Below are 1142184 nucleotides of genomic sequence, written 5' to 3' on the forward strand. Positions count from 1 at the left end.
AACTCTCTTGCTCCGGAGCTCGCTACAAACTTTTGTAGGCAGGCCGAGGGTGTGGTTTCCAAAATGGAGGCTTTCCTTAAGGAACGCCTACCATTTTGTGGGCGGCTGCACTGACATCATCAGTGGTCGCAAGCCCCGATGGTTGCGATAGTGATCACCATCGCGACCATCACCCTGGTCGCTAGCTAAGCTGTGGGTGGTAACAGCTTAGCTTGCGACCAGGAGGCCGCACCAAAAAACAAGAAGCACCGCCCTCATTCAGAGAGAGCGATTCTGAATGAATGAGGTCCACAGACAGAACCAACCTTGACACCATGAAATAAGGGAGATAAACTCAGAGCAATTGCCAGGGGTTCAATGGCAGCGGCGGATAATAAGGGTGATAGGGGGCACCCCTGTCTAGTTCCTCTATGTATGTTGAACGGAGGTGATAAGAACCCATTGCATGAAATTCAAGACTGGGAATTTGTGTATAGAAGATTAAGACAGTGGATGAAACTGTTTCATGTTCTTAAGAATAATACTATTTCAGGGATGGTGAAACAGTTTGCGAATTTTGAAGCAAAATAATGAATACATGATGGTATAAAAAAGTCAGCTTTCAAATCTATTGACAGCAGATAAATACTCTATGTTTGATTGATTTTATAGATAATTAATTAATTATTTAGACTTGTGATATTAATTAATATTATATACCATATATATTATATTGTGTATGTTTTTATTTTATATTTATAATTTTATTTATTAATAATAATATTATTATTATGATTATAGATATATATTCTTTTTTTTCTCTCTTCCTTTTTCCCCCTTTTTAGCTACTGCTATAAAGTTTATATTATTATTTTTGGTTTATTTAAATGTTTTTATATATAATTATATTTTAAACACTATAAGCAAATTCTATATAATAATGTTTTAATATTGATGTTGCGAAATAGTAATCACAAGTAATATTAACAATATGTGTATTTATTGATATTAACGTATGTTTTCATGTTAGAATTAATCCTTGTCTAAAAACACACAAACAAGATTGACTAAATCCATTCTGTTTGGACAATAAATGGTTAAAACTGCCTGTGAAATTATCCAATAGTGAGAAACCTGCTGCTAGTTATACAGCAAAACACAAAAGGAGAGCATTCTGACTTGAAAAAGGTAACAGTGTAGCCAAAACGCGTTGCTGCTTTCCTGATAAGGATTTCCTGGATACCTTACCTGCATGGCTACTATTGCTCTCTTTCTATGAGAAATTATTTTTCTGCTATAATACATTGGCGTGAGATTCTACTTGTGAGCCTAAGGCTGAGACGGAGGCAGACTCTGACTTTGGATACAATATATGCAGTTGTCCTGACATCAGTTATCACCTGATTGTGTTTCTTGCTCTGCTAATCAGTGAGAGACAAGACCCGCCTGCCGCTACACATTCTACAGCCGCTCCATCTAATACATCCTCAGACAGATCTTAGTCCACCTACGGAACCGCCAATGCATGCAGCCTGAGTGCCTGATTGTCTCCGGCACCTGGATTACCTCATTGGGCTGGAGTAGAGACAGGAGTCTCCTCTGTGGCAAGTTCCTAAGTTACCTAGACATCCTCCAGTGCCACGCTGACCTTGCCCACAGGTATACTAACAATCTACTTATCAAAGTGCCCTATTATATGGGACTATGGAGCTTATTCAGACCTGGTCGTTAGCTCCACGAGCTTGCAACCATGTCGATGTTGCTCCAGGGCGCGTGCGCACGATGGAGCCGGCTCCATCGTGCGCATGCGCGAGACCCTGCTAATGATGGGTGATCAGTCAACAGGGGTCTCGTAGCAGATGGGGCAAGCTGTTGATGTTGAGTAACAGCTTGCTCCGTTTGCTGGGCGGGCCGGGGGGCGTGCCTGGCCAAACGGAGGTGTTCCTGTCGGAATGCTTGCCGTTTGGGGCGGCCCCACTGACATCATCAGTGATGTCAGTGGGGAGCTTCCTGCTCAAACAGAGCAGGAAGCTCCCTGGGGCTTAAGATTGACGAGACCCTACCTTAGGGTCTCGTCATAAGCCCCGATGGTCGCGACGGTCTTGACCATCGCGACCATCACCCTTAGCAGTCCTTAGAGCTGTGGGTGTTAACCCACAGCCTAACAACCGACATGGAGCCGGCCGTTCAGAACGACTGCTTGCATCCTACGACCGCCTCTGAATCAAGCCCTATATCTATACACCTGTGGGTGTCCATACTGGAACTCTTAATTAGCCATTTAGTGTGGATATGTGTTCCTAAACACAATTAACTTTATCCCATGACAGATTTTTTTATTTTACATACTAATAATATATTATACCGATAGGGTTTTTTATGTATATTGTATTTGGTATATGGAATATGTATACTAATACGTTATCCTAAGATTATATTTGCTTAATTAATTTGCTACCATTTTAGTGTGGTTTAGTGCTATTTATTGGCGGACTTGGAACTTGATCAACTCCTATCTTGCAACTAATTGCTACATTATTAGTGTGGTTTATTATATGTCTTTATACTTTTTTTTATGTGGTTAATACATGTTATGGTGGAATAAATGACCATAATTTTTTAAACTATACATGTGTGTGAATATATATATATATATATATATATATATATATAATATTTCATTGTCGTCTATGTCCCAACATGAATATCAGTTGCGCAGTGTTTAATTATGTTTTTTCTTTTTTGTTAGCGAGGTTGACAATCACCTCTTTTTACTGCTGCATTGTTATTCGATTCCTCTAGCTAATTAGCGCTAGGTTATCTGTGTGTGTTCACTTGTGTAATTATATTGACAAACCCAGCTGCTTTCTGCTAGAGAGATCAGTATGACAGAGTTTTCATGGATTAAGGAGAGAAAAAATAGGAGAGAAGATTTTCTATCTAGGTTTGACACTGTCATTAGTATGGATAATGTAGAGCCAGATTTGAACCAGGGTTTTCTTGAACTGGAAACATTACTGTTGGGCGAGAGTAGACATTGGCTAGATAGTGTGTTTCTAGTTAAATATATTGAACTTGACAGGACACCCAAGGGCCTACAGGTGATTAAACATTTATCTATTAATGACGACCTAGAGTTAACTAAAGAATGGGAGTTAACCCTTAAACATTGTTCTGTCTCCCTTATAAAAGCATTAATTAGCTATAGAGAGAGGAAAATAGATAAAATAAATAAAGAGATAGAACAGGTTCAAAAGGATCTTACAATATTTAAAGATGATCCAGAATTCTCAAAACGTGAGTTAGAACTTGGTCATAAAATCTCTGATTTTGAGAAGGATCTATTAACAAAAAAAGAAAAGAAAACTGGCAAGGGATGAAAAAGACCCTTATACTTATAGCCATAGAAAGGAGTTTCAATTCCCGTTTGAGATCCAATTATCATCAGAGAGTAATATCACCTAATACACCATTGGTTAGAGTAAGGAATAGTAGGGCTGATGCTGTTCATTTATCACCAGTTGAAGCTCCCAGACCAGTCAGAGGAGAGAGAAATCATATCCCTTCCCCTGACTATCACCTGGAAGCTAGACCCAAAAACAAAATGAACCAGCTATTAAAGAAACAGGATTTTCACATTGGAGAGAAGAATTGGAGAATATTGTCACATTACAATTGGTACCAACCCCTACAAGAAAAGACAGCAAAAAAAACAAGAGATTTAGGGGAAAGAGAGGATTGAGAGGAAGGAGACCTCAGATGTCCAAGGTTCCACTAATGAAATCAGGTATATTTAATTTATCAGACAGATCTCTGAGCAATACAGAACTATTGCTCCTCTCAAAGGGTTTAAACTTTGCCCCTAGTTCCAATCCCAATCTCTTTAATTTATTTTCAGAGCTCAATTGTTATGTACGGTCACTTTGCAGACAACAATATTCTTTTTCTAAAATAAAAAGAACAAGGTTAGAAGATAACGTTGACCCAATAATTCTGGATGTAGATGACCTGGAGTGTCTTTCTATTTTAGAACATTACAATTAGAAGGTAATACTAATGAACCAAAAAATTTAATATGTAACATTCAAGATTCATGTATATACCCAGATAGAACATATTTTTTTTAAAAAGTCAAACTTTTTTCCTTTAAATCATAAGAGTGCAAGCAATACAATAGTTCTATAAGAACACACTCAAGGATTTTCAGGCCTTATGTTATTCTAATCCCCATAAAGACTTAGGGAAAAGAAACTTAACACATGGTGAAAGGATGGCTCTTAGAAAGTTTCAGGATGACATCTCCATTGTGATCAAACTGGCTGATAAGGGCGGTGGAGTCGTCATCCTGAACAAACAGGATTATATTGCGGAAGCATTAAAACAGCTTCAAAATGTTTCTTTTTACCAAACCTTGGGTGGTGACCCAACAATGGTGTTTCAGGGTGAACTTAAAACATTGTTGGAGGACGCGAGAGATGAAGATATCATCAGCAAAGATAAATTGCACTTTTTATTTGCTTGTCACCCTATCACGCCAATTTTTTATTATTTACCAAAATTGCACAAATCTTTAGTTTCACCACCTGGGCATCCTATAATTTCTGGGATTTGTTCACTCACTTCTAATTTGTCCATTTTTGTCAATCACTTTTTTCAGAGTCACATTGTTTCACAGAGGTCACATAATCGAGATACTATTGATCTATTAGAAAAACTAAAAAATATTGTCTGGCATCCTAGTTATGGGTTTTTTACCCTGGATGTCCAGGCATTATATACAAATATTCCACATGAGGCAGGTATATTTGTGGTCAAAAAAACATTAGACGGTGATTCGAGTACCTCTGTGGAACAATGTGATTTCTTATTACATTTTATTCAGTTCATCTTGACACATAATAATTTTATTTTTGACTCCACCCACTACTTACATGGGATGGCCATGGGCACCAGATTTTGCTCTGAGCTTTGCTAATATCTATATGGGCCTATTTGAAGATCTCCACATATGGGATGGCCCAGCCGGAGTGAGTCTGGTGTTCTATGGCCATTATATAGATGATTTATTTTTTGTTTGGGATGGGGATAGTTTGTCAGCCACTTATTTCACAGAATTTTTGAACACTAACACAATTAACTTGAAATTTACTGCACATTTTAGTCATGATTCTATTAATTTTTTGGATGTCACGTTATCAGTTGCTGAGGATAGAATCATCTCCACTCTCTATACTAAAAAAGTAGATTGTGGTTCCTTTCTGCATTACACCAGTGGACATCACCACCCTTGGGTTCAAAATATCCCAAGGAGTCAAATGGGTAGGATTAGGCATAACTGCACCCGAGATGTTGACTTTGATATACATGCCAAAAAATTGAGTGAGGATTTCTGAGATAGAGGTTATCCTCTGGGGTTATTGGAAGACACCAGAACTCATGCTGAACATATGCACAAATCTAAACTTGAACAGAGTAAGGACCTGGGTGATACTACTGGTTTAATTGTATTAGATAAAGAACTAGAGACCTAGGGGGAAACTAGACAATCAAACAACCCCACAAATGACTCTGAAGAAGTAAGAACAAACAATAGAGATATGTCTCTGTTGTTTGTTTCCCAATTCAATAATGAGTCTAGATGGGTGAGGGCCATTATTAATAAAAATTATAATGTGACCCAATACTTTCTGGTACCATTGCACCAAAACTTGAAAAGTTTTTTAGCTCCGAGCACATTCAGTACTGATAATAAAATCATATCGGAGACAACTAATACCTGGTTACCACAAAACCTAAAGGCTGTTATACTTGCAACCACACAAGATGCCTTACATGTAGACATATTATGAATACAAGTAAACAGATAACATCAGTTGTATCAGGTAATAATTTTGAAATTAACATTTTTATTAATTGTGAATCTTCCCATGTCGTATATGGATTGAGTTGCGGTTGTCCCTTACAGTGTGTGGGTGGTACAATACGCACTATGAAAGAATGCTTTCGTGAACACAGGTTGAATGTCATAAAAGGATTGGAGAGACATGGGACCTCATTCAGAGTCAGTCGTTGCAGCCGCACGGTCGTACGCCACCGATGTTCGCTAAACTGCACATGCGTAAAGTTCGCAATGCGCGTGCGCAAACTAGCTGCTACGATCAGAAATTTCTCTCTCCTTGAACACAGCCAGGTCGGTAGTTTGAGTGACAGAATGAGGCGTTTGTGGGTGGTAACAGGGGAAGGTGCTTGAAAACGGGGGAGTGGAGATCCGAATGCAGGCGTGCCTAATTATGCGAACGGCATTTTATGGGAGTGCATAATTAACAAAGTAGTGTCATGGCACACGTGACATGGGTGGTTTGTACACTGACCTGATCGTAGTGCTTAAGAGAGGGTATGGTCAACCTTAAGCTCTACGACCAGTTCCGATGGTTACCGATGGTCTCGATTAATCCTTATATGGCCGGAGATGACGTGTAATGCGTACGAGAAGGGGGCGTATTTTTTGTCTTACGGCCGCAACCTCCCCTTGGTCGGCCAGCTAACGATCCGATCTTAAGGACGCAACTTGCGAGTACATCATTTGCATATCCGGCCCCTTTTCCCTTACGACCGTGCGGCCGCAACGACCGACTCTGAATGAGGTACATAGTGTCTCCAGACATTTTTCTGAGTTTCACAAAAGCAATCCAGATTGTCTCAAAGTTGTGGGGATGGAAATCATTAAGAAAACGTTACGTGGTGGTGACAGGTTTAAGAAGTTGTGTGAAGCTGAATCCAAGTGGATTTTTAGACTTCAATCATTGTCTCCAGGTGGGGTAAATGAAGCATTAGACTTTCACGATTAGACTTGTGGTTCGGGATGTGCGATGGGCTGTCATCGTTCCATGTGTACCTTTTGGTCAATGGATCGGTCATGGCCCATCGTGCACCCCATACCCTAATATTCCTGTTCATTACACGCACCCATTATACTTGACTAATGCTTCTCTACATGGATTTATCCTTCATGAATCATTTAATTATTATTTTTAGTGTAGGGGTACTCCCTCAATAATAAAAATACTCTATGTTTGATTGATTTTATAGATAATTAATTATATATTTAGACTTGTGATATTAATTAATATTATATACCATATATATTATATTGTGTATGTTTATATTTTATATATATAATTTTATTTATTAATAATAATATTAATATTATGATTATAGATATATATATATATTCTTTTTTCTTCTCTCTTCCTTTTTTCCCCTTTTTAGCTACAGCTATAAAGTGGATATTATTGTTTTTGGTTTATTTAAATGTTTTTATATATAATTTCATGTATATATCCGTCATGTTTTTTGTTGGGACATTAGATGTTATGTATATGTATGTATGTATATTTTACACACTATAAGCAAATGCTGTATAATAATGTTTTATTATTGATGCTGCAATACAGTTATCACAAGTAATATTAACAATATTTGTATTTATTGATATTAACTTATGTTTTCATGTTAGAATTAATCCTTGTCTAATTTCACACAAACAAGATTGACTAGATCCATTCTGTTTGGACAATAAATGGTTGAAACTGCCTGTCCAATTATCCAATACTGATAATTCTGCTGCTAGTTATACAGCAAAACACAAAAGAAGAGCATTCTGACTTGAAAAAGGCAACAGTGTAGCCGAAATGCGTTGCTGCTTTCCTGTTAAGGATTTCCTGGATACCTTACCTGCATGGCTACTATTGCTCTCTTTATATGAGAAATTATTGACTGCTATAATACATTGGCGTGAGATTCCACTTGTGAGGCTAAGGCTGAGATGGAGGCAGACCCTGACTTTGGATACAATATATGCAGTTGTCCTGACATCAGTTATCACCTGATTGTGTTTCTTGCTCCGCTAATCAGTGAGAGACAAGAGCCGCCTGCCACTACACATTCTACAGCCGCTCCGTCTAATACATCCTCAGATGGATTTTAGCCCACCTATGGAGCCGCCGATGCATGCAGTCTGAGTGCCTGATTGTCTCCAGCACCTGGATTACCTCATTGGGCTGGAGTAGAGACAGGAGTCTCCTCTGTGGCAAGTTCCTAAGTTACCTAGACATCCTCCGGTGCCACACTGGCCTTGCCCACAGGTATACTGACAATCTACTTATCAAAGTGCCCTATTATACAGGAGTATATCTATACACCTGCAGGTGTCCATGCTGGAACTCTTAATTAGCCATTTATTGTGGATATGTGTTCCTAAACACAATTAACTTTATCCCATGACAGATTTTTTTATTTTACATACTAGTACTATACTATACTGATAGGGTTTTTTAATGTATATTGTATTTTATATATGGAATATGTATACTAATATTTTGTACCATTATTAACATTCAATTTGCCTTATATTTGCTTAATTAATTTGCTACCATTTTAGTGTGGTTTAATGCTATTTATTGGCGGACTAGGAACTTGATCAACTCCGAATCTTGCAACTAATTGCTACATTATTAGTGTGGTTTATTATATGTCTTCATACATTTTTTATGTGGTTACTACATGTTATGGTAGAATAAATTACCATTATTTTTTTAACTATAAATGTGTGTATATATATATATATATATATATTTCATTGTCGTCTATGTCCCAACATCAATATCAGAGCGCAGTGTTTATTTATGTTTTTGCAAACATAGCAGAATCCAATTGAGATTCCGAGTAATGAGAAGAATCCATTAGCCAATCTAAAATGTATCGAAAGAAAATTGATAAGGAATAAGAGGTAAGATCCAGGATACCCATGCCTCCACTATCGCATTATGTCATTACGTTTTTGGTAGCAACCCTGGACCTTTATTTTGCCAAAGAAAACGAGACATAAGAGAGTGAAGGTGCTTAATATCTGACAAAGAGAGTGCAATCGGCACCATTTGCATGATATAAAATATTTTAGGAAATACCATACTCTTTAGAGCTTCTACACGACCCAGTAAAGACAGAGGCAGGAGCTTCCAGGAATCTAATAACATATTTATCTTATTAATCAGTGGCTGGAAATTAAATTAAGAAATTTGTGAAATATCGGAAGGGATATAAATTCCTAAGTATTTTAGTTATTAGTGGGAGGTTTAAATGTGGATAAAACAGATTCACCTATATTAGGGGAAGAAGAATTTGGAAGATAAATAACTTCTGATTTATCTAAGTTGATTCTGTATCCTGAAAAGGAGCCAAAAGATGTCATGATACTTAAAACAGCCGGGGTTGATATATCTGGTTTTGACATGAAAAGGATCATGTCGTCTGCAAAAAGAGATAGCTTTAGGGTCACAGACAGAACCAACCTTGATATTGTGAAATAAGGGAGATAATCTCAGAGCAATTGCCAGGGGTTCAATGGCAATAGCGAATAATAGAGGTGATAGGGGGCACCCCTGTCTATTTCCTCTATGTATGTTGAACGGGGGAGATAAGAACCCATTGCATGAAATTCAAGACTGGGAATTTGTGTATAGAAGATTAAGACAGTGGATTAAACTGTTTCATGTTCTTAAGAATAATACTATTTCAGGGATGGTGAAACAGTTTGTGAATGTTGAAGCAAAATAATGAATACATGATGGTATAAAAAAGTCAGATTTCAAATCTATTGACAGCAGATATGATGAAAGAAAATATTTATGATGACATTTCCTTTAAAATTCTCAAAAGAATTCTGAATGCATCAGTAAAGCACAGGCTGAGAAATGTACCATAATATCCATTGCTATCAGAGGATTTCTATCAACTATATGTGGCAGTAGACAAATGTATTTTTGACCAGTTTTGATTTAAAATAGCAAATGTATATTCATTCATACATACTTACAATGTATTTAATTTAATATGTTAAAATCAGTTATTTAAATACAGTAATTTTTTCATCGTCAAACTTAAATTCTAATTTAATTTTGCATTATTCATTTATAAGCAGAATCTACAGTATATTACCAAAGTTTTCCAAATTGTTCCACAATATATTTGCCTCATTCTGCAATTCGCTAAAAAAATGTGTATGATTTGCCAGTGTAAATTTGCCTTTACATTTCCCTTTCCTACCCCAGTCATACAACAGGATGAATTGAAGCTCTTTGTACTTCTGGCAATCCCACCACAAAGCTCAATAGGCATGCAATTTCAGAATGATTTCTCTCGTGCCTACTCAAGATGTGCAAAAGCAATAATACTCTCAGCTTAATAATATTATAACAAAATTCTAAATACTGTAAACCCACATATCAAAAAACTATCAACTACAAATAAGTATATGCAGTGCCTCTAGCTTTCTTGTTGGAGCACAAAATAAAAACATAAACATTAAAATTAATTAACTACATCAAATGTAAAAATGTGTATATATTCTCTTTGAAAATGAGTCACTACAAAGTTATAATATAATTAATAAGATTTTATTCCTCCCGGATAGAAATGGCATGAATGACTTTGATCAGCTATGTCTCTCTTTCAATCCAGTTAAGCTCTGAATCCTGTTTAAGGGGCACATGGTCAAAAACACAAGTTTCAACTGCCTAATACAGAAACTCACTTTTTACAGAGATTGCTATCAAATCTACAGCATCCATTTGTTTTTGTTTATCATTATGTGAAGACCTAGACTAGCACAGATCTCTGATTTCAGACACATGACTTCCGTTTTATGTAGGCAACATGTGGCACTCCAACTGCCGTGGAAATATATGATGCATAATGATACATGGCATGAGGCATGGTGTGGTCACTCGTATCAGAACTCTGACTTTTGCTCTTTTTTACCCAGATTAGCAACTGATCCGCACACAAAGGTATATGAATTGCCAGTGCCAGTAGTCAGTGCACCCTTGCATTGTGGATGTGGATTGAAAGATCTACAGTAAAAAGGTAGACAATGTCTAGATAGACACCAGATGTTAGACAGTCAATAGGTCAACAGGGACAAAAGGTCGACATGTAAACGGTCGACACAAAAAAATCAGCCACAAAAATGGTTGACACATGTTGGTTTGTTTTTTTACCCTAATCTTCACCCTAACCCTCCCTTCTAGTGCCTAACCCTAACCCTCCGGTAAGTGCCTTACCCTAACCCTCCCTCCTGGTGCCAAACCTTAACTGTAGGGGTAAGTGCTTAACCCTAACCCTCTGGTAAGTGCCTAACCCTAACTCTCCCTCCTGGTGCCTAACACTAACCATTGGGGTAAGTGCCTAAACCTAACTGTTGGGGGTAAGTGCCTAACCATAACCCTAAAGCTAACCCTAAAAAAAATAATCATGTTTTGACCCTGTCAACAATTAGTACCTGTCAACCTTCTTACATGTGGACCTTTAGTGTGTTGACCTTTTGTCCCTGTCAACCTATTGACTGTCTAACATCTGGTGTCTATCTAGATATTGTCTACCTTTTTACTGTAAATCTTTAGACCGGATCATTGCATTGTATTTTTATAGCATTAGTGATGCAAATAAGAGGAATACTTTGAGGAAAAAGGCTTTTAGCGTGGCTAAGTCACAAAGCCCGTAGCCCACTAAATGGGGCTTTTTGGTGTGATTTTTTATTTTGGTGTAAAATCCTCTCCTCCCCCAACCCTCCCCGCTTCCATGGTCTGTATAAACAAATGTCTCTCCATCACGCTATTAAACATTAAAGACACACAAGCCCTTCCATAAAGCCAGGTACTAGGAGAAAAAGAATAACTGCTTTACAAACATGATGGAGAGACATCTCTGCCTAGTTCAAGTAAGGACAAAATGATAATCTATGAATTGTCTGGCTCATTTGTGTCAAAACACAAGTTTTATGAAAATTGCATTTCTTTACAGGTAAAGGGCCTGATTCAGAGATGTACATTCATCTGATGATGAACGTACATCTCCGATGGTTAGGGGTCTGTATCTGCACAGGATCAGTCCTGTGCATATAAAGAATGGGTCCTGCGATAATGCTCGCAGACACTAACATGCAGCAGCATGATTAACATCAGATTCCTGGTTCTGCGGATGCAGATTCCTGGCCTCTGATGTGACCAGCACCCGGTCAGGCTGTGGGAAGCTACAGCTCCCGCAGCCTGACCAAAGGAGCAACCATCATGACCATCGGTCTTGATGGCTGTGATGGTGCTCACAAATGCAGCAAGGAGGTGTCTGACAGCTCCTTCTGCACTTGTATTACAGTAAGTTGGCCAGAATTGCAAAGCTGCTTGTGTCTCTGAATGGCTGCTATGGACATCATCCCCACTTCTATAAACCCACATATTAGTAAATATAACCTTTTTGAGTTACAATATGCTCCAAATGCAAATGATTTTTATTGTTTTGCAAGATGAGAATACTGAAATAGGATAATATAGGATGCCTTTTCAACTGCCTGTATTATTTATTCTATCTTAATTTTCACTTTGTCAAGCTGCTGTGCTGGGCCTTGCAGAGCTGGGCTGGGGATAGCACATACTAGGATATGGGGTTATCATACTAGAACAGGCTTCATCCTCTGTGTTATCAGCCCTATGCAGCCCGATCTGGTTCTTAACCTCACCATACTCCCCCAAAATTGTAGCAAGCAAGGTCAGGGTTCATCAGTGTATACCCCCTCTTCCCCCGCTGTTTGTAGAAATTACGTCCAGGCTGGCTTGGTCAGTTTATGTTCCCATCCCACCTCCCGTTTTTGTAGCAGGAAGCTGGTCCTCAAACACTGCAGACAGGTGCAGCCTGGCATTCCATGCACCAGAAGCACATACTTCAGGGCACAGGCTCACCCTCTCCACTCACCTCTGGGGGATTGGGATTGGCATGTTGGGGCTCCAGATGCCAGCTGTCTGAATCTTGACACCAGCATCCTGACAGAGTTAGGATACCAACACTTGTTAGTCTGTATTCTAGCCCTCCCCATAACCCTCTTCATCCATTGCCTAAACTTAACCTCCTCCCCTAGTGTCTAAACCTAACATCCCCATCCCCAGACCCTAAACATAACCCTCCCCCCCTTAGTGCCTAACCCTAACACTCTCCTATTGCCTAACCCCTAACCCTTCATCTAGCTCCAGTATTCACTGTTGGGATGCCATTACCATGATTCTGACAGGTGTCGGATTCCGGTGATGCCACTCTAAGCGCCAGCATCCTGACTGTCTGTAGTTTGACTGGAGCCCCCCTCTGAGCAGTGGTGGATCTAGACTTTACTTTTAGGGGACGTGGTTTAAGAATAATACTAACTCCCCCCTGAATCCCCCACAATAATAATCCACAAGCAGGCTCCCACCAGCCCCACATGTGCGCCAGACCCCCCCTTGGACCTCCCACATTAATAATATGCTCCACAAGCAGGCTCCCCCCAGCCCCACATGTGCGCCAGACCCCCTCTTTGGACCTCCCTACATTAATAATCTGCTTTTCAAGCATGCTCCATCCAGCCACACATATTCACCAGACCCCCCCACATTACAATATGCTCCACTGTCCACAAGCAGGCTCCCCCCAGCCCCACATGTGCAACTGACCCAACCACCAACCCCTAATAATATGCTCCACATTCCACAATGACTCACAGCAAGATATAATCTGTATTCACCACAAGATCAACGGTCCGTCACAGCCCAGTCTGCTCCACTGCTCAGGATGGCACCCACCTCGACGGATCTTCAGTGTGTTACTCCTTACTGTCTTCACTGTGCATGCGCAAAGGAGAACAGGGGGGCCAGCCGCAGAAGAGATTGTACTATGTCCCCTCCGCCAGTGCCAGATTAAGGTCCACATGGGACTGGAGCTGAAATTTAGGAAGGCCTATTGTGTGCTTCCGCAGGGGGTGTGACCAGCATTGGGGAGGGAGGGTGACTAGCGATGTGGGGGTGTAATGAGTGTTGTGGGGGTGTTGTCTATACAGGGGGTGTGTCCTGTGCTTTGGGATGTGTGAGTCTGTGTGTATATATATATTAGGGATGTGCAGGCTCGGATAGGTTCAAGTTTGCACGTTGAGTTCGGATTTTTCCCTCCAAAAAAACAGAACTCAGAAAGAGGCAAAACGTCATCTTGCATGGACGAACATCATCATTCCTGGACAAATGTCAATTTTTCTAGCTTCCCATAAAAAGGTTTGCGAAACTTGGAGCAAAAATTGTTCCCATCACTGTACCGCATATTTGTTTATAAAAATTATCCAAGAATTTAAAATAATTATGATTTAAAATGAACAATATAAGATCACATAAAAAGTCTTTATGAATTTGGGATAATGACTCATCTTCATCTAAAAATTGTCTGCACGCTTGAAGTCTCTTGGAGTGTACAATACAAGTATACAATGACTGGACATCTATTGTAACCCACATATAGTCATCATTCCATTTAATATCTTTCCGGGTTTGTAATACATGTGTAGTATCTTTAAAAAATGATTGAAGATTTACTACATATTTTTTCAGAAAAACATCTATGTATTTAGACACGTGAGATGTGAGAGAGTCAATTCCAGCAATAATTGGTCTTCCCGGTGGTTCAGTCAGAAATTTGTGTATTTTCGGTAAAAAGTAAAAGATGGGGGTAATAGGGCTAGTTTGCATGAGGTATTGAAATTCACTTTTATCGATGATATTTCTATGTAGTCCACTTACTAGTATAGATCACAGCTCCTCAATGTAATTATCAATAGGATCACCATCCAGCAGTATATAGGACTCTCTGTCTCCTAAAAGTCTATTTGCTTCTGCTAGATAGTAAGTGCGATCCATTATCACCAGTCCACCCCCTTTATCAGCTGGTTTTATAACTATGTGTCCATTCTCCTGTAATTTTTTCAAGGCTTCTTACTCTTCTTTTTTCAAATTGCTTCTCCTAGCACTTGGTAAGTCCGCTTCACATATATCCTTCTTTACCAAGTCATAAAAGATGTTGATGTGGCTGCCTTTTGATTCAATAGGATAATACTTTGATTTGGGTTTCAATCCTGATTTGGAATGCTCTATCTCATGGTTTGAGATAATAGCATTATCCTTTTTCAAAAAGTGCCTTTTCAAGTTCAGGTTTCTGATAAATTTATTCAGATCTATGTAGGTTTCAAACTTGTTCATCTTATTTGTAGGTGCGAAGTTCAGGCCCTTCTTTAGTAGTGAAATTTCGGGCTGACTGAATGTATGTTGAGAAAGATTAAAAATGCCTTGGGTGTTGTCACTGTTTATTGGATGTTTCTTCTTTTGTGGTTTCTTTCTTCCATTCCCTCGTATTCCTCTTTTTATGCTATTCCTCTTTTCATGGGAGAGGCTAGTTTTGTAGTTTCTTTGAAAAAGGTTCTTTTTGGATGTTGTATTCTGGGATTCAACTCCGGGGATAAAAAAATCTGTATCACTGGTGGACTCCAGCTCTGCAATGCAGAATATCTGTTGTGCAAATTCAAAGGTTGAAGTTGCGGAGGTCTGTAGTAGGTCTTGTAGCCATTTTTCACATGATGTGTTCTTGGTGTCCTTTTCCAATGGAGTTTATCTCCTTTTGGTGGTGGTATAAATTGTGATGGTTTCTTTATTCTGCTCCAGTTTTTAATTCTGTTGGTTTCATAATCTTGTGTGTCCCTTGCAAACTTTTTTTCTTTACCCCGCATAACTGTTTGTTCTATTCTTTCCAGTTTTTGAACAAGAACTAGCTCATTAATGTTATCAATTTATACCACCACCAAAGCGTGCAGACAATTTTTAGATGACGATGAGTCATTACCCCAAATTCATAAAGACTTCTTATGTGATCTTATGTTGTTCATTTTAAATCATAATTATTTTAAATTCTTGGATAATTTTTTCTAAACAAATATGCCGTACAGCGATGGGAACAATTTTTGCTCCAAGTTTCGCAAACCTTTTTATGGGAAGCTGGGAAAATTGTTTTATCTATTCTAATAACCCTTTTTTAAGCTGTCTTAAACTCTATAAAATATATATAGATGATATTTTAATTATTTGGAGTGGATCAGAAGACAATTTTAAGTATTTTTTATTAGACATTTCCAACAATGACATGAATTTGAGGTTCACATACAATACTAGTAAATCATCTATTGAGTTTTTAGATTTGAGGTTGATTGGTGAAAATGAGGAGATCATCACCCAAAACTATATTAAAGAAGTGGACTCAAATAGCTACTTGCACTACAAGAGTAGTCACTTGACAAATTGGAAAAATAACATTCCTTATTCCCAATGTCATCATATTAAAAGAAACTGTAACAAAGATGCCACATTCAATGAACAATTACAAATCTACAAAACACGTTTTCGGGATAAAGAATACCCTGAGATAGTTATAGAAACAGCACCCAATAAGGTTCAAAGTCAAAGTACTATGCTCTTTCTCTGCTTTTCCCTTACACATAGATGTGGTATATATTTTTGATATATGCATTATTGTTTGTAGTGTCATGCTGATTTTTTAAACAGGAAGTGACCACACAGGAAGTGTGGCCACGATTGCATCCACCTGCACCAAATTGTCTTAAACCATTTGGGGTATAAATAGAGCTACCTGTTATTTGTAAACCTTATCCCCTTGAAGAAGTCCGCTGGAGATGAATCGCATTGGTGGCCTATACCCTGCTTGACTTTATCTTCCTATATACCTGAATTAAGATAAGATATCCATTCATATGCACTTTTATCGAAATCTCCATTGTTCTTATTTCATCAACTATCCATTTTTATTTGTTCATTGTCATTATTACTGTATTTTTATCTATGTTTTTATGCTTGTTCATATTAAATATCTATTTTTTTTATCATATATATTTCTGGTTATATTCTACTTTGCACTTTAAACCATAGTTTTATGTTTCTTAACTGGTAAACATCAGTTATTTATTTGATGCACTTTTAGCACTTTAAGGCACTGACCTGATCACCTTGTTTCCATATTGTTGTAAAAGTCTTTGACCTAGACTTATTCACGGATTAGGTTGAGCTGACACCCCGTTGCTGTGGTGGGGGAGGCTACTTGATATTTGTGTGCTATACATATTTGATTTCAATTATTATTGCTAGGCACATCACTAATTACTGGCGCTCTAGAAACCTTATAGACATATATATATATATATATATATATATATATATATGTATTATAAGTACACACAGTATAGTAAACTATCCTGGAACAAACATTAAAAATGTGGCACTCACAGATGGACACTGAGTACATTCCATCTCCCGATGATCATCTGCAGTAGCAACCAGTAGGACACTGCACATCACTGGGCTGCCTTCATGTTGAGCAGATCCTAGCATAGCCTGCTTAGTATAATGGTTGCGGTGGTCTGCGGCCGACGGTACCTATGTTATGTCACATGGTGTGGCATCACATGATGTAGAGGAGCCTCCAGACACTGCACTGGACAGTGCACAGATAGGGCCCGGGTAGTAAGCTACGAGTGGGTGAGAGAGGGAGAAAGATGGAGATGACCCAGCACCATTGCGATGTGCAGGTGACAGAGTCGGCATCTGCCAGAGTCTCTGGTGCTGCGCTGCACGTGGCAACCTGCGTGCCTGCACTCACTGTTGATGACAGGCAGCACCTGCGCTAGCTGCCTGTGTCTCTGTAAATAAGTGGGTGGGGCTATTGGGAATCGGGGCATTGTATATGGGGGCGATCGCCCTGATCGCCCCCCACCCCTGGATCTGCCACTGCCTCTGGGCGCGTCCCAGATCTTTTCACTGTATTTGTGCGTCATGACAGGTCACTGGCACAACACACTGAAAAGGATGCAGGCATGTGCTGGAGCTGGCACCCGGCAGCTGTCTAATTACTGACAGCTTTGCTGGGACTCAGCCAGACCAGCAGTCGGACATTTTTGACCGAGCTCACGGTCCGCCAAAAATTAGAAATAGCATCCAATGGACCATGATTCAGCACTGTCCAAGGGGTCCAGCCAGGTCCTAAGCGGCCACCTTGGTTGCCTAGTGGTAAATCCACTACTGAACGGGCATTAACACGTAGGTTCGTGGCACCCGTTAACATGCTCTTTAATGCGGATTTCTTTTTGGATCAGATTAAACCTGAAAAAAAATCTCCATTAAATGCAGCCTGCAGGCTGCCTTTGGGGATAATTGAATAGCCACAAGGCATCTATTAGCGTGCAGTAAATTACCAAGGCTAACTGAATTTACCCCTTAGTGTTTATTGTTTTTAAAAATCATAGATTAAATAAAGGCCAGTACATTTTCCGCTCAACTGATAATGTAAAACAAAAGTGCATATAATGGTGTTATCTGTCTTTATGTCCATCTGTAACTTATGCCAAGTCATTTATAATGTGAAAAGATAGCAAATATATAGTGTACTGTGTACAACAAACAGTTCTTCCCCTATGTAGAGTACTGTAGATAAACTCACCTTAAACCTGTGATAGGAGAACTTGCATCCTACTCATAGAATCTCTCATGCTTATTCTGTATGGGGTAATTCCTCAGGGTGTATGTGGAGAAAAACTAGATGTGATAGAAAACTTTTACTTTAAATTGTGTGCTCTGTACCTTGGCACTAACTTTCTGAATATAATACAATGAATTGCCAACGGTCTTCCATTCCTGCCTGTTTATTATTTCTACAACATAAAATGCAGAAAAATAGTAAAACCAACATCACTGTATGAGAAGGCAATTACTGTACACTCACATTGCCAGCAGGAGTTCAAGCATTTGTATAAGTTATGAGTCCGAAACTGCCCTGCAGATCCACGGGTGGTTCAGTGTTAGAGTATAATATCCCTTTGACTGCAGAAGTGTATTTAAATTATTCACCACTTTTTAAAATAAGTAAAATCTTAACGCATTCAGGTAAGTTTATCTACAAGTCACATTGAAAGAACTGTTTGTAGTATACAATGCACTATATACAGTACTTGCTTTCTTTTTACATGGACAACGTGGGATCATGTAAAGATAAACATAAAGAAGGATCAGCAGCATATATATTAGTCTGGGAAGTAGTCGTTTCATCATTTGAAACATGTTGGTATTATAACTTTAATGCTTTACTAGCATGTTTAATATTATAATGCAGACATGGCAATTGCAAATTAATACAATACTCAAATACTAGTAGTGGGTTCTTCGGTGGCTTTAGAGATATGAATCCACATAGGAAACCACTGGTGGCAAAACTGTCCTGAGCGTGTTGTGCTTTGCAAATTATCTCCAATGTTCCCCAGAGTTTTTGTCACATAATGAGTCATTTATCAACATGCAGGTTTATGGACACCCAACAATAATGCTTTCTGCTCTTTCTATTTTCATGCCTGTTTTTTGGGACTGCATCCATTTATATGGACAAGCACATGCATTAGAATGTTAAGATCATGACAACTGTGTGGGGTTTTGTCACTTCTAATGGAAGAGGTGCGATATTAAGGTTCCACCCTATGATTGCACTGCACAGCTTAGCCGAGAGCTGATCCAATCCTTCCCATCCAATCCTAACCATCCTTTCAGCTCACTAATGGGGACAGTCCCACTTCTTGAAGCGCACCCCCCCTCACTCGCCTGCTCTCCATGCTCCTGTTACCCTCTCTTTACCACGGTGAGTATCAGAAATAGTGGTATTGTGGGTGATCATGAAAGTTCACACCTTAGTGAGGTAGAGAGATCCATGCTGCAGTCAGCATGCATTAAATTAGACAGCCCTCCTGGAACAAGTCCCAGTAATAGATCCTTTAGAAAACTAGGCAGAGAATGAACCAAGTCAACAGCACATGGCTGCGTATTCACAATCACCCATCCAGGGATTATTATAAAGTGCTTTACCCTTTCCCAAAGTTATATAATGGGGTAGAAATATCATTAAAAGTGTTCTATCTGTTCATTCTGGCACCCAAAGATTCAGTGACACTTGAGAAGTTGTTCTCTGGAGATCATGAGTGATTTCTAATTGCATAATTTACTATAAAAACCTACAGTATGTGTAGAATCTAGATGTTTGCTATTTTAAAATGGTGGATTAATGCTGAAGTAAGAAACACAAAGTATTTCATGGTGGTGATTAGAAAATAATATGCATATTTGTAAATTCACTTTCTTGTACGTTACAAAATAAAACTTTTTTAGTCTTTGCCGTGTAAAGAGAAATAAGCAAACTAATGCTGCATACACATGGTACTATCAAACAGGACAACATGAATGATAACAATATCGTTATATTGTTCATATCGTCCTGTTTCTGGCCCCCTCAAATGACCAAACGATGGTCAATGCAAGGGCACGAATGGTCGATATAGATATCGACCATTGCCCGTGCTTGCAGGCCAAGATGGTTGATATTGACCATGTTAGCCTCTTTACTATAGGGACTGATCGCAGGTCGTTATAGTAGATGGCAGATTGCTACAGGTGCTGGATGTTCAATCCAGACCATGCAGGACGATCAGACAACGATCATCTTATGGTTGTCTGATCGTTAAGTCGCTCCGTGTGTACAGAGCTTAAGTCTTTTGAAGGAAACAAGGTATTACTTCTAGATGTACTGCATAAATAATTATTAATAATTGTTAATGTTTGAATATGACAATTCCAAAAAGTGCCAAAATAGGCTGGGACTGCATACATATGTAAACATTTTGATTTTCTGTGGCAGAACAAAATATTTATATGAGCTTGTTTGAGAGTTTGTATATTTACAGGCATATTTATCACAAACCGCACCTCAGATGTGGATGGGTTATGATAAACTTGCCCAATTGCGATGTTTGAATACAATGCAAGATAGTATTATATATATTGCATGCAGTGACAGAGCTTACAAGAAAGCTCTATCCCTGCATATCTTTCCCCTGCACTTCTCAGGATATTTCTTTGCAAAAAATACCCTAAGAGTGTGACCTTACATGCACTGCCTGCTACCCTCCAACACGACCCCACCCACGATCTTCCCAGCAATCCCCCCTCTCACCCGCTAAGCTAACAATTACCTATACATTGCACACAGGGATCAGTGTCCAGCTCTGCCACCTGCTGTTTAAGCCACTTACACAGCAGGTGGCAGAGGCAACAGTTGTAAGCAGGGCACCTGGCTAGATCCACTGGGGCCAGTGCAAGCAGAGTCAGGGGAACATTTATCCAGTGTCCACTTCCGCGGCGCAGAGTCAAGAGACAGGTATAGCAGCCAGAGCAGCGCGCGTGACGTCATGACATCATGCCGCTGAATCAGGGAGGAGCCGCTGGCTGGGTCTCTGAGCCGCCAGGAAAGAGCAGTACAACAGGCAGCGCAGAAGGTAAGTGTTATCTGGGGCCGGGCTGGGCTAGAGTATCACAGTCAGGTACAGCAGTGAGGAGCTGCAGGTGAAGGAAGAGGGGGGTGTGAGGTTCTGAATTTGTTGTGGACTCGGGGTGGTGATAGGACCAGACACAGAAGCAGACTTAAATGAAAAAGTGGAGTTTTTAATAATTGACTTAGAAGACATGGGAATGGCAAAGGAAAAGTCCAGGTATAGCACTAAAGTGCACTTGATAACTGTAGTGGGGGTTAATGAGAAAATGTCCAGATAGTGACAGGCAGGAACAGTCCAGTATACAAGTATGGTGAGCTGAAAACAGAATGCAGATATGATGAGCTGTAACTAAATGCAGGCTTGGTGAGCTGTAACTGAATGCAGGTATGGTGAGCTGTAACTGATGCAGGCAGAGGTAGTGAAGTCCAGCTGGGAGTGAAATTAAGCATGGTGCAGGGAAACAGCAGGTTCAGGTACTCAGACAGGTAAGAAGGTATATGGAAAGTGCAGGGTAAGTCCAGCAGGTTGGAGCAGGCAAGGTTCGGGCTAAGAGCGTATACAAGCAGGCAGGTAAGGCACAGGTACTCTCTCAGCCGCAGCTGAGAAACACGTTGCACTGGCAAAGGAAGGAAGGCTCTGGACCTTCCTAAATACTCAGTGCTGAGCTGTGACTGGCTGGAATGAGCACTTGACCTACCAGGATTGGACAGTCGGAATCACATGGCTGCAGGCAAGATGGCGGCGCCTATGGAACGGAAACACCGCCAGACCTCTCCAGGCCTAGTGACAATGTGCCCGCACAGAACCATGTGCAGCCAATGCCCCTCGCCAAAGACCAGCACCCCTGCCAGAGACCCCGCACCATAACGACCTCACAGGTAATACCCGGTGACTACCATGCCGAGAAACCCTGGCTGTGACAGTACCCCCCCTTATAGGTGGCCTCAGGACACTCACCAGGCTTCTCCGGATGGGCAGCATGGAACCTCTTGATGAGTGCAAGAGCATGGACATCTCGGGCATCGGTCCAACAACGTTCCTCTGGGCCGTAGCCTCTCCAGTCCAGTAGGTACTGCAAATGTCCTCTGCGGAGACAGGAATCCAAGACCTGGGAGACCTCAAACTCTATGCCCCTTTCAGTCTGGACACGGGGATAAGCAAGCAGGACTCTGTGAAATTTGTTTAACACCAGGGGTTTCAACAGGTAGACATTTTCAGATAAGGGGGTAGTTGAAGGCGATAAGTCATAGGGTTAATGACTTCTATGATGGAGAAGGGCCCGATGAAGCATGGAGCAAATTTCATGGATGGCACTCGAAGTCGTAGGTTCCAGGTGGACAACCAGACCTGGTCTCCAACTTGCATATGTGGTATTATCCTACGCTTCTTATCAGCTTGAAATTTGTAACGGGAGGATGCCTTCTCCAGGTCAGTACAAACTTGAGACCAGAATGAAGCAAATCTCCGTACAGTGGGCCTGATCCAGACCCGCTCGCGAGCGCTGAGCGCTCGCAAGCAGGTCGATGTTGGCCCAGTGCGCATGAGCATGACGGAGCCAGCACTGTTGTGCGCATGCACGAGACCCAGATAGCGACGGGCAAACCTTCGCTCTGGGTCTCATACTAAAGGGGGCATGCTGTTGATGTTAAGTGACAGCATGCCCCCTTTGGTGGGTGGGCCGGGGGTGTGGCTGCCCAGACAGAGGCCTTCCCATGGGAATGCCTACCATTTGGGGCTGGCCCCACTGACATCACTTGTGATGTCAGTGGGAGTGCTTTCAGCTCTGTTTGAGCTGAAAGCACATGGGCTTGCGGCAACGAGACCCTACCACAAGGGTCTCATTGCAAGCCTGATGGCCGCGATGGTCACCCACAGCTATACAAGCGACCAGGAGGCCGTTCTAAAAATCAGGAAGGACGCCCCTGATTCAGAGCGAGCGCTCTATCAGAGCATCTGGCTCTGAATCAGGGCCAGTGTCTACTACTGCTGGAACATCAAAGACGGGCAGGCTTTGAAATTCTTAGACCCGAGGATGAAGGCCGTAGACCACTTGGAATGGTGTTTGGTTCATGGAAGAGTGGTAGGAGGCATTATGAGCAAATTCAGCCCATGGCAGCAATGCAGACCAATTGTCCTGGGAAGATGTCATAAAAATCCTCAGGATGGTCTCAAGGTTTTGATTAACCCTCTCAGTGGAACCATTGCTTTGTGGATGATAAGCTGTAGAAAAATTTAGCTTTAATTGCAATACAGAACATAAGGCTCTCCAAAATTTTGCTGTGAACTGAACACCACGGTCAGAGACTATCTCAGCTAGAAGACCATGGAGACGGAAAATATGTTGAACGAACAAGTGAGCCAGGTCAGGGGCAGAAGGCAATTTCTTTAGTGGTATGTTATGGACCATTTTAGAGAATCGGTCTACTACGACCCAGATGGTAGTGAACCGTTGACAATTCGGCAGATCCGTGATGAAGTCCATGGAGAGATGCGTCCATGGACGTGCTGGAATAGGTAGTGGCAATAACTCACCAGCCGGTGCCTGATGTGAAGTTTTATGCTGGGCACATGAAGAACACGAAGAAATAAATTCCGACACGTCTGCTTTCATGGCTGGCCACCAATAGCCTCTCTTTAAAAATTCCAAGGTCTTCCGGGTACCTGAGTGACCTGCAAAGTGAGAGGAATGAGCCCAGGTGAGGAGCTGCTTCCTTAACTCCGGGGCCACAAAGGACTTCCCTGTAAGAGGCTGTAGCTGTAAGGTGGCGAAGACTCTTGTCTCCAAAACAGGGGTATTTTGTTGATTCTCTGATTTGTCATCACAGTGGAAAGATCTGGACAGGGCATCTGCCTTTTGATTAAGGGCTCCAGACTGGAAGGTCAGGGTGAACTGGAACCGAGCAAAGAATATCGCCCATCGGGCCAAACGAGGACTCACGCACTGAAGATTCTTGAGGAAGAGCAGATTTCTATGGTCCATGAATACAGTGAAGGGAAACTTGGCCCCTTCCAGCAGGTATCTCCATTCTTTCAACACTAACTTTACTGCTAAAAGTTCTTGTTCACCAATGGCATGATTTCTCTCAGCAGGAGAAAACTTCTTGGAGAAGAACCCGTAGGGATGAACTCAATTATCATCATAACGCTGGGAAAGAACTGCACCCATGGCCTCTGAAGATGCATCCACTTCCACTAGAAACAGTCTATCCAAATCAGGTTGTCGTAAGACTGGAGCTGAAATAAACACCTGTTTTAAAAGTTGGAAGGCAGTCTCTGCCTCAGGTGGTCATAGGGCAGGGTTAGTGTCTTTTCGGGTCAAGGCGGTAATGGGAGCCAACAATGATGAAAATCCTTTAATAAAATGCCTATAGTAGTTGGCAAACCCAAGCAATCTCTGGATGGCTTTCAACATTTGAGGACGGGACCAATCCAAAATCGCCTGCACCTTCTTGGGGTCCATTTCTAGTCTGGAGCCAGAGATGACGTAACTAAGGAATGGCACACTGGGAACCCCAAAGACACATTTCTCCAGTTTGCAGTAAAGGTGGTTCTTTCTTAGACAGGACAATACTTCCTTCACATGTTCATGATGTTTTGTTACAGAAGATGAAGAAATCAATATATCGTCCAGGTAAACTACAACCGAGACGTACAACAGGTCCTGGAAAATCTCATTAACAAAGCCCTGAAACATGGCAGGGGCATTGCACAACCCAAAGGGCATCACAAGGTATTCAAAGTGTCCATCTCTAGTATTAATGGCGGTCTTCCATTCATCGCCAGCGAGAATGCGGATGAGATTATAAGCCCCTCTCAGATCCAGCTTTGAGAATATGATGGACCCTTTAACTCTGTCAAACAATTCTGTGATCAGGGGAAAAGGATACTGATTCTTAATTGTTATATCATTGAGGCCCCGGTGATCTATACAAGGCCTTAGGCCTCCATCTTTCTTGCCAACAAAAAAGAAGCTGGTTCCAGCAGAAGAGATGGAAGATCGAATAAATCCCTTTGCTAGGTTGTCCTGGATGTACTCTGACATGGCTTGAGTCTCAGGCATGGATAGAGGATAGGTTCGAGAACGGGGTGGCATCTTGTCAGGCAGAGGCTCGATAGGACAGTCCCATTCCCTGTGGGGAGGTAAGATGTTCGCTTGTTGCTCAGAAAAAACATCAGAGAACATCTGGTACTCCTTGGGTATAGCTGGAGATGGTAATGAAGCTGTCTTTCTTACAGGTCGTATTTTGGGAAGATAGGATTTCTGACAGACAGATCCCCATGAAAGAATCTGCATTGAGCACCAGTCTATCCTGGGATTATGTTAGCGTAACCAGGATAGTCCTAAAATGATTTCTTGAGAAGCCTCAGGTATCACTAAGAACTTTAAAGACTCGGAGTGGAGTGCCCCAACTCGAACTAATATTGGTTGAGTTTCCTTGGTGACCACTCCTTTAGCTAGAGGACGTCCATCTACAGAAGTCAGGGAAATTGCTTGCTTGAGAGATGAACAAGAAATCTGTAGTTTATCAACTAGGCTGGAAGTCATGAAGTTTCCGGCTGCTCCAGAGTCTAATAGAGCAGAGACAAAGACAGGGTTGGTCTTTAGATCCAAAGCTAAGGAAATCTTGAAATCTTTAGTATTTGGGGACAGGCAAATAACTCCTAACTTGATGTCCCCAAGGTCAGTTAGGAATGGGCATTTCCCAACTTGCGGGAGCAGAAGGCCACCAGGTGACCCGAATCTCCACAGTACAGACAGAGGTTTTTTAACATCCTTCTCTGACGTTCCTCTTTGGAGAGATGGGTTTGGTTCACTTGCATGGGCTCCTCATCTATAGGAGGATGGGGTGGACGGGTAGGCAAGGGACACATAAATTACCTTTGCTGGTCAGTTCTGTGCTTTTCAGCCTGACATTCTTTGAAGCATAGGTAAATTTTGTTGCAGAGTGAGATCATATCATTTAATTTGGTAGGAAGCTCACGGGTAATCAGATGATCTTTAATCGGTCGGACAGACCATGCCAAAAGGCTGAGGTGAGGGCCTCCTCATTCCACTTAAGCTCTGATGCCAAAATTTGAAACTATACGGCATAGTGGCTGACAGGGCGGGTTCCTTGTCTCAGGGTCATGATGCTGGATGATGCTGACACTGTGCATCCAGGTTCATCGAAAATCCTCCTGAATGAAGATACAAAGTCTGTATAATTATCCAGCAGCGAGTCTGAATGCTCCCAGAGTGGGGAGGCCCAATCCAGAGCCAGGCCAGTCAGCAAGAACATGATGTATGCCACTTTGGTTCTAGCGGTGGGGAAGTTATCAGACTGTAACGTAAAGTGTATATCACACTGATTTAAAAAACCACGATAGAGTTTAGGATTGCCATCAAATTTGCTTGGCATGGGTAGATGTAGATGAGGGGATACCCTGGTCCCTGTATTACCAGGCACAGGAGGAGGTGAAGTTGCTAATACCCCATGGGTAATCAACGAGGTTTGCAGAGTATCTTGGCATTTAGACATCTCCTGTAGGAACTGGGCCATTTGATGTTGCATAGCTTTCAGGTTTTCTAAATGACCAGCAATACAGCAAAATAAATCCACTCCAGACTCCTGTTCCGTGGCCGGATCCATGGGGCCAGTGCAAACTGTGAGGTTCTGAATTTGTTGTGGACCCGGGGTGGTGATAGGAGCAGACACAGAAGAAGACTTAAATTAAAAAGTGGAGTTTTTAATAAGTGACTTAGAAGACATGGGAATGGCAAATGAAAAAGTCCAGGTATAGCACTAAAGTGCACTTGATAACTGTAGTGAGGGTTAATGAGAAAATGTCCAGATAGTGACAGGCAGGAACAGTCCAGTATACAAGTATGGTGAGCTGAAAACAGAATGCATGTATGATGAGCTGTAACTAAATGCAGGCTTGATGAGCTGTAACTGAATGCAGGTTTGGTGAGCTGTAACTGATGCAGGCAGAGGTAGTGAAGTCCAGCTGGGAGTGAAATGAAGCATGGTGCAGGGAAACAGCAGGTTCAGGTACTCAGGCAGGTAAGAAGGTATATGGAGGGTGCAGGGTAAGTCCAGCAGGTTGGAGCAGGCAAGGTTTGGGCTAAGAGCGTATACAAGCAGGCAGGTAAGGCACAGGTACTCTCTCAGCCGCAGCTGAGAAACACATTGCACTGGCAAAGGTAGGAAGGCTCTGGACCTTCCTAAATACTCAGTGCCACGCTGTGACTGGCAGGAATGAGCACATGACCTACCAGGATTGGACAGCCAGAATCAAATGGCCGCAGGCAAGATGGCGGCGCCCATGCCAACGGAATGGAAACACCGCCAGACCTCACCAGGCCTAGTGACAATGTGCCCGCACAGAACCACGCACAGCCAATGCCCCTCGCCAAACACTAGCACCGCTGCCAGAGACCCCCCGCCATAACGACCTCACAGGTAATACCCGGTGACTACCATGCCGAGAGACCCTGGCCGTGACAGGGGGGATGTGACAGGGGCTCAGGAAGTGGGGTATGTGTGACAGACACGGGCTGGGGCAGAGGGGGGATGTGACAGAAACAGGGGCAGAGGAAGAGGGGGATATGTGACAGACAGGGGCAGGGGAAGATGGGGGAATGTGACAGACACAGGAACTTGGAAAGAGTGGTGTGTGTGGCAGACACAGGGGCTGGGAAAGAGTGGTGTGTGATAGACATAGGGGCTGGGAAAGAGGGGGTGTGATAGACACAGGGGCTGAGGAAGAGGGGGGGCACACAGGACTGGAGGAAATGAAGCAAGAGTCACAGGGGCTGCAGGAAATCAAGATTAGAGACATGGGCTAGAGAAGAGATGAGAGACACAGCTGCAAAAAATGAAGCTGAGAGAAACAGGACTGAGAAATATGAAGCTGGGAGATGCAGGGTCTTGGGAAAAAAAGATGAGAGACACGGGGGCATGGAAATGAATCTGAGAGATGCAGATGAAGCTCAGAGACATGGGTGGGGGGATAATGATGCTAAGAGATACAGGAAATATGAGTGGATGGCTGCAGATGGAGAGGCACAGGGGATGATGCTGGAGACAGGGATGTTATTGGAGTGACATAGGTAAGGAGGAGGCTGGAGAGATGAGAGTTGAGTCTGGTGCAACACAGGCAAGGATAAGGCCGAGAGAAACAGTTGGGGATGAGGCTGGAGAGACACAGGATGAGCCAAAAGCTGACCTGCATGTACCTACCGGGAGGAAATAGGGGGCCCCAAAAACATGAGTATACCAGGCCCCAAGATTTCTGTTGCTGGCCCTGCTGGCTGTAGCAGCATTCTGGTAATTTTTATTTTATTATTTTATTTTTTACCTTTTATTTTCTTTAGTGATCAGTCTGTTGTATATTTAGACACACATGACTAATAACAGTTGCCATCTATGGAGCTCTGTTTTGGCTGTCAGAGCAGAGCTGGAATAGGGGAAATGGGAGGGAAACCATAATAAGGCCATCTGAAGATAGCGTTATTATCACATGGCTCCCTCCGCTACTGTATTTTTTTTACAATTTGATTTGAGTAAATTTAGGCAGATCACATTTCTCATTACAACTATGGGAAATGCAATCTACTAGAAAAAATGGGAATTTAAGACCTTGGAGGAAAATTTTGTGAATTCTCCTCCAAAAGCCCTTTCATATATTTAATTGATACTAAAATAATGCGAACAAGGTGTGAAAACACCCGTTAAAGATGCCCCTTAGGGAGTTGTTTCTAGTATTCTGCAGAACATTTTATCTCTAACATGCAGGGGCATAGCTATAGTGTGTGTAGGGGGTGCCATTGCTATGAGGCCCAGAGGTTAGGGGGCCACAGACTCAGGTTATACTGTAGTTGCAAACCAATTTCCTGGATTGTCCAGCCTAAATGGGGTGACATTCAATTTTTGTGTGTAGTGGATGTTATAATAGTAAGGGACACTGGGCCTGATTCAGACCCGGACGCTATTTGCGGCCACTCGCTGGCTAAAAGGGGCCGGCTATTTAAATCATGCGCTTGCATTGCGTAAAGCCACCCACTAAATAATAGCGAGCGGCCGCACTATGTGCTCGCAAATGTATAAAGACGCCCCTTTGCCACTCACAACACACGTCATCTCCGGCAGTTGTAGGATTAATCGGGAACATCGAGAGCCATCGGAGCTGCTCGCAGTGCTTGTGGTAGCCTTTTCCCACCACAACATTGCGAGCAGTTCAGGCTAAAATACAACCCAGTCACGTGTGTAATGATGCAACTTTGCTAATTATGCACACCCATTAAACGCCATTCTGACGGTCGGGCACGCCTGCGTTCGCACATCCAGACCTCCGTTCACAAGCACCTTCCCCTGTTACCACCCACAAACGGCACTATCTGTCACTCAAAATAGCGGCCCGACTGTGGGCTACGAGCGAGCACTTTCCCATCACAATGACTGGTTCGCGCACGTACATTGCAACTCATACGCATGTGCAGATTGTGAAAAATCGCTCAATGCGAGCAAGCGCAGCATAGCGTCCGGGTCTGAATCAGGCCCACTGTAATGTGGCATATTCTTAACTTGGCACTGTAAAGGGGCATAATCTGAACTGGAGGACACTGTACTGTGGCAGAATCTGACATGATAATTGTAATGTGTTATAATATGAACTGGAGGGCATTATAATATGGCACAATATGAAGTGGAGCCTCTATAGTGTTGTATAATATGAACTGGGGGTTCTGTAATGTGGAATATATTTAATTGGACAGTACTGTAATGTGGCACAATATGAACTGGAGCCACTATAGAGTGGTATAATATAAGCAGGGGGCACTGTAATATGTCATGATATGAACTGGATAAACTGTATGTCAAAATATGAAATGAGGGTACTGTGTGGCACTGGCAGCCCTATAATGTGAAATAATGTCAACTAGAGCACTACTTTGGTTCATAACAAACTAGGGCACTGATATCAGGCATACAATTAACATATGCTGCAGAGAGGTACCACTCTAAAAGCATTGGGACAAGGGGCCCCTTCAAAATGTTGCTATGGGGCCCATAAAGATCTGGCTACACCCTTGCTATTATGGATTAGGGTCAATTGCCCAAAATTTCTGCCGATATTGCATAGTTTTTGGTCTGTATTACTCTTGTGTTACTTATTTATATGAGGTATCAGCAAGCAGTATTTTAAGAAAAAATAAAGATGTTTTAATTAAGGTGAGGGTCCATAAGTAAGGGAATAGACCTTTGTGACCATGTCATCTAGGGATATCCGACATGCCATGTACTCATGACTTCTGAAGAGCTTTTTCTTTTTAAAAACACTTCTCCAAAGCTGCAATCATTCCTAGTGAAGTGGGCAGGATGGGGAGATTTTCTGAGCAATTTGCGGGTCCATAGGTAGGGGGCACGGCTAAGTGTTGCGAATCGTTGCATTTAGCCCCGCCCCCTCCTCACGATCCCAAGAATAGCGGGTTTTCCTGTAAAGGAGTGAGGCATAATGATGGCTATAGTCAGGCTCTGCCCCCCAAAGATGAGAGCAGCATGTCCTCTCTGGCAGCTCCCAAAAAAGGTGCAGCAAAAAGTCAGTAAGTATGATGTGTACATATGTAATTGGATATCACAAAAAAAAACATGTTCAAAATTGAAGAGCTTTACATGGATTTAGCTTAGCAGCTTGGCACTGATACATATGACAGTAAAAGCTGTGCGCACTGTATTACAGAAGGAAATTATGGGGAATGCCTTGTGCCACACTTGCCAACTCTCCATAATTGTCAGGGAGACTCCTTGAAATAGCAGCAATCTCCCTGTCTCCCTGAAGAGTCTAGTAATCTCCCTGATTGCACATTACCTCCATTATGCAGCTGTTTTATTTAAAATAAAACATATTTATACATTGAAATGTGATCATTAGTATCATTCCCTGCATTGGTTATAAGTAGGGATGTGTGCCGAACTATTTTTGCCGGATTTGGATTTGGTTCTAATTCATTGTCAAGCTTTGGATTTGGATTAGCCAAACCGCGGTGACTGGCTTTGGAGTTGGATTTGGATTTTTTTACAAAAATTGACCAAAAAAAGCTAAAATCACAGAAATTGGGCTTTTTTTTCTTCCTAGAGTATTATTAACCTCAATAACCTTAATTTCCAGTCATTTACAGTAAATTTAGACCACCTCACAGTTTAAATTACAGTTTTCACCATTATTGGCCAAAGGTTTCAGTGAGCTGACTGGTTACCAAGCGACAAAGCAGCGACACAGACACCACAGTATAAAGCACATATATGACACATTGCCACACAGCAGTGGCAGAAATGAAAAGTAGTGCCAGCAGAATCACAGTACTTGTTTACAAAGTGGGCTACAGCCCTAGGAGTCACAGTGCACAATCTTATTCACATTACACTGCACATAGTGTCCCTGATTCACATTACACCATAAAGTAGTGTCTCTTATTTATGTTACGACACACAGTAGTGCCCCTTTTACACAATGCCCACAGTAGTGACCCTTTTACACAATGCCCACAGTAGTGACCCTTATACACAATGCCCACAGTAGTAGTGCCACTTACACAATGCCCCCAGTAGTGGTGCCCCCTATGCAGTCCCCTTAGTAGAAGGGCCCCCTATGCAGTGCCCCAGTAGTAGTATGCCCCCCCAGTAGCAGTGCCCCCATTAGCAGGCCCCCAAAAGTAGTGCCCCCATTAGCATGCCCCCAGTAGTATGCCCCCAGTAGCAGTGCCCCCAGTAGCATGCCCCCAGTAGTAGTATGCCCCCCAGCAGTAGTGCCCCCATTAGCAGGCCTCCAGTAATATGCCCCCAGTAGTAGTATGCCCCCCAGTAGTTTTGCCCCCATTAGCAGGGCCCCCAGTAGTAGTTCCCCCATTAGCAGGCCCCCAGTAGTAGTATGCCCCCCAGTAGCAGTGCCCCAAGTAGTATGCCCCCCAGTAGCAGTGCCCCCATTAGCATAACCACAGTAGTATGCCCCCCAGTAGCAGGCCCCCAGTAGTAGTGCCCCCATTAGCATGGCCCCAGTAGTAGTATGCCCCCCAATAGTATGCCCCCAGTTGTAGTGCCCCAAGTAGCAGGCCCCCAGTAGTAGTGCCCCAAGTAGCAGGCCCCCAGTAGTAGTATGCCCCCCAGTAGTAGTGCCCTCAGTAGCATGCCTCCAGTAGTAGAGCCCCCATTAGCAGGCCCCCAGTAGTAGTGCCCCAATTAGCAGGCCCCCAGCAGTAATGCCCCCATTAGCAGGCCCCCAGTAGTAGTATGCCCCCCAGTTGCAGTGCCCCCATTAGCATGCCCCCAGTAGCGCCCCCTTACAAACACAGCTCTGCTCTATTACGCTCATGAGTGAGCTCCAACCGGCTCCCTCCATGCAGCAGCCAATGAGAGTCTGCCTGACTCTCATTGGCTGCTATTACAAACACACAGCTGCTGCTGGCGGCTGTGTGTTTGTGTCTGTGTAGGTCAGAACGCTATCATTCTAGGCATTCTGCCCTACACTAGAGGAACCCTGACGTTGGATTTTCTCGCTAGAATCCGACATCAGGAGGCCACCATTCCACCCCAAACGGGGATCCGAGTCAGGCGGGGAACACCCGAACAGGGTTCGGGTAGACTCAGAACCCCTATGTGGAACGGTTCGTATTCCACAGAATCCGAACCGCTCATCTCTAGTTATATGGCACAATGATCCCTATGCATTTTTCTAAAAAGTACTAGTGTGTTTTCATTAACAAATAGATCTTACTAACTACTTTTGGGCTCATTTACACTTGGAAGTCAATTTTATTATGTGTCTTTCAGATGTAGCAGTACACGTCCACTTTACCAGTGCACTCATAAGTGTTGCTTTCACAATCTACCTGAAATGCTTTTTTCAAAAGTAGGCAAGTATGAATTTATATATATATATATATATATATATATATATATATATATATATATATATATATGTATATATATATATACACATATATATATATATATATATATATATATATAATGTGAATACATCAATGATGGCTTCATTAGAGAGCACTCACCAAAAAAGAACAATAACAGCGACTCTTGTTCTATTATTGTTGCTATGATTGATTTTTTGGATCGCAATTCTTGAAAAAGGACCTAGTGTGGTTCCGAAACGTCGACAAATTGGATATGTGATGTCCGTGACCATTTCTTCATCCGATTAAAAATATATGAAGCTACACTGTGTCAAGTCTGGTGAGTGCTCTCTAATGAAGCCATCATTTATGTATTCACATATTTTATGTATTTTACAATTTTTCCAATGAGGAGCACCCAGGAGCATTACTTGGACTTGAGTGCGGGACTTTATGTAAATATATATATAACATATATATATATATATATATATATATATATATATATATATATATACAGGACATTTTAAATATCAATTTACAATAATTTACAAATTGTAGAATAAGATACAAAAGCAAGTGATCAGCTTCACCAAAAGCTCAGTTTTATATATCTTCTGGTTTTTTTCGGTATACCAAGTATTCATTTTATTATTCTTTGCATTCTAGCCATATTTTGATAATAATAGTACTATACTGCTCCCTTGTGGCTAATTTTAGATTTGCAATTGTAAGTTAATATTTTATATCTAAAATGGAAATACACCTTTCAAGATCAATAATTAATACTTTAGCAAGTATAATGAGCTCTGCTCTTAACACAACAGTTGTTTTGTGAAATATTCAGACACTTTTAAAAATATAGAAGTAGTGAATGACTTTATTGAAACTTACCCAAATATGAATTTTCATATATAAAAGATAAAGCTGATTATAATGTTCAGTTTTACAATTTGTGTGTCACCTTGGGAAATAGTTTAAGTGTGAGCAAATATTTCCTTCCCTTGAATGATAAACAGCTCAAGCTATAAACTTTGATTGTCTATATATACTAGCATAATAAGAACATAGGGCCTGATTCAGACCCAGATACTAAGTCACGAACGCTTACTATGGGAGATTGTCGCCCATCTGCACATGCGTATAAGTCGCAATGCGCGTGCGCAAGCCAGTCATTGTGATCGGGAATCGTGCGCTCGTTGTACACAGACTGAGCGCTACTTTGAGTGAGAGATAGTGCCATTTGTGGGTGGTAACAGGGGAAGGTGCTTGTGAACGGGGTAGTGATGGTGCGAACGCAGGTGTGTCAGGGCATCAAAACTAAATTTAATGGGCGTCCATAATTAGCATGGAGGTGTCATTGTACACGTCACCTGGTTGTATTTCTGGCTGCTGTGATCGCAGTGTTTGGGCGGTGGGGTAGGCTCTACCTCAAGTGCTGCGTGCAACTCCGATGGATCTCAATGTTATGGATTAATTATACTCTTCCTGGAGATGACGTGTGCTAAGAAAGAAAAATAAGCATCATTACACCGGCGTGAGCTCACTCTGCCATCACTCTCTAAGACATAGAGGGCGTCCTTAAGCCAGACAGTGCGTACCCGGCCCTTGACGGCTGCGAGAGAGTCCAGCTTAGCGTCCGGGTCTGAATCACCCCCATTGTGTCTGTCTGCTTGTTCCAAATTGGAGCAAAATCTAATAAACCGATTTTCATGAAAATTTTGTAGTGGAACCTACTAGACATAAGCTTCACTTTGTTTTGTCTTGATATGTCAATGTAAAGCTGAACAATAACAAAAACAAAAGTTATTGACATCATCAATGCAAGAGATAGGTGTGGCACCATGCGCGTGGACTGTACAGGGTGGGAGAGAGGGGCTTTGGGCCCACATTCACTGAAATAGGATAGGCTACATAGCAGTGTGTTCACAGGGCACACAGTGACATTGGTGTGAGTGGTGGGTGAAGGTGCTGCTGGGTACATGGGTCACTCTGGCGACAGGGCCCTTATCCAAAGCAATACAACTAGAACACCTCAAATAAATAAAGAAGCAATTTCATTGTGGGAGAAGCTGTCGGCAATAGATAGTATAAAGTAAATGTTTTAAAAAGTATACGCACTTAAAATATAACATGTAATGCAAACAGCCAAATATTTTAGTTTAATGCCATACTACAGTGATGAGTCCTTATCATATATATTCTCAAGGTGGCATATTATATTATATAATTAACGTCATAATGTTGGGGAGGATTTTACTCTATTATTTAAAAAAAAAAAAGTTATATGATAGATGTGTGCAATTTTTTTTCACAGCTATTAACTAGTAATTAACACCAGTCTCTGTGCGCCGTTGCACCCTGAGGTGCCTTGGGACACTTGCAGGGGTGCCTCAGGTTGGTTGCCCTGCATGAAATTCAATTATTTATGGTCAATGTAATGTAAATATGTGGACAAACAGAAGTGCAAATCGGCCCACCACCACCACATAACTGATCCTATGACAGGTAAGCACGATTCACTTTACGGGAAGCAATCGGGAAGCCGGCTGCCTAAATACCGGCAGCCGGCTTCCCGACTGTCTTATCCCGGGATGGGTGAAATGCCGGGCGTCTAGATGTAGACGCCCGCATTTCCCCGATGCCGGGAGACCGGCGCCCGGCATCACGATCATAGTGATGCCGGGTGCCGCGAGCGGACAGCCGCGGGGGGGGGGGGGTGGGTTAGGTTTAGGGCTCCCGGGGGGGACTTAGGGTTAGGCACTCCCCCGGGAGGGTTAGGGTTAGGCTAGGGGGAGGGAGGGTTAGGGTTAGGCACCCCCAGGGGGGGACTTAGGGTTAGGCACCCCCAGGGGGGGACTTAGGGTTAGGCACCCCCCCGGGGGACTTAGGTTTAGGCAGCGGGGAAGAGGGTGGTTAGGGTTAGGCACTTAGAGGGGGGATTAGGGTTAGGCACTTGGGTGGGAAGTTAGGGTTAGGCACCCCTAAGGAGGGTTAGGGGGGTTAGGTTAGGTTAGTCTATACTTACCTATCCACGATCAGGATTTCCAGCGCTGTCGGGCTTACGCTGCTTCGAACTCTGCTCCTGTCGGGCTGCCGCTGACGGGAAGTGAACCGCCGGCCATGCGGCTGGCAGTATATCATACCCATTCCCACTTTACTACCTTTTTTTCTGAATTTCTCAAAAACAAACTATTGGCTTAGGGGTGCCGTGAATACAATGCTGATACTCTAGGGTGCCGTGATTCAAAAAAACCTTTGGGAAGAGGATTGTTAAGGACAGTACATTTTCTGTTCCACTTCTTCAGTCTCCTGCTCAATGCTAGCTTTATGTTAGTCTTGCTATCTGCTACCAGCCTTCTTCTATATGAAAACATGTAAAAAGCTAAAAATGTGGGCCTGGCCAAAAGCAACACATGAGGAAAGTCCTGAAAAGTATTATTTCCACTTGTGTCTAAAGACTATTGGAACTGACCAATAGATCCATCTCAATGTTCACAATATATTTGTTATAGGCGAAGAGGGTAACCTAATATCTATCAATAAAATTAGACAATTGATACCGTAATTGACTGACTGACAGGATTTGTGGGGAAGTTCCTGTACATTTGTTTTGTTACACACAGATGAAAAAAAACTTGAAAATAAAACAATTTCAATGTTGTTTGCTTCCTTCAGAGTGTGACAGCAGTGATTTCCAACAGACTTAATCCCACACAATCCTAAAACTCATGATAGAAAAAAGCAATTTGCTAGAAATGTTGCTGAACTCTATAGGATACAAAAAAAATGGTTCTATTGCTATTTATAATAAAATCTATCTTGCAAGTCCCTTGCAGCACCAAAAAAAAGCTATTACAATTGTAGGTTTAGCTAAATGTTTATGGCCGAACAAAGTAAATGAGATAAATGAGATAACATACAAATGCTGCTAAGCACATTCTGCTAAAAGAAAACATTAGCAATGTCTCTGTGAACCAATTTATTTCTTCTGTTTTGTTTTAAGCCAATAAAGCAAAGTTTAGACTTTACCAAAGCTTGAGCTATTGTTTATTGGGCTTATTGTGGCTCCATGCTCCATTAATGTTATAATTGTACAGGGTGCTTCACTCGCTATTGGCCCCAAAGTTTGAACATTTCACTCCATGTTATGAAGGTTTTAACCAACATATTGGGAGTCACAATCTCATTTTCCCACTGCATGCTTTCTCTCAGAGGTGGGGCTGCAGCAAATTCAAATAGGGGTACCAAACCAACTGGCATCCTCACTGGCATCCTCACTGGCAGTTGGTGTGGCTCCCCCATTTAAATTTTGACTGCGCTGCAGACTAGGGTATTGAACAGCTGGCCTTCACTTCACCCATGCGTGAACAGCTGGCCTGGATGCTAATAGCGAACACTTTTAAACCTTGCTATGACTTCCTCATGTTTCTTATAGACCAAGGTATGTATGTGTCAAATTTCACAAAATTATTATAATTACTTTAAAAGTTATCAGAAAAACTTTGGGGCGAGTGAAACAATCTGTATAATTGTAGGTATATGTATCTTCAGAAATGTACCTGTAAAAAGATAGTGCTTTCAATTATAGTTTGAAAAAAATATAAATTATTATTTTACATCCACATTTATATGTCCAATACTGCCAAAATAAAGGGCCTGATTCAGAGCCGGACGCTCTGACCAGAGTGCTCGCTCTGAATCAGGGCCCTCCTACCTAAACTTGAAGCGGCCTCTTGGATGCTCGCATAGCTGTAGGTTACCATCCACAGCTTATGCGAGCGTCCATGATGATGGTCGCGATGGTCAAGACCATCGCGACCATCGGGCTTGCGAAGAGACCCTGTGGTAGGGTCTCGGTGACCGCAAGCCCTGGAGTGATTTTGGCTCTAACAGATGTCAGTGGGGCCGGACCCAGACGGTAGGCGTTCCCGTTGGAACGCCTCCGTCTGGCAGCCACGCCCCCGGCATGCTCACCAAAGGGGGCGTGCTGTCACTCACCATCGACAGCACGCCCCCTTTGGTGCGAAACCCATAACGACGGCTACCGCGTCATTATTCGGGTCTCGCTCATGCGCACGACGGAGCTCCCTCCGTCGTGCGCATGCGCACTAGGGCACCATCGACCTGCTTGCGAGCGTACAGCGCTCGTGAGTGGGTCTGAATCAGGCCCAAAGTCTCTATCTCATGACAACATGAGGCAAATGTTCAGATTTTGTTCACTAGTTGGCGTCTTAAATCAAAGTCCTGTAACTATATAATAATTCTGTAAGGTCTGTCTCATCTCCAACATGCATTTGCAGTGGGAGCCAGGGCACCAATAGCTCCCACTGCTAAGGAGATGAGATAGACCTAGCCTAGGTGGAGGATGCCATTGGTTACCCGGAACGGGTAAGTATGTGAGTATGGGGGGTTGCAGTACTGATCAGGGCCAAGCTGGGAGAGGGCTACTTGCAGCGGGGATGGTGAGTGGAACAGAGTAGTAGATAGCAAGGGAGTGTTCTGGATGGAGCTGGAGTATTTCATGGGTGGTGTGGGCTGGGGGCAGACTGAAATGACCCAGCATATGCCAGGTCATACTAGTCATAACAATAATTATTTATTTCTATAGTAACTTTTTTCCCAATAGGACTCAAAACCCTTTAGATATTTTGCAGATAGTGAGGTAGCCATCTTTGGCACACACAGTTGCTATTCTAGGTCATTTACATCAGTCCCTGCTGAATTGGAGCTTACAGTTAAAATTCTCTGACACACACACACACATACTTTTTTTTGTGACCTTAACAGAACCCATGGGTGGAATCTCCCTCTCGGGGACACCTTTTTCCCATCACTCCAACAGCTTGAATGGATGCATGCTGGTGGGAATCAATATCACATTAGCCAGCATAGATGTGCCATATAAGCTTGATGACAAGGACCAGAGACCATTCAACCTCATGGGGACCTATTTAGGTATTCCTACCCTGTGGGACGCCCTTAGCTATGTCCACTACAGGGATTCACCAAAGAAAGAGGACGCCTCAGTTTGACCAACAGAAATTGTATTCAGGCTATACTCGTTCTCATCATAGCAGTTATTTGGTTTCTTATGTAGTACTTAACCGATAGCCAGTTTTAATCCTTCAGGACCTGTGCCTCAGTCCTGAGGCAGGCATCTCATTCCTTTTTGTCAGGCACCTTGCAGGAAAGGATAAATCAAATCATGTGTCTCTCAACAGCTGCTACTTCTGTTCTGCTCCACGGTTTCATTTTAGAACTCTTGCAGTCACCTATGCAGAAGAGAGAAAATCAGCCACCCACAAAGCCAATGGATACCATCACCATTACCGCCACAGCCAAAATCACCATTATCATCACCACCAGACATGGCCACCAAAATGGTTTTGACAGTCATACACACCTTTGGGTGTCACAGGCGCATGTCTCTCCACCACTGCCATGGCACTTGCATCTCCATCCTCCATGTGCACTGCGCTGGCTTGCCTCTCTGGCTCATCCTCAGAGTCATCACTGTCTAGTTGGATTGGTTCTGGAAATACAGAAATGAACAGAGTATCTCAGTCATACCAGCCCCCTCAGACTGTCAGTACATGGAACTACCAGTCAGGTGTGAACCCATGATACCTACCATTGGGATCGATGGAGATTTCTTCCAGTCTTTGACCCTTAAAGACAGCCAATCTGCTTTGCTGGAGTTCCACAAAGAGATTGCTTATTTTGGCCAATTGTAGGGTACCTTCAGGGAGGCAGTAATACTGATGGTGCACCTAGATATCATGCTCAAGGAAATCAACTGGCTGATCCATCTCTGTCGCTCATGTTCAGAACCACTGAGAGGGTGTCCACATGTTTCCGAAGCCTGGTGGAGAACAGTGCTTCCGGATGCTTGTCCCACACTCCCGAGCATAGAGACAAATGCAGTTGGATCCTCTGAGGTGTGACAAGGTGGCAGGTCTTGCAAACTTGTGGACATTGGGCCTGATTCATAAGCAATTGCAAATGCAACTACGTATGCAGATTGAGCAATTGTTTGCCATTGCGCATGCATATAAGATGACAGCCAGTTGCCGTTTTTGATGGTCAGTCCTGGATAAGCGGAGCCAGAGGTGGCAGAAGCTGAAGGAGAGCTGGCCCAGAACATGGTCAACACCCTGATCAGCCTGCCTGGGGATCCATGCTTCCACCTCTTCTGTGGTGAGTGCTACCTGAGACCCTCAGCTCTATATATACTATGTATGTATATATATACAGTATATATCCCTCCTGTATCTCCCCCTACACTACAGCCTGCCTGGGGGTCCCTACAAATGTTGGGTATTGCGCATAGTGGGTTTTATTTACATATTTTTGTTTAGAGGGGCATGTCTTTATTTGACCACCTTCACACTTTAATCTGAGGGCCTGGAAAGAGAGTGCGTGTGGGTGTAGGGGGGCAGTAGGCAAAAGTTTTGCCTAGGGTGCTGACAAACCTTGCACCGGCCCTGCACAGCACATTTGTCCTACTTCCATCACTTTCACTCACAGACTCTCAAAAAAATGTTATGTACAGTATATGTTATTTTGTGGATGTTTGTATGAAGTTCATAAGCAGCCGGTTCTTCACTACACAGCCCTTTAAATGACCTAATAATGAATTAGTTTTGTACTTATGACTTTAAAAAGAAACAATTTTATTACTAAAAGCATTATACTTTTAAATATGCATCTATTGTGTTAATTACATACAAAGGTCGAGCACTGGGTTTACTAGAATAAAGTTACTAATAATGATGTTAGCATCTAACTGAGAAGCTAAAAAGGGACCAAAAATCAAATCAAATAATTTTTTATACGATACAGGACATACAGTTTGACATACTATTTGATACAGTATCACATTATTGTATACATCTCTGATTTTATATTTCAAATTCATCAACTATTGTAATAATTGGAAAACCTGCCACCTTTAGGGGTAAATTTACTAAAGGTCAATTTTGATCAAATCGTTTTATGTGTCAATTTTGCAAATATGAGATGTACTAAAGTCAAAAGTGATTAAAAATTGACCCAAAAAATTGTCTTTCGACCAAATTCGACCATTGGTGCAATATCAATACATTTACATAGACAATTATAGAATCCCCAGATTTACTAATGCTCGGTTTTAAAATTGAACAAAAATTGACCACAAAACCGATAGACAAACCACCTAAACAATAGATCTGCCTGAAGCAGGTGAGTTTAGGAGAAGCACTGAACAGATAACAATGATCTGTGAAGAGTTTTTAGGGTTAAAAGTAAACAAAAGTGTTATAAAGTTTTAAAAAATGGTGTGGGGTTCTCTCCCTCCCAAATCCATAACCAGCCCTGGACCTTCACCCTGGGCTGGTACAGGAAAATACAGGTACAAATTGGAGTGGGGTTCCACCTATTTTCCTATATCCAGCACCAGGCTGAACCAGCCAGGGTGGTAATGCCATAGCAGGGGGACACCCAGGATGGGGTCTCCTGCCCATTACATTAACTAGCCCTAAACTGGTCAGCCCAGGGCTGGAAATCCTCAGAAAGTCAGGACCCCAAAAATATCTACCAACTCTGGCCTTAAAACCAAGGACTATGCCCCACATCCCTTGAGGTAGTGGATGCAAGGTTAATGTGTATTTAAAATTGTTCTTTATGGTGGAACTACTGTTCCCTGCAAGCCTCCAGAGATGTGGGGAATAACCTTTGGCCTTGGCCCAGGGTTGGTAGATATTTTGGGGGTTTCAACTTTCAGAGAATTTCCAGCCCTGGGCTAACCAGTTTAGGGCTAGTTAAAATGGTGACAGAGGACCTCATACTGTGCGTCCCCCTGCTATGGCATTACCTCCATGGCTGGTGCAGACGGGTGCTGTTTATAGGAAAATGGGGTGACCACATATTGATTCCCCCCCCCCTATTTTCATGTACCTGCCCAGGCTAAAAGGTCCAGGGCTGGTTATGGAATTGGGGGAATCCCATGACATTTTTTATAAAAACCTTTTTAACACTTTCATTTACTATTAACCCTAAGAAGCCTGCATAGATCATAGTGATCTGTGCAGTACTTCTTTTTTGGCTGAGTTTGCCATCATGTTTTAGGTGCTATTTGCCATCAGTTTTGAACTGAAAGATCAAAACCAACTGCATTTACACCTGCAAAATCCGACAGACATTGACATCGATTTTCAGATCAAATTAAAAACAAATAGACTGCAATCTGTAATTTAGACACTTAAACACGTCAATGTCTGTTGATTGCAGTCAATTTTAAAATCAGCTTAAAAATGTACCCCCTAAAACAAAATCTGTGGACAATACTGACCGTGACTACTAACTAAACAGTTAAATCTGAAATTATCTATTTTTGCCCATGCACACATTTGGCACCTTTTATATTACTTTATAGTTTACTACTCAAAAAAACTACACTAGTATCCACTTGACATTTTCCAATTCAACAGATCTCTTCACCCAATACATCAATTTGCACAATAATGGACAGAAGGCATCTTAATGTAGCAGGGAGTTTCACCTAGTACTTTTTGTGGTATGTAGTTAAAAGGCAGATGGCCGGGAAGCTGTCTGAGAAAATGCCAGTGTACAAATTCCGACTCCGGACTAAAGACAGGTGTCGAAATCAGTGGCATAACTAGGGTATTTGGAGCCCAGGGCAAATTTGAAAAGGAAGCCCCCCAACAAACCGATATGTGCGCGTGCCGAAGGCGAGTGTGGAAAAAAAATGGGCGTGGTCACTTAAAAATGGGGCGTGTCAACATGACACACCCCTTTATTTTCACGCTGAACATTCCTATCCATATGCACCTTAACCCCAGTAGTACCCCTTATACAGTACCCCCAGTATGCAGTTGTGGTCCCTCTTATGCAGGCCCATAGTAGTGCCCCTTATACAGTATCCCCAGTAGTGGTCCCCCTTATACAGCCCCCAATTAGTTCCCCTTACTCAGTGCCCCCAGTAGTGGTCCCCTCAAATGCAGTGCCCTATGTAGTGTTCCCCCTTATGCAGTGCCCCCAGTAACAGTCCCCACAATGCATTCCACCCAGTAGTGGTATCCCCTTATGCAGTGCCCTTTATATAGTGCCCCCAGTAGTAGTCCACCCCTATGCAGTGCCCTATATACAGTGCCCCCAGCAGTAGTCCCCCCAATGCAGTTTTCCCAGTAGTGGTCCCCCTTATGCAGGCACCCAGTAGTGATCCCCCCCTATCTAGTGCCCCCTGTAGTGGTCTCTGCAGTGCCCCTAGCAGTAAGCCCCTTATATAGTGCCCTCAGCAGTAGTCCCTCCCTCCCATGCAGTGCCCCCAGTAGTGGTCCCCCTGATGCAGGCCCCCAGTAGTGACCCCCCCTATCCAGTGGTCCCTGTAGTGGTCCTTCCTGTTATTGCCCCTAGTTGTGGTCCCCCAGTGCAGTGCCCCTAGTAGTAGGCCCATTTTATAATGCCCCCAGTAGTAGTTCCCCCCCAAGTAGTGGTCCCCAGTTGCGGTTCCCCCTCCCGATTAAGTGCCCCCTGTAATAGCCCCCCCAGTAGAGGTCCTCCCAATAATGGTGCCCCCAGTAATAGCCCCCCCAGTAGAGGTGCTCCCAATAATGGTGCCCCCAGTAGTGGCCACCCCCCTGTTGTGCCCCCACCCCAGTAGAGGTCCCCCCAGTAGTAGCCACTTCCCTCCCCCATTGTGCCCCCAGTAGTGCTGACAGGTTTTTAAAAAAATATATATATATAAAAACATACTTACCTGAATCCACGCTGCTGCTCCGGACCGCCCCACCTCTCCCGCCACCGCCTGCCAGTCCTCCCGGGCTGGCGCGCTCAGCATAATGGGAGAGACGTCATGATGTCATGACGTCTGTCCCATTACCCACTGCAGGAGCTTGACGGAAGTCAGGCTCTTACAGTGGGTGCTGCAGCAGTCAATGAGAGTCTATCTGACTCTCATTGGCTGCTATTTAACACACGCATCGCCGCCAGCGCTGGCGGCGATGCGTGTGTTATGCACAGCCTGAGCCGCCTCCTGGCGCTATTGGGCAAGCGCTCAGGGGGAGAAGAGTAGGGTTACATACTTACGTGCCCCTGTCGGGATCTTTAACGATCAGCCGCCGGGACTTCATTCCCATTCCCTTTTTATTTATTTTATTGACTTGTTTAATTGGCCACTTTGTATTATTGTACTTTTTCTTTTATTGTCCTCAGACACTCTGACATATGCAATACCTGCTTTTAGGCCCTGATCCAGCTTCAATGCCAATGTTTACAGCTTTGAGCGATTATCAGTAAATCCTACGCATGTGTCAAAGTACATTACCATAGTCGTAAGCAGTGACTTTTGCTTTGCACTGTGAGTGACAGAGAGGGAGCGTTTGGGGAAGTAATGTGGAGTGGCGACAAAGTGCACAGGCATGTTGTTTCATTTAGAGGGCATGTCACACCATGTGTCTGCAATTTCTTAAGCAAGAAATATGGCTCCGGTGTCTCAGTTTCTACAGCCATTTCTGCAGGACCTTAGGCTCACTAAGGACAGTGATAATTGAATAATCTGTGACTGATGTAGCGTCTTAGTATGCTGATGCTTGGGTTTGCAAAGTCGCCATCTGTGATATTTGCACATAGCATCTGCATACACTAGTGGAATTAATTCCGGACACTTTTAGGAATTTTTTTTACATTTTGCATTTAGTCATTATGTTTACATTATAACCACTTATAATTTATATTCCAATCGAAGTATATGTGAGTATAATCATTACTATTTATTTTTAGGTTGTCATTTGTCAAATTTCCAGTGAAAATTTCAGTAAAACCACAGTTTTACAGGAATTCTGTAATTACGGGAAAAAAAATGCAATTTCAGCAATACACAAAATTAATATTTCATTGGATATCCTCTGATTTTAAGAACCGCTTTGATTAGTTGAGGCATCAAGTGAACCAGACGTCCCAGATCTTCAGATGAAATCATGTGGTTGGCGGTGTAGCATGGCGCTCCATTCTGCTGAAAGATACTCTTCTGTGGGTCAATTTCAAACAAATCCTCGAATGTGGGCAACAGTTTAGCCTCCAGCACTGCTTCTTGATACTTTTTGGCATTGATATTGCAATCAACGACAGCCAAACATCCCACACAATGGCTGGCCATGCTGCCCCACACCATCACACTCACAGGATGCTTCATAGTTGCCGTGGTGCACTCTGGCAAAAGATCTTCCCCAGGCCGATGCCAAACAAATTTCACTCCATCACTCCAGAAGATGCTGAGTTTGGTCTCGTCGCTTCAAATAATCTTGTTCCAGTCTTTTTCTGTCCACTCATTGTGTGCCAGAGCCCAATCTATACATTTCTGCCTCTGTTTCTGGTTTAAATACGGCTTCATTCTCGGGGTCCTAGCTCACAAACCATTGTCACAAAGTTTTTTTCGTATGGTTCGATCACAAACTTGGACACCAGATGTTTTCATTATGTTATTGATGGCTTTTGCAGACCTGCGACAGTCCTGCAGGGCCAGGCGACAGATTCTGCGCTCATCCTGTTTTGTCAGCATGGGCTTTCTCCCAGTTCTTGCTGCCGATTTCGTCAATCCACTGCTCGCAGCCCTTATGCAGAGTTTCCTTACACCTGACTTTGTTGCCCCACTGCCCAACCTCTTTGCAATTTCTTCATAGGTATACCCTTCATCACAAAGCATCATGGCTTTGCCTCTCTTCCTAGGGGACCAGTCAACATGTTTCGAGGTATTCTGAGCCATTTTAGTTGTTATTCACACTTTGTCCAGAGCTGCAACTACCTTTGAGGATTGATTGCAAAGTCTGGATGAATTGAGTGCTTAACAAAGCACATGAGTGCTTTTATTTCAAAACCTTCTCTCTCTCTCTCTCTCTCTCTCTCTTTTCTTTCTCCCACTCTATCTCTCCATACCCCTTCTCTCTGTTTCCTCTCTCTCTTTGACAAATCATGTTAAAATTTTAAGTAGAAACATCATAGATTAAAATAAAAAAAATTTTTATTAAAAGTGTCCAGAATTAATTCCATTACTGTACACATTTGCAGCAGTGGCATTAGTGTACAACTCTGAATCAGGCCCTTAGTGCTGGAGTGAAGGTCTCAGGGCATCTGCAGGTGGCATAGTGATGCGATTTGTGTAATCACCCCCTTCCCTCTGTAGTAAAAAGCAGCAATTAGTGGCAGCACATGGTTGAAGCAAGGCCATGACGACACAATTTGCAGTGATATGCACCATCACGGCCCCAGCTTGCACACTTCATTGGAGAAGTGGATGGGGTACAGGAGGTAGTGTACTATCCTAGACATTCCAGAATAGTAAGAAAGTATGCTCTAACACATATGGTGGTTGGCAAAATTATAAAAGTGTTAGGAGATAATCTGTGAGGGTTGGCCTGAGAATTTTACCACAGGGTTTAATACGGCACTATATAGATATATATATATATATATATATAGAGAGAGAGAGAGAGAGAGAGAGAGAGAGACAGGGTGGCCCAAAAGTGGGTATACAACTTTGTTTCTTGGGCTAAAAGACAACACATTCAATAAGGTCTGTCTTGTTTAGTCTCGTAGGCGCTCAAAATGTTCTCCATCAACATTGCAACATTCCTGCAACTTGTCCTTTACACTATGAAACACAGTAACACACATATCTTGGTTAGCACCAATGTCAACAAAGGCTTGAGATATTAACTCATTCAATTTGTCCACTGTGAGAGGCCTCTTTCTCTGCATTTTCAGTCTTCCAATACTGCTTTAGAATCCATTTTCTTTGTTCTTCATTCCGAGGACCTCATTCAGACCCGCTCGCAAGCGGCCTGACGGTTTGCGCATGCTTCGTTCTGCGCGTACGCGAACTACTCTGTGCGATCGCAGCCCGCTCGCTCGCCCAGCAAAGACAGCCCAGTGAAATGAGTGACAGGAGAGGCCGTTTGTGGGTGGTAACAGGGGCAGGACACTAATAACGGGGGTGTGTAGGTCCGAACGCAGGCATGCCTCGGTGTTTCCACACCATTTTTAAGGCGTGCATAATTAACAGGCAGCGTCATAGTACATGACACATGCCTGTTTTTTACACTGAAGTCCTCGCAGTGCTTACGGCAGGGTGAGGCAACCACAAGCACTGCGATTGCTACCGATGGTGCTCGATGTACCAATGTTTTAATTAGGGATGAGTGGGTTCGGATTTCTGAAATCCTTCCGGATCTCACGGATTTTGGATTCTATAAAAGGTCCCCACGTTTCCGCCATTTCTCACTCCGGCTGTAGACAGTGAAGAGGGAGGGTGGGAGCTAGCGCTGGCTGGGCTGTGTTGTGCTGCTGTTGTCCATAGGGGCTGTGTCCACTCAGTCCCTAGGGGCTGACTGGGCTGTGTTGTGCTACTGTTGTCCATAGGGGATGGCTGGGCTCTGATGTGCTGCTATCATAGGGGCTGTCTGGGCTGTGTTGTGCTGCTGTTGTCCATAGGGGCTGGCTGGGCTCTGTTGTGCTGCTGTCATAGGGGCTGGTGGGCTGTGTTGTGCAGTCAGTTGTCCATAGGGGCTGTGTCCACTCCAAAGTCTAAAGGGGCTGGCTGGACTGTGTTGTGCAGTGTCCCATAAAGGCTGTGGTCCTAAAGGGGTGCTGTAGTGTTGTCCATAGGGTGATTTGTCCATCAGGGGTGTTCCCCCAAAGTGCACTCCAAAAAAAATAAAAAAAACTTTTTTATTCTGTGTTTCTGAATTGTGTGCGCAGTAGCCGCATGTGCATCAACAAAGTAGCGCCAAGCGTACGCCTGTGTCATAAATCAAGGGCCGGCTGGCTTGTCCAATAAAGGGTGCTGTAACTCCCAAAGTGCACTCCAAACAGCCAAAAGCACTCCCACTGACATCACTTGTGATGTCAGTGGGGCCGGCCCCAGTCGGTAGGCATTCCCATGGGAACGCCTCCATCTGGCCAGCCACGCCCCCAGCATGCCCATCAAAGGGGGCGTGCTGTCACTCACCATCGACAGTACGCCCCCTTTGTTACGAGACCCATAGCGACGGCTTGCCCGTCACTATCCGGGTCTCGCGCATGCGCATGATGGAGCCGGGTCCATCGTGCGCATGCACACTAGGCCAACATTGACCTGCTTGCGAGCGCTCAGCGCTTGCGAGCGGGTCTGAATTAGGCCCTGTGTGCGCAGTAGCCACACGTGCATCAACAAAGTAGTGCCAAGCGTGCGCCTGTGTCATAAATCAATGGCCGGCTGGCTTGTCCGTTAAAGGGTGCTGTAACCCCCAAAGTGCACTCCCAAAAAAATAAAATTTTCTGTGTTTGTGTATTGTGTGTGCAGTAGCCGCACGTGCATCAACAAAGTAGCGCCAAGCGTGCATCTGTGTCATAAGTAAAGGGCCGGCTGGCCTGTCTGTTAAAGGGTGGTGTAACCCCCAAAGTGCACTCCAAACAAATAAAAAAAAAAATTTCTGTGTTTGTGAATTGTGTGCGCTGTAGCCGCACGTGCATAAACAAAGTAGTGCTAAGCATGCGTCTGTGTCATAAATCAAGGGCCAGCTGGCTTGTCCATTAAAGGGTGCTGTAACCCCCAAAGTGCACTCCAAAAAAAATAAATATTTTTTTCCTGTTTTTGTGAATTGTGGGCCTGATTTAGACCTGGTCGCGAGCGCTGAGCGCTTGCAACTGGGTCGATGGTGGCCCACAGCGCATGTGCATGACGGAGCCAGCTCCATTGTGAGCATGCGCGAGACCCGGCTAGCGACAGGCACTCTGGGTCTTGCACCAAAGGGAGTGAGCTGTCGATGTTGAGTGACAGATCGCTCCGTTTGGTGGGTGGGCCGGGGGGTGGCTGCCCAAACAGAGGCATTCCCATGAGAAAGCCTGCCGTTTGGGGGCGGCCCCACTCTGTTAGAGCCGAAAGCTCTCTGGGGCTTGCGATGAATGAGACCCTACCACAAGGGTCTCTTCACAAGCCAGATGTCGCGATGGTCTTGACCATCGCGACCATCATCATGGCCGCTCGCCATGGTCACCCACAGCTATGTGAGCAACCAAGAGGCCGCACCAAAAAAAAAAATTAGCGGCTCTGAATCAGGCTCAGTGTGCACAGTAGCTGCACATGCATCAACAAAGTACTGTAGTGCCAAGCATGCGCCTGTGTCATAAGTAAAGGGCCAGCTGGCTCATCTGTTAAAGGGTGGTGTAACCCCCAAAGTGCACTCCAAACAAAAAAAAATAATTTCTGTGTTTGTGAATTGTGTGCGCTGTAGCCGCACGTGCATCAACAAAGAAGAGCCAATGTGCGCCTGTGTCATAAATCAAGGGCCGGCTGGCTTGTCCGTTAAAGGGTGCTGTAACCCCCAAAGTGCACTCCAAAAAAATATATATTTTTTTCTGTTTTTGTGAATTGTGGGCCTGATTCAGACCTGGTCGCAAGCGCTGAGCGCTCGCAACTGGGTCGATGGTGGCCCACAGCACATGCGCACGATGGAGCTGGCTCCATTGTGAGCATGCGCGAGACCCGGCTAGCAACAGGCACTCTGGGTCTCGCACCAAAGGGGGCGAGCTGTCGATGTTGAGTGACAGCTCGCTCCGTTTGGTGGGCGGGCTGGGGGGTGGCTGCCCAAATGGAGGCGTTCCCATGAGAACGCCTGCCGTTTGGTGGCAGCCCCACTCTGTTAGAGCTGAAAGCTCTCTGGGGCTTGCGATGAACGAGACCCTACCACAAGGGTCTCTTCGCAAGCCCGATGGCCGCGATGGTCTTGACCATCGTGACCATCATCATGGCTGCTCACCATGGTCATCCATCATCATCGGCCGCAACTAAAAAAAAAAAAGCGAGAGGCTCTGAATCAGACCCAGTGTGCACAGTAGCCGCACGTGCATCAACAAAGTACTGTAGTGCCAAGCGTGCGCCTGTGTCATAAGTAAAGGGCCAGCTGGCTCATTTGTTAAAGGGTGGTGTAACCCCCAAAGTGTACTCCAAGCAAAATAAAAAAATATTTTCTGTGTTTGTGAATTGTGTGCACTGTGGTTGCACGTGCATCAACAAAGGAGCAGCGCCAAGCGTGCGCCTGTGTCCCATAAGTAAAGGGCTGGCTGGCTGGCTCATCTCTTAAAGGGTGATGTAACCCCTAAAGTGCACTCCAACACAAATCAAAAATTCTTCTTTTCTGTGTTTGTAAATTGTGTGCACTGTGGTTGCACGTGCATCAACAAAGGAGCAGCGCCAAGCGTGCACCTGTGTCCCATAAGTAAAGGGCTGGCTGGCTCATCTCTTAAAGGGTGGTGTAACCCCCAAAGTGCAGTCCAAAAAAATAAAAAATTCTTCTTTTCTGTGTTGTGAATTGTGTGCGCTGTAGCCGCACGTCCATCAACAAAGGAGCAGCGCCAAGCATACGCCTGTGTCATAAGTCTGTTAAGGGGTGCTGTAACCCCCAAAGTGCACTCCAAAAAAAAAAAATTCCTCTTTTCTGTGTTTGTGTGCGCCTTAGCCACACGTATATATCAATATAACATAAAAGGAGGACCAAACTTTGTCCCCGAAAAATAAAATAGGGAAAGCTCAAGAACCACTTCCTCCTAGTGCTGAAGCTGCTGCCACTAGTCATGACATAGACGGTAACATGCCATCAACGTCGTCTGCCAAGGCCGATGCCCAATGTCATAGTAGAGGGCACATACAATCCCAAGTGACAAAGTTCAGGAAAATGACCTTAAAAAGAACATTTAAATCATCTGAGGAGAAATGTAAACTTGCCAATATGCCATTTACGACACGGAGTGGCAAGGAATGGATAAGGTCTTTCCCTATGTTCATGACTAGTGGTTCAGCTTCACATGACGATGGAAGCCCTCCTCCCGCTAAAAAAATCAAACGAGTTAAGCTGGCAAAAGCACAAATCCCCAAGGAGAGTCCAAGTGTGGTGGTAGTTTCGATCCCTGACCTTCCCAGCACTGGACGGGAAGAGATGGCTCTTTCCACCATTTGCACACCCCCTGCAAGTGCTGAAAGGAGCACCCACAGTCCACTTGCTGATATGCAAATTGAAGATGTCACTGTTGAAGTACAACAGAATGAGGAGACTGGTGTAGCTGGCGCTGAGGAGGAAGTTGGCGAGGAGGATTCTGATGGTGATGTGGTTTGTTTAATTCAGGCTCAGGGGGAGACAGTTGTTGTCCGTGGGATGAAAAAGCCCATCACGGTCATGCCTGGGCAGAAGACCAAACATTCCACCTCTTTGGTCTGGCAATATTACTATCCAAATCCGGACAACAACTGTCTTGCCATATGTACCATATGTAAAGGTGAAATAAGTAGGGGTAGGGACGTTAACCACCTAGGAACATCCTCCCTTATACGTCACCTGCAGCGCTTTCATAAAAAGTTATTGTCAAGTTCAGAAACTTTGACTAAGACCGTAAGCAGTCCAGGGACACCTAAATCCTTTGTCCTGTTGTGTCCAAGTGCCTGCAAACCACACCATCAACTCCCTCCTCGTCAATTTCCTCCTTAGTCAGGATCAGAAGTAGTCCTGCAGGCCATGTCACTGGCATGACTGACTCTCCTATCTGGGACTCCGGAGGATCCTGCATTGCTACGCCTACTGCTGGCATGACTGACTCTCCTTTCTGGGACTCTGGAGGATCCTGCATTGCTACGCCTACTGCTGTTGCTGCTGGGAGTCGTTCATCATCCCAGAGACGAAGTAGGAACACCACTACTTTTACTAAACAATTGACCCTCCAACAGTCCTTAGCGAGGAGGATGAAGTACGACAGCAGTCATCCTGAAGCAAAACGTATAACTGAGGCCTTGACTGCTATGTTGGTGTTAGACGTGCGTCCGGTATCCGCCATTAGTGCAGTGGGATTTAGACAATTGATGGAGGTAGTGTGTCCCCGGTTCCAAATCCCGTCTAGATTCCACTTCACTAGGCAGGCGATACCGAGACTGTACAGAAACGTCAGAAAAAGTGTCCTCAGTGTCCTGAAAAATGTGGTTGTACCCAATGTCCACTTAACCATGGACATGTGGACAAGTGGAACAGGGCAGACTAAGGACTATATGACTGTGACAGCCCACTGGGTAGATGTGTCACCTTACGCAGCAACAACAGCAGCGTCACCAGTAGCAGCACCTCAGAAACGCCAGCTCGTTCCAAAGCAGGCTACGCTGTGTATCACCAGTTTCAGTAAGAGGCACACCATCGACAACCTCTTAGAGAAACTGAGGGAAATCATCGCCCAGTGGCTTACCCCACTTAGACTCTCTTGGGGATTTGTGATATCTGACAATGCCACCAATATTGTGCGGGCATTACATCTGGGCAAATTCCAGCACGTCCCATGTTTTGCTCACACAATAAATTTGGTGGTGCAGAATTTTCTAAAAAACGATAGGGGCGTGCAGGAGACACTTTGGGTGGCCCGAAAAATTTCTGTCCACTTTCGCCGTTCAGCGACTGCGAAGACTGGAGCACCAGCAAACACTCTTGAACCTGCCCCGCCATCACCTGAAGCAATAGGTTGTAACGCGGTGGAACTCAACCTATTGCTTCAGAGATGGAGGAGCAACAAAAGGCCATTCAAGCCTCTACATCCACCTATGACATAGGCATAGGAGGGGGTATGCACCTGACTCAAGCGCAGTGGAGAATTATTTCCATGTTGTGCAAGGTTCTCCAGCCCTTCGAACTTGCCACACGTGAAGTCAGTTCAGACACTGCCAGCTTGAGTCAGGTCATTCCCCTCATCAGGCTTTTGCAGAAACAGCTGGAGAAAGTGAAGGAGGTACTAAGACGGAGCGATTCCGCTGGGACTTGTGGATGAAGCCCTTCATTCGCTTTGCCAGGATTCCAGGGTGGTCAATCTGTTGAAATCAGACTACTACATTTTGGCCACCGTGCTCGATCCTAGGTTTAAAGCCTATGTGGTGTCTCTCTTTCTGGTCCGGACTGAAGGACCTAGCAACAATTTCTGACATGTCTACTGTCACTGCATAAGATACTGTCACCATTGACAGAATGGTGGAGGATTACATCAGTGACAGCATCCAAGTAGGCATGTCAGACAGTCTGTACCTGTACTGGCAGGAAAAAGAGGCAATTTGGAGGCCCCTGTACAAACTGGCTCTATTTTACCTGAGTTGCCCCCCCCCCTCAAGTGTGTACTCCGAAAGAGTGTTTAGTGCAGCCGGGAACCTTATCAGCGAAAGGCGTAGGAGGTTGCTTCCTCAAAATGTGGAGAAGATGATGTTCATAAAAAATGAATTATCAACTCTTCCAGGGAGACCAGCCTCCAGAACGTACAGTGGGACCTGTGCTGGTGGATTCCAGCGGGGGCGAATTAATACTCTGTGAGGATGAAGATGTACACAACACTGAAGAGAGTGAGGAATCGGTGGATGAGGAGGATGAGGACGACATCTTGCCTCCGTAGAGCCAGTTTGTGCAGGGACAGATTAATTGCCAGCTTGTTTTGTGGGGGCCCAAATAAACCAATAATTTTAGCCACAGTCGTGTGGCAGACCCTGGCGCTGAAATGATTGGTTTGTTAAAGTGTGCATGTCCTGTTTATACAACATAACGGTGGGTGGGAGGGCCCAAGGACAATTCCATCTTGCACCTCTATTTTTTCTTTGCATTATGTACTGTTTGGGGCCTAGTTTTTCAAACTGCCATCCTGTCTGACACTGCAGTGTCACTCCTAGATGGGCCACGTGTTTGTGTCGCCCACTCGTGTCGCTTAGCATAGTCATCCAGCTACCTCGGTGCAACCTTTTGGACATAAAAACACTATTGTGAGGTGTGAGGTGTTCAGAATAGACTGGAAATGAGTGGAAATTAAGGTTATTGAGGTTAATAATAGCATAGGAGCAGAAAAACCCACAAATTCTGTGATTTTAGCTGTTTTTATGCTTTTTTTCAAAAAAATACAGATCCAGAACACAAAATCCAGAACCCAAAACACGGAAGGGTGGATTTGGCAAAACCAATCCAGATCCAAAACATGAAGAAAGATCCAGATCCAAAACCAAAACACAAAACACGAAAAGTGTCCGGTTTTAATTTTGCCCCGTTCACATATAATAATAAATTAAAAATTTTTGTAGATTTAGATAAATACATAAGATCCTTACCCTTGTAAAGGCATTTAAAAAAAAAAAAAACCTGGTTCCCAAAATAGTTATCCAGGATCCAAGAAGCTTATTTTGGGAACAATCTAAATTTTATCCTGTGGAGTCTTGGGAAGCAAAGGTGTTAAAATCTAACATTCATAGATACACATCTAATTTAACGACTGCTGAAAGAAACATACAGTACTAAAATAAATAAAAAAGGGTGGTCCTATTGTGGTAAGGGCAGTGGATAAGGGGGGAGGGGGTATAGTGTTGCAGGATAAGGACCAACAATATGTGGGAGACATATAGGATCCTTAATGACTCCATTTCTTATGAAAGATTAGATGAAGATCCTATTCCTTCAATTACAGCTACATATTAGCTGTAGAAGAGAAGATGGAGGGGGGCAGGGCTACATGGCACTCTACATGCCAGCAGTATGGGAGAGAGTAGGGGAGGATGCCTGATTATCCAGCAGCCAGTTGCCCTATAATGGTAAGAGTGACTCAGAGATGGGACAGTGGTCCTGATTTAAACCCACTTGCAAGTGCTATGCACTCACAAGCGGGTCAATGGCCGGGCAGTGCGCACGTGCCGCGTGCGCACTGCGAATGCGCGAGCCCCGGAGCGAGCGAGAAATCACTTGCTCCAGGGCTCGCAACAAAACGGGGCGACTGTCAATGTTGATCGACAGATCGCCCTGTTTTGTAGGCGGGGAGGGGGGGTGGCTGGCCAAATGGAGGCGTTCCAGGAGGAACTTGTGATGTCAGTAGTTGAGCTTCCTGCTCTATTAGAGCATGAAGCTCATGGGGCTTGAGCTCACTTGGGGTTGTGGGAACAAGACCCTACCACAAGGGTCTCGTAGCAAGCCCGATGGTCGTGACCATCGCGACCATCACCTGGCCGCTCGCAAAAGCTGTGGGTGGTCACTCACAGCTTATCGAGCGGCCCGGAGGCCTGCTCCAACAACAAAAAAAAACGCCCTCTGAATCAGGGCTAGTGTCTCTTCATATGCATGTATGTATTTATGTATGTACTGCCTGATTCAGAGATGAATGGAATTGCAGAGCCACACACAAGCGACCGTGCAATGCCATACATCTAAAATACTAATGCAGCAGGAGGTGCTTCTAGGAAACAGACACTTAATTGCTGCATCTTTGATCCCAGGGAATCCCGACAGCGGAAGCCCGGCAGGGGTGAAGATCCCGAATGTCCAAAGGTAAGTATAAACTAAGCTAATTCTACCCCCTAACCCTCCTTTATGGGCGCCTAACCCTAACCCCCCATCTAAGTGCCTAAACCTAACCCCCCTTCCCCGCAGCCTAACCCTAAGTCTCCTGGGAGGGTGCCTAAACCTTTCCCCCCATTCTGCTAGCCTAGCCCTAACCTCCCAGGGGGGTGCTTAACCCTAAGTCCCCCCAGGAGCCCCTAACCTAACCCTACCCCCCGTGGCTGTCCGCACCCGGTGTCCAGCTTACCTTCGATCGGTAAGCCAGGTGTCGGGCTCTTGGCGTAGGGCTAATGACAAGCATCTGGATTTTGATGCCTGTCATTAGGCACTTGCTGGGATTAGACAGTCGGGAAGCCGATGGTCGGGATTTTGTCCGTCGGCTTCCCAACTGTTTCCTGATCCCAGCACTGTGACCGAGGTTGCAGCCTGGGATCACCATCGAGACCGACGGTCGCGACCATTGCTCCTTTGGCTAGGCTGCAGAGGCTTAAACTTACCACAGCCTGGCCAGTTCCTGGTCTTTTGCAAGACTAGAAAATCTGCATCCACAGACACAGACCCTGACTTCGTCCCTCCAGGAAAATGGGGGTGACATTGCCCCATTTCCAGAAACAGTGAGCAGCCATGCCCCTGCTCCGTCCCTCAAATGCTGCAGCATGACATACATGCTGCGTCTGGGAGGTTCTGTGGGCAAGATCACAGGATCCCTTCCACACATGCATAGAACGGGTCCTGCACATGCACAAACCGTTCACCATCATAGATGTATGCTAACCATCGGGGTAGCATACATTTCTGAATCAGGCCCTGTATGAATAATAATGATGTATGTATGTGTGTGTGTAACTATGTATGTGTAAATGTATATATGTAAATGTATATATGACTATGAATGTGTGCATATGTGTGACTGTATGTGTTTAGGTGTGTGACAGTATGCATGTGTGTGACTATAAGTATAGATGTGTGTGACTGTATATATGTATCTGATTATATGTGTGTCTTTTTACCTTCAAATGCGGGACTAGATACCACAAGCAGCTTTTTGTCAGGACCCGGCCTGTCAGACTACGGCTGAGGTCCCGGGTGACTGTGCTCCAAGTGTCCAGATTCAGGTGTCCTCTCTGGCATGCCCACTCTCCCCGCAACCATGTGCGGAATCAGCTGCATGAAGTAATCTAAACACTACCTGAGTATCTAAATGTCCACTCCTGCTACCCAGTGGTTCTCACTCACCTGCATGGCAATGTTCCATGGTGTCCACGAGCACCTCTACGGTCCATGGGCGTGGCCATCTTGGTTTGATCATGTGGTCCTACAGTTACCAATCCTAAGTCTCTTCTAGGATCAGCTGTTCATATGTAGCCAACCAGCAGCAGGCACTGGGTATATAAGTCATCTGGACACTCAGTCAGTGTCTGTGCAACGTCTCCTAAAGGTTTCCTTTTGGCTCCGGCCGGATCTTCGTTTCTTCCTGACTCAGTACACTTACTGGCTCCAAGAACTTCTACTATTTACCGAGTATAGCTCATCACCTTGCTCTAAGAACTCTGGCTTATTACTGAACACAGTTAAGCACCTTGCTCCAAGAACTTCTGCTAATTACTAAACACAGATCAGCACCTGGCTCCAAGAACTCTTGCTAATTCCTGAGCACTGCTCAGCATCTGGCTCCAAGAACTCTTGCTAACCACTGAGCACAGTTCAGCACCTAGATCCTCCAAGTACTCTTGCTATTACTGTATTGCTGAGCATAACATTTTGCTCCTAGAACTCTGGGCCTGATTCAGAGCCGGACGCTATTTGCGCTCGCTCGTTCAGAAAAGGGTCCGGATATTTAAATTGAGCACTCGCTCATTGCAGTCTGTTGACGCCTCTATGTCTGAGCGAGCGAATGAAACATGCGCCCGCTATTTTGTAAAGACGCCCCCTGGCCGCTCGCATCCTACGTCATCTCCGCTATTTATTTGATTAATCGAGTACATTGAAAGGCGTCTGAACTACTTGCAGTGCTTGTGGTTGGATTTTCCTATCGCAATCATACGAACAGTTCAGGCTAAGAAACAACCAAGTGACGTGGTCGATGACGCTGCTTTGTTAATTATGCACACCCTTAAAACACCCGTTTTGACTGTTTGGCACACCTGCGTTCGGATCTCCACTCCCCGTTTTCAAGCACCTTCCCCTGTTACCACCCATAAACGCCTCATCCTGTCACTCAAATTAGCAGGCACTCGCTATTTTGCGAGCGCTCGATTTCCGACCGCAATGACTGGTTGGCGCATGCGCATTACGACCCATATGCATGCGCAGTTGTGCGAACATCGCTCGGAGCGAACGAGCGGCCGCTTACGAGTGGCTCTGAATCAGGCCCTCTGTCTTTTACCTGGGCTCAACCCAGTGCTTGAGTATATAGTCTTCGGTCATTCACGGATTGTTTCAAGCATCTGTCTAGTGGTATATTACTATGTATTGCCGGGACTGGTTCTGTGCTTATACCACTATTCCCTCCAACCATTCTTGTCACCATTAAATTTCTATTCTTCTGATCTACTCGTGTCTTGTGCCGTCATATGTGGAAAACATATCAAAGAACTCCTCAGTTTGTGCTGCCGGTATCACTGCCTGCAAAGCCTGTTCCATCACTGGAAGCCAATTTCCCCAGAGTCTTGACACTTCTGCTTATTAAAATGATATGCAGCACGCCTATGTTCTGTGAGAGGGTGCCGGTATATCTGCATGCGAAACGCTATGTTACAGTGTCAGTGGCTGTAACACTGTAACGTAGCATTTAGCATGCAGATACACCCGCAGTCACATACAGAGGACATAGGCATGCTGCATATCATTTTAATCAGCAGAACCTGCTTGTGCTACCTATTCACATTGCTGTGCGAATAAGACGCATTTGTAGGTAAAAAGACACACAAAAAGACGTTCAGAGCTTCCAAGTCACACTGTGCTCCCGTGTGGCACGACTTGTAGCGCACGGAGGATAGATGTATGTGGGCACATCTGTATGTGTGCGACTGTATGTGTATATGTGTATGACTGTACATATGTGTGTGACTGTATGTGCATACTGTATATGTATGTCTGTGTGTGACAGTATGTACTGTATGTATGTGCATAAGTGTGTTATTTTATGGGATAAATGTACAAAGATTCTTGTTTCGCCCATGTTTCTCTGTGTTTAAACTAGGGGTGAGCGGGTTCGGATTTCTGAAATCCGAACCCCCCCGATTCGAGGCAGATCCGAGTCAGGATCGACTTTTCCCGCCTGACTCGGATCTGAAATCGAGGCAAAACGTCATCATCCCGCCTTCCGAGTCTCGCGGGTTTTGGATCCTATATAGGGTACCCGCGTCGGCGCCATTTTCTCACTCAGATGTGGACAGTGAAGAGGGAGGGTGGGAGTTAGGGCTGGCTGGGCTGTGTAGTGTAGTGTAGTGCAGAGTAGTGTTGTGCTGTGCTGTGCTGTGCTGCGCTGTGCTGCTGTTGTCCACTACTTCAAAGTCCATAGGGGCTGGCTGTGTTGTGCTGTGCTGCTGTTGTTAATAGGGGTTGTGTCCACTACTTCAAAGTCCATAGGGGCTGGCTGGACTGTGTTGTGCAGTCAGTTCTCCATAGGGGCTGTGTCCACTCCAAAGTCCTGTGCAGTGTCCCAGTCCTAAAGGGGTGCTGTAGTGTTGCCCAGGGGGTGCTCTGTCCATCAGGGGTGCTCCCCTCAAGTGCTAAAAAAATAATATTTTTTTTGTGTTTGTGAATTGCGTGCGCAGTAGCCGCACGTGCATCAACAAAGTACTACCAAGCGTGCGCCTGTGTCATAAGTAAAGGGCCGGCTGGCTTGACCGTTAAAGGGTGCTGTAACCCCCAAAGTACACTCCAGTCCAAACCAAAAAAAAAATTATTTTCTGTGTTTGTGAATTGTGTGCGCAGTAGCCGCACGTGCATCAACAAAGTAGTGCCAAGCGTGCGCCTGTGTCATAAGTAAAGGGCCGGCTGGCTTGACCGTTAAAGGGTGCTGCAACCCCCAAAGTACACTCCAGTCCAAACAAAAAATTAAATATTTTCTGTGTTTGCGAATTGTGTGCGCAGTAGTCGCACGTGCATCAACAAAGTAGTGCCAAGCGTGCGCCTGTGTCATAAGTAAAGGGCCGGCTGGCTTGACTGTTAAAGGGTGCTCTAACCCCCAAAGTACACTCCAAACCAAAAATATATATATTTTCTGTGTAACCGCACGTGCATCAACAAATTAGTGAAAAGCGTGCGCCTGTGTCATAAGTAAAGGGCCGGCTGGCTTGACCGTTAAAGGGTGCTGTAACCCCCAAAGTACACTCCAAACCAAAAAAAAAAAATTTTCTGTGTTTGTGAATTGTGTGCGCAGTAGCCGCACGTGCATCAACAAAGTAGTGCCAAACGTGCGCCTGTGTCATAAGTAAAGGGCCGGCTGGCTTGACCGTTAAAGGGTGTTGTAACCCCCAAAGTACACTCCAAACCCCAAAAAAAATATTTTCTGTGTTTGTGAATTGTGTGCGCAGTAGCCGCACGTGCATCAACAAATAAGTGCCAAGCGTGCGCCTGTGTCATAAGTAAAGGGCCGGCTGGCTTGACCGTTAAAGGGTGCTGTAACCCCCAAAGTACACTCCAAACCCAATAACAAAATATTTTTTCTGTGTTTGAGAATTGTGTGCGCAGTAGCCGCACGTGCATCAACAAAGTAGTGCCAAGCGTGCGCCTGTGTCATAAGTAAAGGGCCGGCTGGCTTGACTGTTAAAGGGTGCTGTAAACCCCAAAGTACACTCCAGTCCAAACCAAAAAAAAAATTATTTTCTGTGTTTGTGAATTGTGTGCGCAGTAGCCGCACGTGCATCAACAAAGTAGTGCCAAGCGTGCACCTGTGTCATAAGTAAAGGGCCGGCTGGCTTGACCATTAAAGGGTGCTGTAACCCCCAAACTACACTCCAGTCCAAACCAAAAAAAAATATTTTCTGTGTTTGTGAATTGTGTGCGCAGTAGCCACACGTTCATCAACAAAGTAGTGCCAAGAGTGCGCCTGTGTCATAAGTAAAGGGCCGGCTGGCTTGACTGTTAAAGGGTGCTGTAACCCCCAAAGTACACTCCAAACCAAAAATATATATATTTTCTGTGTTTGTGAATTGTGTGCACAGTAGCCGCACGTGCATCAACAAAGTAGTACCAAGCGTGCGCCTGTGTCATAAGTAAAGGGCCGGCTGGCTTGACCGTTAAAGGGTTCTGTAACCCCCAAAGTACACTCCAGTCCAAACCAAAAAAAAAATATATTTTCTGTGTTTGTGAATTGTGTGCGCAGTAGCCGCACGTGCATCAACAAAGTAGTGCCAAGCGTGCGCCTGTGTCATAAGTAAAGGGCCGGCTGGCTTGACCGTTAAAGGGTGCTGTAACCCCCAAAGTACACTCCAAACCCCCAAAAAAATATTTTCTGTGTTTGTGAATTGTGTGCGCAGTAGCCGCACGTGCATCAACAAAGTAGTGCCAAGCGTGCGCCTGTGTCATAAGTAAAGGGCCGGCTGGCTTGACCATTAAAGGGTGCTGTAACCCCCAAAGTACACTCCAGTCCAAACCAAAAAAAAAATTATTTTCTGTGTTTGTGAATTGTGTGCGCAGTAGCCGCACGTGCATCAACAAAGTAGTGCCAAGCGTGCACCTGTGTCATAAGTAAAGGGCCGGCTGGCTTGACCGTTAAAGGGTGCTGTAACCCCCAAAGTACACTCCAGTCCAAACCAAAATAAAAATTATTTTCTGTGTTTGTGAAATGTGTGCGCAGTAGCCGCACGTGCATCAACAAAGTAGTGCCAAGCATGCACCTGTGTCATAAGTAAAGGGCCGGCTGGCTTGACCGTTAAAGGGTGCTGTAACCCCCAAAGTACACTCCAGTCCAAACCAAAAAAATATATATTTTCTGTGTTTGAAAATTGTGTGCGCAGTAGCCGCACGTGCATCAACAAAGTAGTGCCAAGCATGCGCCTGTGTCATAAGTAAAGGGCCGGCTATCTTGACTGTTAAAGGGTGCTGTAACCCCCAAAGTACACTCCAAACCAAAAATATATATATTTTGTGTTTGTGAATTGTGTGCGCAGTAGCCGCACGTGCATCAACAAAGTAGTGCCAAACGTGCACCTGTGTCATAAGTAAAGGGCCGGCTGGCTTGACCGTTAAAGGATGCTGTAACCCCCAAAGTACACTCCAGTCCAAACCAAAAAAAATAATATTTTCTGTGTTTGTGAATTGTGTGCGAAGTAGCCGCACGTGCATCAACAAAGTAGTGCCAAGCGTGCACCTGTGTCATAAGTAAAGGGCCGGCTGGCTTGACCGTTAAAGGGTGCTGTAACCCCCAAAGAACACTCCAGTCCAAACCAAAAAAATATATATTTTCTGTGTTTGTGAATTGTGTGCGCAGTAGCCGCACGTGCATCAACAAAGTAGTGCCAAGCATGCGCCTGTGTCATAAGTAAAGGGCCGGCTGGCTTGACCATTAAAGGGTGCTGTAACCCCCAAAGTACACTCCAAACCAAATAACAAAATATTTTTTCTGTGTTTGTGAATTGTGTGCACAGTAGCCGCACGTGCATCAACAAAGTAGTGCCAAGCGTGCGTCTGTGTCATAAGTAAAGTGCCAGCTGGCTTGACTGTTACAGGGTGCTGTAACCCCCAAAGTACACTCCAAACCAAAAATATATATATTTTCTGTGTTTGTGAATTGTGTGCGCAGTAGCCGCACGTGCATCAACAAAGTAGTGCCAAGCGTGCACCTGTGTCATAAGTAAAGGGCCGGCTGGCTTGACCGTTAAAGGGTGTTGTAACCCCCAAAGTACACTCCAGTCCAAACCCCAAAAAAAAATATTTTCTGTGTTTGTGAATTGTGTGCGCAGTAGCCGCACGTGCATCAACAAAGTAGTGCCAAGCGTGCGCCTGTGTCATAAGTAAAGGGCCAGCTGGCTTGACTGTAAAAGGGTGCTGTAACCCCCAAAGTACACTCCAAACCAAAAATATATATATTTTCTGTGTTTGTGAATTGTGTGCGCAGTAGCCGCACGTGCATCAACAAAGTAGTGCCAAGCGTGCGCCTGTGTCATAAGTAAAGGGCCGGCTGGCTTGACCGTTAAAGGGTGCTGTAACCCCCAAAGTACACTCCAGTCCAAACCAAAAAAAAAATTATTTTCTGTGTTTGTGAATTGTGTGCGCAGTAACCGCACGTGCATCAACAAAGTAGTGCCAAGCGTGCGCCTGTGTCATAAGTAAAGGGCCGGCTGGCTTGACCGTTAAAGGGTGCTGTAACCCCCTAAGTACACTCCAAACCAAAAAAATAATATTTTCTGTGTTTGTGAATTGTGTGCGCAGTAGCCGCACGTGCATCAACAAAGCAGTGCCAAGCGTGCGCCTGTGTCATAAGTAAAGGGCCGGCTGGCTTGACTGTTAAAGGGTGCTGTAACCCCCAAAGTACACTCCAAACCAAATAACAAAATATTTTTTCTGTGTTTGTGAATTGTGTGCGCAGTAGCCGCACGTGCATCAACAAAGTAGTGCCAAGCGTGCGCCTGTGTCATAAGTAAAGGGCCGGCTGGCTTGTCCGTTAAAGGGTGCTGTAACCCCCAAAGTACACTCCAGTCCAAACCAAAAAAAAAATTATTTTCTGTGTTTGTGAATTGTGTGCGCAGTAGCCGCACGTGCATCAACAAAGTAGTGCCAAGCGTGCGCCTGTGTCATAAGTAAAGGGCCGGCTGGCTTGACCGTTAAGGGTGCTGTAACCCCTGAAAGTACACTCCAGTCCAAACCAAAAAAAAAATTATTTTCTGTGTTTGTGAATTGTGTGCGCAGTAGCCGCACGTGCATCAACAAAGTAGTGCCAAGCGTGCGCCTGTGTCATAAGTAAAGGGCCGGCTGGCTTGACCATTAAAGGGTGCTGTAACCCCCAAAGTACACTCCAGTCCAAACCAAAAAAAAAATTATTTTCTGTGTTTGTGAATTGTGTGCGCAGTAGCCGCACGTGCATCAACAAAGTAGTGCCAAGCGTGCGCATGTGTCATAAGTAAAGGGCTGGCTGGCTTGACTGTTAAAGGGTGCTGTAACCCCCAAAGTACAATCCAGTCCAAACCAAAAAAAAAATTATTTTCTGTGTTTGTGAATTGTGTGCGCAGTAGCCGCACGTGCATCAACAAAGTAGTGCCAAGCGTGCGCCTGTGTCATAAGTAATGGGCCGGCTGGCTTGACCATTAAAGGGTGCTGTAACCCCCAAAGTACACTCCAGTCCAAACCAAAAAAAAATTATTTTCTGTGTTTGTGAATTGTGTGCGAAGTAGACGCACGTGCATCAAGAAAGTAGTGCCAAGCGTGCGCCTGTGTCATAAGTAAAGAGCCGGCTGGCTTGACCATTAAAGGGTGCTGTAACCCCCAAAGTACACTCCAGTCCAAACCAAAAAAAAAATTATTTTCTGTGTTTGTGAATTGTGTGCGCAGTAGCCGCACGTGCATCAACAAAGTAGTGCCAAGCGTGCGCCTGTGTCATAAGTAAAGGGCCGGCTGGCTTGACCGTTAAAGGATGCTGTAACCCCCAAAGTACACTCCAGTCCAAACCAAAAAAAAAAATATTTTCTGTGTTTGTGAATTGTGTGCGCAGTAGCCGCACGTGCATCAACAAAGTAGTGCCAAGCGTGCGCCTGTGTCATAAGTAAAGGGCCGGCTGGCTTGACCGTTAAAGGGTGCTGTAACCCCCAAAGTACACTCCAAACCAAAAAAATATATATTTTCTGTGTTTGTGAATTGTGTGCGCAGTAGCCGCACATGCATCAACAAAGGAGCAGCGCCAAGCGTGCGCCTGTGTCCCATAAGTAAAGAGCCGGCTGGCTCATTTCTTAAAGGCTGGTGTAACCCACAAAGTGCACTACTCTCCAGCAAAAATAAAACAATATTTTCTGTGTTTAGCCGCACGTATATATCAAATCGATATAACATAAATGGAGGACCAAACTTTCTCCGATAAAAATAAAATAGAGAAAGATCAAGAACCACTTCCTCCTAGTGCTGAAGCTGCTGCCACTAGTCATGACATAGACGATAACATGCCATCAACGTCGTCTGCCAAGGCCGATGCCCAATGTCATAATAGAGGGCACATACAATCCCAAATGACAAAGTTCAGGAAAATGACCTTGAAAAAAACATTTAAATCAGCTGAAGAGACACGTAAACTTGCCAATATGCCATTTACGACACGGAGTGGCAAGGAACGGCTAAGGTCGATCCCTAGTATGTTCATGACTAGTGGTTCAGCTTCACATGACGATGGAAGCCCTCCTCCCACTAAAAAAGTCAAAAGAGTTAAGCTGGCAAAAGCACAGCGAAGAACTGTGCTTTCTAAGAAGATATCACAAATCCCCAAGGAGAGTCCAAGTGTGGTGGTGGTTGCGATGCCTGACCTTCCCAGCACTGGACGGGAAGAGGTGGCTCTTTCCACCATTTGCACGCCCCCTGCAAGTGCTGAAAGGAGCACCCACAGTCCACTTGCTGATATGCAAATTGAAGATGTCACTGTTGAAGTACAACAGGATGAGGATACTGGTGTAGCTGGCGCTGAGGAGGAAGTTGGCGAGGAGAATTCTGATGGTGATGTGGTTTGTTTAAATCAGGCTCTGGGGGAGACAGTTGTTGTCCGTGGGATGAAAAAGCCCATCACGGTCATGCCTGGGCAGAAGACCAAACATTCCACCTCTTTGGTCTGGCAATATTTCTATCCAAATCCGGACAACAACTGTCTTGCCATATGTACCTTATGTAAAGGTGGAATAAGTAGGGGTAGGGACGTTAACCACCTAGGAACATCCTCCCTTATACGGCACCTGCAGCGCGTTCATAATAAGTTACTGTCAAGTTCAGAAACTTTGGCTAAGACCGTAAGCAGTCCAGGGACACCTAAATCCCATTGTCCTGTTGTATCCAAGCGCCTGCAAACCACACCGTCAACTCCCTCCTCGTCAATTTCCTCCTTAGTCAGGATCGGAAGTAGTCCTGCAGGCCATGTCACTGGCATGACTGACTCTCCTATCCAGGATTCCTCTGGAGGATCCTGCATTGCTACGCCTCCTGCCGCCGCTGCTGCTGTTGCTGCTGCTGGGAGTCGTTCATCATCCCAGAGAGGAAGTAGGAACACCACTACTTTTGCTAAACAATTGACCCTCCAACAGTCCTTAGTGAGGAGGATGAAGTACGACAGCAGTCATCCTGAAGCAAAACGTATAACTGAGGCCTTGACTGCTATGTTGGTGTTAGACGTGCGTCCGGTATCCGCCATTAGTGCACTGGGATTTAGACAATTGATGGAGGTAGTGTGTCCCTGGTTCCAAATCCCGTCTAGATTCCACTTCACTAGGCAGGCGATACCGAGACTGTACAGAAACGTCAGAAAAAGTGTCCTCAGTGTCCGGAAAAATGCCATTGTACCCAATGTCCACTTAACCACGGACATGTGGACAAGTGGAACAGGGCAGACTAAGGGCTATATGACTGTGACAGCCCACTGGGTAGATGTATCACCTTACGCAGCAACAGCAGCAGCGCCACCAGTCGCAGCATCTCAGAAACGCCAGCTTGTTCCAAGGCAGGCTACGCTGTGTATCACCGGTTTCAGTAAGAGGCACACCGCCGACAACCTCTTAGAGAAACTGAGGGAAATCATCGCCCAGTGGCTTACCCCACTTAGACTCTCCTGGGGATTTGTGATATCTGACAACGCCACCAATATTGTGCGGGCATTACATCTGGGCAAATTCCAGCACGTCCCATGTTTTGCTCACACAATAAACTTAGTGGTGCAGAATTTTCTGAAAAGCGACAGGGGCGTGCAGGAGACGCTTTGGGTGGCCCGAAAAATTTCTGGCCACTTTCGCCATTCAGCGACTGCGTGCCGAAGACTGGAGCGCCAGCAAACACTCTTGAACCTGCCCCGCCATCACCTGAAGCAAGAGGTTGTGACGCGGTGGAACTCAACCCTCTATATGCTTCAGAGGATGGAGGAGCAGCAAAAGGCCATTCAAGCCTATACATCCACCTATGACATAGGCAAAGGAGGGGGTATGCACCTGACTCAAGCGCAGTGGAGAATGATTTCCGTGTTGTGCAAGGTTCTCCAGCCCTTCGAACTTGCCACACGTGAAGTCAGTTCAGACACTGCCAGCTTGAGTCAGGTCATTCCCCTCATCAGGCTTTTGCAGAAGCAGCTGGAGAAAGTGAAGGAGGAGCTAAGACGGAGCGATTCCGCTCGGCATGTGGGACTTGTGGATGAAGCCCTTCATTCGCTTTGCCAGGATTCCAGGGTGGTCAATCTGTTGAAATCAGACCACTACATTTTGGCCACCGTGCTCGATCCTAGGTTTAAAGCCTATGTGGTGTCTCTCTTTCCGGCCGACACAAGCCTGCAGAGGTGCAAAGACCTGCTGGTGAACACACTGTCAGCTGAAGTGGAACGTGACACGTCAACAGCTCCTTCTTCATTTTCTCCCGCACCTGGGGCTGCCAGGAAAAAACTTAGGTATCCTAAGCAACCCGCTGGCAGTGATGCAGGGCAGGCAGGACCAAGTTTGGACATCTGGTCTGGACTGAAGGACCTGGCAACAATTTCTGACATGTCTACTGTCACTGCACATGATACTGTCACCATTGACAGAATAGTGGAGGATTACATCGGTGACAGCATCCAAGTAGGCATGTCAGACAGTCCATACCTGTACTGGCAGGAAAAAGAGGCAATTTGGAGGCCCCTGTACAAACTGGCTCTATTTTATCTGAGTTGCCCCCCCTCCAGTGTGTACTCCGAAAGAATGTTTAGTGCAGCCAGGAACCTTGTCAGCGAAAGGCGTAGGAGGTTGCTTCCACAGAACGTGGAGAAGATGATGTTCATCAAAATGATTTATCAGCTCTTCCAGGGAGACCAGCCTCCAGAATGTACAGAGGGACCTGTGGTGGTGGATTCAAGTGGGGACGAGTTAATACTTTGTGAGGATGAGGATGTACACACTGAAGAGGGTGAGGAATCGGTGGATGAGGAGGATGAGGATGACATCTTGCCTCCGTAGAGCCAGTTTGTGCAGGGACAGATTAATTGCCAGCTTGTTTTGTGGGGGCCCAAACGAACCAATCATTTCAGCCACAGTTGTGTGGCAGACCCTGGCGCTGAAATGATTGGTTTGTTAAAGTGTGCATGTCCTGTTTATACAACATAAGGGTGGGTGGGAGGGCCCAAGGACAATTCCATCTTGCACCTCTTTTTTTTCTTTGCATTATGTACAGTTTGGGGCCTAGTTTTTCAAACTGCCATCCTGTCTGCCACTGCAGTATCACGCCTAGATGGGTCACGTGTTTGTGCCGCCAACTCGTGTCGCTTAGCATAGTCATCCAGCTACCTCGGTGCAACCTTTTGGACATAAAAACACTATTGTGAGGTGTGAGGTGTTCAGAATAGACTGGAAATGAGTGGAAATTAAGGTTATTGAGGTTAATAATAGCATAGGAGCAGAAAAACCTACAAATTCTGTGATTTTAGCTGTTTTTATGCTTTTTTTCAAAAAAATACAGATCCAAAACACAAAACCCAGAACCCAAAACACGAAGGGTGGTTTTGGCAAAACCAATCCAGATCCAAAACATGAAGAAAGATCCAGATCCAAAACCAAAACACAAAACACGAAGAGTGGCCGGTGCACACCCCTAGTTTAAACAGATAGGATCAATCGAACACAGGAGTTTATTTTTATGAAATTCAGGAATTTACTAAGCTCCTATGTTTTACTGGATCATGTTTTCCAATGGTGCATGTACTCATTTTTTTTTTTCAGTGTTTAACTTCCTTTTTCACTCCCGTATATGGCTGGTTTTGAATGACGTCCATGTTTACATTTGCGTTCGCATTCCTGTAAACAATGGAGTACACGTACTCAGGCACTTCTGGTTGGTTTTGATTGGTGGTAAGTGTCATTTGTGGTAGTGGCATGCCTGAGGCATATTAATATGCCTTAAAACATCCGAACCTCAAAGGATTTGTGAGAGGAGTAGGGTGATGTTAATGGTTAAAGGGAGTTTGTTCTTGTACTGTGTTCTTTGCAATTTCTGAGTGCTGTATTGTGTGTGATAGTTGTTTTGTCTTTACTGTAGGTGTTTTTTAAAAGTCTGTTACACTTTTTTGTCTGTGTTATTTTGTTATAGTCTCTTGTCAGTTTTTGTTTGTGTGTATGTGGGGGGGAGATAGTTTAGGACTGTGTTTGTATGTCTTTTTTTTGGTGTGTTATTTGGTTTGTGCATAAAGTCAGGGTCAGATGCTAGTGAGGTGGAGGAGGTTGCAGCCCAGAATCCCCAATCCTCTAATGAAGGAAGTGCTGGGCCAACCAGGCCACGCATCAGGACCAAGATGGGCCGTTTGGTTACATTTGGTAAATGTGAAATCATTGTAATATTTTTTTTTTATTTTTTATTTTTTAGCTTGTGTGTAGCCTGCAAAGCCATATGTTTTTAAATTGTATGTGTCGTCTATTATAGTCATGTAGACTTTTTTCAGGCTATATAGTCATCATTTTGGTGTGTTTACATAGTAGTGAAGTGCAAGTTGTGGTTCCTTTTACCAACATCTATGTGTTTTCCTTTCATGTACCAGTACATTTGTCATAAAAAAAGTTTGAACACACATCCACAAATTTGATGTATTAATATACATTGTGTAGTAAACACATCAGCAAACTTATGTTCTTTTGCTGTTGTTAAACAAACATATCTCACCATACTTTGACACAGTATTTTTGGTGTTTTCTTATAATAAAATAGATAATCCTTGCTGCAACATATGGTTTCACAACAACTGTATGACCACTGCTTATGAAGGTCTGATTTAAAAGTGAGAATAAAATGTATGTTATGCATCACAGCTGGTTGGATGTGAGATTAAAAGAATATAGGGCCTGATTCAGAGCCGGACGCTATTTGCGCTCGCTCGTTTAGAAAAAGGGGCCGGATATTTAAATAGAGCGCTCGCTCTTTGCGGTCTGTTGACGCCTCTATGTTTGAACGAGCGAACGAAACATGCGCTCAGTATTTTTTAAAAAACGCCCCCTGGCCGCTCGCATCATACGTCATCTCCGCTATTTATTAGATTAATCGAGTACATCGAAAGGCATCTGAACTGCTCGCAGTGCTTGTGGTAGCATTTTCCTACCGCAATCTTGCGAACAGTTCAGGCTAAAAGACAACCAAGTGACGTGGTCGATGACGCTGCTTTGTTAATTATGCACACCCTTAAACCGCCCGTTTTGACCGTTTGGCACGCCTGCGTTCGAATCTCCACTCCCCGCTTTCAAGCACCTTCCCCTGTTACCACCCACAAACTCCTCATTCTGTCACTCAAATTAGCAGGCATTCGCTATTTTGCGAGCACACAATTTCCGACTGCAATGACTGGTTCGCACATGCGCATTACAACCCATATGCATGCACAGCTGTGCGAACATCGCTCGGAGCGAACGAGCGGCCGCTTACGAGCGGCTCTGAATCAGGCCCATAGTTTTATAATGGTTTAACCCTTCCCCATGTTATCAAAATGTGTGATGAAGGTTTTTCATGTGCCTCACATTTAAATGTGACTTCATAAACTGCATTTTTTTCTAATTATTTAAAAATTCCACACAATTTAAACAGCATACCGTTTGTGTATCAATAGTCTCATTCACAGTATCCTTCATATACAGAACACAATATTATTGTACATAATTGTATACATAAACTGGAAACACAGATAATGCTTTAAATTCTGATGTTTTTGTTAGACGTAAAAAATTTAATTGTAATAAATTATTATTACTCCATAACAATATCTTTACATTTCACAACACAGACAAAAAAATGTCAGCACAAATACTGGCCACAACACCAATTCATGTGAACAATAGCAAGGCCGCAGGTACATATATTCACAATTTGTATTTAAGTGTCAATAAAGAAAGTTAGGTGTTATTAATTTGCAAAAAACATTATTTTAGGACCATAATCAGCTCCACCAACCCCAACAACAACAAGGCTATCTATGGTCGCCAGCACACCACCAAGCACCATCCTGGAGTCAACTGTCAAAATGGAACTCCACTCTCCGCAACTGTCCAAGTCTGTAGAAAAAATGCAAACGAGCACTGCACTACACACTAGGTGCAAAAACACATAAACATTGTTTTCACAGCTTAATAGGGTTGTTTTATAGGCAAAACTAGGAAGAACACTTTGCAGGTATATTTTTGTTTTCATTTTCAGTTTTCTTATGCCTTTAAAAAATAATCAAGAATAAACTTTACAACATACTGATTAAGTTTAACAAAACAACAAAAAAAACATAACAGATGGCCTGTATGTCAGAGCCGTAACTAGACTTTTTGGTGCCCTGGGCCAGAAAGAGCATTGCCCCCTCCCCATTTTTCAAATAGGGACATAAGACGCACACCCGATAAAGGAGTGTGGTGTCATTGGTAAGAGCCATGACAAATCTGAACTTTGCCGTACGATGATGAAGGGTTACTGTTTTAGTAGTACCACTGTTATCCAGGTGTCACTGCCGAATACAGTGTGAATACAATGGCTGCAGTGACTATACTCAATAATTGTGCAGTATAAGTTACCATCTCTAGATATAGGAGAGTGCTGGTGAACTGCACCTGCAGCAGGATTTGAACATCAGAACAGCCATACAAAAGCCTGCAGCCGGCAGTGTAGATCACCAACTGGAGGTATAGAAGGAGTGTTATTTGTAGTATATATGCAGCACATATCAGCAGCAGGGAGATCCGTGTATGTACCCTGGGACATCAGCTGAACTCACTTGTAAGTGTACTCAAGGTGTGCTGGTAACACCTAGGTCAGGAATCGATGGCTGTGTTCAGGGCTGCCATCAGAAATTGTGGGGCAGATAGTGTGTGTTAAATAAAAGAGGATGTGACTAAGGGCTCTTTTTATTACAATCCACATTTGTAATGCAGATTGTAGTGTGATATTACCGTCTGAATTCCCATTGTGAATTCAGGCAATATCACAGGGATTTACTAAAAATCCCTTGCAGGGACAGAGCTTGCGAGAAAGCTCTGTCCCTGCGAATCCCCTCCGGAGCCTTACCGCAGTATTTTCGCAAAAAATTCTGTGACAAGTGCCCCACTCATGTGCCGACCGGCCGCCGCTGCTACCCCCCTGTCGCCAAGCCCCGCCCCCCGTGATCGTGGACCCCCTGCGATGCCCCACCTCCATTAATTACACTTACCTGCAGTTATCGGGCCTCCGGTGATGTCCTCTGTCGTTTCCGGTCAGCTGACATCCCATACTGCACTGGGACCCTGTCAGGTAGCGACCGGGCCCCAGTGCAGCATGGAAGACCAGCTGGCCGGAGGGAGGACATCATCGGAGCCCCGATCTCTGGTCCCTGGACTAAGGTAAGTTTGTTTTTTTTTTACTTTTTTTTTCAACTTTTTTTTACAGTGAATCATCGTGTGGTCTGTTTAGACCACACAGCTGATCACTGCGGCTGGCTCTGGGTTCTGCTCTGCACGTTAGAGCAGAGCAGGAGTCCGGTAACCGGGGAAGACCCTGGATAACGCCACCTCCAGGTGGTGTTATTATCACAGGGCTTTCCCCGGTATTTTTTCACATTTTATTTTTAGTAACTTTGGTCAGATCACATTTCCCATTACAATTGTGGGAAATGCGATCTGCTTACTAAAAATAAGTGATACTTAGGGGTTGGAGTAGAATTTTACAAATCCTTCTCCAATTGCCCTTTAGTAACTTTAGTTGATACTAAAATAATGTGAAAAGGGTGTGAAAACACCCTTTTTTACATTATTTTAGTAAAATTAATGTTAATAAATAGAGCCCTAAAGGTGCTTTGGGAGGTGGCCAGATGTAGGGGAGTCAGCCAGGGAGGATATAGGGGTGGTCAGGAGATGACAGGGATAAAAGAAGAGGAAGCTACAAGTGAGAATGAATATAAAGAAAATATTGACAGGCCCAAACAGTGCCCCCTGCCCTGTGGTGCCCTGTGCCATGGCGCATGTCAAACCGGTATGCAAATGGGATGCCGACAGTCTAAATACCGACCATCGGCATCCCGACTGTCTAATCCCGGCAAGTATCTAATGACAGGCATCGAAATCCTAACGCCTGTCATTAGACCTATGCCGGGAGTCCGACATGAAGGTAAGTCGGGCACCAGGCACGGACAGCCACGCGGGGGGGAGCGTTAGGTTAGGGGCTCCCGCGGGTGACTTAGGGTTAGGCACCCCCCCTGGAAGGTCAGGGTTAGGCTAGGGAATGGGGGGTTAGGGTTAGGCACTCCCGAGGGGGAGGTAAGGGTTAGACACCCCCCCAGGAGACTTAGGGTTAGGCTGCGGGGAAGGGGGGGTTAGGTTTAGACACTTAGAGGGGGGATAGGGTTAGACACCCCTAAGGGAGGGTTAGGGTTAAGGGCCAGTGGTAAATCATACTGATTCCGTCACACCACCCTAGTTACAGCCCTGCTTATGTACCAATACATATTATAAAGTAAGAGTCAGGAAACATGAGTAATTGTCATTATATTATTAACTGTATTTTAGCAGGTATAACGTTATGGACATAGTAAATGTGTTTGTTTTAGACTCAACATGCAACTTAAATCCACAAAAATGGGCAAACAAAAAAACATTATCAGGGGAATTCAATATGGGAGCGAAAACATCGTTTTTGCGTTAATATCGGAGGTATGACGTCATTATTACAGGTTTTACTTTTACACCGTATTCAATTTCAAAGACTTATCGCAGTTTTGAAAAGTCTTTGATAAAAAAAGGGGATAACTTTTCACCATTGAATAGGTGTCGAAAAAAAGTGCAGAATTGGGGTTCAGGGGTGCAGGCTTAAAAAAAATAGCCTGCACCCCTGGGAATGACATGTCAAAATGAAGTGTCAAAAAAAGTTTTAAAAAAAATAGGGACACCCCAAAAAATTATTTTAAAAATTGGGGTGGAAAAAAAAAATGAGAAAAAATTGTATAACAATAGGGAACTAGGTTCAGGGCTATTCTGCAAGTATGCGGCAGGTGTTTTGAAGAATAGAATTATAGCGGCAGGTGCACAAATGCAGAATTTTTTAAAATTTACTTTAGGGGCTTAAAAATATGCTAGTACCCATTTTCATGTACCCCAAATTTGATAGGACCACTTAAAAAAATGAAAAAAATAACCTAAGTGCTCTTCTGCATCACTTCTTCAATATCGGGAAAAAAACACCTGCCGCGGCTATTTAAATCCCCGACTTTCAATTAAAGGCTAAAACGGGGGTACCCATAGTGATCCCCCATGTTTTTACAACTTTAGGGGGTCTTGCAATTTTTTTAAGGAAAAATTCGTAACTTTACGCAAATCTAACTTCGGAGTTTCCCGTTTTCGTTAATTTTATATTGAATACGGGGATAAGCGGGAGCGCGCCCGATACTTTAACGCAGGTAAAAACTCTGATATGAAACGTTAACTTCGACAGTGAAGTTAACGTTTCATATTGAATACCCCTCTATATAAACTAAGGCAGGTAATCAGCCAATGTCCAGGGCAACACTGTCAGCTTACACTGTTCAGCATCATCGGAACATATGGTGTAAATTAATCAGAATAATAATTTAGCAACATATTTATAGTGTTGACAAATATATGTTTAGCCTTTAAATTGGTTTCATTTAAGTACTTGTTACATCACAGTAATTGTAAAAAATGTATAAGATTGTTATCTTTTTTACAAAGAAATAGGCAAACAAAAAAATTACACATTGCAATATCTGTCCTGACTTTTTTGCATGGACATATGAAATATAAATCAATATAAACAAAACCAAAATTTATTACCAAAAAAAATGTAATCTGCAGTATCACAGGAGGACAACATTCCAGACGTACAGCTGCCAGAAAGGGACCAGCCTGAAAATGAAGAGGAGATATATACATTACATTTAACTGCAGTCAGTGAGCCAGCCACACCACCAATGCTGCGATCAAGAACACAACAACCATCACTCCAACCAGCCCAAGCACCACCACCAGCAACACAGCCACAAAATGCTGAGCAAATGTTTTGGGAGACCTGGGGAACAATTACAATACTTGCAATAACAAATGCAACAAAATAGCCATCTGGCCACAGAGGTCACAATAGTAGGAAACGTTCTAGAATAAATGAGAAATGCCAACAACCGTTTCTTTGACACATTTGTCTGCATAGTGGAGGACAACCAATAATTTCACCAAGTATACCTGCGCATGCTGGAGGCCAATATCACATATCAACAAACAGTAATAAAAATAATGGAGTCCCAGCATAATGCACATGGGGCTCTATTTACTACAATCCACATTTGTAATGCATATTGTAGTGTGATATTAGGCAATATCACAGGGATTTACTACAAATCCCTTGCAGGGACAGAGTTTGCGATAAAGCTCTGTCCCTGAGATTCCCCTCCTGAGCCTTATCACTGTATTTTCGCAAAAAATACCGTGACAAGTGCCCCGCGCATGCGCCGCCCAGCCACCGCTGCTACTCCCCCCTGTCACCAAGCTCCGCCCCTGTCACTAAGCCCCACCCCTTGCGATCGTGGACCCCCTGCTACTCCCCTCCCTTAATTACACTTACCTGCAGTTATCGGGACTCTGGTAATGTCCTCTGTTGCTCCGGTCAGCTGACATCCCATACTGCACCGGGATCCTGTCAGGTGACGACCGGGCCCCAGTGCAGCATGGGAGACCAGCTGACTGGAGGGAGGACATCACCGGAGCCCCTAACTCCAGTCCCTGGACTCAGGTAAGTTTTGTTTTTTATACTTTGTTTTACTGTGAATCAGCGTATGGTCTGTTTAGACCACACAGCTGATCACTGGGGCCGGCTCCGGGTTCTGCTCGTTAGAGCAGAGCAGAAGTCTGGTAACAGGGGAAGACCATGGATAACGCCACCTCCAGATGGCTTTATTATCACAGGGCTTTCCCCGGTATTTTTTCACATTTTATTTTTAGTAACTTTGGTCAGATCACATTTCCCATTACAATTATGGGAAATGCGATCTACTTACTAAAAATAAGTGATACTTAGGGGTTGGAGTAGAATTTTACGAATTCTACTCCAATTGCCCTTTAGTAACTTTAGGTGATACTAAAATAATGTGAAAAGGGTGTGAAAACACCCTTTTTCACATTATTTTAGTAAAAATAATGTTAATAAATAGAGCCCATAGAGACTTAAATACTACCCTCAACAATATAGGAACACAATAAAAAAATTAGGAGATGATACTGGCAGCACTTCAAGGGGAACCACACCTCATACCACACCCATGCCTTCACCCGTACAGCATACTTTGCACACTAGAGAATTTCCGGCAACTCCACAACTAGGATTCATCTGTGGAGGTAACATTAAATGGTGAAAAATTGTTTCACAAATAAGCTTCTTGATAACATCTTTGTGTATAAATTGTGTTTATAAAAACGAATATTGCTTATGTCTATATCCAAGTGAATATTTTTTTTAACTAAACAGTTGTTGTTATTGCTGATAATTTGCAAATTATTTATGTACAACATTTTTTTAAATTATTTTTTTGTGTAATTTAAGTAATACACTTACCATGGGCAAAGTGCACTTATCAAAATATGTGCTAGACCAAAGCACAACAACAGCCACAGTCCTGGGGCCAAATGTAATAGGGTGAGAGTTTAGAAAATGTGAGAGTTTAGCAGTAAACTCTCACACTTTAAACTCGGCCAATGTAATAGAGTCCGAGAATATGCAAACTCACATGTTTTTAGACTAAAAAAACTCTCACAATTTAAACTCTCATCCAGATGTTTTCCCATTTTGAAGATAAAACTCGACCAATATGAGTGTTTACTGCTAAACTTTCACAATTTTTAAACTCTCATCCTATTACATTTGGCCCCTATGCTGTCTCATCTATGGGGTGGCTGTGGTTAGCAATTTTTTTTATAAATGATGTGATATACTTGTCATTATGTTGCTTTGAACATTTTAAAAATTGTAGAATGTTTGAAACAAAAATATATTTTTCTCATATAAAGATGAGCCATTACGCTTGAAACCTAAAAGGAAATTTGTAAAAAAAAAATGGTTCTTTTGACCTTAAAGAAAAAAATATATTTTTTGGCAAAAGAAAATTAATTGTGGTTTTGATGTTAAGTATATATAAGTTAAACACAAATATGTTAAAGAATGCTGTAGTTTCTAATGTTAATTGACACAAATATACATTATTAAACCTTAGTACATTGGGTAAATATCAAACAGACACAAAAAGAGAGTCAAAATTATATCTGAAGAGTTAACATTTACGAAAACTCCATTAAACCAATAAATAAAGCTTCTATGTGTGTAATAAATGTTTTGATTATCTTTTGCATTTTTTTTTTTACTTTACACCTTTTTTTCAAATAGCAATGTATTGACCAAAGTATAATGGATATTTTACAATAACAACATGACATATCAATAGTTTGTGAAACATAATACAATTTGGAATAATTTACAATATATAATTAGAAATATATCCTTACTAGTGAAATGTGGGAGAATGAGCTCCTGTCTTACCTGCCTCCCACTCTCTGATTTCATATTGTCGCCTGATGCAACAGAATCCTCTGCCTGCTGACTGTCTAATACATAATCATGTGTTGCACCTTGGTGCAAACACAGATTGTGTAAAAAACAGCAGCTGAGCACATTTTCTGATATTTTAGATGGATTATACAACAAAATGCCACCCGAGCTGTACAGACAGCGGAACAGAGTTTTCAGTAGCCCAAAAAATATTTCTATCATTGCTCTAGTGGCCTTATGTGGCTTATTATAATTGTGCTCAGCAGGGGATTCTGGAAGCAACAATGGAGTCAGTAGCCAGGTGAAACAGCCATACTCAGAATCCCCTGAAATACAACATATAGTAATAACATGCATTTTTCAGTAATAAACATACATGTGTGTTGTCATTAAAGGGCCAGTGAATAAATTACTCACCCAAAAGCCAACCCTTCGGCATTTCCCCAGCCTCAAATTTATCATGAGGGCTGACTGTCTGGAGATAAAGGAGTCAAGACAGGAGCCAGGATAACCCACCAAAACACTCATTGCTTTAATGTTTGCATCACTAACCACCTGCACATTAGTGGAGTGCACATGGTGCCTATTAAGATAGATATGGGCACACACCCTAGGTCGTCTCAGCCCAATGTGTGTGCAGTCAATCGCACCCAGGACATAAGGCATGCCTACAATACAATAAAAAGCTACCCTGACTGCATGCCACTGTGACTCCTGGCTAGGGAAGCAGATAGGGGTGGAAATCAACAGCCAACATTTGTGACAAGTACCGTAAAAAGGTGGACTGTGAGATCCCAATAACACTACCAGTCACAGACTAAAAAATACCAGTAGCAAGAAAGTGCAACACAGCCATGAGTTTATGCAGGTCTAGATCAAGTTTGACTAGGTCATACAGATGGAGTAAGTTGTTACGATTGAGCCAGAACATCTGTATGACCTCAACATTGACCAATGTGTTCAGGTTCAAACGCCGTCTAAAAAACAAGATCTGCTCAACGTCTGCGGAACCTACATTACCTGCTGACCTTAGTTTCTTGCTCCTGGGTCCTTTCAACCTATTGGTAGAGTCTCAGGAATCCCACAGCACCCTGCATGAAACATAGGGATTGATTTATCATGCAGTGAAAAGTGTGGAGAAGTGAACCAGTGGAGAAATTGCCCATAGCAACCAATCAGCTCCTACCTATTATTTTATAGACTGTACTTGATAAATGCTACTTCAAAGCTGATTGGTTGCTACGGGCAACTTCTTCATTGGTTCACTTCTCCACACTTTTCACTGCTTGATAAATAGACTCCTAGGCTCATAAAATCTGACATGCTGGAATCAGAGGAAGGTATACAGCAGCTTTGTTCCCTTTTATAGACATCATAATTGTGTGTGAAGAGTGCTGTAAAATGGTAACACATATGAAAATTTCTGGCCAGAAGTAGGTGCTTTTGAAACTTCCATTATTCCACCATGTTTTAAACATTTATGGGCGATTTTGTAAATATGATTGATTGAAAATTCTTGTGTCTCACTGATGTCTATGAAAAATACTGCCGTGTTTAGTCAATGGTGTCTTTTTCTATTTGTGTTTATGGGTGCATATTTACTTTGGGTGCAGCCATGTTCACCTGTGAAAATACGGAAAAATATCCTATTTTTTTGCTATAGTGAATTTCTGTGTTTGGAAAAATAGCAAAATATGCCCCTGAATGCAAATTCAGACCAACGCGATTATTAGTAAACTTACCCCTATGTGTGTGTAGCTGCACGCATGTCTGACTGTATGAATGTATGTATAATATGTGTGATCACACCCTATTTTCAAGTATGCGCCGTAGGCTTGCCACATCCATGCATACCCAAATTTTGCTCTTTAGGGCCAATAACAAGGGAGCTGAGTCTAACATACCAATGGTTTTTACCGAGGACTATGCAAGGGAGTTTCGGCTTAGGTGCAATTGGCACATAGGTCACCTCCTCCTGAGTTGGTTTCTAGGGTGCAGGCTGGACAGTAGTTGGATATCAGGATTTGGTACATGGACCTGATGCAATGGATCCAAGAGGAGAAGGCAAAGATTAGTGATTTATAAGCCATGATCATACACTCGAATACAGTATTGGAGCCAATGAATTTAGCGAGAAGCAGGTTAGAGACAGACTACATGTTTATCTGTTTGGTGTGATGCCTCTGATAACCATCTCTTGCCAGAGTCTGTGGTTTATAGGTGCAGAATACAAAGTTGCCACACACTGTAATGTCATCAATCACCTGACTACATGTTTATGATTTGAGGAGCATCATGACCACTTCTCCATAGAGGACACAGTGCTGGATTTCAATGTCAGTCATGGAGGTGGAGTCAGTGGGCCTAAGCATCAGGAAACAGAATCATCTGACCGGATACTGTTTTACTAAAGTCTCAAAATGTCTCACATTACCCCCAGTGGGTTATGAACACTGCTTGTAAGCTTTACCAGGATATTTATAAGAGACTGAGGGCCTGATTCAGACCCGGTCGCAATCGTTGAGCGCTCGCAACCAGGTCGATGGTGGCCCAGAGGGCATGCGCATGATGAAGCTGGCTTCGTCGTGCGCATGCGAGAAACTCGGACAGCGATGGGCAATCCGTCGCTCCGGGTCTCGCACCAAAGGGGGCATGCTGTCGATGTTGAGTGACAACACGCCCCTTTGGTGGGTGGGCCGAGGGGGTGGCTCCCAAGACAGAGGCGTTCCCATGAGAATGCCTACCGTATGGGGGCGGCCCCACTGACATCACAAGTGATGTCAGTGGGAGAGCTTTCGGCTCTGTTTGAGCCGAAAGCTCTCTGGGGCTTGCAGCCACGAGACCCTACCACAAGGGTCTCATCGCAAGCCCGATGGTCACGATGGTCTTGGCCATCGCGACCATCATCCTGGCCACTCGCATTAGCTGTGGGTGGCAACCCACAGCAATGCGAGTGGCCAGGAGGCTGCTCCATAAACAAAAAAGATGCCCTGATTCAGAGCGAGCGCTCTGTCAGAGCGTCCGGCTCTGAATCAGGGCCTGAGAGCATGCAGATCAATGTCAACCAAAAATTATAATGAACCTGTAGAAATTTGTGAATCCAGTATCTATTTCACTTCAAATTCCTCTTGTGACTGAACCTTCAAAGAAGCCAGAGGTTTCATACTGAAGGTAATCCTATTAACAACAAGAAACTTAAGTAATGAAACATGGAAAACATTACAGACTTTTTGGGATGGAGGAAGATCGAAGCGGTACACAATAGAATTGAAGACTTGTGATATTCGGAACAGTCCAATGTTCTGGGGAACAAACTTCATGCTTGGTACTCTCAAGCGTAAGTTGATAGTGGCTAATTATTTTGGAATAGCTCTCATCTTAAAATCTGCAATCAGTTTATCTTAAGACGTCATAAAAAGATTTTATTTTATTTCTACATAGATATGTCCTCGGCTCATGGTAAAAATTGTGCCCAGTTATCTTGGGATGCAGAAATATAAATCCTGAGATACTTTAAATCTTGGTTCACTAATTCTGTGTGGACATTTCACTGGGGGTAATAGGCTAATGAAAAGTGAAGGGTACAAAGCGGCCATGGAAAAATCTATCCACCACAAACCAAATAGTGTTGAATCCACAACACTCTGGAAGATCAGTGATAAATACCATTGACCAGTGATGATCTGGAACACTTGATAGATGCAAAAGAACCATAGGAGCCTGTCTGAGAACCTTATACTGGGCACATGAAAAACATACTGATAATTATCTTTCATATCATCCCATATCTTTAGCCATCAATATCTTCATATGATAAGTTCTAATATTTTCTTATCCTGGAAATCCCTAAGAAGTGAGAAGCTTGCCCCAATCCATGATTTGGAGTGGAACCTGTGAGAAACAAAAGTCTTACCCACCAGAATCTTCTGGTTGGTCACTGAAGTAACAGACTCAAGACAATCTGAGTTCAGGATTGGTCTAAGCTTAACTGGAGGCTCACCACCGTGTGACATCACATGGAGGGGGCATGGCCTGCACCAGGTCAGCGAATATGTTATATATATTAAAATGGCCCTCGGCAGAAAAAAGGTTCCCCACCCCTGGTGTAGACCATCTCAGGAAATCATTATTTTTGTGACTGAGACTACTTGGACATAGCTGCTATGGAAGTTGCAATAATAGAATTATTCTTATTAAATTGTCTAGAATAATTTGTGATGTGGCATCCTGTGTACAAACAGAAGATATCAAACACAACTAAAAAAATGTGGGTTCTCTGCTTTTTTAATTGTGGGAATTAAAATTGTAAACAGCGGCAATGATAAGTTACCACAGTTATAAACAGAGCTGTTCGTGCCCCATGTTGGGCGCCAATGTTGGGGGTTGCTTTCTTTTTCCCTCCTTGTGTATTTATCTTGCTTTGTTCCATTTGTACCTGCCAGCACTTGCCAGCTTAAACCCAATATATCTGAAGCAAATATTCTATTTTTCATATAACTAACATCAGGTTATAAGTAATATAAATATATGAACTCGCAACGGGTTTAACCAGAATTATTTACCCTTTAAATCATTTGGATCATTTGGATAATAACATTGCACACAAGATGTGATAAAATAAAGTGATTTTATATTCATCAAATCAATCCTCATAAAACAGTAAACTTAACAATATTAGTTAAAATACAATATGAGAGAGAGAGAAAGAGAGAGAGATAGGGGAGAGAAAATAAGAGACAAGAAATGTAAAATGGCTGCTGAGAAAGCATATTCAAAATGGCTGCTGAGAGAGCATGGTGAGAGTCTGTGGGAGTTGGCACTGTATGGCCCATGTCCTATTGTCCAAACCACATGGTCCCTAGACAAACTCCATTTTGAAAACTCACATTGAAGACTCCCATAATACCGTTTTCTGTAATACCAATATAATGCATCCAGTAACTCACATATATATTCATACACCTCCTTAATACTATCATAAATATGCATACTGGATATTATATGTAGATTGTTACACTATTTTCACACACCACAACTGTGTGATATCTTTGGACAAAACAGTACGTTATATTGTATTCCAGTGTCTAATATAGCCATCTTATTCAAAGGGAGAAAGAGTAGGGGTGCATCACATGTAATGCCATTGTCTAACCCACGTGGCAGCCATATTTAATAAAATGGTAGACTCCATCTTGGTATGTGGGGATCGTCCTTATTCCATTCAAAGCCGTTATTAATTCAACTTCCATGATATAACACTGATACCAGCATCCATGATACCATACAAACTTATTCCGATACTATAACATTGTATAATACATATGAACTGATTCCTCTGTCCTCTATTATGTTCAGCTTTTCCATTTTTATCAAATCTCTCTAGTGAACACCATATTATTACTAAAATACCAGTATACAACATATAGTACACAATTCTATCATAATACTGAAAGCATCCACCAAGCATCTCAAACCATGCTATTGTACAAACTGCAGTCTCCATTAAACACATGGTAAGAAGGAGGGAGGATGGAGCACATGTTTTTAGGCCCATATCACAAAAGAGAACTGCACATGGCAGTCACCATTTTCCTTTACTACAATTACAATCACCAGCTGACATCAGACAATTATATCAACCAGTTTCCATCTTAATCCTATTCCTGCATGTTGCCCCCTGCACAATACACAGACTATTGTACATTACAGCATATACTACATTACAGACTCACCCATATAGCTAACTACAGTAACAAATCACTACATTATTAAATGTTAACACAGACGTACATTAACTACTTAACCATCACCATGTTACTAACTACAGTAGACATTATTACCCAATATCATTATGCCATTAATCCATTAACTTATTTCTATCTAGACAAATACTCAAATACTTAGCATTTTTCTAGGAGTACTTAGGCCCATTTTGGTCGTCATGTGAGAGAGTACGACCTCTCTCTTCAATGTCTCTCTGCCAGTGTTCCTGCTCCAAGTGTTCAGCAATATATTTCTGTGAGAGACCCTTTGTCTAATCTGACCAACCGTTTTGCTATTACCTGATAGGTGTGTTCAAAAAGGAATATCCTATTGGTCAATTGAAACTATTGCTCACTTTAAACTTGTTGGCTGTTGTTTAAAGTCTTCCTGTATTTAGACTATCAGGGGTATTCAATTTGGAGCGATAAATTATCGCCGATGACGTCATTGTCGCCGATTTCAATAATCCCCATATTCAATTTCAAAGACTTTTCGCAGGTGCGAAAAGTCTTTGAACAAAAGTGGGGATAACTTTTCACCATGTTTTACATGGCGAAAAAAAGTGCAGAATTGGGGTTTAGGGGTGCAGGCTTAAAAAAATAGCCTGTACCCCTGGGAATGACATTTAAAAATAAACTGTGTCAAAAAAAGTTTTAAAAAAAATAGGGACACCTATTTAAAAATTTGTGGTGGAAAAAAAAGGAAAAAAGTGTTTAAAAATAGGGAAATAGGTTCAGGGCTATTCTGCAAATATGCGGCAGGTGTTTTCTAGAATAGATTATTAACGGCAGGTGCATTTTTGCTGAATTTAAAAAAAAAAAAACACTTTAGGGACTTAAAAATATGCTAGTACCCATTTTCATGTACCCCAAATTTGATGGGACTGCTTAAAAAAACGAAAAAAATAACCTTAACCTAAGTGCTCTTCTGTATCACTTCTTCAATGTCGGGAAAAAAACACCTGCCGCAGCTATTTAAAACCCCGACTTACTTTTGCAGGCTAAAACGGGGGTACCTATAGCGATCCCCATTATCTGGACAGCTTTAGGGGGGTCCTACAATTTATTCCAGATAAATCCCGTTTTTTTCCGCCGATCCTGTTTCGCTTGCTCCCGTTTCCGTAACTTTTTAATTGAACACGGGGATAAAGCGGGCGCGCGCCCGATACTTTATCCCCAGAAAAGCTCCAATGTGGAGCGAAAAGTCCAGCACGGACTTTTCACTCCAAATTGAATACGGCTGTATATGCAAACTGTGGCTCTATCTAGGTTAAACAAATGCTAATTAGATTGTATTGTGAGCTGGTTTTGTCTAATCATAAACTGGTTTCTGTGTTACCTCTGATAAATTTATTCCTAAGCTCTCTCTAAAATATGTGAATATATATATATATATATATATATATATTCCAAAAAATGAAAGGAGCACTCACCAGAGCGTTTCCAATTGAAAAAACAGCTTTTTATTTCTTACATATATCAGTCCGGTCCACGTTTCGGTCATTCCTGACCTTTATCAAGACCAACAGCATAATAACAATGGTACAGCAGACAGCATATGTCACCAAACAGCATCACAGATCATCTTACCTGTGTCCCCTTAAATAGCCCGCTTTTCCCGCGAATTGCCATGCCGGGCATCGCCGGACCGGAAGTGCCGTGCATTCCACCCTGTGGAACGCAAAGCCCGTCCCCGGAAATGACCAAACATCCAGTCATCAAAGCACAAACGGCTAGGCCCGTGGACGGGGTGATCAATAGCCAGTATACCACTCGCGTCACAAACTGACGCCACCAGTTAAATCAACAGGGCATCGGTTCGCCACGTACTTCTTGAAGCAAACAACAGAATCACTGAAACACCTAACCGGAAATATCATGCGTTCCACCAAGTGGAACGCAAACAGTAAATCCGGAAGTGACCGAAACATTCGGTCACATAGAGGTCAGGCTTGTTGTCATAGTAACCGCAAACTAAAGGCGTATCAGTGTCAGCAAGCGCTAACAACAAAGTTAAGAAGACAACAAACCTGTATTACATAAACAGTCAGATAATATAACCTTAAAGTATCCTATAAGCCTCAAGTTGCTCATTAAGATATATCAACACCATACAAATTAGTATAGTAAAAAATGGCAATTGGGAAAAGCAAAGCATTCTCCGGGACACATGAAGAGACAAAGTCTCCATACATAAAAATACAGATTTACATAAAACAACATGACATCATAAATAATCCATCTCTCGATAATGTGTCAACATCATATTCCATCAGAAAACCAATTTTATATCAAAAAAGACTTCAATATAAAGCTATATATATTTTTTTCAAATTTTTTAACTTTTATAAAAAAGGCAAAATGTCCAAAAAATGGACACCCTTAAGTATATAATCAAAAACCACCCAATCAATCAAGGCTTACCTAACCCAATGATCTACAAATCAAAATTAATATATACAAAAAAACAGACACAAAATCACATAAATAACCCAAAAAAAAGAAATATCAAAGGTCAACTAGACCTTTGGACTATATATATATATATATATATATATATATATTGGTTTTAATATATTCTACATTATATGGTGATATTTTAATATACACACTGTAACACTAGGAATCTCTGAGTCCTCAGGGCTGAAGCCATTTTAGGTCACTAGATACTCTCGATTCATCTTCAGACCTGTGCTCAGCACAATATACCCTAAGAAGGGTAGTTTACTTTGCTAGTAATTTTTAAAACATGCAGAATAATTAGCTTGCCTATAGATGAGACAATACTTCTGTCACAAGTTTCCTGTGTTCTTAGAGATGACAGGAGAAAAGGAATATGTTGTATAAGTAGACTTACATGAAGTGGTATAATTCATCTCTGAAAATGTAATTGACATACATCTGAAAAAGTGCAAGAGCATTGAAAATAACAAAGGGCTTGGCCAAATACCCAATTACCTGATTCTAAGTTAGACGCATCTGTGGCCAATTTTCTGTTCAGCCCTGGCATCCTACTTACTACCTGTGGAAGCCTATCCTACTGTTTTTCATCTGCAGCCATCAATATCAGTATCTGGACTTGCACTTTCCCAATGCTAGGTGCAAAACATCCTTCATAAATAGGCATGCCATTATGTATGCACACTATAATTTTGCATGGAAGTCGGCTTACACGGCCTTGACACTTCCCTCAGACGGAGAAGTTCCATTTGATTACATGTTCAGTGCCCAGTTTTGACCAAGAGATTCCCATTTCTTGAAAAGTGTTGTCCATTTTCATGCTCTCTACTATATGGCATGAGATGCATGGGACAACTTAGACCCTCTGCCACAGGTAGACATTATAGGCCTTTCATACATATATCTTAATTTAGCATTTATGTCTCACTACAGTTGAATCCAAAGTTGCTTATAGTGTACTGGGTGCTTACTATTTGTATATTTGTTGTACTTAAGTTTGTATAAAGTCACTGATTAGGCACAATGCTGAGTGGCAGTATGTATGGTGCAGCTCACTTGTATCAATCCTCTGTCTTTTACCATTTACCCAGGTTAGCCAACGAAAGTTTTCAGGGTACTCATGCACTGCACATTTGTTGAAATCATGGTGTGAGTAAGATGCACATTGGGTACAAAACTCTGTGGCGGGATGCATTGTGCACTTAGTCACATAATCTGTGGTACAACAAGCGAGGCTATTTGGCACAATTTGGGAATAGGTTAGTAAGGATACATCTATAGATGTTAAACTGAAATGTGTATATCCCATTTACAGATTATCAATTTCTTAAGGTATTTTGTGTCATTCAGTAGTCTAAGTTTAGATACAGTATTTCTACGATGCCATACAATATCATCAAAACTTTTACAACCCTTGCCAATACCCTCAGGAACCTAGAAAGACCTATTAAATCTCCTTATTCCAGAAATAGCTACCTCACAAGGGTTCACAGGAATCTTGGGCGTCATACAACGGTTCACAAAAATTACACATTTTTACTTTTTACTTACTATTTTTAAGTAGTTGCTCAGTGCTCTGAAAACTTTTAAATTACTCATGAATTATGGATGTCCACAGTGTATTGTGTCTGAAAGTGAGGCAACATTCACATTGAGATTTTGGAAAGCTTTCCAGAAAACCCAGAAAAATTAAATTAGGCCCATTGATTGGTTATTATTGCCAGAACAATGATCAAACCAAACATGTTAATCAATGTCTAGAGCAGTACCTGCAGATATGTTCTAACTATGAACAAGCCAAATGGGTAGAGATGAGTGATTAGGTTTTTCAGGAAACTAAACACACCTGAAGTTAGGTGTTCAGAGTGGAACCAAGTCCCGGCACCATTTCACACAGGAGAGTGTAGGGAGAGGGTGCGGGCTTGTTGTTCTTTAAAAAAAAAACACCATTAGGAGGCAAAGAGAGTTAGTAATAGGTAGATGGGAAGTAGGTGGGAAGAGTGACTGGATGCAGGCATCTTTCTCAATGTGTATGTGTGTTTGTCAGACACACTAGCTAGCAACAACAATGACAATCAGGTGCACTGCAGTGCAAACAGACCACTGTGTGTTTGCCAGACATACTATAGTAGCACAAGCAATCTAGTGCTACAAACAGGCAGTTGTGTATGTTTGTTAAAGTGAACTTGCACTTGTTTTTTACAAGGATATATCATTAGAGTATAATATACTGTATATATATGTATATATATATATATATATATATATATATATATACATTTTGATGGAGACAGTGTTATTTCAGTTTCAGGTTAATTGTCAAAAATGACTGTGTTGGGTCACTCTGCGAGAGCTGCACCCAAAGAAAAAAACCTATTTTCCTGTTATTAAAAAATCATACTGTAATTGAAAAAAAAAACATGCATTGCTGCTGGTGTCAAACAAGACAAACATTTCAAGGCTTTTATTATAATACCATTTAAATTGTAAATTGGGTGGTTCCTAAAGGCTGCACATATAACTGTGCTTTGTGGGTGTGTGTAAACTAGACATATTCCTGACAGCTGCACCCCAAAAATAAATAAGTGGAAACAAGGGATTTTATGGTTTTGATATCAACAAAAATATCCAATATTTTATTAAAACTGCATGGTAAAGGTAACAGTTCCTCCTGTCCCTTTGAATACTGAGAGGAAAAAAGGTAATTTGGAGTACCTTGTACAAACTAGCTTTGGTTATCTTCAGCTGCCCACTCTCCAGTGTGTACTCGGAAAGTGTGTTTAGCACTGCCGGGAACTTTGTGAGCAATCGATATTGAAGGGTACTTTAAAAAAATGTGGGAAAACTTATGTTTATCAAAATTAACTACAAATTCGATGAGGAAGACCTTTGCCGCCAATTACAACAAAATACAGAGACTTCTGAAATGGTTGATTCCAGTGGGGATGAACTAATATTTTATGGTAATGATATTAATAGTGATGAGGGTGATGATGAAGTTGATAATGACATCTCCAACTGTGACAATGGTTAACAACACTGTTTGCCGCCTTAAACCCATTCATAGTTTGGTTTGTGAGGGCTAAAGAAACCAAGCACTTCAGCCACAAAAGTGACAGTCCCTGTCGCTAAAATGCTTGGTTTGTTAAACTGTGCATGTCCTTTTAAATATACAACATAAGGGTGAGAGACAATTCCATCATGCACCACTTTTCATTATGACTTTGCCAAGATTGTGTGCTTGACAGGCAGCATATGTTACTGTTCTTTACTGGGGTATTGATATTCTTTTGTATCTTGCAAGGCCATTAATAACAAGCTTCTCATTCAGGTGTATAGGCCCCATTTCCAGCAAGCTTCGCCACATAGTACTGTATCATCAATCATATAACATCAAATCACATAATCATATACTTAATAATTATTGACTTCGACTAGGCTGTTACTCTGACTCTTGTATTGTGCTGAGACCTGTGATTTGCTGCTTGTATCAGATTTCCACTTTAAAAAATCTCATTGGGATTTTGGAAGCTTGTTTTTTAATAGTTTGTTCCAAGTCTCCAATATACTTTTCTTTATAGCTATTAGTACTATTGGTAATCAATCAATCAATCAAACAGTCAATACAATACAATCAGTCAAGTGGCTTCCACTTAATAGTCCACCTCCATTTACCTGTTCTGGGCTTGGGCTCTGATCTATTTCCTGAAAACATTCTATAGGATCGTATAGTTTATTAAACTGCCATCCTGACTGCCACTGCAGGGCCACTATGCTATAGGTGTCCTATATTCTTCTAAACTGCCATGTGTTTATGTCGCTGCTCTGTTACCAGTCAGCTTGCTGCAGCCTTTGGCCAATATTGGTGAAAACTGAAAATAATATTGTGAGCTGTGAGGTGGTCAAAATTCACTGAAAATTACTGGAAAGGAATGTTATCAAGGTTATTAATACTGTGGGAAAAACATCTCCAAATTTCATGATTTCAGCTGTTTTTATAAATTTTAAAAGATATATAAATACCAAAACAATTCAGGGTAGTTTTACCAAAACACAATAAAGATTTAGAACCAAAACCAAAACATGGGAGTCCATGCACATCTTCTACAAATGGGCAGAATATTTTATAACAATGTAATTAATTCATCCACCTAGTTTAGCCCCTAATTATGAATTCCTCCCACTACCTATTCCAACTCCAGTAGACCAGTCAGTAGTTTCTGAAATCATACTATGTATGTGTTTGTGTTTATGGGCTTGATTCAATTCAATGCAAATTGAATACGCCGGGAAGGAGCTCCCAGAGCTATTCAATTCAGTGCGCAGCGTGGGTGCAAGAAGAAATCCAAGAAAACTACAAGCGCAATGATGTTTTCTGCCTTAGCACTGCGGAAACAGCATCGCGTCGGGTAGTTTAGTCGGAGAATGCCCCTTCTCGTGACTAAACTCCATGTTTAAGGTGCAAGGGGCGTGAGACAAAACTGCACGCTGAATTGAGTAGCTCCGGGAGCTCCTTCCCAGCGCTATTCAATTTGCGTTGAATTGAATCAAGCTGTTTTTTTCTTTAAGCATTGTTTGGAATAAAAGAAGAATTTCCCACTGAAAAATTATTTTGGTGCTCATTGTCTAAGGTAAGAATATCAGAAGTATATGTTACAAACAAGTAATGGAGTGCAGTGTTTTCATAAATAAAAAATACCTTTGATTACAATGTTATAATTGAAATGATATTAAGATAAAATGTTGTACTTGATTAATTTGTTTTAAAATTACCAATGTATTAAACACATATCCTGTTTTATCTGCCTTAATCCTTAAAACATATTCCTTTAGAATGAAGGTAACACCTGGCGTTGGTGATGCTCGGCTTTGGAAGACTTACCAAGATTTACATTTTCAGCAAAAATTAAAACATGTTTTTATAAAAGGGGATCGGTGCAACAACTCATTTTGATTATGATAAGTCTGTAGTGTATAAAATATTCAAAATACAAGTATGATAAATGTCTTCTGTAACTCAATCAAAATGCTAAACAGGAGGAATATATGATAGCAGTTTGTCACAATCATAAATTAGTTATCTTTACACCCACATCTCGGCTATTGTTTATTTTATTTCTGCAGAGCAATTACTCAGTGGGACGACACTGCAGCAGAGAGTTATATATATTATGGTGATATAAGTTTCACTTTAATTGCAATTTTTGCTGACTTGCAAATCTACTCAAAATAAATTTAGAAAATGTTTGTAAAAAAGTAATGGGCTATGGCATGCGGTCATAGACTTGATACAGCACAATACATATCATATCAATGTTTTCTGTCTTCAGGGATTGTTAAAATTACGAAGAAATATAAGCTAAATAAAACCATGATTTAAATTTCATTTTATAACTGAAGATATAAAACAAACTTCTAGATAAAATACAAACTTCTTGAAATAGCTACAAGTATGAAAAAAATCACTAGAGTTGGCACACTGTTGCTATGGTATACAGGTCTATTATTGCATCGGCAGCAGATTACATAGATGTCCCTCTATAGAGATTGTCCAATAATAAGTGCAAGGTCCTTTAACTCATCACAGTCAGTCAGATTCTAATTACAATTATTCCAGTGCTGTTTAAAATATGTTTGATTTATTGGTATGTGCTACAGAAACTCTGTGGCTAATTAAAGCCAGGTAAGATGCAGACAAAAGTCAATCAGCTTCAAAACATTTGTAAATTTTGTGTGTTGGTAATTAGTGTCAGTAATTGAAGAGTGAACTGACAAGCCTGCAAAGTATTACATTAATAAAAAAAAGACCATGAGTTATTTAAAAAAAAAATATATATATATATATATATATATATATATGTGTGTGTATATAAACTGCCAGTTTGTATACATGATATAGGACGGGCACAAGGCACGTTGTTATTTACAGGGGAGTGCCAGGCATTTTGGTCTATATATATATATATATATATATATATATATATATATATATATATATATGGTGAAATTGTGTCTAGGGACAGCGCACAAATACAGTGATTCCCTCAATGTGATGTAGAAAGGGGTAATGTGAATGTGATGTAGTCAATAGACTAATAAAAGTCACTGATCCTTCATTAGAAGGCGGCAGCAGTCTTCTTAGTGTTCCGTTTTGGCCAGCGGATTAGGTGATTTCTGAAAAAGGGAGTTCAAATGTACCGGATTTTTGAACTGAATACTTTGGTACCTTCTGGCATGAATGATAGCTATGAAATAGCACCATTCCTGTAATACATACATACTGCTGACAATTGATGTTATTTCCGATATGTGACATTATCATATTTGAGCTTTTAGAGATTGCACGGTTAAAGTTTCATAATTTGAATATTTTTAGATTCTCCCTTTTATGTTCATAGCATCTTATATGGTTTTATCACTCCCTTTTTAGCATAACACATACATCTTTTTATTGTAGTCGTATTAGCTAATTTATGTGCTTACTCATTTTATTGTGATTTTGATACATTATGCTGAACCATTCTCTTCATCAATTTCTATATATTTTATATATTTTTATATATTTCATATATTTTTAAATCATTATTAATATGTATTATTTTAAGATATTGTGAATGTTTTGTCTTACAAGATGGCTGCTATTGTTTTAAGTAACTGCCCCAGTGTCTGTTTTACAGACAACCAACAAGATGTCCACCGTTACACCTATTTATTAGTTAACTACAAACCAACAAAATGGCCGCCACCATGCTGGTACAAGGTTTTTTCAAACCAACAAAATGGCCGCCGCTATATATAAACAGCGATTCTTCATCTATCGCTGCAGCTGTTATTAGATTAGTTACATACATGCGGCTGGACTAGTGGACTAGCTGCCGATGCATGTATTATAACTCCCCCCAATAATTTTAGCTTTGTAGATAGCGCTAAAAACAAACTAGCGCTGACATCATTGGTGATGTCATCCAAGGTGGTCGCCGCACACTGCGCATGCGCAGAAGCCCTGTTTTTGGCGCAATTTTGCTGAGATCATTTTTCTCTGCTTAGGGTATAAATAACAGGCATTGCCCAGCCATAGTACCACTCCTGAAGAAGTCCATACTGGATGAAACGCGTTGAGGCACCCTGACCCAGGCTCTCATATCCAAGAGGACCGGGTACCATTTTGAAAGATAAGCATTTATTTATTTATCCCTTTTTGTACTTTCCTACAAGTTGTTTCCCCATGTTAAATGTATCCAAATAAACCATTTAACCATTTAAATGTATCCAAATAAACCATAAAATGCACTGACGGGGGATCAATTCTATATCTATCCCAAAGCTTGTGCGCAGTTTCTACTCCTCCAAGGAATATTGAGGAGAAAAAGGAATACTGGGAGATACCTTGGTTGTATTTACTACGTGCTTGATTTACTATGATATATGGTACGATATACGGTAGTCCTGTCTCACTACGTCTGTGAAAAACAAACTACACTATATTACCTTCTCTTTCCCTTGCTTGAACGAGCCCTCTTCAAAGGTTTTCCAGTAGATGACATCCCATTCACCCATCCATATATGAACTATACCATTGGAAACCAGATAAGCTTTAAAGTTCTATTCTTTGGTATGCACATTAATTTTGAGCACCAATTATCACCTTACTGAATCTACTACACTATCAGGCACATGTCTCTTTAACCCCCTTTTTCATAATATATATTTATATATATATATATATATATATATATATATATATACTGTATATATATATATATATAATGTATATATAATAGAGAGAGAGAGAGATCAAATGGGGCAGGGTAGGGGGAGCAAGTGGCATATATACTTTTTTTTTACTTGAGGAATGTGGATTGAATATATAAGTATAAATCAAGTTAGAAGAATGTCACCACACTGATAACCATATGATACAATTATACCAACTTCCGCAGACAATGGTGGAAGTAATATATAAGGAGGGGGATGGGTGGTCATGAAGTATAGGGGTACCACTTAATCGAAGCATCAAGCTGCAGAAGGAAGGTTTCATTTACTTACCAAGTAGTTTATTAGGGGCATGGGGAAGTTATACAAGGGTCATTTCTGGATGATGAAGGAGGGAGGTTAGGCTACATATTTATTCAGTGAACCCAGATATTGTGGAATTTGTCATATGTAGATGATATTCTGTGTTTTTCTGATGTTATACAATACCAACACTTTTGTTTGGTATATATATATATTTTTTTTTTAAATCCTTAATCACTTGTACCTAGGTGAGTACCAGTATTAGAAAAAAAGTACTGGTGGTAAGCAATTTTTTCCATACTAGCAACAAACCATACAGTACAGTATGTAGGATTTTAGTCTAGAGCAGTGATTCCCAACCTCGGTCCTCAAGGCACACTAACAGTCCTGGTTTTAGTGATATCCATTATTGTGCACAGATGGTTAAATCAATATAACTGAGGTACTAATTAAGTCACTTGTGCTCAAGTATGGCTATCCCCAAAACCTGGACTGTTAGTGTGCCTTGAGGACATTGGTTGGGAACCCCTGGTCTAGAGACATGGCAAGGCCTCCACCTGTTTCCATGATTTAGCAAATAAGCCCCTGGCAGCAGAAAAGATATGGAATGCTAGTCTTGCTGAGTGGTTGTCAGCATCTTAGAGAGGGTAGCTGAGAAAAAAGGAACATGGATCCTTCCAGATAGGGTATGGAAGGAGCAAAGAGAGGAGAGTCATGATTTTATCCTGAAAGGATGATATATTCAACCAGGGCCACAGATGTGAATAAAGGGAGACAGGAGAGAGACTAAAAAGTGTCTAAGTTTGTAAGTATTAATACAATTGAGGTCTGGGCATCTAGCGCACCATTCAGCAAAATAAAGGATAATTTCACAATCCAAGATACCTCCAGCAAACCAACAAGTGTGTAAGAAGGTGTCTGAGGACTCTGGGAGGACGTTGTAGTTGCTCCTTAACAGTACAATAGTCAAGAAAGATGATGGTATTGAATGATGTTTATAAGTTTCCCAGATAGCCGAGAAGGACAAAGTAGGAGAAGTAGCTGAATTAGGGTGACTGTGTATGTTTTTAGACCAACATTTCTTTTTATGTCAGTTAAATTCTTTAAATACACCCAAACCACATTTCAATTTTATTCCAATAATTTACATTAAAACAAGTAAATCCACTTTGTGTCATTGCAAAATTGTATCCATGAAATATCTGTAAAGCTTATACTTAAATTAAGTAGGGCCACCATGCTCTATTTCATTCCTCTACTCACAGCTCATTGGGGCAATGATGTCACAGCCAATCAAATGGATGAAATCTCATATTTTGCATATGCATTAGATCCCATCAAGATGATGTCATCTTAGAGATATGGGAGGAGCTTCAGCTACCTATGATGGTGTGGACAGGTAATACCTTACATTTGACAAGGTGCAGTGCATTGTCATCTTAACTGAATTTTCTATTTACAATGCCTGACCAGTATAGAGCACGATCTATGACACCTCAGATTATATATACATTAACATAGAAGATGCCAGTGTATGTATAATATAAGCTTGATTGATTTTTATGGTACAAGCCTAATGAAGCAAAATGAGAATTTGTCAACAAGTTGTTTGACAATACTTTAGAGAGAAATTGCCATGCATTCTGTTCCGTTAATTAACATTTAACTATGTAATCATTATATCACAGGGAACATTAATGCTAATGAACTTTTTTCTGCATTAAAGTTGGTTTTAATGCTCCTGATGGATACATAAATTCAACGAGCCCATATTTTTCAAATCTGTTACAAAAAGATGCAGATGAGATTTATTTGTAAGCACTATTAGACATTTTGTTCTAAGTAACATTCAACTGAATGCATGCAAGCCAAAAGCATTGCAAGCCATTACATTTGATAAAAGCAATAAATATAATACTGCTTCTACAGAAAGCATTCCTGCTCAATGCAAATATGATTTTAACTGTGTTTTAATGCCTTCTAATTTGCGGAATTGGTGCACAGAGCTGTTATGTTTAAACATGAGCAAAATGTATATTCAGGCTGTGGAGGTTACAGAATTTAAATCAAGCAAAGTTATTTTAAACATCACAAATGTAAAAGGTCTGCAAAGAAATCACAACACTTGAACATAACTGAATTGTCCTTGCAACCTTTTGCAAGATGAACATTAAAAGTTGAAGCCTAGTGAAATGAAAGTTGTTCTTAAAATTCATATGAAAAAACGAGAGCATTGGGAGTCAGAAAAGTCAATTCATTAAACAATAAATAAAAGTATACAGAGGCAGGTGAATTCTAGAAATGATAAAAGCCGCCGGGAGGTCTGGCATTTGAAAACAGCAACTCTGCACAAAACAGCATTGCTGTGTATATTTTCTGAACATTCTAATTTGATATTAATATATTTTACTGCATTTTGAATGTTTGACTTTTATATACAATTGAATGAATGTATTACATACTAACAGTTAGCAATATATCAATATGACTCACACTGAAAATCTTTCCTGTGCCATATTGTTCTATATTATTCCTATATTTGTAGCCATTTTTCCAATTACTGATATATAGAATGTTTTAAGAAGAGAACAACAAATCAGTCCATCTACTGTGCTTATTAAGGGTCTAATTTACAGTTACAGATTATTTTAACTAACAAAATATGTAAAAATGACAGTTGATCGGTGCTCCGGTGAGGTCCTCTGGGACTCTGGTCAGTAAGCCTCCAGGCTCCTGCACTGTGACCCCAGTCAGCTGCTCTATGCTGGCATCTCAGTTTGCAACATAAAGCAGCTGACCAGTATATATTTATAGGCTATGAATAGGTTTGGTGTGACAACAGCCAGTTCATTTTATGGTGTAGTGTCATTGAAGTAGGACAGGGAATATAAATACTAATTTGTAAGTGCAAATGAAGTGAATATTTATTGTTTCCTCCTGCTTAATCTTCTGTGTCCTTCCTCCTGAACCCTCCCTCTCCTTCTCCTCCTTTAAGGCCCAATCGTTCTGCCTATTTCACCCTATTCACTTTCAAGCCGTGGTCATATACAGTCCTCCAGGTCCTCCTCCCACTTTATAGACAACTTAAACCCCTTTCTACCCCACTTCTCTTCCTCTGACTCTCCATCTCTCATTTTTGGTGACTCCAATATCCCACTTGATAACCATATTGATGCTACTGCTTTTAAGCTGCTCTGTCTATTTTCCTCTTTTGACCATGGACCTACTGTACTCTGCCTCCCACTCCAAAGATCACTAAAGGATAATTTTCTCAGACTGCTGTACACTTTCTGACTTCCTCTTTTCAACCACCATCTACTTTCATTTAACCTTTCCATCTCTCTAACACACCCCATCAGGGTTATACTCACCATGTGCAACATTGATTCCCTTGATCCTGTCCTTTTCTCCTGCTCTTTGGACACACTACTCTCTCCCATCTACACCCTGTGCTGACCTAAACAAGCTGCCTCTCTTTACAATTCCATCTTCACATCTGCTCTTTACTCTACCCCAGCTGTCACTCCATTAGTCTGCACCCAATATCTGACTCTCTAAACTCACTCGCTACCTTCAGAAATGCATTTGCACAGCTGAATGATGCTGGTGGAAGTCATACAATGATGCTGACTACCTCCACTTCAAATGTTTGCTTTCCTCCTACAGCTCTGCACTATCTCATCCCAAAGTCATAAATCTCTCAACTCCTCCCCATCATTCAACCCACACTGACTCTTCCAACTCCATTCTCTGAAACCTGCTCCTCCTCTTCATTCTTACCTTTTTTCCCATCAACTTTGCCACCCTATTTACTGCCAAAGAAAACCCGTCCATAACACCATCTACTCCCCACAACCTGCTCCTTTTGTACTGCTTTGCCCCTACTCTGGCCTTCGCACCCTTTCCCAATTTTTCTTCACCACCAAGGATGATGTTCACATCTTCTCTCTTTTCATTGCATTAACTCAATTCCCACTTATCTCCTCCTTCACTCTCTCTTGCTACTGAGATCATAATATATACAATGACATGAAACAGAAGGTAAATATTTTGCAGCCCAAATGAAGTACAATATATGATAAAGTTATTGATTCCTCTTGAGCATACTATATACTGTATACAAGAAAAGCAATAACAAAGCTACCACTTAAAACTGTCAAATCTGACAATAGTTTAACATTTTATATGCTTAACTTTTAAACTATCTATGTTATGCTTACTCTCTATTTCATTCAATCAACTCCAATCATGTTCCTCACCACAGTGCACCACACTATGAATAGGCACCACGCTGCAGCATTATTTTTCCACAACAAGTTTACAAATAACCAAACCACACACACTTACAAAGACTCCACTTGAACTCAGAATCACGATTTTTCGCAGATTACCAGAACAACTTGGGATCTGATGCTGAGATGAACTTATGCCATTGGGTTGAACAAAATGGTTAAAATAGTTCTGCACATGCAAAGAAAACAGTCTGCACACATAAACATATGCAGCATTTGATACTTGGACACATTTATGACTAGAGATACAGGATGGAGGGAAAGGCACTCTAACATAGGCCAAGTACAGTAAGATCAAGTTACAAATATTGGCAAATGCCTACAAGTTGGTTGGTATGTAGCAAATGTGAACAAGAAGGTTAGTCCACATATTGATTCCAAACCAGAGTAGGATTTATTAAAGATAACAGGATACAGGTGATAGAAGGAAAACAGCAGTACATATGATAAGGTAATAATCTCTGTTGGGTTAAGTACTGTGCAGCCGTACATCACTGTGAGGCTCCAATACACACAATGATAAGCTTGGGCACATGCAGACCTTTTATAGAGTCAAGTAATTGTGTCTTGCACCTGCAGTCTAATTGGGTTGACCTTTAAGTCTGCAAGTCATGCACTATACACATGTGATGTTATTGTGGCTTATGAGTCGTATATAGTCAATAACACAGATCTGTGATTTTGTTGAGTCAGATGAGTTATACACAGTTAAGAGACAGCTTGTAGTGTTTAATCATTTAACTACATGTCAACAACAACATTGTGAATAAATGCAGGCCCACTCTTAGACACATACACTATATGTTTGTCAAAACCATATGAATTGCGGGTGCCTAAGGTCAGGTGCAAATGCAAAATGATGGTTGGCAACCAACACTAGCTAAATGCTGCTTCTTTGCTGATTGTGGATTCAACTGCTAGCTGATTTGTCCATTATTTATAAATATATTACATAAATTGTGTGTGCTTAAGCTAATGTTTGGGTTTTTTCTATACACGAAAATGAGAATTTTTCTTTTTCATTTAATTCTGACCTAAAAGAGAAAACCTATTTAGCTATTAAAACAAAAGTTTTCTAACTTTGTTGTATGTACATCTGACTTGTACCTGATATAAACCTGGCGCATATGCTACTGGTACAGACCTGCATGCATCTTGCAACTCTGTTCTCTGAAATTGCAGTTTTTAGTAAACCCATTTTACATCCGTTAATTTTGACATGAGAATTGTTAAATTATAACTTTTAATAAGTCCTTAAAATAAGTTCAGCAAATTATTTAAACTCGTCAATTAAAATGTTGAATATCATTCATTGGTTATTACATTGTAAATATTTCTGTTTATTTTAATTATTATAATAAAATTGTGGGTACATGTGTACTGTACTTTACATACTCTTTGCAGAGAGAACCCAAAGAATGTTTTAAATGGTACATATGTACTTTACATACACAAGTACCGAAAGTTGTCCCCACCTAAAGAAGAAAGTTGTCCCTTTGCAGGCTCGGTGGCTCGCTACACTCGTCACAAAGTTATATTCCTCCTCTATCCCCACTTGGATGGTAGGGAATGACGCTGGACACTGGGAATGATGCTGGACACTGGCTGATGAAGTCAGGGTCCTCTCCATGAAGGGGATTTAGACATTACCATGACTGATAATAATAATGAGTGTAGGACACTTGGGTTCTCTCTACAATGAGTCCATAAAGTACACAAGTACCAAATTGTGTATTTGGGAATTGAAATTTGTGTCCCCACAACTATTATTGATTTGTTCAAACTCACAAATCTACACACCACGCTATAATACAGGATATAATACAATTTATTTCATACTGTTCTATATCTCACTTCAGGCTATCTCACTCAGTTAAATAATATTCACCAAACAGTATCTGCATCAATAAGTTTCAATACAGTGTTAGGTTTGATGTTCTAGTACCACTTTATAAGTTTGAGAATTCAGTATCATGCATATTTATTCTACAGTATGGTGTTCATTAACTGCTCATTTGCTCCAATACCAGGAGCTATTTGTACTCTGCAGTATATGACACCGTTTTGTTACAAAGTATCCACCTCATTCATTTCAGATCAACAACTCCCACAACCAATTGTGTTCACTGTTGGTATTACAACTGCTTTATTACTCCTGCCTCTGGAGCCCGTTTAAAAGATTAAAAGATTGTAGTATTTTAGTATGTTTATTTATTCGGGAGATTCAGTACGAACCTATGTAATATTGTGCAACATATCTCTCCTTCATATATTCAAAATTTCACCTGCAGCAAGAGCTGATTGTGTTATATTCTGAGAGGTTGTTACATTACAATGTATCAGGATTTGATTCATAATGTATCCTGGACATATGGTCTCATAAATGGGTCCAAGTTATCAGGTTAGAGTGGCACCATGCTACTTTTATTAACAAATGATACAGATATATTTTCACTGTGGCGATACAAAAGTTAAATAGTTTCAAAGTATCATATAATTAAAGTTATACTGAAATAATCATGTGTGTTATTATTTAACAATTGTTAGAGAACCAGTGTGCTTGATAATAATAATCACTTTATACAATGTACTGAAAGCAGATACTTTTACCAATCGGTCTATTCAATCACTTATATTTCAAATAGGATACTATATTGTAATCCTATTATACCACTGTTATCTTCAATCCTTAGTGGTTTGATTTATGGTATAAGCCTATCTGTATAAAAGTCCTCTAAATAACTTACATCAGGCTGAATAGCGCATAACAATCCCCCATGAATCACCCTTCTCTCATAACACATATATTGTTGGTGCAGGGGTGTGTCTGTCGCAGCCCATATTCAATACAGTCAAACATCTTTCCAATAGGTCTGCTTAACATAGTGGTTTGTGGGAACATAGTATATAAAATCACATAGGACACGCTAACATCACGTTTTGCTGTCAGCTTAATCATAGGAGCAACCAGACCTCCAGGCTGCATCATCTTATAACCAGGTTTTCCAGCAATCATTGATTAGGACCCTGATTGACAGTTGCTTCAGCCAATGAGGAGAGTGATTGCGACTGACAGTCTAATCACTTGAATGTGGCAAGAACTTCTAGTTGTAATGCCTTATCAAGGGATAGCATGATTGCCAAATGGGAGATAAAAATCAGGTCTTATACTGAATCAAATGTAAAAAAACAATGGCAAGGTTCAATATTAATATAGTGATTGAGAATAAGTGTAGGAAACTATAATAAGAGGTTCTACAGCAGTATGTACAATAATGATCACAACGATATGGTAAGGCAACCCCAACATCATCAAGTGGTCAAGACCACTGAAATACTCAGAGACAAAACAGATAATAATAAAACTGAACAGGTGACAGTAACATACCTAAACTCAAGGGAATACTCCAGCGTCTTTAGCTAGTCCTTGAGCAGAACAGGCTCAGACTCAAGGACCAAGCCAAAGCCAAACACCAGGAAGCAATCAAGAACTGATGAGGAACAAAGCTAAAACCTACCAAGCAGGAAGGTATAACCAGTACAGGTGAAAATGCAAGGCAACTATTTAAAAGCTAATTAATCCATTTGGTTTGATTTCAAAACTACTACGGATGCATAATCAGCAGAAACTGAGAGACAGCCCAGGAGAGAAGATAAGCAGCATTCCTTGCTGTTACTTACATCAGCCAATCAATCTCTATCTGAACACAGAGTTGTGCTCATTTGACCACTACAAAGTTCAGATGATTCTACCAGCCTAGTCTGACAGCCTAAACTATTATGTTTTTACCCTTGGATTACTACAATAAAGAAACAAAAGAAGATCCTACAGTATAACATCGAGGAGTGCATTAAAATGGTAAGGAGGACATTGGAGAGTGCTTAAATATTATTCAATGGTGTCTGTGTTTTAATTTAGTATTAGTTTTGTTAGATAGTGGAAATACAGGTACCAGCGGGCCAGGGCATGCTGGCTGCTGTAGTGTCCCACCATCATGTTCTGTCAGCTACTAGTACCAATGGGCAAGATAGCACTTGTAGTTTCACGCAGAAAACTAATGTTTTTTCTGCAGTAGCTTTAAATTATCACTTCAACTATCACAGACCACGGTGGTTGAAATGAGCTTCAGTGGTATTTAAATCATTATATTACATACCATAATCCCCCAGAGAATTTAGTCCCATGCTGTAGGTATCCATGTTACAAAAGAACAAGCCTAGCCGGTATAGCCTGGTGATAGTAGTAGTGTCTTTTGCAGTATCAAACCCCACACTTGTCCTACTCCCATTAGTGTTAACTAAGACTTTGAGCGCTGAACCTAGCTTTCATTTTTTTTATATTTATTTATTTTTTTTATGTGAAGTTAATGGAGATGGCATATATATCTACTGTAGTTATTAGTCACTTATTTACCTACCTCAGGTATAGCATGGGTAGCATTTCAGAAAATAAATTGCATTGGACATTTTTGCTTTACATTTACAGCTAAAATTCATTCAATTATATTTGAAGGCCATCACTTTAACCTTTAGTTTTGCCTTTAGCTCCAATATGTACCATGACCATGGTGTCATCTGCATTCTCTTCGTCAACAAACAATGAGCTCAACCCACAATTTGCCAGACCCAGGAGACAGCAATTGTTTTAATGGTGCTGATCACAGATTACCCTATCTGTCCTCCTAATTATTGAATTTTCTACCTCTGGCACATGTCTGGCCTTCACTAGACTCTGTTCCCATCTTTACTGGAACAGTTATTCACCTGGTTGCCACTGAAAATAGACTACTACAGCAATGTTACTCCTGAACATACATTCACAATATCAGCGAATTTGGCACATATATAGGTGTGTGCCAATTCAGATCTAACCTTCTTAACACTTTTTCCTCTATCTTTTCTTCTAGCAGTAACCCAGCTAAATATTTTGCCATCTTTTGTCTCCAATCCTTTTTCCACTGACAATGGCCGGCCTGCACAGAGAGAAGCAAACTTTTCTGGATGTGGTACAATTTGTCTATGTTCAGAATATTGACATGGATGATAGGTCAGCATTTCACATGTCAACATTCACAATGTCAACAGACAGCATGTCGAGTGTGCAGATGTTAAAAACCCTAAAACTAATCCTAATCCTCATTGCAGCCTAATCCTACATCTAACCGTAAACGCAGCCTAACATCGGCTGTCGACTTTCTCTTGTTGAGGTTTACATTATGTCATGTTGACATTCTGACATTGTGAATGTCAACATATTGACAGTCAGCATTCTGTCAATGTTGTCATTCTGAATGAAGATAGTGAAAGCTGCAAAAACAGGTAGATGTCACAAACCACCATCGCAGCTTGTTACCATCCTGCTGTATCCCGCAGGCTCTGACTGCCTCCCCAGTCACCAGGCAATATGGTCAACAAACTGGGACCACGTTGCCTGTGGTTGCTGGGAGACCAAGACGCCGGGCTGCTGCGGGTGTTGTTGGGTCTGCTGAATAGACTTGCAGTGTCCCAGCTGTTAGTTATTAATCAATCTGTGGACCCGCAACTCATTGGTTCAGGATCTTTTATTAGTCTGTCTGCAGCAGCGCCATGGCGCTGGTGATAGTTTACACCTCGTTTGTGAATACCGGTTCCTGTAAACTGTCAGTATTCATGTCTGCTGATACCCTGTCACTTTATGCCTTGTACTGCCCTGACTGTGTTCCTGACTGTCTCAGCGATTTTGTATCCAGACTCAGTCTACAGCCTTGTCTCATCTGCAGCATTCACCTATTGGTGGTGACTATTATGTCTGTATACAGTCATCTACTTCTGCCGCTCACCATACCATCATCTGCAAAGCTGCCAGAGGCATAGCTACCTTCTTTACCTAGGTGGCATGTCGGCACTCTAGCCACACCTCGGCCCTCAAGGGAACACCTCGTCCCTCAAGGCCGCACCTCAGCCCTCAAGGCCACACCTCAGCATCAGTTCCACAACTGGGGAAATGGGGAGTAGCTTAGCACTAGCTAAAATTATAGGAGTGCTCCTTGTGTGCTTGAATGACAGTTATGACAGCTCTTGTGGCATTAAAACACCCTTTGCTATAAATACTGCTTTTGCACCTGACAGTAGTACTAATAAACAGTAATACTAAGGTATCTATTCATTATGATACAAATATACCCTGCGATAATTAAGGATTGAACTTGCTGCAAATTCAATCAAAGTATCGGAGGCAAAAAGGTGCTCTTTTGGTGGAGACAGCTTTTCAGAAATAAGGTTCTTTCTCCTGCTGCTTGGACCCTTCACAGTCTGTCTTGAAGCTGTTCATGAGAAAAGAACAGAGTATTCTCTATTTGATAAAATGGTCAGGTCTTTATTAAAAATTAGTATTACATGTCCATTATTGATAAAAATTAATCTGCACATCTATTTGTGTTTGTATGGAGTTATATGCAGAATAACAAATATTCTGAATAATATGCAAATATAAGCCTCAAGCAAATAAAATGTAGCAGATTGCATAATAAAAACATAAATTCAGGTATATATCAAATGGTAATATGAACATAATATAGGTTATACTATACATTTTCTCCCTCTCTCCCTATCTCTACACGTTATAACGCAACACTGCTGAACTATACTTGATTAATGCCTCATTATTACAACATAAGAAAAAAGTGTTAACCCACAAGAAAGTGTATTAACTTTTACTAATAATAAAATAGTCTGGCTCAGTGCTAATAAATTATTCCACACTCTGCCTATACACAGCTGGTCTAGGGCCTGATTCAGACCCACTCGCGAGCGGCTGTCCGCTCGCAAGTGGGTCGATGTTATGGACTGAGCATGCGCACGACGGAGGGAGCTCCGTGGTGCGCATGCGCCAGGCGCGACGAGCGAAGGAAAGTCCTTCGCTCGTTGTGTCCGATCAAAGGGGGCGTGCTGTCAATGTTGATTGACAGCACGCCCCCTTTGGTGGGCGTGCCGGGGGCGTGCCTCCCTGACGGGGGCGTTCTTAAGGGAACGCCTCCCGTCAGAAGCCGGCCCACTGACATCACTAGTGATGTCAGTGGGAGTGATTTTGGCTCTGATAGAGCCAAAATCACTCTGGAGCTTGCGGTTGAAAACCTCAACCGCAGGCTCCGGCTCGCAAATTCGATGGTCGCGATGGTCTCGACCATCGCGACCATCACAATGCACGCTCGTATAGCCTGTGGGTGGTGACCCACAGCTATACGAGCGTCCAGGAGGACGCTCCATGAAAATGGAGCCCGGCCCTCATTCAGAGCGTGCGCTCTGCTCAGAGCGTACGGCTCTGAATGAGGGCCCTAGTTCATAAATCCAGAGCTGACAAAGAGATACGATAAAGGATATGATATCTCTGATTTATAAACACTGTTCCATCCTTTTACATTAATGGTAAAATTGTTTTCAGTTTCTTTTTAGATTAACACTATTTTACTGTGTTGCACTTGTACTTGATTTGTGCATTTACATTTGTATTTTTCACGTACAAATATTCATGGCACTGGGCCAGCACCTGAAGAGTAAAGAGACGGCTTTCCTGATGGCTACACCATGTCGCTGCAGTGATAAAGATAGAGCATCAGGCGCAGTCATTCCTGCTGTGACTGCAGCAGGAACACATCATACAGTGTGCAGACAAGTGGTTCCTGAACAGCAATGGTGGGATTCAGGTAAGCAGAACAGCAATGTGGGGTAAACAGATGGGCACTGGGTGGCATGCGAGGGAAAAGATGATAGGCAGCAGACATATTAGAAAGAGCTGGTAGACAGGAGGGCATGTTAGGTAAAAACTGGTAGCAGAGAGGCATATAAGGTAATAGCTGGTATGCAGGGGGCATGTAAGGGAAAACCTGGTGGTCACAGAGGTACATAAGGAAAATCTGGTTGGCTGAGGTTATGTGAGAAAAATTCTGGTGAGCATATGAAAAATTTCTGGTGGTCAGCGAGGGCATATGAGAGAATGCTGGGTGGAAGTAGTGGTGTCCCTCCCTGTGGTGACACCTGGTACAAGTAGGGCTGTAGTGCGCACGGTGCTTGGAGAAAAGAGGGCGTGGCCTCATGGGTAGGGGGTCCCAGAGGTGCGGACTGCACTCGGGGACCACTCTGTGTGAAGTACTGCTCCCTCACTGTGTCAGAAGCCAAGTTCTGCATGTAATGCTACAGTGCAGCACCCAACTCCTGTCACTGAGTCGGCACTTTCGTGTCACCCCTTGGCGGGTGACACCTGGGTGCGGCCTGCTCCCCTTGCACTCCTCTTTGACGCCACTGGTTGGAAAATGCATTTAAGGGTTAGTGAGCAGAGGGGCATATGACAAAAAGCTGGAGTTAAGGGGGAAAAACTGGTGTGCTGAGGGACATGTGTGGAAAACGCTGGAAGGAAGATGGACATGTGAAAGAAAAGCTGATGAAATTTCAGTTTTCATTATTATTATTATTATTATTATTATTATTATTATTTTCTCTGGTTTAGAATAGACACTTTATGTATTGTGCAGATATACAGGCTTTTCACATTGCTTTTAAAAATGTGCATAATGCATATACAAGGGAGTCAAACAAATCATCACAAAAAGTATTTTGTGGCTGATTGTATCAATTTTTATTTTTATTTTTTTAAATCTAACATATGGAAATCACATACCTCTAGAAGCAAATTCTGTTTGCCTCTGGGCAGCAATGGAGCCTGGACAGTATTCTGCGTCAGTGCATCTGGACTGCAGCCTCGTTAGCCAGCCGGGCAAAGGTAAGAATTCTTATTATGTTGCTTTGAACACATTTATAGGTTGGGGCCCCCACAAGGTAGTTTCCCTGGGGCCACCACAAACCTTAATCCGGCCCTGAACATACTTAATAAATTAGAACATCTAACTATCTGACTTCTTCCTCCTCAAAGCTATCAAAACAAATTGCAAACTAATTTTCACTTGCATTATTACACTTGCACATACTAACAATGAATGTTCTGTCCACTTCACTCCTGCTGGCTTACACCCTCTATATGATTTTCAGTATGAGAGTTTTGCTGCGGCTTTAGAAGGTGCCTTTAGGATAGATGGGTTGGAGGAGCTGCTGGCACCCTCCTAAGACCCAATGACCTAGGCTGCCATCTGACCAGCCTAATGGTTAATCAGGTGCTGCTTGGTTTTGCACTGAAGTTGTAACTTCAGAGAATTCAGCTTCCTGCAGTTGTCTCCTGAGTCCTGAGTCACCAGATCTCAGTCTACAATGAAGATGATGGGAGCCAGCATTCCTGTGCCTACATTTCAGCATGATGCTCAATCCGTGTCTATGGCTCTGTTAACTTTGATATACAAACCTGACGATGCATGTAAACCAAACTTTGCTCAAGCAATAACATCAACCCATGCTTAACTTTGGACACCAATTAAAATAAAATAGATATATGAGCATATTCTTATCTTTCCTGTTAATTTGAGTGTATATAAAAATACAAAATTAATATTGGGAGTAAAACATTTCTGGTGGGGAAAAGGGACTGTTCTTAGAACACTGAGACCCATGAAAGCCAAATACAAAAGCCCTATACAAGAGCCCTATACAAGACTAATTCTGGCTGCCATAAGGAAAATGAGGGAGCAAATAAAATGTGTTGTACTCAGTTTATCACTCAGATTCACTGTTATAAACAAGATGAAATAACAATTTTAAAAAATGAAGGAAATCACTGCTTCATGTTTTTCAGTGCAATGATAGATATAATGTGTGTGAAAAACATTGATGACAGAATTTTCTCTTATATCTTCATTCACAAATTACATATTAATATTAACTTTTTCAACTATCATGATTCCTTTTAGGTTGAAAGAGTGAGTTCTAGTCTAATTCTCATGCACTATACATTCTTTTGCCAGTAGATGTCGCTAAAGCTCTCCTGTTAAGAAAGAACATGGGAAAAAGCTGTGATACAGGACATTTCTACAATTATGTTATTATTTTATTTCTATTTGTCATAATAATGAGAACATTTTATCAGTAAGAATGTCTGGATATATATGCGTTAATGTAAATTTAGTTTTGTTTTTGAGAATGAAAACTATGACGTCTATGTATTAAAGTACATATGCTGGAAAGAGTGCATATTTTGTCTCTTTCCACCATATTACTTTTTAATGGCCACTTTCCATGGTCCAGAAGACAAGTCTGAGTGGAGCCAGGGAGCATGCATGGTAATGAGATTATTCATTAACATACAGCATATTGTGCCATTCTGTTTCCTCCTGTCTGTGCTTAAATCCTCTGTCACTTAAGTCATGCACAGTTTTGAGCAGAGCTATGTTCTGTGTAATAACCCAACACAATATGTGGTGTTGTACTGCTCCAAAAATGGAGCACTGGGGCTCTGTGCTGTTTTATAAAAGAAACACAGAATGATCATTTTAAAGCTGTCCATTAATGAAACAGTTTGCTACACAATCAGTTGATTTAAAGTGTATCACTTACATATTTGTATAAATGAAATGGGATAACATGTTGACAACTATGAAATAACAGATGGAAAATATGACGCAGACATGATTACTTTTCCCATTAATATGAGATCTGCAGTGCCAGGAAGTCGCAGATCATATAGTAATAAGGACTTTATAAGATAAAATGTCAGCTCAAAACATTAAAAGCCCATTATAAGAAATAAAATATACATTACCAGTTATTTATATAGCGCACACATATTCCACAGCACTTTACAGAGAATATTTGACCATTCACATCAGTCCCTACGGGAAGCAATCGGGAAGCCGACTGCCTAAATACCGGCAGCCGGCTTCCCGACTGTCTTATCCCGGCATGGGTGAAATGCCGGGCGTCTAGATGTAGATGCCCGCATTTCCCCGACGCCAGGGGACCGGGACAGCCGCTGGGGGGGAGGGTTAGGTTTAAGGCTCCCGGGGGGGATTTAGGGTTAGGCACCCCCCCGGGAGGGTTAGGGGTTAGGGTTAGGCACCCCCCCGGGAGGGTTAGGGTTAGGCTAGGGGGAGGGAGGGTTAGGGTTAGGCACCCCCCCGGGAGGGTTAGGGTTAGGCTAGGGGGAGGGAGGGTTAGGGTTAGGCACCCCCGGGGGGGACTTAGGGTTAGGCACCCCCCCGGGGGGGATTAGGGTTAGGCACTTGGGGGGGAAGTTAGGGTTAGGCACCCCTAAGGAGGGTTAGGGTTAGGGGGGTTAGGTTAGTCTATACTTACCTATCCACGATCGGGATTTCCAGCGCTGTCGGGCTTCCGCTGCTTCGCACTCTGCTCCTGTCGGGCTGCCGCTGACGGGAATGCAGCCGGCGGTATATCATACCCATTCCGTCCCTACCCCAGTGGTTAATTTTTTGTCAAGCGCCGACTGACCTTCCAGTATAATTTTGGATTGTGGGAGGAAACTAGAGTATCAGCAGGAAACCCACACAAGCACAGAGAGAATATCCAAACTCCACCTGGTTAAGGCTGTGGTAGGAATTGTACACACAACCTCAGAGCTAACAACAAGTTAGATGTAGTTAAAATGTGGCTGTCATTTTTAAGACAGTATTCTTAGATTAAGTAAGGTATCTAAAATGTTCACCCTAAATTCTATATAGATTCTAAAGCACAGCTGTTGTTTAACAATTATTTAACCACATTACAGAGGACATAGGAAACCTATGTGGGGGTTTTAGCAGCTACCCGTCACAACATGTTCCCACCAGACCCTATTAGATTTACAGTGAATAATGTGTGTTCCCTAGCAATAGGACACAAGGGAGAAAGAGGGAAAATATAATGGCGCTTTAGAGACAGACATTAAATTTCCCATAGGAAGTATATGTGAAAGGTGTTTATGAATCTAATACAAACATCTGTATAAATAATGTAATAATGTGAGAGCAATGGTTTGCATGTGAAAGAGACAACCTGGTTTCCATAGTATTTACTGGACTACTAAACAGCAACCCCTGTAGTTTAGAATACGGTATGTAGGTGAAAAGTCAGATATGAACACCTGAGTTATACATGTATCACTGTAAATAACACTTAATGACATGGGAGATAACTTTTTAAAATGATTGGAGGAGCTCACATTACAATACATATGTGGACTCTAAAATGCTATGCACAGACATAAGTGTGGGCAGCACAAATTCTGGGGGTCCTCAGCACCCACAAAGCTGGCTCCATCTATTACTGTATTAGAAGGAATTATAGACCCAGCGTTGCTGTTACATTCCTTGTGTGAAATCACTGTGGCAATATAGCTTTGTGTGACTACATTATTTCTAATGCTCTGTACAGATGATACAATAGTGAAATACTGGCCATGTATACAGTAGGTTAATACAGCGTTAAATAAATGGCTAACATAACATGTCTTAAAAGGACAATTGGCAAACGTGAGTACTCTCAAACATAGTTTCAAAAATTGTCTAGAACTCTATTGTTATACCACATTAATTCCCTATAACATATGAGTTGAAATTTTATTAATAGTGATGGAAATTGGTGGTGCTCGTTCTGCACCAAAACAACTTTCACCCACAATTTCCTTATCTTGATGTATTTTAGTAAAACATTCTAAATAAGCCACCACAATTTTCCCTCTCTCAAAAGAGTATCAAGCACAGTTTTACTTAAATCATGTGGGATGTTCACTTTCCCAATTATTTTAAGTGTCAAGTCTGTGTAACCACAACCTAATGCAGGAGATATCACAGTTCCCATTAATGTCACTTGGGATTGCTGTCTGATCCTATGTAGCAAGCTGCAAAAAGTGTAGCTTTATGGAACTTGGTCTCATACTGTAGGTTAACGCCATCTTCAGACATTGTTAACTGCTATATACCTATGGATTCATTCTCGCAACCACTGTCCTTTTCCAAAGTTTGTTCATTATTGCTCAAAACCGAGGACAGCTGCTCTGAAAAGCACTTTCCTCTAACACTGCTACTGAAAAAAAAAAGTAGTGTTACTTATCGGTGCTGTGCTGGTCTTCTGCACAGGCATTCTGATCCCTCTTCGAATAATAAAGGAGCATGGCGTTGGTTCCTGCAAGCAAACTCTGAATACTTTCGGTTTCGGAGTTTGCTGAATACTAGGCGAGCCGAATTGGTCCCCTAATAATGAATGGGTTTGTTATTTAAAATAGGCGTAAACTAGCATTTCCGCATGTGTAACGTGCCCATTAGTGTTCAAGAATAAGCCCCAAAACCATCTCCCTTCATCCATGAAAATAGGAAAACTGGACCTTCCCAACATTTTTATAGATAACCGTAAGATGATGGCATCAATGTTCCTTTTTCAGTACATTTTGTATACATGTGCAACGAAAATGTATCTCCATTATATTTATAGTTAGCTGTATTGTAATGTGATCTGTGGACTTGTTTTCAATCTAACCTATCAATTATTATATTAAACAACTAATAAATTGCCTTGACTGATATTTGACTGCCTCTTGCAATCATTTTAATGGATTTGTCAAATAATCATTAGCATTTTTGTAGTTTGTATTGTCTAGTGTTAGAGAACACAAGGTATCATTTCTGCTTATTTGAGCTCATTTTACCTTGCACGTTTCCCTATTAACTCATTTAAAAGTTTAGACATGTATTAATATTAGAGATAAACAGTTCAGTTCTACTCGGATGAAAAACTGCATCTTACTGGCTATCTGAGTCTCACATGTTTTGGATAGCCAATAAGACAAATCCGAACTTGGTGGAAAGAACCGAGTAGAACCGAAATGCACATCTATAATTGATATTTTACTGTTCAGTTCCATTGTTAAAAACAGATGTGAATCCATGGCAACACAAAGTCTTGATTGTAAGCTTATGCACTACAGTATGCTCATTTCCACAATTTATTGGAGATCTCAACTGATTTAGGGCCTGATTCAGAGCTGGGAATATAGTAAGAAAGATCAAATAATTGTGCACCTTATTAAAACCATGCTGCACTGCAGGTGGGGCAGATGTAACATGTGCAAAGAGACTTAGATTTGAGAGGGGTTTGTCCAAACTGACATCTAAATTGCAGTGTAAAAATAAAACTGTCCAATATTTGAGGGCTGCATGTAAAAGCAGCCAGTATGCAAAAAAAAGGATGTATTTGCAGTGCACCCCTTACAGTGCTACATGTCCAGGTATATAGGACCTCATTCAGAGTCGGTCGAAGCGGCCACACGGTCGTACGGGAAAAGGGGCCGGATATGCAAATGATTCCCTCGCAAGTTGCGTCCCTAAATTCGGATCAGTAGTTGGCCGACCAAGGGGAGGAAGCGGTCGGAAGACTAAAAAATACGCCCCCTTCTCATACGCTTTGCACATCATCTCCGGGCATATAAGGATTAATCGAGACCATCGGGAACCATTGGGACTGGTCGTAGAGCTTAAGGTTGACCATACCATCTCTTAAGCTCTATGATCATGTCAGTGTAAAAACCTGCCATGTCACATGTGCCATGATGCTACTTTGTTAATTATGCACTCCCATAATCCGTATGCACTCCCATAAAACACCGTTCGCATAATGAGGCACGTCTGCGTTCGGATCTCCACTCCCCCGTTTTCAAGCATCTTCCCCTGTTACCACCCACAAACGCCTCCATCTGTCACTCAAACTACCGACCTGGCTGTGTTCAAGGAGAGAGAAATTTCTGATCGTAGCGGCTAGTTTGCACACACGCATTGCGAACTTTACGCATGCGCAGTATAGCGAACATCGGTGGCGTACGACCGTGCGGCCGCTTTGACCGACTATGAATGAGGTCCATAGTTACTTGCTCTATCTTACTCTATTCCAAAATCTGAATCAGGCCCTTACTGTACATTTTCCCCCATCTGAATGCTCCCTGAATGCTGGAAAACTAGAAATTTGGGATATACTCCAGGGGTAAATGTAGTAATCTGCGACTTGCAGGCATCTATGAGTCTGTCAAATGTTTTAAAGTGGCATTTATTTAAAAGGCAAAACCAACCTGGTTTTGACTCACCAGAAAGTCACCTATGTCTGTATTTCGCAGGGTATTACATTTACCACCAGATGTCAACTAAACTGGAGCTTCTTATGCCTGGAGAGGGACTTGAATCTGGCTACCATTCAACGACTGTATCAGTTGAATCTTTTTAGACAAGCCGCTGAGTCCAAGGACCTGATTCAAAGATGGTTGCTAATGCAGACGCAGTAAAGCAACTTGATTGTGTAACTCGAACCACCAAGCTCTCCATACACAGGCAGAGGGGATTTCCTTTTGCAGCTCAGTTTTTACACTTTCAGATAGCAAGACCTAATAAAGGACAAACAACGAAAACAAAAGTATGCAAGGTTGATAGAAGCAAAACGCACAACTGAAATCTCAGTGAGGAAATCTTGTTAAATATAATATAAACTGAAAAGCACTATATATTTTTTTTCTACATGTTTACATTGTTTAGAAAGTTTAGCATACAACTGATTTACAAAAATATGCTTCTAAACATGTTAGAATATAATTACTTTGTATGATCTTACATTTTACGATTTGTCCCTATGTGAGTATATCTTAGTAAATGCAGCTGACCAAGTATAATAAGTACATAGATATCCTACTTAAAATACTGTATGCATAGAGGTCTATACTGTAAAGGGGCCATTCAAATGGATCATTGTACTGAACGCCTCTCATAATGTCACTTTGCTTACAATGACACATTACCAAAAAAAACATGTTGTTTCTGGAGATTTTTTTTAAACAATAATAACTATTTTTGAATATATATTTCATAAACACATCCAGCATTGCACTGTAGAAGGGGTCTCCCATTTACAGCCCATGTAGCATGATGCTTGTCAAGGAAAAGCAAAAACAGATATGTGTTTTATTTGACAAATACAATAGGATTCTATAACTTGAACATGTGGGTCTATTCAGCATCAGTGTCAATAGTGACCCGAATATTTTCGGACATCGACACAATATTTTTCTTTTTCTTAATGCTTTTCCTTGCTATTTATCAACATTCTTCTCAGGGACAGTGGTTGCCTTAACATGCTGACACTGTCCCTGTGAAATTCCCACAGGTAGGAGTATATTTAAAAAACTGCTTTTTTTAGAAGTGAATTTGTTGCCTATAGCAACCAATCCGATTATCCTTATAATTTATCTAGCACCTTCTAGAATAGCTAGAATGTTATAGCTTGCTATGGGCAACAACACCACTTCTAAAAACCCACACTTTAGTAAATATACCCTGTAGTCTTTTCTGTTGTCCAAAACAAACTGTCCTGCACTGTGCATGCCCCAACTCTGTGCAGCATATATACTGTATATATTTATATATACACCATATATACAGCCCTTCTCTGTGCTTGTCTCCCTTAAATTCATATTGCTCCCTCCCCAAAACAGTCCTCCATCTCCCAGGTTTGCATGGATGAGCTTGTGGAGGAGGGAGTAGTGATAATTTATGGCAGACAAGCATTGGGAAGGGTTATATATATAGTGAACATATAAGCAGGGACGGATTAACCATGGGGCGGATGGAGCTACAGCTTCAGGCCCTACATCAAAATAGGCCCACAGACTGCCACTGTTACAGCAATCCAGCACAAGCCCGAGGTCCCACCATCTCAAATATTGCAGGCCGTCAACCCCCCTCCCCGGCATCCCGCCATTGAAAGACTGGGCACACATGCCGGCGAAGTGGCCCTCTCTGCACTGCTGCTGCATAGTGACTCAGCGGCCAGCGCAGTGCGTCCTCCTCGCCACGTGACATATGACGTCATATAGATGCTGCCGCATCAGTCAGTGAGTCTGGACTCCAAGCCCAGAATAGTTGTCTAGCCCATGCATGCTCTGCTCCGTGAAGGCAGCAGCCAGGAGACTTCTACTGCTGCTGATTGACTTGTCAGTGAGTCCTTAGGTGCTGGCTGCTGCTGGTGGGGTGTTGTGTCTTCTGCTGGCTGCCAGCAGTGTCCTACAGGTTTCAGCCTGAGCATAAGTGTCCATGTACTGCAAAAGCAGAAATCACACACTGTACATATTTATTGAATGGATCACTGGATATTACACTTTTGTCAAAAGCCCTTTTATGCATTTGTCATATGTGTGCTTGTCTGAGACTGTACTATGGACCTCATTTAGCGATGGATGCAATGCTGATGTTTAGTTGAGCAGTTATCGGTTATCTGTGCGTGCGTCTTGAGTTGCTCTGCATAGACAAATGCAGGGGGGTTTCCGGTTGCCTGGAAACCCCCCTCCCCCCAGTCCACACCATGACCACAGTAGAAATAGTAATATAATAGAATGTTACTAGTGCTGCATGTTCTTTTCAGTATCATAAATTAAATAATTAGCACCACGTGTGGATCTTTTAACGTGTCATTCAGTAATATACACACCTGTGCATCAACTAGGAGATCTGGAAAACATGCACTGTTAGGGGTGCACAGCTACAGAACATTAATAGGGTTAATTATTAATACACTATCCACTTCATAACGAGATCAATCTGTACATATATGCAGGGCCGTAGCTAGGGTAGTGCAGCCGGTGCCATCGCACAGGGCACCACAGGTCAGGGGGCGCTGTTTGGGCCTGTCACATTTCTGCTTATTATCATTCTTGCTTGTAGCTTCCTCTTATTTCATCCCCAGCATCTCCTGGCCTCTCCTATCTCTTCCCTGGCCCTTCCCCATGAGGCCATGGCCCTATTTTGGGTGCATTATGTCCCTTTGAAAAATGAGGGGACGCCAATGCTTTTTCTGGCACAGGGCACCAAAAAGTCTAGTTACGGCTCTGCATATATGTCCAGGGCAGTGCTAGGTTCTTCTGCTGCTCCCCCAGACTCCCGGACTTGCTCCAATGCTCTGGAATGGTGCCCACATCTTAAATAAAACCATTCAGCTTAGGCAGGATGGTCCTACTGCCACATTTAATGGCTTATTGTGATCGCTGGTCCTGTACATGCTGGAATTATGACACACAATATACTTTGTATGACATATTAATTAAAGCTGGTTCATGGACTGACCACACTCTTTCTAAAATCAAGCATTTGGAAACCCCCCTTTAGAAATCCTGCATTTGCCACTGCTCTGCGCATGCATCAAGGTTCATTTTTGCTGGCAGTGAACATATATTCACAAAGTTATTGACAGGCAGGGACTGTTTGAGTGGCGGCCCAAATGCAGGTGTGTTGGGACCGTTTTTAAGGGTTTTTCTCAGCCTGTGACTGTGATCCCATATGCGGTAAAAATGGCTCTGGTAGCTCAGCCATTCTGCTCAACCATTGGGTTACTCAGAAGGTCAATTTATCGACTGATCTGCGACCAATACAGTCCTAACTGTGTGGAGTTTGTATATTCTCCCTGTGCTTACATGGGTTTCCTCTGGTTACTCCGGTTTCCTCCCAAACTCCAAAAATATTCTGGTCTATAGTGCCAAAGACGATAAGTCATGAATGTGAGACAGCGCATTGATCAAAATGTTCAGCAGCAGAAGGACAGTTTTAAGAAAGACCTAGTACAACATTGAGGACATCTTATTTGGAACTGGAACCCTATCCTCTAACCTGAGACTGATATACTGATCTTTACTAATAACAACATTCAAGAAAACTAGCAACACCAAAGGGGTCAGGACATCCATTCTTATACACAGTATTGCGACCTTTGCTCACAGTCAACTGGATTTGTGAAGCCGCTGGAGGGCGTCTCAATACAAATCCAGGAGGCTGCAACAAATGCATATTTTCGCACAGCTGCTATACATATATTCGCAGCTGTGTTGGAATTAGCCAGCGTACATCTTTGAATAAGGTCCTATATGTGTAATATGTCAAAAAAGAAGGAATCTTGGCTTTGTAATGTGGTTTAGCCCCAGCTGTAGTTTCCATGTACTATATAAATAACAATAATATGTGGATTCATTAATCAATCCAGAAAACCTGCACTTGCTCCTACTGTAGGTTCTCTCCAAAACTGACCAAATGCAGTACAGGTTGAGTCTACCATATCCAAAATGCTTGGGACCAGGGGAATTTTGGATAATGGAATATTCCGTATTTTGGAATATTTGCATATCATAATGAAATATCTTGGGAATGGGACCCCAATATACACACAAAATGCATTTATGTGTTATATACACCTTATACACACAGCCTGCAGGTAATTTTTTACAATATTTTCAATAATTTTGTGGCTCAAGCAAATTTGTGTACACAAATGAAATTTATGTATGTTTCATATACACCCTATACACACAGCCTGAAGGTAATTTTATACAATATTTTTAATAACTTGTGCCTTAGACAAAGTTTGTGTACATTGTACCATCAAAAATCAAAGGTTTCATTATCTCAGTCATGCCAAAATGATTCCGTATTTTGGAATATTTGGATATGGAACACTCAACCTGTAAAACAATGTGAAATTAAGAGTGTACAATAGATTGTACAACAGAAACAGCCATTGGGCTGATGATTTTACTGTGTACAACAAGGAAAAGGGTATGGGGATGATGTCGCACAGACAAAATAGCGGTAATAATAATTGTTTCGATTGACGTATTAAGAGCCTGATTCAGAGGTGGACGCTAATGCGTACGCAGCCGCGCATTCCCATGCGCGCATCTGTGAAAATATGCTAATGTTAGCAAAGATCACCCGAGCATAAAGATGCCCGCTGCTGCCTTCGTACTTGCATGCACGATCGCATGCACACATAAATATCGGGAACATTGAAGGACATCGGCAGCCATTTTACCCTTGGGGCAGGTCTGGCCTGCTGCAGCCTAGGGAGCTCTTCTGCCATGCAGGGCTGCATATGCACTTGCAGTAGCTAATTTATGCATGCCCATGAAACGGCGTTCAAACACCCAGACACGCCTGCATTTCCTTAACCACCCAATGGGCTTCCGTGGTCTGCGGGCTCGCACATAAAAAACATCAATCTTAACAGTGTAAGAGATAATCTCTTAGACTTGATGTTTTTTATGTTTATAGTATTATTTTGTGTGTGTAATATTGTACTGTCTGATACCATGGGGGCATTTATTTTATTTGAGGAATTAATAAAAGTTAAATTTTAATACTCTTCCCCACAACCAACTAAGGGTGCTCACCAAATAGAGTTTTTCCCTTTTTTTCTTCTTTGTTCCTGATTTTACTGCCTTGACACTTTGGGGGTCATTCAGACCCGGTCGTTAGCGCCGATGCGCTCGGACCAGGTCGATGGCCCCTCACAGAGCATGCGCGCGACGGCGCTGTCGAGCACATGCGTGAGACCTGCTACGGACGACAGCGCCAGTCGTAGCGGGTCTCGATCTAAAGGGGGCGAGCTGTCGATGTTGAATGACAGCTCGCCCCGTTTGGAAGGCGGGCCAGGGGGATGGCAGCCCAAATGGGGGCGTTTCCATGGGAACGCCTACCGTTTGGGGGCGGCCCCACTGACATCACTAGTGATGTCAGTGGAGAGCTTCCAGCTCAGTCAGAGCCAAAAGCTCTCCGGGGCTTACGACAAATGAGACCCTACCCTAGGGTCTCGTCGTAAGCCCCGATGGTCGCGATGGTCTTGACCATCGCGACCATCACCTTAGGCGGTCGTAAGGCTGTGGGTGTTAACCCACAGCCTTACCCCCGCAAAGGAGGATGTCTTGAAAATTCAAGACATCCTCCCCTCATTCAGTCCGACCGCACTCTCTGTGCGACCGGCTCTGAATGAGGTCCTTTGTTCATAATGAATATAAGTATACCATTATTTGAACTTTTTCTTTTAAATGTCATGGCTTGGAATTTATTCTGCTTGAAAATCATTTAGCAATAAGCATCTTTTTTGATATTTACTACTATTCATACACCCTCTATGAATTGAAGCTATTTGTGTGTTCGAATCTCCTCTGGTTACTATGTATAAATGTGTGTATATGTTACATGATGCTAGCCACTCTCCCTGTGCAGACAACACCCCCACAGCACTGATCGTGCACCCGACATCACTAGTCACACCCCCGCGGCGCTGGTCATACCCCCTGCGGCGGCACACAATAGGCCCTTTAGAAATGTCAGCTCCAGGCCCATGTGGACCTTAATCTAGCACTGCATATAAGTATATGTATTATATATATACATTTTGAAAATCCCTGTAATTACACATACCGGGAACACTTGATTGAGATTCAATTGTTTTCCCAGGTGGCTGGTAGTGCCGGTTGCCTAACAGAGCAATTCAACTGATGCTCAGCTAGGGGCACGAATAGCCTCCGGTGCCGGCATTTCTGCTCACTCCCTCCTGCGGAGGTGAGCACAAATGGGTGATAAGTCCTGGTTTGGGGCGCCTGAACGGGAGTTTGGTCTCCCTACAGTGACCTGGACTTTAGATGGGTTTCACTGTTTACTCAGCTAAACTCAGCCTAATTGACTGCAAAGACCGTGGTAAGTAAACAATTGAATTGCAATATTTGGTGCTCATTAATTACTGTGGCGTAAGACACAATAGAATTGCCCCATAGCAGTGTAATTACCGATTGAGGGACGGATAGTGGGCAGAACTTCAGCTGACTGCAGGGACTGATTGACAAGTTCCATCTGTCCCTGCAGTTTACAGTGCAAATAAGGATTTTCCTCATACAACCGCGTTCCCAGATGGCATTATATAAGGTAAGCCTTTAAAGATTTTTTTTTTAGGCTTTTGTGCTACCTGAATAACAGAAAACATCTAGCGCTGTAGAGAGCTATTGCTTGCTCTTCCTAGTGTGATGTTTTAGGAGTCAGGCATTAACAGAGAGAATTGCTTTATCTTCTCCGTTAACCCATTCCTGCATAGCTGGGATACATAAATCATGTGGGAATGTTCGTTTCCACATGATTTAAGTAAAATTGTGCTTACTGAGCAGACCCAATTGTCATTAAGTACAGCACAGTATTGCACCGTATGCAGAAATGTAACACACTTAAGCAGGGCTTAAAGTGGTCCTTGAAAGGTGGTGGAACTCTCCTCCCCCTCCGCCTGCTCCCCCTCCCCCCACACACACATTAGGCGGAGCTACTCTGAAAGGCTAGAACAATGTGAACACTGATCTTTACACACAAACACACTGTTGTGTATAGGAAACTTTAAAGTGATGGCCAAGGCCCCCTGAAGCTTTGGGGGCTATGACAGTCTACAATGTTAGGTCAATTAAAAAGAAAAAAAAAGTGATCTGTCCCACCGTCTCTTCAGCACCATCTTCCAGTGTTTCACCAAACAGTGGTACTCTGTCTGTAGGACTTCTATTCAGGGATGTGGCAGAGGGGGAACTAGTTCAACCTAACATTAGAGGTGACGGAACTCAATTCCACCCCGTTCCTGCCCACTTTAACCCCTACATGTAAGTATATCCTGAATGTAGGAGTGGCAAGGGAGATAACAGGGCTGAGGGGTGTGTGCTTAGTAAGTATTGTTTTAATAACTAGCTGTGATCTCCAATTACCACCAGTAGGGAGATCGTTATATCACCTTTTCTAAAAAATGCAAAACACAGTAATGACTACTCCACCTCCATCTACTGTATATAATCTTACATGGTAAAGTCACATTTATAAATGTTCTAGTTGTGCACACAAGAGCTCAGGCATCATTTTACTTTGAACTTACTTGCTAATTGTAGAATCAGGGGTGGATTGGCCATTAAATTCACCGGGATGTTTCCCGGTGGGCCGACGTGACTGTGGGGCCGATGGTACCGTGAGGCTGCCTGTATCCCCTCCCCCAGTAGCACGTTACACACTGTGGGCCTTGGCTGATTGACAGCCCCGGCCTGTCAGCAGCCCCGCCTCCTGTAGCGCGTCTCTCGCGCTGGTCCTTCCTTGCATGGTGCAAAGGCAGCCCACCCTGAATAGCCCGTCACTCACCGTAGGGGCTGTGCCTTTTGGGTGATGGACAGCCCGCCGACGCCTGTTAGCAGCCGCGCCCCCAGTAGCGCATTCATCACTCTGGGGCTGGGTCATCCATCCAGCCCATGATGCAAGAGGGACTGAGGGGAGGGCCATAAGAGGGCTAAGACACTTGTAGCACCCACGCTCCGCCTCCCCTCGACGTGACGCGATTAAGTCATGCCGCGCGTTGTGTGTGTGTGTGCAACGATATGACATGCCTGGGAGAAGAAGAGCCGAGGTGGAGAAACTGCATAATTAGCAGAGCTTGGAGTACACCAATTTGGCTCAGTGATAGCTGCTGTCTGTTCCTGACAGAGAGGAAAGGTAAGCTGCTGCAGAGAAGGGGGTGGGTGGTTCTCTCTTTTACCATAGTCACAATTGAAGTATAATTGGCCAAACCTCAAATTTATTGTATTCTCTTGCTCCAGTAAACTGCTTTGAAAAATATTTCCATTAAGTCTCATACTAAAAAGGGGATGTGTAGAATGATGTTTTGATTATAATATATATATATATATGTAAATAAATAGACACGCCGGGTCACCACAGGCGCTGTCTCTGCAGCTTCTCTTGTCCCCATCCCCTCTCTACTCCACCACCTCCTGTCCTGTAATACTTACTCCAAGCCTCCTGATCCCAGTGCTTTTCTCACCAATTACTGCGGTGTGTGCGTCACACCTAATGTGCATGGATGCTGGGGTGGGCACTGTGCACATTAGGTTTGACATGCCACAGCTGCTACCTAATTTAGTTCAGGGTTACATTTTATAATGATATATATGTGTGTGTACATGTATTAGTGTGATTCTCTGTGTGCAATACATGGGATATTTACATACATTCAAGTACGTGAACTCTTTCTACTTTCCATACCTCAACGTTTATATTTTTTCGTCGATCACTGCTTTTCGCGTGTCTGAAACTGAATAGCAGGAGAAAAGAAGTGCATTTTTTTTTATTTTGGGGTGCATAGGTGAGGGAAACCACTCAGAACCCTTGGGACAGCCCCGAAAGGATAACTGTGTAAAAAATCCCTAAAAAAGTGAGGAACACCCCAAAAACAGTACTTTCATTTTGGGGTGAAAAAGTACAAAGTGGGGGGACAAGCATAAAAAGTAGCGAAAAAGTCTGCAAGTATCAAAAACAGGTTAGGGCATTAAGGGGCCCTGGGCCCTAAGCAAGTGCTTAAAGTACAATATGGATGATCCTATAATGATTCTAACTAAATTGACTCTGATATGTGCATTTGTAAAAATGAAAAGGTAAGCTGTACTGGGACAGGGACTGCTGTGTCTTATTGTATTGCTCTACATTATTTGATGGGATAGTAAAAGAATAATATTAGTGCGAGGCTATCCAATTTGTGGCTCAGTATTGGAGTGGAGTGTTCCAGGCTTATTTGTTTTGCTTCTACATGTCCAATAATGAATCTCTATCTAACTGATTTATATTACATAGTGGGTCAGCATGAAAGTCTGACGCTGCACAATCTGTTGGGTCTGGCTTATCATTCCAGCATGGGATGGACTTCTCTCTGTATTAAGGGACTGTTTCAGAGATAGGCACTATAGCACAGCCTATAAATTATGCTAAAACCACAGGAGGTATCTTAAGCAAAGAGACACCCACTGGAGGCTTCTCTGATCCACTGCTGCATCTGAGAATGCAGCATCAAAACAGCTGCGTGACCATCTGACATCTGAGTAACATCTGAGGATGTCCAGCAAAATTTGGCACGCCCAGAAAACTAGGCTGAACCCCCACATTCTTTGGGACGCTTCCTGTCGCTGCCACCAAACGCCATGCTGCTGCTTTTGGGGCACAGTGAACAATCTTGCAGAAGAAGACCAGCACATGCACACATCTCTAACCCCGCCTACTTTGCTGTTGGCCCCACCTACAGTTGATTTGGTGCTGCCCACTTGGGCCACTTCCATAATTTTTCCAGGGCCACTTTTAATCCCCAATCCGCCCCTGTGTAGAATAGTACACCATATGGCAACAAATATTTATTGAATACACCAATTTGTCTTCACAGTCACTCTAGAAAGTACTCAAGTGAAGTGATGAAGGTTAGAACAAAAGCTGCATAAAAAAAAGTAATTATATAGATAACTACCTGTATATAAAAATAAACAAAAAAACAACACATGGGCATGACAGTGGGAGGGAAGGTTGGAGTGTTTATAACGCTTAAATACAGTAACTGCCAGCAACCCCATCTCTGCAAGCAATGTGTATACCGGAGCAGCGTGAGAGGCAGCAGTTGCTACGCAGAAGAAGCCAGGACTCAGGAGTGGAAGCACTCAGGCGCCGGACATGTTGCTGCTGCCTCCTCCTACGATACACTGACTGCATTGCCTGTGCCGGACCGGTGGTGGAAGGGCACAGCAACATGTGAAACAGTGAGCGAAGCCGATGCCCTGGCGGCGATGACGTGTACAGCCAGGCGGGGAGGTGTGTGAGCAGAGCAGCGCTGAGGGAGTGGCCATGGTTTCAGCAGCCTGGCTGGGAGACTGGAGAAGAGGAGTTATGCTGTGCAGGCGCTGTCCACTTATCCGTTGGTCCTGAACTCTGGCCCCACGACGGCTGCTTCGCCTGCCCTGCGCTGACGGGGAAGGGGAGCTCAGCGCACCGCTCTACAGCTATACATCTGTCGCTTCTACAGCACAAAACTTGGATAACAGGGAGTGCAGCGTGCTCAGGATATCGCTCTATCACTTCTCGTTGGGATTTTTTTTATTGGTTAAACAATTTCTGGACTTGCTGCACGTTATTGGGTTTTGGGGAGTTACTCAGCAAGGTATTACAGGAGACATCACCGAACGCAGGTAATCAGCAGCTTTACTTATCTTCCTGTTTGCTTGATTTCTATTTGCACCCTGGATATCATAGGGTAACAGAAGTAAGAAGTCAACAACAGTATAGCATAGCCCAGCTAAGGGGGGACTCTGGGCACCCCCTAGATCCGATTTACTTATTAAAATATAAAGAGGAACTGTTGCATTGCCAATGTCATTATAACACAGCACAGGCACTTTGAGCTGAGTCCTTTTTGAAGAGCAACGTGTAGGCTCTTCTGCTTTTGTATTATAGTCTCTGTAATGTTTGCTATGTATAGTGTAGGTACTATGTGTAGAGCATACATTTCAGATTAATATTTTGGAATTTCTCCCCTCCCCCTCTCAAATCCTGCCCCTACACAACGATTATATGAAATAATGTGTACAGTATGTTGAGAGAACCTCATCACTGTAGTAAATCAGATTCCGAGGATAGGGTACATATTGTAGTGTGAAGCGTGTTGTTGTGTTACTGCTGCTAGTTTTAGCCTTGGCAGATCAGTGATAGCAATAACAGCACCCAGTGTTTCTGTCTGAGTGCTTAAACTTTTGAAGAAGTTTAATCTGAAAGTTTCAACCACTGTAACAGCCGTAGAATATGAATGCATGTGGAACAGACGGCCATTGTTGACGTGAGGTATTTTTTAATGAGCATTCAAATGTCCGCTAATGTCATTGCATTACAATAGTGTTTCTGGAAGCAGACACTGACAAAAAGCAAACTGAACAGAATCACAAAAATAAAATTGTAATATGTTATTATGTATTGAAAAAATCTTGATGACTTAGTAATACTTGGGACTACTAATACTTGTGTTTAGAAATTATATATATATATATATATATATATATACATATATATATACTTAGTACTACTTGATAACTACTAATTATCTATCTATCTATCTATCTATCTATCTATCTATCTATCTATCTATCTATTTAAATAATATGCCTTAAATAGATGTCATATTATATTATAAATAGGTTTATGATTGCTCAGTGGCCTTATCTACATATTTGCAGTGCTGCTATAAATGTCAGCTGCTATATTGCTTTCCACATAAAACAACAAGCAAGAAGGTTATTCATAGCTCTATTAACAGCCCCACTAAGGTGGTAATAGTAGTGTAAAATAATACCCACTGTTGTCTAGTGTCATTTTACTAAAGAGATAACTTTTGTATGTCAAAAATTGTAATTGATACATATCTGATTGCTCTCAGTCTGAGTTTTATTAAGAAGTTGTTTTTAAATATATTCTTAGAAAGTTGCTGATCAGATGTAATTTGTATAATGTTTCTGTCCCTGTGGCATTAACACTGGATAAGGTGCAGTATTTCTAACATGAGGTGTTTTCTGTTATTCTTTGTGTGCAGTTTAGCTGTACATGTTATTTAATTGCTATTTGTAAGCATTTGGCTTGTGCGGAAGATTTGAACTAATCGTATTGATCTAGGAGAATACCATGTAATGTTCGTGGTAAACTTATTTGTAAAGTGAATTAAAACTGATTGCTAACAAGGATATTCATGACCATTTCCACAGATGAATTCTTGAAAACATAACTAACAAACATTATGCAATACAGAACTGCACGTATGCTATAAGATACATCTAACTGTCATGATACAAGACATGCTGACAGTAGATTGCATTGCACGTGAACATATACATGTTTGTACTTAGTGCATACTGTAGCTTCATTTATTTACAGGTGAGAGAGCATTAAGCCCATAGAGCATGGTTATGTTTGGTGGCTGCCTCTTTGCTGAGAACTGACATCTAAAACTATCAAAGCCTTTACTTGCTGAGTCAAATGAATGTCACATATGAGTGACAGCTACTCTATATTTCACAGAGAGTACTCTTTTATTTCATACCCTTATAGAATAATACAACTGCCGTCAGTTCTACATTAAATTGTCTTATTATTTTTCAAGCAGCCGCAATAACTACATTCAATACCATGTTTTCCCATCCACTTACTGACTCTGGACCTAGAAATCCTAGTAGATATTATGTCATTTTGATTATATGTCAGGTATTGCAAATGCATCTTTACTGTAAATGTGTTTCTTCCAGGCTATACATGTAACAATAATGTTACTGTAATATGTTTTGTTTGGTTTTACAGGTTTATTGTATACATTCCTGAGTTTTTGAAAAATGAATTTTGGATTAAGATTTCAAACAGTACATAGTAAATGCATGAATATAAGGATAATATATGGGAAAGTTCTGGACTTATTGGACCTATGTATTGTAATTGCTATTCAGCATCTACAAACATGATGTGGAACAAAACACTTATGTGTCTATTTATGTATGAAGCAGTGAAAATCCATTTTCAGGCTTTTTATTGTATGAAAAAGAGGTTCTGGCATTTTACCAAAAGTCATACCACTTGTATGGAGACTACGAAGTCTGTGCAACTTATCAAACAGCATCCAATGTCTTCTTCAGCTGTAGCGCGTATGTGCAATCTTAGGGCTCCATTTACTAACGCCACCTTTCTGCATTTAATAAACAGCGGTAATCTAAGATTACCGCTGTTTCCACAGCATCGCTCTCGCCATCTTTTAGATGGCGAGAGCGAAGCAGTCCACATTGCTGGCAATGGAGACCCGGCGGTGCCTTTCCGGCTTCAGCGAGGCCTTCCAGGCACTGCTGGGTCCCCGTGTCATGCACATGTGCAGATGTAGCGTCGCACATGCGCGTAACACTGGAGACCCCTTGCTGGCAGCGTTGAGGCTGACAGCAGCCCAGCGGAGGACCTTGCCGAGGACGAGGACTTCGCGGGACCTCGCCAGAGGGGTAAGTATTAATAAATACTAGTGGCATTTTCGTTGTATCACAGTGATGTTAAACAAAAATTGCCGCTGGTATTTTCGTTCGTTAATAAATGGGGCCCATAGTATTTAAGCATGTGAAATACAGAATATGGGGTCTATTTATGTACATTTGCGGAAGGTACTGTTAAGTAACTTACTAATACACTTCGCACGTTTGAAATGCGATATATTAGTATCTTAAGTAGGAATTCATGTTTACCTACCTGCTCCGCAATGCGATCCGGTATCCTGGCTCCCTGCAATCCTGATTTCTACTTTCTTTTGGTTCTTTTCCCGTTAGTTCTTGGTGCTTTCTTTTTCTTTCTCAGTCTTTATGGTCCTTTTATGTCTTGCGCATGCACTGCCTGCTGCTCTTGTAATCCCAGTTTGCGCATGCATTGGAGTCTGTGTATTCAGAGGAGGAAGACCATCATTTCAGGGGTTTCCTTGAGGGATTATGCTTCCTGGAGCTGGTTTGTAATCACGGTCTGGCTGGCTGACTTCAACAAGCTGCTGCGGTGGCTGCTGGGAGATAAAGGGGTGGAGATAATACAGAGGACTTCCTGAAAGACAGGGAAGTATGCAACTTCCCTGTCCCTAACATATGAACGAACAGATTATGCCGTCCACAGACAGTGAACCTTGAGACAGCACAAGAAACGGAAAACAAAACTTTACATTCCTTTATGAATCACACTGACCCTCTCTATGAATAGATGCAAGCAGGGCTCTTCACTGCTCTATGAATAAACCCCTTTGGTAGAAAACTCAGGGAATGTGCACCCTTATTGACTTGTACATGCCCAGTATTTAACTGAGGCAAAACATTTTTTGAGTGTGCATGAGCTCTCCAACCTGTGCGTGCACATTTAATCAGAGCCAAATAAGCCTTTGGCCAGAAGAGTGCCCTCTTTTGGTAGATCACCTGACAGATGGTCTAAAGTTGTAAATTAAAAACAGTACTTCACACTGTATTGCTGTAGTACAATGAGATACAGTATGCTAAGTACAACTGTGTACGGAATGTATGGGATATATGGTCTCAATCCCGACAGCAGAATCCCGGCAAGGGATTTAACATAGGCACAAAATACCGATGCCTATCTTAATCCCGACGCCGAAGACGCCAGCCTGAATGAAGGTAAGTCCGAAGCACCCTAAGCTTTAGCCGCGGGGGGGAAGGTTCGAATTAGGGATCAAAGCGGGGTTAGGTTTAGGTTTGGGGGGAGATTAGGTTTAGGTAACCCTAGGGGGGGAGGCTTAGGGTTAGGTACCTCCAGGGAGAGATTAGGGTTAGGCACCCCCCCGGGAGGCTTAGATTTAGGAGCGGTAAGAGGGGAGTTAGGGTTAGGTACCCCCAGGGAGAGATTAGGGTTAGGCACCCCCCCGGGAGGCTTAGATTTAGGGAGCGGTAAGAGGGGAGTTAGGGTTAGGCACCCCCAGGGGGAGGTTAGGGTTAGGCATTAGGGGGGAGGTTATTGTTAGGCACCGCTAAGGGAGGGTTAGGGTTAGAGGGGGGACAGGGGAGGGTTAGGGTACTTACCTGCCCCAGTCGGGATCTCCTCCTGTCGGGCATCCACTTTAGGGATTTAAACCGGCGATTAAACAGCAGCCGGAATTTCAATCCCATTCCCTGTGTACAAATGAAGTAAATGTACCTTTGCACAGCAGATCTAAGAGTAGTAACATAACACATAATAGATGAACATCAAGGCAGATGAGCAGAAGAGATCAGATTCTTTCAAGAAATGAGTAGAGAAGCAGGGGACACACTGTAAGGGAGTGGCATAAAATAAGCATTGAAATGGGATGTAGTTAGCATCTGGACTATCAAAATTGTGACAGATTGCAGAAGTAAGTATTAGGGTTAGGGGCAGTTTTAGGGTTAGGTTTAGGATGAGGGTTAGGAACTCGGGAGAGGGTTAGGGTTAGGCTGCAGGAGGAATGGGTTAGGGTAAGGGTTGTAATACTTAATAGTATTATAGTAATAGTGTCTCCCAGCGCTTACCATTAATATATATATAATTTTATCACACATTGGTGTAAAAGAAATATACTGTATATGTGTTTATTTTTCAGAAAGAAAAATTAAATACAGTATATTGTTTACAGATAACTTCTAGTATAAAAAAATAAATATAAACTAATACCGGTATACAGTGACAACACAAATTCAAAACAAACATATAATGGACACAATAACAAAAGTAGTTATTAGACAGTTCCTCTCCTGTTTTGGAGAACCAATGAATATATGTTAGTATGGGTGATATGCTTACGGCGAATTACTCCCCCTTACCCATACTGTATACCTGTTTGTAAAAATTGTTATATAGGAATGTGATCCACATGTAAGCTTTCCATAGGAGTTGGATATTCCAAAGTGTGGTAGTCTTTGTATTGTTAAAGTTCCAGTACTTTTAAATTCTATTTAAAAAGATGGCGAAGGTCTCGCAAGTCAAAATGTCTGCTGACGGGGTTAATTTACTTACCCCTTTGCACCACAGTAGTAATTCTATATAGCTGCTCTTTCTTGATTGTTGAAATTGTGCAGCGACCGGGTAAAATAGTCGATTATGTGAGCTCGCCTTCAAGCTTACTTACCACTCATTTGCTAAGATGGCAATTGTTGTGGCATACCGTGGGTCCTCTTGGTGTTCAGATTTTAAAAGTTGGGAGCAGGGGTGTCTGCCGGCAGACTTGTTAAAGGTGCTGGTATTAGTTCAACGTCCACTCGATGCGCTCGATGATCTCGTTTCACCTGTTCAACAGGCTTTCGTCAGGATAACGAGGCATCGATTCCCCCGCTGTCTTATATTCGTCTCTGGCTGCTTTCACCCACAATGTGAGGACATCCAAAACATCACTTGCGTCCTCACTATCGCAATAAGCAGATGTATGTATTTTACATTCGATCATTAAAGAAAAGGAGTATTTATGGTTTTTGTCGTCTCGCCATTTCTTTATGGGCTATACAAATTTAGCCCTTCAAACTCCGCTGGATTGGAAGAGTTATATGCAAATAGTACATAAAACATAAAATGTACATATAACATAAAACATACGTACATAATACATGAGACCTGCACCCTCATATATTGGTGACACTTTGCTGGATTGTATTACTGTATAAATATGACAACTAATTAGAATACTTATAGGTTGTATGAGAGTGAGTAAGTATTTAGGGGTAGATGCACTTGAGGTGAGGTCTCCAGCTGAATCTAAAGTAGCACTAGATGCTGGGTTTGGAAATTCTCTTGATAACAGTTGGGCTAGCCTTAGGCACCGGCTTACAGGTTGGACTGGCTATTGCTCAGGATACCGGTCTGGGACTGGCTATTGTTCAGGATACCGGCTGGGACTGGCTATAGCTCAGAATACCAGACTGGGATCAGCTATTGCTCGGTATGCCAGACTGGGACCGGCTATTGCTTGGGATACCAGGCTGGGACAGGTTATTGCTTGGTATGGTGGACTGGACCTGGCTATTGCTCGAAATACCGGACTGGGACCGGTTATTGCTCAGGATGCCAGGCTGGGACCGGCTATTGCTCAGGATACCGGACTGGGTCCAGCTATAGCACAGGACTTGTGCCGCTGGGATGGAATGGAATCTGCTGGAACCATAGGCAGGCAGATGGAAACAGAGGCCGTTGTAATAGGGAATAAGTTTCAGAGTCCGAGAAACTCATCACACACAGTGGAACTACAGCAGGAGTCTGAGTTCTAAGAAACAAAATGGGAGGCTCAGGATGCAGGATAGACCATACTTGCCTACATTTTATTTTCCTCCCTGGGAGAAACCCGAGGAGGAGAAACAGGTGGTCGCCGATGAGGGCTGGGACCTGACATATTGCGTCATTAAGCCCTGCCCCCATAGTAAATTGCCATGATTAGCCCATATTTAAATAGGTAGCTGGGCTAAATGATGCGATTGTAGACTTGTGTCATTAAGCCCCACCCCCTACTCGGAGACCCCCAATCGCCATGGAAATTCTCCCCATTCTGCCCACTTCACTAGGGAGTGGGCAGGAATGCGGGAGTAGTGCCTACTGTACCGGAGGTGCAGGCGGTTACCCAAAAAATCGGGAGCCCCCCGCAACTTCTGGGAGAATAGGCATGTATGGGATAGACATTAATTGCTATCTTTCAATAACAAGGAGTGCATAGAAATATAAAATATAAAACAATATTTAATATAAAAAATACATCCATATACACATAAATAAAAATAATGTTACACAATATACACTAATACACAGTTAGAATGTTTTGCCATCTTCAGTAACAGTTAGTAGGAAATCTCTCCTGCCTTATGAAGAAACCGCTACCCCTAATAGCGGAGAAACGCGTTAAGGAGTAGGGATATCCCGTCTATAAACAGACGCCTATGATGTTAGCCGAAACAACAGGTTTCCTGAATACCAGCTGGACAAGCGTGATTACTCACTATGCTCCCTCCTGTGAAGTGAACCTATCCTTCCACTGCCAGTGTGCAGTCTGGAATTGTGGCAGCAGAGCCCTCACTGCTTTCAACAGCGGCAGTGGTAAGATCGCAACAGAGGAAATTGTTACACTTCTCCTAAAACCACGTGATTTGTAACACTACTTGCTACTATGGGCTGCTATCTGGATGTCTCTAAGCACACTAAATATAAAGAAAGTAGAGTCTAGAATATAGTTGGTGTTATTTCTCTGGAGAGAAGGATGAGACTTTCTTTTAAAGGCTATTGAACTTTGTTTTGTCTAAGGACATATATTGGCTGCCCCCAAAATTGGGCTTTTATCAGGCAGAGTTCATTGTGATCAGCACATTTCCTACTAACTATTGCTGAAGATAACAATACATTTCTAACTGTGTATTAGTGTATATTGTGTAACATTATTTTTATGTATGTATATATGGATGTATTTTTTAAATTAAATATTGTTTTATATTTGATATTTCTATGCACTCCTTGTTATTGAAAGATAGCAATTAATGTATATGTGTTTGGAGTAGGGGTGTGCACCGGCCACTTTTCGTGTTTTGTGTTTTGGTTTTGGATCTGGATCTTTCTTCATGTTTTGGATCTGGATTGGTTTTGCCAAAACCACCCTTCCGTGTTTTGGGTTCTGGGTTTTGTGTTTTGGATCTGTATTTTTTTTTTAAAAAGCATAAAAACTGCTAAAATCACAGAATTTGTGGGTTTTTCTGCTCCTATGCTATTATTAACCTCAATAACCTTAATTTCCACTCATTTCCAGTCTATTCTGAACACCTCACAATAGTGTTTTTATGTCCAAAAGGTTCCACCGAGGTAGCTGGATGACTATGCTAAGCGACACGAGTGGGCGGCACAAACACGTGGCCCATCTAGGAGTGACACTGCAGTGGCAGACAGGATGGCAGTTTGAAAAACTAGGCCGCAAACAGTACATAATGCAAAGAAAAAAAAGAGGTGCAAGATGGAATTGTCCTTGGGCCCTCCCACCCACCCTTATGTTGTATAAACAGGACATGCACACTTTAACAAACCAATCATTTCAGCGCCAGGGTCTGCCACACGACTGTGGCTGAAATGATTGGTTCGTTTGGGCCCCCACAAAACAAGCTGGCAATTAATCTGTCCCTGCACAAACTGGCTCTACGGAGGCAAGATCTCGTCCTCATCCTCCTCATTCACCGATTCCTCACCCTCTTCAGTGTTGTGTACATCCTCATCCTCACAGAGTATTAATTCGTCCCCGCTGGAATCCACCACCACAGGTCCCTCTGTACGTTATGGAGGCTGGTCTCCCTGGAAGAGTTGATCATTCATTTTTATGAACATCATCTTCTCCACATTTTGTGGAAGCAACCTCCTACGCCTTTCGCTGACAAGGTTCCCGGCTGCACTAAACACTCTTTCGGAGTACACACTGGAGGGGGGGCAACTCAGGTAAAATAGAGCCAGTTTGTACAGGGGCCTCCAAATTGCCTCTTTTTCCTGCCAGTACATGTACGGACTGTCTGACATGCCTACTTGGATGCTGTCACCGATGTAATCCTTTAACAGACAGACGCACGCTTGTCGCTGCTGCTTTGAGGATGCAGGTGCGGCTACAGCCCACACAATTCACAAAGACAGAAAAAAAAAGAATAATTTTTTTATTGTTTGTGGAGCGCACTTTGAGGGTTACACCACCCTTTAACAGACAGACGCACGCTTGTCGCTGCTGCTTTGAGGATGCAGGTGGAATCTAGATGGGATTTGGAACCGGGGACACACTACCTCCATCAATTGTCTAAATCCCACTGCACTAATGGCGGATACCGGACGCACGTCTAACACCAACATAGCAGTCAAGGCCTCAGTTATACATTTTGCTTCAGGATGACTGCTGTCGTACTTCATCCTCCTCGCTAAGGACTGTTGGAGGGTCAATTATTTAGTAAAAGTAGTGGTGTTCCTACTTCCTCTCTGGGATGATGAACAACTCCCAGCAGCAGCAACAGCACTAGGAGGAAATGGTTCTTGATCTTTCCCTATTTTATTTTTATCGGAGAAAGTTTGGTCCTCCATTTATGTTATATTGATATATACGTGCGGCTAAGGAGACTAGTGCACTTTGTGGGTTACACCACCCTTTAAGAAATGAGCCAGCCGGCCCTTTACTTATGGGACACAGGCGCACGCTTGGCGCTGCTCCTTTGTTGATGCACGTGCGGCTACTGTGCACACAATTCACAAACACAAAAAATATATTTTTTTATTTTGTTTGGAGTGCCCTTTGGGGGTTACAGCACCCTTTAATGGACAAGCCAGCCGGCCCTTTACTTATGGGACACAGGCGCACGCTTGGCGCTGCTCCTTTGTTGATGCACGTGCGGCTACTGCGCACACAATTCACAAACACAGAAAAAAAAATTTTTTTTGCACTTGGGGGGAGCACCCCTTATGGACAGAGCACCCCCTGGACAACACTACAGCACCCCTTTAGGACTGGGACACTGCACAGGACTTTGGAGTGGACACAGCCCCTATGGACAACTGACTGCACAACACAGTCCAGCCAGCCCCTATGGACTTTGGAGGAGTGGACACAGCCCCTATAGACAACAGCAGCACAGCACAACACAGCCAGCCCCTATGGACTTTGGAGGAGTGGACACAGCCCCTATGGACAACAGCAGCACAGCACAACACAGCCAGCATCTATGGACTTTGGAGGAGTGGACACATCCCCTATGGACAACAGCAGCACAACACAGCCAGCCCCTATGGACTTTGGAGGAGTGGACACAGCCCCTATGGACAACAGCAGCACAACATTACATTACACTACACAGCCCAGCCAGCCCTAACTCCCACCCTCCCTCTTCACTGTCCACAGCCGAGTGAGATAATGGAGCCGACGTGGGTACCTTATATAGAATCCAAAACCCACGAGACCCGGAAGGCGGGATGATGACGTTTTGTCTCGATTTCAGATCCGAGTCAGGCGGGAAAAGTCGAGCCTGACTCGGATCGGGGGGGCTCGGAGGGGTTCGGATTTCAGAAATCCGAACCCGCTCACCCCTAGTTTGGAGTAGATCAGATTTACTCTGTAGGAGCAGCAGAAAATTCAAATTACAAAATAATTGCATAAACTTATATATATTTTTATAAATTGTAATATATATGCGCCCAAATCTTATTTGTTTGTATTTATGGGATAGACCGACATTGTTCTGACAGCTTGCTGAGTTCACTGCACGAATCTTTATACCCCTGGATCAGCCATGATTGGTGGATGCTGCTCTGGAGACAGGAGTCTTTCTCTCATTAGTGACTCAATGGTCAGCTGACTTCCGCCAACATGGCAGCACCCAGGACGTGGTGCCTAACTCTAACCTCCTCCCGGTGGTGCCTAGCCCTAACCCTCCCCCAACCCACCCTGGAGGTCCCTATTCCTAATCACCCCATCCCCGGGCTAACGCTTACCTTAGGGATGCCGGCATTTGGGATGTTAACATCGGTATCTTGATCCTTCGGGATTACGGCATCGGTATACCGACATCCAGCATCCTGTCCACCGGCATCTTAATTGCATCCCCCTTTAGCCTATCACTGTGACTGTACACTATAATGTCCAAAGCCATTACAAAAATTCTCTGGCTGTTAATAACAGGGCCAGGGACTAGTCAATTGGTTCCAGACCATATTGAGTAACCGCTTAGAGTCAATCCAGATTGAAACAAGGTAAAGTGCTTCAGGCAGCACTAGCAGATTCCTGGCACAACTGAGCTGAACCAAACATTGTAGAATAGCAACCTTTTCTTTAAGTTTTGCATCTTATTTGCATCACAGATGCAGCAAAACACCACTCCAACTGTACTAGAGACACTGGGTAGCGATTGTAACCGCACATAAATTAGTTTTAAAAAAAAAAACAAAGTCACAGGTAAAGCACAACAAAACTTGGCGTGAGAAAAAAAAACTGTTGTCGCTGCATCATAACACTTCGTATACCGATTCAGATATATTCGCACACAGATGTACAAATGTCGCACATAAAATTAATCAGTACAGTCTAACTAAGAAGTTTTGTCACTTCCAGTTGTTTTATTTGTGCAAATAAGATGCACATTTTGAGTGAAAAAGAGGCGAGTCGCCTGGGACCTGGTGTGCCGAGAGGGCCTGTTTGGCGTGACTAAATCCACAGTGGACGCATTCTATATGAGAAAGTAGAGCCACAAAAAAGTTCATAGCAAACCATGAATTCATAGGGAGGACCATAAAAAAATGTCCACATCAGATGAATCTTGATATGGATGTAAAAGGTTAGCTGCTCACGTCCACTTCTGCTCCACCCTTGTAAACAGTACACTTAGAGATGACTAACTGGCTCCGCCATATCCTTTTCAAAAATGTTTGAAAGTATCATAAAAGAATTCTAATCCTAAAAGTTACCCGTGTTTTAGAAATATTTGATATGAAGTGGACAGATTAATTTTGGATAAACTAAGATCCAGATTTATCAATGAGTGATATTCTTGTTATCAGTCATTACTAATCTTAAATGGTGCTCCACCAATCAGCTCCTAAGTGTCACATGTTTGAAAATTGACAGTAGGAGCTGATTGGTTGGAGCACCATATATGATTAGTAACAAGTGATAACAAGAATACCACTCATTGATAAATCTGGGCCTAAAGCATACTGCCTCCGCCGGGAAGAGGCAGCCAGATCGGCATAGCAGTGTGGGCGTGATGCTCATTTGGTGGCGGCATGACTACATGATTGCATCGTGGCCACGCCCCCACCACGCAATGCTGAGATTACCGCCATTGTGCCGCCAAGACTGGGGCCACAATGACACGATTCAGCACGAATCATGTCATTGGCTCCCCTGGGTCACCCACTTACAAGGGGAAAGCGGATGCTGGCAAGGTGGGTGCGGGGGGGGGCTGGCCGGGGGACTTGCCCAATCTTACGGGGTGCTGGGAGCACCACCCAATTTCAGGAGGCTCCCGGCCACCCTGGGAGAGTAGGCAAGTTTGGCCTAAAGTTATACAATTGTGAATATTGCTTGAAGCCATGGCTAAATAGAAAGGGCCTGATTCAGAGACGGATGGTAAAGCAATCACAACTGCATTCTCTCATGGATTGCAGTTGCTAAAATATGCTAATGCCTTCCAAAGCACAGCCGAGCATAGGGACACCCACTGTTACCTTTTCATATTTGCACAATGACGTGCAACAGCGTTAACATTGGTACCATCAACACACATAGGGCAACAATGCTGCATATGCAACAAGTCTGACCAGCCGCAAACATTGCAGCTCTCCTGACATGCAGAGGAGATAGCAATGACTAATTTATGCACACCCACATAACAGAATTTAAATGATCAGACACACCTGTGTTCTTCTAACCACCCCCCCACCCCGTTACCACCCCCAAATGCTGACTGTCACTCACTTTGTGAATGGTTCCTGAATATATTTGCAATTGCAAAACAATCATTTTATGTGCGCAGTGCGGCATTACCAGACAATCACTCATTCTGCGTAAATAAATATTGGCACTGCGTCCATCTCTAAATCAGTTCCAATATGTACTTGTATGTCCAAAATGTCCTTTGCAAAACTTCTTATTAGATTTCTTGGGTTAGTAGGTCCACCACATTCTGAGTGGTTAATTAGACGCTCTCTGCATAATTTAATTAGCAGCTGGTAGGGATGGACAACGATGGTTGATGGTTATGGACCATCGATGTTTTACTTGCGATGTTAGTGTTTTTACCATTATATGGCAGCTTTTATATGTTTTCTGCCATTGAATGGTACTTAAGTGATGGTATTCTGATGTTAAATCTAAAAATAAATTCTGACAGCTGGATCCGACCTGGTTGCTGCTGGTGTGTCCATGCTGGCCGCAGCGTCATTCAGCCTCAGGACACTGGCGGCAGTGTCCTCCTGCGCTGTTCCACCTCCTCCAGTAACAGACAGTTTGCTTCGCCTCTGGTCGGCCGTTTAAGATGTGATGGTTAGCTACCATCGCATCACAACATTCAATGGCGGAAGCCTATCCCAACGTTCGATGATGGGCTTCCGATGTCCATCCCTAGTAGCTGAAGGAGAAATTTACAAAAAGATAGACACCACACCTGGGCGCTACTGGAAAGGCATCAGGAAATTACCACAATACAAGTCACCTAATCTTGCTAAAACCAAAATTAAAAAATAATGAGGTAATATGTTCTTGCACCAATCCTGTTTCAGAAGCAAAGATCTGTGCAAATGAGTCCAGAATCCCTTCCAGTGTATGGAATTCTTTTTTCAAAACGTTGGTGTTCCTCAATGGGGAATATATTCGGAATGAATAGAAAAAGTATATTAGAAATAATTTATCCTTAAAAACACCACATGTGGAAATTGAAGTTGGTGAAAGTCCCACACAGCTGAGGAGGGGGAAGGTTGTGTGTGTAACCTAATATGATCGTCTCCAAATCATCATACAATCATACCTTAGCCGAAGTAACACCACCGAAACAAATTGTGTAACAGTATAACAGAATGCTCACATTAGTGCATACATGAAGCAGGTTTGTGATATTCACATCAAGATTTCTTTCGCCATAGAATGCATATACACCACTTATTTGGAATGATGGATAATGCTCACACTGTACGGTTATTGTTGTGTGGTGATTACAAAATAAAATCTTCTTAGGGTGCAAAACCCCTTAAACAAGTCTTCCCCTGTGTGTGTAGATGCCAGAATGAGGGATATTGGAAATTTTTATCACCTCCCCTCATCTTAGGGTTACCACCTTTTAATTTTTAAATTCACGAATAGGGGATGTGACCAGTCAAAACAACAATGAGGATATAACAATTTTATTTGTCAGATTTCAGGCCATTTTCAACTCACTTTAATAAAGTGACCCTCATGCCCCTTCATATGCTTCAAAACCCCCCTAATGTCCCTAAATGTGTCTCAGAGCCCCATAATGCCCTTACATGCCAGCACAGTGCTCTCTCATGCAGTTTTATAAGCCTCAAAGCTACCCTGCATCTCTCCAGCTCCATGATCACCATACAATAACTTACTAATATGGTTACAAATTTAAAACAGGAAACTCCAGAGTCTGCTGGAATTATGGATTTCAGTGTTTTTGTTCTGAATGTCCAAGGCTTAATGACATAATCATACTTCTGGTGTGACAAGTCATCAAGCCCTGCCCCTTCCCAGGTCTGGCACCATCAAGAAACAATGGAGGCACTTGTGCCTAGGATGAGTGGCATACATCTGCAGGAAAGCTGCCATGCATCCTTAACAGTAAAAGGGTTAATTTGGCTGTATTTTATATTAATTTCAAAGGATTTAAATTAGTTTAGTGTATTTATTTATAATATCAATTGTCACTTGAAAGATTTAATTTGGGAATTTGCAATCATTGTTCAGAATTACATTTTGAAATTCAATATTAATTCCTGTCATTTTGAATTAAATGAACACTTAATCTTAATTTAGAGGTTATATTTATTTGGTGACCAAATACACACACCATCCTTGGTAATTATCAAAGTGTATCTTTTTAAAAACTAAATCAGTCCAGAGACAAATTTGTAATTTTCCACTCATTTATCGAAAGATTATTTTACACATATTTGTATATATTTGCATTGTACACATAAGTAGATGAATAAATTCACTTACCGCTGGAAAAAAATAACATGTCACCATACAAAGGTTTAGATACAAATTATAAGTTTAAAGCTAGTATAGTACAATGTATGAGATATTTTGTTGTGTTGTCACAGACACATCAAAGGTATTTGCACCCATTAATATGTAGTAATACAATATGCTTAATGTCTGAACAGGTGCAGTCAGTATTAACAGAACATCTGTTCTCTGTAAAAGAATATACAGTGTTTGCGTAATAAAATGAAACTAAACAATTCAATTTATTTTTTAAGGGTAATCTCTGAATCAACTCTATATATTAAGAATGATTAATTGTGGGGGTCACATATGCACTATAAACAGAAGGAGCCTCTATATCTAGGACACTATATACAGTAATTCCTCGTATTGCGTGAATTTAATCCTGATGATATAATCCTGGTATGAGGAGCAATAGCTGAAATTCTGTGCATAACAGTAAATACAGAATGCAAGCTAAGTGTAGTCTTTCATTATAATGTTATTAGTATTTAGTATTAATATAAGTATTAATAATTTCTTGTATCTTTATAGTACCATCATATTTTTGATTAATAGTTTTCATGAGATGACACACATACATGGTACTTTTTTTGTTGCTTTGCCATATTACTATTGATGGTATATTTATGTCATTGTCCTACAGGTAGTTGTGTGAAATGAATCATGTTATTAGCATTGAAATGTGCAATTTTTCTTCTATATCAGAGGTTCCCAAGCTCCGCCATTACAGTCCACGTTTTAAGGATATTCATGCATGAGCACAGGTGACTTAAGTAGTACAATACCTCAGTTAATTTGATTTAACCATCTGGACTCAAGCATTGATACCCTTAAAGCTTGGCCAGTGATGGTGGAGTTTTGGAACCTCTCATATACACAGTCAGGTCCATAAATATTGGGACATTGACAGAATTTTCATATTTTGGCCTCTATTCACCACCACAATGGCTTTGAAATGAAACAAACAAGATGTGATTTAACTGCAGACTTTCAGATTTAATTTGAGGGTAATTACATCCAAATCAGGTGAACGGTGTCGGAATTACAATGGTTTCTATATTTGCCTCCCACTTTTTAAGGGGCCAAAAGTAATGGGACAAACTAAACAATCCTAAATCTAACTTACACTTTTTAATACTTTCTTGAAAATCCTTTGCAGGCAATTACAGCCTGAAGTCTGGAACGCATAGACATCACCAGACGCTGGGTTTCATCCCTGGTGATGCTCTGCCAGGCCTCTACTCCAAATGTCTTCAGTTCCTGCTTGTTCTTGGGGCATTTTCCCTTCAGTTTTGTCTTCATCAAGTGAAATGCATGCTCAATCGATTTCAGGTCAGGGGATTGATTTGGCCATTGCATAACATTCCACTTTTTAGCCTTAAAAAACTCTTTGGTTGCTTTTGCAGTATGCTTCGGGTCATTGTCATTCTGCACTGTGAAGCGCCGTCCAATGAGTTCTGAAGCATTTGACTGAATATGAGCATATAATATTGCCCGAAACACTTCAGAATTCATTCTGCTGCTTTTGTCAGCAGTCACATCATCAATAAATACAAGGGAACCAGTTCCATTGGCAGCCATACATGCCCACACCATGACACTAACACCACCATGCTTCACTGATGACGTGGTATGTTTTGGATCATGAGCAGTTCCTTTCCTTCTCTTCTCTTCCCATCACTCTGGTACAAGTTGATCTTTGTCTCATCTGTCCATAGGATGTTGTTCCAGAACTGTAATGGCTTTTTAGGTGTTGTTTGGCAAACTCTAATCTGGTCTTCCTGTTTTTGTGGCTCACCAATGGTTTGCATCTTATGGTGAACCCTCTATATTCACTCTTGTGAAGTCTTCTCTTGATTGTTGACTTTGACACATATACATCTACCTCCTGGAGAGTGTTCTTGATTTGGCCAACTGTTGTGAAGGGGTTTTTCTTCACCAGGGAAATAATTCTTTTGTCATCCACCACAGTTGTTTTATGTGGACTTCCGGGTCTTTTGGTGTTGCTGAGCTCTCTGGTGCGTTCTTTCTTTTTAAGAATGTACCAAACAGTTGATTTGGCCACACCTAATGTTTTTGCTATCTCTCTGATGGGTTTGTTTTGATTTTTCAGCCTAATGATGGCTTGCTTCACTGATAGTGACAGCTCTTTGGATCTCATATTGAGAGTTGACAGCAACTGATTCCAAATGTAAATGTCACACCTAGAATCAACTCCAGACCTTTTACCTGCTTAATTGATAATGAAATAATGAGGGAATAGCCCACACTTGTCCATGAAATAGCTTTTGAGTTGATAGTCCCATTACTTTTGGCCCCTTAAAAAGTGGGAGGCACATATTGAAACTGTTGTAATTCCTACACCGTTCACCCGATTTGGATGTAATTACTCTCAAATTAAATCTGAAAGTCTGCAGTTAAAGCACATCTTGTTTGTTTCATTTCAAAACCATTGTGGTGGTGAATAGAGGTCAAAATCTAGAAAATTCTGTCAATGTCCCAATATTTATGGACCTGACTGTATTTATTTGTCCTAAATGAATTCAAGTTTACTTCCACACAAATTGTCCTGTTTGTTCCAAATCTACTACTACTACTAATAAAAATTATAGTAATAATAATTAGTATAAAATAAGAAAAGAAAGTTAAACTTCGTTACAAAATGTAAATTTTGTATGGCTTCAAAATTAAAATTTGATTTATCAAATACACCTTTTTAAACATAAATACAAGTAACAATTTATTGCATGCCTATATACTGTATACATATACTGTATAATATAATATGGCTGTGTTTAAAGATTAGTGATATTTTCAAAAATACTCACCTCATACTACGAGTCTATAAAGTTTGTCACATTTCGTCAGCACAATTTGTCCTTCTTTTTCCAGTCCTACCCCAACAATGCTACATGGCAAGATGGACTGACCATCCTACTGTATGAGAGGTATGTCATCCTATGGTATGGCGACTTGAAATTTGTATAGCATGTAGATTGAGCCATACTTACCTACTTTTAGTATCTGCTCCCCGGGAGATGCCCAGGAAGCCGGATTCCTATGTCATTAGGCCCCACCCTGTCACAGCAAACTGCTGCAAATCACAGGAGCGTAAGGAGGTGACATTATTTAGTCCTGCCCCCTCCATATGGAGTCGCGATTAACGGCAATCATCTCCCCATCCTGCCCACTTCATCATTAGGAAGTGGACGAGCTGTGGGAGATGCATATATTCTTCCGGGGTTATGGGGAGGCTCCCCGAAAATTTGGAAGCCTCCCAACACTTCCAGGAGAGTAGGTAAGTATGGATTAAACACATATTTAGTTGTCAAGATTAACACGCTATTTGACTGGAGATCAATCGCAATATTTAGCCAAACAATTAATTAGAGATATGAAGGTTCGGATTCCTGGAATACGAACGCACCAGTCCTAATGGCTATGAGTGAAATTTATCCCCGTCAACTTCGGATCCCAATACAAGGCAAAATGTAATCTTCATTGTGTTAAAGAAACGCCATTAGGAGCACTGTGTTAAGGGGCACTGTATGATGAAAAAAAAATGCCATAGTAGCACTGTGTTAAAGGGACACTATGTTTTTTTTAAAAAAGCACTTTGAGGCACTTTCTTGTTTGTTCCGGGCTTCAGGCACCGTGTTAAAATAGACTGCTATTTGTGTTAACAAAAAACACTGTGCTGTGTGTTCAAGGCTTTAGGCAGGCAATTGTTAAAAAGAAAATTAGGAGCACTGTGTTGAAGGGCACTGTGTTATTAAAAAAATACATAGAGGCACTGTGGACTGTGGATTCCAGCACTATGTTCTGTGTTAAATTAAATAAATAAACCACTGTGTTAGTGTGTTGTGCGGGCACTGTGTAAAACAGATATAAACTAGACTGTTGTGTGTTTGGGCACTGTGAGGCACTTTGTTGCGTGTTCTGGCACTGTGTTAAACAACGTCATTAGATTGCCATTACTAGAAGCGCTGTGAGGCACTGTGTTGTGTGTTCAGGCACTGTGTTCCAAAATAATGTCATTAGGGTACCATTATTAGAAGGGCTGTGAGGCACTGTGTTGTGTGTTCAGGCACTGTGTTAAAAATATTAAAATAAAACTGTTGTGTGTTTAGGCACTGGGTTAAAAAAAAATAATGTCATAAGGGTGCCATTACTAAGAGTGCTGTGAGGTGCTGTGTTGTATGTTCATCCTTTGTTAAAAAAATTAAATAAATTGTGCCTTAAAAAATATAATTTCATTAGGGTACCACCATTACTAGGAGTGATGTGTGGCAGTGTGTTGTGTGTTTAGGCACTGTTATAAAAAATGTAATAAAACTTATGTGTTAAAAAATATATTGTCATTAGAGTGCCACCATTACTAGGAGCTCTGTGAGCCTACATGGATCAGTCGATAGAAGAGCAGGAGCAGTAACCCAGTACTAGTGCTGCTAGCAGCCAGGATAGTATATCAACATCTACAGTACTAAAGGTGACATCTACTAAACACCTTCTGATGTTAAGTTTACATATGTCATATTTAAGACAGGCAAATCAATTCACCACAACATAACTAAGACTGAGGAAGAAACTGGGGGCCTGATTCAGAGCTGGATGCTATTTGCGCTCGCTCGTTCAGAAAAAGGGTCTGGCTATTTAAATTGAGCGCTCGCTCTTTGTGGTCTATTGACACCTCTATGTCTGAGCGAGCGAACGAAACATGCGCTCGCTATTTTGTAAAGACGCCCACTGGCCGTTCGCATCATACGTCATCTCCGCTATTTACTAGATTAATCGAGTACATCGAAAGGCATCCGAACTGCTCGCAGTGCTTGTGGTTGGATTTTCCTACCGCAATCATGCGAACAGTTCAGGCCAAGTGACGTGGTCGATGATACTGCTTTATTAATTATGCACACCCTTAAAATGCCCGTTTTGACCGTTTGGCACGCCTGTGTTCGGATCTCCACTCCCCGTTTTCAAGCACCTTCCCCTGTTACCACCCACAAATGCCTCATTCTGTCACTCAAATTAGCAGGCACTCGCAATTTTGCGAACACACGATTTCTGACCACACTGACTGGTTGGCGCATGCGCATTATGACCCATAGGCATGCACAGATGTGCGAACATCGCTCGGAGCGATCGAGCGGCCGCTTACGAGCGGCTCTGAATCAGGCCCTGTATTCACAAACTTCACAAATCCCTGAGGACAGTCTGTGTGTGTCCACGAATGCTATGTGTGAGTCTGACATTTCTGACATTGTATTCATAGAGAATCCTCCTTCCACTATTTCCACACCTTCTGCAAATGTGGGGATGAACAACAGTAAAAGTAAACATGGTGAGTTAGAAATTGATGATGCTACTGTGGAAGTTCAACAGGATGAGGAGGATATTTGTGCATCTGGCACTAATAAGTACGTTGATGATGAGGATGCTGTTTGTGACAAAGTAAGTCAGCCACCAGTGGCAGCAGTTCTTGACCGTGATAAGAAGGCCATTGTAATGCCTGGGCAAAAGACCAAAAAAGCCACCTCTTTCATGTGGAATTATCTTTACTGAAATCCAAATATTTATCAAGCCATCTGTACAATTTGTGAAGCTTAAGTAAGTAGAGGTAGAGGGAGGTAGAGGGACATTAACTATGTAGGAACCACCTGCATGTTACCTCATTTGCAGCGAATTTATGCAAATTATTTGGGAACATCTGCAAAATCCTGTAAAATAATACCAAGCAATTCAGCATCAGCTGGCAACAGAATGGATAGATCCCAGCACTTGCAATCTCCATCGCCAACACCTTCATCATCAATCTCCTCATTAATGATCAGAGTAGTCCTCCTGCATCCAATTTGCCAAAGCTTGCTGACTCTTCCCCTATCCAGGATTCCCTAGAAGAATCCTTGTGCTCTAGGGCTGCTGCTGCTGCTTCTGGGATCCATATTCATCCTAGAAGGGGACCAAGAAGACTTATTTAATACAAAAATTGACTGTGAAACTATCTTTGACAAGAGGAAGCAAGTATGGGAGCTGAAGCTTGCCGCTGCCTGATCAGGTCTGGGAGCAGATCACAGGACCCATTTTGCACATGCACAGGAGATATATGTTTATCATTGGATTAACATACATCTCTGAATCAGGCCCCATAAGCGAACTAAGATGCAAATTGAGAAAAAAGTAGCAAAATTTGGGAAAATGTTAGCAGTTGGGTAAAACTGGTCCGATAACAGTGACATGCCCCATGCATAATTATGCATTATCTACAATTTTATACTAATACCTTTGCAATGATCAAATAAACTAATCCTAAGTACCCAGTACACTATAGCAAACTAGGATGCAAACAAATTAGGAAAAAGTAGCAAAGTTGTGGAAAATGTATGCAGGCTGTATAAAGAGGAATGGATAGATCCCAGCACATGCAATCTCCACTGCCAACACCTTCATCATCAATCTCCTCATTAATGATCAGAGTAGTCCTCCTGCATCCAATTTGCCAAAGCTTACTGACTCTTCCCCTATCCAGGATTCCCTAGAAGAATCCTTGTGCTCTAGGGCTGCTGCTGCTGCTTCTGGGGTCCATATTCATCCTAGAAGGGGACCAAGAAGACTTATTTAAAACAAAAATTGACTGTGAAACTATCTTTGACAAGAGGAAGCAAGTATGGGAGCTGAAGCTTCCCGCTGCCTGATCAGGTCTGGGAGCAGATCACAGGACCCATTTTGCTCATGCACAGGAGATATATGTCTATCATTGGATTAACATACATCTCTGAATCAGGCCCCATAAGCGAACTAAGATGCAAATTGAGAAAAAAGTAGCAAAATTTAGGAAAATGTTAGCAGTTGGGTAAAACGGTAAGACTGGTCCGATAACAGTGACATGCCCCATGCATAATTATGCATTATCTACAATTTTATACTAATACCTTTGCAATGACCAAATAAACTAATCCTAAGTACCCAGTACACTATAGCAAACTAGGATGCAAACAAATTAGGAAAAAGTAGCAAAGTTGTGGAAAATGTATGCAGGCTGTATAAAATGTATGCAGGCTGTATAAAATGTATGCAGGCTGTATAAAAAGGGAAGACCGGTCTGATAAGAGTGACCTGTCCCATGCATTGTTATACTTTATATGTGACTTTATACTAATTCCTCTGCGACAAACAAACTAAATCTAACTGTCTAGTACACTAAGGCCCGTTTTCAACTAGAGGCGAAAAGTCGGAAAGGTTTCCCCAATCCGACTTTCCGCCTCCTTCGCCTGTTTCAGAAGTGAAAACTTTTTGTGTGCGTCCCCGCTTTTCGCCCTACTCAATTCCAAAACAGGCGAAAACGGAAAGCGGCGAATGTGAAACAGGCGGAAAGTACTGTCAGAAATTGGGAAATCAGTCTGTACCCCAAAAAAAGATGCACTAACATAGCGAATCAATGTATATGTGTTCTAAAAGCCCTAATAAAAGTGTTTTGTGTACTTAAGTTGTTTAAATTACTTCTTATTAGCATCTTTGCATAAGTGGTGAAGAATGGCATAAAGCAGTATTTTTTTGTGAAAATAAGTAGTCCAGTCAAATTTGGAGTACTTCAAAATGGGTGCTAGCATAATTTTAAGTCTCTAAAGGGAACTTTTTTAAAAACGTCAAAAACGCACCTGCTGCATGCAACTGCAATACTAAAAACAGCTGACCCATCCTTGCAGACCAAGAAGTGTATTTCACTAGTTTTTATACTTGTCCCCCCACTTTTTTCTTTTTCTCCCCAAAAATGAAAGTACTTTTTGGGGTGTTCTTAGTTTTTTTTTTTTTCAGCAATATTTGGCCTGTGTGGGACTGTGCCAAGGGTTCTGGGTCATTTCCCCATGTTTGTACCCAAAATAAAGATTTTGCACTTCTTTCAACCCGCTATTCTTAGGAGAAACTTTTTAGCCTATTACATTTCATTGAGTTTCTGCTTAGGCAAATTCCGTCTGGAATTGAATTTGGAGATAAATTCTGAACAGGCGAAAAGAGGCAATAGTTGAAACTTTTTCGCTGATTACGGCTTTTCGCCTCTAATTATATACGGCCCTATGATGCAAAAAATTAGGAAAATTTTGCCAAATTAAATAAAAAGGGCATAGTGCGGGAATCTCTCCATGTGGAGCAAAAAGAATAGATGTATAACGACACATATGTAGGGGAGGACAACAAAATAATGTTGGGCATTTTTATATGTCTTTGCTTTAGCCTTTATCTCTGATCTTCGCCAACCCTGACTGTCTAGTACTGATAAGTGGGCATCTGTGTTAGTATGCAGTGACTACATGAAAGTAAGGATAGTTTGGAATGTCTTGTTTAGCAGACTTGAATAATCTTCTCTAAATGACCTTTCTGTGGCTCACTTTTGGTGACTGCAAAATAAATATTGACACATCCACATACTGTACCAAATGTGTACACTACTGAGTTCATGCCTGCACAGGGCGAGGTTCACATTTGAAGCTAGACCTCCATCCAATAGGAAGTATCAGCACTTTTGGAACTAATGCATCTGATGTCATCAGTTCCAGCAATCAAACACTGAGAACTTTCTGTTTTCAGAGATTGGCACAACAGGACTGTGCTGTGCGCAGGAAATAACAATGATATCTAATGCAATGCCACAGTGGGGAACATATCCGTTACTAAAAAGAAGGAAGAAATGATAGTACTGTTTCTGTATGTATAACAGCCTTATTCAGCTTCATTAATAGGCTCCTCATTATTCAACAGGTGATTTAAGGGACATGTCTTGTTTCAAATATAACAATTTATACAAGCATGCGGTAGCACCCAGCATAATGATGTTAATCAATGAACATATTTTTGGGGACATTATCCTTTCAGCTGTGTAGGATACAGTATATAAAAAAGTGAACTAACAATACTTTTTTTTCCAACCATGTCTTTATATTTTTTACTATTTAAATCCTATATCTACTGTATGTTTTATGTATTTGTGTGATGGGTCAAGTTGACTTTTTAAATTATGCTCATCACACAACATTTAAATTAGAGGGTTAGGTATGGGGTGCCAGCGCATAGGAACCCGATGATCAGAATCCAAATGTGTCATCCTGACAGGGGTAGGATACCGACATCTGTTGGTCGGTATCCTAACCCTCCCCCTCTCCCCACCCCATACACTCCCTCCCTGGTGCCTAAACCTAACTTTACTCTAGTGCCTAAACTTATCCTACCCCTCCTTGCACCCTAAACCTAACCCTCCCCCCTTAGTGCCTAACCCTCCCCCTAGTGCCTAACCCTCCCCCTAACCCCGTTACTTTTGGGATGTCGGGATTCCGATGCTGGCATTCTGAGCATCGGAATCACCGCTGTCGGTATTCCATTATTTAATACAATATTTTATGTTACATGACTACTTGACATAATAAAATGCTACCATTTGTACAGATAACATCTGGTATTGTACCTTAGTAGAAGTCTTTCACATGCTTAAGTGTTTTTGTGTCTTGTTTTATCATTTCTCTTCTTTAACTTATTTTCAATGCCATCTGAGTATGGCAAAAGTGGAGAAGGTGTACTATATCTTTAGGGGAGTAAGTACAGGTCTCTTATGCTGTTTCCGCCAACATCTATGGCAGTTTTATCATCTATTTTCCCATATTTATTTATTTATCACTTTTATTTAACCAGGACATACCTTGGGACAAAATAGTCTCCAACAATAGAAACGACAAAACTACAAAATAAGGCACACTGTACAATACAAACAAAACACCACAAATTGGGCAGGGACAGATGAAAATTTCTTAGGAATAGATGAGGAAGTGAACCCTGCTTCCTCCCTTTAAATATAGAAGCTAAGTCACTCACCATGCAATGCCTGTGATAGGCTATTAACCCCCGGATACTTAACAACAGGTGTTTGTATCCTAACCCTGTCGGGATGTCGGCGTTGGGATTTTGACCACCGGAATCCAGAGCGACGGCATCCCATAGCCAGCCCATTTATTTCTGTGTTCCCTGCAGACTCCCATATGCAAATGAACTGTTTTGTTTTAGCACATTCTTCACAATTAAATGTTAGGCCTATTCTTATGGTGCCTTTTGGATCTTTCAGAATTACTTTGTAATGGAAACCACAATTATACAGTAGAGACCTTTCTGCTAATGTAAAACAAATTCCAGACCTTTCAAATGTACTGCAGTGAATGAAGACCCATCTCTCCCATGATTTGTTTAACAAATAAACAATGCTGTAATTAGCAGTATTTAAATAGAAAAAAATAAAAACAGTATACAGACGGTAATCTGATTGTAAACCGGTTCTGTAGAGATGTTTTTACTAATTTTACTATATGCATTTTCAGCCAAGTCCACAATCCTGCAAGTACAATGCTATAGCTGCAGACTGATTTTCCAGGGGCAAGTCCCAAAACCAAAATGTGGGTGTGCACTTATATTTACTAAACATACATAAATAGGCACATTGCTGCAAAATTAAATGGTCATCGTGGGCACAATTTTTCTGGCTCATAAACGACTTCCAAAATCATTCCATTGCATTAAGTGATATGTGCTGGTATAGCTTGAGTGTATCCATTGAGAAATTAAAGAGGGGTCTTATATACTAGTGTAAAGTGGGGGTATGAGATTACTATTCTCAGAGCAAGACTGTAAAGCAGAACTGAGGTATGGTGACAAAAATGCAGCTACTTTGAAAAACTGGAGTAATAATGGGAAGAATATGTGGATGTAAATGGTGAAAAACTAAAAATAGGTAAAATATTGATATCCCATTATCTAATATTGACATTAGAGCTGTAAAAAGAAGATACAAAAAAGCAACAAGTGTGACAAAATGATTACATATAGACAACAGAGAAATAACAAACACTATTGTTGCAGTTTTATAATTCTTTATCAAACACGTTTTGCCAACCTGTGGATTCTTCAGTGAGTTATGAGTCCAAATGCACCACTATATGGAAAAAAAAAATAATACATCCAACCTATTTTATTACTGGAAAGTTTTTTATTCACACTTAATATATTTGTTAAGTGAATAGGAGTGTAATTGTGTACTAATTATTAAAATACTCTGAATTAACTCCAAGACAAAAAAAAATAAACAAAACAAAACTGTGTTTAGATTGTTGTCACTATTATTAGATCTGATCTGAACCAAGTATAATTTCCTCTTAATTACATAGTTGGTTAATTGCAGCTTGTATAATCAGGTATAACTGATTTAATTACTGCCACTAAGATAACATTATCTTAGCATGTTCTTTCTAAGTTCATGGTCTAATGCATAGTTCACATCTTTATTGTTGATTTGATGGAATACGTTTAACATTAAGCAAACTGTGTTTGGAACGTACACTTTGTACAACGTGGGTTGAAGTTAACAGCTTAGTTTTATTTAAATTGATTGAGACCGATGTCTAGCTGAGAAGCCAGCAAAGGTCTAGTGCACAACATAATATTAGATTTCTAAATATATTAAAGTCATTTGGCAGACATTGACTTGTTCTATTCCTTAGGTAAATATACTTTATTTACTGCTGCTATTCTTTTATGAGAAAGATCATAATGTTACTCAATATGCCACCAATCGGAAACAATGAAGTCAACCACACAGTTCTAAAAAATCTTACAGCTATTGTATCACCATAAATATATTTAATAGTTCATTTAACAGGAAAAATGTAAGAGAGCAGGTAATTCTCTTAAGTGACTAGGAGCATTGTAAAACTAGAGAGCCATGGGAGTTTTCTGTGCGCACCACTAATTGCTTATGCAGTACAGTATGGAAGAAGGTGTGTCTGACAACATGAAAATGGTTGTTGTCAAAAGATATTCTGCCTGGTATTAGACACCGTCCTATACATACAAGATTTGATGTTTCCTTAATACGTATAGTTATTGGAATGATGGTTTATTACAATTGTTATGCAGAATCTATTTTCCTACTCCTGTGAAATTCCACTTACCCTAGGCAAAGTTCAATTCTCACCTCCTCCACTAATCCCTACATTAAAGGGAGATGGGTTAGAAAGCCTTTTAAGCATTTCCAACAGCAATTGCACCAACAGATGTGTCCTCTTACATCCTTGCCGATCGTGCTACAAACGTACACACACACAGCGCAATGCGATTACCCGCAGAAGCATATGCTACGGTATGCCATGGTGTGCACTGCGATTGCACCATGCAGTACTGTGTAGTCACGGGTACCAACGCAGTGCATGTATCCGCTCAGGGGCGCACGCTTCACTCCATGCATGGCTCAATTTGTCGTGTATGCAGCACCGATGCAAGAAGACACATCTGTACTGTAATACTTTATTTACTGCTGCTATTCTTTTATGAGAAAGATCATAATGTTACTCAATATGCCACCAATCGGAAACAATGAAGTCAACCACACAGTTCTAAAAAATCTTACAGCTATTGTATCACCATAAATATATTTAATAGTTCATTTAACAGGAAAAATGTAAGAGAGCAGGTAATTCTCTTAAGTGACTAGGAGCATTGTAAAACTAGAGAGCCATGGGAGTTTTCTGTGCGCACCACTAATTGCTTATGCAGTACAGTATGGAAGAAGGTGTGTCTGACAACATGAAAATGGTTGTTGTCAAAAGATATTCTGCCTGGTATTAGACACCGTCCTATACATACAAGATTTGATGTTTCCTTAATACGTATAGTTATTGGAATGATGGTTTATTACAATTGTTATGCAGAATCTATTTTCCTACTCCTGTGAAATTCCACTTACCCTAGGCAAAGTTCAATTCTCACCTCCTCCACTAATCCCTACATTAAAGGGAGATGGGTTAGAAAGCCTTTTAAGCATTTCCAACAGCAATTGCACCAACAGATGTGTCCTCTTACATCCTTGCCGATCGTGCTACAAACGTACACACACACAGCGCAATGCGATTACCCGCAGAAGCATATGCTACGGTATGCCATGGTGTGCACTGCGATTGCACCATGCAGTACTGTGTAGTCACGGGTACCAACGCAGTGCATGTATCCGCTCAGGGGCGCACGCTTCACTCCATGCATGGCTCAATTTGTCGTGTATGCAGCACCGATGCAAGAAGACACATCTGTACTGTAATACTTTATTTACTGCTGCTATTCTTTTATGAGAAAGATCATAATGTTACTCAATATGCCACCAATCGGAAACAATGAAGTCAACCACACAGTTCTAAAAAATCTTACAGCTATTGTATCACCATAAATATATTTAATAGTTCATTTAACAGGAAAAATGTAAGAGAGCAGGTAATTCTCTTAAGTGACTAGGAGCATTGTAAAACTAGAGAGCCATGGGAGTTTTCTGTGCGCACCACTAATTGCTTATGCAGTACAGTATGGAAGAAGGTGTGTCTGACAACATGAAAATGGTTGTTGTCAAAAGATATTCTGCCTGGTATTAGACACCGTCCTATACATACAAGATTTGATGTTTCCTTAATACGTATAGTTATTGGAATGATGGTTTATTACAATTGTTATGCAGAATCTATTTTCCTACTCCTGTGAAATTCCACTTACCCTAGGCAAAGTTCAATTCTCACCTCCTCCACTAATCCCTACATTAAAGGGAGATGGGTTAGAAAGCCTTTTAAGCATTTCCAACAGCAATTGCACCAACAGATGTGTCCTCTTACATCCTTGCCGATCGTGCTACAAACGTACACACACACAGCGCAATGCGATTACCCGCAGAAGCATATGCTACGGTATGCCATGGTGTGCACTGCGATTGCACCATGCAGTACTGTGTAGTCACGGGTACCAACGCAGTGCATGTATCCGCTCAGGGGCGCACGCTTCACTCCATGCATGGCTCAATTTGTCGTGTATGCAGCACCGATGCAAGAAGACACATCTGTACTGTAATACTTTATTTACTGCTGCTATTCTTTTATGAGAAAGATCATAATGTTACTCAATATGCCACCAATCGGAAACAATGAAGTCAACCACACAGTTCTAAAAAATCTTACAGCTATTGTATCACCATAAATATATTTAATAGTTCATTTAACAGGAAAAATGTAAGAGAGCAGGTAATTCTCTTAAGTGACTAGGAGCATTGTAAAACTAGAGAGCCATGGGAGTTTTCTGTGCGCACCACTAATTGCTTATGCAGTACAGTATGGAAGAAGGTGTGTCTGACAACATGAAAATGGTTGTTGTCAAAAGATATTCTGCCTGGTATTAGACACCGTCCTATACATACAAGATTTGATGTTTCCTTAATACGTATAGTTATTGGAATGATGGTTTATTACAATTGTTATGCAGAATCTATTTTCCTACTCCTGTGAAATTCCACTTACCCTAGGCAAAGTTCAATTCTCACCTCCTCCACTAATCCCTACATTAAAGGGAGATGGGTTAGAAAGCCTTTTAAGCATTTCCAACAGCAATTGCACCAACAGATGTGTCCTCTTACATCCTTGCCGATCGTGCTACAAACGTACACACACACAGCGCAATGCGATTACCCGCAGAAGCATATGCTACGGTATGCCATGGTGTGCACTGCGATTGCACCATGCAGTACTGTGTAGTCACGGGTACCAACGCAGTGCATGTATCCGCTCAGGGGCGCACGCTTCACTCCATGCATGGCTCAATTTGTCGTGTATGCAGCACCGATGCAAGAAGACACATCTGTACTGTAATACTAATAAACAGGCCTCAGTATTATTACCATAAAGCAGAGGTCCCCAAAATTGGTCCTCAAGGCACCTCAACATTCCAGGTTTTAATGATATCCATGGTTGAGCACAGATGGTTACATCAAATTGACTGAGGTACTAAATAAGTCACCTGTGCCCAAACATGGTTATCCTTAAAACCTGGACTGTTCGGGTGCCTTGAGGACCGACCTTTTCCATAAAGAATGCTTTTTGCAAGGAATGATTAAGCTCCCCTGAAATTTAGGTCATCTCCACTTTAAACAAATGTAGATCTAAGTGTAAACAATACTAAATATGTTTTAATTAAATTTACATGTAATTATTCAGGTATACAATATAAATAAATCCATTAAAAATGTGTCATTTTTTTAGCATGAATAATTTTGTTTTTTTCTGCAAATTCTAAATCTTGTCTTCCTTAGAAAATCCTCAAGCGTGTCACTGAGTAATTGCCTGTTGTGCAAATCTTTGTTCAACCCCTAATTTGCCTTTTTATATAAAGAATAACAATGAGTTCAGAGTTATTTATTTAAATTCATAGGGGTAGGAGATATTTATTAAAGCTCCTGTACCGCAAAAAAAAGTAAAAAAAAAAATGTAACGCAACATGCATCTGGTTCTACTTTCTTTCTAATGCTGACACTATAAGTGTAGCACAGCTTGAACAGGACATTACAGTGTGAAGATTGGGTCACATGTGGCACTGATGTGACCTTTCTGCAACATTTTTGAGCCATAAAAAGGTGCGCAGTACAGAACTGCTATAAGGAAGGCACAGGAGGTCTATGAACATAAAACAATCAGTAGAGGCTGTTCAGCATTTCTATAAATGGCAAGCAGGCAAGAGAACAATTTTGCATTCAACCAGTTCTGCTGGACTTGTTTTTACTTAATGTCCTCTAAAATGTTTACATTCTGTAATGTCTTCAGTAAACTGATTTGTATCATATTATATTTCAGACTTGTGGTAAATTTTCTAAAGGTCGATTTTAATAGTTTAAAAATCTATAACATTAATGTTGTGTTTCAGGGGCTAAATCACACATTTACTAACTGATTATTTTTTTTAATCGATTTTTAAGTGTTAGTAAATGTGTGAATTAGCCCCTGAAACACAACACAATTTAAATCAATTAAAAATTACCTTTAGTAAATTTAGCCCCTAGATGTATTTTCCAAGCTAAAATAGTAAAGTGCAAACATTTAAAGAAACCAGGCAGCTTGTGGTTTGCTTAACAGATCATTATGGTTAGAAGTGAAGAAATATGTTTATGATGAAAGTGATGTTTCAAACTACATTGTATTTCCAGCTAATCGGAAGAATGGAATAGTTTAATCATAGTCCCATTTATTTGACTTAAAAAATATCCGCTAATTATGGTGAAAGAATTATGGGGAAAAAGAAATATACTTTATAAGTTTATCTGATTTACAGCAGAACCCGCACTGGTATTTGAATTATACTGAATTAGAACCAGATTTTTATCTGTCCTTGTTTAGACTTACTCTACGTACACACTATAATTATATGTCCAATATGGCTGGTTGGAATGAAAATCTGCAAATGTTTAGATGTGTCCTTATAGATCTAGGGGTCTGTTTTAGAAATACTAGCAGCAGGTAGGTGGAACAGCCGGGACCCGGGTGACAATGGAGGAGGTGCCCCCTTCAGGGCTGGTGCCCGGCGGCAACTGACTCGATTGTCTCCGGGAGCTCCGCCACTGCCTGAGTCTGTATATGAAGCACAACATAACTTGGAATGAGAAAAGCTGCGACCGCCACATTGTAGCACGTCATATACAGATTCAGAGACTCAGTTGCACACAGATATACAAGTATCGCATATCAAATAAATCAGCACAGTCTGCTGCTGCATCCTAGTCATGTCACATTGGACAGATACTCTTATCTTTTATACCTTACTTTACTACTGTGTTACAGCACAGTCTGGCCATCTCTCAGTGATAAAAAGAATAGTAGACTATTATGTTTAATAGAACAACACATACAAAAGATAAAGCAATCAGTGAACACATGTGTCATCACATTCTAAAGAAAGAAAGGTCTCAGATGGGTATTTGTTTAATTATTCTCTATTGGTCTCAATATTCTCCAAAGCTTTGCATCATTCTTGGAAAACAGGGCTTGTTTGTACCCTACCTATCCTACCATAGTGCTGTATAGCCATTTCATTATTCCTGAGTGTAAAGAAGTCTATGTATTATTATTCAGATTATTATATTCTGAAACATATATATGTGTAATTACATATGTTTAGTAGTTGATAAGTGGCTTCTTAATAACAAATGATAAGAATCACTATTGAAACTGATGTTTGCATGTCGCTGCACATCACACCATCAAGTAGTACAGTATACTTAACAGCAATCTCCTCAGCAACTATAAGATGTTCAAAGAATACTGTAAAGACAACATGTGGAAACAAGTGGAAACAAATGTCATTTTGTCACAGACCTAATGTACTTTTATTTTTGGGGTACATTTACAGCCAGCAAATAGCTGCTCATATATATTGATACAGACTTACTATATTGTTTTTTTACTGCCTGTCTGTACATGGTTTAAGTTGTTGTCATCTGTAGTCTTTATAGCAATGTAGCTTATGTTGTAATCAGGGTCAGACTGGCCCACAGGGGTACAGGGGAAATCCCCTGTGGGCCCACCCCCATCCACTAGGAATCAGGTTCTAAACCTCTTTTAGATGGTCAGTTACCAGGAACACTGATCAGCATGGGGACTTGCTTCCCTTCTATGGAAACTACGCCAATATTTACCCATTGGTTAGCCAAGCATCTGTGGTGGCTCTCCACACCCCCTCTGGTGGATGACCACACACTTTAAGCATGGGCCCCTACCACTGCTTTCCCCCGGTGGGCTCTTGATATCCCAGTCCGACGCTGGTTGTAATTAATACTGAATTATTGTACATGGTTTAAGTTGTAGTTGTCTGTAGTCTTTATAGCAATGTAGCTTATGTTGTAATTAATACTGAATTATTTTGCCCAAAACTGACATACTCTATATTCTGTATTGCAAATAAGAGATAAAGAGGCCTAATTCATTATTTTTAATTACAATGGTTAACAAAGATTTTGTTCCACGCAAAAAAATACCTGATTCTGATATACTTTATCACTCTGAATTCAAATATGGTTTTAGAATTTTTCTATCACCCATAGTTTTTTTGTTCCAGCAAAAGCTCTTTAGATAATTTGGAACCAAAATAGTAGCAAACATAGCTATTTATACTATTTATATAATATAATATTTATGCTGTAATACTCCTCTTGTTGATCTGGAAAACAATTATCTGCCTTCATTGCACATTAAGCTTGGGCTGATGAAGAATTTTGTCAAAGCTATGGATACAACCAGTCATGGATTCACCTATGTGAGGAATAAATTCCCCAAAATCAGTGAGGCAAAAATAAAGGAGGGTATTTTTGTAGGACCTCATATCGGGGAACTGCTTCGAGATGAAAAATTTGACGCAGAGCTTAACAAACATGAAAAATCTGCATGGTTGTGATTTAAGAGAATTTGCACAGAATTTTTCGGAAATCACAAATCAGAAAGCTACCATGAAGTATTAAACAACCTTCTGACCTTGATTAGAGCTCTTGCATGCAATATGAGTCTAAAAATTCACTGTTTGGACTACCAATCAGACTTTTTCCTGGAAAATCTTGGGGCAGTCAATAATGAACACAGCGAGTGATTTCAGCAGGATATCTTCGACATGGAAAAGTGGTACCAAGGAAAGTGGAGCCCGCCTATGTTTGCAGACTATTTCTGGACACTGAAAAGAGATGTTCCTACAGCTAAATATAGACGAAAATTGTATACTTCTTCATTTTAAAGGTACATATATACATATTTTACATGTAATAATAGCCATATTGGCGAAAAAAAGTTTACACTTATTGTAAAGTTTAATTAATCTGTTTCTCAAAAACTATCGCTGATAGAAAAATTCTAAAACAAGATTTGAATTCAGCATCCAAAATACTGTAAGTTTCACCTATTTTACTTTATGGGACAGAAAATGATTAACATTTTGTTAACCAGTGAATTATAAGGTGCCTGCTGGCCCCCGATAATTAACATTCTATCTTGCCGCGAGTACCAGAGCAATTCATCATTGCTCTGGTGCGGAGATAACTGATCCGAAAATCAACTTTCTCCATGAATCCTTTCACTGCTACTTCCGTAGCAGTGAAAATTAGCTAGTCTGATTGCCAAGTCTGATTCGACAGTGCTACTGCACCTCTGTGAACTAGGGTTCAGATGGCGAATGATCTCACAGTCAAGCTCCAAAAGTATTGTATTTTCGGACCTTGATGAATTTAGGTCCCCATACTAGTGTATGCGGACAGCAGGCAAGATCAGGGCTAAAAGGTAAGCAGGAGATAAAGTATCAGTGATATCTCCTGCGTTACCTTTATTATGAATGACCCCCCATACTTAATTTATACAAAAGTAGGCGAAAATCTTAATTTTGCCCCAGCTTTTATATAAATTAAGTGATAAATAGACCCCACAAAGAGTCATGTGGTACTTACTGGCAGAGGCTGTACTTATTGGCAGAACCTGTAGAGGCAGCAGTATATGTACACCCTCCACAGCCCAGAAAACAGTAGCGTGTGCTGGGCTTGGGAAACAGACTGACCAGCAGCAGTCTCCTTTCTTTCTCTATCCAATTTTCTACTAAACCAGGCCCCTCCAGGTGACCTGGGTCCATGTAAGTCATACCTGCTCACCCCCTCATGGTGCCCCTGATTATATAGTGTAACTAGCAGTAGTGACACAGTGGCATTTGCAGGGTCTCTGAAATTGCACACACTCTCCACACAGGAGAGACACTCAGGAGCATGTCCATCCACAATGAAATACAGAGCTGAAAGATATTTGAACAAGCCATGCATGTGCAGTAGCATATATCATTTGGCCGGATCGGAGGTCATGTTGTGACCCAAATCTGGCATTATAGGGTCCTTCAGCTCAGAGGAGACAGCTCAGAGCACTCTCCTCCAACAGTATTCCATATGACAGCAATAAAACAGTAGAGGAATATCTACTATAATGATATAGTGATGTTGGGAACTATTCATTATCCTTTAATTTCCACAAAAGTAGGTGAAAATGATCACATTCACCTACTTATGTAGAAATTAAGGATCAGGGTCATTCATTATAAAGGTAATGCAGGAGATATCACTGATATCTCCTGCTTACCTTTCACTCCTGATCTGGCCCGGCATCCCCATACTATTTGTATGGGGACAAAATCAATCAAGTTCCAAAAATACAAAATTTTCTGAACTTGAAAGTGGGACCCTTCACCATCTTCAGATGGCAAGGAGTCCTGGGTTGTGTCTATACGATTCCCTCCATCAGACATCATGGCTTTCTGCGTGTGCATTAAAACTAGCATGGCTGAGTCAGACTCAGTGCTAAGTTTCACTGCTATGGAAGTAGCAGTGATAGTGATTTTTACCGTAATGAATAGACCCAATAATGGGAACAGTAAATAAAAAATATCAAAAATCAAATCTTATTCCAGGGGCGTAACTAGGTATTAAAAGGCCCAATAGCAAAAGTTTGTAAGGCCCCTATGTACAATGGTGAAAAATGTTTCTAACACATGTAACTTTGACAAGGAAGATGGGCCCCCCTCAGCTCTGGGCCCCATAGCAGCTACACCCTTTGCACCATGTCTCATTCTATTATCCACAATTGAGTTTTTTAGCACAGTTCATATTTTTATATACAGTACATAATACACATTTATAGCACATATATTAGGTCTACAATTTCTACCATGCTTCCTAATGCTACTACTGATGGCCAAGTATAAAAATGAACACTCAGTGGGGTTTCAGTGCTACCATCAGCCTCTGATTCATTGGCCGATAATAGCTCATTTTCCTCTACTACATTGAACTAAAAAAGCAGAGTTCAGTGCAGGACAAGAAACTAAATGCTACTGTATGAACATTTTCAGGTAGCATTCAATATCCTATCTTGTATTTAACTTTGGTATTGCTGGAGTTTATTGAACAATAGGAAATGGAACTGCAATTGTCCAATAAACACAGGGGCTGTAAAGAGACCCAACTTGTGCTTTGGGAGAGATGTGTATACACCACCCACCATGGAATTGACTCTGTACTGTACATTGGACTAAGAAATGGACATCAGCATGGAAGATCAGCATTTTAAATTTACACTATTCATTGTATACAGTATTTTTGTACTGTAATCTTGTCCAGTGATCGAAGTTGGAATTTTGAACTGGGGGTATGGAAATTTGAATAGAATGTCTGGGGGTGGGGGACACCTAAGTTCCTCAGTAGCTTTCAGGCTTTTCATAATATGAGATTAATTCCTAGGTCCCCAGCATGTACAGGCCAGTTGCTTAAGAGTCTTCCTTAGCTATATGTGGTTTCTGTGCAATGGGGATCCTCTTAATAAATTGTTCCTCCATGGGCAGATGGTGACTTCTGTCAGTATATACTATTCATGTGGGAGATCACATGGTCTGGGAGATGCCTATTTTCATAGGAATATGTCATCATCATATAGCAGAGGTTGAAGCATATAAGGGCTCATTCAACATTGCACGCTAGTGCAGAGGCATTTTTGGGGCGGGGCTAGTGACAGCATGTGTTCCTGGAAAAGGGGGAGTGTCACCCCTGTTTTATGGGAGTGGCAAGGCCAGGATCTGCGTCCACAGTTGTTATCCCAGCCTGCGACCTCTGTCGCAGTGCTAGGATCGCAAATGCAGCAGGAGGTGTGAGACACCTCTTGCTGCATTTGCATATTTGCAAGGACGGAATTGCAAAGTTGCTTGTGTGCAGCTTTTTAATTCTGTCCTCTGCCGAATCAGCCCCATAATACATAGTAACAGATGTTTTTGGGCAGTGCAAATGTCAACTGTTCTGATCAAACAATTTTATATTTTTAAACTGTACTTGCTAATGTACCATTTGTTTCAGTAATGTATCTTTAGAATTGGTGCCTTAATGACGACTATTGTCCCCAAGCCTTTTTCTTCTATTTCTGCCAGTTCTGAGTTCTCTTTAGCCTCATCCCCAAATGTGTCTTTCCAGCCCCTCTGTGGCTTCCCAGTTTCATTTCCCTGTGTCTCTCTAGGTGCAGCTTTCCAGTGTCTCGCCAGCTCAAGACAGCCTCCTTCTGTCTCTCCAGCCCCCTTCAGTCTCTCCAATGTATCTTCAGCCCCCAGTGTCTCTCTAGACCCCCAGTCTCCCCAGCTCCAGCCCCTTTTATCTCCAAAAAAGCACTCCAGTGTCACTCCAGCTGCATCCCCCAGTGTCATTCCAGTTGCAGCTCCCAGTGTCTCTCCAGACCCACAGAGTCTCTCAAGCTGCAGCCCCCAGTGTCTTCCAACTGGATCCCCTAGTGTCACTCCAGATGCAGCCCCCTAGTATCACACCAGCTTCCTTATGTCTCTCCAGCAAAGCCCCCTAGTGTCTCTACATCTCTAGGCAGCTTCTGTCCCCCGCCATCTTCTGTCTTTTCAGCTACTTTCTGTCTCTCCAGCCCCCCAGTGTATCTCCAGACACTCATAGTTTCTCCAGTGCTGCTCCCTACATACCCCCAGAGCCTTGCCAGGTCGATACCCCTTCTGTCTGTCCAGCTGCAGCCCCCCAGTGGCTCTCCAGACCCCCAGAGTCTCCCCAGCTGCATCCCCCTCCTGTCTCTCTAGCTGTAGCCCCCAGTGTCACACCAGATGCAGCCACCAGTGACTCATGACACCCAGAGTCTGTCCAGCTCCAGTCCTTTTTGTCTTTCCAGCTGCAGCCCCCAGTGTCTCTCTAGACCCACAGGGGTATAATTACTAAAGTGAGAGTTTTTAGAAGTGAAGATGGTGCCCATAGCAACCAATAAGAATCTATAGCTATAATCTGATTGGTTGCTATGGGCAACATCTCCACTTCTAAAAACTCTCACTTTAGTAAATTTACCACCCAGAATCTTTCCAGCGGTAGACCCCTGTTGTCTTTCCAGCTGCTGCCCCCCAATTGTCAGTCCAGCTGAAGCCCCCCAGTGTCACTCCAGCTGAAGCCCCCAGTGTCATTCCAGCTGCAGCCCCCAGTGTCACACCAGCTGCAGTGCCTTGAAGTGGCAGTATGTCACACCACCATATACTGCCCCACTTCAAGTGCTGATCTGGTCATTACGAAGATGAATCTGAGTTATGTAGTAGCCACAAAGAAATGGCCTCTGTATTATATACCAGTCACAAGGCAACTTTCTCAGATTATAGACTATATACTGTATTATACAGTAGCTTCTAATTAATAGGCTTTGTATAGTAGTAACCAAGTAATGGGTTCTGTATTATATAGTATAGGAAATTATGTCAACATAATACACTAGACAACGGAAATGGGTCTGTATGATACAGTATACTGGTAAAAAGAATGGACTTTATGTGGGGTCACCTAATATAATGTGCACGGATGACTTCTAGGATAAGGGACAAGGTCATAGATGATTTAGTACTGTAGTTGGGTCTACTCTGATGTATGAATAAAATTGTAAATGGAACTTGGTAAGGGGAGTGTTGGTTTATTACGAATGTGGATTAAATGAGAACAGTCGGCGCTCATAGGGAGGAAAATGGGTGTATAACCACTAGCTGCTCTCTCAGGAAATATCCCCACTTCCTTAAACCAATATAACAAAAAAGAGATCAAGCGCATTGTGGTATTGAAATCTAATACTTTAAACAGCCCTTCTAGTGATGCCATGCCATGGTATGACTCGGTAGTGCTGTATTTGAAGGGAAAAAGTCACACGAAAGATGCTCAGCGCTAACGAGTCACATGGTGCTCACACGTTATGTGTAAAGCCACTTGTAGTGCACGATAGAGAATGGATGTATGTGGACACATCTGTAGCTCCTGTTTTTATAGCTAAGTGAATGGCATAACGCATCAAGATTGTAGCGATTTCATAAGTGTACAAAACTTATCTTCTCATGTTAGATGCTGGGTGGATCATGGTAGTCTTTGTTATTGGTAGCATTGGATGTAAAATGCACATACAATTTGAGTATTTTACAGTACACATATGTCACCCCTAAAAGTATGTAATATAATATAATAAAGAGTTCCCCTGTCTATCAATATCAATATTTATTTGATATTTAATTGAGACTCCTGTTTAGGAGACAAACAGACGTTTTAAGGTGGTTAGAAACAGAAACGTAGTCAGAGCTTTATGTGATGTTTTTACTTTTGGAATAATGGCCATTCCCATGTGGGAATTTAATCCTGTAAATGGTCCCGCAGACAGTGGGAGTGCTCCTACAGTACAGATTTAGCATGAGAGTAAAACTGATGCAGTTGCGCAAAATTCAATGTGCTGCCTATCCATATATTTTGTAATTAGTACTCATCCTTATTACTGTTATTTAACATAGAGAAAGTGTCTTTACCACTGCACCGTTTTATGCTGACCAAGCTATACCATCCTTCTGTTGCACATCAGTATGGGAACTTCAAGATGACCGGGTATTAACATAAGAATTACTGCATAATAATTTTTATTACTGTTGCTTAGTCATATTAAATTTAAATCTGTATCTTTTGAGAAATAATATATTTATAACACTTATAAAGACAACTTCTAACAAACAAGATTATGTATAAAGCTGGTTGAATGAACAGCAATATCGTGTCTGTATTGTACTTCTTAGCAAGATGTTCCATAGAACTCACTGGAGAAAAAACACATGAATAACAACCAAGAATTTGCTGATAGATTCCTTATTTTGCTGTTCTGTAATACAAACAGTGTTACTGAGGAGAACAGTTGCAATAATTCTGGTGTTTATTGACATATTACATAGTGCTGTGCAATGTTTTGTTGCACAATATTTGGCACCTTGTCAACAGTAACTACATACTGAATCTATGTAGGAAGCTGGTAGTATAGTAAAGCTTATATTGGTTAAAAAAATTATTCCTGAACTATAAGTTCAATGACCTTAGGAAGTTATTTGCCCCTCTGTTTCATAAATGCTCCATATAATATGAAATGTAATAATTATACAATGCCTCATCTTCGGATCAGCTGTCTCCGCACTGGAGCAATATTGAACTGTTCTGTTGTTTTAGTATCACTTTACTGCTACTCGCAGTAACTTAAATACTAAATTAGCATTGCTGAATGGCAGTGCTTAATGAATATGTCCCATAGAGACACTGCAGTGTAGAGATACATTGAAATACAGAGACACGGCAGAAACAACAGGGTATATTGTGATACAGAGACACTGCAGTAATGGGGTACATTGAGATACAGAGACACTGCAGGAATGGGGTACATTGAGATACAGAGACACTGCAGGAATGGGGTACATTGAGATACAGAGACACTGCAGGCAGGGATGTAGGGAGGGCGGTGCAGCTGTCTAAACTAACAGCCTGCCGGGCAGAGGCGGGCTGGGCCAGGGGACAGGGTTCCATGTGCCCCCGGGCCGCAGCGCCAGGCGGGCTGCGGGCAGTCTGTGTCTCTGTGACACAGCTGCACCGCGCATGTAGCGCTGACCGGACGGAGGGATAGCAGTATGTAAAGGTAATGATAGGTGGTCTCACCGTACTGTGATGTCCTGAGAATGCCCAGACCTACATCGGTTCTAATCTGACATTTTGTAAGTCAGTTTTTTAACACCAGCTAGGCTGCTAATGGCAAGGTGACGTGAATTATCAGTGTTCAAACTGGGCATAAGAGTGGTTGCCCAAAGAATAGGACAGTCCACTTCCGAAGTTTTCTGGACATTCATCATTCCTCGATCTACGGCGTCACGTGTGTACCGAGAATACCTCATGGAAGGCATTACTACCCACCATGGACAGTGCAGTGGCCGAACAAGAGTCCTTAATGTTTGTGACCAGTGGCGTCTGGCCAGAATTGTCCATGAAAACAGGCAAGTGACACTGGCTCAAATCACATCCACATTCAGTGCAGGAGGTACCAGACACATTTCCAGCAGGTAAGTGCAGCGTTCTTTAGCTTCCATGAGATATGGGAGCAGAAGACCCACAAGAGTGCCCCTGTTAACACTACAACACTGGCTACAGCGCTTCACCTGGGCTCGTGAGGTTTCTAATTGGACACTGAAGGACTGGCAACATGTGACGTAGTCCGATGAGTCACGGTTCTAGTTGTTTTGGACTGATGGTAAGGTTTGGGTGTGGTGCATACCCTATGAGGCCATGGACCTCAGTTGTCAACAGGGCATCGTGCAGGCTGGTGGTGGTTCCATAATGGTGTGGGGTGTGTTCACATGGCATGGATTGGGTCTTCTGGTCCACCTGAACACTTCATTGATTTGTAACCACTACATTGCATTCAGGGCTGGCTCCAGGGGTCTGAGCACCCTATGCCAAAATTGGATGTGTGGCCTCATTACCATAGGCCACGCCCCCTTAGTGACATTATTTGGAGGTGTGCTCATATGCACGCCTCCAAATAACGTCAGGCTGGGGGTAAAGCCCAACCCTCCATCACTGGTTGGGCTTCCCCCAGCCCTCTCCCGTCAGTGAATGGATGCTGCGTGCATGCGCGCAGCATCCTTCCACACTCCGGGGGTCCTGCACTGCCGCACAGCTGTGGCAGTGGGGGTCCCCAACCTCCCGATTTGACCACCCTCGGGCCACTTAGGCCCACGGGTGGAACAGCGGGACAGTACTGTCACTCTGAAATTGTGATGTTGGGGAGGTGTGCGCCCTCTATGGGTGGCGCCACTGTGCGACCGCACTGGTCGAACACCCCTAGAGCCAGCCCTGATTGCTTTGCTTGATGACCATTTACAGCCCTTCATGGACTTCATGTACCCCCACAACAATGGAATATTCCAGCCGAAAAAAGCACCATGGTGTCAGTCTGATGTTGTCTAGAAGTAGTTCGAGGAGCATTCTGGAGAGTTCAGATGAATGGTGTGGCCACCACATTTGCCCAACATAAATCCAATAGAGCATTTAGGAGACGTGGTGGAGAGGTCCATTCACACTCAAGATCCTGGACCTACAAATAACAGGGATCTGTGGAAAGCTATCCAGGTGGCATGGGTCAACATCACTCTAGAGGTCTTCTGTCCACTTGTAGAATTGAGTTGCTGCACTTTGATGGGCTAGAGGAGTCCTACACGATACTAGGAATCTATTCCATGACTTTTGGCACTTCAGTGTATGTGTGTGTATATAATTCTTTGAGAGAACTTGAGATTGTTGATGTGCATTTGGGTAAAAACATTTATTCTGTTTCTTCCTTTCAATTGTTCTCTGACAAATGAGGATAAAATATGATTGCTGAGTTGTCTTACAGAGTAATTACTGACAGGAAATCAGCTTTGTATAAGAAAAATATATAACATATGATTGTAATAAAATCTTCTGTTCCAAAAACCTCCTGCAACTATATATTTATGAATGTGTTGTTTTAGTAACTAATTTTTAGTCAAACTATATTTTAGGTTAAGTATATTGAGCAATGAGCAAAACATGATACTTTTTATAAGTTCACTATAGGAGTCACTCATGTCAGACCGGTGAAACTTCAGCTCATGTGGAAATCCAATATAAGACTATTTTATCTTTGACTGTCACCAAGAGCTGGCATCCCTGTCAATAACAGGAGCCAGTCCATTCGATTTACCTGGGCATTGTTTAACATTTTTGTACTGCAACATATATTTTTGCTTTATTTCACTAGTATTACATAAATTCTGTTTATGGAATAATCCCACCTCTCTCTGAGATTTGTATTATTAGAAAGTCTACACACATCAAGCATACCACATTCTTCCTCATTTTTATTTTTACCATCATAATTCACAACACATAGAATGGCAGAGCACGCGTTTCCTTTTACATTGTACTTCAATACTGGGAGAAGATGTCTCCAAAGAGAGAGAGAGAGAGCAGCTAACCTGATTACATCTTTCAATCCCTCCTAGTGCGCAACTACTTAGTATACTAATGCGTCCTCCAGTCTTCACCAAAAACGGGTGCAATGCAGTATGGGCTCTGCTGTCAGGAGCCCGCATTTCACAACTCTCTAAACTGCCCCCCTAAATGTGACTAGCTGGGTGGGTATTAAGTAACGTGACATGGTACAGAACATACTTACCCACTCTTTTTTTCTTCTCTCCAGGAGAAGCCTGGAAAGGAGATGCAGATAATCACTTTTGGGTTGGTGCAGGGCTCTTTATGTCATTAGCCCCCCCCTAGTCATGGCAAAATAACATTAATTATGGGTCCATGGGATAGGTATGGAGCTAAAATGGCTCGAGTCACATAATTTGAGCCCTGCTACCGCGTACAGATGCACGATTTCCAGTGTAATCTCCCCAACCTACCCACTTCACTAGGGTCTCTGTTGAACTTGCAGTGACTTGTCCAGAGGAGTATTGGCACAAGCTCCTGTTTGCTCAGCAGGCTGGAGATCATTCAAGAGATGCACTAGTCTTGGCAGGTACTCTATGAGCTGTTGGTGATTATCTTCCTACTTTTCCAGACAGGATACTAAGTGCTGGATGAGATGCTTAGGTGACGGGTTCCCTGCTGAACCCACTACTTTCTGAACAAAGTATACTGACATGCAGTAGACAGTCTGGAAGGATTCTATTATCATTTTGTGGTTGCCGCTGGCAGAATAGAAGATTATAGTCTGACTATTTTGTCTGCCTTCACAACTACTGCCAGAAGATGGCATCACATATGATGGTCGTTTAAACTGCCTCCTAAACATGCCAAGCTGGGAGGATAATAGGTCACATGGCAATAATAAAATACTTAAGAATGGTCAGTAAAAGTTGATGTAAGGGTAAATGATTAATAGCTATGAGCTGTTTTGTCACATGCCTTTATTTTTGCTCATCTTTACTTTAAAAGGTGCAGCAAATCACTAACCCATTAAATCATGCTCAAAGTATCATGTGCAAGCCAAATAGCATAGTTCTAAACCATGGAAACTTTTATAATAAAGTTACTGTACAGAATGGTGAGACATTTTGTTTTAAAATACTTCACCAACCTTTAGTGATCTAAGTACACAGCAGAGCGTTTGCGGAAAACATTTAATTAGTTCCTGTACCACATGCCGCTTCTTGCAATTAGTCTGTACCAAAATAGTTCACTCTTTATACTTTATTATATCTGAAAATAGTGTTTTACATGCAGTATTTGAATGCCTTTACAATGAAAGTTATAGGAAAGATAAACATAGTAATTGAACTGATGCATAGAAGGTGTTATATAAAGTGATACTACAATCAAGCCTGGTAGTCTGCAATCCCCATCGAATTTTAAACTGAAACAAACAGTATTCCAGTTTATTCTTACATAAAATAATGTGATTAGTGATTATGTATGCATATTATTGCTTAAAGTTTTGGACTGCAACACTCCTTTCACAGGGCAGAATAAAAGCCATGCCACTTCAAATATCTCCCAAACTGGGAACTTTAATGAAAATTAGTGTTTAACCACGCACTGGTATAAGTTACAGTCATTAAAAATCACGTGATAGTGGGCCTGATTTATAGTCATACGCAGATGACGTATCCCATGCAGCTTTCAGATTATCAGAAAACTGCATGTGCAGGACCCATTCTACGCATGTGCAGAATGGGTTCTGTGATATCGCTCTCAGATCCCCCAAGTCGAAGCATGATTAACATGCAGCAGCATTTGGGTGTGGAGTGGGGCGTGCCTATGCAGTGTTCCCAGAAATGGGTTGTGTCGCCCCCCCCCTTTTCCTGGAGTGCCGAGGCCAGGGTCTGCGTCAGTGGAAGCTGAATTCCTGGGCCTCGCAGGCTGCCAGCCTGAGTAAGCTGGAGCTTACTCACCCTGGCCGGTGCTGTCGCCTTTGCAACCATCAAGACAGCATCTGCTTCCTATAGTTGCCTCCTGCAGTATTTAAATGTTAGCTGTACGGTATTGCACAGTCGCTTCCAGGGCCGTAACTAGGGTAGTGCAACCAGTGCCATGGCACAGGGCACCGCAGGGCAGGGGGCGCTGTTTGGGCCTGTCACTTTTCCTGTTTATTATCATTCTCACTTGTAGCTTCCTTTTTTTTTATCCCCAGCATCTCCTGGCCTCCCCTATCTCTTCCCTGGCCCTTTCCCATGAGGCCATGGCCCTTTTTCAGGTGCACTATATTATGTCCCTATTTATAAAATGGGGGGTGGGACACCAATGCTCTCTCAGGCACAGGGCACCAAAAAGTCTAGTTACAGCTCTGGTCGCTTCCCTGCGGCTGTGCATTATAGTCTGACCATGAATCAGGCCCAATATTGGCATTTATTTTTGGTGTTTCCTTTATAATTGTTTAGATATGCTAAACGTCTTAGTTGAGGGTGAAAATCTTTACTAAGTGTTGAACTGATTTCATAGGGTCACTAAACCTAAAATGGAAGTTAATACAAAAGAACAAATGCCTCTTTCATAAAAATAGATGAGGGAGTTTTCATACCATGGTAGAAGTTAAGATTTTGTAACCTTATTGACCTATTGTTCATGTTTGCTGATATTTTAAACTCCAAAAAGGTATTTTTTTTGTAGATTTACAGTCAGGTCCATAAATATTGGGACATTGACAGAATTTTCATATTTTGGCCTCTATTTACCACCACAATGACTTTGAAATGAAACAAACAAGATGTGCTTTAACTGCAGACTTTCAGATTTAATTTGAGGGTAATTACATCCAAATCAGGTGAACGGTGTAGAAATTACAACGGTTTCTATATGTGCCTCCCACTTTTTAAGGGGTCAAAAGTAATGGGACAAACTAAACAATCCTAAATCTAACTTTCACTTTTTAATACTTTGTTGCAAATCCTTTGCAGGCAATTACAACCTAAAGTCTGGAACGCATAGACATCACCAGACGCTGGGTTCCATCCCTGGTGATGCTCTGCCAGGCCTCTACTGCAAATGTCTTCAGTTCCTGCTTGTTCTTGGGACATTTTCCCTTCAGTTTTGTCTTCATCAAGTGAAATGCATGCTCAATCGGATTCAGGTCAGGGGATTGACTTGGCCATTGCATAACATTCCACTTTTTAGCCTTAAAAAACTCCTTGGTTGCTTATGCAGTATGCTTCGGGTCATTGTCCATCTGCACTGTGAAGCGCCGTCCAATGAGTTCTGAAGTATTTGACTGAATATGAGCATATAATATTGCCCGAAACACTTCAGAATTCATTCTGCTGCTTTTGTCAGCAGTCACATCATCAATAAATACAAGGGAACCAGTTCCATTGGCAGCCATACATGCCCATGCCATGACACTACCACCACCATGCTTCACTGATGAGGTGTTATGTTTTGGATCATGAGCAGTTCCTTTTCTTCTCTTCTCTTCCCATCACTCTGGTACAAGTTGATCTTTGTCTCATCTGTCCATAGGATGTTGTTCCAGAACTGTAATGGCTTTTTTAGATGTTGTTTGGCAAACTCTAATCTGGTCTTCCTGTTTTTGTGGCTCACCAATGGTTTGCATCTTGTGGTGAACCCTCTATATTCACTCTTGTGAAGTCTTCTCTTGATTGTTGACTTTGACACATATACATCTACCTCCTGGAGAGTGTTCTTGATTTGGCCAACTGTTGTGAAGGGGTTTTTCTTCACCAGGGAAATAATTCTTTTGTCATCCACCACAGTTGTTTTCCGCGGTCTTCCGGGTCTTTTGGTGTTCCTGAGCTCTCCGGTGCATTCTTTCTTTTTAAGAATGTTCCAAACAGTTGATTTGGCCACACCTAATGTTTTTGCTATCTCTCTGATGGGTTTGTTTTGATTTTTCAGCCTAATGATGGCTTGCTTCACTGATAGTGACAGCTCTTTGGATCTCATATTGAGAGTTGATAGCAACTGATTCCAAATGCAAATGTCACACCTAGAATCAACTCCAGACCTATTACCTGCTTAATTGATAATGAAATAATGAGGGAATAGCCCACACTTGTCCATGAAATAGCTTTTGAGTTGATAGTCCCATTACTTTTGGCCCCTTAAAAAGTGGGAGGCACATATTGAAACTGTTGTAATTCCTACACCGTTCACCCGATTTGGATGTAATTACCCTCAAATTAAATCTGAAAGTCTGCAGTTAAAGCACATCTTGTTTGTTTCATTTCAAAACCATTGTGGTGGTGAATAGAGGCCAAAATCTGAAAATTCTGTCAATGTCCCAATATTTATGGACCTGACTGTACTTACAGCTGTAATTTTACCTTTATTTCAAATATGTTTAGATTTGATATCTCCCTGATCCATGATATCACCTGCTTTACCTTTATAATGAATGGCCGCATTACTTAACTTCTGCAGAAGTAGGAATTTTCACCTGCTTTTGTAGAAATTAAGTGATGTCGAATACACCTCATAAGGAGATAAAAACGAACCTATTGTGTCTTCTAAAAATTTAATTTTCTAGAAAAAAAGGAGCTATAATTAATAATTTATAAAATATTTACATATTGAAATGTGGCCATCACAAAAATTGCCAAAATAGGCTCTGCACAGGAGTGTGACAAGCCTCATTAGTGAAGAGGTTAAATATAAACGTGTCCAGTATTTGTGTGGTACAGGCAAAAGCATTTCTACATTCTATTTAGAATCGTAATAGTACTTCAATTTATACAACCCTATTTGGGGGATATAGTTACCATGCAGGTGCTCAGAATAATGGCACCGGAATCCCAACAGTAGTCGGAAACCCAGTGCCAGAATCCTGACTGCCGGTATTCCATCGGTAAGTATTAGGGTTGGGGGATAGTTAGGGTTAGGGATTAGGGTTAGGCACTAGGGGGAGAGTTAGGGTTAGGCTGCTGGGGGAAGAGGGTTAGGGTTAGGCTGCTGGGGGGGGAAGGTTAGGGTTAGGCTATGGGAAAAATGGTTTAGGGTTAGGAGGAAGGTTACGGGCTAGTGTTAGGGTACTTACATAAGTAGGTCGGCATTCTGACTGTCGGGATGCCACTGACGGTATTCTACCACTAGCACCCCAACTGCCGGGATCTCGTACCCAACCCCTATTTGGACCTTGTTTTGTCTGAAATAGCTGAACCTGAAGTCTGAACTAAATAGCATTTTATTTAATTGGGTCAGGATTCTGAATGTTGAGAAGCCGCTGACGGTATTCTGACTGCCGGAATCCCGACCGCTGGGATCTCATACCCAACCCCTATTTGGATCTTGTTTTGGCTGAATTGGCTGAACCTGAAGTTTGAATTAAATTTAGCATTTCTTTATTTGTATATTAGCATTGCCCTAGCCTGCAAGTTCATTAATAATTGAATAACTCTGGAGAATGAGACCAAGTATAGCACAGTACTTTGTTTCAACTTAACCCCATGAACAAGAAGTACATCTCTGTAGCCTAACAAATAGATGTTACATCTTCTCTTGAACACATTGTTTCTGACCTGGCAACATCGGAGATGTACGTTCATCATCGGATTAACGTACATTTCTGAATCAGGCCCTAAATCGGGATAGTTGCTAGTAAGCAGAGCTATATGCATCTCTACATCCAGACTGCACCATCCATGGCTTCATAGCCATGATAATTTTCAGTGCTCACTTATACCAGCCCTTGATACATCTAATTACAGACATATTTATGCATACCTCATAGCCTGAAATTCAGTTGAAACGATCTAACCACCCCTTCAATCCTTGTCCTATAAGGGTGTTGTAATTATCTTTGGTTGAACGCATCACCTCAACCCAAAATGTCTTCTCCTTAGACTGAGAGATATAATAAATTGATCATGGTTTGTTTTGCAAAGACTGCAAAGGGCTACTACATTGATTCCCAATGTTTCTGCAGCTTATTGGGGGGTTCAAGCTGACTTCCCCAATTCTGACACCACTTCGCATGTCTCCATTTTCGTGTCTTTTGGAATAGAATACGGCGAATAGCGGGGGCAAGCACAGTAAGTTTCCACGTATAAAATACGCAATGTAGGCAAAAACTCCCGACAGGCGAAACTTTATCGCGGGTGTGAAACTAATTGAATACCACTATTTACTGTATTCAATTCCAAAAGACACGGAGACACACAAAGCCAAAACACGCGAAAAGTGGTGTTAGAATCGGGAAATCAGCCTGAACCCCCCCAATAAACTGCAGAAACTTTTTGGATCAATGTAGTAGTGCCCAATTAGTCCTAATAGAACTGTTTAGGGTACTAAAGTTCGCACAATTGCTACTAATTAGCATATTTGCGCAAGTGGTGAAGATTAGCATTAAGCAGTATTTTTAGGTGAAAATAAGTAGTCCAGTCAAATTTGGGGTACATGAAAATGAGTGCAAGCATATTTTAATGTCTCTAAATTTAACTTTTAAATAAAGTGAAAATGCACCCCAAACAATGCACCTGCAATTTCCAAAACTGTTGACACCTTTTTAGTGCACCACCAGAACCTTCATTCGCTAGTTTGTGAACTTGTCCCCCCACTTTGCACTTTTTCGCCCCCAATTTCAAAGTACTTTTTGTGGTGTTAAGTTTTATTTAGGATATTTTTTACGCAGTTGTCCATTGGGGGGCAGCCCCAAGGGTTCTGAGTGGTTTCCCCACCTTTGCACCCTAAACAAAAATTTTGCACTTCTTTTCTCCACCTATTCAGAGGCGAATCTCTTTCGCCTATTACATTGCATTGTGTTTCCAAGTGTGTGAAAAGCAGATGGAATTGAATACAGCAATAATTTTCCGACAGGCAAAAAGTCGCAATCGGCGATACTTTTTTGGGGATCTTGATTTTTCGCTTCTAATTGAATATGGGCCTAAGTTTGAAATATGTAAGTTAGGAGCTGATTGGGTGGTACTTTAACTCTCTATACGTTATCTCTCGATAAGCTTTTAGAAATCTCCCCTAAGTTCGTAAATTCTATATATCTTGTTTAACTAAAGAATATCTCTCCCATGCACCCTAGTAAAGTAACTTAACTTCAGCAAAGATAATTTCACACAATAGATGATCCCTTCTTCCTCTTAGAAAATGATGGACTTATGTAATAGCCCTCAAGGTGCAAGCGTGAGCATGATTCTGGTGAGTCTGTCCAATTTATTTTAAAGTGGCAATCATTAAAAAGGGAAAAACAATCTTTTTTGGCATTTAAATGATTGCTGATTTAAAAATATAAGCAGACTCACTGGAATTGTGCCTGCACTTTGCAGGCTTTTACATAAATCCCTTTTAGTCTTCCCTTAAGCCCTTCCTCTAATCACCCACCACATTCAGCCTCATATACTCCTAAAATTCTAAAATATTCAAATTTATAAAATGTAGTCACTAATGTAGGATTTATTTCTAACTATTAGCTACAGACATGTTGGTGCACATTTGGTTAATCCCCACAAAACTTGCTTGTAAATCCCCACAAAACGTGCTTGTCACTATCCTGAGTCAAAGAATAATGTGAAAATGATGCTTCAATTCATATTTTCCCAACTTATGTATTAGGTAGCTATCAGCAACTCATCCCAGTAATATTTCACTTCCATTGCTAGGGAAAAGGAATGGTTTTTTTTTTCTACTTTTTTTGCAATTTAAATTGGTGATAGTTGTTTGTCAGTTGTATTTCTTCTCAAGATAATAATCACATTAATTTTTACTAAAATAAAGTGAAAAAGGGTGTTTTCACACCCTTTTCACATTATTTTAGTTTCACCCACAGTTACTAAAGGGCAATTGGAGTAGAATTCGTAAAATTCAACTCCAACCCCTAAGTATCACTTATTTTTAGTAAGCAGATCGCATTTCCCATAATTGTAATGGGAAATGTGATCCGACCAAAGTTACTAAAAATAGATTGTAAAAAAATACAGGAGAAAGCCCTGTGATAATAACGCCACCTGGAGGTGGCGTTATCCGGGGTCTCTCCTTGTTACCCGACTCCTGCCCTGCTCTAATGGGGAGAGCAGAGCCGGGAGCCGGCCCCAGTGATCAGCTGTGTGGTCTAAACCACACGCTGATACAATGTAAAAAAAAAAATTAACTTACCTGACTCCAGGGACCGGAGATCGGGGCTCCGGTAATGTCTCCCCTCTGGTCAGCTGGTCTCCCATGCTGCACTGCGGCCCGGTCATCAGGTGATCGGGCCCCAGTGCAGTATGGGATATCACCTGACCGGAGGACATGGAAGACATCACCGGAACCCGGATCATGCAGGTAAGTGTAATTAAGGGAGAGGGGGGGTCGCGGGGAGGGGGGGTCGTGTGGGGGTCTGCAATCTGGGGGCGGGGCTTAGTGACGGGGGGTAGCAGCGGCGGCCGGTCAGCACATGCGCGGGGCACTAGTTATGGTATTTTTTTAAGAAAATACCGTGACTAGTGTGCGGAGGGGATTCGCAGGGACAGAGCTTTCTTGCAAGCTCTGTCCCTGCAAGGGATTTGTAGTAAATCCCTGTGATATTGCCTGAATTCGCAATGCAAATTCAGTCGGTAATATCACACTGCAATCTGCATTACAAATGCAGATTGTAGTAAATAGAGCCCTAAGTATGAAACTGCTAGTATTAATTTGTAGTAAGAGGGGTTATATTTTTTTCTAAGAATACCAGACTCTGTCTGGTTCTATCAAGACTAAAAGATGAGTAACTTTACTTCTTATTGGCCTGTTCCTGAGTCACGCACAACGCCATTGCAATTCCAGCCCCTTTCAGAGTGGGACGCATCAATGAGTCTGCACCAGCCCCACTCTTCCACTACTGAGAGCAGCCATCATCACTATTATCAGCATTGGCACCAGCCATGGTGCACTACATCCAACTGTATCATATGGATCTCTGCATACACCCACATAAAATAGGACACAACAGTGTGCACACATTCATGAATTGCCCACTTCATTGCCATCCAGTATTGATAATCCAGCAGCAAGTTAGAAGTGACTGAGATGCATATGACTCAGAATCACTTGGAAATACTTTACTATACATATGCAATCTATATGAAGCATGCAGTTTGCTAAAAATTGGGCAGTTTGCTAAAAACTGGGCCCTACGTCTCTGTCTTTCAATGGGAAACTATGTCCTATCCTTTTTGTGTCTTGCTGTTCCAAAACTTTTATTATATGTAGACACATACTCTGTGTCTCAGTGTGACAGGATTTTTCTCAGGTGCGGAATTGAAGTGATTTTGAAAGTCTTTTTCATTAGTCAAAATCTCCAAATCTTCTCATTTCGTTACCACTCTTCCCTCTGCTTTTTCTTTCTGCTAATGAGATTGTACATACTACTTAAGTTGTTCCTGTGGTTTGTCTCTCACTGCCCAGTCTACACTCTCCTCTGACCAGACTTCTGCCACTCTGCCAGCTACCTTATACTCTCTTCACAAACTTTCACCTTGCTCTCTCCTCGTGTTGTCCATTTCCAGCTCTTTTTTTCTCGAGCCAAGGTGCCATGGCAACCACTTCTTGTCTTCTTGCAGTCTGTTTCTTTGTAGCAATGCAATTTGTAATAGAAGTATAGGTTGCCTTACACATTAACGGTTAATTAACCAATCACTGCTGATTCTAATGTATAGGCAGCAGTGCAAATCAGCATTGCCTGCAGTCCATACTCACCTACTCTCCTGGAGCATCCTGGAGACTCCGGAATTTTCAGGGAGTCCTCCAGAGTGGGTGTTTCTCCTGCTTCCCACTCATTTACTAGTTAAGTGGGCAGGATGGGGATAATAATGACGGGAATTGCAGTCCATTGGAGGGGACAGGGCCAATATAACGCGGCTCTATGATGATGCAAATTCTACAGTCCAATCCCCACCCCCGGCCGGCCACCTGCATCTCCTCTCCGGGCTTCTGCTGGAGAGGAGATGTTCAAAGTAGGTAAATATGCTGTAGTCACTTTCCACAAGAAATCTGTTTTCCAGTCCTTTTTGCATCAGTGCATCACTTGTCACTTGTCACTGAGTAATCTACCTATTGATTGTTCTCTGGGTTATTTTTCATTGTATACAGTATCTGCAGCATCTAAGTTCCTTTCCTCCAAGTGTTATGCCAGTTTCCGACCTCCTCTTTCCCAATTGTTGTCAGCTCTCCTGAGACATGCATATGTCTTGGTTCCTTTCAAATTGACCATTCATGTTACTTTGTTTGTACAGTACCATTAATTTGAACTAATCTCCTAATTCACTACAATGTCATTACATTACAGGAATACTAAACCAGTTGCATTTAGTGTTCCACTGGCTTCTTTTCGAAAGCAGAATGAAGTTTAAACTCATCTCACCCAAAAAGCCCTCAACCACTCTTCTCAATGCCAAGACCCAAACCTTTTCATTCATACTTACTACACTTCCTCCTAACTTCATAGCTTATGATGCTCAGTTCTACCCAGGGGTCCTGCAGCCACCCGCCGCCCCCATAACAGAATGCAGTACTTTAGGCAGGGAGAGAGAGGACTGACTGCTGCTGCAAGGCCATCACACACACTCCCCGGACACCGGCACACCCCAGTTTTTTTTATTTTTGTAAGGATGGAGTCTGGTCACACCTCCCCTAGTTGGCCTTGCCTCCTCCCAGTATCAGGCCCGGCAGAGCTATTAGCAGCTCTAGTACTGCCCCCCATTCCCTCTTTGTGTGTTTCCACATCCTCTCTAGAATATACTGTCTCCTCTATGTAATGATTATTTTTCTACATTGGGAATATTTATTACATTTTGAAAGCTACATAACATGACATATACAGTGCATCCGGAAAGTATTCACAGCGCGTCACTTTTTCCACATTTTGTTATGTTACAGCCTTATTCCAAAATGGAATAAATACATTTTTCTTCTCAAAATTCTACACACAATACCCCATAATGACAACGTGTAAAAAGTTTTTTAGAGATTTTTGCAAATTTAATTTAAAAAAAACAACTAAGAAATCACATGTACATAAGTATTCACAACCTTTGTTCAATACTTTGTTGTTGCACCTTTGGCAGAAATTACAGCCTCAAGTCTTTTTTGCCACAAGCTTGGCACACCTATCTTTGGGCACTTTCGCCCATTCCTCTTTGCAGCACCTCTCAAGCTCCTTCAGGTTGGATGGGAAGCGTCGATGCACAGTCATTTTCAGATTTCTCCAGAGATGTTCAATCGGATTCAAGTCTGGGCTCTGGCTGGGCCACTCAAGGACATTCACAGAGTTGTCCTGAAGCTACTCCTTTGATATCTTGGCTGTGTGCTTAGGGTCGTTGTCCTGCTGAAAGTTGAACCGTCGCCCCAGCCTGAGGTCAAGAGTGCTCTGGAGTAGGTTTTCATCCAGGATGTCTCTGTACATTGCTGCATTCATCTTTCCCTCTGTCCTGACTAATCTCCCAGTTCCTGCTGCTGAAAAACATCCCCACAGCATGATGCTGCCACCACCATGCTTCACTGTATGGATGGTATTGGCTTGGTGATGAGCGGTGCCTAGTTTCCTCCAAACATAACGCCTGGCATTCATGCCAAAGAGTTCAATCTTTGTCTCATCAGACCAGAGAATTTTGTCAGGTGCATTTTGGCAAACTCCAGACGGGCTGCCATGTGCTTTTTACTAAGAAGTGGCTTCCTTCTGGCCACTCTACCATATAGGCCTGATTGGTGGATTGCTGCAGATATGCTTGTCCTTCTGGAAGGTTCTCCTCTCTCCACAGAGGAATGCTGTAGCTCTGACAGAGTGACCATCAGGTTCTTGGTCACCTCCCTGACTAGGGCCCTTCTCCCCCGATCGCTCAATTTAGATGGCTGTCCAACTCTAGGAAGAGTCCTGGTGGTTCCCGAACTTCTTCCATTTATGGATGATGGAGGCCACTGTGTTCATTGGGACCTTCAAAGGAGCAGATATTTTTCTGTACCCTTTCCCAGATTTGTGCCTCGAGACAATCCTGTCTCGGCGGCCTACAGACAATTCCTTGGACTTCATGCTTGGTTTGTGCTCTGACATGCACTGCCAAGTGTGGGACCTTATAGGTGTATGCCTTTCAAAATTATGTCCAATCAACTGAATTTATCACAGGTAGACTCCAATTAAGCTATAGGAACATCTCAAGGATGATCAGTGGAAACAGGATGCACCTGAGCTCAATTTTGAGCTTCATAGCAAAGACTGTGAATACTTATGTAAATGTGATTTCTTAGTTTTTTATTTTTATTAAATTTGCAAAAATCTCAAAAAAACTTTTTACAAGTTGTCATTATGGGGTATTGTGAGTAGAATTTTGAGGACAAAATGAATTTATTCCATTTTGGAATAAGGCTGTAACATAACAAAATGTGAAATAAGTGACGTGCTGTAAATACTTTCTGGATGCACTGTATCATAAGTACTGTATGCTAAAAAGGACAAAAGCCAGATGTCAAGCAAATATAATAAATCGCTAAGAAGTGGAAAAATGATGTATTACTAGACAGCAGGAGACATAATATTACTGTATAACGGTGTATCAATAATACAAGTACATTGCAAGGCTGAGCACTCCTGGGCCACAGGGAAGCCAGAATAGTGGAGGTTCCATATTCCAAGACATGATGTGAGCTTTCCCACAGGGATAAAATTTAAAGGGCATTTTCTGCAACTATATAAAAATAATTAATGCGCAACTGTAGTGTTAATTAAGTTTATTTTGGTAAAGAAGGAGCCTGTGGAACCATCCATCACCTAGCTGTGAAAACCGTACCCAGCATAAGGAGATTAGTAACATATAACTGGAGATATTGATTGAGGGAACCTTAAACTGTAAACCAGAAATTGAAATGCCAAACTCCAAAATAAAGATCACCCCATTTTGAAAGTTGAAGACTACACTAACGAAGCATAACCCCTTTAGCGCTCATTAAAGGGGTTATGCCACCCTTTCTGGATTTAACAAACAGGTAATCTAAGATACGTTCCCCATTGCTGGCAATGGAGACCCGGCGGTGCCTTTCAGCTTCAGCAAAGCCTTCCAGGCACTGTCGGGTACCCCTGTCATGCACACGCGCAGACGGACCGTTGCGCATTCGCATTACATCGGCGCTGGCAGTGTAATGGGACTTCGCGGGACCTCGCCGGAGGGGTTAGTATTGCTAAATACTAGTGGCATTTTCGTTTGTATCACAGTGGTACTAAACGAAAATTGCCGCTGGTATTTTCATATGTTTATAAATGGACCCCTGTGTGTGCAGAACACGCATGAGCCACAAGTGTATATAGAATCAGCGGTGTCACCCAGTGCGCCATGTAGTTTTTCTTTGGTGCACAAAGGGGGCATGGCCTTGTGTCCAAAAGACCATGCCCCTGATGTGACATTCTGGGGTTGTAACTGCTTGTCACACCCCCAGTTTCGTCATGCTGGGGGCTGGACCAGTGCTCTAGCGCAGTGGATGATGCGTGCATGTGTGCGTCATCCATCACTGCTGCAGTGCTGTTCGATGACACCATCCAAGAGGGTGACACCAAAATAGCAGAACAGCTCTGCTACTTTGGCGTCACCTCTTCGAATGGTGTCACCCATTGCGACCCGCTCCCCCCTAGTGATGCCAATGTATAGAATGTATTTAGGAAGTTCAAATTCTAAATTAAGTTGCGCAAACAAATTTAGGGTGGAGTCCGTATAGGTGCCTATTGTTATAATATCGTGTGAAACCACAACTCAAGTGAGAGCAGTTTCCCAAACTTTTCATTGCCCCAGAGCAGAGAATTTGGTTCTAGTCCAGTGTCCCCAGTAAATTTTTGAGTACTCTCGTCTGCATCAGAAAAGTGGGACATCATGTAAGAAATATGTCTGCCAAGAAAAATTGCAACAAAGTAAAACTAAACTCCGTCTGTTCAACCAAGGCCCAATGAAGATCTCCATGTTCTGGTACAAAAGGCCATTCTCTAAGATGCACCAACTGGGCAGATAAATAATATAAAATAAGATTGTTTACTGCCAATCCATCCTTGCCAGGGGCGTTTCTAGAGAGGAGGGGGCTCGTGTGCAGTCTCCGACACGGGCCCCATCCTCTGTCTTTGGCAGCCGGCCGCGCACTGAGCTGTGCGTGGCCAGCGCCAGAATTATAGACTCTGGGCACTAAAGTGCGCCCAGAGTCTATAGAGTATACGCTGGTCACCGGGAAAATGGCCGCAAAGGCCATTTTTTCCATGTACTGCGCAGGCGCAAATGACAGGAAAATGTCAGCGGCGGCAATTTTCCAGTCGTATTTGCAGCGCCGAACCCCCGCGCCAACGTGGGACTCCGGAGAGGTAGGTAATACTATGAGTGCAAGGTGTGCAGTGTGGGGCCCCCCTGGACCCAGGGGCCTGTGTCCCTCACACACCCTGCAACCATTATAAATACGCCCCTGACCCTTGCCTATAGCATGACATCTGGTCCTAAAACTAATGCGGACTTGTTTATTACACCTGATCAATAAAGATATATTCAAATTCATCTTGGACAAATTGAGCAAGGATATAAATAGGAGTGCTGAGGGGCATAAAGTAGTTTCGTTTGAATGATCATTTTGACCAGGCTCACTCTACCTGTTACAGATAAGGGTATGTTTCCAGGAATAGGATGTTTCCTTTGTGTAATTACATACTACATTTATGGATATAGGGCCTGATTCAGCAAGGAGCACACGGATGCAGACGCACACAATTGCTCGATGGTTTTGCTCTCTTACATCCATATCAATAAGGGATATTGGTATATCATTATTTTCTATACCCAGTTTAGACGCCTCATTCATTTATGGTCCTGGACCACATCACTCCATTTCCATATATATTGTGTAGGGTGTAGTGCTTCGGAGCTATCATTTAGTCCAATCCCTGTGCTTGCAGAATACCAGTCTGTCCCTGATGTTTTTTCTGGAAAGAAGTTGCTTCTTTGCTGCCCTTCTTGACACCAGCCATCCCCAAAAGTCTTCATCTCACTGTGCGTGAAATGCACTCACACCTGTCTGCTGCCATTCCTGAGCAAGCTCTGCAATGGTGGTGCCCCGATCCCGCAGCTGAATCAACTTTTATAGACGGTCCTGGCACTTGCTTGACGTTCTTCAAGGCACTGAAGTCTTCTTCACAACTATTGAACCTCTCTCCTTGAAGTTCTTGATGATCCGATAAATGGTTGATTTAGGTGCAATCTTACTAGCGGCAATATCCTTGCCCGTGAAGCCCTTTTTGTGCAAAGCAATGATGACTGCACGTGTCTCCTTAAAGGTAACCATGGTTAACAGAGGAAGAACAATGATTTCAAGCTCCACACTCCTTTTAAAGGTTCAAGTTTGTTGTTCTAACGCAATCAGCATGACAGAGTGATCTCCAGCCTTGTCCTCCTCAACACTCTCACCTGTGTAAACGAGAGAATCACTGACATGATGTCAGCTGGTGCTTTTGTGGCAGGGCTGAATTGCAGTGGAAATGTTGTTTTTGGGATTAGGTTCATTGTCATCGCAAAGAGGGACTTTGCAATTAATTGCAATTCATCTGATCACTCTTTATGACATTCTGAAGTATATGCAAATTGCCATCATAAAAACTAAAGCAGCAGACTTTGTGAAAACCAGTACTGTGTCATTCTCAAAACTTTTGGCCATGGCTGTATTGGCAGCGCATTGCCGCCTGGTATAACACTAGCACCAACAGTTGCAGTTCTACATTTGAAGAAAAGTAACATATAAAATAAAATACTAATACATGATCATAGCTCACATTTTGTGAATGGGGATTGCGTGGTTTTCCTCAATGTACTGCAGTTTCCTCCCACACTGCAAAAAAATACAATACTGTAAAATTGGTTGCTTACTAAAATGTACCCTATTGTGTGAGCTTGTGTGGTAGGATTAGACTGTAAGATCCAATATTATCTCTACAGTGCTGCATACTTGATGGTGCTATATAAGTAAAGATAATAATTTTTAATAAATTAACCTTGATCCCTGAACATTGCAACATCTACTATATATATAAAATAAAATGTCCCTGGGTATTTTATAACCATTAAGCTTTATTGTGAATGTTATAACAGAATGTATGTAACATTTTGTCATTATTATTTTAATGTATTCAATAGATTACTGTAAACAATATGTATTGCTGTTAGATTAATTGGATTTTTTTTATTTCATCAGAGCAAGATGTCGTGTTGGCGCACAACTATTCTATGTTTGGGATGCTTTTTCTTGCTAGTTCAAGGGAGGCCATCAAAGGAAGAGTCTGGTGTTAAGTCCTTTCCACCATTTATAAGACTACGGCATAAGGTAACATATACTATATATTTTGCTCATATTTATACTGTAGATGTAGCATTCAGCAAGTTCCTTAATACTATTGTTTTGTATATACTGTAGAGATGGGTGAATGATTCAGCTGATTCACCACTGCCCAATTAATTAAAATAAAATCTATTACAATTTTCTCAACATTTAGCCTATAATTAACATCAACTACAGAATTGGACTAGTCAATTCCTATTAACAAATCAGCAGTAAAAACAACACTGTATCACTGGGACAATGCTGTTCTACCATTATTTCCTATGGAGGCTGATCCTTCAGTGATATTAGGAGAATTTACTGTATTCTCCCTAATATACTGTAGAAATCAGTATTGATTGTTGTTTCACAGATAATGTTTAAAGCAAAATGAAAAAATAGGCAACATGCCCCCTTCTGCAAAAAGAAAAAAATACGCATGCTCTCACTTTGACCCATATTGTACATGCTATCAGCTGTGTGACATACAGTATATTTATGTAAAACAAAATACTCAACTAACCTCAGCGTTAGAAATGCTGGGCTTTTTATTACTAGAACTGGTAGACTACAAGCATGAAGTTGAATTGCCTTAGTACAAACAAAGATTAGTCTGGTCAATGCAGGGTTAATGCTTCTATGGATTGCTGCAAAAAAAATAGTGACCCTACCTACCCAAGAGGATGCACATCCTACCCTGAAAAGCACTGGGGCTTTTCCTTCCATCCTTGGCTGTGGGATCCGAAGTTATAACTTGCCACCACAGCAGTCTCATTAAGATGAACAGTCCCTAATCCACCTAATATAATAAAAGACTAAAAACACACAAACACAATTAAAAAACAAAAACAAAAAAACATTCAATTGAATAAAACAATCCCAAAAGCCTTGGTCACCACATTATTAAATAGGGAAAAATATGTAAAAAATCCCCATTATACACCTTTCAGACAGAAATCCAAATTACCAGGTTAAACATTTCAACCCTGTAATTTGGTGATTTACACGGGACCTTTTTATGTCTGAAAGGGTCATCCCGGGTCTAAATTCCGGGACTTACCAGGGTCGGAGACACAGGAATTTAGTCCCGGTTGACCCGTTCAGACAGAAGAAATACAGGTGTACTGTAAATCAGCAAATTACCGGGTTGAATTTTTTGACTGGTAATTTGCTCTTCTGTCTGAAGGGGGGTACTGACAGAGAATGGCAAAACAACCCGGTACGCAAAAGTCAGGAAAAATAAGGGTTTTTTTACATTTTCTGTCTGAAAGTGGTATTATTGGTTTTATTTATTTATTTATTTATTTAATTAACCATTTTGCTATATTGACTTAGAGATCCATGATCATTTTAATATCACCAGTGGGGTGGTAAAGTTGTTACTCCAGGGTTCCATTCTTATTAAGTATGTGCCCCCACAGACAAGAAAAGCCCCACTGATTTTCAGCATGTGGCTGAAAGACTCTGTGTTGGTCTCACTATTTAGGGCAACTCCCCATAGAGTCAGAAATCCTGGGAATGGTTTTCACAGTAGTAGAAGACTCCATCCTAATGGACTCCCTGGCAGGGTGAAAACTAGTCCAGGCTGTCTCATGCTGGGCTAATTGGGGATTTCAGGAAAAGGCTTTTAAACAGTGCAAACCCTGTAAAATTTTAACTCAGTTTCCTTTTTTTCCCCCTCTCTCAAATAGAGAATTAACAAAATGTACTCAGGCCCGCCAAGAGCCGCGGTGGGCCCAGGTAATGGGGCATGGTCTAATCGCGGGAAACGTGGCCATACCCCCTTCCCGAAAAAAAAAGCTCTGCAGTGCAGCGAAGTGCTGAAGAGGGGGCCCTCAGCCCTGCTCAAAGCCAGGGGAGGCACGATCAGTGTGATCGCTCCCCCACACAGGCATAGGAGACTGCTGTGGCTGCTGCTCAGCAGCGACGAGCAGTCTCCCACAGCAGCTCAGCACACGCTGTGTGCTGGGCTGCTCTGAGGGAGGCGGGGGCCGCCAGGTCCATCAGGAAGCCCGGGCCCGGGTAATCTGTACCTGCTCCCCCCCTCTATCGGCGCCCCTGAATGTACTACAGTTTGCAAAATTGTGATGAATAGAATTTCACCCCAAAACATATCAAGAGGTTTATAAAACCCAATACTGTACCTCTGAGATTTTCACTATATTTGGCTGTAACAGTGCCTGTAATTCTTCAGTTGGTGTTGTTGCAAGTTCAGCAATAACATGTTATAGTAATATATTGTATTTCACAGTATACATTGTGACAAAGGTTTAGTTTCACATTGAAAATACTGTGATATCTATTTTAATATTTATTGAATTGTAATAATCTTATATAATGTGTGTAACTTTTTTTCATATACTCAGGGCTACCGAGAAGGGGAAGGGGTGGGTACTTTTTATCCGAGCTTCTTGAAGGGACCCAGTAGGGAAATAGGTCAGCCACTGCCGCCTCACTGCTTACCTGCTGTTTGCTTTACCTGCAGTGGGGTCAGGGAGGCCGCTGTTTCTGAGCAGCAGTCTCCTATGCCTGTGCGGGAGTGGGTAGGAGTGCGATCACACTGATCGTCCTTCCCCCCTGGATTTTATTTTGGGTGAGGGGGTCACAGCACCCCTCTGTTCAGCATCCATCACCGCAAATCCTTAAATAAGGACCATGATCTTCATTCAAATATCCTGCTAAATTGGACATTGAATATAATTGTACACCATTATTTCTATGCAAGTTCTTGATTACCATTTTGGTATGAACAGTGACTTTTAAAGGAAACAGGGACTGTATACACATTCTATTTGATTATTATATAATCTACATATGTTAGACATTTGAATGCGTATCATGGTACTTATTTAATAACTTATGTAAAATTGTCTTTGTAAGAAATGTGCATTCTTTTTCCTTAAAACCATCCAATATTGTATTATTATTTATTAGTATATAATACAACAAAGTGCTGTGTCTACAATTTTTTACATTGATCTGAAAATAAGCTGAGATTGAGACAGTAGCGCGTGTGCATCACTATAATTAGTGTTATCTGAGATAAGAAAAATAATTTGTAATAAGAATTATTTATGTCATAAAAAAAGTTCAAAGTCACTCAGTGGAACCACAATTGTAATACACTTGACAATAAACCACATTAAAGTCACATAACAAAGGTAGTGAAAAAAAACAAAAACTTTAATTCAAACAGATATGTAGTTATGATCGCTTCCATGTAATTGTCTTAATGAAATACCATATATAGGTAAATAAAATACCTATGTCATGTGTTTGTACACCAGTTAAGTGGTATTGGTATGAAAAACAACAGTTAAAAGAGAAAGCAACATAATAATTTGGGGGGGATTTAATTAGTCACAATAAGCTACTTTTTCGCGAAAAACACACTAAATACTTATCGAGCAATACTATTAGCCACGGTTTTTGCAGGTGGAAATTATCCATAACATTTATCGCAAATTAGTTTAAGTTATCACCACCTCCTGAGCAGGTGATAAATTGGGGAAAATCCCTATTTTAAGGTAAAAATATCAGAACCACAGGGACACCCTCCTTAATGACTAATTACGCAAAAATATATTTTTTTATTAGCTTAATTTGGCCAATAATGACATATAATTTTTGGGGTGATAAAGTGCAAAATGCAGGTAAATGGGTTAATATGGTGATGCTGTATGAATGGGACAGGTGTTTTTAAGATTGCAGGTGGAGTATTTGGTAGGTTTTCTAAAAGTGTCTTTAAATGACACAAAATATATGCTTATAGGCATTTATTTGAACCCCCAATTTATGTAGAACATTTCTTTTGCCAAAAAACCCTTGCTTTCTATTATTATTTTGCTGTTTTAGAAATATGCATATAATAACCATTTACACAATTTAAGAACCCCAAAAACTTTTATTAGGACAACTTATTATACTATATCACTTTGCCTTTTTTATTGGGGTACAAGCTAATTTCCCCAAATTCACCTATATATATCACAGTTAAAACTAGCAAGAATTATCATGCGAATGCCGCAACCAGACTTTTACAATTGGATTGCGGGAGCGCACGTTGATGCGATAATCAAAATTATCACGCAATGGGTGTGATAACTTAATGCTTGACAAGTTATTGAATTATCGTGGCTAATTGAATACCCCCTATGCATCTAAACTGGTCTTTTGTAGGTCTTAAGCTGGGTACACATTAGACGATTTTTTTAAAGATTTGGCTGATTCCGAGGGATCGGAACGACACATCATTCAAAATCAACTAATGTGTACGCTCTGTCGTCCGGTGCGCACTTCCGTTTAGTCATCAGCCGCATCGTCAGGTTGTCCCTACATGCAGGCCAACCTGACGATGTGGCTGACGACCCGATGCAGTGGGATGCAGCAGGGGCCGACATATCGGGCGGTCGGGCACCGAATCGTCTAATGTGTATCGATAAGTCGGCCCGTCGGTGGGGGGGTCGCTGGACCCATCATTGGGTACACATGTCGTCTAATGTGTACCCAATTTTAGGCATCCATTGATGACAATATTTTTCAAACTATGAACTCAACAACCACATATAATTTGCAACAGCATTATGACAAATAATATGCCTTATCTCATATAAGATACTTGTATAAGATACATTCAGAACATACTAAGCAAAATATATAATATAATATAAAATATTGTGAGTGTAAAACATAGAGCCCCATGCAATGCATATTGATGTCATCCAAAACAAGTTGCATACAAAAGTGGAATCAGTTTTGAGCTAAGCTGCATAGCATGCTGTGCCACAGAATAGTTGCTGATTACTCAGCATGATTTTTGTTTTTGTTTTTTTCCTTTTTGTGTTGTGTGAGCAGCTTTGAGAGAAACACAGATGCGTGTAATGTTCTCTCCCAGATAACAGCCTATCTATCTGTAGGCAGCATACCATATGGCATCCAATACAAAATATCACAACATATTCTGACATAATGCATCAAAGTTAGAATAAATCTTCTGCATTTCTACAGTGACAAATCCCTGTGCAATAATAAAAAGATGACAAGAAACATGAACTCCACACCATATTTATATAGCAGAGATCATGTTGTACATCATGACAATATTCAGATACTTAGAGACATTTTAAATTGATATTGGCATGTAACATTAAAATGGAGATAACCCTGTTCCAGCAATTTCGACTCAACAATAGATTCATAGGTGCAAAGTGGAATTTTGTTGTTTGATTTATTCTGACGTGACACGCATGCATAGATGCCAACATTTGAAAGCAATTTCCAGAGTCACTTTGCTGCTGGATAGTTGAATATAGTCACATTATGAACAGTGCATTGTAAGCAGGACCAAGGAACTAACTGCATTCAGCAAGATGTGATGACCATTGTATATAATTTAAATACAATTCAAACAATGAATGTAATGATTATATATTATATATACAAAATAGTCCATTATAACATTATTACATTACAACATTTTTATGATCTTTTGTATATTACCTTTTTTCACATATATACAGTATATATTCACAGCTCAATTTCAGAGCTGTATGCTATTAAAAGCCTCCCACTGTGAATGGCAATGAACCAACTCTCCTGAAAAATCAGCAGGGGGTATGGTTCTTGTGGATTTCAGAGGAGAAGGGGTCTCACACTCACTCACTGCTATTAATAACAGTCAGCATGTGCGAGACTATAACAATGACAGTGCAATGTGGCTAATGAATGAAGAGCACCTAGAACTTGCTTTATCAATTTGGTAATGGTAGGGTCATTAGATAAGTTAGATACAGCATATTTATCATAGATTAGGTGATCCAGGACACAGAATGAAATCTCACATTAAATAAAGTATGATGCGACCGGTCAGTGTAAAGCTGGGTACACAGTTAACTATGGGCCTGATTCAGAGCCGCTCGTAAGCGGCCGCTCGTTCGCTCTGAGCGATGTTCACACAACTGCGCATGCGTATGGGGCATAATGCGCATGCGCAAACCAGTCATTGCGGTCAGAATTCGTGCGCTCGCAAAACAGTGAGGGGCTGCTAATTTGATTGATAGAATGTACCGTTTGTGGGTGGTAACAGGGGAAGGTGCTTGAAAACGGGGTAGTGGAGATCCGAACGCAGGCATGTCTAATGGTCAAAAGGGTGTTTAATGGGAGTGCATAATTAGTAAAGGAGCGTCATCGACCACGTCACTTGGTTGTCTTTTAGCCTGAACTGCTCGCAGTGATAGCGGTAAGAAAAAGCTACCACAAGCACTGCGAGCAGTTCAGATGCCTTTCGATGTACCCGATTAATCTATTAAATACTGGAGATGTGTGATGCGAATGGCAAAGGGGCGTCTTTACAAAATAGCGAGCGCATTTTTCGTTCGCTCGCTCAGACATAGAGTCATCAACAAACCGCAAAGAGCGAGCGATCAATTTAAATAGCCGGCCCCTTTTTTTGAACGACCGTCCGCAAATAGCGTCCGGCTCTGAATCAGGCCCTATGTGTGTAATCAGCGATGCGATGGACGGCTGCACCACCGATGGGTCGATATATCAGGCGGCCAGTACACATTACACAATGTGGTGCTTGACCACCCGATATGTCGGCACCAGCCGCATGCCTCTGCATGGGGTCATCAGTCGCATTATCAAATTGAGATGCATGTAGGGCCAACCTAACGATGCGACTGATGACCAAACAGGAACGCGCTTGGTCGTCAGTAGAGCATCCCTGGATCGGTCGACATATTGTCTACATATCGGCTAATGTGTACCCAGCTTAAGATAATTTTAATATAAAAAATAAATGAAATACTCAGTGGCATCACAAGGGGGGTGCAGACCGCACCCGGGTGTCACCCACCGATGGGTGACACCAAAGTGCCGACTCCTCATCAATGACATTAGCTAGGTGCTGCACTGTAGCATTACATGCAGCACTTGGTTCCTTATGCAGTGAGGGAGCCGGCACTGCAAACAGACTAGTCCCCAGGGGCAGTCCGCTTCTCCAAGATCCCCGTAGTTACAAAAACGGGGTTTCGGGCCACGCCCTCTATTCACAAGGCCTCACCCCCACCAGCAATACCACACCCCATTTTTGCTGATACATGGCTTTGCCGTGCGTACTACAAGCCTCCTCCCCATTCCTACAGTACCCGCACTGGGCATCACCAGAGGTAGGGACACCACTAGAAATACTAACAGTATTATAAGGGAAACAAATATTAAAAGGTCATTTTTGTGTATATGTTACAGGCAAAGTGAGAAATCATATAATGCAGAGAATGCCTAGGCACTGTGCGCAGTGCATGAAATGTGTTGGGCAGAGTACTGTAATTATCTGCATTACCTACAATGACAGGCGTCAGGATTTCGACGTCTGTCGTTAGTACCCTGCCGGGATTTGACAGTTGGGAAGTCGGCGGTCGGCATTTCGACTGTCGGCTTCCTGACTGCATCCCTCTGTAACCTGTGCCTAATTTAACAATAAGTGTTACCTACTTTGACTAGTACTTGTTACCAAGCCCAAATGTATTATAGACAATAAAGATGTCTTGTTTCAAATGATTTGTTTTCAGTCATGACATGAATAAACGAGAAATATTTTTTGCACAATGCCTAGGGAAAGTAGGCAACAAATATTTTATTTTCAACTCTACTTTAATATGTTTCATTAAAATGCACAAAATGCACAATAACTAGACAAATTTGATAACAGTTTTTTCGCTTTCCACTTTCCCTAAAAGCGTCAGGCATTGGGTGTGTACTGACAAAATAGATTCAGTGTACTGTAGGTCATGCTTGAATTTTGATGATTTCCCTCGGACCACTGGGAGAGTAGCGCAACCTACTGAATCCCAGTGATGTTGACAGGACGAAGAACATGGTGGGTTGATTTGTGATGAATCACATCATTATAACCATGCTCCCACTGTGTGATGCTGCGAGGTGGGCCGGGACATGTTCCCACGTCTGCTGCCTGGAACTCCCTTTGGGATCTTCAAAGGTGGATCAAGCATATAGGGAATAGGCTTAGGGGATGTGTTTGAGGTACAGGAGACCCTGCAAATGTATATTTGTTATTATCGGTTTAAACAATTATTTATGTATTATTGTCTCTTGACTTGTGGATCAAACGGAAGATGCTCCCTGTAGTCAAATAGATATTTGTAAGCAAAAAGAGAAAAAGGAAAAACAGTACTCCCTGGTGGGGCACACTTCCCAGCAATATAAAATATAAAATATAACTTTTATTAGTTATTCCTTAAAATATGGCTAGTACTGGCTATAAGATAAAAGGCACAAACAAGCTAAAAATACAGATTCCTAAAAAGTGTCTTGAAAATGAGATTGAAACAATAAACCACATATTACCCATAGTACCTGTGACAGCATAATCTAAATGCATGCAACTGAAACAATTAACCACACAATACCCATGAGAGCGTAGTCTAATGTTCATATGCAGTAAAAGAGCTTTGCTGACAGAAAGAGAGAGCCATTTTATTTAATAGATATTGCAGCCTGACTACTTGTGTGGCGAAATGGCCGGCACAAGGGGCATCATAAGGGGAGTGTGACACCAAAAATGCCGACTCCTCTGCAGTGACAGGAGCGCTACAATGTGGTGTTCTCTTGCAGAACCCGGGTCCTGTCATAGAAGAGGAGCAGACAGTGCAGACTGCCCAATCTCCGGGGGCAGCCAAGCATCTCCGGTGATGGTTGGCTGCCTCAGAGTGATGTTATCGGGATCCCTCGCGAGGACATGCCCCCTTTATTTAGGGTATGCCCCCTTTTCAGCCTGGCATGCCTCCGGTGTGTGCGGGGTATCCAGAGTGCGTACCGGGTGTCCCCACTGAGTGTCACCACCACTCCCTAATCTATGCATCAGCCACTTAGATGGAGGAACAGTGATTTACCGTTTCTTACTTGTTAAGCTGGTGGCTGCTGCTTCTCTGTGTTAGCAATGGGCTGGGAATGTCCGGCCACACATCCCACACAAATCTAGAATTGAGCTGAGGTTAGGGTATGTGGCAACTGATGGGAAGTGGATAGTTACCCAATGAGAAGTGTGGTAGCGCTGCCTATGGCACTCATTGGACACACCTACCTGACCATGTGCCATACATATCCATTTGACTGAATATGTCCACTGCAATGGATTGAAGAAACTCAACTTATATGAAAAAAATTTAGCAGTCTGATTTATTGGCTACCAGTATAAAACCAAGACTTCAATGAGAAATCTGAAACATGTGACAGCTCTAAGGTAATACCTGAAAGTGAAAATTTACAATTCATTTTGCAGGTGTAACAATAGAATTCATTTCCATAAGTAAGGCTTAATGCATAAATTCCTTGGGAACACAAATCACTCAATTTTAGGGATGAATTGATAAAGAACAGTTATCCTAAGAATAAGTGAAATGATGCTTTGCAAACAACACAGAAGCGAAAGATCTATTTATGGTAATGGATCATGACTAAGCGTATAACTGTATTCCTAAAGCTCCAGTACAACGATAATCTTTAAAACTAATGTTTTTCTTTGCAGTTCTCATTATTTTGAACAGAATAAATATTTTTTTTGTTTTAAATAATGGCATGTAAGCCACCCACTAACTACAAGTGGTAGTTTAGTTAGATTTAAGGGACATGTGCAAAGAAACTAGGTAAAGTAATTAAATAAATTACATATATATATATATATATATATATATATATATATATAAATGTTGGTACATTTTCTTTGGCACATTAAAAATAAGGTACAGATAACAACTAAGCCATTTTTTACCTCGTTGTAATGGAATGTTTATGGCAAACAAATATTACAAGCTATACCCATATTCTTTGAGTCCATCACACCCCTTTTCACCTCCAGACTCTGCACTGTCTGACCAAAACTGGGACTGGTAGAAGGTATGCAGTAATCCAAAATAACAAAGAAGATGATTTCACTGTGAGCATAGGAAAGGGTTCTTTACAGTAAGTGTAAGAGTTAAATTTTAATAAATGACATGAAGCTAAAATGCCAACTGTCTCATTGGTGGTGTCAGGAACCACTAGGCGGTATGGATGAGACTGATGTGAGTGATGACTGTGTAAGTGGTGCTTAACTGTAAACAGTATTGAAGTTCTTTATTACCATGACCTGGCTAGAACAGGGAGATTACTGGACTGGAACTGGTATACTGGATGCCGGGCTGGGACTGGCTAGGCTCGGATGTCGGGCTGGGACTGACTAATGCACACTGGACCAGACTAGGACCGTTAGACAAATTGGATGCTGGGCTGGGACCGACTAATACACACTGGACTGGATTGGGACCAATGGATGCCGGGCTGGGACCGGCTAACGCAGACTGGACCGGACTAGGAGAGGTAGACACAATGTATGCCGGGCTGGAACCGGCTAACGCACACTTTAGCATGTGCCGTCTGCAGCCAGAGGTGAGAACTGGAGTCTGTGTGCAGTGTAGGGTACACTGCTGAAGCCAGGTGTAATAGCTGTAGATGGATCTTGTAAACTGCGTACAGGAATCAAAGTTTGCAGGTGGATTGCAGAGATCATGTGGAGAATTGCATGAACCAGACTGGTGTAGGAATGATCACATGACAAGGATTAAAATGACTGTGCCCATACTGTTGGGCCTACTCACACAGTCTAACTAGAACCAGAGTCAATGCAGGGAATGACATGCTCAGGGATATCCAGGAGACATGGCATGCACAGTGGACCATAGGACATGCCAGGATGTTACATGAGCAAGGTGATCTGATCCAGAGGATCAGTTGGTTATGATTTACCTTCCACTTGATCAGTGTAAAACAGTAATTAGAAACTAGGGGAGGTTAAAATCAATGTTTGAACCAATGCTGTTTTTCAATCTTAAAATGTAACTATATAACATCAACAGGTAGGTTGGATTTGTATGGTGTAAACTAGGGATGTGCAGGCTCGGATAGGTTCGAGTTTGCACGTTGAGTTCGGATTTTTCCCTCCAAAAAAATAAAATAAAATACTTGGTTGGATGCTAAGTGCTACTACACTTTTGTAGTTTTGCGTATATATTTGTTAAGCGCAAGTCAAAATTATGCAGAGGTCTTGCTAAGCTCTCCAAATACCTGAACCCGGCTTTCCAACCCACTTGACCATATTCCCAGTTACTTCTACAATGCACATTGTATACATTATATTTATAAGAGGACTTTTTATATTAGTTGCATACTTTATGGGATACACTCAATAGTTAAATTCGATGAAGCATAGCAGCAACTGCTGTCTTGCACATAAAGAGGTTTCTGGTTGGGCATTCTGTAATTCCTATTTAGCATGACGATTTTATTTGCTGTGAGAGATATACTGTAGTTCTCTTTTCTATTGAACATGCACATCTATTATTTATATTATTTAATAGGGAATAGTTGGAGGTAAAGTTATAGGTGAACCTTTGCTCAGCATAAGGTCATAGAGTTTGTTCATAGATCAATTTAGAAACATTTACATTCTTGACATGACTTGGCAGTAATCAAGTTTTCTGTGTGATTGTGAAGTGAAGTGAAGGAGAAAACTGTGTGCACACAAATCAAACACTAACAAAATAAGCTAGACTTACTATGCATTTTGTAGATATAGTTTATAAATATACAGTAAGTATGATGAATAATATTGGTAAATGAGAGTGTAATAGGTATGTGGCTGTCCATTGATCGTTTTCAAAATATGAAATTATTTGTGCATATTATTCATTGATAGATGTATAACAGTGCAGTTGTTCATTTACCTTCTCACTGATGCATGTACAGTACTCTAACATGCATCCACCATAGGGCAACTTGAACGCATTATTGGGTCCAAGGAAAAAATCAAATTGTGGGCTCTCATATTATTTAGCAATGTGTGGGCTCCCATACTATTCAGCAATGTGTGGGCTCCAATATTATTTAGCAATTTGTGGGCTTTCATATAATTTAGCAATGTGTGGGCTCCTATACTATTTAGCAATTTGTGGGCTCTCATATTATTTAGAATGTGTGGGCTCCAATACTATTTAGCAATGTGTGGGCACCAATACTATTTAGCAATTTGTGGGCTCTCATACTAATTAGCAATTTGTGGGCTCCCATACTATTTAGCAAGTTATGGGCTTCCATATTATTTAGCAATGTGTGGGCTCCCATACTATTTAGCAATGTGTGGGCTCCCATACTATTTAGCAATGTGTGGGCTCTCATACTATTTAGCAATGTGTGGGCTATTTGGCAATGTTTGGGTAACCATGCTAATTAGTAATGTGTGGCATCCTATATTATTCAGCAATTTGTGGGCTCCCATACTATTCAGCAATGTATGGGTTCCCATACTAATTAGTAATGTGTTGGCTCCCATACTATTTAGCAATGTGTGGGCTCCCATACTATGCAGCAATGTGTGGGCTCCCATACTATTTAGCAATGTGTGGGCTCCCATACTAATTAGTAATGTGTGGGCTCCCATACTATTTAGCAATGTGTGGGCTCCCATACTATGCAGAAATGTGTGGGCTCCCATACTATTTAGCAATGTGTGGGCTCCCATACTATGCAGCAATGTGTGGGCTCCCATACTATTTAGCAATGTGTGAGCTCCCATACTATTTAGCAATGTGTGGGCTCCAATACTATTTAGTAATGTGTGACATCCTATACTATTCAACAATTTGTGGGCTCCCATACTATTCGGCAATGTGTGGGTTCCCATACTAATTAGTGATGTGTGTGCTCCCATACTATTTAGCAATGTATAGCTATAGTCAGAAAGAACAGTGCATCAAGTAAGCAATACAATGAAGAAATAACATTCATTATCTCTTTCTTACTTCTCCACTGATATAATTGATTTATATATATAATTTGTTATATTTTATGAACTTGAGTATGTCTCAGAGCTCTACAAGGGTAGTTTCCTATAAATGGCAGCTTACGATAAATGCTTAGGTTATTATTTGTGTTGGCAAGGAACTAGAGGTAGGTATGTTTTAGGGCTTGTGCCATTGCTAGATATATGTAAATATTAAAGAATAACTGATAATATCAACAGTGTCATATATCTTAAGATATATGTAAATCTGCATAGCTTGATAAATGTGTCTGAATTAGTGAAGAGTATGAGACCCTATACTCCATATCATGATACTGTTGAGATGGCATCATCATCAATACATGGCCGACCTCAACTGCTTGGGTATGCTGGAACTTGCTGCTGGAGCATGCTGGAGATTGTAGTTTAGGATTCTAGGGTCTGCTGGGACTTGTAGTGTGACAGGCAAAACAAGTAATGCTAAATAAAAAAAACTGTTACAGTTATATAGACTTTTATTTAAATAAATATTCTCACATATCCTCTTTTATCAATGTATTGCACATCTTAATGCAGATGGAACCCTCTTCCAGCTTTTAATCCAACGTGAATTATAAAAACAAACAAAACATTTGGATGCTGATGACTTAAAGCCGTTACATAAATTACAGTTTGGGTGATCTGTCAGCTACTAAACAACAGAGCTAATCTCTGATCAGTAGTACATTTTATCAATGAATGAATTTGTATCAGTGGAGATATAGATGGTAGAATCGGTATGAAATAACAGACAGTTGGGATCCTGGTGGTCAGAATCCAGACGCCGGGATCCCGACAGGGTTAACATACCGACACTTGTTGGTCAGTATGCTAACCCTACCTCTTTGGTGCCTAACCCTAACCTCCCTCCCTAGTGCCTGAACCTGACTTTCTCCTCCCCTCCCCGCACCCTAACCCTAACCAACTCCTCTTAGTACCTAACCCTAAACCTTCCACTAGTGCCGAAACCTAACCCCTAACCATCCCCCAACTCCGTTACTTACCTTCGGGATCCCGGTGGTCAAGATGCCAGTGCCTGGATTCTCACCGGAATCGGTATTTCGGTACCGGTAATGTGAGAGTCGGCATCCCGACCGCCGGGATGCCGAATGCATACCTAGATGGTAGACACCGCATGTTATTATATTCTTTGCAAGGTGTCCACTGTTAAATGTAATCCACTGAAATGTATTCGTATTATTTTCCATAACTGGATGAAATTCCTTGCTTTAGAAGAAAATTTATATTAGACAATTTCCTTGTAGATGTATTTCTTAAAAGTTACTTGTAGCTGTTTAAACTCTTATTCTATGCTTAGGTTCACTAATTGACATTTTAATGTTATATTACATCTGGTGGACTTAGGAGGTTATGTATCAAGCAGTGAAAAGAGTGGAGAAGTGGACCAGTGTAGAAGTTGCCCATAGCAACCAATCAACATCTACCAATCACTTAGTACATTGCTCTGTACAGGATGGGAACAGATTAATTGGATCCAGGCGTGTATTAATGCCAGAGGGAGGCCCTGTGTAGTGGGCCCCATCCTCTGAGCAGCAGCCCCTCTGAAGCCCTGCATCTTGCCATGTGACAGCAGGTAAGTCCCCCTGCCTTCATGGACCATCTTCTTAGTGATATTCGTGACGATGGCCCATGTGCACAAGATAGCAAAGGTTCTTGCACAGTGCCAGAGCCTTTGCTTTCACTTTGCAGGGCCATATTGCCAAAGAAGACACTGGGAAGATGACGCCGCTCAAGGAGGAGGGACCCACTTACCGGCACAATATAAGTCTACTATTGGTGCAGTTAATGCCTGTAACACTCAGAACCCAGCCACCATGGACCCCATGACACAGTTCCCACTACTACTAGTTTGTTTTATAATTCCCTATACCTTGCATGTTAACAGGACCACCATGTGTGGGGTGAAGAGGCCACCACTGCAATCTCCGCTAGCAATGCGCATCCCCCACTGATGCCGTGTTCTGCCGCTTCCCCTGCTAATGCCGCGGGTCACACAGGCCCCAACCGCGCAGTGATAGGCGGCCACTGCTACCCATAAGCCTGCAGTGGCTGGTCTTTAAGTAACATCACGTCGTGATGTCTCCCGCGCAGGCCCCGCCCCACTGCAACTCTGGACTCATGCATGCGCATTCCAGATTTTAACGGAGGAGCAGTGGGAAACCGAGAGTGGAGGTGGGATTTGCGGGAGAGCGGGAGTGTGAGTTAGAAATCAGGAGCCTCCCGCTTTGGTAAGCCTGCTATGAGTTGATCTCAAAATTATTAAATTAATAGTCAGTATTTTTTCTAGATAATTATTTTGATCTTTCTGGTATGGTGTTAAGTGGTTAGCATATCTGCCTTACCACCAAGCGTTTGATTCTGACCCTGTGATGCTATGCTATCTGAAGTGTTTGGAAATTTCTTTGTGTTTATGTGGGTTTAATCTGAGAGCTTCATCCCATCACACAATCAAAACATATTCTGGCAGTTATTTGCAGTAGGAAATGTTATGTCTGATATTGTCTGATTTGAAAGACCTGTGTAGTAGTGCTATTAAACTAAATACTACTAGTACTGTTAATACTACAAAATAATATTAATAATAATAATAATAATAATAATTAAAGCATTATGCTTAAGTTTTCCATATATCACTATTTGATATCCACTTAAGTTGCATTCTTACGAAGAGAACTCAGGGAAATGCATCACAGGCACAAGCCCCTATATTGCCCCTTTGCAGTATGTGGGATGCCTGGAGATGCACGCCACTACCAAGAAAGGCACAGGGACCATGAATAAGATGCGCTCAGCTCCGATCTTCCATTTCCCCAGTAAATACTTTTGTAAGTACAGTATTGAAGGTTAGTTTGGAGTATGCATTTAACTACTCATTAAGCATATTGGTGATAAAAGAACAGTCGGAAGTATCTTTGTTTTTAGGAATATGTGAAGCGTTTTAGTGGATTTCAATAGATATATTGTTTTTTCACTTTAAAATGATTTTGCCATGAGCTGACAAAGCCAGTGGACAGTTCGACAATATACAGATTAATGGTCCTTGAATACAGGTCAATTACTTTTAGTTGTGATATATGAAGCATAACTGGCAACCAATGTAGCCACAGTGATATATCCACAAGAGCCTATTTTGGAGCTTCAGACTTAAATATTAATATTGACTGAAAAAAATACTTGCAATGTGGTTGTCTTATTATTTTATGGTTTTGCTTGTACACATGACCTGAAAACTAATGGGCAACTTAATTCTGTACATTGATGCATTAGCCTTACAGGATTTATTTGTAGAACGGGTCATTAACCATCAATAGTTCACTAAATGCAGTCTAGCTCAATATACTGCATTAGTAAAAATAATGTATATGTTTATTTTTCTTCAGAACAAATATTCAGTGCTTGGCTAGGCATATATATGAGATGTTACAAAAAGAACTAACATAAAAGGATGCAAAAGAAGAACATAGACAATAGGGTACACAGATAGTACATACATGCTAATGGTGGTTTTCAATTATTGCAAGGGGTCAAAGACACATTGAGAGTGAGATGTAGTCAGCATCCCGGCATGCGGGATGCCGACGGTCTAAATACTGACGCTGTAAGCCCAACCCTGAACGGGATGTAGTCACCATCTTGGCATGCGGGATGCCGACGATCTAAATACCGGTGCTGAAATCCTGACAGCTTCGGGATACCAGCACCAAAATCCCGACAGCACCGAAATCCTGACACCAGTCTCGACCGCTAGCATCCCGATGGTAAGTATCGCCATTAGGGAAGGGTTAAAGTCAGGGTGCGGGGTTAGGGTTAAGCCCTAGGGGGAAGGTTAGAGTTAGGCACCGGGGAGGGAGAGTTAGGATTAAGGTACGGGGAGGTTAGATTTAGGCACTAGGGGGAGGTTAGGTTTAGGCACCGGGGAGGGAGAGTTAGGATTAAGGTACGGGGAGGTTAGATTTAGGCACTAGGGGGAGGTTAGGTTTAGGCACCGGGGAGGGAGTGTTAGGTTTAGGGTGCGTGGAGTGGGAGGTTAGGCTTAGGCAATAGGGGGGAAGTTAGGTTTAGGCACTTTACAGGGAGGGATAGGGTAGGGGTTAGGGTTAGTGCTAGCATACTTAATTATGGGTGTCTGGATTCTGACTGTCAGGATGCTGCTATCGGTATTCTGACCAGCGGGATCCCGACCACCAGCAATCCATATCCAACCCATTGAGAACAATTATCACAAAGAGTTTACAATCTAAATAATCTTAATAACTGCAGTGCATCCGGAAAGTATTCACAACGCTTCACTTTTTCCACATTTTGTTATGTTACAGCCTCATTGCAAAATGGAATAAATTCATTTTTGTCCTCAAAATTCTACACACAATACCCCATAATGACAACGTGTAAAAAGTTTTTTTGCAATTTTTGCAAACTTAATAAAAAAAAAAAACTAAAAAATCACATGTACATAAGTATTCTCAACCTTTACCCAATACTTTGTTGATGCACCTTTGGCAGCAATTACAGCCTCAAGTCTATTTGAATATGATGCCACAAGCTTGGCACACCTATCTTTGTGCAGTTTCGCCCATTCCTCTTTGCAGCACCTCTCAAGCTCCATCAAGTTGGATGGGAAGCGTCAGTGCACAGCCATTTTCAGATCCCTCCAGAGATGTTCAATTGGATTGAAGTCTGGGCTCTGGCTGGGCCACTCAAGGTCATTCACATTTCATCCAGGATGTGTCTGTACATTGCTGCATTCATCTTTCCCTCTATCCTGACTAGTGTCCCAGTTCCTGCCGCTAAAAAACATCCCCACAGCATGATGCTGCCACCACCATGCTTCACTGTAGGGATGGTTTTGGCTTGGTGATGATCGGTGCCTGATTTCCTCCAAACATAACGCCTGACATTCACGCCAAAGAGTTCAATCTTTGTCTCATCATGGTCTGAGAGTCCTTCAGGTGCATTTTGGCAAACTCCAGGCGGGCTGCCATGTAGCTTCTACCTGGCCACTCTACCATACAGGCCTGGTTGGTGGATTGCTGCAGAGATGGTTGTCCTTCTGGAAGGTTCTCCTCTCTCCACAGAGGAATGCTGTAGCTCTGACAGAGTGATTGTTGGGTTCTTGGTCACCTCCCTGACTATGGCCGTTCTCCCCCGATCGCTCAGTTTGGACGGCTGGCCAACTCTAGGAAGAGTCCTGGTGGTTCCGAACTTCTTCCATTTACGGATGATGGAGGCCACTGTGCTCATTGGGACCTTAAAAGCAGCAGATATTTTTCTGTACCCTTTCCCAGATTTGTGCCCCAAGACAATCCTGTCTCGGAGGTCTACAGACAATCCTTGGACTTCATGCTTAGTTTGTGGTCTGACATGCACTGTCAAGTGTGGGACCTTATATAGACAGGTGTATGCCTTTCAAAATAATGTCCAATCAACTGAATTTACCACAGGTGGACTCCAATTAAGCTGTAGGAACATCTCAAGGATGATCAGTGGAAACAGGATGCACCTGAGTTAAATTTTGAGTTTCATGGCAAAGGCTGTGAATACTTATGTTCAAGTGATTTCTTAGTGTGTTTTTTTTATTAAATTTGCAAAAATTTTACAAAAACTTTTTACACGTTGTCATTATGGGATATTGTGTGTAGAATTTTGAGGACAAAAATGAATTTATTCCATTTTGGAATATGGCTGTAACATAACAAAATGTGGAAAAAGTGATGCATTGTGAATACTTTCCGGATGTACTGTATAGAGATGAAATCATTCTGAAATGAAAATATTATTTAATATATTATAATCTACTACAGTTTATTTTACATTATAATGGCACACAGTAATAGGGGGGTTAAGCTACAGATGATATATAATGATGTTTGAAATTGAAGGTACTGCCACTAAAAAAATTTGCAATATACGTGTGTAAGTGACTATAGCTAGCACAATAAAATCATTGAAATATTTATAGTCATCATCTTACCTTTACAATCTTTATATCTTTGAATTTAAATGTTGGGAGACATGAGTGGAATGAAAAGCAGTACATCTATGGAACCTATTACCCAGAATCCTGGGAATTATTGATTTCTGAGTAAATGGTATTCTGTAATTGTGAGCATGAAACTGAGAAAAATATTAAATTACTTTTAAATATGACCCATGTCTTTGCCTTTACTACTGCCATCATTTTATTCATTAAATTGTGTAGAAGTGCACTTCATGGCGCCTATAGGAGTTAGAACTTGGTAAACATAACTTTGTGCAAGAGTCTAACTAGAAGTTTGTGGTCCCCATATTAACATTGTGAAGGAGCCTCCAATTCTTCTAGAGACACCTCTCTCCACAGCAGTTGTTCATTTTATACCCAATAGTAGAGCCCTAATTAATTTTATGCCCCACAGTAGTGCCCTAGTTTATTGTATGGCCCACAGTAATGCCTTGTTTCTTTTTATTTCCCATAATAGTGCCCTAGATCACGTTATTCAACACAGTGCCCCCATTGCACAGCATGGGCAAAATGTATGAAGCTGATAAGAGAGATAATGCGGAGAGAGATAAAGTACCAACCAATCAGCTCCTAGCTGTTATTTTACAGGCTGTGTTTGAAAAATGACAGTTAGGAGCTGATTGGTTTGTACTGTACTTTATCTCTCTCCACTTAATCTCTCTCCACAGCTTGATACATTTCCCCCTATGACACATCGTAATGCCCCCAGTACACATTATCCCACATTTCAGTGCCCCTCTAGCTCACATTACAGTATGCCACTCAGTGCTCCAGTTCACATTATGACAAATACATTATGACAAATACAGTGCCTGATTCAGAGGTGTACACATTGTTGTTGCTACTGTGCATGTGTCTAAGTCACACTGCACTTGCATCTCAATTGTGCACATACAGAGTCACAGTTCTAATTTCAGGTGCATGCAGGGAGGAGTGTATTGAAAATGCAGCGGGTGTTCCTGGGCGAAGGTGTCTCAGTGCACACATATCCGTCTTATGGGCATGTTAAGCAGTGTCACGGGTGTGTCAGTGAAAGTGGTTGCATACACAGACGTTTGACTGCTCATATAGGAGGCCATACATGGACAGAGACACTGCACCTGTCATAGGGCTGTTGCAAGTTCCGATTGTGTGACTGATGGTGGCTTCTAAGGGTGCACCAATTGGTATTGCTGTATGTATGGATGCAGAAAGTGGGCATCTCTGTCCTTGCACATTCCGATGCATGGAAGTACTCTACTTTGTAGCAAAATTTATATAAAGTCGCAGATGGGCGACTGCCATTAGGTGCAGCTGTGGGTGCTTCTACATCCACCTCACTTGCACAGTGTCAGCAGTTCACACTATTCCACACAGTGTCCACAGTTCACATTATGTCACTGTGCCCCCATTTCACATTATGCCACACAGTGAATCCAGCTTGCATTATATCATATAGTGTTTCCAATTTAAAATATGCCACAGTGACCCTTGTTCACATTATGCTACCATGCCCCAAGTTCACGTTAGCAGGCGCCTTCTTACAGTGCTGATCAACCTTGGATGTTTTTTACTTCCACCTGCCCTATGCCAGATGGAGGACTAGTAGAATAGGTCAGTCTTCAAACTACTTGTCAAAATCTAAAAACTACTCGCCACTACCTAGTGGTTCCAATAGTATCATAATGATTTGTTGTAGACTGTCACTTTCTGTATTCAGTACAGTGTCACCTGTTCATACCGCGCTATTTAGCACTGATGCCAGTGTAAACTGGGTGCAGGTAAGCAGGGGCGCCGAGAAGGCGGGGAACAGGTACAAATTGCTATTTGCAGGTTAGTTCCATAGTAACCTCACACCTTGCAATAACTATCACTATGCCAGTGATAGTTATTATCCACTATTCAGTTCTCATCCTAACTTGCTACAACATGCTCCCTCCTCCTTGTCCTCCCCATCTGTATCATGCCCGTCTATCTGCCCCTCCCCTTGAGAATGTAAGCTCTTGCGAGCAGGGCCCTCTGCCTCTTGTGCTTCTCCTTTCTTTATTTTCATCTACTTCTTACTCACCACTAGGACACCTAACACTTGGTGCTTATGCTCTGTTGCTTAATTGGGTGTTATGGCCACCAATGTATCATGTCCTTGTCCTTCATTGTATTGTATTTTACTGTAAGTCACTTTTTTGGTTATGTACCTTATAAGGCGCTGTGGAACACTTGTGGCGCCATATAAATAAACTATAATAATAATAATAATAATAATAATAATAATAATAATAATAATAATAAATATGCCTTTACATGGCATTGTCAATGAACTGCAGCAGTTCTTTCGTTTTCTAAGCATTCAAAACTTTTTGGATACTTGTTTATGGATAAAAATCTATTTATTTAGAAAAACTAAAATAATATAAAATCATTTGTCATGTTACTGTACAAACTAATACAAGCAATAACTAAAAAGGACAATATAACTCAAATAATGCTTTAAACATTCATTATTTAAAGTGACAGAAATAATAACCTACATAACTTATGTATAAGACTATGATGCTTATAAATATTTTTCAAACTGAATCAAATGTCCATTAAGTCTTAAAATTGGCACAACAATGGAAGATTTGATATGCTAACTGGAGAAGCAATATATAATAAATGTTTGACGTCTGCTGTACATGACAAGTTTTGAGAATATTTAGCTACATCAGACTGAATTCAATTTGTCTGTAACCTTCTGCTGTGAAATATATAGAAGAGTCTCACTGTAGAGGAATGTTTGCTGCTTTGTACCCTTGTATCTTTTTTAATGCTTGAGGCGAATTATTGTTACTATAAAATATCTAACTGTGAATTACATTGCCTAAGGGAGCTTATGCCTCAAGGTTGTTAGGTGATCATAAAATTACTTTCTTTTAATTTTGCTACAAATAGGGTAATATTCTCAAATGTAATTTTCTGTAATGGCTGCATAAAACAAGTCTGTCTTTTTTTAAATCTACAAGCCTGGCCTTCTTAGCTTTGGAAATTGTTATATATCCAGGCATGTACAGTTATCTGGTCATTTGAAGCCACATTTGAATAATTCTGCAATAATTTCAATACAGAGCTCATTGTACTGTAAAATTGTTCTGAATTCAACTAAGTTAATTTTAAAACTATACACTAAGCCCTGACTTTACTATTGATGAAACACTATTCTAGAGCCACTAAAAAATGTATGAGAAACAGATGTCTTGTTACTATAAATACATACAATAAATACTCTGCATACGTGTGAGAATACACTATTTTTACATGCATTTTCTTTTAGTTAATTTACACTTGCAAGAATTTAGTTTATTTTGTTTGAAGGCAAAATATATGGTTCAGGCAAAAAAAAATATTAATGTAGTTTATTTAACAAAGATTAGGAGCCTATTTACCAATAAATGCGAGTTACCGTTGTTAGTTATCTGTCCATATCACCACGTAGAAACTATTTTTACAGTAGTACTACTTACAGTTTTGATGTGAGAAAGCTGGGACAGCTTTTATGAGAACTACTGTCCCGGCGAAGATGTATCATGCCGTGCCATGTGGAGGGCATACGTCTTCACTGCACTTGTTTAATGTGCATATGCATGGGACTTATTCTGCACATGTTCAAAGTGATATAATTGTGATGGGCATTGAGAAGAGGTCACTGGTTACTGGAAAGCAGGAGATATCTACTATAGTGCTGTTAAGTAGTGCAGTGATTCTGCCTAAATCATGAGAAAACAGCTGTTTCTAGATGATTTAAGGACAAAATTAGTTTGATAAATAGGTCACTATGGGGTCTATTAATCATCACTTAATTTCTACAAAATCGTCTAACTTATGTATTGAGGCTATTCCTTATAAAGGTAATGCAGGAGATATCACTGATATCTCCTGCTTACATTTCAGCACTGTTCTGGCCAGCTGTCCCCATACACTAGTATGTGGACCTAAATTCTTAAAGCTCTGAAAATACAATATTTTTGAAGTTTGACTGTGGGAACATTTGCCAACTTCATTCATCATCTCCATTCGGATCCCTTCACCACTGCCAGGATACTACCGCCGGACGCCTGGGCATTGTGCACCTGCGTGAACCCCAGTTCATGCAGGCACACTAGCACTGCAGAGGAAGACTTGACAGTGCTAATTTACACGCTACTAAAGTGGCAGTGAATTAATTTGCGGGGACAGTTGACCATCAGATCAGCTGTCTCCGTGCTGGGCAATGATGAACTCTCTGGTTCTCACAGCAAAATAGAAAGTTAATTATCATGGGGCCATCTGGCCCCTGATAATTAATATAATGAATAGGCCCTTTAGTCAATTCATACACAAGTAGTTTTGGAGATAATATCATTTTATTAATGGAGTTGAAATATTACATTTCTATGTTCTATAAGCTTTTCAATAATGTATTAATCCATAAAGTCTGCAAAAGGGAAGATATGTGATAAAATATAAAACAAATGTTTCCCAAGGACAGTCTATGTGTGTACTACTGGAAAGCTAAACCATACTGTATTATAAACCTATGACTCTAGATTAACTAGAATAGTGGTACGAGTTTCACATACAGATTAAGTGACTTTAGTGAACAGTGTGCCTTGGCTAACCATAAAAAGGGAAATATATGCTACCTTGTGTCAGATGTCTGATTAGTTGAATTGTAAATGTCTTGGGATAATTGAGTGATTGATTGAGTGTCTGGGTTTCTATCTTAAAATGTTTACAACCTTATAAGTATAAAACACACTCTATTTTCTGTTGTTATCTACTCTTTGTTTTGTGTTGTGTACAGGAAATTAAATGAAAAAATATTGTCTTTTGTTGTCACTTTGGATAAAGATCTTTCAGTGGGATAAAGTAATTTACCAAAGTGCAGTAATATGGCTGTACAAAGTCTTTTTTTTGAGCTAACGTCTATTTTTCTTGCATGCAGTTGTACACCCATATAAAATACACCTGAAGATGCACTTGGGGCATATCCAATTGCAGGCAAAGAACCCCGTGGACACCCCCTTAATGACTAAGTAGGCAATGGGAAGTTTTCTGTTAGCCTAATTGGTCCAATTATTACTGTACATGTCATTATTGTTGTTAAAACCAATAATGGCCTCAAATCACCATTTTTTTGTTAATTTTTGCACCCCAAATTAAATTAAAGCATTTATTTAAACAAAAAAATAACAAATAAGTTTTAATTGTCCTAAAATTACTCAAAAATTACCTTTTTTTTGCATTATTGTTTTGTAATAAAGTGAAAAAAGTTTGCTTTTTATAAGTTTATAATGCATTTACTGTATTTTTATGATTGTCAGTTGCCGGCGGATACTGTATGGCTTGCTGGGTGTCCGGCAGGTGCATCCGCTTATTGTTGCCGGATGGTGCCTGTGTGGTACGCAAGCACTCCGGTATCTGTGGCAACATGATGCAGGAAGTGAGGCAGTGATGCACGGGTCACCGCCGCTGTAAGGTGTATTGAGTTTGGTGATTACTGCAGCTGGTGGGAGGCGATGTCTGTGATCTGGGCAGGTGTATATATGTTCGTGTTTGTGTTATTTCATGCTTGTATGGTCCTGACGAAGGGGCGGTAGCTCCGAAACTGTTGTCTCTAAAACAAGAATTTTTCTACATTAATATGGTGTCCTAGTGCCGTTCATCTGTTGGAGCTATTCGTTTGCTGAATTCTGGCACAGGATCACGCTGTATGGGATGCATTGAGTGCCGGCAGAACTGTGGATGTATATATATATATATATATATATAAATATATAAATATATATATATATATATATTTTTTTTTTTTTAATTGTCCTAAAATTACTCAAAAATTACCTTTTTTTTGCATTATTGTTTTGTAATAAAGTGAAAAAAGTTTGCTTTTTATAAGTTTGTTATGCAATTTAAAAAAAACAATATATTTTTCTTTGTGACAGTAATAGTCAACATTACTGTTACACATTTTTTTTATTTTTTTAGGGTACAGGCTGTTCCCCTTTTTTTGCAAAAATTTGCAACCTTTTTTCTATTGGATACCATGAGCATTGGGAGCAAGCATACCAGCAGTAATAAAAGATTGACTGTGATCCCTGTGATAATTTTTTTAGCTTCAAAGTCTTCGCTATTGTCAGGTTCAGGGGGCAATTCAGTTAGGAGCGATGTGCGACAGACTTCACAGTTACTGAAGACTGTCATTTGACTATGGGGGTGCAAGGTAAAATGAGCAATGCTGAACTGTACCTACGATGTGCTGCCATTATTAGCATTCTCACGACGTTATGATGATCAACTGCATCTTTTAATTTAACTGCCCCCTACAAAAAACTATCCCTTTGTTAATTTAGACATTTCCCTTTTTCTTCTAAAATACTGTTGATTCAATCCTTATTTATGTACTTTATATTATGTTAGTTATTTGAGTGAAAACACCGTAGCACTGTTTTTGGCTGTGCAACTGCTGTCTGCCCTTAATTAGCTAAGTAATTAAAGTCTCTGCAGTAAAAAAGTTCTTTCACAAGTGTCACTTTTCTTTAGTGAAACTCAGTAGGAGATTAAAAGGAAAGGATGGCTTATACCAATACTTTAAATTTGCAAATATGAAGCCTAAAATAAATTAATGTGTTTAGGCATACCATGACAGCTGTTAACATACTTTATTAAATGAAATGCAGTATCACTTCCTCTATGTAAATTGTGGAAGCATATGCCACAATAATTGGTTCTGATGCAGGGCAATATATAAGATTTTCAGGCACCCTGCAAGACAAATGAAGATGCCAACGGGGCAGAAATGGTGCTAACCCCTCATCCCCTAGGTGGTAGCAGTGCACACACACCTCTAGATTTGGCTATGGTATGGTATTGAAGACAGAATAAAAATTGTTCCAGTAACAGAAGACTAGTTGCAGTGTGTGAGTGTGTGGTATCAGGAGTGGGGTTGACTGAACAATACAACAGAAAAGTATGAAAGAAAATGAAATGCTAGACAAGGTCTGTGGGGTGAGTGTGGGGCATATTTTGTTGACATTCACAATGTTGATATTCATTATGTTGATATGAGAATGACAGCATGGTTGTAATGTCGACATTGGACGTTCATAATGTCGAGATTAAACATGTCAAAAATGTGCTTTTAGTCTGATTCTTTGCCTAACCCTAATGCTAACTGTAAGCCTAACACAAACCCTAATGGAAATTATAACATTATGACAATGTTAATAATTCCGATGTGAACATTCTGTCAATCTCAACATTGTGCAGGTGTTAAATGTCAACCTTCTGTGTCGGCATTTTAAATGGTGACATTTTGACTACATACCCCCAGGAGGATGTGACATACCCCTACAGTATGTACTATGGAATGATGCCATCACAACCCTTTTCAAATTCACACACTCTTAAAATTTGTTTGGAAGCTTGTAAAACACATATCACTGGACTGCATGTCTAATAACACTGATTACATACTTACATGTCACATATGGGATGTAGTCACCATCCTGTAGAAGACAATGCCAGCTGAGAGAATCCCAGCACCAGAATCCCGACAGCAGTCAGAATCCCTGCTCCAGAATCCCAATGGCTGCAATCCCGATGGTCATTATTACGGTTATAGCTAGCTTTAGGGTTAGGCACAAGGGGCAGGGTTAGGGTTAAGCTGCAGGAGAGGATGGTTAGGGTTAAGCTGCGGGAGGGATCCTGTGGCAGGGTGCACACAGACAAAATCTCAGTGGGCCTGAGTCAGGGGTGGCCCCTAATGCAGCTGAGAATGCGTCTTTTGCCGCAGTGTTACTGTACCTTTATGCTAATGCTGCCGATTTGATTTGTACAGAGACACCCACCACATCAATAAGGTGGCGCTGTGAGACAGAAATAAAATTAAATGCATCTTTTACTAATTAAAATTACAAGTGTGTATATATTAATTTTATAAAAGTAGCAGCATGCATACAAGAAAACTGCAAAGTATAAAAATCATCTAAATAGCACTCTGTTTAAGGTACAGGAGTCTCAGTTTTAAAATTGTTGTAATAACACTTACTACTTGCCAGTATATACAGTAACAGCTCATAAAATAGTAAATGACCGGCAAAGATACACAAGGACTCGTATCGGTTCATTAGAGGAACATGATGTATGAAAAGTGCTAGACGCTCACCACCCATTTACTGTATGGTAAACCCAAAAGTTTCCACTGTGCAGTGAATTTCTCTGGAATATGCACAGTCCTTGCTTTTGCTCTGTATGTACGGTACTGTGTGCCAGCTACTAGTGATTCCTGGCAGAAGCTGGATGTCATGGATATGGCTTCCTGAGGCTGTGTATCTTAAACACTGATGCTAGGCATTCCAGTGATCATCATCATGGAAGGGAATTGTTATGGAATACCGCCGGACACATGAAGCCCGGCACCAGTGAAGATCCTGACAGCTATTTTGGTAAGTTCTAACTAACTTAATCCCCCCTAACCGTCCTTTAGGGGCACCTAACCCTAACCTTCCCCCAAGTGCCCAACCCTACCCCCCCCTGTAAGTGTCTAAACCTAACCCCCCCTTCCCCACAGCCTAAACCTAACCCTCCCTGGGGGTGCCTAACCCTAACCTCCCCTGGGGGGTGCATAACCCTAACCCCCCTTCCCCCAGCCTAAACCTAACCCTCCCATGGGGGTGCCTAACCTTAATCCCCCCTGGGAGCCCCTAACCTAACTCTCCCCCTCCGTGGCTGTCCGCATCCGGCTTACCTTTGTTTGGTATGCCGGGCGTCGGGCTCTCGGCGTAGGTTAAATGACAGGCATTGGGATTTCGATGCCTGTCATTAGACCCCTGCCAGGATTAGACAGGAAGTCGGCGGTCGGCATTTCGACCGTCGGCTTCCTGACTGCATCCCCATGGAAGGATCCCTTATATTAATAGTATTAAATTAAATAAAGGTTAGATTTTATATTGAATTACTGTCAGGACATAGAGTGCCCCTACAATTTGAGTCTGTCTATACACCCTTTTCCTGTTTGTTTAAAGTAAGGTGATATGGTTAGATCAGTGGTTCTCATACTCGGTCCACAGGACCCCACACAGTTCACATGTTGTAGGTCTCCTAGCAGGGGCACAGGTGTAGTCATTACTCACAGACACATTTTAAAAGATCCCCAGTTGGAGTTAATAATTTCACTTGATTCTGTGAGGAGACCTGGAAAACATGCACTGTTGGGGGTCCTGAGGACCGAGTTTGAGAACCTGTGGGTTAGATGAATCATTCTTCAGTATGTCCCTGTGGCACTTAAATAAAGAACTCTTCAGCTCCGAGTACCTGTTCAACCAGACTTATTTCAACCTGGCTCTATCACACTCCACAGTAACCCGGGTTGCTGCGAGTTCACATGCAATAACCCATGTTATTGCAGCAAGTGTGAAAGGGGTATTAGTAAAAGGCTGTAATAGGAGTAAAAATATCACAAAGCTTCCATTGTCAGTTTATGCGTGGCCTTCAAGTGGTTTGATGTACATGACACTGAAGTTGTCCATATATCATGGTCTTCCAAGTAACCAGATCTGTACTCAGTCATGTATTTATATAAAACTCTGGAACAGGTATTATTATTATCCTTTATTTATATGGCACCACAAGTGTTCAGCAGCACCTTACAAAGTACATAAACAAATAGGTGACCAGTGACTTACAGTACAATATAATACAGGACAAGGACATGGATAATATACATTGCTACATTAGCAACCATAACACCCACATAAGCAGCAAAGCATAAACAACCAAGTGTTAGTTGCCCTAGTGGGGAGTAAGAAGTAGATGAAAGTAAAATAGGGAGAAGCACAAGAGGGTAGAGGGCAGGGGCTTTTCTAGAGAGGAGGGGGCCCGTGTGCAGTCTCCGACACGGGCCCCCTCCTCCCTGCCCGGCAGCCGGCAGTGCACTAAGCTGTGCACGGCCAGCGCCGGAGTTATAGATTCTGGGCACTAGAGTGTGCCCAGAGTCTATAGTGTATGCACAGGTAACCAGGAAAATGGCCATGGTGGCCATTTTCCCTGTCCTGCGCATGCGCAAACGATGGGAAAATGGCAGCTGCGGCCATTTTCCAGTTGTTTTACAGCACCAGAAGCCCGCGCCGATGTGGGATTCCCCGCTAGTAAGAACTTACATTCTAAAAGGGAGAGGCAGACAAACAGGTGTGACACAGATGGGGTAGACGGGGAGGATGGAACATGTAGCAACAAGTTAGGATGAGAGCTGGAATGCTTTAATGAAGTAATGGGTCTTGAGAGCCCATTTGAATGATTGTGGAGAGGTGGAGAGTCTGATGGGGAGAGGGAGTGAGTTCCAAAGGAGGGGAGCAGAATGGGCAAAATCTTGGTGGCGGGAGTGGGAGGAAGTAATCAGACTGGAGTGGAGAGAGATGGGATTTGGGGAGGCCAGATAGGAGGAGATTACATTAGTACAATCTGGAGATGATCAGTGAGTGTATGAGGGTTTTAGTTGCATCCTGGGTGAGATAGGGTCTGATCTTGTAAATATTTTTAAGATGGAAATAACAGGATTGCGAGAGGTTCTGGATATGTGACTTGAAGGAGAGGGATGAATCCAGAATAACGCCAAGACAGCGCACTATGGGGCTAGATGAGATAGTTGTGCCATCAATTGATAAAGAGATAGTCGGAAGTGAGGTTATGTGGGAGGGTGGGAAGATGATCAGCTCAGTCTTAGACCTGTTAAGTTTAAGAAATTGCTGGGACATCCAGGAAGAGACAGCAGAGAGACAGTTGGAGATACAAGTCAGTAGAGATGGGGAGAGATCAGGTGAGGAAAGGTAGATCTGAGTATCATCAGCATAGAGATGATAATAGAGGAAGAATAGTGCTTCATAGAACTTTCACAATTCCATGTTTTTGCAGACTCAAATCATGGAGCATGCAGGCCATACTGATTGTGTGTGGTAGCCCAAGAGTATGTAGTCAAAATTTAGACAGTGAAAATTTAGACAATTATACAGTTGACGCCAAAATGTCTACTGTTATGATATTGACATGATCAATATGTTGACAACCAAAAGGCCAACATGGACATAGGTTCAACAGAGACATTAGGGTGACAGTTAAAATGTAGACAAAGTCAAAATGAAACAAAATTATTGTCGACAGTCAAATTTAGACAGTCAAAATGTCGACAGTCATAATATTGACATAGATAAAATGATAAATAATGATAACCAGTCATCAAAATACATTTTTAATTAAGTTTAACCTGAAATCAAAATATAGGCATGTTCACAATGTCAACATTCAAAATATATACATGCCTATTTTGTTGGCTATCAACACATATCCAAATGTTGACAATCAAAATGTCAACATGTAGAGTATTGATAATTGCACATAGTTTAACATGCAGTCAAAATATAGGCAGGTCTGCTTGATTTGCTTGTCATTTATTTATCCCAACTATGAAGGTGATTAGTGCTAAAATGTCGAAGTTTAGCGCATTGGTCACAGCAATTAATGTGTAATGCGGCAATTAGTCTATGCTCAGTAGTCTAGCAGTGGGTAAAATTATTTTATTAGGTGACATTTAGGAAACTATGACTGTATGTCTGACATGATAGATGAGTGTACTTCGCTCAGTGGGATACTACCTTGTACATTTGTCCATTATAGCTGGTCACCATTATCTATGTAGACATTATGACTGTTGACATTTTGACTGTAACTACATTTTAAACCTGTTGACATTTTATCCTATATAAAAGTTTCTACATTATGTCTATATTATGTCCCTTTTGACATTTCGACTATCTACATATTGATCTGGTAAATGCTGAGTGTCAAGTCTCCTTGGTGTAAGCATAAAACCATTAGGGATAGGATGACTGCTGTTCACATCTGTTATTATCTATCCTACACCTCATTATTGGGGGCATTGCTGCACCATTTTACTGTTCCAGCCTATATACAGCAGATGCAAAAATATTTGAATAATCATATACTATATACCCCCTCTTTTTTATTTGTTTCATATTTCCTTGGAAGTATTGGACAAGATTTTTTTTGGATGGGCTATTACATCTCCATATCAAACTCTATTGAGTATTCTAAGCACCATTGTGTATATAGATTTTGATTTACTGTATTTGTAAAATGAGTTGAGTGTCTCTCTCTATTCATACTAGATTACAGGTCCAGGTTGCACTTTAGGATACATCATTTCTATTTTGATTGTTTTGATTTATTTGTCCACTTCCTGAATGTTTTTTTTTTTTGTAACATGTTTGTGAAGTTTCCCTTAATGTTTGCTAGTTTGCTTTGTTACTTTTGAAATGATCGTACCAAATAAAAAAAAATATTACTATTTTCAAAACACATGTTGAAGAATAATTATAAGAGTGATTTGACTTCTTTATAGCAGTTGATTGTGTTTTATGTATTTCTCTTTTGACTAATATATCTCCATCATTTCATCCAGCAAATCTTTAATAAATAAACAACATACAGCAGCTATATTCATCTTAAAGTATTTGAAACTATGTGGTTTATTTTCTGCCTAAATCTCTCTCTTACATTAAAGCAAACTCTTTATCATCAACAAATCTCCTAAAGCTCTCTGAGGGGAGATTTACTAAAGGTTGATTTTGCTGTTGACATGTATCAGTGACGTGAAAGTGGTTTTAAATCAAAACTTGGATTTTCAAAAATGTGATCTTTCCTTAATATCACATCTTACAGCTTTGGCAAGGTTGTAGATTCTTGTTAAAAATATTGACAATCTTGCCAGAAGGTAGGGAAATGAATGTTAAGTGGCTAATTACAAATTCATTGTCACTGCATTTATCTTCAAGATCAGTAAACAGTATTTTAATGAGAAAATATGAACTCATTATATTTCATTTTCTAAATATTTATCACCTGAAGGGTGATGATATGTTTTATTTTTACAATGCAATATCAGTGCAGTACAAGTACAATATTATTGTAACCCTTAAAATATGTCAAGTACTATGTAACTAACCTTTAAATACAATATATAATACAATATATAAAACTAATGTGGTGGGGTGCTCATAATACAGCACTCCACCATGCTGCTCTTTCTTTTGGGGTGCCTGGAGAGGCACGCTGAATTTTAGGAGGCACCCAGCATCCACATTCCTTCTCCCAAGACACTTGCTGACATCCTTACGTGCTTTGGTGGGTATCAGACCAGTGTGCACAGTCACCCTGCTAAAGCACTGGCTTACTATAATACTTTTATTTTATATGGTAACCGAAGGGGAAGCATTAGATGAATTATGTTGCTGAGCATAGACAGTTGCTGTAACGCCAGTGTTATTTAGTAGTAAGGAACATATTTATTAAAATGTGTGGTGTGCCCCCGAATATTAAGAATACTTATCAATGCATATTGTGGGAATAAGGATTCCTTTTCCACTCAGATGTACCAATTGAAACCACTGGGACATGGGCTACGATGAGAGTTTGTCCCAGCAATCAATAAGTAAAGTGAAAACACTTTACTTCCACCTACGGACAGTTAGCAGCCACTGAGCAAGCGTGGCTTTCCCTCTGCAAATGCACAATGTGGAAAAGACCACAATGCACATTGAGATCTCCTGCAGCCCACTGGAAAGGGATTGCAAGATTCCTCCCAGACAGGGCTGTCCCTTTGCAGTTAATGGGCTAACACCATCTGAATATAGCGCTAACCCACACATGTAAGATCCTGTTAAATACTATAGAAAACTATTGAGATGGTTGATGCTAGAGCTGGCGATCAGAAAACAGGAAATATTGCTTCTATATTGTCACAAACCAGCAAAAATTATTCTCCCCTTAAACATATGGAAACAGAAGTGTCCACATATTTTAGGGGCAGAATTATTTAATAAATAGACTCCTAAGAGAGAAAAGGAAACGGCTTTCCACAGCATACACTGGTGATGACGGGAAAGCTAATTTCCTCAATTCGGGGACTGGGTATATGATACACTCGCTCTAACAAACACGGCATCATTCAGGGAACAACTAATTGATTTCATGAGTAATAAAGTTGTCTTGACAGATAAAAAAAAGAAAACAAACTACAGTTTTGCTCATGTTACTGTAATACATCAAAAATCCTTTCTAAGTTTTAGTTGCAATTTAAATACAGACACCTTCAACTTGAATATGTTCTACAAGTATGATCCTCTATATGTCCTGAAGTTATTCTGTCACAATCAGAAGATTGCAGCATTGCTCCTAAAATAGACTTTTGGCTGCTGAAAATCTGTTTTGTTATTATGCCTCCAACAACAACAAAAAAAGTACCGAAGGCAGTCACTGCTTATTTCAATCAAGTGGTGTTTCAGGGTTTACGTAGGCAGGGAAATATTGTTAACAGTTTTCTGATAGACTTAATAAGGATGATTATCAATCTTGTTATTAATGCTATAAATGATAGTACTATTTCTCCCTTTACATATCATCCTAATTATGTTATTATATAAATACACATGCAAGCTATTATACACATGCAGGGTATTGCAAGAAATACATTAGATGCAGTTTTTTAAACCATTTAATTAATCTGTCAACACACATCTGTGACTGGGAAATCTACCTTAGCAGTGAAAATTGTGTATTGTTTCTGGCGAAAGTGCAGGTACCTTACAACAGCACAGTATGGGTCTGAAAAGCTAATTAGACAATTATTTGTACTGACCTTGAATCTATATGGTAATTAGGTCTAATGCTGGCCATACATGAATCAATTCTGCTACTCATTCTGAGAACCTATAGATTTAATTTTTAATTTGCATTAGTTCATTCACCAGATGATCATGCACATTCTGATTGTGCTCATCTGCTGACCAAATTAGGGCCAGACACTAGACCAGGGGTAGGCAGCAAGTGGCACACCAAGCGCTCTGGGACTGCATGTGACGTGTTCATGGCTGCCATCATAAATTGTGGGGCCCGGTACTGACAAGATAGGCAGGGCCCCCACCCATCCCCCAGGGGTGGAGGGGTCAGATGTGGGCAGAGCTACACTGGAGCGGTGGGACATCAATTGGTGCCTTTAAAAATTCTCAAACCTTGTGCTGTGGTTGTTGTTCGATTGACATGCTGGATCAAATAAATATATATATTATTTTTTTATTTTTTACACTGAAAAAGCTGGATCCACAGAATAAGCCAGGGCATGGAATGCTGGCTGTACGGGGGGGCAGGGAAGGCTGGCTGGACAAGGGGGAGAGGCACAGGGCAGAGAAGGCTAACTGGACTGGGGGGGACTGGGCAGGGAAGGCTGGCTGACTACGGGGAGGGATAGGGAAGGCTGGCTGGACTAGGGGGTAGGCACAAGGAAGGCTGGCTGACTGGGGTGGACAGGGAAGGCTGGCTGGACTAGGGGGTAGGCACAAGGAAGGCTGGCTGACTGGGGTGGACAGGGAAGGCTGGCTGGACTAGGGGAGAGGCACAAGGCAGGGAAGGCTCAGTGTCAGTACAACTCAGTGTCAGTCTGAGTGGAGGGACAGGGAAGGCTGGCTGATTTAGGGGGTAGGCACAGGACAGGGAAGGCTGGCTGACTAGGGAGGGTACAGGGAAGGCTCAGCTGGCTTGACTTGGGGGTAAGCACAGTGCAGAAAAGGCTGTAACAGGGGAAGGCAGGGAAGGGAAGGCTGGCTGGAACAGAGGGGAGAGCACAGGGCAAGGTCAGGGAGTACCTGTCTTTTCAGCTGGCTGCATTGGTGCAGCCAGCCAGGTAGCATTAGCGCTGACTCCTTTTCTGATATGGGGGCCTGGGTGGCAGCGGTGCTGCACCGGCAACCAGGAATGGCAAGCCAGGAGCATTCACACAGCAGCTATGATGGCATTTCAAAAGGCAGCCGCGAGCCAATCACAGCTCGCAGACCGGCAGCCAATCAGGAGTGGCCACTCCTGATTGGCTGCTGTTCCGTGATCTCAGGCTATCTTGTGGCCGCAGGCGTGGATTGTATGAATTCTCCCTTCATCCCTGTCTGCCGGTGTGGTGTAGCACCGCTGTAGCCCGGGCCCCCCTCTCTCTCCCTTCCCTCCGGGCCCAGGACTTGAGGCTCGGTGGTCCCCCCAAGATGGCGGCCCTGAATGTGCTGGACATTACCTACCCATGCACTAGACTTATTAGGACAATTTGTGGCACTAATACTAGTAGATGTGAAGCCATTTTAAGGCATCGTTAGCAAACTCAAAGCATTATACAACATTTCTTTGTAGCTTAGACTTCTCTTTAGGCTCTATTTAATGGTAGTGTTACTCTCCACTTATTATCTAATACTTAGTATACATTAAATAGGTGAGTACTTCCTTTAAAAACCTAGATATTTATTTATTTGGTTTATAGATAATATGTAAAAAACCCACTAAAGACATGGTTATAATTTTTATCACTATTGGCGTTTGTGAGTCAGAATGTGATGAATTTAGTCAAATCATAAGGTCAATATCTGCGGTTATAAGAGCAGGAATGACAGGTTTAATAAGTATTCATTTTTTTCATTTGGAATAAAAACAGGAGCCAATTTTGAATCAGCATCATTCATTAACTCCTTTGAACATTTCCTCATTGGAATCACTGGTAGAGCTTTCCAAAGAACATTTTTTATACATGCATCTTTCTACTATTATTTCAGGGCATTTTGTATCTGAAAGGTTTTAAAAGCATTTAATTTCACACTTCATAAAAAGGTTTTAACATCAAAGATGAATAACAAATCTTACTTAGGCAACTGTGTTGCAAGGCAATTGCAATCCTTGAAAATGAAACATATTCCAGATTCCTAATTGGTACAAGATTTCCCGAAGTTATCATCGTAGGATGACAGTATTTTGTTTACATGTCGCTGTTCCACCTGCTGTGACAGCAACATGTACTATTTATATTTTATATATTGAATCTCAGTCCAGCTTGTGGGTTTTTCTTGTAGTTTCATTTTTGGCTTAATATTGTAGTGAATGCACCTTGATTTAAGAACATACTTACATATAGAACATACATATGTTTAAAGAATACAGCTTAATATAACATCATGAATAGTGGGGAACAATGAATGTGGTGAACTCCACTTTTGAAGATATTATTGTGCCATTGCTCCAGAAGGGTGCCCAGAAGGCACATAGGCTAACTCACCATGTCTCCCAGCAAACACTGACAGGAGAAGCTGCCAACAGGCATGATCTGTCAACAGTGGCACTACTGTACAGTCAGATCTTTTCTTGCCATTTTCTCAATTGTTGTAGCACAAATTGCTCAATAGTTAATATTGGCTTTGATAGAAAGATGTCAGAACATAAAGTGTGTTTGGGGCTGCGAAGCTACCGACCAGGGTACCCATTCTGACCCCTGTCCACCATCAAAAGTGCCAACAATGGGCAAATGAGTGTCAGGACTTGACCATAGAGCAAGGGAAGAAGGTGGCCTGGTCTGATGAATCACAGTTTTTGTTACTTAATGTGTGCATGTGCATCGTTAACCTGGATAAGAGATAGGCTCAGGATGCACTGTGAGAAGAAGGCAAGCCGGTGTAGGCAGAGTGATGCTCTGGGTAATGCTCTGCTGGAAAATCTTGGGTCCTGGCATTAATATGGATGTTATGGCAACATTATCTCCTGATGGTAGTGGCCTCTTTCAGCAGCATAATGCACACAGCGACATTGCAAAAATTGTTCAGGAATGGTTTGAGGAACCTGACAAATGGTTCAAGGTGTTGACTTGGCCTACAAATTCCCCAGATCCCAATCTGATTGAGCTTCTGTGGGTTTTGTTGAAAAGCAAGTCTGAACCATGGAGGACTCACGTTACAACTCACAGAAATTAAAGGATCTGCTTCTAAAGTCTTGATCCCAGATAACACATGGCACCTTCAGAGGTCTTGTGGAGTCCATACCTTGACAAGTGAGAGCTGTTTTGGTCACACACAAGGGGGACCTACACAATATTAGGGAGGTGGTTTTAATGTTATAGCTGATGGGTGTATATTATAATCTCTTTTCTATCTTCTCAAATAGAAAGTATTTAAGAAATACTTATTCTTTTTTAACACTATAAGGCTAAGCATTTAATGCCTAGGGGGGGAGATTTAACAAACATATTAAAGACAAGTGGAAGTGTCAGCCATAGCAATTAATCAAATACTTCATATCATGTATGTATACCATTATAGCTAAAATCTGATTGGTTGCTATTGACAGCACAACCACTCGTCCTACTTAGAAGGTATGATAAATATCCTCCTTAGTATGCTGCCATGGTTTCATTTCACAAGAAGGAGATTGTGACTTGAGCCCTGAATATAATGGTCAATGATAATGATATATTTACACCCAGCCTGTATTTCCTACAGCTGACAATATTATTACTGGTTTTGTAACACTGGTCTATTGATCACTATTTTTGACAAGCTCTGAAGTTGGGGTCAGCATGGTTTCTGTAGTAGTTAGGATTGCTGCCTTACAGTGTGGTTGTCAGTGTCTTCTGGATTTATCACCGGGAGTCTTGATGTGCATTACTGGCCTTCAGAACCCTCTCAAGGGAGTTTTTGCAGTAAGAGCCCATAGTCTTTTATAGGCAACACCATCTATAGATGGCTTTTTCTATTGGGTAAAAGCTCTTGAAAGTTATGCTTTGTAAACTTGCTGCATATGTGCACAATGTAGCCCTTTCGATGGGGCTTGCTGTGCTGCAAGGCTGCAGCAGATAACTCATATATACAGCTCTCTTCAGGAAAGGATTATTATCACCAGATGGAATAGATTAAAAATACCAATATTTATATTATGAACACATACATAGATTTAAAAACCAACACCATTAGAAAGTTGACATGGTTCGATATGCTCAGAATGTCAACATGTTCACAATGTCGACATTAAATGTCACCACCTGAAATGTCGACATTCTGAGGATGCTGATGGTAAAGATTTGACAACGCCGAAAGGGTTAGGGTTAGGCTGCAGGGGGGGAGGTTAGGGATAGATTGTGGGGGGCAGGGAGGGTTATAGTTAGGCACTATGTGGAGGGATTAGGGGTAGTGATTACTGTATGGAATAGGGGACCCGTAAGAAGATGCTGATGCCTCTGCTGATGCCGTGGAAAGGTAAGACACCACTAGACCACATGGTATGTGCTGATAGTTTGACAATGTCGACATGCTCATTAAATAAGGGCCATTGAATTCACCTCCCCTCAAACAAAATTCCCACATACATATAAGTATATACCAAAAATTTATATTTTAGTCTTATACAGTAAAACTATATGAGGCCTACTTACTTAATTTCTACAAAATGCCCTCTTTTGTAGAAATTAAGTATCAGGACCATTCATTATTTAGGTAATGCATTCCTTTCATTCCTGATCTGGCCACTGTCCCCATACTATTGTATGGAGACCAAAATTCATCAAGCTTCAAAAATAAAAAAAATTTGGAGCTTAACAACTGGAACGTTTGCCATAACAATGGCTCAGCTGTCTCTGCACTGGAGCAGTGTTGAATTAATTAGTATTCACCACTGCTACTCACAGTAAGAGGAACACTTAATTATCAGGACATATAAATATATATATATATATATATATATATATATGTGTGGGTTATATTATATTCCTACGAAGATCACAATCTTACAGACTATGTGCAGCTTTCAAGAGCATTTTTTTACATTTTCATGTATTATATTTGACTTTCCAAAACCATAATAAAGATAGCCATGCACAATTATTATGAGACACTCATATACAATGAATATTAATATTCACTTGAATGTTTTTCTATGAATCTCTTTTATGATATTCATATGTGTGACTTTGGGATAGACACGGTAGTTACTCATCTATATATATGACTTTCATGCTATGAGGACTGGGTATAAATAATATAAATTTAATTAAACTTAGTACACCATATCCTCCATGACATACATTAATCTACCTGACCATAAATTGCTGTTTGTGAGATGTTATAGACAAATGAGTTGTTAAATTAACTAAGGCACATAATGGAATATGCTTATGTTGTTATATGCATAATTCACAGAATGACCAGATTCTTTAAGATAAATTTATCTATTTTGGCATATAGTTATATAAATATATATATATAGAGAGAGAGAGAGAGAGAGAGAGAGAGATTAACGCAGACCCCTATGTTTTGGTTTTGGCTCTAAATCATCATCCTATTTTAGCAAAACCACCCTCAAGTGTTTTTATTTTGGATTTCTTAAAAAAAATAAAAACAGGTAAAATCATGTAATTTCGACCATTTTTGCTCCTACAGAATTTTTAACATCAATCATTTACAGTCAATTTTGTCCACCTCACATCTCACAATATTGTTTTCACCAATATTGGCCAAAGGCTGCAGTGAGCTGGCTGGCTAAAGAAGCATCAGAGCAGTGGCACAAACACATGGCAGCTTAAAAGAATATAGCACATCCACAAAACATAATGGCACTGCAGTGGCACACAGGATGGCAGTTTAATAAACTTACAACCCTATAAAATGATTTCATTAATTAAGATCTAATAGCCTAAAAGTAAAAGCCTAGTAGAAAATACTTACATACTTATCCAAACAGCAAATCACTCGCTTAAGGTGATTGCTACCAGAGTAACATCTAGTAGAAAAGTAGATCATCATCAAACTTATTCCAAATGGCTAATCACAGGCATTAGGCCAGTACAAGTGTTTGGAGGTGGAGTATTTAGTGAAATTGAAAGCATTTATTACTATAAGGAAAAGTAATTATGGAAAATGGAAAAAATTATTAAAAACCATGCTTGCAAATGTGAGTTTTTAAATGCATATTGAATCCAATCAGCAAATCACAGGCCTCAGGCCAATACATGTGTTTCAAGCTAGTGTAACAGCCTAGTAGAAAAGACAATATTAACAAACTTATCTAACCAGCAAATTACAGACATCAGGCCAGTACAGGTAAATGGAGATGGAGTAACAAGCTTGTAGTCTTTACAAAAATACAGCAAGGTGGGAATAGCCCATAATAAATAGTGGTGCATGGTGGAATTATCCTTGGGCCCTCCTACCAACCCTTATGTTGTATATTAAAAAAGGTATGCACAGTTAACAAACCAAGCACTTCAACAACAGAGACTGCTACTTTTCGGCTGAATTGATTGGTTTATTTGGGCCCTTACAAAAGAAAACATTTTGGTTTATTTGGTTAAACCAAGCTATCAAAGGGCTAAAGGCTGACAGTGTTAATCATTCACAAAGTTGAAGATGGTGGTGGTTGAGATTGCTTGTGCTGGTAATTAGCCATGCTGTTGTTAACTGATGCGGGACTGCTTGCTATTATATATGATTTTCCAGATTTTAATCACTTGAATGAACTTGCTGCAAATGACGTAACATGGAGGAGGTACCTAGATGGTTAACATCCCTACCTCTACTTAGCAATGTGGGAAACATTCCATAATGAAATGAAGGTTAACATTCCTACCTATACTTACTTTGGCACTACAAATGCCACAGATGCCTTGTCTAATATTGGCAGGATTTGGGTAAAAATATTTCCACAATGAAGAGGTGGCTATTTTGGTCTTTTGCTCAAGTATGACAATGTGCTTTTAATCACTTGCATGAAGTGATGCCACTGGTGGCTAACTTACTGAAAATTGACATCATGAATTTTATCAACTTGTTCTTGTCCAACACATTCATCATCAATAGTGTCAGATACAGAATGATCCCCCTCATCCTGTTACACAGTTACAAATTCCAAAGTAGCATCCTCACTTTATATGTCTAAACCACCACCATCATCATTATTCCTTTTACTACTACTCATCCTCACATTTGCAGAGGATGAAGAATGATAACCATTTTTACATTTTTAAACACGAAACACATTTTTCAATATACACTTCAACATTTTCCTGAAGCACTTTTAAACATGAGGATACTGCTGTTTTTTAGCCATTACCTGGCTGGAAGGCGCCCATTTTTAAAAGCAATAACGTTTTTTGAAAAACATTTTTTTCTTTTTGGGGAGTTCCTAAACATATAAAAAGCCACTCCATTGAACCAGCATGAGCCTTGATAAAGTACCCAGCAGGGTATGAAATGCGTTGGAGAGCTGAAGACAAACACCTATCATTCTTCACTAAAAGAACGAGACCTGCTCTATACACCTGCGGGTGACGTCACTCACCCGCCCTGCTGTTCCAGCTGAGGAGCTGATTTAGACCCGCTCACTAGGATGCGATCGCTCATAGCTGGTCAATATTTGCAATCTGCACATGCATATGTATCGCAATGCACGTTCACGAACCACTGTGAAAGATCAGGAAGCACTCGCTTGCCCCAACAGACACAGCCCAGTTGAATGAGTGACAGGAGAGGCTGTTTGTGGGTGGTAACAAGGGCAGGCCACTAGAAACGGAGGAGTGGAGGTACGAATGCCGGCGTGCCTGAGTGGTTCAATGCTGTTTCAGAGGTGTGCATAATTAACAGGCTGCGTCATTGTACAGATCACCTGGTTGTATTTCACACTGAAGTGTGAAATTCGCGCTAAATCGTATCATCGTGGCTCTGTCCCCTGCTTCACAATGCCTATATTTTCAGCATTATGAAGAGTGGGTGGGGCCACAATGACACGATCGTGCGGACACACCCCTGGCCCCGCCCCCATGAGTAGTCAGCGCCCGGCCACTCCCCCCACTGTGTGCAGGCATTCAGCTCCCTCCCGGAAGGAGGGAGCTGAATGTCGGCAACTATGACACAAATACAAGTACAGGTTGAGTCTCCCACATCCAAATATTCCGAAATACGGAATTTTTTTGACATGACTGAGATAATGAAATCTTTGATTTTTGATGGTTCATTGTACACAAACTTTGTCTAAGGCACAAATTATTAAAAATATTGCATAAAATTACCTTCAGGCTGTGTGTATAAGGGGTATATGAAACATAAATGAATTTCATTTCTGTACACAAACTTTGCTTGAGCCACAAAATTATTGAATATATTGTATAAAATAACCTGCAGGCTGTGTGTATAACGTGTATATAACACATACATGCATGCTGTGTGTAGATTTGGGTCCTATTCCCAAGGTATTTCATTATGGTATGAAATTATTCCAAAATACGGAATATTCTGTTATCCAAAATACCCCTGGTCCCAAGCATTTTGGATATGGGAGAGTCAACCTGTACTGTAAATTAGAGATGAGCGGGTTCGGATTTCAGAGATCCGAACCCACCCGAATTTTGAGATCCGGGTGAGAACCGAACGTGCGTTCGGTTCCTCTGCCAGCCCCAGATCTCAAGCCGAGGCAAAACCATAGAGTTGAAAATCTCGCAGCTCGCGAGCTTTCGTCTCTATGATCTATGTTGTATATAAGGGACCACGCAGCGGATGCCATTTCACTCCGGCTGTGGAAACTGAACAGGGAGGGTGGGTAGTGTAGGGCTGGGAGAGGTGCTGTGCTGTCTGCTGTGTCCTGGGCTGGTGCACTGCTGATCCATCTGGTGCTCTCACTGCTGTGGTGTCTGCTGTGTCCATCTGGGCTGGTGCTGTGCTGTCTGCTGCGTCCATCTGGGCTGGTGTTGATCCATCTGGGCTGGTGCTGTGCTGCCTGCTGCATCCATCTGGGCCCAAGTTCTGGACCCCCCCCCAAAAAAAAAAATATTCTGTTTTTATTTTTTTTCTGTGTGTGCGTGTTAGGCTTAGCCGCACAAGATACAGCAATGCAACCTAGTGCTGCACGACTCCAGTCATCATCAATCTGTGCTCTGGCCCCAAGTTGTGGACCCGAAAAAAGTAAAGCAAATAGTGTCTTTTTTTGTAAAAATATTTTCTGTGTGTGCATGACTGCATGTGTATGAATTTTGTAACCGCACCTTGGCTACACTATTGGTGCTTGTGACACTGCTTCGAGACTGCAGAAAATATGGAGGGCTGTCACATGACAGGAGAGCAAGCCCAAGAACCACATGTTGTAGCTGCTGCCAGCAGTCATCATGATAATGCAAGTCCGTCAACTTCCTTGTCCTCTTTAAAGGCCCATGCCCCAGGGCTTAAGTTATGCCATGGAAATGGTAAAGCTACTTTTGCTGTAGTAAAGAAAAAAAAATTGAAAGGCAAGTTGCCTTTAGATAAACAAAAAATTGGCAATATGCCATTCACTACATAAGACCATGGCCTTTATTTATGATGACTGCTGGTTCTGATAGTCCTTCTGCTTGTAGTAGTAGTGGTAGTGGTGTTACCATTAAAAAGTGAAAGTTGTTAAGAAGAGTAAGACAGCTCTGGAAAAACCAACTGTGTGCCCTGGGAAATCGAAATCACAAATCCCCGAGGAGAGTGTGTCCGCGGTTGCCATGTGTGAGCCAGACCTGGAGGATCCTCCAAGTTCCAACATTTGTACTGGAGGATCCTCCAAGTTCCAACATTTGTGTGCCTTCTGTAAATGTGGGGAAGGGCAGTCAACATCTTGCAGACGTAGTCAATGAGGATGCTTTTGTGGAATTGCACATGGAGGAGGAGGATATTTTGGTAGTTGAAGGCGCTAAGAATGATGAGGATGTTGATGATGAAGATGTTGGTGATGAGGATCTTGATGATGAAGATGTTGGTAATGAGGATGTTGATGCCGAGGATATTCTTTGTGTAAGTAAGGCAACAGCTGTTGCCCATGGATTGAAAAAGCCAAAGCCCATTGTTGTTATACCGGGGCAAAAGACAAAAAAATCCACTTCTCACGTGTGGAATTATTTCCACCCCAATCCGGACAACAGTTGTCAAGCCATATGTAATGGTATTAGATGTGCGTCCAGTATCTGCCATTACTGCAGTGGGGTTTCAACAGTTAATTGAGGTCCTTTGTCCTCGCTACCGTATCCCTTCTAGATTCCACTTCGCTAGAACAGCATTTCCAAGTCTGTACAAGGACATTTTAAAAACCTTATTAATGTCCTCAGAAAATGCAGTTGTACCCACTGTCCACTTGACCACTGATATGTGGACACGTAGGACAGGGCAAACTAAGGATTACATGACTGTGACAGCCCACTGGGTAGGTGTATTGCCTACAACAGCAACAGCAGCAGCAACATATACCAAAAGACAGCTGTTACAGAGGCAGGCTACTCTTTGTATAACTGGTTTCACTAAGATGCATACCGCTGAGAATCTCTTAGAAAAATTCAGGGAAATCATTGCTAAATGGCTTACCTCACTTGGACTCTCCTCGGGATTTGTGATTTCAGACAATGCCACCAATATTGTGAGATCATTACATGTGGGTGAATTCCAACATGTCCCATGTTTTACTCTCACAATAAATTTGGTGGTGCAACATTTTTTTTAAATGACAGGGGCGTGCAGGAGATGCTATCGGTGGCCTTCAAAATATCCGGACATTTTAGACATTTGGCAAACGCTTGCCAAAGATTGCATGACCAGCAGATACTGTTAAATTTGCCCTTCCATCAGCTGAAGCAAGAGGTAGCAACTCGGTGGAATTCTACCCTCTATATGCTTCAGCAGATGGAGGAACAACAAAAGGCCATCCAGGGATATAGAATGGACTATGACATAGGCCGTGGAGGGGGAATGGGTGTGATATGTATTACGCATGGCCGGCGGTTCAATTCCCGACAGCAGCTGCCCGACAAAGGAGGAACTCCCGATCGTCCTAAAGGTAAGTATTTACTAACCTAACCTAACCCCCCTAACCCTCCTTAGGGGTGCCTAACCCTAACCTCCCCCCTGTGCCTAACCCTAACCCCCCTCTAAGTGTCTAAACCTAACCCCCCCTTCCCCGCTGCCTAAATCTGTCCCCCGGGGGGGTGCCTAACCCTAACCTCCCCCTGGGGGTGCCTAACCCTAACCCTCCCTCCCCCTAGCCTAACCCTAACCTCCTGGGGGGTGCCTATCCCTAAGTCCCCCCCAGGAGCCCTAAACCTAACCCCCACCGCACGGCTGTCCGCTGCGGTGCCTGGCACCGCTCTCCAGACGTCGGGAAAATGACAGGCATCTAGGTTTAGATGCCTGTCATTCGTCCCTAGTAGGGATAAAGCAGTCTGGTAGCTGCGGTCGGCATTTAGACCGTCGGGTTCCAGACTACATACCGGGGGAATGCACCTTACTCAAGCGCATTGAAGAATAATTTCCGTGTTGTGCAAGGTTCTCAAAACCTTTGAACTTACCACACGTGAAGTTAGTCCAGACTCTGCCTGCTTGAGTCATGTCATTCCCCTCATCAGACTTTTGCAAAAACAGCTGGAGAAACTGAAGGAGGAACTGAAACGGAGTGACTGCGCAAGGTATGTTGGACTGGTGGATCAAGCCCTTGATTCACTTCACCAGGATCCAAGAGTCGTCAATCTATTGAAATCTGAAAAATATATTTTGGCGACCATTCTGTATCCTAGGTTTAAGTCCTACCTTGTGAGTTTTTTTTCCAACAGACCAAAATCTAAAACTATGCAAAGACCTGTTGGTAAAAAAATTGTCAGCTGCAGCCGCACGTGATACGCCATGAATCCTTCAGTTTCTGCAGCTGCCATGAAAAAACTAAATTTTCCTTACAGAATGCCTGCTGGTCATGGAGATCGTTCACCAAAAGATTACATCTGGTAGAGCCTGAGAGAACTGCCTACTAGTGACTTGTCTTCTACCGTGACTATGTATGATACGGTCTCTATTCACAGAATGGTGGAGGACTATTTCAGAGATAACATCCTAATAGGCATGTCAGACAGTCCCTTTCAGTACTGGCAGGAAAAAGAGGCAATATGGAGTCCCATACACAAACTGGCTTTGCATTACTTAAGTTGCCCACCCTCTAGTGTGTACTCCAAAATAGTTTTCAGTGCAGCTGGCAACCTTGTCAGTGATCGGCGTAGAAGGTTACTTCCTCAAAATGTGGAAAAGATGATGTTCATTAAAATGAATTACAAATTCCACGAGGAAGATCTCTACCAACAATTACATAAAAAAATTACAGAGGCGCCTATGGTGGATTCCAGCGGGGATGAATTAATATTGTATGAAGAAGAGGATGTAGACACTGATGGGGATGACGAGGACGAGGATGATGACAACTTGTAATGTAAAGCCAGTTTGTGTATGGGATCATTTTCATCTCCATGTCCAATGCACATTGGCAGCTTGTTTTATGGGGTCCAAACAAACCAATCATTTCAGCCACAATTGGCAGTCCTTGTCGCTGAAATTATTGGTTTGTTAAACTATGAATGTCCTGTTTCGTATACAACATAATGGTGGGTGGGCGGGAAGAACTATTCCATCTTGCACCTTTTTCCTTTCCATTATGTGCTGGTTGGGGCATTGCTGCCTGACATTTTAAATTAATGTTATGGTTAATTGTAAGATTGTAGATTGTAAGCTCCTAAGAACAGGGTCCTCCTCCCCACTGTCTCACAGTCTTCTTCTCTAGCACTTCTATGACAGCCTTCGCCTCCAGAGCTGTACTGTGTATGGAGAATTGTGTTGCTAATTATTACTTGTGTTCTGTTTATATTTTGGTTACTGTATTGTAATGTAATGTTCTGTGTACCCTTTACTGTATGTACGGCACTGCAGACCACTTGTGGTGCCCTATAAATAAAATGTAATAATAATAATAATAATGGTTGGTTTAGGAACCAATGATTTGTTTTTTAATTTATTTATTATCAATTATACAGCCAGGGGCTACACCAATGAATTGTTTTTTAATTAATTTATTATAAATTTTATAGCCAGGGGCTGCAAAAACTATCAACTATCAATTCTTCAAACCTCAAGGGTATCCCAACCATCATCTTTGCACAGTCCTCAACTCTATTAATAATTATATCAATCAGTTTTGAGCCGGTGGGCTGGATACAACCTTTTGGCCCTTTAACTAGATGAAAATTCAATATTGTGAGCTGTGAGGTGGTCAAAATGGATTGGAAACGAGTGGAAATAAATGTTATTGAGGTTATTAATGCCGTAGGAACAAAAAAAGACCCATTTTATGTGATTTTAGCTGTTTTTTTATTTTTTAAGAAAAAATCCAGATCCAAAACCAAAACACAAAAATAAAACACGGAGGTGAGGTTTTGGCAAAACCAATCCAGATCCCAAACCAGGGGAGATCCAGATCCAAAACCAAAACACGGGGGTCGGCGCACATCTCTACCGTAAATACATAATCTGAACAACTTGCAAGTACTTTCCATAGACAGGAATACAACACAGGGATTTACCATGAATCGTGTTTGCAAACACGATTGTAAATGGATCAAACTCGGGCCAAAATAGAAGTTTAAAATAGACTGCCTCATCGCCAGCATGTTAAGCAGAAGCAATGCACAGATCAGTGTGATCTGTGCAGTGCTTCTGAGTGTTATAGTAACTGAAAAAGATAAAAATTAAAAAAAAAAATGGTGTGCCCCCACAGTCATACCGAGCCCTGGACCTCTGAGCCGACAATTGGGGCAAAAACCAAAGTGGGTTTCCCCTATTTTCCTATAACCAGCACCGGGCTGAACTGGGTGCTAATGCCACAGCAGGAGGACACACAGTCTGGTCAGCCCACGGCTGGCAATCTTCAGAAAGTGAAGACCCCTGGTGGCAGTGGGTTCAAGGCTAATGTGTTAAATTTTGTAATAATATTATTTTTCAAAATAGGAAAAAAGATAACCACATGACCCCATGGGAACTTGCTGCAAGGTGACCGAGCAATGCAATTAAATTTAGATAGTCCATCTAGTTAATAGCTGGGCAGTCAGTCAGGGGCTTTGGACCTGATTCAGACCTGGACGCTAGGAAGTGTTTGCTTGTAACTGGACGATTTTTGCATTCTGCGCATGAGTATGCATCGCAATGCACGTGCACAAGCCAGTGCGAAAGCTTGGGGTGCGTTCCCTTGCTATATAGACAGCCCAGCAGAGTGAGTGACAGGAGAAGCCGTTTGTGGGTGATAACATGGACAGGCCACTAGAAATGGGGGAGTGGAGGTGCAAACGCAGGCGTTCCTGAGCGTCTCAACGCTGTTTTCAGAGGCGTGCATAATTAACAGGCAGCGTCATAATACACGTCACCTTGTTGAATTTCACACTGAAGTGCTCGCAGTGCTTGCGGTAGGGTATAGTCATCCTCCAGTGCTGTAATCGCATCCGATGGTCCTCGATGTACCGATGATTGCATACACTTCCTGGAGATGACATGTGCAAGTGGGCATGTTAAGACAGGCTGGTGGGCGTCTGCATACACAAAGTGATCGCACGCCAAGACATAGTGAGCGTGCTTATGCCTTGCTGCCTGCACTGTAAATTTTCACTTTAGTTGAGCAATTTTTAGCTACTGTGTGTGCGAAAATCCCTAAACGAGTACGGTGCATCCATTACACCAGGTGTATGCACAAAGGCGCTTTTCTGATCAAGGCCCATACTATGAGAAATGTCTTGGAAATGTAAGAGACATTTCGGGGCAGTTACTGGGAGGTGGTTTAGTGCACACACTGAGATGGTCCGTTTTATGGGCATATTATGGGAGTGTCGCAGGTGTGTTGGTTGGTCGCGTACACAGACTAATTATTTGTATAATTAATATTTTAGATATGTTCTAGAAACTATAAAATTGAAAAAATGTGCCTCCAGTTATGAATGTGCAATAAAAATAATGCCCATCAGAAAATGCATCCATATCAAATATGAAACATCTGTTGCCCCCTAATAGCATAACAAAAATTACACATAATGCAGACCACCAGCCAGTCAGAGTCTAGCTCAGTGTCAGCCAATGAGAGGCCAACTCATGTTATCAGACTTTATTTATTAATGAATATTACAAAATACAATGTTTCTAAAATACAGAATCCTTCACTACTCAGAAGCTACCACAACTCAGGAACATAACTTGGTGTATTTTTATTTTACCATGTTGCTATTAATTTAGTAGAACTTTCCAAAATGTAATAAAGTCATTCAAAACTGCACTACTAGATTATTTTACATTTTACTAACCTTCTCCTCTACCACACCAGAGCTCCGGGGTTCTTCCATGCAGCCATCTGGTTCTCCCACCCCTCCACCTCTATTTTAAAGTTGCAACAGAATGATTCATTGGTTCAGAACTGATGAAGCCACTTGAAAATGGGCTGCGCGGACAAGTTCGTGAAATATAATGTGAAGATGGTAGCACTGCTTTTTAATTTCCTACAAAACAATGCTCCATTTAATTCACAGGAACTTGTAATAAGGTGGTCATTTTCCTTTACTACCTGCTGTGATAATATCCTGAGTGTACTGTGTTGAGTCTATCAGAAAAGTTGCAAATGCTTCCTGGATCCACAAATAAAGTTATTTTCTTCTCATGTTCTTCCACACTAAAAAAGCTTTTACATTGAAAGGTTAATTATTGGTTGTATGGCAGAAGTGTCTATAAGTCTTTCTAGCGCCCACTATCACTTGTGCAAAGTGTTGTCCCATTGGTGACCTAAGAGAGAAAAATAGCATCATAACAACTTGCCTAGAACATTGTTGCTCTTATGGCAATCACTCCTGAAGTTCAAAATAAGAAATATCTTGAAAAATATGTTATATCCAGCTAAATGTATGCCTTTAATGAAAAGCAAGTTTGTGGGTTTTTTGTTTGTGTTGAACAGCATACTGAAAATTGGAATATATGTAATTGCAGACAGGGCTGCCATCAGAGATTGTGGGGCCCGGTACTGTCAAAATAGTCAGGGCCCCTCCCCTTGGGATGGGGGGGGCAGTTTGTCAGAGGTGGGCATTGCTGTGAATGTAGGTGGAGCTATAGCAGAGATGTGGCATTAATTGGTACGTAAACCATTTAAAAATATCAAAGTTTGGGCTGTGTGGGTGGGTATTATAAAATGTTAATCTATAATATACAGGTGAGGGTGTGACAGCAGGATGAGGGTGTGAGAGCAAGGTCAGGGTGGGAGAGCATGGGGAGGGTGAGAGAGCAGGGGGATGGTGAGAGAGCAGGGGGAGAGTTAGGTAAAAGTGGGAGAGCTGGGTGAGGGTGGGAGAGCAGGATAAAAGTGGGAAAGCAGGAGTCTCTGTACCTGGATGGGAAGTGGGATCCCCCGCAGTCTCTCCTGCCCGTCTGAGCACTTCTTCCTCTTCACAGCGGCTGTAGCAGGTAGCTTCTCCCCTCGCCACTGCTGCTCCCTCCCCCGCTGCTGCTGCTGTCCGTTCTTCTCCCCCGGCTGCTCTGCTCCTGGCCCAGCTTCTCCCCGCTGGCTGGCGTTTTCTGGACTGGCTGCTGCTCATGATCACACCCAGACAGAGACAGGGCCCAGGAGCCGAAAGGCAGCTGCATTTTTAATTTAGTGCCAGCTGCGAGTTAATCGGAGTGCGTGGACCGGCAACCAATCAGGAGCCGCCGCTGTGGCCACTCCTAATTGACTGCCGGTCCACGAGCTATCACTGGCTCGCAGCCGGCGCCGCTTTCAAAATGCCCTCGGCGCTTGTCTGCTCTGCAGCCGGCAGTCCCCCGCTGATGGAGGCCCTGATTGCAGATATATACAGTATTCAATTCGTAATTATCTACTCTCCATATCCATGAAACTTTCACAGCTCTCCCAGACTCCTAAGAAAGATGGCCAGCCTCACATATGCCATTGTGTGGTGTAGCCCCCCTGCTGAAAATATGTTAACATTGGGGCCCTATGTATCCATAGTGCTGTGCCATAAACCAGGACATCATCATGTAAGGGGCAGTCCCCAAATTGAGCACACCAGTTTTTTTATGTAACAACTACTGTATACTATAAAATAAATAGTACAAAGTAATACAAGGTTAAACATACAGTGCAAAATAATTTAAAATAATAATAATAAACTATGCAACTACATCCACTTTTTTCTACATGATTATATTTTAATTTTGGAGCACCTAGGAATGGTACACCTACTTTTCCATTTGTGCTCCCACTCCTATCAAAAAGATGGCTACACCCACCACTGGTACTGTCCACATCCCGATTGAAGTTTTCCCCTTCTGACATTGTAACAGCCTTCTTATTGAAATTACATTGACACTTTCCAATACTTTCAAACTGCTGTCAATCTGTTCATTGTGAAGGTGCCCACAGCATGATCACAAAATAGCTTATATGGTAACTAGGATGTTATGGTAATTAAGCAAGAGTTTGCACAATGAGGGTTTTGCAGGCAACACACATTGCTTATTTTTGCAGGGCCGGATTAAAAGCCACATGGGCATGGGGCTAAAATATTTTAAGGGCCTATACTGAGAAGAAGGAAGAAGCTGTGACTAGTGCTGTGTGAGTGTGGCCAGAGCCATGTTGATGTGTACACTATCAGTCACATTGTCTCTTCAAATACATAAAAATAGAAAAATTGCATAATTTTTCGGGAAATCTAGACAAACTATTTAAATACTTAAGATCTATGTCCAACTGTGTGGCCAGATAGGCTGCTGATAGTCATTCTGTCATGATAATGGGCTTATTTCTATGTGGAGGCATGGAGCTTTAGCTCAATCTGCCCCATTGTTGATCTGGCCCTGTTGCGTGTTTTACTTTCATAATAGCCAGAAGTGTGTCCAGTCACATATTGTGCTCAGATAAATTGAGACAGAGGGCATGGCCAAATCTGGTAGGTGTGGCCACGCCCCCTCTGGGAAAAAAAAATTAAATAATATTACTCTTGTCCCCCGCAGTAGCTGGCCCTTGCCCTCACCGGGCCCTTCTAACAGCCAAGGCCCAAATAATTAGTACTTGCCCCACCCTTCCAACTTTGCACCTATGATCATGATAGGTTCCAGCAGGAAATTAATTGAATTTGCCCCATTGCTTTCAGAGTGCCTTAATAACTTCAAATAAGGAATGCAAACTACCCAAAAGCATTCAGGGGGAAATGTACTAAGCTCTGGAAAGTGAAAAATTGATAAAGAGTGATAAACTACCAGCCAATCAGTTCCTAACTGTCATTTTATAGGCATTTGAAAAATGACAGGAGCTGATTGGCTGGTAGTTTATCACTCTCCAATTTATTCCTTTCCAGAGCTTAGTACATCTCCTGCTCAGTATGATTCTTATAATTTAAACGCGTCTGACATGCTTGCTCAGCAATGAGCATTGTATTTTGATGTGTGTGTAATGCTTCTTATTGTAACAGGTAATGCTGAAATTGATGTTAAGTAAAGTAAATCAAAGCAAGCATTTTTCAGAAAGTGTTTGTAGCTTTCAACTATTTGGGACTATCAGTGTTTTTGTACATTTAATGCTTCGAGAATGTGTGTTAAACCTTTTTAAATGATGACCATGTGTTATGAGACCTTTCCAAGCTTTAATATGAGACTCATATTAAGCCATGGTCTCAGAAACACCAGAGCACTCCTGGACTGATGAAAAATTGGATGAATTTTGCGTTCACAATGCAATATGTGCCCGAAAAAAAAGACATTGAGCAGCTTGCAGAGATGTCAAGAGAAAACAGTAATATTTGTGCCAGATTGATGCTTAATTTGAACAATTACTTATCAGCTTGGTTAATGTCAGGAGATGTGTCTTGACTATGTTTGTTGGAAATGTTAAAATACCAGTACCTAGTTTGTTCATGAAACAGAACTTTTATGAAGTATATACATAATACCGTCTGCCTGTGTCCTGTGTCCGAACAGTGTATCTTGCATTAAACCAACAGACTGGTACTCTATCTCAGGTCAACTCCCATCATTGCCCCTTCACCACCATCTGCTTGAAATATTATACAATATTTTACATTATTTCACATCCTAACCTGGAACAACTTCTATGTTCCTTTGCTGAATCCCCCAGGTACATCATTAAAATATAGCATCCAGAATGTTCCTATCTCTATAACCACTTAACTGACAATTTTAACCTGGCAAAACTAGTCAGAAACTGTAATTTTTTTTAAATATATTATCATTTAAAAAGTATTTTAAAACATATATTTAAATATTTTAATGGAAAAAAATGCCTAGGGGGTGTTTCGCACCACCCCATGTCCATAGGCCCTCATTATAAAATCTCTTCCCACCCCCATTGGCAATAGGCCCCCAGTGGTCATAAATCCTACTAACAGTACCCCTCCACACTGGATTGGGTATGGGTTGCCGGTAGTCGGGATCCCGACGGTCAGAATTCTGACTACGGGATCCAGACAGGGTTAACATGCCGACACTTGATGGTTGGTATGCTAACCCTCCCCCTCTCCCTACCATAACCCTAACCCTCCCTTCCTGGTGCCTAACCCTATCCTCCCACCCTAGTGCCTGAACCTAACCCCCCTTCTTGTACCCTGAACCTAACCCTCTCCCCTTAGTGCCTAAACCTAACCCTCTCCCCTTAGTACCTAACCCTAACCCTCCCCCTAGTGCCTAACCCTAACTATGCACCTTAACCTTAATCCTTCCCCTAACTCCTGATACTTACCTTTGGGACGCCGACAGTCGGTGTTCTGGAGCCGGGATCTCTACACACCCCCTTAGTAGTAAAATAATCCTTGTTTTATAAACTAACCATCCCCCTGTAAAAAGCTCCTGATATTTTGCAACACCCCCCACCTCCTCCTCCAGTGTTACCAGTACAATTTTTTTATTATTTTACCCCCCTCCCAGCATCATATTACTTTATTTAACCCCTCCCCCACCCCCACTGATTGTCAACCCCCCCCTTGGGTATTACTTCCCCCATCCCCCACATGCAGAGCACAGAGTGCATGTGTCAAGGGGGATTTCAGAGTTCACATGCAGAGATTAGAGATCTCTGCACATATGGAGAACAGCGAAATAGCGCATGGAGGGCATTACGTTGCCATCCTCGCACTTTGCATTTCGGCAGTGAAGATGGTGGTCACAGACCGCTGCATCACTTGCAGGGCATACTTGCCCGCTCTCCCAAAAACTGTGGGAGACTCCTGATTTTTCGGGTAGAAACAACACTAGGTAAGTAAGCTGCAGGGGTGTCCGGGGAGTCAGAGGAGATTTGCAGAACTGATCTCCTCTTCAAGAACTAGAGGACACAGCGGGGCGGTGCAGTCACACGTGACGCGACCTTGTCAGCAGAATCACTGCTGGCTGCGGTTAATATGAACACAACACGTTATAAAGAAAAAATATTTTAAAGAATTGCAATAAGTAACAAATGTGCGTGTAAGAACAGCTTACATTAAACCTGACACATTTATCTTACTGGTAACTGCAAAGTATTCTATGCATGAATATATACCGGAATAAGCAAATCTATTGTACATTGACTCATGGCAATTCTGTTTTTCCATCCTGAGATGCTTTGAGTGAAAATTGATGACCTCTTTTTGTTTGGTCATGTAAATAAACATGATATTTTGAGATTTGTTTTTATTTTGCATTCTTGAGCTGCAGATGTAGATATTATATTTAGTAAATAAAAGACATTTCAAAACAAGATCAAGGCTGGTCAAGTTAACACTGTGCTACACTTGTAAATGTAAAAAAGTAAATAGCAAATCATCCGCTCATGCACTTATGCTGATATAACGTCTCTACGGGACAAATACTTTCATTGTAAATCAGGGTCAGACAATGCAAGCACACTATTCTTAGAAAAGATTCAAGATAAGATAATCTTTCAGAGAAATCCTGTAAAAGCAATATACAAAGCTTTGATTTACCGAAACTATTTTGCTGTAATTTATAGAAAAGGCAAAATTAGATCTAGCTTGTGTCAGCTTTTCCCAACCTCAGTGCTAACACGGGCAGATGGGCACAAATCTAGCTAGGCTGCTTAAATCCCTTAGGATCTATTTGCAACCTGCTACACATGGGTCTTTTTGTAAAGGAATCATGTTCTGATGTAATAAAATAAGCTCCTTTACTAGTAAAAGCAATTGATGGGTGATAGTGTAAAAACACGTTAGTGTACAAGACAACATTATTTTCACTACTACTTGTGCAAACAATATATACAACCTTAACATATCTAGCAAAAATGTATCTTATCATACAAGTTGAGTATGCATTTAGTATACCAATGTGAAAATAAACATTGTACAAGGCTGCTTTAGTACTTATTTGTCTGTCATTACTACACCTGAAGGCACAGATTGCAGATTGCATAATCACACTTGTTCTGTACCAGTGAAAAATACAGGATTATTTATATTATTTTAGATGGAAAATTGAAAATACAGGAACAGATATACAGGTCAGATCACTTGAAGGGCAGAAATGAGACACAAGTGCTAGAACAATACAAACTGAAAGTTGAGGCTGTTTTCTTGCTGTTTGGAATAACACAACAATTGTTTACAGATCAGCCATGAATCCTCCACATTGTCACCAGGTGACTACTTAGAGCTATAGGGGCATATTCAATTAGGTGCGAAAAGTTCTGTACTTTTCGCATGCCACACTTTTTGACGACTTTGCGTGTTTTAGCCACGGAAACTTTTCATGCGCACCCCTCCTATTCACCATATTCATTTCCAAAGGACGTGAAAACGCGTCCTGGCGACAGGTGAAAAGTGCTGCCAGTTTTGGGGAAATCAGCCTGACACCCCTCAAAAGATGCACTAACATTGGGGATGTGTATAGATGTCCTCAATTAGCCCACCTGGCACTATTTGGGGTACTTAAGTGCTTTCAATTGCCTCTATACCACGTCTTTGCATAAGTGGTAAAGAATAGCATTTAGCCATTTTTTTGGGCGAAAATAACTAGTTCTAGCAAATTTGGGGTACATGAAAATGGGTGCAAGCATGGTTAAAAAACGCAAAAGTGAAGTGTTAAAAAGCATTAAACACGAACCTTCAGCAAGCTCCTGCAATCAAAAAAACACCTCCCCCATACTTGCAGATCCCCCAAAAGCTTATTTTGCTAGTTTTTACATTTGTACTCCAACTTTGTACTTTTTTGCCCCCTTTTTCAAAGTGTTTTTTTGGGATGTTCCTCTTTTTTTGTGTGCATTTATTACGCAGTTATCCTTTGGGGAGCTGCCAAAGGGTGCAGAGTGGTTTCCGTACCTTTGCACCCCAAAACCGCAATTCTGCACTTTTTTCCGCCGGGTATTCATAGGATAAACTTTTTCATCTATTACACTGCATTGACTTTCCGCGTACGCAAAAAATCTTTGCAATGGAATACGGCGGAAAGTTTCCGCCTGGCGAAATGACATCATCTGCAATACTTTTTCGCCGCTAATTGAATACGACCCTTAGAGGGAGATTTATCACACCTTCAAAAGAGGAGAAGTGGAAGTGTTGATCATAGCAACCAATCAGATTAATTGAATACAGTAGAATGTACTAGATAAATGATAGCTGTAATCTGATTGGTTGATATTGGAAACTCCTCCTCTTGTCCTCTTTAAAAGGTTTTAAAAAATCTCAGACTTAACCCTATGTGTCTTGTTACTCACAGACAGCCAATAAAAAAGTTTGTTGTTTGGTAGTAGTTGGAGGTGTAGAAGACAATATTTTATTGAGTTACAGGGTTGTGTCACCTTGAATCATTCTCAAAGTCAAGTCTGGACTGTGGGGTTTTACCATAGGTCATTGTTGCTGGGAGATACCATCTTCTGAGTTAGGATTATCATTACTCTACGTCAGACGCTTTTGAGGTTGTTTTCCAATCCTAACCAATTACTGAGTGCATTAAACAATGTAGGACACATTGCAGAAGTTCATTGCAATACACAAGAAAGTACTTGATCAAAACCAATTACACTATAATCTTTCATAACTGGAGTAGTTTGAACTTCAGTGATGAGATACATTTTGGGGTTTTGCTGGGAATAATTTACTCATTTCTTAGTTACACAAGTAATTGATTTTTCAGGACTCGCACAACTTTTTTTTGTGGAATATTGGGATATATACATTTTAGCTAAGGGCATTAGAACTCAATAAACTGCATGAGACCCACTCAATCCAAGGAAACCTCACCTGAATTAATCCCTTATACCCATTTACCTGAAATCCAGAGAAATACCCAAATATGTAATCATTTAATCATTTTCTTGATAGAAAGGATCCAAAATTTCATGTGAAATTACATTTAAAGTAGATTTGGATTTTTTTTTTTTCATGGAGGGATCCCCACAAAAGTACTATCATTGGAGGAGGTTATTTAGTAATGTTCAATTGGAAAAACCCCTAATGAATCCACCAACTATTGGTTATAAAACAGCAGCCTGACAATATATAATATGTACTTTTGTTTTGAGCAACATATTTGCTCTGTTCAGTGCTGTTTAATTTTTCATAGCAAGTTTTTATGTCAAATTATTATTTTTATCTACCCAAAATAGCTTCCTTCAAGTTATCAACAGCAAGAAAATGATCTTTTCTTGCAACATTTTTAAGCATCAATGGATAATTTAAAGTCAGACAAAGCAACATAATAGGAAGCTATTTATCTAATTAGCTTCCACAATTGATTCACTAAACAAGTAGCACCATATATGAGAAAATAAATTCCAAGCTTTCATCAATTAAGCTTTAGTGACTTCAGTAATCTAGCATCTATAATAGAAAGGATACTTCATAATAAAACATGATTATCACAATTAACAGTTATACCTAGTTAGGATTAAAAGGTTCTATTGTATTTTCACGGTTGTTTGAAATTCCAGACCAAACATCTAGATGCTTATGTAATGATATGGTGGGAATAGCACATATGTACAGAAACTAAACAGCATTGCTTAACGTACCATAAATTAGTGTAAAAGTCCTACACAGGGCCGAATTCAATTAGCCGCGAAAAGCCGAGATCGGTTTTCACCTGTTTTTGAAGTATTGCCATATTCAATTCCAGGACGTTTTCGACTAGGTGAAACTCCATAGGCAAAACAGGCGAAAAAGTTTCTCCTGCAAAAGGCAGAAGAATAGAAGTGCAAAATCCATATTTTGGGGTACAAATGTGGGGACTTGATTCAGATCCCTTTGGACCCCCCTCCCCCCCCCCCAATGACTAATTGGGCAAAAAAATATATAAAAAATTATCTTAATTCACCGCAAACACACATGTCATTTTTGGGGTGAAAATTAAAAAAATTATGGAAAAGAGGCAAAAAGTAGTGGGCCTGGTATCTTGGGGGCTAAAAGGTAGAGACAGGTGCTTCTAGGATTGAAGGAGGCTGCAGTAGGTGTATTATTTAAATTTTTTAAATCTTAATTTTAGAGACACCAAAATATACTAGTACCCATTTATATGTACCCAAATTTTAACTACAGTACTTATTTTGCACAAAAAACATTGCTTTATACCATTTTTTCACACTTATGTAAATATGCATATAATAGCTCTTTGACTCAATATAAGATCACTAAATACATTTATTAAGGCTATTTATACTCTTCTATATTGATTCCCATGGTCAGTTAGGTTTTTCATTGGGTACAGACTGATTTCCCTAAAATATGCTGTCCTTTTCGGTAGTATCACTATTACCTACATTTGTCTGTTAGCGTCTTCGCCTGTTTTGGAATTGAATAGGGCAAAAAGTGGGGACGTGCATGGAGAAAACATTGCACCAAACAGGCGATTGAGGCAAAAACATTGTGCTTTTCGCCGACATCTGCTTTTCGCGGCTAATTGAATTCGGGCCACTGTATGATTTGGTCATTCAATACAATCATTAAAGCATGAGTCCAGTTTAGTTATATAACATAATTGTCCGTCACCAGCCATCCCCATATGTCAGCAGTTTAATTATTTAGGTTATTCTGATTGAACTTTAATAGGGAAGAATAACCAATTATAGCTATACATGCTGTGATAGGAAAAAGTAGGTGAAACTAAAATGACTGACCAGATTATAGCATGAGTGGTCAGTTCAACTAATTAAATTCCTGCTTGCTTGATTTAGTTAACACATTTATTGCACCATAGTGTTAATTATGTACACAAATATAAATTGTAGAAGGTGCATAATATACTCTCGATATCAGCAGTGGACAACAAGTGTGTTGAGCCAACGTGGTGTGCTCAGACTTCATCTGTGACTGCCAGCTCTGAGCCACCAATCTGACAAAAGAGGAGACTTAGCACAGCTTGGAGAGTGATAAAGTACCAACCAATCAGCTCCTGTCACTTTTTTAAATACAGCCTATAAAGTGACAATATTTGCTGTGCTTTAAAGCAAAGAATGTGACTGAATGGGAGGAGCTTCTGTGTCACATGACCTCCTCTGCACAATGCAGTGAGTTTATGCAGCACAACCAATCATAGGAAGAAGAAAAGGAGTACATTCTGCCCCACATGCTCCCCCTGGTAATGTGTGGACTTTTTGAAGATCGGAGAGTCCTACTGTATATATTGTATGGACTTGAAGTATACAGCCATGGCCAAAAGTTTTGAGAATGACACAAGTATTGGTTTTCACAAAGTGTGCTGCTTCAGTGTGTTTAGACCTTTTTGTCAGATGTTACAATGGTATACTGAAGTAAAATTACAAGCATTTTGTAAGTGTCAAAGGCTTTTTTTGACAATTACATTAAGTTTATGCAAAGAGTCAATATTTGGGCCACTTACTGACTGATGGCCACCCATTCTTGGCTAACCAATGCTTGGAGTTTGTCAGAATTGTGGATTTTTGTTTGTCCGCCCACCTCTTGAGGATTGACCACAAGTTCTCAATGGGATTAAGGTCTGGGGAGTTTCCTGGCCATGGACCCAAAATGTTGATGTTTTGTTCCCCGAGCCACTTAGTTATCACTTTTGCCTTATGGCAAAGTGCTCCATCATGCTGGGAAAGGCATTGTTCATCACCAAACTGTTCTTGGATGGTTGGGAGATGTTGCCCTTGGAGAATATTTTGGTACTGTACCATTCATTATTCATGGCTGTGTTCTTAGGCAAAGTTGTGAGTGATCCCACTCCCTTGGCTGAGAAGCAACCCCACACAGGAATGGTCTCAGGATGCTTTACTGTTGGCATGACACAGAACGAAGACTTTTGGAGGATGGCCTGGTGTCAAGAAGGGCAGCAAAGAAGCCACTTCTCTCCAGGAAAAACATCAGGGACAGACTTATTTTCTTCAAAAGGTACAGGGATTGGACTGCTGAGGACTGGGGTAAAGTTATTTTCTCTAGTGAATCCTCTTTCAGATTGTTTGGGGCATCTGGAAAACTGCTTGTCCGGAAAAGTGGGCTCACTTAGGCAAAATTGTGAGTGAGCCCACTTTCTTGGCAGAGATGCAACCCCACACATGAATGGTCTCAAAATGCTTTACTGTTGGCATGACACAGGACTGATGGTATCGCTCACCTTTCCTTCTCTGGACAAGTATTTTTCCATATGCCCCAAACAATCTGAAAGGGAATTCATGAGAGAAAATAACTTTACCCCAGTCCTCAGCATTCAAATCCCTGTAGCTTTTGAAGAAAATCAGTCTGTCCCTGGTGTTTTTCCTGGAGAGTAGTGGCTTCTTTGCTGCCCTTCTTGACACCAGGCCATCCTCCAAAAGTCTTCATCCTGTGTCATGCCAAGAGTAAAGCATCCTGAGACCATCATGTGTGGGGTTGCTTCTCAGCCAAGGGAGTGGGATCACTCACAATTTTGCCTAAGAACACAGCCATGAATAAAGAATGGTACCAAAACATCCCCCAAAAGTAATTTCTCCCAACCATCCAAGAACAATTTGGTAACAAACAATGCCTTTTACAGCATGATGGAGCACCTTGCCATAAGGCAAAAGTGATAACTAAGTGGCTTGGGTAACAAAACATCGAAATTTTGGGCCCATGACCAGGAAACCCCCAAGACCTCAATCCCATTGAGAACTTGTGGTCAATCCTCAAGAGGCAGGTGGACAAACAAAAATCCACAAATTCTGACAAACTCCAAGCATGGATTAGGCAAGAATGGGTGGCCATAAGTCAGTGTGTGGCCCAGAAGTTGATTGACAGCATGCCAGGGCGAATTGCAGAGGTCTTGAAATAGAAGGGTCAACACTGCAAATATTGACTCTTTGCATAAACTTAATGTAATTGTCAATAAAAGCCTAGGTCTCAAAACACTAAAGTAGCAAACTTTGTGAAAACCAATACTTGTGTCATTCTCAAAACTTTTGGCCGTGGCTGTACATATATGGCTGCAGTGCAAGATGCAAATTTGATGACCCCTAAACCTTCAGTTGTAACCAAGCTAACCTATATTCAATCCCTGCACCCCATTTAGATTTGCAACCCCAGATAGATAACCCTCTGGCACTGCTCTAGTCACTTGCCTTCAGGGTTGCCCATCATTGCTCTGAATGTTTTATTCATGTAAATTAATTTTTATACATGATAACTGAAGCATTTTATTTATGAAGTGTGGTCAGCAATTGTAAAAAAAAAAAAAAACCCTGTAAAATTTAAATTAAATTCAATGCAAAAAAATCTATTGAGTAGCCAGTTTGTGCTATCTGGAAAAGAGTTGATATTTTACAAAGTCACCTTTGCCATTTATGACTTGGTGGTACTAAACAAAAAAGTAAATGATTCGGAAAAAAATAATTTAAAAGAATAACATTAAAACTAGATTTCCCTTAAACTTAGAATCATTTGAGGTAATTCAGGCATTTCAAATATATTTTGAAAGTTGTTGTTTTTATTTACCACAAGTGATTTGCTGGGACAATTCTCTCTAAAATCCCAAACACACATCCACAAATCACACAGGAACTTAATCTTCTTTGTTCATTGCTATATTTATCCAAAGCATCTACTATAATCTGTCCTTATAACCTTGACCTAACAATGCAGTTATTTGTTTACTTACTGTTACTTATCCATTCCTCGCACAAATATTGTTTTACTCTACATTTAAAAATAGATTTTTACAATTATTACAGTTACATTTTTAAATGTATATTTAACCTCAGTAGCAACAAATTTAATACTGTAGCTATTTAGAAGGATGGCTTGTCCTTGTGTTGAATATATTCAAGGCAAAGAAAAACCTGGAGGTTGAATGAGTTAGTAGAATTATCTGTACAAAATATCAATCAATAGAAAAATGGGAAATACATGTATAATTAACATTCTGTGTTTTATCAATATAGCTGTTTGCCCAATGACAGCAGCAAGTTAAGGTGAGTGATCTGCAGATATATCTGCAGATGATGGTCGTTCATACACACGGAACGACCATCATATGCATGCTGCAGCGGGTCCAAGCGGCCGGGGGGCGGGTAGGAGGCGTGGCCTAATTGTGGAAGGCATGGTCAAGCCACCTTCGGAAAAAACAAACAAAAACATTTGCAGTGCTGGGGAGGCGGGCGCTGTGTGCCCCTCAGCCCGGCGCACAGCCAATGGTGGCACAATCAGCGTGATCGCTCCCCCATTTGGCATAGGAGACTGCTCAGGCTACTGCTTTAGCAGCCTCGGACAGTCTCTTAGTGCAACCCAGCACACAGCAATGTGTGCTGGGCTGCTGTGGATGGGGAGCTGTGCTGGACCCAGGTAAGTAGTACCCGCTCGTGGCTCCCCCCCTCTCTGCACCCCTGTCTATGGGCGATCGGCTGATCGCCCGTACACACTTGCCGATGGACAGATATGTCTACAGACATCTGTCCATTGGCTGTGCAGCACAGCCAATGCTATATGTCTGTGAATGACGTTGTTCACAGACATATCGTCTGTACACACTGGCCAACGGGGGCACGATATACTGGCCGATCAATTGATCGGCCAATATATCGGCCAGTGTGTACCCAGCTTTAGACACTACCTAATTCTGCTGATACATGGGCCGATAATTTTATCTTAGACTGAAGAAGCATAGACTTGGTTTTATATATATATATATATATATATACACAGGAAGTCAAAAATCATTTTTTAGAACATCGTATAAACATCATTAATGGTATCCTGAAACATAGTGTCCCCTGCCATTTCGCACAGGGCTAACACTCTGATCCAGGATTACTCTCTGCCATCATAATTGAACATATTCCACGTACACAACAAGGGGGTGACCGATACCACAGACTATGCCAGAGAGACTTTTATTTGGCTTCCTCTTTAACACCTCCAAGCTGCCAGAATCTTACACTCACCGCGGTATGGTATAAATCTTACAGCCTCGTTACCTTCAACCTATGCTGTCATTAGCTGGCTCCAAACCTGGATATTACAAGCCCGGTATCCTGCTAATTGTTGTACAAGGAGTGGACAATTTGGGACTCTCTTAGTTTACCTGTGAGTATATCACCGTTTGCTCACAGGTTATGTAAAAATCTTTAATTCCAAGGTCCAAAGGGAAGGTTATTTTTGCCGTAGTTGGTGCAATATCTATCATCAGCACCACGGTTCTGCCAGCTATAATTATATTTTGGATTTATAGTGACATCTGTGTGACTGTTTCTGGACTTGGGTGGATATACACGATTATTCATTTGTGACAGCGTGTGCTAAGAGACTTGCATTCGCAGACTGGTTACACACACTTTGCACATTCGGAGTATATAATGTGTCTATTTTAAACACACAAGGCAACACTGGTCTGGAAAGATATTACTCTTTACCTTTAAAATTTGAGTGTATGTACTGTATTGGAGGATTTTATCTGATGATTGCCAACCAGGGCCGGATTAAGGGCAGGGAGACAGGGGCGATCGTCCAGGGGCACCCACACATAGGGGGCCCCCCACACACTGTTCCCGGTCCCTGATCCCCGGGCGCTTCTACTAACTACAACTTCTGCGGTGACGGTCCTCGGCAGCTCAGCTGTTCCCTTACACAGCGGCTGCCGAGGAGAGTGACTCACTACAGTCACAGTCTCGTGAGATTATGATGTCAAATCTCGCGAGACTTTGACTGGTCTCAGAGAAGAGCCCAGGCTGCCAGCACTGCATGACTTACGTGCGGGGCACAGCAGCTGCCTCAGCGTTTCTCTGTGCGGCTGGCCGTGGAGCAGAAGAGCAGTCAGCAGAAGAGCTGGCGGAAAGGTAGCCCGCTGTCCCACCACGCAATATTATAAATATATGAGCATTTGTAAGTTTGTAATATGTATGTACTGTGTAAGTATATATATTAGGGGTGAGCGGGTTCGGTTTTCTGAAACCCGAGCCCCCCCGATCCGAGTCCGATCCGAGTCAGGCTCGACTTTTCCCGCCTGACTCGGATCTGAAATCGAGGCAAAACTTCATCATCCCGCCTTCCGAGTCTCGCGGGTTTTGGATCCTATATAAGGTACCCGCGTCGGCGCCATTTTCTCACTCGGCTGTGGACAGTGAAGAGGGAGGGTGGGAGTTAGGGCTGTGTAGTGTAGTGTAGTGTAGTGCTGCTGTTGTCCACTACTTCAAAGTCCATAGGGGCTGGCTGTGTTGTGCTGTGCTGCTGTTGTTAATAGGGGCTGTGTCCACTACTTCAAAGTCCATAGGGGCTGGCTGGACTGTGTTGTGCAGTCAGTTCTCCATAGGGGCTGTGTCCACTCCAAAGTCCTGTGCAGTGTCCCAGTCCTAAAGGGGTGCTGTAGTGTTGTCCAGGGGGTGCTCTGTCCATCAGGGGTGCTCCCCCCAAGTGCTAAAAAAATAATATATTTTCTGTGTTTGTGAATTGTGTGCGCAGTAGCCGCACGTGCATCAACAAAGTAGTGCCAAGCGTGCGCCTGTGTCATAAGTAAAGGGCCGGCTGGCTTGACCGTTAAAGGGTGCTGTAACCCCCAAAGTACACTCCAGTCCAAACCAAAAAAAAAATTATTTTCTGTGTTTGTGAATTGTGTGCGCAGTAGCCGCACGTGCATCAACAAAGTAGTGCCAAGCGTGCGCCTGTGTCATAAGTAAAGGGCCGGCTGGCTTGACCGTTAAAGGGTGCTGTAACCCCCAAAGTACACTCCAGTCCAAACCAAAAAAAAAATTATTTTCTGTGTTTGTGAATTGTGTGCGCAGTAGCCGCACGTGCATCAACAAAGTAGTGCCAAGCGTGCGCCTGTGTCATAAGTAAAGGGCCGGCTGGCTTGACCGTTAAAGGGTGCTGTAACCCCCGAAAGTACACTCCAGTCCAAACCAAAAAAAAATAATTTTCTGTGTTTGTGAATTGTGTGCGCAGTAGCCGCACGTGCATCAACAAAGTAGTGCCAAGCGTGCGCCTGTGTCATAAGTAAAGGGCCGGCTGGCTTGACCGTTAAAGGGTGCTGTAACCCCCGAAAGTACACTCCAGTCCAAACCAAAAAAAAATTATTTTCTGTGTTTGTGAATTGTGTGCGCAGTAGCCGCACGTGCATCAACAAAGTAGTGCCAAGCGTGCGCCTGTGTCATAAGTAAAGGGCCGGCTGGCTTGACCGTTAAAGGGTGCTGTGACCCCAAAGTACACTCCAGTCCAAACCAAAAAAAAATTATTTTCTGTGTTTGTGAATTGTGTGCGCAGTAGCCGCACGTGCATCAACAAAGTAGTGCCAAGCGTGCGCCTGTGTCATAAGTAAAGGGCCGGCTGGCTTGACCGTTAAAGGGTGCAGTAACCCCCGAAAGTACACTCCAGTCCAAACCAAAAAAAAAATTATTTTCTGTGTTTGTGAATTGTGTGCGCAGTAGCCGCACGTGCATCAACAAAGTAGTGCCAAGCGTGCGCCTGTGTCATAAGTAAAGGGCCGGCTGGCTTGACCGTTAAGGGTGCTGTAACCCCCGAAAGTACACTCCAGTCCAAAACCAAAAAAAAAATTATTTTCTGTGTTTGTGAATTGTGTGCGCAGTAGCCGCACGTGCATCAACAAAGTAGTGCCAAGCGTGCGCCTGTGTCATAAGTAAAGGGCCGGCTGGCTTGACCGTTAAAGGGTGCTGTAAGCCCCAAAGTACACTCCAGTCCAAACCAAAAAAAAAATTATTTTCTGTGTTTGTGAATTGTGTGCGCAGTAGCCGCACGTGCATCAACAAAGTAGTGCCAAGCGTGCGCCTGTGTCATAAGTAAAGGGCCGGCTGGCTTGACCGTTAAAGGGTGCTGTAACCCCCGAAAGTACACTCCAGTTCAAACCAAAAAAAAAATTATTTTCTGTGTTTGTGAATTGTGTGCGCAGTAGCCGCATGTGCATCAACAAAGTAGTGCCAAGCGTGCGCCTGTGTCATAAGTAAAGGGCCGGCTGGCTTGACCGTTAAGGGTGCTGTAACCCCCGAAAGTACACTCCAGTCCAAACCAAAAAAAAAATTATTTTCTGTGTTTGTGAATTGTGTGCGCAGTAGCCGCACGTGCATCAACAAAGTAGTGCCAAGCGTGCGCCTGTGTCATAAGTAAAGGGCCGGCTGGCTTGACCATTAAGGGTGCTGTAGCCCCCGAAAGTACACTCCAGTCCAAACCAAAAAAAAAATTATTTTCTGTGTTTGTGAATTGTGTGCGCAGTAGCCGCACGTGCATCAACAAAGTAGTGCCAAGCGTGCGCCTGTGTCATAAGTAAAGGGCCGGCTGGCTTGACCGTTAAGGGTGCTGTAACCCCCGAAAGTACACTCCAGTCCAAACCAAAAAAAAAATTATTTTCTGTGTTTGTGAATTGTGTGCGCAGTAGCCGCACGTGCATCAACAAAGTAGTGCCAAGCGTGCGCCTGTGTCATAAGTAAAGGGCCGGCTGGCTTGACCGTTAAGGGTGCTGTAGCCCCCGAAAGTACACTCCAGTCCAAACCAAAAAAAAAATTATTTTCTGTGTTTGTGAATTGTGTGCGCAGTAGCCGCACATGCATCAACAAAGTAGTGCCAAGCGTGCGCCTGTGTCATAAGTAAAGGGCCGGCTGGCTTGACCGTTAAAGGGTGCTGTAACCCCCGAAAGTACACTCCAGTCCAAACCAAAAAAAAAATTATTTTCTGTGTTTGTGAATTGTGTGCGCAGTAGCCGCACGTGCATCAACAAAGTAGTGCCAAGCGTGCGCCTGTGTCATAAGTAAAGGGCCGGCTGGCTTGACCGTTAAGGGTGCTGTAGCCCCCGAAAGTACACTCTAGTCCAAACCAAAAAAAAAAATATTTTCTGTGTTTGTGAATTGTGTGCGCAGTAGCCGCACGTGCATCAACAAAGTAGTGCCAAGCGTGCGCCTGTGTCATAAGCAAAGGGCCGGCTGGCTTGACTGTTAAGGGTGCTGTAACCCCCGAAAGTACACTCCAGTCCAAACCAAAAAAAAAATTATTTTCTGTGTTTAGCCGCACGTATATATCAAATCGATATAACATAAATGGAGGACCAAACTTTCTCCGATAAAAATAAAATAGAGAAAGATCAAGAACCGCTTCCTCCAAGTGCTGAAGCTGCTGCCACTAGTCATGACATAGACGATAACATGCCATCAACGTCGTCTGCCAAGGCCGATGCCCAATGTCATAGTAGAGGGCACATACAATCCCAAATGGCAAAGTTCAGGAAAATGACCTTGAAAAAGACATTTAAATCAGCTGAAGAGAAACGTAAACTTTCCAATATGCCATTTACGACACGGAGTGGCAAGGAACGGCTAAGGTCGATCCCTAGTATGTTCATGACTAGTGGTTCAGCTTCACATGACGATGGAAGCCCTCCTCCCACTAAAAAAATCAAAAGAGTTAAGCTGGCAAAAGCACAGCGAAGAACTGTGCTTTCTAAGAAGATATCACAAATCCCCAAGGAGAGTCCAAGTGTGGTGGTGGTTGCGATGCCTGACCTTCCCAGCACTGGATGGGAAGAGGTGGCTCTTTCCACCATTTGCACGCCCCCTGCAAGTGCTGAAAGGAGCACCCACAGTCCACTTGCTGATATGCAAATTGAAGATGTCACTGTTGAAGTACAACAGGATGAGGATACTGGTGTAGCTGGCGCTGAGGAGGAAGTTGGCGAGGAGGATTCTGATGGTGATGTGGTTTGTTTAAATCAGGCTCCGGGGGAGACAGTTGTTGTCCGTGGGATGAAAAAGCCCATCACGGTCATGCCTGTGCAGAAGACCAAACATTCCACCTCTTTGGTCTAGCAATATTTCTATCCAAATCCGGACAACAACTGTTTTGCCATATGTACCATATGTAAAGGTGAAATAAGTAGGGGTAGGGACGTCAACCACCTAGGAACATCCTCCCTTATATGGCACCTGCAGCGCGTTCATAAAAAGTTACAGTCAAGTTCAGAAACTTTGGCTAAGACCGTAAGAAGTCCAGGGACACCTAAATCCCGTTGTCCTGTTGTATCCAAGCGCCTGCAAACCACACCGTCAACTCCCTCCTCGTCAATTTCCTCCTTAGTCAGGATCGGAAGTAGTCCTGCAGGCCATGTCACTGGCATGACTGACTCTCCTATCCGGGATTCCTCTGGAGGATCCTGCATTGCTACGCCTACTGCTGCCGCTGTTGCTGCTGCTGGGAGTCGTTCATCATCCCAGAGAGGAAGTAGGAACACCACTACTTTTACTAAACAATTGACCCTCCAACAGTCCTTAGCGAGGAGGATGAAGTACGACAGCAGTCATCCTGAAGCAAAACGTATAACTGAGGCCTTGACTGCTATGTTGGTGTTAGACGTGCGTCCGGTATCCGCCATTAGTGCAGTGGGATTTAGACAATTGATGGAGGTAGTGTGTCCCCGGTTCCAAATCCCGTCTAGATTCCACTTCACTAGGCAGGCGATACCGAGACTGTACAGAAACGTCAGAAAAAGTGTCCTCAGTGTCCTGAAAAATGCCGTTGTACACAATGTCCACTTAACCACGGACATGTGGACAAGTGGAACAGGGCAGACTAAGGACTATATGACTGTGACAGCCCACTGGGTAGATGTATCACCTTACGCAGCAACAGCAGCAGCGTCACCAGTAGCAGCATCTCAGAAACGCCAGCTCGTTACAAGGCAGGCTACGCTGTGTATCACCGGTTTCAGTAAAAGGCACACCGCCGACAACCTCTTAGAGAAACTGAGGGAAATCATCGCCCAGTGGCTTACCCCACTTAGACTCTCCTGGGGATTTGTGATATCTGACAACGCCACCAATATTGTGCGGGCATTACATCTGGGCAAATTCCAGCACGTCCCATGTTTTGCTCACACAATAAACTTGGTGGTGCAGAATTTTCTGAAAAGCGACAGGGGCGTGCAGGAGACACTTTGGGTGGCCCGAAAAATTTCTGGCCACTTTCGCCATTCAGCGACTGCGTGCCGAAGACTGGAGCACCAGCAAACACTCTTGAACCTGCCCTGCCATCACCTGAAGCAAGAGGTTGTGATGCGGTGGAACTCAACCCTCTATATGCTTCAGAGGATGGAGGAGCAGCAAAAGGCCATACAAGCCTATACATCCACCTTTGACATAGGCAAAGGAGGGGGTATGCACCTGACTCAAGCGCAGTGGAGAATGATTTCCGTGTTGTGCAAGGTTCTCCAGCCCTTCGAACTTGCCACACGTGAAGTCAGTTCAGACACAGCCAGCTTGAGTCAGGTCATTCCCCTCATCAGGCTTTTGCAGAAGCAGCTGGAGAAAGTGAAGGAGGAGCTAAGACGGAGCGATTCCGCTCGGCATGTGGGACTTGTGGATGATGCCCTTCATTCGCTTTGCCAGGATTCCAGGGTGGTCAATCTGTTGAAATCAGACCACTACATTTTGGCCACCGTGCTTGATCCTAGGTTTAAAGCCTATGTGGTGTCTCTCTTTCCGGCCGACACAAGCCTGCAGAGGTGCAAAGACCTGCTGGTGAACACACTGTCAGCTGAAGCTGAACGTGACACGTCAACGGCTCCTTCTTCATTTTCTCCCGCAACTGGGGCTGCCAGGAAAAAACTTAGGTATCCTAAGCAACCCGCTGGCGGTGATGCAGGGTAGGCAGGACCAAGTTTGGACATCTGGTCTGGACTGAAGGACCTGGCAACAATTTCTGACATGTCTACTGTCACTGCATATGATACTGTCACCATTGACAGAATGGTGGAGGATTACATCGGTGACAGCATCCAAGTAGGCATGTCAGACAGTCCATATCTGTACTGGCAGGAAAAAGAAGCAATTTGGAGGCCCCTGTACAAACTGGCTCTATTTTACCTGAGTTGCCCCCCCTCCAGTGTGTACTCCGAAAGAGTGTTTAGTGCAGCCGGGAACCTTGTCAGCGAAAGGCGTAGGAGGTTGCTTCCACAGAATGTGGAGAAGATGATGTTCATCAAAATGAATTATCAGCTCTTCCAGGGAGACCAGCCTCCAGAAGGTACAGAGGGACCTGTGGTGGTGGATTCAAGTGGGGACGAGTTAATACTTTGTGAGGATGAGGATGTACACACTGAAGAGGGTGAGGAATCGGTGGATGAGGAGGATGAGGAGGATGAGGATGACATCTTGCCTCCGTAGAGCCAGTTTGTGCACTGACACATTAATTGCCAGCTTGTTTTGTGGGGACCCAAATGAACCAATCATTTCAGCCACAGTTGTGTGGCAGACCCTGGCGCTGAAATGATTGATTTGTTAAAGTGTGTATGTCCTGTTTATACAACATAAGGGTGGGTGGGAGGGCCCAAGGACAATTCCATCTTGCACTTCTTTTTTTTCTTTGCATTATGTACAGTTTGGTGCATAGTTTTTCTAACTGCCATCCTGTCTGCCACTGCAGTGTCACTCCTAGATGGGTCACGTGTTTGTGCCGCCCACTCGTGTCGCTTAGCATAGTAATCCAGCTACCTCGGTGCAACCTTTTGGACATAAAAACACTATTGTGAGGTGTGAGGTGTTCAGAATAGACTGGAAATGAGTGGAAATTAAGGTTATTGAGGTTAATAATAGCATAGGAGCAGAAAAACCTACAAATTCTGTGATTTTAGCTGTTTTTATGCTTTTTTTTAAAAAAATACAGATCCAAAACACAAAACCCAGAACCCAAAACACGGAAGGGTGGTTTTGGCAAAACCAATCCAGATTCAAAACACGAAGAAAGATCCAGATCCAAAACCAAAACACAAAACACGAAAAGTGGCCGGTGCACACCCCTAATATATATATATATAGATATATATACATATATACTGTATATACACTGTATACATACATACACATACTTATACTGTCTGTATGTGTGTGTGTACATTCTGTGTGTATGTATATATATATATATATATATATATATACACACATACACACAGTATAAGTGTATGTGTGTGTGTGTATATATATATATATATATATAAATAAAATGCACACACAAAAGGGCACTCACCAACACCAAGGTTAATCACACACACACACACACACACACATATGTATATATGTAATATATATTATATATATATATATATATATAAATATATATATATATATGTGTGTGTGTGTGTGTGTACATATATCTACAGTATATATACATATATACTGTGTATCATTTTATTGATTGGGGCCCCCACAAGTTTGTTGCCCAGGGGCCCCCAAAGACCTTAATCCGGCCCTGCTGCCAACTGTATATTTTATGCCTTATAGGTTTATGTACATTTCTATTGTGAATATATTGTGAATAAACTGTTGGTTCATCACCTGCATTTGATCAAGCACTCTCATTTTTTCTTTGTATTTGGCTTTTTTAGTGGACAGCAGAATCCACTTTGAGAGCAGCAGATCAAAACAGAGTAATTTAGGGCTAATTCATAGCGCACTAATTTTGGTTTGTATTGATGGATTTTTGCAGCTTAATTGGTGCAGCCTAGTAATTAATCCCTATTACAAAGATGAACCTTACTTGCTATTTTGAATGTTTCAATAGGAGACAGGAGTATTTTGATAGAGCTGATGCATATGATGGTATTACTGAAAATGATACTTCTATGCAAGAATTATTTTTTGAATTAGAGGATTTATTAATGGATGATACTAGACACTGGCTCGATAAGTGTATGCTAGAAAAATACATTGCTGCTAAAAGGATACTGAGAGGTCTGCATATTTTAAAAAATTGTTCATTTAAAGATAATCCTGTTTCTTTAGATAAATGGAATGATGCACTTTATCAGTGTTCCTTTATGTTAATTAAACTGTTGGTATAACATGGGGAACAGAAAATCAAAAACATTGAAACAGAACTAGAGAAGGTCCGATCATCTTTAGAACAATTTAAGGATAATAATCTATATAAAGAAAAAGATGCTGAAGTAAACACTAAGGTGGAAAAGTTTGAAAAAGAAATTATAGATAGAAAGAACAGTAAATACATTCGTGACCAGGGAGACTACTCTGGGGATAAAGTAAGAACATATAATAGGAAAAAGCAGTATGAGGTAGGGGAAGAAAGATCAGGAAGGTTGAAAACAAGAATCGCTGGATCTACATATCAAGAGAGGTCAGGATCACAAAGATTAGGCACTAATATATGTTCCAACTATAATTCCTCTTCAAGTAGGTTTAGACTGATTTCCGAATCAGGGAATCATAATAAAGAGCTAGTTAAAAGATTTAAAAACCGTCCTGACAAGGCCGCCATCGGGGGGGACTGCCAGGACTGGAGTCTCGGGCCCGACCCTGGCTGAATGGAGGAGGGGCCTTCCCGCTACTACTGCCACTGCAGAGCCTGCAGCTAGAACTACCTCCTTGAAGAGAAGAATGGGGACCTGGCCGTGGCTGCTACCAGCCGCCGACCCAGTCCCCATTAGGAAATGCATGGAGCTGGAGGAGGCAGCCAGGACCCACTCGGGCTGTTCCTTAACCAACTTACATGACTCCAAAACAATAAAGCTTGTTTTGGAGTTGGCACGCATGATGTCATGACGTCTTGGCGAGCCGCTGGAGCGAGAGGTCGACGTTGGAGGAGCTGCGGATTGAGAGGCGCAGCATCTGCAGTGATGGTGGAAGAAGCAGGATCCTTCTTCACAGAAATAAGGTAAGTGGGGAGAAAAGGTTGGGCAGCAGGGCGCAGAGACTGGATTTAAGAACCGGGAGGGAAGTGATACGGTTAAAAAAAATGGCTGGGCAAAGACTGGATTTAATAACCGGAGAGGGAGAGTGAGGTGATAAAAAAAAAAGCTGGGTCTAATAAAGGGGGCGGGGAGTGAGGGAGTGGTAAAAGAAAAAGGTTGGGCAAAGACTGGATTTAATAAATGGGGGGGTAGTGAGGTGGTAAAAGAAAAAGGCTGGGGAAAGATTGGATTTAATAACTATGGAGGGGGAGTGAGGTGGTAAAAAAAAGGCTGGGCAGAGGCGGGATTTAAAAGTGGGGGGGCTGGTTGGGGGGAGCGATGTGGTAAAAAAAAAGAGGCTGGGCAGAGACTGGATCTACTAACCATGTGGGGGGGTATGAATAGGATAACAGGGGGGGGGTCTGACTATTTTGTCAGTCCCAGGCTCCACAATTTCTGATGGCAGCTCTGTATCCTGATACGGCTTTAATAGTAGATAAAATGCAACCTTCAAAATAACAGAAGAATAAAACTTATGACTTTTCGGCAGAACCAGGAAAGGGACTAAAATCACGAAACCACATTCTCCCCAATCCATCAATCCTGCCGCTCGATTCCGCAAATGGGGAGAACACCAAAACGGGGGAGAGAAAGAGATTTAGAAGGTGACGAGGAGGGAGTGTGGTTTCTACACAGAAGAAAAAGAGATCACAGGTCAAGGAACCCAAATTAATAAAAGGGATTTTCAATTTATCTTCCAAAATAGTAAAGATCAGTTTGATTTATTAGCAAAAAGTTTAAAATTTGCACCTTCTTCCAACCCTAATCTTTTTGATCTCTTTGTAGAATTGAAAAAGTATACTAGGAATATGTGTAGGAAGAGATATTTAGCTATAATGAATCTCAAAAAACAGAAAATTTAAGGTATACCTATTATTACTAACACCTCTGGGGATGAAATTTTCCTGACAGAAGAGGACGATGTGCCTCTTGGTGATCTTTGTGATCTTTTGGAAGAGAGTGATTGTAACTCGACCACACTCATCCCTGTTTTTGATATCAATACCGAATATAATAGCACGACTAAACATAGATGTAAAAATAAATCACAGTTTTACCCTCTCAAATTTAAGAGTCCCCCTATAGAGACCTTTTATCAGAAAACTTGAAAAGAATTTGAGACTTTATGTGTTAAATCTCGTACTAATTTAAAATATGTACAGAATATTATAATGAAAGCTCTGAGGGTACTCCAAGGTGATGTAACCCTTACAATTAAACCAGCAGATTAGGGAGGTGGACTGGTAGTTCAGGATACTATGGACTATATAGAGGAAGCTCAGAGACAATTGTCAGATAGAACATTTTACAGTATTTTAGAGAAAGATCCAATAAAGGATTTTCAGGATGCATTGATATTGTTACTACAGGATGCACTTTCCAAGTCTGTCATTAACAAAGATGAGTTTCTTTACTTTTTCCCACACATCCCGTCAAGGCTACCTATTATCACCTACCTCAAAATACACAAATCACTTCACAATCCACCTGGGCATCCTATAATCTCTGGTGTTGGGTCCTTCACAGCCAATTTGTCACACTATCTGGATCAATTTCTTCAGATCTACGCTGTCTCGCTAAGGTCCCATATAAAAGATACTTCTCAATTTTTGAAACTTATTTCTGGGATTAAGTGTCTCATGTGATGTGTCATCCCTGTATACGAACATACCCCATGAATTGGGTCTCCAGGCAGTCAAGAATACCTTGTGTACAGACAGTGGTCTGTCAGCGGGACTTCATTCTATCTTCTATTCACTTTATTCTCACGCACAATTATTTTTTATTTGATCATGTTTTCGATCTTCAGATCCACGGCACTGCAATGGGGTCCAGGTCTGCACCAAGCTCTGCGAATATATTCATGGGGGCCTTTGGAGATCAATATATCTGGAATGGTCCCTTTGGCACAAACCTGGTCCTCTTTGCATGGTATATAGATGATTTGTTTTTTGCTTGGAAAGGGGATAATTATGATGTTTTGCATTTTGTTGAGCACCTCAATCACAATCAATATAATCTCACTTTCATGAGCACTGTACATCACAAGGTGATTCATTTTCTTGATATTATTTTGAAGATTGTTGATGGTAACATTGCCACATATACCTATCAAAACACAGTAGATTGCAATAATTATATAGATTACACCAGCAATCACCAAAAGAGCTGGATTAATAACATTCCACAGGGAAAATTACGTTGATTGCGTCATAATTGTACTAACACAGATAAGTTTAACGAACAAGCATCAAAGTTAATAGAGTCTTTCAGAGAGAAGGCTTACTCTGATGAATTATTAGATACAGCTTTAAAGGATACCTTAACATTAGAAAGGTCTGATTTGCTGTATCCTTTTTTTATTACATCTATTTTTTTATTTATATTATAATGATATTTACTTTTTTACTTTATTATATTTATGTCTATCTAAATTGTATTATCTATTTTAGTACGTGTATTTTATAAGTTGTCAGCAAACTCTGTGATACAACCAGGTGTTGCAGAATGTAGGTGTAAACAATTAACTCTGATTAATAGGAGGCAACCGTCTATTTAAGAACCCTTCAATAGCTGGCATTCACTTTACCTTCTGAGGAAACCGAGAGATAGCGGACCCGGAAAAACGCATCAAGGTCTTGCTGGACTTTTATTTTGCTACTTTAAAACCTCCAAGCTGCCAGAATCTTACACTCACCGCAGTATGGTATAGATCTTACAGCCTTGTTACCTTCAATCTATACTGTCATTAATTGGCTCCAAACCTGGATATTACAAGCCCAGTATCTTGCTAATTTCTGTACAAGGAGTGGACATCCGTACCCTTAATCGGCAACACCAGCAGATCTCTCAGGAGATCCCAGCCAATGCAACACAGAGGTACGTGGATCCAGCCCTCTTGTTCACCAATGGGTGTTATCAGTATGACAATTCGGGACTCTCTTGGTTTACCTGTGAGTATATCACCGTTGCTCACAGGTTACTTAAAAACCTTTAATTCCAAGATCCAATTGGAAGGTTATTTTTTCCGTAGTTGGTGCAATATTTATCATCAGCACCACGGTTCTGCCAGCTATAATTATATTTTGGATTTCTTGTGACATCTATATGACTGTTTCTGGACTTGGTGGATATACCCAATTATTCATTTGTGACAGCGTGTGCTAAGAGACTTGCATCCACAGACTGGCTACACACATTTTGCACATTCAGATGATATAATGTGTCTATTTTAAACACATAAGGCAACAGTGTTGCAAAAAGTGGTTATTTAAACGTCTGGAAAGATATTACTCTACTTTTAAAATTTGAGGGTATGTATTGGAGGATTTTATCTAATGATGGCCAACCGTATGTTTTATGCCTTATAGGTTTATATACATTTCTATTGTGAATATATTGTGAATAAACTGTTGGTTCATCACCTGCATTTGATCAAGTTCTCTCATTTTTTCTTTGTATTACTCTTGCACAAAGTCAAGGATTTTGTAAGATTATAGTCAGTTGTATGATTAACCAATCATACCAAACAAGTGATAATGATCATTTTCATATGTAGGTTGCAACACAGTCATAGACTGAAACAGAAACCACTGTGTAGGAGGCTTAAAACTGGGAGAGGAACAGCCAAACTCTGCTACAAAGGTGAGGTTGTGGAAGACCGTTTCATGTCACAGGCCATACACCATGGCAAGACAGAGCACAGCAACAAGACACAAGGTAGTTATACTGCATCAGCAAGGTCTCTCCCAGGTAAAAATTTTGAAGCAGACTGGGGATTCAAGATGTGCTGTTTAATCTCTTTTGAAGAAGCACAAAGAAACGGGCAACGTTAAGGACCATAGATGCAGTGGTTGGCCAAGGAAATTTACTGCATCATAAAGGAGTCCCCCTCTCCAGGCCACCCCAGGCCTGGACTGATAGCCCAGGGCTATCCCCAGTACCCCTGGAAGGTGGATGCGGGTTGATAGTGTGGTGTGGTGTATATGAAAGTTAAAATATTGTCTTTTGCAGTATGACTACAGTTCCCAGCAAACCTCCCTTGCATGCTGGTACTTGGAGAACCACAAGTAACAGCAAGCGGGGGATTAAGGGCCCGCTGGTACCTATAGTACCCCTGTAAAAAAGATCTTAAAATAAAACAAGAAAACCGATTGTTTTAATAATTTATTTTCCTGCACCTTCACCTGGGGGGCGGCAGCCTTTAAGCTCTTTTACATAGCTGCCGCCTTCACTGGGACTTCCATGGCATCTTCACCTGGAGGGCGCCACCCATCCAGGACTTCCCCGGCATCTTCTTTCTTCAGCAGCTCTTCTCTGCTACCTCCCAGATGTCGGACTGCCGTGCCATTGTCTCGCATTGGCCTATATAAACCTGGCGAAGGGGTGGGGCGATGAAGTTGCTCGCGGTGGCCATCGTTAAATTTCAAAGATGGGCATGAAATTAACCTTACATTACTGTTGCGGTTCTCACCATTGAAGTCCATGGTGGGAACCGTTCATTGGCTGAGAGGCGGAAAGCTCGCCTCTCAGCCAATGAGCGCTCTGCTCCAGGATTTCTGTAGTGAAATCCCACTGCGAAGCTGCCATTTGGGTAGTACTGCCCTTTGAGGACAGTACTAATATCCGTGGCTCGTGAAATGCATTTTTTTGTTTTGCCAAGACCCTGGATTGCCTACTTTGGAAGAAAGAGAACGTGATCTACGCATAGGGAAAGGTGAGTATGGTTTTTTTATTACAGGTACCCTATGGATTATCTACTTGGACAAGTGGATGTGATTGGCTTCAGGGATACATAGGTGAGTGCTGTAAGTGAGAGAGTGTGTGCATGTATGTTTTAATAAAATTTTACTTTCAACAGTATGTGTGTCTTGTGTTTCTTTTAATATTTATTTTGTTGTGGAACTACAGGCACCAGTGGGCCAATAATGCCCCGCATGCTGGAACTTGTGGTTCTCCAAGTACCAGCATGTGGGGGAGGCTTGCTGGGTCCTGCAGTTCCACAGCAAAAGACAATATTTTTACTATCAACAAATGCAGCACACTACACAATCAACCCGGCACCCACCACCCGGGGGTGCTGGGGATAACCCCGGGCTATAAGCCTGAGCCTGGTGTGCCCTGGAGAGGTAGACCCCTTATTGAGGGTGTCCCCAGCTCCCCAGGGATCCCTGACCTGAGCTGACTAACGGTCAGGAGGGATGCTTCGGCTGGGGGACCCGGTGAAAGGGCTCCCCTGGCTGTGGCATTACTCCCCTACTAGAAAATGTCTGGTGCTGTTTCTGGATAATACATTACTATACAATATTTTTTTTCTCCTATATTTCCAGAACCAGGACCGGCTCAGAGGCCAGTGCTGGTTGCGCTTAATACAGGGGACCTCTACATCTTTTGTCCCCTGTATTTTGGCAACCAGGACTGGTTCTGAAATGCCCGGTACTGGTTGTGCTTTATACAGGGGACCCCTACTTCATTTGTCCCCTGTATTTAGCACAACCAGTACTGGGGCTCCAAAGCCCGGGACTGGTTGTTTTTTTTTGGGGGGGGGGGCATGCTGGGTTTTTTTTTACACATGGTTTAATTTTTTTTAAACACTGAACACAGACGGAACTCACTGATCCCATCTGTGCTTCTGTGTTTTATTTATACACAGATGCAGGCATCACAGATCTTCCTAATCTGAGCCTGCATCTGTCTGCCGATAACGCCCGCTACCTCCTCTGGGTCCTGCAGCCCACACCACCACAGCCCACACTGCTGCTAATGCCTGTTACCTCCCCCGGATCCTGCAGCCCGCACTGCCGCAACTAACGCCCACTACTTTCCCCGGGTCCCAGCCGCATCTAATGCCCACTTCCTTCCCCCAACTCCCATCGCCGCTACTGCCCGCAAAGGACAGCCATCATTGTGCACCCAAGTGAAGCCACTTTGAGTACACCCCATGCTGGAGGCACTTACTGAGTTGAAGCTTCCTTGCACAATGGCACAATTTTGAGTTAATAGTTTAAAAACTAACTTTCTCAATTACCTGAACCCCAAAAGCACCTACCCTGGAACAATAGCTACTAATAAACCTAATAAAACAAACCCCAAGTCTAAATTTGCCCTGTATCCTGACTTATGCCTTCCCAAAAATCCCCCATAGAGAACAGCAGAAAAGTGGTCCTAATTGAGAGTGTCAGAAAAAACTGATAGTTGGAACTTTAAATTACTCCCAAATCCTCATTTTTTATTATTTTTCCCTGAAATTTGGCATGCAGCACCAAGCAATAGTTCTACCTGACCAATCTCAGCTTGGTAACTCCAATATCTTTTGAAGTGTAGCCCCTTAAACACCATACCCCCCCCCTTGGGAGTTATCTTTGGGAATGGTTACTGTAACATGTGCTTTCACTGGGTGCCAGGGCTCATTGGAACTTTGCTTCCAACAGGCTGGAAGAGGATAAGGGGGTCCTGTTACATGTGTAAAAGACCCCACAATTTCGGATGGCAGCCCTAGATGCTATACAAACCAAAGTAATCTCGTAATTAATACAGTTCAGAAAAACCTTTACTCAATATAACATCCTGTTTCTTCTATTCCACTTTGATTCGGTACCTGCCCACTTAGGACATACTTACCTACTCTCCCAGAAGATGCAGGAGATTCCTGATATTTGAAGTAATCCCAGAAACCCTTGAAAGAGTGACAGGATTTACTGCATACCGCCATGGCTGGCTACAGAAATCATGGTTCCGGGTACACCCAATTTTTTAGGGGCCCCCCATTCCCAAGTCCCAGGCAATTACAAGTCCCTGAGCCTCATCCCCCTTGTTTTTATCCAGTCCTCCTGTGTCTCTCCAGCCCCAATTTCCCTTTTATGACTCCATCCCTAGAGCCCTTTTGCCCCTCCAACCCCCACACCTTATTCTATGTCATTTGGCTGTCCGCTCAATGCCGATACAATACAGCTGCTCCCCGCCGGACAGACCCTGAACCGCTGCCTGCATTACTGTTGCAGTGATCAGCAGGGGCCCTGTACATGCCTGCACGATGCTGATCACTACAGCAGCAGCACAGACAGCAGTTACACTCCAGGGCCCCCTAGGACCTCTGGGCCCAGTACACTTGTGCCCCTATGCATTTTACCATGACGGGGATGGGGCCTATTGACATGCAGTGGTGCAGGAAGGGGGGTTCCATTTGCCCAGAAAGCCCCTCTGACAACCTGGAAAGCAAAAATTAAAATATGAGAAAACAAATATGCACATTGTAGAACATGGAGCGGCTGTACAGCTTCTTCCAGGGCCGGATTAAAGTAGGGGCACTGCAGGTAAGTGCCCCCGGGCTCTCTTAGAGGGTTCCCCCGCCACCTGGCACAGATCGGATCCCTATTACCAATTCAATCTACAGCATTGTGCACCATACAGCAGTGAGAACCGTCACAACCACCAGTGCCGCAGAACAGTGCTGGGTTACTAAGCGATGACTCAGCTGTCCAAAGGCATGTGAGCTGCAGCCTTCGGCTTAGTGACTGGCTGGCGCGCATGCTGCGAGGAAGGAGGAGGCAGGAGGAAGGCAGAACACAGCTGCAGCAGTGCCAGACAGTGCAGTGCGCTCCTCCTGTTCTGTGACTGTCACAGTCTGTCTGAATAACAAAAAAGGCCATTCTGGATTAAAGCTTCCAAATACAACTATTGGACTATGAAAATATTCACATATAAAAACCTAGTAGTTTTTGTGGACAAGAAGCTGTTGACACCCTTATAAAAGCATGATACAGTTTATAACAAAATACATTTATACAGTGCCAATACAATTTTTAGGTTTACATGGTTCCACATTTGAACATGGACGCTTCACCTTTAGGTTTAAAGCATGTATTCGCAGTGGTGTAGTTACCAATTAGGATAAAAAACACAGTTACCCTATGCGTTTCATCTCCTTGGAGACTTCTTCAGGGGTTAATCTCTGTGCCATCACATAAAGAAATACCTATTGCAAGTCCAAATTGGTCTCAAATATTCTGGTATGAAGGATATTCTCAGCAAAAGGTAGCACCTTTCGCACCTCCGATATTCAGAAAAATAGTCAAAATTATGTATGTACTGTATGTTATCAGTACTGGGTAGACCTGCATCACTGACGTGGTATGCTGCATCTCCTCTCCAGGCTTCTCCTGGAGAGGAGATGTTAATAGTAGGCAGTATAGCTTAAGGAGATCAGTAGACATGAACATAACCTTAGCAAAATACCATATCAAGCATATTGAGTTTTGTGGAAAACATTGTGACAAGCTGTTACTTATCTCTGGAGATCAGCATCAGTTTAAAGACAATGTTTGTTATAGCCACAAATAAGAGGGCAGATGCATAGCTGAATGCAAGCCAGTCATAGTTGCTCCTGCATTTCATACATGTAACTAAATCATACTTGCCAACTCTCCCAAGATTGTTACGGAGACTTCCTGAAATAGTAGCAATCCCCTTGACTCCCTGAAGACTCTAGCAATCTCCCTGATTGCACCTTACCCCCATTATGAAGCTGTTAAATAAGAGAAAGGACAAAGATCTATGCATTCAAATGGGACAATTAGTATAATTTTCCTGTATTGGTCATAAGGCACATTGGGGCAGATGTATGAAGCTCTGGAAAGTGATAAATTAGTGCGTGATAAACGATCAGCCACTCAGCTCCTAACTGTCATGTTACAGGCTGTGTTTGAAAAATGACAGATGAAAGCTGATTGGTTGGTCGTTTATCACTCTGCACTTTATCACTTCTCAGAGCTTCATACATCTGCCCCAATGATCCCTATGGCTACATGTATTTTCTGAAAAGTATCAGTGTGTTTTTATCAACAAGCAGAACTGCTTTGGGGCTTATTTACATTTGGATGTAAATTAATTTTATGACACTTTTCCCAGATGTAGCAGTATACGCCCACTTTCACGCGCGCTCATATGTGTAGCTTTCATACAGTAATCTCTCTGAAATGCTTTTTAAAAGTAGGCTATTATGAACTAAATGTACATCTGCGACTTGACTTCCCCATCCACTTGCATCAGCCCTAGCCTTAGAGAAAGAGTTATACTTGGCAACTTTTGGAGACATGTGTGATCATTTTGGTGGATGGGACTGGATGATTTGCAACATTAGGCACCACCATCCAAGGAATAAGATAGGAAATCACAGTTTCACGAAAGAAGAGGGGGTGGGGGTCAGATGATACAATTTTCGGAGAATGACATCCTCACACTCCCGTCCCCCTTCATGTCACTAGGAAGTGGACAGGATGTGGAATGGTGACATACTCTCCCTAGAGTCTGTTAGGATTCCTCAAATTGATTGAAGTACAGTCTGAAATCAGGCATGATTACATATACGCATGCCTGTGCATAGCCCATAATTCCGTCAATATTCCATCTCTATAATTTTCCAACATGTGATTACCCTATTACAGCCCAGCTATAACCCTTCAGCTGCAAGTGAAGATGTGTCTGACTTATGTATGACTTTGCTGCAGAGCATGTGCAATGTAAAAACAAGATACGTTCAGCAAACTTACTTGCCTACAACTCTACATCAACTCCAGAGCACAACAGTGTCTGAAAGCCTACACACAGACACATTAAGTACATTTATTCCAACAATATGGGTCTAATTATTATTATTTAAACCAAACATATAACAAAAATGTGTACACTATCCATAAAAGAATAAGACAAAAGTAGCATTTATGTAAACTATTTAAAAAAAATGGTAAAAGAAAAATAATTGTCAAACTTTAAATATCATAAGGGGCAAATCAGTTAATGATTACTGTGGGCGGAATTCAATTGTTTTCGCGGCCCGGATCTCCTGTCTAAAGTGACAGGAGATCGCGGGCCGCTTTTCAATTGTTCCAGCTTTTCGCACTGATCGTGCCCAAAGTGGTATGGTTTAGCCGCGTAAAGCAGCTACTCCCAACCAAAATGCTGGGCGCGATCGCGAAAAGTGATGTTTGGGCGCCCAAACAGGTCACTTTTTGCACATTTCAGCTCGCACCCTTCTGGGGCTGCGAGCTGAAATGGAGCGCTAGCAACTGATCGCGCCCGACAGGAGCAACAATTGAATAGCTCCATCGGGCGCGAAGGGGGCTCAAAACAACTGAATTCCGTCCTATATGTGCACACATAGTACCCCCACATTGCACACTTTCCTACCATTTCTCTGGCACTTCAGAGATATCTACCTATCCGTCTGTCTGTCCGTCTGTCAATATATTTTTACCCTTGAAATGTCAAGACTGAATTTCTGATAAAATTTCTGTGAATTTTGAAAGTGAATTGTATAAACAGAACTGTCTAGACAATTCTGTTCCTTTATGCCACACAACTAACCAGATGTATTATTTTTAATTCTAGCAAGACAGAAATCATGAAGTAACAAGAAACAAAGGTGAGATATTTTTTCTTTTTTTAATAAAAAATGTGTTTTGCTGTCAAATACATTAATTTAGATGTAGCAAAGAAATCGATTTACGTTTCTCTCTGTGTAGTGGAAACTGTCTTGCATGATGCTTCACAGTTTTGAATGTTGGTTAACTAACTGAGCTCTAGGCATTGTGCCCAGATAACACTCAATCCAATATAATACCACAGTAGGAAACCAGTTTTATTTTTTTATTATTGCTTTTGACATAAGTACAATGAAACAAGCGTTATATGAGTTACAATCAGTGGCAGCTTCAGAGGTGGGGATGCAGGGCAGTTCAAAATTCAAATAGGGGAGCCACACCAACTGCCAGTAAATCCCAGGTGGCGATGCTTGGGGTGGCAGTTGGTGCAGCTGTCCTATTTGAATTTTGGCCTGTGCTGCAGCCCACCTTTGAAGCAGCCACTGATTACAATCAACTAATGTGTTTTAAAAATATAACTTTTTATTGTATAAATAAATACATTCTGATAAAATTTTATAGTGATAGTCTAAAAGAAATGTACTGTTTTGTCTATTGAGATAAGCAGAATTTATTCTTTTAAAAGGCATTTTGTAGTTGAAGAGATCTACCTTGGTCATGTGTGTTCATGTACGACAAAAACAATGGTACATTTTAATTAGTCACTAAGGTGCTAATGTAAACTGACTGTTGTTCATAAATTATTACTGAGAGTAACACTTTTATGCATTAAGCAATCTTTATACGAGAAGGGTTTGATCTATAAAATTGAACTGTATTGTTTAACCACTTGCCTGGCACGGTCCTATCGTAAGCAAGATGCCAGACTGTGAGTTACCTGACATGGTCGCAAACAATGTGACCAGTCACAAATGTACACTGGGCGGCTGCTGGAAGATCATCTTCCCAGGGTCAAATGCAGGATAATTAGAGGTGTTTCCAAATCCACAATTTCAGAACACAGCAAAAAAATACTATATATACTATTATACTGTATAACTGTACACTATTACAGCTTAAAGTGCCTGAGCGAGGCAGATCTTTGTTTTAAATCATTCAGACTTTTAATAATCTTTACATACCCATAAAACCTTAAAAATATATAACAAAAGTTTCCCATAGTTGTAAGCAATATGTGATGAATAGTGTCAGGTCTTGTGATGTATTGGAAGGACACTTTTTAGCAGAAGCAATTGCTGTAAAAAAGGATTTTAAAGAGTTTACTCACCAGTGTGAATGCTGCCCTGAACACAGTGTAGTTCTCCTTTGCAGCAGCCTATATAGGGGGAGGGTTCAGAAACCCGATGAATGCAGAGAGACTCTCCCTTGACTAAACTGCAATAGCAAAAAGTAACAGTGGGGACAGTTTCCAGAAGCCCGTGCGGAGGGAGTTTGTGCAGGGGGGTTCTAGGCACTCAGATCCCCCCCCCTCTTTCCTCTCTGCATCCCTGCACCCTCCCCCATTGTCTGCTCTGCTGGTGATCACTGCTGATCAGGCAGCATGGCAGGACCCCCCACCAAGCGGCTGCAGAGAGGAGCAGCCATTGTGGAAATGTAATTGAATAGTCCTCAGCCCTCCAGTCTATACTTGGACCTGGGTAAATGCAAAGTCGTGGTGTTGCAATGGTCTAATCATCGATAGTCCAATATATAAATGACCGATATGTTAATAATTGATATTAATGTTATGTGTTTAAAAAAATATATATATTTTTTTAAATAATTGTGTTGGATACGTTTTAAATAGATGTTCTTGATCTAATTCACTCATAAAAAATGCCAATTTCTAAACAGTTTTTGGGAAAAATATTAGCCAGTTAAGTGGTTAAAGAAGGAAGCAGTATCCAATCTAACACCTATAAATATTATGTGTGGGTTAAATGTGATATCCTCAAGACCTCTAAAGTAACTGTATGTTTCTTATACAGATGTTCTGGTTCTTGTGTTCAGGAGGTAAACTTTGGGATGACTATATGCAAGCTGAATTATTCATATTGTTATTAGTTTTATTTTCCTTAGCATTTCCACGTCTAACATTATGAGTAACAAGTTCTACAGATAATTCCTCATGCCCAGCATGACGTATGATAAAAAATACATAAATGAATCTGCTCCCTGTAAGATGAGTGATCTAGAAATCATAGCTTTAAAAATGAAGCTTGTTAGGAACATTTATTGTACAGAGTTGCACTGGACAAGTTTTAGGTGTCTATTTATCATTGGTGGCCTTGTAAACTACCATTGCTTATTGCCACACATTGTGGCAATAGGAAATTCTTTTAGTCCCCGTTTATCAAAACATCCTTCGCGGGACTTTTATGAAGCAAAAACTTTGGCAGGTGGTACCGATTCTGCATTGTTTTAGTTTTAATATATATAGAGCTTTAAAACTCTTTTAATTTTTAGATTAATCAGAGGGTGTAGAGAAATTATTGTATTCTCACTACTAAGCATTAAATACCCAATGGTCAGGTCATAAATATTACCCTCAGTTCTATATAAAACTTACATGATGTTTAGATGCATAATGGCTAAATACTATGTAATATTAGTGATCATTCTTTATCAAAAAGTTTATGTTTATTAATTTCCATGGCTACACTTTACATTTGTGCTATAATTACTAACTGAAATAGTTTCGTTTCTGCTGAGATACAGTTGAGCATTGTAATAAAGCCACTACAGGTGCAGTAAACCACTGGCCTGACATTACCAAAATGGCAACTGACAACCGTTCTAAAAGACATTGGAATTCCTTTGTGTTACTTTGAAAACAGATCCTTACAAAATATAAATGAGCTATTTAATAGAGCTGGTGTTTAACAAGAATTCTACAGACACATTTAGAAGTTACCATGCACAGTACTTTATAGTAGCACTAATAAGAGCCCACTAACATTTTTCTCACTAGTGACTCCCATCTGAGATTGCAGGTATGCAGTAACTACACTTGGATCCATTCAAATGAAATGACACAGACATTTTGTTAAGGTCAAAAGAAGTATGCGAGACAACGGCTTTTAATACCTGGTTACATTATTTTTCCACCATAGTTTTAAACCTGAGATTTTACATGGTAATTGACCTGTCTGACATCCATTAAAGTGAACGGGGGTAATGTAAAAGTGACAGAAAGTAATTAAAAAATCAGTGGATCTCTACTGTAATTGGCAAAATAAGCTCTTGCATAAGCAGGGCCCACACAAACCTTTGTTTTCATATCTGCAATTATTTTGTCTGCCTTGTATGTCCCTGATTTATGTAAGCCCTGTTTTTACCATTATATGGCACTGTGCAGCAGTGTGGTATCTTTCATATGAAAGAAATAATAACAGGGCTGTTTTGAACCTTCTAAACAGGCCTGGTGACAGGGGGGTGGCCTAGGGGCACAGCTGTACCGTGCCCAGATTGTAGCCTCTGCCTGTGCTGCTGCTGTAGTGATCAGCAGGGTGCAGGCTTCTATAGGGCCCCTGCTGATCACTGCAGCAGCAACACAGGCAGTGGTTCAGGGTCCATTCAGTTGGGAGCCGCTGTATTCACCAGCAGTAGGTAGTGCAATAAAGTTTTCTTTTGTTGCGGTGCAGCGCATGTGACATCGTGACATCACGTGCCCTGCACCACTGAAAGACCGAGCAGAGGAGTTGCAGCAGAGTCAGACAGCCAGAAGACATAGAATAAGGTAAGTAAGTGTGGGGGTTGGCGGGACAGAAGGGGTCTCGGGCTGGAGAGACAGAAGGGGGGCTTGAGCTGGAGAGACACAAGGGGACTCAAAAAAACAAGGGGGTTGAGGTTCAGGGTCCTGTATCTGCCAGGGACCTGGGGATGGGGGAGCCCTAAAAAATGGGTGTACCAGGCCCCATGATTTCTGTAGCCTTTTCATTATGAAGCCAAATCAGCTCCCTGTTAATTAAGTAGTGAAGTCACCTTGAGTTGTAGCGGTGAATGCAAAATATTAGACCAAATCAGCATTGCTCCATTTTTATGACAGCTCCAAAAAACAGTTCCTTATTAGCGGCAAAAGTTTACAAAGACTGCACATGTGTGGATTGAGTCCATGCATGCCATCAGTGAGGACTGGAGGAGTGATCTGAATGGATCCCTCTTGCCTCAACAGAACTCCTTCCAAATAAAAGGAGTGGAGCTCCAAGAACTAACGCTATTTGAAGATGGATTCAGGGCCTGATTCAGAGCCGGACGCTCTGACAGAGCGCTCGCTATGAATCAGGGCCGTCCTTTTGTGCTTTTAGAGCGGCCTCCTGGCCGCTCGCATAGCTGTGGGTGACCACCCACAGCTATAGCGAGCGGCCAGGAAGATGGTCGCGATAGTCAAGACCATCGCGACCATCGGGTTTGCGACGAGACCCTTGTGGTAGGGTCTCGTTGCCGCAAGCCCTAGAGTGCTTTCGGCTCTAACAGCCGAAAGCACTCCCACTGACATCACTTGTGATGTCAATGGGGCCGGCCCCAGACGGTAGGCGTTCCCATGGGAATGCCTCTGTCTGGACAGCACGTCCCCTTTGGTACGAGACCCGGAGCGACGGTTTGCTCATCGCTATCCGGGTCTCGCGCATGTGCACGACGGAGCCGGCTCCTTCGTGCGCATGCGCACTGGGCCACCATCAACCCACTTGCGAGCGCAAAGCGCTCGCGAGTGGGTCTGAATCAGGCCCTCAGTACCCGCAAACTTCGAAAATGTTCAGTTTTTAGAGGCTGATAAATGTATATCGCCCACAGTCAGGAGCATACCTATAATGGATGCAGGATGTGTGGTGCACACGGGCCCCCGGCTCTAGGGCGGCCCGTACCGCACACCCTGCACCGATATTATCTAAAACTTACATCTCTGAGGTCCAATTGTCTCAGCGCTGCATGAAAAGGTGGAAAATGGACGACGCGGCCAATGTTCCGGTGTTTTGCACAAGTCCATTAAGGAAATTGCTGGGAAAATGACGGCCACGCCATTCCCTGGTGATCTGCGCATGCGCAGTAGACTCTGGACACACTCTAGTGCCTAGAGTCTACTGATGCTGTGGTGGCCGGCCAGCTGCGTCAGTCAGCTGGGGCCCCCTCCTCTCTTAGGACGCCCCTGCCCACAGTCACTAATGATGAATGGGCCTGTTGCTTAAAATGTGGAAATTACTGTTACGCATGTGTAGCAAGTCCATAACATAAATTAAAAGGTGCCAAAGACAAATGTGTGTTAAATTATATTAGTCTAGTTTTCTTATATATATAAAATATAGCAAAGTGCAGCAGAAAAGTATTTGTCATTCTGTATTAATGAGCAACTGTGCAAAAGCGAGGATATAAACATAATAAATTACATATAAAATATTATTTGTTCTTCATTCTAGGGGGAAAAAAACTTACATGCATCTTTTATAAAATAATCACATTATTGTAATTTAGTAGCTGAACAATACATTTGATATCAAGATGACAATCCCTTTTCTACAATGTAGAAAACTTTAACAATACCGGGTTTCTAATTAATGTTTTGCAAAGACAAAATTCATCATTCATATGATGCACCAAGTAGCTATTGCTGACAGCCTATGAAAACTTTATTTTGAAAAAAGATGTTCTTGTATAGAGAACAGATGCATTCCAATCTAACAATGAGGTTATTCAGCTCGTCAGAAGAGCTTTAGTGAAACAAATCAAACTTCCTGGCAGACTCAACAATACGTCTTAACAAGGAATGAAGAAGCACATCTATTTGTTGTAATTCTTTTTTATTTTTTTTGTTTACTACCCCGACTTGTCTTCTTTTTTTTTGGTCTTCTTATTGAAAAGATTCTCACATTTAGCAATTACAAATAGCTCTTTTTCTTCATAAGAACTTATATATTTGTAACCATGTGACTCTGTTAAATTGTCAAATGTTTTCTACAGTACTTAATAGAGACATAAACGCCAGCAGGTAACATCTGAATAACTGCATCTAGACATTGTAACACTCCGTCATTCATTAAAATCACTTTGATAAGATCTAAACTACTGTGGTGCTCTGATCATTTCTCTCAATACAGAATGCTCTGATTTCTACATGGGGCCAAAGCCTCTCACCGACAAGTTTTGATTCTTGTAGAGAAGGAGGAGGAAATGCTACATATTGGCTCTAGTAGTATTAAACCTTATAAAGAGGACAGGTGGAAATGTTTACCCTAGCAACCAATCAGATTTTAGCTACAGTATCATGTACCTAGGGCCTGATTCAGAGTTGGGAATAGAGAGAGAGAGATAACATTTAACTGTGTACCTGGACAAACCATGTTGCAATGCAAGGGATAATTTTTTTTTGCATGTAGGGTAAATACTGGCTGCTTTTACATGTAGCCCACAAATACTGCACAGCTTTATTATTACACTGCACATTAGATGTCAGTTTGGACACCTCCATCCCAAATTTAAATCTTTCTGCACATTTTAAATCTTCCCCACCTGCAGTACAGCATGGTTTCCCCAAGATGATCAGTTGAGAGAGATATCTCACTCTATTCCCAACTCAGAATCAGGCCCCTAGTACATTCTATAAAATTATATTTATAAGTTGTTTAGTTGCTATAGGTAACACCAATGCTTGTCCTGTTTAGAAGATTTGATACATCTCCATTTCTGTCCACTGGGCCATGCTCCCTCCGTGACAGCAGTACAAGTAGCAGGGAAGGGAACTTGTACTGGCAATGTGGCATACTAGTTCATATGTAAGCAGATGGTGATGATGTACAGATGTCTCCTCAGGCACTATTGCTGCAGTCAAGCCAATCAGCGTCATACGGAACCTGGAGGCTCACTCACTCCAGGCAAGAAGCGCAGCATGGCTTATTGAGGATAGGTGTATGACACCTGTATTAGAGTGTAAGATGATGAATAAATATCTCGAGGCCCTTTTATTGTAAGGACTAAAAACAACTGTTATTGCTGTGATCACTGCGGCTTCATGACAATAACTAGTGCCAGAGTTGCTGTAGCCAGTTTGGATGTGTTGACAGGTTTTCAGGGGAGATTATGTGTGATTACTAATTAGAGAACAGGGTAAAGAGTTGGTTTCTTGGTGGCTTCTGGTCACTAGTGGTTGCACAAAGGGCGTCATGCACAGAATTGGTAATATGCCCCCTTCATAAAATTTAGAACCCTCCACTGTGCTAAGTAGATTTTAGGGAACCAAGATCATAGGGTGACCTAAATTACTGTAACAAAATGCTTGGTTAGTCAGCATGTGGTAGCAATTATGAGTCGGACACAAAGGGGTATAGTTACTAAAGTGCAGGTTTTTAGAAGTGGAGATGTTGCTTATAGCTATTAACTTCTGGAAGGTGCTACATAAATATTAAGTAGAATCTGATTGGTTGCTATGGGCAACATCTCCACTTCTAAAAACCAGCACTTTAGTAAATATACCCCAAGGTGTATTGGTGTGATGCCGCGAAAGCTTAATTGACTTACTACCTTTAAAACTGAGCTGTTTTAATTGTTTTAAGATTGCTCGTTATTTAAAACATTTATTATTTTTAGCTCATTCTATTTTGCATTATATTTATCACTGTGCTTCCTTAATCTACTTTAGCTTCTTGGTATTTCATTTTTTTGGCAACAGTTAGTGCATTAATCTTACAGCACATGTTTTCCTATATAGAACCACTTGCCATTTAATCATGTGTAGCGTACTGCATGCAGTGACGTCACTGTGGTCGGTGACACCCGGTGGGTCCAACAGATCCACTGCATGCACCGTAGTCATGCTCATCCAAAAAGGGTGCGTGACTTTGCTGGGAAGGGGATGCAAGATCATGGCACACCCCTGGTTTCATCACTCTGGGGTTGTGCCCAGCAGTCTCCGAAATGCAATACTGCCCCAGAGACTGAGGCCTTGCCACCTGAAGGATACAATTTTGGGGGCATGGCCATGTTTCATGCCCCCATTCCTGTCATGCTGGGAGATTGCCCAGTGCTTTGGGAACTGGTAGGCAGTTGCCAGCCTCTCCAGGCACAGGGGAGTGTGGATTATGCATGCAATCACGCGTCAACCATAACCGCTGTTGCAGCACTGCTCGGTAACATTATCTGAGGAGTTCACAGCAAAATAGCAGAGCTGGTGTGAACAGGAGCTGGCATTTTGGTGTCGCCCCCTAGAAGTGGTCTGCACCCCCCTAGTGCTTGTTAGGTACATACAAATTCAGATTTTTGTTCATATCTATGTATATCATTTATATTGAACTAAATTAAATTCCAAGTTCTGTTTATTTTTCAAAATAACCCAAGTCCAGTTCTCCCCTGAAGATCTTTAGTACTAATCTTACATAGTTCAGTTCTTTAATACTGAAGTCTGAAACTTCTCACCCCCCCTTAGATAAAGGTGATCAGATCAGGGGGCTGGTTCTGATTCACACGCTGCTGTGACCACTTTAGCGTCTTTGGCCATAGTCTGTAAATTTATGCTAATGCAAGTATCTGCCCTTCCACTAGTGCCAAGCATGCATCTGAGATGCCCACTTTATGTGTCTTTAGACTAGGGGTGAGCGGGTTCGGATTTCTGAAATCCGAACCCCCCCGAGCCCCCCCGATCCGAGGCCAATCCGAGTCAGGCTCGACTTTTCCCGCCTGACTCGGATCTGAAATCGAGGCAAAACTTCATCATCCCGCCTTCCGGATCTCGCGGGTTTTGGATCCTATATAAGGTACCCGCGTCGGAGCCATTTTCTCACTCGGCTGTGGACAGTGAAGAGGGAGGGTGGGAGTTAGGGCTGGCTGGGCTGTGTAGTGTAGTGTAGTGCAGAGTAGTGTTGTGCTGCGCTGTGCTGCTGTTGTCCATAGGGGCTGAGACCACTACTTCAAAGTCCATAGGGGTTGGCTGTGTTGTGCTGTGCTGCTGTTGTCCATAGGAGCTGTGTCCACTACTTCAAAGTCCATAGGGGCTGGCTGGACTGTGTTGTGCAGTCAGTTGTCCATAGGGGCTGTGTCCACTCCAAAGTCCTGTGCAGTGTCCCAGTCCTAAAGGGGTGCTGTAGCATTGTCCAGGGGGTGCTCTGTCCATCAGGGGTGCTCCCCCCAAGTGCTAAAAAAAAAATATTTTTTCTGTGTTTGTGAATTGTGTGCGCAGTAGCCGCACGTGCATCAACAAAGTAGTGCCAAGCGTGCGCCTGTGTCATAAGTAAAGGGCCGGCTGGCTTGACCGTTAAAGGGTGCTGTAACCCCCAAAGTACACTCCAAACCAAAACAAAAAATATTTTCTGTGTTTGTGAATTGTGTGCGCAGTAGCCGCACATGCATCAACAAAGTAGTGCCAAGCGTGCGCCTGTGTCATAAGTAAAGGGCCGGCTGGCTTGACCGTTAAAGGGTGCTGTAACCCCCAAAGTACACTCCAAACCAAATAAAAAAATATTTTCTGTCTTTGTGAATTGTTTGCGCAGTAGCCGCACGTGCATCAGCAAAGTAGTGCCAAGTGTGTGCCTGTGTCATAAGTAAAGGGCCGGCGGGCTTGACCGTTAAAGGGTGCTGTAACCCCCAAAGTACACTCCAAACCAAATAAAAAAATATTTTCTGTGTTTGTGTGCGCCTTAGCCGCACGTATATATCAATATAACATAAATGGAGGACCAAACTTTCTCCGATAAAAATAAAATAGGGAAAGATCAAGAACCACTTCCTCCTAGTGCTGTTGCTGCTGCGGGAGTTGTTCATCATCCCAGAGAGGAAGTAGGAACACCACTACTTTTAATAAACAATTGACCCTCCAACAGTCCCTAGCGATGAGGATGAAGTACGACAGCAGTCATCCTGAAGCAAAACGTATAACTGAGGCCTTGACTGCTATGTTGGTGTTAGACGTGCGTCCGGTATCCGCCATTAGTGCAGTGGGATTTAGACAATTGATGGAGGTAGTGTGTCCCCGGTTCCAAATCCCGTCTAGATTCCACCTGCATCCTCAAAGCAGCAGCAACAAGCGTGCGTCTGTCTGTTAAAGGGTGGTGTAACCCTCAAAGTGCGCTCCACAAACAATAAAAAAATTCATTTTTTTTCTGTCTTTGTGAATTGTGTGGGCTGTAGCCGCACTTGCATCCTCAAAGCAGCAGCGACAAGCGTGCGTCTGTCTGTTAAAGGGTGGTGTAACCCTCAAAGTGCGCTCCACAAACAATAAAAAAATTCTTCTTTTTTTTTCTGTCTTTGTGAAATGTGTGGGCTGTAGCCGCACCTGCATCCTTAAAGCAGCAGCGACAAGCGTGCGTCTGTCTGTTAAAGGGTCGTGTAACCCTCAAAGTGCGCTCCACAAACAATAAAAAAATTCTTTTTTTTTCTGTCTTTGTGAAATGTGTGGGCTGTAGCCACACCTGCATCCTTAAAGCAGCAGCGACAAGCGTGCGTCTGTCTGTTAAAGGGTGGTGTAACCCTCAAAGTGCGCTCCACAAACAATAAAAAAATTCTTCTTTTTTTTTCTGTCTTTGTGAAATGTGTGGGCTGTAGCCGCACCTGCATCCTTAAAGCAGCAGCGACAAGCGTGCGTCTGTCTGTTAAAGGGTGGTGTAACCCTCAAAGTGCGCTCCACAAACAATAAAAATATTCTTTTTTTTTTCTGTCTTTGTGAATTGTGTGGGCTGTAGCCGCACTTGCATCCTCAAAGCATCAGCGACAAGCGTGCGTCTGTCTGTTAAAGGGTGGTGTAACCCTCAAAGTGCTCCAAAAAATAAAAAACTATTTTTTTTATGTGTTTGTGACTTGTGTGCGATGTAGCCGCACGTGTATCAACACAGTAGCAGCGTCAAGCGTGCGCCTGTGTCATAAGTCAAGGGCCGGTTTGGACATCTGGTCCGGACTGAAGGACGTGCCAACAATTTCTGACAAGTCTACTGTCACTGCATATGATACTGTCCTCAAAGCAGCAGCGACAAGCGTGCGTCTGTCTGTTAAAGGGTGGTGTAACCCTCAAAGTGCGCTCCACAAACAATAAAAAAATTCTTATTTTTTTTCTGTCTTTGTGAAATGTGTGGGCTGTAGCCACACCTGCATCCTTAAAGCAGCAGCGACAAGCGTGCGTCTGTCTGTTAAAGGATTACATCGGTGACAACATCCAAGTAGGCATGTCAGACAGTCCGTACCTGTACTGGCAGGAAAAAGAAGCAATTTGGAGGTCCCTGTACAAAATGGCTCTATTTTACCTGAGTTTCCCCCCCTCCAGTGTGTACTCCGAAAGAGTGTTTAGTGCAGCCGGGAACCTTGTCAGCGAAAGGCGTAGGAGGTTGCTTCCACAAAATGTGGAGAAGATGATGTTCAGAAAATGAATTATCAACTCTTCCAGGGAGACCAGCCTCCTGAAAGTACAGAGGGACCTGTGGTTGTGGATTCCAGCGGGGACGAATTAATACTTTGTGAGGATGAGGATGTACACAACACTGAAGAGGGTGAGGAATCGGTGGATGAGGAGGATGAGGACGACATCTTGCCTCCGTAGAGCCAGTTTGTGCAGGGACAGATTAATTGCCAGCTTGTTTTGTGGGGGCCCAAACGAACCAATCATTTCAGCCACAGTCGTGTGTCAGACCCTGGCGCTGAAATGTTTGGTTTGTTAAAGTGTACATGTCCTGTTTATACAACATAAGGGTGGGTGGGAGGGCCCAAGGACAATTCCATCTTGCACTTCTTTTTTTTCTTTGAATTATGTACTGTTTGGGGCCTAGTTTTTCAAACTGCCATCCTGTCTGCCACTGCAGTGTCACTCCTAGATGGACCGCGTGTTTGTGCCGCCCACTAGTATCTCTTAGCATAGTCATCCAGCTACCTCGGTGCAACCTTTTGGATATAAAAACACTATTGTGAGGTGTGAGGTGTTCAGAATAGACTGGAAATGAGTGGAAATTAAGGTTATTGAGGTTAATAATAGCATAGGAGCAGAAAAACACACAAATTCTGTGATTTTAGCTTTTTTTATGCTTTTTTTACAAAAAAATACAGATCCAAAACACAAAACCCAGAACTTAAAACACGGAAGGGTGGTTTTGGCAAAACCAATCCAGATCCAAAACACGAAGAAAGATCCAGATCCAAAACCAAAACACAAAACACGAAAAGTGGCTGGTGCACACCCCTACTTTAGACGTAACAATCCAACTTGGTGCATTTTTAGACACTACCAGCAATTGCAGCATCAAAACTTGCACCAGCCCAATGCTACAGTAGGTGCAGATTCTCGGTCAGAGTATGGAAACCAATGTAAATGAGTAAGCGACTGAGATCGCAACCACATGCTCGCGACACTTCCATAACATACCCATCAGATCTCCGAGCATCCACTCCATTTGCACAAATACCATATTGGCAATGTGTGCGACTCAGAATCAGCCCCAGGTTATGTATTTGGTCTGTCTAAAAGGTCTAGTTACAGACTTACAGTCAGACCCTGAAACCTGCTTGATGTGAGAGAAGATGCTCTCCTAAACACATATACCCGTACTAAACTTATCCTATGTGCAAACGCCAAGCTGCCACACCAGTGGTTTAAGTAGATCAATTTTTTTTTAAGTTCTGTGTGTACGTGTATTTGGCGTGCACATGTAAAAATGGATGTGACTGGCCACACGAGACAAAGGGCATGTCTGCTCATCACCCCTGGTTTCTCTACACTCTGGTGGCATGCACAGCTCTCCGGGAGCTGCTGGGCTGGCCCTTCGTTCCACGTAGTATCCATGTCTTGGCAAAACAAAAACCCAATGCTACTGCTATTCCAATAGTCCTTACGTGAATGAGAGGTTAGATGTGGACACTCTCCATGGAATTTAATGGGGCTGCGCTGATTGATCAGAGAGTGGGAACCCCATAGTTTTGGTTCCTACATCCCTAGGAATTCCAGCCCTGGCCTGAGCATTCTAGGGCTGGTTGACATTATAGCAGGGGGACACCACACTGCATAGTGTCACCAGCCCTTCCTATTTCACCCTAGATTCTTTGTTGCTCAAGCATAGAGTATATTATGTTTTTGTGTGCCAGTAGCAATTTTTGTTTTGTACATGTGATGAGAAGTTTTTTTATTGAAATCTATAAGTGAATGCAAATTTCATTAGCAACAAATAATGGTTAAAAACATTGGGGTATATGATGTAAACTATACACCTATACTTCTGCCTACGCATACATATTGAAATACACTGTTTGTATGTACACATTCATTTCATCCACTATACATACAATTTAGCATCATGCCCAATGTATACATTTTGACTCTACAATGAACCCTTATATTTTATTTCACTAAGAATCCTTGCTAATTCCATTCACTTTCATAACAGCACTTTGATGTACTGTAGGGTGCAGTTGAAAAACAATATAACTATTACTTATAAACATTTAAGTGAATGAAAACCTTATAGTTTCTTAATAATGGTAGTCTCAACTCTGGCATATGCAGAATATTTCTGCATTTGTAAACATACTGTATTACGCTCCAAGCTTTCTGTCCTCCTATTGTGGCTTGGGATGGGAAGTGGCATTACATTAGTTGGTCATGATCAATAACCTTCCTGGATTGACTGAAAAGCACTGACATCCCAGCTATGATGAGTTTAATCTTTTGTTGCTCAAAAATTTCATCAAGTGGAGTTTTGAGATGAAAGGTGTTGCTTATAAATAATGCAACAAAGTAAAAGATTGAAAGGCAGCTAAATAAAATACACAAAAGGACAGAAAACTATGCATCCACATTTTCATGTAATTCAATAAAATCAATGCAATGAGTGCACTCACAAACTGGTCGGTTATAAGAGCCCTATTGACAAATGTTTGTTGCTCTTTTAAGTCCATCGGATAGACATTAAGTTAAGTCTCTGGGTATATCTTATGCTTACAGCAAATATTCAACAAAGATGAAAATAAATTAAGTCGTTTTAGAAAATGTGAAGATATCTTAGGATGTTGCTTTATGATTCCATATGTTGTACTGTATTATTAAATACATCTCTGCTTTATTTTCAGTATTCTTTCCCAAAAAGGTTGAGTAGAACATCCTGTCATCAGAACTTACATCTGCCCTATGACAGATGCAGTTTCTCCATCTGGTTCTGTCCTCCTACAATATGTGAGCGCTTCAGAGTCTTAGGGGTCTTTTTACTAAGCCTTGGATAGAGATAAAGTACCAGCCAATCAGCTCCTAACTGCCATGTCAGAGGCTGTGTTTGAAAAATGACAGTTGGAAGCTGGTTGGTTGTTACTTTATCTCTGATCACTATATCTCTAACTAAGGCTTAGTAAATAAACCCCTTTGTATGCAACTGCTTTCAGTTACACGCCTGCGACATTCCCATAAGACACAATACCTCTGTTCATCTCTTTAGCCACCCTCCTGTTACCTCCCAGTCACCATCCAGGAAGGCCCCTTACATTTCTCATACCGTGCGTTCAAATCTGTACTGCAACTCTGTATGACAAAGGGGAGTTGATTCAAGCTCCAACACTATTGCTATCATAGCTGCTACCATGTAGCAGCTGCAATAGCTCTAATATGGTAATGCAGCAAGAGGCATCATGCCTCCGGCATGCATTACTGTTCCGAGCTGCACAACATCGAAAGATCTGTGTTAGCCACTGCCGTCTGCTCAAAACAGGCCAGGAAATCTCCATCAGCCAACGGAGATCCCGGTCTTTTCCCTACCCCCCAACAACAGCGACACGCCTCCATGTTGGGAAACAAAGGCCATCGCTGCCTCCTCCCGAACCAGAAACGGCAACAGACTGTCAATCACTGACAGTCTGCTGCCGCTCTGTGTGCGGGATCGCAGACCCTTACTGCACATACCAAGTATGGGTCTTGCACCGGCACAGACTGGCTACAGTCAGAGATGTGTGACAACCATTAGATTAGCGTACAACTCTGAAATAGCCCCAATATCAGGATGTATGCATGGTGTGACTCAGGTCCATGTGCATACGAAAACTTTTCCCCACTGCGTTACACTCACAATCATGCCCCATGTGTTCTATGAAATATGTAGCTACTACAGATATGTTTTTTTTTAGGCGTAGCCTCCCTGGTCCCGCCGCAACCCAGCACACAGCAGTGTTTCCTGGGCTGAGGAGACACAGACTGACAGGTAATGGAGGAAGAGGCGAGCGGCGTACCCGGGCCCCCGCTGAGTCTCTCCATCAAGCCCGGGCCTGGGTAAATAGTACCTGCTCTCCCACCCTGACAGCGCTTCTGATATGTCCACTATAAAATGTTTCCCCCAAAAAAATTATTTCCCAACATCCGCCCTATATATTTAAAATATATATTATACATTAATTCTGTTATGATAATGCTGTTAATTATTGTACTAGGTTATATACTGTATGTTTACTGTATTTGTTTAATTTATGATATTGTTCTAAAACTTTAAAAAAGAATGCATATGCTTTTTGGATATGTTTGATGCACTGCTGGTTGCATCTTCATGTGCATTTTATATATGTAATAAAACAAAAGACTAAGCATACTGCTGTAAAAGTAAAGATGTAAAACTGCAGTTACAGTATGTATTTTCAGATGCATTTATCTTAAAATATTTGCAATTTTTAATCTAGGATATATATACCCCCATCACAAGGAATTTAATGACATAGGCCCTCATTCAGAGTCTATCACTAGATACAAGTGGTCTCTCTGAATGAGGATGGCCGCTTGTGGTGTGAAGTGCGGCCTCCTGGTTGCTAGCTAAGCTGTGGGTCACCACCCACAGCTCTAGCGAGCGACCAGGTTGGTGGTTGCGATGGTCAGGAATGTGTCCAAATGACATCATTGCTGATGTCAGTGGGGCCGCCCCCAAGCGGCAAGCGTTCCGTCGGGAACGTCTCCGTTTGGCCGGCCACCCCCCCTGCCCGCCTCCCAAATGGGGTGAGCTGTCAATCACCGTCGACAGCTCGCCCCCTCCCGTCGCTAGCCGTGAACCATCGATGGTCACTGATGGTGAATGGTTTTGCTATCGATGGTGGAGATACAATGGCTCTCATCCATCAATGGCAGAGACTCATGATGTTTTTTTTTAATTAAAGCAGGGGGTTCAGAGCCCTAGCGATGCCACACTAAGCCCCGCCCCTGTCCCCTGATTGGCCCACCACCTGCTCTGTAGGACAAGCAGGGATGTTCATCGATGGTTGAAACCTTTGATGGTTTCCCATCTATGGTTTTGTTAACCTTCCGGTGGCCATCCCTAGATCTGGGAGGGTGGCCTACACTACAGGAAGTATGTGAGAACTATGTACTCAAAATAAAATAAGAAAGAGATTGCGCTAATTGTTTCACCTGAAGATGTGACTATATACGTAATCGTACGTATTCACGTATATGATGTAGGTGCAGCTATCAAAATAATCAGAAGTCACCTGATGTGTTAAATCTAGAACGGAGTGGGAAAGCAGTGCAATAACACAGTAGGAAAATAAATATAATTAATAGTGATACAATATAAAATGTATGAATATATAAATCTAGCACAATGGTAGTTGTAGATAAAAATGGATTTATTAATATAACATATAATAAAACATAGGTCTCACATAGAAGAAACCATGGATATGTAAAAATCTGTATGTAATGAATAAAAAAGGAAGAACAGTCCTGACAATAAAAAATGAAAAATTGGTATTAGAATGTGTCCAAATGGAATATAAAATGTACATATATCCCGGAGTTTACGAAAAAGATCATTGGAATGACTGGTTTTGTGACCTAACCTGCAGGTAGGTAAATTGCTGTTCACTGTGTCCAGTAGTATCTTTCAAAGTCCTTCCACAGGTGGTATCCTTGGTGTCCAAGATCTCATGTAGCTTAGTGCAGTCCACTCAGGAGTTCCTATTTGTCCTGTGATTTCTTGAGGGGTAGAATATTAGACAGAACGGCTCACTCCAAAAGAATCCTGATGATCCAATAAATTCTTGTATAAGAAATCCGGGTTTAATGTACGGAGACCGCCTAACATGTTTCCCTGTGTCAAACAGCTCCATCAGAGGCTATGTGAAATTTAGGAAGTAGGCTTGCACAGTTAAAACATCAATTTTGGGACTTACTGTCCCTTTCATTTTTTATTTTACCCATTTAATAAACCATTTAATAAACCCCCCCATCCCTGTCGGCACGTGCATGCAGACAATACAATGTGTACCCTGAACATTGTAATCTGATCTCCTCACATAATCACACCATAGCTGTAGTACAATTTAAAAAAAAAGAAAAAAAACACTGTCACCAAGCCAAAAAAGTAAGATATTAATTTGCAGATGGATAATTGCTGTATATGTCACATAGAATATTGATCCTTTAAATTTTACGCTTACCTTAACATCTCAATGTAAAATGAATTTACAGGTCAATTTAAGATGTGTAGTTCTTGATTGCTTTGTGGACAATATCTGCAGTTTATGATTAAATTAGCCATACCTATTTTATAGATTTTTTTTTTATATGGGAAATACTAATTTAAAGGACGAATTACACAATTTTAATATGTATTACTAATATACACTAAGTATAATTATTTTATTTCTAAACAGAACTGAGAAAAGTGTTTCATTGTGCTTTAAAATTTATTCAGGATACAATTTCATAATGCCAAATCAGAGCTCAATAGATTTTTTTAAAAACATGTAGCGGGCCATTTATAAAGGGTAAGTTTAATGCATGTTTTGTAAATGTACACTTTGTATTATGTAAACTAAGTTATCTGGAAATTATAGTACTAAATTTTGTATAATTTTACTCTCAAGAAAGAATGTTGCAGTTCAGTAAAACAACATTTTTTTTTTATTTTATACAATTGCACTTAAACCACAAAATAAGTCAACCAGACAATACCATTTGCACTTTCTGTGTCTTATGATCTCTTCTATGCTTTTGCTAGGATCAGCAGTAAATTGGGATAGATAGGATATAGTTACCATATGAGATTACCCTTTATTTTATTATTTTTTCCTTTCTCTTTGTATACTGTCAAAATGTTGCAGCTATGATTCTGTACACAACACAGCTGCGAAAATATGCTAATCGTTCCAAAGATCACCCGAGCATAAGGACGCCCACTGCTGCCTTCTTACATGCGTACAATGTTGCTTACCTGCATAAATATTGGTATCATCAACGCACATCGAGCGGCTATCTTGCCCTTGAACAGCGTCAGACTTGGCAGCTTATCTGAATCACAGAGGGTTCTAATGCTGCATAGAAGATTGCAAGGGCTAATTTATTGCACGCCCATGTAACAGCATTCAAATGGTGAGACACGCCTGCGTTTTTCAAACCACCCCCCTCGTTACCACAACAAAATACTAACTACCTGTCACTCACTTTGCGAGTGGATCCTCTGTGCTTCTGTAATCGCAATGGGATAGTTGCACACACGCAGAGTGACTTATACACATAAGCACTGGTAAACTATCGCTCGATCTGCATCCATAAGCGTCATTGCGTTCATCTCCGAATCAGGCCTCAACTTAAAGGAGAGTCTTCCTATCTCACAACTCATGCATGTTCTTCATATTAACTCCACACCTGGTTTAATGGGTTAACCCAGTGGTTCCCAAACTTTTTTGAATCACGGCGCCCTAGACTATCAGCTTTGTTTTCATGGCACCCCTAAGCCGAAACTTTGTTATTGAAAATTTAAAAAAAATTTAGTAAAGTGAAGTAAATTGTGCTGACATGTCATCCTTAGGTTCAGTTATGTGGTGGTGGATAGGTTTGAGCTTCTGTTCGTCCACATTTTTACATTACATTGACCATAAATACATTTATTTGGTGCTGGACCACCAGCCTGAGACACCCCTGCAAGTGTCCCAAGGCACCCCAGGGTGCCACAGTGCACAGTTTGGGAACCACTGGTTTAACCAATTAACCACACTACGTACAGATTGACAAGATGGAATCCCATTTTCTTGCTCATGGTTTATGATTGAGAGATGCCTATAAACATGCAGAACCTGCCACTTAAAGGTTGACATAAGAAACGGGCTGGGAATGATGATCTAACAAGATGATCTTTACTGCCCAGAAATCACTGAAGAAACACTTGGCAGTTATTACATGTGACCCTGCAGTCAGAAAGAGTCATCCTTATGTGCATACTGTTGTGGGACAAAACTTGGCCCCTTAAAAAGTGGGAGGCACATATAGAAACCGTTGTAATTCCTACACCGTTCACCTGATTTGGATGTAATTACCCTCAAATTACATCTGAAAGTCTGCAGTTAAAGCACATCTTGTTTGTTTCATTTCACATCCATTGTGGTGGTGAATAGAGGCCAAAATGTGAAAATTCTGTCAATGTCCCAATATTTATGCACCTGACTGTATATATATGTGTGTATGTGTATAATATAGCTCTTGTGTTGTTTGTCAAGTGTGTCCTGACAAAGGAGCAGAGGCCCTGAAACATTGACTATCATGTACTAATACACTTTAAGTTTTTGCATCTTTGAATAAGAGCCTAGGAGTGCCGTGTCTTTTTTGGAGGTGTATTTATCTTTACACTGGCATTGAGGCCAGATGATCTATAATGACCGAGTGCCAGCAGTCTTGGAAAAGTATATATATATATATATATATATATATATATATATATATATCTAGAGGGCATTGATAGTGTAGTAAGTTAAAAAAGTTTAAATTGTTTTATACATGAACTAAATACACACACGTGTATGTATATGTCAGGATTATACATGTATGTAGGGATGAAGACAAGTTGAATATATTGATTGCAATGCCACAAAAATGGCTTGTGAGTATTCTTTGACCCCAGGGTAGACTAATAGTATTAGCATACTGTATCAAGGAACAACTAGTGTATATCATATCATACAGTAACAGTAGGTGTGTTCCAATCTCTACTTCAGAGTATGTATGTTTTTGTGGAGCAAATGAGTAGATACAACATACAACATAAACTGTAAATTATGAGTGGTAACACTGAAGTAAGAATGCTGCTCCACTCACTTCAAAATAGATATGGTGGGAACTAAAGCTTGGAGCTCATCACTGAGTACAGTGTAGCGTCACTATTTTGTTTTACAAAATCATTTTTAGAGCACAAATTAAAATAGCACAGTAAAATATAGGCAAAACACACATATAAAAAAATGCAGATATAAAAAAATCTACAAATATATTTTGAAAAATATACTTTTCATTAATAAAGAAAATCATCAGTACAGAGAATAACAGTTTCTGGAAATATGTTACATATGTTCAACCCATTGCTATAAAATTCTTAAATAGAAATGTAAACTAGTTTTGAAAAATGATGACTCCCAACATACAATATTGCGTGTAGTGTGAACAAAATATATATATACATATATATATATATATATATATATATGCTATATAAAAATAATAGTCTTAAAGAAATTAAGGATTCATTCTCTTAATATAATGCAAATTTCTTAATTTTTCTAATTAGTGATGTCTTTGTACTTTTGTGAAATGCATTAATTAGTTCTGGCAAAGAACATACATTTTTTTAATGATGAGGATGTTTTACATAAAAGTAGAATGAAAATAACTAAAAGCAAAAGATAAAAGAACTTGTTAGGTTTAGATCATTAAAAAAGTATTATATTTGTTTGCCAGCCAGTAATAAAATAAGTAATTTCATTTAACATGACTCAATACTCTTAATAGCTCTTCAGGTGTATCACTGTTTTCCTAGAAGCATGGATTTCATTAACTAGGGCAAAATGCAGAAACTACTATATTGATCCCTAGTAATATAAGGTTGATGACATTAGTGCAAAAATGCTTAAAATTCCCTGGCATTAGATAGTATTGCCCATTTACTAAAAAAATATTTGAATGCATGAACAAAATAGAATTATTGTACGTGATTATATTCTGAACACAAAAAAATGTGGATTTTTCATGTATGCTTTAGTTATTATTTTTTAGAAAATAACAAGCACAATTACAGTAAAGGAGTTAACAGTAGTGAATACCATAGAATAAGTACAATTATAATAAATAGTATACATGTGAAAAATATCAGATGCCAATATGTAGATAAAGCAAAACACATGTAAAATGGTAGAAATTAGAGTATTCGGATTTGTCATGGTCTAACGTGAACTTGACTGATTGTTTACATTGCTACTGGGTGATGTGAGTTACTGCATTGTTTACAATTTGTAAATACCTCCAAAATAGTGAATATCTACAGTATATAAACTTATCGTGAGTTTACAAACTCGGTCATATCATTAGATAATTATTTGATTAAATTATTTTCTATTTTGAAACACAGCTAAAGACCAAATATGTTAGATAGTTTCAAAAGTGCAAGTGGATACTGCATGAGAGATGGCGCCAGACATATATAAATAAAGGGATAAAGTCATATAAATAGTAGGTTTAGTAACCTTAGATGACACATATGCTTATAAATGAATTCCAAAGGAATAGTTCGTTTTGTACTCCAGACGTGTAGAAGAAATTTCTCCTCCCTTGTTTTTCTCTGGGGTGTATCTATCAGATAAGGTAACTGAAAAAACAAGAGACCAAATAAATGTTCATGGTGTAGTATTTCCTAAGACCAAAGATTCTTATAAATTCAGATATCTGGATTCCCTTATGTATCACTAAAGAAGAGCGTACCCCAACTCACAATAGTGAACAATATGTAGTACATATAATAGTATCTTTATCTTGCAATCCTCTTTCACCATCTGGGACTATTTGCCCTCCCAAATTTTGAACACAAACGTACCCTACTTACAAAGCTAAATTTCTGCCAAATCCTATAGCAGTGTTTTTATAGATCCTGACTCGTCCTTTCTTCCCTCCACACTGAAGTAGGGAAACCTCCACCATAAAGGAGAATTAAAAATCTTGGTTCCTCCTTATATTTCAGACAATTTTATTATAGACAGCATAAAAATAGTTTTAAAAAACACCATGAGTTCCATACAATAGTGGTGAGCAAAATACCTGACCAGGATAAAAAGATGTTAAACAAGTCCGGACTTCAGGTCAATAACTCTAGCCTCCATAGTCACTCCAGAAAGCAAAGATGGTCCTCCCCCACCGACGCATTTTGATGCATAGTATCTTCCTCAAGATACCTTGAGGAAGATACTATGTATCAAAACGTGTCTACAATAAAATTGTCTGAAATATAAGGAGGAACCAAGATTTTTATTTCTCCTTTATGGTCAAGGTTACCCTGAGGAGTCATTATTAAAATGAAACACTTTCTATTAGGCACCCTTTTTGTATATTACTTTCAACTATACAATAAAGACCAATACCATTAGATGAAAGTGGGAACATTTGCAATGTTGGACAAAATACAGATGTGTCCTCATACATCTAGCCTCCTTGCATGTTAAAGAGCCTCTAGTTGGCGAGCATCTTTTCATGTGACTTTTTACCTTCAAATGCGTCTTGTTTGCACAGTGATGTGAATAGGTCACACAAGCAGCTTCAGCTGATAAAAATGAAATGCGGCATGCCTATATTCTATATGCGACTGTGGATGTATTTGCATACGAAACGTTATGTTACAGTGTCACTGCCGGTGACACTGTAATGTAGCAATTCACATGCAGATGCAGTTGCATACAGAATATAGGCATGCCACATATCATTTTAATGAGCAGAAGCTGCTTGTGAATCACATTCACATCGCTGTGCGAATAAGATGCTTTTGAAAGTAAAAAGTCACACGAAAAGATGCTCGGTGCTACAGAGTCACAAGGAGCTCCTGTGTTATGTGTAGCGTGACTTGTAACATGCTGAGGATAGATGTATGTAGACACATCTATATAGTAAATCTAAAACTATTTTCTCTATACAAATTTATTCTGTGTAAAAAAAAAAGGATTCACAAGTAAACTTTACTGCGGTTGCATCAGATTACTTTTTGTAATACTCATTATTCCTAAATACCAAAGAGAAAAGTTTACGGTTCTATTGTAGCAGCATTTTACATTGCAACCGAAACATAGGCACAAAAATTGTTCTGAATGTTGAGATACGTCCAACTATGTATATCCTTATGGTGAATTATGACAAAGCTTGACAATGTTAATATTAAATGCGAAGTTGCATTATCCTGTACATACACAGTAAAATGTCATCAGGTGTATAAGATACAATAATAACTTAACAGAGTTATTAGTGAATGCAAAGAAATAAATAAATAAAAATAAACTCTAACCTCACCAATCATCATTTACCATCTTACCAGTGATACAGACAAATCCGAATCGATGGCTGCTACATTACACAGTATAAATGATGAGGCAAAAGTAAAACAGACAATCTGAAGTGGCAAGTTTGTGCTGCTATCATTATAATCATCTACAGTATCTTTACACTACATTTCCCCCACATCTCAATAGGTCACATCTTACTGTACGCAACATAAGCTTGCCTGCCCAATTTTGTCTCTCATTGCGTGCGGTGACACAGAGACTTCCATCAGGCCCGGGTGCTTAGGGGGCATGGTCAAAGGAATAGCTGTGGCTTTACCCCTTGTTCATTTCTTACTAATAGCACATTAGGGAGACATGGTCAGAGTATTGTGCTGGGTGTGGTTATGCTTCCCCTGCACTCTTGTGCCCCTACATACAACTTCAATAAACTGTTATATCTTGATACAGACATATGCACAGTATGAAAATGTATATATTTTTGCAACAAATATAGACTCTAAATGATGTTCAGTTGTGAGCTCCTGTGTCAATATCCTTATAGTAATCTATTCATTATACGAATTAATTAAGCTGCATACACACACAATGATTTTTTGAACGATTATTGTTAAACAATATCGTTTAACGATAATCGTTTGAAAAATCGTTCACTTTCTGAGTCAAACGTTGAACGATTGTCGTTCATGCCTGTTCACGTTTGTAGTTTGTAGTTCAGTCAGACTTGTCAACTCAACGATTTTCATTAAGTTAATATGTAAAAAATCGTTTGTAGTTCAAAAAAATCGTTCATTACACTTTAAAAAATCTGACAGATAATCTGACAGAAAATCGTTCACAAAATCGTTGGTAACAAAATCATTGTGTGAGTATGCAGCTTATGTACTAAGAAGAAGTCCTCACTAAGATAAACTGGAATGTCATTCCGAACTCCAGTTTTCATTTGCTGCTAACTGGCAACTTTTCTCTTTAACACAATTACATTTTTCTGTTTTGTATTTATTTATTTATTATTATTATTATTTAGATTTTGGTTAAAAACAAGTAGTATATTTGGTCAGTACTGACAAATGATGCTTCAGTCCAGAGATTTAGAAATATGCTGACTGATGAGAATTTATTTTGATCGAGGCACATTATTAAGATGAGGCAAGTTTTGGTATTAGGCAAACGCCAATTGTCTCACGATCTACTGTATGTCTGTATATTATAATAAGGGTGAATTATTTTCAATATACAGTAAGTCTGTCTCTACTCCTATGACCAACTGTAGAATCTGACTTGTATTGTTTCACATTGAAAGATGGGCTTAATGCTTGGAAATGGCATTTGTTAATTTAGTTCATTGGATTGTGTAGGTAAGAGGAAACATATTACTGCTAAATGTCTCCCATATTTATTAAACCATGGTATGATTTATGAGCCTGTTTATGTCAAAACAGCCTTCTGAGAAAAAGATTGCACACTACAAGGGTCAGATCTAATGGTATTAGCTTTTTATTATTTCTCATGACACAATACATTTTCTATATTTAATAAACTGCATTTACTTTGTTAAATTGAACTGTATTTATATTTCAGTGATAAATTTGTTATATTTGGGACAGAAGATATTCTAATACACTTTTAAAATGTAGAAATAAAAGTGAACTGTTTATTTAAGGAATAAAATGACTCCTGCTTTGCATAACATTTCAAAAGATGTCATACAATTGGATTGTGGCTTTGGAAACAGTTAAATATATATATATATATCTGAAGTCTTTGGACCTCATTCAAAGTCGGTTTTTCTTTCTGCGCCTGCGCACGGCTAGCAGTGCGCATGTGCGTACGAGCTCTACCGATCAAAAATACTGTCGGTCGTAGGGCCTCCGACACGGAAGTGGATTGCTAAACTTGATTGACAGGAAAGACCGCTTGTGGGAGTATACGGGGGTGGTGGTCTGCAAACGGAGGCGTCCTTCAGCGTTTCCAGGCGTGTGCATAAATTACCTGCTTCGTACGACCAAGAATTGCGGATGCATGAAAACGTCACTCTACGAACAGGCTGATCATCCAGGCTAAGGTAGGCAAGAAGCGTCCGTAAGCCACAACAGTACAATCGTTAATCTGATGTTACCTGCGATGTTTCGATTTGGAACCACACAAACCAAGCAGCTAAGATTGCTGCATTGTAACTATTAACACTGCTAATTACCTTGTAACTCATTTCACTTGCGTGTGCATTAGGGAATTCTTAGCACAAATGTTTATTTGTGCTTTTTAAACCTTTTTTTTGTAAAACAGTTTTTAAAACATCTAGCATTGTGTTTTGCGTAGCAGCCTTTTCAGATACCACACTTTTTAAACATTGTATACATTGATATAGTTAAAGATAGACATTTTTGGTATTAAATTTTTTTATTTTTTTGAAATTTGCCTTTCATCACAATGTAAATAATAATTGTTTTGGCAACATTTGTATATAATTAAAATCATTTTATAAAAAAAAATAAATTAAAAATTTTTGGTTCAAAAAAAAAAAGAGCTTGAGACATTGGTGACAAGAAATATGGGGACTGGACAACAGGTGAGGGAGGAGATTTCCAGGGCTACTTGCATCGTTTGGGCCGGCTCGTAGGAAGAGGTAAGCTACAGACAGCCGACTGGCATGTAACACGCCGACTGGCCTGACCAGAGGTAGATGGGATTTCCTCTGGCCTAGGCATAGGGCTCTCCATACTTGCGGGGGTGGCTGTTGGGCTGCCAGAGGTGGTGGTCCTGGGAGGAAGGGAGTCTCGCTCCATCATGGCAGGTGGGTTGGCCTGCTCCTGGGTATTGGCCAAACGATCTAGGGCCCCAGCAATGGTCTCCAGGGCCACCGCCACCCTCACCAGAGTGGTCTCCATCCTCAGAAGAACACATCTGTTCTCCTGAGTTTGGGAGACCAACCTGGTGAGATGAGGCATTGCTCAGTCTGATGGTTGCCCTGGAGTAGACTCCACAGGGTCCCCAGATGGAGTACTTGGATCCTCCCCTGCAGAGTCTCCATCTGTGCTAGACCCAGACCTGACCTCAGGAGCAGGCACTACCTCCTCTGAGTCTGGAATATAAAAAACTAATTTGTTATTTGTTTTGCGAGAAAAAAAAATGCATAGACGTTTGAGCTTTATACTTTTTGTCTAACAAAATAAAATTACCTTCTTGCACATGTGGTGCGTTGAAGTCGGCCATGTCAGTGTCCATAGTGGACACGCCGACTATCTCCTCTTCCGTCACACATGGTACTTGAAATCCGTCCAGCTGCAAATGTTATTTTGGAAATTTTAAGTGTTAGTTTTTTTAAATAAGATCAAGCTTTGGACTTCAGTACACTCACAATATCATTTTCTTACCGTTTTTTAACGACTTTCTGTGTTCTGTAGGTTGTCCCCACAGCATTAACAGCCCTGGATATCTCCTCCCAAATCCTGTCTTTGGCTCCAGCCCCCATATTTCTTGGTGCATTGACAAGGTTCTCCATTGTCATGGTCACCAATGTCTCAAGCTCGATCCGTGAAAACGGAGGGTTTCTTGGCCTTGGCCTGCTTGGGCCCGCCTCCTCCTCCTCTACTGGTGGACTTTGATTCCCAGCACCTACAACAAATTTTAAATTTGCAAAAAATTTAATCTTTTTTTAAGGGAAATATGACCAGTTCTTGTGTTGTGGAAAAAATGTGATTTGCACTTACCTGGCTCAGTTGGCCTCTGCTCACCATGCTCCTCGCTTGACATTCTGCTAACCTGTGAGAGAGCATGAAGAATACTGCTTGTGCAGACTTTTTTTTATAGATGTGAGCGCATCCTTGGATTGGTTACCCGTGCATCCTTATTTCCCTAACTACAAATGCACACCTTTCCTGCATTCCGTAATTACTGCGTGGGTTGTGCTAGATGTGAACGCATCCCTGGATTGGTTACCCGTGCATCCTGATTTCCCTAACTACAAATGCACACCTTTCCTGCATGTTTCAATAATTGGGGTTTAGTTTCTTTATTTAAGGCAAAGCCAAATGTTCCCTTACTTGTGGGTTGTAGTTGGAGTGTTTGGTGGTGCAGGAGGTGTTTGATAGTAGTTACATTGTTTGAAGTTGTTTGAAAGGTGCTTGTGTGTATTGTTTGAGAGGTGCTTGTGTGCATTGTTTGAGAGGTGCTTGTGTGTTGTTTGAGAGGTACTTGTGTGAGTTGTTTGTGTGTGTTTTTTGTTTTTTATTTTTATTTTGGTTGTGGGTTTTTTGTTTTGTTTTAGTTCATTTTGTTTTTTTCTTTTTAATTTCCTTTATTTTTCTTGTTTTTTTTGTGTTCCTTTTTTTTTGGTGTTCCTTTATTTTTGGTGGTTGTTTTTTGTGTTCCCTTATTTTTGGTGGTTGTTTTTTGTGTTCCTTTATTTTTTGTGGGGTTTTTTTGTTTAATTTCTTTTTTGTGTTTGTTTTTTGTGTTCCTTTATTTTTGGTGGGGGTTTTTTTGTTTACTTTCTTTTGGGTGGTGGTTTTTAGATTTTTTTATTTTTTTGGTGGTGGTGGTTTTAGTGTTCCTTTATTTTGGGTTGTGTTTTTTTTTTAGTGTTTTGTTTTTGGTGGTGGTTTTTGTTTGTCATATTTGATTGGTGCTGACATTTAACAAACCCCGTTAATTGTTGTACTTGAGCCGGTTACTTGTTCGGTTTGGGTGGCTGGGCTTTTGTCTCCTTAAAAAAACCAACATTATTCGAAGACTCGAGTAAGTGTGCCAGCCTACTGCATTTTTTTTCTTTTTTGGATCAACAATCCTAAAAAACTTACATTTTTTGGTACTCATTTTTTTTTTGTTTTATAATTTATTAAAGGTGTTTAACAGTCCATTTTGGACTTGAATCAGGTAAGTGTCTATTTATTCAAACCTACACTTATTTTTTTTAAAATTTTTTAAAGAATTAAAAATATTACTTTTAATATTTTTTTTTTATCTATTTTGTAAATGTAAATTTGTACATTTAACAACAATTCATATTGGCAATTTTAAAAATTATGCATAGTTTTAACAATAATAGTAGTAATATTGGTTTGTAGTCCAAAAATCTAATAAATTTTTTTATTCTCTCTAATTTAAAAAACGTACAACAAATACACATATAGTGATTTCCGAAGATGGCACTGCTTGACCCTGTAAGAATATGCACCATTATTATAAAGCTAAGTATTTTTGCACAAATAATCAAAAAACACTCTGTAGAACCAATTTAAAATATAAATGTAACTTTACAGAGCGATGTTGGACAGCTAATAGTGGCCATGTTGACCCCCACCAACCTTCCTCAGCCTCATCCTGGGTGTAGGCATAGGAGGCGTGCAAGGGCCAAGATATATAGAACACATGTCACCCTTTTTGGAATGCCTGATGATGTGGTTGTAACCACTTATCACCTGCCTCCAAATATTATCCTAGACACTCTTTCAATAATAAAGAATGATCTAGAAAGTCAGATTAACATTCCTACAGCAATCTCACCACTTACACAGTTGTTGGCGGTGTTACATTTCTTTGCATCAGGGTCCTTCCAAACCACTGTGGGGCTGGTGGGTGACCTCTCCCAGCCCTCATTTTCACGGATCCTGAGGCTTGTGCTAGATGCATTTTTCAATCATCTAGCACATTTTATTAGTATGCCTTTGGATACAGCAGCCCTTGATGTGGTAAAGCAGAAGTTTTTTGAAATTGCAGGCTTTCCACACATCATAGGAGTAGTGGATGGCACTCACATAGCACTTCGGCCCCCTGAATTCAGGGAACAAATATATAGGAACCGAAAACATTACCATTCCCTAAATGTAATGGTGCTATGTGATGCCTCCCTCCAGATCCTCTCCCTGAATGCCAAATTCCCAGGCTGCACCCATGATGCGTATGTGATCCAGCATTCAGGGATTTGGCCAAAATTAAGCACACTGCAAGCTGGTGATGCGTGGATTCTTGGTAAGTAAAAATCCAGTATGTATCTCTAGTAATAGTGTTAACAGGTTTTCATGGTAAATGTATGTATCTTTTGGTGTCCCATTTCCATCAGGTGACAGTGGATATCCTTGCACGCCCTGGCTGCTGACTCCTTATTTGACTCCCACACCAGGGCCCCAAACTCACTATAATGCCGCATTTACTGCCACCAGGCAGGTGGTGGAGCGCTGTATCGGCCTTTTAAAGGGCTGGTTCCGGTGTCTCCATCACTCTGGTGGTGCACTCATGTACTCGCATGATATGGTTTCTCGCATTGTGGTCCTGTGTGGGATTTTACACAACATTGCAATAAGGAGTCGAGTACCTATGCAGCCAGAGGAGGCCTTGCCAGAGGATGGCCCCCCGGAGGAAGGTGTTGTGATGCTGTCGGGGGGGGGGGGCAGACGCGATGATGTTGTTTCATGTTTTTTTAGGTAGGAATATTTTCATTTAAAAAAAAACACTTTTTGCAAATGTATTTTAATGTGTACCTTTTTCTTTTGTTTTCTTTTCCTACCAACCAAATCACAAGACTTTCCAAAACCTGCAAAAACAAAATGGAACCCTTTGGCAATACCCTGTATGTTTTTGGACAACTAACACATTTTGCACAGATATCCCCCAACATGTTTAATTTGCCTTTTGTTTTAGTAATTTGTATGTTTCCCATTCACAAATCTGTTTGTTTTTTACTATAGTTGTTTATGTTTGACTAAGCCAGATGTTTTATTTGCCCAAACCCTGAGGACATTTGTTATGTGTGAATCTGTTATGAAATTATTTTTACCAGTAAAAGCCTGTTGGCAACATGTTTGTCATTTAATAAATGTTTTCAATTAAATACAAATGTTGTTTTTTTTTTAAAAAAAAATGTAAGCCATTTTGAGGTGGATAATGTATGCCAACCCATAAATAAAAAATATACAACATTACTGCAAATGTTCCTAAGGTTTACTAATACATTTTTTAAGTTCTTACACTATGGAAAGGCACCCACCTTTGTTCACAAAGTTTTTTAAATGCAGAATTACACCCTTTAATGTGTGGAAAAAAAGAGGACAAATGTTTGAAATACAAAAACTTTATTTTATTTTTTTTGGGTAAGAAAAATGCAAACAAATGTAAACATAAAAACTAAACATCCTCCAAACGCCCCACTATTCTTTGGAGGCAGCAGTAGGCCTGCATTAAATATCCTGATGTGTCTCTGAGCTCCTCCTTAATTTCCCTCAGGATGTGGGTTAGATCTGTGGAAAATAAAAAACATTTTAGGATTAAATACTTCATTAAAATTACAAACATTTGAACATTACACATTATTCAATGTACCAAAAAGTGTTTAAACACAATGATGTTACAGTGTGTTTGAAAGTATCAGCCACACAACATTATTAATAGGTTGCTACTTTTATGTTGTTAAAATAATTGGAAACCATAACTATGTGGCATAAGCCAAAAACCACTATGATGATGTTAAAAATAATGGGAGGTGTATTCTTAAGTCATGATGGCCATATCCTTAAAACACAATGCACGTATTCACTTCTAGAATGTTGTTGATAAACCTAAAATACAATGTGTTTGCTTGCTATGGAAAACATCACTTTGCCTAAGTACATTAGTACATTTTAAACACAGTGTACACAACATCAACAAGAGTAGTCTAGTTCCTAGCACCTTGCAAAGTTGGGTGACATGTTTTTTTACACTGTAAAATAATGATCCCGAATGCAATCATTATTTCCTAAAAATACAAAACATTTTTAAAAAACCACTAAACCTATATTTTTGTAGTCCACAATAAAAAAAAGGCCCAGCCACAAAACCTAAGGTCGTAATTGTGAAAAACAGCATTACTGCGCAATGATTTGGAACCCCATACAGAAATTTGGGTAACCAAAAAAAAGGACATAAATTTGTACAAATACATGGATAACAACAACACCCAAAAAAAAAACCATCCACTGACAGTGGTCGGACACAACAACAGATGTGGGCGGAGATCCTTCTGGTGAAATGGAGCTGGAAAGATCCAAGGGAGGAGAGATTTGAGAAATTTGTGATGAGTGGGCAGGGGAGGGAGGAATACTTGGGGAGGATTGGAAGAGGGAGGGAGGGTTACTGGGGGAGTATGTTGGTGGGGAGGGAGGGCTAGGTTGAGGAGATGCAGAAGGTGAGGGCTGCAGGTTGCCACCAGCATGTCTTTGCATTCTGCGTGCCCTTCTCTGTCTCCGCTGTGCTTCTAAAATGTAAACATAAAATCCAAAAAAAAAATTAGTTTGGAATTTCGGATACACAATACAAGTACACTTTGTACATTCTGGACAATAGGGACAACATACAGGAGGGTTTTTTAACATTGAATAAAATAATTGGCAAAGGAACATACATTTTTAACAGTCCACTAATTATTACTTTTAAACAAATGCATACTTACATCTGCGTATTTGCGCCCGCAAATTCATGAGCGCAGGCGAGCGGCGGCGCAGGTCAGACCAGCGCCTCTCTAATTGGGCAATATTGCGCCTGTAACCCACTGATCGGAGGGTTCGCCTTACCTCCACATAGGCCGCCCGCTTTATGCGATTGGAAATGGGCGGCACAGCGTGGGTAATCCGCCTGTCCAGGATGTTTACAAGGACAAGCAACTCTCTCCTGGTAAAGGCCGCAGCTCTCATGATGGCAATGGCCGATTTTTCAGAAAACATGAAATATACATGGGGTACAAAAAATATGATTGGCTAAAATATTTACACTTTCCTTAAAAAAACCACTATTGGTCAATCCTTTAATAATGTGTTCCAAAAAATAAGGTCACATTTGATTGGCTACAACACGCAGTGTGCAATTGCAAACATAAGAGTGCAAATGATTCCTAACGCAAAATGCACATGCATTTATAAAATTAACACAATTAGCAAAAGTACATTCACAGTTAATAAACCTTACTTTGTTTTTCAAATTGTGTGAAAAAAAAAAAACGGAGAAAACACCCACGAAATGAACAATAAAGTTTATTGACACATGATAAAAAACTTGTTTTAAAGAACAGCAAGAGTTAAACACTTAATTAGATAATTGACAACAAGCTAATAACAAGCTGATCGATAGTCCATGTAAACATGACATGTGACCATCAAAACAGCACATACGGCCGCAAACATCAGAACATAATTAGCATACAGCGACTGACAGCGCCTGACTACGATTGACTTGTTCGTTCGTTCAGATCGGTCGGTAGCTAGAGGAGGTGCAGTGCTAACGAATGGGCGTCACTTTGTTTATGATCGCCCTGCCGTATGATCGGATTTTGCGGTCGTTGGCCATACGACCGTGCGGCCGCTACGACCGACTCTGAATGAGGTCCTTTGTCCCTGCATGAATTGTGCAATGGATGTGAATGGAGAAGTTGGGAGACGTATGAACTGTATATTGATGTAGTGATGCACTTGACCCTTCAAATTGCTACATTAATTTGAGGGTGTTCCATCTCAGCTCTGTGCTGGTGTATAGGCAGGCAGCATAATTAAATGCCCCCCTTGCCTAGTTAACCAACCCAACTTGATGCAGGGTGCGATAAGTTTATTGACACATGATGCCCAGGAAAGGGTTTTTTTTTGTTTTTAAATAAATGTTACTTTGCTAGTGCTACAGATTAAAACAATTTCAGGCAGACAATACAAATATTTTTTTGAAGGAAAGTGATAATCAAGGCTTTCAAGTAAGATACGGAATGTACAGAATGATACTCACTGATGAATATCAATGACAATGGTTTCAATAAAGTATTCATAGAAAAGTTGGTAACAAGTAATTTGTTGTCTAAATGTTTTTTTTTAATTATTATTTTACAATGGTTGTTTTTTAGTTTATTTATTACATTGATGTAGTGATGCTACTGTCCTTAGTTTTTATTTATTTTACTTAAAGAAATACAGCAGTGGTTGTTTGTTTACCAGCTAAATTTTGGGAGGCCTAATATGCAACTCCTGGCTCACACCAGTTCTACAATTTTGGACAACATAGACAAATCCTAGGGCCCTATACCTGCAGTGACATTGTGCAGCCTCTCATGACTACTTTCAGACTTGGATGGGAAACAGAAACTGCAGCCTTGGTTCTTTCTACTTATTAGCCTGGGTGCCACACAATAGAACACACAAGTTACTGTATGTCCGACAGACAGCCTTTTGTGCAAACTAATTTTAAGAGCATATGTAATCTGAGGTTTAGAAATAAGCAGGGCCGGCAACAGAAATCATGGGGCCCAGTACAACCATTCTTTCAGGGTCCCACCATTCCAGGGTCCCTGGCAGAAACAGGCCAGTTGCTTGAGTCTGCCCTACCTGCACGATGTAGAGATTTCGTGTGCATGCGCACGTCATCTATTCACCCGCTACTCTGCACAGCGGTAAAATTGATTTATCTCAACTCCCTCCACCGCAGGACACTGCGGCCCGCGGGTAAGACGGTGGGACAGTACCTGAATAGCGGGACAGTAATGAGGTAAGCCTAAATGTGTTTTTTCTGGGGAATCTTTGAGCCCCCACAGTTTCCCTCCATGCACCACACTTACCTTATTCTATGTATGCCTACAGCAGTGTCTCTGCTTGGATACCTTTTCCTTAACTCGCCATGCGCTGTATCCGCTCGTCTATCGGTGCTGGCTTGACTCCACCAGCTACTTAATTCTCGAAGGACTTAACCTAAGCAGCATGGGGGCTGGTATTAGCTCCTTTGCATAACCATATATATATAATTTATTTTTCTTTTTTACACATAAGCTTCCCATCCCACGCTTTGCTTCCATATCCTACTGTGCTCCCCCATCTGACACTATATTCTCTCATACCTACCTCTTCCCACAATGTGCTCTCCTATTCACCTTTGTGATCCCCATCCCACACTGTGCCCTCCCTTCAGAGCCGTAACTAGACTTTTTGGTGCCCTATGCCAGAGAGAGCATTAGCGCCCCTTCATTTTGTAAATAGGGACATAAGATAGTGCACCTGAAAAAGGATCATGTCTTCAAAAGGAAGGGCCGGGGAAGAGATAGGGGAGGCCAGGAGATGCTGGGGATAAAAGAAGAGGACGCTACAAGTGAGAATGATAATAAACAGGAAAATTGACAGGTCCAAACAGCGCCCCCTGCCCTGCAGTGCCCTGTGCCAAGGCACTGGTCGCACGACCCTAGTTACGGCCCTGCCTCCCATCTCCCATCCCATACTGTGTGCTCTCCCATCCCCCACTGTGCTATTCCATCCAATTTCCCACACTGTGCTTTCCTATCCTCCCTCTCACTCTTTGCTATCGCTTCCCCATCCCACACTGTGTGCTCTCTCATCCCCCATCCCACACTATGCTATCCCATCCCCCACTCACACTGTGCTCTCCCATCCCCTACTGTGCTTCCCAATCCTATCCCACATATTGTATACCCCCCCTCCTCCCAGGCTGCACTTACTGTACCTGCTCGAGTTTCCTGGGCAGCTTCTGCTGACTCCTGACTGCTGCTGCTGGGCAGGACTGGAGAGAGGCAAAGCACTGTGGTGGGGGTGGGACTGCTTCCAACTCTCAGCCAGTGACCCGAGGAGTCATCAGGCAGCAACTCCACCCTACAACAGGCTGAGCTTCACCCGGCCCTGCTAGTATATGCAGCATGTGGCTGCAGTTAATGTCTCCCGGCCGGGTGGCAGATGGCACCCTGCTTCCCCCGCCCCCTGGCCCTCACTGGACTTATTGCAGCAGTGATCAGCAGGGGCCTCGTACATGCATGCACCCTGCTGGTCACTGCAGTAGCAGTGCAGGCAGCAGTACCCTCCGGGGCCGTCTAGTACCTCGGGGCCAGGTACAGTTGTACCCCTGCCCCCCCCCTGTCACAGGGTCTGGGAATAAGGGCTGGTTTAATGTGGTTTGAGACCATATCTTGGCAGGGCATCTCTCTCTGATTACTACCAGGAGTTAAAGTGGGGTGGAACTGCGTTCCGTCACTTCTATTTGGAGACGGAACCAGTTTTGCCTCTTCCGACCCACCTTAGCCCGACGCTGCAGGGAGGCTCTATTTGCCAGGCTCCCGCTGAGATTTTGTTACCAGCGGGCGCCTGGCTCCCTCCCCACAGCACCTGTGGCAGCCAGAGGCTGGAGCTCACTCTTGAGCTCTGGCTCCCGGCTCCGCTCCCCCCACAGACACTATGGGAGAGACGTCATGATGTCTCTCCCATAGTAACTTCAGAGGACTCGGAGCAGCCAGGCGGACTAGGGGCACGCAGGAGCGGGGTGGTTTTTTTTGTGTAAGCAGAGGGGGAATAACTACTGGGTGCATTACTACTGGGGGCACTACTACTGGGGGCATTACACAGGGCATTACTACTGGGGGCATTACACAGGGGGCACTACTACTGGGGGCATTACATGGGGCACTACTACTAGGGGCATTACTACAGGGGGCACTACATAAGGGGCACTACCACTACTGGAGTCACTATATAAGGGGCACCACTACTGAGGCACTGCATAAGGGGCACTACCACTACTGGGGCCACTGCATAAGGGGCACTACCACTACTGGGGACACTGCATAAGGGGCGCCACTACTGTGGGCACTGAATAAGGGGCACCACTACAATGGGCATTGCATTTGCCTAAGGGCACTATTGCTGTGGGCATTGTATAAGGGGCTCTACTACTGTGGGCATTGTGTATAAGGGGCACAAATGTGGGCATTGTGTAAATGGGGCACTGCTGTGTGTCATACATGAATAAGGGACACTACTATGTTGTGTAATGTGACTCAGGTGAATGAAGATTGTGCTACTGTGTGGTATAATATGAATTGGGAATACTACTGTGTGACCACGCCCCTTTCTATTGAGACCTCACCCCCTTTTTCGGCATGCGCCTTCGGCGCACACTGTTCCTCTTTTTAGAAAAGTGCCAAGGGGGTGGGTGAGTTCCACCACTTCTCTAAGACCACTTTAAGCACTGATTACTACCCTATTTGTCCTCCCATATACCTACAAATGACTTGCATGTCTGTTAGCTTATCATTTTCCAGCTCCAGTCTGAGGCCTCTCTGTTCTGGTTTCATCTCTTTCCTCTTGCATTTAAAACATAAGCGCTCTTATGGGCCCTCACTACCCTTTATTTTCATATCTGCATACCTACTACATACTTGTTTTTCATACCCCCCTCCCCCTCCACTATCTTGTCCAGCGGAGCATTGTGGTTTCTACATTTCTATGAATACTATAGTGACAATAAGTTGATGATACACAAAAAACTATTTATACGGACATACAGTCAGGTGTGTAAATATAGGGACATTGACAGAATTTTCATATTTTGGCCTCTATTCACCACCACAATGGATGTGAAATGAAACAAACAAGGTGTGCTTTAACTGCAGACTTTCAGATTTAATTTGAGGGTAATTACATCCAAATCAGGTGAACGGTGTAGGAATTACAACGGTTTCTATATGTGCCTACCACTTTTTAAGGGGCCAATAGTAATGGGACAAACTAAACAATCCTAAATCTAACTTTCACTTTTTAATACTTTGTTGCAAATCCTTTGCAGGCAATTACAGCCTGAAGTCTGGACCGCGTAGACATCACCAGATGCTGGGTTTCATCCCTGGTGATGCTCTGCCAGGCCTCTACTGCAAATGTCTTCAGTTCCTGCTTGTTCTTGGGGCATTTTCCCTTCAGTTTTGTCTTCATCAAGTGAAATGCATGCTCAATCGATTTCAGGTCAGGGGATTGACTTGGCCATTGCATAACATTCCACTTTTTAGCCTTAAAAAACTCTTTGGTTGCTTTTGCAGTATGCTTTGGGTCATTGTCCATCTGCACTGTGAAGCGCCGTCCAATGAGTTCTGAAGCATGTGACTGAATATGAGCATATAATATTGCCCAAAACACTTCAGAATTCATTCTGCTGCTTTTGTCAGCAGTCACATCATCAATAAATACAAGGGAACCAGTTCCATTGGCAGCCATACATGCCCACGCCATGACACTACCACCACCATGCTTCACTGATGAGATGATATGTTTTGGATCATGAGCAGTTCCTTTCCTTCTCCATACTCTTCTCTTCCCATCACTCTGGTACAAGATGATCTTTATCTCATCTGTTCATAGGATGTTGTTCCAGAACTGTAATGGCTTTTTTAGATGTTGTTTGGCAAACTCTAATCTGATCTTCCTGTTTTTGAGGCTCACCAATGGTTTACATCTTGTGGTGAACCCTCTATATTCACTCTTGTGAAGTCTTCTCTTGATTGTTGACTTTGACACCTACCTCCTGGAGAGTGTTCTTGATTTAGCCAACTGTTGTGAAGGGGTTTTTCTTCATCAGGGAAATAATTCTTCTGTCATCCACCACAGTTGTTTTCCGTGGTCTTCCGGGTCTTTTGGTGTTGCTGAGCTCTCCAGTGCATTCTTTCTTTTTAAGAATGTTACAAACAGTTGATTCGGCCAAACCTAATGTTTTTGCTATCTCTCTGATGGGTTTGTTTTGATTTTTCAGCCTAATGATGGCTTGCTTCACTGATAGTGACAGCTCTTTGGATTTCATATTGAGAGTCGACAGCAACTGATTCCAAATGCAAATGTCACACCTAGAATCAACTCCAGACCTTTTAGCTGCTTAATTGCTAATGAAATAACGAGGCAATAGCCCACACCTGTCCATGAAATAGCTTTTGAGTTGATAATCCCATTACTTTTGGCCCCTTAAAAAGTGGGAGGCACATATAGAAACTGTTGTAATTCCTACACTGTTCACCTGATTTGAATGTAATTGCCCTCAAATTACATCTGAAAGTCTGCAGTTAAAGCACATCTTGTTTGTTTCATTTCAAAGCCATTGTGGTGGTGAATAGAGGCCAAAATATGAAAATTCTGTCAATGTCCCAATATTTATGCACCTGACTGTATATATATATATATGTATACGTGTTTTTTTGGTACACAAGCACAGTACAAAAAATGCTAAACTATTGCTACAGTATATGTCTAAATGTTAATGATCCCCACTGTGTCTGTGCCCCAGTGCCTTCATCCTAATGCTATGGATGAATTGTATGCTGGATGGGAGTTGATGTGATGGGAAATTTTATTGTAAAGCAGAATAAAAGGAAATTAAAAGACAGCTATCCATGAACTTAAGTAGTTTTGTATTTCCAAATGGCCTACAAGGATCCAAAAGTCGCATGTTCTAATGAGTAGAACTGGTTAAATTGTGGGCAGCCAAAACTATTATGGCTTATTACAGACATTTGCAAATATATGATTTTGTTTTATGGGATATTTAAATGAGATATAAGGGTGCAACAAGCACATTTATGGGCTCATATATTTGTACCTGCAAATGTAATTGTTTATTATACATATTCATAGGTGGATGAAATCACGCCACAGCTTCTACTTTCAACAGGTTGACGTTTTAGGCACACTTTATATAGGAAGGCACATTTCTATAAGAATACGTATTAGAAATATTCAAATGTTTTTGTATGTTCATGGGTGGAGTTTTTTTTTATATATCAATTGCAATTAATTATAATGCACTAAATATATTCTCTGTTCTGCTATGGAAATTGTAAGACAAAGGGCCTGATTCTGAGTTGGGAACAAAGCAAAAAAAAGAGCAAGTAACTGTGCACCTGGGTAAAACCATACTGCACTGCAGGTGGGACAGATATAGTTAGAGATGGCTACTAAGTGGGTGTCTCAACAAAATGACTCAAATCATTCAGATTTTCGAATTACTCGAGTCACTCAACGATTGGTGTGTCGAGACACCCACCTCTCTAGCCTCTCTGTCAGTGGGAGCGCTGGAAAGTGCAACACTGCTCAGAGTGTCCTTAAGACACTCTGAGCAGCTGTTCTTACAGGCGGCAGGGTGCATAGCATGCTCACAATGACACTGGCTCAACAGCACCCTGCTAGCAGGAAGCAAGGACAGTGGGGCAACAATGGTGCTGCACACAGAGCCCTGCACTCTGTGCGGTGGAACCAGATGCATACCACTAGTTATGGCCCTGCATATAATCTATTCCCAATGAAAGTCAAAATACCTATATATGAGGGTGTCTGCACCCAGTGGTGTCCTTCCCCGCATTGTCACCTGGTGCGGGGAGGGATGCTCTGCCCGCTGCGGAACCGCCGTGAAGTAGGCACGGCCTCGTGGGAAGGAGGCGAGGCCTCATGGGAAGGGGCATGGCCTGAACCCCAATATCCCGTGCTTTGTACTGGGGGGTCCGAGCGGGGGGTGCAGGAGTTTCGGACTACCCTGTCCTCTGTACAGTGCCGACTCCCTCACAGTGTCATGAGCTGAGTGCTGCACTTAATACTACAGTGCAGCACCCGGCTCCTGACACTGAGGGGGAGTCTGCACCTTGGTGTCACCCCTCGGCGGGATACACCCGGGTTCGACCTGCACGCCCTGCACCCACCTTGTGACACCACTGTCTGCACCTAACTAACTTTTGTAATTTACTTTCTAGTACACATCCTAGTAATTATGCTTTATCTTTTTTTGTTGGGTGGTATTTGATTTGATTTTATTTTAATTTGAAAAATATCTCCATTTTCTCATCCCAGCAGAGTTTGAGAGCTTTAAGGAGTTTAAAATTTTAAATAGTTATTAATGATTGCAGGATGAAGGCATCCCATTTCTTACAAAGTTTGCATCTCATTAGCTCAAATAATGAATCATTATACACTGTCATCTTAGCTAATGTTGTTTTACTATTACTTGCTTAATGAATTTAGTAATACCTCCGTGGCATACTGTAGGTATCTGCTAATTAAATTGTCCACACCATGTCATGTTTTATTACAATGCTTTTCATCAAATTTCTCATAGTATTGTTTTATCAGTTGTTATCTACATTACATATAGAAAACATTAATAGACGTAAATGCTGAATTTATATTAAATATTTTTTTTTACGTAATTTATGAAAATCTGCTATATGCAAGCTGAGGTAGAGGATCAGGAGTCCCTCCCCTATTGTAGAATAATTAGTGAAATTAGTTTAAAATTATATTTACATGAATAAAAATGAAATATTAAAATTAAAGTTAAAAACAATTCACTGTATTAAATGAGGGGAAACAAAAATTATTATTTTCTTTTAACTGGGGTGATATTAAATAGATATAATGCTAATTTCAGTGTTTACCTCAAGTTTTACTGTCAAAGAAGTGTTTATGGAAAAGTGTGAAACTGGTGAAACAAAAGTCAAGTTCTGCTTTTTTACAATGTGTATAATTTTGAATAGTTCCATTTTGTGGAATAAAAAGAGCTGGACAACAATGGTCAATTATTTCTGCTATATGGTGTGTTTGGGCGTAGGACTAGGAACACGTAAATTCTGTGTGGAAAAAACATACAAAATGTCAGAGAAAAAGTCAGAGACTCATTTCTAGTTTTTAATATTGCTGCACTTGTTTGTTTTTACTTCTCTTAAATTTTAATTTAATATTTTAAGCAAGTAAATACAACTTTGTGGGAAAAATATTTTGAAACCATGTATATGTTTTGTTGATTCAAAATGTAGAATTAATTGGTAAATCATGATGTTCCATTACAGCTGTAATTTACTGTATACTAGCAAGAAAATGTAAAACCCTGAATAAACTGTGCCTTGCAACAAAACAGCAATGTGTAAATGAATAATTTACATGTTACATAAAAAATGAACAGGTATATTCTTAATTCATCAAGCTACATGTCACCTCGTAATCATGCATTAGTGCTTTCTTGTAATCAGTGATCATTCCAAACCTTATTTCCATGACAACCTCTATAATACTGCTTTTGATATTTCATGTAAAAAAAAAAAAATTACAATATTAAAGAGCTCAGCTAACTTTTTTATTCCTTACATATAACAATGTTAACAAGAAATGTAGAAGCAATATAGCCAAACCCAAGCTGAGAGCAAGTTTGGTCTGTGTTTCGGGATGGCTTATTTCCTGAGATCTGTTCACTGCGTAATTCATTACCACATTTAAAAAACCTGAACGCCCTAAACTTGTGAAAATGTATAACTTAACACAGAGATACTCTCTGAAATCTTTAAGATGAATTTCAGATGAAGTAGGGTTCATCTAATTAAACGTTAGTCATTCTGTCAAGTCCATTTCAGTGCTGTATACACATTGTATGTGACTGGCCAGAACCAATATGTTGGGTGGTTTACATTCCATATGTCATCATTTGCCATTAAAACTACTGTAGCTCAGCTGCTATGTTGAGCACTTCTCACTTGGTTTGGTCAAGTTGCCACAATGTTGAAGCGCCTAATTTGGGCAAACAGCCAAGGCATAGCAGCAAGCTGTTCTTACAGTGAGAGAGGTGCCTAACAATTTCTCCCCTGATCTCTGCTTTATGAGCCTCCCAAACTGTCCACATAGAAACCTCAGGTGTTAAAATAGTGTCAAAATAGATTGGAAATTAATGATTTTAAGAAGCTTTTAATTCAGCCTCCAGAAGCGCCTTCCCAATGGAGTGGTCTGACCAGGGTTTATGATAAATCGATGAATCCAAAAGGGATTAGATCAAAGAGGCACAGTAAAGGAAACTATCTATCCTGTAATAGGAATCATACAGATGGAAATAAAATGCAAAGTCTTTCGCTGTGGAGTAAAGAGTTAACCAGGAATCAAACAAACCAGCTTTGGCCATCTGCCTCCCATGGGTCTTTGAACTGAAAGCAGAGGAAAGATGGAGAAAGTTAGAGATAATCATGTCAAAATTGCCCCCATTCCTGCCCTGGTGGAAAGTATGAAGATTTATGAAAAAAACTGGCAAATTTAACTCGAATTCGGGGCAAGGATGACAACCCATCCCTTAGCATACCCTTCTCCATAAGGTATCGGCCATCTGTATCATTAATGGAGTCAAGCTACATGATAGAGAACTGATTTATTAAACAAGATCACCACCCTATAACATTTAGACCCATGGTTAAAATTTAATTATTTCGGGAACTGCTGAGATGACAATAAAGGATGGCCTCCCCGCTTAAAGTGTGCGTCCTATAAGAAAACAATGTCAGCTTAGTGCAAATTAATACAAGAAAACAACATCGAATGTGGAGTGTTCCTTGACATTCAGTGACAAAACAGAGATCAGTATGGTGCAAGAAGTGGCCATATGATTACTACACTAATATACAAAAAAGAAAGAGGGAAGAAAAAGAAGAAAGACAGAAAAAACACGAGGGGGGGCAAAAATAGGAGAGAAATAGGTAAGAGTAGAAATAGAGACAAAAAGAAGAATACTAGGGAAGCGGCTGAAGACCCTTCTAGGTGTCACACAACTAAAGCACCTTAAAGAAGGTGGGGCTCTAGGTAGGGCAAAAGAAAGACCTTAAGAGCAGCAAAAACAGTTGTCTACCAGAGACAGTTCAAAAGCACCATAAAAAAATGAGAAGACGTGGTCGATGGAAAGAGCCTGCAAACTGAGGAACCCTTCCAGTGCCACAATAGTAAATTAGCAAAAAATTGCAAGACTGAGCATGATACAAATAGTCTAGGAATGTTGAACAGTACCACCCAGACGGAACTATAAAAAACAAATATGTGACACATACAGTAAAAAGGTATCATTGAGGCAGTATAATATGCAACACTAGAAGAAAACATGTAACAAATTAAAAAGTATAATTTAGGCAAGAAAATATGCAACACTAGAAGGAAACATATACAACATAGCATCACTATGAAAAAAACATGTAACACCTGGAAGAAAGATCGTGGTAGAAGAGCAAGGTGATGTGACCTGGGAGCTCACAAATAAAAAAAGGTAAATATCACCCTTAAATTGTAATATAAAAAGAGGACACAACACCTGCACAACCCACAGGTGACCACTCATCAAAAATACTGAGAACAAACTCAGAAAACAAAGCAGGAGGTGAAGAGTCTTCCACTTCGCCATCCTGTGACAGTTGTCCACCCAGGATTGGACAACATACAGTATATTCCATACATACATTTATTGACTTTTTTCACACATATGGTAAACTGTCTCCTACTGCCTAGAGAAGCAACAATAATAATGAACAGTCTAAATTCAACCTTCAACACTTATGGGAGGAGACAGCAAATAAATAGGTCGCCCACACAGCTACTTTCAAACTTATCACCTACAGTATTAGTGATTTAACTACTTAATGGACACATTTTTTGCACCCTTTGTCCAGAGGCCCCCATTGTAAAATCACTTACCACCACACAGTGGAAATAACCCCTCCTTCCTGTGGCAAAAAATCCCCAGCAGTACCACTCCACACCCCCTAATGGTAATAGATCCCAGTGACAGAGCTCCCATCCCCAGTGTCAGTGGATCACCACTGTATTGGTACCTCCCACTCCCGTTGTGTCACATTATATATAGTTGTTTTTATATATATATATATATATATATATATATATATTCCTCACCCCAGTGAAAAACCCTTTTTGTTGGACAAAACCCCCCAGTTCCAAAATATGCCCCCTCCCCATGTGACATAGCCCCACCTATATATGTGACATAGTCCTCCTTCCCCTGTGACATACATATGTATCCTAACCCCACCTACATATACGACATCCTGGAATGAGACAGTATGAGTAGATCTAAGATTCAAATGTTGAAGAAGATATTTGACATCTACTAGTGATCTAACCCCATGATGATGACCCTCAAATTCCACAATGATACAAAAAGGGAATCCCCAGCAATATATGTAGCCCTGACCTCAAAGGATAAGGGTGAAATTCAGGAGGTCTCTGAATTTAGCAGTGGTAATGGGGGCAAGGTTCTTAAAGATTTGAAGTATGGAGTTTTCAAATATCACACAATTGGTGTTATGGCTTACAAGTACAATTTTCTCCTTAACCCAAACAGATAAGAATCATACAGTAGGACCACATCTTTGGGGGGTTCATAATCCTTGGATTTAAAACAGAGGGCTATGTGAATATGTTCACTAGCTATATCTGAATAGGTCATGAGGGGACCAAAGACAGTAAGAAGTGGTTGAGGTACTGTAGGAAGTAAAGTCTTTAGGCTCTATTGGATGTTCCTGATGTGGAGATTATTGCATCTTTCACAATTCTCGAGATCCGCATGTTTCTCTTTTAGAAATGTGTGTTCATGGCTAGGATATTCCATGTCTGTACTAATTTTGGACTGGAACCCCAGTTGTTGGGAGGAAACTGTTTCTAGCATTGAGGTGCATCTATCAAGAGCAGAGATGTCACATTTCAATTCAGACAAATAAGCACAGCACTCAGTATAGCTTCTAGGTAGTCACTGCTCTATGGAGCCTGCAGTTTGGAGAAGGACCACATCTAAAGATATAGCCGGCAGGAGATGGGAGGGCTTAGCTGGATCCCAGTTGTCTTCCAGGTGAAGTGGCAGCAGTTCACCAGAATGAAGAGGCTTCCCTCACCGATGACCAGGCAAAGCACAATCAACAGATGTGGCAGCGTGAGATTCCTGCAACTTTCTGTCGGAGTGCCCAACTGCAGGCACACACTCAAAGCCACAGCTGCACATGGTGGGGTAGGCCATGATTTTTGGATGCTGCAACTCAGTTCCCCAGACCATAAAACAGCCACAGGACAAGTCCCAGGCCCCTCTGGAGGAAGAGGACAGCAGCATGTGTGTAAGGTAGATTCAGCTGCTGAACACTGCTTACAGCGGCTCTGGGTCACAGCAGCCACTTCTGTACTGCTCAGCAGCTAGGCCACACTCTAATATAAAGGAATATTTAATAGCCTTAATTAAAAAAAGATTAATCAAAACACATATTCAATCAAATAAAGACAGCAATAAACAGATGTATTCTAAGCTTGAATAAGCTGCATCTTCATCTATATCTACTAAAGTGTGACTCTAGCAAGTTGTGTATCTTTTTGTTAACTTGATATTCAACATTTATATTTCTTATTATTTGGTTCTACTAAATATTTTATTAAATAATAATAATAATAATAACAATAATAATAATACATAACCTCTACATAACCTTTCCAATTGCTCAAAACCAAGCCAAACAATCTAAAGAATAATAGACACCTCTTGATAAGAAAATTAATGAAACAATAGTAAGGCATCTGACTTTCTAAAGAAGGTTCAAGAAGTGTAGCAATAGGTTTTAAACAAGGTAATGGGAAAACAAAATACACATATTGCATTTTGAATTGAGTTCACAAAAGCACCTTACCACCTAATGTTGTATAAAATAGCTCAGAGACATCCTTAGTTGCCTCAACAAATCTAAAAGTAAGAAAACATAGAACAATAACTACAGACTCTTTTTTTCTAATGGCACAGAACATCATAGCACATAAATAAGTACTAATGACTCCAGATGAATGACCTCTATTCAATTTTATCTAATACCCCTTTTTCCACCTAAAATCCGGGTCTGACCCGGAGTTGGAACAGAGTTCTTATCCGGATCAGACCCGGAATTTAGCTGGCGCCGATTCTAAATATTCCCGAGTCGGCGCCGCTCACACCGGAGTTGGGTCTGCATAGACCCGGCTTTCCTGGCGTGAAAGTGGACGCTTGGAGATGACGTCATCTCCAAGCACCACTGAAGCCGGACCAATCGGCCGGCTAGCAGCACACTCCAGGTCATCGTGTCCCGGAGTACGCTGTTCTCACAGCAGAGTTTCACGGGCTGCGCCCGTGTTAAACCCTGCTATTTACCTGGGTTGGATTGCTGGGTCACTCGACTATCCAACCCTCTCCCCTTTTACACCAGGGAGCTGCCCGGGTTAACCCTTCAATAACTCGGGTTTTAGCTCCGGTGTAAAAGGGGTATTAGGGGGGAATTCAATTAGATGCGATAATGCGATACTTTTTCACCCGTTAAGTTTTTGCACCCTTCGCGTGCGAATTCTGCTTATCACATCTATGCGTACACCCATTTTTCGTGCTATTCAATTACAAAAGTCGCGATGCGGCATTTGCGCGAAAATTCTTCCTGGTTTTATCCGCAAAAAATATCAGATGAAAATAAGGAAATCTGCCTGTAAATATGCAAAAATATGCACAGTGATATAGGATAACAAAATAGAAGTGTATTATTGACCGTAATAAAAGTATTTGAGGTTCTTAAATTGTGTCAAATTGCTGTTATATGTATATTTCTAAATCAAATAATGATAGAAAGCAAATGTTTTTTTTGTCAAAATGAATATGTGCTTTTTAAATTGGGGGTTTTAAACCTGTCCCACATCAAAAAAATATTTTCCTTCACTTTGCACTTTTTCACCTCAAAAATGTTATGTCATTATTGGCCAAATTAAGCTAATTAAAAAAATTATTTGTGCCTAATTAGTCATTAAGGAGGGTGCACCACTGGTTCTAAACCGACATTTTTACTTTGAAATAGGGATTTTCCCCAACTTTAACCTGCTCATGAGGTGGTGAAAACTTTTCATGACTTTATGCTGTAGAGAATTTGCAACCACGAAAACTGCGGCTATTAGGATTGCGCGATAAGTATAAATTCGCATGCTAAGTTATTTTTCAGGAAGAGTGGCTTATTGTGGCTGATTGAATTCCCCCTAACTCTTCACCTTTAAGGGCTAAAGTTATATAAACAGCTGGTCTTTGGTTTTTGCCTCATTGCGGTAAGGAAATAAAGACATAATTATTGTTAAACACCCCAAATCTTCCCCTAACCTTCTATTGAAAAACAGAGACTGGCAATATACAGTTGTCCATCCAGTATTGGAAAACATACAGTATATTCCATACATAAATTTATTGACTTATCATATGGTAAACTGTCCCCTACTGCCAAGAGAAGCAGCAATAATAATGAACAGTGTAAATCAACTTTCAGCACTTAGGAGAGGTCAGCAAATAAATAGGTGACCCACACAGCTACTTCCAAATTTATCACCTACATTAATAGTGATTTCATTTAACGACTTAACGGACACATATTTTTTATGTACCCCCTGTCCATAGGCCCCATTGAAAAATCACTTCCCACCCACCCAATGGAAATAACCCCTCCTTTCCATGGCAAAATATTCCCAGCAGTATCACTTCACAGCCCCCTAATGGTAATAGATCCCAGTGGCAGAGCCCTCATCCCCAGTGTCAATAGGTCACCACTGTATTGGTACACCCCACTCCCCATGTGTCACATTATATATAGTTGTATACTTTTTTATATATATTCCTCACTCCAACGAAAAAATCCTTTTTGTTGGACATAACCCCCCAAGTTACATAGCCCCACTTACATTTGTGACATAGCCCCCTCTCCCTCTGTGACATAGCCCCACCTACAAAATATTCCTCCCTCCCCCTGTGACATAGCCCCACCCACACGCATGGATCATTACACATGGGACTTTATACAGCATGCTGGTCATGGCTCTGTATGCTAGACATGAGCCTGTAAATGTATGTTGAATACAGTGGGCCTGACTTAGAAAAAAAATTGGGCATACATTGATCAAAATAATTGTGCATGTGTATATTTGTCCATACCCAGAGACGTACTCTCTCGAGATGTGACCCCCATCTGTGTGTGCTCCTGGTTTGCAACTACAGTACAGTAGTCTTCATCAGTATCATCATTTGTGTGCGACTGCACCTGCATTATATCTTTTTAAGACTATGTGATACTGTAACAGCAAAGGTACGGCACCAAAAAAGAGTATTTTCCCTTATGTCCAGGTCTCCATACCCTGAGCATGCCCTCACTGAACGTTACCTACATGAGAACACCCCATTACAACCCAGTTACACTCTTTTGTCATAAGTGTACATGAAAATGCATTTGAATTACATATGACATGGAATAATCCGTATTTGTATGTGCCTATTTTTGGAGCATGTGCAGTGCAAATACATGAAAGATATGCTCTGTAAACTGGGGCACAATCAACTCTCTGTCAGTTCCTGGCATGTATTTTTAAAGGTGTATAATATTACATACTAGAGGTAAAAGAGATTAAGGCCCCTATTTACTACAATCACCATTCCAAATGCGGATTGTAGTGTGATAATTCAACCTAAATTCGCATTGTGAATTTAGAAATGATCACGAGAATGTATCAACATTCTCAAGCAGGGACAGAGCTTGAGAGAAAGTTCTGTCCCTGTGATTCCTCAACGCACCCTTCTCACTGTATTTTTCACAAAAAATACAATTAGAGTGTCACCCTACATGTGCCAACGTCAGCTAGCGCTACCCCCCGGGACTCCCTCTTAAACTCACCCCTCCTCTCCCCCAGCTAACACTTATCTAGGTGATCAGTGGGTACTCTCCTTCAGTCAGTTGGTCACTGGGGCTCCTTGTCTGTGACCCCAGTCAACTGTGCTGTAAACTGAGATGCCGGTTAACAGCACAGCTGACCAGGGTCACAGTGCAGGAGCCCCGGCAACCAGCTGACCTGAGACAGCTCACCGATCAGCAGACCCCCGGCTGCTGGTGTTTGAAGTTTTTATTTTATTTATTTTAAACTATTTTTTTTATAGTGATCAGCTTGTTGTTTATTTAGACCACAAAGCTGATGACAGGGGGTGGCTCCCGGCTCTGCTCTGCCTGTCAGAGCAGAGCAGAAGATGGGGAACTGGAGGGAACTCTGCTTAACGCCGATGTTATAGAAGGGCTCCCACCCGGTATTTTTTCACAATTCCCCCTTAGTGAATTTCAAGCAGATCGCATTTCCCATTACAAGTATGGGAAATGTAATCTGCTTGCTAAAGAAATGCGAATGAAAGGGCTTGGAGTAGTTCTTCACGAAAACCGCTCCAAAAGCCCTTAAATACATTTCAGTGAAACTAAAATAATATGAAAAGGGTGTGAAAACACCTGTTTTCACATTATTTTAGTAAAAAAAATTGATAAATAGAGCCCTTAGAAGAAGAAGCAATGAATCATGAGATCACTGTGCTTTCTAGTTAATTCTAGTGTAAGGAGCTATATTTGTTTTATTATACATTTTTTATGGCAATAGCTGCAAACTTTTTGGTTTATTTACAACAGCGCTGCCTCTGAATTATAATATTAATTAGAACTTAATGAACTGAATGGTCTTACTTCTGCAATTTTGCTGCCATTAAACAGTTGGTGGGTCATGCTGTTGTATCTCCTGTATTTAGCCCATTGCAGGTTTTATATTCATTCTACACATTTAGAATAAAACACAGTAGGTGGGAAATGTTGTACCATAAAGTGGAATAACATCAGGGAAAATTATAAAGAGAAAAGTATATGAATAATTATATTAGTCTTATATTCTGGTGGGTCATTGCATGGTAACTCGCATTACAAAGTGGCATAGCAAACCATTAGCTATTCCTGTATACAGTTTTTTTTAAAGCATGACCTGTCTTATCATTTTCTCAGTACATAAAATTAATTTCACATAAATTCCCTTTGCTGTTAATAACCATGCATATACTTGCTCTGTCACTTTTTCAACGTGTGTTACCATGAAATAACCCTTGACATATATGGGGTAGTTTCCTGTTATGCTCCTGGTGTTTGGACAAATTATGATATTGGTAAAATTATGTTAATACTGATTTTAATATATAGCAACTCTTAAAGTGAACAAGTAATCTTATAATATAATATTTTGTCTTGATAATTTCATTTTATAAACATCACAATGCATTAGCGAGACATAGAGATGTAATATGATGCAGCATTGCTATTGGTCCCGCGTTGGGTTGTCTCAGCACTGCACAAAACACCGGAAAATGGCCACCGCGGCCATTTTTAACGTGTTTTGCACATGCACAGTGAGGAAATCACTGGGAAATGTCGATCTGCGCAGTCGCAGTAGACTCTGGGCACACCCTAGTGTCCAGAGTCTACTGCTGCTGTGGTGGCCGGCCAGCCACGTCAGTCAGCTGCCGGCCGACAGGGAGAGAGGAGGGGGCGCCGGACGGGGAATGCACATGGGCGCCTTTAGACTCCCCTGAACATACAGGTAGGATAACTGGATTGTGATAAAAAAATTACTTGTGTGTCTCTATGCATGTTGTATGGAATATAGATTGTAAACTCCACTGGGACAGGGACTGATGTGATTGATTAAATAATCTCTGTAAAGTGCTGCGGAATGTGTGTGCTCTTTATAACTGTTAATCTATATAGAAGGCTAACGCTGCTCCTCACCTCTTTGGGGGGAATTCAAGTGTGTTGCGCACCAGTGGTCACTGGATGGTTTCTAAATAAAATGTGTCCAAGCACTTCAGAGTATTTAGACTCATATTAATAAGAGTTAGTATTTGTGTGTCTGTATATTCGAACGTGCAGTTGTTTCAATAGTACTTCAGCAACAGAAAGTTCCGTCCCAAAATAATCTGTAGGAAGGGTGTTCTTAGATAAATATGCTAAAACTGGGTGCAATATCTGTAGGCTGGGTGTTCGTCCTAATATGGATAGTCTCTAAGTATGTCCCAATAATGTCCAAATAATGTTCCACTTATATATATATATATATATATATATATATAAAGTCTCTTGTTTCCTGCAGTTGGATGATGCTTTACATGTCTGCTCCTCCTCTCCACCTCAAAAATTACAGGTAGCACCGAATCAGGGAACTTAGAACACTATAATGCAATGTGCAGTGTAAGTTCTGTGTACTCACCGAATCTTGCTGCTGTATTGCTGGTCCACCGGTGTCCCGTGCTGCGTCCAATACAGATAGTACACCCAGCTTCCATTTCTGCTCGAAGCCCCCGAGCTGGCGAGCATAAGTTACCAAAAACTAACCTGTTTTAACGCTCAAACTGGACTTTTCATCTCCACGAAAATGTTCAGGCTAACGCTGCTCCTCATCTCTATGGGGGGAATTCAAGTGTCTTACTCACCAGTGGTCACGAGATGGTGCCCGATGGAACAATTCAATTGTTGCTTCATTCAGGTGCGCACAGCCACTGGTGCTGACATTTTTACTCACAGTCCCCGAGCTGGAGAGCAAAAATGACCAAAAAGTGACCTATTTCAGCACTCAAATAGGACCTTTCACGGGGACGACAATGTCCCCTCATTTTGACGGGCTGCTCTCTAGTAAATTAACAAAATATTAAAATATTCACTATCCAGCAGAATTTGACAGTTTCAAATAAACTATATTCTTTATGTATGTTCGAGCTAGTTTTGGTAGTTTTTTCGTATACATAAATTGTATCCTATTATTACCCCTGTGAGAAATCAAAATGTCCTCTTAATTTTGGTGGCTCATAAAGATGAATGGTACTTCTTCTTGATAACCCAATCAGAATGTCAATACAGGTTGAGTCTCCGATATTCAAAATGCTTGGGACCAGGGGTATTTTGGATAACAGAATATTCCGTATTTTAGAATAATTGCATACCATAATGAAATAATTTGGGAATGGGACCCAAATATACACACAGAATGCATTTATGTGTTATATGCACCTTATACACACAGCCTGCAGGTAATTTTATTCAATATTTCCAATAATTGTGTGTCTCAAACAAAGTTGTGTAAAATTCAGTAATGTTTCATATACACCCTATACACACAGCCTGAAGGTAATTTTATACAATATTTTTAATAATTTGTGCATTAGACAAAGTTTGTGTACATTGAACCATCAAAAATCAAAGGTTTCTTTATCTCAGTCATGCCAAAAAAAATTCTGTATTTCGGAATATTCCGTATTTCGGAATATTTGGATATGGGAGACTCAACCTGTATACACAAAAGAATAGGAAGGTTATCTTCCTCAGAGTACACTTTTAATCATATTGTATGTACACATATTTATTGATATGCATTAAAATTGTGTTTTTGTCCTTTTCAATTAAACAGCAAAATAAAATTCTAGTTCAAGAAGTGTATAAATTAAAGAGCTATTAAATCAAAAGGAAAATATACATGGCTACTGTTGGTCTTGCTATGTCATTTATTGTATCCAATTATATTGAAGTTATTTTATAGGTTGTCATTACGTTCTTATAGTCCCACATGGTATCATAGAATCATATTGTGCTACACATAGGTTGTATAACCTATTTCTATATGTCCCCTTATTTCTAGTCCTACGGTAAATCATTTAGAATTTGTGGTTCCTGTATTCCCTTCTCATAGGATTCAATCTCTCAAATATTTATGCCCCTCACCATTATCAGAATCTGATGCAGTTATCCTCAAGAATTTCTGTATGAACTGTATCCTGTTGTTATATTCTTCTGCATGTGCAGGTAACACATGATATGTTACTCTCTAACAGTATGAAACATATTATTGGTGTTAGGGGGATAGGTGTATTCCTTAGTTCCCTTAATATGAACAAGGATGTTTCTTTACAGACAGTCTGTACTGATTCTATTACATTCCCTTCTCATTGGATTCAATCCATAAAAGTTTTGTGCTCCACAATTTGGTCTTTTTGATCAGTGTGCTGTTATCTGATACTGTTGTACTTATCCTGTGTTTCTGTAAAGTATCACTGTATTGAATCATTCATACTTTGAGACAGTATCAAACCTCTTGTTAATTCAAGACGGGACACCAGTTTTTTTATTTCATATCCCCAGTATGACTATTTTTGTTATTACCTTTAAACTTTCCACAACTTGCATTGGGCTTATTTTGGATTTTATGTGTATTTGTGAAGAAATTATAGACTATATTATTATTGGAGCACTCATTACACAAATTAGTATACTACATTTAAATACTATCTCTCTGAGGGCTATATTTACTAAAGTGCAGGTTTTTAGAAGTGGAGATGTTGCCCATAGCAACCATTCAGGTTCTACTTTTATCTAGCACCTTTTAGAAGAAGATAATTATTTTGTATTAGAAGATAATAGCTATAATCAGATTGGTTGCTATGGGCAACAACTCCACTTCTAAATAATCAGAATCAGAATTTATTGAGCAAGTATAACAATACAAGGCAGCTACTACTACCCATAGCAAAAATAAAAAACAACCATAACACACACACATATAAAACAGCTATCATGCAATTATAAAAATGAAACAGTCATCACAATCACCCAGGACTTACTATTCCTAAACTAACACTAATTAATCCTGTGGGGGAAAAAAAACATTTACTGTAAGTGCCAAGCAGTTTTAACCTCCTCTTTAATAAATACACCCTTGAGTGCTCATGTATTATTTTGAATGAAACTGGTATATGTAATGATTTTGTACAACAAATTGGGTTAAATTTACTAAAGTGAGAGTTTTTAGAAGTGGAGATGTTACCCATAGCAACCAATCACATTCTAGTTATTATCTTCTAGAACAGTGATTTTCAACCTTTTTCAACTTGAGGCACACAGCTCAAGATTTTAAATTGCCAAGGCACACCATCCGGCAATGCGGGGTGCGAGACAGATGAAAAAACACACATACATTGGCCTCCGCAGGAATAAAACACACATACATTGGCCTCCGCAGGAATAATACACACATACATTGGCCTCCGCAGGAATAATACACACAAACACTGGCTTCCACAGGAATAAAACACACATACATTGGAGTCCGCAGGAATAAAACACACATACATTGGCCTCCACAGGAATAAAACACACATACATTGGCCTCCGCAGGAATAATACACACAAACACTGGCTTCCGCAGGAATAAAACACACATACATTGGAGTCCGCAGGAATAAAACACACTACAATGGTCTCTGCAGGAATAAAACACACTACAATGGACTCCGCAGGAATAAAACACACTACAATGGCCTCCGCAGGAATAAAACACACTACAATGGCCTCCGCGGGAATAAAACACACATACATTGGCCTCTGCAGGAATAAAACACACATACATTGGCCTCTGCAGGAATAAAACACACATACATGGGCGTCCACAAGAATAAAACACACATACATTGGCCTCCGCAGGAATAAAACACACATACATTGGCCTCCGCAGGAATAAAACACACATACATTGGCCTCTGCAGGAATAAAACACACATACATTGGCCTCTGCAGGAATAAAACACACATACACTGGCTTCCGCAGGAATAAACACACATACATTGGCCTCCGCAGGAATAAAACACACATACATTGGCCTCTGCAAGAATAAAACACACATACAATGGCCTCCGCAGGAATAAACACACATACATTGGTCCCAGAATAATAACACACTACATTGGCCCCCACAGTAAAAAAAACAATACATTGGCCCCCACAGAAAAAACAATTACATTGGCTGGCCACACAGAATAATCCACAATGCTCTCCACACACAAAAAATCAACAACACTGGCTGACCCCTACAGAAAAAAACCCACATTGCTCCCATGTTAAAAATAAATAAAGATTTATTGGCACCTACCAGGCTGTGCAGAGCTGTCAGTGCAGCAGAGTGCAGCCGTCGGGTGGAGCGGGCCGGTAAGCACACTAGAGGACAGGCAGAGAGGACAGGTGGAGCAGGAGGGAGGGCTGGGGGAATCAGGCGGGATGACTGGCTGGCTGAGCGGGCAGGCGTGACCTGTGATGTCACGCCGCCGCGCCTACAGAGTCACGGCCCGGGAGCGCCTGAGCTTCCCAGAAGAGCTCAGCGGCAGCGCTGCCCGGGCCGCAATGACTGTACTGCGGTAATCTAATCGGCGGCTCTGACAGCAGACTCCAACGGCGGCGCGGCACACTAAACAACTGCCCACGGCACACCGGTGTGCCACGGCACAGCGGTTGAAAACCGCTGTTCTAGAAGGTGCTAGTTAAATGTTAAGTAGAATCTGATTGGTTGCTATGGGCAATATCTCCACTTCTAAAAACTCTCACTTTAGTAAATTTGCAGTTTCTGGACCCTGTGTCATTATCTCAGAGTCATGGGACCGAAAAGTAATAGGGTGAGAGTTTAGAAAATGTGAGAGTTTAGGTTTAAACTCTAACGTTGGTCGAGTTTTATCTTCAAAATGGGAAAACATCTGGATGAGAGTTTAAATTGTGAAAGTTTTTGAGTCTGAAAAACATGTGAGTTTGTATGTTCTCAGACTCTATTACATTGGCCGAGTTTTAAAAGTGTGAGAGTTTACTGCTAAACGCTCACATTTTCTAAACTCTCACCCTATTACATTTGGCCAATGGCCTATTTATATGACTGACTTGCAGTTTCACCAGTCAAGAAGATCCTAGCAAACTTAATAGAATTATTCACAGTTGCATCACTCAGTGATATGTAAATTGTGTGATATGAATACACACGGGAATTTAGAAGTTCATCATCTGTTCCCATTTAATATTTTAAAATTGCCTTTTTATTTATAATTCACTTGGCAAGAGGACCTCAGAATGAATAGAGAAGCATCAGATTCTGTAGTAGGGCACTCATAGATATATTTATAGTATCACACCGTGAAACTGTGTTTATAACTCAAAGTACCAGTTCAGGTTTGGGGTATTACTGTAGACTTCACTTTTATTCCAATATTATAATATAAATTTTCTCTTATTACCGTACGTCTACAACAAGCAATCAAAAATATATACAGAGTGAAATGAGTAAAAAATAGTGAAATAAAGGAAGCAAATAATAAATACAATGTTTATTAAAATCAAGTGTTTTGGTAAAAGAATGATGTTTAACTAGGGAGGTGAGTTTATTGATATAATTAGGTATTTCAGACTGGTTTAACAATGGCAGTGATTACTTCTCTGATCAGAGAAAGGAAGACTATTAAATGCATTCTGTATTTCATTTAATTGTGAATTGCAGCCAGAGTTTAAGTGGTATGTTTGGAATTAGAAATTCAAAGGACTGTAATGGCAGATGTGGGGATGGAAACCTTTGTACCATTTTAGTAGGTACCTCGTCTTTCCTTACAAAGCAGAAAATGTTTGTTATCACATTGATAAATATACCTATAAAAGAGAAAGGGTACTCCTCTCATTGCAGATGTAGCACATATGAACTTGTCATCTAATGTACAGTAGGATAATTACTTTAAGTTGCACATGTTGGTGATTTAGGAAACACATTGCAACACATCAACTTTTTTCTGAGAATAATATGGGAATTCCCTTCAATACATTTTCTGGCACTAGGACAGAGTTACACTGAACATGTTAGACAATTAAAATATTGCAACATATGCATAGAGGACTGGTTCTAGATCAAGCGGATCTCAAGGCGACAATTTCCTTTGGTGTCCCCTTCTCACCCACACACAGATACTCCCTGCCCCATAGATTCCCACACACATTCTGTGGGGTTATCGACAATCTCATTATGTCAACATTGCAGATATAGCAGCACGGTTGCTGGGACCAGTATGCTAAAAGTTACTTAAAGTTTTTAACTGTGTCACTAGTAAACCTTTAAACATGCTGCTTTTACAGCATGTTTAAAGGTAGATTAGCAACACCATTAAAATACAGTAACATTTTAAGCTTTAGGTATATTGGTGACGACAACAGAGCTCTATCATAGGCAGTGTCAACATAATGATTGTCGAACTGCCATATGTATTCCCGTATAACAACTACAGCATAATGTACATACAATAGACAAGGCCATATAATTTATGAGATGGGTATGGGATACTGTCAGTCGCGATGCAGACTGTCAAAAGACGGACAGCAGCTTTCTGATGCTGTGAATCCTGATGGGCTTAGTAAGTATACTAACCATCCCTCCTTCACCCCCTAACCCTCCCTTCCTGCATCCTAACCCTCCTCCCGGCACCATAACCCTCCCGATTCATGCCTAAACCTATCCCTCCCTCCCTAGTGCCTAAACCTAACCCTCCCCCTTATTGCCTAACCCTATCCTCCCGGTGGTGCCTAAACCTAAACAGCACCCTAGTGTTTCTCCAGTACCCCAGTGTCTCCCCAGCTCAAGCCTTCTTTTGTTTCTCCTGCTCACTTTTGTTTCCTCAGCCCTTCATGTCTTCCCAGCTCATGCCTCCTTGTGTCTCTTCTGCCACCCAGTGTTTCCCCAGGTCATGCCTCCTTGCATCTCTGCAACCCCTCAGTGACTCCCCAGCTCATGCCTCCTTTTGTGTCCTCAGGCCCACTGTGTCTACAGAGTTCATGCCTCCTTGTGTCTCCTCAGCCCCTCAGTGTCTCTAGAATGTATGCCTCCTTGTGTCTCCTCAACCCCATAGTGTCTCCCCAGCTCATGCCTCCTTGTGTCTCCTCATCCCCACAGTGTCTCACCAGCTCATGTCTCCTTGCATCTCCTCTGCCACTCAGTGTCTCCCCAGCTCATGGTCCTTGTGTCTCTACAGCCCTCAGTGACACCACAGCTCATGCCTCCTTTTGTGTCCTCAGGCCCACAGTGTCTACATAATTCATGCCTCCTTGCATCTCCTCAGCCCCTCAGTTTCTCTAGAATTCATGCCTCCTTGTGTCCCCTCAACCCCAGTGTCTCCCCAGCTCATGCCTCCTTGTGTCTTCTCAGCCCTTCAGTGTCTCCAGAGTTCATGCCTCCTTGTATCTCCTCAGCCCCTCAGTGTCTCTAGAATTCATGCCTCATTGTGTCTCCTCAACCCCAGTATTTCCCCAGCTCATGCCTCCTTGTGTCTCATCGGCCCCACAGTTTCTCCCCTGCTCATGCCTCATTGTGTCTCCTCAGCCCCACAGTGTCTCCCCAGCTCATGCCTCCTTGTGTCTCCTCAGTCCCACAGTATCTCCCCAGCTCATGCCTCCTTGTGTCTCCTCAGCCCCTGAGTGTCTCTAGAATTCATGCCTCACTGTGTCTCCTCAGCCCCACAGTATCTCCCCAGCTCATGCCTCCTTGTGTCTCCTCAGCCCCACAATGTCTCTCCAGCTCATGCCTTCTTGTCTCATCAGTCCTTCAGTGTCTCCAGAGTTTATGCCTCCTTGTGTTTTTTTACTCCCTCATTGTCTCCAGAGTTTATGCCTCCTTGTGTGTCCTCAGCCCCACAGTGTCTCCAGAGTTCATGACTCCTTATGTCTCCTCAGCCCCTCAGTGTTTCCAGAGTTTATGTCTTCTTACGTCTCCTCAATCCATCAGTATCTCCTCAGCTTATGCCTCCCTGTGTCTCCTCAGCCCCTCAGTGTCTCCGCAGCTCATGCCTCCTTGTTCTCTCCAGTCCTAATGTGTCTCTCCTGCCCCCTTTTCTCTCTACAGTACCAGCCCCCTACATCCCTCCTGCTCCAGGCCAGTCACTTACCTTATTCACCATCTTCCGGATGCTCCTCTCAGCGGCTCCTCCTTGCTTCTCCAGACTGCAGTGCAGTGCACATGACGTCATGACATCACATGTGCTGTGCCAATATTAAAAAGACAATTTTTATTGCACCGACCGGAACTACATTAGATAAGGCTCCCCGAGACCAAACAGGGAACACTGCCCGATCAGAGCTGAGCTCCAATCATGGCAGCCTGGCCTGTAACAGTGTATTCGGCTCAGTGGTAAGGTCAAGGGCCCGGCACAGCAGGAACTCTCCCAGGTTCCCGGTGGCCCAATCTGCCCTGCTGTTTTCTACTTACATAAGACCCCTTACCACCATAACTCCCTCATTAGCTCGATCATATATCTGACTTACCCTAGGATATCTCACTTATTGCCCACTCCATAGCTCTCTCACTGCTCCCTACCTCCATATCTCTTTTCCTCCACTACAACAGTTTCATTACCCCTCTCTTCATATCTCTATGTCCCCCTTTTAAAGCAGACTCATCGCTCCCTGAGCCCCCCTTCCTCCACATCACTCTTCCCTACTACATAGCAGTCTCATTGCCCCAAATCCTCCTTTCTCCATATCTCTCATTCTCCCCACTCCATAGCAGTCTCATGACCCCATGAGCCCTCCTATCTCTATATCTCATCGCCTCACCCTTCTCCAACAGCCGCATTATCCCCTGAGCCCTCCTCTCTCCAAATCTCTTTCTCCCATTACAGTCTCATTTTCCTGAGCCCCTCACTCACCATATCTCTCTGCCCCCTCCACGGCAGTTTCATTACCCTCTGAGACCTACTGTCTTCAAATATTTTTGTCCCTCACACCCACCATAGCAGTCGTATTGGTTCATGACCCCCTCTTTCTTCATATCTTTATGTGTGTGTCCCACAACAGTTACATTGCCCACTGAGCCCACATATCCAAATCTCTGTCCCCCATACCCCCATAGCAGTGAATTTGCCAAAAGACCCCATTTTTCTCCATATCTCTGTGGCCCACCACAGCAGTGATATTGCCCCCTGAGTGTCACGATCCTGTCTAGTTGTCACCTTTTTGCCTTGAGACTTACCTCTGTCAGCTGCTCCATGGATCTGTGTTTGCAATTCTCCTGGGACATCTGCTCTGGCTGAATCATGCTGGCTGTGATATCTGTGTGTGCAGACTGCTCTCCTAGCCAAACTGATTAACCACCTGGACCCTGCTCTGTCTGTGAGCATTGCTAGTCTTAATTGGAATCACAGGTGTGGTCCTGACTCTCAGAGCTGCAGAGATGAATACTCCTTTTGCATGCTGTGTCTTGCTCCACTCTGAATGCCACTGCCAGACCACCTGTCTGCATCCACCAATCGCTGCCAGACTCTTGGTATATAGATCCTCCTCTAATAGCACTCAGTGCTTGAACATCTCGTTACGTTCCGTGGTGTACAACTTGTGCTGTAGCTGTACCTGAGTTCCAGTGTGTCCCAGGCTCCTGCTGGTTCCTAGACCAGTGCTATCTGTAAAGCCTGCTATGTTCAGTTATCCACACGGCTCCCAGGCCGCTCCAAGTGACTATCCACGCTACCACTTCTCACCTACGGCTCCTAGGCCGCACCAAGTAGCTTCCACGCTACCACTTCTCGCCTACGGCTCCCAGGCCGCTCCAAGTGACTATCCACGCTACCCGCTTCTCCACACGGCTCCCAGGCTGCACCAAGTAGCTTCCACGCTACCACTTCTCTCCTACAGCTCCCAGGCTGCACCAAGTAGCTTCCACGCTACCACTTCTCGCCTACGGCTCCCAGGCCGCTCCAAGTGACTATCCACGCTGCCCGCTCCTCCACACGGCTCCCAGGCCGCACCAAGTAGCTTCCACGCTACCACCTCTCGCCCACGGCTCCCAGGCCGCTCCAAGTAGCTTCCACGCTACCACCTCTCACCTACGGCTCCCAGGCCGCTCCAAGTAGCTTCCACGCTACCAGCCGCTCCACGTAGCCACCCAGCTACCAACGTCTACCCACGGCTTCCCAAGCCACAACAAGTAGCTTCCACGCTACCATCCGTCTGCAAGCTCGTCTACTGGTACCCCGACCAGCTCAGTCTGCCTACCTGCCGGTCCCAGTCCGGTCCCTCCAAGTTCCTTCTGGTCTCATTCCAACCTCTCAAGTTTCCAGTTCCAGTCACTCATCACCCAAGGCAGTTCTCACTGCTACCCACTTCTTTTATTAAAAGAGCTATTCATGTCCCCCATGGTTCCAGTCCAGCCAGCCTCCAGTGATTCCAGTTCATCACCTGATACAGGTAACCCTCGAGCACCAATTGCGACAGTATGTTCAAGCCTAACAATGGTGGCGGATCAAGCACCTAATCCTGGATCAAGTGCTTTCCATAACCTAATCACTCGTTTGGATTCACAGGAGGCGGTACAGCATCAAGTACTACAACTTCTGCAAATTCTGACTAACCGGCTAGATGATACCCAAATCTTACCTGAACCCCTAACTACTTTCCATCAACTGCTGGAACAGCTACAGGCTCTACTCAGCAAAATCTTTCAGCTCATTCCTGAATTTCTTAGAGCTACCTCTGTCTCAACTAAAAACTCTGTCTTGGAATCTCTAAGAACCAAAGATTCTTCCATGCCAAGTGAAGTGAGACATTGAAGTTACCCGCGCTCCAAGCTCTCTGTGGCTGAACGCCAGCGGCGTAAAGATTTACATCTCTGTCATTATTGTGGAGCTTCTGACCACTTTATCAAGGACTGTTCCCTTTGCAATTCCAGCAGTGGTTCCAGGTGTCAACGTCTCAGTGCCTGTTCTGGTCCCGTCCCAGATTCTGCCTGTTCCGGTCCCGTCCTGGATTCTGCCTGTTCCGGTCCCGTCCCGGATTCTGCCTGTTCCGGTCCCGTCCCGGATTCTGCCTGTTCCGGTCCCGTCCCGGATTCTGCCTGTTCTGGTCCCGTCCCGGATTCTGCCTGTTCCGGTCCCGTCCCGGATTCTGCCTGTTCCGGTCCCGTCCCGGATTTTGCCTGTTCCGGTCCCGTCCCGGATTTTGCCTGTTCCGGTCCCGTCCCGGATTTTGCCTGTTCCGGTCCCGTCCCGGATTCTGCCTGTTCCGGTCCCGTCCCGGATTCTGCCTGTTCCGGTCCCGTCCCAGATTCTGCCTGTTCCGGTCCCGCCCCGGATTCTGCCTGTTCTGGTCCCGTCCAGGATTCTGCCTGTTCCGGTAGGGAACTCCAGTTGGCAACCCCAGGAGGGGTCTCCAGAGTCTCAACCCCAGGAGGGTCCTTAAGTCTCGTAACCCAAGAAGGGGTTTTGAGTCACTCACCCCAGGAGGAAGTCTCTGTCCGCGCATCCCAAAAGGGGGGTTCATGTTCCATACCCCAAGAGGAAAAGTTGAGTCAGCTTCCCCAAAAGGGGATTTTGGGTCCCATACTCCAACAGGGAGTGTCAAGCTCTGTACTCCAGGAGGGGACCTTAAGTCTCTCACCCCGGGAGAGGGTTACAAGAATTATGCCCCAGGAGGGGGTCCCAAGTCTCGCACCCCAGCAGGGGGTCCCAAGTCTCGCACCCCAGGAGGGGGTCCCAAGTCTCGCACCCCAGCAGGGGGTCCCAAGTCTCGCACCCCAGGAGGGGGTCCCAAGTCTCGCACCCCAGGAGGGGGTCCCAAGTCTCGCACCCCAGGAGGGGGTCCCAAGTCTCGCACCCCAGGAGTGGGTCCCAAGTCTCGCACCCCAGGAGGGGGTCCCAAGTCTCATGCCCCAAGAGGGGGTTCCAAGCCTCATACCCTAGGAGGTGGTTTCAAGTCCCGTTCCCCAGGAGCAGATTTCAAGTACCACACTCTTGGTGGAAGTTTCTACTGTCCTGTCTAAGAAAGAACATCAATCAACTTTGGCTGAATCATCCAATCATTGCGTTAAAGAATCTTTAAGTGGTTCCTTCTCAGTTCCTGAAAAGAATGCTGTAAATCAGGATGATATAGTGTCTATGACCTTCGATGATGATGTGTCCCAGTACACCATATTGCTTAAGCATTATGATGCCCTAATGAGAATCAATCCAGCTTGTGGTATTACTCCCACCAACATCGTCATGTTTCTTTTTATGCACTTTAAAGGAAAAGCCTTGGAGTGGGCCATCCCACTCATTGAGTCCAAGGATCCGATTCTACAAGACATAATAGCCTTCAGTACAGCTCTGCTTAAAGAATTTGCTCCTATGTGTCCGTCTCCAGATACCCGTTCTGATAAATATTCTGGAGTTATTTCAGCACCTTCAGATATTAAACTCGCATACACCGCTGTTCTCCCTTCTCAAAATCATATGGTACAGGATCAATCAGTCCGAAAGAAGAAGACTCAAAGAACTATTAGAGACCAACAGCATGATACCATGAGAGTTGGTTGTGTTTCCCTCTGCCCATCTCCGGAGTCCTCTAGGTTTTCAAGTCATGTTAACTCCTCTGATCTTCCTTTGGACATGGATTCTGATTCTGAATTCGATCCTGTGCATGACAATACTCCTTTCCTCGACAACCATTTGGTATCAGACCATGTTCTTCCTAGTCATACGTTCTCCCAAGAATTACCAATAAAAACTACTTTGCTGAAAAAGGAAAATTCTTCTGCTACTCTTCTTAACACTATGCTAATTTCTCTAGGAACAGAGAGATGCTTGAAGGGATTAACCTTTGTGATCGTGGGATATTTGGAGTCCATAGAAAAGGAGGAAGCCAAGTTGTTAATTGAGAGTTATGGAGGCAAAGTTTCCGAGAAGATATGCAGTAAAATCGATTATCTCGTTATGGGTCGTTTTGGTGGAAAAACCAAGCGAGAGAAAGCGAAGAGTCTTGGGGTCAAGGTTATTAAGGAAGATGGCTTGTTTAAGTTGATTGACATTATGCTCTCCAAGGAAAGATTTTTTGAGCAAATTACCTCAGGAAACAATATTCCAAACACCTTCTAGAGTTCTCAAAGCTTCAAGTTCTTGAAGATATCGGACAGGCCCAGCGAAGTTTTTAGAAGTTTTTGTTTTGGTGTCCGGAGTCCACCCATAAGAGGGGGGTACTGTCACGATCCTGTCTAGTTGTCACCTTTTTGCCTTGAGACTTACCTCTGTCAGCTGCTCCATGGATCTGTGTTTGCAATTCTCCTGGGACATCTGCTCTGGCTGAATCATGCTGGCTGTGATATCTGTGTGTGCAGACTGCTCTCCTAGCCAAACTGATTAACCACCTGGACCCTGCTCTGTCTGTGAGCATTGCTAGTCTTAATTGGAATCACAGGTGTGGTCCTGACTCTCAGAGCTGCAGAGATGAATACTCCTTTTGCATGCTGTGTCTTGCTCCACTCTGAATGCCACTGCCAGACCACCTGTCTGCATCCACCAATCGCTGCCAGACTCTTGGTATATAGATCCTCCTCTAATAGCACTCAGTGCTTGAACATCTCATTACGTTCCGTGGTGTACAACTTGTGCTGTAGCTGTACCTGAGTTCCAGTGTGTCCCAGGCTCCTGCTGGTTCCTAGACCAGTGCTATCTGTAAAGCCTGCTACGTTCAGTTATCCACACGGCTCCCAGGCCACTCCAAGTGACTATCCATGCTACCACTTCTCACCTACGGCTCCTAGGCCGCACCAAGTAGCTTCCACGCTACCACTTCTCGCCTACAGCTCCCAGGCCGCTCCAAATGACTATCCACGCTACCCGCTTCTCCACACGGCTCCCAGGCTGCACCAAGTAGCTTCCACGCTACCACTTCTCTCCTACGGCTCCCAGGCCGCACCAAGTAGCTTCCACGCTACCACTTCTCGCCTACGGCTCCCAGGCCGCTCCAAGTGACTATCCACGCTGCCCGCTCCTCCACACGGCTCCCAGGCCGCACCAAGTAGCTTCCACGCTACCACCTCTCGCCCACGGCTCCCAGGCCGCTCCAAGTAGCTTCCACGCTACCACCTCTCACCTACGGCTCCCAGGCCGCTCCAAGTAGCTTCCACGCTACCAGCCGCTCCACGTAGCCACCCAGCTACCAACGTCTACCCACGGCTTCCCAAGCCACAACAAGTAGCTTCCACGCTACCATCCGTCTGCAAGCTCATCTACTGGTACCCTGACCAGCTCAGTCTGCCTACCTGCCGGTCCCAGTCCGGTCCCTCCAAGTTCCTTCTGGTCTCATTCCAACCTCTCAAGTTTCCAGTTCCAGTCACTCATCACCCAAGGCAGTTCTCACTGCTACCCACTTCTTTTATTAAAAGAGCTATTCATGTCCCCCATGGTTCCAGTCCAGCCAGCCTCCAGTGATTCCAGTTCATCACCTGATACAGGTAACCCTCGAGCACCAATTGTGACACTGAGTCACCCATCTCCAAATTTGACTCCAACACCCCTATAGTATTCACATTTCCCCTGAGCGCCCTTTTTTCAATATCTGTGTCCCCACACAACAGTTACATTTCCCCATGATCCTTCCTCTCTCAAAATCTCTGTCCCCACACCCCCATGGCAGTCACAATAACAAATTGCTGTTACATTGCACCGAGCCCCTTTCTTTCCAAATCTTCCCCCCCTCAACCCAGTTACAGTGCACCTAAGCCCCCTGACCCCTCACAGCAGTTGGAGTAACTAAGCACCTCCCCCCAGTTGTTACAGTGCACCTAAGATCCCTACACACACATGCACACATGCACAAGCCTGTCTCATTGCATCCCCCCGTGCCTTGAGCTGCCCCTGCATACATTCTGTACTTTGTAAATACAAGTTCAAAAATGAATGAATCAGCATCATCATCATACTATTTACTTAAAGTTCATACTTACCCGGTAGACTCCCAAATCTTGGATGGCTCTCCCAGATGCCTAGACAGGTATGTAAGTCTTTTGAAGGCCCCTTCGCTGCCACCTATTTCCTGAATGAAGGTGTGGGCATTTTGGATGGCTTGATGATGCAATGCGAGCTGAATTGCATAATCGTGGCCTCACACCTCTTTACTTTCTCTTGATGCAGTTTGTCACAATCAATTGAGACTAAGACACATTTTCAGGTGAAAAAGATGATCGACACAAGCTGAGTTGCATGGGACCTGGTGCTCTGATAATTGCTGTTTGGATTGACTGCATTAATAGTGTATGAGGACACACCTGTACTAATACTCCACTGGAGAAAAAGACACTCCAGCTTCATCTATTATCATTGCAAAGAAGGAGGTGGCTATCAATGTGTACTAAAAATAGCCTCACCGAGGAGAGTGAACATAAAGTCCAGAGTTGCCGACAATCTGGCTGCCTTTTCTGGGAGGAAGCAGCCAGATCAGCACAGCAGGGGGGAGTGTCGTGAATTCGGGGGCAGGGCAGGGGAGTAGGACTTCACGCTCGCATCATCACGACCACGCCCCCGCTACAAACTGCTGAGAATACCAGCATTGTGCAGCCGGGGCCACAATGACGCGATTTAGCGCAAATCACATCATCTGCTCCCCCGGACCGACCACTTACAAGGGGGAGCAGACAGTGGCAAGGGGGGGGGGCAGCGGAAAACAGCAGAGGAGTGCAGGTGGGTGGTGCTGGCAGAGAGACTTGCTCACACATTCCACATCTTGACTGCACTGTGGACTCTCACTTCTCCCGAGCAGCTGCAGCAGTGAAGTTTTTTTTTCAAAACTTTATTGACAACTAGACAGATGTGGCAGAACCACATAGGTGCCTATGGTAGCACCGATATTCTAACCTGCTGTTATCGTTACCAGGCAGAAGACAGAAAAATCCCTTTAGTACATACAAGGATTTTCTTTGTCTTTTTAATTTGGTTCCCTATTCTAACCTTAGAACAGTACATGGACCTCTTTGTGATAGTTATCTCTGGCAGTCCAGTTCAGAAATCCTTGACCAGCTGAAGTGCAAGACAGCCTGGGCATTTTTGTACTGTAATAGGTGTAATTCTGCCCCCGAGAAAGAGAATGGGGGGGAATAACAGTGCCTACCCTCTACCCATAGTCTTCTAGCCCCATATTGAAGTGCACTGGGGATCTTCTCTGAACACCTTTGCTGTGGATATCAGCTAATTAATAAAATGAGGATACTTGTAGTGGCAAATTTGCTTCCACAGTCATTGCATTTAATAGAAACGAGAGGAGGTGCCAAGCACTCACAGTAGGATTGCTAGATGTTCTAGTAAATGAGGAGGCAGCAGGTCTTCTAGAAGGAAATCCCCTTCCTTCTAAGATATATATGGGTAGGGGTGAGATAAGCCAAGACTTAAATCAACAAATGAAGAATGCACCTGTGTGTAAATGTGTAACTAAGCTTTGATATGCAGTATACATATGTAAATATCAAGATGACACAAAAGAGATGTATTCAACTTCTTTAATAGAGTCACAGTGCTCTTAGGAGTAAAGTGGTGAGTAATATTGCAGTACAAATGGTTCTAATAGGTAAAAACAAATAATGTTGAAACGTAAAAAATGGATGGGGGGGAAGAGAGGGTGGAGCAACCAGGTATGGATGTGGGTATGAAGAGGATGATGAAGGGGGATAGGCCTGGGGGGTAGGCATCCCCTGACCCCCCAAATGTGGCAGTGTATAGAAAGTACTTTGTTAGTCCCTGTGAGGCCTCACTTACTTTGTTCTTCTTTCTTCTGTCTTCTTGTCGTGAGTTGACCTGGACCCTATTCCGATGAACACCATCCGTGTGTTCACCGGATTGGTCCCCGCAGTCACGCCGGGACACGTGTCACTTCCGGCGCCGGGGTATCGCGAGATACCGCCGGCCGTTGTGGCGGGAGTCCCGGTCACTATCTGCGCGCTCTAACCCACCCGATGGGGAGGAGACTTGGAGGTGGATGGATTAGCAGTGTGGGGAGAATTGAGGGTTCTCCCAGGGTGGATGAACGGAAGTCTGAGAGGTGTACTCCGAATTCGTCGCGAACGTCAGGCCTTCTTAGGGGAGTGATGTGGCGCCATCTCGCTCCATGCGCTCTCACTTTCAGACCACTGAGATGGGCAGATGGTCCTGGAACACAGGTTGGATGTCTTCTCTCCTATTCAGTCCTAAGGTGCTGGTGCTGTGGTCTCTGTGTGACTCGGTGGGTTTTAGCCAGTAGGTTGCTCCTTTTTCTGCCAGGGAGTGTGTGCCTCGTTACACACTCCTGTGTTGGCCTTGGTGTTAATCCCCAGTGGCTGCGAGACTTGGACGTCCCGTGCTCTTGTCCGATCGCGTGGTCCCCGGCCATCTGCCACCGCTGGTCACTCCCGTCTGCCCGTGGATGGTATGTGTGCGGTAGGGCTGCCAGTGATAGAGGGCTGACTGTGTGCCTGGTTATACATTCGGTCTGCTGTGCAGTATGCTGTTAGTGACACCAGTCACTTCCGGGTACCGTGGTACAGCAAGATCACGTCCCTGAGGAAGGCCGCAGAGGCCGCTACGACTTGGACCATTCATATCCATACTCTGCATCATATTCATTGTTCCATATACGTCACCTCAGGTGCTGTATCACATCACCTGATACCGCACCTAATCTTGCGGTACCACGCTACCCGGAAGTGACTGGTGTCACTCACAGCATACCATCCACGGGCAGACCAGAGTGACATCTCAGACTTCCGTTCATCCATCCTGGGAGAACCCTCAATTCTCCCCACACTGCTAATCCATCCACCTTCAAGTCTCCTCACCATCGGGTGAGTTAGAGCGTGCAGATAGTTACCGGGACTCCCGCCACGACGGCCCACGGTATCTCGCGATACCCTGGCGCCGGCAGTGGCACGTGTCCCGGCGTGACTGCGGGGTCCAAGCCGGTGAACACACGGACGGTGTTCATCGGAATAGAGTCCGGATCAACTCACAACAAGAAGACAGAAGAAAGAAGAAAGAAGAGCAAAGTAAGTGAGGCCTCACCGGGGACTTATAACAAAATAATGTTCTATACACTGCCACATTTGGGGGCTCAAGGGATGCCTACCCCCAGGCTATTATTCTCCATCCCCCTTCATCATCCTCTCCATACCTACATCCATACCTGGTTGCTCCTCCCTCTCCCCCCCATTCCTTTTTTACGTGTCAACATTATTTGTTTTTACCTATTAGAACCATTTGTACTGCAATATTACTCACCACTTTACTCCTAAGAGCACTGTGACTCTATTAAAGGAATTAAATACATCTCTTCTGTGTCAGCTTGATATTTACATATGTATGTATAGAAGCTTAGTTACACATTTACACACTGGTGCAGTCTTCATTTGTTGATTTAAGTCTTGGCTTATGTCACCCTTACCCATTGCATTTAATAGACATGGATCTCTAAGAACCCTTCTCATTATAGTAAGAGTAATATATATATATATAGATATAGATATATATATAAATAAATAGAAAAATACACACATACTTTGCAATAAACATTAATAGAATAAATTACTCACAAATATCATGCATTATTTCACTAAATATATAAAAAATCAGCTTAATCTATTTTCTGGATTTTAAACAATGCCATTCATGTGGACCCACACACTGTAGATTGGGTTGGGTTTGAACTACCGGTGGTTCAAATCCTGGTTCAAATCTCGACAACGGCACCCCGATGGATGAAGATCCTGATAGGGGTGGTAAGTATGCTATCCCTACCCCTCTCTCCCCCTAACCCTCTATTAGTGGTGCCTAACCCTAACCTCCCCCTATAGCCTAAGCCTAACTACCCTGGTGGTGCCTATCCCTAACCCCCCCTTCCCACACCCTAAACCTAACCCTCCGGTGGTGCTTAACCCTAATCCTCCCTCCCCGTACTCTAACCCTAACCCTCCCCAGGGGGTACCTAGCCCTAACCTCCCCCCTCGGTTCCTAAACCTAACCCTTCCCCCCCCCCCCACCCCACAGCTAAGACCTAAAAAGCTACAGTTAGCTTAGCTTAGATAAGGATGCCGGCTGTCGGGACTTTGGCATCAGGATAAAAATAGGCGTCAGGATTTCGACACCTATCTTTAGTCCCGGGTCAGCATCCGGCCGCCGGTAATATAACTACATCCCCAGTGTTGTTTCAGCAACAGACTATAGCTGGTCACTGTTATATATACTTTGTAAACAAGCTGTGTCTTGCTAATAACATCTGACTCTTTAGTACAAAAGAGTATAAATCTGCACAAATACATTTCACTTCTGATTCACCTACAGTGTAATGAGTCTTGATAATGTTCAATAATTGACATCCATCTATGCTAAAGACATTATCTCCTCATGTGAACATTGATTGTCCTTCTTTGGAGAACATTTAAATGAGTTTTTTAGCACGGAAAAAAATACATATTGTGAAATATGAATAAATAACAACAAAAGATTTAAAATAGATGTTAGAGAACTGATAGGTGTTAAAAGCATATGAGCATTATTTGAGTGGCAAAAAATATATATTCCCGAACTTCAAACATGTCTACAAAAGATTCTAACACTTTTGTACATTGAAGGCTCTGCAGGAGACATCTATCAATTATCTCCATGTATGCGGAATTATGAGAGCTGAAAGCAGGGGTATGTAAGAAAGTTCATAATTTCTAAAGCTTAGCTACATAATCAGCTTCCTGCCATCATGTTGTGTATGAGTCAGGAATTTATTTTGTTCAGAATCAGCATGATCACTCAGGCAATTGAAATTGAAGCAATGCAAGGAAAAAGAAGAAGACAATGGGTGGCATTTACCTGCATTTGAGTTATAAACAGCAAGTTCTACGCATGTCTATGAAAAACAAAACATAACAAACATATTACTAATAATAATAATAATAATAATAATAATAATAATAATAATAAATAAAAGACAGATTCAGCACAAATAATTCACTAGTTTATTTCCTCAGTATTTTTCTTTTAAATGAGTCATCACTTAATTACACCCCCACTAATGCTTAGCGCACAGGCAATTCAGCACATTGCATTGACTACGGGCTAAGCAATAGTGGGAGGGGCTTGACATTAACATTCATCTTGGGCCGTATAGCAGTCACATTTTCTGCCCCAACTATAACTCCACAACTTATCATGATTTCTCTGGAAAGACTGATTACAAGATAATGATTTAACAAATATATACGAAGCCAGGTACAGAGCTGCTGAGAAGATGGGGGAGTGGGTACAAATTACCCAGGCCTGGGCTTGATGAAGGTGCACGGCATTTAATTACGCTGATCCAGCAAATAACACTTGGCTAGCAGTCAGGGGCACAAAGAGGAGAGGGTACTGATTACCAAGGTCCTTGGTTGTTGTAAGGGACCAGCGGGGGTTGCCGGATCAGATGCTGACAGAGAAAAGTATCCCCCTTTTGCAGCACATAGTATTTTTCTTCTGGAGGGAACATAGAAATGCCTCCAAGATTTGGTCATGCCCCTCACACCAATATCTCTGTGTTTCATTCCCCACATCCTGGGTGAGCTGTGCAAATGTACAGAGGGTGGGATCCAGAACTTGTGGAACCTGGAGACTCGGTAAGCAGTAGCTCATCCCATTGTCATTCCTCCTTCACCCCTTACTCCTGTGGTCAGCACTCACACTGCAATGTCCAGATCCCTTTTCTTACACATTGCAGCAACCCCCTTCCCCATGGAAGTCACATCTCCTCTCCTGCACATGGCCTCCAGCAGTAGGGACTCCACAGTCTTACAGTGAGGAAATAGCAGAATATAACTACAATCCAACTGCTTTACAGGATATGCTAGCGGGCAGAATAGACTTCACACAACAATATATCATCTATTTTATTCTCAGAATACCCTCATTATTCAGTCATTCTGCTTCAGTCCTGCCAGTCGGCTGCAACTGCCCCCCCCCCTCACCCGCCATCTCAAAGCCCAGGCAGGATGCTGCTGCTATCCTCCCACACCAGCCTGTCCACTGCAACTATACCCTTCTCTCTACCATCCCACACCCCAGGCAGGATGCTGCTGCTATCCTCCCACACCAGCCTGTCCACTGCAACTATACCCTTCTCTCTACCATCCCACAGCCCAGGCAGGATGCTGCTGCTATCCTCCCACACCAGCCTGTCCACTGCAACTATACCCTTCTCTCTACCATCCCACAGCCCAGGCAGAATGCTGCTGCTATCCTCCCACACCAGCCTACCCACTGCAACTATACCCTTCTCTCTACCATCCCACAGCCCTGGCAGAATGCTGCTGCTATCCTCCCACACCAGCCTGTCCACTGCAACTATACCCTTTTCTCTACCATCCCACAGCCCAGGCAGAATGCTGCTGCTATCCTCCCACACCAGCCTGCCCACTGCAACTATACCCTTCTCTCTACCATACCACAGCCCAGGCAGTATGCTGCTGCTATCCTCCCACACCAGCCTACCCACTGCAACTATACCCTTCTCTCTACCATCCCACAGCCCGGGCAGAATGCTGCTGCTATCCTCCCACACCAGCCTGTCCAATGCAACTATTCCCTTCTCTCTACCATCCCACAGCCCAGGCAGAATGCTGCTGCTATCCTCCCACACCAGCCTACCCACTGCAACTATACCCTTCTCTCTGCCATCCCACAGCCCGGGCAGAATGCTGCTGCTATCCTCCCATACCAGCCTACCCACTGCAACTATACCCTTCTCTCTACCATCCCACAGCCCAGCCAAAATACTGCTGCTATCCTCCCACACCAGCCTTTCCACTGCAGTTATTCCCTCCTCTACTGAATAGTATATTTTCTTATTTGGAGGGGACATGGCCAAGCTTCCTGGATTTTATCATGTCCCCTCCCCAGTAACCAGGGCCCGCTCAGCTCTCAGCTGCCCTGCTATCAATACAATGTAAAAAAAGGACAAACAAAAACTGAAACACTCCTCATACTTCCCCTCATTCTATTCAATTTAGATACTGCTTCTACTGTCACTTTGATGCACACATTGTTTTTTAAGCACCCTTCTCAACACCTACTGGTGCAATGACTGCTACTTTGAGCCTTAAAATAATATCTCAAAATGTATGTTCATTAATAAGCATTAGAAGTGAAAAATAAATGCTTGTAAAAAGATGGTGCTTTTCCTTACAAAAGAGCAAATTCTAGTGTGAGAAATAATGCTTGCTTGCACCATTTTCCATGCTCCTGTCTTCATCGTGCTAGTAACTGTTTAATATAAATAACAAAAGAAACAGACTTCAATAGTTAAGTAAAAATATATAGTACAGTATATCATATCAATAGATGAAGGATTTTCCAGACATAAAAAAGGTAGTTCACAAAAGTATATTAAAGATAAAGATAAAATATTGTAGTATTGCTGTTGATAGTAATTGAAGATATTAAGGGGAATTTGACACAGTTGTCATTTTACTGGAACAAAAATGCTCTTAATCTTTTTAGATTTTCTATTGCAATGATTGCAGTCACTTTTCCTACCAACTTAATGACACCACTGGTTGTTAACATTCATTTTTGTGCTTAGAAAATGTAATACCGAATAATAAATTTAGAATTATTTCTAGAATGAATTGATGAAAATCCTAAATATATAAAAATAAATAAATGTCCATTTGATCCTATAGGAATTGGGAATATAGCACAACGAAAACTTTTTCTTACATATCATATCATAATCCTCTCTGTACAGGCATTTATACATATTTACCAGAATAATATAATAGGTAAAGGTCATAGTTCTCAATTTCCGAAAATCATTTAGTCTGTCCAATAACAGTACTGTTGACCTAAATCCAACTTTAATAACACTGTTTTTTATATTAAACTCAAGAAACATAAGAAAAGATATTCACCATGCTATCCTCTTATAAATAAATTATATGACTAACTGACCTTTTTCAGATGCCACATTCATTTTTTAGCCATTGTAACAATTTAAAGGTTAACAGAATAATGCATGATAATAAGCTTGAGAGCAGCCTTATTGGTTATTAACATCAATTCCAATTCTCTTCAATGTATTGAATATTCCCATCACATATTGTTAGAGCAATCTGTTGGTTTTCCAGAGTGTTTTGCTTTTTTGATTTTAAAAGTCAATTTTTGCATCTAGTTGAATAATTATTTCATTACATTTCTTCTATATATCTTCTTTTTGTTGTCTTTTGGTAGTTAATTTTTCAATGTTGGATATATTTTTTAAATATTTTATAAACTTTAATTTAGTGATCATTGTAATTTGTCATATATACATGTAAAATTTTCAGAACATGTTTTTATAATTTAATAACTGTAGTTTTCAGGCTTTATATAATGGTTAAATAGGTATTCTTTTATACATATATATTTTCTTGCATTTACTGCTTATTAATTTGACAAGGTCAAACACCTCTTTGACATTGTTTTTTACTTACCAAGACAAAAAAACATGTAAAAGCTTTCTTGCTCCTTTTTTAAAAATAAAAACGACTTGATTTTCTTCTGACATTTTCATGTTCCATTTGCATTTGACATAATCTTCTTCAATGGGATCTTTAAACTAAATTGATTGGGAGATTTATGTTAATACTCTTGGTAATATCATGTGCAGCATATTTTGACATAGAATGTGTTTACACATTTAGGAGCCAATTAATCAGTCTGAAAAGGTTTTGTTTTGCAAATGATTTGAGAACATCATTTTTAACTTAATCTCATTATCACATTGTGAAATTCAAACTTTCCAGGTTGAAAATTAAACCAAGTATGACATATTAATGAGGATTTAGCAAGGATGTTAAACCCAAATGCATAGATGTAGTGATGAATGGGGATTTAAAGTTCCCCATAATCCTTAAATCCCTAATGCTACAACTACTGCACCAGGTGTATGGGTTGGAGCAAGACATCTATTTTTGACAAAAGAAACAACACACAAAGAATGTAAGGGAACATTGATGTTCTATAGTAGTTCAATATAATTCCTCTAATCTGTATGTTATAAAAGTATGGTTTTCTTGAACATTTCATATTATTAATTCCAAATTATAAATTCAATTTATAATTATTTTAAATATTCCAGATATTAATTGTAATATTTGTGTTTTTTACAATAACAGTCAGAATAATATCTACATTATAATTAGCATAATAAAGTTGAATCAAAGAATAAATTCAGCAAGAGTGACACAGTCGATTTGATAAACACATTCAATTCTATTTTTTAGGCAATCAATTGTCTATGTCTTTCTTAAGATTTACCTTAATTTTTACACACATTAAAATTACAAATAGCAACAGTTACCCCTTATGATAAAAAATAACATGACATACTATCTTCATGTCCAATTAAAGATTCTCCGAATTGACATAATCAAAACTGAAATTCATAAGTCCGCCAGACTGTGGTATTCATAATCACATTGTCCACTCAGTTACGTGGAAGGTGACACAACTTTTTGTTTTGGAAAACACACTATGAGGATGGGGTATCACACAGTGAAATAAGTGGAGAAGTGGACCAGTAGAGAAGTTGCCCACAGCAACCAATCAGCTTTTAACTATCATTTTATAGAATGTACTTGTTAAATGCTACCTCAAAGCTGATTGGATGCTATGGGCAACTTCTCCACTGGTCCACTTCCAGTGGCGTAACTACTGCCCCCGCAGCCCCTGCGGTGGCTTGGAAGCGCTTGGTAGCTTGGGAGTGACGGGGGCAGTGGTAGTAACTACGGAGGGTGCAGGGGGTGCGGTCGCACCCCCTGCACCCTCCATCTGCCGGGCACCCGCTGAGTGTGTTACCAGCGGGCGCCCGGCTCCTATTCAAACCCCCAGCGGCAGCCAGCTCCCTCCGTCTTCCGGGTCCAGCAGAGCACTATGGGAGTGACGTAATGACATCACTCCCATAGTGCCGAGGAGTGGATGCCGGGGTATGGACGGCAGCAGCAATGGAGCGGGGATAAAGGTAAGTGTTTGTGTTTTTTTCTTTTGTGTGTGTGTGTTTGTTTGTGTGCGCGCAGAGGGGGGGAGCAACTACAGACGTCTAACTACAGGGGGCTAACTACAGGGGGCTAACTACAGGCGGCTAACTACAGGGGGCTAACTACTAGAAGGGGCACTACAGGCGGCTAACTACAGGCGGCTAACTACAGGAGGCTAACTACAGGCGACTAACTACAGGGGGCTAACTACAGGCGGCTAACTACAAGGGGCTAACTACAGGTGGCTAACTACTAGAAGGGGCACTACAGGGGGCCCTGCATAATGGGCACTACTACAGGGGCACTACTTTAATGGGCACTACTACAGGGGGCCCTGCATAATGGGCACTACTACAGGGGGCCCTGCATAATGGGCACTACTACAGGGCGCATTGCATAAGGGGCACTACTACAGGGGGCATTGCATAAGGGGCACTACTACAGGGGGCATTGCATAATGGGCACTACTACAGGGGACATTGCATAATGGGCACTACTACAGGGGACATTGCAAAAGGGGCACTACTATAGGGGGCATTGCATAATGGGCACTACTACAGGGGACATTGCAAAAGGGGCACTACTACAGGGTGCATTGCATAAGGGGCACTACTACAGGGGGCATTGCATAAGGGGCACTAGTATAGGGGGCATTGCATTTTGGGGCACAACTACAGGGGGCACTGTATAAGGGGCACTAATATGATACACAGTTTACAGGTTATAAACTAAGTTCCCAATAATCTGGTTCTACACGGACATAAAAACTGTGCAACCTGTCTTGAGCTGAGGTGACGGACTGGCAGGAGCAGAAAGGAGGGTTGGTGAAGTAGATCTGTCAGGGTGGGATGTAATGGGCATTACTGTTTGGCATAATGTGTATTTGGCATTACTGTGTACACAATGTGCTATTAGGGGCATTACTGTGTGGCATAATGTGTAAGGGGCATTACTGTGTGGCATAATGTGTTGTATGTGGCATTACAGGGTGGCATAATGTGAAATAGGGGCATTACAGCATGGCATAAATTTGTTATAAGCACTTTACTGTATGTCATTATGTGTTATATGTGGCATTATTGTGTGGGATGTGTAAGGGGCATTGCTGTGTGGCATAATGTGTTGTAAGGGGCACTCCGGTGTGGCATAATGTGTTGTAAGGGGCATTCCGGTGTGGCACACTGTGTTATAAGTGGTATTACTTAGAGTGTCATAATGTGTAAGGCACGTTGCTGTATCATGTAACCACACACCTTAAACGTAGTCTTTGGGTGTGTTTGATCTTTGGGTGGGTGGGGGGGCGCCTGAAACTTTTTTGGCATGGGGGAGCAAAATTTAAAGTTACGCCACTGTCCACTTCTCTACTGTTTACACTGCTTGATGCATGAAGCCCTATATTAATTAGGACTCCACGTCATAACCTTTTCTCTGTGGCTTCCTGTTTGCCTCCATTTCCATTCTCACATCAATGACCCCTTCCAGAAGCAGGTCTGCACTCACTTAATTTTTTAGTTCACTCACTTACCCTAGATCTACACATTTATCAATTCTCTGCTAGTAGGGGGCCTTCTGATGATGTAATTGTCTACAGGTTAGACTTTCCCCACCAACTTCACAGCTAAGGATACACAGACAAGCAGGAGATTAATTATGTATTTTCCCTTGTTCTGCTGCACCTTCAAAATTAATATTTGATATAGCTATTTTTGAGATTGAACTGCTTCATTATAGGAAAGTAATCCTCTTTCATAACAGGCTAACTTTCAAGTTTTAGAATGCATATGTTTCAGGTAAAGTAATTTATGGGGGAGATTTTTCAAAGCTTGGAGAGAGATAATGTGGAGAGAGATAAAGTACCAACCAATCAGCTGCTAAATGTCATTTTGCAAACATAGCCTGTAAAATGACAGGAGCTGATTGGTTGATACTTTATCTCATGCTTTGATAAAACTCCCCCTCAGTTTGCCAAAGAAAAGTTTATATTTATCTCAAGAGATAGAACATTCACGTAGTAGCTTATTGAAATAAATACCTTAAATTTAGCCAAAAACACCTTTCCTGAGGTAAATGTTAATATTAAAAACCTGAATGATTGTTGGCACAGACATCGATGTCATCCATGTCATAGTTGATCTAGATACTTAGCAGGTTGCACTATGACACAGATCCCATTGCAATCCCTTCACTCAACTACAGTATGTTACTTTGCTTAGTATGATGAATTGTCAAAGTTTAAAACTTTTCCAAGATTCTCCTAATTGTACTGTAACAGTATACATCAATTTTTTTTATCTAAAAGCGTAATTTGCTAGCACTCCAACATGTTTAATTTAGTTTATATTTCAAGTAGAGAAGAGCAGTTCAGTTTTGACTCATTTCACCAAATTAGCTCAACTTCGGATTTATCCTATTCATTATCCAAAACACGTGAGAGCTGGACGGCCAATAAGATGGCAGTTTTGAGATCTAAACATAACTGAGTAAAACCAAACCGCTCATCTCTAATTTGAAGTATTAGGGGCATATACAATTGGGCGCGAGGTTTAGCAAGTTACAATCCTCGCGAACCTCGTGACCAATTCCGGAATACCACGGGTATGCGCGCTCTCGCTACCCGCGGTATTCAATTAAAAAAATAGTGGTTACGGGGTTTTCAGCTCTGAAAACCCTGCACCACGTGACGTGAATAAAAAAGAAGCCTACCTGGCAGGGGGTCTCCGCGGCTCCCAGTAACTTTCCATCTCTCTGCTTACTGTAGAGGGGGCTCCTGGGAGTCCCCGGGGACTGATGGGAAGAGCAAGGGCTGCTGGGAGATGTAGTTTTTTCCCAGCGCATATTCCGGGGGGCCACACACACCGCACCGGGGGTCACACACACACACTCACTCACTCATACACACTTACATACACCACACACACTGACATACCCACCCTGCTGCAGAAGAGCCGGCTCCCGACGCTGGATGCAGTAGAAGATGCAGAAGACAGCGCTTCGGAAAGGGGAGTAATTAAGGACTAATTAAGCTAATTGGATACTTCCAATTGCTTAATTAGTCCTCGGGGGGGTGCCGCAGGGGTGTCAGAGCAAGTCTTGGAGATTTTTCCAAAACTCATCGATTTTAGGGAAAATCACTCTTGCTCAGGAGGTGCGTGAAAAAAACCTCCCGGTGTGCACCTAATAGAATAGCAAAAAACCCGCACCTGCAGGAAAAACCTCGTAGGTGCAGGTTTTTTGCTATTCTCGCACACAATTAAATGTGCACCTTAGTGTTTAGTGTACAAACACAAAAAAAAAATTTTTGGAATATTTGTTGATTAAGAGTAAAATAAATCTAATAGAGTTGCTTCATTTAGAACCAGTTTATAAGGCAAGAGAGACCTAATTAACCAATTCAGTTTTTTTGTCTGTAATCAATCATTGAAACAATAGTGTGTCACGGAATCAGTATGTAAAGCCGGCTGTCGGGATGCCTCCTGTCAGAATACCGACAGCGGCATCCCGATGGTTGGTATCCCGACAGGCTGTTGGCATTGAAAAGTCAGATAATAAATAGAAACACTTAAAAATGTGCATCAATTAAAATAAAAAAAAACCATAAAATAATAAAAACAGAATGAATCTCACTTATTTGGAATCTTGCAACATGTTTCACGGCTCAATAGCTTCCTTACCTGGTACACTATATGTTAGCTCAGATGCAAAATTGAGGAAAAAGTAGCAAAGCTGAAGAAAAAGTGCCCAGCATGGGATTGCTGGGCATCTCATGTAATATGTCACAAAAAGGATAGGTATATGTAAGTTAATTTCATTATAGGCCAAACTGATTACCCCAAACTCATGATATTTGATAAAACCCCACTACACAGTCTACCACCTCAAATACATATTTTATAATCCTCAACTTCATGCTGGAAAGTGCAAACATATTTATTTATTCATGTTTATTTCTTATTTTAACTTTTGTTATAAAGTAATGTTCTGAAGTGGGCTTAAAATTATTTTGAATTCTAGAACAAAAATAAGTAAATCCTTCTGATAATATAAATGTATGTACAGTATACATCAAATCATTCTTAGTACAGTAACTGTTTCCCTTGCAACACTTTTATATCACCTGATGGTAAGCTATATAATAGAAAAAAGTGTCAGTGGGTATATTGGGGAAAGTGCTTTCATCTGCAGAAACACACACCCTGTGAGCATGATACGTTGATAATTATGTTATACAGCACATTTGACAAGAGGTCATTAAAAATGTTCCACATGGCTGAAGCATATCTTTGAGGTTGCTTGCAGACCTGAATTGATATGCATGTTTTTTAAAAATAGTTTAAAATAAGATTAGTTGACAGCTATGATGAGATTGGCTATTACATTTGCATTTTTTTTTATCAATTAAACATAAATTAACGTATAACTCACACAAGAATCAATACATTTTTATAAGGTAAAAACATTTCTTCATTACAGAAACCACTTTTTTTATTTGCAAATGGAGCACAGTGCAAAATCTAATTTTACAACATGTTAAATCCCAACCCTCCACAATGACACCTTCCAATATATAAAATATGCATTTACCTGTCCTGAATAAGAAATATTTCATGCATTTTTTCAGACTAGGCAGATGCAATAAGACAATTAGTAGCACATTTTAGAGCAGAGTCCGTTTTAGTTTTTGCAGAGTGCAAATGTCATGATGGGGAGCCTGAATGTCACTGCAAAAAAAATGACAGCACTCAGATGGTCTCTAAAATACTTGTCAATATCTACTCAACTCTGTTTCACAGGAATGAGCCTCCGAATGTGGACAAAAGGTCAACAGTAACAATGTCGACACCACAATGATATCTAACATTGAGTCTTAGATTATATACATTCTTTGGAGCAGGGGTGAAGCTAGCCTCCCTGTTACTTGGTGCAAAGACTCAACATGGCATCCTCCCCACCACCCCTCCCCCAAATAAAGTCATTGTACAAACTGGCCTGCCAAGGGGACATGGTCTATCGGGGAATTGGGTTGCGTCACTCCGGGGAGGGGGGGGGGTGCGGCACTCTGAACTAATAATGAGTCACTGGAAACAGGAGCTGCTGTGATCAATGTTTCAGTTGTTAAACTTTCGTCAGGATCAGCCAGATTGATTCTTAACAAATGAAACTTTGATTACAACAGCTCCTGTTTCCAGTGTTTCATTACTAGTTCAGAGTGCCGCACTTTAAAAAATCTGCACAGGAGCAGGTTAAATCACCAACATTTTGGTGATGGAATTATTGCATCGTCATCAGGGCATATACAGACAATAAACAAACACACGTACCTCATACCTTCACCAACCCCATGTGAGCCAGCGGCTTCCGGCGTCCGGAGTGCAGCGCCCACAGATGACGTCAGCACCCTTCATCGGTTACAGCGGCAACCCAGTATAAAGTAAAAATTGGACAGATCACGCTTCACATTACTGAAATCTTAATACTTTGCAATTAATGCGGATATCTGCTACTATAAGGGGAACTTACATAATCCCCTTAGCAATAATGTTCAGTTATACTAACAGCATAATAATACACTTAAAAAGGTTCAGGGAAACCACAAACAGATGAACCTCAAGAGCACAATATTCAAAAGAAATCTAATCGGATGCTGAGCCTAGAATAATGCATATAAAGTCTCTTAAAAACAGTATCATGTCGAAGATGTAACAGATGCCATATCTCCATAATCATTATCACATCTATTACAATAAACCAATATAAAAATTTGACCAATCTTTGGCCACTCATATCAAAAATTCATATTATCAATAATTCTCGTAACCATGTGTCAATATAAGCCCAAATAGCGGAATCCTGGTATCCCCATTGTAAGTCACAAAAAGCAATGCAAACCCAACCCATCATTGAGCCCCTTGGGCACAAGATTCCCCAATCTATGGATCCAACGGGATCATCCGTGTGTGTAATGGGAATGCCACCCAACTGGAACTTGTGTGTGTGTATATATATATATATATATATATATACAGTCAGGTCCATAAATATTGGGACATTGACAGAATTTTCAGATTTTGACCTCTATTCACCACCACAATGGTTTTGAAATGAAACAAACAAGATGTGCTTTAACTGCAGACTTTCAGATTTAATTTGAGGGTAATTACATCCAAATCAGGTGAACGGTGTAGGAATTACAACGGTTTCAATATGTGCCTCCCACTTTTTAAGGGGCCAAAAGTAATGGGACTATCAACTCAAAAGCTATTTCATGGAGAGGTGTGGGCTATTCCCTCGTTATTTCATTATCAATTAAGCAGGTAAAAGGTCTGGAGTTGATTCTAGGTTTGATATTTGCATTTGGAATCAGTTGATGTCGACTCTCAATATGAGATCCAAAGAGCTGTCACTATCAGCAAAAACATTAGGTGTGGCCAAATCAACTGTTTGGAACATTCTTAAAAAGAAAGAACGCAACACCAAAAGACCCGGAAGACCACAGAAAACAACTGTGGTGGATGACAGAAGAATTATTTCCCTGGTGAAGAAAAATCCCTTCACAATAGTTGGCAAAATCAAGAACACTCTCCAGGAGGTAGATGTATATGTGTCAAAGTCAACAATCAAGAGAAGACTTCACAAGAGTGAATATAGAGGGTTCACCACAAGATGTAAACCATTGGTGAGCCACAAAAACAGGAAGACCAGATTAGAGTTTGCCAAACAACATCTAAAAAAGCCATTACAGTTCTGGAACAACATCCTATGGACAGATGAGACAAAGATCAACTTGTACCAGAGTGATGGGAAGAGAAGGAAAGGAACTGCTCATGATCCAAAACATACCACCTCATCAGTGAAGCATGGTGGTGGTAGTGTCATGGCGTAGGCATGTATGGCTGCCAATGGAACTGGTTCCCTTGTATTTATTGATGATGTGACTGCTGACAAAAGCAGCAGAATGAATTCTGAAGTGTTTTGGGCAATATTATATGCTCATTTCCAGTCAAATGCTTCAGAACTCATTGGACGGCGCTTCACAGTGCAGATGGACAATGACCCGAAGCATACTGCAAAAAGCAACCAAAGAGTTTTTTAAGGCTAAAAAGTGGAATGTTATGCAATGGCCAAGTCAATCCCCTGACCTGAATCCGATTGAGTATGCATTTCAGTTGATGAAGACAAAACTGAAGGGAAAATGCCCTAAGAACAAGCAGGAACTAAAGACATTTGCAGTAGAGGCCTGGCAGAGCATCACCAGGGATGAAACCCAGCATCTGGTGATGTCTATGCGTTCCAGACTTCAGGCTGTAATTGCCTGCAAAGGATTTGCAACAAAGTATTAAAAAGTGAAAGTTAGATTTAGGATTGTTTAGTTTGTCCCATTACTTTTGACCGCTTAAAAAGTGGTTGGCACATATAGAAACCGTTGTAATTCCTACACCGTTCACCTGATTTGGATGTAATTACCCTCAAATTAAATCTGAAAGTCTGCAGTTAAAGCACATCTTGTTTGTTTCATTTCAAAACCATTGTGGTGGTGACTAGAGGCCAAAATCTGAAAATTCTGTCAATGTCCCAATATTTATGGACCTGACTGTATATATATGCAGCTGCCATAGGGGTGCATTTGTCCCCATGGAAACTGTTCCAGCATGTTCACATCTGAATTTTTCACACAATCCTTGTCATATGCTTTTAATAATTTTGCAGTTTTAAAATTGTTTGATTATGTTAATGTGCTGTTGGCAGCTCCCAAATGTAAATGGATCTTACACAACCATACAGATCATAAGCCCAGTATTTCAGTTGTCTTAATTATATTTTTTTGAGCCAAGGTAAATTTACATATAATATCAATTATGTGTATGCTTTGTAAATATATCATTCATAAATAAATGAGTTCTGACATTTTTCAAATGGATTTTTAAAATGTAAGATTATATTATGCATGTTCAAACATAAAATGAAAAATTAAATATTTTTCATTAGAACAAATAGTAAGAATGTTTTGAGTTTCTTCAGTTTTTTTAATCTTGAACATGAACCTTGATTTGTTTTTCATCTGGAGAATGACAATGTAAGGTTGTCACACAATAACAGATTATGTTTGTATTATATTATACATTGTTTAAAACAAATAGTGAGTAGAGAGAACACACAGTAGTAGAGAGCATAAAAAGAGAATGAAGCAAGAAAACAGTAAAAAATATCACATTTGCAAATGTAACCCTTTCACACCCAGATGTGTGGACCCACTTTGCACCTCTGTCACTGGATCGACTGCATGAGCCCTTTAAAACCCTGAGTGTTCTGTATCTGAGGAAGGAGATGGAGTTGTTCTGGAACAAAATGGCACTACACAGCCTGTGTGATCTTAATAACCATGGTGAATTTCAGATATTGGAGCTCATTCAGATACGCTCACAAGCGCTGTGTGCTCGCAAGCGGCCCGATGTTGCTCCACTGCGCATGCGCGGCATCCGGCGTGCACGTGCATGAGCCCTGCTAAGCGACTGAAGTTCAGTCGCTATTGGGCTCGCAGCAAGACGGGGCTGCTGTCGATGGTGAGTGACAGCTCGCCCTGTTTTGTGGGCGGGTAGGGGGGATGGCTGGACAAATGCAGGCATTCCCCAAGGAACGCCGGATGTTTGTTGGGAGGGCTAATTGACATCATTACTGATGTCAGTAGTGGACTTCCTGCTCTATTAGAGCAGGGAGTCCACTCGTCGGTCGCAAAGCCGATGGTCACGATTATCACGATGGTCTCCTGGCCGCTCGCACAAGCTGTGGGTGGTCTCCCACAGCTTTGCGAGCGGCCGTAGAAAAAAAAAAAAACGCCCACAGACCCAGCGGGTCTGAATCAGGGCCTTTGTGCAAACATATTACAACCACTAAAAGATTGTACGGGCATACGGTTTTTACTAAATAAAATTAAAAATGCATTTGCTCTATTGGAGTCTCCTCAGCTTTTTAACAGTTCTTCTAACAAAACTACATATTTCCACATCGATATCACATTGTGCCTTAAACAAGATGTAATTATAATCCTGGTTATCAAGATGCTGGCGCGCAGAATGCTGGCGCCAGAATCCCGACACCAGGCAGAATCCCGGCATCCATAAGTAGTGGTATTAGGGGGAGGGTTAGGCACTAGTGAGAGGGTTAGGCACTAAAGGGAGGAGGGTTAGGTTTAGGCACTAGGTTAAGGCACTGGGGGGGTTAGGTTAAGGGTGCGGGGAGGGGGGTTAGGTTAAGGGTACGGGGAGGAGGGTTAGAGTGTCAATATCCTAAACCTGTTAGGGTGCTGGTGTTGGGATTCTGACTGCTGGTATCCCGAGTTCCGGGATCCCTTACCCAGTCCCCTTAAACCACCTTATAATTGTAGTGCAGTATTTTATCTTTTTTTTAAATTTGTCGCTTTATATCACTCAAATAATACAAAAATAACTTTTATAAACACTTTTTAATAAGCACAAACAACATCTGGAGCTTTCAGCTGAGCGTTCATATGTTCCAGTTCTAAAGAGTGTGAATAAATGGTAACGATGATACACAAGCCAAGGACACGGTGACGCATTTATAAATAGTGGGTGTGATTATGTAAGTTATAATAATGTTTACTCAGTTAAATATGGTTTGCAGTTTCATTTGAATTTTGTTTAATAAATCACCACTAAGTATTATTTGTATATAGTGCTGTCTTGTGAACCATAAAACTATCACAGATTCCATATTCTTTAGATAATATCAACACAGTCATCTTGTGACTGTCAGTTCTTTGTTATCCCAAAATGAAGTTGTTATATTGAGCCATCTTACTGTATTTTTACCTAGGAACATGCTTTCAGAAATAACTGTGCAGCCTTTCCACTATACTCCTTGTCTATATTTGTACTATGATGTGACAGATGTTGCATATTGCTGGTACAGTCCAGGCAACACAGCTCTATAATGTGACATGTGGGTCAGTGCACTCTTACAGAAGTATATCAGAGCAGATTGGTAACCAGAGTACAGCTGTGTGTTTAAGATAAAAACAATAATATTAACATCTGGCAATAAAGTGATGTAATGTAGTTCATGTTATTGCAGGCGTAAATTTGTATTCACTTACTATTTTTATTTAAATAATGGGAAATAATGGCATTTTACACTGAAAATTGATATAAGTTGAAAACATGTATATTTTTGAGTGCTTAGAAATCTAAATAGAATGAGATTATTCCAGCGGCTAAGAAATATTACATTCAAATGTTATTGATTGCAATACCCTTTTATGTAATATGGCAATGGTGCTGGCAAAGAGTGAAAGATTATGTTGATGGATTGCAAGGGAGATGATGTTGAAAAAAGAAGAAACAGAAGACCCAATGAAGGTTGAAATGGGTAATAGGGGCATATGGCAAACAAGATGAAATAAAGGGGGCATATGGAGAGGAATAATGGGCTTGTGGAGAGAAGGGATCAGTTTGAAGGAAACAAAGGGGTATTAGTCGCGATGATCTCACCGATGCAAGTCATCGCGGCAATGGCCACACCTTACGGCAGCCCAGATTCTCTGAATTTTGCTCGCAGCCCCATGAGGCTCAGAGCAAAATTCAGCAAATTCGGGCTTGGAGCGGGGCACGAAGGGTGCGAGATGCCGGTCCATTGCCAACATTTTAACGCTGTTGCAACGGCAACTCGCACCCTACGCACATAATAGGATTGGCCACTAACACAGAGTTGTTATTATTATTATTATTATTATTATTAATACTACAAGTTATTTATGTAGGTCACACATATTTCACAGCTCTTTACAGAGAATACTTGGCCATTCACATCAGTCCCTGCCCCAGTGGAGCTTACATTCTGATTCAGAGTTGAATGCTCTGACCAGAGCGCTCGCTCTGAATCAGGGCCCTCCTACCTTTTTTTGGAGCGTCCTCATGGACGCTCGCATAGCTGTGGGTTACCACCCACAGCTATAGCGAGCGTCCATGATGATGGTCGCGATGGTCTTGACCATCGCGACCATCGGGCTTGCGATGGAGACCCTGCGGTAGGGTCTCGCTGCCGCAAGCCCTGGAGTGATTTTGGCTCTATCAGAGCCCAAATGACTCCCACTGACATCACTAGTGATGTCAGTGGGACCGGCTTGGGAAGGTAGGCGTTCCCATGGGAACGCATCCGTCTGGCAGGCACGCCCCCGGCACGCCCACCAAAGGGGGCGTGCTGTCAATCAACATCGACAGCACGCCCCCTTTGGTGCGAGACCCGGAGCGATGGAGAGCCCGTCGCTTGCCGGGTCTCGCGCATGCGCACGACGGAACGCCCTCCGTCGTGCGCATGCGCAGTGGGGGAACATCGACCCGCTTGCGAGCGTACTGCCGCTCGCGAGCGGGTCTGAATGACCCCCTATATTCCCTGTCACATGCACACACATACATACTAGGGTTCATTTTTTGTTGGGAACCAATAAACCTACTAATATATTTTTGGAGTTGAAAAGAGTCCAGAGAAAGGAGAGGTCAGGTTCCATTTTTCCCAGAATACAGGAAATATGACATATTTTTCTATACATACTGAGTCATATTTAATCATGTTAGGCAAAATATTTGCATGAAAAGATAACCAGTTACATTTTGGGAAATAACTATGATTTCAGTAGTAATTCATTTTGTAAGGATAGGCATGTAGTGTTTTGCATGTTACTAGTTACAGTCATTTACATGACCTCTGGGTCAAGTATTGTAAGGGTGAATCTTTACATTCATCATTGTAACTTCAGAAGCAATCTTAGCTCTTGCTATATTGAGCTACATTGTGATGCATCGGCATATGCATTGACTGTGTACTTGACACTGATATTCCACTGTCTAAATTCTCTTCCTCTAACATTTAGATACCAATCAAGTGTTGTTACTTCTGTGGCTTACACCGCTGGGATGCTGGTAATTTGCCTGTCTGTATAATTTTGTACACTTAGACTGCAATCACATTTTTCTGCTTGGCATGTTATTGACAACACATAAATGTAATGTGAACTTTAGACCTTTTTTGTTACTTGCTTTTGAAATACTTTTCATGCACTACAGTTTTTATTTAAAATGTTCCTTCTTTTTCTAATTTTATAAGAGCAGGCAAAATGCATTGAAATGAACTTTAAGCACTAATTTTGTAATTACACTATTACAGTGTTAGCCATTGAAAAACAGAACAAACATGTCATAAGGTAAAAATAATACAAAACAATTGTGTCCTCTTACTAAGCCATAATACAATGGATCATAGAAAATTTTGTTTAGAACATTGTTTTTTGTGTCTTATACATGTATCATCATACATACTTTCTTTGTGCGCCATATGACTCATAACACCTGGTGAGACTTAGACACTCTGACATGGGTAATACAGTGCTTAGGACAGTGCTTAGTATATTTTTAATACTTAGTACACTATTTGCAATTAAGACACAAAATTCAAGAAAAAGTACAGTACATCATCTGAGTAACAAGGCACAAGACAGAGGTCCTGTACTTTTTCCAGAATTTTTCAACGTAAGTTACTATTACAGTAGTGAATTAAAGGAGTGATGTTGCACATATGGTAGCAACCAATCAGCTTTACTGTAGCATTGATTAAGTACATTCTATAAAATGATAAGTAAAAGCTGATTGGATGATATAGCCAACGTCTCCACTGGTTCACTTGTCCTCTCTTTTCACTGTTTGATACATCGCCTTCTTAGTAAGTAATATTGATATAAATATTTAGGATTAGCATTGCACATTAGGATGCCTATTTAAAAAAAATGTTGTGTGCCATGGCTAAATCGCTAATTCCATGGCATGCCAAAAGAGGTTATTTGGCACAATTTAATGATAGGTGTATGTGGACACATCTCTCGATGTACAGGTTGAGTCTCCCATATCCAAAATGCTTGGGACCAAGGGTATATTGGATAACGGAATATTCCGTATTTTGGAATATTTGCATTTAATAATGAAATATCTTGGGAATGGGACCCAAATATGCACACATAATGCATTTATGTGTTATATACACCTTATAGAGACAGCCTGCAGGTAATTTTATACAATATTTTCAATAATGTTGTGGCTCAAACAAAATTTGTGCACAGAAATGAAATTAATTTATGTTTCATATACACACAGACTGTAGGTCATTTTATACATTATTTTTAATAATTTGTGCCTTAGACAAAGTTTGTGTACATTGAATCATCAACAATCAAAGGTTTCATTACCTCAGTCATGCCAAAAAAATTCTGTATTTCGGAATATTTGGATATGGGAGACTCAACCTGTACCAGTAACAAATGTGCCATCAATCTAATAGGACTTAACACAAATTTTATAATTAACGTGTAACCCTTCCTTCATGCCTTCCCATACTAGCATATAAGAAGATATTTAGAGCTTTGTAAATCTCTGACTTCAAGGTCTTTCTTCCAAAATCTACTTTTGGTGGAGGTTTTTACAGTACATCCAGTTTATGTTTCCTAAATGTATGAAGATTGTTCCAAGCATTTGAGGTGCACCTTGTAAGAGACTTTCCTTAACAAAAAACACCCTTAATCCACCCAAGCTCTTACAAGTTATTTTACTTTTTCTTATTAACATTTACTTATATAGCACCAGTATATTCTGTTGCACTTTACAATTGGGAACAAAATAGCAATTAATCAAGACTGGGTAATAACAGACAGACAAAGAGGTAAGAGGGCCCTGCTCACAACCTTACAATCTATGGGAAATAGGCATTGATAAACAAGGATAAGTGCTACATATTGCATATTCATCCAACCAGATTGTAGAGGTTCTTTGTGGGACGTTTGATCCAGTCACACATGAATGGTGGCCTATGGTCGGCATGATGTGAAAGTGAAGAAAGACAAAAATATGTAAAGTTATGTGTGGACTGTATAAAGGGGATGTGATTGGGTAGGATAGCTTATGGAGTTTATGTGGGTAGGTCTGTTAATTTGATTAACTTGCTTGGCAGAGGTGAGTTCATGGAATGCTTGAAAGTTTGGAGACTAGAGGAAAGTCTTGTTGTGTATGGAAGGGCATTCCACAGAGCGGGTGCATCCAGAAAAAATAAATGAAATGAAAACGGTAATGAGTGGATGAGAGATGCAGATCTTTTGCTGATTGGAGAGCTCAAGATGTGAGATATTTTGAGATAAGCGACGAGATATATGGTGGTGTAGTTTGGTTAATAGCCTTATGTGTAAGTAAAAGTATTTTATTGAATTCAGTAAAATATAAGTAACCAATGGAGGAACTGACAGAGTGGAGCAGAAGACGATGAACATTTAGCACAAGGGAGATCAGACTCGCAGCTGCATTCAAAATGAATTGTAGTGGGGAAAATCTGTTCTGGGGAAGACCAGTAAGAATAGATAATAAGTGCATGAATTAGAGTTTTTGCATTGTCTTGTGTAAGTCATGGGTGTATTCTTGATGTTTATTAGATGTATGTAACAGTATTTAGAAATAGAAAAAGTGGGGAACAAAGGACTGTTCAGAGTCAAGGATGACACCTAAGCTGCAAGCTTGTGGGGTAGGGTTGATTGTGGAATTATCAACAGTGATAGAGATATCATGTTTATAAGTAGTATTTAACGGTGGAAATATCATTAATTCTGTTTGGCAAGATTAAATTTGAGGCGATGACATCCAAGATGAAATGGCAGAACGAAATTACAGTAATGCGGTCCAATACAGATGTTGACAAATCTGGAGAGGAGAGGTGGATTTGAGTATCATCCGCATACAGATGATACTGAAATCTGAAGGAGCTGATAGGTTTGCCAAGAGATGCGGTATAGATTGAGAAGAGCAGAGAACCTAGGACTAAGTGTTGCGGTATTCTAACTGATAGAGGAAGTGAAAGGGAGGTTGATTCAGAGAAACAAACCCTAAACAGTGATTTGATAAGTAGAATAACAACCAGGATAAGACTGTGCCTTGAAGACCTAACGAATCAAGTGTTTGTATGAGAAGATAGTGGTCAACACTGTCAAATGCAGAAGAGCGATCAGAAGAATAAGAAATGAGTAATGGACTTTAGACTTAGCAGTGATCAAATTCTTCACTACCTTAGTTAGGTCTGTATTTGTGGAGTATTGGGAATGAAAGCCTGAAGGGATTCAATAAGTTGTGCAAATAAAGAAAGTGTATAAGGTGGGTGTAGGCAAGTCCTCTACATAGTTTGGATGGGCATGGGAACTGAGAGATGGGATGGTAACTTAGGGTCAGAATTCTATTTTATTCAGAATAGGAGTGATCACTGCATGCTTGAATAATGAAGGAAAGATACCAGTACAGAGAGAGAATACAGATGAGATGAGCACAGGACACAAAGCTCTATCGATTTGTCAGGGTATAGGATCAAGAGGAGAGGTAGTAGAGTAGGAAGATAAGAAGAGTGTAGATACTTCGTCTTCATTTGTTGAATCAAATGAAAATATGGTGCCAGAGGGTTTGGGGAAGGAATTGAGCATGTTGCTAGGTGAAAAAGTGCATAACATTTCATTTTGGATCTTACCAATCTTGTCCTTGAAATAAGAAGCAAAATCTTGTGCACTAATAGCAGCTGGAGAGTTGGGTGTAAGAGTGGTAAGTAGTCATTTAAATGTATAAAGGGGGGTTTACAAATCCTCTTGGTTACCAAGCCAATGAAAAAACATCTAGCCACAAATAAATATGTAGATAAATAGAAACAACTTACACAGGATTTAGGACCACTACAGTAAAATATACCACTCAGCCTTATGACGGGGTACACACACACTGACTGACACTTATACACACACACCTCTATCACTAAAAAACATGAATGCAGCAGGCAAATATATACAGCCAGCATGATTTATTAAAGACCCCCCTCCCCTCAGTAGTGCCAATTATACAGTGCCTCCCAGTAGTGGTCCCCCTATGCAGTACCCCCAGTAGTGCCCCTTATACAGTGCCCCCTTATACAGTGCTCCCTGTATTGCCTCTTATACAGTGCCCTTTATGCAGTGCCTCCAGTAGTGCCCCATATACAGTGCCCCCCTATGTAGCGCCCCCAGTAGTGGTCCTCCTATGCAGTTCCCCCAGTAGTGCCTCTTATACAGTGCCCTCAGTAGTGCCCTTTATACAGTGCCCCCAGTAGTGGTCCCACTATGCAGTGCCCCCATTAGTGCCCCTTATGCAGTGCCCCCAGTAGTGCCTCTTATACAGTAGTGGTCCCCCCTACGCAGTGCCTCCAGTAGTGGTCCCCCCTATGTAGTGCCACCAGTAGTGGTCCCCCTATGCAGTGCCCTCAGTAGTGCCCATTATACAGTGCCCCCAGTAGTGGTCCCCACTATACAGTGCCCACAGTGGTGTTCCCCTCTATGCAGTGCCCCCAGTAGTGCCCTTATACAGTGCCCCCAGTAGTGTCCACCTATGCAGTACCCCCAGTGCTGCCCCTTATATAGAGCTGCCAGTACTAGTCCCCCCTATGCAGTGCCACCAGTAGTGGTCCCTTCTATGCGGTGCCCCCAGTAGTGTCCCCCCTATGCAGTTTCCCCAGTAGTGCCCCTTATATAGTGCTGCCAGTAGTAGTCCCCACTATGCAGTGCCCTCACCCCTATGCAGTGCCCCTTACATGTATAGGACAAAGACACAATAAAAAAAAGCACTTACCTGAATCCTCACACCTCTTTTCCTCCATCCTCCCGGCCCGCTCTGAACTATAAGAGAGACCACATGACATCTCTCCCATCACCCACTGCAGGAGCCGGAAAGTGGTGCTCATGAGTTAGTGTCCGGCTGGCTCCAGCAGTGGGTACAGCAGCCAAAGATAGTCTGGGTACTCAGAAAGCCCCCCTGCATGCGCGTATGTTGGGGGAGACGCTTGAGTAGAGATGAGAGACTGGAAATATGTAATTGATTACACATACTTTTAGGCACATACAGACTTCCAAGGAAGTTTAACTTTGCTCTTCTTCCAGGCCAATGCATGATAAAAGGTTGTAAGAGACAAATTCTTGATTAATACTTCCATGATCTCAAATTAATTTGACTTTAGGACACTACAAAAGTGTCTCACAATGCCAAGATCCCTGTAACTCAATAGATAATCAGTCTGCAGACCTGGATCTTGTACTGGAAACACTTAATTCTGACAGCTGAAGATGGTTTGACAGGAAAAATAATTACTTTCTAAATTAGTTTCATGTTTTTTACCTGTCTTATTTGCTGTAGTGGGTCATAGGCAGAGCTGCAGAGAATGCATAGTAAACTAAAAAGTAAATTGAATGAAAAATGACTGAAAATAGAGGTAAACTCCGTGTATACAGTCAGAGAAAAAACAAGTTCATAAAACTGATAGTTTTTTTTAACACAGTTTTGCTTAAGTAGCTTTTATTTCCTTTAATGATTCTGAAAGTCACATTTACTGAATCTGTTTTATATAGCTTGCAACATCTGCGGTATTTAATATGAGCAAAGTGCTCAACTAAGGATAAAAAATATTGCTACAAACATCCATCATCGCCCAGCTAACAGAGGTTTGGCCAATGTTTAATCCAGTAAATGTCCTAACGAGAACATTTATGGCACTTGGGATTGGCAGCAATAAGAGTGAAAAACTGTGCTAGGGTTTCTAAAGTTTAGACATCAACCGCTCTTTGGAGAGAATTTCACAACAATCTAAAAATGTTAAAATCATCTGCTTTACTACTGTTTTGACAGCAGTTGCTATAGTTCCCAATTCTAAATGAGGGCACTAAGAGGATTTAGTTTAGGCAACAGCTAATAAATTGTAAGTTTACACTCCAAAGTTATTTGAAATATTCTACTGTGTGGGAACAAAATTGTATGATAACACAAGTGAACGGTTCATATCAAACATAATGCAATGAATGAGGAGCTTATTTACAAAATGCAAAACGTCTGCTCCACAGCCTAAATACAGCATTGAACCATCATTGTGTGTACTGTGCAAATACACCAGAGTGCAGAGGTTCGAGGAAAGGAAATATGTCAGTGGGCATTGTTTGGCCACATCGCCATCCACAAATGGACTTAAATTCTGCACTAGCTAGTTGAGGATTGGTGGGGAGACAAATTTTATTTATTTTAGTGTGTACTGTACATAGGGATTGTAAATGCTTTTCTGCGGTGAATGAGACTCATAAAAAATATATCCTGTCTGTTGGAGATTGGGGTACTGAGTGAAGGTTAGAAAGACATAAACTTAGAATATAGTATGCCACATCCTTGCCAGCCCTGACAGCCTTTAACTGCTTGGTCATGTGGGGGCTTGTATATGTAACTGTAAGGGCCCACATATATCCTCGCAGCCAGGGCTTACTGGAACCTGTCGTTCTACACAGTAAACTAACAGTAATGAACAGTATATGGATAGATCTGGCGCTTGCTAAACTATAATTGGGGATAGTTAGTGTGGGTATGGCTGCAAATCCTGATGCTAGATTCCCCAGAATCTAGACAATACATTGGGTATGAAGTAGGTATCAGTATGCAGGGGGAAGGATTGATGGGTCAGAGGAGGAGAAGAAGGGGAAATATGAGGAGGGAGAGGGAATGGGTGGATGTTCAAGTGATACTGATAATCATTATTATCGTGCAATAAATGCACCTGTGGTAACCAGCAGGGGGTGGGCGTCCCTCACTCCCTGTGTAGGTGAACGCCGGAGGTCCGGTAGTGTTAATGAGTAGGATGGAGAATAAAGTCTATAACACTGGTAAAGTCAAATAAATGTCCTTGGTGAGGCCTCACCTATTCACTGTCTTCCGTTTTCTTCAGTCCTGGTCCGTCTTCTTCTTCCGTCTTCGTCCACTCCTCGCCATACCGATGGTCAGGGCCGTATTCCGGTGGTTGAAGATGGACCAGGACTGAAGAAAATGGAAGACAGCGAATAGGTGAGGCAGCAGCAGCCCGACAGAGGAGGAAATCCCGATCGTCCTGAAGGTAAGTATAAACTAACCTAATTTTGCTCCCTAACTCTAACCTCTCCCCCTGTGCCTCAACCTAACTCCACCTTCCCTGCCGCCTAAACCTGACTCCCCCGGGGGGTGCCTAACCCTAACCTCCCCCCAGGGGTGCCTAACCCTAACCCCCGGGATTAAGTAGTCTGGAAGCCGGTGGTCGGCATTGCATCCACCGGCTTCCTGAACATATACCGCAAGGGATGCAGCTGCTATGGGGCCCAGGGCTTAGAGGGGCCAATCTTTCTTGTCAAAGTTACATGTGTTATATACTTGGGAATGGGATCTCAGTGGTCAGAATACCAACACCTGATAGTAAGTATCCTAACCCTAACCCTCCCCCCCACAGCCTAACCCTAACCCTCCCCCCCACAGGCTAACCCTAACCCTCCCCCTTGTTGCGTAACCCCTAAACCTAACACTCCCCCCAACCCTATAACCGTCATCTACTATTGGGAATCCAGCGCCGGTATTCTGAGCACCAGCATCCTGACCGCCAAGATAGTAGCTCTATCCCACATTTTTCACCATTGTGTGGTACATAGGGGCCTTTATAAACTTTTGCTATGGGTCCTTCAAATACATAGTTACACCCCTGGATAGAAGCAAGTCCCCTACAACTTGCTGTATCTGTAAAACTTTTACCTGACTGTAATTCCATTGAATATTGACAGATTAAGAATGAACCTAAATTGACAAAGAAATTAATTTATTCTCATGTTCTAGTGTATTTATATTCAGTCCGCCTGGTGTAACAGTCACTGGAAATCACAATCACCTATAAACTGACACATTTCTATCTTATCTGCCAACACTCCAACTGTAACAGTCAGTGACAATATAAGGGGAAACAAAATGGCTAAACTATTGTCAGTAGGTGCGTAAGTAAGTCCCTTGTTTTATGTGTCCATGGCTAGGCTAAAGTGGGTGGTGAATATGAAGCATTTAGAAATGATAGGTGCATGCAGCTGAATGGAATGGATTCACTCATAACAAATCATTGTTCAGCCTCATGTTCAGGAAACTGGATTTGTTTTGTTTGGCGGGTACTTATGTTTTCTTTCTGAATGTGCAGCAGCTTGTTCGGATTTGCTTACCAACAGATATCCTTTTACACAGGGCCGCCATCAGGGGGGGACTGCCGGGACTCCAGTCCGGGGCCTGGAGAGAGAGCGGGCCCAGGACCAGGTAGCAGTGAAGCGGAATGCATCAGGTGGCAGCCAAGGAGAAAGAGCACCGGCGGTATTGGATTTATGGAGCGGCTACAAGCCAATCACAGCTCGTGGACCGACAGCCAATCAGGAGCTGTGATCGGCTCATGGATGGCTCCATATTTCCAATGCCGCTGATTACCTATCTTTTGGCTGCCGCCCAATGCATTCAGCACTCCTGTCACCTGGGCCTCCTCTCTCTCTGGTTCCCCCCTCTCTCTGGAAGCCACACAGGGGACATACATACCCCGCACCCCTAATGCCCTGGTCAGTGCCCCAGTGCAGTGAGGCAGCAATGCTAACTGTATGTACTTTAAAATGTGCAGTAGTCTAATAACTACAAAGCATATACGTACAATAATATACATGTGTGAGTGAAAAAAAATGTGCACATAAATGCTGCTTCATATCTGGATTTTTTTTTATTTCATAAGATAATTACTGCTGTTATAAAATGTTGTGATCTTATGGTATTCATGTGTTCATGTGCACATCAAAATATTCACTTTCTATACCTGGCCTGACCCTGCCCTATGCCCCCCCCCCTTTAGTTCAGACAGCCTTCCCTGCACTGCCCCCCCCCCTCAGTCCACCCAGCCCTCTCTGCACCCTCACCCTAGTCAAGACAGCCAGTCTGCCTGTCCCTCCCCCCACATTCCAGCAGCCTTCCCTGCCCTTTGCCCACCTAGTCCAACCAGCCTTTCCTGCCCTTTACTACCCTTAGTCCACCCTTCCCAGCCTAGTGCTCCCCCCCCCTCCACCATGTCTAGCTATCCCTGTGTCCCCAATAGGTCCAGCGACCCCTCTCCTGCACTTCCCTTTCCTTCTCACTTTTTACGTGGGTGTGGTTATTTCAATGTATTTTATGTGGATCCGGGGCTTGTTCAATGTATTTTATGTGGATCCGGGGCTTGTTCAATGTATTTTATGTAGTTCCGGCTTTTCTTTTATCTCTATAAGGAGAGAGAGAGAGAATTGACGTTGCTTTCCCTATATAATTAGTATAGATTTTGGTCTTCTGTGTGTTCCTGAATTTACAGCAGCTTTCACTCCTATATTTCTATATTTGTATAGTTTCATATATAATATGGTAGATTGACATGTTTTAATAACAACCGCCCCCATAGCTCAGAGAATTTTTAAACTGGTTTGCGCACCTATTGATGCTCCACAAACATTATCCACATCTCCACCCACCTCTGCCCCAAACCACTGGGGGTGGTCCTGCCTATTTTGTCAGTACTGGGCCACACAATTTCTGATGGCAGTTCTGCTTTACATCTTGCATAGCAAACAGTCAGATTCAGGGGCTTGAGACTATCTGCCTTCTCACTAACAAAGTACAGATACCTATTGTGACTAGGGATGTGCGCCGGACCATTTTTGCCGGATTTGGATTTGGATTTGGTTCTAATTCGTCGTCCGGCTTTGGATTTGGATTTGGATTTGCCAAACTGCGGTGACTGGCTTTGGATTTGGATTTGGATTTGGATTTTTTTACAAAAATTGACAAAAAAAGCTAAAATCACATAAATTGGTCTTTTTTTTCTTCCTAGAGTATTATTAACCTCAATAACATTAATTTCCAGTCAATTTAGACCATATCACAGCTTATAATATTGTTTTCAACATTATTGGCCAAAGGTTGCAGTGAGCTGACTGGTTACTAAGCGACAAAGCAGCGGCACAACGACACAGACACCACAGTATAAAGCACATCTATGACACATTGCCACACAGCAGTGGCAGAAATGAAAAGTAGTGCACCCACCCAGTGGGGTACGGCCAGCAGAGTCACAGTACTTGTTTACAAAGTGGGCTACGGCCCTAGGAGTCACAGTGCACAATCTTATTAGCATTACACCGCACATAGGGCCTGATTCACATTACACCATAAAGTAGTGTCTCTTATTTATGTTACGACACACAGTAGTGCCCCTTTTACACAATGCCCACAGTAGTGACCCTTTTACACAATGCCCACAGTAGCGGTGTCCCTTACACAATGTCCCCCAGCAGTGGTGCCCCCTATGCAGTCCCCTTAGTAGTACGGTCCACTATGCAGTGCCCCCAGTTGAATGCTCCCCAGTAGTATGCCCCCCATTAGCAGGCCCCCCCAGTAGTATGTCCCCCATTAGCAGGCCCCCCCAGTAGTATGCCCCCCATTAGCATGCCACCCAGTAGTATGCCCCCCCAGTAGTATGGCTCCCCCAGTAGTAGGCTGCCCCAGTAGCAGGCCCCCCCAGTAGTAGGCTGCTCCAGTAGTAGCCCCCCCTGTAGTATGGGCCCCCCCTGTAGTATGGCCCCCCCTGTAGTAGGCCCCCCCAGTAGTATGGCCCCCCCCCAGTAGCAGGCCCCTCAGTAGTATGGCCCCCCCAGTAGCAGACCCCCCCCAGTAGTATAGCCCCCCCCAGTAGCAGGCCCCTCTGTAGTATGGCCCCCCCAGTAGTATAGCCCTGCCCAGTAGCAGACCCCCCCAGTAGTGCAGACCCCCCCAGTAGTATAGCCCCCCCCAGTAGCAGGCCCCTCTGTAGTATGGCCCCCCAATAGTGCAGATCCCCCCCAGTAGTATGGCCCCCCCAGTAGCAGACCCCCCCCCAGTAGTATAGCCCCCCCTAGTAGCAGGCCCCTCTGTAGTATGGCCCCCCCAGTAGTATTGCCTCCCCCAGTAGCAGACCCCCCCCCAGTAGTGCAGACCCCCCCCCAGTAGTATAGCCCCCCCAGTAGCAGGCCCCTCTGTAGTATGGCCCCCCCAGTAGTATAGCCCCCCCCCAGTAGCAGACCCCCCCAGTAGTGCAGACCCCCCCCCAGTAGCGCCCCCGGACCTTTGATAAGTAAAAAAATAAAAAAAATAAAACTTACCTGTATCCCCGCTCCCGCGCCGTCCGCTCTGTCACACGCTGAGGAGGGAGCCGGAAGACGGAGCTCATGTGTGAGCTCCAGCCGGCTCCCTCCGTGCAGCAGCCAATGAGAGTCTGTGTGACTCTCATTGGCTGCTGTAACAAACACACAGCTGCCGCTGGCGGCTGTGTGTCTGTGTAGGGCAGAGCGCTATCACTGCGCTCTGCCCTACACGCGAGGAGACCTGATGTCGGATTCTCTAGTGAGAATCCGACATCAGGCGGCCGCCGTTCGGCCCCGAACGGGGATCCGAGTCAGGCGGTGAACACCCGAACAGGGTTCGGGTGGACTTGGATCCCCAATGTTCGGAGCGGTTCGGATTCCACAGAATCCGAACCGCTCATCTCTAATTGTGACTGCTAATTTGCCACCACAATTGTGTCTTTCTGTTTTGACTGAGGCTATATGAATGGAGAACAGGTCACCAAACAATTAACACTTGCAAAGGCTCTTTCAGGAGGCTGCATGTACAAACTTTGGCCTGACAATTCAACAGGGCTTTTTTAAGCATGAAACCCTTTTCCATTCTGTGCATGCACCAGTCTATTAGAGTGCAGAGGTATTTTACAGAGCTTCCTCTTGGCAGTGTGAGATACTTGGCATTGTGAAATACTGTCTTGGCAGAGACAGGCATACTCAGGACTTTTGGTTACTCACATCTCTGTAGCAAATATTGCATTCATTAGAGCTTGCCTTGAACATAACTTCCACTCATGAATGTTCCCTCAACCACATGTATCTTAGGGAGTACTGTAGGTAAAATGTCAAAGGTGACTGAAAAGAGGCATCTGTCTGTACCTGGGTTACATTGCTAATCTCCAGTGATTCTGCAGGATGGGAAATGACATAAGCCCCATTCAGACTAGCACTGCCAGATCATACCACAGAATGGGTTGAACTTGTGATCATCGATACATCTAGTTTTGCACACAATGCTTACCAAAACCGAAGCCTGTTCAGTGATTAATGAGACAGAATGCTCATGGCTGACACAGGTAAAAACAGTAAATACTGCAATAATTCTGCTACTTGTGGCATCAGCTGTCTGAATGGCTTCTCTGCAATCACCTCAATTTGGAGGCATTTGGCTGAAGGCCAAGGTAAGTCTATGTAGCCTATTCCTAATTCTTATTTAAAAATACACTTATAACAAAAAGGACTACTGAAATTTTTTTTTATAAGGTCTATACTACTACATAAAACAACATCCACTCCAAACCAAATAAAATATATCAAAAATATTACGCTTACTAAAACAACACGAAAAAAAAATTAAACACTTATTTAAATCCAAACAAAACTTAATCTTACAGTAACTAATATAAACATAAAACATATGAAAATAATAACTTTCAAGCACCTTCCATAACTTTTACTTAGTGTTCTGCTGCCTCCTGCTACTACAGAGATTGAAGTTGACTTATTGGAGATGGTTGAGGGAAATAAGGGAAGAAAACTGGAGAATCAAAGCTAATTGGTTATATTTAAGTCAAATTTAAAACATGAATTTTGCTGCAATTCACATATTGTAAGCCAAAATTTACGTGAATATGGGGAACAGAATTTCTGGGATTTCATACAGTTGTCATTATGATCTCATGCATCTTATTTTTTTTTTACTTTTTCTATTTAACTTCAAATGTAGTCATTAAACTTGTGAAATCTCTTCATGTGTCTAAAAAGACATATGGTGACCTCAATATTCCACGTACACCTTCATTTTGCTTCTTTTATTATTATTTGAAAGCAACACCTATTTTGAGAATCTTTCCCTAGGCTACGCAGTTGTGAGACAGCAGATATTTAACTTTTGTACCTGCGGGGCACTGAGAACAAAGGTGAGTAATGACAGTCACTCATTTCATGGCTCTTTTCAAGAAGAAATAGCTTTTTACACAGCCTTCTCCAAGTGTATCTGTATGTTGACTACAAATTCAGTCCTTGCAACATCAAAGTTCCCTAAAATGAATTAATAAGCATTCCTCGTTGGCAGTTGTATTCCTACTCATACTTCTACTTTTTATAAAGTTGGAAAATTGTTGTATTTATTAATTTTATTGTCTATTTAGTAACTAGATTGTCTTGTAAAATTTAAATAAAATTAGGTTATTTGAATGTGTTAAATTCATGCCTTGTTGTTTGTATTATTTAACTGTATATAGTCTTTATGATATACTGAGTCTCAGATTGTGCAACTCAAATTATTTTAAAGGTTTTAGCTTTTATCATCTCTCCTAGTTAATTTCCTGAATTCCAATTTAAAATGATGAAACAACTGATTTCCTTTCTTAATAGGAAGAGCTTAAACTGCTATGCTAGTTTTATGTTTTCTTTGTTTTTCTTACAAACCACATAAATGCAGTAACCCATTTCAACCAATTAGCAGTTGGCTTTGATCTCACCTAATGCAGATGAGATTAGGATTTTATCTGATTGGTCATCAGAGACTGTCTTGCAATTTGTCAGTGGTCTATAAGGTTTTGTATGTCTTTATCATGTCACATAATAATGATTCATGTGTGCTTAATCTGATAATATTGACCTATTTTAATCCACTTTACTTCACTTTCCACTAGTAGAGAGCCTATTATAGCTATCTTCTAATAGTGATTATTAATATATTTAACATTGATCTAGTTGATTAATTTGAGTAAGGGTCCCAATTAAAATAACATCCACAATGTTGGGAATATTCATTTCAAAAGTTTATTACAATACTGCAAAGAGAAGATTGCTGGATGACATTAGAAACTAGGAAAGGTAGGAGGGGGAATTAAAGGAAATAGTGCAATTAGTGCAAGAGTGGGAAAAAATTATCTAAAGGTGGATATCATTAAACATGGAGGTAAAACTATCAACTGTATAGTTTTAAATTAATTAAAATCACAATGAATCTCCAAAAATGTTTAACTTTTTTCCTTGTGTAGCCCAAGTGCTTAACCTTTAAGGCAACAATTTTTAGTGCTTTTTATTGACCTACAAATGGTCAATTCACTGGCAATGTTTAAGAATCTTCCATTCAGTTAATTATGCCCAAATGATACATATAGAAACAATACTGATATGAATGGGCACTTCAAACTTAATTGGAAAATCTCTCTCTATGGAGTTTTTTATTTGTAGCCACACTGGCTAGTTATAGAAAAGTCTGACATTTGGAAGGACCTCTAGAGTTGTCAAATGAATTGAAAATGATCCTTCTCCCACCCTCCATCCCATGTCCTGAAAGCATAATAGCAGCTGTAATTATTTTTGTTTTATTATCACATCAATAGACATTCAGAAGTCTTTAATTAAGTGGATAATTCATTTGTTAATATTTTGATTATGATGAATTTGCAACAGTTATATTAATTACATTTTAATAAGCTTTCAATATGTAGCATTGTTGAAGCATCAAGAAATGAATGAACCACTTAATTAAAGGTGATCTGGGTACATAAAAACCCTCAAAATCCACGATCATTTGGAATACATCTGACATCTTCAGCATAGTGTACTAATGGCAGTGTTTTTCCTAAAAAGACAGTTTGGCTAGTAATGAATAAACGCCATATAATTACATGGCAATGTACTCTTTCACTTTAGTTGAGTTTGTAGAGCACTCGTGGAAATAACATTAAAATGAATGGTCCAATTTCATGTGTATAATATTTTTTTTCTTCATATCATTGGTTTGCAGGTAATATCTAGGGTTTGCCCAATGGGTTTATTTATGATAAATCTCAAGATTGAGTTACTAAATCAATCTTTATTATATTTAATGGTTCTATACTTGTCACTGAAAAATAAGTAATTTTACATAGATGATTTGCCATAATGAAAATCTCCCGGATTGGTTCGTTTTATACCGGTACATTTCTAAAATGTGGAAATTGGAGATGTAAACTACTTAGAAAGCTGAGCTGCAACACATTGTGCTAGGAAGCAGCAGCAAATGGCAATGAAGTCCTGAGATGCATAAAAGGTTTAATATACGGTCTTGATGTAAACACACTAATGTTGATTTATAAATTCCTAGCTAGACCACATTCAAATATAAGGTCTAGGTATATTTTCATAATGTTGATGGCTAATTTGTGCAGCTAACTGCAAAAAGGACAGAAAATATTACATTGTAAAAATATCTTGGTTCAGTGGCGTAAATTCATCCCAGACGCCCGGAGGCAAGTTATAATTTGGTGCCACCCCCCGTCACAGCCGCTGACATTGTAATGTAGCAATTCGCATGCAGACAGGCTGTAGATAGACGAAGGCAGCAGCTGATGGTCTGACACGGAGCTCTCCACTAGTGCATGGTGGCTTCTCAGATGCCAGGAAGGAGTGCCATGTATTAGGCAGCCGTGATGGTACACTCCGGGTACATAGTTACAGCCCTAAGTGGGGTGAATATGTTGTAGACAATGGAGGAGGTGCCCCTTCAGAGCTGGAGCCCAGCGACAGGCACCTCCATTGTCTCCCATAGTTCTGCCCCTGTCTAGGTTTATTTACTTTGGGAAAAAATTAGCTTTTTGGGTAGCCTAATTAATATGAATACATACTGTAGGTTCAATGCCAATACAAAGATGTGTTTAATTATCTCTTCATACTGAGGTGCATACAGGGGGCCAAAAATAATCAATTCAAGAAGAATTAGCATAGAAAGGGATTCTTTGCTATCAGTGTTTAACTGCAGTGATGGCAAAATTGCTAAAAAAAATGTACAACATTGATTATATGACTTTTTTTTACAAGATATAGTGACTGTAGCTATAATTAGTAGAGGAGAATATGGATATAAGTGTTTCAGGTATCTCCGATTTTGGGATCCCTATGTGCGGCTTAGTTGGAAACTCTCACAGTTGGAGTTGTACTTTTCCATTTTCTGGATTGTAGTTACAATAGATAACAGTAAAGTTAGGATTGTGGGTTTTATTCAGAATCAGTGTTAAACTTAATCACAATATGTGATTTTTTTTTAAAGTCACATCTCTGCAACCTATTCAGTCAGTGGCATCTGCACCCATGACCCATAGGATTGCATGGTGCAAATGCAGAACGCGGCATGGCATACAGTGGCGCATGCAGCTGCAAATAGCATGGTGCGATGCATGCGCACATTTGTAGCATGAGCGGCAAGAGAACTCATCTGTATGTTTGTTTTTCTAGTCTAGATTAATCCCTCCCTTACATGCACCTTGATGGACTAATACATTGAATTGAGCAACTACCATTCTGGGTATCACTATTCTGTGAGGCATGGATGGGATCAGTAGTTGGAGGGTATACTGATCCTTGTAGTCCCCTATTGGAGGATCTTGGGGTGCATCTAGATGAGGTGGCTCTCAGTATAGAAATATAGAAATGTATGACCCAAAGTAGATGCTATTATCAGGTAGTGTAGAACCACCAAAGTAGAGGCGCCTTGCAGTGGCTGGTGGCTTACCATATGTATGCAAATGTATGTATGAAATATCTGCATTACTATTACCTTGTAGTCAGGGGCGTAACTATACCTACAGGGGCCCCATAGCAAACATTTTTATGGGCCCCCCTCTCAGCCCGCGGCCCCCAATCTCGTCCCACTCTTGCCCCCCCCCCACGGTCTGAGGCCCCCCCGCACCCCGGCTTACCTGATCCATGGTCGCGCTGTGCAGGGCAGACCCACCTTCCCTCCCGGTCGGCTCCATCTCACTGACTGATGTTGGGAGGAGGTGGCCACACCTTCTCCCAATATCAGCCAATGGGGAGAGCCGGAGCTGACTGGGAAGACGCGACCACGGAGCGGGGGGGGGCACGCAACCAAGGAGCAGGTAAGTGCAGTAGAGGGGAGTGAGGAGACTGATAGGGGAGTGAGGAGGGTGCGGAGGGAAGGGCAGCGGACAGCGGCCTGGCACTGTAGGTGCAGGGGGAAGGCCGGGCCTGGGTTGGTCCGGGCCCCATAGCAGCCGCACCCCCTGCACCCACGGTAGTTATGCCACTGCTTGTAGTCTATATGTCTCTTTTGCTGACTATTGCAGTGTGCTGAAGGAATTTGTTTGTTTGATTTTTCTAGTCTAGATGTACCCATTCATTACATGCACCTGTGATGGACCAATAAACTGATATGAGCAACTGCCATTCTATGTAATACTTAAATGTCAACATATTTTTTTTAATTAATTTAGGGATATCTGTAGGTTTAGGGTTAGGCTGTGGTTGGGTTAGGCTATGATCAGGACTGGTTTAGGGTTAGATTTAAGGTTAGGGTTAGGTTTAGAGTTAGGGATAATTACCTCCTCAATGAAAAACTTCATGGATGACATGCCGACTGTTGTCATTCACAATGTTGACATAATGTCAATGTCGACATTGAGAATGTTGACATTGGCATGTCAACTTCCCATCCATGTCGACATTCCAAATGTCAACATTCAGAATATGTCGACATTCTGTTTAAATTTTCAGTTCAATTCAATAAAGTCTCAAATTGAAATGAACTAAGGGAAAATGACAGGAAAAACACACAAGCGTGTCCTTTTGTTTGTTTTTTCAGACGAGATCAGAGATGTTTGTTTAAGAGCAAGCAACAATAGGTGGTATAATTTACTAAAGTGAGAGTTTTTAGAAGTGGAGATGTTGCCCATAGCAACCAATCAGCTTCTTAACATTTAATTATCACCTTCTAGAAGATAATAGCTAGAATCTGATTGGTTGCTATGGGCAACAACTCCACTTCTAAAAACACTCACTTTTGTATATATACCCCTAGGAGTGAGTTTAAAAATAACTACATGCAGTGTACACATATCAGATATATGAATGAAACAAATTAATTTAATTTAGTTTTGACTATGACTTAACTAGACTCAATGGTAAATTAGCAGTGCAATTTCTGTAATTACATATTGACTAAAGATGATGGGCTGTGCAAATTTAAGCTGGACTGGGGCTAAAATACGCATAAAAGTCACACTCACCAACTTTGATGTGCATAGCTCTTTCTGTTGTTTAATGTCTACCTCCAGTTATGGCACAATCTATTGTGACCAGAGGTGCAGAGTGCTTCATAAATGAGACTCAAGAGGATATTATTTTTCTGATTATTAATATTACTAGGACCAATATTTTGACAGATGCGGTGAAGTTAATTCTAACATACTTTTGTGAGTTGCCAGATTTTTAGTCCTGACTGAAATTTTTCAAAAAAATAAGGTACTACAGAACTTTATAGGACATGTTGTTTTAAATGGCAGTCTGTACAGAATATAATATATATATATATATATATATATATATATTATATATATATATATATATATATATATACAGTGGTAGATGACCGGCACTCCATAAAAACTAAACATTTTATACCAGTGTGTCCTCCCACGAGTCATTCAGACTCCAATAGTACAATACTTCCAATTTAGGGCGGCACTCCCTGGATTTGAAAAAAGTTCAGATTGACACCAACTGTATCATCAACTTTTCAGATATACTGTCACATCTATTGTCAGGATGATATATATATATATATTATATATAATATATATATAAATATGTATGTACAATGACTTGCAAAGGTATTCAATCCCCTAAAAAGTCACACTTACAAAGATTGTTCCAGACAGCGTTTTTATTGCAGACCTGTAGACTCTTAAAGTGCATTGTAGAACATTCACCTTTTTCATGTTCAACCACACCAGAGTTGCTTTTGCTTTGCTTGGAATCATTGTCCTGCTGAAAGGTGAACTTTCTCCAAAGCTTTTGTTTTCTAGCAGACTGAAGCAGGTTGTCTTGCAGTATCTCACTGTATTTAATTTCATCCAGCAGTCCTTTTTTAACAATGCCCACTCCCTGATGTGGAAGAGCAGGCCTACAACATGATGTTGCCATCCGAAAACTTTACTTTTGGGATGGTGTTTGCTGATGAATAATCAGTGTTAGATTTGTGCCACACATAGGGTTTTAATTGGGGTCAAAATGCTCCGTTTTGTCTCATTAAACCACAAAATTATATCCCACATTTTAGCTGGATCACTACAGATGTGCTTTGATGTGGTTTTTCTTCAGTAATGGGTTCTGCCTAGTCACCCTCCCATAAAGGCCAGTTGTATACAGAGCTCGTGATATGATTGACTGGTGCACCATCTCTACAGTCTCAGGGGTCTATTTACTAAGCTTTCTTAGGAGATAAAGTGAACAGTGATAAGGTACCAGCCAATTAGCTCCTAACTGCCATGTCACAGGCTGTGTTTGATAAATGTCAGGAACTGATTGGCTGGTACCTTATCTCCATTCACTTTATCTCCTAACACAGCTTAGTAAATAGACCCCTCAGTCACTGAACTCTGTAGCTCCTTCAAAGTTATATTTGGCCTCACTCTGGTTTCCCTTACAAGTTTCTTTCACAATTGATTCAGCAGTGCTCACTGAGATATCCAAGTACTTGGTTATTATTTTGTAGCATGTCTGTATGTGCATGTCTATAACCTAATCATTGATTTTGTCAGAATGCTTTCAGTCTTCATTTAAGCAGTATGCCCAACGTTACTTGAAATACTGTACGGTGACTTTTATACAAAAATGCTACCTTTTTAATGATTCACAGGTTTAGACAATTGAAACAATTTGTTAGGGCAATAACTTCCAGTTGTATAAACCTGGAGCTTCCACAGCACAGGGTTTTATTTCAGTTTTCTTCTTTTTTTTGTTAAATCTGAAGAATTACAAGTTTCAAATTTTCTTCAAGAGTCTAGTGGTCTGCAATAAAATAAACTGTCTGGAACATTTTTTAATACAGGCAAATCTGTTGACTTTTAGGGGTATATATACTGAAGTGCGGGTTTATAGAAGTGGAGGTGTTGCCCATAGCAACCAATCAGGTTCTTCATCCAGCACCTTCTAGAAGATAATAGCCAGAATGTGATTGTTTGCTATGGGCAACACCTCCACTTCTACAAACCTGCACTTAAAATATAAATATACCCCTACAAGGGTTAAGTAAGATTGCAAGCCACTGTATATATATATATATATATATATATGTATATATATATATATATATACATATATATATATATGATACCAATATAGGCGGCACTCTGGAGACTGTAGTTATAATGTATATAAAAGTCCTTTAATATGCCCACGTTTCGGGTGTCAACCCGTCATCAGGGACAAGATACAGACATACTACAAACAACATACATATATACATACACAAATCAATTACATGGACACATAATCACACTCACCTGGAGGACGCCGATGCCGACCGCCCTCCGGAGCGCGCTGGGAACATGCTGCGCATCCGCATGACGTCAACACGCCACGCCTGCAGTCTGAGTGGACAACTGATGGCTGTACATGGTTGCCTAGCAACCAGCCGTCTCATGTAACAACACTTTAAAATAAACACATAAAAATGACACTTATACTAATGCAGAGTGCGCATATGATGTTACTATGGTATTTATACGAAGCATGTTCAATAAATTTGGCATACATATACTTCATTATCAAAGAAGCCTATGTATGATACATCTTGAACTTATCGATATATACTAACCCTAAAGTCATAGGTATAAACCATTATTATAAAACACATTATAGCATGTGACCCACATAGTAATAATAGGTCACAAATTTCCAAAACTATACAGCTAGCAAAAAGTACTATAATATATAGTGTTAAAGTTTTTAGAAACGAAAAATGATTAGCCACTAGGGGATGATATATAGTGATATGCCTTATACTTATAAGAAACATTGTAGGCCTAGCGTTTCATTAAGACCTTTCGGGAATATTGTATTTAGCGTAAATATCCATTTACTTTCTATTTTTAACAAGATTTTAGCTCTGTTACCCCCTCGTCTTAATGGTGGAACATGATCAATCAGAATGGCTTTGATCATTGCCACCCCATGCTTGGCCGCTATCCAGTGTCTGGCCACAGGTTGATCTGCCTGACCAGTTTCAATCACCTGTCTTATAGCACTACGATGAAGGGCCATACGCTCTTTAAATTTTCTCTCCGTTTTGCCCACGTAGCACAAGCCACATGGGCAAGACAACATGTAAACAACATAGGTAGATGTACAAGTTAATGCATAATTAATTTTGTATCTTTTCCCTGTATGAGCGTGCGAGAATGTATCTCCCACTAATAATGACCTGCAGGTTACACAGCCAAGGCATCTATAACACCCCATTCGATGGCTTAAAAAGTGGGTGGGTGTAGTTGCCGACATGCCAGTAATATCTAATTTAACTACTTTATCTCTTATATTGCGACTTCTAGTGTAGCAAGGCATAAGTCGAGTTCCAACCAATGCCGGTAATTGTTGGTCAGTATTCACAATAGGCCACCACTGCTTGGCTTTCTTTGCTATACAGTTGCTATTGGTGGAGTATCTATTCACCCAAGGCAAACATTTCACTTGATTATTAGTGTTCCTCATTCTATTTGATAACAATACTTGTTCTCTCGTCATATTAAGCACTTTATTTTTAATTTTATCCAATTCATGTCTATGATATCCACGTTGGACAAATTTTTCCAGCATGTCGTTTAGCGCTGGTTCCACTTTGGTTTCATCAGAGGTAATGCATTTGACCCTAATGAATTGAGAAAAAGGTAAGCCCTTACGCAAGGGCAAAGGGTGAAAGCTATTATGTTGCAACAAAGTATTACGATCTGTATTCTTTGTGTATAGTGAAGTAACCAATTTGCTACCTAACAGTTTAATATCCACATCCAAAATCTGAATATTACCAGCTAGTGACAATGAATCCGTACCTACAACATCTACCGAAGGTGCCTACCCTTTATGCTTAAAAACACGCACAACCACATACAGTCCCACTGTCACTACACGAGGAGGTCGGGGCAAAACAAAAGGCAATTTAAACAAAAAACCGCCATGCAAATAAGTGATGCAGTCTTCACCTTGTCCTCGTATCCTTTAACTGATGTGGAACATAGAATTTTGTCGAAAGGCCTTTCTTTTGTGCCTACTAACTATCCCGATCCATTCCAGTGGAAAATTGATACTTACCGATTTGGTAGATCCCTTAGACTGAAGGAGCACTTCGGCACACCATCATCATCCATTGGAGAACAAGGAACTATTCCCCTACAACTTCGTAAAATACAGGACAGGTCTAAATTTGATCCTCATACACACTAATACTTCCATTAAAACATATACTCGGCTACTGGAGGATGAAGGGAAACATTGTAAAGTTCCACATGGGATATATAACAATCTTACCAAACAAGAATTAGCAGCACTTAAAGAGTTATCAACTCGGAAAGATATAATTATCCGCGCAGCGAACAAGGGAGGGTCAGTAGTCATTCAAGATCTTACAGCATATGACAAAGAGTGTCTCCGGCAATTGCAAGACCAAGGCACTTATACACTACTTAGAGAAGATCCAACTGTCAAATATAAAGAGGAACTTGATGCCATTATCATACAGGCATCTAATGAAGGCATAATTACTCCAGAATTGTCCAGGGCTCTTATTACAACACATCCAATCACACCCCTCTTTTATACAGTGACAAAAATACAAAATATCCGCCGGGACGTCCTATAATATCGGCCAGAGGATCGCTGTATCAGCCCATATCTATATATCTAGACTCGCTGCTTAACCCATGTGTGCAACAGATACCTTCTTATCTAAAAGACACAACTTCATTATTACAAGTTATTGAATCTTTGAATGTACAATGTACCCTATCAGACCAGATAGTCCTATGTAGCGCGGATGTTACTAGCCTCTACACCTGCATACCACATGCTTTAGGTGTGGAGGCAGTACGTAAATTGATCACTGACAATCCGCACTACAGTGGTCCTCCGATAGAATTTTTTCTGCAACTTTTAAAATTAATACTTACGAGGAATTATTTCTTATATAATGGAAAGTATTACTTACAACAGGCGGGGTGTGCAATGGGGTCGAATGTGGCCCCATCATACGCCAACGCTTTTATGTATGAAGTGGAACGTAAACTTTTTTATGACGATGGTCATTTGTATGCTCCTATTGTGACATACCTTCGTTATATGGACGACTTATTTTTGGTATGGTCGGGTACTGCAACACAATTGGAGGAATTATTAAATGGACATAAAACTGATAGTGTTGTAAAACTCACTTATAAAATAGATAAGAAAAATATTCAGTTTTTGGATGTGGATATTAAACTGTTAGGTAGCAAATTAGTTACTTCACTATACACAAAGAATACAGATCGTAATACTTTGTTGCAACATAATAGCTTTCACCCTTTGCCCTTGCGTAAGGGCTTACCTTTTTCTCAATTCATTAGGGTCAAACGCATTACCTCTGATGAAACCCAAGTGGAACCAGCGCTAAATGACATGCTGGAAAAATTTGTCCAACGTGGATATCATAGACATGAATTGGATAAAATTAAAAATAAAGCTCTTAATATGACGAGAGAACAAGTATTGTTATCAAATAGAACGAGGAACACTAATAATCAAGTGAAATGTTTGCCTTGGGTGAATAGATACTCCACCAATAGCAACTGTATAGCAAAGAAAGCCAAGCAGTGGTGGCCTATTGTGAATACTGACCAACAATTACCGGCATTGGTTGGAACTCGACTTATGCCTTGCTACACTAGAAGTCGCAATATAGGAGATAAAGTAGTTAAATTAGATATTACTGGCATGTCGGCAACTACACCCACCCACTTTTTAAGCCATCGAATGGGGTGTTATAGATGCCTTGGCTGTGTAACCTGCAGGTCATTATTAGTGGGAGATACATTCTCGCAGCCTCATACAGGGAAAAGATACAAAATTAATTATGCATTAACTTGTACATCTACCAATGTTGTTTACATGTTGTCTTGCCCATGTGGCTTGTGCTATGTGGGCAAAACGGAGAGAAAATTTAATGAGCGTATGGCCCTTCATCGTAGTGCTATAAGACAGGTGATTGAGACTGGTCAGGCAGATCAACCTGTGGCCAGACACTGGATAGCGGCCAAGCATGGGGTGGCAATAATCAAAGCCATTCTGATTGATCATGTTCCACCATTAAGACGAGGGGGTAACAGAGCTAAAATCTTGTTACAAATAGAAAGTAAGTGGATATTTACGCTAAATACAATATTCCCCAAAGGTTTTAATGAAACGCTAGGCCTACAATGTTTCTTATAAGTATAAGGCATATCACTATATATCATCCCCTAGTGGCTAATCATTTTTCGTTTCTAAAAACTTTAACACTATATATTATTGTACTTTTTGCTAGCTGTATAGTTTTGGAAATTTGTGACCTATTATTACTATGTGGGTCATATGCTATAATATGTTTTATAATAATGGTTTATACCTATGACTTTAGGGTTAGTATATATCGATAAGTTCAAGATGTATCATACTGTACATAGGCATCTTTGATAATGAAGTATATGTATGCCAAATTTATTGAACATGCTTCGTATAAATCCCATAGTAACATCATATGCGCACTCTGTATTAGTAAAAGTGTCATTTTTATGTGTTTATTTTAAAGTGTTGTTACATGAGACGGCTGGTTGCTAGGCAACCATGTACAGCCATCAGTTGTCCACTCAGACTGCAGGCGTGGCGTGTTGACGTCATGCGGTTGCGCAGCATGTTCCCAGCGCGCTCCGGAGGGCGGCCGGCACCGGCGTCCTCCAGGTGAGTGTGATTATGTGTCCATGTAATTGATTTGTGTATGTATATATGTATGTTGTTTGTAGTATGTCTGTATCTTGTCCTTGATGACGGGGTGACTCCCGAAACGTCGGCATATTAAAGGACTTTTATATACATTATAACTACAGTCTCCAGAGTGCCGCCTATATTGGTATCATGTGGATGGGTCTTCAGCCCTAGGAGGGCACCGGAGCATTTGTTTGCATCAATTGGAGTGCCGGATACAGCTGGATTTATATATATATATATATATATATATATATATATATATATATATATTTATTTTTTAATAGAAACATAAAAACAAGTTGAAATAACGTAGAATGAAAGCTTTCTTAATATTTAAAAGCATCCCATTACACTAAATTGGCTGAAAATAGAATGCTTAGCATAATACTGCAAATCTTCACGTGAACCACAGGAGACTCTCTTCTGTATTAATGACCATTTAATGTGACAATATGGGAAATGGAATGTTTTGTGTGTGGGCACTAAAGCGTGCAGAGCTGTTCTATTCAGCAGTTTTCATTTTGCAAATTATATGTGTTTAGCCATATGATTGGGTAATGCTACCTGTTACAATGTAAAGAGCGAAGTGAAAGGAAGGCAGAGGACAGAGAGAACAAAAATATCAGTCAAAATGTCCTGATGGAAAAAAGCAACAAATTGAGAAAGTATAGTGATGTGTAAGTACCTGAAACAAGGGACAAGTTAATAAAGACAAATGGGTGATACTGTATTCAAGATGACTGTGTAAAAATAATAGTAAAATAAAAAAATAAAAGGCTTGTGCCTATCTGTGTAATGTTTTGGTTTTATGTGCATTTTGCTCAAAAGTTAATGATGCAACAACTGGTCTTCCACATGCTCCTAAGTGACCATTTTTATTTAAAACTACATAAACAATAACCGGTGACATGGGTAAAGCCACATTTGCCGAATCATTGACCGGAGGACAGTCAGGATGTGAGAACTGGTAGTAATCCCAGATGGCTCTGATTACGGCTGTGACTGCATCACTACTTCCTGACTACAGTCACACTGCTCAGAGCACAGCATCTCTTAAGTAGTTCCGTATACAGTATATTGATCTTTGGTTAATTGGATCCAGACCATCCTTTGTTACTAATGTGTACACCGATGACAATGCAAGTAAAGCCGAAAGATGAGGGCATGTAATGGCATATATGGCGTATAATTGACTAATCTGAATTTTCTGGTCTTTGAGAGTAAGGAAAGTTACAGTAATCAGTGTTTCTTTCATAGCATTATGTTTAAATATATATTACACACTGTTTGATGATAGAATATTAAGTAATATGTCATATAACGAGGTATGACTTGAGGGGTACTTTAACATATTCAGGGACATGACATAAGGGGGCTCTGATCTAATGGCATATAAAGGGTATGTGGTGTTTGATGTAGCTCTGATGGTATATAAGGTTGTTTGAAAGGTTCTTAAATATATAGAGGGCCATGAATTATGACATATAAAGGGTTATGAGGAAGCTTTAATTGAATAAAAATAAGTGTAAGGGGACTTTAGCATATAAAGTGCTTGTGGGAGAGTCTTATGGCATATTGGGAAATTTGATTGAAGGGTGCATGTGTGGTATCCTGAATACATTTATAGATGTTACAGATAATGAATAATATAGGCATGATGTTAAGTGATTTTGACAGGATGTGAGGAATCTTCATCTTGCTCTTGCACCATTAATGTGTGTAGGGTGCAGTTGGTGTGTGTGGGGTGCTGCTGCTGTGCTATGTGTGGGTGCTGCTACTGTGCTATGTGTGGGGTACTGCCGGTGTCTGTGTGCTATGTTTGGGGTGCTGCCGGTGTCTGTGTGCTATGTGTGGGGTGCTGCCGGTGTCTGTGTGCTATGTGTGGGGTGCTGCCGGTGTCTGTGTCCTGGCTGTGGGGTGCTGCTGCTGTGCTATGTGTGGGGTACTGCCGGTGTCTATGTGCTGTGTGTGGGCAGCTGCTGCTGTCTGTGTGCTGTGTGTGGGCTGCTGCTGTCTGTGTGCTATGTGTGGGGTGCTGCTGGTGTCTGTGCTGTGTGTGGGGCACTGCAGCTGTGCTATGTGTGGGGTACTGTCTGTGTGCTGTGTGTGGGGTGACGGTGTCTGTGTGCTGCGTGTGTGGGCTGCTGCTGTCTGCGTCCTGTGTGTGGGGTACTGCCGGTGTCTGTGTGCTGTGTGTGGGCAGCTGCTGCTGTCTGTGTGCTGTGTGTGGGCTGCTGCTGTCTGTGTGCTATGTGTGGGGTGCTGCTGGTGTCTGTGCTGTGTGTGGGGCGCTGCAGCTGTGCTATGTGTGGGGTACTGTCTGTGTGCTGTGTGTGGGGTGACGTTGTCTGTGTGCTGTGTGTGTGGGCTGCTGCTGTCTGCGTCCTGTGTGTGGGGTACTGCCGGTGTCTGTGTGTTATGTGTGAGGTGCTGCTGGTGTCTGTGTGCTGTGTGGGGTACTGACGGTGTGTGTGTGCTATGTGTGAGGTGCTGCTGGTGTCTGTGTGCTGTGTGTGGGGTGCTGCTGCTGTGCTGTGTGCGAGGTGCTGACGGTGTCTGTGTACTGTGTGTGGGCTACTGCTGTCTGTGTGCTGTGTGTGGGGTGCTGGTGTCTGTATGCTGTGTGTGGGGTGCGGCAGGTGTCTGTGTACTGTGTGTGGGCAGTTGCTGTCTGTGTGCTGTGTGTGGGGTGCTGGTGTCTGTATGCTGTGTGTGGGGTGCGGCTGGTGTCTGTGTACTGTGTGTGGGCAGTTGCTGTCTGTGTGCTGTGTGTGGGGTGCTGGTGTCTGTATGCTGTGTGTGGGGTGCGGCTGGTGTCTGTGTACTTTGTGTGGGCAGTTGCTGTCTGTGGGGTGCTGGTGTCTGTATGCTGTGTGTGGGGTGCGGCTGGTGTCTGTGTACTGTGTGTGGGCAGTTGCTGTCTGTGTGCTGTGTGTGGGGTGCTGGTGTCTGTATGCTGTGTGTGGGGTGCGGCTGGTGTCTGTGTACTGTGTGTGGGCAGTTGCTGTCTGTGTGCTGTGTGTGGGGTGCTGGTGTCTGTATGCTGTGTGTGGGGTGCTGCTGGTGTCTGTGTGTGGCATGCTGCCGGTGTCTGTGTGCTGTGTGTGGGGTGCTGCCGGTGTCTGTGTGTGGCATGCTGCCGGTGTCTGTGTGCTGTGTGTGGCGTGCTGCCGGTGTCTGTGTGCTGTGTGTGTTGCGGTGCTGCCAGTGTCTGTGTGCTGTGTGTGGGGTGCTGTCATTGTCTGTGTGCTGTGTGTGGGGTGCTGTCATTGTCTGTGTGCTGTGTGTGGGGTGCTGTCGTTGTCTGTGTGCTGTTGGTGCGGTGCTGCAAGTGTCTGTGTGCTGTGTGTGGGGTGCTGTCGTTGTCTGTGTGCTGTGTGTGTGGTGCTGCCAGTGTCTGTGTGCTGTGTGTGCGGTGCTGCCAGTGTCTGTGTGCTGTATGTGCGGTGCTGTCAGTGTCTGTGTGCTGTGTGTGCGGTGCTGTCATTGTCTGTGTGCTGTGTGTGGGGTGCTGTCATTGTCTGTGTGCGGGATGCTGTCGTTGTCTGTGTGCTGTGTGTGGGGTGCCGCTGGTGTGTGTGAGTGCAACATGTTTTCAGGAGGTGAGGAGAGGTGATAGGTAACAGGAAGTGGGGCTTTGCTGGGCAGCAGGCTGACTGGACATTTCTTTTTTATCCTGCAGGATTTTTTTTTGCAACCATTTTTTAAAATTGAATACAGTGGGTATCATATCAGGAGCATGCATACAGGCCTGGCAACAGAAATTGTGGGGCCCGGTACACTGATGTCTCTGGGGGCCCCACCTTCTCACCACCAACCCCAATCCCACACATACCTCCCCTGCATGTGTGATATGTGAAGCATATATGTTAACTGAAAGATATGCCAGCCTTTAAATAAAGTAAAAATAAACTATGACTTACTGATAAAACTTCTCGCGTATGATAAATGGTGCTCAAGCCAATCAGCTCCCAACTGTCATTTTTCAAACAGATGACAGATGGGAGCTGATTGGTTGGAGCACATTTATCATACGCAACAAATTTTCTCACTAGTTGTGAGTGATAAAACTCGTTGATAAATAGGCCCCATAGGCTTCACACGAAAGAAAAACAAACACATAGGACCCACAAGGAAAAAAAAATACATTGACACAGAAAAATAAAACACAATGGCTTCCACAGAAAATAAATAAAACGTAAACGATAAGCTTTGCATAGGAGAAACAAACACATTGTCCCTGTAACACTGTGCTCCCCATCCCACCCACACTGTGCACCTCTTCCCTCCTCCCACCCACACTGTGCACCTCTTCCCTCCTCCCACCCACACTGTGCACTCCTTCCCTCCTCCCACCCACACTGTGCACCTCTTCCCTCCTCCCACCCACACTGTGCACCCCTTCCCTCCTCCCACCCACACTGTGCACCTATTGCCTCCTCCCACCCACATGGTGCACCCCTTCCCTTCTCCCACCCACACTGTGCTCCCCTTCCCACACTGTGCTCTCTTCTCTTATCCCACCCACACAGTGCTCCCCTTTCCTTATCCCACCCACACTGTGCTCCCCATTCTACAATGTTCTCCCATTCCCTTAGTCCACCCACACTATGCTCCCCATCCAGCATAGTCCTTTTCCCCATTCTACATAGTGCTTCCTCCCCACATCCCACATAGTGCTTTCCCCTGCCCCATCCCACAGCTTTCTCCTCCCCCACATAGTGCTTTCCCCTGCCCCTCATCCCACATAGTGCTTTCCCCTGCACCATCTCACATAGCGCTTTCCCCTCCCCTACATCCAACATAGGCCTTTCCCCTGCCCCATCCCACATAGTGCTTTCCCTGCCTTCCATCCCACATAGTGCTTTTCCATTCCACTTAGTACTTCCCCATACCCCCGCATCGTGCTTTTCCCTGACCAATCCCACATAGTGCTTTCCCATCCCACATAGTGCTTTCCCATCCCACATAGTGCTTTCCCTCATCCCACATAGTGCTTCCCCTTCCCCACATCCCACATCCCAAATAATGCTTGCCCCTGCCCCCAGCCCATATAGTTCTTCCTGCATACCACATAATGCTTTCCCCATCCCATATAGTGCTTCCCCCATACCACATAGTGCTATCCCCTGCCTCCCATTCCACATAGTGATTTACCCTGCCCCACATTCCAAATAGTGCTTGCCCTTGCCCCCAGCCCACATAGTGCTTTCACTGCTCCCATTTCACATAGTGCTTTCCCCCCATTCCACAAAGTGCTGTCCCTGCCCCCATTCTACATAGTGCTTCTCACATCCCACATAGTGGTTCCCCCACCCCACATAGTGCATTCCCCTGCCTCCATACCACATAATGCTTCCCCATCCACTACATCGTGCTTCCCCTGCACCATCCCTCATAGTGCTTTTCCCCATCCCCCACATCCCAAATAGTGCTTGCCCCTGCTCCCATCCCACATAGTGCTTCCCCATCCCACATAATGCTTTTCCCCATCCTATATAGTGCTTCCCCCATCCCACATAGTGCTTCCCCTGCCCCATCCCACATAGCGCTATGCCCTGCCTCCCATTCCACATAGTGCTTTCCCATGCCCCCATCCCACATAGTGCTTCCCCATCCAACATAATACTTGCCCCCATCCCATATAGTGCTTTCCCTGCCCCCATTCCACATAGTGCTTCTCACATCCCACATAGTGCTTTCTCCTGCCCCCATACCACATAGTACTTCCCCATCCACCACATTGTGCTTTCCCCTGCCCCATACCACATAGTGCTTTTCCCCATCCCACATAGTGTTTTTCCCCATCTTCCACATCCCAGATAGTGCTTGCCCCTGCTCCCATCCCACATAATGCTTTCCCTGTACCCATATAGTGCTTCCCCCATCCCAAATAGTACTTTCCCCTGCCCCATCCCACATAGTGCTATCCCCTGCCTCCCATTCCACATAGTGCTTTTCCCTGCCCCCCATCCCACATAGTGCTTCCCCATCCCACATAGTGCTTCCCCATCCCACATAATGCTTTCCCCCATCCCACATAGTGATTTCCCTGCCCCCATTCAACATAGTGCTTCCCACATCCTACATAATGCTTCTCACATACCACATACCACATAATGCTTTCCCCCATCCCACATAGTGCTTTCCCTGCCCCCATTCAACATAGTGCTTCCCACATCCTACATAATGCTTCTCACATGCCACATACCACATAGTGCTTCTCACATACCACATAGTGCTTCCCCCATCCCACATAGTGCTTCCCCCTGCCCTATCCCACATAGTGGTTTCCCTGCCCCCACTTGCACACAGTGTTTCTCCCCCCAATTCACATAGTGCTTCCCCCTGCCCCATCACTCATAGTGCTTTCCAAACAAAGTGCTTTCCCCTGCCCCACTCCCACATAGTGCCCCCCAGGGTCCTCCCAGGCAGGCTACACTTACCTGTAATAAAGCTGGCAGGAATGTGAAAGGCTGTCTTCTGGCTCATCTGAGTCTGCTTCTTTGTCCTGTCCAGTCTGACGATGCTGCCGGGGACTGTACAGGCTGAGCCCTAAGGTGGGGGTGTGGCTACCTATTGACTGAAGCAGTTCAACCTGGAGGAGTCATAAAGCAGCTCTGCCCCCACCCCAGTGCTCACTCCTGTTCAGTGCCCAGTCCCCGGCAGCAGACTGATGCTGATGCTGGCCGGCCCTGTGAGCAGGACAGGTGTTAGCTGCTCCCAGTCCTCAGCTCCTCAGAGTTCCCTCACTGCTCATGCTCACAGTGTGGGGGCGGGTGAGACGTGACATCAGTATGTCACGTGACTTTCGCTTTGCAGCTGTCCACCGAGCAGTCAGAGTTAACTACAGAAGGTGGAGCTGCTTCTCGGCCAGACCACATCATTGTGAAAAGGTGATTAAAAAATAAAAAACATGCAGCCGTGATTCTAATGGGTGGTCCTGTGCACCCCCGGACCACCCCGTAGGGTCACCTATAGCAGCGGCTATGGGTTCCGGCAGCCGTGGCCTCATTTTGTGCCCGTCCAGTCCTTGGGACCCCTCTGGACTAAGGGTACGGGTTTACCCTTAGTCCCTGTTGCCGGGCCTGCATGCATACCCATGGTAATTCAAAACTGGGCGCAAAGTGAACCTTCAATGGCACTATAGAGAATTGGACTACATATATAGGGCTCTATTTATTAACATTATTTTGACTAAAATAAAGTGAAAAGGCGTTTTTTCACACCATTTTCATATTATTTTAGTATCACCTATAGTTATTACAGGGCAATTGGAGTAGAATTCATAAAATTCTACTCCAACCCCTAAGTATCATTTATTTTTAGTAAGCAGATCGTATTTCCCATAACTGTAATGGGAAATGTGATCCGATCAAAGTTACTAAAAATAAATTGTAAACAAATACCGGGGAAAGCCCTGTGATAATAACGCCACCTGGAGGTGGCGTTATCCAGGTCTCCCCTGGTTACCGGATTCCTACTCTGCTCTAAAAGGCAGAGCAGAGCCGGGAGCCAGTCCCAGTGATCAGCTGTGTGGTCTAAACAGACCGCAAGCTGCTTACTGTAAAAAATAAATAAAATAAATAGTAAAAAAAAAAAATTACTTACCTGACTCCAGGGACCGGTGATCGGGCCTCCGGAGATGACTCCCCTCCGGTCAGCTGGTCTCCCATAGTGCACTGCTGCCTGGTCATCAGGTGACTGGGTCCCAGTGCAGTATGGGAGATCACCTGACCTTAGGCATGGAGAACATCACCGGAGGCCCGCATCATGCAGGTAAGTGCAATTAAGGGAGAAGGGGGTCGCGGGGGGGTCCGTGATCGTGGGGACGGGGCCTAGCATCGGGGGCGGGGCTTAGCGCTGGGGGGAAGCAGCGGCGGCCGGTCGGCGCATGTGCGGGCACTTAGTCATGGTATTTTTTTGCGAAAATACCGTGACTAGTGTGCGGAGGGGATTCGCAGGGATAGAACTTTATCGCAAGCTCTGTCCCTGCAAGGGATTTGTAGTAAATCCCTGTGATATTGCCTGAATTCGCAATGCGAATTCAGTCATTAATATCACACTACAATCTGCATTCAATATGCGGATTGTAGTAAATAGAGCCCATAGAGAGATTGAACATCATTTTGATGACAATAATACATACTTGCCTACCCTCCCGATTCGGCCGGGAGCCTCCTGAAAATTGGGTGCCGCTCCCGGCCCCCTCGGAAAGGCAGGCAAGCCTCTGAACCGTCCCGCCCATGCTCTGCCCCCAATTCTGCATTATCGCCGCATCATGCCCCCTTTCTGCTGCGACATGCCCCCCTGCCATGGTGGCCTGACAGCTACCTCTCGGTAGGAGGGAACTGAAAATCGTAAAGTAATAATACTGTAAAAATAAAGTGTCAGTGTTGTGATTGTAATGGGGTGAAGACATGCAGATTGTTGCACACATCATAAATACCAGTAATACCCAACAGCAAAACATTTCAAGAATTTGTTGATGTTCTAATGAAGCATTTTGGGTACATTTACTATAGTGAGAGTTTTTAGAAATGTAGATGTTGCCTATAGCAACCAATCAGAGAGCGCACATACCACTCTCTACTGCCATATGTTAAAGTGGCTGTGTAAAGAGTGGCTGTGCTGGTAAAGTGACTGTAGGGGGCACACTGCACGCTGATGTATGCTGCGCTACTCTGCTGATTAAAGTGGCTGTAGTAGCATACTTACCGACATTTGGCCAGCCCCCCAATCGGCAAAGCCCTAGCAAATTGTCGATATCTATCCCCAGAGACCTCAGTTTGTTGCGAGAAAACTGGTATGCCTAGAATCGATACAAAACGCCTGTAAAGAAAAGTAATTCTTGCAAACTAAAAATCACGAGTGCCCCCACTACCAATAAAGCAACCTAAGAATTGGTCTGCCCTGACGTGCACGTGCTTGCCCGCACCATTGCTAAAATGAGGTGCCACATTCGACAAAGAAAAGTAAATAGAACAACCCCCTGGAAAGGACACGGAATAATTTCCAGCGACTCAAAACTCCCGAACACAGACAAGATACGGAGAGAAAGAGGCATCAAACAAAAAGTGTACCATATTCCTCTTTTTTATTATATATATTTTTACTTAGGTGAGCTCGTTCCAAAGTCTTCGCACCCTTTCCAGTGCCTTCCCCGAAGGATTGATACACTTCGAGGAAAACTGCCTAATCTAACGCGTCATTGACGGATCACCGCTCTGGGTAGAAAAGCTGCATAATAAATCTAGACTTGCCCGTCACCCTCCTAGGTACTAACCCCAACGGCGAAGTGCAAGACAATAAAAGGCCACACATGTGCCCCAATCAAAACCTCCGCTACCAAACGACTCCTAATGAACCCTGGGTTATTGCGTATGGGTTGACGGTTCAGTTGGAAATACGACATATATATTGTGCATCAAAAGGAAACGAAAACCCAAATTCACCACCACCTAATGCTATGTAATACCCCCTCGCTATTCGTTCTGATAACCCCTGGACCCGCTCCTGTACGACCAATGCGGCTATATTACTGGCTGATGGCCATCACCACACAGCATGCAGAATTTTAATGCACCTACTCTTGACTTCCTGTTGTACTGGGCAATAATGAACGCATAGCGCCCGGCACTGGAGGTACTTCAACCAGCTGGACAGTACTGCCTCCAGGCCAACGTGAAAACTCATAGTTATGCAGGACTGCCAAAATGAAAGTGCGCATACGAACAAGCCGGCTAACCAAATCAGGGCTGACCCACGGTAACCAACCCCAAAAATGCTAACAAGGCCTTCGCCTGAAACAAATACAGAGAGAACGTACAAACTGGGTGCGGCTGCCGGGTAAGGAGCGCGGCCACCTCACCAGTGGCGTGGTGTGAGAGGATAAGGAGGCGGGGAGGGCGCCGTGGTTGGGCGCAGGGAAGAAAAGCCTGCCTGCCAAGGCCTGGTGCACAATGACATGGGGTGAAAGAGGCTGCGCATGAAGAGCGGCGGGGGGAGTAGCAGCCAGAAAAAGGGGCAACAGTGTGCGAGGGCACGGGGGGGGGGGTAGTTGCTGTAGATGAAGGGAGGGGGAGGGGAACAGCATCTGGAAAAAAGACAGGCAGATAATGCCCAGAAATTAGCACTATAATGATGATACTCAGCCAGCCTGGTTCAAAAACTGGAAAAGAGGAAGATTGCTCCTCTTCCAGACTATTTATAATGAATAGTAGGGGCCTTGCCCCTTATTACTGCCATAGGCTACAATTTTGATTGGCACATTCCTAGCTACGCCCCCTCCTCTCCTTTAACCCCTGGTGAGCTAGCAATATTCCATCACTAAACAGGGTGCTTATCTTTCCTCAAACTTATTCAAGTATTCGGATCTATAAGTGACTGTGTATAGAGGGGCACACTACATGGCACCTTGATGTATGCTGCGCTATACTCTGCTGATTAATGTGGCTGTGTCCAGACTCACAAGTGACTGCGTGTACAAGGCATGCTGATACATGCTGCCCTGTACTCATGCCTATCCGCTCCAGTGTAAAAAAAAAAAAGTAAAATAATACTTTAAAAAAAGTATAAAAAAATTAATGAAAGTTAAAAAAAAACTTTTTTTGGGCTGGATCCCATTGTATACAAGCACTGTGACTCTTTGGGCCGTAGCCCTCTGTGTATACTGTATACAAGCACTGTGACTCCTTGGGCTGTACCCCACTGTGTATACAAACACTGTGACTCATTGGGCCATAGCCCACTGTGTATACAAGTACTGTGACTCTGCTGGCCGTACCCCACTGGGTGGGTGGGAGAATTCCATCTTGCACTACCTTTCATTTCTGCCACTACTGTGTGGCAATGTTTCATATATGTACTTTACACTGTGGTGTCTGTGCCGCTGCTATCTCACTTAGTATCCAGCCAGCTCACTGCAGGCTTTGGCCAATAATAGTGAAGACGGTATTGTAAGCTGTGAGGTGGTCTAAATTGACTGTAAATGACAATATTATGTTATTGAGGTTAATAATACTCTAGGAACAAAAAAAGCCCAAATTATGTGATTTAGCTTTTTTTGTCAATTTCTGTAAAAATTCAGAATCCAAATCCAAATCCAGACGAAACAACGAAACAGAAACAAATCCAAATCCAGCAAAAATGGTTCGGCGCACAGCTCCAGTTATTAAAAAAAAAAAAGATATGGTATTTGTGAAAATTCCATTACAAAAAACTTCTGTGTTGTTGCAGGCATATATTTAAGAAAAAGTTTCACCTTAAGTCAATTTGAAATACAAGGAAATCACTCAGAAATTATATTTATATGTATTACAAAATGGTGGACCAGCATTTCTTAACTGTGATTCGCTAAGGAAAATTCAAGTCTGTTAGTCTATTAAAACATTGCAAATGCCAATGTCTACACTATCAAATAATGATGCTACTACTAACTGTTTACTGATGTACAGTATTTTAAAAAGGGATAAGACCACTAAAAGAGCAATGTACTAGAGAAAAAGTTACTCCACATAAAGCTCAATTAATTCGAACAAGGGTTGAGGCAGAACTAAGGAAACTGGAAGCTTCAGGAAATTTGTCACCTGCTAAACATCATGAATAGGCAATGACCATAGTTTCAGCAATGAAAAATATAGCAGGTATCATTTGCATATGTGAAGATTTTAAAATACCAATCGATTCAGTGCTACACACAGTACAATATTTGCTGTATCCACAGGAAATGTTTTCCTTTCAGAATGAGACCGCTTTGCAAAAATAGAGTTATCACAAGCTTATTTAGAGATGGAAATTGAAGATATGTCAAAAGAATACTTGAAAATCAACACACACAAAGGTTTATTTCAGTAAAAACGTCTTGTCTTTGGAATAGCTTCAACAAGCTGGGCATCCAGTGTTACATCAATGATATTATTACCTCAGAAAGAGATGAGAAATATAATTTGAAACGATCTAAAAGGTGTACTCATGAGATTCCGTGAATATGGGCTGAGAGCCAATCAAGACAAATGTGAGCTCTTTAAAGAAGACATTTCTTACTGTGGACATGCAATGGGCAAAAAAAGGTCTACAGAAGTCTAACGCCAATACTAACACAGTCCTGCGAGCACTAGGCCTAGTGAATTATTATCACACATTTCTACCACTTACAGAAGGGAACACCATGGAAATGGTCAACAAATTGTGTAGAGGCTGGTCAATACACAAAGAAGCTAAGATCAAAATCCTTAACAGTGAGAGCACATAAATATGCACAAACTGATCATGAAGCTTTAAGTCTTGCATGGGGAGTAAAGAAATTTCACCAGCATCTTTATGGACAGATAATTATATTTTTCACATGCAGATGTGTCCTCATATATTTATCCTCAATATGCCACACAGCGCAAGATGCCTGGCGTGAGTGAGTGAGTTGTGTTGCCTATTAAACTAATCAGCACAGTCTCCTGGTGCATCTAGTTACATTGTATTGTGACTAATATACATTTTTGGGGGAAAAAAGTTGCACAAAAGACACCAGGCACTTGCAGAGTCTGAAGGGCACCTGGCGCACAGAAAGTGGCTGTTTGATGCATCTGCAGCAAAAGATGTGTGTGGACAGCAATGTCTTGTGTCTACAGTATATTCATTCCTAAGAAAGTAGTACCTGCTATAATGGCTGTCAGATTACAAACATGGTCCATAGTCTTGGGAGCTGGCAATTCTGAAATTATATAAGGAGAGATTACACTTAATGGCAACACTGACAGCTTGTCATTATCTATAACATGCTACTGAGTCTGTACAAATGGACCAAGGGGATATATATCACTCAGTATTGGTAGAGCACCTTCCAATAGCTAATGCTGTCATCAACAGAGAGATCATAATGGGGCATATTCATCAAAACATAATTATCACATATGATAATTATGGTTTGAACTCGCTGCGAGTTCAAACACAGTTTAGGAGGCATTCATTATGCCTCCTGCCCTAAACTATCACACCCGAAAAACTGCTGTTTCTATGAAGTAGTTTTTCGTGAGAGACTTTCACTGCCTGTCTTGAAGACAGGCTGCAGACTTCAGGAACACCATCCAGTACCGAAAAAAATGCTTTTTTGGAACTTGATGAATAGCCCTGACACTTATTTTTTACAAAAGTATGTGAAAATATTAATTTTCACATGCTTTAGGGAAAAATAAGTGATGATGAATAGGCCCCAAAGTATCAATCTAAAGACTGTTATATTACAGTTAAATGTTGTCTGAAACATAGCAACTCATTTTATCCCAGATTCTCAGCAAGAAGATATATAGGGGCCTATTCATCATCACTTATTTTTCACAGAAGCATGTGAAACTTAACATTTTCACATGCTTTTGTAAAAAATAAGTGTCAGGGCCATTCATCAAGTTCCGAAAAAGCATATTCTTTGGAACTTGATGGTGTTACTGAACTCCACTCTGAGATGGCATTCAGCCCCTGATAACCTTCACAGGCAGCTGTTTACACAGCAAGTTCAAAACATAATTATCACTAATGATAATTGTGTAATGATGTATAGGCCCCTAAATATCTTCATGTCAAGGAAAGTTAAAGTTTGGTTTAAAATTAAGAGGCCTATTCATCAAACGATAAATGTCCCAGTAACCATGCCACAACGACCCTCTTGGTATTCAGCAAACTCCAAAAACTGAAAGTTTTCGGAGTTTGCTGCCAAGATCTTAAGGTGGTGGATCCCGTCTGCCGCCTCCTCACTACCTCCCTGGTGGCTTTGTGCATGCGTGACTCTAGGTGCGATACTAACCACAGAGACAACTGCTTCTTTTTTGCCCCGTTGTCGCTCTTACCCCGCTGTGAGTTGGATACTTAAGTATGCCTCGCAGCAAGTTCAAAACTTCATCATCGGAGGCCATACGGCCTTCGATGATGAATAGGCCCCTAATAGTGTCCATTCATTGTCATACATGAATATAAGAAAAATTATATAAAGACCACTTTGGCATAATAAAAATAACCAGCTGGAAGTTATGTATGGTAGCCTGGAGATGATGTTCAAACAGAGTCAACAGCTGAAAATTGAAAAGGATGTCAAAAGAATAAGGGGTCTGTTCATCATCACTTAATTTCTACAAAAGCAGATGAAAATTAACATTTCCACCTACTTTTGTAGAAATTAAGTTTTTGGGCCATTCATCAAAAAGGTAATGCAAGAGATATCACCTGCTTACATTTCTGTGCCGGAATGGCCCCCTGTCCCTATACACTAGTATCACAGATATCTCCTGCTTACATTTCTCTGCCGAAATGGCCCGCTGTCCCTATACACTAGTATCACAGATATCTCCTGCTTACATTTCTCTGCCGGAATGGCCCGCTGTCCCTATACACTAGTATCACAGATATCTCCTGCTTACATTTCTCTGCCGGAATGGGCCGCTGTCCCTATACACTAGTATCACAGATATCTCCTGCTTACATTTCTCTGCCGGAATGGGCCGCTGTCCCTATACACTAGTATCACAGATATCTCCTGCTTACATTTCTCTGCCGGAATAGCCCACTGTCCCTATACACTAGTATCACAGATATCTCCTGCTTACATTTCTCTGCCGGAATGGCCCGCTGTCCCTATACACTAGTATCACAGATATCTCCTGCTTACATTTCTCTGCCGGAATGGCCCGCTGTCCCTATACACTAGTATCACAGATATCTCCTGCTTACATTTCTTTGCCGGAATGGCCCACTGTCCCTATACACTAGTATCACAGATATCTCCTGCTTACATTTCTCTGCCGGAATAGCCCGCTGTCCCTATACACTAGTATCACAGATATCTCCTGCTTACATTTCTCTGCTGGAATGGCCCGCTGTCCCTATACACTAGTATCACAGATATCTCCTGCTTACATTTCTCTGCCGGCATGGCCTGCTGTCCCTATACACTAGTATCACAGATATCTCCTGCTTACATTTCTCTGCCGGCATGGCCCGCTGTCCCTATACACTAGCTTGGGGACAGAATTCAAAAAGCTCTAAAAATACAATATTTTCGTAGCTTTACTGTGTGAACATTCGCCATCCTCAAATGGGAAGGAGTCCCATGTTGCCAAGAGGGATCCTTTTTGATCCCTCCAACCCTGTACGGCTCCTTCTGCCGGACGCTGGCTCTTTTGTGCGGCTGGAGGTCACGCATGCGCACTAGTTTTACTGCTCTGAAGGTAAAAGTCTCGGGGAGACAGATGATTTTTGGATCAGTTGTCTCCGCGCCTGAGCAATGAAGCGCTAGCTTTGAGTTAGAATGTTAATTATCAGACCCATATAATTAATAAAAAGATCCCTAAAAATGAAACTACTTAGCTGTGTAGGTTGTTTTTTTTGGTACTCATTGCAAGTGCTGGTTTTGCTGGCATCTCTGTTGGTTTATTCTTAGATCTGTATTGCGACCAAATGTTATATATGTAATCTGTGGGCTAGTCATCGACCTGATTCTCATTGGCGCCTGTTGCCTTAAATAGCCACCTGTTTCAGACATATGTATCTTGCCTATTAAAGCATTCACTAGTGTTTCCATGCTTCTGCCATTGCCAGTGCTTATCTGTATCATGTCTGCTGGATGTTAGTGACTTTACCTTATTGCCTTCTGGGCCTTTGTTATGCCTGTGGCCCTGATTTTCCCATCTGGAATTACAATTTTTGCTGTTTGACCTTTACCTTGCTTAACTGCCGCTTAAAACATTTAACCGTTTTGTGCTATACATCAGGATGCTAACCTCTATTATACACTATCACTCAGCTGTTACTGTGCCTGCAACAGTTTCTGGCCATATACTGTAGTTTACGCTTTTATATTTGGACATTACATTACCAGTTGCACTGCTTTTAACATTACTTATTATTATTTGCCCATTTTCTCTGCTGTACCATCTTCATGAGTACTTCCCACTGGCCAAACACAGGTATTATAACCAACATCTTATAGGGCCTATTCATTATTACTAAAATATCGTTGGAGATAATTAGGTTTAGAACTTGCATGGAGTTCTACCTAATTACCAGAGGAATTCATCTTTCCTCCTCTCCATCAGTATCTATTCCGAAAAGCTGTCATTTTCGCGATGACAGCTCTTCGTAAAATAGATACTTTTCCCTGCCTAGTCCTACCGTACCGCAGCTGTAATCAGTGCTGCGATGTTCCGTTCACAGCATAAGCAGCACTGATTACAGCTGCGGGAACTGGATATTAAAAGAAATTATTTCACAGGTCCATTCATGAATCATATGTTCTTATTGTAATGGATGTCTATTCCAAGTTGCCTTAAGTCCACAAGATTGAGTTTACATGGTCTGAGGAATACTGTATATTGCTATTTTGAGAACTATGTTCTCCGAAAATCCATTAGCTGAACAAATGTGTAATTATAATGGATGTTAGTTTGTTTCAGTGGCATTCCAGAGATTCTTAAAAAATAATGGCATAAAGCACTTCACATCAGTAGCATGCCACTCAAGCCCGATTAAGAATTTCAAGTTCAACAGGATTTGTATATTCACTTGTATGTATTGTACCATATTATTCTTATTTGTGATTCTTACAGTATTTGTGTTTTGATTTTGCATATCCTGCTGGAGTCCTCCATCACAAGCAACCAGTGTATGGAAATTATTCATGAAGGAAAAAAAAAGTTGTGGATTTCGGGTGCTATAGGTTCTTGTGTATGTATGTATAGATTAATTTAGAAGAAAAAGAAAAACCCTGTTCTGGAATCCTGTCAGTCAAACCAAATTGTATTAACCACACTATAATGCACAGCTAATGAATACACATATAAAACATACAATTATGTTTTATATGTACATTCACTACCTGTGTTTTATATTGTGATTAATAAAATGTGAGTGACTTTGCACCATCACAGTTATTCTTTTTATTAATCTGCAGGGGGGTTTCGGTTTTCCTCATAAGCACTAAAGGATATGAGTGCCTATAGATGCATATTATTTATGATGCAATCATGATTGTATAGTGTACTGCTACTTTGTTTTTTGTATTTGGGGGCAACATAGCACTGGAATGTGTTTTAGGTTGGATGTTGGAGAATATCTGTCATGCTAGGCACTATTGATGAACTACATATTCAAGTGTGTCCAAGGGCATAACAAGACCTACGGGGGCCCCATAGCAAAATTTTCATGGTCCTTCACCCACCCCTCCCCTTCCACACCCCACCCCTGCACTCTCCCCCTCACCCCACCGTGGCTTACCTCTGCTACGTTGTCGCGTCCTCCTTCAGCTGTGTGCTGCACAGGGCAGACACATCTCATCTCCCGGTTGGCTCCATCTTTCCTCACTGGCTGACACTGGGAGGAGCCGTGCTGAGCCTGCTGGGACATCCCTGGATCATGGTCATGCCTCCTCCCAGTATCAGTCAGTGAGGAGAGATGGAGGCGGAGGCAACCGGGAGGGCAGATGTGTCTGCCCTGTGTAGAGCAGAACACTGCTGCTGAAGGAGTACAAAAGCACGCTGGCCTGGCACCGTAAGTGCAGGGGGAGTGCCTGGCCCTGGTGGCAGCCCAGCCCCCATAGCAGCCGCATCCCCTGCACCTACGGTAGTTATGCCAGTGAGAGTGTGCCCTCTCACTTGGCTGGTTGTCATAGCAATGGGTGGCTCTGTACTCTGTATGGTTTGATGCAGGCCAGATTTCTGTAGGGTTTTCTGCCACCTGCAGAACTAACTGGATTCATTTTTGACAGGTGAGACCCAATGCTACGCATGGCCATATTAAAATGTGACCAGATCAGCTTGACAAAGCCTGGTGCAGGTTGCATTTTATCAGGTGTGCCCCATGCTAATGTTCACTGTGCTTTAGTGGTAACCAGCCCAGGCTATAGTATTAATGCTAATTACTTATTTAAAGGGGAAGGGACAGGGGAATCATAGGTTTTGAATTATTCTCTTATTAAACTGTAAAGATATGTGATGATGCATGCATCTTTACACCAGCCTCTATTCACCTGCAATAGATCTGCTTCCTAAAGGGTATATCTGGAGATGTGGCCACAAATCCAGGGGGTGTGGTGCTATTACTTATGTGTGTGCCCCTAGAGTACTCTACATGTGCTTGTCTGCCCCCCAACCATCTCTCCAGGCATAATTTACATGGGATACATCCCTTAAAAGTTGAAATCTGCCCGCTTTTTGCTGTGCATGTGCAGGAGTGTGGATTTTTGAGGCCTGCAGTTAAAGCTTTGTTTCATTTGTACTTAGCTTCAATTGATCCCTTTAATTCATTACAATTGTGATAAATGGCGATAAGCGATTGCATCCTCCTAGCACATCACACATTTCCAATGCATTATTAACTCTCACTCTAATGTATATTTTAAAGATACTTTGACATTTACAAGGGCATGATTTTCTGTAGTGTTTAAGCAATAGAAATAGACTTATAAATTTATAATGGGAACAATTGATTGAATTTCTCAGTGTTTATTTCAATAGATAAACATGTCAGTATCAACAAACATCTCTATAGCTTTTACACAATTAAATACCATCCAACAGATAATTAGGTTAAAGGTGAAAATATATGAAAATATTATTAAAAATAACTTTTGTAGAGTTCTGGACTGGAAATAAACAGTTAAAAGTGGTTGTGACATATTTTGGCAAAATAAAAAGCAGCACCAAGGTGTAAAACATGAATTTTGTATACCCCTAAGCTACAGTATACTGTAGGTACAGTACTTGAAATGTCTCTGGATATTGGTGGTATTGGGAAAATGCTTTATTAAGATTTCACTACCTTGAATGGTGTTATTTTTCTATTTTAAACTGCTGCTCAACAGGGCTGGGTTAACTTTTGTGGCAAATCATTTGTGTGGCCTCTACTAATAAACCCCTCTGTAGCCCCTCCCCCTTACTGTGCCAGCCACTTACCCAGGCCGCTGTTCTCCTGGTGGCCATGATTGTTTGCTAGGCAGAATTCCTGTCTCATTCTTGGTTGGCACTGGAAGGGAGCTTTTTGCAGCAAAGGTACATTAAGGTCCAGGCAGCCAATCAGCAGAGATGACTCAGCTCATCTGTGGGCGAGATGGAACTTTACTGCAGTGACAGCTTCACGGTTTCATTAGTAGACATCTATGATACAACCCCAAAATCTGTGCATGGAGGGAGCTGGGCGTGGGGGCTAAATATGCTAGAGGGTTGGCGCTGAAGTCCTGGCACTTTGTGTGAGCGACCGCTAAAGTTGCCCTGTCATTAATCTGGCACTGCTGTTTGGGATTTTGACATGTCTGATTCTGTAGCCTATACTATCCTCTAGTGCTGGTATAAACATTTTTTTTGGGGGGGGGGGGATAAAAATTTGGTATTTTCCGTTTTTGTCTCCTAAACACACTCTTTATTTATTTCCAAATGACCCCTGTCTCTCCATCAATGAATGTCTGTCGGTGCACCAGATGTAATCAGCTGGCGGCCTGGCACCAGATCTTCCAACGGATGGCACAGCAAGGCTCGGTGCTTGAAGTGCTGGTATACCATACTGCTGTATACTGGCACACTTCGAGCACTGCATTTATAAATAAAATATCGCCAGAGCAGCTTAGCGATATTAAGTGCGGTTAGGCCCAGAGTGGATACGCTTCACCAGGCCATTGTCACAGTATATACACATGCATGACCTGGGTAGCCAGTTTGTGCATGCAGAGTAGAAATAAAACGATAATAATAATAATAATAATAATAATAATAATAATAATGATAACATAATTTTAAAATATATTCAAATATAGAGAATGCTTTAAAGCTCTTGAAAATTTGTTATGAACATAATAAAGCAGTGTTTCAGTAATTGTTTTCTGTTATCATCATCCTGAAATGGTGGTTAGAGAACAAAAATAGCTACAGCAGTGCCATGACTCTCACCAACAAAATCTAACAAAACTAATTGCAGTCAGGTAAAGCCTTGATAAATAGGACAAATCCCTATATCTCCTATGAAAACACCAATTTTTGACCAGTTACTGTATATGAATTTTTAATGTTTAACAGACACCTCCCCTCTCTCTCTCTCTCTCTCTTCCTCTGTCCTTTCTCTCTCTCTTTCTCTCTCTCTCTTCCTCTGTCCTCTCTCTCTCTCTCTCTCTCTCTCTCTCTCTCTCTCTCTCTCTCTTCCTCTGTCCTTTCTCTCTCTCTTTCCTTTCTCTTTCCCTCCCCCTCTCAATTTTCTCTATCTCTACATCCTTCTTAATATGTTAAACATGTAACCGCAATCAGTTTAATTAATTTCAGCCTAATTAATTCAGTCTTCAGTCTAATTTAATCTAAAATACTGTTTGTTTTTAGTATCATTAATCCAAGAACATGTCAAATTAAAAATGAATTAATTACGTAAAATCTCCATTATATATTCTTGTCCTCTGAAGGTAAGTGTTGTTCTTATATTTAGGTAATAGTTTCTGACTTTCTTGCTGCCCCCTACGGGCGATGCGGGAGGCTTTGCTGGGCAATGTGGGGGGAGTGTTGCTGCACTTGCGTCAGTGTGGTCCTGCCCCCTGCTGTGCCACAATTACTAACATTGTGACGGGGGGCAGGGCCACGACAATGTGATTCAGCACAAATTGCAAACCCGGGAGACATGCCCACTCTTCTGGGCACCTGGGAGAGCCACCTGATATTTGGGAGTATCCTGGACCTTCCAGGAAAGTAGGCAAGTAAGATTTGGGTCCAAACACTACCAAACCTGCAAAAATGTTGGCTCCCTCAATTGAGTTCATCCTAGACATGAAATCCATGCCCATAAAACCTGGTGTATATGATTCAAATGGCATATACACTGCAGAAGGCATATGTTTGCACTTATGTCATTGATCCTTCTTGTGTTGTCTGGTAAAACTCAAATGTTTTGTGTTATCTACTGCTATCTCACATGATAATGATCTCTGAATGTGAACAAATCAATGTATTCATTATTTGCAAAACTAAACAAATGCAATGCCAATTATTTAAAAAAACACATGAACGGTTTGTAGTAATTTATTGCTTTTAAGTCAATAAATATGCAATGAAAGTTCACTTGTTGACAACATTTTTCCTCCTGACTGTTTATCATATTGCTATGCTTTATGTTGCTTATGACACCAAGATGAAGCTACTGATAGCTGACTCATTTATCAGGCTGTCATCTGGGCTTGTGTTAGCATAAACATGACCATTATCCCCTTAATTGTAGTGTGCGTCCTGAGTTATTTATTACCTTAGTGATACTTTCATGCATGTTGTGCTTTTTTGTCTTATTTAATTTTTTATTTAGTTATTTATTTGAATTCTTTGTCTTTATGCACCAAATCTTTTGAAAAACAAGTATTTTTTTTGTAATGGAACACTTTTTTTTTACATACTTACCTACTCTCCCAGAATGTCCCTGAGAGAGTAGACCAGCTTTCAGAGAAGTGGGGTTTTATGACGTGATTTGCGGTGAACTGTATCATAGTGGCCTCACAGCACATTGGTGTGAATTGCAGTATTGTACAGTGGGGGGAGAGGGGCGAGGGAATCTCCCAGGTGGTCTGGGTAAAAAAATTGTCAAGAATGCATTAAACGTAGAGATGAGCAGTTCGTTTTTGGCTTGGTTAAGTTCGGATCTGAAAACAGAATCTTATTGGCTATCCAGCTATCATGTGTTTTGGATAGCCAGTAAGGTAAATCAGAACTTGCGCTAATTTGGCAAAAAGAACCGAGTAATACCAAATTGCTCATATCTAATTAAAAGACAAATAAAGTCCTGTTTTCAAGACTGTATTTACCATAATATATACTAGGCTTGTACACAAGACTAATTTAGTGCATATTCACTCAAAAAACCTAAGCCAGCACTAGTTCTGTACACATACTGTGATTGTATAGTTTTTAAGAAAAATTACATATTAACTATTTAGTTGCCATGCCTTGATATTACTAAGATGTGCCCTATGTGGCATATGGCAAATTGTCCAAGAGAAATAGAATATGCCTTTCATTGGAAAGCAATACACCTAAGAATACGAGCATCTGTGATCATTAAAATATTTTGAAGTCAAGTATTTGCCTGAAGCGGAAGGTAACACCTTTAAGTATATTCTTTGATAAATGTTCTGTTAAATATTTAAATGCTTTTCCTTACTGTTTGTGAACTACTCAATGGGTGGCTTTTCCAATGTTTTTAAACCAAATGCATCCAGTTTCATTAGCTCAGAAGGTGTTTTATAAGTGGAAACAGCTGTTTTACTGTTATTTCTGTTCCTACCTATTTGCTCCTCACTTGCATTAATTCCTGAGTGATTTTAATGGCATTTGCAGGTGCACTGCTACATATTCACAAACACTCCACAATCTGGAAATTATGCACAAACGCAATATTCTCAATACAGATTTCTTGCTGTTTTGTGTTTTTTTTATCTACTTGGAAACAGGGAAACTAAACACGGACTATTTATGCCCTGCTATTTACCATTAACACAATTAGAATCTTTTCATAGAATAAGAGAATGTACAGATGTCATCAGTATGCCACAAAATTATTAGCTTTCTGAATCAACACTACATACAGTATTATCAAAAGAATCTGGTATATTATAATGAAAATGGAAATATAAAAGCTTATGGCACTTTGCATTGTGAAAGAGGAAAATAAATTGTGACTAAAACCTGCACCATATAAGGGCACTTCAGCAGCATGGACCGGCCCAGTCTCACCGAGCTTCGCAGCAACATATGGTGGTGAGCCACTGTTTGTTGTGATGCAGAATCAGTGGTCACCGGCAGGTGCCTCCATTGTCTCCCAGAGACAATGGAGGCGACTGCCACTGGGCGCCAAGCCCTGAAGGGGCTCCTCCATTTATAGCATGCAACACTTATGTGGTTCACAGAGAAAATGAGTGTGACCACTGCAGCAGTCACCCACTGCTTCTGCAGCATTGAACGGATTTGTCCCGGGAGCCCCGCTAACACCTGCAATAGGGGATTGGAAGCCTCCCGCCTGATAACCCCAGCCTGTGCTGCAGCAAGAAATGGTTCATCTGCCACTGTTGCTGGACAGTGAGCTGGGACCCAAGACACCTCTCTGATCTCCTATCACAGTGACCACTGGTACAGAGAGCCACCTGCTGGTGACCACTGATTCTGCATCACAACAAACGGTGGCTCACCAGCATATGTTTCTGCAGAGTTGGCTGAAACTTGGCTAGTCTGTCTGACTCTGACCCTCCAGCTGTTGTCACACAGCGTTCCTAGAGCCCTGGAACAAAATTTACATATCAGGCATAATTATATATGAGTGTCTGTGCCTGATACGGCACTGCTAAGGCTAACCTTGTAAAAGCCACAGCGAAACACACGTCAGTGTCCTGCTGTGTGTCAGATGTCACATGTATAAATTGTGAATACTACATAGAAATGTTTGTACCAATGCACTAACTGTAGGAGAACTATTCCTGGGTCTCTCCTTGGCCATTATCCCATACTGGGGGCTGTCACTGCTCTCGATGGCCAACCTCTAATGCACCTACATAAGTCAGAAGGAGTCCCCTCATATACCAGATAGAGCATATGCCGATGCATCCTCATACCCTTTATAAGGTAACATGGGTATATCTTATGATGCCATTAGTAGCTGGCCTTTATCTGAACAGCATGTCATAATTCATGTTTGCACTTTTACAATATTACCTCAAGGTGCATACCTTTCTCTGCATTCCTTACTTAGTACTGTTATTTACCCAACTTTGATGCTCCATGTAACCCCTCTCAGAACAAATGGTGGCAGTGATGAATACTGGAGACTTTACCTGGCCATACCACCCCTCCTAGGACACCAGCTCAGGCTGCATGAGGAGGAGGAGGACGACATAGGAGGAGGTGGCATGGGGAGGAGGAGGTGGAATGGAGTAGGGGAGGCCAGACAGAGCAGAGAAGGGCCAGCCTGGCTGACATGAATTCTGGACCCTGCCCATCAGGCCCTCCGCACTCCAAACAGATGTCCTGGTTTGCAGACTGTCAGGAGCCTTCACGGATGACAGTCCTAATCTCTGATAAAAAAGCTAGATGATAGGACTTTACTCCACATAAGAAATAGACCCATCTCTCATAGAATGTGATTTATGGTCAAAACTTTTCATGTCGAGAAACTAAAAGTGAACAACAATGACAAACAGACAGTTACTAGACTTAAAGTAAATTCATTGAATAATCTCCAAATGGATGTAATATGGAGTCCTGTAATCAAGTACCGGTAATTCAGATATGCAAACAAAAAACACATAACAAACATTAATTAATAAAAGGCTTACAATTATATACAGTAGAATGTTGTTAAATTATAATTATTTTTAGAACGTATAAAGCGGACAGGTTAGCATGCATTATCAGCAGTAGACTACTAACAGTATAGCCATGTTGGTGTATGACAAACATTCTGTGCTACATCATTTTACAAAGATTTCAAAAGCACCACCAGAAGTTGTTAGGAATTGGAGGAATTGGAGTTTAAAGCTGAGCACACCAGTTACCACTTATAAATTACTTAGCTTTACCATTTCTTTAAAAAAAATAAAAATAGAAAAGATTAGCAGTCCCCGCATATCTTTCTGTCACTGCTTGTGGCAAGCCGGCTGTTGCCTGATGACAGCTATAATACATCACTGTAGGTAGGTTGCCTGTTTTATGATAGTTTAACTTTTTTCTTTCAATATATACAGTATCTGTGGTGATAATATGTACAAGAACTGCAGCATGTTTGTGTACATACAGTATGAGCAGATCTTGCATATATGTGAGAGAAGTCACTAGCACAGGTATAATTATGTCTCATGTTGTACTATAATTCACACTCTACTTCCAGTTCTAGAAATATTTGTGAACATACAGTAACTGCTGTGTATTTCCACGCACTGAAAATTCAGTTACACAGTATACATTTCTTATCTACTTGTTTGTCGATGGAGTCTGTTTTTAAAGGGTATGTAATATTGTAATTAAATTCTGTATAATTTACAGGATTATATTTTAATGAAGTGCAGCCAGTAATAGGCACGAAATCCTCGGATTATATAAAATACACTTGGATTATGTACAATCACAATGTAAGTGTAAATAGCAGCTGCTTGACCTCTCTCTATCTCATGGTCATTTGCTAATGTTATTTTTTGCAATTTTAGCTATTGTATTGATTTATTCATACGTAAGCTGTAGCCAGCATGAATTTTACACATTAATATATTATTATTATAATGCCATGTATTCTCGTGTTACCATCTAATAAACTTTCTTAAATATAACTATGCAACTTAAAACTTCTAAATAAAGACACAGACAACAGTGCTGGTGTATAAAAAATTTTGTCAATTTTATTGTTGACAAGTATTACATTTTGACTATAATTAACAATAATGGTAGTGGCACAAAAAGAACGCACAGGACAGTCAAACAAACACACAAGCCAAGTGTTGGTGATCAACTCTCCTTTTACTTCAATCATCCGTTATGGTCTCGTTCAGGACAATTGGCTATTGGCTTACTCCACTTCAAGGAGAGCGCACCTACTAAGCCTAAAAATATTAACATTAACTAACTCAAACTGAAAGTGCCATTCTTTTCTGCCACTCAAAACACCAAACAACCATTCAAACAAACCCCTCCCAACTACCACTCATTGGCTGTCTAGACAAACTAAACTTAAATGGGCAATTACCAGCACATTACTAAGGTGGCACCACTCAAAACTGTGGTTTAATGTCCCTCATGCTAAATTGACAGCCTTCGGGATAGCCTATAATGTAATAAAAAAAATGTAATAAGTTAACCGTATTACTGTTACAATATGAATGTAAAGTGATAGAGAAATGTGAAAACTAAGAAGTGGATATCAGAAGGCCGGGCAACAACAACAACAAAAAAACAGCTTAACATGTTAATGTTAATATAAATAATGTGAAACCCTAACAAATATACACTCGTGCTTGTAACCGATAACATACTGGATTGGCACTAATGACATGTTTAATATTTTCTGGGGACAAAATGCCCCTGTAAATAAATTGTTTTCTACCAACAGTTCTATAGAAGGCGTGTTAACAATTATTTATGTCTTAAACATTATCCCCTATATGATAGAGCCAATTATTACACGGCTGTTGCTCATATAAAACATAATTTTTATTTCCTTTTCCAAATAGCATTCCTGATATTGTATCTTGCTAAGTTAAATGAGTTCTGACATATATAGCCATGAGGCAGATAACAGCATATCTTATATATAGACAAAATCCCCACCATCCTTGTAACGTGTTTTAGCAATTTGACAAATGAACACTGCATGATTTTAGAGGTCCTTTCAACATGGGAAAATTTAATGAAAGATTGAGGACCTTATTCAGAGTCGGTCGTTGCGGCCGCACGGTCGTAAGGGAAAAGGGGCCGGATATGCAAATGATGCACTCGCAAGTTGCGTCCTTAAGATCGGATCGTTAGCTGGCCGACCAAGGGGAGGATGCGGCCGTAAGACAAAAAATACGCCCCCTTCTCGTACGTATTACACGTCATCTCCGGCCATATAAGGATTAATCGAGACCATCGGTAACCATTGGAACTGGTCGTAGAGCTTAAGGTTGACCATACCCTCTCTTAAGCACTACAATCAGGTCAGTGTACAAGCCACCCATGTCACGTGTGCCATGACACTACTCTGTTAATTATGCACTCCCATAAAACGCCGTTCGCATAATTAGGCACGCCTGCATTCGGATTTCCACTCCCCCGTTTTCAAGCACCTTCCCCTGTTACCACCCACAAACGCGTCATTCTGTCACTCAAACTACCGACCTGGCTGTGTTCAAGGAGAGAGAAATTTCTGATCATAGCAGCTAGTTTGCGCACGCGCATTGCGAACTTTACGCATGCGCAGTTTAGCGAACATCGGTGGCGTACGCCGTGCGGCCGCAAGGACCGACTCTGAATGAGGTCCTGAGTTTCATGCTGTATGATGCCACATGGAAGGACCTATGTAACAACTTGGTTACTATACAAAATAAATAAGTTAATGTATTGAAGGTATGAAAGGGGAAAGAATATAAAATTTGTGTGAAACCCAAGTATCCCAGTAAGTACTGCAATTAGCAATTGTCTGGGGGGAGGGGGAGGGGGAGGGGGAGAGGGAGAGAGAGAGAGAGAGAGAGAGAGAGAGAGAGAGAGAGAGAGAGAGAGAGAGAGAGAGAGAGAGAGAGAATGGTAGGAACACGAGTGAGTTTTTCCCGAAAAAACTCACAAATTTACTAAGAATCGTATTTGACTGAATCCGATGCTGTATAGAATCATGTTTGCAAGTGTGTAAGTTCAGTTATATTTGGACTGAAATGAATAGACCTGCCTGTAAAGCAGCGTGTTTAGCAGAAGCACTGACAGATCAGTGTGATCTCAGAAGTGATTATGTACGCTATACAGTAAAGAAAGGGTTAATGAAAATAAAAATGGTGTGGGGCTCCCCCCCCCAAAAGCATAATCAGCCGTGGACCTCTGAGCCCATTCTGGGACAGGAAAATCGGTGGAAAAACAGACATGGACTCTGTGAACTCGGTGCTGTGGAGGGGGTCTAATTTAAAATTCTATTTTGGCCCGAGTATGCTCCATGTTTGGGACTGTTTGCAAACACGATTCTTAGTAAGTTTTGGTGTTGTATTCATTTCTACGGAAAGTACATGCAAGTTTGGACGATAGTGTATTAATTTCTATTTGTATTTTCAGCCGTGTTTTGTAATATGATTCATATTTTTACTTCTGTGTTTGGCTTTACTAAATTTCCGTGTTTGAAATCAGGGGAGACTTTCACAGGAATGCAAACCCAGTAAATTTACCCTCTAGCATCTATTTGGCATGTGGTGTGAGATGCCCGGTATGACTGATCCACTCTTAGGGCTCTATTTATTAACATTATTTTTACAAAAATAAAGTGAAAAGGGGTGTTTTCATACCCTTTTCACATTATTTTAGTATCACCTACAGTTACTACAGGGCAATTGGAGTAGAATTTGTAAAATTACCCGTAGTACTCCTCCCATATATCATATATGGGTTGGGTACGGGATGCCGGCGCTCGGTTTCCCAGCGGTCAGAATCCCGACCATGTTATAATCCTGATGTGGATAGGTGAGTATCCTAACCTAACCCTTACCCCTAAACCTAAACCCCCCTCCCTGATGCCTAACCCTAACCTCCTCCCTAGTGCCTAAACCTAACCTCCCCCTCCCTGGTGCATAAACCTAACCTCCCCCCTTAGTGCCTAACCCTAACTCTCCCCCTAGTGCCTAACCCTAACCCATAACTCTAACCCTCCCCCTAAGCCAAAATCACTCCCACTGACATCACTAGTGATGTCAGTGGGGCCGGCTTCAGACGGTAGGCGTTCCCATGGGAACGCCTCCGTCTGGCAGGCACGCCCACCAAAGGGGGCGTGCTGTCAATCAACATCGACAGCACGCCCCCTTTGGTGCGAGACCCGGAGCGATGGAGAGCCCGTCGCTCGCCGGGTCTCGCGCATGCTCACGACGGAGCTCCCTCCATCGAGCGCATGCGCAGTGGGGGAACATCGACCCGCTTGCGAGCATCCTGCGCTCGCGAGCGGGTCTGAATGACCCCCTGTATTCAGTGCAGCCTGTCAGTCACAGTGGTGAGTTGTCGCTTTGAAATCCACTATGTTTTTATTAGACTTTATTTTTGAATGCTGAGTATAACATGGACATAAACAGTGACACAAGTCTAATGAATACAGCTGGTAAACATAAAATGAAAAAAAAAAAAAAACTTGTCTTGAGGAGTACAAGTCAGGCTTGCCTACCCTCCCGATTTGGCCAGGAGCCTCCTGACCCCCCGGAAAGGCAGGCAAGCCTCCCAGAGCCATCAACCCTTCCGACATCCCCCCAGAATAAACTGGAAACCCCCCGTAGCGGGGGGGGGGGCAGTGACGCGATTCGCACTGAATCGCGTCATCGTGGCCCCACCCCCTGCTTCACAATGGCGAAAATAACGGCATTGTGAAGAGGGGCGGGGCCACAATGACGCAATTGTGTGGCTCCGCCCCAATGTGACACAGAAGTCCGGACACGCCCCCGCTGTCAGCTGACAATCAGCTCCCTCCCGGAAGGAGGGAGCTGATTGTCGGCAAGTATGGTACAAGTTAAAAATGGAGGGAAAGTAAAGTAAGGATTCCATATGTCAAGAGGGAAAAGAGAAGGGGGAAGAGGGGACCATCCATTCTGTGCAAGAATCAAAGAAGCCCCAATTGGGTGAAAAATAAACCAATTTACGGTAAATAAAAGCTTATGAAGACCCAGGCAAGGAGGAGTTGTGGTATACATACCAGGGGTGCCAGACCCTGTGGAAAGAATGCATTGTATTATGAATACTGGACTGGAAAAATATCCCATTAAAGTAACATACCATATTTTGTTGATGACTGCTGTAAGGACAGACGTGTCGATTTCTTCCAAGTGCTCCGGGCAGCTGTAAACACGGCAAGTAGCATCCAAACTTGCTGCAGGGTGCCATACCAGGCACCCTGCCAGCCAGAAGCAAGGGTCGTGGGGCAGTGACGGTGCCACTCACAGTGCCCTTCATTCAGTGCAGTAGCACTGGTCACAAACCCCTAGTTATGGCCCTTGATTGTTAGTTCAGTAAAATGGAAACAACTTATGGGAGTCTATTTATTAAGCCTTGGGTGGAGATAAAGTGAACGGAGATAAGGTACCAGCCAATCAGCTCCTAACTGCCATGTCACAGGCTGTGTTGGAAAAATGACAGTTAGGAGCTGTTTGGTTAGCAGTGCACCTTATCTCCGTCGACTTTATCTCCATCCAAGGCTTAGTATTTTCTAAAAATATATGTAAGCTTAAAAACACTAATCAAATACAATTCATGAATGAAAAGCAGGAACCTCCAATGCACTTAATTTGAAACAAACTTCCACAGGGATAAAGTTCCTGCTCTAGTTAATGTTTAGCACTATTTAAGCACCATCAGTGGAAGAGGAGCTTTATCCCTGACAAAGTTTGTTTCAAATGAAATGCATTTTAATGTATTGTATTTAATAATATATTTAAATCTGTCTTTGTGCTTAGCAACATCCAGCATCATCACTTATTACATGGATGCAGGACATCTTAGAGACCATCTCACTTTACAGTGAGGAATCTCTGATTTCTCAGAGAAAACAAAGAATACACAGGAAAAAATGAGCTATCACTGCTTCATACATTTGCCCCTTACTCTCTATACAGTGATGGGAATGGTACAGAATAATGTTACCACAAGATGATAAGTGGAAGATAAATGTTCAACACAAACACTTGTAGAATAATGTCAGCTGAACTGTATAGTACAATGTCAATATCAAATGACAGTCACACAATGGAATAAAATGAGATAATGCTTGAGCAGGATTAGCAATTTCATGGACAATGTAATAGAAGAAAAATTACACTATAACAACACTGTTAATATAATACACCAATATGAAGCAAACACTAAAAAAGCGTTGTTAAGACACTGTAGTTAACCCTTTAAGCATGGTAGTGCATCACGGAAAAAGAGAGCTATCTATTTGGAGTTGTATGTTCTCTCTTTGTTTATGTGACATAAAAGGTTAAATTGGCTTTAGATGAAATTCACCATACAAAGATGAAATTGTCCATAAGGTATGGAAAATTGATTGTAAGCTCCACTGGAGCAGGATATGAGAAGAAAGAAGGAGGAGAAGAAAATATTATTACCTATGGATTTACACCCTGAAACACATACATTAAATACATGTGGCATTGATGAGATGGAGAAGCTAACACAAATAATTGCAGTAAATGGACTTTCTAGACCAGAAATGTACTCTAATCTTAAACAATGCAAGGCAACAAATATGGTTAATATGAGTAGTAATTGTTTTAAAGAGTGTATCTATAAATGTGGATAACATATACAATATATAAAACTATAATAATGATTCCCTATATTAATTTAGTATGATGAACGATCCTCTTGTGACAGTCTGTATATTTAATTGTGGTACAAATGGAGATTCATCATACATGTACTGTACTGTTCCTAAACGGATGTAGATTAGTGTAGTGAAAAGAGCAGAGCAGTCTCAGGCAATAAGTTGTAATATATCTATTAGGGGTGTGCACCGGCCACTTTTCGTGTTTTGTGTTTTGGTTTTGGATCTGGATCTTTCTTCGTGTTTTGGATCTGGATTGGTTTTGCCAAAACCACCCTTCCGTGTTTTGGGTTCTGGGTTTTGTGTTTTGGATCTGTATTTTTTTTTAAAAAAGCATAAAAACAGCTAAGATCACAGAATTTGTGGGTTTTTCTGCTCCTATGCTATTATTAACCTCAATAACCTTAATTTCCACTCATTTCCAGTCTATTCTGAACACCTCACACCTCACAATAGTGTTTTTATGTCCAAAACGTTGCACCGAGGTAGCTGGATGACTATGCTAAGCGACACGAGTGGGCGGCACAAACACGTGACCCATCTAGGCGTGAAACTGCAGTGGCAGACAGGATGGCAGTTTGAAAAACTAGGCCCCAAACTGTACATAATGCAAAGAAAAAAAAGAGGTGCAAGATGGAATTGTCCTTGGGCCCTCCCACCCACCCTTATGTTGTATAAACAGGACATGCACACTTTAACAAACCAATCATTTCAGCGCCAGGGTCTGCCACACAACTGTGGCTGAAATGATTGGTTCGTTTGGGCCCCCACAAAACAAGCTGGCAATTAATGTGTCCCTGCACAAACTGGCTCTATGGAGGCAAGATGTCATCCTCATCCTCCTCATCCACCGATTCCTCACCCTCTTCAGTGTGTACATCCTCATCCTCACAAAGTATTAACTCGTCCCCACTTGAATCCACCACCACAGGTCCCTCTGTACCTTCTGGAGGCTGGTCTCCCTGGAAGAGCTGATAATTCATTTTGATGAACATCATCTTCTCCACATTCTGTGGAAGCAACCTCCTACGCCTTTCGCTGACAAGGTTCCCGGCTGCACTAAACACTTTCGGAGTACACACTGGAGGGGGGGCAACTCAGGTAAAATAGAGCCAGTTTGTACAGGGGCCTCCAAATTGCCTCTTTTTCCTGCCAGTACAGGTATGGACTGTCTGCCATGCCTACTTGGATGCTGTCACCGATGTAATCCTCCACCATTCTGTCAATGGTGACAGTATCATATGCAGTGACAGTAGACATGTCAGAAATTGTTGCCAGGTCCTTCAGTCCGGACCAGATGTCCAAACTTGGTCCTGCCTGCCCTGCATCACCGCCAGCGGGTTGCTTAGGATACCTAAGTTTTTTCCTGGCAGCCCCAGTTGCAGGAGAAAATGAAGAAGGAGCCGTTGACGTGTCACGTTCCGCTTCAGCTGACAGTGTGTTCACCAGCAGGTCTTTGCACCTCTGCAGGCTTGTGTCGGCCGGAAAGAGAGACACCACATAGGCTTTAAACCTAGGATCGAGCACGGTGGCCAAAACGTAGTGGTCTGATTTCAACAGATTGACCACCCTGGAATCCTGGCAAAGCGAATGAAGGGCTTCATCCACAAGTCCCACATGCCGAGCGGAATCGCTCCGTCTTAGCTCCTCCTTCACTTTCTCCAGCTGCTTCTGCAAAAGCCTGATGAGGGGAATGACCTGACTCAAGCTGGCAGTGTCTGAACTGACTTCACGTGTGGCAAGTTCGAAGGGCTGGAGAACCTTGCACAACACGGAAATCATTCTCCACTGCGCTTGAGTCAGGTGCATACCCCCTCCTTTGCCTATGTCATAGGTGGATGTATAGGCTTGTATGGCCTTTTGCTGCTCCTCCATCCTCTGAAGCATATAGAGGGTTGAGTTCCACCGCGTCACAACCTCTTGCTTCAGGTGATGGCGGGGCAGGTTCAAGAGTGTTTCCTGGCGCTCCAGTCTTCGGCACGCAGTCGCTGAATGGCGAAAGTGGCCAGAAATTTTTCGGGCCACCCAAAGTGTCTCCTGCACGCCCCTGTCGCTTTTCAGAAAATTCTGCACCACCAAGTTTATTGTGTGAGCAAAACATGGGACGTGCTGGAATTTGCCCAGATGTAATGCCCGCACAATATTGGTGGCGTTTTCAGATATCACAAATCCCCAGGAGAGTCTAAGTGGGGTAAGCCACTGGGCGATGATTTCCCTCAGTTTCTCTAAGAGGTTGTCGGCGGTGTGCCTCTTACTGAAACCGGTGATACACAGCGTAGCCTGCCTTGTAACGAGCTGGCATTTCTGAGATGCTGCTACTGGTGACGCTGCTGCTGTTGCTGCGTAAGGTGATACATCTACCCAGTGGGCTGTCACAGTCATATAGTCCTTAGTCTGCCCTGTTCCACTTGTCCACATGTCCGTGGTTAAGTGGACATTGTGTACAACGGCATTTTTCAGGACACTGAGGACACTTTTTCTGACGTTTCTGTACAGTCTCGGTATCGCCTGCCTAGTGAAGTGGAATCTAGACGGGATTTGGAACCGGGGACACACTACCTCCATCAATTGTCTAAATCCCACTGCACTAATGGCGGATACCGGACGCACGTCTAACACCAACATAGCAGTCAAGGCCTCAGTTATACGTTTTGCTTCAGGATGACTGCTGTCGTACTTCATCCTCCTCGCTAAGGACTGTTGGAGGGTCAATTGTTTAGTAAAAGTAGTGGTGTTCCTACTTCCTCTCTGGGATGATGAACGACTCCCAGCAGCAGCAACAGCAGCAGCGGCAGCAGTAGGCGTAGCAATGCAGGATCCTCCGGAGGAATCCCGGATAGGAGAGTCAGTCATGCCAGTGACATGGCCTGCAGGACTACTTCCGATCCTAACTAAGAAGGAAATTGACGAGGAGGGAGTTGACGGTGTGGTTTGCAGGCGCTTGGATACAACAGGACAACGGGATTTAGGTGTCCCTGGACTGCTTACGGTCTTAGCCAAAGTTTCTGAACTTGACAGTAACTTTTTATGAACGCGCTGCAGGTGCCGTATAAGGGAGGATGTTCCTAGGTGGTTGACGTCCCTACCCCTACTTATTTCACCTTTACATATGGTACATATGGCAAGACAGTTGTTGTCCGGATTTGGATAGAAATATTGCCAGACCAAAGAGGTGGAATGTTTGGTCTTCTGCCCAGGCATGACCGTGATGGGCTTTTTCATCCCACGGACAACAACTGTCTCCCCCGGAGCCTGATTTAAACAAACCACATCACCATCAGAATCCTCCTCGCCAACTTCCTCCTCAGCGCCAGCTACACCAGTATCCTCATCCTGTTGTACTTCAACAGTGACATCTTCAATTTGCATATCAGCAAGTGGACTGTGGGTGCTCCTTTCAGCACTTGCAGGGGGCGTGCAAATGGTGGAAAGAGCCACCTCTTCCCGTCCAGTGCTGGGAAGGTCAGGCATCGCAACCACCACCACACTTGGACTCTCCTTGGGGATTTGTGATATCTTCTTAGAAAGCACAGTTCTTCGCTGTGCTTTTGCCAGCTTAACTCTTTTGATTTTTTTAGTGGGAGGAGGGCTTCCATCATCATGTGAAGCTGAACCACTAGTCATGAACATACTAGGGATCGACCTTAGCCGTTCCTTGCCACTCCGTGTCGTAAATGGCATATTGGCAAGTTTACGTTTCTCTTCAGCTGATTTAAATGTCTTTTTCAAGGTCATTTTCCTGAACTTTGCCATTTGGGATTGTATGTGCCCTCTACTATGACATTGGGCATCGGCCTTGGCAGACGACGTTGATGGCATGTTATCGTCTATGTCATGACTAGTGGCAGCAGCTTCAGCACTAGGAGGAAGTGGTTCTTGATCTTTCTCTATTTTATTTTTATCGGAGAAAGTTTGGTCCTCCATTTATGTTATATCGATTTGATATATACGTGCGGCTAAACACAGAAAATAATTTTTTTTTGGGTTTGGACTGGAGTGTACTTTGTGGGTTACAGCACCCTTTAACGGTCAAGCCAGCCGGCCCTTTACTTATGACACAGGCGCACGCTTGGCACTACTTTGTTGATGCACGTGCGGCTACTGCGCACACAATTCACAAACACAGAAAATAATTTTTTTTTGGTTTGGACTGGAGTGTACTTTCGGGGGTTACAGCACCCTTTAACGGTCAAGCCAGCCGGCCCTTTACTTATGACACAGGCGCACGCTTGGCACTACTTTGTTGATGCACGTGCGGCTACTGCGCACACAATTCACAAACACAGAAAATAATTTTTTTTTTGGTTTGGACTGGAGTGTACTTTCGGGGGTTACAGCACCCTTAACGGTCAAGCCAGCCGGCCCTTTACTTATGACACAGGCGCACGCTTGGCACTACTTTGTTGATGCACGTGCGGCTACTGCGCACACAATTCACAAACACAGAAAATAATTTTTTTTTGGTTTGGACTGGAGTGTACTTTCGGGGGTTACAGCACCCTTTAACGGTCAAGCCAGCCGGCCCTTTACTTATGACACAGGCGCACGCTTGGCACTACTTTGTTGATGCACGTGCGGCTACTGCGCACACAATTCACAAACACAGAAAATAATTTTTTTTTTGGTTTGGACTGGAGTGTACTTTGGGGGTTACAGCACCCTTTAACGGTCAAGCCAGCCGGCCCTTTACTTATGACACAGGCGCACGCTTGGCACTACTTTGTTGATGCACGTGCGGCTACTGCGCACACAATTCACAAACACAGAAAATAATTTTTTTTTTGGTTTGGACTGGAGTGTACTTTCGGGGGTTACAGCACCCTTAACGGTCAAGCCAGCCGGCCCTTTACTTATGACACAGGCGCACGCTTGGCACTACTTTGTTGATGCACGTGCGGCTACTGCGCACACAATTCACAAACACAGAAAATAATTTTTTTTTGGTTTGGACTGGAGTGTACTTTCGGGGGTTACAGCACCCTTTAACGGTCAAGCCAGCCGGCCCTTTACTTATGACACAGGCGCACGCTTGGCACTACTTTGTTGATGCACGTGCGGCTACTGCGCACACAATTCACAAACACAGAAAATAATTTTTTTTTTGGTTTGGACTGGAGTGTACTTTCGGGGGTTACAGCACCCTTAACGGTCAAGCCAGCCGGCCCTTTACTTATGACACAGGCGCACGCTTGGCACTACTTTGTTGATGCACGTGCGGCTACTGCGCACACAATTCACAAACACAGAAAATAATTTTTTTTTGGTTTGGACTGGAGTGTACTTTCGGGGGTTACAGCACCCTTTAACGGTCAAGCCAGCCGGCCCTTTACTTATGACACAGGCGCACGCTTGGCACTACTTTGTTGATGCACGTGCGGCTACTGCGCACACAATTCACAAACACAGAAAATAATTTTTTTTTTGGTTTGGACTGGAGTGTACTTTGGGGGTTACAGCACCCTTTAACGGTCAAGCCAGCCGGCCCTTTACTTATGACACAGGCGCATGCTTGGCACTACTTTGTTGATGCACGTGCGGCTACTGCGCACACAATTCACAAACACAGAAAATAATTTTTTTTTTGGTTTGGACTGGAGTGTACTTTCGGGGGTTACAGCACCCTTAACGGTCAAGCCAGCCGGCCCTTTACTTATGACACAGGTGCACGCTTGGCACTACTTTGTTGATGCACGTGCGGCTACTGCGCACACAATTCACAAACACAGAAAATAATTTTTTTTTTGGTTTGGACTGGAGTGTACTTTCGGGGGTTACAGCACCCTTAACGGTCAAGCCAGCCGGCCCTTTACTTATGACACAGGCGCACGCTTGGCACTACTTTGTTGATGCACGTGCGGCTACTGCGCACACAATTCACAAACACAGAAAATAATTTTTTTTTGGTTTGGACTGGAGTGTACTTTCGGGGGTTACAGCACCCTTAACGGTCAAGCCAGCCGGGCCCTTTACTTATGACACAGGCGCACGCTTGGCACTACTTTGTTGATGCACGTGCGGCTACTGCGCACACAATTCACAAACACAGAAAATAATTTTTTTTTTGGTTTGGACTGGAGTGTACTTTCGGGGGTTACAGCACCCTTAACGGTCAAGCCAGCCGGCCCTTTACTTATGACACAGGTGCACGCTTGGCACTACTTTGTTGATGCACGTGCGGCTACTGCGCACACAATTCACAAACACAGAAAATAATTTTTTTTTTGGTTTGGACTGGAGTGTACTTTCGGGGGTTACAGCACCCTTAACGGTCAAGCCAGTCGGCCCTTTACTTATGACACAGGCGCACGCTTGGCACTACTTTGTTGATGCACGTGCGGCTACTGCGCACACAATTCACAAACACAGAAAATAATTTTTTTTTTGGTTTGGACTGGAGTGTACTTTCGGGGGTTACAGCACCCTTAACGGTCAAGCCAGCCGGCCCTTTACTTATGACACAGGCGCACGCTTGGTACTACTTTGTTGATGCACGTGCGGCTACTGCGCACCCAATTCACAAACACAGAAAATAATTTTTTTTTGGTTTGGACTGGAGTGTACTTTCGGGGGTTACAGCACCCTTTAACGGTCAAGCCAGCCGGCCCTTTACTTATGACACAGGCGCACGCTTGGCATTACTTTGTTGATGCACGTGCGGCTACTGCGCACACAATTCACAAACACAGAAAATATATTATTTTTTTAGCACTTGGGGGGAGCACCCCTGATGGACAGAGCACCCCCTGGACAACACTACAGCACTCCTTTAGGACTGGGACACTGCACAGGACTTTGGAGTGGACACAGCCCCTATGGAGAACTGACTGCACAACACAGTCCAGCCAGCCCCTATGGACTTTGAAGTAGTGGACACAGCCCCTATTAACAACAGCAGCACAGCACAACACAGCCAGCCCCTATGGACTTTGAAGTAGTGGACAACAGCAGCACTACACTACACTACACTACACTACACAGCCCTAACTCCCACCCTCCCTCTTCACTGTCCACAGCCGAGTGAGAAAATGGCGCCGACGCGGGTACCTTATATAGGATCCAAAACCCGCGAGACTCGGAAGGCGGGATGATGACGTTTTGCCTCGATTTCAGATCCGAGTCAGGCGGGAAAAGTCGAGCCTGAATCGGATCGGACTCGGATCGGGGGGGCTCGGGGGGGTTCGGATTTCAGAAATCCGAACCCGCTCACCCCTAATATCTATAGCTATAAATTGGAACAGGGCGGAAAAGTAATAGCAGTGTAGGACAAGGCAAGGCAGTGCCTCCATCTCAAACAGATCATAACATGGGCAAATAGCTATGGGTGTGGTGCAATACAGTGTTAGGCAGATTGCTCACACATGCAGCAGGCACTACCTTTGGAAACTTGGAGTATTCACTCAGGGCCGGCTCCAAGTCAACTAGCACCCTGTGCGAGAAATTGTGGAGTGCCCCCCCCCGATCCAAATGTAAATATTGTGCCCCCCCCACACAGTCACTGTTCGGCACTCCCCTACCCTCAGTAAATGCTCAATGCAGCCAATCCCCTCCTCTCACCCTTCAGCAGAGGCCCCCTCCTCAATCAGCAGTGTGTCAGCACCTGTAGCTCAAATTAATTAAATAAATACAATAATATTCAGTTTCAAACTCACCATTAAATTCAATTTCAGCCCCACTCCAGGAGTTCATGCAGCTTTGCCAGTAACGCTGTCCCATCTGTGCCTGCGTCAGCACCGCGGTTCACTCCTGTCCCGAGTCCTCCTCCCACCAACACCGCCGCAGGTTCCAGCTGCTGCCTACCGGTCTCTGAGCCATTCACTTCAGTGCACTGTGGCTGTCAATGACAGTCCAGATTTCTCACTGCCGGCTGCCGCTGCTTTATTGTGGTCGGCAAGCAGGGCCAGACTGGGACTAAAAATAGGCCCTGGCATTTGAAGCACACAGGCCCACCTCATGTCAGGATCTGGCTCCTGGCATAGACTCATCCCCTTACTATTCTTGACTCCTCCTACTTCTTAGTGTATGCTTTTACCAAAGTAATTAATATTAGAACAACAATACAAGTATATATCATTCTCTGCATTAAAATACACACAAAAGAGCTCACCCTGTAGGGGATTCATACATGTGCCATAGTCAGACATTTGGTTGGTTTCTGTTAGGTAAAGCTGGCACTACATCACCCACAAGAATAGGGAAGGCATTTTCCTAATTGACCAAGTCTTAGCTTAGCAATTGTAGAGGATTAGATAGTGATCACTGTAGGAACTTTTTAGGACAGGGGTGCTAAACGCAGAGGATGATACCTTTGCGCCACCAAAGCAGACCCGTATTAACACAGTTTGGTGCCCTGTGTACATAAAAAGCATTGCTGCCAGCATCCAAAACTAAATAGAGAGAGCGCGCCAAAGGCACGTGCAGAAAAATCAGGTGCGTTCTCGCTGGAAGGGGCGTGACCACTCAATAGTACCCACAATTCAAATTATGTCACACTGTAGTGTCCCATTGTACAGAACAGTAGTGCCCCTTGGTCACGTTACATCACACAGTAGAGACCATTCACTTTATGCCACAAAGAGTCCGTTCACGCTATGCCACACAGTACAGTAATACTCCTTATAAACATTATGACACACAGTAATGCCCCTTATAACACATTATACCACAGACCTCTCACCCTGACAGCATATCCCTCACACAGCTCCCCCCCCAGACACAACTCACCTCCTCAAACCATCTCTCTCAAACAGCTCTCCCCCTGACACCATGCCGGCTCGGTGAAGGGCATCTACATGCTGCCCTGACACCATATCCCTTACGCAGCTCTCCCGCTCACACCATATCCCTCACACAGCTCTTCCCCTGACACTACTTATCCCTCACACCATATCCCTCGCACAGCTCTCCCCCTGACACTGCTTATCCATCACGTGGCTTCCCCCTCCTCATGCAGGTCTTTCCAACCCAACTTACCTCTGTCTTGCACTCCAGGCTCATGCCGTCCTAAGAACGCCTCCTTCACCACTTGCTCCATAACTCCTGTCACTGATATCCGCGTCCGCGTGGGTCCGGTCCTCTCCCTCTTGTCGCAATGGCTCCTCTTCGTGCGGCAGGAAAGACAGTGACAGACAGCGCAATGGGATGGGGACAACTACCTAGCGCCGGCCGCCAGCTACACTACACATCTATAGAGGAGGTGCAGCGACAGGTGGCAGCGGCTCATTGCACAGCAGGACAGACTTCAATCAGGCATCTACAGCACTGCCTGTGCAGAGTGCTGTGACCAGGTACACTAATGACGCTGCCCCCCCCCCCACCTCGGCGGTGTCGGCCGGATCAGCCCAGCTGCCCTGTCGGCAAGGCATGGGTCTTCCTCCTCCTCTGTTCCTGCCTGGGCAGGGATGACATCATATGCTAGCAAGTGGTTAAGTTATTCAGGCAGAGTCTGTCACTCAGAGTCTGTGACAGACTCACTGTCGGGAGGGAAATCAGCGGGGTGAGCAGAGGGGAATAGGCACGCCCAAAAAGGGTGGCGCCCTCGTGCGGCTGCTCAGGTGGAACATGCCTAGAGCCGGCCCTGTATTCACTGAACTGGAATCTGGCATGTGATTGTGTGCAGTGACTCTCCCTTACATAAGTTGACATTAAGGGCTCTATTTACTACAATCCGCATTTGTAATGCAGATTGTAGTATGATATTACCGACTGAATTTGCATTGCTAATTCAGGCAATATCACAGGGATTTACTACAAATCCCTTGCAGGGACAGAGCTTGCAAGAAAGCTCTGTCCCTGCGAAGCCCCTCCGCACTCTAGTCACGATATTTTCGCAAAAAAATACTGTGACTAGTGCCCCATGCATGCGCCGACCGGCCGCCGCTGCTACCCCCTGGCAATAAGCCCCGCCCCCCCGACACTAAGCCCCGACCCCCATGATCGCGGACCCCCCTGCAACCCCCCCTCCCTTAATAGCACTTACCTGCAGTCATCGGTGCTCCGGTGATGTTTTCCATGCCTCCAGTTAGCTGATATACCATACTGCACTGGGACCCGATCACCTGATGACTTGGCCGCAGTGCAGCATGGGAGTCCAGCTGACAAGAGGGGAAGTCTTCACCGGAGCCCCGACCACCGGTCCATGGAGTCAAGTAAGTGAATTTTTTTTTTACTATTTTTTTTTTGCAGTGTATCAGCATGTGGTCTGTTTAGACCACACAGCTGATCACTGGGACCGGCTCTGGGCTCTGCTCTGCCTTTTAGAGCAGAGTAGGAGCCCGGTAACCGGGGGAGACCCTGGATAATGCCACCTCCAGGTGGCGTTATTATCACAGGGCTTTCCCCTGTATTTATTTGCAATTTATTTTTAGTAACTCTGGTCGGATCACATTTCCCATTACAATTATGGGAAATGCAATCTGCTTACTAAAAATAAGTGATATTTAGGGGTTGGAGTAGAAATTTATGAATTCTACTCCAATTGCCCTATAGTAACTGTAGGTGAAACTAAAATAATGTGAAAAGGGTGTGAAAACACCCCTTTTCACTTTATTTTAGTAAAAATAATGTTAATAAATAGAGCCCAAAATCTCAAACCTACCAGCCCTCCTTCAAAATGTCCAACATCTCTTTCTCCTCAACTCTACTTCCACTTCCTCTTTATTTCCTTCCATCCACTAGAATGTAAGCTTTTGCAAGCAGGGCCCTCCTTACATGCTTTATGCTTAATTATGTAATCTGAGTACTGTAACTATCTCATTATGTACATTTCTAATGTTATATACTATTTTAGTGCCTGTGAAAGTTGTTATATGTCTTACCCCTATGTATACCGTTACAGAACCTTGTGGCAACATAAATAAATAGTTAAAATAAAAATATTAGTAAGAATAAAATCTCTCCAGGCTTCTCTGGGGATGTCTGGACTCTCACTGTTCTTCTACTACTGGCACCTTAAACTCTAATTTCCCTTGACTGGACCTGGACTCTTTCTGCTTCTCTAGTAGCTTATACAAGACCCTTGACATGTTGGTGTGTTATTTCCTGGTTATGCCAAAATTTGCTCTGGGATTGGTACTTATCTGTCAAGGCCCCCACACACGGAACGATATAGCGGCCGGTCCAACAGATTGGAATGATATAGCAGCTATATCGTTCCGTGTGTATGCTCAAAATTGTTCACTGCGCGCTCACGTGGGGTCGTCTAGCGCTCCAAATCTTTCTGCATGCACATGAGATCTGAAGAAGCGATGAACGATCCCATGAGGGGGGGGCGAGGGGCACTATATTGGGGGGTCAGGCATCAGATCACTCCGTGTTTGGAGACCGCCCGATATGTCGCCCGTCGGATCATTGGTCGCATCGCTGGGTACACATTGTACCATGTGTACCCCAACGCTGGATACACATTGTACCATGTATATGGAGCTTAACAGTCATGAAGCTCTATCTAATAAATGTTTAGCCTTTAGTGACTAGACTTGCAGCTCTGTCTGTAAGGATTGCAGCTCTGTCCATCAATAACCTGCTCTGTAAGAGAGGTGATTATGTCTAAGATAAATAATGCCCTTCTGATGATTCACAGTCTCTATTTATGATAATGTTTCTCTAGTCTAGTCTCTTTTTAAGATTCTTACATTTATAGTCATCACACTGATTGTGTCTTCCCCAGCAACTCAAGTATTTAAATGCTGTGCAGGCTTTTTGTTTCTCTGATTGGCTTCAGGACTCTTTAATGTGCTTTAGGACTCTACTACAGCAATCACATTTAGTGGCCTATGCATCAAGCTGTTTCTTACATAAAATTATGTAGAAACTGCAGTTTCTGCATAATTTTATGTATTGTAGCTATGTACTAATGGCACAATGCAGGAGATTTCACATAAATCTCAGTCAAAATGCTAATTATTACTGCAGATTACAGTCCCTATTACTATCAATGGGGACTACCCCTATGTACAGTACCAAACTGCAAAAAGTGAAGCTTTCCCGAGTTTTCCCGGGTAGTTTACACCAACTTCAGTTGGTGTAAACTGCTTTAAGCTTATGGATCTGTATCCCGCAGCCTCCAGACGGCGGCTGAGGCTGGCACTGTGTGCATTCGCAGTGTCAGCTTCCACAGGAGAAGGCTTTCACAAACATGAAAGAGTTCTACTAAATGCCGGGGATACAACTCGCAGGTGCAGCGGTTACCGGAACCGTTGTCCCTGCAAGTTCCCCTTTGTACATTGCAGGGATATTTTCATTAAAAATTTAAATATCCCCTGCAATATGGATGCGTAATGATCGCAGCAGTTCTCACATATACTCCTTAGTGTAAATTTCTCTCTGCATTGTAGGCAAAGAAGATTCTTTTCCATACGTGCGCCAACATACGTGCGCCAACAAAGAGACAATACTTTCTCTCTCTCTTTCTGTAAGAAGAGTCACACGCACTTATACCTGGGTGGCTACAGCTTCTCAGGATATACAGTATGACTGCCGCCCTAACTGTGGCCACTTGTACATCACCTCGCCACTCTTATACAGGGCCGGTGCAAGGCGCCCTAGGCAACATTTGACCAATTGTCCCTGCTCCCTCCAATTCATAACATGCCACGCATCAGTCTCCCCAGTTAAATAACATGCCACATAGCAGTGTCCCAAATTCATAATAAACTATATAGAATATTACACAAAGCAGAATGCCAAAATCATAATATACCTCATAACACTGCCGCAAATTCTTAATATGCCACACAGCTCTGTCAAATTCATTATATGCCAGTCAGACATGAATTATGCCATTCATTTTGTTTTTGTGGACACAGCGGCACACTCCAGTGGCCGGCGCCCTTAGACGGCTCCCTAAGGTTGCCTAATGGTAGCACCGGCCCTGCACTTATGTCTTTCCTTTCTGTCTCTAGTTCAAAAGCCTTAGTTTTGATGGTGTCTCTTCTTGGCACCTTTTAGTTATGGGATGCTGGTTGTTGCATATTCTAGCATTTGATTACTGTATTACAATGCCGTCTACTGCTTTTTTTATCCGTCCATCTTGTGTTTCAATGCCTGAAACCCACTTACCTCTCAGATGAGCGCTGGCTCTGTGGGATACATCTACATTCTTAAATAATAAATGATATTATTTAGTACAGGCTACTATTGTATTATAAAATTCTAGTTATAATGTATATTCAATTCTACCTAAGCTAGTTTCTTTACAGCACCCCAATATTTTAACCCTGTTTATGCTTGTGACAATAATTTTTTCTTGCACATTCTTGTGTTATTACTTTTATTATTATTATTACCGGTTTTGATTTGTGATGCAACACGGTGCTCTGAAGCACTAGGCAGTGGGGAAAACAGAGCATACATAAAACAGGGATATAAAATGTAGACAAAATAATGCAGACATAAAAACAAAAAGTAGGGAGGGCAGAAGTGGCTCTTTGTTTTTTAGTAGTGGTCAAATGATATATTGTAGTGCAGATACACAATGATTGTTAATAAAATCCTATTTTTCAGGGTGACAAGGTAATAGGAGAAACATAGTAAGTTGTTAGTACAGCATCATGTTATCTGTGTTGTCATCATGTACACTAGAATAAAATAACCCCCCAAAAATATTTTTGTCATATGGGAAAACACGAACTGACATGTGCAGGACCACTCTCGCACTCTGTGAATGTGGTGTTCGTGAAATGATTAGAAATGCATGTTTTGAATATTACTTTGACATAAGAGTCATGTTTAACTACAGTATGATCGCATTCTGTAATAGTCATGCATAATTACTGTCAGACGACTTTTGTTCTTTCCATTCCTCACATAATGGCAACAGTGCATTAGCAGCCGGTCAAATAAGGCAGCCTTCTCAAAATTTCCCTGGCTATCAAGGTTAATTATCTGCAAATACAAAATGAGCATAGTATTATATGTCATGTCTGTTTAACAGCAGGCTGTTAGAAAGCTATTAGGCACTATGCTGGGTGAATGCACAACATCAAGTCACGGTGAAATATATTTTTTAATTCAACTACGTATTGAAATATTGGGACAGTAAAATTATATTGCTTTTCAATATTGACAGTTTTTGATAAAAAAACTAAAATGATTTTACTTTTATTTTACTTTAACAGAATTAACTGTAAATTTATAAAATAAGGAAAACCATTGCTATAATGTGAATTTTTCTGAATTGAATTGTGCCTATGAACAATACATAGTGAAATGGCCACTCACTCACATGGACAACAGGGAACAGGGCTAGTCCCTGAACAATAAGAAAGGAAAGACCAACTCCAGAAATGGTATGCAGCAAGCAGCAAGAACAATCCTCTTAGAAGTTGTAAGCCACAGGCAATAAATCCATTTTTAATATATTTTATGGCAAAAAAAAACACCTTATGACTTAATAACACAGCATTTCTTATATATGACACTAATAAAATCTGGTTAATTGATTTATAACTAATACAAATTATAGACTATATTTTTATTCAAAATTAGTATTTGACTGAATATTAAAATATCTTTGTGATTTAATGTTAATAACTAAATCATATAGAAGTCATACATGTCATATTATTTATATGCTTGCAAAAAAATGCAATATGGAATTTTTTCCAATTTGTTTCAATTTCATTTTCATTTGAGATAAAGGGCTCTATTTACTACAATCCGCATATTGAATGCAGATTGTAGTGTGATATTATCGACTGAATTCGCATTGCGAATTCAGGCAATATCACAGGGATTTACTACAAATCCCTTGCCGGGACAGAGCTTTCGATAAAGCTCTGTCCCTGCGAATCCCCTCCGCACTGTAGTCACGGTATTTTCGCAAAAAATACCGTGACGAAGTGCCAGCACATGCGCCGACCGACCATCGCTGCTACCCCCCGGCGCTAAGCTCCGCCCCCTGATGCTAAGCCCCGCCCCCCATGATCGGGGCCCCCCCGCAACACCCCCTCTCCTTTAATTACACTTACCTGCATGCTCCGGGCCTCCGGTGATGTTCTCCATGCCTCCGATCAGGTGATCTCCCATACTGCACTGGGACCCGATCACCTGATGACCGGGCCGCAGTGCACTATGGGAGACTAGCTGACCGGAGGGGAGACATCACCGGAGGCCCGATCACCAGTCCCTGGAGTCAGGTAAGTAAAAAAATTTTTGGACAATCTTTTTAACTTTTTTTTACAGTAATCAGCTTGCGGTCTGTTTAGACCACACAGCTGATTACTGGGACCGACTCCCGGCTCTGCTCTCCTCGTTAGAGCAGAGTAGGAGGCCGGTAACCAGGGGAGACCCTGGATAACGCCACCTCCAGGTGGCGTTATTATCACAGGGCTTTCCCCGATATTTTTTTACAATTTATTTTTAGTAACTCTGGTCGGATCACATTTCCCATTACAATTATGGGAAATGCGATCTGCTTTACTAAAAATAAGTGATACTTAGGGGTTGGAGTAGAATTTTACGAATTTTACTCCAATTGCCCTGTAATAACTATAGGTGATACTAAAATAATGTGAAAAAGGTGTGAAAACACCCTTTTTCACTTTATTTTAATAAAAATAATGTTAAATAGAGCCCAAAAAAACAAGAACACAGAAGTTTTTTATGCTACTCAATTATCCTTTGAAACAAGAGGGGTGAGGCCAGGGTGCGCTAGTATCAATGTGAAGACAAAATATGTATTTTCATGGAAAGAAAAAGATCAAATGAATACTTTCCTTAAGTATAAGTGGTTCTATGTCTGTGTCCTTCCTGTCTTCTCATACATCCATTGTCATAAAAGACATAAAAACACAGGGAACCATAGTGTTATCCACTTAAAAATATAGTTTATTCAAACACAATCTAAAATTACACGAAAATTTCTTAAAAAATGAATCAGTATCCTATGCTCCAAAAAATGTTAAAGGTTATCAGGTGTATAATTAACAGATATCCCCTTGCATAAAGGCTTGCAATAAATCACAAGATGGAAGCCTCCGGATGCTTCACTGATGTTCCTAGATGCCGGGGGTGATCCAAGAAATATCCACGATTAAAACCTTCAATCTGCACCACAGGCCAACTCTGGTCGGATCACATTTCCCATTACAAATATGGGAAATGCGATCTGCTTTACTAAAAATAAGTGATACTTAGGGGTTGGAGTAGAATTTTACGAATTGTACTCCAATTGCCCTGTAATAACTATAGGTGATACTAAAATAATGTGAAAAGGGTGTGAAAACACCCTTTTTCACTTTATTTTAGTAAAAATAATGTTAATAAATAGAGCCCAAAAAAACAAGAACACAGAAGTTTTTTTTATGCTACTCAATTATCCTTTGCTCTACCTGATCATTCCATTCCTTTTCTTGAGGTTGCAGCAAAAGAAAACTTTCAAATCAACAAATTCTCCACAAAATGCAGTATTTATGAATTGAAGTGTTCTCTTTCAAACAAGGGTTTCCAACAAGGGAACTGGTATGCATGCTATTATAGCAGAAGTTATTAAATTTATACTTTGTCTTGTCAAAGTTTATTGTTTTATTTTAAAGCAATAAAATAACTCTGTTTGCTGTGTTTTTCTTTATTTTAAAGGTTACTTTGGTCAGCAGGATGGTCATGGATCTTGTGAAAATAAGTATTGTGGCCTCGGAAGACACTGTATAGTAAGCCGGGAAACTGGACAAGCAGAATGTGAATGCATGGAACGGTGTAAACCACATTATAAGCCTGTTTGTGGCTCAGATGGAGAATTCTATGAGAATCACTGTGAAGTTCATAGAGCAGCTTGCCAAAAAAATAAGAAAATAATCATGGTTCACAATGAAGACTGTTTCTTCAAAGGTAAGATTATAACAACTCACAATGGTACTTGCGCACTAAAGGCCTTATTTTAAAACATATCACATATAGGGCCTGATTCACTAAGGATCGCTATTCTGCTTATACACACGCAACGCAGTTGCTAATATCAGCGATGATATGTAAATGTTTGCATTCGCATTGCGATCGCAGCCTAACATAAGGACGCCCATTTCCCCTTACTCACATCCGTATACTTGGGCGAAACAATCAGTAACATCGAGTAACATCGGACCCATACACACAGATAAGGCAGGTCAGACCTCACTCAGGAATTGCTTACTTAACGCACTCTATGAGACCTCAGGCTGCGTCTGGTATCGCAGTGGCTAATTTATGCACGCCCATGCAACGCCGTCTCAACACACTGGCACACCTGTGTTCACCCGACCCCCCCCCCCGTCACCACCCACAAACGGCACTTCCTGTCAATCACTCTGCCATGGGTCTGCATATCCTCTGCGATCGCAGTCCTGATCGCAGCGTCTGGCTCACGCACGCCCACTGCGATGCATGCGCAGTGCAAATTAATCGCCCGATTGCATGCGTATAAGCAACTGTGATCCTTGCTGAATCAGGCCCATAGCCCAAATGTTCTATGCATAACCCCATTTGGGCGTGATTCAGAGATGGACACTAATGACATTTTCACGCAGATCGAGCGATTGTTTACCATTGCGCATGGGTATGCACGGCACTGCGCATGTGATGCGATCACATTGCGATCACGCATGCACAGAGGAATCCATCGCTAAGCCAGTGACAGACTGCCAGCATTTGGGGGTGGCAATGGGGAGTTGTCACAAAAACGCAGGCGTGCCTCTATGTTTAAACACTGTTACATGGGCGTGCATAAATTAGCTATTGCATACGCAACTTTGCGTCTCAGAAGAGCGCTCAAGGCTGTGGCCGGTCACACCTGCCGCAAGGGTAAGATGGCCACTGATGTGCTTCGATGTTACCGATGTTTATGTAGGTATGTGTTGTCGCACGCAGGTAAGAAAACAGCAGAGGGCATCTTTATGCTCAGGTAATCTTTGCTAACAGCATATTTTCGCAGCTGAGTTGCATGTGAAAACGCAGTTGCGATCGTTTTAGCATCTGTCTCTGAAACAGGCAATTTGTGTCTACAAATCTATAGCTAGTGTAATGTCTGTACCACAATATAAAATAAAAAAAAATATTTTAACTGAATGGGAAATATATAAACATATAAAGAGGGTTAGTTTTGTCTATCTACACACGTTCATTATATGGAAATGGAAACATTTTATTTTGCCCAGTGAACATTTGACTGTAAATTTGCATCTTTGGGGTCTATACTGTGGGGTCTATTCATCAACACTAAAATAATGTTTTTAAGGACATTTTCCTTAATTACCGTTATTTTAGTATTCATGAAGACACTTAACACAGGATATATCACTCTCCTGGTTAAGTCCGCCTGCGTTAATTTCCACACTCCCCATACATTAATATGGGGATATGGAAATTAGGCTATTCATCAAATTCCGAAAATTATATATTTTCGGAATTTGATGGTGTTACTATATGCCACTCTGAGGTGACGTATAGCAGTTTACACTTACCTGCTGTCAGCTGGTCAAGTCCTCCTCGGCTCGCTCCGTCGCTCCCTTGTCCCTCCTCTGGCTCCGGCTGCTGCTCTGACATTGTGTCCTCCTGACAGAACACAGTAAAGTTAAAAAAAAAATATATATATATTTTTTCTAAACTTACTGTGTTCTGCCGGGAGAATACAGGGTCTCATTCAGACCCGGTCGTTAGATGCAAGCGGTCGCTGTGATTGAGGGCGGGCCGCTTGCATCTTGAAGTGCGGCTTCCTGGTCGCTAGCTAAGCTGTGGGTTACCACCCACAGCTTAGCGACCGACCAGGATGACAGTCGCGATGGTCAGGATCATCATGACCATCGGGGCTTGCGACGAGACCCTAAGGTTGGGTCTCGGAACTCGCAAGCCCCAGGGAGCTTTCTGGTCTGATCGAACAGGAAGCTCCCCAATGACATCATTGCTGATGTCAGTGGGGCCACCCCCAAAAGGCAAGCGTTCCGTCGGGAACGCCTCCGTTTGGCCGGCCACCCCCCCGGCCCGCCTTCCAAATGGGGCGAGCTGTCAATCAACATCGACAGCTCGCCCCTTTTGGTGCGAGACCCGGAGCGACTGAGCTGCCGTCGCTAGCCGGGTCTCGCGCATGCGCACATTGGAGCCGGCTCCGACGTGCGCATGCCCAGTGGGCAAACATCGACCCGGTTGCGAGCGCTCAGCGCTTGCGACCGGGTCTGAATGAGGCCCACAATGCCAGAGCAGTAGCCAGAGCCGGAGGTGGCTGAAGCGGCCAGGTAAGTGGGGGACAGGGAGGTGAGCGGATGGGTGGAGGGGGGTGGGTTGGGACACACACACAATTACCACAACTGTAGGCAGTGCTGCGCATGCGCTGCTTTTACGGATGTAACAGCGCATGTGCAGCACTGATTACAGCTGTGGTAAGTTAGAGTAAATAGGGAAAAGTTATCTATTTTCTGAAAAGCTGCTATTGCAAAAATGACAGCTTTTCGGGATGGATACTTATAGAGAGGAGGAATGATGAATTCCCTCCGGTAATTAGGTAGAACTCCATGCGATTTCTAAACCTAATTAACTATATCAAAATTTTAGTAATGATGAATAGGCCCCTGTATCCTCAAAAATGGCATTTCCTTATCTGCTCCACTGGAACAGTGCCCCCAGTGGTAAAGTTGTATTTAATATGTAATCTCTCCTCTCTTTATTTTCAACAGCTTGTCTATCTACTGTATGTGATTAAGAAAAAAGCAATAATTTAATATGTGATTAAAAAAAAAAAAATTAAAAAATACTTTTTAAAAAATTTATGTTCAAAAAATCACACATCGCAGAATGTTTTGGACCAGTAAAAAAATTATGAATATCCCTATTTAAAGAAATGACTAACTAAGGGTCTGAGGGCCTGATTCAGACCCGGTCGCAAGTGCTGAGCGCTCGCAAACGGGTCAATGGTGGCCCAGAGTGCATGCGCACAATGGAGCCGGCTCCGTCGTGCGCATGCGCGAGACCCGCGCAAGCCGCCGCTCCAGGTCTCGTACCAAAGGGGGCGTGCTGTCGATGATGAGTGACAGCACGCCCCTTTGGTGGGCGGGCCGGGGGAGTGGCTGCCCAAACGGAGGAGTTCCCATGTGAACGCCACCGTTTGGGGCCGGCCCCACTGACATCACTAGTTAGCCGATTGTTGCAAACTGCGCATGCGTGAGCCGGCCATTGCAATCGCAGTGACTATGCAGACCCTTAGCAGAGTAATTGACAGGAAGTGCCATTTGTGGGAGGTGACGGGGGACAGGGAGGTGAGCGCATTACACAACTTTGTGAACAATGCGATCGTTCCAAAAGTTGTGTAATGCATAGGCCTCTTAAGGTCAGAGCTTGTGCAAGTGTGTGTGAGGCTGTGATGGTACTCGATTGTACCAATGTTTTCTCAGTCTTGCTAAACATTACGGATGTGTGTAAGGTAAAGTGGGCGTCCTTATGTTGTGTTGCGGCGGCATAGCGATCGCAATGGATTAGCATACTATCGCAGTGAGACTGCGCGCATAATCGCTATTGCATTCGCAGTTTCGTTCCTTGCTGAATCAGGCCCTAAACTAGTCATTATAGGTACATACTATACATATCTACAGTATATATGTACTGTATATTACATGTGCATACATACTTTTATTTAAAGTCTACAATCTCTGCTATCAAATAATATTCAATTAGTATCTATTTAAAAACTTCAGAGTATCAGATATTTTAGATTTTTTTCACTGATTATTGCAGTCACAAGTAAGAGCAGTAATGACAGGAGCTCTAATGGATGTTTAATAATGAAGTAAAATGAGCATGGAAAATTCATGCAACTTAGAAATATAAACACAGAGCAGGAATTTCATAAGTGGAGACACTACCATTAAATAAATTAAATAATCAAATCAATAAAGTGCTATAGTGACTCTGCTGGGCTACAATTATGCTTTTAACCTGCTAGGGACTGTGTTTAGAGACAGATCTTAATAAAACTGTTCTTTAAGGGAAATTATATTTTGAATAACATTTTGAAAATGTCCTTGTTATTCATTAGATGTATATTTTATATTTAAGTGTGTGCATCATTTAATTCAGTATATATATAATTATTCATGTTCCTAATTTTGTTAAAATGACAAAAATATTTCAAGTCAACCTAGATGTTTATGAAGCTACTAGGAAACAGAAGTTTCTCTTGCAGTCATTATATTTTAATAATTATAGGCCACAGTTTGAATGATCCAAGTTTTTGGATCATACAAGGTCACATTTATTTTTAATGCCAGCTTCCACCAAGTAATGCTTTTTAGATCAATCATCTTGAATGCTTGGGCATTGGAGTTTTATAGACAAGGTTTTATTTTTCATAATTTGGAAAACCATAAAAAATATATTACTCTAAGTATAAAAATCTGACTTTGCATACGCAATTTTTAACTTAATATTTTTCTGTCTCATAATTAACACAGTTTTTACAGCTAATCCTGAGGCATAAGCCAGTTTGTTTAGCATAAAATACATAAATCTGTACTACTTATGTCCACAAATAAGGCTATGTCTACTAATGATGAACGGTTCAGATACTGATTTTGGGGAACTGTAATAAAAAAAAGTTAGAGCTCAGGGGGTCATTCAGACCCGCTCGCGAGCACAGGACGCTCTCAAGCGGGTCGATGTTGCCCCACTGCACATGCGCACAACGGAGGGAGCTCCGTCGTGGGCATGCGCGAGACCCGGATAGCGACGGGCTCTCCGCCGCTCCGGGTCCCGCACCAAAGGGGGCGTGCTGTCGGTGTTGATTGACAGCACGCCCCCTTTGGTGGGCGTGCCATGGGAACGCCTACCGTCTGAAGCCGGCCCCACTGACATCACTAGTGATGTCAGTGGGAGTCAAAATCACTCCAGGGCTTGCGGGAGGGAGACCCTACCGCAGGGTCTCCGTCGCAAGCCCGATGGTCGCGATGGTCTTGACCATCGTGACCATCATCATGGACGCTCGCATAAGCTGTGGGTGGTCACCCACAGCTATGTGAGCGTCCAGGAGGACGCTCCATTTTCATGGAGGAGGGCCCTGATTCAGAGCGAGCGCTCTGGTCAGAGCGTTCGGCTCTGAATCAGGCCTTCAGTACCTCCCCGGAAGAGTAGGCACTTCTCCTGCACACCGCCCACCTCCAGTGAAGTGGGCGAAATGGGTAGAAACTTACCAGGAATTCACGATCCGTCGTTAGGGGGCGGGGCTTAATAACGCAAATCTATGATAATCGCAGCCCCAAGCATCTTTTTGTGTTAATCCCTGAAGGAAAAACTGCAAATATTGTTTACACAGTAATTTTGTGATCAATGTCTACAATATAAAATATATATCACAATATTATATGTCACTACTGTCTTTGTAACAAACATTCATCCGAGCGAAGCTGTGGGAAAATGCTATTTCTTAAATAACCTGTTTTAGTAGTAGAGGTTGAAAAAGTCCCAGTACTACCAGTTATAAGTACTGGGATGCACCTTTTTGGATTTGGTTTGAAATGTCAACATTCAAAACGTCAACATTCATTATGTCGTCATCAAAATGTCAACATGGTCTAAATGCCGACATTTAGAATGTTGACATGTTCATAGTGCAACATTTACAATGTCGACACTGACATGTTAATCTGTTAAATTTGTCGGCATTATCATTATCATTAAACCCTATTGTAACCCTAATTGCAGCCTTACACTAATTGAACCCTAACTCTACTAACCTTAATTTCTTGTTTCAACAAGTTTTGTTTTGTTTTGAAAATGTCAGCATTGAGTGTCCACATTGTGAATGCCGACATGTTAACATTCTGAGTATGTTGACATCCTGAATATCAACATTCAGACCATGTCAAGATTATGATATCAACATTTTGAAAGGCGTAGTGAAGCCGCTTCATGGAGACAGCTGATTTTCGGATCAGCTGTCTTTGCACCGAAGCAATTATGAATTGCTTCGGTGCTCGTGGCAAGTTAGTATGTTAATTATCTGGGTCTTCTCGGACCCCAATAATTAACATAATGAATAGACGCCTATCATTCTAATGTCCAACTCATTGATGCTACACAGGACAGGCCCTCTCATTCTTCTCCTCTGAAGGTCTTTCAGCTCAGAAATATCACTCTCTTGAATGGGTCACTACCAAGATCCTACATCTGTTTTCCAATTATGTAGAATTTTTCAGCTTGATTCTTTTCATTGGTCTAGTCCAATACCCCTACAGTTTTTATTTGAAATGTTGACAATGACATCACTGTTTACACTAATAACTTTAATGTGACTGTACCTCCTATCTCCCCCTTTGATTTGACACATTGGACCGATGCCATCATACATCAGGATGATCACCATTTCTTCTACTCTATATAAAACCTTATCCTGGATGTTTGTGCATAATTACATGAAATATAGCCATAATTTCTCATCTTCACATTTAATGGTCTATTCATCTTCACTTAATGTATAGAAATGCAGGTGAAAATTAACATTTTCACTTACTTTTGTATAAATTAAGTATCAGGGATAAAGGTAATGCAGGAGATATCACTGATATCTCCTGCTTACCTTTCAGCCCGGATCTGGCTTGATGTCCCCATACACTAGCATGGGGATCTAAATTCATCAAGCTCTGAAAATACAAAGTTTTCAGAGCTCAACAGCGGGAGCATTCGCCATCTTCAGACAGAGTTTGTTCCTGCATTCGGATCCCTCCGCCCCTTTCCGGCTCCTTCCGCCTGGCCTTTGTGCACCTGCGTGAAACCCATGCAAGGGGAAAGCTGATCTTCGGATCAACTGTCTCCACGCCAGTTGAATTGCTCCACTGCTCTCAGCGAGACAGAGTGTTTTTTTTTTCTCTCTCAGCCACTGATAATTAACATAATGAAAAGGCCCCTTAGATACAACACTGAGACATTCTTTACTTTAAATTCAGAGTTACTACAGATGGGTCCAAATACATCTAACCTCCTTAAACAGCCCTTCCAGTCGAGCAATGCCGTGGCATGACTCAGTAGTGCCGACTGTCATTTTGTGCATGTTTTTTCCTTCAAATGCATCTTATTTGCACAAGTATGTGACTAGATAGCACAAGCAGCTTCTGTTGATTAAAATGATATGCAGCATCTGTGTGTGACTGCGGGTGTATCACACAAAAAGACGCTCGGCGCTACCAAATCACACTGTGCTCCCGCGTTATGTGTGGCGCGACTTATAGTGTACGGAGGATAGATGTATGTGGGCACATCTGTAGCTCACAGTTTGCCGCATTTATGTGGATACATTGCCCCTATCCATCCTCTAGCTGAAGTAGCTGTCATCAATACCATTGCACAATTGTTCCAGCCAGGGGCACCGAGAGGGGGAGAGATCGGATACTAATTACCCGGGCTCGGGCTTGTTGGAAGGGTCTGGGCCCGACATGCTGCTGTGGGCTGGGCTGCAGTGAGAGACCAGTCTCCTCTCCTCTGCCTGTAGGGAGAGCGATCATACTGATCACGCCCCCCCTGAATTTGCACTGAGCTGAGGGGAATACAGCACCCCCCTCACCTGCAAATTATTTTTTCTGTTTCTTTTTTTTCTAAGGGGATGTGGCCATGCCGCCCACAATTAGACCATGCCCTTCTCTGGGTCGGCTCTCTACAGTCCTGGTACCAGCTATATCCTTCATTTAAAATCCATCTAAAACCACCTTGTGTGTGTGGCCATATCTGGCTACATAAGGGATAGGTATGTATGATCGGTGGTACTGATATTTTTAACAATGGTCAAAAAACATTGTTTACTGTAGTCCTAAACAGAGATAATTTCCAATGTTAACCAATGTTTCTTATTATTTGAAGTACTGTAAACTAGCTACTTCTCACCCCAAGCAAGGGATTTGAACATGAAACCTTCTCTTCCAAATTCATACACTTAACTTGTCAGCTATCAGTCATTGAGGTAAATGCATCAGGGCCGGTGCTAGGGTGTTTAGCACCCTCCTACAAATATGTCCTTTTTACAGGTCTTTTCAAAAAGTTCATATTTTTAAATGTGCAAAGGTGATAAATGAGGGATGGGTGTAGAGACAGATAGATGTCCAGACTTCCATTCAGCACAAGACTCACAGTCACCACTAGTTTGGTCAAGGATTCCCTCTGAGGAAATGATTCTTCAGCTCTCCCAAGAAAAAGAGAACCTCAGTGGAGTTGTGGAAAGAGCTGCCCATAAGGATCCTAATCAAAGATCCATATATGGGGGAATTTAAAAAAATTTCAATTACACTGGGGGTAGTTTAAACTGTACACCAGTAGGATTAGGGATACTACTTTTTTTTTCTTATGTATTTATTCTTTTATAATACTCGCTATGTGATGGTCACTATTTGTTGGTTTTGTGTGTCAGTTGTACAGGGGGAGTGCAAACATTGCATCAGTTGCTGCTATGTTGCATTGAGGGCAAAATAAGTTGCACATATGCAAATTATCTTTAATAGTCAATAGTGATTTTGATTAATTTGGTGTTTGCATTCTTTTCCTGCGTGGTTGACATATGGGAATCAGTGGGTTGAAAATTATATAATGTCCCTAATTCAAAATGTTTATAATATAATTTGACATATAAGAAGCCTAACATTCACTAATAAATTAGTGGAGGAGAGGAGGCTGGGATGGAGCAGCTAGATATAGCAGATATCCAAATTTGGTGAGGGTGGAGCAGGAAATGTCCTGAGGCTTACAGGCTGGACTTGCCGTAGAAGCGGGACCCACCCGCTATCACTCGTGTCTTGGTTATGCGAGTATGTCAGCATAGGGTCGTCCAAAATGGTCATGCAATCCTCCAGGCCGGAGTCATGAAGATCAGGCTAGGTACAGGGCCATCCAAAGTGGCTGTGCGTTTCACCGGAGTCATAATGCTTCCTTTTTTTCAAGATAGTAGCATTCCATATGTAAATGTAAACACTCCAGTTCCTATAAAAATCTACAGCAATAATGAAAAACACAGTAGCGGACATATGTATAACGTATATACTGTATGGGATGTATAAAAAAATATTGCATACCTAAACAAAAAAAATTACATAAGGGATAATAATATATAGATATATATATATAAAAATAAAATAAAATACATTATTCTTAGTAAAAAATCTTTATAAGAATAAAATCCATATAAAATAATAAAATTAATTAAAGGCAAGATACTATAATATGAATTGATAAAAAAACACTGTCAGAGTAATCCTCCCACACACGCATATACAGGTGGGTTAACTGGCTCCCAACAAAAATTACCTCTAGTGTGTAAGTATGTGTGTTTACATGTGGTATGGAACATACTTGCCAACTCTTCCTCATTGTCAGGGAGACTCCCTGAAATAGTAGCAATATCCCTGTCTCCCTGAAGAGTTTAGCAATCTCCCTGATTGTACCTTACCCTCATTATGTAGCTGTTATATAAAAATAAAAACAGAGATACAGTCAGGTGCATAAATATTGGGACATTGACAGAATTTTCATATTTTGGCCTCTATTCACCAACACAATGGCTTTGAAATGAAACAAACAAGATATGCTTTAACTGCAGACTTTCAGATTTAATTTGAGGGTAATTACATCCAAATCAGGTGAAAGGTGTAGGAATTACAACGGTTTCTATATGTGCCTCCCACTTTTTAAGGGGCCAAAAGTAATGGGACTATCAACTCAAAAGCTATTTCATGGACAGGTGTGGGCTATTCCCTCGTTATTTCATTATCAATTAAGCAGGTAAAAGTTCTGGAGTTGATTCTAGGTGTGACATTTGCATTTGGAATCAGTTGCTGTCGACTCTCAATATGAGGTCCAACGTTGCTTTCAGGTCTTTTCTTGGACTCCTGCCAGATCCCCGCTGTGCCTCTGGATTGCTGTGGACTTTGTTATATTCCAGATGAACTTCTGATGCCAGTTACCCGCTGCTCTACAGAGCCCAGCATTCTATTGTCTAAGTATTGCTTTTTTGCTCCATCATTGTCCTTTTATCATTTTGCTGCACTTTACCTGTTGTCTTTTCATTCCTGTGGAAATTGAACTCATCCTTGTTACAGTTGTCAACTGCACCGTTACAGTGTCATCTCCACATCATGGGGCTCAACCCCGCTCCGTACTCTAGCCACACCACAGAGCTCAACCCTGCTACAATCTTCTCCGCATCACGGGGCTCAACCCCGCTACAATCTTCTCTGCATCACGGGGCTCAACCCTGTTGCAATCTTCTCTTCATCCCGGGGCTCAACCCCACTACAATCTCCGCGTCACAGAGCTCAACCCTGCTACAATCTTCTCCGCATCACGGGGCTCAACCCCGCTACAATCTTCTCTGCATCACGGGGCTCAACCCTGTTGCAATCTTCTCTTCATCCCGGGGCTCAACCCCACTACAATCTCCGCGTCACAGGGCTCAACCCCGCTACAATCTTCTCCGCGTCACGGGGCTCAACCTCGCTACAATCTTCTCCGCATCACGGGGCGCAACCCCGCTACAATCCTCTCTGCATCACGGGGCTCAACCCCACTCCGAACTCTAGCCACGCTGCGGGCTCAACCATGTCCTGGAATCTCATCGTCAGGACTTCACTACTCCACAAGGCTCTCACTGCACCGCAGGGCACGGCCCTGTCCCGGAACTATACCATTCTGCAGGGTCCGCTCTGCTCCGGTTTTCCATTACTACAGAGTTCTACCCTGGCAAAGGTCCTTAATGTCATCCTGAGGTGTTAGCCTCATTCTGGACTCGGGGTTTCCTACCACGTTAGTTCTTATATGCTAAAGACTGCTTGTATATATTTGGGGATTCTCTCCTATACATATTATTGCATATGTGAACCTCTGTGCTGTTTGAGACTTTATTTGAGACCTTGTTTATAATTCTTATGTGAATAAATTCTATTTTACTTTTATCCTGTGCTACCGAGTTTCATGGAAAGGTCATTCCTAAGACCACCCCAGTTTATTGTGCCTAGTAGGCCTGCCACCCTCCAGGAGTCTCAAGTGTCGGCAGCCATGACATTGGGTGCCATAGGGAACCCCCATGTCAGAGCATCTTTTGGGGGGGGGTCAGGCTGATTTCCCCAAATCTGACAGTACTTTCTGCCTGTTCTGCACGCGCGCAATACTTTTCCGCCTACAAAACACGTGATGTAGGTGAAAAATCAGGGAGGCGGAAAAGTATCGCGGGTCCGCTCAAATTGAATACGGCTCTAGGACGGGTAAGTAGCCTAACCCTCTCACCTAACCCTAACCCTCTCTTAGTGGTGCCTTACCCTAACCTCCCCCCGATAGTGCCTAACCCTAACCCCCCCTTCCTGCACCCTAGGCCTAATCCTCCTGGGGGGTACCTAACACTAACCCTTCCCCCGGGGGTGCCTAACCCTACCCCCCCGCCCTTTAACCTAACCATAACCCTCCCTATTGGGTGCCTTACCCTAAATCCCACAGGGGTGCCTTATCCTAACCCCCCCATCCCCGGGTAAGCGTGCATACTTACCACCATCTGGCCATTCGGACCTCCGACGGTCGGGATGCCGATGTCGGTATACTGACATCCATCGAGCTATCGGTGTCAGTATTATGCCGGGTGGCTGGAATCTGGCATCAGTATTTCGACTGTCGGCATCTCCTCTAACTGCATATCAACTATATCCCATTTTAAACCATTCCTTTTGTGTGAAACACATGAATTTGCTACTATACACAGGGCTGCCATCAGAAATTCTGGGGCCCGGTGCTAACAAAATAGGCAGGGCCCCCCCGCCCCCCCTCCACCCCCCGGGTATGAGGCAGAGTGGTGGATAATGTGGGTGGAGCTATAGCAGGGGGTTTGCCTCAATTGGTGCATAAACCAGGGATGGCTAGGCATGGGGAAGGGAGTGGGGGATGGCACAGGGCAGGGAACACTGGACAAGGGGGGCGCTGGGCTGGGAAGGGTGGACTGGGGTGGCAAAGGGCAGGGAAGGCTGGTTGGTCTAGGGGGGCAAAGGGCAGTAGGGGAGGGACAGAGAAGACAGGCATGCTGGCTGGACATGGGGAGGGGGTGCAGGCATGACAGACTGGCTGGCTGGACTAGGAGGGAGGGTGCAGGGAATACCAGCTGGATTGGGGGAGGGGCAAGGCAGGGAAGGCAGGCTGGCTGGACTGGGGGGGTAGGGAAGGCTGGCTGGACTTAACAAGCTGGCTGGACTGGGGAGGGGCAAGGCAGGCTAGCTGGCTGAACTGGGGAGGGCACAGGAAAGGCTGAGTGGACATGGGGAGGGGGCGCAGGGAAGACAGGCTGGTTGGCTGGACTAGGAGGGGAGAACAAGGGAAGACTGGCTGGACTGGGGGAGGGGCAAGGCAGGCTGGCTGAACTGGGGGGGCGCAGGAAGACTGGCTGGACATGGGGAGGAGGGCACAGGGAAGACTAGCTGGACTGGAGGAGGAGCAAGGCAGCGTAGGCCACTCCTGATTGGCTGATAAGGAGCTGCTGCTCCTGATAGGCTGTCGTTCCGCGAATCAATCACAGCTCCTTGCCGGCTCCAGTACATACAACATAGTTGAAATGCCACAGCGCTGATGCTTTCTCCCTGGCCCCTGGCAGCCGCCTGGTGCATTATTCGCCAGGCCCGGTACTAGAGTCCCAGCAGTCCCCCCCTGATGGCGGCCCTGACTACACATCAAATAATCCTAATAACCTAATGCAGTCTCAACTCCTCATGTATCCGATAATGACACACAAGGCATAATATGTATTTGTGTGACAAAGAAATAACCAATCAGTGTCAGCAACAGCAAATTACAGACTGTTTGTTAGTGCTGAGCACTGTCATCTTTACCTACGTTAGGATAGCCCTGTTCAACCTATCCAGAAAAAAACAAGCATAAGTGTCAGAACCACAGAAATCTGCTGGCTCCCATATGCATGCATCTCTCTCTTGGGCATGCACAGAGGCCCACAGTTCAAATTTTTTTTTTTTATTCCGCTTTTCATAACTTACAGTATATTATATGTAATTTTAAAGTTGTCAAAACCTTTTATTTTATTTGTCACATTCATAGCTTTGGGCCTTCTGTAAAACAGAGATGCCTTTTTTTTTTTATAAATGTTTATTTTAGAATTTACTTTGTCATGAAAAAAGAATCCACTGCAGATTGCATGTAACATACTGAAGGCTTTACTATAGTGGGTAAAAAAAATTATGCCTGTAGTGCCAATACTTTGTGAATATGATTGCACATCGTCTAGAATGAAATTCAAAAAAATTATTTCAGTGACATTACCTAGAATTAAATTGTAACTGTAATTTTTGATAAAGCCCATGGGCATACTTAAGGGGGAAGGTAAAGTTTAATAATGACATTTATTCACAACTCACCAAGATAAGTGTCAAGCATTATTCAAATGATTGGCAAGAAAATATGCTTTAGATGGATTCAAACTACATTTCTACCATCAGGGGAATAAAGGGATTTCTATTTTCTGTTAGAAATTACTTATAAATTCTTCATGTATGTCAGATTTAAGCATGACTTTTAATGTTGAATGTAATGTCAACACTCTTTTCAGTGCCCACTCCAATAGATAGTTTTAATAGAATTAGAGGCTTTATATGTTAATTCAATACTGGAGAGTCTCCAGTAGATTCTATAATAATGTGTTATACTACAATGATGCGATTGTAAATGTACACATTTATCAAGTATGTTTAAGTACCCCCCTACTTTACAACTATCATCATTTAATAGTAGTTTATGTGTCTTTTTTTTCCCACTGAAATGTAGCTACAACCATAACATAGTCTCATTCCTACCCTACCACTTTTCCATAGTAAGGTTTTTATATTGTTGTTGCCATGAATAAATAATCATATATATAGTATGTTTATCTATGCCAAAAACAATTCTAGAATATCTATTTTAGATTATGACACAACTTCATACTTGTTGCTAAGTTAGCGTGATCAGTCACTTTTAATTTTAATGTTTGGATGCATAAAGATATATGAGCAATTGAGAAATGTGATCCTATATTCCCCTAAAGGCAGTTTTGGATTATCCACTAGGCACATGAGCCATGTGCCTAGGAGCGCCACTTGCTTTTGGCGGCACAGCAGGCTCCACTGCATCAGTAACCCTCCCGCTGGCTGCTCAGAAATATCAGCTATTGGGACTGAAACATCCCAGTCAGCAGGTGTGTTTACAAATATTACATGGGACAGGTGGGTAGGTTTAGAAGACAGAGGAGTGGCAAGAGCAGTACAGGGGTAAAGGCTGTGGGGAAATGATGGCCCTCTCAAGCTGCTCTCTGTATGATATCATCCTACTGAGCTGGCATCTGATCTGCATAATGAAGCTTTGTGCATCTGGTGGCTGCCTAGGCACAGCCTGTCCGACCGTCACTCACTCTTTCATCCTTCAGCAATTTCGCCATTGTGACTAATGCAGCTGCCCATGTGGCTTAATACAGTATTGGTCCTAGAGCTTCTGCAATCTCCACAGCTATAATGTAATTCTCCTGCGTCTGGATGTTTTCCAAGAATCAGGTAAAGTTCTTATACCCAATAATGAAAATAATAAAATGGGGGACCTGAAGTGTGACCTGAGGTTACACAAGTGCAAAGCCGCCGGTAAGTAAGTGAGGAGGCTGCGGAGGGATTCGCTTGGTTCCCTCTTCGCATTCCTGGAATTCTTTCCCATAGGATGGAGGAAGGCTACGAGAACAAGCGCCATCTGAAAATGGCACTTGTTTTTGCAGGCAAACTCCGAAAACGTTTTAGGTTTTTGGAGTTTGCTGAATATCAGGTGGTCCTATCGGTCACCCAATGATGAATGGCCCATTAACTTAAATATGAGTTTCTGCATGGTTAATAGGGCATTTTAGTTATAATGAATAGGCCTCTTAAAGTTTAAACTTAGGGGCTTTTTGTATCATCCTCATAATCTTCTCTAGATTGTTCACCTGCACAACCCCCTCTATGGTTGGTCAATGAGTCACCTATAGAGTTTCATGTGTATTTTTGCAATTTGCTAATTTAAAGTAGTTGGCTGACAGCAAGACATAAAATGCCAAAATGTTCACTGTGATAGGCAATTCTACAAGACAGAAGCAACTATCTATAATCCTATTAGATATAAAACTGGCTCCATGATGAATAATACTTCTATAGTCATTACATTGCAATGGATTAGGTAACTATAATGAGTCAAGCTAAGGCAACAGCCTCAGATACCTTTTTTATTGGGCGAGAGCATGGGGGCTGGATGGGGATAGAATGAATATACTGTACTGGATTAATTTGAAAAATGTTTTTTGTAAATAAGTCATTTTACTTATTAGTAGAGATAATGCTGAAATAATAATACAATTATTTATTTAACATCACATATTTCTTTACAGTAATAGTTAAGAACTGATCTTTATGACAAAATTTGGAACTTCTTGCAATACAGCAAACATTTAGAAGTAGCTAAAACATCAATTTGTGAACATATTTTTTGTATAGCGACCCAGATTTAAATCCTAGCACCAGCTCATTAGAGCTTTGCAAAAATTACAGTTTGCCAAAAACCATCCCATTGTAGCTTGGCTGATTGACAAGAACATTTCTATTTTTAAAATAATAATAATTTTTTTACAACAGTTTTTCAAAGTGAAATTAGTTCATCTCTGACATTTATTAGTTGGGATCAGTCATTTTGCTTGTTTGCCAACCGCCTTGAGCATTAAGGAGTAAAGTTCTGTATGAAATGTTAATAAGGTGTCATAAGGTCAATTCTCTTATGATATTTCCTGTTACTTTGTGTTTTCTAAAATGGGACTCATTTACTGTATAAACTATGTCCTTGTCCTGCATTGTTTTGTACTGTAAGTCGCTGTTTTCTTGTTTGCTCATTTGTTTAAGTACTTTTTAAGGCTCTGTGGAACCCTTGTGGTGCCATATAAATAAATGAAAATAATAATAATAATAATAATAATAATAATAATAATAATAATAATAATAATGTGTACAGTAAAAAAAACATATGCCCCTCTGCAGCCTCTTTTTTTTTTTTACACAACGTAAATGCAACATTTATATAAAAAAAACACCTTTATTTTTGTGCATATATATATATATATATATATATATATATATATATACACACAGTAAATATACATACCACCCAACATTTAGGTCCCTAAAATGAGATCCCAGTTTGCTCTGCTGCAGTGTACCAGCAGGATGTAGTTACATTACCGGTGGCCGGGATGCCAGCCATAGGAAGCCCGACAGTAGAAACCCGACCCGGGACTAAAGATAGAAATCAAAATCCTGACACCTATCTTTAGCCCCATGCCAAAATCCTGACAGCTGGCATCCTGAAAGAAAGTATGCGGGTGGGAAGGGTTAGGTTTAGGCAACATCGGGGGGGACTTAGGGTTAGGCACCACCCGGGGAGGGTTAGGTTTAGGCTACAGGGGGGGTTAATGTTAGGCACCACTGAGGGGTGATTAGGGTCAGACAGCCCCCCCCCCCGGAGGGTTAGGTTTAGGGTGCAGGAAGGGGGGGTTAGGGTTAGGCACTGGGGGGGAGGTTAGTGTTGAGCTGCAGGTATTTCATACCGATTCCCTACCAGCTATAAGGTGCCATGGTCATGCCGGGATGTAGTCAAAATACTGACGGCCGGGAAGCCATCTGTCTAAATCCCGGCATCAAAATCCTGGCATCGAAAACGACTAAACATAGGCGTTGAAATCCCGACACCCATCTAGATCCTAATGTCAGAATCTTGACAGATGGCGTCCTGAACGAAGGTAAGCTGGTCTTAGGTGTTAACCGGGGGGGGGTAGGTTTAGGCACCCCCGGGGATGGTTAGGGTTAGGCTGTGGATAGGGAGGGGGGGTTAGGGTTAGGCACCCTCCCAGGAGGGTTAGGTTTAGGGTGCAGGGAGGGGGGATGGGGTTAGGCACCTCCGAGGGAAGGTTAGGGTTAGGGTTAGGCACCACAAGGGGGAGGTTAGGGTTAGGCACCCCCAAGGGAGGGTTAGGGAGGGGGAAGGTTAGGTTACTTACCTCCCATGTCAGGATCTTCAGCCTTCGTGCTTGCGGCGTCGGGATTTGAACCTGCTATACAGCTGCCGGTATTTCATACCTAACCCGTCATGCCAGTAATAGGAGGTGCTTGTGTCACATGGGGGAGTGCCATAACCGCATCCATCATTAACTTTCCTACTCTACCCCATAAACTCTCCTTCAATAGCATGTACATGTGACACCGTCTCGCTGAACATATATCCCATCTGTAAAGGCAGCTAGTGCACAATTCCACACTGTTGCCCTGCAGGAACAAACCCAATTTAAAAGACAGTTTGAGGTATGCATATACAGTACCGCATTTTATCTTTATCATTTGAAAGCACTATTGAATTGGAATGGTGAATAGAATGATCATTTTGGTCTATAGATAAATTTCAGTATATTCAATTAAATATATTGTCGCCAAGTTTTGATGCTAGTTATTTTTTTTCCTACATTAACTTCTTAACTAGACAGCAGTTCTAATGGTATCCTGTCAACTTGTTGCCATCCAGAAGGTCGACAGTTAGTTTGTCGACACACTTCTGAGTATGCATAAATTTACAGAACAATTGACAACTGAAACACACCTATATATGACAGCGTGTCTGGTACAACTTGTCTTCATTCAGTATGTAAACACCAGAAAGTCGACAATTTCTGAGTGTTGATAGGTAGAATATTGACATGCATATAGGTCAACAGGGTTAAAATGTGGACACGGTCAAAATATCGACATTCATCATGTCGGGACCAAAATGTCAATATATTTTGTTTGTTTTTTAGGATTATGGTTAGGGTTAGCATTTGGGTTAGTTAGGCTAATATAAGCAAAAAAAAAGCCATATATTGACATTTTGGTGTCAACATGTTAAATGTTAACATGTGGAGTGTGTCGACATTTTAAACCTGTCGACCTATATGCATGTCAATATTCTACCTGTCAACACACAATTGTCGACTTTGTACCGGACACGCTGTAATACTGTATCTAGGTTTGTTTCAGTTGTCAATTGTTCTGTAAATTTATGCTTACTCAGAAGCAAACAATCAGCAGAGTATAAACCAAAAGCTTTACAAATAACAAAGCAATGACTTCAGTAAACAGCAATCTTCAGTCTCATTCTTTCTTAGTCTATCATAAATAGCAGTTTTTAACAGCATTTCCAAAATCATTCTGTTGTCTAACACTTATATTACCAAATATGCAACACAAGTTGTCAGATATGTTTCTCAATTACATACTTTATGGACAAAGTATAGCCTGTACAAAATATGGTTGGTCAAGAGCAGGGCAGGATTAACAATGGGGGGGGGGGGGGGTGGGGGTGCAGCTCCAGGCCCTCCCATTAAAATAGGACCACAGGATCTGCTGTAGACAGGAATTTTTTCTTCCTGTTACAGCCTGCTGCTGCTGTCCAACTGAGGCCCCCGCTCCCCCATCTCCCCCCAACCACCTGCAGTTCTAACACCGGGCATACACATGGCAGCCGCAGTGCAGTTTCACTAGCCCTCCCTGCGCTGCATAGTCTTATGTGCTGGTGCCTCCTCCAAGCCGCGTGATGTCACTTCACTCATTTGGCAGCTGCAGCAGTTTCCACATCAACCCTACTGTACAAAATACACTTGCCTGCCCGATGTGTGGGCGGTGGTAACTAGGGTCGAGGGGAACAACACATGATCACGCTGCAGCCAGAGCCTGGAGGAGGACTTCATCCTCCAACTATAAGGTACCGTCTCAAACTGAGACAGCTCTGCAGTGACAGTGACACACCAACCCACACGCAGCACCCAGACAGCAGGGTCTCTGCCACACATCTCCACAGCATCAAACAAACCAAGATTTCCCGCTACTGCCAGCGCCCTTACGCCTCACTTACCTGTCTCTGTCTGCTCACCTTCCCTCACTCCCACCTTTTGTTACTGTTACCTTTTCATTGTATTCACACATTGTTTTACACCCTGGCCAGAATCCCTCAGATGTAAACTAAATAGGGCTGTCAAACCCTATTATTATCAACTCTGATTGTTGATTACCATCCCCAGTCATACCTGCTATAGTATTCTACTTATGCTACCATACAGCTGTATTTAAATTAAGTGAGTAAAAGCCTATTTGTTTTTATCACTCTCATTAGCCACTGAACATTCTACCATTAGCCATTGGTTTAGTCATTCAACTTGTTGCCAGTTGCCATTGTAATGAAATAATAAAGGCTATTCACTTCACCTATAAGTCAGGTCATCTAAGTGTGCCCCTGCTCCTCTCCATCCCCTGTGCACTCCAATACGTACCATGTTCCTGTCGGCCGGTGAGTTCCTCCTAGCTGTTAGGATTCGCGACAGTGGATCATCTTGGTTGCAGGTCCCAGCCATAGTTGTTACTGAGACACTGCATTTTGTCCTGACCCATGTTCCGGCTGTTGCAGGCAGCCGGATTCCTGTCTTGTCTGTGTACAGCTCATAGCCTGTCATTCATGCCTGTCTGTGTGCAGATCTCAAGTGCTCACTAATTAATCATCTCTCTCTGTGCAGAGCTCAGGTGCACACTAGCAGTCATTAGGAAAGACTCTCTGCAGGAAATGCCTTTGATTGGATACTGCATCTCATAAGTTACAGCAAGCCTTTCACTCCATGCTGGTGATAGTGTCTGACATGCTATGTTTGTTGGTCTGTTCTCAGAAGCCTAAGTTCTAGCTGGTCTTCCTAGTTCTACAGTTCTGGTGTTCTGGTGTTCTGTACCTGTTTGTTTGATCTGTACCTGCCAGTGTGTTTTCCAGCCGTGTATCCATCTGTCAATGTTCTCAAAGTCTGGAATCTCCAAAGCAGTTAATCTCTCTGCTGCCCGCGGCATCTCCATACCACAGCCACTTCTGTCATGTCGGTTTGGTTCCAGCTATTCCTACCTGCAGTGTTCTCTACCTCGCTGCCTTCATTCTGTGTTCCTGCTGCGTCTGAATTCTCCTGTCTGCTGTCTGGTTCCTGCACCTCGGCCTGCTAGGCCACATCACAGCCTGTCTACATCTCGGCTGTCATTGCCGCACCTCAGCCCGCAAGACCACATAACAGCCTCTACATCAATTGGCTCTCAAGCCACATCTCAGCTGTCATAGCCACACCTCGGCTCACAAGGCCGCATCCAGCTTGTACATCTATTAGCTCTCCAGCCGCACTTCAGCTCTCAAAGCCGCACCTCGGCCCTCAAGGCCACTCTGGGTTGTTTCTGTCATACCTTGGCCCTCAAGGCTGCATCTTGTACCCAGACCTTGTTTGTCTTTTGTATGTCTGGTTTATGTCTGTTATTGGCCTGTCTTGTCCTTGTCAGTTATCTTGCCTGCTTAGTCTATGTTTCTATTTGCCAGTCCTGTCTGGTCTAGTCCTGTCTAAATCCTGCAATATCACAGTTCAGGTCACTCCTGCTGCACAGCTTGTATTGTTTGTCACCTCGCACCATAGTCCCTAGACATTCCTGAGATCTTGTCATCTGTCGCAGCTTGAGCCAGTTTTGTTTTAAAAGCCAGCCTCCTGGCCGCTCGCTAAGCTGTGGGTAACCAATTAACCTACCAGTATATTTTTGGCGTGTGGGAATTGAACCCACGACCTCAGTGCTGTGAGGCAGTAATGCTAACCATTACACCATCTGTGCTGCCCTAGAAGATGTGGGCGATAATGGGGTCCTTAAGTACAAGTTCTCCTGCCAGCTGTAATGTGCTTTTAAGGGCTGCAGCCGATGCAGTCCCTAGAAGCCAGGGGCTTGTGTACAATTGCGAGTCTTTTTTTTCTTCTTCCTCTACTTCACGGTGTTGTTCAGGCAGGAAGTCCTCCTCAAGACCACAGGTAGGATACGCCACTGATACACATCTATGAAACCTCCAAATCCCCTTGAAGAATGCTTATACTGAGCTAAAATAGCTCAGTATGTACAGGTTGCACACAGATATGATAATCGCTCTGAGGATCGGAGTATTTATCAGATCTGCAAATTGTGTGTCCAGCTTTACTGTCACAGATGTTACTTTGTGAACGTTAACAATTTCTTTACAACTTTTTACTATCTAAATTAAAATTTAAATAGTCAATAGGCTTCAGATTCTGAGCTCTAGCTCAAGTTCAGTATATCGTTATCCATCTTTAGGTAAAGAGTTATACTGTTTTGCTCATTTTAACAATACTGGATTGTATATGGTGAAATTAACCATTGTTGTATACCTGTCACAATAAGCTAATATTTTCATTGAAATTGCATTTATGTAAAGCTGACTTTATGCAGTCTTCTGGCATTAAGCATGTGCCTTTCTTGTACTAATTACTATGTAACACACAACTCACTTAAAGCATTAACCCATCTACTGCAGTCAGATATTGCTCCACTTACACTTTAGCTATCCTTACTATAGAGTGGATAATTCCCTATTTAAAGGCAGCAATACTGACCTGAACCCCATCTTCAATGCCTAGGGAGCCATGTGTCGTAATCTAAGCAAGTGACAATGGCCTGGGATTGTTAAGGGGATTTAAAATCAAGATACTGTACAAAAAGTGCTTATATGACTCGCAAAGCAAGCACTTTTCGTTAGCTATATTCTACACTAGCTGGGATACCTGGCGTTGCCCGGGATTGAAACCTGGACCCTGAAGTACACCTGCAGCCTTTTTTTGTTTACATTGTCCTTGCCTATAACCCCATTCCATTGATCCTGAAAAGGACCTCACTGTTTGCTAACCAGTGACGTAACTACCGTGAGTGCAGGGGGTGCAGCTGCTATTGTGCCCGAGCTGCCTCTGTGGCCCGCACACAAGTTGGACCAGTCCAGTCAGGACCATCGAGGAGGGCCCGAGTGTCAGCAATGTTGATTTGGTTCAGGCCTGCCAGCTGATTACAGTTGGCGCACTGGCAGACAGTCATGGAGAGACAGTGCCGCTGGTCGCGAGGCAATCAGAGCACACGATCTGGCAACCAATCACCAGTGGAGGCTCCTGATTGGCTGCTGGTCCACGAAATCTGATTGGCTCGCGAACGGTGCCAGATTCAAATTGTACCAGTGCCATCCATGTCTGTTGCTGGCTGTAATTAGCTGGCGGCCTGGCCCCAAATCCACACCTGCTGGCTGCTGATGGCACATGGGGAGGTGTTGTTGGGGGGGGCATAATGTGTAATGGGTATTACTATTCTGTGGTATAATGTGTAAGGGGCATTACTGTGTGGCATAATGTATAAGGGGCACTATGTGGCATAACCTGAATGGGCTCTGTGAGGCATAAGCTGAATGGAGTCTTTGTGGGCAAATGTATGTGTTTTTTTACCTTTGGGGGGCCCGCTTAAGATCCTGCTATGTGGCCCACAAAGTTCTAGTTACGCCCAGTGGCTCCCCGAGAGGGTACTAATTATCTGGGCCTGGGCATATTGGAGGGGCCCGGGTCCAATGCTGCCCCTCCATCTTACCTGTCAGCAGCAGTCTGCTCTACCTTTGAGGGCGGCGATCACACTGATTGTGCCCCCCTTGATTTGCACCGGGCTTAGGGGCTCACAGCTCCCCCTTGCCAGTGCACAGCGCCACTTTGCAGCAATTTTTTCTAAGGAGGCATGGCTACGCCTCCCGCGATTAGAACATGTCCCTTTTTCCAAGCCCAGGGTGGCTCTCTACGCCCCTGGTTATGCCCTTGCATGCAAACACAGAGGCTCTGTATTTAATGAGAACTTGCATGAGTCATCAAATTTGCTCAGAGGTGAAAATTATACTTTTGTTGCTGTCTCGCATGGTTTTTGGGAGACTGGCAATTTCCACTGGAGACAACCCTAGAACATGTGTAATTTAAGAGTGTCTATTTTTAGGGATTGTGTGACAGTGTGTGGCCCTGATGAAGTTCAAACCTAGGCAAAAACCTAATCCTGGTCAAACTACTCCACCATGCCAAATTTGGTGGAACTAGCGCCAAAACTTTGGCCGTGCATAAAAAACAAAAACCCAGACAGACATGCTTTCCAGTTGCTGTTTCCTCTATTTAGATGTTAGGATTTTATGTTAATTTGGTTGATTCATAGACTTAGATACATTTCAGTTGAGCAATCGAACAATGACCAACGATAGTCATATTTTTGGGGAGATTGGTCCCACAGTGACAGGATGAACATCTCCCCTCCAGTATCACGGTATTAGCGATGGTTAAAGTAAAAAAAATGTAACTAGTTTTAAAAAAATACACCAATTAACCTTTTTCTATCCTTACACAGATTGAACTGAGGGCCTGATTCAGAGCCGCTCGCAAGCGGCCGCTCGTTCACTCCGAGCGATGTTCGCATATCTGCGCATGCGTATGGGTCGTAATGCGCATGCGCCAACCAGTCAGTGCGGTCGGAAATCATGTGTTCGCAAAATAGCGAGTGCCTGCTAATTTGAGTGACAGGATGATGCGTTTGTGGGTGGTAACAGGGGAAGGTGCTTGAAAACGGGGAGTGGAGATTCGAACGCAGGCGTGCCAAACGGTCAAAGGGTGTTTTAAGGGTGTGCATAATTAACAAAGCAGCGTCATCGGCCACGTCACTTGGTTGTCTCTTAGCCTGAACTGTTCGCATGATTGCGGTAGGAAAATCCAACCACAAGCACTGCGAGCAGTTCAGATGCCTTTTGATGTACTCGATTAATCTAATAAATAGCGGAGATGACGTATTATGCGAACGGCCAGGGGGCGTCTTTACAAAATAGCGAGCGCATGTTTCGTTCGCTCGCTCAGACATAGAGGCGTCAACAGACCGCAAAGAGCGAGCGCTCAATTTAAATAGCCGGCCCCTTTTTCTGAACGACCGTTCGCAAATAGCGTCCGGCTCTGAATCAGGCCCTGATTCCCATATAGCAGAGAATATGTGGATATTGGGATTTGGGGGCAGGCTGCATGCTTTTTCATTTAAATTTTCCTTCTGCAAACAGGGAACAGAAGGACACTTTCCTATCATTTGGGGATATTTTTAATTTTTAAATTGCAGCTGAATCAGAGTGAAATACAATTGTAGATTTCATACATCTCTAGTCATTGTATGTTGTCTTAAAAACTATTTAGAACTTAATCTGGTTTGAATGTCACATGCAGCTAGTGTTTTGTGCTGTTTATACTTTCATTCTCTCTATGGGAACAAGTAGGCTAATTTTTAATATTGTTTGATAAAATTACTGTCAAGTCAAATTTCAAGTAGTCTACGTAAATGGTATTGCAATGTACTATAGCACAAATAATGCATTATTTGATATATCTTACAGTTCTGCCAATCAATTCCTCTAATCTATTAATTTATGTAAGGATAGAAATAAAATACTATAAATATTTATCTTTGTTATAGAGTTTCTATATTTAAACAACAAGTTATCACTTTATTGACAGGCAAGAATCTGAAAACAGCACCAGAAAGAGAATATTATTCATCTTTCATTTATATGCAATCTAGTTGTTTCATTGTGCATTCATTTCCTCAGTTTGGAATCAAAATTAAATTGCCAACATATAATTATCTTTTATTCCTTTGATTTATTGTAGTCCCTTGACATTGCTAGGTTCTTATTTTAATAACACCAGTTGTAAGACAGCATATGAAATACTTTAATAAGAAGAGTTTTACTATTTGTATCTCTTGTGATAGATTAATCTTTATATTTGTTTATACTATGAAAAAAATGTAATAGTTTACTCTGGATTAGGTACATTAGGGTTCAGTCTGCCTGTGGAACAGAATACAGGCAGGGGATGGGGGCACAAATAAGTGATGTGGTGCATTGTGTTGCTGCCATCTCTTTTCATATCCCTCAAGCACCTCTCGGGGTGTTAGGTCATTCCTGTACACATAATTGATTTCCAGGAAAATTATATATGCCTATGAAATGTTTAATTTTACAGCATAGCTATTCGTGTACTGTATGCACCTACAGTTATTGGGTAAGGTAATTTAACATTTATGGAAAATGAATGTGTAAACTAGAAAATAATCTGTACATGTATTGGTAATCTAGTGATATATACAGTATATATATATATATTAGGGGTGAGCGGGTTTGGATTTCAGAAATCCGAACCCCCCCGAGCCCCCCCGATCCGAGGCCGATCCGAGTCAGGCTCGACTTTTCCCGCCTGACTCGGATCTGAAATCGAGGCAAAACGTCATCATCCCGCCTTCCGGGTCTCGCGGGTTTTGGATCCTATATAAGGTACCCGCGTCGGCGCCATTTTCTCACTCGGCTGTGGACAGTGAAGAAGGAGGGTGAGAGTTAGGGCTGGCTGGGCTGTGTAGTGTAGTGTAGTGCAGAGTAGTGTTGTGCTGTGCTGTGCTGTGCTGCGCTGTGCTGCTGTTGTCCATAGGGGCTGTGTCCACTACTTCAAAGTCCATAGGGGCTGGCTGGACTGTGTTGTGCAGTCAGTTGTCCTAGGGGCTGTCCTGTGCAGTGTCCCAGTCCTAAAGGGGTGCTGTAGTGTTGTCCAGGGGGTGCTCTGTCCGTCAGGGGTGCTCCTCCCAAGTGCTAAAAAAAAAAAAAAAAATTTCTGTGTTTGTGAATTGTGTGCGCAGTAGCCGCATTAGCATCAACAAAGTAGTGCCAAGCGTGCGCCTGTGTCATAAGTAAAGGGCCGGCTGGCTTGACCGTTAAAGGGTGCTATAACCCCCAAAGTACACTCCAAACCAAATAACAAAATATTTTCTGTGTTTGTGAATTGTGTACACAGTAGCCGCACGTGCATCAACAAAGTAGTGCCAAGCGTGCGCCTGTGTTATAAGTGAAGGGCCAGCTGGCTTGACCGTTAAAGGGTGCTGTAACCCCCAAAGTACACTCCAAACCAAATAACAAAATATTTTCTGTGTTTGTCAATTGTGTGCGCAGTAGCCGCACGTGCATCAACAAAGTAGTGCCAAGCGTGCGCCTGTCTCATAAGTAAAGGGCCGGCTGGCTTGACCGTTAAAGGGTGCTGTAACCCCCAAAGTACACTCCAAACCAAATAACAAAATATTTTCTGTGTTTGTGAATTGTGTGCGCAATAGCCGCACGTGCATCAACAAAGTAGTGCCAAGCGTGCGCCTGTGTCTTAAGTAAAGGGCCGGCTGGCTTGACCGTTAAAGGGTGCTGTAACCCCCAAAGTACACTCCAAACCAAATAACAAAATATTTTTTCTGTGTTTGTGAATTGTGTGCGCAGTAGCCGCACGTGCATCAACAAAGTAGTGCCAAGCGTGCGCCTGTGTCATAAGTAAAGGGCCGGCTGGCTTGACCATTAAAGGGTGCTGTAACCCCCAAAGTACACTCCAAACCAAATAACAAAATATTTTTTCTGTGTTTGTGAATTGTGTGCGCAGTAGCCGCACGTGCATCAACAAAGTAGTGCCAAGCGTGCGCCTGTGTCATAAGTAAAGGGCCGGCTGGCTTGACCGTTAAAGGGTGCTGCAACCCCCAAAGTACACTCCAATCCAAATAACAAAATATTTTTTCTGTGTTTGTGAATTGTGTGCGCAATAGCCGCACGTGCATCAACAAAGTAGTGCCAAGCGTGCGCCTGTGTCATAAGTAAAGGGCCGGCTGGCTTGACCGTTAAAGGGTGCTGTAACCCCCAAAGTACACTCCAAACCAAATAAAAAAATATTTTCTGTGTTTGTGAATTGTGCGCCTGTGTCCCATAAGTAAAGAGCCGGCTGGCTCATTTCTTAAAGGGTGGTGTAACCCACAAAGTGCACTACTCTCCAGCAAAAATAAAAAAAAATTTTCTGTGTTTGTGTGCGCCTTAGCCGCACGCATATATCAATATAACATAAATGGAGGACCAAACTTTCTCCGATAAAAATAAAATAGGGAAAGATCAAGAACCACTTCCTCCTAGTGCTGTTGCTGCTGCTGGGAGTTGTTCATCATCCCAGAGAGGAAGTAGGAACACCACTACTTTTACTAAACAATTGACCCTACAACAGTCCCTAGCAATGAGGATGAAGTACGACAGCAGTCATCCTGAAGCAAAACGTATAACTGAGGCCTTGCCTGCTATGTTGGTGTTAGACGTGCGTCCGGTATCCGCCATTAGTGCAGTGGGATTTAGACAATTGATGGAGGTAGTGTGTCCCCGGTTCCAAATCCCGTCTAGATTCCACCTGCATCCTCAATGCAGCAGCGACAAGCGTGCGCCTGTCTGTTAAAGGGTGGTGTAACCCTCAAAGTGCGCTCCACAAACAATAAAAAAATTCTTCTTTTTTTTTCTCTTTGTGAAATGTGTGGGCTGTAGCCGCACCTGCATCCTTAAAGCAGCAGCGACAAGCGTGCGTCTGTCTGTTAAAGAGTGGTGTAACCCTCAAAGTGCTCCAAAAAATAAAAAACTATTTTTTTTATGTGTTTGTGACTTGTGTACGATGTAGCCGCACGTGCATCAACACAGTAGCAGTGCCAAGCGTGCGCCTGTGTCATAAGTCAAGGGCCGGTTTGGACATCTGGTCCGGACTGAAGGACGTGCCAACAATTTCTGACAAGTCTACTGTCACTGCATATGATACTGTCCTCAAAGCAGCAGCGACAAGCGTGCGTCTGTCTGTTAAAGGGTGGTGTAACCCTCAAAGTGCGCTCCACAAACATTAAAAATATTCTTCTTTTTTTTGCTGTCTTTGTGAAATGTGTAGGCTGTAGCTGCACCTGCATCCTTAAAGCAGCAGCGACAAGCGTGCGTCTGTCTGTTAAAGGGTGGTGACACCCTCAAAGTGTGCTCCACAAACAATAAAAATATTCTTCTTTTTTTTTCTGTCTTAGTGAAATGTGTGGGCTGTAGCCGCACCTGCATCCTTAAAGCAGCAGCGACAAGCGTACGTCTGTTTGTTAAAGGGTGGTGTAACCCTCAAAGTGCGCTCCACAAACAATAAAAATATTCTTTTTTTTTCTGTCTTTGTGAATTGTGTGGGCTGTAGCCGCACTTGCATCCTCAAAGCAGCAGCGACAAGCGTGCGTCTGTCTGTTAAAGGGTGGTGTAACCCTCAAAGTGCGCTCCACAAACAATAAAAAAATTCTTCTTTTTTTTCTGTCTTTGTGAAATGTGTGGGCTGTAGCCGCACCTGCATCCTTAAAGCAGCAGCGACAAGCGTGCGTCTGTCTGTTAAAGGATTACCACGGTGACAGCATCCAAGTAGGCATGTCAGACAGTCCGTACCTGTACTGGCAGGAAAAAGAAGCTATTTGGAGGTCCCTGTACAAACTGGCTCTATTTTACCTGAGTTGCCCCCCCTCCAGTGTGTACTCCGAAAGAGTGTTTAGTGCAGCCGGGAACCTTGTCAGCGAAAGGCGTAGGAGGTTGCTTCCACAAAATGTGGAGATGATGTTCATAAAATGAATTATCAACTCTTCCAGGGAGACCAGCCTCCAGAACGTACAGAGGGTCCTGTGGTTGTGGATTCCAGCGGGGACGAATTAATACTCTGTGAGGATGAGGATGTACACAACACTGAAGAGGGTGAGGAATCGGTGGATGAGGAGGATGAGGACGACATCTTGCCTCCGTAGAGCCAGTTTGTGCAGGGACAGATTAATTGCCAGCTTGTTTTGTGGGGGCCCAAACGAACCAATCATTTCAGCCACAGTCGTGTGGCAGACCCTGGCGCTGAAATGTTTGGTTTGTTAAAGTGTGCATGTCCTGTTTATACAACATAAGGGTGGGTGGGAGGGCCCAAGGACAATTCCATCTTGCACCTCTTTTTTTTCTTTGAATTATGTACTGTTTGGGGCCTAGTTTTTCAAACTGCCATCCTGTCTGCCACTACAGTGTCACTCCTAGATGGACCACGTGTTTGTGCCGCCCACTCGTATCTCTTAGCATAGTCATCCAGCTACCTCGGTGAAACCTTTTGGATATAAAAACTATTGTGAGGTGTGAGGTGTTCAGAATAGACTGGAAATGAGTGGAAATTAAGGTTATTGAGGTTAATAATAGCATAGGAGCAGAAAACCCCACAAATTCTGTGATTTTAGCTGTTTTTATGCTTTTTTTAAAAAAAAATACAGATCCAAAACACAAAACCCAGAAGGGTGGTTTTGGCAAAACCAATCTAGATCCAAAACACGAAGAAAGATCCAGATCCAAAACCAAAACACGAAAAGTGGCCGGTGCACACCCCTAATATATATATATATATATATATATATATATATATATATATATATAAATAATGCTGTCTCCTCCTAAAAATAGCTTAAATAACTTATTAATAGTGACTCAACAAATAGAATCATGGAGCTTCCATCCATTGATACCCACAGTCAGGGACGCTGAGACATCAGACTGGACTGATACTAGAGAAAGGTAGTGGAAAAATGGGGAGGGGGCTACTCCCCACACTGCATACAATTTCCTCTGAAGCACCAAAACGAGAGCCGTTGCTACACCTCTCGAGCAGACCTGGGCCTCCAAAATAGGTTCGGGTAATCTGTACCTGCCCCACTCCCGTTTCGATGCCCCTGCTCACAGTTTGGGAGAAACTTATGGTCTCAGCATATGCAGGAAATGCATTGTTCAAACAGTCTGCAACATTTTAAATCTAAGCAGGCAACTCCGCTTTCCTACTCAGCTCTAGCCAACATCATACAGAGAACCAGTGAAACTATATGTAGGGGACCCCTTTTCCAAAAACTTGTTATCTAGAATGTTTCAAAATCCAACAAAAAAAAATTAAACGTTGGTTGTAACAAATACACAGAAAAGTGCATCCATTATTCCAGACATAATTACATTTACAAATTACTACAGGTTGAGTCTCCCATATGTGGTCATGAGGCTGCTCTCGGTACTGTTTGGTGGTCATCTGTATGCTGTTTGTACTATATGGTGGTAATGCAAAAAGGGAAGGGAGGTTGAGGTGTTTCAAATGAGGTGGGAGCTATGCCTTCCATGGTGATGATGCTAGAGACATCCCCTGCACAGACAACACCACCACAGCACTGGTCATAACCCCAATATCTCTAGGTACACCCCAGTGGTGCTAGTCGTACCCATTTCAGTGGCATACAATCATTTATTGATGTTAGCTCCAGGTCCATGTGGACCTTAACCTGGCAATGCATAGCATGAGTTTGTTTCCACTACATAATGTAGAGTGCCAGAGCGAATATCAGCCTAGGACTTGTCAGTGTTAGGCCAGAGTCCGAAAAATATTGTTAAAAGTGCTGGGGAACTTCTAGATCTAAATAGGCTGTAGGAACAGGGCAATGATCGAGATTGGGAACTCTTAAGTGGCAACCACTGCAGCGATCATCGTATAACAAATAAGGATTTGTAAATCCCCAGTACATTATATAACAAAGATAACATAAGAGAAATACAATTTTGAAATTAACTTTATTTGAATAAAATAACTAATAATAACCCCCAAAGACACATGTTCAAAACTTTATTTTAATAGAATCTCTTAAGTCCTCTCTTATTATTTCTTTTTTCTTAAATAAACATAGTCCAAATAGAAAACAAACAAAAAATCAGAATGATAATGCCCCAAAAAGGCACCAGGCATGCACAAACTACAGTATGGCAAGGGGACCCCACTTACGGTCTCTTTATTATAATAAAATGCAGATAAGTCTGTCTAGAATGGATAAGATTTGGGTGGCCATGTTGCCAGTAATTTTTAATTGTTATATTACTTATTTTACATTACTAGCTCTGGAGGTAGGTGCAAAGGCTAATTTTACTTTTTTTGTGAATATTAATAATAATATCACATAATTTTCAGCAATACCTTAAGTTTTAGCAAAACTTCAGACAAATACTGTGATCAACAGAAATATTGGAATTTGATATACTTCTGTTGAATCCTAGGTTTGATACACATACTGTTATTACAATAACAAAAATAAATACAACAGACAAAGAACACATAATCAATATAATAAAAGAAAATGTACAAAAAATACACAGTTATTATTTTGGAATTATTATTAAATGTCAATATTTGATTTATGACAGCTTCATCTAGAACATTTCTGTCATTTAATAAATAGCTGGGGGGTAGGATTTTAAACAGGAAGGAATAAAAGGAATTAAAGAGAGTAAAATCTTACAACCCCCACCCCAAATAGAAAAATTGTAGGAGACTGGTACCTTCTGTCTGTCATCCATCACATTCTAGGTGGCACAACACTTCATGAAACTCAATATTTCAAAAACTGAACTTATTGTCCCAAAAAGGCCCTTTCTACTCCCACCTGCTTCTTCTCTTTTGATAATATCTGACTCCCCCTTGTTTCCCAAGTCTGATCTCTAGGGGTCACCCTTAACTCTGCCCATTCCATCTTCCCAACATCCAATCCTTCACAATCCTGCTATTCTCATCTCCACAATATTTTCAGAATCAGGCCCTTTGTGACCCTGTAAGCTACTAAAACTCTCATTCATGCCCTCATCAATTACCGCCTGGATTACTGTAATCTACACCTCTCTGGCCTTCCTAACTCCCTGCCTCACCACTCTCCTGACTACCCTAAACTCTGCTGCGTGCCTCATGTTCCTCTTTCATTGATCTACCTCTGCTACCCCTCTCAGCCACTGGCATCCTGCATCATTCAGAATTAAATTCAAACACTTATCTCTCACCAACTAAGCACTCAACCTTACCACTCCTAAATCTCCAGCCTCATCTCCTCACACATACCCTCCCACTCTTGTCACTCTGCTAATGATGGCCACCTCATGTCCACCCTGATCACCACTTCTCATCTCACATTCAGGATTTCTCCTGAGCCACTCCTAACCTTTGGAATACCTTTCTTCACTCCATTAGTCTTCTAACCTGCCTCCCAGCCTTCAATCGTGCCTTTAAAACTCATTTTTAAATTCTAACTTTCAACCCCTAGACCTAATTTTGCAGTCTCTGGGCCTGATTCAGGCCCGCCTGCAAGCGCACAGCACTCGCAAGCGGGTCGATGGTCCCCCACTGCGCATGTGCTGCCTCCAGCCTGCGCATGCGCGAGACCCGTCCAGCAACTGCAACTTAGTCGCTACGGGTCTCGCTACAAGACGGGGCGGCTGTCGAAGGTGAGTGACAGCTCTCCACGTTTTGTAGGCGGGGAGGGGGGGTGGCTGCACAAATGCAGGCATTCCCTTAGGAATGCCTGGCGTTTGTGGGTGGCCCTACTGACATCACTAGTGATGTCAGTAGTGGACTTCCTGCTATTTTACTGCAGGAAGTCCAGTCGGGCTTGCGGGAGTCGAGACCCTACCACAAGGTCTCGTCGCAAGTCTGATGGTCGCGATAATCGTGATGGACTCCAGGCCACTCGCTCAAGCTGTGGGTGGTCACCCACAACTTTGCGAGCGGGCTAGAGAAAAAAAAACACGCCCTGATTCAGAGCGAGCGCTCGCTAGTAGCGAGCGGCTTTGAATCAGGCTCTCTGTCCTTTTCTCCCATAGTATCATTCCATATCCACAATAGATTGTAAACACATACATACATAATTACATTGTGCAAGTAGTTATGATCACTGTAATTATGTGTATCTATGTGCATTTATAGATTTTCTGTATTATTCTGTATTTATGTATTCTGTTGTCAATTTTATTCCCTTGTATGGTGCTACAGAAGGCTTTTGAAACCTTCTAAATAAAATATAATAATAATCGTTAATGAGTTAAGGTGCGTACACACTACACGATATGCTCCCTGAGCGATATCATGTAGTGTGTCCCTGGCAGGCTGTGCTCAATGTCGTTCATGACATTGAGCACAGCCGCTGAACGATATCATTAACGATATCGTTCAGCGCCGGGCTCTCTCCCCCATTCCCCAACATGCAGCAACCTGACGAGGTCGTAAGATTGTGCTGCATGTTCAGGCGATGGACAGTGTCGGAAACGACCAGCGGGAGTGCGCATCGCTGGTCATTTCCGACATAAAAGTGCACGATTTGTGCATGATTACTGAGCGATTGCACAATTATGATGTCGTAATCGTGCAGTCGCTCAGTAATATCGCCCAGTGTGTACCCACCATTAGATTCCAAGGGATCAATCCTATTAACAGCGATGATCTCACCGGTATGAGTCACAGTGGCTGCATTTTACGGCAGACTGGATTCGCCTAATATTGCTCGCAGCTCCATAGGGCTCCAAACAAAATTATGCAAATCCAGGCTCAGGGCGGGTATCGAAGGGTGCGAGATGCGGTTCCGTTACCGGCATTTAAACGCCGTTGCAACGGCACATTGCACCCTTCGCACCTAATAGCCTTGACCCCCAAGACCACTGTACTTTGACAAATTTAAATTAAACACGATCAGTGCATGTTGAAAAAACATTGCCCATTGGAAAGACGATAACATTCCGAGCCTACGTCTGTCATCATTTTCAAAATAATCTAGTAACAAACAACTGGGTAACAGATAGAGCAGAGAGGTACCAATGTTGAGTAACTCAATAACTATGGTGTCTCAGGAAAGGGATACACACGATTTTATTAGTTATAAACAATTTTAGAAACATTCATAGGAATCTGGATTTCACCTTAATGTCAGCTTGCTCTGTACCTGCACAAGACAAGATAATTTACCAAGCATTATTATACAGTGACAATGTCCTTGTGGGATCTAAAATGCAGTTTGCCATCTTCATGTTCAGTGTGAGAGCTCAGTACAGTGCTTCAGTTTAATGTTACGTATTTAATACAGGCAAATTGTTGAATCCCAGCATTCTGTATGTCTTGGCCTATGAAATATCAAAGACATACTTTGGAGTCACAATAAACTACACTGAAATACCAGAACAATCTTGAAAATATAAAGTTATTTGCAGTTTTTTTTAATTAATCAAGTAAAAAGTACCTGATTTATTTCTCAGCTAACATTTCAAGAGGCTGCGGATGACATCACTCTTCACAAACGCATGACACCTCCTCAAAATCCTCCAGCCATCTGTCAGCAGTCAATAAATCCTCTTTAATTTCCATTAATTCTTATTAAAAAATCAAACTAAATCCGGTCATCTGGCTGAAACTAGCACCAGACAAGATGAGAGAAAAACTAAAAAGTGCTTTTTCGAATATGTAGCTTTTGTTTCCAATTATATAAATGAATATTATAATTAAGGAAGAATATAAATGTAGCTAACAACCTTTATGTTCTAAAAATACCACACTTAAAATGTGCTTATCTTCTAGAAAAATGCTGTTAGTGATGGCTAGGGATTGCATTTTCTGGTTATGCAAAAATCTATGTGTTGCAAATAAATGTTTCTGAAACATAATTTGTATTTTATTATTCTAATTAATTAATTAATCCCTGTTAAACATATTCACGATAATTACTGTAGCTTTGATGTACATTTACTTGTATATTATGTGACATCATTTTACAATACTTTGTATCATATGCATCATACCTAGCATAAATAGGTTAAATAATATACTGTATGTGAACTATAAACTAATATATTATAAATATCTATGGACATTTACTAAGTGGAGACTAACTTCACTAGTCAGTGGGTTAAATATATAGGAGAGAATTCAATTAGCCTTGATAACTCGTTTTCACGCGTTAAAGTGCTTAAAAGTGACTTTTAAAAAAATGCACTAATCAGTTAGCCCTAAAGTTAATGTGTGATAATTCTTCATTTGGTTTAATGTAAAATACTTTTCATCACCTCCTGAGCAGGTGATAAGTTGGGTAAAAATGTTGGTACTTGGTCCAGAATGACTGGGACACCTTCTTTAATGACTAATTAGGGAAAATCATTTTTAATTAGCTTAATTTGGCCAATAATGACATAATTTTTGGGGTGAAAATGTGCAAAGTGCAGGAACATGGGTTAATTGATCTGACATATGGGGGTGCTGTACGAATGGGACAGGTGTTTTTAAGATTGCAGATGGGTGTTAGAGGTGTATTGTGAAGGTTTTTTAAAAGTGGCTGAAAATGAAACAAATTTAAACTTATAGGCATTTTTATGCACCCCCAATTTAAGTAGAGCATTTGTTTTAAAAAAAACACTTGATTTCTATAATTTTTTCACTGTTTGAGAAAAATGCTTATAACAGTCATTTGACATAATTTAAGAACCCCAAATACTTTTATTATGGCCACAAAAAATAGACTTGTATACTGTTATCCTATATTACTTTGCCTTATTTTGGGGTACAGACAGATTTCCCCATTTTTACTTTCTTTTCGGGCGCTAAACAAGCAAGAATTATGACGCAAACTGCAATTTTTCTAATTGAATTGTGCAAACAACGGTAGAGCGCATACAGGCAAAAAAGGAAAATTAATGGACAATAGGATTGAAAAGTAAACGCATGAAAAGTTATAGTTTTATCATGGCTAATCGATCTCTCCCCTTAATATGATGTGACAATGGGGCAGATGTACTAAGCTCTGAAAAATGATAAATTGGAGAGTTATAAACTACCAAACAATCAGCTCCTGTCATTTTTTAAATACAGCCTATAACATGACAGCTAGAAGCTGAGTGGCTGGTAGTTTATCACTTTCCAGAGCTTAGTACATCTCCCCCAATACAGTATATGAATGATACTATCAATTTCTTGCCAAGTCCAAACAATCCACATTAGAGCATACATAAGGTATGTATGATACTCAATTACATAGGTGACAGCGCATTATTATTTAATGTCAATGTTATCTTTATGGCTTTCCCATCATGTCTCTTCAAGTACAATCCTTTTCTTCAATTTCCTCATATAATCATTTGTCATGGTCATGTTTGCTGACGATGTCACTCACTGGATACACAGCGCACATTACGTTGCTGTTATGACCACCTGACTATACTGTATCTGTTTCATACTGTACCATTGGCAATTACTAAAACTACTATATTCTGCTGTGCAGTGGGATGATATGGAGAACTCTGACCTATGAATATCCTTCATTGAAGTCCAGTAACACCTTAGGGATATTTCACACCTCAGGTGATCATCACCAATATCATCAGGGAAGTGGCCACTATTAGATTAGGTGAAAGGTGATGAGGCTTCACTGACATTTGTTGCCTACTTGAGTTATTTTGGGACTTAATGTATTATTTTAAACGCAGTAAGCCAGTCGAGAACACTGTGATAGAATTTCTGGTCATGCTTAGTTGCATATACAGATTGCAAGAGCAATCTCATACTGTTTTGCCATTGAGCATGCTCTGGACCTCTGGATGGGAATCACTTTTCCTAGTCCATTGACACTTCAGCAACTCACCTATGTTCCTGTTTACTGAACAGACTTCTGATTTGTAAGAATGTATATATGTGCTATATTTCATGCATGTAAAAAGATGTGTGTGAGAATTTTTTCTTTTTTTTTTCTTAAAATCTCATAAAACCTACGTATAAATGAGTGGAGGTATAAAACAAGTAAAAAAATGGGAATTTGATTCCTAGGAAATGTTTTCAACCATTTTACGACATACTATTATACTGTACATCGCAGCTTCTAATTCACGTTAAACACACAGCGCTTCCTCATTACCTATATTGTTCACTTCCTATTATTTATGGGAAGTAAGGAAGCAGCTCAAAACATTAAAGGTGCGCTATTATTATTTCTATTTACGTTAGACTTTTGATTTGTGACTACACACAGCTCTCTGCTCCCTCAGCTTTCAGCTGTACTGTGTTTATTGCCTCACCCCCTTGGATTTAGTTTGTTTGGACTTTATTTATTAGTAGGTCATCTGTGTATTGTGTGAGCCCTCCATCCGTGAGAGACTTTTATACTATATTGTCTATACCTCACCTGCTTTTTTATTGTGTACACTTGCTTCTGTGTTTTGCCTGTGATAATTTGCAACTACAATAACTTATTCACTAATTAGCTCACACAAAGGAAAGTTTTCTTTTGCACATTTCCTCCTTTTCGGACATGTACAGTAATCTGTTACAAAATACTCTCACCAATGATTGATGTCATAGAGATCCCAATTGACACCCTGTGCTGCTTCTGAATTGATTCTCTAAAGACACACAAGGTGGAGTGCAATGGAGTGTAATTTTGATTTTACAGTGAGTCCCAAATCAACTTATGTAATAGATATAAAATGCCAGATAAACCACCTTAAAACTTTCATATTAAAACATGTTACTTTAAGTTTCTGTCCCCATTATTTTAGGGTTGTGAAAACAAATCGCCAGCTGTAATAAGTGCTGTGTTCACAAGTTGCCACCAAACACACTGCAAAAAATCAACACACAATAGAAGTGCCTCGGGTAGGCACGATAGCAACAATCCCACCCAAAGTAAGTTAAAAATTGTCAGATTAGTTAGTAAGTAACCAGACAGCCAATCCGGGGCTTTGTTTTATCTCCGAGTTGAGCCCCAGCCAAACAGGGGCTAGGAAGAACTTGATTGGCTTTGTCTTATATTGAAGATAAGGCAAAACCTCTCACTGAATGTTCGGCTATTAATTAGCTGATCTATCTGATTTTAACTAATTTTATGACCATGGCTCTTTGGAGCAAGTTGCATTCAGGACATATTTTTCTTTTCAACTTCCATATGACTCAGTTGGGTTGACACAAGCTATGGATTTTGTTTTCTTTTTTCTTTTTTTCTTTGAGGTAGCAATTTTTTTCCTTTCTACAAAATAGGGTTATTGCTTTTAATACTATAAGAATATATTGGAAACATTTTTTTTATTTATTCTAAGGGGCAATGATTTTTTAATTTATTCTCTAAGGGGGGACTTCTATATTATTATTTTAATGGAATTTATTTATTAATAATTATATTCTAGGGGCCACAATAATTTTAAGATTATTTTAAAGGGGATCAAATCTTTAATTTTTAGCCAGTTAGCTCTAAGCACAAGCCTGTTTGAGAGGGATGGGTTGTAGGGATTTTTTTTATATAGAATGCAAATCCAGTGATACAGTATGTGGTTAAAAACTTAAAACTAAATAAAAATGATTACGTAAGTAAAGATGTTTGAATTCTTCTATAGGCGCACATCCACATGCTGATAATACTAAGCGATTGCACAATTATGACATCATAATCATGCAATCGCTCAGTAATCATGCACAAATCATGCACTTTTACTTCAGAAATGACCAGCGATGTCTTGTGAACATGCCGGACAATCTGTTGATAACGACAGATTGGGCTTGTTCACAGATGATGGAGGGTGCCTACACTGAACGAACAGACGTTCGGTGTAGGCACAGCACAGACTGTGAAACAACTGCACGATTACAATGTCGTAATCGTCCAGTTGTTTTTTGGTCGGCTAGTGGATGTGCAGCATATGAATACCTATTTCTTCCCAAAATATAACTTCATCCTCAAACAATGCCTACAGTATCTGTAAGAAAACTTTAACTCTTGATTTTTTTTTTTTCCTCGTTGACAGATACTGATACTATCCATATAAATTGGTCTTAAGTCTCAACAGGACCAAGAGGTGGATGGTCACTGGGCAACATAAATGGTGATTTAGTGTTTGGAGATGGAGCTCTGCACCCTTATCAGTGACTGATTGAGGGCAAAAGTGCTTGAAATTTGATGATGTTTCTCCAAAAAGATTAAAGTGCAGATTTTGAGATGTCTTAAGTGTGCACAATATTACATATTGCCTATATTTTGAAGAACTTCCAGAGTCACAGGTATTTCTATATGGAGCCATTCTTCATAGAATGTCATGGCAGGATGACTGTAATGACCATGATGCACTCATGGACCATGGTCACACAATGCTTAGTGAGGACCTATATGAAAGCATCATAATTGTATCCTTGGAATATATGGAGTCACAGCATTACAACTTAAGCAAAAGTCCAGAGAACTGACCTTGAGACAGCTGTGGGGTGAAAAGTTAAATAATAGAACACTACTTTTCATGTTGGAAAATTATTTATTTTCTGAAATGGCTCAATACATTTGAATTCCCATATGGATACCTAATTATGTTTCCAAAATATTACTCCACAGGACTCATGGACTCATACATATCAGTAAGGGCATGCTGCTGGGTCTTTTCACCTATGCCCACATCTTGTTGGATATGTCTCTTTTTGTACCTCAGGAGGGCCCAACTGTATGTGACAGAGTAGTCCTGTAATCTTCAACTGATCCAAAAGTGGACCCAAATACCCTGTTCAAGGAGGACCCATCTTCCCTTGCAGATCCTAATGTTGACATGAGACTGTCAACATGTCATTAAGTTGACAGTAAACATGTTGACATTTAGCATGTTGACATGATCAGATTGTCGACAATGTGGTTTTAAGGTAAGTCTATCTCTTATCCCTAACCTTAACACTAACCACTAACTCTACCTCCTAAATCTTCCCCTAACTCCTTATCCTAATCTTAACCTTAATGCAAACTCTAAACCGAATCCAAACCTTAATGCTAGTGTCGACATGTTGACAATGTCGACATGTCATGTCAACATTCTGTTCATGTCGATATTTTCCAGGCTTTGACATTTATGATGATGACCTTTTATTCATATCAACATCACAGCTATCAACATTCTGATGTCAACATTAGGAAATGTTAACAATGTCAACAATCTCACTGCATACCGATCCTAGTTCGGCATGACCCGTTCAAAAATAACTTCTATTTCAATTAACTTCCTCGAATTGCCTCTGATTGGATCTTGTTTGTCCTGTTGGAGGTCCTATCATTTGGTCTCAAGGATGACTCACTTGTCACATCTGATGCTTAGTCTTTCTTACTTATTTCAGTTCCTTGCTCCTGATATCATCAGAGGATCTTTCCTATTGTCTCTACTTATTTTCCTGTGGAAGATTTGTTTTATGATAAAATTCAGAACATGGCAAATATTTTATGGAATATTTGTTAAAATTCTAACAGCTACCTGTAAAAATATCATAATGTGCTGTACTGTACAATTTTGAGCTTTAGCCAAGAACATCTCAGACTGTGCCTGCAACTTTATTTTTTAATGATGCTTTGTTTCAACCTTTTGAGAACTCTTTCATGAGGCTAATCATAAACACTTAAACGAGGTCAGCTATGCCTTGAACAGGGCTCTATGTCTATAGGGCAGTTTACTGTCTGAATTCACACCTTGGCTTTGCTTGGAGGAAATTAAGCATTGTTATTCACTTTCTGGCAGGGCCTTTTGAACGAGATCAAGGATAAGTAGGCCATGGTGTTCTAACATCTCTTGTTGGCTCATTACTCTTTATAATTAATTTAATATCTTCTTCATAGAAAAATTGACTTAGTTTTCACTTGGCTTCAAATTTCCAAAGACCTCAGCCTGCTACCTTAGAGCAATCTATGCAAGTAACGTGGAATATGCAGCACTTCTATATAATCCCTAGGTCTGGGTGTACTGTATGCTTTCCTGACTCCTTCTTTTCCCCTTGTTAAACTTCCTGGAGCTAGCGCTGAAATAATCAATTGTCTTGGTCAGAAGTAGTAAAAAGCAAATAACTTTATACCTTGGCAAAACCACATTGCAAGCAGTTCAGGCAGATTTAAAATTTGTACAGAGATTTAGATTTGGGAGAAACATAGCTCAAATCTAAATTGCAGTGTAAAACATTAAGGTGTCTAGCATTCGTGGGTTACATGCAAAAGCAGCCGGTATTTACCCTGAATAGAAAAATAAAACTGGATTTACACTCCTTGCATTGCATCATTACATGAAGCATTCTACATAACCAAGATGGCGGCCATTTGGTCTTCTGTGTTTATATGGCACCATCTTGTCACTATGTATGAGTGCAACAGTGGGACACAGATGTGTTCCACTTAGCTCCAGAGACCCTGCTACATTATCTTGCATATTGTCCTGTATATACTGCATATCCTGTGTATACTTACTCCTGCATATACATCACCAACTGGTGCTCTGCATGTTCCACTCAAGCTCCGCTCCATCCAGATTAACAAATGTGTAATTGTGAGTATGGCTGTATCAGTAAGTATTACTACTACACTTCCATAAACCTGACACCTGGTTAAGCACATAGACTGTTTGGTTTTGAGCAATTGTGCTGGTGTTTCTATTTAACTCTGCATACCGCCGCTAAATAGCAAACACATATCAACATGTACAGTATCTGTATTTATCTTCTGCCTGGAGCTAGGCTCTAGAACAGTGCCTTTAATCACCAACTGATCACAGCCAGGAACTACAGTAGCTTTGAAACTGTAATTATCAACTAACTAGAGCCTGAAACTAGTGAAATGCCTGTATCCATGATCAATTATCCCCCATCTACAGCTAGAGTACATTTGTTTATATACTACCTTACCTATAAAAGTGTTTAAAGTTTCAATCATATTGCTGTCAATTCTATAAAATGCATTTAATGGCCTGTACACACAGGTCGATCAGACAACGATCAGATATCGTAGTCTGGTCGTCCTCCTCAACATCCCGATTTCAGCGGGACAGTACTGTGGCCCACGGGTGGTCAAATCGGGAGGTTGGGGACCCCCACCTGTGCTAATTATCTTATACAGGTTCAAGGCACTAAGGTGAATTTAGCCCAGAATATTCTGTTAACTGGGTCAGCAATAACAGGACTTTGGAAATTTGCTCCTTTAAAAACTAATATGTTGTTTACAGATCTATTTGGATACAATATCGATTACACCCAAAAAACCAAATAATCTGCTGTAATGAACCTTCACGCTAATAGCCATTAAAGGGGACCAAGTTATAGACCCCTGGAGTATAAACATAAGAGACATTATATTTTCTTTTTGTCTTAATGGATTTTTTGTGCAATTTTATTGTGACTTTTTTATAGGAATATACACTGATATAATAACAACCGGTTGCAACCTCTTTACTGTTACATTGTACAATAAATAACTTTATATAAGTATTTTAGAGTATTTGAGTGTTTCATTCACATGCCAGACCTGTTTAATGATTAGCACAAAAACTAATATATATTTATTGCCCCGAGAACCGAGTCTGGGAACCCCTGTGTTAATGCATCAGCTAGCTGAATTTGTATTGAGATGCCCACCGGAGCCCTCACAGCTGCCCGCAACTGCCCGCAACTGCGTACACTAACGCAGCATTGGACACAGATCCTGAAAACATTGACTCCTTGAGTAAGTCTATAGTCACTCAGAATGGCCGCAGTACCTGAGACGCTGGAGCTTTGTTCTCTGCGTGCTTTATCACAGACACTAGCTAATACATGCACAGGAAACATCCCCGACATGCCTGTGTTTTTCCTGGAACTCCCTGTAACCACCCACAAAACGGTCTCTTCCTGTCAATCAATTGCGAGTGAATCCTCACAGCGAGCTCAATTTCATTTGCCGTCTGTGCGCAATGCAGCTGTGACACATGCATAGGCCAATGAAAAACATGTTGTGCAAAACAGAAACAGTAAAAAAACAATGCTTCTGATCATAACAATGGCAATATGTAGCACCACCATATTGGCTCAGGACACAATATCAGCAATGTAGAGAGCAGCAGAGGTAAGTAACAGTGACAACCAATATAAAACACAAATGAAAATGTAGTTCCAGGCAGAGCGTCAGAGGCAACAAACTATGAAATGTGAGAATCCCACTGTGAAACATTACTTACCAAGCAAAGCATAGGTCTAACAATAGCTAAACAATATAATGTGTGAAAAGGGTGTATATAACATTCATAACAAGCATTTTACACAAAAAATGTCAAATAAGACCCTTAAGAAGTACAGAAGGAATGGGATAATCCTAGTGTTCTAGGGATACAGAATCTAGACAAATGTATACAGGTTCCCAATGTATAAGTAGTGGCAGAGTAATAGAATGTGGCTCTTTGTTATGTTCTGCCCAGACAGATAACATAAAATGCATGCAGTATTAGCAATCTCACCAGCCAGAGGTACCTCTTTTATTCTGTGAGTTTTCCTGGAGATTTTCTGGAGAAGTCACTGGCTGTTACAGTATATATGATGACTTGTATATATGACACTACAAAACTCTGTAGCTTGTATCCAGTGGAGAGTGATTCTGACAGATGTCTGAATAGTTTTCATCGAGTCATATTCTATTACATATGGCGAATTTGAAATTCTCCAACAAATAGGCAGTTTTTCAAAATTGGAGGCTATTACCCCCTCCCCCCCCCCAAGGGATAAATGAGCGGATTGCTTCCTTATAGTAACATCTTAAAATTATTTGTGTTACATAATCAAGCAACGGTTCATTAAACATTCTGGACATTGGCGCAAGTAACACTTTCAAATATGCAGTAAACTATGTGCCATTGGGGCAGAATATAAACAATCATCTTCATTTTTAACCCACTGCACTTTTATATACCCAGGCTGAAGATGTGCTACTGAATCTGGATTTATTGGCACATATTTGTTGTCCTTCACTACTGTATGTTGTCTATATCTCGTACCATTGTTACTTTGTCCATCCACTGTCATCTGTGACTTAGTGAGGTTTACCAGTCAGATGCAACCTATGGGTGTCTTGCAGCGAAGTTCAGACACTTATTAAATTCTGTGCCAAATGTGAGCCAGTGCCAACATTAGGATTCTGTGTAACTGTAAAATGAACTATATTAATTACATAACAAAAATAATTGTAATATTTTGTAATAATTTGTATTTAATCTTTAATCAAAAATACATTTCTCTGTAAGTTAAAATAACTTTTTCACAGTCAGCTAGTGTATGCTTATGGCAACTTTCCACAAATTGAAAAAGATTTGTAGATATAACGAGTACGATTTATGATCGTTAATAAGCCAACAGCAACAGAGAAGACAGCTTTATTTTTCATATCACTGAACATTGATTTTACATCACCATTTGTTTCAGCTTCAATAACACTTGTAGACATCAATGAAGCTGTTCTGAAATTTGGCACGAATCATGTTTCATGGTGGAATAGGCCATTTCTCAGCTGTGGAGTTCTGGGGATATAATCTGCTTTTGCTTTTGCATTCTTTTAAATAGCATTCTGCATTGGCTTTTTAAATTATCATTTCAGTTTACCATCTTTAAATAGATCTAGGACAATGCAGATCAATTCCTCATGTGGTTTTGTTAGTTCAGGAATAGGGTTAGGACTAGCAACATATTGTCAGAGTAATGCATGCTACACATTAGTGCTAATGCAACAGCATGGCACTAATGCATCCTGGGCTGGGAACAGGAATCTGAGCATTGAGGTGTCTATGTGGTTTACACGTTGCTAGTTACACCATCTCTTTCTCAGTATCAGACTTTCTGTGTGTACTGTACTGCCAGTTTAACAGCATACATAAACAGGTATAACAGCTGAAGTATATACACGATTTTGTTATCATGATTTGAGTACTGATAATTGGCACACTAGCTAGTAGTGGCTAACTCACCTGCTGTATCAATCAGTGTTTGAGAATTGCTCTATACTTTTGCATTATGTAAGTCTTTTTCACAATCCTATAAAGGGGTATCCATTGTGAACTGCACTTCAGTGTTCCTGTTCAGACTCACCATCCCAATTACATTCTGAAACTGTATACAAGGTGTTCTGCAGTGTATTAGTGCTGCCAGTTCAGAATAGCATTGGTACAGTATAGCTACAGCACAGTTAGAGTAAAAAAAAGGCTAAATTCATAGAATATGATCTTGATCGGATGTACCAGAACAAGTATTATACTGGTTATTAATTTTTTTACACACTGGTTATTGGGCATCATGTAATAATCACTTTGAGAATTATTCTATCTTTGGGCCTCATTCATCGGGCTGATTGTTTGCGTGAGAACTGCACATGCGTGGGATGTGTACTGTGCATATGGGTCCAGGGGGGGCGCACCGCACACCCTGCACCCATAATATATGATACTTATCTCTCCAAGGTCCCGCGTTGGGTGTTTCAGGCCTGCACAAAATACCGGAAAATGGCAGCCACGGCCATTCTTCCAGCGTTTTGCGCATGCAAAGTGAGGAAATCACCGGGAAAATGGCGGCCACTCCATGTCCCTGGCGACCTGCGCATGTGCAGTAGACTCTGGGCACACTCTAGTGCCCAAAGTCTACTGATGCTGCTGTCGGCGGTCAGACACGTCAGTGTGCTGCCGGCCACCGGGGAGAGAGGAGGGGTCCCCGGACGGGGAATGAACACGGGACCCTTCCTCTCTTAAAATTACCCTGAGCATGGACTATTACTATGCTATAAATTGGAAGAATAAACTCTTTTATGTTTATCTACAAGCCTGGAGAGTGCTTTACTCTTTGGACTACTGTATGTTTGTATAAATGCAAGGATGGACTTATAGCAGTCCTTCTGTGGCAGTCCTTTCTACACGAGCACCCATGGAGTTGGTTGAAGCAACTTTGAGTGTAAACTCTTCTCTCTCTGTGCATATATATATGTTGATAGATAGCGATCAGATCATATATAGAAAGAGTGAAATAAAGTGCAGAACATAACTATCAACCACAATGAATTTTTTGATAAAATGTAGCAATTTATTAAAAAAAATTCACTAAACAATTAAGTGTCCACTAAATAAAAAAAACAGGAAAAAAAAACGAAAAATATTTTCGCGGTGCCGCTCGCTGGAGAGGGGAGCGCTCTGAGCGTGCTGGCTCCCCCCCACAGGCATAGGAGACTGCTGTGGCTGATGCTCAGCAGCCACTAGCAGTCTCCCGCTGCAGCTAAGCACACACTGTGGGGGGGTGGGAGGCCAGGCCCCTCAGGAAGCCTGGGCCCGGGTAATTTGTACCCGCTCCCCCCCTCTCTGCGCCCCTGGTTGTGTATCTGACTGGCAGATGGCGCTTCTGATAGGAAGCCACTGCCAGTCACAGTGTAGCGAGTGCAGTCACAGACTGCACTGACTACACTGAGGTGGTGGATCTTACTGGGGGGGCTGCAGCCTCGCATCTCCTAGGCAAAATCCGCCACTGAAAACAAGTATGTTAATTTGAACTAGAATCTCCTACCGTAAAGTACAATCCAGGCCTTACAAACTAAGGAATACAGAAGGCAATTCCTGCTACAGTAGCTACAATTTAAACATCTATTGTATAATTGACTGACTTAAATTAGTATCTATTATAGACAGTATATATTTTTTAATATATCTTGAGATGCTTTTGTAGTTAGAGTTATCCCAAAGTGATATCTGGCATTTAATGGTGTAATTAGAGATAAAAGAATCCAGCCCGAGATGATGATAATAGATGCATCTATAATTCAGTTATTAAATACTGTAGCTCACTGTATGTCATAAAAAAAGTAATAATCCTATTCAGTATATCCATATAATGCATAGTTATTCCAGTTATCAGGCACATTGGCCTTTTTACACTTTTATATTAAGTTCTAAGCACAGCAAGTGATACCATACACTGTAGCTAAATACCTGAAGCCATACAATTTACCACAGTGGTCATTGGGCCTGATTCAGTACCGATCGCAACTGCGATTACACACGCTGTCGCCCGATTTTTGCGTTCTGTGCATGCGTATGCATCGCACTGCGCAAAACAGCCACTGTATACGGGACTGCTATCTTAGTGACTACCAGGACCCATCGCAGAGTGACTGACAGGAAGTGCCATTTGTGGGAGGTGACGGGGGGGGGGGGGGGTCAGCGAAACGCAGGCATGTCAGTGCGTTTGAATGCCGTTGCACGGGCGTGCACAAATTGTCCACTGTGATGCCATACACACCTTGTGTACTCAATGCGTGCAAGTGTGTGCCAGGCTGCGATGGTACAGATGGTTACGGATGTGTGTAAGGTAAAGTCGTTGTCCTTATGTTGTACTGCGACGGCATAATGATCGTAGTGGATTAGCATACTATTGCAGTGAGACTGCATGCGTAATCACTATTGCAATTGCGATCCATAGAAATCAGGCCCATTGTTCCTTAGCAACAATATAACTAAGCTGGAAATGGATTGTTTGCAGAATAACAGCAATTTGGCATACAAATATAAAATTAAGGTTACATATCAGATGTTGCATGCAGAAAGATAAGTAAGTTAAGATGACATTGAACGCAATTCAAAATGTAGAAACATGCACAGGAGATCATGAATTGAGTGCTTTGTTTTTGTGTTCTTATATGTAAATATATATTCTATATAGCACTATAACAAAATAAATATTCAAAAGTTCAATCCACAATAGAAATCACTAAAACATGGTATACCACTGAAAGGTGCTCCCTGGACTAGACAAGGAATATGTAGGAGAAAAGAACACAGAACAGTACTCACAGTACTCCCTGATTAGGGCACACTTTCACATAAAATATAACCTTTATTAAGCAAAGTTAATAGTAAGAAATAGCACTGCCAACTTGTGTTAAGCACACGAGGCAAAAATCTAATATAAAAAATATAAAACAGTGTCTCTAGGTTGGAACTGTATAGAGAAACATAATAAATAGGCTTTCTATAGTCAAATAAAGATATTAATTACCATACCTACATCATAAATAGAAAAACATGAAAAAAAGGAAAAATAGTCAAATGAAAACATAGGAGGGTGAGGAGATTCACTCCTCTAGAAAGTGTGATATTGTTGGTGTAAGGTGAAATTTATGTGAAATTGATGTGATGAACAGTGTCATACACACAGATTAAAATATGCCCCAAGCCTAGAACTGTCCAAAATATATAACCACAATTGTTTATAATTAGCTGAGGCATCCCTCAGTATTAATAAAGGGAAGATAGGAGTTCCACAATGAGACTCCTATATTATACCCCTTTTCCACTAGTTTGCCAGGTTGCACATGGGATGATATTCACGCGCCCATCACGGAAGTGACTCGGCTAAGACCTCTGTCAGACAGACGGCCCGGCACTAATGCCGGGTCGATGACATCACCGTCACATGATGAGCTGGCGCTTGGAGATGATTTAATCTCCAAGTTTCAGCTCTTCCTATGCAGGGAACGGGACCCAGGTCACATCAACCCAGGTTATCCGTTCACACTGCTTCATAAGCTGGGTTGAATCAACCCTGCCCTGTCCCACAGCAAAATAACTCGGGTTGCTGCGCGCTCACGTGCAAAAACCTGGATTATTGCTGCCAGTGGAAAAGGGGTTTTAGTATATATAGATAGATAGAGGGAATTAATAGAGCCTTTGCACTAATCTAGATGATGAGGATGTAGTCAGGAAGCCGACAGTCTAAATGCCCACCGCCGGCTTCCAGACTCTCTAATCCCAGCGTAGTACTAATGACAGGAATCGAAAACTCGACGCCTGTCATTATCCATGCTATTCCCTGCAAATTTGGGGTACCTGAAAATGGGTGCTAGCATATTTAAAAGTTGCAAAAGTGAAGTTTTAAAAATCATGGAAAAACCACCTGCCACAAACGCCTTCAAAGAAAAAAACACCTGGGGCATACTTGGGGACCCCTCTGGAGTCTATGTCGCTAGTTTTTATGCTTGTCCCCCAACTTTACACTTTTTCGCCCCCAAAACAAAAGTACTTTTTGGGGGTGTTATAATTTAATTTTTTTACTTTTTTGACGTAGTTTATCTTTGGGGAACTGTCTGAACACTGCCTAACTTTGCACCCCAAAACTGCACTTTTTTCCTCTTCCATTCAGAGGCAAATCTTTTCCTCCTATCTGAATGCATTCCGCTTAGGTGAAAAGTCATTGTAATTGAATTAGGCAGAAAGTTTCTGACAAGCGAAATGACGTCATTGGCGAAAGCTTTTCGCTGAGAATGGCTTTTTGCCTGCAATTGAATATGGCCCTAAGTCGCAATGCGATGTGAGACCAGGAGACTGCTGGTATCTGTGTGCGACTGTGTCTCTCTATCAGCATGCAAAGTACTACGATGTAGTGGCCACAGCTTGTTTCCAAGCTCTGTTTACAGACTCAAGGCCCCCATACATCAGCAATCTGAAAACCACAATTAAACAATTTGAAGATTTATTGCCTGATTTTAGGATTTCCCAATCAAGCAATCTGCACCCATACACCCATCTTTTTCAGTGATTTGCAGATCGATTGCAGCAAACACAGATCTGGCAATCTTGAAAGGGCCATCATTTTCATGGTAACGGTCTGCAAATCTGCTGATCATGGCCATACACTAGCAATCTACAGCCCCAATCCATCTGTGAAATCCAACATGTTGGACAATCTGATTAAACAATTCCAATCACTTTTTGGTTGCAATCTGCGATCTGTGAAGCCCATACATTACAGATTTTTATACACAATCGATTGCAAATTGCACGATTGCTGCAATCCATCTCTGATGTATGGGGGCCTTCAGTCACACACAGATATACAGGTGTCATATATCAAATTAATCAGCACAGTCTCCTGGTGTATCCTAGTTGCATAGCATTGCAACAAACCAGTGACATGCAGTGAGTTAAATGGCTGTGAAAGCACTGGCTAGTATTAGAGCCAGATTTACACATACATACTGTATATGAACCTGAGGGTTCATGTGGGGATTATACAAAGGTGCTGCAGTATATAGTGCTGAAAATTTTGTGTGTTTTGATCAGGGATGTGCAGAAAAGGTAGACAGGGGAGGCAGTGCCTCACCTGCCATACACTTTGTACTCCACAGTTTTGACCATAAAAATGGTTACAATAATCCAAAGAATATATTCATAATTGTACGGGACCTGGTGGCATGTTTGCCTACTCTCCCAGAATGTCCGGGAGCCTCCCAAAAATCATGTGGCGCTTACAGCAACTCTCCCAGATTGGCTGCTGCCCCCTGCGCCCGCACACGGTTGCACCCACTTAACAAGAAAAAGTGGGGGAGCAGATGATGTGATTTCCGCTGAATCACATCATCGTAGCCCCGCCTCCTACTTTACAATGGCAGTAATATCATTAATGAGTGGAGGGTGGGGCTTCAATGATGCAGTCGCGCTGCCACGCCCACAAACTGCCCACTTATGCCACCACCATGCCTCCTGCTGCACCGACCTGGCTGCCCCCTCTAAGCGGGGGCAGCTAGAAAGTCAGTAAGTATGCCTGGTGGCTTACTCACATCAAGCATATCACGCTGTATGGCGTATTGAGGCTAGATGAGCAAGGACGCATCTGTATTTAATGGCTCTTTTATTTTAATATGTTTGTGTAGTATGTATGTCATACTTGCCCGGGCTGCCATGAGCCTCCCTAAAATTGAGTGCGCTCCTGGTCCCTCGCAAGAGTAGGCAAGTCTCCTGGAATGGTCGCCGCCCCCCGTGCTGCCCCTCTGCACCCACCTGCGCCCCTGCACCCACACACAAAAGTGGGTTCTCCGGGGGGGGGGCAATTCACGCTTAATCGTATCATCATAGCCCCGCCCCCTGCTTTACAATGTCGGTAATATCGCAATTATAAAGCGGGGTGCGGGGTTATGATGAAGCGATCGTGCCGGCACACGCCCACACTCCACCCACATAAGCCGTCCCCACATGCCCTGCTGCACCGACTTTGCAGCCTCCTCCGGAGGGCGCTGCCACAATGTTGGTAAGTATGATGTATGTCCACATATTTAATTATATATACAGTTTGTGCATTACTTGTGTAAGAGTCAAACAAGGAACTTAGGGCCCCATTTAAGAACATACCTAATTACCAGCAGCATATTTTGTTTAGTATTGTAGTGATATTAACAAATATACCACTGGTATTCATCATTACTTATCTCTCCAGCGAGGTCTGGTGGGGTCCAGCGACAAACCTTTCCTCATTGGTATCTTCTGCTTTGTTGCTGGTAGCCTGTTGCTGCTAGCGACGGGTTTTTGTATCATGCACATGACACTTTCACCCAGCGGGGACCAGTATGTGATGTGGGACAGGTATATGGGGGTGTTGTATTGATGGTAAAGGTGTTTTTAAGCTTGCAGATGTACGTAAGTTGAAGGTGCTTGTTTTTACATTTTTTGTTCAAAGTGGCTTAAAATTAGGGGTGTGCACCGGCCACTTTTCGTGTTTTGTGTTTTGGTTTTGGATCTGGATCTTTCTTCGTGTTTTGGATCTGGATTGGTTTTGCCAAAACCACCCTTCCGTGTTTTGGGTTCTGGGTTTTGTGTTTTGGATCTGTATTTTTTTGAAAAAAAGCATAAAAACAGCTAAAATCACAGAATTTGTAGGTTTTTCTGCTCCTATGCTATTATTAACCTCAATAACCTTAATTTCCACTCATTTCCAGTCTATTCTGAATACCTCACACCTCACAATAGTGTTTTTATGTCCAAAAGGTTGCACCGAGGTAGCTGGATGACTATGCTAAGCGACACGAGTGGGCGGCACAAACACGTGACCCATCTAGGCGTGAAACTGCAGTGGCAGACAGGATGGCATTGAAAAACTAGGCCCCAAACTGTACATAATGCAAAGAAAAAAAAGAGGTGCAAGATGGAATTGTCCTTGGGCCCTCCCACCCACCCTTATGTTGTATAAACAGGACATGCACACTTTAACAAACCAATCATTTCAGCGCCAGGGTCTGCCACACAACTGTGGCTGAAATGATTGGTTCGTTTGGGCCCCCACAAAACAAGCTGGCAATTAATCTGTCCCTGCACAAACTGGCTCTACGGAGGCAAGAAGTCGTCCTCATCCTCCTCATCCACAGATTCCTCACCCTCTTCAGTGTTATGTACATCCTCATCCTCACAGAGTATTAATTCGTCCCTGCTGGAACCACAGGTCCCTCTGTACGTTCTGGAGGCTGGTCTCCCTGGAAGAGTTGATCATTCATTTTATGAACATCATCTTCTCCACATTTTGTGGAAGCAACCTCCTACGCCTTTCGCTAACAAGGTTCCCGGCTGCACTAAACACTCTTTCGGAGTACACACTGGAGGGGGGGCAACTCAGGTAAAATAGAGCCAGTTTGTACAGGGACCTCCTTCTTCTTTTTCCTGCCAGTACAGGTACGGACTGTCTGACATGCCTACTTGGATGCTGTCACCGATGTAATCCTTTAACAGACAGACGCACGCTTGTCGCTGCTGCTTTGAGGATTCAAGTGCGGCTACAGCCCACACAATTCACAAAGACAGAAAAAAAAAGAACAATATTTTTATTGTTTGTGGAGCACACTTTGAGGGTTACACCACCCTCTAACAGACAGATGCACGCTTGTCGCTGCTGCTTTGAGGATGCAAGTGCGGCTACAGCCCACACAATTCACAAAGACCGAAAAAAAAAGAACAATATTTTAATTGTTTGTGTAGCACACTTTGAGGGTGTCACCACCCTTTAACAGACAGACGCACGCTTGTCGCAGCTGCTTTAAGGATGCAGGTGCGGCTACAGCCCACACAATTCACAAAGACAGAAAAAAGAACAATATTTTAATTGTTTGTGTAGCACACTTTGAGGGTGTCACCACCCTTTAACAGACAGACGCACGCTTGTCGCTGCTGCTTTAAGGATGCAGGTGCGGCTACAGCCCACACAATTCACAAAGACAGAAAAAAGAAGAATATTTTTATTGTTTGTGTAGCACACTTTGAGGGTGTCACCACCCTTTAACAGACAGACGCACGCTTGTCGCTGCTGCTTTGAGGATGCAAGTGCGGCTACATCGCACACAAGTCACAAACACATTAAAAAAATAGTTTTTTATTTTTTGGAGCACTTCGTGAGTTACACCACCCTTTAACAGACAGACGCACGCTTGTCGCTGCTGCTTTAAGGATGCAGGTGCGGCTACAGCCCACACAATTCACAAAGACAGAAAAAAGAAGAAGAATATTTTAATTGTTTGTGTAGCACACTTTGAGGGTGTCACCACCCTTTAACAGACAGACGCACGCTTGTCGCTGCTGCTTTGAGGATGCAAGTGTGGCTACATCGCACACAAGTCACAAACACATTAAAAATAAATTTTTGATTTTTTTGGAGCACTTTGAGAGTTACAACACCCTTTAACAGACAGACGCACGCTTGTCGCTGCTGCTTTGAGGATGCAAGTGCGGCTACAGCCCACACAATTCACAAAGACAGAAAAAAAAAGAACAATATTTTAATTGTTTGTGTAGCACACTTTGAGGGTGTCACCACCCTTTAACAGACAGACGCACGCTTGTCGCTGCTGCTTTAAGGATGCAGGTGCGGCTACAGCCCACACATTTCACAAAGACAGAAAAAAAAAGAACAATATTTTAATTGTTTGTGTAGCACACTTTGAGGGTGTCACCACCCTTTAACAGACAGACGCACGCTTGTCGCTGCTGCTTTGAGGATGCAGGTGGAATCTAGACGGGATTTGGAACCGAGGACACACTACCTCCATCAATTGTCTAAATCCCACTGCACTAATGTCGGATACCGGACGCACGTCTAACACCAACATAGCAGTCAAGGCCTCAGTTATACGTTTTGCTTCAGGATGACTGCTGTCGTACTTCATCCTCATCGCTAGGGACTGTTGGAGGGTCAATTGTTTAGTAAAAGTAGTGATGTTCCTACTTCCTCTCTGGGATGATGAACAACTCCCAGCAGCAGCAACAGCACTAGTAGGAAGTGGTTCTTGATCTTTCCCTATTTTATTTTTATCAGAGAAAGTTTGGTCCTCCATTTATGTTATATTGATATATATACGTGCGGCTAAAGCGCACACAAACACAGAAAATATTTTTTTATTTTTGCTGGAGAGTAGTGCACTTTGTGGGTTACACCACCCTTTAAGAAATGAGCCAGCCGGCTCTTTACTTATGGGACACAGGCGCACGCTTGGCGCTGCTCCTTTGTTGATGCACGTGCAGCCACAGTGCACACAAGTCACAAACACAGAAAATATATTTTTTTTTGGTTTGGAGTGTACTTTGGGGGTTACAGAACCCTTTAACGGTCAAGCCAGCCGGCCCTTTACTTATGACACAGGCGCACGCTTGGCACTACTTTGTTGATGCACGTGCGGCTACTGCGCACACAATTCACAAACACAGAAAATATTTTTTTTTTTGGTTTGGACTGGAGTGTACTTTCGGGGGTTACAGCACCCTTTAACGGTCAAGCCAGCCGGCCCTTTACTTATGACACAGGCGCACACTTGGCACTACTTTCTTGATGCACGTGCGGCTACTGCGCACACAATTCACAAACACAGAAAATATTTTTTTTTCGGTTTGGACTGGAGTGTACTTTGGGGGTTACAGCACCCTTTAACGGTCAAGCCAGCTGGCCCTTTACTTATGACACAGGCGCACGCTTGGCACTACTTTGTTGATGCACGTGCGGCTACTGCGCACACAATTCACAAACACAGAAAATAAATTTTTTTTTGGTTTGGACTGGAGTGTACTTTCGGGGGTTACAGCACCCTTTAACGGTCAAGCCAGCCGGCCCTTTACTTATGACACAGGCGCATGCTTGGCACTACTTTGTTGATGCACGTGCGGCTACTGCGCACACAATTCACAAACACAGAAAATAAAATTTTTTTTGGTTTGGACTGGAGTGTACTTTGGGGGTTACAGCACCCTTTAACGGTCAAGCCAGCTGGCCCTTTACTTATGACACAGGCGCACGCTTGGCACTACTTTGTTGATGCACATGCGGCTACTGCGCACACAATTCACAAACACAGAAAATAATTTTTTTTTTGGTTTGGACTGGAGTGTACTTTGGGGGTTACAGCACCCTTTAACGGTCAAGCCAGCCGGCCCTTTACTTATGACACAGGCGCACGCTTGGCACTACTTTGTTGATGTACGTGCGGCTACTGCGCACACAATTCACAAACACAGAAAATAATTTTTTTTTTGGTTTGGACTGGAGTGTACTTTCGGGGGTTACAGCACCCTTAACGGTCAAGCCAGCCGGCCCTTTACTTATGACACAGGCGCACGCTTGGCACTACTTTGTTGATGCACGTGCGGCTACTGCGCACACAATTCACAAACACAGAAAATATTTTTTTTTTTGGTTTGGACTGGAGTGTACTTTCGGGGGTTACAGCACCCTTAACGGTCAAGCCAGCCGGCCCTTTACTTATGACACAGGCGCACGCTTGGCACTACTTTGTTGATGCACGTGCGGCTACTGCGCACACAATTCACAAACACAGAAAATAATTTTTTTTTTGGTTTGGACTGGAGTGTACTTTCGGGGTTACAGCACCCTTAACGGTCAAGCCAGCCGGCCCTTTACTTATGACACAGGCGCACGCTTGGCACTACTTTGTTGATGCACGTGCGGCTACTGCGCACACAATTCACAAACACAGAAAATAATTTTTTTTTTGGTTTGGACTGGAGTGTACTTTCGGGGGTTACAGCACCCTTAACGGTCAAGCCAGCCGGCCCTTTACTTATGACACAGGCGCAAGCTTGGCACTACTTTGTTGATGCACGTGCCGCTACTGCGCACACAATTCACAAACACAGAAAATATATTATTTTTTTAGCACTTGGGGGGAGCACCCCTGATGGACAGAGCACCCCCTGGACAACACTGCAGCACTCCTTTAGGACTGGGACACTGCACAGGACTTTGGAGTGGACACAGCCCCTATGGAGAACTGACTGCACAACACAGTCCAGCCAGCCCCTATGGACTTTGAAGTAGTGGACACAGCCCCTATTAACAACAGCAGCACAGCACAACACAGCCAGCCCCTATGGACTTTGAAGTAGTGGACAACAGCAGCACTACACTACACTACACTACACAGCCCTAACTCCCACCCTCCCTCTTCACTGTCCACAGCCGAGTGAGAAAATGGCGCCGACGTGGGTACTTTATATAGGATCCAAAACCCGCGAGACTCGGAAGGCGGGATGATGACGTTTTGCCTCGATTTCAGATCCGAGTCAGGCGGGAAAAGTCGAGCCTGATTCGGATCGGACTCAGATCGGGGGGGCTCGGGGGGGTTCGGATTTCAGAAATCCGAACCCGCTCACCCCTACTTAAAATTAAATAAAAATCACCTTACAGGCATTTTTATTGTATCCCCAATTAATCTACAGCAGTGATTCCCAACCTCGGTCCTCAGGGCACACTAACAGTCCTGGTTTTAGTGATATCCATGATGGTTAAATCAAAATAATTGAGGTACTAATCAATACTGCTTTTTTTACCTAAATTCCGGGTCTGACCCGGAGGTTGGAACAGGGTAATCTCAGATGACGTCATCTCCAAGCGCCACTGAAGCCGGCCAATCACCAGGCATGCGGCATGATCCACGTCACTGTGACTCGGATCATGCGTTTACACAGCAGGGTTTCACGGGTTATTCCTGTGTTAAACCCTGCTAGAGACCTGGGTTGGATTGCTGGGTCACTCGATTAACACTGCAATAACCCGGGTTTTAGATCTGGTGTAAAAGGGGTATTAGTCACTTGTGCTCTAGTATGGCTATCCCTAAAACCTGGACTATTAGTGTGTCTTGAGGATCGTGGTTGGGAACCCTTGCTCTACAGCCTTTAATATGCTTTTTATCATTTTTCCAATGTTAATAAAAAATGCAAAAATTAACAATTTGGAAAATTTTAAGAGCCCCAAATACGTTGTTTATGGCCACTATTAGACTGGACCCACCACTGCGTCTAGTCCATTGATGCTAGTCGGGGCAATGTGTAACTTTTGGCATGCTTAGTGCTTGTCATTTGTATGGTGACTGCAAATGTCAGAAGCCTGAGTTGTGGTTGTGAAGAGAGACCTGAGAGCTTCTAGAACAGTCACATAAGCATTAATTATGTAGGATGCATGGAAAGAGGAGAGAGCATAGACAATGGCTGTTTTAAATACAATGAGCAATTGTCGACCTAATCACCTAGGGGACCATTAGAAGCATAAGCCTGACAGCAAAATATGGTCAATTAAGAAAACCGCAGGTAAAGTAAAAAATTACAGGTAAAGTAACGTTACATTACTATATTGCACCACTGTAATGAGCTGAGGCACGAGATGGTAGGCGGTACAGTGATGGATTGCAATACACGGCAGGTCTAAATTGGTTGTAGTCTGGTTGTAAGTGATAAGCCACCTAATTAGCTTAAAAATCAAACCTAATTCAAAATCTGTTTAGCATGAACAATTGTGCTGTATTTTACCATGATTTATAGCTCCTGGTAATAGGGATAATCGTTTAATTCTATCTCCAATACAAACTGATAACAAGATAAATTCTCACTACATATATCAATATTATGGAAATGTTGATGTTATGGATAATGTGACTTTTCACAATAAACTGCTGCTTCCTTAAAAAAGGATATGGGTTAATTGGACAAATCAATGCAGCTCTCATTATTAATGTTTGTTGCTGTGATGAGTCTAGTACCGTATTAGAAACATTTGGTTATTAACACACTTCTTTTTATTTAATGTTTTTATTTAGAGCTATATTAAAGTAGACCCATGACATATACTTGGCATACACTGTTAGATAAAATGTCTGTGAGACCTACAGACATTTTATCTGACAGCCTGAAACCCAGCAGCTATTGTGACCATATGCTGTAATATATTGCACCGTGTGTGGCCCATCCTATCTGCTTTCCTGCCCTGGGCACATAGGCATAAATACGATAGGTGCAAGGGGTGCAGCTGCTATGGGACCCAGAGCTTTGAGGGGACCATCTTCCTTGTCAAATACACATGTGTTATATACATTTTCCACCATTGGGTGGTACATAGGGGCCATTACAATCTTTTGCAATGGGGCATTCAAATACCTAGTTAAGCCCCTGCCTGGGGAGGAAGCATTTCCTTGCCCCTCCCCTGTGAAGGAACAGGGAAAATGTCAGGTGGTCGGCCACGGCATGTATACACTGGCAAATGCAGCCGACCTATGATCAGATCAGTCAGACATGTTAGAAGATTTTACATGCCTGATTGTCCTATCATCGCTGACCAGTCATTGCCATACGCTATACATTTATCAACCCAATCTGCCGATAATCTGCAGAACAAGTCGATAATTGCATAATATATATCTGACTTTAAAAGTAGTGATTTGAATAAATCTTTGGCTTAGTGATGCTACTATTTCTCAGTGAATTGATAGATTGTATTCCTAGGCATATTGTATTAGATTATAACACAAATATAGGGCCTGATTCAGAGCCGCTCGTAAGCGGCCGCTCGTTCGTTCCGAGCGATGTTTGCACAACTGCGCATGCGTATGGATCGTAATACGCATGCGCGAACCAGTCAGTGCGGCCGAAAATCATTTGTTCGCTAAATAGCGAATGCCTGCTATTTTGAGTGACATGAGGAGGCGTATGTGGGTGGTAACGCGGGAAGGTGCTTGAAAACGGGGAGTGGAGATCCGAACGCAGGCGTGCTTAAAGGTCAAAATGGGCGTTTTATGGGTGTGCATAATTAATACAGCAGCGTCATTGACTACGTCACTGGGTTATTTTATAGTCAGAACTGCTCGCAAGATTGTGGTAGGAAAAACCAACCACAAGAATAGCGAGCAGTTCATACGCTGGTCGATGTACTCGATTAATCTAATAAATAGCGGACATGACGTAGGATGTGAGCAGCCAGGGGACGTAGATTTCCAAAAAACGACCGCAAGTTTTGTTCGCTCGTTCAGACCTAGAGGCGTGAACAGACCGCAAAGAGCGAACGGTTCATTTGAATAGCCACCCGTTTTTTCTGAACGAGCAAGCGCAAATAGCGTCCGGCTCTGAATCAGGGCCATAGTACACATGCCCTCAAGGAATAGTACAAGCTAAATTTGCAAAAACAAATTATCAAAGAGTCATTTATGAATCTTTAAAAATGTTGACGAGCAGAGTGTTTTGCCATGTGCCGTGTTCCACTTTTGGAAAGTGCTTCTACACAGGCATTTCAACACTTTCTGCAGATGGGAATGTTCTGAGATGGGAATGTTCATGAAGCAAAAAAGCAAAATGTTACCTTTTGGAGTCCTAGCTGTTATCATATTTGTCCACCTCATAATTAATTAGACCTTCTTCATTTTGTTTTTTACCACATGCTGCACTGATCATGCCCTTGAACACAGTGGTGGCATTGGGGTTGGTGACATCCAGTGTGGCCAGTAAACCGTGGCGGAAAAGGGGACGCGGCTCCCTGGTGGGGGCGTGGCCTTATGGCACACCTCTGGTTTTATCAGTGTGGGGGCTTTCCCGAAACTCGCAGAGATGCTGGGCTGCCCTCAGAGACTCTCCCTACACTGAAAAATACCCCTGAGTGACACGGAGCCAGGTGCCAGGAGCGCTGAGAGGAGAGGGAGCGGGTACTAATTACCAGGGTTTGATGGAGGTTCGACCCCTGCCCCTCCCCCTTACCTGTCAGCAGCAGCCTGTGTCTCCCCAGCCCAGTGGGTGGGAGGCAGCATTTTGGCTGTGCAGGGGGGGGTGATCACATTGATCCCCCTGGATTTGCCCCAGACTGAGGGGCATACAGCATAGAAAATTTTATTTTTGTTTTTGTGAGAAAACATGGCCATGTCTTCTTACATTAGGCCATGCCTCCAAAATTACTGGAGCCCTGCACAGCTCTCGACGGCCCTGCCTGGTGTTGCACTGTGATGTTAGTGTGCAGCGCCAGGCTCCCTATCACTGAGGCGGAGCCGGCATTTTGGTGTCACCCCCTCAGAGGATGACACCTGGTGCGTTCCCATCCCCCCTAGTGACACCACTGCTTCAGCATCATTTATATTATGTCAGTGAGGGGACAGTGCATTTGTACAGGTATCATACTTCTACATTTTAATGGTTTAATTATATTGGTAATTGTGGGCATTAAAAATATACTTTCCTCAGTAAAATGCACCTATTTTGTGCAAAGCTCATCCCGTTTACAGTATAGGCAAAAACATAATCTCCACAGTCACCCAGATTATGTAAAACTTTGCATGTTTAGTATTCATTTAAAAAGCTCTACAGCCGCCCCCAGGGACAAGTTTCTGAGTACTCTCCATCCTTTGAAAATAATTTAAATATTTATTCCCACAGCATGTTTTTGCATGTTGGCTCAGAGATAGGTACATATTTTGGCTTGCATGCATTCAGCTAGATAGCAGGAAGTGACTCAGTCTCTCGACTCTTTCCATTAGAGTGAGCAAGCTTGATCACTCATGTAAACAAGTGCAATTACGTAAAAGTTGTTGCCTATCATCATAAAATTTAATTTGCAGTTTCAGAAACGACAATCCCTTTCATTCTGGTAATGAGTTAATTCACATAATTAAATTAAGTCCAGTGGTTCGCCAGCACTGGGATCAGACATTATGATTAAAAGAATGCCTCCCTCCATCCATAGCTGAAAAAAATCATAATACAGCAATGGGAAGAGCTCTAAAATAGTAAGTAGACAGGTCTCTGAACCAACAGAGCTTACGACATGCAAAGGTACAGCTACAAATGGGCTACAATCCCATCACAGAGCAGTTAGGAAAAGTCTTAGGTATACAGGTGCAATTGCCTACCCTCCTGGAATGGCCGGGAGGCTGGCACTCCTGGCCACCTGGAAAGGTGGACAAGTCCACCTCTGCCAAGACCCGCCCCCGTGCAGACCTGGCTGCCACCACCCCTGAGGTGACAGCCAAAAGATCGGCAACTGCAATACTGCAAAATGAATATGTACTTTACCACTGACTGTACATCATAAATTACTCAATTAAGAACTTGAAGTCAAGCCATCTATATACAGGTTGAGTCTCCCATATCCAAAATGCTTGGGACCAGGGGTATTTTGGATAACGGAATATTCCGTATTTTGGAATAATTGCATATCATATGAAATATCTTGGGAATAGGACCCAAATATACACACAGAATGCATTTATGTGTTATATACACCTTATACACACAGCCTCCAGGTAATTTTATACAATATTTTCAATAATTTTGTGGCTCAAACAAAGTTTGTGTACATACATGAAATTCATTTATGTATCATATACACCTTATACACACAGCCTGAAGGTAATTTTATACAATATTTTTAATAATTTGTGCTTTAGACAAAGTTTGTGTACATTGAACCATCAAAAATCAAAGGAGTCATGCCAAAAATATTTCGTATTTCGGAATATTCCGTATTTCGGAATATTTGGATATGGGAGACTCAACCTGTACTACCACTGTGTTCTCAAAATCAGAGAAACACACCATGTTTATATGTATAAACATGTTCAGTATATACAAAGACAGTACTTTAGATATATATTTCTTCTGACAAACAATACAGCAACTTGTCCCAGAAGCTATTACAAATTGATAATCTATAAAAATACTAAATTAGTACAAACTCAATTATAAAATAGCATCTGTCACAAATAAGGGGTCTTTAAATGGCCTACCATACTGTATGTCACCATTTCTTTTTCTGTGATATGTTGGGGATTCTACCACAAATAGAAAGATAGTGCAATATAAAATATTTCCTTTTCACAATTGTTAAACTGTCAAATAATTTTCACTTTCAGTCAATTAGGGACTATAAGAATCCTCCTCCATGTTACTAAGCTTAATAATTGCAGTATCGGTGCATTATAATAGTTTTTTGCTGATGACAACAATCATTTTTGATAATTATTAATTTATTGAATGATATTTGTATTATATGTTTAAAGATTAAATAGAGTAAATGTTTAGAGAATATATACACATTTGTTTATTATAACTTTTCAATGAAGTACAGCGATTTGTAGTCTGTTCCTTGGTAAAAAGGAATGTTGTATACAGCACTGTCTTTCTGTTGATTTTTTATGTCTCTGCTGTTTGACTTAAACAAATTATTTGTAATTGACTCATAAAGAAAAAAATATACAAGGTTATTTCTTGCTACTGTAGATATAAAATATTTTCAAAAAAGGAAAGCTCACATTTCATATTAAGTTTCAAAAGGTTCTTTGTTAAAAGAAAAACAAACCAGACAGAGCTGTAATTACATTCTACAGTATTTGATTTTAATCAGAACAAAATGTAAGGAGATACAATTTACTCAATTGTATCTGTCTGTAATTGCTATACATGTGTTCACTTCATGTCATCCTTGTGCTAATAATAATGGTCCCCACTCAGAGTCCTGCAGTATAATGAACACTTAACAAAGGATGTCTTAAACTTCACAGCAAACTATAGAAGGTACTAGAAGCTTATTATGTATTACTTTCTCCTAGATCTATACTATCCTCCATATTTTTGTGTACATAATTCTGTATAGTGAGATGGTTACTAGACTCTCCAATAGTTTGGGAGCACTAAAGGAGATCTAGACATTAAATAAGCTGAGGGCTACATAAGCACAAAGCAATATAATTGGCCTCATTTTATGTAATTGGTTAGAGGTTAGGAAGCTCTTGCTAGGTAGATTAATTGGTTCGTTGTTATTGATTGGTCATAGGATTTGGCCTAATAGTAGGTTTTGGGGCGTATACCTTTGAAGGAGCTATTTAAGGAAAGATTTGAATATGGTACAGCCTCTTTTCAGTTTGGAAGTCCCACCCACCCGCCCAAAGCTTTTAAAGTTATCTGTTTGTTTGTCAGAAGGCAGGAAGACACTACTAGCCAGTGGCCACAGGTGGCATAAGTGGTCGTTGTGGGGCACTTACCCTTTTGAAAGAGACAGCGGGTATGTCCTACCCCTGTGGGAGGACAGCGGGCGTTTCCTTACGGAGCGTCCACACTGTGCCATAGTAAAGGGTGGTGAGTCCTGCACAGCGCAGGTTATGCCATTATAGAGGGGGGGGGGGCGTTTTAGTCATTTTTTAAGAGAGTCAATTGGTTAGAGCTGATGTTTGGTAGCGTCCTTCTTTGCCACCCTTATTGAATTAGAATTAATTATAATAAATAAATAACGTTGATCTTTAAAAAATGCAGTGGTGTCTTTGTCATTATTTATTAGTATTAAGCTAGCTTGCTGGTTTATATACAAGTGTTAATTGCAATAAATTAATGGATGACTTAAAGCATGGGGAAAGCCCTGAAGATATTTGGTCAGCATAGCTGATTGCAATTGTAAGTGATGGCACTTAACAAATACAGGGATTCAAGGAAAGTGCCCTCCACCAAATACTAACGGTGAGAATGGGTTAGTTTTTAAGAATACTTAATGGGAACCCATCTAAAGATAGATATATATACAGTCAGGTGCATAAATATTGGGACATTGACAGAATTTTCATATTTTGGCCTCTATTCACCACCACAATGGCTTTGAAATGAAACAAACAAGATGTGCTTTAACTGCAGACTTTCAGATTTAATTTGAGGGTAATTACATCCAAATCAGGTGAACGGTGTAGGAATTACAACAGTTTCTATATGTGCCTCCCACTTTATAAGGGGCCAAAGGTAATGGGACAAACTAAACAATCCTAAATCTAACTTTCACTTTTTAATACTTTGTTGCAAATCTTTTGCAGGCAATTACAGCCTGAAGTCTGGAACGCATAGACATCACCAGATGCTGGGTTTCATCCCTGGTGATGCTCTGCCAGGCCTCTACTGCAAATGTCTTCAGTTCCTGCTTGTTCTTGGGGCATTTTCCCTTCAGTTTTGTCTTCATCAAGTGAAATGCATGCTCAATTGGATTCAGGTCAGGGGATTGACTTGGCCATTGCATAACATTCTAATTTTTAGCCTTAAAAAACTCTTTGGTTGCTTTTGCAGTATGCTTCGGGTTATTGTCCATCTGCACTGTGAAGCGCCGTCCAATGAGTTCTGAAGCATTTGACTGAATATGAGCATATAATATTGCCCGAAACACTTCAGAATTCATTCTGCTGCTTTTGTCAGCAGTCACATCATCAATAAATACAAGGGAACCAGTTCCATTGGCAGCCATACATGCCCACGCCATGACACTACCACCACCATGCTTCACTGATGAGGTGGTATGTTTTGGATCATGAGCAGTTCCTTTCCTTCTCCATACTCTTCTCTTCCCATCACTCTGGTACAAGTTGCTCTTTGTCTCATCTGTCCATAGGATGTTGCTCCAGACTGTAATGGCTTTTTTAGATGTTGTTTGGCAAACTCTAATCTGGTCTTCCTGTTTTTGTGGCTCACCAATGGTTTACACTTGTGGTGAGCCCTCTATATTCACTCTTGTGAAGTCTTTTCTTGATTGTTGACTTTGACACATATACACCTACCTCCTGGAGAGTGTTCTTGATTTGCCCAACTGTTGTGAAGGGGTTTTTCTTCACCAGGGAAATAATTCTTCTGTCATCCACCACAGTTGTTTTCCGTGGTCTTCCGGGTCTTTCGGTGTTGCTGAGCTGTCCGGTGCATTCTTTCTTTTTAAGAATGTTCCAAACAGTTGATTTGGCCACACCTAATGTTTTTGCTATCTCTCTGATGGGTTTGTTTTGATTTTTCAGCCTAATGATGGCTTGCTTCACTGATAGTGACAGCTCTTTGAATCTCATATTGAGAGTCGACAGCAACTGATTCCAAATGCAAATGTCACACCTAGAATCAACTCCAGACCTTTTACCTGCTTAATTGATAATGAAATAACGAGGGAATTGCCCACACCAGTCCATGAAATAGCTTTTCAGTTGATAGTCCCATTACCTTTGGCCCCTTAAAAAGTTGGAGGCACATATGTAAGGCACCGTTGTAATTCCTACACCGTTCACCTGATTTGAATGTAATTACCCTCAAATTAAATCTGAAAGTCTGCAGTTAAAGCATATCTTGTTTGTTTCATTTCAAAGCCATTGTGATGGTGAATAGAGGCCAAAATATGAAAATTCTATCAATGTCCCAATATTTATGCACCTGACTATATATATATATATATATATATATGTATAAATATATATATATATATATATATATATATAAAATAAAGAGTGGAGAAGAGAGCACCTCCTAGTGCAGGCTCCACTGACCAACATCCCCCACCCAGTTATGATATCGGGTTTTTCATAGCATCCTGAGAATGTGGACTAATAAGGTCATTTGTGTTGTTAAAAAGTGGTGTTTCCACTTTACAAGGTACACCCCCATCCACTTAGAGGTGATTGCACCTGGTGGTGGTTAAAATTCATTATACAATACTAGGATATTGATACACCCCCATCCACAAAGAGGTGATTGCACCTGGTGGTGGTTAAAATTCATTATACAATACTAGGAATACTTATACAATAGTTCTCCACTCTTTATTTTATAAGATTATATGTTGTTGGAACAACAGTCTTTGGGAGAAGAAGCAGCCACCCTTGAGATTTGTGGAGTGCATTTGTCAAGGATTAATAAAACATTAATCTGACTAAATACATACTAAGCGCTGTTACCTTTTTTTCTTTATATATATATATATATATATATATATATAAAAAAGCACTAATCCACGGCACTCACCATTCCTAGATTTGGGGTGCAACATGGTATGTGACCACATTGTTTAAATAGAAATCACAGGGTCTCTGCACTCACCATAATAACTAACAATAATAATAAACAGTGGGGTTTTTGTTCATGAATAGATCAATGCATTTAAGCTTGCAGCCCCCGTCACGGGACCCCACTTTACTGCAAGTCCCTACTCTATTGCTCAGAATTATAATATGGACATAGCCATCACATTAGTGTCAAACTCAGGGTATGCTACCAAGGTTTAAAGCTCACAGCAACTTTGCTTTTAAATGTGAGACAGTTACCAAGCACACCTGTTGCAAAGCACCTAGGAAAACAGCTGACACAAGTTAGATAACTAGTTAAAAAGGGGTTCATGAGAAAATGTGATCACAAAAATGATTAATTATAAAAATGAATCATAATAAACAAAAAGCACTAATCCACGGCACTCACCATTCCTAGATTTGGGGTGCAACTTGGTATGTGACCACATTGTTTAAATAGAATATATATATATATATATATATATATATAATCCATATAAAGCCCGCACTCACAGCAGCATGTCCAACAGACTGGGGTGCAACCTCAGTGTAACCACAATTTGAGGTTCACAAATGCAAAATTACAGGTTGGTGGGCGCTCGCCATTGCACCAATAGAAATATAATTTATTTGTTACATACCACCAGTGTTATAGCACATGTTCCGGCGTGTGAAAAAATTTTTCTTAAATTAATTGGAGGGCAGTAACTCGGGGTTTGCAAGCAGTGCTACCACCCATGGTAGCAAGGCCTAAGGCAGTGGTTCCCAAACTGTGCACTGTGCACCCTGCGGTGCCTCGGGACACTTGCAGGGGTGCCTCAGGTTGGTGGTCCAGCACCATATCAAATTATTTATGGCAATATAATGTAAATATGTGGACAATCAGAAGCTCAAACCTGTTCACCACCACTATATAACAGACAGGTAAGAACAATTTACTTCACTTTACTACTTTACTAAATTTTTTCTGAATTTTTCAATAACAAAGTTTTGGCTTAGGGGTGCCATGAAAACAATGCCGATACTCTAGGGTGCCGTGATTCAAAAAATTTTGGGAACCACTGGCCTAAGTAATTATAGATCAAATCTTCCTTGTGACACTTCTGCTATGTAAAGCTTGTCCCTTGCTCTCTATATATAGGATGTGAGCAATATAGGACTGTTAAAGGTAGTGTCGGTACTTATGATATAAGTGGTCAAACACCCTCTTACCCAAACATGAAGCCTGGGCTGCAAATGAGGGATGACCCAACAAAATTGATATTCAATAATCAAATGATTTTATTAGCTAGATTATTGGCATCATATTACAACTCACTATTGTCATGGATAAACAAATTTTTAAAATAAAATTGTTTTAACTATTGTAATAATAAAAATAACACATATCTCTCTTTCTCCAAATAGGACTCAAAGCGGGTGACAACAATGGTTAGAGGATTAACTAAAAATACAAATAATTCAAAAACACAGTATCACAAGTTAAAAATCAGACACACAAATAAAGCATAAAAGGAACATTCAATTCTTACTTAAAACTGCAACAATTTGCATGGCACCTGGTCGCTTCCTCAGGCATTTTTGAATGGGACATACACTGTAGTAAATTAGATACTATTCTGGCTAAAGTGTTAAAGGGTTGGATGTACTAAAGTTCTAAAGTGAAAATGCGGTCAAGAGAGTTTGACCCCATTCCCCATATGTAAAACGCTTCAGAAATTGTAACTTTCTGGAGCTTGTACCCAGTTGGCAACGCCATGTATAAATGGCATTGCCTAATAGAAGCTTATGGGCTTCTTTTCACAGTGTTCCCCATAAGGGATCCAACAGGATCCCTCCCAGGGACCCCTCATGTGTCTGGCATGCGCATGTGCAGAAGGACTCCTGGGTCATAAACTCAGAAATCCTTTCATCGCAAAGGACAGATCTTTTTGTAAGAGCTGTCCTTTGTGATTTTAATAGCATTTGTAAGTGCATATCAGCGTTATTAATGCCAGTATGGATGCAGTAAGTGGCGGGATGTATCGCATCCATAATGCCATGCTTGATACATCCCGCCCACAGTGTACTGTGGGCCTGATTCATTACGTATCGCCACTGAAACATCGTACACAGATCGGTCGATGGTACGTACTGTGCATGCATATGCAATGCAATGTGAATGCGTGAGGTAACATTGCGATCACTCTGCAAACACACGCAGAAAGAAAGCCATTGTAATGTGAGTGACGGGAGGTCAGCATTTGGGGGTGGTGACAGGGGAGTGGTCAGAGAAGCGCAGGCGTGACAGTACGTTTGAACGCTGTTACATGGGCGTGCATAAATTATCCACTGTAACGGCATACGCAGCCTGAGTACTCACTGCGTGCGACGAGGTTAGCAATTTCTGAGTAAGGTCAGAGCTGCTGTAATTGTACCGATGTATACGCTGGACTGCAAGGTATTATGGATGTGAGATAGTGGTAGTGGGTGTCTCTATGCTTTGTGATTGCATTCATTAGTATTAACGATCTGTAATAAATCAGGCTCTGTGTGCAGGGGCGTATCTATAATGGGTGCAGGGTGTGCGGGTGCCCAGAGTCTACTGCTTCTGCGGTGGCCAGCCAGCCGCTTTATTTGGCTGCCGCCCGCCAGGGAGAGAGGAGGGGGCCCTGCACAGGGAATACACATGGACCCCCTCCTCTCTTAAGACACCCCTGCCTGTGTGTGTAGATTTACAAAAAAGGACAATTGCCATTTTACTGAACTATTTACCTGAATGATCAGAGAACCTGTATCTTCACAAGGGTTTACTACTAGCACTTTTAATTACTACAACACAACTACAAGTATAAAAAAATAGTTATGCTCAAAAGAAACTGTATATTTGAGCCTCCTTTATTTCAATCATAAATGTACTGTCATTATTACATGTTTCACTATCATACACTTCTATGTTTTTAATTAATTGCTATTATAGCACTTAGAAATGTGAAGTCTAAATGTCCCTGTATCAGGACAAGTGGTCATCTGTTGGAAATAAAAGGAATATGATGACACCATACGGATAGGAAGAGTTCTTTACTGTAAAGGTGACTAAACCTACAGAATTTCTTACCACATGAACTTGTGGTGGAAAACTCCCAGGCTCACAGTATTAAAAAATGGACATAAATGATATCTGTAAATGTTATTAGTAGCAGGGCCAGAATTAATGATGGGGCAGATGGGACTACAGCTCCAGGCCTCCACATAAAAATAGACCCATCATGACAATATAATGATGTCTAGCCATCATCTAGCCACATGGGCGGCCATAAATCATCATTATTAAAATTAATTTCTATTTTCCTGACTAAAAGTTTGGAATCTTTGTACTTTTATGTATTTAGTTGGGCAATGGGGCTGCTAGTGTAGTGGGTGTACCATTAACATAACACTGGCCAAACTCACAGAGCACTGATTACAGCTCCTCTACTTCTACCAACAGGCCCTTGATCATTTTCAGCGCCAGGCCCATGTGATCCTTTATTCCCCTGATTAGCAGAGAACACTGTGGTGTAGACTGAGAGAGTGAACTATTCCAAATTTAATTGTTGGGGTTCAGAGTGGATTTTTTTCCCCCTGTGAAGCTAAATTAGTGACCTGTGTACTGGGAATTTTGTTTTTGTCTTCATATAGACCTACACAATTTTTAAATATTATTCTAGAGAGACCTGCATATTTTAACAACCCTACTATGTAATCTATATAATAATCAGTTATATAATAATCAGTTGTCTGTCCTATCTCCAACATGTGCAGTTTGAGCCTATGCACTCCCCTCTCCAAATAGCTCCCACCATAACGACGGGACAGACCAGTGGGAGGACCACTCTGTGCCGGTTACAACAGGATAAATATACAATGGGGTGGGATGGAGTAGAGAAGGGGCAGCACGGGATGGGATAAAAGAAGCTGGGAGTAGGCAGAAGGGCTGGACAGGGTTGAGAGGGTGCAGCACAGAGCAGTGGGTGGACTGAAATGACCAGGGTTTTTTTTATTAGTCATATACACTTTCCCATAGCAGTGCACATAGAAGCTGCAAAAGACATCCCAATTAAACTGTAGTTCATGCCCTGATTTTTGCCATTCAAAGCATTTGTTGGTAAGCTTAGCTAGATACCAAGTGCTAAGCCATATCTGTAGCCCCATCTACATTCTTTAAACCATCATTATTAAAATGATTTCTGCTAGATGCTGTATCAATGAACTTATTGTTTTGTTGTGTACCTTATAAGTATTTTTATTTCAATTAATACTTCCAAGATGTCAGTAATTTAACAAAAAGATTTTTGTTTTGATGTTTCATTGTAAATTTAATATTATTCATATAGTTTTTTTATGCTTTTTGTGTTTTTCACAGGAGACAAGTGCAAATCGGCAGAATATACAAAGATGAAGAATGCATTACTAGATTCACAGAACCAGAAACACAGCAGAAAGGAAAGCGAAACGGAAAATGCAGACAGATTAGGCCTAAGAAAAGTCTTGGTTGATCAGATGTTCAAGTACTTTGATGGTGATAGTAATGGACTTGTGGATATTAATGAAATATCCCAGGTAATTTACTGACTTATAACATACATTACGTTAGACAAATGTAATTATTCTGATTTATGGGTAAACAATGCAAAATATAAACAGATAACATTACCTATAACTTAGAGTAGTCTCAGGGGATAAATATGATGATAACCATGAATATTCCAATACTAACATTAGAGATAAGCAACATTGGTAGGATTTTATTTATAAATCAGGTTTTTCATGGAACAGCTTTTCGGAATTGATGTAAAGATTTTTTGAAACAAACTTTCAGTTCCATATTTGTATTGCCATGCCGTGATATGCCATTCTGCTTGGTATTTGTAATTTCAAAATGTATGGAATTTAGGAGTCTATTCATTATGTTAATTATCGGGGTCTGAACAGACCCCGAAGTAATTAACAATAAATCTCGATTGCGAGTGCCGGAGCAATTCATCATTGCCCCGGTGCGGAGACAGCTGATCTGAAAATCAGCTGTCTCCCTGAAGCGCTTCACTGCTCCTTTAGGACAATGAGACACGTACGCACGTGCGACCCATAGCCCCGACTTCCGGCAAAAGGAGCCGGACAGGGGGGAAGGAACCGGGCAGGGGCGTAGGGATCCGAAAGGATCCCTCTTCGCGACCCAGGGCTTCTTCCCATAAAAATTAAGTGATGATGAATAGGCCCCTTATAGTCTAAGACTAAAGCTAAGATGATGAAGATCAATTAATTCTGCTGTGCCGTGTTATTGGGGTAAGACTAGAAAGACTGAAAGCATTTAAGACCAAATTTCATCAGAAAAATTTGCAACATTTTGTGGCCAAATTTAAAATATGGAACAGTTTTAAATGTCATTCATCTCTAAGTAAATAAAACAGGAAAAATATACAGTGCTCAAAAAAACAAAATGTTAATTTTCAAATATGAACCATATAGGTGAATTGCTAATGCTTACATTTTACCACAGTTCTTTTGAAAAGTAAAGTATTACTTGACAGCTATAATAGCAGGATTATAATGTATGCTGGGCAAGCCACTCCCCTGTACATGTGACCTGAGCCGTAACTAGACTTTTTGGTGCCCTGTGCCAGAAATAGCATTGGCGCCCCCTTCATTTTTCAAAGGGACATAATGCACCCAAAAAAAGGGCCATGGCTTCATGGGGAAGGGCCAGGGAAGAGATAGGAGAGGCCAGGAGATGCTGAGGATGAAATAAGAGGAAGCTACAAGCAAGAATGATAATTAACAGAAATTTGACAGGCCCAAACAGCGCCCCTGACCTGTGGTGCCCTGTGCGATGGCACCGACTGCACTACCCTAGCTACGGCCCTGCATGTGACATTTTGATGTTGCAAGCAGCAAGGCAGGGGCATATCTATAATGGGTGCAGGGTGTGCGGGGAACACGGGCCCCTGGGTCCAGGGGGGACCCGCACTGCAAACCCTGCACCCATAATATTACTTACCTCTCCGGAGTCCCGCATCGGCGCGGAGGTCCGGCGCTGTAAAACGACTGGAAAATGGTCGCGGTGGCCATTTTCCCATTATTTGCGCATGCGCAGTACTGGGAAAATGGCCACCGCGGCCATTTTCCCAATGCCCTGTGCATACAATATAGACTCTGGACACACTCTAGTGTCCTGAGTCTATAACTCCGGCGCTGGCCGCGCACAGCTCAGTGCGCTGCCGGCTGCAGGGCAGAGAGGAGGGCAGAGAGGAGGGGGCCCGTGTCGGAGACTGCATACAGGCCCCCTCCTCTCTAGAAATGCCCCTGCAGCAGGGGCATCTTAATGACTGTGCACACTTCAGCTGCCCAGGGCCCCATAATTCTAGGGGTTTCCAGCAGGGGCAGGCTAGGCTGCAGGGTATCTACACGGAGTGCTCGGTCGTTTGCACTGTGTCCTGTATAACAGGATAACAGAAAAAACTCCTTTGTGGGGCACTATTATCTATTAACAACTGTAGAGTAATAGAAATATGTTTAAAACTTAGCTTTTATTAAATATGCACCTAAAAAAGAGAGAATTTATCACCCATAAAACTCAAACATTGTACGTACTGTACCACAGTGTGTGTATTGTTTGAGCTTTGTGGGTGATAAATTCTTTCTTTTTTAGGTGCCTATTTAATAAAAGCTAAGTTTTAAACATATTTCTATTACTCTACAGTTGTTAATAGATAATAGTGCCCCACAAAGGAGTGTTTTCTGCTATCCTGCTATACTGGGATACAATTTGGTTCTGTGCATAGGGCAGCAGACTGAGAGGGAGGCAGGGAAAGATGCATTTTCAGGAGGCCCCCCATAGTTTAATCACACCTACAGTGCAGAGTAAGAACTGCACTGAGTGCTGTAATGGAGACATGAGGTAGGTGGAGTCCGTAATCCTTGCTTAACCTTATGGGGTTTTTTTTGTTTAGCATTGATTTTGCTAAAAGTACCAATAAATCTAAAAGTTTAATTTTATTGATCGTTTAAATCTTTATTCCTATGAATGGGTGGGTAGGGCCCACAGTTCATTGCTTTGCCCAGGGCCCTGGCAACCAAGTAGCCTGAGGTTGACTAGCTTGAGGTTGACTATACCTTGCCGCAAGCACTGCGATCACTTCAGTGTGAAATACAACCAGGTGACGTGTACAATGACGCAGCCTGTTAATTATGCATGGCTCTGAAACTATGTTGAAACACTCGTACCTCCACTCCCCTGTTTCTAGTGGCCTGCCCTTGTTACCACCCACAAATGACCTCTCCTGTCCCACATTCAACTAGGCTGTCTGTGCTGGGCGAGCGAGCGCATCCCAATCTTTCGCAGAGGTTAGCGCAGGCGCATTGCGATACATACGTATGCGCAGATTGCAAATATCGACCAGCTACAAGCGATTGCATCCTAGTGAGCGGGCCTGAATCAGCTACTCAGTAGAGCATCTATGTACTGACTCCTAGTGCCATTCTCCTGTGTCATTCCTGCATCTGGATCACCAGCGTGTGTACTCAGTACAGCATCTGTGTACTGACTTCTAGTGCCTTTCTCCTGTACCAGTCCTGTGTCTGGATCTCCAGAGATACTCCCTAGTGCAGCCCAGGCTGGGATCTCCAGTGTTGTCTTGTTTTCTTCAGTACAGACCAGCGCTAAAATCCCATGGTATTCTTTGCATTCATTATTCTGCGTACTCATCTCTGCTCCATATCTTTACACTGTGTACGCAGTCTTTTAGTTATCTTACTCCTAGTGTCATCTCCTGGTCTCCTCGTCACTCCCAGGTACCTGATCAGAAGGCTGCAACCTGCTCACTTGGTGTGGCAAAACCTAAATACCAATAGGAGGGGTCACTGGTGAAGACCACCAAGTGGATTAGGCTCCGTGCCTCTGGTTAGGTTTAGCGAACCCCTGGGTTTGACCATTAAGGAGGACATTATTACTGTCACCCCATCAGTTGCTTCCTAGCCACCCTAACTCCCTGGCTTCCAGTCCTCCAACTGAGGAATTCCTTGTGCCGGATCTTGACACTGACAGGTCCTGTTCACCCCCCTCACTGACAGGTGCTTTCCGCCCAGCTGCCGGGTCTTCCATGCCGGCACACGTCCACCCCCCTATCTGCTGCTGGGTCATATCTGCTTTATCCCCCCCCCACTTGCTGCTGCTGGGTGATCTATGCTGGCTCCCATCCATCCCCTGCTACCAGATCATACCTGTGCTGTCCACCCCCCCCATGCCACTCTGGTGCCGGCTGCTCCATGCTGCCAGGTCCTGTCTCTGAGGTGCCACTGGCTGCAAAGTCCTGCTGCCGTCTGCTGGGTCCTGTCTCCGAGGTGCCACTGGCTCCACTGTCCTGCTGCCACCTGCTGGGTCCTTTTGGCGACATGCCACTGGCCCCACTGTCCCGATGCTGCCTGCTGGGTTCTGTCTCAGAGGTGCCGCCGACTCCACTGTCCCGCTGCCTGCAGGAGCTGCGCTGGTGAGCAGCCACTGACAGGTAGCCGAAGTACCCTGCTGCTTCTCCCGGGCTCCTTCAGGGGAGCCCTGGACTGACTGGAGGAAGCGCCCCTTCCCGCTCCCCTCCCCCGTCCACTTCGGTGCACCTCCCAGCCAACCCTGCTGATGGTGTCCCCGACCCCCGCCGCCACAGACCTGCTCCTGCTAAGACAGATCAGCCCTGCAGTGCAGTCCCCCAATGCCACTGCTGTACCCTCTCCCACCCCGGCTCACTGGAGGAGAGCTCATGGAGCCAGGAGGCAGCATCAGACAGGTAAGGGGACACAGCAGGGAGGGATCATATCAGAACCGTCTGCTGTATCAGATGCTGTACACCATCACTGTCAAGTTCCGGAACTTGATGAATTTCATAATTTCCAAAGTGTGGAAATTAGCGAAGGGCAATTGTAAATCTCCTGCGTTACATGTTTGATGAATGGCAGTGATACTTAATTTCCACAAAAAAAGTTGAAAATCTTAATTTTCACGTATTTTGGTAGAAATTAAGTGATGATGAATAGACCCCTAAGTGAGATTCATGAGAGAGGCCCTGCACAATCCAATTTACATATTTATGTGGTTCTTTGTCATTTATTGCGTAAAAAATATGCTTGTGACTTTTGTTTTGCAGAAATAGAGTATAGAGGTGTGGCCAACAAGCCATAACCAAATCCATTCTGAATAGGTCATGTCCCCAGTAACTCTTCCTATCCCAGCTCCAAAAACCCTATGTTGGGAGGTAGGCTAATGGACATGTAAACAATAAAGCAGTAGGGAGGGCGTAGTAATGGGCTATGATTGTTTCAGTGGGTGATCATATGTAGACAAATTCATGGATGGATTGCCCTGGGCTTCAGCATTGCCCAATGCCCATAGCATTACAAAGTTACTGTAATTCTGTCACTGAATGAATGTCAGTTTCCTCTTCAAAGTTTTAAAAGTATGAAATCATGGCTGGTGAAATTGTTAAATGATCAGAGATTCTTTAATGACTTTGGGCTATTCAAAGATGTAAAGAGAATTAGAAATGATATAAGGGTACAATAAATAACTGAGTGTTTTAGATCCTCTAATTAAACTCCTGGGTTTCATAACTAAAATAAATAGTAACATTGTCTTTTCTAATTGGAAACAAAAAATGTACGTGACATGCAACTCCTCAACGATAAAACAATAATGATACAAGGGCTTCTTTGTCAGTATGATACATGATTTGTCACAAATGTTGTCTCTAGTGCTTTATTAAGGATAACTAATATCAGGAAACAGCATAACTGTTTAAAATGCAAGTATATCTATAATTGTATATTAATGTATGTGAAAGGTGTTGTATTACTAATAAAATACACAGTTATGGCTGTTTTTATACTTAACTTCGTGCAGCCATACAGAGAGCAGGGCTGTGTGGGCGGCACTTTCACCGCCCCGCGCCCCTTGCCTCTGGCTAGCAAGGTGCTTGAAATTACACCATGCAGCCAGCGGCATCACCCCAGTGTCCCTTAAATGCTCCTGACAGGCACCCTGCAGTGTGTGCAGCTGATCTAGAGCTTCCTCAGGATGCTCCAAGTCAGCGCTGCACATATCGGTGCTGCCGGCCCCACCCCCTCCGTGCAACATAATGATGTCATGAAGTTGGGTGCTAAAGGGGTGGAGCTAGCACAGGGCGCATTTAAGCCCTGTTATGGCTCAGCTAATAATGCCCTCTCTGCTGTCTTTTCCATTGTTCTGCAGCAGGCTGCCATGTTAGAAGAAAAGTGCTTCACTTACACAGCAGACACAGGGCCTCATTCAGACCCGCTCACAAGCGGGTTCCTGTTGAGGTCCTGCGCACGTGCAGCGGCCGCACTGCGCATGCGCAAGCCCCGGAGCAAGAGAGAAATTCTCTCGCTCCGGGGCTCACAACAAAAGGGGCGGCTGTCGATGGTGATCGACAGCTCGCACCATTTTGTAGGCGGGGTGGGGGGTTGGCTGGCCAAACAGAGGCGTTCCCGAAGGAATGCCTGCCGTTTGGGGGTGGCCCCACTGACATCACTCGTGATGTCAGTGGTGAGCCTCCGGCTCTATTAGAGCCGAAAGCTCACTGGGGCTTGCGGCAGACGAGACCCTACCACAAGGGTCTCGTCGCAAGCCCCGATGGTCACGATGATCTTGACCATCGCTACCATCAACCTGGCCGCTTGCTAAAGCGAGCTTAGCGAGCGGCCAGGAGACTGGCACTTTACAGAGAAGTGGTCGCCCTCATTCAGAGAAGTGGTCGCCCTCATTCAGAGCGGCTCTGAATGAGGTCCACAATGTGGATGGCAGCTTGGTTGTAATGCACTGGTTGGATATTAAATAAATATTGTATAAAGGCATTCTCAGTTGTTTTTTACCTGTTTCAGATACCTTAGGACAGTGTTCTAAAGATGTGTGGGGAATACTAGCTGTCTGTTTTGGAATGGATAGGCATCAATTCATCTTTAAACAAAGCTGCTATAAAATGTTATGTTACATTTTGTAAACATTGAATTTTACTTACTGCAAATTATAAAATTATCAATTTTGACATTTCATTGTCCTTTACCCCCTTCACTGCTAAGTGGGACTTGCCCTCTTCACTGCAGGAGTTCAAATAGGAGGATGTGGGTACTCACCTAAAGTTCCCTCCTTAGTAGTTACTGGGAGTTGTGAGAGGTCAGGACATGATTACATAAATTTGCATAGGAGGCATGATGATGGCATTAAGCTCCTCCCCCACCTGGTACTAAATTAAAGATTTTTTTAAAAGCCAGGTATTAGGGCAGAGCATTAAAAGTGATCTATCTCCCCTATTCTGTCACCTGCAGACTTAGTAGTGCCTTTATTAAAAAGAAGAGCGTGCCATCTGACATCAGAGATCAGGGAATTTCATGTCCAGTTCTCCCACATTTGATGTGGTGTGTTGTCTTCTTTTCAAAATGGTGTACAATGTTTGGCTACTATATTATTTTATGTTTTGTTCAAACAAGTAAGAAAAAAATACATTATTTTTAAAGAGAGATTTTGCTATGAAACTTACGGTATATGTACAATGTGCCTTATTGCCTTTTTGGAAAGGAGGATTAATGCCAAAGCAAGAACTACAAAGTATTTCTTGATGGAAAATAAAGAATACAGACATTATCTTTTAGTTCACTTTTTTGCAATGCCAATTAGATAAAACAAACAAACACATTTTTGCCCATTGTGTGTAGATTGTTTGCCATGTGATGAGAAAGAAGAAACTAATGATATTTTCTATAAATTAAGTCTTCTAGAAAAAAAAGTATAATTTGAGTGACTTCCTAAAAAGTGGCAAAACAGGCTAAGCTGTGAAGGGGTAGCACAACAAGGCAAACTGTTTTGAAAAATAAACAACCTAACGCATGAAATGAGGACACCAATTTATTTAATGAATCCAGAATATATTATATATATAGTAAATGGGCATGTTTGAAACCATTTTTCAATTAATGCTGACCCCTAGTGTGTAGCTGTAGGTTTCCAAAGGCAGAAGTGGAGGACTTTTAGCCCTCCCGTCACCCCCCCCCCCCCCCATTTGATTTGTCCTTAGTTTTTGGAGGTATGTGCGGAGGATGAGTCCTACTCATCCTTAGAACTTAAAGTGTTAAACTGAAAAGAGAACCTATGAGTCTTTAAAATTGAAATATGTAAAATAGAAAAAAATACTACAAATATTTACATATTCTTTAAATAGCAACATCTTTAAAAGTGCAAAAATCTTCAGAGATCTTTAAAGAGATCTATTTAAATCTTGATCTTTAGCAGAAAATGCTATACAAATTTATTTTAACACTTTTATCCTGAAGCAAAATGTAATAACTAGGTTGGTTTTGCTTTTAAATGACTGCAGCTTTAAAACATCGGGCAATCTCGCCAGTGTCTCAGCAATTGCTGCAAGTGCAGGCTATTACATTTTACCCTAGGTTGGAAATATGTGGTAAATTACATACGTTATTAATATCAGCCAGGAGATATGGCGTTGCAATGAGTGTTCCTGCTCCATCAGGGTATCAGGTTATTTGATGTAAGTGGCATATGACTGTGTCATATCCATTGTGATATCCTCTTTAGGGAAACATTTCCATGGCATAAGTCTTTCCTGACAATGGATATAAATATTAAATAATAGTTTATATTTTCATTAAGAGTCAAACTTGTTTATGCAAATACATATAAGCAAGGCACACCAGAAATAAAAATAAAAACTACCAAGTTGAATCTGAATGTGTACATATGTATGCATGTATTAGAGGTGAGCGGTTCGGATTCTGAGAAATATGATAGAACCGAATTTTGGGATACCAAGTTGAAGCAAGTCGTGGCTTGCTTTGGTTCTCAAAATGAAGCAAAACTTAATTTTCCCAGAAATGTCAGATGGTGTGTGGTTTGTATTGGATGTAAGTCCCTCCCTCATGATTTTAGGTGCCATTTAAGATAGGAGAGTGCATGCAGAGGGTTGTTGGCTGTAGCTGTGCTGCAATTGTGGCCATTGGAGAGAGTTGTAGGTGGTTGGAGTGGATGGAAAAGAAAGCATCTTTAATCTGTGTATTTGTGATAATCAGACACTATAGCAAGCAATCACCAATACGGGCTCCTCCTGTGTATGTTTAAAAGTGAACTACATTTACAAATGTTTTCACAAGGGTATCCCTATCTACAATATATACTGTATTCTGTATGAGAGCAGAGACAGGACTGTGAGCTTAGTTGATCAAAGATCTAGTTTTCTCAGTGTCGTGATGTCAAGAGGAGATAAAGCGACAGACACTATAGCTAGCAATCTGCATAGGCTCATCCTGCTTGTGTTTGAGTCTAAATTGCACTCCCTGTGTACCAATTTAAAGGGTATATTGTGCATTCCAGACAGTATTGTGATTGCAAGCATAACTGAGAAAAAATACTGTGCTGTGTTTGAGTGAGCTGCATCCCAAAAAATACATATTTTTTGAGTTTATTTTATTCTTTTAATTCAAGTTAGATATTTCAAGGGAAGATTGTGTGTGTTTGAGGGGCAGTGTATACTTACTGGGTGTTTTATTCCCGTCAGCTGCACCCCAAAGTATTAATAGCTGAAATAATAGATTTTTTCAGATTTTTCTGATACCTGGACACAGATAGTGGCCAGAGCATGATATGCCGCCCACAGACACAGTGGTGTCTACAGTGAGTGACACGTTTGCCCCAGTGTGCCCCTATCATTCACTTGCTGAACACCTGTCCCTCCTGCACTAGGGACACACTTCCCCCCAGGACAGCAGCATCCATCTGGCTCCAGGGTCACCCAACAGCTGTGACTCTTCACCGAGAGCACCAAGCACAGTGTGGGGGAAAGGGGCATGTGGGCACCATGGCCCTTCCCCTGGCACTGATCATATGGATAGAGACCTCTACCAGCTAGTGGTCCAGGAGAGAATAAATTTGGCTTCATGCGATCTGAGACTGAATTTCACCCCAGCATGTAGATAGGCTAGTCATCGTGGCTGCGGGAAAAAACCCACACTGCGGGGTTTTTAAAAAATTTGCACTCAATTAGATATGCCCCTAAGGCTGAAGAACAAATTGTGTGTTCACACGTTCACAAACTTCACAGATCTCTGAAGAGACTCTAAGGGGTACATTTACTAAGATTCGATTTGGTCCCGATTTGTCCAGTTCTTCAGCTCGGACAGGATTGATCAAAAATGGCCGTTTTTTTCACTTAAAAAATTGGGAATTTACCAAACTCCCAGTTTTAACAGGATTGTTTTGATTGATGGTGTATTTAGTCGAACCTGTCCTTTTTGAATTCCTCTCCCGAACAAGCAGGCTGCACATATCAGTGAAATATGTGCAGACTGTTGTTTTTTTTTTTTAGGGTTGATTTTTTTTTTTTAATTACGTGAGTTCCCCCCGCAAAGGGCTAACCAGCCCCAGACTTGCCAGCCTGTCCTGGTACCTAAAATTACGGGGAACAAAATGAGTAGGGTTCCACCGTAATTTAGGTACCAGCACCAGGCTGCAGGGCCAGTCCTGGTTTTAATTTTACGGGGAAATAAAATTGTGTTGGGGTCCCCCTATAATTAAAACCAGCACCAGACCCTTTCTAGTGGGGGTCTGATGCCACAGCCAGGGGAGCCCTTTCACCAAGCCCCCCAGCTGCAGCATCAGTCCTGAGCACTAGTCAGCCCAGGCCAGGTATCCCTGGGGAGTTGGGGACCCCCCCAATAAAAGGTATCCCTCTCTCCAGGGCACCCTTAGCCTAAGCTGATAGCCCGGGGCTATCCCAGTCACCCTAGAGTGGTGGGTGGCGGATTGATAGTGTTTGTAGTGTGTAATGAATAGAAATATCAATATTGTCTTTACAGTGGAACTACAGGTACCAGCAAGCCTCACCCGCAAGCTGGTACTTGGAGAACCACAAGTATCAGCATGCGGGACATTAAGGGCCCGTTGGTACCTGTAGTTCACCTGTAAAGAAATGTGTAAAAAAACACAACACACACACCGTGAAAGTACAGTTTTATTACAAACATACACACACACACATACTCACCTACATTACCAGGAGTGGTCCCTTTGTCCAAAGTAGGCATCCAAGGTCTTCTTAAAACAAAAAACAAAAATTGTGATCCACGCAACAGATACCAACCAGGGTGGTTGATATCTAACGAATGAAATGCTCAGACGCGGCTCCTGCCTTTATAGAGCCATATTTGAGCATTCATTGACTTCAATGGAGGAGCCGTTCATTGGCTGAGAGAGGCAGGGGCTTACCTTTCTCAGCCAATGAATGCTCAGATACGGCTCTATAAAGGCAGAAGCCGAGTCTGAGCATTTCATTCGGGAGATATCAACCATCCTGGTTGGTATCTGTTGCGTGGATAGGGATTTGAATTTTTTTGTTTTAAGAAGACCTTGGATGCCTACTTTGGACAAGGGGACCACTCCTGGTAATGTAGGTGAGAATGTCTGTATTTGTATGTATGTAATAAAACTGTACTTTCACGGTGTGTGTTGTGTTTTTTTAGACATTTCTTTACAGGTGAACTACAGGTACCAGTGGGACCTTAATGTCCCGCATGCTGGTATTGTGGTTCTCCAAGTACCGGCATGTGGGGGTGGCTTGCTGGGACCTGCAGTTCGACTGTAAAGACAATGTTGTTAATGCTATTGTTTACACACCACATACACTATCAACTGGCCACCCACCGCCAAGGGGTGGCGGGGATAGCCCCAGGCTAACAGCCTAGGCCAGGGGTGCCCTGGAGAGAAGGACCCCTTTATTGGGGGGTTCCCCAACTCTCCAGGGATCCCTGGCATGGGCTAACTAGCGGTAAGGACTGATGCTGCGGCTGGGGGGCCCGGTGAAAGGGTTCCCCTGGCTGTGGCATCAACCGCCCACTAGAAAGAGTCTGGTGCTGGTTTTAATTATAGGGGGATCCCTAAGCAAATGTTTTCTTCCTATAATTAAAACCAGGACTGGCCCTGCAGCCTGGTGCTGGTATCTAAATTACGGTGGAACCCTACTCATTTTGTTTCCTGTAATTTTAGGTACCAGGACAGGCTGGCAAGTCTGGTGCTGGTTAACGTTTTTGGGGGGGACCTCACGTCATTTTTTTTTAAAAAAGTTAACCCTAAAAATAATAATAAAAAAAAAACAGTCTGCACATATTTCACTGATATGTGCAGCCTGCTTGTTCGGGTGAGAAATTCGGGCGGTTAAATCGGGACTTCAAAAAGGAAAGGATCGACCACATACACCATCCTTCAAAACAATCCTGTCAAAACCGGGAGCTTGGTAATTTCCCGATTTTTTAAGTGAAAAAGGGGTAAATTTAATAAGATTCGTGTTGGTCCCGATTTGCATTTTCGGGTGAATATCACTTTTTTGCAAATCGGGAATTTACTATAATTAAAGTCGGGTGATTTGTATTAGTTTTGGTGTTGAAATCGAGTGGTTTAATGCTGCTAATTCGGCCATTTTTTGCAACAGAAATGATATCACCATCGGCTCTATTCGGAAGTACTTTTCACTCTTTTATTCCTAAATCGTGAATTTACCATTATTCATTTTGCTCAATTTGCAGGATTTACAATCAAATTAGGGACTACAGGTACCAACGGGCCCTTAATGTCGCACATGCTGGTACTTGTGGTTCTCCAAGTACCAGCATGCGGGGGAGGCTTGCTGGTACCTGTAGTTCCACTGTAAAGACAATATTGACATTTCTATTTATTACACACTACAAGCACTATGAACCCGCCACCCACCACTCTAGGGTGGCAGGGATAGCCCCGGGTTATCAGACTAGGCCAGGGGTGCCCTGGAGAAGGTGATATCTTTATTAGGGGGGTCCCCAACTTCCCAGGGATCCCTGGCCTGGGCTGACTAGCAGTCAGGACTGATGCTGTGGCTGGTAGGCCCAGTGAAAGGGCTCCCCTGGCTGTGGCATCAGCCCCCCACTAGAAAGGGTCAAGTGCTGGTTCTGGGAATTACAAGGGGACCCTACGCATTTTCTTCCTCTGTAATTCCAGAACCAGGACCGGTTCCCAGAGCCCAGTGCTGGTTGTACTAAGTACAGTGGAACCCTACGCATTTTTTTTCCTGTACTTAGCCAACCAGGACTGGCTATGAAAAGTCCAGGGCTGGTTCTGTTTTAGGGGGGGACCCCACATAATTTTTTTTTTAAAATTAACCCTCAAAAAATATATTTTTTAAAACAAGCAGTCTGCACATATTTCACTGATATGTGTAGCCTGCTTTTTCGGAAGAGAAATCCGGCCAGTGAAATCGGGACTTCAAAACGGACAGGATCGACCAAATACATCATCAATCAAAATGATCCTGTCAAAACCGGGAGCTTGGTAAATTCCCGATTTTTAAAGTGAAATAAAGTCAGTTTTTGATCGATCTTGTCCGAGTTGAAAAGCGGGACAAATTGGGACCAAATCGAATCTTGGTAAATTTACCCCTAAGGGTGCTATTTGTGTGTCTGACATATTTGATTGTGCCACTGTAATTTCACCATTTCTAAACCTTCTGCAATTATGAAGATGAGTCATAGTAAAAGTAATGATAATGATGGTTTTGACATAGCAAGTGGGGATGCTACATTGGAAGTTGTTACTATGCAACAGTAAAAGGGGAATCATTGTGTATCTGACACTAATGAGGAAGTTGATGATGAATGTATTGGACAAGAACAAGTTGATAAAATTCAGGAGGATGATGATGTTATTTGTGTCGAAGTAAGTCATCCACCAGTGGCAGCACATCATTCCAGGGCTAAAGACCAAAAAAGCCACCTCTTCCATGTGGAAATATTTTTTCCCAAATCCTGACAACATTTGTCATGGCATCTCTGACATTTGAAGTGCCAGAGATGCACTTCACCTATCTAGGTACCTCCTCCCCTGTTACATCATTTGCAGCAAGTTCACTCAAGTTGTTTATAAAAATTTGAAAAGGCATATATAATAACAAGCATCAGCTACCAGCAGCATGAATAGAAACCGGCACATACAGGACCTCATTCAGAGTCGGTCGTTGCGGCCGCACGGTCGTAAGGGAAAAGGGGCCGGATATGCAAATGATGCACTCGCAAGTTGCGTCATTAAGATCGGATCGTTAGCTGGCCGACCAAGGGGAGGATGTGGCCGTAAGACAAAAAATATGCCCCCTTCTCGTACGCATTACACGTCATCTCCGGCCATATAAGGATTAATCGAGACCATCGGTAACCATCGGAACTGGTCGTAGAGCTTAAGGTTGACCATACACTCTCTTAAGCACTACGATCAGGTCAGTGTACAAACCACCCATGTCACGTATGCAATGACACTACTTTGTTAATTATGCACTCCCATAAAACGCAGTTCGCATAATTAGGCATGCCTGCATTCGGATCTCCACTCCCCCGTTTTCAAGCACCTTCCCCTGTTACCACCCACAAACGCCTCATTCTGTCACTCAAACTACCGACCTGGCTGTGTTCAAGGAGAGAGAAATTTCTGATCGTAGCAGCTAGTTTGCGCACGCGCATTGTGAACTTTACGCATGCGCAGTTTAGCGAACATCGGTGGTGTACGACCGACTCTGAATGAGGTCCACAATCTCCACTGCCAACATCTTCACCTGGCTTGAAACTCTTCTGATTTGCTGTTGGGATCCAGGTTTACAGTTAAAAACTCACATTTGGAAGCTTGCGTTTTAATAATTTGTTCCATGTTTCAGATTTACTTTTCCTTATAGTAATAAATGCTTTACCACTAAATACAGGGCAAGTGGTTTGCTGTTTGGTGGTGATCTAGATTTTTACTAGATGTTACGCCAGCAGCAGTGGCGGAACTAGAGACTGGTGGGCCCAGGTGCAAGAATATGCTTTGGGCCCCCCTATGCAGTGCTCCATGTAGTGGTACCCCTATGCAGTGCCCCCAGTAGTGCCCCTTATTTAGTGCCCCCAGTAGTAGTCCCCTGCTATGCAGTGCCCCAGTAGTAGTCCCCCTATGTGTAGTGCCCCCAGTAGTAGTCCCTGCTATGTGCAGTGCCCCCTGTAGTAGTCCCCACTATGTGCAGTGCCCCCTGTAGTAGTACCCCCTAAGTGCAGTGCCCCCAGTAGCAGTCCCCACTATGTGCAGTGCCCCCAGTAGTAGTCCCCCCTATGTGCAGTGCCCCCAGTAAAAGTCCGCCTTAAGAACAAACACAAAAACCCCCACCAAAAAAACACTTAACCTGAATCCCCACTTCTGCACCCGCCGCTGTCTGCTCCTCCCTCCTCCTGGCCTGCTTTCGCTCTGCACTATGGGAGAGATGTCATGGCATCTCTCCCATCAACCACTGCGGGAGCCGGAAGGCGGAGCTCATGAGCGAGCTCCAGCCTGGCTCCCTCCGTGGACGCAGCAGCCATTGAGAGTTTGTCTGACTCTCATTGGCTGCCAAAACAAACACACCACCGCCAGGTAGTACGAGTGTACTACCCAGGCCGGCGGCGGTGTTTGTTTTGTAGTGCAGACCTCACTCACTGTGGTCCGCACTACACTGTGGGGCCCTGGCGACACTGGCGGCTGGTGCAGCGGCACTGTTGGCTGCAGGGGCTATGGGCCCCTGCACCACAGCGGGCCCCGATGCAAGCCACCGGCTGCACCTCCGCTAGTTCCGCCACTATCCAGCAGCAGTCACGGTGATTTGCTGTTTGGAGAAGTGTGTTGGTAATATATTATATTTCTACTAGGCTTTTACATTTATGCTATTTGTTCTTAATTAATGAAAACATTCTATAGGATTGTATAGTTTACTGAACTGCCATCCTGTCTGTCACTGCTGTACCACTATGTTTTATAGATGTGCTACAGTATATTCTTTTAAACTGCCATGTGTTTATACCACTGCTCTATCGCTTAGTTTAGACAGCCATCTCACTACAGCCTTTGGCCAATATTGGTGTAAACAATATTGTGAGTTGTGAGTCGATCAAAATTGACTGGAAATGAATGTCAATGTTGTTAATAATACTGTAGGAGCAAAACAGGTCCAAATGCCATGATTTTAGCTGATTTTTTAATTTATTTATTGTTAAAGAAAACCAAAACCAAAACAATTGAGGGTGGTTTTGCCAAAATCAAAATCAAAATACGACGATGATTTAGAATCAAAACCAAAACACAGAGCTCTGCACTCATCTCTAGTACGGTATGTATACATAAGATTTTAATTACAGTTCAGTCAGCTGTAGTATCCTTAAATTGGTGGTAATCACAAAATTGCTGGGATCCAGAAAACATTGTTTATTTTTTATTGAATTTACTCGATATAGTAACTTTTATGAGTACATTAAAAATAATCTTGTGCTATTTGTTTTCAAATTGTCTAATGATGATAAGGTCACACTATTTGTATAAATCATTACTTTTGTTAAATAACTATTATTTTTTAAAATGTTATAATTTTATAAGTTTACACTATTATACAATTATAGATTCAGTATATTAAGTATCAAATGATATGTTAGTACTAGTTAGCTTTGCACTACCATATTTATTATTATTATAATATGTATTATTATTATTATTATTATTATTATTATTTATTTATAGGTGATAAGACAGGAGGGTTTCGGAAGGACACTATATGAATGTTCCCTATTTGATCTAGTAAAGTATGATGATTACAATGGGGATAAGCATTTGTCCCTGGATGAATTCTACAGAGCATTCTGTAAGTACGGACCATAACTACTGTATATACTGTGATGCGTTGTTTTTAACACTACCTAACTGCTCATTAACTCATCTCTTAGCATCTGTTCTAATTATATAGGTCATTGGGCAGTATGTTGATGTTTACTGTATGTAATAGAGGAGATTGCATTTTGGGCATGTCTGCTACATTAACATATTGGAACTGAGGTGTGTTTTTCTGTGCTACCTGGGTGTTTTGTACACATCCAGTGGCACAGTGAGGGGTGTTACAAAGTCCCACGGCTCAGGTCTGTCTGGAGTCTGAGAATGCAACGGACTCGGAACTATGCCCACAAGATAGCACAGTCATGCGCACTTGTTCTGCAGAGGGCCCCTAACAGGGTTTAGCCACAGCCCCACATCTAGCCACTGCCTGGGCCTGGCTATATCTTGGTGGCTCTATATACATCCACTGCGCAGAAAAATCTCTTGTTAACAACTAATATATATATAAAAAAAATACCTTTATCTTGCGCTAAAACAATAAAATGCTGCACCTCACAGTAGATTCCCTGTTAGTAAGAATCAAAATCAAATCATACAAAAAATATACTTCGAGGGCGCAATGGTAAAAATCCTAACTGGGTCAATACTGATGGAAAACTTATCAATCACGGCGATTAAGCCAATGTTCATATCAAGTAAAAGTAGGCCAAAGTCCTTATGTAACTCCTGTAGCGAACTTTATATTTTTCTCTCTGGAGTCTTTGTTTGCTTTGATGTCAATGCTGGATGTCTCTGAACAGTTCTAAAAAAGACCCTCTCATCAAAGAAAACACCCAAAAGATATATTTCCTTTTAATTTTTTTTATTAAAAACATAAATGCTAATTAGCACATAATTTCCAAACAATAACATTTCTTACTTCAGTTTGATTCAACATTCCATTGTCACAAATCAGGGGCAAGTTAGCTGTATCCTTTTCTCTACCCTTCAGGGTATAAGAATTATTCAGCAGGTGCCTCCCTGTTGACACATGGATTCTCTACCCAAAAACAAATACCTTAGAAATACTGTATATATATCACCGATAACCCTTTTCCACTGCCACAATAACCTGGTATTTTTCCGGGTCTACTCAGGTTACGTCTCAGTGGAAAAGAGTCCCTGAAAAATAACCCGAGTTGAGTAATCCGGGAATCCATCCCGGGTGACGAGCAGGGTTGAATACGGGAACAATCCAGGTAACACTGCAGTGTAAATGGCATGACCGTGTTCATGATGGCCCGGGCCATACCTCAAACCAGCAGATTGGCTGGTTTCAGTAGCGCTTAAGATGACATCATCTCCAAACATCCACTGTAATGCTGGAAGACCCTGGTCACACAAGGCCAGGGTCCAATGTGAATGGTTGTACCCGGGAATAACTCACATCTAGCCGCCAGTTGAAAAGGGGTAAAACCCGGCTCTGACCCGTGCTCACTTCATGCTCAGTGTCCCGGGTTGGAGCCGCTTTTTAGTGGAAAATGGGTATAATAAGCTTACTGTTGTATACTGTTTATACAGGTTGAGTCTCCCATATCCAAATATTCCGAAATATGGAATATTCCGAATTATGGAATATTTTTAGTATGACTGAGAAAGTGAAACCTTTGCTTTCTGATGGTTCAATGTACACAAACTTTTTTTTAAAGCACAAAATCATTAATATACAGTATACAATAACCTTCAGGCTGTGTGTAGAAGGTGTATATGAAACACAAATGAATTTCATGTATGTACACAAACTTTTTTTGATGCTCAAAACTATTAAAAATATTGTATAAAATTACCTGCAGGCTGTGTGTATAAGGTGTATATAGAACATAAATGCATTCTGTGTGTATATGTGGGTCCCATACCCAAGATATTTCATTATAGTATGCAAATATTCCAAAATACGTAATATTACGATATCCAAAATAACCCTGGTCCCAAGCAGTTTGGATATAGGAGATTCAACCTGTACAAATCTCTGTCCTGCAGTTCTCTTATACTGTTTGATGTACAGTATACTGTATGTGTGATAATTCTGTTGCTTACTGTATGCTGAGCATATGTACTGGCAACAAGAAATGGATGTATATGTGCCATTTAATCAAAATTCATATTTAACACAATTATATTTCAAGCTTGGTTGTACATGTATTTGATTATTTTGAAAATTTTTAAAAACAGAAGCTGTAACCAGGTTTCCTTTAATTCTCTATATTATATTCGAAAAATTACAAGATTTTGTATTCCTTAAGGAAGTGAGACAAACAAACCTTGTATGGCAAATCTAATAGACATTATCCCATAAAGATTTCTCTGTGCTAGAATAAAGTTATTACATTGGAAAGCTCTTTCTAATAAATAGATCTCTATTTAATAAACTCCATGAAGCTAGAAAGTATTACACACATGTGTAGGAATGGCAGGGAAATAATCAATCTTTGCTGAGTAGTTTTATTTCCTCACACTTATGTGTTTGAGGAAATACAAGTGTCAATATAGAGTTAACACAGAGAAAATGAACAACATCATATAAACAGTATGTTGTCAGAACTTGGCATTGCAGAGCCCCATTTGTGTCCATATCCCCCTGGGAGAGTTTTAAGTGTCTGAAAATAAGGAGTTGCAAGTACTGTATATTATTACATTTTGGGGAAGATTCTGCAAATAATAACAACATTGAGGGCCATTACAGAAACAGCAATTCAGAGCTAACTTATTAAGACCTGCTAAGTATGCAAATATTACAAACACTTATGGAAATGTGCCATATTATTTTACTGGGGGAAAATTAAGAATGTAAAGTTTATATTATTTGCGTTGAATCTTTTAGCTGTGCACATTTACAATGTGGAAAGCACTTTCCAATAGACCAGCGTTCTGGCTGCTAGCTTTTACACATCTGTCACTGTCTATTCAAGCCAAATCCATGTGCGAACAAGAGTAACACAGGATAAATTTAAAAAATATTACACTTGACAATGCATAAAATAAGAAGTGGAAAATGAAAGTAAAAATCTGTCGAGCGAACCTCTCCGTGTTTTGGTTCACTTTCCAAAATCATCCTCATATTTTGGTGTTAGTTTTGGGTTTGGCAAAACAGGCCGGTATATCATACTCTAATAGACCAAGGTATCTGTTTATCATTATGTACAGTGATTGGTAATGGATGCAATTTTCCAGCACCTCTAGAGTCTTGTAGACGTTCCTCCAGTAATTATCTTTGTTGGACCGATTCAGTCCCAGTGACTGTGTGGCTCTGTAAAGTAAAATACTGTAGTTCAAATAAGGATAAAGTGAATATAATTTGAGGCTATACCTAATAGGCATCATGTAGCATGAGAGGAGTATTCCAGATGAGATTCCAGAGCCTTCTGCAGTATAAGTGCTAGTATCCATAACATGTTTCTCCATATACTGTCATGGCTTCTGCAGAGGGGTAGAATAAATGGAAATACAAAATATGTGTCTAGTTATATAACTTCCCAATACCCAAGTCGAAGTTTAGTTGAAATGGAAAATGAATTTGTCATTAGCTCCTGTATCTGCTGCACCCCTTCATACATAATGAAATAGTTTCTAATGTTTTGCTGAATTATTATTACAGTTCTCCCTTGTGGGTTCCTGCACTATAGCCATGAATGGCTTAGGTGTGTACACACTAGATGATTCGCTCCATGAGCGATCTCGTCTATTGTGTCCCAAGCAGGGGTGTGCTCAATGTCGTTAACGACATTGAGCACACACACTAAACGATATCATGAACAATATCATTCAGTGTCGGGCGCCCTCCCTCATCCCCGAACATGCAACAACCTGACAATATCGTCAGCTTGGCCTGCATGTTTGGGCGATGAATGACAATGACCAAAGACCCGCGGGAGTGCATTGTTGGGCGTTTGTCGTTATCATTCATCTTTTTAGCATACACACTGGACAATATAGTGAACGATAGCGATATCATTATCGTTCAGTTGTTTAAAATATCGGCAATTGCGTACGCACCTTAAGAGTCCGTCCCCTCTTAGCCAATCAGCGGGTGTTGTCATAGAAACCACCCATTGACTGACTAAGAGCGGTCTGACTCTTCATGGCTGTAGTGCCGAAAACCTTGTGGACGCTGTCATTCTCCAGGGAAGCACTGTAAAGTACAGTATGCCCATGAGATCGCAAACTCCATTTTTTTGTTTTAAGAAGATTTTGGACTTCTACCTGGTGAAGGGGACTGACCACCTCCAGGAAGAAGGTAAGTATGTAGTGTGAATGTGAGTGCACAATAATGTGTAATAAAGGGATAAATCATTTGGTGTGTCTTGTCTTTTATTTTATATTTTCTTCACAGTGGGGGTACAGGTGCAGCTGGGCCCTTACCGCCCAGGTATGGTGGCACTTTTGGTTCTTCAAGTGCTTCCATGCTGGCTTGCTGGGACCTGTAGTCCCACTGTACAGAACACTATTAATTACTATTTATCACCCATTAAACCTGCACCCACCATCACTAGGGGTGCAGGAAATAGCCCCAGGCTTCACCACAACCCTGGGGTATTCTCGGGAGGGGGGTCCCTACTTTTCAAGGAATCCCAGGGCTGGGGTGAGCAGTTTGGCGATGGATAATGCTTTGGGACCCCGTGATGTGTATGTCCCTCCAATGGCGTTACCTCCCAGTTGGTTGAGCACAGTGCTGGTTATTGAAAATAGCAATTTTCCCCTTGTATTTCAAGTACCACAATGGCCTCAGAGATCCGGGGCTGGTTATGCTTTTGGGGAGGACACCACGCCTATTTTTGAAATTTTTTTATACTTTACTTTACTACACTACACACAAACACTTCAGCAGAGTCTATTGAGAAGGGGCCAATATGACTGAACCCGCACGGGCTACAAGAGATCAGTATTACCACTGAATCAAAATAGACAGGCAAATATTATTCTTAGTAAATCCGTGACTTCGGTTGCAGAAAACTCATGCCAGTCCCTGCGATTCCCAGTGTGTTTAACCTCGGCCAAACTCAATTCTTAGTAAATTTACCCCCAGGACAGAGCTGCTATGACAAAGCTAAGAGCGGGACGCCAATATGTTCTATTACCAGCAGGGGAGACTTGGCGATGAAGATTGACATTCATGTAATCTAAGCACTTGTCTCTTATATAGCCATTTGCAAATGTTAGTCCCTTCCCTTAATTGGAGAACTGTGTCTATAATAACTTTTCATTGATAACTGCATGTGACTAGTAACTTGAAGAACACTTAAAATACCCTTTTAATTTCTGGTGGGGGTTTTAGAAGCAACAGACTAAATGTTATATTACTGATAAATATTTGAGGACATTCCATCTAAGCATATCAACTAATACATGTGGTCTTGATGTATTAATCAGCAAATTCAGTGCCTGATTCAGCAGTGCATATCCGATGTCCGGGAATCTGCGCAGGCACATGACCCATTCTGCGCATGTGCAGAACGGGTCTGCGAGTACGCTTGCAAACTGGCAGTAGACTGTCAGTGATTGACAGTTTGCTGATATTTGGGGGCGAGTAGGGGGCGGCGACAGCCTCCGTTACCTGAAACGGAGGCGTGTTGCTGCCGTTGGGGGGGAGGGAAGAGGCTAACATCTCCGCCAGTTGATGGAGATTTCCTGGCCTCTTCCTCTAAACTGCGGCTGTAGGACCCTATGAGTCACCGCAGCCGACCGATGGTACACAGATTAACCGATGCTGAATTGAACAACGCAGCTCGGTTAAGTAATGCACAGGGGTCATGATGCCTCCAGTGCTTTACCATATCTGCAAGGATCGCAATTGCATAGCTTACAGAATCAGGCCCTCAGTCTGTGTTTTATATTGTATTTATTTTATATAAACTGTATTAAAGTATAGATTTTATCCAACTACTACAATATCACTAACCTTGCTTTCTTTTTCCTTATTTGTTATTAGTGAAAGGTGCAGATCCTCTCTGGGACTGGCAGCAGTTGCCCTTAGATCATACTTGCCGACTTCTCGCTGCCTCCCTCCTTTTGGGAGGGAGCTATCGGGCATTCTCGGCGGGGGGACGGGTCGTGCTACAAAGGGGGCGTGGCCGGCAGATGACGCAACTATGGGGCGGAGCTTGAGGCGTGACAGCACAATTGCATCATCGTGGCCCCGCCCCTCTTCACAATGCCAATATTAATGGCATTGTGAAGCAGGGGCAGGGCCACGATGACGCGAATCAGCGTGAATCACGTCACTGGCCCCCTGCTGCCGGGGATTTACACTTTAACGGAGGGAGCTGACGGGTCACTGGGAGGCTTGCCTGCCTTTCCAGGGGGCCGGGAGTGGCACCCGATTTTCGGGAGGCTATTGAATTCCGACCACCTAGTTTTGTCTAATAGTAGCACCAGCACTTAACCGGATGGTAGCAATCACTGGAAATAAAATGTTTTAATCTATATATAACCTGTTGCAAAATGTAGCATTCAAACCTAGACAGTCATATACAAAATTATTAGCACATTTTCCAGCCTTATGCTGCATACACACGGGACGATTTTCCTAAATGATATGAAAGATATCGTACATGTCGTTCATTTGTATGCAGTAAACAATTTGCGTTCCCGCCTGAACGATAACGATATCTATGGTCGACCGTACATGCAGGCCAACTTGGACGATGTTGTCAAGATTTGCCTGTAAAGACATGACCTCACTGATATATCTATCATAGATATATATCAGTGTGTACACCCAAAATCTTTTGCCCTGCACTACAGAAAGTTGGAGGGAAATCTATCAGCGCTGTGAGGGAGATTTAATAACACTTGGAGAGAGATAAAATTGGAGATAAATAGCACCAACCAATCAGCTTCTAACTGTAATTTTTCAAACACAGCCTGTAAAGTGACAGTTAGGTGCTAATTGGTTGGTGTTATTTATCTCCAATTTTATCTCACTCCAAGCTTTATTAAATCTCCCCCTATCTTTGGTTGTGCAGGTTGTGCCGTGTGTATGCAGCATTACTTTGGGCCGAAATGAATTCAGTGCGATGATGAATAGCCGCGGGAGGGAGCTCCCGCAGCTATTCAATACACTGTGGGGAAGTGAGGAGAAATCTGACAAAAGTGCCAGGCTCGCAGCTGTTTACTGGCTCAGCGCGTTGCCAACTGCCGCACGCCCGGCACTTTAGTCAGAGAATGCCGGTTACTGCACCTTAACACCCAGGTTAAGTCGCAAGAACTGCCATTCTCTGACTTAACCAATTCCCGACAAGACAAACAGCTCGGTGTATTGAATAGCTGAGGGAGCTCCCTTCCGTGGCTATTCATCATTCCATTCAATTGAATTTGGCCCATTGTGTCAAATCTGTTCAGTGATGTCTGCGGTCTGAGTCAAGTCTCACAATGACACCAAACAGGCCTGTCAGTAACACAGAATCACTCAGACAATCATCGATGGAGAGGGCATGGCTTGTGACATTTTTTCATGAGTACACATCGGTTTAATGCTTGGAAGCTCCCATGGGCACTGCCTGCAAAATGCAGTTAAACGTTCTATCACTACCTGTGGGAGACTATCACACACAGGTTTACTTTATCCTATTCCAATGTTTTATTTCAAATAGGATATCAATAGGGATGAATATTGCACTATATATATTTATTGGGTGTTAATCATATTGTGGCTAAACTGTATAGAATGAAGAAAGGGGTCAGCCCCGAAGGAGGAATATACTAGCATGTATTAAATGAACAGAATAATTTGTTGCTGTTAAAGCTATTGAGGGTTTTGTTTATGACGTTTTTGAGTTTTACTTTTAAATGCGTTAGTATTACATTTCATGCTTACCACTGTGACCTGTGTATCGTGATCAGTGTGCATCAGTATTATGATATCAGTATTATGTATGTATAGTTATATGTGTGTGATGTTAGTGTGACCTGTGTATAATGTTCAGTGTGACCAGTTGCATGATATCAGTGTGTATAGGGATCACTTTAGTTATGATTACAATTTATCACCCATTAACAGTGTGTACCAGTTGTATGATGTCAGTGTTAATTATATAGTGATCAATGTATAGCATTTGTGTGATGTCAGTATGATTTGTGTATAGTGATCAGTACACTATAAACATGTTTCAGGTGTCTGATGTTATTGCCTTTGTATACAATAGTGATCAGTGTGTATCAGGTCATACATGCCGACATGCTGGCTGCCCCTTCCGGGAGGGGGCAGCCAATTCGGCAAAATTTGGGGTCGTGACCAGTGTTTGTGGGTGGAACAGGGGCGTGACCACGCTAGTGCATCATTTTGGCCCCACCCCCGCTATACAATGCCGAGAGTTCCGGCATTGTGCAGCAGGAGGCGGGGCTAAAATGATGTGATTCGGCGTGAGTCGTGTCACTGACCCACCCCGCTGCAGGGGATTCTTATACAATTGCAAGGGGGGGGGGCAGGAGGGGTTGGCGGGTGCTGTGGGGCTTGCCTGCCTTTTTGGGGGCTCCCAACCAAATCAGGAGGGTAGGCAAGTATGTATCAGGTGTATGATTTCAATATGACCGGTATATAGTGCTCAGTGTGTATCAAGTGTGCAACATCAGTGTGATCAAGTGTGTGATAACAGTGTAAACTGTGTGTAGGGAATAGTGTATATCGGGTGTGTGATATCAGTGTGACCTGTTTATACTGATCAGTGCATCCCAGGTGTGTGATTTCAGTAGAACCTCTGAATAGTGCTCCATGTGAATCATGTGCATGATATTGTTGTAACATGTGTATAGTGATAAGTGTGTATCAGGCGTGTGATATCAGTGTGATCTGTGTATAGTGATAAGTGTGTATCCGGTGTGTGATATCGATGTGAGCTGTGTATAGTGGGTGACCACTGTGTGATATATCAGTGTGTCCTGTGCATAGCGATCAGTCTCTGTGAGATGTGTGATATCGGTGTGACCTATGTATAGTATAGAGATCAGTATATATATATAGTGTATGTGCATATAGAGTATAGTAAGTAAAGAGATTGATATAGACGTAATAGAGTAGTGGAGCCCCAAACCATTATCTTGCTTAGGTTCCCATGGTGTATTAATTCGGCACTAATTTGGTTATGCAGGGCCGAAACTAGTGCCCCCTGGTAATGCCCCTGTAGAGTACCCTGGTAATGCCACCTGTAGTACCCCCTGATGCTCCCCCTGTAGAGCCCCCTGGTGATGTCCCTGTAGTGCCCCCTGGTAATGCCCCTGTAGAGCCCCCTGGTAATGCCCCTGTATTCCCCCTGTAGTGCCCCCATAGTGTCACATACACACAAAAAAAATACTTACCTTAAACCCCGCTCTTGTGACTGCCGCCGTCGGGTCCACCCGGCTGCTCCTCGGAACTATCCTGCTTCTGGCTCCCCCCACAGGCACTATGGGAGAGACGTAATGACGTCTCTCCCATAGTGCCTGTGGGGGGAGCCAGAAGTAGGAGTTCAGGAGAGAACTCCAGCCTCCGGCTACCGCGGCGCTGCAGAGAAGGAGCCGGGTGCCCGCTGGTAAAAACATCTCAGCGGGCATCCGGCTTGGAGTCTCCCTGCGGCGCTGGGCTGGAGGACACTGGCGCCGGGTGCATCGGCGCACCCGGTGCACGTGCACCTCCAGCCCCCCCCCTAGTTGCGGCCCTGGCAGTGGCGTAACTAGGGTATTTGGAGCCCAGGGCAAATTATAAAATAGCGCCCCCCAATATGCGCGCGCCAAAGGCGTGCACGGCAAAAAAATGGGCGTGGTCACAAGGGGCGAGGTCACTTGACAATGGGGCGTGTCAACAGGACACATGAACCCTTTCTCGTCACTCTTAACATTCCTTTCCATATGCACCTTAACCCCTGTAGTGCTCCTTATACAGTCCGCCCTATGCAGTGCCCCCAGTAGTGGTCCCTCTTATGCAGGCCCCCAGTAGTGCCCCTTGTACAGTACCCCCAGTATTGCTGCCCCTTGTGCAGCTCCCCATTAGTTCCCCTTATACAGTACCCCCAGTAGTGGTCCGCCTTGTGCAGCTCCCCATTACTACCCCTTATACAGTGCCCCCAGTAGTGGTCCCCCTTATGCAGGCCCCCAGTTGTGCCCCTTATACAGTCCCCCAGTAGTAATCCCCCTTATGCAGCCCCCCAGTAGCAGTCCCCACTATAAAGTGTCCCCTGTAGTGGTCCTCCCTATTTAGTGCCCCCTGTGCAGTGTCCCTTGTGCCTCCAGTAGTAAGCCCCTTATATAGTGCCCCCAGTAGTAGACCCCCCTTATGCAGTGCCCATTATATAGTGCCCCCAGTAGCAGTCCCCCCATGCAGTGCCCCCAGTAGTAGTCTCCCCCCATGCAGTGCCCTTTATATAGTGCCCCCAGTAGTAGTCTCCCCAGTAGTGGTCCCTGATGGAGTGCCCCAGTAGTAGTCCCCCCAATTAGTGCCCCCAGTAGTGGTCCCCCCAGTGGTGCCCCCAATTACTGCCCCCAGTAGTAGTCCCCCCAATTACTGCCCCCAGTAGTAGTCCCCCCAATTACTGCCCCCAGTAAAGGTTCCCCCCAGTGGTGCCCCCAATTAGTGCCCCCAGTAGAGGTTCCCCCCAATTACTGCCCCCAGTAGTAGCCCCCCAATTACTGCCCCCAGTAGTAGTCCCCTCAATTAGTGCCCCCAGTAGAGGTTCCCCCCAGTGGTGCCCTCAATTACTGCCCCCAGTTGAGGGTGCCCCCAATTACTGCCCCCAGTAGAGGTACCCCCCTCCCAATACATAGCAAAAAAAGAAAAAATGTATAAAAAACTTACCCGCATCCACACTCCTGCTCCGGCTCTCTCCCGGCTGGCGCGCTCTGCATTATGGGAGAGACATCATGACATCTCTCCCACTACTCACTGCAGGAGCCGGACGGAAGCCCGGCTCTTGCAGTGGGCGCTGCAGCAGCCAATGAGAGTCTATCTGACTCTCATTGGCTGCTGTTTACACACACATCTCCGCCAGCACTGGCGGAGATGTGTGTGCAGCAGCAGCAGCCAATGAGAGTCTGTCTGACTCTCATTGGCTGCTGAATAACACACACATCGCTGCCATTGAGCCTGCCTGCCACCCTCCTCCTGGCAATATTGGGCAAGCGCTCAGGGGGAGGGAAGGGGCTCAGCTGTGCAGCACAGGACCGGCGCTGGAAGCCTAGCGCCGGTCTTGTGTAAATGTGTAGCCCTGACCGCACTCACTACAGTCGGCGCTACACTGGCTAACTAGGGCGGGCCGGTACCATGGCCAGCGGCGCACCCCCCCACCACCGGTCCCACGACACCCAGGGCACACACCCTGCTCGCCCTGCCCTAGTTACGCTACTGAGAGAATGTAAGGGTTCTTGTGCATTGAGCAATTTTCATTTAAACCTTTTTTAGTGCATTTGTGTAGTTTTCAACCAGCAATTGTAGGAGATCGCTGTCACTTCATTATGTTTTACCATCACATTATTATATTTCTGGAACTTCTCTATGATAATAAAGTGTCAATGAAAATAATGTTTTTATAAAGACAAACATGTTGTTTGTAACTAGTAGCATTTATTGGGTACAATTTATTTTGTTACAAACGTAGAATGCACGTGTGTGTTCATTTATTTTATTTTTGTTTTTTCACTTTTTAAAAAAATTCTATAAAAGAAGACTTCTTTTTTTTATAAAAAAGTGTTAAATGTAAGCTTAGCTTATACAGTATATCAGTGACATCTATGCTCTTGTTACAGTACATTAACACATACTGTACTGTAACATTGCAGTACTCTAGGGCAATATCACCATAATTTATTAGGGACTCTAGAGCATAGACATCACCAGTGATGATGTAACCTGATTTCTCCCAGCATTTGGCATGCATTTGTATAATCATAACATAGAGTTTTGTAAAAGAAGGCTGTGTTTGAGAGTACAAAATCAGTTCCCATCTAATAAAGTAGAACCTGAGGCTGTAGGTGATTGCCTGGTTCCAGTGTGGGAAATGAGAGAAGAAGTACCTGACCTCTAAATGTAGAAGATGCAGCAGCAACATTCTTATAAGGAAAGATTTACTGCTACATATTGTAGCTCCTAAGGGTTACAGCCCTATAGAAGTTAATGAAAAACGGACCTGTCAGGATGCTTAATCGAACTGTCCCTGTCAAATGTGATCCCACTGACCTTAATCTTCCAGGTGAGGCTTGTAAAAGCTTTCTAGACACCAGTCACAATCAGCTACAAGTTTATATTCTATAAACTGTTCTTCTATGAGACTGTGTGATTTGCTCCAAGTTTTCACATGCCCCAAGTGGTTTTAAAAATCGGTTCCAAATAAAATTAACAATGCTTCTCATAGAAACAACTTCATAACTAAAAACAAACCTGACGGTTTGGGAGACAGTTTCATAAAGTCAATAATATTACTGCTTTGTTCTTTATTCTTTTCAAGTCTTGTGTTTTATAGATCAGTAACGTGGGACAATTTTATAAACCTTTAAAATTGTAAAATGACCTAAAATGTGATCTGATTTTCTTATGAATTTTAATAATTAGGTGCAAAACCTGATTTGACAAATCATACACAGTAATGTTTTTTATTTTTTTTATATGGATACTTTATTTCGCTATCTTTGTTGGAAAAGGATGTGATCCTGTTAAAGCAACAATTTTAGTCAGATGTTCCAATTAGCGAGAAACAATGTGACACGAGTTTGAAGGCCATTTATTATTTTAAAAGAATTCAGAAAACTGTGTCACTATCAAAGTATTATGTTGATAACACAAAAGAGTTTTCTAAGGACTTAAAAAAAAGTTCTGCACATGGTGATGGAAACAATTAAAAAATGTTCCCGGTGGTTGGAAAAAAACTACAAGGTTCTTTGAGTGCACGGTGTTAAATTAAAGAGACAGACATTATATGTACAGTATGTCAAAAAAGTATTTATTTAAATCAAAATAGAGCTAAGGCTATACGGAAGGAAAATATTCCAAGCGGCATACATAGGAGCTGACTTTGCTCTTAAATCAAATCGATAAGCATTGGAAGCAATAACATTGATATAATTAGCTACAATTTTCTTCATGTGATACTTTCAATAACCGTAGTACCCATGGGATCCCGTCTCATCGCCAATGAGCTGGGCCAGGATTTAGGTATCGGCTTACAGATCACAAGTCACTAGCATGGCTACAGTCCACCCAAGTGTGAAATCCAACGCAGCAGTGCAGCCTGTCAGATTATACAGCTCAGAGAACAATGCCCGGATACAACTTACATATAAGGGTATAAACTAAATTTAAAGCATTTCATTGGCTAAGTGAATTAAGAACATTTTACAGTTTAATTTCCTGTCTCTAAGCAGGTGCATAGGTGGGTGTATCAAAGCACAACATTTCAGTTAAACCACAGATCTTTCTATTTCTCTCTGTATCTAAATGTCAGACATCTGTGTCAGACATACAACTAATTTAAAAAATCAAGCAAAATGGAGGATAAGCGCCATTTGGTTCCATCCCAGCACACAAAACCATTGATAAAATCTATTACTTTCAACAATTCATGCTTCGGCAGACAGTGTATAAAGGGAGAAAAACAACATCATTGTTACTGTTCCAAGTGGTTGTTAAACAAAGACAACATAGAGCTCAAAGTAGTCTCGATTTGCAAGACTGTTGTAAAAATGCAGTGTCCACAATAAAACCTCCAGATTAAAAAGGTGCATTAGGTGGGATGCTACACAGGAAACCACTGCTCTTCAAGAAGATCTGTTACAACTGTCTTTGCCAGAGTGACCGATTTGATTCAGAAAGCTAATAAAAAATACCCTGTGTATTGATGAGGACCTTTTATTGTAAACACAAAACAGTGTATTCAGAGAAAATGTGACACTGCACCTACCAGATAAAAACCTTGCCCCAACCATGAAGGATTTCATGAACAATAAATAGGTTCTGGGCAGCTTGAAATTATTTCTGTAATGTGCCCCCACTGTATTGTGTCTCCCTGTTAAATACTGTATTTAGTTCATCTGAGCCCTTACAAATGTATTCTTGTCTTTAAGCTTGAGGCAGAAAAGTAATTTTCAGGAGAAATCCCAACTAGTAAGAAGGCTCATAGTAGGAAATATCTCACAAATAATGTGTGCGAAAGGAGGGATTCCACATGCTGCATACAACCCTGGATTCTGAAAATGGATGTGAAATAATTAGACGTTCAGATCCATTCAACACATGTGCAGAGATTTATTCATATAGACAGACACCCAACCATTCACTCATGGCAGATGAGATAAATATTGGATGTATAGCATCGGTATTTGCACCGGGCAATTTATGAAATCCCGGCTGGTCAGAATACCGACAGCGGCATCCCGACAGTCAGAATTCTGACACCCATAGGAAACACAGGTAAGTATTTTCCTTACCCTAACCCCTACCCTAACCCTAACCCTCCCTCCCTGATGCCTAAACCTAACCCCCCTAGTGCATAACCCTAACCTCCCCCTCCTATTCCCGCACCCTAAACCTAACCTTCCACCTAGTTTCTAAACCTAACTTCCCCCTCTCTGCATCCTAATCCTAACCCTCCCTCCCTGGTCCCTAACACTAACCGTTCCCCTAATGCCTAACCCCGCTACCTAACCCATACCTCCCCCTAACGCCCTGATACTTACCTTCGGGATGCCGGCGGTCAGGATACTGGTGCCAGGATCCGGTGTCGGGATTTTGGTACTGGTATTCAGACCGTCGGCACCCCGCATGCCGGGATGCCGACTACATCCCATTTGTACCTACTGCTATGCTATAGGACATCAAGTTTACAAATAGGAGAATAAGCTGTGTACAACGAAAGCAAATTTAAAATCGGATGAGGAGAGCTTTGAAAATGTCTTATATCTAAGAATGTGATATTCTGGAGTTGAGTGATAAGACCAGAGACATACTGTATGTATACTATAGACCAGGGATCATAATCCTGATCAACTAGTACGGCAGACTCTCGACCAATAGATCACAATGATGACTAGCAACAGCCCATAAGAACCAAGATGATTCTTATTGGCTGAGGATGACCTGCACCCGGCCTTTGTGGTTCAACAGCCATGATCCTCTCTACCACTACCGGCAGCTCCACATTGCATTCAGGATATAGTTGCCCATAGTGCACACACTGCTAGACAGCATCTCTGCATCTATATCTCATGCTGAGACACAGTGCATCTGAGCTTCACACTGCAAAGCTTTCAGGAGCATGATCTGGATAATCAAAAGACGGCATCCTGTGTGGACCAAGAGTGGGACGAGAGAGCTATCATACAATCTGTGTTGATGACACCCCGTTGCATGTATCAATTACTAACAACCAGTTTACTGCAGGTTTCTACATTATCTGCAGAATCTTTATTTCTCATACTGTAGACATAGGTTTACTGATTACAGTACTAACCTGATATGTTTTGTTAGTTTACGTTTCATGGGCCAGAGCCCTAAAAAACATACCTACCAACCATCACTATTTTGATGGGATAATCCCCAAACTCCTTGCCACAAGGCCACTCCCCTTTTGTCCCTACTTGGTAGGTTGCAAAAGAATTTTGTCCTTCAGGGTAGATCACCGGGTCCAAAAGTCTGGCCATCCCTGCTATAGACAGTAAGATGCTGCAGAGGTCCAAAGTCAGTAACAGTTGGTCAGTCTTTAACACAGGTAGAATTTAGACATGTTCATAATGTTGGCATCGGAACTGTTACATTGTGAAATGTTGACAGTCTGAGAATGCCGATGTTTAGTGTTAGGCGCTGCCAGGGGGTCATGATTAGGCTGCAGGGGGTGGTTAGGGTTAGGCTGTGGGGGGAGAGGTTAGTGTTTAGTACTAGGAGGAGAGTTAGGGATTAGGATTAGGGCTAGAGGAGTACATTTTCACTAGAGCGCAGCTGCTGACACATCGCAACTGGAACTGATCCTCATGTGACCTCTGGGACAAAGAAGAAGACACTGGAACCGCTGCAGCCTCAGGGATAAGGTAAGAAATCACTAGAAAACCAGGGACCATTTGTTGACAGTTCATTATGAAGACCTACAGTATCATCCATGTAGACATGAAGAATGTTGACATGGTCACTGTCTACATGCTGTTTTGACAGTTTGACCATGCTGCTATTGACAGTTTGACCAAGTCACTATTTCTCAATTTGACATAATTAATCTCGATATGATAACTGTCGACCAAATTCTACCCAACCCCTTCAGGAATACCAATAACTCACCTGTATATTATTGTGCTTATTATTATGTATTTCTCACCTGTATATTATTGTGCTTATTATTATGTATTTCTCACCTGTATATTATTGTGCTTATTATTATGTATTTCTAGTAAATAAATGGTCCCAGAATCTGCTGAGTCACCTTATCCGCCCCACCCTCTCAGCAGTTCTCCCTGTCCCTTCTGTCCCCGGCCCACTCACATAGCTGCTTCTTCCCCTCCTGACCCATTATACTTACCACCCCCATCCCTGTAACTTCAGACACAAGGAATCAATGGCTGTTGAATTTATAAGTGTCAGGATGCGGCCTGGGATTGGTTGCTACTTACTCCTGCATCTGCATTTCCGTGCTCCAAGGCGTGGGAATACCAGACCTAGGGTCCTGCTAGAATTCTCATATGCGCATCTTGGATACCATCAGCGTGGACATGGACGCCGCCATGTTAGTTCATATAATCTGACTAGGTATCCTCCAATGGTAGTCTTCGGTCGGTCAGCTGTTTCATTCAACCAATGACCAGCTACCTAAGGGTATTTAAACCTGACTCTTGGAACAGGAAGTTGCCTGTGCAACTTCGCTTCTCCTGCGGTCACTCACTGAGACTGCATCCTAAGGCTCCACACTTTCCTAAGTATTTACGTTACTAGTTGCATTCCTGAGTTTAACATCTCTATCCAGCGTCTGAATCCTTCCCGTAATAACATCTCTATCCAACGTCTGAATCTTTCCAGTAATAACATCTCTATTCAGCATCTGAGTGTGTTCCAGGAATAACATCTCTATTCAGCATCTGAGTGTCTTCCAGGAATAACACCTCGAATCAGCGTCTGGATATTAATCAGTAATAACATCTCTATTCAGCATCTGAGTATCTTCCAGTAATATCACCATTATTCAGCGTCTGGGATTCACTGCCGGTTAACACCGCATTCCTGTGTCTGAGGTCGTCACAGTGACTCTCAGACATCACTGAGCTCAACCATCGCTAATCAGAGACTGACTTTCATTTCCAGTGCAGCCACTTTCTGGTTAACCACTCCAGTCACACTCTGTCTCTGTTTTATTGCTATTCTCGGAAACCTACTCTAGGGGCCGCAACCTGTTCACTCGCTGCCACAAAAACCCATATAACGCTTGGAGGGGTCACTGGTGAACACCACTGAGTGGATTAGACTCCGCGCCCTGGACTAGGTCTCATAAATATCTGGGAATAGCTTGTGCGGAAGACCTATATACAGCTACCCCGTCTCTTGCCTCCAATTCTCCCTAGCCCCCTGGCTACTGAAGGAAAACCTGAAAGCCAATTACCCCTGGGCTTGACAATAAGGGTCTATGCACTAAGCCTTGGAGAGAGATAAAGTGGATAAATAGAAAGTGCCAATCAGTCAGCTCCTACCTGTGACTTTACAGGCTGCATTTGAAAAATGACAGTTAGGTGCTGATTGGTTGGTACTTTATCTCCATCCACTTTATCTCTCTGCAAGGCTTAATACATAGATCCCATAATCACTTAAAGTGACCTTAAGCCAATGCAATTTCTCAAAATATATAAACTTTAGTCTATATCTACATCTTATTTGTGTAACATTTCCCAAGTCACTACCTGCCTGCTATGTGCAATGTACAGACTACATAGACTATGAGTAGATTCAAGAAACCAAAATGTTATAGCAAAGCCCACAATCAGGAGGATCTTATATCCAACTAAGAGTTGTATCCAATTAGTTTCGCACCTGCGGAAAAGTTCCACCTGCCCAACTTTTTGCATACATCGCTTGTTTTGGATGCGAAAACTTATTGTGCGCGTCCCCGCTTTCCAGGACTTCAGCATGGGTAGTCGAAGCTTATCAAGGCATATATACTTTTAAGTGACTACAAGGCACCTAACTAGACATGGTATAACTAAAAATTTAAAAACAACATTCCCAGTAAATAAGTAATTCACATAATAAAGATAACCATTGTTTGTGCTTATATGCTCCTTGTTTACTATATTGGAAAGGAAAAGGGAATGGGAAATAAGACCCTGCACAGGTTAATAATTAGGTATAAATTGATATATTTACCAACTGTAATGGGTTATTATTCTGAATTTAATCATATAAACAACAATGTGTTGGTGGTGCTCCCTGGAATATGTAAATATATATATATATATATATATATATATATATATATATCTATTGTAGTATTTTGCAAGGGCAAAGAAGAACAATTCCTTTTTGGGGCACTCTTAAATGTACTAGTGTAAAGGTTATGATAATTAAGACTTGGCTTTTATTACCTACTTAATAAAATAAATTGGTATACATATCTTAAGGCGAAAATTAATAATTTACTATGTGTCCTAGATAACACAAGAATCTGTGTATCTAGGAATTCCCCTCCAATCACGGGTATTCAATTAATATGCTGCATTACAAATTCAACGTGTACTACTCAACTGAGATTAATCTGCAACATTGTTACCACATCATAACTAAGAGAAGCATGCGTTTGTTCATGTCGATTAGTGGGTATGTCCCATAATATAACAGCTTCTAAAAGTATAGGGTTCGTGCACATGAATACTGAAAAGATGTATCAACATGTATAACTTATGGGATTCAAATCCAGTAATTGTCATCAGAAATCTGTTAAGAAACAAATAATCAAAGGTCTATTCAGTCATATTCCATATATCCCACATAGTCATGGAAATCCAAGATTTAGTGCATACAAATATAGCTAAACATATCAATAATTGCATCTTATTGGATTTCACACTATGAAAGCAATACAAATTGTACCAAAAAGATGACATCAGTTATGGATTATTGAAATACTGAGATTGTTGTTACATTACACAAAATCCATAAGGTAGTGTTGTCTAAAAAGGCAGAATTACATATATCCACAATATTGCATAGACCCCAATTGTGGATAATAGTTTTTGAATAATATTACACAGTTCCCTGTGAGATGTTATTATTTCAAGTTATATTACACATAGCCCTGAAAGATAAAATTATATGGTAAATGCAAAAAGTGGGACATGAGTCCACAATTATTAGCTGATAGTAACAGTAAGCAGACAAAAAGATGTTTAGCAGCAATGAACAAACACCAGATGATGTCAACCTTATATAGTAACGATAATTTTAGTGTTTAAGAAAGGATCTAATAACTTAAATAGCCAACGTAATGTAAATGCATAGTGCATAAACCATAAAAGATTAGTTCTTACACAGTTCCCTAGAGATTATTTGATTAATATGATAATAACTATATTGCACATAATCTTTGAGGTAATGACTCGTCATCAACAAAATTAAATGTGCCCTCAATATTGTGTAGACCCTAAATATTAACAGTTATTATCGAAGGGATGCCGGGCGCTGCGAGCAGACAGCCGCGGGGGGGTGGGTTAGGTTTAGGGCTCCCGGGGGGGACTTAGGGTTAGGCACCCCCCCCGGGAGAGTTAGGCTAGGGGGAGGGAGGGTTAGGGTTAGGCACCTCCAGGGGGGGACTTAGGTTTAGGCACCCCCCGGGGGACTTAGGTTTAGGCAGTGGGGAAGGGGGGGTTAGGGTTAGGCACTTACAGGGGGGATTATGGTTAGGCACTTGGGGGAGAGGTTAGGATTAGGCACCCCTAAGGAGGGTTAGGGAGGTTAGGTTAGTATATACTTACCTCAGGACGATCGGGATTTCCAGCGCTGCCGGGCTGCCGCTGCCGGGAATCATACCGATTCCGATCATTAGACTGTTGTATAAACAATTAGTTAGCTTGTGCTAAATTATGGTATTAAACCCTGTTTAAATACCACTAATGAAATTTCTACAGTTTATTATCATGTATGTTCAATGCTGTTAACTGTTATATGTTGAAACTGAGGACTTAGATGCTATATTCCTGATTTATCACATTACATAATTCAGAACATAATTCAGAGGATAATGGACAATCCAATTGGATGTAATTGTGTTCCCTGGGGATCTGTGCAATATTGACGATAATAACTGTTAATATTTAGGGTCTACACAATATTGAGGGCACATGTAATTTGTTGATGACGAGTAGTTACCTCAAAGATTATGTGCAATATAGTTATTATCATATTAATCAAATAATCTATAGGGAACTGTACAACAACTAATCTTCTATGGTTTATTCACTATGCATTTACATTGCGTTGGCTATTTAAGTTATTAGATCCTTTCTTAAACACTAAAATTATCGTTACTATATAGGGTTGACATCATCTGGTGTTTGTTCATTGCTGCTAAACATCTTTTTGTCTGCTTACTGTTACTATCAGCTACTAATTAAGTATTGTGGACTCATTTCCCACTTTTTGCATTTACCATATAATTTTATCTTTCGGGGCTATGTGCAATATAACTTGAAATAATAACATCTCACAGGGAACTGTGTAATATTATTCAAAAACTATTATCAACATTTGGGGTATATGCAATATTGAGGATATATGTAATTCTACCTTTTTAGACAACACTACCTTATGGATTTTGTGTAATGTAACAACAATTGCAGTATTTCAATGATCCATAACTGATGTAATCTTTTTGGTACAATTTGTATTGCTTTCATAGTGTGACTGTATGAAATATGTGCGATAACATATAATGTACTACTGATTACTTACCTTGATAGATGTGGAATCACTGTCATTGGATTGAAATCCAATAAGATGCAATTATTGATATGTTTAGCTATATTTGTATGCACTAAATCTTGGATTTCCATGACTATGTGAGATATATGCAATATGATTGAATAGACCTTTGATTATTTGTTTCTTAACAGATTTGTGGTTTCTTAACAGATTTGTGATGACAATTACTGGATTGGAATCCCATAAGTTATACAAGTTGATACATCTTTTCAATATCCATGTGCATGAACCCTATACTTTTAGAAGCTTTTATATTATGGGATATACCCACTAATCGACATGAACAAACGCATGCTTCTCTTAATTATGATGTGGTAACAATGTTGCAGATTCATTTTAGTTGAGTAGTACACGTTGAATTTTGTACTGCAGCATATTAATTGAATATCCCTGATTGGAGGGGAATTCCTAGATACACAGATTCTTGTGTTATCTAGGACACATAGTAAATTATTCATTTTTGCCTTAAGATATTTAGAACCATTTATTTTATTAAATAGGTAATAAAAGCTAAGTCTTAATTGTTATAACTTTTACACTAGTACATTTAAGAGTGCCCCAAAAAGGAATTTTTCTTCTTTGCCCTTGCAAAATACTAAAATAGATATGCTCCTTGTTTACCAAAGCTAAAACATGATAAATACAGAATAGCAAATATTTATATCTCGGTGTAATTACAAATCCTAAAACCACCATTAGAGTTTAAAACTCCACATCTTCCTCCTTTTGAGACATGGCATAGCCCATGAAAAAATAAAATAACAATGCAAAATGTTTTTGAGCAACTAGTGTGTAGCCCCCCCCCCCACAAAAAAAAAAAAATTAAGTAATCAGGGTCTACCAGGGAAAAAGAGGGAAAAAAAGGGATTTGGGATTGATGTATGGTGAATATACAGTATATATAGAGAGAGAGAGAACAGTAACCTGGAAGTATATCTGTAAATCAATTCTTCATTAAGGACACTACAGTTTATATATATATTAGGGGTAAGCGGGTTCGGATTTCTGAAATCCGAACCCCCCGAGCCCCCCCGATCCGAGGCAGATCTGAGTCAGGCTCGACTTTTCCCGCCTGACTCGGATCTGAAATCTAGGCAAAACGTCATCATCCCGCCTTCCGAGTCTCGCGGGTTTTGGAACCTATATAAGGTACCCACTCGGCTGTGGACAGTGAAGAGGGAGGGTGGGAGTTAGGGCTGACTGGGCTGTGTAGTGTAGAGTAGTGTAGTGCAGAGTAGTGTTGTGCTGTGCTGTGCTGCGCTGTGCTGCTGTTGTCCACTACTTCAAAGTCCATAGGGGCTGGCTGTGTTGTGCTGTGCTGCTGTTGTTAATAGGGGCTGTGTCCACTACTTCAAAGTCCATAGGGGCTGGCTGGACTGTGTTGTGCAGTCAGTTCTCCATAGGGGCTGTGTCCACTCCAAAGTCCTGTGCAGTGTCCCAGTCCTAAAGGGGTGCTGTAGTGTTGTCCAGGGGGTGCTCCCCCCAAGTGCTAAAAAAATAATATTTTTTGTGTGTTTGTGAATTGTGTGCGCAGTAGCCGCACGTGCATCAACAAAGTAGTGCCAAGCGTGCGCCTGTGTCATAAGTAAAGGGCCGGCTGGATTGACCATTAAAGGGTGCTGTAACCCCCAAAGTACACTCCAGTCCAAACCAAAAAAATATATATTTTCTGTGTTTGTGAATTGTGTGCTCAGTAGCCGCATGTGCATCAACAAAGTAGTGCCAAGCGTGCGCCTGTGTCATAAGTAAAGGGCTGGCTGACTTGACCGTTAAAGGGTGCTGTAACCCCCAAAGTACACTCCAGTCCAAACCAAAAAAAAAATTATTTTCTGTGTTTGTGAATTGTGTGCGCAGTAGCCGCACGTGCATCAACAAAGTAGTGCCAAGCGTGCGCCTGTGTCATAAGTAAAGGGCCGGCTGGCTTGACCGTTAAAGGGTGCTGTAACCCCCAAAGTACACTCCAGTTCAAACCAAAAAAATATATATTTTCTGTGTTTGTGAATTGTGTGCGCAGTAGCCGCACGTGCATCAACAAAGTAGTGCCAAGCGTGCGCCTGTGTCATAAGTAAAGGGCCGGCTGGATTGACCATTAAAGGGTGCTGTAACCCCCAAAGTACACTCCAGTCCAAACCAAAAAAAAATATATTTTCTGTGTTTGTGAATTGTGTGCTCAGTAGCCGCATGTGCATCAACAAAGTAGTGCCAAGCGTGCGCCTGTGTCATAAGTAAAGGGCTGGCTGACTTGACCGTTAAAGGGTGCTGTAACCCCCAAAGTACACTCCAGTCCAAACCAAAAAAAAAATTATTTTCTGTGTTTGTGAATTGTGTGCGCAGTAGCCGCACGTGCATCAACAAAGTAGTGCCAAGCGTGCGCCTGTGTCATAAGTAAAGGGCCGGCTGGCTTGACCGTTAAAGGGTGCTGTAACCCCCAAAGTACACTCCAGTTCAAACCAAAAAAATATATATTTTCTGTGTTTGTGAATTGTGTGCGCAGTAGCCGCACGTGCATCAACAAAGTAGTGCCAAGCGTGCACCTGTGTCATAAGTAAAGGGCCGGCTGGCTTGACCGTTAAAGGGTGCTGTAACCCCCAAAGTACACTCCAGTCCAAACCAAAAAAATATATATTTTCTGTGTTTGTGAATTGTGTGCGCAGTAGCCGCACGTGCATCAACAAATTAGTGCCAAGCGTGCGCCTGTGTCATAAGTAAAGGGCCGGCTGGCTTGACCGTTAAAGGGGGCTGTAACCCCAAAAGTACACTCCAGTTCAAACCAAAAAAATATATATTTTCTGTGTTTGTGAATTGTGTGCGCAGTAGCCGCACGTGCATCAACAAAGTAGTGCCAAGCATTTGCCTGTGTCATAAGTAAAGGGCCGGCTGGCTTGACCGTTAAAGGGTGCTGTAACCCCCGAAAGTACACTCCATTCCAAACCCAAAAAAAATATATTTTCTGTGTTTGTGAATTGTGTGCGCAGTAGCCGCACGTGCATCAACAAAGTAGTGCCAAGCGTGCGCCTGTGTCATAAGTAAAGGGCCAGCTGGCTTGACCGTTAAAGGGTGCTATAACCCCCAAAGTACACTCCATTCCAAACCAAAAAAATATATATTTTCTGTGTTTGTGAATTGTGTGCGCAGTAGCCGCACGTGCATCAACAAAGTAGTGCCAAGCGTGCGCCTGTGTCATAAGTAAAGGGCCGGCTGGCTTGACCGTTAAAGGGTGCTGTAACCCCCAAAGTACACTCCAGTCCAAACCAAAAAAATATATATTTTCTGTGTTTGTGAATTGTGTGCGCAGTAGCCGCACGTGCATCAACAAAGTAGTGCCAAGCGTGCGCCTGTGTCATAAGTAAAGGGCCGGCTGGCTTGACCGTTAAAGGGGGCTGTAACCCCCAAAGTACACTCCAGTTCAAACCAAAAAAATATATATTTTCTGTGTTTGTGAATTGTGTGCGCAGTAGCCGCACGTGCATCAACAAAGTAGTGCCAAGCGTGTGCCTGTGTCATAAGTAAAGGGCCGGCTGGCTTGACCGTTAAAGGCTGCTGTAACCCCCAAAGTACACTCCAGTCCAAACCAAAAAAAAATATATTTTCTGTGTTTGTGAATTGTGTGCGCAGTAGCCGCACGTGCATCAACAAAGTAGTGCCAAGTGTGCGCCTGTGTCATAAGTAAAGGGCCGGCTGGCTTGACCGTTAAAGGGTGCTGTAACCCCCAAAGTACACTCCAGTTCAAACCAAAAAAATATATATTTTCTGTGTTTGTGAATTGTGTGCGCAGTAGCCGCACGTGCATCAACAAAGTAGTGCCAAGCGTGCACCTGTGTCATAAGTAAAGGGCCGGCTGGCTTGACCGTTAAAGGGTGCTGTAACCCCCAAAGTACACTCCAGTCCAAACCAAAAAAATATATATTTTCTGTGTTTGTGAATTGTGTGCGCAGTAGCCGCACGTGCATCAACAAATTAGTGCCAAGCGTGCGCCTGTGTCATAAGTAAAGGGCCGGCTGGCATGACCGTTAAAGGGGGCTGTAACCCCAAAAGTACACTCCAGTTCAAACCAAAAAAATATATATTTTCTGTGTTTGTGAATTGTGTGCGCAGTAGCCGCACGTGCATCAACAAAGTAGTGCCAAGCATTTGCCTGTGTCATAAGTAAAGGGCCGGCTGGCTTGACCGTTAAAGGGTGCTGTAACCCCCGAAAGTACACTCCATTCCAAACCCCAAAAAAATATATTTTCTGTGTTTGTGAATTGTGTGCGCAGTAGCCGCACGTGCATCAACAAAGTAGTGCCAAGCGTGTGCCTGTGTCATAAGTAAAGGGCCAGCTGGCTTGACCGTTAAAGGGTGCTGTAACCCCCAAAGTACACTCCATTCCAAACCAAAAAAATATATATTTTCTGTGTTTGTGAATTGTGTGCGCAGTAGCCGCACGTGCATCAACAAAGTAGTGCCAAGCGTGCGCCTGTGTCATAAGTAAAGGGCCGGCTGGCTTGACCGTTAAAGGGTGCTGTAACCCCCAAAGTACACTCCAGTCCAAACCAAAAAAATATATATTTTCTGTGTTTGTGAATTGTGTGCGCAGTAGCCGCACGTGCATCAACAAAGTAGTGCCAAGCGTGCGCCTGTGTCATAAGTAAAGGGCCGGCTGGCTTGACCGTTAAAGGGGGCTGTAACCCCCAAAGTACACTCCAGTTCAAACCAAAAAAATATATATTTTCTGTGTTTGTGAATTGTGTGCGCAGTAGCCGCACGTGCATCAACAAAGTAGTGCCAAGCGTGTGCCTGTGTCATAAGTAAAGGGCCGGCTGGCTTGACCATTAAAGGCTGCTGTAACCCCCAAAGTACACTCCAGTCCAAACCAAAAAAAAATATATTTTCTGTGTTTGTGAATTGTGTGCGCAGTAGCCGCACGTGCATCAACAAAGTAGTGCCAAGTGTGCGCCTGTGTCATAAGTAAAGGGCCGGCTGGCTTGACCGTTAAAGGGTGCTGTAACCCCCAAAGTACACTCCAGTCCAAACCAAAAAAAAAATTATTTTCTGTGTTTGTGAATTGTGTGCGCAGTAGCTGCACGTGCATCAACAAAGGAGCAGCACCAAGCGTGCGCCTGTGTCCCATAAGTAAAGAGCCGGCTGGCTCATTTCTTAAAGGCTGGTGTAACCCACAAAGTGCACTACTCTCCAGCAAAAATAAAAAAATATTTTCTGTGTTTAGCCGCACGTATATATCAAATCGATATAACATAAATGGAGGACCAAGCTTTCTCCGATAAAAATAAAATAGAGAAAGATCAAGAACCACTTCCTCCTAGTGCTGAAGCTGCTGCCACTAGTCATGACATAGACGATAACATGCCATCAACGTCGTCTGCCAAGGCCGATGCCCAATGTCATAATAGAGGGCACATACAATCCCAAATGACAAAGTTCAGGAAAATGACCTTGAAAAAAACATTTAAATCATCTGAAGAGAAACGTAAACTTGCCAATATGCCATTTACGACACGGAGTGGCAAGGAACGGCTAAGGTCGATCCCTAGTATGTTCATGACTAGTGGTTCAGCTTCACATGACGATGGAAGCCCTCCTCCCACTAAAAAAATCAAAAGAGTTAAGCTGGCAAAAGCACAGCGAAGAACTGTGCTTTCTAAGAAGATATCACAAATCCCCAAGGAGAGTCCAAGTGTGGTGGTGGTTGCGATGCCTGACCTTCCCAGCACTGGACGGGAAGAGGTGGCTCTTTCCACCATTTGCACGCCCCCTGCAAGTGCTGAAAGGAGCACCCACAGTCCACTTGCTGATATGCAAATTGAAGATGTCACTGTTGAAGTACAACAGGATGAGGATACTGGTGTAGCTGGCGCTGAGGATGAAGTTGGCGAGGAGGATTCTGATGGTGATGTGGTTTGTTTAAATCAGGCTCCGGGGGAGACAGTTGTTGTCCGTGGGATGAAAAAGCCCATCACGGTCATGCCTGGGCAGAAGACCAAACATTCCACCTCTTTGGTCTGGCAATATTTCTATCCAAATCCGGACAACAACTGTCTTGCCATATGTACCTTATGTAAAGGTGGAATAAGTAGGGGTAGGGATGTTAACCACCTAGGAACATCCTCCTTTATATGGCACCTGCAGCGCATTCATAATAAGTTACTGTCAAGTTCAGAAACTTTGGCTAAGACCGTAAGCAGTCCAGGGACACCTAAATCCCGTTGTCCTGTTGTATCCAAGCGCCTGCAAACCACACCGTCAACTCCCTCCTCGTCAATTTCCTCCTTAGTCAGGATCGGAAGTAGTCCTGCAGGCCATGTCACTGGCATGACTGACTCTCCTATCCCGGATTCCTCCGGAGGATCCTGCATTGCTACGCCTCCTGCTGCCGCTGCTGCTGTTGCTGCTGCTGGGAGTCGTTCATCATCCCAGAGAGGAAGTAGGAACACCACTACTTTTACTAAACAATTGACCCTCCAACAGTCCTTAGCGAGGAGGATGAAGTACAACAGCAGTCATCCTGAAGCAAAACGTATAACTGAGGCCTTGACTGCTATGTTGGTGTTAGACGTGCGTCTGGTATCCGCCATTAGTGCAGTGGGATTTAGACAATTGCTGGAGGTAGTGTGTCCCCGGTTCCAAATCCCGTCTAGATTCCAATTCACTAGGCAGGCGATACCGAGACTGTACAGAAACGTCAGAAAAAGTGTCCTCAGTGTCCTGAAAAATGCTGTTGTACCCAATGTCCACTTAACCACGGACATGTGGACAAGTGGAACAGGGCAGACTAAGGACTATATGACTGTGACAGCCCACTGGGTAGATGTATCACCTTACGCAGCAACAGCAGCAGCGTCACCAGTCGCAGCATCTCAGAAACGCCAGCTCGTTCCAAGGCAGGCTACGCTGTGTATCACCGGTTTCAGTAAGAGGCACACCGTCGACAACCTCTTAGAGAAACTGAGGGAAATCATCGCCCAGTGGCTTACCCCACTTAGACTCTCCTGGGGATTTGTGATATCTGACAACGCCACCAATATTGTGCGGGCATTACATCTGGGCAAATTCCAGCACGTCCCATGTTTTGCTCACACAATAAACTTGGTGGTGCAGAATTTTCTGAAAAGCGACAGGGGCGTGCAGGAGATGCTTTGGGTGGCCCGAAAAATTTCAGGCCACTTTCGCCATTCAGCGACTGCGTGCCGAAGACTGGAGCGCCAGCAAACACTCTTGAACCTGCCCCGCCATCACCTGAAGCAAGAGGTTGTGACGCGGTGGAACTCAACCCTCTATATGCTTCAGAGGATGGAGGAACAGCAAAAGGCCATTCAAGCCTATACATCCACCTATGACATAGGCAAAGGAGGGGGTATGCACCTGACTCAAGCGCAGTGGAGAATGATTTCCGTGTTGTGCAAGGTTCTCCAGCCCTTCGAACTTGCCACACGTGAAGTCAGTTCAGACACTGCCAGCTTGAGTCAGGTCATTCCCCTCATCAGGCTTTTGCAGAAGCAGCTTGAGAAAGTGAAGGAGGAGCTAAGACGGAGCGATTCCGCTCGGCATGTGGGACTTGTGGATGAAGCCCTTCATTCGCTTTGCCAGGATTCCAGGATGGTCAATCTGTTGAAATCAGACCACTACATTTTGGCCACCGTGCTCGATCCTAGGTTTAAAGCCTATGTGGTGTCTCTCTTTCCGGCCGACACAAGCCTGCAGAGGTGCAAAGACCTGCTGGTGAACACACTGTCAGCTGAAGCGGAACGTGACACGTCAACAGCTCCTTCTTCATTTTCTCCCGCAACTGGGGCTGCCAGGAAAAAACTTAGGTATCCTAAGCAACCCGCTGGCGGTGATGCAGGGCAGGCAGGACCAAGTTTGGACATCTGGTCCAGACTGAAGGACCTGGCAACAATTTCTGACATGTCTACTGTCACTGCATATGATACTGTCACCATTGACAGAATGGTGGAGGATTACATCGGTGACATCATCCAAGTAGGCATGTCAGACAGTCCATACCTGTACTGGCAGGAAAAAGAGGCAATTTGGAGGCCCCTGTACAAACTGGCTCTATTTTACCTGAGTTGCCCCCCCCTCCAGTGTGTACTTGAAAGAGTGTTAAGTGCAGCCGGGAACCTTGTCAGCGAAAGGCGTAGGAGGTTGCTTCCACAGAATGTGGAGAAGATGATGTTCATCAAAATGAATTATCAGCTCTTCCAGGGAGACCAGCCTCCAGAACGTACAGAGGGACCTGTGGTGGTGGATTCAAGTGGGGATGAGTTAATACTTTGTGAGGATGAGGATGTACACACTGAAGAGGGTGAGGAATCGGTGGATGAGGAGGATGAGGATGACATCTTGCCTCCGTAGAGCCAGTTTGTGCAGGGACACATTAATTGCCAGCTTGTTTTGTGGGGGCCCAAACGAACCAATCATTTCAGCCACAGTTGTGTGGCAGACCCTGGCGCTGAAATGATTGGTTTGTTAAAGTGTGCATGTCCTGTTTATACAACATAAGGGTGGGTGGGAGGGCCCAAGGACAATTCCATCTTGCACCTCTTTTTTTTCTTTGCATTATGTACAGTTTGGGGCCTAGTTTATCAAACTGCCATCCTGTCTGCCACTGCAGTATCACGCCTAGATGGGTCACGTGTTTGTGCCGCCCACTCGTGTCTCTTAGCATAGTCATCCAGCTACCTCGGTGCAACCTTTTGGACATATTGTGAGGTGTGAGGTGTTCAGAATAGACTGGAAATGAGTGGAAATTAAGGTTATTGAGGTTAATAATAGCATAGGAGCAGAAAAACCTACAAATTCTGTGATTTTAGCTGTTTTTATGCTTTTTTTCAAAAAAATACAGATCCAAAACACAAAACCCAGAACCCAAAACACGGAAGGGTGGTTTTGGCAAAACCAAACCAGATCCAAAACACGAGGAAAGATCTAGATCCAAAACCAAAACACAAAACACGAAAAGTGGCCGGTGCACACCCCTAATATATATAGACAATAACATATATTCTAGTCTTAATAGAATTTATCATTGTTTACAGTAGACTATGAAGCTAAACAAATTCACATATGAATAACACTAATATTGCATTTTGCATTTATTCTAAGCAATCTTTATACCAAGTTCATGTCATAATGGCAGTTCAATTGTTACTCACACCATACTGTACCTTTGTATTTAACAAAATAGAAGATATTATATCAATTTATTTCTGAGTCTAAAAATACTATCAAAGTAGGAACATTCATTAACCAACATACCCTGTGTTCTTAACATTAGCGGTAAAGTGAGCACAGAAAATGTGTATACACCAATATATTTTCCCATATCTTAAATATGGCCATGTTCTCTTGCTTTAGAGAGAAATTAAAGCAGAAACAATCAAGGAAATTTGTAAATGCTTATTATGCAAAATTAATTTTCTGATCTGTTAAAAATATATGTAGTGAGAGGAAAAGTTTGCTGACATCGTTCATAAGAAGACTAATGCCGGGTATCCACTATACGGTTACATAGAGCGATTGCACGATTATGACATTGCAATCGTGCAATCGATCAGTAATCGGGCACACGTTGGGCACACATTGAGGATGTAAATGTCGGAAACAACCAGCGATGCACGCTCCCGCTGGTCATTTTCAACATCAATCATCGCCCAAACATGCTGGTCAACCTGATGATAACATCAGGTTGAGCATGTTAGGGGATGATTGATGTGCCTACACTGAACGACTGATCGTTCATTGTAGGCACAGCACCAGTCTGTGAAACGACTGCACAATTACAAATTCGTAATTGTGCAGTCGTTTTTATGTCTGCTAGTGGATGTGTGCCTTAAGTGGGGTATTTTGTCAAATCTGGGAGAGAGATAAAATTGTAAAAAATAAATTACCAACCAATCGGCTCCTAACTATCATTTTTTAAACACAGCCTACAAAATGTAAATTGGAAGCTGATTGGTTAGTACTTTATGTCTCACAATTTTCTCTCTCTCCCAGCTTTGATAAATACCCCTCTTAATTTACATGTACTGTACATATGCACTGAGGAAACAAACACAGCATCTCACATTACCATCATTTTCAAGATGCATTTTTTTAAAATAAAATGTTATCTATACCACAGGTTCTCAAACTAGGTCCTCAGGACCCCACACAGTTCACGTTTTCCAAGTCTCCCCACAGAATCACAAGTGAAATATTTAGAAAACGTGAGAGTTTAGCAGTAATCTCTCACACTTTTCGGCCGATGTAACAGAGTCCGAGAACAAGCAAACCCGCATGTTTTTAGACTTAAAAAACTCTCACTATTTAAACTCTCATCCAGATGTTTCCAATTTTGAAGATAAAACTCGACCAATGTGAGACTTTACTGCGAAACGCTCACATTTTCTAAACTCTCACCCTATTGCATTTGGCTCGCTGTGTCTGTCTGTTTGTTCCAAGTTGGCGCAAAAACTACTGAACCGATTTTCATGAAAACTGCATCATTTTGTAGTGGAACCTCCTAGAAATAACCTGCACTATGTTTTATCTCGATCTGTCAAGATAAAGCTGAGCAATAACAAAAACAAATTTATTGACATCATCAATGCAAGAGATAGGTGTGGCACCATGCGCTTACATAGCAGTCTGTGCACAGGGCACACAGTGACATTGGAGTGAGTGGTGGGTGAAGGAACTGCTGCCACCATTCTGTATAGCGCTGCTGGTCACATGGGCAACTCTAGCGACAGTGCCCCTATGAAAAGCAATACAACTATAACACCTGAATTAAAAAAAAAACTTGTCAGAAGTGAATTCATCGTGGGCGAAGCCGTGGGTAACAGCTATTATTACATAACAATTTAAATACTGATTTTAATCTTCTAATTTAAAAGTTCTTGTATTACTTAATACTCCATGCAGCCAGTTAAATTGTTCTTATAGGTACATTTACAAATGAATTCACTATCTTATATACCATAGAAAAAAAAACATACAGTTGAGTAACACTTATATGTTTGTCTTGCTTTTGAAGCTAGGACTTATAATAAGACAAAACATAACTGTTACATAACATTATCATTCAATTAGATGTTTACCTTTCTTTCTCTCCGGAGATTCAAATGTTCATCCATAACAAAATTCCAATCCTACACTGTAGACCTTTGAGACTTTAAAGGTATAATGTCAGTCGTTAACTATACACATTGTACTAAATGCAAATTCCTTATTCATACAACATTGTAGACTATGCACATGTCACCTGGTACTTTTATTCCTACATTCATTATCTTTTGTAACATTTACAGCAGTTTACAGTTCACTAGTTTTAAAGTACTTCAGAATGCATTCAGCGTCACGACCATCACAGTCTTAGGCCTTTATTCTATGGAACTAGTATGTATTCCAATGTATGAAGCACAATAGAATAAGCTAATGCTATATGGGCCTGATTCAGAGCCGCTCGCAAAAAGCGAGCGCTCGCTCTGAATCAGGGCGTGTGCTTTTTTTTCGTTGCGGCCTCTTGGCCGCTCACATAGCTGTGGGTTACCACCCACAGCTTATGCGAGCGGCCATGATGATAGTCGCGATGGTCAAGACCATCGCGACCATCGGGCTTGCGACGAGACCCTTGCGGTAGGGTCTCGTTGCCGCAAGCCTCAGTGGACTTCCTGCACTATTAGAGCAGGAAGTCCACCTACTGACATCACTAGTGATGTCAGTAGGGCCGTCCACAAACGGCTGCCATTCGCATGGGAACGCCTTCGTTTGTGAAGCCACCCCTCCGCCACGCCTACAAAATGGGGCGAGCATAGCGCTTGCGAGCAGGTCTGAATCAGGCCCTCTGTTCAATAACCATAAAGGGAATATTAATAAATACAATTAAGTGCTACCATCATATATGTCTTGAGGGATTAATGCACTGAAATAGCAATGGAATGTCCATGGAAAATTTACACTGTAAAAGGAGGCACAAGGCATGAGGCATTACTCATTGAGTCATTATACAAAACCATTTCCTTATACACATTGAAAAACAAAATATGCTAAACCCATTTGGTAACAGCAATAGTATGAAAACATAAAATATACATACAATAAACTTTTCAGCATTTTTAAGTTTATTGATTATTTTAGCTCAAGATTTTAATCACAATATATTTGATTCTGCTCTCTGTTGTTCTAGAGAAAATTTTAAAACTTGTAAGATTTCTGGTCAGTTTTAATTTTCCAAAATTACCAGATTATCAAATAGAAAGTGTATATAAAACTTATTTTTTTCAGATCTTTTGAGATATTTGATCTGGGTAGTTATTCATAGGAATTGTAATATTATTTAGATATTATGTTACTTAGGGTGGGATGTACTAAACTGAAAAATCTGGTAAAATCCCTGAAAATGCAGTTTTCAAGGGTTTTACTCCTTTTCCCATATGTACTAAGCTTTGTCCTGGTGGGTAATGCCATCTTCAGATAGAGTTACCCAATAGAAGCATATGGGCTTCTTATCGGGATGCCCTCTGAGAGGGTTCCAATCGGATTATACTGAAGTAATTAACCTCGGTATGTACCGGATATGAAGCGAGATGTACTGCTTAGTGTCTGTCCCTAGTATTGTAACTTTACTATTTTTCCCAGACAGTCTAACATTATTAGTCCACCTTTGTATATAATTACAACAAGGGGACTATTTTCTTTTAAGGTAGCTCACATTTTATGAATATTTTTCCCATTTAATTGTTAGACTTTTTAGGGATCTTTTTATCAAGATGACATTGTTTTCTTAGATTTAATTTTACCTTATTAGAACTATTGGCTCGATTCAGACCAGCTCGCAAGATGCTTTGCACGCACCCAGCGCATGCAAATCTGGCAAAGGCAGGCGATCGCCCGGCACAGCATTAGCATTCCCACTATGTCTTTCCGTGCGATCGCTCTGTGTATGCAGATGCCCACCAGCCTGTCTTAAGATGCCCACTTTCCCACATCATATCCAGGAAGTGTATGCAACCATCGGTAACATCGAGTACCATCGGATGCGATTGCAGCACTTCTGGCTGACCATACCCTGGCGCAAGCACTGCGAGTGCTTCAGTGTGAAATACAACCAAGTGACGTGTACTATGACGCTGCATCTTAATTATGCACACCTCTGAAACGGCATTTAGACGCTCTCACCACCACTCCCCCATTTTCATGAACCATCCACTGTCACCACCCACAAAATGCTTGTGCTGTCACTCTAGCTAGCGAGCTGTCTATGCGCAATGAGTGAACGCTTCCCAATCACATGGACTAGTTTGCGCACGAGCACTGCGATGCAAAAAATTGGCTGGCTGCGTGCGAACGCAGCCTAGCGAGCGGGTCTGAATCGGGCCCTATGTCCCATTCTTAGGCATCCAGCCTGCTACTGAGGCACTGCAAAAAGAGCAGTAAAAAAGATGCCAGGTGCTACAGAGTCTCACAGGACCAAGTGCACCAAGAGGGGCTGTTTGGTGCAAATGCAGCAAAGACAAGGGATGACACATCTAGGTGCAACAGTATTTATCCTACAGAATAAATGGATTAAATCTGGATTGTTCATACAGCGTTGAGCATTTCAGTTCAATGTTATTATTTTATTATTTGTATTCTTTATCTATATGGCGCCACAAATATTCCACAGCGTCTTACAAAGTACATAAATAAATGAACAAGAAACCAGTGGCATACAGTACAGTACAATACAGGACAAGGTTTATATACATTGCTGCATTAGCGATCATAACACTCAAATAAGCAACAGGACATAAGCAACCAAGTATTAGGTGCCCACGTGGGGAGTAAGGAGTAGATGAAGGTATAAGTAAAGGGAAGCTTACATTCTAATGGGAGGAGCAGGCAAACAGGTGTGATACAGATGGGTAGGGAGGAAGGAGCAGGTAGCAGCAGGCTAGGAATGGATGAGAGATGGAAAGCTTTGATGAAGTAGTGGGTCTTGAGAGCCCGTTTGAAGAAAATGTCTTTTACCAGGACTTGATATGAACTGAAAAAACTTGTCTTTTGCACCCAGAATTAGGCTGTCATCAAAATGTACAAATCTCAGACATTTAAAAAAAAATTTTAAACTTTTAAAGAGTTATAAAGTTTTAAACAAGATTCTAGCAATCTCAGATTTTTTTTTTGCCAAGACTGCATATCACTCATATCTTTTGAATATCACTCATACCACAGCCAATAGCAGTAGCACAGGTTGGCTATGGAAGTACCACATGTATTCAATTTCAGTAGCCAGGAAATCACAACTGATCTTTCAGTGATGAACTTGCTAAAGATGTATATATATATATATATATATATATATATATATAAATATAACAGTTTAGCAGGCAGCACTCACAGAACTTAATAGGATTAGTAATCAATAAGGAGACACTACTCTATGCGTCTTGTTGATTAACGTTACTTCAGATAAAACAACTGAAATGTTAATCAACAAGATGCATGGAGTAGTGTCTCCTTATTGATTACTAATGCTATTAAGTCCTGTGAGTGCCGGCCGCTGAACTGTTGGTATTCCTGGACTATGATGGCTTGAGACTGCCCAGCAAGGAGGGCACCGAGGCAGTTGAGTGCAAATTTCCCTGGAAATATGTGTATATATATATATATATATATATATATATATATATATAAAAATATATATATATATATATATATACATATACACACATATATACAAAATTCAGCACTCGCCATTGTTACATCACTCACCATAATATATAAATAATGGGGTTTTGGTTCATAGATTGATCAATGCATTTAAGCCTGCAGCCCACATCACGTGACCCCATTAAACTAAATGCGCTTGCACAGGGGTGCATGAGAAAGCTGTGATCACAAAAAGGTTACAGATATTTGTTAGAGAAAGTTTTCACATACCTTCTAAGAGTACCAATTTTGTTTCTTTGAAATGAGGCATTTCATAACTGGGAGGTGGGTGCACCTTTACTGTAATGTGATTAGGCTGATGATGTGTAGGTCATGCATTGAGTTTAGTTTGTTCCCAATCAATTTTTTTTTAAATGGCGGTACAATGCTAATAGTTACAAAATCGAAATGTATTATTATATAGAATCACATTTAAAGCAAACTTAATGCAGACATAAAAACAAGGCTCACAATCTTTGTTTCACCATGGTACAGTATGTCACATTGAGCCATTTTGTTATAATTTAGATTGATAACCAGTAACAGAATTATAAATCCTAAATTCATAAACAACTTCCCATTTTCCTGAGGAATAAGCAATTTGTACTATATTATGTAAGCTATGCTTTCTTGAGTGGGATTTGCAATTGTGTCGTTGGCTCGAAAATGATTTACATGTTTCCCAAATCAACTTGTGTACAGTACTTAGCCTGCACTTTTAATGCTTCCTTAAAAGACAAGAATTTAAAAAAATTTGTTTATGTTGTTATAAAGTTAAGATGTGAGTGATATATACCTGAGATAACACATGTTTAAATGATTTTAAGTAGAAGACAAGATATTAAACTTCTCTGTATTTCACTCTGTAAGAGCAATTCTTAAAATCTCAGAAAATGATTGACAGCAATATTTTCAAACTCAACTCAGTACACAGTACATTTTGTTTTGTGTGGGTCTTCAGAAAAATGAGCCATTAGCCTTGAGATACAGGAAATGGGAATACTTCATCATGTGACGACACATTAATTTAAACATGCTGATATACTATAAAACTTAGTTAAGATTATGGCAGATAAAACAGAACAGAAGAGACAAAATACGAGAATAAAAAATATAACAACCAGGCAGCTAAAGTAAAAATTAATACTACGTTTATGGCCTTGTTAATAAGCACAACTTACATATCTATAATAATAGTTATCCATGAAATAATATATTGTGAAAAGAATATATAGCCAGCGATACAGCATCTCCTTTATTTATTATTATATATTTAATTAGTGCCTACATATTTTGTTTGTACACAACTGGTAACAAAATGGTAATAAAACAAGACTGCTTGCAATCAACAACAATCACAGTAACTAGTATGGACCAGGGGTACAGGGGGGTAAATGTATGGCATGATGCATACAAGCAATATATGGGTGAACATACAAACCATACCATATGGGCGAAAAGACACATTTTTTCCGTACATCATGCCAACCACTTAAACATCTGTTAAACAGGACCATAGTGCTAGTTGTCTATTGCAGTTTATCGCAACAATAGAAAGCTTCCTAACACTATCATTTATCAATAATATCTTGCTGAGGCACTGAACGATAGGTAACTTGACACTTCACTGGACATGTGACAGGGCATATACGCATGTGCAGTGGAATTGAAGCCTGGTTGGTCTTGTGCTCTTAAGGTGCTTACACACTTGGAGATGTGCTCACAATCCGACATTGTGTCCGATTTCCCCTTGAACACTCCCCAGCAGCTCCCCGGCGGTTGTGGGCATGATTTGGTGTTAAAAACTGTCCAATGTGACAAATGATCTATCGTGCCTCCTAACTATTACAGTGCATCGTGACTGAGATTGTCAGATCTGCCCTACAGCATGGCAGATCTAAAGATGCGATGTACGACCTGTGGGGACACACATTGGCATCGTGATCGTGAGTGGACACTCATGATTTGGGCCTATTTTACACGATTTGTCATCACGATGCATCGGAATCTGTCAAATCGTGTAAAATATCGCTAAGGCACCTTTAGTGTTACTTGTTGGAAAATATATTTTTCTAAAATGTAAAGTTTACTAGTAGAATGTGAATTAAAAAAATTATTCATGTAAATAATAAATCCAATTGAATGTTTTCTGCTATTGCCATCCTGAGATGGCGATGAAAACAGATTGCAATGGTACGTGTGCCAAGACAAGCCTTGTTAAATAGGCTTCAATTCAAGTAAGTAAGCTATTGCCAGAGAATCCAGGGAATCTGTTCTCCAGCCCTTGTATTGCCTTGTATTGCCTTTGGTGACCCTTTGATAGATAAAAACCCTCTCTTTTCTCAGGTTGAACAATACATCCCTTAATTTCATTGACTAGTCTGCACTAGACACATAACCAAATAGACTAGAAAACAACCTCCAATATGGGTAATTTTACAAATATTACATTTAGATGCAAATTAGTATATTTGCATTATCTAGTGAAAGGCAAATAAACAAAGTCATTGGTTGATATAGTTTAGAGTAAAAGTGCACTTTAAGGCAATGTTAGCCAATCAGCCCTAATGTCTCTAAAAACCATAGCTGCCATGTGTTCCAGGGGATGTAGTCTGGAAGCCGACGGTCTAAATGCCGACCGCCAGCTTCCAGACTACTTAATCCCGGCGAGGGTTGAATGACAGGCGTCTAAATCTAGCCGCCTGTCATTTTACCGACGTCGGGAGACCGGCGCCCGGCATCCCGATCGAAGTGATGCCAGGCACCGCAGTGGACAACCGCTGGGGGGGGAGGGTTAGGTTTAGGGCTCCCTGGGGGGGACTTAGGGTTAGGCACCCCTCTGGGAGGTTAGGGTTAGGCTAGGGGGAGGGAGAGTTAGGGTTAGGCACCCCCTGTGGGACTTAGGTTTAGGCAGCGGGGAAGGGGGGGTTAGGTTTAGGCACTTAGAAGGGGGGTTAGGGTTAGGCACAGGGGGGAGGTTAGGGTTAGGCACCGTAAAGGAGGGTTAGGGTTAGGGGGCAGAATTAGAATTAGTTTATACTTACCTTTAGGACGATCGGGATTTCCTCCTTTGTCGGGCAACCACTGTTGGGATTTGAACCATGCGGTAGGCGGTAATACATATCACACCCGTGTTCAAGTTTTCTCAGGATAATCTTGGTTTTAACAAGTAAAATGTATATTGTAATCTGCTATTTGGAATATATGCACAGGAAAGCATAATTCTTGATGAAGTTAATCACTGTTGTAAAAATACATTGTGATATTAGTCAGCTGACATAGCAGGAGGGACTGTGCTCATTTTAAATGCAGACATAGCAGTGCCTTGATTTATACCATAATCAGAGAATTCCCATATAGGATTATGTATGAAAGCTAAATGTTGGTAACGTAAATCTTCAAAGTGTGTTTTTAATTCTATTGACTCAACAAGTAATCAGTTGTTGCTCTCAGCTTCTTAAATAGTGCATTTGCTAAGCAGAAAATAAAACTTAAATTGCTTAGGAGCATTTTCTTTTAAGAAAAAATAGAGCATTAAAAGTTCTAGCTGCAATAACACCCACAAAGCTTTTTATTTTTGCTTCTTAAGCCTTTTAGTATACTGTACATATTCTATGCCAACACAACACACATTAACCTAGCCATCCCACATTATAGCAATCTGAAATAGAGCTTATCCCAACCATGGTGTTTTATTTTCCTACTTTTTACTATTTGCAGATAACGATTTCATAATGTATTTGGTCCATTCTTACTGCTCATAAGTAAACATAATGGTTATGCCCATGTATTAAATGCTTGTTTGTGAAATTAATTATTGGATATACCAAAAATGTCTCACATCACATGTTCAGAATGACATTAATATTAAATATAATTTAGCAAATGAAATCCATTAACTGTGCAATGATATTTACTTACTCTTTCTATTTTTGGTCTTCACAGTTACACTTACGTATTCAAGAGATGGTCACCTCCCACTGACACCATAACAATCCCTATAGCATGCTTGCTGACATTCTGGCAGCCCCCTCTGGGAGGGGGCAGCCAGGTTGGCCAAGCAGGGGGGCGTGGCGCTACATAGGGAGGCGTGACCGGGCATATTACCTGGTAATGGGGCAGAGCCGAGGGCGTGGTCACGGAATTGAGTCATTCTGGCCTGCTACACAATGCTGAGATTATCGGCATTGTGAAGCAGGGGGTGGGGTCATGATGACACGATTCAGTGCGAATCACATCATTGGTCTTCCCAGTTGTCGGGGTTTGTCTAGAAATCACAAGGTGTCTGGGGGGGAGGTGGCTGGCCGGGAGGCTTGCCTACTTTTCTCGGGAGCTGCACCCAAATTTCGGGAGGCTCCCGTCTGAATCAGGGGAGTAGGTAAGTGTGCCCTATAGAAAACATGATTTCTGTTCTGCACATTTGACTAGGAATACACTGTGGTCTCCAGGCTCTGTTAACCTTTACCAGCAACATATCTGAATCAAAAACAGGCTCATTGCTTGTAGTTTTTATGCTGGAAATCCCACAGAATTTGAGTTTATATTTACTCACCTGCTTCAAAGATTTGTATGGTTTGTTTAAGTTGGTGAAAATATTCTAGTGTAAATACCTGCATAGTAAATAGACAAATATTAGAACTCAGGGGCAGGAGCATTCTGCAGTCACCATGAACCCAATACTATCACATCCCACAATAAAATTCTAGTTTCTATCAGATTTCCATGTTTGTGTTCCTGCATTATAACTATGGCTTCAGTACTCCTTTACAGAACTATAATGGAAGATACTGTAACAGGTGATATATAATTACCAATGACTGACAATATTCTCCCCCAAACTCAACTCAATTATATTTTGCTAGACAACCACTGCCATAAATAAAAGCACTGGAAGTGGGTTTTCTTTGTTGGCAGAACCCATCAACATCTTGGACAAATGTGCATTGTAATTATTCAAAATTCTTGAGTCCTGGATAACTGACTGCTCTGCTCAGAGGCAGGAACATATATACTGGGAATTGCAAGGTATCCGTACATGAGAATAACATCGTAGGTGGAGGGGTTGGATTCTGTGCCTTTAAGTATGTTTTTTTCACCTCACCTACTCAGCAACTAAAATGACCAATACAGTATTTCATACCTAGCAAATGAACAACATACCATACCAAGTAATGTATGTGCTCCTATTTATTAATTATGCCAGATCTGGAAATGCCAGTTTGTCAAATTCAAGTTTGGGTAGAGAATGCTTGGTAGAGAATGCTTGGCATCAGAAAACTGTCAGTGCCAAGCATGTGGGGTAAGCATGTATTTGAATCATGAATGAGACAAGATTACTATAGAGAACAGTAAGAGATCACTGTGTTATACACAGATATTGTTCAGTAGTGCATTTACAATTCAGGTCAGTGCGAGCATTACTTGAGGGACAGAGAACTTTGAAGATAAGAAAGGAAACTGTCCTACAAGCAAGATTGAAACACAAGTTCAGGGCGCTCAGAGGTCCCTAGTCATATGTACTAATGATCTAGATTAGACAAATGGCTACAGATGAACGTTAAGGACGTCTGTCAAAGCAACATTTGAAAACTTTGAGTTCCAAACGATGGACATATCAGGTTTTCACATAGGACACTGAAGTTAAAAGAGAAGCATCCATAGAAGAGCAGTAGAGAATGTAACAGGGAATGAGAGAATGCGGATAGAAGTGTATTGTTTAAAATGTTTCAGCCTTACTCTCATGAGCACTATAAAACAAATCTGGTATGAAATATAATTTCAGTTTATTGGGCCCTACTGACTATCTAACTACTGTATTAATACATACATACATACATATATTAGAAGAGTACTATATATAAGAATTATGATAATTACCCGTTAGCATTATTATGATTTTCTGCAATATCATCCAGATTAAAAAGAAATACAAAGTGACTGTGAATAAAATTTTCCTTTTCAAAAATGTCTGTAGCTCTAACTAACAGGCAGAATGCCAACAAATTTAGTAATTATACTACTTAAGGCATGGGGAGAATGATTCCTTAAAATAAAAATTGAGCCAAAATCTGCACATAAGGGAACATTTGGTTTTTGCAAAGAGGAAATATAAAAATGTTAAATTCAGACAGCTCCAATAAGGGAACTTTCATTATGTCCATGTTGTATTATACATAGTATTAATAAATACATTTATATTCCTATTTCATATTGGCTTTTGTTTCTAGCTCCAGTCAGGGGCGTCTTAAGAGAGGAGGGGGCCCATGTGCATTCTCTGTGCAGGGCCCCCTCCTCTCTCCCCGGCGGCCGGCAGTTGACTGACGCGGCTGGCCGGCCACCGCAGAAGCAGTAGACTCTGGGCACTAGAGTGTGCCCGGAGTCTACTGCACATGTACAGAACGCCGGAAAAATGGCCACCGCGGCCATTTTCCGGTATTCTGTGCAGCGCTCACACCCAACACGGGACCACAGACAGGTGAGTTTTAAATTATATGGGTGCAGGGTGTGCGGTGTGCGGCCCCCCTGGACCTGGGGGCCCGTGTGCCCCACACTCCCTGGACCCATTAAAGATATGCCCCTGGCTCCAGTTGATAGGGGTGCTTGTTGAGCCATTGGTTTCAAAACCATCTCTACGTAATTATAGGTATGCAATTTTGAAATTGTACATGGCTAATTTTCCTTCTAAACAAGCAAAAAAATGTATTGTTATATGGTACTTGAAAAAAAGTTGATATCTAAATAGCTGAAATTAAATTTAAATCATACTTTATAAACTTTGATATGCTCTTTAGAAAGGTTGTCAAACTAAAAGTCAGTTTTTTATTATTTAACTTACATATGCATAAGAAGTCAAATCTCGATAACCTTAAAGGTTAGTGTTCTTCTATTTCCAGACCTTTAGAATCTCTTCCCTAGTCAAACTCAAAATACGGTATTTAATGTGAGTTCTCTAGCAGCAGATTATTACTTAGATATTCAGACAATGAAATTTGACAGAGTTTTTTTAAGTTCAAATAATGATGATATACTTACATCTGACATTCAACTATTGTAGCTTTAAAATGCCTGAATGATTCAAGAAATGTATATTACATTGGTTTTCGGTCATTGTGATTGTTCTTTAATAACCCTGTATTTTGTTTTACCATTCCTTAAATCCTTTCATTTGTAACCTGTCCGTTTTTGTAATTTTTTAAAATAAATATCGTAATTTATATTTACACACTGTGGGTTGATGCCGAGTTGGTGTCAAGATGAGCCTAAATTACTTGCATTTCTGCACAGCAGACCCGTAATCCAACCTAATTGGTGACTAACATTAACTATAAAAAAGAACACTAGTTCACTAACACTGTCCTTTGCTAGATGTACAGTATGTGACCAGGAGTTACCTTCTTTCTCTATCAGAGATGCAGAAAGTCAATCGGAGGTATGGGTACTTTTTCAAAACGTCTGATTGGTTAGACTCACCACCACTACAGAAGATAACTGCTGATTGCATTCTATCAGGGTTAACCAAAATAAGTTAGGAGATCACTGTTTTTTATTATAGGTTCTTTGCCGTTTGTAATTAGTTTTTTTTTTTGGACACATACTAAGTTTATTTGATTTAGTCAGTTTAAGAAAGAAGAGTTGAGAGGATAGGATGAAAGATCATAAGAAGCTTCATTGATTTCTTAACAAGATAATGTGTAGTCTTGAGTATTTTGTTCTTTTAAAATTATTTTATAAAAAGTGTGTTCATTTTTTTTACTGTTATGGTCGCTACTAGAGTAGCAGAGATGCCCTGTAGTTGGGTCTGAAGACGGCTAGTGTTTTTTAGCATGTGGCGTGTAGCCTTCACATGGAAAACAGATAACAGCCCTGTGCCAACCAACCTTTTTGCTAGCTTTCATTATCAGATAATGAATTCAGTCCAAACTGGCTAGTGATGGTGGTAACAATTGTGTGTTTGTTTAATTATTATTTAGAACTATTAATGACAGCAAAGGGTATATTTACTAAAGTGTGGGTTTTATAGAAGTGGAGATGTTGCCCATAGCAACCAATCAGGTTCCACTTAACATTTATCTATCTGATTGGTTGCTATGGGTAACATCTCCACTGCTAAAAACCCACACTTTAGTAAATATACCCCTAAGAGTGTTGGGACCACATCCGTATTAGTGTTAGGGTAAGCAAAACCTAATATGACTGATTCTGATGTGCATTTTTTTTGCTTTCAGTACAAATGACTGCAATTAACCAAAAGCTTTTTAACAATATTTATTACATTTCTAAGTATCTCTTCAACCTTTCATAAATACTGTACTAACTTTGCTTATTTTTTTTTAAACTAGTAATTACTATACTACTGTAGTTTTCTGATGAAATAAGATTGAAGAGAATTATTGTTTAAAAATGTAATTGTTTATTATTACACAAGCCCCTAGGTGTTGTCATATACTCATTTAATAGGAATCCACTAAATTTGTATATCATCATTACATTTTAGGGCTGATAAAAAGTTGACCTCAATTGTGTACCAAATCTATTTGCAGCTAGATGCCTAGGCAAGCTGGCACATGTAGTTCTACAAGTGCTAGTATGTTCTGGTAGTCTGGCACATGTAATTCTGATATGCTGGGACTTGTAGTTCTATCAGAACAAGCATCACTAAACAGTTTAGTGTTAGCAGAAATCAGTAGGGCTAGTAGTGAGATTTGGTATATTACGTCGACAGGGATCACGTTGACATTCATCATGTAGACACTTATGAAATGTCGACATGTCCACAAAGTCCACACTTCATTTATATTGTATTCATAGCCTTAAAGCCAACCCTATACCCTAAACCTACAGTAACTCTAACGGTAAATGTGAACATGTCTACATTTCATATGTGAATATTTTGTCCATGTCAACATGTCAGAAGTTGACATTTTAACCATTTCGACACTATAACTGTTGACATTATGAATGTCAACATAGTAATTGTGAACAATATGACTGCATACCCAGTAGTGCACCTGCAATAAAATGCATATAGTTAAAATTTTTCAAAGTATTATCACAACAGCCACCATACTGGGGTGTTGGAAGGAGCCCAAATGCTCTTTCTTTCTTCTCCAGGGGACTATATAAAACCAAGTGATTACAGCTGTGTTCTCATTTGCCTAGCATGTTTGTGCCATGTAGTGAGAGATGCATGATGGCACGATTTATGCGCCTTGCCACAGCTTTGCATTGTTTCTTTTTCACATCACATAGTTTACAGGGTAGTTTTCACCCTGTAGCCGGAATCAGTATGAAAGACCGCCGGCCACATGGCCGGCGTTTCGATTCCCGTCAGCGCCTGGCCGACAAAAGCAGAGTTCCCGGCAGCGGAAGCTTGACAGCACTGGAAATCCTGAACGTCGCTAAGGTAAGTATAAACTAACCTAACCCCCTAACCCTATCCCTCCTTAGGGGTGCCTAACCCTAACCTCCCCCCAAGTGCCTAACCCTAACCCTCCCTTCCACGCTGCCTAAACCTAAGCACCCCCGAGGGGGGGTGCCTTATCCCTAAGTCCCCCCCCCGGGTGCACTAAACCTAACCCTCCCCCCCTGCGGCTGTCCGGAAGCCGGCTTTCCGATTGTATACCCTGTAGCCGCATACTAAAACACTTGGGGGTAAATTTACTAAAGAGAGTTTTTAGAAGTTAGTTTTAAAAGTGATGTTGCCCATAGCAACCAATCAGATTCTACTTAACATTTAACTAGCACATTCTAGAAGATAATAGCTAGAATCTGATTGGTTGTTATGGGCAACATCACTTTTAAAAACACTTCTAAAAACTCTCACTTTAGTAAATTTACCCTTTGTAGTGTACTGGGGACTTAGTATTGTCACTTGTGACAATCATGACAGTATAAATTTGCATGATACAGCATGGCGGGAATCATGGTGCAGCTCTGCCATATCGATCCCCGGTATCCTGCCTTTTTGTGTCCTTTTTGCACTGCTATTGTTATGCAAGTTAACCACATATCTACTGGCTATGCATACCTTCACATTAATAATGCAAAAAAAGATACAAATTTGCCAAAAACTATGCATATTTGTGTACAAAAGACACATGGGGGTTATTTGGCCTGATTTGAGGATACAACACTTGCATGGATAGACCGCGCTATTGCAAAAATTATATATTTGAATGATCCATAAAGATTTCTTTGAATTTTTTTACTATATTTATTCACAAAGACAGTTGTAAAAAGATAAAATGTATCCAGTATAGTAACACTGACTAGCAAATTGCTACCTGTAAATATCTATCATATAAATAATATTTATGATACACATAAATAATCATACAATAAGGAATGAAAAAACGATTTCTCAGTCCAATGTTCAATCGCATGGATTAAATAATGTGCTTGGTGGCCACCTTAATTCCAGCTTGATTATTCTCACTAAAAATGTCCACCTTTGAGTAAGGTTTAGCCGCAGTAAATCCAACAGTATATTCTAATTTATTAGTATTGGTTCCAGGGTAATACCTGTAATGTATCTGTTGTGTCTAAAAATATATTCCCCCAGTATGTCCAGCTAACTCCGGCAGGATTGCTCTTGTAGTGCGCCAAATTAACCCTTTTACAGCACGGTCACTGTGTATCTTCTGAAAATTACAGCGATAATAGGTATCAATAGTCCATGATCTATCTGTGGGTAGATACGACAATTTAGATGGTCTGATTATAGACAAGTTAGCAGCTTAAGTTGGCTTTCAACCCAAAATTCTTTCAGTCAGGTAGATGCTGGCCGGCTGGAGCACAATTACCAGACGGGCCACCTAATTATGGGTGCAGCGGAGCCGGGTCCTGGTTCGTGATGCTGTGTGGAGACCACGGTCAGCTGCTTTTTTTCCGGCTTATAATAATCCTGGCTTTTAATAGCCTGCTGCTGCCGCTTCTTTCACCTCCTGAAGCCGCATATGTATAAGCAGCTTATAGCCTCACACTGCTGTCGGGAAGAGTCAAATGCAGGTCGTAGTGGTGGATGAAGGTATAAATTAAAAAGTCACAGGAGCAATTTGTAGTATCCCAATCGACGTGTTTCGCTCCCAACAAGGAGCGTTTTCAAGATCTGATTTGAGGATAGGAGTATGTGGACTAGAGATGTGTGCTGACCCTGTGTGTTAGTTTTGGTTTTGGATCTGGCTTCATCTTCGTGTTTTGGTTTTGGATCTGAATTTTTTTTTTGATACAATAAAAAGTTTTTAAAAACAGCTAAAGTCATGTAATTTTTGCAATCCAAAATCCGAAATTCCTATTTAATATCCAAAATCCGAACCGCTGGAAGAAGATCAGAACCAATTTAACTGGATCTCCTCAGGAGATTAGAATCATGACAGAAAATATTTTGGGGCTCCTATTGTGGATAGATAGATAGATAGATAGATAGATAGATAGATAGATAGATAGATAGATAGATAGATAGATAGATAGATAGATAGATAGATAGATAGACTTTTCCTTTATAAATATAAACAGTGAGAAGTAGAGCTGTTTCGCATATTTACTTTTTATTTCCATCTTACATTAAAAGTATGTCTAGATTTCCCTTTCACTGTTACACCTTTTTCATTATATTGTATTTATTATTTTAACTACTGGGTATTAAAATACATATACACATTTATATATTCCCTTTTTAGTAGAGTAATAATTTACAGTTGAGAACAACAACAAGGTCTCAGGCATTAATAAAACATTCACTTTCATTCCCACTTAAATAATACAGTACATAGCTACAGTATTCGGTGTAAATATATATTTATATTGCTGATGATTTAAAATAATTTGAAGATTGGACAAATGATAATTATGAAGAAATCATGTTCCTAGGAGCAAGAGTTTGTTACAAGGTAACAATATCAATAAGATATCAGTGAAAGTAGTACAAATACTCTTCAATTAAAGGAGTATTGGGTTGATGCATGAAATAGGACAGGTGTTTCTCCAACTGTGTGATTAGATAAACAGAAATCTATACAGTAAGTTAAGAATATAAATGACATTTGACACTAACATCATCCTATACTTCTATACATTTTCAATACTTCTTTAATTTACAGTGGTGCTACTTGCAACAGAGATTGTAAGCCTAAGAGCTAGTGCCCATTCTATGTGTAATAAAGACCTTGATAGGCATCTGGCTGTTTGTTCAGGCCACTGGATAGATTATAATGCAGTTTTCACTGTTCTATAAAGCATTTGTCAAGGAAGGTTTAGGTGTATGAAACATTATGTATGACAAAAAGGAGCCGAGCACTTATGATTTTAGTGAAGCAAATCCATGAAAAAATGGACGTCTGAGCTCTTTCTTGGTTTACGCTGCCTAAACCGTTAACAATATATCACAATGGACTTTGTTATACCTTGTAGAAATTAATACAGTACTATCTGGTTTCTCCAGAAAAATGTCTTTAAGCCCTGTTTACTGATACAAAATTTCAGTGTTTCAATTTTCTTACCCTTCCTATTTAATTTATGTAAAAAATCATTCTTTAATTTCAAATTAGTCCAATTCCCGATAAGAGTATGCCTTGGCATGACATTAAATAAAGCACAGGGACAGAAACTTAATGTGGCAGGAGTTGACCTAAGTGGACAAATTTACATGGACAACTTTACGTGGCCTATTTGCGTGTCACGTCAAAACATAATGACTAATATCATCTACAAGGCAATCTTATAAGACCTTGGTTAAAAAAGATTATCTCCGTAAATTCAAAATTGCTCCCATATGGAGCTGGGATGGATTGCTAGTACATAACTAGTATTTATATATATATATATATATATATATATATATATATATATATATATATCAAAGTAGTAAATAAGGTGCACTCACCAGGAACTTTTTCAAAAAGTATAGAGGCTTATTTATTCCTTACTGCATAGTAGCAATATCGCAAGTTGCCACATGTCGAAGTTTTGGTTAAGAAGTGTAACCTTCTGCAGGACAGACTCCCCAAACCACCAAGATAGGCACATGGGCCCAGGGGTGGGGTCCCGAGGCATGACCCCATCTCTCTGCATGCTGTTTGAGCAGAGAACCAGGAGGTAAAAATACTTGGCCAGGCATTCGGGCCCATTAGACCATCGACCCTTCTGACTATATATATATATATATATATATCCTAGCTGGTAAACCTGGCGTTGCCGGGTTGAAGACAGGACCCTGGAGCACAAACGCCTTTATTTGTTTACATTGTCCTCACCTATAACCATTCCATTGATCCTGATAAGGACCCCACTGTTTGCTAACATGCATGCAAACAGTGGCATAACTACCATGGGTGTGGCTGCTATGGTGCATGAGCTGCCTATGTGGCCCGCCACTCCCCCTGCACTAAGTGACACACACAAAATGGGCGGGTCCAGTCAGGGCCATAGAGGGGGGCCCGTGTGTCAACGATGTTGATTTGGTGCTGATATTCCAGCTGATTACAGCTGGTGCACTGGCAGGCAATCATGGAGAGACATTTCCATCGGTAGCGAGGGAGTCGGAGCTTGCAGTCTGGTGCCAAATTCAAAGTGTCGGCGCTGCCTGTCCATGTCTGCCACTATCTTCTGGTGTGCCAGCTGTAATCGGCTGGCAGCCCAGCCCCAAATTCACACCTGCTGGCTGCTGATGGCACACAGCGGGAGTAGAGAGGCTGCTGGAGGGTCACAGGGAGGTGAGTTACTGGGATGGCATAATGTGTAAGGAGCACTACTATTTTGTGGAATAATGAGTTATATAGGACACTACTACTATGTGGCATAATATGTAAAGGTTATTGCTGTGTGGTATAATGTGTAATGGACATTACTGTGTAGTGTAAGGGGCCTTACTGTGAGGCATAATGTATAAGGGGCATTACTACGGTGTGTCATAATGTGTATAAGCGGTACTACTGTGTGGCATAACCTGAATGGGCTATGGAATGGCATAACCTGAATGGGCTCTGTGTTGCATAACCTGTATGAGCTCTGTGTGGCATAACCTGCATGGGATCTGTGTGGCATAACATGAATGGGCTCTGTGTGGGGGCAAATGTAATGTGTTTTTTTTACCTCTGAGGGGTCCTTTTAAGATCTTGCTATGTGACCCACAAAGTTCTCGTTATGCCCTTGAATGGATGGATTTAATATGAACTTGCATGAGTCATCAAGTCTGATCAGCCTGAAGTTAAAAGGATACCTTTGTAGCTTTCTCACAGGTTTTTGGCAGACTGCTAATTTCCACTGGAACTAGCTCCGGAACCTGTGTCATTTAAGAGTGTCCCCATTTTTAGGATTTTCTGGTCAAACTACACCACCATAGTGGAGCTAGGTCAAAAAAACTCTGGCTGTGCATAAAGGACAAACAGACAGACAAACACGCTTTCTCGCTTATTATATAGCTATACATACTAAACACTGTTGTGTGCTATAAATACACGGTTACATACTACTTTCATTTGTGACGATTGAAAATAGAGTTTCAAGAATAATAATAGTGTGGTAGCACTGTCGTTAGGTTTTAAGTAATGCTTAAGTTCTACCTAAACAGGAATTAAGAGCACTTTATTTATGTCAAAGCATAACATCCTGGTATTAAAAAGATCTTAAAGCAGTGTTTCCCAAACTTGGTTTGCCAAACTCGATGTTAAGAATACCCATGCTTGATCACAGATTGTTAATTAAAAATGACTAACGCACTAATTAAGTCACTTGTGCTCAAACATGGATATCCTTAAAATCTGGACTGTTAGGGTGCCTTGAAAGCCAAGTTAGGGAAACATTGTAATAAAAACATTAGGTTATGGTCTACTTGCATTCAGTAAGAGAGTTTAGAGTATTTGGGCATGTGAGACAAACTTATACCTATTTAGTATATAGACAAGGGGATGATCATGTCTCCAGGCACCAGGACTGAACTTCCGTCACTGACTGTAAGTATAACTTTACCATGCAAAAGATGGTAAATAATGTACTTAAATACAAATTTTTCTGGTTATCTGATATAGTGGCACTAACAGGGTTGCTATGGTAATATTGAATACAGTTTAAATGAATCCATATATGGTTGAACTATCTCCTATGGGGTATAAACCTTATGATATATCATGCTGTAGCTAGGTGTGGCAATATTTACAAACTGCATATACCGTATTTGTGAATGTTATTAGAATATATATTTTAAGGCAATTTTGTTTTTTACGTTTTGTGGTCCTTCCTTTAATTCTATATCTGGACTTTGAAGTGCATCCTCATAAATACAAAAACTTTTAAATTAGATATTTTCAGAAAAAGTTGAAATTTCTATATTTTTTTATTTCCTACTAGTATCACCACAAGGATATTGTTTAATAAGTGCAACTTCCGAGATATGTTGCCTGCAGCTTTGTTCAGAAAGCTGCAACCATTTTAAAAAATCAGACCTCAGACCCGAGTCATCTATCTCTGTCTTTCCTTTTCGCTCCACGCTGGCTCGCTAATAAATACTGTCTGTTTCAGGGTTTTCTGGCTGTCATGCTAAGCTGTACATGGTTAGAATGATTAAAGTTTCAATTATTATTGCATTACACTTGTTTGTTTTATTTTCTTCTGCTTTAGTAACCTCTTGATTTGGCGATTAATAATAATATTGTTGATATTATTATTAAAGTGTTTATTTACTGGCGCAGAGGATGCAAAACAATCATTGTAGCTAAGCATGGGATATATGCTAATTTTTGATAGGAATAATTTGTTTCATTCCAACAACTATGATCTCATACTAAATTATTAAAAAGGGAGCATTGCATGCCTCAACAAACATATTAGCTCTATTATATTTTCCAAATTAGAAAAAAAACACATACAGAACTTTTTTGCATGGCTGAAATTGTTGTGGTTTGGCAAATTACTCAGTCACCGATTAGAGAAAGATTAATCCGAAACGTGATTCAGGCAACATGTCTCAAATTGGTTATAGCAGGCCTTTTTTACATATACATCGGTTAAAACTTTCTCTTATGCAAAGAAGTTTATTTGATTGAGTAATTTTATTTCAAACATGTACAGTATATAAATGATTCTTGATTTCTGTAAAACTGTTTTATAACATTGTTTTTCTATTCGGGATATGTTCGGCATCCCGGAGGTAGGGATGCTGACGCTTACATTACCGGCGCCAGAATCCCAACACCGGTCAGAATCCCGGCGGCAGTATCCCGACCGCTGGGATACTGTAGGTTGGGAGGAGGGTCAGGGTTAGGTTTAGGGGTTAGGCAGGGCTGGATTATAGGGGAGGCGATAGGGGCGGTCGTCCCGGGGCCCCCACACATGGGAAGCCCCCATACTGTCACCGCAAGCAGTACAGTCATTAATGGAGGCCAGAACAGCATTTCACTGCCTGCACTCCAGTTCACCTCCACGCCGTCCCTGCCCCCTCCTCAGCAGCAGCTGCAGCCATAGGTCACTCACACTTCCTCGGACTGTCTGTCTCTGAGTCTCTGAGGCCCAGGCTGAAGACGGAAGTCGGGACTCGGGCGCGCATGTGCCACAATGCTAGACTCCGGAGGCCATCCCCCTGCTTCCCCCATTGCCGCCGCTATCCTTTGATGGTCTGATCCATCCCGGCCCCAGCGGAGGAAGCGGACCCGCTGGACAGACCAGATGCCACTCAGCGCTCCCGTAGTGAGTATTACAGTGCTCCTTCCCGGCTGTTTGCAATCCCTGTTGTGTCTGCCAATGCAGCCTTCCCCCCAAGGGTATGCGGGTCCTTGTAGTCTTGTGTACTAATCTAATATAGGTCCAGGTAATTTCCAAGCAGTGGAGTGTATAATATATGTATGTATGTATGTATGTATGTATGTATATGTATATATATGTATTATGTTTGTACATATGTATATCTATGCATGTATATATATATATATATATATGTGTGTGTATGTGCATATATATATATACATATATATATATATATATATATATACATATATATATATATGTGTGTGTGTGTGTCTATTTCTATATACTGTGTATATATATATATATATATATATATAATGTATCCAAAACCAGCGTATGGCGTGTGTTTAGGTGTTTGTGTGTATATATATATATATATATATATATACACATATATACATACACACAGGACTCTAAGTGAGTCGGTATGCCATACCGCTACTTCAGCCAGCAACTCCTACTGCAGTCGGTGGCGGCGGCGCTGAGAGCAAAAGAGAAGCTGCAGTAGAGATGTGGACACCTCTTTGAGCAGCTCTGGAATAGTTGCCTGTGATCATCTGGTGACGCGGGTCCCAGCAAGCCAAAGCTAGTAAAGAATGATGCGGCGGCAGTGAACTAATCACAGACCGGCAGCCAAATAAAAAGAATCTTCGGCGGTGGCTTTAAATTTGGTGCCGGCCGCTAGCCAAATACAGGTTACAGACCGGCAGCCAATCAGAAGCAGCCGGCACCAAGTCCAAATCGCCACCACATCTGCTCTAGCGCTCCATCCCAGGCCAGCGCTGATCAAAGCAGTATCCCTCCATGATGCTGAGCCGCCCGCGAGAGCCCACTGCAAGCCGCGGAACAGAGAGGAGGAGAAGCCGGACTCCGGACATGGAATTAGAGGTACAGGGGGGAGAGAGAGGGAAGTAGGCAGCGTTAGGTGCAGCATGTGGGAGAGGGAAGTAGACATTGTGAGATGCAGGGGTTGCGTTAGCAGCAGAGGCTGAATCTTATCAAAATCCTTAAATCTTGTGGAGGGGAGCTGAGCTAAAATTTCCATAACACCACTTAAAAATTCCAACTTCGAGCAATGTGTGTGTGTGTGTGTATATATATATATATATATATATATATATATAAAATCTACTTTGAAAACTCTATTGATTGGGGCCCCCACATGTTTGTTGCCCAGGGGCCCCCACAGACCTTAATACGGCCCTGGGGTTAGGGTTAGGCACCAGGGGGAGGATTAGCGTTAGGCACTAAGGGGGAGGGTTAGGTTTAGGGTTTGGAGAGGGGGAGGCTAGGTTTAGGCACTAGGGGGGGGAGATTAGGGCTAGGTTAGGGAGAGGGGGAGGGTTAACATACCAACAAGTGTCGGTATGCTAACCCAGTCGTAATGCTGGCATCAGGATTCTAACTGCTGGATCCCGAGCGCCAGCATCCCATACCCAACCCTTTCTATTCTAATGCTGGGTACACATTTAGATGATGGATTGGTCAGCATACCGATCTGCCGACAGAGAGGCTGATTGGTAATCTATAGACACAAACCAATTGGCTGCTCAATATTTCTTGGCTGACATCACAGTCAGTGTCGGCGGTCCCTCCAGCAAGTGTACAGATCGCCCATACACACATGCAGATTCACCAATATATCTTTCAGATATATCTGCATTGGCTGTGCTGCAGGACTCACCTGATATTTCTGTGTACGATGTAATTTACAGACATACAGTATCTGGTGTACACACCTGCAGATGCAGCCGCGATACATCGTTCATCAATAGAACAAGTGATATATCGGTAAGTGTTTACACAGCCTAAGAGACATTTTGCCATTCATAACAGCATTTTGTGCTAAACACAATCACTAAAAATAAAATGGGGCTCAAAAAAGTTGTGACCGCATATTATAAATGAGAAAATTATCCATATCATTCACTTTGTTTAATACAGTACAGTATATTAAAAAATACTAAGAAAATGTAAATATGATATTGTTATTCTAAAACACACGTGTATTTAAAAACGAGATGGGTACTGGATTCCGGTGCTCAGGATCCCAGCAGTCAGAATCCCGATGCCGGCATTCCAACGGGGTTAGAATACAGACACTTGTCGGTCAGTATTCTTTACCCCCCTCTCCCTACCCTAAACCTAATCCTCCCTCCCCAGTGCCTGACCCTAACCTCCCCCCTAGTGCCTAAACCTAACCACCCCCTCCCCGCACCCTAAACCTAACCCTCCCCACCTAGTGCTAACCCTAATGCCTAACCCTAATGCTAACCCTCCTCCCAACCCCACTACATACCTTCAGGATTTTGGAGTCAGGATTCCAGCACTGGCATTCTGAGCGCTGGAATTCATGCGATCAGGATATTGACTGCATCCCTTTAAAAACAGGTAATGTCATCTATATATATATGTTACAAAAATAATAATTCTAAATTCTAATATGATAACGTATTTTCAACTAGAAAGAATTCAACCAGTACAGTATTTAAAATATATATGTATATTTCTAAGCTTTTTACAACTGTAAGGGATATATTTACTAAAGTGTGGGTTTTTAGAAGTAAAGTTGTTGCCCATAGCAACCAATAATATTCTACTTGTCATTTATCTTGCACCTTCTAGAAGATAAAAGCTAGAATCTGATTGGATTACATTTAGTTTAACAGATAATTTGCACAGTTGGTTAGTTGGAACATTAGTTGAAATTTGGTCTAGTGTATGGCCAGCGTAACTCAATAATTAGCAAAAAAAAAAATTCTTATTGCAGTTTCATTGCTGCTACTCCAGCTTTATCATATAGTTCCCTAAAGGGAAGTCACCTAATGCAAAAAGCCAGTTCAGGTAGTACCCCATTGCTTAGGCCTATGTAATGTAGATCCAAATTAATATTAAATATTCCTGCATTACTTCCATTTATTTGGGGAGATGTATTCCTGGCTTATAATAGTATAGTAATGTGCAGGCTAAACATTAATATCTGCTATATCTGGAGGTGGATCTGTGTGTTTGTGTGTTGTTACCATAGTAATTTTGCTCGCTAGGGCCAGGGAGAAGTTGAGGGTCCTAAGGATGATCCAGCTGTCCCTGCTGCAGTTTGCTGCCATGACCAGCGAGAAACTGATCAATATAGACTTGGTGAAACATTGTATAAACTGAGTTACAATTATAGGAAACAGTCCAAGTCGAAAACAATTCAAGGTGATTCGATGTAACTCCTGAATAGGCAGTAGTATTTATTGTGGAAAATCTTAGTACGCATTTAGATACGGATACTTGACACCCAATTAAGATTGGACTTTTTCTCTGGTTTTCCTTTTGAAGAGTCCCCAATACCCAAGATCGGTTTCCCAGTATAATTGAGCTGGGATCTTATCATTGCTTAGATTTTTTTAATTAAATATGAAGATGAAGAGCTCATGTTAAAATTCATGTATATGAGCATATGACTAATACCCTTTAATACTTTATAAATTCGATTATTGGATTTATAGAGCTAGGTCAGTAGATTTCTTCATTTTTAGTGAAAAAATACAAGGAATGGTTTCCATGAAATCTCTTTCAACTGTGTAGAAAAGTTGCAGATAGCTAAGTTACCTGATTCTCTTTAAAATGTCCCAAAATATTGATGGTAAAAAAAGATCAATCCATATACTGTAGTCACCATATGTTACTCTATAAAAGTTTATACTAAGGACATACCCAGTATTATTTTTCAAACAATGGCCCTCATTCAGAGCCGTACGCTCTGAGCAGAGCGCACGCTCTGAATGAGGGCTGGGCTCCATGAAAATGGAGCGTCCTCCTGGACGCTCGTATAGCTGTGGGTCACCACCCACAGGCTATACGAGCGTGCATTGTGATGGCCGCGATGGTCGTGACCATCGCGACCATCGAAATTGCGAGCCGGAGCCTGCGGTTGAGGTTTTCAACCGCAAGCTCCGGAGTGATTTTGGCTCTATCAGAGCCAAAATCACTCCCACTGACATCACTAGTGATGTCAGTGGGCCGGCTTTTGACGGGAGGCGTTCCCGTGGGAACGCCCCCGTCAGGGAGGCACACCCCCGGCACGCCCACCAAGGGGGGCGTGCTGTCAATCAACATTGACAGCACGCCCCCTTTGATCGAACACAACGAGCGAAGGACTTTCCTTCGCTCGTCGCGTCTGGCGCATGCGCACGACGGAGCTCCCTCCGTCGTGCGCATGCTCAGTCCATAACATCGACCCACTTGCGAGCGGACAGCCGCTCGCGAGTGGGTCTGAATCAGGCCCAATGTCTCCAGAAACAGTATAAATGATTTTCTCTGCAGATAATGTACTTGTTATATTTTTCTCTTGAAAAGAAATGTAATTTAATTTACAATATACATTTTTTAATGTAAATATGTATAAGAATAAAAAAAAGGCAAGCCCAAGTACAAAGAAATATTCCTCATTGATGAATTAGTGATTATGAGACTGAAGCAACTGTGTGCTTGCTCTGCATACAATTGTTAAATCTAAATTCTTAAAACATATTTAATTACTTTGTAACATTCTGCAGTGAGTTCCATTTATTCTATTATGTGTTTGATTGCTATTGTACTAATTGTAACATTCTAGTCTAATCTAGCAGATTGCATACTTTTTGAATTTCAAAAGTAAAATTTACAAGTGATTATTACCTTGTTCTATTAGTTTTGTAGCACTTCTATAAAACTGTGTGTGTACTTTCTGACAAGCACTCAGACTCACTGATTATTATTTAAAAAAAAAAGAAAAGTAGTTGTGATTAACATACATTAAAAAAAATAGCTTTTTGATCATTTGACAGTTCTATCCACAAACCCTATTCACTTGATAAATACTGAAATGGGATAAAAAAAAATATTAAAGCAATATGCACCTTGCTATTTGCTAATTTTTGTAATGATCTAAACTTTAAACGATAAACATTCAATGAAATATTACGAAGGATGTGAAAAAAATTGTCCAAGGTCTGGTATCTGATATATATCATGGAATTGAATAGTACAAAGATGACTACATTTTATGAAATTGAAAAATGATTCAAAAATAAAACAAGAGAAGTGGGACTCTGGGCTTTCCATGCAGACTGCGGACTAGGGGCCTGATTCAGAGTGAACGAAAAGACAATGGGTGCTGCGTCTTCTTAGGCAGCTGATCTGAGAGGTTATGCAAATGACGCAATAACCGCCTTTTGTAAAAAGATGTCCACCATCGGCTTCTTGGATCTGCCGCGTGCATCCAAAGGCACAGCATTGGAAGAACCCTATGGTTGTTTAGAATGCCCGTCGAAAGTAAGACACTTGGGCCAGTGACACTGCGTCCGAAGGCTCAGTTGTTGACTGGGACACTCCCCCGAAATGGTTGCAACATGCCTGCATTTTTGTTGCCACTCCCATTACTTCCTCAAATGGTTGCTGTCAATCACCCTGTGTTCTTTTCCACACTGCGACAGGTGTTGCAAGACCATCATGGCACATGTGCAGTGCGACTGACATAGACACAGACCACAAAACATTGGCCATTGGCAACCAAATCTAAACTGCGTTACACCTGTGAATCAGGTCCCAGGTGCACAAACATGTCTATTTACAGTATGCAGGGCCAGTGCTACCATTAGGCAACCTTAGGCAACTGCACAAAAACGACAAGAATGATAGTAACTCGCGACAAAAGACTGCAGCTGTGTTCTATCTCAGGTTACACCTAAACAACCGAATATACAACCTATACATAATGGGAGATAGTGTCAATAGCGCAGTCGCGTTTCGGACACTTGGTCCTTCCTCAGGAGGGAGGACCAAGTGTCCGAAACGCGTTGAGTGTGGAGCTCTAAGGAGGGACTGAACCACAGGTGATATCATTCTGTTTTTTGGATGTTCTTCATGTGATTTTCTCCAAAGAATTATTTTTGGCTGGAGATATACCTCTACTTTTTTAGGGTATATGGAGACATACATACGAACTGAATTACAGACTTTGCATTGCCACCTGTGAGTTTCATACTGCTCTTTATTTTTATATATTTATTTTGTCTTTTTATCCATTGCTGTTAAATTTTTTATGGTTTCTCTGGGAGCAATACATTTTTTTTATGAAGAATACTACTATTGGTCACATATTTCCGTGAAAAGTGTTTTTTAAAGAAAGCTTGATGTGTATGACCCAAGGGGGATAAATGGTGAGTGTGTCTAGTGACTCCTAGAAGTATGATGTACTCCAAAGAGTAAGAAAGTATGAAAGAAATTGCTTAGTGAACGCCAGTTAAGTTCCCATGGTGAGTTCCATCCAGTATATATGAAAAGGAAGAAAACCCCATATCCGGAAACAATACCATATTGAGATAAAGGGGACTGCCTTGCATATTTATATAGAAAGACTGCGCTATTGACACTATCTCCTATTGTGTATAAATCTTAGGCAACTGCCTAAGGGCTCCGGCCACCTTAGGGAGTCCACAAAAAAATAATAATGGCTTAATTCATGGCTGAGAGGCATATACTGAATTTGTGGCACAGCTGTGTGTAATTTTATGAATTTGCGGCAGTGTTATGAGGTACATTATGATTTTGGCGCTCCGCTGTGTGTAATATATAATATAGTATATTATGAATTTGGGATACTGCTGTGTAGCATGTTATTTAACTGGGGAGGCTGATGCATGGCATATTACGAATTGGAGGGAGCAGGGGCGGTTGGTGAAATGTTGCCTAGGGCACATGGAAACCTTGCACCAACCCTGACAGTATGTGCCCATATATTGCATGCCATTTATTTAGAGGAAATTCAAGGGACAAGGGAGCTGCATTTTGGGGGTGCTTGCAAATCTTTGGCCTGTTATTTTAATAGCACATTATTTTGTGTCTTCCAGGCACACTTTACATAGGATACTGTTTGCTTAGGCTCATTTCAACCAGTCTAAAAAGATGACAGTTCAGTAGCGCTGAGTGTATTATAAGATTTTTTTACTCTTTAAATAGTCTCCTAATATTTAGTAGGCAAATTCAAGACAAAACACCTCCCCACCTCTTATAAAACACTCAGCACTACTAGAACTGTTATTTTTTATAATATTATTTTGGAAAAGAATGGTGTATTTTCTTAGTGCAGTGGTAGCTGCAGAGTGTTTTTGGAGCACCTGTGCTGGATCTTTTTTGTATTGAGGTCATTGAAATGTTACATTAATAAAGGAAGATATACTAAAATGTTGGAATGGATTTTAGTGCAAAATCTTTTTATTAAATTTGCATAAGTAAACAGGTATAACAAAACCAAGTCCGTCATAGTATAAAGTGAACATAAAAATAAAAACAATAACATCAGGACAGTAAGAAAAGGGAAAGAAGGAAGGAGAAATGAGGAGAAAGGAGATAAGAAGAAAGTAGAGAAAGAAAAGAAAGAGTACATGAGAAGTCGTTATAAAAACAGGCATTATATACTAGTAACAACCAGAGGCCAAGCTCTCCTGCAATTAAGGTCAGTCCTAAAGAAAATAAAGGGTATTGGAGGAAAGGATGTTTTTGAAGACCGTAGAGTCTTTGAAATCCATCCAGCAGAACCATGTATCTCTAAAGGACATGAAGTCCCCATCTGTGGAAGTCAATATGTGGAATGGATTTTAAAGTGATATATTACTATTTCCAGATTGCATATTTGGAAACCCATAACAGTTTGTCCAAGGGGCAGTTCCATAATCTGGTTTAAATTCGTGTTGTGTTTATGCTGATAAAAACATAGTACACCTCCCTTTTATTACTTAGTACCGAAGTTCCCAAACTTTGCCATTACAGTAAAGATTTTAAGGCTATCCATGTCCAGATGGTTAAATCAAATTGACTGAGGTACTATTTGTCACCTGTGCTCATGCTGGAATATCCTTAAAATATGGACTGTAATGAGGGAGCTTGGGAACTTCTAACTTAGGGCCTAATACAGAGATGGACGCTAATGCGATCGCAGCTGTTATTTCACACAGAACACAGCATTGAAAATATGCTAACAGTTCCAAAACTTACAAAAGCATATGGACGCCTACTACTGACTTCTACTATGCATACGATGTCAGTTACCTGTATAAATATTGGTAACATTGACGTACATCGAGCAGCCATCTTACCATTGTGGCAGGTCTGACCAGCCGCAAAAACTGCAGCTCTCTTGACATGCATATGTAATTGCAATGGCCAATTTATATATGCCCATGTACCAGTATTTACATGGTAAGACACACCTGCATTTTTTTGTCCACCCCGTTACCTCCCCCAAATGCTGACAACCCATCAATCACTTTGCGAATGGGTTCTTTGTAGGTGCGGAATCGCAAGACAATCGCAGTGCATGCACAGTGCGGCTTATACACATGTGCAATAGCAAACAATTGCTCAATCTGTGTAAAAATCGCCATTGCGTTCCTCTCTGAATCAGGCCCCTAGTAAAGAGCCTTTACAGAATACATTCAATCAAACTATGGATTTTTACCTATGGGTGGTCATAGTAAAAAATTAAAAAAAACTATTGTGTGTCAGCATTTTTGGTTTCTTGAGAACAGAAAATAAGGTAAATAATAAATGTAACACTTAACCTAGAAAAGTGCAAGAGACAGAAACATCTATATAATAAGCAATACAAAGTGTGTGTGTGTGTGTCTATCTGTTTGTCCATTATGCACAGCCAGAGTTTTGTTCCTAGCTACACCAACTTTGGCATGTTGGTGTACTTTGACCAGATTTAGATTTTTGACTATATTTGAAGTTCATCAGGTCCATGGATATCTATTTGGTGCTCACCAAGTAGGCCGTGGAGTCTCTGGATTAAAGATTTTGTTTAACCAAGTTCGCTCAGGATGTCTTCCAGTGCCTAAAACTGCACTGATCTGAATACACAGTCTGATATGTACCAGGCAGGCAGAGTTCCAGTGGAAGAGCAGTGAGTTGGATGATCAACTGTCACACTGCACCTGTACTGACAGTTACTAATCTCCTACAAGCACATTTTTATATACCATGGTCTCCAATGTTTGTCTGCAGAGATTTCTGCTCACCAATGATTTCTGTTCTGGTCAGATTTCTGTTCTGCAGTGATTTTCAAAACCAAAGTGATTTGGGAAGCTATACTGATTTATGTCCTGTAAGTCCTCTACTCCTGATATACCACATTCCAAACAGTCAGAGTATACGTCTGCCTGAACTGTTGTTTACTTCTAAATTGCATTGTTATTGCACCAAAGAATTAAATAGTAAACAAAATCAATGAGATAATATTGCAGAAACTGCCAGGTGAATATGTCAATTATAGATCAATTGACAGTGTAACTGACTCAGACCAAGCCGTGCATTATCCAAATGCATTATCCAAATTAATTTCTAAACTAACAGGAAACAACAGGGATGCTTCTGCACAAATTATTTTTAAAGGTTGGTGCACCAAACTTGCTGTTAGAAACCTGGATGCTCTAAAGTTTTGCAATGGTACAAAACTTTCCATAAAAACTCTCAAACCCCATGTCATTGAAGCCACTAGCATAACAGGATGTGATTCCTTGCAACCCACTCATACCAACAGACATGCCATTTGAATTCAAGAGATTGCAATTTCCAATCTGACTCTTTTGCAATGACCATTAAGAAGGTTATAGACAAGGACAATGTAAACAATGAAGGCTGCACATGTACTTCAATGTTTACTCTTCAACCCGAGCAACACCGAATATCCCAGCTAGTTTAAAATAAATTAGATAAATAAAAAACAAAGGGAGGAAAATGAGTTGTATAGAATCTGAAAGGGCACACCAGGGTGAGAAAATAGGTTGTACCTGAATATTTAGTAATAAACTATAAAAAAACAAGGATGGGGGTATCTTAAGTAAGCAATATAGAGGAAGCTTCACTTGTAGGAACAGTGTATGAAATCACAAATGCTCCCTTAAACTTTGAAACGGGCCTAATTCAGAGTTGTACAGTATTTCATAGCTGCAGGGAAACGGCTATACAATTCCGTACAACTAATATGAAAATGCAGCAGGAGGCATCTGGGGTAAATAAACACCACCTGACCGCATTGCAAATCCAAGTGCTGCATCCTAAGACACAGTATCGGATCTCCTGCAAGACCATTGGCAATCTGAGTGACCCCTTGCAGCTCCGTACTGTACTCCCAGAAAACTAGGGTGATACGCCCCATTTCCTGGATTGGAGGCCAACCCCACCCCCAAACAGCTGCAGCCAGTCAATCAGGGGCAGTGCGTATGCGCAGGTCTCTCACAATTGGAGTAGTATGCAAACCACATCTTGTTTATAAAAAAAGATACTTCCAATCTCACCAATCAAGAATGAAGATGATCAACATGAATTTGTTTCAAATAACTGAAACTTGGTCAAAAAGATAATTCTAACCAAAACTTAAAAATCAGATGCAGATGGATCAGATGCAGGTGAATTAGTACAAATGTTATCCCATCCCAAAAATGTCCCATCATTTGGATTGGTTACTTTGGCTTTGTGGGCTCCTCTTTCTGTCTCCTGCATGATTCTGTGGGCAGCATGTTATTCATACTTTCCGACAATCAGCTCCAGCCTTCCGGGAGGGAGCTGACTGTGGGCTAACAGCGGGGGGGGCGGGGGCGGTCATTGGGGGCGGAGCCAGGGGCAGGCCAGCCAGTTGGTGGTACATTGGGGGTGGAGCCGGGGGTGGAGCCGCATGATCGCGTCATCGCGGCTCCGCCCCTTTTCACAATGCCGTTGCGATGACGCGATTCAGCGTGAATCGCGTCACCGGCTCCCCCACTGTGGGGGTTTCTAGTCTCTTCAGGGGGGAGGACGGGAGGGTCGGAGGCTTCCAGGAGGCTTTCCGGGGCGCCGGGAGCGACACCCGAAAATCGGGAGGCTCCTGGCCAAATCGGGAGGGTAGGCAAGCCTGATGTTATCCATGCACAAGACACTGATCATCTTTAAAAATATTCGGGCGACACAAGTGAAGAGAATTCAGTAATGTCTGCAACTCTTGTTGCTCCTGACAACCTGTTTGTTTTGAGACAGACAGCGTATTGTGCAGCAACAACATGCTGCCTGCTGGAGCATGAAGAGGCAAAGAGTGCGGCAGATGTTGGGGCATCCAACGGACCCCTTAAACTCTAAACTTCAGCTACTATTGGGATGTGGTAGAATTAATTATTATATTCCACCCATAACTGCATTGTGGATAGAATTAATACTCTGAATTATGGGCCTGATTCAGAGCTGGACACAAAGGCAAGTACGCACGCAGATCAAGCGATTGTTTGCCATAGCGCATGCGTATAAGCCGCACTGCATGTGTGCAATGACCACATTGTGGCTACAAACACACAGAGAAACCATTGCGGAGTGAGTGACAGGTTGTCAGCGTTTTTAGGTGGTGACGGGGGAGTGCTAGGAAAAATGCAGGCGTACCTATCCGTTTGGACGCCATTTCATGGGCGTTCATAAATTGGCCATTGTGATTGCATGCGCAGATCTGCATGTCAGAAGAGCTCGAAAGGCTGCGGCAGGTCAGATCTGCCGCAAAGGCAAGATGGCTGATCAATGAGCGTAGATGCGCATATGAGAAGGCATCAGTGAGCGTCCTTATTCTCGGGTAAGCTTTGCAATCATTAGTTTATTGTTGCAACTGCGATGCATACGAAATCGCAGGTGCAATTGCATTAGCGTGCATCTCTGAATCAGGCCCTATGTTGCTTATTTGCATTTCTGATATAAAGATGAAAATAAAAGTTTGATAGGTGGTCCTTTTACAGCTAAATGTATGTGTACAAATGCAGAATATAATCTTCAGCAAAATAGTAATGAAATAGGAGTACATTTTTGCTTGATCAATACATTAAACATGCAAGTCATTTCAAAACCATATTTAGATATAACATATTGGTGAATCCCTGAACACTTTGTTATTATGCAGAAAGCATTCATTGGCCTTTAAATAATGCAACTACCTGGAGGTAAAATCTGTCACGCTTAGTATCTGTGTCTCTGTAACTCTCTCAAGTGAGATGCAATTCTAATCCTCCCAGGTGAGAGTTGTCATTCACTTTAGTAGAAATGTCAGAATGACCTTTTATTTTACATGTTTTAAAAGTTTATTTTAGCATTCAATAATTTTTTTTAATTAACGCTATGGCTTTGTTAACAATTTGTTAATCACATTTAAATCCCTTTTTACAGGGATCGTTCAGCTAAGTCTTCCAGAGGATCAAGCATTAAGTTTAACAACAGTAACAGTTGGGCAAAGTGTGGTTTTGATCTGTGGAATACAAGGAAATGTGAGACCTCCTATTATTTGGAAACGCAACAACGTGATCCTGAACAGTTTGGATTTAGAAGATATCAATGTAAGTTTGTAGAGCTGTTACATATCTCCTACTTATGGAACATCAAATACTATTACTAAGAGATACAAATCTGTAAGTAATGTATTATAGGAAGCAGTAACTTCTAGTACCCTGTTATAACTTGTAAGTAGATCATAACCTTTTTATAGACAAAACTACTGATGCTGGGATTTATGGGACACTATTGCCTTTCACCAGAGCAAAGCAGAATGGTGCCCTCAAAATAAACACAATTGTAGTAAATTGTACTATATAACTGATGTTCTAGGCTCAGAAGGGATAATATGTATAGTTTGTAGCTTCTTACTTTTTAAGTTAAAGGGCATCTAATCTTTAATACACAGCACTAGATTATTTTATGCTTATTATTTAGTTTGGTAAAATATAGTTTTCCATACTTTGTCATAGACATTTCAAAATCTTCAAATATGTCTGGATTGCAAGTTATACTACAACATTTGCAACATAATCAGCATTTTGCGAGAGAGCAGAAGGGGGTTGGGGGACATAATGTAGTTTGGAGATAATTGGGAGAGGTTTGGGAAAAATGATGTCTGGGAAGACACTGGTGCTATTAGTGTGCATGCAGAGGCCTGTAAATGTGCCTTTTGTGGCCTGATTTAGAGGTAGATGCTATGTCAATGTTTGCACAGTTGGCCAAGATGGGTTACTGACAGTGGTCATAGTGAGTATTTGGACGCAGAGTGATTACAGTGAGGGTGCATTTATGGGAGGTCACGGGGGATGGCTTGTCAAATGTGGGCATGTCACTAGCGTTTTGTGGGTGTAAACCATAAAGGCCAACAATATAAGGCAAATTACACTCATGTAGGACTTGTAGCTCTCTAATAATCTGATTCCGGATTGCAAGTTTAATCTCTAGGTGAATCAGTATACGTGCCCCCGATCTTTGTATGGAGCTTCACAGGCCCCGGCGGCCTACTTCTGAAGTACATTCTGTGCAGCCATAGGGTTGCTCAGACGTTTGATAGTGCGACTCGTAGACTGTCTTTGTGCACAAGTGGTGGATTAAAGACGCAGCTGGTGAGCATCTTTTTACAAAAACTTCTTAGTACCACTACGTACAAAGATGCTGCGGGAATCACCCATGCAGTTATACATGTCATATCACTGTATACGTGTGCTTCAGTGCTTTTTTCTAGGGAAAATGATACCGGTACTCAGAATAAAGGTACTGTACAGGTACTCACATACAGTACCAAATTGATACAAGATTCAGAGTACAAATATGTCTTCATACACTGTTGCTCAAGTCACGGAATATAGCCGATCGTTGTGCTCCAGGCCCTGGGAGACTTGTCCATGCTGAGCTTCTTTCTCTCTTAGCATGTGCCTCTTATCTGCATAAATAAATCTGGGAGTGACAATACTACTTAGCTACATTACACTGATCAGTTTGATGTGCGACACTTATACATCTGTGTGCGACAGTCTGAAGCTGTGTAAGAAGTGCTCTGATGTAGCAGATGCTGCTTTTTCTCATGCCAAGTTCTGTTGTGCTTCATATCTGACTTTTTACAGTATGTGTTTAAAACAAATTCCTATGTGGTTAAAGTAGCAGCCTAGAACATTAGTTATATAGTACACTCTGAGTGGTGTTATGCTACAGCTGCGATGTGAATAAGATGCAAAATACTCTGCTCCTCTGGGAAAGTCTCAGTCGTGCCTGGCATCTTATGCTATATGGTGTATAGACGCTAGGTGTATGAGGATATATCTGTAGCTTCCATAGTCTGGATAAGTCTTCAGATGCTTATTTTATTCATTTCTAAAATCATTCCACTGAGTCCACCTGTTTGTTGAACTAGTGTAATTATAGGAATTAAAATGTATACCATGGTGTAGCTATAGTGGGTGCAGGGGGTGCCAGTGCTATGGGGCCTAGAGGCTTAGGGAGCCTGAAGAGGGGGAATAGTCAGTGGTGATCTCTGTCTCGGGATGGGTATGGGATGCCGGCGTGGGCATCCTGACAGGGTTAGAATACCGACACTTTTTGGTCAGTATTCTCACCCCCCCTCTTCCTACCCTAACTCTCCTTCCCCGTGCCTGAACTCACCTCCCCCCCTGGTACCTAAACCTAACCTCCCCCTCCACGCACCCTAAATCTAGCCCTCCCCCTTTAGTGCCTAACCCTAACCCTCCCCCTAGTGCCTAACTCTGACTCCTAACCCTAACCCTAACGCTAAATCTTCCTCCAACCCCGCTACTTACCTTCGGGATTCTGGCGGTCGGGATGCCGGCGCCGGGATTCTGACAAGTGTTGGGATTCTGGTGCTGGCTTTCTGAGCGCCAGAATCCCAGCTGTCAGGATATTGACCACATCCCCTCTGTCTCTCCCTCTCAGTAAAGCTCCACACTGATGTACTCCATCTCCCACATTCCTATTTCATGCTCACAGACACAGCGGAGCTAATCAGCACTGTTGGAGAGTTGGCTTCTCCTTGTTTAGAGCCTTTGTGAACCTGGGGAGCTCCGAGATTGGGACTGTCCCAGAAAGGGACAGTATGCCAAAATTAAAAGATTTTCACCCAACGTGGAACTTCCTGCATTAGGAAGTATTCCCCCAGGTAGGAACTGGTTGGTCCTAGCCCCCTGTGGGGCGTAATGTGAACTGGAGTCACTGAGGAGCATAATATGTACTGGCAGCACTAGAATATGGCATATTGTGAACTGGTAGCACTGTGTGGTATAATGTTAACTAGGGCACTTCTATGGGCCATACAGTGAATGCAGACACTACTATGGGGAATAAAATTAATTAAGGCACTGATACTGTATTGTGTATAAACTTAACTAGGGCAATATTATAGGGCATAAAATGAACATCTATGGAGATAGATGTCTATGTAGAAGCATTGGTGGGGCTTCAACATGTTGCTATGGGGCCCCCAAAGTTCTGGATATGCATCGGGTGCCGGTACTGTGTACCCCTGAGTACCACATGAAAAAAGCATTGAATGCAGTGGAAGCAAAAAAACTGAAACAGGATGCTTTAGAGGATGGTTACTGATGGTGGTCTGGACATTAGGGTATCACTAATAATTACACTTTTTCTATTAATTGAAATATTTTTTTAATTAAACTGAGAATGTGATCATAACAAAGATCAAATAATGAGGCTGTCTCATACACATTACATTGCGATATATGGGCCTGAATCAGAGATTTACACAATGCCGATATTTACGCAGATTGAGCAATTTGTTTAGCCATTGTGCACAGGGCCAGATTAAAGCTTGCGGGGGCCCAGGGGCAACTAAATTGTGGGGCCACAGTAAAATTTCCACAGCCATCTGCAGCCACTACTACTATTCCCTTTACCTAGGGAGAGAGCGGGAGAGAGATAAGAGGGGAAGAGTAAAATAGAGAGGGGGAGAGAGACAGAAAGTGGGGGATATGAGGGAGAGAGACAGAAGGAGAAAGATAGGTAGGGAGAAAGAGGGTGAGATGAAGAGAGAGGAAGGGAGGGGAAGAGAGGGGGAGGGAGAGAGAAGGAGGAAGACAGAGAGGGAGGGAGACAAAGAGAGGAGGAGAGACAGAGGGAGGGAGAGAGGGGGAGTGAGAGGTAAAGAAAGAGGGAGACAGAGAGGGGGACTGCAAGCACACACACAGGGGCGGATTGGCCGTTAAAGTCACTGGGAGGCCGACCAGATGTGGGGCCGAATGCCGCATGTGGCTCCGCCCCCAGTAGTGTATACTTTCTAACGGGGACTGGCAGCCCACTGGTACCAGTCAGAGGCCCGTAGCTTGGAGGAGCTCTCTTCTCGTGAGACAGAGCTCCTCCATTCACAAGTTCCCTCCTTCACCCAGTGAGACAGAACTGCTCACTTGCTCAGCGTCAGCACCACACAGTGAGAGACACATGCAGCGGAGCTCGCTGCACTCTTTACCGCCCTCCACCCAGGTTTCGTTCTTCTACTCTCTCTCAGCAAAGGTCCTTTCTCTAGGATCTAGCAGCAACTCTCTCTCTCCACTCACAGCTCTGCTCTCTGTCCTTGCAGCTCCAACCAATCCCCCATCGGCGTTACCTCCACCCCCCCACACACAAGCTTGCGTTTTCTGCTCTCTCTCTTTCTCCTCACAGCTCCAACCCCTTCCCCATACACGACACCCCCTTCCCCCCCACACACACAGGCTTGCTTCTTCTGCTCTCTCTTTCTCTCCTCACAGCTCCAACCCGCCCCCATCCGCGGTACCCCCTGACCCCGCCTCCCGCACACAGGCATGCTTCTGCTTTCTCTCTCTTAACAGCTCTAACCCCTCCCCCATCCACGGCACCCCCAACCCCGCCTCTCCCACACAAGCTTGCTTCTTCTGCTCTCTCTCCTCACAGCTCCAACCCATCCACGGCACCTCCCTCCCCCCTTCCCCACACAGGCTTGCATCTTCTGCTCTCTCTCATCACAGCTCCAACCCCTTCCCCATCCACGGCACCCCCCGACTCCCAGCCCCCATCCCCACACAGGCTTGCTTCTTCTACTCTTTCTTTGCTCACAGCTCCAACCCCTCCACCATCCGCGGTACCTCTGACCCCCCCTCCCCCACACAGGCTTGCTTCTTCTGCTCTCTCCTCACAGCTCCAACCCCACCCCCCTCCATGGCACCCCCTAATCCTCACTCTCCCACACAAGCTTGCTTCTTCTGCTCTCTCTCCTCACAGCTCCAACCCCTCCCCTCCCCCACACAGGTTCCTCTCTTTTGTTCTATCTTCCCTTACAGCTCCACCCCCCTCATCTGCATCACCCCCCAACCATCATCAAACCAGTTTCCTTCTCTCTCTCCCCTCACAGCACTAACCCCTCCCCCATCCGCAACACCCACGACCCCCCCCTACACACCAGTTTCCTCCTTCTGCTCTCTCCCCTTACAGCTCTGCTGTCTCTGCCCTCATAACTCCAATCAATCTACCATCCGCAGAACTCCCGACTCCCCCTCCCCCACACCAGTTTCCTTCTGCTCTCTCTCCCCTCACAGCTCAAACCCCTCCCCCATCCACAGCACCTTCCCGACCACCCCCACAGGTTCCCTTCCTTCTGCTCTCTCTCCCCTCACAGCTCCAATCCCTCCCCCATCTGCGGCACCCCCTATTCCTCACACAGATTCCATTTTTCTGCTCTCTCTCCCCTCACAGAGCCAACCCCTTCCCCAGCCATGCCCCCTTTCTCCTACTTAGGTTCCCCTCTTCTGCTCTATTTCCACACACAGCTGCACCATCCCCCTGTCCCCCCTTATGCCCTATCACTCACCTCACAGATCCAGCCCCCCCATCCATGACATCCCTGTTTCCCCCCACACAGGTTCTCCTCTCTCTCCCCCCTCAAACATCCAATCCCTCTCACCCACACAGGTTCCCTTCTTCTGCTCTTTCTCCCCTCACAGAGCCAACCCCCCCATCCGCAGCCCTCCACCTCAACCACTCAGGTTCCTCTCTTCTGCTCTATCTCCCCTCACAGCTCCAACCCTCTCCATTTGCAGCACTCCCTCCACTACACAGGTTCCCCTCTCCTGCTCTCTTTCCCCTCCCAACTCCCTTCCCCATCCGTGACCTCCCTTCCCCACACAGGCCCACCTCTTCTGCGCTCTCTTCCCTCACAGCTCCAAATGCTCCCCCATCCGCAGCTCTCCTGACCCCCCCCACACAAAGGTTTTCCTCTCCTGCTCTCTCTCCCCTCACAGCTCCAAACCCCCCCATCTGTGGAACCTCCGATCCCTCCATTCCCCACTTTGGTTCAACTGCAGCAGAAAATGAACCCTGAAAGAAGGTAGAGTCATGGGAGGAAGCTACAGTACCAGTGTATCCTGTTCCTCCACATTGAAGGTAAGTCACTCACTGTGCTGTACATGTTACACTTATGATTTATTAATTATGTGTAGTATAATTAATAAATCATTAAATGTACTCTTCATTTCTACATTTATTAGAAATGAAGAGTACTGGAGGTTACATAGTCATCATGTTGACATTCAGAATGTCAGCACCATAATGTCGACTTGCAGGATGTCAACATGTTCATTGTCGTGAATGTCGACAGCCAGAATGTTGACACATGAATTTCCGGTTAGGATTAGGCTGAGGTTAGGTTTAGACTGCCATTAGGGTAAGGCTGCAGTTACGTAAGGTTTAGGATTAGGCTGTGGCTAGGGTTATGCTGTAGATAGGGTAGGGTTAGGATGAGGCTGCAGTTAGGGTTAGGCTGTGGTTAGGGTGGGGGTTAGGATTTGCCTGCAGTTAGGGTTAGGCTGTAGTTAGTGCAGGGTTAGGATTAGGTTGTGGTTAGGGTTATGCTGTAGTTAGGGTGAGGTTAGGATTTTCCTGCAGTTAGAGTTATGCTGTATAGTGAGGGTGGGGTTAGGATTAGGCTGCAGTTAGGGTTATGCTGTAGTTAGGGTGGGGTTAGGATTAGGCTTCAGTTAGGGTTATGCTGTAGTTAGGGTAGGGTTAGGATTTGCCTGCAGTTATGGTTATGCTGTAATTAGGGTAGGGTTAGGATTAGGCTGCAGTTAGGGCTAGGCTGCAGTTAGGTTTAAATTAGGGTGGGGTTTAGGATTAGGCTACGGTTAGGGTTAGATTGCAGTTAGGGTTAGCCTGTTGTTAGGTTAGGATTAGGTTGCGGTTAGGGAAAGGCTTCAGTTAGGGTAGGGTTAGAATTAGGCTGCACTTAGGGTTAGGCTGTAATTAGGGTATGGTTAGGATCAGGTTAAGGTTAGGCTGCAGTTAGGGTAGGCTTAGAATAAAACTGCAGTTAGGGTTAGGCTGTAATAAGGTTAGACTGTGGTTAAGGTAAGGCTGTAATGAGGGTAAGGTTAGAATTTAGATGTAGTTAGGGTAGAGTTAGGCTGCAGTCAGGGTTAGTCTACAGTGAGGTTTGGGTTAGGCTGTAGTGAGGGTAGGGTTAGAGTTAGGTTAGGGTTAGGCTGTATTTAGGGATTGTTAGGATTAGGCTGCAGTAAGGGTTAGACTGTAGTGTGGATTGGGTTAGGGTTAGGCTGTACTTAGCGTAGGGTTAGGATTAGGCTGCGGTAAGGGTTAGACTGTAGTGAGGATTGGGTTAGGATTAGGCTGTAGTTAGGGTAGGGTTAGGGTTCGGATGAGGCTAGGCTGCTGATAGGGTTGGCTTCATTTAGGGTTACGGTGCAATTAGTGTGCGTGATATGGTGCATTTTAGCTGAAGGTTAGGTTTATTATAAAATTGTCAACATCTGAAAGCATGAACACGTGCAGCACTGCAGATAGAGGTGTATCTCTAGATGCATTGGGGTCAGACTAGCATGTGTTATAGCATGTGGAGGAATGTGGTGCGGTCAGAGTGGCATGTGGTGTGGTTAGAGTGGCATGTGGTGCGGTCAGAGTGGCGTGTTGTGGTATGTGGAAGCAGGTGGGATGGTCAGAGTTTGAGTTACATCTGGAGACACGTGAGGAGGTCCGAATAGTATGTGCTCTCACTGCTCTGCCATCCTCTTTTTAAGGTGTGTGGATAGAGACACTTTGGTGTTGGCTCCGCCTACAGTTGAATTGGTGCCCCACACGTGAGGCCACTTTGACAAATTTTTCCAGGGCCACTTTTAGTTCCCAATCCGCCCCTGCACACACACTTCCTGTTTCAGCTTCATGTTCCTGACAGGGGCAGGCATGTCACATCATTAGACCCCGTCCCCTACTTATACACCCGCGAATCACGGCATCATCAGAGCAGGGGCGGGGCTTAGAGATTGACAGTCATTGCCCGCCCTGCGGCCACTAACTGTATAGACAAAGAAAAGCTGCTGCTGTGTCCGTCTTAAATCATCAAAAGTCCATCAGTGAGTGACAGACTGCCAGAAGCCGGCCAGGGGGGATCCAGAGTGGCCCGGTTCAGCACCAGGTTTGCTGACGGGAGCACGTATCGCTGGTCATTTCCGATATTATAGTGCACAATTCGTGCACGATTACTGAGCGATTGCATGATTACGATGTCGGAATTGTGCAATCGCTCAGTAAAATCACCCAGTGTGTACGCTCCTTTAGGAAGCAAATGATTTTAGTAGTACAGAAGCCAGCAGTGCAACTCATATAATGCAGACTTCAGTAACAATCATGATCAAGATGCCTACTTATTTCATACACAATATGTTTGAATTCACATATTTTGGTTATCAATAAAGACAAGACACTACACTATGGCGTTAAGATGAAAATTTTGAAACGAGAAATATGATTGGCACGACCAAGTCACCCGGGATCTGGCGCACCAAGAGGGGCTGTTTGGCACAACAGAAGCTGCAGTGTATAAGGACACATCTTTACGTTCCTACTTGTAAATAATCATATTTTTTGTTTTAAATATAACATGTTCTGCGTGGTGTTGTTCAGTACTCACATAAAAGGAGCAGCTGCAGGCATGCCAAGCTATTCCATTTATTTTAACACTAATTTCTCCCAATTGACATAGTACAGTAGTAGTGGCTACAGCTGTACATCCTTTGATATTTGTTGAATATAAATTATGATTGCTATTACATGTATGTATACATAAGTAAGTTTAATGGCAATATTTCTCATTTAAATTCATATTTAAATTTATAGTGTTAAACTGTTTTCTTCACCTTTACAAATTATAATAAGAGTGACTCTTAACTGCGATTTTATGAAAATAAATAGCACAATGAAGTTGCAATGATTAATATTGAATACAAACAAGAGATACAGATAATGCAAGCACAGATATTCTGTATGAGATCAGCTTCTATAAGTAGTCATGAGTCTCTCTCTCTCTCTCTCTCTCTCATAATATAGACTTTGGAAGGTGTCTTCGGAGGCAGAACTATATATGAAGCTCTCAATGACTATGACATAATGTCCTTGGCTAAAATTTATAAAATAAGTTTTATTTTAATGTCCATTTTGAGAGCCTTCTTTTCTAAATACTAATATATATATATATATATATATATATATATATATATAAAATTGTTTTTTATAGCTCCACCCCCAGTAGCTCCATCCACAGTTCCTGAACCTAAATAAAATGCCCTGTATATATATATATATATATATATATATATACACACACACTGATGATATGATAATACTGTATGTATGCTGCTATAACCCCCATAAATTATTTCAGAAGCTAAATTAAGCATAATTTTATACCATGTAAGTTACTATTAAAAAAAAGCATAAGAACCATTTGGTATATACTGTACATAAATTTCCCTTATAGCTTAATGTATGTCAGTTCTTAATATGCCTCAACCACATACCACACATACAACAGCATAGCCACAGTCCACAGAGGAAGGAGGCACATCACATTGGCAGAATGCACTGCTCTCCTTCTCCATCTCTGTCTGGTTGTGCTACTGTCACATGGCATGGAAGTCATTTGCTCCCATTAACCCTTATTCTCTGCTTTGATTGGTTAGTAAGTACTAACCAATCAAAGTACAAACCAATTAAATCTGTCTCTCTCCACTTCCTCTCTCCAATGTTTGATAAATCTCCCCCTTAGTCTCATCAGGAGCAGTTGGCTGGGGCAGGCTGGGCATTCATTCTTACCTTAGTATGGATGTGACCAGTGGTACAGGTCTCACTGATTGAGAACAGCAACTTTGCACAATTATGTTTTTTTCTCTTTTCAAAATAATTTGTTTTATTTATTGACTATGTCAATATTGTAAATCTTTTAAGTCATTTTAATTAGTAACCCTTGTTCAACTCTGCATCAGTCCTCAAGTATACAATATATCCCAACAGTGGAGTCTTTTAAACTGGTGTTTATGTTCAAATAACAACATAATTATTAATAATAGCTAAAAATTCAGTACTCCTACTTACCTATACAGTTGAAAAATCTAGATTTCAAGAGACACATTTATAAACATGCAAATACACAATCACGGTTATCAAACTACTAAACATGAGATAACCAACCAAAAAAATTTGAAGCAAATAGTTTTTCAAGGTTGAAAATAAGATTGTATATCAGACATGATGACAGTAAATGACAATTCATATATTCCATATTCATTTCCTGCAAAATCAATATTTGGTTCCTAATATCGAAACACACATAACAGTAACATTTTAATTAGAATAATAATTAATTTCAAAAGTAGTGCTTTGCTACCTCTTCATGCCTTTGTAAGTTATGCCGTTGTAAGTTATTAAAACATTGTCATCAGAATAGAGCACATAACTAAGGAAATACAATAAATGCGCTAGTATAGAGTAGTGCACTGCTGTGAGGGCCAGTTACAACACTATGACCCGTATTCAATTTGGAGACTTCACACAGTCCCCCGAAGGTAAACTGCGTAAAAATTAAAAAAAAAAACACTTAAGAACACCCAAAAAATCACTTTCATTTTGGGGGCGAAAAAAAAAAAAGTTGGGGGACAAAGTTAAAAACTAGCGAACTAGACTCCAGGGGGGTCCCCAAGTATGTCCCAGGTGTTTTTTTCATTGCATGGGGCTTGCGGCAGGTGGATTTTTCATGATTTTTTAAACTTAACTTTAGCAACTTTAAAATATGCTGGCCCCATTTTCAAGTACCCCAAATTTGCTGGGATAAGTTATTTTATGCAAAAAACCCTCCTGAATACTATTCTGCGCCACTTATACAAAAACACTATTTAGCAGCTATTGAGCCCGTTTAAAACCACCAAATACCTTCAGCAAGCCAAATTGGGGGTAACAATAGCTAACCCCCATGTCAGAGCATCTTTTGGGGGTTGTCAGGCTGATTTCCCTAAATCTGACAGGACTTTCCGCTTGTTTAAGTTTCGCCGGATCCCGTTTTCGCGTACTTTCAATTGATTACGGGGATATGCGCGCAATACTTTTCCACCTACAAAACAGGCGAAGTAAGCGAAAAGTCTGGGAGGAGGAAAAGTATCGCGGGTCTCCTCAAATTTAATACGGCTCTATGAGGTCTATTCACAAAGCTTTGTTAGGAGATAAAGTGAATGGAGATAAGGTACCAGCCAATCAGCTCCTAACTGCCATGTCACAGGCTGTGTTAGAAAAATGACAGGAGCTGATTGGCTGGTACCTTATCTCCGTTCACTTTATCTCCTATCCTAACAAGGCTTCGTAAATAGACCCCTAAGGGGCAGATTCAATTAAGCCGCTGAGACCTAGTTCAGTGGCTTCCATGTGTTACCTCCAGAAGGCTGATTTGTCTTCTAGCCTATGGCCCTGCAAGCAGTCAGCCTACCGTTATGGGCAGGAAAATGTACAAGCTTCTGAATGTACAGAGGCTCGAAGTTTCGTAATCAATATTGCTGTTCATTCTGCATTGTTATGGGAATAAATGCTTTGTGTAATAACAGAATTTTTAGTGTGGCTCAAATGTGTATTGGCAGGGATAATAAAACCTACAATAGCTCTCTAACTCCATATTTGAAAGCAGTAACACTTCCAAATATATTTATTCCACAGTCAATGTACCCCATTAAGTTGACCTGCCCCACTAAACAAAATGTCATTTTGGGATGATTAAGAGAAGCTTGTACGTAAGCCGCAATCACACTTGCCTTGTGTGCATAAATCTAAATGCGGATTTGCATGTCAAGTTGCATACATCTATGTTATTGCATTGCCCCTATCCATTCACAGCCATCATCACTATCAGCACACGTGTATCAGCTCTATACCTGGTGCAAGAGATCCATCTCAAAACAGACAAATCATGTGTATGCACAAGTCAGCATAACTAGGGATGTGCGAGTGGTGCCGCCACACCAAGCGCATAGCCCTGTGGACAGCCCCATTGCTGCCCTATGGCTTCTTAATCTGGATTAGCTGGGTGCCTGGAATGGCACCCTGCAGCCAGAGTCGCTGCTGCAGTGCCGCCCGGAACATCCTTTGGATGCATCAGACATGCACACTGCAGCATGTAGAGCACCACTGAACATCATGAGGATGCTCCAGGCAGTGCTGTAATTACCATTGCTGCTGGCCCCGCCCTCTCGGCATGACCACATGAGGTCAAGCACTCATGGGGCATTGGTGGCACAGGGCACAATAAAGCCCTGTTATGGTGCTGAACATAGTCTGTTGTTCTGAATAATTACCTTCAACAAGAGCTAGATAAGTGTAGCACATACTTCCATACTCTCCTGGAAGTTGCGGGATTTTTCAAGTAGCCCCTCGCACCCCAGGAAGAATAGGCACTTCTGCATCCTGCCTGCTTCCTAGTAAAGTGGGCAGCATGGGTAGAATCTTACCGTGGTTCAGTGATCCGTCAGGAGGGGGTGGAGCTTAATGATGCAATGCTATATTAATCACATAATTTGGCTCCGTCCCATGTTCAAATGCCCACGATTCCCAGCATTTTGTCCTGAGGGGGTGGGGCCTAATGACACAATAGTCCAACCACGCCCCCATCACTGCCCACTTCTCCCGGGAACAAGACTTCAAATGTCGGTAAGTATGATGTAGCATTCATTGCAACCCTGCACATGCAAAATTGCCTTATATTATAGAACAGCAAATTTACCTCACAGATATCTAAAATATTTCCCAGTACCAACAAATATGAATTAAAATTGCACTGTGACAGGTGATGCCTTAGTATAGAACATTATTTTTGGGAGACTTTTTTCACTTTATGCTAGAAAGATGATCAACTTTAACATTTAATCTAAATTTACATTAATAATAATAATAATAATAATAATAATAATAATAATAATATTATTATCTTGTATTCATAAAGATCCAAAATAGTACATTGAGGGAATCTTGATCCAAGCAAATAATCTACATTGACATAAACAGAAAATAAAGATGACCCTGCTCAGAGAATTTACTATCTAAGAGGTTACAGTAAACACTTTATATGTAAGGTAACACAGTTATAATTTTTGGCTGGTGGTAGAGATGTATGTTCATAGAGACAGCCACAATGCAAATTCTTGGCTCCAGACAGTTGGTGTATCAAGGTACTGTGCTAGCTCCTGGCTTCTGGCAGTTGGTGTATAATAGTTACTGTAATAGTTCATGGCTCCAGGTAGTTGGTGTATAAAGGTACTGTGCTAGCTCCTGGCTCCATGTATATAGAGTATTACAGTTACTGTGCTAGTTTTTTGCTCCAGGCAGTTGTTGTATAAATATACTGTGCTAGTTCCTGGCTCCAAGCAGTTGTTGTATAAATATACTGTGCTAGTTCCTGGCTCCAAGCAGTTGTTGTATAAAGGTACTATGTCCTAGTTCCTGGCTCCAGGCAGTTGTTGTATAAAGGTACTGTGTCCTAGTTCCTGGCTCCAGGCAGTTGTTGTATAAAGGTATTGTGCTAGTTCTTGGCTCCAGGCAATTAGTAATTGGATATTTGGAAGATAGGGCAATTATGGGTACAGCATTAGTTCTTGGAGCTGTGCAGTTGGTAATTGCAGGTACAGCACTAGTTCCAGGATCTGGAAAATTGGTAACTGCAGGTAGAACACTAGCTCCTGAATCTGGACAATTGATAATGATATGCACTATGCTAGTCTATTATTAGAAGTGATCATTTTTTTAGTATATTAAAGTATAATAAGGATGTTTTTGTTTTAAGTGCTCATCATATTCTACCAATTGAAAACTATAGTTCCATTTGCAAACTGAATTTTATGTTAAGAATGGGCTAAGTGGTTTCAAGGGCAATGTAACCTAGCACAAGTTATTTAATGGGTTGTTTTATTCTTCTCAGTATGGTAAATTGTATCTCTCTATTAGTCATGAATCAGACTTGATGGAATGAACAATAGGAGATTAAGCACAGTCTTTTGAAGAAAAGTCTATGTATATTACTAACAATAACATCACTTATTCAGATATCATGTCAAGATTCAGAATGCTAATAGCAATGTTTTGAAGAGTGGTCCTTCGCTATAGTCACTAAAATACTTTATATACTATTCTAACAATAATCTGCATATATTCTTATGATCACAATAATAAACCTGTCTGCTTTCATCCGCCTTGAGCTTCAAATTGTACTGGAACTAAACGTTCAAAGTTGTTCTCCTCATGGACTACAGTATTTTCAGTTAAAGTTTTCAGAAGGTTTTGTAGGGTGACAAATGCAAATAATTTAGAAGCAGGAAATATGTCCTAATTCCAAGGCACATGGACATTGTTCATCCAATGTGCACACAGGTATACAGTATGTTCTTGCTGCAATAAAACAGTGGTCATCATTATGCACTCGCTTTTACATTACATTGTGCAGCATTTAGCTGACATTATAAAATGAAAGTATTGCATCCCCACACCATCGCAATTATTTTAAAATGTTGTGTTCAGTCAAATTAGAAATATTGTTGCAAAATTTTAGAACTACAGCAATGTTGTAATGTCAGTTTTGTATTCAGTATGTTTATGTCTCCCTTGATATATTTTGTTCACCTTTGGCTTGTTAACACTAGACTGCAGGTTCAAACAATAAACAAAACCAATTGTAACATAAAGTAAAAAAAAAGTGTTGATAAAATATATTTAGGGCCGTATTCAATTAGAAGCGAAATGCCGAGATCCGTGAAAAAGTATAGCTGATTGCAACTTTTCTCCAGTCGGAAACTTATCTCCGTATTTGATTCCAAATACTTTTTGCGTACATGGAAAGTCAATGCAATGTAATACGCGAAAAAGATTCGCCTCTGAATAGCAGGAGAAAAGTGCATTTTTTTTATTTAGGGGTGCAAAGGTGGCGAAACCACTCAGAACCCTTGGCACGCCCCCCCAAAGGATAACTGCGTACAAACATAAAAAGTTGCATAATAGACTTTTTGGGGGTCTCAAAGTAAGGGTGAGGTGTTTTTTTTATTGCTGGTGCTTGCTTCTGGTGCGTTTTTTACGTTTTTTTAAAACTTCACTTTAGCGACTTTAAACCATGCTTGCACCCATTTTAATGTGCCCCAAATTTGACAGGACTACTTATTTTCACCCCCAAAAAAACGCTTAATGCTATTCCTCATCTCTTGTGCAAAGATGGTAATTAGAAGCAATTGACACAACTTAAGTACCCCAAATAGCTTTATTAGGGCTATTCGGGCACATCTATATTGATCCCCAATGTTAGCGCATCTTTTTGGAGGTAACTGGCTGGTTTTCCCAATTCTGACAGCTCTTTTTGCCTGTTTCACATTTGCCGGGATGCGTTTTCGCGTCTTTTGGAATTGAATGCGATGAATAACGTGGACGCGCACGATAAGTTTCCGCGGCCAAAAGACACGATGTAGGCGAAAAGTCCGGCAGGCGGAACTTTATCGCGTATGCAAAACTAATTGAATACTGCCCTTAGTATACAGTTTTGCTCCAAGAATTTCACACTACGTCTTCACTGAGATCAGGGATCCCAACATCCGCTATGTTCCATCTACATAAGATAAATAAGAGGAAAGAAGACTGATGAAAAGTGCATTTAATTGGTCCATAGAAGAAGAATATTTCAGATTGGCATTGGTCACCATCAGACTTCTTTCCTCTTTTTTAAACTTTAAACTATATTTGTGCTGGGAGAACTATAAATCTGAGAGCTTTTGTAATTCATCAGTTATACTGAGATACAATTTGGCATCTACATTTAATTACATACTGTACATACAATAAATGAATGCAGTGTAGATGTAATTAAAAATAATTAATGGCTTTCAATTATGGTACAGTACTTATGTAGTTCCCAACATCGTTGCATCATCCTGGGCAGCAGTATAACTACATCTTATATATAAAATACATTGGTCTATTTGTCTGTCCGGTTATGCATTCGGACACCCCTGCAGTGATTGGGATGAAACCAACATGAGGTGGTCCAGTTGGATTCTAGGCAGGTTTCAGAGGGGTTAAGGTCCCAGTCGGACCTCATGTTGGTGTGCGCTGGGCAGAACTTTGACCCAGGGAGCCTGTTCTGAGTGTTCCACTGGTTGGATTTGGACGAAAACTTCACAGAGTGGTAATATTGGATCCCAAAAGACATACTGTGGGGTTGAGGTCCTGGTCAGACCTCCCGTTGGTGTATGCTGGGCAGAACTTTAACCCAGGGAGCCTGTTCTGGGCATTCCACTGAATGGATTTGAATGAAAACTTCACAGAGGGGTGACAATTGGTCTGGGATGCCTGGCAATTGGTCTGGGATGCCTAGAAATTGGTATGGGATACTTAACAGGCTCCCCGGCTCAAAGTTCTGCAGAGCTTACAACAACCTCCCATCGGTGTACGCTAAACAGAACTTTTACCTGAGGAGCCTGTTCTGGGCCTTCCACTGGATGGATCTGGATGAAAATGTCACAGAGGGGTGGCAATTGGTCTGGGATGCCTAATTTAATAACTTGAAGATTAGACCATGGTTACACCTCCTGTTGGTGTATCCTGGGCAGAACTTTGACCCGGGAAGCCTGTTCTGGGCCTTCCATTGGATGGATTTGGATGAAAACTTCACAGAGGAGTGGCAATTGGTCTGGCATGCCTAACTTAATAGCTTGAAGATTTAAACCCGGGCAATGCCGGGTACTTCAGCTAGTACTGTATAAAATTGATAAGCAAGAATGAACATTAAAACTGGCAGGCACATTGTACTAATACATTATACATAACAATTCTGCAACTCTCTGTGGCCTGAAATACTATCCCATACAGGGGCAAACGCAGGATTTTTATGGTGGGTTTTCCATATATCATATAATGTGTATGTATATATTTGTATACATATACGATATACACATATATACATGGATACGCACATATATACATACACACATGTCACACATACCTTACACACACACACACACACACACACACACACACACAATCAAACATATGTCACGTACATTACAAAAAACTTACCTTGCAGCAGATCTGATAGGGACAGGATCTAGCAGGCTAAAACCATGTTCTTAAGCCCTGCCCCCTTGTAGCATCGACACGATTCGTGGGTCAATCGGGAGGAGACGGAGCCAAATGACTCGAATCTAATTAAATTGTGTCATATTGGCTCCGCCTACTCCATATTGACCCGCGAATCGCTACTAAATTGCCGTGAGGGGACGGGGTTTAAGAACACGTTACCTGCACTCTAGTCTGTCAGGGGGGATTCTGGATACTCAGAAACCCCCCCTGCGTGCACTACTGACATAACAGATAACTTCAAAATTACCTGTGATAAGAGTTTCATGCCTATAGTAGACATGTTGTCAGGATGCTGCCTGGGATTCGGATGTTACTTACTGCAGCGCCGGATTCCCCTCATTAGCGTGAGCAGTGAGACGTCAGGTGCAGTGGTGGGTGACTTGCTGAGTATTCTCCCCGTGGCCCAGGTGACTGTCACGTAATCCTCCATATCGGAGTTCCTGCGATGATGATCATGGGCGCAGCCATATTGGCTGAATCACCTGAAAGATCCTTATCCAGTGGTAGCTGTGTCAGTTCTCAGCTGACTTGCTCATCCAATGGACAGCTACCTGGAGGTATAAACAGGACTCCAGGTGAACAGGAAATTGCCTGATCAACTTCGTTAATCCCAGATGGTTGCTGTTTGCTGCTTGCTTTGTTCCAGGCTTCACATGCAATCTTCCAGAGACTCTTCCAAGTGGTATTTCCTGTGTATACTCTGTACTTCTCCTGTGTACTAGGTCCTAGTGATTATTTACAAGTGCTTTATCCTTGTGCATCAGTGTGACAGAACACCTTGCCTGTGTGCTATTTACCAGTGTCATATCCTTGTGCATCAGTGCGACAGAACACCTTGCCTGTGTGCTATTTACCAGTGTCATATTTTTGAGCATCAGTGCGACAGAACACCTTGCCTGTGTGCTATTTACCAGTGTCATATCCTTGTGCATCAGTGCGACAGAACACCTTGCCTGTGTGCTATTTACCAGTGTCATATTTTTGAGCATCAGTGCGACAGAACACCTTGCCTGTGTGCGATTTACCAGTGTCATATCCTTGTGCATCAGTGCGTCAGAAGTTGCACGTTGTATATTTTGTACTCTACTTAGTGTACAGATACCACGTCATCCAAACTGGTGCAATCACCACTCTCCTTCAGTGACAACAGCATATCCTCAATTTCCCTTGTGCTAGCAGCATATTCTCACTTCCCTCCAGTGTTAGCTGCACAACCTACTCCTCAGTGGATTCTCTTTCTCTAGTCTCTCACAGTGCCTCTTCAGGAAGCTTTCCCAGTGTGCTTCTTTGTACTATTTGTACGGAGATTATTTTACTAGTGGGCCATAGCGGTGTGTCTTTCTCTATTCCCACTCGCATCGGATCCCTGACTAGGGGACCGTGACCTGCTTGCCGGGTGCAGCTGAAGCCCATATCTCGCTTTGAGGGGTCACCGGCGAACACTTCCCGGCAGGTTAGACTCTGCACCCTTGGTCAGGTCTCGCCAACATCGGATGCTTGTGGATGGGGAGAACGAACATCCAGACCCATTTGCCCCTGATTTCTTCCGTAACCCAGGACCACAACTTTCAGCCCCTCAGTAGGGAACTCCACAACGCCAAGTATGACACATGTTAGGAATAACAGGATGAAACATGCAAGATAGATATTTTTATCTGTATTAACTAGGGAAACGTAACTAAAAGCAAAACACATTAAAGTCACTAAATTCATATATTATACAATGCAATGTAGGCATACCTAAAAATGAGGTTAAACTATAAGGGACTCATTTACCAACAAATTTTATCATACACAACAAGTTTTAAAACTCCATGGTGCTCCAGCCAATCAGTTCCTAACTGTCATCTGTTTGAAAAATGACAGTTGGGTGCTGATTGGCCTGACCACCATTTATCATACGCAACGAGTTTTAAAACTCATTGCATATGATAAGACTCGTTGATAAAGGAGTTCCTGAGCTGCATAACCACACCCCCAATAAATACAAACCATCAGTCTGCCCATATGCCTGATTTCTGACCAATCACAACAACTGCCATCCATTCAAGATAGTTGGCAGATATGATGTAGGACAGGTGATGGTAAAAACTAGATTATAAGTTCTTGTCATGCAGGAGTGTAACAGTTCATCACTGGACCCCATAGCAAAACTTAGGTCTGTATCATACCAGGTCACCTTCACCTCCAAGCCACATATGCACTCATGGTAGTCCTACCACTGTTAGCATGGCTAAAGTTCATACTTATGGTCAGCTTCAATGCAACTTGTAATACTGTGTGTTGTTTCTTTTAGTATGGATCTAGTGATCACTATGAGACACACACTGTGATAAATCATGGTACCAAGATCAGTCATTGAATGAGCTCTGGACAAAGCAGGCCACATTTTTGGTTTGGATAGTTCTTGAAGTCAGTGCAAGGAATACTGAAAGTGTGGTTATTATATTGATCAATAAATTACTATGAGCAATGTTCACTGTGCAATCACAAACTGCAGAGAATACTGTAGTCTCATACCTAGACTAGAATATGACTGTACCATAGTTGATAGATTTTATGAAAACATTTTTTTATTAATAATTAATTTTTCAGAAAAGAAAAAGTAGGAATGGGAATAACAAGGAGATATTGTATTGAGGACTAAAATCATAATGCAGCAAAGGAAATAGACACAATTTTCCCAAATAGGAAATAGATCAAAGCTATTTAACAGCTCATTACCCAGTAGGGATAAAGGGGTCTACTGTATGTACTAAGCCTTGGAGAAAGATAAAGTGGACGGAGATAAAGTACCAACCACTCAGCTCCTAACTAGCACTTTACATGCTGTGTTTGAAAAATGACAGTTAGGAGCTGATTGGCTGGTACTTTATCTTTGTCCACTTAATCTCTCAAAAAAGGCTTAGTACATAGACCCTAAAGTTAGGGAAGGGAGGAATATTTAGCATACTTAGTAAAGGAGAGAATAGATGTAGTCAATAAGATAAAAACAGAAAGAAATAAAGAGTGTTATAATATGACAACAAATGTTTCCACCTTGTGGGGTGCCTGGAAAGGTTTTCCCCTGCTTTGGGAAGCTCCCAGCCTTCTCTTCTGTGACAGTGATACTACGTGTATAGCACATTTTCTCTCTCCCCAAACACGTGGGAATAATGCCTTGTCATATCTGATTTGTTACAGGTTAGATCTGCTCCTATTTTTCCGAACAGTATTGTATATAAGAGACGATTCTTATATATGGCACCATTCTTTTAGCATATGGAAAACTATATTTCAGCACACACAGCCATTACTATAGTATATTAAGTTGATCAACAGCACTTTTGCAATTATCCTAATATACAAGTCAAGAAAACATAAGCTTTTTGTCTGCATATAGCCTGCATATTGTCAATGTTAGTGAAAATGTTCAATTATAATAATACTTTTTACTACAATCAGTTTTAAACAGTATTACAATATCCAGAAACAAATTTTGCAAACAACTGCTACTTTAGGCAAAATAAATAAATTACTTGCTAAAGCTATAAAATTGGCATATATAGATGAATTGAAAATGAGATCTAGAATGTGTTTACTTTTATTTGATTATTTGCATCATACCATTTCATCAATGCCTTAGATGTAGTTTCTTTATATTATGCTGCTGGTTTGTGATGTGACAAACTGTACCGATATACAGTATATTTTCCAAACTTCCCTTTGAAAATATATCTAACATGTTGGTTTTCTATGCAGCTAAAATATAATTAATAGTGTTGAAAAGTAGAACCATAAGCCTTTTAATCCTTTTTTTGTAATCAAAGACTTGTAAATATGTATGTGTTAACTTATATGCACCTGAACTGTTTATTATCCACTAGACAGTGTCTTCACTAGCCTCTAAAGAATAAATTACCTGAGCAGAGCTAGATTGCATGCACGTTGTTATCTCATAGCTTATGTCAGATAATAAGGTTTGCTCTCTTAAAAGAACCACTAGAGACCTGATTAATGATTTAATAAAATAAAATTCTATTAGAGAAAATAGTTAAAAACTGTCTGTATATATATATATATATATATATATATATATATATGCAATGTTTGTATGTATACACACACATTATATATGTGTGTGTGTGTTGCATGTACAGTGGTTTGGAAAGATATTTGTCTGTATTCCAACTTGAGACTTGCATTTTTCTACCGGGAACAAATAGGCTTTTAAAGTAAATTTTCAAACTGATAATTTATTATTTCTCTACAAATTAAAAATTAAAAATAATAAATGCTATTTGCATTAGTACTCAACCCCTGCAGGCATATTACTTGTTATAAACACTTTTTTTTTGTAATTTTCCACAAAGGTTTGCACACTGTTTTGGAGTTACATTATTTATGCCCATTCTTCCTTACAGATTTGCTCCAGGTTTTCAGATTGGTTGAATGATGCATTTGAAATAGTGCCGCATATTACCAATTGGATTGAGATCAGAACTTTGACTTGGTCATCGTAGAAGATTCACCTTTTTGTAATTCAATTACTCCAGTGTTACTTTACCCCTGTGCTTGTGATCATTGTCCTGCTAAAAGCTGAACTTTCTCCTGAGCTTTAGTTTTCTAGCAGACTAAAGCAGGTGGTCTTGCAATATATCTGTAAATTTTTCATTGTAAGAAGATGCCCAGTCCCCGCTGAGGATAAGCATCCTCACAACATGATGTTGCAACTCTTATGCTTTATGTTGAGATGGTGTTTGCTGAGAATTTGGCAGTGTTAGGTTTGCACCACACTTGGGGGCAAAAAGTTCCATTTTGTCTAATCTGACCACAAAATGTTATCCCACATTTTAGCTGGGTCTCTCTGATGTTTTCTGGCAACCTCCAACTTTGATGTAGTTTCTCTTTAGTAATGGTTTCTTTTTGACTATCCACCCATTACACCAGTGGTATGCAGGAGATCATCTCTGAATATGTAACACATTGTATCTTGAAATGGATAGGGGATGGTCAGGGCCAGATTAAGGTTTGTGGATGCCCCGGGGCAACAAACTTGTGGGAAGCCCTATTAATATCATTTTCAATTTGTCCTAAAGCACTTGTCATCTACAGCTTGTTCAATGAATATCACAATGAGTTCAGTGTACTCCATTAGCCTCTAGAGTCACCAGGTCTGAATCCAATAGAGCACATTTGGGATTAAAGAAATAAACATTTTATAATATAAAGAACTGTCCATATAGGGTTTTTACATTGTGAAAGGACTTTTACGTTGCACTAGATGGTGTAATAGAAGCAAATACAGCAGAAGAAGTAGCAGCAAAGGTTAAGAGCACCTAACCATGGTCTTTGCTATGCTTTCCGAAGTACAGAGTGGAGGCCTCTTCTGAGCTCATGCTGGTTCAGAGTGTGCACATTGAAAGCACTGAAAGGAGGCTGAAGCAGCATCACTAGGACAATAACATTTTTTTCTGTAATGGGTCTCAGTGATGTACTGTTATATCCATGGGTGGCACAATGATAAAACTAGTTAAGGGGGAAGTAACTGGAATTGGCAATATAGAATTAGGGAATGGTTATAGATGAATTTAAAGAAAGTAGGGGATTGTATAACAGTAAACAAAGAATTTAAAGATGATATTATATCACTATCGCAAACAAAACAGCGGTCCTGTCACACCAAAAGTGGGACAGATGAGAGGTCTGCATGTATAGACTAGAGATGTGCGGTTCAGCTTTCCTGAAAACAGAACACACCTGAACTCATATAAGAACAGAGCCTGATTTTTGATCCCATGGGGCCTTAAGCAGGATACTGGGTTGAGTAATCAGAGCCCCTCTGTGTCCAATGGGCTCTAGATGGGAGCCATTGTTGTCTAATTAATGTTCCATATCTACATAGGATCTAACAGCATTCTGTTGCTGATATAAACATTTATTTTATTTAGAAATTTCTAGATTGAACAAACACTAACAACAGATATGGTAAAAATTCCAAAGTTGAGGGTACTGTCACAGGAAGTTGGGTACGTGATGTCGGTGCTCGGGATGCTGCCGGTCAGAATGTCGACCATGGTATCTTACAGGGTTAGGATAACTACACCCGTCGGTTGGAATCCAAAACCCTCCCCCTCTGTCTAACCCTAACCCTCACTACCCAGTGTATAAACCCAAACTCCCCCCGTCCCCCCCTAGTACCTAAACCTAACCTCCCCCTCCCCGCACCCTAAACCTAACCCTCCCCCCTTAGTGCCTAAACTTAACCCTCCCCCTAGTGACTAACCCTAACTCTCCTCCTAACCCCACTACTATTGGTCGGTATGCCAGTGCCAGGAATTCTGACAGGTGTCTGGATTCCGGCGCGGGAATTCTTGGCGCCGGAATCCGCGCAGTCATTATTATTACCACATCCCGTCACAGGGATGTGGTAATATCTTCTAACTTCAGAAGTGCTGCTTATGCCTATTTTTTTAAGCGTTTTGTTTGCATGTGAAAAAGCGAAGCACTTTTAGATATCACCTTTTATAAACTCTTAAAATTTTATGTGTAAGGATCTGTTTAAATATATTGTCTATCAATTAGAAGAGGATTTTTATTGTCCACTTGAAATAGTTTAAAAAAAAAAAAAGCTGCTGTCTCCATTTTAAAAACTGCTTAAGGGGTCTATTCATTATCATTTAATTTCTACAACAACAGGTAGAATTAAATTTTCATTTTCACTTGTAATTGTACAAATTAAGTTTTTGGGCCATTCATCAAAAAAGTAATGCACTAGTACAGGGACAGAATTCATCAAGCTCCAAAAATACAATATTTCTGGAGCTTGACTGCAGGAGCAATCGCCATCTTCAGATAGCTCCTGCTCCTTCCCTATAAGAAGGAGTCCCGGGTTACGAACAGAGATCCTTTTGCATCCCCCCGCCCCTGTCCAGCTCCTTCCGTTAGACATCGGTGGTTTGGTGCGCACGAATGTCACTGCTCTGAAAAGCGCTTCATGAGATATCTGTGATATCTCCTGTTTTCCCTTTTGATGAATGGCCCGATAACTTAATTTCTTCAAATGCAGGTGAAAATGTTCCTTTTCATCTGCTTTTGTAGAAATGAAGTGATGATCAATAGGCCCCTAAAGCATTGTGTAACATCCTCTCCACATTACACATAGGAATTAATTATTTATATTTTTGAGTGATTAGATGCTGCACTTTAAGTTTAAACATGGAGTTAAAACACCCATTGGGACAACACCCTAAAAGGTTGCAAAAGGTAACAAAGCATTGGAATAAACAACAACTAAAACATCCATCCATATCTGTGCACAGTACATTGTTGGAGAACTGCATGTCTAGACAGCATAATCAATGCATTTGATTTACTTGAAATCTTTTGGATACAAACCTTCCAATTGAGAAATGTGATGTGGAACTAAATCAGCTTGCAGACAGAAAGAGCTATATATTTTGCCTACTACAAGACCCTCCTAGAAGTAGAACACTTTCATCAATTCTCCATAGAATATTGTGTCAAGCTGCTGTGTCCACTCAACATTGATATAACAAACTACTTCCCAAGACAATGCAATAGTTACTTGTCTGGAAATTGATTTAGATTCCATTTCATTGACACAGAAAACACACGGCTTCATTTACAAATTTTGCCATCTTTAAAAATGAAAAGGTTTATTTCTCAGTATATATATCTACTAATGAGAAATATGGTTATATAGAGTTAAAGCAGCTAGGTTTAGACAATTGTACAGTTGTATATTTATCAGTTAGCTAATAAGGAATTACAATACAGGTGCTTACAGTAAATCACATTTAATATCCCAATGTATTTTATCTAGATTAATTTCATGTTCTGGGAAACAAATGATGATATATGAGCATCTTATACCAAAGTGAAGAATTTACTTTGTCCAATGTTATATACCAGAATGTACATATTAATTACCCATTATATTTTGAAGTGGCAAAAAATAGAGAAATCTGTAAATATTACTAGCCAGGTTTCAGTCATTATCCCTTAATTCTTCATGCAACTCTTATTTTTAGAAAGCATGCCTGGCTTTCTATTCCTAATGGTCAGAGGAGGTAACTTATTGCTGGTCCAGGTAACTGTGAAAAAGGGGCAGGGCCCACAGAGGTAGAAAAGATGGAGGGGGATCAGCGCCGAGCAGTGTCGGTGGAGGGGGGGGTCAGCAGTAACACGCTCCAGCAGAGCAGTGGTGGGTGGGAAGCAGTGGCAGGGGGAGGGCAGTGGAAATGTTTAGCCAGACAGCAGGTGGGGCCAGGGCAGAGGAGGGAGCAGCAGTAGAGGTCTTCTAAATTCTTTTTTTTTCTTTTATAGTAATCGGCTTGTGTTGTCTTGACCCACAAAGCTGATCACTGCGGCTGGCTCCCGTCTCTGCTCTGACTGTATGAAGGAAGCAGGAGTTGGGGGACTGGGGGGGGGGGGGAGCCTTGATAATGCCAACTGAAGATTGCGTTATTATCTTAGGGCTTTCCCCGATATTTTTCTTCAATTGATTTCTAGTAAATATCAGGCAGATCGCATTGTCCATTACAGGTATGGCAAATGCGATCTGCATACTAAAAATATGCGAATTGAAGGGAATGGAGTAGTTTTTCACGAAAACTACTCCAATTGCCATTTAATACATTCATGCGATACTAAAATATTGTGAGAAGGGTACTAAAACACCCTTTTTCACATTTTTTTTTAGTAAAGATAATGTTGATAAATATGCTGATATTGGGCCTGATTCAGACCCACTCGCGAGCGGCTGTCCGCTCGCAAGTGGGTCGATGTTATGGACTGAGCATGCACACGACGGAGGGAGCTCCGTCGTGCCCATGCGCCAGACGCGACGAGCGAAGGAAAGTCCTTCGCTCGTTGTGTCCGATCAAAGGGGGCGTGCTGTCAATGTTGATTGACAGCACGCCCCCTTTGGTGGGCGTGCCGGGGGCGTGCCTCCCTGACGGGGGCGTTCCCACGGGAACGCCTCCCGTCAAAAGCCGGCCCACTGACATCACTAGTGATGTCAGTGGGAGTGATTTTGGCTCTGATAGAGCCAAAATCACTCCGGAGCTTGCGGTTGAAAACCTTAACCGCAGGCTCCGGCTCGCAGTTTCGACGGTCGCGATGGTCTCGACCATCGCGGCCATCACAATGCATGCTCGTATAGCCTGTGGGTGGTGACCCACAGCTATACGAGCGTCCAGGAGGACGCTCCATGAAAATGGAGCCCGGCCCTCATTCAGAGCGTGCGTTCTGCTCAGAGCGTACGGCTCTGAATGAGGGCCATTGTCCATTTACAAAATTATGGTTTTGTAATCTATGGACTAAAGCTAAGGGTACTGCTTAGGGCTGGATTAAGGAATAACACAATAAGGCTCCAGAGACAAATTTCACAGAGTTAGTAAAAAAAATACAGTGCTGTCAGTAAAAGTGGAAAATACAGTAGATAAGTAATGCCTCTTTATGCATCTCCCTGCTGCAGTCTAGTCTGTGTACATGATATGTGACTTGTGAATAGGGTGGCGCATAAGGTGCCACAATAAACATCAAGATAATGATCTCTCTGCATTACTAGTTAGAGATCTGCTGTGTGTCTCCCCAACAGGATTGCACTTGGGCTAGATTATATTTGGTGGTATCTTTATCTATTTCCTTAAATAACCTAGCTACCTAACCTTCAGATAACATAAGTATTAATATTATATCTACCTTTTGTGTGCAGTTCAGTGACTATTGCCAAACAATTATGTTGTCCAATGACATTCTTACAGTAAGTGCATCTATGGGTACTTTGGTTGTTGATGCAGCCACTCTGTGATTAGGATGAAGAAAGTGAGTGCTCTGCATGTAGCTACATTTACATCAATATTGTTATCCATAAAAATATAAAACCTAACCAGCCCAGCGCTGCAGGCACAGTTACCTTTAAATTTGTTATATACAGCAGAGAACTGAGTACAGGGGTACTGAGTCAGATGTAGCAAGCAGGGGCGCCGGGAGGGGGAGGGGGGCGGGTACTAATTACCCGGGCCGGGCTTGCTGGAGGGGCCTGGCGGGGGCTCAGGTCTGGCACCGCTCCCCCCTCTTACATCACAGCAGCCCCTGCTGTGTGCTGGGCTGCACTGTGAGACTGCTCGCGGCTGCTAAGAAGCAGCCACAGCAGTCTCTTATGCCTGTAGGGAGAGCAATCAAGCTGATCCCACCCCCCCACTGGTTATGCTCCAGGCTGAGGGAGCTCACAAAACTTTTCTTTCTTTTTTTTTTACCTAAGGGGGCATGGTCATGCCTCCTGCGATTAGGCCACACCCTGTTTTACCCGGGCCCAGCGCATCTCTTGGCGGGCCTGGTAGCAAGTACAGGTCTCTGTAGGGGCCAGGGCTTCCAAGCAGGCCCAGCCACACTCCCCAAGTTGGTGTGAACATGCCTCCTTCAGTGCAGCATTTAAAGTGGGTATCAGTAGTCCCAATGGGTGTTGTGACAGCCCCACATGCCTGGCTATGCCCCTAGTACTGGGGCATGATATATCTCCCATCCAACTGTATGAGCTATGATTTATAATGTCTTTGCCTATTATGAGCCAATTTTGTGGTTTGTAATCACCTTTGCCTCTCCTCTGATTTATTTTTGTACTTTCCACACCTATGATTACACCATATCACTCCTGCAATAATTATTAAACTCTCCAGCCACTAGGCCAAGCTAATGTTGTGTTATGAGGTAATTAACAAGCATGAATTACATTGAAGTTATGTCTTTGGTACAATGCAATAGGCAGACTCTGCAAGCAATTTATTAATAAATTCAAAAAACAAAATACAATTATCCATTAGTTTTGTATTATGTACAGTACAGTGCTTAAGGTAAGGCTGCATTTCTATTTGTAAAAATGATCTTCAGTAGAGATGAGTGAACAGAACAAGCTGAGAGCAGAATTTAGACAATTTATTTTTAATTCTACCAGTCCCTAAAATTAATGGTCTTTAACTTCATCTCCTTGATTTTAGTCCCTGGTAGAATTGTGAATAAGGTATTCATTACCTATCTGCTCTCTCACTCCATATTCCGCCCACTCATCTCTACTACAGTCATCATACTGTAGCTCCCCTCTTCCAGTCCCATTCCCCCTCTTGTATATCCATCTGCCATGTCCTCCCTACTCTTAATCTGTCCCTATCCCTATGCCTTTCCCCCCCCACCACTTCTTCTGTACCTCCCCTCCAGTCCCCCACTCCCTTAATTTTGGTCTCTCACTACTTTTCTGCCAATGCAAATCAACCAACAAGCTCCTTATTTTCTCCCCTCCAGCTCTCAGTTCTTACCAGTATTGTGGGTAATATCCTTGATGCCGGCTACCCAACAGGACATTTATCACTTTCTAGTGCAGCTGGACACAGGATTATCTGGCATGTTTGAATCTTCACAACGAGCAATAAGTCTCAGACACTGCTCATTGTCAAATACAAAGCCCATACAGTTTGTATTAACAGGAAAAAGCAGCCAACTGCAGCTCACTACAATTAGACAAACTGCGGTATCTGGCTTAATACATACGGGAAAGGTGCTTAAGCACCTTTTACCATTAGAAAAGAGTGAAAAAATCTCTTATCACACATTGCTAAATGGGGTCCTATCTGTTTTAATTATACTATATAGTATTAAAAAGCATCTATAATCAAATCACAGTATCAGTCACCAGCCATTCTATTAAAATATCCACCCCCAATTTTAATTTCCCATTTCAAGCTCTGATTTTACATATACAGTATCTTCTAATATTTACCGTAAATGAAACAAATTGCAGACTGAAAAATAAAAGAAGCTAGTATACCTTTCATTTACAAGTTACGACATAAAAATTACAAGCACAATATGATGATGTTGTGACCCTTTAGGGCTTTGAAACTATCAGCGCTACTAATTTACATTAGCCATGGCAATAGTACTGAAGTTGCAAAACAATGCAATACTGCAGTACACCATCAGTGTTAAACCCTGTGAAATTCTGCTCTATTTATTATTTTTCAGAATTCTTGATTACTTTTTGTGTGTTATTTTATTTTGTAATGCTAGAGATTAAAAATGATTAAAAATATTATTGTACATCATCTATTATTCAGTCAGTAATCCAAAGCATAAGTTTCATAAGACTACTTAGCTTAAGTTTTCATTATTACACTTTATATTATTGCATTTTGATTAGTTTCACATGACAATTTATTAATTGCGTAAATTCATTCTTAATTCAGGCTTAAAAAAAAAACAACTGCTGAAATAATTGTATTTACTTCTGAATATTTTAAAGGGATAAAAAATGTGCATACAAGTAGGAAATGTTAATTAAAATGCATCCTATCTACTTAACGGAATGAATAGGTAAGGGAGTTGTGATGGCAAATCTAAATGCCTGAAGAATATTAAAAGATAATAGAAAGATGAATGCTAAATGAGAGGTCACATACTCAGGATGTAAAGTAATAGACTAGGGAAAAATTCACATAAATCCTCCTTCATGTAAAAGAAGCTGCACTGAACAATCTCCTAGGAGAGCAACACATTATGAGAAATCAAAGATAATAAATGTGGACTTATAAGCAAGAAAACATCGAATACTTTTTAAACAAAAAGGGTTCAGATGCACAATAAATATATAACCAAAAGATAAAATGTACATGTTATGTACAGGTTTTGTAGTTTATTTGAACAAACCCAAAAACAACATTGAAATACAGCATCTCTTTGGGCTCTATTTATTAACACTATTTTTACTAAAATTAAGTGAAAAAGGGTGTTTTCACACCCTTTTCACATTATTTAAGTTACTAAAGGGCAACTGGAGTAGAGTTCATAAAATTCTACTCTTAGCCCTAATTATCACTTATTTTTAGTAAGCAGATCGCATTTCCCATAATTGTAATGGGAAATGTGATCTGGCCAAAGTTACTAAAAATAAATTGTGGAAAAATACTGGGGAAAGCCCTGTGATAATAATGCCACCAGGAGGTGGTGTTATCCTGGGTCTACCCTGGTTACTGGACTCCTGCTCTGCTCTAACAGGCAGAGCAGAGCCCGGAGCTGGCCCCAGTGATCAGCTGTGTGGTCTAAACAGACACACGCTGATCACTGCTTAAAAAAAAGGAAAAACAGAAATAAAAAAAAAACTTACCAGAGTCCAGGTACCGGAGATCGGGGCTCCGGTGCCGGTGATGTCCTCCCTCTGGTCAGCTGGTGTCCCATCCTGCACTGGGATCCGGTCAGCTGATCAGGTCCCAGTGCAGGTTGGGAGATCAGCTGCCTGGAGTCATGGAGGACATCAACGGAGTCCTGATCACCGGAGTTAAGTGTAATTAACGAAGGGGGGTTGCGAGTGGGGGGTCGCGATTGCAGGGCCTAACGGTAGGGGCAGGGATTAGCTTCGGCCGGTTGGCGCATGCGCTTGCACTTGTCACTGTATTTTTTGCGAAAATATTATGATAATTGTGAAGAGGGGATTTGCAGGGACAGAGCTTTATCGCAAGCTCTGTCCCTGCAAGGAATTTTTAGTAAATCCCTGTGGTATTGTCTGAATTCGCAATGCGAATTCAGTCGGTAATATCACACTTCAATCTGCGTTCAATATGCGGATTGTAGTAAATAGAGCCCTTAGACTGATCCATTTAGTAGGCTAAATTAACTTCTTTACTAACATCATCCTTACTTGCTCATTGTTTATTTGTGATTTCTGGGAGATCTTGGAGGGGAAGGTCAAGGTAGGAAGTGCAGTGGTGGAGGTGCGGTGTATTGGGGACAAGGTTCCATATATGGTGGCATAATTTTTGTGCTGTTCAATGCTGCGAAAGTGGCACTGTGTAGCATGGGGAAGGTCATGATGGCAAGCTTCACCAAAAATCACATCATCAAGTTCCAAGATCGCCCACCTCATGGCAAAGTTAGAAAGATCTGGAAGGCTGCTCTATTGTCCTTGTAGCTTGGGAGATTTCCCACATATGCAGGAGTCTCAGACATTACAAATAGGCAAGTACTGTATAACATAATCTAAACTAACTTGATTCTTATATGTGTATGTATATGTTTACATTGCTGATGGGTATGCAGCACTGTATATATTATATTTACCAGTAATACTAAAAAAAAATTGCAGTGCACTTGTCTCCTATATTGGCAGGACCAGATTAATAATGGAGTGGATGGGACTAGAGCTCCAGGCCCCACATCCATCATCATGTTAGCATAATAATAACCAGCACCAGGCTGGCCACACAGTCTGGTATAAATCAGTATTAAAATTACTTTAAAATTATGCAATTTTCTATTTTTATATTTAGGGAGACATTGGGGCTGATAGTGTATGGGGGGTATATGTCCACATGGCATTGGCTACACCCACACAGCAATTGTTACAGCTCCTTCCCATCTCACAATAGGACCTTAATTATTTTAAGCCGCAAGCCCATGTAATGCTTAATCCGTCCCTGTATACTGGTTAATCATCTTGTGGGCTGAACAATTATTCATTAGAATGCTCCCTAGTTCAGTGGGTACTAGTCATGACTAATGTTTTCCTGATTCTGAGTCGCATGTATGTATGTAGTATGTGACCAGTGACAAGTGTATTTTAAGGATACACAAAAAATTGTATTATTCCTAAAAGCTTACACAATAAATTATAAGAAGAAACTGTGATGTTTACAGATATGTCAGATCTCATGGTTTGAGATGTTTTCTTTTTCAGAGACTGGCCGGCCTTTTGGCATATGTCCTCTCCTATGTCCTCCACACTTCCCATACTTTGCTCATCATGCTATGGTGGTATTTTTATTATTATTATTATTACATTTTATTTATAGGGCGCCACAAGAGGTCCGCAGCGCTGTACATACAGTAAAGGGTACACAGCACATTACAATACAGTAACCAACTTTAAACAGAGCACAAGTAACAATTAGCAACACAATTCTCCACACACAATACAGCTGGGAAGGTGAAGGCTGTCATAGAAGTGCTAGAGAAGAAGGCTGTGAGGCAGTGGAGAGGAGGACCCTGCTCCTAGGAGCTTGCAATCTAGGGGATATGGGAGACGGACAGATGACATGAGGCATGAGTGTGTAGAGGGGGACCTGAGTGCAGGAAGTAGGCAAGGTAGAGATGGCTGAGGCAGGAGGGACAGAGACTTGGTGACAGTTATGTGGTGCAAGGGTATGCTTTGATGAACAGGTGAGTTTTCAGTGCACGTTTGAAGCTCTGCAAGGTCAAGGAGAGCCTAATTGAGCGAGGGAGCTCATTCCAGTGAAGGGGGGCTGCATGAGCAAAATCTTAGATACGAACATGAGATGAAGTAACCAGGGTGAAGGAGAGGTAACAGTCATTGGCAGACTGGAGAGAGCGGGAGGGAGTATGTAAGGAAATGAGGTTGGAGATGTAGGGAGCAGTAGAGTTAGAGGGGGTCTTGTATGTGAAGGTGAGGAGTTTGAAGAGGATTCTGTAGGGAATGGGAGCCAGTGCAGGTTTTGGCAGAGGGGAGCAGCAGAAGTGGAACGGTGGGAGAGGAAGATAAGTCTAATTGCAGCATTGAGAACAGACTGGAGGGGAGAAAGATGGCAATGTAGGAGGCCAGTAAGGAGAAAGTTTCAGTAGTCATGCCGAGAAATGATTAGTGAATTAATAATCAGTTTGGTAGCATTCTGGGAGAAAAGGCCTAATACGAGTGATGTTGCGTAGCTGGAACCGACAGGATTGAGCCAGAGATTGAATGTTGGGTGTGAAGGAGAGGGTGGAGTCAAGGGTGACACCCAAGCAGCGAAGTTGGGGGACAGGGGAGATGATTGTGTTGTCAACAGTGATAGCGAGATTGGTTGGAGTGGAGACTCTATTAGGGGGAAAGATGATGAGTTCGGTTTTGTCCATGTTAAGCTTCAGAGAGCGCTCGGACATCAAGGAAGAGATGTCGGAGAGGCAACTGGTTACCTGAGAGAGGACAGAAGGGGAGAGTTCAGGAGAGGAGAGGTAAAGTTGCATGGCATCAGCATAGAGGTGGTATTGGAGGCCAAAGGAGCTGATGAGTTCTCCTAGTTTAGAAGTGTACAGGGAGAAGAGTAGTGGGCCCAAGACAGAATCCTGTGGGACACCAAGGGAAAGGGTGGAAGGGGGGAAGTGGAGCCAGAGGCAGACACAGAAAAGGAGCAGTTGGTGAGGTAAGAAGTGAATCAGGCATGGACAGTGTTAGAGATGCCAAAGGTCTGAAGGGTGCGAAGGAGGAGAGTATGATCCACAGTGTCGACGGCTGCAGAGAGGTCCAGGAGTATGAGCAGAGAGAAGTGTCCCCTGGATTTGGCTGCAAGCAGGTCATTGGTGACTTTGGCCATGGCAGTTTCAGTGGAGTGACGTTGGCGAAAGCCAGATTGGAGAGGATCAAGGATGGAGTTGTCAGAGAGATAGCGGGTGATGCGGCTGTAGACAAGCCACTCAAGTAGTTTGGAGGCAAAAGGGAGAAGAGAAATGGGGTGATAATTGGCAGGTGAGGATGGGTCGAGGTTGTTTTTTTTAAGAATTGGTGTGACAAGAGCATGTTTGAATGATGAGGGAAAGATGCCGGTGGAGAGAGATAACTTGAAAAGGTGAGCAAGGTGGGAGCAGGCAGGGGAGGAGAGGGAGCGTAGAAGGCGAGAAGGGAGGGGGTTCAGGGGGCAGGTGGAAGGGGGGAGGACAAGATGAGGGAGTGGACCTCATCACCCATGGTGGGGCTGAAGGAGCACAAGATGGGGTGGCCAGGAGGTGCGGATGGTGGGGGAGGTGGGATTGCAGCAGGGAGATTGGAGGATATACTGTGACGAGTTACCTCAATTTTGGAAGAGAAGAAGAAGGAAAAGTCAAATGCAGTGTGGGAGGATTGAAGGGGTGGAGGTGGGGGCAGAGGAGAGTGTTGAAAGTACCAAAGAGGCGGCGGGGATTGGAGGACTGAGAGGAGATGAACGACTGGAAGAAGGATTGCTTGGCGAGGGAGAGGGCCGAGCTGTAGGAAGAGAGGACAAACTTGAAGTGGAGGAAGTCCACCAGAGAGCGATATTTCCTCCAGAGGTGCCCAGCTGTGCGCAAGCATTTTTGTAGAAACCAGGTCAGTTTGGAGTGCCAGGGTTGGGTTTGGACTGATGGAGGGGGACAGAGGAGGAGGGGGCAACAGAGTCAAGTGCAGAAGTGAGGGTGATGTTGTAGAAGGAGGCCGCCTGGTTAGGGCAGGCCATGGTTGATAGAGGAGAAAGGAGAGTATCAAGTGAGGAAGACAGGACAGCAGGGTCGAGAGTCTCAAGATTGCATCTGGTGATGGTGGCTTTGGGTGGGGGGAGGAGTGGAGGACTTGAGAGAGTGAAGGAGAGTAGATGGTGGTCAGAGAGGGGGAAGGGAAAGTTGGAGAAGTCAGAGAGAGCACACAGTTGGGTGAAAAAAAGGTCAAGGCAGTGGCCGAGACAGTGGGTAGCAGCAGAGGTCCATTGAGAAAGGCCAAAGGAAGAGGAGAGGGCAAGAAGATTGGTGGATGCAGGATTTGTGATGTCAATAAGGATGTTAAAGTCACCAAGGATTATAGAGGGGAGGTCAGCAGAGAGGAAGTGGGAAAGCCATGCGGCAAGGTTGTCAGGGAATTGGGTGGGGGAGCCTGGGGGATGGTAGATGACAACAACACGGAGATGAATGGGGTAGAAGAGACTGATAGAGTGGACCTCAAAGGTGGAGAATGAAAGGGAGGGCTCCGGTGGGATAATCCGAAAGGTGCAGTTGGGGGATAAGAGGATGCCAACTCTGCCACCTTGGCGGTTGTCAGGTCTGACAGAGTGGGTGAAGGAGAGGCCCCCATAGGAGAGCGCAGCAGGGGAGGTGGTGTCAGAGGAGGAAAGCCAGGTTTCAGTGATAGAGAGAAGATTTAAAGAGTGGGAAATAAAGAGGTCGTGGATAGCGGGCAGTTTATTGCAGACGGATCTGGTATTCCAGAGGGCACAGGAAAATGGGAGGGAGGGGACGGGGGATATGTGGATGAGATTGTCTGGGTTGTGTGTGAGGGGGTGTGGGCTAGATCTAAGGGGAAGGTGTAAGCCAGTGGAGATGGTTGGTATAGGGCAGGGGCGAGGAGGCATGGTGGCTGGCACAAGGTTAAGGGAGAGCAAATGATGACAAGTGAGCAAATAGGAGGTAGGCAGGGAAGCACAGCAGAGGATGTAGACAATTAGGCAGTGATTTACGGCGGTGAGGTAGTGGAAGAGAGTAGGTAAATAGTGTAGGAGAAATAAAAGTCAAATGAAGAGTAGTAAATAATACACTGGTAAGAAGTAGACAGGGCAATCATGTGTATATAAAACAAATGACATTGTTTGGGGTGTGCATTCAGAAGTTTCTCAGAAACCGAAATTTCAATGCAAGAAGCTGCAGCTGAGGTGAAAATTTTAGCAGTGTCCAAACCAGGGAGATCGGTGTAGAGAATGTAGGTTATACAGACTGCAGGAGTTACTTTTGATAATTTTGTTGACTCACTGTATAGCTTGAGTGTAGTCCATATGTGTTTTTGCTGGCTTGTAGTTTGTTTTCCATTTGGTTTAACGCTGGTATAACGCTAATTTGGGGTTGAAATGCTCAATACACTTGAGAACTAAACACCCTTGCAGCCTACTCTGAACTGAAAATATAAGGTTACAAACATGTGTGCATCCTGATTTACCCCCACCCCCTAGCAAACAGCCCTCCACCCTCAGCAGAAGGTGCTAATTACATCTGTGCATAGTGAGGTCAATATATCACTCTAATTCCATTTAATTTATAAAACATAGTACAATTTTAAAACAACTTACAGCAACTAATATTAATTTACCTATACAATGTAATTGCTGCTATGCTATAAAAACATAGATCAGTTGCATCTATATTTTGACTATATATGACAATATTCTTAGCAAATTTAACGTTATGAAGGGAAAATGCCAAAGATCCAAAATAAACAAGAAAAAAATGAAAAAATTCGACCAGCATAACCAATCTGCCAGCAAAAGCATGGCCGCAACTAGGGGGGGCTGAGGGGTCATGTGTACCGGGCGCCATCCTGCAGCGGCATCGGCCACACACTTTTCTGTGCCGGAGGTCTGCAGAGAGAGACCTCCGGCTGGTGCGCGCTGGACAGTGAAAAAACCCCGGGAGATCCCGCCCGCCCTCCTACTGCCGGAAGGTAGGGCTAGCGCTCGCGCTCGGGGGGAGGGCGGAAAGGGAGTGAGAGGGGCGGCAGTGCTGCACTGGGCGCACTGCCATCTAGCTACGGGGCTGGCAAAAGAGACTAGTATCTTACATGATACAGTAATAGCAATGTAGAGATCTCAGGCCCTGATTCAGAGCTGGACGCTCTGACAGAGCGCTCGCTCTGAATCAGGGCGGTCCTTATCTTTTTTTAGAGTGGCCTCCTGGCCGCTCGCATCGCTGTGGGTGACCACCCACAGCTATAGCGAGCGGCCAAAAAGATGGTCGCGATGGTCAAGACCATCGCGACCATTGGGCTTGCGACAAGACCCTTGTGGTAGGGTCTCGTTGCCGCAAGCCCTGGAGTGCTTTCAGCTATATCAAAGCCGAGAGCACTCCCACTGACATCACTTGTGATGTCAGTGGGGCTGGCTCCAGATGGTAGGCGTTCTCATGGGAACACCTCCGTCTGGGCAGCCACGCCCTGGCACGCCCACCAAAGGGGGCGTGCTGTCACTCACCATCGACAGCACGCCCCCTTTGTAGAGAGACCAAGCTCCCTCGTGCGCATTCGCACTGGGCCAACATCGACCCGCTAGTGAGCGCTCAGCGCTCGCGAGCGGGTCTGAATCAGGCCCTCAGTTACATACATTCGCAAACATATGGTAAGCCGTCAGCCACAGCAAGGCATCTCTGCTCTGGTGGTCCTACGTTACAGGATAATACCAGCACTTTGGGTCATACATTTATGTGTTTCTAAATTAATGAGCATATCAAATGCTGATTAATTTGATATGTGACACTTATACCTGTATACGACTGAGCCTCTGAATCTGTAAACAATGCAGCGGTCACAGCTTTTTTCATCACGTTCCATCGTGCTTCATATACAGGGGTCTATATACTAAGCATTGTTAGGAGACAGAGTGAAAAGTTAGGAGACAGAGTGCCAGCCAATCAGCTCCCAACTGTCATTTTTCAAACACAGTCTGTGAGATGGCAGGAAGAAGCTGATTGGCTGGCACCTTTTCCATTTTCTCTCTGTCTCCTGATACTGCTTAGTAAATAGACCCCACAGTCTGAATCCCGGCTACAGAATCTCAACCGCTGACATCCTGACAGTGAGTATTAGGGTTAGGGACTAGGAGAAGGGTTAAGGTTAGGCTGCAGTAGGGGATAGTTAGGATTAGGCTGTGGGAAAGGTAGGGGAGGGTTAGAGGAATGTTTAAGGGAAGGTTTAGGGTTACTTACCAATTCTATCAGGATACTGACTGTCAGGATGCCGCTGTTGGTAATCTGACCAACTGCTTTCTGACCACCAGGATCCCGTACCCAACCTGTTTACAGATATACAAGTGTCACATATCAAATTTATAGGCACAGACTGCTGGTGCATCCTAGTTGCATCAAATTGTGATATAGACGCATTTTTAGCAGTCTCACGGGAACTGGCGTGCCGAGAGGGGTTTTTTGGTGCAACTGCAGCAAAGATGAGTGAGGACTCATCTGTAGGACTATAACATCCGTTACTCTCCCTGAATCACACCATTCTGTACATATTTCCTGGTCAATACTCAATTTGCCTCTCATTAACACTCATATACAATTTTATCCTATGTGTATTCATTAACTGTAACACCAACATCTTGTCACCAGAAAATAATATCTCACATTTCCTTAAATTTTAATTCTCACTCGCTCTACTTCAGCTTCTATTAGCTGAAGATGTATGCCCAAATCCATGTACCTAAAGGCCCCATACATCAGCAATAGATTGCAAATTGCTGCAATAGATTGTGTATAAAAATCTTTCCCTTTTTCAATCGATTGCAGATTGCAGATTTGCCACAATCGATTGAAAAAGGGAAAGATTTTTATACACAATCAATTGCAAATTGCACGATTGCTGCAATCAATTGCTGATGTATCCCCCTTTACACACACATTTTCCAAACATTTACATCAAAACAGTATAGAAATCTAGCAAACCTCAATCACATCACCTGTCTCCCATCAGCCTAAATCACTTTAATGCACTATGAAATACAAGACCTGGGCATGCTACCTACACTGTGAATTCCATACCTTAAATTAAATAGGACTATACAAATCAGACCATAAAATGTTGACACCCCTTACATTTTTAACCCTTGCTCCTAAATGTATTCTGACAAATCCTAGTAGTTTGAATTCCGACAGGCATATCAAATGCCTTCAGTCTTCCTTACACAATACCCACCATGCTGGCAGCCTGGAAGAATCCCAATATTTTTCAACATGAGGCCACTAGAGACTCTGGGACAAACATGCATTTTTTTTGTTCCTTATCCCCTAATATAAAGGCATTTGCCATATGCTGACCAGCCTCAGAGCTAACTTTAACTTGATTGGAGGGTGTTCCTGATTCATGATGCAAAACTGGCCTGCACTGGTACCTGTAATAAATGTTTTTAATGGGCAATGTGTTTCCCACTTTCAAGTAAATATCATAGTTGTTAATTGTTTTTAGTATTTTCACCACTGGGTGACTTAAACTAAGATATTTACATGGATTCCAGAGCCCTTGGTCTCATTCCAGGGGGCTAATTAAACTATTTTACTAGGAATTGGTCTCATTAATATGGAGATTTAAATAGCAATGTGCCAGTGATAAACTCTCACAGAGCCTATAAAAAAACAGTTTTTTTATTGCACTGCTGCACAAAGATCTCTTTGCTGTTATTTAGCTACGATCCCCAATATCTCAACAAGAGGACTCCATAAATTTTACTTACTGCACAGAGTTTTTGGTAAACAACACAAAATGACAAACAGCAAAATGCAATTTTTACATAGAACAGTTAAAGTCAGTTAAACAAATGATTTGGGGTTTATGTACCTTTCTGCCTAATCAAGCTTTTTGCCTGCATATAATTTAATACACCACCACAGGTGCTGTAGATATAAGACAAGTATACATTCACAGAAAGAGAAACATGGTGCCAGATTGCAAGTGAATGATTGGGCTGTAATGCTTTATGATTATCTAATCAGATGCAGCTGCTTTTTCTGACACTGTTTTTTCTTTAATATGCAACGCTACATGAATTCATTTCTAAATACCACATAGAATTATGGAGAAAGTACAGATGCTTCTAATTTTTAAAGAAACTTTATAGTAATATATATTCAACCTGCATGCTACATATTAAGTGAAATCTGTTTAGTATTTTTTTTAATGCAACTTGCTAGCAATATAGTTGAAATACCGTTCTTTAAGAATTCTATATAATTTACAACTTATAAGTTTACAACCTAGATATAATTAACTTCAGTAACAATGCTTTGTTATTGTTAGTTTATTTTATTAATTTTACTGACACATTTTTCAGCACTTTACAATCAGGCAGAGAATTGAGCATGTAATGATAGATACCAATAGAGGAATACACAATGAAAACAGAAGATCGGGCCTGGCTTGATAGAGCGTGCAATCTAAAAATAATGCCCAAACCGGTTTTGTTCTGTCAAATTTTGCCCAGTCTATGGATGAGGGTTATTTATAGATGAACAATGAGAGTGATTTATAGTTAAACATTTTGCAAACTTTGCGTATGTGCACATGCAAATGAAATGCAGTTTTAGAGTAGAACTTGCCAGTTGTGTAACTAGGGGTTTTGTTGCCCAGGGCAAGGGAATAAATGGTGCCCACCCACCCTAATTACCTCACGAGCCTAGTGCCCGTCAACCTGGTGGTCTAGGTAGGATTTAATGGTATAACATACCTTCTCTTCAGCTCCAGTCTTCTGCCACTGGCTCGTCCTGGCCAGCAGCACCACTGCTGTAGCTCTTCTGTCTTGAGCCCGGTGTCTTCTGGCCTCCAGAGCCGCTGGAGCGCTTTCTGCGACATTTGCCTCCTCCTCATCGCCCGCCAAATAGACTTCTCTGCCCAGTTGCATCTGACGGCTTTCTATTGGCTGCCGGTCTGCAAGCCATAATTGGCTCGTGGCTGGTGACAATTGAAACAGGTGCCAGTCCACAAGCTGCACCCACTCACAGCCGGCGACAAATGTCACCCACCGCTGGTAACACTACAGTGTGGCATAATCTAGGGGACGCTATAGTGAGGTATAAAGTGTGGGCACTAAAGTGTGGTATAATCTGTTAGCATTACAGTGTGGTCTAATTTATGGTCACTACAGTGTGGTATAATGTGTGTGCATTACAGTGTGGTATAATGTTTTGGCACTGGGGATGGGATGATGGGGATGGGGATGATATCGGTGGGGGGTGGGAGTGTCAGGAGTTTTGCACATTTATTCATAGCTATTATAGGAAGTTGTAACTTAATTGCCATAGTATTATGAACAAACCACTAGCCGTGGTGACCTTTCAGAACTGTGTTCACACAGAACATACACAGTGCAGTAAATATGGTTGTGTATATTAGGTGAACATTGAGCTTCCTTTGAAAACTAGAGCAATTTTGTGTATTGGAAACATATACAAATAATATATAATAAAAGGAGGGGTGGGGTAGAGAATATATATGAAGAAAGGGTGGAGGAGAGAAATATTGCACAAAAACAATAAAAAAAATATGAGTACAGTATGTGGAGCAGAGAATTTGGTACATAAAATAGTAGAGGGAATACCAGTGTATTTGCCTGCCCAGGTCATTAAAATGTCTAGTTATGACTTTGTTGGTCCTGCCGGCACAGACATCAGTCAGGTGGAAGGAGGCAGCACCAGAAGCTAAAGCTGCATCAAGGTTAGTCCTGACTGAATGTGTTAGTACATGTATAATGGTCTAATTTACCCACAACTAGCCGGCATTGCAAGAGTTACTATGTGGTTCATCACTACCTCTCTGACTCCTCCATGCTTACCACTACCTCCCTGATCCCACCATACTCACCACTACCTATCTGCACTACCTCCCTGACCCCTCCATACTCACCACTACCTGTCTGCACTACCTCCCTGACCCCTCCATACTCACCACTACCTATCTGCACTACACCCTGACCCCTCCATACTCACCACTACCTATCTGCACTACCTCCCTGATCCCACCATACTCACCACTAAGTATCTGCACTACCTCCCTGACCCCTCCATACTCACCACTACCTATCTGCACTACCTCCCTGACCCCTCCATACTCACCACTACCTATCTGCACTACCTCCCTGATCCCACCATACTCACCACTAAGTATCTGCACTACCTCCCTGACCCCTCCATACTCACCACTACCTATCTGCACTACACCCTGACCCCTCCATACTCACCACTACCTATCTGCACTACCTCCCTGATCCCACCATACTCACCACTAAGTATCTGCACTACCTCCCTGACCCCTCCATACTCACCACTACCTATCTGCACTACCTCCCTGACCCCTCCATACTCACCACTACCTATCTGCACTACCTCCCTGACCCCTCCATACTCACCACTACCTATCTGCACTACACCCTGACCTCTCCATACTCACCACTACCTATCTGCACTACACCCTGACCCCTCCATACTCACCACTACCTATCTACACTACCTCCCTGATCCCTCCATACTCACCACTACCTATCTGCACTACCTCCCTGATCCCTCCATACTTACCACTACCTATCTGCACTACCTCCCTGACCCCTCCATACTCACCACTACCTATCTGCACTACCTCCCTGACCCCTCCATACTCACCACTACCTATCTGCACTTCCTCCCTGACCCCTCCATACTCACCACTACCTATCTGCATTACACCCTGACCCCTCCATACTCACCACTACCTATCTGCACTTCCTCCCTGACCTCTCCATACTCACCACTACCTATCCCTATCTGCACTACCAACCTGATCCCACCATACTCACCACTACCTATCTGCACTACCTCCCTGATCCCACCATACTCACCACTACCTATATGCACTACCTCTCTGAGCCCTCCATACTCACCACTACCTATCTGCACTACCTCCCTGACCCCTGCATACTCACCACTACCTACAGTATCTGCACTTCCTCTCTGACCCCTCCTTACCAAACACTATCTCTACACTCCCTCCCTGACCCTGCCATACTCTTCACTACCTATCTGCACTACCCGCCTGACCCCTCCTTACCAAACACTATCTCTTTGCACTACCTTCCCAACCCCTGCATACTCACCACTACCTACCTATCTGCACTACCCCCCTGACCCCTCCTTACTGTCATGGTCCTGCAGATACGCTGACCCTCCAGATATGCCAATCTGAGAATCGCAGCCACTGACTTATACAGGTTACCTCAGCACGTGTGGTTAACAAAACCTGGTAACTGCCACCAGCAGAAGAAGAATATAATGCTGAAGCATAAGTGTGTGTTCTGCTCCTACCCGCATACACAATTATCAATACTTGCAAAAATAGGTAACAAGAGCCATATGAGGCCTTGGGTCATAAAAACAGAGATTCAGAACTTGAATTAATGTTTATTTCAAGAATGTCTTCAAAGCTTATGTACAAAAAGTTACAAAGAATATAATAATGTTAAAGAATCACACAGTTACACTTTCCAGAAAATCAGATAAAATACTAAAAAGAGAGAAACAAACCATTCGGATCATGTTGGATTAAATGGTTCTGGGACAAGGCCTTCCTATTGATGAATTAGGGATCATCTGTGTCCTTCGATAGCCTCATGCAGAATGACCAGTGGGTCAGGGTGGACTCACATTTTAAGCTTGCCTTTTCCATGCACCTCTCTCACCCCATACCTGGGGATGATTTTAACCCTTTTCAGCTCAGAGTGGATTGTTCAGCTTGCTGAAGCTCAGGGTTTCCTGGCCACATGAGCAGGGTCATTTAATTAACTATTCAGCTCTCTTTGTAGATTGGGAACAGGCTTGGGTCCATAAACGTGCCCAGTGACTAGGTGGGGAAATTCAAACCTCTGGATACCGAGTGTCAACAATTTTTTGATCACTGTTCCCAAACCAAACACAGGGCTCTTAAGGACTGTTTTTAGGAAGGGTCTGGCCAGTGGTCATATAATTTTCACAAACCTATTTCTTTTATGCTGATGATACTCAAATCTACCTTTCCTCCCCTGATCTCTCCCCCTCTCTTCTGACTCGTATCTCCAACTGTCTCTCTGCTATCTCTTCCTGGATGTCCCAGCAATTTCTAAAACTTAATATGTCTAAGACAGAGCTGATCGTCTTCCCACCCTCCCACATAACCTCACTTCCCACTATTTCTTTATCAATTGATGGAATAACTATCTCATCTAGTCCAAAGGTGTGCTGTCTTGGAGTTATCCTGGACTCATCCCTCTCCTTCAAACCACATATCCAGAACCTTTTCACAGTCCTGTCATTTCCATCTCAAAAATATTTCCAAGATCAGACCCTATCTCACCCAGGATGCTACTAAAACCCTCATACACTCACTGGTCATCTCCAGATTGGACTACTATAACCTTCTTTCTGGCCTCCCCAAATCCCATCTCTCTCCTCTCCAGTCTGTCTTTAATGCTGCTGCATGGCTTATCTTCCTCTATAAATGCTCTACATTTTCCTCCCCTCTCCTACAAGCCCTCCACTGGCTCCCCTAGAACCCAATTTAAGGTTCTCATGCTTGCTTACAAAGCCCTCACCCAATAATCTCCCATATACATCTCTGATCTCATCTCCTTTTACTCTCTTCTCCGCTCTCTTCGTTCAACTAATGCACACCGTCTTTCATGCCAACTGATTACTTCCTCCCACTCCCGCCTCCAAGATTTTGCCCACACTGCTCCCCACCTCTGGAACTCTCTCCCACTCCCCATCAGACTCTCCATCTCTTTGCAATTCTTCAAACGGGCTCTCAAGATCAACTACTTCATCAAAGCCTTCCAGCTATCATTCTAACTCCCTGCTACATGCTCCTTCCTCCCCATTTGTGTCAAACCTGTTTGTCTTCCCCTCCCTTTTAGAATGTAAGCTCTTACGAACAAGGCCCTCTACCCTCTTGTGCTTCTTCCTACTTTAGTTTCATCTACTTCTTACCACTAGGGCACCTAACACTTGGTTGCTTATGCTCTGTTGCTTATCTGGGTGTTATGGTCGTTAATGTAGCAATATATATTATTCATGTCCTGGTCCTGTATTGTATTGTTCTGTATGTCGCTTGTCAATAATTTGTTTATGTACTTTGTAAGGCGCTGCGGAACACTTGTGGCACCATATAAATAAATAATAATAATACAGTGAGACAGGTTTATGGCTGACTCAGGAAGACAGGCCTTCCTATAACCTTTCTTGCCCAACTTCAAAGGCTTGTCACCTTTCCACACACCAAACCTCATGCTGGTTAGAGTAGAGTACACAGACTCTAGTTTAAAGGATTTACACAGACTCTAGTTTAAAGGATTTTCACATACAAATATACAAGGGAAAATTACATGTTATTACTAATACAATATCATTTGCAGTTATGCCCATTCTGATACGAAATGAGCTTTTCCTCTACACTTACCAAACACTATCTCTTTGCACTAACTCCCTGACCCTCCATTCTCATAACTACCCATGTGACTGCAGGCTCAGCTCCTCTCCCAAGATATTTATGACTCCAGCTGGCCCAGGCTCTGTACTGTGTATGAGAGGAAACCCTTTCCTCCCAGTGACCAGCCAGGCTGTGATGTCACCGGTCTGTGATTGCCTACATTATGCATGGTTTGTGCTCCCCAGAAAGCCTTGCAGTCTGCATTCTGGAGGTGGAGTTACCCTCTCTCAGCACTGGATCATGATTGCTGCAGGGCACACTCAAAGTGGTATGATGTATGCTCATCAGCCCCTGTGAGTGCTGCTTCCTGCACAGAGGGATTGATCAGTCCCCTCTCTGCGCTGCCTGTCACATGCTCTGCAGTGTTCTGCATATATGGCAGGGGGAGCATGGGTGGGGAAATAGGGAAAAGTAATTATTGGGGAAAGGTATAGGTGTCATCACCTATGAATCTATGGTCTCTGGGATGGGGGAGGAGTTATACTTCTGGGGGGGAATCAAAGCCTACGTAAATATGTCATGGGGTGGGGATATAATATATTGACAGGAGGGGTAGATATTTTGGGAGGGTCAGTAGTTACAGTGGCATCAGACACAATGTGGGGAATCTTTTTTTAACTAATTATAGTAATTAATAAAAAAATTGTCAATTTCTGAGACATTTCTAAATAAAATATTTGACAGTAAATTGGTTAATTGGAATGTGGAGGGGATTAGCTTGCACCACACATGTGCACAGATTAGCACAGAAAGATGACATTGATTACAAAATCAGCACATTTTTATTCTATTTGATGGGCTGAGCCAGCCTTTTAGTGGGATCGGTATGAAATACCACCAGATGCTGGAAGACCGGCAGTGAAGATCCTGGCAGGTAATTATTTTAACTATTTACTAACCTACCCCCCCAACTCTAACCATCCCTTAGGGGTGCCTTACCCTAATCTCCCCCCCAAGTGCCTAACCCCCCTGTAAGTGCCTAAACCTAACCCCCCTTTCCCGCAGCCTAAACTTAAGACTCCCAGGGGGGTGCCTAACCCTAACCCCCCCTTTCCCTAGCCTAACCCTAATCTTCCCAGGGGGGGTGCCTAACCCTAAGTCCCCCCTGGGAACCCCTAACCTAACCCTCCCCCCCCTGCAGCTGTCCGCGCCTGGCACCCGGCTTAGCTTCTAATAGTATTCCAGGCGTCGGGCTCCCGGCGTAAAAATTTCATTAGACCCCTGCCAGGATTAGAAAGTTGGGAAGCCGGCCATCGGCATTTCGACCATCGGCTTCCTGACTGCATCCCTTTTTAGTCATATTGGGCTGTTCCTAGCAAATTTTAAGGTAATAGTAATGTGTTTGTTTCTACATTATATTGTACAAACAACAGGGGTTTTCTTATAGATTAAAAGTGGTGCAGACTAGTTAGATTTGGATTCAAAAAGGAATTAATTTAACTTTATAATCACAGGAAATGTTTTTAACACCAGCTGAGAAGTAACAATAATCAGGTCACAGTTACTACTTCCGGTGGGTTGGCATTGCAGTGCCGTCCACTCCTTTTACAATGATCTCATCCTCTTCAAGTTCTGTCCAGTCCTATTCTCTTCTTCTGTCTCTTTTTTCTTCTGGCGGCTGGTCTCATGCTGGCATCAGTTCCTCCTTTCAGCTTTTTGTCTTCTGTAAGATGAGACATATTAGTCCCAATTAGTGCTGATGTACTGTTACTGGAGAAGGGGAACCAGGGACAGCCAGGTGTGCCACTTACGTGCTATATTATCTGACAGTGCCCAATATCTAATTAAAAAGCAACTTGGCAGTAAGAGGAACTGGGGCAGAATCAGTGCTCCCCCAAGGACATCACAACCTGGATGACGGCAGCCCTCAGGGACGCCATGTACTGTGACATCACCCGCCTTGCCAGCATGTGTGAATCAATCCACATAGTGCATTTCTGTACAGCTAGTTAAGTATAAGTACATCAGTTATTTCATGTATATTATTGAGCACAATGTATACAGATTTGATACTGTATACAGAGTAATGTCAAATAATGGATTTAATACTCCTTAAATCTATATATTGTTGTGTCTTATTTCAAGTAAATTCTTGATATCTATTTATAACCAAGTAAACAATATACACGTTTCTCTGAGGACATTTTAAACTGACAGAGTACGTGTGAACTTATGAACTGTAGATTATTTGACAGTATCCCTTTTCCAGAGACCTGTGATATTCTGTAACATCTGCACATGAGAAGGTTTTTGTCATGGGAATGCAGACTGTTGTGTCTGACCTTGCCAGTAATTTAACAAAAACATGGTTTCAGCCGTCTATATTTCCAATCTGGATTTTTATTGTTCTGTGTAGATACTATTGCATTGTATTCCTCCTAGAGCGTGTGCTCCCGAGCCTTTTCTCATTCTCTTCCGCCCTTTCTTCTCCCCACCTGATTGTTTTATCCTCAAGTCTCACTAGGGTAATGTTATCTATTCTTTCTCAGCTTGTTGCCTTTTCAGCATCTAATCTTGATGTGTTCCCCATGAGATATTTCATTTTAACACAGTATAAGTAAACACTTTATTTCTATAAACCAGGATATTGCCTGAAACATTTATTTTCCCTGCAAAATCATGATGCTGAGTGCAGTGGAACAAATCAGTGATGCACTGGGCTGGGCAGAGTCTATTATGACAAGGCTAGCGCCCCTTGGCCCCTACAACCCTCCATCCCTTCTACAGACAAAGGACCTGAGTCAGAGGTGGATGGTAATGCAGCCAGGACTGCATCTTTTTATGCAGCATGACTGCATCTTTATGCGTCTTTATTGCAGCAAATGGGATTCGAACAGAGATGCCCTTCGGCTGCTACTCAAATCTGTCACTTTTGCACCATCAGCACCATCGGACGCACATCGGTCACACCATCAGACATTATAGCAGCCCTGTGGTTGTGCAGAATTTCCATAGTAACAAGATCACCGGTGCTAGTGCGTCTGCGTCTAGTTTGCCCACCGCCTGTTATCACACTGAAATAGTTTCTCTGCGTCCAAATTCATTCTGCTTCCCCCAGCGACAACCATCGGGATAAATTCACAGTGCGACTCAGATAACTGTGCAGACTAAAAACATTGTCCACTTGTGATTGAAATTGACATGACGATCACCTCTGAAACAGGCCCTATGTGAGGCTTATGGTGTAATGTACTAAAATGTACTGTAGGTGGCATCAGGCAGGACTGTGGTGTGAGGAAGGTGGGTCTCCAGATTCCTCCGGTCCAAGCAGGTGATTTGGCACTGGCCTTCAGGTACTACCATCTTCCATTTTAAACAATAGGTGGAGCACTAGGGAAAAAAACATTAATGTTTTAGGACTCCTCCCATTTATACACATTTATGAATGTATGCAAAAATTGTACAATTAAAAAATAAAATAAAATGTTGCCATATTTTCCCTGCAAAAGAAACACAAATAGCAATTGAATTTGTTTTCTTTTTTAATCTGTATAATTTTGAAACTGGAAGATCGAGTAAGCATAATTAAATAAAGTTACTTCTTACTAATAACAAAAAGTTAATTACAATAAAAATATATATTCATTGCAGTTATTGTAATGTGTTGTATAGGGACACAGGACCTGCTGGTCAAATTAGTTCAACAACATTTGGCGTATAACATTTTATAGTGTTTGCACATTGTTGAAAATGTCATGCTCCAAATTGTATATAGACTTTGAGAGTAGTCAGCTGACTGAGACGAATATGGAGCATTCGGAGTGAGAAGCAGCTAATAACTGGCAGCTAACTGTTTCCATCATGGCATCTGCCTGTACAGCATAAGGAACAGAGGAATGTGAAACACATTACAAAAGTAGTTCAGATCAGAAATGTATTAATTTTATTTTTACTGGACTGTCTTAGTAACAGGATGCAGCTGACACAGAGCTCATGAGGCAGCATTTCGCTCAAGGCAGTATTATATCAAACAGGGTGAGGAAGAACTGGTTCATTCCTGACCCAGGTGGCTGAATTTGTCCTGTGGCTGTAATTGCAAACACTATGTTAGACATGTACTGTATAAATGCAATGTCTATAAACGTGTGCTGTGAAGTTCCTATTATAATACACACATACATACAGGTGATTCTGTATTGGTGCTGTCCATGCTGTGCAATGTACAAACAAACATATTTTGCCTATGGGAGCATCCACTTTGACACCAATTACTTAACACTTGTGCTTTTACAAGGGAGAAATGTGTATTCAGAACCTGTTTAAAGGAATTTTAGACTTTTACCTTATTGCGCTTTTTCTAGCCAAGTGAAGCCCAATTTCTGCCTATGGTAGGGGATTTCAATACATGATATGGCAAATAAAAACAAAGATATGATCCTACCCTCTCTTCCTGGTGCCCCCCCACTTGTTTCTCTCCATTTCACTCTCTCATCCTCCTCTCCCCCACTTCTCTCACTATTCTCAACCCACTCTACCCTCAGTTAACACTTTTACGTCTATTGCACCATATAGTATGGTCATACAGCACTTACCAACTCTCCCTGATTGTCAGGGAGACTCCCTGAAATAGTAGCAATCTCCCTAATTGCACCTTACCCCCATTATGTAGCTGTTATATACTTGTAAAAAAAAAGAAATCGGAGATATATACATTCAAATAGTATAATCAGTGTAATTTCCCTGCATTGGTTATATGGCACAATGCTCTCTATGGCTACATGCATTTTCATATAAGGTTTCTCTTGGACACATATATGGAGCCCCTTATACAGCACAATACATGAACAACCCCTGAAAAGTATCAGTGTGTTTTCATCAACAAGTAGATCTTACTAACTCAATCACAGTCAGAAAATACAGTACTTGCAGTCAGTTGCACTCCTCTAGTATACAGAGAACTGAATTCCAATGCCTTTTCGATTTTGCTAGTAGAACCGTTATCTGAAAAAACTTCTACAGTGTTTCCAATATAGTCCACCTTCTTAGGGTTGAACCATGTTCTTCAGCAGGGTATAAACATATTCTTGTCACCTCAAAAAAAAGGAATATATAGGCCAAGAATAGTGAAGCACAATTTATTCAATAAAATACACTTAAAAATAAACAGTCCATCAGCAAAGCAGCGTACCACAAAGTGTGGGGTGCAGATCAACACACACCCAAACTAGCCAGAAAACAGTCACCTCCCGGGTAAACAGATTACTGCAATTTCCCTTGGTCACCTTCCTTCATACAGTGTCACTTTGGTCAAATGCTGCTCCTTCTATGGACCCACCACCAACGCGTTTCTGCTCCTTACGAGCCTTTATCAAGGTGTAAAAGTTACAATTCCCTTCACTCCAATATATACCCTGCACCAACTCCCAATTGGTTAATTGACCCTTCTGTCTGATCAACTTTCTAATGTCTAGAATACTAATATCCCAATGATATTACCTTATTGTCCTCTTATATTTGATGCACACTTCATACCAGTCGTCACTTAATCTTAGAGATGCACATAAAAATATCCGTATTGAGGTACCTCATGTGATTGCGTGCGTCCCATTCAGTGGAACGCACGATACTTCCGGTTCCGAGTTCCTCACAACATTATGTTTCTACTCACAGAGTTCATAGTCGGAGATCACCCTCTCTTCTCAGCGGGCGCATCAGTATCAGCTGGACGCACACCGCTAGTGACTTTAACAACCTCCGACCATAACTCTGGCTTCTATATCCCGGTGTGCGTTCCAAGTAATGGAGCGCACAATACTTCCGGTTAAACAACTCAATCTCCTCCTAGACCTCCAGGCCTATTAGTCGATGACCACCATGATCCGCACACTATATTCTCTATGGTTTCTAACATCATATAGTACCATTATCCCATCTTATACAATCCACTATAAATAATGCTAGGTGAAATCACTGGCTGAGATGATTATGCCATATAATTACAGTACTACGATATGATAAGAATAAATAAAATTAAAACGTTAAAACAATCCACAAGATTAATAAAAAATATAAATATCTTAAAAATGGTACCGATCATGCTATAAAAACCATTTTAACTCAAAGTCTAAATTTAACCCTTTGGGAACCATGGATCCCACTTTGTAGATCCATCTCATTTCCGCCTGGGCCAAACTGGCATCAATTTTTTTCTTCCTCCAATGACTTTGAATTGACTGTATACCAATAACATTCTTTAGACCTTTACAGCATTTATTATGTCTCTCTTTGAAATGGTTAGAAAGTGAATGATTCTCTACTCCATTTTTGATATTCCGCAAATGCTCGGCCCACCTATCTTTTAATGACCTAGATGTACGGCCTATATACTGTAGTTCGCATTCGATTAAGTAGACACAGTTTTTGGTATTACAAGTCATAAAATCGTTAATGCGATAAATATTCTTATTCGCAGCGGATTTAAATTCCTCAGTTTTACTACCTTGTGAACAATGATTCCGGCACATTAGGCATAATCCACACCTAAAAAAACCTTTAGTTTTAACTCTGCCAGATCTTTTAGGTGGGTTGGCACTCTTCACTATTTTATCCTTCAAATTCTTAGCTTTCCTGTACACAAAATGCGGTTTTTCTGATATAAAGGAATTTAATAGAGGGTCTCTAGTTAAAAGATGCCAATGTTTTCCAATTATGCCTTCCATCTCCTTATACTGTTTATTATAAGTTGTAATGAACGGTAGTTTAGTATCATCATATTTCCTATTATTTTTCCCTTTGGGTTTTAGCAGATTGACTCTCTCTATCTCGGCCAAGTCCACAATATAATTATTCAATACTTGTTCTTCGTAACCTTTTGATATAAACTTCTTCTTCAGATTCTCGGCTTGGTCTTTAAACACCGTAATATCTGTACAGTTCCTCCGGACTCTCTGTATTTGCCCTTTCGGCACATTTCTTATCCATCCTGGGTGATGGTTACTACTAATTGATAGATACGAGTTACTGTCTGTTGGTTTAAAGTATGACTTTGTTTTCAAAATGCCCTCCTCAATATATATAGTTAAATCGAGGAAATTAACCTCCTTATTACTAATTTGGAAAGTGAGGTTTATATTAAAATTATTGGCATTCAACTTTTTACAAAAAATCTCCAATTCTGTCTCACTCCCATCCCAAATAAAAATAATGTCGTCTATAAAACGGTACCACAGTTTAATATTCCTTAAAAATTCATTATGCATCCATACGTTTTGATCCTCCCATAGGCCCATAAATATATTGGCATAGGAGGGGGCAAATCGTGTGCCCATAGCATAGCAGATCTTACTAACTGCTTTGGGGCTCATTTACATTTGGATGAAAGTCAATTTAATGGCACGCCTCTCATATGTAACCCTAAACGCCCACTTTACCACCGCGCTCATATAGTAGGTGTTATTTTTACAATCTTCCTGAAATGCTTTTTCAAAAGTAGGCAAGTATGAGTATGGTACAAATATTTTCATCAGTGAAATTAACTTTGCTTTTATCTGTAGCCTGTTTTTCTTCCTTTCACAACTTACTTTATATTTGTTTGAACATGAAAAATGTCTAATGAAGAAAAATATACAGTTTTAATCCTCAAATAACAAAGAGCCTGGTTCTGAGTTGGACACGTCCTTGTATGCATCTCTTGTTGCATGCATGCATGTGACTTTATACAAATGCTGCTACAAAGTACTTCCCTAATGTGCAAGGACCGACATGCCCACTTTCTGCATCGGTCTAGCTCATGTGAAATGGAACAGGTGGCAAGTGAACACCCCCTGATGACAGCTCCTACAACTGGCAATAATAGAGGGGGGGCCTTGGGAGGCACTCACAATCGAGAATGTCCGCAAGTAAGCAGCGCATCTGGACTGAGAGGCTTTTTGACGTTCTTTACTACAGCTGCCCTGTTTGCTACATGATTTGTGGTTTGTTTTCCTGGCAAGTCCTGTTCTGAAAGGAGGTGGGAGTGGAAATAGGGGGACACAGGGAAAGATAGATGGTAGGGGGAACCAGGGATATAGAAAGAGAGATGGTAGGGGGAGACAAGCTTGGGGGAGACAGGAGAGGGAAATGAGAGAGGGAGAATAGAGGGGGAGGCAAGCAAGAGGGATTAGAGGGAAAATGAGAGAAAGATGAGACGTTGGGGGAGGAGAGAGAAAAAAAGAAACCTGCAGCGCTGGCCACAGTAGCCGGTGAGGTGGCAAATGATGGGTCCAAAATACTAGTTTATGGTAAACCTGTACTACCTAGAGCTGAAGTTTTGGTGGCATCTACAGTAAGTACTGGTAGCTATGCTCAGTTTTATGGAAAAAGTGGCTGCTATAGGTGATTCATTTTGTTTGTGCTTCATGAGCTCTTATAACTCCTATTCAGGTATTACCATAAAACAATTATAAATGTGTTTATTTGCAATCCAATCCTTATGCATGAGAAGTCTGAAAGCACAATAAACCCAAATAGAAAACTATGCTTCTTTTGGAACTTCAAATTCTTCAGGAGATTTTCTTTTACATACATCACTTCCTTTTTCCATGGGAAGTATCAAAGCCCTATTTCTTTCCCCAGCTGTAATTGTTTTCTGACAGTCTGTAGTACTGTGTACACTGATATCATGCAACACAAATGTAATAATTTCTTCAAAATACAGTAGCCTTTAAGTTCATTATTTGGTGCAGTGTTGTAATTTGCTTCATCAGTAAGCTTAAGATGAGGTGTCTAGAATGGGTAACTCCTCTGAACTGCAAACTTCCTTATACTGTACAGTCAGACTCTCCGATAGGAGTTGTTGCTCCCAGCCTTGCAAAAACATATGTATTTGGGTAAACAAACTTCATCATGTGTTTCCAATTTTATGAACACCAGTACCTCCTTAGTAATCAGTTTTCATTGAGTGCTTTTTCAAGCTTTGATAGGTTCATATACTCATCTGCATTAACAGGTAGTCTATTACTATGGCTGAATGCATGACGCAGCACATTTTCAATGTGATGCATCCCGCCACTCATGACAAACATTACGGCATTTACTAATGCTGTATGCTTGAAAAAAATCACAAAGGACAGCTCTCCTGGAAAGAGCTGTACTTTGCGATAGAAAGACTTCTGGGTTTAGGATCCAAGAGTCCTTCTGAGCATGCGTCGAGTAATGCACGCACCACTGGGGGGGGGCTGGGGGGGATATGATTGGAGGGGGAAGTGCATGCATGGAGGGGGAAGTGCATCTCCACATGCCACCATCAGCGCACTTCGTGTGCTCCATCTACATGTGTACCACCCCTATGGCAGGTGCAAATTTTCCATCTGAGCATGGCATCTGGAAATGGCTGTGCATCTGAAATCAGCCGCTTTAACAGCCACACCCGCAACACTCTCATAACACGCCAGCGACACTCCCATAACACGCCAACGAGATGTACTTTTTTTGCGTTCACTTCAAACCACCACCCAGTCAACGCACAAGAATTACCATCACTTTGCTACTCGGTTTGTGTTACCATATGAGCTGATCGCTGTAACGCTTGCACATGTACAGTAGCAGATAATCTCTCAACTATGTGAACATCAGTATTGTGTATGAATTGTGTGCACCACTGAATCAGGTTCAGTGTCTTCTTTCAGGATCATTACATCCATTTGTTCCACTTTGCATGACACACTCTACTCAGGGGCAGAACTATGGGAGACAATGGAGGCGCCTGCCACCGCGCTCCTGCACTAAAGGGGCACCTCCCTCCATTGTCCACAATATATTCACCCCACTTGGGGCTGTAACGATGTACCTGGAGTGTACCGTCATGGCCGCCCAATACATGGCACCTCTTCCCATCACCTGAGAAGCCACTACACACTAATGGAGAGTTCTGTATCAGACCATCAGCTGCCGCCTCTGTCTACCTATAGCCTGTCCTTACTCATTGGTGTCACTGCTCCTCAGCCGCTGAGACCCGTGCTGCAGTTACTGTGCATCTCCTCATCAAGAACCCATCCCACTGTGGTTTTCCTCCCCATCAGGAGGACTCTGAGCCTAATGCTAATTGCACCATACAGGTCACTATATTATCTGTGACTAATGCATACAGATGTGTCCACATACATCTATCCTCCATGTGATATATAACGCTTGAGCACAGAGTGACTCAGTAGCCCCAAGCATATTTTTCCCTTCAAATTAGTCTTATTCACACAGCAATGTGAATAGGATGCACAAGCAGCTTCTGCTGATTAAAATGATCTGCGGCATGCCTATATTCTGTGTGCAACTGTGGGTGTATCTGCATGCAAGATACTACATTACAGTGTCAGCGGCTGTGACGGGGGGGCACCAAATTATAACTTACCTCTGGGCGTCTGCGATGAACTTACGTAACTGACTCTACTAAGGGCATGGCTAGACACATATGTATTCCATTTTGTTTCAAGATATGTGAGAATATTTAAACTGTTCTGCTGTTTCATGGTCATCTTTCATGTGGCTTTCTACATCCATGATATCTGTAACTTTCTTTAGGCAAGAGCTATTTTTTAAAGCCAGAAATAGTGCCATGCAGCTGTTACTGGATGTCAAAACTACACAATTTTCTTGTAACCTTGGCTACCAAACTAAACATGGCCACATTAATAGCTTTGTTTCTTTATTCCATGCTAGGTTCTACCTCATCAACAGCAAAAACAAGTCATCCTTGTTCCCTCAGCTTCTAAGATCAATCCTATCATATCTCTGTTTCAAATATATATCATATATTTGAAACATGGAGATGATAGAAAGTATATATCTTCAACTTTAAGCAAAACAGAGTTAATTATAGCATTGATATTCTATATGACCTTTAAATGGGCAAAGAAAAAACACAATAAGTTTAAAATCTATTTCCAGCTCTCATTCTCTTATACTCGTGAATGAAGAATGCTGTAAAATATATATGAGCAAGGAAATGCTATATGGTAGGCTGCATATAACAAGGGCTACAAATAAAACTGAATGAATAAAGTAGATAAAAGCATAAAAATTTCTGGGAGGAATTCTGAAAATTGAAAATTGTAATTGCTTTTAAACCACCCCACAAAAAAATCTACATTTGCAAAACCAATGAAATCATCATTTTAGTAAACAACTGATAAACTAAACAACCATTTATTGAAACCACCAAAATTATTTGACTAATTTCAAACAGTGTGATGGAAAATATAAAACTTTAAACATATAAGAAACGTTTACCACTAATTTCAATAGTCCACTTATATTTATGAAAACACCAATGAAATAAATGGGCAACTGAAATTAACAGGAATGCTCTAATAAAATATAGAAATCATTTCCAAATTGGGCAGCATGACCATCTCAAATTCTTCAAAGAGGACAAGTGCTAAGAAATTATATAGATGAATGCACTCTATTTAGTAAAGTTTGGTGTGGATACAGCGATAAATTGGAATATGTGACAAACCTTCTAAAGAAGACAGGTGGAGAAGATGACAACAGCAACCATTCAAATTCTAGCTATAATATAGAATTTACTTGATAAATGATGTCTAGAAGCTGATTGGTTGCTATGAACAACTTCTCCACTTGTCCTATGTAGAAAGGTACATCTTGTCCACAAAATGGAACATTATCTTGCTTAATGCCCCTTCAAGTGGAATAGCAGTGAGCCTGGCGATTTACAGTAACACTGTTTTCTAATCAGCTAAAGCTACTATTTCACTGGGGAGCTGATTTATATATGCTAAGACAGTGGTTCTCAAATTCAGCCCTCAAGGCATACTTACAGCCCAGGATTTGAAGATATCCAGTCTTGAACACAGATGGTTAAATCAAATGACTGATTAATTAAGTCATCTGTACTTAAAACCTGGACTCTTAAAGGTATATTTACTAAAGTGTGGGTTTATAAAAGTGGAGGTGATGTACATAGCAACCAATCAGATTCTACTTATCATTTATCTAGCACCTTCTAGAATATAATATCTAGGATCTGAGTGGTTGTTGTGGGCAAAACCTCCACTTCTATAAACCCACACTTTAGTAAATTTACCCCTTACTGTGCCTTGAGGACCAAGCTTTAGAAGCACTGCTCTAAGGGATTGATTTCTGTTCCATTTAAGTTGAAGATCTGGTATAATGATTTACTTACCACAGGAAAATCCTCCTTGTTTTAGATAGCTGCTGACTTTTTTTTAAATTGATCTTTTATAGAACTATTTTGTTTTGCTTACATATCTGGGAAATTTAATCATGTGCAGTAAATAAAGAGGAGAGATAACACATTCTGGATTCATCTTTTGTACATATAATCCCTGGTCTTGGGGTTCAATCCCATTACTGCAAAGAATGAGTGGGACTTGTCCTTCAGATGTACTGTACATTAGAACTGTTAAGGATAAGTACCATTTAACCTAAGCACAGCAGTAGTTCAAATGGAGTTAAGACCTAGGGCCTCATTCAGACCCACTCGCGAGCGGCTGTCCGCTCGCAAGTGGGTCGATGGTGTGCACTGCGCATGCGCACGATGGAGGGAGCTCCGTCGTGCACATGCGCGAGACGCGACGAGCGAAGAACTTTCCTTCGCTCATTGTGTCTGATCAAAGGGGGCGTGCTGTCGATGTTGATTGACAGCATGCCCCCTTTGGTGGGCGTGCCGGGGGCGTGCCTGCCAGTCGGAGGCGTTCCCAAGGGAATGCCTACCGTCAGAAGCCGGCCCCACTGACATCACTAGTGATGTCAGTGGGAGTGATTTTGGCTCTGATAGAGCCAAAATCACTCCTGGCCTTGCGGTTGAGAAACTCAACCGCAGGCTTCTGGTCGCACTGGCGATGGTCGCGATGGTCAAGACCATCACGACCATCATCCTGCACGCTCGTATAGGCTGTGGGTGGTGACCCACAGCTATACGAGCGTCCAGGAGGACGCTCCATATTTATGGAGGTGGGCCCTGATTCAGAACAAGAGCTCTGGTCAGAGCGTCCGGCTCTGAATCAGGGCCCTAGTTGTAACTCCTTAATTCTTTCTATTGCAGCGGTGGAGGGGATGGGGATTGTTTACATCACCCTGGGGTGTGATGTCATTAATTGCCACCCCTGTCATAAAATACCCCTAAAAATACAGTACCAGAGAATGGGGGAGCACACTAAAAGTGCTCAATCCCCCCAATATTGGTAGCCACAGACTCAGGGGGGATGCAATCGGGAAGCCGGCTGACTTAAGCATGACAGCCGGCTTCCCGACTGCTTTATCCCGGCGAGGGTTAAATGACTGCCTGTCATTTTTCCGACGACGGGAGACCGGTGCCCGGCATCCCGATCGAAGAGATGCCGAGCTCGTTGACAGCCGCGGGGGGGTTAGGTTTAGGGCTCCCGGGGGGATGTAGGGTTAGGCACCCCCCTGGGAGGGTTAGGGTAAGGCTTGGAAGAGGGTGGGTTAGGGTTAGGCACCCCGGGGAGGTTAGGGTTAGGCACGGCACCCCCCTGGGGGACTTAGGTTTAGGCAGCGGAGAAGGGGGGGTTAGGGTTAGGCACTTAGAGGGGGGATTAGGGTTAAGCACAGGGGGGGAGGTTAGGGTTAGGCACCCCTAAGGAGGGTTAGGGTTAGGGGGGTTAGGTTAGTAAGTACTTACCTAGGGACGATCGGGATTTCCAGCGCTGTCGGACTGCCACTGCTGGGATCTCTCCAGCTGTCTGACTCACGCTGCCGGGATTCGAACTCACGGCCATGCGGCCCGCGGTATTTCATACCGCTTCCGACTCAGGGTATCTTCATTAGAAAGAAAGGAGTCCCCTCTACAATATATCATTTGAGAATTTACTTTTTGATTATTAGAGTGCTCTTTTGAGAATAACCCTTAAGGCCCCCATACATCAGAGATTGATTGCAGCAATCGTGCAATTTGCAATCAATTGTGTATAAAAATCTTTCCCTTTTCCTTTTTCAATAGATTGTGGCAATTCTGCAATCTGCAATCAATTGAAAAAGGGAAAGACTTTTATACACAATCGACTGCAAATTGCACGATTGCTGCAATCAATCTCTGATGTATGGGGGCCTTTAGTCTGCAGAAATTCTAAATAGGTTAAAGGTTGGGGGATGATCGTCGACATTCTGGCTTTGAAAAGCTCAGGAGTCCCCAGGAGATGGAGGAAAAATGGGGAGGTAGAGACAAGAAATAAGTCTAGATGGGAAGGGCTAAAAATGTTTGTTCTACCCATGCTGGTACATCCACACTCTTGTAGATATTAGGGGAAATTTAGCAAATCTTGCAGGGCACAGATTCTCAAACTCAGGGCCTGATTCTGTAAGGATCGTAATTGCAAAGCTGCACTCAGGCAGCGATCCTTTGCAGATATGGTAATGCACAGGAGGCATCACGCCCCCTGTGCATTACTTAACTGAGCTGCATTGTTCAATGCAGCATCGGTTAATCTGTGTACCATTGGCCGGCTGCGGTGACCCATAGGGTCCTGCAGCCGGCCGCCGCAGTTTACAGGAATAGGCCAGAAAATCTCCATCAAACAACGGAGATCCTGGCCTCTTCCCTCCCCCCAACAGCAGTGACACGCCTCTGTTTCAGATAACGGAGGCCCCAAACGGCAGCAGACTGTCAATCACTGACAGTCTGCTGCCAGTTTGCAAGCGGACTCACAGACCCGTTCTGCACATGCGCAGAACGGGTCTGGCTCTTGTGCAGATTCCCAAACATTGGGAATCTGCATTCAGCAGTGCACTAGCATGCACTGCTGAATCAGGCCCTCAGTCCTCAGGACCACAAACAGTTCATATTTTCCAGGTCTACTCACAGAATCACAAGTGAAATAAATAGCTCACCTGTGTAACTTTTAAATTGTATCAGTAAGTAATGAATACACCTGTGCACTTGCTACATGACCTTGAAAATGTGACCTGTATGGGGTCCTGAGGACCGAGTTTGAGAACAACTGCTGAAGAGAGATAAAGTGGAGAAGTTGCTCAATAGCAACCAATCAGCTTCTAACTGTAATTTATTTTGCACAGCCTGTAAAATGACAGGTAAAAGCTGATTGGTTGCTCTAGGCAACTTCTTCCCTTTTCTCTCTCCAAGATTTGATAAATCTCCCTCATTGTCTGGTAATTATCAGAAATAACACCCTGCACTTCAGAATGTGTTAAGAAGTCCAAAAATGGGGGCGGTTCTAAATCCCAGATCTCCATTATCCTAGAATCAATAAACACGGAAGTGCCTTTATTTGATTTGAATAGATTGTCTCCTCTTACTCTGAATCAGGGCCGTTCCTCTTAATTTTTAGAGTGGCCTCCTGGCCGCTCAATAGCTGTGGGTGACCACCCACAGCTACAGCAAGCGGCCAGGAAGATGGTCGCGATGGTCAAGACCATCGCGACCATCGGGTTTGCGACGAGACCCTTGTGGTAGGGTCTCATTGCCGCAAGCCCTGGAGTTCTTTTGGCTTTATCAGAACCGAGAGCACTCCCACTGACATCACTTGTGATGTCAGTGGGGCCGGCCCCAGACGGTAGGCGTTCCCATGGGAATGCCTCCGTCTGGGCAGCCACGCCCCCGGCACGCCCGCCAAAGGGGGCGTGCTGTCACTCAACATCGGCAGCACGTCCCCTTTGTAGCGAGAACCAGAGCGACGGCTTGTCCGTTACTATCGCGTCTCGTGCATGCGCACGACGGAGCAGCCTCCGTCGTGCGCATGCACACTGGGCAAACATCGACCCACTTGCGAGAGCTCAGCGCTCGTGAGCGGGTGTGAATCAGGCCCAGAGGCCCTGATTCAGAGCCGCTCACAAAAAGCGAGCGCTCGCTCTGAATCAGGGTGGGCACTTGTTTATTAAGTTGCGGCCTCCTGGCCGCTCACATAGCTGTGGGTGCCCACCCACAGCTTATGCGAGCGGCCAGGTGATGGTTGCGATGGTCAAGACCATCGCAACCATCGGGCTTGTGATGAGACCCTTACAGTAGGGTCTCGTGGCTGCAAGCCCCATTGGACTTCCTGCTCTAATAGAGCAGGAAGTCCACCTACTGACATCACGAGTGATGTCAGTAGGGCCGCCCACAAACGGCAGGTGTTCCTGCAGGAATGCCTCCATTTGTCCAGCCACCCCCCCTCCCCGCATACAAAATGGGGCGAGCTGTCGGTCAACATCGACAGCCGCCCCGTTTGTTGCGATCGCCGGAGCGAGTGCTCTTTGCGCTTGCTCTGGGGCTCGCGCACGTGCAGTTGTGCACACTGGCCAACCATCAACCTGCTTGCAAGCACTATGCACTTGCGAGCGGGTCTGAATCAGGCCCAGAGGCTGGTGCCACAAAATATAAACAGCCAGGTTGCACATCCAGAGACCAAAGCTTATCCCCTTACCTTCAGGAAAAGCTTCCTCTGGCAGTTCAGATACACCATGGTCAGTCTACATTTGAACTACCGGAGGAGCTTCTCCAGATGGACCCCATTGTGCAAGATCGACATCACACGGTTAACCACAACAGGCCATCCATGCCCACGTCTTACTGCTACACATCCACAAGTATCCAGGCACCAACCACGCATAACCATGACGACCAGACAGGTAAGCGGGACGCCGCCCCTAGCTCTGAAAAGTCCACAACACTAGGTGGAAATTAGACTCTGCTTAACCATGTATTAGACTCTCTGAATACCGGAATAGACCATCCCGGGTACTGATAATACCCACTACCACCTTCGACATTACGACAAACACTTGCTGCACTAACATTGTTACGGGCCATTGACTTTTTTTGATTTGTTTTGCATTTGTTTTGTGGCATCCTGCATGTCCAAGATTGCCCCGCTTGTGTAATTTTGCACATTACGATATTTGTTCATACCAACCACCCCACATCTATGATTACTACATTTCCCTGTACTAACACCAATATTCTTTTTACTGCTGCTGTCTATTGAAACCAGTGAACTATTATCTTGTAACATTTTGGGTCAATACTTCTTTCCACATCACCCGTTCATTTGAAATAATACCACTTGTCAATAGGTCTGAGCACTACACAACCCAATTTTCTTATAATGAGTACACGCTTGTATAATGGAACGACCGTCCTATCTGATAATTGGTAAGTGCATAGACGCTTACCAATTTTTCGGCCCAATGTGTCATGCCTGACGTCACAACTGGGTGGGCATTTCCATCTGCAGCAAGTGTTCAGGTAGTCAGCCCACCGCCCATACACACAGCATGAAGAGCCAATATATCTGCAGATATATCGGCTAACAGCTGTCCTGAACAGCCAATGCGATATTTCTGTGAACGACGTTCACATACATATCATCTGTACACAGTGACCAACGCACTCACAATTTATCGGCCGTTCAAGTGAACGGCCAATATGTTGGCCAGTGAGTACCCAGCATTTCAAAACAGATGACCATGTGCAAAATTAGTGGGTACAGGCATGTGGTCTTGTACTGTAATTGCCCTTCATTCTTTAGAACTACACTTGAATTCAAGTGTAGTTCAAATTGATTTTCTTTAACCACAGCTTCATATTGAGGATTGTTGCCTTTATTTGAACTTGGAGTAGAAATACTTTACTGTGTGAGTGGTTTATACTATCTTAATTCATTATTGGAACATTGTTTCCTAGAATCAAGCATTAGTTATTAAACAAATCATACTGCATTACATTTTGCTGAATATAACCAGTAAACATAATATATAACAAAAACTGTTAATGACTTTAATGTGTACAGCGGTAATGCTCTCCTGTTGCTGAAATGGATCTGTGTGATGACTTTATTTATCATTCATGATTGCAACGAGTGTCTTGCATTGCAATTAATGTGCCACGTTGAAGAACATAATGAATGTTACCATATTAAGATAATTACAATAACCTTGTTTTTCTAAAATTATTCCTTTAGGATTTTGGAGATGATGGATCCTTATACATTACCAAGGCTACCACAACCCACATGGGGAATTATAGCTGTCATGCTGATGGCTATGATAAGCTTTATCAAACTCATATTCTCCAAGTGAATGGTAAGCAAAGAAATTGTAATTGCAATAACGCAAAGCAGTCCATGGTTAGGACTTATAATTCAACATTACTTAACTATAATAAAATAAAACATACATAATATATATATATGTGGAAACCCTGGTAATTGATTTGCAGTAAATTCTGAAGCCGGCATTAATTTATTTATTTTATAAATACTTTATTTTGTTTGCATAAGGCGGTGCATTGATAATGGTGGGGATTTTTTGTTGTTGCAAATGGTTCCTGAGGAATAGCTTTGTACTGCAAACTTTTATCATTATCAATCTAATTACTTTCTAACAATATAAAAATGCATTGGGGGAGATTTAATTGTTTTGTCATGTCTGATATCCCATCTAAAGTTACGGGGTGATTCAGTTGTTTGTTTGAGGCAGACACAAGTTAATGGGTGTCCACTACTTAAAGAAACATAGAATTTTATGGCAGAAAAAAAACATTTGGCGCATCTAGACTGCCCATTAATGTCGTACCCAAATGCACCTAGCTAAGATGCGTAACGAGGCTAAACCCATGCAAAGTACTGGGCGCGCTGTGTTTGGGCACCCAAAAGACAGACACTTAGCAGACATCTCCTCTCCACCTCAGGAGGATGCTAGCAGAAATAATAGGTGCCCATGGAACTCGTGTCCATCAGCACAAACAATTGAATTGCTCCTGTCAGTTTAGACCAGAGCTGCAAGCAACACAAAACTATTGAATTCCCTGTTAGAATGCAAAAATATTTCCAGTTTTAAAAATGAAATATAGGCAAAATACATGTATGAATGGTAAACAAAATCTAATGGGTATAATAGTAAGGGCATCATTATCCTGCCAAAAGTCTTGCCTCTCTTAATAAAATAAGTCTAAAATGAAAGTCAATGTTTACAAAATTGTTTGTGTGTACATTAAACAGTAAATATGTTCGCCGAACTACATGTTTTGGTTCTGGTTCTAATTCGTCTTTGGGTTTTGGTTTTGCCAAAACCGCCTTTTGTGTGTTTTGGTTTTGGATCTGTGTTTTTTCAGAAATTAATAAATACAGCTAAAATCACATCATTTGGTCCAGATTTTGTTTCTACAGTGCTAATAACCTCAATAGCATTAATTTCCAGTCATTTCCACTCAATTCTGGCCACCTCACAGCTCACAATTTTGTTTTCATCCTGCTAGGCCAAAAGGTTTCACAGAACTAGCTCAACAGCAGTGGGCGGCACAAACATGTGGCAGGTCAACTTCAAATATGGTACATCAAGGAAAAAGAGTGAGACTGCAGTGGCAGACAGGATGGCAGTTTAATATAAACTATATTAATGCTATGGAATGTTTTCATTAATCAAGAACTAGATTAGAGGCCCGAGGGCAGTACTGGGAAATGGAGGTGGAGTATGTAGTGGAAGAGACAGAGATTGATTGATTAATCATTATTTTATTACTGTTATAAACAAAAAACAAAGCAGAGAAGTGGAAAATGCTATTAAAAACAAGCACCAAAAATAGATGAAAGTGGTGCATTAATTAATTGATTGATTAATTAATTAATTATACATGATTGATTAAGAAAATTTAATCTAAGCCTATAAAAGATTACAGAGCCAAGGATTCCTCACAAGGATTGAAAGAGAAAGTGAAGCCAAGAAAATGAGTAGTTGCACTGCAACTACTAACAAATATTAGGAGGCTGACCTGATGGCCAAACTACCTCCCACCACCCCTAATTGGATAACACAACCCTGTAGTACATTCATGAGGTGCACCAGAGAGTCTGAGTATGAGGGATAATACACATGGAAAAAATGATTTTGATAAAAGGAACACAAAAGAAAACTGGCCACCAACTGAAACACACTGTGCAGATATTAAGGCGGTGGCCCTTGACCTACTAACCATTATTGTTCTTAGACCTCTCTGTATCATCGCCTGATTTTTTCAAAACACACAAAATGTTTTGATTTTAATAAAAGTTCAAAAAAAATAAAGCAAAACACTGGCCACCAACTGCAACACACTCAGCCCATGTCAGTGTCAACCCAATATGTATCTATAGCATATATAGGGGGGAGATTCAATTAGCCGCAGTAATTTGCTGTGGACTAATTGATCGATGTGAGCTATTCGATTGGCCCACTTAACAAAGGTTTCTTTACGGATCTCATGAGACCTGAAAATAAATCCCTGATAACTGTGCTGTTATGTTTCTGTGGAAGCTAGTTGTTTTTCATGCATACTCTTAAAATGTAATTTTCATAAAACACTGATTAAATAGGGTCATATGTACAAGCTAAAAGCCTTTTTAGTGTCAAGTACTAAACATAGCACATGTTTTTTGATACACGAAATATAATTAACAAAATTGAATACAGAACAAAAGGGCAAAGTGTAGAAACACTGTTCAATAGCAGAGAAGTATGGAGCATGTCAATGTGAAACAACATTAGAGGGTAAATTTACTAAAGTGAGAGTTTTTAGAAGTGAGTTTTAGAAGAGATGTTGCCCATAGCAAAAAATCAGATTCTAGCTATTATCTTCTAGAAGGTGCTAGTTAAATGTTAAGTAGAAGAATCTGATTGGTTGCTATGGGCAACATCTCTTCTAAAACTCACTTCTAAAAACTCTCACTTTAGTAAATTTACCTCTATGAGCTAATTTTTCCTGCAGATCAGCAAGAATTTGAAGACAGATATTGCAAATCATATTTTTGAAATATGTTTTTATTTTATTTTTTCCATTATTTGCTCATAACATATTTCTATATATTAATTATTTAATTATGTCACCTCTGACTGGTCAACTCTCAGTCTAAGCTGCTCATTTAGTAGGTTTGTAAAACCTCATACTAATAGTAGATAAATAATGTAGTGATTTACATTTTGGCAAACACATGGTTCGCAGCTGCAAAAATATGCTAATAGTTCCAAGATCACCCGAGCATAGGGATGCCCACTGCTGCCTGCTCATCTGCGTATGATGTCACTTACCTGCGGAAATATTGGTAACATTGACACACATTGAGCAGCAAACTTGCCCTTGCGGAAGGTCTGACCAGCCGCAAACACTGCAGCTCTCCTGACACACAGAGGGCTCTCATGCTGTGTAGAAGTTTCCAGTGGCTAATTTATGTATTCCCATGTAACGGTGTTTAAATGGTCTGATGCACCTGCGTTTTATTATCCACCCCCCCGTTACCACCCCCAAACACTGACCACCTGTCACTCACTTTGCGTATGGATCCTTTGTGAATATGTAATCGCAATCCAATCGCAAAGCTTGCTAAGTGTAGCTTACACGCATGCGCAATGGCAAACAATCACCTGATCTGCGTGAAAATCGCATTAGTGTCCATCGCTGAATCAGGCCCAAAGTGCACAAATGTGCTCATTTGGTGATTTGGCTAAGGAACTGGAATGCAAGAGGTCAATGGAGTGTGTTCTAATAATGATTATATGCCAGTGACATACATATTACAGTATGATCCCATTAGATTTTTTTGAATCAACTAATCATGTATATACATCATATAAAGTAGCAATAAAACGTTGATTTAATTTACTGCCTGTGACTGACATTTTTTCAGAGTGCCGCACCAACATACTATAATATGACTGTGTGTGTGTGTATATATATATATATATATATATATATATATATATATATAGAAGGAAATGGCAGCGGCACTTGGAGACTGTCAAAAATACTTTTATGTGATCCCTCACATAGCTCCAACGTTTCAGGGCTCACACGCCCCTTTGTCAAGGTGTAAAAAGTGAAAAGAATAGAGAATGCTTACCATATACCCGTGCAGAGTCCGCCAGAGTGAGTGTGTCAGGACGCCGCCTGGGACCCCACGTGACGTAGCTGGAATCCCGCATTGAAGGCGTCATCGCGCAAAGCGCCACTGGCCACCTAGGTCACTAGGACGCCAGCATTGAGATGCGGCTTGTCATCCTGGAAACTGAAAAGAATGTGAAAATAGATAGACATCAACTGAAAAGTAAAGAACAACGTTAAAAACAGAATTAAGCCACATGAAAAAGAATGTGTACATTTAGATAGTGAATCCGCTCCATGTCTGTATAAGCATAAAGATCTAGAGTAAGGTGGAATAAAGATGCCCGTGGAACACGAACCAGAACCCCACAGGAAAAAAGAAGAAGAGGGGAGGGGAGAGGGGTGAGAGGGAAAAGGAGGAAGGGGGGGGGAGAAAGTAATGGAGGGGAAAGGGTATAATACGCTCATTTGCGTTATGGATATTTGCAGCTTATATACGTCGATCCCCCATATGGATGGATTGGAAGCTATGACAGAGTTTCTGCGCAATGAGGAAGTCACCAACATTGATCAGTCAACATATTTATTCCACCTTACTCTAGATCTTTATGCTTATACAGACATGGAGCGGATTCTAAATGTATACATTTTTTTTCATGTGGTTTAAATCTTACATTTTTAAAGTTGGTCTTTACTTTTCAGTTGATGTCTTTCTATTTTCACATTCTTTTCAGTTTCCAGGACAACAAGCCACATCTCAGCGCTGGCGTCCTGGTTACCTAGGTAACCAGTGGCGCTTTGCACGATGACACCTTCAATGCGGGACTCCAGCTGCGTCATGCAGACCCTCAGGACAGAATGGGCTAGCTGCCTATTACTGGACTTCCACACTTGTTGTCATGCATGGTTACAATTCATTCTTAATTCTGGGAGGAGGGGGTTTGGTACCAGCTGGAGGATGGGCATCCTGCCTGCTGAGCCCGGAACCCTGATCTGCTACAGGAGGCTGATGGGGTGGGCACTATGTCTTTGCAACTACCTCTAAGAGGTCTGAGGGAGGATCTGAGATATATTCTAAGGGCATTATATACCAGATATATGAGGGTGGTTCAATAATTAAGGTAACAAGACCTCTCATTGGTAAATGTATTCAAGTTGTACATACTGTATACATATTATGGTCTTAGTACAGATTATTCCACATACTGGTCCTAAGCATTTGTTCCAATGGTACACCAAGGCATCTATCCCGGCATAGAAGAAATCAGTGTTACTACTGTAGCTTTCCACCCATGTGCTTCAGTAATCCAACGTGATGGAAATCACTCAGTGCCAGGTCAGGACTGTAGGAAGAATAGTCCAGTACCTCCCAATGCTAGTGCCGTAAAGATCCCATGCATGCGATTGGATGAGGTTGGGATGGCCTTATAGCACTACAATATGATGCCTGTTCGCAGCAACTCAAGTCGTTTTCAACAAATTACCCTCCGCAACCATCTCAATGTGTCACAATAGCAGACAAGATAGAGCCACAGGTGCTGCATGTTAGTTTATTATTGGGCAGCAGTTATAGCGATGACTAGTAAGAGTATCCAGCTGAGAAATATATCCCGAGATATAACCTTACTGCAGTGAACTGGGATTAGAGACCGGACCATGCACTTACTTCAGGAGGAACTCTGGGAATACTTCCGGCTCCCACCTTTCTTGCTTCTGGTAGTCTACCAATATAGGTGTGTGCTAATCACCTCGGGATGTTGTGCAACTTCAGTCCCTCCTGTTACTGAATATAAGGAGGTGAGCATATATGTTGACACTGTGGATTTATACGATCCGGACTCCAACTGATTATTAACTTTATACATGTCCCTTTTTCTTTGTTCTGTCAGGATTAAGTATACTGGTTGTATTTTATTGTGAAGCAATTTGTCTCTTTGTTTATGTGCAATAAATAATAGGCTATTTTAATATATTTCTATTGGTTATGTGTCTGCTGGTTATAATGCGCACCCACTATGCATAATAATTTGCACTAACTCTCTATGAATTCCTTTTGAAGCAATCCAGATTTGCTTACTGGGGAGCAGCATTTGAATAATTTGTTCTATCTCATTACACTAAAGGTGTGCCCTGATATAGAGACACAGTTGTGATTCTTTTTCTTCCATTTCTGACATAGTCAGGAAAAGCTCTGCTTGGAATGGATGCATCTGATACTAGCTAGCTTTGAGCTAGCTGAAGAGTGTTATAAGGAGCCACTGGAACATTACAATTTAAATGCATTTCCTTTGAGAAAAGTATGCTTCCTAAAGAAATCATTGTATATGGTGACAGTGTATTATGGAAATTTACTGTGTACATTTTAAAATGTATCACTGTCTATTCTACAAGTCAAAAGAAAAAGATTTGTTAATCATAGTTCGGTACATAGATGATTTGTTGCTTGCAAGGCAGGAAAACCAAATAGCCAAAGTCACATTTTTGTTAGGTAACAAGTTCAAACTAAAATATCTTGGGCCAGCATACCAATTACTAGGTCTGAAAATCAAGTTTGAATGTTGGGACTGTTACTATTGACCAACAAGTTTACATTGAGACAACGCTCAATAAATTTGGCATGGCAGATTCTAAACTAGTCAGAACACCAATTGACAAAAGTACAAAAATATCAAAGCCATGTGTCCAACTTCAGAGGGAGAGATGGAGGAAATGAGAGGAGTTAATTTTTAAAGTGCCATTAGATCTTTAATGTACAGTATGCTAGCATTGGTACACATCCAGACATCACGCATGCAGTCAGTCATGCCAGTCAATTCATTATCAATCCTGGAAAAGAGCTTGGTTTGCTGTTACATGTATCCTAAGGTACTTAAATGTATCCTTGAAATTAAAGTTTGAGAGAACTGAAAATATTCATCCTTGATTTTTGTGATGCTGATTTGGGATCAGATGAGGACAATAGGCATTTATACACCAAACTATAAACAACATTTCCACAGTGTCTACCTTAGCGGGTGCAGCCAATAGCTGGGCTAGCATAAAACAGCCTACTGCCTACATGTCTAGTACCGATGTTGACTATGTAACACTCAATTAATCAGCCAAGGAGTCATTGCAGCATAAGAAGACTTTGGAGCATATTCACTAAAGGCCAGTTTTGCTTTCTTGTGCTTTTATCTATCATTTTTGCAATTCGCTCATTTACTAAATGCCAAAGCAACAAGAAACCAACCAAATGACTGACTTTAGAACACAATAGAACATCTTATCACTATCATTTTGTTTTAGTTACAAGAATAGAAACCTTGGGTTTACTATGTGTTGAATTTAGAACCTGCCGCAAAGCCGACGGCAAACATGCCCAAATAATAGACCTGCCTGGCAGGTGAGTTTATGTGAAGCTGTTATGATATCTGCATGTGCAAAAACCCAATTACAGATTAGAGAAACAGTTGCAGGTGCACAAAACATTTGTTTTAGAAAGCACATGTGAAGGTAGGTTTATGTGGAGCCCTTGAAGGCTGTAGAGTACACAAACAAATACAAAATACAAAATTCAGTTAAAATTCAGGTAATGCAAGCAGAGAAATCCAGAAATAATATACATATGTGACTCAGCAGTGGGCAGGCAGATGAACAAGAGTCTAAAACCGCAGCAGAATGTACTTGGTTAGTGCAGATAAACAAGATACTGAAAGCATGGCAGAATGTCCTTAACAATGCATATAAACAAAGTACTGGAAGAATGGCACTAACAACAGCGGACCTGGAAAAGATCAGACATGAAACAGAAAACATCACAGGAAGATCAAAGGAATTTACAGATATGTCCTCATACAGTACATCTAGCCTTAATACACAGCAGCACAACTTGCCTGGCGTGAGTGAGCTGCCAGGTCCCATGCAATTTGCGATGTGACTGGGGGCCTTTTCATCATGACATAATTATCACTAGTGATATTTATGTTTTAAACTCACTGCAAGTCTAAAAAATGTTTTGGAGGCATTATTCATGCCTCCCTAACAAAAGTAACACTTCCAAAACACTGCTCATTTTGCGGAGTCAGCATCCGGAAAAGTCTTTTTCCCCACGCAGCTGAGGTATCCATATGGATTTCCTCAGTGCTGCATGGCTCTTCCCCCCTCCCTCACTCTCTATACCCCCGCTGTGTCTCACCTATTCCCCCCGCGGCGCTTGCGGTGTCCAATCCGGCCCAACCGTTTCCTTCAGGGTCCGTTCAAGCCCTCCCTCCCACCCCCCCGCAGGTGTCCAATAATGCCCACCTTCCCCCTGCAGGTGTGCAATGCCCCCCACCCAGGGATGTCCGATCCAGTCCCCCTACCTCCCTAGCTCCCTCGCACCTGTCTCTTGTCTCTTCTGTCTTCACTCTTCAGTCTTCTTCAGCCAGTGACTGTGGCCACATGTCTGCAGATCCCTGGAACTCTCAGTTCTTGGGCTCTGCAGTGCAGACACAGCAGGTAGGGATCTGAATAGATCCCTGTGCTGTAGCTGGCATGTTAATCTTCACAGGCTGCGTGTAAACAGCAGCCTGTGAAGGTTATCGGGGGTTATCTCAGAGTGGCAGGGCCGGATTTCCCACTAGGCAGCCTAGGCATTGCCGCCGCACCCAGCTGCACATAACAAAGGGGTGACAGTAACACCCACACACAGCGCACTGGCTAATTTGCCACAGCCCTGTCCAAGCTGCTCCACCTAGCTCTGGCCGCAGCCCACGACTCTGCCAGCCCGCCGCCCACCAACAGCAGCACCCAGCAAGGCCAGGCAGGTAAGTTATTACTCTGATGGACTGCCTGTAACTGTGCTGTTAGTAGAGAGGGGTGCTCAGAGGGTAAAGGGGTTTGTGCTGTGAGCAGAGGGGTGCTGTGATGGGAGTGAGGTGTGGAGAAGGGGTTCATGAATTACGAATTAAAGTATAGTGCTATGGATTGTTTGATGGAGGGAGGCCCCAAAACCGATATCTTGCCTAGGGCCTCATGAGGTCTAAGGGCCTGATTCAGAGCCTGACGCTCTTTCAGAGTGCTCACTCTGAATCAGTACCCACCTATTGTATTTTGAGCGGCCTCCTGGCCGCTCGCATAGCTGTGGGTGACCACCCACAGCTAGTGCGAGCGGCCAGGATGATGGTCGCGATGGTCAAGACAGTCGTGACCAGCGGACTTGCGACGAGACCCTTGTGGTAGGGTCTCATTGCCACAAGTCCCAGTGGACTTCTTGCTCTTACAGAGCAAGAAGTCCACCCACTGACATCATTTGTGATGTCAGTGGGGCCGGCCCTAGACGGTAGGCGTTCCCATGGTGGGCGTGCTGTCACTCAACATCGACAGCACGCCCCCTTTGTAGGAAGACCCGGAGCGATGGCTTCCCCGGCACTATCCGGGTCTCGCGCATGCGCACGATGGAACCGCCTCCGTCATGCGCATGCGAACGGGTCTGAATCAAGCCCTAAATCCGGCTCTGCAGTGTGTCGTTCAGTAACTCCATCAAGTTCCCGAAAAAATGCTTATTCAGAACTTGATGAATGGCCCTGACACTTATTTTTTTACAAAAGTATGTGAAAATGTTAAGTTTCACATGATTTAGTGAAAAATAAGTGATGATGAATAGGCCTCTTTATATCTTCTTGCTGAGAATCTGGGATAAAATGAGTTGCTATGTTTCAGACAGCATTTAACTAATGTAGATTTAGATTGATACTTTATGATCTCTCTCTTAATGATATCATTAGCTATTGGATTGCGCTCTACCAATATTGAGTGATACATATACTCTTGGTCCATTTGTACATACTCAGCAGCTTGTTATAGATATATATTGTGTGGAGCAAGCCTTTTGGAAAAGTGATACTTTACCCCTGCAGCTGAGGTATCCACAAGGATTTATTCACTGCTATATGTCCTCCGGTTTCCGATCCAGCCCCCTCCCCCCATGGGTGTTTGATTCCCCCTCTCCTCATGGGTGTATGGGTTGACCCCCCTCCTTCTCCCCCCGCAGGTGTCCGATCTCCCCCTTCCCCTGTGGGTGTACAGTTTGCCTCCTCCCCCGTGGGTGTCCGATCCTCTCACCCCCTGCGGGTGTCTGATTCCCCCCTTTCCTCCATTCCCCCATGGGTGTTCGATCTGGGACAGCCCCCCGCGGGTGTCCTATCCCCCCCGCTGCTGCATCCCCTTATCCTGGCTCACCTGTCTTCTTTCGGTGAGTCTGGGCCACATGTCTGCAGCTCTCAGCTCCGGGGTTCTACAGTGCAGACACAGCAGGGAGGGATCTTGATATTGGGGTTCACATCCTCTTTGGTCAATGTCAGGGCCATCACTTCCATTGGGCTTGTTGGGCAGTTGCCCAAGGGCCAGAAGCTTGTAGGGGCCCACCAACCTGCTCCCCTGCAGCTGCGGCCAGTTGGTAAATTTGTAATATTTTTATAAGCCGGCCACCGGTGCACTGTATTCTGATCTAACCTCCTACAGCCTATCACCCCCCGGTGACAAGTACTCACCTCAGTCGCAGTTTCACTTCATCCACCGGCTTCAGACCAGTCAGACAGAGTCTCTCTGCATGTGTGGGAAGTCTGATGGGCATGCAGGAGGGTTTAATTGTATTGACCATTTACATTTGTTTCCCGTGAATGGGTGGGTAGGGGCCCCAGTGCATTGCTTTGCCCAGGGGCCACACTGATGTTAATACAGCCCTGGTCAATGTAGCAAAAACAACACTACTGCTCCTCCTGGAGCACTGCCATGAATGAGAAGTCACTCGAGGACAGTCTCCATAGAAATGAATGGGGATGTGCTGGTTGGTCAGGCCATGAGAACTGCCATGAATTGACCAATCAGTGCGTCAATCATTCATTCTCTAGAGAGTGTCCCTAAGTTACCTCTCATTTGCAACAGGGCTCTGGGAGGAGTAGTAGCATTGTTTTGCTAAAATTTGGAGATTCTTTAAGAACCAAAGAAATTTGTAAACAAGGGTTGTGTCGGGGTGTTTTTATTTATTAAAATAATACAATATTCTGAGTGTGTCTCCTGCTTTTGTTTAATATGTAGGTGGAGTACAGGTGCCAGTGGGTCCTTGAGGTCAGAGCATGTTTGCCCAGACATCAAGGGCCGACAAATGTCATCATGCCCGGGCAGCCTTGCTGGAACCTGTAGTCAACCTGTAAAGAACAATATTATTTAAACTTTTAAAACCACTATTACCTCTGTGTTGCTGTTCTAGGTTCTGACCAATTTTCAAGGTGATCTAGTTTCCTCCATAGTCCAAAGACATTACAGTATGTTATGTTATATGAACACTTAGTAGGGTGTGCAGTACAAAATGGGACAGTGACATTCTGTGATTAGATGCCTAATTTCTTCAGCTACAAATTAAGTACGACATCTTTTAGAAAACTTTCTGCTGATGTTTCAATACTGCCTCTTATAACTGTTGTTTTTTTTTCCACTGGTTTAATATATCATGTATATTGTGTAGACTTGTAGCCTTTGTGTCATCAGCACATTTTATTTCCTTTTCTTAATTGTTTTAATTCTGTTTGCAATTGTTTCTTTTTCTCCCTTGAGACCTCCTTTGATTCTGCATTATACCAAAAGTGGACACATATCTTTTATTGATTACAGTAATTAGGCGTCATTGGGTATCATCCGTTTTGCAGCCCGTAATACCAAGACAGTTACCTTCACTAGTTACAAACACATATCTTTCTGTGTATGAAAATGCTATTGAAGTTTTTTGTAACTTGTTTTTTGTAATTTTTTTTTATACAGTGTTTTATATTTGTATTAAAATGCTCAGAAAATTCTGCATATGTTAACGTTTAGGAGTACTGGACATAAAATTTGCTAATCCCTACCATTAAAAAATAAGGATATTAATAGTCGCAGTGATGTTCAGTGATCAAGTTTGTTGACCATATTAAAGGATCACAACAGCACAACCTAACAGGACACAAGATAATGGAATTGTATAGCGCTACTGTGACCCTGCTGAGGGTTTATATGGCTGACTCATTATACACTTACATATTTATCACAAATTAATAACAGATAATTCATTAAAACAAGAGAACACAGTCCATCATAAAATATTTACACTTTGTCAAGTCTTATGGCTAACTTTTCTGACAGATTTTAGTTTTAGATGGCTGAATTACCAGTACTTCTGCAAGCCAATATTCATACTGATAGGTATTACAATTCACAAATAGGTGGTTATAATGGAAGCTCAATTAAATCTGAATTGTGTGTGCAGTCAGTATCCAGGGAATTTTAGTTTATTAACACTACTTTTACAAGCCAGAAATTAACAATTTTCATGCTTTTCTGCATTATGATGATTCAAAGTGATTTAAATCAATCACTTACTTGCTTCTCTTACAGTTCCACCTGTCATTCGAGTATATCCAGAAAGCCAGGCCAGAGAGCCAGGTGTGACTGCCAGTTTAAGATGCCATGCTGATGGAATCCCTCAGCCCCATCTCAGCTGGCTTAAGAATGGAATAGATATTACAACAAAATTATCCAAGCAGCTAACATTACAAGGTAAGCTAATAACCAGTCAGTGAGCTGAATAATTTGAATGGGATAAACGGATGTTCTACACTGTGCTTTGATTCCTACTGTATATTCAATTTTTATTCTCCAGCTGGCAATGTAATTTGTTGCTAAAAGAGGACTATACATAAAAATGAAAACAGCAAATCAGCCCAGTTAACAAGAATTTTGCTCATCCCAATAAATCATTATTATGCTTCAATTTAGATGACAAATGCAGAAAAACAAAGCAAATAAAACAATCGTCTTCTTATTGAGGTTCTGTATAGAGGACCAACAACCAAGGTCTTTCTGGTTCTTTGGGTACAGTATTGCTACGGGCATTTCTCAATGATACACTTCTATACTAGTCTGGGGTCAACAAATCACATGGGCTAACCCACTCAGGCTTTACACATTCACATACCTACAATACTGAGTAGGCGGAGTAATTATTGGGCAATGCTGCACATTTTTCCCACATAAATATGTCTCGAATAAATTTGTTTGTCTCAAATAATTCTATATTCAAAATTATTTTATTAAAAATAAAAAATATTGAAGCCTTCAGTCCACTCCTTTAAATATTATAAAATATAGTACTGAAAAAGGTTAAACACATCTAAAACACAGAGTCCCTCAGAGAATCTTAGTCTTTAAGACTATTTTAATTTGTAATTGGTTGAAATTTATATATTTTCTAGTAGTTCTCAGTTTTATGATTTGTTTTGCTATACCAGGGGGATCATGTAAGTCTAATACTTTAGCCTCATATGTGACCAAATAGGACGGTAGATTAACCTTTCTTCAAGAAAGCAAGAGTCATCAGTGCATGAACCAGTGGCGGAACTCTCGGAGACAATGGAACCATTTGCCGCCGGGCGCCAGCCCTGAAGGGGGCATCTGGCTCCATTGTCACCCAGAGTTGCATGGAGAAGGAGCGCCGCTGATCGGCGCTCCACCTCCAGTGGCGTAACTACGGAGGGTGCAGGGGGTACGGTTGAACCCCCTGCACCCTCCATTTGCCGGGCGCCCACTGAGTGTGTTACCAGTGGGCGCCCGGCCCCTTCTCTCCCCCCGATGGTAGCCAGAGGATGGAGCTCACTCCTGAGCTCTGGCTTCTGGGTCCCGCAGTGCACTATGGGAGTGACGTCACTCCCATAGTTCTGAGGAGCGGGCGCCGGGGACGGACGGCAGCAGGCACTGGAGCGGGGTTTAAGGTAAGTTTTTTTTTTTGTATGTGTGTGTGTGCATGCGCGCCAGGGGGCACTACAGGGGGCTTACTACTGGGGGCATTACAGGGGGCTTACTACAGGGGGCATTACATTACAGGGGGCTTACTACTGGTGGTATTATAGGGGGCTTACTACAGGGGGCTTACTACTGGGGACTTATTACAGGGGGTTTACTACTGGGGGCACTACAGGGGGCTCATTACAGGGGGATTACTTCATGGGGCTTTAGAGGGGCTTACTACAGGGGGCTTATTACAGGGGGCTTACTACAGGGAGCATTACAGGGGGCTTACTACTGGGGGCACTACAGGGGGCTTACTACAGGGGGCTTACTACTGGGGGCACTACAGGGGGCATGACAGGGGGCTTACTACTGGGGGCATTACAGGGGGCTTACTACTGGAGGCACTACAGGGGGCTTTCTACAGGGGGCTTACTACTGGGGGCACTACAGGGGGCTTACTACAGGGGGCTTACTACTGGGGGCACTACAGGGGGCATTACAGGGGGCTTACTACTGGGGGCATTACAGGGGGCTTACTACTGGAGGCACTACAGGGGGCTTACTACTGGGGGCACAACAGGGGGCTTATTACAGGGGGCTTGCTACTGGGGGCACTACAGCAGCATTACTACTGGGGGCATCATATGGGGGCACTACAGGTGCCTTACTATTGGGGGCACTACAGGGGCCTTACTCTTGGGAGCACTGCATAGGGGGACCACTACTGGAGGCACTGCATAGAGGGACCATTACTGGGCACTACACAGGTGGGCACTGCATAGGGGGACCTTTACTGAGGGCACTGCATAGGGAGACCACTACTGGGGGCATTGTATAAAAGAAACTGCATAGGGGGCGGTGGCAGCTGGGGCTGGAATATGTGCTGGGGGAGTGGTATATTTTCATTTGGGGGGGTGGGGTGGGCACCAACATTTATCTTGCCTCCGGGCACCTGGGATGAAGTTACGCCACTGGCATGAACAGAGTTCACAAACCAAAGTTAGGTACTATGTTTTGTTCTACTTTGTTCTACTTTCATTCTTGGAGGTAGAACAAAACAGCAAAAAGCTGGTCTAATCCTTACCCTCATTCTATTACCGCTCATGCAACATACTGTACCAGTTGATTCCTATGCATATTGGCAACCTTTCTGAATATTATAAATAAATAAGAATTCTACTATACTGTAGGTATATCTTCTTTTTCATGTTTTTTTGTATACAGTAAAGTTCCACAAAGGCTATAACATTCTATTCCTGGAATGTTCTTACTATTCTAATAATAGGATATATGTTTGTGTTACTCCAATAAATACAGCCATGGCCAAAAGTTTTGAGAATGACACAAGTATTGGTTTTCACAAAGTCTGCTGCTTCAGTGTTTAAAATGGCAATTTGCATATATTCCAGAATGTCATGAAGAGTGATCAGATGAATTGCAATTAATTGCAAAGTCTCTCTTTGCCATGACAATGAACTTAGGGGGTCATTCAGACCCACTCGCGAGCGGCAGTATGCTCGCAAGTGGGTCGATGTTCCCCACTACGCATGCGCACGACGGAGGGAGCTCCGTCGTGCGCATGCGCGAGACCCGGCGAGTGACGGGCTTTCCATCGCTCGGGGTCTCGCACCAAAGGGGGCGTGCTGTCGATGTTGATTGACAGCACGCCCCCTTTGGTGGGCGTGCCGGGGGCGTGCCTGCCAGGTGGAGGCGTTCCCATGGGAACGCCTACCGTCTGAAGCCGGCCCCACTGACATCACTAGTGATGTCAGTGGGAGTGATTTTGGCTCTGACAGAGCCAAAATCACTCCAGGGCTTGTGGCTGGGAAACCCGACCGCAGGGTTTCCCTTGCAAGTCCGATGGTCGCGATGGTCAAGACCATCGCGACCATCTTTGTGCACGCTCGTATTTGCTGTGGGTGGTGACCCACAGCTATACGAGCATCCAGGAGGATGCTCCATTTTAATGGAGGAGGGCCCTGATTCAGAGCGAGCGCTCTGGTCAGAGCGTCCGGCTCTGAATCAGGCCCTTAATCCCATAAACAACATTTCCAGTGCATTTCAACTCTGCCACATAAGGACCAGCTGACATCATGTCAGTGATGCTCTCGTTAACATAGGAAGGCTGGAGATCACTCTGTCATGCTGATTGAGTTAGAATAACAGACTAGAAGCTTTAAAACTAGGGTGGAGGTTGAAATCATTGTTCTTCTTCTGTTAACCATGGTTACCTGCAAGGAAACACATGCAGTCATCATTGATTTGCACAAAATGGGCTTCACAGGCAAAAATATTGCTGCCAGCAAGATTGCACCCAAATCAACTATTTATCGGATCACCAAGAACTTCAAGAAGAGAGGTTCAATAGTTGTAAAGAAGGCTTCAGGGCACAAAAGAATGTACAGCAAGCGCCAGGACCATCTCCTAAAGTTGGTTCAGCAGCAGGATCGGGGCACCACCAGTGCAGAGCTTGCTCAGGAATGGCAGCAGGCAGGTGTGAGTGCATGTTCACACACAGTGGGGAGAAGACTTTTGGAGGATGGCCTGGTGTCACGAAGGGCAGCAAAGAAGCCACTTCTCTCCAGGAAAAACAACAGGGACAGGCTAATATTCTGCAAGGGTTGAACTGCTGAGGACTGGGGTAAAGTTATTTTCTCTGATGAATCCCATTTCAGATTGTTTGTGGCATCTGGAAAAATGCTTGTCCGGAGAAAGAAAGTGGAGCACGACCATCAGTCCTGTGTCATGCCAACAGTAAACCATCCTGAGACCATTCATGTGTGGGGTTGCTTCTCAGCCATGGGAGTGTGCTCACTCACAATTTTGCCTAAGAACACAGCCATGAATAAAGAATGGTACCAAAACATCCCCCAAAAGCAATTTCTCCCTACCATCCAAGAACAATTTGGTAACAAATAATGCCTTTTACAGCATGATGGAGCACCTTGCCATAAGGCAAAAGTGATAACTAAGTGGCTCGGGGAAAAAAAACATCGAAATTTTGAGTCCATGGCCAGGAAACTTCCCAGACCTTAATCCCATTGACAACTTGTGGTCAATCCTCAAGAGGAGGGTGGACAAACAACAACCCACAAATTCTGAAAAACTCCAAGTGTTGATTAGGCAAGAATGGGCGGCCATCAGTAATGTGGCCCAGAAGTTGATTGACAGCTTGCCAGGGCGAATTGCAGAGGTCTTGAAAAAGAAGGATCAGCACTGCAACACTGCAAATATTGACTCTTTGCATAAACTTAATGTAATTGTCAATAAAAGCCTTTGTCACTTATGAAATGCTTGTAATTTTACCTCAGTATACCATAGTAACATCTGACAAAAAGGTCTAAGAACACTGAAGCAGCAAACATTGTGAAAACCAATACTTGTGTCATTCTCAAAACTTTTGGCCATGGCTGTAGAAGTCCTTAGGTGGTTAATCTCTTTTTCATGCCGCCATACTTATTGTCTTTATTTATTCACATAGGAAATTAGATATTATATATTTTACTAAAACTATAAATGGATTAGAGGTGGTTAATATTGTCACCAACCAACTATTCTGTGTCCACAATAAAAAAAAATTCACTACTAACCACAAGATATATGTCCATAATTTTCGACATTTTATGACTGAAACCCAATTATCAGAAAAGTGATAATAACAAAAAGGACCACCCTGGGTCTAATCAGGGCAGCCAATAGATCAACTAATGTGTTCTCATGTGGAAATTACACAATGTGATTATTTATATGGAATGTTATACTTTTCATCTAAATAATTTATTGTCACGGCCAGGGTATTTCAGCATGGTGCTAGGCGGGTGTTACCTGTGAGGTCGTTGTGGCACGGGCTGTCTGGTGGCGGAGCTGGAGTCTGGCGGGGGGCTTTGGCTGTGCGCGTTGTTGTGCATGCCTGTTGTCACTCTGCGCTGGTGGGGCCTGACAGCATCTCCGTTCCGTTTGGCATGGGCGCCGCCATTTTGCCTTCTGGCCAGGTGATGCGGCTGGTCAATCCTGGTGAGTCACATGTTCCCTCCGGCCAGTAACAGCACAGCATGTGGTATTTAGGAAGGGTCAGTGCCTTCCTTCTTTGCCAGTGCAACATGTATCTCAGCCTAGCTGAGAGGGAGTTCTCTGTGCTTATCCTGTTCCTGTGATATTCGCTGTCTGCCAGTCTGCCTGTCAGCTCCTAGCTTCCGTTGGACTACCCCGCTTCCTCCACCACCCTTGCCCATACCTGAGTGCCTGAGCCTGCTGACATCCTGCTCATTTGCCTTAGCTCACTATCTGCATACCTGGCTTATTACTTTCCTGCATCACTACCTGCATACCTGGTTGATTATTCCAGTCTCACTACCTGCACACCTGGACAGTTCTAATTGTTTCTACTTGGACATTAACCCATTACTCCCACCACAGAACTCAAGTGCACGTTTATATATACCTGGACTTTTATTTACTGACATATTTTATGTCTACTCAAGCAACTATTAAAAAACTAGTTTTATATTCAAACCCGCTTCTGTGATCGCTCCTGCTACCACCCCGGGTCCACAAACAACCCAGAACATAACATTTATATTAGGACATTTTATTAATATTCCTTTGTGTGATTTACACCTACAGCAGCTAATTATCAACCTGTCTGTTACCTTAATCTTAGGGAAACTATATTACGACATATTTGTCTACCCATATAAAATCAGAGTGTTGTTAGAGAAGCCCACTCATCTATCTCATACAGTACATATATATTTTTCAATCATCAACAGATATATAGATAGATACCTTTGATAGGTGCACACCAACATTGTATTACGTACTTTCTAACTTTTATACACCGTCTATTTCTTGTTTTTATTTGGTGACATTTAAGCATTTACAATTAGTGCCATGAATTGAATAACTCAGTAAACAACAACACCTGCATTCCCTAACTTTTGTCTACAATCGACTTTCATCCACCCTACAGAAATATATATATATTTAAACTCCAACAGAGAGGGGTTAATACAGAATCTCTGCCAGAATCTCCTATAAATAGAGTACTGGAGCCTATAGCAGGGGTCCAAGCACTTCTCTTGGAAATTATGCAAATCTCCATCTCAATTGTTTATTTTAAAGGCTTTGGATTTGGATAGATGGACGCTAAAGTTTCATGTAAATTGATTTATATAATTAAATATTGCAGATCAGCTGCTGCATAAGCCATGATTAAATGACAAAAATACATCACTTTGTGAAGGGTTTGCATTTATGTAGAGAAAGAGGGCAAAAGTGAGGAATTCTGTATAGTTTCAAGGGAAAATGAAAAACATGAGTAGGCTTTATGTTACATCACATGAGGATAAGAAGAAAACACCTTTTCAGTTTTGTTATACTACTTTGTGCAAGACGGATTTAAACTGATCCATTAAATCCTAGGCAGCACAAGTCACTCTTAGACCTTTTGTGCATGTCATATTCAGGCAGGTCAGACTAAGCATTAGCGACATTGATTGGACTGTGCGGTCTGAAAAAAGGTTAATTTCATATATTGATTAATCTGCGTTTATACTTCACATAACAAATGTTTTAGCCTGTTTATGGATCAAACATTTTTAATTAAATGTACAGTATTGATAGCTGTCACATTCATAAGCAGATATTTGTTTAGTAGTATATACTGGTTGGGTATGAAATACTTGCAGTTGGGAGGCCAGCTGTCAAAATACAGACAGCGGCATCCCGATAGGGGGTACATAAGTATCCTAACCCTCCGACTTTTGCCTCTAACCCTAACCCTCTCGTCTTGCACCTTAACCCACCCCGCACCCTAATCCTAACCCTCCCCGTTAGCGCCTAAACCTAACCCTCCCCTTGGTGCCTAACACTAAGTCCCCCCCAGTGGAGCCTAGCCCTAACCTCCCTTTCCATAGCCTAACCCTAGCACCATCCAGAGCCTAACCTTAACCCCCACTGTGGTGCCTAAACCTAACCCCCGCGGCTAACACCTAAGCCACCCCGCTATACTTACATTCGGGATAGCGGCTGTCGGGATTCCAGCATCAGTATCTAAACTGGCATCTGGATTTAGATGCCTATGTTTAGTCCCAGGGCGGGATTCCGATGCAGGGATTTCAACAGCCGGCATCCCATCCATCGGCAAACTAACTACATCCCGTATATACAGTAACAGAATAGAAATTAGAAAAACAAATATACCGTATATACTTGAGTATAAGCAGAGTTTTTCAGCAAATTTTTTGTGCTGAAAAACCCCCCCTCAGCTTATACTCCAGTGATGCTCCAGGACCAGGGCCTGTTCTCCCATTACGTAGCGAGTAGGGTGCCACTTATTGGAGGGCGCCTCACTCAGCTGCGTACCATGCAGGCCGCGGTGCAGACTGTGTCTCTGTGACACAGCTGCACCACGTGTGTAGCGCTGACCGGACGGAGTTCAGTCAGCACTACACAGTGCCAAACACACAGCCGCCAGCAACGGCAGCTGTGTGTTTGTTGTAATTAGCAGCCAATCAGAGTCTGTCAGACTCTCATCGGCTGCTGCTGCTCCCACTGCGGGAGCCATCTTCCGGCTCCCGCAGTGGGTAATGGGAGAGACGTCATGTCATGACGTCTCTCCCATTACCCATTACTGGGGGCACTACCAGGGGGGATATTACTACTGGGGGCACTGCCAGGGGGGGTTACTACTGGGGGCACTACCGGGGCGGGATTACTACTGGGGGCATTACCAGGGGGGATATTACTACTGGAGGCACTACCAGGGGGGGATATTACTACTGGGGCACTACCAGGGGGGATTACTAATGGGGGCAGTACCAGGGGGGGATTACTACCAGTAGCTGCTGCATTTCCTACCCTAGGCTTATACTTGAGTCAATAAGTTTTCCCAGTTTTTTGTGGTAAAATTAGGTACCTCAGCTTATATTCGGGTCGACTTATACTCGAGTATATATGGTATATAGAATGCAGCTAGAAGTATGTGAGTAATTGAGGACATGTTGCGGAAAATTGTCTTTTAAATGAGCTGTGTTGAAAGTTATTTACTATTTAGCAAATGTGGTAAGTACTAAGTCCAACATACAGTACTTAACAAGTGTTAGATGGTCTCAGTACTCAATTGCAACTGGACCTACTGTACACACATCATAAGTTTCCACCAATATTGTGGGACACCAAGCCAAAGTAATATGTACAGTACAGTATATCTTAGGACAGTACACAAGTTCTCCTGCGATCTATTAAAGGGCTGACTTAGACTTCTTCTAGGTATCCTATTATATCTTACTACAACTCACTATCTTTCATTTATTAAATAATAAACCAAAGTATAGCTCCCTTCTTATAATGACAAGTAACTAACCTCACTCTCTTCTCTTATTGTCACACATGGAGGTCTCCTCTTTATACTTATTTTCCTTTATAGCTGTTTCATGTCCTAAATCCTTTCTACTCATCTCCTCCTTCTTATGGAATTTCTCAGACAGAATATTCTTCAAACATCACTTTCAATTTTTAAGATCCAGGAGAAAATATATTTCTTTGAAAAAACCTTTCTTTAAATTATTGATTCTCATGCTGAATCCTCCAAATGCACTTTATCTGTCCAGTTTTCAGTTTTAATGAATGTATTTCCCTCTGTACCTATGAGCACTCTTATATAGAAATAATGGTGGGATGTAACAATTACAGTATTCCTTTGTCATGCACAATAGTCTTTGGTCTAAAGATACAAATGAATATGCTGTTCTTTGTATAATTGTGTAACATTTTGTTTATTTCATAGCTTATTGCTGTGTCATACAGTAAAATATAATAAAATATAAAATCTAGCTTGAATTGCATATCTTCAGTTCATCATCACCTCTTCATTTTCTGTTGTATTGGTAAGCATTGTACTGTGTAGTTTACTTGAATGTCTGCATACGCAGAAGCTCAATTTGAGACAAATGCATGACTCATCTCATGATGCACAGACCATACATTCACATACATGATGTACTGAGTACATGGGCAAAACAGTGCTTTTCTCAATGAGTGCCTAATTACTTTGTTTGAAAGGGATGCGTACGGGATCCCGGCGGTCAGAATCCCGACCCCAACATCCTGACAGAGTTATGATACCGACACATGTTGGTAGGTATCCTAACCCTCCCCCTCTCTATACCCTAACCCTCCCTCACCGCTGCCTGAACTTAACCTTACCCCCAAGTGCCTAACCATAACCCTCCCCCCTTAGTGCCTAACCCCTAATCCTTCCCCTAATGCCTAACCCCTAACCCTCCCCATAACTCCATTACTTATCTTTGGGATTCCAGCAGTCGAGATGTTCGTGCCAGGATTCTGACAGGTGTCGGGATTCCGTTGCCAGCATTCTGAGCGCCAGAATCACCGCTGTCAGGATATTGACCGCATCCCACATTTGAAATGTATGTATTCCGTCTATAGTTAAGCTCTAGCTGTAACCATTTTGTAGTGTAGTGCACCTTGATATTTTCTTTTATCAACTAGATAAAAGCATTGAAGTACAGTATCAGATTATAATGGCATGTTATCTTTGAAAAACACAGCATTACGGACAATCAAAGCTCCTTTCAGCATTTTCTACAGATAACTCTGGGATCAAAGTTTACCATATTTAAATCAAATATAAAAAAAAATTGTGTGTGCTTTATTGGTAATGCATATAGCAGTCAGGGATATTTTCTTTACAAGTTTATTGTTTTTGCACAACTTACACTATGTAATAATACAGTAATATACAATATGGGAAAAGGAGAACCCCACCAAAACTTTCAAAGTTGGAGTTGGTTTTAGAACTTCACTACAACTAATGATAAAATAAGAAAAGTTACATATGTGCTCTACGACAATTCTGTGATCCAGCGGGTCCACCCAAAAACATTACTGGTCCAGTGCTGTTTCGATTTCTGCTTCAGTGGGGGGATGGGGTTTACTAAACCATAGTGAGATGTGGTCAATGGCCCTTTCCCCTGACTTTCCTCTTCATTTCCTGCATGTGAGTCATGTGGATGCAGCTGAAAACTCAGCTTACAGTTGATCATTAGCTAAATATCTACTGGGATGGCAGCCAGAAGGTAGGGTATCCATCAATGTAGATTCTACTAGGTCAAAACTCAAATGGTTAAAAATATGGTTAAAATGTAGACTATATTATTTACATATTCATTATTATGTATCAATTTTTTTTATTACTGATTTTCAAGAAAAAAAGGGGTGGAAGGGTTGGGAATTACAGTACAGAAACAAAAATCGGAAGGGGAGGGAAAAGGTTCTCATGGTGAAAAAAAAAAACCATGCAAATCACAGTTCAAAAAGTGATAACATAATAACAACATAGCAATGTCTAAGAAGACAAATGTGTGGAGGGGGGTGTGAGGTGTCTTAGGCTAAACAGCAAGGTGGTATCACTGGGTCAGGAATGGGCAGTTCCACTACTCCAGACACATATCCATGCCAGGAGAACCATTTGACCATAGAGGAAGATGCAGGTCTAGGATATGGGAGGGCAGAAGTCTTCATCTGAAATGCGTACTGTATTTTCATCACAATTTTGTGGATATATCGACTAGAGTGATTCTTCCAAAATTGGATAATAGAGGTTTTGGTTGTGATTAATTTTTGGTCCAAGATACAGTATGTATGTTATGTTTAGGGAAATCATGTGGATAAAGGTGTAATAGGACCACTGCTGGGGAGAGCTCCAAGGGAGTAGATAAATCTTCAGATATTAAAACACTGATTTAGCTTCAGAGTGGTGCAATCATAGTTGTCACAATTGTATAATGTTCATTCATATTGAAGCAACTTGTGTTTTAGTTAAAAAATTTCCTTAAACATTGATTGACAGGTTATTACAAAATTCTCAAAAGTAATGCAGTTTGTACTCATTTCATTTCTTGCTCAGCTGCTTTTCTCTTTCACACTGTTGCATACCTCAAAATGTATTAATCTGTGCTATAAATGAAACTCATGACCTGTCATATACCAGATGTTGAGGAGACAGTGAAATGGAATAAAGTAATATCTATAGTATTTCTTGTCATCGTTATTTGAAATCACGGTGTCAGTACATTTTTGGGGAGTGCTCTCATAATAAATATACCTTTCTTGATTCTGCATATGAAGGTGTACAGTTCTTGTCTAGATTTAGCTTGCATATTTATATTGTGCATTTCTAAATACATGTGATAATACAGTTTGAGTCTCCCATATCCAAAATGCTTGCGACCAGGGGTATTTTGGATATCGGAATATTCCGTATTTTGGAATATTTGCATACCATGAAATACTTTGGGAATAGGACCCAAATCTAAACACAGAATGCATTTATGTTTTATATACACCTTATACACACAGCCTGCAGGTACTTTTATACAATATATTCAAAAATGTTGTGGCTCAAACACAGTTTGTGACCAAAGAAATGCACAGTGCTAGGTATTGGGATTAACAGGTATAATCGCAGCAATCAAATAGAGGATATGTCAACCTCACAAAACATGAAAAGAGGATAAATTATTGCGCTTAAAATACCCCTGTCGGGACATAAACCATACACCAATAACAAGCAAATCTGTTTAATCAGTTAATTGATATTCTAGCAGCATAAATATAAATCAAGTCTAATAACCTAGGACAAATTCAGCAGTAATAGTATTGATACATAAATGTACAAATTAACATAGAACACAAATGTATCCTAAAATCAGAGCTGACCAGGCTCAATAAAAGGAAAAAAGAAAAAAGAAAAACATAGATAAAAATGAGAAGGCCAGCTTATGATTAAGACACTGTGGGATTGTGTAAGTGTAGCCTCCAAAATTCAGTTTTATCATCAAGTGGTACATAAAGACACAATAAATTGAACAGTTCGATTCAATCACTGGGAACTTAATGATGTGTGGTAATCCAATACTAAGTAGTCACTGATACCAGTATTCACAGATGTATTGATTGAACTGAAAATCCACTAGTGGTACATTTGTGAGCAGGTGAACACCAAGATATAGTGGCTAATTGGCATATAATATCACCTCAGTCTTGTTACCAGGAACCCCGATCTGTGGTGTCTTAGTCCAGGACTACAGCGCTAGTTCTCTGTAGGCAATAGCATACAGCTGGCGTGTGCCCTGCTATAACCTCACTACGATTCCGGAGGTGGCAGTGGTCTGTGTGCAGGTGGGTGGTAGCTTCCCGCCGCATCAGACCTCTCCCCAGCTGCTCTGCCATTAGAGTCACCTGCAGCGGCTTGCCGAAGTGTCTGTGTTAGCACGCACGCTGTGGACTTCAGCAGTGTATAGCCACCAGCAGCTCTGTGTCTCCAGCACACATAAAGCCGCACTTGCCTGTAGTCCCACAGGTGACGGCGGTTTTAGGAAGCCAGTGGGGTAGGTACAGTCCCAGTGTTCGACCCGTCTCCACAAGGTATGGGAATAGATAGTAACAGTGTGTGGTACAATGCAACAATCCTCCAATGACCCTGTAATTAAGAGCAACAGCAAAGCGTTTCAGCTATCTCCTTAGCCTGTTTCAAGCTGTAAACAAAGTTTGTGTACAGAAATGAAATTAATTTATGTGTTATATACACCTTATACACACACAGCCTGAAAGTAATTCTATACAATATTTTTAATAATTTGTGCCTTAGAAAAAGTCTGTGTACATTGAACTATCAAAAATCAAAGGTGTCACTATCTCAGTCATGCCAAAAAAATTCCATATTTCGAGAATATTCCGTATTTCGGAATATATGGATATGGGAGACTCAACCTGTAATGCCAAAAGTGGCAGTATGTAATTAAGCTATAAGAAAAAGACCTAATGTAAACTGAGACTTCATCTGTAGACTTAAATGGAACAATTATAGTTTAAAAATATGTAATATATTTTTAGCCATGGGGCAAATTCAGGTTTCTGGAGGGGTGGGGGTTCCAAATACTGAATGTCAGGATGAAGCACACTTGCCTACTCCCCCAGACCAGCCAGTTGGCTCCCAAAAATCGTGTGACAATCCCGGCTGCCCAGAAGAGTGGGCAAGTCTCCCAGAACTGACCACTAAGCAAGCAACACCATCACCATCAGTGAACATCTAAGTTATATGTATAATGTTTGGTTCTTGTAGAAAACAGTATTACACTAGGAGCATTTGTCTTACTTCTCTCGGTCCTTTTGCTGCAAGGAATTTTCTGCCCTGGTGTAAAGGACTGAAAGATTTAGGGTCTTTCTTCTTTCTCATAGCTGCATGGAAAGAAAAAATAGATATTGTGATATTAATTACAACAGTATGGATAGGCATTGGTCTGATCCATTCTATGTACTTAGAATAAGCCCTGTTTCATGCATACAAAATAAGTTCAGTTTCATAAGCCCAAAACCTTGTTAGTTACACACTATAATAAAAGACTTGTCCAGAAAATAAATCCAATGCTCATTTTTTTTCTGTTCTAGCAAATGGCAGTGAGGTCCACATTAGTAATGTGCGCTATGAAGACACTGGTGCATACACTTGCATTGCAAAGAACGCAGCTGGGGTGGATGAGGACATCTCTTCTCTCTTTGTAGAAGATTCAGCCAGAAAAACACGTATGTACAGAATGTTGTAATTAGAGAAACAATCAATAAAATATAAGACCATATTTTCAAGTTGTATCCATTTTACTCTGAGTACACATCTGTAATCCTCTGCTTCAGACAGGACTGCTTTAATTGTTATTTCATGTTTAAATAGCACATGAGAACAGGTCTGGAAATGAGCATGTATCCAATGGCCCTAAATACATTTCTCATGTTACTCACAACTTGGAGCACCGCAAAAGTTCTTGAGCTTTCAGAATACTGCCCATTCCATTCACTTGCTTTATTGCTCGTGAACACATTGGGAATGGCTAGGCAAGCTCCAAGCATCTCTAGAATATAGGTGAAACCCCATTTAACAAGTACATATCAACTGCATTTGCATTTGACATGGGGATCCCTGGCGCTTATACATTACATGGTAACCTAAAACAAATAACAGTGGGTATAAGGACTTGAAGAGCAAGGCTGTGCTTGACTAAGATTAAATAAAATTTCTGAAGTAATCAGTGTTAAGAATTGATCAGATACACTTTTATTAGTAAAATATGACAAAAGTCTGGCACCATCTAGTGACATTTTGGTGATCAGGATAGTTCTTATTATGTAGTCCTCACTGTCTGCATTAAAGGAAACTCCCAACAAAGCTCTAAAATTAACCAATCTCCAAACACTGGAGGACCGCCAATGAATGAAAATCAGACTATAGTGTGATACATCAAATAATTGGGTACAAACTAATACATCTGTGTTTTCCAAACTGTCCCAGAAAAGGTGTGTTCACAGAAAGAAAAGGGAAGTGGGTGAAATTATACAGACTTGGTGAACATAACTTACATTATTATCTATGAGATGTTGTTTACCATCTGAATTTTCAACCATGGAAATGTAATAAAATAAAAAACATGCAGAGTGTGTTGCTTTACAGCTCAGTGTTTATAAAATGAAATGTGCTCTCACCTAAACTTCTTCTTGCATAGGACTTATCAATGAAATTAACTATTTGATGCGTTTGGCAATTTTTATCTAAACAAATAAAATCAGCAAATTGTATACTATTTTGAACCTTAAAATCAGGTACAGTAAGTGGGAGTGGTGTTTGCAAGGGTCTGGGCACTCTGCAATGGCTGTAACTGGGACTCCATTTTTATTTGAAAATATGCTGTGAAATCTAGCTAAATGTGAGTGCATTATTCTCCTGTGTGGCTTTAAGGTTCAATACAGTACTGAACCATTGTTTATACAGCCATGGCCAAAAGTTTTGAGAATGACACAAGTATTGGTTTTCACAAAGTCTCCTGCTAAAGTTTTTATGATGGCAATTTTCATATACTCCAGAATGTCATGAAGAGTGATAAGATGAATTCCAATTAATTGCAAAGTCCCCCTTTGCCATGACAATGAACTTAATCCCAAAAACAACATTTCCACTGTATTTCAGCCCTGCCACCAAAGGACCAGATGACATCATGTCAATCTTTCTCTCGTTAACACAGGTGAGAGTGTTGATGAGGACAAGGCTAGAGATCACTCTGTCATGCTGATTGTGTTAGAATAACAGACTGGAAGCTTTAAAAGGCGGGTAGAGCTTAAAACCATTGTTCTTTCCCTGTTAACTATGGTTACCTGCAAAGAAACACGTGCAGGCATCATTGCTTTGCACAAAAAGGGCTTCACAGGCAAGGATATTGCTGCTACTAAGATTGTACCTAAATCAACCATTTATCGGATCATCAAGAATTTCAAGGAGAGAGGTTCAATAGTTGTGAAGAAGGCAACAGGGCACCAAAGAATGTCCAGCAAGCGCAAGGACTATCTCCTAAAGTTGATTCAGCTGCAGGATAGGGGCACTACCAGAGCAGAGCTTGCTCAGGGATGGCAGTTGGCAGGTGTGAGTACATCTTCACACACAGTGGGCGAAGACTTTTGGAGGATGGCCTGGTGTCAAGAATGGCAGCAAAGAAGCTACTTCTCTCCAGGGAAAACATCAGGGACAGACTGATATTCAGCTAAAGGTACAGGGATTGGACTGTTGAGGACTGGAGTAGAGTTATTTTCTCTGATGAATCCCCTTTCAGACTGTTTGTGGCATCTGGAAAAACGCTTGTCCAGAAAAGGAAAGGTGAGCGCTCCCATCAGTCCTGTGTCATGCCAACAGTACTTCTCAGCCAAGGGAGTGGGCTCACTCACATTTTTGCCTAAGAACACAGCCATGAATAAAGATTGGTACCAAAATAACCTCCAAGAGCAACTTCTCCCAACTATCCAAGAACAGTTTGGTGATGAACAATGCATTTTCCAGCATGATGGAGCACCTTGCCATAAGGCAAAAGTGATAACTAAGTGGCTCGGGGAACAAAACATCGAAATTTTGGGTCCATGGCCAGGAAACTCCCCAGACCTTAATCCCATTGAGAACTTGTGGTCAATCCTCAAGAGGCAGGTGGACAAACAACAACCCACAAATTCTGACAAACTTCAAGCATTGATTAGGCAAGAATGGGCGGCCATCAGTCAGTAGTGTTGATTGACAGCATGCCAGGGCGAATTGCAGAGGTCTCGAAAAAGAAGGGTCAACACTGCAAATATTGACTCTTTGCATAAACTTAATGTAATTGTCAATAAAAGCCTTTGACACTTACGAAATGCTTGTAATTTTACTTCAGTATACCATAGTAACATCTGACAAACAGGTAAGCAGCAAACTTTGTGAAAACCAATACTTGTGTCATTCTCAAAAATTTTGGCCATGGCTGTACATGTTTTCATCAAGCACCCTCCCACAGCTGAATAACCACATGGAAGAAATGATCTCACAGGGAATAGGTTAAATCCTTACCTTCAACAGGTTACCATTGCTAGAGAGCAGTTTGCAGTCTCCTCTCTCTGCTATATATGCTGGGTACTAGGACCCAGAATCAGAGAGAAGTGCGACCTCCGACCTGATGACATCACTGCTGGCTACTGCTCATGTGCAGCTGGTGCCATCTTTATTGTGTAGAGATGTACAGTACTGAGCTCCTCAGGTGAGACACCTATATATTGCTGTTAACCCTGCAATACTGCAATTCTGCTTACCGCTGATACTGATCTCTGTTACCTGTTACCCTATTCATATCAATAAACCCAGCATCCTGGTTAAGGACTCTGTGTGGCCTGTCACTTTCACATTCCGTTTGACACCTATTGTTACCACCACCCCAATAGGCTATATCTGTAAGCATAACACACCCACTCCAGTCTTTTCTTACATTATTACGTTTCTTATTATCTGTGTATACACAAAAAATACTACTTTTTGCATCTAGTTTTCTATATGTTGCGGAATGATAGAATACAATATATAAATACACATGCCTGTGGATGACATATTGTGAACACCTTTTCTGGGTGAAAACACATATTTATTAGTTTAATACTTTTATTACTAGGTGGCTGAAAAGAGGTCAAGGATAAACTACTACTAGGACAACAGACAATGATCTATAGCTATTGTTTCTCTTTAGTGGTACACAACATGTTTTGACTGTACAGATCAATTCAAATTATATGTACAGGTCTTGCTACAAACCTGGAGACTGTGGTATAATGATTGGACAGTAAGTATTACAGTATTATCCCTACATGGTGCACATCTTAAATATCAGGTTATTTATTGTTTCTATAACTTACTCATGATTTGTTCATATTCTTTGACATATTTAGTAAATTGATTGCAACATGTTGTGTTAAGTGAGTGGGAAATTGATTGATGTATATCTTGAATTACATAAAAAGGCTTGAAAATGTAGTAAATATATACAGTAAGGGGCCTATGCCTCAAAGCTTGATGAGAGATAAAACTGTGAGAGAAAAAATATTAACCAATCAGCTCCTAACTGTCATTTTTCAAACACAGCCTATAAAATGTAAGGTAGAAGCTGATTGGTTGGTGATTTATATCTCATCATTTTATCTCTCAACAAGCTTTGATACATAGGACCCTAAGTGTACTGTACATAAAATAACAGCAGAAAACACTTTAAAGGGTTAAGCTTTACTACAGTACTGTAGACAACTTTGGGCACTGTTATGCTTAGAATACTGAGAGAAACAATATCAGGCAATATATATATGTGGTAATCCTCAAGATTTTAAAGGATGAATAGAAAAAAAAGAAATGATGACAACATTTTTAATGTTTTGTGATGAGATAATAGAAGAACAAAACTGGAGTCAGCTAGTTCAGAATTCAGGTTATTTATTATTAGTATGTTAACATTGAGTTTTTGAAAAGGAAATAACCTCTCAGAATAAAGTAAAAGCAAATAAACATATTATACATTACATTATGATATAACATTATGGTACAAGAGCAGATTACAATAGAACTGTACAGAGTATTAAGGGCCTGATTCACTACCGATTGTTGCATTCTGCTTCTTGCGCGAACCGGCCACTGCGATTGGGACTATGTAGACCCATCGCAGAGTGATTGACAGGAAGTGTCGGTGTAACACAGGTGTGCCAGTGCGTTTGAACGCCGTTGCCTGGGTGTGCATAAATTATCCACTGCGATGCCATACGCAGCTTGAGTGCTCATAGCGTTTGATGAAGTTAGCAATTTCTGAGTAAGGTCAGAGCTTGTGCAAGTGTGCATGAGGCTGCGACGATACTCAATGTTACTGATGGTTTCGCAGTCGTGCTAAGGATTACGGATGTATGTAAGGTAAAGTTGGCGTCCCTTTGAAGTGCTGTGATGGCATAGCGATCGCAATGGATTAGCATACTATCACAGCAAGACTGCGTGCATAATCGCTATTGCAATCGCAGTTGCGATCCGTAATCAGACACTAAGAGCAGGTCTACAGTAAGAAAGACAAAAGTTACACTAATGAGAATAAGTATCATTACATTTTTGTGCCAGAAAAAAGTGCAATTAAGGTCGTAGAAGGTGCAAAGTTTTTTTTTATACAATTTATTATTGATCAACACTGCACTGTCTATTTATAATTAGGGAAACCAATCCCGCGATCAGGATTCATAGGATCCTGGGATATAGGGCAAAAGTGGGATTTCTGTCCCTGGATTGGTGCCTCCAATTACAGGATTTTCGGCTCTGTTGGCTCAGACGCTGCCCCCAGGCCTCCTATGGCTGTGCGGCCGCATGTGACTTCATAGAGGTCATGCTGTGCAGCCGCAAGCCAGCCTGCCCCCCTGGTAACCTGGACTAGAAGGCTCTGTGGAAGAGGTGACTGCTACTCAGCTGCAGTGTCCCATCACTTTACAGTTGTCCATACTGCAGCAGTCAATAGCATAATTCTGGAGATACAGGAGATATAGGTGACCATGATAAGATGAAGACTAGATAAAAGGGCAGCAAATATCTGCAGGAACTTATTAGCCATTTTAATGAGCTTAATGTCTGTGTGCTGTGGGTGACTGGCATAATCCTGGATATTTTGAGGGGATGTAGTCTGCATCCCAGTGTGCGGGATGCCGACGGTCGAAATACCGGCGCCAGAATCCCGACCGCCGGCATCCCAAAGGTAAGTATCGGGGGTTAGGGGAGGGTTAGGTTTAGAGTTTAGGCACTAGGGGGAGGGTTAGGCATTAAAGGGGAGGGTCAGGTTTAGGGTGCGGGGAGGGGGAGGATAGGTTTAGGGACTAGGGGGTGGTTAGGACTAGGCACCAAAAAGGGAGGGTTAGGGTAGGGTAGGGAGAGAGGGTGGGTTAGCATACCGACCAACAAGTGTCAGTATGTAAACCCTGTTTGGATCCCGGTGTTTAGATTCTGACTAATGGGATCCTGACTACCGGCAACCCACACCCAACCCATCTTGGGAATACCAGAATTTAGATTTTTTTTTAATCTCAAATCCGGGATTGAAAAAATTAGATATGATTGGCCTCCCTATTTATAATATTTTTATAGTGGGCATTTAACACTGGGTGCACGGACATAACCATTGGTATGATTATTATTGCAGATAAACTGTAGCAATACTGGAGACTACTTTGATAAATCCTGTTTGAGTTTATGCATATTATCAGACTTTTAAGTATAGATTAGCAAAATATGTCTATGCATAGTTGCAAAGAGTATGAAGTAGGTAATGCTGTAGAAGATGTTGCCATTATGGCTTATGGACAAAGCAGGCACTGCTTTTGAAAGACAATGAAATAAAGATAGAGCATGCCTTTTTTTGTCACATAGTTACATTGAGTATCCATGCCAGGCACCCATTGTTAAACAATGTACCTGAGCAGTCATATACTGTAAGTATGACCTTTGGGAGGTATGCATGATCCATAATGTGAAGTAACTAGAGATAACAAAAATAAAGTACTATATGTAAATGTATGTACAAACTAACCAGTGTACAGATATGTGCTCATACTGTGGCTTCAGTCACTCCAAAAAGACCCTATCTGTGCACCTGGACCGGGGCATCATCTTTTTTAATTTTGCAGTGGTACTGGAGGTACTTGTGGGCCCTTAATGCCACACATGCTGGTATTTGTGGTTCTCCAAGTATGGGCATGTGGAGAACTACCATATCAATTAACTATTTTAATCTCAATTTTCCATTTAGTTCATAATGAACATATATCATTATATATACCTTGAATATTTGAAACACTTTTGTAGTTAGAACTAATTTAGCTTGCAGTTTTATTGCAATAATAACCACATCAGCATTTATTCTAACTTGAAATAAAAAAATATATAATTTTTTCTGGCCGTTACTGCTGATGTTTCATTGTATTTTATGTTACTTAAAAAACAGCTATGTCATTTCAGCACTTAACAATGCCTTTTTGTTAATTTTTAAAGATATAATATACAAGGATACTTAATTTTATGTCTCTGCTTGTGCTCTGTATGTAAACAAAATGATTCTGACATTACTGCTTGCTGAGACACTAATGTATGCAAAGAAAACTACTGAAATATAGTACATCTTTTTAAAGAGCTTTTACAAAGTTAGAGTGAAAATAAGTAATAAATCACATCAGTTTTATATGCAAACACCTAAACATTTTAAATTGCCTGGTGTATTTATGTGAAATTATAATTGTTCCCTTTTATGTGCATATTTTGTTCTAGGAAAATGGTAACCAAAGCAATTTTTTTTCTATTGCTAGTGGTACTATATGCTGAAAATACTGGGCTGCAAACTTACAGCTTGAAGGCCAAATTCCTCATTTGGGGTTGAGATTTAACAAACTATCTAAAGAGGATTCTAGCAATCATTTATGTAGTAAATTCTATAAAATGTTAGCTAGAATCTGATTGCTATGAGCAATATCAGCTTTATTTGTATACTGTGAGTTTAGTTATCTTTAAATGTGTCCTCCCTGCAGAGCAATATAGTTTTACCACTGCTATTAATTCAAAATTATGCCAGTGGTGGATCTCCCAGAGGCAGTGGAGTTAGTGACCTCCAGGTGCCAGCTGTCAGGGGGGCACCAGTATGCAGGCCCGGCAACAGACAGGTACAAGGGGAACACAGATATATCCATCTATAATTGCTGCCTGCATGATGCTGATCACTGCAGCAACACAAGCAGAGTCTATAGAAGGATCTAACTGTGGGGTCTGAGGAGCCAGTTACGTATCTTCAGGCACCGTTGGCTCCCGGTGCAATAAAGTGTTTTTTGTCTATTGTGAGTCGCCATACGCAAAACTTTATTCCATCAGCTGCTGGTGGTGCCTGAAGATGTGCGACATGCATGACATCATGATGTCACGCCACTTTGCACCACAGAAAAGGAGCCATGGTGTGAAGAGGAGCAGCTGGAAGACCCAGAAGAAGGTGAGTGCATGTGACCTGGAGCTGGAGGGATGCGGGGGCAGGAGCTGTAGAGACACTGCAGGGTTGGCTGGAGACATACTGGAGTGGCTGAAGAGGCAGAACAGGGCTAGCTAGAGAGACAATGGGGGGCTATAGAGACAGAAGCAACTGGCTGGAGCTGGAAAAACACTGGGGGACTGGAGCAAGATGGAAGGAGGGAATCACCATATATTTAGCCTCTGGATGCCTGGCATGAATTTACCTCCCTGACGAGGCTCAACATTTTGCAGTATTTTGCATCAGCCGCTGGCGGTGCCTGAACATGTGTGATGCAACATGCATAACATCATGATGTCAGGCCACTTGCACCACTGAAAAGGAGCCATGGTGCGAAGAGGAGCAGCTTGAAGACCCAAAAGAAGTTAAGTGCGTGTGGTCTGGAGTCGGATTGACGTGGTGGCAGGAGCTGGAGAGACACTGCAGGGCTGGCTGGAGAGACAGAAAGGGGCTGTCTGGAGAAACACAGGGAAGGGGGGGGGGCTGGAGCAAGATGGAGCCATGGGGGCACCACCATTTATTTTACCTTCAGGTGCATAGCAAGAATTTACACCCCTGATGAGGCTCAACATTTTATAATCAAGTTTGAGAATAAGTAATCTATTTAGACATTTCGGCGTCTATTTTTGTTTTTATAAGTACCGGAGAATGATTCTATCCTCACTTACAGTTTATCAAGTAGTTAACTCCAGAGAACTCACAAAATTACTTAGATTAACTAATGTCATATCGGGATGATTTTAGCTATACCCAGCAATGGTGACTAGTGAAGCTGGAGAGGATATGCAAATCCAGGTCAAATCACTATATGTATGCTCATATAACATTAACCCTTTGCTGAAAGTTTAGGCTACTGTGGAGAGGAATAAGTCTCGCTTTGTCAGCTTTCGCTGAGTCAGCTTGAAAAAGTCCAAAGTGATGGATGAAATGTGTAGCTGCCCTATAACCATGCTCGCTGTGTCCAGTCAGCCCAGAAGTCCTGCACAAACAATTGCAACCAAGTACTGGTGTCTAATACAGCAAGTGATGTGCACAGTTTAAACATGCGGCACACAGACCGGAGATCGAAGCGGCTAAAACAGTGACAGCTGCCATCACACAGCATAAGAAGCCAACTATACAAGTAAGCGCTACTGCAGTTCCCAGTCACAGTGCTCAATTTGGCCATCACCCAATAAGGACCTTATATCCTACAGAACCTAAGTCTTTCCAAGTAATCCATTACAATTTAAAGCATTGGATACATTGTCCAGTAGATACATTTTTGCCTATCAGAAGGATAAAGGACATATTTAACCGGCCAGCTAACTTCTAGTTGTGCCTGCATGTCTTCAGTTAATAACCTATGAGTGACTGGTCACTACTTTATAAAGTAGTGACTTTATAAAGATTTTACATCCATTTTCATTCAATACTAATGCCAGCCCAAAAACTGGGTGCCAATATTCACAATGTTGACATTCTAACAATGTCAAGAGATTCAAAAGCGCCAAAATCACACCTGTGAATAAAGGCTACCTGCTGCAAATAAAATATGAGTATTGCTAAACTCACAACAATCAATAATATAAGAATTAAATGCACTGGTAGTCCTATTAATTGGCAGCCAATAAGTTACAAAACAATAAAATGTATTGAAACAACTCAATGGAGGGTTAAGCCCAAAGTGTCAGATACATAGGATAAGTAACAACGTAGTTACACTGCATAGGAAATATTCAAAGAGTACATTTAAATGACACACTCTATTATAGCAAAACAGGTGTCCAGTCAACATGTGATAGTAACAAGTGATAGGTACTATCTCGTTTATAAAGTAGTGGATATGCACCTTTACAGAACTAACCACAGATCTTCTGTGTATGTATTCTTGCTCAAATCCTTCTGTCTCTTCGTGTAAACCCAGATATGCTCAATGATGTTGAGATCAGGCCTCTGTGGGGGCCATATCATCACTTCCAGGACTCTGAAGTGATGATATGGCCTCTGAAGTACTCTAACGCTGAAGATAGTTCTTAATGACATTGGCTGTATGTTTGGATTTGTTTTCCTGCTGCAGAATACATTTGGAGCCAGTCAGATGCCTCCCTGATGGTATTGCATGATGTATAAGTACCTGCATGTATTTCTCAGCATTGAGGACACTCTTAATCCTGACCAAATACCCAACTCAATTTGATGAAATGCAGCCCCAAACTTGCAAGGAAGCTCCACCATGCTTCACTGTTGCCTGCAGACATTCATTATTGTATCGCTCTCTATCCCTTTGGCAAACAAGCTGTCTTCTGTTATAGCCAGATATTTAACATATTAAATCATCAGTCCAGAGCACCTGCTGCCATTTTTCTGCACCCCAGTTCCTATGTTTTCTTGCATAGTTGAGTCACTTGGCCTTGTATGGCTTCCTGGCTGCAATTGTTCGATGAATACCACTTCTGACCAGACATCTCCAAACAGTAGATGGGTGTACCTGGGTCCCACTGGTTTCTGCCAGTTCTGTGCTGATGGCACTACTGGACATCTTCCAATTTTGAAGGGAAGTAAGCATGATGTGTCTTTCATCTGATGCACTAAGTTTCCTTGGCTGACCACTGTATCTATGGTCCTAAATGTTGCCCAGTCTGGTTTGAAATCTTTGCCTGGGAGAGACCTTGCTGATGAGGTATAACTACCTTGTGTCTTGTTGCTGTGCTCAGTCTTGCCATGTAGTATGACCTGTGACATGAAACTGTCTTGCACAACATCACATTTGTAGCAGAGTTTGGCTGTTCCTCACCCAGTTTTAAGCCTCCTACACAGCTGTTTCTGTTTCAGTTACTGAGTGTGTTTCAACAAACATATGAAATTATGCTCATTTTCACCATCTTGGTATGATTGCTTAGCCATACACCTGACTATAATCCTACAAAATCCCTGACTTTGTGCAAGTGTACCTAGAAAAATGTATGCTGTTTTGAAGGCAAGGGTGGTCACACCAAATATTGATTTGATTTAGATTTATCTTCTGTTCATTCACTTTGCATGTTTTTTAATTGATAAAAACAAACTATTAACACTTTTATTTTTTTTAGAAGTATTTTTTTTTGTATATATACAGTAGGCTTTGTAAGTGTATACAGGCTTGGACTGGGCTGCCAGGGATTCTGTGAAATCCTCAGTGGGCCCCTCTGAATCATAGCCATGTCCCCTATAATGGGAGGGCGAGGTCTTTGGTGCCACTCCCCTATAATGGGAGGGTGTGGCCTACGGCACCACTTTGTAATTACATGGCAGGCTGCAGTGCAGCTGCTTGCCAGGCAGTCATCAAGGCTGTGCGGGACTCGGCCGGCAGCTATGAGCAGGACTGTGGAGTACAGTGCAGTCACTCAGACTCAGCACTCTAGTGCACTACTGGGTAATCCCAGTAGTCTGCAGTGGGGTCAGAGGAGCATGTGCTGATCTCTGATTGGAGGAGCCCATCACATGCTCATCTGTCCTGGAGTTTAGCAGCAGCACAACCTCATGGGTGTGACTCATTGTGAGGCTGTGACTGCTACTCTGCTGGCTGCCTGAGGATGCTGTTGGTGAACTCAATGTGTGGGCACTACCGGAGGCATAATGTGTGGGGACTACCGGAGGCATAATGTGTGGGGACTATAGGTGGCATGATGTGTGGGCACTACCGGAGGCATAATGTGTGGGGACTATAGGTGGCATGATGTGTGGGCTCTAGAGGTGGCATAATGTGTGGGCATTACAGGTGGCATAATTTGTGGGTACTATAGTGTAGCATATTGTGTGGGCACTACAGGTGTTATAATGTGTGAGCACTACAGTGTAGCATAATGTGTGGGGACTAGAGGTAGCATAATGTGTGGGGACTACAGTGTAGCATATTGTGTGGGCACTAGAGGTGGCATAATGTGTGGGCACTAGAGGTGGCATAATATGTGGACACTACAGGTGGCATAATGTGTGGTGCACTACAGTGTGGCATAATGTGGGAGGCAGTATATTGTGGTATAATGTAGATGCACTACACTGCAGCATAATATGGGGGGCAGTGCAGTGTAGCATAATGTTAGTACATGTGTAGTGGTCTCATTTTTCCACAAGTGACCAGCATTGCAAAGGTTACTGGGTGGCTCACCACTACCTCTCTGACTTCTTTGTGCTTACCACTATCTCCCTGACCCCTCACCACTACCTATCTGCACTACCTCCCTGATCCCTCCATACTCACCACTACCTATCTGCACTACCTCCCTGATCCCTCCATACTCACCACTACCTATCTGCACTACCTCCCTGATCCCACCATACTCACCACTACCTATCTGCACTACCTCCCTGATCCCTCCATACTCACCACTACCTATCTACACTACCCCCCTGACCACAATCACCACTACCTTTCTGTATTACCCCCTGACCCCTCCACTACCTCTCTGCTCTAGCCTTCTGACCCCTGCATACTCACCACTACCTATCTGCAATACCCCCTGACCACTGTATACTCACCGTTATCTATATACACTACCCGCGATCCCTCCATACTCACCACTACTTATCTGCACTACCCCCCTGACCCATCCACAATCACCACTACCTATCTGCATTACCATCTGACCCCTCCATATTCACCACTACCTCTCTGCTCTAGCCTATCTCTGATTTTTCATTCTAAGATGCCATGAGTGCCAAACCTTTGCACTGTACATTCTTTTTGAGAGGGCATAGGCAGGAGTTAAACATTGTTATTGGGAGTTCCAGACTACCTATCTGTACTACCTCCCTGATCCCTCCATACTCACCACTTCCTATCTGCACTACCTCCCTGATCCCACCATACTCACCACTACCTATCTGCACTACCTCCCTGATCCCACCATACTCACCACTACCTGTCTGCACTACCTCCCTGATCCCTCCATACTCATCACTATCTATCTGCACTACCTCCCTGATCCCACCATACTCACCACTACCTATCTGCACTACCTCCCTGATCCCACCATACTCACCACTACCTATCTGCACTACCTCCCTGATCCCACCATACTCACCACTACCTATCTGCACTACCTCCCTGATCCCTCCATACTCACCACTACCTATCTGCACTACCTCCCTGATCCCTCCATACTCACCACTACTTATCTGCACTATCTACCTGATCCCTCCATACTCACCACTACCTATCTGCACTACCTCCCTGACCCATCCACAATCACCACTACCTACAGTTAGGTGCATAAATATTGGGACATTGACAGAATTTTCATATTTTGGCCTCTATTCACCACCACAATGGCTTTCAAATGAAACAAACAAGATGTGATTTAACTGCAGACTTTCAGATTTAATTTGAGGGTAATTACATCCAAATCAGGTGAACGGTGTAGGAATTACAACGGTTTCTATATGTGCCTCCCACTTTTTAATGGGCCAAAAGTAATGGGACAAACTAAACAATCCTAAATCTAACTTTAACTTTTTAATTCTTTGTTTCAAATCCTTTGCAGGCAATTACAGCCTGAAGTCTGGAACGCATAGACATCACCAGACACTGGGTTTCATCCCTGGTGATGCTCTGCCAGGCCTCTACTGCAAATGTCTTCAGTTCCTGCTTGTTCTTGGGACATTTTCCCTTCAGTTTTGTCTTCATCATGTGAAATGCATGCTCAATCGGATTCAGGTCAGGGGATTGACTTGGCCATTGCATAACATTCCACTTTTTAGCCTTAAAATACTCTTTGGTTGCTTTTGTAGTATGCTTTGGGTGATTGTCCGTCTGCACTGTGAAGCACTGTCAAATGAGTTCTGAAGCATTTGACTGAATATGAGCATATAATATTGCCCAAAACACTTCAGAATTAATTCTGCTGCTTTTGTTAGCAGTCACATCATCAATAAATACAAGGGAACCAGTTCCATTGGCAGCCATACATGCCCATGCCATGACACTACCACCACCATGCTTCACTGATGAGGTGGTATGTTTTGGATCATGAGCAGTTCCTTTCCTTCTCCATACTCTTCTCTTCCCATCATTCTGGTACAAGTTGATCTTTGTCTCATCTGTCCATAGGATGTTGTTCCAGAACTGTAATGGCTATTTTAGATGTTGTTTGGCAAACTCTAATCTGGTCTTCCTGTTTTTGAGGCTCACCAATGGTTTACATCTTGTGGTGAACCCTCTATATTCACTCTTGTGAAGTTTTCTCTTGATTGTTGACTTTGACACATATACACCTACCTCCTGGAGAGTGTTCTTGATTTGGCCAACTGTTGTGAAGGGGTTTTTCTTCACCAGGGAAATAATTCTTCTGTCGTCCACCACAGTTGTTTTCCGTGGTCTTCCGGGTCTTTTGGTGGTGCTGAGCTCTATCCGGTGCGTTCTTTATTTTAAAGAATGTTCCAAACAGTTGATTTGGCCACACCTAATGTTTTTGCTATCTCTCTGATGGGTTTGTTTTGATTTTTCAGCCTAATGATGGCTTGCTTCACTGATAGTGACAGCTCTTTGGATCTCATATTGAGAGTCGACAGCAACTGATTCCAAATGCAAATGTCACACCTAGAATCAACTCCAGACCTTTTACCTGCTTAATTGATAATGAAATAATGATGGAATAGGCCACACCTGTCCATGAAATAGCTTTTGAGTTGATAGTCCCATTACTTTTGGCCCCTTAAAAAGTGGGAGGCACAATAGAAACCGTTGTAATTCCTACACCGTTCACCTGATTTGGATGTAATTACCCTCAAATTAAATCTGAAAGTCTGCAGTTAAAGCACATCTTGTTTGTTTCATTTCAAAGCCATTGTGGTGGTGAATAGAGGCCAAAATATGAAAATTCTGTCAATGTCCCAATATTTATGCACCTGACTGTATCTGCATTACCCCCTGACCCCTCCATACTCACCACTGCCTCTCTGCTCTAGCCTATCTCTAATTTTTCATTCTAAGATGCCATGAGTGCCAAACCTTTGTACTGTACATCTTTTTGTGAGGGCATAGGCAGGAGTTAAACATTGTTATTGGGAGTTCCAGACTCCTAAAGGATGGATTTATATATATATAGATAGATACACCCCCTCCAGTGACTGGCCACACCCCTTTGTGGGCCTCTATTATTGCATTCCCCTGTGGGCCCTTACACCACGAGTATATAACTTTATTCTACCGCACTGAGTGGATTTTATTGCTTATCACAATATGTTTTGGTGAGCTTTTAGATAAATTTACTCAGTCAGCTGACCTAACCCTGGCAGGTGATGTAGTACAAAGACATATATACAATAGGCTTGTTGGCAGTAAACACACTGTATAGCAAAGAAGGCTCCTTAGGACATTGCAGGGACATGCAGGTTTTATCTGCAACTGGAACTGGTAATTACAGTATTACCAATGCACCTTCAATTACATTGTATAAGGGGAGGAGATATTTATCAAAGCTTGAAGAGAGATAATATTGTGAGAGATAAAGTGCCAACCAATCAATTCTTAACTGTAATTTTTCAAATACAGCCTGTAAAATGGAAGTGAGAAGCTGATTGGTTAGTACTTTATCTCTCACAATTTTATCTCTCTCCAAGCTTTGATAAATACCCCTAATAATACAAAAAAAGTGTGCAGTGAGGTATGTATAATATAGATGGCAATGTGGCATCATGTAGGAAGTCCCATCATACTGTAATTTACTTTGGGGCCCTGTTTTGTATAAAATCTACCCTCAGTAAAAGTCACATATAAAGGGAGTTCGAGAAAGTCCCTCCGCAGTGACTGTGTGCTAAGTATGTGACAGTCCAAAATTCAAATAAGGGAGCCACACCAACTGCCAGTGAGTCCCGGTACGGCGATGTTTGGCAGCATTTGTAGTGGCAGTTGGTGTATTTGAGTTTTGGACTTTCCAGCAGTCCCACCTCTGGAGCCATCACTGTCTGCACACACTTAGCACACAGTCACTGCAGAGGGACTTTCCAAACTCCCTGTGAATGCTAATTGCTTATATTTTTAGCAACTCTGGATGTTCTAATAATCATTAACCTGCAAGATACAGTAATAAAATGTACCTTATTAACATAATTGGTATTACATAATAATAATAGTAACAAGCCTACAAAGTAAAAAAATACAAACTGCTTTAAATGGGCAAGATCAACTGCAGAACAGCAAAATGGATAAAAAATTCAAATACTGTAAAATAGCAAAAGTGTGAAGAAGAAATTGCCCAGTACATTACAGTACTAGCCTTATTGTACATTACTGTTGACATATCCTGGTCCTGTTTAGATCAAAGTATCTCTGAGCCGTGAATTGTACTCTAGTGACTGATCTGACATCTCCCAGGCTTCAGACAGGCCACTGAACATTTGTCAGGTCTTCACAACACACTGCAAATTTCTGTCTTCTTACATGGAGGGTGAATAACTTTTAGTTGAGCCTTATTCTGACTCTAAGGACTGACTTACTGGTTATGTATGTGGTTATGTATTACGTTTGATCTACATTGTAAACTGCCTACTTGAAAGAAAGTTTAATCATTTTAACAGTTACATAATCAATGTGTCAGTGCACAGTACATACATAAACAATGTTGAGCTAAATGTGCTGACATAATCATTGTTTGGGGCCCAGTGCTGCTATGATCAATGTTTGTGTGTAGAATGCAGCATGCTGGGGCCGCAGTGCATGAAAAAATGTCTGCTTGGCTGGGTAGTAATGTGATGATCATTGGAGGTGACCTTAAAACTAATAGGCAGCCCAAGGGCCCATTTGGTTTTAATCAATCTCTGACATTTAAAAAGTAATAAAACAATATAATTCACAATGGATTAAGTATTTCATGTTGGAAAGTGTCAATATATCCCAATCTCCAGCTAGGATAATGGAATCAATATAGCAAATTGAATGTGTGTACTGTAATATAATTCATCCTGTGCCTAGATAAATAAAAATGGTGGCTACTGTAAAATTACTATTGTATTATAATTGTACAGAGAAATCAAATACTGAAAGGCATTTCCTAAATGCACCAGACACACACTGCAACACACACAGTACAGACAAAGGTGCATGTCTACAGTATCTTACTTTCTCAGGAGATACATCTGCAAATTACAGTAGCAGTGCCGGTAGGTGTGTGCAGAGATGGAAACGTTGTGTCATAAATTAATATGCAACCTTTTACTATAACACCCTTTTCATAAAATACACTTTTACATTTGTCACTTAGAATACATCAGGACTGCTTTTATTACATGTATAGGTTGTATCTTTTAGATATGTTTTATTCCATTGTTTACACCTGCAACATGGAGGCCCAATTATAGCATGGGTTCCAAAGACTGACACTCTGAAGTAGTAAAGAACTGAAGTTCTTTAGTAGAGAAGAAATACCCATGACCCACAGTGCATTGAATGCCCATATAAATTAGCTCTCACTGCTGGTTTATCTCATTAGAGTGATCTCCTTCCACAATAATGAAGGCACTTGCTCTGCAAAATGAGGTGTCTACTGCATATATTACTAGAAATTCCTTAACTCCACCCAACACCTTCCCTCTGGCTTTGTAAACTTTTCCCTCTCCACAAACACCACCAGCCCACTTTGTAAATCCATATGTTTCTGCAGGACTCTGTTCACTGACTTACAGTGAGTCCACAGTGACTCCATAGGGGCTTCATTGGTGGATTAAGATCAACAATAGATATAAATTGGAAATTGTTACCCCTATAGCATTTCAGTTTAACTTCCTCCAAAAGATATTAGTATTACTGACTAAAGCAACTGAACTGGCCACCTGTTTAAAGAGGGGAGCGGTACAAAAAGTCGAGGGCCGAAACTAGGCTTTTTGTCACCCAGGGCAAGGCCATAATTTGGTGCCCCTCCCTAAAAATAATACAACTTAGAGAACGAAAAGGGTGTGTGGTTTTGTGACACAGTAACACATTATGCCACAGTAAGGCCCCTTTAACATTATGCCACAGTAAGGCCCCTTACACATTATGCCACAGTAAGGCCCTCTTTACATTATGCCACAGTAAGGCTCTTTACACATTATGCCACAGTAAGGCTCCTTACACATTATGCCACAGTAAGTCCTCTTTTACATTAAGCCACAGTAAGGCCCCATCTTCCTTCTCTTACCTGCCAGGGCCGTGCGGTGGGTGAGCTCGGGGTGGTGCAGGACAGGGCTGCCACACGCTGGGGAACTGTCAGTACTGCTGGTCTGCGAGCACTGATTGGCTTGCGACCGGCGCCACATTAGACTGACGGTGTCTCTGTGCCTCTCAAGTCCGGGATGTGGCTCCAAACCCACAAGAGCAGTAACCTAGCCTCCCGGACGCCTCTCCCAGTACCCCCTCAAGTCCGGCACCCGGGTCACATGCCCCCTTGGGCCCCTCCAGTTGCAGCCATGAAAGGTCGACAGTATAAAGGTCGACATTCAGAACATCAATCAGTTCTGAATGTCGACAGTAAAAAGGTTGAAGTAGTCATTAGGTTAACCACTAAAATTTCAACACTTTTTTTGTTATTTTAGTCTTACCCTAAACCTAACTCTAACCCTGAACCTAACTCTAACCCTCAACCTAACCCTTAAAATAATGAAACACAACAGGTGTCATATTTTTAGTGTCCACATGTTAAATGCCGACCTTTTGGCTGTGTCGACCATTTAACCCCGTTGACATAAATACATGTCGACAAAATTATTATCAGCCTAATAACCATGTCGACTTCTTTACCGTTGACATTCAGAATGTGTTGGCCTTCTGGTGTCGACCCTCTAAAAGTCGATAAATGAATATCCTTTAAAGAGAAGTGTTGCTTCTTTCATATGAGGGATATTGAATCTTTTATAAGACCGAATGGCTGGGTTTAGGGCCTGTTTACTGACAACAGCATTCTAGCTCTAATACTAGGCAGACTCCCTATCCTTGCAGTGACTGACCAAATATATTTTCACACTTCTTTTTTTTATATAAATTGTTTCTTTATTGAAGCACTATAATTGTAAACACAGTTACAACAGTACAAATAATGCACAGGCATATTTAGTTTATACAATAACAGTGACATAACTATGACATGTATAGTCCACAAATATTATCATCAACATATCACTGCATGATTATATACAGAACAATGTGAATATAGAAAATATCAGCATGAGTACCTTACGTGAGCCCGGGTCCTCAACATCGTGTCATAACTCTCTACAAATTGACCAAATATTTTTAAAGCAAAATCAGGGGGTCTCCTACACATATAAGTGTTTCGTACCAGAGTGTATTTTTAAAACATTTCCCTATTTGTTCTTTTAATGATTGGGACAATGTGTCAATATAATTTTCCCAAGTGGCAAAAAAGTTTCTGTAAACTTTTCTTTTTGCAGCGAGGCTTCCAGCCACTCCATTTGGAAGATATGAAAAAGTTTTCCCTGAAACATAGTTAATGTAGGTGCTGTAGCCTGTAGCCATACTTGCAAAAAAACATTTCTTTGCTACTGCTGATATAATAATTAATATTTTTTTAACTCCTCTTGGATGTGATACCAAATATTGCCCACTCAGGTGTTAATGGTAGGCAATTCACCAAATATCTGTTGACATAATTCCCTGCTATAACCCAAAATCCTCATACTATTGGACAACTCCATAGACAATGCATTTGTTCTGCATCTGGTGTTCCACAATGAAGACAATTAGAAGTTTCTAGCAATCCCATTGCATGTCTACAATTAGGGGTGAGTTAGGTTCTGTGTATCACATATAAGAAGAGTTCTGTGTAAGATGTAGCTGGCACCAATTTGATCGATTGCTCAAATGAGCGTAAAAAGTCGTCTATAGATAAAGATGGAAAATGTTCTTTCCATTGTGCCAAACCTGTTCTTTGAGTGTTATAATTTAATGATTTTCACACTTCTGTTGTAAAAATCCATGACATGCAGTATATGTAAGTATTTGGAGATAACTGAGGAATTTATGTATATGCAGCACCTAATCTACTATAGCATTAATTAGAATTTAGCTTTACAATGCGACTTAGACTAATCAACTGCAAAATAAAAAATAAATAAACAAAGACTGCTTTTAAAAGCTGAAGTAATTCTACAAGTACATGCAAGGGCACGTTGATAAAATTGATAATATTGTACAGTATTTGAAGCCATTGCATGAGCTGTAATCACAATCTCTCTCCAGACTTTTTATTTTTTATGGTCTGTGGCTCTTTTGCCAACTCATTTCACCTATACCTCTTCATTTTCTTTTTTCCTCGTTATTGACTACTTTCTAGACAAACGCCATCTTTCCTATTATATTATTTCAGCTCTGCTAATTTTTCAATCACTCACCTCTGTCATTCAAAATTTCTTCAGATTGCCATTTTTTTTTCTTTTTGTATTAAGCCAAGTCAACTGTAAAATGGGAAAAACTGAAAATGTTTCTTTTCCAAACTTTATCATTATGTTTAATCCTCTCAGATCCATCAAAGTGCTTTTATCTCTTTCACTTCTGTTTTTTGAACAGTTGTATTTACTAATAGTATTATACCACTCCCAGAGAAACAATACTATTACTCTTACTGTTGTTAGACTTTCATTTTAATTGACAATGTTGAGAAACAGCCCTGGAAATACCCTGCATCTTCCTGCTTAGTTAACCATGGAAGATGGAGCAAGTTGTACAATGTCAAAAAAGATATTGCCTGCTGTCTTTAAAATACCATTTGATGGAAAGTATTACAGACAGTTGTCATGTTTTAGTCCTTGTGCACATAGCAGTTATACTGTAGCATAATGAGCCATGTCTGTGGCGATAATGTTGTGTGGCTAGAAGGTTAAGCAAGATTAATTAAAAGGCTCAAACATGTACTTAAAAAAAACCACTAAACATAATATAGTAGTTCATAAATGTACAAATATACATATATAAATGTTTCAGGAGATTATTGGAACTCAGTAATTTAAGGTAAAGTTATGATTGGGAGGGCAATTTATTCTGTGTTCAACAGGCCAAATGTAAAGAACCCCACAGTCCTGCTCAGAGCTGTGAGATTACTGACAGAAAGTCTGTTGTGGGTGCAAAAAATAGCTCATGTCACTTTCATAACTTTACCTGGAGTAACTTTTCTCCCACCTTAAAGAAAATGGCTAAATAAGAGGATAAAATATATAGCACTCAGCTACATTTCAAATGTAATGGGTTAGGTATGGGATCTCGGTGGTGGGATGCCGTCGTCAGAAGACAGCGGCATCCCAACAGTCAGAATCCTGATGCATGCAGGTAAGTACCCTGACCCTACCCTAACTCTAACCCACCTTTCCCACAGTCTAACCTTAACCCTCCCCTCCAGCAGCCTACCCCTAACCCTGCACCTATGCCTAACCCAAAACCCTACCCTAACTCTAATACCTTCAATCAGGATGCCAGCGGTGGCGATTCTGAAGCCGGTATTCCGACAGCTGGCGGGATTCTGGCACTGGGATTCTGACCGCTGACATCCCGACCACCGGGATGCTGACTACAGCCCAATGTAATATTCAATCAAACTATGTGAAATTTTACATTTGTATTAGTGGATGTTATTAGTAGTTATTAGTAGCTCTTCTACACAAGGCAGATTGCATTTTATATTAAGTGGTCCCTTAATAGTCCAATAAAACAAGAACATTGCTGAATTGTCCACAAGACTTGCAGAGTTATTTTGTAAAGAAAGTTAGTAATTTAGTGCCTGATTCAGAGATGGGTGCATTTAGCACCAACGATGCAGCTGTGCTAAAATTTGCAAAAGCCACAGGAGGCGTGAAGTTAAAGGAGCCCACGGCCGGCTTCTGTGATCCGCTGCTTTGTCTAGCGACGCAGCATCGAATCAACTGATTGACCATCAGATATTGAAGTAACCGCCAGGGTTACCTGACCCCATTTTCTGTAATACTTTCTGTTGCCACCCTGTCACAGTCCTGACGCAGGTTCTGTGCATGCGCAGATCTAGAAGCATTGGAGATGTGCATAAACATTGAGTTTATGTACATCTCTGAATTAGGCCCAATGTTTTTAAAACTTTTATCATTCATATATAAGACTAGTATTATCCATATTTGGAGATATATTAATCAAATAGCATATTGAAACTTTTGCGATCACTTAAGTTCTGGGTATGGACCTGGACCCAGCTACTAGCATATACAAGCGAACATTACCAGCCAGGAATGCTTTGGTACCATCTCCCAAAACAATTAGCAAAATGTAGTACATAGGCTAAAATGGGGCTGCTTTTGTGAAAAAAAATGGAGAGATGACAATAGATATCTCTGATACATCCTAAAGATACTGTACTTCATTTTTTGCAGGCATTCCCCGAAAGCATCTGATTTCTGAGGCTTTTCCAACAAAATTCTTTTGATAAATATGCCCCTATGTATTCCTTCAGTAGCTATTCTTGAAGGACAGAAGGTGATGTTATGATCTAAGGGCCTGATTCAGAGCCGGACGCTATTTGCGCTCGCTCGTTCATAAAAAGGGGCCGGCTATTTAAATTGAGCGCTCGCTCTTTGCGGTCTGTTGACGCCTCTATGTCTGAGCGAGCGAACGAAACATGTGCTCGCTATTTTGTAAAGACGCCCCCTTGCCGCTCGCATCATACGTCATCTCTGCTATTTATTAGATTAATCGAGTACATTGAAGGCGTCTGAACTGCTCGCAGTGCTTGTGGTAGGTTTATCCTACCGCAATCATGCGAATAGTTCAGGCTAAGAAACAACCAAGTGACGTGGTCGATGACGCTGCTTAGTTAATTATGCACACCCTTAAAATGCCCGTTTTGACCGTTTGGCACGCCTGCGTTCGGATCACCACTCCCCGTTTTCAAGCACCTACCCCTGTTATCACACACAAACGCCTCATTCTGTCACTCAAATTAGCAGACACTCGCTGTTTTGCGAGCGCTCGATTTCCGACCACAATGACTGGTTGGCGCATGCGCATTACGACCCATACGCATGCGCAGTTGTGCGAACATCGCTCGGAGCGAACCAGCGGCCGCTTATGAGCGGCTCTGAATCAGGCCCTAAGTTATCACTGTGTTGTTCTACTTATTGTGCAAGTATGCCCTATTTTATGTTCTTGCTTAAAATCATCCATTACATTTAAATGTCGGGGCAGAACTATGGGAGACAATGGAGGCGCCTGCCACCGGGCTCCAGCTCTGAAGGGGCACCTACTCTATTGACCACAACATTTACCCCACTTAGGGCTATAACTATGTACCCGGAGTGTACCGTCACAGCCGCCCAATACATGGCACACCTTCACGGCACCTGAGAAGCCATCATACACTAGTGGAGAGCTCCATGTCAGACCATCAGCTGCTGCCTTTGTCTATCTATAGCCTGTCTGCATGCGAATTGCTACATTACAGTGTCAGCGGCTGTGACCGGGAGAGGCACCAAATTATAACTTGCCTCCGGGCGTCTGGGATAAACTTACACCACTGTTTAAATGTACTGGTCCCAGTAAAGTGTATGCTACAAATGTTCTATACACGTTTGAAGCTTGAACAGATGAGAATATTCTGCAACATTAAAATATTATATAATGTATGATAAAGTCAATTAAACTGCCATTTGTTGTATTTTTTGTTATAGAAAATGATTTAGAAAAAGTAACAACTTCTACATGCAGTTTATATAATGTACAGTATACTGAAATTATGTGGAAAGAGCATTTATGAATAACATACTTTTCTGTAACAATAGGTTTAAATTACATACATGAAAATAATTTACAGTCAGGTGCATAAATATTGGGACATTGACAGAATTTTCATATTTTGGCCTCTATTCACAACCACAATGGCTTTGAAATGAAACAAACAAGATGTGCTTTAACTGCAGACTTTCAGATTTAATTTGAGGGTAATTACATCCAAATCAGGTAAACGGTGTAGGAATTACAACGATTTCTATATGTGCCTCCCACTTTTTAAGGGGCCAAAAGTAATGGGACAAACTAAACAATCCTAAATCTAACTTTCACTTTTTAATACTTTGTTGCAAATCCTTTGCAGGCAATTACAGCCTGAAGTCTGAAACGCATAGACATCACCAGACACTGGGTTTCATCCCTGGTAATGCTCTGCCAGGCCTCTACTGCAAATCTCTTCAGTTCCTGCTTGTTCTTGGGGCATTTTCCCTTCAGTTTTGTCTTCATCAAGTGAAATGCATGCTCAATCGGATTCAGGTCAGGGGATTGACATGGCCATTGCATAACATTCCACTTTTTAGCCTTAAAAAACTCTTTGCTTGCTTTTGCAGTATGCTTCGGGTGATTGTCCATCTGCACTGTGAAGCGCCGTCCAATGAGTTCTGAAACATGTGACTGAATATGAGCATATAATATTTCCTAAAACACTTCAGAATTCATTCTGCTGCTTTTGTCAGCAGTCACATCATCAATAAATACAAAGCAACCAGTTCCATTGGTAGCCATACATGCCCACGCCATGACACTACTACCACCATGCTTCACTGATGAGGTGGTATGTTTTGAATCATGAGAAGTTCCTTTCCTGCTCCATACTCTTCTCTTCCCATTACTCTGGTACAAGTTGATCTTTGTCTCATCTGTGCATAGGATGTTGTTCCAGAACTGTAATGGCTTTTTTAGATGTTGTTTGGCAAACTCTAATCTGGTCTTCCTGTTTTTGTGGCTCACCAATGGTTTCCCATCTCTATATTCACTCTTGTGAAGTCTTCTCTTGATTGTTGACTTTGACACATATAAACCTACCTCCTGGAGAGTGTTCTTGATTTGGCCAACTGTTGTGAAGGGGTTTTTCTTCAATAGGGAAATAATTCTTCTGTCATCCACCACAGTTGTTTTCCGTGGTCTTTCGGGTCTTTTGGTGTTGCTGAGCTCTCCGGTGCGTTCTCTCTTTTTAAGAATGTTCCAAACAGTTGATTTGGCCACACCTAATGTTTTTGCTATCTCTCTGATGGGTATGTTTTGATTTTTCAGCCCAATGATGGCTTGCTTCACTGATAGTGACAGCTCTTTGGATCTCATATTGAGAGTCAACAGCAACTGATTCCAAATGAAAATGTAACACTTAGAATCAACTCCAGACCTTTTACCTGCTTAATTGATAATGAAATAACAAGGGAATAGCCCACACCTGTCCATGAAATAGATTTTGAGTTGATAGTCCCATTACTTTTGGCCCCTTAAAAAGTGGGAGGCACATATAGAAACCGTTGTAATTCCTACACCGTTCACCTGATTTGGATGTAATTACCCTCAAATTAAATCTGAAAGTCTGCCGTTAAAGCACATCTTGTTTGTTTAATTTCAAAGCCATTGTGGTGGTGAATAGAGGCCAAATTATGAAAATTCTGTCAATGTCCCAATATTTATGCACCTGACTGTATATACATATATATGTATATACATGAGGGATCCAAGAGGATCCCTCATTGCAACCCGAACCTCCTTCCCATAGGGAAGGAGCGGGTTTGCGATGCCAGAGCAGGAGCATTCGCCATCTGAAGATGGTGAATGCTCCCGCAGTCAAGCTCCGAAAACATATTATTTTCGGAGGTTGATCAATTCTGTCCCCATACTAGTGTATGGGGACAGCGGGCCATTCTGCAAGAGGAAGGTAATTAGGAGATATCCGTGATATCTCCTGCTTTACCTTCTTGGTGAATGGCCCAATAACTTAATTTTTACAATTGCAGGTGAAAATGGTAATTTTCACTTGCTGTGAAAATTAAGTGATGATGAATAGGCCCCTGTGTCTGTTATTTTTGTATTCTACATGTGGAATTAATGGCAGACAGTGAAGAAAAGCTCAAACAACTTTCCTGTCCACTGCTCGTCTATGTATGCTTGTGTATTTTATTACATAATTTGTACAGAAAAATATTTAATTACTATAAAAATATACAATAAAATATAACAAAATGTAAAATGTTAAATCTGTATTCAGATATTTAAAGCATATATGATTATTTTGACTAGAATATGGCTATTGAGTATTTTGGATTTTTTTTTTATTACACTTTTACATCATTACCACAATGGAAAAATGTGTGAATAGTTATAGAATTTCTGTCTCATTTGATGATTTCAATTTATCTGAAGTGTCGCTGCTCAAGTAGTATCTAAAAATTTGGCAGAAGACTAGACTAAAGCAATTCTATTTGCAACCTTTTGAGCAATGTAATTATAGTTTGTAAATTTAAGTAAAAGCAAAAAAGTTTATGTACAATATAACTATGATTTGTATTTTCTATTTAATTTATTATTGATTTACCTTAGCAGTAAATATACAGTAATTTTATCTATTTACTCGGTATATCTCTGCATGATAATGTTTGTTTTTAAACTGAAAGACCATTTATTTATTGCTATTTGTTGTATTCCATCCATCAAGAATGACCAAAGAAAGCAGTTGATGAAATACAGTGCAAATTATATTAGCAGCTTTTGTACAATTAAGCGATTAAGCTTTCTTCTAAGTGGAGTTTTACATCCTAAGGACAAGGACATTAAAACCATTCCTTCCTCACTGATGTTGATACTGTCATTAAAGTGGAACTAAACAGAGTTATATTAAAATTCTAAACAAGTACAATAGGTGCATAATACTTTTACAAATATATATACTTATATATATATATATATATATATATATGTGTGTGTATATATATATATATATATTTATTTGTTTATGAACAGTTTCTTATATAGCACAGCATATTCCATTGTGCTGTGCAATTTGAATCAACATTAATAGAACAAGACTAGGTTGTAAAAGACAGACATAAAGGTAAGAGGGCCCTGCTCGCAAGTTTACAATCTATAGGGAACAAGGTGTTGATACACAAGGATTGATGTATTGATTGCAAATTGGTCCAGCCCGATTGCAGAGGTTCTTGGTGAGCTGTATGATCCAGTCACACTGGAAAGTTGGCCTATGGTCAGGAGGATGTGAAATTGAAGAGAGAGAAAATGTGATATGTGTAAACTATAAGAAGGGAGTTAGATAGGGAAGGTATAAGGGTCATTTGGGTGCTTTTGGAAGCTGATAAGCTTGTCTGAAAGGTGTGTGTATTTCTGTTATCTTTAGCAATCTTGCTTTCTCACTCTAGTGGCACCTTGAGCTGCATCAAAACAAAAAATCTACATTCAACAATGCAAATTTACTAATCAGCTAATTTGACTGATTATTTTCATTCTATGGTGATACTCAGCGTTTTCTGTTGTGTGTGAGTTTAGTTGATTTGCCTGTTTACAATAGATTCTGCTGACAAATAAAGCTTGAATCTCCTGACAGTCAACAGTGGAGTCAAAGCACTGCACAGATCAGTATGATCTGTAGATAATAAGAATTAGGTGCGCAATGGATTCTGTGTGAAAATCAGTTGTACTACTGAGCTGCTACACGTAATGGGATCTGCAACCCACTAGATGAAGTCTGAATAAGAAAAAACCCCCTCAGAAGCAAAACTATCCCCCAGCCTCTGAGCTCGGTCCGGTACTAGAAAGTTTGGCAAAAAACAGGTATTGGGTCCCCCCTTTTTTTAAAGTAACCAGCACTGGGCTGAACCACCGGGGGGCTTACACTATAGCAGGGAAACACACAGTGTGTTCCCTGCCATTATGTAAAACCAGCCCCAAGCTGATCATCACAGGGCTGGAAATCCTAAAATTAAAATGTATTCCCTCTCCCAAAGATCTTCCCAACACCCCTGGCTTTTTTCCAGGCTTGCTGGGACCTGTAGTTCCATTGCAAAATCTATAAAATCTATCTTTCACACCATTACTCCTGTATCCATCGCCTCCAGTGGTGCGGGGAAGAGCCTTGGCCTTTCAGCCAAGGGATGGCTGATCCATGGGAGGGAGGAATACATTTAGTTTGGGGATCCCCCTTTCCGCAGATTTCCAGCCCTAGACTGACCAGTTTGGGGCTAGTTATACATTATGGCAGGAGGACCCCATGCAGTGTGTCTCCCTGCTATAGTGTAAGCCCCCTGGCTGGTTTAGCCCAGTGCTGGTTACTGGAAAATAGGGATCCCATACCTATTTTTCTTCCAATTTTCCAATCCCAGACCTGGCTCAGAGGTCTGGGGCTGGTTATACTTTTGAGTGTAATCCCCATGCACTTTTTCTTGTTTATCATTAACTTTATTTAATCCTTTAAACAACAACGCTTGCACAGAACATGCTGCTCACAGGCAGGTCTATTGCATTGTGCTGCGATTTTGGTGGAATTTTGATCAATTTGACAAACACATTTCTTAGTAATTTTGTGATTTCTATTTGAGTCCATGTACCTGATACAATGTTTAGTGCCGAATTGGTGTGTTAAATCGTGTTTCACCTGCGAGTTACAGTTGATTTGGCCTTTAGTAAATCTTAGATTTGTAAAATCACACTAACATCACAAAAATCACAAAATCACCCAAAATGGAATCTTAGTAAATGTACCCCTTACAGACAGCTTCAGATGTATCACAAGCAACCACTTTAGCATAACTTTGGCTGCAGCTGAAGACAACACAAACAACACATTCATACTTTACTGAAACCAAGCTACATTACTTAACATTCCAAGTCAATAGTTTGGAAATGTTCTTTTACAAACAAGCTATGAACATTTTACCATGTACAGTATACTAATACTGTATATCAAAAAGTGTATTTTAGGAATAGTTTCACTTTAACAAAGATTTAGATTAAATAAATCAACATTACATAATATCTAATAATGATCAAATTTACAGTGAAATCTGTTTATATTTGTACCATACCTAACTATATCTGTAAATATGTTTATCTGTAAAGAATTGCTCTGCTTGTCATTTCATATAATGTATATTCCTTATAATGGAGTAAGATCGTTGTATATAATTTTAATTTACATAATCATCTTTCATCTGTTTCTTGTGCTTTTTTTTTTTTTTTTCTTGTTTTGTTTTCTTTCCAACATGCTGCAGTTTCCAATATATTGTGGCGCAAAGAAGGTACTCATACATTAGTTGTTATATTTTAGCATATTTATAATAAATAATAGTTACCATTGATCATTATGTAGATGTGCCACTGATTTAGCAATCTTAATTTAAAAGGTTTTGTTTCATGCAAATGGGTAACCATAAGATTTTTAAATGTTTGTCACATAGCAGTATGGTCATTAGAACGGGGGCAGGGGCAAGGGGGCTCTCGCACCCCCAAACATTTGAAAGGAGCTGGAGCCGTTGATGGCCCCTGCACCGCATGGAGGAGGAGGTGTAATGTGCAGTCTGTAAGTTAAAACGCTGCACATTACATCTCCTCCCTGACCGTCAGCTCCTCAGGTAAGAGAGAGAGAGGGAGGGAGAAGGAGAGGAAAAGGGAAGGAGGCAGGTTACGGAACGATTTTATGTTGTCCCCCAACACAAAATCATTGCGACACCCCTGCATCGCAGCATGATGTAACCTAGAGAGTGTCTTACTCTATGTGGTAAATTTACTAAGAATAGTGTTGGTCCCGATTTTCAACTCGGATAGGATTGATCAAAAATGAAAGTTTTTTGCACTTTAAAAATCAGGAATTTACCAAGGTCCCATATTTGACAGGATTGTTTTGACTGATGGTGTATTTGGTCGATCCTGTCTGTTTTGAAGTCCCAATTTCACCGCCTGAATTACTCTCCCGAACAAGCAGGATGCACATATCAGTGAAATATGTGCAGACTGCTTGTTTTTATAAATTATTTTCAGGGTTAATATTAAGATAAAAATTTATGTGGGGTCGCCCCCAAAAGCATAACCAGCCCTGGACTTCTCAGCCAGGCTTGGTTCCAAAAATAACGGGGAACAAAACGAATAGGGTTCCACCATAATTTAGGAACCAGCACCAGGCTGCAGGGCCAGTCCTAGTTTTAAATATAGGGGGAAAAAATGCGTATGGTTCCCCCTATATTTTAAACCAGCACCGGACCCAAAATGACTGGGGTGTAATGCCACAGTCCAGAGACACTATTACCGGGTCTCCAGGGCCAAAGCATTCTCATCCCAAGTCGGTCAGGCCAAGCTGGGGTTCTCAGGGGAGGTGGGGACCCCATAAAAAAAGGGGTCTCCCCTATCCCGAACTCCAGGCTTGATCTGAAGCCCGGGACTTTTCCCTCCACCTCTGGAGCGCTGGGTACGGGGGTAATAAAGTGAAGAATAGACTAAAACTATTGTATTTTACAGTGGGACTACCGGTGCCAGCATACCTGCCCTTTGTCACTTGTGGAACTTCAAGTGCCAGCATGCGTCCGGCACTCATACACCCACTGTAAAATAAATAGTTAAATAAAGACAGAACACACACACCATGACTAGTAAAGATTTACATACATCAATCACACATACTTACCTGTACCAGCCAGTCTGTCCTCTTCTCCAAGTAGAATCTATGAGTGAGAGCTGTCAGGAGCTGCCAGCCAATCAGCGGCCGCAAACTGTAGAGCGGCCGCAAACTGTAGAGCGGCCGCTGATTGGCTCCGGCTCCTGACAGTTCCCACGTGGGCTGACTTGCCCACGTAAGGAGCCAGAGCCAATTTGCGGCCGCTCTACAGTTAGCAGCCGCTGATTGGCTGGTGGCTCCTGACTGTTCTCACTGTTCAGTCGGGAGCCGGTTAACGATGTATGTGGTCACACACATACACCGCTAATGATAAGTATATGGATCGGGTACATGGTTTGTTTTTTTGCAAAGACCCCCCTGGATGCTATGGAGACCAGCACCAGGATGGAGGTGAGTATATGATCTATGTTGCAGGTCATTCCACATGGATTCTACATTGGAGAAGAGGACAGAAACATCTGGTAGAAGGTAAGTATGTGTGATTGATGGGTGTGTGTATTAAATCTTTACCAACTACGGTGTGTGTCATGTCTTTATTTAACTATTTATTTTACAGTGGCGGTATGGGTGCCGGACGCCTGCTGACACTTGTAGTTCCAGAAGGACCAAAGGGCAGGCATGCTGGCATCTGTAGTCCCACTGTAAAATACAATAGTTTTAGTCTATTCTTCACTTTATTACCTCTGCACCCACCGCACCAGGGGTGCGGGGAACAGCCCCGGGCTTCAGACCAAGCCTGGGGTTCAGGAGAGATGGAAACCCTTTTTTATGGGGTCCCCACCTCCCCTGAGTTCCCCAACTTGGCCTGACCGACTTGGAGCCGTAATCAAATTGAGCAGACCCGCGATACATTTCCGCCTCCCAGACTTTTCGCCTACATCACGTGTTTTGTAGGCGTAAAAGTATAACGCGCCTGGCGAAACTTAAACAAGTGGAAAGTACTGTCAGATTTGGGGAAATCAGCTTGACACCCCTCAAGAGATGCTCTGACATGGGGGTTAGGTATGGTACCCCCTGATTTGGCTTGCTGAAGGTATTTGGTGTTTTTAAATGTGCTCAATAAGCTGCTAAATAGCGATTTTGTATAAGTGGTGCAAAATAGTATTCAGGAGGTTTTTTTGCAGAAAGTGTCTTATCCCAGCAAATTTGGGGTACTTGAAAATGGGGGCCAGCATATTTTAAAGTTAAGTTTTAAAAATTCATGAAAAATCCACCTGCCGCAAGCCCCTGCAATGGAAAAACACCTGGGGCAAATTTGGGGACCCCCCAGAGTCAAGTTCGCTAGTTTTTAACTTTGTCCCCCAATATATTTTTTTCTCCCCCAAATTCAAAGTCATGTTTTGGGGTGTTCTTAAGTCTTTTTTTAAAAATTTACACAGTTTACCTTTGGGGGACTGTCTGAAGGCTGCACGGGGGTTCCCACAACGGTTGCACCCAAAAACCCCAATTCTGCACTTTTTTCCGCCTGCTATTCATATGCGAAACTTTTCCGCCTATTACATTGCATTGACTTTCTGCCTAGGCAAAAAGTCTTCCAAATTGAATATGGAGGAAAGTCAAAACAGCAAAAATGACATCATCAGCAAAAAGTTTCCGTCGAAAACACTCGAAAATGGCTTTTCGCCTCAAATTGAATACGGGCCTTAGGGTGAGAATCCTTTGGCCCTGGAGACCCAGTAATAGGGTCTCCTGGCTGTGGCAATACACAACGGTCATTTTGGGTCTGGTGCTGGTTTAAAATATAGGGGGACCCCTACACATTTCCCCCCTATATTTAAAACCAGGACTGGCCCTGCAGCCTGGTGCTGGTTCTTAAATTACGGTGGAACTCTACTCATTTTGTTCCCCGTAATTTTAGGAACCAGGACTGGCTGACAAGTCCAGGGCTGGTTAGGTTTTTTCGGGGGACCGTACGTCATTTTAAAAAAAATAATTAACCCTTACAACACACTTTCCATTCATAAACATACACAAATCACACTGATTTATATATGTTGGATGGCAACTTGCAGCTCAGGAGGTGCTTTTAAAACTTCAATTGAGTCCCCGATTTGAGTGTAAAATGGCCGACTTTAGCAAAACGAATAATGGTAAATTCCCGATTTAGGCTGAAATAAGTGAAAAGTACTTCCGAATTGAGCCGATGATGATATAATTTCTATTGTTCAAAAAGGCAAAATTTGTGGCATTAAACCACCCGATTTCAACCACAAAAGATGAATAAATCACCCGACTTTAATTATAGTAAATTCCAAATTTGCAAAAAAGTTATATTTTCACCCGAGAATGCAAATCACGACCAACATGATTCTTAGTCCCACACAACTAAGAATGTCCAGTACAGAAGCTTCATACAGTATACCACTTTTTATGTTGCTTCCTTACTAGTTAACAAACATACAGACCCTTTCCCTGAATTAACTTTTGAAGTTAGTCATAATGAAATAGTCTGCTCTACTTTGCTTTATCCCTATATATCTCCAATTCCTTTTTGATGTGTCAGTGTGGAAGTGATGTTCAGTACAGGTTAACTTTTTTTGCCGACACCACAAGGTGATTTAAGCAGCTATAAATGTGCAATGTACATACAATCATCTGATAAACTAGATATGGATCTTAAAAGTCTTTAGTAGACAATTCAATTAGATTTAGATTTTCACACTATTTGATGATTATCCACGCTCAGCCTTATCACACACATCCAGGATAATGGAAACAGTACAGTATAAGGCTGTGGAAACTGTGGGCCTGATTCTAAGATTTACACTAATGCGATCACAACTGCGAACTCTTATGGGTCGCAATTGCTAAAATATGCTAATACATTCCAAAGCCTAGCCAAGCATAGGGATGCCCACTGCTGCCGCTCATGGCCGTCCGACGAAGTACCACAACGTAAACATTGGTAACATCGATGCAGATTGGGCAGCCATGCAGCTTTTAAGTCAAGTCTGACCTGCCTCAAACACTGCAGCTCTACTGACATGCAGAGAGCTCTCATTCTGTGAAGGAGATTGCAATGGATAATTTATGGACACCCATGAAACAGAGTTTAAATGGTTCCAGCATGCCTGCTACTTCCCCCAAACGGTGACTCTCTGTCACTCATTTTGCGAGTGAATCCTCTGTGCGAGCATGATCGCAATACAATAATTGTGCTTGCGCAATGTGGAATTCGTGTATCGCTCGATCTGCTTAAATAACGGCATTGTGTAAATCTTGGAATTAGGCCCTGTGTTTAAATATGTTTAACTAAAGATAATATAAATAGAATAATAGTCCTCCAACTGCTGACTACCTGTCACTCATTTTGCGTGTGAATCCTCTATGCGAGCGTGATTGCAATACAAACCCGTCACGTGTGCAGTGCGGCATTCGCACATGTGCAATGGCTAACAATCGCTCGATCTCGACATTGCGAAAATCATGCAATCAGGCCCCATATTTAAATGTGTTTAAATTAAGATAATATAAATAAATAGATTAAATCGAATAATATTCACTGGTCTTCCAGTGCCCTCCTGTGTCACTTATAGAAGCACCTTGTGTGTGGCCAGATCAGGCTGTATGACAACTCTGCCTCTCACTTAAAGCTGGCCAAGGGACTAAAAGTCTGCAGCATTAACATATAGTATAATACATATCTGTACTAGCTGAAGTTCCGGCGTTGTCCAGGTTTAAATTCTGGGACAAAGTTTTTCCCAGTGCACTCCACAATGAGGTCTAACCGGGATCACAACAACTCCTTTAGGCATTCCAGATCAATTTCCACCCCTCTGTGAAGTTTTCATTTAAATCCATCCAGTGGAATGCCCAGAACAGACTCCTCAGGTCAAAGTTCTGTCCAGCGTACACCAACAGGAGGTCTGGTCATGATCTCAACCCTCTAGTATGTCTTCTGGGATCAAAAGTTACCACTCTGTGAAATTTTCATCCAAATTATGTGATGCCGTCCAAATCCATCCAGTGGAAGGACCAGAATAGACTCCCTAGGTCAAAGTTCTGTCTGGTGCACATGAGGTCCAACCTTGACCCAAACCACTCCATTAGGCATCCCAGACCAATGGACAACCCTTTGTGAAGTTTTCATCCAAATCATCCAGTGGAAGGCCCAGAATAGGCTCCAAAAGGCAATGTTCTGGGCAGCATGCACCAACAGGAGGTCCGACCGAGACCGAGACCTCCTAGTATGTTTTCTGGGATCCAGACTGTTAACTTGCTGCCTAATATATGCCATCCATGACAGGTGCCATTGTAACAGGATAATCAGTTATTCATTTCATCTGTCAGTGGTTTTAATGTTATAGCTGATGGGCGTATATATAAAATATATATACACCCATATAATATGTTACTTTGACATGTAGCACCTTTCTAAAAATTGTTGCAGACCAATGCTATTCCCTTCAAAAATTGTTCAGCAATGGTTTGAGATACATGACAAAAGGTGCAAAGCGTTGACTTGGCCTCCAAATTCCCCAGATCTCTATCCAATGAGTGTCTGTGGGATGTGCTGGAAAAACATGTCTGAGGAATGGAGGCCCCACCTTACAATTTACACAGGACTTAATGATCTGCTGCTAATATCTTGATGCCAGATACCACAGCACACCTTCAGAGGCTGGTCTTGTGGTCTTGTGGAATCCATGCCTTGAAGGGTCAGATCTGTTTTGGTGGCACAAGGAGGACCTACAGAATATTAGGCAGGTGGCTTTAGTGTTATGGCTGATCTATATATATATATATATATATATATATATATATATACTGTATATATGTCTGTGTGTGTTCACAATTATAAAGCACAAAGGAATATGAATAAAGTTTTATTAATAAATATTACCCAGTGCTTCAGTTGCAGTCTCTCAATGGATGTGGGTAACTTTTTTAGATATTTTAAATTTATTGTTGGAGATTGTTTGCCTCTGCACCTTGGCAGCTCTCCAAGGATAATCATTATGAAGTGCTGACATTTAATATTATTTTTAATAATTGAAATGTTTCATTTCTCAACTTCAAATATAATAACACATTTAGAAACGCCTCTTTTTTCATACTTTGCCTACATCATCTGCAGTTAAGCATCATTACTTTCTTTTACTAGACATAGTGATTTGCTCAGCCTTCACTTCACTTCCCCATACCCTTCACCATGCTTTTCTTTTGCATCATTATGTTAATTGTTATCCTATGTTATCCTTGGTATTGATGTATAACTGTGTGTTTAACCCCAGTACAGCCCTGCTGAGACTTTGTGGTAATATGTAAATAAAAAAATAATAATAAAAAACAAAGCTGCCACATGTCATGAAATTAAAAATCACTCCTTTGGCAGATATCAACGGGTGAACCTTTGTACATAAATACAGGCAGACAGTAGTGGCATGCAAGAGGTGTGAGGTGTATTTATAGCATCATTCTGTGAGACAGGATACTCGAAGACAGACGGGAACATTTTGCAGTGTCTTAGTACTAAACTTTAGGAATTAAGGGACATATTCAATTGGGCATGAGGTTTAGCGAGGAAATACCTCGCGCCCCTAGTGCCCAATTTTTAATTACCATGGGTATGTGCACTCCCAATACGCACAGTATCCAATTTTTAAAAAGTGGTTGCAAGGTTTTCAGCTTGGAAAACCCTATGCTGCGTAAAACCCCCCAAAAACTGCAGTTACCTGCCCGGGGGTCTCTGGTGGTCTCCATGGCTCCCAGTGGCCTCCCTTCTATCTTCTTACTAGAGAGGGGGCTGCTGGGAATCCTGGCAGCTGCTGGGAGGCTACATGGGCTGGTGGGAGGGGAAAGGGCTGCTGGGAGATGGAGTTCTCCCAACGCCCATTCCGGGGGGGGGGCACACAGACACTGGGGGTGCCACACACAACACTCATACACACACTCACACTTACTCTTACACACTTACAAACACTCACACACACTGACATACTCCCCCTGCTTCAGAAGACAGCACTGCAGAAGGTAAGTAATTAAGGACTAGTTAAGCAAATTGGCAACTTCCAATTGCTTAATTAGTCCCCAGGGGGGTGGCGCCAGGGACCCAGAGCAAGTCCCACTGATGTTTCCTAAAATTAACAATTTTAGAAAAAAATCACACTTACTCTGGAAGTGCGAAAATAAAAACCTCCCGGGGCTCAAAATAGAAAAAAACATGCACCTAATTGAATAGCAAAAATCTCGCACCTGCAGGAAATACCTCGCAGGTGCGGGTTTTTTGCTATTCTCGCACCAAATTGAATATGCCCCTAAATCTAGCTCCAGCCAGTAGGATCTAAGATAAAATAATAGTATAAAAACTCCCCAGTGACTGATTTCTGCAGTTACCCCCTAAGACTTGTATTAATTCTAAACTTTTTATCAAAAAATAAAGACACGGAGTAGAGATTAATTTTGGCGAAATTTGTTTTGGAATCAATAAATTAAAATTCTTGCAATTTCTGAATATTAATTAAAGTTAGTATGGTGGCAGACATAGGTGTACCTATAGTGGGTGCAGGGGGTGCCATTGATATGGGGACCAGAGGCTTAGGGGGCAATGGTCACAGGTCATGTAGTTGTCTACCAAGTTCCCATAATTGCCTGCTAAGCAATTGGGACTGACCCGTTGCCAGTCCTAAATGAGGTGACATTCCATTTTAATTGAATGATATGTGTAGTAGATCTTATAATGGTAAGGAGGGCAGGAAAGGTGGCATAATCTGAACTTGGTACTGTAATGTAGTATAACATGCACTGTGGGGCACTGTAATGCTACATACAGTAGTGTGAACTGGGGCACCATAATGTAGCACAATATGAACTGGGGGCACTGTGATGTGGCATTGTATAAATTGGGGTAATTGATATGTCGCCCTGGATGAACTGGGGACACTACAATGTGGAATAACGTGAAATGGAGGCACTACAATGTGTAATAAAATGAACTGAAGGCACTACTATGTGGCATTATGAATGTAGGACTCTTAAATGTGACATAATATGTACTGGGGAAACTGTATTGCATAATGGGAACTGGGGCACTGTGTGGTACAATGTATAGTGGCAGCACTACATTTTGGCATATTGTGAACTAGGGCACCACTATGTGGCATACAATGAAGTTGGGCACTATTATGGGACATTAAATAATTAAGGGCATTACTATGGGGCATAAAATGAATGACTGTTGCAGAGAAAAGTGTCTCTCTAGAAGCATAGGGGTGGGTGTCCTTTCCGAATGTTGCTATTGGGCCTACAAAGTTCTGAGTATGCCCCTAATTGTGGACAACAAAGAATGGACAAACATTCATGCAAATCATTTGTTGGTATTTAGTTCTCCAGAGAAGCATGCCCGGATGTGCTGTGTCATTTCCCGGCAAGGTCTGATTGGCCTATAAAATAAAGAAGAACTCACCCATCTAAAACACCTAACCAAATGATTTAAAACTTACATCCTTTCTGCCAAAGTGAGGCAACTTAGCGGCAGCACCGCCACCATAGTGATCTCAGACCAACTCTAAAATGCCCAAAAACAAAGCTTCCAGAAACAAACAAATACCATCAAATGTTAAATGGACACCTAAACAAATGCACATACGTGATTTGGGTTATCATCCTGTGAACCACCACCTCATCACCAATTCACAGTATAAAATAAGCCACCGCAGAATTGACCTTTCGTAGCCTCAACCACAACAACAAGAACTCCACTGTGGACAAGGTATTATTGCCAACCAACCCAACCTATAAAAAGGCCAGTCTTGATGCAAAAAGTCAAATTCATAAACAGTTGTCCACCTTAGATCTAACAATGTGTGTTGGCATAGATCATTGCCAACTATGTGTAACACCAAAAAATTTAGGCCAATCAAAACATCACACAGAAGCCTTCAGATGCCCCTTCAACTCTGTCCGCAACATGCCCAAAAACTCAACCAACAAACACGACCAGACCAAATGAATGAGAATCATGAGCTGCAGAAGGTTGTGCAGCCCAATAAATATATACCAAATGGGCCTACTATCAAACAGTCTTGTAGTAAAAATCATTAAGAAAAACATTAGTCACAAAAAGTTCCTAGACAAAGATAAACATCCACAATAACCAACACTCACCAGCGAACACTAAACAACTTACAAAGACAATGTTAGTGATAAAAAACAAGCATGGTAACCAGACCAGAGGTAAATACAAAAAAACTACTAGGCTCTTTTGTATGTAATATAATTAATAAATAAAACTACTTAATGTCTCCATAGGAAAAAAAAAATCCCTCACAGACCCCTGCAATAGCAGAGAGTAGTCTAATACCTCTGGTTAGCATGTTGAATGAACTCAGGTAATTGCTTTACCTGGGTGCACTTTTCAGTGGATAGCTGTAGATTTTCACTGACCCAGAGCTTATATTTCTGATGATGAAAAACCTGAAGCAGCAGCAGAAATGACAGTCCCAATTCAAAATTAATGGGTCCCAAAATTAGACAAAGGCAAACCCATATCACAAACACAAAGCTTCAAAACCTGTCCAAATTGGAATTTGGTTAATGGGGACCCGTCTGCATGCATTAGCCAAGCACCCCCAAAGTCGAAGATCACTTGCAAATAGAGTTGTGCGCAGGCCCAGGTGTTTTGGTTTTGAATCCGGATTCATCTTTGTGTTTTGGTTTTGCAAAGCCACCCTCATCGTGTTTTGGTTTTGATTTTGGATCAGTATTTTTTTTAAAAAGAGCTAAAATTATGTCATTTTGACCTGATAGCATGCAATCAAAAACCTGAGTTCAGTTTTAAAATCCGAGTTCTGAACCACTGTAGGAACCAAACCGGGACTCGATTCAACATGGTACCCCAAAGTGATTCCAAACTTGGACTTGGTTTGTCTCGGAACCCATAAATTCGGTTGTTGTCAGTTCTTTGAGAACCAGACACGCACATCTCTATGCAAATAAACATGCTCCAAAGAAACTGGGCAGTTCCATATATCTTAATAACACTGTTGTGAGATTCATCGACAATGCCCAATTTGTTCAATCTTTGAGCATCTAATATTTCACAAAAGCACACCATCCCCACTTAAAACATCTCAGTAAATGAAAGCCAATTCCACTGTCATCGCTGGTGCAATTAATTTGTTGATGCAAAAAGCTCCATGAAAAGCCATGGCAAAGGCATCTTTAAATAATGAAACCTCAAACAAAGAAATACACAACTTCACCCGCAGTCAATGAGTTTTGTAACAATTTTTAATACAAAAGTCTGGACGCACTCAAGGTGCTACTAGTACCCAACATTAGGAACATTTCCCTTCAATAAGCTTCCCTTCAATAGAACCAATGTAAAGTTCCCCTCCTCACTAAAGAGACAATCACATGCAGTCATAGACAGAATTTTGTTAATCCAAGTTTGAAGTGAATACAAAAACCTCCATTTGAAGTCACAAGGACTCAGGGCTGCTACTTGAAACACGTTGGTGGTTTTTGTGCTTACTTGAAACTTTTATTAACATTTTTTAAGAATTCTGTCTGTGACTGCACCTGTGATTGACTATTTAGTGAGGAAGGGAGGGTCTGGAGCCTCCTTACTATACTTACTTTCTTGCTCTTTTTCAGGACCAGCCATGGTACAGTTCCAATTATTACCATCAACTTGTTACCCTGTATATATTTGTTAATTTTCCTTTTTTGTTGTAACAAACCATTGTTACTCTGAATTCTCTGCAATATACAGTATATTTTTATATCTTTTCTGGGTACGTTTGCAGAGATTACTTCCAGTTTATCAACATAACTGAAGAGACTCTTGAGCTCTAAGATTTTGGATATTCCTTTCCCTGATGTAATTATTAAAGATCCCTCTATCAAACTGGAACTTTACATTGGATCTCCTGAAGAGAATTTTGTTGTGACTGTTCCTAATCTTGGGTACTAGTACCACCTTGAGTGCTTTCAGACTTTTGTATTTGTGTTTGATTTTTGGTTTTGGTTGCCATTTGCAATCATTTAGGCTGCATATCTAGGTGTGCCAGTACTTGTTCCATTTCTTGTATTTTATTTTGTCTTAACAAATTTGCAACAGTAGGATGTCACCGATCTTCCAAAACAGGCTATTTCTAGCCCAATCCTTAAGCACACTTGAAACAAAAAAGTATTTGTTAAGTCAGGCTGACCAGGCAAATTCAAAAAGAATGCCATGCGCGCCAGCCACTATCACACAGCCAATAGCGAGTTACACACAACAAAGCAGTTCCAGATACTGATGTGTCCTCATATACTATTGTTGCAGTCACGGCAAACAGCCCTTCTCGATGCAACACTTGTGTGCAACTGAGTCTGAATCTGTATATGAAGTGTGAAACCCTTGCAGGGAATCAGCCAGCACAGCCCCAGAAGGAGAAGGAGCCATCGCCCCTAACTGAAACCCCTGTGGTTTGACTTTATTTTTACATGTTTTTTATTAACTGGCCCAGCAGCCCCACCTCTTGCTGGGATTGGCGATGTGACGGGGTAGGTAACATTTTGCCAGTATGTGCAGCGGTGTGGTTCACAATCACCAACCTCACAACCACCATATTTGAGGTGGCAGCAGGGTCTGCGCTCAATGCTATTGAGGTGTGAGCGCTGCCTGTCATAATGATAAGTCATTGAGGGAGTCAGGTAGGGGCCTTCCCCAGCTAGAGAAGGCAGCCCAAAACCTGTAGCAGCAGTAGAGGTCGGCAAAGTAATCGCTGACCCTGCCTCTTCCATTTTGGAGGAGGCAGAGAGGGCATGCAGGCTTATTTCAACCTGGCCCTTTCACACTGCATAGTTACCTGGGTTGCCACGCGTTTACGTGCAATAACCCGGGTTATTGCAGAAAGTGTGAAAGGAGTATAATAGTCATTTCTACTATCCATTTTAATTTGCATAATTAATTAAAACTATTCCTATTTTAAACTTAAATAAGTACCCATGGGAGTCTAATTTACTGTATGTCCTAATTAAGTCAGGGACATTGGAGCTGTTTTTATTTCTTGTGTTTCAATGTTCCAATTGCATTGGTTTATGTGCACATATAAATGTAATACATTTAAAAGACATGCAACTATTGTTCTGCAGGGCTGGAAATGCTCTGTGAGCACCCCTTCAACAGGAAAACATACCATAAGTCTGTTTCCACTGAAGTACATTAGTGTATCTTTGTATAGTTTGTGGTTGTTCTTGTATTACACATTACTACCAATAGTCCTTATTTAGTATAGTTCATGTGTGTCTAGATAGCTCCACCCATCACTTGGAGTAAAAATTACCTTAATGCTGTGCCTTTTTCATGCTCAGAAATTATTCTTATAATACTGTTAACAAATATACAAAGAAACATAAAAAAAAGATGCAGCTCATATTTTAGAGCCTGTTCACCAATGATTTTTTTTCAGTGTTCAAGAAGTCTTGAAAACACCTGGAACCTCATACACATTACTCACTACAAAGTAGTTCTTACCAAGACACTCTAAAGAATAGATGAAAAAGGGGATTTTCCTCCAATATTGGCAGTAAAGAGCAATTATGATATACTGTGAAAACACCTTAAAATGCCGCAAAATGCTTTGAAAATAAGCTACAAATTGTTTTGAAGTTTGGTTGAAAGTTGTAATGGCATAGAGATGGCTCAAGTCCAGCTAGAAATGTCTGTCATACAACATTTTATGCACTTTTTTTACTATTTGTATTAAATGTTCCCAATGTACCTTGCCAATATTCTCTCATTCTTCTTATACTGTAGAGTCACTTCTGTTTACACATGCTGTAGCTGGTTATTTAAAAAAAAATCTTTGTGTAACATTACACAACAGTAAGATGTAAGATGACATTTAGAAGTTGTTACATAAAATGGCATCTGCCAGGCAAATATGAAACAAAGGACATGAATACCTGTTAATGCTATAGCTGGTAAATCTTTGAATTAACTCCCATTTCCAATACAGTGTTGGAAGATCCAACATAATCCCTGACACTGAATACAAAATGCTAATACAACTTGTACCTACTTAACCATTGCATTTACCTGTGCTGAATTCATTAAGTGATGTGATTAAATGGCAAAAAAAAATATCAAACAAGACTGGTTCTGGTAACATAGTGCTCAACATTTTAATACATTGTTAAATACAATAAAAAGAGACATTAACACAATTTTGCATTTGTCAACCCCCCATTTTCCCTTCAAAATATTGTGAGCTATGTAACTTTGTGTTATAACTATACATGGGCCTGGCAGGTGGTCTATTTATACTTTATATTAGTATTTACTGTGCTCAGTTAGAATATTTAAAATCTGCATATACAGTATTAGTATATCTGGACTCCTATAAATATTTGTTGCATTGTTATTATTATTATTATTATTATTACTATTATAATAATACAATAATGTTTCAACAAAAATTATTAAATTACATTATTTTTGTTAAACAAAATACGTACTGTAATATTTTTTATATGTTGATACAGTTAGAAGTACATTCAAAGTATAAACAAAACTATCTTTTGTGATATAAATTGTGATATAATTCTGTGGATATTACGAATTACAATGCCATATTTATCATCTTTAAAATTGCAAAAATGTCTGAAATATAGAGTGTACAATGTATATTCAAAGGTATTTTAAAAATGCAAAAAGGGCAGTTGGTAGGAAATTACTGTATTACGTATGTAATAGGAACTTGAATTGCACCTAAACATACATAGTCTCTAATGTATAGCAATACAATTAATATAAATTATATTTACATTTTCATATTTCTTTTTAAGGTCTTGGAACTGGAAATGTGTTCTGTGTATTCAATGGAGATGGTATCAAAGTAATCCAACCTGTAGAATGTGAATATCAGAGACATATTAAAACTACCGAAAAAATTTTTGGAACCCAGGTAATTTTAATTTCCAAAATATGTGTTGTTTTTAGAGATATGATGTTGAATAAAAAGATAATAAAACTGAAAAAATATGCAGAAATTGCTACTTATTCTGAAAATATGTTTTATTCTCTATAAGTAGTCATTTTGTAGGTCTTAATTAATTAATTTGTGAAATGAAAAGCAATTTACTCTTGTTAGATTAAAACAAATTAAATATTGTCGTTTGACACTTTTACATTATTATTTTTTTATATTCTTTGTGAAGAAGAAAAACAGACATTTGAACATTTAGGAAAGTCAGAAGCATAAAAAGGTTTATACATATTTCTTATACTTCTTGCTAGTAAATTATTGTTAGTTTTTTTAATACATATTGAAAGTCAGGTTTAGATTTTTTCACATACTATTATAAATTAAGCAACACACTTTGCAGTACTCTTTCTATTATTTGAGAAATTCAGAATTTTTATATCCTGGTTCAAATAGAACAGTACTTGTTTTTTTAACAAACTTTTTGTTTTACACATTTTACATTCCAGGATATATATATATATATATATATATATATATTTATAATGTAATAGAATTGGGGTAGGAGGTCCCTCTCCTGGGGTAGTGTACATATGGCACACCAGTCCAGAGTTTTCGTGCAAGCTAGCCGCAACTAATTTTTATTGTGCCGTATAAAATGGAAGGCATGAAAATAAATCCTAGCCCATCTGGGCACTAACTAAACAATATATTTACATTTCCTCTCTCAAAGTGGTAGGGCCTACTGCCTTCACCAAAAACATATGCACACCCCCAGGATCCATTATCCAGCTTTTACCAAAAGCCCAAACTCTAGTCTTTTTAGCAATATAGACTTTTCCTGGGGGTTTAAAACACATAGGCCAGAAATCTTGGACAAACATATCTGCCATCTACCACTTTACCATTGCTTCTATCACGATATATATATATATATATATATATATATATATATATATATATATATGTAGATATAAAACACTAATCCACTGCACTCACTAGATTTGGGGTGCAACATGGTGCATGACCATATTGTTTAAATAGAAATCACAGGGGCTCTGCACTCATCATAATAATTAACAATAATAATAATAAACAGTGGTGTTTGGTTCATGAATTGATCAATGCATTTAGCTTGCAGCCCTCATGAAGGGACCCCACTTTACTGCAAGTCCCTACTCATCTATTGCTTAGAATTATAACATGGAAATTGCTATCACATTAGTGTTACACTCAAGGTATGCTACTGTATCTGGTTTAAAGCTCACAGCAACTTTGCTTTTAAAGGTGAGACAGTCACCTAGTACACCTGTTGCAAAGCACCTAGGAAAACAACTAACACAAGCTATATGAAACAGGTTAAAAGGGGTGCATGAGAAAATGTGATAACAAAAAGATTAATTGAAAAATGTATCAAATAAACAAAAGCACTAATCCTCGGAATTCATCATTCCTAGATTTGGGGTGCAAGGTAGTATGTGACCACATTGTTTAAATAGAAATCACAGTGGCTCTGCACTCACCATACTAACTAACAATGTTAATAATAAACAGTGGGTTTTGGTTCATGAATTGATCAATGCATTTAAGCTTCCCGTCCCCCGTCATATATATATATATATATATATATATATAACAAATCCTTCATACAGTTGTGCAAAATAAAACATTTATAGTACAGTACCACATAAGCCATCAGTTATAAAACTGCAACCTTTTTTTAAGTGTAGTAGTTCCTACTGAAATGGCTAATGCATTATTTAAATTAGCTGTTGATGTGGGATGAAGCAACTCTTTTGCTATTTCCATGTGACCATTCAAATTAAGTAAGACACATTGGGAGCTGGCATTATCTTCCACTGTTGCATTATGTCACAGAAAGTTTGCCAGCAGCTCAGTGAGAATGTTCTTGCCAGTGCAGGATAAATTAATAATCTCATTTATATTTATGGATATTTATAGCTGGCCAGAATAATGCCTAATGTAATGTGCATACAAAAACAAGATGCATTTAGAATAAACTATATACACATGTGTAGATTGATGGAACAGTAATTGTAATATAGTTTCTGTTGTGTCAGGGTGACAGATGCTAGTAGCCTATAGGCCGGATACAGGTCTTTTTGTGTTCCCTATTTTCATTGAAAGCTCCATATACTTTGCTGAATGATAATTTTTTTTGGCCTGCAAACATGTTATATAATTTTATTTAATCAATATCCCAGTACTAAGAAACAAAATCCTATGTCCAAAACATAGCGTACCAAGGTCTATCCTAATAGCTCAATGGTCAGAGTAGAATTTCCATAGCCACATTTTCATGTATCCATGCAGTCTCATGGTACTAATGAACCCTATATATAGTAAGTGCAAACCTGTTACTTCTCTGTTTCATATCAATACTTGCATGTAATTTTATTCAAATATGAGGGAACTCTCTATCTGATGAGCTTCTTCATCTCATGACATAGGATACAATTCCAAACAGTGTGTCACACAGGAAGAGTGTGCAAATTACTCTAGTAGCAGACATGTCCTCACATCTCAGACCTCTTTACATGTACTCTGACATATCCTTTGATGGATGTAGTTACGAGACCGGCGCCTGTGATGCCGCTGGTTTGAATCCTGACAGGGGAAGCCAAATAAGGGACATAAGATAGGTGTCAAAATACCGATGACAATCTTGATCCTGATGGGGAGGGTTAGGTTTAGGCATGAAGGTGGGAAAATTAGGTTTAGGCACTAATGGGTAGGGTTATGGTGCAGGTTGGGGAGGGTTAGGGTGAGGCTAGAAAAAGGGAGGGTTAGCGTTAGGGGGAGAATAGGGGGGGCAAGTATACTTACCTGATCCCTGTTGTGATACCAACCATCGGGATGTGCTGCTGTTGGTATTTTTACAGGAGGCATCCCGACAGCTGGAATTACATACCGACTTCATCCTTTACTTCTTACAATACTGCTTTTTTTCTCCATCTTTTTAAGTCTTACCCTTTTATCTAACATTACTACTGAAATTCAGTAACTCATTAACTGCATCAAATACATCATTTTTTAACACCTTGATTAGACTGTAACTCTATGCTCTAGATAAATTTTCCACCTGGTACCCTATTTGCATTATTTGTACCCCCAACATTTGCAAAGCAATATATTTGTAATGACTATAATTGATAATAGATTAAATGTTTAGGAGCCACTATATATAAAAGCAATACATGTGCTATAAATAAGATTTTAAAAATGATACAATAATACAGTGGTTCCCAAACTGCTACCTAGGGTGCCACAGCGCGGCACTGGCCAGTGACTTGAAGGGGACAAATGGAGAGATACGGAGGGCACAATGGGTGAGAGATGGAGGGGGCAATAGGAGAGAGATGTAGGGGACAGTGGGCAAGAAAAGCACAGTTTTTCTCAATTTTTTTTTATATACTTATTATGTTATTTTAACCGTAATTAATGGGACTGCTCAGTAATGATTTTGGCTTAGGGCTGCCTTGAAAAAATGCAGAGCCTAAAGGTGCCTCGAACTGAGAATGTTTGGGAACCACTGCAGTAATACAATGAAAAATGTAAAATTAACAATAAAACTATAGTCCTCACATGCATTCTCTCATGGGGATACATGTATAGTCTTTTTCATTTTTTTAAGCACTATCCTCCTGTGATTCTTGGGGCTACAGATCCCTATGACACTGCTTTCCCTATATTTCTAATTATCACCTGGATGTCTTACACTGTCATTTCAGAAAATGAAGTACCCCAGAACACCACAGAGAGAACCCATGTAGAGATTTATTGATTTAGTTTAAGATCCTTTGCAGCTGGTAATTCCCTAAGTAGTTTACTTAGACCTGTGATTATCAATTAATTCCAGTTTTTCTATGGGGCAGTTACTTCACTTTTGTAGTATTTTAACTATGGGAGCAGAGAGGGGGAGAAGAGACAAAGTACCTGGGCTCCAGCCTGTGGGGAGGTGTGGTCATGTCCCTAATATGGTGTGGCTACACCTATTATAGAAGCATATTAAGAGAGTTTTGGTATTCATAGTGGGATGTGGTAATGGCCACACTTCTTAGTACCTTGCTCCAACAGATCTCTGGGCAGCCTTGTTTTTAGTGTATCTATTATTAAGTCCAATATGTTTTGGAAAGTAATGTGTACTGTAGTTCTTGCTAGGATTAATACATGTTAAGGTTTATAGTTTATAACATAAAATCTATATAAAATTGAATGATAGAGATAGATCTGGAGTAAGTAAAAATATTTTTAAAAGTGATGCCTGCAGAATAATACCACGGTCGTAGTTACAAGACCAAAATAGAGGTCTACAGATTGGAAGAATGAGCTACATCCAACATGTGTCAACTTCTCCATTCTCTGAGCAAATTAAAGTTTTATTGCCCATTTTCTCGCTATTGCACTACATCGTTTTTATTCATTTGGGAGTACTTATGAAGCCAATGATTCCTAGTGGACTTCATTGACTTACTGTCAAATTACGTTTGTAGAATTACAACCAAAATCTGAAGAAAACATTGCTTTTGTTGTTCCTATGAGAACTATTTTTGACTGTAGTTTCAAAAATGAAACTTTTAAAGCACAATGTAGCTCTGAATCAAATGTGTTGTAAATAAAAAGCTCTATACTATATATACTTTTTTATTTTCTGAAACAATTTTCTGAAACAAACTGTATATCTGCATTTAAAATGCTCATTTGCAGTTGAGAGAATGATTTTGATGCTTTTGCATTGACATAAAAATACTTTGAAAATAAAATAAAAAAGTTTATACTGGCACTGGCGCTCACCTTGTGATTTAAGTATAACCTGTGAATTGGTTTAATTGGCTGCAGCTGCCAGCCTAAGAAAGCTGTGTATTATTTCCAAAAGTATAAACTAAAGAAAACTTATGTCCAGGCGTCCAACTCATCTCCCATGAAAGCTGGGCAATATACTTGTGGCGGGAGGGACGACCACAGCCAATCCAGGTACCTTACAGGCTTACTGCATACGGTCCGTTATTACGCTGGGCATTGGAACCTGAAATCTATTATTTTTTTCTAATACAAAGGAACACTCTAAACATCCACTGAAAGGAGCAGAAACAATAATCATTACTTGAAGTATATAACTGTCTTATCAGGAATATTCCAATGTAGAACGTTCACATAATATAAATATAACTTATATGTGAATACTATTATCCATTATCTATTTTTGCACAGAGAGATACCAGCTACCAATTTCGGGACATTGTTACATTATTTTTTGATACAGTTGCTTTGGAAAATAACACACTTTAAACTGTATCAATCTTCTGTGTATTTTATATTGTTTTGTATGAACATTTGCATATTTTATATGTATGGGAGTGTGGCAATAAATTTGTTTATATATTGAATACCTATATTAGATTGTAAAGGGATTGCGCAGCCAGTTTACTTTAGTTTATACTTTGAAAGCAACCATATGGTAATATTAAATATTGATTTAAAATATTATTATTATCAGTTACTTATATAGCGCACACATTCTGCAGCACTTTACAGAGAATATTTGACCATTCACATCAGTCCCTGCCCCAGTGGAGCTTACACTCTATATTTCCCTTCCACATGTACACGCACTTACACACTAGGGTTAATTTGTGTTGGGAGCCAATTAACCTACAAGTATATTTTTGGAGTGTGGGAGGAAACCGGAGTACCCAGAGGAAACCCATGCAAGCACAGGGAGAATATACAAACTCCACACAGTTAGGGCCGAGGTGGGAATCGAACCCACGACCTCAGTGCTGTGAGGCAGTAATGCTAACCATTACACCGTCTGTGCTGCATCTCAAGAGAAGAATACTCATTTATACACATTTAATTATTGGAAATCATAGTTAACATTCTGTTTACAGTTACAGACTCTATGTGTGTTCTACTACACTCCTGAATGCATGGTTTGTTTGCATTTGTGACACAAGTTATATATGCATCTGATACTATTTCATTGAGGGATATTGATTCACATTGCTCAAAGGTGAAATCAGCACTATAGCTATAATAACCAGATTGCTTTAAATTCCTAACTTGCAGTTGACAGATTGAAGTTAATTGTTGATTGGCTGCAATCACTTTAGTGCAGATTTTCACCTTTAAGCAATGTTCTCAAAACCACAATAAAGGTCATTTTCAAAATGTAAAACATGCAAACACTCAGAGCTTTTACACTAATTGCATAAATGATCTTATTTGTCCTAGCTTTTTCACATTTGTGCTCCCAGGGATTCCTGCTCTTGTGGATTACTGAGCCAGCCTGGAAATACAAGATCTTTAATGAGAACACCGCTACACAGGGAAAATCCTCCTCCCAAAGATTCCTCTTGGCCCCTTTGATCTCAATGGTCTCATCCCATGAAACAAAGTACTATTTTAAATGTGGATGGATTCATGTGCCTAGATGAAGTCAAGAAAGAACACAATAGATTTAAAACATGTGCCTCAATACCTTTAAAAATTGTATAACAAGTGGGGTGACTTCAATTTGAAGTGAGGTGAATAACGCCAGGAAGTTGGCCCTGGAAATATTCAATTCACCATGCAGTTTAGTCTGACTAAAACCACTTACTGTACGTCGGAGAATGTCAGTTTTTGTGACTTTACCTTCATGTTTAGTCAGCTGCAAAGCTATTAGTGCCACGCCAAGCCTGTGGAACTTCTTATCGCACCCTCAAGAGGGTGCAAGAAGAAGTCCATTAGTTGCCCTAAAAGTGCACTGAATTGAATAATTCTGGTACTCAGTTGAATCAACCCTAAAGATTGAGAAGAAGGAGGGTGCACAAGATTCACATACTCAATGTAGATTCTTACTATCCTTTATTAAGAATTAATGGTCATTAATCTATATAATTAGTGATAAAGCAAGAGTTTTGGACCTAGCTCCACCTAATTTGACATGGTGGTGTAGTTTGACCAGGATTAGGTTTTTGCCTAGGTTTGAACTTTGTCAGGGCCACACTGTCACATAATTGCTAAAAATGGGGGCACTCTTAAATGACACAGGTTCCAGGGCTGGCTTCAGTGGAAATTGAAAGATAATGCAACAAAAGTATGCTTTTCACCTCAGTCTGAGCAAACTTGATGACTTCTGCAAGTTCATATTAAATCCAGAGCCTCTGTGTTTGCATGCAAGGGCCTAACCAGGTGTTTGAGACCTGCCCCAGGCTGGGTGGGAGTGTGGCCTAATTGCACTGTTGTGGCCATGTCCTCTTAGAAAAAACCTTTTTGCAGTGCTTCGCGCACTGTGGAGGGGGATGCTGTCAGCCCCTCAGCCTAGTGCAAATCCAGAAAGGTAGCACTTTCCCCCCACAGGCAGAGGAGACTGCTGCTGCTGCTCTGCAGCTGCAAACAGTCTCCCATTGCAGCACAGCACACAGCAGCATGTGCTGGGATGCTGACAGGCAAGTGGGAGGGGGGTATCGTCAGACCCGGGGCCCCACCAGGCCCCTCCAACAAGCACAGGCCTGGGTAATTAGTGCCTACTCCCTGCCTCTCTGCACTCCTGATCATAACTAGAACTTTGTGGGCCACATAGAAATATCTTAAAAGGAACCCCCAGAGATAAAAAAAGCAGATTTGCCCACACACAGAGGACCTCATTCAGAGTCGGTCGTTGCGGCCGCATGGTCGTACGCCACCGATGTTCGCTATACTGCGCATGTGTAAAGTTCGCAATGCGCGTGCGCAAACTAGCCGCTACGATCAGAAATTTCTCTCTCCTTGAACACAGCCAGGTCGGTAGTTTGAGTGACAGAATGAGGCGTTTGTGGGTTGTAAGAGGGGAAGGTGCTTGAAAACGGGGGAGTGGAGATCCAAACGCAGGCGTGTCTAATTATGCAAACGGCATTTTATGGGAGTGCATACGGTTTATGGGAGTGCATAATTAACAAAGTAGCGTCATGGCACATGTGACATGGGAGGTTTTTACACTGACATGATCGTAGAGCTTAAGAGAGGGTATGGTCAACCTTATGCTCTATGACCAGTTTCGATGGTTCCCGATGGTCTCGATTAATCCTTATATGCCCAGAGATGACATGCAATGCGTACGAGAAGGGGGCGTATTTTTTTGAATTCCGACCGCTTCCTCCCCTTGGTCGGCCAGCTACCGATCCGAACTTAGGGACGCAACTTGCGAGGGAATCATTTGAATATCCGGCCCCTTTTCCCATACGACTGTGCGGCCGCTTCGACCGACTCTGAATGAGGTCCAGAGTCCATTCATGTTATGCCACACAGAACCCAATCAGATTCTGCCACACACAGTAGTAATCCTTATACACATGGCATGCAGTAGTAGTACCACTTATACATTGTGCTACACAGTAATGCCCCTTACACTATACAGTAATGCCCCTTACATATTATACCACTCAGGAATGCCCTTTACAGATTATGCTACATAGTAGTAGTGCCTCATAGAACACATTATTCCAAACAACAGTAGTGCTCCTTACACATTATGCCTTCCCCAGAAACTCACCTCCCCGTGTCCCTCCAGCAGCCTTTAACCTCCTCCTGTGTGCCATCAGCAACTAACAGGTGTGGATTTGGGGCTGGGCCATCAGCTAAAAATAGCTGGTGCTCCGGCAGGCAGTGGCAGACATGGACAGAAAGCACTGGCACTATTTAAATCTGGCGCTGGTTGTGAGCCAATCGGAGCTCATGGACGGGCAGCCAATCAGGAGCTGTCACTGCTGGTTGGCTGGAAGTCTGTGAGCTCTGACACCCGGACCCCCCCTCAATGGCCCTGACTGGACTGGCCCACCTTGTGTTCATGACTGGGTGCAGGGTGAGCAGCAGGCCACAGAGGCAGCTTGGGCACCATAGGAGCAGCATCCCTTGCACCCATGTTAGTTACGCCACTGTTTGCAAACAGTAGGGTCCTTTTCAGGATCAATGGAATGGGGCTATGTGTGAGGACAATGTAACAAATAAAGGCTGCAGATGTTGTTCAGGGTCCAGTCTTCAACCTGGGCAATGCCGGGTATCCCGTCTAGTATCTAATAAATAGGGGATGTGCTCCCAAGAATAAAGGTATATTCTTATCAAGGTACTGTACACTACAGAAAAAAATTATAATATGGTGCATTCATAAGAAGCAACAAATGTTTTCTAACTATAACTATTATGAATTAATTTACTAAAAGTGAACTATGAAATATTGTTATTTTTCATATTATTATCCTCTAACTCACATGATCAGCAATTGCTCAATAACAACCTTGAAGATTATTTAGATGCTAAACATGTCTGGTCTCATCTTTTATCCATGCCAGGAGTGTGTTGATGATATATTTTTAGGAACTCAGCCATCCCTGATGTTTTTATTCTGGAACTTTGTATGTTCTAACAAAAGATCCCACATCTTTGACTTTATGTGATACATTTCTATAAACAAATTATGTTTCAGCTTGAATGAATATCACTTTTTCTTTATATATACTATTATACTGGTCCGCCACTCTTCATCCAATATATATTTTTCTAGGGGGGCTCCATCTGTAACTTGGCTTCAGTTATGACTTTTATGTAAGAGATGCACTTCTTGTCTGGACCAAAAAGTCACCTGGTACAACAAAATACAGTTAAATATATTCCTATATGGAATGCCAACATACTATGTGTATTAATATATTTGGACTCAATCTAGATTCCTTAAAGGAACATAATAAAGTTTGCTTCTCTGCATAATTCCATATTTTACTATGACTTGAGTTGACAGTGAGTGTTTACAATGAGAAATAGCTGCTACTCCTTAAACCGCCCACCACCCACCATGGGTTCTCTTACCTCTACTTATTAATTAGCAAACTGAAAGTATCTAGATATTTACTTTAGTTTTTTATATTTTAAGATGTGCTTGTCTAGAAGTTTTATTATAATTCTTCATCTCTCGTATGCCCGTTCTTTGAATGTTCCCCATTTTGAAGAGATCATGGACTGAATAACCAAAAGATAGTCAGTTGTTGGATTTCACTCAGCAGCACAGACTATATCAGCATATAAGTGTATTAACTTTGTAGAAGATCAGTGTCCGGTCCATTCATATAAGTACAGTATGTTAGTGAACACAGGACTGCATGGGTCATGTGATGATGTTAGGAAGGTGTGGACAGGAAGGAAATGACAACTGAGAGATATATTCTTGAAGGAACAGGGTTGCGAAACAGCTAACAGTAGTTATGGATGTTCTTGACAAACTGACGTAGGAATATTGTACTTAATTTTGAGTGACTAGTTGATATATTAAAGTAATGTAAATGCTATTTCTTTTGCTTTGCTCAAGGATGAAGTATGTCCAAAGATAGAAGGAGAAGAAACTCAAAGCTGTGTTTGGGCATCTGCTGTAAATGTCAAGGACAAATTCATATATGTGGCTCAACCTAAACTAAACAGGGTTCTCCTCGTTGATGTTCAGGCACAAAAAGTTGTTCAGGTACTGTGCAATACCTTGTTTTTCCTTCATATCAATATTGTGACTAACATTAAATGTATAATTACATTATGAAAGTTAAGTGTTGAAGAATAATTTCACTTATATTTTGTTGTTGAAAATTACTAATTGTTGGTAACCATGAATATCTTGTAGAGGTTATACTTACTTAAATATTATATTTATACCCTTAGTCAATATAAAATAACATCAAAGTAAATCAACCTACTCTGACCAACAGATGGTGCTGTCTTTATTTCAACATTTAACACTTTTGGTTTATCCCCCACATATATTAGTCACTTTTATTGTGTAAGTGAATGGGGTTAAATGTGAAATGAACGGGATTTAAATGTGATTTACTACAACATCAGCACCATAATGAATCTCAAAATATGCATTAAAGTCTACTTGATAATAGTGGAAAAAAGAAGAACTGGCAGGCCATTAAGATATATTTATTAGAACACTAGCTTTCAGGTGTAGGGATAACGTTTAATGCATGTAATATACTTACATGTAATGTAATGTACTTACACCAACCACTGCACAGAAATATATAGACAATGCTTGAAATAGACAAATCAATTTAAAAAAGTAATTTATGGGTGATGTTTTCATGGCTAATATTAAGCATTACAAGCTTTCATTGTACTTTAGTTCCCACACATGGCCTTTTAACCCAGGGAATGGTAAAGATTAAGCTTATACAGTAAGCTTCAATAGCACTCCAACTTATTTTAATAAGAAAGATAATATATTTTATTAAATTTGATATATGTTTAACATTTCAAGATTAGTTTCAAATTAGTACAAGTCAAGTTATAGGGTGCTGTGAGTTACTGCATACTAATATTTAGTTTTCCACCATTTTATCTTTTCTTTTTCCTAACCACTAAACAGTATTGTGCTCTATCACAAGTTACTATTAAAATGAAATTAAAGCTGGGGAGTGAGAGAAGTGTGACCACATTGTGCTCCCAAACATTTGTTGATCCAGTCTGCACTTACCAAATACACTATTCATGCTTTTAGCTCTACTTCCCACTGTACGCTGGATTAAAAACAGGGCAAGTTACTTACAGGTGTGGTATGGCATGCCGATGGATCACATGCCAGCAGACCAAATAGTGAAAGTGAAAGACAGAAGAGTTAAAATGCTGAACGGGGCTTGTAAGTACCCTAACCCTCTCCTCTTCCCATCCCAACCCTAACTCTCCCTTAGTGGTGCCTAACCCTAAGACCCCTGGGGTGGTGTCAAACCCGAAGACTCCCGGGGTGGTGCATAACCCAAAGACTCCCGAGGTGGTGCCTATCCCTAAGACTCTGGGGTGGTGCCTAACCCTAAAACTACCTTTGTGATGCCAAACCCTAAGACCCCCTGTGGTGCTTAAACCTAACCCCCCCTTCCGCAGCTAATTGCTAGCATTGCCCGCTAAACTATGATTGGGATAATGGCTAGTCGGGTTTTCGTCATCTGGATTCTGTTAGGCGTCGGTATTTAGACATTGGCATCTAGACGCCTTTCGGTCTTTAGCTGTCTGTATTATGTCTGGTGGTATATCATCCTACAGTATGGTGACTACATCCCTTACTTACACCTATTGCAAAATGTGTCAGCACTGAAGATATTTGAAATAAAGCTGTAATCATGTGGAGGTATTTTCCTTTACACTGCATACCTACTTTTAGTACATCCATTAATTGTTAGCCTTCAAAAGCCAAACATAGCAATAGCTTACATTCAATTACATAGCACATTTATGAGGTCTTTTATATTAGGTATCATGCAGTTTAGGTTTATTGGTGTTTTAATAATACACAGGAGTACTGTATGTGGCATCCAGAGGTAGTCATGTTCCAATGTTTGTCTTCCACTTGAACTGGGTGATTGTATAGAGCTAAAAAAGGTATTTCTACCCTGCTACGATTAAGTAAAGATAGGTTTTCTGCAAGTACATAATAGTCCCTGGGCTATTAATGCACATTTGTACTTCATTGTGGCTGTTTTTTTAGTGTTTTTAAAATTAGATAGTGTTCCAAGGTACATTCTTTGAATCCTTAATCTGATGTCATTTGACCTGAAAGGTTAGCTTTGTTTTGCTTACAGAGTAACACAGTTCAGCCAGTGCAGATATTTCATTTTGAATGTCAAAATCTTTTCCCATCAGAGAGACTTCAGACTATATTTCAGCATTACTCCAGCTCATTCTAAACCGATTTTAAGTCTGAAGTTATAAGCCTGTAGAAATAAATGAACTTATATTAGGTGCATCTGTGCTGTTCAGTGTTTGGGAAATTGCATAGTCTTGTTAATGCCTGTGTTTTATTACAAGTTGTAACACGTTCTGAGTGTGCCTATCCATCACATTTTTGTGGCAGGAATCAATATTGAACACTGTAAATTAATGCAATACATGTGATATTTTATTCAGGCTTTATTGATTAGAACTGAAATCAACTATCTGGTTCCCAAATTTAGCACATGCTAGTTGCTTTGTAATTAATCTTGCCATGATTTTCTGAAAATTAGAACATTCTCTGTGTTTTGGAAGAGTTGTTTTTTAATGTTATTTTTCTTTTGTGTGTAAGACATTATGCAATTTAACTGCACTTGACAGTATGTTTGCTAAAAGTTTTGGAACATTGTAATTCTGGAAAATTTACAGCACTATAAAAATACATTTGCTGTTGACTAAAGTTTAGAAATGCTTGTAAATGTTCGGAGATTTATTATGCCTATTGCTTATCACCATAGTCATAGAATAAAGAGAAAACTGTATGCATTACGAGCACAAACCCATATGAGATATTGAAAATATTTTTCCGCTAGTGTAATTGTGCCAGATTAACATCTGGGCTAATGAAACAGCAGCTTTATTAACAGTCATTTATAAAAAAAGGCATGGTTTTTATGTGAAATATACATATTTCTTTGTTGTGTTTGTGTATAAACAATAGGGATGTAGTTATTATACCTACCATAGGGATGCCGGCTGCCGAATTCCCTGTGCCGGAATCCCGAATTGCGGACAGAAGACCTGCACCGGAATTCCGACATGAGTGGACATGTTGACGCCGGAATCTTGACAGCCGGCATCCCAATCATAAGTATAGTGGGCGCCGTTAGCTGTTAGCCATGGGGGGAGGGTTAGGTTTAGACACCCTGAAGGGTTTAGAGTTAGGTGGCAGGAGGGGGTCGTTAGGGTTAGGCTGCGGACAGGGGGGGGTAGGTTTAGGCACAGCCAGTGGCGTTAGGGTTAGGCACTAAGGGGGAAGGGTTAGGTTTAGATACTAAGGAGGGAGGGTTAGGTTTAGCCACTTACCAGTAGGGTTATGGTTAGGGTTCGGGGTAGAGAGGGTTCGGGTTAGGATGCAGAAAAGGAGGATTAGGGTGTTAAGGAGAGAGTGTTAGGATACTTACCTAACCCCTGTCGGGATACCAAGCATCAAGGTGCCACTGTCGGTCTTTTGACAGACAGCGTCCCAACATCCGGGATCCCATACCTAACCCTAAAAAATATATATGTATAAATTCATATACAGACATGTCTGGAAACACTTGTGACTCGTTGACACTTACAGAGGCAGAATAGTGGAGGAGTGGGTGAAGCAAAGAATGGAAACGCAGAGCACTATCAATTACAATATCAATTAATATATTGCAAATATATGATAGCAGTTCCTAAACACAGGGTCAATCCAAAAGAGTTGTCAGAGATATGAAACAATAAATAATAGGAAAATATCATACAAATTAATTGTAAAAATTATTACTAACTACAATAATTTGTCCCACATGGAGTGATAATAACATGACTGATAACATGATTACTAGATATCAATTTAAAAATAAAAAAATATATAAAAAATATACATACAGTCAGGTGCATAAATATTGGGACATTGACAGAATTTTCATATTTTGGCCTCTATTCACCACCACAATGGCTTTGAAATGAAACAAACAAGATGTGCTTTAACTGCAGACTTTCAGATTTAATTTGAGGGTATTACATCTAAATCAGGTGAACGGTGTAGGAATTACAATGGTTTCTATATGTGCCTCCCACTTTTTAAGGGGCCAAAAGTAATGGGACTATCAACTCAAAAGCTATTTCGTGGACAGGTGTGGGCTATTCCCTCGTTATTTCATTATCAATTAAGCAGGTAAAAGGTCTAGAGTTGATTCTAAGTGTGACATTTGCATTTGGAATCAGTTGCTGTCGACTCTCAATATGAGATCCAAAGAGCTGTCACTATCAGTGAAGCAAGCCATCATTAGGCTGGAAAATCAAAACAAACCCATCAGAGAGATAGCAAAAACATTAGGTGTGGCCAAATCAACTGTTTGGAACATTCTTAAAAAGAAAGAATGCACCGGAGAGCTCAGCAATACCAAAAGACCTGGAAGACCACGGAAAACAACTGTGGTGGATGACAGAAGAATTATTTCCCTGGTGAAGAAAAACACCTTCACAACAGTTGGCCAAATCAAGAACACTCTCCAGGAGGTAGGTGTATATTTGTCAAAGTCAACAATCAAGAGAAGACTTCACAAGAGTGAATATAGAGGGTTCACCACAAGATGTAAACCATTGGTGAGCCTCAAAAACAGGAAGACCAGATTAGAGTTTGCCAAACAACATCTAAAAAAGCCATTACAGTTCTGGAACAACATCCTATGGACAGATGAGACAAAGATCAACTTGTACCAGAATGATGGGAAGAGAAGAGTATGGAGAAGGAAAGGAACTGCTCATGATCCAAAACATACCACCTCATCAGTGAAGCATGGTGGTGGTAGTGTCATGGCATGGGCATGTATGGCTGCCAATGGAACTGGTTCCCTTGTATTTATTGATGATGTGACTGCTAACAAAAGCAGCAGAATTAATTCTGAAGTGTTTCGGGCAATATTATATGCTCATATTCAGTCAAATGCTTCAGAACTCATTGGACGGCGCTTCACAGTGCAGATGGACAATGACCCAAAGCATACTGCAAAAGCAACCAAAGAGTTTTTTAAGGCTTAAAAGTGGAATGTTATGCAATGGCCAAGTCAATCCCCTGACCTGAATCCGATTGAGCATGCATTTCACTTGATGAAGACAAAACTGAAGGGAAAATCCCCAAGCACAAGCAGGAACTGAAGACATTTGCAGTAGAGGCCTGGCAGAGCATCACCAGGGATGAAACCCAGCGTCTGGTGATGTCTATGCATTCCAGACTTCAGGCTGTAATTGCCTGCAAAGGATTTGCAACAAAGTATTAAAAAGTGAAAGTTAGATTTAGGATTGTTTAGTTTGTCCCTTTACTTTTGGCCCCTTAAAAAGTGGGAGGCACATATAGAAACCATTGTAATTCCTACACCGTTCACCTGATTTGGATGTAATTACCCTCAAATTAAATCTGAAAGTCTGCAGATAAAGCACATCTTGTTTGTTTCACTTCAAAGCCATTGTGGTGGGGAATAGAGGCCAAAATATGAAAATTCTGTCAATGTCCCAATATTTATGCACCTGACTGTATATAGATGACACACTAAAAGTACAATAAATGTATAAACTAGGAGTTATTTGTAAGATAACATTTTCTCATTATTTATTAAAGTATAGAAAGGGTGCGACTGAGTTAGACCTGGACACAGCAGCACATATACCTCTTGCCAGTCGTATCTCTTGCGAATGCCATACATAACTTTAAAGTGTTAAAAATAACTGATGAAATTTGATAAAAGTTTAGATGCTCCCAAGAGTGAACTAAGCACCAGTGATGTCAGCCTGGGCTGGTTACTGCTATTGCTCCCACAATTGCAACAATTAATCCACGCTATGAACACTGGTGCAAATGTCACTTTTGGGTGAGGTTGCAACATTTATTATTTAATTAACTTTTTATTTTTAAAAATTTTACATTAAAATGCCAATCATCATCATTATCAAGTTGATAGTGATAACTACATCTTGTTATGCTTTAGTCATTCAGACACATTTAACGAGCTGTGCTGAGTTGCACATATATTAAGATACGTGCAACTTAGAATATGTGCATAAGTGCAACAGATTTCAAGCCTGTTTTTTGGTCGCAAATGTGTTCAAACACATAGGGCCAAATGTAATAGGGTGAGAGTTTAGAAAATGTGAGAGTTTAGCAGTAAACTCTCACATTGGTTGAGTTTTATCTTCAAAATGGGAAAACATCTGAATGAGATTTTAAATCGTGAGAGTTTTTTAAGTCTAAAAAAACATGCAAGTTCGCTCTGTTAATTTGTTTATGGACTCTATTACATTGGCAAAGTTTAAAAAGTGTCAGAAACTCACACTTTTCTAAACTCTCACCCTATTACATTTGGCCCATAATCTGGACTTAATGTAGTTTAATGTAGTCTTTGAGAGAATGTATATATAAACAACTCACTTAACCACCATGCTTATACAGATAGAGCACAAATTGTTTAGACAAAGAGCATGATTGATGCCTCCAAGGTGAGAATGACCTGTCTTATTTCCATACTAATATCAATACTCAGTTGTAAAACTATTGATGTGCTGAGGTTTAGAGGTGAATGACAAACTAATGCATTGTTTATTACAACAAATTGTACATAATCTTTTTGTACAATAAATCAATGTACCCCAGTTCTAGGTGAATATATGCAGTTATTAACTTTTAATGGAAAAATTATTACACTTGTTGGCTATGTAAATAATATTTTTTTATTTTATTGAAGCAATATGTATTACAGCAAGATCCAACAATATGAAATATTACCATACATAAACAACAGTTAGCCATAAAATAAAACAAGTAAAAATAGTCATGTGTCAAAGAATATACCTAACAGTATAGGTCAGTAATCACAATAGAATGTACAAATACAGAAGATTTAAATTATTTATTGATTTTCAATAGTATTTTGAAGTATGAAACCCCAGAAATAATTTTCATTTCATTTGCAGAATTTGGATGCAAGCATGTGAATTATATAGAATTTTGCATATCTTTTTTTCCTGCTAATCAGGAATTCACAATTATGAATTGAAGAATCTTGATTAGCCTTAACCAGTCTTAAAAAGTGTTTGTGTGAAATCAAAATGGCACTACACACTGCCTCAATACATGGATGACCCTTTAAATGTGCGCTCTCCATCCTTTTGTCTAATTTTTATGATCTCATTCAAGAAATCAGAATTGCTTTTTGCAGTTACACAGAACTAGGAGCAGTTCACACTTAATAGGAGTTTCCTCCTTTCCCCCAGCTCTTCCCAACTTTGTCCATAATACAATACACTTTGAAGGAAATCTAGGGTCCCCAGTGCAAATTGAGAGATGGGATATCACTAAAAAATTGTTTCCAATTCATCTTAGTAGTTTTACAAGTCATAAATTACCTTGTGTGTGTTCATACTGTATCAACATACAATATATCTCAAGAGAATTCTTTTAAAACAATTAAACAGATGCTACAAAAATTTAAATTTGCAGTTTCATATCTTATGGAATATAGTATTTATTTGTCAAAACATATTTGTTCCAAATCACTGTAATGTTACACCTACCATGGTAAAGTACATAGCATGAATATTGTTCTTGTGAATATCATGTTATGAGGGGAAAGATTTATCTGTTATTAAAATATTGCACTGAAAACATGGCCAGAATAAATTTTGATGGCACATTTAGAAAAATGTGTACTGGCAAGATTGTTCTGTAAATATTAGTGGATCATAAACAGGTGTATGTATTATAAGGCAATATAGGTGATTTACTCAGAAATCACAGGCACCCTTAGCAAAATTTGGGGAGAAGTATATATGGGGAGAAGTAACTTGGCAATGATCCAGAAGGGTTCGAAACGTCGGTTTGATGTTGTTCTGATACTATGGAATAAACTACTTTTTTACTGCAACTTGAAGTCTGGTGAGTGCACCCCTAATTTGAGGAATTATATATATTGGATGTGAATTAGTTTACACCATATTGTGGTTAGCACCCCGGCACATTGGCTATTTACAGTATATGTGCTGTGCCGACAGCTCCAGAGGCACTCACTCTGCTCTTCTCAGTATGTCGGAGACAAGCTCATGGGAATCGGAGCCTCATTAAACATTTTTTTTCCAGAGGAGGCTGTTTTGGTGAATAATTTATAAACACATATGCAATTTTGTATTGTTATGTTCCATGTAATACATTTGCCTTATTCTCCAGTGGGCATTATTATTTCACGTGTTTTTGGAGAATCAGGGCTGATTTCCAAATGCTTTTACTAAGACCTGGGGCCAAATGTAATAGGGTGTGAGTTTTGAAAATATGAGAGTTTATCAGTAAACTCTCACACTTTTTAAACTTGGCCAATGTAATAGCCCAAGAACATGCAAACTCACATGTTTTTTACATTAAAAAAACTCTCACGATTTTAAAGTTTACTGCTAAACTCTCACATTTTGTAAACTCTCACCCTATTACATTTGGCCCCAAATCTCTAAAAGTGATCCACATTTCTAAATTATCCAAATCAGTTCCCTTATCTCTTCCTGAGGCCTGCAAGAGCCTAATTGTTGCTAATCAATATTAAAGAAGAAGAATTTGAGCATCCACAAACCTTAATACCAATTATAATCTACAAAAGTCACTGTTCCTAACTAAATGTCTTTATAATTAATTAGGTCTGAATGTTTCACTGTTTATAAAGATATTTATCCAATTAATTAAAAAAAAAATGCATGGATAAATACATACATACATAGTAATATTATACATTTGAAAAAAAGTTAGCGAGAAGACATTACAAAACTCCTGCTGTGACCATTTCCAATTTATCAAAAATGGCAAATAGATGAAACAAATATCACTATAATGTCTGGTACCAATTATTGTTACAGATACCTTTTCTTCTAAGTAAGACATCTAATATATTCCCTAATATTGGTATAAGTACCAGTTCTAGTAAGAAATGCATCTCATTTATTTATGTTTGATAATTTTACATCAGAGACACTTATTTCCTTAAATTGACTTTTCCTTAAATTGACTAAACATTTTGAGGAGGATCACACCAGAGTGCCTCTAATACAACCACATAAGCATATGTTTATAAGAAAACTTATCTTATTAGTAGGGGTGAGCGGGTTCGGATTTCTGAAATCCGAACCCCCCCGAGCCCCCCCGATCCGAGGCAGATCCGAGTCAGGCTCGACTTTTCCCGCCTGACTCGGATTCTGAAATCGAGGCAAAACGTCATCATCCCGCCTTCCGAGTCTCGCGGGTTTTGGATCCTATATAAGGTACCCGCGTCGGCGCCATTTTCTCACTCGGCTGTGGACAGTGAAGAGGGAGGGCGGGAGTTAGGGCTGGCTGGGCTGTGTAGTGTAGTGTAGTGTAGTGCAGAGTAGTGTTATGCTGTGCTGTGCTGCGCTGTGCTGCTGTTGTCCATAGGGGCTGTGTCCACTACTTCAAAGTCCATAGGGGCTGGCTGTGTTGTGCTGTGCTGCTGTTAATAGGGGCTGTGTCCACTACTTCAAAGTCCATAGGGGCTGGCTGGACTGTGTTGTGCAGTCAGTTGTCCTAGGGGCTGTGTCCACTCCAAAGTCCTGTGCAGTGTCCCAGTCCTAAAGGGGTGCTGTAGTGTTGTCCAGGGGGTGCTCTATCCGTCAGGGGTGCTCCCCCCAAGTGCTAAAAAAAAAAAATTATTTTCTGTGTTTGTGAATTGTGTGCGCAGTAGCCGCATGTGCATCAACAAAGTAGTGCCAAGCGTGTGCCTGTGTCATAAGTAAAGGGCCGGCTGGCTTGACTGTTAAAGGGTGCTGTAACCCCCAAAGTACACTCCAAACCAAATAACAAAATATTTTCTGTGTTTGTGAATTGTGTGCGCAGTAGCCGCACGTGCATCAACAAAGTAGTGCCAAGCGTGCGCCTGTGTCATAAGTAAAGGGCCGGCTGGCTTGACCGTTAAAGGGTGCTGTAACCCCCAAAGTACACTCCAGTCCAAACCAAATAAAAAAATATTTTCTGTGTTTGTGAATTGTGTGCGCAGTAGCCGCACGTGCATCAACAAAGTAGTGCCAAGCGTGCGCCTGTGTCATAAGTAAAGGGCCGGCTGGCTTGACCGTTAAAGGGTGCTGTAACCCCCAAAGTACACTCCAGTCCAAACCAAATAAAAAAATATTTTCTGTGTTTGTGAATTGTGTGCGCAGTAGCCGCACGTGCATCAACAAAGTAGTGCCAAGCGTGCGCCTGTGTCATAAGTAAAGAGCCGGCTGGCTTGACCGTTAAAGGGTGCTGTAACCCCCAAAGTACACTCCAAACCAAATAACAAAATATTTTCTGTGTTTGTGAATTGTGTGCGCAGTAGCCGCACGTGAATCAACAAAGTAGTGCCAAGCGTGCGCCTGTGTCATAAGTAAAGGGCCGGCTGGCTTGACCATTAAAGGGTGCTGTAACCCCCAAAGTACACTCCAGTCCAAACCAAATAAAAAAATATTTTCTGTGTTTGAGAATTGTGTGCGCAGTAGCCGCACATGCATCAACAAAGTAGTGCCAAGCGTGCACCTGTGTCATAAGTCAAGGGCCGGTTTGGACATCTGGTCCGGACTGAAGGACGTGCCAACAATTTCTGACAAGTCTACTGTCACTGCATATGATACTGTCCTCAAAGCAGCAGCGACAAGCGTGCGTCTGTCTGCTAAAGGGTGGTGTAACCCTCAAAGTGCGCTCCACAAACAATAAAAAAATTCTTCTTTTTTTTTCTGTCTTTGTGAAATGTGTGGGCTGTAGCCGCACCTGCATCCTTAAAGCAGCAGCGACAAGCGTGCGTCTGTCTGTTAAAGGATTACATCGGTGACAGCATCCAAGTAGGCATGTCAGACAGTCCGTACCTGTACTGGCAGGAAAAAGAAGCAATTTGGAGGTCCCTGTACAAACTGGCTCTATTTTATCTGAGTTGTCCCCCCTCCAGTGTGTACTCCGAAAGAGTGCTTAGTGCAGCCGGGAACCTTGTCAGTGAAAGGCGTAGGAGGTTGCTTCCACAAAATGTGGAGAAGATGATGTTCATAAAATGAATTATCAACTCTTCCAGGGAGACCAGCCTCCAGAACGTACAGAGGGACCTGTGGTTGTGGATTCCAGCAGGAACGTGTTAATACTCTGTGAGGATGTGGATGTACACAACACTGAAGAGGGTGAGGAATCGGTAGATGAGGAGGATGAGGACGACATCTTGTCTCCGTAGAGCCAGTTTGTGCAGGGACAGATTAATTGCCAGCTTGTTTTGTGGGGGCCCAAACGAACCAATCATTTCAGCCACAGTCATGTGGCAGACCCTGGCGCTGAAATGATTGGTTTGTTAAAGTGTGCATGTCCTGTTTATACAACATAAGGGTGGGTGGGAGGGCCCAAGGACAATTCCATCTTGCACCTCTTTTTTTTCTTTGCATTATGTACTGTTTGGGGCCTAGTTTTTCAAACTGCCATCCTGTCTGCCACTGCAGTGTCACTCCTAGATGGACCACGTGTTTGTGCCGCCCACTCGTATCTCTTAGCATAGTCATCCAGCTACCTCGGTGCAACCTTTGGATATAAAAACACTATTGTGAGGTGTGAGGTGTTCAGAATAGACTGGAAATGAGTGGAAATTAAGGTTATTGAGGTTAATAATAGCATAGGAGCAGAAAAACACACAAATTCTGTGATTTTAGCTGTTTTTATGCTTTTTTAAAAAAAAAATACAGATCCAAAACACAAAACTCAGAACCCAAAACACGGAATGGTGGTTTTGGCAAAACCAATCCAGATCCAAAACACAAAGAAAGATCCAGATCCAAAACCAAAACACAAAACACGAAAAGTGGCCGGTGCACACCCCTACTTATTAGGGAAGGATCTTATTTCTCCCCTACTAGTGGTAATGATAGTATGCTGAAACTCACAACACATAAAAGACAAAAGACAAAGATAGTCTAGTGCAGATTGTTCTGATTATTTGTCTTCTATTTGTCATCTATCAAAACCTTACATCTACATATTTTTTCCTTAGGATAAAAATTTATGAAAGGTGGCAACAAATAAGTAGAATGCTCCAATTTCTTCTGTTATAGCATGTATCATCTATTCATATAAAATACATTTACATTTATCAGCACAATATTGGAAAAAGTTTGCCCGTGCTTACAAAAGATTGGGTATTTAAAAACAGAGCAAATACATGTAAATACACCTGCTTGGGTGAAGGTGGACTCATACCAGAATCAGGTAGACAACAAGCCTGTTGTAAGCTGAAGAGATGTTCTGTTCCCGGGGGACCCAGATGGTCCTGAAAAAGACCTTTTGGGTTGAAACACATTGGTGAAGAGGGGGGACAGCGGGACCTTACCTTGCAATCGGCTTGGAATATTGCCTGACAGTCGGCTGGAATTCACCCTAACTACAGCATTTCAGCATCCTACTTCAGTTCATGATTTAATTTTCTGCTGATTTTGTAGCTTCAATAAGTTCTTTTGCTTCTGACCTTTGGCTATTCCTGACCATTCTATCAGATTCATCTATGTTTCATTCATCACTGGTCTATGTTATTATAATCCTATTACACTAGATACTGGGTAGAGGGCCAAGACCTGCTTACTGGGTGCGATGCAAACTAAACCTCCTTGTGGAGGTGCCTGGCAAAAAACACTACTGCGTTAGCCACCAGTTAATAGTACAGAATTCAACAATCATTCAAGCAGCCATGACACTAATGTGGTAAGGAATTTAACAGTTTAGCCCTCCTTACTGTAAAGAATCCTTTCCTTTGCTCCTGGTGAATCTTTTATTATTCCTTGCACAATAGATGATCCATTTGCATGGTTCTTGGTACCAAAAGTTTGTTAGACAAATCTTACATATTGATCTTCTATATATTTTTATGTCACTTGCATTAAGTGATCTGCAAGGCACCTTTTTCCCAAAGCAAACAATACTAGCTTTTTTTTTAACTAACCTCTATAATTTAACTCTTACCATTACCATTTGCTTTATCAATGATTTTGCCCCGTGTCTGAACCCACTCTAGCTCTCCTGTCTCCTTACAGTGTGATAGAGCTGTATCTCATATTCAAGATGTGGTCTAATTAATTACCTTTATATTACCAATTTTATGCATTCCCGGATTTTATTTGCCTTTGGCACTTTGTGTAAATATATTTTAGTGGGAAATTTCATCCAGAAATCTATTATCCAGAATGTTGGAAAACCAGAAAAATCAGGAAAGGAAAAAGTGAAAATAACTAAGAAAAACTGCTGAATATTTGATCAACATGAGTAATGGAAAGTAGAGTGCTTGAAACTATGGGTTGTTTTTTAAATATCCTTAAGTATTTTTGGCATTATGATCCAAATTATCTATCTATCTACAGTATCTTATCTATCTATCTATCTATCTATCTATCTATCTATCTATCTATCTAATTGGGGTTTTATGCATGTTGGATGCAGAATTCTTGGTGCCTTCTAGGTAAGAAATTATTCTGAATATTATACCAAATTTAATTTTTAAAAACATTTAAAAATGAGTCTGTCTTTCCTCACTCTACCCACAAAATTACCATCATAAATATTTTGCTCCCTAGCACTTCTCACAGTGACTATAGGAGGGAGTACTCGTTCATCATACTGTATATATGAAATTATCACAAAGCACTAGGAGAATTATTAAAAAATCTAGATCTAAGATAAACCCCATACCCACACTTGCATAATAATATAACTATGAGTAATGGTCTGTCCTTCTAATTAACTAATTCACTGGTTGCAGGTGTCCGAGCTTTCTATAAAGCAATGCTAGGATAAACAACTGCTCTATTTTTGCGGTGAAGAGGAACGCTGGTTCAGCTGGGATGTAAGAAAGGCTTGTTGAAACAGCCCAAGAGTGCTCTTATGTGTCATCAGCAATCTCAACTAGTCATTAGTGCATTATCCTGAGGATCTATATCATTAGTTTAAATTAGCTGTACTTAATTAGCCAGCTGGTACCTTCCTTGACAAACAAGAAATAAAATACAATAAAGGAATATAGAAAATGTGGCACTAGTTTATTATCATCCTTATTTAGTTTTACCTATCCATTCCATTCATTTATATTTTGTATGTAGATTGTAATCTTTACAAAGTACTTTATTACAAACAAATATTATTTATTGCAAGTTATAGATGAAGAATCATGTCAGTATCTTAATATTTATTATTAAAATATGATGAAAAGATTGCTTTAAACATCACTCATTCAAAATGATTTCTTTAATTTGTTGTAAGAAAGTAAATTTGGTAAAACTTTGTACTATATTGTATTTGTGAAATGCACCTTGCTTATATACCAAAGATATATTCTTTTTGTTGCTGTTCAGAAATACATTTACTGAAATAACCTCTTTAAACACAGCACATTATTATGTGGAAATTAATTGTTAAACAGAGTCAATTGCATAGCTATCATACATAATTTCCAAACAACATATTGAAAGTCTAAGCAACATAAAAAGTGTCACAAATCTGGGTCTTAGCATTGCTGACAGGTGCAGAATTTCATTCATGGCTGTTTCAAAACAGCCATTAGGGGTCTCCAGTGTCCAAACCCCAGGAGAGGTCTCCAACTTGTTGCCCCTGGGGGACTTCAAGTGTCCTGCCTCAGGAGGGGGCTTCTAATATCTTTATACTTTCAGGTGGGGGCTTCAAGTGTTCTGCCCCAGGAAAGAGCTCCAAGTATCCTAAAGTGAACTCCTGTTCATCAGATTCCGATCATACTATCAATTCAGTTTTCCATTTGAGTGATGCTTTTTCAGCCTTTACCATCCCTGGTTCCAATCCAGATCAAGTATCTGCTTCCAGCTGCTTCAAACCTGCTTCCAGTTCTAAGAAGTGCATCAGCAGCTCCAACCCCAGAAGGGCCACATGGGATTATTCACTCAGTCAAGTCTTATACCCAGTCTGGTTCAGTTAATACCCCATTTCCAATAATTTTGATGGGAATCTGTATCAATTCCATGATTTAATAAGCTAAAGTCTACCTCTGTTTCAGAAGATATCAGTCAGTACTTCCTGCCAATTCAACTCGTGAGGTGAAGTTCCTTATCCTAATCTTCTGGGGTAAGGCGTTGGAGTTGGCTAATTCACTCTTGGAAAATGAAGAACTAGTACTTCATGACCTTTCATCCTTTTGTGAAGCAGTGCAGCGAAAGTTGCTTTGGAACCTTACCAATCGCAACTATCCAAATCTCTCAATTTGCCTCCTAAGTGTTCATCAGATGTCAAATCCTAGATAAATATATCAGTAACTTTCGAGCTATCCAAGAGAAAGTTGTTCTAAAATCAAAGTCAGGTGTGCAAGGAACAAAAAATAGGTTACACTTTCTTGTGCTTCTCCAATAGTCTGACTATGATTCAAAGGCAGACACTAGACCATCCTTTAAAGGTGTTATGTTTTCACTCTTGATTTCCACCATTCTCCATTATATGAAGATGTTTTCTCTATAGAAGAAAGTTGAATAATCCAGTTCATCTTCATCAGAACTGTAAGATGATGTCCTGTCATGGATGGGTTATAGCTTCTGATGTTCACACTTCAGACTTTAAAAAAAAAAATCTTTGGCACTATGTTAAGCCTGGTCCTGAGTGTGCGGTGGCCACTCGTGAAGGGGGGGGCTACTGTCACAAATGTGGGTCTTAGCATTGCTGACAGGTGCAGACTTTCATTCATGAATTTTTGAAACATCACAGGGACATCTCCCTGTGATTAATTGCTGCACCTGTTCACTCACCTGATCTGCTAGTCCAATGGCTAGAGACCACTCCCTACTTAAACCAGTTCCTGTGTGCAACCCATTACCTGAACAATGAGTTCATACCCAGATAGTTCAAGGCTCCAGGAGTTCTCTGTATTCTGTATCATGTCCTCCATGACTTCTTCATTGCCTTATCAATTACAACAAGTTACCTTCCTTCGCTGAATATCGCTCACCTGTCAGCTTTACCTGTGTTCAAGCTGCTACAGACCGGCATCACAGCATTCACACTGATCTGCTGAGTCCATCTACCACTGTATTCCTATCCTGTCAGTGCTGCAGTTTCCATACTGTGCACAGATTCATTACTCACCTGCCGTTGTGTCTGCAGTTCCACCGCAGTGCTCCGTTACCTGCCAGGTCTGCAGTTCCCATACTGCATACAAGTCATCCTTTCCATTGCACTCCAGTCTCCAAGTATACTCTACTATTTACCTGTGAACTCATTACATACTCAATTTATGCCATCATACCTCTGGGACATTGCTTGTTGTTCTGTTCTATTCTGTGCTCAGTAGTTATCCAGGTATATAGTATACTACCCTGCTAGTGGTATTGGTTTCCCTACACTGCATGCTGTTGTCTTGGGCTGGTTTAGAGAAGGGTGCTGGTTCCATGGCTGTGGTTCAGTGTGAGGTATACAGTCTGTGCACTTAGGTGTTCAGAGACTGTATTACTTTTCCTAACATTCAGTTTCTGAGTTCTGCACTGGTTCCAGTTCCAGGTCTTGCATCAGAGTTGTTCCAGGGTTACAGCTTTCTCAAGTTGTATCTTGTGTACATAAGACTCTGATTCTTGTTCTGAGCTCCTATCTACCAGTACTATGCTATTCTGAGTTCCGGGGTCACCCTTGTGGTTGGAGCATGTTTCTGGTGTAGTAGGCCTGCGTCACTAGGTGAGGTAGTGCCCAGTTACCTGGGTAATCACCCTGGTTCCAGTTTAACATCCTTACACATCACAAGTCTGTGGTTCCTACACTTGCAATAGTGTCTAGCGTCCTGTTTGCTCATGAGCCAGAGCTGTATCAAACCATCTCGTTTCAGAAGCATGTCGGCCAGACCCAGGGGTCCCGAGCCAAATCTACAAAATAATCAGACTGTGTCATAAAGTAGATTATAAGTAACTTGGAGAAATAAAGTGGAGGAGTTGTTTATAGCAACGAATCAGTCTCTGTAATTTTTCTAGCACAGCCAGTAAAATGACAGTTAGAAGCTGATTGGTTGATATGGGCAACGTCTACACTTTATCTCTCTCCAAGATTTGATAAATCTCCCACATAGAATTTGATGGTCGATAAGGACCATGTGATCTCTCTAGCCTACCCATTTTTATTCCTTAAAATTTAAGGAACTAAATGTTCTTATTTGGATCCCAAGCATGCTTAAATGCCCCTGCCATATCAGCCTATCTCACCTTTTAGTAAAGATATTCCACCTACAGTACTTTAGCCTACTGTAACTACAATGTTTCCAGTGAAATTATTCTCCCTTACATTTCCCCTAAAACTGTTACCATCTAATCTTGTTTCATTTCCACTGCAGAATGCTTTCCTCATGAAAATTATTTTATTATTTTACCATTTGTTATGCTAATGTGTTAAATTCTAATGAAAACTTACTGCTGTTTAGTATTTTAAAGCTACATTTATTTTATATTATTTAAAATAAATAAATGAGAACATTATAACTAATAATCATATCTCTAACTTTTACTGATAGTGTTCTACATAAAACAAACCAGCTGTTGCTCGCGGCTTTGCCCACAATGTAATCGCTTCTGACTTTTTTTTAATTTGAGGTATTCTAGTTATATTGCTTTGCATAGGGGCCCTGATGCAGGAGTGGCCCACATACAGACTGGTGGCAGCAGCACCTTTCCCTACCAATGTCACTGTGTGTGTGCACAGACTATAATGCAGCCTATCCTATTCAAGTGAACACGGGCCCAAAGCACCTCTCCTTCCACCCCTAACTGGCCGCGAACATGGTGCCACACCAATGCCTTGCATCAATGATGCCAATAAATATTGCTTTTTGTTATTGCTCAGCTTTACCTTGATGGATGGATATGAAACAAAGTGCAAATTATTTCTAGGAGTTTCCACTAAAAATGTATGTAGTTTTCATGAAAATCGGTTAAGTTGTTTTTTCCACCACCTTGGAACAAACAGACAGACACAACATTTTTATTATATTAGTGTAGATAAAGAAGTTTGAAAGAGAGACATTTTGCAAGTAACCTTACCAAAGAAAGTATTATAGAAACACATAAAATAAAATGAATAAATAAACTGTCAGGAATTATTCTAAAATGTTTTTAAGAGACCAAACTGAAAATCTTATCAGGAAGGGGGTGAAAGCAAAAGTTGTGCGAGAGACAAGCCTAGTAGAAAATAAGTGTCTCAAAGTCACTGTTCATTTAAAAGTTACATTGAAGTCCAAGTAACAGCGCACACGAGGAGTCAATTCTGCTATAATACAAGTTAAGTCTCCCATATCCAAAATGCTTGGGACCAGGGGTATTTTGGATATCGGAATATTCCGTATTTTGGAATATTTGCACAAAATAATGAGATATCTCAGGAATGAGACCCCAATCTAATCACAGAATGCATTTATGTTTTATATACACCTTATACACACAGCCTGCAGGTAATTTTACACAATATATTCAATAATTTGGTGGCTCAGACAAATGTGTATATACAGTACATTAAATCCATTTATGTTTCATATACACCTTATACACTTTGCCTGAAGGTGATTTTATACAATATTTTCAATAATTTTTATTTATGTCAAAATTTACAAGAAAATAGCCACTTACCAACATTAAATACAAACCAATAAGACCAGAGTTTGCTAGAGCCCATACTTCTAAACCAGTGACATTTTGGCATTCTGTTTTATTTAATATCTTTTTGCACACTGTATATTCACTTGTTGATACAAGAAATAAAAAAATATTAATCATATTAGGCAGCATTTCAAACCTACTGCTGGTGTATTATATAAGCATCAGCTATTATTTAAGACATTAATGAATTACTGCCTGTGTACAATTCTAGTTTTCCTCGTGTAATTATTCTGTAATTGTATTTTATTGTTTGAAACCTAAATTTGTATTTTGTTTTTTTAGGCAGTAAACACAGATCCTATGCCCGTGAAACTACATTATGATAAATCACATGATCAAGTTTGGGTACTTAGTTGGGGTAACATGGAAAAAACATCTTCAACTCTACAGGTATGTATATAATATTTCCTTGTGGGGTAAACAATATGCCATTGATGAGTATTCACAGAAAGTTATGCATCCTATTTGTGACAAATGACAACCATATTAGGATATAATATGCTTAAATATAGTTTATTCTTAACACATTATTTCAGAAAAATATTCAAAAACAGACATGATTGGAAACAAAAGTTCCAGCATAACTTTAATTATTTAACAGCATAGATCAGGGGATTAGAAGACATATAAAACATGAGAAATGGTGCAAGGGATTGTAAAAGGTAGCCAGCAAATACAAGGCAGCACACAGTATCAGACAAGTTATAAACTAAAGTTTAGCGAGAGGGTCCATGTAGTAATAACTAGAAAGTGCTGTTGGTTATTTTCAGTTGCATAGACAGCTTTTTAGACCAAATTCACTTCATGTTAGTTGAAGTATGATTTGCTTGCCAGTAAGATTACCTGACCTATGTTTATTCTCTGATCCAGGTAGTCGCAATATTAGTTCTTGGAAACATACAGTATATGTTGTAGATAACAAAGAAAGACAACTGGCATACTGTAATACAGTTCGAATGAACAAAGGAATATGACCACCAATGGTAAATAAATACTAAATAAGCCTAAAACAATTATGCAAGGGTCATTAGAATCAAGAGTATAGTTTTCCTGGGGCAAGATATACATGATTGATGAGAACAAACTGAATTCTTGCATCATGGTCATATCCTAAGCTGTAGTCATTTGCAAATCATATTGCCATAAACTGTATTGGAGAAAAAATAAACAAATGTATTTTAAAAAAGAAAATATATATATATATTTGTGAAAATACATCATGAAAGATGCACATTATCAAAGTACACTTAAGGAAGTAGGTATTTGTGGTATCAAAAAATCTTTTGATAGTATGGGAATTTGTCATTCTGCAACTTTTACATATATATTTGTCAGTGTTATTTACAGATATATATATATTAGGGGTGTGCACCGGCCACTTTTCGTGTTTTGTGTTTTGGTTTTGGATCTGGATCTTTCTTTGTGTTTTGGATCTGGATTGGTTTTGCCAAAACCACCCTTCCATGTTTTGGGTTCTGGGTTTTGTGTTTTGGATCTGTATTTTTTAAAAAGCATAAAAACAGCTAAAATCACAAAATGTGTGGGTTTTTCTGGTCCTATGCTATTATTAACCTCACTAACCTTAATTTCCACTCATTTCCAGTCTATTCTGAACACCTCACACCTCACAATAGTGTTTTTATGTCCAAAAGGTTGCACCGAGGTAGCTGGATGACTATGCTAAGAGATACGAGTGGGCGGCACAAACACGTGGCCCATCTAGGAGTGACACTGCAGTGGCAGACAGGATGACAGTTTGAAAAACTAGGCCCCAAACAGTACATAATGCAAAGAAAAAAAAGAGGTGCAAGATGGAATTGTCCTTGGGCCCTCCCACCCACCCTTATGTTGTATAAACAGGACATGCACACTTTAACAAACCAATCATTTCAGCACCAGGGTCTTCCACACGACTGTGGTTGAAATGGTTGGTTCGTTTGGGTCCCCACAAAACAAACTGGCAATTAATCTGTCCCTGCACAAACTGGCTCTACGGAGGCAAGATGTCATCCTCATCCTCCTCATCCACCGATTCCTCACCCTCTTCAGTTGTGTACATCCTCATCCTCACAGAGTATTAACTTGTCCCCGCTGGAATCCACCACCACCGGTTGATAATTAATTTTTATGAACATCATCTTCTCCACATTTTATGGAAGCAACCTCCTACACCTTTCGCTGACAAGGTTCCCGGCTGCACTAAACACTCTTTCGGAGTACACACTGGAGGGGGGACAACTCAGGTAAAATAGAGCCAGTTTGTACAGGGGCCTCCAAATTGCCTCTTTTTCCTGCCAGTACAGGTAGGGACTGTCTGACATGCCTACTTGGATGCTGTCACCGATGTAATCCTCCACCATTCTGTCAATGGTGACAGTATCATATGCAGTGACAGTAGACATGTCAGAAATTGTTCTCCATAGGGGCTGTGTCCACTCCTCCAAAGTCCATAGGGGCTGGCTGTGTTGTGGTGTGCTGCTGTTGTCCATAGGGGCTGTGTCCACTCCTCCAAAGTCCATAGGGGCTGGCTGTGTTGTGCTGTGCTGCTGTTAAGGGCTGTGTCCACTCCTCCAAAGTCCATAGGGGCTGGCTGGACTGTGTTGTGCAGTCAGTTGTCCATAGGGCCTGTGTCTACTCCAAAGTCCTGTGCAGTGTACCAGTCCTAAAGGGGTGCTGTAGTGTTGTCCAGGGGGTGCTCTGTCCATCAGGGGTGCTCCTCCCTAGTGCAAAAAAAATAAATATTTTTTCTGTGTTCGTGAATTGTGTGCGAAGTAGCCGCACATGCATCAACAAAGTAGTGCCAAGCGTGCGCCTGTGTCATAAGTAAAGGGCCGGCTGGCTTGACCATTTAAGGGTGCTGTAACCCCCAAAGGGCACTCCAAACAAAATAAAAATATATATTTTTTTGTGTTTGTGAACTGTGTGCGCAGTAGCCGCACGTGCAACAACAAAGTAGTGCCAAATGTGCGCCTGTGTCATAGGTAAAGGGCCGGCAGGCTTGACCATTAAAGGGTGCTGTAACCCCCAAAGTGCACTCCAAAAAAAATAAAAAAAAATATATTTTTGTGTTTGTGAATTGTGTGCGCAGTAGCCGCACCTGCATCAACAAAGTAGTGCCAAGCGTGCGCCTGTGTCATAAGTAAAGGGCCGGCTGGCTTGTCTGTTAAAGGGTGCTGTAACCCCCAAAGGGCACTCCAAACAAAATAAAAAAATATTTTCTGTGTTTGTGAATTGTGTGCACTGTGGCTGCACGTGCATCAACAAAGGAGCAGCGCCAAGCGTGCGCCTGTGTCCCATAGGTAAAGGGCCGGCTGGCTTGACCACTAAAGGGTGCTGTGACCCCCAAAGTGCACTCCAAACAAAATAAAAATATATATTTTTTTGTGTTTGTGAATTGTGTGCGCAGTAGCCGCACGTGCATCAACAACGTGCGCCTGTGTCATAAGTAAAGGGCCGGCTTGCTTGTCTGTTAAAGGGTGCTGTAACCCCTAAAGGGCACTCCAAGCAAAATAAAAAAATATCTTCTGTGTTTGTGAATTGTGTGCACTGTGGCTGCATGTGCATCAACAAAGGAGCAGCGCCAAGCGTGCGCCTGTGTCTCATAAGTAAAGGGCCAGCTGGATTGTCTGTTAAAGGGTGCTGTAACCCCCAAAGGGCACTCCAAACAAAATAAAAAATATTTTCTGTGTTTGTGAATTGTGTGCACTGTGGCTGTACGTGCATCAACAAAGGAGCAGCGCCAAGCGTGCGCCTGTGTCCCATAGGTAAAGGGCCGGCTGGTTTGACCATTAAAGGGTGCTGTAACCCCCAAAGGGCACTCCAAAAAAAAAAAATATATATATTTTTGTGTGTTTGTGAATTGTGTGAGCAGTAGCCGCACGTGCATCAACAAAGTAGTGCCAAGCATGCGCCTGTGTCATAGGTAAAGGGCCGGCTGGCTTGACCATTAAAGGGTGCTGTAACCCCCAAAGTGCACTCCAAAGAAAATAAAAAAATATTTTCTGTTTGTGAATTGTGGGCACTGTGGCTGCACGTGCATCAACAAAGGAGCAGCGCCAAGCGTGCGCCTGTGTCCCATAAGTAAAGAGCCAGCTGGCTCATTTCTTAAAGGGTGCTGTAACCCACAAAGTGCACTAATCTCCAACAAAAAGAAAAAAATATTTTCTGTGTTTGTGTGCGCCTTAGCCGCACGTATATATCAATATAACATAAATGGAGGACCAAACTTTCTCCGATAAAAATAAAATAGGGAAAGATCAAGAACCACTTCCTCCTAGTGCTGAAGCTGCTGCCACTAGTCATGACATAGATGATAACATGCCATCAACGTCGTCTGCCAAGGCCGATGCCCAATGTCATAGTAGAGGGCACATACCATCCCAAATGACAAAGTTCAGGAAAATGACCTTAAAAAAAACATTTAAATCATCTGAAGAGAAACTTAAACTTGCCAATATGCCATTTACGACACGGAGTGGCAAGGAACGGGTAAGGTCTTTCCATAAGTTCATGACTAGTGGTTCAGCTTCACATGACCCTCCTCCCGCTAAAAAAATCAAACGAGTTAAGCTGGCAAAAGCACAGGAAAGAACTGTGCGTTCTAAGAAGATATCACAAATCCCCAAGGAGAGTCCAAGTGTGATGGCGGTTGCGATGCCTGACTTTCCCAGCACTGGACGCGAAGAGGTGGCTCTTTCCACCATTTGCACGCCCCCTGCAAGTGCTGAAAGGAGCACCCACAGTCCACTTGCTGATATGCAAATTGAAGATGTCACTGTTGAAGTACAACAGGATGAGGATACTGGTGTAGCTGGCGCTGAGGAGAAAGTTGGCGAGGAGGATTCTGATGGTGATGTGGTTTGTTTAAATCAGGCTCCGGGGGAGACAGTTGTTGTCCGTGGGATGAAAAAGCCCATCACGGTCATGCCTGGGCAGAAGACCAAACATTCCACCTCTTTGGTCTGGCAATATTTCTATCCAAATCCGGACAACAACTGTCTTGCCATATGTACCATATGTAAAGGTGAAATAAGTAGGGGTAGGGATGTTAACCACCTAGGAACATCCTCCCTTATATGGCACCTGCAGCGCGTTCATAAAAAGTTACTGTCAAGTTCAGAAAGTTTGGCTAAGACCGTAAGCAGTCCAGGGACACCTAAATCCCATTGTCCTGTTGTATCCAAGCGCCTGCAAACCACACCGTCAACTCCTTCCTCATCAATTTCCTCCTTAGTCAGGATCGGAAGTAGTCCTGCAGGCCATGTCACTGGCATGACTGACTCTTCTATCCGGGATTCCTCCGGAGGATCCTGCATTGCTACGCCTACTGCTGCCGCTGCTGCTGTTGCTGCTGCTGGGAGTCGTTAATCATCCCAGAGAGGAAGTAGGAACACCACTACTTTTACTAAACAATTGACCCTCCAACAGTCCTTAGCGAGGAGGATGAAGTATTACAGCAGTCATCCTGAAGCAAAACGTATAACTGAGGCCTTGACTGATATGTTGGTGTTAGACGAGCGTCCGGTATCTGCCATTAGTGCAGTGGGATTTAGACAATTGATGGAGGTAGTGTATCCCCGGTTCCAAATCCCATCTAGATTTCACTTCACTAGGCAGGCGATACCGAGACTGTACAGAAATGTCAGAAAAAGTGTCCTCAGTGTCCTGACAAAATGCGGTTGTAACCGATGTCCACTTAACCATGGACATGTGGACAAGTGGAACAGGGCAGACTAAGGACTATATGATTGTGACAGCCCACTGGGTAGATGTATCACCTTATGCAGCAACAACAGCAGCGTCACCAGTAGCAGCATCTCAGAAACGCCAGCTCGTTCCAAGGCAGGCCACGCTGTGTATCACCGGTTTCAGTAAGAGGCACACCACCGACAACCTCTTAGAGAAACTGAGGGAAATCATCGCCCAGTGGCTTACCCCACTTAGACTCTCCTGGGGATTTGTGATATCTGACAATGACACCAATATTGTGTGGGCATTACATCTGGGCAAATTCCAGCACATCCCATGTTTTGCTCACACAATAAACTTGGTGGTGCAGAATTTTCTGAAAAGCGACGGGTGTGCAGGAGACGCTTTGGGTGGCCTGAAAAATTTCTGGCCACTTTCGCCATTCAGCGACTGCGTGCCGAAGACTGGAGCGCCAGCAAACACTCTTGAACCTGCCCCGCCATCACCTGAAGCAAGAGGTTGTGACGCGGTGGAACTCAACCCTCTATATGCTTCAGAGGATGGAGGAGCAGCAAAAGGTCATTCAAGCCTATACATCCACCTATGACATAGGCAAAGGAGAGGGTATGCACCTGACTCAAGCGCAGTGGAGAATGATTTCCGTGTTGTGCAAGGTTCTCCAGCCCTTCGAACTTGCCACACGTGAAGTCAGTTCAGACACTGCCAGCTTGAGTCAGGTCATTCCCCTCATCAGGCTTTTGCAGAAGCAGCTTGAGAAAGTGAAGGAGGAGCTAAGACGGAGCGATTCCGCTTGGCATGTGGGACTTGTGGATGAAGCCCTTCATTCGCTTTGCCAGGATTCCAGGGTGGTCAATCTGTTGAAATCAGGACCACTACATTTTGGCCACCGTGCTCGAATGCTAGGTTTAAAGCCTATGTGGTGTCCTCTCTTTCCCGGCCTGACACAAGGCTGCAGAGGTGCAAAGACCTGCTGGTGAAAACACTGTCAGCTGAAGCGGAACGTGACACGTCAACAGCTCCTTCTTCATTTTCTCCCGCAACTGGGGGCTGCCAGGAAAAAACTTAGGTATCCTAAGCAACCCGCTGGCGGTGATGCAGGCAGGACAAAAAGTTTGGACATCTGGTCCGGACTGAAGGACCTGGCAACAATTTCTGACATGTCTACTGTCACTGCATATGATACTGTCACCATTGACAGAATGGTGGAGGATTACATCGGTGACAGCATCCAAGTAGGCATGTCAGACAGTCCGTACCTGTACTGGCAGGGAAAAAGAGGCAATTTGGAGGCCCCTGTACAAACTGGCTCTATTTTACCTGAGTTGCCTCCCCTCCATGTGTGGTACTCTGAAAGATTGTTTAGTGCAGCCGGGGAACCTTGTCAGCGAAAGGCGTAGGAGGTAGCTTCCACAAAATGTGGAGAAGATGATGTTCATAAAAATGAATTATCAACTCTTCCAGGGAGATCAGCCTCCAGAACGTACAGTGGGACCTGTGGTGGTGGATTCCAGTGGGGACGAGTTAATACTCTTTGAGGATGAGGATGTACACAACACTGAAAGGGTGAGGAATCGGTGGATGAGGAGGATGAGGACGACATCTTGCCTCCGTAGAGCCAGTTTGTGCAGGGATACATTAATTGCCAGCTTGTTTTGTGGGGGCCCAAACGAACCAATCATTTCAGCCGCAGTCGTGTGGGAAGACCCTTGCTCTGAAATGATTGGTTTGTTAAAGTGTGCATGTCCTGTTTATACAACATAAGGGTGGGGTGAGAGGGCCCAAGGACAATTCCATCTTGCGCCTATTTTTTTTCTTTGCATTATGTACTGTTTGGGGCCTAGTTTTTCAAACTGTCATCCTGTCTGCCACTGCAGTGTCACTCCTAGATGGGCCACGTGTTTGTGCTGCCCACTCGTATCTCTTATAGTCATCCAGCTACCTCGGTGCAACCTTTTGGACATAAAAACACTATTTTGAGGTGTGAGGTGTTCAGAATAGACTGGAAATGAGTGGAAATTAAGGTTATTAAGGTTAATAATAGCATAGGACCAGAAAAACCCACAAATTCTGTGATATTAGCTGTTTTTATGCTTTTTAAAAAAAAAAATATAGATCCAAAACACAAAACCCAGAACCCAAAACACGGAAGGGTGGTTTTGGCAGAACCAATCCAGATCCAAAACACGAAGAAAGATCCAGATCCAAAACCAAAACACAAAAAGTGGCCGGTGCATACCCCTAATATATATATAATATCCTGGCAGATGGGATTCCAATGATCTGAATGCCAGTGCCCAACACCTGTCAGAATTCTTGTGCTGGCATCCCGACCTCCGGAACCCTGAAGGTAAGTAGCGGGGTTAGGGGGAGGGAGAGGGTTAGGCACTAAGGGGGAGGAAAAAATGCTTTGGGAACATTTTAGTAATGCTATCTGTGACATACGGTTAAGAGACCCTCCAGACAAGGGAACTCTGACATCCTTATGTGTACAATCATAGATGGAATACATATTTAGCACACACACAGTGTACATAGGGTGTGTAAGTAACATACGGAGAGTAACCCTCTAAGAGGGCACACTCACCACCCAAGTAATTCCTATTCTACACTTGATCACCCAGAGTCAAGATGCAACACCACTAGGTGTTTGGAGGGAAACGTATTGCCGCTGGCACAATATGGACAGAGTCACCCTAAAGGAACCATCTAAACTCCCTCACAACCACACCCGGATTTAGACTGTTTTAAACCATAAGTTGTTGAAAATTGGAGCATTGTGTCTGCCAAACATTAAACAACTTTATTTCCATATATTAGAGTCACTTAGATTTCTTATATACATTCATTTATTTAACATTCAGATACAGCACATTCAAATATAGCATTATTTTTATACTCAATAGGTGAGCGCTTAGCACCCACATCTATTTCACTAAAAGGGAGGGTTAGGTTTAGGGTGCAGAGAAGGAAAGGTTTGGTTTATTCACTAGGGGGGGAGTTAGGTTTAGGCACCGGGGAGAGAGAGTTAGGGTTTGGGGTAAGGAGTGGGGGAGGGTTAGGATGCCAACCAAAAGGTGTCGGGATGCTGGCGTTGGGATTTTGAACACCAGGATACTGAACGCCGGAATTCCGCACCCATCCCATATATATATATATATATATATATATATATATATATATTTATAAATATATTTAAAAAAAATGCTAATTGTCTATCATTTTTGGGATTTGTTGTTTGTTGGTCATTTCACCGGGCGCAATTACTACATTAATAACCCCACTGAGAGAAGGTACTGTGTTGAAGACTGAGCTTCATACTGATTTTGAAGAATTTGTATAATTTTGAATTTGTAATATGTTGTAGCTGTACACTTGCCAAGAGTTAAAGTAAATAGTAGCATTTTAGAGAATATACACAGTTGCAGACATAATAGTTCAAAGCTATTATATTACCAAAACTGGCATAAGTTTAGATGCTAAACTTATTTTTGCTATATTGTTACTATTGCAGAACTGCACCATTAAAAATAAAGTTTGCTGTAATGTAGATCAGGGTTCTTATGAAGGTGGACAGTTTATTTTTCGTTACTTTTGACTTGTTGTGCTTAACATGTTATGTATATTTGAACTAGAGAACTGTGATTTTTCCTTTTGTGAGGATGGGCAAAACATAATCAGTATTTGTGAAATAATCACTCATTCTTTTTGTGATTTTTTCATATGAATTTTTCTTTAAGGAGCAGGCGTAAAATATATGAATAAGCAGTTTACATGAATACATCACTTTTCTTTAGTGATACTGTATTTTATGGACAGAATTTACTATGCTTGCTGCCTCTGGTTCCCTGTTACTACTACATTTACTACCTATGCCCTTAAAATGTTCATTGTCTGTATCTGCAAATACATTAAAATTGTGGATGGTGGCTCCTATTTGTAGTCTGCAGTGACGAGGGCCATTTAAAATAAAAAAAAATTCACCTTAATGAGTACTTGTGAGGAGCTGCTGAAAGCTGGGGAAGCAGATGCACAAGTGACATTGGGTGATTCAGAGAAGGTTGGTAATGCAGCCTCTCTCACAATAGCAGTTGTGGGAATATTAAAAAGTAAATATGTATGAGCATTGTTACGCCCACTTTCAGTTCAAGTGGTCTGTGCATTTGCGATGGAGAATGTAAACACTCCAACATTGATCCAACATCAGTTGCACCATCGCCATATGCTCTAGCCTCTAAAGCTATGGACTTGCAATTGGGAATGCAGTAGCATTCCCAGACATGCTTCTGATACTCCCATAACAAGGTGCCAGACACGCCTGTGATACTCCCATAACAGGCCCATGAAATGCCCCCTTTTTGCAATCACTTTAGGTCACCTCCCAGTCTCCACCCTCATACTCCAAGGGACCGGAAATCCTTTCTTAAGTGTTAGAGATTCCATATGCAATTGCAAATTGAATAGGACACTTGGGTTTACGCGTGCACAGTAAGGGATTACTGGACTTTTCACGCAGTAGCAAAACATTGCTCACCTGCATAAACAACAACACTGTGTCTATCTCCATTGTCACTTGCGAACATGATTACATCACTTTTATAAAAAAAAGTGTCTATATCTCCCCCAATCCTGGCACCTAGGGAGATGGGAGCACCCTATTTTGAAAGAGGAAAGTCTCTTCTTCCAAACTAGGTGTCCCCCATGTAAGTTAAAGTTTAGTGATCAGTGTGATTACCAGATATTAACCCCATCCTTGCTTCTATTGTTTCAGAGGTACCCACATTTGTAGAAGTGAGTGCCCTCTTTAAACTAATGGGCCCTCATAGAAGCTATTGTGTCGTGATCAAATGGTATGGAAAACATCCTTATACAGTATATGCTCATGTAGTATTACTCCCATAATGGCACCTGCACACATAGGAACACCACATTTCAATGATTGGAGTCCTTAGAAGTTATGGTCTAGTGATCAACTGTGATCTGTAGATACTGTTATATCACCCTGCACTATGAAAAAATGATGGGGAGGGCACATTCTACAATATCTTCTCCATACTCGTCTAAAAACATGTAGAGGCACATTTTTTTAGAGAGATGAGTGCCCTTTTCTAAACAATGTGCTCCCTTAGGGGGAGATGTACTAAGCCTTGTAGAGTGATAATGTGGAGAGAAATAATGTACCAGCCAATCTGCTCCTAACTGCCATGTTACAAGCTGTGTTTGAAAAATGACAGTTAGGAGCTGATTGGTTGGTACTGTATCTCTCTCCACGTTATCACTCTCCAAGGCTTAGTACATTTCCCCCTTAGTAGTAAGTATTTTCTGGTGATCACCAGAAAGTAAATAAAACAGTCCATACAAAAAAAATCAAGCATTGGTTTGCTTGAGCATAGAAGGTGATTGCATATGAGTTTTTAGTGAACTATGTAGAGAGGTGGAAAAAGTCTGTAAAAGCATCCTCTTAAGTTGGGTGTAGCATATTTTATTGCCATTCACAATGATGACATTCATTAGTTCAACATGTGTCTGTCAACATGTTCAGAATTCTATCCCTAAAGCTAATCCTAATATAACCCTAACCCTAAGGCTAATGTTGTCATTATGACAATGTTGACATTTTGAGAATGTTGACCTTCATGATGTAAACATTTTATCTGTTCTGCCTTCACTGTGGACCTTGTGAATGTCCACATTTTAAACAGAGACATGAGGTTTGATTACATACATATTCAATTTTTGTAAGTCTTCGCATGCACAGGATGTGTTTTGCGTATGCGCAGAATGAGTCCTGCGTGATAGCACGCAATGCTCCCAAGCAATCCACCCCCCAAGCGTTTGGGGGTGGATTCAATATTTGTTCCCAGAAACAGAAGCGTGTTACCCCCATTTCCTGGAAGTGCCAAGGCCAGGGTCTGCATTGGAGGATGCATATTTCCTGGCCTTGCAAGCTTGCTGGAGGCGGCCAATCTGAGTAAGCTTCAGCTTACTCAGATGGCTCATACCGGAAACATTGTGACCGATGGTGGAAGTTGAGAAACCCTGCTTTAGAGCCTACTTGAAATGTGTGCAATGTGCTTTGACCAAGTTTAGCTCAGATTACCTGCCAGGTTTAACAAACTTAAAACTTTTAATCAGTGACCTTCTCAAAGCTAAAGCTTCCTCAGAAAAAAAAAGTATTACAAATTAAAGAACCTTCATATTTACAGCTGCCCTAAGCAAATAATATCGAGGAAATGCACATGCACAAAAAAAACAGTTTCATTCTGAATGTACTTGGCAATACTAACGGGTGTACAATTGGCAGAATATTATTTAACTGTTTGATTAGTAATGAAAAAATCCCAACATATAGATTAACCATTCATTTCAATGTACTCATTAATTTCAACAGTCTGTAAACATTTTTATTATTAACCTTTATTTATAAATCACCAACATCTTTCCTAATGCTGCCCAGTACATCGAGGGGATTATGATACCAACAAATTCCATACATACATACATACATACATACATACATACATGGGACAGAATGGTAGACTATGTGCTTGACTTTAAACCCTCACATCCCTGAGGTCATGAATTTAATTCCATGACAAAGGCACTATCTGTTTGAATTTTGTATGATCTTCCACACTCCAAAAACATACTGGTAGATTAACTTCTGAAAAAATTCAATTCATTGTGTATGTGTGTCCATGTGATAGGGACTATAGTTTGTAAACTCCTTAGCAGGTGTACAGCACTGACAGGTTGATGTGAAGTTGCTGCCATTGATCGCGGCTTTCTGTGTCAAAGTTTATCCTCATTACCAGTGTTATATTTGACCTTTATTTTAGAAGTTCAGCCAGACGTGTTTCTTGAGCTCATTACTACAAAATAGGAGAACAGACAAAAAAGACATCACATGATGTAACAGACAGTAACTGTAACATCACAAATATCACAATACCAAACAGACCTGCTACATGCATACTGCTAAGCACCACTGGAGAAAATGTCGCTCCTATGCTGACTTCTTCCACCATAAATACATTGCTTCATCTTACAGCACTGTCCTTTCACTTGCCAAGCAAATATACTGTACTTCACCTCTCTAATATACACCATTGAGCAACTTGTGTGCACCTCCTTACTATATCTCACTTTCTCTCTTCTCACTCAATTTTTGACTATCTGAAATTAAGCTTCCATCCCCAACATTTAGCTGAGATTGCATCCATGAAAGTGATCATTGATCTACTTACAGCAAAGTCTGAAAGCAGTTTATCCATACTCATCTTCCTAGAACTCTTTGCTGCTCTAAACAGTGTTGATAACTTTTTTCTACTACCCTCCAGTTCATTGACCCTTGTAACTCAGTTCTTTCCTGTTTCATTTCCTACCTATTAAACCAATCCTTTAGTGTCTTTACATCTGGAGCAGGCTCCACTCTCTGTTGATGTCACACAAGGCTCTGTTCTTGACATTACCATGGTAGTATGTCTGCGGGCCGAGTCCTATACAGACGTGTCTCCTCTCAGGCAGTGTGACTGTGTGGGAGGTGGGGGCCCAATGTTCTGAACTTGAACCCTGCACACCTTGTTCCGGAGTGTACTTAGTGCCAAAACACACAAGATACGCTGCACAAACTGGCATGCATTCATTCAACTTCGTATAAGGCCCTTCATCTTTGTTTAAAAATAACTTACAGTTCTTTCACAGCACTGCTAAGTCACACACATTTAAATAACTAAAAAATCTCTCTAAAAACTCTTGCCCATTTTCTGAGAATTTAATCAAGCTTCTGACAAAATAATAGGCATTTTCACCTAGAATTGGAATATTTTTCCCGTGGTCTGCTACATAAGAATTATTGTTATGAAGAACCAATTGTTATACCCGTACATTTTAGTCTTTTGTAATTATACTTTATCACAGTAACCTTTAATCATTTCTACACATTACAAAATAATTACTTCTTTCATGCGCTTTCAAGAAAGACTTTTTCCAGCATTGCTTCATTATATTTTCTTAAACCACCCAAAATGTATTTTACTTAAATAAAATTTTCTGAAACTTTATACCTTACTTATATCTCAATTGTTCTTAATGATATACAGACCTTGTGTAAGCAAAGATTGTCTACTACTGTATTTTATAAAATGTTTCACATACTGTTGTAATCGTGCAAGCGCTCAGTAATGTCGCATAGTGGATACGCGGCATAAGAATAGTACTTTTAATATGCCATATGCTCTTATAGTCTAGGCTAATTGCATTTTGGTGCTATAGGTTAATACTGTACTTTTCAGATTTGTCACTGTTAATAAATAACTCCCTCTGGTTGAGTACTTAGGCCCATATTCAATTTGAGGCAAAAAGTCCAGACTTTTCACCTGCTGGACTTTTCGCCTCCTTCACCTGTTTTCCAGGCGGAAAAGTATCGTGCGCGTGCCCGCTATTCCCCGTATTCAGTTCCAAAGTAGGTGAAAATGGGAACAGGCGAAACTTGGATAAGCAAAAAAATACGGGAATTTTTGGGAATTAATTGTAGGACCCCCCTAGAGATGTCCAGACCTGGGGGATCACTATGGGTACCCCCGTTTTTGCCTGCAGAAGAAAGTCGGGTTTTTGAATAGCTGCGGCAGGTGTTTTTTTCCCGACTTTGAAGAATTGATGCAGATGAGCACTTAGGTTTTTCTTTTCATTTTTAAAAGTGGTCCCATCAAATTTGGGGTACTTGAAAATGGGTACTGGCATATTTTTAATTCCCTAAACTAATTTTTTAAAAATTGTGCAAAAATGCACCTGCCGCTACTCTGTGCAATGAAGAAAACAAACCCCTGTGGATTTAATTTGTCTATTTTAGAAGTGTTATTTAGTTTTTTTTTTCACCCCCCAAAAAATATATATGTATACATATATTTTTTTGCACATTTCATTTTAAGGGGGCATTCCCAAAGGTGCAGGCTATCTTTTCTAAGCCTCCACCCCTAAACCCCAAAACTGCACTTTTTTTCACCTGCTGAAGGCAATTGAAAAATTATCTCCGTTTTTTTTAAATTGACTGTTTGCACTATCTACGAACAAAAATGGGAATTTTCGGGAAATGTGCCTGGGACCCCCCTAAAGATGTCCAGCCCTCGGGGATCGCTATGGGTACCCCTGTTTTTGCCTGCAGAAGAAAGTTGGCTTTTTAAATAGATGCGGCAGTTGGTTATTTTTTCTGACATTGAAGAAGTGATGCAGAAAAGCACTTAGTTTTTTTTTTTTTTAAAGTGGTCCCATCAAATTTGGGGTAAGCATATTTTTAAGTCCCTAAAGGTAATTTTAAAAATTCTTCAAAAATACATCTGCTGCACAATGAAAAAGCACCTGCCACATACTTGGGGACCACACCAGAATTAATTACATTAGTTTGGCATTTTGTTTCCCTATTATTTTTAATTTCACCCCAAAATTTTGAAATTTTTTTGGGGGGTGTCCCAATTTTTTTTTACATTTTTTTTGCACATTTTGTTTTAAGGGGGCATTCCCAAGGGTGCAGGCTATTCTTTTAAGCCTGCACCCCTAAACCCCAAATCTGCACTTTTTTTCAACTGCTGTAGGTAATTGAAAAATTATCCATGTTTTTTTTAAAATGACCCTTCACCCCATTTACGAAAAAAATGGGAATTTTCAGGAAATATGCCTGGGACCCCCCTAAAGATGTTCAGACATGGGGGATCACTATGGGTACCCCATTTTTGCCTGCTGAAGGAAGTCGGGGTTTGTAATAGCCGCGTATGGTGCAATTTTGCGGCTGTGAAGAAGTGGTAAAGAATAGCACTAAGATTTTTTGGGGGGGAAAATAACTATTCCTATCAAATTTGGGGTACATGAAAATGGTGGTAAGCATTTTTTTAAGTCCCTAAAGTTATTTTAAAAAATCTGCAAAATTGCACCTGTCGCTTGTCCCTGCAATGGAGAAAACACCTGCCGCATACATGGGGACCCGGCCTGAATTAATTTAGATAGTTTGGCACTTTGTTCCCCTATTTTTTTTTTTAACCCCCAAAATTAAACATAACTTTTTTGGGGTGTCCCGAATATTTTTCAACTTTTTTTGATGCAGTTTACCTTTAGGGGACTGTCTTAAGGCTGCACGAGGGTTCCTGCAATGTTGTACCCCAAAACTACAATTCTGCTCTTTTTTCCGCCTGCTATTCATAGGCGAAACTTTTTCGCCTATTTCATTGCATTGACTTTCCGCCTAGGCGAAAAGTCTTCCAAATTGAATACGGAGGAAACTCAAAACAAGCGAAAATGACGCCATCGGCGAAAAAGTATCGTGGATCCGGACTTTTTCGCCTCAAATTGAATACGGGCCTTAGCCTGAGTTATTGGAGAACTTCCGGTTCTTACTTCTTACAGACATCTGAAGATACATAGATAGAGAGAGAGAGAGATAGATAGATAGATAGATAGATAGATAGATAGATAGATCGATCGATCAATGGAATTTCTGATTCATAAAACACATTAAAATTGTATTCCAAAAGATCCACCTATTATGTTTGTCACTGGTAACAGGAAAGTAACCAACAAAGCTGAGATGTACAATAACAACCATAATGGGATTATTTCATTTGAGGGAATTTTGGTGAATACAGTATTAGTTGTTGGATGAATATTGGTAGTAAATGTACACAATTGGAATTGGTAAAAACAAAATTAGTTGTAGTATACACTCAAAATAATTGAATATAAATTTGTTTTGACAAAATAGATGACATCACAAATGCATTTCATGAATCATGAAGTAACTGTTCCATCTCCTATCATTTAAAGAGTCTAACATATCTGAGTATACTACAGAATATCTGATGGGCAATAAGGCTTAAGATTATCTACAGACATGTCCTCCGTCATTGTTGCTGCAGTCACATTAAACAGCCCTACTAGTTGGGTCTAGTCCTGTGCGAGTTTATTCATGCCGAGTGTCTTTTGGTGCATCTTTTTCACCACAAATGCATCTGAGGGCTGTATTCAATTAGCAGCAAAAAACTAACGTTTTTCGCCAAAAAACAGTCGAAAACGCAACTGGTGGAAAAAAACTGGAGAAAAGTTTTCTCCATCCCAGACCAGATGAAAAAAATGGACACCCCACCTAATGACAAATTACACAAAATAAAAATTGTAAGTTGCGCACTTAAATAAAAACCGTTGAAAATTATAGGAAGCTATTTTTTTTTCCAGGAGATTACTCTTCCATGTAAATTGGGGGTACGTTAAAATGGGTGCAATTGTATTTTCGTGTCATACAAACATAATTTTAAAAACCGTAAAAAAAACGCCTGCTGCAACCGCGTGTGATCTTTAAAATACTTCACACATCCATACCGTCCCACGAAAAATCAGACCCAATACATTAAAACCATTTTCAAGGTTTTTTTTGTTTACCCAAAATTTGCGCGGTCGTTTTTCGCAAAAATGTGCAACTTACAAATTTTTGGGGGGTCATTTATCATTAGGGGCGGGTTTCCAAAGGGTTCTGAAAGAAATCCCCACATTTTTAGTAAAAAATAGGAATTTAGCTTTTTTTTTAATTGAATACGGCCCTTATTTGCAATGTGAATAAACTGCACATGCAGACTTTGCTGATTAAAATGATGTATGTTCTGTGCGCGACTGCAGCTGTATCTGTATAGGAAATGCTACGTCACAGTGTCAGTGCCTGTTTTCTACACCACATTCTATTGTGATGATTTTTACAGACTTGGCTGCACACAGAACATACACATGCCGCATATCATATTAATCAGCAAAGTGTGTTTGTGCGTCATATTCGCATCGCATTGCCATTAATGTCTCTGATATTTATTTTAAAAGAATCACTGGAGTACATGTACAGCTGCAATACTTTTATCGCAAATAGCACAGACAACCAGCAGAAAATATTTTTTTTATTTAAATAAAGTATTTTTCAGAAAAAAATTATGTGTTTATTGTATGTTATTTTCATTAAAGCACAGTTTATTACATCAGACAGAAAAACAGTATTGTATACAATTATTGGACTTATTGAATTATTGAGTTTGAAAGAGCAGACAAATTAACTGGATTGTCCAATGCACACAACACACACAAACAAAATAGTCTTAGTTCAAAAGAAATAAACAAAGAAGACTATACCATGACTGTGCATGTTCATCCCCCTGATAACAAGAAATGTAAAGGGAGAGAAGACAGATATTGTCCAAATACCCCAGGCATGTTACCTGGGAAATAGTCAATATCCTGGCACATGGGATGCCGATGCTGGAAACCCGACCGCTGGCATCCCGAAGGTAAGTAGCAGGGTTAGGGGGGAGGGTTCACTGGTGGATTCATGGGGGGGTGATACGGGTGATCGCCCCTGTGCACATAGCCCCAATTCCCAAAATCCCCGCCCACTTATTGATGCTAGGGTAGCTCAGTTGGTCCGCGGCACAGCACCAGTGTGATGTACCTGATGCATCATGTGACAGACCCTCTTGGCTGGCTTGGCAGCGGGCCAGCTGAGCACCACTGAATAAGTAGTGAGACTTACTGCAGTGAGTGAGGCTTGATTGTGGGCCGTGGCTGGCCCCCCTGTTACTGTCCTCCTTTGTGCATGCGCAAGCCAGAGATTTCTGACATGCGCACTGAGGACAGTCAGAACGCTGAGGATCTGTTGAGGCGGGCACCATCTTGAGGCTCAAGCAGCAGAAGAGACTGAGGCTGGGCTGTGTGGGCTGGCGGTTGCCACATAAATGCAGAGTTGGATTTGTCTTCTCCTTCTGTAAGTCATTGTGGAGAATATCATTAGGGGCCTGGGGGGAGAGGGTTAGGGTTCTGGTGCACATGTTGGGACTGGGAAGCCTGCTTTGTGGAGCAAATTATTATGGGGGGTTAGGGGGTCTGTGCACACATGGGACTGGGGAGCCTGCTTTGTGGAGCAAATTATTATGGGGGGTTAGGGGGTCTGTGCACACGTGGGACTGGGAAGCCTGCTTTGTGGAGCAAATTATTATGGGGGGTTAGGGGGTCTGTGCACATGTGGGACTGGGAAGCCTGCTTTGTGGAGCAAATTATTATGGGGGGTTAGGGGGTCTGTGCACACGTGGGACTGGGAAGCCCCAGTCATCCCATATCCAACCCATGTTAACTACCAGGGATCAGATAAAACAAATTAGTGCTGGTTGGGGGAAGTACTGGAAAAGTGTACTTAAGGCATTTATTAATTTGGCTTTTAGTCAATCAAGGTAGGGAAACATTACTCCACTTTAGTCTCCTTCTCTAATGCAGTATCTATGCAATCCATTATAAAAATGAGGTACAATTAGTTTGAAAAAGAAAAGAAAATTGCAACAAATTCACATTATTCCACACTGTAATGCCCCAGTTCACATTATGCCACACAATTTCACCAGTTTACATTATGTATCCCCACTGTACCCACCTCCTGCTAAATTTGCACTCCTCCATAGGCAACTACACTGTATGCAGACAGAGCAGCTCTTGGTTCTATTAAGCAATGAGTGAAGCTGCACTGCTTGCCTCTATATGACATACTGTATTGAGACAGTGGAGCTGGTCAGCTTGGGGAGGAGCATTAGCGATATTGTCTTGCTCCTGTTTCTTTTGGTAAATGGCGGTCCAAGACACACCTGGACCAACCTGAAATGTTGCCTATGTTGATAAGTCACTTATCTTCAGGTGTGTTTTAGATCGATGTGTTCATACAATATATAAATTGCTTAACATACAGTATGTATATTAAGAAACCTTAGCTGACAAATGTAAAATGTAAGCATTTGTAAAAGACAGAAATAATGTGCTTATGACAGCATAATGCTAGTTTACTAGTGTTACTGTAATAAAAATCTAATAAAAAGGTAACATAAAGAAGGAACATATTGTGAGTCACATAAAAGATACTGTACAGATTTACCAAGGGCTATTACACTCATGGGATACATTAACTGGGCATACTTAATGCATCAGCATGTGCAACGTGCATTTACTATGCATTAAAGATTAGCTAAACAAAATGCTAACAACATAAACTTTTTTTTAGTTTTCTTGTTTTGCATAGTGCTACTAGACAGAAGAGTTTGGAAGTTTTTTGACACATTTAATGGATAATTGTTAGATTTAAATTAAAATATATATATGGGTCTATTTACTAATGGGAGATAAACTCTTGTTACTTCAAGAACAACTTTACCCTCTCTAATAAAAGGTTACCATCAGCTAATCTACAGTGTTCCCCAGGTTTCTCAAAACCTATTTAAGAAAGATTGTGGTAATACTGTACATGTACTGCTGTAATCCTACAGTTACTCTCGCTATTTTCGGATGTCTAGAGCAGGGCAGACGACCAGAAAAATTGACAAAAATGAACCCTAGTTTTTATGTGTGTGCGTGTACATGTGGTAGGGAGTATAGATTGTCACTGGGGCAGGGACAGATGTGAATGGACAAATCTAAAGCGCTGCGGAATATGTGTGCGCTATATAAATAACTAGTAATAAATAAACAATTGTGAGCACAAAATATGGATATAAATTCTCAAATGTACAAATCATTAAAAGGAGTGACAAGTTGTCTATACTATACTATACAATGCCTACATATTTATGTTAATTACATATTCAACATAAATCCCTGATTGTTCTATATATGTAGAAAATGAAGAGAGTGAGAGAAGTAGTTTTAAACGTAAAGCAAAACTTTTAGGTACAAAGGACCTCATTCAGAGTCGGTCGAAGCGGCCGCACGGTCGTACGGGAAAAGGGGCCAGATATGCAAATGATTCCCTCGCAAGTTCGGATCGGTAGCTGGCCGACCAAGGGGAGGAAGTGGCTGGAAGACAAAAAAATACGCCCCCTTCTCGTACACATTACACGTCATCTCCGGGCATATAAGGATTAATCGAGACCATTGGGAACCATCGGAACTGGTCATAGAGCTTAAGGTTGACCATACCCTCTCTTAAGCTCTACGATCATGTCAGTGTAAAAACCTCCCATGTCACATGTGCCATGATGCTACTTTGTTAATTATGCACTCCCATAAACCGTATGCACTCCCATAAAACGCCGTTCGCATAATTAGGCACGCCTGCGTTCGGATTTCCACTCCCCCGTTTTCAAGCACCTTCCCCTGTTACCACCCACAAACGCCTCCATCTGTCACTCAAACTACCGACCTGGCTGTGTTCAAGGAGAGAGAAATTTCTGATCGTAGCAGCTAGTTTGCGCACGCGCATTGCGAACTTTACGCATGCACAGTATAGCAAACATCGGTGGTGTGCGACCGTGCGGCTGCTTCGACCGACTCTGAATGAGGTCCAAAGACTCTTCCTGAAAGTATAGGCTAACTGATGATTGCCACCATATATAAACATATATAAAAATCTGGCAGTTTATTTGGGCAAAGAAGTTCCCACTAAAGCAAAAATACCTTCTTAAAGTAGAAATAAGCAGTTTGGTTCTACTTGGTTATGTTCAGATCTGAAAACAGCATCTTATTGTTTTTCTCAAGTGTTTGTTTTGGATAGCCAATAAGACAAATCCGAACTTGCGATAATTTGGTGAAAGAACAGAGTAGAATGAACCGCTCATCTCTATCTTAAAGGCACCGCCGCCAGGACCTACATATATCATTTTGCTAAGAGACGTCTTATGCATATGAAAGTGAGATTTATCCTGGACCTATTCATCCTTCTGCAATGACACTCCTCATGTGCTTGGCTCCTACTATCATAATTAGCTACAATATGCACCCCCACAATCATTGCCATCCATGAGAATGGATGCATTATTAAAAAAACTAGGTACACGAGCCACAAAATAATTTATGCTCTGAGCAGAAACAATTTCAACTGCATAAAATACCCTTCTGTTTGCAAAATATAGCTATTGGTAATTAGTAACCTACATTGAACAATCACAGGTATTTAGGAGTTTAAAAGTGATGGTGGAAATTAAAGTGATGAACATAAATTGTTTCATACAAACTCATTTGTAGATTAAAAGCTTGAGTCTGAGTTGTACGTAATGTAGTCACAATTCCAGCAGCTTCCAGCTATCAGACATTCCATGTGGACACCGTCTCTACAGTATAATCAGATGTATCTATGCGGCTGTACCAGCCAGTCAGGCCTCTGCTTGCCAGAGCACCTGTCATCATTATTATTATGTGCATTAGCAGCACAGGAGGGACCTCTGCATATGCCCACCTTTGAATAGCCAGCAACTCTGTCTTCATGCCTACAACCTGCCTTTGGGATGGTTTTTTTTTTTTTTACATGTAAACGTCCTGTTGCCACCAAGTAATGTCAGTTTAGCCATATGTGAGAAAGGAATGAGGTGCGACCGACTCAAAATGGCTCATAATTGTATATTTATTTTTTATTATTTATTACCAGTTATTTATATAGCGCACACATATTCTGCAGCGTTTTACAAAGAATATTTTACCATATACATCTGTCCCTGCCCAAGTGGAGCTTACAATCTATATTCCCTACCACATGCTCACACACATACACACTATGGTCAATTTTTTTGGGGAACCAATTAACTTACCAGTATATTTTTGGTGTGCGGGATGAAACCAGAGTACCCGGAGGAAACCCACGCAAGCACAGGGATAATATACAAACTCCGCACAGGTAGGGCTGTAGTGGGAATCTAGGGTAATATTTTTAAAGCTTATGTTATACGAAGTGCATTTTCTGTTTGCATTATTTTTATACTCCAAGAACAAAACTGCAGGATTTTTAGGACACATGTTTATTTGATTTCATGTTTTTTAACAAGTGTATTTCATGCTCAGACAATCAGAAAGTGGAAGGTCTGTGGCACATGGCTCTTTCAGCATGCTGCATTTTATCATTATACAATAAAAAATACACAAAAATAGAGACAGGAGGAAAATAAGCAACAAATAGCACTGTTTTGATATAGGTAGAAAATTTGTAGATGCCATAAAGATATTCTCCGTTGGTCTGAATAACATGTTTATTTTAAGGCTGCCAGGGTACAGTAACAGATTAAACAAATTTTGGTGATATTGTGCACAATAAATCCCCAAAATCAGCCAGTGGAGTGCAAAAGATTAAGGAAGTTTTCACCTTTCTCCCTTAGATGCAATGTTAAAGAAAAAGATTTTTGACTCCACTCAGGCGCTTTCAGGAATCACCATGAAAACCATAAATCCATAAAAGTTTTTTGAACAAAGTGTTCCGTAATTAGAGAACACCAGGAAATATGCAAATAAACAGAAAAACAATAGCGCAGAGATCTCCAGACAAACAAAATAAATTTTAATTCTCAATGGTTACACTCACATATCAAATAAAATAACAGGCATATAAGCAGACCATCTGCTAATGTGGCATAAGTCCTCCCACTAATGCTGAGATGTAAAAACAGCCAAGGTAGAGCCCAGTTCCGGATACTTAGCTCATCCAACGAAAAGGGAGCAGATGGAATCACCACCAGGTCTGCTGTATCAAGTCCGCGGCCACCGCTCAATGCGTTTCAGAATCAAGTTCCTTGTTCGAAAGTGGATATGGCTGCACTGCGTTATGGGGCTTTATATACGCCTCCCAATCAAAAGTCATTAATAAGATTCCTTTCAGCTGAACCTCATAGTGTGACATCTATTACAGACTCTAGAGCTCGATTTGATCACTTCAGTTTCCGCTCTGCGTTCCACGCGTCGGATCCAAGATGGCCGCCGTTATTCCCGGCCATGACTACTTCCGGCTATGTCGACTTCCGGTCAATAGGAATACTTCTGTGCGTTCCATTTGCGCTTCAAATTAGTAGCAACAGAAGTCTTTATAAATTATAGCAGCAGGTTTTCAGAATAGATTATTTTAGGGTACAGTAGTTAAAGGAACACCCACAAAGGATTCACCCTCAAGAACCAATGGCCACAGTACTTTGAACCTACCATGCCAGCTAAAGTCAAAATAAAACACAAAAAGACGTAATAAATAATTGGTAAAGTATACTGAACAGACATCACTTTGCAAAAGTATTCACCATTGACTGATTCTCAAATTTTTCTGAATTCAAAATTCCACACTGAAATTTTGTTCACCGTAAGAATTTTATTTGAAAGCACTGTGAATCAAATGTTTGCTACAAAAACATTTTACGAAGAAAACAAACAGTAATAACCATGTTAACTCTTTTAGGATAAGTATCCTAGCTTTTTACAGTGTTCAGTAGTGAGTTTGGCCTATTTTCCACAAAAATTAGCTTTTGTTTGTTCTATTTAGTCAAAAGATGCTTATATGCACCACAACTTTCAAATAGTGCCGCAGATTATTAGTTGGATTAAACTAGAACTTTGACTAGGACATTGCAGGACATTCACCATTGTGTTTGTGTTTCAGTTTTTAGCAGACTAAAACAGGTTTACTTACAGTATTTTCCTGTATTTCGCATTAACTCATTCTGCCTTTTATTTTAACAAGATGACCAGTCCCAGCTGATTAAAATCAGCCCCACAGCCTAATGCTACCACCATGGTACTTTACTTTAGGTTTGATGTGTTTTAAGCTATGGACAGTGTTAGACTCGGCCACACATAACATTTTGCTCTTTGTCATCTAACTATAAAGCCCTTTCCACAATGTTTCACTTTCATGTAGGGATTCCAGACCCAAAATTATTTACAATTTATATTAATTTCAGGACTGGGATTCAGAAAAAAAAAAAGAAAAATGGTAAGGCAGCTCAAATCTCTACAATGGAATTTGGAATTTAGTTGACTAGACTTTTGATGTAATGCAAACTGCAATATTCGAAAATATTTTGGAGCATTTTTTCATTTGCTGAAAGTATGATACGAGTCTTGACCATCGCGACCATCGAAACTGCGAGCAAAAGCCTGCGGTTGAGTTTTTCAACCGCAAGGCCAGGAGTGATTTTGGCTCTATCAGAGTCAAAATCACTCCCACTGACATCACTAGTGATGTCAGTGGGGCCGGCTTCAGACGGTAGGCGTTCCCTTGGGAACGCCTCCATCTGGCAGGCACACCCCCGGCACGCCCACCAAAAGGGGCGTGTTGTCAGTCAACATCGACAGCACGCCCCCTTTGATGAGACACTCCGAGCGAAGGAAAGTCCTTTGCTCGTCTGGTCTCGCGCATGCGCACAACGGAGCTCCCTCCATCGTGCGCATGCGCAGTGCGGACCATCGACCCACTTGCGAGCAGACAGCCGCTCGCGAGTGGGTCTGAATGAGGGCCTAAGTCTTTCTGGTGCACTCTTAAATAATTAGAATAGAATAATCGAAAAATATATTTTTACATATAGTAATACTTAACCTTTAAATTAATATCATAAAATTATCCTCAAAGCGTATTACAGATACACTCCTTAGGGTCCGGGATCACCAACAGTAATCATTCATTAAAAATGTAGTTCCATAGATAATACAATATTATGAAGTTATGGCGAAAATATTATTCTCTCAAAGTTCCCTAATGTAATCATATAGACAAATATTTGTCAGAGAACCCGAGTGGATACACCACCTTTGTATAATGCAAAAATATTCATTAATTATGAGACTTAATTCAAATAAAGGTCTGAGCAGCTGTAATTTCTGACTGAATATTTGTGCTCATATATCATATAGTCATAATACCACTAATGATTAAATTAGAGCACATACAATTCATAATAGTCTAGGCTAATAATTGTCGCTGATGTCACTAATCACACACCCTTGGAAAATTAAGGTGAGTTCAGTATAATTGTATGCCTTGCCCTGTTACCTCAGGGACATTGTTTTGTTTTAGGTTATACAGCAATGTGATAGTTTCAAATCAGGAGAAAGTGTATATACCTGTCCATACCGCCATAACTTCATAATATTGAATTATCTATGGAACTACATTTTTAATGATTGATTACTGTTGGTGATCCCGGACCCTAAGGAGTGTATCTGTAATACGCTTTGAGGATAATTTTATTATATTAAATTAAAGGTTAAGTATTACTATATGTAAAAATATATTTTTCGATTATTCTATTCTAATTATTTAAGAGTGCACCAGAAAGACTTAATTTGTTCTTCTGCTTCTTTGCAAAACAGTTAAAATTGTGACTTTCACAAATATTATCTGGTGCACCACCAACCATAAAGTCTTACTCCAATTGTGTATAGTTAGGACTATAATGTTGGTTTTTCATAATGTTGTTTTATTTCTTTATTATGTGTATTAATGGTTCGATTGACTAGTGTTGATCCTACCCAACTCTTGTCTATAGAGGCATAGAAGGGGCTGCATGCGATCACGCACGACCCGTTCTGCACATTAGCAGAACGGGTCCTGCGCACGTGCAGATTCCAGATAATTATCCAGCGCTGAATGAGCCCCCAAGCCCACAAATATAATTCCTCTATGGTACTACTGTCACACTTTACAATGCAGTCTGCAAGAAAAAAGTTTGTGTGTGTTATTTTTTTTAGACATATCGTTAATATTATTATATACAGCCTGCAGGTACATAGAAATAATATCATCTTTACCATATATATATATATATATATATATATATATATATATATATATAATTTGTAACTCAGACAGTGCACCACAAATTTAATACAATTCATTTGTAGCAAGTTGTTTCTATTTTTAATACTAGGACAAGTGAATAAAAGGCTGCCTCAGTCTCACTGGAAATGTCAGTGTGATTTTATAATTGTTGTTTTTAAACTCCAATCCTGACTCCTGGGAGAATATTTACAGAAGTGCGGGTTTTTAGAAGTGGTGATGTTGCCCATAGCAACCAATCAGATTCTACTTAACATCTATCTAAAACATTCTAAAGGATAATATCTAGAATCTGATTGGTTGCTATGAGCAACAACTCCACTTCTAAAAACCTGCACCTTAGTAAATATATTCCCTGGACTCTTATCCTGATGAGTCCTTCTGTTGAAAGTGCTGCTGCAAACCCATAACAGCAAGTGTTAGGAGACAGAGTGAAAAGTGATAAGGTGCCAGCCAATCAGCTCCTAACTGTCAGTTTTCATACACAGCATGTGAGATGGCAGTTAGGAGCGGATTGGCTGGCACCTTATCACTTTTCACTCTGTCTCCTAACATTGCTCAGTAAATAGACCCCATAAATACAACTGTACCCATGACCATTCCTCCTCCACTCTGACTCTCACCTTTCACTAGTACTACTGTCTACTCAGTCTCTCTCTCCTCTCTCTACTACTACTCTCTACTGCAGTCTCTCTGTAGCTATCCATCTTAAAAGGTGCAGCAGTAGGAAGTGGCGTACTTTACATAGTACTAAACACGTCTCTCACTCCTTTCCCACTAGCTGTCCTTCCCCTCCACCATCAATGAGTGACAGCAGCAGGACAGCATGTAAGTCACACTAAAAGCCCTTGCACCCGAAAACTGTGCTGCTCACTGATGTGGTCACTGAGACTGTAGACAGACAATCGCTATGAGCGCTGTCTCAGTGAACACAAAAATCCCATTAATACAAGGGATTTAATGCTGAAAATCCTGATTCATTTGGGCACTCAAAACAGGCCAAGATCCTGGCATCGGATTTTTCTACTCTCTAATGTAATATTTTGGCAATCTCCAGATGTGCTTTTACATAGCTCATTTAGAATAATGGTGTATATTGTGCAACCCTCTCATATAGTGTTATTTATTTATTACCAGTTATTTATATAGCGCACACATATTCTGCAGCGCTTTACAGAGAATATTTGGCCATTCACATCAGTCCCTGCCCCAGTGGAGCTTACACTCTTTATTCCCTACCACATGTGCACACACATACACACTATGGGTAATTTTGTTAGGAGCCAATTAACCTACCAGTATATTTTTGGAGTGTGGGAGGAAACCGGAGTACCCGGGGGAAACCCACGCAAGCACAGGGAGAATATACAAACTCCAGCACAGTTAGGGCCGTAGTGGGTATCGAACCAACGACCTCAGTGCTGTGAGGCAGTAATGCTACCATTACACCATCTGTGCTGCAAAGAAAATAACTTGATATGGTAAACGTGTTCACCTTGACTATTGAACTCTACAGCTCCTTCAAAGTTATCATTTGCATCTCTGTGGTGTGTCTAGCAAGTTTCCCTGTTCACGCAGACTAGAGTATTTTGAGGATCCACCTTTTCTAAGCAGCATCTGCATGGCTCAATGTAACTTCTACTGCCTGATGATGTGGTTATTGACTTTACTAGTCATCTGCAACATTTTACTAATTGACATTTAACTTTATCTCTAATTTTTTTACTTGCTCTACAGTCTTCACTCTCACAGCTGTCCTTCAGGTTCACAAACTGCATAATGTTCTCTTAGGTGTGGGGCTTTTTATCCAGGAAACACTTTAGTTGTTTTAATGGGGATGTAGTTAAAAAACCTATGATCGGGATGCCGGTTGATGAAATCCCGGCCCCAGAATCCTGAACCGCGGCCAGAAGACCAGCGTGGGAATCCCAACATGAGTGGAGATGCCGACGGCGGGATCCGACAGCCGGCATCCCAATTGTAAGAACAGCAGGTGGCCACATCCGTTAGCTGTGGGGGGGGAGGGTTAGGTTTAGGTACCATGTGGGGTTTAGGCATTAAGGGGGGAGGGTTAGGTTTAGGCAATAACCGGGAGGGTTAGTGTAGAGAAAAGGAGGGTTAGGGGGTGAAGGGGGGAGGGATAGCAGCAGGGTTGGACTGGCCCACAGGGGTACAGGGGAAATCCCCGGTGGACCCCACTGCCTGTGGGCCCACCCTCCTCCTCTAGGTGTCAAGTTCAAAACCTCAAAATATAGATTGTTACTCTACTAGATGGTCAGTCACGAGGTGGAGCAGGACCACTGATCAACATTAGGGCTTGGTTCCCTTCAATAGAAACTACACCAAGATTTGTCTAATGGTGAGCTATTAATCTGTAGTGGCTGGCCACACCCCCACTGGTGGAAGACCACTCCCCTTAAGCATGGGCCCCTAGAACTGCATTCCCCCGGTGGGCCCTTCTTGTCCCAATCCCACACTGGATAGCATACTTACTTATACCCTGTCGGGATTCTCAGTATCGGGATGCTGCAGTTAGTGTTTTGACAACCGGCATCCCGAGTGCTGGGATTCCAAACCCAAACCGTTGGCCGGGATTCCATACCCAACCCGTTTTAATGATTTGCTGGTAGAGACACATTGTAAAGCAGTTGTGTTCTTGTTTGGCATTTGTTTTTCACCAGTGTACACTAAAAAAATTGCAAAATAAAAGTATCACATAGATTGTACCTATTCCATTTGATCCCAGCATCTAAGTAAAGTAGGAACATAGCCTTTCATGTTTGTTTGTTTTTACTTGAATTACACAGATGTGATCAATAATCAATATACAGTATCACCCCAAGGCTTTAAAAACTTCCCATTGAAATTGAGATATAACATCACATAAAACAAGACATTCGTCAGTATAGAATTCTGTATGCCAGTGCCAGTCTACATATGTTAAATAATGCAATGCCAAACTAAATTCTTTGAGGATTGTGATGCCATGTATCTATTTTTTACTGTATTATGCTGCTTCAGTATCGGTATATGATTACATACTGCAATCAGTATCTTTTTCACAATGTGTTGGGTGGACATAGGCAGACTGTACCTCTATTTGTGTATAAATCAAAGACACACAAAACACAGATGCAAGTGCAGTATCTTTGCTATTTTTTTTAGTCTAAAATAGGTTTCAATATTATAGTGCTGCAACATAGATTGCTTCATCTGTAATTTAATAAACTGCAAGTGGTGTGGGGAGTATATAAATGTGTCTCTTTGCTATGTATAATGGATACATTACCTCAAATAGATATCAATCAAGACATGATAGCTTATAATGACATGCCTTTTAATCAGAACTGCATGGTTGAAAGCAAATTGAACATAATTGCTACTGATTTCTTGCACATAACTAAGGGTCTAATTAAAACAGGGCTGGCTTAACCATTAAGCAAAATAAGCACATGTTTAGGGCATCAAGGGAAGGGGGGCACCACAGAAATTTTCCATTGCTGGATTTACCATGGACCTTATGGTGCAAAACTGCAAATGGTGGAGCTGAACTGGTTTTCCAGAAAGGGGCTATATACAATAAAACAATAATAATAAACTAGTAATAGTAGAGGTTAATGATATATAATTAATCTTGGGAATACAACAAAATTAGAATCTGGTAACTGGTAAATTGCCACATGGTCATCCGAGACTCACGTGATCTTTTTGGTCATGTCATCTCTCCTCAGCTCTCTTCTCTGGGGGCCTCACCTTCTCTCACACCCCTTGGCCCAGGGGTCACCATGGTGGTGGTGTTGGGGTCCTTCTATCCCCTGGTTACACCTACCAACTTATACCCCCCTGAACCATCCCTTACATTCTCTACATTTGAGGTTCATGCTAAACGCCTCTTTCAACCAGTACACTTGCGAGCAGCTATCATTTACCGTCCCCCTGGCCCTCCCTCCAAAATCCTTGACAACTTTGCTTCCTGGCTACCTCACTTTCTCTCCTCAGACCTTCCCTCCATTATCCTAGGTGACTTCAATATTCCAATTGATATCCCCACTGAATCCTCTGCTTCCAAACTCCTACCCTCACATCCTCATTTAGTCTCTCCCAATGGACCTCATCACCCTCCCATGTGAGTGGGCATTCGCTTGATCTGGTCTTCACTCACCGTTGTGATATTTCTGATTATTCCAATTCTCCATTCCCCCTCTCTGACCATCACCTTCTTTCTTTTAACTTAACCATCTCTCCTTCCCCTCCTCTACCTCCTAAGGCCACTATCACTAGGCGTAACATTGAGGCTATCGACACAGTTTCCTTTTCTTCCCTACTTCACTCGCTTCTCTCCCCTTTGCTCTCTCTCTCCTGCCCTGAACAAGCTGCTTCCCTATACAATGCCTCCCCTACTTCTGCTCTTGACTCTGTTGCTCTGTCGATCACTACTCACCCTCACAGATCCACACCTCAACCTTGGCATTCCAAATGCACCAGATATCTGCAAAAGTGTTCACGAACCGCTGAGCGGCAGTGGAGAAGGTCACACTCTAAGGCAGATTTTCCCCATTTCGAATTTATGCTCTCATCATGCACCACTCCACTAAAGCTGCCCTCGCTAAAGTCAGCAATGACCTCCTTGCTGACAAATCCAAAGGCCACTACTCTCTGCTCATTTTCCTTGACCTTTCTGCTGATTTTGACACTGTGGGCCAGCCTCTCCTGCTACAAATCCTTCAGTCCCTTGGTCTATGTGACACCACTCTCTCCAGGCTATCCTCCTACCTCTCTGACTGATCCTTCTCTATCTCCTCTCATGGCTTATCTTCCCCCCAACATCCTCTCACAGTAGGTGTTCCCCAAGGTTATGTTCTTGGACCACTCCTTTTCTCCCTCTATACGTCCTCTCTAGGTGAACTCATCAGCTCTTTTGACCTCCATTATCATCTCTATGCTGATTATACTCAGATCTACCTTTCTTCCCATGAAATCTCTCCCTCTCTCCTTACTTGTATCTCCAACTGTCTCTCTGCTATCTCCTTATGGATGTCCCAGTGATTTCTTAAACTTAATATGTTTAAGACTGAGATAATAATCTTCCCACCGTCCCACATAACCTCACTTCCCACTATTTCTTTATCAATTGATGGCACAACTATCTCCTCTAGCCCCAAAGTGCGCTGTCTTGGAGTTATTCTGGACTCATCCCTCTCCTTCAAACCATATAACCAGAACCTCTCTCAGTCCTGTCATTTCCATCTCAAATATATTTCCAGGATCAGACCCTTTCTCACCCAGGATGCTACTAAGACCCTAATACACTCACTGGTCATCTCCAGACTTGATTACTCTAACCTACTCCTATTTGGCCTCCCCAAATCCCATCTCTCTCCTCTCCAGTCTGTCCTCAATGCCGCCGCTCAACTCATCTTTCTCTCCAAATGCTCTACATGTGCCTCCCCTCTCTCTTACAAGCCCTCCACTGGCTCCCCTTCCCCTTCAGAACCCAATTCAAGGTTCTCACACTCGTTTACAAAGCCCTCACACACTCCTCTTACATTTACATCTCTGATCTCATCTCCTTCACTCACCTATCCACCCTCTTCATTCAACAAATGCACGCTGCCTCTCCTGCCAACTGATTACTTCCTCCTACTCCAAGATTTTGCCCGTGCTGCTCCCCACCTTTGTAACTCTCTTCCTCTCCCCATCAGACTCTCCACCTCTCTGCAATCCTTCAAACGGGCTCTCAAGACTCACTACTTCATCAATGCTTTTCAGCTCCCATCCTAACTTGCTGCTACATGCTCCTTCCTCCCTGTCTTCCCCATCTGTATCATGCCTGTATGTCTGCCCCTCCCCTTGAGAATGTAAGTGAGTGCAACGGAGCTCAGTACAGTGTTGCCGGATGGGGTAGTCTTCTCCAAATTTGGAGGTTTTTAAAGGCCTCGGGAAGATTTTTGGAGATAGCTTTTCTTTAGGGTTTTTTTGGGGAGTAAAATATATATATGGGGGGACCAAAATCTTTTAAGTGCTTACTGCCTGTAAAGGTCTTATTCCGGGCCTGGATGCAGAGATGGACACAAATCCGATATTTTCACTAATGGCCGATGATTTCATTACTGCGCCTCCTTTGAAGTCGTATGTTGCATTTGTCTCAGTGTATTATGATTGTCAAAGTGAGGATTTACTCACAAAGTGATGACAGGCAGGGACCATTTGTGGGTGGCAACAGGGAAGGGGTGGCGGCTGAAATGCAGACGCGTTATGACCGTTTTCGGGGCATGTTTCAGCCTGCAGATGCAAGTTCATATGCAGTTGCAAAGGCTCTGTATCTCAGTTCCGATGGCCATTCTGAGTAACCATAGGGTTACTGAAAAGTATGATAATCTTCTGATTTGCTTCTGATGATATGTATTTGTATGCAGTTGCTTGGAGTTGGGAAAGATACCTCTGAAAATATGCTTAATTACTCTTCTGCATAGCGCACAACTCCATCAACATGCCCTCACTAAACATTGCCTATATGAGCAATCCCTGGGGGGAACAGATCACAGAAATCAACCTGTAGCTACAGTAATTCAAACTGCCCCTTAGTCACGTGTAGGTAAAAAAACTAAAAGCAAAATTGTGTCACTAGAATTATAGGTAACGTCATCTTGCATGGACAAACATCATCATTCCTGGACAAAGTCTAGGAATGATGATGTTTGTCCATGCAAGATGACGTTTTGCCTCTTTCTGAGTTCCGTTTTTTTGGAGGGAAAAATCCGAACTCGGCAAGCAAACTCGAACCTATCCGAGCCTGCACATCCCTATCCCAAATATAGTGTGTACCACAGCTGTTATCATGACCAACCCTACTTTTATCTACATTCAATTTAATTTTCCATTTCACAGGCAATCTTCCATTTTCCCTTAATCATTCTGTGATAATAAGCCTGCAAAGATTAGTGTCATCAGCAAGTATAGACATCCTAGGCCATCTGCAAGGTTAGTAAAAAGATTGAAAATGACATGCAGAGTATTGATGCATGTAATACACTACTAATAACTCATGGCCTGATTCAGAGGTGGACTCACTAGCGCTGTTTTTGCAGTTGGCCAATGTTTTTTTTACTGCATTAAGTTGGCAGCTGTAGTGTGGATTTGGACGCAGAATGATTGACAGGTAGTGAGTGTTTTTGGGAGGTAAAAGGGGTTGGTGAGTAAAACACAGGCATGTTGTGACCATTTTGGGGAGTGTCAAAGCCAGCAACTGCGTCCTTGTATGCAGTTGTACTGGCCACGGTTTCCTAGTTCCAACTGACATTTTGAGCAACCTTAGGGTTGCTGCTAATTTGTGCGCAAGAGGTGGATTTGAGGCGCTGGCAGTCAACGTCTCTGTACAAAAGACAGAGGCTGTAGCATTAGCATATATTCTCAATTCCAGTTCGTACAATGACTCAGTGGTGATGGGATTTGAATCTACAGTATCTCTGATTTAGGCCCTCAATCAATATGTTGACTTATTAACTATCATTTCTTTTCTGTTCATCCATATTTTTACTGATGCCGACATTTCCTGAGCGAACATCCCCAATAGTAGCTAATTTGGGCTCTTTTTTCGGTGGTGTTTTTATTTTGGAAATACATCAGCTGTAGACAAAACTGTCAGCAAACATCCCCTGAGATAGATCGCCAAAGTGAAGAAAATAAATAATCTACAATGACATGAAACAGAAGGTAAAGATGGCCCACCTAAACAAGCATACAGTCTGAGACCAGTGGTGTACACTGATGTGAACGAATATCAACTGTAGCTGTTGGAGGGGATAGTGTGTGTGGCTACCATAATGAAAAAACAATTGTAGCTGACATGATAGATGAACTTGTCACTGTAGCAAGATCTGCTGCATGCAACCATGACTGTATTTCACCATTTTGAGTAACCCAACTTCTTTCCTGCTTGGAACAAAAAATACTTTTGCTTTCATGTTGCATGGGGTATTCAACTTAAATCCAAGAGCTTTTTCTGTGGTCAGATTGCCAGTTAACTTTAGCCTCAGTTGGCAAGTGATTGTGTTGCCTCACCACTAGTGTGCCTGTGATATAGCCACAGTCAGCAAGATATCGGGTGGGCCTAGTATTAGAGAGGGTGTAACCAAGCATGGGGGCCTCTAGACATATTTTTCCTGAATAATTAAAGAAACATAAAATTAATTAAAACTTTATTATATACATGAAATATTCTTCACTTAATTAAGAATGGCAAAAACAATGCAATTGATTAAAAGTGTTTCTTTGTTTACAGATTTTTATCAATATGCAGCTCTTGTTCATCTATGTGTAACTTAATGGGTGGATATATAACAACTGGCAGTGCCGGAGCAGGGCTCTCTTCTGCCCTATGCCATCCCTGCCCTAAACATGTGACATCATGGAAAGTGGCGGGGCTGCTGGCAGGAAAAGTAGAGAGCTGCCCAGACACTCCGGGCAACTCTACAATTGCAGAGTGCATGCCCAGAGTGTCCTTTTGATGCTCCAACCAGCACTACAGCAGTGCTACTAGCCCTAGGGTGACATTTAAGACACACTGGCATCCAGATGCAGGGGCTGTGGGACAGCAATGGCCTCAGGGCCCTGCATCCTGAGTGACAGTAGTGCTCGCATACCCTTCCCTATGGTCCTGACACTTGTTTTAGATTTCAGTCGTTTTATAACTCTTGGCTGATTAGTTAATGAAGCACATATTTTGTGGTAAAAATAAATAAATTCTACTTATAAATAAATAAAACATATTTTAATTTTAATCATATTGTTAAACATTAAGCATTTTAACCCTTTTGAATACATCACCTACAAAATTCTCTTTGTATAATGTTAAGAGGTTTTGAATTGATAAAATGAAAAAATTTTGTTTTGCTTTGATAATGATTGTATTCTTTTCCTCTTTGCAGGTCATAACCCAAGCCAGTGGAAGTGTTTCACATCATACCATCCATACTCAGCCAGTCGGAAAGCATTTTGACAGGGTTGATGACTTTTTCATTCCCGGTACAACATTGATTATCAATCATATCAGGTATAAACATAGTTTTAAAAAATTATGTGAAAAATAAATATTATATGTTCAGCTTCAAAGAAATTGTAGGTTAACATAATTAAATAGCAGGATACTACTAAAAGGCTAACTGGGATGCTAGATTGACAAATAGGAAGGATAGAGATAAGAAACACAAATAACATAGTGATGGTGATAATCTCACTTAACTGTAACTTTTAAATGTCAGGAGATCTGAAACAATAAGGATTAATATGACAATCATGGGTAATGTGTTCATCATAAGAGGCAAGTACTGTACAATGCCCATGTCTGCCACCTCTCTTTTTTGCTCCCATGCCACACCCCTCTTGGTTGGATCACCCTCACTTCCACCATGACTTTTGGTGGGGAGAACATGCAACCCAGCTCTGGAAACTAGATGGTTGGTCCTGCCAGTAGCATATGCTTGTCTCAAAGATTGAGCCATGCACATGTAAGAACACACAGGGGGTCATTCAGACCCGCTTGCGAGCGCAGGATGCTCGCAAGCGGGTCGATGTTACCCCAATGCGCATGAGCACGATGGAGGGAGCTCCGTCGTGCACATGCGCGAGACCCGGACAGCGACAGCCAAGCTGTCGCTCCGGGTCTCGCACCAAAGGGGGCGTGCTGTTGATGGTGACTGACAGCACGCCCCCTTTGGTGGGCGTGCCAGGAGCGTGGCTGCCAGAAGGAGGCGTTCCCATGGGAACGCCTACCGTCTGGGTCCGGCCCCACTGACATCACTAGTGATGTCAGTGGGAGTGATTTTGGCAATCAGAGCCAAAATCACTCCAGGGCTTGCGGTCACCGAGACCGTACCGCAGGGTCTCGTCGCAAGCCCGATGGTCGCGATGGCCTTGACCACCGCGACCATCTTTTTGGCCGCTCGCATATGCTGTGGGTGGTCACCCACAGCTATGCGAGCGGCCAGGAGGCCCCTCCATTTTCAGGTAGGAGGGCACTGATTCAGAGCGAGCGCTCTGGTCAGAGCGTCCGGCTCTGAATCAGGCTCACAGTCAGTACAGTGAAACTGTGAAAGGTTTATTAAATCATTTATGGTTCCTTGCAGAAGGGCAAAAGCTTGCCTGATCTTAAGGGGTAAATTTACTAAGATTCGAGACTTTCAAAGTGATTTATCTCGCTGGTACTTGCCAAAACTCAGGTGATTTAATCCCTTTTTTTATTCCAAATTTACCATCAGGTGATTTGAGGCTAAACAAGTTTGCCGATGGTGAAGGAGATCGAGATATCTCTCCCAAGTAACTCGTTTTGCAGGAGATTACTCACCCGAAATTGCAGTGTTTTCTCTCTGCAAATCTCTCCCGAGCTAGCAGCCAGCACATATCAGTGAGATATGTGCATGCTGCTTGTGTGTTAATACTTGTAAAAAATAGATAAATGCTTTTTAAAAAAAAATGAGTTCCCGCCCCCCAAAACACTAACCAGCCCTTGACATGCCAGCTAGTCCTGGTTCTTAACATTACAGGGAAAAAAATGTGTATGGTTCCACTGTAATTTAAGAATCAGCACCAGGCAGCTGGGACAGAGCTGGTTTTAAATATATGTTGAAAAAAATAGACATGAGGTCCCCCATATATATTTAAAACCAGCCCTGGACCCTTTCTAACAGGGGACTGATGCCACAGCCAGGGGTGCACTTTCACCGGGCCCCCCAGCAGCAGCATCAGCCCTGACCGTTAGTCAGCCCAGGCCAGGTATCCCTGGGGAGTTGGGGACCCTCCAAATAAAGGGGCCACCCTCTCCAGGGCACCCCTGGCCTAAGCTGATAGCCTGGGGCTATCCCCGCCACCCCTGGGCAGTGGGTGCCGGGTTGATAGTGTTAGGTGTAGTGTAAGAATTAGAATTTTCATCATTGTCCTTACAGTGGAACTACAGATCCCAGCAAGCCTCCCCCACATGCTGGTACTTGGAGAACCACAAGTACCAGCATGCGGGGCATTTAGGGGCCACTGGTACCTGTAGTTCACCTGTAAAGAAATGTGTAAAAAAACACAACACACACCGTGAGAATAAAGTTTTATTACATACATACATACACACACATACTTACCTGCTGCCAGTTGTTCACATCCACTTCTCAACGTAAAGTATCCATTGGAATTACTTGAAAAAAAGTCAATACTCACCCTTTTGTCCCTTGATGTTCCTTGCAGTAATCCAGTGGGGCCCGGCTACTGTGTATCCAGTGGCATCCTCACCTTTAGTTGCACCCGGTGCGGGTGTACAAGCATGGGGAAAGGGGGCGAGGCCTCGGGTCAAGTGGGCGGGGCCTCACATGTGGGGGCGGGGCCACACACCCGAACCCCGCTTTTAGTGTCTCCAGGGGATCCAGGAGGTGCGGGCTGACCCCGAGGACCAGTGTGAATGTAGTGCTGGCCCCCTCACTGTGACAGGAGCTGAGTGCTGCACATAATTCTACAGTGCAGCACCCGGCTCCTGTCACCAGAGGGGGAGTCTACACTTTGGTGTCACCCCTCGGCGGGTGACACCCAGGTGTGGCCCGCACCCCCCTTGTGACGCCACTGTCTGTATCAACACGCATCAGCATGTTGATACAGTAACAATAATAAGAACTCATGGTTTGAGCTCTCATTATTGCCGGGACGTCAGCCAATCAGCGGCGGCTTACATTAGTGGCCGCACATTGGTTTGGACCCATGTGGAGGAGCTGCTCATTGGCTAAGCCCACGTGAGTCCCAGCCAATGAGCGGCCGCTAATGTAAGCCGACGCTTATTGGCTGACGTCCTGGCAATAATGAGAGCTCAAACCCTGAGTTCTCATTATTGTTACTGTTTCAACATGCTGATGCGTGTTGATACAGTGTAGCCGGGCCCCTCTGGATTTCTGCGGAGAACATCGGGAGAAATAAATCTGAGTATTGGATCTTTTTTTTGCAGTTCTACTGTAAAGACAATGTGAAATATTCTTATTTTTACACTACACTAACACAATCAACCCGCCACCCACGGGTGGTGGGGATAGCCCCGGGCTATCATCCTAGGCCAGGGGTGCCCTGGAGAGGGGTACCCCTTTATTGGAGGGGTACTCAACTCCCCAGAGATCCCTGGCCTGGGCTGACTAGCGGTCAGGACTGATGCTGCAGCTGGGGGGCCCGGTGAAAGGGCACCCCTGGTTGTGGCATCAGCCCCCCGCTAGAAAGGGTCCAGGGCTGGTTTTAAATATATGTGGAACCTCATGTCATTTTTTTTCGATGTATATTTAAAACCAGCTCTGTCCCTGCTGCCTAGTGCTGGTTTGTAATTTACAGTGGAACCCTACACATTTTTTTCCCTGTAAATTAAGAACCAGGACAGGCTGACAAGACCAGGGCTGGTTAGTCTTTTGGGGGGGGACCTCACGTTTTTTTTTATAATTAACCCTATGTTAACCATTTACACAAAGAAACATACACAAATCACAATGATTTGTGTATGTTTCTGACCATCTCGCAGCTCAGGGGGTTGAGAGTTTGATAAGTGATATTGACAGAGAGTTTGCTCCTATCTCACCCGAGCTTGTCATCCCGATTCTTGGTAAATTTGAGAGATGTATGTTTTAGGTGAAAAGTACTTCCTATTTGGGCCGATGGTGATTTGATTCGAGATTGTTATCTCACCCGAGTTTTACGAGTGAGATGAGAGAAATCTCTCTCTAACTCACCCGAATTACTTTTAGTAAATTTTGCAAGCAGGGAAAAAATTAATGAATCACCCGAGATGGTCATCTCGACCTATCTCGATTCTTAGTAAATTTACACCTAAGTGTTAGTATGAATATGGACTGTGAAAGCAGGGCTTCATGATCTTTCTGACTTTTTAAGAAGGAGATCTCAGAGCCACTAAGTAAGAATAGATGACCTTTGAAAAATTGCAATCTATGCAAAACCTACTATAAATCTGATGATGGCGAATGGAATTCGTTATGTGCATGCTGTGAATTTTAGGAAATACATTGTCTATTACTTAAATGCAATTTAAATAATAAGAATTTAGGTACAGATGAATTGTTTGGAGTAGTGATGTAAAAGTGACAGGACAGCCAAATGCAAGAATAAGCTGTAAAATGGTATCACTGGTAGAATGGGGCAGGGGTTAAAATATCATGGCTGTGTATCTAAAAACACTATAATGTAAATTTAGCCAAACTGAGAAACAGTCACTTTCTGCTTTTAATTTAACTACAGTTCACTTCATTTCCTTTTTCTATGAACACTTAATTTCTTTTACCTAGATTTGATCAGAATATATACTGCCCATACATGTTCTTTCTGCTAACTTCTTATATTATTGTGCCTATGGGGCCTATTCATTAAGTGATAAATGGCCTTGTAACCATGCAGAAATGCTAGTTTCCGCATATTTCGGTTACCAGGCTATTCATCATCAGGGTTCCCAAAATGGACCCCCTGATATTCAGCAAACTCTGAAAACTGAAAGCGCCATCTTCATCTGAGCGGATCCCTCAGCTGCCTCCTCACTACCTCCCTGGCGGCTTTGCGCATGCATGACCCGAGGACACGCATGCATAGCTGGGATGATGGGGAGGAGCTTAGCAACGCAGCTACTTCCGTAGCTGCGATACTAACCAAGGGGACAGCTGATTTTTGGAGCAGTTGCCCCCGCACTGGAGCAATGATGAAATGCTCTGGTGTCTTGTTTCCCCCGCTGCGAGTTGGATACTTAAGTGTCCCTCGTAGCGAGTTCAATACTACATCATCGGAGGCCATACGATGATGAATAGGCCCATATATCTTCTCACCTTCTCTTAATGAAGCCTTTGGGTGAGGTTTACTAAGCCACAGTTTCCTAGGAGTTTTGAAACTTATGGGATCTGACGCGGACTGACATTGGTTTAACCTTCTTATTAGAACCATCTATTGATTCCCATCTGTTTCAAAATCCCTATCCCACCAAACAACTATTAGATCTGTGCAGGCTTGTATTATACAAAAAAGTGTTCAAAAATTAATAATATACAAAAAATGGCCTGTAAGTCTCAGCTGGTAGTGACAAATAGGGAGTAAAATAAAGTGGTATCCCTTCTTTTTTTCTGTAACCAGCATTAGGCTGAACCACCCAGACTTGGTGACACTAGAACAGATAATGGTCCCCCTGCCCTAGCCTGTCAAACCAGGACTGGAATCCCTAGAGAATTGGGGACTTCCCCAAAAATGGACTTCTCTCAGTATCACTGGTGCTTTGGATACAGAGGTAATTAATAGTTTATATAATATTGTTTATTACAGGTGGACTACCAGTCCATCAAGGCTACTAGAGCATGATGATATTTGGAGAACCATAAGTACCAGCATACCCAGACACTAAGAGCCTGCTGGCCCTTGATGTAGTCAATCTTCAAAAATAATATTGAAATAAAAACAGTTCACATACTGTATACAGTAGTATAAAGTCCTTTTAAATAAACACTCTCACACATCCCTCATTTTCTAATTTATTACACTCTCAGTTCAATAGGAAAGGTCCCTTTTGATCCATGTAGTCATCCTGGGTACTTGGCAAAAAACCCATAATAGACAATGCAACTTGTCCCTTTTGAAACCGGCTAGTAATGAGAATGGCATATGCCACACTCTGACCAATCTGCACTGCCCTACCTATTCTATGGAGGCATTGGTAGCCTGTTAACCAGGTAAGTATCTGTTCTGTGTGCAGGAAATGTGGAAAGTGACCAATGACTCAAGGGTCCATTTGGACCACACACCCTGCACTCATTATATCTTGTAAACACAGGGGTGAAGCTAGACTCTGTCACTTAGGTCAGAACATAAGATTAGTGCTTCCCCTTGTAGATAGTAGTCACCCTCTGCTTGCTAGGACACAGCTTTCAAAATTGTAAAGGCTGAAATGTATGTAGGGTGGGGGCAAAACCTATTTTTAGTCCTATTATATAAAGGTGCCAGAGCCTGCTACATTTATTCTGTAGTGTCTCAAATTTTGAATGGAGAATACATGCCCCACTGTCTCAAGATTCAATGGCTAGATACAGTATTGCTGCCTGTACACTATCTCACCCACCACAGAGCATTGCAGTGACCGCCATACTTTGCAGAGAATATTGCAGCAACCACCATATAATGCAGTTAAATTATGATGACTGCCATATTATGGTGATCACCAGATGATGCAGAGAGTATCAATGATTGCCATAAAATATAGAAAGCATCAGTGACTATAATAAAACATTGCAGTGACTGCCATATAATGCAGAGAACATTACATTGATTGCCAGATAATGCTAAGAACAACTCAGTGACTGCCATATAGAGCATCAGTGACCACCTTATAATGTGGATAGCATCAGAGATTGCCATATAATACAGAGAGTAGATGTGACTGCCATATAATACAGAGATCATCAGTGACCACCATATAACAATGATAAAATTAATACACCCCCCCACACACACAGCATTAATACACCACCCTCAATCTACAGACAGTAGTAATAAACCCCTCACACACAACATTAATGTTTTACCTCCATCCACACTCAATAGTAATACACACACCTCCACATCTAATCCCGAAGCTGGAAGACCGGCAGTTCTAATCTCGACATGTAAGTATTTTCCTATTCACTAACCTAACCCCCTCTAACCCTAACCTTCCCTTAGGGGTGCCTAACCCTAACCTCCCCCCAAAGTGCCTAACCTTAAACCCCCCTGTAAGTGCCTAAACCTAACGTCCCCTTCCCCGCAGCCTAAACCTAACTCTCCCGAGGGGTTGCCTAACCCTAACCACCCTTCCCCTAGCCTGACCCTAGCCCTCCCAGGTAGTGCCTAACTCTAAGTCCCCTTGGGAGCCCCTGACCTAAACCTTCCGCGCCCGCAGCTGTCTGTGCCCAGCTTCCCTTCGATCGGGATCCTGGGCGTCGGGCTCCCGACATAGGTAAAATGACAGGTGTCGGGATTTCGACTGTCATTAGGCCCTTGCCGGGATTAGACAGTCGGGATGCCGATGGTCAGCATTTAGACCGTCGGCATCCCGACTGCATACCCTTTGTAATACACTAAACCCAGGAAATATTAATACACCTCTCACTCACATGCATAACATTAATATGCTACCCCATCCACAGACAATATTGCTACTCACACACACAACATTAATATATGCTCACACACATAAAAAATTGATACACCGCCCCATCCACACACATGGTATAATACAACATGTGCCATAAAAAAATTAACAAATATTATTGCAGACTACTATATCTGTAGATTTTTTTACTGATTTCTTGCATCCTTTTTTATTGAAATGTGTGAATTACACAAAAAAAGAAGGAAAAGGAAAAACATATGGCATTGCACATATATAGAAAATAATATTTCCCTGGTAGTATTAAGGATCAGTACAATCTGCAGAATAGCAGGTCCTAAGTAGTTCAATTGGTCTTGAAAACAACATTTCCTATTATAACCATGCTGTAAAATCATCAGTGATCTTGGAAAGAATTGAGCTGTATCTCAGTTATTAAATAGAATGCCTACATGAACCAATGGTGATTTTTGTATGTCAAATTCTGCTTTTCTCATTTTGTAAAAATGTTATGATAACAGGTCAATAAATTGTTTGGTATCAATAAGATTATTCTTCAAGCCGTGTCTTTGCTTTCAGGTTTGGATTCATAATTCATAAAGATGAGCCAGCTCTTCTAAAAATCGATTTGGAAACCATGTCCTACATCAAGACAGTTAGCTTAAAAGACTATAACTGTATCCCTCAATTTTTGGCCTACACTCACCTTGGAGGATATTACTTTATCCGCTGCAAGCCTGATACGACAGGAGCTATTCTTCCTCAAGTAATAGTAGATAGTGTAACTGATACTGTCATTGGATATAACAGGGATGTGACTGGAACTCCTTACATCTCTCCAGATGGACACTACCTTGTCAGCATCGATGATAATAAAGGAGTCATGAGAGTACAGTTAATAACAATTCAAGGAGAAATTCAGGACTTATTTGACATCCACACGAATCTACATATATCTGATGTGGCCTTTCAATCATCATTTATAGAAGCCCATCAATACAATGTCTATGCAAGCTCCAGCACACAAACTGATGTGCTCTTTGTAGAGCTCTCATCCGGAAAAGTGAAAATGATTAAGAGCCTAAAAGAACCAGTGCAATTAGAAGAATGGCAGTGGAGCTCTAAAAATCGAATTATCATTGAGAGTGGCCTATTTGGACAATACTTAATGACACCCTCCAAGGAATCATTGTTTATTTTAGATGGACGACTCAACAAATTAAACTGTGAGATCACCGAAGTTGAAAAAGGCAATACAATCGTGTGGGTTGGAGAAGCATAAGAATTGCAGCTTAGGCTCTCAGTGTTTTCTCTACTTTTTCTTTACAATGAAGATAATGTTCTTCTTTTCAACTGTTAAGCTTTTGCAACTTTATATATTTTAAAATAACTTTGCAAAGCCAAGAATAATTCCACCTCCCCATACAGTTTAGTGAGTTGTACTAAAGTGATTACTGATTAGCTAAACAAATTGTAAAACTTTTATAATTTTCATAAAATGATGCCTAAAGAAATAAAAATAGTAAACTAATTGACAGGGGAAAACAACAATTTAACTTTATCTATTAACAAGTTGTTTCTGTTTGAGTAGTCTTAAAGAAAAAAAATGTGTCCTAATTAAAAAGTTCTGTCCCATGTTCATTCGTGCCTTGAATGGAATATTTTATAAGAAACAAAAAAAGGAAAAGCATAACATATGATTCTTTGGGAGCTTATTGTGACAGGAAAGATGTTGTTAATTGTCAGTTAGAGCTCAAACATTTAGTATATTATATGACATATTGCATTATTAGTTATTGAACATAGTTAGAAGTACTGCTGTTATTCAATTAAAAGGTTTGGGAAAAAATATGTTTTCATTTTTCAAGTATCAAGGTCTGATTTCAGGTTTAACAATGTTGTATTTAATGAATGTTCATTTCTCATGTGAGGGCACAAACAATCTGTTTTTATTTCTATTTAATTTTTTGCAGTTATACTATATCAACCAATAGCTTTATGCAATCACAATTTCTGATAGAGTATCTCTGTAACATTTTTAGTTAAGTTTATTTTGACTTATAGCATTCTAATTAATCTTAAAGATACAAACACACATTTATACTCTATTAGTAAAACCTCAAATTTATGTAGAAACTTCACTTCTCAAAATCTGATATTCTTGCAAATCATTTTTACAAAATTCTTAATCTGCAAAATTGTATTATACAAATCTAAGCCTGCCATTTGTTGGAGAGTCCAAACAATACCAAATCCTAAATAATACAATTATAATGAGATTTATGTAATATAGTAAATATGACAAAACCATTGATTTAAATTTTTATCAAATTCAATTGTAGAAAATCACAAAAAGATAAATCATATTGCTAACATTACATCATTATCAAACATTGAAAAATGTTTTTATAATTTTTTCAGTTATTCAAGTGAAAATAATTGCATACATAATTTCAAATCAATTGAATTGATACATTAAAACAGCATTTCTCTTTCAATACTATACTATTTTCTTATTTTCCCTTATAACATTTTTTATTGTGTTTTCCATTTTATTTTGCCTCATCCTACCCCAAATGTTTGCGAAAAATGACACAAGAGATCCATGGTTAAATGACAAAATACTAAAGAATTCCATTAGATTATTTACCATAGTAATGCTATACCATTTTTCAGAGGGGACATCAAATGTTAATTATTTTAGCAACATACCATTGATCCCTACATGGATTCCTTTTTTTGGCAGGTGTTTAGTGTGTAAAACAATCTGGGAGCTTTTCTGTGCATGCCAATGCAACTGAGATTTATTCTTCAGTACTTGTCAATTAACGTTTTCAGACTTCAGACTCACATTCCCCCATGGAAAGCAGAAAGCATCAAACAGGAAAAACCTCCTGTTGTATGGTTCTTAGAAAACACTGCAGGGTTAAATACCACTGTGGCATAGTGGTACCACAGGGTCAGGATTTTACCAGGTTGGTAAAAACATACCTGAGTTTTACAGGGAAATGGGTGGGAAATTGCTGAAACAAAATGTAGATAGTTTATCCAGTGAGGAGATTGATGAACTGTTATATATTCTACTGTCTTTGGTAATGACACAAAAAACACAGGCAGAAATTATTGGATAAACTATCAGGAAGAGTCAAGGATCATATATATGTTTGTACAGTTCCTGTAAGGATGTAATGCACTATCAAGTATTTGTGACATAATAAAATAGTTCCATGTGTTTTAGGGTTGTGGTATATTTTGTCAACATTCATCATGTCAACATTCATTGTGTTGATATGACAATGTCGACATGGTTGTAATGTAGACATGCTTGGCATGTGGTCATGAACAATGTCAACAATCATCATGTGAACACTGATAAAATGTCAACACCATTAGAATGTCAATGAAATGTTCCTGTGGTCTAGTGGTGACTTTCCTGATTCAGTGGGTCCTGTGGCTCCAGTAGTCTGCTGATGAGGGCTTCCACCTGATCCTTCATTGGTTCTGATGGTGGTAAACTTAACCCTCCTCATAGTGCCTAACACTAACCCTCCCCTCCCATAGCCTAACTCTACCCCTCCCCTTAGTGCCTAACCCTAACCTGCCCCTCCTATTGCTTATCACTAACCCTCCTCCAGAGCCTAACATTAACTCTCCCCTACCGTAGCCCTAACCCATTAACCTTGTAAACATTGTGAACATGTCGACAATCTGAAAATGCCAACGTGATAAATGTTGATATTTCAACAATGTTAACATAACTGTCGACATTGTGATGTCAACATTATGAATGTTGATTTTGTAAATGTTGATATTTTTTACTGCATCTTGTTTTGGGCAATGCCTCCCTTCATCGATAGATATATTACACTCTATATTCAAATTTAAATATCTTGAAAATAGGGGGGGGGGTTCAAACTTTACTGAGCTTTATTTTACAATAACAAATATGTTTCAATAAATTACATATTTTCATGAAACTATAACTACTGTAAATCAAGTTATGTTTTTATAACAAATCAAACCACTTAAACTGCTACTGCTCTCCTCCTGGTTGTGCATCCAAGTGTATTGTGTCAATATTTGGCATTCTCCCTTATTTCTGTCAAACTCATTTTAACTTAACTCTAACCTAGAGGACACAGTCCAAGGGTGTTTCTACCTGTTCAAGTGAATTCATTGTGGTCAGTGTTCAGAAACAGATGTTTTCTCCATCTATGTGAACTACCTGTTGTACTATTCTGGTGCAATAACATAAATGTGAGTGTTTACATTTTCTTCTGGAGAACATTGTGCTCATAACTTTAATGAATTGTCACCATATCTATGTATTGTCACCATATATGTGCCCATTTTGTTTTCTTTATTTTAGCACAATCCAGCAATACTTTGATTTGGTGCAAATGTTATAAATGTGGTATATAGATAATACAGGAAGGCCAGTATTTTTTTCCAGAAACATGGCAATGGTAGCACACGATGGTTCTCTCTCCAGTGCATGAGATGGTGATTCTTTCCAGCGCAGGCAAAAAAACATTTTTTTTTTAAATAATTAAATAACCATTTAAGATTCTGACAGTTGCATACAAAGCCATCAAAAATATATATTTTACCATTTGGAATAACCATGCAAAAATAGATGTCTCATAACTATTGCACAGCTCATGTCTCTTAACTTGGAGAATGTTATCAATCGCTAGTAGACATTTTCATATATGTTATATATTTAAAAAGATGTTTTTAAAACATAATTCTTTTTGTTTTTTTAATGTGGGCCTAATTTGCAAATCACGATGTTGCAAGATTGCTCTCTGCTCTTAATTGTATCTTATCTGTTAAAAAGTTACATCAACCAGTTATCTACTGTAACACAAGGTAATTAAAAATCATTGTTGTTATTTAGTACAACAGCAGTGTGGCTTGATGTGACTATAATCACTATACATTACAACCAAAATTAGTGAAACAGTTCTTGTAATTCCATTGGTCATGTTAGATTTATTCCAAACTTATGTAGAACTAATGGTTTTTATGTATAAGTACAGTATATGGAATTGATATTAACAATTGATATACTTAAATACGGTAATGCGTGGTGAGAAAAAAAAAACATTTTAACCAAATTAAATGTTTTTTCCTTCTTTCTACTACACAAGTAGCACTATCATACTTAGAAAGTAACTGTTTTAAGAACAGTCAATTGGTTAGATTGTGTTAAACACCTTCCAAAGAAAGACAGTATAATTTCTGTTACTGCTTTATGCTATAATGATATAATGCATTTCTGGGATATACTGAACAGTATAAAAATTGCAGGTGGAGGTACAGTATAACATGATTTTAAGGAGCATACAGTAGGACAGGTGGAGGTATACAACATTTAATGGGGAAATATAATGTGTGAATTAGCAGAAACACAAGTTCAGTAAGTTTTTGGGGCATACAGTATGTTAAATAGCACAGGAAGAGTTGTAACCATATTTTTGGGACATACTGTTCAAGTTAAAATTAATTGGAGGTCCTATACAATTTCTGGGCAGGGCCGTAACTAGGGTAGTGCGACCAGTGCCATGGCACAGGGCACCACAGGGCAGGGGGCACTGTTTGGGCCCGTCAGTTCTCCTGTTTATTATCATTCTCACTTGTAGCCTCCTCTTCTTTTATCCCCAGCATCTCCTGGCCTCCCCTATCTCTTCCCTGGCCTTTCCCCATGAGGTCTTGGCAATTTTTCAGGTGCAGAATCTTATGTCCCTATTTAAAAATTGGGGGGGGGCACCAATGGTCTCTCTGGCACAGGGCACCAAAAAGTCTAGTTACGGCGCTGTCTCTGGGACATACTGTATATTGAAGAATGGGAGAACTAACAATGTATGTGGGGCTGTCGGGCAATGCCGGTACAGTAATGCTTATGCAGCATACTTTAAGTAGAATAGTTAAGGTGCAGTAATAATATTTATGGATAAAAACTTAGTATGTGAAATAGGACAGTTCAGATCAGAGCTACTTTAGGATCAGCGAGCACTTTAGTAATGACCAAATGTGTGGGTTTAAGGACTTTTTTTTATACTTAAAGCAAACATGTCAGTAGGTCCTATTGTGCTTTTTGCTTTACTACTACTGTATTATCTCAGACTTTTTCTTCCCATTGTTCTGTGACACAATTACTACAGTATGCCATCCTTATCCTCCTCCCTTCTCATGGTTTATGTGCTTTGTAGAGTCCTTGACTACAGAAAAATCAGAACTGGTGCTGTCTCCCACTCACTTGACACTGCAGCTGTAACATATTGTGAATAGGCAACCACTCAGAGTTTTCTAAACTAGATACACCCCTGTCAATGGTCCACTATCTAACCTCATTATCAGAGGATCAATGACAAACATACAGTATGAAACTGAGGGCTCAAGGGACAATCCAACTTATACTCAAAGCTTTTCCCACCCAAGAAATTCCCAAAGCAAGTTTTCTCCCAAATAATTGCCCCAGGATTTCATATCTACTAATGACAGTCTAGAGATACCTATGATGTACCACATCAAAAGCTTTGCATTGATTCAAGGCATCAAATTGATTGGCCACCCTATATGCCCTGCCAGGCAGCCTTCCTATGGCCTATGCAGCAGGAAAGCTGTGACATATGAATGAAGTAAGGCTTCAGCTGGCTGAAGAGCAAGGCTAGATTGGCTGTCAGCATAAAGAGATTTAAGAGTTTGCTCTCTGTAACCCTCCGCTATACCTCACAAGTTTCCTGCTGTGCGGACTGGATGAAACCTGTCTGGGAAGAACATATTCCATGATCAGTCATTGTATTAAATGATGTTTCCCTGATGAGCAGCACCATGTAGTAAAGCAAAAAATATAACATCATAAGGCTGATGACATGTGGGCTTAATATTAATCTTTAACAAATGGTCCAATTTTGATTTAAAATCAATAATAAAGTATGAATATTAGAAAGTAGGCTGTAAAATTGTTCTCAGACTGAAAATGCTTTAGAGTACCATACATGGAGTAGGTATAAGAATTGTGTGCTAAATCTCTCTAGGACCATAGAGTTTTTATTGGACTAAATTCTATGTTAGCATATTAAATTCCTTTTTTCACTTTTCTAGTTTCGAAGTATATTTCCTTTTCAGAGATTACCATTGTGAATTCAAACTTTGTAAATCTCGTAAAATTTGTGTTAGTCAGTCTCTTTTACATCTTTGTTATGTTATTAACACTATGTTGATGTTCTGTATGTAACAAATGCTTGAAAGAGAATAAACCCTAATGTTTGAAGCAATTGTCCAGCTTTGTGAATACCTATAATGTATGCTGCAGTTCAGTTCAAAGAAACATTTACTTCCTATAATAATTCATGGAGTGTGTTTAAAATTTGCATTAAATTGCATGGGCTCATTCATTCTAGTGTTCTACTCTGTGTTAGCAGCATTTGAGCCTGCTGTGCTCACGGTGAATCACAGCCCGAGCTTTACTAGAGGTACCGTACTAATGGGGATCATCTGTCTCTTATAATGACCTAATGGGGTGTTTGAGTTTATGCATGATAAACCAGTAATTCTACACTCTATTTTTTTGTGTACCATTTGCTCTTATAGTCAGAAGTGGGAATAAATCATGTATAATATTTTTCAATTAAAGATCAACATATTGAATGGAAGTAATACAATTAGGCCCTACCAGACTGTGGGCCTGAGTCAGCAACAGACACAAATGCAATCGCAGCTGCAATCACTTACGGATCACATTTGGTAAAATATGCTAATGCCTGCCAAAGCACAGCCAACATAAAGACGCCCACTGCTGCCTTCTCATGTACGTCCAATGTCTTACTCCTGTGTAAACATCAGTACCATCAACGCACATCAAGCAGTCAAGCAGCATGTAAGGTAGGTCTGACCAGCGGCGTTGAAACAGACATGCCCCCCCCGTTACCACCTCCAAACGCTGATCACATGACACTCATTTGTGAATAGATCCTCTGTGTAAGTAATCACAATGCAATCATGATGCGTGCGCAGTACGACTTACACAAATGCGTAATGGTAAATAATCACTCGACGTGTGTAAACATTGGCATTGCATCTGCTGCTGAATCAGGCCAGTGTGCTTGAAACAGTGAAAGTTAAATTATACAATTCTAGTGTAATAAATACATGGAGAAATTAATAAACAGTAACAGATTTAAAAAAAAAATTATGGTGGACACCATTAAATTTTAGATTGGCTTAAATTAATTAAAAAGGAAAAAAATCAGTTTGTTCCAGATCATATGAATAGTTTTGGTTTACACAAAAAAATATCACAGAATTGAAAGTAGGAAAATAGTCATAAAATACGAAATAGGTGCTTCATAAAGACAGAATAGTATTAGAATTGCACAAATAATTTGAAAGAAAGTTTTAATAATTTTGGCAATTCATCCACATTGATATGAACCCTCAGTCACAATGTGTTGACTGTAATCAATACAATTCTTCTTACAATGCAATCTTGCTGACTTCGACCTCATGTGGCACATCTCCACTGAATTCAATACATTATAGTTTTGTATAGGGGCTTTATATTATACAGGCATTTTATTAATTACCCTTTATTTGTAAAGGGCCAACATATTGTGTAACATGGGAATCAGAATTCAATAAATAAAATAACACATACAGTAACAACAGAAAACAGAAAAAAGGCAGTCTTGCCTAATTCCAATTAAAATTTAGTGCCACATTTGGGGCCAAATGTAATAGGGTGAGAGTTTAGAAAATGTGAGCGTTTAGCAGTAAACTCTCACACTTTTTAAATTCGCCCAATGTAATAGAGCCTGAGAACATACAAACTCGCATGTTTTTAAACAAAAAAAACTCTCACGATTTAAACTCTTATACAGATATTTTATTTTTTTATTACCAGTTATTTATATAATGCATACATATTCTGCAGCACTTTACAGAGCATATTTGGCAATTCACATCAGTACCTGCCCCAGTGGAGCTTGCAATCTATATTCCCTATCACACACACATACACACTAGGGGTTGATTTTGTTGGGAACCAATTAACCCACCAGTATATTTTTGGAATCTGGGAGGAGACTGGTCTACCCGGAGGAAAGCCACGCAAGCACAGGGAGAATATACAAACTCCACACAGTTAGTGCCATAGTTGGAATTGAACCCATCACCTCAGTGCTGTGAGGCAGTAATGCTAACCATTATACTGTCTGTGCTGCCAATATTTTCCCATTTTAAGATAAAACTCAACCAATGTGAGAGTTTACTGCTAAATTCTCACCCTATTACTTTTGGCCCATGGTATGAATGTGTGTAGTGTGATGTGACATAGGAGTGCAAACACAATTTCACACAGTTCATATAAGTCACTGTATATATTGATAGAATAAATGATCATCATTATCAGTTAGAAATATATATATATATATATATGTATAGTAGTAGAAGATGGGTGGCACTCGCAGCTATACAATGAATCAATCAGTCAAGTTCAACGTTTCAAATTCAATCTAAAGTTTTTATCAGGTTCCTGATTGATTCCTTGTATAGCTGCGAGTGCCAACCATTTTCTACTACTATCAGCATTTATCCACAAGGGAGGGCACCCAGCATATCTCTCTCTCTCTCTCTCTCTCTCTCTCTCTCTATATATGCATATATATATATATATATATATATATATAAACAATACTTTACAGAGAATATTTGACTATTCACACCAGTCCCTGCCCCAGTGTAGCTTACAATCTATATTCCCTACCACATGTACACAAACATTAGGGTTAATTTTTGTCGGGAGCCAATTAACCTACCAATATATTAAATATATAAGACTAAAAGTTACAATAATCCTTTGAATGTCAAGTCACTTCTTGTCATACAGGTAACTGCTTAACATATAATTAATGCAAAATACATATGTACATTTTAATGAATAATTTGAAGCATTGTTATATTGTCACTTAATTTTTAGCACTCTATGCATCTAGCTTGAAAAAACTTTATTTTAATAAAAGTGTAAATACAGTTGTCCAAGTCCTGTATTTTTGTTATCAAAACAAAGGAGAGAGAGAGAGTACCAATGAATACAGTAATAAGGACCTCATTTATCAACGAGTGATATTCTTGTTATGGTATCACTTGTTACTAATCTTAAATGGTGCTCCAACCAATCAGCTGCTAACTGTCATGGGTTTGAAAAATGACAGTTAGGAGCTGATTGGTTGGAGCACCATTTAAGATTAGTAATGAGTGATCACATGAATATCACTCATTGATAAATGAGGCCCTCTGTTGGAAGGGATGGTCAATAGATAAGGTGTTAATATCTTACAGTATGCTTATGTATGTCTGTTGCCATTGTGCAATAGCTAAGGAGCCAAAAATTATACAAAAATACAATGGATTAAAAAAAAAAATCTGACCATGTTTTTTAAGGCTCGTGAAGGAGTGTGTTCTGTCCAATGTGAAATTGTATTCATTACACACATCTATAACAGGTGAGTCACTACACTTCAACTGTAACTGGTGATAGGGAAAGTACATTATGTGAGCTATTGTAATGCATAGGCAATATATTAAAGCCACCATTGGTGACTGGCAGTTCTGTGCACACATCATAAGGTGAGTGTGACACGTTATCTTTCCCCACTGCTACAGCAGCTGTATATTGTGACATAATGGGCTTACTCTGTAACTTTTGTGATAAAATTGTATTTGTAGTTTTGTTGAAGTTCCATTTACTGTCAGTAACCTCCCATTGCCAACCAGTCCACTCCTACTGGTGGTGTTTAGCTGCCAGATATTCACCTATTGTGAGTACCAATTGTGCTCTAATTGTAAGAGAGCAGTAGCTGGCTCCTTAATTAGCAAGTAGAACTTGTTTACTTTTGGGGGGCTGGTTTAGATACTGCAGTGCCTCTTTGCTGGTTTTCTGGCTGATTCCTCCTGACAGCTACCAGAGCGTAGACCACAGTTACTGAGCCCAGAACAGGAATGGATAAGAGTTTACAGTTGCCTACTGGTATACAGAAGAAAATAGACATCAGGCAGAATCTTGTAAGCAGAATAACACCTGCTGCTTGGAAAGAATCCTTACAAAGACTGTTGCATATCAATTTGGTAAGGCTGATAAGTCCAGATGTTAAGTCTTTATATAACTACAGTCTCATTTTACAGTGTAGTTTTCTTCACACTATGTGAGCAGGGGGCTATCCTGCTCCTGTCTCTCTTAGCAATCCAGAATGATTCATTCCCTCTTGTAAATCAACATGGAGGATTTCACAGGTCAACCTTGTATTTAGTGACAGTGGATGTGATTATCTATCTGGACTAAGACCCCTACTACACTGTAGCTTCTCTAAGTGTGGGCTGCAGGATTTTATCTTTATATTTCATATTGAAAAGACTTCCAGGGGACCTGCTCCAGGGTATGGCTCACTCCTTAAGCAGATATTGTCTCCAGAGAATACAGTATAACCAGATCCCATAGAAACAGTTCCTGCTGTTGCTTCTACAGCCCACTGGGTTCCAGTGGGGTGACTTGCCAATGGTACTCCTAAGAGGAACCATAACTCCTTGGTTAATTTGTATACTGCAGGACTTCCACTATATTGCAGCTGCCAATGGGGTTACTTTGCAGCAGCTAAATGCTATTTCTGGATACATTTTCTCCTGCAACCCCTTACAAACAACCAGAAGGGATGTGGGACCAAAGTAGTGATATTACCATTATAGGGGTGCTCTTATCTCCACTGGATCTCCTCATATGTAAGCATTATATTTATTAAAATAAAATTGCATGTTAATAATATACATTTATCTGAACTGTACACTACCTCACATCACAAGGACTTAACTCTTCCTGCCCAGGAACATTCACCGTTCTCATGCTTCTGGGTTCAGTGATATCTGCTAAGAGTGGAAATATACTTTGCTCAGGTCAACTCACTTAAAAAACCATCACTATGGAAGTGATAGGAGTCAGACACAGCACATCATTCAACCAATGATAATCTATGCAAAATTGCATAATCATTTCCTAGTCTCTCATAGAATTGAGTTTTAAAGAATCGCAGTACTGGCTCCAAGTAGTTTCCTCTTATGTGTACCCAGTTGCCCAGTTTCTTTCTCTATGCCACATTCACCTTTGGCACCTGTGAATAGGCCAGACATATCGAATCACTTCACGGTTTATCACCAGAAAATAGCTATTCATGACTGAGTATACAAATGAGCATATGACTTCAACATACTTGAGTCCAAATGAGCATATGACTTCAACGTACTCGTATATGCATGAAATATACACTGCCACATACTATGGCTATAAAATTACACCCAGTAATAGATATCTCTTAACATTTTAAGACCATGTATATTCCAGACCAGGCAGCCTGTAGCTTTTTCTGATGTGAGCATCAAAATATGTAACTAATGCCCAAAATTAGATACTCTGGTGTGTGCACCTTGATCATACTAAGGGGCAAATTCAGAGTTGTAAGCAAGTTGGCAGCAGTGCAGTCAGTGGAACTCCCAATTCACATTATGTCACATTGTAGGGCCCCCAGTCCATATAATGTCACACTGTATTGCCCCCTTAGTTCATACAATCCAACATTACAGTGCTCTGAATTCATATTATACCATCCTATACTGCAAGGGTAGGCAATGTCTGGTACTCCAGCTGCTGTGGAACTACACTTTCAAGCATGCCCTAACTTCAAAACTATGTCAGGGCATGCTGAGATATGTAGTTGGAGTACCACATGTTTCCTACCCCTGCTATAGAGCCTCCAGTTTATATAGTTATACAATACAGTGCCCTTCAGTTCTGTCACCTATATGAGGACTGACGACTCCCCCTTTTCAGGCAGTGCAATGGGCCAGACCCAATTGCTTAGTGGACAATTCAAGTAACTTCATAGACAACTATATGTTCTGGATCTGGGGCCCTCTAAGCCTCTGTTCTCCATAGCAATGGCACCCTCTACACCCACTATAGCTACACCCATGACCTCTAAGCATAAATATTATATGTCTTTGTTATTTATAAGGAACAGATCATAATTCATAAGAAGATGCTATATCAGGAAACAGTGCTTTCAAAATTAGAGATGAAAATATCCCAAAAGATTTATTTCAAAGAATGTGGGCAACTTTTTATAACATCCAAAAACAGAAGATTGGGGTGATGTTCTCTCCTATAATTCTGCATCTAGAATAAGTTGTTAAAAACAGATCTTGATAGCAATTGTTAGATAGAGGTGTAGCTGCTGGCTCTCATTCAGCTCTTGCTGTTGCATCCAGGTCATTGTGGGCAGCTGATTACTAAGGTGCTCACAACTGATGTGTCAGCTTTGAATAGAATGACATACAAGTACCCCAGTCTTGCTTCTGATGGTAGAGGGGTCTCACTGACAATAATATCCTCTAAAATGGGGATCAACAGGTCACAAAGGTTAAAGCCAATTGTCTATAGCCTGTAAATAAGCTTTAACATATTTTATCTTATCGATGCCAAGGAAGGGGAATGTTTGAGCACAGGAATGTTTGAGCACAGGATCATGAGCACAGGATCATGAAAATATATACAGTTAATATATTTACAATTGTAGCATATCCACAGTAATGGTAATATGAACCTTAATCAAGGTGTCAATCACATAGGTGGAGGTGCTCCCCCGAGAGTATATAAACATAATAGAACATCTTAGGAGAAAAAGACACTCTCATTGTTTGGGGGCACTCGTTTGAAAAATAATTTTATGAAAACATTTATTGGGTATATATTAAAAGGTATGTGGTAATGATAGCAGTAATTAATCTGCCAAAAATACACAACTCAGAGGCAAATGATACTAAAAACGAGATAAAAAGAATCATTTCACATGAGAAAAAGCTAGTGAGATATAATAGGGTGATCATATAATGATGGTACAATAACCAATTATCAGTCAAAAGTATACCACAGTCACGGTATTATAACCTATTATAGCTCAAGGTATTTAGCAATTAGAGGTACAGTGACCAGGCAAAAAGATTGGCAGTAACTGTGATAATTGTCACATATTTAATACTTCTAAACACATAAGTATATTTTGCTTAAATGGCACATATTTATTTCTTATAAACACATAAGAAATATATTTTGCTTAAATGGCACATATTTATTTCTTATAAAGACATAAGAAGTATATTTTGCTTAAATGACACATCAAAGTGTAAGTTTGTGACATCTCCGGATAACCAGAATCTTTGCAGGAGAGGGACATCAAATAGCCGTATATATTTTCTGCATCAGGTACCCTGAATAGATAGTATTCAGAAAGAAAAGTTGGATTTAATCAAAGAAAAGACTACTCCCTTTGTACAGTGGCAGGGCAGCAGCTGCTGCATATCATTATAGCTAGTAGTGAATGATATGTGAGTGTACTACCCACTCACAAAGGAGTAAGAATGAGTGTATTGAGCATCTACTTTTATATCCATTCAGAGGAAGGGACCTGATAATGATTTTGCAGGAGCCTACCCTGATTGAAATCTAATGAGAGTGCTCATAAATAAGATCAGATAGGTATAGTGATACAAATAAGTTGGTAACACAGTATAAGCTCAGAACTTGCGCTGCTGCCACTGACATACCATAGGGTATGTGAGTGGTGAGAAGCCAAGCCCCATATACAGTGATAAAAAGAAAGAAAGAATGTAAGTTACATAAGTAACCTCAATGGTGGATAAAGGCTCTGTTACTAATAGGTATTGCAGAGACACTTAATCTCTCACAGAAGTCAGTCAAAATGTGCACTACAGAAAGGAAGACTTGGAAATAGGAAGGGGTACCTGAATGCTCTATAAATGAGCAGGCAGTGACTGGAGATGTCCATTGACTAGTTAATGTATCACTGCATTGCCAACAGGAGTCCCGCACAGCGGGAGTCACAGGTCCAAGAAGCACATTTCACTGATGCTTCCTCAGTTGGATTATAGTGGAGTGAAAAACACAGGGAGCCCATATTCTGTGTGTGAACCAATTGGGGTGCAACTAAGCGTTACGACCCAATTATCAAGGAACGTGATAGGTTTAAGTAATGCCAACACCTATTGGTTAGATCTTAAAAAGGGGAGGAATACAAGGGAATAATAACAAAGTAGGTCCACGGAGTTGGGCTCTTAGGTAGAGAAAATGGATAGAACTAATTACATGTGATGAATAAAAGACAGATAAATAGTTAGTGTCTACTATCTTCTGAACAGACAATAATATAATGTAAATTGAATATAGGGATTACAGAGAATAATATGAGTAGTGATATTATGATAAAATCATATTGGATAAGAGTGATCAAATTATGTGCTGATATTGCATTTATAAGTATCAGTAAAGAAGTGGTGTATCAATCCAGTGTTGTGGTGAGTTTTCTGTATAAGATAAAGAAAAAATTGTTAAGTGAAGGGGAAGGAATAGTATACTGATTATAAGTGACTAGTGTAGTTTTGGGGGAAATCTACAATCCACCTATGAAAAAACAAAATACTTATATACAGCCCTTTTAGGATGGTGATGATAGAGTGTGTGGAAATCTGGAGTAGTGGATACAAACAAATATAGTAGTGAAACATAGTGTAAGGTTGTTAGATTTAACAATATATGAAAAAAAGAATATATATATATGTGTGTGTGTGTGTGTGTTTAATGGTGAATGGGCAAAAAATTCCTTGTGTGTTTGAAAAGGATAAAAATAATCATAATAATAATAATAATAATAATAATAATAAATAAAATAATGTTAGGGACCAAATTAGGTTAAAACGTTCATCACAGTTAATGGGAAAATAATAGAATAGAAATTATCATAAAAAGGCAGTGTAATTGATCATCTCATTAAGTCCATTAGGACTAACAGTGTTAAGTCTGAAAGTCCATTCGCTCTCTTGCTGGAGTAACTCCCTTGTCAGATTACCACCTCTGATACCTAGTCTAACATGTTCTAGGCCAAAGGCTTTCAGGTCCTGGGTTGTACCATTATGGAATTTAAAAAATGTCTGGTAACAGAAGTCTGTTTTTTCATTTTGGCATTTGTCACTTTTAGCATTCTTGATGTTGCCCGCATGCTCAGAATTATTTGACTACATATCTAAGACTGCAGTTGCACTCCAGGCAGTATATGACTCCCACTGCATCACAATTAATAAATTGTTTTAGGTCAATCTTTTTGCCATACCTTTCAGTCACTTGATCTTTCTTGTAAATTGATCCACATGCCTTGCATTTACCGCAAGGGAAAGTTCCTCTTAGTTTGGTTTGTCTCCTTGGGTTCTTCAAATAATGACTTTTGACAAGTTTATCCTTTAAATTCTTTGAGCTATCTAGCTGAATGCTGGTTTATTGTCCAAGGATTTTTTTAAATCATTGTCCATCAGCAATATATGCCAATGTCGAGCGACAATACTCTGGAGATCTTTCCATTCATTACAAAAGTTAAAAATCATTATAAATCGTACTTTGCTGGTTTATGCCTTGATTTTGTTATTGGAGAAAATTAAAGTTTCTCTTGATAGCAGTTGTTAGATAGAGGTGTAGCTGCTGGCTGTCATTCAGCTGATTACTAAGGTGTGCACAACTGATGTGTCGGCTTTGAATAGAATGAGGTAGAGGGATCCCACTGACAATAATATGCTCTAGAATGGGGATCAGCTGGTCACAATGGTTAAAGCCTATTGTCTATTGCCTGTAACTAAGCTTTAATATATTTTATCTTAACTGGCTATTCTAAAGTGTTCATTATTCACAATCACTGTTTTTTTTTTCTCTTGGTTTTTGTATGGACTTCTCTCAATGGTTACACAGCAGCTGGAGATAATTACAGCAGATTAGTTGTTTTATTCCTTTTATCCACACTGGTAATTTGTATTTGTAGTGCTCAAATAGTTGTTTTCTATTGACTCTGCACTTTATGCAGACATTGGTTTAGTTTACTCATGAATTGTTTTCCTTCATCAGTGAGGCCCTACCATGTTTATTCATATAAAGAAGCTTTTCTCTGCTAAAATATTCGTAAAAGAGCATCCACTATTTTTTTCACATGAAAAAAAATTAATCCACCACAGTCAAGTGTACATCTTCCCTGATTTTCTGAATACTGCACAGGTGGCTGACCTAGAGTACTGTACAATGGTCACAGACATGTCTTAAAAAGGTTCCCCAATTTGTGCTCTACCAAGCTGAGACACTCTACAATGGGATCTACATTAGAACAACTATGGTACAGTAAGTCAAAATGGGGTCAGTAATAGGGATCTCATGGTGGTCATCACTTCTCACCATCAGAGACAGGAGCATCACTGGGCAACCCCACATTGTCAGACTGGTTCGAAACACCATCATCTGCATTGCAAGGGAACTTTGTCTCTCCAGAGCCAAAGATCTGGTTGTGTCCTGAATATTAAGCAGTTTGAATCTGTCTTTCTGTGTGGGTGATGTAGGTGCATCTCTTTCATAGTCTTTCATATTGACCCTGAGGGATGGGGATAACAAACACATTCACATGTCCACCATATATATACTCCTTATAAAAGAATTGGAAAATCTATCTACTATTTTGTATATGTAGACACATGTTGATACGAATCATCGCAACACCAGTCGATACATTATTGTGGCTGCAACCCAGATATGTTAAGCAACTGTTTGTTTAGGTGATACTTGATTACCACTTCTCAGCCAGATTGATTTAGTGCTGGGTCCAAAGCAGGTGATAAATATTTTTCTCATACTGTAAGACAATATGCTATTGCCTATTGGATCTTGTTATATGCATCATCATTTTTAATTTATTCACTTATATCTTATTTTTATACTATTGATTGTTTTAATAAATGGCTATTGGCACATTTGCATTATTTATTTATTTATATTTACACTCAATATGATGCGATATGTAGTGATAATTACGGGTAATACCTTCATATTGTACATGAATAGACCCTTTTGTAAGAATTCTTTCCAAGCGGTAAGCATTATTCTGCTTACAATGTTCTGCCTGATGTCGATTTTCCTCTGTATTCCGGTAGGCAACTGTAAACTTTTTAATACAAACAAATAGTATTTTCCATGCCCAAATGGTGCACATAAAATCTTACGTGGCAATCACGAACCACTAAAATTTAATATACATACAAAATAAAAGAAAAAAGCTCAGCCAAACCAGGGAAGATCTGATTATTCCACCAATTAAATTTTTACTGTTTTACACTATGCAAGACATTTATTTTTGATTTTCCCCTGGGTCTGGATGGAAGTGTATTTTTCTAACCATGAAAATTCTCTTTAATTTGAGGTTACGGTACAATTGAAGAATTGGTTGACTCAATTAATTCATTGACACTTCTGGTTGGACAGTTATTGGTAGAACTATTAGATATACCCTGATTTGGCTGAACTATAAACTATTACCTGCTCCATGGCTGTCGTGTTCTGGGCTCAGTGACTGGGGTCTACACTATGCCTAATTGTCAGGAAGAACCAGCCAGTCCCCAGCAAAGAGACACTGCAGCAGCTAAACCTTTATTAGCAAGTAAACAGGTTCTACTTGCTAATAAAGGAGCCAGCTACTACTATCTTACAATCAGTGCACAGTTGGTACTCACTGTAGGTGAATGTCTGGCAACTAAGTACCACTACAAACAAAAAGTATGGTGGTTGCTCATATCAACTTAATGACATAGCACAGGTGCTTGTAAAGGGCGGGGTTTACACTGAACACAGAAAAAAGGGTTTTGCCCCCGAGCACACTGTAGCAAAATCAACAAAAAATAATTAAATCCTACATAATAATAGAGATTCAGAGGTATTAGTTACATACATTTGCAAATATATGAATAAGCGCCAGGCCAATCATCAAGGCTCCTCTATACTGGCGTCTCTAACATTAAGGGGTTCACATCCGAGAAGCAAGGTACCCCAAAAAATTCCAGCCAAGGACCATCCCCAGGGCATCACACGAAAAGGGGAAAAATGGTGATAGTGAATTAGAAAGGATAGATGTGTAAGGATAAATCAATAAGTGTTAATGAAATGTGAAAGAATTAAAATTACATAAATAATAAACAAACAATTAGAGAGGTGATAAAAATATTCTATGTGAATTAAGTGGTGATGCCCTAAAAAGGTCCAGCCAGAACAACTGTGGGGGCCCCACTCCCAAACGCTCACCCCAAAATAATTATTGCTACATAATAGTAGCACCCACTCTGGGTCACATAATTACAAATCGGTGTACTGCATGATCACAGCACATGTATAAGCTGAGAGCTAACTCACCTTAGAGGTACCCCAAAAAACCTCCACATGGCACTATAAGGACCAACACCTCCTCCTAATGCTGGCTCCCTTCATGCCTCTCAGAACTGCAAACAAAAAGTATGGTGGTTGCTCATATCAACTTAATGACATAGCACAGGTGCTTGTAAAGGGCGGGGTTTACACTGAACACAGAAAAAAGGGTTTTGCCCCCAGCACACTGTAGCAAAATGAACAAAAAATACTTAAATCCTACATAATAATAGAGATTCAGAGGTATTAGTTACATACATTTGCAAATATATGAATAAGTACCAGGCCAATCATCAAGGCTTCTCTATACTGGCATCCCTAACATTAAGGGGTTCACATCCGAGAAGCAAGGTACCCCAAAAAATTACAGCCAAGGACCATCCCCAGGGCATCACACGAAAAGGGGAAAAAAGGTGATAGTGAAGTATAAAGTATAGATGTGTAATGATAAATCAATAAGTGTTAATGAATGTGAAAGAATTAAAATGACATAAATAAGTACCACTAGTAAGAGTGGTTGGCAATGGCTGGTTACTAACAATAAATGGAACCTCAATAAAACTACAAATACACTATCATCACAAAAGGCAAAGTTATAGAGTAAGCCCATTCTGTTTACAACTGCTGTTGAAGTGGGGAAAGATAGAGTTGCATTTAAAGCCCATCCTGTCACACTCACCTAGAGATGTGCGCACAGAAATGTCAGTCACCAATGGTGGCTTTAATCACAGTGGTTGATATTGCTTATGCATTACAATAGCACATATAGTTTTCCTACCACCAGTCACAGTTGTTGATTGTGTATGTCCTCTTGCAATAGGGCCAGCCCCCTGACTGCTCTTACTGGAGAATAGGGGGAGCCCCACACTGTTTTTCCCTCCTACTATTCAAGGCTCAGAGGTCTAGGGCTGGTTTCTGATTTGGGAAAGGGTGATCCCACATTTGAAAAAAAAAATTGTAACCCTTTTATAAATTTTAAGCTAACAAAGCCTGCACATATCATAGTGATCTGTGTAGTGCTTTACCTCTGCAACAGATTGACGACGGGTTTTCCGTTGGATCTGCTGTGGTATAGGGGCTTAAAATGCAATGGGTAACGATGTCAGATTTAAGATGGCAGTCAAAAACAATGCATAGTACATTTTATGATTGCAATCTGACGTCGAAACCGGTCGTTGACCATTTGTTTTCAAATAGACTGATTGTTAGTAAGTTTACCCCCTGATCTTATTTTATATCAGTTATACTATTGTGTTTTTTATATAATTGAATAGAAAGGAAAACAGTTTGCTACATGCTTCGCATCACTTAAACTGAGTGACAGCTGGTAAATCACATGATTCTTCTCCTTAATGTGCTACAGGAAGCTGTGAGTTTGTAGTCAAAATTTGGAAAGCTGAATATTGTATGCAGAATTACACAGCATGGTCTGCTTTAGTTATTGGGTTGCTTTGTTGTTTCCTGGAAGACATGAGAGGAAATAGAAAGGTATAGTTGACTAACAAAACATATTGCAGCAGAACTCAGGTGTTCTTTTTCTTAATGATACTTTATGTTGTGTGAATTTGGACTAAAAGACACTGGCATATACTTTATTTGTATGGAAAATCTACTCATGCACAAATACTAGCTTTGGAAATGTTTCAACTAACAAAACAGTAAACTGCTTTTAAATTTACTGATAAAACTTTACACCAACTTAGAAGAGAAAAAGTCTATAAAAGTGAAGTGGTAACTTTTGGAGCATACACTTTTATATTCTAGTCAAAATTATGTAACACAATTTAAAAGATCCCTCATTGGTTGACTATAAATAAATATTTGTGGGTTTTAAGCTATTTTTCTTGCACTGTATATGACTAATATAATCCAGTGGCTCCCAAATTTTTTAGAATCACCGCGCCGTAGAGTAACAGCAATTTTTCCATGGCACTCCTTGGCCAAAAGATTTCTATTGAGAAAGTCAGCAAAAATTAAATGAAGTAAATTGTACTTACATGTCACCTTAGGTTCACTTATGTGGTGATTGACAGGGCTGCGCTTCTTTTTGTCCACATCTTTTTTAAATGGCGGCCATTAGTGTTTGTTTTGCTTATCACACTGACTAAAAATCAGTTTATTTGGTACTGGACCACCAACCTGTGGCACCTCTGCAAATACCCGAGGCACCCCAGGGTGCCACTGAACCCAGTTTGGGAACCAATGGTACAATACTTTGTTATAGTGTGCCATGTATTTTAATACATATTAAATAACATTCTTATAATTCTTAAATTGCAGATTGATCAAAACAAACTACTGATTTGATGCTATGATGTATTTGCACCTGATTAGGAAACCATTAAATAGTCTTGCAAATTCTTGTATATTATTATTATTATTATTATTATTATTAATCTTTTATTTATAGGGTGCCACCAAGTATCCCTAGCGCCATAACAGGGACAATTACAATTGTAAAAGAAACAATAGAATAAAATAAAACGGTTCAGACAGATGTTACAAGGACACAAAACAGTGAGAAAATAACAAATGAGAGACAGTTATTGACAGTGGCAGTCAGTGGCCCTGTGTCCTGGGAATGGCAGATAGAAAGGATCAAAGTTGCTGACTGTAAGGGGGAGCGCACTACAGACAGGGATAGTGCAGAGGGTAGAGGGTTCTGCTCAGAAACCCGGCCGCTGGAGTCCTGTAGGTAAGTAGTAAGGTTAGGGGTTAGGTTAGGCACTAGGGGGAGGGTTAGAGTTTGGTACTAAGGGGGGAGGGTTAGGTTTAGGATGTGGGTAGGGGAGGTTAGATTTAGGCACTAGGGGTGCCTAACAGGTATCAGTATTCTAACCCTTTCGGGATGCCAGTGTCTTGATTCTGACTGCCAGGATCCCGAGTGCAGAATCCCGTGTGCCAGCATCCTGTACCCATCCCAGCACTTGATGTTGGTGCATTGTTTTTGTTAACCTTTTCCAAGGGAACAAATGATTGTTGATATTTGAGTAATAATACATATGATGAAAATAATATGTGTGTATATATATATATATATATATATACATTGAGATATATATATATATATTATATATACATATGTTATCAAATAAGTTCTACAAAAAAATCTTGATATATTTATACCACTTTATATTATATTATCAAAGTATGAATAGAACTTGCAAATTGATCTGACTTCTTATTCCACAAAAGGTGATCATTCTTCTTATTTCAATTTAATGTAGTGGAGTATGTGTTTGGATTATCTATGTGCCACTGGCCTTTTAAAGGGAAATAGTAAACGCATCTCACTGTTTAGTAAATGACATTGGACTATGTTAAGTCAAAGTTCAGACATATTTTTGTATCATTCCTTCCACTGTGGATTTGATCTATTCCCAGGTCACCTATATTTGCTGTGTAGCTTGATCTATCACTTTGCACTAATGGACCAGGGAGGATAACCTGGCATTTATATGCTGGAAGCAGTAGAAAGCAATATTCTGCTACAAGGAATTGATACGCATTGCTTCATCATAGAGTTCAGATAATCCCCAGAAAGGATTAGTACATCAAAAACATGATTTATAGATGTTTGAGAAAACTCCATAGAACTCCTTTTTCAACTTTTGCTAGCAAACTAGCAAATTATTCTACTATATGGACAATATACTTAAAATGCTTTATGCATAAAAATACAAATAGCTTCTAAATATACTATCTCATATAATGCATAGAAGTGTTTTGTGATATGTAAAATATAATGATAAATGTTTCATTTAATGACCTGGAAAAAAGCATAAAGATAAGTATAATAGCACCATTGTGGTACGATTGTGGTTTTTGAAGGGCATATACTGTATGTATAGTGTATACAGCATTATACACAAAGATTGTACTGTACTGTAATTTGTAGCGCCATGCATTAAATATTTTAAATTAGATTAAAAACTCTATATACAGTATCCCTATACAGCTTGTCATAATAATTAAATTGCTTAGGAGAGCACCTTAAAGTGACTGTAAGAAGAGGACCATTGTCTTTCTGTTCTTTGGAGATTTTGGTATAAAGAGTTTCCAGATAAAATATTCCATACCTCATATTTTAAATAAAATATTGTGGTTTTTGAAGGGCATATACTGTATGTATAGTGTATACAGCATTATACACAAAGATTGTACTGTACTGTAATTTGTAGCGCCATGCATTAAATATTTTAAATTAGATTAAAAACTCTATATACAGTATCCCTATACAGCTTGTCATAATAATTAAATTGCTTAGGAGAGCACCTTAAAGTGACTGTAAGAAGAGGACCATTGTCTTTCTGTTCTTTGGAGATTTTGGTATAAAGAGTTTCCAGATAAAATATTCCATACCTCATATTTTAAATAAAATACTGAATACAATCCCAAACAGTAGTATAGAACCATGACAAATATATATTTATTGCACTGCAATATTGAGCAGCACTCTTAACTGCTCTCCAACCTTTGCACAATTATTTATCTAACTATATTGTTTCCATAAAATGTACATATAAGCACCTGAGAATGGCAAAATTTTAACTATGATGGCTCAATGAAGAGTTAAAAACATATGGCAGCATATTGGGGTTAGTATATTGATATACAGTAGCAGGCACCTGTCTTGTAACTACTGTAACATATTTGTAGGGATTTCACTTTCCCATTCTATTCAGCCTTGTTACTGCACAAAAGCCACTTGAAAAAATCTATATTTTTAAGTTTCCTATAAAACAGAAAAAACAATATATGTGCAACATGAAGTCATATGCAAGTTTACAGTAATCTAATCCTGATCAACTACTGCTACAAAAAAGCATCCAGGAGAAGATGAAATAAGTAAACCGATCTGACCAATTTCAATGTTCATGGTTTTACTGATTCAGGATCCCTTTGCCAGCTTGGAAGACATTTGTGTTGAATTCAAATTTCCATATGAAAGTTGTAATTTTAAGGTAGTGCAGACAAGAGTCTAGGGGAACATTACTGAAGGGAAAACTTTGCTAAAGGTGCCCATACACAGTAAGATTTTTTACATGATATGGACAGTTTCAACAGGTTGTACAGACCAATCTTATGAAAATAGGTGCTTTTTGTGTGTTCTGCAACCCCGATGCGCATTCCCGCTGTCCTCTAGTTGGATCGCAGATCAGATGGTTTTGCAGAGAAATCCACGATCTTTTGAGTACAATGTGATACACTTCTATGCATCTTATCCTATGATTGTAATGATCAATCGTACATCATTTCACCACATCTTATGAAGAATTTCAAGGGAAGAATTTCAAGGGCAATCGTAGAACTTTGAATCGCACCGTGTATGGGGGCCTTCAGTGTTCCTTTCAGTAATCAAGTCTTGCTAAAGGGTTCAAAATGATGCCTGGTCATTGATGCAATGAAATGGGTACAAATGGATACTTTTTTATGCAGGGAAGTTATCCCTGCACACAAATATCTGTATTGTATTGCCTTTGAAAAACATCCTGCTGCAAAACTGCAGAAAATCATTGGTTGAAAACATGATTAAAATATAAACCCCTAAATATGTCCATACAATAAGCACCCTTTACTGCAGTGCATCATGGATTTAAGGTACGTAAACACGCAAAGATTGTGTGAACGATTTAACTACAACGACGTCGTTATTGTTCAATCGTTCAAAAAATCGTTCAGTTTCTGAGTTATAATGATGAATTATAAATCGTTCAAGCGCACTCCCGTTTGTAGTTTGTAGTTCATTTCAGACTGTCCAACATAACGATTTTCATTAAGGGAAGGAATATTTTTCATTCATCGTTGTTAAAATCGTTTATTACACTTCAAAAAATCGTTCACTTTTTCAAGGGAAAATCTGACAGATAATCATTCTAAAGGTGCGTACACACATAACGATTTCTTGAATGATTTAAATATAATGACGTCGTTATCGTTCAATCATTCAAAAAATCTTTCAGTTCCTGAGTTACAATAATGAACGAAAATCGTTCAAGCGCGCTCCCACTTGTAGTTTGTAGTTTGTAGTTCATTTCAGACTGACCAACATAACAATTTTCATTAAGGGAAGGAACATTTTTCGTTCATCATTGTAAAAATCGTTCAGTACACTTCAAAAAATCATTCACTTTTCAAGGGAAAAATCTGACAGAAAATCTGACAGATAATCGTTTGCTACTAAAATCGTTACGTGCACCTTAACTCGAAATGAGGAGCGTTCTGTTATTCATAGCACACCAACAGTTGGTGGTGCTGTTAATTCTTGCCCATATACTGGATTCAATTAAAAGACAGAAAGGGAACATAAATCACACCAAGTTTGAATAATTAAATCATGTGTTTAATTTAGTGGTTTTAGAGCCTACATAATAAGTCAGTACCCACATCAAAAAGATTAACTACAGTATGTTCTTTAAAGTCAGGCAGTTTTCCATTCCTATCATTAAGTTTAGCAAGGTTGAGTAACACCATGCTTGCCGACATTCTGGAGAGGCAGCCAGTCGGCACAGTGGGGGAGGGGGATGGCAGGGCATATGGGGGCATGGCTGGCACATGATGCAGCATTAGGCATGGGAAGGGGACATGACCATGCAATCATGTCATCATGGCCCCGCCCCTGCTGCACAACTCCGAGATTACAGGCACTGCGAAGCAGCGAGTGGGGTTATAACGATGCAATTCAGTGAGAATTGCATCATTGCCCCCCCACACGGGGGTATGTGGGCAGGTGGCGGCCGGCCGGGACACTTGGCCACTTTTGCAGGTAGCCAGGAGCACCACCCGATTTTCAGGATCCCCCTGGACGGAGAGTAGACAAGTATGAGTAACATTCGGTAAGAATTGGATATGACATACATGCCACATAAATTTGACCACTGACCATCATGACTAATTTGGATAAGAAAATGGCCGTAATGTCACTCCATATTTTCAACTGCAAATGTTCCTGCCTCCATTTTCTTTTACATCCAATGTGGACATTACTTCACCTGAATAACAAAGAAATTGTTAGGATTATCAACATAATATGCAGCACTGCAGAATCACATAATAATTAGTTATTAACATACGTTTCTGCCCCAGTGAATTTACCTACTATAGTTATAAACCATTAACAAGGTTTTATTAAGTCTTGGAAATTTTCATTGTTGAATACTGAAAATGCAAAGATGTACTTAACTATCACTAAAGTGCTATCAGCTATTATTTGCACGACCAAAAATCGAGGAACTAGTCGAGTCATCCTAGACCTTTTTAGATTATTGCAAAGTGGATTGTTTGTTAGGGGAGAGTGATATGAGACAGAAAAGGTTTATGTACTTCATAATTTACTTGCAAGTGCTATTATATGCAGTACTACTTTATATTATTATTATTTTTCAATAAAAGTGTAGCAACTGGTCAGAGCAGCCTTCCCAAACATGAACGTGGAACTTTCCATCTGGTCTCAGCTTGTCCTTTCCAAAAAATGTATTGGACTTTTTTTTTTACTTAATATTCAAAAACTTAAAAAAGTTTCTTTGCTCCTAACCTCAGATCATTATTTGCTGAATATCTAGTTACTTGTATATTTCATAAAATATTAATTTTATTATGCTGTGCAAAGCCCAATAGGGCTTCTGTATAGTAAAATAGAAGAATAATACATGTATTCTTTGCTGGAATCAGTACATTTGATGTTCTTATTTATTTCGTAGTTTATTAACTTCACCAATAATTTTCATTTCCATTAGAGAAGCGTGTCTTTTTACCAGTGCTAGAACTGATACATTTCCTAACCCTTGCTATCAAAGGTGTTTTATGTTCCCCAGAGCTTATAGAGTGAGAAAAAGCTAGTACTACACATGATGAGAGAGTATATTGGTGAGGGGTGTGGGGGCATATTAAGTAGGACTCTTAGGGGTATATTTATTAAAGTGCTGTATTTAGAAGTGGAGATGTTGCCCATAGCAAACAATCAGATTCTAGCTATTACCTTCAATAAGGTGCTAGATAAATGTTAAGTAGAATCTGATTGGTTGCTATGGGCAACATCTCTAAAACCCCCACACTTTAATAAATATACCCCCAATATCTAATTTAAAAACTGATACTATATACTGTAGTATACTATACTTTATAGTATTCTTCATGTCATATTTTATATAAGGGGAAAATGTAATATAAACCACTTAGGGGTTCATTTATCAATGAGTTTTAAAACTCATTGCATATGATAAATGGCGCTTAAGCCAATACGCTCCCAACTGTCATTTTAAAATCAGATGACAGTATATATGGTTAGTACACACGGATACGTGTCACTCCAATGTAACAACCTCAGCATGCTCTGGTGCACTTTCCAAACAAAATTATGTAGGAGCAAAAACAGTGGGCGGCACTCAGAGGCTAATAGAAACAAATACAAGCTGATGCCACATGTGTTGTCAATGTTTCAGAGTAGCAAACTCTTTAATGAAAGTGCCCTCCATTGGAGGGGGGGGGGGGGGAGAGAGACTGATGTAGCATGCTCATAGTTGTAGAACTGACATAGAATTTAGGTTATAATATTTTATTTATTGTCAACTTCCTGTGTCTGACATTGCATTGCATATTTTATCTTTAAATGGCCCTGTTCTGTGTGTGTATGTATATATATATATATATATATATATATATATATAAATCTAATTTTGCATGAGTACTGCCACTTGTCAAATATATATATATATATATATATATTTATATATTACTACTGAACCTCTTTTATACCGCAAGCATCATTTACTATCAGGAACACCTGGTGGACTCTAGATATAATTGCTTGATTCCTGGAACAGTTAGTATCAGAAATTGAAAATGCTTGAATGGAAGAATTATTTATGTAGTGTAGAGTAGCAATTTATCATCCAAATGCAGCATGCAACATAGATTAGAGAAACAGTAATTTATCATTAATTGACTGCAAATATCTGACATCTCTCCATAGTTATGGAAATTATGCCTTTTATTTTCAGGCTTACTTTTTAATAAATGATCAACTTATTGTGAAGTAAATGAGTTTTAAATATGGTTAATATAGTCATTATTACACATTACACAGAAACAAATTATGATGTACATTTGCAACATTTTGACTTCTAAGCCCTATTCATCTCCATTTTTGTTTTCATTATTTCATTATATCATTTGTAATTTAAAAGTAACACATTTTAACTGAACTCACATACTTTCTCACTACTGTCAATTAAATGGATATGAAAAGTCACCTCATGAAAACATGATGCTGCAGGTACATGCTATTATACAGGTCACAGGAATCAAATGATATCCAATATCGGTAGTAATTTATAGTTGTAGGTGCATTATTCCTTGCAATACAAAACCTATCCTAATTTTTTATACAACAATGATGACATCAGCACTCACCCATTATAATAGTGACATCATAAGTCACTGTATTTTTTAATGATATTTACAGGAACTTATACATATATTAATAGCACTTGAAAATTGAGATACTATAATGTGTATTTTAATTTGTATGCTATTGTTACTTCTTACAATAATGGTGATAAAGCAGATGTGCTTATCCTTAAATGCTGCATTTTTACATATATCCAATGCATTTGGAATAATTATACTATGCCACGTGTTAATAATGTATAGTTTTAAGAATCAGTAGATTTCAAGCAATAATAATATCTAATATACAACTTCTATTTTAAGGCTAAATATATTAATAAGTGATAATGAATTATATGTAAACTGGAATAAAGTGTTTAAGGTTTTAAAAGCTTAATTATAGAAAATGCATTACAGGTTGAATCTCCCATATCCAAGTATTCCGGAATATTTATACGGAATATTCCGAAATACAGATTTTTTTTAGCATGATTGAGATAGTGAAACCTTTGCTTTTTCATGGTTCAATGTACGCAAACTTTGATTAAGGCACAAAATAATTAAAAATATGGCATAAAATTACCTTCAGGCTGTGTGTATAAGGTGTAAATGAAACATAAATGAATTTCATGTATGTACACAAACTTTGTTTGAGCCACAAAATGATTGAAAATATTGTATAAAAGTACCTGCAGGCTGTGTGTATAAGGTGTATATAAAACATAAATGTATTCTGTGTTTAGATTTGGGTGCCATCCCCAAAATATTTCATTATGGTATGCAAATATTCCAAAATACAGAATATTCCAATATCCAACATACAGTACCCCTGGTACCAAGCATTTTCCATATGGGAGACTCAACCTGTATTAAGGAATAAGATCTTTGAAGATGGCTGCTGCTAACTTATTTACTAAGGTAATACATAAAGATAAAGACGAAAAGCAGAAGTAAGAAGAATTTTTTAGTATTAATAGAAATGCAAGTCTTGCACAGCTAATTAAGTTATAGATGAATAGAACGTATATATGGAGATTTTATATAATTTAATACAGCATAATGTATGTTGATTATAAGAGTATAAAGAAAAATAAATATTTATTGGCATTTATGTGGCGTAAATTAACATATATTTCTAAGTTGTAAAATGACCACTGATTGACAAATGTGAACTGATGTTCTCCCTTCACTAGGAAGTGTTTTGTCATAAGCTGTGTAAAAGCAGAAGCACATAATACTTACAAGTATGCTGAGTTTTTATCTGCAGGTGCAGACCTGATCACATGGGATGAGAGACCACAAACTGTAAAACACCTTGGAAAAGGCCCAAAGAAACTTAGCATTCTATGGACTGAAGTCCATCAGGGACGTAGTCAAGATTTATCTTGAGTAATCAATTATTGACAATGGGTTTTCCTGGACTATTGATGGACATTCACTTCCGAGCAATTATATTAAGGGCCTTCAGCTTTAAAACATCTTAAAAATACTATTTTTAGACTTTATATATGTTCTTTTGCTGTCTCCGAGTGCATTTATATTGCCTCTTTGTATGATACCATACTACCGTATGTGCTCCTGAGCAAGATGTCTTTTCTATTGGAGTGCCGGCAGACTGTGGATTGTTTATTTATATATATATATATATATATATATATAACACCGATAGCCCGGCACTCACATTCAGGGTAAATATTACTTGCTAAGGTGCCCTTCCAGAGTCTGCAAACTCCAAATAACGATCCCTCAGGAAGGCACTCAATAGACTTCCATCAGTAAAAAGGTCCTTTATTATTAATGATAAAGGACCTTTTTACTGATGGAAGTCTATTGAGTGCCTTCCTGAGGGATCGTTATATGTGCATGCTGTTTTGAAAAGACCACCGGAGCATTTAGTTTTTATTAAAACAGTATTGCCAACAGTAAATGTGAAGTATATATATATGCATATATATATACTTCACATTTACTGTTGGCAATACTGTTTTAATAAAAACTAAATGCTCCGGTGGTCTTTTCAAAACAGCATGCACATAATGGCACTCAGAGACATCGCCCACCATTTCAAGAATGTGGGCCACAGTCTATAGACACTACACAGGTGCCAGAAGTGCGTCAGCAAGGAACTGCCAGTGAGTGGATCTGCGGGGATGGTGGCACAGATGTGGCATAGTGCTCAGACATTATTTAGGTGGATAAGTGTATTATATATTGGTGATACTATGTCGATGTTGGTTTGAGAAAGGGGGTTACACCCCAAAATGTTGCTACAAGGCACCAAGTTATTACTTTCATTTGAATGTCTCGGAGTGCCACTCTAGTTGAAATTATATATATTATATATGTATGTATATTATTTTTTTTGCTTTGTCAATTCTGGAATATTGTATTTCCCTACCACGCACTGCATGCAATACACCCTCTTTTTTTTCTTTTAAGCAAGATACCGCTGAGGAAGTCCTTATAAGGATGAAACGTGTTGGGTCACATTGTAGGTTAAATGCTCAAAGTTTACCATATTGTTCCTTCACCCTAAGGTGTAGTGGTGGAGGTGTCAACCAACTGAATTAAGTTTTGAGCATACTATCAGATTGTTATCTTTTGATGTAAGCTGGCTTAACAGCTTTCTGGTTATTAAATTATTGTTATGCAAATACATTTTTTTTTTAAATTCTAATAGTCTTTTGGCCAATTATGTCAGGGTGATTTCTTGGTGTCAGCGTGCATTCTAGTACGAGGAAGGTTTGACAGTTCATAAAGTAAAGTATTCATCTATCCACTGGAAGGTCTAGTGGATCCAAGTACATGAAGTGATCACGTCCATCCATCTTCATCCATTTGAGACTGAACCTTTAATGTGATATTATTGATTATAAGATATTTGAATTGATTGTAGATGTAAATGCATTAGTCAACAACGAACTAAACACTCTTAATTTTTTGGATTGAACATTTTACAGTAACCTCCTTTTTCTTTGTTTTATATTATTTTGGACACCCAGCTAACAGGGTGTTAATTTTGAAGAGCAGCTTCCATAAAAGGTCATATTTAACTTTGGTCACATTGTGAATATTACTAGCGCAAATTAAGGGCAATTTTTGTATATATATATATATATATATATATATATATATATACACACATACAGTATATATATATATATATATATATATATACAGTACTGTGCAAATGTTTTAGGCAGATGTGGAAAAAATGCTGCAGAGTAAGAATGCCTTCAAAATTAGAAGTGTTAACAGTTTATTTTTAGCAATTGACAAAATGCAAGGTGATTGAACAGGAGATAAATCTAATTCAAATCAATATTTGGTGTGACAACCTTCATAACAGCATCAATTCTTCAGTTCTTCTAGGTACACTTGCACACAGTTTTTGAAGGAACTTGGTAGGGAGGTTATAAATAGATTGTGACTTTTGACAATGCTTCTCCTGCTACATAATTTATGAGATAGATAATAAAGGAACATTGCAAGGGATAGAGAGTAAGAGTATCTGGATTGAAACTTCACTAGCTAGAATTATATGTATTAACATGTATTATTTGTATTGATTGTACTGGTTTATTGAGGTAATCCCCTTTTAAGAATAAGTAAAAAAATATATGATAAATTATGATAACTTCATTTCTATGAAACAATTGACTTACTGTAGGTAAATAGTTTTATTACACAACTTATGTTTACACTTTAATAATTATGATATTAAAGGGGGATGTCCTAGCAGCTGTGATGCAAAAGATTATGGACTTAACATATATGTTCCTGTGAGATATTGTTATTATTAATTTTATTGTATATGTAATAAATGTGGTTTATGACATTTTATAAATCTGTTTCTCTCTATATAGTTTATTTTTTATTTAATTGTTTTCTATAAGCGCTGGTTTTTAGACTTATTTAATTGGATAATAGATTAGTTTCAATATTTTGCATCCAATTATGATATTGAAGGGAATCTACTTGCCCCTCAAAGGAAATTGATAAAAAGAGAATTTCTTTAATGCAAGTGTTCTGAGAAAAATGTAAAACTAATTTTCTAGTTCATTTAAAAAATTGCTAAAGTATTTAGATGAGTATATCAAGTATAAATGTTGGAACTTTTCTAAAAGTTCTGATCAGGTAAACCAGGATATTGGAATAATATATTTTGATATACAGTAAAAGTTTTGGATTTTTAGGCATTATTTCACTATGCAGGAAGTGAGCAAAGGTTACTGACCAGCCTAGCATGCGCACTAAGGGCCTGATTCAACGATATATGGTAATGTGATGGATAGCATACATCTCCGATGTTTAGGGATTTGGACAGGCGCGGGACCCTTTCTGTGCCTGTGCAGAATGGCTCTTGTGATCCTGCTCACAGTCGCCCATAGCTACAACATGATTGACATGCTCCAGTCTTTGGGAGTCAGCGCAGGGGCATGGTTGGCCACCCCTCCCGAAACAGGGGAGGGCATTGCCTCATTTTCCAGGAGGCACAAGACCAGGGTCTATGTCAGTAGATGCAGATTTCCTGGCCTCGCAAGTAACCAGGCCCTGGCCAGGCTGAGGTAAGCTTCAGTTTATGCAGCCTGGTCAGTAGAGCAACCATCACAACCATCAGCCTTGATGGTTGTCATAGTGATCCGAGGCAGCCTCTATGGATGCCTCATTCAGATTGCAAATGCAGCAAGGAGGTGTCTATTTCATACAGACACCTCCTGCTGCATTTACACTTTGTTGGATGGTATTGCACAGCCACTTCTATGTGGCTATGCAACACCATCCATCTCTGAATCAGGCCCTCAGTGTGCATTGATCTGGGCTTAGCGCTATACAAAAGGCAATATGCATATTTTTGATCATCTGTATGGATGACTGAACCTTTATTATTGTTACATTTCTGATGAAGCAGCTAGTATTTCTGTGAAACGCGCATCAAGTATTTTTATAATTGAGCTTCTGTGTTAAAACCTGAAAATCACTTCAGGAATTTACTGTACAGTAGTTTTTCTGCAGATATTTTTTTCTAATCTTGAACACAGTGAGTTCTATCACTATTTTATGTAAATAATTGATGTTTCATCTGTACCACATATGTTTCAAGTGTAAGTTCCAACATTTACACTTGAACTTCTTACCTAAAATGTGAGCAAGTTTTAAATTAATATTTTTTCTTCTAAGTACACCTTTGCCAAAGAGATTTCTTAAGTTTATAATAAATCATAGAGGATAGCAAAGAAAGTTGATATTTTTTGGCTAAATACTTTTTTTTGCTGAACTTTATTGCTTTTTGTCTTTTTTAACCTTGCTCTTCTTCCATATTTAAAGATTATTGAAAAACAAAATGTACAATAGCAATAAAAAATAGCTTAGCAAGCTTTTGCAAACAACTGGGTTTCATAGACTTTCCAGCAAGATAAATACTGTAACATTATAAATGATTAGGATTAAAAGAAAGTTTACTTGCACTTTGCAACCCTTCACACATGGAAAGAACACAAGTTGGACAACTCCTCTTTTAGCTGATTAAAGACAAGTCATTTGCAAATGCTAAAAATCATCGCATGCACAGATGCCATGATTTATGTGATGCATTATTTGTTGCTTTCAAAAAGACTGAACAGTACATCAAGTTCTTTTTTTGTGGTGGCACTGGTGGCAACAGGAAGTTTTATTTATTTATTACTAGTTATTTATAAAGTGCACATATATTCCGCAGCACTTACAGAGAATATTTGTCCATTCACATCAGTCCCTGTCACAGTGGAGCTTACAATCTATGGGCCTGATTCATTACAGATTGCTATTGCAATTACGCATGCAGTTCTGCTGCGAAAATATGCTAATGTTTGCAACTGCTCAGCCAGCATAGAGACGCCCACCACCACTTTCTCACATTCATAAGACTTCGCAATCCTGCATCGATTAACATTGGACCTTCATGCAGAATTATAGCAGGTCTGACCTGTCTCAGAAATTGCAACTCTCATTTGTACTCAGTGAGTGCTCAAGCTGCGAATGCCATTGCAGTGGCTGATTTATGCTTGCCCAGAAAACAGAGTTCAAAAGGACTGGCATGCCTGTGATTCTCTAACCACTTCCCCGTCACCACCCCCAAACGTTGATGTCCTGTCACTCATTCTGTGATGGCTTTGTATCTGCATACTTGATCGCAGTGCAATCGCAATACTGGCCTTCAGTGCTGTGAGGCAGTAATGCTAACCATTACAACGTCTGTGCTGCCCACTTTTATATCTAATATATTTTAAGTCTCCAACCTAGAAATAGTCTATTCCACTTAGTAGACCAAAGAGACACTAACCTGAGCACATTTAGGAGGGAATCTAATTAGGACATGGACAAAAGGATCTGGAAAAAATAAAACAAAACTTGTGCAAAAAGTCATTGAAAGGGGGAATATTGTGCTGTACAATGTGAAAAAAGCGTAAAAATGGATAGATAAATGAATAACAAGACTAAACTGTAATGAACAATTACCTTTATTGGGTTACACTAATTATAACACAATAATAAATCATTTAAAGTGTAATTTAAATAGTAACAACTGTAACTTTGTAACAAAACTCAGTTACAAGTTGTACGTTTTCTGGTTGGTATACTGATACGCATACTTACCATTAAATAATTCAAGGGCATCTCCTTTTTGTTGTTCTTGGCTTATGGTCTCCTGGGTCTCTTGTTTATTTCTTTTGAGCCTGACTCAGATTGTCATATTTTTCTGTTTTTCTCTCTCATTACTTTATAGTTATACTATTTTAATATTTGTATATAGTTATTATTGTGTTTCCAAACTTTCGTATTGTGACTCATGTATTATGAATTATACACTTGTCTATATTCAGTTGCATCTAGTAAATGTAACTATTTGGAGTATCTACTAAAATAACATATATGTATACATACAGTCATAGGCGTATTTATAATGGGTGCAGAGTGTGTGTTTAACAAGAGTTCCTGGGTCCAGGAAACCCCACACCGCACACCCTGAGCTCATAATTATACTTACATCTTTGGAGTCCCGTATAGATCGGCACTGCAGTACACTAGAAATCACTAGGAAAATGATGCGGCAGCCATTTTCCTGGTGTTTTGCACATGTACAAAAGAGAAGACTCCAGGAATATGGCATGGGTGCCATGTTCCTGTACACCTGCGCATGGTTTGCAGACTCTGGTACAAAGTCAGAGTCTATTGTGCTGCCAGAGATGAGGGGGGCTCACATGGAGCCAGCTCATACACCCTCTCCTCTCTTTAACCTCCTCTGGTACCTAGCTTTACTCACTGTCCAAGGTGATGTTCAATATGAGTGTCACAGAAGCTCTTTCTTATAACCCTTATCAAATACAAACAATTAACACAAAATGATAATTCACATTACATTCTGTAAAGGCACACATCCACTTTCAGACATGAAAATGACTGCACGATTACGACATTGTAATCGTGCAGTCGTTTGTCAATCTGTGATGTGCCTACACTGAACGAGCAGTCGTTCAGTGTAGGCATATCAATCATCTGCCAACATGCTGAACCTGACGTTATCGTCAGATTGTACAACATATTTGCCCGATGATAGATGTCTAAATGACCAGTGGGAGCACGCATCGCTGGTCGTTTTAGACATTTTTTTAAACAATGTGCAAATGATTTGCAAACGATTATTCAACGATTGAAGGAGAACGATATTGTTCTCGTTCAATCGCTCAATTTAATCATCTAGTGGATGTGTGCCTTTAGTCTAGGGATCTACACCTGATTACTAGAGGTTAATGCAAATGTTATACTTCTTCACAGTGCATTTTTTCTCACCTAAAGTTGGCACTCACCAAGTTACAAGTTGATGCAGATACTTATTTTATTTTTTTTATTAATTAGTTTACTTGATTTCTTCCAGCTTCTGGAATTATTTATGAGATTTGAAAATTAGACAAGAAAAAGGTATCGGTACTGCGAACCCCTGAGTAATAATAATAATAATAATAATAATAATAATGTTATTTATATACAGTAGCACTTTTCTCCTAATAGCACTCTAAATTATTTACATTTGCCTTTACAACACAAAATACAAAACAAGCTTAACAAGGGACATTAGTGAAATGCTTGGGTGAACAGGAGAGTTTTGAGTCTATTTTTGAAGGACTCTAGAGTGGAGGCTTCTCGAACTGTGCGGGGAAGCGAGTTGCATAGAGTCGGAGACATAAATCTGAAAGCTCCACCCACAAAAAGCACTGCTTCTACATAATATATTTCATCCACATGTGTTAGGTGTCATCTTTTTTTGCTTTAATATGTTGGCCATTTTGTTATAAAGAGTGATTATTGATGCACTAACTGGACACGAAAAGAATTCTCTTCAAAACTTTCCTTGTGCAATAATAACATCTGTGTACTTTCAAAACTAAAGTACCAGGTCCATCCATTATCCATTTGTATCCAACTGCCTCTTTCTTGCATAAATAATTCACATACAAACCATTAACCCTTCCCACATTGCTCATTTTCAATCTGAACGTGACATGATAATTCATCAAAATGTATAAATCTAGTATCTGATTTACAGTTCTGAATTAAGAACTATTGTGCTGTTCTATTATTACTTAGAGAGAATACTCTACATATAAAAGTATATAATAACTTGAAGAACATTGTTGTCACCCTTTTCTCATACATACAGTAAGTTTATTTGTAATACATATCTAATAAAGACAAAGAAACCCATCTCTGCAGTGCAAACAATGAAATGATTAATAATCATGGCAGACATTGGTAGAATTACAACAAGATGTAGTTAATATGCCGCCGTATGGGATGCCGGCCGTTGAAATCCCGAAACCTGAATACCGAACAAAGGACAGAAGACTGGCGTCGGAATCCTGACATGGTTTGAGATCCCTGAATCCATACAGCTGGCATCCCAAATGTTTGTATAGCGGGTAAGGACACTTTTACGCTGCGGGGGAGAGGGTTAGGATTAGGTTCCGGGGGTGACAAAGTTAGGTTTAGGCTGCAGACAGGGGGGGTAGGTTTAGGCACTAAGGGGGGAGGGTTAGGGTTAGGGGGTGAAGATTGGAGGGTTAGTGTACTGTCAGCATTCTGATGATTGGGATACCGTTGTTGGTCTTTTGACGGGTGGCACACCTCATTACAACATAGTATAAACAATCCATTTACTGAACAGTTTCAGTTGTAAAGTAGATATTTTAAAGGTAGAGTTTAAAAGGAATTGATGTACTACCAAACTATAATGTATTGTTCCATCTTGCTGTCTTCCTTTATTGTGTATTATTGCTGCGATACTATATATTCCTTTTCTCGATTGTTTCTGTAGCATTTGTTGTTTAATTGATTTGAGGAGGAATCTTCTATTCAGTGTATTTGTAACTCTGCATTATTATATTAATAAATAACAGCTTTATTGTGCTTCACAGGATAATAATCATTTCATGCATTTAGACATCATACATTAAGTTTGCAGTCAATGCTGCTATATTTGTAATTAAGCTAGCTATCATATTTTGGATTAGCTCTTTTTCTACCCACATGTGTTATTATGTTTTTGGTACATAATTATACAATTGTCATTTTGAAATGCTAAAAGTGCAATTTGTTGAAGAACAGTTATTGCATCTTTAATGTAGTGCTAACATATACATATACATGCTTTATCTCTGAATACAAATGTTAGCTGTTTATTCTAAGTATATCAATGTTTCTGAGTTTCCGTTGTTCTTTAAATGCAGCAGAAATCTGTGAGGTTAACTTGGTATTCATGTAACTAACAGCTGCGACATCCGTAACTTAATCAGCTATCTCATACAGACATACGGTATACATTTGGATATAAATATAACACATATTTGCTGTTAATCTTATATATAAAATACATTGGTCTCTTTGTTTGTTTTTCCAATTATGAATTTGGACACCCCTATACCGAATGGGATGAAACCAACGTAAGATGGTCCTGTTGGATCCTGGCCAGGTTTTAGGGGGGTTTGGGTCCCAGTTGGACCTCCTGTTGGTATGCGCTGAGCAGATTTTTGACCCAGGGAGCCTGTACTGAGCTTTCCACTGGATGGATTTGGACAAAAACTTCACAGAGTGGTACATTGGATCCTAAAAGACATACTAAGGGGGTTGAGGTCCCGGTTGGACCTCCCATTGGTGTACGCTGGGCAGAACTTTGATTCAAGGATGCTGGGCAAAACTTTAACCCGAGAGTCTGTTCTGGGTCTTCCACTAGATAATTTGGATGATGACTTCACAGAAAGGTGGCAATTGGTCTGGGATGCCTAATGGAGTGGTTGGGGGTCCCAGTTGTACCTCACGGTGGAGTGCACCAGGCAGAACTTTGACCCAGGGAGCCTGTTTTGGGCTTCTACTGGATGGATTTGGATGACATCACATAATGAAAATAACTTGAAGATTTCAACCCGGGCAATGTCGGGACTTCAGCTAGTGTTAGATATATTTTAACTTTATTGTTGCTGTACAGCTTAGTGAATCATTTTGTGTTCTTTCGAATTACATCAGCCGCACTTGTAATCTAAGCACTGAATTCATATAGAGACACACTACAGTAGGTATCAGACATGCTATGTGCTATAAAAATCATTTATCATCATTAGAAGTAGCAATTCATTAGGTAATTATGTCAGTCTGCTGAATGGCTGATGTAAATTTAAACACCAGACACAAGAACTCCTTCATATACTGCTTGCACTGATGATCAATGCATTAGGATGTGGGAATTACAAGAAGATATTTTTTTAAAAAGAGAGGACACTAGATCAAGCAAGTGTCAGCCTGCTAGGAAAGCCATTGGGGAGATGTACCATGATCTGGGAGGGAAGTAACAGGCAGAGGCCCTGATTCAGGCCCGGTCGCAAGCGCTGAGCGCTCGCAACCGGGTCGATGGTGGGCCAGTGTGCATGCGCACGACGGAGCCGGCTCCATCGTGCGCATGCGCGAGACCTGGATAGCGACGGGCACTCCATTGCTCCATGTCTCGCAACAAAGGGGTCGAGCTGTCAATGTTGAGTGACAGCTCGCCCCCTTTGGTGGGCGGGCCAGGAGGGTGGCTGCCCAAATGGAGGCGTTCCCATGAGAACGTCTGTCATTTGGGGGCGGCCCCACTGACATCACAAGTGATGTCAGTGGAGAGCTTCCGGCTCTGTTAGAGCCGAAAGCTCTCTCGGGCTTGTGGCCACGAGACCCTACCACAAGGGTCTCGTCGCAAGCCCGATGGTCGCGATGGTCTTGGCCATCGTGACCATCATCATGGCCACTCGCTGTAGCTGTGGGTGGTCACCCACAGCTATGCGAGTGGCCAGGAGGCCGTTCTAAAAAAAAAAAAAAACACCCTGATTCAGAGCGAGCACTCTTTTAGAGCATCCGGCTTTGAATCAGGGCCTGAGTCCATGGCCAAGGTGTTAGGATTTGCGGTTAGCAAATCATCTTGGTGGCAATTCCCAGTCTTAGTTGTTGCTGGGATACTGCATCATGTCCTATCCTTGTTCTGGCTTTTTGCAGGAAGCTGGAAATCCTGTCTTGTCTGTGTCAATTCATTGCATGTCATTCAGGTCTGTCTGTGTTTGTGTTGTTTCATATGTTCACTAATTAACTAGCTCTCTCCTTGCAGAGCAGGTAAACACATGCCTTTTAATTAGAAATCACTCCCCAAGAATGGTCTCTGATTGGATCCTGCATCTCATAAGTATACACCCAGCCCTGATCTCACTGCCGATTATGCTGTCATTACCAGTGTATGTTTGCTGTGTTCAGTTCCTAAGTGCTTGCCGGTCTACTGAGTACTTTGGTTATTGTATCTGGATCCTGTCTCCATTCAGCCCTGCAGTATTATACCACAGTCCTGGCTGTCTGCATTCATCTAGTTACCTGCAGTGTTTCCATCTCACTGCCTCCATTATGTGTTACTGCAGCATCTGAATCTACCTGTCTGCTGTTTAGGACCCTGCCTAGACCATCTCAGCTGCTTGTGTCAACCGGGTGACACAGGCTGCATTACAGAGTGTCTGTGAGTTCCCTCGGCCTGGCTGCAGAGTCAGGTTGTTCCTGTTCTCCTGTTTCACTGAACTCCCACACGGCTTCCTAGCCACATCTAGCAGCCCATGTGCTGCTGTCTGCTCAGCTTTCTCCTAATGGCTTCCTAGCTGCTCCAAGTAGCTTCCGTGCTACCACCAATCTCCAAACTGCTTCCTAGCCGCATCCAGCAGCTCCCGTGCTGCCAACATTCACCATACAGCTTCCTAGCCACTCCAAGTAGTGCCCGTGCTACCACCAATCTCCAAATGGCTCCTTAGCTGCATCAAGCAGCTTCCGTGCTGCCAACGGTCACCATACGGCTTCCTAGCTGCACCAAGTAGCTCCCGTGCTACCACCATTCCTCATTTGGCTTCTTAGCTGCTCTAAGTAGCTCCCTTGCCACAACATCGGCACCGTCGCTGCAACATCGGCACACTTGCCACACCATCGGCTCTCAAAGCCATTATCAAACCATAGACTGTCTATCTATGGCAATTGCCCCAGCAGCGGCACCAGCCCACAGGCTGCTTCCTGTCTAGAGTCCCAGCTGTTTAAACCGCACCATGGCCTCTAGGTCATATCTAGTATCCTGTGATTATTTTGTTGTGTCCCATCCTTGTCTGTTTTTCTATCAGTCTTGTCATAGTCTGTTCTTGCCTTGTCCAGTCCAGTCCAGGCTTATTTGTCATCCTGCTACATATCAGTCCAGGTCACTCCTGCCCTGCAGCAATTAGTATTGTCATGCCACTCATTGCCTGACTACTCAGTTGCTCCTCAGTCCCTGACATACCTACGACCAAATTGTTCTGTGTAGTGCTATCCTCCAACAGCAACACTCCAGCTAGCCCTAGTTGTGAAAGGACTGCCACTCCTCCATCATACCTAGCACTGGTCAGCCGTCCTGCAATCTCTCCTGTGTGAGAGAATCGTAACACAAGGTCATTGGCGGGATGGAGTCCAGACAAAGAGGAAGATATCCAGGAGGCAGCATTTGGACACAGGACTACACCAGGAGGCTTGGAGAAAGCAGGAGCAATCCAGGTGAGCAGCAGCAATCCAAGGCAGCAGCAGCAGTAATCTGAGGCAGTAGCAGTGGTGACCTAATATAGCAATAATATACTGCAAATTTATGTGTGTGCAGCAAATAAAACAAAGGGGATTTTGTCATGATTTGATCAAAGCATTTAAGCCTGCAGCCCAGCATCAAGGGACCCCATTTTTCTGCAGATCCCTAACACTATCATATAAGCCTTGCATTTATGGCATTAATATTGCCATGCTGCTGGTACCATGTATAATATGGGTAAAACTGAGCACGGGCATATTTATTTTCTGTTTTGTTTCAAAATTTTGCCTTGTGCTATCATGGCAGCTTTCAATTAAGGCTATAAAAAGCCTAGTTGGGTGTGGTTAACAGCCAACCCCTGTATAGATGTGTCCCTCTGTATCTAGGAGGTGAGTACATGTAACTGCAATGTAATGATGTGCTGGGCATATATGCTAGTGTTATGGACCTGCAGAAAAATGGGGTCCCTTGATGCTGGGCTGCAGGTTATCATGACAAAATCCCCTTTGTTTTATTTGCTGCACACACATAAATTTGCAGTATATTATTATTAGCGCTGATAGCAAAAGTTTTTCTGTGACCTAAGATAGCAGCAGTGGTAATCCGAGGTGAAAGCAGTAATGATTCGAGGCAGCTGTAGCAGTGAACTGAGGTAGCAGCAGCAGCAGTAATCTAAGGCAAAAGTGCCAGCAATCTGTGGGTATCTGGATCGGACCTGCTTTCCAAAGGATGAATGAGAACACAAAAGTGAGAATCCCAAGGGTCCAGTCTGGTCTGAGGGTCCAGTCAGGTAGGGAAGTAGCAAAGTGGTAACTGGAGGTGAACAAATCCTTGGGGGGAGTGAGGTGAAAGGTGGAGCAGTACTATGGCATCTCCAGTTGAAGATTGAGGAGTCTAGATATAGGTAGGCTGGACCCTACTGAGAACTAGAAAGCACTTCTGCTCAGATCGGCCCATAGATTGTTAGCTTTAGAGCAGGGCCCTCTTACATTTCTGTCTGTTATTAACCAGTCATGTTTTATTACTGTTCTATTATATGATATGAGAGTGCATGTGCTGATTACAAAAGTACTAAGATAGGAACTTCAGTTCCACTCTGCACACTATTCCGCTGATCTCTGTAAGTGTGGAGATCAGCTGCAGCAGGGAAACTAATGATCATTCTCCCATGACACACACTTATTATGGGGAATGTAGTCAAAATGTCAACATTTACATGCCGATATCACAATGCCAACAGTTATGATGTCAACATTTTTCAAATGTCAATATTGATCATGTTGACATGTGCAGAATGACAATATATTCACAACATGTGAAACGTTGACATTCTGCATGGACCAGCAGTGGTGGGTTAGGGTTAAGCTATGAGTGGGGAGGTTATGTTGCAAGGTAGGGGTTATGCCACTGAGGAAGGGTAACGCCACCAGGTGGAAACTATTGCCACTGTGGGTTTGTGGGATGGGGGGTGTTTTGTATTTTGTAGCAAATATGCTCTCTTTCATGTGCAGAACCATTTTATTCCTCTCCAGTTGTTACAGTAAAAAATAAAGATAACAGTAATATGGTGCTTCCTAACACCAATACAATTATTTATTTTTTACCATATTTTAAATAAAATGTGACGTATTTTCTTTCTACCATTACCATTACTGCATAATATGTCTCTGTCAATGCAAACTATAGAAGTCATAAAGTCTACATAATTAGGCCTAATTAATTGAATACAGGAAAATATACAGTACTTGTGTGTGAAAGTTGATTTAAAGGCAAGAACTGCTATATCTTTACTGTCAAATTGTCTGTTTCTATGTTGCAACTTGTATTTTATTTATTGTATCCCTGGAACGTTTGCACCATGAATTAATCAAAGGATTGATCCCTGGAATTTCTAGGATTTACTCTTCTATGGCTGACAATATGTGAAGTCATTTAATTGAAGTGAATTTTTAGATATCTACAGGTATATTATAGCAAAAAGCATTTGGCTAAGTGAAAAACAGAACTCAATGACTGGGAAATGTGTTCCAATTCTCAAAACATATCCCAAATTGTTTAAGATATTGATCTCAATATACCTGTATTGATATTCAATTGCTTAGTATATACAGTAGACCTAGAAAAGCTTGTGTGCTCTGATTAATTCCTTTCACAAGCTTATCTGCTTTACACTGCAGCAGCTGAATCTTTCAGATAAGATTAATGGGGAACCTTACAAAGAAAGCACTTATATCCAAGTTCTGAAATGTTGAATAGAATCATGACCATGTGCCAATTGCAGGTAGAAATAAATATAAAGAAACTTGCAACTATGAAAAGTTCTTCCTACTACATATTAGGTACAGTATATGATTCTGTAAAAAGGCAATATATACTTCTCATATACTGGTAGAAATGTTCATGGTGCTCTGTATATGAGATTACTATAACATTTAATGTAGGATGAATTTATGAAAACAGCATAGAAGAATGGGATGTGGTCAAAAGGTTGGACAGCACAGACGGTGTAATGGTTAGCATTACTGCCTCACAGCACTGAGGTTGTGGGCTCAATTCCCACCACAGCCCTAACTGTGTGGAGTTTGTATATTCTCCCTGTGCTTGCGTGGGTTTCCTCCGGGTGTTCCGGTTTCCTCCCACACTCCAAAAATATACTGGTAGGTTAACTGGCTCCCAACAAAATTAACCCTTGTGTGTATGTGTTTGAGCATGTGATAGGGAACATAGATTGTACGCTCCACTGGGGCAGGGACTGATGTGAATGGCCAAATATTCTCTGTAAAGCTCTGCAAAATATGTGTGTGCTATATAAATAACTGGTAATAAATAAATAAATAAAAGGTTGACAATGACAATGTTGACACGACAATTTTATGGTGCTGACATTTATAGAATGTCACCAGGTGAAATGTCGACATTGTCAGAATGTTGATGATAGGATTAGGCTGCATGCAGGATGTTAGGGTTAAGCTGCATGCAGGATGTTAGGGTTTGGCTGCATGCAAGATGTTAGGGATGAGCTGCATGCAGGATGTTAGGGTTAGGCTGCATGCATGATGTTAGGGTTTAGCTGCATGCAGGATGTTGGGGTTAGGCTGCATGCATGATGTTAGGGTTTGGCTGCATGCAGGATGTTGAGGGTTTGGCTGCATGCATGATGTCAGGGTTAGGATGCATGCATGATGTTAGGGTTTGGCTGCATGCAGGATGTTGGGGTTAGGCTGCATGCATGATGTTAGGGTTTGGCTGCATGCAGGATGTTAGGGTTAGGATGCATGCATGATGTTAGGGTTTGGCTGCATGCAGGATGTTGAGGGTTTGGCTGCATGCATGATGTCAGGGTTAGGATGCATGTATGGTGTTAGGGTTTGGCTGCATGCAGGATGTTGAGGGTTTGGCTGCATGCAGGATGTTAGGGTTAGGATGCATGCAGGATGTTAGGGTTAGGATGCTTGCATGATGTTAGGGTTAGGCTGCATGCAGAATGTTAGGGTCAGGCTGCATGCAGGATGTTAGGGTTAGGATGCATGCATGATATTAGGGTTAGGCTGCATGCAGGATGTTAGGGTTAGGATGCATGCATGATATTAGGGTTTGGCTGCATGCAGGATGTTAGGATGCATGCATGATGTTAGGGTTTGGCTGCATGCAGGATGTTAGGGTTAGGATGCATGCATGATGTTAGGGTTTGGCTGCATGCAGGGTGTTAGGGTTTGGCTGCATGCAGGATGTTAGGGTTAGGAAGCATGCATGATGTTAGGATTAGGCTGCATGCAGAATGTTAGGGTTAGGCTGCATGCAGGACATTAGGGTTAGATTGTGCAGCAGAGGAGGTTAGGGTTTGGCACTACTGGTTTAGGGGATCGGTTATACATACTCATCTGAATGCTGGAGATTCTGAGTCGGACTCTGCCACATCTATGTGTGCATCTTTTGCTGGTATTGCATCTGCCACTTAATGCAAATACCGCTACAAGATAAAATGTTGACAGGCAACGTTTCAATGTTCTCAGAATGTTGACAGGTGAAATGTCTGTGGGCGGGAAGTTAGGGTTAGGCTATGCAGGGTGGGGTGGTTAGGCACTAGAGGGAGATTTAGAGTTAAGGTTAGGGATTAGAGTAAGGGATAGGGGAGACATATTCATCTGAGCGCTGGCTGATTGGAGGTCTGATCCAGAAGTCACAGTCACATGACTGCTGGGACCTGGAAGATGCTGCTGGAGCTGCTGCAGCTGTCAAGAGCAGGTAAGTCACCACTGGGCCACCAGGGATAATATGTTCAGATTCTAACATTATCAAAATGTAATCAGCATTGACATTATGACCATGTAGACATTCTCATATCGACATGATGACTGTCGACATATCATACCCAACCACCTTACCCATAAACAATCACTCGATTGCGTCCAACATAGACATTGCATCCAACTCAGAATCAGGCCCCTAGTGTGCTTTCTAAATCAGGAGCATTGTCTACATAGCTGTTGGATTTGGATACTCAAATAGAAAGTTATAAAATTATGACATGTGTATCTTAAATAAAAACATTAGGCCTTCTGCTGAAAATAAATAAATAAATGAAAAAAATAAAACAATAAATATTTTGTACTAATTTCTTTCTTTTTAATAATTCAGAGCTTAAACAGGCTCTTCTATAATTCAGTACCTAAAATCCACTGGGTACAAATGCCACAGGGTTACAAGAAGATGTCCAATTCACATACTGTATGTGCAATGAGTTTAAATCAATATCTGACATTTTAAATGAAATACAAATTATTACAAATGTGAAAAGTTATATATTTTAACCTGATCACTTGAACTCCAACTAATGTGCATGGACCGAATATATACATAAAGTAGTTTACATTTTCCTGAAATACTTGCGACTTAATAGTTTTTAGTTTAAGGGGTTTTCCCAGATCTTTCAGCTGGCACTTTTTGGGAGGTATAAATAGGAGCACAACACTAGTCTCAAATAACATTCTGTTATCAGCAGGGCCGTAACTAGGGTGGTGCGACCAATGCCATGGCACAGGGCACCGCATGGCAGGGGGTGCTGTTTGGGCCTTTCAATATTCCTGTTTATTGTCATTTTGACTTGTAGCTTCCTCTTCTTTTATCCCCAGCATCTCCTGGCCTCCCCTATCTCTTCCCTGGCCCTTCACCATGAGGCTATGGCCCTTTTTCAGGTGCACAATCTTATGTCCCTATTTGAAAAATGGAGGGGGGGGCACCAATGCTCTCTCTGGCACAGTGCACCAAAAAGTCTAGTTACGGCTCTGGTGATCAGCATAGTGGTTTCGGAGTATTTAATGTCATCTATGCATCTTTCTAATTTTTATTTATAAAATAATTGTTTTATTTTACAGAGCATTTATATATTTTTCAGTAGAACATATTTTTCTAGGTTACAGTAATATAATCTTTCCAGTCACTTTAAACAGCTTGTTTAAAACCAAATCATCAAATTGACTACTGTGGCTGAAGCAAATCAACATTTATGTAGCATTGATTTATTTTCAATAGTCTGTGAAAGTAACACTTTTCTTCAATTTTATATTATTTTTAAAAACAAATTTAATTATTGCTACTTCTCGAGTTCTACTACAGCGTGACATTGCTCCTATATGCACACTTTTAAAAAAAAATTATCTTTATTTTGTTAATGTAAATCTTGTGCGTTACTGTATAAATTGAATTGCTGGCTCATCATTCAGTAAATAAGCCTGAAGAGTAATGTTACAAAAGTGAATTACTACCAGCTAGCAGCACAAATTACAGTTTGTGACATCATGCACAGTTTTTGTGCAACTATTTACATTTTATTGAAAGCAAATGAAGAGTGTTTGTCAAAATTAGATATGTGTGGTTTTCCTGAAAAATTAACACACTGAACTTAGCGGTTCTGAGTCAAATTGAGTCCTGGCTCGGTTCAATTTTAGGGTTCTGAGTAGAACTGAGTACCGGCTCCGGTCTGCTGTAAGTTTGGGACTCTGCTTTAAAAACTAAATCTTGGTTTTGGATTGCATGTAAACAGGCCAAGATTATGTGATTGTAGCTGTTTTTATCAATTTTAAAGCAATCCAAAACCAAAACTGAATCTTAACCAAAACAATTGAGGTTAGTTTTGCCAAAACCAAAACTATAACATTTGATGGTGGTTTTGCCAAAACCAAAACACGGGGATCCCTAGACATCTCTAGTCAAAATGATGGCATCTACAGGGACCCAACATTGTGCATATTCTGAGAGGAGGACCTGTATGGATTTGAGGCATTGATGCAGTAACTGCATGTTTCAACATGCAAAAAATATATATGTTTTGTGGCACTCGGTTTTAAACTGAGATTCAAGAGATGGGCACATCTCTACATGGTGTTCAGTGGGTTCATGGCTACAAAGCATTGTTCACTCAAAGCTATTTTTTCTTTTACATCCTTAGCAGGGTAGATAACATGTCTTTCTATCAATGTAGAAAACATCCAAATGCATGTTCATAATCAATGTACTATAAATACGAGCCCTTTCACTGTCATGGTTTATTAAAGAAAGTAATGATGCTAAACTGAACAGGATATCTAGGAGAAAAGGTGGAAGGTTGGTTCTGATTGTACACAAGGCTTTGTAATTATGTTTTTACTGGTTCAACTATGTACATTTCCAATCAGACTTATAATTTAGCAACAGTTGGCACGGTCAGATTTGTAGTAGTAGTTTCAAACACCAGTGTCTTATCATTCACCTTATGAGTGAGGTGTAAAATTATGCACATCTATACAGAATTCATAGAACCAAATGCAATACTGTTCAGTTAATACATTATCTACAGTGTCTATCTTCTGGCCCCCATAATCCCTACCCACATCTCTCATGTCAGTCTTATTGGGTGATAATAATCTTCTCACGCACACAATTGTGTTCTAGAGTCAAGAAATATTTGCGATGACATTGGGTGCAAAATATGAAATCTTTGATAGCTGGCTAGTGCAGAAGGACTGAAAATAAATAATACATATTAAATAAAGAGGTAGCACATGCAAACACCCTAAGTTTTTTCATAGCCTTTGAAAAGATATATCAGGAAGTTATGTTTAGTAAATACATTTCCTTGAGATAGGCATAGCCAGGGCCATAGCTAGAGTAGTGCAGCTGGTGCCATCGCACAGGGCACCACAGGTCAGGGGGCGCTGATTGGGACTGTCAAATTTCTGTTTATCATCATTCATGCTTGTAGCTTCCTATTATTTCATCCCCAGCATCTCCTGGATTCTCCTATCTCTTCCCAGACCCTTCCCCAAGAAGCCATGGCCCTTTTTTGGGTGCATTATGTCCCTTTGGAAAATGAGGGGGGCGCCAATGCTCTTTCTGGCACAGGGCACCAAAAAGTCTAGTTACGGCTCTGGGCATAGCACAGTACTTAAAGAAAGAAATAAGTGCTAAATGATTGGTGTGTACTCGTGGGGCTAGTTCTACTGAAGAATAAACTGGAAAACCCAGAACAAAACGCATGGCTCTTATATTTTAAGATACACTAAAATCTCTCTTTTTTTCTGCTGACAGAATTTATAATACATTAAATTCAGTCAATTATCTTAAATATGTTATGCGATTTGTTCCAGCACTGTTATGTGTAAATGTGTAAATGTAATGTTTAGAAGTAGCATATGCAGAAACAGTTTTTATATTAAGCTTAGCAAGTTTAGAGCTAAAATATGGGGCAAATTTGACTGCAGAAAAAAAGTGATATACTGTGAAATCCTAGATATATCGTTATTATATATGGATATATTAATCTGCATGCAGCACACTTTTGCATGGATATGTGCAGCACTGTATATGTAAATATATTGAAAACAAATAGTGAAATCTGTTATAGACCCAAACACATCTTCTATCAGTTCTTCCCATAAAATACAACAGTATTGTAATTCTCTATGTCTCTTGTGAATTGAATTTCATGTAAATATCTTTCCCAGTTTTGTGTTATATGCAGGTGGCATCTGATATTTAAAATAAGCAGTTCAAAGCAATGTTTGAGTGACCAAATGGCAATCCATTTTAGGATTGCTTGTGATAAATGGAGAGCATAATGACAACTTCACGGATACTAGGTGAATTTATAGCTGTGAAACAACAAAATTGAATCTATAACTGCACTAGTTCAGGTTGGCAAACAGCTATAAATCAACTGAGCACAAGTTTAAATTGAAAAATGCAAATCTATAGAATCAAAAGTAAACACATATCTGAACGAAACCACTTTATTAAAAATGGCATAATGCTGTCTCACTGCTTTGCATACATTTTGAATTTCAATGATAGCATGAGCTTAACACTGGTTAAGTCTATTTGCAGCTTCAGTTCTATTGGCAAGGGCAGTAAAATGTATGTAAGGATGTAAGGAGGCAAAGAGGGTGATTGAGGAAAATGAATGGAGTCTATGGTTCAAGTGAAATGACACAGACAAAAAGCACTTGCATCTTGTTCAGTTGTTTCTTTCCTACTGCAATACGCCTCTTCCAACCAGTACACCTGAGAGTAGCTATCATTTACCATCCCCCTGGCCCTCCTTCCAAATTCCTTGACAACTTTGCTCCCTGGCTCTCTCACTTTCTCTCCTCTGACCTTCCCTCCATTATCTTAGGTGACTTCAATATTCCAAATGATATTCCCACAGAATCCTCTGCCTCCAAACTCCTCACATCTTCATATTGTCTCTCCCAATGGACCTCCTCCCCCTGTCATGTGAGTGGGCATCCGCTTGACCTGGTCTTCACTCACCATTGTAATATTTCTGTTTACTCCGATTCCCTGTTCCCCCTCTCTGACCATTGCCTTCTCTCTATTAACCTATCCCTCTCACCTTCCCCTCCTCTACCTCCCAACGCTACCATAACTAAGCATAACATTGAGGCTATTGACACAGTTTCTTCCCTTCTTGACTCACTTCTCTCCCCTATCCTCTCTCTCCTACCCTGAACAAGCTGCTTCCCTGTACAATGCCTCCCTTACTTCTGCTCTGGACTCTGTTGCTCCGGCAATCATGACTCACCCTTGCAGATCTACACCTCAACCCTGGCATTCCAAATGCACCAGATACCTGCAAAAGTGTTCATGAACTATCGAGTGACAGTGGAGAAGATCACACTCTAAGGCAGATTTTCTCTATTTCAAATTTATGCTCTCATCCTACAGTGCTGCGCTTTCCTTCTCTAAACTGTAATAGTTCAAGAACCTCATCTTTTCCCAGTCCTCAAATCCCCAGCGTCTCTTCTCCACCTTCAACTCCCTCCTCTGCCTCACCTCCTAGCTCTCCGCCCTTGACTTTGCGACCTACTTTACATATAAAATTGAGTCCATATGTCAGGACATCATATTCCACCAGTCCCCCAGGCCTCCACCTCCTCCTTTCCCGGATCACCCCAACCCCATCCATTTTACTGAATCTGACATCCTTCTCCCCTGTTTTTGGAGAGGAAGTTATGTCTCTCATCCGGTCCTCCCCCCCTTCCACCTCCCCCCTTCACTCTTTCCCTTCACGTTTCCTCCACTACCTCTCTTCTTCTGCCTGCTCCCATCTTGCCCACCTCCTTAATCTCTCACTCTCATCAGGTACTGTCCTTTCTGCATTCAAACATGCCCTTGTCTCCCCCATTCTTAAAAAACCTTCCCTTGATTCTAACACTCTCTCCAACTACTGTCCCATCTCTCTCTTCCCTTTTGCCTCCAAATTCCTTGAGCTTGTTGTTTACAACCACCTTACCACCTTTCTTTCCTCCCACTCCCTCCTTGACCCATTTCAATCTGGCTTCCGTTCTCTCCAGTCCACTGAAACTGCCCTCACAAAAATCAGCAATGACCTCCTTACTGCTAAATCCAAGGGCCACTACTCTCTGCTCATTCTCCTTGACCTCTCTGCTGCTTTTGACACTGGGGACCACCCCCTCCTGCTGCAAATCCTTCACTCCCTTGGTCTATGTGACACTGGCCTTTCTGTCTATTCTTCTACCTCTCTGATGATCCTTCTTTGTCTCTTCTCATGACTCCTCTTCCGCAGCCTCTTGCAGTAGGTGTCCCCAAGGTTCTGCTCTTGGACCTCTCCTATTCTCACTCTATACATCCTCACTAGGTGAACTCATCAGCTATTTTGACCTCCACTATCATCTCCCACCCTCCAATGTAACCGCACCTCCCACCATTTATTTATCAACTGATGGCACAACTATCTCCTCCAGCCCCAAAGTGCACTGTTTTAGAGTTATCCTTGACTCCTCCCTCTCCTTCAAACACATATCCAGAATCTCTCGCAGTTCAGTCATTTCAATCTTAAAAATATTTCAAAGATTAGACACTTTCTCACCCAGGATCCCAATAAAACCCTCATACTCACTGGTCATCTCCAGATTGGATTACTGTAACCTGCTCCTATCTGGCCTCCCCAACTCCCTTCTCTCTCCTCTCCAGTCTGTCCTCAATGCTGCTGCTTGGCTCATCTTCCTCTCCAAATGCTCTGCATCTGCCTCCCCTCTCCTACAAGCCCTCCACTGGCTCCCCCTCCCTTTCAAAACCCAATTCAAGGTTCTCACACTCACTTAAAAAGCCATCACCCATTTCTCTCCCATTTATATCTCTGACCTCATCTCCTTTCACTCTCCTGTCCGCCCTCTTCATGCAACAAATGCACACCACCTCTCATGGAAATTGATTACTACCTTCCACTCCCGACTCCAAGATTTTGCCTGCGCTTCTCCCCACCTTTGGAACTCACTCCCTCTTCCTATCAGACTCTCCACCTCTCTAAAAAACTTCAAACTGGCTCTCAAGACCCACTACTTCATCAAGACCTTCCAGTTCTCATCTCAACTCGCTGCTACATGCTCCTTCCTCCCTGTTTACCCCATCTGTGTCACACTTGTTTGTCTGCCCCTCCCCTTTGGAATGTAAGCTCTTATGAGCAGGCCACTCTACACTCTTGTACTTCTCCTTACTTTACTTTCATCTACTTCTTACTCCCCAATAGTGCACCTAACACTTGGTTGCTTTGCTCTGTTGCTTATCTGGGTGTTATGGTCGATAATGTAACAATGTATATTATTCTTGTCTTCAACCTGTATTGTATTGTACTGTATTGTACTGAAAGTCACTGGTCAACCTATTTGTTTTTCTGATTTTAGACAAACGGGGCTCCCTGGAGATTTCTGCTAAAACCTATTACTGAATACAACTAAATTAGAACTGAGTGTACCTTTAAGCTCTTCTAAGTATATAAACATTATCTGCTTATACATATAAAGTGATAAAAGTTATCAACCATATACAGTAGCCTGCCTGTGAATGAGCTGGCTTTGTGTTTTAGATTCTGCAGTTGAATGTAATAGACCCACATAGTGAGCTGTCACAGTCATGTCATTTGTAGTGTGACCAGTACCTCTTGTCCACATACTGTATCTGTTGTTAAGTGGATAGTTCATACAATTACATTTTCTAGGTAAAGAATAACTTTTTGTTTAACATCCTGGTACAGGTGTGGAATTGCTGTTCTGGGAAAATAAAATCAAGATGGAATGTGTTAGCATGGTCACATGACCTCAACTACAGTAATTGGTTAAACCAGATGCATTGGTTGCAGATCTAATGCTAGCATAGCCATCATGTCTTCAGTGATCCACTGTACAACAGGATGGCAACTGTCATACATGAAGCAAATGGTTGTTTCACAGACAATTGTTGTTTGAAATGACTAGTCTTCTTGGTTCCCTTCTGTGATGATGATTCACCCCAGCACCAGCAGCAGCCATAGTGTGCAATGATTCTTCTTGTGATTCATGACTTGCACTAGGGGAGTCAGTTTGCCTTTGCAAATTGTATGCAGGAGGACTGCCTCCAGTCACTAATAAGGAGGTTGATGATGAAGGTGTTAGCAGTGGAGATTGCATATCCTGGGATCTATTAATGCTGCTGGTTGCTGATGCTGGACTGCATGTTATTACATATGTTACATATGTTATTACATATGATTTTCCAGATTTTGATAAACCACTTGAATGAACTCAATGATAATTAAATAACAGGGAGGGGTGCCTAGATGGTTAACATCCCTACCTTTACTTACTTTGGTAAAACATATGCTACAGATCCCTTAACAAATTTTGTCAGTATTTAGGTACAAATATTTCCACATGGAAGAGGTGGCCTATTTGGATTTTTTGACCAGGCATGATAATGCATTTCTTATCTCTGGCATGAACTGCTGCAACTTGTGGCTAACTTACTTTGATACAAACTAAATCATCCTCCAAAATTTTGGCAAATTGCTCTTATCCAACACATTTTTTATCAATATCATTAGTGAAAGATACACAACTATCCCCTCATCCTGCTGCACATTTACAACTTCCACCGTAGCATCCTGAATTTCTAGGACTAAACCGTCATTACCTACTAATTATCCTCACATTTGCAGAAGGTTAAAAATGATGGAAGAAGGCTTCTCTAAGATAACATTGTTAGAATCAGAAATGTCATACTCACATATAGCACTTGTGGACATCCTTAGATTCTCCTCAGGAGTCTGTGAAGTTTGTGAACACACAGTTTGTTCACTAGCCTTAATGTTTTGTTTGTGCTCTGATTTGTCTGTTTAGAGGTGACACATCTAGACTCAGAGCTAGAAGATTGTGCAGGTGAGGTTACAGAAGACACCTGACTGTGTTTGGCCCTGGCTTTTGCAATAGACAATCTAGTGCATGAATTTGAAAGAGAAGTAGCAGGACTACAACTTTTAAATGATGGTCATAGTCTGAGCCTTTCCTTGCCACTGTGTGTGGTGTATGTCAAGCTGCCAATTTAAAATTTTTCAACACTAACTTTACCATGCATAGTTAAGGGAAGCAGTCAGGAAGCCGACAGACGTAATCCCGACCGCCGGCTTCCCGACTGTCTAATCCCGGCAAGTGTCTAATGACACGTGTTGAAATCCTGATGCCTGTCATTAGACCTACACCAGGAGCCCAACACCCGGCTTACCGAATACAGGTAAGCTGGGCGTGGACAGCCGCGGGAGGGGGAGGGTTAGGTTAGGGGTTCCCGGGGGGGAATTTGGGTTAGGAACCTCCCCGTGAGGTTAGGGTTAGGCTAGGGGAAGGGGGGAAGTTAGGGTTAGGCACCCCCAGGGGGAGGATAGGGTTAGGCACTCCCCCAGGGAGGCTTAGGGTTAGGCTGCGGGAAAGGGGGGGTTAGGTTTAGGCACTTAGAGGGGGGTTAGGGTAAGGCACTTGGCGGGAGGTTAGGGTTAGGCACCCCTAAGGGAGGGTTAGGGTTAGGAGGTGGCTGGCAGTATATCATACTGATTCCATAGTTAGAAGTGATGTTTTCTTAAAGATTGTGATGTTTTCTTAAAGATTTTGAGTGCCCTTTCTTACACCTTATTCCTACACCTTGCCCTTTTTCAGAAGGACATGTTGAAGAAGTACTATGACTGCCAGCACTAGTACTGAGATGCTCCTGTTCTTCTAAAGACTGATTCATGATTTATTTACACTAGTACAGAAGCAAAACTACTGTACATTAAATGGTAACTGCCACCTCACTAACTGAACATACTGTACAATGAGACAGGGAAATTGGGACTATAACCTTTACCATACAGTTTTATTAGAAGATATAGGCAATGGATGCTATGTTAGTTAATATCTATTATTAAAAGTGTATATAGTGTAGCACTCAGCTGCTGCTTTTATATTAGCAAGATCTGGAATCTTGCAACAAATGACATTAATAGATAAAAGATAAAATAAAAGCACTACTTTCTAGTTGCTGTGCATTAGTTATATAAAACATACACACACTTCACTTATTCACATATATAAATAACACATGAAGTAAAAACACACATAAATAGCTAAATAACAACACAGTATACTTTGAAGCATATATTTTCAAATCGATTATATCTGTGTCCACAGAATCAAACAAATAAAGTTAGATGTATGCATAAACAAATAAATATTACTTGCATCTGTTTTAACAAAATGTTAATTCCTTTGGAGAAGTCAGAGTGTACACAGTCTCCTTAATCATTAAATGCTTAATCTATGTGGACATATATATTATGAAGTTGAATTAAGATACTTGAATTTTTTTTTTTTAAAACAGAAAAGGATGTCTTATTTGGGGTGCAGGTCAGTCAGACACAGCACATATTTTATTGTGTAAGGCAAATTAAGTTTGCAATCACAGTACTATCTCTGCCCCTATTGCTCAATATATATGCCCTTTAAATGTGTAAACAGTAAGTGCAGCTGAGACTCTCAAATACAAGCAGGAGCTTGTGCAGATTGCTAGCTACACTATAGTGTCTGTCCCTTTTACTCCCTTTGACTAGATATATAGATTAAAAGACTGCTTTTCAGTGCACGAAGACACGAAAAACAGCAAATCTTTGGTCAGCTACGCTTGAAATCACAGACTTCATATACAATATATACAGCAGTGTAAATACTGTGGATATCCTAATGAAAAACAATTGTAAGTGCAGCTCACTTCAAACACACATACACAGGAGGAGTCTGTATCACAGATTAGTTGCTAGTGTCTAACCCTCATGGACACACAGAATAAAGATGCTTTCTTTTCTACCCACTCCAACCACCTACAACTCTCTCCAATGGCAACTATGCCAGCACAGCTATAGCCTACAACCTTCCCCATGCACTCTCCTATCTAAAATGGCACCTGAAATCACAAGAGAGGAACATACATATGTGCAATCAAAAACGCGTAAGATTTGAGATTTCCCGGAAAGTTACATTTTGAGATCCAAATTTGGTACGAGGAACTAAGCCATGCCTCAGTTAGACTAGGTACCTTGGTTCTGTCAGATGTTTCTGAATCTGAACCGCTTGTCTCTAATAGTAATGTCTATGTTTTGTTTTAATTAACTACTTTAGGTTAAGTATTTAAAAATGCATACTGTTTATAAATTTTTGCTCAAATTACAAATGATTTACTTGATATTCAAATAAACACATTGAAATGTATATTTTATGTTACCATAGGAATGATTGCAGTGTGCCCTATATGCCTACCTCATAAATCCCTGGAGCTGTCCAAGGTTTCAATAACTACCAATCTCAAACATATCAACTACAAATGGAAGAACTTTTAGGAGCAGATATATCTTTAAAATGTACTATTCAATGGTAATGCAATTACTGTACACAATTCTTATAAATGTGCCAAATATTTTGTGCAGCACATATATGCTTCCATTTCTAATTTGTACTGTGCATTGCTATTTACAGTTATATATACTTTAATAGCATAATTTACATTTTTATGTTCCCCCTGTATTATACATTTATACTACCCAACTTATCAGAACAGAACTGGAGCTGTCAGTGCATAAGCAAAGGGAGATTGGTTTAAGTCATGGTTCATAATTCATCTCTTCCAACATTTTTCTCAGCAAATTTGGTATAGTGGATTTATATTTAAAGGTATTTAGATTATGTAACTGCCAAGGGAATGTGATGTAGAGAAATTTAATTCATTTGCTGTTCATTTTCCAACATCCATTTGCATTAATGTTTTATTTCAGATTTAAATACTAATGAGTTTGACCTTTAAATTAGAAGTGAGAAGAGTTGTGTGACAGCCCATGCATACACACATGTACATAGATTTATGCAAACTTATATTGCAGAATAACGGAAGCTCACTTTAATTTTGACCAAAAGTATAAAGGGTATGTTGGACAATTTGATTTCCAACCCAAATGGCTAAAGACCTTCTGATGTGTGGTCAGTTATTCTAAATTATGACAATCCAATTGTCTTGAGTAATCATAAAGTAAAACCAAGTCAGTTGATGACCCAGTTTGGTTTGTGAACTCCACCCTGAATACAGGAAGTACTGTTTTATGATAAAGCTGTTTGGCCTAAAACCCAAATTATTGGATCTATCCAACAGACCAGCCATTTATGTGGGCAGACTGACAGGGTCATATTTATTTCTGTTGTTGCACTTCACTTTCGCCATATAATTCATGTTTTAATGCTCCATACTTTGTTTAATTAGGAATAACCCTCATCAGTTTTAACAGAATATGTAGATGCTTAAATTCAATATTGAATCTTATATATAATATTCTACATAAATAAGCAATTGCAATCGTACACAATAAATTAAAGAGCATTATCTATCTATTTAAAATGTATTTTCATTTTGCTATGTTGCTTACAGCACTAAAAATGTTGCTATTTGATCAGCTGTGTCTTCACCACCAGCATTACAAGAATGGGTGTAAATAGTAGTTGTACAGGTTGAGTCTCCCATATCCAAAATGCTTGGGACCAGGGGTATTTTGGATAACGGAATATTCCGTATTTTGGAATAATTGCATATCATAATGAAATATCTTGGGAATGGGACCCCAATATACACACAGAATGCATATATGTGTAATATGCACCTTATACACATAGCCTGCAGCTCATTTTATACAATATTTTCAAGAATTTTGTGGCTCAAGCAAAGTTTGTGTACATACATGAAATAAATTTATGTTTCATTTACACCCTATACACACAGCCTGAAGGTAATTTTATACCATATTTTTAATAATTTGTGCCTTAAACAAGGTTTGTGTACATTGAACCATCAAAAATCAAAGGTTTTATTATCTCAGTCATGCCAAAATTATTCCGTAATTCGGAATATTCCGTATTTCGGAATATTTGGATATGGGAGACTCAACCTGTACTACTCTATTTTATGATATGTATTGCTTCAATTATATAAGTTTATTGATCTCCTTATATAAGATATATGATACAAAACAAGCGTAGTAATACATAAAGTGCATGCAAAAGTAAATTACAGACATACTTGGGAAAAAAGAACAATATATACATGGTAGTTTATGAATGCAAAAAATACCAAGATGAGATTATATCAAAGGTAAGGAAGGGAAGAGTATAGAAAGGAAGTGGGCCAGTCAATATGGTTAATGCAGAGGGGTGAGTCAGTGTGCAGGGACAAAGGGTTAGGATTGGAGGAAAGCTGGTAGGCTTTGATAAAGGGATATAATTGAAAGCCATTTGAAGCTTAGGAGAGAGGTGGAGAGTCATACTGATGGTAAGTTCCAGTGGTGGGGAGCAGCACAAGCAAAGTCCTGGAGAGAATATTGCAAAGATGTGATAGATGGCTACAGAGGTGGCAGTTAAGGCCAGTTAATAGGAGTGGGTGAGGGTCCTAATGGCATCCAGTGTGAGAAAGGTTCTGATCCTTGTACTTTTGATGAAGGAGGAAATGGCTAGAAAAGGAGATGGAATGAATGTTGGATTTGAAAGACAGATAAAAAATGAGCTTAGTTCCTAGACAGCAGACTTTTGGGACAGAGGAGATGATTATGAGGAAACACAAAACAGTAGAGAGAAGGTGAAAGATAAGGACAGGAGAATTAAATCTGAGTATCACCAGCATGGATTTGGTATTGGAGGCCCAAAAAGTAATTTAACTATTAAATTGAGTAATTGTACAGGGAGAAAAGGAGGGGCACCAAACAGAACCTTGAGGAAAGTCATCAGGTTGCAAGAGATTGGGAGAAATGGAGTCATGAGTAGAGTCAGAAAAAGAGAAGTTAGGATGACAATCAAGAAAGGGCAGTGTCATGCAAAAAATAAAGGATGACCAAAAGTGTCAAAAGCATCACAGAGGTAGAGTAGAATGAGTAAAGCCCTATCCCTAGCACATCTGAATATTTTATCTGGGACCTTGACTTTTACTTGCCTCAATAAATTTAAAATACACTATTTATTTTCTAACCTAATTCACTCTGACACATGGTTATGGTCTTCCACCTCATGGGCATGGCATGCTGAGATCCCAGAATTTATAAACTTTGACTTCACCATGGCTTATACTGCTAATATTTTGTCAGCTCCTAAATCATCCTCCCTACACTTGAGAGTATGAAATAAAACCTATGTTTCTCCTGGCCACAGGAAACATTTTGTAGACTCTGAGTCAGGAAATTGTCCTAAATGTCACCAACCCTATGCTACATTGTCATATAATTTTTGGCAATACAGAAAGATTAGTAGATTCTGGGATAAACTGCTTGACCATTTGAATGCTGTTTTCAGACTTTTCCATTTGGGATTCCAATACACTATTATGCCCACATATACCTCTCTTGATAGTAATGGTTACTGTAGCCAAACACACCATTTTAAAACATTTTACAATCCACTCCAATAATAACAATAATAATAAAAATAATAATAATAATATTTTTATTTATATAGCGCTTTTTTCCCACAGGATTCAAAGTCTCTTTACAGACATCAAAAAAACATGGTACACTGTTCAAGGATTTGGTATTGCAGAAAATAGAAAACTACACAGAAAGGATTAAAAACAACCAATACCTAGAGAGCACAATAAGCATATTGCAGGGTTGGTGCAGACATTTTGGGAAATAACTTCCATGGGTTATATATTCCACCAACAAAAGTTACTAGATGAGGCAGCCATCTTGGGTGCACTATGTAGGATTACCCTGGGTGGAATAGGTTATGCCTAGAAGAGAAGACACAAAATGGGTGGTTGCAGCATCCTAACGCTAGGAGTAGGCACCCACTATAATAGTCAGGTCCATGTATTTTACATCCCATCCACGAGTGTACCAGGTGAGGCAGCCATGTTGGGTGCACTACAAAGGTTACACTGTGGGAGATAAGGCATACAAGGACCCAAGGTATATATGGAAAAACTGACACGTGTGTGGCAGTATGATATACCCAGTATGAATAGATCCATGTGAAGTACATCCTGCCCATAGAGGGTGCACTTCTTTGGAGGTATAGCACGCAGGCATATAATACAGTGGCCGCTTTTGATATAGAAAAAGGGGTGGTAATGTTTCATAAAAAATGGGGCAATTACAGTGAAAAGTTACCAGCTCAAACAAAGAAATTGATATGGAAAATATTTGAGAACATGGAGTGGTATACTGTATGTTGTGCCAAATGACTTAACAACTATGAACCCCATTTATTTATAAATATACATATATTTTCAATTTCTTTGGAGTGATTTCCCCTGAGCTGTAGTACCACTGGCCCATCTTCCACCGCCTTGAGAACCCTCTTCCTCTCCCGCTGTGACTTCCTTCTCTTGTTTGCAGACAAAACAGCTATATTCTAGTGTGGATTAAATTATTTTTTTATTTAATATACCTTTTTGGGATTCCTTTTCACACCCTTTTTCCCTTCATTTTCCTTTTATTTTACTTTCCTTATTTCTCTTACATAATTACAATTTTCCTCTATTTATACTCCATTTTATATGTGCAGTAAAACAATGATTCAAATCTACAGCAATGTCATTTTGACTTGCAAATGATTAATGTACATGTTTGATGTTTTGCTCATTTATTGTATTTTGAACTGGGTTTTGTACATTTCTTTTTTGGCTGTATAATAAAAACATTTTATATAAAAAAAAGAATGAGTAGAGAATAAAGGTCTGAATTTAGCATCAAGGAGGTCACTAGTGAGGTCAGCTTCTGTGTAGTGAAGACGATGAAAGCAAGACTGGATTTGGTCAAAAATAAAATGGTGAGAGAGAAATGTTGATGAGCTGGATAAGTTGTGGTCAGCTGATGGGAGGGGGGATAGAGAGAGAGAGAAAGTAAAGGAGATGGGAGGGGATAGGATGAAGGGAGCAAGTGGAGAGGGGGACCAGATAAGGGTTCTAATTTCATCTCCAGAGACTGTCGAGACGTAAGACAGGAAAGACGGGATGGGGTGAAGGGGGCCTGGTAGGAGGTGACATCCTGATAGACGGATTCAATTTTAAATGTGAAATGGTAAGGAAATTTACATACACAGATAGGCAAGAGGGGTATAGGAGGGGCAGTGGATGCTGTTGAAGGTAGCAATGAGATGATAGGGTTGGAGGACTGGGATAATATAAGAGTTTTGAAGTAAGACTGTCTGTGCCAGCTTTTATATTTCATATTTGCATTATATTATACTAGATTATTTTGATAATTGCACATGTATAGTTGATTCAGAAAGCTAATAAGTATGTGTCATACAGCCAGGGGTGTATCTAGGGGTCCAAGCGACCCTGGCAAACTAAGGGACTGGTGCCCCCCTCCAATGATTGCTCCCACTAGAAGTAAAATAACAGGCACTAATTCATTGCCCCCACAGCCAGAAAATAAATCAAACATTAATTCCCTCCAGCACCATACAGAAGACCGAGTAACCTCACTTGCTGGGCTGTCACAGATAGCTGCAAAGCTAATTGCAGGAGACCAGCCTCAAGTTGCCTCAGAAAGTCAAGAGTGAGTGTCTCCCACCAGAGAGTCCAGACCAGGCCAGTGGGTTGGAACTTGGTCCCACTTCCTCCCTCAGCACCTCATCACTGTCCTCAGCCCCTCATCGCTATACTCAGCCCCTCATAACTCTCCTCATCCCCTCATAACCATCCTCAGACCCTCATCACCTCCCTCAGCAACTCATCACCATCCTCAGCGCACATCACCATCCTCAGCCCACATCATATTCCTCAGCCCACATCACCATTCTTAGCACACATCACCTTCCTCAGCCCACATCACCATCCTCAGCCCACATCACCTTCCTCAGTCCACAGCCACATCACCTTCCTCAGCCCACATCACCTTCCTCAGTCCACAGCCACATCACCTTCCTCAGCCCACATCACTTTACTCAGTCACCAGCCATATCACCTTCCTCAGCCCACATCACCTTCCTCAGTCCACAGCCACATCACCTTCCTCAGCCCACATCACCTTCCTCAGTCCACAGCCACATCACCTTCCTCAGTCCACAGCCACATCACCTTCCTCAGCCCACATCACCTTCCTCAGTCCACAGCCACATCACCTTCCTCAGCCCACATCACCTTCCTCAGTCCACAGCCACATCACCTTCCTCAGTCCACAGCCACATCACCTTCGTCAGCCCACATCACCTTCCTCAGTCCACAGCCACATCACCTTCCTCAGTCCATAGCCACATCACCTTCCCCAGCTCACATCACCTTCCTCAGCCAACATTACCTTCCTCAGTCCACAGCCACATCACCCTCCTTAGTCCACAGCCACATCACCTTCCTCAGCCAGCCCCCAGCCCCTATCACCTTCCTTATCCAGCCCCTAGCCCCTATAACCATCCTCAGCCCACATCATATTCCTCAGCCCACATCACCATTCTTAGCACACATCACCTTCCTCAGCCCACATCACCATCCTCAGCCCACATCACCTTCCTCAGTCCACAGCCACATCACCTTCCTCAGCCCACATCACCTTCCTCAGTCCACAGCCACATCACCTTCCTCAGCCCACATCACTTTACTCAGTCACCAGCCATATCACCTTCCTCAGCCCACATCACCTTCCTCAGTCCACAGCCACATCACCTTCCTCAGCCCACATCACCTTCCTCAGTCCACAGCCACATCACCTTCCTCAGTCCACAGCCACATCACCTTCCTCAGCCCACATCACCTTCCTCAGTCCACAGCCACATCACCTTCCTCAGCCCACATCACCTTCCTCAGTCCACAGCCACATCACCTTCCTCAGTCCACAGCCACATCACCTTCGTCAGCCCACATCACCTTCCTCAGTCCACAGCCACATCACCTTCCTCAGTCCATAGCCACATCACCTTCCCCAGCTCACATCACCTTCCTCAGCCAACATTACCTTCCTCAGTCCACAGCCACATCACCCTCCTTAGTCCACAGCCACATCACCTTCCTCAGCCAGCCCCCAGCCCCTATCACCTTCCTTATCCAGCCCCTAGCCCCTATCACCTTCCTCAGCCAGCCCATCACCTTCCTCAGCCACCATCACCTACCTCAGTCCACAGCCACATCAAGTTCCTCAGCCAGCCCCCATCACCCCATCACAGACAGATCCCAAATTCCCCAGCCTGAGTTCTCACGCTGTTGTACACTCCTACTGCCTGCTCAGTTCTCACCTCTGTAGGTCCCGGCTGATGGTCAGCAGTGTAGACCACTCCCTGACCCCTGCTGTGAAGGGCATCTAGATGCTGCCATTAGGCGTGTGTCCTCTCTATCAAAGCACGCATGGTGTGTGATGTCACACATCACTAAGGGGTCACGTGGTCGCCCAGTGCTGCCAGATCCAGATGAGTCTGTCACTCTTGAGTGATTGTGACAGACTCAGTGTGTATGTGTATACTAAGTGCCAGGTAGCCGGGAAATCACTGGGGTGGGCAGCAGGGATAGGACTGACTGCGGGTGGCAACGGCACCCAGGGCTGCCATCAAAAAATGTGGGGCCCAGGACAAATGAAACAGACAGGACCCCCTTGCCTTACACACACACCACCAAATTAGAGGTGTAGCTTGGAGCTCTGGCACATGGAGCAAGCACATGCTCTTGTCAAGTAACAGATACAGTATGTATCTCAGATCTCCCCATGTGCCAGCAGACCTCACATGCATAAAATAGAATATATATATATATATATATATATATATATACACACACAAATACAGTCTACACACAGTATATATGCACACAGAATAACAATAGCAAAGAGACATGTGGGGAAGGGAGCAGATGCACATGTTGGGCAGAAGAGACACACACAGTATAGGCAGGAGAGGCACATGTGTGTGTGTGTGTGTGTGGGGGGGTGACGCAGATGGTTAAATGGGACAGGTGCATGATAAGGGGAAGAGCCACAGATGTTAAAAGGTAAGAGGCAGAGGCACAGATGTGGAGGGGGCAGTAAAGGGGAGGTAGAATGGGCACAGATGGTAAAAGGGAGGTGAGTAGAGCATGGGCACATATTTCAAAGAGGCCAGTGTAAGCTGTAAAGAGGAAGAGGTAACTGTGTGACATTGGGCACTGCAGCTAATGCTAATGTAATTAGGTAGAACTGAAAGTGCCGAGGGAGGTCAGCTGCATACTGTTTCAGAAGTAGTGTGGTCAGGATCACAAGTGCCACAGGACCGGGTCCCCCAGTCTGCCTGTGATAACAGCGCCAGTCACATACCACTGGCACTGGTTGGCTGTGTTACTGCTGTGTAATGAGTCACGATGACTCATTCACAATTTCATATATCTGGGCTGCGCTAGCGGCTTGCACTGACCTGTGTGGCACTGGAAATGTAATAATTTTTTGCCGGCGGCCACGCCCCCTCGGCTGGCCGGGCCCGGTACAGAAGTACCGGCTGTACCCCCCGATGGCAACCGTGACAGTGCCCCACCCTCAGCCGGCACCCCTGTTGAGGGCCATCCTGGCCAATAGGAAGATACGCCCCTGCATACAGCATTACATCTGTACATTCTCTTATTATATGAAATATTCTAATTGTCTGGACAAGAGTTCCATTTACTCCAGGGCCATGCAACAGTTTGAGGACACTTTTGAAGGTATCTGGTTCATTATGAGTGCAAGCAAAAATCAGATCAAGGGAGTGGCCGCTTGAGAGGGAAGATAAGGAGCTCCACTGATATAAAGATGATGCCAGGGAGAGATGTTTAAAGGTACAGTGGTCAGAGGTAACATTAATAGGAATATTGAAGTCATCCAAGATTAGGAAATTGGTCAGAGCAGGGCTGTCTTAACAGCAGTGTGGGCCCTGGGCAAAGCAATGCACTGGGGTCCCTACCCACCCATTCACAGGAAAGAAATGTACAGTAAATGGTCAATAAAATTAAACCTTTAGATTTAGTATTACTTTCAACAAAATCAGTTTAAATATAAAAAATAAAAAAAAATGTTAAATAATTGGCAAACCAAATAATTATTTAATATTAATCAACACAAATGTTCTTAAAACAAGTACCATAAGACACAGGACATTGCTCATATACACAGCTAGAAAACTTCAGACTACAATGCTATTCTGTAATAGTAATATTACTGTACAGTGGACCAATTTTTCACTTGTGCTTGTTTTACATATAATCACGGTGAGGGATTGGTCTATTATTTCCAAATACCAACCTTAATGAAAGATGCAATAATGCCCATTTCCCAGTCAGACCCTGTCATGGAAAACAGGACCAGGGCGCTGTTACCTAAAGCAGCCCTGGCAAGGTCACCCGGTCGGGAGGCAGTGGTGGCTCGCCTAGCAGAGGAGAGGAGTCTCCTGTCCTGACTCCTGAGGAGCTGAGGGAGACCAGGACAGACGACAGCAGACCCTTGTGTGACCAGTCCGGCAGCGTCTAATGTCTAAAGACACTGTACGGCAGGTGGCAGGTGGAAGCAGCACACTAGGAGCCAGCTGGCCTGGGTGGAGCTGCTACGGCTCACACATCAAGGCAGCCAGTCAGCAGTTGTCTCTCAGAGAGACTCTGTCAGACTGGCGCAGGCGGACAATGGCATTGGTGGTGGGTCATTGGTGAGTACTTGTCAAGCATGGGGGGGGACACAGTGGTGCTTTTAAAAAAAATGCCCATGGCTGCAGTGGGGCTGGCAGGCCCATTGATGCTTTGGGCCCTTGGGCAACTGCCCAAAAGGCCCAATGGTAGAGACGGCCCTGGACCAGAATGATAGATGGCTGCTATGCAAAGGCAAATTAGATGAATGGGTCTTGTAGAATAAACATCAAAGGAAGATGACAAGAAAGAAGGCTGTGAGTGTGTGAACCAAAAGGAGCAGTAGGTGGACAGTAGAACCTCTACACAGCCACATTACCAAAACAGATTAGATGGGATGATACAAAATTCAGTAATAGCAAAGCTGTGGAAGGTTGCAGAAATGGAGTCCAGTTTATTACATACAGTTCTGGTATTACAGAGAATGCAAGAGATCAGGGTACTATAGAGGGGGTTTAAGCTCAGAGGGAAACAAGCAAGTTGTGGGAGGAGGAGAGATATTTGGGTGGCAGAAGTGTGAGTATGGGACTTGACTGCAGGAAAAACAGGAGGGAGTAAAGAGAAAATATTGAAGGCAATTGGGGATAAAAGGTGGGGTAAATTGCCAAAGGGGAGGAGGTAAGATAGGGGCTTATGGAGGAAATGGATGCTATGTGGAGAAGGAGAAGGAGGAGGGGCAGGAGGCAGAAGGGATATAAAGGTGATAGCATGGATGGAATTGAAAGCTATCACCTTTATATCCCTGAGAACTGAGAAGTTGAATGAGCAGAGTAGAAATGAGTGGGAAATGTGTCATAGTAACAGAATAGATCTAACAATAGCAAAACACGAAGCAGTTACAAAGGGGTCACAAAGTAAAATCAATGAACAGTAATGCATTGAGATCAGTGGTAGAGAGCAATGACAAGGAACAAATGTGAAAGTTCAATACATTTTACGCAAAAATAGGACAATACTGAATTAAATACATACTCTTGGTAGAACATTACCGTAGGACACCAGGGGGAAAATTTACTAACAATCGAGATAGGTTGAAATGACCATCTCGGGTGATTTATTGATTTTTTCCCTGCTTGCAAATTTACTAAAGGCAAAGTCAGGTGAGTTAGAGAGAGATTTCTCTCATCTCACCTCATAGAACTCGGGTGAAATAGCAATCTCGAATCTTATCACCATCAGGCCAAATCAGAAGTACTTTTCTTAATGTAAATGGTGAAACAGGGATAATATGAAAAAAAAATTACGTGAGGTCCCCCCAAAAGACTAACCAGCCTCGGGCTTGCCAGCCGCTCATTGGTTGGGACCCACGTGGAGGAGCTGCTCATTGGCTAAGCCCACGTGGGTCCCAGCCAATGAGCGGCCAATAACATTAGCCACCGCTGATTGGCTGGCGGCCCGGGACTGAAGACAGCTTGTTCGCACAAGCAGACATTAATACAGTGTAACACCATGCAGAAGCATGTTGTTACACTGTATCCAGAGCCCGTATTGGATTTCTGCGGAGAACATCGAGGGACATAAAGGTGAGTATTGGATCTTTTTTTAAAGGTAATTTGATGGGATACTTTACGTTGACAAGGGGACATGAACATCTGGTAACAGGTGAGTATGTGTGTTTATGGATGCATTAAAGCTTTATTTTCACGGTGCGTTGTGTGTTTTATTAGCCATTTCTTTACAGGTGAGCTACAAGTACCAGTGAGCCCTTAATGCCCCACATGCTGGTACTTGTGGTCCTCCAAGTACCAGCATATGGGGGAGGCTTGCTGGGACCCGTAGTTCCACTGTAAAGACAATGATGAAAATTCTAATTTTTACACTGCATCTAACACTATCAACCCACTACCCACCACCCAGGGGTGGCGGGGATAGCTCTGGGCTATCAGCCTAGGCCAGGGGTGCCCTGGAGAGGGTGACCCCTTTATTGGGGGGTCCCCAGCTCCCCAGGGATCCCTGGCCTGGGCTGACTAATGGTCATGGCTAATGCTGCGGCTGGGGGGCCCGGTGAAAGGGCACCCCTAACTGTGGCATCAGTCCCCCATTAGAAAGGGTCCAGGACTGGTTTTAAATATACTGGGTACCTCACTTCATTTTTTTTCCTCCAAATATTTAAAACCAGCTCTGTCCCTGCTGCCTGTTGCTGGTTCGTAATTTACAGTGGAATCCTACACATTTTTTCCCCTGTAAATTAAGAACCAGAAGAGGCTGGCAAGCCCGGAGCTGGTTAGTCTCTTGGGGGGGTAACCTCATGTAATTTTTTTTTTAAACATTTATCTATTTTTGACAAGTTTTAACACACAAGCAACAAGCACATATCTCACTGATATGTGCTGGCTGCTAGCTTGGGAGAGATTTGCAGAGAGAAAACACTGCAATCTCGGGTGAATAACTCCTGCAAAATGAGTTACTCAGGAGAGATACTGTATCTCGTTCTGCTTCACCATCAGCAAACTCTTTTAGCCTCAAATTGCCTGTTGATAAATTTGCCAAAAAAAAGGGATTAAATCACCCGAATTTTGGTGAGTGCAAGCGAGATAAACCACTTTGAAAATCGGGACCATCTCGAATCTTAGTAAATTTACCCCCAGAATTCTGTTGACAGCAGCTGTAAAAGGAAGCATCCAGGATTCAGCATGGAATTCCTGGATGCCTGGAGTCAGTATCAATGCAATCAGATAATCAGGACTGCAGAATTAGACATCTAATTGGAAAACAATCAGAGGAGGTAGCACCAGGTGGAGGAGCAGGCATACTTGAAAGACCAGGTCAGAGCCATAGTGCTGTGCTATATAAAAAACTGTTAATAGATAAATACAATAAATAAAGAGTCTTGGTTAGTAGCAGTGGTCTGTGGAGAGATCATGAGTGGGGCCTGAGTGGAGATGAAAAGAGTGGATCTGTAGGAAAGTGAGGGACCGATTAAGACTCACTCACTAGGATGTGTTCACATGCAGCCTGCCGATGTTTGCAATCTGCGCATGCATACGCATTGTAGTGCACGTGCTTGAACTGCTCCATGCGATCGAGAAGGGCTCTCTCGCTGAGTATAGCAACCTCGCTTGAATGAGTGAGAGGAGAAGCCGTTTGTGGGTGGTGACAGGGGTTGGTCGCTGGAAATGGGGGGAGTGGTAGTGAGAACGCAGGAGTGCCTGAGCGTCTCAATGCCATTTCAGAGACATGTATAATTAAGACACAGCATCATACTACATTTCACTTAGTTGTTTTACACACTGAAGCTCTGGCAGTGCTTGCGGTAGGGTATGGTCAACCACAAGTGCTGCGTATGCATCCAATGGTACTCAATGTTACCGATAGTTGCATACACCTCCTGGAGATGCCATGCATTAGTGGGCCTCTTAAGACAGGCTGGTGGGCATCTAATTACACATGATGATCGTACGCTAAGACATAGTGGGCGTAGTAATGCCTTGCCGTACGATCGCGGGATTTGCATATGCTTGCTGCATGCGAACACATCTAACGAGTGGATCTGAATCGATCCCAAATGCATTCTAGTGAGTGGGTCTGAATCGAGCCCTGAGAACAATGGCTGCAGCATGAATTATGTCCATAGTAGAGGGAGATAAGCAACAGCACCAAGAGTGGTATCCAGAGCAGTGGAGTCTAGATCAACACTGTGGTCTACTTTAGATACAAAAAGTTGATTGGGGAAGGTCCAAGGTGATGTATATACAGTATAAAATTTTTAGTTGCAGTTTCTATGACGATATGGATAATATTACGTTATTTAGGTGATCATATAGTAATAAGCCAATAAATTGATTAAATACAATGGGGCTGGTTCATAGTCACACACAGTTCAGCTGCATTTGCAGCCCCATTGTGTGTTCAGAAATAAATATAGATCTCTGTCTTTACTTATAATTGGCTTTATCTATTTAGCTCATAGTTGCCTACCCTCCCGATTTTAGCGGGAGGCTCCCGGTTTTTATTGAAGCCTCCCGCTCCCCCGCAAAGTGTAGTTCAACTCCCGGTTTGGGGGCGGGGCCTGCGGGGGGACATCATGATGGCACGACATTTTACTTAAAGGCCAGCCACCGCGGGGTTGTGGGTAACGGTGGCCAATGCTAGTGAGAAGTGCGCACACAGAGTGTGCTTGGGCGCGACAGCGGTGGCGGGCGGAGCCTGGTAGCAGCGCAGGTGTCAGGCATCTGTGAGCACTGCAGCCGCATGGAGACTCAGACCACACACCAGTGTCTGGCTCCAGCGGCAGTGGCCGTAGCAGCGGATCCCTCCCCCTCTCCGAGTCCTACCTGCACATGGGAGCCGCCGCGACTGAGACATGGTGGAGACCTGTTGGAGCTGCAGAGAGAAGCTGTGGTCTGGCGCAGACAGTGCTGTTCGGTGGAGCGGCTGGAGAAGTGCCCGGTCCCAAGGTGAGTGCACTAACCTGTGTGTGAATGTATGTGTCAATGTGTGTGTGAATGTGTGTATGTGTGAATGTGTGTGAGTGTGTGTGTGTGAATGTGTGAATGTATATATGTGTGTGAATGTGTGTGAATGCGTGAGTGTGTGTGAATGTATGTGTGAGTGTGTGAATGTGTGAGTGTGTGTGTGTGTATGTATGTGTGTGAATGTATGTGTGTGTGTATGTATGTGTGTGAATGTATGTGTGAGTGTGTGAATGTATGTATGTATGTATGTGTGAGTGTGTGTATGTATGTGTGAATGTGTGTGTGTAGGGCATCTAGTAATATGAATGTGGTAGGGCAGGGATATATTAATGTCAGTGGGGGAGCTAGGGTGTCAGTTTAGGGTGTCCCATCGTTGGAGCTAGACACGCCCTTTGGGGCAGGCCACGCCCCCTCAATGGCGCGCGGCGCATTCTGCTGCACTCTCCCTGAAAATATTTTTTAAAAGTAGGCAAGTATGATTTAGCTGCACTACTGTACCTCTATACAGTACATCCACATGTGAAAGTAGCAATCATCAGTATCGGTAAGCATTTTCACTAGCCCTTTCTGCCAGAGATACATCTAAACTCAGACATATTTCTGCAAATGTTCATTTCTGAATAGCCAGCAATTCCATCTACATGTCCAGTTGCATACACTAAGCTGCAAGTCTAGGTACGGCTGAGATGCCTATGACTCTGAATTGCCCATAGTTGCCCAGAGTTGTGTATGCAGGCCTTGATGCTAAAAAATTAGAGATCATTCTGCAAAGCAGACTTGTGTGCAATTCTGAATCAGTCCCAAAATATTTTTGTTGATTTAGGCTTCTCATTTATTTTAGAGACTATGGGCCAAATGTAATAGGGTTAGAGTTTAGAAAATGTGAGAGTTTAGCAGTAAACTCTCACATTGGTGGAGTTTTATCTTCAAAATGGGAAAACATCTGAATGAGATTTTAAATCTTCAGAGTTTTTTAAGTCTAAAAAAACATGCAAGTACGCTCTGTTACTTTGTTTTTGGACTCTATTACAATGGCAAAGTTTAAAAAGTGTCAGAAACTCTCACTTTTCTAAACTCTCACCCTATTACATTTGGCCCCATATGCCATTGTGAGTAGGGAACCACCATTGGGCTGCTGACCAGTCCTGGTTTTAAAACTAGGCAAAAAAAAATTGTGTAGGGGACCCCCTATTTTTAAAACCAGCACCAGACTCAGGACCTGATTCAGAGCCGTTCGCTAAAGCGCAATTGCTCGCAGCTGCTTTGAGTGAGAAAATGCAACATCATATCCAGATCTCCCAGGTTTAGCAGAGCAAAGGTATAAGCAAGGTCCAGTTTTTTTTTAAACATTTTAAGGCTGAGGATTATATACAGACACCTGTGTCACCCTTGTTTCATCAATGCAGAGACACTGTGGAAACTGTAGCCTGACAATAAAATTGTGAGGCATCTTCTAAATTTAAACAGATCTGGCAAAAACCATGATGAATAACAAACACACAAACACACACACACACACACACACACACACACACACACACACACACACACACACACACACACACACACACACACACACACACACACACCTAATGTCTACAACAGTTAAGCTACTTTTAATATCACAGTAGTTTATTTTGGACTTTCAAATTGTTTGCAGCCATTTAAAAAAAAAAAAATCAAAATCGCTGCAGACTTAGTATGAAATAAACAAACAGGCCATTAAAATCAAAACATGTAACACACAGACACACACACAAAGGCAGACACAACACAAAGCATACACCACGCAATGCATTACTTACTTTGGCGGTTGCCTGTACGCAGTTGATCTAGGAGGACCGGGGTCTGCCTCCGGAGATCCGACCACCTCCTTTCTAGTTGGACCACCGTCCTGCGGAATCCCAATCTGCGCAGCCTCTTCCGCACCTCCGTGTGTGCCTGCATTTTTATGCGGTTAGGCACATGTGGGCCTACGGGCCCCAGGCGAAGGTCCATAACCTCCATCAGAATGCGCAGCTCATACCTGCAAAAGCTGGAGGATCTCATGATGGCAATGACAAATATTACAGTGTGCAAACTTTATATCAACTATGGTGCAGTCTGATTGGTTGGCTATTCAAAAATGGTGGATGGGCACAGGACAGTTGTTGATTTACTACATCTATATCAACACAACACCTATCATACAGCATGTGACTCAACTAATCCCACAGCTAGGATATGCCTGTGTGGCTTGTAGTACACTCCCAACACTCTGCAGCTCCTTGTCAAAGTGAGTTGGATTTGGAAGGCTGGTTTTATATGGTGTGTTGGTCGCTTGTGCATAGTGCACTATGTGGGAGTGGTGCACAGCAGCAGCAGCAGCGTACACATATAGCTATAAATAGCAACGCCTGGATTTAGGAAATTTGCAGTCATGGATTCTGAGGTGGCCAGTGTAGAGGACTGCATGATTGACATACACGATTTTATGGATGAATTTGGATTGGGAATAGCATCAGAAATTAAAGTTGTGGACACACATATGTGGGTGAGAAAAGTGTGCCTGTGCCGCCACCACATGATCCGCCTCCACCTCATCCAGGAGGCACTAGCCAGATTCACTTTTGGACATAACATTCCAGTTCAACATAAAAAAAAAATCTGGGTAAAAATTTCCAAGATCATCAATCGGAATCACTCCACTAATTTTGATGCTTATTTTGTGCGTAAAAAGTAAGTTATTTAAATATTTTCCGAACATTGGAAAAATTAATAGAAAATGTGGATGATTTTTCATGTCCCCCCCCCCAAAAAAAAGGCTATTTAGAATTTTCAATGTTGAAAGTTTAATGGCCAATATATCTTTTGTGTCATATCAAGATGTTTTGGTTATAATATATTTGAAGCTAAATATTTCAATAGGTGGGGTGACCTTTGCAGCCGACTCAAGACAAAGCTGAATTTGCGGCTCAAACAACTTAATGGGTCAGGGGATCCCCTACCTGACAGCTTGACTTTGACCCAAAGGCAACAACAGATGTTGGAGGCCTTAGATTGGAGGTTAGTGTTGGAGGCCAAATCAGACCATCAGGCGCCTCCACAAGATGACCAACATGCTCTATGTCTGGGTTTAGGGTGGCAGTGTTATGGCAAACAGCTGCCAATGAGGCAGTTCAAGCCAGCATGGTGGAGCAAAACTCCTTTCTAAGGTCCATAAGCCAAGATGTCAGGGAGATGAAACAACAACAACTGACCTGCCCAAGAGAAGGTGAGGTGGACCAGTGCCCTGCTGTGGCTGGACTGAGCTCCCAGCAGGGTCAACGACGGTCACCCCGGATCCGTAAATTGAGCTTTCCGGATTCGGCTGCAAAGAAAAATAAAAAAGATTGATGATCTTGGAATATTTCCACCCAGAACTTTCGGAAAGTTTATGTCCAAAAATGCAATCTCGTTAGTGCCCCTGGAAACCCCACAAGGAATATCTTGACATTGTATCGTGCCATCTGATGGTCCAGCCACATTTGGAGGTGATGTGTTTGTAGGAGGTGGAGGAGGATCATCTGGTGGCAGCACAGGCACACATCTGTAAGTGTGTCCACATCTTCATTTTCTGATGCTATTCCCATACCAAATTCGCCCGGAAAATCGCGTATATTTTATGTTATAAAATATTTTTAACATTTTGAAAAAATACTTATTTTGATTAATGAATACAAAAAAAATTATGGCAAAAATGTTTGGATTATGAAATAAAAACAACTAAAAATGTAAAAAAACAAAGTCAGTCATTTGTCTTTTTTAAAATGCTTTTTTATCCTTCTTCAAAAAATACAAACCACTAGATGGATGTGCAGTTCCACACCAGCTTGAAATACTACAAAAATCAATTTATCATGTATTTGTTTATAAAAAAAATATTGGCAATTGTTAGGGAAGTAAAAGGTTTTGGGGATTGGTATCTGTAAAAATATCACAATCACAAACAAAAAGAGTAACCAGGAAAAAAAACAAAAAAAAATATGCTAATTAAAGCATCTACTTTGCAATTATTCAGTGCAATGAGTAGCACCTGCTACTCTTTTATTTGACTGCAGACATCGGCAGAGTACAGAACTATCGCCTGCTCACGCAGTGCTTGAGGTAGACCATGGCCTCCGGCAAGCACTGCGAGTACTTCCATCGAAATAGATGCAAAATGACATGTACGTCTTTTAATTAAGGATGCCCTTAAAACTCCGTTTTGATGGTCAGGCAAGCCTGCATTCGCTCCACCACTTCCCACGTTCAGAAGCACCTTAACTTGTAACCACCCACAAAAGGCACTATCTGTCACTCAAAGTAGTGGAAAGTCTGTGTACTATGAATGCACAATTCCCCATCACTGAGACAGGCTTGCGCACGTGCAATGCAACTTATATGCATGCGCACTGAGCAACAATCACCCTGCAGTGAGCGATCGCGCCTTAGTGAAAGGCTCTGAATCAGGTGCTCAATCCGACTGGGGTGTAATGCCACAGCCAGGGGACCCTATCACAAAAGCATTGTCACCCCAAGCTGGTCAGCCCAAGCTGTGAATCTCAGGGGAGGTGGTAAACCACCCAATAAAGGGGTCCCCCCCTCTCCCAAGAACCCCAGTCTTAGGCTGAAGCTCGGGGCTCTTCACCGCACCACTGGAGCATTGGGTATGGGGGTAATAGTATTGAAAATAGATATAAACTGTTGTGTTTATGAAACTACAGGTGCCAGCTTTCCTGCCCTTTGGGCACTTGTGAAACTACAAGTGCCAGCAGGTGGCTGGCACCTGTACCCCCGCTGTAAAAAAATAGTTAAAAAAACCACAAGACACACACCGTAGAAAGTAAAGTGCTATTTCACACCTACCTATCTCACTCACACATACTTACCTGCTGCACGATGATCAGTCCACTTCTCCAAGTAGAATTCCATGGGTGTACCTATGAAAAAAAGATCCTATACTTACCTCCGTCCTAGTGCTGGTCTCCGTAGCATCCCTGGGTCTTGGCAAAAAACATATGGACTGTAGCGATGTATGTGCTGTTTACACATACACCGCTACATGGCTAATGACAGGACACCCCCACGTGGGAACTGTCAGGAGCCGGAGCCAGTCAGCCAATCAGCGGCCACTAATTGTGACAATGAACAGACCTGATTTGTGTCCACCTCTGATTCAAGCCATAAGTTACAATTAATATCCTTCTGAGATCATTCCGATCCTAACACTGTTGGAATATAAGGGTCATACAGTCTAAGACAAAAAAAGCAATTCTACTTAATTGGACAGTAGCATGGCTAAATGCCTCTGTGAGGAACCAGTGTTTCCTGAGGCTGAATAGCTTACTGAGTTCTTCTTTACTTGGATAAATACAACAACAATAGGAACAAAACCAACATATGTACAGGAGTAATAGTTACAGGTATATACAATGGACATGAGGGTAGTACATATGATTTGAGTCCTATTATGGTCACTTTAGGTTATCTGACTATAGGCTTATTCTTTGTTACCAACTCCTTCTATGCTCCTTAGCACAGGTCCCAGGATTGCTAAGTCTCAGTGACAAGGCAACAGTCCTGATTCACTGTCACCTTACTTTTGGCAAGTGCACATATTCACAAGACGTAGAGTAACTTATCCAAAGGAAAAGGAACCAGGGTCCCCACAGTCCTTCTCTCGATCTCCGTCCTCCATCAGCAGGTAGAAACCATTACTTGCAATTATTTTACAGGCAATTAAAGGCTAATGTTCCCCTGATATGAAGTTTAATGCTGTTGTTTGTCAGCTTGTCTTCTAAATGTCATGAAGGGAGAGGATTGGTACAAAGCCTCTCTAAGGGACCAAGAAGGTCTAACCACACACCTAGAATTTCACGGATCCACTTGTCCACCCCCCACCCATTAGTACCTGGGGCCCATCTGAGCTCTCAGCATCCCTGTCCATGACTCTAACCTCTACAAGGATGAAGCCAAATCTTTAGCACTTGATAACTAAGTAAAATTATCTGTTAACAACAGCACTGGAGTTGTGTCAGTCATAGCCCTTTCAGCACAATGCATTAATAGATCATATGTACTATTATTGCCTCCTTTCACATGAAACAAGTGGCTTTGGTAATAAGTAATAAGTAACACTAAGACCTTTCACATTATCAAAAGACAACATTTTAATTAATCCAAGAGTATTAGAGCACACTTGGGCACCTTAGCAGTGCGAATGGGTCTGATGGTGCATGATGGTAATGAAATTCCCCTTATGTAGCGGCGTCTCACCGTTTGCTCATAGAGGGAAGTGGGTGGACTCTAGTAGTGGATGGGCATCTGCATTTTTGTACAGCGAGTGCCTCTGCGATTGTATATTTGCATACACATGCTACGTCACACACCGAGCGATTGCTTGTTTGCGAGTGGGTCTGAATCGCTCCCTGAGCACAGCAAAAGTGGTGCAGTTTTATAGCCATGGGAGTTATTGTTCTTTCCTCCAAGACCCTTAAATCAAGTTGTTTAGCACTGTGTACTCTTTGCACATCATAATTGAGGTTCTTTATTTTCATATGCACTTATCTGTTGAGCATAACTTTCATAAAAAGTGTTCATTTTATTTTTTCAGAATACAAATTTCCTTCCTTTAAGAAAGCAATATTTTGGTTTGCAGATTTTTTTTAACAATTAATTAACATCTTCTTGCAGTTAAGCTATCTTTGTATAGAGTGGATTTTTTTACTTAGCATAAAATCTTATATTTCTCCAGATGCTTCATGATAACCATATCCATCTGCACCAATAACTTACCTACCATTTTCTTTTCTGTATGTACTTAACAACAGCAAAACATCCCTACTTAATTCATAATGCAGCTGCAACTTATACTGTACTATTTTTACTATTCTTATTATTGCCAATACTACATCTTGTTTATACTATAAACACTACATTAATTTACAGATAATGAACTTAGGAAATATTCTTAAAAGATATACAAAACTTCTCATTGAACAAACTATTTTTATGGAGGGGTCAGCAGGATGTGAAAGTGAAGAAAAAAGAAATATGTAATTTTTTGGACTGTATAGAGAGGATGTAATTTAGTAGGATAGCCTATGAAGGTTATCTGAGTGATTCTAGAATTTGATAAGCTTGTCTGAAGCAGTGATTTTTTAGGGAACACTTGATGGTTTGCAGACATAGGGAAGTCTTATTGTGCATGGGAGGTCATTCCACAGAGTTGGTACAGCCCGAAATAGTCCAGTAACTGAGTGTAGATGAGAGTTGCTGATCTTGTGCTGAGGTTGAGCTGGGAGATATTTTGAGATAAGCAAAGAGATGTACAGTAAGTTGGTGTACTTTGTACTGAATTTGGTAGAAGACAGGTAACCTATGGAGGGACTAATCGAGCAGAGCAGCAGACTATGAATGTTTAAGGAGGAAGAGCAGCCTCGCAGCTGCACTCAAATTGTATTGTACTAGTGAAAATCTGTTTTGGGGAAGACCAGTAAGTGGACTATTGCAATAATCAATATGGGAGATAATAAGTGCATGAATTAGCATTTTTGCAGTGCCTTGTGTAAGATTGGGGCATATTCTGGATATGTTTTTTAGATGTCAGTAACTGGATTTAGAAACAGATTTCATGTGGAGAACAAGGGACAGTTCAAAGTCAAAGATGACACCTAGGTAGCAAGTTTGTGGGGTGTGGTTGATTGTCGAGTTATCAACAACAACAGTGATAGAGATATCAGGTTGGTACGTACTATTAGCCAGTGGAAATATTTTTATTTCTGTTTTGGAAAGATTCAGTTTGAGGTGTCAATATGACATCCAAGATAAAATGTCAGAAAGGCATTAGGTAATGCAGACCTATACTGGTGGTGAGAAATCTGGAGGGGATAGGTAAATTTGAGTCTAAGCAGCATATAAATTATACTGAAATCCAAAGGAGCTGAGAAGTTTTCCAAGAGACGTGGTATAGATTGAGAAAAGCAGAGGACCTAGGACTGAATCTTGTGGTGCACTACCTGATAGAGGAAGTGAAGAGGAGAAAGATTCAGAGATACAAACACTGAAAGGGTATCTTGACAACTACTGTAGGATAAGAACCAGAATAGGGCTGTGTCCTGAAGGCTTAGGGATTGTAGTGTTTGTATGAGAAGAGAGTGTTCAACAGTGTGAAATGCAGCAGAGAGATCCAGAAGAATAAGTAGTGAGTAATGTCCTTTAGATTTAGCAGTGAACAAATCATCAATCACTTAGTTTGTGCTGTCTCTGTGCAGTTTTGGGAAGAAATTCTGACTAAAATGGGTCCATTAAGTTGTGTGAAGGAAGAAAGTGTGTGAGGCGTGTGTCGGCAAGACTCTTAAGTACCTTGGCAGGAACTGAGAATTGGCATGGTAATTTAATAGCGTTGGAGTTAGAATTATATTTATCAGAATAGGACTAATCACTGCATGCTTGAATAACAACGGAAGGATACTGTACCAGTGGAGAGAAATTACAGATTTTAGTTAAGGTTGAGGTGATCACAGTAGACAGAGTTCTACAGATTTGTGAGGGTGTAGGATCAAGAGGAGAGGTAGCAGAGTAGGAAGATGAGAATATTGTAGAAACTTCATCTTCATTTGTCTTTTATTGCCAGGGAAATCTGCTGTTGTTGCATGGCCAATGCAGTATAATTACTCCACATGTAGGGCTAAATGGCAGATTTACTAAAAGCAAACTCACCAATTTAAAAGGACACACCTCTGTTTTTATAAAGGGTGCAGCATTTATTATTTTATGTTGAGGGAACCATTATACAAGGGTCGCATGTATCCCAGAATAAAAGAAATCAGTACCAAGCGCCTAAAGACAGAACATGATGGCTTGCTGAACTTTACCATCGGTTGTGAATTGCCTTCCACCCAGGTGCTTCTTCAATAGTCCAAAGAGATGGAAATCACTTAGTGCCAGGTCAGGGCTGTAAGGAGGATGGTCCAGTACCTCCCAATGGTAGTACCGTAACAACTCAAGCATACAGTTTGCTGAGTGTGGCCCCAAAACACAGTTGCCATGACATTCTTTGCTGATAGGTTGTTTTGAATTTCTTTGAAGGTGGAGACAATACATGTTTCTATGTCATGGATGCTTGTTTTGTCTCCAGTGTCATATGATGCACCCTCGTTTCATCACCTGTAACAATACGGACCAGGAACTGGGTCAAGCGCATGAGAGTCAATTCCATTCTATTGGCTTTGTGAACTTCTGTAAGTTGCTTCGATACCTAGTGTGAACACTTTTTCCTGTACCCCAGGTGCTCATAAATTATGTTGTGCACAGTACCTACTGAGATGTTCAGGTCATCAGCAATTACCATGTGTCTGTCCTCCTGAATCAGACCTTCAATGCAGCATAAATTACCATCTATGGTGGACGTGCTTGGCAGACTGGATCGCAGCTCATCTTTAACATCTGTCCTGCCATTATCAAAGGCAGTGCTCCAAACTCAAACCTATTTCTGTGACTTATGTTATCACTGTGCACCTTGACAAGTTGGTGGTGAATTTCAGCTGATGGTGTGCTCTTTAGATGCAGAAATCTGATCACACTACGCACCTCAATGTTTGACCATGTTTCCACCAACCCTGTCATCTTACAACTGATTTTGGGACAGTATGACTGATACCGTATGAGCCGCACTCTAATGGCCATGAGGGGAAGCAGCAGTCTACATGCTCTGGTCTGCTGGGAAATTAGAATAATTAGAATAAAACAGAGAACATCACACACATGAGAGGTCTTGTTACTTTACTTATTGAACTACCCTCATATAACCATAACGTAAATGGTGCACTCATCACTCGTCATAAAAATCTATTTTAACGCCAATTAACATTACATTAATATTGTTCCTTTAATGTAATTAATAAATGATAGCTCTCTCTTAATAAAATAAAACATTTATAAATTAATATTGCCTCCATAAGAGATTTATTATTGCTACCTTATTCAAAACATAATTGCCCGTTTTAAAAGTGTATTGTGATACCTCATCTTCTAATTGTTCTAAGATATGCAGCATTTTTATGCCAGTTTTATAATGGTTTAGTGGACATTACTGAACATACTGGTTCCGTCTAGCGATGAGCGGGTTCGGATCTCAGAGATCCAAACCCACCCAAATTTAGCAGATCCAAAAGATCCAAACAGGCTCGGGGTTTCCCACCTGACTCGGATCTCAAAACTGAGGCTAAACCATAGAGTTGGAAATCTCGCAGTTCGCGAGCTTACATCTCTATGATCAATGTAGTATACAGGGACCACGTGGCGGATGCCATTTCACTCCGGCAGTGGGGACTGAACAGGGAGGGTGGGTAGTGTAGGGCTGGGAGATGCTTGTGCTCAGGCTCCTGCTCGTGTGCTGTGCTGTCTGTTGTGTCCTGGGCAGGTGCACTGCTGATCCATTCTGGGCTGGTGCTGTGCTGTCTGCTATGTCCTGGGGTGGTGCTGCTGATCCATTCTGGGCTGGTGCTGTGCTGTCTGCTGTGTCCATCTGGGCTGGTGCAGATACATATAGGCTGGTGCATCATCCATCTGGGCCCAAGTTCTGGACTAAAAAAAAATATATATACTGTTAAAAGAAAAAACAATAAAAGTGTCATTTTGTGTAATATTTTTCTGTGTGTGCGTGTTAGGCTTAACTGCACAAGATCCAGCCAGCAACGCAAGTTGCAACCTAGTGCTGCCTGACTCCACTCATCATCAATCAGTGCTCTGGGCCCAAGGTCTGGACCTGTAAAAAAAATACTAAAAAGTGTCTTTTTTTTGTGTAATCTTTTTCTGTGTGTGTGTGCATGTTAGGCTTAACCGCACAAGATTCAGCCATCAACGCAAGTTGCTACCTAGTGCTGACCAACTCCAGCCATCATCAAACGGTGCTCTGGGCCCAAGGTCTGGACCTTTAGAAAAAAATACTAAAAGTGTATTTTTCTGTGTAATCTTTTTCTGTGTGTGTGTGCATGTTAGGTTTAACCGCACAAGATCCAGCCAGCAATGTAAGTTGCAACCTAGTGCTGCCCGACTCCAGTCATCATTAATCGGTGCTCTGGGCCCAAGATCTGGAACTGAAAGAAAATAAAAAATCTTGTCTTTTTTTTCTAATAATTGTCTGTGTGTCTGTGCGTGTTAGGCTTAGCCGCACAAGATCTAGCAAGTTGGCAATGCAAGCTAGTGCTGCCCGACTCCAGTCATCATCAATCTGTGCTCTGGGCCCAAGGTCTGGAGCTGAAAAAAAAAACATATTGTCTTTTTTTTGTCAATTTTTTTGTGTGTGTGTCAGCCACACCAGGCTGTCACTGTCTTCGGCATAGCTGCGCAGGGGTGCTGTGCTTCTGTCTGTCAAGGGGCTGCATGAATATTGCAATGAAAACCTTTTTTTTAAGTTATTGGGTTACAAAAAGTTTTTTTTTCAATCTAAAACATAGCAGAAATGTTATACTTACAGCTTATAAAGTTATATGCTCTAAAAAACTAAAGGCTATATTTATTTTCAAACCCATATAGAGTAGACATCCTAAATTCTAAAACTGTTCTATTCAAAAACGTAAACAAAAGCAAAGACTGTAAGTATAATGTGTTATATTGTGTTATTATGATGTTAGAAATGAATGTAAAAGGCCAAAATGTAGAAGGCTGATTGATGAATGTAGAAGGTTGATTGATCAACCATGGTGACTGGATTAGTGTCATAAGGAAAAGGAGGCTGCAAACTGGGTGTCATGTTATGAGTTGGCCATATGGGGTATGTTGCTGTTAAGGGATCAGGCTGGTTATCATTATCAGTGGACACATATTATTATAGTTGTTGTTATTTTGGGTTGCCATCTCCTGAAGGGTGTTTACCAACAGACTGAGACTACCTATCAGCTCAGGCATAGACACTTCCTGAGGAACAGAGCTCCACTCTCTGGAGGGAAGCCAAATAGGTGGGAGCCCCTGTTCCAACATCTGAAGCTGTTCTCTTTCCACATCATCTATTATAGCTGAAAAAAATGTCATCGGGGACATCTAGCTCCTCTCTGTACCCTGCTCACCCTTTTTGGACAGGAAGACCAGGCTGGATGGTTTGGAGGAAGAAGGCCTAGCAACAGATGGGGATGGTCATTATCAAGACCTGGCCCCCCCAGTGGGTGTAGTCTGGGAGGTATTGGTTGACATGCAGGCAGAGGAATAACAAAGGCCTCCATGTTGTCTGTGCTTACTATTCCATATTTCAGTTTGTGATTCAGGTAGGAATAAAGTCAGCTACAGAACACAGTGACAGAATCACTGGATGTCTTAGTGCATTCAGGCCAAATACGATCCATGAATTCCCAGACAGATTCTGGACAGATGAATCCTTTGCTTGTAATCATCTTTGATAATTACTGGCAAAGGTGGGTGTTATAGCCAGACACATTGAAGGCTGTAACTTTGAACTGCTTTATAGAAAAAATGTGAATGAAACCTTCACACCGCTGAACATGATGGAGAAATCCCTTGAAGTTCAGCACCTAGAGCACCTTTTTCATGTTCTCTGAGGCCTCTACTGACTGTGAAGAAAGATTCTCCACATTGTAGTCTTCCATTGTAACTTTTTAATGGTGATTTCAATGTTGTCCACTAGCTAAGATCCATCTCATCTGAGGGTTGGGTTTTCCCCATGCAAATGAGAGAATTCACATCCAGAAGGTGACTCTTATGTTTAGCCATGGTGTCAGTCTCTCTTTTGGCAGAATTTGCACAATCTTTGTCTTGGGGGCACCATGATGAATCAGACAGATCCTACAGGTTAAACATCTGATCTGGTGTTGTATCTATTTCTATTAAACCTTTGTGTGTGAGTTTAGTCATCTGCCGCTTGTGGTGGAGCTCTTTTTCTGCTTTCTAAATGATCTCCAGGTAAAACTTTAACCTTAAACTGAAATGTTGCATTTAATGCTCTGTTCTACTTGTTCACATTTCTAAGAAGTGGACAGTGGGCACAATGTCAATTTGAAGGCCACTAACTCTGTTTTTTTAATGGCCCTGTACAGGTTGGGAAAATTATGTAAGGCAATTGTTTATCTATTTTTGGAAAACACACTTCCTGTTCCTGGTCCCCTTCTGGGAAGAAAAAAATCCACTCCCAGCTAGCAGGCATGGCACTCAAAAAAGAATTCCCAAGAAAGACACAATATAAGACATAAACCTTAAATCTGAAATGTTGCATTTAATGCTCTGTTCCGCTTTTTCACATATCTCATATGGTTAAGTGGACAGTGGGAACAACGGCAGTTTGAAGGCCACTAACTAAATCTGTTTTTTTTAATGTCCCTGTACAGGTTGGAAAATGTCTTTACAGAAGGATTATATAAGTCAATTGTTTTTTGGAAGCACTCTTCATGGTCCCTTTCTGCAATGAAAATCCACTCCTATCTGCAGAAGCAGGCTCAGGATTCTCAAGAAAGACACAACGTAAGGCCTTAAATCAGGGGTAGCCAATCTCGGTCATCGAGAGCTCACATTTTCCAGACGACCTAGCTGGTGCACAGGTGTATTCATTACTCACCAAAACATTTAGAAAGATCCACAGGTGGAGTTAATTATTACAGTTTTGATTCTGTGAGGAGACCTGGAAAACATGCACTGTTGGTAGCTCTTAAGGACCAGGGTTGGCTACCCCTGCCCTTAAATCATAGATCTTACGCTTGTCCACATATCTGTGCTGGTTAAGTGGCACTTTGAGGTCACTAACTATGTTTTTTTATGTCCCTGTACAGGTTGGGAAATGCCTTTATAGAAGGTTTGCAAAGCATTTTTTAAGTCAATTGTTTATTTTTTTTTAGAAAGCACTCTTCCTGGTCCCCTTCTGGGATGAAAATAATCAACTCCCAGCAGCAGCCATGCTCAAGGATTCTTCTGTGGCAAGGACTGATGTAAATGTACTGTATCACATTTTTTTTGTAAATGCCTCCTCCCCTTCCCTTCTCCCTCATAAATTTTCTTTGGAATCAAAAAACAAAATTAAATTTACTACCAATCAAACCTTCCTGTCCCTGCCCTACCTTCAACAACATACATATTCCAACTCCCTCAGGCCTTTCTTGAATAATAAAAGTGTTTCCTGATGTGCCATGGTTGAAGTTGAACTGCCATGTGTTTGTGCCATCCACTGCTGCAGCTTAGCTTAGTCAGCCAGTTATCTTGGTGCAAATTTTGGGCCTAAACTAGATGAACAAATCAATATTGTGAGCTGTGAGGTGGTTAAAATTGACTGGAAATGATTGGAAACAAATGTTATTGAGGTTATTAATACTGTAGGAACAAAAAAGGCCAATTTTATGTGATTTTAGCAGTTTTTTTTATTATTTAAGAAAAAATCCAGATCCAAATCCAAAACACGAAAACAAAACACGGAGCTGAGGTTTTGGCAAAACCAATCCAGATCCAAAACTAGGGGAGATCCAGATCCAAAACCAAAACACAGGGGTCGGCGCACATCTCTAGTTCCTACCTCTTCTTACTCTGGCTAACAAAGGGAACAGATGGCTTAACAATTGTTGTCTGGATTTGGGTACAAATAATTTCACTCATAAGAAGTGGATTTTTTTGTCTTGTGCCCACGTATGACATTGGGCTTTTCCTTATCATGGGCAACAACTGTTTCCTCCAATGGTGTCTGATTTACACAAACCACATCCTCATCAATAATATCCTCATCAACAACATCCTCATCATCAACATCCTTATTAGCATTAGCTACACAAATATCCTGCTCATCCTGGTGTACTTCCACAGAAGCATCCTCAATTTCTATGTCACCATGTTCACTTGTGCTTACATCATCATAAGCAGAACCACCAGTCATAAATAAGTCATAAATTAGGCTTTCCTTGCCACTTCGTGTGGTGAAAGGCATATTGCCAATTTCATGTCTTTCTGCAGCTAACTTTCCCTTTTTTGTTTTTTTCATTACCACTGTAAAAATAGCTTCTTTGATTTTAGATACCCTAACTTAAGCCCTTGACCGTCAGCTTTCGTAGATGATGTTGACTGCCTTGTATCGTCATCATGACTGCTGGCAGCAGCTGCAGCACTAGTATGTGGTTTCTGCTCTCCTCTCATTTGATCATCCTCCATACAAACAAACTTACACTGGGGTCTGGCTGGCAGTGTCACTGAACAATAATAGTGTAGCTTACACGCACAAAATTTTTTTTTTAAAATCTTTTTTTTTATTTTTTGTGGAGTTATATTTTTATTTAACTTATTTTTTTACACTGAGGAAGAGCAACCCTGGATGATGCAGCAGCCCCTTAATGAACAACACAGCACCCCTTTAAGGACAACAAAGCACCCCTGTGAAGTGCAGATGGACCACCTGCAGAGTCACAAAATGTGAATGATAAACTGCGGTCTGGCCAGGCAGTGTCACCGAACAATAATAGCATAGACTACACACACAAAAAAACCTTAAAAAAAGTTATTTTGTTTATTTTTTGTGTAATGATAATTTTACTTATCTTTTATATTTTTACACTGGGGAAGAGCACTCCTGGAGTGAAATGGCACCCCTGGACAACACAGCCCCTCTTTATGTACTGTAGCCCCAGCCCCTTGATGGTACTGCAGCCCAAGCACCTTGATGGACAGGACAGCACAGCAGTACCCCTTTATATACTGCAGCCCCAGCCCCTTTATGGTATGACAACCCCAGCCACTTAATTGACAGGATAACAGTGATACAGCAGCACCCCTTTATGTACTGCAGCACCCCTTTATGTACTGCAGCCCCAGCCTGACAACACTGTACCCTTGAACAACAGAGAGAGAAACAGAGAACACGTGCACAGACAAAGTATCACAGAGCACATCTGTTCTGTACACTCTCCACAGCCGGAGTGAAAATGGCGCCGATCACTGGGACCGGCAAGAATCCGACAGCGGGATGATGAAATTTTACCTCATTTGGGGATCCGAGTTAGGTGGGAAAAGCCGAGCCGGACTCAGATCACAGCCCTGGTCTGGAAGTTCGGGTGGGTCCAGTTCTCGGAGAACCAGACCCGCTCATCACTAGTAAAGTTTACTAAATTTTGACGGCAATGTTAATGTTAAGCACCAAATTTTACTTACAATACAAAGGCAAACTTGCTGTTATTTCATTTTTAATTATATTAGGTTGCAGTGAGAACTAGAGCTTATACTGAATGACAGATTTAAAGTAATGAATTACCAGCATCTGTGGTCTGACCGGACATAACTGTCAGTTATTTGCAAAAAAAATAGCAAAGAACTGAAATGATTGAGTTATTTCTGTTCAGATCAGAATTGTTGCACTGTGTCTAAAAATTAAATACAGCAGAATTGGGCTCCCCTGCTATAAATAAAATCAGTCTTAGGCTAGTTCCTTTGTGAGATGAATCCCACAAAAAATTATACCCCTTTCGCCTTATGGGAAAAATGCTGGGATCCTTCCCAATATCCTCACTTCAGCAGGTGTGGGTAATTAACAGGATTGGGACCCCTGGAGTATGTAACATCTGTGACATCACTATAATCCCAGTGTAATGAACAGGGGCCCTGATTCACAGAAGCTCGCTATTTGTGAGCGCTCGCTCTCAATCAGGGCGGGCCAGTTTTTCTTTAGTTTCGGCCTCCAGGCCACTCGCAAAGCTGTTGGTGATCACCCACAGCTAGTGCGAGCGGCCTGGCGATGGTCACGATTATCGTGACCATCAGAATTGTGAGGAGACCCTAAGGTAGGGTTTCAGCACTCGCAATGCCGAGTGGACTTCCGGCTCTAATAGACGCCTCTGTTTGTGCAGCCACCCCAGCTCCCCGCCTACAAAACGGGGCAAGCTGTCGATCAACATCGACAGCTGCCCCATCTTGTAGTGAGCCCTGGAGCGACGGAGCTGCCATCGCTCGCTGGGGCTCGCGCATGCATATTCCGGAGGCGGCACATGCGCAGGGGCCAAACATCGATCCGCTGGTGAGCACTATGCGCTCGTAAGCAGGTCTGAATCAGGCCCAGGGGTCACTAAGAGCAAGATTAAAAAAGAAAAATCTATTTTATTTTTAAATAAATTTGAATTGAATAAATTTAATAATAATATTTTTTTTATTAATTAATTTATTTTATTACACAGTGAACTCTGTATAAGACCGGACTCAAACTTTTGCCAGCAAGTTTTTGAAATGATTGTGCCCCATCTACAGTATATTGCAAGGATTATACTAGGAAAATACAGTCTCTCTACCACTTTTTCCTCATATTAAATGTAGATTCAGGTACAAATTAGGGGTGTGCACCGGCCACTTTTCGTGTTTTGTGTTTTGGTTTTGGATCTGGATCTTTCTTCGTGTTTTGGATCTGGATTGGTTTTGCCAAAACCACCCTTCCGTGTTTTGGGTTCAGGGTTTTGTGTTTTGGATCTGTATTTTTTTGAAAAAAAGCATAAAAACAGCTAAAATCACAGAATTTGTCGGTTTTTCTGCTCCTATGCTATTATTAACCTCAATAACATTAATTTCCACTCATTTCCAGTCTATTCTGAACACCTCACACCTCACAATATTGTTTTTATGGCCAAAAGGTTGCACCGAGGTAGCTGGATGACTATGCTAAGCGACACGAGTGGGCGGCACAAACACGTGGCCCATCTAGGAGTGGCACTGCAGTGGCAGACAGGTTGGCAGTTTGAAAAACTAGGCCCCAAACTGTACATAATGCAAAGAAAAAAAAGAGGTGCAAGATGGAATTGTCCTTGGGCCCTCCCACCCACCCTTATGTTGTATAAACAGGACATGCACACTTTAACAAACCAATCATTTCAGCGCCAGGGTCTGCCACACAACTGTGGCTGAAATGATTGGTTCATTTGGGCCCCCACAAAACAAGCTGGCAATTAATCTGTCCCTGCACAAACTGGCTCTACGGAGGCAAGATGTCATCCTCATCCTCCTCATCCACCGATTCCTCACCCTCTTCAGTGTGTACATCCTCATCCTCACAGAGTATTAATTCGTCCCTGCTGGAACCACAGGTCCCTCTGTACGTTCTGGAGGCTGGTCTCCCTGGAAGAGTTGATAATTCATTTTATGAACATCATCTTCTCCAGATTTTGTGGAAGCAACCTCCTACACCTTTCGCTGACAAGGTTCCCGGCTGCACTAAACACTCTTTCGGAGTACACACTGGAGGGGGGGCAACTCAGGTAAAATAGAGCCAGTTTGTACAGGGACCTCCAAATTGCTTCTTTTTCCTGCCAGTACAGGTACGGACTGTCTGACATGCCTACTTGGATGCTGTCACCGATGTAATCCTTTAACAGACAGACGCACGCTTGTCGCTGCTGCTTTGAGGATTCAAGTGCGGCTACAGCCCACACAATTCACAAAGACAGAAAAAAGAAGAAGAATATTTTTATTGTTTGTGTAGCACACTTTGAGGGTGTCACCACCCTTTAACAGACAGACGCACGCTTGTCGCTGCTGCTTTAAGGATGCAGGTGCGGCTACAGCCCACACATTTCACAAAGACCGAAAAAAAAAGAACAATATTTTAATTGTTTTTGTAGCACACTTTGAGGGTGTCACCACCCTTTAACAGACAGACGCACGCTTGTCGCTGCTGCTTTAAGGATGCAGGTGCGGCTACAGCCCACACAATTCACAAAGACAGAAAAAAGAAGAATATTTTTATTGTTTGTGTAGCACACTTTGAGGGTGTCACCACCCTTTAACAGACAGACGCACGCTTGTCGCTGCTGCTTTGAGGATGCAAGTGCGGCTACATCGCACACAAGTCACAAACACATTAAAAAAATAGTTTTTTATTTTTTGGAGCACTTTGAGAGTTACACCACCCTTTAACAGACAGACGCACGCTTGTCGCTGCTGCTTTAAGGATGCAGGTGCGGCTACAGCCCACACATTTCACAAAGACCGAAAAAAAAAGAACAATATTTTAATTGTTTGTGTAGAACACTTTGAGGGTGTCACCACCCTTTAACAGACAGACGCACGCTTGTCGCTGCTGCTTTAAGGATGCAGGTGCGGCTACAGCCCACACAATACACATAGACAGAAAAAAGAAGAAGAATATTTTTATTGTTTGTGTAGCACACTTTGAGGGTGTCACCACCCTTTAACAGACAGACGCACGCTTGTCGCTGCTGCTTTAAGGATGCAGGTGCGGCTACAGCCCACACAATACACATAGACAGAAAAAAAAAGAACAATATTTTAATTGTTTGTGTAGCACACTGTGAGGGTGTCACCACCCTTTAACAGACAGACACACGCTTGTCGCTGCTGCTTTAAGGATGCAGGTACGGCGACAGCCCACACAATTCACAAAGACAGAAAAAAGAAGAATATTTTTATTGTTTGTGTAGCACACTTTGAGGGTGTCACCACCCTTTAACAGACAGACGCACGCTTGTCGCTGCTGCTTTGAGGATGCAAGTGTGGCTACATCGCACACAAGTCACAAACACATTAAAAAAAATTTTTTGATTTTTTTGGAGCACTTTGAGAGTTACAACACCCTTTAACAGACAGACGCACGCTTGTCGCTGCTGCTTTGAGGATGCAAGTGCGGCTACAGCCCACACAATTCACAAAGACAGAAAAAAAAGAACAATATTTTAATTGTTTGTGTAGCACACTTTGAGGGTGTCACCACCCTTTAACAGACAGACGCACGCTTGTCGCTGCTGCTTTGAGGATGCAGGTGCGGCTACAGCCCACACATTTCACAAAGACAGAAAAAAAAAGAACAATATTTTAATTGTTTGTGTAGCACACTTTGAGGGTGTCACCACCCTTTAACAGACAGATGCACGCTTGTCGCTGCTGCTTTGAGGATGCAGGTGGAATCTAGACGGGATTTGGAACCGAGGACACACTACCTCCATCAATTGTCTAAATCCCATTGCACTAATGTCGGATACCGGACGCACGTCTAACACCAACATAGCAGTCAAGGCCTCAGTTATACGTTTTGCTTCAGGATGACTGCTGTCGTACTTCATCCTCATCGCTAGGGACTGTTGGAGGGTCAATTGTTTAGTAAAAGTAGTGATGTTCCTACTTCCTCTCTGGGATGATGAACAACTCCCAGCAGCAGCAACAGCACTAGGAGGAAGTGGTTCTTGATCTTTCCCTATTTTATTTTTATCGGAGAAAGTTTGGTCCTCCATTTATGTTATATTGATATATATACCACACAAACACAGAAAATATTTTTTTATTTTTGCTGGAGAGTAGTGCACTTTGTGGGTTACACCACCCTTTAAGAAATGAGCCAGCCGGCTCTTTACTTATGGGACACAGGCGCACGCTTGGCGCTGCTCCTTTGTTGATGCACGTGCAGCCACAGTGCACACAAGTCACAAACACAGAAAATATATATTTTTTTGGTTTGGAGTGTACTTTGGGGGTTACAGAACCCTTTAACGGTCAAGCCAGCCGGCCCTTTACTTATGACACAGGCGCACGCTTGGCACTACTTTGTTGAAGCATGTGCGGCTACTGCGCACACAATTCACAAACACAGAAAATAATTTTTTTTTTGGTTTGGACTGGAGTGTACTTTCGGGGGTTACAGCACCCTTTAACGGTCTAGCCAGCCGGCCCTTTACTTATGACACAGGCACACGCTTGGCACTACTTTGTTGATGCACGTGCGGCTACTGCGCACACAATTCACAAACACAGAAAATAATTTTTTTTTTGGTTTGGACTGGAGTGTACTTTGGGGGTTACAGCACCCTTTAACGGTCAAGCCAGCCGGCCCTTTACTTATGACACAGGCGCACGCTTGGCGCTACTTTGTTGATGCACGTGCAGCTACTGCGCAAACAATTCACAAACCCAGAAAATAATTTTTTTTTTGGTTTGGACTGGACTGTACTTTCGGGAGTTACAGCACCCTTTAACGGTCAAGCCAGCCGGCCCTTTACTTATGACACAGGCGCACGCTTGGCACTACTTTGTTGATGCACGTGCGGCTACTGCGCACACAGTTCACAAACACAGAAAATCATTTTTTTTTTGGTTTAGACTGGAGTGTACTTTCGGGGGTTACAGCACCCTTTAACGGTCAAGCCAGCCGGCCCTTTACTTATGACACAGGCGCACGCTTGGCACTACTTTGTTGATGCACATGCGGCTACTGCGCACACAATTCACAAACACAGAAAATAATTTTTTTTTTGGTTTCGACTGGAGTGTACTTTGGGGGTTACAGCACCCTTTAACGGTCAAGCCAGCCGGCCCTTTACTTATGACACAGGCGCACGCTTGGCACTACTTTGTTGATGCACATGCGGCTACTGCGCACACAATTCACAAACACAGAAAATAATTTTTTTTTTGGTTTGGACTGGAGTGTACTTTGGGGGTTACAGCACCCTTTAACGGTCAAGCCAGCCGGCCCTTTACTTATGACACAGGCGCACGCTTGGCACTACTTTGTTGATGCACGTGCGTCTACTGCGCACACAATTCACAAACACAGAAAATAATTTTTTTTTTGGTTTGGACTGGAGTGTACTTTCGGGGGTTACAGCACCCTTAACGGTCAAGCCAGCCGGCCCTTTACTTATGACACAGGCTCACGCTTGGCACTACTTTGTTGATGCACGTGCGGCTACTGCGCACACAATTCACAAACACAGAAAATTATTTTTTTTTTGGTTTGGACTGGAGTGGACTTTGGGGGTTACAGCACCCTTTAACGGTCAAGCCAGCCGGCCCTTTACTTATGACACAGGCGCACGCTTGGCACTACTTTGTTGATGCACATGCGGCTACTGCGCACACAATTCACAAACACAGAAAATAATTTTTTTTTGGTTTCGACTGGAGTGTACTTTGGGGGTTACAGCACCCTTTAACGGTAAAGCCAGCCGGCCCTTTACTTATGACACAGGCGCACGCTTGGCACTACTTTGTTGATGCACGTGCGGCTACTGCGCACACAATTCACAAACCCAGAAAATAATTTTTTTTTTGGTTTGGACTGGACTGTACTTTCGGGAGTTACAGCACCCTTTAACGGTCAAGCCAGCCGGCCCTTTACTTATGACACAGGCGCACGCTTGGCACTACTTTGTTGATGCACGTGCGGCTACTGCGCACACAGTTCACAAACACAGAAAATCATTTTTTTTTTGGTTTAGACTGGAGTGTACTTTCGGGGGTTACAGCACCCTTTAACGGTCAAGCCAGCCGGCCCTTTACTTATGACACAGGCGCACGCTTGGCATTACTTTGTTGATGCACATGCGGCTACTGCGCACACAATTCACAAACACAGAAAATAATTTTTTTTTGGTTTAGACTGGAGTGTACTTTCGGGGGTTACAGCACCCTTTAACGGTCAAGCCAGCCGGCCCTTTACTTATGACACAGGCGCACGCTTGGCACTACTTTGTTGATGCACGTGCGGCTACTGCGCACACAATTCACAAACCCAGAAAATAATTTTTTTTTTGGTTTGGACTGGACTGTACTTTCGGGAGTTACAGCACCCTTTAACGGTCAAGCCAGCCGGCCCTTTACTTATGACACAGGCGCACGCTTGGCACTACTTTGTTGATGCACGTGCGGCTACTGCGCACACAGTTCACAAACACAGAAAATAATTTTTTTTTTGGTTTAGACTGGAGTGTACTTTCGGGGGTTACAGCACCCTTTAACGGTCAAGCCAGCCGGCCCTTTACTTATGACACAGGCGCACGCTTGGCACTACTTTGTTGATGCACATGCGGCTACTGCGCACACAATTCACAAACACAGAAAATTATTTTTTTTTTGGTTTCGACTGGAGTGTACTTTGGGGGTTACAGCACCCTTTAACGGTCAAGCCAGCCGGCCCTTTACTTATGACACAGGCGCACGCTTGGCACTACTTTGTTGATGCACATGCGGCTACTGCGCACACAATTCACAAACACAGAAAATAATTTTTTTTTTGGTTTGGACTGGAGTGTACTTTGGGGGTTACAGCACCCTTTAACGGTCAAGCCAGCTGGCCCTTTACTTATGACACAGGCGCACGCTTGGCACTACTTTGTTGATGCACGTGCGCCTACTGCGCACACAATTCACAAACACAGAAAATAATTTTTTTTTTGGTTTGGACTGGAGTGTACTTTCGGGGGTTACAGCACCCTTAATGGTCAAGCCAGCCGGCCCTTTACTTATGACACAGGCTCACGCTTGGCACTACTTTGTTGATGCACGTGCGGCTACTGCGCACACAATTCACAAACACAGAAAATTATTTTTTTTTTGGTTTGGACTGGAGTGGACTTTGGGGGTTACAGCACCCTTTAACGGTCAAGCCAGCCGGCCCTTTACTTATGACACAGGCGCACGCTTGGCACTACTTTGTTGATGCACATGCGGCTACTGCGCACACAATTCACAAACACAGAAAATAATTTTTTTTTGGTTTCGACTGGAGTGTACTTTGGGGGTTACAGCACCCTTTAACGGTCAAGCCAGCCGGCCCTTTACTTATGACACAGGCGCACGCTTGGCACTACTTTGTTGATGCACGTGCGGCTACTGCGCACACAATTCACAAACCCAGAAAATAATTTTTTTTTTGGTTTCGACTGGACTGTACTTTCGGGAGTTACAGCACCCTTTAACGGTCAAGCCAGCCGGCCCTTTACTTATGACACAGGCGCACGCTTGGCACTACTTTGTTGATGCACGTGCGGCTACTGCGCACACAGTTCACAAACACAGAAAATAATTTTTTTTTTGGTTTAGACTGGAGTGTACTTTCGGGGGTTACAGCACCCTTTAACGGTCAAGCCAGCCGGCCCTTTACTTATGACACAGGCGCACGCTTGGCACTACTTTGTTGATGCACGTGCGGCTACTGCGCACACAGTTCACAAACACAGAAAATCATTTTTTTTTGGTTTAGACTGGAGTGTACTTTCGGGGGTTACAGCACCCTTTAACGGTCAAGCCAGCCGGCCCTTTACTTATGACACAGGCGCACGCTTGGCATTACTTTGTTGATGCACATGCGGCTACTGCGCACACAATTCACAAACACAGAAAATAATTTTTTTTTGGTTTAGACTGGAGTGTACTTTCGGGGGTTACAGCACCCTTTAACGGTCAAGCCAGCCGGCCCTTTACTTATGACACAGGCGCACGCTTGGCACTACTTTGTTGATGCACGTGCGGCTACTGCGCACACAATTCACAAACCCAGAAAATAATTTTTTTTTTGGTTTGGACTGGACTGTACTTTCGGGAGTTACAGCACCCTTTAACGGTCAAGCCAGCCGGCCCTTTACTTATGACACAGGCGCACGCTTGGCACTACTTTGTTGATGCACGTGCGGCTACTGCGCACACAGTTCACAAACACAGAAAATAATTTTTTTTTTGGTTTAGACTGGAGTGTACTTTCGGGGGTTACAGCACCCTTTAACGGTCAAGCCAGCCGGCCCTTTACTTATGACACAGGCGCACGCTTGGCACTACTTTGTTGATGCACATGCGGCTACTGCGCACACAATTCACAAACACAGAAAATTATTTTTTTTTTGGTTTCGACTGGAGTGTACTTTGGGGGTTACAGCACCCTTTAACGGTCAAGCCAGCCGGCCCTTTACTTATGACACAGGCGCACGCTTGGCACTACTTTGTTGATGCACATGCGGCTACTGCGCACACAATTCACAAACACAGAAAATAATTTTTTTTTTGGTTTGGACTGGAGTGTACTTTGGGGGTTACAGCACCCTTTAACGGTCAAGCCAGCCGGCCCTTTACTTATGACACAGGCGCACGCTTGGCACTACTTTGTTGATGCACATGCGGCTACTGCGCACACAATTCACAAACACAGAAAATAATTTTTTTTTGGTTTCGACTGGAGTGTACTTTGGGGGTTATAGCACCCTTTAACGGTCAAGCCAGCCGGCCCTTTACTTATGACACAGGCGCACGCTTGGCACTACTTTGTTGATGCACGTGCGGCTACTGCGCACACAATTCACAAACCCAGAAAATAATTTTTTTTTTTGGTTTCGACTGGACTGTACTTTCGGGAGTTACAGCACCCTTTAACGGTCAAGCCAGCCGGCCCTTTACTTATGACACAGGCGCACGCTTGGCACTACTTTGTTGATGCACGTGCGGCTACTGCGCACACAGTTCACAAACACAGAAAATAATTTTTTTTTTGGTTTAGACTGGAGTGTACTTTCGGGGGTTACAGCACCCTTTAACGGTCAAGCCAGCCGGCCCTTTACTTATGACACAGGCGCACGCTTGGCACTACTTTGTTGGTGCACATGCGTCTACTGCGCACACAATTCACAAACACAGAAAATAATTTTTTTTTTGGTTTCGACTGGAGTGTACTTTGGGGGTTACAGCACCCTTTAACGGTCAAGCAAGCCGGCCCTTTACTTATGACACAGGCGCACGCTTGGCACTACTTTGTTGATGCACATGCGGCTACTGCGCACACAATTCACAAACACAGAAAATAATTTTTTTTTTGGTTTGGACTGGAGTGTACTTTGGGGGTTACAGCACCCTTTAACGGTCAAGCCAGCCGGCCCTTTACTTATGACACAGGCGCATGCTTGGCACTACTTTGTTGATGCACGTGCGTCTACTGCGCACACAATTCACAAACACAGAAAATTATTTTTTTTTTGGTTTGGACTGGAGTGTACTTTCGGGGGTTACAGCACCCTTAACGGTCAAGCCAGCCGGCCCTTTACTTATGACACAGGCTCACGCTTGGCACTACTTTGTTGATGCACGTGCGGCTACTGCGCACACAATTCACAAACACAGAAAATTATTTTTTTTTTGGTTTGGACTGGAGTGGACTTTGGGGGTTACAGCACCCTTTAACGGTCAAGCCAGCTGGCCCTTTACTTATGACACAGGCGCACGCTTGGCACTACTTTGTTGATGCACATGCGGCTACTGCGCACACAATTCACTAACACAGAAAATAATTTTTTTTTGGTTTCGACTGGAGTGTACTTTGGGGGTTACAGCACCCTTTAACGGTCAAGCCAGCCGGCCCTTTACTTATGACACAGGCGCACGCTTGGCACTACTTTGTTGATGCACGTGCGGCTACTGCGCACACAATTCACAAACACAGAAAATAATTTTTTTTTTGGTTTGGACTGGAGTGTACTTTTGGGGGTTACAGCACCCTTAACGGTCAAGCCAGCCGGCCCTTTACTTATGACACAGGCGCATGCCTGGCACTACTTTGTTGATGCACGTGCGGCTACTGCGCACACAATTCACAAACACAGAAAATAATTTTTTTTTTGGTTTGAACTGGAGTGTACTTTCGGGGGTTACAGCACCCTTAACGGTCAAGCCAGCCGGCCCTTTACTTATGACACAGGCGCACGCTTGGCACTACTTTGTTGATGCACGTGCGGCTACTGCGCACACAATTCACAAACACAGAAAATAATTTTTTTTTTGGTTTGGACTGGAGTGTACTTTCGGGGGTTACAGCACCCTTAACGGTCAAGCCAGCCGGCCCTTTACTTATGACACAGGCGCACGCTTGGCACTACTTTGTTGATGCACGTGCGGCTACTGCGCACACAATTCACAAACACAGAAAATAATTTTTTTTTTGGTTTGGACTGGAGTGTACTTTCGGGGGTTACAGCACCCTTTAACGGTCAAGCAAGCCGGCCCTTTACTTATGACACAGGCGCACGCTTGGCACTACTTTGTTGATGCACATGCGGCTACTGCGCACACAATTCACAAACACAGAAAATATATTATTTTTTTAGCACTTGGGGGGAGCACCCCTGATGGACAGAGCACCCCCTGGACAACACTACAGCACCCCTTTAGGACTGGGACACTGCACAGGTCTTTGGAGTGGACACAGCCCCTATGGAGAACTGACTGCACAACACAGTCCAGCCAGCCCCTATGGACTTTGAAGTAGTGGACACAGCCCCTATTAACAACAGCAGCACAGCACAACACAGCCAGCCCCTATGGACTTTGAAGTAGTGGACAACAGCAGCACTACACTACACTACACAGCCCTAACTCCCACCCTCCCTCTTCACTGTCCACAGCCGAGTGAGAAAATGGCGCCGACGCGGGTACCTTATATAGGATCCAAAACCCGCGAGACTCGGAAGGCGGGATGATGACGTTTTGCCTCGATTTCAGATCCGAGTCAGGCGGGAAAAGTCGAGCCCGATTCGGATCGGGGGGGCTTGGGGGGATTTGGATTTCAGAAATCCGAACCCGCTCACCCCTAGTACAAATGAAGTTATATTTACTCAAATTAAAGTGCACAATAAGTGCAAAGCTGTATTTGCACTGCAAATAGACTATTTTGTAAATGGCCTGTCCTCACACAGTTTAAGCAGAGTACACCAGGTCACAGTAAGATTTGCTTGGAAGAAAACATTTTATACACAGTTAATAAATGGTAGCACCATATCTGTCTCCCAATGACTGAATTGTGAAGAGAGATGCAGCACAATCCTTCCAATAGAAAGTCACTTAAATAATTTATTTTTGATGGTGGTAGTAAACACTGTCCTAAGCATCATTTTATGATATTCCATAAATGCTCATTAGGATTCAATCTGGTGATTGGCAATTCTATGGATAACAAATTAGACAACTGGACAACCCACATGTTCTGTGTTTGGGGGTAATAAGATCCTGGAAGACACCCTGTAAGAAAATGCGCATACATAAAAAGACAACAAGTAGTGATTAGCATCGGCCTTGCCTTCTAAGGGAATTACTGCACTGAAACCATTTCTGGAAAAAATGCACTTAACATCGGCCTTGCCTTCTAAGGGAATGACTGCACTCAAACCATTTCTGGAAAAAATGCACTTAACAACCTTATATAACCAGCAGAACACTTCCTTATGAAATCAAGCACTAAGAACTGTAGAGTTCTTGGTGCCAAGTATGTACCAGTACAGTAGTTCCCAAACTTTTTAAAATCATGGCGCCCTAGAGTATCAGCATTGTTTTCACGGCACCCCTAATCCAAAAGTTTGTTATTAAGAAAATCAGAAAAAAATGTAGTAAAGTAGTAAAGTCAAGTATATGGTGCTTACCTGTCATCCTTAGGGTCAGTTATGTGGTGGTGGAAAGGTTTGAGCTTCTGTTTGTCCACATATTTACATTACATTGACCATAATGAATTTGATTTGGTGCTGGACCACCAAGCTGAGGCACCCCAGCAAGTGTCCCGAAGCACCCCAGGTTGCCACGGCGCAAAGTTTGGGAACCACTGTACTAGTATGTTTGTCGAGAACATGGTGAAGGTTAAATCATCTTACCACATAACCATTCTCCGCTGCTCAGTAGTCAATTTTCTATGCTCATTGCAGGCCTGAACATGTCAATGTTAATGAATGGTTTATTCAATGAAACCTAACTCTGATTTCTTGCAATTGCATGGCAAGGCATTAGCATGCCCACTATGTCTTGGCGTGCGATCGTTTTGTGTTTGCAGATGCCCACTTGCGCATGTCATCTCCAGGAAGTGTATGCTACCATCGGTACCATCGGACCCATACGCAGTTGTGGCTGACCATACCCTACCGCAAGCACTGCGAGCACTTCAATGTAATATTCAAGTGATGTGTACTAAGACGCTGCCTCTTAATTATGCATTCCTCTGAAACGGCGTTGAGATGCTCAGGCACGCCTGCGTTTGCACATCCACTAACCCATTTTTAATGGCCAGCCCCTGTCACCACCCACAAACGGCTTCTCTTGTCACTCATTCAGCCGGGCTGTCTTATTGCGGTGAGTGAACGCTTCCCGATTGCTCCGACTGGTTTGCGCATGCACACTGCGATGCATACTCATGCGCAGATTGCTAAAATCGGCTGTCTGCGTGCGAACACTTCCTAGTGAGCGGGTCTGAATCGGGCCTTTAGCCCACTGTTGCCCTTTGCTGCTGAAATTTTTCCCTTGAACTTTCATGCTAAGCTTTTTCTGGAATTCTTTGCTCATAAAACATTAGCATGAAGTTCTATTTTGGTCACTGAAGCTCCTGCTAAATGCACCCCCAACAATCATTCCATCTCATATTGCAGCCATCCCAACTATAAGTGTAAAAATGTGAACAGGTGGAATGGCGCTAGATACACATACTAAGCAAAAAATGTAATGTAAACTATTTAATAGGAATATATATAGAGATAAAAGTGAGGTATACAAAATGACAATAACATGAATAAAATACAAATCATAAATAGTCTGATTGAGCTAGATCAGGAAGCATTAATGCTATGTTTTCAAACTCCACATGGATGCAGTGAACCAATGATCATGGAATAGGAGTGTGATCTGTTCCAAGGAGAATGTCTCACTCCAAGAATTGATAATGTCACGAAAAAGGGGTCACATGAATTGCGGATCACTGTGACATGACAATCACTAGTGAGTGGATAGCAATATGGGTACCCAAATATCAAAATTCCAACAAGGCAAAAAGGTAAATAATGTAAGTATGTATCACCAACCATGTGGATGTAATCAAACTGACAGCTGATCCGTATGAGTGATGAAATGAAGAAGCTATTCCTATTCACTGTCTGGTATAGCAAGTAGCCTGTCTTCCGGCAATGGGGTTGCCTCTCCAGATATGTAATGCAGAATCAGCCTGAGTGTGGGGGGCTGAGTCGCAGCTGGAGGGTGCCGTGGAGTTGGTGATGATCCCAGTGCAGACACAAGTCTGTGATATAAAGCTTCAGCCGGTGGGTCCCAGTGGCGCAGCGGAGTCTCCGCTTGTACTCATCAGCTGGTGGCTATAGCTGTCTGCCTCCCGGCAGTGGGAATGGCTCACTCCAAAAGCGTGATGCGGCATCAGTTTTGATGTACAAGGCTGAGTCGCAGCTGGAGGTTGCCACGGGGTGGATCCAGTCCCGGTACAGGCTCTGGCCAAATATGAAACAGGGGGAATCCGTGAATGGGATCAGTCCAATGACTGGGTTGGCCGTGTAACAATGTAGCAAACTGGTTAAGAAAGTATCTGTAGTCATTAATGCGTTTATCCCAATTATAAGTACAGGCAATTAGGGTGATCTGGTATATTAAATATTGACCCTGATCATGTTATGATGACATTTATGTTGTTAACTTATGGGACACACTTATGTGACAGCTCCTACATATTTTTCAACCAACCAGGTGTTTTATCAGGTGTTTTATTTATTTATTTAGCCTCAAACTATATTTCTCATCCTAATAATGTAATGAAAGAGTGAAAAGCAACATTAAGCTGTTGAGGTCAATGAAAGGGAATTAATTATCAGCGGATTATTACCTTAACCAAGTGACTGAGTGCCTGATTCACTACGGATCGCAATATAGCATACGCAAGCAAGTTCAACTGTGATAGTATTCTAATCCATAGTGATTGCAATGCAAACTCAGCACTACATAAGGACGCCCACTTCACCTACATGCACATCTGTAATGATTTGCAAGACTGCGAAAATATCGATACAATCGAGTACCATCGGATCCATACACAAAGTTAAGGCAGGTCAGACCTCACTTAGGAATTGCTAACTTCAGCGCACACTATGAGGCCTCAGGCTGCGTATGGTATCGCAGTGGATAATTTATGCATGCCCCTGCAACAGGATTTAAATGCACTGGCATGCCTGCATTCGCCCAGTATCCCCTCGTCACCACCCACAAATGGTACTTCCTGTCAATCACTCTGTGATGGGTCTGCATAGCTGCTGCAATAGCAGGCTGGATCGCAGTGGTTGGTTCGCATACATGCACTGTGATGCATATGTATGCACAGTACACAACAATGGGCCACTTGCATTCCTGATCAGACCCTGAGATGTTAATTTCTCACTGCAACCATATTTAATAGATTAATTCTTTGTGTTTGAGCTATAAGTGCAAGAAACATGTAAACTATAAGTACTGATTCTAATGAAAGCTTCACCCACAAAAGTATAACAAATACTTTGTATTATTGGATGATGTTAAAGTGTTCCAATAATAAATATAGCACAATAGTGGGAAACCAGTTATATCCTAGAGATGGACTTTGAAGTGTTGCATAAATACATAACTGTAGGTCATAATCAAAAGTAAATTCATATAAGCAGTTATTATCCTTCATTCATATGGCGCCACAAGGGGTCCGCAGTGCCTTACAAAATACTAAAGCACAAACAATATGAACAGAACAGGAATGAAAGTGACATACAATACAGAACATCACAGAACATGGACATTGTTTATAAACATTGCTGCATCAGTCATAAAACTCAAATAGGCAGCAGGATGGCAGAACCCAAAGGTTGGGTGCTGTAGTAGACACTGGGGAGGATAGGATGGTAGAAGCAAATGAAGGAAAAGCATAGGGGGAAGAGGGCCCTTCTTATGAGAGTTTACAGTCTAAACAGAGGAGGCACACAGACAGAGGTGACACGGAGTGAAGAGACAGTGAATAAGGAGCATGGGGTGGTGAGTTAGGATGACAGCTGGAAGGCTTTGATGAAGAAGTGGGTGATGAGAGCCCATTTGAAAGCTTGTAGAGAGGTGAGAGTCTGATAGTTCCAGAGGTGAGGAGCAGCATGGGCAAAATTTTGGAGGCAAGAGTGGGAGGAAGTAATCATCTAGGAGAAGAGGAGGCATGCATGGATGAAGCGAAGTAGGCTGGCAGGAGTGTGGTGGAAGATTAGGTCAGCAATGTAAATAGGAAAGCATTGGGTGAGGGCTTTGTAAGTTAGTGTGAGAAGTTTTAAATGAGTTCTGAAGGGAATGGGGACCAGTGAAGGGATTTTAGGGGAGGGGAGGCAGATGTACAGTAGCATGTTTAGAGAGGAATATGTGATGGGCAGCAGCATTCAGGAGAGATTGTAGTGGAGACAGGTTGGAGTCAGGGAGGCCAGATAAGAGCAGGTTGCAGTCATCCAGTATAGAGATAATCAGTGAGTGGATGAGGGTATTGGTTGCCTCCAGGATGAGAAAGGGTCTAATCCTAGCAATATTTTTGAATTGGAAATGGCAGGACTGTGAGAGGTGCTGGATGTGTGGTTTTAAGGAGTAGGAGGAGTCAAGGATGACTCAAAGACAGTGAACTTGTGGGCTAGAGGAAATGGTGGTATCAATAGATAGAAAAATTGTGAGAGGTGGGGCTATTTGGGAGGGTGGGTAGATTATCATCTCGGTGTTAGACATGATAATTTTAAGAATGTGCTGGGAAAACCAAGAGGAAATAGCAGAGAGACAGTTGGAGATATGAGTGAGGACAGAGGGGAGAAGGTCACGGGGGGAAAGGTAGATCAGAGTTAGAGATGATCGGGTTTGGTTTTCAGAGATCCGAACCCACCCGAATTTTGTAGATCTGAGTCAGATCCAAGCCACCTCAGATGTTCCCGCCTTACTTGGATCTCTCAAATCGAGGCAAAACCATAGAGACAAAATCTTGTGGCTCACAAGCTTTCGTCTCTATATATAAGGGACGTGGCGGGCGCCATTTCACTCCAGCTGTGGAGACTGAACAGGGAGGGTGGGTAGTGTAGGGCTAGGGACAGGTGATGTGCTGTTCTGTCTGCTGTGTCCTGTTCTGTCTGCTGTGTCCTGGGCTGGTGCTGATCCATTCTGGGCTGGTGTTGTTGTGCTGTCTGCTGTGTCCATCTGGGCTGTTGCTGATCCATCAGGGCTGGTGCTATTGCTGTCTCTGTGCTGTCTGCTGTGTCCATCTGGGCTGTTGCTGATCCATCTGGGCTGGTGCTGTCTGCTGTGCTGACTGCTGCATCCATCTGGGCCCAAGTTCTGGATCCCTCAAAAAAATGTCAATAATTTTTTTTGTGCAATATATATTTATCTGTGTGCATGTTAGGCTTGACTACACAAGATCTAGCAAGTCGGCAACGCAACCTAGTACTGCCCGACTCCAGTGGTCATCAATCTGTGCTCTGGGCCCAAGTTCTGGAGCTGGAAAAAAATAAAAACATATTGCCTTTCTTTTCAAATAATTGTCTGTGTGTCAGTGCGTGTTAGGCTTAGCTGCACAAGATTTAGCAAGACGGCAACGCAACGCAACTGCTTCAAGAGCGCAGAAAATATCTCCTGTCACATGACAGGAGAGCAAGGCCAAGAACCACATGTTGTAGCTGCCGCCAGCTGTGCAAGGCCATCAACTTCCTCATCCTCTATGAAGGCCCATGCCCCAGAGCTTAAGTCATGCCATCAATATGGTAAAGCTACTACTGAAGTTAAGAAAAAAAAAATTAAAGGAAATTTGCCTTTAGATAAACAAAAAATTGGCAATATGCCATTCACTACACGAAGTGGCAAGGAATGGATATGAAGACTGCAGGTTCTGATTCTGATAGCCCTTCAGAAAGAACAACTGTGTGCCCTGAGAAATCGAAATCACAAATCCCCGAGGAGAGTGCGAGTGTGTCCGTGGTTGCCATGTATGAGCCAGAATTAAATACTTGTGTCCTGGAGGATCCTCCAAATTCCAACATTTGTGTGCCCTCTGTAAATGTGGGGAAGGGCAGTCAACATCTTGCAGACTTGGTCAGGGAGAATGCTTCTGTGGAATTGCATAAGGAGGAGGAGGATATTTTGGTAGGTGCTAAGGATGATGAGGATGTTGATGATGAAGATGTTGGTGATGAGGATGTTGATGCCGAGGATGTCCTTTGTGTTTGTAAAGCAATAGCTATTGCCCATGGATTGAAAAAGCCAAAGCCCATTGTTGCCATCCCGGGGAAAAAGACAAAAAAATCCCCTTCTCACGTGTGGAATTATTTCCACCCCAATCCAGACAACAGTTGTCAAGCCATATGTAACCATTGCAAAGCAAGAGTGAGTAGAGGGAGGGACCTAAACCACCTAGCCACCTCTTCCTTGTTACATCACTTGGAGTGCATTCATATCAAAGTGTATGTGGCCAAGCTCCAAAACTCAAACCATAACAAGTCCAGTGTTACCAACCTGCTCCCTCTCTGTGGGATCCAAGCACCTTCAATCTCCAACATCAACACCTGCATCATCATCAACATCCTCATTCGTGATCGGAAGTAATTTAAAAAAACAATTGACTATTAAACAGTCATTTGATAGAGGATGTAAGTATAACAGCTGTCACCCAGTTTCACAGCGGATCACTGACGCCATGACAGCTGTGCTAGTATTATATGGTGAAATAATAAAAAATGAGGATGATAGTGTGGAGGAAGTGCAAAAGGAGGATGAGGGGGATATTTGTGTCCTATCTGACGCTAATGTGGATGTTGATGATAAGGATGTGGTTTGCGTAAATCAGCCACCAGTGGCAGCATTTCTTGCTAATGATAAAAAGAAAACCAGAAAAGCAACATCTTGGTTGTGGAATTATTTTAATCTAAATTCTGACAACAGTTGTGAAGGCATCTGTTCTATTTGTAAAGCCAAAGTTAGCAGAGGAAGGGATGCCATCTAGGCACCGCCTCCCTGTTATATCATTTGCAGTGAGTTCATACAATTTGTTTAACAAAATTATAATTTGTAAATTAATAACAAGCAGTCCAGTATCAGTTACCAGCAGTTTGGACCAGCACATGCAATCTCCACCACCAACACCCTACACCAACACCAACACCAACAACATCATCACCAACACCATCAACCTCCTACTTAATAATTGAAGGTAGTCCTTCCAAAAAATGTTTTGTGGGGGCCCAAATAAACCAAGGAGATCAGCCACGAAAGTGTCAGTCCTAGTGACTAAAGTGCTTGGTTTGTTAAACTGTGCATGTCCTTTTTAATATCCCACATAAGAGTGGGTGGGAGGGAGGGACAATTCCATCTTGCACCTCTGTCCTTTACATTTGGCACAATTTGGGGCATTGCCAACTGACATTATTATAGTTTATTAAACTGCCATCCTGTCTGCCACTGCTGTGTTGCAATGTTTCATAGATGTCCTATATTTTTTTATACTGCCATGCATTTGTGCCGCTGCTCTGTTGCTTACTTTAGCCAGCCAGCTCTCTGTAGCCTTTGGCTTGTATTGGTGAAAAATAGTGAAATCAATATTGTGAGCTGTGAGGTGGTTAAAAATGCCTAGAAATGCCTGAAAATGATTGTTATTAAGGTTTATAATACTGTAGGAACAAAAACAGGCCAAATTATGTGGTTTTAGCTGTTTATATATTTTTTTGGAAAAAATACAGATCCAAAACCAAAACCAATACCTTAAAATAAAACACCAAGGAAAAGAATACAAAACCAGATTCAGATCCAAAACCAGGGGAAATCCAGATCCAAAACCAAAACACAGGGGTCAGCACACATCTCTAATCGGAGTGTCATCAGCATAGAGATGACATTGAAGGTCAAAAGAGCTGATGATCTCACCTAAAGATAATGTATATAGGGAGAGAAGGAGAGGCCCAAGAACAGAGCCTTGGGGGACTCCCACTGGCATAAGAAGTTGAGGGGCAGTAGAGTTATGAGAGCAGACTGAGAAAGAACAGACAGAGAGGTAGGAGGAAAGACATGAGATGGCAGTATCATACAGACCAATAGAGAATCTGCAGGAGGAGATGATCCACAGTTTCAAAAGCAGCTGAGAGGTCAAGGAGAATGATCAGGAGGTCATTGCACACTATAGTGAGGGAAGTTTTAGTGAAGAGGAGAGGACAAAATCCAGACTGAAATGGTTCGAGCATGGAGTGAGAGGAAAGAGAGGCTGTGAGGTGGTTGTAGACAATATGGTTAAAGAGTTGGAGGCAAAGGGGAGGAGTGAGATGGGGTGCTAGCTAGAGAGAGTATCATGGTCAAAGGTGAATTTTATGGGGGAGACAAGGGCATGCTTGAATGCAGAGGGGACAGATGAGCAAGATGGGACCAGGCAACAGGAGAGAGGGAGCAGAGGAGGCGAGATGGGATAGGGTCAAGTGGGAAGGTGTATGGAGAGGAGAACCATGACTTCATCTCTAGATACTGGGGAGAAATAAGTCAATGTTGGTAAAGTGTAAAATGGTGTTGGGGAGAAGCAGGGTGGACAAATATGGAATGGGGTGAAACCCCACGAGTGTATCCTAAATCTAAGGCCATTTGGTTTACACCAAGTTGCAAAATAGCATTTCCTGCTCAGTTAAAAAAGTGACCGTGGGGACTGTATGTAGACAGGAAACTTCATACACCCAACTGCCACCTAAATTGAGAAACTGCAATATTTAAAATAACAGTTGTAATTATATTTAACTAACTAAACTAAATATTCATAGAATGCATCATATAACCATAATTAGTTAACAGGTGACATACTTTAAAAAGAATAATGCCTGAAAGAAATAAATTTTCTTCAAAAACTTAAAATTTACATAAAAGAAAAGACATTTGACCTTCAGTGTTGTGTTTTTGCCTATATTTCATTCTAAAAGAGCAAAAAATAAAGTGAATGTGATAGCAGCCTGCTATGCAATGACATCCAGCATTGCATTTTTTACTTTTTATTAATTAACGTGTTATCTGTCTGTATTTTGCATAATGTTTCCAGACACAGTCAAGATACAGACAGGCGCTATCCCACCCACCGATATCCCGACACTGACAGCTCAACAGGGGATTAAAGATAGGAATCGAAATCCCGACACCTAGCATTAGTTCCATTACAAAATACCGACACCCGCAAACCAAACGAAGGTAAGCCGGGTGTCTTAGCGTCTTTTGTATTACCAATAATGTTTCTAGTTTTTGTGTTCTATTTTTGTATATTTATCTACTGTAGCATCTATCTGCTTTGGTTTATAATACAATAAACTTTTGTTTATTGTATTATAAATTGTGCAATTGTTTACTTTATTACCTACTAAATCTGCTATTAAAAATGATTGGTGGGAGAGCCATCATTGTAAATCCATTGAAAATCACAAATGTTCTAATATTTTGAAAAGTTGTGTGCTGAAATTTTGCTGCTTAATTAAACAAAACAAGTATGTTCCTGTTTTAAATTTAATTGTAACATTAGTTGGTGCTTTCAGCTGGCACTTTTGCAAAGCAATTAATAATTTTAATGAATACACATTTGGGGAAAATAAAATTATCTGTACTGACTTACCAAAGTATAAATTTTTGAAAAATAAATTAAAAGTACATCCTATTTGTAAGTAGTTTTTTTTAAAGCATGAGTTTTTAGTTCTCAGTTGAAGTATGCTTAATATGACCAATTTGTAATTTGGGGAAAATAAAATTTCCAAACTACATTTGCTTCTCCAAAATAACTTCCCACAATGATGATGATTACTATAATACATTATTATATATTACTAGTTATTATAATACAGCTCACACATATTCTGCAGTGCTTTACAGAGAATATTTGTCCAGTCCCTGCCCCAGTGGAGCTTACAATCTATGTTCCCTATCACATGCACACACACATTCACACTAGGGTTTTTTTTAGGAGCCAAATTAACCTACCAGCATATTTTTGGAGAGTGGCATGAAACTAGAATACCTGGAGGAAACCCACACAAGCACAGGAAGGGGCCATGGTGGAAATTGAACCCACAACCTCAGTGCTGTGAGACATTAATGCTAACCAATACACCATCTATGCTACTTTAGATAATCACTTGTAAAAGTGAGAAAATTGCATTCATCATTGTACATTTAGTAATATACACATACATGATCTCTGTTTATAAGATTTTAAAATCTACGAGATAAAAAGGGAGATGTACAAAATAATGACTGTATTAGGGTAAGGCTGTTTAAAGATACTGATAAGAAAATAATTCGAGTTACGTATTGAATTTTTTTACTGGAGAAAAGTCAGTTGCAGTGAGACCTGGAGTTTCATAAAAGAGGTTAATGTAAAGAAGTGTTGTAGACTTGCAGTGACTTAAAAAAGAAACTTACTTCCAAAAATGGATTTATTTTGACATTTTTGGCCACTGACTTCAGACAATAACTCTGCTTTGGATGTGAGTTCATTTGTACAGAGCCATGTAAAACACCTTATACTGCCAGTAACCATGATATAAACTACACTAGAATCTGTCTTAATGATAGTGTAAGTAAAAAGGGACTTAGGGGGTCATTCTAACCTGCTCGTGAGTGGCAGTACGCTCGCAAGCGGGTCGATGTTCCCCCACTGCGCATGCGCACGACAGAGGGAGCTCCATCGTGCGCATGCACGAGACCCGGCGAGCGACGGGCTCTCCATCGCTCCGGGTCTCGCACCAAAGGGGGCGTGCTGTCGATGTTGATTGACAGCATGCCCCCTTTGGTGGGCGTGCCGGGGGCGTGCCTGCCAGACGGAGGCGTTCCCATGGGAACTAGTGATGTCAGTGGGAGCGATTTTGGCTCTGATAGAGCCAAAATCACTCCAGGGCTTGCGGCAGCGAGACCCTACCGCAGGGTCTCCGTCGCAAGCCTGATGGTCATGATGGTCAAAACCATCGCGACCATCATCATAACCCACAGCTATGCGAGCGCCCATGAGGACGCTCCAAAAAAGATAGGAGGGCCCTGATTCAGAGCGAGCGCTCTGGTCAGAGCGTTCAGCTCTGAATCAGGCCCTTAGACATACAAAAAATATCCTTTCAAAGAAATTAATCAAATAATCAATTCCAAACTGTGTACAAATTATTTCAAGTATGGCCACGCATGCTTGTTCTAGGAACAACCAGGAAGCTTTTTGCTTAATTCAAACTTTGAGGAAGCAGTAGTGTCATAAAGCTAGTTAAGTTTCCAGTAGACCTGCTATACATGTTTACACTAACACATTCAAAGACAAGCTTTATTTGAATAATCAAGCTATCTGGTGGTGACAGGTGATTTATTACAAATGTACAGGAAGTTATTGTGTGCCATGTTTGCAGAAAAGCTAATAATTATTGCCAATTCATCATCTTCTCCATACTGATATGAATTAAAAAATGGTTTGGACTAACCCATTTTAAAGTAATATAGTACTTTAAGCAAAATACTAATGCAATGAGCATAATATGTTCTACAGCAAAAAGGAGAGGCGGGGGGGAGGAGCAGGTGCACACTATAAGCACTAAGAAAACAAATAATCAGCATGGTAGCACCTATTATCATGTTTAATATTAAAATGTGCAGCCCAGCCCCTCCCATTTCCTGTGTGTGAGCATAATATGTTGTCAGTATTTAAAATGTATAGTATGTTAGATATCTAGGGTTTTCAATAAAAATTTTTAATTGTAGACACATATAACTTGAAATACATTATATACGAGATATGGTCAACATCAGCCCAGATGTATTTCAGGCTGTCATTATGGACAGGGCTGCTCTCATAGCCAGGCTTAGTCCCATTTTCCAATACTAAGCTAATGTATCCTAAGATGACTCTGCAGAGGTTGGGTACGGGATGCCGGTGCTCAGGATCCCGGTGGTCAAAATCCCAACGCCAACATCCTGACAGGGTTAGGATACTGACACCTGTTGGTAGATATCCTAATCCTTCCCTTACCCCTAAACCTCCCTCTCCACACCCTGAACCTAACCTCACCCCATAGTGCCTAACCTAAACCCTCCCTGCCTAGTGCCTAACCATGACCCTCATCCCTAGTGCCTAACCCTAACCCTCCCCCTAGTGCCTAACCCTAACCCTTAACCATAACCCTCATTGTCCCCCCACTACTTACATTCAGAATGCTGGAAGTCGAGATACAAGCTATTAGGATGCCGGCACCGGGATTATGACAGGTGTTGATTTCCAGCACCAGTTTTCTAAGTGCAAGCATCCCATGTGCCAGGATGGTGACTACATCCCCTCTGCATGGTATATAAGCATACAAATGTGTCCCCATATACCTAGTGCCTATACGCCATATGGTGCGAAACATGCGGCATGACTCTGACTGTCAGAGAGTAGTAGCGTACCATAGTATTTACATTTTGCATTTTATTAACATCACAGATGCAGCAAAACACCACTCACAGTGTACTAGAGATTCTGGGCTGCACAGGAATTCATTTTAAAAACCTACAAAGCCGCAGATAAAACACAACCAAGCTTGGTGTGAGAAAAAGCCATGGCAGCTACATCTGTGCCCTTCTTACACAGATTCAGACTCAGTCACCTACAGATATAAAAATGTAACACATCAAATGTACCAGTATAATCTAGAAAAATAGTTTTGTTGCAGTCAGTTGTTTTATTTATGCATTATGGTTACCTAGGGTACCCTGTGTAAACCCCTAGAACCCAGTGGATTAAGTCTTCTGCCACTAACAACCACCTACTGTTCCCTTAGAACAGATTACATTCACTGGTACTTAGGCGGCCACCTGGACTTACACTCAGGTTAGTAGTGGTTTACACAGGTCACCTAGGAGGACAAGAGTAAATTGTGAAATTGTGACAGCTAAAGAGCAAGTGACTGAAGCACAGTTAGTCCATCAGAAGGTTATGATGTGGCTTTGAGAGCCAGAGATGCGGCTAAGTGCCGGTAGTGTGGCTTGAGAGCGAGTGATGAGATGCAGCTTTGAGAGCCGGAGATGTGGTTGAGAGCCGGTGGTGTGATGCAGCTTTGAGAGCTGGAGGTGTGGCTAAGTGCCGGTAGTGTGGCTTGAGAGCCAGTGGTGCTGCTTGAGAGCTTGGTGATGAGATTAGGCTTGAGAGATGGAGATGCAGCTGAGAGATGGTAGTGTGGCTGGAGAGCCATTTGTGTGATGTGGCTTTGAGAGATGTAGATGCAGCTGAAAGCTGATAATGTGGTTGGAAAGCCGATGGTGTGATGTGGCTTGAGAGCCGAAGGTGCGGCTAAGTGCCGGTTGTGTGGCTTGAGAGCCGGTGGTGTGGCTTGATAGCCGGTGATGAGATGCGGCTTTGAGAGCTGGAGAAGTGTCTGAGAGCCAGTAGTGTGGCTGGAGAGCCAGTAGTGTGGTGCAGCTTTGAGAGCTGGAGGTGTGGCTAAGTGTCGGTAGTGTGGCTTGAGAGCCGGTGGTGTGGCATGAGAGCACAGTGATGAGATGAGGCTTGAGAGCTGGAGATGCGGCTGAGAGCCTGTAGTGTGGCTGGAGAGCCAGTGGTGTGATGCGGCTTTGAGAGACAGAGATGCAGCTAAGTGCCAGTTGTGTGGCTTGAGAGACGGTGGTGTGGCTTGAGAGCCGGTGATGAGATGCGACTTTGAGAGCTGGAGATGTGGCTGAGAGTCAGAAGTGTGGTGCGGTTTGAGAGCTGGAGGTGCGGCTAAGTGCTGGCAGCATGGCTTGAGAGCCAGTGGTGTGGCTTGGGAGCTAGTGATAATATGCAACTTTAAGAGCCAGAGGTGCAGCTGAGAGCCAGTAGTGTGGCTCGAGAGCCAGTGGTGTGCAATGTGGAAGCTGGAAAGAGGGAATCCACTTGAAACAACTGGTTCTGGGACACAAAAGTTGGGAGAACGCACAGGAAATGCTGAATCTAGCAACAGGAACCAGAAGGGCACGTACGGAGATGCTATAGCTAGCAAGGCCATGAGTATGCTGCCAGAATTATCAAAGGAAAAAGAACCAATCAGATCAATGGAAGATCATCCAATGTTCCCAGTAATGCGTGACTTTGTCTGGCATCCAGGTTGCTTAGAAACCGGTGGTGCAATTCTTGCATGGCAGGCGGAAGCAGTGGAAGCGATGCCCGCAGTGTTGGAGAGTGACAAGTCATGCTGGTGACTTGTAACATTATGCCAATAAGATGCATGTTTTGAGGGTGAAAGGTGCTTAGTGCTGCTGAGTGACCTAGTACCAGGTGCACCGGAAAGAGCTATTTTTGAAACTTGAGCAACACTGTATAAAGCCACAACTCTAGCAACTTCACACCTGAGCTTCTCTTTTCTACACTGAGCCTCAAGTTTTTGAGTGTTACATGTGCTTTACAACCGTATCATCACTTATTGATTGAACTTAACCAATGTCTCAGCCCAATTTTTAATTGCTGTGGTAAACCTTAGAGATGGTCCTTGACTTAGTTATTAATACAAAAGTCACCAAGTGGCACCTTTGAACTGGCATGATACAGCTCAGTTAATGCAGTTTTCCCTTTTGTTAGACATTGTTGGGGTCTATATTCACATAGATTTTTACAAGCAATCTTCATTGGTGACTGTCATGTCTGAGGGTTGGTTTTGGATTGGAACAGGCGTGAGAGGCTGAAGAGATTTGAGAGGTGTGAAAGTGGCTTGAGCCAGGACTTCCTCATGTATAGGTGTGAGGAGGTAGAGATACGGCAGTGGATAATGGGCCCAAAGGCAAGGACATGAATAGAATGTCTTTATTGAACAGCAGGTTGGAATGGAAACGGATATATAATACTGAATGAATGAGCAGAATCGGATTGGGACCGATGATGCTGGATTGAGATCTGGATCGGTTTGAGACCGATGTTGATGAATTGAAGAACTTGATGCATTTGAATCCAATGTAGAAGAATTGATGAACTTGATTTGGTGGTACCGATGTTGATTAATTGAAGAACTTAATTGATAAGAATCCATTTCCACCTGTGTGCCATCATGCTGGGAAGAGACACTGTAAGCAACGGGCTGAAGAGACATCTCCATGCTCAGTGACAGTACACTGAGCGGACGGGGCAGGAGTAGCACAGACAGACCTCAGAACCAGCCGGGAGCGATATGCAGCATGAGCGGACCTCTGTGCTATCCTGGAGTTATGCACAGCACAAGTGGACCTCACCACTAGCCTGGACAGACACTGGAGTGGTAAGAAAGTGGTATTTATGGGTCGGGGCATGACAGTGACATCATGAGCCTCAGCTTTACAGGTTTGGTAGGATAGAGTTTAGCTAGCAGGTTGCAATACTGTAAGATGACAAAACACTGATATATGATTCGATAAATGAGAAACCCATCACAGTGATTCCCTATTCAATGTGATTATTTTGTTGCACATGGGAATTGCTCTACTGCTAGAACTTTTTGGCTCTTGTTGGATATACAGTCAGGTCCATAAATATTGGGACATTGACAGAGTTTTCAGATTGTGGCCTCTATTCACCACCACAATGGTTTTGAAATGAAACAAACAAGATGTGCTTTAACTGCAGACTTTCAGATTTAATTTGAGGGTAATTACATCCAAATTGGGTGAACGGTGTAGGAATTACAACAGTTTCAATATGTGCCTCCCACTTTTTAAGGGGCCAAAAGTAATGGGACTATCAACTCAAAAGCTATTTCATGGACAGGTGTGGGCTATTCCCTCGTTATTTCATTATCAATTAAGCAGGTAAAAGGTCTGGAGTTGATTCTAGGTGTGACATTTGCATTTGGAATCAGTTGCTGTCAACTCTCAATATGAGATCCAAAGAGCTGTCACTATCAGTGAAACAAGCCATCTTTTAGGCTAAAAAATCAAAACAAACCCATCAGAGAGATAGCAAAAACATTAGGTGTGGCCAAATCAACTGTTTGGAACATTCTTAAAAAGAAAGAATGCACCAGAGAGCTCAGCAACACCAAAAGACCCGGAAGACCATGGAAAACAACTGTGGTGGATGACAAAAGAATTATTTCCGTGGTGAAGAAAAACCCCTTCACAACAGTTGGCCAAATCAAGAACACTCTACTGGAGGTAGATGTATATGTGTCAAAGTCAACAATCAAGAGAAGACTTCACAAGAGTGAATATAGAGGGTTCACCACAAGATGCAAACCATTGCTGAGCCACAAAAACAGGAAGACCAGATTAGAGTTTGCCAAACAACATCTAAAAAAGCCATTACAGTTCTGGAACAACATCCTATGGACAGATGAGACAAGGTTCAACTTGTACCAGAGTGATGGGAAGAGAAGAGTATGGAGAAGGAAAGGAACTGCTCATGATCCAAAACATACCACCTCATCATTGAAGCATGGTGGTGGTAGTGTCATGGCGTGGTCATGTATGGCTGCCAATGGAACTGGTTCCCTTGTATTTATTGATGATGTGACTGCTGACAAAAGCAGCAGAATGAATTCTGAAGTGTTTTGGGCAATATTATATGCTTATATTCAGTCAAATGCTTCAGAACTCATTGGACGGCGCTTCACAGTGCAGATGGACAATGACCCGAAGCATACTGCAAAAGCAACCAAAGAGTTTTTTAAGGCTAAAAAGTGGAATGTTATGCAATGGCCAAGTCAATCCCCTGACCTGAATCCGATTGAGCATACATTTCACTTGATGAAGACAAAACTGAAGGGAAAATGCCCCAAGAACAAGCAGGAACTGAAGACATTTGCAGTAGAGGCCTGGCAGAGCATCACCAGGGATGAAACCCAGCGTCTGGTGATGTCTATGCATTCCAGACTTCAGGCTGTAATTGCCTGCAAAGGATTTGCAACAAAGTATTAAAAAGTGAAAGTTAGATTTAGGATTGTTTAGTTTGTCACATTACTTTTGGCCCCTTAAAAAGTGGGAGGCACATATAGAAACCGTTGTAATTCCTACACCGTTCACCTGATTTGGATGTAATTACATTTGGATGTAATTACCCTCAAATTAAATCTGAAAGTCTGCGGTTAAATCACATCTTGTCTGCTTCATTTCAAAGCCATTGTGGTGGTGAATAGAGGCCAAAATATGAAAATTCTGTCAATGTCCCAATATTTATGGACCTGACTGTATTTAGCCAGTGTCCAGATATTTCATATTAATGCTAATTTCTGTAGTGGTGACGATGATTGTGCTGCCTGTAATTTGCATCAACACCATTATTGGACCTGGACTGCAGCTGTATATAAGTATTCAGTGTTGCTTCAATTGCAGTAAGTAAAATTAGCAGCAACTGATAAAAATTACCACAGAAATAAAAAAATGTCTGATGATTTCAATTGCAAAGAAAATGTATGTTATTTAATAATAATTATTAAGGTATATAAATGCAGAAGGGAAATTATGAAACAGCCTCCAGATGATTCCTCTTAAAGGAAAAGACAATCCGTGCAGATGCACCCAATAATGAAAATAATACAGTGTGCATCTATTACTTTGCCTATGTTTCCTGTTATTGATAGGGTCTATAGGAGATAAAAGTGGGGTATAAACTAACATACTGTTCATGTGGCATAGAAACATTGCCCTGTGGCTAATTCTCTCTGACTCCTGCGGCATACATTTTGCTAATGACCAGGTATGCCACAATATTAACAATCTCTAGATTTTCTACTTTAGCTGTGATGGCTTTGTTGTACTGTAATTTGATTCAGTGGTCACCTATATTTTTTACAATGTGCATATCCGAGTCATGGCACCAAAACTGCAGGCTTGGTGCAAACAATTTGGAACCTTCATGTAATGCTAGTATCTGAAGATACCAAGCTTTTATTGCAAATAGACAAAATACTTGGGGACATAACACAATTGTTTTATAAAGAAACACAAAGTTGTCTCCTTTTATATTATATTGTATATAAGACTAAAGCCCCCATTACTAACAAGTTTTATCACCAAAACGAGTGATAATTTTCACTGTGTATGATAAATGTTGCTCCAGCCAATCAGCTCCCAACTGTCATTTTTCTAACAGATGACAGTTGGGAACTGATTGGCTGGAGCACCATTTATCATACACAGTGAAATTTATCACTCATTTTGGTGATAAAACTCATTAGTAAATGAGGCCCTCAGAGTTGAAACAATTTTCTCATAACACCTGTAAAAACAATAGTTCCATTGCATAGAGACACAAGCTTCCTGAGCATATGGAGAACAGATAACCACTTATACAGTAGCTACAAGATGTCCTTACGTAAGCTAAGTTTTTCTTCTAAATAATGTAAGAAGCACTGGTTGTTCTTGCTGCACTAATACCAGGTCTTAACAACAGTTACTGATGTCCTGCATATGGACATTGCAGCTCTACCAGCTTCTAGGAAAGTTGTCATGGAGACCCATACAGTGTTCTTTTGTTCCCTTGGTTCTCTTCTCTTTCTTCAGGTGTCATGTTCTTTGGCTAGGAATGGGAAGGACAATAGTCCTTAGATCATTGGCTCATGTTGATTAAAATAGCTACTAATTTGTTACACCTGAAATGGTGATGGTTCCTGCATTGCTAAAAGTTGAACTTCTGTTCCCATATTCTGTTTCCAATTGCTGACTCTGGGCCTGATTCAGCAAGGAATGCAGCTGCTAATATTGCCGCAATCGGCCAATTGTTGTGTACTGTGAATGCATTACAGTGCGTGTGTGCAAACCAGCCACTGCGATCGGGACTGCGATTGCAGTGACTATGCAGATCCATCGCAGGGTGATTAACAGAAATTGCCATTTGTGGGTGGTGATGGGGGGTGGCTGGCAAAACAGAAGCGTGCCAATGTGTTTGAACGCCGTTGCATGGGTGTGCATACATTAATCACTGCGATGCCCTATGCAGCCTGAGGCCTGATAGCATATGCTGAAGTTAGCAATTTCTGAATAAGGTCAGAGCCTCTGTAAGTGTTCATGAGGCTGCGATGGTACTCAATTGTACCGATGTTTTCACAGTCTTGCTAAACATTACAGATAAGGTAAAGTGGGAGTCCTTATGTTGTGCTGCGGTGGCATTGCTATCGCAATGAATTAGCATACTATTGAAGTTGAATTGCGGGCATAATCGCTATTGCATTCACTATTGTGATCCGTAATGAATCAGGCCCTCTGTTTGGTTTACATACTTACTGCAGCCAGCCATGACCCCAGACTGTATACGCAATATAGCTTGACTGCAACTGGCCCAAACTATGGATTGTATATCAATAAAATTTGTCCACAGCTAATCCTGATCTTGAATAGTCTACTTATACATTTTGTCTGCCAGCCCAAACCCCCATTGCAAATATTATACTATTTGTCTGCTGCCAGTTCAGTTGCTTATAAGCTTTTATTTGTCGGTTGTTTTCAGTTAGACTTTCACCTAGTAACAACTTGTGGTTCTGCTTAGTGTACTTTATGTTCCTAAAACTTTGCAATGTCTTGGGGAGATAATGCTGTACTGCATGAAGTTGAAGACCTAGGGGCATCTGAGTACTGATAACCGTGTTCAACTTGACTGGAAAGGCTGCTTGCTATAAAATATGTGACAACTATAGAAGACTGTTCTATATGTTTGATTGCCTCTATGCTAGTGTTTTTAACAATTATGTTAAAAAAGTCTACAATTAATATTGTTATTATGTAGTCACTTAGAGAGTGTTTATCGCATTAAAAGGAAACTTGAGCATTTTTAAAATCAAAGTCTTTGTCACCATTTTTCAAAACTCGGGGCTCACCAAGGTAATGGTGAATAAACATGTATCAGAATTGCAAGAATAAATGGCAAGTTGCTTCAAGTGGAAATTCATTCTGTACTGTATGTGTTCTTACATCAAAAGTATTTAAGCTAAAACCTCCAGCATTCTCTATACAGAAGTATCTTATTACCTCTTCTGATATTATTGTTGTATTATATAAACCCGGTACTGAGAGCCTAGCACATTGACATCATGATGGCTTTCTAACATAGATTTAAAACAGTATTTGCTTCTATTTTCTTCAAGTATTCAATAACTGGATTTACAGTGTGTTTTTCTGAGTAATAATAAAATATATTACTTTTTATTTATAGCTATATATATATATATATATATATATATATATATATATCCTATTATTTATATCATGTAGCTAAGTAAATTGAATATTTAATAATTCATATTTGTCACTGCCACTTTAGAGCTTGCAGTTTAATTCTCTTTTAGACACATACACTAGGGTAATTTGTTGTCAAATCAGAGCACCCTGGGACAACAATACAAACTCCACACATATCATTAGAAGGTCAGAATCAAACCCAAGTCCCCAGGTGCTGTGAAACAGCAATGCTAGCCACTTTGACACTCTATTACAGTTCATTAATTGAATAGTAATAAAATACTACCATTGACAAAATGTAAGCAACTTATTGATGCATTACTTGGAGCTAACACAGCATTCCTTGTCCACATTGTGGACATGGCAATGTCCAAAAATACGGGTGGGATACCCATTGGCCCTCTCAAAATGACTATGTGCAATACATTATGTAACAATCTAGTTATACAAAGAAAATTAGTCTTAATGTGCAGTTGGTATGACTGATCACCATATGTAACACCAGTATTTAATTAATTTCCTTATTGTGCTTCAGAATGATAAGTAAAGGTGGTTATGTGACAATTGGCTTTGTTTGTCTCTGTTGTTGTAGTTCTTAGATTTTGAGTCATAAAAACAAAACATTTTTTTACCTTATATTTGTATAGTGATTCCACTTAAAATATCACTACAATAATAAAAAAAATGTTTTTACTCAAAATGCTAATTATTACATGTGTTCTTAGTACATATTTATTGACCATCTAGTATCCCCTGATAACAGAGTTTGTGCAGTGACATTACATTAGTGTAAAATATCATCAATGTACCTGTCCCATGACAGAACATGACACAGGTGCTGTACATCAACATGTTTACATATGAGAGGCCACAAGTGTCCACTATTGCTGTGTTCTGCATCTGGATGTAGTAGATAAACTCATACACAATTGTATTTGTTGTTATGAGATGAACGATATTAAAATGCAATACTCAACATCCAAGGATATCAACAGGGTAATGGGTTCAAATTATATTATATCATACTGCATTTGAGTACCTAGTTACAAGTTCCACAAATGTAGGAACATAGGCAAATGAAATTGGATTGTAGATTGTGACAAGAGTACACATACTTAGTAAATATATTTATCACATGATCTAGGACAGGAATGATTGCCTTACAGTACCTGGATTTACTCTGAACAATTTTTAAACCATGATGTACTTCTTTTAAGTAATCAATCTGCCACTCTGTGATACAATTGTGGCAAATGAAAATAAAAGAAGATTACTTTGTGGTATGCTCTTAATTATATAAATTTATATGTGTAAGAAAAAAGGTATATTTTAACATATAACTTTTATTAAATAGTAAATTTGTGAGTCCATGTATCATTGTTGACAGCATATCACAGACAGGAAACTGTCCTCCATTTGTATAAGTTGGTTATTAAAAGCAACCAATACTTAAACCATATTTCCTGTGTCAGCTTATGGTAATAGTGAGTAGTCAGGGCCAAAACTAGGGTGGTGCAACAACTTGTGTCATGGCACAGGGCACCAAAGGGTAGAGGGCACTGTTTGGGCATACATTTTTTGTTTATAATCATTCTCACTATTAGCTTCCTCTTCTTTTATCTATCAAGTTACAATGGTTTTAAACTGACAATTACAAGAAGCTTCATATAGTTAGAATTCACAGGCTTACTTTGCAGGAGCAGATACAGTACATCCGGAAAGTATTCACAACGCTTCATTTTTTCCACATTTTGTTATTTTACAGCCTTATTCCAAAACTGAATAAATTCATTTTTGTCCTCAAAAATTCTACACACAATACCCTATAATGACAATGTGAAAAAAGTTTTGAGATTTTTTTCAAATTTAATAAAAACAAAAAAACTAAGAAATCATATGTACATAAGTTTTCATGGCCTTTGCCATGAAGCTCAAAATTAAGCTCAGGTGCATCCTGTTTCCACTGATCATGCTTGAGATGTTCCTACAGCTTAATTGGTGTCCAACTGTGGTAAATTCAGTTGATTGGACAAGATTTTGAAAGGCATACACCCGTCTAAATTAGGTCCCACACTTGACAGTGCATGTCAGAGTACAAACCAAGCATGAAGTCCAAGGAATTGTCTGTAGACCTCAGAGACAGGATTGTCTTGAGGCAGAAATCTGGGGAAGGGTACAGAAAAATGTCTGCTACTTTGAAGGTCCCAAATGAGCACAGGGGCCTCCATCATTTGTAAATGGAAGAAGTTTGGAACCACCAGGACTCTTCGTAGAGTTGGCTGGCCATCTAAACTGAGTGATTGGGGGAGAAGGGCCCTAGTCAGGGAGGTGGCCAAGAACCCGATGGTCACTCTGTCAGAGCTACAGCATTTCTCTGTGGAGGGAGGAGAACCTTCCAGAAGGGCAACCATCTCTGCAGCAATCCACCAATCAAGCCTGTAGGGTAGAGTGGCCAGATGGAAGCCACTCCTTAGTTATAAGCACATGTCAACTCGCCTGGAGTTTGCCAAAATGCACTTGAAGGACTCTCAGTCTTGCTCTTTGGTGTGAATGCAAGGCATTATGTTTGGAGGAAACCAGGCACCGCTCATGACCAGCCCAATACCATCCCTACAGTGAAGCATGGTGGTGGCAGCATCATGCTGTGGGATGTTTTTCAGTGGCAGGAGCTAAGAGATGAATCAGGATAGAGGGAAAGATGAATGCAGCAATGTACAGATACATCCTGGATGAAAACCTGCTCCAGAGCGCTCTTGACCTCAGACTGGGGTGACGGTTCATCTTTCAGCAGGACAACAATCCTAGGCACACAGCCAAGATATCAAAGAAGTGGCTTCAGGACAACTCTGTAAATGTCTTTGAGTGGCCCAGCCAGAGCTCAGATGTGAATCCAATTGAACTTCTCTGGAGAGATCTGAAAATGGCTGTGCACCGATGCTTCCCATCAAACCTGATGGAGCTTGAGAGGTGCTGCAAAGAGGAATGGACAAAATTGCCCAAAGATAGGAGTGCCAAGCTTTTGGCATCATATTCAAAATGACTTGAGGCTGTAATTGCTGCTGAAGGTGCATCAACAAAGTATTGAGCAAAGGTTGTGAATACTTACTTATATGTGATTTCTTAGTTTTTTTTAAAATTCAATATGCAAAAATCATAAAAAAAACTTTTTACACGTTGTCATTATGGGGCATTGTGTGTAGAATTTTGAGGACAAAAAATAATTTATTCCATTTTGGAATAAGGCTGTAACAACAAAATGTGGAAAAGGTGAAGCATTGTGAATACTTTCTGGATGCACTGTAGCTCCATGTGTAATGTGCCTGACTGCAAAGAGAGAGGTGATTGGTTTGAATCCCAGGTATGACAGTCTTGAAAAATGTGCGTGTTAAATAAAGGAGTTTGTAACAGAAGATGCACAAATTTTCCTGTTCTTCAACGAGCCTTCCTTCTTGTCAATGTGAGAGGTGTTGAGTTCAAGTCATGACTGCTAAGAAATGTTTGAATTAAAATAAAGGATAATGTAACTGAATGTCAAGGAGCTTTCAAGTTATGTGCATGAACTTGATATAAGAGGATTATCATCATTTACTTGGAGGATTTTTAAAGTATAAATATATATATATATATATATATTAGGGGTGAGCCCCCCCGAGCCCCCCTGATCCGAGGCCGATCCGAGTCAGGCTCGACTTTTCCCACCTGACTCGGATCTGAAAGCAAGGCAAAACGTCATCATCCCGCTCTCGGGTCTCGCGGGTTTTGGATCCTATATAAGGTACCCACGTCGGCGCCATTTTCTCACTCGGCTGTGGACAGTGAAGAGGGAGTTAGGGCTGGCTGGGCTGTGTAGTGTAGTGTAGTGTAGTGCAGTGTAGTGTTGTGCTGTGCTGTGCTGCACTGTGCTGCTGTTGTCCATAGGGGCTGTGTCCACTCCTCCAAAGTCCATAGGGGCTGGCTGTGTTGTGCTGTGCTGCTGTTGTCCATAGGGGCTGTGTCCACTCCTCCAAAGTCCATAGGGGCTGGCTGTGTTGTGCTGTGCTGCTGTTGTCCATAGGGGCTGTGTCCACTCCTCCAAAGTCCATAGGGGCTGGCTGTGTTGTGCTGTGCTGCTGTTGTCCATAGGGGCTATGTCCACTCCTCCAAAGTCCATAGGGGCTGGCTGGACTGTGTTGTGCAGTCAGTCCTCCATATGGGCTGTGTCCACTCCAAAGTCCTGTGCAGTGTCCCAGTCCTAAAGGGATGCTGTAGTGTAGTCCAGGGGGTGCTCTGTCCATCAGGGGTGCTCCCCCCATGTGCAAAAAAAATAAAAAAATTCTGTGTTTGTGAATTGTGTGCGCAGTAGCCCCACGTGCATCAACAAAGTAGTGCCAAGCGTGCGCCTGTGTCATAAGTAAAGGGCGGGCTGGCTTGACCATTAAAGGATGCTGTAACCCCCAAAGTACACTCCAAACAAAATAAAAAAATTTCTGCGTTTGTGAATTGTGTGCGCAGTAGCCGCACGTGCATCAACAAAGTAGTGCCAAGCGTGCGCCTGTGTCATAAGTAAAGGGCGGGCTGGCTTGACCGTTAAATGGTGCTGTAACCCCCAAAGTACACTCCAAACAAAATAAAAAAATATTTTCTGTGTTTGTGAATTGTGTGCGCAGTAGCCGCACGTGCATCAACAAAGTAGTGCCAAGCATGCGCCTGTGTCATAAATAAAGGGCCGGCTGGATTGACCACTAAAGGGTGCTGTAACCCCCAAAGGGCACTCCAAACAAAATAAAAATATATTTTTTTTTTGTGTTTGTGAATTGTGTGCGCAGTAGCCGCACGTGCATCAACAAAGTAGTGCCAAGCGTGCGCCTGTGTCCCATAAATAAAGGGCCGGCTGGATTGACCGCTAAGGGGTGCTGTAACCCCCAAAGGGCACTCCAAACAAAATAAAAAAATATTTTCTGTGTTTGTGAATTGTGTGGGCTGTAGCTGCACATGCATCAACAAAGTAGTGCCAAGCGTGCGCCTGTGTCCCATAAATAAAGGGCCTGCTGGATTGACCACTAAAGGGTGCTGTTCAGCTTCACATGACGATGGAAGCCCTCCTCCCACTAAAAAAATCAAACGAGTTAAGCTGGCAAAAGCACAGCGAAGAACTGTGCATTCTAAGAAGATATCACAAATCCCCAAGGAGAGTCCAAGTGTGGTGGCGGTTGCGATGCCTGACCTTCCCAGCACTGGACGGGAAGAGGTGGCTCTTTCCACCATTTGCACGCCCCCTGCAAGTGCTGAAAGGAGCACCCACAGTCCACTTGCTGATATGCAAATTGAAGATGTCACTGTTGAAGTACAACAGGATGAGGATACTGGTGTAACTGGCGCTGAGGAGGAAGTTGGCGAGGAGGATTCTGATGGTGATGTGGTTTGTTTAAATCAGGCTCCGGGGTAGACAGTTGTTGTCCGTGGGATGAAAAAGCCCATCACGGTCATGCCTGGGCAGAAGACCAAACATTCCACCTCTTTGGTCTGGCAATATTTCTATCCAAATCCGGACAACAACTGTCTTGCCATATGTACCATATGTAAAGGTGATATAAGTAGGGGTAGGGACGTTAACCACCTAGGAACATCCTCCCTTATACGGCACCTGCAGCGCGTTCATAAAAAGTTACTGTCAAGTTCAGAAACTTTGGCTAAGACCGTAAGCGGTCCAGGGACACCTAAATCCCTTTTTCCTGTTTTATCCAAGGAATCGGTGGATGAGGAGGATGAGGATTACATCTTGCCTCCGTAGAGCCAGTTTGTGCAGGGACACATTAATTGCCAGCTTGTTTTGTGGGGGCCCAAACAAACCAATCATTTCAGCCACAGTCATGTGGCAGACCCTGGCGCTGAAATGATTGGTTTGTTAAAGTGTGCATGTCCTAATTATACAACATAAGGGTGGGTGCGAGGGCCCAAGGACAATTCCATCTTGCACCTATTTTTTTTCTTTGCAGTATGTACTGTTTGGGGCCTAGTTTTTCAAACTGCCATCCTGTCTGCCACTGCAGTTTCACTCCTAGATGGGCCACGTGTTTGTGCCGCCCACTCGTGTCGCTTAGCATAGTCATCCAGCTACCTTGGTGCAACCTTTTGGCCATAAAAACAATATTGTGAGGTGTGAGGTGTTCAGAATAGACTGGAAATGAGTGGAAATGAAGGTTATTGAGGTTAATAATTGAATAGGAGCATAAAAACCCACAAATTCTGTGATTTTAGCTGTTTTTATGCATTTTTCAAAAAAATAAAGATCCAAAACACAAAACCCAGAACCCAGAACCCAAAACACGGAAGGGTAGTTTTGGCTAAACTAATCCAGATCCAAAACACGAAGAAAGATCCAGATCCAAAACCAAAACACAAAACACGAAAAGTGGCCGGTGCACACCCCTAATATATATATATATATATATATATATATACATATATATACAAGGATAAATGCTGGCACTCAGTGAATATGAATAAATACTGCACCAGTGCCTTCCTCAATCAATTCACACAAGTGTGGAGAGACATCATATACATACATGGAGGTGGCACTCGTGGTGACTGGCGTGAAAACAGACAAGTGTCCCTTGTGGCTGTAATCAACATTTCAGAACTTTAATAACGTTCTTTCATCAGGATATAAATAAAACAATAAACAGACATACCTTTATAGCTACACCACGTGCAGATGCCAGCTCACCGCCCGGAAGCGGATGGTGACGTCACTGTATCAAAGTGAAAAAAACCATCACCATGGTAACAGACCAAATCAAGCAAAACAAAACAAAAAATAAACATAATGCAATAACCATAAGTAATAATTCAATACATCATGGATAGATTATATAAATAAGCGAAATTAAATGCATCGACCAGCTATAATAGCAAAAGGGAACTAGCACGGCAATATGACTTCTTAATCGCCGTGAACCCAATAGGCAAAACATCACGGCAAGATAGTAATATCAATTTATAACAAAAGTACAGTAAATGACCCATTGAGATTAACCTCTTAACAGCATTCAATATTGATGAAGACATAATAATGACAAAATGACACTGAGCATCATGTAATAAATAAACAAAGATAGCCCTGAATCATAAAAATTGAAAAAGGCTATAGAAAACACTGGAGACCCAAATTCTCATTAAGTCCTAAAGGGGACAAGGTATTTAATTTAAAGATCCATTGCGACTCTATGTGAAGAAGCCGTTTGGATCTATCACCCCCCCTCCATAAAGTAGAGACATGGTCAATGATTTTGTAACGGAGGGTCGCTAAACTGTGCTTTGCCTGAGCAAAATGCCGAGCTACCGGCTGTTCGCTCGTGCCTTTTATTAAGGCTGCCCGGATGGCACTTCTATGCAGTGCCATCCTTTCCTTAAACATCCGTTCAGTTTTGCCCACGTAATTTTTGCTGCAAGGGCAGCTAATTACGTAGACAACAAACTTGGTGGTACAAGTTAAATAATGTTTAATGTCGAACAATTTACCTGTAGAGGGATGTCTGAATGTGTTGCCTGTAGATAAATATCTGCAGGTAAGACAATCTAAGCATTTAAAACAACTGGCCTTCACAATCTTATTGGTGGCACTACGTGTGGTATCTGCTGGTGAAGTAGCATCTGTCTTAACAAGCAAATCCTGTAAATTTCTGCCTCTCTTAAAGCTCTGCATAATGGAAGTTTTAGAAAATGATTTGAGTTCTGGATCCGAAGTAGCAATTCGGCAGCTAGTTACCAACCATCCTTTGTACTCAGGACCTGATTTGGATACATCTATACAGTTGTTGGAGTTTACTTTAAAGAAAAATTACTTTTTGTTTGATGGCTCCTTTTTCCTTCAGGTAGGGGGGTGTGCCATGGGTTCAGCTGTGGCACCCTCCCTAGCTAATTGTTTTATGTTTGAAGTTGAGAGAGAATTACTTTTTTCAGATTCTGATATTACTAGTCATTTACTTCTGTACAAAGGTACATTGATGACCTGATCATTTTGTGGTCAGGTCCTATTTGTTTATTACAACAACTGTTTGATATTCATAATGAATTGTCACATCCTATCAAATTTACTTACAACATGAGCAGTGAATGTATTAATTGTCTAGATGTCACTATTACCAGATTTGATGATAAATTATTTACTAATCTTTTTTCTAAGCCTACTGATAGGAACAGTTTGCTTAATTATTGGAGTTTTCATCCCCCAGGTACTAAGTGGGGACTGCCTTATTCTCAATATCTCCGAGTATGCCGCATTGTAAGTGATAAGACCTCATTAGATTTACAACTTCAGACTATCACGGATAAATTCTTGGCATGAGGTTATCCTCTTGCTTTTCTTATATCTCAGTGTGACAAAGCTAGAACTATTCCATGTGAGACCTTATTAATGCCAAAATCTCGAACCACCCCTACATTACAGAGAATTCCGTGGATCAATCGTTATAACCCTTCTAGCTCCACTATTATTCATGAAAATAAAAGGTACTGGCCGATTGTTACTTCGGATCCAGAACTCAAATCATTTTCTAAAACTTCCATTATGCAGAGCTTTAAGAGAGGCAGAAATTTACGGGATTTGCTTGTTAAGACAGATGCTACTTCACCAGCAGATACCACATGTAGTGCCACCAATAAGATTGTGAAGACCGGTTGTTCTAAATGCTTAGATTGTCTTACCTGCAGAAATTTATCTACAGGCAACACATTCAGACATCCCTCTACAGGTAAATTGTTTGACATTAAGCATTATTTAACTTGTACCACCAAGTTTGTTGTCTACGTAATTAGCTGCCCTTGCAGCAAAAATTCTGTGGGCAAAACTGAACGGATGTTTAAGGAAAGGATGGCACTGCATAGAAGTGCCATCCGGGCAGCCTTAATAAAAGGCACGAGCGAACAGCCGGTAGCTCGGCATTTTGCTCAGGCAAAGCACAGTTTAGCGACCCTCCGTTACAAAATCATTGACCGTCTATCCTTTATTTAGGGGGGGTGATAGATCCAAACGGCTTCTTCAAATAGAGTCGCAATGGATCTTTAAATTAAATACCTTGTCCCCTTTGGGACTTAATGAGAATTTGGGTCTCCAGTGTTTTCTATAGCCTTTTTCAATTTTTATGATTCAGGGCTATCTTTGTTTATTTATTACATGATGCTCAGTGTCATTTTGTCATTATTATGTCTTCATCAATATTGTATGCTGTTATGAGGTTAATCTCATTGGGTCATTTACTGTACTTTTGTTATAAATTGATATTACTATCTTGCCGTGATGCTTTGAATATTGGGTTCACAGCGATTAAGAAGTCATATTGCCGTGCTAGTTCCCTTTTGCTATTATAGCTGGTCGATGCATTTAATTTCGCTTATTTATATAATCTATCCATGATGTATTGAATTATTACTGATGGTTATTGCATTATGTTTATTTTTTATTTCGTTTTGCTTGATTTGGTCTGTTATGTGATGGTTTTTTTCACTTTGATACAGTGACGTCACCATCCGCTTCCGGGCGGTGAGCTGGCGTCTGCACGTGGTGTAGCTATAAAGGTATGTCTGTTTATTGTTTTATTTATATCCTGACGAAAGAACGTTATTAAAGTTCTGAAACGTTGATTACAGCTGCAGGGGACACTTGTCTGTTTTCACGCCAGTCACCACGAGTGCCACCTCCATGTATGTATATATATATATATGTATGTGTGTGTGTGTGTGTGTGTGACATGTGGCAAGAGACATCATACCGTAGTATGTGCTTTCTCTGGGCCCCAGGGCTCATTGGAACTTCATATACAACAGGCTGGGGTGGGAGAGGATAAGGGGTCCCTGTTTTCTGATGACAACCCTGAACGCAGCCACCAATTCTTGACCTAGGTGTTACCAGCACACTTCGAGTACCCTTGCTGGTGAGTTCAGCTGTTGACACAGGGTACATACACAGATATTCCTGATGCTGATATGTGCTGCATATACACTACAAGTTGCACTCTTTCTATATTTTCAGTCAGTCATCTACACTGCCGGCATCCAGGTATGTGCACGGCTGTTCTGGTGGAAAAATCCTGCTGCATGTGCAGCTTTTCCAGCACTCTCCTCATTTTAGAGCTGGTGAGTGATACTACAGAATAATTGTGTATCATCACTTCAGCCATTGGATGCACACTGCATTTGTCACGGACACCTGGATAACAAGGGTACACTGGGATCCCCTTCATCATCAAATGGGACAAATCAGATTTATCATGTCCCTTTCCCATGAGGCCACACCCCTTTTTCAGGAGCACATCTTATGTCCCTAGTTAGAAAATGGGGGAAGGGGGCAATAATTTTTCTGGTCCAGGGCATCAAAAAGTCTAGTTACGGCTCTATGATTAGTGATCGTGTTTTTGAAATATAAACTATTGAACTATAAACTATTGAACTATGGGTTAGTAACATTATTACTGTGGGAACTCTTGGTAAATATGATATACAATTATAGAGATTTCTTATATCCCTCCAAACAGTGGATATCCTGAAAATAACAAACCTTGCAGTGTAATATTTCTCTTTTGCATCTGTGCTATCAAATAAAGCACTTGGATCACCAGTATGAGAAATGCTCAGATAAAATCAAAATTGGGTATACAATTGCATAGTATTAAGACATTATAATAAATTATACATTTCATAACATGAGCAAAGATGTTCAGAGGAGACCCTAATGTTGATACACAATTGCCTTAGAATGATGCAATATAATAATTGAAATTCTTGCATAGTAATAACATTTAATATGATGCAACTCTTCTGTGTATTTAGGCCAATGACATGGTTCACGTACAACAGCATTAAGATACATATTTCCAAAATCACCATCTGCAACAGAGCCAATCACAACATACAGTTCACTCTGGTAAATGTATAAATCTGTGGAGCCTATGGCTCAATTATACTGTAAAGGGTAATCATTGTGTATCAAGAAATTTGAATAATGTACATTGAATATAATATAAGTAAAGTAAAAGGTTGATTGAAATGAATCAAGGGTCTTGTAGATAAGCCATCTTTTTATTTTATCCAACTGTGTGCTTAGAATAGTGAACATAGTGGTGAGATCACAGGGGGACCCAACCTCGATGGAAAGAAGGAAATGAGAGCTAATCTGCTGTTGTGGGTACCTGGATGAAAGTCCTGTTGGGTGGTACCCAGCACACAATTTACACAATCGGTCTAATGAGAGTCCATGCAGAGTGGAGGAATGGAAGAGTAAATGTATGTAAGTTTAAAATAGCAGTGAAATTACATTGAATAATTCAAAATTAAGCACCACATAAGTACATTTAAAATTATACAAGTCTCTGCTCCCTTGGTCTATGCAAAGGCCACACACTGACTCTGTGATACAAGCTAGAACAATAACAGAGTAATCAACAGTATTAGAAATTTTCTTTTTTTTTGTTTCAAAGAGCAAAAGCTCAGATTTTGTAAACCAAGTTAGTTGAATAAAAAGACCCTAAAGATGTTTTGCATTCTGTATCCCATCCTCGTAACATTCACCATTCTGAAGTATCTCTTTACTGTCACTACAAATTTGTCACCAGCTCATCACTTAAATGGTCGCACAGTGGGACAATTATACCCCTTCAGACCCAGGAATTACTCTGCCCAGACTCGGGTTTTTCTCTTCTGCAAAATCCTGGGTTTTTGTTCGAGACCCCCTTTCACAATATACCTGAGACCTGGGAAATGCCGGGGTTGATCCCTTTCAGACATAAGCAGGTTTTTTCAGTATTTTACACAGTTTTGTCATTGTCAGTAATGAGATCATGCAAAGGTGTGGGTTTGCTATAAAGGGACTGGGTGTGGTTCCTATAATGCATTGCTGTATTTATGGCTGACAAGCACATGTGTAGCATGGAGAGCTTGATTTGTCTGGTGGAATTGCTGTACTATGCAGCAAATAATGCCTGGATGAAGATGATCATGCTGTTCTTCATTGAACATTGTGAGATCCAGAAAAGAGGAGCATTGGTGGAGAGGAAGACCAAACGTTGACATTATTTACACCGCAGAAGAGACTTGGTCATGCCCAGCATCTCATCCATATTGCAGGTAACCAGAGGGTCAGCTCGCACAATGTGGGCTTGAGATTGCCAACATGTAGGGGTTTTCTGGGCTACGGCAGAGGCGTTTACGGAGAACCAAAGGATAGCATGTTTTAGGATGTTGCATTGCACCTTTAATTACATCCTGGAACTCCTCACCCCAGCACTTACGAGGCACACCACCCACTGGAGAAAGCCCATTTACCCAAGCAGGAGACCAGCAATCATCCTGTGGTGGTATGCCACCCCTGGCAAGTACCACGCAATCTCCTGTTTGTTTGGTGTCTGGATTTCCATGGTCTGTGTTTTGGTACATGAAGTGACAAAGGCAATACTAGATACTGATGTACCATCAGCTTATTGTCCTACCCCAGGGGCCGTGCCTGGATGAGACAGTGTCTGGGTTCCTGTGTCGTGGTTACCCACAGTGTGGCACCCACATCCCCATAATTGTTCCCATAGACAGCCCAGCTGACTACCACAACCAAAATGGATAACATTCCATTGTTCCATAGATATTAGTAAGCCACTTTCTATGATTTTTATTTGGATTTGTACTGTGACTTGAATGCACTGGAAAGGGACTGTATGTGTATAGTTTTAAAAAGATAATATCTTTCTTTCACAGATTCACCGATGTGTTCATTGGTTGGCCCAGTTGTGCACATGACGTATGTGTGCTGTTCAATTTTGATCTCTATAAGATCGTGGAGGAGAGGCAAAATGGTTGGCTGTATCCTTGTTAGGTAAACACATGTGACATGTGCTTTGTTAAAAAAAATTATTTTTTTTGTTGCCTAGAACAATTTGCTCAGATACCCCTTTAATGTAATTGTTCCCATACCTGGCAAATACCTCCTACACAGTAGTAACCAATGTGTAGAGCTTCAAATAGTGTAGTAAATGTTTTTTAGGGTGTAGTGTAGGCCAGGCCAATCTGTAGATCTCCAGCTTTAGTAAAACTACAAGTTTCAGCATGCTCTGCCGCAGATTTGCTAATTAGGGAATGCTAAAACTGTAGCAGGACATGCTGGAAAGTGTAGTTTCACAACAGCTGGAAAGACACAAATTGGACAGGCCTAGTGAAATGGTTTTTAAGTTAAAAGCAAGAATATGTCACACAAACAAGTAGATATACATGTACCAAGTATACTTAAAGTACCTATATGCCTGTAACGATTATAATATTTATTGAAACCATTGTATTGATTTACAGAAGTCCAAGTTTGTGGATGGTGTGGAGGTACTGGTGCACATCATTGGGGATGCTGCGTATCCCTTAAGAAGGTGGCTTATCAAAGGGTACAGCCTACAGGTTGAGCTGTTACAGGAACAGATTCACTACACCCATACCCTCACCTCTGCCCGAATGGTGGTGGAGAATGATTTTGAATGGCTTAAGGGACATTGGCACTGTTTGTTAAAGCACAATGATATAGACATTCACTTGATTACAGCTGTTATTGCGGCATGCAGTATCCTGCATAATATTTGTGAGCCACAGAGTGATCTTGTTCCCCTAGCAAGCACCTATGTTGGGTACAAATAATGATGCTACATAAAGAAGCACCACTGTTAAAATTTTTAATGCAATGATATAAGTAAATATAATAAATGCCAAGCCAGTCATTGATCCTCAACAAGTTTTATTTTAATAAGATATTCAAATTTTCAAGTTCAAAATCATGTGTGCAAACCTTATTTCCATATAGTATGAAAGAATGACAGACAAAAGACACCCTATAAAAAAGAAAAAAATAGTGCACTTATACATCAGCGCAAAATTCTCTCCATATTTCTGTATGGACTTTGATAGAAGTAGCTCATATTATGAGCAGATACATTTAACAGAATATACATAACTTTTTAAAATATGCGGCATTAGACAACCCATAAAAATACAAAAGAAAAGTGCACATCTACTTCTGTGCACAATACTCTACATATTTATGTATGGACTTTGATATAAGTAGCTCATATTATGGAGGGGCGTGGCCTGGATGGACTGGATGTAGAAGGTTATCTCCATAGCTCCTAGGCCTCAGTATCCTGTATACCTATCCTTACTACCCTGCCTGGTTCCTGGCACTAGCTACCTGCTTCATACTTACCTTTGCAGGCTCTGGGAGTCCTGCGGCTCGGCTGTGCTCTCAGTCTATTGTGCTGAAGAATTCATCTCTGCAATCTCTCGTGGATCCCGGGTGCCATTTTGGATTTTGCACAAGAGTCTCCTGTGGCTCCTGTCCCCGGCGTTTGCTTCAGCTAGCTTCCGACAGGTCTTCTGGCAAGGTGGGGAGGTGGGGACACTGCCCATGCCATATTGTTGTCTTTTGGAGACCCCTGCGGACCCGCGATTCCTGCCAGCCGCCATCTTAGATTTCAGTTACTCTGCTTGCTGCGACCCCTGACTCCAGAGTTGTGGATTTTGCCTGCAGGTCAGTCTACTGGATAGTTTGGGGGTGATTACCCTTTTTCAATAAACATACTGGGGATCGCTGGGGGTCCTGTGTGAATTTCTGTGGTCACCATGGAGAGGCTTCTCCAGGTTATACTTGACTAAGAACGGAGGATTACATTTAAAGTGACTGAGCCACATTCTGAATTGCTCTCTGTTTGTCAAGATATATGCCATGCTACTGTCAATGCAGCTGCTTTACCTGACGTAGCACAGGAGACTCCATCTGTGCAGATCCTGCAAACCCTGGAATCCTGGCTGATATCTGCCTTTGCAAATGGTTAATTTCCTATTTAGTCTGTTATTGCCTGGGCATGCCATACACCTATGCAACCCCTTTGTCAGGATCTTTTCCTGAAACTAGTTAGCGTAAAAATTCCAGACTATAAGAATCCTGATGCTATTTATAGGTTTCCTCAAATGGTACAGTTGGTATTTCGTTGTTGAAAGATAACAGCCTCTCTGGTTGTCTATGTGGTGTTCCAAAATCCTCTTTCCAATTATTCCAAGTACAAAGGCAGTTTTGGACTTTTCTATTATACAGTCAGGTCCACAAATATTGGAACATTGACAGAATTTTCAGATTTTGGCCTCTATTCACCACCACAATGGTTTTGAAATGAAACAAACAAGATGTGCTTTAACTGCAGACTTTCAGATTTAATTTGAGGGTAATTACATCCAAATCGGGTGAACGGTGTAGGAATTACAACAGTTTCAATATGTGCCTCCCACTTTTTAAGGGGCCAAAAGTAATGGGACTATCAACTCAAAAGCTATTTCATGGACAAGTGTGGGCTATTCCCTCGTTATTTCATTATCAATTAAGCAGGTAAAAGGTCTGGAGTTGATTCTAGGTGTGACATTTGCATTTGGAATCAGTTGCTGTCGACTCTCAATAAGAGATCCAAAGAGCTGTCACTATCAGTGAAGCAAGCCATCATTAGGCTGAAAAATCAAAACAAACCCATCAGAGAGATAGCAAAAACATTAGGTGTGGCCAAATCAACTGTTTGTAACATTCTTAAAAAGAAAGAACGCACTGGAGAGCTCAGCAACACCAAAAGACCCGGAAGACCATGGAAAACAACTGTGGTGGATGACAAAAGAATTAATTCTCTGGTGAAGAAAAACCCCTTCACGACAGTTGGCCAAATCAAGAACACTCTCCAGGAGGTAGATGTATATGTGTCAAAGTCAACAATGAAGAGAAGAGTTCACAAGAATGAATATAGAGGGTTCACCACAAGATGCAAACCATTGGTGAGCCACAAAAACAGGAAGACCAGATTAGAGTTTGCCAAACAACATCTAAAAAAGCCATTACAGTTCTGGAACAACATCCTATGGACAGATGAGACAAGGTTCAACTTGTACCAGAGTGATGGGAAGAGAAGAGTATGGAGAAGGAAAGGAACTGCTCATGATCCAAAACATACCACCTCATCATTGAAGCATGGTGGTGGTAGTGTCATGGCGTGGTCATGTATGGCTGCCAATGGAACTGGTTCCCTTGTATTTATTGATGATGTGACTGCTGACAAAAGCAGCAGAATGAATTCTGAAGTGTTTCGGGCAATATTATATGCTCATATTCAGTCAAATGCTTCAGAACTCATTGGACGGCGCTTCACAGTGCAGATGGACAATGACCCGAAGCATACTGCAAAAGCAAACAAAGAGTTTTTTAAGGCTAAAAAGTAGAATGTTATGCAATGGCCAAGTCAATCCCCTGACCTGAATCCGATTGAGCATGCATTTCACTTGATGAAGACAAAACTGAAGGGAAAATGCACCAAGAACAAGCAGGAACTGAAGACATTTGCAGTAGAGGCCTGGCAGAGCATCACCAGGGATGAAACCCAGCATCTGGTGATGTCTATGCATTCCAGACTTCAGGCTGTAATTGCCTGCAAAGGATTTTTCAACAAAGTATTAAAAAGTGAATGTTAGATTTAGGATTGTTTAGTTTGTCCCATTACTTTTGGCCCCTTAAAAAGTGGGAGGCACATATAGAAAGCGTTGTAATTCCTACACCGTTCACCTGATTTGGATGTAATTACCCTCAAATTAAATCTGAAAGTCTGCGGTTAAATCACATCTTGTCTGTTTCATTTCAAAGCCATTGTGGTGGTGAATAGAGGCCAAAATCTGAAAATTCTGTCAATGTCCCAATATTTATGGACCTGACTGTATATTTCTTCACAAGAAGCTGAGGCCTGGTCCGATTAATATTTCAGAATATATTGTCTCACTACTGATGCTTTTATGTGTGTTGCCCTGTTAATATTTGTCATTAATATATATTCAATGTTGTTGAATTTGTTGCTTAGGTCTATACCTGTATATCCTGATTTATCTGCTATTTATAGTCTGTGTTGGGTCTGTATCCTGTTATACAGGATCTGTTATCTGTTTAGGCCAGAGAGTTAGAGCATGCTTATGGTCATTAGTTTATTGCCTCTGTTAATAATGTGGTCTTAGTATCCTTATTTTTGTTGGGGGATTATTTTTTCTTTGGTATTGGACGGGGGGATTAGTGTTAGTTAGTTTAAGGGGATAGGGAGGGTATGTTCTCTTTTAAGGGATCCAAGTATGCCTGGGTTGGGGTTAGGCCATACAGGGTGGGGGGTTATGGGGAGGTTTTATTTATATTTATTTACTTTGGGGTATATGTATGTTTTTGATATTTGGATAGATTATGATATTCCCTGTTGCTTTGTTATGGGATAATTATATTAAGATTGGTAGTGCTGGGGTATCTATATTTTTTAAGGGGGAGAATCAATGATTATATACTGTACTTCTCTTATCTCCAGACTCACTGGCTTGAATGGCACCTTCAAGTCATTTTTAGGTTACAGAATACTCAACATATCCTGATATTTATGTATCATATTATATTCTTGTGTACATTGCTATGCGTTTTCACATCTGCCTTAACTCAAATATTCTGCATTTTCTATTTACTGTTGAGTGTTTGTTCAAAAATTCAATAAAGAATACTCAATTTAAAAAAAAGTAGCTCATATTATGAGAGGATACATTTAACAGAATATACATAACTTTTTATAAAATGAGGCATTAGACACCCCATGAAAATACAAAATAAAAGTACACATCTACTTCTATACCCAATACTCTCCATATTTATGTATGGACTTTGGGTCTCATTCAGACCCGCTCGCAAGCAACAAAGAACTCGCAAGCGGGTCGATGTAGAGGCCCTGCGCACTCGCAAGCCCCGGAGCGAGAGAGAAATTCTCTCGCTCCGGGGCTTACTACAAAAGGGGCGGCTGTCGATGGTGATCGACAGCTCGCACCGTTTTGTAAATGGGGCGGGGGGGTGGCTTGCCAAACAAAGGTGTTCCCGACAGAACGCCTGCCATTTGGGGGCGGCCCCACTGACATCTAATAGAGCCGAAAGCTCACTGGGGCTTGCGGTACACGAGACCCTACCACAAGGGTCTCATTGCAAGCCCTGATGGTCACGATGGTCTTGACCATCGCGACCATCAACCTGGCCGCTCGCTAAAGCTGTGGGTGGTCACCCACAGCCTAGCGAGCGGCCAGGAGGCAGGTCACAAAATACATGCGGCCGCCCTCATTCAGAGCGAGCGCTCACATTTTGCAAGCGCCTCTGAATGAGGTCCTTTGATATATCTAGCTCATAATATGAGCCGTTACTTTTCCAATAACACACAAAAAAACAGTGTATATTATATTTAAAACCTTTTAATAAAATTTGAAATAGAACCATGTGTAACATATGATGTATATATAATAAACATCACAAGATTTCTGTGCACTCTATACTTAAATACTTTGGTACACTGAACTCAGGACTATTGGTTGGAGTAGGTTGTTGGGGAGTAGTAGTAGACAGTGAATCTCTAAAAAGTTGACCTCTCTGTCCATTCTTAAATGTACTGTCTGCAAATGCTGATGGAGACTCTGGGATGTAGGCCCAAATGAGATGGGACACTGAGTTTTTTGTGCATACTGGGATGTAGGCCCAAATGAGGTGGCTGACTGAGCTTGTTGTGCATATTGGGATGTAGGCCCAAATGAGGAGGGAGACTGAGCTTGTAGGGCATAATGGGTATGGGGCGGCAACTGTGGTGGTGTTGAGTGGATTTTGGTAAATAATTGAGAGAGAAAATCACGTTTATCGCAACTGACCCTTTCCTGCATGCTATAGCTACAATTTGCAATAACAAATTGCTCTGCAATTCACATTCATTGTCCATGAATCGCTGCAGTCTGGCATTCTCTTGAGCATGCCATTCTGAATCCAGCTCTCGTAGTTGCTCACACAGAATATTAGTCATGGCTCTTGCAGCAACCTCTATTTAGTCTTCTTCTTATGTGCTGGGACTGTGAAAACTGACAACCAAAGCAAAAAAATTAAAATAAATTAAGCATCACAAATGTTCAAATAATGTATGCAATACATGATTGTAAATGGCACAAATTAAAGAGCAGCACTATCAACGCATCTGTGCATGCTGTGATCATCCTCTAGCACAAGTTGATTGCTGCAGCATACTGTATAACACCCTGCACCTAATCATTAAAAAGACAAAACTTGTTTAATATTGAAAAATGTACCAATAAAGTCACAGTTATATGTGAAAAGTTTGCACAATATTTAAGTGTTTAGTACCATTTTATAGACAAAACTTAGTATAAATTGCAAATCACATACGTTAACGCTGTACAACACAGTTTTTAGTAAAGTTAATAGAGGGGAACTTACTGTTACCATATAGGGTGGACTTGTCTCCCTAGGTATGTGGCTGGGACTCTGAACCCTGGCTCTGCGACAGTGCTGTTACATTTGTTTGATTCGATGCCGATGGTAGATTACTCTGTTCCATCATCAAGATCATAATCAAACAGGTCCTGTGACGATGCTGGTCTCTGCTGGCTGCACTCAAGAGTCGATGAAGGCATGCAGATAGTGTGCCAGCATCATCGGATGAAGATAGGGCAATGGAGTTGCATAGTGCTGTATGCCCAAAAACAGTACTGCACAAATCATATGAGGGCCACTCCATCCTACCCATACCACTGCAATTTCAATTGTGGTCATGGTCCTTTGTATAAGGTTTCTAAAGAGACTTTAGCTTATTAAGAACTTGCTGTTGTGTCTTCACAATACCCCTTCTGGATAGAATCTTTGCAATGTTGCCAAAGATAATGGAATCCTTAACAGTGAGTGTAATTTGGGCATTTATTTCCTCCTCTCCCCTCACATGTAATCACTCCTGGACCTCCTCCAGCTTCCAATGAGACATGATCTCAAATGAAATGCCACTCTCCCCACTGGCACTGCCATTGTTCTTCTCAAATCACTGGCATTCTTCTACTCTGCCCTCTGGCACTCTTCTCCTCTGCCCATTGACCAGTGGCACTGCCACTCTTCTCCTCTGCCCACAGTGCCCTCTGGCACTGCCACTCCTCTCCTCATCCAACTGTGATCAGTTGCACTGGCACTGTTTTTACTCACCTGCCTGTCTGAGCTGAATGTATGCAGCACATGTGGTGTCTCTCTCTCTCTCCACAGCTGAAGCTGATGATGTCATCAACATGCATCAGGCCGCTCTGGCTGGCCAAAGAGAAGCTTCTAGGTGCAGCCCAGGAGTAAAATCCCAGGTTGCATCATTCAAACTTTACCCAGGTTGACTACCCGGGTCTTACGTCCTGGGAAAACCCTGGTCAATTACAGGGGCGGTGACCTGGGAACATGTTTCCGGATTGGTGCCTTTAAGACATATGCAAGAGCTAGGAAGTTTTGCCGAGGCCTGGCAAAAACTTGTGAATCTCAGCATGTCTGAAAGGGCTATTAGAGGGGATGTATAAAAGTAGTGTGAATATTAATTGTAAATGTTAAGATGTGGAAAGCAGGAGTTGCACAATTTCTACCAATTAGTGGAACTGATTCGGATTTGTAAGGAAACTTGATGGTTTAGGCACAAACCTGGTGGTTCTGGTTCTGAGCAGACACAAAACCCATGCTGTGCATGAGCAGAATGTGTCCTGCGTGATTGCTCATAGTCCACCCTTAGCAGCAACATGATTGAAATGCTGCGGCATATGGGGACGGCGACCAGGATGATTCCAAAAACATGGAGCCCCATTTTGTAGCCATGCCGCACCCAAGGTCTGTGTATGCAAATTTCCTCCTACCCGGCAGAGGGGTTCTGATGGCCAGGCTGAGTAAAGCTATAGCTTAGGCACAGAGCCGGCCCTAGGCATTGGAAAACTAAGCAAATGCCTAGGGGCTTCCAAGCCCTTCTAGGGCCGGTGGAGGTTTGGGGCAGGCCAACGCTGAGGCACCTGCTGCTGGCTGGGCAGAGACTCTGGAAGCTGTTATTGCCACTGCGCAGTGTCCACTATCGGGGCTCAGCTGACAGCTCTGATCTGGCCCAGTAGCAGCAAACAGTGAGTGGGCAGTGGCGGTTTGTGGTGGCAGGGCACCTGGATGACGGTAGTGGTTACATTGGTTAGTGCTGGGGAGGCATGCACTGGCACACGGCCCACCAGCCTGAGCCGGGAAAAACAGGAACCTCAAGTTGGGATGTTCCTGTATTAATTTGCATGAATCAGTCCTCTACTGAATATATTCACCAGGACATTAGTTAAATATGGAACATAATACCAGCAGTAGCTTAGCTTAGATGTTTTTAATAACTATCTATCATATTGAACAGATAATACAAATTACAAGCCAAAATTTGCATTAGATATAAAAGCAGTTGTACAGAATATCAACCAGCATGCCAATTTTTTTTTATAGTGTATTCCATCTGCTGAATGATCTGTGTAACAAGCAACATCTAAAATAAGGCTAATAATGAGAAAATGGTTAAAATAATTATTTGGATAGTCATTAAACCTTTCTAATATACTGTATAGCAATATATATATTAAACTAATAGTGGTCTTCAATACAAATAGATTTTTACACCTCTCTTTTATTTTAATGAAAACAAAAAAGAGTGTATAGAGAAGTTAAATGTAACAATTCACATAAGTGACCTTAAGTCCATCTTCTATATATATGATGTGTGTAGACGGGTCCAAATGGTGACAGTGTGGATGTGAGATACACCTCGGTGAGTAGCTAATTGTGTCATTTTTTGAATTGTACATTTGATGATGCCTTGATAAAATGGGTAACACCTCTGAAACGTCGACCACCACTGCTGTGTGGACTGCATTATTTCATTTGATTACCGGAGTGCCATCCTTATATATACAGCCACATACCGCTGCTGCAGGACGTGCACCCAGGCTGCAGACAATATCATTAGGTGGAGTGCAGGGCACTTATCAATTTAAATATTTAAATAGATCAAAAAGATCTACTACGCAAAAAACAAAAACAACAAGTGATTAATACACAGAAATTTCCATGGGTGATGCAATACAATGAGTTATCCCACCAGATCAATAATATTTCCAAAAAACATTGGAAATTAATACAAACTGATAGTGATCTGGATTTATCTAAATGCGATTTGTTGCCTTGTTATTCAATGTCTAGTAATTTAAGGGATTTATTTGTAAAGGCCGATTTCTCTGGGCTTGGAAAGACAACAAAAACAATTTTGGTAAAAAAAAAATCTGGGTGTTATAAATGTGCGCGTCACCTGCAGATATTTACGTACAGGAGACAAATTCTTCAATCCCCACTCAGGCAAATAGTTGCAAATTAAACATCATTTATCCTGTGAATCCTCATTTGTGATCTGTCAGATCATCTGTCCCTGTGGTCTTACCCTTACCTATTGATAAGACCACCAGAAAATTCAAGGAAAGGACGGAGGCACACAGATCCTCCATTTGAACTACATTTTACAGCAGGGTTAGTGATCAACCTATAGCCCGTCACAATATATTCAGCCTAAGATATCGCATGATCGATTGTGTCCTATCCCTCAAACGAGGTGGGGACTGAGGCAAATTATTATTAAAATGTGAGGCATATTGGATACACTATTTGGAATTGATCCTCCCCAATGGACTCAATGAATTCTACCATTGACATATTTTCCTTATACTCTATATATTTAAATTCTTGAGATTATATTGATAACTGCTATAGTAGTGGCTCATATGAATTTTATACTTTCACACTGATACGTGGTGACGTCATCACTGGTGCACGCGCCCTACTGTTGGCTCCAGAGGGGGATGCCGCTGCACATACTGGTGAAGGGGATATAAGGTTAGCTGCCTGTTTTCATAAGTCCATAATACAAAAATGCAAAAAAGGACACTCACCAAATCTTCAAATGAATTAGCCAGCAAGGTTTATTTCACAAAGAAGCCACACTGTTGATTGTCATGTTGATGTTTCAGTCCCTTGAAACCTTTATCAAGACACTTTCTCCATCAATACATAAATCCACCATCTCATACAGTAGATCAATACTGAACTAGACCAGGAGCCAGCTTATATAGTACTCTCAATTAATTAGAGCCACCACCTTCCAAGCTGTAAAAAACCTCCACTGATAAACTGTAAGTAGCCTCAAATGGTGATATATATACATTAACAAACTCCTAAATTACTCCATGAAGACAATCCAGTGGTAGACAGCCACGGCTAACAGCAAATCAATCCACTCAGCTGTTCAGCCGGTAAGTACATAAAGCCTGAAAACTTCATCAATTCACACATTGGGTTGCCTAGATGGCTGATATTAATAAGTTTAGATTGACTTATTCAGACAAAGGGCCTGATTCAGAGCCGTTCGCTATTTGCGGTCGTTCATTCAAAAACAAGGGGTGGCTATTCAAATGATCCGTTCGCAAATTGCAGTCTGTTCACACCTCTAAGTCTGAACGAGCGAGCAAAACATACGCTCGTTTATTTGATAAAAACGCCCCCTGGCCGCTCGCACCATACGTCATGTCCGCTATTTATTAGATTAATCGAGTACATCGTACAGCGTATGAACTGCTCGCTATTCTTGTGGTTGGTTTTTTCAACCGCTATTTTGCGAGCAGTTCTGAGTTAAAAAAAACCAAGTGACGTGGTCAATGACGCTGCTGTATTAATTATGCACTCCCTTAAAACGCCCGTTTTGACCTTTAAGCACGCCTGCGTTTGAATTCCTCTCCCCCGTTTTCAAACACCTTCCCCTGTTACCACCCACATACGCCTCATTCTGTCACTCAAAATAGCAGGCACTCGCTATATAGCGTACAAACGATTTTCGGCCGCACTGACTGGTTCGCGCATGCGTACTAAAAACCGTACGCATGCGCAGATGTGCGAACATCGCTCGGAACGAGCGTACGGCCGCTAGCGAGCGGCTCTGAATGAGGGCCAAAGAGTGCTATACATATATATATATATATATATATATAGATAAAAAATTTTTTACAGTTATTACAAGGTTATACAATAAAAAACATGAATATGAATAAATTAAGAAAGAAAAATGTATACACACATATAGAGAATACAAACTCATATATTCCAATGCTGGCTCACAAATCTTTAGTATATATAAAAAAAGAAAGAAACAAATCACCTCTGCAGTAGTTGTCTCTTGTCAAAATACACGGTGTCCAGCCATTTTACGCTTTAGCTCCACACAATATTAATTGACATCCAGAACGGTAAAAAAACAATATATGGTTATTCACTTGATGATTGAGTGATTCCAGGTATTTGTGTTTGGTAGTATTTGAAAAAAAACTTATAATTGTCTGCATCAAGATATTTATTAAAAACCTCTGTTTATATAATTAGTGTCCATCTCTTCACAAAGTTCAATACTCATAAACAGCAGGTGATCAGCCTGAACAGTTTGAGCAGACCACAAGAAGATTATAACAGTTTTATGTATCAGCGTCAATAGTACTACATCACAGTCCGAATGAAGATATATAGGGGCTAATTATCTCACCCACAATGATGAAATGGTAATATCCTGCAAAGACACCTGATGACATCCAAACATGGAATGCACAGGAACCAGAAGTGACGCGTCGCCCACTGCTGCAATGCAAGACTTAGTGTTCAGGTATTACAAGAAGGGACTAGGGGAAATTATTAAATAGCTCAGTGTCTTCAATCATGTAGTACTGTATCAACCTAATCCTACTGATACAGTTTGGTTACTGTTAATATCACATACAATATAAATGGAGTCCAGTCACTGGCAGTAAAGATAAGAACTCAATCAAACATACCATCACCCAATACACCCTAAACATATTATATGACAAATGTAGAAAAAAAACAAATATACAAAATCTGAAATAAAAAAATAAAGAAAAATCACTAAATATAACATCACTACAAAAAATATAAAAGAGAGAAATGATCTCATCATTATCCCATCAATAAGTTGTCACATAAAATATACTACAGTGATTGCCAGTACCACAGTCCTTAGCATGGTGGGATGTGTGCACATGTTTGCAGCGCAATCGGCAAAGATGCAAGAGGACACATCTGTAGTAAAGTCCACAAGGTCAAATTATTATATATATAATGAAATCCATCGAATAATGGAATTTATGGTGAAAAGCAATTTTATTACCATTGTGTGGATGTGCAAAGGATGATTCAACCAGCAAAGACCTGCTTGTTATGCAGTCTGTGTATCAAAAGCAACCATTTTTTGTATCAGTATCCAACTTGCCTGTTGTGGATTTGGTCTTCTGGTCGGTCTCAATAGTAATTGCTTTAGATTCGGACCCCTGAGAAAAGCACACATGGGAGAATTATTGCTTACCCCCTTGAAGGTCAGCTCAGAGGAGATAATTGACCAGTGCGTCCTCAAGGATCTCTGCATATGATTTGATCATAGGTTGTCATGAAGATCATCATTTCAGAATCTATAGGTTTCTTAGTAGTGGCATGTGAAAACCTCTGTCTGGCTTTAAATAGGCATCTCTTAACAGTCTTGTGTGAATATCAACATTCCAAAAAACATTCACCCATCTCTGTCAGTTGTATCTTGGTGGCTTTCACAAAACTGTCAAGAACTGAGAGATAGGTAGGCTTTCTTTCAGACTACTAGCGTGGTGACTTTTTAAGTGCAATAGAGTGTTCAGAATTCGTCTCCTTCCAAAAGAGTGTAGAACTTAATTTGTCGCCAATTTGTGAAAAGGTAATGTCCAAAAATGTATGGACTCTTACTCTACCTGCGCCATAAAGTGTATGGGGCTATCTAATGCATTGAGGGAGCTAATCATTGGGTGGAATTCAATATCAGTGCCATTCTAAAAATAAAGCATCTATAAAATGTTTATAACAAATGATCTTGTCCAAACTGATTCTATATTTTTGCTCATAATGGTGCATGTAGAGGTTGGCAAATGCAGGTGCCAAACTAGACCCCATGGCAGTGCCTGTTGTTTGGATGAAAAAAAATTGAAACATATGTAAAGTAATTTTTACTTAACACCAAATCTGCCAACTCTAGCAAAAACTCTTTGGGTGGCCCTACATATCGACCCAGCATCATGGGGTATCACTGTGTATAATGAGGAGAATACATCCATAGTGGCCAGCCACACATCATCAGTCAAACCACTTAAGAACATAATTTTGTCCAGAAAATTTGCTGTATCCCAGACATACTGTAATATAATGACCAGGTGGATCCACCTTTAATTTGGTAGTAAATATATAATTGGACAAATGGGATGCTCTACCTTTAGGAATTATGCTATCCCTTCATCCAGCCAGCCATGGTGGACTAGCTGGTCAATCCTCAAATCCACACTCCACTTCACCTCATACATGGGATTAGAGGTAACTCTAGAATATGTGTTGTGGCAACACACCTCTCTATTGTTGGCAACACACCTCTCTATTGTAGGCATGCCAATCTGGCACCACCATGGCTCTGCCCTTATCGGCGGGTGCAATCACAATCTCATCTTTCTTCAACAGACTTATTGCCTGGCATTGGGTTTGCAGATAAATTGTCATATCTACCGCCCACCAGGGCTGATGACATATCCTGTTCAACTAATCTCAAAAAAGTTTATCGAAGAAGGATCAAACATGCAGTTACACTGTAGGTGACTTGAAACCTGCAGATATATTAATACGTTTTTCATCAGCAAAATTCTCTCATAGTCTGAGCTTGAGCCCAAACTTATAATGATCCAAACTTGACCCCAAAGTTCTAACGACCAACTAAAATTATTAGTAGGATTAGATTGATACTACATGATTGAAGACACTGTAGCAGTCTTCAGCTATTTTATATTTTCCCCTAGTTTCTGCTTGTAATACCTGAATGTATATGCTATATGCTATGTTTGCTCTAGCCACTATGTCTTTAGCTATATGCATCTCTTATTATACTGTGCCTTGATAAAGGCTCTAATGGGGACCAAAACGTTGGCAACTATTTCTATGCATGCTAATAAAGCTTATGTATTATTGTGAATAAACAAGTCTGGAGAGTGCCTTAATATCCACAACCCATGGAGTTACCTTTTGGTTTTATATATATATAAAGCAGGGCACTCACCAGTCACTCATGAGAGGGTGAAGCTTTATTGTAACTGCCCAGTCAGGTGTATTTCCTCTTTGCATGCAAAGTATGTGTCTGGGAGGCTTACAGGGAACACCTGTTAAGCAACACTCTGTGCCAATGATGCAGATCCCAGATAGGGGAGATTCGGTCATCAGTGAATGCAGGAGTTGTTGTCGGTGAAAAGTACAGGTTTCCCTGTGTATGTCTCCCAGCAGTCTGCATGAGCAGGCACAGATATCTAATAATGTTACCTCCAGTGGTATAAAGGTAGTGAGTCTTATATATGGATAGGATGTAGGCTCAATGCAAGCTCCTGACTAAGGTGCTATACTACACAGTAATTATTACTATTATTAATTGTTATTATCATTTTCATTATATAATAATTATTATTATCCATACTTAAGTGAAATTTATTTTATGCACCAATGTAACTGTAGCTAATCATCTAGGCTGTCCCTGTGCAATAAAAGCTTGGGTATTAATGTTGCTGGGTAAACTATTTGTCAAATTGAATCCCGGGCCTTAATAGAATCAAATGCTAATAGAGTGCTCAACCTTAATTGTGTGTATACTAATGTTAAACAGTAATGATGATGGAAAATGTGAGATAATTTTTTTTATAATGGGTGTAGGAGCCGGCAACACACTTCCCAGAGGTCAGTCAGTTATGGACCTGTCATATCACAGACTGCCCAAATACTGCAAGGGCTCTGGTATACCCATCATTGTCCATTTAGTTCTCCAATGCATATCCATTGTATCATTTTACATGAATAAACCTTACTTGTATGTCAACATTCTTTGACCTATATACAACAGAAAATTATACCTTAAAGGTTCTGAATATTAATATAATAAGCGAGAGAGCATGTCTGTCTTTTCGTCTGTTAATGCACGGCCACAGTTTTGGACCTAGCTTCCCCAAATTTGGCAGGGTGGTGTAGTTTGACCAGAATTAGGTTTTTGTCTAGATTTGAACTTCGTCAGGGCCATACACTGTCACACAATTGCAAACAATGAGGACACTCTTAAATTATACAGGTTCCAGGGCTAGCTCCAGTGGAAATTGCCAGTCTGCCAAAAACCTGTGAGAAAGCTATATAAATATAATTTTAACCTCAGTCTAAGCAAACTTGATGACTCATGCAAGTTCATATTAAAACTAAAGCCTCTATGTTTGCATGCAAGGGTTTAACTATAACTTTGTGGGTCACTTACTGTAGCAAGAGCATAAAAGGATCCCCCCAGAGGTAAAAAAAAAACATACATTTGCCCGCACATAGAGCACATTCATATTATGCCACATAGAGCCCATTCAGGTTATGCCACACAGAGTTCATTTAAGTTATGCCACACAGTAATACCTCTTATACACATTATGTTATGCAGTAGAAGTACTACTTTTGCATAATGCTACACTTTAATGCCCCTTACACATTATACCACACAGGGATGCCCTTTAAAGATTATGCCACAGAGTAGTAGTGGCCCATATAACACATTATTCCACACAATAGTAGTGCCTCTTACACATTATATCCCCCCAGAAACTCACCTCCCCATGTCAATCCAGCAGCCTCTCGCCTCTCCCTGTGTGCCGTCAGCAGCCAGTAGGTATGGATTTGGGGCCAGGCTGCCAGATAATTATAGATGGCACTTCAGCAGGCAGCGACAGACATGGACAGGCACCAGTTGCAAGACAATTGGAACTTGTGGACTGGAAGCCAATCAGGAGCCACCAATGCTGATTGGCTGCCAGTCCATGAGCTATGATATCCTCACAACCAATTGCGCTGTCTCTCCATGACTGCCTGCCAAGTTGCCAGCTGTAATCATCATTGCTGACACCTGGGCCCACCTTGACGTCCCTGACTGTACCGGCCCAACTTGTGTGCATGACTGGGTGCCAGGGAAATGGAGGGCCACAGAGGCAGCTCAGACAGCATAGCAGTCGCACCTCTTGCATGTTAGCAAACAGTGGGGTCCTTTTCAAGATAAATTGAATGGTGTTATAGGTGAGGACAATATAAATAAAGGCTGTGGGTATACTTCATGGTCCAGTCTTCAACCCAGGCAATGCCAGGTATCCCAGCTAGTTTAAAATATTGAAACAAAATGTGGCCACAGTGCAACATGAAACTCTGATGAGGGTATGAAACAGAGTAACAGCAAAAGCTATAAACTCAAATACAACATTAACCAAGCATTACATAATAATTATCTATATATTTCTAACAGCTAAGCAGTATTTAAAAATACTGCACTAACACAAAATGGTATAGTTCTGATCACATGCATCATTTCAATTTTGTCCGACAAATCTTATCTAAAAAAACCCATAATGCTTACAACTTTTGTTTGAAAAGGTAATACTGTAGGTTTACAAATTAGTAAGATGGCCAGTGGTTGTTTGATCATGCAATTAAAGATGTAACCGAAATATATACACTACTTCGTGTAAAGGTCACAGCTTTTATTGAATAATGTAAATTGGTGGCTAATAAAGCATTGCAACCAATCAGATTTAGCCAATAAAATTTATAGTGGCTGACTGAAATGTCCACTCCAATGCAATCAAAGCTGTGGAAGACTCACCTCTCCTTACTATGACAAAGTATGGATGTCCTTGTAAAAATGTGCCCAGATTCACAGGTAGGACAAACTCAGCTCCCAAATGGCCACTGAAGTATAAAGCTTTCCCACTATAACCAGGTTCCTACAGAACTACAGTCTTCCATACATGTGCTCAGAATTCAATAAATTCAAGAATGACAGGAGTTATGTAAGAAAAATACCTAAGCCTAAATTATTCTGAGCCACCTCATCAATTCTGCAAAACAGGACACACTCCAACTTCAATATAAGGTGTTGCATAACCTTACCACCTGACTGCAAAATTAATTTGGTATGTTACTCCTTTTCCTAGTCCTCTAGAAAGAGAAGCGATCTCAAAAGCCCATCCAAACTTGATGAAGGACCATATCTAACCAGACTAATGTTACATTAGCCATCAACTGTGGATGGTACATCTGAAAATAACCACTTTCATCTTTAAGATGAGGTGTGTCTTTCAATTGATCAAAATCATTCCCACCCAAGAGAATCCTTAAGGAGTCTGGCCTCCTCCATCTGCTCATTGCTTAGAAAAGAAGATAAATGCCTCCCAATACAACCCCCTTTTTAACCACTCGACCACCCAAGAAAACAACTACCCTTAAAGCCAAAGTAGAGCATTCAGTTCAAAAGATATATGAATGACTGACAAACCAAACTTCCTGAACAGTTCCCACTTCATCTATTAAACGAAAATTCCTGAGAGTGAATAACCAAACCAAATAAACACCAACAAATGCCTAGGAAATAAACGAAGTGCAGCCTAGCCAAAGATATGGAGAAATGCAACCCAAGTGAAGGCAAAACTTAATAATAAATGAGTAAATAGTCTACCTGTCTTATTTTAAAACCAGTGGAACTGATGATCTTTGTGAAATTAGTATGTCAGACTTCTCAAAAAAAAGACCATCAAACATGGATTTAGTGGCAAGATAGGCACCATCGGGCCTGCTCTAAAGGATTGAAAGGCAATTGTCAAGTTTTGTTGAGCCTGCACATACTGTAGTCCCTGACCAATTGTTTTCTATGGGAAGAAACTTTGGACAACAACCTTAAAGGCCTGTCAAAATAGGACAGGGTAATTCTTAAATGAGGCAAGGTTATTCATATGATAATCTTTCAAAGCTATTTCTTCCCTACTACAGAATTTTTATGGGTTGGATAAACAACTTAGAAACCTCCATTAATGAAAAGGGCCTCTATATAGATTAACATGACTCTCAAGCCAAAGAAGTGGATGTTCATACAAGCATATCAGTTTAATCTCAGTGGCAGAAATTTTAAGCATTAGAGTTTCAGAGAGCAGCATGCAATCTATTCTAGACATGGTTCCATGTGCAGTGGAGAGACAGGTAAACTCCTTTTAAACAGGATGGAACACTCTCCCTATGTCTAACAATTGCAAAGTTTTTGCAAATGTTACACCTAAACAGGGAGATCAACTACCACTTCTTTGAGTAACTTGCTTGTCTAATTGTGAGGAGGCAATAATGTTGAAATCGCCAAACACTAATAATGATCTATTAATAATGGGGCTTAAAGCAGCAAAAACAACAACACCAAACTTTTATTAGCTATCAATGCATCACAAATGACATATCTCATTCCTGTCTGGGTCAGCTATTAAAGAAACTGGGAAAACCTGCAAATTCTTTTAGCCAGAATTACCACCCCTCTAACCTTAGAGTGATAAGATGCTAAGGCCACTATAGGTCAATTTAACATATTTAGCTTAAGGATTTACTGGGGAACAAGATGTACGTTCTGCAGAAAAAAACACATCTAAGTTGAGCTTATTGAGATACATCAGAACTTTCCTACATTTAGCAGGGGAGTTAATGCCTTCCACATTCCACAACACCACCATAATGCCAGACATCATGGAATCTCAGGGAACCATGGGATGATAAATATACAATTTATGTCAGTAATATAATATGCAGTATACTTGCAGAATACATTTAAAGAGAAACACAAGAGGGAAGGAAGAGACAAAGACAAGTGAGGGGGACAAGCTTACGATAAAAAAATTAAGTAAAACTGTAAAGATTTGTGCAATATACAACCTTACTTTCACTAGCACCCACCAACCCTCCAAAATTCATTTTTTGAACATAACATTGGAAGTTTGTGATAATGCGATATTGACGTATACCTTCAAGAAGGAAGTTGACACCAACACATTTATAGATTATACTAGTAACCATCAGAATATTTGGCTATATAATATTCCAGAAGGATATACGGGTATAAGTAGAATTAAATGAAACTGTTCCTCTGAGATTAAATTTTTAGAACAAGCAGATCAGCTTTGTGAAGCTTATAGAGAGAAGGGATATCCAATGACCCTGATCTCTAAAGCTAAAACACAAATACAAGCCCTTAGTAGAGATACCATCTTGTCCAGGTCCATCCGTAAAAAGGACAATACAAATAGGAAGTATTTTGATCTTTCAGTAGTCTTCTCCTCTAATTTTAATAAAGTAAAATAAATCACTAAGATTATTAAAGAAAATCATTCTCTGTTATTATTGGATCCCCTTTTGAAATAAAACCTAAATGTTAGGCCCTCCATCATCTTTAAAAAAGCAAATAATCTGCAAAATTATCTTGCCCCTAGCACTTTTGTTTCCAGGGAGAAAAAACATACACGATTGTTACCACCCAAAACGTAAGGTAATTTTTGTTGTAATCACAATAAATGCATTAAACAAAAAAAGTAAAAATATGTGTTTCTACAGTTACACAAATAGAACATAAAATTAAATTTTTCATTAATTGTACAACCACATATGTGGTACAGTATATGTACTACAATGTGACTGCAACCTGCAGTATGTGCGATGCACGATTCGCCCCCTTAAACAATGGTTCCTGGAACATCATCGTAATGTGATTAATAAAATTCAATAATTTGAATTACCCATTCTGTCCTGGTATGTTTTGTGGTGCAGACCTTGCACCAGTTTAGTTGTCCTTCTTTGTACAGTCTCCAATGTATTAATATCATTCTGGAGATATGGCCTCCAGAACTGAACACAGTATTAGAGATGAGGATGTACCAATAACCTATACAGTAGTATTATCACTTCTTTCTTTCTGCTACTGATTCCTCTCCTTATGCAACCAAGATTCTGACTTCCTCATTGCTTTGTGACAATGTTTGCTTGCCTTTAAGTCACCTGGAATAGTGACTCCTAGATCCCTTTCCTCTTCAGTAGTTCCAGTATAGTGTCATTAATACTATATTTAGCCTTTGGATTTTTGAGACCCAAGAGCATGATCTTGCATTTTTTGCCATTAAACTGTAGTTGCCATGTTCTTGACCATTCCTCTAGTCTACCTAGCTCATCAATCATTTGTTTTACCCCTCCTGGTGTGTATACCCTGTTGCATACCTTTGTGTCATCTGCAAAAAGGCATAGTTTCCATTCAATACCATTTGCAATGTCACAAATAAAGATATTAAAAAGCACTGGCCAAAGTACAGATCTCTGAGGTACTCCACTGGTAACATTTCCCTCTTGAGACTGCACTCTGTTTAATACAACTCTCTGTTTCCTATCGTGTAGCCATGATCTTATCCATTCAACTATCTTTATATCCAATCCCATGCTTTCCAGTTTATTTAACAGTCTGTGATGTGGAACAATGTCAAAAGCCTTACTAAAGTATAGATAAGCTATATCCCCCCTTTATCTATTTCCTTAGTCACCCAGTCAAAAAAGTCAATAAGATTTGTTTGACATGATCACCCCCAGTAAATCCATGCTGTTTGGGATCCTGCAAATTGCTGGATTTTAGATAATCTACGACTCTTTCTTTTAAGAGTGTTTCCATCAATTTACTACTACTGATGTAAGGCTCACTGGTCGGTAGTTGCTTGCCTCTTCCTTGCTTCCACTTTTGTGCAGTGGGACAACATTTGCTCTTTTCCAGTCCTCTGGAATTACTCCAGTAGCTGGTGACTGGTTGAATAATTCTGTTAATGGTGTTACCAGCACCCCTTTTACCTCTTTTAGAATCCTTGGATGTATCCCATCTGTCCCCTTTGATTTATCCACTTTCAGTTTTGAGAGTTCTGTTAGGATCTTCTCCTCTGTAAATGTGCATGTTCCTAACTTATTTTTCTAATTACACCTACAACTTAACTGTGGCCCCTTGCCCTCTCTTTCAGTAGTGAATACTGAACAAAAATAATTATTAAGATGATCAGCTAATACATTGTCTCCCTCAACAAGACTCCATCTTTCTGTCTTTAGTCTTTTTATTCCACCTTTTGTTTTTCTCCTTTCGCTCATATACTTAAAAAAAGTTTTTCCCCCTTTACCCACTGATTATGCCATTTTCTCAACAGCTTTTGCCTTTGCACATCTGATGACTTTCTTAGCCTCCTTCTGTTTTACAAGATACACCTCTTTGTCTTCATTATTTTGCGTCTGCTTGTATTTCCTAAAGGCCATCTATTTTGCTTTCACAATTCTTGCTACCTCTTTCCCAAACCACACTGGCTTCCTTTTCCTTGTGGTTTTCCTAACCCTTTTGATACAAAGGTCTGTTGAATTTAATATTGCACTTTTTAAATTTTCCCACCTCTCCTGCACTCCTTTCAAGTTCCTCCACTCTGCCAAAGATTCGGTTACACATCTTCCTATCCCTGCAAAATCAGCCTTCCTAAATTCTAACTCCTCTGTTTTTGTATGGGGTGAGTCAGTATCTGTCTTTATAGTGCTTGATGATCACTGGTTCCCAGGTTTTCACCCACTTTTCCTCAGATATTCTGTCTCCATTTGTAAGTATTAAGTCTAATATTGCATCTTTCCATGTGGGTTCCCTCACCAATTGCTGGAGGGTGGCTCCCTGCAATGAATTCATACTTCTAGTGGAACTTGCCACAGACACCTCCCAAGTTTATATCAGGTACAGTAAATTAAATTCTCCCTTGATTATAACCTCTCCTTTTAATGCCATTTTTGTGATGTCCTGTACCAGTTCCTCTTCCTGACCTGGTTGTCTGTAGATCACCCCATTACGAAGAATCACTTTCTCTCCTGTTTCTATAGTCACCCAAAGGGACTAATTTTTTTCTTCAATACTATGTATTAATGTAGTATTTATGGTTTCCTTGACATACATTGCTACTCCTCCTCCTATTCTTCGGATTCTGTCCTTCCTAAATAAAGTATATCCCAGTACAGCTATGTCCCAGTCATGATTTTCATTGCACCATGACTCCGTAATAGCCACAATATCCAGATCATCCCTTGTCATTATTGCAATTAGTTTGGGGATTTTATTTCCTAATCTCCTAGCATTTGCACACATTTCTCTTAGAGTTTTATTTGTTTGCTTATTTCTCCTGTTCCTAGGGATGTTCATCTCTCTGTCTATGTTTATTTAGTTTTGTTTTGAATTATCACTGTGGATATGCTTCATTTTCCATTTGCCAGCAGAAATAATCTCTTTATAGGGGGAGCAGATTTTTGTTTTCTTGTTTGGTTCACCATCCCCCTCTTCTAGTTTAAATAGTTCTTGGTGAAACTTTCATACTGTTCACTCAGTATTCTAGTTCCTTTTGAAGATGGGTGCAGGCCATCATATTTGTATAAGCTTCTATCTTGCCAGATGGCGTGGCTATGGACTGTCCAAATCCCTCCTGATAACACCACTTCTGTAGCCAAACATTGAAGTTTCTGATGCAATTATTTCTATCTCCCCCTCTGTGTACTGGCAATACTTCTGAAAAACTTACAGTGGTTGCCACCTGCTTTAGAGCAGTCCCTAACTTCCTGAATTCATCTTTTACTGCCATGACTTCAGCATTGGCCAGGTCATTTGTCCATTGGTGGACAATGACATTCACCGCTCCATCTTTTCTTGCTGCCAAGAGTGGAGACCATTCCAGGTCAAATGGAGCAAGGATTGTAATAAACTTGCATATATATATATATATATATATATATATATATATATTTACAAAGGAGCCTTGACACAACAGATGATCCATATTAATTACTTGTTTGGAGGCTAATGTTCATTGTGGATTCACATTGAAATAGTGCTACATTTAACATAGGACAACAGAGATACCTTCTGCAGGGGTTATCTGTTGTGATTTTTAAAATCATACTGAACCAGTCTGTATGTAATTGTTTTGTATTGTTTGTGTTTTATATATTTTATATTTTTTGTCTTTTATGCATTATGTAATAAATTGTTTATTTAGCGCTCTTTGTCTGGATCTAGTCATAAGCTTTATAACACCATTGGGTCAATAGTTTAAATATCTATATAGTGACGTTATATCCTGATTTACATTTTTGGCTGATATAGGTGTGTTTACAGGTAACACCTTTTAGGAGCAGCTTATCTATAGACATTATATTTAGATTTATTCTTTTTATGCGCCTGAATTTTATGTGCAAACATAAAATCTTTTGTTTTTCTGTTATAGGGAAGATCTCTTATTTTGGCCAGATGGCATCAACTTTACTAGTGATTGACATTTTCCTTTTTTTAAAGACATTTTAGAGTTTTGGCTGAGCTTGTTTAGTCAGGAGGCTTGTCTTGGCTGGAATGAGCATCATATTAGAATAGTCGTATACTAATTGTCTGACTTTGGCAGTAACCAGAGGTCAACAACACCATTTTGCCAGGTGGGTCATCCATTAGGCTTGATAAGTAATAGTAGGCGAAAACCATTTGTTAGCACCTGCTGGGTGGCCAGGCTAGATTTCAGGGCATCAATGTAGGAGTCTGATCTGCTCTCTTTATCATTGCCATCACACAAGTTACAGTTATTTTGTAGTCAATAAATTGATGACCAAATTTAAAACTGGTATTGCTGCCTGTGTGGTTATTTAGTAGAGTTTAAGATTGCTATTACCCTCCCTACTAGTACATAGCTGGCATATGCCACTAAGGGGCATTGGGGCATTCTAATCATGGGTTAAAGTTTACTGCACAGAAAAATTATTGATATTATAGTAGGTAAATGATGAGCACAAATGTGACAGAATACCTGTCAGTATAGAGAGAAAAAAACATTTAGCAGCATGGGCATCAGAATGGGGGAGCAGCTTGCCCCTCTAAACATGTGAAAGGAGAGGTGGCCACGGGGACGGTCAGAAGCTGTGCTGAATAGCAATAGGCTGCATAGCCCCTGCATCTTATGGAGGGGGAGGTGTAATGTGTGGTCTTTAAGTTAAAACATCACACATTACACTTCCTCCTCCATGCGGGGCAGGGGCTGTGCAGCCTATTGCACAGCCACGACCTGAGTTTGACCATCTGCAGCTGCTGCTAAATTGTTTAGGTAAGATAGAGGGAGGGGAAGGTAGGAAGGGAAGAGGGTGGAGGAGGGGGCAGATGCCGTAACAATTTTATGTTGCCCTCCGACATAAAATTGTTCCGATGCCCCTGTTCAGCAATAAAAGGGTTAAGGCTCAACCTTTTAGACTTTCTCATTGTTTACTATAGCCAACAGAATGGTATATGGAAATTATTGTCACCTTAAATGAAAATAGTTTTTCCATGGATTCCATAAATACACAATAAACTAAAGTCACCAATGTGAAGTTTTAAATTACAACATACTGTAAGTAAAACATATTTTCTTTCTTGTAGGTGTTACAAAATATGTAAAACTTTGCAAGGTGTTATCTCTCACTAGTTTCTCACCTTAACGAGTACATGATTTGCATTTTACTCTTTTTTGTACATCTTTCACTGCAAGTTAATTATAAAACAAATTGCAATGTGATGTTTAATAAATAAGGTAAAGAAATAAGGATTAGAACAATATTAGGTCTAATTCAGAGATGGAAACAGATGTGGTTGCATCTTATGGGCGTCATCTGTCTGTTACTTTATGCAAACGCTGCTACCAAGAGAATGAATGGACTGAGATGGCATTTTCAGCATCTCTACATATAATACAGTCTGGTGCATCTGTAGGTGCCTCCAGCAATCACAACATCAAAACTTGCACCAGTCCTATGGCAGGTACATATTTACCATCAAAGTATGGCCTCCAAAGTGAACAATTGAGTGTCTGAGTGCACAGTCACTTCAGTGACATGCCCGTGATACTCCCATAACATGGCCATGGACCTGTGCATCCGTTTTGCAACATCTGTATCATTGACCACAAATGCCCAGCACGGTTCCAAGAAAGCTCAGATACTGTGTGTCTCAGTCGCAACAGGTTCTTTGTGCATACACTGAGTAATGCATGCAGTGTTTGAAGACTCTGTCTGAAAACACCACTGATGGAAATGCAGCTATGGATGTACTGCACTTACAGAAACCCAACAATGGAGTTGAAACAACACTTGAAGCAAATTATACTGGAAAGTATAGTTCTGAAGAAGGAGCAGCTATGAAAACACAATGATACTCAGGCACTGGAGAAATGCACTGAGCAGGCTTTTAAGAGGGTTGGCTGATAGGTGATTCCCTGCATGTGTCATCAGTGCTGGAGGTTAGTGCTAACACCTGAGAGGTTTTATGTCATCTCTAGCCTGAAGCTGAGCCCAGTTGGATTCTTTTGAACTTTCTGATTGGGAAGACCAGTATTCAGTGGCCTGCTGAGTGTTTGGAAGCAGGACAATCAAATCCATGACTGCTAGTACTGATAGTATCACCTCCTTATTTTGCTGGTGGTATGTTGCTGGCATGTGGGATTGGCTGTTTGGGGAATTTCCATGCCATTCATGTTATCCTGTTTTACTTTCATGACTTGCCAAGATGGCTCTAAGTGGTTATGGAGTGGGACTCTGTCTGCTGGTTTGGACTGTCCGCAACTTCAATGACAAGATCAAATGGTCATTAGTCATATTTCAGGTTAAGAAGTTTGGTTCTGATATCATTTGTCTTATGGAGACCCACTTGACTGAAGGTTAGGTGCTGGCATTGTTAAAACCTTAGATTGGATGTATCACTCTAACTTTTATCATAAAACTAGGGGAGTTGCTGATTTGATTAACCACTTGCCTTGCACAGTCGCATCATATGTGACCATACCTGACTGGGCTTTCCCTGACATGGTCACATCTGGTGCAACCAGTCAGAAATACCCTCTAAGCGGCAGCAGGAAGCTAATCCTCCTGCAGCCGCCTACATCAGAGGAACCTCCCGGTCCCTCTGCACCCATATCTGCCACTCCAGTGTGTCCCGATCACTGCTGGCCACAGTGATCAGGCACCCCATGGCACCTTCCTCCTGGTGTGTGTTCCATAAAAGCTTCCACCACAGCTGCTGTTGTGTCAAAATCACTGTGGCCAGAAGTGATCGGGTAGCTAGTGCTGCATCTTCTTCTCCCAGCATGTCTGCCTGCTGTAACATCTGTGTGGTTGTCCTCCCTGCTCCTCACAGAGCGATGGCTGATCTGGATGGATCCCCAGCTGTACCCCCTTCTCCTCATGGTGCTGCAGCAGCCTGGCCACCCCTCTTATCCAGCTGCTGATCAGGCTGGATCCCCAGCATTTCCCCCTCCTGCTCCTCATGGCGCTGAAGCGGCTTGTTCTTATCCTGGTGGCCGTTGAACTGCATCCCTGGCTGACCCCCACCCCTTGCTCCTCATGGTTGTGCAGCTGCTCGGCCAGCCCTCTCATCTGGGTGGCTTCAGAACTGCGGACCTTAGTCAGAGTCGGTCGCAAGCACCGATGCGCTCATTACCGACTCGATGGTTAGTCCTGTGCACATGCAGCGGCCACACTGCACGTGCGCAAGCCCCGGAGTGACAGAGAAACTTTGTCACTCCGGAGCTTGTTACCAAAGGGGCGGCTGTTGATGTTGATCGACAGTGTTCCCCATTTGGTAGGCGGGCCGGGGGGTGGTTTCCAAAATGGAGGCGTTCCTTAAGGAACGCTTGCCATTTTGTGGGCAGCTGCTCTGACATCATCAGTGATGTCAGTGGGGAGGTTCCTGCTCCATCAGAGCAGAAAGCTCCCTGGGGCTTACGAGTGCCCAGACCCAACCTTAGGGTCTGGTCGTAAGCCCCAATGGTCACGATGGTGATCACCATTGCGACCATCAACCTGGTCAGTCATTAAGCTGTGACCCACAGCTCAGTGATAGACAAGGAGGCGGCCGTTCAGGATGCAAGCGGCCATCCTGATTCAGTGCGACTGCTTGCATCTAATGACCACCTCTGAATGAGGTCCTGTGTCCCTGGCCGTCCCCTCACCCTCTCCTCCTAGCAGTGTGGCGGCTCTCACAAACCCTCTCATCCGGGTGTCTGCTGATCTGTGTGTCCCCAGCTGCAGTTGTGTGATAACTGTCTATTTTACAATTTTTTATTTCTTTTATTTTTAACATTGATGTCATTTTTTTTAAATTATGGCTGTCCTGTTTCGATCAAGATTGGATATCGGGATTGTATACTATATAGTATACTATGTATGGCCACCGAACATCGATGGTTTGCAAACCATCAATAGTTTATGGCAAGTGTTTTTTGCCATCGATGACGAGCACCGTTGCTGCACCAACTATGGCATCCCCCAACTGATGTTAAGGAAATATCGGTTGCTGTGGTCTCAAACCATCAATAGTTTCTACCTATGGTTGAATCCATTGGCCACTGTTGGTACACCTGTCAATGGCCATCATTACAGTATACCATAAAAATTGCTATTTTTATGATATACAGTGTTTTAAAAAATATATATATATTTGTTTTTATAAAATTGTACTGGACAAGTTTAAAAATATGTTCTTGACCTAATTCAATCATAAAGCAACCTGACAATTTCGGAGCGGTTTTTGGAAAAAATTTTTGTCAGTTAAGTGGTTAAGAAACCTCTCAAATTTTGATTAGATCACATCATCAGGTAGACCCTCTGGTCTGCTTTGTATTTTTTAGGCCTTTGTTACCTCATACTGAGCCCTGGAGTATGAGTTAGCCCTGGAGTATGAGTTAACCCCTGAAGAAAACTGGATTACAGTTGAAACAATCGTCGGGCCAATGATAGCTGATGCGGTGTGCCTTTGTCATGCCCTGTGATTAAACCTGTGGATTCAGCTAAACGTGAGTGCTGGTCTTTTTTTGTTTACTCTGTAGTGAGAGTGTTTATATATATATATGGCTATTTTTCTGGAAAAATAGGTTCAGGAACTGTGGGTGGAGCTACTGTGGGTGGAGCTATAGTAAAACAAATATATATATATATATATATATACACACATACACCAACAACGACCTTTTAAATCTAGAAAATATTCAAGAACATAGGAAGGATCCAGTACTTTGCAAAGTGGGTCAGGAAGTATTCCATCTACCTCAACATCATGCTGCCCTTGTGATTAAACTCAGACCAAACGCACAAGGAAGTGCAGGAAAAACATGCAGCAAAAACAAGAAACCACCGCACAAGAAGTAGATTTTAATTTGGTCTTTAATTTATCAAGCAGCCCATTTACACATCTGAAAACAACAATTATATTGAAAGGTCTTTGTTTTTTCCCAACTAGTAAGCCTGATGAATTCCAGTGGCAAGTGGACTCTTACAGCTTACATCAAAACCTGCGATTACAGGACTATTTTGGCAAAAAACTCCAAGATGAGATTGTGAGTATTACTTCACAGGAAGTACCTGCTCAATTGAAAAAGTTTAAGACCAGGTCTAAATTTGATCCTACGACTGCTAATCCCTTTATTAAGACCTTTTCCAGACTGTTGGATCAAAAGGTGAATAACCTGCCAGTTGATATTAAATATGCTAATAATTTCTCTCAGGATGAGTTTAAAGCTCTTAGGGGTCTGGAAACTAAATCCAACATAGTTATTAGGAAGGCGGACAAGAGGGGGGCCTAGGTTCTATGGTGAGCATTACTGAGGACGATCTGTGAGCAGTGGGGTCTCAGGTGAGCGACATTATGGGAATGATTGCCTTATTGTTTAATGTATACAATAGTGTATTGTGTTCACAATATTTGTATCCCTGATGACGGACATGAGTCCGAAACGTCGGACTAAAATTTAGCACTTTTTTCATCATAAAAGAGACACATGGAGTGCTGCCATTTCTTCTTTTCCTGCGTTAAGGTTTTCTACCTATGAATGGCACCAGCGCATATTAAACCTTATACATTACCCATAGAGTGCCGGATGACTTTGGTTTTATTAATGTTTTTGGGTACGAATAAAACAAATATAATTGCCTATAGAAATAGAGGCTAGGATTCAGCAGATAAGCTAATAGTTTGTCCAAGAGATTGGAAAAAAAAGCAGCTCTATTCCCACCTTTGAAGAACTAATGCTCAGCTACGTCAAGGGCGCTGTAGTGTATGTAGTTTTCAACTTGATCTATTTCATCATTAACATTGGTTATCAGGTGAAAGAGGTTTGAAAATATTCTATAGGCCTCATAAGTAACAATGTTTAGTTGAAGAAAAGTACATTATCAATAAATCAAATCAACATGCCATGATGGAAATTGTAGTTCCACAATGTCTGTATTGTATGTGACATGCTTAAATGAATCAGCTCAGCAAAATGTGTATGTGGAAGCAGTATTATTAAAAAGTTGGCAAGTATAGTTATATGTCATAGGATTCTACTTTATAATACATTTAATGAATGCCCAGAAGCAATACACCAAATAGAAGAATGGTGACTCTTTATACACATCAGAAAGTTTCCTTTTGCCCTTTTGTACAAACTGTGCAACTTTTCCCTTGCTTTGACCATGCTCCATTAATTGTATATAACACTACATGGGCTGGAAATACCTATGTTTTTGACAATCCATAAGAATTTAATTTAATAAATGGCTACTTTTTCAAACTGATTAGCTACTTAAGTTCAAATATTTTTAGTGGATTGGATACACTCTCTATATTAAGAGTAAAGGGCATCTCTGAATGTATTACAGTCTTCATTTGCTTCATTATTGACTAAATATATTTTTATAATTTATAAATAGACTACACAGCAATTTTCAATTAAAATAGATAAAAGTGCAAATGGATGCTTTAGTCAAACAGTGCATACTTACTGCAGCAATTAACACATATATTCTTATTAATAAACAGTGAATATTGGATATAAATGAAAATAATCTTTAACATGAATAAGCAAAGTAGTTTGTTCAAACACTTTTAAAGTGTTTCAGTTCAATAAGGGCAGGACATAGCATTACAGGGCCCATAGCAAAACATAGTTAGTAGCTGGGTGGTGCTGCTGCCACATGCATGTCCAGTGTAAGAGCTCAGTGCACATGTGCTGCTTAGAAGAGGATCCACTCTGCTCTTTTCAGAGCAAAATTTGAGCCTTCAGGGAATGTTGTGTGTACCTTTGGGGATAGGAGCAGACCCTCCTCACTTCCATGCCCCATGTCAGTTGCAACTTTACTTACTTTTGGCAACTAAAATAAGCTATGCTATTGCAAGTAACATCAGACCAAAATATTAATATTAATATTAACATAGTCATTTGCAGTATAACAATTAGCATATTAGCTATACTGCAGTTGCTTAGTTGTTTATCTTGTGCACATATTATTATTATTATTATTATTATTATTATTATTATTAATATTTGCCAAGCATTGAAAGTTCCAAGTATATATATTTTGTAACTTTTTTATTATACTTTTAACTAATTGGAAATTTTGTTCCTTCTGAGACTTACAGGATAAAAATGTAAACACTACAGCATAACTGTTATAGGAAATTCATGATGCAATTTATATATATATATATATATATATATATATATATATAGTCAAGAATGTAACCCATATTGTATGAATACTCTAAATGACCATGACATTCTCTTATTCTTGATCATTTATAAGATAAAATTAAAATGAACAAATTATTTGTGCTTTTTTGCCATGTAATTAAAATCCTTAAAATACTGGTCCTGTAGGATCTTTCTCACCATATGGATGATAATTTAATGATATCCTTCTGGTGTTGTTAATATGTCTACTAAGAATTGTGTATCTCCTTCACAATAAGGAGCATCTGTAGAGTAACATGAGAAATGTGAATCAAATATTCATACTGGTCTCTTGTTTCCCTTAAATTGAAATACAATGGGAAATGAAGCAATTCAGCAACAACACCTATTATTATTAGGAATTGAGGGGGTAGCTGTGAAGTTGTGCCCTTTACAATGTAATAGAATTCAACCAGGGTGACTTTACTGACATCCTGCTGATTAAATGCAGCCTTTACAATCTTTCCAATTGTGACCTGTTTCCCTTACAACCACTTATTTCAGTATAGTATTTTGCCCACTGACACATTGCCACTTCCAACCTGTCACTTCTTTAAAGATAAGCAGTTTTGATGATGAGTAGCATCTGTGATCCATTGGAGGAAGTGTGTCTACCGAAATGATCACTTAAAAATGAAGAATATAACAGAAGTGAACAGGAGTTATTTTGTCACTTCAGTTGCTAAATCTATATGTAGTAGATAGGCCAGGAAGGGTCCTAAGTTATGACTTTTAATATTATTTTTTGTCTATTTGTTCACAATTTGATGTCCTGCTATATTCTTAACTTATATATATTCCCAGTGTCCATTTCTATTCACTTTTTGTAAGAGCGTGAACACAGTTTGTCTATAAAAGCAATCAAAGCCTCCTTTCACCCTACAGCTCTAAACCTACACTATGAGAGAACATTTATCAAGGTAAAGGTCATCTTGTGTATATGATATACAATAAAATGTATTTGAAATGCATTTTTTGTTTCGAAGTTTAATAAAAAAAATTTACATATTGAGTCCACAAAAGTAGAAATAACATTGATCCAATATCAGAAATTTTCTTGCAAACAGGAGGGACAGAGTATATAGTTACTGTACATATATGTTGACTTTTCCCAATAACAGAGAACATTAACAATAACATGCTTCATCCTTTTGTTGAAGACTGAGCAAAACAGCTTTCTGGATTCTTTAGATATTTGTTCTCTCTCGTACTTCAGATTTCAATACAAATTCTTTTGAAGCTGGTAGCAAAGACAGTAAATCAATGTATTTCTCTTTCTAAATGTTTCTGTAATTTGAATAGATAACCATAGCCTCCACAGAGTTGATAAAAAATCTGAATCTTTCTTTTTGGTAGTATTATTATACACCATATACAGTACAGTCAAACTTTTTAAACTTTAAACTCTACAGTCAATAGCAAACAGAATAAACCCAAAACTGGATTTAAGCAGTAGAACTGTTTCAGAAATATTCATACTGTATCATCAATACTACCTAAGATAGATTGCCCATTAGAAACCTCTAATACAGTATGTTAGAGAACACAAGTAACCACAGAAACAAATACTGTACAATCAGCTGACATTTTGTGCAAAAGGACAGAGTCCGCGCTGCCATTGGGTATTGTATGGGGGAGTTTAAAACATGGAGTGATTAGGATAATGTCATCATCCAGTATTTTTTACATCCCTATGACATACCTACACAGATGGTACTTGGCATAGAATAGAAGCAACTGACAATGTCTTAGGCTGGGTACACACTAGACGATGAGTACGCAACCCGACATCTTCAGCGACAGGACCCGGCAGGAGAGCCAACATCGGCAAATGCATTCATCTGCAATGTAGTGGGTACACACTAGACGATGTGTCAGATATTTAGCTCCGATCTGCTGGGTCGGATGACATATCATCTAGTGTGTACCCAGCATTACTTTTAAAACTGTAATTGAAATGATGTGAGAATGGTGCTGGGCTATGATGTCACTACCTAATGCCCCTATCCCAGATTGAAAAGTACAGGGAATGTTACATTTCCATCTGCTAATGTAAGAAGAAGTGGGGGAGAGCCATCTCCAACTATGCCTGCTCTACAAAAGGAGTATAATATATATAATTGTTAACTATTAAGCAGTCAAACTTTATGATCAAACTATGATTCCAAGCAGACTGACCAATAGTGATAAGGATTCATCTGTGATTTTAACGTTGAGTATGCATGCCTACCAACTTTGAATTGGAATGACTGGATAAATTCATACATTTTTCCAATCTGCAGAAACATGCCACAAGCCATTCAAACCATACTTGTTTTGGGGAACACTCAATGGTTTTTGGATCTCAAAAAATACTATTGGTAAAAGTAATTAATAAACAAAAGAAATGAGCATCACTGCATTTTATTTTCATAAATGCAGTTAATTGTCCACTACACACATTTCAGAATGCACCCAACTTACACTTCTTTGAAAACACCCTGTAAAACTAAAGCTGTGCACTAGATTCGTAGACTTGTGGATAATCTGGAAGATACACATTGTCATAACAGTAAAAATGTCACTATAACAGGGCTTGACAAATCCCAGGGGCCAGGTCGTCATGGCGACTAGATTTTGCTGCCTGGCTCCCAGATTTTGCAAGGAGGGCAGAAGCAGATCCTCGTCAGCCCCAGCAGAGATTCATGTCTGTAGCATTGCGGCGGTCATGTCCTGCATGTGCTGTGTGTCGCCTGCGGTGACTACTCTGCCTGTCCGTCCCATCCTATGCTGACTCCTCCTCCTCCTCCGTCCCAGCCTGCGGTGACTCCTGCTGTCTTTCTCAGTCTGTGCTGATCCTCCTGTACATCCCTGGCTGTCTGCTGTCTCCTAAATCCAGCTGCATAGAGCTCTCCGGTAAGAGGGTCTATGCATGGCCAGGGATTACTGAGCAGCTTTGAAGAGATAGTGGTGTGACCATGCGGGGGTTGGGGGGCTTGATGGTTTCAGAGGGGTGGTTTGCTAGCGGGTACCCCATTAGTTTTGCGGCCATTAGGGTTGTTTGGCCGGGGGGGTTAGCTGCTCAGTACTGTGGCCTGTAGGGGGAGTTTGTTTGCCCATGGGGTAGTGGCACAGCAATGTGGCTGCGGAGGGGTGGTTTGCCTGGGTGGTAAGTTGTAGTAATGTCTGGTACTATTGTTTTATGTGCAAATTATGTATGTTATTACTGGAAGGGGGTGGAGCAGCCGTATCTGTGCAGTGTAGTGAGGTAGCCTCCATTTTACTATACCCATTTTGCAGACTGGTATAGTGTGTATAACAGTTGCATAACACACAGAGTTGTGCTCCTCACACACTACTGTCATTTCTTTGGGGGGACGTTGGTCTGGCTCCTACACTTTCATCCTGGCTCTTAGATTTTAGAAAATGTGTCAAACCCTGCACTATAATGTTTAACCTACTTCCATTTTAGGATTCCCCTCCTCCTTAATTAGGTTAAACTGTTCCCATTTTGTTCTAAAATGCTGCTAGGCTTAGCCTCATTTACTGTACATCATACAGTAGTTATGAGAGTGAGGGGACATTAAGACTATATTATTACATGTGTTTATTTGTGTGTCTTTAAGTTTTTAACAAAAAACTGCAACTGGAATATGCAAAGTGGATCCCATCTAGAGAGTGAGAGTTTGAGTTCCTGGTATCTTGTAGCAGACAGAGAATGTAAGTTTCTTTTTTGATCATGTGGGGAAACAGGGTAATAAAGTATGCTCCAAAGCCAAACACTGTTTACTATTGTCTAAGGAAAAACAGCTATGAATTTAAATGTTAGGGAAAGAGATACCAACAAATGCATGGATTTGTGTAAAAAAAAGCTAACATCCTATTTACCTTCAGCAGTGCCAAAAAAGGCTTAAACCATTTCCAGATATTGCTAGTAGTGGTCCTGCTACTACTGTGACATGTACTAGAAGAATGCCTACCATTGCAACAGTCAGTACTCACCATGGTCATGCATCTTTTATAGATTCTCATGCACCATCTTCTTGCTCAGAGGGGAGTGTCACATGCAACATCATGGAAAGGACATTGAGGCTGAAGAAGAACTAATTGGGCTCTCACAGAATCTGAAGGAGAGTATAAGGGTGTCCATGAATATAATTAATCAGACTGAAATTTCTGATTCTGAAACTGTAACATAACATCCTCTTTCCAAACTCTGTGGACCACCTAGAAGGCTTTTAACTCCTATTTTAGAAAAAGTAGGGAAAGTCCCTCTGATAAGGGCCTGTAGAAATAAAGGTGAAGCCCTCCGGATGACTTCTTCCAGGGATCCTTATCAAGGGGTCACTTTGGTATGCTCCCATTAACTGAGGAACCTGTAACACTTCACCAACACATTTCGGGAGTATATAAGATTGAGTCTTTTGGATCACTGTCACACTGCCTTGAGGAAGGAAGAAGATACTCACGCAATGCGTTGGTGAAGTGTGACAGAATCATTAGTTAGTGGGAGCGTACCAAAGTGACCCCCTGATACGGATCCCTGGAAGAGGTCATCCAGAGGGCTCCACCTTTAATTCTAAGGGCCCTTATAATATAATATATCAACAGTAGTGGACATCCCGACACCGGGATCCCTTTAGCCGGGATAATGATGGTAAGCATAGCGGGGCTTGTTAGGTCTTGTTAGGGCATTTGTTTTGACAGCAAAAACATTTGTTTTGATAGCAAAATACATGTTTGAAATTAAATTTGAATAAGATAAAAAAAAAATCACATGAATACAGCAGGTACCGTATACCAGTCCTTCTGGTGTATGAAAATAAAAAAATCCCACAAAATTATATACGTACACAAGCACACTGAAGTACAGTAAGCTTCAGCTTCAGTGTTAAATCCACAATCATCACCTAAGAATACAAATAACTAGGGTTGGCGACCATCATCAAGCACACACTAGTGTTACATCTTTGACAGACATACATGTGCCTCTGTGCCAGCCTGAATCTGTTTGTATTTACAGAAGCACACATTTAATTTAATCGGCTTATGTTTGTGTGAACCTTGCCTCTCCAGTTACAAATGTCAGATTCAAGCACACCTGCATATGAGTATCTTACAGTACATAAATTGACAGAAGTCCAACTCTGCATCAGCACCAAAATTGCTATTTGGTTTAATTAGCATAATTTTAGTTCAGAATTTTCTGAAATTTTCTCTGTAAATTGCTGTGTAATATGTAGATGCTATACTGTATAAGGAACTGGTAAAAAATGTCAATGCATGTATTTCAGAATAATACTTCTTTCTTGCAATGCTGACAAAATTTTTTTAAAATGTTATTAAATGTGTATATCTTTTTAGGCTCTATGTACTTCCATTCTTTTCCTGCAAGTTTTAATGATTGGTAAATTAATGACAATAATTTGTTTACCTTTTTATACATTCTCTGTACTATCGTTCTTTTTTAATCCGATGTATGCTCTCTTGAATCTTATACTGTAGTGTTTCTTCTAAGCATAAGAATTTAAAAGCTTTGAATCCATGTTCTTCTTAGAGTACATCCTAGTGTTCTTTCCAGTACATCATAAAACTTTTTGATGTTCATCCATTAAATATTTATGACAAAAGTCAAATAATAGAGCTTCGATTAGGGATTTCAGCAGGTGCTTTATCTTTAATTTTAATTGTCCTTTACTTGTCAATGGAATCTGTACAGTACAGAGGTAAAATTCCTCCTTCTGATCTTTAAATGTGTATAGAACCCCTACAAGATATCACTTCAAGAAAATTCATCACATCTGCACAAAACAGAAATATTTTATGCTGTATGGAATGATTTAGTGTTAGTATAAATAGAACATCAATTCCTCTGCCAGTATATTATTTTGTTCAAACATAAAATCTGTTCTTTGCTCAAATGAAATGCTGACTGTGCATTTAGATATACTGTTTGTCAAATAAAAGAATTTTCTCAGGGTTATTGATATGGTATACTGACAATGGGGGTCATTTTCTACATTGTGAAGCACTTTAAAATAACTTGACTATCTCATGCACCGTGTTTCCATGCACAGTGTTCAGTTACTTAAGTACATTGATAAATGTCTGACTGCTAGGATACTTCCATAAGATTGCTGCCCATTGTTTCCGGATATTATTACAAATATTGAATGACTTCACTTGATTACATCCAGGTCAGCCTCATTTACAACACATGGATGAGATCAGGGCTATTTTTCTAGAAAAATAGGTTCAGGAAATGTGGGTGGAGCCACTGGGGGTGGAGCTATTTAAAAAGAACTTTACATATATATATATATATATATATATATATATATATATATATATAGTAGCAGATCCTGCTTGATAGGAGCTACCAGTTTGGAAGCATTGTTTTCCTTGGTTGATAAGCGCACTTCACTCTATGTTTTTACATAAATTATATACAGTATTTAGAAAAGAAGGCACTCAAAAGGGACTTTGAAATAAAACATATCTCATGGAAAAGACAAGGGTGTGCTGCGAGGTCAGACCCCCGTGATTTGCGGCCCGCCCCCATGAGGCAAGGGCACACTCCTTTTGCGGGTACTTGCCTTTGGTGCACACACAGGGCGACTGCCAGGGCTACTCAGCAGCTCCAGTCCATCCATGCTCACAAGAGCAGGGTATTCAGGTGCACTCTGATCCTTGTTTTTCCTAATATATGTGATGAAACTGAAGTGGTTCCTTATAATATTTGTTTTATGCGTAACCCAAAAGATAAAGACACACTAATGGGCACTATGTAATGTATAAAATACTAAAAAGTGCTTCAGTAACATATGCACATTGGACAATAAGTCACCCAGTGGTTTTATTATTCCATACTCAACTTAACTAGAAATAAAAACACGGACAACTGTATTGATGATTAAAAAAGCCACAGTCAAATTTATTGGCTGTTATAAAGGATGGCCAGAAAAAAACAGTGTGAACCTTGTCCACAGCCATATAAAGATATTTAAATAAATGGGTGAAAGCCACCCCAGCACAAACAGGATTCGGCAGTACCACTCTCCCTTAATTGGCTTAGCACTGGTCCCTCCCCGAGATGGCGACCAGGTGCTACCCTGAAATAGAGACAACACAGCCATTCTCAAAGGGGGAGTGCCACACAACCGCTCATGCACTACAGGAGGCAACCAATGAACACTGCTTTCTGCCAAGCTGTGCCTAACCTGTTGGAAGGGAGGGTCACAAGAAAATTGCATACCAAAGAAAGTAAAAAGAAAAAGGAAAACATATATCAACGGATGTAGATCAATACTGGAAAAGAGGAAGATGAAAGCTCTTCCTGTCTATTAATAAACAGCCAAAAAACCCCTCTAATAACATCTCAGGCTAACTAACCCCGTCATTCAGCACTGGTAATCTAAAACAAACCACCCCCTTTTTTAACCACTAACCTTCTATCGATCCTTTCCATAAAAAATATATATAGCCTCAAACTTAATTAAGTATTCTGCTCCTTTAATTTATCCAGTGGATTAATTATTCCATACTCTAATTTAGAAAATTAACTAGAAATAAACACACAGACAACTGTATTGCCGATTAGAGAGGCACAGCCAAATGTATTGAATGTTATGAAAAGTGGCCAGAAAGAAACAGAAAAAACCTTGGCCACAGCCATGTAAAGATATTTAAATAAATGTGGTGGAAACCCCTCTAGAACAACAGGTATTGGCAGTACCACTTCCCATTAATTGCCATAGCACTGGCCCCTCCCTGAGATGGAGACCGGGTAGAGATAATCCAGTTGTTCTCAATAGGGAAGTGCCAATCAACCACCTTTGTGCTACAAGAGGCCACCAAAATGCACTGCTTTCTGCCAAAGCCTGGTTCATAGAACAAGGGCCCACCTCCTACCCCAAACTACCAAAATAAAAAATCCCTGCAACCACAAAAACTCGACTGTCCCCTAACCAGCCACACCCTTGGCACTTACCAAAACCCATTGTCCCATACTGTAAAAGGAATATCTGATCACACTCTCTCCCAACCTCACTTTGCATATAGATGTGATTGCATAAACATTTGTCTGATACCTGAAAGAAAACCAAATTCCCACAACAAACCAACCATAAAGCAAGCAGAATGACATCTAACCATACCCAAAATAGAGAGACTAAATAGTCAGTACTGATCTCATGACAAATAAAGGAACATCACCACAAGAGCCTGTAGCACATGCAAACAGCCAACAGGTGGGGAGTTTGACTGGGGCGGTACACCTGTCAAACCATAACCCAGGTGTCCAAAGGTGAGCTCAGGGAGGACAGAAACCTCCCATGGAGCACTGGCTCAAAAAGTGTAATGGTGCCCCACAAGCCTAAACCCAACATGACACCTTTTGCAGAATTGAAATGGACATAAAACTAGATATCACTCAATAAATGAAGATAATAAAATACAAATATACAACTAACCTAGCCAGTTGAAGGGGAAACATGTTTTTGGGTAACCCATATGAAGGTGAAAACAACAAAAGCCTCTGTGAGGGCAAAAACTGGAAAGAAATTAATTCCCCATAAAATGTTTAGTTTCCCAAAAAACTTGCAAGAAATGCATCTATCTAGCAAACAGATTGCGCTTTAACTAGACTCTAAGGGGCAATTCAATTGCTGTTTGGGTGCGCTAAACAAAACTTTAGACAGCTAAACCCAGTCTATTTGGGTGCGACATGTGTGAAAAGACATGGGTGCTCAAAAACAATCCCCCTTCATTTAGGTCTAAATAACTGCCAATCAGATCCCAAATAAAAGGTCCACAACCATTACACCAAGTACATTTTTAAATTAATATGAGGAAACTGTGCAACAAATGAAAAAAAGTGGAATTTACTCAGTGCTAAATGCCAAATTTCATGGCAAAAAATAAAAAAATGAGTAATTAAAATTTCTAAAGTTGAAAATGTCAGTGTTTTTCTTCAAGCTCCTGTTTGGTGAAAACTGACACTTTTTTGCTTTAGTCTTTTGGGAAGGCATATCTCAGGGTAAAGGACGAATTAAGACTCTGGGTTTGTTTTGCTAGATGGCTCTTGTTCCAGTACAGGGCCTTTCGGGGTTAAGGTTTTTGAGAAAGTTACAGTTTTTTAACAATTAGCCAAAAAAATGTCACATTTTAGAGAATAGAACATTTCAATTTGTTGAGCATGTAGAGCCATCTGGCTTCCCTTTACTTCACAAATATGGACAACCCCTCCTTGCTAACAGAAATGATGTTAGCTGGAGGGGAATTAGAGGTGTTTAGTTTATATATTGGGGCTATATAGTGTTTTTGGGTTAAGGGGGGCAGACTATATAATTAGTAGCCCTAGCACCACTCTAATTTGTCAGTTTTATCAGGGCCATGTGGTGCCAGGATAATGGCAGGCTCATATGCCTGAGCCACATGCTGATGCAGCAGACACGGTGATGCTGATGGGGTGGGACCAAGGCAGCGGCATCGGATTCAGGCATCAACCACCAATGCAGTGAGACCTGGCGGCAGGCCACGGTGGGGAGCATGGCAGTGTGGTGGCAGTGGGACATGGCTGGCATTGCAGCAGGACGTGGCAGGAAGGATCCAGTCCCCATCTGCCTTTAATGCAGAGTTTACAGCAGTCGTGCTATGGTGGCAGTTCCCATTTTAAAGATGGCTGCAGCGAGTCAATCTCAGCTTGCCGTGTTCTTGCCCCACCCTTTTGCGCTAATTTATATAAGACAGAGCAAGACAGGGGCAGTCAGTCCATCTGAATAAGCCTTAACGAACAGTATTTTATTACATTTGGAATTTGGGTGGAATAGTTACAACAGGTTTCTGAAATTTCCGACCATGTGTAAGAAGACTTAATGGGACATGTGAAATTGTAAGGTTTTTTAATCTATGGAATATATATATAATATACTGTATATCACATACAGACCGGCACTCTGCTCCTGAATAACAATATCAGCCTGGGTGCCTTTCTTCCTGGCAGTAGCGTGCAGCCATGGCCCGAATATACAGAGAGAGTCACGGGCAGCACTCACAGTTATTGGTAGAAATAATTATGAATAATGAGACACTACTCCATGGAGTTGATTAACGTTTCAGTTGTTAAACTTTCGACAGAATCAATCGGAACAGTACAAAATCACTTACCTTTATAGATACATACCCATCACCACACTGTGTTCACTGCCTTCTCCTGGGTCAGGGCGATGTAGAGTGATGTCACCAGCTGGCGACACATGCTCCCTAGTGCCTCCTGCTCCAGGAAGGTTACCTAGCAACTACAAACAATGATCACCTAATTGTGCAATAAACATCAATGCTGTACAGTCATGTGGAACCACGTAAAGTTACATTCATATTAAACACATTAGCAACCTACTTATATACTATATTCAATAATACAAGGTAGATGTAATACTTAAATTAGGTAGGCATATTCCAATAATCATAAAAACTGGAACCATAGACATACAGCGTCTATATCCAATGTAGCACAATAAGACTATGAAACTTGATATAAATGACCAATCAATATAAGCAGTCATAAAATATGTATGTCTTATGGATTCCAAACTCAGAGGAAACAATTAAGGCTCAGTTGCTCATTAAGGCCGTTCAGGATACAGTGTTTAAATGCTGTATCCACCTAGCCTCATTGCTCAACAAAATTTTGGCCCTATCCCCCCCTCTTATTAGCTTCAGGGCCTGATCTATAATCTTATATCTGAGTGTTGCTAAATTGTGTCCGAATTCCCTAAAGTGCCATGCTATTGGCTGTTCCTGTTCACGTTAAAGGACATTACCACAGTTATCTACAGTTTACAACATTTACTGTCATTACCAGAGAAAAGTGTACTGTGCACACTGGATATCGTGAGTCTATACACGAACATCCCCAATGAAAAGGGGCTAGAAGCAGTGAGGAGACTGGTCTCCACTAGCAGTGAATATGTAGGTCCAGATTTGGCTTTTTTTTCATCCAGCTGTTGCAGTTGACCTTGACGAGGAATTATTTATTTGATGGCAAGTGGTATGTGCAGGTACAAGGCTGTGCCATGGGCTCAGGCATGGCACCAGCCTGTCACGAACCATATAGGAAAAGCCAGGGGGTAGCATGCTAGGGAACAGGCAAGTGACAGCTAGGTCTCCCTATTGCGGCCAAACCCAGGTTTGCGTAGAACTGCACAGAGGCGCAGAGTCTAACTCACTTGGTGTTCTTCACCAGTGACCCCTCCAGTTGGGATATGGTTTTTGCTGCACCAAGTGAGCAGGTTGTGGCCCTCTGGACAGGTACCAGGAAGACCAGAACTATATTAGAATGAATACTTGAACAAAGGAGTTGAACTGAATACTTGAACACAGGAAATGAACTGAATACTTGAATATAGGAGTTGAACTGAATACTTGAACACCGGAGATGAAGAGAATACTTGAACTAAGGAGAAGTGAGTACTTGAACACAGGAGATGAACTGGATACTTGAAACACAGGAGATGAACTTAATACTTGAACACACGAGTTGAACTGAATAATTGTTATAAGTCCAGCTGAGAGCTAACTAGTAATTAACATGAAAGCTGACACCACAGTAACAGAACTATAGAGCAAAGCAGCACACTAAAAGACACACAGGAATAGTAACATGAAAAGACTAAGTTCTGAGAGAGAGTTAAAGTCACACACAGAGAATTAGCATGGAAGCTAATACAAATAACACTGGAGAACTGTGAGTAGGCTGAAGCAACACTCTGAAGGAAATAACACAGAGAAGCACTGGAAGAGTGAAGTTGAACAGCAGTTTCCTGTTCCTGGAGACAGACTTAAATTCCCTTAGGTAGCTGGTCATTGGATCAGAGGATCTGCTGAGAGACCACAGGACTGCCATTGGGAGAGCCTAGTCAGGTGATATGGACCAACATGGCTGCACCCATGCCCAGCACCCTGAGAACCAGGACACACAAATGGAAGCCCTAGCAGACTCTGGGGAAAATACCCAGTCACAACTCAGCTCCACTCCCAGTGATTGAACACCTAAGCCCATGGACACCGGCATGGAGGTGAGTAGCGGCCGATCCCAGGCTGCATCCTGACTGTACCCCCCCTCTTTCAGGGTGGACTCTGGAAACCAAGAAGTGCTCTAGAAAAACTTAAAAACTTGAAATGTGAGACACCAGAAAAACTTCTTAAATCTTGATTGAGCCTGTCAGATATTCTCCCAAGTTTCGTATGTAAAAAAATTATTTTTGTCCTCAGACAAAAACAAAGCTACATACTGTGTTATAGCTCCATCAGATAAAATGAACGTTGGAGCATCAGATGAGTTCCGGGTGGATGAATCACCATCAGGAGTAGAAATGGAACTACTTTGAGAATCCACAGACTGGTGAACAGATGACATAACTGACATTAATTGATGTTCCTTACTTGAATCAATAGATGGGACCAACATAGAACCAGAGGAACAGGAGTCAAAAAAATTCGAAGAGGCCCTTGACCGGGAAAAAAGTATCGAGACATTCTTGATAAAAATCTGCTGCCATCTACCAGTATACTGAAGATGAAATGAGGGTGGACATTTCAGTAAGACAATGATCCCAAACACACAGCCAAGGACACTCTCAATTGGTTTCAGAGATAGAAAATAAAGCTGCTAGAATGGCCCAGCCAATCACCTGACTTGAATCCAATTGAAAATCTATGGAAAGAACTATAGATCAGAGTTCATAGAAGAGGCCCACAGAACCTTCAAGATTTGAAGACTGTTTGTGAGGAAGAATGGGCCAAAATCACACCTGAGCAATGCATGCGACTAGTTTCTCCATACAGGAGGTGTCTTGAAGCTATCATTACCAATAAAGACTTGTTTACGAAGTATTAAATAAATTTCAATAAGCGTGTTCAATACTTTTTCCCTGTGTCATTTCACATGACTACACATAACTTAATTTATGGACATCTATGGTTTTATTTATTTGCATGTGTGGATTGCATGGGTTGTTACTGACATTTGGTGAAAATGTCACTACAATAGCCCTATTACAAATATATTTACTGAGAAAAATGTTGATGTGTTTACAGCTTTATTATGGGAAGTCTTCTTTTGATCTCAGTAGCCTGTCAGTATTTACAGGCACTGTCCTGTTGAATTAGACACAGTATACCTCTCCAACACAGGGACTCTGAAAACACATTTCACTCTCCTACAGCATCTGCTCCTGGGTGGCCCTTTACTTTCGGCTCCACCTCTGCATTTTTCTCCTAGTCTTATTCACCAGATGTATTGTCCTCCTGAGAGATCCTCAGTCACACACTCACACCTCCACCTAACAGAATTCTTCACTCTCCTCTGCGCATGTCATTACCAACAACACATTGCCCCCCCTTCCTCAGTGATTTCCTGTACTCCACGGCACCACCGTGCATAGACTGCAATAATACAGTGTCCCAAAGGAATCCACTACAGTATGTGGAATATTAGGCAATGTAAGCTAGAATAGCATTGGGCAATAAATGGGAGAGGAACACTCCAATGTTTACAAGGTGATTTTAATTACCATACAGATCTCCAGTGACATTGGTCTCCTCAGGGACATCTCCAGTGGCAACTTGCAGATAAGGTGGCTCCTTACCTGTACTCCATCCTAGCATTTTCCTTTGTACCACATAGGGCATTCTGCTGATCTCAGTCATTGCTAACTTGAAACTGTATTTCAATCAGTGGTTAAATATACAAAATAATATTAATATGAAAAGTATTTAATAATATCATATCTCAGTAAGTGCTTACAGACATCTGTATTAAGTAATCTCAATTATATGGTCTGTTTTTTTATCAGTTTAAATACTTTCATCTGAGAGCCAAACATGGAGTTTAAAAACGATAATTTATGTTAATCTTTAAACAGGGGCATTTCAATAATGGGTGCAGGGTGTGTGGGGCACATGGGCCCCTGGGCCCAGGCGGGCCAACACCAAACACCCTGCACCCATATTTTTCATACTTACCAATTTGCCGCCGGAGTCCCACATCGGTGCCGGTATCAGCACTGTCAAAATCGCCTGGAAAATGGCCACTGTGGTGTTTTGCGCATGCGCAGTAGGGAAAACACCAGGAAAAAGGCCAGGGCGCCACTTTCCCGGTGACCTCCACATGCGCTGTAGACGCTTGGCAAACTCTAGTGCCCAGAGTCTACCGGTGCAGCACTGCACAGTCGGCTGCCAGAGAGAGAGAGGAGGGGGCACCCGGAAAGAGACTGCACATGGGCCACCTCCTCTCTTGAAACGCCTCTGTCTTAAAAGTCCATTAGTTCAGTTTTCTTGATAACAGTCTCTGGGTGTAGCCATGGGTTTGTATTCAACCCCTTTGCATTCTGGGACATGGACTCTACCTTGAAAGGAATGTTCTTTGGACCTGATTCTGATATGTAGGCAATGCCGATATTTATGCAGTTAAGCGATTATCGGCCAGCTGCACCTTAGTTACTACAATACGCATGCGAGGCACTTGAATTGCAATCAAATCTCACTTATTTGCAAGTGGTTGACAGCCAGAGGTTTTGTGAGAAGTTACAGGGAGTGGTGGCAGGTGTGTCATGACCGTTTAAGGGACGTGCATCTGCCTACATCTGCGATACCGTATGCAGAAAATATGGCGCCAGCATCTTAGTTAATGCAGCCAATCAGGCCTTTTGTCTGTAATGACTTCCATGTGTCCTTTTAATTTGTCATCCTAGTGGTCACTTAAATAAATACATGTAGTTGAATATATATTGTATTAATTTATACTATCAAATCATCCTATCTATCTATCTATCTATCTATCTATCTATCTATCTATCTATCTATCTATCTATCTATCTATCTAATTGACTACATTCAAATTTTCTTCATCAAGGGCCTGCTTGTTACTTGTCAATCCAGAGTTGATTTGCTGTGATTGGGTGTCATTACAGATGTGGCCACATACATCTTTTCTCAAATTGAGCCAAATACTGCAGGTCTGTTTGGTGTTACACAGACTTTGTGATTTAGCCATGCATAGCTTCTTTTTCTTTAAAAATGCATCTTAGTCACATCACTTATGCGACAAAGTACATTGCACAGGAACACTGACTACTGGGGTTGGCACTACTTGTACATCTCTGTGAGTCTTAGGCCCATATACAGTTAGTGGTGAAAAGCAGTAATCTACTAAAAAGTATCGCGGATTATGTCATTTCGCCAGGCGGAAACATTTCGCCGTATTCAATTGCAAAGATTTTCATGCAATATAATAGGCAAAAAAGTTTTGGCTTTGAATACCCGGCGTAAAAAAGTGGAGAATTGCGGTTTTGGGGGTGCAAAGGTGCAAAATACCACGCTGCACCCTTTGGGCAGCCCCCCAAAGGATAACTGCATAAAAGAAGCGCAAAAAAAAGAGGAACACCCCAAAAGAGCACTTTGAAAATGGGGTGAAAAAGTACAAAGTGGGGGAACAAACGCAAAAACTTGCGAAATAATCTATTTTGGGGGTCTGCAAGTATGGGGGAGGTGTTTTTTTTATTGCAGGTGTTTGCTGAAGGTGTGTTTTTTGCGGTACTTCAAACTTGACTTTAGCGATTTTTAACTATGCTTGCACCAGTTTTCAAGTACCCCAAATTTGACAGGAATACTTATTTTCACCAAAAACACTGCTTAATGCTATTTTTCAGTACTTATGCAATGCCGCTATTTTGGAGCTATTGACAGCACTTAAGTACCCCATACAGCTTCAGTAGGGCTAATCGGGGACATCTAGATTGATCCTCAATGTTAGTGCATCTTTTGGGGGGTGTCAGGCTGATTTCCCACAATTCTGTAAACACTTTTCGCCTGTTAGAGTTTTGCCGGGATGCGTTTTTGCGTCCTTTGGAATTGTATATGGAGAATAGCGGGAGCATGTGCGATACTTTTTCGCATGCAAAATTGGCGATGTCAGCGAAAAGTCCGGCATGTGAAAAAGTATCGCAGTTGCAAAAAGAATTGAATACGGCCCACAGTCGCAAATCTGGATAAAAAAGGAAAAAAACAGAGGGCCTGATTCAGAGCCGGACGCTCTGACAGAGTGCTCACTCTGAATCAGGGCCGGCTTTCTGTTTTTTTAGAGCGGCCTCCTGGCCACTTGCATAACTGTGGGTGGTCACCCACAGCTATAACGAGTGGCCAGGAGATGGTCGAGATGGTCAAGACCATTGCGACCATCGGGCTTACGACGAGACCCTTGTGGTAGGGTCTCATTGCCGCAAGCCCTAGAGAGCTTTTGGCTCTAACAGAGTCGAAAGCACTCCCACTGACATCACTTGTGATGTCAGTGGGGCCGGCCACAGATGGTAGGCGTTACCATGGGAACGCCTCCGTCTGGGCAGCCACTCCCCTGGCCCGCCCACCAAAGGGGGCGTGCTGTCATTCAACATTGACAGCACGCCCCCTTTGGTACGAGACCCGCAGCAATGGCTTGCCTGTCGCTATCCGGGTCTTGCGCATGCGCACGACGGAGTCGGTTCCGTCGAATTCATGCACACTGGGCCACAATCGACCCGCTTGCAAGCGCGTAGCACTCGCGAGCGGGTCTGAATCAGGCCCAGAGTTCGCAAATGAGAAGCCGACACATAAAGGTATATTTACTAAAGTGTGGGTTTTTAGTAGTGGAGATGTTGCCCATAGTAACCAATCAAGTTCTACCTATTATCTTGTAAAAGGTGCAAGATAATGTAAACATTAAACAGAATCTGATTGGTTGTTGTGGGCAACATCTCCACTTCTAAAAACCCCACTTTAGTAAATTTCCCCCTTATAGTTATTCTTAATCTGCAACTTTAGTTTATACACATTATTACCTTTTTTTGCGACAAAAGTACAAATCTAGTGTCCCTAGTACACTGTGAGCAAATTTATATGTACTGTAGCTGTGATGTGAAAGACACGCCAACAGGCACGTATGCATAGTAGCACATGTTGGAGGTCAGGACTCCTGCTCAGTTGTGGCGGGTCCTAGAGACCACTGGCTCTGCTGCTTTATGGATATGAGGCAGCACAGAGTGCTCCACCTCCCCTATATCCAGGCCCGGATTATAGGGAGGGTGATGGGGGCGGTCGTCCCGGGACCCCCACACATAGGGGCCCACACAGAGTGTCCCTGGCCCCAATCCCCAAGATTAACTTTTTTTCCCTTTAATCGGAGCTGCCTGCAGCAGCCTGTGATTAAGCCCCTCCCCCGATATTTGGCTCCGCCCCTTCTGCTGCTGCTGGCCAATATGCCTCTCCCTGCCTCTGAAGCAGTAAGTAATGTGTATATATATGTATATGTGTACTGTGTCTATGTCTTTGTATGTTTGTCTATGTCTGTGTCTGTCTATAATAAATATATATATATATATATTAGGGGTGAGCGGGTTCGGATTTCTGAAATCCGAACCCCCCCGAGCCCCCCCGATCCGAGTCCGATCCGAGTCAGGCTCGACTTTTCCCACCTGACTCGGATCTGAAATCGAGGCAAAACATCATCATCCCGCCTTCCGAGTCTCGCGGGTTTTGGATCCTATATAAGGTACCCGCGTCGGCGCCATTTTCTCACTCGGCTGTGGACAGTGAAGAGGGAGGGTGGGAGTTAGGGCTGTGTAGTGTAGTGTAGTGTAGTGCTGCTGTTGTCCACTACTTCAAAGTCCATAGGGGCTGGCTGTGTTGTGCTGTGCTGCTGTTGTTAATAGGGGCTGTGTCCACTACTTCAAAGTCCATAGGGGCTGGCTGGACTGTGTTGTGCAGTCAGTTCTCCATAGGGGCTGTGTCCACTCCAAAGTCCTGTGCAGTGTCCCAGTCCTAAAGGGGTGCTGTAGTGTTGTCGAGGGGGTGCTCTGTCCATCAGGGGTGCTCCCCCCAAGTGCTTAAAAAATAATATATTTTCTGTGTTTGTGAATTGTGTGCGCAGTAGCCGCACGTGCATCAACAAAGTAGTGCCAAGCGTGCGCCTGTGTCATAAGTAAAGGGCCAGCTGGCTTGACCGTTAAAGGGTGCTGTAACCCCCGAAAGTACACTCCAATCCAAACCAAAAAAAAAATATTTTCTGTGTTTGTGAATTGTGTGCGCAGTAGCCGCACGTGCATCAACAAAGTAGTGCCAAGCGTGCGCCTGTGTCATAAGTAAAGGGCCGGCTGGCTTGACCGTTAAAGGGTGCTGTAACCCCCGAAAGTACACTCCAATCCAAACCAAAAAAAAAATATTTTCTGTGTTTGTGAATTGTGTGCGCAGTAGCCGCACGTGCATCAACAAAGTAGTGCCAAGCGTGCGCCTGTGTCATAAGTAAAGGGCCGGCTGGCTTGACCGTTAAGGGTGCTGTAACCCCCGAAAGTACACTCCAGTCCAAACCAAAAAAAAAATTATTTTCTGTGTTTGTGAATTGTGTACGCAGTAGCCGCACGTGCATCAACAAAGAAGTGCCAAGCGTGCGCCTGTGTCATAAGTAAAGGGCTGGCTGGCTTGACCATTAAGGGTGCTGTAACCCCTGAAAGTACACTCCAGTCCAAACCAAAAAAAAAATATTTTCTGTGTTTGTGAATTGTGTGCGCAGTAGCCGCACGTGCATCAACAAAGTAGTGCCAAGCGTGCGCCTGTGTCATAAGTAAAGGGCCGGCTGGCTTGACCGTTAAAGGGTGCTATAACCCCCAAAGAACACTCCAGTCCAAACCAAAAAAAAATATATTTTCTGTGTTTGTGAATTGTGTGCGCAGTAGCCGCACGTGCATCAACAAAGTAGTGCCAAGCGTGCGCCTGTGTCATAAGTAAAGGGCCGGCTGGCTTGACCGTTAAAGGGTGCTGTAACCCCCGAAAGTACACTCCAGTCCAAACCAAAAAAAAATTATTTTCTGTGTTTGTGAATTGTGTGCGCAGTAGCCGCACGTGCATCAACAAAGTAGTGCCAAGCGTGCGCCTGTGTCATAAGTAAAGGGCTGGCTGGCTTGACCGTTAAAGGGTGCTGTAACCCCTGAAAGTACACTCCAGTCCAAACCAAAAAAAAAAATATTTTCTGTGTTTGTGAATTGTGTGCGCAGTAGCCGCACGTGCATCAACAAAGTAGTGCCAAGCGTGCGCCTGTGTCATAAGTAAAGGGCCGGCTGGCTTGACCGTTAAGGGTGCTGTAACCCCCGAAAGTACACTCCAGTCCAAACCAAAACAAAAATTATTTTCTGTGTTTGTGAATTGTGTGCGCAGTAGCCGCACGTGCATCAACAAAGTAGTGCCAAGCGTGCGCCTGTGTCATAAGTAAAGGGCCGGCTGGCTTGACCGTTAAGGGTGCTGTAACCCCCGAAAGTACACTCCAGTCCAAACCAAAAAAAAAAATATTTTCTGTGTTTGTGAATTGTGTGCGCAGTAGCCGCACGTGCATCAACAAAGTAGTGCAAAGCGTGCGCCTGTGTCATAAGTAAAGGGCTGGCTGGCTTGACCGTTAAAGGGTTCTGTAACCCCCAAAGTACACTCCAGAACAAAAAAATATATATTTTCTGTGTTTGTGACTTGTGTGCACTGTGGCTGCACGTGCATCAACAAAGTAGTGCCAATCGTGCGCCTGTGTCATAAGTAAAGGGCCGGCTGGCTTGGCCGTTAAAGGGTGCTGTAACCCCCAAAGTACACTCCAGTCCAAACCAAAAAAAAAATTATTTTCTGTGTTTGTGAATTGTGTGCGCAGTAGTAGCACGTGCATCAACAAAGTAGTGCCAAGCGTGTGCCTGTGTCATAAGTAAAGGGCCGGCTGGCTTGACCGTTAAAGGGTTCTGTAACCCCCAAAGTACACTCCAGAACAAAAAAATATATATTTTCTGTGTTTGTGACTTGTGTGAACTGTGGCTGCACGTGCATCAACAAAGGAGCAGCGCCAAACGTGCGCCTGTGTCCCATAAGTAAAGAGCCGGCTGGCTCATTTCGTAAAGGGTGGTGTAACCTACAAAGTGCACTACTCTCCAGCAAAAATAAAAAAATATTTTCTGTGTTTGTGTGCGCTTTAGCCGCACGTATATATCAATATAACATAAATGGAGGACCAAACTTTCTCCGATAAAAATAAAATAGGGAAAGATCAAGAACCACTTCCTCCTAGTGCTGTTGCTGCTGCTGGGAGTTGTTCATCATCCCAGAGAGGAAGTAGGAACATCACTACTTTTACTAAACAATTGACCCTCCAACAGTCCCTAGCAATGAGGATGAAGTACGACAGCAGTCATCCTGAAGCAAAACGTATAACTGAGGCCTTGACTGCTATGTTGGTGTTAGACGTGCGTCCGGTATCCGCCATTAGTGCAGTGGGATTTAGACAATTGATGGAGGTAGTGTGTCCTCGGTTCCAAATCCCGTCTAGATTCCACCAGCATCCTCAAAGCAGCAGCGACAAGCGTGCGTCTGTCTGTTAAAGGGTGGTGACACCCTCAAAGTGTGCTACACAATCAATAAAAATATTCTTCTTCTTTTTTCTGTCTTTGTGAATTGTGTGGGCTGTAGCCGCACTTACATCCTCAAAGCAGCAGCGACAAGCGTGCGTCTGTCTGTTAAAGGGTGGTGACACGCTCAAAGTGTGCTACACAAACAATTAAAATATTGTTCTTTTTTTATCAGTCTTTGTGAAATGTATGGGCTGTAGCCGCACCTGCATCCTTAAAGCAGCAGCGACAAGCGTGCGTCTGTCTGTTAAAGGGTGGTGTAACTCTCAAAGTGCTCCAAAAAATAAAAAACTATTTTTTTAATGTGTTTGTGACTTGTGTGCGATGTAGCCGCACTTGCATCCTCAAAGCAGCAGCGACAACCGTGCGTCTGTCTGTTAAAGGGTGGTGACACGCTCAAAGTGTGCTACACAAACAATTAAAATATTGTTCTTTTTTTATCAGTCTTTGTGAAATGTATGGGCTGTAGCCGCACCTGCATCCTTATAGCAGCAGCGACAAGCGTGCGTCTGTCTGTTAAAGGGTGGTGTAACTCTCAAAGTGCTCCAAAAAATAAAAATATATTTTTTTAATGTGTTTGTGACTTGTGTGCGATGTAGCCGCACTTGCATCCTCAAAGCAGCAGCGACAACCGTGCGTCTGTCTGTTAAAGGGTGGTGACACCCTCAAAGTGTGCTACACAAACAATTAAAATATTGTTCTTTTTTTTTCGGTCTTTGTGAAATGTGTGGGCTGTAGCCGCACCTGCATCCTTAAAGCAGCAGCGACAAGCATTCGTCTGTCTGTTAAAGGGTGGTGACACCCTCAAAGTGTGCTACACAAACAATAAAAATATTCTTCTTCTTTTTTCTGTCTTTGTGAATTGTGTGGGCTGTAGCCGCACTTGCATCCTCAAAGCAGCAGCGACAAGCGTGCGTCTGTCTGTTAAAGGGTGGTGTAACCCTCAAAGTGCGCTCCACAAACAATAAAAATATTCTTTTTTTTTTCTGTCTTTGTGAATTGTGTGGGCTGTAGCCGCACTTGCATCCTCAAAGCAGCAGCGACAAGCGTGCGTCTGTCTGTTAAAGGATTACATCGGTGACAGCATCCAAGTAGGCATTTCAGACAGTCCGTACCTGTACTGGCAGGAAAAAGAAGCAATTTGGAGGTCCCTGTACAAACTGGCTCTATTTTACCTGAGTTGCCCCCCCTCCAGTGTGTACTCCGAAAGAGTGTTTAGTGCAGCCGGGAACCTTGTCAGCGAAAGGCGTAGGAGGTTGCTTCCACAAAATGTGGAGAAGATGATGTTCATAAAATGAATTATCAACTCTTCCAGGGAGACCAGCCTCCAGAACGTACAGAGGGACCTGTGGTTCCAGCTGGGACGAATTAATACTCTGTGAGGATGAGGATGTACACACTGAAGAGGGTGAGGAATCAGTGGATGAGTAGGATGAGGATGACATCTTGCCTCCGTAGAGCCAGTTTGTGCAGGGACAGATTAATTGCCAGCTTGTTTTGTGGGGGCCCAAACAAACCAATCATTTCAGCCACAGTTGTGTGGCAGACCCTGGCGCTGAAATGATTGGTTTGCTAAAGTGTGCATGTCCTGTTTATACAACATTTCCCATGGACAATTCCATCTTGCACCTCTTTTTTTTCTTTGCATTATGTACAGTTTGGGGCCTAGTTTTTCAAACTGCCATCCTGTCTGCCACTGCAGTTTCACGCCTAGATGGGTCACGTGTTTGTGCCGCCTACTCGTGTCGCTTAGCATAGTCATCCAGCTACCTCGGTGCAACCTTTTGGACATAAAAACACTATTGTGAGGTGTGAGGTGTTCAGAATAGACTGGAAATGAGTGGAAATTAAGGTTATAGAGGTTAATAATAGCATAGGAGCAGAAAAACCTACAAATTCTGTGATTTTAGCTGTTTTTGTGCTTTTTTTCAAAAAAATACAGATCCAAAACACAAAACCCAGAACCCAAAACACGGAAGGGAGGTTTTGGCAAAACCAATCCAGATCCAAAACACGAAGAAAGATCCAGATCCAAAACCAAAACACAAAACACGAGAAGTGGCCGGTGCACACCCCTATTATATATATATATATATATATGTAGGACCCCACACGTTTGTTGCCCAGGGGCCACCACAGACCTTAATCTGGCCCTGCCTATATCTACCTGTGGCGGAGCATTTAAGTTGTGCCAAGCTTGCACCATAACAAAAATACCAGGTGAATGAGGACACATATGTAACTTTCACCTTTTTTTGCAGACATGATTCCCCTAGGGCATTCAGCCTTTTGCTGAACAGGCCGAAGCTGTGCCCCACTGTGACAGGGGTAACACACAATAGGGTTTCCCTTTAGTAGTATATATATCAGGGGTGAGCGGGTTCGGATTTCTGAAATCCGAACCCCCCCGAGCCCCCCCGATCCGAGGCCGATCCGAGTCAGGCTCGACTTTTCCCACCTGACTCGGATCTGAAATCGAGGCAAAATGTCATCATCCCGCCTTCCGGGTCTTGCGGGTTTTGGATCCTATATAAGGTATCCGCGTCGGCGCCATTTTCTCACTCGGCTGTGGACAGTGAAGAGGGAGGGTGGGAGTTAGGGCTGGCTGGGCTGTGTAGTGTAGTGTAGTGCAGAGTAGTGTTGTGCTGTGCTGTGCTGCGCTGTGCAGTCAGTTGTCCACTCCAAAGTCCTGTGCAGTGTCCCAGTCCTAAAGGGGTGCTGTAGTGTTGTCCAGGGGGTGCTCTGTCCGTCAGGGGTGCTCCCCCCAAGTGCTAAAAAAAAAAAAAAATTCTGTGTTTGTGAATTGTGTGCGCAGTAGCCGCACGTGCATCAACAAAGTAGTGCCAAGCGTGCGCCTGTGTCATAAGTAAAGGGCCGACTGGCTTGACCGTTAAAGGGTGCTGTAACCCCCAAAGTACACTCCAAACCAAATAAAAAAATATTTTCTGTGTTTGTGAATTGTGTGCGCAGTAGCCGCACGTGCATCAACAAAGTAGTGCCAAGCGTGCGCCTGTGTCATAAGTAAAGGGCCGGCTGGCTTGACCGTTAAAGGGTGCTGTAACCCCCAAAGTACACTCCAAACCAAATAAAAAAATATTTTCTGTGTTTGTGAATTGTGTGCGCAGTAGCCGCACGTGCATCAACAAAGTAGTGCCAAGCGTGCGCCTGTGTCATAAGTAAAGGGCCGGCTGGCTTGACCGTTAAAGGGTGCTGTAACCCCCAAAGTACACTCCAAACCAAATAAAAAAATATTTTCTGTGTTTGTGAATTGTGTGCGCAGTAGCCGCACGTGCATCAACAAAGTAGTGCCAAGCGTGCGCCTGTGTCATAAGTAAAGGGCCGGCTGGCTTGACCGTTAAAGGGTGCTGTAACCCCCAAAGTACACCCCAGTCCAAACCAAATAAAAAAATATTTTCTGTGTTTGTGAATTGTGTGCGCAGTAGCCGCACGTGCATCAACAAAGTAGTGCCAAGCGTGCACCTGTGTCATAAGTAAAGGGCCGGCTGGCTTGACCATTAAAGGGTGCTGTAACCCCCAAAGTACACTCCAAACCAAATAAAAAAATATTTTCTGTGTTTGTGAATTGTGTGCACTGTGGCTGCACATGCATCAACAAAGGAGCAGCGCCAAGCATGCGCCTTTGTCCCATAAGTAAAGAGCCGGCTGTCTCATTTCTTAAAGGGTGGTGTAACCCACAAAGTGCACTTCTCTCCAGCAAAAATAAAAAAATATTTTCTGTGTTTGTGTGCGCTTTAGCCGCACGTATATATCAATATAACATAAATGGAGGACCAAACTTTCTCTGATAAAAATAAAATAGGAAAAGATCAAGAACCACTTCCTCCTAGTGCTGTTGCTGCTGCTGGGAGTTGTTCATCATCCCAGAGAGGAAGTAGGAACACCAATACTTTTACTAAACAATTGACCCTCCAACAGTCCCTAGCGATGAGGATGAAGTACGACAGCAGTCATCCTGAAGCAAAACGTATAACTGAGGCCTTGACTGCTATGTTGGTGTTAGACGTGGGTCCGGTATCCACCATTAGTGCAGTGGGATTTAGACAATTGATGAAGGTATTGTGTCCCCGGTTCCAAATCCCGTCTAGATTCCACCTGCATCCTCAAAGCAGCAGCGACAAGCGTGCGTCTGTCTGTTAAAGGGTGGTGTAACCCTCAAAGTGCGCTCCACAAACAATAAAAAAATTCTTATTTTTTTTTCTGTTTTTGTGAAATGTGTGGGATGTAGCCGCACCTGCATCCTTAAGCAGCAGCGACAAGCATGCATCTGTCTGTTAAAGGGTGGTGTAACCCTCAAAGTGCTCAAAAAAATAAAAAACTATTTTTTTATGTGTTTGTGACTTGTGTGCGATGTAGCCGCACGTGCATCAACACAGTAGCAGCGCTAAGCGTGCACCTGTGTCATAAGTCAAGGGCCGGTTTGGACATCTGGTCCGGACTGAAGGACGTGCCAACAATTTCTGACGTCTACTGTCACTGCATATGATACTGTCCTCAAAGCAGCAGCGACAAGCGTGCGTCTGTCTGTTAAAGGGTGGTGTAACCCTCAAAGTGCGCTCCACAAACAATAAAAATATTCTTCTTTTTTTTCTGTCTTTGTGAAATGTGTGGGCTGTAGCCGCACCTGCATCCTTAAAGCAGCAGCGACAAGCGTGCGTCTGTCTGTTAAAGGATTACATCGGTGACAACATCCAAGTAGGCATGTCAGACAGTCCGTACCTGTACTGGCAGGAAAAAGAAGCAATTTGGAGGTCCCTGTACAAACTGGCTCTATTTTACCTGAGTTGCCCCCCCTCCAGTGTGTACTCCGAAAGAGTGTTTAGTGCAGCCGGGAACCTTGTCAGCGAAAGGCGTAGGAGGTTGCTTCCACAAAATGTGGAGAAGATGATGTTCATAAAATGAATTATCAACTCTTCCAGGGAGACCAGCCTCCTGAACATACAGAGGGAACTGTGGTTGTGGATTCCAGCGGGGACAAATTAATACTCTGTGAGGATGAGGATGTACACAACACTGAAGAGGGTGAGGAATCGGTGGATGAGGAGGATGAGGATGACATCTTGCCTCCGTAGAGCCAGTTTGTGCAGGGACAGATTAATTGCCAGCTTGTTTTGTGGGGGCCCAAACGAACCAATCATTTCAGCCACAGTCAAGTGGCAGACCCTGGCGCTGAAATGATTAGTTTGTTAAAGTGTGCATGTCCTATTTATACAACATAAGGGTGGGTGGGAGGGCCCAAGGACAATTCCATCTTGCACCTCTTTTTTCTCTTTGCAGTATGTACTATTTGGGGACTAGTTTTTCAAACTGCCATCCTGTCTGCCACTGTAGTGTCACTCCTAGATTTGCCACGTGTTTGTGCCGCCCACTCGTGTCGCTTAGCATAGTCATCCTGCTACCTCGGTGCAACCTTTTGGACATAAAAACACTATTGTGAGGTGTGAGGTGTTCAGAATAGACTGGAAATGAGTGGAAATTAAGGTTATTGAGGTTAATAATAGCATAGGAGCAGAATAACCCACACATTCTGTGATTTAAAAAATAAATACAGATCCAAAACACAAAACCCAGAACTCAAAACACGGAAGGGTGGTTTTGGCAAAACCAATCCAGATCCAAAACACGAAGAAAGATCCAGATCCAAAACCAAAACACAAAACACGAAAAGTGGCCGGTGCACACCCCTAATATATATTGGTGCTGGTTGTGACTTTTGCTGGGAACTCCACAATGTTAGTCTCCCCCACATTAACAGTCACTGCTTCTGATTCATTCACTATGGGAGGAGAGAAGTATATATTTTTTTGCAGTTATTTGTTTATTTAATGCTTTTTTAACACAGCAAAGATTCATGTTTAGGGGTTGAGCACATTAAGAGACACATCTCCTTACTTACAGACGTGTCTTCAGTTGTCTCCACCTCTAATTTTGAACATACCTTCACAGTATTTGGCCTACATGTTTTTAATTATTTATTATTTATTTATTAACAGTTTCTTATATAGCGCAGCATATTCCGTTGCGCTTTACAATTAATAGAACAAAACTGGGTAATAACGGACAGATATATAGGTAGGAAGGCCCTGCTTGCAAGCTTACAATCTATAGGGTAATAGGCATTGATACACAAGGATAGGTGCTATATATTGCAATTTTGATCCAGCCAAAATGTTTCCAACCCTTCCCTCTGCTGTTCTGCCTTTTCTATAAAGTAATTGTACTGTAAGTGCAAGATGTAGTCTATTCTACCTATTGATGTATCTGAGGTACACGTGCGCACTACGGAATTATATATTTTTGCGCAACAAAGGGCATGTATTCAACTCTACATCAGGTTCTCTGTGTGGAATTTTGTTCGACACTATAACCCAATTTTCATTAATATTACAAGACAATTATGCTAGTAATGACATTATAATGACAAAACCCTAGGCTACTGATTGTTATGGTATTTTTCTTTTTCTTTTATTCAGTTCTCTATTTGCCTTAAACCAGAGTTAGTAAAATCAAAGTTCAAATTAGAATAAAGTTTCCTTTTGGAAAAACAATAAAATGCATATTTTTCCATAGTTAATATGATCACTGCAGATTTACTAAAAGCTAACCTAAAAAGACCAGTGGAAATGAACAAAATAATAAAACAAATCTGCACCTGAAATAGATAATAACAGTAAACTATAGCTTTAGATGAATCAAAGTATATTTTCTGGAGAGAAATAAAAGATATGCTTAACCTTTGTATAGTTGTCTGAAACAGTTTTCAGCAGCTTTCCTCTGTGCTTGGCCTGTCATGTTAGCAATATGCAGGAGTTACATAACAAGCAAATTACCTGTGGGACATTCTAAGGTCCTGCTTGTGGCAGTAGCAGTCTGAAGCTGCCACAAACAGAATGCTAGGAAATCCCACAGGTGACTTATAATTTATTTCATGTTGCTGTGTAGGAGCTTTTGCCTAGTAATCTCCCCACATGACAGGTTACCCAAGGAGTAAAACAGATGAAAAGCTGTAAAATACATCCACCTGGAGGATAACTGTATCTACAGGTTGAGTCTCCCATATCCAAATATTCCGAAATACGGAACATTCCGAAATACGGAATTTTTTTGGCATGACTGAGATAATGAAACCTTTGATTGTTGATGGTTCATTTTACACAAACTTTGTCTAAGGCACAAATTATTAAAAATATTGTATAAAATTACATGCATGCTGTGTGTATAAGTTGTATATAATACATAAATGCATGCTGTGTGTATATTTGAGTCCTATTCCCAAGATCTGTCATTATTAAATGCGAATATTCCAAAATACGGAATATTCCGTTATCCAAAACACCCCTGGTCTCAAGCATTTTGGATATGGGAGACTCAACCTGTACTTATAATTTTTTACTTAAATGCTCTACACACACTTATATTAAAATATTTGGAGTGGAAATAGGTGATTTATACTAAAATAAAAGTTGCATGCAAAAATATCATGTATATCACACAGGTCTTTGGATCAGCATCACGAGTAATGCATGTGTGAATGCTATTAAATCATCATCACGTTGTTGATGGGCCAGTCATCATCATTATCTTGACTGCTGAAAACTTGATGTTAAATGTTGGTTTTATTTAAAATATATATATTAACAGAAAAAATGGCGTGCTTCCAAACCTCTTCTGCTTGTCCCCAAAGTGTTGCTAGCAGCTGCACTCATAGCAAAGGTCAAACAGTATGGGCTCAATGCTCAAAATCCGCTACCAGCACTAGGCTGTGACGGGTTGGACTGGTGAAACTATAACAGGGATAGTCATTGCACTGAAGCAACCCACAAAAAAATGCAGACCACCCTTCTCTGCTGACTGCACTAAAGTCTATCCAAACATCTATGGAAAGTGAGTGTGGGATAATATATTCAGATAGTGAAATATACTGTAGAGTAAGTATTATTTGGATGGTGCACTCTACCATATGTCTGTGTCTTTAACAAAATGATTGTTAGTAAATATGCCCCAGGGTTATATTTACTAAGTGGCAGGTTTTCAAAACCATCAATTATCAGCAAATATTCCCATGGTGTTTAAAACAGCAATAATATTGAATGTAAAACCATTGGATTTAATATTAATGCCATTTTATATCCCACAGGAAAACATCTGAAAATCGGTGACTTTGAAAACCAGTTGCTTAGTAAATATAACTCTGAGTGTGTTAAATGTTCTTGCATCAAATACTTTTTTAGCCCACCTGAAATTTGCAGATCTGAGTCGGATCCAAGCAGGCTCAGAGTTTCCCACCTGAAACCGAGGCAAAACCATAGAGTCGGAAATCTCGCGGTTCGCGAGCTTATGTCTCTATGATCAATGTAGTATATAGGGACCACGCGGCGGACGCCATTTCACTCCGGCTGTGGAGACTGAACAGGGAGGGTGGGTAGTGTAGGGCTGGGAGAGTGGTGCTGTGCTGTCTGCTGTGTCCTGGGCTGGTGCACTGCTGATCCATTCTAGGCTGGTGCTGCAGTGCTGATCCATTCTGGGCTGGTGCTCTGATGTCTGCTGCGTCCATCTGGGCTTGTGCTGCGTCCATCTGGGCCCAAATTCTGGACTCCCAAAAAAATATATATATATATATATTGTAAAAATGTTTTAAATAAAAGTGTCTTTTAGTGTAATATTTTTCTGTGTGTGCATGTTATGCTTAACCAAAAAAAATCATAATATTTATATATATATATACAAAAATATAAATATATATTAGTTTTATATAAAGGATTTTTAATTGTTATTCTTTTTGCCTTGTAGGAGACGCAAAATTTGAAGGTATTTCCTGGCTGCTAATTCTATTTGCAAGTACAGCAGCAGGTAGGGTCAGTGCTAGGGTGTTCAGTGCCCCCTACAAACTATAAATTCAGGCGGATCAGAAACCTGGCTAATAAGTGATCCGGAGTCCGGGCCACCCATTAGCCAGATCGCCAATCCACCTGAATTTAAATGTCATTTATATCTACGGCCTCCCGGTCCACACACGGACCATCCCTTTTTTTCGCCCTGCCAGGCCCGCCTATCACACTGCTGCACTCGGTGCCTCAGCCTGCCTGTTACAGATGCAGCAGCACAGTTGTAAAGGCCCCCAATAAGCAAGCAGTCGGGATGGCGTCTCTTCAGCCTGGCGCCCCCCTGCAATGCTCCAGCCCTGGCAGCAAAATAAATATGCCAAGTAGCTCTTATCACAGATTGAATAGAACACACCTGTTGGATTCCATTATAATGATACAGTACATAGCTCTTAGTCTGTGTTAAGTTAAATAGTTAAACTTTTAAATGTTATGTAGTTTAGTTTTCATAAATTTGTCTTTAAACACTATTTTGATGCATTGAGTGAAATTCTTTTGAAGAATACAGCACATTTTGTATATGAATAACAAATTTTATGCACGATATGTGTGGAATGAAGCATTTAATACCCCTTTTACACCGACTGAAATATCCCGGGTTGATGCACGTGAACGCGCATAATCCCGGGAATTTCGTCAGTGTGAACGGATCAACCCAGGTCCAGTGACCTGGGGATCCGACCCTGCTCCATTGGTTATTCCCGTGTCACCCTGCAATGTAAACGGCGGGGCCCGGCTCATGATGACCCGGGTCGCACCGCATGCCGCCTGATTGGCCGGCTTTAGTGGCGCTTGGAGATGACATCATCTCCAAGCGGCCACTGCAAGCAGCGCCTGGCCGAGCGGCACGAAGCAGCGCACCCTACCCGCTCTCCCTGCCTCCGGACCACTGCAGGATAAGGGAAGTAAGTCGAGGAGGGGGGAGGGAGGGAAAAAACGCTACTCACCATCGCCGGGCAGCCGGGTCAGTTCTGACCCGGGCCAGGTGTGAACAGTGCTGACTCGGGCATAGCCCGGGTCGGCGCCGCAGTGTAAAATGGGTTTGCCCCGGGTCTGATCCGGGTTGGAAACGTGTTCCAAATCCCAGGTCAGACCCGGGGATTTTTGTGTAAAAGGGGTATTAGTAACTTCAAATTGTTTTTTTCTGTTAAAATCTGTAAAAAGTGTAGTTATTTTATAGTGAGAGTGTTAGACTGGAATTCATTAATGAGGAATGTTGTAATGGTAAAATCACTGGATAGATTAAAAAATCGATTAGATGTCTTTCTTACACTGAATAGTATCAATAGTTATAATTAGCAATTTAAACAATTCAGTTGATGCAGGGAATTAATGCTATTGTCATGTTTGGATTCAGGAAGGATTTTCTTAGACCTCTGTGAGGATATATTGTATGATTGTGTTAGAAAGCAGTGTGCTCCTGTACTGTCTCCTCACTGTGCACTAAGGCCTAGAATCTGCAAGGAGGTCTGTCCTCCAACCTCATGTGCTACTGCACATGTGACTGCAGCCATCTTAGTACTGTGTGTAGAATGACATGGTGAGAGACAGTAGTCTCCTGCTTAGCTCCATGTGAGAGACCGGATCAGTACCTGATATAAAGCCATTCCAGCACCCCTGCACCACTACCCATTTGCAGCATACACTCACCGGCTGGGCAGCTGTATAAGACCCCATTCCACTCAAGCTTTGCTCCATTTCCAGTGTACATGTAACAGTGAGAATGGCCATACCTGTTATCTTCAATACACCAACAACACTGGTTAAGTAGCTGGGCTGTTCATAGTTTGAGTCTTCCGCTTATGTATGCCTATATAGCCCTGCAGTATCAATACCTGCGTACAAATCATTTCCGACAGCATGTCTCTTTCAATCCCATCAAGTGTTTTAGCAGTTGAGTTATTATTGGCCATCTGTGCATGCACTTGAGTTACACTGGGCATGCGTCAAGGTACATTACCATAATAACATGCGTTGGGTATGGGATGCCTGCACTCGGGATCCCGACGGTCAGAATTCTGATGCCAGCATTCCGACAGGGTTAGGATGCCAACACTTGTTGGTCAGTATCCTAACCCTCCCCAGCTCCTTACCCCTAACCCTCCCTCTCTGCTGCCTAAATCTAACCTCCCTCCCTAATGCCTAAACTTAATCTCCCCCTCCCCGCACCCTAAACCTAACCTTCCCCCCCTTAGTGCCTAACCCTCCCGCTAGTGCCTAACCCCTAACCCTCCCCCTAACTCCAATACTTACCTTTGGGATTCAGGTGCTGACATTCTAAGTGCCGGCATCCCAACTGTCGGTATTTTGACCAGATCCCAGTCGCACACAGTGATTATTTATTGACAGTCTGGGAGAGTTTGGGGGTGGTAAAAGGGAGCGGCAGCTAAAAACACAAGCAAGTTGCGACTGTTTCAGGGGTGTCACATCCTGTGTCTATAATCCCGTATATAGTAAACATGGCTCTGGAATCTCATGTCCCATTCCGCTATTCTGTGCGACCATATATTTACTCAGGACTGCTAACACTGAATGATCTGCAACTGATGCTATCTTTGTACACAGATGCTTGGATTTTCAAAGACTCCTATGGGCATCACTATACATATCCCAGCAACTGCGACATTGTTGTATTTTTTCAGAGCAGCTGCGTACGGGATCACTGCTGCTGTGACAATAGTGTACATCTCTGAATCAGGCCCTACTGTACCAACTAATTTTTTATCTGAATGAAATATAAATTCTGCATATAGAGTATGATAAAAATGTAAGGTGTATATGAATAAACATTAAAGTCAAATAGTAAGTAAGGCTAGCAACATTTTTATACCTTTTCTGAAGGTGGCACCAGCTAGTGACCACTGTTACTGTGGCATGTAATAAAACCCAGCTGGGCTTAATCTTTAGTGTGTAGCAGGATCATATGCACAGCTACCCTGCTGGGAAAGAGCATCCATATATAACAAGCAAATAGACTGCACTCACTGTGATTTTAGGTACTACTGGGAAAGTTCTTTCAAACAAAATAATAATTAATATATTTTAACATAAAACATATCTGTGGATTTTAACTGGAGACCAATTATATTATAAGGATTTACTTGATATGTCTCTTTGATCACTTAAAGGTCCATATGTGTTGTTTATACATATAAATATGTTTATTTGCATGTCTATATTTATAGAAGCATATTTTTTATCCCTCCATTAACGTTTTTTATTTTATTTACATATTCTTCAAATGTTTGTTATAATGTACATGTCACTGTCCTTTTAACACAATATATAACTTTCTAAAAGCGCATATCCACTAGACGAGAAAAATGAGCAGTTGAACGATTACGACATCGTTATCATTCAATCGCTCATTAATCGTGCAGTAATCGTGCAGAAAAATGTCAGCAACGACCAGCGATGTGCGTTCCTGCTGGTCGTTGTCGCCAATTGTCATTGTCTGAACACGCAGGCCAACCTGTCGATATCGACAGGTAGCACATGTTCGGGGATGAGGGAGCGTGCCTTCACTGAATGACATATTGTTCACTGTGGGCACATTATCCACTGCACAGGAAGATGAACGATTAAAATGTTGTAATCGTACAGTCGTTCCACTCTCGTGAAGTGGATACGCACCTTAAGGGATATCTGAATGACCTACTGAGAAAGCCCTACCTGTTACATGAAATTAGTGCAACAGGTATCAAATGACCTGCCGTCCTTTCTCTGCTCTGTTTTTGTTCTGTCACCTATACATATTATCTTGTTTTGGCATAAGATTCCCATCAGTGTCTGAACTCTGAAATAAACCTGAGACCAACCAATTGATTTGTTACATTTTTCAGACATCTTGGCTGCATTGGGAGGAATTAACAGTCAAATCAGGGATTTATTTACCTCCTAGACAGCTGTGAGATCATTTGTTTTTATAAAAGCTATTATAAAGCTTTTATATTATAAAAAAAAAGAAACCCCCACAAAATACACAAAACTTTCATAAAGCTTAAAATAGTATGTGGAACCCAGTACTGTGGAAGTATAAAAAAACCCATCATTTAAACATTAACCTACATGCAGGCTTTCAATTATGTTTAATAGGGGAATATTTACCAAAATATACTGAATACTAGAATGTCTTTATAGCAACATTAATGTTTGAGTTAATTGTTACTCTAAACATAAATTATTGTAATTTTCTGCATAAAGTCACTGTGTTTAAAACAATATGATCTACTATACATATCAAAGAGAGAAAACCCTACTTCATACTTGCCTACCCTCCCGATTTGGTCAGGAGCCTCCCGAAAATCGGGTGCAGCTCCCAACATCCCGGGAAGGCAGGCAATCCTCCTGACTGCCGCCCACCCCTCCTATCCCCCCTGCAATTCCCTCTGAATCCCCTGCAGCATGGGGGCCGATGACAAAATTCACGCTTAATCGCGTAATTTTGGTCCCGCTCCCTGCTTCACAATGCCTGTAATATTGGCATTGTGTAGCAGGGGCGGGGCCAAAATTACGCAATTGCATGGCTCCACCCCTGCCCCACCCACAAATACTCACAGCGTGGCCCCACCTCCCTGAGCTGGCCACGCCCCCTGTCATGCCGATCTGGCTGCTCCCTCCCGGAAGCTGCAGCCAGAAAGTCGGCAAGCCTGCCCTACTTTTGTTGAACATTTTAGTGTTTGCCGGTGATAGTGTTTATTTTCACTGTCCACAATTTATCACTGGGCATATTGAGGCATCAACCCATATAGTGGTAAGTTTCCCCAACAAGGGGGTTACACCTTCTCACCTGGTTTGTTGAAGTATTGATTAGGAATCACACTAATCGGATCAGTTTCATCTTACAAGCAGGGACAGTGCAAAGTTTCTTGGCACCCTAGGCATAGCTTCAGCCTAGTGCCCCCATACCCCCCCCTCATTCATACGCGCATTTCCACCTCTTTGGCTGTAAGGGTCCAAAGTGCAGATGACTGCACACAGCCATCTGCACTGTATATGCTCAGAACATGAGCATGTGCAAGAGAGCCACAAATGTTTCTAAATACCTCAGGTCACCTGTGTGCTTTCAAAGAGGGGAAGAGGACGGACACTGCTACCAGCCTGCAATGCAGATCCAGCCAAACATGTCACACATGAATAGAAAAGCAGGGTAAAAGTACGGGTGCAGCAGCTGTCTATATAATCCACTTCTGCTGTCAGTAGTAAGTAGCAAAAGGATGTCTCCTTCAGAAACGTCTGTGCATCTGTGCGTCTGAATGTCGTTTCAGGGGTGTACATAATTAAGACGCAGTGTCATACACGTCACATGGCTGAATTACACACAGCAGCACTCGCAGTGTTTGCGGTAGGGTATGGTCAACCACAAGTGCTGCATATGGGTCCGATGTTACTCAATGTTACCAATAGTTTAATACACTTCCTGGAGATGACATTTGTTACTAAGGGAAAGTGGGCTTCTCGTGTCAGGCTGGAGGGCGTCTAAATTCATACCGCGATCGCATGGCAAAACATAGTGGGCATGCTAATGTTTTGCTAGCGATCATGGGATTTGTGTACTCAGGCTGCTGATGGCTGCGTGCAAATGCATCATAGCGAGCGGGTCTGAATCAGGTCCTGCGATTCCTCCTGCACCCAATAAATAAAATCTACAAGTACAATGAATGGAAAAAGGATGAACCTGTCGGTTTTATTTAAACTGGAAATTCTATAATGGGCATTAACCAATAATAAGGATCCCAGTGAAAATTAGATAAACGTTATATAACAGGGTCTTACAGTAAGTTATGCTAAATACAATAATACACAATAAAGTACAAATACACGTACATGTTAATGACTTCAAGCCTTGTTATGAAGCAAAACTCCTTACCCCATACCAACTCTTTTGACCTTTTCTTAACTTATATATAAAACCCTGCCAAAGTGGTTATAGCAATGGCAATAGATAACACAACTTAATTTAATGCCTTAAACAAATTCTTCACAGGTGGGAACATAACTAACCTTTTACATATAGTGCAATCACCTCCCTTACTAAAAAAGTAACACCGTACAAATACTATAATGCCACGTACATACTGTAAGAATCTTATAAATAGACAATTGTTTTTATACTGAAATGACTATATTTATGTTAACAAAACAAAGCAAATTTCACACAATAAGCCTTTCTTTATGATCCTCAAACGATAATACCTTAGACAAGGTTCCCATCACATACACACTCCTTATATTTTTCTTAAACCAATAATAATATGAATGGCAGTCTGTTTACTATAATGTATAACTACTGGCCAGAAACACATTGGTGCACTTATGATCTCAGCTGGACACTCGGGTTTGATTTTCTTTCTCTCAGCATGAGTTGTCTCCTACAGTAGGTTTGTAATTTCAGTTTTTTCATATAAACAAATACAAGATTTTGGTCAGGCTCATCGTACAGTTTTCTCCCAGTCTTATAAAATGGTCCTTCTTGCTTTTTTATACAGACTTGATGAGTAATATGGGTGCTCTGAAGTAAAAGCAGGGGCAAATGAGGGTAATGATGGTGGAAGGTGGAAAGCGATGATAGATGTTGACCTTGCGGTAGTTAATAATCTTGCTATGTGGAGGCTTATAGTTTATTAGTGACAACTGATTCCTTGTGCTGTACAGACCATTTACTCCCCCCTTAGTATTTGGTATTTTAATATTTCCAAAGTCACAAAGTATGGTCATACCAGTATTGTGTGGATACTCTTTGCATAAAGCAGGCTTATCAGATTAATGTGATACCCCTCTAAGGTTCATACTCCCATCTATTGAAATGCAAAGAATTTGTTTTTGTTTTTTTTTATAATGTGTAACTATATATACAGTTCCCATGCAGCATGTCAAAGTTTCCTCTATTCTGTTATCATTCAGCACCTCAGCAGTGCTCTCTGTCCCTTCACTGACTGCTTGCCTTTCTCTGCCAGCCAGCTACCTTCGACAAAGTGGCAGGTAGCTTATTACCCTCCACTCTCCCCCTCACCAGATGTGGGGGACAACACCTCACAGTAAGGTTCTTCTGTCTTCACATTACACTGCCTCCTCACTCTTTCAGTACCCTCCCCGGATGTAAGGGACTCTGATTGGGGACACCCTCCTGGCCAGGCACCTCAACCCTTACTACCCCTCTTTCAACTGTTACCTCAGCCCACTGTTACTGTCCATCCTGGCTCCAGAAACTTCTCTGGTATGCGCTCTTCCAAGTCTCTGTACTGTGTCCTGTCTCCATGGCAACCTCACACTCTGCTGTCTTTAGTCTGCAACACAATTTAAACCCTTCACTGCCAATCCTCAGCAGGACAAAGAGAGGGTTACACTCGCTTTTGCATACTTATCAAATATGGCGGCAATACTTGTAGATAATAGAGAGATAAACTAGTAAAAAAAATTATTGCACTATACATGTTTTTAGCCTAAAAAGTTTTTAAAATTATTGTAGCAATTGCACATCCCTCAGACAAAAAAAATATAATTTTCTGAGGAGAAAAAAAATTACTGTTCCCTTATTCCCCTTTCAGACATAAGCCAAAAACCTGGGTTTTTGCACATAAATGGGCATCGACCTGGGTCTTGAGTATGGCTGAAAGGTCCAACCCGGGTTGACAGTCCCAGGTCCATGACCCTTGTCACTATCAGGGTTTTTCCCGGGACTTGCAACCCGGGTCTATGACTCGGCTCAAGTCTTAATGACCCAGGTTACACCCAAAAGAAATTGATTGGCTGGGTACAGTAGCACTAGTAAATTGCATCATCTCCAAGTGACCAATGAATGCCAGAAGAGGATCACTGGAAGACCCGGGTCTGGTGTAAAGTGTGACGACCCAGGAATAACCCAGGTCATCACCCATGTGTGAAAGGGGTATCCCTGGCTTCATCCTGTGCTCAGTACCGGGTCTGAGATGGGTTGAAGCTGGGATTTTAAGTCTGAAAGTGGTATTAGTCTCTTTTTGGATATAACATTAACATATAAACTTATAAGACTTTTACAATTATATTTAAGGTAGTGGATCAATTTGGTTGCTTTGCTGGCTATAAAATTAACCTTAAAAATTACATTAAATGTTGTGGTTATCTGGAAAGAGAGATACAATATATTATTTTCTATAGCAGTTAAACAGTACTAATTATGAGATAGGATAGAGAAAAGGAAAATTGGTTTGTATTTACTCCTTTGCTGTTTTTAATTGGCAAATAATATTCCTTTTGATTATTAGGCCTACTACAACCCCTTTTCATTGCATTTCCTCACATGTATTTATTTCATACATGCACACTCTTGCTAATGGCTATTCATCTAGAAAGCTAGAAAGATTGAATGATATAGTAATTCAATAATGCATTAATCTGCCCAAGAGAGAAGCTTAAATAGAAAGCCAAATAACAAAAACATTACCTATAGTATTGGAATGTCACTGTGTACATGATTATAATTAAGCAAATACTGCTGAATAATGTATACTATATAATACAGTATGTAGAATATAATAATCATGGTTCACCTCCCTTAATTCTGAATGGGTGCTACTGTATATTGTCTTACATAAATGTACATATGGCAAGAAGATATTAACTCAGTATAGTTCAGCAAACTATAGAGTATTTTACAACAACAGTGCCCAAGCTTGATATCTAAACTCAGTCTTCCCCTACTTATATTATGGCAGGTATTTGCTCATTGGTTGGTACTTTATCTATGTCCTCTTTATCTCTCCAATACTTAGTATATAGATTCCTAACCCTTGGAAAAAGATAAAGTGAATGGAAATAAAATACCAACCAAGCAACTCCTGTCACTTTACAGGCCATGTTTAAAAATTAGTTAGGAGCTGATTGGCTGGTACTCTATCTCCATCCACTTTTCCCCTTCTTCAAGGCTTAGTACATAGACCCCTGAAATAAATCTGCTGTAGCTGATGAGTAGACCTGCTGCCCTGGCGTAGACTGGAGATTTGTTGCTCAGCTAGATGCCTGCAAGTGGAGTGGCTTCGATGAGAAGTAAGTTGAGTCTGAAGCTTATTTAGATTCTTAAAACAAAAAAAAAATGTTTTTACAATTGACTTGCAATGGAAATTACTTTAAGTATTTAAGAGGAAATTATTATCCTGTTCAGGCAGATGATATAGATTCCAGTGCTGAAAGCAACAAACCAAAAATATTCATGAACAATATATGTTCTAAATTTGCATGAACTGGATGACATTATATTGTAATGCTACAGGTATACGAGGACATTACACTATAACTTTTTTATATTATTTGATAACTAAATGTTGATGCTATATGGAAATCAATTATATTTGTATTTAATGATTTATGTAAATATAATTGATTTCAGGTGACCTTGAGAAAGGAAGAGGCCACTCCCGAAACGCATACGTGAAGTGTGACAGGATTACTCATTACCAGGAATTGACAAAGAAATGCCCCCTGATAAGGAACCTGGAAGAGGTCATCCGGAGATTTCCACCTTATAACATCTATGGGCCCTTATGAGAGGGACTATTGGTGATGGATCACTATCATCTATGAAAGATCTACCTATTTAGGAGACCATTCTCTGATACATTAAGGGAAGTATTCCTTTTTATTCACTTTGCTGTGTGACTCTAGCGCATCTTAGATATCAGTATTTTGTATTTGTGTAGATGCAGTGTAGTGGTTTTGGAGCTGGCTGGACTGCTATGCTGAGGAGGTCTGAGTGGCCGAGCCACGGGCTGATGGTGCAGCTCTTTGGTACAATGAGCAGCAAGGCCACAGGCTGATATCACTGCACTGAGGTTTTATGTGTGGCAAGGCAGTGGGCTGAAGTTCTAATGCTGTGGTAATATGAGCGGAAGGGCCGTAGGCTGAAGTTGCCATTTCCGAGAGTATTGTGCAGCTGGTAGCAACAATAAAGTTGTCAAAGACTGGTACACAGGAACAACCTCAGCAGGATCAAGGCAGAAGTTCTGGCTGGCAGAGTTTTTTCAGTATAACGAACAAGGACCAGGGTCTTACATGCAAGGAATAAGCTATAACCAGCAAGGGAGGAGTGACCCTGACTGCCTTATAACAGAGAGACCCACCAATGAATTCTGAAGAGACTACAAATTGCTAAGTAAAAGCAGCTGCAGCACTGCATGTAACCCGAGATCATTTAATGATAGCAGCCATAGCAGCCACCCGGCATCCTGGTCTCCAAGCAACAGTAGACACCATCCCAGCCCGGCGTCCCCGTTGTTCCAAACCATTGGACCCTGCGGCTGGAAGATGCGGTGTCCTGATGGACCCACAAAGAACATAAGCCGTGGCTGTGGCTTGTTACTATAAGGTTGCAACAGGATAAATAAACAAGCATATTATATCATGGGACATTATACTGAAATATTGCAGATTTCTTTTTACAGAATAAAATACCTGTAAATGTTAAGATTTATCATATGAGAAAGCTAATGAGGCACTACACCATTTTCTTACTAATTTGCCATTGTCCTTAAAAGAGCATGAAAAATAGCATTTTCTTATCACTTGCAAGCTTCTCCCTGCTAATTAGCACTACATTCTGCATATTGCAAAAGTGTTACAATCATCATTACACAAAACTGTTGGCAGATGCCTACAAGTTAGAAGGTGCATATCAGATGTGAGCAAGAAGGTTAGTCCACAAGTTGATTCCACACCAGAGTGGGATATATTGAATATAACAGGAAACACGTGATAGAAGACAAACAGCAGTCAACATGAAAAGGTAGCAATACTTCTTGGGCTAAGTACTGTATAGCCGTACAGCATTATTATGCTTTAATAATACAGTGACTGACTTGTGCACATGCAGATCCTTTTATAGAGACATGTAAACATACTGTATAAACAAGTATATAAAAGGTAATGTGATAAACCAGCGCTTGAAAAATCCAGCTAAATATTACTGGATTGATCAGGATAATGTAGATCTACATCATCCTGATCGATCCAGTAATATTTAGCTGGATTTTTCAAGCGCTGGTGTATCATATTTCCTTTTACCTACCAGTCTGTCTATGTGATGACTCCTGGGTGTGTCCACAGTTTTTAGATTAACCAGCTGCTGGGTCAATTAGCGCGGGTCCTTCACCCTGTTTTTGTTTATACTGTATAAACAAGTCTTGCACCTTGAAATTTGGTGAATAATATTGTATAAACAAGTCTTGCACCTTGAAATTTGGTGAATAATATTTACTCAGACGTGATGTTATTCACACTGATAAGTCATGCACCATAACACACTGCAAAGAGAAAGCACGTAGTGGCTAACCATTTAAATACATATCAACAAAAACTGCTACTTTTAATTTTATTTAGGTGTGTGTGTATATGTATGTATATATATATATATATATATATATATATATATATTACAGTATGGTACTGAAATAGCGCTCAATCCCGTTTGTTTCCATGTAGGTATGATAGTTATATAGATGTCAACGTCTTGTTCAACTATAATCCTGTCCTGCCGGTGGCAGCTGTATGCTCTCCAAATGAACCAGTTGTTGAATGTTCCCAAAGTTTTATGAAAAATAAGAGAGTGAGAGCAAGCAGCTATACAGGCTTGGACTGGCCTGCCGGGGAGCCAGGTAATTCCCTGGTGGGCCCCAATGCTTCAAGACCTCGTCCCTTTTTACAGGGCTTACGTGGCCACGATCACACGATGGAGAACATTACAACCCATTTCCAGTCTGCCGTCCAGCCCATCCCTCCCGATCCAGTCAGATTAACAGCAGCCATGGCAGTGTAAAGAGGAGCCAGCCAGGACGCTGAAGAGCAGCAACCAGTCAGTGACAGACAGCGCACCAGCCAGACGTCGGCACTGACACTGCCTGTCAGGACACCTGGAGGAGAGGCAAGTGTGCTTTTGCTGGTTGTTAAGGGGGTGGGCTGGGCAGGGGTGTATGTGAGGCCACGTGCGGCATTACAAAATCTTGGCAGTGACAGTCAGACTAGCAGGGGCATATCTGTAAAAATGGTGCTACTGCCAGAGCAAGATTAAGGGGGAAGCACAGGGGGTCAATGCAAACCTCTATGGGGGCCCTCCTCTCTTTCAGAAGCCCCCCCACACACCCCTTTAGTGATAGAACACTGCCATGTGAAAAAAAATGAGGAGAGGGGTGGAGGCGGAGCACGGGTGGGGGGCAGAGCTACACTGCACTGTGTGTTGTCAGGGTCAGCAGCATGGGATGTATGGGAGAGAGGAGCTGCAGTTACAGCCAGGGTACCAACATGTAAGGTAAGTGGGAGGGAGGACATCATATTGTTTGTATGTATATATGTGACCAAGTGTGTGATTGTATGTATAAGTGTGTCTATGGGTACAACACTTGCTACGTATGTGTATATATGTATGACAGTATGTATGTGTATGACTATATATGTACAGTATGTGTATATGTGTGTGACAGTATGCATGTGTGTATGTATGTGTAACAGTATGTATGTGTAGGACTATCTATGTATGTGTATATGTGTGTGACAGTATGTATGTGTATATATGTATGTGTATACATGTATGTATGTATGTATGTGTATATATGTGTGACAGTATGTATGTGTATACTGTATGTGTGTGACTGTATGTGTATATTTTGGTGACAGTATGTATGTGTATATATGTGTGACAGTATGTATGTGCATGACTATATGTATGTGTATATATGTGTGACAGTATGTATGTGTATATATGTGTGATAGTATGTATGTGTATGACTATATATGTATGTGTATATGTGTGTGACAGTATGTATGTGTATATATGTGTGACAGTATGTATGTGTATGACTATATATGTATGTGTATATGTGTGTGACAGTATGTATGTGTATATATGTGTGACAGTATGTATGTGTATGACTATATATGTATGTGTATATGTGTGTGACAGTATGTATGTGTATATATGTGTGACAGTATGTATGTGTATGACTATATATATATATATATATATATATATATATATTTGTATATGTGTGTGACAGTATGTATGCGTATATATGTGTGACAGTATGTATGTGTATGACTATATGTATGTGTATATGTGTGTGACAGTATGACAGTATGTATGTGTATGACTATATATATATATATATATATATATATATATGTATATGTGTGTCTGAGTATGTGTATATGTGTGTGACTATGTATGTGTGACAGCAGCAAACTACAACACAAGTAAAAGAACTGGTCACACGGCGAGTAGTAACTCCGACTACACAGAGACACTAGCTGGGAGAAGGCGCAGACTTAGGAGAAGCCGGCAGCAGAGGTGGAACCAGGTACACGAACAGCAGCAACCCGCCCAGTGTGGACAGGGTAAGTACCGTGAGGTCCACACAGCTGGGTACCTTTACCACCGCTACATTACTGCCTGCATACCAACACGGGATCACTGAACACCCAGAGGGACACAAGGATTCCCTCCTTTTTGGCCATCACACCCTATCACGGGACCATCACAGACAGGACCAAATACCAACACTGGACTGTATTAATTCAACTCTAGCAACATTTTACAACCAAGCATACTGACTTTCATTTATTAAAAGAAGATTACAGACCCGGAACTGAACCCTCTTACCTACCCCTACCCTTCACCATACACTTCTTGTCCACATCTTCTACACTTAACCCACATACACCCCCCCCCCTGTATAGTCCAGTGTTATCTACTTTGTCTTGTTTCTATGTCCATTGTCACCTTTATTTTTACATTATAGAGCTTTTTAGAAACATTTATATGTGCATTCTATTTATGATCTTTATCTGATGCATATGGCATGTGTATACACACACATATATATATATATATATGTATGTATATATATATATATATATATATATATATATATACACCATTAAACAGATTGAGAGAACACGGAGGAGTGGCATTGGTCATTCTAGTCTGCCAACCATAGGTTTTAAGTTACTTTACAATTTAAATTATTTTTAATTTCTACAACACACTGCATTGTCTTTTGATTGCAAATATACATTAAGGTTGAGCGCCGTGTACTTTCTATTTTTGAGACACAACTCTTTACCTCTTTAACCCAGAGCAGCCCCAAGAACAGGAATACTGGTCTTGAGTGCGTTGGCACATACAAAAACTGTTTTAAGTGTATATGTGAGGCTATATATATATAGTATATATCTAGATAGATAAATAGATAGATCCAGTCAGAGTCAGAGTCAGAGTCTGGCACTCCAGTTAATGGGATTTACTATGCCTGGTGCTCTCACACAGAAGCAATACTATCTAGCATACACTGTAGGTGCAGCACTCAGGTCAAATAAAATCAGTCAGGAGCAGTATGTTTAGTTAATGCTATCCCAAAGACAGTGTCGAATAAAGTAGCACTGAAATGTTGACTACATATACTTCTGCTTCTGACTGATGTTATCTTCCTTTGATCTTCCATTTTGTTTCCTCTGTGTGCCCCCAAGATTCCTATTTACTATTTGTCCCTTGCTTGCCAATAATGGATTACAGGTGCAGCCAAACCAAGGAAACAGGCTTGAAATGGTGTGGTCTTAGCTAAACTAAATTCATGAACCACACAGGACAGTCCTGCTGCTAAAGAAGCCATTTACTGTAAGAAAAGAATAAATCTAAATTTAAGAGAACTTCATTCACAGGCAGTGTGACTTCATTCATACTAGCCTATAAAGGAGGAGGAGACCCCCAAGGCACTGCTGTGCAGAAGTGTGCAACAGTGATGTTACAGAACTGACCAGATTCTTCAAAGAGTTCACATTTGAAGCCAGATGCAAATTACTCAGAAACGATAGAGGAATTTATTTGGTGAAGCCAAGATAAAGACCCATAACACACTGCTTTTAGTGTTGGGTTAATATGGTACGCATATATTTATTGAGATCATGCCATATTGTCTAAACTACTACACTATATAGGCGCTTGCTCTCACTCTCTTTATATATATCTATATATATATATATATCTACTGTATATAACTAATTAGTTACCCTTTTGTTTTATACCGATTTCATTTAACTTCTTACTGTTGCAAATCACTTTAATAACATATTCAATGACAATAATGTCCTTCTGCTGAGTTTAATTTCAGCAGTTTTCATGGAAATAATACTAACAAAGGAGGTTGCTTCTAGTAAATGAACTGCGAAAGCAAGTTGTGTGTGACAATACCCAATGGATAAATTAAATCTGATTATCTCTAGGGTATCATTAACATAATGATACATTAGGATGAGGGCAGATGCTAAATGGGTGATTTGTAAATGCTGAACATTTGCTTATAAAAGTTCTGAGCCAATCTCAGTATCTGTTTGGAATCACTTTGTTTCTGTGTTACTACATAATGTTTTTCTTAAAAATAATTATCTTAATTTTTATAGTAATTAGTCTTAAATGACAATAAAGCAACACAAAAAAAGAACAAAACAAAATATAAGGGGTGAAAATGACATATGAGTTGTTATAGAGATGATGGGCCATATGGAATAGATTGCGATTTGCTGGTCCAGGCGTGGTCATGGTGAACTACAGTAGTTATTGCAAAAACAGCATGATTTTGCTGTAAAACTGAATGTTGCTTTAAATTTCTTGGTTATCTTGCTGAAATCAAACCATGACCAGCAAATTGCACCTTTCCATATGCGCCAAGTTTGTTTAAACTGTTTTTATCAAGAGGAAATTTTACATTGTTCAAATTTGGAAAAAAAAATCCATTGTGCTGTATAACACTGATCATAAAACAAGAGATCAAACACGATGTATAAAGGGAAAACTATGTATCCGAAGATAACAGCAAAGAGAAGAAAAAAGGGGACAGGGTAGGAAAGAAGAAAATGGTGGGGGAAAAGCCATAAGTGGCTAGGAAGTGAGAGGGATGGGGGAGGTATATGTCTCACTAAAGAGGAAGACTACAAAAAAGTGGTGGTTAATGGAAGCAGCCACCAATTAATTTCAGAAACGGAAAGACATGTAAATTCTAGACTCACTTAGCAGGTTTCACTGAATTCAGAGAGTTTATCATTTTTGGAAAGAAGGATATCTTCAATGGACATATAGTAATCAATTCTTTGGAACCAGTCTTTATGGGAGGGTGGATGGGGATATTTCCAGAACACCAGTTTAAAGGCACATGCTGCATTGCTGAAATGATATATGAATAATTTTTTACACATACCAAACAATGGTTAGTGAGTGAGATAATAGCCAGAAACCTGTATCTTCTGGAACGTCATCAACCAGAATGTGCAAAGAAGTGGATGCAACTCCCATAAGGGAGAAATATGGGGACAATCACACCAAATGTCAAGTAATGAGCCAACATGAGTGTGGCCTCACCAACAGATGGAAGGGGAAATGGGAAGCATATTATGAAGGAGTGGGAGGTGTGTATGCCATCGAGATAAGATATTATACTGTCTCCGTGATTGTAATACTTGTGGATGTGGAGAAAGTTTCTTGTAAAATCTTACACCAATCATTTTCCAATAAAGAAAGATTCAGGTCCCTTTCCCAGGTAAGGGGGATGTCTGGGAGTCTGTATTAGATATTGTATGGGATGTTGCTTGGAGGGTGACACAATAGGGTTTATTTACTAAAAGTTGATTTTTTGATCGATTTTTAAGTCTATTTTAATCGATTAAAATTGTCTCAAAATTGACTGTACAAATCACTGGCCAAATCTCTAATTTACTAACATTCGATTTTGAAATTGATTTTAATATCAAATGAGATTCGGTAAATTTTCCAAAGTGTAAAAATGGTCAATTTGGAAAGTGTACTTCAAAGTCACCTACACAATCATCTACAAATTCGACAAACACATCCTTTAGATTTTACTGTACATTAGCCAAAACATACCACATGCACTGTAAGCCACAGAAACTCATTATAAAAGGCTGTCACACTCCCAAAATTGAAAGGGAGTTTTGTGGAGAGAGAGGAGAGAGAAGTGTTTAGCAGGAGAGTGGTGATTTCACATACTGTAGGTGCTTACAAATTGATTTCTGAGAGTTTTGTCCTTTAAGTTTATGTATTGTTATTGTCATTTTGAAGTTTGTCTTATTTTTTTGTCTTGTATAATTGTTTAATTTAGACTTTGTCAGTGTTTCTGTGTGTGTACCTGGGGAGTATGTGTGTTTAAGTTTTGTGTTTGTTTTTAAGTGTAGTTTGTGTATTTATTTCTCTATTTGTTGTGGAGGCTGCAAGGAGTAGGGCAAGAGAGATTAGGGAGGTGGAGGAGAGGGATCCAGTTAGTGAGGATATTGTGATGGAAGAGGCAGAGGGCCAGGACTCCAATTCGGGGAAGGAGCCTCAAGCTGACAAAACTAAATCTGGCTGTAATGTCTGGTTTCACTTTGAAGATTATTGTGCATTAGTACACTCATTGTTGTCTTACTTTGAGGAGTTATTTGTTAGCTGGATCCAACGCACATCTGCAAGATGAAAGTGGGCCATGTGGCAGACAGCAGTTGGTGTAATGAATTCTACCATTGTGCAAAACATTTTTCAGACATCCCACACCGTGTAAAATCTAAGATGGCTCTGGAAAGGCACTCCACATGCAGCACTAGTGGAGGGTAACCTGTGGAGGTGGATTATAAAGACTATGAGTAATAGTTCAAGGGAATCATGCTGCAGGAACTGGTGTCAAGAGTTAACGTGCATGCCACAGTGAACAACATTTATGTGTCTCCTTCTTAAAGGCATTATAATTAAGTCCCTACCAATAAAATTGTGGTTAGAAGCTTAAATCACCTGTTTTTCAATAGACTATTTATTTGGGGGGTTTTCTGACGATTTTAAGTAAATTTTCAATTCAACTGTGAGTAAATGAGAGAATTCTGTAGTGGTCTATGTGGAAATATCCATGTTTGGTCGATGGTCGGTTTTGGCCAGGATTTGATTTTAGAGTCGATTTATTAGTCAATTTTGCCTTTGACTAAATCTGTGATTTGCAAATCACACTGAAAATCACCTATAAATATACCAAAAAGCCAAAATTTACCTTTAATAACTATACCCCATAGTCTCTCAAATGGAATTAGGTCCCTCTTAGCAAGGATTAGTCTGTTGGAGGCAGAGAGAAAATTATGGAGTTTAAGACACTGAAAACTACCATTGAGGGATGGAGTGACTTCATGCAAAAATCAGACAACTGATGGATCCCCAATGAAGACACCAGCTGAGCATCTATAAAGAGCCCTGCTTCAGTCCAGGTTGAAAAGCAAGTCATGTTAGTTCCTGGGGGAAACAATTATTTTCATTAATAAAGAGGCCTGAGGGAGTTGGAGAATGTATGTAGTTTAAGAAAGGGAAAGCAAGAATGGATTAGTAGTAAATTTAATAAAATGATTTGATTCCAAAGCAAATTTATGAGGGAGGAGGGAAGGGTAGGCATTTACAAAAAATAACAGCAGAATCCATGATCACTATGCCTGCTGCTGCTGGGAGTAGATTTTCTTCCCAGAAGGGGACCAGGTACACTACTAGTAGTGCTTTAAAAGACAATTGACTGTTAAACAATCCTTTGCAAAGATTCCACTTCACTAGAAAAGCAATTCTCAACCTGTACAGGGATATTAACAAAAACTAAATTAGTGGCCTCCAAAATGCCATTGTACCCACTGTTCACTTAACGACAGATATGTGGACAAGCTGAACAGAGCAAATACAATATTTAAGATTTAAATCTTTGTGTTTTTCTTGAGAATCCTTGAGCGCTATGCCTGCTGCTGCTAAGAGTGGATTTTCATCCCAGAAGGGCACCAGGAAGACTACTAGTAGTGATTTAAAAAACAATTGACTGTTAAACAATCCTTTACAAAGTTTCCACTTCACTAGGAAAGCAATTCCCAACCTGTATAGGGACATTAAAAAAAACTTAATTAGTGGCCTCCAAAATGCCATGGTACCAACTGTTCACTTAGAAACAGATATGTGGACAAGCTAAATAGAGCAAAAGCAAGATTTAAGATTTAAGTCTTACATTGTGTATTATTATTTTTTTAGAATCCTTGAGTGCTATGCCTGCTGCTGCTAGGAGTGGATTTTCATCCCAGAAGGGATGAAGACATTGTGTCTTTCTTCCCAATTCTTCCCAATGGACACAGATCTGAAGAGATGCAAAGAGCTGTTGGAAAGCAAATTGTCAGTTCAAGTGGCATGTGATGCAGCGGTGGCTTTTCCTTCAGTTTCTCTGGCAATTGCATCTGCTGAGAAAAAACTAAACTTTCCACCCAAAAAACACTGGTGATGCAGATGAGTCAACACAACCAAGTTTTTTTTGTCTTGTGCCCAGGCATGACAATGGGCTTTTCCTTATCATAACTGTTTCATCCACTGGTGCCTAATTTATACAAACAACATCCACATCATCAATATCCTCATCATCAACATCCTTATTAGCGTCAGCTACACAAATATCCTGATCATCCTGGTGCACTTCCACAGAAGCATCCTCAATTTCTGTGTCAGCATGTTCACTTGCGCTTACATCATTTTAAGAGGCAGAACCACCAGTCATAAATCAAGGCCAAATAAAGGGGGCACCAAGGGCACCCCAGGTCTAGGCTGATAGCCCAGGGAGTATGTAGTTATGAGACCAGTTGCTGTGAGGTCACTGGTCTCAATCCCAATGCTGGAATACAAGGGAGTTAAGATAGGCATCAACCTGGCACCCACCGGTCAGGGGTGCTAAGGATATACCCAGGCTATCAGCTATGGTCCCCACCTCCCCAGGGATCCTCATACTGGTGATGCTTTGGCCGGGGAACCCGGTGAAAGGGTTTCCTTGGCAGTGGCATTACCCCCCTGCTAGAAAGAGTCCGGTGCTAGTTATGAACATGACAGGTGACCCATACTCATTTTGTCCCCTGTATTTCCACAAACAGGACCGGATCAGAAAAACCCTGTACTGGTACTTAAAATACAGGGGCCCCCTACGTATTTTAGCACCTGTATTTTTAGAACCAGGACAGGCTTTAAATAGGCCAGTGCTGGTTCTTAAAATACAGGACCGCACTACACATTACAGCCCCTGTATTTTCAAAACCAGCACAGGTTATACAGAGCCCGAGGCTGGTTATGTTTCTGGGGAAAGTGTGCATGTCCTTTAATTTTAGTAAAAGAGTATTTTTATATGTACACACAGAAACATGCACATATCTCCTGGATATGTGCATGTTTCTCTTTTATTCTGACCTGCTCAGGATAAACTTGTTATCTTGAAGCTGGTCTATTGTTTTTGCGATTTCTCAGGCAGTAATATGTACGAATGAAGCACTCGCACTCTATTACATTGCATGAGTTCTATCTAGAGAATGGAAAAACACCTGGATGCAAGATGCTTTTTTTTGTGAGTTATAATAAAGCCCCAAAAATGCAAGTTTTACTATAGTCGCACCTTAGTTTAGATCTAAACTCGCATTATTTACAAGTTCGCAACCTATTACATTTGGCCCATAGACTGTTTAATTTCTTGACTGGTGAAGGGCCGGCAGATGGATTTCACCAGGAGAGTACTACCTATCTCTAACTTACAAACAAATGTTGCAGAGACAGGTATGAACTAGGAGAATTAAAAAGCATTTGGGTAGTGGTAGATGTGAAAGGAGGTTGCTTGGAATGGGCCAATATGTTTGTTGCCTAAAAAAATAATTTCTCGCTAGTCTCCAGCTTGAATTCCAACTCTATTTCTACTAATTTTAAAGTGTCTTCTTTAACAGAGTTTGCTTAACCTTACGTAAACAGTTTAGCTATCTCAATATTATGGTCAAAAACAGAAGGTGAAGAAAGAAATAAAGGACACTATTATTACAAAGTTCTGTATTTATCTCTATTTTTTATTTATTATTTTTATAGTATATATATTTTTTAAATAGTGTCTTTCATGTCTTTCCATTCATGTTTTTATGTTGGTTGTCTTTATTAAATTTGTACTTTTATAATTACTTATAATTACAATATTATTATTTAATTAGTGGTTTTTGCACATTCTCTGCACCACAAAGCACTTTAAGGCGCTCTGACCTAATCACACTGTTCTCACACACACACACATATATATATATATATATATATATATTATTTTTACTCTTTTTATATAATTATTTTATATTTATTTATTTTTATTCAACTTCTATAAACCTCGTCTCCGATATTTTTCTATTTTATTATATCCAGCACTTTTGTATCCTTTTATTGAAAAAGACATATGATTCACACCAAATTAAGGAGACTTCCTGTTTTTAACTTCTGTTTTTTAAAGAAGAACAATAAAGTTTTGCACAAGTTTTTCCCTATAAATAAAGATCAAGTAACTTCACTAGTTATCCTTGAAAAAGTAACCAAGTGCTACAAAATGTGCTGAGCACCTCCAGGCAAACCAAAGACAGAGCAGAATAATGCTACAAACATTTGAGTGGGACGCAGCCCCTGACGTCATCTACAGCTGCTGCAACCGCACTACATGTGGCATCAAAGAACTCAATCGGCATGGGGAGGAATGTAGTATCAATCTGAAAAACCAGGACCAGGTAGGGTGATTGATCGGGATAGTTTTACCGCTATGTATTCTGACTATAGCCCACATTTTTGGAAACGAGTATAAACATTAGTGCTGGAGTTTTTATTTTATTTACTTCTATGGTTTTATTTTTACTTCTATGGTTTTATTTTTCTATGGTTTTATTTTGTTTAAATCAGGTTTTATCATTTTGTGTTATTTATACTTTATCTTTTTGCCTCACCTATTTCTGCTCCCATCCACTCACTGTCATATTTATACATCAAATATAACATTAGTACATAATAGCGCTCAATTTACACCATTCAGTTAACTATTATTTATTGAGCAGCTCTCTAATACTGACCAAGCGCAAGAAACCTTTTCCAATGAAAATGGCATTTTGTAGGCCAAATATTAGACGTCAATTAACTGTCTAAAACCAAATCCATTAATGTCAGATATTGGATGTGGAACTAATACTAGCATAGCTGTCATGGCTTCAATGATTGTTTAATAGTCAGTTGTTTTTTGAAACTACTACTAGTATTCGTGGTCCTGTATGGGATGAGGATCCACCCCCAGCAGCAGCAGCAGGCCTAACACTTAAGGATTCTTGACAAGGATGGCCTCAATTAGCCTTAGCAAATAGGATACAGAACTGGCTCTGATCATTGATGATAAACCTGTTGGCGGTGGAGATTGCAGGTGCTGGAATTTAGCTGAGAGATGGGAGCTAACTAATGCTGGACTGTTTGTTGTTATTACTTTAGCAGAATTTTCCTATTTGCCAAAAACCTTTCATGAAAACTCTGCAAATGACATAACATGGAGAAGGGTCCTAAATGGTAAATGTCCTTACCGCTACTTACTTGGCTTTACAATTGCTACAGATGGCTTGACAACTGTTGTCATGATTTGGGTAAAACTAATTCCAAACATACTATAAGAGATAGATTTTTTCATCTTATGCCCAGGCATAACAATAGCCATCTTTTTTATCATGGGCAAGAACTGCTTCCACTTCTGTCTGACTTAGACAAACAGCATCCTCATCATCAACATCCTCATTAACGGCATCAGCTACACAAATATCCCCCTCATCCTGTTGCACTTCCTCAGTAGTATCCTCAATTTCTATGTCAGCATCTTTACTTGTGCTGCTCATTTGCACATTGGCAGAGGGTGCAGAAATGGTGGAAGGAAGGTTCATGTTCTGTATCAGAAAGGTTACTCACACATAGCACTCGTGAACACCTTTAGACTCTCCTCAGAGATTTGTGACATTTCTTAACACACAGTTTGTTCTAATGGCTAAGTGGTTTTACTTTTTTTGCACTGATTTTCCGGTTTTCATTTTTTGACACCTCTTCTATACTCTGAAAAGGGCTTGCAGTGGACATTGAGCACAAACTTTAGTAGATTATGGTAAATTACCAGTAATGTCATGACTTGTGGCAGCAGCTGCTGCACTAGTACTTGGTTGTTACTCCTGGGGGTATATTTACTAAAGTGCAGGTTTTAGAATTTGAGATATTGCCCATAGCAACCAATCAGATTCTACTTAACATTTATCTAGCACCTTCTAAGAGATAATAGCTAGAATCTAATTTGTTGCTATGGGCAACATCTCCACTTCTAAAAACTCGCACTTTAGTAAATATACTGGTGTTCTATCGATTTATCATCATGATCCATATCGATGCACTGTGCAGATATTAATTTAGGCAGTGGCCTTTGACCAACTGACCATTAGTATTAGACTTATACACTGAAGTTTTTTGAACACACACAATTTTTTAAAATATATATATTTTTTTACATACTGCTGCATATTAATTTTGTAATGGTGTGTACCAGTGTGCACCAGTGAATATAGGGTTGCTGTTTTATTGTTTTATTCACTAACCCAGTGAGGTAGGGGGGTGAACCTTCACCTGGCTGGAGCATGACCCACTCCAGTGACAGTGGCAGGTGGGAAGTTTGATTGGTTCAGTCCACCTCTCAAACTGTAGTGCAGGTGGGTGTCCTAGGGTGACCTCAGGGAGGACAGAAACCTCCCGTGGAGCAGAAGTGCAGTGACAAAACAAATCCAACAGTTTGGATACAGGGTTAATGCTGCACTGCAGTCAATAGTAATAAGTAATTTTAAACTAAAAATAAACATGTTTTTCTAACTGCCTACATCAAAACTAGCTTGGCCAATATTTACTCTAAGGGACATGTTGGTGCCACTGCCCATCAAACACTGGGCCTGATTCAGAGCCAGACGCTATTTGCGGACGGTCGTTCTAAAAAAGGGGCCGGCTATTTAAATTGAGCGCTCGCTCTTTGCGGTTTGTTGATGCCTCTATGTCTGAGTGAGCAAACAAAAAATGCGCTCGCTATTTTGTAAGGACGCCCCTTTGCCATTCGCAACACACATCATCTCCGGTATTTATTAGATTAATCGGGAACATCGAAAGGCATCTGAACTGCTCACAGTGGTTGTGGTAGGTTTTTCCTACCGCAATCACTGCGAGCAGTTCAGGCTAAAAGACAACCAAGTGACATGGTCGATGACACTACTTTACTAATTATGCACTCCCATTAAACGCCCTTTTGACCGTTAGGCACGCCTGCGTTCTGATCTCCACTCCCCCATTTCCAAGCACCTTCCCCTGTTTCCACCCACAAATGGTACATTTTGTCAATCAAATTAGCAGCCCCTCACTGTTTTGCGAGCGCACAATTTCTGACCGCAATGACTGGTTTGCACATGCGCATTACGACCCATACGCATGCGCAGTTGTGCGAACATCGCTCAGAGTGAACGAGCGGCCGCTTTTGAGCGGCTCTGAATCAGGCCCTCTGTGCTTTGAGGTTTGAAGTACAAGTTGAACTGAATGCCCCTGCAGATCTGCTGTATCCTACACATCCAAGGGTACTGTTACAAATGGCACTCAAATCATTGTGCGAGGGACTTATATTGTATCCAAAACATGTGAGATCTGACACAGGGAAGATGACATTTTGCCTTATTTTGGAATCCAGAAATGGTTGGGATATGCTCGGATCAGGTACAGGTGAGTTTGGCTTCCTGGAAACCGAACCCACTCATCTCTAATCTTAGTAAATTTACCCCTTGGTGTATGAGGACATATTTCTCTTCTAGCCACTTCAAAATTCTACCATGGAGAGAAGATACAGATATACAAGAATATTTGAGCCATTCAGGTTCAACTAAAGATATTTTAACTTAAGTCTTATGATGCCATTTAAATATAGAAAAGCCAGTGTAGGCTTCAGAAATAGGAGCCATTACACTATATACACTAAATAGATACACTGTAATAATAAAGGTCAAAATTTGGATTTATCCCAATAAATAAAGGTCAAATTATGGATTTGCATCTAACTGTTACAAGAAACCTGTTTACTTTATTCTTTTATAGCTTTTCTTTTTACAGACATAAAATATACACATTTAGGATTTACCAGGTGTTAGAACTCAGTACATTTGCTGGCAATGGATGTTAGTAAATAATTTTCCTGTCAATGAGTTCCCCACAGAACTTTGAATTGTCAGTGCCTCCTACTGAAATATGCATACTAAATATATGTTAGAACAGGACAGATGCCAAGTTAACAGATTGAATGTAATTGTTTCAATGCCAAGGAATATTATTTTAAAATATAAATATTAATTTTTCAGTTCTATCCAATATGTAAAAATGCCACAATATAAAGACTAGAATATAACAAAACCTTCTTTACTAGACATGTCCCCATTCAAGAAAAGACTATATTTAACATTTAAGGAAAAACTTTTTTTTACATGATAGATAACTTTTTTATTTCTTATCAAGAATGTTGGAATAAATATATCTTTATTTTATTTGGGAAGGAAAGAAGAAGAATTAATGGTTTGTTTGTTTGTTTGTTTTTGACTGCAGACAAGAACAAATACCAATGTACTGTTAAGCATAGCAAGACCAGTAAGGCTTTGTGTTACTCCTCAATCCTTACACACTGCAGCTCCTCTCTCTGTTGGCGGCACGGCGTGATGTTATGCCATCAAGCGCTACCGCTGCCAGGTCTCCAGAGGAAAAAAAGCTTTATTGCAGGCTTTGCAGGCTCTGTCCTGGCCCAGGACTCCAGTCCTGGCAGTCCCCCCTGATGGCAGCCCTGGTCAGGGGAGCCGCATCAGAAGAACAAAAGAGCCACATGTGGCTCAAGAGCCACAGGTTGGCCACCGCTGGTGTACAATATTCAGAGACACAATATTGCCATGGCACTCTTTAGGACAGATAATGTATCAGATCAGAATGATAAATCACTAGTGTGTATACGCATAATCAGATGTTTTCAAGATCGCTTCATTCCTAAGAAAATCAGAAACTCAGATGGATTGTGAGTAAAATCATTCAGGTGTGTACCCAGATTTACATCATATGAAGTGAGTAATTGTTGTGCACAATAAGCAACATTCACCTACTGGAAGAGATGCAGAACATTTTTAGATTACGTTTTGGCTTCTGTATTTAATTTTTTTTTTTGGTGGGTATTAATTATTATTATTATTATTATTATTATTATTATTATTATTATTGTTACCATTATTATTATTACTACTTCTATTACTACTGCTACTATTATTACACTAACATTTATTTATATAGCACTAGAATTTTCCAAATGGGGACAAAACAGTAATAAAAGAAAACTGGGTAATAGCAGACAAAAATATGTAAAAGCTACAGTCTGTAGGGAACTAAGAATTTGATACATGAGGATAAGTGCTACATATTACAGATTGGTGCAGCCAAACATTAAAAGGGTTTTCCCTGTTATAGAAATAGACAAATCTCAAGTGCACAACTCCAAATTACTGATAATATATAAAAGCAATACAATTTTGCAATCAATAGAAGTTTTTAGCATAATCATGGCCAAGGTTATGGGCCTACCCACCATATCCATGTAACCTCATTAGGGTAGGTCCCTAACATACTAGGGTTCAAATCCAGAGCGCAGGACACCCCCAAACTAGCCCAGCTAAGACGCCCCAGGGCACCTGCCATAGTAAGAATAGTGCAGTGTAAAAGAGATAGTTAAGAGCAGTCACAGCTGCATATAAAGAATGAAAATAAAAAAGTGAAGTACATGTATAATAAACAAACAGTGAAGGGTTAATATGTGTTATAAAAGAAAACTGTGTTATAATGCGGTGCCCTGAAACATATCAACCACTGCAATCCAGGGGGACCCATGCCTCAAAAATGAACCAAACAATTTGGATAAAGGGTTAATGCTGCACTGCAGTCAATAGTAATAAGTAATTTTAAAATAAAATAAACATGTTTTTCTAACTGCCTACATCAAAACAAGCTTGGACAATATTTACTCTATGGGACATAGGGTGCCACTGCCCATTAAACACTGTGCTTTGAAGTTTGAAGTCAAAGTTGAACTGAATGCCCTTGTAGATCTGCTGTATCCTACACATCCAGACATCATGTTTCCTATATTTTCCCTAATATAGATCAACCAAAGCAATCCAGGGGGACCCACGCCCCAAAAATGAACCAAAGTTGCACTACAGTATATAACTTGTAGGACTTACCTAGAATTGTGCTTAATACTAGAGTGCATATACATTACCAGACTCCATTCTTTTAAACCAATAAGGAAAGGGTGCTAATCCAGACTGAGGGTGTCTCCTTTCCCTCAAGTGTGCAATAAAGCACACTAAATGGAGTATATAGGAAAGGTTCCTGGACTGCACACCCTAAATATATATAATGGGAGGTGCTACCTGATGAGACTAATTGCAAGCACAGAAACAGACAAATCTCAAGTGCACAACTCCAAATTACTGATAATATATAAATGCAATACAATTTTGCAATCAATAGAGGTTTTTAACATAATCATGGCCAAGGTTATGGGCCTACCCACCATATCCAGGTAACCTCTTTAGGGTAGGTCCCTAACAGACTAGGGTTCAAATCCAGAGCGCAAGATACCCCCAAACTAGCCCAGCTAAGCTGTCCCAGGGCACCGCCATAGTAAGAAAAGTGCCGTGTAAAAGATATAGTTAAGAGCAGCCTCAGCTGCATATAAAGAATGAAAATAAAAAAGTGAAGTACATGTGTACTAAACAAACAGTGAAGGGTTAAAATGTGTTATAAAAGAAAACTGTGTTATAATGTGGTGCCCTGAAACATCTCAACCACTGCAATCCAGGGGGACCCTTGCCCCAAAAATGAACCAAACAATTTGGATAAAGGGTTAATGCTGCACTGCAGTCAATAGTAATAAGTAGTTTTAAAATAAAATAAACATGTTTTTCTAACTGCCTACATCAAAACTAGCTTGGCCAATATTTACTCTATGGGACATGTGGGTGCCACTACCCATTAAACACTGTGCTTTAAAGTTTGAAGTCGAAGTTGAACTGAATGCCCTTGTAGATCTGCTGTATCCTACACATCCAGGCGTCCTGTTTCCTATATTTTCCCTAATATAATTTGTCTTCCATTGCATCACTGTTACAATTATTCAAACAGTGTTAAAGTGCTGTTTTTCCCATTAGCTTAGGTATGCTGCAGTGACATCATTGTGGTATTTGATTTTCTGGCAATCTCAATGCTGTGTTGAAGAAGATCCATTGGACCTATTTTAAACATTATTTAGGTATATTGTGAGCATCTTATTTCAACTGGTGGCATAAAACACATATAGTGACATCATTTTACAGCTGAAATAATCTACATCTGTCAAGACTTTGATACCCCAAACTTGATAACTACATGATAAAGTAGTGAGAATGGGGTTAAAAGATTCCTTACAACTGGCTAGAGTGACAGGTAATAGGTTACTTTTAATAAAGATTAAGCCTGCCTGGGACCCCCTCCCTAATACCAATAAGGTTAAATATGCTTGTTTGAGTAAGTATGCAGGTGTACTCATTGTAAGATATGTGCTCATAGTAAGATATGTATAACTCTCTTCGTATGTTACTTAAACCAGAAGACAAAGGGGGATTCTGGTAAACCAAGGACCAGAGTACTAATACTTTCTGACTGCCCCTTCTGGAAGATCAGCACAGCAGTGGGGAGTGAGGGGGCATGGTGCAGCATATGTGCGGCATGACCCCACCTCCCCACTATACAATGCTGATGCATTGTAAAGTGGGGGTGTGGCTACAATTATGCAATTCAGCACAAATTGCCTCATCGGCTATGAGACTCTCCCACTTTACAGGGGGAGGTGAGTGGGGTTGGGTGAACAGGGGCACTGCGGGATACTTGTAATGCCTTTCTGAGAGGCCAGGAGAAGCACCCAATTTTCAGGAGCCTCCTGCCCATTCCAAGAGGGTAGGCAATTATGGTGCTAATTTGAAAACAACACCTTAATTGATGAGGGTTGTGAGAGAGTGAAACAGAAACACTGATTATACTGGTTCTTTGATAACATAATATCCAAAATCTACTGCAAGTGAAATGAAGACACTTGTTAAATGTCTTAAAGAAAGAAATATATCTACAACAGCTTGGAGATTTCCACAGCACTGATTATGGATTCAATGAGTTTCAATTATATTTAATTGTTATCTGCATTGAATATAAAATCAACAGAACAAAATTTACTTGATTATGTCAATAAATGATCTCTGCACTTTGAACACAATGGGCCTGATATTGAGGCAGATGCAGTGTCAATGCTGCATGCAGCTGGCTGATGTTTTAAGTCTGCATTTGCATTCTTATGGTTAACCGTGAGCACCTCTGAATAAGTCCCATAATCATATCAGTGAGTGAGCAAAATACTTTGCATAATTAATAGGGTTAAAGAGGGAGCACTTTGCTCCACATAGAGATCATTGTGTAATCCCATGAGAACTGATTTGATACAAAGAGGCAACAAAACAACTAACATCTATAGTACTTAGGAACATCCATTGTTAGGGGCAAATAATCCTCCAATATGATGTTAGATGTCCCAAATCAAAAACAGAGGATGAGTTGGGAGGGATATGAATTCCCAGGTAATGAATTGAGGTAGTACGCCAATTATATGGGAATTTGGAAGGGAGAAGGGAGATAGCTGAGTCTTCTAGATTAATAGGCATAGCGTCAGTCTTAGTTCTGTTTACCTTGTAGTAAGAAGCTGCACTATACAGTACCTGTCTAAAATTACATGTAGGGGAGCAATAAGGTAAAAGGATTTTTAACAAAATGGAGGACATTGTCTGCAAAAAGACAGAGCTTATGTTTCATGGACCCAACAATAATACCAGGGAAATTTGCAGCAGTCTGAAGTTTAGCAGCAAGAGGCTCAATGGCCAAAACAAATAGGGGACATCCTTGATGAGTACCATTTGTAATAAGGAACATATCTGACAGAAAACCATTGCTGAATACCTTCGCAGTGGGTTTATGATACAGAGCCAAAATTAAAGACAATTTGCCTTGTAGTAAGAAGCTGCACTATACAGTACCTGTCTAAAATTACATGTAGGGGAGCAACAAGGTAAAAGGATTTTTAACAAAATGGAGGACATTGTCTGCAAAAAGACAGAGCTTATGTTTCATGGACCCAACAATAATACCAGGGAAATTTGCAGCAGTCTGAAGTTTAGCAGCAAGAGGCTCAATGGCCAAAACAAATAGGGGACATCCTTGATGAGTACCATTTGTAATAAGGAACATATCTGACAGAAAACCATTGCTGAATACCTTCGCAGTGGGTTTATGATACAGAGCCAAAATTAAAGACAATTTGCGATCACGAAATCGGGAGAGAACCATGCTCATATAAACCCAGTTCAACCAGTGGAATGCCTTCTCAGCATTGAGAGAAATGATAAGAGTGCCAGAACCAGAAGCATTAGCATGGTCAAGAAGATCAAACACTCTGCGAGTATTGTCAGAGGCCTGTCTGCCGGACATGAACCCTACCTGGTCAGTTTGCACTAGAGAAGGAAGAATAGGGTTAAGACAATGAGCAATTAACTTAACACACAACTTTACATCTCCATACAGGAGAGCAATAGGGTGATAATGTTTACAATAAGTAGGATCCATCCCAAACTTAGAAAGGGTCACAACCTGTGCCTTTAACATTTCAGTAGGAAATGTCCCTGAAGCAGTAATGTCATTAAACATAGACGTAAGAGTGGTAACTAGTTGGCTCTGACAGCTCATATAATAGTAATTTTTAAAACTGTCCGGTCCAGGATCTTTCCCATGAGGTAGGCACCTAATAGCAGCCTCTATCTGTAATCGAAGTTCAGGGAGCATTCAGAGTAGTCAGTTGGTCTTCAGTCAAGGATGGTAAATCAATACCTGACAGAAATTATTTAATAGACTAGAGAGAAGGTAGAGGAATAGAGGAGTCCAAAGTGAGATTATAAAGGTAAGAATAATAATAGGTGAACTGATTAGCAATATCAGAAGGATTAGTGACTATTGAGCCCACTGGTGAAATAATTTGTTTAATTCTATTCCTGGTCTGTTGTGCCCTCAGTTTGTGAGCCATTAATCTCCTTGTTCTACTGCCTGAAAAATAAAAATTTTGGCGCAATATGTTAAGAGCAGATTTAGTGTGAGCCATGAGAAGCTTTTGTAGTTGACTTCTGATGGTGAACAGATCTTTTTATGGAGGTCTTTAGAGGGGTGGAGTTTATTGCGATCCTCCAATTCGTTGAGTTTAGCCTCTAAATCTACACTCTGAATCCAAGTCTAGCACCCACTTGAATAGTGTTCCCGGTGGAACGAGATTAGGTTCTTGGATACAGAAGGTTAATTAAGCCACACAAGCCAGTATCTTGAAAAAAGATATAATTTATTACAACAGATAACAAGATATGGAAGAATAATAGTTACTTAGCTTCGGAATATAAGATGGTTACACGATCCAGGAGCCTCCTCTCAGAATAGAGCTGGAACGAACAATATCCTGGCCACCAGCTGCAGTCTCTGGTCCAGGCATAGGGCAGGCCACTGGAAGCTTCTTTGTTCTTCATTTATATAGTATCCTACTTGCATACCCATCTAACTCTTACTAATATGGGCATAAACCTACTTCAAACTACTTTATTGGTTAACTACTGATAAGGACTTCTAAAACTTAACGCAAGCGTACATCGCAGTAGACAACGCCTAAAGGATTTATGGCCTGTCTGCTTCCACATTCCTGTACCATTTCATGCCTGATACACCACTTCATGTCTGATACACACATAAGAACCATGAATAGAAATGGCTGTCAGTAGCCATTTTGCTATCCCTATACAATCCACCCTTGGGCTTATGGTGTGGAAGACATGTATATCATGTTCTCATAGGAATCTTTCCTCCTAATCGGCATCAATTTAACAGAATCCAGCATGTTACAACATTTCCCTACACAAAGAAATAATACCTTGATCCGAAGATACATACATATTATAATCATGATTCCATAAATAAGCAAATGCAGTAAGCCAGTGAACCAACCCCCTATTTCTGAACAGGGTTGAACCACTGTAACCAACTTTCCTCATAATACTGTTTTAAAGGCCGCACTGCTCTCTTGGTTAACAAATGATGTGGAATCTGCTTGGTATAACTTGATTCCCATCTGTAAGGAATGTGGTGGGTATCAAACATCCCAATGTACAATTACCAAATCCCCCATAGGGCAACCATTTGTAGGCTTTTCTCCCACATAGGTAATACAAATCATCTGGAAGAATATATGGAATATTAGCAACCACAGTGTATACATTGGCCAAAAGATCTCTGCTCTTATCAGGATCAGGTGTTAATTGCATCATGTCTGGGGTATCACTACAGTTACGTGTAATGTTTAACAGAGCCCACCATTCCCTGCAGTATTAACCAATTGAGCTCCTACATCCCGTATTTAAAATATCTTCCTACCCACCATGCACTCAAACATAAACAATCCCCTTTTATATGTGAATTCTCTAATAAAACAGTGAATAATACATATGATTATATCAAATATATCAGTAAAGTAAAACTCAGTTCAGTGCAATGAAATCTTGAAAAAGTCTTGAAAATATCGGTGAATGTGGATCCAACCAATATAGGCACAAGTTCAGTCTTGCACAATGCACATAGATGTATGTAATGGTTGTGCTGTCAGATATTGTAACTCTTTTGTCCTCCTGGACCCTCTCTCCTGTATAAGAAATCACTCTCTGGCCATTGTCATCTCAGGCACGCCAGCGCTGTTCTCTCACCTCCAGCGACGATCCAACCAGCAACCTGTTGGCTTAAACAAATAAACAGTGTGAGATAAACCATAACAACAAAATAAAATAAGCATTTACTTATCCTGCTGCAATTATCTCTTACACCTGTCTCTATTCTCTTCCTACTAAACATTTCTTAACAACCTTATCATAAGTGTTTGTGTCTGTGCACCAGATATCTTACTTTAAAACTCAACCGTTTACCACTCTCCAGTTATCAAAATATATATATATATATATTATATATACATATACATCCTGCTCTAAAAACTCCAACATTGTATATATATGTGAACATTCCAGTTTCCTAAGCAACACATTCACTCATTCAATCATACTGATGTCAGTCTTGTGAATGGTATGAAGCATAGAAAACCCAATATACTCCATGTTGTTTCTGTAAAATGGGTATCTGTCTGCTTGAATCTTCTTGGACATCCCATAATATCAACAAATCAGTCTTCAGGAAAGTCTCTTATCTTGTATCACTCTGCTTAAGACAACTTCACTCCTGAATAAGTGTTTTGCAGCTGTTCAGTACAGCACTTGTCCTCCATCTTCTTGGTGGCAAACGATGAATACAAATTGCCAGACTTGTGCAGTCATTTCACAGTATATGAGGCCTTTATCAGTAGCAAGCAAGGTAAGCCACATGTCCAGCTGTTGGCAAATGTAACAGGTTTTTGCAATGTCTCTGACCATGGTTTGGATATAAGGAATCCCTTTGATTTGAGCTTGCTCGAATGCAGCTTCAGCTCCGTCATGGCTTAACAGTTCTCCTAGCACCATCAGTGCTGTCTTTGCAGTGCATTGCACATCATGTTCTGTGCTCAGTTCACTTGTGCACACACCATTGAAGCTGTAGGTGTACGTATCAACATGTCCCATGTCGATCTTCCAGCTTTGGACAGCAGGGCATATAGACTTTGTGTCTAATGTCCATTTCTCAGTGTGAAGACTTACAGGGCATCCAGTCTTGTCAGTGACTTGGAAAACAGTCATAGATGCAACAAGTTCACTAGCCCCTTCTTCTGTCTGTTGGCTGTCAGCTTGTAAAGATAGCTGCTTTGCTTCAGCAATTGCCCACAACAGTCCTGTGTGGGTGCAGGTAGCACCATAGTCCATGAACCAATAATGCTCTCTGTCTTGGAAATCTTTCCACCACCGTGGAGCTGTGATCATAAAGAAATCCAATATGGACAGTTCAAACATTGGTTTAAATTTTACTCGGCCAGCAAGTAGTGCTTTAATCTCCTCAATTAGCATGAGAGTCTCTGCTGTTGTCGTTAGCAACTGTGTGTCTTTCAGTTGCTTCAAGACCTTTGGCTGGTAAGGCTTTGTAAGGAAATACACTGGGATGCGAATTTCATTACCAAACACAAAATCTGCAACTTTGTCACAAAATATTCCCACAGTCAGTGTGTCTGTACTGCATGTATGCCCCTTGTGGTTGGTCAGTGTGTACCCACCAACCCCTCCTTCACAATGAGCAAGTAAACCATGGACATCATTTTCAATGGATGTTTCATCAGAAAACACATCTTGTTCACTTTTTGCATTGTTAAACTCAACAATGACACATTGATCATGCCATGTAAAAGTAATGTCACAGGGGGAGTCTTCAGTCTCAGGGATATGGTCTATAACTGCAATCCTACCTAATCCCCACCCCTTGCATTTTGTATCATTGGGCAAGGCAAAAGGCATCATCACCACCCCTTCACTCAGCAACACCCCTCTCAATGGCCATGCAAACACATCTTTTTTTCAATCAGTTCACATTGCATAGCAAACGGGACACTCCTGGACAAGTCAGACATACCATCATTCACCTTAAGAGTATCACTAACCAATGGCATGTTATCAGAAGCCTCATTTGCATTCAATTTTGACTCTGATTTCTGGACAAATTCTTTGCATTCATGGGTTTCAACATTTTGTTCACATGTCAAATCAGCAGACATTTTCATCACATGACTCCTCTGATCAAACACAATTTCTGTTTCAAATTCTTTCTGACACACTTCTCTGTGTATCTCAAACTCACTAATTTCTACACTTTCTGTGTGTAATAAATCAGCACTTATTTCTGCGCTAGCTGACATCTCAACTCTTGCTTGTGAAGATTCACTCCCCCTCCCAATGGAATTTCTGGGACAATGTGAATTCAGGCTTACTCTCTCTGTCTGTGAGACAGGCTTTCTTATCACTGCATTCTTCTCAACAGATTTTACACTTCTTTCAACATATATTGGTCTACGCAAAATGTCACTATTTTTACTCTTATCAATACCAGGCAGTGAAAAACCAACATTATGCTTTTTCTGGAAATCAGCCAGCTGAAATCCTAATTCATTTTTCAACATATTTGCATATTTCTTGAAAATCTTAAAATGCATTATTCTTGTTTGTTTCAACAACACAAACACAAAGACAGTAAACAGACAACATACAGATATAGTGTGATGTACAGTATACACTCTGTGACTGATCAGGTCACACCTCCCTCATTCACTCATGAGACAGAGGATTTTTAAATGGGTTTGCACAACCCTGCATTTGCACAACACTACGTTTGCACAGCAATGCTAAAACAATCGACTACACATTCCAAGCAGATTTATGACTATTAACTCTCTGTATCCCACCTTCTGACACCACTTTAATGTTCCCGGTGGAACGAGATAAGGTTCTTGGATACAGAAGGTTAATTAAGCCACACAAACCAGTATCTTGAAAAAAGATATAATTTATTACAACAGATAACAAGATATGGAAGAATAATAGTTACTTAGCTTCGGAATATAAGATGGTTACATGATCCAGGAGCCTCCTCTCAGAATAGAGCTGGAACGAACAATATCCTGGCCACCAGCTGCAGTCTCTGGTCCAGGCATAGGGCAGGCCACTGGAAGCTTCTTTGTTCTTCATTTATATAGTATCCTACTTGCATACCCATCTAACTCTTACTAATATGGGCATAAACCTACTTCAAACTACTTTATTGGTTAACTACTGATAAGGACTTCTAAAACTTAACGCAAGCGTACATCGCAGTAGACAACGCCTAAAGGATTTATGGCCTGTCTGCTTCCACATTCCTGTACCATTTCTTGCCTGATACACCACTTCATGTCTGATACACACATAAGAACCATGAATAGAAATGGCTGTCAGTAGCCATTTTGCTATCCCAATACAAATAGCAAACCTCGAACGAATGCTTTAAGAGCACACCAAAAAGTTGTAATAGAAGTATCTTATGGGGAGTTAGTAGCTAAATACAGTATATCATAATACTGTCATCTATGGATTGTTTCATTGCAGGGTCTGGTAGGAGGTGAGGGGACAGTCTCCAGGGATGAGGGGAAACTGGTAACAAGAAAAGTCCCAGATCCCAACAGTGGAGCATGGTTGGACCATGTAATAGGCAGAATATCTAATAAACCTGAAAGCTGTAAAGTCCATTTATTGGTCAGGAGTAGATCTATGTGGGAGTAGGAATTATGGACCGGTGAAAATAAGTATAGTCCTGCCCAGCTAGATTCCATACCTGCCAAACATTGTGCAAATCAAATTCAGAAAAGAGATTATGGAATGCAAGAGACAGAGCAGAACGGGAAGAAGCAAGGGGGGTTGATGAGATTTATCCAATTTGGAGTCTAGAACAAGATTAAAATTCCCTAAAAGAAAAAGTGATCCCTGTCTAAGCTTCTGTATTGCTAAACAAACTTTCCAAAGGAACTGAACCTGATTAGAATTAGGGCATAAAGAGAGACAAGCATAACTCACTTATCCTCCAGGAGACCGGTCAAAATGAAGTACTGTAGCGGACACTTTTATCAACTATTTGAGAATGTAATACAATAGACACTGAATTGCTAAAGAGAATGGCCACCCTGTTACATTTAAAAAATCCATTAGCAAAGTAACCCAAAAGGTACCTATGGTCCCAAAAATGGGGTGGTTTGAAGAGGCAAAAATGAGTCTCCTCTAAGGCAACCACATCTGCCTTGGTTTTATGAAACATAGATAAAGCTAGTCTGCATTTGTTGGGGGAATTGAGACCTTTGACATATAGAGAAAAAACACATACCATATAACAAGGCTCAATAACAACAATGGAAACCGCAAACTGAAACAAAAAAAATTTAAATTTTTGGAATCACATAGTAGAATTCCAAATGAGACATAAATGGGAGAGGGGAAGGAGGAAGGAAAGAAATTAAAAATGACCCAGTATATTGAGTAACTGCAGGAGTAAAAAGGAATGCAGTAACTGTAGTTGTGGGGAAGTGGCACAAGTGCCACCATGCATGCTCTTAAAGAACTTTAAATAACAAAATGAGACTAGCCATTAGAATAAGTGTAGCAAAACTCTAAATAAATGCACAATATATGAAATACACACACAGTAATAAGTGCATAAAATGCAGATATGAAGGCTCCACAGCAACTCACGTGTCTTGCAGCGAGGCCATAGGCTTACCCAAGATCCGCCATAGTAAAGAATGTAAAGTCCAACACAACTCGACAAACTAGTAACGAAACTGGATCAGAACCTTTATATACCCCTGCCTATACCTTCTAAAATCCTTCCTATAAACCTCTAACGCTAATTTGCGTACGCAGTCTGACCGCAAATAAAGACAGGAGTGGAATCTGTGGTTCCAACGCACAAGTATTATTCAGGTAAAAGTACAGTCAGTTTCACGCAATTGATACATACACAATTTAGGCGTAAAAGGAAATATTACAGACCCAAGTACAGTATACATACGCTGCGCCTCCGGACCCAGAGATAGACCTCAGAATAGAGACCCTCAGTTCATACAGCATTCAGCATGGACTAAAAAACCAGTATACGGGCACACATATTTATCCCCCTCAGACTAAAACAGGACAAAGGGGAAGTTTCTTGCTGATGTCATTGGTTCCCAGAGGAGAAGCATATGTTACAGCACATTTAACAGGCTGGTTCAAATAGACTCTCCCTGCCTCTAACAGCAGGGGAATCTTTCTAGTAATGTCTTCTGTACATTCCAACAGTTAAACATTTTGTTGCTTGTAGGTTCTGCGATCCATAACTTGAGTTTGCATGATGCGATCTCTCCACCGATAATACCAGAATGCTGTAAAAAGCGTACGCATCAGAACAAGACCAAACACAATTTGCTTATCATGTATTATACCTTAGTTAACAAAAACCTTTATTTCTCAGCATTGAAACTAACTTAACCGACTTAAATCATACATTTTGATGCTTATGGAACCTTATGTGTGAATATGGAATGTGTGGGTATTCAGGGTTTGATATAAGGACGCTAGTTAACTTGGGGCAGATGCGTGCACATAAAGCTACTTTTACAGCGGTTTCATTCAAAGCCTTATGCATTTGCTAATATGCGACTAGTTAATAGCGCTCTTGTGGGTATGATTGTGTGTATGAGAAATGATGAAAGAAGCGATCGCATAGTGCTAACATAAATATTGCCACATGTACTATACTGTGAGTTTACCTAAAATGGCGCTTAGGCGGCCATTCGCAAAATGGCGTCTTGCGATCTCATTTCTAAAATGGAGTCTTGCGGCCATTCGCAAGATGGCGTCGCTGCGATTAAATTTTAAACCGAACTTGTCTCAGCCAATTATTCAGCTTCGACACTAGTGTCTGGAAATAGAAAACTTTACGTAAGAAATCTGGGACAATCAGGTCATGGACCATTTAGATTGAGGAGAAGGATATTTCTGAGCAGTGCCTGGTAGCTTGACCAAAATGTTCCAGAGTAATTTGGCCCCAGCTTTTAAGCTGGAGACAGCATAGGATGAGCCTTCATGATGAGTGATCAGATTCACTGGAAAACCCCACCAATATTGTATTTCATGAGATCGAAGGGCCAAAATGATAGGCGTCAAAATTCTACATTTGGACATAGTCAAGACAGAGAAATCCGGAAACAACTGCAGATCACCCAAGACATCAGAGTCTCCTGCTGACCGAGCAGCTTGAAGAATACGTCTTTAGTAGGAAAGAAGTGCACTCATAGAAGGGCGTCTCTAGGAAGGGACCCAGAAATGGATCGGGGTCTAGGGAGACGGTGTATTTGATCAATTAGAAGATCATTATCATCAGCATTGGGGAGCAACTTGTGGAAAAGAGACATGGCGTAATTTTTCAATTAAAGTTAGAAACAGAGTCCAGGATGTCATGAATTTTAATACAATTCCACTGTGAGCGATCTTCCATGTCTCAACAAAGAATAGTGTTCCACTATAAAAATGTGTTCCAAAAAGTTTTAATGCTATTAAAATCCCTTACACCAATTTTCCTTTTTCTACTTTTGAATTTGTTAAGGAAGTTTGTAAATCCCCAATTTCACTCCTCCAATGACTTTATCTCTCAAAAAAAATGAACAAACAATATAGTGTAATACTATCGTAAATTCAATTAAATGTTTATTCAAATATTGTGCACACATTTAATAATAACAAAGCTGGCATATATCACCATATCCAAGGTGTATTCTTAATCAAATATTTCTCCAGCAGTTCTCTAATGTTTCTCCTGATTCCTGGAACACAATTTAGATCTGTCTTATTCATTAGTCATCCTGCTACAGCAAAGGATGCTTAAATCAAGACATCCATTCAGCATAGGCCAGAAGATAGGAAGGATTGGGGAGAGATCAGATTTGATCAGATCTCCCATGTCTGTCATTTATGCTTAAAAGCTTCCAACTTAGACTGTCGAAGAGCATGTGCGGAGATAAGTTCATTATGTGAGACCACTAATTCCACCATCTTGCTTGTGAGGTGGTCAGTGCATTACCAATAGCTGAAAGGTCTGATTTAACCTCACGGATAGCCGCAGTGAGCTCTTGGGTAAGATCTTATTGAAATACTTCCAGGACTTGACATAAGGTTTTAACGGGGAGTGGAGCAATGGAGTCGGGGTCCACCCCAGAGTTCAGCAACAGGTTAGAGGCACCTTCAGACCTAGAACTGACAGCAGGAGCAGGCTTTAACATGTCATTGGGCAAGCCAGAAGAGTGGGCCACTTTCTGACTATGGAGAGTCACTGGAGGAGGGAGTAAAACTTTAGCTAATTTTGGAGGCATAGTGGGATACATGTACTAAACTCAACAATATCTACTCAAAAACTTGTACACACCATCTTGTCAGACCACCAGCAGAAGGGAGATGCTGAATAAATTACATGGGCATTAGATGGCTAGATAATAGATTTGCAGAGCATGGGTGGGGAGAGGAGACAGGAGTGGATTACATCTGGATCCGTCAAATGCAGTTACACAGAGTAATCACAATCATCCAATAGAATCCTGGCAAAAGGGCATCCCACAGAGGCTTTTGATAGCATATAAGGCTATAACACGAGGGGCAGGAGGCAGCCACACTATTCCCTCAGTGTCTCAGGCAGCTGTGAGGATAAGTTGCAAATTAAAATGGCAGCCAGCACACAGGGGGAGAGGCTGGAACAGAAATCAGGATAGCAAAACATCAGAAGTGCCAGGCAGGCTATCTCTTCAGAGAATATCCCATTAGGGTGCAGGGGTTCCCAAGGCTACAGAAAGCTGTTAATGGACATATAGTCGCCCCAGCAGATAAGCAGTGGAAACCTGGGGCCAAACCAGCACCTCCAGTGTTAACCCCGTGGCAGCCACCGGAAGTGGAGATCCGGTAATCCGGAATTCTAGGCAGTGGCTTCGGGCCTATCCCCTGGATGGAGATTAAAGGAGCCTCTGGGGGGCTATGCATGGACACTGGTGGCTGCAGGAGAAGGTAATAAACCTCTGGTAGTCGGGAGTGCTGCAGAAGACCCGCTTGAGAGGAAAATGAATGTAAAGCCCCTAGAAGCTGTTTTAGACGTGTCCACTCACCTCAGCAGCAAGGCAGGGGTGAAACTAGGATATCTGTCACCTGGTGCAAGGCAGCAATTTTGCGCCCCCCTCCTTTCTCGTACCTGGATTTTGTCCTTGCTCCTCCAGAAGGCAGTGCACTAGTCAAACATCCCTGGTACAGTGACAGTGACTTACATTATTCCCCACACCATAATGCCCATTACACATTATGCTAAACACTGTAATGCCTATTACCAAAGTGCCACTTACATATTTGCACGACACCATTTTATGCCCCACAGTAAGGCTTCTAATTATTTTAAAATTACCTGCTCATTGCCAGGGGGTTACATGCTTGTTGCTATGGGGTTTATGCTTGTTGCCAGGGGGTTTCACGGGAGAAGATGCAGCTTTCAGCATCTTCTCCCGGCACTTGTGCTGGCCTAATAGACACTAGAGGTCCAGTAGGACTTCTAGTCCACATGGAATATGCTGAAAATGGCCGCCGCTACGGAAGAGGCAGACACTATGGGTCCAGTAAGGACCTCTAGCATATGTCTCCTCCTTGGTGGCGGCCATTTTTGGATGGCAGTTTTCTGAATCTGCAGCCTCCAAGCCACCATGAGTCAGCCTTTTTTCACCCCCTGCATCCCGGCACCCGGTGCACGTGCACCTCTAGCCCCCCCTAGTTGCGGCCCTGAGCAAGGCCACACCTCCTGATATTCATTATTCTTATGATGTACGCTCAGCATTTTCCAGAACATTATTGCACTTTTGTGGGACACTGAAATCAGAATGACAGCTGCTGTAGCTGCCAGTATAAAATTTGATTACTTTGGGTGCTGCAAGACTGAGAAGTGTATAACTAATAGCCAAGCACTGGTAAATCATCTCTTGACGTGATATGTGTTCCATTTTGAAAACTTATATTATTATATACCAAACAATATGCATTTTTAAAGTGAACTTATGCAACCTGTGCAAAGTTATGCAACTTGTCCAAATAGACCTATCCCTGATAGGATTAATATATAACTGCAAGATAAAGTTACTCAATGCAATATAAATAACATATAATCTATGAGTAATTCATATCTGTGAAAAACAAATTAAATATATAAAAAGTTAGAACTAGTTTAGGACTTCATACAAACATATTTAATAAAAGTTTAAGAGAATTTAATATAACAGTTCATTCAAAATACACAGAAAAACATATATAAATACTAAGAAAAGGATAAAAAGATAGTAATACTAAAAGACAATATATATCAATTCTTTAAAAAAAAAAAATCGGATGTCAGCTTATCTTTCAATAGTGTTTGGTAGAGTATAGGCAAGAGTCAGGGTCCCAACGCATTTCATCCTCATATCTGTACTTCATCAAGGGGAATGTGTGTGGGGAGACATAACAGGGCTTTTATAGCAGGGACTTAGACCCAAATTTAGGTCACATGTATTTTTAGTGACATCACTTCCTGTGTTTCATATTTATCTAAATACATCTTTATCAGTGGTTTTGGAGCTAAGGTATATGTCGTGGCATTTGTTATGAGTAGTTAGGTTCATAGTAGATGAAAAATATATGGGTAAATGTTGATTGATATTAATTATTCGAGTTTCAAAAATTCATTTAAGTTCAATAACAATTATATTGTAGGTGAGGTCCATATTCTAAAGAGGAAAATCTATTTCAATATCAATCAGTTTTACTTCATACATAGATCTATGCTTAGTGCTTAGAAAACTTGTGTGTATATTATAAGGGCACAGTTGTGCCCTTATATTAAGGCTGCATCTAAAAAAACAGATTTCTCCATAGAGAATTCCGAAGGGGGGGACAGGGTGTTTAAGGGGCTACACCTCAAAAGCTATAAGAGGTACCGAGTTGAAGTTTGGTAGGGGTGGGTAAAATTGTCGCATGGTGCTGCACGCCGAATTTCAGGGCATAAACATAAAAAATGAGGATTGGGAGTAATCTAACGCTCCAACTGTCACACTTTTCTGACATTCTCAGTTAGAACCACTTTTCTGCTGTAGTCTATAGGGGATATTTGGGAAGGCAAAACTCAGGGTAGCTGGCGAATTTAGACTTGGGGTTTGTCTTATTAGGTAACTATTTTGCCAGGGTACATGTTTTTGAGGTTCAGGTAAATTAGAAAGTTACAGTTTTTAAACTATTACCTCAAGAATGCATCATTATAGAGATAGGACTTTTCAACTTGTTGCACAGCCTCAGTAGGAGCCTCCAGCAGGTGTAGTCATAGTGGCTTCACTTGGGTGCAGCAAGATGGCCATTGTTTGCTGGGGCCGAGCCCAGGGGGCAAGAAGCTGGCGTTTGCTGTGGCCGAGAAGTGGAGGAGAGGGGGTAGGGGTTAGATGGCATTAGCTGTGGCTGGGAACCAGGGATGGTAGTGAGCATTAGCAGCAGCAGTGCAGGTGTCAGTGGTGCAGGCATTAGGATCCGGGGCAGGAAGCAGCTCACAGATGCAGGCTCGGATCTGAAAATTCTGTGATACCTGCATGTGTGTTAAAAAAATGAACACAGAAGCACAGATGGGTCATTGAAAGACAAACAGCACCAGGTTTTTACGAACTAGTCCTGGTTGCCAAAATAAGGGGGACAAATGACAATGGGGGTCCCCCGTATTTTGCGCAACCAGCACTGGGCTCTGAGCCGGTCCTGGTTCTGGAAAAACAGGGGGAAAAATGCATTGGGCCCCCCCTGTATTTCCCAGGACCAGCACTGGACCCTTTCTAGCCGGGAGGGGGTGATGCCACAGCCAGGGGAGCCCTTTCACTGGGACCCCCAGCCAAAGCATCACCCCTGACCACTAGTCAGCCCAGGCTGGGGATACCTGGGGAGCTGGGGACCCCCCAATAAAGGACTCCCCCTCTCCAGGGCACCCCAGGCCAATGCTGATAGCCCGGGGCTATCCGTGGCACCCCTGGACAGTGGGTTCCGGGTTGATTATGTAAAGTGTGATGCAATAAAATTTTAAATATTGTCTTTTGCTGTTGAGCTACAGTTCCCAGCAAGCCTCCCCCACATGCTAGAACTTGGAGAACCACAAGTATCAGCATGTGATGCATTACGGGCATGCTGGTAGCTGTAGTTCCACAACAAAAGCAATATTAAAAAAACACAACACTCACACCGTAGAAAAGTATAATTTTATTGAAACATGCATGCACACACATATGTACTCACAAGCATACACTATCTCACATACTCACCTAGTATCCCTGAAGTCAATCTGTCTTCTTCTCCAGTAGACAATCCAATGGATTACCTGAAATAAAAAATGTCATTCTCACCTCCTCCTATGCATGGATCTGTCCTCTTCGTTCCAAAGTAGGCAAAACCTGGGTCTTGGTAAAAAAAAATTAATTACTACCTGAACACTACTACCTGAATAACAGCTCCGCTGCGGGATTTCAGTCCAGAAATCCTGATGCAGGATGTTCATTGGCTGAGAGAGGCGAGCCTTCTGCCTCTCAACCAATGAGCAGTTCTCACCATTGAATTCAATGGTGAGAACTGAGAGGGCAATTTTCTAAAATGGCTCCTCAGCGCCATTTTTGAAAATCAAAGATGGCTGCCGTGAGCCAATCACGGCTCACGGTGTCATTGCCCTGCCCCCTCAGCTGGCTTAAATACTGCCAGCGCAAGTTGCCCGCACTCAGTTGGTGGTGGGGAGGCAGTGTAGAAGAGCTGCTAAAGACAGAAGACGCCGCAGAAGCCCTGGATGGGTGACGGCCAGGAAAAAGAGCTTAAAGGCCATCGCCCTCCAGGTGAAGATGCCATAGAAGTCCTGGGGGAGCGGCAACCATGTAAAAGAGCTTAAGGCTGCCACCCCACAGGTGAAGGTCCTGCTAAATTAAATATTTTTAAAAAAGTATCTGTTTTATTTTAGTATTTCTTTTGCAGGGGTACTATAGGTACCAGCAGGCCCTTAGTGCCCTGCCTGCTGGTACTTGTGGTTTTCCAAGTGCCAGTATGCAGGGGATGCCTACTGGGACCTGTAATACTACTGCAAAAGACAATATATATTCATATGCACCACAGAACACAAATCAACCCAGCACCCACTGCCCAGGGGTGCTGGGGATAGCCCCGGGCTATCAGCCTGGGCCTGGGGTGCCCTTGAGAGGGGGACCCCTTTAATGGGGGGTGTCCCCAACTCCCCATGGATCCCTGGCCTGGGCTGACTAGCAGTCAGGGGTGATGCTTTGGCTGGGGGGCCTAGTGAAAGGGCTCCCCTGGCTGTGGCATCACCCCCTGCTAGAAAGGGTCTGGTACTGGTTCTTGTAAATACAGGGGGCCCTACACATTTTTTCTCCCTGTGTTTCCAGAACCAGGACCGGCTCAGAGCCCAGTACTGGTTGTGCTAAGTAGATGGACCCCTTCATTATTTGTCCCCCATATTTTGGCAACCAGGTCTGGTTCTGGAAAGCCTGGTGCTGGTTGTGCTTCATACGGGGACCCCTACCCCATTTGTCCCCTGTATTTAGCACAACCAGTACTGGGGCTCCAAAGCCCATTGCTGTTTGTTTTAAGGCGGACGGGGCTACATTTTTTTTTACACATTCAATTTTTAACATAGATGCAACTCCAAAATGTGAGTTACACTCACTGCTGCATTCGTCCATCTGTGACTTACTGATTTGATTTTCTCAGGTGCATACACACTACCAGTGAGCCCTCTGTTGCCCACTGATGCACCCTTTGCACTGCACCACTGCCACTGCTCTGTACCCCGCTGCTGCCACTACCCCACATGGCTACAGCCATCTCGCACTCTGTACCTCCCAAGCCAACCTCCTGTGTGCTGTCCCCTCTTCCACCTGTGTTAGTGTACCATTTTGTTGCCCTTCTCCCCTGCAGGTGGCCCAGTTTGCTCATCCAAACCCTGATAGTTAATACATTTTAAAAAAGCTATGAAATTCTATAGGCAAAATAACCTTACAGTTCACATGTCCAATTAAGGCTGCTTAGACACGATCTGAAAATTCACAAAACCGATTGATTTTCTGCCACTCAAACTCCAAAAAGCAATGAAATTGCAATCATTAAGGCTGATGCCTTAATGGATGTGTTCCTTGTGCAATACAGATATGGTATGCCATCACACCCTGTGGTTAACTGCAGATTCAGCACTCTCACAAAATGAGATTGCTGTCACTCACAAAATGGTGGAGCTGCTATTTCACAGAATTGACATGTTGGTATGGTTGTAGGATTGTTATCTCCCATGCATCCATTTGTGGACATTGCTTTGAGATAGCTTATAATCAGGTACAAAATGCATATTAAAATAGCAGATTTCCATTTAGTTATTGTCCCATTATCTATGGGTGTTGACAGTAGGGTCCTATCCCATGTATCCTTTTTTAGTGGAAAGGTAAAGCATTGTCCATGGCTATTGATGTTTTTGATATAAATTAATGGATTTAATGTTTCTTCCATGATATTGATCTGATAATTTGTTCATTTAAATGGGGCTATTTTTCATAATTGTCATTAAACCCCATAGGAGTTAAAGAATTTAATTTGAAGATCCAAAACATTTCTCATTGTGAAAGTTTTTTGCTCAAATCCCCTCCTCTTTCTCCCATAATGACATGCTCTATTGCTTTGACCGATAGTTCTTCTGGGTTAGATCCATGATGTGTAGTGAAATGTATTGAGACCATATGATTTTCTACTTTATTCTTGATGTTTCTCATGTGTTCTTGCATTCTTATCTTAAGTGGCCTCTTTGTTTCCCCCCACATATTTGGTGCCACATGAACATTCTAACAGATAGATCACTGATGTGGAATTACAATTCATGACTTATTTTATTTTGTACTCCTTTGAGTTATTGTGATTCCTAAAGGTCTTCCTCTGAGGGTTCAGAAATTTGCAGATGTTGCAATGCCCACATTTGTAGCATCCAGTACATTTGGGTAGAGTTCTGCTAGGTTCTAATGTGTCACTTCCCAGTAAGCTGGGAGCTAGGGTGTCTTTAAGGCTTTTTGCTTTTCTGAACACCATTGGTGGCCTTGGTGGGAGTACATCCTTCAGAATGGGATCCAGCAGCAAAATGTTCCAATGTTTTGAAAGTGTTGCCCTTATTTTTTTCTTGTCCACTGTAGGTGGTGATAAAAGGGGTTATAAGTTTGTCTTTGTTTTCCTTCTGTTTGTATGTTAATAATTCGGACCTCACCAAGTTTTCAGTTTTTTGAATGGCTTTACTGATTACTTCTTCCGGGTACTCTTTATTTCGGAATATTTCTTGGTAGATTTTAATCTGTTGATCACACATTTCTTGGTTGCTGCAGTTGCGTTTAATACTGTGGAATTGTGAGTATGGAATTTTGTCCCTCCAACTCTTCAAATGGTTACTTCTATAATGTAAGTAACTATTGGTGTCAACTTTTTTGATAAAGTTCTTTGTAAGGATCTTTTCACCTTCCCCTGTCAGTATCAAGTCTAGAAATTCTATAGAATCTTATTGATGTTTGAAGTGAATTTTAAATTCATATTATTTGATATGTGTGATAAAAAAGATTCAAAAATATCCTGTGAGCCTTCCCATATCATTAAAATATAATCGATGTATCTTTTATAAAAACATATATTTCTTTTAAAAGGGTTATTAGTATATACATATTCCATATTCCTCTTCCCAACATCCCATGAATGCCGTTCCGCATATTTGTCTATAAAATTTATCTAAAAATTTTAAATAGTTATGTTCCAATATAAGAGCCATTAAATCACAAAAAAGTTTTCTGTGTGAAGTATTTATTGAAGAATCTTGATTGAGGAACTGTCTACAACCATTAATCCCTGCACATTTATAGTGACCCAAGATTAGGTATCCTTCCACTCTAGATTTTCCAATGCTTGTAATAAATGTGTTGTATCCTTTAAATATGATTTGAGATTTTGTATATATTTTTTAGAATGATATCCACGTATTCAGAAATGTGTGAAGTGAGTGACTCGATGCCAGCAATTATTGGTCTTCCCACTGGTACCAATGATTTATGGATCTTTTGTAGAAAGTAGAAAATGGGGGTTATGGGACTTGTTTTCATTAGGTATTTGAATTAATTTTTATCTAAAATGTCATTGTGTATTCCATATACTAAAAGGGTTCTCAGCTCATCTATATATCCTTCCAGGGGATCATTTTCAAGCAAAGTACAGTATAAGATTCCTTATCCCTTAGAAGTCAGTCTGCTTCTTTCATGTAGTATGATTGGTCCATGAGTACTAGTCCCCCCCTTTGTCAGCTGGTTTTAAAACAACATTGATTTTCTTTTTCAGCTCTTTTAGAGCCTCCTTTTCTGTCTTTTTAAGGTTCTGCTTCTTTATTGGCTCAAATTCTTCTTCACACAGTTCTTTCTTCACCATTTCATAAAATATGTTAATATGGCTTCCTTTGGACTCATTTTGGTAGTATTTGGACTTCCCCTTCAGGCCAGATTTGGCTTCTTTCATCTCGCAGTTGTTGATGATGGCATTATCCTTCCTCAAAAAATGTCTTTTAAGTGTGAGATTCCTGATAAATGTATTCAGATCAAAGAATGTATCAAATTTGAAAATGTGGCTTGTTGGAGCAAAATTCAGTCCTTTACTTAGAAGAGAGATTTCAAGTTGTGAGGTGATGTTGAGATAGATTGAAAATTCCATGTGCTACTGGATCTATTGGTGTAGGTTTCTTTTTTGTATGCTCTTCCGGTTACCCCCTAGTGTTTCTCTTCTTCTCCGATCCTTCTTTTCATGGGTGATGCCAGTTTGGTTGTTTCCCTAAAAAAAGCCTTTTCAGGTATTGTGGGGTGGGGTGTGTTCCTGGAGATAAAAAAAATAGTCAGTGTTGCTGTTGGAGTCTATCCTCTGTAGGGTGTTAAATCTGTTTTTGGTCCTTGTTCCTCTGTTAAATGGGGCTTCATCTTTATCTCTGTGTGCTGATGGTCTTTTCTTCCTATATGAAATTGATTGCCATCCATTTTCATCTTTGTTTTGCATTAATATTATATATTGCATAATTTTGCATTGTTGTGATTTACTTAATTGTTTTCATTAAGGAAATAGGTTTGTACTTGTACATTTGACTATACATCTACTGTAAGTGATATTACACGCACATAAGAGAGTACAGAGTGCTGGTGGTAAGTCTATTGAAGCTAAAAAGCTTTTTATAGTCATATTTATAGAGCCTTAGGGCATGATTCAGAATAAGGAATAGAGTGAGATATCTCTCTCAACTGTGAACCTGAACAAACCATATTGCAATGCAAAGGGTGTAAATACATAATTTTTTTACATGTTGGGTAAATACTGGCTGATTTTGAATGTAGCCCACAAATACTGCACAGCTTTATTATTACTCTACAATTTAGCTGTCAGTTTGGAAACACTCCTCCAAAATCTAAATTTCTCTGCACATTTTAAATCTGCCCCACCTGCAGTGCAGCATGGTTTCACCAAGATAATCAGTTTAGAGAGATATCTCACTCCATTTCCAAGTCTGAATCAGGCCCTTAGTCCCTGGGCAGACTGAGACATATGCAATATATACTGTATAATTATTCCTGAAGCTTGCATTTGTACTGTATCCAGATATGTTTTGGTAATTATGCCCTGCATTGAATTGTTTGCATCAGCTGGAATATAAATGTTGTTTTCACTACAAATTTAGTGAGTGCCACCTTTTATTCCTTGTTGGACATTGAAATTCTATCAATCTATCGATCGATCTATCTATCTATCTATCGATCGATCTATCTATCATCAATCTATGTGTCCCGCTATCTATCTATCTATCTATCTATCTATCTATCTATCTATCTATCTATCATCTATCTATCTATCTATCTATCTATCTATTTATTATAGTTTGTAAGTAAATGTGTGATGACATCAATGGTCTTGAAGTTTATAGATCTATATTTATGAACCAAAGCTGCTGCCACATTTTAGGCAGTATGTAATATTACTACATTGTTCAGCATGGCATTTGGCTGTCTGACACCAGGATGGGAGCAGAGGAAGGCCACATCATGCTGTTTCACTAGCAACTGAGGAGAGTAGCTGCAGTTCAGCCCATCATGTGACCTCCTCCACACAATGCGAGGGGGTCACACACAGTGGTACTGTAAAGCAGATAAATGGGCAGCGTGTGCTCCTGTGATTAAATGGATTAGGAAAGTCAGTGTGCTGTCCCAGGTCTCCAGTGGCAAAGGTCAATGGGGAGATTATAAGAGGTTTGTGGAGGAGCAGGGCCGTAACTAGGCTAGTGCAGCCTGTGCCATGGAACAGGCAGGGGGCACTGTTTGTGCCTGTCACTTTTCTGTTTATTATCATTCTCACTTGTAGCTTCCTCTTATTTTATCCCCGACATCTCCTGGCCTCCCCTATCTCTTCCTTGACCCTTCACCATGAGTACATGACCCTTTATCGGGTGTTATCTCCCTATTTAAAAAATAGGGTGGTGCCAATGCTCTTTCTGGCACAGGGCACAAAAAAGTCTAGTTACAGCACTGTGGAGGAGTATAATGACATTAAAGGACTGTGTGGAGGTGTCTAATGGCATGTGGAGTGGTTGGTGGCATATGGGGCATCTGGAGGCTTCTGTTGACATATATAGGCCATTTTAGGGTTATGATGACATATAAGGGGCATGTGAAGGGTTCTGATGACATTTATATAGCATGTGGAGGAGTGTAATGGCATAAGGGGTGGAGTCTGGAAGCAGATAAGGGACTTGTGGTGAAATATGATGGCAGATAAAGAGCTTGTGGAAAAGTCTGATGGCATATACTGTAAGTGGCACTTGGATCGGTCTGGTGCATATGAAGAGCATATGTATTGTTTCTAATTTTGTTTGTGTACCTGTCTCCCGTATGCCTTTCTGTTCATGTCTAGCCCTTTCTATGTCTGTCTGCATCTCTGTGTTCTTTAGACATGAGTTTGTTGATTTCTTTCTCCATGTGGAGTACTTTGTCTGGCATAATTTGAACTGAGAGAACAGTCTGGTATAATGTGAACAGTGGGGCACATATTGAACTGGGTGCACTATGGCAAAATGTGAGACATATGCTAAACTGTACTGGTGTTTGTGTAGTAAAGGTAAAATGTCTTTCCCACCAAATCTCCCTAACTTTTAAGAGTAGCCAACTCAAAACTAATAGAATACCCCTGCTTTAGAGTAATGTAGTATGCTACTCGTGGGCTCTTTTCTGGCATTCATTTCATTTTTGTGTTGCCAAACTAATGTTAATATAAGCTTTAAATTTAATTCCCTGAAATTCAACCTACAGCTATCACCAAAACTGCAGATTAAGATAACAAAAGTGTTACTGTAGATGCTTTACTTTCAAACAAGTTTAACATTTTACTAACACCCCTAGAATGTGGTTAGTATATGCAAGTAAGCAAGCAAAACAAAGCAGTTATGAAGCACATACAATCATTTTAATCTGATTATAGTATGTCACCATTGCTTCTAAATGTTTAATGTTACTTTATAATCATATACATTGCTTACTTTGTAAAGAATTGAAATGTGGGTATTAAATATATTAAAATATACTGTAATGTTAAAATTGCAAACAACGGAGTGAATAAATGACTTTTTATACAATAGTATAATTCATTAAAACAAGTTTGAACTGTGCACAACTTGCATGTGAATAAAATCACAGGCTTACACCTTTCCTAAGCCTCTGTGTGTATTTATTTATCATTTTCTCAAAGATTGGATTTTGTAAAGGGTATATTTGAAATTCTCATTGAAATATATGTATAAACACTAAAAAAATAAGCAGGTTTAGGTTCTCAGAAACTAAGCCTAGCAGAATCTGCAGAGAGGCAAATATAATTATTTGGATTTTAAACCAATGTTCACATGCAGTACTTTTATTATACTGCTGGTAACACAGTGCCTGAATAATGTAATAATAATAATAATAATAATAATAATAATAATAATAATAATAATAATAATAATAATATTATATGGGACAGACAAACAAATAAGATGGGATACACTAAGCAAAAGTTTTACAAAATCAGATTTTTTGGGGTGCAATTTTATGTGCAGTTCTTAAGCAGTGATATATACTAATGGCAAATTCCACATGCAGTAAAACTGCATTATTTTAAAGCACAAGTTCTGAAATTGAAGTCACAATTTTTACAAATTGAATTAATTTAAATTGTGCAATGTGCGAAGAAGTAGTTTGCAATACAGTGTGTTAAAACTACAAAAGTACATACATATTAGACTAAAACTGAATGTGATTTCAGTTAAAATGTCCACAAATGTTTTTGCAATTATGGAAACTGATGGTTGAATTTATAAACCTTCATTTTCCAATAATGGTTTATGCTGTAAATGGAACTATGAAATGAAACTGAGAGAGTTCTTTGGTAATAAACAATCACCAATAAATGAGTTACCAATTGGACATCTTCCTCCACAGATATTGAAATAATGCAAAAACTCTTCACTCAAACTTACCTCAAATAAAGACTTTGTATAGTAAAAATGTTAACAGGCTCCTTTAAATAAAGCAAACATAAAGTGCCACAACTTGCCAGCCAGTTCATCATATTACTGTATTTCCAAAATGGAGTATCATTCTCAGTAACTAAATTGATATTATCAGCAGGGTAGCCAACAAAGGCAGCTTGATCATGGTTCAAGATCATGACCAGTAAAAAATGTATACCAGTAGCCAAATAAGTGATGACCAAATGCTTTATCTCAAGATCTTACTACATTACTTAATGATGTCACTGGCGATGGAAAGGGCATACGGCAAGTGCATATACACCCTCATGCTGGGTTCGATGGGGGAGGTATGTGTTAGAGACATCCACCATCAGCCCTGAAATAGCCTGTAGAGCTGACAGGCAATGTTGCTAATGACCTGCCGAAGTGCACATATCATGGGACAATGTACCCGATATGATGCTCTCATCCACAGGATTGGACAACATACAGATGCACCCAAGTTCATTGTGGCTGATCGCACCACATACATGCATGCGTGTCACACTATGCACCACAATACGCTATGGCTCATCCTCAATCATGGGAGTGCATCTTTATTAAGTCCTATGGAGATGCAAATGTGCATCTCCAATCACAGAAGTGCATCTCCCATTCATTTCTATGCAAATGTGCATCTCTGATTGCTGGTGTCTGTCTTGCGCCATGCATGGCGTGATTTGCTGCGCTACAGGCAAGAATGTAGCTGGGCATATCTGTAACATCTAGTATGTACATACCTGTAGAGCTGTGGAGTACAAATATATCACAATAACATCAGGCAGTTTCTTATTCAGGAACACCTGGCTAGACCAATAATCACGGTGTAGGGTCACATTAACAAACAATCTCTACCTATGTGAATATATATGTACTGTACAAAATATACGTACAACCATTTCCACAACAGCAAGAGATGTTCCTCAAGGACACTACTACTCTGCTGATAAAGCTTCAAGATCTAGAGAATTGCTTTTTGTATAGTGAGCATGTGTGTAATTTGTAGAGATGTGCGCTGACCACCGTGCTTTGGTTTTGGATCTGTATCTCCTATTGTTGTGGATCTAGATTGGTTTGCCAAAACCGCCCTTGTGTGTTTTGATTTTGGGTTTTGGCTCTCCATTTTCTTCTAAAAATATCATAAAAACAGCTAAAATCACATAATTTGGGTCTGTTTTTGTTCCTACAGTATTACTAACCTCAATAACATTTATTTTCACTAGTTTCCAGTCAATTTTGACCACCACAGCTCACAATATTGTTTTCATCCAGTTTAGGCCCAAAATTTGCACCAAGCAAGCTGGCTGACTAAGCTAAGTGGCAGCAGTGGTTGGCACAAACATGTGGATGTTCAACTTCCAACATAGCACATCAGGAAACATTTTTTTTATTATTCAAGAGGCCTAAGGGAGTTGGAGTATGTATGTATTTGAAGGCAGGGACAGGATGGGTTGATTGGTAGTAAATTTAATTAAATTTTTTTGATTCCGAAGTAAATTTATGAGGGAGAAGGGGAAGGGAGGAGGGGAGGCATTTAAAAAAAATATTTTACTCATTCACATCAGTCCTTGCCCCAGAATAATCCTATAGCACCATGCCTGCTGCTGCTGCTGGGAGTGGATTTTCATCCCAGAAGGGGACCAGGAAGACTTTTAGCAGTGCTTTCCAAAACAATTGACTGTTAAATAATCAAAGATTACACTTGAAAACCATTTTCCAACCTGCATAGGGACATTAAAAAATATGTAGTTAGTTGCAAGATTTCAGATTTAAGGTTTAAGTCTTACATTGTGTCTTTCTTGAGAAATCCTTGAGTGCCATACCTGCTGCTGGGAGTGTATTTTCATCCCAGAAGGGATGAAGACATTGTTTCTTCTTCCAAACAGACATAGATCTAAAGAGATGTAAAGAGCTGTTGATAAGCAAATTGTCAGCTCAAATGGCAAGTGATGCAGTGATGGCTTCTCCTTCAGTTTCTCCAGCAAGTGCATCTGCTGAGAAAAAACTAAACTTTCAAAATACCCACTGGTGATGCAGTTGAGTCAACACAACCAAGTTTTAACAGCTGGTCGGGTCAGAATTGCCTACAATTAATGACACCTCTACCGTGACCCCATATGATATGGTCTCCATTCAAAGAGTTGTTGAGGACTATTTAAAAAATGTTAATGATAGCATCCAAATAGGCATGTCAGACAGTCTGTTTGACTACTGGCAGGAAAAAAAAGGTAATTTGGAGGCCCTTGCACACACTGGCTTTGCTTTACTTGAGCTGCTCACCCTCCAGTGTGTTCTCAGAAAGAGTTTTCAGCATAGCCGGGAACCTTGTCAGTGATCGGCCTGTGAGACTACTTCCCCAAAATGTGGAAAAGATGATGTCCATCAAAATGAATTACAAATTTTATGAGAAAGACCTTTACAGTCAATTACATGCATAAATTACAGAGGCATCTGTGATGGTGGATTCCAGCGGGGACAAATTAATATTGTGTGAAGAAGATGATGTACAGTATACATCACAGATGTGAGATGGGTTGAAGAGGGATTTGAGAATCACCACATAGATCCACATATGTCTGTTGGAATGTATAAGAGGTATATATAATAAGCTATATCCACCTAAACTGTATTGTGTGGTAATGAAATACCACTGTAGCTGGTGGTGGTGATGCTACTCAGACTAAATGCAATTAGACAAAAAGGGAAGGGTATATCAGTTCTTTGAGAACTTCAACCCAAAAGACTCTATAGGAGTGCACTCTCATGTCCAAATGTCAATCAAAATATCTTAAAACATAACCTTTATTAATTTTTGCAAGGAAAAAAGATTAAAATGGACTTGCACAGATCGTTATCTCGGTAGTGGTTACCCTGATGAGGGAAAGGCGAGATATGAAAATATAACAATAAACAATACAACATTAAACATGTATGATAATCATAAAAACACCAGGTCAGAATGTTGCTGGAATATTCAATAGATACGTGAAGTGACAACCTAGAGTATCAACACCCAGCAAGATAAGGTTAAGACAGTGAATAATGAAGAGAGGAGTAAGGGGATGTAAGATACTGCTGCTAGGCTCTGCTTCTCCCTATCACACAAATGAGTGGAGGAGAGGGAGTAAGAGATCTGCTAGTGCAGTAACCCCTGGAAGTAGCAGTCAACAGTGGTCAATGTCATCAACCCTAACTTCTACTATTGGTTGTCTTGCTAAATTGCATCGGACAACCAATGAGAAAATCAATAGGTTGGTATGAAAAATCACTGGGATTGTAAAGAAAGAATGCTGGTACAAGTACCTAAATCTGTGAGGTTCTGATTTTGTTGTGGACCCGGGGTGGTGATAGGAGCAGACACAGAAGCAGATTTAAATGAAAAGGTGGAGTTTTTAAGAAGTGACTTAGAAGACATGGGATTGGCAAATGAAAAAGTCCAGGTATAGCACTAAAGTGCACTTGATAACTACAGTGAGGTAAATGGGAGAATGTCCAGATAGTGACAGGCAGGAACAGTCCAATATGCAGGTATGGTGAGCTGTAACAGAATGCAGGTTTGGTGAGCTGTAACAGAATGCAGGTTTGGTGAGCTGTAACAGAATGCAGGCAGAGGTAATGAAGTCCAGCTGGGTGTGAGTGAAGGCAAGGTGCAGGGAACAGCAGGTTCAGGTACTCAGGCAGGGGAAAAGGTAAATGGAAGGTGCCATGAGAGTGCACTCCTATAGAGTCTTTTGGGTTGAAGTTCTCATAGAACTGATATACCTTTCCCTTTTTGTCTACAGTATACATCACCTCAGATTATACCAGCACCCAAGCATTTATAGTCATCCCATCCTGTGTTGTGTATAAATTACAGCTGCACTTTCTGTTAGATTGGGGATTCATTGTCCACTTTAGTGAATGTGAGCTCCATTTTAGTCCATATCACCACACCCCCTACACATCTTCTGACCTGGGCTACAGGAGGAGCAGCTGCACTCTGGAATACGGTTGCATGGAGTTGCCCCTCTGACTTGCTGAAACTCAGTTAGATGGGCCATGGGTAGGGATAATTATAATCAGAGAATGTAGTTTTAGCTGCTTTATTCCGTTCTTTAAACCATATCTCTATTTTCACCTTTTGAAAATATGAATCTCAGCTGAGGTGTTTGTGAAGTCATTATGTTTAATATATTATGCACATTATTTAGCACTTTGTTGTGGTCTTGTAGTTGGCGTGAAGACTAATCATTTATTCATGATTGAGGAAAGAAATGAAAAGTTGCATTTTTTTATTGCTAGCTTTGTGTTGTTAAATTGTAAAATTGTGAAGTTTCCACTTACAGTGTCAAAAGATTTTTTTCTGAATAAGAAAAGAATAACACACTGATCTATCACTTACAGTGTCACAATATTTTTATGAATACACTGTGTTTTCCACTAACAGTGTCACAATATTTTTTACAAACACACTGCATTTTCCACTTAGTGTCACAATATTTTTCATGAATACACTGTGTTTTCCACTAACAGTGTCACAATATTTTTTACAAATACACTGCATTTTCCACTAACAGTGTGACAATATTTTTTATGAATACACTAGATTTTCCACTTACGGTGTGACAATATTTTTTATGAATACACTGCATTTCCACTTAGTGTCACAATATTTTTTACGAATACACTAGATTTTCCACTTACAGTGTCACAATATTTTTTGCGAATACACTGCGTTTTCACTTAGTGTCACAATATTTTTTACGAATACACTAGATTTTCCATTTACAGTGTCACAATATTTTTTACGAATACACTGCGTTTTCCACTTAGTGTCACAATATTTTTTACAAATATACTGCATTTTCCACTTACAGCGTGACAATATATTTTACGAATACACTACGTTTCCACTTATTGTCACAATATTTTTTATGAATACACTAGATTTTCCACTTAGTGTCACAATATTTTTTACAAATATACAGCGTTTTCCACTAACAATGTCTCAAGATTTGTAACGATTACACTGCATTTTCCACTTACAGTGTGACAGTATTTGTTATATGCGCTACCACATTCAGTGTCATAAACAATACGTGTATGAATATTACACTGCGGTCTGACAGGCAGCATCTAAGTAAAAAATAAATTAAATATAGTACAATGGGGTACAGCACAAATAAATATATAATATATTATTTTTTAATTCATTATATTATTTATTAGCATTTTTTATACACTGGGCACCCTTGGATGGACAGATTACCCCTGGTTGGATACAGCAGCCCTGCCCTAAATGAACACAACAACCCCTTGATGGACACAGCAGCCAAGATGGACACAGCAGACCCTAAATAGATGCAGAAGCCCCTGCCTTTGATGGACACAGCAACCCCTGGATGGACACAGCAGACCCACAGCAGCACTTGGATGGACATAGTCCTGGGTGGGAACAGCAGCCCCTCTTGGATGAAGCATAGCCCTGACAGCCCGGGACTCAGCAAGCAAATGGCACCGATTACCGTGGGGGAGGGACTTTTATACAATTCAAAACCTGCGAGAATCCGACACACTGGGATGATCATGTTTTGCCTTGTTTTGAGATCTGAGTCAGATGGGAAAACCCAAGCTGGTCTCGGATCTCGCCTTGGATCTGCAAGTTCAGGTGGGTTTGGTTCTCAGGGAACCGGACCTGCTCATCTCTTGTAATATGTACATAGGAATACTGCATACTGATGAACTGACTGTCATACAGGAATTTTTGACAGACAATATGCATTACCCGAGACCACTTCTGCACCACTTCTTCCTGTTACTTGAGTTAACTCTGACTTGGAACTAGTTTTTTTTCTGTATTCATCTAACAGAATGTGCTACGGGGTCCAATTTGGCCACATTGTATACAAACTGGAGATATGCAGTTCGGTTCTCCAGAAATCTGAATCCACCCGAATTTCGTGAATCCAGGTAAATCCGAGTCGCGGTTCTAATCCCCTAAGGAGATCCGGGTAAATCCGGGTCGTGGTTCTGAACTTTTTGCAGTTTGGAGTTCGGGCTTTAAATCCAAATTTTGGGTTTTGGATTGCATAAATTATATGATTTTAGCTGTTTTTAAAACTTTTTATATATTTTTTATTTAAAAAATCCAGATCCAAAATCAAAACAAAAACACTTGAGGGTGGTTTGCAAAAACAAATCCAGATCCAAAACCTTGAAGGAGATACAGATCCAAAACCAAAACCAAAACATGGGGGTCGGCGCACATCCCTAATACAAACTAATTTATGTTTACAGTGGAACAAACATGTTTATTTTTTTTACCAGCCTTAGGTGTTGCCAGCCATTTTACTATATACCATATGTACTGTAAACAGTACATGACATCTTGAATCCATAGAAACGAACTAAAGAGGCTTTTAGTAAACTTATTGAGGAACATAATGCCTCACCAAGTCTAGCAAAATTTACTTACGCTATCGACTCCCCTATGGTAAATTTCTGAGACGTCATAGTAATAAAACAGAATCTAGCCTTAAAATGTCCTTATACATTTAACCTTCTGATAGAGACACCTTACCTTAGTATTATTTTTTCATCCTAATCCTCTAAAACAGGGTCTCCACTACTCACAGTTTCTGTGGGTGAGACCCAGCCGTAGTGAGGAAAGTGAGACCATTAAGCAAGTCAGTCTTGTGTTCCCCAGTTTTTTGGAAAAGGCTGTGTATTAGATCAGCTGGAAGCAAAAAAAGGAAGGCCCTTGTCCTACCCTGTCAAAAAACATCCATATCTAACAAATATAAAAATAAGTATCATAAACCTTAATCATATTATGCAAATGTCAGAGCCATAACTAAACTTTTTGATGCCCTGTGCCAGATAGAGCATTGGCGGCCCCCCCTCATTTTTTAAATAGGGACATAAGATAGTGCACCAGAAAAAAGGGCTATGGCCTCATGGGGAGGGGCCAAGAGATAGGGGAGGTCAGGAGATGCTGTGTATAAAAGAATAGGAAGCTACAAGTGATAATGATATTAAACAGGAAACTTGAAAGGCCCAAACAGTGCCCCCTGCTCTGCAATGCCTGTGCCACGGCACTGGTCACACTACCCTAGTTGTGGCTCTGGCAAATGTTATTACACTCTCCCAGAGACCTAAGTTCTATAATACAATCTGATCGTGACTTGGATATGTTACATGGCTTTGTTTTGTCCTGTATTATGCCTTGTTATGCTTGTGGATGTAATATTAAAAATTATGACATGAACACATTTGAAACCTCGGCTATCTGAGCATTTTCTAGGTAATAACCAAAAAGGTTGTGTAAGATGCTCAAACTGCTTAACATTCCATTACCATAATACAAGTAACAACATGTCACCCCTCTACAGGTTTAACATTCAAAATTAGGCACCATCTAACACTACAGCATTTATGCATCAAGCTTATATCAGGCATACAAATGTGTATACTCATGCCTAATGATAGCTTAGGCATTGACAGTGCTAAATGCAAATTTACATTATAATATTTTTGTACAATATGATAAAGAAGAGCCATGCACACAAATAATTACAAACACTGACACATATATTGTTTACCTTTTTAAAAATCCTATAGTTATCTTTTTATTGGCTCCCTATACAATACAGAATCAAATTTGACCTCGTCTCACTCACCTACAAAGTACTCAACCTTCTGCCCCTTACATCTCCAGACTTGTCTCCACGCACTCCCTCTTGCCCACTAAAATATGCTAACAAATGCATCCTTTCCTCCTCCCTGATCACCTCCTCCAAACCACTTCCACCTTCATGACTTCTCCTGCACTGCTCCCAACCTCTGGAAAGCCTTTTTATGCTTAGTTGGCCTATGGCTTAGCCTACTAGCCTTAAAACCTTAACCCTACCATACCGCAGCCTAACCCTGCCCCTATTGACTAACCATAACCCTTCCCATAACCCTAATACTTACCTCCGCAATCTGTTGTGAATGATTCTAACAGTCGAAATGTCTTTGTTGGTATTGTGACCTTTGGTATTCTGACTGTCGGGATGCTGACTACATCCCTTAAAATGTGCCCTTAATACTAATTTTTTCACTCAAGCTTATCACCTCTACTCCTAACTCTTCATACTCTGCACTGCACTGTTCTGATAACCTCTCCCTCTTTGTGTCCATGTATTGCCCCTTGTGAATGTAAGCTCTTGCAAGTAGGGGCTTCTCTCCTTCTGTTTTCTCTACATAACTATATCATTTGTAGGTTGTAATTATGTATGTATGTAAATTTGTAATGCTGAGCACACACTGGCAGATAAAGTGTGTGTCAGACTACAGACATTGTATCTGGCAGCCTGACACCAAGCAGATATCATGGCTATACCATGAGATATATCTCAGTGTATTGGCCACAATATCTGGCTTCCTCCCCTGGGGATAAGAAATTTCCCCATTCCACCCCAGTGTAGGAACAGGGGAGATGACCATCGATCAGCCGTGGCATGCATACACTGCCCAATGCAGCTGACTTTTAACTTACAAAATATTGCATTGCACAGACATGCTGGATGATCTGGCATGACCGACCAACCGACATTTTGGATCGGTTGCATGCATGCACATTACAATTACAGTATCTGTGCAATCCGCTGATGTTAGGCTGATTGCACAGATAATTGTATAGTGTATGTCCTGTATAAGTTGTCCACATGGTATCCATGTAGTCTTGTTGTATGATTTATGTATATATACAATTCTATAGAAGCTCTTGGCACCATCTACATAGTATATAATAGTAGTTTAATGAAAAGGTCTAATAAGTAATGTGAATAATTGTCAGTAACATCATATACTATGGTCCCAATACTAGTGAATTAAATACTATCAACAGGAGGGATCAATACCTAAAAACTATAGACAACCAAAGCTGCCTGAAAGTAATACTGATGGCTGTCGACATTATTGTGTATGTTTATAGAAGCATTCTTGTATCCACAAGAAATATGCCAGTGGTATACACTATCTGGGCATAAGTGCAAGTGTCATTATATCACATGACAAGGATGTGTGCTATACATATGTAAACATACCCTTACTATACTCAGTTAATGCTTAGCTGCCCCCTTATTACCCTTCCAGATGTAATATGCAATTCTAAAATATGCGCAAATCTAAATCAGGTTGTGCTTTGGCATAAATGTGCTGTATGAAAATGTGTATATTTATTATACAAGCAGGTCTGGTGACAGGGTGTACAAGGGAGTCACATATATGAGACCCAAAGCTTCCAAGGTATCCCCAGCCACTCAGGGGTCTACTGTTACTCAGAACCATTGTTCATAAATAATTAGTGAAAATTCAATTTTGGGAACTGGGAGATGTGCACTGGTTGATAGGATGTGGCTCTCCCCAGTCCAATGACTGATAGTGTGGTGCACAATTCTTCAAATGAGGAGTAAAGCAGTAAGAAACTCAGGCTTTGTAGAGCTTCTGTCACTATTTCAGCTGGTAATGGCACATCATGTTCACCAGCTTCAAGAAGTTATTTTTCATGAGAAGAGCTTTGCAGTGCAAGACTGCCAGGAACCCATGAATATAATATAAGTAATAATTGTGATGTATTCAAACACACATCCTGGGGAGAGCAGATACTAGAGACCTGAGGTAAGTAACAGCAAGTAATGTGAACTGGGGGGCCAGTGTAGCATACAATGTGAACTGGGGGCACAGTGTGGATAGACTGCGACCTGGGGGCTCATTGTGGCATATGATGTGAACTGGGAACACAGTGTAGCATACAATGTGAACTGGGGACACAGTATGGATAGACTGTGACCTGGGGGCTCAGTGTGTCTTACAATGTGAACTGGGGGGCCCAGTGTAGCATACAATGTGAACTGGAGGCACAGTCTGGATAAACTGCGATGTGGGGGCTCATTGTGGCATATGATGTGAACTGGGAACACAGTGTAGCATACAATGTGAACTGGGGGCACAGTGTGGATAGACTGTGACTTGGGGTCTCAGTGTTGCATACATTGTAAATTGGGGGCCTAGTGTGGCATACAATGTGCACTGGAGGCACAGCATGCATTCTCAGTAAACTGGGGGCACAGTGTGGCTTACAGTGTGAGCTGGGTCATTGTGTGATGTACTAGTGGCATAGTGTGGCATAAGAAATAATATTTTTTAAATTAAGAAGACTCTTATAACTTGCAACATACAGAGAGAAATTTAATTCATGTGTGTATTGTAGCCGCCATAAACTTAATATTTTTTTATTTCAATACTGTACCTACATGTGTGTATCAGACACAAATATTTATTTGCTGGGCCTGGTACAAGTATGCATCTAATCAGAAGAACAATAATGTATATTTTGTCACAGCTCTGTGTGCATCTTTATGCTATTGCCACTGAACATACTGAGATGGCAACTTGCAGTGGCACTAATCCATCTCGGTTTGTCTTTAGATGCACCATCAAAGCTTCTCACTCAGCACAATATATATAATAAATGTGATGCCTATGCAATAAATTCCAAATGCAATTTGACCTTGTGTGAATAAATCCCTAAACATATATATCTTGCCAGGTCGACTGAGAATATGTTGCTAAGAGGAATTTTGTATGGGATCCTGATAGTATTTAAACAGGCTACTTACAGTAAACCACAAATTGGTGTATTAACCAGCTACATAAAATATACTTATCTTTAGATCAAGCTTATTGAGGTAGCCATTATTTTGATGTTCTATTTTACCTATACCTATATTTTAATAAATTACCACTGGTTTACCACATATATTATTATTATTATTATTATTATTATTATTATTATTATTATTATTATTTATTAATAGTTACCGTACTTATATGGTGCAGCATATTTTGTTTACTTTACAATTGGGAACACATGATAAGAAATTACAGACTTACTTTAATGATCATTTATTTTGTTTAAAACAAGAACAGATGTTAAAACTTTTTATTGTATTGCTCTTTTGTGTGCATAATTAAAGAATACTAATAAAAATGTCTTACTGTTGGCCACAGTTATTGCTGGATACGCAATGGCCGACATTCAATTGAAAGGCCAATTTATTGTGTGTTCATTGGCTATTGTGTACAGACGATATGTCTGTGATTGACGTCATTTACAGACATATTGCATCAGCTGTACAGCACAGTTGATGGTCGATATATCTGCAGATATATCGGCTCATCATGCTGTGTGTACGGGCGGCCAGCTGACTACCCGTACACTTGCTGCAGAGGCCGCAGGTGACTGACATCACAACTGGGCGGACACATGTAAGTGCCCACCCAGCAGTGACATCAGGCATGACAGATCAGGCAGACGATTTGTAAGTGTGTATGCACTTACCAATCATCAGATAGGACAGCGGATTGGTCATAGTGTGTACCCACCTTAACACTAGCAATAGCAGCAGACACTCAGACACTGAATACAGGGGTCAGGCAAGCTGTATTCCCTACAGCCACAGGTCCAAAAACAAGTTTTTGAGAGTCGACAGCAGAGGCTGAAGAGCCCGCACAGCAGTCATAGTAACTGCAGCAAATTACTGTCTTTTCCTATAAACTCCTTGGACGCCCACATGGCAACAGTGAAGAATCCAAAGGCGGTTAAGATTTAGAATTCGGGGCAGCAGGAAGGATGCTGGAGGGTAGGCTCATCTCATACCAAAAGTCATAAACTCATCATATATCATTTATTGGTCTTTTCTTTTACCTTTGTGGCACAAATTACAGTTCTGAAACCATGACACACTTTAGGAAAAAACTTGTGAATTTTCAGTTAACAGACAAAACTAAGATGGTAACATGTTAATCTAACTGGGTTTATAATCTACAGTATTCATAATTGCATTATATTAGAGTATGTAGCAAATAGCAATAAAGAACTGAATAAATAAAATGTATTCTTTTAATTTAATTTTATGAATATTAAACATGTGCTTTACATGCAATAGGGACACATTCTGTCAGCATGAAATGAAAACAGTTCCTGAACATAATTCTCCATTTTCACTATTGCTTTTGTGACTACGTACAATCAAACTTTATCAAAAGTGGTTTACAGTGCATTGGAGAAACCTTCTAACAAACAAACAGAAGCCAAATCAAATAAAAACACAGCTTCAATAATGGAAATTGAGTTGTTCATGAGAAAATTAATTCAAACATTGGCTTCACAGTTGTTTTGTTCATTCTATAATTTATGCTTTATGTTCTGTAATATTTTTGTATCATGAACCATATTTGAGCTACATAAAAAGTATATTAAGCATTTTATTGAATGGCTAAAATAAATTTATAATACTGCTATCAGTGGTAGACATTCTTTTAAAATGCTGTACAAATGACATGATCACTTTTTATAATTTTTATTACACAGAAAAAATAAATGCATATTTGTACATTTTACATTTTAAATGTTTTGCTCTACAAAGAGGCATTTTTAAATGTTTTTTTTGTTGTATCACTATAAGAATGACCTCATACAGAGGTGGCTTCAATTTGTGTCTTTTCGCAAATGTAAAATGTGTCATAAACAAAAGCATTTGGCTACCTACAGTATGCAGACGTGAGATGCGACCAACTGTGCAAGTCTAGTAAAATGCATATTTTTCCAGGACGTATTTACATTTGCAGCTGGATGCAAATTATGCCCATCTAAAGAGCTGCATTGTTCCCTAAGATGTGTGCAGCAGTTTTCTTTATCTACTATATAAAAGCGTAAATTTGTCCTTCTGTCTTTCTATACAAATCCACAGTTTACAAGTAACAGTTTTACATACATGCGTAGTAAAACGGCGGAGGCAACTAAAAAAATTTAAAATCAAAATGAATTACTGTTAATTTTTAAGTAATGAAAAAAAAACACAATTTTGCATAGTATTCGCCCTCTACAGGTCATGTACAGAATTGCAAAATGATTTAGCTTATCTACTATTTTTTCTTTTCTATATTCTCTACTAAATCAAATTAATTACTGTTACTTTTTAATTAATTAAAAGCCACAATTTTTGCATAGCATTTGCCCTCTAGAGGTCAGGTATGGAATTACAAAAGGATTTAGCTTATCTACTATTTTTCTTTTCTATCTTCTCTACTATATCAAAGCACAAATTTGTCCTTCTGCACTTCTGTCTTTCTATACAAATCCACAGTTTACAAACAAAGATTGTGACATTTTAGCATATTAAAACACGATGAAGGCAACTAAAAACAATTTAAATTGAAAATAATTACTGTTAAATTTTAATTAATTTAAAACCACAATTTTAGCTGAATGTTCATTGTGGGACCTCACAGCATATGGGTAGGGCCTCAGAGCAAGCATTTTGTGTTGTCATGTTTTGTTATGATCTTAATTTTTATTATTGAAGAGAGCTTTAGCAGGCTTTGTCAGCATTCTCAGCTCTCTGACTATACCAAATTATGCAACAACATTTACTTCTTTCTGCCAACTGTGTCAAAATGATGACTTTGCAAGGACCCTGCTGTACTGTGAGCTGCCAAAATATTACACATGGAAAGCTTCTCTCAAAGTTTTTCTGTGCAGAAAATAGGGAGTCGCTGTAGATGGTCATCCTGGTATCAGAACAACAGAAGCTCTTGGCCGTGTTTACACTGTACACCCGACAAATTTTGAATGCTTCTATCTCCGAAGTTTGCTTTACACTATTACAGGTCCTACTTCCTTTGAAGACCTTAGGACTGTTGATGGGGAAGTTTGTCACACTTTTCATAAGGCCTGCCTAAGGAGAGGTTGGTTGTAGGATGATGTGTAAACAAACATTCTTAAAATCCTGGACAATGCCAGGTACTCCAGCTAGTAGTGAATAAATAATATTCATAATAATATTAACAACACATTGTGCACCCCTTTTCCCCCTAAAATTCAGAAACAACACTAGTCTCCCCGAGATTGTTACTAACAGCCATACTTGCCAGAGACTAGATGCAGCTGACCACTAGTAGGTGTGGCCTTTTTAGGTAATTAGGCACTGCCCTCTGGCAACAAAATGCTTCCTCCTTCCTACAAATCCACGATTCCTGCTATATCGAGCCCACTTCACTAGGAAGTAGGACAGATGTGGGAGATACACCCACTCATCTGGGGGACTACCGGAAAAATCAGAGTCTCCTGCACCTTCCAGTAGAGTAGGTAAGTATACTATCAGCACTAGGCTTTGCCAGCTGGGGTGCTGTCCTTCCACCATAGTGCCAAATAGCCCTAGACAAGTTATCATGGGGCTATACTCCACAAGAGAATGCCTCCCCCCCACAAAAGCAACATGCTGATAACACTAGTGCTCTTTCCACACACATGCAAGTAATACAAATGTTTAAATTAGAATAAAAGTGTTTTTTATTCTGCTGAAAAACTATAGGTACCAGAAAGCCCTATTATGCCTTAATTTAACGGCTGACAGGTCTTGCTTACACTAAGAGAACCACAAGAGACAGAATGCCGTGTTAATTTACCTGTAAATAAAAAACACTGTAATAAGACATATTTGCAAACATAATGAGGGCTGATTCTGAGTTGGGTGCAAAGCAAAAAAAGGAGTAACTTTACAGCTTGTTAAAACCATGCTTCACCACAGGTGGGTCAGATTTACAATGTGTAGAGATCTAGATTTGGTAGAGGCGTGTTCAAACTCAGATCTAAAGGTACACACTATATGATGTAACAAACAATGTAACAGTCACCTAAATTTCACAAATCCCAGATAACATGATATAGAGTGTACACACTATGCAACCTAATGAACGACGACACAATATATTGTGTTGGGGTATTGTATCCAATGAATTGTTTCTCTTGTACACTGCAGTATGTGTGGTTGTGCATACACTTTACATGATGTGCACCACATCGTTCATTGCATCTTTCCATCTGATGTGCAGCACAGCAGATGGGACAATGCAATAAGCAATGGCAGGGAATGATGGATTGGGCATATACACTTTACGATGTGTACGATATACAGTATAGTTCTGATTCACATTGGAAAGATATATTGGACAATAGATTGTATATTGCAGAGGTTCTCAAACTCGGCCCTTAAGGCACGCTAACAGTCCAGGTTTTAAGGATATCCATTCTTGACCACAGGTGACTTAAATAGATCAATTTGATCTAACCACTTGTGCTCGAACATGGATATCTCTAAAACCTGAACTGTTGGGGTACCTTGAGGATCGCGTTTGGGAACCTCTGGTATAGTGTGTGCCCAGCTTTAACTACAGTGTGAAAATAAAGCTGCATTTATGGGCTACATGCAAAAGTAGCCAGTATTTTATTTACCCTTCTTGCAAAAAGAAATGTATGTGCTTCCCTTACGTTACAACATAGTTTATTTAGGTGCAAAATTACTCTTTTTATCTGATTTGCTGCCAACTCAGAATCAATTAACCAATATGTATTAATATTTGTATATATTCAGCCTTCAACTGCTTTTCCACTAAGTGCATTTATTAGATAGAGTATTTATACTCATTTTCAGTGTATTCTTAAGCTCAACAAAAGGTAACCAATGTGTTTTTTTTGCCTCAAGGTGAAATGTGAAAGTGTATCAAAAATATTTTAGTTTCTTTGATCAATAGAGATTCTCATTTGCACACCTTGACTTTTAAATGCTGTGTAATATTCATAAAGTTCCTTTGATAAAGAATCTTTGTTTCCATTGATTTTTTTTTTCTCAGAAAAAAACCTTTAGGTGTTCACTTAAAGTTACCATTGGTTCTTTTATTGAAAACGAAGTGGTAATATCCATAGGACTGGAATTAGCTTTGATAACTGATAACACTGATAACCTAAAATCGATACTGTACAGTATGTTTATTTGTTAAAGACCAATTCTGATGTCCATCCAAGTGCAGTTTATGTCTATTTGTTAAAGACCAATTCTGATGTCCATCCATGTGCAATTTATATATGTTTGTGTATTATCATACAGAATTAATATATGTATAAAATAAGGAATGTTTGTGGTCAAGCGCTATACATTTCAATATCAATTTCAGTAATTTGGTAACAGTGAATTAGTCAATAATTAATTAGTACAAGTCTTTGAATACAGTCCCTTATTCATATGGGGTGGCAGTATTTTGTAAAGCCCCATTCCTACTTCAGGTGTTCACAAAAATATACATAAAAATGGCAGTCTCTGTTGTATATTCAGAATTAGTCCCCATATATACATTCAGGTAAGCTGTATATCTTATTCATCAATGTGGCACAGTTTATGCATGTGTGTCTCTACCTTTATGGCCATATCCTATAATTTGATGGTTTGGAGTTGATCCAAGTGAGATGGGTGATCCTATCTTGCTGAAAAAAATTGTCATGGTACTCTACAGAAGTTCTTACATTATGACATGTGGCCTGTTAACCTACATTTAACAATAGCAGTAGCCTATTTTTTTGTCTAGCACTAACCCTTCTATCCAGTCAAGCTCTTCCCCCTGCAAGTGGCATCTACAGGAAAAACACTCTCTCCAGCATACCACATCCCAAAATCTGTCCCAGAACCTCCGTCCCATGTGCTGACTTGCTGGCATCAGCAACAGTTAGAGAGGCATTATATTCTCACTTCCCTTAGGACCTGCATGGCAGGGTTATACTCAAAAGGCTTATCAAAGCCATCAGATGGTGATGCCCAGTGGCATTGTTATGGGGCTTTTGAAGCATATCTACCCAGTCTTTGCCTCTACCCTTCTACATGTCACCTCAGTAGCAATGATAAAAGAAAAAAAGGGATACCCCAAACAGAGCAAAGAAGTAAGCGGTGCATGGCAAAGACAACCGCTCCCCACAGGGTATGACAAATTCTTCTATCTACATTAAATTACCAGGTAAATTATCTGTTTATACCAACTGCTACCACTGATTATCAGACTTGTGCAGAGGTATATTTTCTCATAAAATTTTATTAAACCATATTGCACAGATTCTATGGATTATTACTAAACTGGGAGAGAGTGACTGTTGACAATTGGGGCTAACAAAATTTACATAATCCATCAGCCCCTGTATCCGAAAAGGCTGGGGGCAGGCTACCAGCTCCTGGAGTGCTGGGTAAGCTTCCAGCATGATGAGAATGGGGATATAACACATGGCCACACCCTCTAAAGGCACACATCAGGGGGTGTGGCAAGGACATGCCACTTTCACATGCATTCCTTCGAAATGCATGAGGATTAACTGAGGGCTACACCGGGCATCACCACCCATAGTGATGCCACTGCATTAGGCTATCTATATAATAAGCAAGGAAGTGTGTGTCTGTCTTTCTGTTTGTCCTTTATGCACAGCCAGAGTTTTATATCTAGCTACACCAAATTTGGCCTGATGGTGTAGTTTGACCATGATTATGTTTTGTGCTATGTTTGAAGTTTTTCAAGTCCATGGAGGTGTACATGATTTACACCAAGTAGGCTGTGAATTCTCTGATTCAAAATTTTTGGTCAATCAAGTTCATTCAGGATGTCTTCAAGTGTCTAAAATTGTACTGATATGAAGACACAGGCTGATATGTACCAGTGGGAGGCAGGCAGAGCTGCAAATGAAGAGCAGTGAGTCAGAGGTTCAACTGTCACACTGCACCTGCACTGACAGTTACTAATTTCCACCAAGCACATTTTCAAATGTCATGCTCTGCAATGTTGGTCTGCAGAGATTTCTGCTCAGCAATAATTTATAACAGTTCACTAATCTGAAGGCATAGGCTGATATGTACCAGTGTGGGGCAGGCAGAGCTCTAACAGAAGAGCAGTGAGTTGAAGAATCAACTGTCACACTGCACCTGCACTGACAGTTACTAATTTCCTCCAAGCACATTTTCCTATACCATAATCTCCAATGTTGGTCTGAAATATACAAAATAAAGGCTGCAGATGTACTACAAGGTCCATTCTTCAACCTGGGCAATGCTGGGTATCCCAATTAGTAGTCTAATAAAAGCATCATTTGCTATCTGCTTTTGCAGACCTGTATTTTCACACATGCAATACATATACCTGTGTTGCTCATGTGAAATAACATCACTGCTTCACTAAAACTTAATGCGTAATGGTTTCTTTAGATGAGCACAAAATTTTGCAGAACTCTGCATTATATGCCATGGTGAGAATAAAGTTAACATAGGACACAGCTGCAAATCTGTTAGTTTACATGTAATAGTATTGATTGCTATCTGTAAGTGAGCAAATTGCTCTTTTCAATGATAAAATATTGAGGCCTAATTTTAAGTCTTATTTGTCCCAGTTGGTAAATCTTTTGAACCTTGCCACACAAAACTGTTCTATGTGCTTCATCTTGCACTTCTGTTAGGGATTGATGGGCTGATTCAGCATTCCTGTAAATGTGCAGAACAGTTCCTGCATGATCGCACACAGCCCTGCTATGTCTCTGCCTGATTGACAGGCAGAGGCATTTAAGTAGCAAATTCCTGGAAATTGGGTGTATCTGCCTCATGTTTTAGCAGTGGCAAGGCCAGGGGCTGCATCCAGCTAAGGCTTACTCAGCTGGCCAGCGGCCCCAAGTAGTCCTCGAGCCTGTGACCTCAGTCGCAGTGCTGGGATTGCAAATGCAGCAGGGGGTGTGAGTCACCTCTTGCTGCATTTGTATATTAGCAAGGAAGGAATTACAAAACTGCTTGCGTGCAGCTTTGCAACTCCGTGCTAAGCTGACTCACTCAATGAGTTCAAGCTTGAGGGAACTTAAGTTGGGTACACACTAAGAGACCAACTAATGCAATGCCCGATGGTGCCAAAATACAATATATCAGGAAGTCGGTACACACTGCACAATCCAGTAAACAACTGCTCGATATATCATTCACCAGCACTGTTGATCTTTCCGATGTCGGCAGTTGGGGCCCTCCATTGGCCGTTCATGCATGATCCCAACTAATGACCAGTGAGAGTGTGCAAAGTTGGTATAAACTAGACAATCTGCCCAATATGTCAGCTTGATCCACGGGATTGGGCAACATATCATCTAGTGTGTACCCAGCTTTTCTTGAAATAGAAGAAACCCCTCTCCAAAACAAACCTTGATTCTATTGCCGGAAACAATGGTTCTTATTCGTGGTGGACCAAAGGCAACTATTTCCTTTGTCACTTTCTTAAAATTTCCATTACATGTTCCATAACCTACCCAGCATTTTTGCTAATAAAATCTACTCACCTATCAACTATTTTGCAAATTATGGTAAAAAATATTAATTAGGTTATATTAGGGGACATGCTATTTTAAAGAGTCACAGTAGCTTTTAAATGATTTATTAAAAATACCTACTGTTAAAACTTCATATATTCATTCATAATGAAAAACATGTAGTATAAATCCAGTTAAATTCATAACATAATGATAGGTGGGTGAACAGAGAATGTCTGAAAGGTTGAACTTGATGGATGTGTGTCCTTTTTAACATTTCTAACTATGTAACTATATCCCAATCGCCATACTGCAAATATGAGGAATCTAAGTTTCTGAGCTTCCCCCTGTTCCTCTTATGCATGGGCAGGTTCACAGAGAGACTTAAATTTTATGCTCTGCCAATTGTCAAATGACCAGCTGTGAAAGTGCATTAAATTGTTTTGTCAAGATTGCTGTAATTTTGGGAAATACTTCGTGTTTGGTTTGTTAATCCCAACACTACATTCTGCAACTTTTTGTGTAGAAGGGAAGGGGAGAAGGGGGTAAATAATGTTTCATTTTTAACATTTTGCATTTTTAATGTAATTAATATTAGAAAGATAAAATTAGAAAAATGAATACACAATGTTTCTGGAATGTTAGCTGAATTTACTATATCATTTGCAGTACAAATTTAAAATAAAATAAAAATGTGTAGCACAATTAAGAGAAGTGATCTGAATGACATGAAATGTAGAAACCCTTATGAGGCAGGAAATACAGTTTCTCTCAGCAATAGAGCTGGTATAGCAGCCATGGGAGGTGATGGAAATGCACTTATTATTCATCAGGTACTTTTTAGATTAAATGGTAGACTTCACATTCATTCAATTATATTGTGTCATTAACCAGATCTTTTTCTGCTTCTCTTTTATCTCTCTTTATCTCACATCACCTATTTTCATTAAGTACTTTATAGTCTCTCCTAACAGTTGCAGCTATATATCAATTTTCTAATCTTATCACATCCTAAACTGAAGATAGTACCAGATATTATCTGTTTTTACCAGTTTCATGTTCATCCCATAATCTTCACAAAAATAACTACTTTTTTTAAGTTAACTAACTTCTTCATTTTCAATTAAACTAGTGAACTATTTTAAAATGCAACTGTGCAGCATCCAATTTTTTTTCTGCAATGTTTTATAAAAAGGTTCCAATTCATTGATATGTCTGACAACAAAGTTTTCTTTGGAGAAAAATAAAATACATGGGATCTCAAACCTGCGCAACCTGCTTGAAATATAAAGTCATCCCTACACTGTAAAGCACATGAGAGTGTAATATAGAAGAAATGTGAGGGTTATTTACACGTAAATAGTGCACTAAACATTGTCTCAAATGTGTCATGATTATTTAAGACTTAGTTTAGGCCAGGGTTGTCTTTACAGCAGTGTGGGCCCTGGGCAAAGCAATACACTGGGGCCCCTACCCACCCATTCACAGGAAAAAAAAGTATATGGTCAATAAAATGAAACCCTCCTGCATGCCCAGTAGACCTCCCACACATGCAGAGAGACTCTGTCTGACTGGTCTGAAGCCAGCAGATGAAGTGAAGCTGGGACAGAGGTGAGTACTCGTCACTGGGGGGGGGATGGGGTGGGGGAGGTTAGATCAGAATACAGTGCACCGGCGGACGACTTATAAAAATATCACAAATTTACCGACTGGCTGCGGCTGCAGGGGGGCGGGATGGTGGGTCCCTACAAACTTCAGGCCCTTGGGCAACTGCCTAACAAGCCCAATGGAAGAGATGGCCCTGGTTTAGGCCTTGGGTTTTCTTTATGCACAAGTCAACAAATCATTGATGGAAAACTGTGGTAGTTGGTGTGTTAGCTAGATAAATCATTGGCTTATTTGGCATAAAAAAACACTTTCCCTTGGGATTGCATAAAACCACTTCTTTCACAAAATCTGTAGCCAAGGCCACCATCAGAGGGGGACTGCGGGGACTGGAGTCCTGGGCCTGGACACTTGGTAGAAAGAGGGGTGCCTTTGGCCTACCTCACTACTTCTTTGAGTGAAAGGTGGCACTCCTCTCGTGAATGGAAGGAGGAGGGATGTGATGACTATGTGAGGCTGCCACTGATTAAATGATAGGGCACCCTGCCTGTCCCCTTGTTCAATAAATATATATTTTTTTATGGAGTCTGCATGCGTGACATCATGACGTCCCACCATGCCGATGGAAGGGAGAAATCAGAGGAGCTGCTCCAGTCAGACAGACCAGGAGAAGCCAGAATGAGCCTTCTTCAAGGAGATAAAATAAGGAGATGGGGAAGGGTGGGAAGAGGGGGGATCCTGGCTATTTTTTCAGTCCGTGCCCTACAATTTCTGATAGCCGCTGTGTCCGTAGGTCCAAATTAAAAGTACAGATAAAAAATACAGGTCTGCCATATTAGTTGTGATTAATGGAAGAATCTGGTCTCCATATTGCTTAATATGGAGCTAGTTTCAGATTTTATGAAATGCACAGTGTGCTTCTGGCAGCTTTTTTGGATTAAGTTAATATATGTAATGGATTAATAATGAAAATAACAATGAATGATAGTGCCTAGGAGCTACTCTTGTACATCGTAAAAGAGTTCAGAAAATTTCAGTTTTAGCTTTCTTATATTACCTTATTACTCTTTAATAATGAATTTCTATTTCTTATAGCTTTCCCATGCTTATCTACAAAGACTCTGAGAAGGCTTTAACTGCATACAGCTCTGAAGAATGAGAGGTTATTTTATTATCTTAAGATACAGTAAAGTGGTTTTCCACTAATGCAAATAAAATCAATAACCTGTTTTACCAAACTTCAATGCCAGCATGTTAACAGACACTGGAGTGCATTACAGAGTGCTCATATTGCATCTGTTAAAGCTGCACTGTCACCAGACCCTCCAACATGACCCGTTTCATCAGGTACAAAATGCTCTGCTCTTGGACTTCCCTCTTAATGTATGATTGCAGACACCTGTGCTGAAACACCCTGCTCATCAATTATCTAGTTCAACACAAGTGACTGCAATCATACATTAGGTGGGAAGTCCAGAAGCAGAGTGTTTTGTACCTAATGGAACGGGTTATGTTGGAGGGTAGGTGTCACTACGAAAAATATTTTCTAAGGTGACCCCTACCCATATTTTAAACCCAAGGGGATATTCTTTCCAGCTGATTTTTCCAGGCTTCCTCCATTTCTCTCATGGCGGTCCATGTACTAAGGGGAGATAAGTGAGCCAAACAAAAAATCGAAAATCCCTTTTGCATAACTCTTCTTGATATGTACTAAAACAATTTCTCTGTCTTCTGACTGCCAACGATAATAAATGGCTAGAATATTGGTTCTGTCATAGGCACCTGCAGTGCAAAGTGACCCAGCTATTGCTAAGATGACATGTCACTTACCATCAGCTGTCTTCTTCAGCATCAGCTTTGTCACCTCTAGCTGCCATTATCTGCTTCTCCTCACTTGAAGACCAGTGAGAAGCAGAAAGTGAATGCTCTGTCACATTTGTCCAGTTGCCAATAAAGCTTTGGAAAATAAATCTCATTGCTGCAGCTGCACTGGAGAGCAGTCAAGATGGGGAATGTGTATCTGCTTTCACCGCCAATTGGGGGACATAGTGTTCACTTTCTTAGTATAAATCGTGGTAGCTTGTTTCCTGCCTTGCAACCATAACAGCCAAAGCAGGAATGGATTTTTCTCCATGGTAAATTAGTATTAGTACATGGATGACATGGTCCTAGATGAAAAGATGGAAATGAGAAAAGAAAGAGGTGTGCATGGGAAGACCAATGACAAGCTGTGTACCTCCATCTCTATTTGATGTTGGTTAACAAATTGATTTACTGTTCTGTTTTTCAAAACCAGCAGAGCTCTTGGAATAATGGCTGCAAGTAGCAGAACCCAAGGCCTTGGTTAAGTGAAGGGGGCACCTTTTCCTATAATTTACCTACAGTAGGTGGTAGTGCAAATTTAAACAGTGGTCCATTACCCAGCTAAATGAAAGCAGATGTGCTTTGGACACGATCACAGTGTATATCTGATTAATACAATTCCCCAACAGATGAATTTAACCCAGTCATTTAATGTTAAAAAACTGATGACTTCCAATGTAGAATTTAAATTTTCAAATTATTAATAGGCAAGACCAATCCTAAATTATATATTGTCCCATAGGCATCTCATAATGGCAAATTACATAGTTAATAATGACTCCTGGCTGTAAGTTACAAACATGTAATGCCAATAAGGAATTAATAATAATAATAATAATAATAATGTCTGTGTTAATAATGACTCCTGGCTGTAGGTTACAAACATTTAATGCTACTAAGGAACTTTAACCATAAATAATAATAATAATAATAATAATAATAATAATAATAATAATAATAATGTCTGTGTGTATCACAACTGTAGAATGAAAAAAAAAGTCCAAGTACCTGGTAATGGCAAATTTAGAAAACCTTTCTATACAGGGTACATATTTTCTCAAATAAAGTCAGTGTAATAAAATATGTTTACAAGCTTGACTTCTGAAATTCTGAACAGAAGTAGCCATTTTTGTTCAATTTTAAACAACATAAAAAGTAAAAGCAGCCTCAAACTACTATAATTATATGTAGAAAGTGCAAAATATTTGCCATCAAATGCAAATTTTCCTGTGTAGCACCAGATAAATTATGCATTAATCGGCAATCAGCTAGGAAAAGCAATGTGATTGCAGTGAAATCAAGATCAACATTGCTCTTTATAGATGTTTCAGGGAGTAAGCAAAGTACTTTTTAAATGGCAAAGGAAGATTTCAGTTTAGTGAAAGAAACATTTTTGACTTCAAAATGACTAATTCAAGTTAATACTGCAACTCTTTCTCATTGGAAGCAAGACTATCAAGTCAGACATATTCACTTGTGGGTAATGCTCAAAAAATATTTTGCATACACATTCAGGTTTTAGTTACCTTTGTTCCAGTTATATGTGATTATTGGTAAACTTAACAGGAAGGTAAAAGAAAATAAGACATTTTTCAAAATGTAGAGGAATGAATAAGTTGTGAGAAAGTATTGTATTCTATTCATATATTACATACACTACAATGATTTGTGAGCAAGTGTGAATGTTTGCATCCAGTAAGGGCATTAGAGCTTTCAGAGGTCTTAACCATAGACAATCCTATCACTAGAATATTCACAGAACTAAGGCCTGATATAGCAGTAGTGGATGGAATTGCAAAGCTGCATGCAAGCAGCTTTGTAATTCCGTCCTTGCAATTATGATAATGCAGCAGGAGGCGCCATGCTTCCTAAATACATTAATGTTCTGAGCTGCGTCCATGGGCACCATTTAGGTACATCTGCATGTCCCCCGGCCGGCTGAGTGACCATGAGGTCATGCGGGCCAGGAATTGCAGATGAGGGAATGAGGCCAGGAAATCTCCATCAGCCGACAGACATTCTGGTCTCTTCCCTCCCCGCCAATGGTGGCAACATGCTGCTCCTTTTTGGAAAATGGAGGCCATCACCACACCCACCCCTTCCGCCCCAAAAGGCAGCAGACTGTCAATCACTGACATTCTGCTGCCTCTCTGCGTACAATCAATCAGGACCTGTTCTGCACATGCGCTGAATGGGTGCTGTGCATGTGCAGATTCCAGATTATCACTGCTGAATGAGGGCCTAAATCAACATGTAGCCACCAACAGCATTATAATAATTAGAGATGTGCGCCGACCCCCGTGTTTTGGTTTTGGTTTTGGATCTGGAACTCCCCTGGTTTTGGATCTGGATTTGTTTGCCAAAACCTAACCTCCGTGTTTTGTTTTGTGTTTTGGTTTTGGATCTGGATTTTTTCTTCAAAAATCAAAAAAACTGCTAAAATCACATAAAATGGGCCTTTTTTGTTCCTACAGTATTAATGACCTCAATGTCATTTATTTCCACTCATTTCCAGTCAATTTTGACCACCTCACAGCTCACAAAATTGATTTGTTCATCTTGTTTAGGCCCAAAATTTGCACCAAGATAGCTGACTGACTAAGCTAAGCTTCAGCAGTGGGTTGCACAAACACATGGCAGTTCAACTTCAAGCATGGCACATCAGGAAACACTTATTATTCAAGAGAGGCCTGAGGGAGTTTGGAGTATGTATGTAGTTGAAGGTAGGGCAGGGACAGGAAGGGTTGATTGGTAGTAAATTTAATTTTGTTTTTTGATTAAAAATAAAATTTATGAGGGAGAAGGGGAGGGGAGGAGGCATTAACAAAAAAATGTGATACAGTACATTTACATCAGTCCTTGCCACAGAAGAATCCTTGTGCATGGCTGCTGCTGCTGGGAGTTGATTTTCTCATTCCAGAAGGGGACCAGGAAAAGTGCTTTCCAAAAAAAAATAAACAATTTACTTAAATAATGCTTTGCAAATCTTCTATAAAGGCATTTCCCAACCTGTACAGGGACATAAAAAACATAGTTAGTTAGTGGCCTTCAAACTGCCGTTGTTCCCACTGTCCACTTAACCATATGAGATATGTGAACAAGCCAAACAGAGCAGCAAATGCAACATTTCAGATTTAAGGTTTAAGTCTTACATTGTGTCTTTCTTGGAAATTCTTTCTTGAGTGTCATGCCTGCTTGCTGAGAGTGGATTTTTTTCATCCCAGAAGGGGACCAGGAAGCATGCTTTCCAAAAATAAATAAACAATTGAATTAAATAATCCTTCGCAAACCTTCTGTTCTGTAACGGAATTTCCCAACCTGTACAGGGACATTAAAAAAACAGAGTTAGTTAGTGGCCTTTAAATTGCCATTGTACCAACTGTCCACTTCTCTTAGATATGTGAATGTTAGAAATGAATAGAATGTAGAAGGCCAAAAATTGGGTGGACCACACATGGTTGATTGATCAACCTAGGTGACTGGATTAGTGTCATAAGGAAGAGGCGGCTGCAAACTGGGTGTCATGTTATGAGTTGGCCATATGGGGTATGTTGCTGTTAAGGGATCAGGCTGGTTATCAGTGGACACATTATTAATATAGTTGTTGTTATTTTGGGTTGCTATCTCCTGAAGGTTGTTCACCAACAGACAGAGACTATCTACTATCAGCTCAGACATAGACACTTTCTGAAGAACAGAGCTCTGTTCTCTGGAGGGAAGCCAAATAGGTGGGAGCCCCTGTTCCAACATATGAAGCACTTATCTCTCCACATCATCTATTATAGATGAAAAAAAAATTAATCATGGACATTTAGCTCCTCTTTCTGTACTCTGCTCACCCTTTTTAGACAGGAAGCCCAGGATGGATGGTTTGGAAGAAGAAGGCCTAGCTGCAGATGGAGATGGTCATTATCACGACCTGGTCCCCCCAGGAGGTGTAGTCTGGGAGGTATTGGTTGGCATGCAGGCAGCGGAATAACAAAGGCCTCCATGTTGTCTGTGCTTACTATTCCGTATTTCAGTTTGTGATTCAGGTAGGAATAAAGTTGGCTACAGAACACAGTGACAGAATCACTGGATGTCTTAGTGCATTCAGGCCAAATATGATCTATGAATTCCCAGACAGATTCCGGACAGATGAATCCTTTGCTTGTAATATTCTTTGGTAATTCCTGGCAAAGGTGCTTGTTATAGCCAAACACTTTGAAGGCTGTAACTTTGAACTGCTTTATAGAAAACATGTGAATGAAACCTTTCCACACTGCAGAACATGATGGAAAAATCACTTGAAGTTCAGCACCTAGAACATCTTTTTTCATGTTCTCTGAGGCCTCTCCTGACTTTTATTTATGTTTTTGAATAGAACAGTTTTAGAATTTAGGATGTTTACTCTATATAGGTTTGTAAATAAATATAGGCTTTAGTTTATTAGAGCATATAGCTTTATAATCTGTTAGAATAACATTTCTGCTATGTTTAAGATTAAAAAACACAAGTTTTTGTAACCCAATAACTAAAAAAAAAAGTTTTCATTGCAATATTCATGCAGCCCCTTGACAGACAGCAGCACAGCACCCCTGCACACCTACGCCAATGACAGTGACAGCCAGGTGTGGCTGACATGCACACAATAAAAATTGTTTATTTATTATTTTGGGCAGCAACCCCTCGACAGACAGGAGCACAGCACCCCTGCGCACCTACGCCGATGACAGTGACAGCCAGGTGTGGCTGACACTCACACAATAAAAATTGTTTATTTATTATTTTGGGCAGCAGCTCCTTGACAGACAGGAGAACAGCACCCCTGCGCACCTATGCAGATGATAGTGACAGCCAGGTGTGGCTGACATGCACACAAAAAAAAATGACAAAAAAAGACAATATTTTTTTATTATTTTTTAACTCCAGAACTTGGGCCCAGAGCACAGATTAATTACAACTGGAGTTGGGCAGCACTAGGTTGCAACTTACATTGCTGGCTGGATCTTATGCGGTACTGCGGTTAAACCTAACATGCACGCACACACAAAGAAAAATATAAATGAGACTTATTGATTTTTTTTTTTTTAGCATGACTGGAGTTGGGCAGCACTAGGTTGCAACTTGCATTGCTGGCTGGATCTTGTGCGGTACAGCAGTTAAGCCTAACACGCACGCACACACACAGAAAAATATAAATTACACTTTTATAAAAAAAAAATTTCAGCACGACTGGAGTCGGGCAGCACTAGGTTGCAACTTGCATTGCTGGCTGGATCTTGTGTGGTTAAGCCTAACATGCACGCACACATACACACACACAGAAAAATATAAAAGACACTTTGATTGATTTTTTTTTACTATATATATTTATATTTTTTTTTCAGTCCAGAAATTGGGCCCAGATGGACACAGCACCAGCCCAGATGTATCTGCAGTTCTGCACCAGCCCAGATGGACACAGCAGACAGCAAAGCACCAGCCAAGATTGGATCAGCAGCACCAGCCCAGGACACAACAGACAGCACAGACAGCCCAGAAGGATCAGCAACAGCCCAGATGGACACAGCAGACAGCACAGTAACAGCACCAGCCCAGTCAGAATGGATGAGCACCAGCCCAGGACACAGCAGACAGAACCAGCACCTCTCCAAGCCCTACACTACCCACCCTCCCTGTTCAGTCTCCACAGCCGTAGTGAAATGGCATCCATCACATTGTCCCTTATATACTACATTGATCATAGAGACGAAAGCTCGCAAACTGCAACATTTCAGACTCTATAGTTTTGCCTCGGTTTTAGATCCGAGTCAGGTGGGGAAAATCGAGCCTGCTTGGATCCGACTCGAATCTGCTAAATTCAGGTGGGGTCGGATCTCTGAAATCCAAACCCGCTCATCTCTAATAATAATGCACAACACTAATGAATAAAACTGTAAATAAAGTATATTCAATGTGACTCAATATGAAACAACATTTGCACATACACTGGCAAGAAATAATAATTAAAATGCAGGATCATACATATTCAAATTTTATTTCAGTTAAAGCATACCTGTAGTTCTACTGTTCTCTTATGATGATGATTCCTATTGTATATGGGATTTTAATAATTGATGCTCTGGCTGCAATAAGAAATAGCAGCCAAAAAAATGACATTAAGCTGCAAAAAACAGCATATTTCAAATTGGAAGCCATAATTGCAATTGACAGTTTACTAAATAGTGAAATAAACATAGAGATGTATTTTGCATGCACTTTCCTACTGTTTCTAAAGCAAAAGCTATAGGTGCTGACCAGGGTAAGGTGGGCCCTGTTTATGAGCTTCTTTAATTGTAGCACAAATGGGCAATTATTCCAATGACTCAGATTGTATAGAGTAAAAATAGAAAAATAATATTTTGAGTAGAACTAACGCATAAGATGTGTCTGTCACGATCTGGCGAAGATGATTCTCTGCCATGGAATTAGAAAATGTGGACCCATGTTGAGGAGGAACAGGAGGCGAGGGGCCTGGATTAGTGACTTCCTTATCCACCAATACCGGATGTTGGTGAGACCTGACCAAAGGTGTGGTGTCTAACTTACTAGGAGATGTTCACCAGTGACCCCTACAAGCAGGATTTGGGTTTAAGCTGCACCTATTAAGCAGGTCATGGCCCTTTGGTCAGGTATTCGGCACAAGTGGGAAAATGGAAGAACGCTATCACAGGGAAAGCACAGTAGAAAGATATTGGAGGTTTGCACTGAAGTGGTGAATTGAGTACACACTTAGTGGTTCCAGTCGCAATGCTGGCCCATTTTAGTACTAGGAAATAGTACTTGGATAACATACTGAGGGCCTGATTCAGACCCGAATGCTATTTGTGGCCGCTTGTTCTTAAAAAGTGGCAGGAAATTTAAATTGAGCTCTTGCTCATTGCGGTGTGTTGACGCCTCTATGTCTGAGCGAACATCTGAAAAATGCGCTTACTATTTTGTAAAGACGCCCCTTTGCCGTTCGCATCACACTTCTTCTCCGTTATTTATTAGATTAATCGGGAACATCGAAAGGCATCTGAACTGCTCGCAGTGCTTGTGGTAGGATTTACTTCCTGCTATCACTGCGAGCAGTTCAGGCTAAAAGACAACCAAGTGACGTGGTCGATGACGCTCCTTTACTAATAATTCACTCCCATTAAATGCCGTTTTGACCGTTAGGCACGCCTGCGTTCGGATCTCCACTCCCCCGTTTTCAAGCACCTTCCCCATTTACCACCCACAAATGGTACATTCTGTCAATCAAATTAGCAGCCCCTCGTTGTTTTACGAGTGCACGATTTCCGACCACAATGACTGGCTTGCGCATGCGCATTGCGAACCATGGCATGCACAGTTGTGCGAACTTCGCTCAGAGCGAACAAGCAGCCGCTTATGAGCGGCTCTGAAACAGGCCCAGAGTACACACTCGATGGCTTTAGACACAGAGCTTGCACTGGAAAATTTTATTAGTCGATGGTACTGTACTTGGATGATGTACTAAGTATGCACACTGGGGTTTTAGACGTAGAACTGGCACAGGAGATAGGCACAGTACATGAACTGGTACTTGGATGATGTACTAAGTACGCACACTGTGGCTTCAGATGCAGCACTGACACTGGAGAGTGGTATTATGAGATGGTACTAAGGCCCTGATTCAGAGCCGCTCGTAAGCGGCCGCTCGTTCGTTCTGACCGATGTTCGCACATCTGCGCATGCGTATGGATTTTAATACGCATGTGCGAACCAGTCAGTGCGGCCAAAAATCATTTGTTCGCTATATAGCAAATGCCTGCTATTTTGAGTGACAGAAGGAGGCGTATATGGGTGGTAACAGGGGAAGGTGCTTGAAAACGGGGGTGTGGAATTAGATCGCAGGCGTGCTTAAAGGTCAAAACGGGCATTTTAAGGGAGTCCATAATTAATACAGCAGTGACCACGTCACTTGGTTTTTTTTACTCCGAACTGCTCGCAAAATAGCGGTTGAAAAAACCAGCCACAAGAATAGCGAGCAGTTCATACGCTGTTCGATGTACTCGATTAAGCTAATAAATAGCTGACATGACGTACGGTGCGAGCGGCAAGGGGGCGTATTTTCCAAAATTACAACCGCAAGTTTTGCTCGTTCTTTCAGACTTAGAGGCGTGAACAGACCGCAATTAGCGAACGGTTCATTTGAATAGCCACCCCTTGTTTTAGAACGAACGACCGCAAATAGCGAGCGGCTCTGAATGAGGGCCTAAGTACACACACTGAGGATTCAGCCACGGAGCTAGCACATCAGAAGATGTTCTGAGTACACACACCATGGCAAACACTAGTAACAAGTCACTATAAGGAACAGAGCTTGGAACCTGGAATGCTGCAACAGCAAGTTTACACTGGAAGTAACAATGTTGTACAGGCAACTACCTGTTGTCCGGAGCCCGGTTATATACCCTAAGGTAGCAGTCCATTGGAGGACACTGTCAGCTGACAGCAACCAATGCTACCATTGGATAAATGGTTAGTCAGGTGAAAACAGACTGTCATGGCTGTGTCCATGTTGGTAACCGCAGAAAACACATCACATAATGAGAATATGGATGTCCTAGCCAGGGCCACCATCAGGGGGGGACAGCCAGTACTCCTGTACCGGGCCCGGACAGCTGAGGGGCCCGGACACCGGCAAGCAGAGTTAATTGCTAATTTATTACCCTCATACAGGACAGCTGAGGCTGCTAAGTGCTGGCCGGAGAGTTCTATGAATGAGTCATCACACACTGCTCAGCAGTGTGTGATGACTCATTCATTAATGAACTCTCCGGGCAGCGCTTCATGATCTTCATACACACACGCGGCACCAGTGTCCTGCTTCTGTTACTGTGTGAATCAGGAGCTGCAGGAGGACCAGCTTATATAATAAAGGTAGGAGCAGTGGCCCCCCTCACAGACAGGTTCCCCTCTCAGGACCCTATCAAATTAGTTACTTCAATAACCTCTGCCTCCATAGTTGCTCCACCCTCAGCTCTCATCCTCTCCTCCCCCTGCTCTCATTGGCCAGATAATGTGTGCACTGCACTGAGGAAGGAAATGTCAGAGAGCAACTGCGGTGCACACACACAGGTACCTCTGCCCCATCCCTACCTCCTATACAATCTGCCCCATTGTCCCCTGTACTGTGCCTAAATCCAGCCTCTGCCCCATCCCTCCCTCCTATACAATCTGCCCCATTGTCCCCTGTACTATGCCTATCTGCCCTCCCCTCTCCCTCCTATACAATCTATCCCCTGTACTATTTCTGAATCCTGCTCTGTCCCCCTCCCCCTCCTATACAATCTGCCCCACTGTCCCCTGTGATATTCATGAATCCTGCTTCTGTCTCCCCCCTCCCCAAATTTCTATCTCTGTACTCTCCCCATATGTGTCCATATCTGTGCCCCAGTTCCCTCATAGCTGTGCCTTTGCCCCCTCTCCATCTCTGCCTCTGCCCACTTCCCATTTTTGACTCTGCTCCTATCCCATCTGTGTCCTTTACTCAAGTGTGCCTCTCTCTATTTGCACCTCTGCCCCCTTGCCATGTCCGTGCTGGGCCTGATTCAGACCCAGTCGCTAAGGAGCGATCACTCGCGGCCGGCGAAATGTTGCTCAATACGCATGCATCTAATTCGCAGTGCGCGTGCGCAAGCCAGTCTCTGCGATGGGAAATTGTGCGCTCATAGCACACAGACTGTCCGCTACTTTGAGTGACAGATAGTGCCGTTTGTGGGTGGGTAACAGGGGAAGGTGCTTGTAACGGGGGAGTGTTGTTGCGAACGCAGGCGTGTCAGGCCAACAAAGTGCAGTTTAAAGGGCGTGCATAATTAGCAAAGTAGCGTCATTGTACACGTCACCTCCATGTATTTCAGCCAGCACTGATCGCAGTGCTTGCGGCAGGTTAAGGCTATCTCAAGGGCTGTGATCAGCTCCGATGGCTCTCGATGTTACCGATTCATCCAACAATCCCAGGAGATGACGTGTGTTGCGAGGTGAAAGGGGGCGTCTTAACACACTTGCGAGCGCTCAGTGCCATAGCTCGCTAAGACATAAAGGGCATCCTTACGCGACGCAGTGCGATCACATAATTTAAATATCCGGCCCTTTTTTTTGCAGCGAGCGAGCGCATCTTGAGAGCTGGTCTGAATGAGGTCCAGTGTTCCATACCACATACAGTAATTGAACCTCTGGATGGCAGGTTAGTACAGTTCTGTTGTAAATCATTAGTCTTTTCTCAATTTAAGAAACAAAAAATCTGTTTATTCTTTTTTAATATTTAAAGAAAAAGAAAAAAAAAAAAATATATATATATATATATATATATATATTCCAGATACCAGAGCTCAACCCACCCCTTTGCGTCCACCAGACCTTTGGGGAGAAGAACAAAGGGGGTGGGGGGGGCCCTGCCTTTTTCATTTGTACCGGGCCCCACGATTTCTGATGGCAGCCCTGGTCCTAGCCGACCCCAGGTATAATCCTCAGAGTGTCACTCGCCGCTGCACCTGGCATCTGACCACTGTAGAGATCAGGGGAAGCCGGCACTGAGGTGAGTAACAGCCAATCCGTGGCTGCAACCTGACAGTGTTTTTATATACTGTGGCCCTCTAGGCGTGCCAAATCCCACGTGACTTGTTGATGCAGAGGTTTTTTTTTTTCAAACCGTGCATTTTATGTACATAATTAAAACAACTAGAAGCAACACACCTACATTGCTAGCATACATTGATCACTGGAGCTTGTGGCATTTGTGTACATTATATGTGAGTGATTGAGTTTGAATCTGTGTAAAAAAGGTTCCCATATGAACAGACATAGCTCTTTCTCATGCCAAGTTCTGATGTGCTTAATCTGCATAAGTGTGTTATACCAATTCCTGGGCTATTAAAGTGACAGCCTAGTGTCTCTGGTATACTGGCCCTGATTCAGAGACGGACACTCTGACAGAGCGCTCGCTCTGAATCAGGGCCGTCCCTCTTACCTTTTGGAGCAGCCTCCTGGCCACTCGCATAGCTGTGGGTGACCACCCACCGCTATAGCGAGTGGCCAAAATGATGGTCGTGATGGTCAAGCCCTGGAGTGCTTTTGGCTCTATCAGAGCCAAAAGCACTCCCACTGACATCACTAGTGATGTCAGTGGGGCCAGCCCCAGACGGTAGGTGTTCCCATGGGAATGCCTCCGCCTGGGCAGCCACAAACCTGGTACGCCCATCAAAGGGGCCGTGCTGTCACTCATCATCGACAAGCCGCCCCCTTTGGTGTGAGACCCATAACGACAGCTTGGCCATCGTTATTCGGGTCTAGCGCATGCGCATGACGGAGCCGCTCGCGAGCGGGTCTGAATCAGGCCCACTGTCAGCTGTTTTTTTCTGCATATGCATATGCAATGTGATTAAGATGCAAAATTTAAAGAAGGTACAGTACTCTGCTCATCTTGAAGCAACTCAATTGCGCCAGGCTTTTTGCATCGTATAGCGTAGAGATGCTTAGTGTATGAGGACACATCTTTAGCAAATGGATGAAAATTGGTCTGCTTATTCACTATAACCTTGGTCAATAAGGGATTATCAAAACTATAAACTAAAAATATTCAGCATTCAGTAATAAAAGTATTTTAAGCAACATCATAGTATAATGACAACAGATTGCATAAAAGTGTTAATATGAGGATTCTCTAAACCAGTATTCCCAGTGCACAATTAACTGGAGCCCAAAGGGTTGCTATGTGCATATGTTTTTCACAGGGCTCCTTCATTCAACCCTTACTAAGATCTAAATGACCACACTAATCACTTCTTCATATACATGCCTCCAAGATTTCACATGAGGTACTCCAATCATCTGGAACTTACTCTTGCCCAAACAGACTCTCAGTATCCCCACCTTTAAATCCCCACCTTTAAATGTGCACTTACAACATGCCTTTTTATTAAAGCATATACAGTAAGCTCCCCTTATAACTGATTACTGTTCTCCTTTACCACTCCACCATAAATTCTACCCAATTCACCCTCCAGCTGTTTACCCCTTTTTCTAAATTGTACAACTGCCATATGAATGCAGTCATGGAGTGTCTTTAGTGCTGTGGACACGCTTTGGAGACATCACTCACATAAGCAGTGCCTTGAATGCATGATCTCTCAGGGAGCACTAGAAATTAACTCTGCATGGGCAGCTTATTTAGAGGAAGACAACACCTCTAAACTCCAAACTCCTGCAGCGATGAGGACATAGGGGGGAATTCATTTGTTTTTTTTGGGGGGCGTGCTATTTCACTGCCCTGTTTCTTCGCCGACATTGCGGCTAGCCAGCCTGTTGGTTAGGTTGCAATTCAATCCTTTCCCTTTCATGTGGGCATGTAAAACAGTTGGGCGGTGATGAGCTTTTCTGTGTGCCCAGACCCAGCATCCCTCCGGCTGCCTCAAGCTGCATTGCTGACTGGGCTGCTGTAATGAACTCAGGTAAGATCTTCTTACTTAGGGGTGAGTAACTAGGCATAATTAATAGGGATAACTAAGCTTAATTAGGGGGGAATAGGGTAGTGTGGGGTAACTAGGCTTCATTAGGGAAGGAATACGGCAGGCGGGGGGGCCGCGCCGGCCAGCCGCAGTCAAGGTAACTGGTATGTAGTTCAGACAACTATAGTGCCTGCAGTAGTGCCCAGAGTGTCCCCAGTAGTGTTCCCCCATATGCATTGCCTTTTAGAGTGCCCCCATAAGTGGTTCCCCATGTCCCTTACAAATACACAGACAAAAGCAAATACATACTTACCTTAATCCTCACTCCTGCACCCACCACTGCTATCCTCACCTCTCTCCCCACATGTCTCTTCACCCAAGGCAGGAGCCAGAAGGCTGAGCTCAGGAGTGAGCTCCAGCCCGGCTCCGGCCGTGGGTGCTTGGCTGCTAAAACAAACACGCAATGTGTTTGTTTTAGCAGCCAAGCACCCATGGCCAGAGCCACACAGTGTGCTTGTTTTAGCAGCCAAGCACCCATGGCTGGAGCCAGACTGGAGCTCACTCCTGAGCTCAGCCTTTTGGCTGCCATCATGGGTGAAGAGACGTGGGAGGACAGAGATGCGGACGGCAGTGGCGGGTGCAGGAGCGAGGATTAAGGTAAGTATGTATTTGTTTTTGTCTGTGTATTTGTAAGTGGCATGGGGTACCACTTCTGGGGACACTCTAAGGGGCAATACATATGGGAAGACACTACTGCGGGCACTCTGGGCACGTCTGGGGGCACTTTTAGGTAGGACCTAAACTGGGGGCACTCTATAAGGGGTATTGAATAGGGGGAAACACTACTGGGAGCACTCTATAAGGGGCTCTAATGGGAGCACTCTATAAGGGGCACTGTATAGGGGGGGACCACTACAGGGGCACTGCATAGAGGGGACCACTACCTGGGGAAATGTATAAGGGGGCACTACATAGGGTGAACACTACAGAGGGCACTCTATAAGGGGCTTGCATAGGGAGGACCTCTACTGGGGGCAATGTAAAAATGGCACTACTGGGTGAACTGTATAAGGGAACACTGCATAGGGGAACAATACTGGGGACACTCTATAAGGGGGACTACATAGGGGGACTACTACTGGCGGCACTGTATAGGGGAGACCACTACTGGGGGCACTGTATAAGGTGGCATTGCATGAGGGGCACTGTATAAGGGGTACTACTAATGGCACTGCATAGGGGTGAGCACTACTAGGGACACTATATAAGGAGCACTCCTGGGGGCACTGCATAAGGGGCACTGCATAGGGGTTAACACTACTGGGGGCACTGCATAAGGAACACTACTGAGATCACTGTATATATTTATGAGTTACTGAAAGCATTCATAATAAATATTTATTTTACTACTTCCTCCAGTTTATTACCTATGTGGGGTCAATTTAGTTGTTTATATCCGCTGCTGCAGGAGTCGGGCGCCAGACAGAGCGAATCAATTGTTGCTTTGTATGGGCACATACAGCCACAGGAGCACAATTGTAGTAGAAATGTGCGATAAGTTAGCACTTTGGGTGTCAAAACATGAGTAGGACTTAGTAGGACTTAGATGCTTTACGCGGCACAAGCTCCCTCTTCACAGCTGCAATTTCTTGTAACAAGATTAAGGAGGAGTTTCTTGAACCAACTCAAAAGTGGGGGATAAAGGAGCCCGAACAAAGTCATTTTATTGAAATATTTTATTAAATCAATGATATTCACCCTTAAAAATAGCATAACAGTTAATAATGAATAAAATTCTAATATTAAAATACTTTTTATGGCTAATGCACAGACCCAGCAGGATTATACCAGGAATAAATTTTATAGATGGGGAAATAGATCGGGCCATCTTTTGGCAAACATGGCTTAACTACAATGCCCCAAACAATCTATAAAAGCGGTACATAGCCCATCTAGTCAAACCAGACTTTTTGATACCCCTGAGATTGTTTCTATATTCCAGAAATATTATGAACAATTATATATTGCTATTCCTGAATTCCCTGAACTACATGATGACTTACTAGATGAAGCAAGACTACCTAGGCTCTCTTCTTCCCAAAGAGAAGAATTAACCTGAGATATAACTGAGGAGGAGGTCTCAGTAGTTATTACTACTCTTAAAAATAACAAAACACCTGGCCCTGATGGGTTCTCGGTGGAATGCCATAAAATATTACGTCCACAAATAACGCCATTCTTAATACAAGTCTTTCAAAATATACTGTCTGGTCATATTCAATACCCAAACTTTAATAAAGCACATACTATTGTTTTACTTAAACCTTCCCGAGACCCCAAATTGGTTACCTCCTATAGACCAATAATACTCCTCAACCAAGATTATAAAATTCTAACTAAAATAATGGCAAACCGCATTCAGCTCCTTTAACCCCAAATTCTCAGTAACTTGGATGTACTCGAGGTAGATTTTCTGTTAAAGGAATTAGACGAGCTCTGGCGGCAATTATATCACATTCTGAGATGAGTGATTCTCCCCCATCTATGCTTTTGAGCTTAGATGCGGAGAAAGCATTTGATTCAGTCTCTTGGACTCATCAGTTTAAAATATTTTAGAGAAGGGAATTTGGACTTCCATTTTCAAATTTTGTTGAATTTTTATGATTCTCCAATGACTAATCTTATTGTTAATGGAGCATGTAGCTCTCCGATAACTATGACCAGAGGTACCAGACAGGGATGCCCAATTTTGTCCTTACTCTTTAACATAGCTCTAGATCCACTACTGTGACTATTGCAATCTTGCAATCTTTGACTGAGTTTCAAGGAATCAAAATAGGTACCCAGGAGATAAATCTTCAGGCATTTGCGGATGACCTACTTTTGTATATTTCGAATCCAGAGATTGTTTTACCTAAAATTTTCAATAAAATGACTCTCTATGCTAAATTATCTGGTTTTAAAATTAATCCTGATAAATAAGAGGCCTTATATTTGGGCCATAGAGTGAAACCGATATGGGGGGACTCCTGTCCTATTATTTGGGCTAAAAAATCTCTGAAATATTTAGGTATTGAGCTACCTATACATATCTCAATATGAGAAATCTGATTGATAAAGTGATAAGAGAATTATCTAGATGGAAACATCTTTTATTATCTTACCATGGTAGAATTCATTTATTGAAGATGATTTCTTTCCCCAAACTGATCTATCCTTTGCAAATGTTACCTATTTTGCTGACTGCGAAAGACGAGAAGCTAATATATAAAAGTTTCAGGACATTTATATGGAAGTCCAATCGCCCCCATATAGGACTACTGAAACTTCAACAGACCAGAAGTAATGGAGGAGTAAACTTGCCTAACCTTAAACTTTACAGCCATGCAGGGGTTTGGAGATATATCAGAGATTGTTTACATAAAACGGATCATTATACGGATTTGGTTTTAGACCAATCCTTTCTCCCTCTATGCCATCTATTAGTGTTCTTACATCTTCGCAAAAAGGACTTGCCAGAAGAGGCTACTCGCTATCCTCTATTGATTTCAGCTTGGCGAGTATGGCAATTTACATGAAAACAGAGAAATCTCAATAGTCATTATTCTTTATTTCTCCCATTAATACTAAATCCTGAATTTAAAAATGGTGATACTTTGATGCTTTTTGGTTCTTGGGAGGGTAAGGGGATTTTATGGGTCTGTGCGCTGGTTGACACTGAGACTTGTGAACCAATGCGGGTGGCTGACATTTCCTCTAAATATAATCTACCTCCAACTCACTTTTGGACGATCCATCAAGCTCAACATTATGTAAGCTTGATAATTAGAGTATTCTCACCATCAGACTGGTCCAATTCTCTAGATATCTTATTGGCCTGTCCTATGGGAAGAGGTGGGATGATATCCCTACATTATAAAATGTTGCATCCTCCAATGGATCATGAAAAGATAAATACAGGTCTTTCTTCTTGGGCAAAGCTATTCCCACACTTATCTATGGCTAAAACATTGAATACGTTTTCTTTTTCTCAATCTATACTCTCAGCAAGTATATACAGGGAGATGTTTTACAATATTTACCATAATGGTTATATTTCCCCCACCGCAGGTTTGTGATCGGTGCATAAGACACCAGCAATTGTCCCAAATGTGGTGCTGCAGAGGCAAATTTTGTTCACTGTATGTGGGAATGTCCCCTGATACGTCAATTTTGGTCATCAGTCAATAGATTTGCCTTGTCTTGCCTGGTTAACTATTTACCCTTATCGGCGGAATGGGCGATATTGGGCATTTTACCACCTGAAATTCGAGTTTCATCTGAAAGTAAGAAATTGTTGATGATAATCTCTGCAGGGGCCCATAAAAGTATACTCCAAATGTGAATTAATCCATCAATATAACTATTTAGAAATAAATTATTTCACATTTTTCGGATGGACTGGTTAGAATCCACCTCACAAAAAGAAGCTAAAGCAACTTCTTTTTTCCAGTTATGGGAGGGATTTATAGATTTGTTATCTACATCTATTAAACTTCAATTTTTAATTGTTTTAGACACACTTCATGGTACGAGACTCGAGTACTAGTTAATGATCCCCCAATTGTATTCAATCCCCCAGGTTGATATTCGGATGACATTTTGATTTTGCTCTTGTTGGAAGGAGTGGAGGGAGACCCAGCCAGCCGTGTCCAACGAAGATGTTCTATAAATGTAAATCGTGTTATTATGCGTTTGATTGATATATATTATATGTAATATCAGTTTAAAATGTGATATGTTCTCTCTTTGTTTTTCTTTTATGCTCTGATAAATAAAGAAAGATTTAAAAAAAATACTTTTTATTCAAAGCTCATATCCTCTAGGAGTCGTGAGTACTGACAGCTGATAAAGCAAAAAATAGGTCAACCAATATTTTTTATCACGCCTAATTTACAACAATTGAATAGCCCTGGTCATGTTACATATAGGCTGAAATGTAGGCATGATAAATCACAATTATCATGACCAAAAAATGCACAATTAAATAGCGATTAAATTTTATCATACCTAAACACATGTTTATTACAGGAAAAAACACAGTGATAAAACAATTAAATCCCCCCGTAGAGTCAGACCACAGGCACCTATCATGACAGAGCATGGGATTTCTACACAGCAGTGCTGCTAAGACATGGCTGACATGAAACAACGGAAGCTGCAAGTAGCTTCATGGGTACCACTCACAGTTTGTCCTGCCAATACACTGACACATGGCAGTTAGATCTACATTATGCAGTTCAATGATCGCAGAGACCAAATACAGGAATAAAGGCATGTGTTAATCTAAAATTAAAATGGTGGTTACCCTAATATGCCCCTTCATTTTAGTTATAAAGTCTTTGTTTCAAGTGCTCAGCTAAAGTGTGATGCCAAGTACTGATTGCAGGAACGAGTTCCTAAAACAAGGCTAGTCACTACTGTATCTTTGCTGGGAATGGTCATATTTCCATTAGAGTTGAAAGGACTTACCAGTGCTTTGTTGCCCCCAGTTCTTGTGCCCAAATTAGTAGGGGTGTAGTCATTGAAGGTGCTTATATGGGGAAATGGGAGATATCAGGTAATCATGTAACACAAAGGTTATTAGATAAAAACTCATCTGAGGGCTGTGCAAAATTGAAAACAGCAATGCTGATATGCACAGCAGAAGCTGCAGAGCCCAAAACAAACAGACCAAGGTCAGAGCATTAAGAATTATCATTGTTCTATATAGTATGGAAAGGAGGTAATCCATTGATTGGCAAAAGTGTTAATGCTGGTTGAGTAAATATTCATTGTATGTTTTTGTTTATTTTTCAATGTTTGCTGTGTATTTTATGAATATTTATTTTATATGTATGTGGAAAATGCAAAAAAGGCACCCCATTCAATTGTTTTGTTAGTCAGTCAGTCAGAGATGGTATCATAAAGAGAGGAAATAATCAATATAAGTATCATTTGTGAATATATATTTGATTTAAAAAGTCCTAATACTGTAATGTTCCTATTTTGGCCACACATCCTTAAATTGCCTAGCTCACTTGTGCACTGTACTATGGATTTTCATGATCAATAATGTTTCTTGTTTACTGATCACTGGTTTGATGGTATGCTAGCTTTGTGGGTTTTTGTTAACTGACATTGGGTATTTTTGGATTCCATTTGAAAATTAAAATAAATGTATTTTTTTTAAGTTTGAATTACTATATTATGTTTAAATAGAGCCACCAATAATATTTTAATTTTATTTTTAAGTGCATAACAAAATCTATAATATGGTGTATATACTATTTGAAAATAAAATGAACTGCAATTTAAGTCTATAAAGCTTCCAGCTCTCAAAATCCTTTCAATATATAATACATTTCTTTGTCTATGTTAATGATGTGCACTGTATTGGCAATTTATTGAGCAAGCCCTTTTTTGTTTGTTATGTTATTTTGATTTGTGTTTATATAATGTTCTATAGTTTTCTAAGAAATGATTTCAGGAGCAATGCATATATCTCAAAACACGTTATAATAAAATTTTGATAAGCCATATGGACCAGGGCTTTTCTCATAAGACACAATTTTAACTTTATTGATTTGTTTTTGTCAATTTTATATGATTTCCTTTTCTTTTCATATGTACTGCATAAAGTTACTCAATAATGGATAATGCTAAGTGAAGACATCTGTTTTAATGTTAGTATCATGAATCCTTCTGTTTATTTTTGGGTTATGTCGTGGATGTCTTGAGACAAGTTATATACATCTTTGTATATCTTAATACTTTTTCTCCCAAAGGCATTTGTTTATAGATTAAAACTCCCAACTGGATTTCTCTATATAATTTGCTGCATTTAGTTTTTCAATGATCATGTTTGTATTGCTGTTACTCTCTACCAGTTTTCAAACAGTTGTGGTACCTTACTGTTTATACAGTGGTTATAAAGGTGTTCACCCACCTTGAGTTTTTTTTCACATTTTTCTGTGTTACAACATGGAACCATGATGGACTGAATTGAGATTTATCCCCTCTAATCAACACAAAGTACTGAATGAGGTGGCAGAAGATGTTATTCCAATCATTTGTCAAAATTAATAACTGAACTGTACTGACAGTAAGAACTGGAATCAAGTGATTGAATTGGGCCCTCCCTCCCACCCTGCTTTTGAATATTAAAAAGGATTTGCACAGTTTAACAAACCAAGCACTTCCGTAACAGAGACTGCCAATTTTGTGGCTTAACTGCTTGGTTTAATTGATTTAAATGGGCCCCTACAAAAGAAAACCTGGTTTGGTTTACCAAGATACATAAGGACATAAGGCTAACAGTGTTGTTAATCATCATCATCGTTGGAAGATGTAATCATCCACATCATCACTCATCATCACACAAAATTAGCTCATCCCTATGGAATTCATATTTACAGAAGTCTATATTTGTTATAATTTGTGACAAGGATGGTAGACAAAATGTAATGATCCAATTTCAAGATGTTACAAACCCTTTGTTCCTGGCAAAAAAAATAAAGCACTTGATTTACAAGTCCAATGTACTTTGCAGAATCACATAATTTTAAATCCTCAAACTCTAGCTGTTTTTTTAGTAGTTTACTTAAGGGTAAGACCTGACTTAAGCTGGCAGTGTCTGAACTCACTTCTTTGGTTACAATTTCAAATGGTTTCAGTAGCTTATAAAAACTATATTCTATAGTGTGTTCCATTAAGGTAACATGTTCCCCCTCTCCCTGTCTCATGGCTTGATACTGTATGTACACTTGGATAGCTTGTTGCTGTTCCTCCAGTCCCTGAAGCATGTTAAAGGTGGTTACTACATCTTGCTTCAGTTGGTGGCATGGCAAATTAAACTGGTTTTGCTGCAGCTGCAATGTTCTGGCAGTAGCTGAATGCTGTGAAATGTTTAGACATATTACGGGCCACAGTCAGAATCTCCTGCATAGGCCTATAATTTTTTAAGAAACAAGATTATTGTGTTTGTATATGTTCAAATTCACCAGATGTAATTATAGTACAGTGATACTTGCGCTACCGGAAATGATGAACCCTGTTTAGAGTGTTAGCATGGTAATTAATTTTGCTATCATATCCCTGAGTTATTCCAACAGATTGACACTGGTATGCCTATTATTTAAAGCCAGTGATACAGATACCTATGAATTAACTGGCATTGTGTGTTAGATATTTCTGCTGCTTAAGCTGATATACCCATGCAGTGGTTGGTCATAGTCATGTAGTCTTTAATTTGATCAGTATCGATCATTCACATATTTGTAGTTAAGTGGATAGTCAGTACAATGGTATTTTCAAAGAAGAAAATATTTTTGTTTAATGTCCTGACGAAGATGAGGAATTGCTGTACTGGTAAAATATAATTTATGTAGAATTTAGTAACATGGACACATGACCTCAACTAATCATCTAAAGCCAGATGCTCCGCTATCCAACAGAATGTTGGCTGTCATACTTGGTTCCTCTTGCAAATGATTGTTTCACAGACAATTTTTTGAAACTACTGGGGCCAAATGTAATAGGGTGAGCGTTTCAAAAATGTGAGAGTTTAGTAGTAAACTTTCACACTTTTTAAACTCAGCCAATATAAAAACTATCACAATTTAAACTCTCATCCAGATGTTTTCCCATTTTAAAGATGAAACTCGACCAATGTAAGAATTTGCTGCTAAACTCTCACATTTTCTAAACTCTCACCCTATAACATTTGTCCCCTAGTCTTCTTCTTGATCCCCTAATTTGATGAAGATTAACTCCCAGCCAACCAATTGCACTTGAATTCTTCTTCGGAATCCTGGGAAGGGGAGTTGTCAGTTTGGCTTTGCAAATTGGATGCAGGACTACTTCTAAACAGTAATGAGGTGGTTGATGATGAAGGTGTTGATGGTGGAGATTGCATGTGCTTGTAACTATCCATGCTGCTGGCAGTTGATGCTTGACTGATTGTTATTATTTTAAATGATTTTCAAGATTTTGATAAATAATTTGAATGAACTGGCTGTAAGTAACGTAACAGGGAAGAGATGCCTAGATGGGTAACTTACTTTGACACAAATAACTTCATCCTCCTGAATTTTATCAACTTGCTTTTGTCTAACACATTCGTTATCAACAGTATCATTAGTGTCAGATACACAACTATCCCCCTCACCCTGTTGCACCTCCACAGTAACATCCTTAATTTCTATGTCTTAACCATCATCATCATTACTTTTACTACTACTCACCCTCACATTTGCAGAAGGTCCAGAAATAGTGTAAAAAGACTTCTCTATAATTACAGTGTCAGAATAAAAAATGTTAGACCCACGTATAGTTCTTGTGGAGACCCTTAAACTGTCCTCAGGTATTTGTGAAGTTTGTAAACACAATTTCTTATTCAGCTTGTTCTTTTTTGCATTGATTTACCTGTTTTGAAAGTGAATCTTCTAGACTCAGAGTGAGATAGTGGTATGTGAGGTTATAGAAGGTGCCTTACTGTGTTTGGCCCTGGCTTTACACTATGCAGTCTAGTGCATAAAACAGCTCAAAAAAGTACATGCTCTGAGCCTTTCCTTGCCGGATATAGATATCCTTGTGAAAAACAATTGTAAGTAAGTGCAGCTCATTTAAAGTTCACTTCTAACAAATATACACAAGAGCCTGTTTGCACTTGATTGCAGGTGCTACTAGTGTCTGACAAACAAACACACAGTAGCCTATTTTAAGTTGCTAGCTAACCAACACATACACAATAACAAAGATTCCTGCAGTCTCTTACACCCTTCCCAATTCCACCTACTCGATCTACAAATAACTCTTTCTAATGATGTCTATTGAATCACAACTACAGCACACAACCTTGCCATACACTCTCCTGTGTAAAAGGTCACCTTACCACAAAGGATCTGATATTTCCTGCAAAATTATATTTTGCCTCATATTGATATCTGAACTAGACTGGAAGACCTAAGCTTCTTCTTGGAAACACAATGGGCCTCATTCAGAGGCAGTCGTAGGATGCAAGCGGTTGCTCAGAAACAGGGCGGCCGATTGCATCCTGAATGGCCGCCTCCATGTCGGTCATTAGGCTGTGGATTAAAACCCACAGCTCTACGACCGCTAAAGGAGATGGTCGCGATGGTCAAGACCATCGCAACCATCGGGGCTTACGACGAGACCCTAGGGTAGGGTCTCGTCAACCTTAAGCCCCAGGGAGATTCCTGCTCTGTTTGAGCAGGAAGCTCCCCATTGACATCACTGATGATGTCAGTGGGGACGCCCACAAAATGGCAAGCGTTCCGAAAGGAACGCCTCCGTTGGCCAGGCACGTCCTCTGCCTGCCCAGCAAATGGAGCGAGCTGTCAATCAACATTGACAGCTCACTCCATCTGCTTCGAGCCTGCTAATGACGGGTGATCCGTCGTTAGCGGGGGCTCACGCATGCGCACGATGGAGCTGTCTCCGTTGTGCGCATACCCTGTGGACCAACATCAAGTCGGTTGCGAGTGCTCAGCGCTTGCGACTGACTCTGAATAAGGTCCAATGTTCAGATTTGTTTGGTTTTCTGTAAAACTGAACAGCTCATTTCTAGTATTTACCTTCTTGCCATATCCATACTATTTTGCCCATGCAGCCCCCTGTCACTGAAATGAGCTCACTCGATCAGGTTCCCCCCAACCTTGCAGAGCTTCAAATGTGCACGGAAAAACCCACCTGTTCATCAAAGCATTCCCTTCCACCACATAACCATGTCTCCAAGTCTCTGTCCCTCCTGCCTCAGCCATCTCTACCTTGCCTACTTCCTGCACTCAGGTCCCACTCTACACACTCATGCCTCATGTCATCTGTCTGTCTCCCTTCTCCCATAGATTGTAAGCTCCTAGGAGCAGAGTCCTCCTCCCCACTGTCTCACAGCCTTCTTCTCTAGCACTTCTATGACAGCTTTCACCTTTCCACCTGTATTGTGTATGGAGAATTGTGTTGCTAAATGTTACTTGTGCTCTGTTTATAATTTGGTTACTGTATTGTAATGTAATGTTCTGTGTACCCTTTACTGTATGTATGGCACTGCGGACCACTTGTGGCGCCCTATAAATAAAATATAATAATAATAATAATAATAATACTATGGTTCCTCCAAAGTAACTAACTTTTTTACTAATGCAGTTAATGGAGCATATTCAATTAGCCACGGGCTTTACCCCGGTTCTAATTGCCACACTGGACCTATTCAACTAGCGAGGATTCCTCACACGTGAGTCCCAAAGACCCTGAGCGTGAGTCCCTGCAGTGTCACTTTACCTTGCATCTCATGGAGGTGTGAGGTAAAATCCACGTAAAAAACACCAAATCGGGCTCGCGCGTTGGGAGAAAACTTATTGGTTTAGCAGTTTACGCAGAATCAGTGTGTTTCCGTAAATGAGTCCCAATTTTTCGGCGTGGAAAATAGGCTATTTTATTGAATAGCTTTTCCCTGCACCGCAGGGATTTTGGCCAGCAATTAGTCGCAGGATAAACTCTGCGGCTAATTGAATGCCTACCAATGTGTGTCACATGATTGCAGCATAACTATACCTGTCTCTAAAAGCACTGCCAGGTACAGAAATTAGATCTTTTCATAGCAAACACTACTAAATAAAGACAAAATAAAATTTTAAGGAGATCATAGATCATTTAAAGGTCATTTAGAAGTACCAATCCGGAAAAGGGTACACAAATATGTTCAAGGTCTTGAATATACCCCAAAGCACAATTAAGTTCATCATAAAAATGCAGAAAATATAGAACAATTGAGTCTGCCTAGAACAGGCCATCCACAGATACAGAGTGTATGGAAAAGAAGAATTGTAGTAAGGGAGACCTATGAAAGCTACAGTCTTCTGTGACAGAGATGGTAGTGACTGATTCATAAATCTGATTGATACAGTATGGGAGGGTGATATAAACACAGAGAAAGAGCAGAAGTCAATTTGAAATAGACTGAAGTTGCATGTTCAAATCCCAACTCTGGAACCCTGACTATTAAAAATCCTGATGCCGCTGGTAATTACTTTATCCCTCCACTCTCTTCCTCCTTACCCTAACCCTCCCTTAGTGGTGCCTAACCCTAACCTCCCTGGGGGGTGCCTAACCCTAACCCCCCCTTCCCACCTTTCCCTAACCCCCCCTTTCTGCACCCTAAACCTAACTCTCCTGTGGGTCGGAAGGATAAAGCCCTTGTTGATTCAAATTCACATAAAAGTCCAGCTTTAGTTTGCCTAAACAAATGTGGGAGACATAGCCAGGTAGAGGAATATTATATTGTCTGATCTGATCAAAAATGTACATTTCAGCCATAATGGTAAGAACTATGCACTATTTTTCTGTTCCTATATCTTTTTAACAATTAGCCAACGACTGGTACCTACTGTTGGGTTTGAAAGTTTGGTGATGGAAGCCTGCATGTGTGCAGTTGGCTGTTAACACCCAAAACAGCTTGTTGGGAAATTCTTTATGAAACCACTCAAATAGCCATGAAGTTTGGAGATCCAAATTACTAATTCAAGAGCATTCTTCAGGAAAAAAACCTTTCTAGTTAGCTATAAAATAAAGGATGCTCATTGAAATCTTGGTGTCTAAAAAACTGTTGAGTTTGTATTCTTCTTGCTGTTGACCCAAGAGTGGAGAAGGAGGTCAATGAGAAGAAGAGTACCAATTAATAGTCACAGATTTTAATAATAAATGCAAAATACATATGGATCTCATAACAAAACTGGTAAGTCCATGCAATAAGAGAAAGAATTCATAACCTGAAGAAATTTAATAAAAAAAATTAAAAAGGGCGGTACAAATTTCAAATTGGGAATTTTAAGTGAAAGAAAGCAATATAACAGCAACACTAGTCTCCTGGTAAACATTTAGCAGCTTTTTAATATCTGATAAAGGTGTTATAAGACTTACTTTAACTTGAAACCATATATAGATAAAATCCTAAAGAGAGTAAAGCTCCAAACACAATAAAAAAGGATGACATACCAGATGTTTTGAGATGATTTTGTGCAAACTCTGCCCTAGGTACAGTAGCACATCTACAGTATTTAATCATCCTGTTTGGTAGAATTGTTTATTCTAAAGAACTTCTTTAGATTCTCATTGACTCTTTCTGTTTGACTATTATTTTGCAGTGGTAGAAAAACTTATAACAGAGAATCAGCCAACACCTGGTAGTGGACTGGGTACACTGATGAGACATTCTTTCCTGGGGACAACTATGAAAATTAAACATTTCTCTGATAAATATAGATGATAGGAGAGATTCTGATAGAACACCTTCCAGGGGTTTAACATGTGCCAGTTTGGAAAAGAAGACAACTACCACCCACAGAGCTTTGCAGTATTTGGGAGGAGGAAGATCAGTGATAAAATCCATGGAGATGTGTGTTATGGTTTTGATGACATAGGGAGAGGGAGAAGTATACAAGATGGTGTTTGTGTATAAATCTTGTGTTGAGCACATGTAGAACAGGCAGGCAATAAGTTTTTTACATTTGAAATCATATTGGGCAGCCAATGACTTATAGAAAGAAGTTTTTATGTTTTCTTGACTTCCACATGCCCAGAGAAATAGGAACTGTGAGCCCATGCAAGTATATTAGACCTGAGTTTAACAGATACAAAATGGAATACCAAAGAAGGATGAGAGGTGGAAGCCAGCAGGAAGCAATTCTGTTCTAGAATTATATCAGGTTGTGAGCATCTCTCAATACCATAGATATCAATGGCACAAAGCATCTATTTTGTTGATTTTAGAATCTAGATGAAAAGTAATCATGTAATTAAAGTGATAAAGGGCAACATTTTGCCAGGTGAGGATTGAAACATTGAACAAATTGCAGATAAAACAGATTATAGTGGTCCATATAGACCAGTTCAGGAAACACTTTCAAACATTATCTCCATTCCATGAGAACCATCTTAATCAGTTCCTTATCTTATATCCCTTAATTATTCTCTGTTGGGCAAAAATATTTAGAATAAACCAACAAGTTTCCCTGTATTCTTGCACTGAGACAGAAAAGCAGCAATGCTGAAGAAGGGTTTTGAAGTATTGCATCTGATTGACTGAATACTGGAGCAGAGCAGATTACTTTTCAGTTAGTTAAAAGCTTCAACTGCTTTTTGCCAATGTTTGGGATCAATAAGTTTGTGGGAGAGAGTGAAGATGGGACCACCGATGATCCCTTAATGAATTTGTGATAATAACTGTCAAAGCCTAAAAAACAGTGGCTACAGCCTTCAGGCTGAAAGGATGTAGCCAATTTGCAATGGTTTTCACTTTCATTGGGTCCATCAGTAACCTGGATTTGGATAGAAAGTATTCTACAAAATAAAGATATGTCTGTTCAAACATACACTCATCAACACAGCAAATATATTTATTTTGGAGATGAGTTAAATATTTGCATATATGTTGACAATGAGCTCACAGAGATTGATTCTAAGGGGTAAATTTATCAAAGGTCGATTTGATGGTCGATTTGAAGAGTGATTTCGCTCTTCTCAAACCAACTCAAATCGAATTGTGTCAAAACCATTTATTAACTAGATTTACAATAGTTCGATTTGTTTTGCAGTTTGCAAAACAAATTAGATTTGATTTGGTTTGGAACAGTGATTTGCAGTTCAATTGCAGTTCGATTTGACATGTTCATGTACAAATCGAACGGAAAATCACACTTCAAACTGAACTGCAAATCTCCAACAGCATAGAACTGCTTCATGCTTTCACTTGCAGCCTGAGCAGTTCGTTCTCACACAGATACATACAGACATCGGTGAGATGCCTGCATGTATCTAACTGTAAAAAGTGAATAAAGGCTTAAAAGTAAAAAAAATGATGTGAGGTCCACCCCCAAAACAGAACCAGCCCCGGACTGTTCAAACCCAGTTCTGGTTGACTAAGTACAGGGAAAAAATTGCGTAGGGTCTCCCTGTACTTAGTACAACCAGCACTGGGCTATGGGAATCAGTGCTGGTTCGGGAAATACAGGTGAAAATTTGCGTAGGGTGTCCCTGTAATTCACAGAACCAGTCCTGGGCCCTTTCTAACGGGGGACTGATGCCACAGCCAGGGGAGCCCTATCACCAGGCCCCTCAGCCACAGCATCAACCCTGACCACTAGTCATCCCAGGCCAGGGATCCCTGGGGAGTTGGAGACCCCTCCAATAAAGAGGTCTCCCTCTCCAGGGCACAACTAGCCTAGGATAATAGTCCAGGGCTACCCCCTCCACCCCTGGGCAGTGGGTGGCGGGTTGCTTGTGTTAGTGTAGTGAAAAAATAGAAGAGTAAAAACATTGTCTTTACAGTAGAACTGCAGGTCCCAGCAAGCCTCCCCCATATGCTGGTACTTGGAGAACTACAAGTACCAGCAAGCAGGGTATTAAGGGTCCACTGGGACCTGTAGTTCACCTGTAAAGAAATGTTGAAAGAAACACACACACACCTTACACAGTTTAATACATACATACACACTCACACAATACTCACCTATATTACCTCGAGTGAAATTGCACCTCAAATCACTCAAAATGCCAAATCAAACTTTAGTAAATTTACCCCTAAAACTCTAAAGTGTCTAAAAACTTTGAAAAACTGCTGGGACATTACACCAAATATTGGGCATTACTAAATACTTTTAATGCCCATCTTGTCTACTGAAGGCAGTCTTCCAACCATTGCAAAGCTTAATCTGTATTAATTGGTATGCTCCTCAGTAATAGAACTAGGTAAAAATGGCTGATCCCTTATTGCAGTCAAATAACTCTAAGAGAGTATATATATAATTTTATTGTGATAGTGTGACATGGTAGTCTATACATGGACAAAGACTGGCATCCAATATAACTTGTACACACTATTGAAAACACTTTTTACATGGTGCTCTTGCTATCAGAAGAACAAATATATAAAAGAATGGAGAGAACATACAATAGTGTACTAATGTTTGTCACATTTATTTAAATGCACATAAATAAATATGATAACCCTAAAAAAGAGCTGTTTCAACAATAAGCAGCATAAATATACAAATAGTACATGCACCAGATTCCCTCTATGGATGGTCCTTATAATAATCTCACTCCTGGTGATCTCTGGAAGTCAGCCAAGGTGATGAAATGCAGGGCAGGTCACAAGATGGAATAAAGAAATGAAAATGTTAATTTGTAACAAAGTCCAATTCACAACACATATAGCCAACATGTTTAAACCTTTCCCAGCAAGTCTTTATCAAGGCATGGTGGTGTCCAGTATGGCTTACTTCCTGTTTTCAATGATCACCGAGAAGTGGTAGTCATATATATTTACAAATTAAAATCCCTAAGGTTGCTGCTATAGTCAAACAATGGTAATAAATAACTTCCTTAGTTGAAAAGAAAATATTTTAAGTAACATAGATCCAATAATTGAAAAGAATTAACCCACTACCATTCTTTTTCACCTGGAAGTGACCACTGGGTAAAGTGATGCATTATGGGGCCACATATATAGGTGATGGAATCATCTAAGTCCTTGAATGTGCTTCTATTTTTGGGTTCTCTGATTGTCCCAAAGAAATGGATGGAGGAAGATCTTCTATGAACATATAGCTAATGTTCCAATATTTCACTTCCAGTTCCACCATAAGTAGTATTGTGGGGGATGCCAGTCTCCATGATGAAGGGAAGTCTACATGGTCCAAGTGCCTCATGGGATCAAAATTCATCTTTTCCTGATAGTGTCCTGCTTGTGCTTTATTGCCCCTCTACTGGGTCCAGATGGTGCTGATCCTTGGGGTAATACACATGCTCAATTCAAGAATTACAATCAATCATTGGATGGAACTTAAAAATAAAAGTATGAGTCCCCAAATACCACTTGTTTATATTAATTATGTGTATAAATTGGGTGGTAAATGTACAAATGTATTAGATTTATAAAACAGATATACAGATATATTCAAATATTTTTAAAATATTAATAAAAAACAAAATATGTTAAATAATAATACGGTCTCACCCCTAATACCAATAATAGTGGAGAATTCCCCTCAAAGAAAGGAAAGGGATGCAATAAATAGTTGAAAAATATGTGGATTGTTTCTAATTATAGTTATTCAAAAATAGTTTTTAAAAGAGGATCTGAAAGCAGCATGGTATTATAGTGGATCAACTGGCCAGAATTGAATAATTCCTCTTAAAAACATATAAAAACTATTTGAGTTCATAATCCGAATTGAGGCCCCTTGACGTTAAAGTCTAATTTCTGCTTTGGCCAGTCTGGATTCTAAATCTCTATGTCAGCCATAATTTTCTCAATGCTAATAAGTTTGTATGCCCATAGTGGAGCATTGGTGTTATTTTTTTTTAAGTGCTCTGGCATGGAGTGAACAATGTTTCTTTTGTTTGATATACTCCTGACTTAATTTTGCTGTTTACTTCAAAGTCCAAAAGTTTGTTCTGTATATTCTTTACTTTTTTGCAGGCAATGCATGTTCCACAGTGGTGGAATTCCACTGTCCTAATCTGCATTTTTCTTTCTCAAAGATGGCACTGAATTGTGGTTTAGGGGGATGATATTTTTAAACACTGCATCTTAACATAAGAGACATCATTATTTCCTAAATATATTCTCCATTCTTTTATGTTGGTTTCCATATTCAGTGATGAATATGCCCACTCTGTTTTTTTTTTGCTTACTTTCTTTGGTTTAGGAACCAAAAGGGCATTCCTATTGGTTGAGACAGACATTCTTTACGCTTCTTGTAAAGTGGCATGTTGGTATCCTTTATTATAGAACAATTTCTGCATATTAGGCAGTTGCTCTGAGAAGCCTTTTTCTAAATTACAGTTATTTTATAACCTCATAAACTGACTTTTGGATATGCCTTCTAACCATCAAATATGGTGCTCACTCTAGATACATAAATAGCTGTTTAAATCTGTTGGATTTTGGTAACCTATGATATGAGTGGTACCTTCTTTAATATAAATCCCCAAATTTAAAACATTTAGGATCCTTTTTGCTGATGTTAAAAATTAGTAAAATGTTCTTTTCATTATGATTTAAAATGTTATTCAATTGAAAATTATTACTGCTCTGACAAAAACCTATTATTTTGCAATCCAATCAATTAAAATACTGATGCTCATTATATGAATTTATTAAATATACATATCACATATACACATAAAACATTTGCAATTCATCAATAGATATCCATTTGTGGTGTATATTGCCGTAAAATGTTAAAACCACCTTATTAGAAATAAATATACATTGTTAAAAAACCACTAAATCGTTCAAGCAGATACTTGTATATATATTAGACCAGTGGTTCCCAAACTGTGTGCCACGGCACCCTGGGGTACCTCGGGACACTTGCAGGGGTGCCTCAGCTTGGTAGACCAGCATCAAATCATATTATTTATGGTCAATGTAATGTAAATATGTGGATAAACAGAAGCACAAACCTGTCCAATACCACATAATTGAACCAAAGGATGACAGGTCAGCACAATTTACTTAATATTATTATTTTTTTTTTATTTCTCATTAACAAACTTTTGGCCTAAGGGTTCTCTGAAAACAATGCTGATATTCTAGGGTGCCGTGATTCAAAAAAGTTTGGGAACCACTGCATTAGACTATTAGATACATATGTGTCTGCTTGAGATTCTATAGATATAAAGAAGCAGCATGAATTAGAGTTTAGAATCTTCATATATATTACAAAGAATATGGTACACTTATTAAAATACAGCTCGGGCAGTGCTATAATATTTGCAACCCAGTCAAGGAAGACCCATTGCTTTGTTCATATTAATTAAAATGATGGTCTTGTATCCATAAAATAAAGATGTTAAATGCTGTTGAATATCAGTCCAGGGTATTTCCTTTTATAAATGCAGATCCAACCAAAGAGCCAAAATGACAACTGGCAGTAGTAGAGCGCTAGCTAGATCAAGTGACCACACCAGCAACAATATAAAATGTATTAAATGTTCTGATTTTGTGAGCAGGTTCAGAACCTGCTGTGTGAGCTGCTTATTTTTTAAGGAGGTATCATCTGTACTGTCAGAGCACCCAGGTTTAGGTTTATTGCAAAGAGCCAAAATGAGCTGATAAATTAGTACTGTGCAGTGATATACTCTGGTTTCAGTATCATAAAATGTTAGTATATAACAGTTCACAGTCAAAATTGAATTGCATATACAGTAAAGTGTCTGTGTAGGAGTCAGGAGGAATACCAGATTACTGCAGATCCAGCAGGTGCTGATGGTAACGTAAACAGTATGACCATGAAATAACATGGCAAGCATGCAATTGTTCCGGTTTTGAGCACAAGGCTTTCTCAAGGCATCCTGATGCCTTGAGAAAGCATGGCTGGTGAAACTGCCGTAGGCCTTCTGTAACCAATTGTTAATGTCATGTAATTAAATTCAATGTTAATATGTTGCTAAATGGACATAAACCCCAGCCATTGATGTCTAAGTTAAAATGTTATATGCTATGCTAAATATATGAAGCATATGCTCCAGCTACTGCTGTCCAAGAATAAAATAATACCTGTGCTATTCACAGCACTGGGAATGATTGCAATTACCTAAAGGTCCAGGTGCATTATTGTATACATGAATACCCAGATCTGCAAAGGTTAACATTTTGACCTATGAAACCTTTTTTATGGGATGTGATTCACAAACACGGTATAATGGGAACTACTAATATATATCACATGTAGTGGAGATCCATTAATACTAGGTGTGTTGACAAATTATATACTAAGATAATATACCTGCTGTGGGAGATTAAACCTTATACTAAGGAACTTCCAGACTGGGAGCTAAGTGACTCAGAACTACTGTACAACATATATTTGTATATACTGCATAGTTAAGAAATATTTACAGTAAGCTTTTGCATGGCAATACATAAGGATAAGATATCTAAGCATAGAAAGAGAAGACACTGTATCAGTTTTGAATACTGACTGTACACATTACGTCATGGCATTGTTTGATACAATTTGCTCCTTCCTCTTAAGGAGTTGATAAAGGCATTAAACCTCAGGAAATAACTAATTGCAACATAAATAACAAACTATAATGTCAAATGAACCACTGTGTTACTAAACAATGATCATATTGAAAGAATGGCAAACTGACAATTGTTTAGTTTTGCATTTTATTGTATTATACATGTTAATTTTAATCTCTTTTGCACAATTCTATCTTTTTATATTTCACCATCTTAACAAATTTAATACTGTGAGATATTTTAATACATACCTATTAAAAATTATTTAATTTTAAATTACCAACGTGGGTCCCAGTGCACCCGTTAAAACTACTTACTTTTCTCGATTGTAAATTAGTGATTCTAGTTATGCAAAATATCAATGGCTTGTAGATACACTAGATGTCACATTTAATGACTTTAGCAAGTGATATGTTTCATCCACAACCATAGGTTTGTTCAAGTTTTATGATTTAAAATGTTAAAAATTTGTTTCAAACTCTCTTCTGTCTCTTTCCAAAAACAATGATGTCATCAATATATCTATGCCAGGTTTATAAGTTTGGCCTTTTTCTAAGATGTTGTTGATGATTCCTTCTTCCCACCATGCCATAAATAAATTTGCGTACCTGGATCTGAACTTGGTACCCATAGCAGTGTTGCTTTTTTTTCTTATAAATTAAAGTCCTCCTTAAAAAAAGAAATTAATTTAAGATTGATGTCAATGCTTTCTATTAAAAACTCCTTAAGGGTTGTTTCCATATTTGTCCGGGATATGATACCCTTCTTTCCCTTCAGTCCATCTTAGGACCTTTATTTAGATTTCTAGAGATCACCAGGAGTGAGATTATTATAAAGCCCATGCAAATATGAAATCTGGTATGAGTGCTGTTTGTATATATTGACTGTTTATTGCTAGAACATCCATTTTTTATGGTCATTACATTTGATATGTGTGTTTAAATAAAGTTGACATTGTTAACAGTTGAACACAGCCGTATGTTCTCCATTCTACAACATATTTGCTCTATTGAGGACTAAGGGAAGGAGAGGAGGAGAAGAGCACCATATAAAAATTGTTTTCAATGTTGTATACAAGCTACTTTGAAGGTAATGCATTACTTATAGGGGACTCACTTAGTAGGATGCCCCAGGAAGCTCTGTGTTATCATTAGATACATGTGCATCAGACTTGTGTATTACATTATGATCTTTTTTGTGTTGTTATTTTGTTCTTGATAGATGAGAAAGGATTAATCAGACATATCTACATATCAAGTCCTAGTGCATATAATATATATATATATATATAAAAATTATATATATATATATATATATATATAGTCCAAGAATGTTCTGCACTCACACCTGTTACAACTTTTGTTCAGGGTGCACTTCAAGACGAAAAGTCCATAAATAGAAAAAATCGTATCCTCCAATAAATGTTGGATGAAGGCACTCACTTAAAAGAATTTTTCATTTTATTGAGACATGATGGGTGAAAAAATCTTAATTAAATATTCAGACACCATTCCATATGTGTCGACGTTTCGATCTGTTAACAGACCTTTATCAAGACAAGTGTCTGTAACATAACATCACATACAAACATCTAAAAAAGAAACAGAGACGAAAAAACAAATCACTATCATAAGACAAAGTCTATCTGGCCCCATTCTATTTCCCCAATGGACATATATTGCCAACATACCATAAGACACGCAAACTCAATAATCCTGGCAATAGGATAACCACTGGGAATCGATCTCTATAGAAAACAGCAAAAGATCAATAAGCTTCAATCTTTTAATATAGACTGGAAAATACATTAACAATGTCCCCAGTGTCTGATAAATAGACCAATCCAGTCAAGAAAAACAACCTGGAGAGATCTTAAACTGTTAGATAATCACATTAACCCTTATAACCAATACTAAAACAATAGAAGGTATAGAGACAATAGGGGGAACATGAACCCACCTCTGTATTGACCCATTATATATATTGCAAAAAAATTTTTCTACGAGATGAATCCATAGTCCAATCAAAGGGATCTAGTAGGATTGAAGCTTATTAATCTTTTGCTGTTTTCTATAGAGATCGATTCCCAGTGGTTATCCTATTGCCAGGATTATTGAGTTTGCGTGTCTTATGGTATGTTGGCAATATATGTCCATTGGGGAAATAGAATGGGGCCAGATAGACTTTGTCTTATGATAGTGATTTGTTTTTTTGTCTCTGTTTCTTTTTTAGATGTTTGTATGTGATGTTATGTTACAGACACTTGTCTTGATAAAGGTCTGTTAACAGATCGAAACGTCGACACATATGGAATGGTGTCTGAATATTTAAATAAGATTTTTTCACCCATCATGTCTCAATAAAATGAAAAATTCTTTTAAGTGAGTGCCTTCATCCAACATTTATTGGAGGATACGATTTTTTCTATTTATGGACTTTTTGTCTTGAAGTGCACCCTGAACAAAAGTTGTAACAGGTGTGAGTGCAGAACATTCTTGGACTATATTTGTCACACTCCCTTGGTTTGTGATTTTCTGACACCCACCACAATATTGACATTTGAATGAAGCACTGTCTTTTGACATAGTTAAGTGACCCAGAGATTACCTGTATATACCATGGCTCAAGGGGGTATTGCCCTTTTGAATGATGAGCTTCTGACCCAAGCTGAATCTGGAGCAATTTCATTTACAGATGAGGAGGCTGAAAAGGTGTTGTTTGAAAAATTAGATTTTGATACTTTACCAGCAGAGTCACCGGTTGATTTATTCTACCAATTGCTGAAGTTGCAACAAAGGGAATTCTTCAATCTGACCCTCTTCTACCATTCAAAAATGTAGATCCACCAATGATGGCATATCAAAAAGGACCCAACCTGAAAGCACTTCTAATGAGACCAACGCTTTTCCCCAAAGATGGAGTTACCACTTTGGATTTAATGACAAAAAAACCAGGTTCATATTCTTGTGGTAATTGCATTTCATGTAGTGCTATGGTTATGGGTCCCACCTTTCCTCACCCGCATACGGGTCGTAAAATAAAAATTCGATATCGACTACATTGCAGTCTTGATCACCTTATATATATTCTGATTTGTCCCTGTGGATTATATTATGTTGGACTGTCAAGGAGATTTCGTGATCGCATGGCGAATCACCGGGCATCAATAAGGGCAGCATTCCAGACAAAAGTTACTGACAAACCGGTTGCCAGACATTTTCTGGAGAAATCACATCCTCTTGCCAGTTTGAAATGTAAACTCATAGATTGGATCCCACCACCTCGATTGGGTGGAGACAGATTGACATTGTTAAAGAAAAAAGAATACTGGATATTTACTCTGGACATGGTAACACCACGTGGTCTTAATGAGAATAATCCACTTGGGGTGTTTATTTAGATTGCTAATGTTGATTATGGTCTGTCTTGTTTATACTATCAAACTATGCGTACCGGTTTTTCTCCCTATTTTGATACACCTCGGGATTCCATCTCATCTATTTATCTGTTTCTATAGTGGCATTTGAACTTCTGTTCAAGTAGATATTATTGAAAAGTATTTCTTTTGGTGTGGTTTATTTGTGTTTAGTTATATTCATATTCACAGTAGTAACGGTGAATTTTCTTTTTATTCTCCTTTTTTTTCTCTTCTTTTGGTGTTTCCGTGTGTTCACATATTTCTTTTCTTCTTGAATAATAATTATGATTACCTTTTCTTCTTTAATAATAATTATAATTTCATTCTATTTTTATGTTTATGTATTTTAGTTGTATATCTTAGGTGACATTATTTGGTAATCTGCATCTGTATTATGGGTCACTCTCTATCACTATCTTTAGTAAGAACAATATTGGGTATGTTATGGTGTCTCTGGTTTACTTTCTATCTGGTCCTGTTCTATTATGAATTGTATCCACCTATTCTTAGACTTGCCTTATAAGTATGGGCAAAATATGCCCTCTATATCATCTCTTAAGCTGGTTGAAATATTCTCTTTATTGTAAGGTTGTTTGGTGATTATGGGCATGAAGTGCTCTTTTGATTAAAGAATATTCACCTGTGTAGACAGCTGCCTGGTTTCCCCTGTACTTTTTTATTTTTGGTGGATAGCATCTGGAGTGTGGGCAAATTTGCCCTTATCATGCGGTGTATTAGGCTTCAAAGATGGCCGCCGCATGTATCTAGCCACCTGATGTTATATTTCTGTGCCTGAATGATTCATGCATCGCAGAGTGATGATGTCACTCATTTGAGCCCGTGTTTTGGAAGTACTTATGGGGGTGGTGGTGATTACTGGGCACTGGTCTCCTGGCTTTTGGCATGATCGGGCAGTGTCATCTGCGTTGACAGCGTTCCTAGAGGTAACTGTTTATTTGTTATACATTGATTGTTCACATGCTGGTTAGCTGTAGGTTATGGACAGCTGTTTACATGTGTAACTGATCCTATTATCCATAGTTAGTGAGGTAATATATTTAGGTGCATGTGTTTCATAGATTGGATCTATGTAATTTAATGTGGTTTTTTCAGGTGATCTCGATTGGGTGGAGACAGATTGACATTGTTAAAGCAAAAAGAATGATTTACCTCTAACCTGTAGAGACAGGTATTTTCTCCTAGGTATGGGACACATTGTGCATTTATTTATATATGCATTTGTTTCTGTATGTTGATTTAACATTTAGAAGGCGTGTGAATCTAGTTATTGATTGGAATTTCATTTTGCAATATATATAATGGGTCAATACAGAGGTGGGTTCATGTTCCCCCTATAGTCTCTATACCTTCTATTGTTTTAGTATTGGTTATAAGGGTTAATGTGATTATCTAACAGTTTAAGATCTCTCCAGGTTGTTTTTCTTGACTAGATTGGTCTATTTATCAGACACTGGGGACATTGTTAATGTATTTTCCAGTCTATATTAAAAGATTGAAGCTTATTGATCTTTTGCTGTTTTCTATAGAGATCGATTCCCAGTGGTTATCCTATTGCCAGGATTATTGAGTTTGCGTGTCTTATGGTATGTTGGCAATATATGTCCATTGGGGAAATAGAATGGGGCCAGATAGACTTTGTCTTATGATAGTGATTTGTTTTTTTGTCTCTGTTTCTTTTTTAGATGTTTGTATGTGATGTTATGTTACAGACACTTGTCTTGATAAAGGTCTGTTAACAGATCGAAACGTCAACACATATGGAATGGTGTCTGAATATTTAAATAAGATTTTTTCACCCATCATGTCTCAATAAAATGAAAAATTCTTTTAAGTGAGTGCCTTCATCCAACATTTATTGGAGTATACGATTTTTTCTACATATATATATATATATATATATATATACAGTGCCTTGCAAACGTATTCATGCCAATTTGCATTTTTAATGTTTTTTTGCCTCTCAACCTGGAATTAAAATGGATTGTTTAAAGGTGTGCATCATTTCATTCACAGAACATGCCTACAACTATGAAGTTCACCCCCCTAAAGACAGTACTTTGTCGAGCCACCTTTTGTGGCAATTACAGGTGCAAGTCGCTTTGGATAAGTCTCTATGAGCTTGCCACATCTTGCCCTTGGGATTTTTGCCCATTCCTCAAGGCAAAACTGCTCCTTCATGTTGGATGGTTTCCGCTTGTGAACAGCAATCTTCAAGTCTGACCACAGATTCTCAATTGGATTGAGATGTGGGCTTTGACTAGGCCATTCCAACACATTTAAATGTTTCCCCTTAAACAACTCGTGTGTTGCTTTAGTAGTATGCGTCGGGTCATTGCCTGCTGGAAGGTGAAACTCCATCCCTGTCTCAAATCACAAGCAGACTGAAATAGATTTTGCTCAAGAATATCCCTGTATTTAGCACCATCCATTTTTCCCTTGACTTGAATCAGTTTTCCAGCCCCTGCTGCTGAAAAACATCCCCACAGCATGATCAGCCACCACCATGTTTCACTATGGGGATGGTATTCTTGGGGTGATGGGATGTGTTAGGTTTGCGCCAGACATAGCATTTTCCTTGGTGGCCGAAAAGTTTAATTTTAGTCTCATATGACTAGAGCACCTTCTTCCATACATTTGGGGAGTCGCCGACGTGCCTTTTGGCAAACTCAAATTGTGCCTTCTTATTTTTATCACTAAGTAATGGCTTTTTTCTGGCCACTCTTCATTAAAGCCTAGCTATATGGAGTTTACGGCTTATTGTGGTCACAAGCACAGATATACCAGTCTCTGCTGTTTAACCCTGCAGCTCCTTCAGGGTTACCTTTGGTCTCTGTGCTGCCTCTCTGATTAATACCCTCCTTGCCCAGTCTGTGAGTTTTGGTGGGTGGCCCTCTCTTGGCAGGTTTGTTGTGGTACCATGTTCTTTCCATTTGATGATGATGAATCTGATGGTGCTCCGGGGGGTCATCAAAGATTTGGATATTGTACTTCTCAACAAGTTTGCTGCTGACATATTTGGAATGGTCTTCATGGTGTGATGCCTCTTGCTTTGTGGTGTTGCAGCCTCTGGGGCCTTTCAGAAAAGGTGTGTTTATACTCACAGATCATGTGACACTTAGATTTCACACAGGTGGACTTAATTTCACTAATTATGTGACTTCTGAAGGTTATTGGTTGCACCAGAACTTTTGAGGGGCTTCATAGCGAAGGGGATGATTACATATGCACATGCCAATTTTCAGAACTATTTATAAAGATTCTATTTTACATATATATTATATATATTTTTCTCATTTCACTTCACCAAATGAGACTATTTTGTGCAGATCTATCATGTAAAATTCAATGAAAATAAATAAATAAATTACAACCTGTAATTTAACAAAAAAGTAAAAAAAATGGGGGGGTGAATACTTTTGCAAGGTACTATATATATATATATATATATATATATAATTATTTTATTATTTTATTGATAGTATTATTGCTCAAAGAATCTCCCTATTTTCTTGTTATTGCATATACAGTGTCAGTTAAAACAATAATACTGCCTCCTAATGGCACTCTCCTGATACCATGTGTCCCAGATTTTGTCCTTAATAACAAGTCTTGAAAAATAAATAGTTCCCAAAACTTCCATTTCCAGATTTAGTAGACAATAACAAAACCTCCTTGTCCTTTCACTCCTCCTCCTTCCACATATATATTTGGTATGTCTACATACTTACAACAAAGGAGAGAGAAACAGATGAGTACTAATAGTGCAGATCAATAAGTTTAATTAAAAAATATGCAGATAAAACACACAATAAAGCAGAAATTATGCATAAATTGCAATAGATGCAAGGTACAAATAATATCCTATGGGATGGAGCACTTACCAGATGCTTTGATGATGAACAGCATAAATTATTGCAGGGAATTCTCAGGAAAACAGCTGCTGACTGGTGTTAGATTGTCCATGCTTTTCAAATACCACTAGGAATCAAGAGCCCCAATAGCCTTTCACACCACTGCTTAATGCATCTCAATACCCTGGCATACATTGTTTTATAATTGCACATACTATATCTGTGTTACCAATAGAGATGTGTGGTTTGGTTTTTTGAAAAACTAACACACTCAAACATTGGGTTCTGAGTTGAACTGAGTTCTGGCTTAAATCATTTTTGGGGTTCCAAGTAGAACCAAATCTCTGGTTTTTGTGTTTATATCAATTTTAATGAAATCGGCTGCACCAGAGTCAGGGAAAATCTTGAATACAATAACACCTTTATGAGTTTTCTAAAATACCATTATAATAAATTTGGAGGAGCTTTCTAGCAAAGAGGAGCATTAGAGAGTACCTATTATAGTGTCCCGTGAACTTACCAGGTTCTGATGTTTCCTAGCTTATATGGACAACAGGCTACTATACAGTCAGGTTAGCCTCAGTAAAGACAAATATGATTCATTAAATTACTCTGTTGTTCCCCTGAGAACAAACTAGAACAATCTAATTGCTTGATTTCCTCTGAAAAAGATGTAGAAGTAACAAAATGAGGGCTAGTTTAAAGGTGGAACAGCAGATGACCTGTGTTTACAATGCCCTTTAAAGGAAAGGCATATAAACTTTCATATAAATAGTAATATGGTTGTCTAGGTTAGAAGGTAGTTATATGGAGTCAACTTCATCCTTAATTTTCTTTGACAAACCCTGACAAATGGTGGTCACAAAAGTCTCATTGTTCCAACAAAGATTTGAGGCTGGGGTCCACAAATAAACACCATATTGTCCTACAGGTTTATTCTCCTAACACAGATGAAGTAGACTGGAAGCAGTCTACTGTGACTGTGACTTAGCTGGGAATAACTACTGTAGGTAAATAAGATTTGAGGTACTGAATTTGTGAGCTGGAGGAATGTCAGACAATGCAAAAGTCAAGAGTACAGGCAAGGTTCATGATGGTATAACAGGCAAAAGGTTGGGGTTACAGGCATTGATTCATAGTCAAAAACAAGCAGAGGTTTGGTTAACTGAAAGATCATAAACTGTAAGGCAAATGCTGGAACTAATTAACTAATGTGAGGAGAACCTCACAACAGGTGCTCAGGTGTGCACAGTTTCCACAGCAGCTGTAATAAGTGAGTGTAGTCGCACTCAATGGAAGAAATACAAATAGATAAAGAATACAGCGCTAATAGGGAGTTGTTCTATTAATAAATATAATTAACCAGATGAAGTGTAATTAATGGAATAAATTAAATTTAATAATTTTGAATAGAACTGAAGTTTTTAGTCTTGTAGGTTTGTAGTTGGTAACAGTGAACACTTGGAGGAGGACAGCAAACAGAAGATACAACAGAAAAAGACCAGAGAAGCTGCAGGTCCCGGGTGGGCCCACACTGCACACCCTGCCCAAATATTATCTAATACTTACCACTAAGAGGTCACACAGGGGGTCTCAGTGCTGCTCAAAATGCTGGAATATGCTGGCTGCACAGTGAGGAAATTGCCAGGAAAATGGTGGTCATGCCATTTCCCTAGCGATCTGCACATGAGCAGCAGAGTCTGGGCACACTCTTGTGCCCATAGTCTACTGATGCTGTGGTGGCTGGCCACCAGCATCAGTAATCTGCTTGCTGCTGTCAAGAGAGGAGGGGGCCCCAGATGGGGAATGCACACGGGCCCCTCCTCTCTTAAGATGCCCCATGTGTGGGGTTCCTCTTATTTTCCAATAACCAGCAATAGAATGAACAAGCCAGAGGGCTGATGTTATTAGGATAGGGATACATAGCATGGGGTCCTCTGGCCATAACAACAACTAGCCACAAACTGGTCATCCTAGAGGTGGAATTTCTAGGGAAGTGGGGATCCCCCCCAAAAAATTGGGTCACTCCTCCCAAAAAGCAACCAGCCCTGGTGGTGGGTACAGACACTGTATTTTTTACAGCAGGAATACAAGCCCCAGCAAGCCTGCCCCCAGCATGATAGCACTTGTTGAACTACTAGGGTGTGTGGAGAAGAGCCCTATGCTTTCAGTCAAAGGCTGGTTATCTTTGATTAGAGGGTACCCCATTTTGTGGGGGGGATCCCCACTTCCCTAGGGATTGCAGCCTTGGGCTAACAACTTTGGGGCTGGTTGCGGGTATTACAGGAGGACCCCACACTGTGTCTCCTCCTGCTATGTCAGCCCCCTGACTAGTTAAGCCTAATGCTTGTTATTAGAAAATAATGTGAATCCCACACAATCATCAAATAATAGAGTCGAGAAAAACTGATCATTACATACCTGCCATATACTTTAGGTAGTAGAATGTCCTCTGAAAATTCCCTTAGGTTGAGGAGGATAAGACAGATACATTATTGAATACAAATGATAAAAAGACTAGAAACAAATCAAGATACAGTTCCAAAAGATACTGGAGGAAAGAGTAAGGTTTATAGCCAGGGTCAGTTCATGAATAGTTATGGTAAGCCCAGGTCAGAAACCAGAGTATCTGTCAGTAGAATAAACAAAATCACAAGTGTGAAATGAAGAAGCAATATCAGGCACAAATTGCAGCAGATTGAGAAGCCAAAACTATTAAAGGCATGTTAGAGATAAAAATAAATCAGCAAATCAGCAAACTAACTAATGGTCAATTTCCAAGATGTGGGTGATAATGTGATGCAGGGCTGGCTCCAGGTGGAGTATCACCCTGTGCAATTATTGTTTAGTGCCACCAGCCCCCCAGTCCATGGTGAAGCCGTGGGCAGCTGAAAAAGGGGGTGTGGCCTAATTTCCATAGACCCCACTCCTAGATAGCACCATTTTGGGGACGTGCCCATATGGCATACCCCATGTTTTACTTCATGCTGGGGGCGAGCCCAGCTTTCTGTCAGCAGCTTGGCTAGCCCCATCAGTCTCCCTGCACTGAATGGATGCCATGACATTCAGATTCACCGACACTGCAAAGCAGAGCTGTGGCAGTGCGTGTCCCCAATTTCCCGACTGAAGTGTCCCGTGGATGGAACAGTGAGACAAGGTCTGAAAAATGTGATTATTCAGCTGAAATTGGGATGGTTGGGAGGAGTGCACCTCTATGAAGTGGCGCCCCTGGACGAACACCCCTAAAGACAACCCTGATGTGATGTGATCAGCAGAATTAGAACAAATATCCAGATGAGAAAAAACAGGAAGTTTCCTGCTCACCAGAACAATAACACTAAAAATTATACCATGCTTACATACTTCAACACTGAATAACACTTGAATTTAATTGAGCCTGTGTGTGCAACAATAGATCAGTGTGATCCATGTATGTTTCTGCCTAATAGTCTAAAAAGGGTTAATTAAAAAAAATATATGCAGGGTCCCCTTCCCCCAAAAGAATTATCAGCCCCAGGCTGCTCAGCCAGTCCTGGTTCCTAAAATTAAAGGGAAAAAAGGAGTAGGGTTCCCCCTTAACTTAGGAATGAGCACCTGGCTGCAGGGCCTTAAATATAGGGGGAAAAATGCATAGGAGGTCCCCCTATATTTAAAACCAGTACCAGTCCCAAACCAACCGGGATGTAATGCTACAGCGGGTAAGCCATGTATGTGGTCACTCGATTTGTAAAGTGTCTGGTCCGGGTCACTCGATTTGTTTTTTTTCCAAGATCCGGGGATGCTATGGAGAGTGGCACCAGGATGTAAGTGAGTATTGTTTTTTCTTCAGGTACTCCCTGTGGATTCTATGGGACAAGCAGATGTGAACATCTGGCAGCAGGTAAATATGTGTGAATGGTATAGGTGTATGTAATAAAGTAATACTGTATACAGTGTGTGTGTACTGTGGTTATTTAACTATTTATTTACAGTAGGGGTACAGGTGCCGGATGCCTGCTGGCACTTGTAATTCCACAAGTGCAAATGGGCATGCATGCTGGCACCTGTAGTTCCACTGTAAATACAATAGTTTTAAACTATTTCCCCCATTATTACCCTTGTACCCACAGCCCAGGGGTGTGGGGAAGAGCCCTGGGCTTCAGCCTATGCCTGGGGTTTTGGGAGAGGAGGGACCTCCCCCACTTCTCCTGAGATCCCCAGCTGATTGGCTTGGGGTGTTAATGTTTTGGCCCTGGAGACCTGGTGATATGGTCTCCTGGCTGTGGCATTACACCCTGGTGGGTTGGGGTCCGGTGCTGGTTTTAAATATAGGGGGACCCCTATGCATTTTTCCCCCCTATATTTAAAATCAGCACTGACTCTGCAGCCAGGTGCTGGTTCCTAAATTACAGAGGAACCCTACACATTTTGGTCCCCGTAATTTTAGCAACCAGGACTGGCTGAGCAGTCTGGGGCTTGTTGTGCTTTTGGGGGGAAGGACCTTATGCCATTTTTAAAAAATATTTAACCCTTTTTTTTACAGGTATAACACAAGAAGCCTTCACATATCTCACTGTAGGCTGCTTGTTTGGGAGAGTTAGGCATAGAGAAGACACTGCAATCTCAGGTGAGTAATCTCCTTCAAACTTGCTACTCGGGGGAGAAAGCTCAATCTACTTCACCATCGGCTATCTCACTCTCAGCTAAACTTGCTTCTTAGTAAATTTGTGAGTTTCAGGAGCATACACACCATGAGTACGCTGCACTTGGACTGTGTGCGGAGTAAGGTGAAGGCGGTCACTAGTTGATTTCATTATAGCCTCTGGACGCGCTTGTCCTTGGATATGTGGTCTTCAACTGGGAGACACTATACCAGCAGCACTATCTACTGAGCCCAGTAAGTGACCGATTATTATCAGACCTGGAGGTCACAAAACAGGTGCTCAGTTCTCCAGTACACAGAGTTGTTTAAATACCTCAACATTACTGGACCTGGAGGTCAGAGAAGGTGAACTAAGACTTTAACTACATGTATATATATATAGCAGGTAAACAACGGTGGCACTCCAAGTATAGCAATGTTAAAGCCGGGTCAATAGAACACCGGCATGTTTATTCAAAGATCAACGTTTCAGTCCTTGCGGACCTTCGTCAGGAATAAAATACATACATACAAACCGCTTACCTAAATACATACAAAGACTCCACCACGAGTGTGCACCCCGCGCCAACCTCCCGGAGCTGAGCCATGACGTCATCAGCATGCACTACACAGCACACACGGTGTATGGTAAACAGCTCACCATGGCAATGCTGCAAACATAACAGCGAGGCCAGAGAATATAAGTAGTGACAAAGAATAATATAAAAAGATCACTGGTCACAAAGTAAGTGAGTTACAGCATGTACAGTAATAAATGATATACATCAGTTAAGTCATAATTACATCAAATATCGAAGAGAAAACTTCCAAACATCAAAAGTAGTCAAGAACATTATACAAAGCATGTAAGTGAGAGCGTTTCATTCAGCCCATTGGGCTGCACAGTATTCAAACGGAAGATCCAACGGGCTTCCAATTGCAATAGCAGGGTAGACCGATCTCCCCCCGTTTGTTATCAGGGATATGGTCAATCATCTTATATCGTAGAGTCAATAAATTGTGCCTGCATTCTTTAAAATGTCGGGCCACGGACTGATCATAATCCTTCCCTGACAAAGCCATGCGTATAGCAGACCTGTGTAGTGCCATCCGTTCCCGGAACTGCCTGTTAGTTTTGCCAATATATAGATATCCACAAGGACATCTAATATAGTACACCACAAATTGGCTGGTACACGTAAGAATGTGTTTAATTTTAAACTTATGGCCGGTATGAGGGTGCACAAAGCTATCCCCTATTTCAAGATAACTACAAGTCGTGCATCCCAAACACCTGTAGTTTCCTGGTCTTTTTGACAAGAAGTTTTTCGGTATAGCAGCACAGTCAAAACCTGTGATATCATTATGGACTATCCAGTCCTTCACATTGCGGCCACGTTTATAACAGGGGAGAATTCTAGAGTTCTTAAGTGCGGGCAGTGCCGGATCATTTTTAATCATGGGCCAGAGGTTACGGGCCCTCCTTATTCCTGATGAAGGTCTGCAAGGACTGAAACGTTGAACTTTGAATAAACATGTCGGTGTTCTATTGACCCGGCCTTAACATTGCTATACTTGGAGTGCCACCGTTGTTTGCCTGCTACCTTTCCATTTTGCGGGGGGCACCCACCCTATACTTCCTGGAGGAAGAGTGCCAAGCCCGTGGCTGTATTATATATATATATATATATATATATAGTCCCCACAGCAGGTAATTCACATACCAGCTATTGTAGCAGTTTTCTTTTTAAAATATAATCAGACTAGTCTGCATAGACTTCTTATTAAGAAATACTTTTAATTATTGTACATGGTTACTTTTTATGCATATTATATAAAGAACTATTTCTAACTATACATCTGCTGTCTTGATCTTGATTTTTGTCATGTCCAGTCATTATTAATTAATTAATTATTTATTAGTGCAACACCTATCTCTTTAATTTCCCAGTGCAAACAGTCAAAATGCATCCCCCCCACATCACGGGTATCTTCAAGACCAATAACATTTTTGCGCACCAAAATAGAGGTGTGGCCTCACAGCAAGGGGCTTGGCCTTGCAGAAAACCTAGTTTTGCAGATATTTTAATTCATTTCCCTAATGGGGTTTTGTTTTGTTTGTTTAAGGGGTGGTATATATGTTACTACTATTCATGTGCACATTGGTGATATATTCATATGTTTTAAATAAATAATAAATTGTATTATTGTTACAATAAAGCCATATAGATTATTCACCTTTTTTTCAAACACAAATTGTTGTATTTAATCATATTCATTATTATCTGTGTCATTATTATAGACATAATTATTTAATAGAGATCTAGTGCTGTTCATAGATATTTTCAGTTTTAGAGAAACAGTTTAGCTGGCATCTGCGCAGCCCAGGACTTATTCAAAGAGTCGATGTGCGTCTAATGTTGTATTGATGGTGGTGTTTTCTCAACCCCCTGGTGCACACAACGCAGATAGGGGAAGTGGCTGTTGTAACATTAGCACAGTCTGTTGCACACTATAAGGTGAAGAGTCTGTTAGCTGGCATTAGCATATTTCTGCAAATACATTGTGAATGTGAATGCAGTTGAGAATGCAATAGCATACAACTCGGAATCAGGCCCTCTGTTCTCTATTATATAGTACCTGAGGAACTTCAGGTTTCCTCTGCATTCAAACAAGTCAAACAGAATACTAGGCTACTCAGCCTTATATAAGGAAAGGTGGACCTCTCAGACTTAGGAGGAGATGTACTAAGCTCTGGATAGTCATAAATTGGAAAGTGATAGACTACCAGCCACTCAGCTCCTAGAGATCACCAAGGGAAAATTATAATGCAAATATTAAAATGCAAAGATAGCCGGCCATCCTGGCTCCTACAGAACTGTAGAGTTCCCATTGTTGTTGGTGACCTTGCTTACTGTATCTCAGATGGTCCATCAGTATGTCACTGCATGTTCTATATGTGACCTCATGTTTGTCCCTCGGGTCTTCTATGATGATTGTCAATGTACCAGGTCCCTGCAGGCTATCTTGGTGCACTTTCTAACAGCATCTAACAACATCATTGCCTTCACATGGTTGCAACACTATATTTCCGATGGTGGGAAACTTCAACAAATTGGTGACCTTTACAGTATGTTCCTCTAAGGAAATTGCCTACAGAACCACACATGTCACACATATATCACCTTTATGGATGCCCAGAATGTACAGTGCCAGACCGTGTAAATCATTTCATGCTTAAGTGCAGAGATGTCAGTATTCAGGAGAATGACTGGTTTGATCTTTTTAACTACTGCATAATTTGCCTATAACAGCACCCATCATTACCCTTTACTAAAAAGTATTTTTTTTTGCTAAGTATGGTTATCACCCATGAGTACTGCACAGTCTCCATGATGCTCAATTAAGGAAGCATCCTTCCCTTACAAATATGGCTGCCATTAGGTCTTCTCCACATGCATGGCACCATCTTGTCACTGTGAATGAGCACCACAGTGGAACACAGACATGTGTGTTAAAAACAGGATGATGTGTTTATTAGGCATAGAAAGGAATGAGTGCATGGAGGGAAGGAAACAAATCCACAGAGCAAGCAAAGATCACTGTACTACTGTATATGGAATAGGAATACTTAATACTGTTTGGGGATATCCTGAAAAAAAAATATGTACAATAACTTGGGGTCAGGACCAAACAGTTTTGAGGCCCTACTTTCACTACAATAAACAAGATTGGATAATGCACACATTCATATAACAAAGTGTTCTGTTTCTATTTACTGCAACCCACAGTAATTAATGTATAGTTGTGTCTATTGTGTTGAACATAAAATTAGTTAAACAGTCCTCATTTAAAAGACAGCAATTAGGCTGTTGGTCAAGGCGGGCTTGTCCTTGGCTACTTGCAGTTCTTTAATGCCTTTAACAAATGATGCTAAATAAACAGTGCTATTGGCTGATTTCCAACATCAAATATGGCTAAGTTAGATAGGATGGGGAAGGTATCTAGTGTATTATATCCATTCAATTAATTGATATATGGAGCACAGTACCTGGCAAGACAAAATTCTGTGGTATATATTTCACATATTGGCCTCTCCTGCTGCTGTGGATCTCCTATTCTACTGTATATACACTTTCTCAGCTCAGAATGTGCAAAGATTGTGGTCCCGATATGTTGGAACATTCACAATTTGTAGCTGCTACCAGGGGCAAAAAAAATATTTGGTTCTCAGAAACCCCCCCTGAGTGCACCAATGGCTACTAAGAAAGGCCTCCTATGGCTTTAATGATCTCTAGATTTGCCTGTATCATAGTTACATGTATATTACATAATTAACATCAAATTGAAATGATCAACAACTTATTTAATAATAAGACTAAGGCACCTTATTCTTCCAGCAGCAGGGAATCAATGAAAACAGTGAACAGTAATTTGCAAACCATGTTATCATCTAGTTGGTAATACAAGTATGACTACAACAGAGTTACAAGAAGCTAGTGAAGTTGAGAAGAAAAGTGAGTGTATTCATTGCAACAATAGCAAAAGTTAAACATTAGGCTTATTGAAATTATGCCAGATTTCCAGAGGCGGATTTGAATCACTTGCATGGAATCCTATTTAAGAAGTATTGCAGAAGTACCTGTACAACCACAATACTTGTTCTGTTTTGGCCATCTCAGGATAGCGGTAACAGATTTAGCTCAAGAAGAATATGCTTTATTCCGTAAAAAAAAATTTTTAACAAGTGAGTTATTTTTATGTGTTTTATAATTGTGTGATAAATTTCATTTGCACCTGCACAGCGGCAGGTAAAATGAGGTGGTGATCATAGTGTGATGTAGGTGAATTCTGTATGCACTCAAATTCTCTCTCCCTACCTCTCTCTGTCTCACTCACTCTTTCTATCTGTCTCTCTCACTCATTCTGTCTTTCTCTCTTTATTTTTCCCCCTCTCGCTCTCTCTTTCTGTCTATCCCACTGTCCTTGTCCATCATACACTCCTCATCTGCGTCATGATGTGCTGGGGTGTAAGTCACTGCTTTGGAGGTCTTTGCTGTGCAGAAATGGGTTCACATGGAACATATAACCATCGACCTGCTCACTCTTTATTGCTGGGCACTGCCTGCATATATTGTAAGTTTCTTTATGACATGTGACTGATAGAGCTTCAGTTATAGTGGTTATAACATTGGCCACTACCTGATTGCAGAATGTCATAGTGCAGAGATTTGAGAAATGGCTGTAAACTGAAAGTGATGGCAATCTTTAGAAACTGTGTGGGAACTGGTAGCATGTTACATGTTTGTTTGGACTGTCATGCACATGACTTTGTGGTTTGAGTAAAGGTGTCAGGCACAGGCGGTTGAGTGTTATGTGTGTATAGTGTGTGTTTGTGTCTAAACTGTGAAATCTCCCTGATGATATTCCTTTCAGACAAAACATTTGATTTATCATAGACACCCTATCGAGGCCTCTACAGATAAGCAAACAAGAAAAAAATGGAGAGCGCTGGACAGAGGTAAATGTTTTGGTAGTCACTGACAATGAACATGACAAAATAAAAAACTATAAATATGGTCATAAAAATGCAATATAATCATGAGTCCCAGATCAAACAGACCACCTGAAAAAACCTCTCAATGAGGGATCAACATATGATATAGCATAACATGCATCAATCAGCAGTGGTAAGCATATAGTTAATGGCAGAGCATAGCATGCATTCCACGATAAACTTGAAAAAGCGTTAGTAGATCAAGCTGGTTAGTAGACATGGGCTTGCATGCAATATGTCATAGCATCTGATAGAGAGCAATGCCTCAATATGATGAGGAAATGGAGACCTCGTGTAAATGTCCATTGACAGTGGGATCTTACCACCTGAGATGCAAACTGTGTGCCGGCGTCCCGGCAAATATCCAAGTGGCATCCATCCTGCCTGTGGAGGCTGCAAATGATGTGGACAGTCCGCTATCAGGAGGAGGAAGAATGTGTGCTGCCTGCTGCCCACTGCCCGCTGTGAAGCCAAGTGGCACAAGGGAACCAGGGACGGAGGACTGAGGTGCAGATGTCCACTCCACATGTGTGTGTCCCGGTGGCTAGATGCGGCAGCGTGTCCGTCTGTATGCTCACCAGAGCGATGGAAACGGAACCAGCTGGGAATGACCGTGCAGCTAATCAGGTGATGTCTGAGTCTGGAATTCAAGGGAAACACCTGACATGTTTCTCGGGAAATAGGAAGGGCTGTTTCATCAGAGGTCTACAGATAAGCTTTATTTTTACTTCTTTAATTTTTCAATTGCTGCATTGTATGATTACATTTTATTAAACATATTGCACTATAAGGTGATATTCTTCATTCCATATGGAAGCATTGAAGATGACTGCACTGTATACCACTATTGCTTGATAAAGCTATACAAGGCTTACAAGCATGCCTGTATTATTTTTCCTAGACTATTAAATGCAACATTGAATTGTCTAGATACTACACCTAGTAGGCATCTACCTTCCTCTTTCACAGTAGCTCCATTTGACATTGATGGGTTGATAGAATGAGATAAAGCTGTTGATGCCTAAAAAATGTATTTGGTCCATCAGGGTGGTGGTTCTCAGGAAACCCCCCAGAGTGCGCCAGTGGCTACAAAGACAGGTCTTCAATGGCTTTACTGATCTCTATATTTGCCTTTGATCATAGCTACATGTACATTACATAAGTAACATAAAATTTAAATGATCAATTACTAAGAACAATAAGACTAATAATAACTAGGAACAATAATGCAAAGGAAGTTCTAAAAGCTTACAGTGCAAGGAATCTTATTTAATAATAAGATTTAGGCACCTTATTCTTTCAGCAATTGTGAATCAATGAAAACAGCGAACAGTAATTTGCAAACCATGTTACAATATTATCTTGTTGGTGATAATAAAACAACTACAACAGAGTTACAAAAAGCTATTGAATCTGAGAAGAAAAGTGAGTGTATTGATTTTGACAATAAAATAAGTTAACAAATTAGGATTACTGAAATTATAGTTATAGAAAATAGAATAAAAACTGGAACAAAAATGTGTAATAATTTTGATCAGTCCTTTAAAATAGTTAATGTAGAAGAAGTATTAGAACTATGGATAAAACAGAAAATATTCATTTCAAAAGATGATTTTCCTGTACTGCATCTACGTGCAAAATTGTTTCCCCTTAATTTTGGTGATTAAAAAAAAACACAAACAATAAATTCTATTAATGTTTTGAGTAAAGATATGTGGGTTCGGATTCCTGGCATCCGATCACACCTGAAATTAGGGGTTCCAAATAGAACCTGAAATTAGGTAATACGTCATCTTCCCGGCATGGGATCTTGTGTGCTTTGGATTGCATATTAAAGTCTCTCCCTCATGATTGGATGTCATTTCACACTGGAGAAGGTGTGGGTATAGGGCACTTTGTATAGTCATCATTACTATTAGGGTGCCACCCACCTTATACTAGGAGCACTGTGAGGCAGGTTGTTGTGTGTTCAGGGCCTTCAGGCACTGTTAAAGTTATTATTATTTTTTAAATGTAACATCATTATTAGGGTGCAGTCTGGCTTATACTTGGGGCACTGTGAAACAGTTTGTTGTGTGTTGAGGCACTGTTTAAAAATTGTAATAATATAAACTTGTGTGCTAATAAATATAATGTCATTATTAGGGTGCCAACCGACCTCTACTAGGGGCGCTGTGAGGCAATTTGTTGTGTGCTCAGGTAGTGTTAAAAAATTGTAAAAATATAAAACCTGTGCATCACGACTCAGTGCTAACATAATTGCACGGGACCTGGTGGTTCAATCATGCCAGGCAAGTCATGTTGTGGCTGTATTGAGGCTACATCTAGAGGACACATCTGTAGCACAGCCTGGATCGTTGTGAGTAATTAGCGTAGGAGGCTATTTCCTTAAAATAGCAAAGAAAGAAGAGACCGTTCATACAAGAGTGGCGCTATGTTGGTGTATCAAGAATACAAATAATATATATATATATATTTATATACAAAATGAACCCTTATATCGTGCGTACACTGGTTCAGCTGCACCAATTAGGTGGACCTCTGCTAGTAGAGGACCTAAAAATAGAAATGGAAGAGAAGGGGTACCTTTGGTGTATGTCTCCCTCTGTTAGCAGTAAAGATTTACTGCTAACAGAGGGAGACATACACTTCATTGGACTGAATAGAGTTTTACCACTTGCTTGGCACTGGGTCTCATCATTTTTACACACTGGGAGTATATGATGCATCTTCATATTTAAATTGCTGTTAAGGAATCGGGTTACATTTATTGGTTGAGAAACATCCATCTAATCATTCCAGTAAAATCTTTATAAGAACTACTTTGCTTTTAAAAGCCTTTGAAGGAATTTCTCCCTATCAATGGACAGAAAATAAGCTTATACTTCTGAGTGTTCTAACCAGTTCCATATCATCAAGTGTTTGTTCAGACCAGATCCATTTTTGTGTTTACCCCTGATGAAGTCCCGTAGGTGGACGAAACGCGTAGGGTCATCGCTTTGAAAAACCTGCACCTACCACATAAGAAGTCCACCTAAGAGCTCACACCTGTAAAGGTGTAGGTGGCAGATAACAACATCTATCCTCCTGTACTGGGGCAGGTTTACTAAAAGTTGTTTTATGCGATTTATGTATTTATTTGTATTGTAAATTGTTTATATTTTTACCTCTGTTGATATACCAAGAATAAAATATTCAGGTATAAGAATTATGGGCTACCATAGGGCTTTTATTTTATGAACAATATCCAAAACATAAACTTATGGTGATTTGAAGACTAACTAGAGGGTTGTGTTTGACCAACAGCTAATATTGCAATAAATCCCCCTAAGTGGTGGAAATTTCTTCTGTTCAATTAATACTCAAAGTTGTAGTTGTAGCGCACCAAAGGTACCCCTTCTCTTCCATATGTATTTATATATATACAATACGTTCCTTTTTCAGGTAAACAGTATCCCCAAGGAATTCTTCTCCTCCTATTGATGGTGAATCACTCCACTCCCGACACGATTTACAAAATCCAATGTGTTGTAATTTCTTCATACATTGAATAAAGGGCCTGATTCAGACCCACTCGCGAGCGATACGTGCTCGCAAGCGGGTCGATGGTGGCCCAGTGCGCATGTGCACGACGGAGCCAACTCCGTTGTGTGCATGTACGAGACCCAGATAGTGATGGGCAAGCCATCACTCCAGGTCTCGTACCAAAGGGGGCGTGCTGTCGATGTTGAGTGACAGCATGCCCCCTTTGGTGGGCGGGCCGGGGGAGTGGCTGCCCAAACAGAGGCGCTCCCATGTGAAAGCCTCCATTTGGGGCCGGCCCCACTGACATCACGAGTGATGTCAGTGCTAGAGATTTCGGCTCTGTTTGAGCCGAAATCTATATGGGGCTTGCGGCAACAAGACCCTACCACAAGGATCTCATAGCAAGCCCGATGGTCGCGATGGACTTGACCATCGCGACCATCTTCCTCAGATGGTCACCCACAGCTATAGCGAGCGGCCAGGAGGCCGCTCTAAAAAACAAGAAGGCCGGCCCTGATTCAGAGCAAGCGCTCTGTCAGAGCGTCCAGCTCTGAATCAGGGCCAAAGTCCCATACGAAGTGTAGTTTGATGTATTGGTACTAAACATGTGCGTACCACACTCACAGTATAACACCAATTATGCATGCATATAAAAGTTTCTTTTTAACTGCTGCAGTTAGTCACGTGCCTGCACCATCACCCAGCCTTTTGAAAACCAAATCTCGTACCTCACTCACATAAGGGGAGGTCAAAGAAAAGTGTGTAAAGGTATCTTTTAGGGATATGGTAACCTCAATATCGACTGACTGACACAATTAGTCGAATGTTCTCTTTCACATCAAGGCATCTTTACCGGACGAGACGTATATAAGTTCCACTGAAAATTCCTTGGTACTCAGGGTGTAGTAATTTCCCCAGAACAAATTTAACAAAATATGCTCCAAATAAATGTATATGATGCAAAAAACAAGTAATTCATTCATATACATAAAATCCTATGGATAGGATATAGACATACATCTATAAAAGTACAAAAGTTATCAAAAAAAGAAAAAAGAAAACCAACATAGTTTACCTATGGTAGTTAAAAGCAAAATATCCACAGCATCCAGAGAATAAGTGTCAATTTGTTTCAGCCCAAGCCTGGGCCTTTATCAAGACCTATTGGTGCTGTGTTGGATTGTGGTTTTTAACTAGAAGGGCACCAATCACGGCGCAACAAATGATGACATCATAATTGCCAGCCAAAAATGATTAAAAACTTAATTCTAAAAGCAAAATACAAATCCAGAAAGTGCATATATATAGAGCTATGTTTATTTTTTATATGTAAATCGTGTCGGGAGTGGAGTGATTCACCATCAATAGGAGAAGAATTCCTTGGGGATACTGTTTACCTGAAAAAAGGAACATATTGTATAATATATATATATATATATATATATATAATTTGTATTCTTGATACACCAACATAGCGCCACTATTGTATGAACGGTCTCTTCTTTCTTTGCTGTTGTCTATTCAATTAGGGAAGGTGATACCTTTTTGAGACCTTGGGCCTCATTCAGACCCACTCGCAAGCGGCTGTCTGCTCGCAAGTTGGTCGATGGTGTGCACTGCGCATGCGCACGACGGAGGGAGCTCCGTCGTGCGCATGCGCCAGACGCGACGAGCGAAGGACTTTCCTTCGCTCGTTGTGTCTGATCAAAGGGGGCGTGCTGTCGATTTTGATTGACAGCACGCCCCCTTTGGTGGGCATGCCGGAGGCATGCCTTCCAGACGGAGGTGTTTCCAAGGGAACGCCTACCGTCAGAAGCCGGCCCCACTGACATAACTAGTGATGTCAGTGGGAGTGATTTTGGCTCTGATAGAGCCAAAATCACTCCAGGGCTTGTGGTCGAAAACCCCGACCACAGGCTTCTGGTCGCACTGGCGATGGTCGCGATGCTCAAGACCATCGCGACCATCATCCTGCACGCTTGTATGTGCTGTGGGTGGTGACCCACAGCTATACGAGCGTCCAGGAGGACGCTCCATTTTTATGGAGGACGGCCCTCATTCAGAGCGTGCGCTCTGCTCAGAGCGTCCGGCTCTGAATGAGGGCATTTGTTCTTACTAATTGGCAGCTTTGCGCATAGATCAGCATCCTTGATTATTTTCTCTTGTACTTCCTTAAAATGTAGAAAAACTCATGTACATAAAAATTAACTACACATTCTATGAGGAAGATCTTTGCCACCAATAGTTACAAAGTACAGAGACTTCTGTAACAGTGAATTCCAGTGGGGATGAGCTAATATTGTGCAATGATGATGTCAACGCAGATGAGGTTAAGGAGAATGAGGATAATAATGACATCTTCCCAGTGTAGCGATGATTAACAATGCTGTTAACCACCTTAAACCCTTTGGTAACTTGTTTTGTGGGGGTCCAAACAAACCAAGCACATCAGTCACAGAACTGCTTAGTTTGTTAAATTGTGAATGTCCTTTTTAATATACAACATAATGGTGGGTGGGAGGTCAATTCCTATGTGGACCACTCCTCTTTTCATTATGGGTTTTTATTATTGGAGATGATCATTTTTGCACAGACAAACATTTTTATTGGTTATTGCTCTAACACATAACTAATCTACAACACAATTTTAGCCAGATATAATGTGGTACCTCACATATTATAAAAAAAATTACAGAATTATTGAGTGTATTTAGTATTATTTGGTAATATGAACAAGAAGATACAAGACAACATCTATTTTTTTTTTAAAATAATTTTTACCTGCCTTCCATGACATACTCCACCTCCATTTTGGCCTCTGCTCTAGTTCCCCTCATACTCAGACTCTCTAGTGCCCCTACTACAGGGGTTAGTATGGCCAATATCTCTTGCAAGCCTTGTCAAGAATCTTTGACTATATTAATAACATTGTACTCTTTTAAGGACTTCTCTTCTCAGTTGCTGAAAAACAGATCTCACAAAGCCATGTCTCAAATATTTTTTCTTAATCAATCAACTAATCAATGCTTTACCTGCCTTCCACTACATACTTCAACTCCATTTGCCTATACTGCCTTTGGGCTTTTGATCTAGTTATTGATTAATGAAAAACATTTTTTTATGGGATCATATAGTTGATTCACTTGTGGTTGGCGATATATTTGAAATGCCACCGATGCTCTTTCTCCCTGACTGCTGGTGCATTCTGCACTGCTACCACCTGGGCCCCCCTCTCTCTCTGTGCCCGGGACTGGAGTCCTGGCAGTCCCCCTGATGGCAGCCATGCTTACTACCAGCCTTGTTGACAGTTAACCTGTGCAGTGACTTTTCTAGTCTTTGTTGCTAAATTATGTTATGTTCAAGTTGCCATCTTAGTACAGGTCACCCACCTGGTGTCAATACTATAGTTATAGGACTAAATATTTAACTATTCTCCTAAATGTGTTTTATATAGTACTATAAATGCTAGATACTGTATATGTGTGGGATATACAATGATAAATCTATCTACAAAGTGCATACATAGTTGCTGCCCAGTATTGAGTTATTACCTATGAATGGTATTGTCCAGCTCATGGGGGAAGCTTAAACCACGTTCCTGTTATTAATTTTTCTGTTGAAAACTGAAGCTGTCATTCCAAAGGACAGTGTGTAAAGCATATTCTGATAATAGATGTCTAGACCTGAAAAACTGCTTTGTGTCAATTTAAATATTTTGGATAAGACATGAAGCTATAATGGAAATCCTCTGGAATTCTGTTCTTTAGAAAGTGGCCTGGATACTCTGGCCTAGTAAATGTTAGGATCCATGGATAGCAGATCATCTTGGTGGCAGGTCCCAGCCATAATTGTGACTGGGACACTGCATTATATCTATATCTTGTCCATGTTCCGGCTGCTGCAGGTAGCTGGAAATCCTGTTTTGTCTATGTACAGCTAATAATAGCCTGTCATTCCTGCCTGTCTATGTGCAGATCTCAGGTGCTCACTAATTAATCATCTGTCTCTGTGCAGAGCTCAGGTGCTCGCTAGCCTGTGATTAGGAAAAGCACTCTGCAGGAAATTGCTCTGATTGGACCTTGCATCTCTTAAGTTTCAGCCAGCCCTGCACTCAGTGCTGGTTATATTATCTGATGTCCAGAGAATGTTTGTTCTGTGCTCAGAAGTCTGAATTTTTGCCAGTCTTACCATGTCCCACAGTTCCTGTAGGCGGAGTCATTCTTCCAGTGTCCTGCACCTGTCTGTTCAGTAGTAGCCTGTGAATCATACCCTGCCACTGCCTTAGTCCTTTCAAGCCATGTCAGTCTGCTTCTAGCCTGTGTTCCTGTCTTGCCTTAGTTCACCTGTCTGCCATATTGTTCCAGACACACCATGGCCTGCAAGGCCGCATCATAGCCAGCATTTTATCTCGGCTTTCAAGCCGCATCTTGGCTGTCTGCAATGTAGCCTGCATTCAGCTCGGCTCTCAAGCTGCATCTCAGCTGTCATAGCTGTACCATGGTCTGCAAGGCCACACCTTGAACTTTGTTGTTCCTGGTCCTGCCACATTACTGTTCATTCTCTGTCAAGTCTTAGCTTGTATTTTGTCTGTCAAGTCCTTGTCTGCATTTTGTCTGTCTAGTTCTTGTCTGTATCTTGTTTGTAAATTTCTTGTCTGTATATTGCCTGTCCAGTCCTTGTCTGATATCCTGCAGTATCAAAGTCCTGGTCATTCCTGCTTTGCAGCCTGCTTAGTTCATCCATTTGCTTCTTGAATGACAACCTAGCTGCACCATAGTCCCTAAACTTTCCTGAAACCCATCATCTGCTGCTGCTAGAGTATCCTGTCAATCACAACTGTTCCATAACTTATAATCTGCAGCTTCACTCCAGCTAGTACCCATAGAGGAAGGACTGCCACTCCTCAGCCATGTTTCTAGTCAGCAGTCCTGCGGTCTCTCATTAGTTGTATAATCCTCTACTGCTGTAGGCATAAATCCAGGGAGCCACCTAAGTACCGGTGTGAAAATCACTAAGGGAACAGCGGGTGGCTGTTAATGGTGGAAGATCCTTTCCCTGGCTCTGCAGGTCTTACACAACTTTACGAGAATCATGACATTATAACTGGGCCAAAAAATAGACACTACTGGAGTGTTTCAATATGGTCTCAGTGCTGTCAAATTCATTTCAGGTCTTGCCTAGTCAAACCCCAATTTGGGACTAACGATTAAAATCTAAACCTTGAGAGTATGCAATTGCTGCTGCTACAGGCTTTCATTGGATTGTCATCTTGTGTGGATTTGCTGCAGCAGCAAAAAATTGAAGCCTCCCAGAATTCGTTGGACACAACTACCCATTGCAAGAATCCATCTAGGGAGGAAAAATTGAATGTCACCCCAATTAGAAACTGTTCAAGAGCATCTCAGTCTGTTGACTTTATGAACCCTGCGCTGTTACAAGAATTTATTTCAAAGACTGAACAGTTGCAAAATTTGTTTTACAGTACTAATTATTTTAGTACAACATTGTTTGGGGATTCTCTAGACTGGAAATATTTCATCCTTACCAGCAGTAGCAAAAGAGGTGACAGACTCGGTTCCCCCTATTTCTGCAATACCATCCTCGAAGCCGAAGGAAGGTGGATATCGGAGTTACTTATGACTCAGACTTTCTGAAGCCAAGCGGCAATGGCGTAAGGAAAATTGACTCTGTTTGTACTGTGGGAGTGCTGATAATTTTATTGGAGACTGTACTTTATGTAAGCCCAGGAGTAATGACCAGCCTCAAAGTCCTAGGCTTCAAGTTAACAATTTGCCTTGTAAGCCTATTTATGCTGCATACTCTGTAATTCCCTATATAGGTGCCAAGGTTCCCCAAGAACTACCAGTTAATTATAATTGGGATCCCATTACTACAGGACCAAGGCCCTCATTCAGAGGCGCTCGCAAGAAGCGAGCTCTCACTCTGAATGAGGGTGGCCACTTCTATTTGTTAGTGCAGCCTCCTGGTCACTAGCTAAGCTGTGGGTTACCACCCACAGCTTAGCGACCGACCAGGGTGATGGTCACAATGGTCAAGACCATCGCGACCATCGGGGCTTGCGATGAGACCCTAAGGTTGGGTCTCGGCAGTCGCAAGCCCCAGGGAGCTTCCTGCTCTGATCGAGCAGGAAGCTCCCCACTGACATCACTGCTGATGTCAGTGCGGCCACCCACAAAATGGTTGGTGTTCCAGAAGGAACGCCTCCATTTGTGAAACCACCCCCGCCCTGCCTACAAAATGGCCCGAGCTGTCGATCAACATCGACAGCCAGTCCTTTTGTAGTGAGCTCCATAGCGAGACAGTTTCTCTCTCGCTCCAGGGCTTGCGCACACGCAGTGCAGCCGCTGCACGTGCGCAGGACCAAAACATTGATCCGGTTACGAATGCGCAGCACTTGCGACTGGGTTTGAATGAGGTCCAAAATCTCATGTTTGGGAACCGCTAAAATAAAAACTCTCTTTGTTCCAGCAAGGGTTCAGTCTTTTCTTTTGCAGGAAGAACTTCCAGTATAAAAAAAGTTGATGTCTTGACCCCAACTGTGAGTACAGAAAATTTGACCAATGTTCCCACCTCAGAAGAAGTGTCCGATGCACCTACTCCTAAAGGAGTTTTTGATATCTTAGTTGTCCAGACCTCTGGTGGGGACTTTGATATGCCGACCTCAGAATAGGTGTCTGAAGTACCGACTCCAGTAAAGGAGTCTGATGTGCCAACCTCAAGTGAGGAGTCCAATGTTCCAACTCCTGAAGCAATTCCCGATGTTCCAGTTATCCAGACCCCAGGAGGGAACTTTGATGTCCCGACCTCAAGTGAGGTGTCCGATGTACCTACTCCTGAAGGGGTTCCCAATGTTTCAGTCATCCAGACCCCAGGAGGGGAGTCCAATGTACTGTCCTTGGAAAAGGTGCCATTTGTACTGCCCTCAGAAGAGGTACTCACCCCAGGAGGGGAGTTTGATGTTCCATCCTCAGAAGAGATGCCTGAAGTACTGTACTAACACCAATAGGGGAGCTCAATGTACCAATTTCAGATTGGTGTCCAATGTACTGGCCCCAGCAGGGAGTCCAATGTACCGATTTCTGCTGAAGTGTCTGATGTGCCAGCCTCCGGTGAGGTGTTCAATATACTAACCCCAGGAGAGGAGTCTGGGGTTTCATTCCCAAAAGGAGAGTCCAATGTACCTACCCCAGCTTGGGACCCTCAATCTGTCATGGCTGACCAGGACTCTGACTGTCTTACCTTTGATGGGAACTTAGAACAATTTTGGGGTCTTATGCTTCAATGACAATAGCTTCCTCCAGCCCTTTCTCAATCTGATAAAATCCTGTTCTTGCTCTTGGCATTTAAAGGAGAAGCTAAGAAATGTGCTGAGCCTTATATTAAATCTAATTACGCCATTCTCCATGATCTTGATTCATTTGTCTGTGCTGTCCATAGGAGGTTTGGGGGTCCAGACATAGTTATTGCTGATCCTTCTAGAAGTTCTACTTTTGCTTCATAAAGACCATCTAATTAAAGCCTGCTAAGACCTTAAAGGACCAGTTTGCCAGCAAGTCTTGGATGGGCCCATGGGGGTCTAAAACTTGTTCTGTGTTAGAACACAAAGTATGGGAATATTGTAAGATCATTTCTTAAAACATAAGATGTAGTTACATTTTACAGTACTTTATTTGCATAATATAAATAAATTGGAAGGTGCAAAGCACTAATAACAAAATGTAATTGTCTGAAGTGGTGGTTTCAGAAGAAAATATCAATGGAGCATGCTTCTGATTCCTTGTTACTTTTCTATATCAGACAAACTACCATTTTCATTGTGCAAATCCTTACAGTACTCTGGTTCATAATAATATTACTTACATATTGCCAATAACACATTTTTATTTTATTTATTTTTTTTCTCAAGTTTTGAGGCACAGCATATTTTAGCTGTCTATAATCTGAGAAGCTCAGAATTTATTAAATATACAGTATATAAACCATTAGCTAGAAATAACACCAGATACAGTTGTTTTAATTTAAATGTCAGGGCATTTAATGAATTTTAAATAATTTATAAAGGTGGCCTAAGAAAGCATTTTGAAACTCAGGGCCTGATTCAGACCCGGACGCTATTTGCGGCCGCTCGCTCTCAAAAAGGGGCCGGATATTTAAATTGAGCACTCGCTCTTTGTGGTGTGAGGACGCCTCTATGTCTGTGCGAGCATCCACTAAATGCGCTCGCAATTTTTTCAAGACGCCCCTTTGCCATTCACAAATCACATCATCTCCTGTTTTTATTAGATTAATCGGGAACATTGAACGGCATCTGAACTTCTCGCAGAACTTGAGGTAGGAATTACTTCCCGTAATCACTGCGAGCAGTTCAGGCTAAAAGACAACCAATTGAAATGATCGATGACGCTCCTTTGCTAATTATGCACTCCCATTAAACGCCCTTTTGACCATTGGGCACGCCTGCGTTTGCTCAACCACTCGCCCATTTTCAAGCACCTTTCCCCGTTACCACCCACAAACGACACATATTGTCACTCAAAATAGCAGCCCCTCTGTGATTTACGAGTGCACGATTTCCGACCGCAATGACTGGTTTGCGCATGTGCATTGCGAACCATATGCATGTGCAGTAGTGCATCCATCGCTCAGAACGAGCATGCAGATGCTTATGAGCGGGTCTGAATCAGGCCCTCAGTTCTAGCCTAGATGTAATTTACCAAAATGTGGGGTAGTACACCCCTGATGCAAACTGAGCTCTGAAGGCATACACTCCCCTCTCTACTAGCCCAGCACTACTGGGTCCCAACATTAATGGAGGCATAGAGAGCTCTCCCATGCAAAAGGGAAGGTAGCCCAAAGCTACCAGTGTTGTATGAATACCTAATAATCTTTATACCGTAATGTTGCTATTTAGCGCAATAGAGGAAATATGCGTAAGCTATTGTGTGACTTACTCCCTAACACAAAACTTTAACAATGAAAGAAAACAAACTTCTCCTTCCTTGTCCCTGGATTCTAATCAGCGCTCCTTGAGTTCACACAATAAAGGATATTGGTCTCTCAAATTTGACTGTTAGCAGATTTTCAAACACAGTGCATTCTTTCCTGTATATGGCACCATCCACCCTTTGCTGAGAGATCGATAACCGTGTGTTACCGTGTAAATTGCGGTAGCATGACCTCACACTACGAGCCCCCAACTATGAATACCTAATACTCTTTATACCCTTATGTCACTATTTAGCGTTGTAAGTCACACAAGAAATAATTGCTTTCCAGACTTTGAGTGTGGTTTGAAAGCACAAAAAGTTATTATTCACATTAAAAGCATTCAGTTACTCGCTGTGATCTAAATACAGTTTAGCGCAAAAGATTATACATTCACAAGGTACAGTCAATACATACGCAGGCGCTCTGGATCCAGATTTCCCAGCATCAAAGGTGAAGCCTCCATCAAAAGAAAGAATAAGATGACTAACTACTGAATATAGAGCACCTGAATATATACCCTTACAAAGGGTAGGCAATACAATAGAAATGAGTTAGCATAATCCCATTGGTTCTTCCTCTTGGTTCTTCTGTTATGATACAGTTCATAGGTCAATTTGTACAGTAGTGGTTCAGCCATCAAATGGCTCTTTGTGTGTGTTTTCCCGCCAAATAAGTAATCAATAGACACTACATACAAAGTACATTCTATCACCTAATTCTCCATAATTCATTACTTATAGACGCATGTTGCGATCTCCTTGCTGGTGGAACAAGAGATCTGCAAATAAACAGTAGTTTAGATTGGCACCAAACATGGTCTGCTTATTATGTACTAAACCTTAGATATCAAATAAATACATTTCACAACATAATTGATAATGCATAAAACCTCTAATATAACCGTAATGCTAGGGAACCTTTCAGTGTAAGTATGCAATGTGTCAGTGTAGGGATATTAAGTAAAGATGCTAGTATGCATTGTGCATCTACATGTTTATGGAGTACACCATGATATGTGCTTTGCGAGGTTGTTCATATTATGTGTATTAATAAATGTATATATGGAATTGTGAGGACTAGTGATGTAGAGCACTGGCAGATGTACAATGCTAATAATCATAATATAGCACCATACATGGAGGTATCGTGTAGGCGCCGCAAGATGGAGTCATACGGGCAACGCAAAATGGCATCGTGCAGATATTAATTTTAAGATCTGGTCTCAGCCAATCATCCGGCTTCGACAGTCCACCCTTTGATAGCAAACAACACGCTATCACACTCTGGTCTTACATTTATTTTTAATCTTACACTATGACATATTATTTAATGTTATATTATAGGATAGAACAATGTGGTCATTAAACCATCAATAATGTGTCTCTGGGAAGGACATAAAACTGCCCTGATATGTACACCTCGGATCTTGGAAGATCATTGGGAAGATGTGGGGATGCACCTAACCTATGAAGGAAGTCTTGAAGGGGATAGGGGCTTACATTATTTAGGATGTTTAAAATAACATTTAATAATACATTTCATGCATTGCTAAATCTATACATCATCTGATGGTACATTCTAATTCAGGGTTGAAATACAGTTCTTCCTTGACCTTGGTATCCATAATATCATTGCTCACCACCATCATCTCGGTTTTTTGGTTTGCCCTTGTACATTTTCCACACTTCAATACATTAGGAACACACCTGACACATAAGCCAATTACTAGGATGACAATAAGTATGAGGATCAGGAGCTTAACCACAATAGCAACCAGTTCTTGGACCCACTCCAATAGACCGGAGAACCATTTCACAGGGTTCAACCAAGAGAACCACTCTTCTACTTTTCCTCTACTGCAACCAGTGAAGCATTATGGTTCTTTCAAAATTCCCATTTCAGCTGCAGAATTTCATCCATCTTCCGGTCTATTACCTCCTTGGGGTCACAAGTGTTATTGGTGATGTACATGCAGCACTTGACACCAAATTGGGTGGCCAAAGTCACACAGTACCCTCCAGTGACAGCTGTTAAATAATTTAACACTAGTCTATGTTGCACAAGTTCTTTCTTATAAGCTTTTAATTTCTTACCGGTATACCTGAATGTGTCATCATACATCTAGGTGATATTGTCTATTAATTTAGCAAGGTCTTGGATATATCTAAAATTTAAAGTACCTCAAGTGATCCTGGTGGGGTCTATTGCTACCAAAATTTGGAAACCAGTTGTTTCACTAATCAACTGTGTGGCTGTATGTATGTCACCAGGTATCATGTTTCTTTTGTTATGATGTTCATAATGCGTATGAAGATACGGGGTGTTTTTATGGATACCAAGCATTTCACCATGTGGAAGGGTCATAACCTCTGGAAGTATCCTTCCAAGATAACATAAACCTTTGGAACTCAGAGAGAGCCACTTATACGCTGTCCTTCCACAAATAAAATACACATCATCTCGGAGTACATAAGAGATTGAATTCATCATTATCGTTGGACATAATTATCTAACAAATAATCCTATTTCAGGTTTTCCCATTTGACTAATACATGTTTTAAGTTGTACAATAACTGCGCAGTACCCTTCTGGTACTCTGCCAACCATTACCTTGGTGGAACTAAGTGTATGCTTATATGCTTTCCTTCAACATATAAAATGCACATCATCAGGGAGAACATAAGGAATAGAATGCATCATAAGCGTCAAACATATTTCCTTAGCAAGTGATCCTATCTCAGGTTCTCCCATTTGACTCATAGAAGTTTCTGGATGTATAACCTTGGCACAGTACCCTTCTGGTACCCTACCATCCATTTCCTTGGTGGAACAAAGTGTATATTTGTACCAGAAGTGTCTCCCATCTAGTCTAATGGAGCGTAAAAGTTCAAAGTTCAAAATAGGTTCATTATCAGCTCTAAGTGAAAAGGTCATCGTCTGGTTATTCCCAGTCACCTCCCAACTTCCTTGTTTGTTGGGTTTGGTAATGTTCAAATATATAAGTGATCTTTCTACTTGGTACTGGTGGAGTTTAAAATGGGGTGGTTTGGACATAAGAAATTTTCCATCCAGTGCCTCCCCTCTTTGCAATTCTACAACCTCAGAGATATTCAATGGGAATAGTACAAACCCTACATTATGCTGTCCCTGAGGCACATGAGAGCACACCAAACAGTCAGTTTGGTTTAAAACTTTGCCCACCATGGTATGATAATCCTCTAAAGGATACCCACCCCAATACTAGCTATACTTAGGTTGGCACAGTTGGGTGCATCTCTCATCAACTAGGGACCCACAAAACTCACAAAAACAATATTCCTCAGAAGATAAACCTTCACACTGTCTCCAAGTTTCCAGGCTAACAGATCTCTTAGCAATTACTGTACTGAGTTTGGTCAGATACTCCCCTGATAGGTTTAGCACTACTTTTTCTGACTCCACTCCATCGATATCATCAGCTCCCCTCTCCATCATCTGCCCTCCGTCACAGAAACCAGAACTTCCGAAACAAACTAGGATGATGAAAACTCTGGAAGAAGACACAAATGTAACCCCAGCACATCACTCCATTTCTGGAACAGTGATCTACAAATTTCTTTAGGTCAGATGTCTCACTGCATCTTTTAACTCACCCAGAATGGCTCACAATTGACAGGTCTACGTTATCTGCCTCGACTCCGCCTTGTATCTCCACCGGTTGGTTGACCTTTCTGCAGTGAGTGGAATGGACCCAGGTATCTCTCTCTGCCACTTTCAAGGAATTTGTACTCATCAGCAACACTTAATACAGACCCTCCCACTGATTTGTCAAACAACCTGAATGTAAGAAATTTCTGATCATAACAAATTCTCCAGCTTCAACATCATGACAGTTTGTTTCTGGAATATCAGGTGACAACAATTTCAGTTTCTGCTGCTTCTGTTTTAACTGTTTACTCATTGTTATAAGACACTTCACAGTAACCTCCTTGTTACTCTTCAAATCTTTCTGCGTACTTACAATCAAATGAGTTTGTCTACCAAACAGTATCTCAAAGGGGGACAGATTAAAAGGGGGTCTAGGAGTTGTTCTAATGCTATTAAGGACCTGCGGTAAGGCTTCTGGCCATCCCAGTCCAGTTTCTGCCATGATCTTACTTAGTTTATTCTTAATAGTACCATTTACCCTCTCCACCTTGGCACTGGCCTGTGGTCGGTAAGGGGTGTGAAGTTTACTATTAATACCCATCAACTTACACATGTTCTGAAAGACATAACCTCTGAAATGAGTACCCCTATCACTTTCAATAATTCTAGGGATACCGTATCTGCATACAAACTCCTGAACAATCTTTTTAGCAGTAAACACAGCAGTATTAGTGGCAGCTGGATATGCCTCAACCAAATTAGAAAACACATCTGTACACACTATTACATACTTGATATTCCTGCAGGGTGGTAATTGGATGACATCAATTTGTATTACCTGATAGGGTCCATCTGTCAGAGGGATGTGGGATGGCTCATTTGGTATTGTTTTTCCAAAGTTCTTCCTCAAGCATGTCAAGCAGGACATTGCCCTCTTTTCGGCTTGGGAAGAGAAACCTGGAGCACACCAATATGCCCTGACCAACTTGCACATACCTTGCTTTCCCAGGTGAGTCAGACCGTGTGCTGCCTCAGCCAAGCTTGGGTAGTATGCCTTGGGTGCCACCGGCTTACCTTGTCCAATTCTTCAGAGTCTTGAGGACTCCTGTCTACATCCCTTTGATCTCCAAACTGCCTTTTCCTGAATGGAACACAAATTTTGCATCTCATTTAACTTCTGCGTATCAATAGTTTGAAACATCATCATTTGATTAATTGGCATGTTCACTCTTAAACCTGCTGCCCATTTGGCAGCTTTGTCTGCTCTATTATTGCCCAGTGACACCGGATCATCCTCATGTATGAGCTTTACACCTAATGATGACCACTGTCTTTGGTTTTTGGATTGCTGTCAACAGACCTTTTATGTTGTATGAGTGTGCTACTGGTGTGCCTGCTGCTGTCATAAAATTTCTCAGACACCAAAGAGCTCCAAAATCATACACTACCCCAAAGGCATATCTGTGTAGATGTTAGCTAACTTACCTTCTGCCAGTTCACAAGCTCTCCTTAATGCCACCAGTTCAGCCACTTGGGCCGAGTGAGGTGGACCAAGAGGTTTGGCTTCTATAACGTCCTCGTCATTTACAACAGCATAACCTGTACATAACTCTCCAGTGTCAGTTTGTCTATGACAACTCCCATCCATGTAAAATGTCACATCTACATTTTCTAAAGGTGTATCACGTATGTCAGGTCTTGCAGTAATGGTCTGATTCAAATATTCCATACAATCATTTGCATCAATATACCTGCAGAACTCACCTTCCACCAGCGACTCACCTCTCTCCACCCTTTGTGCATCCTGAGGCACATATGGTAAATACGTTGCTGGATTTCATATTTAAATCATCGATGTTTAAATCAACGATTTAATGCATCGTTTAATGCTTAGGTTTGCAGGTGCTATTAGAGCTAGTTCCCATTTCATGAACCTAGCTGAGGAAACATTTCTGGTTTTGGCAGAATTCAGCAGAGCAGATACAGCATTGGGTGTATAAGCAATCATATCATGGCCTAATACTACATCCTCTCTCTTGCTGACCAAAAGAGCAGTTGCTGCTACACTTCCTAAATACGTTGGGAGTGATCTTGCCACAGTGTCCAATTGTGCACTTTAGTATGCTACGGGTCTACAGGTATCATCATGTTTTTGTGTGAGGACACCTGCTGCGCAACCATTAGCCTCCGTACAATATAAATCAAAAAATGTTTCATAACCTGGTATTCCCAATGCAGGTGCTCTTGTCAGACTGTCCTTAAGGTTAAGGAAACCCTGCTCTGTTTCCTCAGTGTGTATGACACGATCAGGTTTTGAGGATGACACCAGTTCCTGCAAAGGTAATGCCAAAATAGAAAAAAATGGAGATCCATGATCTGCAGTATCCACACATGCCCAAGAAGGTATGGATTTGCTGTTGGTTCTGTGGCAGTGTCATGGTCTGTATGGCCTGTATTCTATCAGTAGTCAGATGTTGTAGTCCCTGGGTCAGGCAGTGTCCCAAGTATTTAACCCTGGTCTGGCATGGCTGTAATTTGTCCTTAGCAACCTTGTGTCCTGTCTGTGAGAGATGAAGCAACAGTAGTTTAGTAACATTTAAACATGACATAAATAAATCAGAACACAACAATAAATCATCTACATATTGGATTAGAACAGATCCATTGGCAGGTTGAAAAGATTGTAAACAGTCATGTAAGGCCTGAGAGAAAACACTGGGGCTGTCTATGAAGCCCTTGGGCAATCGTGTCTATGTGAATTGTACCCCCCTGTATGTGAATGCAAATAGATAATGACAGTCAGGATGAAGAGGGACAGAGAAGAAGGCAGAACAGATGTCAATGACAGTAAAATGGTTTGCGGATGGTGGAATCTGCATAAGGATGACAGCTGGATTTGGCATTATGGGGAATTGGCTCTCAAGCACCTTATTAACCCCTCTAAGGTCCTGTACTAATCTATAGTCTCTCCCACCAGCCTTCTTCACTGGAAAAATGGGACTGTTGGCTACACTTGCTGTATGGACTAAAATTCCCTGTTGCAATAACCTCTCAATTATGGGATAAACCCCTATCTCTACTTCTGGTTTTAACGGGTACTGGGGAATTTATGGAGCTTGCCTACCATTTTTTAGATTTACCATTATGGGAGCTACATTTGCCATCAATCCAGTGTCCTGTCCATCTTTGGTCCAGAAGGACCCTGATATTTGAGATAACATCTGCTCTACCTGAGATGGATTTTTGTCTGAAATGGTAGAATGAAACATTAACCTTTGGGAAGTGTCCAATATATCCTTCACCTCATGCGCAACTCTCTCTGGGATATCTAAAATATACCATCAGGGGTACAATAAATAACACATCCCATTTTACATAACAAATCCCTTCCCAGTAGGTTAGTAGGTGCTGCTGCTGCCAGGAGAAAGGAATGCCTGGTATGCAATTGCCCAATAGTAACCTCTACAGATTTGGTTAAGGATAATGTTGCACTTTACCCATTACACCCATTGCTGGTACTGTCTTGCTGGTCACCTGTAAATTGGATGGAGAATTTAACACTGATCTGGTTGCCCCTGTGTCTACAAGAAAACAATGTTTGGTACCAGCTACATCAACCATCATTACTGGTTCTTCCCTAGTATCCCCAGTTAACCTGACTGGCTGTAGACTGTGTGACCTGACCCCTAGAGCTGACTGTCTTCTTCCAGTAAAGCAATTACTGCCACAATGTGAGCAGGTGATTGCTGGAACTGACCTGACTGTTGAGGGTGCTCCTTCTGTGGGTATGTCAGTGTTCCCTGGTTTGGCGTTTCCCACTTTCTAGCTTTACAAAACCTACTTATGTGTCCCTCCTTGTTAAAAATATAACACCTTCATGGTTGACGTGTATTGAAAGGTTGTTGTCGTGTGGGTTGGGGAGTGTGGAAAGATTGTGGTTGTGTATGGGAATATGGGTTTGGAGCTTGTGTGGGATGAGTGTATTGTTTCTGTGTGTGATAAGAGTGCTCTGGTGATATTTTCATTCCTTCCAGAGCTTGAATACTAACAGCCATTAGTTTCTCGCTCTGCATCTCTCTCTCTTCCTATGGATGTTTTTATCATGTTCCATTCCCTGAGTGTTTCTACTGTAATTCCCCTCAATCAAGGAAGTGAAATCTGAACCCTGGTCTTTAAAGTGTCTTTAAGACCATCCATAAGCACTGTTATGGTTATTTCCCTGTGATGTGTGTTGTCTTTTATATCTTCTGTACCTGTGTATTGGGTAATAGTCTGCAGTGCTCTGGTGAAATAATCTGCTGCAGACTCACTCTCTGCTTAATTGTAAAGATTTTACTCCAGTTAACTATTACTGGGAAAAATACGACCAATTGGGTGACAATGCAGGTTATGTTGTCCTGATTGCCTTAATAAGTTATGGTAATATCTCCATCCAATACACAGGCCGTGTTAAACTTTTTCACGTCAGTACCATATGGAAGACATGCCCATAATACCACTCGCCAATCTTTATTGATTGGCTCAAGAGCATTATCTAAAACCTTTACAAATCTCTGGCACTTTGCTAGTTATTTCCTAGGGTCAGGGAAATCTGTCATTATGTAGCTCCGCTCTCGTCCATGGACAAAGCATCGCTACATCCCTTGTGGTCACTATACCATTTGCGTCCGGATTCCCATTGGAATTGAAACATTGAAACAGTTATTGTCCAGAGAGGATGGAAGCCTGCCACACTGCTACCTTTTGCCTTGCTACCTGGTGGAGGGTTCAGCCTATTACTAATACGTATGGTATTAACAACCTCCGCTACTCTTACAGCGGGTGTTAATACTTCATGCAATGGTCGGGCTACCTCCAATACTGGTTCTAGTGGGGCAGCTACCTGTGCCTGCTGTGATGGTACATTTAACATTTGGGCAACATGGGAAAGAGCTGACATTACAATAGGTTCATCATCTGATTATAAACATGTTCCTTATAGTTACGCAGTAGATGGTACAAGTTACTTGTTAAATTTTTATGATTTTTGAGATCGACTGTACCTTCACCCCCATCCACATAGGGCAGAGGTGGTGCGCATGTGCTACTATCATTACCCTCGGTAACGCTACCTTGCTGTGCATGCGCGGACCCTTGTGGCAAGCACACAATGCTATTTAGCATTGCATATGCGCTCCCTTGTGTCGTGAGCGCTACGCTAGTTTGCGTCACATGCACACTGCTAAGCCACATGTTCCCCTCAAGCAGCCACAACTTTAAACAATCATTAAACTTTATCCTTTTCTTCAGAGATTTCACTAAACATATACTGTCTCTAACATTATTCAGTACATCCAAATCAAAGCTACCAATCTTAGGAAAATGTTTTCTACATTTCTTGGTCATGTTGACCCATATGCCACAGTAAGCTGTAGCGTATGCACCATACTTTTTAAACATGATATACCTTGCCAATCCAGTTGGTCCTTCCACCAGCAGCACATCATCGACCATTTCCAGAGATTGCTTCACACCCATCTGAGAAAACGTATAGCAATTTCTAGAGAATTTCGATTGGTTAACGATTTTCAGTGAGCTACATTCACACACTCCCTCCTGTTATGTACAGCCAGCCCGCAGAGCATTTTAGTCAGCTTGCACAATGAGGAGCAGAATAACCACCTATGTAAATTATTCTACCTGCGGCGAATTCAACCCAATCTTCAGCCGCTCACTTCTTCCCTTTATGCACCACCTTCCCGATAAGCAAAATGGTCAGTGTGCATAAATGAGGAGTAAAATAACTGCCTAGCTGATTATTTTACCTATGGTGAATTCATCTCAAGCTTCAGCACTCTTTTCCTACTTTGAGTTTACTCCCAGCTGGTAGCATCTAGGAGTTCCAATAACTCCTAACCTTGCCAGCAGTTTCACTCCCACAACAACCCACTTTACAATCACAGTTTATATAACCATGAGGTCCGATCACATTGCCAAAGAACCTAACTGATCCATGGACTTTGCGATTAATGGGTGTCGGACCTTAGTTCTCGATAACCACAATGTACCTGCTTTGTACACTGGCCTAGTAGTTTGTACAGCCCCGTCAGGCACCTACTGAGTTTTAACCTAGGCTTAGCAGACAGTAGACTCCACTTTTACAATCACACATTTCAATTACATACACCTTTTCTGCACAGAAAAAAATTAAACTTTTTTACTAAATATAGTAGTGTAATTCAGAGGTTTAACAAGCAATCACGCTATGAATACAATGACTGGTTGAACATGTGGCAGCAATACAGGAAATATGCAAACGCTATTGTGTGACTTACTCCCTAACACAAAACTTTAACAATGAAAGAAAACAAACTTCTCCTTCCTTGTCCCTGGATTCTAATCAGCGCTCCTTGAGCTCACACAATAATGGATATCGGTCTCTCAAATTTGACTGATAGTAGGTTTTCAAACACAGTGCGATCTTTCCTGTATATGGCACCATCCACACTTTGCTGAGAGATCGATAACCGTGTGTTACCGTGTAAATTACGGTAGCATGACCTCACACTACGAGCCCCCAACTATGAATACCTAATAATCTTTATACCCTTATGTTGCTATTTAGCATTGTAAGTCACACAAGAAATAATTGCTTTCCAGACTTTGAGTGTGGTTCCAAAGCACAAAAAGTTATTATTCACATTAAAAGCATTCAGTTACATGCTGTGATCTAAATACAGTTTAGCACAAAAGATTATACATTCACAAGGTACAGTCGATACATACAGATCTGCCATCTATTTTGTTGCTCATGGTGTGGCGTGAGTCGTGTCATGGACTTGTGGTGTGGCGTGCAGGCCTCTGAGTCGCACCATGAACTTGTGGAATACCGTGGTATTCTTCAACGAAGGACATGCTACGGCATGTAATACAGTGCTTAACCACTGGGTGGCGAGTGCTCCACTTTTGTAATTGCATGTAATATAGTGCTTAACTGCTGGGTGGCGAGTGCTCCACTGTACTGAATGCCTTGTACAGAATGCCATACTGTTAAACTTACTGTACACTAAATTTGATGGATATCACATTCACAGCATTTGCATGTACGCACAACCCATACTGTATTTTTAATGTTGCATAATATACATATACAGTATATAGTACTGTACCGTACGTAACATCTTATAACAGGATGCAAATCACTGCACATACTGTATTGTACATACGGTACAGTGCAGTAACTGAATAGTAGAGAAGTTGCCGGAGTTGTTGTCACGGTATAACCGATACTGTAGATTAATGAGATGCACGCACAGCTTTCACTGATATGGGATACATTACAGTATGACAATTTTTTTTTTTTTTATTAAAAAACAGCAGCGGGAGGAGTGCACAAGGATGAGGCCACTCTCTGTTGTTCACTGTAGCTGTCATGTGGGCTAGTGGTTAGGTGATCACTTTGGTAGAATTATGGTCCCGGGTTCGATCCCTGGAAAAGAATATACCGTACCGTATATTTTTTTTTGTCACTGTCTGCTCTGGACACTATAGTGAAACTACTTTAGAAGTGTTGTACTGTACTGTAATACTGTAGTGTTGTTGTTTAAAAGTAAGACATTGCAAACAGATTGTGTGTTTCAATAGAGCAAAACTTTCGTCAATGTCTATGCTGTGGTGGCTGTCTGCTTCGAGGGGTTGCAATGGGATTTCATGCGCATGCCCAGTGGAGGGTTTACAATAGGATCTGTAGTGCCCAGAGAGGGCTTTGTATTTCAATGAATAGTGATTTCATACTGTAACTGCAGAAACTGCTAGTGAATCTACTGTCTAGAATGTGAGACAGGACTCTGCATCACAAACTGTGCGCCCAAAATGCAAAACGCAAACATGCGACAACGCATATGCGGTCTCAGCCTTGTGCACTATGGCTACGTCCCTTGGACTGTGTCTGAGAGTGGTTTCCGTCTGTGAGAGAGCGCTCTGAGTTCAAAGCTGACTGTGCGATTGAAGCGCAAAATAGCGTTGCATCGCAAACTTATGACATTGGTGATGCTGCTCCAACCTTGCACACTAAGTACGGTAATAGTGGGATCTGTATGAGAGAGCTCTCTGTATTACACGGTTGGAGCTATGGTGGCTGTCAGCCATCTGCGGTGGATTAGAAATGGAGGGGGGTACAATGGGATCTGTGGCGCCAAGCCATACACCATGTAGCACTATGCTATCACTGAGCATGCGCAGTTGGCTGTATTACTGCAGTCGGTACAGTATTGTATGCTGTTGCATTTCCACCTCTGGCGGGTGCATGCCCAGTAGGAGGGTTGCAATGGGATTTCTGGTGCATGCCCAGTGGGCTGAGAGTCATACACAGTGCATCAGGTCTCTTCCCCCAAAGCAAGCAAAGAGCCTCACATTACCATAATAAAGGAAGCTTTGTTAATCCATTTACTGTAAGCCGTCAGCTCTGCCCTAGTGTCCTGAAAAATGCTACGAATTGTCACCATTGCCAAGGACACCATCACCCGTCTGCTAGGACAACTAGTGTGCCACTATGAATGTGCCTGTACTGAATATTAAAAACTGACGGTGCCATACAATTTAGCACCACAGAATAGTGATTTCATAACTGCAGAAACTGCTAGTGAATCTACCACCACCAATGGCGGCAGCAGAGGTGGAGGCGGCACCACCACCACCACCATTGGCGGCAGCACCACCCTACAGTGGTGTTTCCATGCCGTGTAAGTGCAGTACACCACATTCTTTTCTACAGCACTGTATCGCTATCCTTTTTTACCCTTGTCAGTCTCTCTCTCTCTCCCTCTCCCCCCCTCCCTCTGTCTGTGTTTGTTTTTGTTGTTTTGTTGTTCAAGATTTATGGTGCGTACACACTGGGCGATAAAGTGGACGTCTCAGGGAGCATATCGTGTAGTGTTTACGCACCATTACACAGTTTATTTGTTTCCAAATGGTTTTGATGGAAACTGTTCTTTTACCACAGTACTAACAACACCAATGATGGCGGAGGCACCACCACCACCACCACCAATGGCGGCAGCAGAGGCGGAGGTGGCACCACCACCACCACCACCACCAATGGCAGCAGCACCACCCTACAGTGGCGTTTCCATGCCGCGTAAGTGCAGTACACCACATTCTTTTCTACAGCAGTGTATTGCTATCCTTTTTTACCCTTGTCAGTCTCTCTCTCTCTCCCTCTCCCCCCCTCCCTCTGTCTGTGTTTGTTTTTGTTGTTTTGTTGTTCAAAATTTATGGTGCGTACACACTGGGCGATAAAGTGGACGTCTCAGGGAGCATATCATGTAGTGTTTACGCACCATTACACAGTTTATTTGTTTCCAAATGGTTTTGATGGAAACTGTTCTTTTTCCACAGTCCTACCACCACCAACAGCAGCGGAGGCACCACCACCACCACCAACGGCGGCAGCAGAGGTGGAGGTGGCACCACCACCACCAACTTTGGGGATGGAGGCACCACCACCACCAACGGCGGCAGCGGAGGCGGAGGCGGCACCACCAACATTTGCCGCATTAAGAACGTGGCTTGCCGCCCTGAGTAAGTACCGTGCACTACTGTACTGTACATTGTCCTCTCCTTTTTACAGTGCCTCTCTCTTCCTCCTGTACTCCAAAGACCCATGTCCAACCTCTTCTCCTTACACACTAATTGTTTCTGTACTTGTGTAACAGGAATATTTTTTTTTTCCCACAGTGCGGGAACGTGGAAGGCCACAGCCCCCCACCGGCCAGTTGCTAGAACATGGGCCAAGCAGGCCTCACAGGCCGTGTAAGTACTGTACCCTACACAACTGTACAGTATATTGTCTTCTTCTGTACTGTCTTTCTCTCCTTTTTTTTGTTTTCACAGCGTCTCTTTCTCTCTCTTCTTTACTACAAAGATGCATCTCCAACCTCTTCTGCTTACAGACTTTGTGTTTTTATTTTTTTTTATAAAGGACATTACTCTAAAGGTGCCCATCCACTTAAAGATACCAGTATGACAACCACTGCATGATTACGACATTGTAATCATGCAGTTGTTTGTCAGTACAGTATGTGATGAGCCTACTCTGAACAAGCAGTTGTCATCAATCATTTGCAAACATGCTTTGCAGATACTGTACAGTAATAGTCATTAAATTGTGGGAGGTTACTGTACTGTATCTACACCGCACCACAAGTATCCCTCTGTCTGCCAGCTTCAGTGAGTATAATCACCTTTGGTGTAGCAATGTTTAAACTGTATAGTACTTTTCCTGCATTGTACCGTACTGTAGCCATTGTATTGTTCTGTTTGTTTATGTACTGTACAGTACTTTGTTAGGAGCTACAGTAGCCAAACCATTTTTAGTAGCACCATACCATATAAAGGTAAATACAGCACTGTTAATGTGAATATATTTTTTTCCAATACAGTCTTCAGTCATGTACCCTCAGGGAGGCAGGGACTCCAAGGGAGGCAGGGACCACGCCTGACTCGAGGTAGAGTACAGTATTTACGTTAGTGTCAAGATTGTACAATATTGTATATTAGTGTTGTAATACTGTACCCTTTTTTTTCTCTCCACAGAACAAATTATGTTCTTTTTAAGCCTGTACCGGCAGATGGCCCACCACCTCGTGGATCTTTTTTTTAGTTTTTTGGTTACTTTATTTTTGTTTATTTATGATTTTTATTAAAATTTGTTTTATTCAGTACAACGTTTTCTGTCTTTACTTGGTTCTGTGGATAAAGTACAGTATACTGTATTTACATTTATTTATACTGTAACAACTAAAAGGTAAGAAAATAATGTACAGTAAGTCACCCATTCAGTACTTTTATTAATTGCACACCACTTTTAAGGGGTGATTTAATAAAGCTTGGAGAGAGATAAAATTGGAGAAACTGTAAATACAGTAGCACCAACCAATTAGCTACTGTACTACAGTAACTGTCATTTTTCAAACACAGCCTGTACAGTGACAGTTAGGATCTGATTGGTTGGTGCTATTTATCTACAATTTTATCTGTCTAAGCTTTAACTAAATAAATACACGACAACAGTAAACTTTTTTTAGCCAATCATGTACCGCTGCCTCGGTATGCCCCGTCCTTCACCCATCCCCATAGAGGCTTATTTGTGAATCCAGTAACTATCACACACATACCGATCATTCCCTAGCCTCCCACTGCCCCTCACAGTCTCCCATGAATGACCGCCGCCATCTTGTTTTGCTCGTCGGCCATCTTAGTTTCAGTTGCAATATTGCTGTGTTTAACATCTTGCTGCCTCGGTATGCCCCGTCCTTCACCCATCCCCGTAGAGGCTTATTTGTGTATGGAGTAACGATCACACACACAACGATCATTCCCTAGCCTCCCGCTGCCCCTCATAGTCTCCCGTGAGTGACCATCGCCATCTTGTTTTGCTCAGTGGCCATCTTAGTTTCAGTAGCAATATTGCTGTGTTTATTGTCCTGTTTGTCTCCTTCATATGGTAGATGCATATTTGCATATTTAGGGGCATACTGTATGAAAGCTTGATGTGAGATTAAATTGGGAAATATATATCACTAATTAGCTCAAAACTATCATTTATTAAACACAGCCTGCAAAATGAAATTTACTAGATGGTTATACTGTACAGTACAGTATATACCGGTGTACACATGTTACGGCTGATGTACAGTAAGAATGTAATACCCCCCTGTGTTTAAGATACTGAACATTAAATTATGTACTGTATACTGTACTCAGTCTATATACTCAGCAACAGTACTGTAACATATTTCTCTTGTTCTTTACACAGATTTTGTCGTAAAACATGGCAAAAATCAGCAAAGCCATCAGCAAGATAATTGTAAGCATGAAAAAAGAACACAAAACAACATGACAGATCCAGGCCTGGCTGAAAGAGTGTGGTGAACTTGTTAGTTTACAGACTGTGCGCTATCATGCATTTGAGAGAACTGGGACCAGATATAGATTTCCTTCTAAATGCACATGGTAGGTACTTTACATCAACCTTTTTTTATTACAGTATACTGTATGTTGCTAGACTGCTACTGTATTGTGTTATACACAAAAAAGAAATACAGGTGCACAACTCCAAATTAACTGATTATAAATAAATACATACATTTTGCAGTAAATACAGTAGAGGTTTTTGGCATAATCTTGGCCAAGTTTATGGGCCTGCCCACCATATCCGGGTAACCTCTTGTCGAGCAGGTCCCTAACATACTAAGGCTCAAATCCAGAGTGCAGGACACCCCCAAACTAGCCCAGCTAAACCACCCCAAGGCACCGCTCTAATAAGAAAAGTGAAGTGTTAAGAGCAGCCGTTGACTGCATATAAAGAATAAAAATAAAAAAGTGAAATACATATATATAAAAGACACAGACAGTGAGGTATTAAAATGTGTTAAAGGAAAATGTGTTATACTGCGGTGCCCTGAAGAAGATCAGCAAAGCAATCTAGGGGGACCCACTCCCCAAAAATGAACCAAAGTTGCACTACACAGTCTAAATATTAACAGGACTTACCTATATTGTGCCTTGACTGGTGTGCATATTACATTGCCAGACTCCATGCTGTAACCAATGTAGTAGAGGTGCTAGTCTGAGTGGGAAGTGGCTCAGGCTTCCCAGGTGTGCAAATCAATGCACTAATTAGTTTACAAAGAAAATGGATCTCAGACTGCACACTCTGGACATATATATATATATATATATATATATATATATATATAATTGGAGGTGCTACCTGTGGAGACCATTGATATATACACAAAGAAGAAATACAGGTGCACAACTCCAAATTAACTGATTATAAATAAATACATACATTTTGCAGTAAATACAGTAGAGGTTTTTGGCATAATCTTGGCCAAGTTTATGGGCCTGCCCACCATATCCGGTTAACCTCTTGTCGAGCAGGTCCCTAACATACTAAGGCTCAAATCCAGAGCGCAGGACACCCCCAAACTAGCCCAGCTAAACCACCCCAAGGCACCGCTCTAATAAGAAAAGTGAAGTGTTAAGAGCAGCCGTTGACGGCATATAAAGAATAAAAATAAAAAAGTGAAATACATATATATAAAAGACACAGACAGTGAGGTATTAAAATGTGTTAAAGGAAAATGTGTTATACTGCGGTGCCCTGAAGCAGATCAGCAAAGCAATCTAGGGGGACCCACTCCCCAAAAATGAACCAAAGCTAAGTGGGAAGTGGCTCAGGCTTCCCAGGTGTGCAAATCAATGCACTAATTAGTTTTTCTTATTAGAGCGGTGCCTTGGGGTGGTTTAGCTGGATTAGTTTGGGGGTGTCCTGCGCTCTGGATTTGAGCCTTAGTATGTTAGGGACCTGCTCGACAAGAGGTTACCCTGATATAGTGGGCAGGCCCATAAACTTGGCCAAGATTATGCCAAAAACTTCTACTGTTTTTACTGCAAAATTTATTTATTTATATATAATCAGTTAATTTGGAGTTGTGCACCTGTATTTCTTCTTTGTGTATATATCAATGGTCTCCACAGGTAGCACCTCCAATTATATATATATATATATATATATATATATATATATGTCCAGAGTGTGCAGTCTGAGATCCATTTTCTTTGTATACTGTATTGTGTTCCAATTTCAACAATAACTGTCCAATAATTGCTATATGCTCTGTATATCTTCTACCATAGGAGCATCAAAAAGATTGTGCACAAATTGACTTGTGAGGATGATGAGCATACAGCTTTACAAATCAAACGTATTCTAAAAGCAGAATGTGACCTGGACATCTCCTGTTCCAGCATCAAACGGATGCGTAAGGAACTGGGATGGACTTTTGGCCCTACAAGGTACTGTACATACTGTAAAATATATATATACTGTATATTAATAATGCACTGATTTTACATGACAGTAAACTAAACCTTGTTTTTATTCCACAGAATAAATCCCATGATAAGGGATGTTAATAAAGTAAAGAGAGTTGAACAAGCACGACGGTGGATAGATAGTGGAGAGAATTTTAATGACGTCATTTTCACAGATGAAACTTCAGTTTCTCTTGAGAGGTTCTCAAGACTGTCCTTCCGACACCGTGCACATCTCTCACTTAAACCACATCCGAAGCATCCGCTAAAGGTCCATGTATGGGGAGGTATATCTCGTTGGGGTGCAGGACCGATTTATATTTTTGAAGGTGCAGTACAGTAATGTTTGTTCTAAAAATTATTTACAGTCCTGTACAGTGTACGCTTGTTACTGACAACTTCTCATCTCTTTAGGCATCATGGATAAGACCTTCTTCCAAGAAAAAATAGTAGATTGCTGTATGGTGCCATTTGTGAGAAAATGCTTTCCATCAGGACATCGATTATTCCAGGATAATGATCCCAAACATTCTGCTTCAGCAAAATTCATGGAAGAGAGAGGGATAAATTGGGAACGCACACCACCAGAGTGAGTATTGTCCTATAGTACTGTATTAACTGTTAATTGTACCAAAAAATATGTACAGTACCGAGCAGTAATTATTCTAGTACACTTTTTACTAAAGTACAGTACTCTGACTGAATATTTTTTTTTACTTTCCTGTAGGTCACCGGACAAGAATCCCATTGAAATGGTCTGGGCCCAGTTGAAGAGGTTCATCAGGTCTGATGTGAAACCAACAACTAAACAGGAACTTTTGGATGGGATAATGAAGTTTTGGAGAACAGTATTGACACGTGCCCAGTGTAACAATTATATTGATCATCTCCATAGAGTCTTACCAGTTGTCATCGAAAGAAACGGTCAAGCAACTGCTATGTAGCTTATACTGTACTGTATATAATTAGTAATGTGGAGGAGGGGTTTATTTCCTCTTTTCAGTTTGTGATCCGGACTGCTAAGTACAGTACACTGTGTCCATACTGTATGTACTGTATTGTGGTTGTGCTTTCTGTCCCTACATTATACAGTATACAGTATTCTCCTAATTTATTTTATAAGCTCTTTATCTACAATAACTTTCCCTTACTATACCTTATGTAGTGTACTTCATACTTTTCCTCTTTTCCTTACACCTACTTTTACTGTACATTGCCCCCTGTTCCAAGGCACACATTGGCATCGTCACAGATTGTGCTGCAGCTGCCAGTTTCTGCTACTGCGCTTGATGTTGCCATTTGTAATGCAGATGTTTAAAGTTTTCAGGTTCCTTTAGTTCATATACAGTACAGTAGTAGTGGCTGCTTCAACATCCACATCCATAGTTGCAGACATACAGTACTGTACAGTAGTGGGTGCACCGTGAAATGAGAGACAGGCTTCTACTGTACATCTACTGTATGGTTGGAGCAGCGGTCCCTTCGACATCAGGATAAGGTGAGAAAAGCATTTTTGATAATGTTAGTGCTCTGTTATCGTATTCAGACAGCTGGTGTTCACCTCCATCTGGGGCACCCAAATACTGTCTTGTTTCATGTATTTTTTTTTTATCATTATATTATGGGCTGTGGGCCTAGGGGCACTGCTTACAGTATTTCACCACCAGGCTTAATTATAATACAAATTAGTTATTAATAAATTTGTTAGTCTGGTTAGTTAGGGCATATATTAATGTGGAGAAGTGGATTAGTGTGACACTGTTAGAGCAGGAAAGGGCCCTGCATGGCGTATTCTCTCTCCGACAGTACAGGGTGGGTGGGATCAAGCAGGATGAAGAACAAGAGCATCTCCGGTGAGAACCTGTGTGTCTGTCTTTTACTGTCTGTTTGTCTCTGCCTATCCTCCTTTCTTCAGGGCATACAGTGGACCTTGCACTCTGATGCACGGTAGAGTCTGCACCTGGTATAGGTGAAACTCTGCATCTGAGGCCAAAAGTGCCAGTGATGATTTTAACTTAAAAGCCTAATCTTTTTGTGTAGTCCTCGGTCCAGTAGGGCGTATCGGTCGGCATTGAGGAAGGACTGTTCTCACGTAATCTCTTTCCACCTAGGTACTGTACAGTAGTCATGTCCGTGTCCAGCTTGGAACTCCAGGACATGCCAGCGGCAGAAGAAAGAAGCGTGGGACAGTAGAGGACTATGGGGGTGGAAAGCTAAAGAAGTCCCCCCCCTCTGTAAAGCATGTTACTGTAGGTTAAATAAAAATTGTCATTAATTTATACAATTGGTGTTTGTACTGTATGTAATTCAGTCTTTAAGTGCGCCTGAGACCCAACACGTGCATCTGTCATTAAAAAGGTACAAAAAGTCAATAACACACAGATGCAGGGGTGTACCATCCTATTGGCCAGGATTTCACTCACCAGGGGCGCGCCGGCCGATGGGGGTTGCCGCCCACAGTCATATACTGTACAGTATCCCTGTTGCCCATCACAGTGATTTCACAGCTGCCTGGCACTTACAGTAGAATACAGTACAGTAGACATACAGTACTGTATACACTGAGGGACGTTTTCAATTTAGGGGTGGTCTATTTACTTTTTTTAGCCGGTCTGGTCTTTTCACTCCAAGGGGTGTATTTACTGCACTAAGCAGTGTTAGGAGACAGTGAGAAATGATAAAAAATTGATAAGGTGTCAGTCAATCAGCTCCCAACTGTCATTTTTCAAACACAGCCTGTGAGATGACAGTTGCGAGAACATTGGTTGGCACTTTTTCACGCATTGGAGCAAAAACACGTGATTGGCTAAAAAAAGTTTCAGAGATTACGTCATTTCGCCAGGCGTAAAATTATTGCTGTATTCCATTTGAAAGCTTTTCTGCCTACCGTAGGCCGGAAGTCAATGCAATGTACAGAAAGACAGTATGTGAAAAAGTTTCGCCTACTGTATGAATAGCAGGTGGAAAAATATGGTGAATTGGGGTGCAATGTTGCAGGAAGCCTTCAATGTTCCCTAAAGGTACTGTAAACTGCGTAACTTTTTTAAAAAAAAAAGTCAGAACACACTAAAAATTCACTTTCATTTTGGGGGCGGAAGAAAAAAATTTTGGGGGAAAAAGTGAAACTTGTAGGGGTAAATTTACTAAGATGGGAGTTCCATTTAAGAAGTTACTGTACTGTATGTTGCCCATAGCATCCAATCAGATTCTACTTAGCATTTATCTACAGTAGCACCTTCTAGAAGATACTGTACAGTAATACCAGGAATCAGATTGGTTGCTATTGGCAACATCACTTCTAAATAGCACTCCCATCTTAGTACATTTACCCCCTAATATATAAAATGTACTGAGTTTAGTAAGGGTTGGATAACAATACTGAACAAAAGTAGCGAAGACTTAAAAAAAAAAAAAAAAAAAGCGCTACATGGGTATACAGTAGATCTGGGCATGCGCCTGGGATACGATGACGTACAGTATTGTAGGAAACACTCAAGCCAGGTGCAACCTTGGTATTGCAGGCGGCTGTAGTGTAATGGTAAATAATCAAACCAATACATTACGCTGCCTGTACAACCCTTTTGCGGGTTCAAAGCTTGAAAGGTTACACTTTTTATTTTTTATTATTACACAGTCAAGGTTACACTTTTTTGTCATAAAGTACTGTGGCATAGAAATACCAGAATTTCTGGATAATGTATTAGTGAAGATTTAAAGCAAAATAAAATTACCGTATAGAGTATATATTTTAAAGGTCTCGAACCAGCGGGACAAGAAAATGGTAGATGCAGTAGGGCTAGGCATTAGCCCCCTAGACTACTGCATCTACTGTACTGTAGTTCCTAGAGTCAGGGAATCACTACAATGTCTACCGTATTGTACTTACAACTACAGTTGTAAGTACCGTATAATACAGACAACTGGGCATGCGCAGTGCTATGAGACTCAATATGCCACAGTGTAGCGCGCAACTAGCAATGCGGTATACTGTATGGCGTACCGTATGGAGCAACAAACTACAGTACTGTAGCTGGGCACATCTACAGTACAATAGATTGATTTTTGTAAGGGTTGGATAACAAGACTGAACTACAGTACTATAGTGAACATTAAAAAAATAAATTAAATTATCAAGGTCTCGAACATAAGGAGAGAAGTGTAAGCAAGACGGATCACCTAAGCCCTTGCTCACAAGTCTCTCCTAGTCCTCTACAGTACTTTATGTGACAGTACCATACGATGAAGTACTCATGCGTCTGTAGCGTAGAGGTAAGAAATCGAACTTCTACATTGCAGATGTCTGCACAACCCAGTTCTGGGTTCGAAACCAGGAAGCTTAAACTTTTTTTTCATTATTAGACAGTCAAGGTTACACTTTTTATTTTTAATATTATTATTACACAGTCAGTGTAATAATAATAACACACTTTCACTGTGTGTGAATCATGACCCGCTACTGTACAGTATGATATTCCATACCGTACGCCATGGCGTACAGTACATAGCCATAGCGCTACAAGGGTATGGCTATGCCGCAGCATCACTGGCAATGCATTGCAACCCCGCCACTGGGCATGCGCCAGAGATAAAAATTTTACCGTAACCCATCAGAACTGGCTATAAGTTACCACAACGTAAACTGTGCTGACATTGATGCAATTTTGCGGTTTAAACGCGGAGTCAGTTTGTACTATAGGGACCCCTCTCTTATACACAGTCAACTATCAGTTACTAAACATATTAAATTACTAAAGTTTCCAAGTCTAGAACAGCATTTTCATTGACGCAAGTTTGCGCTCTGCATCTGCATCTGCCCTACAAACTGCTGTTAGTCCACTACTGTAGCACCTTATGAAGTCATGAATTTACTATTGTGTATACTGTGCGGTAAGTCTCGGACAGTGCAGAATGGCACTAGTGTGAAAATTCAACAGTACTGTTAGCAATACAGACAACTGGGCATGCGCCATAAAATAGCGCTACTTAATGTATGGCTTGGCTCCACTGGACATGCGGCACACATTCCATTGTGATTAAAACCCGAAAACTGGGCACGCGCAGACATTGACGCAATTTTGCGGTTTAAACGCGCAGTCAGTTTGATATACAGAAACCAGTCTCTTTAACAGGGCCCATTGCCACTTTATGGTCATAATAAATCACTATAATGGCCACGTTCATGTCAGCGCCGGCATTGATGCAAGTTTGCGTTCTAAGGTACAGTACTGTATGTACAATAATAAAAATCCTAGTTTCGCTGTTTGACTCCCGAAGCACTGGGCAGACATGCGCTCCACATGTACTGTATTGAATACTGAATATTTTAAGTGAAGATTTTAAAAATAAATTAAAAAAACATACTGTATTGTCAAGGTCTCGAACCCACGGAACAAGAAGAGGGGAGAAGCAGTGAGACTAGGCATTAGACCGCTAGGCCACACGCTTCACCCATTACTAGAGTTCTGTAGTTTGTAAAGTCTAATATCTAAGTCTGGGACAGTGCCGACAATATTTACATTTGCGCAAACACAGTATGATTTCAACTGCACAGTCAGTGGATAATACAGAGCTTAATGATTTCAAACTGGATTAGACATTCTTCTACCGCTTTATTATACCGTACATTCCAGATTCCATGTGGTAAACGCTGTAATACTGTATAGTGTACCGAATCACCGCTTCTGTCAAACAATCATCGGGCGGTGATACAGAACATACCGTACAGTACATTGGAAATCACACGCATGCGCTATGTAGTTTAGGAAAAGTGACACCTGGTGGGCAAAATGTTGTATTACACGTAATGAAATCAGACGCATGCGCTATGTAGTTTTGGAAAAGTGACATCTGGTGGGCAAAATGTTGTATTACATGTAATGACTTTTTTCACTACTAAACTTTCTTTGTGGCGCGACTCATGGCGTGGTGTGTGGCGCGTCATGCGTGGCGTGAGAGATAGCGCTGTGATGCCACGTTATAGCTGGGCACATCAGTACGCAGGCGCTCTGGATCCAGATTTCCCAGCATCAAAGGTGAAGCCTCCGTCAAAAGAAAGAATAAGATGACTAACTACTGAATATAGAGTGCCTGAATATATACCCTTACAGAGGGTAGGCAAAACAATAGAAACAAGTTGGCATAATCCCATTGGTTCTTCCTCTTGGTTCTCCTGTTATGATACTGTTCATAGGTCAATTTGTACAGTAGTGGTTCAGCCCTCCAACAGCTATTTGTGTGTGTTTTCCCGCTGAATAAGTAATCAATAGACACTACATACAAAGTACATTCTATCACCTAATTCTCCATAATTCATAACTTATGGATGCATGTTGCGATCTCCTTGCTGATGGAACCGGAGATCTGCAAATAAACAGTGGTTTAGATTGGCACCAAACATGGTCTGCTTATTATGTACTAAACCTTAGATATCAAATAAATAAATTTCACAACATAACTGATAATGCATAAAACCTCTAATATTAACTGTAATGCTAGGGAACCTTTCAGTGTAAGTATGCAATGTGTCAGTGTAGGGATGCATTGTGCATTTACGTGTTTGTGGAGTATACTATGGTACAGGTTTTGCAGGGTTGTTCACATTATGTGTATTAATAAATGTACGTATGGTATTGTGAGGACTTGTGATGTAGGGTAGTGGCAGACACACAATTCTAATAATCATAATATAGCACCATACATGGAGGTATCAAGTAGGCACCGCAAGATGGAGTCATGCAGGCTATGCAAAATGGCATCATGCAGATATTAATTTTAAGATCTGGTCTCAGCCAATCACCCGGCTTCAACAATTGGCTACTGAGAATCAATTATTTCCCGCCAAACCTGACAAAATCTGAGCTGTGAAGGTTTTCAACCTTAATGAGGAAGCTCACATCCACCTTTTGGGCACAGACAGCTCCCCCATGTGAAAGGGAAGGTGCCCACTATCGGCCACTGAAAATCAATGCTTTCTTGCCAACGCTACATTCAACCAATCACACCAAGCAATCTTAAAAATCCACCCTTAAAACTATAATTATATTCTACTAAAAAATCACCAAATGCACTTTATCCACCCTGCTGTTGGTGATCCTTGGTTATTGTAACAGGTACATGGGTGTCACATAACTAAAATGTACTTACCAGAAGCATTAACTTTCTGACGAATTCTATCCACAACCATCCCAGTATCTCCGAACCCTCCATTGAACTATGGGCCTGATTCAGCATGGATTGCAGGTCTGCAATTGCAAGCACCCGCACATAGTGAAAATATGCTAATTAATGTGATCGCGTGCGATCACAGCACTATATCAAGATGCCCCCAGGTTATAAAGCTGTCCACTTCCCATTATATACATCCGCAAGTTGATGAAAACATCGGTAACATCGAGTAACATCAGAACCCTACGCATAGTTGTGATTGAGTTTGACATGCCTCACAACCTGCAAAGCTTCCAGTCGCCATGCAGAGCTCTGGCTGCATAGCCTTCACTGTGGCTTAATTATGAAAGCCCCTGTAATGGTATTTAAACACACAAGCATGCCTGCATTCCTTTGACCACCCCCCTCTCCACCCCCAAACGGCACTTTCTGTCAATCTCTTCTTTGTGCCGCTGCGTGTCCGCTGCGCTTGCATACCTGATTGCAGTGGCCAACTTGTGCACTGCGATGCATGCGCAGAACGCAAACATAGACTGGTTACGTGCATCCTCAGCCTTGTGATTCCACCTGAATCAGGCCCTATATCTGACAAAATGATCTGCATTGATCCACAAAGAGACTGCCACCTGGCCAGATAATTTTGCACACTGAGGACCAGTTTGATGGCAAGCAGGCTCACCAATAAATAAATGAGTGACCAATGAACCAGAACTCAGAGGCATTTCAAGGGACATTTGTAATAAATATATCCTATCAAATGAACCAAACAACATCCACATGCACCCACAAAAAAACATAACAGAAATCAAGGCTGGAAATGGGGATAAATGGGAGGGAGGGCGCACAAAAGGTAGAGTAATTCCCTTCACACCCCTACTAAAGTTGTGAGTAACCACTACTGTTTTTATCCATTGGTAACTGACAGCAACTATCAACTATACCTAATGTATTTCAATGTCAAAGTAAGTTAGGCATGGAACATGTCCCTCTGTCTTATCCTGAGCAATGAGCATGTCCAAAAACCTAGACAAGCTTGTACCAAAATTTTTTTTAGCTACAACTCCTGCTATCCCAAGGACCTACCATGAGAAAATTGTGGTAATGTGCGATCTCACTGTGACATGTGCCTACCGGAATACACCATTGAAGAAAGGTACTATACCTTTCAAAAAAGCACAAGAAACTGTGCAACCTATGGGTAAACAGTGATACACAAAATATTGTCTTTTAAAACAAAAATCTCTCAACCTGAATATTGAACTACAGTAGGCCATCAGGGCTCCTGGGCCAAAATTCCTAACTAAAGACACTGGCCCTGATTCAGAACCGGGTGCTCTGACAGAGTGCTCACCCTGAATCAGGGCCGTCCCTCTGAATTTAAGAGCGGCCTCCTGGCCGCTCGCATAGCTGTGAGTGACCACCCACAGCTATAGCGAGCGACCAAAATGATGGTCGCGATGGTCAAGACTATCGTGACCATCAGCCTTGCGACAAGACCCTTGTGGTAGGGTCTTGTCTGCTGCCACCCCTGGAGTGCTTTTGGCTCTATCAGAGCCAAAAGCACTCCCACTGACATCACTAGTGATGTCAGTGAGGCTGGCCCCAGACTGTAGGCATTCCCATGGGAACGAATCTGTCTGGGCAGCCATGCCCCTGGCACGCCCACCAAAGGGGACGTGCTGTCAATCACCATTGACAGCACGCCCCCTTTGGTGCGAGACCTATAATGACGGCTTGGCCGTTGTTATTCGGGTCTCGCGCATGCGCACAACGGAGCAGCCTCCGTCGTGCGCATGCGGACTTGGCCAACATCGACCCGCTTGCGAGCGCTCAGCTTTCACGAGCGGATCTGAATTAGGCCCACTGTGTCATCACAAGACTGGTAAATGACACTGCTAAGCCAAGGATCAAATACCTCACTAATTGAAGTCCCTGGTAGGTAAGAGAAGTACTGGATCAACCTAATCTTGCCATGCTTCTTCAACATAATGTCTCAAGGGAAGATGCATACATTTTGTATAGTGGATTAGTAAATGGCCATGCCATTTTATTCAAACTAATCTCTAATCTAGTGCGTACCACCTTGGGAAAGTCCCTGGGATAACAAAGAGTGTAGAAAATTACAGTAAACACCAGTCATAAAACAGGAACTTTAAAACCTATTGTAAAACCTTCCTTCAAAATGTACACATCATCCTTTCTGACTTTGATGCACTCTAGCTGCCATTGTTGGCCTCCTACTTGGAGCTTCATCACCCTCTTTACTGCCGGGTCACTTCTAACCATACCTCCACATCTTGAAACCACAAAGACTAGTTTCTTATAAAATTCTTCATCATAAAAATGCCAAAGTATCACCTTTGATTTAACAGACATGCTACAAATTAAATTAATGTTTTTCAATAAATTTAGATATTCAGAAGGCCTATATTCTAAATAGCAAACTGGCATGTGATTTAGTCAATTATTATATAATTTTGAGCCTCCTCACCTATGCCCTCAGATGCTCTAGCCACAACCAAACTCTTCCCACCCTATTCTGTGACTTTAAACAAGTCTACATAGCAACCTGTGGCTATCCTCTCCTTACCACACCTACATAAACCACAAGTGATTGCAATATTGCTGCAATGTCCCAGGTCAACCCCGGCACTAACCTGGTGAAGGAAAGATAAAGATTGTCTACCAGAAGCACTCCTATGTGGTCACTTAAAATACCTCTCTAAAAGCTTCATTATATTATCCAGCTAACTAGGGGAGCCTGATAAAGCACTACAATTGCTAGATAAGGGGATAGTTTAATACATGTAATCATCTGTGGTACCATACTCACAGAAAACTGAAGTGCCTTCCACGCTCCTAAAGCTGGCCAAAAACCACAGATGGGAACACCATTACCTTGGATGAGCCTGCCTTGACAGAACTGCAATGAAACAAGATGAGCAACCTACAGCATAAGCACGGACAGAGGGAGGTGGATTCTCAGGGTCTATTAAAGTATACTCAGAGCCTTGGGCTAGGGCTGGGAGTATTAATAAATCCAGCAACTGCCATGCCAGCCAACATTTGCAGAGGCCAGAAAGAAGGGGACAAACCCCAAGCCTGGGGGTACCAAAAGGGACAAACATGGTAGATGACAGTACTCCAACCCCTGATGCAGAGAGGAAAATGGCAAAAAAGGAAAAGAGGATCCTAGGAGCACTATCTGCCTGTGTAGTCAAAGCAGGAGGATATAATGGTAAAATGGGATAAAGGGAGGCCACTGAGGCCAAAGTGCTTATTAGCCTCTGCTGGCAAGATGCTGTAGGAGACTCAAAATAAGAATGGGAAAAGGAAGAGGAGAATGGACTTAACTGAGAGGCAGGCTTCCTCCACACTGTGGGTATCTGAACCATAGTCCCCAGGACCCTGAGGAGGGCTGACAAAGGAAACCTTGGCAGTGACATGATACATATCTTGCTCCGGGAGGAGAGACTCAACTACTGTATAGCTTGATTAAAATATAGATTGAAGAGTGGGGAAGATAATGGGGGGCTTGGGTTGCACCATGTGCTGACTCATTCAATTGTGCCAAAGGCTATGCTAAAACCTATGGCAATATGTGGGTTGGTAGTGTAGGGGTAGGAGACAAACACTGTAACATGTCCAGCATCAACAGGCAGAGGAACAGCCTGTACAGTCAAGGAGGGAGCTAAAATGGCCATGTGACTGTTTATGAGTTAATGTCCACATGTCTGTGATCCCTACAACCACGTTCGGAGAACCCCTGGATCGGGGCCGTGACAGAATGCTCATGGTGGCTGGGGGTGGAGGCAGAGCACATAATTACACAGTGGGAGGAAAAGCAAACACAAGAGCAGAAAATATGATAATAAAAGGGAAAAGAGAAAAAAAATCAAGGAATAATAAATAAAAAATTAAAGAAATGGTGAGCAGCAGAGAAAGGAATGAAAAAATGAGAAGAAAAACAACAAGCTCACTGATGGTACTTAGCCTAACATTTACCTGAAGAAAAGAGGGAGTAAGTGAACCTTTTAGTAAGTGAATCTGACCCTCCTTACTATAAACCTTTCCTTTTCTACATTATAATAGGCTAACTGCTCCTCAATAAAGGCCTGATTCTAGCCTTTATTGGGGGACTGAATCAAGTTTTTGATCTTTGCATGTACAGGACCTGTACAGTGCTTGTGCAGATCTTGAACTTTGAGTTCACTTGCAGTGCCCCGAAGCCATAGCATGATTGACATGCTGCGGACATTTGGGGATGGGAGAGGGGCGTCGATGGCCAGCATCCCAGAAAATGGGGCATGCCGAGGCCAGTGTCTGCATATTCTGATGCATCTTGAAATACATGGCCATCCTAAGTAATCTGGGGGTTACTTAGATGGCCGATGACTGTGAAACAGAAATTACTAGGAGGCATCTAATTACTGTGTTAAAGACACCTCCTTTAGATTTAGCATATTGTCACAGCCACTGCATACAAAGTCATACAACTCTGAATCATGCCCTAAAATTATAAATTCAATTATAAATTAACCATTTTGAACTGAAGCAACTAAAAAAAGCATATAAACTCAAAAACTAGACACTTATATAACATTAGGCTTATAAAGCATCAGCTACCTTTACCTTTAATTCAACTTCTCAAATTACAGCACATGAACTGAAATAATAGCAGAGGTAGAAAAAAGCAATAACCAATTGGGTTTTATACAGCTGACCATTGTCTACAATATACATTATTTTTTTCTAAAAAGATAAATGTAGTTTTCATCCTTTCAGCTTTAACATTTAAATGATAATGCCTCAAGCTTATTGAACATCAATATCAATTATTTTACATGGCAAGTTGCATTATTGTTTGTGCTTTTTTTATATAGCTTGCCATAGTTTTATTGTTCAGAGTTTTACTTGCATTTACTGTAGCTAAAATAATTTTCGAAAGTTTTAAGGTCATCATAAGTATTTTGAAACCATTATTCATATTTCCATAACTACTGCAAATTAAATTGCCCCAAAAGTCATCTTTTGAACCTTTAGTACAATGAATAGACTGATATAAATTGGAAAAACATAATTCAACTGTCTTATACAAAGTGAAAAGGTTTATTGAGATAAATTCCAGGCAATAGATGTAGGACTAAGTACTACTGTAGTTAAAAAATTTATTCATTTTTACTTTGTTTGGAAAACAAAGCATACATTTTAATGTGTTGATGAGGGCCTTTCAGTATAATATTACTGTGTTCATCATTCTTAAATTTTTAATTGTCTATTAAAAATACTAATATACAGGTTTCTAATAGATGAAGCAAGATACTTAAAAAAAAAGATCCAAAGCCACACTAATTGCATGGTACATTTGGGGGTAAAATTTACTAAAGTTATATTTTAGATCAATTTTAAAATCAATTGAAATGACTGACATCTATGGGATTTCTGCTGGCAAAATATTCATATATATTATGCTTCGGTTTTCAACTTCAATTGTAACCTGGCATCAATGTCAGTTGGTTTTTGCAGGTGTACTGTAAATAGTGTCAGTTTTGATCTTTCAGTTCAAAACAGAAAGCAAATAGAACCTACTGCAAAACATCATGACATACCCATCAAAAAAGAAGCACTGCATAGAAGAGTATGATCTGTGCAGGTGGGATGTAGTCTCTATCCTGGTGATCAGGATGCCAGCACTGAGAATACCAGTGCCAGAATTCTGGCAGCAGTTGGAAACCTGGGTCCAGAATCCTAACTGTCGGCATCCAGACGGAAAATAATAGGGTTAGGGATAAACAGGTGGAGGTTAGGGTTAGGCTGTGGGGGGGAGGGTTAGGATTAGGCTGTAGGAGAGGAGGGTTAGGCCATGGGAAATGTGGGTTAGGGTTAGGGGGAGGGTTAGGCTACTTACCTTCAGGTGTCAGGATGCTGCTGTCTGTATTCTGACCACTGGCATCCCGACCACCGGGATCCAATACCCAACCCATGCAGGCTTCTTAGGTTTACAAATAAAGAAATATAAATTTTAAAATAGCATGGGGTCCCCCCCTAAACCCATAATCAGCCCCCGACCAGTAACTGGGACCACTAAGCTGTATGAAGAAAACTGATATGAGTGATGTCTAACTGTAAACAGTATTGAAATTCTTTATTAGCATGACCAGGCTGCAACCAGAAGATAACTGGACGATTACTGAGAATGGACTGGAACCAGGAGATGACAATACTGATATTGGTATACTGGATGCCGAGCTGAGACTGGCTAGGCTCAGATAATGGCCTGGGACCAGCTAAAGCACACTGGACTGGGATGGGTAGGCTCAATGGATGCCAGACAGTGACCAGCTAAAGCACACTGGATCAGAATGGGACCAGTAGACACAATGGATGCCAGGCTGGGACCGGCTAACAGACATTATAGCATGTGCCTTCTGCAAATGAAGTCTATGTGCAGTATAGGGGACACTGCTGAAGCCAGGTATAATAAAGTAGATGGATCTTGGACCTTGCACTCTTAGCAGACGATGGTAGTTTGCAGGAATATAAAATGTAAACTGCATGCTGGAACCAAAGTCCACAGGTGGATTGGTGCATCGATTTCTGGACTAATGAATGGAATACACGCAGACAAAGTAACCAGCTTTCTCCAAGTAGAATGCAGATGAGACTCAATGGTATATGAGAGCTGAGCGCCACAGAATCACTAAAAAAATAATCACAGGGTGAATGCAGATTACACATATGTATACCTAATAATATATACACCCTAAATGTCGCTATTTAGCGTTGTAAGTCGCACAAGAAATAATTGCTTTCCAGACTTTGGGTGTGGTTCCAAAGCGCAAAAAGTTATTATTCACATAAAATGCATTTAGTTACATGCTGTGATCTAAATACAATTAGCGCAAAAGATTATACACAAACAAGGTACAGTCGATACATACACAGGCACACTGGTCCCAGTTACAGTCATCAATCCAGAGGTCTGTGGTCATCCAAGAGAATGGCTACTAACTGGGACTGGGACAAAGGCTATATACCCTAACAGATCATGATAACAACAATGTAGACAGACAAACATAATTCCATTGGTTCTTGATCTTGGTCTTTGTAGTACACTGTAGTTCACAGGACAGTTCACTAGGGGTATGTACAAATTCTCCAGATTACATTGTCTTTCTTTAATTGATTTAAACTAGATAGAGACACTACATTACAGTGTATACATTCTAACCAATAATTTCCTATATTCCATAACCATCGAATGCAAGATGCGACTCCCTCGCTGATAGGTTCAGATTATCTGGAAATAAACAGTGTGTCAGTTTAGTACAAAACATGCCATGTATATCATGTTGTATACCATTAATATCAAATACATGCATTTTACATCATAATTAATAACTTTAATATAAACCATAATGTGCAGGAACTTTTTATGAGTGCGTGTATATTTATGATTATATATAAGTATGCGTTGTGTGTCTACATGCAGCATAAAAGGTGCACTGTGTGTGTTTCTATTTACAAATGCAACTGTATATATATATATATGTGTGCACACATTGTGGATACCCATGTGATCGTTTAAGTGTATATATATATATATATACATATATATATATATATATATTCATATATATACTGTATATTTATATACATAGCTTCAAACTGGTTATTATTAATATTACTTCTGTCTGAACAAAAAGAATGACAGACAATGGAGTTTATTCTGTTCATAGATGGAGCAAGCTTTGGCAAACAGTCTGATAATTTTAACAAAAGGCTCTCCTATGTTTATCCAGAATACAACTGTTAGTTCTACTTAACCACATCAGCATTGAATACAAGGCCTAAAATTGTTAAACAATAGCTAAACATCTGACCATTGTTTTCAAATCCACATTCAGCATATCAGTGTCTGTGTTATACTTCAATTGTCACAGACACACTGTATCTAGTTGCAGAGCAAACACTCACAGTATCCTTGTGTATTCTTAATTATTTGTCAGAAACATGTCCACAAGACATGTCTGTCATCACTGAATATATGAAGACTTTAAATATATATATTTATATATGTATTCATGCGTAAGGAGTATGATAGGATTTTAAACAGTAATAGCATATTAGCATCACACACAATGGTTTCATGCTGATGACGCAAGATGGCACCATCAGGGGCACCCTAAAATGGCATCGCTCGATATTAATTTTAAGATCTGGTCTCAGCCAATCATCCAGCTTTGTCAAACAGAAGCATTGACAGACAGATAAAGATGGAGCTGGAAGGATAATCTAAGTATTGCTGGAAACTTTAGAGCTGTAAAATAGATTAACGCTGGAAGCAGGTTTAATAAGACAGAGACTGATATTGATGGTGGCTGTAACACTGCAGGGCAGGTCTGAACTGATAGCAGGATTAACCAAGCTGGAAATTTTCTGCAGATTTAGTAGGCAGCAGGCTGAGTGATTAGCTAGCTCCTCAGGTGGACAGCTCAATTAGTAGACTCACTAAACTCTAAAATGCAGACACCAGTGAAGATGTGTGGAGTGTAATACCAGCTAGTAGGAACACATGTGTTCTTGGTGGAACAAATAAGATACTTGGATACAAAGACATTAATTATGCCAAACAAACAAACAAACAAACATATCTCAAATAAAAGATATTTATTACAGAGTAAAACAAAGTTTATTAGAAAATGTCACTTAACTTACTTAGGATTGTTTCCAGGGGCCCCCTCCAATATCTGTGGAGCCGGAAATCTTGAACCGTCTGCAGGTCAGTTTTGAGCAAAGGCTAATGAATTTGCTTTGCCCCAAACTCTTATACCATGAAGCTATCATGCTTCAGGCACCACTTACAAATATGAGTATAAATCTGTTTCCAACTACACTATTGGTTAAAGCTTTAACAAACTAATACATGTGTGGGTACTAAAAGACAACGCTTTGAAGATACTGTATATGACATGTCTAGTTTTCAAATTTCTTTGTACCACCTAATGTATGACATATCCATAAAAGCACTTAACAAAACATTGTTTTCAGCAGGCAATTTTGGTCTCCCATGACAACAGGTGTAAATAGGAATAATTGCAGCTTTGAGTAATGAAAGTAATAGCAGAGCTGACAACTAGTAAAAAACTCACAAGGATCACAGGAACCAGGGAGTCAGGAATATGACTTGTTGATCTGGCAATGTGCAAGTGAACTGGAAGGGTTTAAATAGGCTGTCCTGGAAGTGGATAGGGAACGGAGTGTGGAGAATTATATGAACCAGATTGGTGTAGGAATGATCCCATGACCAGAGTCAATATGGCTGCACCAAAACTGTTTAGTCGCACAGTCTAACTGGAACCAGAGGCAATGCAGGGAATGACATGCACAGGGATATCCAGGAGACATCACAATCACAGA

At 41.4% G+C, this 1142184-nt stretch overlaps 1 protein-coding gene and 1 pseudogene across 2 annotated transcripts; one reads left to right on the top strand and one right to left on the bottom strand.

Annotated features, from left to right (window-relative positions):
- The first annotated feature begins 123134 nt into the window (after positions 1–123134).
- FSTL5 (follistatin like 5) lies at positions 123135–781948 on the top strand. Of its 2 annotated transcripts, XM_088475339.1 has the most exons (16): positions 123135–123417; positions 182299–182427; positions 265520–265553; positions 425105–425353; positions 495146–495342; positions 511376–511496; positions 576009–576175; positions 638664–638784; positions 650945–651106; positions 664808–664942; positions 693760–693786; positions 707934–708052; positions 718413–718562; positions 737510–737617; positions 772436–772560; positions 780226–781948. In XM_088475339.1, exons 2-16 carry the CDS (start codon positions 182305–182307, stop codon positions 780926–780928), a joined length of 2541 nt encoding a protein of 846 aa, XP_088331465.1. In that variant the 5' UTR covers positions 123135–123417; positions 182299–182304; the 3' UTR covers positions 780929–781948. The 2 variants fall into 2 exon arrangements, with proteins under 2 accessions (XP_088331465.1, XP_088331466.1); XM_088475340.1 differs by lacking the exon at positions 693760–693786.
- Positions 781949–916327: 134379 nt separating this feature from the next.
- LOC148521290 (uncharacterized) lies at positions 916328–917606 on the bottom strand (annotated as a pseudogene).
- Between the last annotated feature and the right edge of the window lie 224578 nt (positions 917607–1142184).

Source organism: Taudactylus pleione, unplaced genomic scaffold, assembly GCF_031769625.1.
Source record: "Taudactylus pleione unplaced genomic scaffold, aTauple2 ptg000170l, whole genome shotgun sequence".
NCBI lineage: Eukaryota > Metazoa > Chordata > Amphibia > Anura > Myobatrachidae > Taudactylus > Taudactylus pleione.

Coding starts and splice junctions, on each gene's coding strand:
- FSTL5 (XM_088475339.1), top strand. CDS start 182,305: ATGTCGTGTTGGCGCACAACTATTCTATGTTTGGGATGCTTTTTCTTG. Junction 638,785..650,944: donor TCATATTCTCCAAGTGAATG/GTAAGCAAAGAA, acceptor CTTCTCTTACAG/TTCCACCTGTCATTCGAGTA. Junction 693,787..707,933: donor TATATTGTGGCGCAAAGAAG/GTACTCATACAT, acceptor TTTCTTTTTAAG/GTCTTGGAACTGGAAATGTG.